General features: G+C 39.7%; 2 protein-coding genes, 5 long non-coding RNA genes, 2 other non-coding genes and 1 pseudogene across 17 annotated transcripts; 2 read left to right on the plus strand and 8 right to left on the minus strand.

Moving 5' to 3' along the window:
• Window positions 1-14,034: 14,034 nt before the first annotated feature.
• LOC122431541 lies at window positions 14,035-14,141 on the minus strand. Its single transcript, XR_006266558.1, has one exon. It is a non-coding gene; the product is annotated as a U6 spliceosomal RNA (small nuclear RNA).
• A 67,992-nt stretch (window positions 14,142-82,133) lies between these two features.
• Window positions 82,134-680,207, plus strand: GRM5 (glutamate metabotropic receptor 5). 2 transcript variants are annotated; one of them, XM_043451882.1, is made up of 10 exons: window positions 82,134-82,267; window positions 97,594-98,455; window positions 307,543-307,792; window positions 505,340-505,575; window positions 570,247-570,493; window positions 574,791-574,959; window positions 579,439-579,565; window positions 605,639-606,578; window positions 657,413-657,508; window positions 675,441-680,207. In XM_043451882.1, the coding sequence occupies exons 2-10, from the start codon at window positions 97,795-97,797 to the stop codon at window positions 676,261-676,263; spliced, it is 3,549 nt and encodes a 1,182-aa protein (XP_043307817.1). In that variant the 5' UTR covers window positions 82,134-82,267; window positions 97,594-97,794; the 3' UTR covers window positions 676,264-680,207. The 2 variants fall into 2 exon arrangements, with proteins under 2 accessions (XP_043307817.1, XP_043307818.1); XM_043451883.1 differs by lacking the exon at window positions 657,413-657,508.
• LOC122430929 lies at window positions 384,258-403,641 on the minus strand. The gene is made up of 3 exons (XR_006266409.1): window positions 403,565-403,641; window positions 395,478-395,627; window positions 384,258-384,620 (listed from the first exon to the last, which is right to left on the minus strand). It is a non-coding gene; the product is annotated as an uncharacterized LOC122430929 (long non-coding RNA).
• Window positions 413,133-675,569, minus strand: LOC122430928. Of its 3 annotated transcripts, XR_006266406.1 has the most exons (6): window positions 616,834-616,889; window positions 595,953-596,045; window positions 441,421-441,548; window positions 417,428-417,671; window positions 414,670-414,844; window positions 413,133-413,352 (listed from the first exon to the last, which is right to left on the minus strand). It is a non-coding gene; the product is annotated as an uncharacterized LOC122430928 (long non-coding RNA). The 3 variants fall into 3 exon arrangements; XR_006266407.1 differs by lacking the exons at window positions 595,953-596,045; window positions 616,834-616,889 and adding an exon at window positions 446,303-447,070; XR_006266408.1 differs by lacking the exons at window positions 417,428-417,671; window positions 441,421-441,548; window positions 595,953-596,045; window positions 616,834-616,889 and adding exons at window positions 646,612-646,710; window positions 675,418-675,569.
• On the minus strand, window positions 476,873-479,144 carry LOC122430927 (annotated as a pseudogene).
• A 91,600-nt stretch (window positions 680,208-771,807) lies between the features above and the next one.
• LOC122431533 lies at window positions 771,808-771,914 on the minus strand. Its single transcript, XR_006266550.1, has one exon. It is a non-coding gene; the product is annotated as a U6 spliceosomal RNA (small nuclear RNA).
• A 1,599-nt stretch (window positions 771,915-773,513) lies between these two features.
• Window positions 773,514-775,670, minus strand: LOC122431048. Its single transcript, XR_006266427.1, has 2 exons — window positions 775,612-775,670; window positions 773,514-774,325 (listed from the first exon to the last, which is right to left on the minus strand). It is a non-coding gene; the product is annotated as an uncharacterized LOC122431048 (long non-coding RNA).
• Window positions 775,671-775,804: 134 nt separating this feature from the next.
• On the minus strand, window positions 775,805-818,283 carry LOC122431183. Of its 5 annotated transcripts, XR_006266458.1 has the most exons (4): window positions 818,224-818,283; window positions 817,884-817,989; window positions 776,986-777,078; window positions 775,805-776,125 (listed from the first exon to the last, which is right to left on the minus strand). It is a non-coding gene; the product is annotated as an uncharacterized LOC122431183 (long non-coding RNA). The 5 variants fall into 5 exon arrangements; XR_006266455.1 differs by lacking the exons at window positions 817,884-817,989; window positions 818,224-818,283 and adding an exon at window positions 783,352-783,724; XR_006266457.1 differs by lacking the exons at window positions 817,884-817,989; window positions 818,224-818,283 and adding an exon at window positions 781,127-781,499.
• Window positions 818,284-847,575: 29,292 nt separating this feature from the next.
• On the minus strand, window positions 847,576-851,405 carry LOC122431182. The gene is made up of 3 exons (XR_006266454.1): window positions 851,343-851,405; window positions 849,186-849,297; window positions 847,576-847,961 (listed from the first exon to the last, which is right to left on the minus strand). It is a non-coding gene; the product is annotated as an uncharacterized LOC122431182 (long non-coding RNA).
• A 10,145-nt stretch (window positions 851,406-861,550) lies between these two features.
• CTSC (cathepsin C) lies at window positions 861,551-902,321 on the plus strand. 2 transcript variants are annotated; one of them, XM_043452315.1, is made up of 7 exons: window positions 861,558-861,809; window positions 863,904-864,049; window positions 883,738-883,904; window positions 888,907-889,062; window positions 892,741-892,856; window positions 899,257-899,388; window positions 901,358-902,321. In XM_043452315.1, the coding sequence occupies exons 1-7, from the start codon at window positions 861,638-861,640 to the stop codon at window positions 901,858-901,860; spliced, it is 1,392 nt and encodes a 463-aa protein (XP_043308250.1). In that variant the 5' UTR covers window positions 861,558-861,637; the 3' UTR covers window positions 901,861-902,321. The 2 variants fall into 2 exon arrangements, with proteins under 2 accessions (XP_043308251.1, XP_043308250.1); XM_043452316.1 differs by lacking the exons at window positions 883,738-883,904; window positions 888,907-889,062; window positions 892,741-892,856; window positions 899,257-899,388; window positions 901,358-902,321 and adding exons at window positions 868,894-868,978; window positions 870,634-873,123 and having other exon boundaries at window positions 861,551-861,809.
• Window positions 902,322-907,083: the final 4,762 nt, after the last annotated feature.

Consider the following 907,083-nt stretch of genomic DNA (forward strand, 5'->3'; position numbering starts at 1 on the left):
ATATATGGAATTTAGAAAGATGGTAACGATAACCCTATATGCAAAACAGAAAAAGAGACACAGAAATACAGAACAGACTTTTGAACTCTGTGGGAGAATGTGAGGGTGGGATATTTCAAAAGAACAGCATGTATACTATCTATGGTGAAACAGATCACCAGCCCAGGCGGGATGCATGAGACAAGTTTCCGGCCTGGTGCACTGGGAAGACCCAGAGGAATCAGGTGGAGAGGGAGGTGGGAGCGGGGATCGGGATGGGGAATACATGTAAATCCATGGCTGATTCATATCAGTGTATGACAAAACCCACTGAAATGTTGTGAAGTAATTAGCCTCCAACTAATAAAAAAAAAAAGAAAAAAAAGAAATTTCAATTTTGAAAAAAAATATAGAAAAATATATTACATGAGTGTTAGTCACTCATGCGTGTCTGACTCTTTGCAACCCCATTGCCACTCTTTGCAATCCCTTTGCGACTGTTTGCCAGGCTTGTCTGTCCATGATATATCCCAGGCAAGAATACTGGAGTGGGTTGCCATTCTCTTCTCTAGGGGATCTTCTTGACTCGGGGATTGAACCTGGGTCTCCTGCATTGCAGGCAGATTCTTTACCGTCTGAGCCACCAGGGAAGCCCTACAAGGTTGAAGTCAAAAAAAGAAAGAAACGAAAAGAACAAAAGAAGATGGAAAGAAGGAGGAAGGAAAAAGGAAGAATGGAAGGGAAGGAAGGTGGGGGAAAGAAAGAAATGTAGGATAGGAAAACATTTCCCATCTTTCTTTCTAGTTTCTTCAGTTCAGTTCAGTTCAGTCGCTCAGTTGTGTCTGACTATTTGTGACCCCATGGACTGCAGCACGCCAGGCCTCCCTGTCCATCACCTACTTCCAGAGTTTGCTCAAGCTCATGTCCATCGAGTCAGTGATGCCATCCAACCATGTCATCTTCTGTCCCGTTTTCTTCCTGCCCTCAATCTTTCTCAGCATCAGGGTCTTTTCCCGGGAGTCTAGTTTCTTAGGCTGGTCTAATAACTGATGTGAGACAGATTAACAGGAGAAAAACAAGTTCACTGTTGTAAATACAGAAGGTCATAAAAATATGAGCCTCAAAGAAGTGACCAAAGCAGGCAGCTTTCATGCATTTTAGAAAAAGAATCAATTATTCGTGAAGATTTGACAAAAGGATTGAGGCTTGGAGTAGCAAATTAATGAAGTAACAAAGTTCTTTTGTACAGTGTTCTTGTCCTTGGATTTCCTATCTCTGGTGATAAGCTGTAGACAGAATACCTTCACATGGGAGATTTATTTCACGCTTTCAAAGGATAAAGGAAGGTTGGAATGTCCTTCCTGCATTGGCTATTTCTTAAGTAACTTTAATTCAAAATAGTCAACATGCCAAAGTGGCATATTTGGGGGTAGTGCATTTTGCTCCCCCTCAGAAAGAAAGAAAGGCAAAGAGGAAGGAAGGATGGATGGAGAGAATGCAGAAAGGGAAATACTTGGTTAATAATATAGATATGGACTTAATGGTAGGAGGTAGGGTTTCAACATCCAAGTAGGATATGAAATTTGGTCTCTGACCTATAAAAGAGGAGAAATGAAAAGAAAATCTTTGCACAAAGTTGGCAGTGGGAAAAGGTAAGTGTGGATAGGACATCACACTTACCAGCACATGGAAATTGCAAAGATGACTAACAATTACAAATGACTGAAACTTTTACAGAATTGTAGAATGTGAGTCCTCAACTTAAAGAAGCACATTGAACTGAAAACTGAATAAATAAAATAGTCTTAAATAAATGTTATAGTAAAGTAAAAGAAAATCAAAGCAAAACAAATTCCAAAAAAAAATTTTATAAAAGACATTACTTTTAACAAAAGAATACTGAGACAATTATAAAGTACAGAAAATAATAAAAAAGATATATCCAAAGTACTAAGAGAAAATAGTCTCACAACATAGAATTTCAGAGTTTAACTTACTATAAGAAGAAAATCAAATAAAGCCATTTGGGGGGAAATTCTGAGAATATTTGCCATCACAGCTTTTCAGTGAAAGAATGAGTAAAAAAATGAATGGATGTCACTTGAAGGGAAAATTTCAGAAAGATGCAATGGTTTACACCTGGGTGAAATATGTGGGAAGTTATAAATACACTGACCATGAAATCAATCACAATAATAAATAATATGAGTGATTTAAAAATGAGATAGAACTCTAAGATTAAATAGCAAACAATACAATGATACAAAAAATACAAAAAATAAAGCTTTAAGTGAAAAGCTTTATTAAGGATAAATAGTCATTTTTTTAAAATGCCAGAGTCAATATATTTACCAGAAAAGTAAAAATTTTCTCAATTTGAATATACCTGTTTATTGCTGAAACCCAAATCCCAAAAGTGTAGTTACCAAAAGGTTGAAATATAGAGAAAAGAAGAAGAAACTATGAAATTATTAACCAAAATAAATCTGTGGTAGCTTTATCAGACAATATAGATAAAAGATTTATTAAGGATAAAGAAAGCTATTGTTGACAATAAAAGGAACAATTTCTTACCATATGGATTCAAAATTATTAATTTACATTTAATAGTATCTACTGTGTATAATAAACATTTAATTCTATTGTTTTTGTTGTATAATTTAAAATATTTTATAGTTTTGCATCAGCAATACACAAATTCTCTGTAGTTTTATATTTCCCCAGATTTATAGAGTGAACACTGACCAAATTGAACATTGATATTGAAATGTTTAAAATCATAGCAGAGATCTTTCAGAAACTATTACACCAAAGTTCATTATTTTAGTAAAATATTAAACATTTCAATAATTGACCATCAACCAGGCCAAAAATTAAATCTCAAAAATACTGAGTAAATAAAATCACAGAGATGACTTTTCTGACCATATTACAATAGAAGTAATTAGATACAAAAAAGGCAAAGCTACAGAACATATATTTATAAATGTGCAAATTATAGAAGAAATTAAAATAGATGTTAACATGTATTTAGGAGTTAACACAAGTTAAATGTAACAAAACCTGGAGGATGCAGGAAAAAAATGTTTCTTAGAAAGAAATTTATAGTTCAAAATGCATATATTTCAATATAGATCCCACTGAGAATTAGTAATTTAAGTGTTCAGTTGAAGAAATTAAAGGAAAAAATAAAGAAATCAGAGAAAGTAGAACAAAATAAATACAATTAAATTAGTGATTTTTAAGACAATGGAAACAATAAAAGTTTTTCTTGAGAACTAATAAAGTAGTTAAATTTCTAAGACCAATAAGAAACTCCATTGAAATCATAAGTTAACTCTATTAAATTGTAAAGAAAGCATAAACAAAATCATAAGAATTTTATAAGCATTTATGATCAAAATTCTTAAGTTTAAATGTTTATGATCAAAGTGGAGTGTGTACATCTAGGGGAAAATACAATAAACAAAATTGACTTGATAAGAAATAGAAAATATAAATATACTCTAAGACCATTAAATAAATTTAGCCAGTAATAATATATCTATGTATTTTCAAAAAGGCAACTTTTTTTTCCAGTTGGTCTTATAACTGTTTAATTAAAACATTCAGGAACACATATCCCCTATATTATATTACAAATAATAAAAATGGGAAATGATGCTATAACTTATTTTATGAGTCTAGTTCAGTTTATTTCAAAACTAAACCAAGATAATATGAGACAGGAAGACAGTAGGGGATTAGCATTTATGGAAATCATGAAAAAAGTTCAATTTTAGCAAAGAAAATTAGCAAAGTAATCAAAAAAGCAGTATGTTATGACAAACTGGGACTTACCTTAGTAATTAGAAGATAATTTCAAACTATAAATTCATTACTAGGTTTCATTAAAGCATACTTAATTTCACTTACTGCTAACATTAAACACAAATAGATGATAAAAGGGATTCTTAAATGAAGAAATTCACAAGGACATGACTCAAAGGAGAGACAGTGACACAGCATGGAAGGGAGAGCTGTAAAGGATGAACACAGACGTCTATGAAACTGAACCCGAGCCAGAAGAAAGGAAATCAACAAAGCTACGGAATATGGACTGTAGAAATTCCAAAGTCACTCCCTGTCTGACTCTTTGCGACCCCACGGACTACACAGTCCATGGAATTCACCAGGCCAGAATACTGGAGTGGGTAGCCTTTCCCTTCTCCAGGGGATCTTCCCCACCCAGGGGTGGAACCCAGGTCTCCTGCACTGCAGGCGGATTCTTTACCAGCCTGGAAGTGGGTTTGGAGGGTAACCTGGAAACAGCTTGATTATTGGAAAGTCTTTTGAAGATGCAGTTAAATTCTAAGATCTTTAACCCCAATTCTGAGAAACAGTCTCTCCTGTACTCTGCTGTCTTGCCAGCAGAAGTCAGAAGATTCTTCTCTGAGAAGGGCAGGAAGTGCCCAGTTGAGGGTGGAGTATTGTGTTAAAAACAGAGGAAATGGGGAAAACCCCATCCAGTTTTTGAGAAGGAGCCCCCAGATGTCAATCCTCATCCTCTCCTTGGCTTGTAGATTTTGAACGGTATTTTTCTTTTAAACTTCTAGAGAAGAGATTGGAAATATTATTTGAAAAACCTTACCAGCCCTAGAACTCATGTTTCTGAAAAGCTTTCTGAAAAGCTGCTTCAGACTCCCTGTGATTAATCTTACAGGCTACAAGCCCCTCCTCCCAGTGGCTCATGTTTTCCAATTAGCTTTTTTTTTTTTAATTCAAGTTGAAGTGTGAGCAAAGATCACACAATAACCAAAGAAATCTTTAATGTGAAAGAGACAAAAGCAAAGAGGTGACAGTAACTGTGACCCTAAGCTAACTGATACAAGATTTTATTTTGTCCTCCAGAAGCACCTAATGTCAGATTTCTCCATCAGAATATAAAGATGAATATCCATGAACTTCAGACATTAGCTTTTACAGAGAAGTATGAGGCCAACCTCATTTTTATTTGTTTACAGATAGCTTATTTTAACTGTTTGGTTTCTTATAAAAGTCTTTTCATCTTCATAGAAAAGATCAAAATTTTGTAAAGATTTTATAGAGAGGAAAAGAAGAAATATCTCTGAGTACCTGCTAAAAGGTCTTCAGGAAATTTTTGTTAAAGAAGATTATTATGAAGTCTTGAAATGTAATTTTCCTTTTGTTGCCTCTTTAAAATACTTCACTAAATATACATGATTTTTTGACAGTTTGACATCAATGTTTAGTTCTTTTTAATGGCATACCATGTCTCTAAGACTGTCCACAAACTGTCCCAGTTATATTTGGGTAACAGGGTAAGTGCCAACCATTTCTTTAATGTTTCCTTAGAATTGTTAAATCTTAAAAAAAAAAAAAAAAAAAAAGAATTGTTAAATCTTTACGGGTATTTTCACATCTGGGGGCATGGGGAGAAGAATGACAATCTTGCATATCAGACATAGCATTTAGCAAGAGATAGCTGCTCATTGTCCTCTGACAAAAACCTGGGTTCTATATGGGAGAATTTTAAATCGACAGGAGTGAGACAGAAGTTACTTCCCTAACTTCTTCAGATGTGTAGGATTGTCCTTCAAGAGATGATTCAGGAATAGGACCCATTGATATTTGTTTGTGAATTTGTTTATCTTACCCAGTTATATCAGTTTTATAAATACTGGAGATTCTTAACCTTTAAGCTAAAAGCATCCATTAAATGATGGTATGCATATTTGTCTTTGTCTGCGTCCCTAAAAGTGCTTTGGTGTAAGTTTAAGAGGCTGTATATGGAGTTTGCTAGTCAAGCACCACTTTAAAGAAGTCAAAGTCGTCATTTAATTGAATAGGCAGTTCCATATTAAACATTCTAAGTTAAACATTTAGCTTCTTTACTAAAACTCTCTGACTCTCCAGTGAGAAAAAATGATTTGAAGTATTCATCCATTGAAACTGTTTATTTTTTATCATTATGTACTGAACTCTGTGTTTGATCCTAGAAAAATAATTATTAATGCGGTATTACTTCACCTCCCAAAGGATAACAATCTAATGTGAAGACAGCCATGAAACCATGAAATTCAGTGCAAGTGGAAAAAGCTATGATAACGGTCAGCACAGAGGAGCGTCATGCACACCAACCTAGGCAATCAGGGAGGATTCTTGGCAGAAATAACCAGGTAGAGGGTTCTGAACCAATAGAGGGTTCAGAGTAGAACAAAAGGCTCCCACATAATTTTTCTTAGTTTGATGAAAACATGTTTTCCCATTAATTTTTAATGTCTTCATTGAGATATAATTCATATACCATAAATTCACTTAAAGTATACAATGTGTTGGTTTTGGGGTTTTTTGTTGTTGTTACTGTTTGTATTTAGTTTCTTTTATCATTGCTGTTTCCTTTTTTAATTGGAACATAATTGCTTTTCAATGTTGTGTTAATTTCCGCTGTACAATGAAGGGAGTCAATCATACCTACGCATGTATTCCCCTCCCTCTTGGGCGTCCCTCCCACCCCAACCCCATCCAGCCCCTTTAGGTCATCACAGAGCCCTGAGCTGAGCTTCTTATGCTATACAGCAGGTTCCCACTAGCTATCTAGTTTACATGGGTATTGATTTTTAATATACTCAAAGGCATGTGTAGCCATCAGCACAGTCAGTTTTAGAACATTTTCATCACTTCAGCAAGAAACCCCACACTCTTTAGCCTTTATCCCCTATATTCTCCCCTCTACTTTCAGCCTTATGCCATCATTTCTATACTTTCTGTCTAAAGATTTCTTTATTTTGTACTTTCAAATGAGTGAAACCATATAGTATGTAGTCTTTGTTACTGGCTGCTTCCACTTTGCATAATGTTTTCACTAAACATGGAGTTACCATATGACCCAGCAATTTTAATCCTAGGTTTATATGCTACAGAAATGAAAACGTATGCTCACATAGAAATGTGTATATGACTGTTTATGGTAGCATTATCCAAAACAGCCAGAAAAGTGGAAACATACCGAGTGTCTATTAATGAATGAATGAATGGGTAAAAAAAATGCAGTGCACATTTATAGTGGAATGTTACCCAGTCATAAAAAGGAATAACCCACATCCATGCTTCTACAACCTGTGTTCTGAGACAGCAAGGATGAGGGGTCTAAAACAAATTAGAACTGCAATCATCACCAATTCCTATTAACCTGAATTGCATTGTCCACAAGGTGTATTCTCTCTCAGCCTCTGTCTAAAATCTTCATCCAAGTCTCTAAGATCATAGGCTTTCTGAGAAAATTGAAGGCTATGCAACTGCATTTGAGTCAGATTATTTTGTCATTCAGAAATTTACCAGATTGAAGAGAGATATGAGGAAAAACTGAAAAAAAGAAAGGTTAAAGGAAAGAAATAAGCAGCTCTAAAAGACAGCAACATTTGATGTAATAGAGGAAAGGAAGAAGTCTCTTTGTTTGAACTTGCCCCCCCAGATTGTGAGAGCCACTATGAGGATCGCTGGAGGAGGTCGTGGAGAGGACTAGACCGTTGATTGACCCTTGAGCCAGCCGCAGGCAATCAGAGGGTCCTCACCCTTCCCCTGTCCTTGGAATGCACATCTGCCCACCGTTCCCACAAAAGGAGCCATTTTCAAGGCTCTGAGAGAACAATGTGTTTTTGAGACCTTCTGGATGGTATAAATGATTAATTATTCACATTAAGTCCTCTATATAGACTTATGTGTGTATATGAGAATCTGTCAGGTAAGTATAGAAAAATGTACTCATCTCAAACTCACCAAGGCAAGCTTCCTATGTAAGTTTCCTTCCTTATTAAATCAGCCTCCTACCAGTCTGGAGTGGTCTGCCTCTTTCTTTGATATCTCTTTGACCCCTGGGTACAGGTCCCAATATGCAAACTAAAAGAGATACCCTATATGCAAAACAGAAAAAGAGACACAGAAGTACAGAACAGACTTTTGGACTCTGTGGGAGAAGGCGAGGGTGGGATGTTTCGAGAGAACAGCATGTGTATTATCTATAGTGAAACAGATCACCAGCCCAGGTGGAATGCATGAGACAAGTGCTCGGGGCTGGTGCACTGGGAAGACCCAGAGGAATCGGGTGGAGAGGGAGGTGGGAGGGGGGATCGGGATGGGGAATATGTGTAAGTCTATGGCTGATTCATGTCAATGTATGACAAAACCCACTGAAATGTTGTGAAGTAATTAGCCTCCAACTAATTAAAAAAATAAAAATAAAAATAAATAAATAAATAAATTAAAGAGATACGGAAAAGGGAATAAATACATCAGTCAGTGCAGTGTGAACAACAACAAATTCCTCCTTCTTGTTAAACTGTCTGCCTCAGTTTTCAAGCTTCTCAAAGTTTACCTTATACTATGTCTTTCTTGGTGCCACAGTACAGATTATCGCTACCATGATGCCATCAGTGTTATGGTAGATCATTTTTGGCACACGATCCAGAGTTGAATTTTGTCTCCCTTGGCCTCTTTATCTCCGGGGCTCTGTCCTCTCTCTTGCTTTCTCCCTTCACCCCTTTTGTGCCCTTCTTTGTCTTGCTGTGTATTCTCTCTATTTCTCTCTCTCTCCCTCCCTCCCTCCCTCCCTTTCAGAAACGTTTATACTTATTGAAGTTAAAAGAATTCCTTAAGATTTTGGTGTCCATTTTCTAAAGCTCAGTGACAAATTTCTTATTCACCTGAATCTGTTTCATGTACCACACATTCAGTATGAATACCAAAATTTTTTGAAGCATAGGTTTTTTTTGTGTGTTGGGGGCGGAAATAAAGGAACTTAAAGATGATATGTTAATAATTCCATTCATTCTCTGGAGCAGGAAAATAAGGGGAAAAGAGATATAATCAAATAGTCAAAATTACAGTCAGATAGGAGCAGAACAAGGAATAGAGTCAAGTTTTCTTGACCCTTTATTAATGCCCTTTAAACCCTTGATCCCTATCTGTTGTGAGAAACTTGAAAGAATTCAAGATATGAAGCCTTTGGAAACTGTCTATCAACCGAAAGCAGATTGCCCATGTGTGTTTTCTTACGAGGCCCCTTCAGAGTCCATTCCATTGTGAGACTTTTCTCCCACTCCCATTTATTCTTCCCTCAAACCATTAATGATGATTAACTCGGTGAGACTGCTATGCATGCAGTCTTTTACCTCTTCCCAGACACCTCTCTACTCATCACCAGAGGCTGGGCTGGTAACAATCTGATTCCATGCACAGTAGCTTTCACGTTGCCACTCCCAAGTTTGTGAGACTCGGATACCAGAGTATAATTTTAGCATGATAAAAAGTAGAGCACTATTGAAAACCAAGATCTTCCCAAATACCTTCTTAGTTCCTACCCTTTCACTGGTTCTTACTGTGAAAACATTCTATTCAAATCAATATTTATTTATTGGATAAAGGTATCTGCTAGATGCTTTGGAGAATAAGAAGCATATTGAAGAGGTACTTCATGGGAAGAAAGAGGAAGTAAAAGCCTCTTTCAAACTAGTAGAAAAAATAACTTCACTTTAGTTCAGAAATGTACCTGAATGCAGTACCTGAATACAGACCTGACTACAGGAGAATCACCTGCAAACTCTGGCAGAAAGAGGATTCCCAGGCTCCACTGTTAAAGATTTTCATTTAAGAGAACCAGGCAAAAGTCAGGAAACTTTAATTTTGAAGTTAAGATTACAGTTTTAACATCCCCAGAAGATGCTAATATGAAGCCAGATTAAGCTCCACAATATTTTGCAGTTTGGGGCATACAAATTTTGCATGTTGTCACACATATTCTGTTGGATTTATCCATGAGAATTTTATGCATTTTGATACAATTGTAAATGGCACTATTTATCTAATTTCATCTTTTTTTCAAATAGTCATTACTACTATATAAATATTCAACAAATATCTTGCTTTTATCGTATGTGTACACTTTAATATTTCTCTCATAAACATTATTTCATAAGATTTTCAAAATAACTCTGTGGAGGACTATTTTTTCATTTTTCAGATAAAGTAGCTGAAATTTGAGAAAAGGTGATATAAACTCAATTGCTTACAATTTATTAATTTCATTAGTAATTAGGGGACTGCACTCTAATATGGCTAGTATTTGGAATATAGCATTTCTAAATTTGAATCAACGTTAGCATTTTCCCTATGTTCTTACTAACACTTTGGCTTGTTAATTGTGATTGCCGTTGGCTATAAAGTATTGGAAGTTCTTAACGTCATTACAGAACTAAAATTTAAATGTTGCAATCATAATAGATTTTCACTTTTTGTGTTTTCTCCATGTTTTCCAAATACATTTTAAAGAATATTAAAGAAACACGAGATCAGTCCTGAGTGTTCATTGGAAGGACTGATGTTGGAGCTGAAGCTCCAACTTTGGCCCCCTGATGTGAAGAGCTGACTCATTTGAAAAGACCCTGATGCTGGGAAAGATTGAAGGTGGGAGGAGAAGGGGATGACAGAGGATGAGATGGTTGGATGGTATCACTGACTCAATGGACATGAGTAAACTCTAGGCATTGGTGATGGACAGGGAGGCCTGGAGAACTGCAGTCCATGGGGTTGCAAACAGTCAAACATGACTGAGCGACTGAATTGAACTGAGCTGGAGTAAGTCTTGGAAAGATGAGAGGAGGCCATTGGAAAAGTTAAGATTGCAAATCTTTGCTCTTAATCCTTTGCATTATGTGGATTTCCATAATAATGAGACGATGAAGGAATTGGAGAGGGGGATTCTGGTGGTATTCTTTAGCTATTTTAACATACAAAATCTTTGTACCTGAATCTCCTGGATTGCAGACAGATTCTTTACCACCTGAGCCACCAGGGAAGCCCTTGTAAAATCCCCTCTTTCTCAGTTAGGCTTAGCCTAATTAAGCAAGGCCACATATCAGGAAAAATCCCTAAGATCTGCCAGGCAAATGACTTTCATTTCTTTCTAGATTATTTTCCCATTTTAGAATGTCCCCTTCCCCTCAAAAGGGCTATATCTACTAAAAAAGGGAACGGATAGAGTGGATACTTGTAACAGAACACTCTTGGTTCCTAGTTAGTGGGAAAAACAGGTGATTATTTCTGTAACCACTCTAAGGTCACTATAGGTATCAATATTCTTATGAAAGCAACTTTAATTCTTCATCTTATTTTTAGTAAAGCCTCATCAGGTGAAAGAGGTAAGCATTGGAATGGAAGCTTCTGAAGATTTCAGAATGAAATCTCTGAGAGTTTAAAGACTGATGTGCCCCAAATCTGTCAGAGAGGACCCTGTGTATGTTTCTTTTCCTCATTTACTGTGATGCTCTTAGTGACACTACTTTCCGAACTTCTATTCAAGCATGCTATAGCAGTAGGCCCTGGAGCAATGAGAAATAAATTTTGCAATATTTGTAGTTAACTTCCCCCTTCCTGATTTTCCCCCTCCCTGACCATGAAACATCAAGAGCCCCGCTTATCTTCTACAGATCAGATTGACATTGAGTAAGGTGTATCCAGAGTTTGAGCCTGAATCTGTTATGACAGATAATAAATCACCTGGAATACTTACTGTATTTGAGGAGGTGTCAAAATTACTTTTATAGAAAGTTGATGACAGGGATTATTTCTCCCCTGAGATGAGAACTTTCACACTCACACCAATTTTAGAATGGTTACTGAACTAATGATCCAATTCCAATCAAATGCTTATGATTATTTCTTGCCATCTGATTTGTGATCATGAAGAAGGTGGAATGCTGAAAGCACTGATGTTGTGATTTTTTTTCATATCTTTTAATACATAGAGAAAGCATTCTTATTAATCTCCTGAGTATTTCCTCCCTATCTTTTTCTACTCAAAATCCAGTAAGTTTCATTAATAATGTTTTCTCCTAGATTCCGAGAGTGACATCACTAGGGAAAAAATCACACTTCTGTGACTCTCTAGTCAAATACAAATTAAATTTATTTAACTTCAACTGGACCTTGAGTGCACCTTTTCACCTTTCCTACAAATACTCCAAACTTTAAACACACACACACACACACACACACACACACCCCTTGGCAGAGGACCTGATCTTTTATCTTAGCTAGAAAATCTCTCCCTTTTTCAGAGGAAGAAGCGTCTGTACCCTTTATTCCTTTATTTTATTTCTTCTCTTTTTTCTTTTTTCAATGTTTGTTTGGTTGTGTTGAGTCTTGGTTGTGGCATACACGGTTGTTGTGTCATGTGGGATCTTTCCTGCGGTGCAGACTCTCTGGTTGTGGGCTCAGTAGTTATGGCATGAGAGCTTAGTTGCTCCACAACATGTGGGACATGTAGGATCTTAATTCCCTGACCCGGAATCAAACCTGCATCCCCCACATTGCAAGGCAGATTCTTAACCACTGGACCACCAAGGAAGTCCCATCCCATCCTTTCATTTCTCTTGCACCATGCGCTTTTGCTCTTTTGTACCTCTTCTCAAGTCCTGCCCCCATGCCCATATTGTACGCTGTGACAGTCTTTGACTTCTGCCCTGAAATTCATCAAATATTTCTTCCTTCAGTTGTAGAAGAAGAAGCTTGATGAGTTTCAAAGAAAAACTTTCTCTTGACTCTCTCAGGATGGCTTTTCCCTGCCTTCATTTCACTGCCCACTTCCCTTCATCTTCTAATCTGACTATAATTTCCTTCTAGGTACGAAACACCTCTTTCCCAGGTCAGTGGCAGATCCCTAGAGCTGCAGTGATGAGTTGCCCTTAGTTCTTATTCTTTGATGTCTCTCTGCACACTGATTCTGTTATCTTCCTCCTCTCTACTGAAAATCTCTCCACTTTGGTTATCCATAGTTTCTTCCTTCCCTGATCATTCTACCTTCTCCTTCACTTGTGTTTCTTCCTATTATTGTCACTTACGAATAGATTTCTCAAGGTTCTAGTCTCAATCTCTTCCTTTAATATACTTATTTTCTTTCCCTGGGAGGATATCTAAACTTGAATAGTTTTAAATATTCCTTAAAAAGTATTTCCAAATTATAACTCCTAAATTGTTTCTCTTGAATTTTAACTCCCTAAGCAGAAAAATCTAGGAGCTATTTGTAGAATCTTTTGATCTTTCCAGTTAGACCAATAAGCCGTGAAGGGGAGCAGAACTTGTGACCCCCAAAATATGCCTCTCTGCATAAAGATTGTCTTAAGCTGGTTATTATTATTATTTTTTTTTTTTGCGATAGCAGACACAGAAAAGCTCTGAAAACCAAGTAGAAGTTATCCTTTTGTAAAAGACACATATTATAAGGGAAATCTCCATCTTAAGGATGACTGTCTCTGGAGGGAGGAGGCTGACAAATTATCTAGAAGCTCTTATCAATGGTGATGGGGAAGAGAGGAATTAAACCTACATTAGCAACCATATCCTTGTTAACTGGATTTTCCTGACAGTCCTCCATAACTCACTCTTCCCAACCCCTCAAAATCCTTTTTTGTGTTTAACTGGAGATTGTGTTTGAGGTGGTGACTTGGGCCATTTCATACTGTTCATGGGGTTCTCAAGGCAAGAATACTGAAGTGGTTTGCCATTCCCTTCTGCAGTGGACCACGTTTTATCAGAACTCTCCACCATGACCCATCTGTCTTAGGTGGCCCTATATGGCATGGCTCATAGTTTCATTGAGTTAGACAAGGCTGTGGTCCATGTGATCAGATTGGTTAGTTTTCTGTGATTGTGGTTTTCAGTCTGTCTGCCCTCTGATGGAAAAGGATAAGAGGCTTATGCAAACTTTCTGATGGGAGAGAATTTGGCCACCTGATGCAAAGAACTGACTCGTTGGAAAAGACCCTGATGCTGGGAAAGATTGAAGGCAGGAGGAGAAGGGGATGACAAGATGAGATGGCTGGATGGCATCACCAACTCAATGGACATGAGTTTTTTTTTTTTTTTTCCATTTATTTTTGTTAGTTGGAGGCTAATTACAAAATTGTAGTGGTTTTTGCCATACACTGACACGAATCAGCCATGGATTTACATGTATTCCCCATCCCGATCCCCCCTCCCACCTCCCTCTCCACCCGATCCAAAAATATGGAATGCTTCACGAATTTGCGTTTCATCCTTGCACAGGGGCCATGCTAATCTTCTCTGTATCGTTCCAATTTTAGTATATGTGCTGCCGAAGCGAGCACTGGACATGAGTTTGAGTAAACTCCAGGAGTTGGTGATGGACAGGGAAGCCTGGCGCACTGCAGTCCATGGGGTCACAGAGTCGGACACAACTGAGTGACTGAACTGAACAGAACTGAACTGGGCCATTTCAGATACTCAATTTTCCTGGGTATCTCTCACGCATACAGGAGACATTCATGTTATGAAACTGCTACTCATTTTTATTTTCTTGTTAATGTTTTTATCAAGGGGAGTGGGGGAAGAAATGTTCTTATCCAAGAACTAGAAGGGAAGGCTACTTTTCCTCCCTTACAACATCTAATCAAGACGCTACCTCAAAAATGCTATTCCCTGACTCATTTCCTTTATCCTGAGTGCACTGCTTCCTCTTTAAAAAGTCATCATCTCTTGTCTGGACACGTGAAACCATCACCCAACTCTTCTCCACATCTTTACTCTCTGATCCTGCATCTGTTTCTCTAACCGATACTTTGCTAGAGTATTCTCTCTAAAAATATGCCTAAACCTGTCTTTCTTTTACTTGTAGGGTTTTGGCAGTGGCTCTTCAAAGTATGCTCCAGCAAACAAACGTAGGTTTATTTCTCTTTCCATTATTATCATAATGTCATAAATCAGTGCTTGCTTATTTTGTCATTTCTCCAATGGGAAAAATGAAAATCAACAGATACAAGCCTGAGGTTGCTCTGAGATCTAAAATGGATCAGAAAATATAATTGATCTTGGGTGGCCTCAGCCTGAAATCAGTTGGAGTGGGGATTGTGTTCCCAGCTGGAGATTGAGATTGGATCTCGGCAGTGAGAACACCAGATCTTAAACACTAGACCAATGGTCAGTGACAAGTGCCCTGGCTCTTTGGCTTTGCAGAAAGGAATTCCCACAAAGACAGAAGGCAGTACACAAGCAAGGTATTTTTTAAGAGGAAAAAAGTACAGTGTGTGTGGATAGACACTTGGGCAGACTCAGGGAGAGGGAGGGTCACTGAGTCACGTCCTCATGGCAGTTTGAATTACTTTTGTGGGGTATTTGTTCCAGGTTTCCTTTGGCCAGTCATTCTGATTTGCCTGGTTCACAGTCCATATTTAGTGTACCTCAGTACTGCCCATGTGTGCACACACATCTCTCAGCCAAGAAAGATTTTACCAAAAAGGCGTATGGGTAGAGAAAATCCCTTGACATAGCTTCCTCTTTGACCTCCAAGGAGCCTTTCAGCACATGTGTGGTCAGGGAGGTCTCCTGACTCCGAGAACAAGAAATATGTGGTCTACACAGGGCCCAGCCTTCTCTCTTAATTGTCCTGCTATTCTTGTCTCAGAATTTTGGTTCATAGGGAATGAATCTCCAGTTGCTTTACCCTGGGGTCCCACGTACTTCCTGCCTCATGATTATAAAACAGATTTCAAATTTTTTTGTCTAACATGCTGATCAGTTATACTTATTCAAACTCAGACAGCTTCTAAATAATTAAATGCACACAAAAAAGTGAGTAAATCCCACTGGCATTTGTCATGATATTATAAGAGGGTTATTCATTAAATAAGAAGCAGTAATCATTTAAAACAATGGATGTCCATCTGGCTGGATATTAAAATCACCTAGGAAGTTTGTTTGTTTTCTTACTGTTGATACATAAGCCCCACCAGAATCTTTGGAGGTGGGGAGTGTGCATGTGCTCACACACACACACACACACACACACACACACAGGTATTTTAAGACTCCCAGTTGATTCTAATCACAGACAAGGTTGAGAATCAACAGTATCCTTTACTAGTTAAAGTGATTCTTCCACCAGTAGTAATGTTACCAAATGCAAGTTCCTTTGTCCAATGCCCAGTGAGGCCAAGCAAACCAAAATGTTGGAATTTAGAGAAAAGAAAGATTTATTAGAGGGTCAAGCAAAGAGAATGGGTGGCTCAAACTCCCAATAGTTGGGGAGAGAAGTTTTTAGAGGCAAAATTTGGGATAAGGACTTCAGGGTGTGTAACTTTCTTTGGATAGATTGGTGGTGGGGTAAGGAGACTGCTCCAGAAATCTTGTGCTCAGCTTGAAGTTACCATCCTCCATCTGGGTGGGGGCCTTAGTTCTACACAGGAACTCACAAGGTTTTGTATGCATATTTTGTCAGAAGGAACCAGGACTTTGCACCATTGTTGCACTATTGTTTACTGACTGCTCCTCTTTTGTGTCTTCATTCCCTCACTTCCTTGATTAGCACCTGTTTGAATCTGCACTTTGGAACTCAGGGAAGGTCTAGGAGGCTGAGTCAAGACTGTGTGTGCATGCTAAGTCACTCAGTCCTGTCCAACTCTTTGCAATCCCATGGATTGTAACCCACCAGAGGACTTAACCCCCCAGACTCCCCTATCCATGGAATTTTCCAGGCAGGAATAATGGAGTGGGTTGCCATTTCCTACTCAAGGGAATTTTTCTGACCCAGAGATTGTACCTGTGGCTGCTGAGTCTCCTGAATTGAAAGGCAGAGTCTTTACCACCGTGTCACTTTATCCTACAAATAAGAAATAGGGATGTGGATAGAATTTGTAGGAGGGCCCCACAGGGTCCTGCTTGGTTTCAGTTACCCTCAGAGATAGTTAGGCATGCAAAATATGGACTATGGTCTGTGATTGAAGCAATTTCTGAAAGTAGTCAGGGGATGTTACTGAGAAATATATTTGAATATTGAATTATACAAAGTTAAACAGAAGAATTGATGCTTTTGAACTGTGGTGTTGGAGAAGACTCTTTAGAGCCCCCTGGACTGCAAGGAGATCCAATCAGTCCATCCTAAAGGAGATCAGTCCTGGGTGTTCACTGGAAGGACTGATGCTGAAGCTGAAACTCCAATACTTTGGCCACCTGATGTGAAGAGCTGACTCATTGGAAAAGACCCTGATGCTGGGAGGGATTGGGGCAGGAGGAGAAGGGGATGACAGAGGATGAGATGACTGGATGGCATCACCGACTTGATGGACATGAGTTTGGGTATACTCCAGGAGTTGGTGATGGACAGGGATGCCTGGCGTGCTGTGATCCGTGGGTTTGCAAAGAGGCGGACACGACTGAGCGACTGAACTGAACTGAACTGAAACAGAACTGTTTAGTACTCTTAATAGGCAAATATAAGAAACGCCTGTTTAAGAAATGGTATGTTATTTAGAACTAAACAAACTCACTTATTACAGAGCACTATTATTTTGTTTTTTGCTTTGTTGGTTTGTTTTTCATAGAGTTTCCTCAGACCAAAAGGTTACAAAGAAGACACTTTGTTGTTGTTGTTGTTTAGTTGCTAAGTTGTGTAGGACTCTTTGCGACCCCATGAGCTGCAGCAGGCCAGGCATCCTTGTCCTTCATTGTCTCCCAAAGTTTGCTCAGACACATGTCCATTGAGTTGGTGATGCCATCCAACCATCTCAAACCATCTCATCCTCTGTCTTCCCCTTTTCCTTCTGCCCTCAATCTTTCCCAGCTTCAAAGTCTTTTTTAAAGAGTTGGCTCTTTGTATCAGGGGGCCAAAGTTTTGGAGCTTCAGCTTCAGCATCAGTCCTTCCAATGAATATTCAGGGTTGATTTCCTTTAGGATTGACAGGTTTGATCCATTTGCTGTCCCAGGGACTCTCAAGAGTCTTCTCCAACATCACAATTAGAAAGCATCAATTCTTTGGCACTCAGCCTTCTTTATGGTCCAACTCTTACATCCATACATGACTAATGGAAAAACCATAGCTTTGACTATAGGAACCTTTGTTGGCAAAGTGATATCTCTGTTTTTTTAATATGCTGCCTGGATTTATCATAGCTTTTCTTCCAATGAGCAAGCATCTTTTAATTTCATGGATGCAGTTACATCTGTGGTGATTTTGGAGCCCAGGACACTTTAGCAAATATTGGTATAGCAATGCTTCTGATGGAGAACTAGGTGACATAGTTATAATGGCAATTATTATTAAAGGTCTGCCCACATATTCAGGAAATTTGCCTGCCTGAGCCCCGTTTCCTCCCATACCCTCTGCTTTAGCTCCTCTCTGAAGTACATAGATAATAGGATTTGATCCACATTTCCTGAATTGTTTGGCAGATATGAAGACCTCAACCCCCCACCAAATGAAAATGTTAATTACTTGATGACCCTGAACACATAGCCCCAGGCCTCTTGGAGCCTAAGTACTGATAAATTAATCCCTATGACACCACCCTGTTCCCTCATCATCAGTCAGAGAACTGTACATGTTCTATAAGGGCAACGGCCCATATAGTCAAAGCTATGGTTTTTCCATTAGTCATGCATGGTTGTGAGAGTTGGACCTTAAGAAGGCTAAGTGATAAAGAATTGATGCTTTTGAACTATGGTGTTGGAGAAGACTCTTGAGAGTCCCTTGGACTGGAAGGAGATCAAATCAGTCAATTCTAAAGGAAATCAACCCTGAATATTTACTGGAAAGACTGATGCTGAAGCTGAAACTCCAATACTTTGGCCACCTGATGTGAAGAACTGACTCACTGGAAAAGACTCTGATGCAGGGAAAGATTGAGGGCAGGAGGAGAAGCGGATGACAGAAGATGAGATGGTTGGATGGCATCACTGATTTGATGGACATGAGTTTGAGCAAGTTCCAGGAGATAATGAAGGACAAAGAAGCCTGGTGTGTTTATATTCATGGGGTCACAAAGAGTTAAGCGGGACTTAGAGACTGGACAACAACAATATGATCTGATCACATACCCTCTGACACCCTCTCCCATATCTCGATTTTGAAAATGCTTTGCTGAAACCCTTCAGGGAACTTGAGGATTTTAGAGACATGTGCCACCTCATCAACTTGCATGATCCTTTCTCTGCTCCAAACTTCTGTGTTTCAGATTGTTTGGCCTCACTGTGCATAGGGCACATGAGCTTGCATTAACATGTTCACTAACAGTCAGCAACATGTCCTAGTGATTTTGGTAATTTAAAATATCCCAATAAATTGCCACTCAATCTCAGGGAGGTGGTGTTACCCCTAGTTTAGAGCTATCATATAGCTAGTTGGTCATTAGTCCCAAAGAATAGGGGAGATTAAGTCTATCAGTTGGGAGTAATTCTCACTGCAAATCTCTAAGTCTTGTTAGCATTGCTCTATATCTTTCTTGCTGTCTTTCCTTTGACCCATTATGTAAACTACTGATCCCTGCTAGCACCATATGTAGATTTATTAAGTCCTTCAGAGTATTCCTCAAAGCTATAGAGGCTCAAATTTCTCAGAGAGGTTTTACCCTATGAAAAGATCACAAAACTTCATAGCCGACAGGGAACATTACAACAACAATATCAGTGGGATTACCTGGGCCTGATCAGAGTTATGCTGTGATCACATCATCTTTAGCCATCCACCCTTAACTTCCAAATGTCTACCAGAGATATATTTTTCCCCTAAATCACTAATCAGATTATGTCATTCCTCTACCAAAAGATACTTTATTGGTTTCCCTTTGCTAAAGATTAAAATCTAGATCTTTAGTGTGACATTTAAGAAAGAGCCATAATATAGACTAAGTTGCCTTTTTCACACATGTTCATACATACCCGTACACCCACACACACTCTCTCTCTCCACTTCTCTGTCAATTCCAGTGTGCTCATGCTCATTCGCTAAGTCACATCTGACTCTTTGCAAATCCAAGGACTGTAGCCCCCCAGTCCCCTCTGTCTGTGGGATTTTCCAGGCAAGAATACTGGAGTGGGTTGCCATTTCCTATTACAAGGGACCTTCCTGACCCATGTATTGAACCTGTATCTCCCATGGCTCCTGCACTGGCAGATGGATTCTTTACCACTAAGCCAATTCCAGTAACTTGAGCCTTTTCTGACTAAATTTTTACTATTTGCCAAATGACATATACTCCACATCTCTAAGTTTTTGCTCCTGTGACTTGGAATGCCTTTTTCAACTTGACGGTCTAATAAAAATCTTATGTAACTTTCAAAGCATCTTTGAAATGTCAAATGTCAGATTGCACCTCCTCAGCAAAAAAAATCTCCGACATTGATATATGCCAGTCACTTCTTTCTGCTCATGGCTTCAGACTCATACCACTCATGGCAGCGATCCACATGGAATTATAATACATGGTGGATATTGCAGTGTTTCCAGAAGGCAGACCCATTTCAGGGCCCAAGAGTGAGCTCTTGTCTAACACTCAGAAAAGAAATTTCCTGAGGAGACACAGGCACTGACAAAGCAAAGGACCTCATTGGGAAGGGGCACTGTAGCAGAATGCAGCTGCCTAAGGGAACCCCGGAGAACGTCTTTGCCATGTGACTCACGGCCGGGTTTTATGGCAATGAGGTTAGTTTTCCAGGTTGTCTCTGTCCCTTCACTTGCTGGTGCCCATCTCTGGTCTGACTCAGAGTCCTTCCTAGTGGTGTGTGCATCTCCCAGCCAAGACGGATTCCAGCCTGAATATTTCTGAGAGGTTGGCAGGGCATATTACGGGCAGGTGGCCCCTCCTGAATTCTCCACGTTAGTTTTCCACAGCAGCGTAGGTTTCTTATCGCAACTTCCTGTTGTGAGACAGCTCAAGCAAGCCCTTATTATCATGCATGCAGAAGTGGGCGGGTGGTTTAGGTCAGCGGTTCCCCCAAAGTAGGAAATATCTTTGTTTCCTTCCCCTCATTCCAGTCTGGGCTGTTAGAGGAGGGCGCTCCTGTGTGTCCTCTGACATCACGCTGAGATGGCAGCCTCCCTCATCTGTGAATGGACCTACTCATCCCGCTCAGAAGAGGAAGAGTAGTTAACCTACCATGTGAGACTCTGGCATGCAATGAGCAACGCTGTTCTACTAGCTGTTAGGAGTCCTTTGCCCAAATATTAGGAAAGACCCTTTGCTTTCCCTTGCACTGCCTGTCTCTAGATGAGAAGGAAGGTCAGTGGAAGAAGTTTCCTCCATGTGGTAATAATCTAGGGTCAGAGTCTTAAAACTGCCTTCTAAAGGAGTAGCCTTAGTCTCTCTTTGTCTCTGTCTCTCTTCATCTGTGTGTGTGTGTGTGTGTGTGTGTGTGTGTGTGTGTGTGTGTGAGATTCTCATTACCTCCTCCTTCTCCTTGCCTGTTTTTGTATATTCTCTGTCTCTATGTCTTCCTCCCTCTTTTCCCTGACTCTTAATTGTGAAAGCCCTGAATTATTTGAAGCTGGTAAAGTGAAATCCTTGCCATAGCTGTGTGTGTGTGTCTGTGCGCTTGTGTGTGTATGTACCTGCGCAGTCGTGTCTGACTCTGCAACCCCCCTAGACTGTAGCTGGCCAGGTTCATCTGTCCATGGAATTCTTCAGGCAAGAACACTGGAGTGGGTTGCCATTTCCTTCTCCAGGAGATCTTCCGAACCCAGAGATCAAATCAGCATCTCTTGCATCTCCTGCATTGGCAGGCGGATTCTTTACCACTGAGCCACCTGGGAAGCTCATAACATAGGTGGGTGTTCCAGGCTATTAATATGGGTAGATTAGAAAAGGCCCAATTTGACTTATACCTAAGCCACTTTCTTTAGTATACTTTTGAGAGACTTGTTCTCCGGAGCTATCAGAGACATTGCTTGACTGATTAAAAGGTTTTCACTTGGTCTGATTTTCTTGAGTCTTGTTTCAATTTTCCTGATAGAACTTGTGGAGAACCCCCAACCCCCACTTTATCTCCAGCATGTTGGTGTATTGGTCAGAGGGAGTGCTGGGGAAGAGGGTGGCAGTTGCTCTATTGTGGCTAAATTGATCCTGATTCTTTGAAATTGCATAATAAATAAGGAAAGTTGGGTTTTTCAGAAGGTAACTATTATAAAGGAAACCATGTTCCATTTAAATAAGACCTGCCTCAGATAAGACTAGAAAAACCAAGATATTGATGCTGGAAGACATTTGGACTTGATGTAGGAAGACACCATAGGGTCGATTCAGTAAGATGGTGTCTAAATATGACACTATTGCAACATTTTTAAGTTTTGAAAGAGTACAAGAGCATTTAAGATTCCTCAAATGGTTTTCCTTTCAAATGTGCAGCTCCCCAAATATCATCTATTTATCTTTGTTATTTTTTTTTTGGAATGACAGTCTAAACTGTTCTTAGTCATAGTTGCTAGAAGCAAAATTTTGCTCAGCACAAGTACTATATTGTTTTTGCAATGTTTTAGAGAGAAAATACATGTCTAGTTGTAGAGCTGACTATGTGATATTCATTGAGTCCTATTGACTTTTTTCAAGTTTTTAGAAAAGTGGAACTTACAAGAGACTTAGAGTAAGATTAATATAATTCCGAAGATGCTAGAGGAGTTACAGCTATGTTGAGGAGCCCAGATATTATTTAAGAGAAATTCTTTCAATTGAGACTGAATGTATTAAGATATCAAGTTGTTGAAAAGTTCTAATTTGAATTTCTTTAAGCCAGAAAGCGTGGGTAGTTTCATTTTTTGGACTTAAGTTTTCTTACTAAGAGGAGAGAATTAATAATCTTTAGACATGAATTTTTTATATGGCAACAACTGTATTATTTCAAATATGCTGGCTCACAGCACTCACTGTTCTACATGTCCTGTGAGACCCACTTGACTACATGACAAGGAAAACTTAAGATGGAAATTAGATTGGAATAAAATGTAATTAATATACATTTTTTCATCCATTTTAGATTCATCTGAATATGTAAACACTGAATCACAGGCAGCTTGATCCAGGAGAGCAGAGATTAGGGAGCAACATGAGGAAGGTGAGTGCGGACCAAGCGTGATTTATCACTGGGCTTTATTCTTGATGGCTTACACATACTACTGGTTGACCATAGATATCACTATTGACTATCTGGATAAAAGAACAAAATCTGAAGAATGTGAAGGGAAACCTTCTTTCTTTCTATGATATTCTACTTTAGCCTCACTGGAGAAGTGCTGTAGGGAAATTTCTGTTTTATATCCCCACCTCCTTTCTTTCACACTCATTCTTACCTGTATCGATAAGAAAAAATAATTGGACTAGTGAGAATTTTTCCTTCCATAAGCTATAGTCTCCTCTATAAGTTGGTGCTCTGCATTCAAATTCACTTCTCATGTAAGCAATGGTCTGTTATTTGGTGGGCACTTGTATTCTCTTTTCTTCTCAAACACACAGTTTCCACTCAATAAACACACCATCAGACAAAGACAGATCAATCTCCTGATTTTAATATTTGTCCCTTAGAATTTGGCCAGCCATTCTTTCACTTTCTGTTTTTGCAGGAAATTTGATACAAGAGCAAATGCCACACAAAGTGGATAAAGCTTGCGCTACAAATCTGATTCCCTTCAATGTGCCCCAAGGTTTAATTTTCAGGAGGCAGTGAGCTGGCCCATTATAATACCAATTTAAATCCATACACTCTGACCCAGTATTCCAGAAATCCTACATTTGAGAATAATTGGACATTAACATCTCTGCTGGGAATCAAGATTGCTGGAAGAAATATCAATAACCTCAGATATGAAGATGACACCACCTTTATGGCAGAAAGTAAAGAAGAACTAAAGAGCCTCTTGATGAAAGTGCAAGAGGAGAGTGAAAATGCTGGCTTAAAACTCAACATTCAAAAACAGACCATGGGCTCCAGTCCCATCACTTCATGGCAAATAGATGAGGAAACAATGGAAACACTGACACACTTTATTTTCTTGAGCTCCAAAATCACTGCAGATGGTGACTGCAGCCATGAGGTTAAAAGACACTTGCTCCTTGGGAAAAAAGTTACGACAAACCTAGACAGCATATTAAAAAGCAGAGACTACTTTGCGAACAAAGGTCTGTATGGTCAGAGTTATAGTTTTTCCAGTAGTCATGTATGGATGTGAGAGTTGTACCAAAAAGAAAGCTGAGCACCGAAGAATTGATGCTTTTGAACTGTGGTGTTGGAGATGATTCTTGAGTGTCTCTTGGACTGCAATGAGATCTAACCAGTCTATCCTAAAGGAAATCAGTCCTGAATATTCATTGGAAGGACTGATGCTGAAGCTGAAACTCCAACACTTTGGCCACCTGATGCGAGGAACTGACTCTTTGGAAAAGACCCTGATGCTAAGAAAGATTGAAGGCAGGAGGAAAAGGGGACGACAGAGGAAGAGATGGTTGGATGGCATCACTGACTCAATGGACATGAGTTTGAGCAAGGTCTAGGAGTTGGTGACAGACAAGGAAGCCTGGCGTGCTGCAGTCCATGGGGTCACAAGAGTTGGATACACTGAGTGACTGAACTGAATTGACTGAACTTCTCTGTTAATAAATGTGTTCTTTGATTTTCATTTAGACTGCCTCTGTGTTTATTATTTTTATCATTCCTCTATTACTTGAAATTTGGATAAAAGGAGGACTGAAGACAGGCTCTCGTTCCCTCTCTCTGAAATGCTTGTGTCCTAGATAGTTACTCAACTTACTCAATTTTTTCATTCTGTTCTCTGTTCAAAGGTCCCCTTTTCAGAATACCTTCATCTGACAATCCTTTCTAAATTCATGTTTGTCTTGCTTTGGCCTCTTCTTTTGTTATAACTTTCTAACTTTGATTAATTAGTCAATTTTGTATAGCCATGTTGTGACATTTTCCTGAATTTTTGTTGCACATTTAACTCTATAAAACATTGTATAAGTAAACTTATACTAAAGGTATATAATTATGTAATATGTAATACCTGAAAAGAAATTATCATATACATACATTGTTGTTGTTTAGTCACTAAGTAGTATCCTACTCTCTGTGACCCCATGGACCACACACACCAGGCCTCCTGTCCTTCCACTATCTCCCGGAGTTTGCTCAAACTCATGTGCATTGAGTCGGTGATGCCATCCAACCATCTCATCCTCTCGTTCCCTTCTTCTCCTGCTCTCAGTCTTTACCAGCGGCAGGGTCTTTCCCAGTGAACTAGCTCTTCACATCAGGCTGCCAAAGTATTGGAGCTTCGGCTTCAGCATGGGTATTTTCAATAAATACTCAGGGTAGATTTCCTTTACATACACATATATAAACACAAATGCACACATGCACATGTAATCAATCAGGTTTGAATTGAGAATATGTACAAAGACCTTAAATAGAAAATGCTGAGTTTGTATTGCTAGTAATTACTGACAGCAGTATCTCTAACTTTCACGAGATTTTATAATGTGTGTGTGCATATATATATATGTGTGTATAAATATATATATATAATCAGATTATAGTTTGGGAAGTGGCTCACAATATAAGTCATATGCTATTTAGAGTCTTTGTGCATAGTTTTCAACTCAAACATAATTGATAGAGTACTTATCTATATGTGTATGTGCAGTGAGTGTTCCTATGTGTTTAAGTGTACATATATATATATATATACATATATATATATATATATATCTACATTTTTATTTTCAGATATTGTATATAGATAATACATTATACTATATATACTATATACATCTCATATACAAATCATCAAATAGGATGATTTATTATGAAACATATGTAATCTAAATTATACTTTAAATCAACCTTCATCATAAGAGCACTTTAAAAAAATAGTACTGAGTATTTTAAAACTTTCTTATTCAGTGTGTATGCCCAGAAGTGGGATTTCTGGGTCATATGGCACTTCTATTTCCAGTTTTTTAAGAACTCTCCACACTGTTCTCCATAGCGGCTGTACTAGTTTGCCACCGAGGAAACCAGATCTGAAAGAGACACGTGCACCCCAATGTTCATCGCAGGACTGTTTATAATAGCCAGGACATGGAAGCAACCTAGATGCCCATCAGCAGATGAATGGATAAGGAAGCTGTGGTACATATACACCATGGAATATTACTCAGCCATTAAAAATAATTCATTTGAATCAGTTCTAATGAGATGGATGAAACTGGAGACCATTATACAGAGTGAAGTAAGCCAGAAAGATAAAGACCAATACAGTATACTAAAGCATATATATGGAATTTAGAAAGATGGTAATGATAACCCTATATGCAAAACAGAAAAAGAGACACAGATGTATAGAACAGACTTTTGGACTTTGTGGGAGAAGGCAAGGGTGGGATGTTTTGAGAGAACAGCATTGAAACATGTATATTATCTAGGGTGAAACAGATCAGCAGCCCAGGTTAGATGCATGAGACAAGTGCTCGGGGCTGGTGCACTGGGAAGACCCAGAGGGATCGGGTGGGGAGGGAGGTGGGAGGGGGGATCGGGATGGGGAACACATGTAAATCCATGGCTGATTCATGTCAATGTATGTCAAAAACCACTACAATATTGTAAAGTAATTAGCCTCCAACTAATAAAAATAAATGGGAAAAGAAAAAAAATTTTAAAAATTAAAAAAATAATAAAACTTTGTTATTCTCATGTATTTTCACTTTTTGTTTCTCATCTTACTCTGAGTCTTCGATTGGAATCTTTTTGATTGGTTTGACTTTAACCTTTGGTTTTATGAAAGAATTATAGAATTTCAGAGCTGAAAGCCTTGCTGAACATCAAAGGGCCAGAGCAGCTTATCTTTGAAGCAGTCAGATATTCTCTGACTTGGCCACAGGCTCTGTCCACCCATCCTGAGTTGTCTGGCCTGAAAGGGAAGGTTTTAATTCGCTTTTCTGCCCCACTGCCCTCAGAGAACTGTTACTTTTTCTATACTCTGCATTAAGAAAACAGATAGAAAAAGAAGGGAAGTAGAATTCAGACTTCCACTATGCCAAGAATTCATATTACTCCTACCAACTTGTCTTTGCTTTGATAAATTTTACCAGGCCGTCCCCAGCAGCAGCTCAAAATTCCCACACAGTTTTGTTTTCGGACCAGTAATACAGGGGAAAGGTGGACCAAGGTGGTCTTAAATCTCCATGTACATGGAATGCACAAAGTTTTCATTTACAAATATTATTTGTATAAATATTGTATTCAGTTCAGTTCAGTCGCTCAGTCGTGTCCGACTCTTTGTGACCCTGTGAACCGCAGCACACCAGGCCTCCCTGTCCATCACCAACTCACAGAGTCTACTCAAACTCATGTCCACTGAGTCGGTGACGCCATCCAACCATCTCATGCTCTGTCATCCCCTTCTCCTCCTGCCTTCAATCTTCCCCAACATCAAGGGGCTTTTCAAATGAGTCAGCTCTTCGCATCAGGTATCCAAAATATATATACAAATAAACAAAAAGAGCACATACACTTTCTAAAAATGATGTTTTTCAGTTTTACATAAAGTTGAGGAAGTATCCATTGTCTTTATAAATTAGTTTTTGGTGTTGTGATTTGGGTGTTCCTGGAGATTATTTAGGTGTGAGTACTAAAGCCCTCCAAAAAATATTTTTGGCACCATCACTCACAAAGCAATTTAATTAATTTATTTGAAAATGGTTTGTTTTAATGACCTACTTCTTGCAGTATCAACTATCAAGCCTTGAAAGCTAAGGGTAGTCAAGATTATTTTTTTCAGGAAATATTTGGTTAATAGGAAATTCATCTATTATCCCAATAATCCATAACCCGAGATCCAAGTGCAGATGGACAGACTTCAGCTTATCCAAGAATACCTAAAATCTGAGCAAAATTCACATGGATATGCACTTTTCTGTAGAGACAGTCTATAATTCCATAGAAGCATGCTAGATTATACTGGTTAATAGGATGTTTGTAAGGCTGAATATGAGGAAAACAGAATGTTTTGAAATCTTAACATGACAGAAATGTATTTCTTCCTCACTTAAAATTCCAGGCTGATATGGTGACATTACATTCTGAAATGGTCAAAGACCCAGAATACTTTCATCCTTTGTTCCACCATTCTATGATATTTATTTCCAGATGGATCATACATAGATCAGAGTTTGAGCCAATAAAGAGACCTCTTCCCTTTAAAAGTAAACCTGAAAATTGTACCATGTTTTCAATAAATACCTTATTAATTAAAACTTAAAGTCCTCATTTTGGGTTGCATGTATCTAGGCAAATATCAAATGTTCTGTTACCTTAAAGGAGGAAGAGGAGTGGATACTAGGTGGAATCAATAGTCTCTGACATAAACCTACACTGTTAGTGCTTAGAATGATACTTGGTACATAACAAATGTGTAATAAATAAATATAGCTCTTTTAACCGTGGATTCTTTTAAAGAGCTCTATCTTATCCAGGGTGGAAAGAAAGTAGACGCAGAAGAGTCAAGATAATATGATTTCTAAATTATTCCACGTAGTATTGCCTTTTTCATCTTGTATATAATTTATTGAATTCTGCCTTAGTGAGAACAATCTACTACAGTGGGAACCAAGACTGTTCCTGCCACAGTGCTAGGGATGCACCAAAGGACTTGCCAGCTGACTCAATTCCAGAGTGCCAACTTCAGTTTGTGGTGATTAAAAAGCATTCTGTCGGGTGTGAGGCTTCAGCTCTAGATATTCTTTATCTTCTGCTACATGGGAATAGATATTCTAGACTTGCACTAAAGAAATATTGGCTCTACAGGATGACTTTATGCCAACCACATTGTTCTGTTTGATGCAAGAGGTAGGGTTAATATTCTTTTTTAAATTTCTCCAGACCAAAGAAACACAACTTTGTATATCTCAAAGAAGAGATATGGCATATATATGTCAATATTTCTAAACTATCTTAGAAAATTATGTATTATTATTACCATCATCTTTATTGATATTAAAATTATTTCTCCATGAGGAGCTTGATGATTATCTAATCAAGAAGATGGCACATCTTTGGAGATTCTGAATGTCATAAAATCTGTTTCTAAGTCCCATAACTAATCAGATCCATTACTTTATAAACTATAATCCATATGTTTGACATCAAATAACATTACTATTTCCCTTCCTTAGTATTTGTTGTTGTTGTCCAGTTGCTCAGTCGTGTCCAGCTCTTGTGACCCCATGTACTGCAGCATGCCAGGCTTCCCTGTCCATCACATTTCTCAGAGCTTGCTCAAACTCATCTCCATTGAGTCAGTGATGCCATCCAACCATCTCATCCTCTGTTGTCCCCTTCTCCTCCTGCCTTCAGTCTTTCCCAGTATCATGGTCTTTTCTAATGAGTTGGCTCTTCACATCAAGTGGCCAAAGTATTGGAGTTTCAGCTTCAGCATCAGTCCTTCCAATGAATGTTCAGGGTTGATTTCCTTTAGGATGGACTGGTTTGATCTCCTTGCTGTCCACGGGACTTGCAAGAGTCTTCTCCAAAACCACATTTCAAAAGCATCAATTTTTTGGCATTCAGCCTTATTTATGGTCCAACTCTCACATCAATATATGACTACTGAAAAAACCATAGCTTTGAATAGACAGTCCTTTGTTGGCAAAGTAATGTCTCTGCTTTTTAATACACTGTCTAGGTTTATCCTAGCTTTTCTTCCAAAGAGCAAGTGTCTTTTAATTTCATGGCTGCAGTCACTATCTGTAGTGATTTTGGAGCCCAAGAAAATAAAGTCTGTCACTGTTTCCATTGTTTCCCCATCTCTTTACCATGAAGTGGTGGGACTGGATGTCATGATCTTAGTTTTTTGAATGTTGAGTTGTTTAGTATACTGAGAATTAAACATGATTTATTTTTCTCAATAATTATGAAAAACAATCCACAATAACTGTAATCTGAAATATTAATTTGATATTTGTTAGGGATTTTATCAAAAGCATTCAAGTATTACATTGGGAATTAGAATAGGTGAATTTTACTGCTCTTTTCAGCTCCAAAAGCTCATTGTTATTTTATCAATTATGAGACCTAGATTCTAATTCTAATTCCTCTCCTAACTGTGCAATTATAGGTAAGTCATCCAAATTTCCAATTCCATAAGGCCAAATGATCCACTTCAAAAAATCTAAGATGTATAATCTAAATTTAGCCATTAAGAGTATTAATTTTGGGGGAAAATCTTTAAAAGAACATATTGATGGAAACTTTTTAATTTTTGTTGCAAATAAAGAAACATATTTTAAAATAAATTAATAAAATAGGTGGCAGAAAGATTGCTTAGGAAGCAATGGAAGCATTTATCTTTAAAAATATTTCATAACCAGATGAATCATAATGGCTAGGTTCAGGGGATAATATAATTGGTAACCCTTGGCATATGTCCACCTTTGTGCTTGCAATAGAGTCGCTGTTCTACAACCAGAGAAGAAGGAAGAGTATTAGGTGCTTTGGCTTGTAGGTGGGCTTCATATTCACATGGAATTCTCTCTATATACATGTTTATGTCCCAATATTTCCTTTTTATAACACCAGTTATATTGGATTAAGCTTCAACCAAAAGACCTAACTTCATCATCTCTTTAAAGATCCTATCTCCAAATTATTATCCTATCTCCAAAAAAAAAAAAAAAATCCTATCTCCAAATTATTGGGGGTTAGGTCTTCAACAAAAGACTTTCTGAGAGTTATGATTCAATCCATAACCAGAATAGGTCCATATTTAAAACTTTACTTAAAGATACATAAAGATCACATCTCGGACACCTTATCTTTGACAAAGGAGGCAAGGATATACAATGGAAAAAAGACAACCTCTTTAACAAGTGGTGCTGGGAAAACTGGTCAACCACTTGTAAAAGAATGAAACTAGAACACTTTCTAACACCATACACAAAAATAAACTCAAAATGGATTAAAGATCTAAATGTAAGACCAGAAACTATAAAACTCCTAGAGGAGAACATAGGCAAAACACTCTCCGACATAAATCACAGCAGGATCCTCTATGACCCACCTCCCAGAATATTGGAAATAAAAGCAAAACTAAACAAATGGGACCTAATGAAACTTAAAAGCTTTTGCACTACAAAGGAAACTATAAGTAAGGTGAAAAGACAGCCCTCAGATTGGGAGAAAATAATAGCAAATGAAGAAACAGACAAAGGATTAATCTCAAAAATATACAAGCAACTCCTGCAGCTCAATTCCAGAAAAATAAATGACCCAATCAAAAAATGGGCCAAAGAACTAAACAGACATTTCTCCAAAGAAGACATACAGATGGCTAACAAACACATGAAAAGATGCTCAACATCACTCATTATTAGAGAAATGCAAATCAAAACCACAATGAGGTACCATTACACGCCAGTCAGGATGGCTGCTATCCAAAAGTCTACAAGCAATAAATGCTGGAGAGGGTGTGGAGAAAAGGGAACCCTCTTACACTGTTGGTGGGAATGCAAACTAGTACAGCCACTATGGAAAACAGTGTGGAGATTTTTTAAAAAACTGGAAATAGAACTGCCATATGACCCAGCAATCCCACTTCTGGGCATACACACTGAGGAAACCAGATCTGAAAGAGACACATGCACCCCAATGTTCATCGCAGCACTGTTTATAATAGCCAGGACATGGAAGCAACCTAGATGCCCATCAGCAGATGAATGGATAAGGAAGCTGTGGTACATATACACCATGGAATATTACTCAGCCATTAAAAAGAATTCATTTGAACCAGTCCTAATGAGATGGATGAAACTGGAGCCCATTATACAGAGTGAAGTAAGCCAGAAAGATAAAGAACATTACAGCATACTAACACATATATATGGAATTTAGAAAGGTGATAACGATAACCCTATATGCAAAACAGAAAAAGAGACACAGAAATACAGAACAGACTTTTGGACTCTGTGGGAGAATGTGAGGGTGGATATTTCAAAAGAACAGCATGTATACTATCTATAGTGAAACAGATCACCAGCCCAGGTGGGATGCATGAGACAAGTGCTCCGGCCTGGTGCACTGGGAAGACCCAGAGGAATCGGGTGGAGAGGGAGGTGGGAGGGGGGATCGGGATTGGGAATACATGTAAATCCATGGCTAATTCATATCAATGTATGACAAAACCCACTGGAAAAAAAAAATAATAATAAAAAAAAAAAGAGAAAAAAAAAAAGAGAAAAAAAAAAAAAAGATCACATCTCTTCAGTAATTCATTTTGCTTTTACCTTCCCTATGTTAGTAGAAAATATACGATCTCTTTTAGGGTAGCTTCCTCCCTTGAGTTACATTGTTTAATAATCCCACAATTTATTCAGTCATGGGAGCCAGTCTGCTGGAAAATATTCAGTGCAGAAAACTTAAAGGTTTCGATCAGTGTAGCAGCGTTTTTTGCCCTGCTGCCTTTGTTCTTTCACTGACACCTGATGTCACTGTTGTAAGACGCCAGATGGTAAGGATGTTCTCAGTCACCCACTGCTCCAGGGGCTCCTCCACTGGTCAGATAGGAGTTTCTAAAGTTATAAGATGGGAAAGAAAGGGTTTCTACAACGTATTATGCTTGGCAGTCGTGGCCGTATGGACAGCTGGGGCTGTCAAGCTGACTGTGCTTGAACAACCCAGGCGGATGTGAATCCCTTCACAGTCTGTAGTGACTCTTAGTTGGAGAACAGCCAGAATCAGTCTGCCTTGTGGCCTCCAGAATTACTGGTTTTTATTTGACCTGGTATGCTGAGTGACTATTCCCAGAGTACACCCTCTGGATCAAAGTAGTTGGGATGTCAGGGGTGGGAGTAGAAGGTTTTCAGCCTTATCCACACATTTTTTTTCTTTCTGACACCCCTTTTTCTCCATAAACTCTCAGTCTTGGAAGTGAGCCTGATTCACTTGCCTGGACAATTTCCGAGTGAGTAGCCCTTGGATGACCTTGATTTCCTTTCAGCCAGCATTCCCAACCTGGTTGATTTCAAGCCATGAGACTAGAGAAATTTTAATAAAACTGAGCCTAAGGAAGCAGAGGGATTGAGTATAAGCTCTAGCTTACGTTTTTCTCTCTGAGGCTCCTTGCCTCTATGTAGATATATTTTGACCCATTTACCAGTGATATGAAGTAGATGTTATCAGGTAAACCACAGCTTACCAGTAATGGCTTAGTCCACTTTTTTTTAGCTAGAGTGATTTTCCCTTTTGTGATCTTAGCTAGAAGAGAAATTTTAAGCGATTATTCCTATAGCAACAATGACATCAGAAAGGTTCACTCTGTCAAAATAAAATTTTTAAGTTAAAAAATAGTGATTCTTTTACAAATATATATCAAACACATTTCAAAAATTTAATTCTTTGAGGGAGCCAATAGAGTGGTAAATCTGGTTCAAAGTACATTTGTTCTTTGCGTCTCATAGACACGGAATAGATTGGTTGTTTCCAGAGACAAAGGGTGCGGGGTGGTTGAAATGGGTGAGGGGGATCAAAAGGAACAAACTTCCAGTTGTAGAAAACTAAGTCATAATACTATAACCTGTAGCATGGCAACTATAGTTAATAATATTCTACTGCATAATTGAATGTTGCTAAGAGAATAGTTCTTAAAAGTTCTCATCACAAGAAAAGAATTGTAACTATGTATGGTGATGGATATATTATTGGAGTGATCATTTCACAATGTATACAAATACTGAATCATTCTGTGGTATACATAAAGCTAATATTATGTTATATGTTATATGTCAATTATACCTCAATAAAAAAGATTCATACAATGGATTCCTATAGAGCAATGAGGAAAAACATAACTTGGATGAATTTCACAGATTTAATGTTGAATTGAAGCAGTCAGATAGGAAAGAGCACAGCTTTTATGACTATATATATATATAAAATAATGATATATGATATATGTGATATAGAGAAGCTTTGCACATATAACACATACTTTATATGTGTACATATATATTCATTTTATGTATAATGCAAAACTAATCATGCTTAGAAGTCAAGTGGTGGCTATTATTTTACGTGTAACTGTTTGTAGGGGCTTCTCCAATGATTGCCGCAGTCTGCATCCTGATTTGAGTGCTGGTTACGTTGGGTGAGTTCAATTTTTGAAAATTAATTGAACTGACACTTATTCTTCACATCCCTCCCCCCCCCAAAAAAAAAACAAAGAAAATTTGTGGGACACATTTATTTATTAAGCTAGAAGATAAATGTGTGAATGCATTTGCTAAGTTAGATTAAAAAAAACTGGCTGATATCCTACATGTAAATAATACTATAATGTTTAGGGTTATCTTTTCTATTGGACAACAGTTAGTTTATATTTACACGGACTAAAATATTTTCAGTTTGGGAAATTTCTGAAGGTTAAAAAGTTTGCAACTCTATTTTGCAGTGTTTTACAGAATCTATGAACAGATCCCGGGGTGCTTAGTCACCCAGTCACGTCCTTTGTACTTTGCGATCCTTTGTACTCTAGCCCTCCAGGCTCCTCTGTCCATGGGATTTCCCAGACAAGCCTGGGAAAGTAGAATACTTGCCAAGGAAATGGAGTGGATTGCCATTTCATTTTCCAGAACAGTTCCCTAATCAATAGTAAATAGTAAGTCAAATATACACTCACCTAGGAATAAGATAATCATGGGTTTTGTGTCTAATTTAGCAAACTTATTTCTGCATTCTTTTCCTTACTGACTATACAGCTTTACTTCTCAAATACTCTTTGAATTCTTGGCTCTGTCTGTTAGACAATGTGACATTTAAAAATATGAAATAATCTTTTTGTGCTATTTCCATATTTTGAATAATTTTATCTTAATTACTCTAACATTTTATTCTGCATAAATAATAGCTTTTGGAAGGAAATCGATGTTTAAAATGGCAAATTCTCTCACTTAAATATAATTTAAAAAATTTTATATTACCAGTCACCCAGATATATGTTAATTATTATTAATAAAATAAATCAAGGCCTTAAACTTTCTCAGTATCTACTTATATTATCACTTCTCTTTCAACAAGTTAATGAACAACAAAAAATTAACAGATTCCTTGAAAACATTTGTTGAACATAAAAAATATGCCTATTTATCATGAGAAGAGATGAATCCTCAAAACAGTTTGGCAAAGTTGGTATTAATTTGTCACTAATTCACTAAAATATGTAAGTAATTGGTCCAAGATCACTTGACTTATAAGTAGTGGATTGAAATCATAAGCCCTCAATCTTTTTCCAATATCATCTCAGAGATGACTTCTCAACAATTTGCAAGGGGCTTGTTGGAAGAGTGAAATTTAATGAGGTGATTATCAAGAGTTTAGCCTAAAAGCTCTAATAGGATAAAAGCAATTTTGTTTGAAATGGCTAAGTGAGCATTAAAGAATGTCAACTATTCTAATTCCACATAATGAAAAACCAATGTCTACTTCTTTTCTGTCTCACACTGGATGTCAGATATGATAAATGTGGAAAAAGGAGGGCAGAAGGTGATGTCATTAGCATTAGAACTAAACTCATTGCTACTGGCTTGAACTGATGATTTTTAAAAACCCAGGAAGAGACTGTTAGCAAGAAGAATACAACATGAAAGTGTAGACTGAGTCTGGAGTTCTAGATTCTAATTGTACCCTACCACCAAATCTCTGTGGCTTGACGAGTTTAATGGTCCTCTCTGAGCTTCAGTTCCTTTCTGTGTAAATTAAAATAGTTGTGCTAGGTGGTCTCCAAGGCCCATTTTCACTTTAATATCCCTTGAACCCAGTAAGGAGTCAATAATAGAAGACAAACAATATTTACACAGAAGCATCATTTTCTTGCTTAAAAGTTTTCAATGACTCCCCATTACAATATAGCATTGTAGTTTAAAAATTCTTTAATTTCTCTCTATCCCAATTTTCTTACTTGGGATGTTGTGAACATTTAACTAAGATTCAATTTGGTTCAGTTCAGTCATGTCCAACTCTTTGCAACCCCATGGACTGCAGCATGCCAGGCTTCCCTGTCTGTCACCAACCCCCAGAGTTTGCTCAAACTCATATCCATCGAGTCGGTGATGCCATCCAGCCATCTTATCTTCTGTCGTCCCCTTCTCCTCCTGCCTTCAATCTTTCCCAGCATCAGAGTCTTTTCCAGTGGGTCAGTTCTTTGCATCAGGTGGCCAAAGTATTGGAGCTTCAGCTTCAGCATCAGTCCTTCCAATCAATATTGAGGGTTGATCTCCTTTAGGATTGATTGGTTTGATCTCCTTGCTGTCTGAGGGACTCTCAAGAGGTTTCTCCAACACCACATTTCAAAAGCATCAATTTGTTGGCACTCAGCTTTCTTTATGGTCCAACTCTCACATCCGTGTATGACTACTGGAAAAAACATAGCTCTGACTGTACAGACCTTTGTTGGCAAAGTAATGTCTCTGCTTTTTAATATGCTATGTCAGTTTGTCATAGCTTTTCTTCCAAGGAGCAAGTGTCTTTTAATCTCATGGCTGCAGTTCCCATCTGCAGTGATTTTGGAGCCCATGAAAATAAAATCTGTCACTGTTTCCATTGTTTCCCCAACTATTTGCCATGAAGGATGGGTCTGGATGCCATGATCATAGTTTTTTGAATGTTGAGTTTTAAGTCATCTGCATATCTGAGGTTATTGATATTTCTCCTGGAAATCTTGATTCCAACTTGTGTTTCATCCAACCCAGTATTTTGCATTATGTACTCTGCATATAAGTTAAATTAGCAAGGTGACAATATACAGCCTTGACATACTCCTTTCCCAATTTGGAAACAGTCCATTGTTCCATGTCTGGTTCTAAACTTGCTTCTTGACTTGCGAACAGGTTTCTCAGGAGGCAGGTAAGGTGGTGTGGTATTCCCATCTCTTTAAGAATTTTTCAGTTTGTTGTGATCCACACAGTGAAAGGCTTTAGCATAGTCAATTAAGTATGTTAAAAATACCACAGTGTTCAGAAAATGGTAAACTTTCAATAAATACTGGCTACTACTCTTGACTATAGGCTTAATTAATTTTTTCACCTGACTCACCTAACAGCCTTTAATCTGCATTTTATCCACCTCATTAGCATTGTCTCTCACCATTCTCTGCCTTACTTATCATGCTGAAAGAAGGAAGAGTCTATTTTTCAAGGATCGTTTGCAGAGTAAAGAGTTCTAAATGAGTAATTTTTGTCCCTCAACACTTTATTCACTCTATTTTCTTCTTGCTTGCTTAGTTTCTGAGAAGTTGGATATAATTGTCTTTTTTTTCTGGCTTCTTTAGGGATTTCTTTTCATCTGTGATTTTTCTGCAATTTAAATATGACATGTAGAGATGAATTTTTTCAGCATTTATCCTACTTTATGTTCTCTGAGTTCCTGGATCTGTGATTTGATGTCTGACATTAGACTGGGGAAATTCTCAGTCATTATTGCCTCAAATATTTTTAATATTCCTCTTTAGCTTTCTTCTCTTTCTGATATTCCCCATTACAAGTATGTTGCACCTTTATTTATTTGGCTGAGCTGGATCTTAACTGTAGGACATGGATCTAGTTCCGTTAGGGGTTGAACCTGGGTCCCCTGCATTGGGAGCACAGAGTCTCAGCCCCTGGACCACCAGCGAAGTCCCTGTTGCATCTTTTATAATTGCCCCACATTTCTGGTTGTTCTGGGTTTGTTTCTTTTTTCAGTCTTCTTTTCTCTTTGCTTTTCAGTTTGGACAATTTCTGTTTAGATGTCCTCAGACTCAGAGATTCTTTCTTCAGGGGTCCACTGTGTCAGTAAGCCCATTAAAGATGTTATTCCGTCTGTTTCCATCTCTAGCATGTCTTTTTTATTATTACTTAGAGTTTCCATCTCTCTGCTTACATTACCCCATCTATTCTTTTCTTTTAAATTTAATTGGAGGATAACTGCTTCGCAGTGTCGTGTTGGTTTCTGCCTTACAACAACATGAATCAGCCATAAGGATATGTTCTCTCCCTCCGAAACCTCCCTCCCACTTCCCACCCCATCCCACCCCTCTAGGTTATCACAGAGGACCAGGTTGAGCTCCCTGTGAAATATAGCAACTTCCCATTAGCTATCTATTTCACAAACCCCATCTCTTCTTGTATACTGTCTACTTTATTGGAGTTCTTATATTAATCATAGTTGTTTTGAATTTTCACAGTCTGATAATTCTAACGTACCAGCTGTATCAGAATCTGGCTGTGTTACTTGGTCTCTTAAAATTAAAACTGTATTTTCCACTCTTTTGTATGTTTTATAATTTTTTCTGGGTACCTGGATGCAATGTATTGGGTTGCTGCTGCTGCTGCTGCTAAGTCGCATCAGTCGTGTCCGACTCTGTACGACCACATAGACGGCAGCCCACCAGGCTCCCCCATCCCTGGGATTCTCAACGCAAGAACACTGGAGTGGGTTGCTATTTCCTTCTCCAATGTGTGAAAGTGAAAAGTGAAAGTGAAGTCGCTCAGTCATGTCCGACTCCTAGCGACCCCATGGACTGCAGCCTACCAGGCTCCTCTGTCCATGGGATTTTCCAGGCAAGAGTACTGGAGTGGGTTGCCATTGCCTTCTCCCATGTAGTGATGTGGTGATAGACTGGATGGACATGAATTTGAGCAAACTCTGCTAGGTAGTGAAGGATAGAGGAGCTTGGCGTGCTTCAGTCCACGGGGTCCCAAAGAATCGGACATGTCTTAGTGCCTGAACAACAACGTGGGGATGAGGTGTCAGGGATGGGAGTCATTCTAGGGTCCTATGACCAGATCTTGATCTTTTCATGAGTCTGGGCCTCTGGAGTGCTGACTTTACAAGTGCTTCCAAGTTCCCCCTGCCCTCAGGTGGGAAAAGATTGCCAAAGTGGGTATTTCCTGTCTCCCACATGGAAGACTAGAATGTCCTTCCTGTGGAAGCTAGAACTGGCTGGAGTTGGGTATTTCTTTTTTCCAGGTCTTTTAGGCTCGGCTCTGGGGAAAACCCCAGCATGTCAGTCTTTAGTTAAATAGGTTCTCTTAGGGGAGAAGGGGACGACAGAGGATGAGATGGTTGGATGGCATCACTGACTCAATGGACATGAGTTCGGGTGAACTCCAGGAGTTGGTGATGGACAGGGAGGTCTGGCGTGCTGCAGTCCATGGGGTCTCAAAGAGTCGGACACAACTGAGCAACTGAACTGAACTGAACTGAGGGCAGAATATGTTAAGAAAAAGAGTAGTGCTCTTTGACCTTTTAAAATGGAACTTGTTCCCCTTCCTCTCCAGAAAGTGGGAGGGGATTTTTCTCCCATATTTACTGTGAAAACCTGGTTGAGTTCCTGAGTTTATACAAGAGTAGCCCCCCGCCCACCTTTCTCCATGGCTGGGGCTCCTGGAGTTTTCAACCCTCAAGTTCACTCACACTGAGACTCCAATAATTCACCAATGACAGTAGGTTTTCCGTCCCCAGGGCTTGTTCCCTCAGAGGTTCCTGCTCATAGGTTTCTGCTCTGGTAAGTTGTGATTGTCTGTATCTGCCTGTCTGTCTCTCCAGGTTTGGGGACAGCAGTTTTCCCTATGACCTCACTTTTCTTATGGATGTAAAAGGAGTTATGGGTTTTCAGTTTGCTCAGCTTTTTATACGTTGTTACGATGAAGTGACAACTTCCAAGCTCCTTATACGCCGGACCAGAAACTGGAAGTTGCCTTAGTGAAATTTGATGGCTTTGCTTTGTACGCGAGTGAAGCTACCCATCAGACAACTAAAAGTTGGTATTGATAGTTCACAAAAATGTGAAGGCTAAAGATATCTATTTGGAAGATAGGATAAACATAATATTAAGTGTATGAGCTTTCCCAAGTAAAGGGCATAGAGAAAAAGATATGTGATGCTAGAATCTTGGAGTTTTTCCCCCCTGTTTTCGACAGGGTAGTGTAACATTTCTTAAAGTGATCATCTTCTCTGTTTTAAAGTTTTAATCCTGAAGTCATCTAGCATACTGAGAATGTAAACATGAATGTGGCTATATGTGGCAATTACATATGTCATTTTTAAGACACCATTTACATGGAAAATCAACTCTCAGGTAGTAATTTCATCACATAATACTTTGAAATCTCAATTTCATTGACACTTTAATTATCAAGTGACATATCTAGTCCTAAAGTAGCAAGTCTATATAATCACTCACTTGAGTTCATGTGCTTTTAATAATCTTCATACAGTATGCAACAATCCAAAAAATCTGTCCTCTGCTATGTGGGGAGCACAGACAAGAAATTTAATATACTTATCATTTAATATTTTGACTAATTCTTTTCCAGTGTATTCGAAACCTAGAGCAAGTTTGTTTAATGAGAAAACTTTTCTTACACAGTGATGTTGGCTTTTAGATATGTTTGACTTTTATCTTATCTGAATAATCAATTTGTTTAATTTTACCTTTCATGGTCTCTTTAATTTTCTCTTGGAAGATATCTGTCTTTAATCTGCTACCATTCTACTCCCCTCAGTGATTATTGTTAAATAAGGAAGTACTTTCCTATTTCCAAGTAGTATATGAATATGTATTTATCTATTTGGTTTGTTGTTTTATATGGCATACTCCTTGCTCCCCACCCCTCCAAAAACTTTTGATATATCTTGTGAAGTAATCTGTTTATATATAATGCATCTAGTCTTGGAAAGAACAAATATTTTTCCTGACATTGAATTAATGTGTGGGTTCTCAGACACTGAATAACAAAATAACAAATACTTAACACCTTATCTAAACAACCTATATGTCTTCCATGGCACTTACGAGGCCAACCAAGAATGCAGAAGGGAATGTACATCTAGATTTTCTCCATTGCTTAATGTCTTGCTAAACTGGCTACTCCCTTTTTGCTTGCTAACAACTGAAGAAGCAGTTGCATCACCTATCAAAGAATAAGTGAAAAAAAGTCATTTTGAGTTATGTGTCCAGGTTTTCAGACCCTTTACATTTGTATAACTCAAAAGAGAAAATTGATGAGGTCACCACTCCAAATTTCATTTCAGCATCAAACCACTAGCCCTGAATATCATGTGTTAGAAATTCTTGCTGGATAAAGGATGAACCACTGAGAGCTATGCAATGATGCTGAGAAGAGAACAGTATCCAGGAGACACTTCAATAATAGTAAGACCACCTCACCTGAGAAAACAATTCCTCTGTGTTAAGTGGTTTTACTGTAAAGTAATGAAATTATTGGATTGCTATTTTTTTAGTATTTTAGGACTCACTTGGAAAAGAAAGGAAAGGGAACAAGTAAAATGTTAAATTTGGGATTTAATTTTATAGCAGTAAACTCAGGAAAGACATTTTCTTAGATCAGGGGGAAAAAGGTCAATTTGTTCATATATGAAGCATAAAATCATGTGTTAATGTGAACTGACAGAATGTATGGCATTGGAACAAGATTAGAGGGGACTGTGAAATATAACAAAAGGAAAAGTTGAGCCTGAATAACATGGAATGATAAAAGTGGCATCTCAAATCACTGTGTCACAGATAAGCTTGTTAATAAATGAGTAAATGGTGTTGGAGCAATTGGTTAACCATTTGAAAAAAATTATACGCTTTGACCAATCCTTTACCCTACACACAAAAATGTCTGAATGAGTTAAACAGTGTTATAGCAAACATCAAACCAAGCTAGTACTAGAAGAATAAATCTTTTTACCTCTTGTAAAAAATTAACTCAAAATGGATTACAGGCCTGAAATTTAAGAGCTAAAAACTAATATCTAAAAGAAAACATAGAAGGTCTTGAATTCAGCAAAGGTACTTTAATAGTACAAAAGGAAATGAGATATCAAAGGATGAATTCAGCTTTATCAAAATTTAGAAGTTTTACTCTTTAGAAGACTCATTAACAAATAATGAAAAAGATTAAGCTATGGCTGGGAGAAAATATTTTCAAAACATGGATTTGACAAAAGAAATATATATCTAGAATACGTAAAGAACATTTCAAGTCAATACTAAACAAACCAAATTAAAAATAGGCAAAAGATTTGACTAGACACTTCATAAAAGATGGAAAATAGAAAAATGGTCCTGAAGAACCTACGGGCAGGGCAGCAATGGAGATGCAGATGGAGAGAACAGACTTTTGGACACAGTGGCGGGAGAGGGTGGGACGAGCTGAGAGAATAGCATGGAAACGTGTGAATTACCACATGTAAAACAGATAGCAAGTGGGAATTTGCTGTGTGACACGGGAAGCTCAACCTAGTGCCCTGTGACCCCCTAGAGGGGTGGGATGGTGGGGGAGATGAGCAGGGAGGTTCCGGAAGGAAGGGGCGTGTGTAAACTTGGGGCGGAACCGTGTGATATATGGCAGAGAGCAACACAGTATTATAAAGCAATTACCGTCCAATTAAAAAAATCTAAAACAAGATCCTTAATATCAATCGTAAGGAAAATGCAAATTTAGACCACAATGAGTCAACACTACAGAACTGCTGCAATGCTTACAACTTTAAAGATGAACAGGCCAGGTATAGGTGTGCAACCAGACCTCTAAGACTCTGCTGACAGAAATGTAAAATGGTCCAATAAATTATTGTCTATTTCCTTTCCTTTGTTTATCTTGGGTTTGATTTGCTCAACCTTTCCAAGTGTCTTAAAGTGAAAGTTGAAGTCGTTATCTGAGACCTTCCTTCTTATCTAACATAGGCTTTTATGCTCTAATTTTACTCTGATTACTGCTTTAGGTGCATCCAGAAATTTTAATATGCCATGTTTTCACTTCCATTCAGTTTAAAATGTTTTCTATTTTGATGTCTTCTTTGAACCATTTTCAGTGTGACATTTAGTTTCCAAATATTTGGTGATTTTCTAGATATCTTTCCACTATTGATTTTATTAAAATTTAGTTGTGATCAAACACTATTTATAAGACTTGTATTATGAACCAGAAGATAGTCTATCTTGGTAATATTTCATGTGCACTTATAAAATATGTATTTTTGGATGGCATGTTATGTAAATGTCAAACAGGTCATATTAGTTGATAATGAAGTGAAAATCTCCTATGTCTCTACTGACTTCCTGGCTCCTTGTTCTATAAAATATTGAGACATCCTCAACTATATTTGTGGACTTCTTTATTTGTATAAGTCTATGCTTCGTGTGTTTTGAAGTTTTATTATTCAGTGCAGAAGTATTTAAAACTGTTATGTCTTCTTGATGATTTAACCCCTTTATCATTATAAAATGACTATTTTATTCATGGTTATAATCTTTACTCTGAAATACACATGTTCTGATATTAAATTTGCCATTCTACCTTCCTTTTGATAACGTTAACCTGACCTGTCTTTTTTCATCCTTTCATCTGATGTATATTCTTACAATTAAAGTGAATTTCTTTTAGTCAGCATATAGCTGGACCTTTTTATAAATTTCAGTATGCCTTTTATACTTTGTGAATGCTTGTTTACATAATTTACGTTCAGCATAATTATTGATATGGTTTGGAGTAAATCTCCCATCTTGTTATTTGTCTCAACTGATCCTCTTTGTGGTTATCACAATTTCCCTTAATTTCTTTATTTTGGATTAACTGAATATTTTTAGTCATTATTCCATTTTATCTTCTTTGCTAACTTACTGGTTTTACCTATTTATTTGAATATTCAGTGGTTCTTTTAGTGTTGATATTATGCATCTTTATCTTCCTTGAACTGCTTTAGTCTTGTAAGTATGTAAAGTGAGAAGGCCAAAGCACTTGGCTTCTCCTTTTGGTTAAATTTTGAATTGTTTCCTCTCTGTGCCTCAAGTCACTAATATTCTGCCCCACCCTAACTGTGTATTCTTCTCTTAAGCAAATATAATGTAACATAGTTTTCACTTCAGACAACACTTATTTTTTTATCTCTAGAAATTCAGTTTTGTGTATTTCTGTTTTTAATGTCTCTCCTTAACAAGGTCTTGGCTTTCCCTACTGTCTTAAACATATGAGATATACTTTCTGTTATGTCCTTATTTACTTATGCTGTTATCCGTGCCTTTTTCATTTCCATTACTCAATTTTTCTTCTTATTAGAGGTTATATTTTCCTGCTTCTTGTATACTTGCTAAATTTTTTATTAAGTGGCAGACATGGTGAATTTTACCTTGTTGAGTACTGAATAATAGATTCTTTAAATATTCCTGACTTTTTATCTGTGGTGCAGTTTATTTTCTTAAGATCAGTTTCACCCTCTGAGGCTTGCTTTTTAGCTTTGTGAAGTTGGTCTAGAGCAAGGTCAGGTTTTTCCATAATATTCAGGTAACACTAATTACCTGAGTCCTCAACCTGATGCTTCTTAACACACAATGTTTTCCACTCTGGCTAGTGGGAAGGAAAACTATTCCTGGCCAGAGTCTTCCATGTGCCCCCGTATGGCGGTCCTTGCCATGGCCCTGAGTAATATTTCACACTCACGCACAGTTCTGTACTCAGGGGAAGATTTGGAGGAAGGCCTCTGCAAAGGGTTTTTTTTGGCTTTCTATGTAGTTTCTTCCACTCTGGGCAGCTTTCTTTGTTCTGGTAGCTGCCTCCAAAATTGCAGCTGCAAGTATAAAATGATGGATATTATCATTACCTGACTAGGTTTTTGTGATGATCAAATTAGATTGACCATGATATAGATAAGGTATAATGTCCCTACCCATCAAGGGGTTACCAAATGTTACTTCTTGTCCTCTATTCTTTCTCCTTACTCAAGAATAAATGAGGCTAGTTCGAGTGTGCACTTTAGTCAATGGGGTAATAGTATTTTCAGAAGGAAGGACTAGAAGACAATTCACCTGCTTACAAGCTTTTTCTTAAAAGTACAGCAGTAAGACATACTTTTCACTGTGCTTTGCTGGATTCGACTCACAGCTTCCACCCTTCTCCCCACACTGTACAGAGATTAAACAGAATGAAAGTGGCTAATTGCTTATCTATGCTCTATACATCACAAGTAAGTGGGCTCCCTTCACATAGGAAGCTTTGAAAATAGCCTGTGACTATGTAGTATGTGTGTGTGCCCAGTTGTGTCTGACTCTTTGGGACTCCATGGACTGTATGTAGCCCGCCAGGCTCCTCTGTCCATGGGATTTCCCAGGCATGAATGCTGGAGCGGGTTGCCTTTTCCTACTCAAAGGATCTCCCCAACCCAGGGATGGAACCTGTGTCTACTGCATCTCCTGCAAGGCAGGCAGGTTCTTTACCACTGAGCCACCTGGGAAGCCCTGACTGTGTAGTAGCCAGTCTCTAAGATGGACCCCAAGGATCCTCCCTCCTGATGCTGAAAACCTTGCTTACCCGCCTCCAGCAATGTATCAGGTGCGGTCTGCATGCCCGACAGAATACCACAGAAATAAAGAAATGACAGCTTCTGACTCTGAAGACCATGGATCATAAAAGACACTGAGGTTTCCCGCTTGCTTGCCCACTCTCCTTTTCTCAAATTATTCACTCTGGGGGAAAGTCAGCTACAATTGTTTGAGAAGTCATGTGGAGAGGCCCCTGTCACAGGGAACTGAGGGCTCCTGCCAACAGCTGTACCAGTGACTTGGAAGTGAAGTCTTCTGCCCCAGTCAGATTTCCAGATGACTGCAACTCCAGCAAAAACGTGATTGAAACCCCACAAGTGCTCCTAAACTAGAAGCACCCAGGTAGCTGGCTCCTGGAGTCCTGATCTTCAGAAACTGTGTTAGATATTTAATGTTTAGTGTTTTAAATTGCCAAGTTTTGGAGTAATTTTTTCTACAGACTGGATAACTAATATTGATGTTGGTATTTGGATGTGGGAGTGCTATAACAAATATCTAAAAAATTGGTAGTGGCTTTGGAACCAGGAAGTGTTAGACACTGGAATGATATGAAGAGTTTTAGTGAAGAAAGTGTCTGCCACACATCATGGATTCTGAGAAGGCTTCCTGTGATGGGATAAAGGGGCATGAAGATAATACTGGAAAACAGAAAGGAAGATCCTAGTTATGTGGTAGCTAAAAGTTTAGCAAATTTTTCATTTACAATAATGTCCTGAATATTCATTGAAAAGACTGATGCTGAAGCTGAAACTCCAATACTTTGGCCACCTGATGCGAAGAACTGACTCATTTGAAAAAGACCCTGATGCTGGGAAAGATTGAAGGCAGGAGGAGAAGAGGACGACAGAGAATGAGATGGTTGGATGGCGTCACCGACTCAATGGACATGGGTTTGAGTAAGCTCCAAGAGTTGATGATAGACAGGGAAGCCTGGCGTGTTGCAGTCCACGGGTCGCAAGGAGTCACACATGACTGAGTGACTGAACTGAACCGAAATGAATGTTAAAAGTAGGAAACATGCTTATTGAACTAAATGACCCAGTAGGCAGATTCTTGGACAAGATGTTTTTCTCCTTGTCGCTTATAGTAAATGAAAAAGAAAAGTGGTAAACAAAAGCAAAAGCTGTTATATGTGAAAAGGCTAGGATTTGATTGTTTTAAAATTATTAAGCTTCTGAAGATAGCAAAGGATGTTAAAATTAAGAAGTTATTTCTAAATTAAAAAATTAAACATTCCTTGGGATTTTCCTTGGGGTCCATTGCTTAGGACTTCACCTTCCAATGCAGGGGGTACAGGGTCCATCTTTGGTCAAAGAGCTGAGATCCCACATGCCTGGCAGCCAACAAACCAAAACATAAAACAGAAACAAATTCAATAAAGACTTTAAAAATGGTCCACATGAAAAAAAAATCTTTAAATAATATTAAGCAATCCATGCTACTTTCAGGAAAACTAAAGATGTAACAAATACTGTAACTGAAAAATATTTTGATAAGATTCCAGATAGATTGATGGTGATGCCTCCATGTACCTCTGGAGGCAGAAAACCCCCCGCAGAGATGGGGGTTCTGGGATAATTAAGGGTGCTGTACATAAGCATCACCCAGCATTGGACAGAGACCCACAGAAGAGAAAGGCTTATTCCAAAGGCATTTGTTACTGTAGATTTTGTCTAATGAACTCCAAGAAGATTCACAGGGGACCCAGAAAGTTTTTAAGAGGATTATATCAGTAGAAACAATGTCAGCTTGGAGCAAAAGGGACAGAAAGAGGACAAAGTGAAAGACCTTTGTACCACTAGGAGGAAATAGGCTGATAAGACAGCTTACCTGTAAATACGCACTGCTTCTCATGGAAAAGGAAGAGTGACTTCATGTAGCCAAGAGCCTAGAAGGCAAACTCAAGAGCTATGGAACATAACTCCTGAAGAGGAGTAGGACTGACAGATTTATAATAATAACTAAAAAAAAATCTTTCAACATTTTTTCAGCAGGATCTGAGACCTTCCAGGAACGGTGACACCAATGTGCCTCTCACGTCTCCCATTTTGAAAAAGGATGTAAGTATATGTAGACATTCTTGTATGTTTATGTTGGATGTATGAGGGCAGATAACTAGTTTCATTAGTTTATGAATCCAAATTGAAAGGAACTAAACTTCAGGATTTCAACACGAAATTATATCCGAAGATCCTTATTGACAACTGGACTTTAGTTAGATGACCAGATTATGTACTTCAAGCAGACACTATAATGGAATGAAGCTTTGAGGGGCCTTGAATGTGTTTTGTGGTTTTTGATATAGGAGTGATATGAATCACTGGATCCAGACAGAAACATATTGATAACATAGCTTTTACTGATCCTCACCTCCTAGTATTCATGTCCTTGTATATTCCCTGCCTACTTTATGTTGTAGATACTCTTGTGTACAATAGAACACAACAGAAGAGGCATTGTGAAACTTTGGACACTGTAGGTCAGAAAAATTGAATATATATTCTCTCTCTTCCTTCCTCTCTTGCTTCCTCTTTTTCCACTACGGGAAACCACCTACAATGTTATAAGCAAAGCTATGGAATCGATATCTGAATGAGATTCTCTAGTCCATGTCAAGCCTCTACATGATCGCAGTCCTACCTGATAGCTTGACTGAAATCTCATGACACACCATGGATCAAAAATATTCACTTAACCTGCCCCAGGATCTGTGCTCCTCAGAAACTGCGGGTAAAAAAAATGTTGATTTAGGTGGATAAGTTGGGAGTACTTTATTAGACAAAGATAAATAATTAATACACCACTTATGCAAAGCAATGATGTGCAGGACAGCTGGTCTGAGCATCAGGTTGTCTTATTATTTCACCAGATGAAAAAATAAAGCAGAAGATGGTGGGTTCCATTATAACCACTGAGCAACAGTAGCATCTAAACGTGGCTTTTCTGATGGTGTGTGCTCAGTTATTCCTGATAGGATTGTAGGAACCTTAACAGGGTGAGTGAGATGTACTGTGATTTATTGCCCACTTGCTAAGTCAGCTCTGTCTCCATCACTCTTGTGTTACAGCCCATACTTCACCCACACAGAATTACTTATATTTCCCCAGTGGGTCATATTTTTTATATGCTTGTATCAGATTTTCTCTTTGTCCTATTGTCTTCTTGTCCAGCTAACAAACTCCTTCTCATCCTTCCTCAAATATTTCCTCTTCTGTAATGCCTTCCATAATGCTTTCAAGAAAATTGGCTTATTCTTTTGCCTGCTAATGCACCTTGAATATAATTCTTCCTGATGTCTATAATACTACAATATCTCTTTATTCCCAGTGCTTCCTAGAGTGCCATACATGGAATAGGTGTTATTAATAAATATTCTCTGGCTTAAGGAAAGAATGAAAAGATGAGAAAGCACTCTCAGGAGATCTGTTGAATAGGGAATACAAAACAAAAAATAAACTTAAGTTCTAGAATAAAGAGATGTAATATGCAATTAAGAAGTGACAATTTTTATTGTAGTGTTCCTAAATGTATTGTTACTTTAAAATAGAAATAGCTAGCATATCACCAAGACAGATCCCTTGATTTAATATAGAAGTGAATTTTAATTTTTGTAGGGAAGAAAGCTGTGTTTTCTATTCTGGAGATGAATGACTGGACTAGTTGAATGTGAGTTATAAAACTCTATGTGTGTGCACACAAGCTTAGTCATGTCCGACTCTTTGCAACCCCATGGACTATAGCCCATCAAGCTCCTCTGTTCATGGAATTTTCCAGGTGCAAATACTGGAATGGGTTGCCATTTCCTTCTCCAAGGGGATCTTCCCAAGCCAGGGATCAAACCCGAGTCTCTTGTGTCTCCTGCATTGGCAGGCAGATTCTTTACCACTGCACCAGCTGGGAAGCATATAAAACTCTATATCCCACTTATATTCCCAGAGATCATAAATTATGTTTCCAGACTGGTACATCTAGCAATGGTAAAAGAGATGCCAACCAGCTGGACTCGGCCAAACTGAACCTCAGATTCCATCACCCTTTATAAAACATCAGGCCGCAGGGTCAGTGAGAGAGTTTCCGTTGACTTAGGGACACGTTTCTAAACACCTAGCACATGCTTGAGCTTAACAGTGGGCATGGGCCCTGTCCATTCACTTCTTGCAACAGTTACAAAAAATAAGGAAATGTGGCAAATGACTCATAGAATGATGGATAAGACACCATAAGAGATGTAACAAACAGAAATTGAAAAGAGGGAGCTAAGAATGTTGAAAGAATGGTGGATCTTAAAGGGCATGATGGAGAATGTGGATCTGAAAGAGGTTTTGAAGTATAGTTATACACCAGTATATTCGATCAGTCACTCAGTGATTCTAAGAAACAGTACAACAAAGGACCGAGAGCATCACAGTGAGAGCCAGAGAGAGCAGATCTGAAATTGTGCTTTTCCTTCTTGCTAATTATATGACCTTGAATATATGAAGTTACCTTTCTGGGTCTCAACTTCACTGTATGTAAAATGAGGATACAAATGACTGTACCTAGAAGAGTCAGAAAGATTATGTAAGACAATCTATAGAAAAAAATATTATACAACCTAGCATATGTGCAGTTACAGTCGCACTGAAATAATTATTACTGCTCTTATTATAGCTATTAATATTAATGTTATTAGTTTTGTAGCCACCTGGAGAGCCACAAAGGTGAACTTGTCCCTTTTCTCCTTCATACTGCTATGATGGATGCCAATATGATGCCTGAAGTTGGAGCAGTCTCCATGTGATGATGAGAAAAAGTCAAGAGCATAATACAGCGGTAGAGATGTTGAGACTGTTTTCATTGGGCCTGGGATCACGCCATCAGCATCTTCATTTTATTTATTTATTTCTGGCCATGCTGGGCCTTGGTTGCTGCACGGGCTTTCCTCTGGTTGTGGAGAGCGGGGCTGCTCTCTAGCTGCGGGGCATCTGCTTCTCACTGCGGTGGCCTCTCTTGTCGTGGAGCAGGGCTCCAGGCACACAGGCTTCAGTCCTCGTGGCTCCTGGGCTCCAGAGCACAGGCTCAGAAGCTGTGGCACACAGGCTTCTTAGCTCCTCTGCAGCATATGGGATCCTCCCAACCCAGGGATCGAACCTGTATCTTCTATACTGGCAGATGGATTCTTTACCACTGAGCCAGCAGAGAAGCCCTGACATCAGCATCTTATTGTAAGATGCTTGTTATAGGAGAGTCATAATTTAGGTATTTTAAGTCACTAGTAAATAAATTTTATTTGTATCCCCAAACACTGCTGGCTGATCTATTAACCATCCAGCAAAGAAAGCCCTTCTAGAATGATTAAGATATTGGAGACACTACATGGCATGATGATGTTGGTAGGTTAACGTAGACCCCTTTGTTCTATCATACAAAGTCTCACTAGATTCCAGTTTGGGAGTAACAAGGACCACTGCCTCCTGGATTCAGACTGCAAGCCCTTCCTTCCCCTTCTCATTATCTCCGTACCCATGTCAGAATCTGAGTTTCCTCATTGGCAGAATGGAAACAAATAATGAAGACTTTATAAAGCTGTCATGAAGAATAGATACAATAAAATATGAAAATTTTCTTCTATAGTGCCTGGCAATAGAAATCATCATCAATTTGTAGTTATTTAGGTTTTTATAGCATCATATTATCATTTCCTAATGGATTTTCTTGAAAAATTCCCCAAGTATGTAATATGTAAGCAACTAGGCTTCTAATTTGAAGTATCATTATAAATTCCTTCTGGTCCAAGACCCAAGTATACTTATTTTTGATCTGTTTCTCTTATCCCCAATCCTACTTGCCAACCAGTCAGAGCCCAGTTTAAAGGCCAGTTTATTGAATTGAACATTTCCAAAGTACTTTTAGGTATATGGTAAAGAATCTGTCTGCAGTGCAGGAGACCCAGGTTCAATCCCTAGGTTGAGGAGATGCCTGTAGAGGGGAATGGCTACCTGCTCCACTCTTTTTGCTTGGATAATTTCATGGATGGAGTGGCCTGGTAGGCTACAGTCCATGGGGTCACAAAGAGAAATGACTATCGCTTTTTCTTTCATAAAAGCATCGCTATTCCTTTACATATTTGAAGCTGCTCTGATGATATAAATGCAAGACTCCTGGGAGTTTTTGTTAAATGATTATATCATACTAATTATCCTTGGAGGTTAAAATTTCTAAAAGTTAAATAGGAACTTAAGATTTTCCTTGAAATATACATTTACTTCCTGGGCATAATGAAGAGAAGTTTGCAAACTGTGTGAGAGTTTCATTAGAATAGCTCATTTTGATTATGTTTTAAATGGTGATAATAAGGAAGCGTCCTAACTAATGGCTCTATTAGCATATTTCTTGGAAGTCATGTTAGCGCTATGTGACAGGGTTGAATCTAAATTAGTGAATAATTTAGAGATAAAAAGTTTCTTCTCTAACTACAATTATATTTGCAAGTTCTTGAAATTATGGAACAGAACAGTTTTTAAGGTCACAGACAACCTTAGAAACTTCAGGTGACCCATCTGATCCTATACTGATTCTATTTCCCATGGGATTTTGAGAAAAATTAAGTAGCATCTCCAAGCCCCACCGTTCATTTGTAAAATGCTAATGATTATTATATTCACTGAATAGTTGTGAGAATTGGATAAAACTATGTATGGAAATAATACACTGAAAGTCATCCATGGGTTATAGGCATAATCTAGACATCAGATTCTCCTTTCTTCTTGACACCTGGGTTGGATCAGCTTGAGCTCCCCTGTTGCATACCATATTTTCTCTCCAGTATTTTTGAAATCCTGAGGGAGGTCAGTTCTCACAGTCACATTTCATCTAGGCCTTCATTTCTGTTCAATGCTGTTCTCTGTGTGAATTTCAGGATTTTTCTCTTTGTTGCTGTTCCGTGTCAATTCAAACAAAGCAAAGCACATCCTCCTGACTTTCTTCTGTAAAAATGTAGTTCTTACAAGACCCCACTGCCACACTCTGCTCTGCATTTCGGATTTGTATGATCATGTCATTAAAGACCCACTGATGCACTCTGCCACACCGCTGCACCACCTCACCCCTTGGTCTCCGATTCCCACTTTCGCATCTGAGAGCCTGTATGTCCCTGCCACTTACCTCCCCATCCTCTCCACACATGGGACGGCTTTGTATTTGTTTTTATGTCTTTCCAGCATTTTGAGTAAAGGAAATGTAGCTCTGTTTGTTTTTAATTACCTAATGAATGGGCAAGTTGAGTTGCTTTTAAGAATCCATCTAAGACTGACAGGACACATCTTATCTTGACTGCCTGGTTGATCTTAGTTATAAGCTGAACAGCCTGACCTACTTTACAAGGACAGGCCATTTGTTTAAGGAAGATAAGATTTATTTTCAAAATTCTGGCCTTAATATCCTCATCTGTCTGAAAAGAGAACTAGTATTTTATCTGTCCAATATGGTGCTTGTGATGAGTAAATTGGAAAATCAGTATTGACATATTTTGCAAAATTTAAAATATAATACATTGGCAAAATTGAATTGAAACATGGCACAAGAAACAAAACATGGACCCGAACATTAATAGGCCTGTAAACTGACCTTAAATGAGTCTTTTCACCTGCCTTTATTTCACTGACTCTTAAAAACATTGCTGTTGTTGTTCAGTTGCTAAGTCCTGTATGACTCTTTGCGACCCCATGGACTACAGCATGCCAGGCTCCTCTGTCCTCCCCTATCTTCCTGAGTTTGCTCAGATTCATGTCCATTGAGTTGGTGATGACATCCAACCATCTCCTCTTCTGTCGTTCCCTTCTCCTCCTGCCCTCAATCTTTCCCAGCATCAGGACCTTTCCCAATGAGTTGGCTCTTCATATCAGGTGGCCAAAGTACTGGAGCTTCAGCTTCAGCAACAGTCCTTCCAATGAATATCCAGGGTTGATTTCCTTTAGGATGGACTGGTTTGACCTCCTTGATGTCCAAGGGACTCTCAAGAGTTTTCTCTAATAGCACAGTTTGAAAGCATCAACTCTTCGGTGCTCAGCCTTCTTTATGGTCCAATTCTCACATCCATACATGACTACTGGAAAACCATGGCTTTGACTAGACAGATCTTTGTCTGTAAAGTGATGTCTCTGCTTTTTGATACACATCTAGGTTTGTCATTTTTCCTGAAAAAGAAGAAAATAATAATGCTTTTCTACAGATCTGTTATAAAAATTAAGAGAAACAATGCTTTGAATTAGTTTCTTTCTTTCTTTTTTTTTTTTTTTACAGCATGAAAAGAATAGACTCAATGAATTCTATTCATATTCCTTTCTCATATATCTGGCTCTGGGAGTCAAGAATATTATCTTTCTTCTTGCCCAGAATTCTGTTAGCTCTGGTTGTGGGAGCCAGGATGGTAAATGTGCTGTAGCTGACAGGCAGCAGGATCCTGTCCATGAGAAGCACAGAAGAGGATACAGATCTTAGGCCTTGTTTGGACCACGGGTTGGGGGATGATCATTTTAAGGACATTCTGCTTTCCTTTAATGTAGTTTAGCTTCATTCATTCAGTGTCACTGTCAGCTTGCTGCCCTAAGAGATAAGGAGGTGAGAGGCTTCCTTCTTGGTGCTGCTGACAAAGGAAGAGTTATGTCTGGTTCCCGCTGAGCATAAGATAGAAATGAAATCTGTCACACCACTGCCCCTTTCTAGGAAGACAAACTTTAAAAACTACCATCTGGGTTAATTGCTGTTTGTAATAATACGAAGTCTTACAATAAATAGCAATGAGTATTTATAAGGTACCAGGCACTGGGCTAGTTGCTGGGATTGCAGAGAAAAATCCCAAATGGCGATCTTGTTCCTGCCTTCATGTAGTTCTCAAATTAGGGGAGGTTCTGAGACTCAAGTTTTAATTCTGTATAGGCTCAGCTTAAGCTGGGGACTCAAGATGAACAAATGTTTACCAGAGAAGAAAAAAAAAAAAAAAGGTTTGGGTCTTAAGGTCTCTCAGAACACTCAGAAGCCATCGTGTTGCTAATGGGGTGGAATTTAACAGGGATAGAGTAAAGAGGGGCCACCGTAGGGCTACTGTCATGTTATTTAGCAAGAAATGGAATGCTTGTTAATAGGTAAGGGAGCTTCTTGGGGCTTCTCAGGTGGCTCAGTGGAGAAGGATCCATTTGCAGTGGAGGAGACAGGGTTCAATCCCTGAGTAAGGAAGATCCCCTGGAGAAGCAATGGCAACCGATGACAGTGTTCTTGACTGGGAAATCCCATGGACAGAGGAGCCTGGCGGCTCTAGTCCATGGGGTCGCAAAAGAGTCAGACATGACTTATCAACTAAGCAACCAGAGAGTTTATTAGTGCTCTCAAATAGTCACTTCAGTATGCTACACCCTCCCTTCCTTCCAGCGCATGCCAATTCCATACGAGTCCCAGCTCTTATAAAAGATGTTGCCGAGGCCAACGCTTTCCCCAGTGGGCTCACCTCTTGGACATCCTTTAATGCTCTATTTGAACTGATCTCCTTGGGGGAAGACCTACGCCCGCAGCGGCTTTTACTCTGCAACCCTCTGCTACCCTCTTCTGGTGAGAGTCTATCACTGCAACCAGCCCTTAAATCCGGGCCAATCTGTCATCTCTAGGTATGGTTGCTAAGGGCCAAATTGGGAAAAATGACAAAGGGCAGGACTTCACAGCCAGATCCAGCTCCAGGATTTAGGAAAACAAGCCCAATTCAAGAATTTGACATCTGAAGGCGATGGTGAGAGACTTCAGATGGTGGGCTCAGACAACCATATCAGGCAGTGACCCATTCAATAACTGGCATGCTCCCCTCAGAAGGGTAGATAGTACATGAGTAACAAAAAGATCATTTTCCATTAGATCATGTCAGGCAGCAGGTATTTCAGCATCTTCCATGATACCTTTCCTGGTCATCTGGTTTAAAATGATAATCTTCCTACTTCTATTTCTTTTCGTGTTTCATTTTTCTCTATAACATTTAGTGATCTAACAGACTATATTTAATTGCTTAATTTTATTAATTGTCTGTATATGCTGCTAGAAAAGCAGGAGATCATGGCCTTTTTTTTTTTTTTGTCACAGTTCTAACACCTAGATTGGGGCCCAACACCTATTATTTGCTCCATAAACACTTTCAGAATAAAGAAATAATCACTAGCAATCAGAATCTGATCACTAGATTATAGGTTGGGACCAGAATCTTCCATTACAAATGCAATGAAATCCTTCATTCCCGCTGCTTAGAAGTGAGAACCAGGTATATGACTGTAGATATGAATTGAATTATCAAAATTAGGCCCAGGATTGGTCTCACTTTTAGTTAGTGTGATTGCTGGGTTTGGCTATCATTTTCAAAGTTCATAAGAATTACCCAGGAGGCTTGTTTAAATGCAGATTCCTGAATCCCAACCCTAGGAATTATAATTCAGAGGGAATGGATTGTGGTTCAAACATCTGGATTTTAAACAGGCACCCACAAGATATTCTAATGCAGGAAGTCCATTCATGACATAAAAATGGGGGAAAAAAAAACAGAAAAGCGAGTCATTCATAAATCAAGATTAAAATCATTCTTAGAGATTGAGGTGGAGAAAGCAATGGCACCCCACTCCAGTATTCTTGCCTGGAAAATCCCATGGACGGAAGATCCTGGTAGGCTGCAGTCCATCCGGTCGCGAGGAGTCGGACACGACTGAGCGACTTCACTTTCACTTTTCACTTTCATGCTTTGGAGAAGGAAATGGCAACCCACTTCAGTGTTCTTGCCTGGAGAATCCCAGGGACGGAGGAGCCTGGTGGGCTGCCGTCTATGGGGTCGCACAGAGTCAGACACGACTGAAGCGACTTAGCAGCAGCAGCAGCAGCAGTAGACATTGAGGAAGATCATTCAAGTGGGAATTTTGCTTATGGAATAAAATGGTGGTGGAGACTGGGGACCAGTGAAGCCTGAGTGTATCAGAGCATCACTGCAAGCTTGATTTTAGCACTTGCTAAAATGTACTTTCTGCGATCTTATTCTCAAGAGTTGCATTTTAATATTCAACAGTGATTTTGATGCTAGGAGTCCGAAAGTCATACTTTGAAAAACACTGGCGTGAAAGGAATAGAAGGGAAATTTGAAAAAAAAAAATATGTGCTGATGTCAAGTACTGTTCCAAAAGAGCTTTACACAGCAGAAAATATTACGACCATTATTTTACAGGTGAGAAAAATTAGAACTACACATGATGTAAGACCCTGTGGTCACATTGATAGGAAAGAGGTGAGCTCAGACTTGGATAAAAGAATTCTTAAATTCACCAGCTATGGTCCTTTTGCTGCAGTTAGATTTATCTAGTATTCACAGTGATCATCTTGTAGCACTTATATAGTTTGGCCAACTGTATACAGTCGTGTAGGCTTCCCAGGTGGTACTAGTGATAAATGCAGGCGATGTCAGAGATGCAGGTTTGATCCCTGGGTCAGGAAGATCCCCTGGAGAAGGGCATGGCAACCCACTCTAGTGTCCTCGCCTGGAGACTCCCATGGACATAGGAGCCTGGCAGGCTACACACAGTCCATAGGGTCCCAAAGAGGAGGACATGGTTGAAGCGACTTGGCACACAAGCACACATGTAGTTGTGTAAACCCGGCTACAATCAAGATATAGAATCTTACCACCACCCCAAAGATTCCTGGCACATTTTGCAATTATTCCCCTTCTCCCATCACTGGCAACCACCTTTCTATTTTCTGTTTCTGAGTTTGAGTAATTTAGATACCTTGTATAATGGAATCATGAAATTTTTGTCTTTTAGCCATGGGATTATGTAACTCACCATAATGTCCTTAAGGTTCATCTGTGTTGTGCTATATGACAGGATTTCCTTTTTGAAAGTTGAATAGGATTCCATTGTGTGTGTGTATATATATGTGTATGTGTATATATACATATATATATTTATTACATCATATTTTCTTTATCCATTCATCCATTGATAGACACTTAGGCTGTTTCCATGTCTTGGCTATTTTAAATAATGCTGCAACAAACATGGATATGCAAATATCTGTTTGAGAATTTGTTTTATTCTTATTCTTCTGGATAAATGCCCGGAAGTGGGATTGCTGAATTATATGGTTATTTTTAATTTTTAAAGAACTCTATATAGTGGTTTCTAGACCATCTGCACCGTTTTACACTCCCATCAACAGTGCACAAGGGTTCTGATTTCTCCACATCTTTACCAACCTTTGTTATTTTATGTTTTTGTTTTTTTTTGTAGTGGCTAAGCGAATTGGCGTTAGGTGATATTTCATTATGGTTTTGATTTGCACTTCTCTGATGATTAGTGATGTTGAGCGTTTAAAAATGCTTGTAATGTCTTTCAGCCTACTGGGGGTCCAGCACTCAGGTGGAACCACAGACTAAATCCTGACTCTGGTGCTGCCTCTGTGACTGCCTTCCCCCCAGCTCCTCTCGGTACCTTTAATATATTTAATGGCCATTTTTATCTCTTCTTTAAAGAAATAGCCACTTCAGTCCTTCTTACCTTCTCCTGGTAACTTGAAGGGATGTTCTTGTCCAGTTGATCACTCAAAAAATTCTTAGACAAAATTTCTTCTTTGGAGACCGCAAGGTAGAACCGCCCTTATTGTCTTGCTGGCTTCATAAATATCAGCGTTTCGTGCTGTGTGCAGACTGATTCAGAGCTTTTAGACACCTACAGTTCTGTGCCAAAAATAAGATGAAATCACTGTTTCCTAGGCAACACTTTCATGGCAAATACATAGTTTTCCTCCAAAAGTGTCTTAAATGGTAAAATTTACTATTTACTATTCTAATGTGTTCACTTTTTAAAGGAACAATTGACAACCAAATGCTTTAGTAGGCATGGATTATTAAGTTAGGCAGCTAAAGTCTGATCAAGTTGTAACTCGCGCACAAGGGCCGGATGTCCTTTTCTGTGTGAACATTACATGGCAGATACCAACGGCGCTGAGTGTAAGGACAGAAGGAAGAACAGGAGAAAGGAGAGAGGAGGACAAGGAGTGGGGGAGGGAGGAAGAATTCACTAATGCATATCTATGGGATTGTTCTGAAGATTAAAGCAAAAGGCTCTTCATGGGACTAGGCGCTTACTATATGCTCAGTAAATGGTGACATTGTTATTTTTTTATCTTGTTAAACTAAAAAGAATTGTTTCCAAGCCAAAAACTTAGGCAAGCACTCAAGTATTAAAAGTATCCAGAAACGGCCTGCATTGTATCTGAGATGCTGTGGTGTGTTTGGGTCTAGGCATTGATAGACTGACACAGACAAATCTGTCCTTTTTGGCTTAAGTTGACATTAAGATATAAAGATGTGGAGTCTGGATGAATTTCATCCCAATTCTTCCAACTATTTAGACCTCCTATCTAGAAGGCTTTACAAGAAATATTTTATATGCATTAACTCTTCAAACTCTGACACTCCTAGAGAAGAAACATATCATTGTTAATACTTTAAAGGCATGAAAGAGATGCTCAGAGATTTTAAGTGATCAGATCAAGCTTGCAAGATCTGTTTAAGTCTAGTTTCTAGAATTCCACCTCAGGTCAGCTCCTTGATGTCCAGCTGCACACTAACCTACAGGTCCTTTCTCTTGTCCTTTTTCTAGGGAAATTGATAAGGCATTTTCAAAAATTAGAGCTAGCTAAATAATATTTAACAAAAATGGTCCTAGACAAATCATGTACGCCTCATCTAGTAGAGTAATCAGTCAGTACACACTACCTAATACTCCAGGCTATGAGTAGGACACAAATCAAAATTATAGATTATTTTGGTAGTGCTTTCCCACCAGAGAAATTCTTTAGAACTAGGTTAATTACACAATAATAAGTATATTTCATAGTAACTCACAGTGTTATTATATCAAAACTGAAACCTCCCTGGGTTCATACAGATGCCTCAGAAACACAACTGCTACAGAATAGGTTAATGACAAACTCTGGGATAGACACACATCCTGTCCCTTTTTATTCCCTCATCTTAAGTCACTTCAAAAATAAACCTCAGAAAAGAGTGCATTGAAATAAGACACAAATGAACCCATTCAATGAAGTGGCACCCAACTTTCAGCTAGTTTTATAAACTACAAAAGTATTATTTCATTTAGTTTGTATTCAGTTCGATTCAGTCGCTCAGTCGTGTCCAACTCTTTGCAACCCCATGGACTGCAGCATGCCAGGCTTCGCTGTTTATCACCAACTTCTGGAGCTTGCTCAAACTCATGTCTATTGAGTCGGTGATGCCATCCAACCACCTCATTCTCTGTCATAGATTTTCTTATTTTGACACACTTATACTCACACATTTTAGAGACAATAGCTTACAACAAATTTCAGGGAAGTCTTCTTGGTATATTTTTCAAACAAACAAAACATAAATGTTCTCATCAGTTAAAAACATATTTTCCTCTGTCTTTTCCAGAGTTGAGTGCAATCCTCCTGTAGGCTGATGACATTGCATTTGTTTTCATTTAAGGGCTGGCTTGGATGGAGACGTTCAGCTGGTTCAATGTTTCCAGCTCTCCCCCTTGGCTCACAGATGAGGATGTTTTTGTTTCCTTTGTCAGTTTGGATCCAGACTATTAGCTCAATATTGACAATGCGATGCTCTGAGAGGTATCAGCTGATTAGGTTCTAAAACGGAATATGCTTTTGTTGAAAATGGATCAAACATTTATATACCCTTTTCACAGTGTTCTAACCACATTACTGTGGGCGAGGTATAGTGAGGTCAGCCACCAATCAAGAGAGAGAAACCAGAACGTGGTTTATAATTCCGTCACTCACAGTCCCCTGGGAGGAACACAGTGCCGTTCAGGAGAAGCCCCTGGGTCAGTCATGAGGCAGGAGAGCGGGGAGCTGTGCTTGCTGTCTTGGCTGTGGTTTCCATGGGTAAGCAAGTTTAGGATTAGCTACTTTGAAAAATTTCAGCTGACTTTCAGACACAGGCGCTGCCCCTGGTTGTCTGCTATCTGGCCTTGGGACAATCAGGGCAGGTACACAGTGACCCAGGGCTCGCCCGGTGGCTCAGCGGTAAACAGTCCATCTGCAGTGCAGGGGACGCGGGGTCAGTCCCTGGGTCAGGAGGATCCCCTGGAGAAGGAAATGCAACGCACTCCAGGATTCTGGCCTGGGACAGAGGAGGCTGCCGGGCTGCAGTCCACGGGGTCGCAAAGAATCAAACACAACTTAGCGACTAAACAGTAACAACAAACAGTGGCCCAGAGTGTGAGAACCTGATGTGGTAGCTGGTTCGGAGTGTGAACTTAATGGTCCGTTGAAAGGAAACTGACTGGCCTCTCATGGGGGCTTCAAAATCGGATCAAGACAGCATTTTAAAAAAAAAAAAATCAGAGACAAAGGAAAAAATGTAAGCTGTATACCTTGTTTCTATGTTTTGTTATTGCCTCTCAGAACCTTTGGGCTTTCCTAGTGGCTCAGTGGTAAAGAATTTGCCTGACAGTGCAGGAGATGCAGGTTTAGTCCTTGGGTGGGGAAGATCCCTTGGAGAAGGAAATGGTAACACACCCTGGGAAATCCCATGGGCAGAGGAGCCTGGGGTCGCTAAGGGTCGGACATGACTTAGTGACCGAGCATGCATGCCCACTCAGATCCTTCACTTTTCTTATGGGTTAGATAGAGATTCCCTGCCAGATGTTCAACCATTCATTTCATTGTCCTCCTGGGTATAAAGGAGGAAACTCCAAATTGCCTTATAATTAATTCAGTCCATTTGACTTAATTCTGGTGAACAAAATGAAGGTATTTGTGAGTATTGGACAATGCAATTGGACAAGAATGGAAAGAGAGTTATACACATTAGGAAGTATATAGAATTCTTATTCTTTGTACTTCATGTAATTATTTACTATAAAAACTAATCACTTTTCCAGAAATTTTTAAAGTCAAATAAAGGTACTCACAAAGGATCTATCCCTGGGTCGGGAACATCCCCTGGAAGAGGAAATGGTAACCCACTGCAGTATTCTTGCCTGGAAAATCCCATAGACAGAGGAGCCTGGCAGGCACAACTGAGTACATTAAACTCTAATGCTGTCTAAAAAGGTACTTACAAAGGATAAGTGAATGTATTAAGTTGAAGGTTAATTTACCAAAACCAATTAGTTTAAAACAAAGTACACAAAGAAAATATAATGAAATATCCCCATTTCACATAAAAATCAAAAGAAAGTAAATTTTATATTTTATTTACTTATTGAAGTATAGTTGATTTACAATATTATCCTAGTTGCAGGTGTATAGTAAATATATATATATATATATATATACACATAAATATTTATATATACACATATGTATTTATGTATAAATACTTTTTTAGTTGTTTCCATTATAGATTACTATAACATATTGAATATAGTTCCCTGTGCTATAACAGTTCAGTTCAATTCAGTTGCTCAGTCATGTCTGACACTTTGAGACCCCATGAACTGCAGCACGCCAGGCCTCCCTGTCCATCGGCAACTCCCAGAGTTTACTCAAACTCATGTCCATTGAGTCAGTGATGCCATCCAACCATCTCATCCTCTGTTGTCCCCTTCTCCTGCCTTCAATCTTTCCCAGCATCAGGGTCTTTTCAAATGAGTCAGTTATTTGCATCAGGTGGCCAAAGTATTGGAGTTTCAGCTTCAGCATCAGTCCTTCCAATGAATATTCAGGACTGATTTCCTTTAGGTTGGACTGGTTGGATCTCCTTTCAGTCTAAGGGACTCTCAAGAGTCTTCTCCAACACCACAATTCAAAAGCATCAATTCTTCGGCACTCAGGTTTCTTTATAGTCCAACTTTCACATCCATACGTGACTACTGGAAAAACCATAACCTTGACTAGACGGACCTTTGTTGGCAAAGTAATGTCTCTGCTTTTTAATATGCTATCTAGGTTGGTCATAACTTTCCTTCCAAGGAGCAATCTTTTTTTAATTTCAAGGCTGCAGTCACCATCTGCAGTGATTTTGGAGCCAAAAATAAATAAACAAATAAAGTCTGTCACTGTTTCCACTGTTTCCCCATCTATTTGCCATGAAGTGATGGGACCAGATGCCATGATCTTAGTTTTCTGAATGTTGAGCTTTAAGTCAACCATTTCACTCTCCTCTTTTACTTTCATCAAGAGGTTCTTTAGTTCTTCTTCACTTTCTATAAGGGTGGTGCCATCTGCATATCTGAGGTTACTGATATTTCTCCCTGCAACCTTGATTCCAGGTTGTGCTATACAGTAAATAGGAAGTCCTTGGTTTTCTAATCTATTTTGTATATGGTAGTGTGTATCTGTTAGTCCCGTACTCCTAATTAATCCCTCCCCTGCCCTTCCATTTGATAACCAGAAATTTGCCTTCTGTGTCTGTGAGTTTCTTTCTACTTTATAAATAAATTCATTTGTACTATTTTTTAGATACACATAGAAATGATATCATATAATCTTTGTCTTTGTCTGACTTACTTCACTTAGTATGGTATTCTTTAGGTCCATCCATGTTGCTACAAATAACAATATTTCATTCTTTCATGAATAATATTCCATTGTATATATATATTCTACATCTTCTTAAAATAATTGCCTGTTGATGGGCGTTTTGGCTGTTTCAATGATAAGCAGTGCTGCTATGAACATTGGGTTACATGTATGTTTTCAGTTTACAGTTTTCATCTTTTCCAGATGTATGCCCAAGAGGAAGATTGCTGGATCATATGGTAACTCTATTTTTGTTTTTTTAAGGAAGCTCCATACTGTTTTCCATAGTGGACCCAACAATTTATATTCCTACCAACAGTGTAGGGGGCTTCGCTTAGCTCCACACCCTCTCCATAATTCATTATTTGCGAACTTTTTGATGATAGCCATTCTGACCTGTGTGAGGTGGTACCTCCTGCAGTTTGATTTGCATTTCTCTAGTAACTAATGATGTTCAGCATCCTTTCATGTGCCTGTTGGCCATCTGTATGTCTTCTTTCAAGAAATGTCTATTTAAGTCTTCTGCTCATTTCTTAAATGTTTTTGTTGTTGTTGTTGATATTGAGTTGTATGAGTTCTTTGTGTATTTTGGAAATTAAACCCTATCAATCATATTGTGCATACTTTCTCCCAGTTCGTAGGTTGTCTTTTTGTTTTGTTTATGGTTTCCTTTGCTGAACAGACGCTTATAAGTTTGATTAGGTTCCATTTGTTTATTTTTTCTTTTCTTTCTTTCATCTTGAGAGACTGACTTAAGAAAATATCGCTACAATTTATGTCAGAGAGTGTTTTGCCTATGTTGTCTTCTAGCAGTTTTATGGTGTTGTATCTTACATCTAAGCCTTTAAGCCATTTTGTGTTGATTTTTGTATATGGTGTGAGGGAGTGTTCTAAATCCATTTGACTTACGTGAAGCTGTCCAACTTTTCCAACACCACTTGCTGAAGAGATTATCTCTATTATATATTCTTGCCTCCTTTGTTGAAGACTGTTTGACTGCAGGTGTGTGCTTTTATCTCTGGGCTTTCTCTTTTGTTCCTTTGATCTGTATGTCTGTTTTTGTACCAATACCATACTGTTTTGATTGCTGTAGCCTTGTGCTATAAAATGATTTTATATTTTATACTTGCTATTTAAAATAAATATTGAGGCAGACATCATGGGGATATATAAGAACTATGTAGGACTTTTTGAACTGTTTTAGCAGATACAAGTTTTGAGTTTTATATGAGTGTGTTCCGTAATAATTTGACTCTTTAAGTTTCAGTTCAGTTCAGTCACTCAGTCGTGTCTGACTCTTTGTGACCCCATGGATCGCAGCACGCCAGGCCTCCCTGTCCATCACCAACTCCCAGAGTTTACTCAGACTCATGTCCATCGAGTCGGTGATGCCATCCAACCATCGCATCTTCTGTCATCCCCTTCTCCTCCTGCCCCCAATCCCTCCCAGCATCAGGGTCTTTTCCAATGAGTCAACTCTTCGCATCAGGTGGCCAAAGTATTGGAGTTTCAACTTTAGCATCAGTCCTACCAATGAACACCCAGGGCTGATCTCCTTTAGGATGGACTGATTGGATCTCCTTGCAGTCCAAAGGACTCTCAAGAGTCTTCTTCAACCCCACAGTTCAAAAGAATCAATTTTTCGGTGCTCAGCCTTCTTCACAGTCCAACTCTCACATCCATACATGACCACTGGGGAAACCATAGCCTTGACCAGACGTACCTTTGTTGACAAAGTAATGTCTCTGCTTTTTAATATGCTATCTAGGTTGGTCATAACTTTCCTTCCAAGGAGAAAGCGTCTCTTAATTTCATGGCTGCAATCACCATCTGCAGTGATTTGATTCTTTAGAGGACTCTTAATTCATCCTGGAATAAATCTGTATCTAATTCCTCTGAATGACACTCTTTCCCTCTACCTTTATGTTGTATTAGCCATATGGTATCCACATTGAAGTGTCTTCCTAGGGTTGGATCTAATGAAACCCAGCACACCTATCTTAAAATGAAAACCGTATGACCTTAACCTGACCATTTCCACTGGAGACATACAGGATATTTCCTTCTCTTGGAGCCCCAGCAGATCAACGGGAACTAGCCCTCTGTCTACCTGACTTCAAGGGTCATCAGGCACTTCAGCACCTCTGTGCATATACTTCTGTGCATATATCAGACTGCTTCCTCCCGATGGTGAAGCACACTCAAACCCAGTGCAACTTTCCCACCCTCTTTGGTCATTGTAGACAGAGATTCTAGTCCTAAGTATTCCTTGAGGGAAATTTTACAACACAGCCATTTTCCATAGTCTCTGTGAGTTTGCTTCCTGGCTGAGAATCCCAGTTAATGTGAAAAAGGAACCAAGAAATAGACAAAGTAGAGACGATATACAGAATAACTAGAGGACGCAGTCTTTCATTTATCCTAAAAATATTTTTTTTTGATTGTTCAATGTAAGGCAGTGTGCTATGTCAGAAACACTGAGAGGAGGAAAGCCTGGTTGCTGTTCTCTAGGACTCAGATATTATTAAAGGGCCTTTCATCAAAATTATTTCCAAATTTTCATAGAAAGTGCCACAGGCTTCATAACTGATGCTTTCATGCATTTTAAAAAGCTTATCAATGGCTATGTTGTATTAGTCTGGGTGCTGCTCTTTGATGATGCCTCTTTGATATCAACTTTGATACAATGTACTGCAGGTCTGCGAGGCACCTTATAAAAGAGAAAGGGTCGTTTCAGAATTCCTGAAAGCATTTTGTTATGACCCTCTCCTGTGATACTGCTTTTGCTTTCCACTTTTATGTATTTAAATTTTAGTATAAGTAATTATGTGTAACCACAGCTTTCTGACATTTGATCACAAGATCTTAAATTTGTTTAGTCTGGATGCTTTCAAAGTGTAACCTGCCCGTGGGCGGCAACGTTGCTCTATCCTGGCACTCATCTCACCACATTGTCACAGTTTTCTCCTCATTTGCCTTCTAGACTGTGAGGTTCCCAGAACAAAAGGTAGTTTGAATATGCAGATTAAAATTGCCAGATTTATTAAGTAAAAATATAGGACACCCAGTTAAACTTGAATTTCAGAAAAAAAAAAAAAATACAGTTTAAGTATGTACCATGACATGTTTGGGACATACTTAGATTAGAAAAATGACTCATTAATCTGAAATTGAAATTTAGCTCAGCTTTCTCTGCTTTTTTTCTGGAAACTCTAAAAAATGTCTTAAAACCTGAAGATCCTGTAATTCTGTTTTTAAATATTATTTAATGATAAAGGACATGATATAGTCAGTAGCAATGGAAAGTTTAAAAATTATGTCAGTCCTTTTATCAAATACTGTATTATGGGTTATGTGTGCATGCTCGGTTGTTCAGTCATGTCTGACTTTTTTGCAGCCCCGTGACACTGTGGCCTGCCAGGCTCCTCAGTTCTTGGGATTTTCTAGGCAAAAATACTAAAGTGGTTGCCATTCCCTTCTCTAGGGAATATTGCCAACCCAGAGATCAAACCCGTGTCTCCTGTGTCTCCTGCAGGGGTAGGCAGATTTTTTTAGCACTGAGCCACCTGGGAAGCCCCATTAAGGGACACACACACACATGTATAAAACATGGGAATAAGTCTTTATGTGTAGATGGGTAGGCTTTCACATCTGGGCTTACTGAAGCATAAAGTAAACTGCAGCACTGGTCTTATTGCAGCATAAAGTAAACAGTAGAAACCCTAATGTTATAGGTCTGTTAAACAATTCAAAATGTATCACACCTTGGGTATAAGTCCATTCACTGAAAGAGCACTGCGACCAAATTTTATTTCATATATCTATAGATTTTATAAGATCTGTTTTTTTTTAACCATAGTCTTAGTAAGTATTAATTTCAGTTTTTTCATGAATTTGTGGTTTATCAAAGAAAATGAAAATCAGTGCATGCATTCATTCAGTACAGATTTGTTTAGATGCTAAAATGTGCCAGTCCTAACCTAAGCAAAATCCTAAACAAAGATGGTGACGTAACAGTGAGAAGAAAATGAGCATTCATTGAAATAACATTGGCACTATGTTCTTAGAAATGACATCGGATGATCCGAACAATAAGCAGTTAGTGCCTATATCGTGGAAGTCTGTGATTATAAAAATTTGTGGAACTTCGGGAACAAAATAGGAGATCTGCTAAGTCCTTCAGAGCAGCAAAGTAGTCAAGTAATGAGTGAGGTAGAGATACCAAGGTTACACAAGAAAAGTCTTTCGTTTTTTGTTACGCATATCTAGATTCAATGTATTGTTCACCTGCTTTCAGTTGGTAATTGATTCTTTATAATAAAATATATAGAATTATCAAATAGAAAAGAATTGGAGCCAACAATTATGGATCCAAAAAGATTAAGGGCTTAAGTTTAGATAGGACATGTTTATAGGAGAGAATGCCAAGGTATCTAGGAAACTTTCTTAATTGTGTTTTGAGTATTATTTGATGTAGGAGAGCCATCTTCAGAATGTTTTAAATTAAAAAAAAATCTAAAAAATTGGTTATAGGTTATTAATTTTATCCCCCTAAAGCACAGCTTATTCCCTCAAAACAGTTCTGTTTCCTTACTGGCTCTTTACTGGTTATAGTTCCAATGTTTCCATGGAAAAAGGAAATCTAAGCTTATATGCATTTCATCAGAGAATTAATTACAAGGCTGTTTTCCTCCATCTAACTATCATGTATTTATCTAAAATTTTAACTTGTCAAGCTCCATACCTCTTTACTTCTCTTTCTCACACTTTTTTATTGAGATGACAATTAATTACCTAAGCTAAGGGCATTTAAGTCAAACACAACCTTCCTTGGGATGCTAGGAAGGCAGGAAGGGTTCCTCCTAAGATTCTGATAATAAATGATAAGATAGATTTTTCTTATTGTTTAAAAGACTCATGAAAGTGTTCACCATGGAAACCAGACATGAGTCTCTGGAACATCAAGAAATCAGAAGAGAGGTCTTGAGCTGAGACTTTGAGTCTTAATTTTGGAACGCTGACATAGATTTTAACCCTCATCTGAGGATAACTTCTTTATAAATTGGATGATTTATTTTAGATTACAGTCTTGGGATCTGATTCTTTTTTTTTTTTTTTAATTCTACTCTGAGCTATTTTCTTTCTCTTTTAGTTCTCCTTCCCCCTTCTCTTCCTCCCTTCTTCTATTTCTCTTTATCTCAAATTTTCTTTTTCCTTTCTTTCTTCTTTCATTCTTTTTTCTGCTCTTTCCCCTCCTCCTCCTCCCGTTTCTTCTTTTCTTCATTTTTTGATGAACAATCAATGGTGGCACGTGTGACAAGAAAGAAGACTCCCTTGGCTTTTCTACACCTGGGCTATTGCTAAGAGGGCTTCCCTGGTGGTCCAGTGGGTGAAAACCCGCCTGCCAGTGCAGGGGACTCAGGTTCAGGTCCTAGTAGGATGCCACATGCTGCGAGGCAGCGAAGCCCGTGAGCCGCAGCTACGGAGCCCGCGTGCCACAACTACCGAAGCCCGTGAGTCCAGAGCCCGTGCTCCGCAAAACGGGACTCGCCGTAGCGAGAAACCGGTGACAGGGAGGACGAAGAGTGCCTCTGCCCCCCGCTAGAGGAAACCTGCGTGCAGCAGTGCAGACCCAGCACAGCCAAGAATTAATAGAGAATATTGCCAAGAACTGCGGAAAAGAGTACAACATATTAAAATCTAAAGTGAAAGCAATACTTGGAAAACATATCACTTAAATATTCTAACTGAGGGAATATTCTAGCTAGATCAGACTTAACTCGTAATTGTTAAAAATGATGATTTTTTTCCCAGGATCTCCTTATATAATTATATATGATTTAAGTAGAATGATATGTAGTAAAAGTAATCAATCATATATATAAAAATGTATTTATAACATATAAATATGTTATATTAATATATAACATATATTAATTAAATAATTAATTAATTAAAATTAATACTTATTAAGACTATGGCTAAAAAAACAGATCTTATAAACATATAAATACATTTATATAATAACTTATATAACATATATATAACATATAAATATATATAACTATATAAATACTTTATAAATATAGGAAATCATTTAGAAAACAATTTCAAGTAAAACAATTAAAATACAATTCATATTCATGTACAATATAAAGGTAACTAGACTATGAGAATGTGAGGTTATTGCACTTTGTAACCTTAGCTCAAGGGCTGATATGTAACAGCTGCTCAATTAATATTTGCTTAAGAAGTCTGCAGATCCATCAGAATACACACATATGTGCACACAAACACACACACATATAATTTTAAGGAATTGAAAATGAAATGCCAGTCACTTTCTTTCAAAGTTTCTGGATAACAGAAATATTTTTTCTTCATTTCTTTGCTTTCACTTAGGACATAGAATCAAAGCTCTTGCAATATTTTGAACCATTATTGCTGAATATATTTTCATAAAATGAATTGCTAATATGATTTTATTTCACTTTCCTAGAAATAAAATGATACTATTTAGTAAAGTTTATAATAAAAATATTTTATTCCTGATTATGTGAATATAGTATGTTAATATTTAAAATTTATACAATTTATGTGTCAAAATGTAGGGATGTTTACAGGAAAAAGAGGTGGCATAAAATACTGGAAATAACATGTTTTGGGTTTCTGGATGTTATTTTACTTTTTGAAGTTGCTATTTCAAACTTGTGAGATGGGGCAAACTACTTCACTACTACAAACTTTAAGTAGTTTTACCATCTACTTCTGACAATTGATATGAAGAATATTTGGAGTTGATATGTGTCCTTCTGCCTTAAAGTGCACCTTAAAGTGTTTATAAATGTGAAATGTGGGAGTTCATTTTAAAAGATTCCTGTACTCAGAAGATGCTAAAAGGACACTGATCTCATAAAAGTTATTTTATTTTCTTGTGGTCAAATTATGCTTTGCCTAGTAACATGGTACCTATATGCTTATTTGATATAATTTATGTCAAGTAAGTTAAAAAGAAATATAGAGGGTTTTAATGGACTGGCAGTTGTTCTGAATATTGACTGCATGTTAGAATCATCTGTGAAGCTCTCTAAAAATCGAATTACCTGGCTCTTGCTCTCCACCTGATACAAATTAAGTCAGTGATTTTTTCTTTTTTTAAGCTACAGATGATTCTAATGTGTATCCAAAGTTCAGGACCCCAAAACTAGAAAGTCCACAGATCTGACCTCATTTTAGCTTGCTCTGGAATCTAGTTTATGAGAATCTGGATTGATCAATAAAATGTATTCATAGAATGTATTCATTAATTTGGGCTTCTCTGGTGTCTCTGCGGTAAAGAATCTGCCTGCCAATGCAGGAGATATAAGAAATGCAGGTTCTATCCCTGGGTTGGGAAGATCCCCTGGAGTAGAAAATGGCAACTTACTCCAGTATTTTTGCCTGAAGAATCCCATGGACAGAGGAGCCTGGTGGGCTACAGTCCGTGGGGTCGCAGAGTCAGACACGACTAAGCACGCACATGCACGCACACCTGCTAAGCAGCACCGTCAGGCGTCAATCCCTGCAGACTGACTTCAGAGAGTGTGCTCTTACTGAGGTGGTACACAGCATCTCATCTACAGTAACTGTAACTAACAAGGTTTCAAATGCTTACCATGTACCAGCTTCTGTGTTTTACAAGTATAACTTGTTTAATCTTCACAATTAACTTACAGAACTGGATTTCCCCCATTTTATAGATAAAGAGAGTAAGGAACAGAATTAAATGCTTTATATTACTTCAACTAGCACGTAGGCTCTCAGTCTGTCAGAGTTCTTGATGGATCCATATGTCTGCGTTTATCTACAGCAGCTCGACATCCCTGCTAAATCTTAAAGAAGTGAAAAAAACAAATGTTTAGTACCATAAGAGAAGGTATCAGTTCATCAGTCTCCAAGTTTCTGGCACTGTTCTGATTACTACATAACTTTAAATCATTTAGCTCAATAAGCTACTTCTAAGAAAATGAAACATTGAAAACAACAGACATCTCCTAAATTACTGCAATGAATTAGATACAATGTTAAATTTCAGGTGGTTAAGACTCTTTATAATTAAACGCATTATAATAGTTGCAACAGCTGTATGTATACCATTGCCAGCATAATTGTCTCTTATGCATACAATCCAAAGTTTCCAGGAATTCTATTAAGCAATGATTGCAAGGCTCTGTTTTGAAGGAAAAAAAATCCTCTGTATAACTTTACTTGGTCATTTAAATGCAAAACAGAATGCTGCTGCCATAAAGTTTAATCTCTGATAGTAGATGAAAAAAATCACTGTCTTTGCCAAAAGTACTAACTGAGAATACCACAAGACTTTACCCAATTTAAATGCATTAACAAAGAGATGAACTAGTTGACTGGAAGGTGTTTTTCAAATTCCCAAGTGTCTCAAAGAGTAGACCTCAAGTTCCAAGCTACATGTCTAGCACCATGTCCATTCTATGTATAGATGTAAATAACTGAAAATTAAAATAAACTAGTTCTCATTCCCATCATTATCATCACCAAATATCATTCACTTACCACATTCAGGGACTGTACAATTGCTTCACACCCGTTATTGCATATCTACAGCAACCTCACTATTATTTATGTTTTGGAGAAGGAAAATAAGACATCTCTGACCAATTTGAAAACAAAATTGAGAGGAATTTTCTTTTGTTATTTATGATCCTAATAATCCAACAGTATTATCAAAATTCTTGCCTCCACACAGTATTGTACTGGAACAATAGAGCCAGATTGTGAGAGATTGTGAGAAAAAACCACCATGATGCGCCCGAGATCGCTATAATAATTCTTAGTTTATAAAATGACTTTATATGTAACCAAGAGAATTAGTTTCTAAATTATATTTTCCACTTTCCCCATTTCCAGATAAGGAAATGAGGTTCTGAAATTCAATAGCTTGTCCAAGTTCCCTTGTCAAGTAAGAGCCAGATAAACCATTTGGATTGGGACTCAAAATCTAGGTGGATTTGGGTATTCATTCTGGGCTATCACAGAAGTGCATTGCCTATAGTAATGACAGTTTACGTAGGGCTGGCCAAGGATTGTAGAGTGAAGATAAGGGTCTGTGTTTGCCACATGTGTGTCAAGAGCACTGACTGGACACGGGCTTTATACTAGAGAACACTGACTGAAGAACTTCTAGTTTCCCATGTACTGAGGGAAAAAAGCTCTTTTATTATTGTATTTTTACCCAGTATCAAGACAAATTAAAAAATTCCCAGGGTGATATTCTCCATTTGTCCTGCTTCAGTTCAGTTCGGTTCAGTCACTCAGTCATGTCCGACTCTTTGCGACCCCATGAATTACAGTATGCCAGGCCTCCCTGTCCATCATCAACTCCCAGAGTTTACTCAAACTCGTGTCCATCGAGTCAGTGATGCCATCCAGCTTTCTCATCCTCTGTCGTCCCCTTCTCCTCCTGCCTGCAATCCCTCCCAGCATCAGGGTCTTTTCCAATCAGTCAACTCTTTGCATGAGTTGGCCAAAGTACTGGAGTTTCAGCTTCAGCATCGGTCCTTCCAATGAACACTCAGGACTGATTTCCTTTAGGATGGACCGGTTGGATCTCCTTGCAGTCCAAGGGACTCTCAAGAGTCTTCTCCAACACCACAGTTCAAAAGCATCAATTTTTCAGCACTCAGCTTTCTTCACAGTCCAACTATCACATCCATACATGACCACTAGAAAAAACATAGCCTTGACTAGATGGACCTTTGTTGGCAAAGTAACCTATCTGCTTTTTAATATGCTATCTAGGTTAGTCATAACTTTCCTTCCAAGGAGAAAGTGTCTTTTAATTTCATGGCTGCAATCACCATCTGCAGTGATCTTGGAGCCCCCCAAAATAAAGTCTGACACTGCTTCCACTGTTTCCCCACTATTTCCCATGAAGTGATGGGACCAGATGCCATGATCTTAGTTTTCTGAATGTTGAGCTTTAAGCCAACTTTTTCACTCTCCTCCTTCACTTTCATCAAGAGGCTATTTAGTTCCTCTTCACTTTCTGCAATAAGGGTGGTGTCATCTGCATATCTGAGGTTATGGATATTTCTCCTGGCAATCTTGATTCCAGCTTGTGCTTCTTCTAGCCCAGCATTTCTCATGATGTACTCTGCATATAAGTTAAATAAGCAGGGTGATAATATACAGCCTTGACGTACTCCTTTTCCAATTTGGAACCAGTCTGTTGGTCCATGTCCAGTTCTGCTTAGAGAATAATAAAGACATAAGTGACACTTGACTCATAAGTAACAACTTCTTTGAGTTAAATTTCCAAGTTATGCCTAGAACTTAGATTGGAATTTTAGAAACAGCAATGTAAAGTGAAAAAGATGACTATTTTCACTGTAAAAATTCCCATTGAAAGCACTGAATTTTTAAGGGTCATTTAAATAAGGGTCTATGTAATAATAATAGCATTCAGAAATAGCAAGAATAACAAAATTCTTTTTCTAAGAACAGATTACTTTTCTTATGCTAATTATAAGAAGTTTATAAGAAATTTATTATAAGAAATTTTAAGAAATTTATAAGAAATCTTGTACTAATTATAAGAAATATGCAATTTATATCCTCAAATACTTATTAGTTAAGAAATTTTCCCTTTTCTCTTTGTTTTGCTAGTGAACTCATCACTAAACATTTTCCATAAACCACTGATACAACATTAATAGAAAACCACTTGGGTGTTTGTCACCTCCTCTTTATACAGTTTTCATTTTATATTTCTTTCTTTTTTTTTTCATCTATTTTTATTAGTTGGAGGCTAGTTACTTTACAATATTGTAGTGGTTTTTGCCATACATTGACATGAATCAGCCATGGATTTACATTTGTCCCCCATCCTGATCCCCGCTTCCACCTCCCTCCCCATCTCATCCCTCTGGGTCTTCCCAGTGCACCAGCCCTGGGCACTTGTCTCATGCATCCAACCTGGGCTGCTGATCTGTTTCACACTTGTTAGTATACTTGTTTCAATGCTATTCTCTCAGATCATCCCACCCTCGCCTTCTCCCACAGAGTCCATAAGTCTGTTCTATACATCTGTCTCTCTTTTTCTGTTTTGCATATAGGGTTATCGTTACCATCTTTTAAAAATTCCATATATATGCATTAGTATACTGTATTGGTGTATATCTTTCTGGCTTACTTCACTCTGTATAATGGGTCCAGTTTCATCCATCTCATTAGAACTGATTCAAATGAATTATTTTTAATGGCTGAGTAATATTCCGTGGTGTATATATACCATAGCTTCCTTATCTATTTGTCTGCTGGTGGGCATCTAGGTTGCTTCCATGTCCTGGCTATTATAAACAGTGCTGCAATGAACATTGGGGTACATGTGTCTCTTTCAGATCTGGTTTCCTCTGTGTGTATGCCCAGGAGTGGGATTCCTGGGTCATATGGCAGTTCTATTTCCAGTTTTTTAAGGAATCTCCACACTGTTCTCCATAGTGGCTGTACTAGCTTGCATTCCCACCAACAGTGTAAGAGGGTTCCCTTTTCTCCACACCCTCTCCAGAATTTATTGCCTGTAGACTTTTGGATAGCAGCCATCCTGACTGGCATGTAATGGTACCTCATTATGGTTTTGATTTGCATTTCTCTGATAATGAGTGATGTTGAGCATCTTTTCTTGTGTTTGTTAGCCATCTGTATATCTTCTTTGGAGAAATGTCTGTTTAGTTCTTTGGCCCATTTTTTGATTAGGTCATTTATTTTTCTGGAATTGAGCTGCAGGAGTTGCTTGTATATTTTTGAGATTAATCCTTTGTCTGTTGCTTCGTTTGCTATTATTTTCTCCCATTCTGAAGGCTGTCTTTTCACATTGCTTATGGTTTCCTTTGTTGTCCAGAAGCTTTTAAGTTTCATTAGGTCCCATTTGTTTATTTTTGCTTTTATTTCCAATATTCTGGGAGGTGGGTCATAGAGGATCCTGCTATGATTTATGTTGGAGAGCATTTTGCCTATGTTCTCCTCTAGGAGTTTTATAGTTTCTGGTCTTACATTTAGATCCTTAATCCATTTTGAGTTTATTTTTGTGTATGGTGTTAGAAAGTGTTCTAGTTTCATTCTTTTACAAGTGGTTGATGAGTTTTCCCTCACCACTTGTTGAAGAGGTTGTCTTTTCTCCATTGCATATCCTTCCCTCCTTTGTTGGAGATAAGGTGTCTATAGGTATGTGGATTTATCTCTGGGCTTTCTATTCTGTTCCATTGATCTATATTTCTGTCTTTGTGCCAGTACCATACTGTCTTGATGACTGTGGCTTTGTAGTAGAGTCTGAAGTCAGGCAGGTTGATTCCTCTGGTTCCATTCTTCTTTCTCAAGATTGCTTTGGCTATTTGAGGTTTTTTGTGTTTCCATACAAATTGTGAAATTATTTGTTCTAGTTCTGTGAAAAATACTGTTGGTAGCTTGATAGGGATTGCATTGAATCTATAGATTGCTTTAGGTAGTATGTGCATTTTCACTATATTGATTCTTCCAATCCATGAACACGGTATATTTCTCCATCTATTTGTGTCCTCTTTGATTTCTTTCATCAGTGTTTTATAGTTTTCTATATATAGGTCTTTTGTTTCTTTAGGTAGATATACTCCTAAGTATTTTATTCTTTTTGTTGCAATGGTGAATGTTATTGTTTCCTTAATTTCTCTTTCTGTTTTCTCATTGTTAGTGTATAGGAATGCAAGGGATTTCTGTGTGTTAATTTTATATCCTGCAACTTTACTATATTCATTGATTAGCTCTAGTAATTTTCTGGTAGAGTCTTTAGGGTTTTCTATGTATAGGATCATGTCATCTGCAAACAGTGAGAGTTTTACTTCTTCTTTTCCTATCTGGATTCCTTTTATTTCTTTTTCTGCTTTGATTGCTGTGGCCAACATTTCCTTCATTTTATATTTCTAGTGACTTTTATATCTCACTCACATTTAGAAACTTGGCAGACTAAATGCATTGAATAAAATCAGATAAAATAACAATCTCTGTTTTGCAATAAAGCAAACTGAGATATGCCGAAAGATTGTCCAAGCTCTACTTCACTGACACCAATGTCTTTTGGTTTTCAAAATATAGCAAGTATTCTATTACTTCAGAGGTTATATTTGTTGTTCCCTATGCCTGTAAAAACCCTTCCTTTCTTCCTTCTCTCTGGTAAACCATACCTCCCCACCACCAACACACAAACACAAGCACACAGAGAACCTTTTCTGCATAGTTGATTGCAATGGATCCTTACCTGTTAGTAATGCCTCAGAGATAATTTATTTTTTAATGTTCTATACAAACAAGACACCGAGATCCCTCTTCATGCCATGCTATTCTTTATAACTTACCTTGTCCAATTCTTCTTTGCCTCCAATCTACAAGTTGAGAGACAAATTAGTTAAGTTTATGTGTTCCTTAGTTGACTGTACGCTCCATGAGGACAGGGACTAATTTTACTTCATTCATCACTGAACCCCAATATCTAGCTACGATTGACACACAGGAGTTTAAAAATACCTAATCAATAGCATGAAGAAATCAATAAACATATAAACATTCATATATTCATACTTAATAGCTATTGGCTCTTTAAAGCTAAGCCAGTATTTACTTATTTTGTTTATCATTCTTCTTGCTGTCCCTCACATAGTAACTGACAAAAAGAAAAGAAAAAGCCTTGATAAGTTTTCATTAAATGAATGAAAATAAAATTCCCTGAAATAAATTATTTTGTAAAGCCACTTATAATCTGTTAACTGGTGGGCTCAGAGAAATATAGTTGCAAAACCTTTAGAATTGCAATAACTCCTTTGGAGTCTAGAAGTGAGCAGGTAAAGTCTATGAAGCACAGATGTAAAAACAGAATGCGAAAGGTGGGTAAGAGTGCCCAGGTTGGAAAAAGGTGCTGTCAGTAAGCTTGCAAATCTCTTACAAACCTACTTGTCAGTAACGTTAGCTGAGAAAATGAGTGGCATGTACCGTGTATACCTCTATTTTCATAAATATTCATTTAAACATTCAAACATATTGAGTTGCTTTTAGGCTCTAGAATTGTTTTCTAAGAATCTGAATACATCAAACAAACATAGATTCCTTCTTTGAGGAGCCCGCATTCTAATGGAAGGGAAGGGAAGACACACACAATAAACAATAATCACAACAAACAAATGGGTACATTATATGGTACATGGGACAGTATTAGATACAGGGGAAAACAGATTTGGGAAGAGGGGGTCAGGAGTACTGAGACTGTAAGGGAGAAGAGGTTACAGTATTAAATATGCTAGTCTGGGAAGGCTTCATTAAGGAGGCGTAGGGAAAGAGCAAATTAGCCAAGATGGTGCGGTGAGGCTCTCTCGCCCCTCATCCTCTCGGCCTTCCCCCCACGTTCTGTGAATAAAGATTATGTTAACAACCGAGATCACGTCTAGTACTGCGAAGCGCGGCACGAAGTTTGCTCTTGGCCACGGACTAGTTTCGTTCTGCAAACACATACAAGCTCCACCCGATGCGCCCTTGGTGAAGGAGTCGTGTCTGCGGCTGCGGCTCTTGCGCCAGCCGGGAGAGACCAGGTCTGCAGCTCCTACGGCTCCCTGAGTTTTCTTCCAGCCTCTTGGCTCATGCCTTGCCTACTCTGGGTTCAGAGAATGGTGAGATACAGCAAGGCCGGAGGTAAGATTTTAGCAAAGATTTGAAGGAGAAGAGAGGGCCCAATGATGACTTGAGAAAGAGCATTTCATGAGGAAGAAACAGCTAATGCAAAGGCCATCAGTGTTGGAGCATGCCAGGCTTGTTTTAAGAAACATCAGAGGGGTCCTGGTGGCTGTGGTAGAGTGAGGAAAGAGGATGAATACTAGGAAACCAAGTCAGAAAGGTAATGAAGTGGGAACAGACTCTAGAGATTCCATCTGACTCTGTTTCAAATGGAAAATTACTGGAGAATTTTGAGTCAAGCTAGCTTCTTAAAAAGAAAAGTCTGGCTGCTTTGTTGAATATTAGATTGTAGTGAAAAAGTGAAGAAGCTGAAAGACCAGTTTGGATGCTACTGCTGCACCCAGATAAAAGATGAGGGTGGCTTGAATCAACGTGGTATGTGTGAAGGCGGTTAGAAGTGGTAGGATTCTGGATAGATTTTGAAGATAGAGCCAAAAGGATTTCCTGCCATTGTCATGTGTGAGAGAAAGAAAAGAACCAAGGGAAATTTCAAGTTTTAAACTTAGTAAGTAGCTTTTTCACTCTTTTTCACTATTCTACGTAAGAATTCCAATATTTTGATTATTAATAGCTCATGCCTGGATGCTACGTCACTTCAGTGTGTGACTCTTTGTGACCCTATGGACTGCAGCCGGACAAGCACCTCTGTCCATGGGATTCTCTAGGAAAGAATACTGGAGCGGGTTGCCATGCCCTCCTCCAGGGGATCTTCCAGACCCAGGGACCGAACCCAAATCTCACTGTGTTTCCTGCACTGGCAGGAGGGTTCTTTACCAGTAGTGCCACCTGAGAAGCCCTATTAATTGCTAATCCTAAGGTAAAAGTCTTACCCTTGAGCAATTTGCAATGTGAATTTGCTTTGGGGACTTAAAACAACGAACGCTCCTTATTTTAACTTTTACCTAATTCATCACTTTGTGAGGTTAAAGCTGTATTGTAAAATGTCACTGAGCAATTTAAGATTATATAATACTGTTTTCCTTTCTCAACTGAAAGTATCACTGTAGCTCAACATGAGGAATGTCCTTTAGTTCTAGCTTTTACAGCATGGAAGTCACTATGTCCTGATAAACTATATGATGCATTTATGGAGTGCTTTATCATTTCTGACATGCTTTGAGATGTCCTGTTTTGTCCCATCCTCTCCATAACCCTGGGAGACAGCAAGAAAGATGTGCAGGAAATTGAAGAATTTAAGTGACTGAGCAGTCACTGAGAGCCCCTTCTTACATAGGTTCAGGCCACTTGTGTGCTTTAAGCTAGTTCCCCACGATGAAAAAAGACAGGGAACCAGTTGTGTTCCATGCTCATTCAAAGCTAAGTGCCCCACACAAGGATCAAATCTATGACCATGTCTTCATCACCAATGCCTCAGTCAACTGGGCTTGCAAATAATTTTCTTCATCAGACTTAATCACACTTCCAGAATCATCTAGTCATTAGTTTCGCTTTATTTTCCTCACTATTTTTGTATTCTCTCATCTATACTACCTTATCTTTTTTATTCAGGAAGGTCCACCAGAGCTTTGCTGGCCTCTCTACAAAGTACTAAAGCTTGCTTTGCAGATTTAATCAAAGAATCTCAAAAACAAAGAATGCCACCATCAGTACACAGGAAAAGTGGGAGAAGAAAGATGCCATTGTAAAGACCAACAGGGTGTGAGATATATATCTTTTTTTCTTGTCGAATCCGGAAGGGAAGCTATGAAAGAACAACTTGCCGTGCTTTAAAAAGAGTCTTGTGTGAAACCTGCGTTAGTAGTGTCTACCTTATAACCAACTGCCTGACCTCAGGGTCCTCACCTTTTAACCTTTCACCCAATTGCTGCAAGCACATGACTAGGGAAACATAAGGGGGCACAATAATCATACAGTTGTAATGTCTTTCTTTTAAGCCGTGCAATTAATTTATACTAATTTCTTTTTTTCAGAAGCAGAAATGAAGTCTGATTTCGGAATTTAAAGATAACCTCAGTATTTCTTTACAATATTGGTCAGTTACGGGTCGTCAAGGGAAAAGGAAGTTAAGTCATTTAAGGAAGTAAAAAATACTTAATTGCTACAGAGGAAGAAATTTTAATGGACGTAGAAAGAATCCTTTGCAAGAAGTGCAGGCAAATACAAAATGCAAAATGGCATTATTAAGTAACGCTATTAAAGAGCCCATTCTTTCTAATCATTCGCACCTCTGAATCCTCTTGGGGTTCCCTGAATTCCCTGCACCCTCCCGCAGTGACACCCCTTCTCCCAATCCCGGTCGGGGTTTGAAGTGCCATCGTCAGGGAGAAGCTTATGATCTACCTGCTCCCCCAGCCTCTCTCTGAATGACAAGCCACCCACGCCTCCCCGCACCGCTCTGCTCCTCCCGCGGCTCCGGAGGGAAGCCGAGGCGCCGCAGAGGGAGCCCGAGGCGACCCTGGATCGAACCCCAAGCCTCCGAGGCTCCAAGACCCCGGTCTCCCGGCGTCTGCACGCCCGCTCGCTCCCCCGGCCCCGCCGCGCGCCGCAGGAGCCGGGCCGGCGGGCGCTGTGCTTCCAGCCGCGTCTGCCCGAGCGCGGCACGTGCTCCCGGCGCGGGCCCGAGAGCGCGAGCGCCCAGGCCTCCGCGCCGCCTGCCGCCGCCGCCGCCCGCACCGCCGCCGCTAGCGCCCCAGCCGCAGCCCAGGCCGCTCGGCGAGCCCGGGCCGCCGGCCAGAAGCGGCCGGCCGGGGACGCCGGGCTCCGGGCGCGCACCCGGTAAGCGCAACGCGTTTCTCCTTCTTTGGGCTCGGGGGTCGCCGTGGCGGTGGCGGTGGGAGCCCGCCGGGCCCCCTCCCCCAGCGCAGGGATGGAGGGCCGCCCGGCAAGGGGCGGGAGCCGGGGCGATGGACCCGGGAGGGCGGGCGGTGGGCAGGCGGAGAGCCGGGGGAGCAAGGGACGCTGCGAGGTCCTGCAAGTTTGGAAAAGTCACCCGCCAAGGACATGTGCTGGGTGAATCAGACAGGAATCTCGAGTCCGGAGCCTAGGCTCCCGCGGCGTCTCTCCAATGAGAGCTTTATGAAGATCGCTTTGCTTGTATTTGCATAAGTGAGGAATTTAAGTGGGCTCGTTTCCATAGAAAATGAACTAAAAAAAAATCAGAGGAGAGAAAAAAAAAAAAAAGAGGTCTGAGCCAAAGGGAGGGTTTGGACATCTCTTTCTGTCTCTTCATGCATACCGATACATGTGCACAAAGGGGCGCATTTAGCAAAGGACGGGATTCTCTATTTTTGAAGCCATTAGGTGTTGGGAGCTCAGCTGGTGCTTCACCCTGAAAAAGAGATAGCAAAAGAGGAATCTCGTTGAGTGTAAATGCCAGTGTTCCATTTCTAAAATGACACTTCCATGACTACATTTCCGAGAAGGAGCGGTTTTCTAGAACAGGGGCCATTTTAAGGGGGTACACCTGCAACTCTGGACCTTTAAGCTCAAGTTTATGTACTCCCTCTGGGGCCAGGAAAACATCCTTACTCCAAGTTCCTTTATGGGACTTTGCAAAAGATGGGGTCAGAAAGAGGGTGATGGAGAGAGAGGAAAGAGAGGAGGGCTAAACATGACTGAATGGGCTGTGTACGGTGCCAGAAGGAGCAGGAGCCTGGGAGTCAGGTTTGCCATCACTGTGTTTCTTTGGTATCACCCTGGGTTAGTAGTCTCTGGGCTGGTGTCTAGGAAAATGTGTGACCTTGAACATGTAGAAATGCGGAGGCTCTTCTGTGTTTTGGGTCACTAAGGTCCCATGTAACAGCAGTGTCTGCCTAGGATCAACTGGGTTTGAGGATCTGGACACAAGGAAGGAAGACCACCCAGAAAATCTGGATCAAGGGAGCTTCAGGGTAAAGGATCAAAGGCATTTGCAAGCTCTTGGCTGTGCTATTGGTGTCATGCATACAGAGAGGTCTGTAGAAATGGCTGAGAAGGACAATCAGACACGTTGCCTATAGCCAAGAGAATCTGGAGTTCTGAATGTGATTTGGAGAGGTTCAGATCCACAGAGTCTAAAGTCACATGCTTTCTTAAAGGTAGCAGTTAAAGAAGAAAGTTGGGTGGCAAGCTGGGATGTTCTTTGAATGAGGGTTGGGAAATACTCTGGAATTGATTCTAGTACAAGGACAATGAATGGCACCCTACTTTAAAGGTTGGGCACTCAGGTGATGGCAGAACAGTTAGAGTGATATTTGAGAATACAGTAATCTGGGCAGAAGGGTTGGCAGAGAGAAGGGCTCCTAGACTCCTAGGAGGCTACTGGCACCTGCCTAGTGTCCTTGACACCCCTGCCACTTGTGTGCAGAGGGCACGGGTGCCCGTTCCCCCTCAACACAAGCTCACCCTTAGAATTTAAGGATCTGAGTCCCAGGCATTGAGATGAGAAAGTGCACATGGGGAAACTCAAGTCCTCGGGGTGTGCCCCAGCCCCCCGACCCTGGGAGCATCTGGCTGTGGAGCTGGCTTACCCATCCAGATTCGATCCGAAGTCTGCGTTCCTAAAGGAACTCACTGTGCCACTTGGTGGCACCAAAAAGTTGCGCTGAGAACTCTCTCTCTCTAAACACAAACTACCACCCCTCCCTCCTCCGCGCTTCCCCCTTCCCCCCTTTCTCAGTAGCAGGGAGAAGCGCTGCACACGCCGCCCTCAGCTCTGCTGTTCTGCGCGCACCGAGCGCAGGAGATGAGCTTAAGATCATCTTGGGGCGGGGGGAGCCCGGGACCGGAGAGGCCGACTCTGCCCCGCTGATCCGCGCGGCCCAACTTTCCGGGGGGCTGGCTAGACCGCGACTTCCTGCCTGCTGCGCCGCCAACAGGGGGTAAGCTTGCTAAGTGTCTGCGTGCCTAGAGGGTCCCCGGGCCCGCCGAGGACGCAGGGGCTGTAAGCTTGCGGGGCGCTCCCAGTTGGGTTTGGGGGAGGGGGTCGCGGGTGGAGCGGCGGGGGTGGCCAGAACCTCCAGGTCGAAGCCCGCTCCATTCGCGGATGGCTTCGGTTAAACCTGTTGGCGAGACAGGGCGAGAGCAACGGGGGGAAAGGAGGGAATGGCCGCAGGGGCTGGCGAGGAATTCTGCATGCCTTCGGGGGCGAGGTCCCGCGCCCCAAGGCCAGGGGCGGGCGTTCAGAATTCGGACTAGGCTCCGCCGACCCACCCGAGGGCTCAGAATTCAGAGATGCGGAGGTGGAGGGGAAGAGGGGGAAGAACCGCTGCCCGGTGGATCGCTTGGCGGCGGTGACCGCGGCTCCTGCGGCGGGAGCCCGGAGGACAGCGGGTGGTGCTGAAAGCTCCCTCTCCGCTCCCGGTCCCGGCCCTCCGGCTCTCCCCTGGATGTAGCTTGCCCTTCGGACACAGAACCCGCTAGTTACCCCCAAGAGGCATTGCCCCGGCTACAGCCACTTGGGAAAGAACCCAGGGCAGGCCGACGAGCCAGCCAGGTGCCCAGAGCCTCGGCTGCACCTGGGACCTCACAGAGGGAAGGGAGGAGTCCACCTGCAGGGCTCAGGTGCTGGTGCTAGGTCTCCCTCCGGAGCAGGTGCCGTGGGGAAGGGAAATTGAGGAGCGGGTAACAAGTGCCCCTGCTCACTCAGGCACCATCTCGGTGCTGCCTAAGCGGAAGGGAAAGCTCTCGAGTGAGCTCTCGAGTGAGACTCTCCCACAGTTTACTCTCCGCGGAGAAGCTGACACAGGCTGATCAGAAGGTAGTGGCTTCTTGCCGCCGTCTTGATACCCTACATGTTTCATTGTTCTGAGTCCCGTGAGGCTGAGCCAGAGCTCATCTGTATCCTTGATGCTCACTGCTGGCCTTTTGAGGCAGCAGAAATGATTGTGTGGGTTCTGTGCAGCCCCCCACCACACCCCGAGGGGCTCAGCTTAGGTATTCTGCAGAATCCTCTTGGCGCTGCAACATTCTAGACAGTCTGAGTTTCGGAGTGTTCAGGCATGCCGCCTCTTGTTAGATGTGCTTCGTGTGCCTCGTTCCTCTCGTGGAGCACAGGGCGTCTCCTCCTTCAATTTCTCTCATATCCATGCAGTTACACGTTTGAAATTTAGTTGTGACTGTTTTTGTCCTTTATGGACGTCAGTTTCTGTTTAAAAGGATCTTTGGTTGGGACTTGAAAATCCTGCTTGGTGAACTCATCAGGTTACTTGGTCTCCCAGACTCCAGCCTTCTCCAGCGGAAACCTTTTCAGCACTCCGGACAGATCCTACAAGGTTCGGGGGTATTTTGGTTTGTTTTTGAAGAATGTGAATAGAACGTAGTATTTCCTACATAACTGCTCGACTGCTTCTTTAAGAGAAAAGCTTTCCCTGATCATTTAAACTCCAAATATATTATTTAGGTAGTTTCATTGCACTCCCGAGACTGTTGCTATCCCAAGGTAATGTTTTGGCTGTAGGTTACGCTCAAAAAGAAACCGAAGTCTTTTAATGTTCATTTATTAAAGGGCATATTGAGATTGTTTGGAGGAGAGGGATGGTATTTGAATATTCAAGTACTTGCCCAGTTCTTCACTTTCTTTTCATAGGGAGACAAGCCTTTGCCATCACATCATGGTACACAGTTTTTTATGGACGTGATGACAAATGTCAAGTTGAAAACTGAAAAATTCACTCATGGGTGAATTTTTGATATGTCCAACCAGTACAGAATATGCAAACTTTGAGAATATTGAAGTAACTACATAATATTTTCAGTTTTTACTCTGCTCATTGACCTTGTTATATTATCTATTCAATGATTTTTCTCATTAAACATGTTTACTTTCATGACTGAAGGATTTTAGTAATTCTAATTTTTTTTACATTTCTTCAAAACATGTTGATGGTTTTATGAGTTGTATTATATTGTCTCTTATGGGATTTTCAGGGCATTTTATAGATAAAAACTAAATTAAATGCCAATGAAAGTAGAAAAATATGAAATAAAGTTAATGGTGAAAAATGTTGCACTTATTTGTGTACCATTTTTTTCCAGGATTTATGTCCTCGTGAGATGAAGAGACACACTTATTCCTCCTTGTACTTCTTGCTGTGTTATTTTAGTAGATAGTTTAAACTAACTTCATAAAACAGTGAAGACTGTTTTTTGATATATGATGACATATGCTGAAGTTGATCAGTTTGGAGTTTGGGTAAATTGAAGATGTATTAATACAAAGTAGAAACCTTCTTACAATTTAGAAATATGTGTCACTTTTAATATTCACAGAAATGTTGATACTAGTCCCAAAGTATCATTTAGTTATCATTTTCATTGAGTAGAGCTTGGAGAATATAAGAATATAGGAGCATCAAAAGAAATATTTTTAGCATATGATATGATTGTATAATGTAAGAAAATTTAAATTTGATTTTGCATTTTAACTATTTGAAACTAAGAAAATATTTTCTTGATATTTCTTTCTCTAAGTTAAAATGCAATTCTATAACACAGTTCTAAAAAATGTTATGTCTTAAGCATACTTTCATTTCCTTTAAATTCTCAAACAGGAGGAAAAATATTTAGATTTTACCAGCTTTAATCTCATTTGACTTGTATGTACCTTTAGTCAGAAGGAAAACCAAGCAAAGGTCTTGATGCATGCTTATCTCTGCTCTTATAACTATCAATTATTGAGCATAGGAACCATGCCAAGTACTAAATATGTTAGTTAATACATATAATAATCTTACAAGGCAGTGATTTTTCTGTAGTTAAAACTGAGGGTTTTTCCCTTCCATTGTCATGTAGTGGAGAAGTGGAAAAAATAAAATTATATGTGGATATAATTTTAGACACATACCTTCATACATAACTCTCTCTCCACACACACACTTACACACTTACATACATACGTCTGATTTGTTTGAAACTCAGACTTATCATTTTTCCATTATATTGTTTTTGTTGTTTAGTTGCTAAGTCGTGTCTGACTCTCTGAGACCCCTTGGACTGTAGCCCACCAGTCTCCTCTGTCCATGGGATTTCCAGGCAGGAATATTGGAGTGGACTGCCATTTCCTTCTCCAGGGATCTTCCTGACCCAGGGATCGAACCTGGGCCTCCTGCATTGGCAGGTGGATTCCTTACTGCTGAGCCATTAGGTAACTTTAGTCTGTGATGTGGCTAAACACCGTGGAATGATTTCATTGTGGTTTCCAGTGACTTGTGATATAATTGGGAGTGGTGCTGCGGCTGCTGCTGCTAAGCCTTTTCAGTCGTGTCTGACTCTATGCGACCCCTTAGACGGCAGCCCACGAGGCTCCACCGTCCCTGGAATTCTCCAGGAAAGAGTACTGGGGTGGGTTGCCATTGCCTTCTCTGAATTGGGAGTATAGACCCTTGCAAAAGATTGCTTGAGTTTGAATCCCAGCTATGTGGCTTATCAGCTATGTGACCTTGGGCAAGTTACTTAGCTCTGCCTCTCTCCCTCATTTTTGAAATGAGGAACAGGTTGTAACACTATTAACCTCATTGAGTGATTATGGTGAATTAATTACACAAATAGGCTTCTCTGGTGACCCAGTGGTAAAGGATCCACCTGCCAGTGCAGGATACATGGGATCGATCCCTGGGCCAGGAGGATCTCCTGGAGAAGGAAATGGCAACCCACGCCTGTATTCTTGCCTGGAGAATCCCACGGACAGAGGAGTCTGGCGGGCTACAGTCCATGGGGTCATAAGAATCGGACACGACTGAGCGACTAAACCACCACCACCAATGCCATCTTTGACAGTTCACTCTGTATTTCTCAGATTGATATTCCAAGCTTCAAAACAAGAAATGTAGCCAGAAACAAGTTACAGTGTGAAGAAGGAGAAAGGCAAGTCTATTCCAAACTACTCTCCTTAGAGTTATTAGAACATTTCAGAAAAAGGCTTTGTGGGACTGACACATCCAGAAGGCTCTTGTCTTCTTTTTTTGATGATTATGTAGACCTTGACAGGATGAGTTTCAAGTAAATCAGCAGTTTTCAATTGGGAGTGGCTTTGACCTGCAAGGAACATTTGACAGCGTCTAGAGGCATTTTTATTCATTCACAAGGGTGAGGAGGTGTATGCTGTTGGCATCTTTAGATCAGGGATGCTCTAAACATCCTGCAATGTGTAGGATGGCAGCCTGCCAAAACCCCCAAAATTACCTAGTCCAAAATGGCAACAGGTGTAAGGTCAAGAAACCGTAATCTAAATGATTCTATGCAACAGAGTTAGCTGTATTTATTAGGTTTGTTTGTATGGCTTCTGAATGTAGCTGATTCACATTACATAAGAATTTAGTGGAAAGTTGAATTTCCAAAATGTTTTGTAGCCAATGCGTAAGGTTTAACTAACCATCCCATTTGGTCGGAGGGGAAGCAGTAGCATCTGATTATGTTGAGTGTGGGTTTTGGAGCCAGAGAGAATTGGATTCATGTCCTGACTCTGCCGTTCATTATATGTGTGAGACCTCTGGCAAGACTTTTCACCTCTAAACCTCAAATTCAAGAGAGATTTAATGTAGGTAGTAATCATACCTACCCCACAAGGTCGTCGTGAGGCTTACATTAAATTATGCTTATATATTATTTAGCACAAAGTAGCCACTCAATAAATATTAGCTGTTAATAAGTAACTAGAGATTGAGTTAGAAATGCAAAACCACATTTTCAAGCACCTGATGCTAGGTGATATAATATGCACAATAATGCTTTACAGTCTTTCGAGGTATGCCGTAAATAACAAGAAAGCAGCTGAAGGCTGCAAAATGGGAAGAAGTTTAGAATCCCTGCTTGATAATTAAATTGAGACTAGTTAACAGTCGATCACATCATTTTTATTGCTTTGCTGTAGAAGGCTGTTTTAGGTCTTCATGGACTACTAAACCAGTTGTGTAATGATTTAAGATGATTTAGTGAGCTTTATTCTACTGCCAGCACCTTTTAATTAACACGTAAAATTACAGACTTCACTTTTGCACAATGTTATTTTATGGCCCCTTTTTGCTTTAAAGGGATTTCAGTTTAACTATGGCATATTTTTCGTCCTGGGCTAGATGGAGGGGGTGCTGGACTGTCCTATTTACAAGGTCACAGATGTGTGCTTGAGATAGCTACGACAATGGAGATTTCCCCAGACTGCGGTGCTCTCAGTATCGTTATAGCCCAGAGTCTCTTATCTATGGGATGCACTTGTTTTCAGGAAAATGTATCCGAGGCATCCATGGCATATGCAGTGTTGACACCCCTGTCTGTGAGGAGGCTGTTGCTCAGGCAGAAGGAATCATTTTAGCGCTGATGTCTTGAGCTGTGTGGTTTGCTTGTGTGGGGATTAAGTTATATAAGAGACATCTGTGCCAGAAAGATGGTCAGCATTTGAGAAAATTGTTGAGAATAAGACAATGCAACTGTGAATCTGATTACTATCTAAGTTGCCATTTATGCTAAATTCTATCCACCAATAATTTCTTCTCCATCCTCACTTAGGATACAATATGAGACCTTATGGTTCCCTGAGGCACAGTACTTTTATGCATATTAAATATATGTCTATTTTCTATAATGGGATAGTGATTGATTTTATTTTGGTATGAACCTAGAATATTGAATAAAGCAGCCTAGTACTTCTGAAAATAGGACCCTGAACCAAAATATCATGTAAGTTATAGTATTTATGTAAACTCTTATCATTTACTACTTTTGATTGAATTATAAAGTACTCCATATTTTTAGATCACAGGTTTATAATATTTTGAAAGCTTTTAAAATTACTGTGTTAATTAATTTCTTCCCATTATCTATAGCAAGAAAATACATATAGAATATACATTCACATATGTATGAATTTAAAAATATATATATCTACCCCTACCACATCAGAGTTATAATTTAAAGCAAATAATTTGTTCTCTTGGGGATTCTGTTTTCTGATATATGAAATGGCAATAATCAGACATTCTTAGTGGTAATTTTGTTTAGTTTAAAATGGGATTAAAAGGGAAAAGGCTCTGTATGTTGAAAATAAAATAATATGATTTTACTATCTTTTTTTTTCCCTATAAGACCCTTGCTAAATGAATGAGTGGACCTCCTGATGCAATAGCTAGGGAGAAAGGGCCTCACTCATGAACTTGTATAGAAGCAAGAGAGAGAAGGTTCCTTTGGGAAGAACACTGTGTGGTACACAGATTAATAAGCTTAAGGAGAAAGGACTGAGAGTGACGTTAATGCCGCCTTTTACAGTCTAAGTTCATAGATTGTAAACCGTGAAAAGATTTATGCCAGCAACATCGTGCACTTGTCCTACAGAAATACATTGAAAAGTAATTAAAGTGCAACACTGTTTAGTATAGTAGTAAAATCTATGAGGAATCTAAATATTCAAAAATAGGGAGTAATTAAATTTTTGGACATTCATATAATTGAATATGATGCAGCTGTTTGAAAGAAATAGGAGTTCTAAGTGTGGATCTTGACTCTGCTCTTCACTTGCCTTAGAATCTTAGCCAAACCATCCTCTCTCTCTGAGCCCTAGATATGTCAAGTGAAAATATGCATAAAATGATCTATCTTGCAGTTTTTTTTAATGATAGTTAAATGACATTTCATGTGAAGTGCTAAGCACAGTGCCTAGAACATAGTAAGCTGTTGTGAATTATAATCTTATCATTATCCCCATCTTCAAAATGAACTAATCTCAAAAGATACTTATAATACATTATATAGAGAAGAATAAAATATATTGCATTGTAGATTTCATACTGATATTACATTTAAATAAAAAAATCTGTGTGTTAAAGATTACATGCTTAGAGAATTATAGAGGAGCAGAACCAAGTTTCAGGACGTGATTAAATATCAGTTTTGAGATAATATTTTTCTGGGTTCTAGTGTTTGAGTAAGCTCTGAGAGTTGGTGATGGACAGAGAGGCCTGGCGCGCTGCAGTCCATGGGGCTTCAAAGAGTTGGACAGGACTGAGCAGCTGAACTGAGTCCTAGTTCTGCTAAAAAGCATTATTCTTCATGAGTCTCAGTTAAACTATATCATATAAGACTATTCCTAGTTCTGTGTTGCTGTTTTTCTTCATGTATCGAGAAGCCACGTGGAGCACCAGAGGTTTCTCCCTCCTACTTCGGTTAGTCTGCACTTCTCTTTTTGATGTTTTCTGTTGCCTGGATCCATTGGACAGGAGGATTTTCATCATCTATTTTTTAATTTTCCATAGTGGGATGGGGCCACTGTCCTTAAATCTCAGTCAAGTAGCTGACCAAAAAGCCTGGTGGAGGCAGTTCCCTTTATTCGTTCATTCAGCAGAATTTATTGAATATCCATTTGGTGTAAGGATTATATCAGCTGTTGTGTATGGCACAAATTTAACCTTTAAAGGGTCTGAAGTCTGTTTGAAGACAAAACTTGTATATAAATAGTGATAGTGTTGTTGAGGTTTAGTCACTCAATTGTGTCCAACTCTTTGTGACCCCCTGGACTGTAGCCCACCAGGCTTCTCTGTCCATGGGATTCTCCAGGCAAGAATGCAGGAGTGGGTAGCCGTTCCATTCTCTAGGAGATCTTCCCAACCTGGGGATCGAACCTGGGTCTCCTACATTGCAGGCAGATTCTTTCCCATCTGAGCCACTAGGGAAGCCCATAAGTAGCCATACTATTAGCTGCTTAATAAATCATATGAAAAAGTATGGATGAAAATGCCTCTTGAATGGAGAGAATAAAGTACATCCTGCAAGGTAAAGACCTGGGGAGATTTTACAAAGAGACTGTTTACAAATATTACTTCATTCAGTCCTCATTAAAACTCTTTGAGGTAGGTACTGTTCTCATTCCAGTTAGGCTCAGAGAGACTAAGTGATCAAGGGCCCACAGCCAGCCCATGGCAGTACCAGGATTCAAACCCAGGTCTGCTTGACTCCAAGCCGATGCTCTTGAAAAACTCCGCCTTAAAGGCCATGAAACAAGATTATATCAGGGCTAAGAACCAGTGTGAACAGAACCACTGGGGCAAAAGGATATACACCCAGAAGAGAAAAAAATTTAACTTGACCAGCAGATACCCTGGGCTTCCCTCAGCTCAGTTGGTAAAGAATCCACCTGCAATGCAGGAGACCCTGGTTCAATTCCTGGGTTGAGAAGATCCCCTGGAGAAGGGAAAGGCTACCCACTCCAGTATTCTGGCCTGGAGAATTCCATGGACTGGATAGCCCACGTGGTTGCAAAGGGTTGGACACGACTGAGCAACTTTCACTTTCAGCAGACACCCAACTGGGGGGCAGTTTTAGGAGTGATCAGGGCACAAGGTAGACCGGGACAGAAATTTGGAAAGCAGATCGCTCAGTCCAGCACTTAAAAAATAGTACAAATAATGGGTAGTCTTCATAGCAGAAATTCAGAAAATTACAAAACAAAGGTAAAAAACAAAGAAGAAATGAAAAATTATTCATATTCCCACCACCCAGTGGACATCTCATTATATCAGTTTAAACTGCAAGGAGATCAAACCAGTCCATTCTAAAGGAAATCAACCCTGAGTATTGATTGGAAGGACTGATGCTGAAGCTACAACACTTTGACCAACTGATGTGAGGAGCTGACTCATTGGAAAAGACCCTGAAGATGGGAAAGACTGAAGACAGGAGGAGAAGGGGCCAATAGAGAGTAAGATGATTGGATGGTATCACTGACTCAATGGACATGAGTTTGGGCAAATTCTGGGAGATAGTAAAGGTCAGGGAAGCCTGGCGTGCTGCAGTTCATGGGGTCACAAAGAGTTGGACACAACTTAGCGACTGAACAGCAACATTTCCAGACCATGTGTGTGTACACCCACACTCATAATATTTCTTGCGAAAACACAGCCATATCTGTTTTTTAATTTTTCTCAATATAATATGTGTAGTTCACATTTCATCTCCCCTCCCCACCCACCACACATACACTTTACAAGATAAGCTTTCTATTCAATTTCTTTTTCAGTCTCTTTTACTGTTTTCTCCTTGTCTCTGTTTCTTTCAGAGTTTAAACATTGGAATTCCTTGAGGGCTTAGTCTCAGAACTAGTTTCCTTTCTCTAATTCCTAGGTCATTTCATCCAGTTTCGTGGTCTACCAAAAAAAAAAAAAAAAATCATACCGATGCCCCCTCCGTTGATATCTCCTATGAAGACCTCTCTGTAGAACTTCAATATCAGATGCTTATTAAATATCTCTTTTTGAATTTCTACCAAGTATTAAGGTGGCGCTGGTGGTAAAGAACCTGCCTGCTGATTCAGGTAGATGGAAAGATGTGGGCTTGATCCCTAGGTAGATAAGATCCTTTGGAGAAGGAGATGGCAACCCACTCCAGTATTCTTGCCTGGAGAATCTCATGGACAGAGGAACCTGGTGGGCTACAGTCCACGGGGTCACAAAGAGTCACATGCATTAAAAATTGATGCATTAAAAAACTGAATTTTGGTTATCTCCACCCAAGTCTGTTCTTCGACAGTTTTCTGTCAACATGACACCATGAACCTGAAACCTTAGTGTCCTCATTGATTCTTCTCTTTCCTTTGTAGCCCCAGGCAGATCCGAGAGCAAACACTTCCACTCTGTGGGTGAATTAGAGTCAGAATCCTGTGAGTTCTCAGCCATCCATACTACCACCTCCCTGAATCACTGTCGTCTTTCCCGCCTGAATCACTGCAGCGGTTTCCCAAGTGCTTTCTTGGTTCTGCCTCTGTGCCCGTATTCTTGTTGAAGGGTTGGTCATCTGTGTCCCTCCTCTGTCAAAGACTCCTTGAACAGTTGGTCGTGGTCTGTCCCTCCTCCATTGAAAATTCTTCCAGAAAGTCACTCTCACACAGTTTTACAGCCAACGTCTTTTAAAGTCCAAGAAGGCTTTGATCATCACTCTAGCTCTAGACATCCCTTCTTCCTCTCTCCCAAGTTTCACTTCGCTTCAGTCACCCTGGCCTTCTTGCTGTCTCTCAGCACACTAAGTATAAACCTTCCTCAGGGGCTTAGCCTTTACTTTTTTTTTTTTAACCTGGAATTTTTGTTCCTTCGGTATTTGCATGACTCATTCTCTTTCACAAATTTTACAGTTTAAACTTCTTTGGCTACACTAAAAAATTTTATTTTTCATAACTCTTGACCGTTTCTATCTTCCTTTCCTGCCTACTGTTTCTCTGTAATCTTCATTACTGTGTAGCATGCAATATTTTACCTCCTTACCTGGTTACAGGCTCCAGTGAGGGTGTGAATTTGTGTCTTTGTCTACGATTGAATCCTCCGCAACTAGAAGAGTGCTTATTACAGAACAGTTATTTAATAAAGACTTACTAGACAAATGAGTGATGCTGTCAGAGTTAGGATATAATCTACTGATCTATTTGGAATTTATGCTCTATTAATTTCTGTATTTTGGAGGCACATGGGATGACTTGTTGCCTAACTATGTAATATACTGAGTCATAGCACAGTTCTGTCAAATTTCTAAGTCATAATTTATTTCAAAGTATATTGCATGGGCCAAAAAGTTTGTTTGGATTTTTCCATAAGATGTAATAGAAGAACCTGAACGAACTTTTTGCCAACCCAATACTTTCCAGGTATCTGAGGTTCATAGCTAGTATCAGTAACATACAGTCCCTGTGTGTATTCAAGGCAGATGATGAAGCAATCATCGATTTATCATCTGGCAAGTCACAATCTAGTAGTCGATGCCAGGGCAATAAAAATACATTTGTGCTAGATAGTCATACACTTCTGTACCTTCTATGAGCTGAGTGGAATATGGAATATTCATCACTCTATAGTTTTTAAGCAAACTCGTGTTAGATTCTCTGTCCCTTGGAAGTTCAAACTGTGTTGGGTGGCCCCTCTCATTTTTCATGGACTTTGGAAATAACCTGTTTTGAAAGAAGGGTCAGTAATGTGACCAGGGATGATACAGAGAGTGTGTTATAGAGTTACTAGGTGTAGACATGAATTCTTGCTCCACCACTGTTTAAGTGATTGGCTTGTTTTTAAGTTACCAAAACCCATTATGTCATTAGGAAAATAGAGATAATAAACTAATACCTATGTCTCTGGATTGTTCTAAGGATTTTTGATATACACACAACACATACAAAGGCATACCCACATACAGATCTAGATATATAGTGCACATAGTATATAATCTGTGGGAATGAGAAAAAGAGAGCCTTGTATGTGTCTGCCCTTATAAAGTGCTCAGGAGACTGTCTTTTGTCTTCTCTGGCATCATATGTTCTTATTTTCTCTCCTTACTTGCTGAGCTGCCTGTTTTACCACAGTCTTGCCTCTTTGTGGGACTGACTTTTCAGCTGCACTTTTTCTTTATCTATACTTGGTCTTCCCTGGTGGCTCAGACGGTAAAGTGTCTGCTTACAGTGCGGGAGACCCGGGTTCGATCCCTGGGTTGGGAAGATCCCCTGGAGAAGGAAGTGGCAACCCTCTCCAGTACTCTTACCTGGGAAATCCCATGGATGGGGGAGCCTGGTAGGCTACAGTCCATGGGGTCACAAAAAGTCGGAGAAGACTGAGTGACTTCACTTTCACTTTCACACTTGCTCTTCAGGTAATATTATTCATTCCAAAGTATTTATATATTGGTCACCGTCAATTTACATCTCTAACCCAAGACGCTTCTCTCGGTCCAGCCTTATATATCTACTTTCTTCTTTGACAGCTATACCTGGGTGCTTCTAAAGCATCTCAAATTTAACATGTTCAAAAGAAAAATCATTGTTTTCCTTGGCTTTCATCTGTTTCTGTTCCAGTCAATCCTATCTCTCTTAATAGTACCCCAAATATGCCAGTTTTATTGACTCAAAACCCAGGAGTAGACCCTAATTCCCCTCTACCTTACCCAGATCCAATCCATCTGCAAATCCAGTTGATTCTACTTGCAAAAGATATCTGATTGTGTCCACTTTTCTCCATATCCATTGTCACCAGTCACAGCCAAGTCATTATCATCTCTTACCTAAAGTATCATGTCTCCTTATCAAGTCCTCTATCCAGAACAATGAGGAGAACGAAATGGCATCCCACTCCAGTAGTCTTGCCTGGAAAATCCCATGGATGGAGGAGCCTGGTACGCTGCAGTCCATGGGGTCACTAAGAGTTGGACACGACTGAGCTACTTCACTTTCACGCATTGGAGAAGGAAATGGCAGCCCACTCCAGTGTTCTTGCCTGGAGAATCCCAGGGACGGGGGAGCCTGGTGGGCTGCCGTCTTTGGGGTTGCACAGTCGGAGTTGGTTGAAGCGACTTAGCAGCAGCAGCAGCAGCATCCAGAACAATGAGCAGCTCCGACAGTCTTTTCTAAGACTTCATTGTGCCAGTCCATTTGTTGACACCTCCTCAATGGCTTTCTGTTGCACTTATGCTCCAAATTCCTTTTAAGAGCCTACCACACCCTACGTGGTCTGGCCCTTTCTTATCTTTCCAATCTCACCTTGTACCACAGTTGCACTCACGCTTTATGTTCTAGCCATGCTTTTCACATGACTGACTTAGTTTCATTCTTCATTTTATTGTTTGCATTCATCAGGTTCCAGCTAAAGTCAGGTTTTAGTATCCTCATCTGTTATCTCCATGTGTGGTAAGCATGTACACCCTTGAATATCTACACCTTGAATATGTACACACCTTGAATATGTACACCTAAGAATATCTCTCTTGAATATTTGATTCCCAGGACAGAGTCATAGCATGGGCCATAAATATATGTTCACTGAGTTAATGAATAAATGCCTGGTGTAGGATGAGTGCTCAAAGAAAGATGATAAGGGTAAATCATCAGTGTATTTCACTGTACTTTGTTATATTAGTCTCTCCCACGCCATAGTTAATGATATTCATTGAATGAGTTAAATAATTCAGCCTATCATAAGAAGATTTTATATATATACATGTATATTCTCAGTACCTGGGGCTGGCTGGAAATAACTAATGAATACATGAGACTGGTATTTTAAATTCGTCAGTTTGATGGGCCTCTTCCAGTCTCACATCACTTTGATGTTCTTACATAATAAAAATGAGCCCTGTTTCCTTACTAGATTTGCTCACTAACATTCTGGATTTAATGAGAGATTGTGATTGCTTTTACTTCAGATTTTTTCTGTCTGCAGTAGAATTCACATGACCAGGAGAATAAGCATTGGTCCCCAAGTCTTTGCTAAGTAAAGTGAAGGGAAAGCTTGAGAATATTCAGATAATTTCCCAGTGACAAAATGTCTTTGCTTCGTTCCCCCTTGCTTACAGTGCCAACTTCCATACCAAAGCTGATTTTTCCCCTAAATATTGCTAAAAATCTAGTTGTTCTGGAACATCTAGCTATTTTGATGAGAGGTTTGTGTGTGTGTTTGGCAATATATAGAGGAAGCTTTCTCTGTTGCCATAGGAGCAGTGGAAGGAAATGGTGAAAATGAAGGTGAGAGTGATTAGAAATATGATTCAGGTTATATTCATTTTGTGTCTGGACTAGAATTTTTGCAGATCTGACGACTTTTGAAAACCATTAGTATTCTTGAAGAAGCATCATAATTACATAAATTCCTGAAGCAACATCACCTGTCTTTGAAAAGTGATGATTGGGAGTTAGTCACTTTAAAACAATTTGAGATCCTTGGCTGGAGGAGTGGATATCTTACAGAATAAGTCTCTTAAACAATCCTTTAAATAAACCAAATCACCAATCTGTTCGTTCTCTTTTTACAAACCATGCTAGAATTTGCTGTAGGCAACTTGGGACAATTTTTCCTTCTTCCCAGGAGTTTAAACTGAATTAGATGACTATATTCATAGCTGTCTTAAGTTTCTACTTGGAAGTGTAGTTCTATGTACTCCTCCTTTCAGCCCTTTGACTCTTCATGATGTGGAAATTTTTCCTGAATCAGGAGTAAAGAATTGATTACTGTCAATTTTATTATAAGACTTTGTAATTACTTTGAAGACTCTGGAGAACTGAGTGCATTGCCAGAGAATTTTCTGTCCTCACCACCTAGCCACTGAATGCCCTTGGAAATTTAATAATAGAAAAAAAATCTCTTGAATTTATATAGCCTTTTTCAATATATAAAACATTTGCATAGCTGGTATCTTATATCAATTCCCTTAAGGTCAGCATAGCACATATTATCCCCCTTTTTCAGATGACAAAATTCTTGTGCTGAGAGGTTAAAACAATTTAGTAACAGTTCTTAGTAGCAGAACTGGAATTTGAATGTTATTTTCTGCAAAAGTTGGTACCCATTTCACTATGCCTATGTATTTGGGGTTGCTTTACTTTATAAATCTTCCAAACCTCTTCCTTCTATCCTACAGTTCATTTAATGTGCAAATATCAGTCTGGCCTCATTTGTTATTTTCTGTATTATATGGAAACTAAACTTAATACTTTCTTGTTGGGAACATTATTCAACTTGCTTTATATTGCATTTGAAAGGGAGGATGTAGGCTTTTTTTGAAGTAACTTTTTTTAACTTGCATACTCAATACATGTTCAATGCTGGAAATTTGGAAGGAAATAACATTTCTAAAATGCAAAAAAACCCCATCATTTTTTATTGAATATCACCAGTGTCTAACATTTTGGGATTTTTTGGGGGAAGATTTTTGTTCATGACATACTTCTTTTTTTAGGATGCATTCTGTTGCCTCTGTGTCATAATATAGGTTGGCCTCCCACACATAATTTTTGGTTTTGTGTACTCCATATAGGGATTTTCTTGTGGCTCAGATGGTAAAGAACTTGCTTGTAATGCAGGTGACTCAGGTTTGATCCCTGGGTTGGGCAGATCCCCTGGAGAAGGAAATGGCAACCCACTCCAGAATTCTTGCCTGGAGAATTCCATGGACACAGGAGCCCGGCGAACTACAGTCCATGGGGTCGCAGAGAGTTGAACACAACTGAGCAATTTATTCCATACAAACAAACAAACAAAAATTAACAAAGTAAAAATTAACAAATTAACAAAGCAAAGTAGGATCAAGATGCTTAAACAAGCTGCTTTTATTGAATCACGAAATCAGAAAGGAGACAAGAAAAAGATTTTGGGATTCTTTTTTTTCAAGTTACATCATAAGCACTCTCTCCGCGACCATAAACAGAACTTCCCAAACTGGTTATACTTCTGTTGTTAAATCCCCTTTCTGCTTACTTTTCCAGGTGTTGAAGATCATGATCACCTGGATGCGTCTAACCACGTGGTCCCTGGAGACATGATGGTCCTTTAGCGAGCGCATCTGAAGTCCTGGCCGACGTTTGGGGTTGCCACTCACCATCCGACATCGTTGGATTCCATCTGTCAGAACCCTCCTAGATTTCCCCCACCATGCTGTCTTTATTAGCTTGAACCCCTTCCCTAAAATGGTCCTTCTGTTGATCCTGGCAGTCCTGCTTTTGAAAGAACATGTCCGTGGGAGCGCACAGTCCAGCGAGCGGAGGGTGGTGGCGCACATGCCGGGCGACATCATCATCGGGGCCCTGTTCTCTGTGCACCACCAGCCCACGGTGGACAAGGTTCACGAGCGCAAGTGTGGGGCGGTGCGCGAGCAATACGGCATCCAGCGGGTGGAGGCCATGCTGCACACCCTGGAGCGCATCAACTCGGACCCCACGCTGCTGCCCAACATCACGCTGGGCTGCGAGATCCGCGACTCCTGCTGGCACTCGGCCGTGGCCCTGGAGCAGAGCATCGAGTTCATAAGGGACTCGCTCATCTCCTCGGAGGAGGAGGAGGGCCTGGTGCGCTGCGTGGACGGCTCCTCCTCGTCCTTCCGCTCCAAGAAGCCCATCGTGGGCGTCATCGGGCCCGGCTCCAGTTCCGTGGCCATTCAGGTCCAGAACCTGCTCCAGCTTTTCAACATACCTCAAATCGCCTACTCGGCCACAAGCATGGATCTGAGCGACAAAACTCTGTTCAAGTACTTCATGAGGGTCGTGCCTTCCGATGCCCAGCAGGCCCGCGCCATGGTGGACATCGTGAAGAGGTACAACTGGACCTACGTGTCGGCGGTGCACACAGAAGGTGAGTCTTTGTCACGCTGATGTGTCTCTGCCCTCTAGCTTCCCAGTTAACATTTCGAGGTTTGGAGGGCTGAAATTGTCCTAATCATTTGAGATTCTTTGGGTGTCTCGGTTATACCAGTTATATAAGAAGGGACAGGATAGCAGATGTCTGGAGCAACATAGATTTAAGCTAAGGTGATTGGATACGTGGCCATTAGTTGGCAAAATATATATATATATATTTGGCTTACTATTACATTATTTGTACTTCTTCTATAATGATGCTAGGGACTTTTAAGTTCTAAATCTGCTCTGAACTCCTGACATCTTTAACAGTTGCTCTGAGCGCCCTCTGAGAGGCTCTGTGTTACAGGGAGGTACACTTGAGTACACATCACGCCTCAAGGCAGCCAGATCTGGCCCAGGTATATTGTAAGAGAAAATGACCAAGCAGTTTACTCTAACAACTATCGTTCAAGAGTGTGTCTGGTTAAATCTGAAATGGAGATGTGTATGAGTTAGTTCTATCCTTGTACAAGACATTCTCTGGAAGTGCAAGTTTTAATAATTTAATGTTAGTTGGCTTTGAAATTTATTGCTGCTTTATGCTGAAAGCATCATGAGGGAGGAAAATATGACTGAGGTAATATTAGCCAGATAATTTTATTAACCAGATAATATTAGCCTTATTTATTGTTGGTAGTCCTTTTAAAGTTCTTTTGTATAATTTATTAATTCTCAACCAAGACTGTTTGAACAATAGGTTTGATTGGACCTACAGAGGTTAAGACACCCAAATCGTGAGGTTTGCTCATCATGCAACACTCCTTCTAAGAAAGCATGCTGCCTATGCTAAACCCTGAGGTATACCAAAGAAGATGCATAAATACTTTGTTAGGATTAGCTGAGATTTAAGAATTCTGCAATAACACTGTCAGTATGTTCCAAACAATCTAGTCTTGTAAACTGTGAGATTACGTTATTAGGAAATTAATGAAATGGCCAGAATAAGACTCCTTCATAGGTTGGGAGCCAGTCACCAGTTCGATTTAGCAAACCTTTCAAGTGGCATAATATGGATCACACTGTGTGGCCACTCGATAATGTTCAGAGTTGCACAAACATAAAACAATAAGCTTCTACACTGATTAAGACTTCTATGCCTCTGGAAATTTTCATACATAATTTTATGGGTTACTTACAGAGATGTTGATGTATAGAAGTTTTGCACAATGGCTAGGTGATTGGAGTAGGAGACCTTTGAAATTTCTTTCCCATAATGCTGAGATTTTTCCTACATAAGCATTATTTCCTTTGATTCTCACAAGCAGTGATACAGACAATCTAGATATTTTGTTTCTATTTTAAAATACAAATGTTTCAAGAATTTAAATAATTCATCCAGCAAATATGTGATAGCAACTTCAGAGGCAGAAGGGGGGCTCATAGCTACAAATTTCTAACTCAGTAACCTGTTAGAATTTAGTAGAATCCAATAGAAATACACCCACAGGATATATTTACGCAGCACATATTTATTAAGTCCCAATATGCAAATACAGTACTAATATTCTGTGAAGGATGGCAGTGTGTTTCATGCATTACTACCCTCAGTGGGCATGCAATCTGGCAAAGGAGGTGGAGCTTGCACTAATACTTACATAACCATAATCCAGGATGACCAGAGTTACAAATGTTTCTAAAGTAAATTGAAGTAGAAAAAAAAAATCACATCTTGCTCCATGGTGATGGAGGCCAGGGTGGAGATCTTAGAAAAGAAAATGAATTTGATGGTGAAATTTTAACTGGATGAATACTGACAGTTGGTGAAAATTAAGAAGGCATGGGTTTTCAATAAAGGACATGAAAAAATATAAGAAGATGAGACAGTATCTTCTGTCTAGCTTCAGAAGAATTGGTTGGTCTGTGGGAGATACTAATCCAAGATTGTATTCAAACAGAAACTAGTCATCATGGATTCTTACTAATTTAACTTTTTTTTTTTTTAACCTAAGTGTACACCGGTAGTGAGTGATATAATAAATTATAGTATGTCCACATAATATGTTATTACGTGGCTATTAAAATAAGTGAAGCACTTTATAGATAATGAGATCATAATGATCTTCACAATCATTTTAAATGAAAAAAACACAGCATAGTTGTATATAAATGGTGGGTTATTTGTATAAAATGGAGTTTATAAACACCATATGATTGAACATTCATAGAATTCTTCTCAAGAGAAGACCAAAACTGGTAACAGTTGTTCCTTCTGGGGAGGGATTCTAAAGAGTTAAGGAATAGGGTGGAAGGGAAGACTTTCTTATCTTATGTAATATCTATATGCAAACATTTGAAGTTGTGTGTTACAAGCATAGGCTACCTATTGCGACTTAATAATAGAAAATATTCTCTTTGAGGGCAAAAAAAGGAATAAAAATGATTGCCAAATTTAGGCAAATTTAATTATTTTTTAAAAAGTAGGCCGATAAAAATTTTGTTGACAAATTTGGACAAAATATTTGGAAGATACCACTGGGACACAAACATTAAAGATTGGAAGAAATGCTCTTTGGTTTGTTGTTTTATGTGGTTAATCAAGAGGTATTTATATTGCTTGGCTCCTGAGCAAGTAAGTGGCTAGTGAAGTTACATGTCTTAAATGTATTAAAATGTATTAGCATAGAGGCAGTATGGTAGGAAGTTTTATAAAGTAAAACTTACCTCCAGGGTCAGAAAAGTGCTTGAGTATAACAAAATACAATTCTGTTGGGTACCCTGGAAGTCCTCAAAGGGATGCCTGGCTTTCTGTTGCCTGGCGTTTCAGGAAGCCCCTGGGGGATTTTCCATGAAATGACAACACCAGGTCTTACTTGAACCTTTTTCTTGGCTGTTTTAGGGCAGTTCTCTCTAGCTGTAGGTCATCCTACCCCAGTATCTCAAACTTATTCCCATGTCCAAATAATTATCTTCTTTCACTCAGTAGATACTCCTCCTCCTTGAAGAGTATGGAAATTTCCAAATGCTTTTACACATAAGACATTGAGGTCTGTAAACAGATGTCTTATTTTTGAAACATCCTTTGTCCCCCCATGTTGCCTGTTCACTTTATGCTTAAATGGGGCAGTACTTGGTCACTCAGTCCTCTAGGCGGCTGTCACAAGATCTTCCTTGGAGAATGCATGTGGTGTCGCTGAATTTCAGAGGAGAGCACAGGAGACTTGGATTTCAGCTTCAAGGTTAATCTCCTACACTTGAATTTCATTGATTTACAGTTTTTGTAGGTTGTGCTAAGTCACTTCAGTCGTGTCCGACTCTGCGACCCCATGGACCATGACCCGTCAGGCTCCTCTGTCCGTGGGATTCTCCCGGCAAGCCTACTGGAGTGGGTTGCCATTTCCTTCCCATTTATAGGTTACAGGACTGTATATTTACTTGGTTTGTTATATTATGCAGAAATACTGCCTAGACCTTCAAGGCAAAGAGATTAAATGTATGAAAAAAAAAGGAAAAAATATTTTTAAAGACAGACCACTCTAGCGCTTCAGCTGTGTGGAGGAAAGGAATGTGCAGTGACTAAGAAGAAAAAAATTGTATTGCTTGTAAAGGAGTCAGTTCAGTAGCCACTGTCTCTGCTCTAAGAAAGTTTAAAGGGCCCTTTGCTGCCATACATTTGGAAACCTTTGTACGTGTGTCCATTGACAGAGTGATTGGGGCTTCCTGTGTAGAAGTGGGGCAGGTCAATTGTTTTGGCTCTGATGACTTCCACTAATGACTTCTTTGCTGTGTAATTTGAGAGTTCTCTTCCACTCTCTTTAGACACTAGCCATGTGACTGCTTTGGTCAATAGAACATGGTGGGAATGAGTCCTTTCTTCCTAGTCTGTCTGTCCTGGAACCCTGTTTTCAGCATGTAAAGGATGAGAGCTGCTCAGTTTTCCAGATGAGGCCACCTTAGATCACTTGACCTTAGCCTTATGAGAGCACCCAGTCAAGAGTCACACAGTTGCTCTCCTGACCCACAGTCAATTTCAACCACCTAGTAGATCCTAACCGAAACTATAAACATTACCTACCTGACCATAAATTCTGTATTTGTTGTTCAGTCACTGAATCATATCCAACTCTTTGAGACCCTATGAACTGCAGCATGCCAGGCTTCCCTGTCCTTTACTGTCTCCTGGAGTTTGCTCAAATTCATGTCCATTGAGTTGGTGATGCTATCTAACCATCTCATCCTCTGTTGTCCCCTTCTCCTCTTGCCCTCAGTCTTTCCTAACATCAGGGTCTTTTCAAATGAGCTGGCTCTTTGCATCAGGTGGCCACAGTATAGAGGCTTTAGCATCAGTCCTTCCAATGAACATTCAGGCTTGACTTCTTTTAGGATTGACTGGTTGGATCTCCTTGCAGTCCAAGGGAATTTCAAGAGTCTTCTCCAATACCACAGTTTGAAAGCATCAATTTTTCAGCACTCAGCTTTCTTTATAGTCCAACTCTCACATCTATAAATGACTGCTGGAAAAACCATAACTTTGACTATACAAACCTTTATCAACAAAGTGATGTCTCTGCTTTTCAATATGTTGTTTAGGTTTGTCATAACCTTTCTTTCAAGAAGCAAGCTTCTTTTAATTTTTGTAGCTGCAGTCACCATCAACAGTGATTTTTGGAGCCCAAGAAAATAAAGTCTGTCACTGTTTCCACTCCCTGCCCCCATCTATTTGCCATGAAGTGATGGGACCAGATGCCATGACCTTGGTTTTTTGAGTGTTGAGTTTTAAGCCGGGTATTTCACTCTCCTTTTTCACCTTCATCAAGAGGCTCTTTAGGTTCCTCTTCACTTTCTGCCATTAGGGTGGTGGTATCTGCATATCTGAGGTTGTTGATATTTCTCCCAGCAATCTTAATTCCAATTTGTGAGTCATCCAGCCTGGTATTTCACATGATGTACTCTGTATATAAGTTAAATTCATATACAATAATAGATGCCTTCAAGATGGATTCCAGTGTAAGTATTTTTATTCCACTGACTTTAAACTTGAACCCTACTGCCGAATAGGATACTACTATAATGTTTAAACCTCAAAATCAAAACAAAAATACATATATTAATATGCATTAACATTCTTGAGCTTTCAATGGAATAAATGCCATGGGCAAGAAAGAACATTTAAATGCTTCACCCATACTTCTGGTTCAAAGCTAGAGACTTGATAGTTTCCTTAAAGTACAAATGCTTTAAATAATCAGACACTTGCATATATTCCATTATTATATGCTTCCTTTGATATAGCTCAGTTTCATTGAGAAAAGTAATTATAAATTGGTTTTTATGCACAAAGCATGTATATTGTACTTTATGGTTGACTTACAGCATTTTCACACTTCACAGTTTTGCTGACTTTAGTTGAAACTCTACTGTACATTAGCAGCCCCTGTCAGAGTGCCTAGCATATAATAGATGCTCAAAGACTATTTGGGGAATGAATGTATTTGTGTTAAAATAGTATCCAGCACACTATTAATGAACATATAGCATGTGGACAAATAGCAGGCACTTGTAATTTTTCACAGTTTTGCCTCTGTATAAAAATGAGGTGACAAAATGCCTCCCTTGATTAATTGTAAAATCCTGTTCACACCCAACTCTGCTTTTTGTTTATGCTGGTTCTTGAATTTGTTACTTCCACTGAATGATAAAGGAATGCTAATTTGTTTTAGCCAAACAAAACAAAATATTTGAGTGATGCTCTAGGGGAAACAGTGTACCAGTAAGTTGCACTGGTAATGTGACATCATTAAAGCATTGTCCTCAGGCTAACTTTCAGGTAATGATATGGTTCTTCCAACAGTTATTTAAAAATTTGATAACAGTCAAGCTTTGGTTGAAAGACCTTCAATGTGATTGATATTCTGTGTTTAGCAACTTCTGAAAAGTGGAAACAATCATTTCCCATCACATCTTTTCTACTGCTGTACCTGGGAAGGGTTAATTTTGACTCCACATTCAATCTTTCCGTGACTTTAATCCTCCTGTTTCACTGCTTTCCTTTTTGCAGCATACATAATACCCTGCCTCAGGGAGTCCTGCCCCCCTCCCTGACCCTTAAACTAAAGTACGTTTGTTTAGCTCACTGCCCACCTGTGAAGGACTGTGACTTTCTTGAGCGCCTTGTGTGAGAATGGAGGCCCTCATCTGCTGCTCCCAGACGTGGCTCAGACCTTCACTTTGTGGGGCCAGAAGTACAGACTGCTGTGGCTTCCCTGTTCATTGACGTGGCAGGGGACACTCGATTTCATAGCACCTGTGAAATGGTGGTGAGGAAGTGAAACTAGCACATCCCTCTGCCTGAGGCTTGCCATTCTAGGAGATACATACAAGAAAAGATCTTTTTGCTTTGTTTCCTCACCTTCACCATTTCTGATCCATAATGAACCTGGCATTGACGCCCCAACAAGGTGGTTATTTTGAGAAGTTAGTCTGCCATCTTCTCAATCAGCCAGCTTTCCTAATAAAATCATACTCCTTGCTGCAACATCTTGTTTCTCAGATTTATTGGGCAAGCAGGGTGAGCTTGGACTTGGTGACACTAACTGTGATTCTATGAAGACACCAATTTAGTTTGGAAAGATGAGAAAGATCAGCATAGGCCCTACTGAGTACTTTTTTTTTTTTCATTTATTTTTATTAGTTGGAGGCTAGTTACTTTACAATATTGTAGTGGTTTTTGCCATACACTGACATGAATCAGCCATGGATTTACATGTGTTCCCCATCCTGATCCCCCCTCCCACCTCCCTCCCCATCTCATCCCTCTGGGTCTTCCCAGTGCACCAGCCCTGAGCACTTGTCTCATGCATCCAACCTGGGCTAGTGATCTGTTTCACCCTTGATAGTATACTTCTTTCAATGCTGTTCTCTCAGAACATCCCACCCTCGCCTTCTCCTACAGAGTCTAAAAGTCTGTTCTGTACATCTGTGTCTCTTTTTCTGTTTTGCATATAGGGTTATCGTTACCATCTTTCTAAATCCATATATATGCTGTTAGTATACTGTATTGGTCTTTATCTTTCTGGCTTACTTCACTCTGTATAATGGGCTCCAGTTTCATCCATCTCATTAGAACGATTCAAATGAATTCTTTTTAATGGCTGAGTAATATTCTATTGTTGTATATGTACCATAGCTGGTATATGTACCATATATATATATATGTATATATATGTATGTATATATATATACATATTATGTATATAATACATTGTGTATATGTACCATAGATGGTATATGTACCATCCATTCGTCTGCTGATGGGCATCTAGGTTGCTTCCATGTCCTGGCTATTGTAAACAGTGCTGCGATGAACATTGGGTACATGTCTCTTTCAGATCTGGTTTCCTCGGTGTGTATGCCCAGAAGTGGGATTGCTGGGTCATATGGCAGTTCTATTTCCAGTTTTTTAAGGAATCTCCACACTGTTCTCCATAGTGGCTGTATTAGTTTGCATTCCCACCAACAGTGTAAGAGGGTTCCCTTTTCTCCACACCTCTCCAGCATTTATTGCTTGTAGACTTTTGGATAGCAGCCATCCTGACTGGCGTGTAATGGTACCTCATTGTGGTTTTGATTTGCATTTCTCTGATAATGAGTGATGTTGAGCATCTTTTCATGTGTTTGTTAGCCATCTGTATGTCTTCTTTGGAGAAATGTCTGTTTAGTTCTTTGGCCCATTTTTCGATTGGGTCATTTATTTTTCTGGAATTGAGCTGCAGGAGTTGCTTGTGTATTTTTGAGATTAATCCTTTGTCTGTTGCTTCGTTTGCTATTTTCTCCCATTCTGAGGGCTGTCTTTTCACCTTGCTTATATAGAAAACTATAAAACACTGATGAAAGAAATCAAAGAGGACACAAATAGATGGAGAAATAAATATACCGTGTTCATGGATTGGAAGAATCAATATTGTGAAAATGAGTACTTTTTAAAGGGGTTTCATTTTGCTGCTTTCAGGAGTTGTATAGTGTTGAGATTAATCTTCAGATAGTCATGATGTTAATTCAGACAGAAACACTACTGTTAACTTTATACAATGTTTAACATTGGAAGCATCTTAGACAAGCATTTAATAACCCCTTTATCTTACATTTGAGGAAACAAACAGTAAGGACAAATAATTTGGCCTTATTTTATGTGATCATTAACAAAGTTGAGTCTCACAACTCAAGATTCCTATCCAAAATTTTGTTTTCATATTCAATGAAAGAATGATGTCTCTAAGAGGTAGTGGGTAAGTTCTTGTTAAGTCCTATGTACAAGGCTGGAACAAATAACCTCATGGATGGGCTCTGGAAAGATGAACTTAAACCTCAGTTGGGTGATGAGGAAGTTGGATTATATGTCCTTTTTGACAGCTACCTTTCTTGACAACCAAATGTTGTTTAATTGAGATTCTGTTATTCTGTGAGTTAAAGCATGGTCATTTATACTATATTGTATCATTAATTTTCTAGTTGATTCATGTATCCCATCACATAGTATGATAAAGTTACCACTTTTTTGTTGTTTTTTTAGGTTAGAGAATAGGTATGGAAAGAGAAAGTGATTTTTCCCATAATACCCCAGCTACTTAGTGACAGAGCAAGGATTTGGATCCAAGGCCAACCCTTTGGTGTCTCATATGGTAAAGAATCTGCCTGCAATGCAGGAGGTCTGGGTTTGATCCCTGGGTCGGGAAGATCCGCTGGAGAAGGGAATGGCTACCCATTCCAGTATTCTTGCCCAGAGGATTCCATGGGTGGAGGAGTCTAGTGAGCTACAGTCCATAGTGTTGCAGAGTTGGACACAACTGAGTGACTTAACACACAACTCTTTTTAATTAAGCCCAGTCTCCCTCCCTGTATATTGGGATAGGTGTGGCTTCAAGGAAAAGTAGAATACACATCTATGATTCTCTTCCCTTCACAGGAAACAAGACACTATTCATTCCCCTTTTGAGAAAATCTTTTGAGCATATTTCCTGTGTCTTTTTATCTGGCTTTGAAAGCAGCACCTTTCCTTGTTCCCATGGAAGGATTTAATTATAGTAAAAAGAAAATAAATTAAGAAGGAGGCATGTGGCAACAAGTTGACCTCAGAGAAGACCTTTGTGTGAGTCTGATGATAAGTACAGACTGTACCTGGTTGTTTCTATTCTCATCTCCACTGCAGACGCCACAACGCGTCCTTCAGATGCCAGTTACGGGAGGAAGCCGTATGGTACAAATTTTTTCAGCACAGGAAGACATATTGTTAAATGTTGTAGCCTTATGTATGAAAAACTTCTTTGGAACTCATCAGAACTAGGAGTTATAAAACCTCATCTTGGCACAGTTGCAAATATTCCAGAGAGACTTCTCAATTTAACCAAATGTTGAATTGAGGATGTATCTTGGCAAGAAATGTAATAGTCAGATGTGTTCATCTTAGGGGACTTTGAAACCAGAGATCATGCCCCAGTGATGCTTTTTATGCATCAGTTTTTACATATTCAAAAAGGGTTTTTAAAAAGAGAAAAATACCTAGTCAGTGTTTTTTTTTTTTTTTCGCAAAAATATATCATGGGCATGAATTCATTGTAAAACCAACTTAGTTGCTTGAGACCGGCAGTTAGCATTGGGTAGAATATAAATATGGAGAAGGCAATGGCAACCCACTCCAGTACTCTTGCTTGGAAAATCCCATGGATGGAGGAGCCTGGTATGCTGCAGTCCATGGGGTTACTAAGAGTCGGACACGACTGAGCGACTTCACTTTCACTTTTCACTTTCATGCATTGGAGAAGGAAATGGCAGCCCACTCCAGTGTTCTTGCCTGGAGAATCCCAGGGACAGGGGAGCCTGGTGGGCTGCTGTCTATGGGGTTGCACAGAGTCGGACGTGACTGAAGCGACTTAGCAGCAGCAGCAGAATATAAATATCAATATATTACAGGATAGAGTAGATACTGCTTTGTAAATCTTTATCTTTAGTTGCATATAGCTATGTGTATATGGTTACCATTTACAGTGTTTTCCTTACTGTGTCTTACTGCTAAAAAAAAAAAAGCTTACAAACAACTAATTCTACTTTTCTCTTTTAGAGCAATGTAATTCAGATACAGATGTTTATTCTTCTGTGACAATGTCATTTGATTTGTCTCTCCTGGATAGGTGGGTTTAAGCCTTATTAGAAACAAGCAAGAATTCCAAAGTACCCAGGGTGGGAAATGGTAGAAACTTTGAGCAAAATAAAAATAAGTTATATATGGTTAGTGATAAATGGCATATGGGGCAATGTCAAGGACACTAGCTGAGGATATTAGAGGCAAGTTTCCAGTACTAGTTTTCATCAGAGATCAAAGTACACTTGGAAGTGCCAGTCACTTGGTCATGTCCAACTCTTTGTGACCCCATGGACCATACAGTCCATGGAGTTCTCCAGGCCAGAGTACTGGAGTGGGAAGCTGTTCCCTTCTCCAGGGGATCTTCCCAACCCAGGGATTGAACCCAGGTCTCCTGCATTGCAGGTGGATTCTTTACCAGCTAAGCCACCAGGGAAGCCCAATGAACATTTTATTTTTTGAATATTTCAGTCAAATATAATAAAAAATAAATGTCAAAGGTATTATGTAATTTTGGTATTAAAAGTTTACACAAAACACATTAACATGTGTAACTCCCTTACACACACACACACACCCGCACACCACACATAAAATACAATGTGAAGTATTTATACTGTTTATAAGGTGATCCCTTGGTTATATGAAATCATGATGCACCATTAGATAAGGTGTGCAATAAGACACAGCTTTAAACATATAAAGTGACAGTCTTCTTTCAGTTTTCTCCAAGTTTCCAATGATTAGGTGTTTAATTTCATTTAATAATATAGTCAGGTTCAAATTTAAGTTCTCTTTAGAATGTGAAGATCAGGCCATATACCATTCCTAAAAAATGTTAGATAAACATGAGAGTACTTTTAGAAGTAAAAGTTGTTCCATGAAATAGGCAAGCTGCAGTGGAGTCATAACCTTAAATCCAGTGGGTTGCAAAGACATCTCAAGACTTTACATTTCTTGACCTTTTAGATCACTCTAAGTAGTAGTATGAACACAGGCAGGTTTGAATGAAAATCCTGATTAATATTCTTGCTAGGTGGAGGGATTTTGGACAAATAAGTTATTTCATTTCCTCATTATTAAACTGAGATAATAATTCCTGCCCCATAAGACTGTTTTGAAAAGTGAACATAAAGCAGTTCATGTTTGGCACAAAGCGAGTGCTCAATAAGTGCCTTCTAAATTTGCCTGCCAGGGTCTTGCCTTGCCTTATCTTGGGCATGAAGAAAAATGCATCAGTGAGGTTTCAGTTTGGCTTTGGTTGGTTAAAATTGATTATTGGATGAGATGGAAAATTAGCCAGGAAAGTGAAAAGTAAATATAGTGAGTTTTAGATTCTTCCTGACTTTCCTTTTGGAAGTTGGGTCTGTAATCATGTATTATGGCATGATTAGGGTGCTTCGTGCTTTGGAACAATTGTAACTGGATCCCACAACCTCTCCTCCAGTAGCTGAGCTGCATTGTGGTATAGTATAATTAACAAGGTCTGAAGAGTCCTTGCTGGACTGCTTATACCATTATCTCCAGTGTGGGCGTGCGGGTGGAGGGGCCAAGAGGGAATCAGGGTGTATAAACATGAGATTAAAGGCGCAAAGGTGATACTGTGCTGTAAGCACTTCTGAATTGTCACTTTTATTAAAAGCATCAATGTCTTTTGTAGTAAAAAAGAAAAAAAAGCACAGTGGTTCCATAACTTCTTTATAAATTTCAAATTGGACTTGCTCCATCATCTTCACTTGTCAGTAACTGCAACTTTGTTAATGAAAGCTAAGCTGTGGCACATTGAGGCATGCCATAGGCTTGAGTTTAAAGCTGAAAGGATATAACATGGACTTCAGGAAATAAAACAGACTATATCTAATAATAAATAATAACATATTAATATAAGTTAAAATTAATTATAATTAATATAAATATATACCATACTATAATATGGATATACAAATATTAATATAAATTATAATATAGTTTATTATAATATAATAATTAAATTAATAGTATTTAATAATAAAGAATAAAAATACTATAATTAATAGCTATTCTAGTTTATAAACAAAACAGATGCTGTCTTACACATCATTAAAGCTCAGATATAACAATGACAGTAATAACTTATTTATCAAGTATTTAATGTGTTAATCAGAAATTACCTGGTTTTTTATAATCTGTGAAGTGGTATCAAAATACAAATGTTTATGCTATTATTAGTGCATTATTACTAATATTGTTTGAAAGTCAGTCTTACCCATAGCTACAATCAGAAGTAGAGAGCAAATAAGCAGAGCAAAAAGGCTGTGTCTATGTTCCTTTTCTCAAGGACTCTTAAAAACAAAAAAATTTGTATCTTTGAGAAGTCCTTCATCATATATATTTTTTTTGGTTGTGTAACTTTTTTCAGATGTTTTATATCTGCTTTTCACCAGATTTTGGTTCAGAATTCAATCTTTGATCCTCCTTAATGAGAGTAGAGATCCATTAATATTAAGGAAAGCTGTATTCTTGCATTGCTCTACGATGGCTTTATACCCTTTAAAGAAGTTGGAGAAATATAAAAGTAAGACATATAGAAGTATTATGTTAGTTTAATGTCAATTTTATGGGATTTGAAAAAAAATAAATTAAAAATGAAGCTCATAATAGGTTTTATTGTAGTAAATTGAGAAAAGAGAAAAACTTTATTAAGACACTGAAAAAGTTAAGCTATCCAGCTATATTATTTATGATCAAATTTAATTTGATTGTTTTCAGTTCCCATGTTAGTACTCTCATCCTTTATCAGTTCAGCTCAGTCGCTCAGTCGTGTCTGACTCTTTGTGACCCCATGAACTGCAGCACGCCAGGCCTCCCTGTCCATCACCAACTCCCGGAGTCCACCCAAACCCATGTCCATTGAGTTGGTGATGCCATCCAACCATCTCATCCTCTGTCGTCCCCTTCTCCTCCTGCCCTCAATCTTTCCCAGCATCAGGGTCTTTTCAAATGAGTCATCTCTTCGCATCAGGTGGCCAAAGTATTGGAGTTTCAGCCTCAGCATCAGTCCTTCCAATGAACACCCAGGACTTATCTCCTTTAGGATGGACTGGTTGGATCTTCTTGCAGTCCAAGGGACTCTCAAAATTCTTCTCCAACATCGCAGTTCAAAAGCATCAATTCTTCAGCGCTCAGCCTTTATAGTACAACTCTCACATCCATACATGACCACTGGAAAAACCATAGTCTTGACTAGACAGATCTCTGTGGACAAAGTAATGTCTCCACTTTTTAATATGCTGTCTAGGTTGGTCATAACTTTCCTTCCAAGGAGTAAGCATCTTTTAATTTCATGGCTGCAATCACCATCTGCAGTGATTTTGGAGCCCAAAAAAATAAAGTCAGCCACTGTTTCCACTGTTTCCCCATCTATTTCTCATGAAGTGATGGGATCAGATGCCATGATCTTAGTTTTCTGAATGTTGAGCTTTAAGCCAACTTTTTCACTCTCCTCTTTCACTTTCATCAAGAGGTTCTTTAGTTCTTCTTCACTTTCTGCCATAAGGGTGGTGTCATCTGCATATCTGAGGTTATTGATATTTCTCCCTGCAATCTTGATTCCAGCTTGTGCTTCCTCCAGCCCCGCGTTTCTCATGATGTACTCTGCATATAAGTTAAATAAGCAGGGTGACAATATACAGCCTTGACATACTCCTTTTCCTATTTGGCAATTTGTAGGTACTTTCATTTACTGAATTGTACAAAATTATGAAAATAATTAAAAACTGGGAGCAAAATTTTTGATTTGAGAGAAAATTTTACATAAAATGTATTATACATTTTTGACAAAGTGCAATATATTTCAATACAACTATATAGTATAGAAAAGCATAGTTAATAGAGCTTGAGGGCTGTGTGATGCTATAATGAATGAATGAATTTGCTCATTAAACATTTATTGGGAATATACTATGTGCTAGACTCTGTCATACACAATATGAAAAGGTAAGATGGAAACACTTGTCAGCATGCGACTTTTCTCAGATATATACCAAACCTTGATCTCATACTAAGGTAAAATATATACCTATAGAAAGAATAGGGTATGTGTAAGCAGGAACTCATAAAGTGCACCTGTCTGGCAAGAGATTAATGTATTAAGCAAATTGATTGAAAGAAGTCTTTATTAAGTGTATATAATTTAGAAAATTATAGAGAATATAAAGATTTTTTTTCCTCAAAGCAATCTCCACTTACCAGTCCTTACCAAGTAATACCAGTGAGATATGTCATCCCAGAAGCAGGATATTTACATGACTAAGGTGAATAGGGATGGATATCTCTGTTGGAAGAAAAAAAAAGAAATAAGCAGTGTGCCCCATCATTTTGTTTAACACAATATGGTTATATACTTGCCTTGTGCTTAATATTCTGGAATTGAAGGGAGCCGTGTGATGTGATATTGGTGATCCGGGTTTGGTTTTGTTAATATTGTTTAATGCCCCTGGTCTATTATGAAGTTTTTGTTCCATTCAAGATAGGAGATCTGATCTAGGTGCCAGCAAAATACTTTTTTTATTTAATAAAAAGGAAAGATTTTAATCTCCCTCACTGATGGATATAGCAGATAACTGTAAGCTGTGAACTACATTATCATACATTATCACTAGTAATTAAGATATTCTCTGGCTTAACAAAATTGAAATAATTTATTTTCTGAACTTCAGGCTTCTGGTAATTATCTAGTTATGGGGAACCCTCAGAAAACTTAAATAAAGAAACCTTTTCTCCCTCTTAATCATACTACATTTTTCTTGGTACAAACTTAGCATTCTTTGAGCAGAGTTATTCATTATCTCAAAACTATCTCTAATTTTGATGTTATATGGTATCTGGATTTTTCTTTAAATTTTCAAACCTCTCCCTCATCTCTGAGTCTTTTCTGAGTCTTAAACTCTCTAAAAAGCATCAAGTTCTTTTGAGTAATCATTGGAATTAATGGTTGTACTGAATTGGTTTCACTTACTTGAAAAATGCCTTTTTTCAGGAGTCTGTGCTGCTTTGTGACTTTAGGGAATAGTGATTTGGATTTGCCAGGAACCTAGCCTCAAAGCCTATTATATGCTTTTGTTTTACCTTCACTTTGTCAGAAGATCGCAAATTATTGTATATGGTTAGAAGGTTTCTTTATTGTATATGGTTACTGGTTTTTCAGTAGTCATGTATAGATGTAAGAGTTAGACTATATAGAAAACTGAGTGCCAAAGAATTGATACTTTTGAACTCTGGTGTTGGAGAAGACTCTTAAGAGTCCCTTGGACTGCAAGGAGATCCAACCAGTCCATCCTAAAGAAAATCAGTCCTGAATATTCTTTGGAAAGACTGATGCTGAAGCTGAAACTCCAATACTTTGGCCACCTGATGTGAAGAGCTGACTCATTTGAAAAGACCCTGATGCTGGGAAAGATTGAAGGCAGGAGGAGTAGGGGATGACAGAGGATGAGATGGTTGGATGGCATCACTGACCTGGTGGACATGAGTTTGAGCAAGTTCTGGGAGTTGGTGATGGACAGGGAGGCCTGGCGTGCTGCAGTCCATGGGGTCACAAAGAATCGGACACGACTGAGCGACTGAACTGAACTGAGAAGGTTTAAAGAGACTGAGGAGAATATAATACTTGTGCCATCAATTGAAAGAAAGAATATCATCTGTAAACATGAAGAAGGAAAATAAGCTCTCAAGCTCATTATATACAATACACTAAAGTGGTCGTTATTGGACTTTCAGAAATTGTACACAATTTCTGAAATGTCTTAACCATTCCTGAAGAAAAGCAGAAATGCTGATTGAATTTGAATATGGAAAGCTTGACTTTTGATCCAGGTACCACATCAAAGAATTTGGTTTTGAGATCAGTGGAAAGAGCATTAATCTTGGAATTATTCTGGAGACCATATTTGATTTCCCATTTTGGGATGACCTTGGGCAGTTCATTGAACCTTTCTGAATACATGAATTCTCATTTGCAAGATGACAGAAGGCTACATCTGCACTTTCTGTACTCATGTTTTGTTGTGATGGTCAATTGAATAATCAGTTAATGCACTTTGTAAATCTAAAGCTGCCTGATATCTTAATTAAATATTAAATGAACGCTTTCTGTGTGCCAAGATCTATATGCTTGCACTTTTACAAAATATTTTGCTTTTACAAAATATTAAGTACAGTACTGTGAAAATTAGATGCTCGTCAAATACTTCATTAATAACGTTTTCACTGCTGTAAGAATAGTAACGATAACTGTAACAGTAAGAGTTCAGAAAATCTTAGCTGTTATTTTGTGTTCTTTTTTCAACCTCAATTTTAAGAAAGAGGAACTCAGGGTTTAGAAATTTAAACAACTTGTCTATAAAGTAGCAGACTTCCTGGTGCCAGGATACCAGTTGGAAAGGAAATTTAATGTTCAGAGAACATTTATTTTAAGGACATTCAATTTTACAAGCAATTGTGTTTTTGTTATATTGAAAGATTTATTTTTTTACTGTTTTTATCATTGAGTCTAAGGGCTTAGACTCTATGGTTAAGTAGGCCAAAATTTGAACCAGTTACATCATAACCTCTGTAAAGCTCAGCTTCAGTTGTTCAGTGATTGATGACGTTGATGATGATGATAGAGAGCCATTGCAAGGTGTTTCCCAGACGTCCAGGCACTTTGCTGTGTTCTTGTACATACATGGTTCTTGTACATACATGGATTTATCCAATACATCGATCGTATGAGATAGTACTATTATTATCTCAGTTTTATAGATGTGGAAACTGAGTCACAGAAAATAAGAATACTGGTTGACCTACATCAACTGTTTATTGTGCAAATTAAATGAGCCTTTTAAATATATAAAACATTTATGGTGTGCAGTTCATAGCAAGCAGTCAATAAATATCATCCATTACTACCAATTTAATTATTAGAATTATTTTTTTCTTGGCCTAAGAATGGATTCAGATATAACTTCTTGGCCTGTGTTTGCACTTTGAAGCATTCCTATCCTATCATTCTAGTGGCTGAAACAACTTAAATGATACTAAGTGAAAACAAGACGGAAGCAAATGATATATTTAAAAATATATATTGTTTCCAGATACAAAAGTAATATATAGATATTATTTAACATTTGGAAAAGAATAAAGTAAAAAATAATTTTAAAAGTCATTAATATAACATAAATAAAACATTTTGATATCTTCTCTTTTTACCTATCTTATGCATGATAACTAGTTATAACTAGTTTTAAATTTTGCAATTTTTGTTCACGTTTTTAAACTTAGCATTGTAAAGAGAACAATTTCCTTATTTTCCATACCCTATGGCTAACATTATTAGCCATGGTTATCTATTATCTTTTCTCCACAACATTACAGATTTGAGGGCCATTAGACTATTTTTATTTTTTACAATTATGAAAAGTGTGTAAATGAACATATTTTATGTGGCGTTTATCTTTGTATTTAGAAAATTTTTCTTAGATAAATTAATAACAGCAACTATTACAAATGCCACAGGTAAGAAAAAAGGTTAAATTCCTGTATTTACTTTAAAAGGTTATGAACAACTTTTAAGACTCAGTATTTGACTGTTTATAATACAGCAAGATTGTGAATTTTTAAATAATTGCTGGCATAAAAAGTTCAGGTAATGTAAGTATATTTAACTAAATACTAGCTTTCTTAGGAAGCAAAGCATTGCATTTCTCCCTGCCCATATATGACCCTTGGCTTCCTTGATGACTCAGTGGGTAAAGAATCTGACTGCAAGGAAACACAGGAGACACAGATTTGATACCTGGATTGGGAAAATTCCCTGGAGGAGGAAATGACAACCTATTCCAGGATTCTTGCCTGAAAAATCCCATGGTCAGATGAGCCTGGTGGACTACAATCCAGAGGATGGAAAAGAGTCAGACATGACTGAGTGACTAAGATGCATGTAATATATGGCTCTATCGAAGTTGTATTCAATTAAAGCTTTTGGTACTATAAAATAAATTTTGAAGATTTAAATATATAAAGGGTGCACCAGTTATGAAAGTTGTTATTAAGCTACCGTAGAGACCTCATCTCTATGGTGAATCATCCTCCTTCATAAGTCCTACTCTTAACCATACACAGACATTTTATTGCCACTGTTGTCATACTCCTTTATTAAGAATAGTCATAGTGAGGTATAACTGATATACACCAACCTGTACACATTTGATATTTACAGCTCAGTGAGTCTGAGCCATGCATGCACCCGTGGGACTATCTTTTAAATCCTCCTGCACTGAATGACCTTCTTCCAATCACGTTTCCTCCATCTTTGAAGCCATGTTTGGTCCTGCTTCCTCCATGGGCTCCTTAAGCCCATGTATATCATTCTTTTCCATTTTCTGTCTTAAACTCTGCAGTGTTTGTCCCCATCATTATAATACTTTATAACATTTTGCAATTTTGTGTGTGTCCTATTGTCTTAATGAAACATAAAAGGGGGTGAAAGCATAGAATTTGGAGTCAGAATGTCTCCATCTGAGATTCTCATTTTTAAACTATCTTGGAAACATGATATAGCACATCTTAAGGTCTTTGTTTATGTATTTTCAAAGAGTTGTTCTTTAAGATTACTGTAGATTGACTGAGAAGGGGCATGAGCAGCTTTTTGCTGGTAACCTGGCTCTCAGGGGGATATGGTTTGTAATATTTGCTGATTTCCCATCATGGCCAACTTTAAGCTAACAACAGGATGGGGGGATATTTGTTGTTCAGTCACTAAGTCATATCTGACTCTTTGCCATCCATGGACTGCAGCACACCAGGCTTCCCTGTCTTTCACCATCTGCAGGAATTTGCTCAAACTCATGTCCATTGAGTCAGTGATGTCATCCCGCCATCTCACCCTCTGTTGCCCCCTTCTCCTCTTGCCATCAATCTTTCCCAGCACCACCAGGGTCTTTCCATTGAGTCAGTCTTTTGCAGCAGGTGGCCAAATGTATTAGAGCTTCAGCTTCATCATCAGTCCCTCCAATGAACATTCAGGTTTAATTTCCTTTAGGATTCACTGGTTTGATTTCCTTGCAGTCCAAGGAACTCTCAAGAGTCTTCTGCAACACCACAGTTCAAAAGCATCAATTCTTTGGTGCTTATCTTTCTTTATGGTCCAACTCTCACATCCATACATGATTACTGGAAAAAGATCTTTGACTATATGGACCTTTGTCAGCAAAGTAATGTCTCAGCTTTGTAATACACTATTTAGGTTTGTCATAGCTTTTCTTCCAAGGAGCAGGTGTCTTTTGATTTCGTGGCTGTAGTCACCATCTGAAGTGATTTTGGAGCCCAAGAAAATAAAGTCTGCCACTGTTTCCCCATCTATTTGCCATGAAGTGATGGGACTGGATGCCATGATCTTAGTTTTCTAAATGGTGAGTTTTAAGCCAACTTTTTCACTCTCCTCTTTTAGCCTCATAAAAAAGCCCTTCCGTTCCTCTTTGCTTTTTGTTATTAGAGCAAAGAGGAATTAAAGAGCCTAATTTGATGAGGTGTCTGGAATTATCTAAATGGGAGCTACTTCCTACACACTACTGGCCCCAGGGGACTTTTCTGGGATGATGAAAATGCTCTGTACTTTGGGGTAGTAGTTATTTTGGTGTACATGGTTGTCCAAATTCACTGCCGTATATAATAAAGATCTGCATATTTCACTCTAAAGAAAAAGACTCCTGGGATGGTAGTTGCTGTTATCTCATTACTGTAGCTAAAACCGAGTATTTATTATGTTCTAGGAATTGTGGTTCTATTTTGTTTAATCCTTACAATGATGCTCTGAGTTAGGTAAAATTATCATTACCATTTAACAGATGAGGAAATGGAGGCAAAAAGGGACTAAATAAAAGAATATATTTATCAGAATGCTCCCTGAAATAGTCTGCATGGTCATGTGATTATTGCTGCCTTACTTTTTCTCCTTCCGCTTGACAAAACGTCCCCATTATGGATGTATGTTGAGACTTTGGAATTGCCACAAAGCTTTGTAGTCACTGATAGAGCTAATGAGACAATTATAATTTATTTTTTAAAAAGTTCATTTGGGTACTCTTATGAAGTGTAACTATTCTGAAGATAATTTTATTGAAAAAGTAATAGAATAATTAGGAATAAGCCCAAATATCCAAATTTTGCCATTCAATGTGTTAAGGTCAGATGATTAAAACTGGTATGAAGTCCCATACTGGAACCCACTGTAGTAGAAGTGTTTGGAAAAAGGGTGAATTCTGGTTGCTAGGTTTTGTGATAAATGACATGTCATTACTCATGTCTGTTTTAGAATTTTTTAAGGAGGCTGTGTCTCTTTAAGAATAAATTAGAGCAATAAGCTATAAATAGTGGGCATAAACATTTTTATATAACATATTATGTATGGCTTCTATTGTCTCCTTTGTTTTTGTCTCCTTCCCCCCTTTTTACACGCTTCAGATAGGCAAGCATTCATTATCGTCTATACCCAGCTTACCACCTTACTGTCCATCTGCAGTAAACAAATTTTGTGGGGAATTCTGTAGGAAATTTTGACTGTGATGTAAAAATGCAAGGCATTTAAGAAACAAAAAGTTTGTGCATACATCATTGTCACTGTGACTTCAGCAAAATCTGATTAGGGTTGCATCTAGAATAACCAAGAGCACATGGTAACAATACTTAAAAACTCAAAGAACTAAATATTTAAATATTAACAGGTATTCTTTTAGTGTCAGTGTTTATGATAGAAGACTAAGGATTTACTCTATAAATTTATTGAAGTTTTTACTTTTAAATATGTATGTCCAAGGAAAAAGCACTTACCAGTTGAAATGAATATAACCTCTGCTGCAGAAACAGACACATAGATCAATACAGTAGAACAGAGTAGAGAGCCTAGAAATAAACCCACACACCTGTGGTCAATTAACCTATGACAAAAGGGCAAAAATTTATAATGGAGTGAAGATGGTCCGCTCAGTAAGTGGTGCTGGGAAAACTGGATAGCTACGTGTAAAACAAGATATTAGAACATTTTCTCATGCCATATGCAAAAATAAACCCCAAATTAATTAAAGACTTAGATGTAAGACCTGAAACCTTAACATTCCTAGAAGAAAACTCAGGCAAAACACTCTTTGACAGAAATCGTAGCAATGTTTGTTTTGGTTCTGTCTCCTATGGCAAAAGAAATAAAAGCAAAAATAAACAGAAGGGACCTGGTTAAAGTTAAAAGCTTTTGCACAGCTAAAAGAATCACTGACAAAATGAAAAGACAACTTACTGAACTGGAGAAAATATTTGCAAATTATATGGTCAGCCACGGATTAATATTCAAAATGTATGAACTGCTTGTACAATTCAATATCAAATGGACAAACAACTCATTTTGAAAAATGGGCAGAAGACCTAAATAGACATTTTTCCAAAGGAGACATTCAGCTGGCCAGCAGACTCAAAAGTTGCTAATCATCAGAGAAATGCAAATTGAAACCATGACTAGATATTTCCTCACACCTATCAGAATGGCTATCATTAAAGTGAACATATGTAAGAATTGTTGGTGGGGATATGGGGAAAAGGCAACCCTTGTATACTGATGGTGGAAATATAAACTGTCCAGCCACTGTTGAAAAAATATGGCAGTTCTTCAAAAAAGTAAATGTAGTCCTACCATGAAATGAAGTGAAGTCACCCAGTCATGTCTTTGCGACCCCATGGACTGTAACCTAACAGGATCTTCCATCCATGGGATTTTCCAAGCAAGAATACTGGAGTGGGTTGCCATTTCCTTCTCCAGGGGATCTTCCTGACCCAGGGCTTGTACCCGGGTCTCCCGCATTGTAGGCAGCCGTTTTACCATCTGAGCCCCCAGGGAAGTCCAGTCCTACCATACGATCTAGTAATTCCACTCCTGGGGAGATAGCCAAAGAGAAGGGAAACACTCACTGGGAAAGATACATATACCCCAGTGCTCAGGGCAGCATTGTTGACAGTAGCCGAGATAATGGAGGCAGTGTGCGTGTCCATCAGCAGATGGATGGCTGAAGAAGGTGCGGTCTGTGCATGCACACACTCACAGAGGAGTATTGTTTAGCCACAGAAGGAGTGGAGTTCTGCCATTTGCAACAACATGGATGAACCTGGAGTGTACCACACTCAGTGAAATCAGTCACACAGGGGAAGACAAATACTGTATGCTATCACTTATATGTGGAATCTAAAAGATAAATGATTGTAAATAACAAAACAGAGACCCACAAATATAAGGAACAAACTAGTGGTTACCAGTGGGGAGGGGGAAAGGGAAGAGGCAAGACAAGGGTATGGGATTGAGAGGTACAAGCTTTTATATATATATATCCCACACACATATGTATGCAAAATGGATGTATTATACAGCACAAGGAAAATATAATTGCCATTTATGATTACTCTTTATGGAGTATACTCTATAAAAATATTGGATTACTATGTTATACACCTGAAAAAAATCTTTATAAAGTTAGAACTTGAATTCATCTTCAGAAAAAGGAATCCAGAGCTTCATGCATGTATGCGGCACATTTATTATTGAAAAATCAATTTGCATATTTGCATATAATATTCTAAATAAAAACCATCTGCTCTAAGAAAGCTAAGACAAGGCAAATTATTAGCTCATATAAAACAGAACATCCCTTTTTAAAAAAACTGCGTGAAAAAATGAATGTTACCTATGATCAAATGGTATCAGAATCTTAAGAAAAAAGCACTGATTATTAAAGAAACCTGTTTTGTATTAATGTTCCCATTTATAGGTGGGTTAATATACAATATCTAACTTTCTTATATGTCAGTGATTCTTTCTACATTGTTTGCTTCTTGTTGTATTGAATTATTCCTCAAAAAATACTATACTGACAGAATAATCCAAAAATGTATTAATAGTGTACTTACTAAATAATTTTAGCTTTCTTTTCCTAATTAACTTCTTAGGTTTATTTGTATTATAAATTTTGTAATGTTCTGATCAGAAAAACTCCATTTGAGTTGTATCAGGGCACTTATTCTCTTTAACTAACATTATGTTGTGTGTTTATTTAATGTCACTAAATACTTTGGTCATTGACATATAAGCTGAGAAGTACCAGTTGAGTTGAAAGTACAAGTTTAGTTTTGGTATTTGAATTGTTAAAAATTAAGTAATAAAAATTCTCTTGGAGTAAGGTGTTAAATAGATGTTAATTATAATTCATGAGCATGGAAGCTTCTTTCAGTAAAGGAAGAAAAATTCCTTAGATGTCTTTCATAACATTTGTCATAGTTCTTTTTTTTTAATTGGCAGATAATTGCTTTAGAATGTTGTGTTGGTTTCTGTCGTACAATAGCGTGAATCATCCATAAACATACATACATCCCCCCTCCTTGGGCCTGCCCCCTTCCCCTGCCATCCCACCCCTCCAGCTTGTTTCACTGCACTGGTTTGAGCTCCCTGTGTTATGTAACTTCCCGCTAGTTCTCTGTTTTACAGAGGGTAGCACGTATGTTTTAATGCTACACTCTCAATTCATCCTGCCCTCTCCTTCACCCACTGTGTCTACAAATCTCTTCTCTATGTCTGCATCTCTATTCCTGCCCTGCCCATACGCTCATCAGTCCCATTTTCCTAGATTCCATGTATATGCATTGATACGTAATATTTGTTTTTCTCTTTCTGACTTGCTTCACTCTGTATAACAAACTCTGGGTTCATCCACTTCAGTTCAACTGACTCTTTGCCGTAGTTTTGAGTACATGATGAATGAATACATGCTGAGTTACATTTATTCCAACTTGAATTTAAATACCACCATATATTCTAATAAGGACATAAATATGCTAAATTATATAGAAATTTTTCCTTTTAGGTCCTAGAAATCACAGTGTATTTTGTGGGCGTCTTGGCAATTCATTTGTGTAAGCTTGCTCTGTATTGCAGCCTTAGGGTATTTGGTTTCCCACCGGTATGAAAATCTGAAACTGTCGTAAACTAATTTTATCTAATAAGGCAACTGTTCTTGGAATCCCTGTTTCAGTAGCGTGTTGAGCACTATGACTTAGTTACCAGTTGCTACTAGACTTTAAGATGTTGAGTGAGTAGCCAGATATGGTATAGAATAATTACATGTTGCTGGGCATGGTTAGTGAGCAATCATCCATTATGAAAGAGAAAGTGGAGGGTGAGGAGTGTCCCTGCTGCTTCAAACAGTATGGTGAAAGCCTTCTCCTTTTATCCCATACACAATCGCTTGGCTGTTCTTTACCTGAAGACTTCCACCTTGTCCCGTAGGTTACTGCCACATATGGATTCAATAGTATGTGAGGTATTATAAGACTGTTTACAGCATTTACATAGTCATAAAAACTGGTTGGTCCAGATAACTTTCCATGCTACATTATGGGTCTTGTTTTCTTACATTGCATTTGATTCACAGAGGAAAATAAAAGAATGATTAATCTACGGTATTCATCTTCCTTTCTTCCAACAAGGACTGAAAATATGACAAACAATAGCAGATCTCACACACCGAATGACAATTCTGTATAGTATTTCATGTGTATGATCTCATTTGATCTTCCTCTTGACTGGTAATGCACATTCAATGATTGTCATTTAACAGGCACCAAGGAAACTGAAGTGTAAGGAAAACAAATAATTTTATAATGTTACCTTATGACTGAGACAAATTTTATTTTTGCCAATTTCTGATTCTAAAGATTCTTTTCATTATGTCACGCTATATTTAATGTTTCAAAGTCAAATGCTGCAGAAGTATAAAGGATACCTGTGAAATCCCGAACCTCCAATTCCACTCATGACGGTACCTACTAGTGCCTGTTTTCTGTGTAACTTTCCACCTTTTCTTTGTATTTTTTCAAAATCAGTTTCTTTTTCTCCTTCCCTCTTTTCCTCCATACTTTGTTAAGTAATATTTTTAACAAAAATTCAGTTATGTTTACCTTCTTTTGTAGCTTAATTTTTAAAGCAACAACAATATGTTATGGACTCTTTTTCACATCAGTGTGTTGCATCTTGTGAGTGTAAATCAATTCCAGGTCATTGTCCAGGTGCTTTGTTCTTTATGTCTGTGTAATTCTATTGGCCACGTTCTTTATGTCTGTGTTACCTGTTTCAGATTTCTGCTGTTGATGATATCATCAGCGTTGGACCTATACTTTTCCTTTCTACCGTGTTTCTTATTGCCATCCTTGGCTCATTTCTAAACATGTTTTTCTGTCCTGCATATAGGGTTATCATTACCATCTTTTTAAATTCCATATATATGTGTTAGTGTACTGTATTGGTGTTTATCTTTCTGGCTTACCTCACTCTGTATAATGGGCTCCAGTTTCATCCATCTCACTAGAACTGATTCAAATGTATTCTTTTTAATGGCTGAGTAATATTCCATTGTGTATATGTACCATAGCTTTCTTATCCATTCGTCTGCTGATGGGCATCTAGGTTGCTTCCATGTCCTGGCTATTATAAACAGTGCTGTGATGAACAGTGGGGTACACTACAATATTGTAAAGTATTTAGCCTCCACCTAATAAAACTAAATGAAAAAAAATAAACATAAGTTTGTGTCCTTCTCAGGTACTGAGCTCACAATTTATCTTCAGCCAGAATTACAGATACAAAGTATTATCACTTGAATAGACTACGTTTTTACCCTGGCAGTCAGGAATGCAAACACAAGTTTACCCTCAGAAAGGAAAAGCATTGTTCGTGTTCTTTTTTTTTTTCTCATAGCCCATCCTCATATCATAGGATGTAGAGGGAAAATGGAAGCCTGTGTAACAGAAATAAGACTTTCTAGATATAGTCTCACTATACTTCGATTTCAGCGTTCACTGTCTCCTGCCAGTGTCTTAAAGATTCCTGGCTAAAGAAAGACATCAAGAGGAGAGAAATTAATCTTTCTTGGTGGAAGACTTGCCTAATCATGTTGTAGAATTGATTTGATTACTTGTCATTTGAGATAGTCATCCATAGGACAGCCAGTTCTGGTTATTTAGGGAATCTGCTATAAAACAGGACTGGGCCAAGGTATAGAAGATAAATTAGTGAGTGTTAGAGCCCAATAACAGGTTACAAGCCTTGATTCATACATTTCAAGCTTATAGACCAGGCTGTCGGAGAGGGCAATGGCACTGCACTCCAGAACTCTTGCCTGGAAAATCCCATGGATGGAGCAGCCTAGTAGGCTGCAGTCCATGGGGTCTCTAGGAGTAGGTCATGACTGAGCGACTTCACTTTCCCTTTTCACTTTCCTGCATTGGAGAAGGAAATGGCAACCCACTCCAGTGTTCTTGCCTGGAGAATCCCAGGGACGGGGGAGCCTGGTGGGCTGCCATCTTTGGGGTCGCACAGAGTCGGACACGACTGATGTGACTTAGCAGCAGCTGCAGACCAGACTGTTTGATGTGTTCTTTCCAGTTATACAAACAACAATTGAAAATGTGTCATTAGAAAGCTGAACAAAGTAGAACATGTTGTTTCCCAGCATTGTGGGCTATAGTATGTTGGTGCGTGTGTGTATTTAGTCGCTCAGTCGTGTCTGACTCTTTGTGACCCCGTGGACTGTAGCCGGCTAGGCTCTTCTGTCTGTGGAGTTTTCCAGGCGAGAATACTGAGGTGGGTTGCCATTTCTTACTTCAGGGGATCTTTCCAAACCCAGGGATTGAACCAGTGTCTCCTTCATTTCCCACACTGGCAGGTGGATTCTTTACCACTGCACCACCTGGGAAGTCTCATAGTATATTGGAGTGGAGTACAAATATTTTCTGTTATTTTGACTTTGAGATCTTGAGATCTTTGAGCTAAAAAAAGTAATACAGTGGCGGGAGTGAGCATGTCTGCTGGTATTTTGTGTTTAGCAAGGTCTATATCAATTGAAAAAAAATTCTATTGTTGGAAGAGTTAAGTCAAATACTAATTTAATGCTGAAGCAAGCTGCCTCTTTTAACTGGTGGGATATCATAATTATTTGTGACATATGGATTCTGAAATCAGATTCATGCTGGGGGATATTTTAAATCAGTGATAATATAGCAGGGACCCATTCAGCATATCTCTCCGTCGGAATCTCGAGCATGGCAGGGCTAGCTCCCTGAGTCTTTATGTGTATAATGTTTCAGTGAGTATCATTGGTATAAGAGGAAAGACATTTTTTTTATAAGAGGGGCAACCTCAAGAGTAAGATGAATATTCTAATATTTATTAAGGAACCCACTCTAGGGAAAAAGAGCATCAAGGAACTGATGGGACACATAAGGCAGATCAAGGAAAGCCCTTGGTGCGTCTGGGCCTGGAGCTCCAAACCAGCCTGTGTTACCTTGAGACTAGAGCGTTTCTGATGACTTCATTGACTGCTGATCTCAGTTTAAGAGCAAATTCTATTTATGGTAGGTGGGATGAGTCTGGGAAGTGGCAGGAAAGGCAGAAGAAGAGTTGATAGGTCCATGTTGTATAAAATGGAAAACAGTGAGTTCCCAAAGGGATAACATTTGTCCCTAGTGTTATATTATGGACCATTCTCCAATTTTATTCCAACATTTTTCATCTACCCATTTAATGAAAGCACACACAAATACACACACGTGATCCCACATATCCCTGACATGCGTCATAATAGAGCCGGGGATGCTGTGACATCACCCTGCACTAACATTCATCCCTGGGAGAAATACATGCAGGCTTTAATGAGGATCACCTGGCAGCCTGTCAGAATTACACATTCTTGCCCCAGCCCCCTAGACTTAGTGAATCACTTTGGGGGTGGGGCCCAGCGATCTGTGTTTTAAGCATTCTGATGAAGGCTAATGTTTGAGAAGTATTGAATTGAGTCCCTGGGGATTTCATGTTACATAATTCTTGAGAAGCATCTGCTCCTACATTCTCATTTTTAAATCCTTCCAAACCCAATTCAAAACCCACTTCCCCCTTCAACTTTCCTGGAACCCAAGTGGACTCGTCTTCCTCTTGACATAGGGAAAGCATTTCATACCATATTAAGGACTAAGGGACCTTGTAAGGCACTGTATTTTGTTACACTTCTGTTGGTACACATTTCAAGTCCCTAGCCAGACTAATAAGGAACACAACTTTGTCTTACTGTGTTTTTTTTAAATCTTGCATAACTCCTAGCTTGCAGTGGATCATATTCAATAGTTGGTGATTATGGATTTAAGGTCCTGTCATACATGCTGGAGACACAGGAGACGAGGGTTTGATCCCTCAGTTGGGAAGGTCCCCTCAAGTAGGAAATGGCAACCCACTCCAGTATCCTTGCCTGAAAAACTCTGTAGACAGAGGAGCCTGGTGAGTGATGGTCCATGGGGTCACAAAGAGTCAGACATGACTGAGCAACTGAGGGCACCCGTGTGTGTGCACGCGCGTGCGCGCATGCACATACACACACACGCACACACACACACACACGATACCAGAATGCTTGAATTTTCATTGCCCTGTATAGTGTACATTGAATGCTTTAGGCCATAGAATCCAACTTTCACAGAACATTCATGAAGTGAGTTCCTATTGGGGGCCAGGTGTTAATTCATTTAAAATTTATGTTGAATAATTGCTGCAAACCAGGCTTCATGTGATACACTGAGGAAAATTATGATAACGGCATCTGCCCCTAAGAAATATACAGGCTGTGTTTACTTACAGCTCTCATGAAGCCTTCTCCATACCACTCCATCCCTGCCAGGGCACATCTAATCTAACCAAACCCTCAAGACACTCTACCCACCTACTCTTGTTTTATTTTCTTAAGAACATTTATCATTATCTCAAAATGTCATGTGGTTTTTATTGTCATTGGTTTTTTGTCTACCCTTCTCCCAACTCCTTCAGAGTAGGAACATTGCCCAGTACGTTCACAGCTGTATCCCCAGTGCTTAAAAGAGGACTTGGTACATAATACCCACTCGTTAAATATTTTTGAATGGATGAATGACTTCCAGGGTGAACAACATTGTGGGGAACACATTTTAACTCCCTTCGTAAGTAAGGAAACTGAGGCTTCAAGAATTTAAATGATAGCCTAGAATTCAAGTTAAAAATCTTTCTAATTCCAAAGCTTGTATTCCTTGCTAGCACCATCTGAATCCATGTGATTTTTTTCCCCATTAGTGTCTCTATCTCTCTTTTTCCAAGGGCACACAGGAATTTGAGCTGCAGTCCTCATCACAGATTGCTTATCCTTGAAAACTCTCTGCTCAGAATGTTAGGGAACTTTGCAATTAAGCATTTCTATGCATTAAAGTACCTAGGACTGCCAGGACCTTGCATAGAGTCAATTCTTCCAATAGTTTTGGTTATCTGCAGGCCTAGGTTGTGGAAGCTTCTTTGAACTGAATCAAGGAAGCAGAAAGATGGGATTAAGGAAGCAGCTAGCCAGTGCATTGCCAGTCCAGTAGACTGACAGCAGGAGCCTTGGCCATGAGGTTGGTTTTAAAGAGGCCTGTGCAGGTAATGGGGTGACCTTCTTGGCAGCAATAATTTTCCCCCTTTCTGAATAGCTTGCTTTCTGTTCATAATATTGAGAGAAGCATGCTTATGAAGAACTTTAGAAAGCTTTTCTTTTTTTTGACCAGGACTTCAAATATCCATTCAATCAGTGGAATGGACCACCCACCGTGAGTGGTCCACCAGGCTCCTCTGTCCAAGGGATTCTCCAGGCAAGAGTACTGGAGTGGGCTGCCATTTCCTTCTCCAGTTATTTAACATAGGATAGTATATAATGAATGAGGTCCCAGGTATAACAGATTGGAAATCTTTCAAACCTAGACTGGGCCCGGAGCTGGAATTGTTGCTGCTGGCAGTTCTGTGTCAAGGTCATGCTGGCCAAGTTAGCCTGAGGTCCTTAAAAAGGCTACCTGCTAGACTAATTGAATGAGGGTTGTCTTGGCCATACTTTGGCTTGGTTTTGTTCTTCTTGATAATAGTATTATAGTTAGATTTTTTTCTGTTAACACCCACCAATCTTTCATAATTCCCAGAGACTATCACTAAATTCTGCCCTGGTTCACATTCTCAATGAACCTCTTTTATTTTTCTTCACTCACAGGAAAGATGAAGGCTTAGCTTAAGAATGATTTCTACAGATGAGCACACTATATGCTTTCTGTGGTGATACAAAGAATGGGATATATATTAAAGTTGGGTCTTTGCTTAAAAGTGGTCTTCCCTGTGGCTCAGATGGTAAAGAATCTGCCTGCGGTGCAAGAGACCTAGGTTTGATCCCTGGGTTGGGAAGATCCCCTGGAGAAGGGAATGGCAACCGATTCCAGTATTCTTGCCTGGAGAATCCCCATGGACAGAGGAGCCAGGATGGCTACAGTCCATAGGGTCACAAAGAGTTGGCCACGACGGAGCGTTTAAACACATTTCACATTCCAGGCCACGTGTCAGTGCTTTAATTCAGAGGGTTTTCATCTAGAGCTTGGCTCATCTCTTCCTCTTCAGTCCTGAAAAATGGTAGGGGGTTCAGTTCTTCCCTCTGGGAGATTTGAGCTCCAGGAACCCTTAAAATCTGACAAACATATTTGCTTAAAATATGTTTTGGTACTATAAACATGAGACTCCAAACACCTGAGTTCTGCTGCTTGCCATCTGGTGCGATCTAAGTTGCACTCCTCTGCTATGAAATAAGGCCAGCAATGCCGACCTCACAAGGTTATTCAGTGGGTTAAATTAAATAAGATAATGGATATTCGTCACCTTGAAAGGAAGAAATTAACAACTGTTAATGTGCTTGCTTATCTCCTTCCTCAAACCTCAAGTGGCTGCATGCCACCCCTCTCTCTGCCCAGATTTTGCCATGATAAGATTAGGAGGCACATCCTAAGGATGCTGTAGCCACAGCCCATAAAACAGAGCTCTGTGTCTGTGTGAAGAAAACGGTAATGAGACTGCCTTCCAGAGTCACGTCACTTTTTTTAGGCAATGCACCATCTTCCATTTAAATCATGTGAACAGTTAAACCAAAGGTCACCAACTCATCACCCTATTTTATGGCAGACACATTTCTGCATCAGATATAATTCTCCCACTCAGAAATTTGGGGAGTACTTGGGAATGTTTTTCAGATGGCATTTTTCTCTGCTCTAAAAGTCCACATAGTGTGGGTGGAAAAGAGTAACTTTCCAGTGGGAGAATCTAAGAAACTCTACTGCAGCCAGGCGACCAAGTTTGCCATAAAAGTCATAAATCATACTGATAATATGTTCCCTTGATATGATGTGATGAGAATTGTACTTTCTTCTGTGGTCTTCTCAAAACACATGCTCTTGTTGTTCAGATGCTAAGTTGTATCTGAGTCCCTGACTCAGGGACTCTAGGCCACCAAGCTTCTCTGTCTGTGGGATTTCCCAGGCAAGAATACTAGAATGGGTTTCTAGTTCCTTCTCCAGGGAATCTTCCCTGCCCATTGGTAGGCAGATTCTTTACTACCGAGCTACTAGGGAAGCCCAAAACACATAACCCCCATCTAATCATGAGAGAAACAGTAGAAGAATCTGGACTTTGAAAATGAAAGTGAAGGTCACTCTGTTGTGTCCGACTCTTTGCAACCCCATGGGCTATACAGTCCAGGCCAGAATACTGGAGTGGGTAGCCTTTCCCTTCTCCAGGGGATCTTCCCAACCCAGGAATCAAACCGAGGTCTCCTGTATTGCAGGCGGATTCTTTACCAACTGAGCTATGATGGAAGCCCAATTTTGAAGGGCATGTACAAAATACCTGATTAGTACCCCCTCAAAAATGCCAAAGTAATAAAAGAAAACAAGAAAAATCTGAGAATCAACCAGTCATGAGGAACCTAAGAAGACATGGCAACTAAATATAATGTGGTATCTTGGGTGGGATCTTAGAAAACAAAAAGGAAATTAGGTAGAAAAACAAACAAACCAAAAAAAAAAAAAAACAACAGGGAATGTGAATACAGTATGGACTTTAACTAATAGTAATGTATCACTAAAGATGTTAGCAATAGGAGAAACTGGGTATGGGACATATGGGGGATCTCTGTACAATCTTCACAATAATTCTATAAATCTAAAACTAAAATAGTTTTAAATCATCATTATTCTAACTTATCCTTCACAATTCAGGTCACTCCTTTAGGAAACCTACCTTTTATGTAATCCTAAAATCTCACAACGTCCTCTCACCTACCACCATGGTTTTATAAGACACTTCTGTCTATTCCATATTACATTGTGTTAACAATTATTTCACAAGACTAAATGCTTCTTAAGGACAGGAATGTGGTTTTTTATCTTTATATTCTAGTGCCATTCAGAGTGTATGGGAGACCTTAAAGAGACGAAAACGTTAGACAAATCAAAGTTAAAATAATTAGATGTTTTTAAAATGAATGAAAAGCTAAAGGGGCAGGGATGGCTGGCGATAGATGCTGAGATGCTGTTGGAGAAGGGCAGTGACTGACCGTCCTGCTCACAGTACATTTCATGTGTTGTTACATCACTGAAACCATCATCATTAGCAAGTGGTTCATTTCTGAAGGGCAAGGCTCCACTCTAGGGATTGAAAATGGTGCACAGGGACCTGTGGGTATTAGGCACAGATGTTCCACCTATAGTTACACCATGTGTCCTGCCTATGGGTTCGTTCATTAATTCACACGTTTGTTCAACAAATGTGTCATGACAAGGAGAACACTGCTAACTTGCGTTGATTGGATACTTACTATGTAAATATATATAGCCTTATATTGTGCTCGTTGCTGTAGTGTACTAGCTGATTTTATCCATGCGACAACTTTGGGATATATATTAATGCTATTGCATGCATGCTTAGTTGCTTTAGTCATGTCAGAATCTGCGACTCCATGGACTGTAGCCCGCCAGGCTCCTGTGACCATGGAATTCTCCAGGCAAGAATACTGGAGTGTGTTGCTGTTTCCTTCTCCAGGGGATCTTCCAGACCCAGGAATTGAACTTGCATCTCCTGCATTGCAGGCAGATCCTTTACCATCTGAGCCACCAGGAAAGCCTATATTAATGCTTTTAGTCCTGTTTTATAGATGAGGGAATTGAGGCAGAGAAGTTAGGTAACTGTGTCTGAGGGTATGTAAGAAGAGTTTGCCATGTTGCGAGCACTGGATATACAACTGGCAGAGTCGGGGGAGAAAATGGAGAGGGGGTGGCAAGCAGCAGAGATGATGCGCTTATACCCTTTCTTTGAAGGAATTGAGAAACCAAAACTTCTGCAGATTTTCTTCTCAAGCTTTTCTTTTCCTTCTTCAATAGAAATTCAGTACTAAGTACTCAACAAATACCAAGTAACAACTATGCACCTGACTATGCTTAGGAGAGAAAATCCTCTGTTATTTTAAAGCTCTCAAGCTAGACTCAGAGAGATCATCACCCTGCTATCCTGGGTCTGCCATTAGTAACATTTTCACTTTGGCCAGTCAGATTCCAGCTTCCTCTTTGTAAGTGGAAATTCTCATTCTTCTCTTGCAGGGTTATCGGGAGGATTAGAGATATATGTCAAGCAGTGGGTGTATGGTATTTATTTGATTAATGGTAAACAGCATTTTTATTACCCATGGGAAGATAAAAGCATGGGGGCTGGTGGGAGGAGGAATTGTGCTGAAAGCCGGCTTTCAATTTTCATATATTTTCCTGGGCCTCATTTGAATTTTAATTTTATTGAATGCGCTTACCCCATGAAGAACATTCTCAATAGGGTTTATTTTGTAGGGAGAAAATAGTATTAACAGATGTGTCAACTTATCTTTTATTCATTGTGCATTATTTGCAGATGGGAGCCCTGTTCATGCTCAGAAGTCCAATCGTTTGGCATGGACGGTCTGAGGCTCATACTAGAACCAGAAAGCACTGATGAATTCTTCACTGTCAGTATAGTCAAACACAGGTTATTCTTATGTTCAGTCTATTCTGTAGTGGCTGAATCTTACAGTGGGAAGGGATCTGACTGCTCATCAAGTTCATTCTCCTACATCCACCACTGTGGAGTCATCCATATGAAAATATGAATGACTTCTTTGTGTTTACTGATATGACAGTCTTGCTGCTTATATCTGTAGTAAAAATAGGTAGCCTTACTTTCTACCAGCTATGTAAAATACCCCCATTTTATAACCTCGTCAGAAAGTTTGTCTGCAGATGGCTATTATTCAGTTCCATTTGCCTGTGAAAAACTGAGTGGAAGAAATACTTTAGGATGGCATGTTCAAGACTATGTTCAAGTATTTCATCCTTCTGCCTTTGTAGAGGTAGAAAGTGGCATCCGTGTTTCACATCTCTTTATGTTCCTCATTGAGTTGGCCTCTCAAAAGAAGCATGTCTACTGATTATGCCCAGTTATATGGAAACAGCCACGTGATGATGGCTTTGTATTCTCCTAGCCCATTGATTATAATCTAAGTGTTGGTTTCTTCCTTTCTAGAAATGGAGAGGACAGTATCTACTTTTCAGAGCTATTTAAATGACTATAGAATATATGTAAAGAACTTCACATTGGCCAGCAAATATCACACCCTCAAAGTATTGGAAAATTAAAGAGTATCTTTAAAGACAATATAAATCTTGCTCACAGTTTTGTATAAAGGAAAATCAGGAGGAAAGAAATTTTGACTGGAACAAATTTTTATGAAAATATATGGAAAAAACATTATCTTTCCAAGCATATAGCATGTAAATATATATGTAATATGTATAATAAATATAACATATTATATATCATTATGTTATATAACATGGTTTATGTTATGTATAAGTAAGTATATAAGTATATAATATAGTATATAATATAAAAATAATGGTGATAAAAAGAGAGATAAAGATTTTTTTTTTACCTAAACTTCCAGGGAACTCAGTGCTAAAATAAATTTTTTGATATACTGTTATTTTCCCTTAGATGATTGATACCTTTAGTTCTTTTTCCTTGTAACTGAGTTTTGATTGTTCAATTTCAGCAATCTGCTCCTTTTATTATAAGCCTCGTTAGATCACTTTTAGATGACCTCAGTTACAAACATGTCATGCCTTTTGTTTCAAGAGAAAAATGAAGGCAGTGAGATTAAATGACATGCTCCTTAAATCACACTGTTAGTATTGGCAGATTCAAGGTGAGAACGACCAGATGCTGCCTGTGTTCTTCCAAGCTAGTCTGTGGAGTCACACTGCAAGTTTTAATGAGAGCTTATGACGCTATTTAACTTTCATCCAGTCAGGAAGCTATTCTAATGAGAAGTTCAATGAATACCTTCCAAAGTACTTAATATTTCATACTTAGGAAATGGCTGTTAGTGCTATCTTTGCTCTTAAAAAAAAAATACACGAGAAAGTATTTGCCTACCATCTATTTAATATTTTCAAGGGATAAAAATGAACTGACAGTTGCCTATGCAGAATTAAGCTCTAAACTATCCACATGAGGGCAGACTCATATTCAGAAACAATTTCTGTTTGCCCACGAGTAACTACCTCTAAATGTTACCTACGAAATATACCTTCTAAATCCTGGCAGTGGGCCCCCATTGATTTCTTTTCAGTTGTGAGCGCTGAGCGGCAGGAAGCAGTGTGGTCAGATAAGCAGACATCCCAGCCGCTCAGAGCTGGCACCAAAGTGATGTCATGAGTTACGTCACAGTGAAGGGAGACAGTGGTAACGCGCTAGCTGCCTATATGTTTTATCTTATACTTTTATTTCTGAACGATTCTCCCAGGCTTATCACCAGGGTTATTATCTTGGTGTTCCGAAGTACATGTATTCTTTTAAAAAAAACTTACTGAAGTATAGTTGATTTACAACGTTGTGTTAACTTCCGCCATACAGCAAAGTGCCTCAGCTATACATATATATGTTTTTATATCCTTTTCCATTATGGTGTAACACAGAATGTTGAAGAGAGTTCCCTGTGCTCGACGGTAAGACCTTGCTGTTCATCTACCCTGTCTTTAATAGCTTGCCTCTGCTAACCCCAAACTCCCATTCTCTCCCTCACCCACCGCCTCTTCCTCTTGGAGACCACAGGTCTGTTCTCTATATCTGTGTATCTGTTTTTGTTGCAGAGATATGTGGATTTTTATCATATTTTAGATTCCACATGCAAGTGGTATATGGCAATTTGTCTTTTGTCATAAATTTTAAATTATGTAATCTGATATCACTGACTTTTATATAATGAAGTTTACAAAATTATGTAGTATAACAATCTCATGAAGTAAATTTATGGAACTTTAGAATGGTGCCGATTTAACCAATAAGGAATCTGAAGTTTAGACAAGCTGAGTGGCCCATCCAAGTTCAAATAATTATTAAGTTATGGAATGTTATTAAAAACCCAGATCTTTGACAGCTAGTTCTGTGATTCATTTGCCATTATTTCATTTTACTTTTTAAAAAAATCTATAATAATTTTATTTTTTTCTTTACAATTTTAAGGCTATACTATCTCAGTGGTAAAGAATCTGCCTGCCAATGCAGGAGCTGCAGGTTTGATACCTGGGTTGGGAAGATCCCCTGGAGAAGGAAATGGCAATCCACTCTAGTATGCTTGCTTGGAGAATCCCATGGACAGAGGAGCCTGGTGGACGACAGTCCATGGGTTTGCAAAAGAGTTGGGCATGACTTAGTAACTAAACAAAAACGACACACTCCACTTACAGTTATTACAGACTGTTTGATATATTCCCCATGTTGTAGCCTATCCTACACCCATAATTTCTCCCCCTCCCTTACTCCTGTATTGTCCCTCCTTCCCTCACTGTAACTACTAATTTGTTCTCTGTATCTGTGAGTCTCCTTTTTTGTTATATGGACTAGTTTGTTGTATTTTTTAGATTCCACTTGTAAGTGATATGACACAGTATTTGTCTGTCTGACTTATTTCACATAGCATAATGCCCTCCAAGTCCATCCATGTTGCAAAATTTCATTCCTTTTTATGGCTTAATAGTGTTCCATACACATACAACTTTATCCATTTATCTGCCTATAGACACTTAGGTTGATTCTACATCTTGGCAATTCTAAATAAAGCTGCTGTGAACATTGAGGTTCATATATCTTTTCAAATTAGTGTTTTCTTTTTTTTTTTTCCGTGTATACCTGGGAGTGGGATTGCTGGGTCATACAATAGTTTTTTGAGAAACCTCCATACTGTTTTCAACCATTTACATTCCCACCAATAGTGTAAGGGTTCCCTTTTTTCCATGTCCTCACTGAGCCATGTTATACTGTGTTTTGTGTGCTTTGCCTGATTGACATGAGCAACAGGAAACAGTCCTTCACAAGGCACTGGCCACAATGAGTCAGCCTCGGTGGAAGGTGAAGGGGCACAGGTCTCCTGAGTGAGCGCCTGCGGTGGGTCCTCTGCTCACAGAAAGTTGGCGGAACCAGGGCCAGGTATTCAAGAGTAATTAAAGCAAAGAAGCAGCTGCAGCCCCATTTGCAGGAGAAATGAATGTAGGCAATCACTTCTAAGACAGGTTTATATCAGCTTAGGGAACTTTTCCTGGTGCTCTTATCATATGGCAGCATTGTTGGCCAGGGGTACAAATCGTTTTTTCTACCATGTGTTGTGAAACTGTATCACAGAAATGGTCCATGACCTTTGCAATTTCCTCTCCTGAAGCAGGCTAAATTTTTGCTTAGGAAATAGAGGTTGAGTTACTAGCAAATACTGTGAGATGCTAAGGAAAGATGTCTGTAGCACTCTCTGTGGGTGTGTGTTGGAGTGCTTGTGTCTCTACAGTGTAGGCATACATGCAGTCATGTGTGGGTAGGTGGTTGTGGTCAGGAATGTTATGAGTGACTATGCTAATGAATGTGTTCTATAGAAGACCTGATTTACTGAAAGTTGGCCACTGTGTCTTTCCTGACCTAGGATAAAAATGTATTTAGCCTGACAAATTGAAATCAGTCCATACCTTTCACATATAATATACTTTGTAAGAACTGAGCAATTATACAAGCTTGTCATATCACCTCTACTCACTAGACATACTCATTCTAGAGCAAAGCACGTACTCAGATAATTTCAATAATCTTCTGGCAGGTTGTAATAAGTTCTGTGAAAGGGTTACAATTGCTGAAGGATTACAGAAGGAGGACATTAAATGTAGAGTTGTGTGTAAAAACCATTATCAGTAGAAATGACATTGGGCTCAACTCTTAATTGTGAAAAAGATGCTGACATGGTATGATGAGAAGTCCTCACACTTTACAGCTATTGCTGCAACCAGAAGCTGAAGGAGTCCTGTTTGAAAGTAGTGTGTGGGTAACTCTGCCCTTGTGGGTAAAGATTTACAAACACTTCAGAATATTTTTGTGTTACTGGGGTACTGAGTCAGGGTTTTGCTGCCTGATTTTTATTTTTTACTCTCTTCTTCTCTAGTATCTTGACCAAAATATGATGCCTATAAAGTCAATGCAGGGACCCATAAATCAGCTTTATTCAAGTGTCACATGCAGGGTTCTACCCTCTCTCTCTCTCTCTCTGGTGCTATTTTTTAAAAATAAAAGAAGTTAGAGACACAGATATTTCCTTCTACTATCCCCAGAAGATGGAAGTGTTTGTGGACGTTTGTTCCCCTTGGGCCACAGCAGGAACATAGATGAGGAGAGCCTAAATATTTTCCCCTATAATAGCTATTGACAAATACAGAGAAATAACAAGTGGCTGTTTTGCTTTTTATGTTTTTCATTTATCTTACCACATTTACAAAACTCTCACATAAGGCGAGCATACATGTCATCCTAAAGACTGATCTGATCTGAATTGAAAAGGGAAATAAAACTGCATGTAGCAACTTGGTCCATAGGGACTTAAATTCACTGGAATATGGAGAATGGATCATATTACATTTGTAATGATGCAGCTAATGAATAATGAATGTTCTGATGCTATCTTTGGGTAATCATCTGCAAACATATGTTTTTTTTTTTTTCCCCAAGACTTCATGGGATGTTGATTTTTATGCAAACTAGAAATTCTCCACCATCTGTAATAGCAAACAAGTTCTCAGTGCTTTGGTGAATAATAGAACACCAAATGAATTTGTGAAATTATTCAAGCAGTGTGGAATGATTTCTTGAAGTTGTTCTTGAGCACCGCTCTCTAGCTCTTTGACCGCTTGGGCTGGCTGGCTTGCTGATGCGCTGAAAGCTTTTTAAAATTTTAATGTTTTGTCTATGTAGGGTCTTCTGTTCAGTTTTGTGTAGGCTTTGAGTGCTTGTCTCCTATGCACTTCTTTGTTTTCAATATTAGGTTGTGGGTTGTCAGAAGCTTCTTTGCAGTAGCAACTTTTGCTTCTTAGTAGATCTAGCCCTGGAGGTAGGATTCTGTATGTACTCAAGGTGGAATTATAAGGCACTTAGAGCTTTCCAGTTACCATGGTTGTGGTGGATTAGTCACTAAGTCATGTCTGACTTGTGATCCCATGGACTGTAGCCCACTAGGTTCCTTTGTCATTAGTTCAATTTAGTCGCTCAGTCGTGTCCGACTCTTTGCGACCCCATGAATCGCAGCACACCAGGCTTTCCTGTCCATCACCAACTCCCGGAGTTTACTCAAACTCGTGCCCATCGAGTCGGTGATGCCATCCAGCCATCTCATCCTCCGTCGTCTCCTTCTCCTTCTGCCCCCAGTCCCTCCAAGCATCAGGGTCTTTTCCAATGAGTCAGCTCTTCGCATGAGGTGGCCAAAGTATCCTTTGTCATAGATTGTACCAAATAGGTCCCAATTTGCAATGAGCAGAATAACCAAATTAATTCTCTTAGCGTGCTAGATTAAATGGTCCAGACTTTGCTTATGGTAATTTGATGTCAGAGCTCTTTGGTTGGATCTGAATTCTCTGACCTAAAGAATGTGAGCCAGTTTATTAGATTCCTGCTACCGCTACATATATTCAATTGCAAGTATTATTTGCAGGCATATTTGCCTTCTTTTGCCCCAAATTCCATTGCAATAAAAATCTATTCTTACTCTGCTCTTTGTTTCATCTGCAGCTCCTTCTCCTTTGATCGTAGATGTCCCGCCTTACTTACTTAATATTTATGATAATCTGTCTTCCTTCCTCCCTCCCTTTTGTCTTTTCTAATCAATATGAAAATTACATTCATTAACCTGTGCATTATTGCTATCGTATATGGAATGTGGAAGAAAAAAAATAATTTGGTGATTAATAGAGCTAACTTTGGAATCAAAGTAATTTGAAATCAAATCCAGACTCTGTTCCTTACTAGTTAAGTGAGAAGGGACTAATCATTTAATCTCACTAAATGCAAGTTTCCTCATCTATCTGGAGAAGGAAAAGGCAGCCCAGTCCAATATTCTTGCCTGGAAAATCCCATGGACGGAGGAGCCTGGCGGGCTACAGTCCTTGGGGTCACAGAGAGCCAGACACGACAGAGTGACTAACACTTTCCTCATCTACGAAAATACCTATGAGGTGGCAGTGTTGTTATATGCATATTAGTAGGAGTAATAGCGTCTATGTAATAGCAGGGTCATGAATGTGACACAGAATGATGTATGCAATACATTCAGCAGACTGGGCGACAGTCAGATGCTGGGCTTGCTATTGCTGCTCTGGTGGTGGTGTTGGTGGTGGGAGCAACAGTGGAAAATCGTGCTTTTTCAAGAGCTTTCTAGTGCTTTCTAGTACCCTTTGAAAGTGTGTTGCGAAGTTCAAGTCATCAGCACTGGGGTGCCATCATGACTGAAAAGTGGTGTGTAAAGTTTTAGTTTTCACTCATGACTTAGGATTAATTTTTACACGTGAACAAATTGAGCAGCTCCTGCCAATTTCTTTGCAGTTCAGCGATACTCACCACCGCTGAATTGATAATGGAGATGTCATCTCTCCCATTAGTTATTCCTGTAAAATCTATGACCATGTTAGCCTGAAGACCTTCATGACTATATGTCTTTTAAAATTGCTTTTTTCATCCCTCTATCCTCAAAAACAAACATCCAGAATAACATTGCACTATAACGTTACAATAAGATAAGAAACCTGAGTGTAAACTACTGAAAATAAAGCTAATGAAGGATTACAAGAGCTTTAAAATGAGGAAAAAGGCTAATAGATTAGGAAAATTAAGCAGAGGCACCATGAACATTAATTACAGCACACTGAGGTTTTGTTTACTGAGGTTAGCAGATTCTAAGTCACTGAGTTTTCTTAGAGAATGGCCATAGTTAGCCTTGCACCCTGATTTATAAAGCTGAAGAGATTGTTTCTCTCTGCACATTGAACAATGTGAAACTGAACACAAATTTTGTTATTAACCTCTTGATAAGCAAAGAAAGAAAGGATCAGTCTAGGAATCCTTAACACCACTGAGTCTCCTCACTTGCTCATATTTATGTGCCATCTTCTGCAGATACCAGCTTCGAGTTGTGGGTTATTACATGTGACCCTACAATGTGGGAAGGGGTACTGGAATTAGAAGGAAGAGACCTGTGCCCTAGTACTGTCCTTCCACTGTCTAGCTCTTCTGTCACCAGAAGCCAATTTAGCTCTCACTGCCTCCAGTTTGTCCATAAAAATTTGTTTGTTTTACATGCTGCTGCTGTTTTATATGACTGGTTCTTAAATGTCTTCAATCAAAACCCCCTTTGATAATACCATGGAACCCATGAATTTTCATGCCAGAGGTGTACAAATCTTATGAAATATATCCATGTAGAGTTTCAATAATTTCATACTTCCCTAAAGCTCATACATCTGTATTGACCTTAGGCTAAGAACTGTTACTCTAGGTGATTGCTGTTGTCCATCATAACTTCTTAATTCTGTAATCCTTGGGCATTTAAAATTTAAAATTTTTCTGTCAAATAACTTAGCTTTTCAGGGTCTAGTGGAAAAATGTTTGTAAAAATGCTCTAGTAAAGAATTTTGAGACTCAGGCATGTCTATTTTGTACTTCCTCTCGCTTTGGACTTACTGTGAGATTTGGGCAAGTTTCATAGTTTCTCTGGGTTGTCTTCCTAGGGTAATGTAGTTGTGGAAAAATCTTGGACTCCAGAATCATATCTGTCCAAATTCTGGTTCCTTCACATAGTCACTTTGCAAATTTAAGGGAAAGTACTCTGTGAGCCTATTTTCACTGTAAAAAATCTAATGGTTTGTGATCTTGAGGTGTAAAAAATTTTAAAACTATTTGCCTAGTACTGACCTCAATCCCTAACAACTGATCCCCTCTCAAATCTAAGAATGTGCTTACTTTGGTTAGCCTTGCATTTTCTTTCCTTCTCTCTCTTCCCGTCTTTAATCTTGGTCCTCTTTTCAGCTCATTCCAAGTTGTCCTCAAGTCCTCACTTTCTGTTTTGGATCATGGTGTGAACTATGATATGGTGTGCTCCCAGTAGCTCTGAATTTTTAAACAGGAGTAATAATACATGTCAGAGCCATCTTAAGACATTTGTAAGCCCTGGACATCCTTACACAGAGAACTGCTTTTCATAAATAACATTCATAATTTAATACAGTTACATTCCATATTTTAAGTTTTCTATTGCTAAAGATGTGAAAACATTTTTGTATTTTATGATTCTGAGATTTGAGTTTTAAAAAGAAATTTGTTGTTGCCTTAATATATGCATGCATATAAGTGTACAGATATATGTGATATGTCTTGTGTTTGTATGTATAGAGAGTTATAACTAATTACTTGGTGTGTGTTTTAGTTTGCAGATTTTATGGCTTAAAAGTAAAAGTCTCTCAGTCGTGTCCGACTCTTTGTGATCCCATGGTCTATAGTCTGCCAGACTCCTCTGTCCATGGAATTCTACAGTCAAGAGTACTGTGGGTTGCCATTTCCTGCTCCAAGGGATCTTCCCTACCCAGGGATCGAACCCGGGTGTCCTGCATTGCAGTCAGATTCTTTGTCAACTAAGCCACCAGGAAAACCTGCACGGCTTACAGAGGATAATTGTTTTTGTTTAGGTCTTTTGCACTTTTGGTAGTCTCTACGATTTTATATCTGTCTTATTGTTACCAATGGATACAATGGCTATGTTTTTTATCAGCTTTGTTGAAGTACTGACAATTAAAATTATAAGAGAGTTGAAGTGTATATCATGATGATTTGATATACATATACATTGTGAAAGGATTCCTTTGATCTAGTTAATTAACACACTCATCACTTCACACACAATGGCTGCGGTTTGAATCCTAGTTTTGTTACCTATTAAGTTACATGAATTTGGGCAAATTCTTGAATTTCTCCAAGTTTTAGTTTTCTTAATGGACTGCTCTTTCTCATTCAAGGAAACTTAGGTTCATTCAGCTTTAGAAGTCAAACATAAAAGAAGGAAAAGAGTTAAGAATAAAGACTGTTAATTATTTGATTTGCAATTTAGTGTCTTTCATCTTGTATGCTAATATGTCAGTTTACCTTTCCGTTGATGAATTAGTTTGATTTCAAGTTTATAAAATGAGTTATTAATACTGAGATTATCCTCTAAATTTTGGCTTTTGTTTGTAATTTGCTTTTGGTTGAGGGCTGCAAAGAAGAAAAGATGCATAAGGGAGATTAGTCGTTGACAGTCTCTTTCATACGGTGTTTTAAATGATAGGGCTAAAGACAGTTTAGACTGTTCATTACTGATGTACAGAGGTATCCTTTGTCATTTACTTAAAAATATATGCCAGTGTCTTTAATTGGGAAACAAAGAAATACCAGAAGCAAATGAAAGTGCAGCAGTTTTAACCTGTGTATATTTATTCCTTCCATCCTCTAAGTGTACTTTCTCTTGATTGCTTTTACTGAAACCCTCATATGTGAGCAGCTGCAAATCATAACTCACTGTATAATGTGGAGAAACAAAATATGTCTTGAGTTTGAATCAAAAATAAAATGAGACATCTTTAAACTTAAACTAGGAAATACAAGAGAATGGAATAGGTCAAACTATGTTCTCCAGCATCAGATGTTACAATGAAATTTTTACTGTGTGAAACTAGAAAATTTAAGTTTAGAATTAAAACAATAATAACAAAACTATTATGCTTTTTGAGTTCAGTTACCACTGAAAAGTCTAGCTATTTATGAATTATCATGTCTACTCTAGCCTTAGTTCAAAGTATATGCTATTATCAGAAATAAATCTTTTGCAGTCTTGATGTCTATACAACCATAGCCTTGAGGAATAACATTTAGATGTTTGCATATAGACTGTGTAGTAGAACAGTTTTACTGGAAAACAGTTCTTGTTTATTCACATATAATGGAGAGAAATAAGAGAAAATGTGTTACTTATGAACTTAAGATAGAAATCTCAGCATAGTCAAATTTAAATTTACTTGGAACATTTGTGCCAGCTGACCACTAGCTCTTATTTTAGTAAAATCAACAGCTTAAGTAGTAAATATTTGTTTACTTATCAGCACTACGTAAGCCTTTTTTTTGCAACATAGAATATCAAAGAATAAATTTTGATCCAAAGAGAATTCTTCTTCTCTTAGTACTTCTATACGGTACTATTTTTCTATAGATTCCTTTTTAATCAAGACTTAACATAAAGAAAAACATAATTTTATTCTATATCTAATAGCAAAGATAAGTATTTTCCGAGTATGTACTGATCATACTAAAGTTTGGAATTCTGTTTTCTGAATGGTCCTGGGACTGCTTTTGTTTATTTGAAGTTATAGATCCTTTACTATTGTAGGTAATGGCGTAATTAATTAGAGATTGCCACTTCAGCCATCCAAGCGCAGTTATTAATGACACAGCAGAGAATCTAAGCAGATTGGAGAATTGAGAAGCTCAGGACCCACAGCCTTTGTTCAGCAGTTTCTTCTACTTTCACTTTGATGAAATAGGAGACTTCTAAATCACTCCCCTGCCTTCCCTTTGTCCTTCCAAGCAGTTTGTACTCTGAGCCTAGAAAGTTCTTAAACACTGATCTACTCACGACAGTCTTCTTTAACCCCTTAATTGCTTCCTCTTATATGCCTGGATAAAACCCATGTTACTTAGCAAGGCATACAAGATTCTCCATTGTCTATTCCTGTCCTACTTCCCCAGGCGTCATTTTTCCTCCTTCATTGCCTCACATCTTTGTTTTTCATAAAAAGCCTAAACATGAAATAACAGCAGAACAATAATAGTAACAAAACCCCACCCATTGATTCATTACCAGCTGTGTGATCCATCACTGGATTTGGAGTTTCCGTTATTCATCTAATCAGAAATTACTTCCTGAATGCCTACTGTATACTTGACATTATACTTAGCAGAGGTACCCATTGTCAAGCAAAGAATACTAGTCATACAGGTCAAGCAACAGCAAGTACATTCCCTTCCATCTTAGAGTTGCAGTCTTGCGAATTGGGGGGTGGCGAGATAATCTTATCATTCAAGCAAATGAGAAGTTTCATTTCTTTTGGGTGCAAGTCCTAGGAGACTCTGTGATGGGGCATGTGACTAATCAGAGAGGATGGGGAAGGTACATTTAATACAAGAGTTGAAGAATGATTAGAAATTGTGTAAGCAGAGTGGGAGATATAGGAGTGCAATGTAGAAGTAATATGCAAAGTACAGAGTTGGTGGGGGAATAGATATGTGTGAACTCAAAGAAGGCTGGAGTGGCTAGAACACAGAGAATGGGGAAAGGGAGTTCATGAAAGGGACTTCAGCATGACAGGGAACAAAGCATGCAGAACCAGTGAACTTATCATTAATAATTTGGTTTGAGGGGCAATAGGACGTCCTGGGTGTTCATTGGAAGGACTGATGCTGAAGCTGAAACTCCAATACTTTGGCCACCTCATGCGAAGAGTTGACTCATTGGAAAAGACCCTGATGCTGGGAGGGATTGGGGTTAGGAGGAGAAGGGGATGACAGAGGATGAGATGGCTGGATGGCATCACCGACTCAAAGGGCATGAGTTTGAGTAAACTCCAGGAGTTGGTGATGGAGAGGGAGGCCTGGCGTGCTGCGATTCACGGGGTTGCAAAGAGTCGGACACAACTGAGCGACTGAACTGAACTGAACTAAACAGGACGTCATTACATTCCTGGTGGCTCAGACAGTAAGGAGTCTGCCTGTAATGCAGGAGATCTGGGTTCGATCCCTGGGTTAGGAAGCTCCCCTGCAGAAGGAAATGGCAACCCACTCCAGTATTCTTGCTTGGAAAATCCCACGGACAGAAGAGCTTGGCAGGCTACAGTCCATGGGGTCGCAAAGAGTCAGACATAGCTGAGCGACTTCATTAGGAAGTCATTTGGGTCTTTTTAATGAAATACTTTGGCCACCTAATGTGAAGAACTGACTCATTAGGAAAGACCCTGATGCTGGGGAAGACTGAAGGCAGGAGGAGAAGGGGACGACAGAGGATGAGATGGTGGGATGCTGCCACCGACTCAATGGACATGAGTTTGAGCACTCTCCAGGAGTTGGTGAAGCACAGGGAAGGCTGACGTGCTGCAGTCCATCGGGTCACAAAGAGTCGGACACAACTGGGTGACTGAACAACAATGAAAGTGTAACTTTGATATTTATTTTGAAAGATTCTTCTTCCTGCATGATAGGGAATTAGTTAGAAGCAAGGGTCCAGTTGGATGCATGGGAGAGTTAGAGTTAACGGCTAGAGTCCAACAAAGATGACATCAGTTTATACCTATGCTAGTTTGCAAATGGTGAGTATAAAAGGAGAGATATTTCTGGAGTAAAACGTATGATCTCATTTAAGCCTTACAACCATACTAGGAAGTTGGTCTTATAAAGCCCATTATACAGGTCAGTCAATTGAGGCTTCAAAGAGTTATGTAAATTTACTTAGTCCCACAGGGATGTTGGCATAGTCAAGCCACAGAAACCAGGTCCCTTTATTCTAAATCATATTCTTTGTCAGCCATGCTGCTGTTTTTCCGTATTCTGCCATGCCGGGTTTCTCACATTGCTATAACTTTTCATTTACTGTTTTCTCACATTACAATGCTGTTCCATGCAGTGAAATCCTGAAAGTCTTCTCCAACCATTTGCTGCTTCACGTTCCTAGTCTTTGGTAATATCTGTGCTTTATGATTTCATAGCACGTTTTGCTTCCCTGCTGTCTCCTTATTTCTCTCTTTAGTAGTTTATAAGTTTTTAAAGACAGGCAGTAGAGCTTTTACTTTAAAGCCCCAAGGCCTAGCAAGATGCTAGGTGTATAGGGTGAGCAAAAGCATTTAAATTAAGGGAATGTTCATGATAACCATCTAGATCAAGCACTCAAACACCTGGTAGATTATCTGTACAGCATTTCTGCCAAATGATCACTGCATACATCTGCTGTTACCCTTGAAAATACTTTATTGACCACTTTCTAAGTCTCAAGCACATAACTTAGACACTTACTACATTATCATATTTAATAATCCTAAGGTATTTATGAAATACTTGCTACGATTATATCCATGTTGCAGATAAGGGAACTGAGTAACTTACCTAAGGTCATCAACTCCAGAATTTAAATTTAAATGGTTCTGAATTCAAAGATCCTTGGTCTCGATTACAATGCATCCATTCATGTTATACTTGTTTGATATTCTTTTTTTTGGCTATCCAGTGCTAGTTGGTATATAACGCCTTGACTTCTCTGACCCTAGTCTCACAAACCACGTCTTCTACATGCCAAACATATCTGATAGAAACGAGTGGTTCTTTCTGACCCCTGCCATTTCTGCTCTTTCTAACTCCTTCCACTAATGGAATGGAGAGCCTGCTTTTGTTGTACAATGACATATATTCAACTTCTGCTGAAATGATGAGAAATCTTTCAACAAACTGTGGCATCAATTGACAGGAATATTCCTTTTATAAATGCATTTAAAAATATAAGACATTAGTAGAGTATTTAAAAAGCCAGTTGTCAGAATCTTACTTGTCAGCGTAAATCTAAAGGTTGTTTTCACCTTTGTGAAAGTTTTGCTGAATGTTGGCCCTGCTGTCAGCACATGAAATCCTGCAGTCTTGGAAGGATTAGTGTCCTAATCCCAGAAGCAGTCTAGTCTGCCAGAGTGTGTTCCAGTTTTGGAGGTGGTGGAATCATTGAGTTCTCAATTGCATGTAACCTATATATTCTCTATCTAGGATCAATAGCTTTCTGATTGGGCCAAGGAACCAGGCAGAGGTCTGTTTGAAAGACAACATCTCTCTGTGAAAGGAAACAGGCTTTAGTATCAAAACATAAATTTTGTACGCAATGTATCAAAGCATTGTGGATTTGAAGTGGATCTTAATGTTCGCATAATCAAAGAACAATTCTCAGCAACCTTATAAATGGCTTCCTTGGCCATGCTTTATAAAGGAAGAAGATGATTGTTAGAAAGGTAACTTGCCTAAGTTGAAAAGCTGGATTTCAAATGTAGGTCTGAATGATTCCAGAGCCTAAGCTTTTAAACATTAATCCCTTGTCCAATACGAGCTTTCCTTTAGTATTTTAGCACAGTTGTATTTTCCCGTTTAGTTTCAGGTTAAATATCCCCATCGCCTATAATTTTCTTTACATGATGTGTCTTTGTACCATCCTCACCAGTAGTCCCAGTCTTGGTTGACTAAGGCGGGAAAGAACTATAGCCCTCCAATCCAAGTACAATAGATTCTTTAGAGAGATAATCAAAAGTAGAAATGTAAAATAATGTGAGAAATTCAATTTTATTTAAATTGCAGAATGAAAATGTCAATATTAGAGACTTTTTCAGGCTTATTTGCATTTAATAATCTACCCCTGATAAAATCATATATCAAAATATTTCAAAACTTACATTCTTCCTGAGTGAAATGAGAAACCTACCTTAGAAATCTTTCTTGCAATTTAACATAAAGGGTAATAGATCATTTGGTCCAACCTCTGGCATTTAGGAGAAAATTGTGGTGAATTCATTCATAAAATATAGCATTTAGCACCTGCTTATTTGCCAGGACCTCTGATACCTCCTGGACTTCCCTGGAGGCTCACTGGTCAAGAATCCAGCTGCCAATGCAGGAGACACAGGTCCAGTCGCTGGGTCAGGAAGATCCCCTGGAGAAGGAAATGGTAATCTACTCTAGTATTCTTGCCTGGAGAATCCCATGGACAGAGGAGCCTGGCAGGCTCCAGTCTGTAGGGTTGCAAAGAGTCGGACACAGCTTAGCAACTAAACAACAATTGATATCTTCTGTCTTTTTAGCTGTGTCCCTTTAGGATGCCCAGTTCTAATTATTATTTGATTCTGTGAGGACCTACAGCTCATGACCTTACCTACCTTTTAATGTCCATTATCCTTCTCAAGTCTTCGTTTCCATTTTATTTAACCTATATTTCAAGTTCAACTTTATAATCACTCATTGGCAGATCTTAATCTGTCATCATTCCTGCCACCGACATGACTCCAGCTTTGTTAATCCCAATTTCTCCCATTTAACACAAGCCCCTGAACCACTGACCAGGGCTGGGGTAAACATACAGTGATACTGGTTGGTTTTACTTTAATTTGTGATCATAAACCTTATGTGGTTTCCATTTACTGCCTGTCAGTCCTGCAACTACATTTGGTTAGTCAATTCACTCTCCCACTGCCCTGGTTTACTATTTCACACCTGTTTCTCTCTTCTGGAACATGTACTGTTTCTCTTTCTCTTTATGCTGAATAATGTCCTTCATTCTTATTTCACTGAGAAAGTGGAGAAAATCAGGAGAAATCTTAATTCACTCAGCAACACATCCGTCAAACCTTCTGGTTTTCTACCCGTGGATTTTGCTTTCCCTTCTGTTTTAATGGATGAACAGAGCACAGGGTCTTAAGGATTATGGGTCTAGGCATATGGGTCCTCTCCTCATGAAATGTATCAGCTATTGAGAATGGTAGGTATTAAAAAGATGACTTTGTGTGACTTGATGTCAGAAAAGTTGGGCACAGGTTCTCCATCTGTCATCAGCTAGCTATGTAACTTTGGACGTTGTTGTTCAGTCATGTCTGACTCTTTGCAACCCCGTGGACTGCAGCACGCCAGGGTTCCCTATCCTTTACTATCTCCCGGAGTTTGCTCAAACTCATGTCCATTGAGTCTTGATGCCATCCAGCCATCTCATCCTCTGTCATCCCCTTCTCCTGCTCTCAATCTTTCCCAACATCAGAGTCTGTTCCAATGAGTTGGCTCTTCACATCAGGCGGCCGAAGTATTGGAGCTTCAACTTCAGCATCAGTCCTTCCAGTGAATATTCAGGGTTGATTTCCTTTAGGATTGACTGGTTTGATCTCTTTGCAGCCTCTCAAGACTCTTCTCCCACACCACAGTTCAAAAGTATCTATTCTTCGACCCTCAACCTTCTTTATGGTCCAACTCTCACATTCGTACATGGCTACTGGGAAAACCATAGCTTTCACTATAAACTTTGGAAGTAGGTAAAAGTAAATACTTTAAACCTCACTTCCTTATCTTTTAAGAAAGGAGGCAGCAATATCTATTGCCCAGATTGTAAGATTTAATGAAATAACAGATGTTAATGTGCTTTGTAAATTATGAAACATATAAGCATGAAGATTAGCGTGCTCTGTCGGATCCGGGGCTCCGTGGTGGGCTGCATGGACCGTGCTCTGCCCTAATCAGGTGGAGGGCGCGGACAGAGGCGTTCACTTAGGTTCACCGTGGTGTTGCCACGCAGACGTGCTGCGTGGCTGCCCTGACTGACCCATTCCAATAACAGGCTGTTTAAATGTTCAAGGAGAGTGTCTCAGCAGCTTCGCTTGGTAGCTCACGCCTAGCTTTACAATTTGTGCAGCACTAGTAAAAATGTGGGCTTCCCTTGTAGCTCAGTTGGTAAAGAATCTGCCTGCAGTGCAGGAGACCCAGGTTCGATCCCTGGGTTGGGAAGATCCCCTAGAGAAGGAAATGGCAACCCACTCTAGTTTCCTTGCCTGGAAAATCTGGACAGAGGAGCCTGGTGGGCTATAGTCCATGGGGTCGCAAAGAGTCGGGCACAACTGAGTGACTAACACAGTAAAAATGTATCATTAATCCTTCAAGGTACAGTTCAAGAGTTACTCTTAGAGTTGCCCATGCCATCTCAACAGGCCTTCCTCCGAGCTCCAAGAATCCTGTGTGTGCATTCATATTCATGCACACGGTGGTGTTTCTTCTTTTGTTTTTTCTTCCTCCCTCTCTCTCTCTTTACACCAGGACACAGCAGACACTTTGATCCCGAAGGGTAAGGATGTTGAGGGCCGTGTTGTGCTCTGCCTGTCTTTATATCCCAGGATTTAAGAAGAGGGAGAAGCCTGGCACTATGGCACATGCTGAGCTGAAGCGCTGCAGTTGTCTGTCTGTTTTCAGTACCTGCTCCTCCCCAGCTCCAGCTTATTCTTCCGTAGTATGAACCCTGAGGCAAAGGCTGTGTCAAGCACATAGTTGCTTCCAGGGCTACTATGATGCTGGGAATGTAATAAATACTAAGCAAATGGTGGAAATACAGCAAGGCTGGAGAACCTAAATTCTTCCATTTATTTAACACATTTTTTCAATGATGTGATCTGATCCTAGTTATGAGAAAAAGTACTGAAAATAGAGCAGTGAACAAAAGCAAAAAGAAAAAATATGCCTGGTTTTTGGAACTTATATGTTAGTGGGTGAAGATGGACAATAAAGGTAATAAATGAATGCTGATGGACGTTAGCGTGGGATTGGCCAGATCAAATGTCAGATAAGGTTCCCAAAGCAAGCCTTACTGGGAAGAGGGCTTTGGACTCTTGAGTTCAAGGAGGTGTGGGCTTGTGGCTCTCTAGGGAGAATTCTGAAAAGTGGGGAAAAGTGCAGGATCCTTGGTAGTTACGGGAAGCCTTTAGAGGATTTCAAACAGAAGATTGAGATGATCTGATTTATGCTAAAATACATATTTATACATATATAAATATGTACATTTATATATATATATATACATTTATATAAGTGAAAATACAGTATTGTATTTACTGATTGTAAAAATGCCCGATAGTTTGTTTTATTAAATACCAATTTCTGTTGCTTCTATGTATTTTACTGATGCTGGACACGTGCAAAACAAGGTTGCTCTTGTTGCAAATAGTATATTTGGTGAATACATTCACCAAATACACTCATCATATACTTGATGAATAAAGGAGCTAATGAACTCGAATGAGAGGTTGCCAAGGAGCCCATCTACCAGGATTCATTGAAAAAGTGTTCTGGGTATATGTAAGAATTAAAGGCAACAAATCTAGTTATTAGCATTTGCAGCTTCTCATTTTTCAGTGTTTTTTAGGAAGTAAGGATTCCAAGACAGGATTTTCTGCCTGCTTTACCTAATGTTCTTAAATGGCAAGATCAATGCACATCCGGCTGTCTAAATATATCCATCAGCTCTTTCCTTGATGCAAATAACACGCATTTTTATAAACTCCTTCAGTTCCTTATTATGACTTTATATAAAATATAATCTTTTGGAATTCTTAATGGTCCCTACTTTAGCATCTTACGTTTTTCTTAACCTAAATCCAGTTTTAAAAAATAACAAGCCAAAAATAGATACACTTGAAATAGAAGTCAATGCATGGAAGCCAAGAAGTTTAGAAGAGGACATGCATACCATGCACTTGTTTTATGTCACATGTCTTTTAAAATGTTATCACCACATTTCCAGAACTCTCCTGGGGGCAAAGATAGCTCGAGTTCCAGGAAATATAGGTGCTTCTTGTTTTAGTATAAGTAAGAGTTACACTGAAGTGAGAACATGAAGAACAAATAGAGGTGGCGTTTTTGTTTCAATACTGACAATCTGCCTAAAAAAAAATATATATATATATGTATATATATATAGTTGATATTATTATGATTAATGTGATGTTATTTGTAGTCTTTGCATGATTTTTTTTAATAAAGTCATATGGTGATGTTAGGGGCTTTGTTATAATTTGGGGATAATCACTGACTCCCATGCAGTTGTGAGAAATATAAATATACAGGGAGATCTCCTATGGTCTTTATGCAGTTTCCTCCACTGGTGGTGTTTTGCAGACATCACCAGAATAGTGATTTTCATGCAGTCAAGGGGATTCCCTGGCAGCCCAGGGGTTAGGACTCGATGCTTCCACTGCAGGGGACACAAGTTCGATCCCTGGTCAGGGAATTAAGTTCCTGCATGCTGGGCAGAATGGCATAGCGGTAGTAATAATGATGGTGATGCCGTCAAGATACAGTGAAGCTCCACCACCACAAAAATCTCTCATGCCTTTTTTTTTTTTCCTCCTAGCCACATCTGCCTGCCTCCCCACTTCCACCATGTGGCCCCTGGCAACCACTAAGCTGTTCCCTATTTCTGTAATTTTGTCATTTTAAGAACATTATAAAAATAGAACCATACAGTATGTGATCCTTTGGGGCTGGCTTTTTATTTTTTTAATTTAGCATAATTCTCTGGAGATTTATATAGATTATTGAATGTGTCAGCAGAGTGTTCCTTTTTACTGATGGCCGTATTCCATGGTATAGGTACATCAAGTTCATTTAACCATTCACCCAGTGAAGGACATCTGATCTGATTCCAGATTTTGGCCATGATTAATAAAACTACCACAAATATTCCAGTACAGGTTTGGTGTCAACATAAGTTTTCATTTCTCTAGGATAAATGCCCAGAGATGCAACTGCTCAGTTGTAAGATTGTGGAAAGTTTGGTCTTTTGTTTTTCCCCCAAGAAACCTCCAAACTGATTTCCCAGGTGGCTGTACCCATTTTACATTCCCACTAGTAGCATATAAATAATTGATCATGTCATTATTCAGTTTTTTCAATTTAAGCCACTCTGAAGTGTATAGTGATGTTTTAATGTTTAATAAGCATTCCCTGATGGCTGTTGATGTTGAACATCTTTTTATATGCTTGTTGTCAGCATATCCTCTCAGTGAAATATCTCAGCAGGACTTTTACCCATATTCTAATTGGAATGTTTTATTTGACTGTTGAGTTTCAATAGTTCTTTATATATTCTAGATAGTATTCCTTTGTTGACTGTGTGGTTTACAAATGTTTTCTCCAGGTAGACTGACTTTATTCTTCCTCTCCAAAAAATATTTTACAAATACTTTCTTATGGCTGTCCTTTTAACAAACCCTTTTAATGTGGTCTCGGCAGAGCACAGTTTTGAGTTTGATGAAGTCCCATTTATCAATGTTTCCTTGAATGCTTTCTTTTTGCCTAACACTAAGGTATGAAAATTTTTTCCTAGTTTTTAAAAAATTTGCAGTTTCAGGTTTTTCTTTAACTTCATGGTCTATCTTGAATTATTTTTTGTATGAGTTGTGAGTTTAGGTGGGCGCTTTTCTCCTTCTCCACCCCCCCTCCTTTTTTTTTTTGCCTATGGGTGATAACTTATCCATCATCATTTGTTGAAAAAGCTCTGTTTCCTCCATTGAATTACTTTACTCCTTTCTCACAGATCAGTTGGCATATTTCTGTTTGTGTGGGTTCATTTCTGAGTTCTCTGATCCTGAATCCAGGTAGACTGAATTTATTCTTCCTCTCCAAAATTGTTTTAGCTATTCTAGTTTCTTTACTTCTCAATATAAATTTTACAGTTATCTTGCCTGTGTCTACAAAAATTTGTACATGTTTTGTTAGATCTCTATCCAAGTACTTCATTTTTTGATTGGTTATATTTGATATTTTTCCTTTTTTGGTATTTGGTATTTTTCCTTTTTGTATCCTCATGTTTATTGCTAGTGTAAAAAACACATTTGATTTTTATGTTTGTCTTAACATCCTGTAGCTTTGCTGAACTCACTCAATAGTTTAGGCATATGTTTGTAGATTCTTTGGGATTTTGTATTTAGACAATCATGTCATCTTCAAATATGAATAGTTTTATTTATTCCTTTAAAGTCTTTATATCTTTTATTTACTTTTATTACCTATTGCATTGGTTAGACCACCTAAGTGTTGAATAAAAATGGGAAGATTGGGGAATTTGCTTTATGACCAATCTTACAGAAAAGCATTCAGTCTTTCCCCATTAATATAAGAGTAGGTGTTGTTTTTCTATAGCTGTTCTTTATCAAGATGAGGAAATTCCCCTATATTCCTGTATTCCAGAGTTTTTTTTTAAATTAATTTTTGTTGAATTTTGCCAGATGATCTTTCTGTACTGATTGGCATGATCGTATCATGTGTTGTATTACTTTGATTTTCAAATAATCGACTAGCTTTGCATCCATGAATAAACACCATTTGGTCATGGTGCTTGATCCCTTTTATATATTGCTGAATTCCATATGCTAGAGTTTTGTGTAAATACTTTGCATGTATATTCGTTAGGGATATTGGTCTTCAGTGGCTTGTTTCCTTTTTTTTTTTTTTTTATTTTGACACTGGTTTTGGTGTCAGAGGACTGCTTTCTCTAGCTTGGGTATCATAGATTACTGGATTCCTAAATTAAATTGGGAAAGGAATCTTCCTCTCCTTTTTTCTGGAAGAAATCATATAGACCATGTTTTAACAGCAAGATCCTCTAATGACCCACCTCCCACAATATTGGAAATAAAAGCAAAAATAAACAAATGGGATCTAATGAAACTTAAAAGCTTTTGCACTACAAAAGAAACTATAAGTAAGGTGAAAAGACAGCCGTCAGATTGGGAGAAAATAATAGCAAATGAAGAAACAGACAAAGGATTAATCTCAAAAATATACAAGCAACTCCTGCAGCTCAATTCCAGAAAAATAAATGACCCAATCAAAAAATGGGCCAGAGAACTAAACAGACATTTCTCCAAAGAAGACATACAGATGGCTAACAAACACATGAAAAGGTGCTCAACATCACTCATTATTAGAGAAATGCAAATCAAAACCACAATGAGGTACCATTACACACCAGTCAGGATGGCTGCTATCCAAAAGTCTACAAGCAATAAATGCTGGAGAGGCTGTGGAGAAAAGGGAACCCTCTTACACTGTTGGTGGGAATGCAAACTAGTACAGCCACTATGGGAAACAGTGTGGAGATTTCTTAAAAACTGGAAATAGAACTGCCATATGACCCAGCAATCCCACTTCTGGGCATACACACTGAGGAAACCAGATCTGAAAGAGACACGTGCACCCCAATGTTCATCGCAGCACTGTTTATAATAGCCAGGACATGGAAGCAACCTAGATGCCCATCAGCAGATGAATGGATAAGGAAGCTGTGGTACATATACACCATGGAATATTACTCAGCCGTCAAAAAGAATTCATTTGAACCAGTCCTAATGAGATGGATGAAACTGGAGCCCCTTATAAAGAGTGAAGTAAGCCAGAAAGATAAAGAACATTACAGCATACTAACACATATATATGGAATTTAGAAAGATGGTAACGATAACCCTATATGCAAAACAGAAAAAGAGACACAGAAATACAGAACAGACTTTTGAACTCTCTGGGAGAAGGTGAGGGTGGGATGCTTCAAAAGAACAGCATGTATACTATCTATGGTGAAACAGATCACCAGCCCAGGTGGGATGCATGAGACAAGTGCTCGGGCCTGGTGCACTGGGAAGAACCAGAGGAATCGGGTGGAGAGGGAGGTGGGAGGGGGGATCGGGATGGGGAATAAGTGTAAATCTATGGCTGATTCATATCAATGTATGACAAAACCCACTGAAATGTTGTGAAGTAATTAGCCTCCAACTAATAAAAAAATTAAAAAAAAAAAAAATTTTTTGGTGGAATTCTGCAATGAAACCCTCAGAACCTGGAGATTTCTTTATTTTGAATTCTAAATTATGACTTTAATGTCTTTGATAAATATAGAGTATTCAAATTATCTATTTACAATTGGGGGAGTTGTGGTTTTTTGAGGAATTGCTCCATTTCATCTAAGCTGTTAAATTTTCGTTTATAAAGTTGTTCATAGTATTCCATTATGACCCTTTGGATATTTTCAGGTTTTGTGTTGAGATCTAATATTTCACTTATGGTATTGATAATTTGCATCATCTCATATCAGCCTTCTTAGAGATCTGTCAATTTTATTGATCTTTTTTTAAAAGAGCTAATTCTTTGCTGCATTGATTTTGTTGATTTCTATTTTCAGTTTCATTGATTTCTGCTATTATTTTATTATTTTCTTCCTTTAGCTTGCTTTGGATTTCCTCTACACTTCTTTTTCAAGGTGGGGGTTTAAATGATTTATTTGAGACTTCTGCTTTTCTAATGTAAGCTTTTAAGTGCTGTACATGTCTCAGAATTCCATTAACTATGCCCCATAAATTTTGATTTGTTATATTCCCTATTTTATTTTCAGTATATTTTAAAATTTTTCTTCAGACTCCTTTTTGGCCCTTAGATTATTTAAAAATTTGTTACTCAGTTTCTAAGTATTTGGAGATTTTCCTGTTATCTTTCTGTTGTTGATTATAGCTTGATTTCTTTATAATAAAACAATAAACTGTGCATGATTTCAAGTCCTTTATGTTGAGGTTTGTTTTATGGACTAGATTAAGGTCTACCCTGATGTATGTTCCAAGGGCACCTGAAAAAGAAGTTTATTTCTGCTGTTTTTGGGTGGAATGTTCTGTAAATGTTCATTAGATTCTTGTTATGCTCATCTATGGTATTGTTCATTTGTTTTATATCCTTACTGCTTTTCTGTCTGGTTATTCTATCAAAATTGTTGAGGGCGGAGTGTTGAAGTTTCCTACTAAAATTGTGGATTTGTCAAATGCTCCTTTCAATTCTGTCAATTTTTGCTTCACATAAATGTCAGTCCATTCCAGTATCCTTGCCTGGAGGACCCCATGGACAGAGGAGCTTGGCGGGCTACAGTTCCTGGGAACTCAAGGGTCAGACAGGACTGAGTGACTTAGTGTCAGTGCTAATCAGTAGGTTTATTGTTTGTTGCATATTTAGATTAGATTACCCTCTTTATTGTTACATAATGTCCTGCCCTATCACTAATTTTTTCATTTGTTTTGGATTCAGAGTTCTTTTCTTTCAGCCCTTGAAAAACACTTTGTTAATTCTTTCTGGTGTCCTTAGTTTCCAGTGAGAAATCTACTGTCAATCAGATTATTTTTCCTCTTAGGTAAGGAGGCCTTTCAGTCTGACTGTTTTACGGGTTTCTATCTCTGTGTTACAGGTTTCATTTAAATGGATTTCACCGGGTTTGTAATGCTTAGGGTCTGCTCGAGGGAGGTACCCTGTTAGTGGAGATCACAATTCTTATTGATATGTGGGCTTCTTGAATCTGTAGGCTGTTTCTTGCCATATTTGGGAAGTTTCAAGCCGTTATTTATTTCAGTACTTTCTCTGATGCACCCTCTTTCTTTCCAGGAGTCCATTGGCGTGAATGACAGGGAAATTTGGTCCCTCCTTACTCCTTGGCAAGGTTGAAAGCGTAGTCTCTGACGTAGCCTTTGCTAGCATAAATGGAGGAGAGGGGAGCAGTTTTGCTGTAGATTTTTAGGTTGAGTAGAGGGATTATTATCTAAAAGTTTTCTTTTTTGTCAGGCTACTCCTTTTCTGATCCAGTGGCTAGAGGGAGCAGGCTTTTGTTAAGGCTATTTTGCCTGTGCAACCTGGCATTTCTAGATTGCCACCTTCTCTAGATCCAAATCTGGGATACATGAGGCAACAGTAAACTCAGGAAGCTCAGCGTCATGTTCTTCTTTAAGCCTTGATGTTCATAGGCATGCCTTCTCCCTCTCTCTACTCTTAAGATGTTTTAGTACTTGTTTTTTATGTAATACATAAGGTTTTCGTTTTACCTAGTGAGGTGAGTAAGAAAAAGTACATTTATTCCATCTTTCCAGAAATAAAAGTTGGGACTTGGTTTTGAAAATTTTGACAGTTTTGAAAATATTGACAGTTGAATCATTCAGGAAGATATAAATCTGGGTAATCTTATACATTAACATCGTATGTAGAGTGGAGAATTTCATTTAAATGGGAAGATGAAAGTGGGTGAATTAAGAATTGAAAGTTGTGTTCTCATAACTGGTAAGGCAATAGTTTATATGATCTATGGGAAGACACCATTTGGAAACTTTTTTATTGTTTGTTTGTTTTTTTTTTGAGGGGGATACTTTTAAATTTGCATACCTATTTTCTTCTGGAAGCACTTCCTTTATGAAGCATTATCCTGTTGTATCTGATGGTGGTGGTGGTTTAGTTGCTAACTTGTGTCCAACTCTTGTAACACCATGAATTGCAACTCCTCTGTCCATGGAATTCCCCAGGCAAGATACTGGAGTGGGTTGCCATTCCCTTCTTCAGGGGATCTTCCCAACCCGGGGCTGGAACCTGGGTCTCCTCCATTGCAGGCAGAGTCTTTACCAACTGAGGCTCCAGGGAAGCTCTACTCTACTCTTATCTTTCACTATGTTTTGATCCTAGTTATCTAATATAATCTCTTGATTATACTAGCTGCTCAAAAAAAAAAGTAATTAAATAATAATGAGCTTCTTTTCTGATTATTTAGGCCCTGCCTTTGACCTCTGCTTGCAGGTATTTGCCCTGGTTCAGTTGGTGTGCTGGATTTCTTCTAAAACATTTGTTTTCAAAGAGATCTGATTCATTTTGATGCCTCTTGAGTGTTCAAACCCATTCCAGCTTCTCTTCTATTCCTAGGCTTTCACTTATAAGACATGTATTATGAAAATATGGATGAACCTGGAGGACACGGTCTAAGTCACAGAACGACAGATATGACATAATTCTACTTATATATCTAAAATAGTCAGACTCCCCGAAGCAAAGAATCTAATCGTGGTTTCCAGGGCTGAGGGTTGGGAGAAGTGGGGAGTTGATGTTCAGTGGGTTTAAGGTTTCAGTTATCCAAGATGAATACATTCTAGAGTTCTGCCGTACAACATGGTCCTATAGTTAATACTGAGTACTTCAATTTTGTTAAGTCTCATGTTAAGTGCTCTTATTGCAATAACCAAACAAACAGAACAAAAGAGACATTAGAAAACTCTGGGAAGTTTTGGGAATGTCCCATACTTTGCGGCAGTGGTATCATAGGTTTTGCATGTGTCCAAACTCATCAAGTCTTGCAGTTGTTTTTCTATTAATTGTACCTCAAGAAAGCTGTTAAAAGGGCATACATTAGATATCTGTCATCACCCCTAAATCTACACATAATAATACTTAATCAGTAATCTCTTTATTAAAAGCCACGCGTTTCTTTTCCTGATTCCAACTTCAATGTCACAGATACCACTTTACCACTCCCATCAAGACTTAATATCAGTCAAACCTAATTCAACTCTCTCTCTCACCCTTTGTACCTCATTATGGAGCAAGTTTTGCCAGTTCTTTCTTCATGATGCTCTGTCATCTTTGTTTTCCTTTGCTATTCTACTTTTGTCAGTGTAACCCAGGTCCCTCATCTCTTGTTCTTGGAATACTGTAATTGCCTGATTGGTCTTTCTGTCTTGTTGCTCTGTCAATCTACCCATGTGAAATTGCACATGCATCTTATAAACACATTTTCCTTATAATTTCCCTGATAATAACTTTAATGACTTGCCATTACCCACAAGATTGAGTTCAGCATGCTTTAACCTGGAATTCTGTGACCTTTTAAATATAATTCCAATGCATCTTTCCTTGCTTCTCTGTAAAGCTTCTTAGAAAAACGTACATATATACCTAAAATGGAAAGAGTTCCAGAAGACAGTCAATTTGAGTTTTACATACAGCTCTCCCTTGACAGCTCAGTTGGTAAAGAATCCCCTGGAAATGCCGGAGACGTGAGTTCAATCCCTGGGTTGGGAAGATCCCCTGGAGAAGGGAAAGGCTACCCAGACTGAGCGACTTTCACTTTCACTGCCATTAGCTGTGAGAACTTGGACAAGTGACTTAATTTGGTGATTTTTTTTCGTCTTTCAAACTAAGGCTATAATTAGATAATTGCTAAGGCCAGTTATAGATTTCACATTCTTAAAAAAATACAAATAATATAACCTTTATCTACTCTATTTCCTCTTTTTCCTCTAGAAAACCACATTTATTTCTTACATTTGGATATTCAATTTGCTCTTATTTTTTTTAGCCAGTAGGTATGCTAGGTGAGGCCCATTAGTGGGTTTGGAAACAATTTTGTGAACAAAACCAGAATTTTTTTTAATGAACTGTAAAACCATAGGACAGAACAACATAGAAGTATCAGAGTACATTCCATGTAGGAAAAATAAATATATTTGTAATTTTTGTTACATGTAACATGTAACATGTAAATACACACATGATGGATATGTTTTAAAATGTGTTTCTTTCCAACGGTCAGTGAAGTTGCAAGTCTCAGCTTTAAGCTGTATACCACGCATTCATGACGCTGTGTTTGAACCACAGCGACTCTACTGGACGGTTCTCTTAGATGCCACACGAACCTTTGCTGCCTTTGTCGGTGCTTCCATCTCAATAGCATTTTGTTTCTTTCAGCCTGGTCCTGAATCTTGCTTCAGACCCAGGCTTTTTTTTTAATGTTTAATAGATGCTAGGTGAATTATTTGTTAAGTTTATTTGGGGGAGATATAATCTTCTATTGGAGTATAATTGTGTTGCAATGTAGTGTGGTTAATAGTTGTAGTTTTTGCTGTGCAATGAGTGAATCAGCTGTAGGTATACATATACCCCTCCCTCCCGAGCCTCCCTCCTGCCCTCCCAACCGCACCCCCCTAGGTCATCCCGGAGCACCGAGCTGACCCCCTGGGCTACACAGCAGCCTCCCAGCAGCTATCCATTTTACTCATGGTCGTGTATAAACGTTAGTCCCCATCTCACTTCTGGCCATATACCCAGACCCCAGCTTTAATATCTGTCTCTGGCACCTGCTGATTTGATACCATATGGAATCTATCCTGGCTTCTAGGATCTTTACTTTCTTGTGTGATCTGTGATAATGTTCTTGGTTTTTGACATTCCACATATCTCAATGGAGCCCCTGTCCTGAATTAGCTTCTGTTATGTATCTGAAACTCCCCAGGTAACTTGAAATAGACAAAATAGAGCAATTGAGGGGGGGTAAGGGGGAAAGAGTCCTATTTTTTTAAAAAGTAGGAGCTTCCATTTATTATTTTTGTCTTTAATTGCAAAGGTGAATAGAGAGCATCTATTTATGGCATTTGGGAACCATTATTACCATGCACATGTGTTCAGAAATTAGTTCTAGTCACGAATAGTGTTTGTATGTATGCGTGTATGTATGCATGTGCTTATGTGTGTTAAGTGTGTGTTGTTTCAACTTGAACTATCCTGCATGGTTTATAAAGCCCCGCTGCGCCAAAAACCATCATTTCTTCTCTTCAGAGGCATTCAAAGGAGTCCTTGAGAAGTTCATCAGCATTTTTCCTTTTGTTTTTGAGGATGGAGTATGTCTTTCCAAATGGAGATAGCTTTTCTCATGGACTTCAGAGACAGACATAGTTGTAATCAAATTTTGTGCATAGAAAATATGCCATTTTGTAGTAAAACTTTCCCACAGGGTTTTTCATGGTGAATTGAACTGTGAAGTTAATAAATTGAATGATAATTAAAATTTCCCTGAGAAATGTGAGGCTGTAAGTTCTCACACAAGTGTGTATTTTTTTCTAACAAATATGTGTAATTGTCCCTCTGATCTGTGAGGTTTGTTCTTACCTTTTTTTTTTTTTTTTTGTCCCTGGTTTTAAAGATCATGTCTGAGGTAGCTGTGAATTTCTGGAAAATCTCTGGATGAAGGATTCAGGTGAAGAAAGCAATCACATGATTCCTCCCTATTCCATGCCCAAGGTTTCAGTTTATGATGACTCCTTATCCACTTGTGGGCTTCCCTCGTAGCTCAGTCAGTAAAGAATCTGCCTGCAATGCAAGAGACCAGGGTTTGATTCCTGAATTGGAAAGATCCTCTGGAGAAAGAAATGGCAACAACCTCCAGTATTCTTGCCTGGAGAATCCCATGGACAGAGGAACCTGGCAGGCTACAGTCTATGGGGTCGCAAGAGTCAGACACAACTCAGCAACTAAAACTACTACTATGCACTTGTACATGTTTTATCACTTGGAATTTCAAGATCTAGAACTTGATGGGCACCCTTCCCTGTTTGATACACCTTATAAATTATTTTTCAGTCATATTATTAGAAATGAGAACTGTGTTTAGAAATATGTCAAATGATTTGCACCCTGTTTATATTGGTATTTCAGTAGCCATCATAGTTTTTAACCGAGCCAGAAAAATGAAAGAGTTAGCTGCCCAGTCATGTCAGACCCTGTGACCCCATGCACTATAGCCTGCCAGGCTCCTATGTCCATAGGATTTCCCAGGAAAGAATACTTGAGTTGGTTGCCATTTCTTTCTCCAGGGGATCTTCTCAACCCAGGGATCAAACCCAGGTCTTCTGCATTGCAGGCAGATTCTTTACTCTCTGAGCCAGTAGGGAAGCCCAAACCAGTCTTCAGGTTAAATTGTTCCTGCCTGAACTATGTCCCACAGCATTAATGCATTATAACATCTTCTACAACATGTAGCGTATACACCCCTTCCATATTTTGCACTGTGTACTTCCCTGCCCTTGTTTAAGTCACATGTTTGCACATAGCCCTTGCCTGTCCAGCCATTTCTCAGCTCTCCCATTTTAGGTCCTTTCCTGTGTAAGTGCCAATTATTTCCTGTTCTCTCTGCTTAAAGACCTGCTGTTCCACTCTGACTCCCATATCTCTCCCAAGTTTTAAAAATCTTGATTGTAGTTTTCTCATCTTCTGAGAAATTTTGCTTATCCTCAGACCCACAGTTCTCAAAGTTTAGCTAGCCTATAGCTAGACAGGATTAGTTTTGTTCATTTCTATATTTCCATAGTCTGGCAAATTATGGGTGCATAAAATCCTTTAAATGATTTAATATTAATATTAACAATGGTTATGGGAATACATGAAAAAGTAGGTCAAGGTTCTAAGTATAATTAAGAGGCAAGTTATTGGTGAAGTATTTCCCAGGATAATTAAGGTAACTTAAGTCATAGCTCATTGCAGTGGGGAGCTTTGTGGCTCTCAGCTTAATACTGCCTTGCCAGCAAAGTAAATACAAATCCTAGTGTTAATTGAATCCTAATCATACCAAGAACATCAACAGAGTGTTTCCTTGTTTTATATAAATTCCTTTTTGATCTCATGACCATGGACACCTGAAGGGATCCTAAAGACCCTTTCAGAGGATGTATAATGTCAAAGTTATTTTCTTAGCAATGTTGTTTTTCAGTTGCTAAGTTGTGTCTGATCTTTGGGGCTCCGTGGACTGCAGCACACCAGATTCTGTCCTCCACTGTCTCCTGGAGTATGCTCAGACTCATGTCTCCTGAGTTGGTGATGCTATGCAACCACTTCATCCTCTGCCACCCACTTCTCCCGTTGCTTTCAATCTTTCCCAGCCCCAGGGGTCTTTTCTGTTGAGTCATCTCTTCATGTCATGCGGCCCAAGTACTGGAGTTTCAGCTTCAGCAGCAGCCCTTCCAATGAATATTCAGGGTTGATTTCCTTTAGGATGGACTGGTTGGATCTCCTTGCAGTCCAAGGGACTCTCAAGAGTCTTCTCCAACACCACAGTTGAAAAGCATCAGTTCTTTGGCACTTAGCCTTCTTTATGGTCCAACTCTCACATCTGTAAATGACTGCTGGAAAAACCATGGCTTTGACTATATGGACCTTTGTTAACAAAGTGATGTCTCTGCTTTTTAATATGCTGGCTATGTTTGTCATAGCTTTTCTTCCAAGGAGCAAGTCTTAATTTCATGGCTGTAGTCATCATTCCCAGTGATTTTGGAGCCCAAGAAAATAAAATCTTTTACTGCTCCCACTTTTTCCCCTTCTATTTGCCATAAAGTGATGGGACCAGATGCCATGATCTTACTTTTTTGAATGACAGTTTTAAGCCAGCTTTTTCAGTTTTTCTTTCAGACCAATACTTAAACATTATTAAAATATGTAATAGTGACAATAATTTAAAAGTAACAATAAAAATTAATAGCAGAATTGAGTTTTTGTGTCAGGCATCTTACTAGATGCTTGAGGTATTTCCTCTCATTTAATTTCACAGAAAATCTCTAAAGTAAGAATAGTCCTTTTTTTTCTTCTCTCTCTCTAATAGAAGACAACATCAAGGCTCGGAGTTAAGTGTCATACCTCTGGTTACAAAGTTAAAATATGTGTAGGAGAAACTCAAAGCCTGGTGTATTTTAATCTAAAACCTATGCTTCCTCCTGGGATTCCCAGGTGGTGCTAGTGGTAAAGAACCCGCCTGCCAATGCAAGAGACCTGAGAGACACAGGTTTGATCCCTGGGTTGGGAAGATCCCCTGGAGGAGGATAGAGAAACCCACTCTAGTGTTCTCGCTTAGAGAATCCCATGGATAGAAGAGCCTGGTGGGCTACAGTCCTTAGGGTCGCAAAGAATCTGACGTGACTGTGGTGACTTCGCATGCATGTGCATATATTATGCTAAGTACTACACTACTCTACTGCTTCATCAGAGTTTCATGGAGAGGAAAACCATGGTACCAAATCATTAGTCATGGAAGAGTATATCATTTGTTTCTGTGTAAGCTGAAGAAGCTAAAGAGCCATTCACACTGCCTTCAACAAGGTCAAGGAATAATTTATGAAAAAGATTTTGTCTGAGCTGGGTATTTAAAAGATGACTAGGTTTTATTCTGTGTGAAAAACAGGAAGAACACAAAATCACAATTGACAGAGTGACTAGTCTTTATAATGGCATAAAAGTGTTGATCTAGCAAAACACATTTGATGAACTGCAAGGCATTCCTTTCAGAAATTTCAACAGTTTATTGTGATCCACACAGTCAAAGGCCTTGGCATAGTCGATAAAGCAGAATAGATGTTTTTCTGGAACTCTCTTGTTTTTTCGATGATCTAGCAGATGTTGGCAATTTGATTTCTGGTTCCTCTGCCTATTCTGAAAACCAGCTTGAACATCTGGAAGTTCACGGTTCACGTATTGCTGAAGTCTGGCTTGAAGAATTTTGAGCATTACTTTACTAGCGTGTGAGATGAGTGCAATCGTGTGGTAGTTTGAGCATTCTTTGGGATTGCCTTTCTTCGGGATTGGAATGAAAACAGACCTTTTCCAGTCCTGTGGCCACTGCTGAGTTTTCCAAATTTGCTGACATATTGAGTGCAGCACTTTCACAGCATCATCTTTCAGGATTTAAAATAGCTCAACTGGAATTCCATCACCTCCACTAGCTTTGTTCGTAGTGATGCTTTCCAAGGCCCACTTGATTTCACATTCCAGGATGTCTGGCTCTAGGTCAGTGATCACACCATTGTGATTATCTGGGTCATGAAGATCTTTTTTGTATAGCTCTTCTGTGTATTCTTGACACCTCTTCTTAATATCTTCTGCTTCTGTTAGGTCATACTATTTCTGTCCTTTATCAAGCCCCTGTTTGCGTGAAATGTTCCCTTGGTAGCTCTAATTTTCTTGAAGGGATCTCTCGTCTTCCCCATTCTGTTGTTTTCCTCTGTTTCTTTGCATGGATCACTGAGGAAGGCTTTCTTATCTCTCCTTGCTATTCTTTGGAACTCTGCATTCAAATGGGAATATCTTTCCTTTTCTCCTTTGCTGTTCACTTCTCTTCTTTTCACCACTATTTGTAAGGCCTCCTCAGACAGCCATTTTGCTTTTTTGCCTTTCCTTTCCATGGGGATGGTCTTGATCCCTGTCTCCTGTACAATGTCACGAACCTCTGTCCATAGGTCATCAGGCTCTCTGTCAGATCTAGTCCCTTAAATCTATTACTCACTTCCACTGTATAACCATAAGGGATTTGATTTAGATCATACCTGAATGGTCTAGTGGTTTTCCCTACTTTCTTCAGTTTAAGTCTGAATTTGGCAATAAGGTGTTCATGATCTGAGTCACAGTCAGCTCCCAGTCTTGGGCCTTGTTTTTGCTGACTGTATAGAGCTTCTCCATCTTTGGCTGCAAAGAATATAATCAATCTGATTTTGGTGTTGACTATCTGGTGATGTCCGTGTGTAGAGTTTTCTCTTGTGTTGTTGGAAGATCACAATAAACTGTGGAAAATTCTGAAAAAGGTGGAAATACCAGACCACCTGACCTGCCTCTTGAGAAACCTATATGCAGATCAGGAAACAACAGTTAGAACTGGGTGTGGAACAACAGACTGGTTCCAAATAGGAAAAGGAGTACATCAAGGCTGTATATTGTCACCCTGCTTATTTAACTTATATGCAGAGTACATCATGGGAAACTCTGGGCTGGAAGAAGCACAAGCTGGAATCAATATTGCCAGGAGAAATATCAATAACCTCAGATATGCAGATGACACCACTCTTATGGAAGAAAGTGAAGAGGAACTAAAAAGTGTCTTGATGAAAGTGAAGGAGGAGAGTGAAAAAGTTGGCTTAAAGCTCAACATTCAGAAAACTAAGATCATGGCATCTGATCCCATCACTTCATGAGAAATAGATGGGGAAACAATGGAAACAGTATCAGACTTTATTTTTTTGGGCTCCAAAATCACTGCAGATGGTGATTGCAGCCATGAAATTAAAGGACGCTTACTCCTTGGAAGGAAAGTGATGACCAACCTAGGCAGCATATTAAAAAGCAGAAACATTACTTTGTCAACAAAGGTCCATCTAGTCAAGGCTATGGTTTTCCCAATGGTCATGTATGGATGTGAGGTTGAACTGTGAAGAAAGCTGAGTGCCAAAGAATTGATGCTTTTGAACTGTGGTGTTGGAGAAGACTCTTGAGAGTCCCTTGGACTGCAGGGAGATCCAAAATTAGAGAGTCCATCCTAAAGGACATCAGTCCTGGGTGTTCATTGGAAAGACTGATGCTGAAGCTGAAACTCCAGTACTTTGGCCACCTACTGCGAAGAGTTGACTCATTGGAAAAGACCCTGATGCTGGGAGGGCTTGGGGGCAGGAGGAGAAGGGGACCACAGGGGATGAGATGGCTGGATGGCATCACCGACTCAATGGACATAGGTTTGAGTAAACTCTGGGAGTTGGTGATGGACAGGGAGGCCTGGTGTGCTGCGGTTCTTGGGCTTGCAAAGAGTCGGACACGACTGAGCAACTGAACTGAAGGCATTCCTTATTAATAAAGATTCAAGGACAGCAAGCCAACTGTTGGAGAGAGTTTGGAAGGGTGCTGTGCTTAGTCGCCCAGTCTCGTCTGACTCTGTGTGACCCCGGGGACTGTAGCCCGCCAGACTCCTCTGTCCATGGAATTCTCTAGGCCAGAATACTGGAGTGGGTAGCCATGCCCTCCTCCAGGGGATCTTCCCCACCCAGGGACTGAGCCCAGGTCTCCCACATTGCAGGCAGATCCCTCACTGTCTGAGTCCCCAGGGGAGGGTCACGGGAGCTCAGTCACCTTGTGAGCCTAGAGAAAGTGCTGAGTCTTTTACTAAAACATCGGGGAGGGCACAACTCTTAGCCATAGTTTTTATTACAATCTTTTGGAGCAGGGGGTAATTTTAAATTTGTAGAACAGCTGCAGGGATGGTTCCCACATGCCCTTAGCACAGTCTCCCCTAATTTACAGTTTATTTACTCCTGATACTTTTGTTAAAAGTAAGAAATCAGCTTTGAAATGACAGTCTTTATTTGAATCCCAACAGTTTATCCACACATCCCCCCTTTTTTTCCATTTCAAGGATCCAATTCTGGATATTATGTTGTCTTTAGAAGGGTTTAGTAATTTTGGTACCACCATTATTTAAGTTTCTCAGGACAGAGGAGCCTGGTGGGCTGCCGTCTATGGGGTCGCACAGAGTCAGACACGACTGAAGCGACTTAGCTTCAGAAGCAGCAGCAGCAGTATTCATTTGTTCTTTGTGACCTTGCCACACTTTTGAATCGTATGACTTCCTCATATGCTCTTCAGTGAATTACCTGTTCATATATATTTGCCCATTTTCTAATTGGATTGTTAGTTTTTAACATACAGTTTTGAAAGTTCTATATGTATTGTAGATACTAGTCCTTCATCAGGTTTGGTTTGCAAATATTTTCTTTCAGTCTGCAGAATACCCCCTCATTTCCTTCATGTGGGCTTTCGGAAAGCAAAAGCTTTTCATTTTGGTGAAGTACTATTTCAGTTCAGTCCAGTCATTCAGTTGTGTCTGACTTTTTGGGACCCCATGGACCACAGCATGCCAGGCTTCCCTGTCCATCACCAACTCCCGAAGCTTGCTCAAACTCATGTCCATTGAGTTGGTAATGCCATCCAACCATCTCATCCTCTGTCATCCCCTTCTCCTCCCACCTTCAATCTTTCCCAGCATCAGGGCCTTTTCAAGTGAGTCAGCTCTTTGCATCAGGTGGCCAAACTATTGGAGTTTCAGCTTCAGCATCAGTCCTTCCAATGAACACCCAGGACTGATCTCCTTTAGGATGGACTGGTTGGATCTCCTTGCAGTCCAGGGACTCTCAAGAGTCTTCTCCAACACCACAGTTCAAAAGCATCAATTCTTCAGTGCTCAGCTTTCTTTATAGTCCAACTCTCACATCCATATATGACTACTGGAAAAACCATAGCCTTGACTAGGCGGACCATTGTTGGCAAAGCAGTGTCTCTACTTTTTTTTTTTTTTTTCATTTATTTTTATTAGTTGGAGGCTAATTACTTTACAGCATTGTAGTGGGTTTTGTCATACATTGACATGAATCAGCCATGGAGTTACATGTGTTCCCCATCCTGATCCCCGCCCCCCACCTCCCTCTCTACCCCATCCCTCTGGGTCTTCCCAGTGCACCAGGCCCGAGCACTTGTCTCATGCATCCAACCTGGGCTGGTGATCTGTTTCACCCTAGATAATATACATGTTTCGATGCTGTTCTCTACTTTTTAATATGCTCTCTAGGTTGGTCATAACTTTCCTTCCAAGGAGTAAGTGTCTTTTTAATTTCATGGCTGCAGTCACCATCTGCAGTGATTTTGGAGCCCAGAAAAATAAAGTCAGCCACTGCTTCCGCTGCACTGCTTATCAGTTTTCATTTTATGGATGATCCTTTTGGTATCCAGTCTAATCTAACTCTTTGCGTAGGCCTCTTATCTGTTGAATTCATTTCTGTTTAAGGAAACGGTTTAGGTTGAGGTCCATTTTTCCACTTATGAATGTCTGTTTACTCCAGCATCATTTGTCAAAAGGCCATCCTTTCTATACTGAATTGCTTTTGCTTTTCTGTCAAAAATTTATTGGACATATTTGTGTGGTTCTATTTCTGAATATTCTATTTTAAAGATGTGTGCATGTCTCCTTCCATCAATACCACTTCGTCTTGATTACTGTAATTAAACAGTAGATATGAATATCATTACGCATAGATTTTTAAAGAGATAAAGCAAAAACCATCTTTATTTTCTTCTTGTGCCTTGTATTATGAATTCACACCAAAGGCAAGTGATTTTTACTAACTCTCAAACTCCAGATTGAATTCTGCTTCCTTACTTTCTGGCTGTATGATTTTTATCATTTCACTTAAGCTCTGTAGATCTTTTTCCTTAACAGTATATTATCACTGGGGGACTAAAATAAAGTAAGATAAATTAATAAAGCAGTTTATCACATTTTTCTATTTCCATGCCTCCTTATAGTCTTAAAAAATAATATGCCTCCAAAAAGCTTTTATATGGCTTTTATTTATTGATATTCACCATATTAAAATTAATACAGAAAAATGTTTTAAGTATTCATAAGTTAATTTTAGAACAATGATGTAACAGTTATTTTATATCAATAACAATTTTTAAAATAATTTTAATTTCCAAAACAAAATAATTGTTGAAAAGAGTGGTACTTGTTAACATATTTGCAAACCTTTCAAATATCTGACTTAAGAGAAGACATCTCATTTCTCATAACTGCTTCAGAATTGTCTTTTTAATATATTCTTTTGATATAAGTATTTGAAGAAATTCTAGCATCATGCAGGTATATAAATGGAAAAGAGGAATATTTCATAGTCTTTCAAATAATTGTATATATTCCTTATTGCTTCTGGAATGAAAGGATGCAAGCAAGTAGCAGCTTCTAAAAGGTTAGTTGCAATGTAGCATCTGATGGGTTTGGCAATGAAAATTTTATGCTCTTTGACATTAAATCTATTGGCCAGTTTTGGACTTTGAATGAATCTTTACCCTTGCATACTTTTGTAACTCCATCCGTTCATCATTTGGAAAATTTTTGTTCACTGAGTTGTGGACATTTTCCAAATGTTTACAAATATTTTGTTATATACATTCAAATAGCTCATTTGTTAATATCACTATTGATCATATTAGAATAGTGTTTAAGTATTGAGAAATTAACTTCATAGTAGTGGGTAAAAGTTTTCCAAAATTATTTTTTCCTTTTAACCTCAAATTTTATTACTGGCATAAAATATAGTTAGCTGTTTTCTTTGAAATGATAAAGTTACTTTGTAAAACTTGGATAAAATACCCGCTAAATATCTGAATCTAAAAACCATCATTTGTATGTCGGTCATTGTTTCAAAGAAAGTTGTGCTTCCTTGAAAAATGTGGCTAGTTCATTTCCCAATTCAGTCTCACAAGGGCTGTTCCTGTAGATAACCACCCTGCTTATTAATACCTGTCACTTTATTATACAGAATATTTTTTCTTTTTTTAATTAAAGTGTAGTTGATTTACAATGTTGTGCCAGTCTCTGCTGTACGCAAAGTAACTCGGTTATACTCATCATGCAGAACATTTCAAAGATGTGTATTGAAAAGAAGAGTTGATGTGAGTAATTTTCTTTTAATTTTTTACTTAAGTGTGTGATGGTGAAAAAACAAACCTTTCCAGTTTCATACTACTGTCTTGATTCATATTAATGCCCCAGGAGTTTTACCAACCACCGCTTTTGTACCATCAGTGCAAGTATGCATGCAGTGGAAAAACACAAACAACACCTTAGTAATATTATGAAAATAATTTCAATATTGTGAATCCTCTGAAAGATTCTTCAGGACCCCCAGGGTGCATGGCCATTCTTTGAAAACTGTTGAATTAAAGCATGATATAAAATAGGAGAACATGCTGTTGGTGTTCTTAGTATGATTAGAATTTGATTAAGATTAGAATTTGAATTTATTTTGTATCAGAAAACTTTGTTTATTACAAAGTTGTCCCAAGTGTGCATTGCTGGGGGTGGGGTTTTATTAAGATCCACAAACTCCCCTGTTCAAATGAGTTATAGCTTTAATTTTCTTAATTGTCTTAAAGAACGGCCTCAGTTTATGCTTGGATATTCACCTACTGTTAACATTTTATCTAGTCCCATAATCATTATTAAGATGAAACAATTTAAAAGATGTTTATTACATACTTAGAATTTGCCAGACTCTGGGGATACATGAACAAGTAAATGAGTCTTGTCTTGCTGTGGTGGCATGAGATGGGGCACTTATCTTTTGGAAACTGTGAGCATGTGGGTAGTCAGAAAATAATTCCCGGAAGAATGATAGCACTGTAGCCACGTCTTAAAATAACATGTGCGGCTAAGAGAACTGAGGCTGAGAGCTGGGATAGCAGACCTTCTTCCTGGAGAGCAGCGTTCGTGACTCTCTGTGCTTCATCCTCAGGGTGCAATGTCAAAAGCATGCAGCAATTAAGTTGGATTGAACCAAATTGAATACCAAATTTTTAAGTTGCAAATAATCATACAATCAGAAAGAAAATGATTCAAATTGTTCAAGTGGCAGTTTAACAGAAAACCTTAAAAATAAAAGATTTTCTTTTCACGATACCATCAGGCAAGTTCTTAGATTTAAAGAAATGAAATGGGACATTTCCTTGAGCTGCTATGCCTGGCAAGGAAAAGTCCCTCAAGGCTGCCTTTAGGTTTTCCCAGTAACACTGCAATTCAAATCTTAGCCTTCCTTTCTCTTGGTGCTTTTAATAAACCATCTAGGCATTACATAGATTTTAAACCCTTTAGATTAAAAAATATATACCTTACAAGTGTGAAGTGAACTTCATTTAGCTGGGTTTTATGATCTTTATTTAAGTTTAGAGAAGTAACTTTCTTAAAGAGAATAAAGATATTGCTAATTAGTTGCATAATATACATAATGTTGCTTTACACATGGAAGCTTTAGTTGCTAATTAAAATCCATTGGGAAAACAACCAAGGAGGAAATAGTTTTATTCATGTGTCCGTTTAAAGTAGGCAGAGAATTGCTATCAGGGAGAAGTTTCTAATGGATTGATCCGAAAGTTATTGTGCTCACATTGCAAAGACTAGCCTGTTACAGTCAGTCAGTTCAGTCACTCAGTCGTGTCCGACTCTTTGTGACCCCATGGACTGCAGCATGCCAGGCTTCCCTGTCCATCACCAACTCCTGGAGTTTACTCAAACTCATGTCCCTCACGTCGCTGATGCCATCCAACCATCTCATCTTCTGTCGCCCCCTTTTCCTCCTGACTTCAATCATTCCTAGCATCAGAGTCTTTTCCAATGAGTCTGCTCTTTGCATGAGGTGGCCAAAGTATTGGAGCTTCAGCTTCAGCATCAGTCCTTTCAGTGAATATTCAGGACGGATTTCCTTTAGGATGGACTGGTTGGATCTCCTTGCTGTCCAAAGGACTCTCAAGAGTGTTCTCCAACACCACAGTTCAAAAGCATCAATTCTTCGGCACTCAGCTTTCTTCACAGTCCAACTCTCACATCCACATATGACCACTGGAAAAACCATAGCCTTGACCAGATGGACCTTTGTTGGCAAAGTAATGTCTCTGCTTTTTAATATGCTATCTAGGTTGGTCATAACCTTCCTTCCAAGGAGTAAGCGTCTTTTAATTCCATGGCTTCAATCACCATCTGCAGTGATTTTGGAGCCCCCCAAAATAAAATCTGTCACTGTTTCTATTGTTTCCCCATCTATTTGCCATGAAGTGATGGGATTGGATGCCATGATCTTAGTTTTTTGAATGTTGAGTTTTAAGCCAACTTTTTCACTCTCCTCTTTCACCTTCATCAAGAGACTCTAGTTCTTCCCTTTCTGCAATAAGGGTGGTGTCATCTGCATATCTGAGGTTATTGATTTTCTCCTGGCAATCATGATTCCAGCTTGTGCTTCCTCCAGCCCAACATTTTGCATGATGTACCCTGCACATAAGTTAAATAAACAAGGTGACAATATACAGCCTTGACGTACTCCTTTCCCAATTTGGAACAGTCTGCTGTTCCATGTCTGGTTCTAACTGTTGCTTCTTGAGTTGTGTACAGATTTCTCAGGAGGCAGGTCAGGTAGTCTGGTATTCCCATCTCTTTAAGAATTTCTCACAGTTTGTTGTGATCAACACAAAGGCTTTGGCGTACTCAATGAAGCAAAAGTAGATGTTTTTCTGTAACTGAGATAGTCCACTCCTAGGCAGGCTGATTAGAAGTCCTGGGTCCCCAAGGAGGAGAGAGGGGTTGGGGTTTTTGAGGAGGAGGAAAGGACAAACATTTTTTCCTCTACATTCCTTAGTCTTAGTCACATAAAAGGTTGTTTTTCTTGAAGCCTGGAACTGATAATTACACAACAAACAACTCAGTTTAAACTCTGTACTGGGGATTATATAACAACAGTGTATCCTGCTTGAGGACAGTTTCTCCTTCCTGAAAACCTGACTAATCCTGATATTTTATAGAGTGGGTCTGGTAGGATCTTTCTAATGTTACATTCTAATCCTGTTATCCTAAAATGTAAATTGTGGGAGTGGATCTGGTAAAATTTTTACAACCTTGATACATTCTTTTGATTAATTGTGATAACTAATTAAAACAGTATATAACTCCCTTGCTAACACCAGTAAGGGGAGCACTCTCCGTCCCCCTTCTGATGTCTGTGTCAGAAGCTTTCTCTGGCCCTTTTCTTATTTTAATAAAACTCTGCTACACAGAAGCTCTTGAGTGATGAAGCCTGGTCCCTGGACCCGAAGCTAAATCTTCTTCGGAGATCACGAATCCAACATTGTTCACTGTAAGCTATCAGAACTCTCTTGCTTTTTCGATGATCCAGTGGATGTTGGCAGTATGATCTCTGCCTTTTCTAAATCCAGAATCCATGCCTAACTACAACTGCAGAAAAGAGAACCTTCCCTTGAAAGGCTCTAACCTGACAACCTAAGACACAGCTTGGCTGGCTCACAGAACAAAGGATTGAGCAAATACCAAAGGAGAGCTAGCAGGCTGTGTACTGGCTCCTCCCTGCCCAGAGGCAGAGAAGCAGGCTTGAGACAGCCAGAGCCTGCAGGCCAGGGGCTGTTGCAATCTCGCCCCCAGAGATGACATCCTCCACAAAACTGTGAGCAGACTCCCAGCTGCTCACCAGGTCTTCCTGAGATCCTGGATGGTTGATCATCCTGATGATCACAGCCTGAGATCAGCCCCCCAGAGGAGACACACGCACACTTGTGATGGTTCTCCCGTGGGGCACCCGGGACATGGAGCTGCGGGACCAGGGAGGTGATTAAGATGCATAGACCACCTGGGGCAGTGCGCTCGCCAAGCAACCGGTCACAGGAGATGCTCAAACCTGGGAAGGACACAAAACATGTGCCCAACCAACAGGGACTGAGCCAGAACTGTGTCTGAGTGTCTCCTGCAGAGGTGCGGGTCAGCAGTGGACTGGGTGTGGTGTAAGCCCTCTTGGAGGAGGTCGCCATTAACCCCATCATAGAACCACCAGAACCCACACAGGACTGGGAAATAGACTCTGGGAGGGCACAGATAGAACCTTGTGCACCAGGACCCCGGAGAAAGGAGCAGTGACCCCACAAGAGACTGACCCAGACTTGCCCATGAGTGTCCAGGAGTCTCCGGTGGTGGCGTGGGTCAGTGGTGGCCTGCTGCAGGATCAGGGCAGTGAGTGCGCCATTGGGACCTTTTGAAGGAGATCACCATTATCTTCATTACCTCCACCATAGTTTGGCCTCAGGTCAAGCAACAGGACAGAACACAGCTCCACCCATCAACAGAAAACTGGATTAAAGATTTACTGAGCATGGCCCTGCCCATCAGAACAAGACCCAGTTTCCCCCTCAGTCAGTCTCTCCCATCAGGAAGCATCCATAAGTCTCTTATCCTTCTCCATCAGAGGGCAGACAGACTGAAAACCACAATCTCAGAAAACTAACCAATCTAATCACATGGACCACAGCCTTGTCTAACAATGAAACTATGAGCCGTGCCACATAGGGCCACTCAAGACAGACGGGTCATGGTGGAGAGTTCTAACAAAATGTGGCCCACTGGAGGAGGGAATGGCAAACCACTTCAGTGTTCTTTCCTTGAGAACCCCATGAACAGTATGAAAAGGCAAAATGATAGGACACTGAAAGAGAAACTCCCCAGGTCAGTAGGTGCCCAATATGCTACTGGAGATCAGGGGAGAAATAACTCCAGAAAGAATGAAGAGACAGAGCCAAAGCAGAAACAACAGCCGGTTGTGGATATGACTGGTGATGGAAGCAGAGTTCGATGTAGTAAAGAGCAATATTGCATAGGAACCTGAAATGTTAGGTTCATGAATCAAGGCAAATTGGAAGTGGTCAAACAGGAGATGGCAAGAGTGAACATCGGCATTTTAGGAATCAGCGAACTAAAATGGACTGGAATGGGTGAATTTAACTCAGATGACCATTATATCTACTACTGTGGGCAGGAATCCATTAGAAGAAATGGAGTAGTCATCATAGTCAACAAAAGAGTCCAAAATGCAGTACTTGGATGCAATTTCAAATATAAAATGATCTCTGTTCATTTCCAAGGCAAACCATTCAATATCACAGTAATCCAAGTCTATGCCCCAACCAGTAATGCTGAGGAAGCTGATTGAATGGTTCTGTGAAGGCCTACAAGACCTTTTAGAACTAACACCCAAAAAAGATGTCCTTTTCATTATAGGAGACTGGAATGCCAAAGTAGGAAGTCAAGACATACCTGGAGTAACAGGTAAATTTGGCCTTGGAGTACGGAATGAAGCAGGGCAAAGGCTAACAGAGTTTTGCCAAGAGAATGCTTTGGTCATAGCAAACACCCTCTTCCAACAACACAAGAGAAGACTCTACACATGGACATTACCAGATGTCAATACTGAAAACAAATTGATTATATTATTTGTAGCCTAAGATGGAGAAGCTGTATATGGTCAGCAAAAACAACACTGGGAGCTGACTGTGGCTCAGATCATGAACTCCTCATTACCAAATTCAGACTTAAATTGAAGAAAGTAGGGAAAACCACTAGACCATTCAGGTATGACCTAAATCAAATCCCTTACAGTGGAAGTGATGAATAGATTCAAGGGATTAGATCTGATAGACAGAGTGTCTGAAAAACTGTGGATGGAGGTTCATGACATTGTACAGGAAGTAGGGGTCAAGACCATCCCCAAGAAAAAGAAATGCAAAAAGGGAAAATGGCTGTCTGAGGAGGCCTTTCAAATAGCTATGAAAAGAAGAGAAGCTAAAGGCAAAGGAGAAAAGGAAAGATATACCCATTTGAATGCAGAGTTACTGTTAACAGCATACCCTTAAAAATGTAAATATGAATGCCTTGCAAAAGAAGAATTGAAAAAGCAGGATAACCATGTAGCTAACTGCAGGTTAGCTACAGTTTTACTTCTCTGGAAGAAGAAAATCAGCAGAGAAAGATATTGAAGAACTATGTCCTAAAGCAGTGTGGATTAACATGAACTCTACAATAAATTATTCATTCATTCTAAAGTGATTTATTGAGTACCTACTGTGTTCTAGGCATTTTTCAACGGCTAGAACAGCAAGTAAGATGGATTTAGTTTCTATCTTCAGAGTCCTTCCCCTGTAGGCTCATGAGTCTTTACTCTTCCAAACTGCCCCAGAACTAGTTGCTTAAAACCAGCATATTGCACCAGGTGAGTGCTATCTCATTTGTTTTCAAACTCTTGCTCACATAGACCCTAAAAGAATTACACATACACAATATATATGTATATGTATACATATATATACACGAACTTTTAAACATGTTTATGTTCTCTGAAATGTTTAATTATAAACTTTAAGAGTTGCAAAGGATGCAATTGCTACTATATTGTATTTACATTTTTAAATAAACCATAACAATGTGGCAGTCTGAATAGGAGGGGAGTTTGGGGAGAATGGATACATGTATATGTATATGGCTGAGTCCTTTCATTGTTCACCTGAAACTGTTACATTGCTAATAGGCTATACCCCAATGTAAAATAAAAAAGTTAAAAAAGAAAGGAACTTTTCTATGATGATAAAAAAATATACCATAACGTCCTTGATTTAAATGTAATCAGTGGAATCTAAAACATATAGTGACTTAATATACAGCATTGAGCCATTTAAAAATACAAGTATGTATTTTTATTAATGTCCATAAAATTAATATTGCTCTTAGTTCCTCTTGAATTTGTATTTCCACTCTATTTCCTTCACAAAATTTTGTCTTAACATTATTTTTAGTTTTATCTTAATATATTTTTATTTCTAATCTATTGTATGTTCTTAAAACAACAACAGGAAATGCAGACAAATTATGTGTTTCCTGTGATTAAAATTGTCCAAGTTTAAGTTATTCTCATAAATATTTTAGTATTCAATTTATGAAAATGTTATGAAACATTATAAATATGCTATAAATTATGAAATATAATTATTATACATACAAAAGTTATTTATTGGAAATGTTAACTTTTTATCAGATGGATGAAGCTTTTCCCCCTTATTATTAACAAACCCAGGGCTAAATATTACTTAATGTTAGGATTGAGACTTAGGTTAGCAAAAGATTTATGTGTCACTTTTTTCTTATTTTTTAATTTTATAAATATATGAACTAAGAAATACTGTTTACATAAATAAAGAGATGGGCTCAGAGAAGTTCTGATATTCAAATGACAGTAAATTCTTTGAACTCCTTCTGAATTATTTGCCAAAACCACATGATGAACATAAGGAAGTATTTAATAACCAACTGAGCTGATAAATCCTCCTTCAGTTTTGATAAAAGCAGAGAATTATAATCCATTTGATTTGCCAAAGTACTGGTTCCCCAATAGCAATGCCACAATTTTGAAATGCTATTTTACTTGCTTTCCCCAAAGTTTTACATCTTGGGGCAATATATCACGGTAAATTTAGGAGAGAAAATGCTATGTGTCTTGCATTTTAAGTGTACTGAGGGGAAGAAGAAACCAGCATGGCTGATCAGTAGTAGAATGTAGCTTGTTTTTAGGCTTAATTTGACCTTCCAGATGCCAGTCGCTCAGTCGTGTCTGACTCTTTGCAGCCCCATGGACTGTAGCCCACCAGGCTCCTCTGTTCATGGAGTTCTCCAGGCAAGAATACTGGAGCGGTTGCCATTCCCTGTCAGGGGATCTTTCTGACCCAGGAATCGAACTCACGTCTCTTGTGTCTCCTGCATAGGCAGGCCAGATTCTTTACCACTAGCACTGCCTGGGAAGCCCTTCAGGTACCAGTTTCTCTCTAAACATTTCACCTGCTTTATCTCATTTAACGTCCATATCCACTTAGGAAATAAGAACTTCTCTTAATTCTTCTTTCTGTAATCTTAAAATAACCTGGTGTGCATGTGGTGGCACAGTGACTTGAGAAAGTTGTTAGTTCTACCTACCGTTTGAGAATAATAAATGTCTAAATCATTCAGAACAAATGACTATCTTGGTTCATCATTTGGAAAGCAATCCTTTGATAATGTATTCCAGTGTTTTGTCTGTAACTGGTAAAAGATCATTATTAACTGGAATAATCTTTCATATGAAATATATGCCATTTTTAAAATTCATCTTTAAGATATGCTGGTTCATTACCATTTCAAGATGGACAGTTTCGAATCTAGGATTTTAACTCATTAACACATATTAATGCTTTACTGAATATATCTGTAAAATACAGCTAGTAATGAGGTTCTTATAGATTTTTAATGAGATGATGTATCTAAAATGTTAATGAAGTGAAGGGCATAGAATCCACACTTGCATCACATTGACTAGGAAAAAAAGCATGCAGCCACTGACGTAAGATGGAGCTGAAAAGAAAGTAGAAGCTGGATCCCGAGGTGGGTGGGGTGTGTGTGTGTGTGTGTGTGTGTGTTAGTTGCTCAGTTGTGTCCATCTCAGTGACCTCATGGACTGTAGCTCCCCAGTCTCCTCTATCCATGGAATTCTCCAGCCAAGAATACTGGAGTGGGTAGCCATTCCCTTCTCCAAGGAATCTTCCCAACCCAGGGCTTGAACCCAGGTCTCCGACACTGTGGTCAGATTCTTTACCTTCTGAGCCACCAGGGAAGCCCAGGTTACTTTGTATTCCTAAACAAAAAGCTTAATCTTTGATGAAAGAATGGGGGTAAGTGATAGTTACTACTCATAGAATAAAACTAATTTATTTGGGAATAGTTTTATATTTACAAAAAGAGTTGCAAAGATGGTACATAAAATTCTGGTATACTTTTCACCCAGTTTCCCCTAATATTAGCATCTTACTTTTGTCAAAACAATAAAAGAGTATTGTACAGGATTTTTAACTAAACTACTACTGTTCATATCATTTTTATAATGTAGGAACCACTAGGAAAGGCAAGAACACTTTACTTTTATCAACATAACTCTTTGGGGATGTGTTTTATAGACTTTCATTTTTCATCCACATCCAGCAGCCATTTCAGTTTAGTCAAGACTTTTCTGCCCCACTCAATGCTCAGAAAACAAATTCAGTAAGAATCCTCTCAATTACATCACTTATCTAAATATAATTAAGATCTAGTTAGTTAACCAGACAATATCTACCTAAATTTAAATTCTTGCTCTTAACTATTCCAATTGAGTGGGCAACTGAGATATTTTATTTGTCATTAATGTTTCCAATGTTTTTTAGGTTTTTTTTTTTAAAGATATAAAGAAGGAGTTAATTATCAAAATGTGCACAGAACCTTTAGTCAGTGGATAGAATAACAGGTGTGGAGGACTCACCTCTATACAGGGGGAGCATCTCTCTACGCTGTAACTCATACAATAGAATGCCTTTGATTTTTGAGCTTTTTGCCATGGATGAGCTGATGTGGGCTCCATAGTAAGATGTTAGATTGGAAAATACATTCATATTTGTTATAAACCTCCATGTGTCTGCTTGGCTACCCATCAGTTTCACCCCAGACTCCTATCAGGAAGTGTGTTTTCCCACAGAAGGAGTTTAAAATGACTCCTCTATACTGTCATGCACGAGAGCAACAGACAGGAATACACAGAAGCATCAGAACTGAAAACAAAGATGAGCAGAGCCAGAGTGTTTAGCAGATGAACCAGAAGACAACTCCTAGCAAACCGGAAGGCCTTTCTGCAATAGTGGAAAAGTCCCTCGGACAGTATAAATGGCACAGGGACCTCAAGAGATCACTGGCAATGATCAGACATGTATAAACAGGAAGGTCAACCCAATAAAAATATATCCTAGCAAGGGTTATCACTTTTTCAAATATCTGTAAGGAAATGGTTTGGAAATTTATATCAGACTCACAGAACATTTATGTTTGATGTGTATATTCATAATGAAGTTAAAGAATAAGTGTTTAGCTCCTTATTCCAGCAAATGATCGGTCCCTGTATCTCAAGAAATTATCCAGTTTATTTGTTGGAATCAAGAGTTAGATCCTCCAGGTACCGTGCCAGCACAGCGGTGAGATGCTTGACTCTCCGCGACACTGGCGGCTTCTGTCGCTTTAGCAGTCCGTTTGCTCTCAGGGTTAGCTGAGCATCCATCACAGAACCCCAGGGTCTTCCTGTTGTCACCCGCCTATGATTCCTGCCACCTTCGGAAAGTCATTCATTAGGTTTAGATTATGTGAGAGTTACTAGCTGCATCAGGGATGAAATTGCATTGCTGAGCAAGAAAGTGAATTTCTTTTGGGTCTTTGCAAAATGGATTTTTATTAGAACTGGGACTCTTTTAGAGCAAGCAGGAGGTGCATGAAGGACCTTGAGACACCCTATTAAGGTTCTGTCTTCTTTAAAGCAGTAAAGGTCTTGCAGTTTTAAAGGCCTGTAAATTGAAGTTAGGAATCACACACTGAATCTCAACTTCCGCTTGCTGGGTTGGCAGCTTTCAACAAGTTCTTTACTCATTCTGTGCCTCAGTTTTCTCATCAGTAAAATGGAGATATATACTCCTAATAGAGGATGAGAGAATTCCAGGATGTAACAGCTCTGCAGTTCCTCCTGTGGCGACTGACACATACGAGACACTCACAATATTAGCTCTTCATTCTCTCCATCATCAGTCTTTTAGGGCAGACTAACTGTGAAGAAGATTGATCTGCTATAAATGGAGGGACTTAACTGAGGAGAGTAAGAGGGGAGATGTGTTTCATTTAACTGATTCACTTTGCCGTACAGTGGAAGCCAACACAACATTGTAAAGCAGCCATGCTCAGATAAAAATGATTTTTAAAAAAGATAAATGCACCGCAATGTTCATTGCTGTGCTGTTTACAATAGCCAGGACATGTAGGGGAACCTAAATGTCCAACACCAGAGGAGTGGCTAAAGAATATATGGTACATGTATACAATGAACTATTACTCAGCCGTTAAAAGAATGAAATAATGTCATTGCAGTAACATGGATGTATCTAGAGATTGTCATATGGAGTGAAGTAAGACAGAGAAAGACAGATATCACATGATAGTGCTTATATGTAGGAGCTAATAAAAGGATAGCAATGAACCTATTTACAAAACAGAATCACAGATGTAGAAAACACACTGATGGTTGCAGGAGGAAGAGAGACAGGGAGGGATAAACTGTGAACTTGGGATTGACACGCACACTCCTCTGTGTAAGAGAAGCTAATGAGGGCCTGCTGTATTCCATGGGGAACTCTGCTCAATACTCTAATGGCCTATATGGGAAAAGAATCTAAAAAAGGGTGGATATATGCACATGTTTAACTGATTCACTTTGCTGTGTACCCAAAACTAACACAGCATTATGAATTAACTATACTCCAATAAAAATTTAAAACAAACAAAAAAGAAACTATCTGAAACTTTCATATCAACTTTAATAATAATATGCAACTGTTTTTGTTAGTCACTCAGTCTTGTCAGACTCTTTGCGACCCCATTGACAATAGCCCCCCAGGTTCCTCTGTCTGTGGGATTCTCTAGGCAAGAGTACTGGAGTGGGTAGCCATTCCTTTCTCCAGGGGATCTTCCCAACCCAGGGATCAAACCTGGGTCTTCCACACTGCAGGAGGCTTCTTTACCATCTGAGCCAACAAGGAAGCCCCTGTAATATGCAAACAAATTTATGTAAATATGTACAAATAAAAAGAGCTGCTCCAAATGAAAATGTGCAGAATTTTCTGTATGGTGATAGATAAAGCAGATCTAAATTGTTTTAAATCTAAGGATTTATAAGCAGAAATGATAAATGTCAGGGGAAGTTAAAAATTCTTTGCAAGATTTCTGTGAGATTGAATGCCTTGGCAGTGGAGATATGTCGATGGGCAAGAGAAAGCAAGCCTTCTGTCTGTCTGTCATTACCCGGGTATTTTGAAGTCAAATAACACTCCTATCATATGCTGATATAGAATCTAAGAGTTGAGGGAATTCTGTGCATATTAAATGTCATCCTGTTCAATATTTTTCTCCATAACAAATGGCCTGTCCTTAAACTCTGAAGGTGACATAGTGTGATAGCTTAAATTAATATCTCCATCTTGCACATGTGGAAAGTGCCCTTCTTACCTGCTGTGGTCATTTACTAGAGCTAGTACCAACCTCCAGCACTAATTCATATCTGATAACAAGGAGATAATACCCTTGAAATTGAAACTTGTACATTCTGGGTTGAATGTATTAAAATAAAAAAAGGCCAGTTTTTTTTTTAAAAGACTTAAGCTATCATTAATTATCAGATATTTAAGGGTGTCTTACACTGAAAGCATCTGGGATGAATTTCTCCATTTATTATTTTTTTTAAATGTTCCTTCACTTGGCAAAGAAAGTGAAAGTGTTAATCGCTCAGTCTTGTCTGACTCTCTGCGACCCCATGGACTGTAGCCCACCAGGCTCCTCTGTCCATGGGATTCTCCAGGCAAGGATACTGGAGTGGGTAGCCTTTCTCTTCTCAAGAGGATCTTCCTGACCCAGAGATCGAATTCATGTCTCCTGAACTGCAGGCAGATTCTTTACCATCTGAGCTACCAGGGAGTTTTTAACATTTTCAGATGGATCTGTTGTTTGAAAATACAGTTTTGCTGGGCTCTCCTTCACGGCACCCCAGAAATAATGTTTCATTCAATCTCTGAGAAAATTAAACTAAGAGTACTCCAACAGTGACTGCTTTACTAGAGATGCAATTATACATTTACTCTTCTAAGCAGGATGATTCAAGGAAAATATGCTAAGCCTCGAGGAAAAATTAGAATACCTAAATGTTTTAGATGTATTTGTAGGAAAACTTCAGTGAGAGGAAGTCTTCACTTGCAGTTCACTAAAGGAACTTCCATTTTTATGTGTGAATAAAGGGAAATTTATGTTTTTCAATTTGCTGCTAAATTGCACTGGTACAATATAAAAACTTACTCTGAATTAAGAGTCAGCAAACAATTGTTGGGTTGCTTCTATGTATAATAGAGTGCTACTAATCTTAAAGAATATAGTGTTGAAAACTTAGCATCCTCAACTTCCTCACAGATCTATTGTGGGTAAGATTTATATAATAACAGTTATTATTGATTCCTTTTGTGTCAAACCTGGTGTTCAGCCCTTGAATTTTTAAGTGTACTTCTTATAATAACCTAATTTATTAGATGTTATTATCCCCATTTATTAGATAAAGAAACCAAGTCTTCGAAAAATAAGATTCAGGTTAGCCAAGTCCTATTTTTTTTTTTTTTTTTAAATAGAGTTTAAGAAAAGAGAGGTAATAGTAGATTCATAAGACTCATAAGACTGAATTACATTTCAACAGGGATTTAGAGCTTATTATTCAAGACATTCTGAGAACTCTGAAAGGGAAACAGTAATGAAACAATAATAAAGTTTCAATAAAGCTCATATCCTTTTTTAATGGAAATTTTAGAAATACAAAGTTATGAGAATCTATAGGCACATTATACCTGGAGTTTGGCAAGGAATTTAATAAGATAAAGTAGTCTGACATCTAATGTGAGATGGAGGGTTCCGGTGGATTTTTGACTTGTTTGCTGATGCTAATGAATGTGTAGATTCTGTGGTGGTTCAGAGTTTGGGTTCTAGATTCACATCTGCCCTCCTTACTGTGCCTCAGTTTCTTTGTGCAGTCATTATGGTACCTCCCTTATTGAACAGCTGTTGCACATTTGTCCTAGATTTTACTGTGATAGATTAAATAATCTAGGACAACCTGGAAGTTATCAAATTCTATATCATCAACTCTAATCTCATTCTTGGCCTGCTGGACATATGCATTATTGGTTTGAATACTGGCAGAGATAGAGGACTGATGAAACTTGAAATCATTCCAACCTTTGAGATATTGTCACTGACATATTAGACACAATACTAACAATAAAAATGAAAGTATAGTATCATTTGCTGAGCCCCAGTTATATGCCAGATGCTTCTTATGCATTCCCTGTAATCATCACAGTAACCTCGAAGAGTATGCATTATTTTCCTCCTTTTACTCATGAAGGATTTAAGGCCCCGAGAGGTCCGTGGCTTCCCGGGTGGCATTGTTGTTTAGTTGCTCAATTGTGTCTGACTCTTTGTGACACTATAGACTGAAGCACGCCAGGCTTCCCTGTTCTTCACCATCTCCCGGAGTTTGCTCAAACTCCTGTTCATTGGATTAGTGATGCCATCTCACCCTCCGTCATCCCCTTCTCCTCCTTCAGTCTTTCCCAGGTGGCTCTAGTGGTAAAGAGCCCGCCTGTAGGTGCAGGAGACGTGAGAGACTCGGGATCCATTGATCCCTGGATTGGGAAGATCCCCTGGAGGCAGGCATAGCAACCTACTTCAATATTCCTGCCTCGAGAATCCCTTGGACAGAAGAGCCTGGTGGGGTCATAGGGTCACCAAAAGTTGGACACGACTGAAGTGACTTAGCAAGTACACACACAGGGTCAAGAAAATGACCTTCAGTCAAACAGCCAGGTCATAGCAGTCCTGGGGAACAAAGGCCCAGATCTGCTTCATCGTCTTCACACCAAAGCTCAGGTCTTTCTGTTACATTTTACTGTCCCTAATGAGATGGAATTTTACAAGTTTAAATAATTTATTTTTAATTTTAGGTTAAAACATACTATGCTTGAATAAGAACAGAATAAGGTGTCTGTGACTTCCTAAAGTTCTCATTAAAACAATCATAAAGACCTTAATTTATTGGAAATTAAACATGAATGAATAATATGGTGGTCATTTCATGATAACCACAGAAGGCTCTAGGAGTGATAATATAATGGATGTACTCTGTAAAGGATCTGTCCACCTTACACCTGGGTTCATGGGAGACAATTAATAAATGGTAGTGATGATGATAATGATGATGGTCTTTTGCCCTGAGTAGCCAATATAATTGTATCTCATTTTGAGTTCAGGGACTCTTATTTAAGAAGGACTCAAACAAGCTGATAATGTCTTACAAAGGAGCAGCTTGACAGGCTTCAATACTTCGCCACTTAGGTAAAATTGAAGAAATTAGAGATATTTGGCTTAAAGAAGACTTGATTAATGGGTATCATAAGATTCGTACAGAGCTGTAAGAGAGACTCACAAACATTAGTAAGTTAATTCAGTTAAAGATTAGAAAGAACGTCTGGAGAATTGGAATGAACTGTCTCAGGAGGTACTGAGCTTCTCATTACTGGAAACATCAGGCAGATAGCAGATGACTGTCAAAAATACAGGAAAAGTTTGAGGGTAAATAAGCATTGGCAAGATGGCCTTACTTCCTATTACTTTCCCTCTGAAAATTTATACACATTTACATACAGTATTTACATTACCACACATATATACTCACATGTGCACACAAATACACATACTTGGGGTATGTCTAGAATAAGATTGTAGACCAGCTTGAGATTATGGCAGATAGCAGTGAATTATTAAAATACAAATTTTACACAGCAGTCCCTTCTATATTTTAAAACTAAAATAGATTCATTTTGAAATCCTGATAAAACTCATTTCAAAACCTCAACTGAGGCATAAGGGTAATCTAATATTGTAAATTTTATATACAGGTTATTACAGAACATATTTATCCTTGAAACAAAAAAGCCAATGCATACTCTAAGTAGTGGCTGTGACTGAATCTCATAAAACAAAAAAATTTGGGAAACTTCCTAGATTACATTTGATGAGGGTGATACCCTTGGGTCCAGCAGTGTCGACTCAATAACTTGTCCTTCAAAGACGTCATTAGTAATCTTGTCATCGTCAGTGATCATTAATACTAATAATCTTGTGGTCATTAGTAATCCTTAAGGCCTCTGCCTTAAGGAATGGCAGACTTCACCCATCAGACCTTTGAGCATTTGTCTAATATTAGCTTTGTCTTCAGTTTCTTCAGGGGGCTTCCCTGGTGGCTCAGTGGTAAAGACTCCGCCTGCAAGTGTAGGAGATGCGGGAGGCGTGAGTTCGATCCCCGGGTCAGGAAGGTTCCCTGAAGAAGGAAATGGAAACCCACTCCAGTGTTCTTGCCTAGGAAACCCCATGGAAGAGGAGCCTGGCGGGCTACAGTCCATGGGATCGCAGAGAGTCAGACACGACTTAGTGACTAAGCCAGAACAGCAGTAGTTCCCTCAAGCAATATAAAAGTTGAGGAGGCAAGTGAAGGCCGACAGCTACTGAGTTACAGTCAGCTTTGCTTAACACTTCTTCCAGCATGTTTACTAACTCCCTTTCCTCATGAGACCCTGAAACTTCTCCGTCCACTAGATGTAGACTCAGCCAGCTCTCCCAGTTCTCGAGAACTTTTTCTGACGTGACCCGTGGCAGGTGTCCACTTGTGATCTTCACCAGACCTGTGTTCCTTAGCTGGCCTCCGCTCTTGGCTCCGGCTACACAGCCTTCCAGATGCCTAGAGCAAAGCCTCTCCTAGACACTATCCTTTTACTATCATTATCCCAACCTGAGCATCTTTTGTGTGTTTTACCTGATGATGGGAACCTTCAGAGAAGCTGTCTTTAGATGTAAACTCTTGTGATCTTTGAGCAGTTAAAATGACAAAACATGGAATGAGAGGCCTTTGGGTAGCAGCACTTGAAGATTTACACAGAATCTGATCATCTGACAAGAATAAAGTAGAAAGTGAGACAAGATAAACATTCACTTTCAACTTTGTAAGAGCAAAATAGCATGATGTTTCCAGTGGTAGCATCCTTTATGGCTCACTCCAACCATATCCCTCTCTGACTGTTCCTTGCTGGACAACGGGAAGTCAAGGTGGGTGACTCTCACCATTGCCTTGGCAGTGTGCCGATGAATCCTGTAATGTATTCAGTGCTATAAGTCTGTTCATTAGTGTGGCAGAGACTTGTTAACTTCTCAGGGGTGTTTTGCATGGTATGTTTTGCTTTGATAATAGTAGTAGGCAAAAAGGCTTGTAACCTTATTTGACTGATTCCTCAGGGTTAACAGATTCAGAATACAACTTTTTGATTCACTCTTAAAATATGGTCATTTTTTGAGGCAACTGATGTAAAAACTGAAGACTAAAAGCAGCAAGAGGGGAAAAGTCCTATGGATTATTTCTTCAAGAAATGCTCAAAATATAGAAAGTTTTAAGAGTTGCCTGTTATCATGATCCCTTCAAAGAAAACCAACTGCTGAGTTGTCTGTATTAGTTTTCTATTGCTCTGTAGTGAATTTCCTCTGATTTTGCAACTTACAATAAAAAATATATATTTCCTCTGAGTTTCTCTAGATAGATCAGGAATCTGAGAGAAGCTCAGCTGCGTGATTCAGGCCCAAGGGTCTCTCATGAGTCTCATATGAAGGCTTGGCACAGGCAGCGGTCTCTCCCAGGCCCACCCGTGTTTCTTGAAAGCTCTGTTTCTTTTTTTCTGTGCAGTAGCTTCTGACTAGATATCTATTTTACACATGGTGGGGACATGACCGAAGCGACTTAGCACGCACGCACAGTATATATGGGGGCCTCCCTCGTGGCTCAGCGGTAACGAACCTGCCCTCTAGTGCAGGGGATGTAAGAGACGCGGGGTCAATCCCTCGGTTGGAAAGATTCCCTGGAGAAGTAAATGTCAATCCACTGCAGTATTATTTCCTGGGAAATTCCGTGGACAGAGGAGTCTGGCGGGCTCCAATTGGACTTGACTGAGTGGCTAAACAACAAGTATATATATATATATATATATATATATGTCAACCCAAGTCCCGGTTCATCTCATACCTCTTCCCCCACCGTGTCCACATATCTGTCCTCTGTGTCTGCATCTCAGACTCCCGCCCTGCAAATAGGTTCATCTGTACCATTTTCTAGATTCCATATGTATGTGTTAGTATACGATATTTGGTTTTTTTTTCCTGTTTTTTAATGACTGGTGCCTGGAGATTCCAGTTTCTTACACCATGAGCCTCTCCATGGGCTACCTGAATGCCCTCAGAACATGTCAGCTAGTTTTCCAGAGACACAGTGCCCAAGTTGGGAGCTTTAACCTTTTTTATATCCTAATCACGGAAATGATAGATCATCGCTTCTGCTGCATTCTACTTGTTAGTCAGTCATCCCAGTCGCCCAGTCAGCATTCAGGCAGAGGGTGTGTGCCCGTGCATGCTAAGTCGCTTCAGTCATATCCGCCTCTGCAACCCCATGGACTGTAGCCTGCCAGGCTCCTCTGTCCATGGAATTTTCCAGGCAAGAGTACTGGAGTGGGTTGCCATGCCCTCCTCCAGGGGATCTTCCTGACTCAGTGACAGAGCCCACGTCTCTTATGTCTCTTGCATTGGCAGGTGGGTTCTTTTACCACTAGTGCCACCTGGGAAGCCCATCAAAGAATTTGTTGACCTAATTCTAAAACCATCACATGGTCAACTTTAGGGAGAAACATTTGTGGACCAATATGGCTTGATTAGTGCAGCTAATTCCAGCTTTGGGAGGAAGAGTCTGATAGATAGTAAAAAGCACTGCTCAGAAGAGTGAGGTGACAAAGTTTCTTGTTCTGATACTATTCAACGTGCAAAGTTAATGCTTCTCGAGTTTTAGTGTGAACATGAGTTACCTTGAAGCACTGGGAGAGCATAGGTTTCCAGGTCCCATGCCCAGATATTTTAATTCAGTGGATCAGAGAGCTTGAATTTCTAAGAAAGTCTCAGAGATCACTCTGATCCACCTTCTGAAACCAGCTTTAAATCTCAAGACTCTAATTGGATTAGCTTCCTCAAAATGTGGCCCGAGGGCCAGTAACCTCCTCCCCTGGTAGCTAGTTAGAAATGTGAAACCTTAGGCTCCAGCCCAGGTCTACTGAGTCAGAAACAACAGTTTCACATTATCCCCAGGTGATTTATAAGGGCGTTAAAATTTGACAAGCACTGCAATCTAGACGGTATTGCTCAATTCAATAGGACCTCAGTTTTCTCATCTGTTGAAATGGCAGTATTGATCTTATTTTAAATCCAACTTACTGTGGGGTGAAAAATTAGGATTTGAAGTCAAATATGCGGGAGTGAACTGAGCTTCCACTAGCCATAGTTTCTGCGTGGGAAAAATGGGGACTTTTCATAGCATCCTCTTTTGGTTATTCTAAAAATGAAGTAATGCTACGACTGTAACGTGCCTAGCTCCCCATTTGAACAGTCTGACATTCGTTTGTACATGAATATTCAAGATGCAGCTACTGCAGAACTGCTTGTGAAATTGCTTATTTGTTATGTTGGTTCCACCTATTTGATTAGTTAATTTGGTAAATTTAATGATGCTGTAAGTGAAATGATTCCAGCTAATGATTATTGATTTGAACCTCAAGAAGAGGGAAATAGATTGATTCCTAGGTAATTACAACTTAAAATACATACATTGAGTGTGTGCAGATGCTGGCTGATTAAAGATAATGAATATTTAAAAACTGATATAAAACTGGGGCCAAGTTGGAGGGAGGTAAACTGTGGTTCAGAGAGTAATTAAAACAAAAATGAGGGATGACTGGCCAAAAATTAAATGGGCTTGCCTGTTAAGTGGGGTATTCTTCAAGCTGAGGTTAGATGCTCTGAGAATGTATATCATTGAGGGGATCTTGCTTTGAAAGAAAGCTTAAAATAGATGATTTCCAATGTCCCTGAAATTCTAAGTTCTGTTTTATAGTATCTGAATTTCTTTTTCCTGCTTATGCTCTTTCCCCTCATCTTCAGGAAAGTGCATACTTTGATCTATGATTATTATCTTCTGAGAGATGTTGATGAGGTCCCAATATAAACAGCAGGTTGTATTGCTGAGTAGTTAAGAATACGTTAAGAAGAGCCAGTCAGGCCAGAGTTAGAATCAAAGTTATGCTACCTACAAGCTATGTAACATGGGCAAGTTATTATATACCTGTCAGCATCAATTTCTTCACCTGTTCATAGGCTTGAGAAGAGTAATCAGTCAAAGGATGCTCTGAAGGCCATAGAAAATGAGCCATAGGAAGGGTTTAACAAAGTGTGGCACATGGTAAACTTTCAGAAAGTGCTAGCTCTTCTTATCTGAAATATTTATCTAGGATATAAATCTCTTATCATTTCAGAACTCTCGCTTCTCTTACCGATCACAGTAAGGACAACATAGATATTACAAGCTGATTCTCTTCCTGTATTACATTCTGACCCTGTAAATTTCACCATGACATTATTTTGCTGTATCCTCATTTTTAATATAGCCAGGTACCCAGAAAGAAAAATTCACATTCACCAGAACCTACATACTTACTTCCAATGATGGGCTTTATTTGATTTGGAGATATTTTAGTTAGTGTGCAATAGGATTTTCTTGAACAAACATGTTGAACTGAATTTTGGCACATGCCTTTTCTCTTCCTAAGGCATCTCCTTACTCATTATTTCCACTCCCACAAAACATCTCCCTGTCTTCATTTTTCTCACATATCATATATCATTGTTCCAACTAATGTATTTCACAATCAAATCTGTGACCATACATTACATCTTCTCTTCCCATTCAAAACTGAAATAGTTTAAATTCCTTTTAGAGTTTATAAAACCCCTTCTTCACATATTTTCAGCTGACATTTCATGGGCAAATATCACCAATGATTTCCAAATTTCAGATCCAAGGTCTCTTTTTCATCCTTAACCTATGAAACACCCTCACACCATTTGATTGGTTAAGAACTGCTCAGCTCTTTTTTTGTTGTGACATTCATGCCTTTCTGTGTTTTAGCCTTCCTTCCTTTGTTCAAGTAACAATGGCTGGCAGACTCTCAACTTTATTTCTAACCAGGGACAAATGACTTACACTTTCTGGCTTCTGTTTCCTTGCTTGTAAAACTGAGACGATGACAATAATCTTGTATGTTATATAAAGATATAAAGGATCTATACCTCTATAAAGGATCTGTACCTGGCATCATGGTGCTTTGCATGTGGTGGTAAATGGTGGCTCTTGTTATAGTAATAATTCCTCATAATTTTTCTTTCTATTCTCTAGCTGCCATTAGGGTTTGTGAATCTTCAGGGTTTTATTCATAGTTTTCTTTTTTTTCACACTTCACGTGGTTTCCTTTTTTAATTTTTATATTTTTAACTTTTTTTTGTATTAGAGTATAGCTGATTAACAGTGTTGTGATAGTTTCAGGTGGATAGCAATTGACTGAGCCGTACATATATATTTTACATGGTTTCTTGATCTCTGTTCACAAGCTTCAGCTATCACTTTCATGCAGAAAAATGCCAAATTTTTATCTCATGTTCTAACTTCTCTTAGTTTAAGGTTCAAATGTCTAGTTCTTAACTATTCATTTGTAGAAGGATGTCCCACAAGCAAATCATACTTTATGCCTCAACATCATTCATCAATTTTACATAATGTGTTCCTTATCAATTAATCTGTTTTCTTGTGTTTAGTATTCCCATCCACTTAGTTATCAAGGACAGGATCTTCAGAGTATTTGTTGAGTCCCTTATTAACCACCCCTTATACTTAACATTTACCAAGATTTACCTTTACCATTTTCCCCTCTTCTTTATGTGCCTCGTTACTGGCCTCATTTAATGGGGTAAGAGACAAGACATTGAGAAAGTAAAAGCTAAGAGACTATTTCAACAATTCGGACAAGAACTTAGTACAGTTTTAGTCTATACAACTATCCTGGGCACAAAAGGTGAATCTATAGACAAATTGTCATGATGCAATATAAAACTTACATAATAAAAGACACATGACAGCATAGGTGTTCAAGTATTTTACAATACTGATGCTTTTTACATGATTCTGCATTGGGGACTGTGTTCTAATAAAGCTGATATTTATTCACATTGTTAACATATTAACATTAACATGTTAACACTGTTAACATTAATTCACATTGTTAACATTCTTGGAGTATTAGATTCATTAATCTGTTCATTCACATACTCATTCATACATGTGCACATTAATTCTATAAGCAATTAATGAGCACATATTTAAAGCATCATGGCAGGATCTTTAATCACAGATCTTTCAAGGAGCTGACAGTCTAGAAGGGGAGGTAAGCAATTCCATGTAAGATACATGGTTTATTTAGCCAACTCAACTGACCATTTCAATCTTTCCTCCATTGTGATATCCACTCAGGAAACTGGGAAAGTCAGTGCTCACATCCACAGACTCTCTTCAGCTGGATACAGTTCTAGCTATTGAGATTGAAACAGAAATTTTCTATGGATAGCTTGAAAAGTTCTGCTTTTTGATAAAAAGAACAGATTCAACTGGGATGATCCCTTTTCCTCTTTTATGTCACTGCTGATCTTGAAGGCAAATGTGATGTTTGTGAGTATTACAACTACCTTATAAGGAGGAAGTAAAGAGTTTAGGATACAGGGCAAGATTCTGAGGATGAAATGGTAGAAATTTAGGAGTCTGGGTGTCTCTAGAATTTTTATCTTCCTCAATTTTATGTTCCTTGAGTCATAGCTCTTAGCCTATACCAAATTAGTCATCTAATTTTTAAAGTGTTTTTTTTTTTTAATTTTAAAACAACTTCAAATTTATTAAAAAATTGGAAAGGTATACAGAGCTCCTACATATTTCTTAACCTAGATTTTTCATTAGCATTTCTCTTACTCTGAAAAACTTGAGAACAAGTTTTAGATATGATACCCTCTTATCCCTTGTGGGGTGGCTGGCTGTGGGCCCATAACTAATCACCAGAAACTTGGTAGCTTAACACAACAGAAGTTTATTCTTTCACATTTTTAGAGGCCAGAAGTCCAAAGTTAGTGCTATGTGCCAGCATCAAGATGTTGGTGGGATAGTGCCCCTCCAGAGGCTCTAGGGGAGATCAGTTCCTCGCCTCTTCCAGCAGCTGTGGAAGAGCTTCCTTTGGCTTGTGTCTTCATTGCTGCAGTAAATGCCTCTATCGTGACACTGTCCTTTCTATGTCAGATTTCCCCTTTCTGCTCTCTTATAAGAGCATCTGTAATGTCATTTCAGGGGCCACCTGTATTATACAAAATAGTCTCCCCATCTCAATATAATTAGTCACATCTGCAAAGAACTCTTTTATAAGGTGATACTTATGTGATGTAGGTACCAGGCCCTTGACTCCTTTAGATCATTATTCTGTTTACCATGAACTTCCCTCGTGGCTTAGCCGGTAAGGAGTCTGCCTTCAATGCAGGAGACCTGGGTTTGATCTCTAGGGAGGGAAGATCTCCTGGAGAAGGAAATGGCAACCTACTCCAGTATTCTTGCCTGGAGAATCCCATGGACAGAGCAGCCTGGTGGGCTACAGTTCATGGGGTCGCAAAGAGTCAGACACAACTGAGCATCTTCACTTCTCTGTGTTTACCATAGCCCTTGATTCTCCAATATATGTTTCCTATTTATAAGAGCATTTTGTCACTTAGGCATAATATATCCATCAAAATGAAGAAGTAAACATTGATTCAGTAATATTACTTAGATCACAGACCCTGTTCAGATTTTTATAGTAATGCCAAATACATCCTTTTTAAAGTCTGTCAGCAAATCCAGGATCAAGTATTCTACATTATCATATCTCTTTAATGCCCTTCAATTTGAAATAGTTCCTTAGTCTTTTCTTACCTTTCATGGTCTTACTGTTTTTAAAGTATGTAGTCCAGTTACTGTGTAGGGTGTCCTGCCGTTTGGGCTTGTCTGATATTTGTTGTGATGAAAGGATTTGTATATTCTGTGTGAGATGACCACAGAAGTGGTGCTGGGCTCAGGGGTTCATATCAGAAGGCACACAATATTGATTTGTGTCATTATCAGTGACGTTAGCATTTATCACTGGGTTAGTGAGATCTGTCAAACTTTCTCACTAGGAAATTCATTAGTAACCACGTGATATTTATTAATGAATAAACAACCAAAATGTATCTTCTGAGAAGTTACTTTGAAAGCAGGCCAGTATCCTCTCTCATCAGTCTAAATCTCACACCCCAAATTTAGCATCCTCTGATGATACTTGCCCAAATCAGTTATCACTATGATGACTGTCAAATGATATTCAAACCTTCTAATTACATAATTCATTTTAGATGTATTAGTTGGCCTGGGAGAATTCTGTGCTCTCCCATTTATATGTGTACCCATTTATGTTATTATATCAATACAGTCTCGTGGGTTCTTATTTAACTTAAAAGATTACAGCCTGTCATCATCAGTATTTATTTGATGTTCAAATTGTCCCAGGCTTGGCTAGTGGGAGTCACTGTTCCCTGTGTCCCTGTGAGTATTTTTGTCCATTGAGTATTTTTGGCACAAAACGATGTTCTCAGATTATCTTGTATTTTTCCTGCTTTAGCCCTGGAGTCAATTATATGTCTTTAGGAAACTCTTCATCCTTGGTATTTATAAACAAATACTTGGACACTCTATATTCTATTTGTAACTTGAACGTCATTGAGTCTATACCTTTGCAACAGACTGAGACAAGAAAAAGCTATAAATTATATCTGTGTTTGCATGTATCTATATATTTCTATATCTTACCTTAAGTTTGACTGGGGCTATGCCATATTAGATCATATTTCACATTGATGCTTCCAATTGCTTTCCAACATCATCTCTTTTCCATATTCAGAAATCTGATTTTCAGTAGTGAGAAATTGGTCTTCCATTATCCTTAATGAATTGACTCATTTCATCAGTCTTGTCTCTGTGTTACCAAACTCCTCACTGTGACCGCAGAAAGCTTGGTCTTGAGTTCATTGTCTTCCCATTGGATATACTGGCTACCCTAATTTAGGTACTCATTTTTCCCACTTGGGCTTACCAACTACCTTGCCTCTTAGATTGTCTTATGCTTTCCACATAGATGCTAGAGTTTTCTTTTTAAATATCTGATCTGACTGTTACTACCTCTAAAAACCCCTGCAAAGGCTAATCATACCCTATAGAAGAAATGTAATATTTATTGGCATAGTACAAAAGCCCTTTGATTACATGCCTCTTGCCTACTTGTTTTTCAGTTGATTTTAAATTTTTAATGTATAATTTAATGAGCTTTGATATATTCACAAAGTTGTACAATCATTACATACCAATGCCAGAACATTTCTATCCCTGAAACCTTGAACCTATTAGCAGTCAGTCCTCCTGGTCTCTGGAAGCCACTGATCTACTTTCTTTCTCTGGAGATTTACTAATTCTGGTCATTGCATAGGATTCCAGACAATAAGTCCCTGTCTGCTTTTAAACTCCCTTTTTTTCATACTCCATCTCTCAAACCCTTCTTTCCATCTATGCAGTTCTGATTGTAACACAATACCATGTTAATATAGATTGAATATTGAATGAGGCATTCAAAATTAACCATGGCTTAATAAGACATATATGTATTTCCTTTTCTTATAAAAACCTGGACTTTTTAATTTTATTTTATTTTATTTTTACATAAAAGCCTTGATTAAGCTTTCACTAGCTCAGGCTCTTTCTATCTTCCTGTTCCACCATCAAAAGATAACTTCCTATCACAACCTTGATTCCAACCCAAAGGAAGGGCTAGACCAGCTATCCTTTTAAGGTATATTTGTTGGTCATTCATTTAATGCTGTGGACTTCTCTGGTGATTCAGATGGTAAAGCATCTGCTTGCAATGTGGGAGACCTGGGTTCGATCCCCGGGTCAGGAAGACTCCCTGGAGAAGGAAATGGCAACCCATATTCTTGCCTGGAAAATTCCATGGATGGAGGAGCCTGGTATGCTACAGTCCATGGGGTTGCAAAGAGTCGGACACAGCTGAGCAACTTCACTTTCTTTTCTTTTTCTTTCTTTCATTTAATGCCGTAAGACGTCTTTAATGTCTTACTTTTCCTATTCTTCCTGTAACCCGAGTGATGACCTTGTAGGCAGGGCAGCCTGCCCCTCCCTGTCTGCCGTGAGTGACATCCACAGCAGCTGTTCTTCCTCTTGCTCCGGTTTTAGATGACCCGGACGCCATAACTCAGGGCTCACCACCATTTCTCTCATTTCTCTTGGTTCCCACGCAGCCGTCAATATGAAGCTCTGGTTTCTGATATATTTCTGTTACCCTTTTATCCTCCTGAGTAGTGGTGGTGTCCTTCTACCACTAATCTTTAACAGTGGTATGACTATTCATCTTGTATCTCCTTTAGTGAGCTTGGATAGTTTGTGATTTTTAAGGAAATCCCTTGTGTTTGGCGTCCCAGGTATTTTACCATTATGCAACAAATTTATTCTGCAAGACACTTCTGATTAAAACAGATAGACTGGTCTCTGTTTTAACAGCTGACCTATGCCTGATAGAGAACATGATACTGAACTCCGCACATCATTTCTTCACTTCTGTTGGCCTAACTTCATGGGCACAGTTAGCTTTAAAAGATGGTGGGGCATACAGTTATTATCTTGGTTAGCCATGCACACAACTAAAAATCATGGATCTTATTCTGTGAAAGAAGAGGACACTGCAGATTAAAGGACAGCCAGCGTCATTTGCCACAGTGTGCAGCTCGGACACCCATGTGTGTTTGTGCACACTGCCTCCTACATTATCCATCTTACAGCCGAGAAAGACAGCTTCAAGACCTCATTCAGTTATTACACCTGACTAGAAGTTCAGGATCTCGAAGTTACGAGTAGTCACCTATAGCAGCTCTGGCCGTGGATCTCTGCGAGCCAGGGACCCCTCACTACCCAGAATGCGACCCTGGACTCGGGGCCAGGACAGCTGCAGCCACACTGCCATCTCACTTTTCAAAGTTATGGACGCTGGTTTGCTCAGTTTTCCTTATTATACTTATAATGTCTGAGGGTATGTAGTGATATTTCTTATTCTGATATGCAGCTTTTCTCTTTTTTGGTTACCAGTTGACTAGAGTTTTATCAATTAAAAAAATTTTTTTTCAAATATGCTGCTTTTGTTTAAATTTTTTTTCATTGCTTGTCTGTTTTCAATTTCAGTGATTTCTACTTATAACTTTATTATTTCCTTATTTCTGCTTATCCTGAGTTTAATTCTCTCTTCATACTCGAAATTCTCAAGTTGCAAATTAGATTACTGATCTAAGATCTTTACTATTTTATAAGGTATGCATTTAATGCGATCACTCTAAAGTTTGTCTAACTTCATCTTACAAATTGTGATATATCTTATTTACATATTCATTCAGTTAATTTTTTTTCCCTAGAGACTTTCTCTTTGACCTTTGTCAAAGCGTGTTATTTAGAAGTGCGCTGTTTACTTTCAAATATTTGAACATTTCCCAGATATCTTCCTGCTATTTATTTCTACTTGGATTCTATTAGGGTTCAATAATACAATTTTATGATTTTTACTTTTGTAAATGTAAGGTTTCTTGAATTTCTCAGTTTGTGGTCTATACTGGTAAAGGCTCCATGTGTGTATTTGAACAATGTGTATTCTCCAGTTTGAGGGTAGAGCACTCTATGATGTGTAAATTAGGTCAAGTAGGTTACAGTGTTTTTGAGATCTTTTATGAGTGTCCTGATTTTTTGCCTACTTGTTCTTTAATTATTGAAAAGAATATGAAAGTCTGTAACCACAGTTGTAGATTTTTCTATTTCTCCTGTCTGTAATAAGCATTTTTATTTTTATATTTTGGGCTGTCATATATACTTTGCCATATAGAAAGCTTTATATTTAACGTGAGCTTCTTATAGATAGTATAGTCATATGCCTTAGAATTTTTATCTAATCTGACACTCTTTTAACTGGTATTTTTAGACTATTCCCACTTAATATTATCTTTATTAATATGGTTGCATTAAAATCTACAAATCTGCTAGTGTTTTCTATTTGTTCCATCTGTTCTTTGCTTGATTTTTCTTATTTTTCTGATTCCTCATGGGTTAACTGAACTTTTTTTAAAGAGAATTTTCAGTTTTCTTTCAGCACTTTGAAGATGTCACTTCATCATCTTCCAGCATACCTGGTTTCTGAAGATATGCCTATAATTCTTATTCTTATTCCATTGAATATAATTTGACTTTGTTCTTCACCTATCTCGAAGAAATTGTCCACGATTTTCTGAAGCTTGAATATTATGTGCCTAAATATAATCTTTTTGGTAGTTATCCTGCTTATTCTGAGCTGCCTGGATTCGTGACTTGTCTTCTGTCAATAATTTTGGACAATTATCATGTTTCACTTATCCCTGCAGGTATCTCTCTGTTTGTAGTCTTTGGGACAGTTGGTTCCTTATAGCACTTTGATGAGTTCAACAGAATTTGTGAACTTGCTGTTTGCCTGGCTTTTTCTTGTTGTTTGGGAGTTGCACACATTCCGGCCCTCGACATCCTTGAGCAAAATATGGAACTTACTGTAGTTGTAAATCTGGGAAATTTGGCATTTTAAAACCCTCTATGAGTTCTATCTATCGTACTCTCTCTTACAATGGCGCAGCTACCCCAGAGTCATCTGGAGTAACAGATTTGGATGGAAAACAAATCCCTTAGTTTGACTTTTACTACTGTGTGTCACACTTTTAATCAAAAAGATCTGGTGCCACATTCTTTTCTCAACTAAGGTGCTTTTTTAAACCTTCCTAATGTGACTGTTTAAGATAAAAATATCAGTTCACCTTTCCAACCCCTTAGGCCACAAGTTACCAGCTTTTCTATCAAATCAGATTGTAAGCTGCAACAACAGAGTGCCTCACTTAGCATATCTGTATAGTCATCAGTCTGGGCTGTTTAGCTCCAGCCTAGTGTCATCCATCTATCTTGGGCCTTTACTAAAATATTAAATCAGAGCCCAGTAAATACCAGTAAATACTTCCAGTCATTTCCTCTTCAGCATAGACTTGCAGAAAGTGGTCTTCCTTCTAGGTATTGGGACAAGTTTCACCAAATACTTGTCACAACATACTGAGAGTTATCAAGTTTCCAGAATGTATTAACCTGTGTGCTCACAGCCTGTTCAACTACCTCAAAGACAATACCATGTATTTTATATTCTGTTAGAGAACATTTCATAATATGGTACCAAAATATAAACTGTTTAGAATACAGTTTCACATACCTTTAAAAAATCTGAACTAATAGATTGCATGTGGTATGAAATAAAAGGTAAAGGCCCAAGATAAGGGATGTTCAAAAGCACAAAGTCATCAGAGGCCCTGGATTTTCCTCTCCTGTTACTCTGCCATCTCTAGCAGATTGCTTTTATCAGCTTGATTCAAGATGGTTCAATAGTACAATGGCATTCCAGCCAAAAGGAAGACAAAGAGAAAGATATGATTCTTTTCATTTAAAACATAATATAGATAGTGCACACATCACTCCTGCTCACATTCCATGATCAAAATTTATATAAGTGGCAATATTTAACTGCCCCAAAGAGGTTGGAAAATTTAAATTTGATTTCATGTAACTATTTACCTGGCCTTCATATTTCCCATTGCCTGAAATGATTGTTTCCCTTGTTTTCCAACTTGTCAACTCATATTTCTTTTGAAACTGCATTTGTATGTCACCTAGTTTGAGAATATTTTTTTTTTTAATTTTTTTTTTTATTATTATTATTTTTTTTCCAGTGGGTTTTGTCATACATTGATATGAATCAGCCATAGATTTACACTTATTCCCCATCCCGATCCCCCCTCCCACCTCCCTCTCCACCCGATTCCTCTGGGTCTTCCCAGTGCACCAGGCCGGAGCACTTGTCTCATGCATCCCACCTGGGCTGGTGATCTGTTTCACCATAGATAGTATACATGCTGTTCTTTTGAAATATCCCACCCTCACATTCTCCCACAAAGTTCAAAAGTCTGTTCTGTATTTCTGTGTCTCTTTTTCTGTTTTGCATATAGGGTTATCGTTATCACCTTTCTAAATTCCATATATATGTGTTAGTATGCTGTAATGTTCTTTATCTTTCTGGCTTACTTCACTCTGTATAATGGGCTCCAGCTTCATCCATCTCATTAGGACTGGTTCAAATGAATTCTTTTTAATGGCTGAGTAATATTCCATGGTGTATATGTACCACAGCTTCCTTATCCATTCATCTGCTGATGGGCATCTAGGTTCCTTGCATAGTTTTCTCCTCTGCCACCTAGTACTTTTTCCTAGATTCTTTAAATTAGAGCAGAGACTGTGTCTTACTCATTTTGGTATTCTATGTGTCTAGCAAAGGTATGCTGTAAATGAGTTTAATAATGGTAGTGCATGAATGTATTTTTAATTAGTAGATGAAGATGTGAGTGAATGAATGAATAGATTAGAAATAAGTAACTTAATACATGAATGGGTGACTGAATAAATGGACAGATTTTCAAGAGCTTTGATATAAAGATGAGTGGTGAAATTAATGAGTGAGTTCGGGAATAATTGGATGGGTGAGAAGATTAATGAATTAATTATTTAGTGTGTGCATAAATGGTTAGATGAATGGATGGGTTAGATGATTGGTTGGTACAAGAATGAATGAATGAATGACAGGGTGAATGGATGTATGAATAGATGAGTGGATGAATGGATAGACGGGAAAGTGGCTGAATGGATGAATCATTAAATTGATGCATAAATGGATACATATACATACATGTATTGGTGAGTGAATGGTGAATGAATCATAGATATAGCTATATATATACATCTATATACATCTTCTCTGTATATATACATATATATATGTATATAGATATACACACACATGCACATATACACATACGTAAAGGCTTCCCTGGTGGCTCAGATGGTAAAGAATCCACATGCAATTTAGGAGACCTGGGTTTCATCCCTGGGTTGAGAAGATCTCCTGGAGGAGAGCATGGCAACCCACCCCAGTATTCTTGCCTGGAGAATCCCCATGAACAAAAGAGCCTGGCAGACTACAGTCCACGGGGTCGCAAATAGTTGGACATGACTGAGTGACTAAGCACAATAATTCACAATACACATCTAAATTGACCCTTCTGCCATATTGGATCACTTTGGGAGATAGAAAAGTCAGCCTGGATTTTGATCAAACCTCTGCCACTTTCTCTCTGATTCTTCTGTTACTTAAACTTTATGCATCTCAATTTCTTCCTCTCTGAAATCAAATTATATTAGGTCCCTTGAAAGTTTTTTTGTGAAGGGGAAATAAGGCACTATGTCATGTGATTGGTGCAAAGCATATGTTCCATAAGCAGCAGCTGCTATTGCAGTCATCATTATCATCATCAAATACTTAGTCAGCACTTGTTTCACACGCAGCTTTTGACTGATGCCTGCACGTATGTGGACACGTATATATAATTTTGGCTCTGCCTTCTAGGATCTCCCAGTTGCTCTGAGTAGACAGGACATATGTATTAAAGGGTAACCACCATTAACATGAAGGGAACACTCAGTGCCAGATGACAAATTAATGAGGAAATGAAAAAAGAGAAAGATCATTAAAAGTCAAGCGAGTCTTGGAATGTCATGTTGGAGTTTGGGAGGTAATGAGAAGGAGGATTAAATTAGCAGAGAGCAGATGATAACATCTTGCCCATACTTCTCATTATATTGCCACTTATCTCAAGAATCTAATAGTAAAAATGAGTAAGTAGTAGGAGTTTCATTTAACTTTAAAAAAAAATGAGGTCTCTATAGTTGAATGAATAGCCCAAGGACGAACAGTGACTTTGACCCTGGCGCAGTTGCAAATGGCAACCTCAGTTCTTGGCTGCTGCATCTCATTGGACTTGCCAGTTTTCTCAAAAATAAGCAAAATATTTTTTTAATGCTGTAACATTTCTCAGAGGACAACTTGACTGAATTGTTGTGACTTTAAAAAGTTAATCACTGAGAACAGCTGAGATGCTTATCCGTTGTACTCATTCATTTACTTACTTGTCCAGATACTCTAATAAGAGCGATATTCTAAATATTGAATACGAAGGATATTCTAAAACAGTAAATTCAGGTATGTTGCCTAGTCTCAGTGTTCTTTTATACCTCCTGTCTCTGGTCAAGGCTTCTAGTGCATTTATTTACTTAGGTTATTCCCGAAAAAGTTCTCACCCAGAGATTCAGAGGTGCCTGCAACTATAAATAAAGGGGTTAGTGATCTAATATAACAGTAATTTTATGCCCTGAAGTCTAACCCAAAGGGATTCAAATCAAAATTTTATAAGTTGTTTGATATGTGTCCTTTAGTATATACTGCCTAATCTCTCTCAGCCTTATCACTATCTTTTTCAATATCACAGAAATGCCTGTACCTCTTGACTCACTTACTCTGATGGGTCTAGAATATTTGTTTTCCATACACCAATGGAATCATAAATAAAAGGTAACTTTACCTCCATCCACTCTGGGCATACCATTTATACTAACTACAACCTGTAGGATTGGTTGCAGATCTGGGGTTCTAGATTGGTTTAGATTGGGTTTTGGATCTGGGTACTCTGATTTAGATCTTTAGATCTCTAGATCTCCCAGATTCCATTACTGCTCTATTTGTCCTGTGCTATCAAATGCAGCTAACTCTGTTAGATCTCCAGCAGTGATGAAGAATCTAGGATAAATCAACCAAAACATTTTAATCTCTCAGTTTCCTGATTATCCCCAAATTCTTGAATATTGTTTACCAAATTTTGTTCCTGCTTCCACATTTTTTCTGTCATTGTTTATACTCAACATGCAGTCTGGTTCTTTTACATTAAAAATTAGTTCTGTTGCACTGAACAAAACTCAACTTTAGTTAGCAGTGGACGTTCCTTTCTAGAAAACTTCCTCGGTCTACAGATAGTTTAGAAAGCACTTTTAAGAACCCTATAAAGCTCTTTTGGTATTTAGCAATATTGTTTTGTAATAAAAGTTGTACATACTTAAGAGGTACAAGATGATTTTTATATATATATATGTACAAGATGTACAATACATATGTACAAAATGATTATATATATATATATGATAACTAAAGTCCAGATAATTAATAAATCTCCTCACATAATTATCTCTCTTATGATGATAGGAGCATCTGAATTCTACTCTCTTAGAAGACAAAGTGCAGTAATTTATCAACATTGTTATTGTACCTCCTTCTTAGGGTTGTTGTGAGAATTAGATAAGCTTACATAAAGTACTTAGAATAGTGCCCAACACGTGTGTGTTTGTGTGCACACATGCGTGATTAGGATTGTCCGACTCTTTGTGGCCCCATGGACTGTAGCCCGCCAGGCTCCTCTGTCCATGGGATTTCCCAGGCAAGAATACTGGAGTGGGTCTTCATTTCCTCCTCCAGGGGATCTTCCTGACCCAGGGATCGAACCCACGTCTCACGTGTCTCTTGCCTTGGCAGGCAGATTCTTTACCACTGTCACCTCCTGGGAAGCCCTACCTAACACGTAGTGATTGTCGTATGTGAATTATTGGATACTATCTCCGCTCTGTTTACAGTCTCTCAGCATTTCCCACACCCATTCACAGTAAGTGTAAATCCACTCACACATTCTGACCCTTCATACTTCTCTGACCTCATGCCCTTACTAGGCTCATTCACCCATTTAGGTAAATTAGTCTACTTGGTCTTCCTCAAAAACTCCAAGCACATGCCTGCCTCAAATCCTTCTCAAGTGAAGTCTCCTCTGCCCACAGCAGACTTTGTCTCAGTCTGCTTGGTTTCCTCTCTCCTCCTTCATATGTTTACTCAAATATCATTAAAGAAAGCCTTTGTTGATTGCTATTTTGAGTTGAACATGCTCTATATAAAATAAGAGAAGACAGTCTTTCCAAATTCCAACTGTATTTTCTTCCTATCAAGAAGACTTCACTGGCTTTCATGATTTATTCCACCACATCTTGTCTAAGCTTAGAGGTCAGTATTATGATGAATAGCAGTACACTGACCTCTTATCACATTTCCTCCTTCTTGGCTGGACAATGGTGCTAACCTAGAGCTCTATGTCTCTGGCTGACTCAACCATGGTCAGTACCTCAACACTCTCCCAAATAAGAGGTAAACCTTGTGTGTGTTTCTGTGTTTCTGTGTGTGCATGTTGGGGGGCGGGGTTTAGACTTTTGATCCATTCCCGAAATAAGAATATCTCAAAACGGCTATAAGAAACTACAGTTTTGAAATGAGTAATTCATAGCTGGTATGGTAATTCATAGCTGTAAAACTGTATTTTCTCTGGGACTTAACATTTTAAAATTAAAATTTCAAATGCATGTGCAATGTAAAATTATTTCTGAAAATGGCTCAGCTGGTAAAGAATCTGCCTGCAATGCAGGAGACACAGGAGATGCAGGTTAGATCCCTGGGTCAGGAAGATGCCCTGGAGGAGGAGATGGCAACCCACTCCAGTATTCTTGTCTGGAAAATCCCATGGACAGAGGAGCCTAGAGGGTTACAGACCATAGCGTCTCAAGGAGTCAGACATGACTGAAGTGACTTAGCAATAGCAGATGTACATTAAAGCTAATTTTAAAAACTGTTTATATTGAGTACTTGAACGTTAAAAATTATATAAATTGAATAGTTATTAGTGGTAGCATTTTATGTAATTTTATCAGTCTCAGTTATATCTGTCTTTAACAGAGTCACTGATATTTTTCTGAGTACATTTATTTCAATCCAATGTCAGTTTTTAACTTTTCTGTAAAATTGCTACAATCATCTCAAAACTGCATTTCAGGTTACTAACATTTAAGTTGTTGATACCTTCAATTGACTTTTCAATGAAGAGCAGAAATTACCAAAAAATATGGTCCAAAAACTTCAGAGGAGTCTCAAAAATCTTTTCACGGGGTCCATGAGATCAAAACCACACACACATATATATATATATCAATATATATGTATCATTACCTTTTTGGTTTTCATTTCCCCATGAATACATGGTAGAGTTTTCTATAGGCCTCTTGATATGGTATCACAATAGACTGAATCAGAAGCAAATATGAGAATCCAGCTGTCTTCTGTAAATCAGATACTTTATAAAAGAAAAATGTAAAAAAAGAAGCCACTTTTTGAAACAGAATTTTCTATAGAAATATGCCAATCTTTGTCAAAATATTTATGGTAACGTAATAGTTTTATTATTATTTTAAGTAAATTAATAAGTAAACATTTTGTTTAAATTTCTAATTTTGTAAATGTCAATATATCACCCACATAAACAAAAGCCATTCTTGTTACCTAATAATATACCCAGTAGACATCAGAATAAATTCTACCAAGTGAAGGACATGTTCAGTTATATTATATTGAGGTGCATACATATTTAAGTTGAAATAATCTTATATGTATGATCTTTAAAAAATTTTTTGTAAAACAAATTCATCAAACAGATTGTTTCTATGATTTTTTAAATTATTTTAACAATTTTAGATTCTGAAAAATTCTATATCTTGTCAAATTCAATCAGTCCTTTGAGTTATAAAATGTAAATTTCCAAAATTAAAATAGGAGTCTTTAAAAATGTTCTCTTCACTCTCAGCTACATTACAAATATTTCAGAGTTCAGTCACCCTTCAGATATGTAGTTGTGCTTATGACAACTATAGATATGTACTTGAATTTGTAGAATATAGCTGCTTGTTTTCATGCTTTCATAATTGATGTTTATATCACAACAGCTTGCAAGTAGATTTCTGGTCCTTTTTTTATATAGTAAGAGTACTATTTTTCCATGGCACTGTGCTCCATCCAAATTAGAACTTCATTAGTGTTACAGAAACAAACTATTTTATCTTCAAATGCTTATCTTTTAAACTGAACTTATTATCTCATTCACCGTACTGCCATATTTTACCTTCAGTGCAAAGAACTTCAAAAAGTTTATTCCATGAAGTGGAAGAAAAAATTAAGACGCCTCTAATGATTCTATTGTCAACTGCATCATTAAACTATTGCAGTTAACCTGTTTACCATGCTATTTTATTTTTCTTATCTGCACAAGATGACTTGAAATGAAAATGGGCAAAATTACTACAAAACACAGTTATTTGATCTAAATGAAAATTCACGCACCTTCTGTTTCTATATATGGGCTGCATTACTGTTTGGACATAGTGTTCTAAAGTGAATGACTGACTTGGGAAGCAGATGCTGGCTTCTTAGAAAGTTTCTGTCATGAAGTTTTCATCTGGTCAGTGATTTGACTGTCATGCTGGATGGTAAACATCCAAACAAAAGTTTGTTTATATTATACATCAATTTCTATAGAAATGGGAATGGTAACTTTTAATTAAACATGCACTTCTCTCTTTTTTTAAGTCATTGCTACTGAAACAGTTTATTTATGAAATAAAAAAGCATTACAGTATAATCAAATGTGTGCATAGTTGCAGATTGATCCCATCCTCAGGTGACCAAACCACTGAAGTAAAAGAGTTAAAATTACTCTCTCATACTCATTGACTGCTTGACCTCTGTTTACTGAACATATTCCACATCACATACACTTAACTTACTCATTTTCCACTTTCCTTGATGCGGCTGACTGTATGGCACAACACATACTAGATAGCATCAAACATATCCGCTACAAACACCTCAGACTGGAAAAAGTTACCTGTCCCTAGCTACTCGTGTCAAAAAATGCTGTGTGTTGTCAGCAAGGCGCCTGTGTGCTACCCTTGAAAGAAAATTAGTTATATGGTATCTGAGAAGTCATCAGAGGAGAAAATAACTCATTTCCTTCCTATTTAACCATCTGTTTAAGTGGAAACTGTTAATTGCATGTTTCTTTAAACACTTTACTAGATGAGATTATGGACAAAGGTAGAAGTACAAAATAGAGATCTGTCAAAACCATCCCAGAAAAAGAGAAATACCATTTGATACCACTTATATGCGGAAGCTAAAAAGAAATGATACAAATGAACTTACTTACAAAATAGAAAGAGACTTCCAGGCTTAGAGAACAAACTTCTGGTTACCAGGGGGAAAGAGTAGGGGGCAGGAATAGTTAGGGTGTTTGGGACTGACATGTACACACTGCTGTATTTAAAATGGATAACCAGCGAGATCCTACCGTATAGCAGAGGGAACTCTGCTCAATATTATGTGTCAACCTAAATGGGAAAAGAATTTGAAAAAGTATAAATGTACATATGAAAATATCACAACATTGTTAATCAACTATCCTCCAATATAAAATAAAAAAGTTAATAAATAATCTTGACTCCTTTAATATAGGCTCTTTCCCCAAATGAGAAGGATGTTCAGAAGTGGATAGGCAGTCTAGAGCAAGCAAGGGGCTCTGCCCTGTGAGATTACAGAGGGCCATAGGTTGTGTCTGTCTGGGTGCCCTCCAGTCTCTTAGGGTGTTGCCTTCATCTCATGCTTGAAGCTAGGTGATGATGACCATTCACATTTGAGCAGGACAAGCAATTTCCTCTGAAAGAGGTAATACTGAAGCTCTGTACCTCTTTTCTGCTTGTACTCCGTTTGAAAGACTGTAGTCATGGATACCCATAACTGCAAGTAAGATTAAGAAATATAGGCTAGGAAATGTAATGGGGAGGATACCACAAACTCACTACTTGAAACCAAGATTGTGCTAGTGATATGAATTACATTGTCAAAGGAAAGAAGAATTCTCACCAGCCAGGTCTCAGAACCATATTAAATTAAATATCTTACTTTATGCATAACTATGCCCAAAAACCCCTACAATATTTTCCTTGAGGTTTTAATGCAATCATTAAAATAATACTTTATTTAAAAGCAAAAAATCCAAGAGGAATAACTAAACCAAGGATGCCGGGATAACAAGGATAAAATGGGACAATTTGGGGGTTACTGATATACATATTATCTCTATAATGGATGGTAGTAGGAAATGGCCTTACATTTATTTATCATCTAATACATAGCCAGACTATGCCAGTTACTGTAAATTTGCAGGTTATTTTGGCCTCTTAACCATCTAAGCATGTCAGTATTATTATCCTCAATTTCTGTATGAATGAACAAAAAGGGTAGGTGGCATCCCCAAAGGCCTCGTAATCACTGACATATTCAAACCTCCAAATCATGCACTTTCCACTACACCAAACTCTGTCAGTTCGTAAATAGAGTCTTAAATAAATGCTTATCAGAAAATAGAAGAGCAGTACAGGATTAGATAATGCTTTAACAGGTTTCCCCCCATGGGGATGGTATTACTTTTTATTTTTATTTTGAGTAATCTTAGTTAATGTTTTGTTACTTTTAGTATGTGAGTCCTGGTAACCCAGAAATATGTCTTACTTTGGATATAATACTTGAGAAAATTCTCACGCAGCAGCATACGAGTAACCTGGTCAGAATAGCACACATCTTGTTGGATTAAATTGTCCCCACCATTTCTAATATGATCCAGACAGATCCCAAGAGGCTTCCCGGGTGGTGCAGTGGTAAACAGTCTGCCTGCCAGTGCTGGAGATGCAGGAGATGAGGGTTCGATCCCTGGATTGGAAGATCCCCTGAAGAAGGAAACGGCAACCCACTCCAGTATTCTTCCCTGGAGAATTCCATGGACAGAGGAGTGGGGCGGCTACCATCCATGGGATCACAAAGAATCAGGCAGGACTGAGTGACCGGACAGCGGTTAGGTCCCAAGCGATGACTGAATTATACTACTTACTGTTGGAGATTACCATTCAGGCATTTGTGTGTGCCTTTTCATTATAGCAAATGGGCAAAAATTAGCTCATTTAAGGAATATACTTTCCTGCAGTGTGGTGATGTCTCAACTCCTGTTACCATCATTTGACTCTTCCCCATCTCTCCCTTACCTCTAACTATGTAGCCTGTAACGAAATTTGAAGCTTTGTCATAGGTGGCTTGGTTATCATTGAAGTAACCTTCCAACATATTTTCTAATTTAAAGCATCAGCCCCCTAAAGTGTGTGAGGTGTGGCCATACCGATCCTTGTAAAACGGAAATTTGTTACCAGCCCTGAGCTTCTGAATGTTTCTTGGCTCCCTTTGCCATGCTCCAGGGTCCCTTCTCCACATGGCTTCCGTTCCAGCTCCCCGTGCTACTTACAGATCTCTGAATAGCCTCCTGTGTATGTTTCCTTAAAGGAGAACAGCCATCTCTTTCCCAGTGATGTCACCTGGAAAATTCCTACTCATCTTTCAAGTCTTCACTTTCAACATCGCTCCCTCTGAGAAGGCTTCTTCCACTCAGCTCTGACAGAATGAGGTCCTTGTGTTTTCACATTTGCATAGCAGACTCTGTATTCCTTGGTCACAGCACTTTTTGCCTTGAATTACAATTATTATTACTAATTGCACTTATTAAATTGCAAACATTGGAGGAAGTATTCTATATATTTATATACTTTGGCTTACTGCAGATAACAACCCAATGAGGATTGTTCTTTTAGTATAAAGAGGGCTCAGGTAGAGCAAAGAGAATTTCCCAAAATTAAATGATTAGTTGATCAAGCCAGGAAATAAATGGAAGTCAGTGTACTTAAGGTTATGTTTTGAACTTTTATGTGATTTTGTTCCCCTACCAGACTTTGAGTTCTTAAGAATAGGGACAATGTAATATTTATAACCAATCTCTAGCCTAGCAGAGTGCTTACCATATAAATGCATGCTTAATGAATATTTGTGGAATAAATGAAGAAAGTGTTTATAAAAGAAATGAAGAAAGTCCTGCTAAATAATATTTGTTTTATTTTTTTTAGGATAGTAACTGGGCAACCAAGAAACTCACTTAATTAGAATAAGTTTTATGATACATGTCACCTCTCACTAAGATTTATTTTATTCTTTGCTTTACTTAAGAATTCTGTTAAGAGAGTTGCATTCTGAATACTCTGGTTTTTATGTGCAAGGCTTGTTAAGGCAAAGTGTTAGGTGGTTATTTATTCTGACAGATTTAACAAACTGAGGGGATCCTGTGTCAACTTGCTACGCTAAGCTTTGCACTTCCGCATTCTCAATTATGAGTAGTATCAAGAATGCTTGAGTGGAGGTTTTGAATCTCCTTTGGTGCTGTTTTGTGAAACTGATGGTCTGGAATCAGTAAGACAAAAACAAGCGAATCTCAAGTGCTGTTTTCACATCTTGATTTTTAAAAGATTCCTTACAACTGCTGTTATGTAAGAATCAATTTTATAGGCAGGCATTCAAACAGTCTTTACCTCAAGGTGCTTTTCAACTACTAACTAGTAGCAAATGCATTCAGACATTTATTTATTGTGCAAAACATGATGTTGAGGTCAGAATTGCTAAGGAAACACTGAGGAGGGAGTGATGAATTCTGATGAAGGAAAAGACTTTCTATTGGTGGGAGGCATCTGATGTAGGTGCTGAAAAATGTAAGATTTTGTAGGTGGATGACAGGTGGGAAGGGAACTCCATATATAATGGCAGAAAAGCAAGAAAAGTTCCGGGTAAATTTGGAACATGGAGAGGAACAAGGTGTGATTAGAGAGTAGGTAGGCTTTTAAACTAATGAAGTTGTGGGGAGAGGAAGAAGAGTGGCAGATAATTTCTTATGTGCTCAGAAAATGCAGATATTTTAAAATTTTATAATTGCATATTATATATATATATAGTTTTAGTTATCAAGAGGCAATATATGTGGCATACAAAATTTACTGGCTTACAGGATAGAATAATTAAACATACATACTGTTCTTATGAAACTTGAATACTTGGAGTGAAATTTCTCAGTATCATCATTTATGCACAGCAATGATCAATGTATTGGGGTGGCCAAAAAATTGGTTCAGGTTTTTCCAGTAAGATGTTACAGCAACCCAAATGGGTTGTATTGGCCAACTCAATACAACTGTAAAACATATGCTGCATTGTCCAAAACTTTTTGTAGAGCTATTTTTTAAAGACTCTTCACCATCCTTCTTGTTCTTGAAGACTCATGATAGTGTACCCCTCGTGGTTACATCCCTGAACAAGGGCCCTTAGCTTAGCTTTAGTTTACATGTGTATGAAGGCAATATTAAATTACTTTCTGGTAGACTTATTACTGTTGTTGTCAATGTGCAGTTAAAGTGTGGTTGTTGTTCAGTCACCAAGTCGTGTCCGACCTTTTGACACCATGGACTGCAGCACGCCAGGCTTCCCTGTCCTTCACCAGGGCTCAAACTCATGTCCATTGAGTCGGTGGTGCCATCCAGCCATCTCATCCTCTGTCGCCCTCTTCTTCTCCTGTCCTCAATCTTTCCCAGCATCAGGGTCTTTTCACATCAGGTGGCCAGAATATTGGAGCTTCAACTTCAGCATCAGTCCTTCCAGTGAATATTTGAGGTGGATTTCCTTTAGCACTGACTGGTTTGATGCCCAGTGCGGAAGGTCATAAATCATTATAAAATGTGTCCACATCCTTTTTCAGAAGCTTGGTGAATGGAAAAGGCATACGTTTTGGAAGTTTTGGCATAGGGATACATGTTTTGGAAGGCATACAGTTTTGGAAGGGATAATGGACTCAAGGATCCTTACTCTTTACCCTGTTAAATTTTGATCCCTCAGGTTTGCCATCCCAACCTTCCTCCACCACCAGAGCCTTTTCCCCCAAACACACTATGAGGTGGTGAGGGTGAAGAACCACCATTGCCAGCAGGCAGAGCTCCCAGCAGCGGTAACAGAACCAACTGGCTGATAATGGGACTGATCAAAGAGGGATTGGACAGTTGCTGTGAGTCACATGTGGCTGTTTAAACTTAAATTAATTAAAACTGAATAAATAAAAAATCTGATTCTTTAGTTGGTACTCGCCACATTTTGAGTGCTCAGTGATACTAGACCGCTCAGGCTTGCAGAACATTTCCATCATTGCAGAAAGTCGTGTGGGGCAGTGTTAGACTCTAACCTTAGGCCTGCCTGGGGTACTGAGTCGTTAAATAATTACTCATCAATTATCTTTTCTCTCTGAGCACCACTTCTCTTTATGTAACATTATGATAAAATGATAACACTGGCTTTAATGACCTGTGGGAGAATACAAAGAAATATTAGCTAATGCCCCTCTCAATGTTGTATTAAACGCCACTCTAAAGTGTCAGGTTTCACTGTATCATGGTGGGGGGACTCGTGGGTTTGATGGCAGGTTTTTGAGTCTAGCACTCATTTCTTTTTAGTGCATTTTTTTTAGTACATCATTACATCTCACATGGAACATTTTTGGTAAAGTTAATATGAAAGGGAAAACACGGGTTGGCTATTGTGTTTTATTTTGGCTTCAACTGGGAAGGGAAAGCATTTTAGCTAAACTACAGATTCATACTTTGAAATTCAAACTGCTGAAAAATGGCTGAAATGTGAGCCTACCCTAACAAAGTCAAACAGCATGTTGATAACTATGTTGTTTGAATACTAACTTTGTCTACACCATTTGTGACCCTAAAGACCGAGTTAACATGAGGAAGAGTGTGTTTCTTTCAGTGGTGTTTACATAAGCCCCTGCTCTGTGACACACACATTTAGGTGAAACACTCTTGAAACCTTGTAAGCAGGAAGCCACATTACAAAGGTCATATGCAAATCGCTCCTGAAATATCTTTAGTAGGATGAAACATTCAATTATGTAATTTTCTGCCTCACTCTGAATTCATACCTTTTTCTTTCTCTATAAAATGACATTTTTTTGTATTTTTTTCCTATAACTTACATGACTAAGCAGCAAAGATTTGGGATCAAGTTGCCACGTTAGGTAGTGTTGACGCTGTGGATACTGAGGATTCTGAGTATTGTGCTTGCCTGATGGAGACTGACTGACAACATTTATTCAGGGGCCAGGACATCCCATGGAGCCCTGTAATAATACCCACTAACAAGGGAACAGGGAAGCAAATGAAAGGGGCAGGCTCATATAGTCTAATGGCTTATGAGGGAGCAGAACATGTCACTTTAAGGAACCATCAGAATATATACATCCAGGTTATATCTCTGCTTAACACTCTTGTACTTCTTTGAAGATACTCTATTAATGAAGAAAAACATGATACAATAGACTTTTGCCATATAAAAAACAGGTTAGTTTCTTCTTGTCATTTGAGAACTTGTTCCCTGCCCAGTTTAAGCGAGTAACTTTTAATTTACTTGCAGTGATGTGTGTGTGTGTGTGTGTGTGTGTGTGTGTGTATACATCACAGTGAATGAATAAAATCAGTTTTGGAAACTGGTATGTTGCTCTTCGTGTCTTGATCCTTCCTCTTTTCTCATAATGTTCAATCAGTAAACCAGAGACTTCTACCAACTGTAAAGTGCTCTAATGGTCTGCAACGAATTTTATCCATAACATCCAGGGGTTTTATTTTATTTCTAACAGGGGAAATGGCAATTTGGAAACCTGGGTGTTTTCTGTGCTTTCTATCCATTTTATCTATAACCATAATGTGGGAGACCTGGGTTCGATCCCTGGATTGGGAAGATCTCCTGGAAAAGGGAAAAGCTACCCACTCCAGTATTCTGGCCTGGAGAATTCCATGGATTGTATGGTCCATGGGGTCGCAAAGAGTCGGTCGTACACGACTGAGAAACTTTCACTTTCAGTTTTCAGTGTAACCATAAAGACAGTTTAAGATTATAGGAACTTTAGAAAACAGAAGAAAAAAAAAGGTCATCCATAGTCCTAAAAGTCAAATTCAGTGACCCCTACAATTTTATTTTCTTTCCATTTTCTCTCTATTCATATTAAGAGATGTTTTACAGATAAAAACAGTCATGGGGCAACGGATAGAAGTAGATACCTGTTCCTCTGTTTTGTTACTCTCGTAAGACATGGAAACAGATGCCCAAGACTGGAGAGAAATTGTTCTGGTGAGATGTATGGAAGGAGTAACATGGAAACTTACATTACCATATGTAAAATAGATACCCAATGGGAATTTGCTGTATGGCTCCGGAAACTCAAACAGGGGCTCTGTGCCAGCCTGGAGGGGTGGGGTGGGGAGGGAGATGGGAGGGAGGTTCAAAAGAGAGGCGACATATGTATACCCATGGCTGATTACATTATCCTTCAATTGAAAAATAAATTTAAAAATAGTAATAAATTAAAAAATAGTACATATGTAAAAAATAGTACATACATAATAACTTAAAAAATAGTAAGGTAAATAGACAATGAAAAAAAAGAAATTGTTCTGATTTATTTTTTGGAAATATACTCGTGTCTGTTTCTCCTCTAGCCACATGCAGCCATAGGCCAGTAGACATTCTGACGGCACCTGCGCCCCTGTTCCTTCTCAGACTAGAATTGCTGGTCAGAAGAGCTCTCTATCCCCAGGGGTCCTTCTCCCACTTACCATGAAATTTAGAGGAGGTCGTTGACTGAGAAGTTGATGGTAGAAGTTTTTACCGTGTTTTGGAATATAAATTGTGTATTAGAGTATTTGTTCACCCATTCAACCGGTATTCATTGAGTGCATACCCAATGCCATTCTATGTACAGTCTGTTGCCCTTGTTCAGTCGCTAAGTAGTGTCCAACTCTTTGCGACTTCACAGACTGTAGCAACCAGGCTCCTCTGTCTTCTCAATCTATACGATGCAGACAACATGCTCTTCGCCTCCTTTCCTCATTTCCTATCAATATATGTTTTAAATTATTGTTCAATTCTGACTCTTGGCGACCCCATGGACTGCAGCATGCCAGGCGTTCCTGTGCTTCACTATCTCCTAGAATTTGCTCAAATTCATGTCCATTGAGTCAGTGATGCTCTCTATCTCATCCTCTGCTGCCCCTTCCCTTCTATCTTCAGTATTTCTCAGCAGAAGTAGATGTTTTTCTGGAACTTCCTTGCTTTCTTTCTGATCCAACAAATGTTGGCAGTTTGATCTCTGGCTTCTCTGCCTCTTTGAAACCCAGCTTGTACATCTGAAAGTCCTCGAGTCACATACTGCTGAAGATTAGCTGGAAGGATTTTGAGCGTGAACTTGCTAACATGTGAAATGAGCACAATTGTACAGTAGTTTGAACATTCTTTGGCACTGCCCGTCTTTGACATTGGAATGAAAACTGACCTTTTCCAGTCCTGTGGCCACTGCTGAGATTTCCAAATTTGCTGACATATTGAGTGCAGCACTTTAACAGCATCGTCTTTTAGGATTTGAAATAGCTCAGCTGGAACTCCATCACCTTCAATAGCTTTGTTCATAGTGATGCTTCCTAAGACCCACTTGACTTCAGACTCCAGGATATCTGACTCTAGGTGAGTGATCACACCATCGTGGTTATCCAGATCATTGAGACCTTTCTTGTACAGTTCTTCTGTGTATTCTTGCCGCCTGTTCTTAATATCTTCTGTTTCTGTTAGGTCTTTATCACTTTCTGTTCTTTATTGTGCCCACCTAATGTGAAATATTCCCTTGATAGCTCCAGTTTTCTTGATCTCTAGTCTTTCCCTTTCTATTGTTTTCTTCTATTTCTTTGCATTGTTTACTTTCCTTGTTATTCTCCGGAATTCTGCTATCAGTTGGGTATATCTTTCCCTTTCTCCCTTGCCTTTTGCTTATTTGCAAAGTATACTCAGATAACCACTTTGCTTTCCTGCGTTTCTTTATCTTTGGGATGGTTTTGGTCATGGGGTTTGTCCATGAGGCTCTCCTGGCAAAAATACCAGAGTGGGTTGCCATTTATTACCTTCCCCAATGTACCACAATTTTTCAGAACTCACCAATATAACCCGTTTGTTCTGGGTGGCCCTGTATAGCATGACTCATATCTTCATTGAGTTATTCAAGCCCCTGTGCCATGACAAGGCTGTGATCCCTGAAGGAGCCTGTATAATTCACTGGCAGTTAAATGGTGGCTGAGGGAGAAAAATCTCTGCTCTTGTCCAGGTTAAAGGCTTGTGTATGAGATGTGTAGTTAAACACGCAGTTATAATCCAGTACACCCAATGATACTGCAGAGACAACAGATGTCCAGGAGCTGTCTAGGCCCTTAAAGAATCTAGAAGGTCAGAAAAGCCTTCAGTGAAGAAATTTGAAAAATGAACAGGAGATTTTTTCAGAGAAGGAGCAGAAATTGGTGTTCCAGGAAGAGAAGATAGTGTGAGTGAGCTCAAAGGAAAAACAAAGAATGTGGTGCATTCCACATGTGTGTGTGAGTGTGTGTGTGAGTGTGTGTGTGCGTGTGTGTGTGTGTGTTGGTGGAAGATGAGTAGACTTTGCTGAGAGCTTATACTGAGGATACTGGCAAGGTGTAACCAAAAGGCCCTTCCATGAAGTTAGATCACCTTATTGTAAAGGCATGCAAAGACAGTTGGGAGAGTTTCGTGAGTTCTGATGAGGGGAGTGGCAGGAAGAGAATTGCGTTTTAGAAAGATCGTTTTGCCAGAAGTGTCTTCTGTTATTCCTTGACTGAACACTGACAGGAAGAGTCTGTACAGAGCAATCACATTTGAATGGATTGAATGAACCCACCACGTTTGGAAGATGAGGTAACACATAGTCTGTTTAATGATGAGTAAATACACACATACTGACATAGATCTAGGTCAGAATTTGTCATCAGTAATCATAACAGCACTTAGTTATTGAGCATTTAATATGTATACTAGCAATTGCACATCTTTAGCCTCTCTAAATTCCCGCAGTGTAGATATCCCTGTTTGTAGTCCAGAGAGTAGTGAAGCTCACAGCACATCTTTCCCAGGCCTCTCTATTCAGTGAGGGATACAGGCCTCTCTTCACTAAAAGCCCCCCATACTGCGTCAGCCATATACCACAGTCCTTCTCTAATTAAGTGTTGACCCAGGAGAACCAATATGAACCACTATTGAGGTTTGCTAGATTGGAAAGGCAAACACAGCATGAGTCAGTTTTTATCTCCCAACACATGGAAGAGAGGGATCAGCCTGCTAACAGGCAGAGACAGGCAGTTTAATCCAGGGAAACCTGAATTTCTGAGCAAGTTAAAGGCTCTTTCCCTTTAACTTCTCATGCTTCTCAAAATCTGATTTTTCAATACCCCAATTAGTCCAGAGATAATTTTCTTACATTCAAACCTTAGCTCTTACCTCATCGTTATTCAATAAAATATTTGAAAGCTGAAGCAGTTCTGGAAATGGAATTGGTGGTTTGGATACAACCCAGTTTACCTGCAAAGGAGAAAAGAGAGAGATATGAATCTATTCACTGGTTTAAAAAATGAGATAAACTTGTTCTGTGTCTGTCTTATTCTCACACACATGGGCGCAAACGTGTCTGCCATTTGAGGAGGAGAAATTGTGAAGCAGACATTCCTAGACCAATTTTCTGTAGTAAAGAAATTCATTTTCTGGTTTCAGCCCTGTCTCTTTGCCAGCAGTGATGGGCAAATAGCTGGAATGTTATTCATGGGTGCATTTGTACACTTAGATATTTCCAGCTTCTTTCACAAGTAGCATCTCCTTTGATCTTAACAATAGACCTGTGAATCGAATGTGAGTTAGACTTGAGAGGTGAAAATTCTCTTCAATGATCACAATAGAGCGGGGTTTGCTACAAAGTAGCTTTTTAGCTAGGTACTCTGAAGATCAAAGAGAATAATGCCAAAAGAAGAATTTTCTTGTAATAGGACAGGATGGTATTTTTGACTATATGGTAGAATCCCCAATACCTTTTCTTAGTATTTTTCTGATTTCTTGGTCTTGTACTTCTATTTGCCATTCTAGCAAAAAGATTGTCCTGTGTCAAAGCATATCACCTTATAAACACTAATACTGGTTTCAAGGTTTGTGTTTAATTTTTTTCTTAAAATTAATATATTCATTGCAGGAAATTTAGAAGGTATTTCTGATTAAAATAATAAAATAAAGTTTCTCCAGGGACAATTATGCTATTGACTCTTTTGTTATTACTTTGTCTCCCCTTCTCTGTTCCTCTGTCTCCCTGTATCTGTGCATTTTACACACACACGCAGACTTACACAGTGTATATACATAGCACTCTATGTACACCCATCGTTTATCACATACCTCTTAATAGGTTCTTTTTGTAAATAATTTCTGTTATTTATTTTTTCAGTTGACAGTACTACAGAGATTCAAGTGAGTTACTACTGGGTACCAGGAGTTTTGCTGAAGAGTTACAGTTGTAAATGAGAAAGAGTAGTTATTCTAACAGAGTCCAGTTGATAACAAACAGAAGAAATACTTAATCATAAGTAATACAATCACCATTTTAGGTTTCTAAGATATTGCTTCTGATGGGTACATACTATTGTTGTATGGGTATATGTATTAGATATATATATACACACACACATATATACATTGCTATTTTTTAAATGTTGCAATGAATATCCTTATAGATAAGGATATAACACATTTATATCTTTTATAACACATCCACAGTTATTTTTAAAGTACTATGTTTCAAAGGTTTCCTTAAGGTTAGCCTTAAGTTTCTTAAAAGTAAAAGTATGTGTCTTATTATTTATAATATCTAACTGGCACTTTATGAATTGTCCATGTTACAATGCCTCAGGGTCAACCATTGATCTCATCAGTTGCTTGAAATTTTTCTTCAATTAGGATAATATTTCATGATTATACTTTCTATGGTAAAATTTGCTCATCTAACAAATATTTAGCTAGTATATTACCTAATACAGTTCAAAAGTTGGGGTACACACTGGGGATGTAATTAAAATTAACTAGAACCTAATATTTTCCTCATCGTGTTTATGGTAATGGAAGAGACATAGTAAGCCACCAGTTACAATAGTGTGATGATTTACTGATGGAAGAAATTCAGAGCTGAAGGAGCACAAAGATAGAAGAGGGCAACGGGAAGGGAAAACAATTAGAAGAATGTGAGCTCATGCATGAGAGAAGGTGAGTTCCCTCTGGACATCACTCAGATTTAAATTGAGGTCTGTTGGTTGCTCCATGTTATTTTTATTATAAAACCATAATTATAGTAGCCTGAGATTGCTTGTACATCCTAGGAGGGATAGCTTCAAGGGACAGCCAGGAAATCAGTCATCATCCAAACAGTAATGAAGGAGCAAAGAAAACTCATTCTGGTCTTGATGTTTAGTTTGGGAGCAAAAGTAATGTCATTCCAGGTATACAAACGGGAAGGTGGCCGCGTTTCATTTCGCATCACTTGCCCCAGTTGAAAGCAGTTGTTCTCTTTACTCACTTTTCATTTTATTTGTACTTTGCTTTTATTATTCTTTTTTCTCTTTTGTATTATATTAAGTTCAAATCTTATTTCCCCTTTAAGTCTGCTCTTTGGATGGTTTACATGATTAACTCTTATCTCTTCAAGATCTGTTATTTTGCATATATTATAATAGGAGACCAATAAGTATTTCTTGAATTCACCCTGTCTTTTGGAAATTAGTCTATTCCTAATAATTATAATGAAGAGTGTGTGTGCATATTAGTATTTGAACAACAAACATACTCAAAATAAAGATTTCTATCAATTTTAACAGGCAAGAGCAGCAAAAGGGCATAGGGGTGAATCATAGTTTTGAAAAAATATCTGCTCCATGTAATAGAGACTCAAAACTTCTAAGAACTTTATATGAGATCTTCGAGACTTGAATTCTGTGTCCAGCCAGGTTAAAGCTAATTTAACCAAGAAATCTGATGCGTTCTGCCTTGACAGGTGAATTTCATTAATGTGTAAAAGAAGGAAAGAATAACTAAGGTTTCCTTTTTGTACTGTCATGGGTAACATTTCGTTTCTGGTCGTTGGAGAGTTGTATAAACTGGAAGCACTGTGTCATCTTTAACGAAAGCACTGAGACTGTAGCCATCTGGCTTTTGTGAACCACACTGGGAGCTTAATTAGAGAAACTGGCCCCTGACTCAGACTGCTTTGAATACCAATACCTGATTCATTAATTGGGGAATAAAGTTCCTCCTGCTTTGAACCACTAATACTGGATGGCGGAATGTTAATACCAGTGATTTTCAAAATTAGAGAAAAATCAGCAGTTTTCTCCTTTTCTTTCATTTTAGAAAGGGAATCTTAACAGCTCTGGGTGAGATGGAATCGAGTTGCCAAAGGCCCCCTCCTTTCTCCTCCTTCCCTTTTTTGGCCTGCCTCCTCCTCCCAGTCTCCCAGTCACATCGGAGCTTTTGCAGGGAATCAAGGTTTCTTCTGATCACATTTGAAAGCCAAGGGCTGCACAGTCTAATTTTTTGGTTTTGGCTCCAGAGGTTAGCCCTTAACATTACAGTCATTTCCAAGGGACAGCTTGACCCTCATGCAAATTATTGATATTGTTATTGGTAGTTTTTGGATAGGAGTGAGGTTTATAGTAGACTGTTCATTTGCTGCTCTTTCCTCAGCTCTGAACAAGGTTGTTCAGAAAGTAGGTGATGAATCCTGGTGTCTCATCCTCGCTATCCAGGAAAAAGCAAGTCTTCTTCTGCATTACTGATGGTTGATATTAATGTATCTGTTCAACAGAACCACACAAAACAGCAGGATGGGTAGCTAACTTGGAAACAAGAGATGGTGTTTTAAAGTTAAAGCAGAGACTTGAAAGGTGAGTTCAGCCAGGGAAGAGTGTGGAAGAGGTACTAGGAAAAGGGAACCACCGTTCCAAGGGCACAGAGGTAAAAATAACGCATTATACATGGCTGAGGCTCCTTGGCGTGCTGTGCATTGATCAGTAGAGGAATTCAGTCAGGAGGAAAGACCTGTGAGTGACTTCACTGTCCTGCGAGGAGTTTACATTCATCTCTGTATGGGAGACACTGGCATGTGAGTATATACCATTCTTTTTGAGAAAGTTTTTTAACCAATATTCACTCAGCAAACATTTTCAACAGAAAGAACAAGCATACTCAAAATAGAGATTTCTATCAAGTTTAATAGGCAAGAACATAAAAATATTCATGCAGGATGTTGGGCTGTTGTTTAGTTGCCCAGTCGTGTGTGACTCTTTGTGACCCCAGGGACTTGTAGCCCACCAGGCTCCTCTGTCCAGTGACACTTCCCAGGCAAGAACGCTGGAGTGGGTTGCCATTTCCTTCTCCAGGGGAAAGTGCTGATCCAGGGATCGAACCTGCGTCTCCTGCCTCGCCAGTGGATTCTCTACCACTGAGTCATCAGGGAAGCCATTAATGCAGGAGATGGGATAATAAATGCTGTATATTTAAGTCATACATGAGGCTTCACAAGTGATGCAATCACAGGGAATCACTTTTCAGAATTCTAGTTAAAACCTCTCATTTAGTTATCCTATTAAAAGTCTTATCAGTAATGTGTTTCCCATTTCTTTGTGTCAAAAATTCAGTATGTTCAACCTGTTTTTAAAGCCAAAGAGCATTTTATTGATGGAGTTGTAAAATTTTTCAGTGAGTCTACCTGTGTAGAGACTTTTCCCGTTGGTAAACATTCTCACTTCTATTAAAGCACAAGAAGTAATAAAGTAGTTAGATTAAGAATGCTCCAGGTGATAATATTTCATTGATTGGCAGTCCATCAGCAGTTTGAATGCCATCCTGCTCTCATCTGCTCCCAGAACCCTGTAGAGGAGCCAGGTTGAATAACTAACCTAAAACAATCATAATGATATTTTTTTGAAAAGTTCATGACAGTTTGGTGCCTCAGATAATTGATTACTTTGTTTGCATGGACAAAACCAGAATAGATGATGTGGAAGACTTAAGGAAACCATCACACATCCACTTGGTGTTTGTATTTAGTTAACTGATAATTTATAAATTCTAAGCATCCTTGTGAATTGCAGTCTTTCTTTTTAGCTCTTTATTATCCAGAGCATTTTCTGCCTGGAAATTGGGTCAAAATAGCTAATAGGAATTATAAAATTGCTAGAATAGAAATGTAGCTACAAGCAACACACAGCTGTCTTCTTTTAAACCATAAAGGAATGATTACACAATTTATTCTCCCCCTGTGACCCAAGACACACATGCACACACACAGATGTACCCAACTTGATTGTGTTTCTTCCCCTTATAAAACTTCACTCGTTCTCGATCATCCAAAATCCTGAGTTTGTCATAGTTCCTTTATAATCTGGCCTCTCCCTGTCTTTCCAGCTTCAGCTTCACCTCTGCGTCCCTGCACCTTTTGCACCTATCAAAGCAAACTTCTTGCTCATCCTGTCAGAAGATAAACCTGTAAGGATGAAACAGTGCCCCTCTCCAAGAAAAAAAAAAAAAAAGCCTTTTCAAGAGGTCACAGCAATGATCAGTTTAACCTTCACATGTGTCTTGCTTTAGGTTACACAACTTTAGGAACATTTGTTCTCTGGCCAACACTCTCAAAGTGTCAAGCATTTGACACTCATTATTTAGAGTTATTATTCACAACAACTTCTTGAATAAAGTTTGTCATGTCCTCTTTTTAGAAAAGAGGAATCTGAGGCCCGAAACAAGTGTGGGTGTGGGCTCAGTTCAAGATGCAACAAAAGTTGAATGCATATTTGTTGACGTGATTCCAGATCTATCAATATCTATTATTTTGCTATTTCCTCTACACTCATAATGGGTGAGATAGAGGCAGAGGGCATCAAGAATTCTCACTTGGAAGGCTGGTGAAACATCATTCATTGATGAAAATATCACAAAACATAGGATATTTGCATGGGAAGAAAATAATCTTTATGTTTATTTTGAAATATTATCATATCAGTGAGGGATACCATTCTGGCTTCCCAGGTGGCACAGTGGCAAAGAATCCGGCTGCCAATGCAGGAGACACAAAGAGAGGCAGGTTTGATCCCTGGGTCGGGAAGATCCCCTGAAGGAGGAAATGGCAACCCACTCTAGTATTCTTGCCTGGAAAATTCCATGGACAGAGGAGCCTGACAGGGCTACAGTCCACGGGGTTGCAAAGAGTTGGACATGACTGAGCCCGCACCTAACAATAGCAATTGCATACTGTTGTTGAGATGGATACAGACAATAGAAAATTGGCCATACTCAGAACTCAGAATTAGTAGCATTTATCCATTTAGTGCTTCCCTGATGGCGCTACTGGTAAAGAACCCAGCTGCCAATGAGGAGATATGAGAGACATGGGTTCGATCCCAGGGTCGGGAAGATCTCCTGCAGAAGGGAAGGACAACCCACTCCATTATTCTTGCCTGGAGAATTCCATGGAGAGAGGAGCTTGGCAGGCTATAGTCCATGGGGTCACATGGAGTTGGACACGACTAATATCACTTAGCATGCATGCGCACATTCTGATATATTCACAGAGTTGTGCAACTGTCTCCACCACCATCATGCATTTATGTGCTGGAAGAAATGGATGAGATTATCCAATTGCTGCTAATTCTGAAGGCAATATAGAGAAGAGAGACCCAGATCCATTTTATGATGATATCTAGTTGTCCAGATAAATTTTCACATCATGTAATTTTCACAAACAAAAGTTAGGTTGTATCAAATAACTACTATAAATTTTAGAGCTGTATAGAATCAATGTGATTACCTAATATATGAGAGGAGGGATAATATTGATCCATAGAGTTTGAATTCTTTACTAATGACTCCTATGGGAAGACATATCAGAATACTTAATCCCTCTAAACCTCAAGGTAGTAGCAGTTATTAGTAACAACAGCTGTAACATGCTCATATGAGACCACTTGCTCCTTGCTTCCTAGGAGATTGTAAGCATTCATGAAATGATGCCATTTGAGTAGCGCAGTTGGAGTTACTTGCCTGATACACGCATTAATCTAAAACTTTTGAAAAAAAAAATAAAACTTTTGACTTAGGTTTCTGCTTTCTATCCTGAAATTTATTAGACCAAAGAAAATGAGAGGCCTGAGATGACAATGATATTGAAACCCATTTGTTGAGATATTATAAAAGTCAAACTCAAAACATCAAAGTAATTTCAAAGTTCAGCAGTGTCATGTTATATTTTTGAATTTCAGTTCTGTCCTTTTAAAGTAAAAATGAGATATCTAGGTCAGCAGATCTTCAAATGGAAGCTCTTGTATGCTGTGCTAAGCTTAAAAGTTGTCCGGTAGGGCAACGGAAGTCCTTCAAGTGTTTTCAATAGTTCTGAGATGTGTTCAGATTTAATTTGTGAATGTGTACTCCTGAGAGAACCTTTGAGGGGTGTTAGAAGCTGGTTGTGGGGGAGAGGAGCAGCCCACATCTAGTGCAGGTAGCATTTGAGAAGGAAGTAGATAATGAGTATATACTCTGGAATTAGGATGAACTGAATGTTCAAATAGTGTCTTTAACTTATCTTTTCACTTAAAAATATAGCTAAAAAAATGTTGAAAGTTGGTACTGTATATGCTCATATATCTCTCACCAAATTCATCATCTGTTAACATCTTGCCTTGCACTTCTCTTTTGTCAAACCACTTGAAAATGTCGACAGATGTCATATAACATTTCACCCGTAAGGACTTCTGCATGCATATTTCAAGAATGAGCAACTTCAGCCAACAGCACCTTGAAGCAACTAAGGAAATCAACCTTAATTCAATAACATCACCAATACACAGTCTATACAAATTTCCCCATCTAAGAACTCTTCTTTATGGCTATAATTTTTGCTTTTATAAACTTGTGTTTTTTTTTTCTTTTTGTTTTCATGTATAGCATCCCATTGAGTTTCATATATTCACATCATTTCTCATCACTTTGCTGTTCAGTCTATGGTATTCTTTATTTTATTGACATATCATTGATTTGCAATGTTTTGTTAATCTCTGCCAAACAGCAAAATGATGCAGTTATACATACATATTCTTTTAATATTCTTTTCCATTATGGTTTATTACAGGACATTGAATATACTTCCCTGAGCTATACAGTGGGCGCTTGTAGTTATCCATCCTGCATATACTGATTTGCATCTGAAAACCTTAAACTCCCCATCCATCCCTCCTCCACCCTGCTTCCCCTTGGCAACCACAGTTCCTTCTGTCTCTCATCAGTCTCTCTTGATCAAGCAACAGTCTCTTTCAGTCGCATCATTTCTCCGTGTCATTGAATTACTAAAAAACTCCAGGCCAGTTGTCCTTCGAACACCTCTTACTCCAGGTCCACCTGATTATTTTTCCTCATGAGTAAACTTACGGCAAACATTTCAAGCAAGAACACTATTGGTGACGTTGTGTCTCTCACAGCATGGAGCAGGCACAAGATGTACCCCTACTTGGGTAAGATGAGGATCGATAGATGCCTTCATTGCAGAGATAGTTTTTCCATTTTGTATTGATAAAATGAAAATTGATATCTTGTTCCCTAGCAGCAGTTCAATCTATGGTTTAGTGATCTTGTCTAAAGTCGTTATTACTATTACATTGTTTTTACATTTGTAATATTGGCATTTTTCTGTATAAGAACTTCAGTCTCTTCCCTTCTCATCTCTTTCTTCTTTTCTCTCTCTCTCTCTGCCTCTCACTCACTGCTGTGTACACGTGGTTTCTTCCTGTTTTCAATTAGAATATGGTATATTCCATTATCATCATTATTCTTTTTGCCATTCAGTTTGTCCCAGTTTTCATGGTGGGATCTCCTTTAAACTGATGTCCTTGTCCTTTTGTTGTTTCTCCATTAGACATGAGCATCTCCTAATTTCCTGGCACAACAAGATGTTCCAGGCTCATATTGTCCTTTTTCTGCCCCAGAGTGGAATCAGCCATTTCTCCAAGAAGCTCTGGTTTTATTATTAGAAAATGATGATTAAAGAAACAAAGATCTAAGTTCTGTATGTTTATTTACTTTGGTGTGTTATAGCTTTTGAACCCTTTCAAGGGTTCAGTTGGGGACAAACGTGCACACACGTGTATGCACATGAGCACAAGCATTAATGTGTTTTTACTGATAGTTCACACTGAAATTCAATACCACAGGGTTTTATCTCCCCTTCCTCCTTTTGATGTTTATGTTTCTCTCCTACACTAATAGTCTTGCTTCCCAAAATATCCATGTTTACTCATATTTCTAATCTCACAATGTTCCCAAAAAGGTTTCAGATTAGACCGCCAACTCCACTACAATTTAAATCATCTAAACAAACTTTAAGATTGTTTTCCAGTTCTTTTTATCCTTGTGTTACATTGCACATATGTTTTACAGCCATTGTTTCCTTAATATATGTACTTTATTTTTGAACAGTTAGATTCTTTCCATTATTCTAAAGTTACAACTACATGAACTTATTAACTCAGGGAACTGTTTTTTATTCCTACCCTTATTCCAATCAAAAAATTCTCCTTTTTCCCAAGCAAGTGAAGTAAAAAATAATTTCTGACTCTCCCTGGAGGTTGAAATGCTTTTAAAGTTCATCCAAAAAGATAGAAACCTGGGACGAGGTCACAGTGCATGGGGAGATGTCAGATCAGGAAAAATAGGGTCACTCAAATAATGTTGCAGGTTGAAGCTAAAGCACAAAGGAGAAAGAAAATCACCATCAGTTTATTCTGGAGAATTTTGGAGTGTATCAGCTAAGGCTTGAGCCACTAATAGGGCCTGTTCTGATGTGTCCAGACAGGCTTATTTAACTTTGTGTTAAGAAGTTCCAAGTTTAAAACTAGGGCACCCAGATCTGGGAGAAATTACTAAACCCCACTGAATGGTATTTGACCAAGTCAATCTGACTGTCAAAATATACCAGACCTTCTACAATCTGGCTCCTTCTATTTCTGCATTTTGACTCTTCATGTTATCTTATTTGTTCTTTCCATTAAGCCACTCCGACATATGTCCTGGTCCTTGCATACACCCTTTTATTTCTCATTTCTCTGCTTTTGTCCATTGCTTAGAATACGTATACTATTTTCAACTGGGGAGCTACTAATTTAAATACAAGACAGCAGATGTTGTGCTTCCTTCCTGGCTCTCAGCATGTGCTTACCCGTGCCTACTAATGCCAGGTGTGGTCTTTTTATTTTGCCAAAGACAGACAGACTCACAATTGTTGTAAGTTTGTCTAGTGTTTGTTTATTTGTCCTAAACTGTGAGCTCCTTGAGGACTGGCCTTAATGGTCTAGCTATGCTAACATTTGGGGGTGTCCAATAATTTTTTGTTAAATAACCAAGTATAAATTACCAAAGAGAAATTATCATAGTTTCTTCCTTTGTAGCTTGCATGTTGAGATAAAATGCACAAATTATAAGTTTCAAACACCCTTAGCTTCAGTTGTCCTTTGATACATTTTTGGCCTATTTTTCTCTAGGCCTATCCCCATGAGCCATGATAGCATAATATTGGTCCATCTTACTTGTTTGAGCTTCATGAAAATACAACTAATATGGGTAACCTTGGCTTTTTGCTGTGAAAGTTAGTTGTTTTGTATTCTAAAGAGACGATTTTAAAGTAGGTAGACCTGGCGGCAAGGTTCTGGGTGATTAAAAACAAAGCAAAATAAAATTGAGTAAACAGTTCAGGCCTTAGCAGTGGCATTGGGTGCGACTCAGTTGGAATTGGGATACATGTTGTGGTGATCTCAAGAGGAGAGAAATTATGTCAGATGTTCCAGAATAAAAAGGAATTCTTGAGTCATCCACAGATGAATTAGTCATCAACTAAAAATATAGAATATGCAAGGAAAATTATTGCAGGAGATGAAAAAGAGAGCAATTGTGAATTTATAATATAGTGCAATCAAGCATTTTTAGGCAAGTATCAGTAGGGTAGCAAACACAGCACATATTCAAAGTTATGAGGATAAAAGAGAATATGGACTAGAATCTGTGTTGGAATGTGTTGATGGGGATGGTTTGTTTTTAAGATGAAAAGCCAGTATACTTAGGAAATCGAAAATGAATTTAAACTATATATTTGATACCAACACACACATGTAAAAACACAACCAAAGTTTAAAGTTGGCTAATAAATATCCAGATGGCCACACTGTTTTGCTTCAGGTGGGATTGTTGTTGTTCAGTCACTCAGACATGTCTGACTCTGCAACCCCATGGACTGCAGCATACCAGGCTTCCCTGTCCATCACCGTCTCCTGAAGCTTGCTCAAACTCATGTCCATAGAGTTGGTGATGCCATCCAACCATCTCATCTTCTGTCATCCCCTTCTCCTCCCAACTTCAATCTTTCCCAGCATCACAGTCTTTTCTAATGAGTCAGCTCTTCCATCAGGTGGCCAAAATATTGGAGCTTCAGCATCAGTCCCTCAAATGAATATTCAGGGTTGATTTCCTTTAGGATTGACTAGTTTGATCTCCATGCAGTCCAAGGGACTCTCAAGAGTCTTCTCCAACACCACAGTTTGAAAGCATCAATTCTTTGGTGCTCGGCCTTCTTTATGGTCCAACTCTCACATCTATACATGACTACTGGAAAAACCATACCTTTGACTAGACAGACCTTTGTTGGCAAAGTAATCTCTCTGCTTTTTAATATGCTGTCTAGGTTGGTCATAGCTTTTCTTCCAAGGAACAAGCATCTTTTAATTTCATGGCTTTAGTCACCATCTGCAGTGATTTTGGAGCCCAAGGAAATAGTCTATCACTGTTTCCATTGTTTTCCCATCTATATGCCATGAAGTGATGGGACCAGCTGCCATGATCTTAGTTTTTTCAATGTTGAATTCTAAGCCAGCTTTTTCACTCTCCTCTTTCACTTTCATCAAGAGGCTCTTTAGTTCCTCTTCACTTTCTGCTACAAGGGTGGTGTCATCTGCATTTCTGAGGTTATTGATGTTTCTCCCAGCAATCTTGATTCCAGCTTGTGCTTCATCCAGCCAGGCATTTCACATGTGTACTCTGCATAGAAGTTAAATAAGCAGGGTGACAATATACAGCCTTGACGCACTGCTTTCCCAATTTTGCACCGTTCTGTTGGTCCATGTGGGTTGTAGCTGTTGCTTCCTGACCTGCATACAGATTTCTCAGGAGGCAGGTCAGGTGGTCTGGTGTTCCCATCTCTTTAAGAATGGGTGGGATAAGAAACAGTAAGTGTAAGTTTCGTACAGAGGTACTTGAGAGTCAGAAAGACTGGATTTGGTTCTACCACTTAGTGAATTAAGGGCTTCCCTGAAAAAAAAAAAAAAAAAGGGCTTCCCTGGTGACTCAGCAGTAAAGAATCTGCCTGCCAGTGAAGGAGATGCAGGTTCATTCTTTGGGTTGGGAAGATCCCTGGAGAAGGAAATGGTAACCCACTCCAGTATTCTTGCCTGGGCTATCCAGTGAATAGAGGAGCCTGGCGGGCTGCATCCATGGGGGTCACAAAAGAGTTGGACATGCCCTACTGACTGAACCACAAGCTTACTGAATTAGACAAATTACTTGACTTCAGTGAGGCATCATTTTTTTCTTTTAAAAAAAGGAATAATAAAAATTCTCTCACAATAATATTGTATGAATTATATCAGAAATTTTGTGAAAAGCATTTGTATAAGACCTGTAATATAATACATGCCTAGTGATGATCATTTTTCTTGTTGAAGATCAGTCTCTTTTAGATAAATTTTCTAAATAAAGGATGTTCAAAGATTAAAAGTATAAAAATATGTTTTCGCCATTTAAATAACAGTCTATTTTTAGAAGACAAAAGAACATATTTGAAACTTGCCTATCTTCCTAAAATGAATAAAAAGAGTAAAGGCTAAAATCTTATTCATAAAGCTCATTGTTATGATTATTTGTAATTACATTTTTGTTTTATTACAGCCATGATGTGTAATTTTTTTGAATCATTGCAACTGTTTGTCCCTATTGTAAATGACACTGATTGTGTGTCATAGAGTTTTATTCATTACTTTCCATTTTTTTTCCCACATATTCATTTACTTTGCTTATTGGTTTAATGTATGACTCTAGCAACCATCTCTTCTAATTTTTCGCTTCTATTCCACAGTATTCTTAGACTGGGTTTGCTTTAAGATCTGCTTATAAAATATGAGGACATATACTTAGAGTGAGTCCTGGACATTCTCTTGAAAAAGGTGTACAGAGTTGAAGGGTTTTGTGGCACAGAATTTGTTTAGAAATCATTTTTTTTTCTAGTTACTGAGTGTATTTCCTTTATTTTAGAGTTTGAGACATAGGAATGCTAGATAAAAGAAGCATTACTATAATTATTTTCATTTGGTAAATTTCTTATCCTACTGTTCATTTATTATATACTGATAAATTGTGATATATGAATTGATATCAGAAATAAAGAAGGCCCTGTTGTCCCTGTCCATGTCAAACATGAGCAGTCTATCTGATTTCCAAGTCATCATAAATGATGAAAGGAGAGAACTGTTAAGAACAGCAAGTGTATGACCTAGAGGAGTGGAATGGGGGTGTGGGAGGAAGAATCATGAGGGAGAGGATATAGGTATACTTATAGGTGATTCACATTGATATATGGCAGAGACCAGCACAGCATTGTAAAGCAATTATCCTCCATTTAAAAATAAATTTAAAAGAAAGAACAGCACATGTAAATATTGCTTTATCAGATCCTCAGATTACTTTCATGTTTCATTTGTTCTACTCAGAGAATATTATGATAATGTCATTTACTCTTTGATATTAAGCACCTTAAAGGCAAGTCTGTATGAGCAGTAACATCTTTAGTACAAGAAATCCTGATGACATCTCCATGCATGAAGGTCAAGACAACTTGGTTCCTCTGTGCTCAAATTAAGCTGAGTACTTATCTTCTTTCTTACAGATTCCAGATCCAAATAACCATTCTTCTCTTTAGACTGACTTTGAGTGACGCACTGCATGTGTGTGTGTATGAGTATGTTTAACCACTCACACCAATGTCATTTATATATTATCTTCTGTAATAAATTATAAATCATAGTATGACCAAGATTGGACCCACTCTTTTTTTTTTCCATTTATTTTTATTAGTTGGAGGCTAATTACTTTACAATATTGTAGTGGTTCACTCTTTCTTTAGTAGTATTCCGGATTCTAACTTTTCCAACTCCCTCCACCTATACTTCAAATACTACAAGAGTTACGTGTACCATAATGATCAAACTGACTAACGTTTAATAAATTGTATCTGAGCTACCTCCTTCTCTCAATGGTAGATTTAAATTTTAAAAGTCTAGTTGGTTCAAATAAAACTGATTGAAGGAAGTGATTGAGCTGTTTAAGTGCCTTGTTAATTGTGAACAAATGGATTAATGATGTTTCTATAACATTCATAATTATGGTTTAAAATTAGCAAATTAAAATATTACATGTGGGATCTTTAATTCTAGTTTTAATATCCATAAAGGCCAAAAATCCACATTTTCATCCTTTGTATAAAGTACTTGTTCTTACCATGTCTTATCTAGTTAATCTGTCAGCTTTCCTTGGTTGTATGTTAAATGCCGCTTTATTTCACATTGTTTTTCATATTTTCCCAACTTTCATTTCTTCCTTTGACAAGATAGTAAACAGAAGAAAGTGTGAGCAACAATAGTGAGAAAAAGTTGGGTGACTCAGATGTGCCTTATTGCTGCTGTCCGTGATAGCCAAGCATCCGCTACCTTCCACAAGGGTTTTCATCATTAAGTTTTGACTTACGCTTAAAATAATGGTCTCTTGACCAATAAAAGTAGTAACTATGTGTTGACTTTTTGCCAGTTACAGGCACTTGGTGAAGTACTTTACATATTCATTTGAATCTCTGCAATCACCCTGCAAGGATGACTTCGCCGACTCTTTGCGACCCGTGGACTGTAGCCTCCCAGGCGCCTCCGTTCATGGGATTCTCCAGGCAAGAATACTGAAGTGGGTTACCATTTCCTTCTCCAGGGATCTTCCCGACCCAGGGATTGAACCCAAGTCTCCAGCATTGGAGGCAGATATTTTAACTTCTGAGCCACCAGGGAAGCCCTAAAATAATGGTCTCCTGACCAATAACAGTAGTCAGTATCTGTTGACTTTTTGCCAATTCCAGGCACTTGGTTAAGTACTTTACATATGTCATTTGAATCTCTGCAATCACCCTGCAAGGATGACTTGGACGGCTATTTGGATGAGGAAATTAGACCCTATGGAGTTTAAATAAAGTAATCAAGTCACAGAGCTACTAGGTAGTTGAGATAGGACTTGAACACTGGTCTTCCATCTTTCTTATAACTCTTTGTATAGCTGCCTGCACTCTTTCTGTTTGTATCTATTAATAATCAGCAGTTCCTCCCAACTGCCAATAGTCAGAAAAAGGAAATGTAGGGTACACTTTAAGGAGGAAGATGTAACAAAACCTTAAAATAGATGTAATCTTTGGGTCAGCTAAATATTGTCAAAAGAGATCAGGATTAGTTGGAGTTTATTTTTGTTTTTAATTATCTCTATCCCAAAATATACTAAACTAATCAGCCAATCATTTCTTTGCAGGAATCATAGAATGTATTTTTTTTTAAACTTGTTAGGAAAAGTACAATTTAAAGACTTTTTAGAAGAAGTATAATGAACAGAAAATAGCATATGAAAAACATGAAACTTATAGTTTACTTGTAAAGGTTGTTCATTCTATAAAGTTTCTATTTCTTTGAATGTTTTTGAATAAAGAGCATCTTCCCTGCCATTGATCCAGTGAAGGAGTGAGGCTTGAGACCCATCTACTCTTTGCTCTTGGGGAGGGTCATCTGCCCTTCACACCTTAGTAACGGGTGAACTTAACGCCTAAACCCCATTGACAGTTGGCAGAATTCCTTCCTGTTTATTTGGAATCATATGCTTCCCTGGTAGCTCAGATGGTAAAGAATCTGCATGCAATGCAGGAGACCCAGGTTCGATCCCTGGGTCAGGAAGATCCCCTGGAGAGGGGTATGGTAACCCACTCCAGTATTCTTGCCTAGAGAATTCCGTGGACAGAGGAGCCTGGCTGGCTATAGTCCATGGGGTTGCAGAGTTGGACAAGGATTGAGCAACTATCACTTTCACTTGCTCATAATAACTAGAGTGCCACTTTAGATCTAGATAAATGTGATTAGTAATTATGACTCCAAGTCTTATAACCATGTAGCTTTTTCAGCCTTGTTTCCTTATTTGCAAAATGGGAAGTCATTACAAGGATCGAATGAATGACAATTTATGTATATATAAATGTATATATAATTTCTTATCATGTATGTCATCATCTCTCTCCACTCTTCTATTCACACCTGTCATCATATACATTTATTTTATTTTTGACATCATCTAATCTGAAAATTGACAGCCATCACAGTTCTTTAAGAATAAAATATGGGGTTGTAAAAAATAATATCAAAATCTGAATCTTAGCTCTGTCATCTCCTAAGTTGGGACCTTGGTGAAGTCACTTAGTCTTTCTATACTCCAAATTTCTCTTTTGTCATATGGGGATATTAATAGTTGCAGTTGTACATTGTTGATGTGAACATTAAATGCAGTTGATATTTACAGTAGAAATTAGCACTGTGCTGGGCATAGAGTAGGCCTACAATCGACAATTGGAATAGGTTAGTTTGCCGCTCCCCTTTCCTTCCTCAGAGCTTTAAATTGTACAGTTTGGCAAAGTATCTTGCACATTGATGTCTGTTATTATAACCCAGTGTTTTTCATACTTAAGTTTCAGCTCCTTTAAGAGGGAAAGCATTAAAAAGAAAAGTGGAACCTTGCCACTGACTTCGGTTCAGTTCAGTTGCTCAGTCGTGTCTGACTCTTTGCGACCCCATGGGCTGCAGCATGCCAGGCTTCCCTGTCCATCACCAACTCCCGGAGTTTACCCAAACTCATGTCCATTGAGTCAGTGATGCCATCCAGCCATCTCATCCTCTGTCGTCCCTTTCTCCTTCTGCCTTCAGTCATTCGCAGCATCAGGGTCTTTTCCAAGGAGTCAGCTCTTCACATCAGGTGGCCAAAGTATTGGAGTTTCAGCTTCAACATCAGCCCTTCCAATGAATATTCAGGACTGATTTCCTTTAGGATGGACTGGTTGGATCTCTTTGCAGTCCAAGGGACTCTCAAGAGTCTTCTCCAACACCACAGTTCAAAAGTATCAATTCTTCGGCATTCTGCTTTTTTCATAGTCCAACTGTCACATCTATACATGACTGCTGGAAAAACCATCACCTTGACTAGACAGACCTTTGTTGGCAAAGTAATGTCTCTGCTTTCTAATATGCTATCTAGGTTGATCATAACTTTCCTTCCAAGTAGTAAGTATCTTTTAATTTCATGGCTGCAGTCACCATCTGCAGTGATTTTGGAGCCCAAAAAATAAAGTTTCCCATCTATTTGCCAGAAGTGATGGGACCAGATGCCATGGATCTTAGTTTTCTGAATGTTGAGCTTTAAGCCAACTTTTTCACTCTCCTCTTTCACTTTCATCAGGAGGCTCTTTAGTTCTTCTTCACTTTCTGCCATAAGGATGGTGTCATCTGCATATCTGAGGTTATTGATATTTCTCCAGGCAATCTTGATTCCAGCTTGTGCTTCATCCAGCCCAACGTTTCTCATGATGTACTCTGCATATATGTTAAATAAGCAGGGTGACAACATACAGCCTTAATGTACTCCTTTCCCGATTTGGAACCAGTCTGTTGTTCCATGTCCAGTTCTAACTGTTGCTTCCTGACCTGCATACAGGTTTTTCAAGAGGCTGGTCAGGTGGTCTGGTATTCTCATCTCTTTAAGAATTTTCCACAATTTGTGGTGATCTACACAGTCAAAGGCTTTGGCATGGTCAATAAAGGAGAAATAGATGTTTTTCTGGAACTCTCTTGCTTTTTCGATGATCCATCAGATGTTGGCAATTTGATCTCTGGTTCCTCTGCCTTTTCTAAAACCAGTTGAACATCTGGAAGTTCACAGTTCATGTACTGTTGAAGCCTGGCTTGGAGAATTTTGAGTATTACTTTACTCGCATGTGAGATGAGTGCAATTGCGCAGTAGTTTGAACATTCTTTGGCATTGCCTTTCTTTAGGATTGGAATCAAAACTGACTTACATTTTTAAAAATTGTATTAGCAATATTTAAAATATAAAAGCAGTACATTATGAATTAAATGCTCATGTTTATAATGCCTATCCAATTATAAGCGGAGCAGACTTCCAAATAAAGCTTACATGAGTTAACAGTCAATAAAATTCAAATAAAGTCATTCATTTATTGTGGTTGATGATGCTACTTTTCTGAAATTAAATCATAGTGTGCTACATGAGTTTAACATTGAATATGATTTTGCACTTAGCATGATTCTATCTTGTTGTATATTATAACTCAAGTCTCCTGTTACCGTTCTTTAATTATCCAAACCCTTTGTTTGTGCATTTGGTCAAAGTTTGATCCAACATGAATTTTTGCAAATGCATTATCCACGTACTTGTGTCACCTTTTTCCCTCAAAAAAAAACCCCACAGTAAATAATTAGATGTGGCTTGACCACTGAAATGCACGATAGTATTTGGCTATTAATTATCCAGAAAATAAGAGCTATTGATTTCTTTGGGTTATCTTTGAAATCAGTTGACAACGTTTGACAAAATTTGACAAAGTTTGACTTCATTATGAGCCCTGTTATCAAAGAATAGCAGATCACTGTTTGAAAATCCTTCCTTATTCAAAGATCAGTACAAGAATAAAAAATAAAGCCTTTCGTAGTTGTTTTGATGATGTTATTAAGATAGGAAAAAATAGACAAGAAGCAAGCTGCAAGGCAGTGTAAAGGGTTGCGGTTTTCTTTTGGTTTGTTTTTTTCCAGTCATGCTGAAAGAAACAAAACTTTTATTATGTTAAGCCCCCTCTTGAAAGAAGAAAAAGAAAATTATCAGTAAGATAAAAATCAATCTTATTACCCTAGACCTGAAAAACCCTTTCCTTTTTTTGTATCTCAGGGTACATTTTTATTTTAATAGGTCCAGGTCTGGTTCATTTTTATATTCCCTTTAATGCCTAGCATATGTAATAGATGTTCCAAGTCATTTACTGAAGGGATAGTGATTTAAATCTCTGAAGAATATTTTCAAAGCTGCTTCACTCTTATCTCCCAGGAGCAGTTTAGGCAGCCTATGTATAAGGAAATGAATGAATTAAATAATATTTTTAAGCATGTATGATGTCTAGGTTCTCATGATTTGAATCTAATGCAAGAGTAAGTAATGAATGGGATTAGGAAAAATGTCAAATTTGACGTAGGCAACTGTGTGGTGTTGGATTGATTTTTAAGACCCAAGATTCCACAAGTGAGAATGAATTGACTATATGACATGGGATGATAAATGAGAATATTAATGGAAGTATTTACAATTTTAAAAGTGAAGGAAAATGTCCAAAGAATAGCATGTTCATGGATTTTGAGAAATGAGAAAGTATGAACAGTTGAAAAAGAAGTTTGGCAATTAACAGTGAGATGGGAAAGTCACAGAGAAGGTAGCAAAGACATTTCACAAATAGAAAAACACCAGCTTGTGGACTTTTATTTCAGCATTCAGTGCTGTTATTTAATTTTTTATTCTTGATTCCACATTTAGTTAGATGTTAGTTGAGGAAAAAGAAGACACATTTCTTTTCAACTGGCAAACCAAAGCATATGCTTAGCAAAAAGAATAGCCAAAAACATTTGAGTTTAAGAGTTGAGATATTTTCTGAAAATCTCCCAAGTTTTCTAGTTTATTTAAAGATAAGAAGTAATATGTAAAGTTTAAATGTTAATTACCTATGAATGACCTTTCTGAATTGCCTGTTTGGAAGGCTTGTCTCTGAGACAACTTAAAGGAGTTTCAGAGTATGTTTTTCCAAATAAAATTGATTTATAAAAAGGTCATCTACATGACTTAGAGATAAATGGGTCAGGAAGTAGATAAGTAATTGCAAATTAAATGTTAACAGTTTAGGAGGTGTTTAAGAAAAGCCTACCTGGCATTTTGGTAACATCAGCTTTTAAAGGAATCAACAAGGCACTGAAACTTCCATGAAACAGTTTTTTCTAGAGTGGATTTCAGTCCGAAGTCAGCCAATGTGATTTAAATATATTGATAACCTTAGAAAAATAGAGAGAACCACCTATTTGTAAAACAAAGAACGATTATTACATCCTTGTAATATCATGACCTAAATATAACAACACCTAACATGTTGTTATTTATATGACTATTTATCTTTCTGTGATCATTCTATATATACAGACATAAAGCTTGCTTCTTGCTGTTTATATATTTTACATTTTGTTGCTAATAGAGAAGTAACAATAGCTAAGCAGGATCAAATGCTCACTGTATGCAAATGCTAAGCACCACTTACACATATCATGAAAATTTCCATATCATTTATTATAGGTATATACATTGTAAATTAATATCTGTAGTAGGAATATGTCAGCATGGTACAGATGACTCTGTCACAGCTGTCTCTAGGCATTTATTTTATTTCTAAACTTACTGTGATATACATGTATCATTTATAGATGTATATCCAGCATATACATAAGATGACTTTTTGTAGTCAGCTCTTTCATGCATCTTAAATCATTACTTTGGGATAAGTTGTTAGAAGCAGAACTGAGTCAAAACACATATTCCATTGAAACATCATTATTTTATTGTTGTATCAGAAAGAGAGAGTGAGGTTTTGATAGGGTTGATAAATTATCGTCCAGTAATCTCATGCCAGTTTACACCCCCATTAGTAGTTCATGACACATATTTCCCTACATCCTTACTGACACTGGAGGTAGAATCTATATTATTCACATTTGCAATATATCCAGAACTTTGCCTGACAAAGCACATGCTTAAAAATATTTGTCGAATAATGAACTTATCTACAAAATAGTAATAAACTCACAGACATAGAAAACATTTCTGCTTGCCAAGGGGGAGGTGTTGGGGAAGGGATGGATTGGGAGTTTGGGATTAGCAAATGCAAACTTTTGTAAGTAGATTGGGTAAACAGCATGTAGCACAGTTATAAATCATAATGGGAAATAATGTGAAAAAGAATAAGCATGTATGTGTAACTGAATCACTTTCTTGTACAGCAGAAATTAACACAACACTGTAAATCAACCATAAAATAATTTAATAAAATAAATTGTGGAAAATTAAATTTATAAACTTATTAAATGAATAAGCATTTATTTACAATGCTTATTTTTGTAGCCTGTAATATTCTAAAGTTTTTTATTTTTCTTAACTGAATTGTTTTCAGGAAAAGTTTTCAATTTTTTCTTTGACTGTTTTCAAAGAAAAGCATCTCTGTATTATGACAGAACATCTACACATCTGTAGCATATATAATAGCATTTTTTCATTCTGTCATTAGAATATTGTTCTGTACTTTTATTAATATGTACTTGACCTAAACTTTCACAGCTAGAAATAATTAAATCAGAAACCACACTCCTTCACCATTTCTTTTAGCAAAAACTACCACTATTTTATCTATAATTGAAGTACTTCTTATGTCTACCTGTCTACTTCCTTTTGTTCTTTGCCTTCAAGGAGTAGGAATATGACATGAAACCATATTTGAAGGTCATATAATCCAAGTAGTGTTTCTTTTCCTTTGTGTAATGCGCCAGATTATTATTTAATCATCATTTCTCTTTTCCTAAATTAACACAGACAAACTTTCTTTGGCATGTCTTATTTTGAGGTGGGGAGGGGTTGATAAACATGGACGGCAGTAAATTTGGAGATCACAGTTTCTTCTTTGTATCTCACAACTTCACTCAGCTATTTATATATTAATTTATGTCTTTGTAATACAAATGATATTTTTAGGAAAACTCAGGTAATAAAGAAAACTAAGATCCTGGGTGTATTTAAGCACAACAGAAGTGGATAAGAATAGTGCATATATCACTTATATACATAGTGATTCAGCCCAGATGAACTGGGGAAATCTGTTCTCGATTTAATTCTTTTTTATACTTTTGATCAGATTATGTATTTAGAAGACATTTATAGCACTAGCAAATGATAAATACATTTAATTTGTTATCAGTTGACCCTATTTTTTCACACAGAACTGTGAAGTCTCATTGATAAATATAGGTCAATTTTACCAGGTCATAAAATGCTTACTGATAAGTGGTTATCTGGACTAGCCCTTTCAGTATGTTTTGACATAGCCCACACTTAACTGTCATTTTTTTTCCAGTGGTATTGATTGATCAAAAACTATATGAATTGAGGGATGCTTTTAAATGTTTCTGTATGTTATTAATCACCACACTGTTCTCCTTAGTTGCTGTACTAGTTTGCATTCCCACCAACAGTGTTAAGAAGGTTCCCTTTTCCCCATACCCTCTCCAGCATTTATTGTTTGTAGACTTTTTAATGATAGCAATTCTGACTGGCCAAATAATTGATGCTTAAACTGTGGTGTTGGAGAAGACTCTTGAGAGTCCCTTGGACTGCAAGGAGATCCAACCAGTCCGTCCTAAAGGAAATCGGTCCTGAATACTCATTGGAAGGACTGATGCTGAAGCTGAAACTCCAATACTTTGGCCACCTGATGCGAAGAACTGGCTCATTGGAAAAGACCCTGATGCTGGGAAAGATTGAAGGTGGGAGGAGAAGGGGACGACAGAGGATGAGATGGTTGGATGACATCACTGACGCGATGGACATGAGTTTGAGTAAACTTCGGGATTTGGTGATAGATAGGGAGGCCTGGTGTGCTGCAGTCCATGGGGTCGCAAAGAGTCAGACATGACTGATCAATTGAACTGAACTGATTCTGACTGGCATGAGATAATACCTCATTGTGGTTTTGATTTGTACTTCTCTAATAATGAGTGATGTTGAGCATCTTTTCATGTGTTTATTAGCCATCTGTATGTCTTCTTTGGAGAAATGTCTGATTAGTTCTTTTGCCCACTTTTTGATTGGGCTGTTCATTTTTCTGGTATTGAGCTGCTTGTATATTTTGGAGGTTAATTTTTTGTCAGTTTCATTCGCTATTATTTTCTCCCATTCTGAAGGCTGCAGGACTATATTTTTAAAGTATATTTTCCCTTGATTTTTAAAAGGAAGCACTTGATATAATATGCATTTATTAGAGGCTTCATTTGAGCTGTAAATAGTATCCTGGAGAATGTCTTTAAGGAATTTAAATCTCACACCTTATTTCACTAAAATTAATTGAGCACACACACAAACAAAATAAGCAACAAGAGAAAATAGAGAGAGAAAATCCTTCCTGACTATATTGGTGGCTTGACTTTGTGGTGTTTCAATAGTAACGACAGCCTTTAGTTCGAGAAAAGATGGAGGAGTTACTACTGTAGCTCATAAATATTGAGGAGCGTGATCTTCCTCCAGAGACAGTGCCTACCAATTCATGTGGATTCTGGTTGCCAAGAGACAAAGTTTGGCCCATTTAAATTATGTTCAGTGGTCTGACAAATGCCAGATATATGATAAAATGCTGTCTTTTGTGGCAGAAAAATTCTACTTAAAACATTTAGGCCTTTTAAAATTTAATTATCTTTCTAAATGATGACGAATATGGGCAGCTTTCAAATTGAGGGCTTTTTTCCCTTTTATCTGGTTTTTTTTTTTTTTGGGTCAACATTCACATTGAAAATTCTAAATAATGCTTTCTCCCAGATAGTCAAACCAAGCTAACACTGAAGTCTTACTTCTAGAATACATTCATGTTGCCAAAAATTCTGAGGGCTTGAATTTTCAATCCTGGGGTATTTGGCTTTGTGCAAAGAGCTGGTCGAACTGGGGGAGGGCCAAGAGGAGGCCAGAGCTTCCTGAACCACTATACTGACTTCCTTCCTTCTGGTACATCCTCTGTCCTGGTGGACTCCGCTAAGCTCTTCCAAACCAGTGAGTGATAAAGAGGTCTTTCTTTATTCAAGACATCGTGAGCCTGAAAATCAATTAGTATGGTATGCCTTAAGGTTCTAGCCTTCTGAAAAGAAGGGCTAAAAAAGCTGCGTGAAATAGGAAAGCAGTAGTTCATACCATTTTAGTGTAAAAGGTTTCAATATGTTGATAGCCACCTCATTATACTTAACTGTTAATTAAATATTAAGTAGTTGAAATATAAGTGCTAAACAGTTATTTCAAACAGAAGGGCTAGATGCTCTTATTCATTGTATATATAGTATTTGCAGAGGTTAAAATCCATTCTTGAGTTGGAATCAACAGTGAACAGAGCATGGAGCTATTCTCATGGAACTTCTGTTTTTGTGCACTCAAGATTGAGGTCCCTTAAGGAGTGGATTCCTCTGTGATTTATGTGTGAAGTCGCAACCTGAGGTTACTTTAGAAAGGCTTTACAAGGCAGTTTGGAGAACTGCTTCAAAGAAGATCAATTGATATTTCTTTTCCTACTCTTCCTTCCCCTCCCTCTTCTTCTTTTACATTTCTTTTGCTTGCAACATAATTCAAGATTAAATTTTTTATTTTATAAAGAGTTGGTGGTACTATTTGTACCCAATGTTCTATGTATTATGATTATCAGTTATTCTATCCCCTGAAAAATATGGGCACTCTCTTTTTCTTAAAAGTTGGTTTTTGAAAAGCTATTATAAATCTTATTGAAGAAACTTTATCTGAATATTTTCTTTGTCTTATCTGACCACTGAGACCAATTAAAGATGATAAGCTTCTTTTTATTTCATTTTAGACAACATTCAATAACTAATTCAATAAAAGGTCTTTCATTTGCCTTTTATTTTTAATTTTGTCATGGCCCTTAGGCAGCTAGTTATAATTTCATTTTCTTATGTTTGAGAAGTGACAGAGTCATAAATATTGCTAAGAAAAAGGAAAATTACTTTCCTTGTCTTTCTGAAGTGTGCATTATCGACCTTTAATCCATTATGCAGTTATTCATACCTTGCTCTGTGGTGGCTCAGACGGTAAAGAATCTGCCTGCCGTGTAGGAGACCCAGGTTTGATCCCTGGATCAGGAATGGAGAAGGGAATGGCAATCCAGTCCAGTGTTCTTGCCTGGAGAATCCCATGGACAGAGGAGCCTGGCGGGCTACAGTCCATGGGGTCACAAAGAGTCAGACACGACTGAGCGACTAACAGTTTCACTTTTCATACCTTGTGTGAAGTGAATAAGTGACGTGCAGATGGGATATGGAGCCTACCTTAGGATTCAGTGGAATAAGGCAATAGAGGCAGGAAGAAGGGTGCTGAGGTCTAGGATTAGCATTAGTGATCCTGCTGCCCTTACCTTGGTCTGAGCTGCCTGACCTTTCACCCGGGATTTTTCTAACTGTCTGTCCTGCTTCTGCCCCTGGCCTTGGCAGTCTTTTCTCAATACAGCCGCCCGAATGGTTCTAAATTGTGTCAGTCGTATCATTTAGCCTCTCAGGGTCCTCTGGTTTACTGTCTGTCACTCCTTGGAAGAATATAAGCTCCATTAGGACGAGTGTATTTTATGTGCTTCGTCCATCATTACTATGTCCCCAGCTTTGGGAGAATCCTTGACATAGGGTAACTGTTTCTTCACATTTGTTTAAATGAATGAATTCTGGAAGCAGTTTGTTCTAAGGCTAGAGGTTTGAGTATTATCAACCTGCAGGCAGTGATTGAAAACATGGAAGAAGACAGATCAGTTATTGGGTGAATCAAAGAAAGTTAACTTCAGCCTTCCAGAGAAATTTTCAAAAAAAAAACACATAAGAACTGGTTGCATTAATTGATGCCTGGTCTCCTCCCACTGTAAGGCTTGTCATTAGGGTCTTGGAAGAATTTACCCCATAAGGTTCAAGAGAAGGTACTTTAATGAAAGGGCTCCATACTGATGTGTAATTAAGGCTGGGGACCAGCAGCAACAGGAGACCAATACTACCCACTAGAGCTGTGATCAAGGAGAGAGAACTAGGAATATGAGTCCAGGGAGATAGGAAGCTGCAGAAGGCGGCCCACCAATGGGAAGTCTAGATGTGATTCTGAAATGGGAAGGGAGGAGAGAAAAACATGCTAAACTTTTCTACGCCCCCTCCCCTATTGCCTCCCATTAGCCAAACCCAACTAAAAGCTGGGCAAAAGGGACACCTACCACTGCCCCATTTAGGGGTCAGCCTTCTTGGGCCTAGACCATAGAACAGGGCAGAGAAATGTAGAGACTGGACCTTGCACTCCAGTGAAGGGAAACAGGGAGACCCAGTGGATATTCACCATACAACAGAATTATACTTCTAATTTTCTCAGTGATCAGACCATACCTGGGACCCTGTGCTTTTTCTGGGCACTACTACTTTATATGGTCATAGACAGACAAACACAAGCTATTTCATGTCCATTAGCAGATGAATGGATAAGGAAGCAGTGGTACATATACAACATGGAATATTACTCAGCCATTAAAAAGAATTCATTTGAATCAGTTCTAATGAGATGGATGAAACTGGAGCCCATTATACAGAGTGAAGTAAGCCAGAAAGAGAAAGACCAATACAGTATACTAACGCATGTATATGGAATTTAAAAAGATGGTAATGATAACCCTATATGCAAAACAGTAAAAGAGACACAGATGTACAGAACAGACTTTTGGGCTCTGTGGGAGAAGGCGAGGGTGGGATATTTTGAGAGAACAGCATCGAAACACGTATATTATCAAGTGTGAAACAGATCACCAGCCCAGCTTGGATGCATGAGACAAGTGCTTGGGGCTGGTGCACTGGAAAGACCCAGAGGGATGGGGTGGGGAGGGAGGTGGGAGGGGGTATCGGGATGGGGAACACATGTAAATCCATGGCTGATTCATGTCAATGTATGGCAAAAAGCACTACAATATTGTAAAGTAATTAGCCTCCAACCAATAAAAAAAAAAAAAAGCTATTTCATGTAAGTCATTGTGAATATAGGACCTGGGGTTATTGAGTTTCAGAATACATGATTTGAGAAAACATTCAGAATTGGCTATATAATTTGTAAGACCCAATGGAAAATAAAGTTGTAGGATCAGTGTTCAAAAATCATTAAGCCTGTCAGGACAGTGACATCGGAGGATTAAACCAAGCTTGTTGCCATTCTGCGCCATGCTCCATGTAGGCAACCTTGGGAACATGTTAACTCCATCAAACATTTGAAGGACTGGCATGTGGATGATGGGGTCAACAGGTGAAGCTTAGTATGTATCTTAAGACGGTACAACCCAGAACCGAGGTAGAGCATTTTATCAAATATTCTCTGTTTGTTTGGTGGTCTCGGTTTTTCTTTAAGTTGATCTGTTTAACACCAGAAGATCCTTCCTATAAGCTGGAATTGCCTGTGCTGAGTTTAGCTACAATCTGTCAGAGATGTTATGGAAAGGATTAAGTAAAATGTTGAACAATATGAATGTTTCCAACACTAAGGATTATAGATTAACATTTTTTTGGTGAAAATTTTATCAGAAAATGATGTATTATTCTATTTAGAGAAGACTAATTTGAGGTTGATATAGGTAGCTAGATAGATATTAGCAATGAGATATGCTTTTAGCAGTCTTTTTGTATGTAGAGATCTTGTAGGTCTTTTTTATATATAGTCATGATGCCAATACTTTAGACATTTGCTTTCACATTATTATAGTTGTTCTAATTTATCATATTCATATTGTTTCATTCAGTTTTATCACTCAGTCCTGTCTGACTCTTTGTGACCCCATGGACTGCAGCATGCCAGGGTTCCCTGTCCATCACCAACTCCAGAAGCTTGCTCAAACTCATATCCATCGATTTGGTGAAGTCATCCAACCATCTGATCCTCTCTCATCCCATTTTCCTGCCTTCCATCTTTCTCAGCATTAGGGTCTTTTCCAAGGAGTCCATTCTTCGCATCAGGTGGCCAAAGTATTAGAGTTTCAGCTTCAACATCAATCCTTCCAATGATTATTTGGGACTGATTTCCTTTAGGATGGACTGGTTGGATCTCCTTGCAGTCCAAAGGACTCTCAAGAATCTTCTCCAACACCATAGTTCAAAAGCATGAATTCCTCGGCACTCAGCTTTCTTTATAGTCCAACAATCACATCCATACATGACTCCTGGAAAAAACATAAGCTTGACTAAACAGACATTTGTTGGCAAAGTAATGTTTCTGCTTTTTAATGTGCTGTTTAGGTTGGTCATAGCTTTTCTTTCAAGAAACCAGCGTCTTTTTATTTCATGGCTGCAGCCACAGTCTGTAGTGAATTTGGAGCCCAAGAAAATAAAGTCTCTCACCGTTTCCATTGTTTCCCCATCTTATTTGGCATGAAGTGATGGGACTAGCTGCAATCATCTTAGTTTTCTGAATGTTGAGTTTCAACTTTTTCACTCTCCTATTTCACTTTCATCAAGAGGCTCTGTAGTTCTTCTTTGCTTTCTGCCATCAGGGCGGTGTCACCTGCATATCTGAGGTTATTTATATTTCTCCAGGCAGTCTTGATTCCAGCTTGTGCTTCACCCAGCCTGGCATTTCACATGATGTACTCTGTGTATAAGTTAAATAAACAGGGTGACAATATACAGCCTTGACTTACTCCTGTCCCTATTTGGAACCAGTCTGTTGTTTGGTGTCTTGTTCTTACTGTTGCTTCTTGACCTGCATACAGATTTCTCAGGAGGCAGGTCAGGGGGTCTGGTATTCCCATCTCTTTAAGAATTTTTCATAGTTTCTTGTGATCTATACAGTCAAAGGCTTTGGCATAGTCAGTAAAGCAGAAGTAGGTGTTTTTCTGGAACTCTTGCTTTTTCGATGATCCAGCGGATATTGGCAGTTTGATCTCTGGCTCCTCTGCCTTTTCTAAATCCAGCTTGAACATATGGAAGTTCTTGGTTCATGTACTGTTGAAGCCTCACTTGGAGAATTTTGAGCATTACTTTGCTAGCATGTGAGATGAGTGCAATTGTGCGGTAGTTTGAATATTCTTTGGCATTGCTCTTCTTTGGGATTGGAATGAAAACTGACCTTTTCCAGTCCTGTGGCCACTGCCGAGTTTTCCAAATTTGCTGGCATGTTGAGTGCAGCACTTTACAGCATCATCTTTCAGGATTTGAAATAGCTCAACTGAAATTCCATCACCTCCACCAGCTTTGTTCATAGTGATGCTTTCTAAGGCCCACTTGACTTCACATTCCAAGATGTCTGGCTCTAGGTGAGTGATCACACCATCATTGTTATCTGGGTCATTAAGATCTTTAATGTATAGTTCTTCAGTGTATTCTTGCCATTTCTTCCTAATATCTCCTGTTTCTGTTAGGTCCATACCATATCTGTCCTTTATTGAGCCCATCTTTGCATGAAATGTTCCCTTGGTATCTCTAATTTTCTTGAAGAGATCTCTAGTCTTTCCCCTTCTGCTGTTTTCCTCTCTCTCTTTGCATTGATTGCTGAGGAAGGCTTTCTTATCTCTCCTTGCTATTCTTTGGAACTCTGTATTCAAATGGGAATACCTTTCCTTTTCTCCTTTGCTTTTCACTTCTCATCTTTTCTCAGCTATTTGTAAGGCCTCCTCAGACAACCGTTTTTCCATTTGCATTTCTTTTTCTTGGGGATGATCTTGATCACTGCCTCCTGTACAATGTCATGAACCTCTGTCCATAATTCTTCAGGTACTCTGTCTCTCAGATCTAATCCCTTGAATCTATTTGTCACTTCTACTGCATAATCTTAAGGGATTTGATTTAGGTCACACCTGAATGTCTAGTGGTTTTCCTTACTTTCTTCCATTTAAGTCTGAATTTGGCAGTAAGGAGTTCATGATCCGAGCCACAGTCAGCTCCTGGTCTTGTTTTTGCTGACTGTATAGAGCTTCTCCATTTTTGGCTGCAAAGAATATAATCAATCTGATTTCAGTGTTGACCATCTGGTGATGTCCATGTTAGAGTCTTCTCTTGGTTGTTGGAAGAGAGTGTTTGCTATGACCAGTGCGTTCTCTTGGCAAAACTCTGTTAGCCTTTGCCCTGCTTCATTTTGTACTCCAAGGCCAAATTTTCCTGTTACTCCAGATATCTCTTGACTTCCTACTTTTGCATTCCAGTCCCCTATAGTGAAAAGGACATTTTTTGGCTGTTGGTTCTACAAGGTCTTGTAGGTCTTCATAGAACTGTTGAACTTCTGCTTCCTCAGTGTTACTGGTTGGGGCATACACTTGAATTAATGTGATATTGAATGGTTTGCTTTTGAAACAAAGAGAGATTATTCTATTGTTTTTGAAATTGTGCTCAAGTACTGCATCTTGGACTCTTTTATTGACTGTAATGGCCATTCCATTTCTTCTGAGGGATTCTTGCCCACAGTAGTAGGTATAATGGTCATCTGAGTTAAATTCACCCATTCTAGTCCATTTTAGTTCACTGATTCCTAAAATATCAATGTTCACTCTTGCCATCTCCTCTTTGACCACTTCCAATTTACCTTCATTCATGGACCTAATATTCCAATTTCCTATGCAATATTGTTCTTTAGAGCATCAGACTTTACTTCCATCATCAGTCACATCCACAGCTGGGTCTTGTTTTTGCTTTGGGTCCATCTCTTCATTTATATTGTTTATATTGTTATACTGTGACAAAAAAGTGACAGTATACAGAATAATTGCTTGGAGGGTTAATGCCAGCATTTGATTGTATGTTTAGTTCAGGGACCCAAATTCAGAATCATAGCAGCTTGATTCCCAGCCTACAGTTATTCCCACAAAATATGAGGAACAAAGAAGTTCCTCCAGATAAGGGAGACCCTTTTTAAAAATAATAAGCATGGATTTGTTTGATGACAGTTAATTGTCAATATAACATTATCATTTAGTTATACTAAAGTAAACTTAAAATGTGTTACCTTGATATAGTAAAGACCCCAAACTATTGAAGATTAGAAGTGTAACCTATATTCTACAATCTTAAATTTTGAGTAGTCTGCAACTCATTTTGGCTCTTTTAGGAAGTTATGTAGAAACATGTTTCTGCGAACCTAACTTTGCGTACTTACAGCATAGCTTAAAACTTACTGCTCATCAGCACCCCCAAATGGTTGATGCTGTCATTTTAGCTGGTTTGTATTTATTAAGTTTTTATTAACATAATAAACTAAATTAAATTACTAAATTAATTAAACTAAATTAATTACTAAATTAAATAAACTAAATTAAACTTAATAAGGACTTCCTTGGTGGCTCAAATGGAAAGAACTTGCCTGCCATACAAGAGATGGGGGTTTGATCCCTAGGTTGGGAAGATCCCCTATAGAAGAGAATGGCAACCCCCCTTCAGTATTCCTGCCTGGAGAATTCCATGGAAAGAGGACCATAGGGGGCTGCAGTCCGTGGGGTCACAAAGAGTCGGACACGACTGAATGACTAACACTGACTTAAACTTAATAAACAGAAACAAACTTATTTATTAAAAGAAATTCATATTTAGATAACAGATACTTTATTATTTCTGACTAATTCATATTTGTAGGTTCCCCATTACTGCCTCCAATAAGAGAACTTTTTCTTCTTTTCAAACAAAATTGTCCCAGACTCTAGAAGTATGAGACAAATAAAAGTAAAACCACTATGTTTGAAGTGAAGATAAAGAGCCCAGGGCCTCACCAGTTTACCAACACTTTACATCTAATTTTAACTTCTGGGATAACCCAACATCTAAACCAACAGTCTAGTTCAACCTCCTTAGCTTACAAATAAAGAACATAGCTCAGAGAGATTTGGTGGCTCACTCAATATCACACAGCTCATTAGAAACAAAACCAGCATAAAAACCAAGGCTGTGAACCTCGGTGCTTTTTTGAGTATAGTACGCTGCCAGGGCTAAACTTTTGTTGGTACATGGAGAACTACTCTGACTGCCAATCATACAGATGGAAGAGTCTGGAGTGTTTTAACAGAGAGGAAACGCTTCACCTTTGAGAACTCATTTCGACATGTCTTCTAATTTGCTTGTGTTAATTTTATCTGGCTTATGCCATCATTCTTTTTTTCTTTCAGTAGGAAATGAGCAGGAAACAGGATAGATAAATAAATAAAGACACAGACACCTACACAAGCTACACAATTACAGTACTGAGTAGGCAGATGACTTGTTAAAAATGAATCTTTTTTTTGTTTGTTTTTATGAGTCTCCAGAGAGTTCAGCCCAGTTATCCCTGAACCCGGAACTGAGCTGTGCACAAAACGACCAGTCACCTTTTATTGTTATTAGGCTCTGTATTGGGGATTTTAATCTTTTTCATCTCTTTGGAAGTAGGGGTGTCACATGGAAAAATCATGAAGTGGCTAGGGGAAAAAAATAATGTTCCTATTTATAAGGAAATCATTTTGTTTCCAATATAACATCAGATGCTTACTTGTTAGTTTCGGGTGTATATTCATACCAATAGAAGATGTAATACTTCAAAGTGTGCAAGAAATTTGAATTTCCTTTCCCTCTTCATTTCCTAGCCATCAAAAAGGACAGAAACCAGGAATTCCTAAGCATTTGTTAGATTTCAAGTGGCATGGAATTTTAGAACTTTTATTTGAAACTGAAATAAAATGTTCTGCTGTGTATATATATATGTATGTGTATATATATATATACACACACAAACGTGTGTGTGTTTTTATATATATATACACACATATATATATGCTTCCCCAGATAGCACTAGTGGTAAAGAACCCACCTGCCAACTAATACAAGAGACATAAGAGATGTGGGTTCGATCCCTGGGTCGGGAAGATCCCCTGGAGGCGGGAATGTCTACCTACCCCAGTATTCTTGCCTGGAGAATTCCATGGACAGAGGAGCCTGATGGGCTACAGTCCATGGGGTCAAAGAGTTGGACATGACTGAAGCACCCTAGCACACAGGCGTATATATATATATATCTCCTGTGAATGGATATTTCAGCTACTGAGTTCCTGCCTAAAATAGATTTTAAATACCTCCACTGTTTTTCATAGTTTTGCTTGTAACTGCCACTGATTCAAATGCCATAAGTGGCAATATTTCTTTGTCTAACTGCTTGACAATTTTAGACATATATATGAGAAAATGTATTAAGCTTTTGTCTAATCCATCCCCTCCTCACAATCTCAGTTAAAGGAAAAAACAACACCCACCAGAATGTAAAACAGTGCAACTGCCATGGAAAACAGTTTGGTGGAACCTCAAAAGGTTAAATGCAGAGTTTCCATATGACCCAAATATTCCATTTTTAGGTATGTACCTGAAGTAACGAATACAGGAACTCACAAAGATACTTGCACACCAACATTTGTAAAATCATTATCTTACAATAGCCAAAAGGTGCAAACAACTCAAGTGTCGATGGACAAGTGAACAGATAAACAAATGTTTATATATCCAGCCAATGTAATGTTACTGAGCCATAAAAATGAAGCTTTGATTCATGCTACAACATGGATGAACCTTGAAAACATTAAGAGAAATAACCTATACACAAAAAGTCAAACGTTGTGTGATTCTACTTATATGAAAAATCTAGAATAGGCCTATTGATAGAGACAGAAAGTAGATTAGTGGTTACCAAGGACAGGGAAGGGGGAATGGGAAATTGTTGTTTAATAGTTAAGAGTTTCTGTTTGGGGTCAAAAGATTTTGGAGATGGTGAGGATGACTATACAATGCTGTACCTTTAATTCATGAAAAATATCACAGTTTAGAAAAGAACGAAGTACATCCAGCATCTCTAGAGGAATAAGAAAGGAAACACCAGGGAAAATCTTATTTGCCTGCAAGATGACTGTGAGTGAGGTAACTGTGGCTGCCCACTGCAGGGCTCTGGATGCTGGACACCAGGTGAAAATGGATTGATCATTATCGTGCTCCTTATCTATGTGAGGCATTGCTATGGAGGCTCTGGTTGTAGAGGTGATAAGATAGGATTCGCCTTCTGCCCTCTTGGAGCTTATGCACCAGTGGGGAAGGCTCAGAAACAACAAGCAAACAGACACAAAAAGAGAAAAATGTAAGTTGCAGTAATTGCCATGAAGGAAAGAAAGCAGGGGATTGAAATAGGGCGTGATTGTGTTGTCCATGTACTGGGGGGGGATGAGGGTGGAGCAAGTTTCTCTTTCTAAAAAAATGTATAGTTCAGAGTAAAAGCAAATGTCATAGAAAACTCAGAGTCAGAGGAAATAAGAATGGCAAGGTACTCTAGCCATTCAGCCATATGGTAATGGCAGGTAATAAAGAAAGAATAATATTAATAGGAGTGGACCTTGAGACTCAGTGTAACTCACACACCATCCATACTGAGAGAGGAGGCAGGTGAGGAAGAGCAAGATGCCAGCTGCAGTGATATGTTAAGTGTAAGATGAGTTTTAGATTTCTATTAAATTGTATTTGGCCAGAAGAGCTCAGGATTGCTCGAACCATGTCTTATAAATAATCTATTCCCCTTGAGGCTTCCAAGGTAATTATATCCTCAATGAACAATGAATAATGAGAAATCAAAGTTCCACTTTAATTTTACTTAAGCTAGTGCCTATAACTGCCAATGAAACTTGTTGAAAAAGCTGGATTGGAGCATGTGAATTGCTCTCAATACTCCCAAGCTAAGCTTCCTACATCAAAGTCCAGGTCGTACCAAACCAAATCTGGCTGCCAAGTTTATAATGATGGGAGTTCCTGAGCACCAAGGGAGTAAGAAAAGGCAAAGAAAAGTAGGCTGATAGGATTCTGTGAGGAGTGGAGAGAATGGACAACTGCATGCTTTGGGGTGACTTTACTCTTTTCTAATACAACCTTTGCAGTGGGTGTCCTGAAATCTGACCTACATCTAAATCAGTTTAGAATCTACTCTGTGGGGGCATGTTAGATTAATCTGAGATATGGAAATGATTTTCATAGGCAAATAACAGAAGAATAATGTGTACCAGTCAGAGGGAGAAGATGACCATATGTTTATGTATATATACCTAGAAAATAGAATATGGTCATAGAAGAAAGTATAGTAAGATAAGCTGAAAATGGAATTTAAGTAATGTTACTTTTGAAAAATAGACCCCAGAATTAGCCTTCTTAGCTTTTATGCTTTGGGCTATCATTTTCAAATTCAGAGGAAAATAATTGCCTGATCTAGGGGTTATATGTGAAAGATGAAAGAGGAACAAGACTATGGCAGGAAGGGTAGCAAGGATGCAGTCACTACTGACGTGAAAAAACGGAAAGTGAAAGTTGCTCAGTTGTATCCGACTCTTTTCAACTCCATGGACTGTACAGTCCATGGGATTCTCCAGGTCACAATACAGGGTGGGTAGCCTTTCCTTTCTCCCGGGGATCTTCCCAACCCAGGGATCGAACCCAAGTCTCTTGCATTGCAGGTGGATTCTTTACCAGCTGAGCCACCAGGGAAGTCCGGGAATCCTGGAGTAGGTAGCCTATCCCTTCCCCAGTGGATCTTCCTGACCCAGGAATCGAACCAGGGTCTCCTGCATTGCAGGCAGATTCTTTACCAACTGAGCTATCAGGGAAGCCCAGTCACTACTGACCAGACCCGAAATGATCATTGTTATTCATGTTACTGGGAAAGAATCTAATAATTGGCTTTCTATTTCATCATGTAAGGAGAGATGATGAATCATGACTATTATTTTCAAACCCTATCATGCCATCATAGGCATTTCAGGTGAAACCCCTCCTGTTGCAGCTACCAGGCAGAAGGTAGGGAACAGCAAGTTTACTTGACTCTGAACAGCACTGAAAAATGGGCAGTGTTCACGTGTGACTCTCTTCACAGTTATCTGTATTGCACATGCCATTTGCTCAAATACTGAAAATAGAGTATTCATAGAAAGATGACAAAATATGTAAAAAGTGTAAATGAGAAACATTGCCCCCAAGTTTTAATCTCATGTTGATAGCTATGGTTAGTATTTTAGGACATATTCTATTTTGTGTATATGTGTGGTATTGTTACATAATAAACTTTGATCAATAGTATCTTACTTTGCTTTTAGCTCAGATAATAGTGATTCTAGTAGTAGCGGGATCACATGAGGATGGTACAGGTCACAACAGACAGAGCGTGTCAAATGCTTTGGAAGCTGTGAGGACCACCACTGCCAAATTTTCCACTACTAGACTCTGTAACTAGGTATATGTATGTGTACAGGTTTCTTTATATCTTGACTAATTCCGTGAGGAACAGTTCATAATTACTACTCTCCAAATGAAGACACTGGGGCATAGAGAACTTAAGTGAATCTCCCAGATTATACAGGGAGTAGACAGCAGAACTGGGATTTAATCCGTCTGTTTGATTCCAAGGCTCTAGTAAAACCTACATGGTAAAACCTACAAACACTCCATGTAACTAGAATACCTTCAGATATACAGGTGAATGAGAACTGCTGCAGAGAACTTGTGACGTTTTCAAGTCATGCGAGTATTTAGCGGTAAAATGGAGCACTAGAGGCCAGGTCTGGAGCTGTGGCCCAGCGCTCTGCCTTCTATTGTAGTGAAATGGCGTTGCTTCTCTTTCCACCATCTTCTCCTGGTCTTCCCTTGCCCGGCGGCTCTCAGTGTCCATGCGTGGCAGGAGCGGCAGGCCCTGGGTGGACTCGGAGCCCAGAAGGCGGAGGAGTCCCCTGTGGGGCTTTTGTGGAATGCTGCCCCGTGACCCCCGTGACCTCCCCGTGGTTAGCACGGTTTTAGTTTAATTCTCCCATGACTACTAGATTTCCCAGGTGGTTCAGTGATAAAAGAATCCGCCTGCCAAGAGGAGATGCAGGTTCAACCCCTGGGTCAGGAAGATCCCCTGGAGAAGGAAATGGCAACCCACTCCAGTATTCTTGCCTGGAAAATCCCATGGACGGAGGAGCGTGGCAGGCAGCAGTCAGTGGGGTCACTAAAGAGTCGGACATGACTTAGCGACTAAGCAACAACAACTATAGGCCAGCCAAGCCTGTAGGCACTGTAAGTGTAGTTACTTAATCCTCACAAGCATCCCCATTATACAGTTGAGGTCACTATAGTGCAGAAGAGCTGAATAACCTGTGCAAAGTCTCATAACTGGAAAAATAGAACAGCTAGAACTTGAACTCCGACATCTGCTTCCAATCCAGCATTCTCCTCGCATCAGCCAAAGTACAGCAACTCCTCAAAGTAACTCTTAAATTACTAGAACAGACAGGCAAAATAAAGGTAGTTCCTGGCAGTTATAAGTGTTCAAAGTAGAAGTGAGAACCTGGAATTCCTTACTGCTTCTTTTCAAGAAGAATAGTAACTGGTCATCTCCTAAACCTTAACCTGATCTGGTGCAGATTCCTATCCACGTGCAAAAGTGGCAGTGTGTTGTAACCCATCTAACTGTGCCCTGATGATGCACTCAGTTTTGAGCAGCGGAAGAAGGTGTTTAAGTAGGATTAAGTGATTTGCACAAGGTCACAGCACTAACATGTGACAAAGTGCAAAATTTCTGCCCCATTTCCCAACTCTAAGTCAGATGCTATAGGCATTATACCCTGATTTTGGTCATTTTTAACCAAGGTAATTTTCAGTATTTTGGCATGTATTAATTTCTTGAAAACTTACTGACATCTGCTCTTCATAGGAATATAAGTTCACCTCTGCCTAGAAAGTAAAATGAAAACAGACAGAAAAAGCTTTTCTGAAGGTTCTCCCAAAGGAAAAGCATTATTTCATGGTGCTGCCTGTACCCCAGCATAATACCTAGTGAGATCATCTCTTGAAGATAACTCTTGGATTTATGTATAAATATCCTCAAAATTTGGGAATAGCAAATAAAGTAATGAAATATGTCTCACCTGCTAGAAAAATGACTTGAGAGACCCTCTTGTTGCACTGCCCTGATTTTTTTCATCAAAATGGCCCAGTATTAATGTTGGAAATTTGAATGTCAGAGGCAAGAGTATCTGAAATTAACAAGCTAGTAATCTTAAATGTCTTTGATTTATCGTGAATAAATATCAGTTATTTTACCTGCCTTACAGAGATGCTTTCAAATTAATTCATGTTTAGCGAACATGAAGGGCCAGTATAATTCAATTTCTACTCTTTTGTATATTAAGTAGATTTAAGGGTTCTTCAGAATTTTGATGTATTTTTATTTTTTAAGAATTTTAATAGAAATATGCATACAGTATGCAGTTACTAATGCTGGATAATTATAAACCTGTTATCTGAATAAGGATATGAGACAATGCCCTGAAGTAGGAAAACAAACTAGAGGGAAATGAGGAGAGTCTTAATATTTAAGAGAGCCTTTTGATGATTGCATGATTTTAAGAAGATATATCTCTTAATATATCTGGGTGAAATTATATATGATTTCATTGTCAAGGGACAGTGGACAACTGTAACCAGTGAACACCAATTGAGGAACAGCAAATGGATGTATTTTTAAATTTCTTAGCAGTCTTTAATGTTCTTTGTTTCTACCTTTCCTTTTTTTTCTTCTTGATATGCTGAAAACATTAAAGTATGCTAAGATTATATATCTTGTTAAATCATATGTATGTATATCATACACTGTATTTCTTGAATGCAGTCAATGTGTGTGCATCTCCCCAAGACCCCACCATCCCCTACAGCCCTGCCTACTCCAGGCTTTATGTTACCCTAGAGCTTCCCAGGGGGCGCTCGTGGGAAAGAACCTGCTTACCAATGCAGGAGACGTACGAGACACAGGTTTGATTCCTGGGTCAGGAAGATCCCCTGGAGGAGGGCATGGCAACCCGCTCTAGTATTGTTGACTGGAGAATCCCATAGACAGAGGACCCGGGCAGTTTACAGTCCCTAGAGTCTCAAAGAATTGGACACAACTGAAGTAACTTAGCATGCATGCAGAGCAAGGGACTTTGTTGTGTTCATTTGCTCATCTCAGTATCTGGCATTTACTAGGTTTCTAATAAATGCTTCTTAGAATGAGCTTTTGAGAGATAGTAAAGGAGCCCAGCACTCAAAGACAGACAATACTGACAGGCTTCCGGGAGAACTAATCTAATGAGATCTGAACCTCTCTGATACATTGTCTTCTTGGTTCTTGTAGCCTGTCTTTTGCTTCCTGACATGGTCTGCTTTCAGGCCCCTTATTAAAAATATTGTCCTGTCTTTGGGAATATATACCCAGACATATTTTTCCCACTGTTTTCTACCTTCTAATCATTCTCCAACTGAAAATTGTTTATCTGCAATGGTAATGTTCTTCTTCCCCCAGAGAGTTTTTGTAAGATCAATGGATAAAAGTGTATAAACACAACAGGCCTGCATCTTCTGATTGGATGCAGATGTGTGTACGATACATTCACGGTCCCTGTGGAACCTGTGATTAAGTCAAATAAACACATACCAGTAAAAGTGACATTGTGAACATAATAGTTCTAGACGCTTAACAGTTAATGCAGCTTGATAGCTCTCCTTTCCAATCCATTTTCCAATGTCTATCTACATCTGTCTGTCTGTCTATCTACTGGAAGTTTTATATATATATCTGTAGGAGTTGAGAAGTGGTCCCCAAAAGATATATCCACATCCTAACCCCCAGGACCTGTGAATGTTACCTTTTTTGGAAGCATTGTATACACAATATGTACATATGCTTTAGAAATACAGTGTATTATATATATACATATGATTAATTAAGATATATAATGCCTTATGCAAGACAGAAATTTATATATGTTTATATAAATATATGTATACATATATATATATATGTGGGTTTGCATGAGTATTTACTCTCTATGGTTCATAGATTCCTAGGATTCCACCAAAGAAATAAATGGTGTATAAAGTTATTTTCAATATTTAAAAGAACCTAAGAGATAGCATATGATGCTTGCAATAAAGTAACACAGGTTGATGAAAATAGGAGATTCATTTGCTCTTGCTTGGATTTGCTCCTGGCTAGAATGGTGATTCTGGGAGGGGATGACATTGGTTTGCTCCTAAGAGTCAGAAGTTTAAATTGATGGTTACTTATGGCTTTGGTGAATAACGTATGGTAGGATGAATTAATTATAAGTTCTTTTTGGTGAATAGAATGTTTTAAAGTATGGGCTCCTAGAGCAAAATAAAATAAATGGTCAAAGGTTCTTGAGACTTGATAACTAAACCCAGGTATGCAAACATACACACTCAGTCTTACACTGATCACAGTGTCTTTGTCTTAATTTTCCTTCACACAGGTTCAGTCTACTTTTACTGTTAATATCTCATTCATCAATTTATCACCATTTCCTAAACTTCATCTCTTTTAATGCATCCTTTTTATTAGCTGGCTACTAGACACTTTGTTGTCTATCTGAAACTGCCCTTCTTCCCAGTTATTTATTTTATTCTCAATTGAAGCATTGTTAGTTCATGTCATAATCTCTCTCCAAACTCTGAAATGGCTCTCCATCTCTCTCAGGATGAAATCCACAGTTCTTACCTGGCCAACAAGCCTGAAATGTCTATCACACTCTCATGCCCACCCTCTCCCCCTAATATTCCCCACCTATATTCCCCACCATCATTCAGCTTCTACCAGGTGTGGGAGCCAAACTGTTTTTATTTAATAAAAATGCTTCTCTGCTTTTAGGCAGCCGATAGCTTTATGAGAGAAGGAGAAAGCAGCATGTAATACAATAGGATAAGGATTAAAACAGAGTTAAAATGGGGATCCTCTGGGAGCCTCTCAGAGGATCATCGAAACCACACAGAATAAAGAGAATAAGCTATGTAAAAAAATGAGCAAAAGGATAAGACCACTCCCAGAAGTGGACAAAGCCTGCATAATTCCAGAGTTGTGGGAAAATACGGCTCATTTGCAGAATTCATTTTGGCTGTTTGCATAGAAAATGGGGAAACAAATTGAAGCATTTGGCTTGTTTAGCCCCAGGTTTGAGATGCATTCAGAAAAGGAGGTTTCAAAAATGTTAAGTAATTAAAAATAAACAACCCAGAAGAGATGAAAAGAAAATATCAGAAGCAATGGGAAGATCTCTGATGAAAGCAATCAAGCGGATGATCACTTTTTCAAAGGCCAAGGAGAAGACAGACCTCCCTCCTAATTAGTAAACTGGGGAATATTGCTGAAAAGTTAATGTGAAGACTTGATGGCAAAATTCCCTGCCATCAAGCTTATTCACAAAGATGCATATACCTGGCGGAGCACAGCCTGGCTCCCTGGTTACCCCCGGCTTTGCTGTATTGCCAGTATAGCAATTAAGAGAACGTGATTCAGGGTGGCTCTGAGATTTAAAAAAAAAAAAAGAAAATTAACCCTAGGAATTACCTCAGCAGATGTCTGACAGATTTGAGTCAGGAAGAACTAGATTAGAATTCTACTTCCATCCATTTTTAATTTGGATTTTATGTATCTTACTATGATCTCAAATTTCTTGAATATAAAAAGGGAAATAAAGATATCCACTTATGGGTCTGTGGAGAGAATTAATGTATGTGATGGACTTAACACCATTGAAATCACACAATAAAAACAGCTGTTATTTTGTTATTATCCAGCCCAAACTATTTATTTCACTGATAAGGAAACAGGTAAGGGAAAAATGACTAAGCCGACACGGAATTCATTAGCTTCCTGGTCTACCAACCTACCACCAGGTCTCTCCATCTCAGCATCACCCCTTACGGCTTTAGGATCATTAAGGATCTATAAATGACCTACATTTCTGTTCGGTTTTCAGCTTCTGTTTATCATCCTCACAAAATCATGGACTTGCTTCATCTTCAAGGAAGTCTTCGGAGATCACTTCAAATATGAGGGCCGGGTGTGGGTGGCAATACTAGAATGATTCTAAAATAAAAATCTGTTTCATAATGTGGCTCTGGAAGCACTGTTTTCCCAGAAAGCCATCCTGAACCAGACCAGGCTAAATATCCGTCTCTACCCCGCAGAACTGGGGCTCACCTCCTTGTTACTACTGGTTCCATGACCTATTGGGACTACTTGTCTCACCGGTGGCTCTCTCTGGGATGTCAGGGCAGATGCAATGCCCAGCTCGTCTCTGAATCATCTGTTCATAGTATGGTGTCAGAAACATAGGATGTATTCTATATAATTGAAATTAACCTAAGATGTTCCATAGAGGATGTCATTACTGTGTTTTATTTAATAACATCAGTTAAAAGGGTGACTGTTCCCATGTGGCTCAGTGGTAAAGATCTGCCTGCTAGTGTGGGAGACGCAGGAGACATGGGTTCAATCCGTGGGTTGGGAAGATCACCTGAAGAAGGAAATGGCAACCCACTCCAGTATTCTTGCCTGAGAAATCCCATGGACAGAGGAGCCTGGCGGGCTATAGTCCACGGGGTCGCAAAGAGTTGGACATGACTGAGCATGCATGCATGCACGTGCAAGTGTTTATATTCAAAATTATGATTTTGACCACCCTTCTTTTGGATGCATAGAGTTTACTGTCTTAGTTGAAGTTCACGTAGATTCTTTAATATTGTGTCTAGCAAAATAATCATCCGCTGTACACATTTATGTCTAAGCAGCAGTGCATTGCAGTTTGTTCACCTAAACTCACAAGGTCCAACTTTGTGCTTCTCTTCCCAGCTCAGTGTTCAGCAGCTTCATGTTGACAGCTTGAAATTGGCAATGATGGGAATATTTTATGCCATGGAAATCAACAAATGCTATATATCAGGGCTTTTTATTTTCCAGAGAGCAGGTTGTTGTACCTTTATCAGGATATCACTGAATATAGGATTCTAAATCCACTATCATTTGTGCAGTTTTGCATTAGTGTTTTATCTATCTAAAGTAAAAGCTGTGTCTAATTTTCTGAGTCCATTTCATTCTTTATACCACCTAGATGCCTGTAAATAATTCCCAGCAGAGTTGTTTGCATTTATAACAGACACCCATAAAATAAATAGTGAATTAATATGGAAACAGGCTATATATCTAACTTGCTCTTTTCCTAATTTACCTTTTAAAGTTGCTTAGGTTTATTAAGTAGTAGTTGAGAGGATTAGCTTTGTGAGTAAATCAGTTTAGTGAACTGGGCAAAAAAAAACTTTGTGAAACTAGAAAATACTGATATTGCTAAAAGTAGAGATGCATTTAATTAGCCTGATGAAACCTTTTCTTGGTCTTGTTCATTTGGACCAAAAATGTGGAATTAAGATGTTTCTTTGGATTTTTTTGAAAAGTATAAGGCTCTGATTGTTTTATACCCTTTTACATAGGAAAGGGGTGGATTTTCCCCCTTAATTTCTGATTTGTATGCAGCCAGATTATTTCAGGCTATCCCAGTATTAAGAATAATTTGTTCATGTCCCTAAATGAAGCCTGGGTTTTGAACTACAGGTCTTTATTATAAATCTGTCTTTAGTGATAAATCAGTCCATTTCCTCTGTCGTTACTTCAAGAATATGGGTGTGTTTTAAAATTCTATTACAATACTGTTCTCAGTCCTTTTACTCATAAATAATCAGTGAAGCTAATAGATTTTTCTTCCAAATATAGTAAATGGGAAAGAAATAATTTTTATTGCAAAATGTAAATTGGTTCCATATCTCCGCCTTCTCCGAGTGTGTGAGATAACATTTAACTGTGATAGATGTCTGAATTATATCCAGGAACATTACTTACGAGATTTCTCCCCATATACACTCCTGCACAGGGTGTTGATGTATTTGAAGATGGAATAACCTGAGAGAACAATTAATTATTTGGACAGATATTCTAAAAGGAAACTCCCAGGAAACTGCAGTGGATATCATTAGGATTTTAAAAATCTAAGCTCCTGGAGTAGTGAAAAAATCTATAGATGTCAGTTAGCTAACTAGGAAACTAACAGGAGATGAGAAAACAAGGAAAGCAGTAACAACACAAAATATGTATATTCCTTAGATTACTTTGAAACTACCTAAACTCTGACCCACTAAGAGAAATTAAGATTGAAAGGAAATAATTTTGGTAAAGTCTAGGCACGTTTAATCTATCCATCTATTTGTTCATTTCTCCTTCTATTTAATCAATGAATCCTTAATCAGTAGACTAAGTTGTATATTAAGTATCTAAAAATTACTGTGACAGTCTCTAAGCTCAAAAATAGTACCAAGTTAGACAAATAGATATGCAGTTTCAATAGAATGTAATACTTGGAAATAAAATTACATCGTGCTTTGTGTGAATGCTTAGGAGATATAAATATCTGGGAGAAATGCAAATGAAAAGGGAAAATTGTATATATTTGAGCACCTGTGATACACCAGCTGCTATGCTAGTTGGTTTCCTCTAGCTTATTTCTTCCACTCTTCTCAATAATACTGCAGACAGTATTATTTCCATTTTACAGACAAAGAACCTGAAGCTAAGGAAAATAGCTAAGTTGATGTTTGGGTCAAATTTGTCCTTTCCACAGGGTATGTTGACATCCTAACGCCAAACGTCTCAGAATGTGACCATATGGAAATAGTCTTTACAGAAGCAATCAAGTTAAACCTAGGCTATTAGGGTGAACCCTGTTTCAGTATGACTGATACTCTTATAAATGGAAGAAATTTGAATACAGAGGCAAGTATGCACAGAAGGAAGACGATGAGAAGACAGACATGCCAAATAGGGGACTGGAGTAATGCATTTATTAGAAAGGGAAAGGCCAAAGTTTGCTGTCAAAGCACTGGAAGCTCGAAATAGGCCTGGATTTCATGCTGAAATTGAGGATTTCAGCAGATCAGGGCCCCGAAGTTTTGGGCTACTGGCCTACTGTGAGTGCAGCGTGTGATACTTTGTTATGGCAACCTAGGAAACGAATAGAGTTGGGCAAAAACATAAGGCTAGTTAGTGACTCACAATCATCCTTTTCTGGCTCCAAAGCCCACGTTTCCTCCTACACAGAGGAAGTGATTTTTACCCACATCTTTAAGGATGAGTCAAGGTGGAAAAGTAAAGAAGGTGCTTTCCTGTATTAGAAAACTCTGTGAGTTCAGGCTAAATCTAAAGGCTTTGAGAAATGATTCCAACTATAAAACCGGCTCTGTCTTGAAGATCTCTGTTTAATTTGAGCAGGTAGCTAACATGGCTGTTAGCCCCTGGAGTTATCGTTTTGTTTGTTTTTAAATTCATGAAGGTGGGGGGTCTCAGTTGCCTGGTATGCAGGATGGTAGAGCTTAAAAACAAGATATTTTCTGGTCGTTCCAGGCAGTCATAGCTCCCTGAGACGCAGCACTCAAGTACTTACTGCCTGAGGCCGTAACTTTGACAACTTCATCCTGCCTTGTAAGGGGACATCTGGTTTCCTATCTGTGTTTTACTGAACACTTCTCAAATGTTTCCAGACTCTACCTATATATTTCATTTTCCTATTCAGAGTCTAACATAGTCAAATTTAAAACCCATGTTGATTGTGGGGTAACTAGTCTAGAAAATTTTTATCATTGGCGTGCTTGTGTTCAATGTCCTGAAATAGGTATAGGATTTATTGTTCTGAGAAAGGGAAGAATTTCTTCCCCTTTATTATTGTTGATAATTAGATAAAGCCAAATGCTCCTACTCAGTTTCATTTCCCAAAACAGAAGAAATTTTAAAATCATATATGGAGACTTTAAAAAAATCTTCTATGGTACCAGGCAAAAGAAATATATAATAATTATGTATAGAAATGCATATGCACAATTTTAGGATTCCCAAACATTGTACTAATACTATGCCTTACATAAAAAACAAAATATATATGCTTATGTTTTGGTATTTTGATTTATTTTTTGTCTTTCTTTAAAATACAAATATTTAGCAATATTCATGCTTAATTAACATATAAATAAATTTATAGATGAAAAAATTATCACAAACTCTATTCTTTTTTTTTTTTTTTTTAACAAACTCTATTCTTAATTACTACCCTAGTGGGTATTGTTCTTTTAACAATGTGAAATATATCTTAATATATTAAGCTACAGAAGAAAAAAGACATCTTAATTGTATTGAGTTTTCATCAATATTTGAAGAATAAAGTTTTATTTTTATATTTGCCTTCTATTCTATAGGAAAAATTACAGTTTCTAAAACATTAATCTTTATTACATTTTTGAGCATTTGATAAGATATATAGCTTGTTCTGGGCCTTGTGATTGCAGTATGAACAATTAGAACATACATTTCTTTCTTTTTTTGGTTATCTGTTTGGTTGTTTGCAAACATGGGAAAGGTTCTCCACTTTTAAGGACTCATGTGATTTGCCTGAGACATCTGAATAGTCCAGAATAAGTCCCCCCTTTCAAGGTGTTTAGCTTTAATCACAGCCGCAAAGTCTCTTTCCCAAAGTAAGGTAACATTTCTTGGATACAAGGATTATAGCATGAACATATTTGAGGACCATTATTCTGCCTTTCACAGGCAGAATATAAGTTTATGTGCCAACTCAAATACAGAGGTGAAAGAAGTGTTTTCTTTTCTTTTCTTTTTTTCTATTATAGGTGACTTGAGATTCACTTTGTTTTGTTTTTTTTTTTTATTTATTTATTTTTTCAGTGGGTTTTGTCATACATTGACATGAATCAGCAATAGATTTACACGTATTCCCCATCCCGATCCCCGCTCCCACCTCCCTCTCCACCCAGTTCCTCTGGGTCTTCCCAGTGCACCAGGCCCGAGCACTTGTCTCATGCATCCCACCTGGGCTGGTGACCTGTTTCACCATAGATAATATACATGCTGTTCTTTCGCAACATCCCATCCTCACCTTCTCCCACAGAGTTCAAAAGTCTGTTCTGTACTTCTGTGTCTCTTTTTCTGTTTTGCATATAGGGTTATCATTACCATCTTTCTAAATTCCATATATATGCGTTAGTATACTGTATTGGTCTTTATCTTTCTGGCTTACTTCACTCTGTATAAGGGGCTCCAGTTTCATCTATCTCATTAGAACTGATTCAAATGAATTCTTTTTAATGGCTGAGTAATATTCCATGGTGTATATGTACCACAGCTTCCTTATCCATTCATCTGCTGATGGGCATCTAGGTTGCTTCCATGTCCTGGCTATTATAAACAGTGCTGCGATGAACATTGGGGTGCACGTGTCTCTTTCAGATCTGGTTTCCTCAGTGTGTATGCCTAGAAGTGGGATTGCTGGGTCATATGGCAGTTCTATTTCCAGTTTTTTAAGAAATCTCCACACTGTTCTCCATAGTGGCTGTACTAGTTTGCATTCCCACCAACAGTGTAAGAGGGTTCCCTTTTCTCCACACCCTCTCCAGCATTTATTGCTTGTAGACTTTTGGATAGCAGCCATCCTGACTGGCGTGTAATGGTACCTCATTGTGGTTTTGATTTGCATTTCTCTGATAATGAGTGATGTTGAGCATCTTTTCATGTGTTTGTTAGCCATCTGTATGTCTTCTTTGGAGAAATGTCTGTTTAGTTCTTTGGCCCATTTTTTGATTGGGTCATCTATTTTTCTGGAATTGAGCTGCAGGAGTTGCTTGTATATTTCTGAGATTAATCCTTTGTCTATTTCTTCATTTGCTATTATCTTCTCCCAATCTGAGGGCTGTCTTTTCACCTTACTTATAGTTTCCTTTGTAGTGCAAAAGCTTTTAAGTTTCATTAGGTCCCATTTGTTTATTTCTGCTTTTATTTCCAATATTCTGGGAGGTGGGTCATAGAGGATCTTGCTGTGATTTATGTCGGAGAGTGTTTTGCCTATGTTCTCCTCTAGGAGTTTTATAGTTTCTGGTCTTACATTTAGATCTTTAATCCATTTTGAGTTTATTTTTGTGTATGGTGTTAGAAAGTGTTCTAGTTTCATTTGAAAGAAGTGTTTTCTAATTTCTCCAGATTTGAGTTGTCAAACTTCAAACCAAAGTTGAAGTGAAATAATATTTATTTGAAAGCCAAATAAATGTGGACAATAATGTTACCTTGGAAGGAAAGTTTCTATGTCTTATGGAAGTTGTTAATATAAATTTGAAGTTGATTTTGATGAGTTAAGGTGTATATTGCAAGCCTTACAGGAGCCACTTAAAAAACTCACAAAAATATTTAAAAGAAAAACCGAGCTGATTTATTCTTTGCAGATGCCAGTGATTTTAGATTGGGGAGATTTATACTGCAGAATTATCAGATAAACTCTGTGATGTATTTTAATCTTCTATAAAGTGCGGGTTTCCTGAAAACTACTCCTCAGTTAAGTTGTAGGAGTGATGAACTTAGAATGAGTTTTGGCAACAGGCAGACTGGAATTTTGAACCACAACCTGCAATGTTGTGACTTTGTGCATATTATTTAACTTCAGTATGGCTGTTTCTTTCATTGTAAAGTGGGACAATCAGTTCAATTCAGTTCAGTCACTCAGTCGTGTCTGACTCTGCACCCCCATGGACTGCAGCGTGCCAGGCTTCCCTGTCCTTCACCAATTCCCAGAGTTTACTCAAGCTCATATCCATTGAGTTGGTGATGACATCCATCCATCTCATCCTCTACTGTCCCTTTCTTCTCCTGCCTTCAATCTTTTCCAGCATCAGGGTCTTTTCCAATGAGTCAGTTCTCATCAGGTGGCCAAAGTATTGGAGTTTCAGCTTCAGCATCAGTCCTTCCAATGAATATTCAGGACTGATCTCCTCTAGGATGGACTGGTTGGATTTCCTTGCAGTCCAAAGGACTCTCAAGAGTCTTCTCCAACATCACCGTTCAAAAGCATCAATTCTTCGGCGCTTAGCTTTCTTTATAGTCCAGCTCTCACATCCATACATGACTAATGGAAAGACCATAGCTTTGACTAGACAGACCTTTGTCGGCAAATGGGATGATAATTGTACCCATCTTAGTTTTACCATGAGGATCAAATAAAAATAATACATTAAAGAATTTTGGACAGGTAACAGTATATTTTGACTATTATAATTGGATTTTAGAAGCATTTTTGAGTTATAAAGAGTATAAAATGTTACTATTCACCATTATTACTTTTATGCAAGCTACTCTGCCTATTATCCAGGGCAGCAATAGACAGAGACAAGTCTGAGGGAAAAATGTATGGTTTTTACTTGCTTTCTTGGCATCTGTGCTAACCTTTAATTAATAACATTGTCAACATTCTGAACTATTATAAATTGTCTCTGCTGTGAAAATATTTGCTGCTCAATGGCATGTACTACAAGTAATGTATCTCTCACATCTATTATAGAAAGCATGTGTAGGAGGTCTGCATGATCAAATATAATTCAGAAATATTTACTGCATCTGTCAGGCACTATGCTAGATTCAGGGGATGTAGAGGTTAAAATGGCATGCCTCTATCCATAGACTTGTGAAGGAAATAGAACTAAAATTGAGAAATATTAGGACAATGTTAAAATTTGACTTCAAGGGTGAATTGGAATTCTCTGGGCAAAAAAAAAGTAGCAAAGATATCTTAAAATATTTTACCAACTGCTTGTTAGAGTGTCTACAATGTACAGGGAGTTTTACATATAAAGCATTGCTTAGACAATGACTACTCCAAATTGGTAGATAAGAAATACGAATTCAGAGAGTTTAAGGAATTTGAGCAAGTAACTACAGCTAGTGATGGTGAGCCAAGGTTAAAATCTAAGCTTGTCTGACTCCAGACTGTGTACACTGAACCACTGGTGTATCCAAAAAATAAGGCAATACTCAAAGAAGTGTTTTAAACCTCCCTGAGCATTCTAAAAGGAAAAAGCATCGGATCACAGAGAATCTGAACTCCAGTAAACCATGCTCTAATCAACTGAACTAGCAAATTTGGAAAACTCAACAGTGGCCACAGGACTGGAAAAGGTCGTTTTCATTCCAATCCCAAAGAAAGGCAGTGCCAAAGAATGTTCAAACTACCGCACAATTGCACTCATCTCACACGCTAGCAAAATAATGCTCAAAATTCTCCAAGCCAGGCTTCAACAATACGTGAACCGTGAACTTCCAGATGTTCAAGCTGGATTTAGAAAAGGCAGAGGAACCAGAGATCAAATTGCCAACATCTGTTGGATCATCAAAAAAGTGAGAGAGTTTAAGAAAAACATGTACTTCTGCTTTATTGACTATGCCAAAGCCTTTGATTGTGTGGACCACAACAGACTGTGGAAAATTCTTCAAGAGATGGAAATACCAGACCATCTGACCTGCCTCCTGAGAAATCTGTATGCAGGTCAGGAAGCAGCAGTTAGAACGTGGAACAACAGACTGGTTCCAAATTGGGCAAGGAGTACATCAAGGCTGTATATTGTCACCCTGCTTATTTTAATTATATGCAGGGTGTATTTTATTTAAATAAAATACAGGGTGTATATATATATTTAAATTGTATAAATTTAAATTATATTTAAATTAAATGCTGGACTGGATGAAACACAAGCTGGAATCAAGATTGCTGGGAGAAATATCAAAAACCTCAGATAGGTAGATGACACCACCCTCATGGCAGAAAGCAAAGAAGAGCTAAAGAGCCTCTTGATAAAAGTGAAAGAGGAGAGTGAAAATTTGGCTTAAAATTCAACATTCAGAAAACTAAGATCATGGCATTTGGTCCCATCATTTCATGGCAAATTGATGGGGAAACAACGGAAACGGTGACATAATATTTTTTTGGGCCCCCAAATCACTGCCGATAATAACTGCAGCCATGAAATTAAAAGATGCTTGCTCCTTGGAAGAAAAGTTATGACCAACCTAGACAGCATATTAAAAAGCAGAGACATTACTTTGCCAACAAAGGTCCGTCTAGTCAAGGCTATGGTTTTTCCAGTAGTCATGTATGGATGTGAAAGTTGGACTATAAAGAAAGCTGAGCACCAAAGAATTGATGCTTTTGAACTGTGGTGTTGGAGAAGACACTTGAGAGTCCCTTGGACTGCAAGGAGATCCAACCAGTCCATCCTAAAGGAAATCAGTCCTGAATATTCATTGGAAGTACCGATGCTGAAGCTGAAACTCCAATACTTTGGCCACCCGATGCGAAGGACTGACTCATTTGAAAAGTCCCTGATGCTGGGAAAGATTGAAGTTGGGAGGAGAAGGGGATGACAGAGGTTAAGATGCTTGGATGGCATCACCGACTCAATGGACATGAGCTTGAGTAAACTCTGGGAATTGGTGATGGACAGGGCAGCCTGGTGTGCTGCAGTCCATGGGGTCACAAAGAATCAGACATGACTGAGTCACTAAACTGAACTGAACCAGCTAGTGCTGTTGAAATCTAAGATGCGACATCAATTCAATCATGATGGCTAAAGCTAAACAATTTTTCCTTAATGATTACTTACATCTGCCAATTATCTGAAATCTTTTTTCAAAATAAATTTTTTATCAAAATACTGACTCTTTATATACTTAATCCCAAGGGACTATCTCAAATTTGTTTATGTCAAATTTCTCCACTAAAAGCTAATTCTTCACCATTACCAACATCCAGAAATTCTAACATTTTGGTGCATCCATATTTATATGAAATGTTTATTTTAAGCATCCCATTTTTACCATATATTAGAATAATTGTCTGACATAAAAGTGATAATGTAATTTAAATATAAAGAATTTACTTTTTATCCAAGAAATATTTGGAAGAATGTCATTTGAATTTTGTTAACATGCAGATGTTTACTTCATTGTAATATTTTAGTTTTAAGTGTTCCCAACATTTGTTCTCAAAGAACTTAAAATTCTCTGACAACACAGAAGTCTTTAATGATCATTTGTCCTTTTTTAAAATACCGAAGTTTTATTTTTGAATAATTAAGCCCCTGTTCAGTCATATATATTTTACTGAGTAGCATTATATGCAAGACACTTTGCAAAGTTCTGTGCATATATATGGATGAAAAAATATAAGATTAGATCCATTCCTTAACAAAGTGTTTTCTACTTGAGATAACAAGGTATAACAAGTGTTGGCAAAAAAGTAGAGAAAAGGGAACCCTCATGCACTGTTGCTGGGAATGTATTGGGTGTAGCCACTATGAAAAACAGTATGGAGGTTTCTCAAAAATTAAAATATGACCCAACAATTTCATATCTGGGTATGTACCAAAAGGAAACGAAAACAGGATATCAAAGAGATGTGTGCAGCCCTATGTTTAGTGCAGTGTTGTTGACAATTAGAATATTTGCATGTGCATGCATGTGTGCTCAGTCGTGTCTGATTCTTTGCAACCCCATAGACTGTAGCACTCTAGGCTCCTCTGTTCATGGAATTCTCCAGGCAAGAATACTGAAGTGGGTTGCCATTCCCTTCTCCAGGGGCTTTTCCTGACCCAGGGATTGAACCCACCATTGAGCCAGCTGGGAGTTATTGACCATAGCCAAGTTACTTGGCTATGAAACAAGCTAAGTGCTCTTCAGTGGGTACATGGATAAAGATGTGATACACACACACAAAATATTTTCCAGCCATGAGAAAGAAGTCCTTGACATGCCTATAAATACAGAAAAAGCTAACAGCAATGTTTGAAGTGGGGTTACTAGTAACAAAAAAAAGATATAAAATATTAAAAATCTTGAAAAATAATTTCAAATTTATTAAAGAAAAGTCTTGACCAATTTACAAAGAAAAGAATATGTCTCAAGGTTGCTTTACTTTTATATTGTTAGACATTCAATAAAACTGTAGTGTGTTTTTTTCTACATTTATTTATTACTTTCAATTTATCTTTTGTAATTTGTTATTGGGCTTCCCTGGTGGCTCAGTGGTAAAGAACCAGACTGCCAATGCAGAAGACGCAGATTGATCCCTGGGTCAGGAAGCTCCCCTGGAGTAGGAAATGGCAGCCCACTCCCGTACTCTCGCCTGGGAAAGTCCCATGGACAGAAGAGCCTAACGGTTTAGAGTCCATGGGGTCTCAAAAGAATCGAACACAACTTAGCGACTAAATGACAAATTTGTCGTTTTTCATTTCTACTTTTCTACTGTCATGGACATTTTTTCTTATGAATTGATGCACATTTTTAAGTTAAAGATTTAAACTTTTTGGTGTATATATTCAAAAATTTTGCCAATTATAAAATTGACTTGTTTTCTTATTGGTGGTTTTGAGAGTCCTTTCTGTATTCTGGATACAAGTCTTTTGTCATATTTATAGTTTCTCAGATACTTTATTGAAGTCTATGTTATTTTTAACATAGGAACTGTTTACACATTCATCCATCTACGCTACTTTATTCACTATCCTTTTTATTAGGCTTATACCTAGAACATCCTTCTCGGTTAAATATTTAGGGAAAAAATTCCCTCACTTTTCATATTTTTATTTCTATTTTACATTATACTCTTTATCCTATACTGTCTTCTAAATTTATATCCAGTAAATATATTCATTTTTATAAAAATCGACCTATAAGTTTTGAAAAATACCCAGACTTTCATAATGAAAATCAAAACAGGAAAGTTTCTTCACTCCCTAAAATTTGCCTCATTGGCTTGTGACCAACCATTCCCTTGTCCCTCACAAACACTGATCTGATTTCCATCCTCACAGCTTTATCTTTCTCAGGAAGTCTTAAGTGAATTGTATACTGTGAAACATTTTGAATTTGTTTTCTTGCTTAATATAATATATTTGAGGTCCATCCAAGTCATTGCATGTATTCATTCTTGGATCTATTTTATCAATGATTGGTCTTCCACTATTTAGATTCATGGCCTAGTTTGTGAACCATTCACATGTTGAAGAATATTTGTGTTATTTCCAAATTTAGCATGTATATATGCTCAGTGAGAGCAAACATTATGTAAATTTTGTGTGAATATGAATTATCAATTATGTTGGGTAAAGAGAGTAGGATTGCTGGGTTACATGATGTGTTTCTTGATAATGAACTGACAGACCTCTTTTCACAGTGGTTATACCATTTTGTATTCCCATCAGCAGTGTGTGAGAATTCTTCTTGCTTCACATTTTTGCTAGCACTTATTGTTATTTTGTTTTATTTCAGCCTTTCTAATATTTGTGTGAAATTCTCTTTGTTTTTAATTTAATTCCTCTAATGACTAATGATGTTGAACATCTTTTCATGTGCTAATTTACTATTCACATATCTTCTTTGGTAAGTTACAAATTGAATTATTTTGTCTATTTTTAAAAATGGTGTTATTTGTTTTCCTGTTGTTGAGGCTTGAAAGTATTCTCCATATTTAAATACAAATCCCTTGTCAGACTTCTGGTTAGCAAATACTTTATTCCTGTCGATGGCTCTTCTTTAAGTCCTGAGAATATTTTTTACAGTTCAAAGATATTTCATTTTGCTGAAGTTCAGTATATCAATGTTGCTTTAATTTTTTTCAAACACACTCAGATAAGGCACATAAGAATTATTTATATACTCACAATCACAAAGATGCTCACTTCTTTCTTTTTTTTTTCACTTTTTTTTACTTCTTTCTCTAAGAAGATTTACAGATTTAGGTTGTGTGTTTAATGACCCATTTGAGTTATTTTTTTAATAAGGTATGAGTTTTGGTTAGAGGTGCATTTCCCTACATATGGATGCCCAATTGTTTCAGCAATGTTTGTTAAAAACTGTCCTTTCTCCTTTAAATTGCATTTGCAATGAAGTCAAACATCAGTTTACCATATATCTTTGGGTCTGTTTCTAGTCTCTTCCGATTTCAGTCTGTTCAGCCACTCAGTCATGTCCAACTCTTTGCAACCCCATGGACTTCAGCACTCTAGGCCTCTCTGTCCACCACCAAATCCTGGAGGTTACTCAAACTCATGTCCATGGCGTCGGTGATGCCATCCAACCATCTCATCCTCTGTCATCTCCTTCTCCTCCAACCTTTAATCTTTCTCAGCATCAGGGTCTTTTCCAGTGAGTCGGTTCTTCACATCAGGTGGCCAAAGTATTGGACTTTCAGCTTCAGCATCAGTTCTTCCAGTGAATATTCAGGACTGATTTCCATTAGGATGGACTGGATGGATCTCCTTGCCTTCCAGGGGTCTCTCAAGAGTCTTCTCCAAAACCGCAGTTCAAGAGCATCATTTCTTCTTCGGCACTCAGCTTTGTTTATAATCCAGCTCTCACATCGGTTCATGATTAATGGAAAAACCATAGCCTTGACTAGACGGATCTTTGTTGGTAAAGTAATGTCTCTGCTTTTCAACACATTGTCCAGGATGGTCATAGCCTTTCTTCCAAGGAGCAAGCGTCTTTAAATTTCATGGCTGCAGTCATCATCTGCAGTGATTTTGGAGCCCCAAAGAATAAAGTGTCTCATTGTTTCCATTTTTTCCCCATCTATTTGCCATGAAGTGATGGGATAAAAAGCCATGGTCTTAGTTTTCTGAATGTTGATTTTTAAGCCAACTTTTTCACTCTCTTCTTTCACTTTCATCAAGCGGCTCTTTAGCTCTTCTTTGCTTTCTTCCATAAGGGTGGTGTCATCTGCATATCTGAGGTTATTGATATTTTTCCTGGCAATCTTGATTTCAGCTTGTGCTTCATCCAGTCCAGCATTTCACATGATGTACTCTGCATATAAGTTAAATAAGCAGGGTGACAATATACAGCCTTGACGTACTCCTTTCCCGATTTGGAACCAGTCTGTTGTTCCATATCTAGTTCTAACTGTTGCTTCCTGACCTGCATACAGATTTCTCAGGAGGCAGGTCAAGTGGTCTGGTATTCTCATCTCTTTAAGAATTTTCCAATTTGTTGTGATCCATACAAAGGCTTTGGCATAGTCAATAAAGCAGAAGTAGATGTTTTTCTGGAACTCTCTTGCTTTTTCGATGATCCATCAGATGCTGGCAATTTGATTTCTGGTTCCTCTGTCTTTTCTAAATCCAGGTTGAACATCTGGAAGTTCACATAATGTTGAAGCCTGGCTTGGAAAATTTTGAGCATTACTTTGCTAGCGTGTGAGATAAGTGCAATTGTGTGGTAGTTTGAGCATTCTTTGGCATTGCCTTTCTTTGGGATTGGAATGAAAACTGACCTTTTCCAGTCCTGTAGCCACTGCCGAGTTTTCCAAATTTGCTTGCATGTTGAACGCAGCACTTTCACAGCATCATCTTTTAGGATTTGAAATAGCTCAACTGAAATTCCATCACCTCCACTAGCTTTGTTTGTAGAGATGATTCCTAAGGCCCACTTGACTTCACATTCCAGGATGTCTGGCTCTAGGTGAGTGATCACACCATTGTGGTTATCTGGGTCATGAAGATCTTTTTTGTACAGCTCTTCTGTGTATTCTTGCCACCCCTTCTTAACAGCTTGTGCTTCTGTTAGGTTCATACCATTTTCTGTCCTTATTGAGCCCATCTTTGCATGAAATATTCCCTTGGTATCTATAATTTTCTTGAAGAGATCTATAGTCTTTCCCATTCTATTGTTTTCCTCTATTTCTTTGCATTGATCACCGAGGTAGGTTTTCTTATCTCTCCTTGCTATTCTTTGGAACTCTGCATGCAGAGGTGTGTATCTTCCTTTTCTCCTTTGCCTTTAGCTTCTCTTTTCTTCTCAGCTATTTGTAAGGCCTCCTCTGACAACCATTTTTCCATTTGCATTTCTTTTTCTTGGGGATGGTCTTGATCACTGCCTCCTGTACAATGTCATGAACCTCCGTCTATAGTTCTTCAAGCTCTGTGTTTATCAGGTATGATCCCTTGAATCTATTTTTCACTTTCACTGTATAATCATAAGGGATTTGATTTAGGTCATACCTGAATGGTCTAGTAGTTTTCCCTACTTTCTTCAGTTTCAGTCTGAATTTGGCAATGTGGAGTTCATGGTTTGAGCCACAGTCTACTCCTTGCCTTGTTTTTGATGACTTATAGAGCTTCTCCATTTTTGGCTGCAAAGAATGTAATCAATCTGATTTCGATGTTGACCATCTGGTGATGTCCATGTGTAGAGTCTTCTCTTGTGTTGGAAGAGGGTGTTTGCTATGACCAGTATGTTCTTTTCTGATTTATTGATTTGTATATCTGTACTTTGACCAGTACGCTTGATCAGTGTGGCTTTATAGTAAGCCTTAATATCAGGCAGTATGAGTACTCCATTTTTAAAAAAAGAAAAACATTTTGACTATTCCCTGGTAACTCAGTTGGTAAGGAATCTTCCTGCAGTACAGGAGACCTGGGTTCAGTCCCTGGGTCAGGAAGATGCCCTGGAGAAGGGAATGGCAAATTCCTCCAGTATCCTTGCCTGGAAAATCCCATGGACAGAGCAGCCTGGTGGGGTGCAGTCCATGGGCGTGTAAAGAGTGGAGCATGAGTGAGCTACTAACACTTCCGCTTTCACATTCGCCTTTCTGTATAAATCTTAAAGTGAACTTGTCACCATCTACAAACAAATCTGGAATTCTGATGGGGATTTTGTTGAATCACTGGATAAAGTTGGGGGAAACTGGAATATTAATAATATTGAGTTTTCAAATTCATAAACATAATAGTAGTGAAAGTCGCTCAGTCGTGTCCGACTTTGCAACCCCATGGACTCTAGCCCATTAGACTCCTTCCTCCATGGTGTTTTCCAGGCAAGAATACTGGAGTGGTTTGCAATTTCCTTCTCCAGGGGATCTTTCCAACCCTGGTATTGAACTGTGTGTCTCTTGCACTGCAGGCAGACTCTTTACCTTCTGAGCCACAGGGAAGTTTTCCAATTCATAAACATTTTTCTACACATATATCTTTAATTGTTTAAATATTTTTCCATGTTCATTTTTTAAAAACTTATGTTTTTATTTTTAATTGGAGGATGATTGCTTTAAAATATCATGTTGGCTTCTGCCATATATCAACATGAATCAGCCATCCGTATACGGATGTACCCTCACTCTTGATCCATCCTCCCATGATTTCTTTCATCCATTTTTCATAGTTTTCAGTATACAAATCCAACACTGTTTTGCTCAAGTGTAATTTGTATCTAAGTATTTAATTTGTGTGGGGTGCTATTGTAAATATCATTGTTTTTTCAACTGCATTCTAGTTATTCATTGCTAATACTTAATATGATTTCTTATGTAAAATGATCCTGTATTTTGTGATCTTGCTAGACTTTTCATCTAGAGGGTATCTTTGTAGACTCCAAAGGATATTTTGCCTAGACTATGAAGTTGAAACAATGCCGGTGAGGTGAGATATTTTTATTTTTGATTTCCAATCTAAATTTATTTTATTTACCTTCCTGTCTTATTGCACTGGTTAGTATGATGTTGAATCATAATGATAAGAAAGGACACACTTTCATTGTCTTTGATTTAGAGGGAGTGTTTTCAGTCTTCCACAGGAAACATTGTGTTATCTGTATATTTTTAGTAAATGTCCTTTATCATGTTGATTAAATGTCATTCTATTTCTAATATGCTGAGAGGTTTTATTATGAGTGGATATTGAATCTTACCTAAAGTTTTTCTGCAAATATTGTGAGGACCATGTTATATTTCTTCTTTATTCTGTTAATTTGGTGGTTTATATTACTTGGTTTTTGAATATTGAACTAGTCTTGCATTCCTAGAGTAAGAAGTCATACTCTGTGGAGTTTTTTTATATATTGATGGAATTTATTAACATTTTATTCAGGGTTTTTCTTGTCTATGCTCATTAGGAGTATAGGTCTGTAGTTTTCTTGTAATATCTTTTCACACTTTGGTTTAGGACATTTCTGGCTTTATAAAATGAATTGTGAATTGCTTTCTCTTATCCTATTTTCTGAAAGAGACTGTATGGAAATGGTATTATATCCAACTTAAATGTTTGGAAGAATTCAGTAGTAAAATGATCTGAGTCTGGAGCTTTATTTTTGGAGGAATTTTAAATATTGACTTACTATTTTACCAATAATAAAGCTATAGGAATTGTCCACTTTTTTCTTGAGAGAGTTTTCATAGGTGTGACTTTGAAAGAATTATTCCATTTCATCAAAGTTGTCAAATTTTTGTTCAGAGCTGTTAGTATAGTTTTAATACCTGTGGAGTATTTAGTGATCTCCTTGTTTCATTCCCAGTTATTTGTGATTTGCCTCACCCCCCCTTTTAATCATGGTCAGTATGGCTAGGTGGTTCAACTTTCGGTTTCATTTATTTTGTCAGTGGTTTTTGTGTTTTAGATTTTGTCAATATCTGTTCTTATGCATGTTATTTCCTTCCATCTGTTTGCTTTGAGATTAACTTGTTCACTCTTTCTCTAGCTTATTAAGTTTGGAGCATAGCTTATTTTTTTAAGATTGAAGGTTTAATTATTGATTTAAGACTTTCTTCATTTCAAGTTTAAGGATTTATTGCTATCAGTTTCCTTCTAATGATATGATAATTCTGCATTGATATGCTGCATTCTACAGTTTTGGTATGTTTCATAAAATTTTGCCTAACCAAATTCATGAATGTGATGAATTCTACCTGTAGACTCTTTGAGGCTATGGAGACCAGGTAAGAAACCCTGTAAAGGTAGAGTAGACAGAACACATCTCTTTACTTCTCAATGGTCCATGTACATATAAGTGACAACTGGCCATTAGGGAAAAAGATTCTCAGACCAGTTGGTTTGGGGCTAATTTACTCAACACATACTCAACATCCTCTGTAATTTGCCTTTAAGTTGTATTTTCAGTCTAATGACCTTCTCTTGTGTTATGGCATTATTTCACATTAAGCCAAACTAGATAATATGTTATTGATTCAAAATGAGCTTATGCCCCTTCATCTTTGTGTCTGTCTCCCTTCATTTGCAGTGGCTTCTTTCTTGAACTTCAAGTTTTATGAATTAGTATCCAAATCTCCAGCCTGCTTCTTTTATCATATATTGTATTGAATTGTTATTTCTACTTTTAAGTGAACTATTTTTTTTTTTTTTTTACTGTAATGTAGGCTTCTCAAAGTCATGGCCTATCTCAGTGTTCTGTGTACCCATTTCAGTGCCCAGGGCCTCCCAATGTCAATGCTCAATAAATACTTACTGTTTAGTTTTTGATCATTTCATCTTTCAGTTTATTGTCATTTAATGGATGTCTTTAAAGCACTCTAATTGCATGCCTTGCCCTATAAAGGTAGATTTGATTACCATAGAATGTTTTATATGGTCTATTTTCCTTTCATTAATTCTCAGAATATAATTACCATATGAAATTATTTTTATGTATTCTAAAAGCTCCCTCATTTAACATATAGAGGTTTTTTATTTCATTTAAATTGAAGTATAGTTGATATAAAATATCACTGGGGATAATATGTTGACAACATTACAGACTGATCACCACAATACATCTACTGACCATCTGTCACTGTAAAAAGTTAGTACAATATTACTGACTATTCTCTACACTATACATTATATCCACATGACTTATTTAGTTTTTAACTAGAAGTTTCTACCTTTTAATCCCCTTCACCTATTTTGCCCAACATCCCATTGCCTCCCCTCTGGCAACCATTAGTTTTTCTCTGTATCTATGAATCTATTTCTCTTTTGTTTTGTTTGTTCATTTATTTTGCTTCTTAAATTCCACATGTGGGTGACATCATATGGTTTTGTCTTTCTCTGATTTATTTCACTTAGCATAATACCCTCTAGATCTCTCCATGTTGTCACAAATGGCAATTTTTTGTTCTTCTTTATGGCTGGGTAGTATTTCAGCAAGAGTGCGTGCGTATGCCTTGTGCCTTCTTTATCCATTCATCTAGAGATGGACACTTAGAATGCTTCCATGTCTTGGCTATTGTAACTAATGATGCAGCAAACATAGAGGCACATGTATCTTTCTGAATTATTTTTAGTGGTTGTTATCTTCAGATAAATACCCAGAATAAAAATTGCTAGATCATCTGGTTATTCTATTTTTAATTTTTTGAGGAACCCCCATACTGTTTTCCCTAGTGGCTGTACTAATTTATAATCCCACCAATAGCACATGAGAATACCCTTGTCTCCATGGACTAGCAAGTGCTTATTATTTCTTCTCTTTTTGATAGCAGCCATCCTGACAGGTGTGAGATGATATTCCATTGTGGTTTTATCTGCATTTCCCTGATGATGAGTGATGTTGACCATCTTTCCTTGTATCTGTTGGCTATCTATATATCTTCCTTAGAAAAACATCTGTTCTGGTCCTTTGCCCATTTTTTAAATCAGATCATTCACTTTTTGAGATTGACTTGTGCGAGTTGAGTTCTTTGTACAATTTAGATATCAACTCTTTGTAGGATGTTTCTTTTGCAAATAAGTCTTCCTATTCTACAGGCGGCCTTTCTGTTCTGTTGATAGTTTCCTTCACTGGGCACAAGCTCCTTAGTTTGATGAGGTCTCATTTGTTTATTTTTTCTTTTATTTCCCTTTTGTGAGGAGACATTTACAAAAAAAAAAAAAAATGCTAAGACTAAGGTCCAAGAGTATACTGCTTATGTTTTTTTCTAGGACTTTTATGATTTCTGGTTTTATAAAATATAGAGATTTTGAAGGAGAAAAGACTTGCAGCTTTACATTAGATTATCAATAGTTTACTATTTAGAATTCTTATTTTGAAAAGGTATCAGTTCAGTTCAGTTGCTCAGTCGTGTCCGACTCTTTGCGACCCCATGCCCTGCAGCACAGCACACCAGGCCTCCCTGTCCATCACCAACTCCCGGAGCTTTCTCAAACTCATGTCCATCCAACCATCTCATCCTCTGTCATCCCCTTTCCTCTCACCTTCAATCTTTTCCAGCATCAGGGTCTTTTCCAATGAGTCAGTTCTTTGCATCAGGTGGCCAAAGTAGTGGAGTTTCAGCTTCAGCATCAGTCCTTCCCATGAATATTCAGGACTGATTTCCTTTAGGATGGACTGTGGATCTCTTTGCAGTCCAAGGGACTCTCAAGAGTCTTCTCCAACACCACAGGTCAAAAAGATCAATTCTTTGGTGCTCAGCTTTCTTTATAGTCCAACTCTCACATCCAAACATGACTACTGGAAAAACCATAGCTTTGACTAGACGGACCTCAGTTGGCAAAGTAATGTCTCTGCTTTTTAATATGCTATCTAGGTTGGTCATAACTTTTCTTCGAAGGAACAAGTATCTTTTAATTTCATAGCTGCACTCACCATCTGCAGTGATTTTGGAGCCCCCAAAAATGAAGTCTTTCACTGTTTCCACTGTTTCCCCATCTGTTTGCCATGAAATGATGGGAACAGAGGCCATGATCTTAGTTTTCTGAATGTTAAGTTTTAAGCCAACTTTTTCACCCTCCTCTTTCATTTTCATCAAGAGACTCTTTAGTTCTTCTTTGCTTTCTGCCATAAGGGTCATGCCATCTGTGTATCGGAGGTTACTGATATTTCTCCCAGCAAACTTGATTCCAGCTTGTGCTTCATCCAGTCCAGCATTTCCTATGATATACTCTGCATACAAGTTAAATAAGCAGGGTGACAATATACTGCCTTGACACACTCCTTTCCAGATTTGGAACCAGTCTGTTGTTCCATGTCCAGTTCTAACTGTTGCTTCCTGACCTGCATACAGATTTCTCAAGAAGCAGATCAGGTGGTGTGGTGTTCCCATCTCTTGAAGAATTTTCCAGAGATTGTGATGATCCACACAAAGACTTTGGCATAGTCAGCAAAGCAGAAGTAGATGTTTTTGTTTGTTTGTTTGTTTGCATTTCTCTTGCTTTTTCGATGATCCAGCGGATGTTGGCAAATTGATCTCTGGTTCTTCTGCCTTTTCTAAATCCAGCTTCAACATCTGGAACTTCATGGTTCAAATACTGTTGAAGACTGGCTTGGAGAATTTTGAGCATTACTTACTAGCGTGTGAGATGGGTGCAATTGTGTGGTAGTTTGAAAATTCTTGGCATTGCCTTTCTTTTGGATTGGAATAAAAACTGACCTTTTCCAGTCCTGTGGCCACTGCCGAGTTTTCCAAATTTGCTGGCATGTTTAGTGCAGCACTTTCACAGCATCAGCTTTTAGGACTTGAAATAGTTCATCTGAAATCCCATCACCTCCACTAGCTTTGTTCATAGTGATGCTTCCTAAGGCCCACTTGACTTCACATTCCACCATGTGTGGCTCTAGGTGAGTGATCACACTACTGTGGTTATCTAGTTCATGAAGATCTTAATGTATAGTTCTTCTGTGTATTTTTGCCACCACCTCTTTTTAACATCTTCTGCTTCTGTTAGGTCCATACCATTTCTGTCCTTTGGTGTGCTCATCTTTTCATGAAATGTTCCCTTGGTATCTCTAATTTTCTTGAAGAGATCTCTAGTCTTTCCCATTCTCTTGTTTTTCTCCATCTCTTTGCATTGATCACTGAGGAAAGCTTTCATATCTCTCCTTGCTATTCTTTGGAAATCTGCATTCAAATGGGTATATCTTTCCTTTTCTCCTTTGCCTTTCGCTTCTCTTTTTTTCTCAGCTATTTGTAAGGCCTCCTCAGACAACCATCTGGCCTTTTTGCATTACTTTTCTTTGCGGATGGTCTTGATCCCTGCCTCCTGTACAATGTCATGAACCTCTGTCCATAGTTCTTCATGCACTCTGTCTCTCTGATCTAATCCCTTGAATCTATTTGTCACTTCCATTGTAGAATCATAAGGAATTTGATTTAGATCATACCTGAATGGTCTAGTGGTTTTCCCTACTTTCTTCAATTTAAGTCTGAATTTGGCAATAAGGAGTTCATGATCTGAGCCACAGTCAGCTCCCAGTCTTGCTTTTGCTGACTGTATAGAGCTTGTTCATCTTTGGTTGCAAAGAATATAATCAATCTGATTTTGGTATTGACCATCTGGTGATGTCCATGTGTAGGGTCTTGTCTTGTGTTGTTGCAAGAGGGTGTTTGCTATGACCAGTGCATTCTCTTAGCAAAACTCTGTTAGCTTTTGACCTGCTTCATTTTGTACTCGTAGGCCAAATTTGCCTGTTACTCCACGTATTTCTTGACTTCCTACTTTTGCATTCTAGTTCCCTATAATGGAAAGGACATATTTTGGGGGGTGTTAGTTCTAGAAGGTCTTGTAGTTCTTCATAGAACCATTCAACTTCAGCTTCAGCTTCTTCAGAATTACTGGTCAGTCTCATAGACTTGGATTACTGTGATATTGAATGGTTTGCCTTGGAAACAATCAGAAACCATTCTGTCATTTTTGAGATTGCATCCAAGTACTGCATTTCAGAATCTTTTGTTGACTATGATGCCTACTCCATTTCTTCTAAGGGATTCTTGCCCACAGTAGTAGATATAGTGGTCATCTGAGTTAAATTCACCCATTCCAGTCCATTTTAGTTCACTGAATCCTAATATGTCGACGTTCACCATTGCCATCTCCTCTTTGACCACTTCCAATTTGCCTTGATTCATGGACCTAACCTTCCAGGTTCCTATGCAATATTGTTGTTACAGCATCATGCTTTACTTCCATCACCAGTCAGATCCACCACTGGGTGTTGTTTTTGCTTTGGCTCTGTCTCATCATTCTTTCTGGAGTTATTTCTCCACTGATCTCCAGTAGCATGTTGGGCATCTATTGACCTGGGGAGTTCATCTTTCAGTGTCCTACCTTTTTGCCTTTTCATACTGCTCATGGGGTTCTCAAGACATGAATACTGAAGTGGTTTGCCATTTCCTTCTCCAGTGGACCACGTTTTGTCAGAACTCTCCACCATGACCTGTCCGTCTTGGGTGGCCCTTCATGGTATAGCTCGTAGTTTCATTGAGTTAGACAAGTCTGTAGTCCATGTGATTAAATTGGTTAGTTTCCTGTGATTGTGGTTTTCAGTCTGTCTGCCCTCTGATGGAGAAGGATAAGAGGCTTATAGAAGTTTCCTGATGGGAGAGGCTGACTGAGGCAGAAGTTGGGTCTTCTTCTGATGGGCCAGTCCATGCTCAGTAAATCTTTAATGGAATTTTCTGTTGATGGGTGGGGCTGTGTTCCCTCCCTGCTATTTACCTGGGGCAAAACTATGGTGGAGCTAATGAAGATAATGATAACTTCCTTCCAAAGGTCCCATGCATGTACTTCTACACTCAGTGCCCCTGACCATGAAGCAGCCCACTGCCCACCCACGCCTCCACTGGAGTCTCCTGGAAACTCACAGGCAAGTCTGGGTCAGTGTCCTGTGGGAGCCCTGCTCCTTTCTCCTGGGTCCTGGTGCACCCAAGGTTCTGTTTGGGCCCCCCAAGAGTCTATTTCCCAGTCCTGTGTAAGTTTGGGCCACTCTATGGTGGGGTTAATGGCGACCTCCTCCAAGAGGGCTTATGTCATACCCAGGGCTGCTGCACCAGTCCACTGCTGACCCGTACCTCCACAGGAGACACTCAGGCACAGTTCTGTCTCAGTCTCTGTGGGGTCTCTGGGTCCTGATGCAAACAAATGTGATGCAAGATTTGTTTGAGCCCTCTGAGCATCTCTGGCGGGAATGGAGTTTGGTTCCAAACACGATTTCGCCCCTCTTACCATCTTGCTGGGGCTTCTCCTATGCTCTTGGATGTGAGGTATCTCCTCACAGTCACTCCCACACCACACAGTATAGATTTTAAACTATCCCTGCTTTCTATCATTTCACGGTATTATAATTCTTGAATGACTGAATTATCACACTGTGTTTGTGCATTGTTTCCTATATCTTGACCTACCAGCAGAATGCAGGTGAAGTCATTTGGTTTAAAACTTTAGCCCTTGGTTTAATCTCTGTTAAGTCTTTTTTTGGTAAATAGCATTTTATATTACTCTGAAGAATGAAAATATCACAGGGCTGAAAGCTTCCCTAATACGCTAGTACCTTTCTTGATAGTGTTGATTTACCTAATGTAGGTTGGTTACCTCCTTTCCTTCAACCCCATGTACGTACTAGAATTTTCAGTCCATAGAGGGGTGGTATGGGGGGAGGAGAGGAAGTCGAGGGAGGGAATGATGACTGATTCGCATTGTTGTATGGCAGAAACCAACGCAGAGTTGTAAAGCAATTTTCCACCAATTGAAAAATTAATAAATTTTAAAAAGACTCTCTGTACCTCCTATTTCTCACGTTACCTGTGTACTCTGAAGTCTTTTCTGTTTTCCACCACTCTTTACAATGCCAAACATCATCTTCTTCTTACGGGTGCCTCATTCTTCTACATTTCTGTGGCCTGTGTCCTGTTTCAGGTTCTTGTTATCGTATAGCTAATTCCTTCAGTAACTTCTCATGTGATCTCTCACTGTTCTTTCCTCCAATCTTTGCTACAAACATCTTCCCCCCAAAATTAATACATTGTTTATTCTGGAACTTTCCTGCTTGATGTATAAATGGTTTTGTCATCCACTACATTAGGTTGAAGCTCTCTACCTGGCTTTGATACCCCTCTGCATTTTAGGGCTTTCTGCCATTGTTAACTCACATAGACTCTGTGATTCAGAAAAGCCTGATGACAACTACAAATATCATTCATGTCTGTTATCCCTCCCCTCAACTTCATATAAGGTTCTGTTTCATATGTGGAATTCTCTGAAACTGACTATTTCCTTTCTCTACTGCCCTTTCTCTGTGGCTTAAGTTCTAACACCTCTATGAAATCATTCATTCCTTTATCTTATTCTTGTTTCTGACTTTGACTGGAACACCAGTCAGGAAACTGTCATTGTAAATGGAAAGAAATTGAATTCAAGTTAGCTTAACCAATAAAGGGAATTTATTTATTTATTTGCATAATTATGAAAGCCAGGAACGCAGTAGAGGAAACTGACATAAAAGTAGGGCCCCGTATTGACAGATCTTCTCCCTTCACCTCTTAATTTCTCTTTTATTCAGTGGGGCATTGTTTTTCTTTTAATTTATTTCATGAGTCTAAAACCATGGTTGCTGACTACTCTTGGCTTACATTATTGCAGAGAATAAAGAGATTTGCTATGTTAGCTTGAGTTAAAAAAACATACAATCAAAAAGAACCTCAAGTAACATTTCACCTCTTTAGGCTAATCACTGAGGCCAGGAGGCTAAAGAGCTGTGAATGTAAATTAGACCGTAGACTCGACTCATGTCAAACAGAGAGATGGGGGAGTCTATTGCTAGGAAAAGGGACTATGCCCATACATGGCCCTTCTTGGAAGCAGGACCAATACCATGATGGTATCAACAAGAATGAGTTCTTATTAAACTTAAAGCATGACCACAGTCATTTCCTTTTCTCCATAGGTGGCCTACAATGCTGCAAGTTCATGACCCAACATAGTCTTGAATCCTAGGATTGTTTCTAAAACTGACTTGCCTTTTTAGTGCAACATTAGGAGTAGAAAGGACTCCCATATCAGGGACATTTCTCAGCCAGAAGTGCCCCCTGCAGACCTGGGAAGAATCATAGATATCCTGAGGGACAGGGAGTAAATAAACCACATGTACAGCCTCCATATGCTTCAGAGGAGACTTTGCAATTTCTATGTGTTAGGTAATCCCAAATGGTTTACTCCACTGTAGTATCCCAAAGGTATGATTAAAGAATTAGAGTGTGGGGAAAAGAGCAGACATTAGTGCAACAGAGTGAAAAAAGCCAACACTTTGGTACTATCCTGGGATTTCATTAGCTGCAAAATGAGGACAGGAGAATTGGACCATGAGTGATTATGAAAACACTGGGTGAATCCAATCTAGATGCGTTAGCTATTAAGTTCCCTGTTGACAGAAGTTATGTCTGTTCTAATTTGCTTTTTGAGGTACCTACCTAAGTAATAAGGGGAGTGATCATGTTTTTAAGAAACAGTAAAATGTTATTACTTTTTAACACCATTACACTCAGTGTACTACCCTATCTAATGAGCAGATTTAGTTTTCCATTTTTTGGAAGAATGCTTGGCAGTAGTTGAATGAACATATTCCAGGTATTTGGCTGGAGTTATAAATTGAAAGCTGTAGGTATTAGTGGAAGAGTTGAGAATAGAAACAACACCACAGGGAGAGTTTCTACTAAGAGTTGGCCATAGACAGTGATGATAAATAGAATGAGCAAAAAGAACTTACAAAAATATGTGTATGCTTAATAATAGATATACTTGTTGAGACTTTTTTATGTACCAGACATTGTTCTAAGCATTTCACATACAAAATCACATTTAACCCTTGTAACCACTTTATGAGAATTTTCTAGATAAGGAAACAAAGGCTTAGAAAGTCTAACCAACATGCCCAAATGCTGAAATGAGTGATGGAGCCAGGTTTGATGAATTCAAATGAAATTTAAACTTAATCTAACTTTAGAGTCATTTTTTAGGCCAATTTTGTGGCTGCCTCTTTGGAATAGAAAAACTAAGGAACTAACCTTCGTTGAGTATGTATTTTGTGCCAGGTATTGGGCTGGTGGTCGTCCTACTGTATCTGATGTGATTTTGAAAACTGAAGCTCAGAGACATTTAAATAAGTTATTTAGGCTCATCTATCTATTTGCAGATTTAAGATTCAGACTTTGTCTGTATATTGCAAAAGCCAGTGTCCTTTCCAAATATCATGATGCCTATGACAACAAAATTGTATTCGTTTTTATCTTGCCTAAGAATTTGGGTACCTTTGATCACTGAAGATTTTGGTAAACTGCAGAGGACCATATTAATTTGCTTGGACAGCAGTAACAAAGAACCATAAACTGGGTGGCTGAAAAAACAGAAATTTATTTCCTCACAGCTCTGCAGACCAAAAGTCTAAGGTCAGTGTGTTAGCAGTGTTGGTTCTTTCTTAGGGCCTTACTCCTTGACTTGTGGATGGTCATCTTCTCCCTGGGTCCTCTTGTAGTTTTTCCTCTGTGCATATCTATGTCCTGATCACCTCTTCTTAAAATAATACTGATCATAGTGAATTTGGGGGTCAGCCATATGACCTCATGTTACCTTAAGTACCTCTTTAAAGGTCCTATCTCCATATACATTAACATTCTGAGGTACTAGAGGTTAGAATCGCAACATATCAGCTTGAAGAACATACAATTCAACCTGTAACTTGGGCAAACAGTGCTCTGGGATCAAGAACAAAACTGAACAGCCCGTGTGGTGTGTAATGTCCACTGCCGCCACTTTCGAGGTACCATCATCTCTCACCTGACGGCTAAATTAACCTCCAAACTAAGCTTCCTGCTTTCTCCCTTGTCTAATCTCACATGACGTAATAACATGTCAGTGTTTTTTCTTAAACGATCACCAAGCGTAATTCCCAAGACCATCCTTCACTCCGTATTCCGTGTGAATGTCAGCACCCTCTGAGCAGTGTTACCAAGTGGCCCCGCAGACTGCCGTGTCTTTCTTACCATTGTCCCCATCCTAGTTCAGCCCCTTATGACTTCGAAGTTTTCTAATTATGAACCCCTTTTGCTTCTCTCTGGACCATCACTTTCCTCTCTTGTCTCATCGCTAGTGTTCTCTTTCTTAAGCGCACTTCACATCATGTCACCTGCTCTCTCAAACCCCTTCTTGGACCTCTTTGTCTAAGAAGTTAGGGCCTCCGCGTAGTGATCCCTGCCTACTTCCGGTCCTCCCATCTTGTAACCTCTGCGGTGGGGAAAACCGGATCTTCACCGCACACTTACCCACCCCAGCCTGCCTGTGCCATTCTGTTTGCTTCTTCTGGAATGCCATCTCCTTTTCTTTTTAAAATATACTTTTAAATATTTATTCATTTATTTGCCGTGCTGGGTCTCACTGTGGCGTGCGGGATCTTGGATCCTTGCTGAGGCTTGGGGAACTTTTAGTTGCAGAGTGCAAACTGAGTTGTCGCATGTGGGGTCTGGGTCCCTGACCAGGGATCAAACCCCAGCACCCCGCACAGCGTCTTAGCCACTGGACCAGCAGGAAGTCCAAAAAACCTGGACTTTTTTTTCTTGGCGGTACCATGTAGCTTGCAGGTCTCAGTTTCTCAACCAGGTGGTTGAGGTCCTGAGGACCACACCAGTGAAAACGCTGAGTCCCAGGACCACACCAGTGAAAACGCTGAGTCCTAACCACTGGACTGCCAGGGAAGTCCCTAGAATACCGTCTCCTTATTGTCAAAATCCACTCCTTCTGCAAGACCCAACTAAAATTCTGTTTATGGGAAGACATTTTCCTGACATATTCAAACAGAAGTTATATAATCTTCCTTTCTCCACCACCAAGATTTCACCTTTATTGTATTGGATCTTCTTACAAAGGAAGTCTCTATTGTAATCACTGTAAGCAAAATTGCTCTTTCAAAGTCCTGGAGTAACTGAAAATATGACAGATATTGGTGAGAAGAATCTTAGAAGATTCTATTGCCATAGTCCAGTGTTGGTGCTGGTAATAGCTCATAGAAATATGCACAGAGAACTGTTAAATTTTCAAGTCTTTTGTTAAGCATGATTATTAAACATTAAATTTTATTAAATTATTTTAGAGAAGTAAAATATCAGGAAATTGTAATTAAAAACAAATTACCGCTAATCATTTGACAACATTTTATTGTTTTCTATACTCTTTAAGCTGTTTACAGCCATAGTATTTATATGGTCAATATACTATATATTGGTATGCTACTATGCATCCATTTCCAACACCATATTCAGTCACATAATATTGGTAGCTTGAAATTAGTCGTAGTGAGAATATTGCTAAAAATTTGAGGCTTGATTTTTATTGTCTACACTTAAGAAAGTGATGAAGAAATTGTTAACAATTCAGATTAAATGTTAAGTGTATCATGTCTATAACCATCATATTGGGAATAACACAATATAAGAATGTAAAAGAACATTATACTTTTTGAAATTGTTTTCCAATTTAGCACAGGAGTTACTTGTGCCATGGATTGGTGAGCAAAGATCTGATACACAACTTATTTGGTTTCAATTTCATCAAACATCTTAGCATAAAACTTTCAGTCACCATCCATGTCAGAAATACACTGATCAGTCCATTGTAACCATACATTGATTGCTGACACAAGATTTTCTCAAAATTCAGTGAAGACATTTTATAAAAAGAGGATTGTGTATTTTATTATTATTTCTAAATTATGTGCTACATTTATTTCATAATTAGTAAAATTAATATCACATACATACACCTCTGTAGAGAAGTTGTTGTTAAACATTTACCACCAGATGTCCCTCATATTCTGGTAGTCAAGGAAACTCCATCAAAAGCTATGAAACAGAGATATTTGCAAATAGTATAAATGACCCCAGTGTTTTCCCCTCGCCTGCACAGATATTATTTAATATACCACTTCAGATCTTGACTTTACTTATTTATAGACCTTTGTTCTTTATTTTACCCCCAGCCAATGTAGATACTAAGGGAACATTCCATGCAGAGGTAGGCACAGTAAAGGACAGAAACAGTATGGACCTAACAGAATCAGAAGTGGTGAGAATACGCAGGAGAACTATACAAAAAATATCTTCATGACCCAAGTAAGGACAATGGTGTGATCACTCACCTAGAGCAGGCATCCTGGAGTGTGACTTCAAATGCATCTTAGGGAAGCATCACTATGAACAAAGATAGTGGAGGTGATGAAATTCCAGCTGAGCTATTTCAAATCCTAAAAGATGATGCTGTTAAAGTGCTGCACTCAACATGCCAGCGAATTTGGAAAACTCAGCAGTGGCCACAGGACTGGAAAAGGTCAGTTTTCATTCCAGTCCCAAAGAAAGGCAATGCCAAAGAATGTTCAAACTACCACACCTTTGTGCTTATTTCATATGCTAGCAAAGTTATGCTCAAAATTCTCCAAGCTAGGCTTCAGCATACTTCCAGATCATCAAGCTGGATTTAGAAAAGGAAAAGGAACAAAAGATCAAAATGCCACATTCTGTTGGATCATAGAAAAAGCAAGAGAGTTCCAGAAAAACATCTACTTCTGCTTCATTGACACGCTGAAGCCTTTGACTGTGTAGATCACAACAAACTATGGAAAATTCTTGAAGAGACGGGAATACCAAAACACCTTACCTGCCTCCTGCAAAACCTGTATGCAGGTCAAGAAGCAACAGTTAGAACCAGACATGAAATAACGAACTCGTTCCAAACTGGGAAAGGAGTACTTCAAGGTTGTATATTGTCACCCTGTTTATTTAACTTATATGCAGAGTGCATCATGTGAAATGCCAGGCTGGTTGAAGCACAAGCTGGAATCAAGATTGCCAGGAGAAATGTTAGTAACCTCAGACATGCAGATGACACCACACTTATGGCAGAAAGCAGAGAGGAATTAAAGAGCCTCCTGATGAAGATGAAAGAGGAGAGTGAAAAAGCTGGCTTAAAACTCAACATTCAAAAAACAAAAATCATGTTATCCAGTCCCATCACTTCATGGCAAACAGATGTGGAAACAGTGACAGGCTTTATTTTCTTGGGCTCCAAAATCACTGTGGATGGTGACTTCAGCCATGAAATTAAAAGATGCTTGCTCCTTGGAAGAAAAGCTACGACAAACCTAGACAGTATATTAAAAAGTAGAGACATTACTTTGCTGACAAATGTTCCTATAGTCTAAGCTATGGTTTTTCCAGTAGTCATGTATGGATGTGAGAGCTGGACAATAGAAAAGGCTGAGTGTCAAAGAATTCATGCCTTCAAGACTCTTGAGAGTCCCTTGGACAGTAAGGAGATCAAACCAGTCAATCCTAAAGGAAATCAACTGTGAATATTCATTGGAAGTACTGATGGTGAAGCTCCAATTCCTTGGCCACCTGATGCAAAGATCCGACTCTTTGGTAAAGACCCTGATACTAGGAAAGATTGAAAGCGGGAGGAGAAGAAGGCCCAGAATGAGATGCTGGATGGCATCACCAACTCAATGGACATGAACTTGAGCAAGCTCTAGAAGATGGTGAAGGACAGGGAAGCCTGGCGTGATGCAGTCCATGGGGTCGCAAAGAGTCGGACACAGTTGATTGACTGAACAGCAATATTGCAGTGACCAGCTTTGCGTGGGCTCAATATTACTGTACATGGGTACAACTCAGTAATGTCTTGCTTCCTCATTCTCTACTTAGGAGTTGCCTACATGTGATGTGTGAGCTTAGTTGCTCAGTCGTGTCTGACTCTTTGCGACCCCATGGACTGTAACCTGCCAGGATCCTCTGTCCGTGGGATTCCTCAGACAAATACTGGAGTGGGTTGCCATTCCCTTCTCCAGGGGATCTTGCTGACCCAGAGATTGAACCTGGGTCTCTTGCATTGCTGGTGGATTCTTTACCATCTGAGCTACCAGGGAAGTCCAGGAGTTACCTTAATACCTTGCCAAGACAGCTGGAAGCCAATTAATGATAAGAAGGAAGAACAGGGGAATCCATATTCTGTGGAGGCAGTCTGTAACCATTGGCAGTTAAGAGACTGAGGACATGCTCTTCTCTCTTCCTCCTCAACACAGCCTTCAGTTGCAGTCTTAATGGCCTCTTGAAAGATGTTCCCATGGGATGAACAATCTAGCAACCTCAGTAATCCACTCTTGTATTGATTTCCTCTGCTTCCCTGTGTCTCTTGATTTCCCTTAGCCTTGTGTTATGGAGGACCAAGGCTGTGGTACTCTTCATAATTGTGTGGGACAGATGGAGAAAAGCTTGATAACATCTCCTTCACCTGAATGAAATAATCCTTTGAAATAGGGTGTAACTAAGTGATTTGCCATGTCAAATATAAAAATTAAAATTACCCAGACATCATTGGAGAGGGAAACAGAAGATGCAAAAGGGATATAGTATAGGTCTCATCACCTGAGGTGTCCAGTTAGAAGTAATCTTTCCTTCCTTTGAATTCTAACACGTATATCCACCCAGTATTTTGAACCTTTATTATAGTATATACGTATATATGTATACATATGTACATATATGTATATCATATTTAAATATGAATATCTTTCATATGTATGCAAACATATATAAAATGCCTATCATTATAATGTATATGGACATTCTTATACCAACCCCCTCTATATACTTATTAATATTATATGAACAAAGACTTATGTACCCACCCACCCCCCAGCCTCATATGGTTTTTATTGTTTTATTCATTTCAATAAGTGCTTGGGTATTGACTGAGATTCCTCTTAAAGGTGTTGAATCTGAGGTCAATGGAAACTACCTAAGATCAGGAAACTAGTAAACTGATCAATCTTCCTCCAGCTATTCCACTTTTTCCCTAGATTAAGCAAGAATTTTAGTGGTGTTTTTAAGTATATAAAACCCTGGCGTCAACATACAAATGCTTGAAATTTGGCTTCTTTCTAGAAGAGAGCCAAAATCACAACCTTTCTGGACCCAGGCTGGGAGATATTCCCCTTGCTTTAGAACGGATGAACGTGTTAGTCGCTCAGCCCTGTCCGACTCTTTGCAACCCCATGGACTGTAGCCTGCCAGGCTCCTCTGTCCTTGAACTTCTCCAGGCAAGAATACTGGAGTGGGTTGCCATTTCATTCTCCAGGGGATCTTCCTGACCCAGGTATTGAATCCAGGTCTCCTGCATTGCAGGCAGATTCTTTATTATCTGAGCTATTGGTATTAAAAAATACCAAACAAACAGAAAAAACAAAAAATAGCAGCAAAAGCAAACAAACAATAGCTGGTGAATCTGATTTACAAGTAAATGTACGTTTCTTCCTAACAAGTTTCCAATTATCATCAGCAAAAGTTATAATTCTTTTAGAAATATATATACTGGGTTTTCTTTTCTTTGGCTTTATATATATGGGGAAAATACATGTAATGTGTCTGGTGAAAAATTATTGCCATTGTTGGACTCACTGAACAAATTGACATGAGTCCATGGAGTAGGAAAATAAAATCTTTATCATACTAAGTGGATCTTATAAAGGGTAGGATATCTCAAAAGACGAACAAATACTTTATTCAATGTCTGAGAAATTAGGTAGAACAAATAATTGAATGAAGAGTAGTTATATAAGTTACAAAATTTCCCACTTCAATGAATGGTAGTTTTCTTAATGTTACTAGACACCTTTCTAGTGACTCTGCTTTATGTAGAATTTTTAACTCTGGAAACATTTAATTTTACAAAGCAAACTTAGCTTGGGAATTACCCACAGGGCTCAAAATATATATTGAGCAATGGAAAATGAAATGCAGAATGGAATGTATATTGAAAATGGGAAATGGAATTTGAAATGGAGTAGATCTTGAGAAATGGAAAATTGAAGTTTGAGCAAGTAAGTGTAAGAAAAATGTGAAGAAAGTGTAAGAAAAAGTGAAATTCTTTATAATCATTGCAACTTAATAAAACAATGTAGGAGTAAAATCCCACTCTGTGGACCTTATACATATCATATTATACAGAGACCATGTGGGTGATACACTGCAGAACAAGATTTCAGACACTGTCTCCTCACTCTGTCCAAGGTACAGGTTACTGAATGGTGCTGCCCTTCCTCATAGATCTAAGTCCAACTCTAGCCCTTTTGGATCACAACGAATGCATATTAGCTTCAATACCAGAGATGCTTTGCACAGCTATTCATAGTCAATGCTCAATAATAATTTATGGATGGAAAGTCTATGAAACTCGAGGGCATTACACTGAGTGAAATAAATCAAGCAGAGAAAAACACAAATACTGTGTGATCTCACTTATTTGTGGGAAAAAAAAACAAAAGAAAACATAGACACAAAGAGTAAACTGGGGGTTGCCCATGGCTGGGTGAGGAGCGGAAATGGGGAGGTGTTGGTCAAGATACAAACTTTATCTTATAAGATGAATAAGTTCTCAGAATATAATATACAACATAGTGACTGTAGTTATCAATGCTGTATTGTACACATGAAAGTTGCTAAGAGACTAGATCTTTTGGTGAGATAAATATTCTGACCAAAAAAAAAAAAAAATCCTGGTAAATATGTGAAGTGACAGATATGTTAACTAACCTTATTGTGTAGTCATTTTGCATTAAATACGTATAAAGAATCATCATGTTCACACCTTTAAGATTTAGACAGTGTTATATGTCAATTATATCTCTATAAAGCTGGTGGAAAACTCAATACTCATTTTCCAAAATGCACTTATTCAGTACATACTTAAGGCTGCCAAGGCTCTAGAGAAAAATGGGTAATTAAGATGTAATCCTTTTTGTTGAATAACTCACAGCATCTTGGAAAGCCAAACAAAAACATAATTTCAATAAAACGTGAAAAATCTTGTGACATTGCAGTGGGGGTCAGCAATGAAGACAAAGTGAAAGGGAAATTGCTAGTTGCTCAGTCGTGTCCTACTCTTTGCGACCCCATTGAGGCATCAGTTCAGTTCAGTTGCTCAGTTGTGTCCAACTCTGCAACCCCATGGGCTGCAGCACGCCAAGCTTCCCTGTCCATCACCAACTCCTGGAGCCTACTCAAACTCATGTCCATCGTGTCTGTGATACTATCCAACCATCTCATCCTCTGTCGTCCTCTTCTCCTCCCACCTTCAGTCTTTCCCAGCATCAGGGTCTTTAGTGGAGGTTATTTATTTTGAATTGAAGTGCTCGAGAATTCTGTCCCTTTCAGCTGAGTTTTGAAGTATGAACAGGAATTAAACAGAGGAATATTGCAGTAACAAGGAGTGTTGTGAAATTAGATATGGGAGAGAGCATGGTGTATTTGGTGGTCTATATATTCTTTGGTATGGCTGAAGTATGTGTGTATACATAAAGAAAAAAGCAGTAAGACTGGAGAAAAAGGCTAGATGCTAGATAATAAAAACTCCTGGATGTCACAGAGTATCCTAAGAAATTTAGATTCTACACTGAAATATATAGGATATAAATCTCTTTATATACATAATTCATTACTCTCTAATAAAGATAATAATGCTAGCCATGTGTATGGTTTTAAGAAAAGGTAAAAAGAAGTGAAATTAATGTCTAAACCATATTTTATTTAACTGAATACATCCAAAAATTTATCGTTTCAACATGTAATCAATATTGTATTTTACATTGTCTTTTTTTTTTAATACTGTCTGTGAAATATATTTTGTTTTATGCGGACAGTGTCTCAGTGTGAATTAGCTACTTGTCAAATGCTTATTTGCCACATGTGGCCAGTGGCTATGATATTGGACACAAAGATGTCAACTTGAGATGACCGTCACCAGGGCCATAATCCCAGAATCCAGCATGGTTGACCCCCTCCTGAATGGAGCTTAGAATTTAGCCACAGAAACAACTGCAGCAGCGCAGCCATTACACTTCAGTCCTTTCTACTCATTTCTGAATCCTGCCATGAATGATGGGACAGACAGACATTTCCAAACTAAGCTCCTCCTCTCAGCACCGTGGGAGTCGCTGAGTCCTTCCAGAGGGGAACTGGCAGCCACAGAGCCCACACAGTACAGATCTGCACTGGAGAAGATGGTAGCAGGCCAGGGAGCTGCTGTCAAAGACGTTTCTTCTTTTCAGCAAAGGCTGTCAAGCTTGAACGGTTTTGGCTGTGCTGCAGAGGATTTTCTGTCTTCATCTGGCGATGGGAGAATTTCTGGGTTGTCATTAGATCCAGTTAGAACCGAGGATCAGAGGTGACTAGTGAGCTAAAACAGAGGCACAGTGAAGAGCTCACCAATCCACCCAACCCACTGACACACAGTTCCGTATAGAAATGTGTCCTTTCTGTGGAAATGGAATCACCCTTAATGAGACATGCACTGCAGGTTTCAGCTGGGAAGTTGACAGCTTACAAGGAAAGCAGAAGGCAGTTGAGTTCTGCAGGGTTACAGTGGGAATCTGGGTCATAGCTTCTGTCTCAACTTTTCATTTTCCTCTGGGAAGAATAGCCAGAAAAAGAACAAAGGCAAAAACACTGTTATTTTTTCAGAAGGTTAATAAATTAATGTGTTTTCACTTTCAGATCTCAGTTGAAGTTATACTAACAAGATAATTGGGGCTTCCCTAGTGGCTTAGTGGAAAAGATCCACCTGCTAATGCAGGAGACTTGGGTTCAATCCCTGCAGAAGGAAATGGCAATCCACTCTGGTATTCTTGCCTGGAGAACCGCATGGACAGAGGAGCCGGGTGGGCTACAGTCCTTGGGGTTGCAGAGAGTCAGACAAGACAGTAACTAAAACAACAGCAGGAGCAGCATGGTAACAATTAAACTACTGTATCCCTTTTAACGTCAGAACCAGGTTTTTCTGTTCCCACTGTGCCGCTGAAGTCATTCCTTCCTCTGCAATGAAGATTTAGTTAAGTATTTAATAAGTGTGATGGCGTGTCTATCTCCAGAAGCCTCTTCTTATTTTCCAGGCCTTTTCTATAGAAAAGCTATAGTTAAGCATTGTATATTTTGTAGGAAGACTCTGATATTTAAGCACCAATTCTCCATAATGATGTGGAGTGGGTCATTTAGTACTAAATAATACATGTCTATAATATTACTAGAAATTGGGCAAAAGAGCTCTGTTAAATAACATGTTTGCTGAGATGAATTCTGTTTGGTAGTATCTGGAATTGGATTCAGATGAAACAGCTCGTGGTGGGTGAGTGAATGCCTTTGGAAGAGCCACAGAACTGAATTGAGTGATTCTCTCCCAGTGCTTTAAGGGCAATAATGTACTAAAGGAAAGGAGCATGACTTTGAAATTTAACAGATGAATGGTGAAATTCGAGCTCTTCTACTCACTAGATATCAATTATTTGGGAAACTATTTCAGCATAAATGCTCTGTAATATACATGTGGGAAATAATAGCTACCTCATAGGATTGGTTGGTTTAAATAATAGCAGTAAGAGTTATTATTACTAGTTTAATTTGACATGACTAATGCAGTATTTGGCACCTATTATTAACCTTTTTCTCTTGTGTTGTTGGAAGAGGGTGTTTGCTATGACCAGTGCATTCTCTTGGCAAAACTCTGTTAGCCTTTGCCCTGCTTCATTCTGTACTCCAAGGCCAAATTTGCCTGTTACTCCAGCTGTTTCTTGACTTCCTACTTTTGCATTCCAGTCCCCTATAATGAAAAGGACATCTTTTTTGGGTGTTCATTCTAAAAGGTCTTGTAGGTCTTCATAGAACCGTTCAACTTTAGCTTCTTCAGCGTTACTGGTTGGGGCATAGGCTTGGGTTACCATGATATTGAATGGTTTGCCTTGGAAACGAACAGAGATCATTCTGTTGTTTTTGAGATTGCATCTAAGTACTGCATCCAAGTACATTCGGACTCTTTTGTTGACTATAATGGCTTTCTGCCCACAGTAGTAGATATGATGGTCATCTGAGTTAAATTCACCCATTCTGGTCCATTTTAGTTCGCTGGTTCCTAGAATGTCGACATTCACTCTTGCCACCTCCTGTTTGACCACTTCCAATTTGCCTTGATTCACGGACCTAACATTCCAGGTTCCTATGCAATATTGCTCTTTACTGCATCAGACCTTGCTTCTATCACCAGTCACATCCACAACTGAGTATTGTTTTCGCTTTGGCTCCATCCCTTCATTCTTTCTGGAATTATTTCTCCACTGATCTCCAGTAGCATATTTGGCACCTACCGACCTGGGGAGTTCCTCTTTCATTATGTGGAAAATTCTGAAAGAGATGGGAATACCAGACCACCTGACCTGCCTCTTGAGAAACCTATATGCAGGTCAGGAAGCAACAGTTAGAACTGGACATGGAACAACAGACTGGTTCCAAATACGAAAAGGAGTATGTCAAGGCTGTATATTGTCACCCTGCTTATTTAACTTACATGCAGAGTACATCATGAGAAACGCTGGGCTGGAAGAAGCACAAGCTGGAATCAAGATTGCCGGGAGAAATATCAATAACCTCAGATATGCAGATGACACCACCCTTATGACAGAGAGTGAAGAGGAACTAAAAGCCTCTTGTGAAAGTGAAAGAGGAGAGTGAAAAAGTTGGCTTAAAGCTCAACATTGAGAAAACTAAGATCATGGCATCTGGTCCCATCACTTCATGGGAAATAAATGGGGAAACAGTGGAAACAGTGTCAGACTTTATTTTTTTGGGCTCCTAAATCACTGCAGATGGTGACTGCAGCCATGAAATTAAAAGACGCTTACTCCTTGGAAGGAAAGTTAGGACCAACCTAGATAGCATACTAAAAAGCAGAAACATTACTTTGCCAACAAAGGTCTGTCTGGTCAAGGCTATGGTTTTTCCAGTAGTCATGTATGGATGTGAGAGCTGAACTGTGAAGAAAGCTGAGCGCTGAAGAATTGATGTTTTTGAACTGTGCTGTTGGAGAAGACTCTTGAGAGTCCCGTGGACTGCAAGGAGATCCAACCAGTCCATCCTAAAGGAGATCAGTCCTGGGTGTTCATTGGAAGGACTGATGTGGAAGCTGAAACTCCAATACTTTGGTCACCTCATGCAAAGAGTTGACTCATTGGAAAAGACCCTGATGCTGGGAGGGATTGGGGGCAGGAGAAGGATGAGACGACAGAGGATGAGATGGCTGGATGGTATCACCAACTCGATAGACATGAGTTTGAGTAAACTTCGGGAGTTTGTGATGGACAGGGAGGCCTGGCGTGCTGCGATTCATGGGGTCGCAAAGAGTCAGACACGACTGAGCAACTGAACTGAACTGATTAAGCTTTTACCAGCTAATTCCACAGGCTCTAGGCAAATGTTGTTGATAATGATGATTAAAACTGTCATGTACTGTGAGTGCTTACTTTGCCCCATGTTCTGGTCTAATAACTTTCCCTAAGGTACCGTGGGGGCTTCCCAGGTGATGCTAGTGGTAAAGAATCAGCCTGCCAAGGCAGGAGATGCAGGAGACATGGGTTCAATCCCAGGGTCAGGAAGATCCCCTGGAGTAGGAAATGGCAACCCACTCCAGTATCCTTGCCTGGAAAATTCCATGGGCGGAGAAGCCTGGTATTCTGCATTCCATGGAGCTGCAAAGAGTCAGACATGACAGAACAACCTAGCACACACACAAGGTACCCATGTCTAGAAATAGAATCCCTCCTTGGGCTTCCACACTCTCTTCCAATTATCATCATACTTCTTAGCTCTTCTTCACTGCCAAGCATCTCTCAAAAAAGTTGTATAAATATACTGTCTTCACTCTCTGACTCCCATTTACTCACAGTCTACTCCTTTATAGCTTTGACTGTGTTGCCAAAATCAGTGGATTCTTTCCAATATGCATCTCATTTTAGTAGTCACACTGTTAATGTCCAGAAGAAAGTAAAACATGCTGTTATCTTCATTCCCAAAGCCGTGCTTTCTCTTGGTTTCTTCTCCTTTGTCTTTGATAGCTTTGTCTTTTCAGTTAATGCATAAATATTTGAATTCTTTAGGGTGTAATCAGAGCTTTCTTCCTTTTGCATCCTACACGTTCATCTATTACTGCTGCTGTCCATATTCTGATGATCTCAAATACTTCCAATTTTAACTTCTCTTTCCTGAGCCAGAATGTCATTCAATTTCCAATTTGGCATTTCTACTTGGCAGAAATTTAAAAATAAATTTAAAATAAATTCTGAAACTTGATACTTTTTCTAACTTTGATTCTCTTTCAATTTTGTCCATCTCAGTTCAACCCAGTTGTATGAACTAGAGTTACTGGAAGGGCTAGTTATCACAATTTTTTATTCCAACCCCCAGCAACCCACATTACAGAACCAAAGATGGCACTCACACTGGCTATAATTGAATTGTGTGATTTTTATACAAGTCAATTCCCATATATTTTTATTTCATTTATTTGATTTCATGACATCTGCCATGTATGGATATGTGTGGTCAACTTGTACCTTTGTTCTGAAGATCAGATTTCTTTTTCTAGCACCATCCCTGGTAGCCAAAAAAAAAAAAAAAGTTCAGCAACACATTATACCACTCAGCAATGCATTTGGCACATACTTTTCTGACAAATTCTAATATCCCTGGATAGGATTTCATAATTATTATTTCTGTGTATATATCAAAATCCAAATTACTGTTATGCTATACTAGCTTTATTTTTCTGAATTATCTATTGGAGTATTGCTCAAATGTTGCTTATATACTCCATGCGTAGTATAATGTCTCCAGTGAATTTGCTGAATGAAATCCTTCTAGTATTTCCAATAATAAAGCATCTTGGATGAGAGTCAATAATGTCCTGCCTCACAGTGAATAATCTGCTCTGTGGGTCATGTCATTGAAAGACTCCATGGTAAGATTTGAAATAAGTGGCCCAGACTTGGAAATCTGTTAGCAAAGGTTTTCATAGCAAAGGCATTTGCCATAATTTGTGGAGTCTTGATGAGAGTATATGTTACATTGTTTAGTTCTGAGGAGAAAAACATCTACCTTGAAGAACTTTATTGTCTTGTGCCAGGAAGTAAACAGAAGCAAATGAGTGCAATAGAGAGTTTGAAATTGCTCTACTCTTTGTGTATGTGGCTGTAATGGGAAAAGACATACATTTTTGAAAAGGGGAACAACTTCAAAATGAGATGGTAATGAAATAAGAAGAGGTGTTTATCTCTCTGGCCTTTCTAGCGCCTGGTTGTTTAATTAACCACGAGCTTAACCAAGACTCAGCCCACTCAATATGGGCAGTTTTGTCTAAGATCGCTTGATGAATGCTTATGGCCCCATGAACGGACAGGAAGTGGTGATTAGGCGCTCACTGATTAATCCTGCCCACACATATTTTGGGGGATGGTATCGTGCCAGGCAGTAACTCCCATGAAAAACGGCAGCATTTTCCTTCACCAGTAGTTGCCAACAAAATATACTGTTTATAATAGCAACAGGAAATTAGGAGTAAAAACCACTTGGAATGTATTTATAAATTATTATTTATATTGAGAATCTTAATTTCCTTTTTGAAAAAAGATAATTTGGGTCAAATAAAAGGGGAAAAAAATCTCTTAATGTGGAAGGCCAAGCTCAGTATTTTTTTTAAGTGAATTACATTTCCTAAAGTGAATACTTTCTGAAAGAATAGATTTACATTTTTTTAAGATAAAATTATTTATCTTTGGCAGCACTGGGTCTTTGTGGGCTTTCTCTAATTGCGGGGAGCAGAGGTTACTCTCTAGTTACAATGAATTACTAGTTACTCTAGAGCTTGCAGGTTTCAATAGTTGTGGTGCCTAGGCCTTGCCATTCTACCACATGTGGGATCTTACCTGACCAGGGATTGAACCCACGTCCCCTGCATTGGCAGTCAGATTCTTAACCACTGAACCACCAGCTAAGTCCAGTTTTTACATTTTTTAGCATCCACTTGATGGTTATATTTGAACAAATAAATTTACTCTTCCAAAATTTTATCTTTGTGTTCAAAATATCCCTGAGTGGGACTTCCCTGGCAGTCCGGTAATTAATACTCTGTGCTTCTAATGCAGGGGGCATATATTTCATCCCTGGTTGGAAACTAAGATCCTCCATGGGGAAGTGAGATCCCACATGCTGCATGGTGCAGCCACCCCCCTACCCCCCACCCCAACTGAAAAAAGTAAAGGAAATACAATTATAAACTTTTCTAGCAATCACAAATAGCAAAAATTATGCACTTCCGTGTTATAAAATATATCAACAGGCTCCAATGTGTTAATATCTAGAGTCTACCATGGGCCTAGTATTATACCTGTATGTAATTAATTAATTAATATTTGTCAAATGAATATCTAGGCTATACTGTCCCTCTAGGGAGATCCTTGAAAAACATGATGGAGCAGGTCAGTTTTGTCCCACAAGCATTTGCTGGATGGCACTAGGGAGATGTGGTCTGTATCTTAAGTTACACCCTGGGCAGTTGAGTTGGAACAGAAAGAATTCAACATAGAGAAATGGTAAGATTTCAGCATAGCAAAATGGGAAATAGGTATTCCAAGTAGAAAAAGCATCATGAATAAAACTAAGTGGGAAGATGTGGGGTATGTTCCATATGAAGGAACATAATAAGTAAGATCCCCAAAATGAAAGATAGGAGATGATAAGAAGTTATGCTTCCAAGTAAGTAATAATGAGGGTCTGATTATGATGGGAGAAGTAAAATTACAATGGAAAAAAGGAAACAACTGTCAGAGAAAATTAGTTATATCTCTTTAGTATGATTCTATTAGTTTCACTTTTATTCTTATAATCAGTTTCTGTAATATACACAGATTTATGATTTGAATCATACCTCCAATGGACGTTTTGCCAGAAAAAAACCTCATTTACCAGATATAGCTTATCAATGTCGCCATACTTTATTATCTCTTCTGAAGTATGTTTGAGCCACAGTACCATCGTCTTTACTAACAGTGAATTAGTGCCTCCTGAGCTAGTAGTTATCTGTGGTTATGCATTGCATACTAAAAAATTGTTCCATGCCTATGCTTTTAAACACAAATTTCAAATAAATAATCTCTCTTAGGTTTAAGGAAAGATTTAAAGTCATTCTTTAGCAAGTCTTGTTTTCACTGTGTACTTTATAGGCACAAATGGAGGCAGATGCTTCCAGATCCTACCTGAAACACCACGGGTCAAACAGTACTTGTGAAAGCATCTAGCTTTAAATGACATTCAAGTGTGAAATATTAGAATCTCTTATTACCTGAATATCGAAGCTATCAGAAAATAATCTAGATGTTTTGACTGTGGTACAATTCTGTCCTTCAGACTTTTAGTGGAATAATATATTCAATATATTCAATAGCGTGATACATTCTAGACACAACCGTTGCAATTCTGATTTTAGGTAGGATAATTAATTTTACAAATATTTTCCTCTGGCAGATTTCCTTTTGATGTTGATAACTTTGTACCTGCTCATTCATTCACTTTTTTTTTTTTTATTCTGCTTGTGCTAGCTGTCTTTCAGGCCCCTTTAAGGACTTAAAAATACAAAAGAGAATAATATTCATGGCCTGAAGGTATATAGTCTTATTGGAGCAAAGACAAGTAAAACCAATTCTCTATTGGAAGACTGAATGAAGAATGTATGCAGGGATACATAGGTTGGGAAGAATTTGCAGAAGAATTCCTTGAGCTTAATATTAAAGTAAGCAGATATCAACAGTAAGTAGAGGTCGTTTTACAGGAGGGAGACAAATTAACTGGACTTTTCTATTTTAATTTAGATGTATAATATCTTGTGGAAACCATCTCAATTGTAAAATTTTTCTAGCATACTAGAAATGAAATGACTCATTTGATTTTAAGTAGAGCATCTGCTCTTAGAATAAATGTGAATTAAGCATTCTGCCATGGCTTCAGGATTGGTATCTTTCTTGATATAAGAAAAAGAATAATCTTGATCCTATTTTACAGTTTCATTCATTAGGTTCTCATTCTGTGGTTGACATGGAAAAAATGCATACGAATTAAAGTTTTGAAAAATAATGTAGCAAAATCTAACTGATGTGATAGAAACATGGAAGCCAAACAAAATGATATCTAAGCAGTTGTTTGAGATAATGGTTGATTTGGATCAGTTTTGCTCTGTAATAATACTGTTTACAAAATTAGCTTCCCCCAGATTCTCAAGTTATTTTTATTACTGAGATTGTTTCATAATAATTTCATATGAGTGCCTCTTATCAGAAATAAGCCAGGATATCTAAAAGTTATAATTAATCTTTACTATTTTATGTTTGATTCAAGGAAATTATAGGAAAATTTTATCCTATCAGCAGGCTGATTTTCTTTATTCAGTGATATTCACTTGGCATTCCATTTAAAATTGTCCATATCTACTCTCCAATTTCAGTAACTTTCTAAGTATGTTATTTAACTTTTTTCATCAAACTTGTACTTTAATATTTTTCAAAGTCATATTGTGCAGAAAGGCTTAAAGTAAGAAAGAAAATTTTAGGTTTTATTTTCTGTTTTTTCACCTTCATATTTCTAAGCAGTATGAATATATGCTTGCTTTTTCAAAGCCTGCTTTTTAATTTATGGAAAATACACATCTCTTGTTGTTGTTCATTCGCTAAGTCATGTCTGACTCTTTGCGACCCCATGGAAAGGAGCACACCAGGCTTTCCTGTCCTTCACTGTCTCCTGGAAGTTGCTCAGACTCATGTCCATTGTGTCGGTGATGCCATCCAACCATCTCATCCTCTGTCACCCCCTTCTTCTGCCCTCAGTCTTTCCCAGAATCAGGGTCTTTTCCAATGAGTCTATTCTTTGCATCAGGTGGCCAAAGTATTGGAGCTTTAGCATAAGACATCTCTTAATTCACATATATTATTTCATCTTAGTATAATTGTATTATTAATCTCATTTATTAAGATTCAGATAATTCTGTTAATCACCTCTTTTGTTTTCTGTGTATCTTGACTTCCAAATAATGAGTGGAATATTTCATACCCTTCCCTTTTTGGTCAGTTCTCCCTGCTTCCACAGCTCAACCTATAATCTTTCTCCATAATTTTTAATGGAAAGATTGCTTACATAGTATTTTCTATTACATAGTAAGTTTTCTACCTTGTGTAGTGTTGAAGCTGAAACTCCAATATTTTGGCCACCTGATGTGAAGAACTGACTCATTTGAAAAGACCCTGATGCCGGGAAAGATTGAAGGTGGGAGGAGAAGGGGATGACAGAGGCTGAGATGGTTGGATTTTATCAGTGACTCAATGGACATGAGCTTGAACAAGCTCCGGGAGTTGGTGATGGACAGGGAGGCCTGATGTGCTGCGGTCCATGGGGTCACAAAGAGTCAGACACGACTGACCAACTGAACTGAATTGAACTTAACTTTGTGTATGTGTAGATTTATACAGTTGGAAAATCAATAACTGATATTTGCATCATTACAACTATAACTAATGTGGACTGAAAGTAAACTGGCGTACAATTACATTTTCTTCTCATAATTCCAAGCCATAGGGCCTCTGCTACTTGAAAAAGAATGTCAAAAGAATTCTTTCTTCCTTTAACCAGTGGCTTGAAATGAAGCTACAGACTAGTGTCTTATTTTACACCACATCTTTCTTTCTCCGTCACCTTTGTTTCCTTTTAGGAAAAATAAATCTTTTCTTCCTCACCTTTTTTTCATTGTGTACCCTGCTTGAAATCAATTTCATTTTCTTCAAGAAGCCTATGAAATTTTTTAGTTTCTCCTTTATTTTTAAATATACAATTCTAAAATCTAGTCATTGTATCAACTGCTGAAAAATCTAAACACTTCAAGCTTTCCAATTTTATTGGAGCACATACTCCCATTTTTTTTAATTCCCAGCTTATAGTAGTTTCTTTTTTGAACTTAAAAATAGTATTCTGCAGAATTTTTTTGTTAAACATACATTACAACTCTTTTCTATTTTAATTTTAAAGAATACTGCTTGGACTTTGCTCTGAGAAAATCATGTTTCCCTCACTAGTTTAAGCTTATTTTTTAGTTTAATATTCAGGATTAATGCCATTTGCTCCATGATTTATTTTCATTGCTCCAAGAGAGAGCATCTTAACTATACTAGAATATTCTTCATAACCCCAGTGTATGCAATTATTGGGGCTTCCCTGGTGCTTCAGGGTAAAGAATCTGCCTGCAGTGTAGGAGTCACAAGAGACATGGGTTTGATCTCTGAGTCGGGAAGATCCCCTGGAGGAAGAGATGGCAACCCACTCTGGTATCCTTGCCTGGAGAATCCCCATGGACAGGGGAGCCTGGCAGGATGCAGTCCATAGGGTCTGAAAGAGTCAGACGTGACTGAAGCGACTCAGCACACATGAAGTGTTATTAGGTTCAGGCTGCCTATAAGATATTTTGTTGTTGTTTAGTCGTTAAGTCACGTCCTGCTCTTTTGTAACCCTCTGGACGGTGGCCTGCTGATCTCCTCTGTCCATGGGATTTCCCAGGAAAGAATACTAAAGTGGGTTGCCATTTCCTTCTCCAGGGGATATTTCCAACCCAGGGATAGAACCAGCGTCTCCTGTGTGGCAGACGGATTCTTTACTACTGAGAGCCAGCAAAGAAGCCCATAAGATATTTCACATTCATAAATTATGATATACAAAAACCCATATATTAGGCAGTGTTATCTATGATTTTCAGGTGATAAAACTGAGACTTAGAGACAATAAAAGCTAAACTAGAACCCAGACCTAATAACAAAGTTCTCTATTACAAGCTGCTTCTATATAACTTACTGTATAAACACACAATGTTTAAACAAGGCTGTTAGAAGGAGTGCTAAAGATTGTTACTTTGTAAAGGTATTTTTTCTATTTAACTATGAATATATTGAGAATTTTCATTATTGCCATCACAGTCATTATGCACTAATATCAAATTATTTTTGCAAATGTTCCAGCATTAATAGAACCATCAAGTGCAAGACAGTCAATTGAAAAGTAGAGTTGGCTAAAATTGATCGGAGGAAAACAGATTACTCAGGTTAGTGTAAGACTAATAATGTAGCCCCCTGGGCACATTTTTCAGGAAGAGCCCTTTAAACGTTGTTAATTGAAAAATGACTAAATTGCCTACCTGCCATCATCAGCGAGGCTCCTTCTTGCTTTAATTCTGAAGGAAACATGCAGATGGCCTGCTGGTGTTTCTTGGCTGGGGCTCAAGCTGCTATAAAGGGACTAGTTCTGCTTTTCCTTTACAATTGGTTCATGAGGATGAAGCTACACAAAAACCCACCCTCAACGTCTGAGGCTCTTATTTGCAGCAAGGCACCCATGCTATGATAGAGCACACATAGGGCTAGGTGGGAGATGATAGGTGTTCAAACCCAGACTCGGCCATCTACCTGCTAATTGCAAACTTCAGTTGCATCAGCTGCAAAAGGCAGATAATAGCGAAGAAGGAATTCATAGGGCCTGGACTCCATCTCAGGCCTGTCCGTGCTGGTCATGCGCGGCCACCTCTCCAGTGGACTCTGAACTCTGTGCTTAGCGCCTATGGGAACGACAATGGAAGGATAAGACCCCCACTGGGCAGGGGAATCTTGAAGATCACATCCAGGTTACTCATCGCCTAAGAGGAAACATACCCTAATCACCCCTGCCTCCGGACAGTTCATAAATTTTCTCCATATCTATCGGAATGTAATCACAGGTTTATCGATTATTAACTGGTTGGAATGTGACCACGGGCTTATTGATTATTAACTGTTTGGAATGTAACTGTGGGCTTATTGATTATTAACTGTTTGAACACATAACACATGAATGATGGGGTTATTGTAGTTGTATTTACCCTTCCTTTGTTTATGTAAGTCTCAAGGAAAATTCTCAAGGGTGGTGGGTTTGGACATGTACACATGGGGTATAAAAGATTTTCACAAATGCTGGTTGGGGTCCTTGGCTAAGAGGCGACTCTGCCTCGGGCCCGCCGGTGTAATAAACCACACTCCACTATCGGCATTGTCCTTCTGAGTGAGTTTGTTTCCCGGAACGTGTGGCTATAACATTAGTACCTTTATCACAGAATTCATGTAAGGAGCATTGAGCTCAAATGTATGAACTAACTTTCTATACATCAAAATGTTACAGAGCATAGTTATTTATGAGTTATCTTTCTTATCATCTTATAGTGAAATGTATGCAGTTGAATGACTTGTACTCATTTATTCCTTTGAGATCTACCCCTCCTGGTGAAATTCTATCTCCTGATTGCTAGGCCATTTCCATCCCACAGCTTGGTCCCACAGCTTGGTTGTCTTGTAACTGTCTCCTGTATTTTTCAAATTAATCACCCTTCCCCACCTTATCTTTTGAAAACTCAAAAAATGAACCTGTCATGATTTATGGGGCCTCAAAAGGCTCCAAAAATATCTAAAATTGAAGCATCATGACCTTTAAATTGGAAAGAGAAATGCAGATATAATTGGGCTTCTGAGTCTCCTAAAAGTCAATGGTAGAAGAGTGGAGGGGGTAGAATCTTCAGTCTTAGATCTGTGAATGGAATGCAGCTTTCCACTTCCTGGGGATAGTAACTCTGGGCAACTGTAAACCTAACTGCCTCATCTGTTTTCTTATCTGTGGAAGGAGGTCCTAATATATGTCTAAATATGTTATTCTGAAAGTTATAGGAGGTCACATATATCTTCATACACTTCCTGGCTGATAAGTGGTCATCAATATTGATCCCTATGTTCTGTAATTTTAAAAGATCACCATCAGTCCTCAACCCCAGAACTTTGCTAAATACTTTGAAATTATTCCCCCCATATCAGTAACTTTCCAGTGGTGTATAAAACTTCACTTATACTTTTATCTGTGACAAGACTAAAATCTCAATCAAGGATCTGGAATTTTCACTTGCAATAAAACCATAAACTATTATGATTAGTAATAAAATATATGGATAATAGTCTGTATAATAATAGTAAGATATTTGTACATCTATTCTACTTAAAGTATATGTTTTGCATTTGTATATTATGGCTTTAAACATAAAAATCTGAATCAGTGGGGTGAGAGGATCATCTAATGAGAAACAGAGATGAGAAAGTGAGACAGAATGAAAAAACAGCAAGTAAATATTCTCTATCATCTCACAATAGAATATAAACTTTTTGGAATCAAAGGAGGAGCCAGATTTCAGGTATTGTCTGTGATATTCTCTCAGCGGAAAAGTTTTAAAAGATCAATGGGTGTATGCCTACTGTAGTTTGACTGTATATTGTCCAAATAAGCAAATCAGTGAAAGAACAGAATCTCATGCATGTCTTCAAGTTCCAAATCCAACCCTCCCAGGCCACCTGCACACTCCCAGCCCCACCGCAATCCAGCTCTAACCCTCCCAGGCCACCTGCACACTCCCAGCCCCACCGCAATCCAGCTCTGCCCAGTGACTCCAACACTCTCTCCTCTGCTTCTGTCTCCCTACAGGCAACTATGGAGAAAGTGGGATGGAAGCTTTCAAAGATATGTCCGCCAAGGAAGGGATTTGCATCGCTCATTCTTACAAAATCTATAGCAATGCGGGGGAGCAGAGCTTCGATAAACTGCTCAAGAAGCTCACGAGCCACTTGCCCAAGGCGCGGGTGGTGGCCTGTTTCTGCGAGGGCATGACCGTGAGAGGGCTGCTGATGGCCATGCGGCGCCTGGGGCTGGCCGGAGAGTTCCTGCTTCTGGGCAGGTAAGTGCCAGGAGACAGTCCACCTGCAGGTGAAAACCTCAGGGACTTGGCAGCTTCAGAGGGTAACTTTTGCTTTGGAAGCTTAATCTGTTGTAGTGCAAGTAGAGCTTAAAAATCCTAAACACTAGAGCCCGGAAATAATCACGGAAAATAAGTAGATAGGCCCTGTACTGATGACTGATAACAGCAGAAATCAACATATGGAAATGAGGAATCCTTAAGTCCTCAAAAAAGAATTGTAAGGAAATGAGAAGGCTTTTAAAATAACTTGCATAATCCCCCTTGGTAAGTAAACACATGTCAAACTTTCTGCAGTCTCTTCTGAAACTGATTCTAAGAATGGCTGTGTAAGCTTGTTTTATAACGCAGCATTTTAGAATTTGGGGCTGGAATGGGAGGAATTGCTTTTAGAACTAATTTTAAGGCGTTGGTAATTTGGCCCATTATTTTATTTTGCAAGTGTTAACACATTGCCTGATCACTCACATTGTTACCAGATGAGTTTCTAGAAGATGAACTTCTACAGAGACTGACTTTAATTATCTGGATGATATACTTGATTGGCACAACTCATCTCGTTTCCTCCTGATCTTGTTGAATCAGTATATTAGTTAGTGTTCTGCAAAGAAACCAAAACAACAATGTATATCTGTGAGAAGAGATACCCAGGGGAATCAAAGTCACGGCTCTGGTCCAAAACCTGGCAGGTGTGATTCTCAAGAAAATCAAATGCTTCAGTTTCAGTCTGAAGTCCAGAAAAGACTAATATCCCAACTCAAGCAGTCTTGAAGGAGGAGTTCCCTTTGACTCAACCTTTTTCACGTTTTCCATTGATTGGCTGAGGCCCACCCAACTTAGACAAGAAGCTTCATTACTCAGTCTACCCATACAAGTATTAATCTCATCTAGAAAGTTCCTTGTAGACAGAATAATGTTTGGCCAAATGTTTCAGCACCCTATGGCCCAATCAAGATGTCACATAAAGTTAGCCATCACAGTCCAAGTCAACACCGTAGTTTGAAAAGGTGAACACAGTTCACCATTTCATACCTTTAAAAAGGTATACCTTTTTCTCGCTAGGTAGCCAATTTAAAGAAGAGAGACAACCTTCAGGACCACTCCATCTTTCTTTGTGTCACTGTCCAAATTAAAAGCCAGCTAACTTGTTATTAGCTTTTGATGGCTCATTAAAGAAAACATGCTTCCTTTGTTTTCCGAATGCTTAACTGACCTTCTGTGATGAGACTTAGCTCCTGCTTGGCTACATTTTATGACAGCCAGTTTATGTACCTAATTCTTTTCTGTCCAAGCTGATGGCAATAGATTGATGGGACTGTTTTATATGAGGCCAACCATCCTTCATAAAAATGATATGAGTGAGATTCCTTTCTCATCGGTGTCATACGTTTTGTTTAAAATCATCCCTTGTTGGAAAGAGTGATGCATCAGTTAGTTTCACACAATCCAGGAACGTCCTCACTGCCAATATTCTGATGTTCCAAAGTACAGAGTTACCAGTGGAATGAAAAGAACAAGAAAGAAGCTGGCTTTAAACAGTCCTGTTTTTCTTTATGGGAGGGAGACAGACAAGGGATTCTGCAGCTCCTGTCTGCTGCTTTCCCAACATAAATAAGACAAATCCGAAGCACTTGCTTATCAGCCATATGTTATGTCAACAAACAAATGTATTTTGATCACATGTACCCAAGAAAAATAGGTTGGTAAGTACTATATTTGCCCTTTTCCATCTATATTTTTTTTTGCCAATAGTATCAAAGGCCAAAATTCAATATTTTGTATATTTTAAAATTTATTTGTATGTGCTGTTGATAAGTTTTTTTCAAATCATTTCATTCATGAAATAATAAATTCATAGCCTTAACTAGATTTCTTAGTTCTCTCATTGATTGGCTAATAATAATACAACATTTACTTGAGCACCAGTTCATCTTTGAGCGATTCTGTTAGAAAAGTCTTCCTTTCTCTGAATTTTAGAAGTATCTCTCTATAGTTTCTACATCTTGGATCGTGTTCTTCTCTTTGAAAGTAATATGCTGTATATACTCTTTCAAATATCTGGAAACCACAGTTTGATCCTTAGGCCCCTTCATCTTCCCTTGGAAATCTCTACTTCCTCCATTCCCATTTTTTCATAGTGAAAAGGCACTTTGGGTCCTGACCATTTATAAGGACCATTTATAGGATCATTTATCAACTGCTGTATGCCAGTTTCTTCACTAACCATTTAAATGCATTGTTTCATTTAATTATTAATTTGACAAATATTAAGTTGCTAGGGACTTCCCTATAGCTCAGATGGTAAAGAATCTGCATGCATTACAGGAGACCCAGGTTTGATCCCTGGGTCTAGAAGATCCCCTGGAGAAGGAAATGGCAACCCACTCCACTATTCTTGCCTGGAGAATCCCATGGACAGAGGAGCCTGGAGGGCTACAGTCCACAGTCCACGGGTTTGCAAGGAGTCAGACATGATGAAAGCACTAAGACATAGTATCTGTTAAGATGCTTGGACTATATTAGTGAACAAAATAGACAATAATCACTACCCTTGTGGACCTTCAAGATGATGAGTAAGATAGAAGTTAATAACTGCTGTGAAAAAAATCTAAGAACAACTTGCCTGATGAATACCATTCTCATCTCCATTTTATAGACAAGGATTTTAAGACTCAATACCAAGTTATAGTAATAATAAGGCAGAATTTCAAATGCCTGTGTAACTCTAGAGACTGAACAGTTAGCACTGTGTTCTACTACTTCCAACAACAAACAACAACAAAGAGAATTTAGATCACCTATTCACTCTCATTTTATAAATGCGGAAATGAATAACCCAAGTGTTCGAATGACATGGTCAAAGTCCCACAGGAACCCAATTACCTTGACTTAAAATCTTGTACTTTTTTCTCCTGTCACCTATAGAATAGGAAAGGGGAAAAGTTATAAATTAATAGCAGATTCCTGGTTCTTCATAGATCCTTGGTGTAGGGGAAAAAAAAAAAAAAAACAAAACTACCCTAGATGATTCCAATGGAAGTTAGCATTTTTATATTAATGTTCCCTCCTAAAAACTCCCATCCAGCTCACCCTGTAACTCCTGGTGTTTTAAGGTAATTTTGTTTGTATGTACTTCCCTGGTCTCTCTGTATGCTCCTTCCTTCCCTTACTCCCAACTCAAACTTAAATGGATCTTAGATACAAGAAGTCAAAATTAAGAGAAAAGACTATATTCAGAACTTCCTACAGGGCTCCACATTTACCCACTATAGTTACTTAAAAATCTATCCAGCTGCCTTGGGACAGGCCTGTTTAATAGGTCATTCAACTAAAATGTTAGGCATGTCTAAGATAACTCTGCCTCCAAGACAACCTCATCAATCAATATATCTCACCATCTGTGCTGCTCATCTGTAGAATGTTAGAGTGATATGGACCTGGCCACTGGGTCTTCTCGTTTGAGCTCTGGGTAATCTGTTGTCTCATTGCCAAGAAAAATGTCCTGTCTGGGTCCCGGAAATAGTCTCACTAAACACCTTAGCCTTGACAGCAGGATGAGATCAGTAATCTGAACCGAAACAAAGGGGCTTATTTTTCTAGAATGGATACAGTATTTTAGATCTTGACTTGGGAAAATATTGTTTGAGATGTATTATTCACAACCTGTAAAACCTAAATGTTAACTTGGAAATAAGGACCAATTTTCAACAAATTAATAATTTAAAGATTGTTTTACCTTGTCTATGATTAACTAAAACTATTTAGCTATTTGAATTAAGAATTTGATTATTACCAGGACACAGGAGGAAATGTACTTAAGTTTCAAGACTCATTGGAATTATTACCAGTGTTTTTTTCCCCCAGAGGTTATTGATTTCAAGCTACTGTTTTTAGCTTTTATTTATTTTTAATTGAAGTATAGTTGATTTACAATGTTGTGTTAATTTCTGCTGTAGAGCAAAATTATTCAGTTATATATATATATATATACTTTTTCCATATTTTTTTCCATTTTGGTTTATCTCAGGATTTGAATATAGTCATTTATTCATCCTCTGTGTACTAGTTTGCATCTGCTAACCCCAGACTCCCACTTTATCCTTCCCTTCTTCTCCTGCCTCTTGGAAATCAGGTATCTGTTCTCTGTGTCTGTGAGTCTGTTTCACAGATGAGTTTATTTGTGTCTCATTTTTGATTGAACATATGTGCAATATCATATGGTGTTTGTCTTCCTTTTTCTAACTTGCCTCACTTAGGGTGATAATCTCTAAGTCCATCTATGTTGCTGCCAGTGGCATCATTACATTCTTTTTTTTTTTTTCACTTTAGACTTTTTATTACATTCTTTTTTATGTGTGAGTAGTACTCCATTGTGTGTGTGTGTATACCACATCTTCTTAAACCATTCATCTGTTGACTGACAGTTAAGTTGTTTCCATGTTTTGTCCATTGTAAATAGCTCTGCTGTGGACATAGGGGTGCATGTATCTTTATGAATTTCAGTTTTATCCAGATATATACCCAGGAGTTGGATTGCTGGATTATATGGCAACTCTAATTTCAATTTTCTGAGGAAGCTCCAAACAGCTTTCCATAATTGCTGCACCAACTACATTCCCACCAACAGTGTAGGAGGGTTCACTTTTCTCTACACTTTCTCCAGTATTTGCTACTTGTAGACTTTGCTTAAATAATCTCTAGATCCATCTATGTTGCTGCCAATGGCATTATTTCATTATTTTTATGTATAATATTTCATTGTGTATGTGTGTGTTTAAATCTTCTTTAAACATTCATCTGTTGATGGACAATTGATTACTCAGTGTAGTTAAATGACTGGACAAGGTCACACTAGTTTATCCTAGTGGCTGTTCTAAGTATCACAAAGAGAGAAGTCTTTTAGCAACAGAAGTGTTTATATATTTATGATAACTTCCCTGGTTATAGGTGGCTCAGACAGTAAAGAATCCACCTGCAATGCTGGAGACCTGGGTTTGATCCCTGGGTTGGAAAGATCCCCTGGAGAAGGGCATGGCCACCCACTTCAGTATTCTTGCCTAGAGAATCCCAATGGACAGAGGAGCCTGGAGGGTTACAGTCCATGGGATCGCAAAGAATCAAACAAGACTGAGTGACTAAACACAGCACATGATAACTTCAATCTAATTTGATTTGGCTTTGTTTTTGTTGTTTTAGGTTATCCTCTTAAAATTAAATAAACCTAGTAAATTTAAATGCCTTAAAACTTGTTGTAAACTTTGTGATGAAATTGTAATGCAAGTAAAGTCAGCCAAACTAGGTCCTGCTTTGCCTGGTGCTACTTATCTTCATTTGAGTTGGAAAGACCAGGCGAATTACATTATGTTCAGTCTATATAAACAGCTTGTTGTTTACATGCACATGCCTCAGATCATATGAAAAACTCTCTGAACCATAGGGGTTGAGCACTGAGTATGTGTGAAGAAATTTGGAGAGCGACCTAGGAGACAGTATTTTCAGCCTTGTAGTATTTTGATATTTATTCCATCATTGGAGAAGGCTTTTTTTTTAGGAGTGTGAGAATATGATAGGTGTTGTTTTCTAAAGATAATCCCAGGATATGGCTTATGAATTAGATGAAGTCAGATGCATATAGATGAACAGTATCTCTAATGAAAATTACACTATTGAGGACTATGGCAGTGTGGGTGATGAAAAAGCAATAGACCATGCCCTCCTTACTAATTAAAATGTGCATATTACCTTGTTTGTGATGATAGCATCAGGAATATATGTCTGTGTCCAAGCTCACCAAGATGTATACATCCAATATGTGCAACTTTTTGTATATCATGCACAACTCAATGAAGTTGAAAAAATATGTAGGAGCTGCTAAAGTGTTGGATAATAAGGAGTGTAGGGAGATGTCAAGGGTGTTTTCTATGTTCAGTTCAGTTGCTTAGTCATGTCTGATTCTTTGTGACCCCATGGACTGCAGCACGCCAGGCTTCCCTGTCCATCATCAACTCCCGGAGCTTGCTCAAACTCATGTTCATCGAGTCAGTGATACCATCCAACCATCTCATTCTCTGTAGTCCCCTTCTCCTCCTGCCTTCAATCTTTCCCAGCATCAGGGTTTTTTCCAATGAGTCAGTGTTTCGCATCAGGTGGCCAAAGTACTGGAGTTTCACCTTCAGCATCAGTGCTTCCAATGAATATTCAGGACTGATTTCCTTTAGGATGGACTGGTTGGATCTCCTTGCAGTCTAAGGACTCTCAAGAGTCTTCTCCAACACCACAGTTCAAAAGCATCAATTCTTTGGCACTCAGCTTTTTTTATGGTTCAACTCTCACATCCATATGTGCCTACTGGAAAAACCATAGCCTTGACTAGATGGTCCTTTGTTGGCAAAGTAATGTCTCTGCTTTTTAATATACTGTCTAGGTTGGTCATAGCTTTTCTTCCAAGGAGCAAGTGTGTTTAAATTTCATGGCTGCAGTCACCATCTGCAATGATTTTGGAGCCCAAGAAAATAAACTCTTACTGTTTCCATTGTTTCCCCATCTATTTGCCATGAAGTGATGGGACCAAATGCCATGATCTTAGTTTTCTAAATGTTGAGTTTTAAGCCCGCTTTTGCACTCTCCTCTTTAACTTTCACCAAGAGGCTCTTTAGTTCTTCACTTGCTGATTTCTAGATTATTAAGTGTATAACAAGATAGATGATGTTACCTTTATTGAGATGAAGACAATTGGATAAGAACCAGGTATGAGGTAGAGAGCAGATCATGAGTTCAGTTTGGATAAGTTGACCTAATGTGCATTTCAAACATAGAAATAGCCAAGAAAGCAAAATAACTTGTAAATCTGGAGCTCAAAAGAGAAATATGTGTACTCAGTCACTCAGTCATTTCTGACTGTTTGTGGCCCCATGGCCTGTAGCCAGCTAGGCTCCTCTGCAAATGGAATTCTCCACACAAGAATACTGGAACGGGGTGCTATTTCATACTCCAGGGGATCTTCCCGACCCAGGGCTTGAAACCACATGTATCTTGCATCTCCTACATTGGCAGGCAGATTCTTTACCACTGGCACCACCTGGGAAACCCCAAAAGAGATACAGAGGCTGTAAATAAAAATAAGCAATGCATCTGAAAAATTTAGCTTTATTAATGGAAGATGTGGATATGTAGAATTAAAACAGAAAGGATGAGAAATTGTCTTTGAGGGATCTCAACATTGAATGATTGGAAGAAAGATGAACTCAATAAAGGAGATAGAGAAAAAGCAAATTCAGATTTTGGGGAGGAAAACCCAGACAGTGCTGTGACCCGTGGAAGAGCATGTTCAAAGCAGAGGCCACCAGTGCCAAATGATTCTAGGAGACAAGTGCAAATAATTTTGAGAGGACCTTTTCTGAAGTGGAAGTAATTGAGGGTTTAGCAAGCGTTGAGTGAATGGAGAAATAAAAACAATCAGAATGAAGTAGCTAAGAAGTGAGTAGGAGGTGAGAAAACAAACCCAAAGCATATAAGCCTCTGCTCTGGAAAGTGAAACTAAGGAATGAAGAATGATGGAACTGTACATTGAGACAAAATGAGGTCAAGAGAGAGGTTTTTAACATAATATTTTACTTTTTCTCCAAAACTGTAGTTTATGATCCTGAAAAGTATTTTAAACAAGCTATACAATTAAAAGCACTTATTTTCACATCTGTAGCAACACAGGGTATTATTAAATGTTTTGGTGTTTACTAATGTTATACCTGAAACTTAGCATCATAATGTTTTAATTCCTAATTCCTTAATTATGAATGAGATTGTACATCTTTCATATTTTACTCAATAGGTAATATATATTTATATTTTCTACAAGCTACCTAATCATGCACCAAGTCCATTTTTTTTGGTTTATTTTTTGTTATTGGTTTATATAAAAGTTCTTTATAAATTAACAAAAGTAGATTATTGACATGTGCAACAGATATTTTCCCTCTTGTAATTAATTTGACTTTACTTACAGCATTTGGAACAATACCAAACTTTATACTTTAGCTATTTTTTTTTCACATTTTTCTTCTATGACTCTTGCAATTTGTATATTGCATACAGAGGCCTGTCACAGAGATTTTTCTTAATGGGTTGTTTAACTTTAGGATCCAGGTAGAATAGGATGATATAATAAATGGGGGGACAGTTTATAGTATCAAGTCCCTAAAAATGTGGAAATGAGTGACATTTACAGTGTAGGTGGAGGGCGGAAGCTGAGAAGGTCAGCTCCAGATTTGGAAGGGAAAGAATTTATGTCAGGGGAAAGGTAGGTATGTTTAAAAGTTTGAAAATAGGAAACTCGTTTAGTATCCCCTCTTTCCTTTGTAAATTCAGATACAAGGAGAGGGAGAGAGAGAGTGTGTGTTAGGAGGGTTTTGTGCCAGTGATCTGAGGAGTTGTCACTAGAGATTGGAGAAAAAGGAAAACTGTACTTTTGATAAGTGGTTTTATATATTATCTTTACATTTTCTTACTCCATTTGTTATAAATGATAGAAGATTGGTTATACTGTAATGAAGACATGTTCTGAAAAGAACCACAGATTTAACATTTGTACGTGTATGGTCACACCAAGTATTGTACTGAGTTCTCTCTGTTAGGGTTTTAAAGCTTGATTGAACAACAGCCTTGATCTCAAATTAAAAACCAAGAGGAGCAAGTCGAGGACATTAGTGTCTCTTAGCTAACTAGAGACCAAGTCTTAGCTCTGTGGTGGACCAGACCTCCCTCCTAGGTAGCGAAGGACAGGGAAGCTTGGTGAGCTGCAGGCCAGGGGGTCTCAGAGTCAGACATGACTGAGTGACGGGACAACAAAGAAACACCGCCCTGAGGCCTGGCGCGGCTGGACCACACAGACATTCCCTCCTTCAGAAGCGGCCTTAAGGATGACAGTAGGAAAACACTCAGATTCAGAGGGATGGTTTGCTTCCACAGCAAAGAGACTGAGTGGTCAGCACTTGGTCCAGTCTCTCCAAAGAGATGTCAGACATTCTCTTGAGCAGAAGAGAGAGTAATAGAGGAGAAAATCTGCATGTCTTCATTCCATGTGTGTTTTTTTTTTTTAACCCCTGCCGAGTGAGGAGGTCCTCTGAAATAGTCCTTTTTGAAGTGTAAAGAATGAGATTTATTCTCCTTCTGAAGCAGATAGATAATATTAACCTTGCTTTCAAATGAAAACTATGATGCTCAGAGACATTCCTTGTCTCATCAATGTCACCATCTGAAATTTAAATGAAACCAATTGTTTTGTGAGGTGCTATCAATCTGACAAGTGGAAATGCCCAGAAGGAGAACAGAAGGTCTTTGTATTATTCCACAGAGAAGAATTCTTCTGTGAGAGATGAAACTAACCGATGTCTTCAAAGTCTTCAAAGTGCTTGGGCTTGTGCTCTGGAAGCACCTGCATCCTGAAGGGGTCTGGTAGCTTTAAGGCTGATTGCTCTTCTAAAATTTTGTTTAGATGAATTTTTAAAATAATTGGATGGTAATAATAGCTCTTTATGGGATGTTCTTTGTGTAGCAAACACTGTTCTAAGCGGTTGGTTTTCATGTGTTTGTTGACTTTTCATAACATTCCAATTTAAAAGTTATTGTTATTAACATCAGTTTATTGCTGAAGAAACTGCAACACAGACAACGAATTTTCTCAAAATCACAAGGCATGAAGTGGCAGAGAGGGCACTGTTTGCTTAATCACTGTGCTAAACTATCTAGATCTTTGCTAATCGTTAATGTCAATATATATTTGACCCATATGGTATAAAATATTTTTCTCCATCTTTAATAAAAAATAATAGCAATTAAAGATGATTCTAAAAGAAAGATTTCTTTTTTTAAGTAAGATAAATAAAGCCTGGAGCAATCCAACCTTCTGTAAATGAGAAAAATTCAATGATTAGATGGGTTGTTCCCTTGGACTCCAAGGAGATCCAACCAGTCCATCCTAAATGAGATCAGTCCTGGGTTTTCATTGGAAGGACTGATGTTAAAGCTGAAACTCCAATACTTTGGCCACCTGATGCGAAGAGCTGACTCATTTGAAAAGACCCTGATGCTGGGAAAGATTGAGGGCGGGAGGAGAAGGGGACGACAGGATGAGATGGTTGGATAGCATCACTGACTCGATGGACATGAGCTTGAACAAGCTCCAGGAGTTGGTGATGGACAGGGAGGCCTGACGTGCTGCAGTCCATGGGGTCACAAAGAGTCAGACACTACTGAGCAACTGAACTGAACTGAGATGGGCTGTTCAATCTGCATGACTATTTTTCCATGCACAACTTATTAGGAAAACACTCTAGTAAAATTTAGCTTTCAAGAAAGAGAAAAGTTTAAAGTTGTTTATAAGAATGATCAAACATCTGTGCAGAAATGAAGACAAACATAAAATGTTATTCTGTGGTGAAACCAGGTAGAAATTCATTTGTTCTTCCAGTGTTTTCCAGAAGATTAAAATGTTTTGGTAGAGTGACCATCTTGTGTACATGTTTCTATTAATTGGAGGACACTGTGATAAATCATTCTAAACCAGTGGCTGGCAAGCTAAGGGCCATAGGCTAAATCCAGCTCTCCTCCTATTTTTGTAAATAAAGTTTTATTGAAAAACTGCCACACTCATTTATACAATGTCTATGACTGTTTTGGAGCTACAATAATACAGTTGAGTAATTGCAACAGAGACTGTATGTGTCATAAAGCTTAAAATATTTACTGTCTGGCCCTTTGCAAAAAAATTCATTGACCCCTGATCTACAGGGTTTCTTTTCTTTTCTTTGTGAATCTGGCTTTCCTTACTTACACAGCTTGTTAAGACTTAGGCTTTGGATATTTATTCAGCAGCACTCATGATTTCTACATACATTCCACTTCCTTTTCAATTCTCCTTGAGGTTTAATGGCGGCTGCTGGGTCATGGCATCAGAAAATTATAGAACTGTTGGTTGAGTCAAGATATTGCTTATTCACTTCACTGTCTAGCAAAAACTAACACAACGTTGTAAAGCAATCATAACTCCAATTAAAAACAAACAAACAAAAACAAACAGTGGAGAGGAGACCAAGAACAAAGGAGCTTTCCTGACTATCTTGAAACACAATGTCCAAAGCAATTGGAATATACAGTGCATTGGAAATACCTCCTTTGAATACCCACTCGGTTTTGAATTATTTAACTTTATCTAAAATAAATTTAACAAGGAATGTACTGTTTGGGTATAAATGTTAGTCTTTCTAGTCTAGTTATGTTTGTTCCTTTCATTTGCTGTCATGGACTGATGACGGATTAAAAATTCACCCTTTCTGAATATTTTCTGAAATCCAGTCTCAAAACCAAATATCTGTTTTTATTTCATTTAGTTTTTCAAATTTGAGGCTTTGAAATGCGGCCATTGATCTTAACGTGTAGTAGTAAGTAGACTTGTAAGTAGACATTACACTAGTACTTATTTTCCTGTTTTTCCAGTATTTCTTTTTTTTCCCTTACATCTTCCTTCTCACCCTACCTCACTCCCTTCTTTTCCTCCACCCCAGCCCCAGCCTGTAACCAACATGAATAATTTGGCTGTTTTCGTCTCACATTTCTTCTTGGTCTTATAATCATTGACATACATATTTCCCTCCAATGTAGGGGGATTTTGACTCTGATTATGTTAAACTTTGCAATTTGTTTTTGTATCCATCATTAAATATGGTTTATTTATAGCTTCTGGAATTCTCTCCTTGATCTCTGAAACCAGGAGAGTATTGTTTGTTTTTTACCTTTATTCATCTAATCCAACCAGAAATTTTTAAATTAAATTCATAAAGGGGAAAGCCAAAATTATTTTCTGTAAGAAAGATGTGCCTGCATCAACCATCATGCATGCATGCATAGTTGGTCATGTTCAACTGTTTGTGACCCCATGGACTTTAGCCCACCGGGCTCCTCTGTCCATGAGCTTTTTCTGACATGAATACTGGAGTGGATAATTTATTAAATAAATAGTCCTTTCACATTGAAATAACAATATTTCATATATTAAATTTTACATTTTAAAAACTACATATTCTGTATACCAGTATGTAATTTTAGAGTCTTTTTTTGATGCCATTGTTTTATTTGTTTTTTCTAATGATAGAAGCATAGTGTTTTAATTACACTGTCTCTCTAGAATACTTTAATAACTGGTAAGGTATATCACCCTAATTATTCTTATATCTATAATTTTATTATTTTATTAAAATATTTTTGTCTATAAAGACAATATTATTTTCTAATTATAAAATTAGTTTTCTAAGTACTACTTTTAGAAAATTGAAATTTAATGATATTAAATGTTCAATCCAAAAATTGGAAATGTGTTTTACTCACATATTTGCATCTTTCCATAAAGATAGATTGCTTTATAAAGATTGTGTGTTTTTTCAATTATTACTCTGCTTTGTAGTTTTTCTTAGCATATTTTTAAATTTCTAGCTAGCTACTGCTAGTATAGAGAACAGCAACTTAACGTTTTTATCATTCAAGTTCCTTTTTAATTATTTATAGCTTTTTCCAGAAGTTTTGGATTTTGTAGATATGCAATAATTTTATCAAGGCAAATTAGCTGAGTCACTTCCTCTCCTTTACTTATACTAATTATGCCATTTCCTGAATCTATGACATTGACTAAAATCTCTAAGACATTGTTTTGTAATTACAGTGATAATAGGTATCCCTTCTGTACTTGATTTTAATGAGATTAGTTCATTATTTTACTACTTAGAATGAAATATTCTATTTTTGTCCTTAGCATATTTGCTTATTTTGTTTTCTTCTTACATTGTTATTTTAGTCACGCTGGGTGTTCACATCTTCAGATCCAAATACACACATACACACACACACACACAAACTCAAACAAGAATAAATAAAATTGGATATGAAGTTAAAAGCTTCAGTGGTGTGTTTATAATTTGCTCTATCACCAGGAATTCTTTTAAAAATTAATTTGATTCTGGCTTAAGGTGGCAATCTAAACATGCACGTTTACCCCTGCTCCTGCTTCAGAAATCCATTAACCTGACCTGCCATTTCATTTAAAGTAAAAGCCAATCTTTGTAATATTTTGCTGAACTCCCAAGTATATTACTTCCCCCTCCCACCCGTGTCCTATTGCCCCTCTCCTCTCTCACTACCGTCCAGCCACAGTGGTCTTCTCAAAAAATCGTAGTCCCATTTCCACCTAAGGGCTGGTGCGTTTACTATTTCCATAGCCTGAAACAATCTTCCTGCAGGTACCTCCTCACTGGATTCTTTATCATGAAGTCTTCACTCACACATCACCTTCTCAGTGACACTTCTTGAAACACTACCTTTAAATGTGAAACATGCACTCCCACCCACACTTCTTACTCCCTACCCACTTTATATTTGTCAGCAATACACATTACCTTCTAATGCACTATGTAATTCTCTTATTCACTCAATTTATTGTCACTATAGTCTGTGCTAGAAGACAAACTCCAGGAAGTTTTATCTGTTTGTTGCTGTCTCGTCTGTCCCTGGAAAAATACTTGGTACATAATAAGCGCTTAACAAAATTATCTTAAGCAGCTGGAAAACCTTTAACCCCTATGTTGGCAGGCAAGATTTTTAAAAAAACGTTTTCCAAGCTAAAATCCTGAATGAGCTGAAATCATAGATAGTGGAGCTGGGAGAAGAAACAAGTTTCACATCCCCAAACAAGCGTGTAATTTTATGGTCTCAGAAAAGTTCAGCTAGTTCTCTTGTTTTCACCATCCTCATCTCACCCAAACTCTCTTTGACCATCTGACTCTTCCTTTGTCCCCAAACAAGCCTTAGCTAGGAAGAGGGGGCTGATACATTTAAGAGAAAGTTAAAAATTAAGAGTTCTAGAGATCTCCATGAAATATGAGGATGTGTGTGGAGATGAATCGTGTGAGTCTTTGAAGATTAGGGTATGAAAATGTAACAATGCTGGTGTGGAGCAGTGTCCAGGTCATGGCCCAAGAGGTGGCCCTAGGAAAGAGTGACTGAACTAAGGTAGAGATGAGTGATGTTGCTAATAGGTCACTGATTAAGTTACCTGCATAAAATGCTGAATTTGCTGTTTCTGTGTTTTTGGTCTTCCCTGGTGGCTCAGATGGCAAAGAATCTGCCTGTAATGCAGCAGACCCGGGTTCAATCCCTGGGTCAGGAAGATCCCCAGGAGAAGCGAATGGATACCCATTCCTGCATTCTTGCCGGGACAATCCCATGGACATAGCAGACACAGGCTACAGTCAGTCCATGGGGTCACAAAAGAGTCAGATGTGACTGAACGACTGACACTGTGTTTTTAGTATTAAGAATTTTCATATTCCAAACAAATAATTTTAAAAAAAAAGACAGTTGACAATTGTACAAATCACTCAGCCTGAGAAAAAGAGCATTATTATTATTTTTTTAATTCATTACAGAAAAGCATTTTGTTCTCTGTAACAGGATCTTAGTTTACATGATATGCCCCAAAACTTTTAAAGATGTATCTACGTTTACTGCGGTAATCTCAAGAGATGGTTATAGCTTGACAATTCCATTTTTATATTTTTGCAGTTTCTATAGTAAGCTAGTTTATGTGGCAAAACAATTGAAAAAAGACAGTGGTGGAAACTCCTGTGGGAAAATTTCATTTCTAAAAATGCTACATAATCTTAATTTCTAAGTACACAGGAAGTTTCTTTTCTTTTTTTTAGCTTAGACTTTACTACTGTGCATTTTGAGGCAATATCATACCACAGCAATGCTAATACTTTATATTTCTGTGGTGCTGTACAGATTACAAATGCTTTTATACACATTATTCCATTTAATCCTCCTTGTTCAGTAAATGCATGATAGTCATCAGTAAAAATATGTCCAGATGGCCAAATTGGACATCAGCCACCCAAATAAACACTAGAATAGTGGCTACCAAATGCAGGCTTATAGGCCCTTAGAAAGCTTTAATGAAAGTTTCAAAGGTCCAAAATGAAATTAAATAAATGGATAAATAAATACATAAACAGACAATTATCTGTACATATACCCACGAATGTGCAGAGTTACTGGCTGCCCTTACTTTTAGAAAAGATATTTTCATCTATTTTTTCAACAACTGTTTATTTGGTAATACATTATAGGTGTGAATGCATATGCTGCGTTGTGTCCAACTCTTTGCAACCCCATGGGCTGTAGCCCTCCAGGCTCCCCTGTCCTTGGAGTTTTCCAGGCAAGAATACTGGATCAGGTTGCCATTTCCTCCTGCAGGGAATCTTCCCCACCACTATACACTAAATATAATGTAGCAGAAATGACCAATATAATCCCGTGCTTCTGCAGCTTAAGGTTTAAGTAAGCAAAAAATTATTTAATGCTATGATTTTTAGCTTTATCGAGGGATCTATGAAAAATTGCTCACATTCAGTATGTTTAACTTAATGAGTTTGGACATATACCTGTGATACTATCACCAGAACCAAAGTACTAAACATCTATCACCTGCAAAAATTTCCTTGTGTTCTTATGTGTATGTGTGTGATTTGGTAAGAAAACTACCTTTTAACATGTTTCAAAGTGCACAATATTACATTGTTAACAATATATACTGTGCTCTACCGCAAATCTCTAGACCTGTTCATCTTGTATAAGTAAAATTTTATACCCATTGGAAAAAACAGACCCTGTTTCTCCATCTCCTAGACCCTGGCAACCAGCATTTTATTCTCTCTTTTTACGACTTTGAATGGAATTATGCAGTGGTTGGCTTATTTCACTCAGCATAAAGTTCTCTAGGTTCATCCATGTTGTCATAAATGGCAGAATTTCCTTTTTTAAGACTGAATAATATTGCGTTAAATTAAATTTGAGGTTTTCTGTCTCTTGATTGGGCTGCCTGGGTGGCTCAGATGGTAAAGAGTCTGCCTGCAATGCAGGAGACCCAGGTTTGATCCCTGGGTTGGGAAGATTCCCTGGAGAAAGGGAACGGCTACCCACTCTACTATTCTGGCCTGGAGAATTCCATGGTCAAAGGAGCCTGGCAGGTACAGTCCATGGGATCACAAAGAGTTGGACATGACTGAGCAACTTTCACTCATTCATTCATATCTTAATTATTGTGAATAATGCTTCAGTGGACATGAGGGCACAGAGACCTCTTCAAGATCCTGATTTCAGTAAACTTGGGTATACACTCAGAAGTGGGGTTGCTGAGTCACATGGTGCTTCTGATTTTTTCTCTTAGAGAAACCTCCATACTGTTTTCCCTTGGGGCTGCATCAATTTACATTCCTATCAACAATATATAGGGTTCCAATTCCTCCACATCCTCGCCAGTATTTATTATCCTTTGTTTTTTGATAATAGCCATTCTAACAGGTATGAGGTGATATCTAATTTTGATTTTGATGTGGATTTTCTTAATGATTAATAATGCTGGGCACCTTTTCTTATAACTGTTGTCCATTTGTATGTTTTCTTTGGTGAAATGTCTGTTTGACATTAACCCCTTACCAGAGAGATGATGCCCAGATATTTTCTCCCATTTCATATGATGCCTTTTCAATATGTTGATTTTTTTTTTTCTGCTGTGCAGAAACAAAGTTTAATAAGTACAGTGAGTAAATCTTTTTTTATTGGAAATAGAATATTCATTTTTATATTAAGTTGATGATGATAAGTAATGGTAATTTGCTGAAAGGTTTCCAAATAGAAAATTAAATTGCCAGTGTTCTGTTGGCTCTAAAATAATTTGTAACCACAATGGTGTTTGTGAACCACCATTCAAGGCTGACATGATGTGCATATACCACTAAAGATATTATTCCAGAGGGAGTAGTGATGAGTTGAGATCCAGCTTGGCAACTTCTGTGTGACTTTTTCTTTTATTTTACATGAATGTAATTGTTACTTATTGAGTATAATCCAGTAACTATCTACAAAATACAACATATTTGTGTTCTAAATTAAAGTGCAGGGTATGGTTAGCATTTATAATACTGTTTCAGTCATTCAGTGTTAAAGGTGAAATAACTTTAGGATGAATGGAAATACCAAAGAAAGCACGTAGTGTCATTCACACTAAAACCCAAGCTGCCTTAATTTCTTTCCGTGTTCCTTCAGATATATATTTGTTGTTGTTGTTCAATCGCCAATTGTCCAACTCTTTGCAACCCCATGAACCATAGCATGCCAGCCCTCCCTGTCCCTCACCATCTCCTGGAGCTTGCCCAAGTTCATGTCCATTGAATTGGTGATGACATCCAACCATCTCATCCTCTGTCATCCCCTTCTTTTGCCTTCAGTTTTTCCCAGCATCAGGGTCTTTTCCAATGAGTCAGCTGTTCGCATCAGGTGGCCAAAGTATTGAAGCTTCAGCATCAGTCCTTCCAGTGAATATTCAGGGTTAATTTCCTTTAGGATTGACTGGTTTGATCTCCTTGCTATCCAAGGGACTCTCAACAGTCTTCAGCACCACAGTTCAAAAGCATCAAATTCTACAGCTCTCAGATGTATAAAAATCATAATAATCTTTCTATTGGCTAGAGCTAGCATTTGCCCTAATTAATCTTAATTCCAAAAGCTGTCTTCATTCCAGTCCAGCTTGTCTTTCTACATTCACATTTTGAGTGATTTATTCTTATTTAAAACACAAAGCAGCTTTTTCAGATGTCTCACATTCATTGCACCCTGCTTATGATTTATGTTGTCAGTCTCATTTTATAAGGATCATTGAGGTATTGTGAGAGATACCTATGGCTCTATGTCAAATGATATCCAGCCCTTCATCTTGAAAGAAGTCACAGGAAAGGTTGATTTGCTGATTTAAGACATAACTCATTTCTGAATTAATATAATTATGATGACAGAGTGGTAAATAAAGCAAATAAGACTGCTTCTAGTGTTCTTGAACTGGTTGGGCTAGTGCTAATATAATACCTCTGGATGGAAAAACTAAAGACAACTGATAACATACTTAACAAAAACCTCTCAACGTCATTTGGGTGGTATTTACCTTGTTATCACTGGTACAAACAATAAGTAAAGAAAGAAGAAACTCAGCAATAATTAAGAAAAGAACATACCTTAACTCAAACAAAGGATTAAAAATCTAGCTTCATTATCTTTATCCTGTTAGTTGAAAGTATGCAAATATCCTGAAGGTGAATTGAATAACTAACAGAAAGGTAATAAAAATAAAAAGTTGCAGATGAAAATATAAGGAAAAACAAACACTTCAGACTAAGGCAGTAAGAATTGTGTAGGGTACAAAATTTCTGACTGCATTCATAGTCAGAAATGGTAGTTTTCACATGAACTTATTAATCCAAGTATTTATATATCAAAGATTAAAACATATATAATGTTTACACATATGGTTATGCATGTAAGATCTATAACTGAAAATGAGACACAATAAAAATATATGACTCCTGAAGAATAAGGGTAATTAAGGATATCCATTTTAACATATGCACATGTATACCCAACCAAACATACATGCTGAAACTGGTTAACGATTTAGAGCTTTCTAAATAAACCATTGGGCTTCCCAGGTGACTTAGTGGTAAAGAATCCATCTGCAATGCAGGAGAGGTGAATTTGATCCCTGGGTCAGGAAGATCCCCAGGAGAGAAGGAAATGGCAACCCACTCCAGCATTCTCGCCTGGGAAATCCCATGGACAGAGAAGCCTGGTGGGCTACAGTCCATGGGGTTGCAAAAGAGTTGGAAATGACTAATGACTAAACAACAACAAAATAAGCCATCTCTGACTAAAAGGACATGAGTTTGACCTTCACAAATTCTGGGAGATAGTGAAGGACAGGGAAACCTGAGGTGCTGCAGTTCATGGGATTGCAAAGGATTGGACATGACTTAGTGACTAAATAACAAATGGATTGGTGCAGGGAAGGGCAAGGCATATGGAGGTTCAAAGAGATGAAAAGACGCATCATATAATCTAGCCCTTTAGTTCCTGATGTTTTTGATAAGTATTATATCACTATGTTGTACATCTGAAACTAAAATAGTATTGTATGTCAATTAGAATTCAGTTGTTAAAAAAACCCAACTATTATCTGCAGTCTTTCTAGACAGACTCAGACACAGAGTCTCCAACCTTTTTTTTTTTTTTTGATGTCCCACCATTAAATATGAAAAGACCATTGTACACTCCTGAACATCTGAGAAAAGCCTCTAACAAGGAAGACAGAGCACAGACCCAGTCATCATAAAAGGTCGTTCGAAGGAAATAGGGACTTTTCAGGGAGATGACAAATTCAGATAAAGAACCATAGTATCTTCAAAGACATGGTAAAATATTGCATCCTTGAAAATAAAAGAAAATACTGCACAAAGGAATAGAATAAGAGACTCAGAAGCAAAAAAGCATATGCAATAATAGAAATAAAACAATAAAAATGTATGAATAAACAAATTGAGGAAATATATGAAAATGTAAAACAAAAAGGCAAAAAGAATGATGATATAGGCAAGAACATACAAGAAGACTATATGACTGATCCTGGATGCCCCAACATTTAAATAAGAAAAGTTTGAGAAAGAATAGACAAAATAAAGAGATTACCAGTAAAGCGTCGGCCTGCAATGCAGGAGACCTGGGTTCGATCCCTGGGTCAGGAAGATCCCCTGGAGAAGGAAATGGCAACCCACTCTAGTACTGATGCCTAGAAAATTCCATGGATGGAGGAGCCTGGTGGGCTACAGTCCATGGGGTCACACGAGTTGAACACGACTGAGCGCCTTCACTTTCTTTCTTTCTTTCTTTCAAGAAAATTTCCCAGAACTAAAAGGACATGAATTTCAGGATTGAAATGCCCTCTAAATAGCACGACAGAGATCCCTGATCTCTCCCTTCTCTTCTGATATTGAGGTATGTTTTTGTCAAATTTCTGTAAGTGGGGAAAGAAAATGAGAAAAGATATCATTTCCAAAGGGAGATGAAAAAGTGGAGGAAAGTGGGGGAGGAAAGAAAAATCTAAAAATTAGGAATTAGGAATCACTGAGAAACATTTAAAAATAAAGAAATGAGAGGATATGCCACATTCAGGAATTGGAAGAGTCAATATTTTTAAGACGGTAATCCTACTCCAACTCTGTCTGCTACCTTGCTTTTTAACCATGTACTAGCTGAGCTATAATTGCTTGAGTTCTTAAAATATAACAAGCCTCGGAATGCTGGCATATGCTATTCTTTCAATCTGAATGTTCTTCTCATAGTTTTCATCTCAGCTAGCTCCTACGCATCCATCACATGTCAGTACAGATGCCACTTCATCAATGAATTTTTACCTTATTACCTAAAATAACTCCATCCTTGTTGCTTGATCTTATTAATATAAGATCCTGTAGTTTTTAATCATTGCATTTGTATAATTTGTCATTATATATTAATTGGCATTTTTATCTTCAGGTTTATTCACAAGATTATCTCCACTAAACCTAGTATTCTGGCTAGGACCACCTATCAAATTATGGTTCCCTATCAAATCATGAATCATCCTTGCTGAAATTACCTATTTTTGTAATCCTCCTTCCAAGCAAGACATAAAATCCATGGGGCATATATTAGGTCTGTATGGTTTACCATGCATTTTCAGTGCCTGGCATTTAGTAGTCAATCAAAGAATATATGTTATATGAAGTCACTTAAATACTTGATCCAAAAACAGTCTGAGAGGAATTATCAAAAGATACTTGAGTAACAACTTCCTCTGAAATTGTTTCCCATGAGAAGAGGCATCAAAAAGGCAAGCTCCTCTGTAAAGCATTAGGTACAAGCTGCTTCATAATAAAATTTGTGTATCAAATAAGGGGAAATCTATTATTCAGTAACTCATTCTTCACCAAGTATTTCTTTTTTAAACTGAAGTAAAGTTGATTTGCAACGCTGTGTTAGTTTCAGGTTACAGCACAATGAATGTATATATATAAATATTCTCTTTTCAGAATCTTTTCCCTTTTAGGGTATTACAAAATGTTGAGTATATTTCCCTGTGCTATACAATAGGTGTTTATTGGTTATCTATTTTATATAGTGTGTATATGTTAATCCCATCCTCCTAATTTATCTCTCTCCCCTCCTCCTTCCCATTTGGTAACCATAAGTTTGTTTTCTATATCTGTGATTCTACTTCTGATTTGTAAATAAGTTTATTTATATCTTTTTAGAAAGATTCTACATATTAAACAATATCATGTGATATTTGTTTTCCTCCATCTGGTTTACTTCACTTAGTATGATAATCTCTAGGCCCATCCATGTTGCTGCAGATGACATTATTTTATTTTTTATGGCTGAGTAAAACTCCATTGTGTGTATGTAAATATAACACATCTGCTTTATCCATTCATCTTTTGATGGCCAAGTATTTCTTATAGACTTACCATGTCCAAGAAGGACAAGTGATTTCCTGGTGGGAGAGAAGTGAAGTATGTGGGTAAATGCTATGGTCATTTCATGCAAACTCTACCTCTGTCTACCTCCTTCAGAATCATACCTGAATGTCCTTCATGCCTTGGGACTTTCTCACCGTTCATCTTAGTTAACATAGTTTCTCTATCTTTTACAGTCACCCTAGAGTCTAAACCGCATCAAGCCCACTCTTTCTCTTGAGACGGGTTTCTGTTGCTCATTGTTGCTCCCCTTACTGTATTTTTACTGAGGACACTGTTTTGTTGCTGTCCTTCAGTTGCTAAGTCATATCCGACTCTTTGCAATCCCATGGACTAAAGCCCGCCAGGCTTCTCTGTCCGTTGGGTTCTCCAGGCAAGAATGCTGAGTGGGCTCCCATTTCCCTCTCCAGGGGATCTTGACAGACAGGGATCAAGCCCACATCTCCTGCATCAGCAGGTGGATTCTTTACCACTGAGCCACCTGGGAAACTCCCACTCCATAATACTACCAGTTTTTTTTTTCTTTTGGTTTGTTTTTTTATTTATTTTTATTTTTTTCCATTTATTTTTATTAGTTGGAGGCTAATTACTTTACAATATTGTAGTGTTTTTTGCCATACATTGACATGAATCAGCCATGGATTTACATGTGTTCCCCATCCCGATCCCCCCTCCCGCCTCCCTCCCCATCCCATCCCTCTGGGTCTTCCCAGTGCACCAGCCCCGAGCACTTGTCTCATGCATCCCACCTGGGCTGGTGGTCTGTTTCACACTTGATAGTAAGGGCCTACCTTTTCAAGTCCAAGTTTCTCTGTGGCTACAGAAGATTCTGGTAAGATATACTAAGTTGAAATTAGAGTTCTATTTCACCCCCAGGTTAAACTTCATCCTGAAGGCAGTGGACTTGTGGAACATTTTAAGCAGGGGAAATACAGGAGCAGTTTTGGTATGTTAAGGATCGTTCCAGCAGTGAAATGGAAGGGAATCAGATGGGGAGCCAGACTCCACAGAGGGGGGTAATCAGCGGGGATACCATTGCAGTAATTCAGGATCTGCTGAGGGCCTGAGGTAGAGTGGTACTGAGGGGAGGGCAGAGAAGCTATGGATCACAGCCCTGCAGCATGAGGGAGGGAGCAGTGAAAACAGCTTCTTCCGCTCTGGGGCTGATCCCGGAACGGAGGGCTACCTGCTCAGGTGGTTAGCAGTTCAGCCCTGTGCCTGATGGCCCCTTGCTTTATTCTTCCCTTTCTTTCTGTCTCCTCAGGAAAATTCCCAAAGATGCAATCAACTCAAAAGCCTTACGAGCATCTTTTAAAATAGGTACCAGGAAGCCAGGAAATTTAAGGAGCCCAAACTCTGCTTTCACTTCTTTCCTTTTGATGACTTACTCTCGGAAGCTTAGAACAGCCCTTTTCAAATGGATTTTCAGGACAGATGCTTAATTATCTTGTTATTTATGGCCATTTTAGCACTGATGTAGAGACCTTTTGGGAACTCAGCTGAGGCCGTTGGATCATTACCTTTGCTGACAAACTTCCTGACTTCAGTGATGCATGTCTGCAGGCAGTGCCCTCTATTTGTATATATTTCTCAAATGAGATCCTACATGTCTGAACAAAGAGAATTTTGCCTTTCCTGTATGAGGCTAAACTGTCTGGTGCCCCAAGGAAAAAGGCTGTTGACAATACCAATTTTGGTGCTTTTGTTGGCTTATGCAAATTTTAGAAAAGTCATTCCCTTAGTGTTCACTGTATTTCCTAGTTAGAATATATATTTAGGAAACCATGCCTCCAAACGATATACCCAGAAATATCTCATTTCTTTCAGAGAAGAGAGGGGGGGAGGAGGAGGGAATGTAAGGTGGGTTACATTTCGTGTGGCTCAGATATTAAATACAACTGAATGCACATTTATTTAATTTTCATACAGAACAATGAAATTTAAAATGCTATGCATTTCTACAGATGAAGAAGCCAATTCACAGAAAAGCCAGGCTACTTGCATGGATAATAAATGTCAGAGTCAGGTTTAAATCATAGTTTTTCAGACTCCAAACTTCTTTCCCTACTAACTAACTGCAAATGAGTCAAGAGATGAGTGAATGCCTCATTTTTGAAAGGAAGATGGTTGAGAAGAATGGAAATTATAGGAATTTTAATTCTGTTGATTATGTTTATTTTGGCTTATTTTCAAAAACTTGACTTTGGGTCTATGTGATGCACAGGATTCACATATAATCACTAAGAATGACTTAAACAAAAGTAATCATTTTTTTAATTACATTTTTAATGATTTTGCCATTAATAACATACATTATTTCAATCATTCTTTCAAAAAAGGGCAATTGACATACTGAAATTAGCAAGATATCTGGTAAATATCTGTACAAATATTATTAATAATGATATAAAAATATGGATTTGGATGAGTTGATAAGTATGAATTTAGATGAATTCATTTTTTAAATAATGTTTATAGATTATTATCAGTTTAAGAGATGTCTTCAGTAATATACCTACCGTATGATACAAACACCATCTGCACATTTATATAGTCATTTGCAGTTGATGAGGTATTTTCATATTTTTTTCACATTATCTTTATTTCAGAGAGAAAGACTGTGACTCACAATGTTATACATTTTATCCAAGGTCACAAGCTCAGAAATGATGGCATCAAGCCTCAAACCTAGGTATTTTGACTCCAAGATCTATGTTCTTTTCTGTCTACATAGACTGCCTCTCTTTCTCTGAAGACATTTGTATTCGTGATTTGTATGAAGTCACGGAAGTGTTGCTTATCAAATTTGTTGTTCACACAGAGTGGCAAGTTTCAACTAATGTGACTAATGGCAGAATCCACATCTGAAGGAAAAAACCTTCCTGACTGAGAAGTTGAACTTAGATGAAATTTAGTAGAGGTAAATATAAACTCTAGCAATTAGGTTCAATTAATGGATTCAGTGACCTTGAAGTTCTATGCACAACTGTAAGAATTTTTTGTCAATATAATTAATGCTTTATCTTTATTTCCTTTCCTACTTTATAGAATTGAAATATTTATTTGTTTAATACTTTTGATATCTACTTTGCTGCTTTTATTGAATATTTGTATAGGAAACCATGATTTAGAGAGAAATGATTATTAGTCAGCTTTGTTCTTCAAATGCATTGATTGATTATAGCTACTTTGAGGAGAGAAATTCGAGAACTCGATGAAGAACAATTTAGGGTTGAATAACGCCTACTGCCTACATACAGGTTGAATATTTTATTCTGTTACAATTCGGGAAACAATAATTCCTACGTAATGAATGTTTAACAGCAATGAGAAAATTGTATGAATAGCAAAGTAGCCATACATTTATGTCTAATCCTGTTATCACAAAGAGCATGACTTAATCACATTTGAAAGACACATTCATCATTCATGAACATACTTTCAAAATATGGGGACGCCATATTTCTGCAGAGTAGAGGCATTTACAGAATGTCAAAGGCCAATTTGTGTTTCCCTGTCAATATCTCAAATACAACCTGTTGCTGAATAAAGCTAGAGATAATGATGGCAGGTTAATGAAACATGCTCTTCCAACTTAGATGTGCAGGATTCTATCTGTCTTCCAAGGCATCATCAAGATAGGACTATCACAGATTCTTTAGACCAGCGGTCCCCAATCTTTTTGGTACTAGGGACCAGTTTTTCCCATGAACCAGGTTGGGAGGTGGTGGTTAGGGATGGTTTAAGTGCACTACATTTATTATGCACTTTATTTCTACTCAGATGCTGCTGCTGATCTGACATGAGGTAGTGGTCTGTGGCCCAGAGGTTGGGGACCCCTGCTGTAGGCTGTATGTTCGTGCTTCAGAAGTGATCTCCCTTTGCAAAATAAAGACGAATTGAGGTTTTTATCTGTTTAAATAGTGGAAATGTAAGTGAACCACTTGTTCCATTGTGCTCACGGATGCTTATTATGATAACATCAATAATGTAATTAGAATCCAATGTAAAATTTTTAATATGGTAAAATATTCATACTCTCTAGTTGATATAATGACACCAATTAATTCTTCAGGGTTTGGGAATTGTTTTTAAGTACAGCTGAAAGCTGGGTAGGTCACAAGTTTAAGACCATCTAGCAAGAAAAAACCATGGGTAAAAAAGGGAGAAAAATTTCTTAATATACTTAATAATATTAAACTTTCTTAAATCAAGAGGATATTTTGTACACTGACTACACTTCAGTGGCAGAACTAAGCAAATATATTCAAAATTATTTGTGGAAAATTCCAATCTGTTTTCCTACTATACACTTCCAATCCTTAGGACCAATCTATGTGAACCACAGCTATAGAGCATTACAGAGATAAATTTTGTCTTGATAATTTGGTTGTTTAGTTTGTTCTTTTATTTCATAGGCATTAATTTATTTTGTATACACACATGTATGTGTTTCCTGGTAATATTTGTTAATGGCTTTACTGAAGTATAATTGACATACAATTAACTGGACGTTTTAAAATACACAAATGAGCATATCTTTAAACCAATCTCAGTTCAGTTCAGTCTCTCAGTCGTGTCCGACTCTTTCCATGAATCGCAGCACGCCAGGCTTCCCTGTCCATCACCAACTCCCGGAGATTAATCCAATCTACATGCCCTTAATTTCTTTTCTTATTTTATTGGCTAGAACCTCTACTATAATGCTGAATAGGTATGTGGAGAGAAGACATCCTTTTCTTCATTCTCATCTTAGGAGGAAAGCATTCAGTCTTTCACTAATAAATATGATACTGGCTTTAATTTTCTTGCAAATGCCCTTTATCAGGTTGAATAAGATCCCTTCTATTCCTAGTTTACTGAGATAATTTATCAGGAATGGATGCTAGAGTCTGCCAAATACCTTTATTGTGTCTATTTAAATAATCATATTTTTTCACTGTGTTAATATATACTATTAAATGTGTTGATTTTTGTATGTTAAACTAATCTCAAGTTACTGTAATAAGCTCCAGCAGTGAAGCAATGAGCTGTTTTTTGTTTGTTTACTGAAAAAGTCTTAAATTACAAATGCATTTTTAAACCACTACATCTGCTTCAGTTAATCTATTTCTCCTTGAATGAGATATGAAGGAATTTTTCCATCTCATCTATTTTGTCAACATCATTAGGATAGAATTATTAATAATGCTTCTTTATTACCTTTTAATGTCTGTAGAATCCATAACTCAAAGTGGTAATTTGTGTCTTTTCTTGCTCTTGTTTTTCCTTGATCAGTCTGGCCAAAGATTTATCAATTTTGTTGACCTCTAATAAAAAGGTTTTGTTTCACTGATTTTCTCAGGCATTTTTCTGCCTTCTATTGATTTCTGCTCTCTTATTACTTTTTCCTGTTTACTTTTAGTTTCATTTGTTTTTCTAACTTCTTAAGATGGAAGATAAGGTCTTAGATTGTGACGTCTTTTCTAATACAGGCATGTAATGCCCTAAATTTCCCCTTATGTAATAGTTCTCTACTGATATCTATAAATTTCTCATGCTATATTCTTATTTTTATTTATTTCAAAATATTTTCTAATTTCTATTATTTCTTCTTTGATGCACTATTTTAAGTGTGTTTTCAAATAAAGAAGGATTGTCCAATATCCTTCTATATTGATTTCTAAATTAATTCAGTTTTGGACAAAAGTATACTTCCCTGGTGGCTCAGATGGTAAAGCGTCTGCCTGCAATGCGGAAGACCTGGGCTCAATCCCTGGGTTGGGAAGATCCCCTGGAGAAGGAAATGGCAACCCATTCCAGTACTCTTGACTGGAAAATTCCATGGACTGAGTAGCCTGGAAGGCTACTCAGTCCATGGGGTTGCAAAGAATTGGACATGACTGAGCAACTTCACTTATACTTTGCGTGGCTTAAATTATTTAAAATAAATTTGTTGAGTTTTAAAATTTTCATACAATTTTAAAGGCTGCACTGCATTTATAGTTATTACAGAATATTGGCTGTATTCCTCATGTTGTGTAATCCTTGTAGTCCACCTCACACCCAAGAGTTTATACTTCCCACTTGCCCATCCCTATGTTGCCCTCCCCATTCAAGGTTTGTTTTATGGCCAAGTATTTGGTCTGTTTTTGTAAATGTTCCATCCATACTTTAAAATAGTGCTGATTCTATTAATTCTATTTTTGGGTAGAATGTTCTGTAAGTTTCAACTAGTTCCTGTTGGTTAACTCAGCTTAGGTCGTCTCTCCCTTTAGTATTTTCTTTTCTTTTCTTTTTTTTTTTTAGTATTTTCAACCAACTTACTCTTTCAATTATTGAGAAAGGGGTTTTGAAATTTTCACTTGACTATAGTTATAAATTCTTCTGTGTCTTTTCTTTAGCTCCATCGATTTTCACTTCATGTATTTTGAAGTCCTCTTATTTGGTGCTTAGATGTTTAGTCCACTTGTCCAATTGACACTTTGATACAGTATGATACTTTCTCAATTCTGGGTCTGATTTTATTGGTTAATCTTTTTGTTGTCATATGGATTGCATTTTCCTACTATCATGCATATCTGGTAACTCTTTTTATTGGAATATAGGTAATGTAAATTTTATTTTTGTGTTGGCTGCCTGTTTTTCTATCTGTCCTCCATAGGTATTTTGTGTGTGTGTGTGTGATATTCATTATTATTTGGGGATAAAGTTCAGTTAGTTGAAAGAAGCTTGATGCTTACTGGTCTTGGTTTGTAAATTTGTTAGGCAGGGATATTTGTTAGGCAGGGATATTTTTCACCAGAAGTGAAAAATAGATTCAAGGGATTATATTTGATAGACAGAGTGCTTGAAGAACTATGGGCGGAGGTTCGTGACATTGTACACGAGGCAGTGATCAAGACCATCCCCAAGAAAAAGAAATGTGAAAAGCGAAAATGGCTGTTTGAGGAGGCCTTATAAGTAGCTGTGAATAGAAGAGAAGCTAAAGGCAAAGGAGAAAAGGAAAGATATACCCATCTGAATCCAGAGTTCCAAAGAATAGCAAGGAGAGATAAGAAAGGCTTCTTCAGCGATCAATGCAAAAATATAGAGGAAAACACTAGAATGGGAAAGACTAGAGATCTCTTCAAGAAAATTAGAGATACCAAGGGAACATTTCATGGAAAGATGGGCACAATGAAGGACAGAAATGATAGGGACTTAACAGAAGCAGAAGATACTAAGAAGAGGTGGCAAGAATACACAGAAGAACTGTACAAAAAAGATCTTTATGACCCAGATAACCATGATGGTGTGATCACTCACCTAGAGCCAGACATCCTAAATGAGAAGTTAAATGGGCCTTAGGAAGCATCACAATGAACAAAGCTAGTGGAGGTAATGGAATTTCAGTTGAGTTCTTTCAAATCCTAAAAGATGATTCTGTGAAAGTGCTACACTCAATATGCCAGCAAATTTGGAAAACTCAGCAGTGGTCACAGGACTGGAAAAGGTCAGCTTTCATTCCAATCCCAAAGAAAGGCAATGCCAAAGAATGTTCAAACTACCGCACAATTGCACTCATCTCACACTAGTAAAGTAATGCTCAAAATTCTCCAAGCCAGGCTTCAATAGCAGATGAACCGTGAACTTCCAGATGTTCAAGCTGGATTTAGAAAAGGCATAGGAACCAGAAATCAAATTACCAGTATCTGTTGGATCATCGAAAAAGCAAGAGAGTTCGAGAAAAACATCTACTTTTGCATTATTGATTATGCCAAAGCCTTTGACTGTGTGGATCACAACAAACTGTGGGAAATTCTGAAGGAGATGGGAATACAAGACCACCTGACCTATTCCTGAGAAATCTGTATGCAGGTCAGGAAGCAACAGTTAGAACTGGACATGGAACAACAGACTGGTTCCAAATTGGGAAAGGAGTATATCAAGGCTGTATATTGTCACTCTGCTTATTTACCTTATATACAGAGTACATCATGCAAAATGCCGGGCTGGAAGAAGGACAAGCTAGAACCAAGATTGCTGGGAGAAATATCAATAACCTCAGATATGCAGATGACACCACACTTATGGCAGAAAGCAAAGAACTAAAGAGCCTCTTGATGAAAGAGAGGAGAGTGAAAATGTTGGTTTAAAATTCAACATTCAGAAAACTAAGATCATGGCATTCAGTCCCATCACTTCATGGCAAATAGATGGGGAAACAGTGGAAACAGTGAGAGACTTTATTTTGGGGGGCTGCAAAATCACTGCAGATGGTGATTACAGCCATGAAATTAAAAGATGCTTGCTCCTTGGAAGAAAAGCTCTGACCAACCTAGATAGTATATTAAAAAGCAGAGACATTACTTTGCTGACAAAGGTCCATCTAGTCAAAGCTATGGTTTTTCCAGTAGTCATGTATGGATGTGAGAGTTGGACTATAAAGAAAGCTGAGCACCGAAGAATTGATGCTTTTGAACTGTAGTGTTGGAGAAAGCTTTTGAGAGTCCCTTGGACTGCGAGGAGATCCAACCAGTCCATCCTAAAGGAAATCAGTCCTGAATATTCACTGGAAGGTTGAAGCCGAAACTCCAATACTTTGGCTGCCTGATGCGAAGAACTGACTCATTGGAAAAGTCCCTGATGCTGGGAAAGATTGAAGGCAGGAGGAGAAGGGGACGACAGAGGATGAGATGGTTGAATGGTATCACTGACTCAATGGACATGAGTTTGAGTTAGCTCCGGGAGTTGGTGATGGACAGGGAGGCCTGGCATGCTGCAGTCCATGGGGTCGCAACAAGTCGGACACAACTGAGCAACTGAAGTCAACTGAACTGAGAATGCTGATGCAATGTACTGAATCAAGGAAAAAAAAAGACATATCAATGTGAGTTAAACATAAAGTCTTACACTGTGGTTAAAACAAAATGTTGAATATAACTATATTAAGTTGGGGATGAGGATAATAAAGAGGTAGGACAGGAAAGTAGGACTTTTCCAGCATCTAGGTAAGTAAGAATATAAATGATGACTATAAAATGCAGAGACAAATTCAGAAACCCTGAATTCAAGTCGTCTCTAGATGTGAAAATATGTCCAAAACATTTAAAATTTCGTGTTTCCATTTCTCTCTATGAAAAAGTGGATGTATATTTTTCTATTCTAACTTCAAAAGGAATATTTTACTTCCTAGAATTGAAAGCTTTCTGTGTTAAAATGTAGGTTTGAGGGAGAATGTAATTTTGGCTTTTATTATTGAAAGGGTTTAGTAGGGTTTTTTGTTTCATCTTCTTATAAGTAACTTCAAAGTAGAGACAAAGCATCATATGTATTTGTATTATCAATAATAGTTTATTGCTGGAAAGAATGGGGCTTCCCTAGTGACTCAAGAATATAAGTCAAGAGCTGGTTCAGGTCAAGAGCTCTTCCACTTGCAGGACAACCCTAAGCAAACAATCTCCAGGTAGCAGTTGTCTTATCTCTCCAAGGAATGCATTAGGAATGATCCTCCTCAACTAGAGCATTCAAAAATTCTGAGATTCTTATTCATACATAATTGAGCAGCTCTCACCAATGTGCTTTTGGAGGTTGATGTATCACGTGTAATTATCTCAAGTTTGTGGGGACACTTCAGAGCCTCATCACTGAAATGGCTCTTCCTGCTCAGCCAACTGCAGTATGTATGAATATCGGGACAATTTCTCTTGGATATTTATGGAAATACTATTAAAACATAGTGTTTCTTTTGGCAGAAAATGGTTAAGATTGTGTGTAGGTTAACATTATAATATTGCACTCTTCAGGCTTACAAAACATATAACTTCTGAAGCAAGGGAAATTAACTTTCCTCTTATTACCACATAGCTGTATCACCTAGATATTTCCTAAAAGTGGCTTAGCGTGTGCACATTTAATGTTGAGTCTTATATAACTAACCTAATTCTCCCTCTAAACTCTGGAAAAAAGACTTTCTTCAGAAACGAATCATGTGATTCCTAACCAGTATCTCTGAAAATGTTGTAAATTTGTACCACTGGGTACTGGGTTTTTGTTGTTGTTGTTTGTTTGCATGTTGCACCCCTGGGAGGGCACAGACATTGGGCCTTGAAGGACAGATTTGGTTAGAAGAGGAAGGAAATCACCATTTATTGTGTGCCTGTGGTATGCTTTGTTTAAGATAACTCACTCAATAATATGAAAGTAAATATATTTTGTGGGCTTTCCTGGTGGCTCAGATGGTAGAGTATGCCTGCAATGCAGGAGACCCAGGTTCAATACCTGGATTGGGAAGATCAGTGCAGAAGGGAATGGCTACTCACACCAGTATTCTTGCCTGGAGAACTCCATGGACAGAGGAGCCTGGTGGGCTACAGTCCATGGAGTTGCATAGTGTCGAACACAGCTGATCTACTAACACAAACATACATACACACACACACATATTTTGTATTGTTACTCCCCCAACTTCTCCTGTTGCTCCCCCAACAAGCCTGTATTTTGTTAGAGATGTAAATCTCTCTAACTCTGAAAAATCCATTCCACTTTCACTTTTCAAGGCAGAGTAGGCCCATTTGATCTTCAGAACTGCACCATAGCTGATGTCAGACAAAACCATTTTCTTCTGGAATCCTGTCTTCCCTCTATGTTTGGAAGGACCAGAAATCAGAATTTTCTACATGTAATGAAGAGGAACTAAAGAGCCTCTTGATGAAGGTGAAAGAGGAGAGGGGATAAAACTGGCTTAAAACTCAACATTTAGAAAATGAAGATCTTGGCATCCAGTCCCATCACTTCATGGCAAATAGATGGGGAAAAGTGGAAACAGTGTCAGATTTCATTTTCTTGAGCTCCAAAATCACTATGGATAGTGACTTTAGCTACAAAATTAAAAGGCACTTGCTTCTTGGAAGAAAAGCTATGACAAACCTAGTCAGTGTATTAAAAAGCAGAAATATCACTTTGCTGACAAAGGTCTGTTTAGTCAAAGCTATGGTTTTTCTAGTAGTCATGTATGAATGTGATAGTTGGACCATAAAGAAGGCAGAGTGCCGAAGAATTGGTGCTTTCGGACTGTGGTGCTGGAGAAGACTCTTGAGAGTCCTTGGACCACAAGGAGATCAAACCAGACAATCCTAAAGGAAACTAACTCTGAATATTCATTGAAAGGACTGATGCTGAAGCTGAAACTCCACTACTCTGGCCATCTGATGCAAAGAGGTGAAAAAACCCTGATCCTGGGAAAGATTGAGGGTAGGAGGAGAAGGGGGCAACAGAGGATGAGATGGTTGGATGGCATTACTGATTCGGTGGACAGGAGTTTGAGCAAACTCCAGGGGATAGTGAAGGTCAGGGAAGCCTGGCGTGCTGCAGTTCCTGGGGTCACAAAGAGTTGGACATGACTTAGTGACTGAACAACAACAACTGAATACTAGAAAATACTGCAGGTTCCATAAAAGATCTTGTTTTCTTATAAAATATTCAAAATTGAATTTATGATTCCCTATTCAGTTTATCAATGTCCTTGTTTCTTTATATTCTAGATTTCATTTTAAGCCTTTTATTTTATCTAACCTCTTTCTTTAGTCTGTCATAAAATCAGCTAAAACTTATTTGGAATATTTTTTGGAAAACATGTTCCATTATTTGTCCTTAAGACACCAGCTTGGTCTTTGTCCTGCTGGAGACACATTTGGATAATTGAATTGTTATCCTTCTAGGTGTTCTTCCTTTTAAATTGTCCTAATTGCTCAAAGAATCATTGTTTGGAAAGAACAGTAAAATCATTTCTAGATCAATGACTTTTTCAAAGGGGAAAACCCAGAATTTTAGAGCTCAGGTACTTTTTGCTCAAACCGCATCTAACTTAATCTTCATGATCTTTCTTGAAGGAATTTTATTCACATTTTATAGGGAAAAAATAACTGTTAATATGTTAGTTGCAGAGTCAAGTTTTCAGACTCTTGTTCTGATTCTCCTAAATACTGAGATAATTTTGTAAACTCTTCAAGGACAAGGAGAGCATCTGTCAGTAGACTTCCTTCTTGAACATGGTTGGCTGCTTGGTGACAAATGGATTAGGAAAAACTCATACACAGCAATCCTGGTCACACTGATTATGCTTTATAAGGACCTTCATTATGACAACATCTAAAAGTATGACACACATATCCACGGTCAGCAAAAGTTGTTTCTTTTCTTCTTGTTCAGTCTCTGTTGGAGAAATGAGGAAGATTCATTTTGTCAGTGCTGCCTTCTGCAGTATGCTTACTCGTGAAAGTGCAAAAGTCGCTCAGATGTGTCCGACTCTTTGCGACCCCATGGACTTGTCCATGGAATTCTCCAGGCCAGAATACTGGAGTGGGTAGCCTTTCCCTTCTCCAGGGGATCTCCCCAACCCAGGGATTGAACCCAGGTCTCCCTCATTGCAGGTGAATTCTTTACCAGCTGAGCCACCAGGGAACAGCCCCCTGATTAATCTTTTGAGTCTTCTTTCCTGATTCAAAGCCTGTTTTCCAAAAGCCCTGCTCTAGCTTGTTTATTATTTATGGGCATTTACTCTCAGCTGTTTCTTCCTACAGAGCTACTGAGGTATTAGTACGGCATCGATGTTTAATAGTCAGTCTCATATTTTGATTTTTGCTAATACTTCAGGGAGAGCCTGATCCTGCTTTATATCTCTTCATATTCCTAAATCCTACTCATCATTCAAGATTCTGCCCAAAGCCTTTCTCAACTACCCTCACCTCATAATTACTGACTTTCCTGGATCCCAGTGAGACCACCACACACAGTACTTGTCCGTTAACTCAGACACGCTGATCCAAAGTGCAGTTTTATCCACATGGTTTTATCCAACTGTTTTGCCCTGGAATCTTCTTCATACTTAGGGCCTCTTTTCTAAGATTGATGGTCATCATATCAGAGGTCTAACTCAAACATAGAAATCATATAAGCTCCTCCAGTGGTTTCTATCCTCACTAGCAAAGTTCTTGTTAGCCAGGTGAGTAGGGCTGGTGGATAAAATATGATACTCACTTTAATTTGAACGTCAGATTAAATTAAAAAAAGAAAAAGAAACATTTGTTTAGTATCAACAATGTGCTGCTGGAGAACTTTTGACAGTCCCTTGGACAGCAAAATGGAACCAGTCAATCCTAATGGAAATCAACCCTGAATATTCATTGGAAAGACTGAAGCTGAAGCTCCGATACTTTGGCCACCTGATGCAAAGAGCTGACTCATTGGGAAAGACCCTGATGTTGGGAAAGACTGAGGGCAAAAGGAGAAGAGGGCGGTTGGATGGTATCACCAATTAAATGGACATGAATTTGGGGGAACTCTATGAGATAGTGAGGGACAGGGAGGCCTGACATGCTGCCATCCATGGGGTCACAAAGAGTCGGACACGACTTAGCAACTCAACAACAACAAAATGCCAGATAGTTCCTGGGAAATACGCTTAAAAAAAAATGGTCATTCTACTGCCATTCAGATTTAAGCCCCTATATTTTTATTTGCTAAATCTGGCAGTTGTATTGCTCCCAAAGTATTTGACATGTTAACGGAATGATACCTGGTCTCAATCAATCTTGATAAGGGACCTCATCTGATGCAGTACCTTACACGTCAGTAATGTTGCATTGTTTTCAAATCACGCTTATTCCCGTATTGGTTCCTCAGAGCTGTCCAGGTGTATGGTTACTATCTTTACCACTTATTAACTTGTTTATTATCTCCTGGTTTCAATTTTCTAGTTTAAACAGAGTTAATTACATCTACTTTGATGAATATGCAGTTTCAGTTCTGTTTTAGGGAGTTTGTGCTATAAAATCAGTTGCCGACATAAGCTTAATTTATTTTTCCCATTCCCACTCAATCACTGTATTCTTTTTCCTCAGAAAGTTCATTTTAAAAATTGTTTGTTCAGTTTACCTTTATGATTGGGAAAAAGAATATTTTAAGCAGAAAATAACGTTTGTTTACTTTCATGAGTGATATTTTCTATAATATTTAAAGCAATAAGCATTCATGGGAGGCACTAAACCTGAGGGGTTAGAGAAACACTGGACTTTCCTGGTAGCTCAGCGGGTAAAAAATCTGTCTGCAGTGCACAAGACCCCGGTTCGATTCCTGGGTCGGGAAGATCCCCTGGAGAAGGGCGAGGCTACCCACTCTAGTATTCTTGGGCTTCCCTGGTGGCTCAGACGGTAAAGAATCTGCCTGCAATGCAGGAGACCAGGGTTCGACCCCTGGGTTGGAAGGATCCCCTGGAGGAGGGCATGGCAACTCTCTCCAGTATTCTTGCCTGACAAATGCCACGGACTGAGGAGCCTGGCGGGCTGTGGTCCAGGGGCTTGCAGAGAGTCGGACATGACTGAGAAACAGCACAGCAGTTTGACGAGGTTTCGAAGATTAAATGGGACGAACTACATGAGACAAACTCCCTGACAGAGAAAGGTGAACAAGCGATGAAATGAAACCTGTAGCCTCTGCACTCCTCTGCCATCACCCACCCCCATTAGATTGCTTAAGATCACAGAGCCAACGCATGGGGAAACTGGGAACTTAAACTTGAGTCAGCTGGTTATAAAGACTTTTTGTAACCTGCCCCACAGTGAGAGAGTCCGACGTGAAGAAAATATATATACTCATCACCTTCTTTCCTTCTGTTGGATATTCCACTAATCTTCATGGTGAGACTATTTTACATGTAGTTCCCATAAGAAATATATGAAATAATGTTCTTAATTTGAGAGTTTCTTTTCAGTGACTTGAGAATTTTAAAAACAATGTTTTTAGGGAGTTTGGGGTTAAACTAATTAACAGTCTTTACACAGGAACAAACAGGCTATTCAGAGATAAAGGAAGTATATTGTAAGTCTGTGTCCATTCTCCTCCATGGATACACAAGAACCTTACTTAGTAAACCACTGATGCCAATAAATGCCTAAGAACTGTTTCTCATAAATCTTTGTGAAATGTGAAAAATAAAACTGTGTCCTGGCTAGTAGAATGAATTCATGTTCAGGATCATGTTTCAAGGAACTTCATTAGTATTCATGAACAGGGCTAGAACAGAATTCAGTGATTTCTGCCAAGCCAGTGGTTCATCCAGGAAGATTCAGAGATTAAGAAAAGGAGATGTTAAAATACTTAATTTTGATTCCGTTACTATTAGTAGTATTTCTGCAGTCATATTTAGATTCCAGCATATCATGCTGACACCTAGGAGTGTCATTTTCCACATTCATTGTGTTCAAATATGTTTTCAGAAGTCAGTCACCTCTTAATAAAGTGTAGGAAAACTTACTTTTTCTTATAAAAACTATTTTTCACAATTCCAGCTACTGGACTTTAAAAGTTCATGCCATTCTGTTTTTCTCTCCCTTTTAGAGAAAGTAAAATACTGTAAATACAGCAAAAAATTTTAGTATGTTTTCCATTCAATTCTTTGTGTGTCTGTATGTTCTTTCAAAAAGCTCTTTGCCCATAGTAAATACTCACTTTATGTAGCACATCTAAAATTATATGACCATAAAGAATTGAGATATATAGATATATCTTAGAGAACATATACAGTGTCTAATGTATAGATTTTCTCATATGTTGCTAATTTTTAGTGTTATAATTAGAAATTAGAAAATGATATCATTCCAAAATTTATTTTCCAGTAGAAAATTCAAATATCAGATATTAGATAGCAGGGCTTTAATATATATGTCCAAGTGCATTCCATATTTATATATGAAAAATGTGAAAATTAGTCACTCAGTCATGTCCAGCTCTTTGCAACCCCATGGACTGTAGCCCGCCCAGCTCCTGTGTTCATAGAATTCTCCAGGCAAGAATACTGGAGTGGGTTGCCATTTCTTTTTCTAGTGGATCTTCCCTACCCAGGGATCAAACCTGGGTCTCCTGCATCACAGGCAGATTCTTTACCAACTGAGCCTATATATATATATATTCTGTAAATATATCTATGCAATATAAATGACAGTATATAGTGTAGATACTGTAACAACCAATATAAATAAATTATATATGGCAATGATATGCATATTATAGAATAAATAACCCAAATCTAGAAATTTATAATTGAATATTTTACCAAAATATACGACACAAAATGTCCAATATGCCTTTTTTGGACTAATGTCAGCACTCAACAAATGATAACAAATACTGAGGAATAAATGTTCTAACCTGTTGTAAGAACTGCATGGCAGGTGCTGCTGCTGCTGCTAAGTCTCATCAGTCATGTCCGACTCTGTGCGACCCCATAGACGGCAGCCCACCAGGCTCCCCCGTCCCTGGGATTCTCCAGGCAAGAACACTGGAGTGGGTTGCCATTTCCTTCTCCAATGCATGAAAGTGAAAAGTGAAAGTGAAGTCACTCAGTCACAGTCACGTCCACCTCTTCTCGACCCCATGGACTGTAGCCCACCAGGCTCCTCCGTCCATGGGATTTTCCAGGCAAGAGTACTGGAGTGGGTTGCCATTGCCTTCTCCGCATGGCAAGTGAGACATGGCTTTTAACTTCTTAGCTCAAGTACATGCATTTCCTAACTTTTGAATTCTTAAAAATTAAAAGAAATTTTCTGCTTACTCTGTATTTTGGGACACACTACAAAGAATTTACATATCAGATCTCTCTCTTGGCAACACAATTGCTTAACAGCCTGATGGCCAATAATTACCTGCAATTTGCAGGTTTCTCAAAAGGGTGTCAGGCGTCAATCAGTCCTGGCTCAGGAGCCTGGCAGTGAGTGCTCACCAGAGTGGTGGTATTCTCTGGTCGTGGGTGATTGATGGTAAGTGTCACATTAGCCCTTGGCAGAGCAGGGAAGTGTTTCACATGAAAATAGCAGAACAGTGCCCTAATTGTCTTCCCAGGTACTAAGTACCGGGGGTACCTGTGTCCTTGTCTTGCCCCCCAAGAGCACTAGCCTAGCCTTAATTGGATTCTGTTTAAGCAAAAGTCCTTTAAACAGTCTCCTTTTCCTGTCTCTTCATATTTCACAATCGCATCCTCACTGTAAACAGGACAATCTTTCTAAAATAAAATACACCAACAAGATTTTATTGAGTGAGTATTAGAAGCAAAGCACAGTGTTCTGTGCTTTAAAGGGATCATTTCTTTTTTTTAATTAATTTATTTATTTTAATTGGAGGCTAATTACTTCACAATATTGTAGTGTTTTTTGGGTTTTTTTTGCCATATACTGACATGAATCATCTTTGGGTGTACATGTGTCCCCCATCCTGGGAACACTTCTTCAATCCTTACGGTAACTAATAAAGCAAGTTACGAGCTGGCTCTCAGAGAGTTTAGGTAACCTGCTTGTGCAGATGACTCTAAAAAATGGCAGATCTGATCATTGAATTTAGGTTTATCTTATGTGATAGGTTTTTCTCTTTCTGATAATGTCATTTCTCCTGATGAGAAGTCCAGTGGTTTCCCGCTGATGCAGGAGACAGAATTCAAACTCAGTTGCACACCCTCAGAGCTATACACGATGTGCCTCCATTCTACACCTTTTCGAACCTTTCTCCACCACTGGAAATATGTGTGAACCCCATACGTGTTTTACTTCCTTCCTTGCTTTTTTATATGTATTCTCTCAGCTTGGAATAACCTTGCCAATTCTCTGTTTATTCAAATATTACATTATTTCAGGATCCAAGTTCATTTTTCCTTCAATCCCTTTGTTAATCACTTTCTCCAAATCATTGTAAGATGTGCTCTGTACCTGAATTACAACTTTATATTACCATTATTCATTTATGTGTTTTATTCTTCCCACTAGACCATAAATTACTTGAAAGGAGAATTTACTTCAGACTCGTCTCTGCATCTAACAGTGCCTGTCTTGAATGGGATTGCAGATGCAGTTGGCCTGAACAAAAAAGGCATGAATGAATGGATGCTGTGTCTTTACCTAACAATCCAGTCATTTGATGATACAATTTCTTTCTTTCAGAAAATGTAGAGTACAAATTTACCAATATGCTCCACTGTGAGGGGATTTTTAAAGTTCCCTTTTAAAGGGTACCTGGAGTTTTAGGAAAGTTCATGAAAGCTGTCTGCAAGTCTCATTTTATCCATTCATTCATTTGTTCAACTGGCAATTTTTGAATGCTGACTCTGTTCTGAAATTATGATTGGCAATGCAGGGACGTGAAAATGAAAGTGTTACTTGCTTAGCTGTGTCCAGCTCTTTGCGACCCCCTGGACTGTAGCTCGCCAGGCTCCTCTGTCCATGGGATTCTCCAGGCAAGAATACTGGAGTGGATTGCCATGCCCTCCTCCAGGGGATCTTCCCCACCCAGGGATGGAACCCAAATCTCCTGTGTCTCCTGCATTGGCAGGCAGATTCTTTACTGTCTGAGCCAGCAGGGAAGCCCATACAGATACAGAGATAAAAAGGCAATGCCTTTAACACTGAGAGACTTACAGTCAAGGGAGAAATCAATGTCAACAGATAATTAGTAAAACATATAAAATGCAGAGGTGGCTCAGAGGAAACAGAACTTCGGTTTGGTAAGCCAAGTCAGGGAAGACTTCACTGAAGTAATATTGGAAGAAAGTCTTGATGTATTGAAGTTCCTTTAAGATTCAGTCAGGGAACATGCATGCGTGCTTAGTCACTCAGTCACGCCCAACTCTTTGTGACCTCAGGGACTATAGCCCATCAGGCTCCTGTGTCCATGGGATTTTTCAGGCAAGCATACTGGAGTGGGTTGCCATTGCCTTCTCCAGGGGATCTTCCCGACCCAGGGATCAAACCCATGTTTCCTGTGTCTCCTGCATTGCAGGTGGATTCTTTACCTGCTGAGTCATTGGGGAAGCCCCCTAGGATACAGTTTAGAGTAGGAAAAGGACAGGGAACAGAACTAGCCATTCATGGCCCTGCAGAACAGTTGATATATTAGGACCATGACATATTAAATCAATATAGGTCTAAGAAATCAGGTTGAGTGTCATAGGACACCAGACAGGTAGCCTGCGACACTTTGTTTCCTTGGGAAAACTCAGGACAAGAGCGTTGAAGGTAACAGAGGGTACCAGAGTGGATGGATTTGACCCACCTCATAAGTAGGCATATATTCAACTCCATCTAAAGTAACCTGAGTACTAACCACAGAGCTGCATTCTCTCCATCAGTCGATTCCCAGGAGCTAGTTAGTGTTCACAGTGGAAGCCAACTGAAATGAGACTGTACTTTGCATATTGCCTCCTTGGCTCCAGAACTTAATTAGCTAGAGGCAGAGACCAAATAAATTATAACTTATCTGTTAATAATTAAATTGACCATTAAAATTAATGATTAATAGGATAATTAAAATTAATGGTTAGATTAATGTTGAAACAGCCAATGTGTTCCCTCCAGAATATTTAGAATAATACAGAGAACACTATTCCTGTTCCATAAATTCTTGTTGAATACATGATTGAGAATTCTGGAAGTCCTGGGACTTCAAACTTACATTGGAAAGAAGTTTGTGGATCATCTTAGAAATACAGTTATTTATATTAATCTTGTTGGACACACAATTGAAAAATGTGAAAGTTCTAGGACTTCAAACTTACTTTTCAAAGAACTTTGTGAATCATCTTAGAAATGCCCTCTCCTTAAACCTACAGATTCAGAATCCCTATGGAAGTACCTGGACTTGTGTATGTTAACAGAGTCCCACAGGTGATTTCTTTGTGCCTTCTTGGTTAAGAACCACCATCAAAATTCATTCTGTATGTTGCACAGATGAAGAAACTGAGGTCCAGAGGGATTAAGTACATTGTTCAAGGCCATACAGCTAGTAAATGACAGAGCTGGGATATAAATTGTTATTTTTCTTTCCAGTGCTCTTGGCAGTACTTAATAGCTGCCTGTGAAGGACTGCCTCTAGAGACAGGGGGAAGAACCAGCAAATCAAAACTAATAACAGAATAAAAACTCTGATCAGAAATTTAAAATGGCAGTGGCAATAATGCAGGAAAGCAAAGAGAAGAAACTACTCCCAACACTTCAAAGATTCCTTAACTAGAACAAAACAAGGTAGAGAGATGGATTCCCTCATGCAATACACATTTTGTTGTCACTATTGTTTAGTTATTAAGCCATGTCTGACTCTTTTCTGACCCCGTGGACTGTAGCCCATCAGGCTCCTCTGTCCATGGGATTTCCCAGGCAAGAATATGGAGTGGGTTGCCATTTCCTTCTGCAAGAGATCTTCCTGACCCAGGGATCAAACTTGCATCTCCTGCATTGGCAGACAGATTCTTTACCACTGAGCCACAAGAGAAGCCTGTAATAAACATTACTGAGCATTTATTATGTGTTGATTCCTGAGAACAAGAGAAAGGAGATGCCAAGTGATGAAGCCTACCTAGGCTTTCCTCTTTGGGGTTTTAGAGTTATTTTTTTTCTTTTTTTTTAATAAAAATATTTTTTTACTGGAAGTGTAAAGATTGATAGATCAATAATGTCTGATTTTCCTTGAAGTCGCTCTTTTGCATAAATCAAGCTATGCAGGTGGTTAACCTGCCCAATTTTTCTGGAAACTAACACTGAGTGTATTAAACAGCAGCAGAATTTTCTATTTCCTATCAGTATAGAGAGAAATGCCAGCACTTATGAGCTGATACATTCAAAAGCTTGTGAAATAAAAAGAGAGCTTCAGGCTCCAGCTTCTTAATAAGCCACCTACCAATGGTTGCAATGGTCCCCATTAGGCTTCCACTGCATGCATTTACAGGGAAGACACTGGACCAAAAAAAAATAAATACTGAATTTATTGCAATTGAGCTTTCAGCATCAGCTTCAGTTTGGAGTGTCTGCTTTTTTAATGAGCTGAGTTGGATGTCATAGAGCCTTAAAGCCTAGACTAAATGCAGAAGAAATGTTATTCTTGGTCCTTTTTCTATCTCTGTATTCTTAAGTCTTGATCCATGATCTCATCACTCTCATTGCAAAAGTTGAAAAAAAAAAATTCAAGGAAACCAAGGAAAAGGGAGAGAATTTGTCTCCCTGAAGCTTAGAAGAATTATCCCCAGTCATCCTCCACTTTTCCTTTCCTCACAATTGTCCCTGCTTGGCCAACCAAGAGAAGGGGTTTTCTGCAGCCTGAGAATGTCCCTGGAGCTTACTGTATCACGCACACGGAAGCAACCAGGGAAGGATTTAAGCTCTGCTCAGATACCAAAATCCCTGGCTCCTTTTGGCATGGCCTATGTGAGCTTTTCTCCTCATGCAGGTTATAAAAGTCAGCTGGACTGTATATCTAGTTGAATTTTATAACCTGAATGGACTGTATATCTAGTGGGCTTCTCAGGTGGAAATAGTGGTGAAGAACCTGCCTGCCAGTGCAGGAGGGGTAAGGGATACAAGTTTGATCCCTGGGTTGGGAAGAGCCCCTGGAGAAGAGCAACCCACTCCAGTATTCTTGCCTAGAGAATCCCATGGACTGAGGAGCCTGGCAACTATGGTTTGTAGGGTTGCAAAGAGTCAGACTCAACTGAAGTGACTTAGCACACATACACATGTATCTAGTAAGTGGCAGGACTGGAATTTAAGTCCAGAGCTACAAAGCTCTGTCTCTATAGCCAGTGTGCATTTTATTTCACTACATTTACTCTCTGTGTGAAAGAAATCTAATTTTCCTATTTTTGATATATGGGTTTTTGCCCTACACCTTACTCTTCCCCCCATTATCTGCTTGCTACCCACCTTTGGTATTTAAGAAAAAACTAATGAGGCTTTAGAGATCAATTCACAGAATTTAGGTTGGTTGGTATACTTAGCCCTAATTTTACTTCCAATAGGACTTGGATGAATGATTATTTACAACGGGTTTCTTTGCTCCAAAGAACTTCATTGGTCTCTGTCTTTACCGTGTGATGTTGAAGTTCTTGAATTTAACATGTGAAATGTCCTCTGTGAAAAAGGGGACCCAGCAGTCTGCAGTATGGAGTAGTTTACTGCTGTATCGAGATACAAGTAGGAGTCCTCAATCCAAAGTTATAGAGGAAAAAGTCCTTTTGCCAGTTGCCAGCTATCTGCATAACAACATCCTTTCTTATCTTCCGCTTGCAAATATTATGTGTTTTAGGAAAAAAATAGAATGTAAAGTCTTTCAAGTTTCTGGGAAACCCAAAATCCATGGATGTATCATTCTCAACTGTCAGAGTTGACAGACGGGCCTTGAACTGCCATTCTCACAGGACTGTGTAACAAGTACCTTTGGATTACTCAGCAAGGCATCGGTTCAGTTCAGTCGCTCAGTCGTGTCCAACTCTTTGCAATCCCATGGACTGTAGCACGCCAGGCTTCCCAGTCCATCACCAAATCCCGGAGTTTATTCAAACTCATGTCCATTGAGTTGGTGATACCATCCAACCATCTAATCCTCTGTCATCCCCTTCTCCTCCCACTTCAATCTTTTCCAGCATCAGGGTCTTTTCCAGTGAGTCATTTCTTCTCATCAGGTGGCCAAAGAACTGGAGTTTCAGCTTTAGCATCAGTCCTTCCAGTGAATATTCAGGACCAATTTCTTTTAGGATAGACTGGTTGGATCCTTGCAGTCCAAGGGACTCTCAAGAGTCTTCTCAAATACCACAGTTCAAAAGTATCAATTTTTTGGCGCACAGGTTTCTTTATAGTCCAATTCTCACATCCATACATGACTACTGAAAAAACTATAGCTTTGACTAGACGGACCTTTGTTGGCAAAGTAATGTCTCTGCTTTTTAATATGCTGTCTAGGTTGGTCATAGTTTTTCTTTCAAGGAGCAAGCATCTTTTAACTTCATGGCTGCAGTCACCATCTGCAGTGATTTTGGAGCCCAAGAAAAGAAAGTCTCTGACTGCTTCCATTGTTTCCCCATTTATTTCCCATGAAGTGATGGGACCAGATGCCATGGTCTTAGTTTTCTGAATGTTGAGTTTCAAGCCAACTTTTTGGCTCTCCTCTTTCACTTTCATCAAGAGGCTCTTTAGTTCTTCTTTGCTTTCTGTCATAAAGGTGGTGTCATCTGCATATCTGAGGTTATTGATATTTCTCCCGGCAATCTTGATTCCAGCTTGTACTTCATCCAGCCTGGTATTTCACATGATGTACTCTGCATATAAGGTAAATAATCAGGGTGACAATATAAAGCTTTGATGTACTCCTTTTCCTATTTGGAACCAGTCTGTTGTTCCATGTCCAGTTCTAACTGCTCCTTCTTGACCTGCATACAGATTTCTCAGGAGGCAAGTCAGGTGGTGGTATTCTTATCTCTTTAAGAATTTCCTAGCTCCTTGTGATCCACACGGTCAAAGGCTTTGGCATAGTTAATAAAGCAGAAGTAGATGTTTTCTCTTGCTTTTTCTTTTTTTTTTTTTATTGTAGTGGTTTTTGTCATACATTGACATGAATCAGCCATGGATTTACATGTGTTCCCCATCCCGATCCCCTCCTCCCACCTCCCTCTCCACCCGATCCCTCTGGGTCTTCCCAGTGCACCAGGCCCGAGCACTTGTCTCATGCATCCAACCTGGGCTGGCGATCTGTTTCACACTTGATAATATACATGTTTCGATGCTGTCCTCTCAGATCATCCCACCCTCGCCTTCTCCCATAGAGTCCAAAAGTCTGTTCTGTACATCTGTGTCTCTTTTTCTGTCTTGCATATAGGGTTAGCGTTACCATCTTTCTAAATTCCATATATATGCGTTAGTATACTGTATTGGTGTTTATCTTTCTGGCTTACTTCACTCTGTATAATGGACTCCAGTTTCATCCATCTCATTGATGGATGAAATCAGTTCATCCATCATTGAACTGATTCAAATGTATTCTTTTTAATGGCTGAGTAATATTCCATTGTGTATATGTACCACAGCTTTGTTATCCATTCATCTGCTGATGGGCATCTAGGTTGCTTCCATGTCCTGCCTATTATAAACAGTGCTGCAATGAACACTGGGGTACATGTGTCTCTTTCAGATCTGGTTTCCTCGGTGTGTATGCCCAGAAGTGGGATTGCTGGGTCATATAGCAGTTCTATTTCCAGTTTTTTAAGGAATCTCCACACTGTTCTCCATAGTGGCTATGCTAGTTTGCATAACCACCAACAGTGTAAGAGGGTTCCCTTTTCTCCACACCCTCTCCAGCATTTATTGCTTGTAGACTTTTGGAGAGCAACCATTCTGACTGGCATGTAATGGTACCTCACTGAGGTTTTGATTTGCATTTCTCTGATAATGAGTGATGTTGAACATCTTTTCATGTGTTTGTTAACCATCTGTATGTCTTCTTTGGAGAAATGTCTGTTTAGATCTTTGGCCCATTTTTTGATTGGGTCATTTATTTTTCTGGAATTGAGCTGCAGGAGTTGCTTGTATATTTTTGAGATTAATCCTTTGTCTGTTTCTTCATTTGCTATTATTTTCTCCCATTCTGAAGGCTGTCTTTTCACCTTGCTTATAGTTTCCTTTGTTATTCAAAAGCTTTTGAGTTTAATTAGGTCCCATTTGTTTATTTCTGCTTTTATTTCCATTATTCTGGGAGGTGGGTCATAGAGGATGCTGCTGTGATTTATGTTGGAGAGTGTTTTGCCTATGTTCTCCTCTAGGAGTTTTATAGTTTCTAGTACTGGCACAAAGACAGAAATATAGATCAATGGAACAAAATAGAAAGCCCAGAGATAAATCCACGTACCTATGGACACCTTATCTTCGACAAAGGAGGCAAGAATATACAATGGAAAAAAAACAACCTCTTTAACAAGTGGTGCTGGGAAAACTGGTCAACCACTTGTAAAAGACTGAAACTAGAACACTCTCTAACACCATACACAAAAATAAACTCAAAATGGATTAAAGATCTAAATGTAAGACCAGAAACTATCTCTTGCTTTTTTGATGATCCAACGAATGTTGGTAATTTGATCTCTGGTTCCTCTGCCTTTTCTAAATCCAGCTTGAACATCTGGAAGTTCACAGTTCATCTGCTATTGAAGCCTGGCTTGGAGAATTTTGAGCATTACTTTGCTAGCGTGTGAGATGAGTGCAGTTGTGCAGTACTTTGGATATTCTTTGGCATTGCCTTCCTTTGGGATTGGAATGAAAACTGACCTTTTCCAGTCCTGTGGCCACTGCTGAGTTTTCCAAATTTGCTGGCATATTGAGTGTAGCACTTTCACAGCATCATCTTTTAGGATTTGAAAGAGCTCAACTGGAATTCCATTACCTCCACTAGCTTTGTTCATAGTGATGCTTCCTAAGGCCCACTTGACTTCAGACTCCAGGATGTCTGGCTCTAGATGAGTGATAGCACCATCATGATTATCTGGATCATGAAGATCTTTTTTTGTACAGTTCTTCTGTGTATTCCTGTCACCCTTTCTTAATCTCTTCTACTTCGGTTAGATCCCTACCATTTCTGTCCTTTATTGAGCCCATCTTTGCATGAAATGTTCCCTTGGTATCTCTAATTTTCTTGAAGAGATCTCTAGTCTTTCCCATTCTGTTATTTTCCTCTATTTCTTTGCATTGATCACTGAGACAAACTTTCTTACCTCTCCTTGCTATTCTTTAGAACTCTGCATTAAAATGGGTATATATTTCCTTTTCTCCTTTGCCTTTCACTTCTCTTCTTTTCTTGGCTATTCATAAGGCCTCCTCAGACAACCATTTTTCCTTTTTGCATTTCTTTTTCTTGGGGATTTCATTTATTTTTCTTTTTTCTTGGGAATCATCTTGATCACTGCCTCTTATACTATGTCATGGACCTTGTACAGCAGAGCATACTTGAGACATATGTCATATACCAGTAGAAGTCTTAAATATTGAATTTTATATACAGTTGATATCATATCTGAATGACATATCCTTTAAAAGCCAGACCATGGTTAAAAGCCCCCTGCCAATACCCACGTCCCTTCCATTCATGTAACAATTTGCTCTTAATAAAAGTATTTTTAATTCTAGCCTTCCCTGATGATTCAGATGGTAAAGAATCCACCTGCAATATGGGAGACCTGGGTTTGATCCCTGGGTTGGGACGATCCCCTGGAGAAGGGCGTGGCAGTTCACTTCAGTGTTCTTGCCTAGAGAATCCCCATGGACAGAGGAGCCTGCAGGGCTACAGTCCGTGGGGTCGCAAAGACTCGGACCTGACTGAGCAACTGAGTACAACACAGCACAGCATGTTTAGTTTCAGATGTTTCACACTGGATCCTCGTGGCTAGATGGGGAAGCAGCATTGTTGTTCAGTCCTAAGTCATGTCCAGATCTCTGTGACCCTGTGGACTGCAGTGCACCAGGTCCCCCTGTTCTTCAGTATCTCCCAGAGTTTGCTCAAATTCAAGTCCATTGAGATGGTGATGCCATCCAGCCATCTCATCCTCTGTCGCTGACTTCTTCTCATGCCCTCAATATTTCCTGGCATCAGGATCTTTTCCAATGAGTTGGCTCTTCACATCAGGTGGCCAGCACATATCATGTCTTCAATTTTATAGGTGAGGAATATGTTGCTCAGGGTACTTAAGAGTCTTGCCTAAAATCTTGCACTCAGGGAGTGGTACAGATGAGACTTAAATCCAGGGCTCTGAACTATGAGAGTTGACTCCATCATATCATGATATCCCTTGGTTAACCCATTGAACATTCCTCTCATCACCAGGTATAGTAGAGAAAAAGCATTCATTCATTTATGAACTATTTACCGAGTGCCTGCTATATTCTGGACAGTGTTATTAGCACTGGGGATTCAAGGTGAATAAAATATGATCCTTATTCTCATGGAACACCTACTTTTCAATGACAGTTAAATAAATAAGTGATTGTGTTTTGCAAGTAATGTAACAAAAGTTTTTAAAAAGAGGACATTATAACCACAAAATATTACATAACTCTGCCTGGGATGATCTGAAAAGGATTTGATGTGACGTAATCTCCTTTTGTTCAGATAATTACATGACCCACAGAACCAGTAGTCCTTTAGTTTAGGAGTCCTATTAGATAAGAACTGTACTAATTTGGGGATTAGGAGATTTGATTTTAAAGAACTAATTTACAGAGTGACTTTGTCAACTTTTTCCTCTTTGGGGACTCAATTTCTTCATCTGTGAAATGAAAGAATTAAGCTAAATGATAGGTAAGTTCCTTTCCTGCCCCCAAGGTTTTATTTTATTTTATCTATTTTGCTTTTCTCACAGATGTGCATAAACTCTCTGAAGGGCTGTTTCAGAAATTGCTTGTTAGGTTTTTTTCAAGTAGGAACTCATTCATGGTGTCAGTGTCTCTTTTCACTGGGAGGTTGGCTCTGATTCCCATTGTCTCTCGACCCACAGGGTCTGTTGTTTGCCAGGAGGTCTGGGACCAAAGCCCAGGCGGTTTCAGTTGGGGTTACTGATATGGACTTCACTGTATTATCCAGGATTTGGTTTGAGCTGGGCACTTTCTAAACAATTCTTTGCCATTCTCTTTTCTCTAGGTAAAGGATAAGAAAATGTGGATTGAGAGATCTTTTGACTTCTATTATCCTAAAACTACTGTGATTATAGGTGTTAAACAAGAGAGCCAACATTGCTCCTGAGAAACCCAGAGCAGGTGGCCATATATGCCCATCTGCAAACTGAGAATGAAATCATATCTGTTTTCCATTAAAGGTGCTGAGTGTTGTATTTTATGTTTGGAATGTCTTTATGGTATGCACTTCTAATTATTTATTTCACTTTCTGTTTATCCATATTATCCATAACCTCACATAACCTCAAAAAAAGAAAAAAATAGGGCTAGGGACTTCCCTGGCAGTCCAGTGGTTAAGACTCTGTGCTTCAACTGCCGGAGACGGGGGTTGAATCCCTGGGCAGGGTACTAAGATCCTACATGGCCAAAAAGGAAAAAAAAACAAAAAATAAATTGGGCTAATAATTTGGAGCTTATACTTAAGAATTTCCCGTGTACATACATATGAATACCATTGTTTATCATATATGTAATATATGTAATTCTCTTGAAATATAAATTCACATAAACTTTTATGAAAATGAGATAGCACTAAAATACACTGCTCTGTAGTTCCTAATTACTGCTGAAGAGTTTCCATGGTAAATGGTTATTTTAAATGTTCACTTTAAATCTTCACAAAGAATTTAGAATGTCAATATGAAAATTTAGGTTGCATCAAATTATAAACATAAATGTATAAACATAAATGTAATGAATACTCTCATATAAAAAGATGCAGACAGTTTGAACACCAGTTTCTAACAGCATACTGAATTAAAGACTACTTACTTTTTAGAACTCATATGCACATTACCAATTTGCCCTAAAAAAAGGACATTTAGGTCTCTGTTTTCACATCTTTGTTTACACTGGATACTGAACAGCAATTAATTTTAGGGAAAAATAAAGTCTCCTTTTTTTTTAATATGATATCTTTCTCATTTACTATATATGCAGAGCTATTGTAGAACAAGTGTCAAGATTGCACCTTTGATTCCTCTTGAGTCTTCTTGAGTTTTTCATACAGGATGGGTTCTACATTGTATTTTTTCATGGTTTTATAAGATTAAGAAAGAGCACTGAATCACAACTTTGACTGAAAAGCCAGGATTTTAAATCCCAGCTCTTTTGTAAACATCCCTATCTATAAAACAATTGTTGTTCTGTTGCTCAGTCATGTCCAACTCTTTGAGATGCCATGGACTGTAGCCTGCCAGGCTTCCCCGTCCTTCACTATCTCCTGGATTTTGCTCAAATGGCATAAATAGTCAATGATTCATTCAACCATCTCATCCTCTGTCCCCTTCTTCTCCTGCCCTCAATCTTTCCCAGCATCAGGGTCTTTTCCAGTGAGTCGGCTCTTCACATCAGGTGGCCAAAGTATTGGAGCTGCAGCTTCAGCATCAGTCCTTCCAATGAATATTCAGGACTGATTTCCTTTAGGATTGACTGGTTTTTATCTCCTTGCAGTCCAAGGGACTCTCAAGAGTCTTCTCCAACACCACAGTTCAAAAGCATTAATTCTTCAGCGCTCAGCTTTCTTTATAGTCCAAGTCTCACATCCATATATGACTACTGGAAAAATTATACCTTTGGTTATATGCACCTTTGTTGGCAAAATGATGTCTATGCTTTTTAATATGCTGTCTAGGTTTGTCATAGCTTCTCTTCTAAGGAGCAAGCATCTTTTAATTTCATGGCTGAAGTCACCATCCGCAGTGATTTTGGAACCCAAGAAAAGCAAGCCTGTCACCGTTTTCATTTTTCCCTATTTGCCATGAAATGATGGGACTATGTTAATACTTTACAATGCTGTATGCTTTTTAAAAACTTGCACATATATTTTTTCATTTATTTCTGTACCAGTGGTGTTAAAACTGCAGGAAAGGTGTGACATTTAAAGATAAAAAGTTCACTTCTGTTGAACAGAGAATAGATTCAATGATGTGAGATGAAGAGTGCTGTTTTCTGTCCTTCCTACCTGGACAGTCACCCCATAATGACTGACTTTCCATTTAAGTTTTTATTTAAAGTGAGCTGCATTTTAAAATGTTCTTGATTTACTATAAGTTCCTGCCCATTCACTCCAGAGAACTATGTTCTGTGTAGCATACTAAACTTAAGGTCAAGAATTTCTAGCTCCATATACAGTACCCTGTACATAATAAATATTCAGTAAAAGTCTTTGGAATGAGTGGATGGAAAATAGTAAGACATAGTACCTACCTCAAATGATTTTTCAGACAGTTGATGAGAACTGAAGGAAAAAAAGTTAATTAAATGATGTTGTCATAGTCGATGATAAGCTTGAGAGCAAAGTTGAAAGCCACCTGACACTAATTTAGTGGAAAGAGAGCATTTAAGTGGCAGAAAAAAAATTCCATCAGAAATTGATATGAACCTGGGATGTAAGGCCTGAATAAGAGTTTGTGATTTGCTAAGTGAGAGAGGAAAGAGCAGGCAAGAAAGGAAATGGGATTTCAGTGCGTGAGAGAAGCACAGGATAAAAAGTTATGAAAAAACCCTAATGCACTTTTTGGCCAACTCCATATTATAAAATGTGCAGAAGGAGAGAACAGCATGGTATTTTATCATACACCGTGATATTTTAGGTTTATTATTTTCTATAGTTATGTCATATCACCAATTAAATTTAAAGGTAAGTAGGGCCATGGGCAAGGCAAGGAAGAGAGCATGCCTGTATGTTTATGTTAACAACAGCAATCCATGAAGCCATTCATTTAAGTATATACTGTAAATTATACTTTCAAAATCGATAGGAAAATAGGTATCCTGATACGTGGCTCAAATGTCTTATACCATACTAGGCTCCTACACTGTAGCAAGCAGAAGAATCAAGAACATGTAAAACCTACTTTAAAAACCAGAAGGAAGAGTCTCTTATCAGTGTTGTGAAATTAGTGTTGCTTGATTTATTAAGTTTTAGATTTGGTGGGTCACAGTGTTTTGGATATGGTCTCAAAAAATTCTTGAATTCAATGATAAGACCCTCTGGAATATTGCTTAGATCACTTAAGACACACTTGTTATATTTGGCATTTCTCAGGAATTAGTTCTTTTTTTTTTAACTGACTTGATAATGAAAACTTCCCTCTTCTCATGTTGAACACCTAAATTTTGCATAAATGATGTTCATGCCACTGGAATTAATTTGGCATTCATTAACTCAATAGAAAACATTTTTTGGTTGCCTACTCTGTACCAAGAAGTAATCAAGATTCTAAGAGTGTAATAAAATTATGCCCCTTTCCTGAATGTATAGGTATACTCTCTTTCCACCTAAGTCGTCAGGAAAAGAGATGCAGGCACCTGTTATATTCTGCATCTTTTCCATGTTTTGTGGGCCCTCACAGGAGATAATGTGTGATAAAAGAGAAACTTGTATGACCGTAACTAAAAGCTCAAGGATATTGTTTTGTATCTACCAAGCTCAATTTTTTTAGGCTATGAATCAGGTAGATGGTTCCCAGGTGGCACTAGTGGTAAAGAATCTGCTGGCCAGTGCAGGAGACACAGGAGACCTGGTTTCAATCCCTGCGTCAGGAAGAGCCCCTGGAGTAGGAAATGGCAACCCACTCCAGTATTCTTGCCTGGAGAATCCCGTGGACGGAGGAGCCTGATGAGATACAGGCCATGAGGTTGTGCAGCGTTAGACATGACTGAGCTTGCACACAGAGACACAGAATCAGGCATGCATGATGGAGGACCCATGGCCAACACAACTGATCTCTCTTTAGTGAACGCTTATGCACAATGGAAATCAGTCATGGAAAACATCTGGGTGCTTAAAAAAATAGTTGCCTTCCTTACTATTAGTTACCTGACTTCTTTTTTTATCATCATGCATTTCTGTAGAAGTGACAATATTGAATTGAAGCCATATATGATTTTCTGATCCAGTTCTTTATCATTAGCATGAAGCAGCTTAAATTCACTAATGAATATGGCAAGTGTCATATATGTATTTCAAATTGTGTATTCCATAAAATTTGGAAGAAAATATTTCTTTAAAAAAATCAAATTTCTTTATTTAAATATGTTTATTAAACAACTTTGATTCCAACAACATCTTCAAAAAGATGGTAACCCTCATAAGAAAAAAATCCTTAGAGTTTGATGCTTATTTTAAATGGATGATTCCTAAGAACTAAAATATATAGCAGGAAACCCAACTGCTGGAAACAATTCAAATAATGACCTTGCTTTGCTTTCATTAGCTAACCACAGGACTGATTCCTTGAACCACATTTTGCTCATGGATCTTGTCTTTCCCACCACTTATTTTTAATTATGCTGGAAATGCATGCAGTCCTGAAGATCAGTAACAGTGTTTATGTTAGCAGTAATAGTACACTAGGCAATTTAATTATATCCTTGAGATGATTTTCTGGACCAATTAGTTGAACCCATTTTCTCTGAGTAATTCATTGTAGTCCATTTCAAATTACTAATACATTTCATTAAATAAGTAACAATTCTGAAGACTGGCTAATTGTTTTTGTTTTTTACTAAGAAAGCTTTTGAAATGGCTCTCTAGGGCCCTTCCCTGCAGTAGGGACATGCGAGAGTACAAGATATTTTTTCTCAGGCTAAGAGACCCACCACGGTAAGCACACTGGCAGTATCACAAAATGGCTAAAACATGGACTGAGTTCCAAGTCTCAGTTCCTGCACTTACTAGAGAAATTATTTTGAGCAAGTCACATAGTCTCTTTAAACCTTTGTTTACTCATTTGTAAAACAAGGAGTAATAAAATATATAACTGATAAGATTGCTGTAAAGATAGAATAATATCCAGGCTAAGAACATATCAGAGTGCCTTGAACAAAATAAATGTATAATACTATAGATACTATCATTATTATCATTGTTATTATTACCAGTGATTAGTTATTTCTAATGACTTCATAGATTTCTTGATAGTAATACCATGAAAAATTTTATTTACCTTTCTCTATTATATATTCCGGGGAGTCCCAGGTGGCGCAGCGGTAAAGAATTCACCTGCCAATTCAGGAGATGCAAGAGACACAGGTTCAATCCCTGGGTTAGGAAGATCCCCTGGAGTAGAAAATGGCAACCCACTGCAGTATTCTTGCCTGGGAAGCCCCATGGCCAGAGAAGCGGGGTGGACTACAGTCCATGAGGTTGCAAAGAGTCGGGCACGACTGAGTGGCCGAGCACACACATGGCATATTCCATCTTAACGGACTATCTGTGTTCATGGTCAGGTTACTTCCCCTTCTTTTCCAGCTGCATTGTCCTGCTCAAGCCTCCCCTCTGCATTCTCTGTGGGAATCACAGCACTGCTGCTTGAACTTGAGCACCCGCTGTTATGTCGTATGGAGGGCGTGGGGTGTGCATCTCGCTGGATTTGCTACAGTCAGCAGCCGTATAACCCTGGCCGAGTCACGTCTTCTCTGGGATGCTGCTTTCTCTCGTGAAGTAAAGGCCCCTTCAGCTCCAACCTGCTGCTGCCTCTCTTGTGACATTCTACAGTTGGGGTTCCCCATCCCTTCCCTTCTCATATTCCTCCAACAGGGGGTGAGGGGACCCTACCCTCTTTCCACATGCTCTAGCTCTGAGGATTAAAATGCTCTTGCTTATTCTGACCTGAAACTTTCATAAATTCTGCTCATGGCAGTTTGGTCTTTGGTCATTGTTTTCATCATGAGAGCCACATAACCGAAGTGATTTCTCGGGTCGTGCACATTGGGGGTGGCAATCAGGCCCTATCCAAGGTCTCTGGGCTTTACACCCACAGTGGTCCTAGCTGTCTTACCAGCGGGGCTTGGGACTTACGGAGAATGTGGACTCTTCATGTAGCCCCTGCAGACAGCAGGCCCATGAGGATAAGAATGTACTTTTGGGCCCATTTATTTGTGTAAATAGACAAGGCACAATGACACTACAGTGACAGGATGTGACTCCTCATCTTAATACTCTCCCTTCATAGCACCAGCATCCTCTTCAGTGTTCGGGCTTGGATCTCCTGGAATATCCATACGTTTTGTTTTCAAGTCTGACTGCGCTTACCTCCCTGATGCTTCTCACATCCATTCCCACTGCTTCCCTTTGCTTCAGGTTCTTAACATCTCATTGTAATCCATTTTTCACTGCTAATTTCAGCTCAGAGGGTCTTCACCTTGATTCATCTTCTAAAGTTCTAGCAGAATATTCCTCTCAAAATATCATTCATCCAAAAGTCTTTGATCTGGCCCCAACCTGATGCCCCAGACTCACCACACTATCCCAGATTTGCCCAGGAATTTTAAGCCATGGTAAACAATTTTGACTTAAAATGAGAGAAAAGAAAAAGTATGAACAGAAGAGATATTTTACCCCTTTTACAGAAAGGGATAAAATAGCTTTATTAGAAAGGTGGTTTTAATTTCAGTGCAAAGAATGGACTGAATATAGAAAAGAGAAAGACTGAATAATATGAGAGGCAGATAAGCCGTTTGGGAGGTTGTTACATCAATCTAAGTGAAAGATGCTTGTTACCCAAAGGAGGCTAGTTCAGATATGAACACATAAAAATGGACATGCTGCAGACACAGTGAAAATTCCAAGGGTAGTTATTCTTCCTTCTCTGTCCTTTCTCCCCCTGCTCCTGACGAGTTCGGTTCCTTCCCTTTGGCCTCACTGCCTGAATGCATCTCTGTGCGAGAGTTAGTGAACACGGTTGACCATCCTCATTGTTTTGTCTCAACTCTGGTCCTGAAACATTAGACAATGACTATACGATAAAATAGAGATTCTAGGCCTTACTCAGAAATATATGCTAATTTTTTTTCTCCATACCATGATTGACACTTTGAAGTTTTTAAGGATTAAAAAAAATTCATCCATATATTCTTAGAGGTTTCCCAGGTGGCGCTAGTGATAAAGAATCCGCCTGCCAAAGTGGGAGATGCAAGAGACTGGGGTTCAATCCATGGGTCAAGACAATCCCCTGAAGTAGGAAGTGGCAACCCACTCTGGTATTCTTGCCTGGAAAATTCGATGGACAGAAAAGCCTGGTGGGCTGCTGTCCATGGGGTTGCAAAGAGTTGGATGCAACTGAGCACATATATTAAGTTTATGAGAAATTTTTTTAGTTCTCATACAATGTGGTATGATTCCCTAAGAGCCCACTAAAAAACTGTTTTTCAAGAAAATATTATTAGATGGCAGTAGTTTATGATCAAAACCACGTCTTATAAGTTTCTTACCTTTTCTAAAGTATCAGAATATATCAGGTAGGACAGGCTAAATATTAGTTACCAGCTAAGTAGTGATTGAGTTCTTGATAGAAATCTTGGCTTTCAAATTTCCTTCTTACAACAGAGATGTGAGTTGGAGCTTTGTCAGTCTGATATCTAAAAATTCCTCTTTCAATGTCACTCTCATCTGCTCAGTACCAGAAATTATAGACGTCCTGTCATAGGAATGTTTTACTTTTTTTGAATACAGTATGTTAATGGTAAGTCATAAGAAGAATAGTTTCCCTGACCTCCACATTTCTTTATTTCTTTTTTTCTTTGAGACGTGGCACCAATTATGGTAATTCTGGCCCATAGATAGCTCAAATTAGAATAATGAAACAATTGTCTCAATTTCTCATGACTGATTGTGCCCAGGTAAGATTCATACATGCACACTCATCTAACCATGAGATAGACTATTTCTAGTACATAAATATCTGTGAGATTTATCAGGCTCCCACTAAGTAAATAGTGCTATTGGTTTGATTGCAGGAATCAACCCTCTAATGCCTCCACAAGAATAAGAAAAAAGATCAGGTTTTTGGTAATGAAATTGGGTGCTGAGATGAAGCAGCCTGAATGTCAGCTTGCTCCTGGGATTCTCCATTCTACCCGACTTATTCTCCCAACTTCCTTTGATTTCCACAGATGTCCTTCTGCCTGGTTTGCAAATGATCAGATAGTATCCTGATTGATGCCTTCTAATCCACTTTACTGTCCTTCCAGCGAAGCTAAAATGGGTTGTTACAAAGAATTTAATAGGAAACAACTGACAGAAAAGCCCAGAGAAAAACAAATGAGTTTACAAGGGCACGAAGTAAACATGAATTAATTGAAGAAATACAAATTTCTGTCCTTAGACTAAACGTGAATTAGTGTCAATTCCATTTCTGACCATCCCACACAATTGTCAGCTTTTTAAAGTTTGTTTTCTTTTTCTTATTACTATTTTATCTTTGGCTGTGCTGGTTCTTCATTGCTGCACGCAGGCTTTCTGTAGGTGTGGTGCACGGACTTCTCATTGTGGCGGCTTCTCTTGTTGCAGAGCACGGGTGGTAAGGCTTGCAGGCTCAGTAATTGCGGCACATGAGCTTAGTTGGCCCCTAGTATGTGGAATCCTCCTCCACCAGGGATTGAGCCTGTGTCTCCTGCATTGGCAGGTGGATTCTTAGCCATTGGACCACCAGTGAAGTCCCCTAAATTGTAAGCTTTTAAATAATTGATATAAAGAAAAGAACGTAAAGTCACTCAGTCCAACTCTTTGCAACCCCACAGACTGTAGCCCACCAGGCTCCTCCGTCCATGGGATTTTCCAGGCAAGAATATTGGAGTGGGTTGCCATTTCCTTCTCCAGAAGATCATCCCAACCCAGGGATTGAACCTGGGTCTCCCACATTGTAGGCAGACGCTTTACTGTCTGAGCTACCAGGGAAGTTACATGTAAGGACTGATACAAGGCCTGAAATTGATATAAGGCCTGAAAATAATTTGTTGTTTAGTCACTAATTCATGTCCAACTCTTTAGAGACCCCATGAACTGTAACCCACTAGGTTCCTCTATCCATGGGATTTTCCAGGCAAGAATATGAAATGGGTTGCCATTTCCTTGTCCAGATTTAAATTTAAATTTAAAATAATTTAACTCTTCTTTATTTATTAGTATTATTCCCCTATATACTTCAGTGTATATTGTGATGATGGCCATTTATTATATTGATATTTCATAAATTGAGATAATAGGAAAAAACTCAGCTGTCCAAGTTATCTATGATTATAGCCATTTCTTGAGCTCCTACTTTGTAACAGGAGATTTGTATCTATTACCTAGCTAATCAAGAGAACTTGGAGTTCAGTGATGGTCTTAGCTCAACATTAACAAAAGCAGCTTAGCATTTGTTGATGGTTCTAGGCTTTAGATGTTAAATTAAGAATACAGAGAAAATAAGACAAAATTGCTCTTATGAAGCATCTTATTATGTTTTCCCACATCTGTGTTTTCAACCCACAATTCTCTTCTACATCTTCACCCACATGCAATTTTCAATTCATTTTTCTCAGGGACCTCAAATTCAGCTAGAGTAGGGCAAAGTTATTAACATCTAAAGTTCCACCTGCCTTCTTTGGAAGTTTCAGTCTTGAAAAATGAGAGTCATTGTAGAAACTTTTTTTAAGAAACCTTAACCCTATTGTCTAATTCATTCCTGTATATTCATTCTTCTGCTTTTACACTCCTGCTGCTTTCAGACCTTCATCACCTCTGGCCATTGTTGTTGTTTCGAATTTAGTCTTCCTGCATTCCATTCACCACCCTTGCAATTCATCTTCTTTATTGCTGCCAGAGTGATCTTTCTAAAATTTAATTCTGCTGCTCAATTTCCAGAGGCTCCCCCATTGCCAAAGTTCAAATTATCTATCACGGCATTTAGAGGTCTGCACAGTCTAGCCCTTGCCACCCTCTCTAACCCATTGTTTGCTATGTTTACCCTTGCTGTCACATACTCCAGCTTCACTTTTTCAGAGTATATCAGATTAGTCCCTATATCTGGATTGTTACCTCTGTTACCTAAAATGACCTTTCCCTTTATCTTTATTCTTCATTTTTACTTGATGATTTTTCTCTCTATTCCGTCTTAGGTATCCTGTCTTCTCATTCTATCCTAAAAGTCTATTTCCATGTCATAGATATCTAACCCCATATATATGTTTTGAAAATGATTTATCTCATAGACACAGGAGCCTGGTGTGCTACAGTTCATAGGATTGTGAAGAGTCGGATATGACTGAGTGACTAACACACACATACAAGTGAGTTTTGAAAATGACTAATTACACCTTATCTCCCATTGATTTTTTAAAAATATTTTAAAAGAGAAAGTTTCATGCTTCATCTGGCTATAAATCTCATAGGGTATTGCTGATCATTGTGGCTGTTACAGAATAATAATATTTAAAATTATTTCATGTGGACTTCCTTGGTGGTCCAGTGGTTAAGACTCTGAGCTTCCACTGCAGAGGCCTCACATTTGATCTCTGGTCAGGGAAGTTCTGCACACCACAGGATGTAGTAAAAAAAGAGTTATTTCATGTATAGGTTTATTGTTTATTTGTTTATTCAATAAAGATGTGTAAGACAGAATCTAGGTAGTCAACAAATTTAGAGTTTGATGAGGAAAACGGTCACATAAATTGGTAAGTACAGTACAGTGTGCTGTTTTTCCCATGTGTGCAAATAATATGAATCATATATTATGAGTGAACTAATGGGTATATGGGTGCTGGATGAAGCACAAGCTGGAATCAAGACTGCTGGGAGAAATATCAATAGCCTCAGATATGCAGATGACACCACCCTTATGGCAGAATGTGAAGAGAAAACCAAAGAATCTCTTGATGAAAATGAAAGAGAAGAGTGGAAAGGCTGGCTTAAAACTCAACATTCAAAAAACTATGATCATGGCATCTGGTCCCATCACTTCATGCAAATAGATGGGGAAACAATGGAAACAGAGACTTTATTTTCTTGGGCTCCAAAATCACTGCAGATGGCGACTCCAGCCATGAAATTAAAAGACACTTGCTCCTTGGAAGAAAAACTATGACCAACCTAGACAGTATATTAAAAAGCAGAGACATTACTTTGCCAACAAAGGTCCATCTAGTCAAATTATGATTTTTCCAGTAGTCATGTATGGATGTGAGATTTGGACTATAGATAAAGAAAGCTGAGCACTGAAGAATTGATGCTTTTGAACTGTAGTATTGGAGAAGACTCTTGAAAGTCCCTTGGACTGCAAGGAGATTCAACCAATCAATCCTAAAGGAAATCAGTCCTGACTATTCATTGGAAGGACTGATGCTGAAGCTGAAGCTCCAATACTTTGGCCACCTGATACGAAAAACTGACTCATTGGAAAAGACTCTGATGCTGGGAAAGATTGAAGTTGGGAGGAGAAGGGGATGACAGAGAATGAGATGGTTGGATTTTATCAGTGACTCGATGGACATGAGTTTGAGCAGGCTCTGAGAGTTGGTGATGGACAGGGAGGCCTGGTGTGCTGCAGTCCATGGGGTCACAAAGAGTTGGACACAACTGAGCAAGTGAACTGAACTGAATATGTATATAGATGGGAAAATAAAATACAGTGAAAAAAGCATATAGCAGGTCTACAAGAACACATAGAAGTTACCTGGCACATACTAAATGGTCAGAAATAATTGTGAGATGAATTGGTTTAATGATTTCAGTTGATTGGTTAGTGATTTTTAATAGCATCAAGGAAGACTTTATTTGGTATGTGATAACAACTAAACTTTGAAGAATATGTACAGTTTGGGTGGAAATACAAGGAAAGAAATTGTAGGCCAGAGCAATTGTATGTGCAAAACTATGAGGGAATTTTTAAAAAAAAAAGTATTATTTATTTGGGAAGCAGTAAGTACTTCGATATCACTCCAGCATAGAACTTACTACAGGGAGAAGTGGAGTAAAGATCTCTGGATCTGGTGAACTTTTAATTTTGTCTAATAGCTATTCTGTAGACTAGGGAACACCACGGGTATGTGGTTTGAAGACTTTGAAAATTTCTGTTGTGTTTTTGATTTTGTACAGAAGGAGGTAGTTAAGAGTTTTCTATCACCCCAAAAGATAGAACTTATGACAATATTTTAGAAATATTTATAAATTATCTTGTTCATTTAAAAAATCTTTTTAAATGGCTAAATATAGTAAACTTGGTGTTTCAATTTATGACACAAAATGAAAAGTATTATATTTGGCAGATAGCTTAACTGACAGATAAGCTTTTCCTAAATAACTCATTCTTAAATTTTTACTTACAGATATTTTTTGGCTACTATGCTACTTAAATTGAACTTTGCCTCTAAATTCTGACAGTTTATCTTACTACCCACAATTTCCTTCTTATTAAGGATACTATCCTTCTTTACTTTTTAGGTTGACGTTCATCTGTCAATCATAGATTATTATAGCTAGAAGGAACTTTGGCAGTTGTTTGTCCTGTATTCATTATTATCCAGATGTTGTAATTGAAGACCAGAGAGGATAACTAAATACTAATTTCACATCTGGGCCTGATCTGTAGCATGGTTCAGTCCAATTATCTTTCCTCTAGTAGTACTGTTAATCCAAGAAGATCCTGGCTTTTCTTCTAAGTTAATCACCCTCCCCAAGAGGCCAATAAGAAGACAGATGCCCACAAAAATACTGATAGTTTATGGTAAAGGTGCCAAAGAATCTCCATCAGAACATCCATTTTGATATACAGCAAACTAAAAGATTCCCACACAGCAAAGGAAACCATCAATCGTATGAAAAAACAACCCAATGAATGGGAGGAGAGATCTTCAACCATGGGTTTCATAAGGCATTAATGCCCCAAACACATAAAGAACTCCACAAACAACCTAATCAAAAAATGGGCAGAGTATCAGGATAGATGCTTTTCAAAAAAGGCAGATTGCCAACAGGCACATGAAAAAATGTTCAACACCACTGACTATTAGGGAAATAGTCAAAAACACAAAGAGATGTTACTTCACACCTGTTAGATGGCTATTATCAGAAAGACAACACATATCAAGTATTGCAACGGATATGGAGAAAAGGGTAAACCCTTTGCACTGTTGGTAGGAATGTAAATTGGCATAGCCACTATGGAAAACAGTATGGATGTTCCTCAAAAACTTAAGAATAGAACAACCAGACGCTGCAGCTACTCCATTACTAGGTAGGTATTTATCTGAAGGATACAAAACACTAAGGCAAAAAGATGTACGTGCCTCTACATTCATGATGGCATTATTTACAATGAGCAAGATAAGGAAATGACATAAGTGTCCACTGAAGGATGAATGAGGAAAGATATGGGGTGTGTGTATATATACAGTAAGTCCCCTGCATACAAACCGGCAGGTTGCCAATGTTCATAGACATGAACGTGCACTCACATGCCCCGTCATGGAAGTTTGTTCATGTGTCTGGGGTACATCGTCACAAGTGTGCGCCCTCTACAAGTAGTTTGCTTCTGTGTCCTTTATGGTACATTATGATATACAGTAGTACAGTGTCTTTATTTCCAGCCCAGGATGTCTGGAAGCAAGCATAAAAGCTGTGGTGATGTAGCTGGTACTGCTAAGTGTCAAACAATAACAATGGAAACAAAAGGGAAAATAATTCAGAGGGGAGCTCATTCTTATAACATGAATCATTCAACTATCAGCATGATTCTAAAGAACAAGGACAGGATCAAGGAACATGTGAAGGCTGCTGTGTGAGTGACATTGACAATAACATCAAAGAAGCATGGAAAAGCGATGGAGGAGATGGAGAAACTTCTCAGTCAGACAGAAGTCAACATAAAATATTGTGTGTATGAAACTTACATAACATTATAAGCCAGTGTATCTTGATTGTATAGGAGCTTTCATCATTCCTTTAGGCTATTATGCATTTTATTGATTCTAAAAAGTTATATCTAGCTGCTTACATCTCCACTTGTATTTTGCAATCATATAGCTTTCCATTTACAATTTAGTAGCCCCCTTTCCAGTTTCCCTAGCAACTGACAATTTGAAAACTACACAGTTTCTTTAAACAGAACTGGAAATTAAGAAAAAAATTTAACCTGTTCCTATCATAGACACATTTTCTGAGATCTCAAATAATGTAAAGATATTTTTAATAATTTACTCTCACTGCTTTTACAGCCAAATTCAACCATGTCTCTCTTGTTCACAGTTAGAAAAGATGTCCTGCGAAACACAGCTCCCACGGAACACAATATAAAATTGTCATTTCAGTATTTTCAGTGATAGAATTATTACATAAATATGACTTCCTTATTGATAACTGTCCTTTCCACCACCCCATCATTTTAAATATACTTTACCATCTCACGTTGTCTCTGGTCTCTCTCCTCTTTATTCTTACTCTTTTTTGTTCAGTCTTAGGTCCTCTCATTCAAAATGCTTCATTTTCTCATGCATACAGTTATACTGCTATGTTTGATCTGATTTGTTGCTTCTAAAAATTTATCATCAGGTTTATTTGGCATTACCAAAGGCCCATCAGGGTTAGTTTATAAAACAAAGAAAATATTTTTTAAATTTATTCTGGTCTAAGGAGTAAAGTAGAGTAAGGAGATGTTTCTTTTTTTATTTTCAGATAGATATTTTACCTTTATTGTGTTAAAAAAGTTTTCATTAATATATTAATTTAAAAATCAAGAATTGTTGGATTTTATTGAGTGCTTGTCCTGCATGTATCAAGATGAAGTTTCTTTATTTCTTATTTCCTCATTTGCATACTTTATACTCATTTTTGGGATATTTTATTAGATGGACTTTGACTCTCATGCATTATACCTTTATGTCTCCTAGCACAATATTTTATTTTGCATCTTTTTCTCTCATGGTGTTCTGGAAGATTTTCTCAAAATTTTTCCTAGGCTGTCCATTAAATAAAAAATTTTAGGCAGAAACCTGGGAAGGTGGCAGGGTAGAAAAAGAGTCAGTGCCATGGCTGGAGCAGCATGCTGTAATCCCTTTTACATCTGAGAGAGCCTGAATTCAGTGATCTAACCACTGGTATTGCAGGGTTAAAATGAAGGAAGATCGGCAATTGCAGAAACACACTAAGGGCATGGATGTACAAGGAGTTCTGTAAAGCTAGGGGAAGTGGGACTTCTAATATTACTGGACATTCCTAAATACAAAAAGTTCAAACCAAGATAAGACGAATAAAATAGCTGGATTTGTTGAGAGGATGGAACATGAGTCTAGTGCTGTCAGCAGCCTTCTGTCCACCTAATTGGCTGGAGAACCTACCACAAGTGGAAACAACACAGAGAGAAGCTAGGGCTAAGAGATGGAAAGACTCTTGAGAAGGCCCAAGAACAGAATTTAAACCACAGAGTGGAACTTTTCAGAGATTAAGCCCTGAGCTATTGGAGTGGGAGCATTGACTCCAAGACCCTAGACTACCAGAGAACTAACCCTGGGGAGTATCAAATAGTGAGAACTCACACAAAGGAAACCACTTAAATGCAAGACCACTAACCAACCACCAGTAGCACCCTGCAGGACGACTCATCCGGACAACAAAGAAACAAAAAATGCAAACCAGATCATCAGCAGACAGGATTACCACCTCACTCAGCCTTGCCTATCAGAGGAAAAACAAACAAATGAACAAAATCCCAACAAATATCTCACCCTATACAAGCTTACAAAAACAACCGGACCAGCCATAGAAGGGCAGAAACCAAAAGGAAGAAAGAATTCAATCTTGAGGCCTGGGAAAAGGAGACCTCAAACACAATATGTTAAAAAAAAGAAAAAGAAAAGACAGAGAAATACTACACAAATGAAAGAAAAAACTAGAAACACAGAAGTCCAAATAAATGAAGAGGAAATAGGGAAGCTACCGGAAAAAGAATTCATAGTAATGATAGTAAAGGTGATCAAAAACGTTGAAAATAGAATGGAGAAAATGCAAGGATCAGTTAACAAGACCTAGAAGAATTAAAGAATAAACACACAGGGACAAACAACACAATCGTGCCAGAAGGAATCAATAGCAGAGTATCTGAAGCAGAAGAATGAATCAGTGAGCTGGAAGATAAAATGGTGGAAATAACTTCTGAAGAGTAGAATAAAGTAAAAAGAATGAAAAGAACTGAGGATAGTCTCAGAGACCTCTGGGGCAATATAAAATGCACCAACATTCAAATTATAGGGGCCCCAGAAGATGAAGAGAAAAAGAAAGGGTATAAGAAAATTTTTGAAGCGATTATAGTTGAAAATTTCCCCAACATGGAATAGGAAATAGTCAATCAAGTTCAAGAGGTGCAGAGTCCCATACAGAATAAACCCAAGGAGAAACACAGCAAGACTCATACTAATCAAACTAACAAAGACTAAACACAAAGAAAGAATATTAAAAGCAACAAGGGAGCACCAACAGGTTATATACAAGTGAAACCCCATATGCTTAATAGCTGATCTTTCAGCAGAAACTCTGCAGGCCAGAAGGGAATGGCAGGATACATTTAAAGTACTAGGAAAAGTCTACAACCAAGATCACTGTACCCGGAAAGGATCTCATTCAAAATTGATGGAGAAATGAAAAGCTTTTCAGACAAGCAAAAGTTAAGAGAATTCAGTACCACCGAACCAACTTTACAACAAATGTTAAAGGGACTTATATAGTCAAGAAATACACGAGAAGAAAAATGATCAACCCCAAACAATTAAGAAAATGGCAATGGAAATATATATATGAATAATTACTTTAAATGGATTAAATGCTCTAACCAAAGGACACAGACTGACTGAATGGATACAAAAACAAGACCCATATATATGCTGTCTACAAGAAACCCACTTCAGACTTAGAGACACATATAGACTGAAAGTGAGAAGATGAAAAAATAATTCCATTTCAATGGAAAGCAAAAGAAAGCTGGAGTAGCAATCCTCATATCAGACAAAATAGACCTTGTAATAAAGACTATTACAAGAGATAAAGAAGGACACTGCATAATGATCAAGAGATCAATCCAAGAGGAAGACAGCACAACTGTAAATATCTCTGCACTCAACATAGGAGCAACTCAATACATAAGACAAACATTAACAGACATAAAAGGAGAAATTGACAGTAACACAATAATAGTAGGAGACTTTAACACCCCACTCACACCAATGGACAGATCATCAAAACAGAAAATTAATATGGAAACACAAGTCTTAAATGATACATTAGATGAGATGGATCTCATTGATATCTTCAGGACATTCCATCCAAATGCAGAAGAATACACCTTCTTTTCAAGTGCAAATGGAACATTCTCCAGGATAGACCATACCTTGGCTCACAAATCAAACCTCAGTAAATTTAAGAACATTGAAATCATATCAGTCATCTTCTGTGACCACAACATTATGAGACTAGATATCAGTTACAAGAAAAAACTGTAAAAAAGACAAACACATGGAGAATAAACAATATGTTTCTAAATATCAAACAGCTTACTGAAGAAATCAAAAGGGAACTCAAAAAATTTCTAGAAACAAGCAACAAAACACAGCAAGTTAAAACCTATGGAATGCAGCAAATGCAGTTCTAAGAGGGAAATTGATAGCAATACAACCCTACCTCAAGAAACAAGAAAAACATTGAATAGACAACCTAATTTTACACCTAAAACAACTGGATAAAGATGAATAAAAAAAAACCCAAGATTAGTAGAAGGAAAGAAATCATAATGAACTGAGCAGAAATAAATGAAAAAGAAATGAAAGAAGCAGTAGTAAAGATTATAAAATATAAATGCTGGTTCTTTGAGAAGATAAACAAAATTGACAAATCTTTAGCCAGGCTCATGGAGAAAAAAAGAGGGAAGAATCAAATCAACAAAATTCAAAATAAAAAAGGAGAGGTTACAACAGACAATGCCAAAATACAAAGGATTATAAGAGGCTATTATGAACAACTATATGGCAATAAAATGGATAACCTGGAGGAAATGGACAGATTCTTAGAAAAGTTTGACCTTCCAAGACTTAACCAGGAAATTACAAGCACTGAAATTGAAGCTGTGATCAAAATTCTCCCAAAAAACAAAAGCCCAGGACCAGACGACTTCACAGGAGAATTCTATCAAACATTCAGAGAAGGGCTACTGCCTATCCTTCTAAAACACTTTCAAAAAATTACAGAGGAAAGAACACTTCCAAACTCATTCTACGAGGCCACCATCACCTTGATACCAACACCACACAAAGACAACACAAAAAAAGAAAACTATAGGCCAATATCACTGATGAGCATAGATACAAAACTCCTCAGCAAAATTTTAGCAAACAGAATTCAGCAACACATCAAAAAGCTCATACACCATGATCAAGTTGGATTAATCTAGGGATGCAAGGATTCTTCAATATATGCAAATCAATCAGTGTGATGCACCATATTAACAAATTGAAAGATAAAAACCATATGATCATCTCAATAGATGCAGAAAAACCCTTTGACAAAGTTTGGCAGCCATTTATGATTAAAACTCCTCAACAAATGGGCATAGAAGGAACCTATCTCAGCATAGTAAAGGCCATATATGATAAGCCTACAGCAAACATTATTCTCAATGGTGAAGAACTGAAAGCATTCCCCCTAAGATCAGGAACAAGACAAGGGTGTCCACTTTCATCACTATTATTCAACATACTTCTGGAAGTCCTAGCTACAGCAATCAGAGAAGAAAAAGAAAGAAAAAGAATCCAGATCGAAAAAGAAGTAAAGCTCTCACTGTTTGCAGATGACATGACAATGTACATAGAAAACCCTAAAGATAGTGTCAGAAAATTACTAGAGCTAATCAGGAAATTTAGCAAAGTTGCAGGATAGAAAATCGACACACAGAAATCACTTGCATTCTATATACTTCCAATGAAAAATCAGAGAAATTAAGGAACCAATCCCATTCACCATGACAATGTAAAGAATTAAATGTTTAGGAATAAACTTACCTAAGGAGACAAAAGAATTGTACACAGAAAATTATAAGACACTAATGAAAGAAATCAAAGATGACATAAAGAGATGGAGAGATATTATATGTTCCTGGGTAGGAAGAATTGATGTTGTAAAATGGCTATACTACCAAATGCAATCTACAGATTCAGTTCAATCCCTATCAAATTACCATTGGCATTTTTCACAGAACTAGAACAAAATATTTTACAATTCATATGGAAACACAGAAGACCCCAAATAGCCAAAGCAGTCTTGAGAAAGAAGAATGGAGCTGGAGGAATCAACCTTCCTGACTTCAGATTATACTGCAAAGCTACAGTCATCAAGACAGTGTGGTGCTGGCACAAAAACAGAAATATAGACCAATGGAACAAGATAGAAAGCCCAGAATTAAACCCATGCACCTATTGTTACCTTATTTTTTGACAAAGGAGGCAAGAACATATAATAAAGCAAAGACAGCCTCTGCAATAAATGGTGCTGGGAAATCTAGACAGCTACATGTAAAAGAATGAAACTTCCTAACACCATACACAAAGATAAACTCAAAATAGATTAAAGACCTAAATCTAAGGTCTTTATTAAAGACCTAAATTGATGACCCACCTCCTATAGTAAGGGAAATAAGAACAAAAGAAAGCAAGTATGACCTGATTAAACTTAAAAGCTTTTGCACAGCAAAGGAAACCATAAGCAAGGTGAAAAGACAGCCCTCAGAATGGGAGAAAATAATAGCAAATGAAACAACAGACAAAGGATTAATTTCCAAAATATACAAGCAGCTCATACAACTCAATGCCAGAAAAACAAGTAACCCAATCAAAAAGTGGGAAAAAGACCTAAACAGACATTTCTCCAAAGAAGACATACTGATGGCAAACACATGAAAAGATGCTCAATGTTGCTCATTATTAGAGAAATGGAAATTAAAACTACAATGAGATGTCACCTCACACCAGTCAGAATGGCCATCATCAATAAGTCTACAAACAGCACTGGAGAGGGTGTGGCGAGAAGGGAACACTCTTGCACTGTTGGTGGGAATGTAAATTGATACAGCCACTATGGAAGATGGTATGGAGATTCCTTAAAAAAAAGCTAGGAATAAAACCACCTTGTGACCCAGCAATCCCACTCCTAGGCGTATACCCTGAGGAAAATGAAATTGAAAAAGATACATGTATCCCATTGTTCATTGCAGGACTATTTACAGTGGCTAGTACATGGAAGCAACCTAGATGTCCATCGACAAATGAATGGATAAAGAAGTTGAGGTACATATACACAATGGAATGTTTTTCAGCCATAAAAAGGAAGGCATTTGAGTCAGTTCTAATGAGTTGGATGAATCTAGAACCTACTATACAGAGTGAAGTAAGTCAGAAAGAGAAAAATAAATACCGTATTCTGATGCATATATACAGAATCTAGAAAAATGGTACTAAGAATTTATTTACAGGGCAGCAGTGGAGGAACAGACATAGAGATTAGACTTATGGACATGAGGAGAGGGGAGGAGAGGCTGAGATGTATGGAAAGAGTAACATGGAAACTTACATCACCATATGTAAAATAGAGAGCCAGCAGGAATCTGCTGTTTGTCTCAGGAAACTCAAACAGGGGCCCTGTATCAACCTAGAGGGGTGGGGTGGGGAGGGAGATGGGAGGGAGATTCAACAGGGAGGGAATATATGTATACCTGTGGCTGAGTCATGTTGAGGTTTGACAAAAACAAAATTCTGTAAAGCAATTATCCTTCAATTAAAAAATAAATTAATTTAAAAACACAAAAAACAATTGAGGTAGTAACATTTTTAATTTCTAAAGTCTCCTTATTTAATGATGTCTTTAGCAGTATTGGAGTATACATTTATTATTACTAATATTATTATTATTTATAAATGAATATCTTCTTGAATCTCTCAAAGATACTGAGTATAATTTTAAGGATTTTTTTATACTTTCTTTTCATCATAGGTCAGTTGTGCCGTTGTGCTATTTTCATCTTTGTTCTCATGTCTGGAGAGCTTTGATTGTAGATTCGTATTTATAATGAAATGGTTCTTTCAGACCTAATATTCAGCAGCCTGAGCTGCTAAGAGCAGGATAGAAAGAGGATAGTTTTTGCAGCAACATACAAAACACCCACTTTGCCACAGAGATGAATAAAGTAACCTGTCTTCCCTTGAAAAATTCACAGCTTAATGGTGAAGACAGGCATAGCTGGAACCTACATATCCACCCATCTACTTGACATCTCCACTTGGACATTACACAGGCCTTTCAAACTTAAAATGTCAAAACAACAAATCAACAAACAAACAAAACAACTAGATTTCCATTCCTCGCCTCCTAATCAGGTCAGAGTTCCCATTTTACTAAATAATATTATTTCATGACCAAGGCCAGAAAATGGAAGGTCATCTCTTTTTTTCGACTCTCAAATTCAATGCACCAGAAACACCTGTTAATTTATCATTAAAGTAGGTCTTAAATATATGTAACTTCTCACCATTGTTTCTGTTCTCCTTCGAACCCAAACAGTTGGAGCCATCTGAACTGTAGGAGCCTTCTAGCTCCATCCTTGCAGCAGTCCCATTTACTCACCACAAAGAATCCAGAAGACTTATTTTAAAACTACTTAGAGATCATACCGTCTTAACTGAAACCATTTGACACCTTTTAAAACCTCCCAGTGCATTATCATGTCTCCTAAAGCCCTGCCTGATGTAGCCTCCACCAATAGCCTTACTCATCCTCCTGTCATCCACCCTCATCTTTTCAGTTGTCCTGACATTTAAAATTTTTTTTCCAGCTCTTTGCTCCCTGGACATTGATATTTGTCTCATCCCTTATTTTGATTGCTACTGATTCCTGTTCACCAGCTCTATGTTCCATCTTAGACAGAAGATCTCAGCTAAAATATCATCTCCTCCAAGAATGATTACTGCCCCAATCAAAACACACACATGCACTATATTTTTATGTAACTAAATCTTTATTTTCTTTATTGTATCAATTCCAATGTATATTTTTATACATCCACCTGTATATTGTCAGTCTTTTCCATCTAAAGGTCATGTCTAATGGGCATGTGAAATATTGTAAGGGCTTAATATGTATTTTCAATAAATAGGTGCATGATTTTCATTTTAATTTATCCTATAAACATTTGTAGAGTGTGTCCCATGTGTCCAAAACTCTTCATGGCCCATGGGGACCCAGCAATGAGCAAAACAAAAATCCCTGACTTCATGGAAATCACATCCTAATTTATGGTAAATGGAATTATTGAATAAAAATTTGATTTGCTCATCCATAAACATCCTTTTCACTGCTCCAACTAACAGGAGGGAGGGGAAATAGATGATAAACACAAAAAGCAAAGTATGTGAGACGAGTAATTCAAAGCAGGAAAAGGACTTTTGGAGACTGCGTGTGAAGGCGGTATTTTTAACAAGGCAGTCAGGAATGACTCCTGAGAGGGTGATATCTGAGGAGACTTAAAGGACGGGTGGGGGGAGTCATGCTGGTACCTGAGAGAGCTATCTATGCTGAGGGCACAAAAAGAGGGGCCCAGAAGTAGAGATGCTCCTCATATGTCAGTAACAGTGAGAAGCCCCGGATGGCTGACATGGGATGGATGATCCAAAGAGTTGAAAGGGGAAAGTACAGAAACCTAAAGCTGGTGGACTGAATAATGAAAGAATTGTGAGCACTTTGGCTTTTACTTTTAAAAACATGGGAGGCCCCGAGAGAATTTTGTGGTGGTACCTAATTATAACAAACATGGCAGCACAATACATTAGTCATTCTCAGAGCCCAGGGGTATCATCTCAACTCATTCTGGATGATGCCGGGAGGCCAGAGGCAGCAGAGAGTTCTTGGAGGAGATGGTGGCTGAGATGATGTTCATTTATCTATCAAGCTCCTACCCATCCTTCCAATCACACCCCAAGTGTGGCCTCCTCATGCTGCCACTATATCTTATATATATTCTCACTTCATTATGCCCTATGTTTATCATCTCCTTCTGGCCACGAGCTTCTTGGTGCTGGAGACCAAGTCAGACTTAGTAACAGACTTATGTCTGTGCCATAGAGATTACCCTCCACTAAATGCAGAGGAGGAAAATTGGGTTCAGAGAGACCGAGGGAATAACCCAATGTCATAGAACTTGACTGACTAGAACACAGGTCATCAGACATCAGACATTCATGTCTGTATATTCAAAACCTGGTGCAGTGTATGGCAAATATTTGATGTCTCTTGGACAGATAGGCATGAGTGCAGATTAGGAAATGAATGCTTGCTCTTGATGCTTCTGAACTAGCAGATTTTCAAACTAAGGGATCGGGCATCTCATCTAACTTATCAATATAGGATTAGATGATACTGCATTAGTATTGAATCTGAGAAGAGCACCAGGTGCTTCCAATAAAAGCACGATATTCACTTTTCTTTCCAGTAGTTACCTTTCACCATGCCTTCAGCCAAATGGTTCACAGTCACTATCACTGTTGCTAGCCATGTCACAAAAAAAAAAAGACAAAAATACGGGTACTCTTTTCTTGTTAATTTCCTTACTGCTAAAATTGTCAATAAAAATTGAAGCTTCGGGACTTCTGTGGTGGTTCAGTGGCTTAGACTCCAAACTTCCAAAGCAGGGGGTTCCCAGGGAACTAGATCCTACATGCCTCAACTATGACCTGGTACAGCCAAATAAATAAATGAAGACCAAACAAAAAAAACCGACTTGAGGCTTCACTTCATCAGTTATAGCAAGCCCTTCCTAGACATGTGTTATTTGCAAATATCATTAGTAAAGTGACTAATTAGGTCAAGCAGCTGAATGCCTTGACTGCATAATGTCGTGTGTATGAGGATTATATATCATTTGCCAAACTGTGTTTTTCATAACATAACTACACATGATATTTTTATACATGATTGTCCAGCTGCTTTAAGTGCTTAACTCTTTTTCTTAAAGTGTAGGTGTTTTGAAGTCACAGGGAATACTACAGTGTAAATCTTCATTGCATCCTTCTCAATCCATTTTTTAAAATTTAGTCTGTTTCCCCTCACTCTGTTCATCTCTACATCGAGCTTTAGCATAAGCTAACCTTTCTTCTTCAGAATGTAGAAAAACCTTTAGAGAAGATCATGCTCTCTACATTTAGCAATTGAGTGAAATAGCTACCCAATACAGAAAGAATAAAATTCTGGTGAAGTGTGTAATTTGTTCACAAAACTATTTATTTGAAGGTCGTTAATTATAAGGGAACATAATTGCAATTTTAATGTTACTAAGTAACCACATGCTAACCATGGAATCATTTCAGTTGAGATAGAATGATAATCCCATACACTCCACCTCCACTGACAACCCTCTGCAGAATGCATTTGGAATCTTTTAAGAGCTCTGTTTAATGCCAGTAATCAAAATGTTCTGCTTTTTCAGTGTGTTAGTTACCACAGTGTGATAAATTGAATATAGAATTTTACATCTGAAGATCTCTTGAGAATGGTTTCAACGTGTTAGCTTAGACTGGGTCTTTTCTTGTAAATTATGTGTCACAGAGGGAGCTGTAAAAATGTTTGAGGATAAAATTGCCAAAAGGGATTATGTGATGGAGATAACAGTTAAATATTTTCAGCATGTGACCAGGGATTAACATTCCCCAAGATGGACAGCCCTTTATCTGCTAATCGGGTTTATGGACTTGTATTTTGGATAATTCTGAAAGGACAAATGGCATTCTGCATTTACGGGATCATTTTTTAAAAAACTCTCATTTCCTAATGCCTCTGTTATCTTCACTCATATGATGAATAACGTCTACCCATGTCAACAGAGTTGTGATTCAGCAGGATGGGAGAGGGTATAATAAGTGATAAAAAGTACCAGCTCTGGAGTCTGATGACCTGTGTTCTAGCCAGTCAAGTTCTGTGACATTGGGTTATTCCCTCGGTCTCTCTGAACCCAATTTTCCTCCTCTGCATTTAGTGGAGGGTAATCTCTATGGCACAAAAATCACTGTCATAATTAAAGGTGATTTACATTCACAAAATCTGGCACCTAAGTAAGAGTGGGCTTAGTGGAAAGAGCCCTCCAGGGGTCATGAGAGTGGAGAGTAGACATGTGCTCCCATGGGGGGTTCTGAATGAGCAGACTTTTACACTGAGTGCCCGGGCATCCTGTCTAATGGATTGGTGTATGATTCGGTGACACTATATTATCTTTGACACCTAAGCAGAGCATGAGGTTGTTGTGAATCCAAACAGGATATCTGCTTACTTGCTTCCTAGTAGTTGCTTTCTACCCTGCCTGCTGCTATATGATTTCCTAGATAGAACAACATGGAAGGTAAATTGTGTGTTGTGCTGGTGAATGTGTAACAAATGGATTTCTGGGAGAAAACCTCAGAGGCAAGTCAGTTTGTAACATTGTAAGAACTTGAGAAGAAATGTGCACCAAAATGGGCTCCTGTAAACTGGCATGAGGCTGGCACAGCACTTCACCGATTATGGGGAATTATTTTTTCCTTTGTGTATGGAAGGCTTCACTGCTACCAGATTTACGGGATGAAAAGATAGAATGTAAAAGGAATCACATAGTGTTTCCTACGTGCCCTGCATGTAAGGTGTTTTGCAAGCACTAGCTCATCTAATCTTCCCCAAACCCTGTAAAGTGGGCGTTTTTATACATTTTAGAGATAAGAGAACAAAGGTTAAGATATATTCTGAGTGCAAATGAAAATATATGACCTAGAAGTGCTCCTTCGATTCTGCCATAATACATCAGCTGCTGCCTCAGTCATAAGTGTGTTCTAGTATTCAAGATGAACATGGGTAGAATTGTCCTCCTTACTCAGAGTGAGGAAAAGGAAAAAAAAAATAGAATTAGAAGTCAGGTTTCTGGAAAGTCATGGTTATTGTGTAGTAGACCTAATTCTGGGTGGGCTTCGCTGGTGGCTCAGCTGGTAAAGAATCTGCCTGCAATGTGGGAGACCTGGGTTCAGTCCCTGGGTCGGGAAGATCCCCTGGAGGAGGGCATGGCAACCCACTCCAGTATTCTGGCCTGGAGAATTCCATAGACAAAGGAGCCTGGTGGACTACAGTTCATGGGGTCACAAAGAGTCAGACATGACTGTGCAACTTTCACTTTCACTTCAGACCTAATTCTGGGATAGACACACTGCTTAAACTACTATCCTGCTTCATCACTTCCTTCATCTTTGCTTTTTACTCTGATTTCTGCTGAGACCCACCTACCTACATGCATTCTTATTTCCTTCTTATTGTGGTGTTCTAGAGCCTGGAGAATTTTAAATAGTCAACTTTTACTGATATACAGACATCATCTGGGGTAACAGACTAATGTTATATAATAGAAGCTCAGTCATAATGTATATGGACAATGAGGAAGTGCCCCAATATTTAATGCTGGGTTGTGTGTGAATTGTGTGTGGGTGTACACACGCGTGCACTAAGTCACTTCAGTCATGTCCGACTCTGTGACCTTATGGACTGTAGCCCACCAGGCTCCTCTGACGATGAGACTCTCCAGGCAAGAATACTGGAATGGGTTGCCATGCCCTCCTCCAGGGGATCTTTCTGACTCAGGGATCAAAACAACATCTCTTAATCTCTTACATCTCCTGCAGTGGTAAGTGGGTTCTTTACCACTAGTGCCATTTGGGAAGCCCCACTGTTTACAGGATCCTAAAGACTCAAGGATGATTCTAATGAGCAAATCATTTGAACTAAGTCTTATTTCGGTTCAGTTCAGTTGCTCAGTCGTGTCTGACTCTTTCAACCCTATGGACTGCAACACGCCAGGCCTCCCTGTCCATCTCCAACTCCCAGAGTCCACCCAAACCCATGTCCATTGAGTCGGTGATGCCATCCAACCATCTCATCCTCTGTCGTCCCCTTCTCCTTCTGCCCTCAATCTTTCTCAACATCAGGGTCTTTTCCAATGAGTCATCTCTTCACATCAGGTGGCCAAAGTATTGGAGTTTCAGCTTCAGCTTCGGTCCCTCCCATGAACATCCAGGACTGATCTCCTTTAGAATGGACTAGTTGGATCTCCTTGCAGTTCAAGGGACTCTCGAGAGTCTTCTCCAACACCACAGTTCAAAAGCATCAATTCTTCAGTGCTCAGTCTTCTTTATAGTCCAACTCTCACATCCATACATGACCACTGGAAAAACCATAGCCTTGACTAGACGGACCTTTGTTGGCAAGGTAATGTCTCTGCTTTTTAATATACTGTCTAGGTTGGTCATAATTTTCCTTTCAAGGAGCAAGCGTCTTTTAATTTCATGGCTGCAATCACCATCTGCAGTGATTTTGGAGCCCAGAAAAATAAAGTCAGCCACTGTGTCCACTGTTTCCCCATCTATTTGCCATGAAGTGATGGGACCAGATGCCATGATCTTAGTTTTCTGAATGTTGGACTTTAAGCCAACTTTTTCACTCTCCTCTTTCACTTTCATCAAGAGGTTCTTTAGTGTTTCTTTGTTTTCTGCCATAAGGGTGGTGTCATCTGCATATCTGAGGTTATTGATATTTCTCCCGGCAATATTGATTCCAGCTTGTGCTTCCTCCAGCCCAGCATTTCTCATGATGTACTCTGCATATAAGTTAAATGAGCAGGGTGACAATATACAGCCTTGATGGACTCCTTTTCCTATTTGGAACCAGTCTGTTGTTCCATGTCCAGTTCTAACTGTTGCTTCCTGACCTGCATACATTAGTATGACCTGCATACATAAATAGACATGTCTATTACATTGAGTTTAATTTGAAGATAGCTCCAAATTATTATAAAAGGATGGTTAAACTTCATTAAATCTAACAGGCAGCATCTCTATCTTAACTATATGTAAAGATGCCCTCACTGTAATGTGGAAAGTGTGCAAACAGACATAATATTTAGAAAATAATTTGTGCACGAGTCAGCATCATGATTTAGCGCCAGTCTTTGGAGGCAGAAAGACTTTAATTTCGGTCTCTGCTCTGCCACAGTCAAGCATGGTGATCCCATGCAAATATCTTCAAACCTCAGTTGTCATCTGCAAAATGAAAACAATATTAATTTTTAACTAATAAATTTGTTTCAAAGATAAAAACCAACAAGGTCTGTCAAAGGCTCAGCACTTGGCCTGGCCTGCTTAGTGAGTGGTCCATGAGTGTGTGCTGCTGGTATCACTACTGATGTTTCCTTGGAAGCTGTTGGCACCAAAATTGGTTAGTCTTGAATCATCTGAATTGACATTGTAATTATTTGGGTATTATGGTAGCAAGAACAATTTCTCCCCCATAGCATAGTGAAACCTAACATTTTCCAGTACCCAGAGCACAGTGAGGTACAGCTGCATTTATCATAAAAACAATCTTAAATGAGCCAGTGCATTTAAAACTGACAGGGCAGGGTCTGGCACAGAATGTGTATCATTACTATTACGTGGCTGTTATTGCTGCTACCACTGTTTCCACCACTCCTGCAAATATTGGGCTTCCCAAGTGGCTCAGTGGGAAAGAGTCTCCCTGTCAGCGCAAGAGACGCAGTAGATGTGGGTTCGATCCTTGGCTCGGGAACATCCCCTGGAGGAGGAAATGGCACTCCACTCCAGTATTCTTGCCTGGAGAACCTTGTGGATAGAGGAGCCTGCCGGGCTACAGTCCATCATGTTGCAAAGTCAGACGCAACTGAGCACACATGTACTGCAAGTATTACTGATGTTTTCTTGTTAAAAATACCAGTTTCTTCTTAGTTTGGGGGGGGGGGAAATTAGACCTACTAATGCATTTGATAAATATCATGTGATATAAGGAGAAAATATGTAAGACATCTAAGCAAATAAAATTATAATTTTGTGGATCATGATATTTTGTCAGGGCATAAAAGCAAAATTTTTATCCGAGAGAGATAACATATGAAGAAGACTTAGAAATGACGTCTGTAAATCCAGTACTGTGTCAATGTGATTCTCAGGCTTCTGCTGTCCTGGAGCAATGTCGCTGGCAGCTGGGAGTGTCCCTAATTCCTCCACACAGCATGGGATCTCAGCTCTGTCGACCTGTCAGTTTCAACAGGTGTCAGTGAGCCAAGAGGCGATTAGCCCCAGGATGCTGGTTCCCCTGGGGTGCAGAATGCCATGCCTGGGTTGTGGTATGCTCAGCACCTTGAAGGCTCCTTTCTGTGTTCGCACTTAGCAGGAATCCAGGGACCCTTCTGAAAGTCACTGGGCAGCAGAACACGCTCACTATTTGCCTGACAAATGGGCCTGGATGGAAGCAACCAGGGGACCAACCGTGAGAATCAGTGTAGTTACGACGGCTGGAATCATAGCCAGGAAAACCCAACCTGCTTGGAAATTCCAAGGGATCTATACCTTTACTTCACTTAACTGTCCAAGCAGCATACTAGTGTGTGTGTAGAAGGACGAATAGAGTGGTTTGAGTTCTGCATGTATCTGTGAACAAATGACCTGTGAGCCTGTACCTTGCTGGGTGCTCATTGTGCCCAATTCTTTGTGACCCCATTGACTGCAGCCCCTCAGGCTCCTCTGTCCATGGGACTTCCCAGGCACGAATACTGGAACAGAATGCCATTTCCTACTCCAGATCTTCCCAACCCAGGGATCAAAGCCGCATCTCTTGTGTCTTTGCCATTGGCAGGAGGATTATTTACCCCTGCACCACTTGGGAAGCCCTGCCTATACACTGAGTACTCACATGTATCTTGTGAAGTTCATCTCTGTTTACGTAATGTTTTCAGTTTTCTGCTGCCAGTGTTCAGAACTGTTCGGGGATTCTTTGGCATCAGATGCAAATAGTACTGATAATCAGAGAGACAGATCTTAAAAATGTTGAATCTTTTCTTCCCCTCATGCTTCCTTTCTTAACCACCCCTATCCCCTACATGCTCTTCAAAATAAGCCTTGCACAAAAGGCTTAGAAATCAGAACACAATAGCTTGATTGCTTCTCTACTATGCCATTAATTTGTTTTTTCAGATCTTCATGCCATACACAACTCCTTAGAAATAACAGGATTAGCCTAAAGTGATTTTTCAAGAAGTTTTAAGATTTCCTAGTGAAAAACAAAAAACTCCAGGTTTTAATGGCTGCAGAAATGAGATGTGTGAATAGCTCAAAGAATGATGTAAATGTTTCTCACTCTTGAGATTTGCTCCCAGCAGTAATGGCAGTTTATTTTTGAGAGCTTGCCAGGTTTTCTGTGTCTCTAAGAACTGATCTGGGGGTATATTTATACCTCCTAAATATATAGATATTCTGAAAATTCAGATATATTGGGTATTGGATAGCACTGATGGATATTATGTATTTCATGAATATATTAGCTGAATTCACTCTAAAATAGATTCAGTGCCATTAGTGTCCCCATGTTCCAGATGAGCAAACTGAAACACAAAGAAGTTAAGACAACTTCCAAGTATGATATAGCTGAGAAGTAGTTTGGTCAATGCTATCTAGATAGACTAAGAAAAGGACTCTAAAGTCATAATTAGTCTAAACCATGCTAACAGCCATCTGTAGTGGTAGTTTAAGAATTCTAAAACACTTAGTACTTTTACTAGTGTTTTGGAAGTTTTCAAAGATGGAAATAGTACAGGAAGCCCTTTATTAGTAAAAGCCACATACTAGCATGGAGAAACAGCCTAGCATGATATTTAACGATAACCCTATATGTGAGACAGCAAAAGAGACCCAGATGTATAGAATAGTCTTTCGGACTCTGTGGGAGAGGGCGAGGGTGGGATGATTTGGGAGAATGGCATTGAAACATGTATGTTGTCATACGTGAAATGAATCGCCTGTCCAGGTTGGATGCATGAGACAGGGTGCTCGGGGCTGGTGCAGAGGGATGACCCAGAGGGATGGGATGGGGAGGGAGGTGGGAGGGGGGTTCAGGATGGGGGACACATGTACACCCTTGACAGATTCATGTCAATGTATGGCAAAACCACTACAATATTGTAAAGTAATTAGCCTCCAATTAAAATAAATAAATTTATATTTAAAAATAAAAATTAAAAAAAAAAAACAAAAAGAACATTCCAGCAAGCAAGACGAGTGCTAAAATATAACTGCATAATTAATTGTTATAAATGCTATGAAGAAAATACACAGGATGACATGAGAGCCTATTCAAATAAGACTTTCCTAATCTCCCTTATTTCTGCAGGAAAGGATTCTGCAGAAAAATTGAAACCTGGAGAAAGGGTGAGACTTTGGTAGAGAAGGAAGGAGTAGGGAGGACATTCCAGGCATAGAGAGCAGCAGCTCATTTTCTAGGAAATGAAAACCCCGGGGTAACTAGCAATGGACAGCAAGAGGCGGAAGCACTGCAGCACGTCTAGAAAGAGCTGATGAAGGCCATGACTAGGGCAGTCCTGATGCCCAAGAAGAGAGAGGAGAGGAAAAGAGACATCGTGGAGTTGGTACTTCTGGACATCAATGACCTGTAGAGTGAAGGAGGTTGATGCGAAGCCATGGAAGATGAGTTGTGGCAAATGAGATGTGGCTTTTGCTTTTGATTGACTAAGCACCAGATAAAGAAAATTTGTAACTGCAATATACAAGTTAGGAGGAGGAGCAGTTTCATGGGTGAAGAACTTTTTCCAGAGCTGTATGTGTGGGTGGGCAAGAAGGTGGGTGTGTGAGGATATTAATTTCTCTAATTCTGAAATTAGAAAGCTCTGATGTCATTTCCTCTTTCTTCTGAAAGAGCACAGAACAAAATGCTGTTATTGAAACCTTCAGAAAATTGGGGGTTTTCTAAATAGCAGGAGAGTTGAACATCAGTCCAACTCAAAGCTGTCCTCCTGCTTCCTTAGCCCCTGTGGCAGTGTGAACCTTTATCCCCACCACACTCTGACAAATTTAAGACACTGGAGAACAAAACACGGTACACTTATTTTCTTCAGAGCAAATGCCACCATGGCTAGATTCAGCCAGATGAGGTTGAAGGAATCTCAACTTGTCTTCTACTCCCAAATATCCGTGAAAGGCTAAAATATCCTTGTAGGGCTCGTTTTCAGCTCCAACATCTTAGATAAACACTTCTCCTTGTCTCTAGGATGCAGTTGAAAACAGTGGATGGGACACAACTTGAAATTGAACACCTCCATTTGAATACCCTGTCCACCACTTTCTGACTAGGATGGTTCCTTCACTGGCTCTCTGAGCATTAAATTCTTTACCCATCAAGGATTCTGGCGAGAATTAAACTCCATAAATTCTGCAAGTTATTTATTATACAAAACACAGAGCTGGTCTAGATAGAGTAGGCCTTCAGTAAATGGTAGCTCACTTTATTTAACCCAGAAGAGCAGCAGGCAAGATCTTGTCTCAGTAGAGAGCAGTGAATGTGTTATATAAAATATATTTAAGCTTCATGAAAGCTAAGTGAAAATATCCTAAATGACACATGATTTGAAACAAATCCTTTCCCCATTTTAACAGAGAAACATCTCTGTTTAAAAATATCCAGCTAAGACCTTGAATTTGATCATAGTTAGGTTCTGTGGGTCATAGTCTCTTCCCTTATACAAAAAACAAGATGTCCAGCAGAACCTCATGTATAATTTTACACTTTCTAAGGAAAACATTATAAAAGTGAAAAGGAAAATTTTAATATTGTATTTAGTATAACTAAAATATTATCATTTCAATATGTAATCAGTATAAAAATTATCAAGTTATTTTGCTTTCTCTTTCTTGGTACTGTCTCCAAAACCATGAGTGTGTTTTATACTTCCAACACATCTTAATTCAAACCACCAGGGACATGTCATATGCCTAGTGGCTACTATTCTGAATAGCTCAGGGCTAGATTATCTCTAAAAATTTCTCATTCCGTGGTATTAACTACATAGGTAGACATTTTAAAAAGTTATTATTACTGAATATTATTTTTCATGAGCACATGGGTTTACCGTGCAAGGGATGAAATTCTGATTTCACTGAGTTAAAAATGAGAAAAGGATATTTAAATTGCTTAACAACTGCTGAGTGGCAATATGGTCATATCTGTCCAGGAATCCATTCTGAGGCTAAGTGACAAACGTCCCTCTGTTATTCTTTTTAGAACTGAATACATTATAAAATGATTATATTTAAATTAACACTCTGCCAGATTCTACTAATACATATGTTGTAAATGATTTAAATCATTAGATGCCCCAGAACTGTAACCCTTATCAATTTCTGTCAAGAATACATTCTTTGCTGGAAGCATATTCTTGTTACTCTTTCATGTGATAAAATTCTGTTCAGCTTTAGTGACACAAACTATCAATCACCAAGTAATAACACAAATCCATAACCAAGCCTACACAATCTCTGATTTCCATGTTAACACAGAAACTGTTTGGAATTTTCACCCATTAGTTAAAAGCAAGGAGTTTTTTTCAATAGATTTTCTTATGAATAGCCTATGTTTCAGAGTTTTTGTATTTATAGAAAAAAGTGAGTTAATGGTAAAATTCCTTATTACCATCTAAATACACAATTTCCCCTCTGTACATCTTTAAATAATACATTAATTTTAAATTAATATGGTATATTTGTTTAATTAAAACATAGATACATCATTATTAAGTAAAGCCCATGTATTAAGATTTCCTTGGTTTTTGCCTGATGTCCTTTTGCGGTTCTCAGATTCCATCCAGGATACCACATTACATTTAGTCATCATGCCTTCTTAGGCTCTTCATGGCTGTGATGGTTTCTCAAAACTTTCCTTGTTTTTGATGACTTTGAGAATTTCAATGAGTATTGGTCAGGTCTTTTGTAAAATATTCCCAAATTGAGATTTGATTGATGTTTTTCTCATGATTAATTGCTGTTATAGATTTTTGGAAAGTAGAACATAGAGGCAAAGTGCCATTTTAATCACATCACATGAAGGATGCAAACTGTCAACACGATTCAATTTATGACTCTTGATCTGGACCTTGATCACCTGGCTGAAGGAGTGTTTATCAGGTTTCCCTGCTGTAAAGTTACTGTCCCTTCCCCGACTTCCACACTTTACTCTTTGGGGAAAAAAGTCACTATGCATACTCTTACTTTAAGATTGTAGAGATTTCCTCCCCCACCTTTATGATGGAATTCTTAACATAATTTATTTGGAATTATTCTGTAGAGGAGATTTGTTGGTAATTATTATTCAGTTATTATACTGTATCATTATGAACTTGTTTATTCTATACTTTAGATTATAATCTAATAATACTTTTTTAAAAAATTCAGATTGTTTTGCTTTGTCCATTGGGAGTTCTTTCAGTTGGAAGCCAACTGAAACTGCCCCTTTGATATATCCCCATCAATTTGTGTCTATGTGTGTGTCTGTCAGCAGTTCCTTACTTTATGATGATCCTATAGGATGTTCCAGGCTCATCTTTAAATATTTTCTGCACCTAGAATCAGCCATGTTTCCAAGCAGCCCTTGTTATTTTTGATGGAGAATGGTAATCACCTTGCTCATCTATATAATCTCAGCCCAACAGTAAGAAATCTGGTTTCCATGATCTGCTATCCATTTACTTTATTCTTCAGTGGAGGAATACTTCTATATGAGTGTCATCACACTAGTTGTATCCCCAAGTAAACGGCTTCACTGACTGCAGACAGCACTTCTGTGTCGTTCCTTTAGCCTTCTTCAGTTCAGTCCAGTCGCCCAGTCGTGTCCGACTCTTTGTGACCCCTTGGACTGCAGCATGCCAGGCTTCCCTGTCCATCACCAACTCCTGGAGCTTGCTCAGACTCATGTCAATCAAGTTGGTGATGCCATCCAACCATCTCATCCTTTGTCGTCCCTTTCTCCTCCTGCCCTCAATCTTTCCCAGCATCAGGGTCCAGTGAGTCAGTTCTTCACATCAGGTGAAGTATTGGAGTTTCAGCTTCAGCATCAGTCCTTCCAATGAATATTCAGGACTGACTTCCTTTAGGATGGACTGGCTGGCTCTCCTTGAAGTCCAAGGGACTCTCAGGAGTCTTCTCCAACACCACAGTTCAAAAGAATCAATTCTTCAGCGCTCAGCTTTCTTTATAGCATCACATCCATACATGACTACTGGAAAAACCATAGTTTTGACTAGATGGACCTTTGTTGGCAAAGTAATGTCTCTGCTTTTTAATATGCTGTCTAGATTGGTCATAGCTTTTCTTCCAAGGAGCAAGCATCTTTTTTATTTCATGGCTGTAGTCACCATCAGCAGTGATTTTGGTGCCCCCCAAAATAAAGTCTGTCACTGTTTCCATTGTTTCCCTATATATTTGCCATGAAGTGATGGTCAATAAAGCAGAAGTAGATGTTTCTCTGGAACTCTCTTGGTTTTTCAGTGATCCAGTGGATGTTGGCAATTGGATCTCTGGTTCCTCTGCCTTTTCTAAATCCAGCTTGAACATCTGTAAGTTCATAGTTCATGTTCTGTTGAAGCCTGGCTTGGAGAATTTTGAGCATTACTTTGCAAGTGTGTGAGATGAGTGCAATTGTGCAGTACTTTGAACATTCTTTGGGATTGCCTTTCTTTGGGATTGGAATGAAAACTGACCTTTTCTAGTCCTGTGGCCACTGCTGAGTTTTTGAAGTTTGCTGGCATATTGAGTGCAACACTTTCACAGCATCATCTTTTAGGATTTGGAATAGCTCAACTGAAATTCCATTGCCTCCACTAGGTTTGTTCATAGTGATGCTTCCTAAGGCCCACTTGACTTTGCATTCCAGCATGTCTGGCTCTAGGTGAGTGATCACACCACTGTAGTTATCTGGGTCATGATCTTTCATACAGAGGCTAAAATCAAAGGGACACAAAAATATTCCATGTATATGGTAAGCAAAAGTGAGCAGAATTGGCTATACTTACATCAGATATATTAGGCTTTAAGTGAAAAGCTATCACAAGAGACAGAGAAGAGTATGTAATAACAAAATTTTTCTTTATTCTTAAATAACAAAATTAACAATAAAAAATGGCAAAACAAATAAATTTATAAATAAAATATAAATTTATAAATAAAAACAAGTAAATAACAAATTTGCAATAACAAAAGGGTCAATTAATCAGGAAAACATAACAACTATACTTTATAACAGCTATTATAAGTTTTCTTCTGCATCAGTTGATGTGATGAATTATAGCAGCCTTGGATACATGAAAATCATCTGGCTGGGTAACTTCTTTTCTAGGGGGAATGTTATTAATTATTGATTCAATTTCCTAAGTAGTCATAAACCTATTCAGAAGTATGCCTCCTTCTATAAACTTCCATGAATTTTGGTTCTTTGTATTTTTCAAGGAATTGGTTCTGTTCCCTTTGGTATCAGATTTGTGGGCACACAGCTGTTCATAATATTCCTTTATTACCTTTTAATATCTGTGGTATCAGCAGTTATCATCCCTGTTTCATTTCTGATGTTAGTAAGATGTGTCTTTATCTTTTATTTGTTAGCTTGAGTACTTGTTTATAATTTTTATAGTCTTTTCTAAGAATCAGCTTTTTGGTTTCATTAGTTTTCTCTAGTGAGTCTTGCTTTCAATTTCACTGAAATGTGCAAAACTTTTATTACCTCTTTTCTTCTCCTTTCTTTAGATTTAAATTCTCTTCTTTCTTTGGTATCTGAAGGTAAAAGTTTAGACTATTGATTTTAAATAGTTCTTCTTTTCTAGTATGTGCATTCAATGCTATTCACTCCACTCTAAGGTCTGCTTTTGCTGCCTACTACAAATTTTACTGTTTCATTTTTATTTAAAAACGTTACTTCCCTAAGACTTCTTGGACATGTGTATGGGAGACATTTGATGCTATAATCTACATTGTACCTATTCTCTTGGAAAGAGTTTTGATGTCTTACCTTTTCACTGTCAAGAAATGGGAAACCAGTTTAGGGGCCTGTGGTTTCAATGAGAAATAGAAAGTGAATACAAATGGGATTTTCTCATTAAAAATATTAAAGAGGGTATTTTGCTTATGGAATCACAGAGTTATACTGATTGTACATTTACTCTTAAAAAATCTTTAATTTCTAAATTTAAAAAAATATATAGCATTTAAAAAATAAGTTGGATAATCTCTGTACCTGAAAATTCCAGGGAAAATATAGGTGCTAACACATATGATTAGCAAAGTTTGCATTTTTCTGGCTAGGTTTCTTGACTTAATTATCAGTTAAAATTTTTTTTATTATGGCAAAATCAACAATCATTCTTCATTCTCAAATGCTGACATGCTAAATATATTTTTCTGCTTGAAATTAGCATTGATATGTGAATGTATATAAAATGGTTATTTTAGTCATAATAGAAACTCTCTTTGGCTATAACAAGAAATCTGGAATTTTGAAAACTTATTTTAAAATGCATATAATAAAAACTCTTATCTCAAAGAGTTTTTTGAGAATTAGAGAAAAAGCAGGTGTCTGTTGGGACATACTGAAGAGGCCAAAGAGGAAAGGATGGAATCTGAAGATTATCAAATTCACATCAAAGTCTGGAAGCAAAGGAGGCCATAGTAGTCAACATTTATTGAGTGATTACTGTATACCAGGCTCTCAGCAATGGGTTATTTCCTATTCTCAAGCAAGTCTTTGAGATAAATAGTATTATTATATTCATTTTACAGATGAAGGAACTAAGACACAGAGAGGCTAAAAAAATTTCCCAAAGTCACACAGGTAGTAAAGGGAGAAACCAAAATTTGTTTAACGTAAACTAATGCCAGAGACTGAGCATTTGATCATTTGTCTCCACAGAAAACAGGATCCAAGGTTAACTGAAGTGCTAGAACCAAGAAAGCAGTCTAGAACAAGTGTTCATACAGGGGTTTATGTCAGAAACGAGGAAGTCAAATGTCAGTGGTTAATTAGAACTTAGGAACACATTAACGCAGAAAACAGAGAATAAAGCAAGGTGGAAACACAGTCAGAAAGCTATTTTCTGTCCCAGACAGAAGCAGCTAAAGATGCTTCACAGTCAGGGTCTGGCTACCCCTGGTCACATTAATGATAGATAATTCCTCATCTTACCACACCAGAGATGTCCCAGCTACATTTCACAATGAAAACCACTTTTACCAACTTTTGAGTATCAAATAAGTATTAAATAATATTAATACATGATTATTAATACTTTATTAGCTGTGATTATGATATTGTGAAATATAAATTTTAAAAATATCTTTTAGAAAGAAATACGAATGTGTTTGCAGGTCAAATGTCTTGATGTCAAGGATTCGCTTTAAAATTCTAGAACATGAGAGATAGTTTAGGCGGGACAAGATGATTGGCAAAATTCTGAAGAGTAATGAAGCCAGTGGTGGATAAATGGGGATTCATTATGTGATCCCGTCACTTGGAATATGTCTGAAACTTTCTACAAGTAAAAAGTTAAAAAGAAAAGTGGTTTCATGTCAAATTCTATGCTTACTGGTGATGGAGTTGGGTAATTTTATCTCAAACAGTAGGTGTCTGTTCAACAGATTTCAATTCACCTAGGTAACTTGAAGTCTTATTTAACATATATTAAAACCCATTAAGCATATCAACTATTAGAGCTAAGAATACCCATTTTTGATCAAGGCTAGAAAAATGCAATTACTTTTATGATATTTGAATATTTCAAGGTCAAATTATCCAAAATTTTTGTATGCAAGACTAAAGAGGAAAAGGAAAATTTTTGAAAAGTGTCATGTCCTTCAAATATTCTGCTTCTAATCGTAGTGGAAAACCATAGTAAGGAGAATATAATCTTTCAAATCACTTAATTCAAGGAAGTTTCTCTTCAAGCTTGTTTCTCAGAATGAACTTGATTTTATTCTGAATTTAAATCTATTCCTAAATGTTATTGTTCCTTGCTCTCAGACCACTGATTTGGTGTCATGAGGTACTTATCTACTTACAGTTTTCCATTTTGGTCTCATTAGCAGAGGAAGATCTCTCTGCTGCTTCTCCATTTTGAAGTGTTTTCTTAAGTTCTGTTGCCTTCCCCAGGGACCAGAGCTCACTGTCACTGACTTTTCCTCTAGACTGGATTCTGGGTTGTGAAGTATCTGCAAAGGAAAAAAGAAGTTGAGAGAAATGTGATATGATTATGAGAAAGGAGAGGAAAGGAAATAAATAAAGGTTACAAGTCTTTTTAAAACAGGATCATTTGGGAGATTCAGTTGGCTGAAGCTGCTTGGCTCCTCTTGCCATCTTTCCCACAAAGGTTGAGGTGTTTATAGGCAAAGGCAGGTCCTGGGTCAACTGGATGTTATCAGACCCTATGGTTTACCCATCAGCCACTTCCTCTAGATTTGTTAAGAGTGATTTCCTCTTGAATGCTTCAGACAGTTCTCAGCATGGGAGGAAATCAGCTAAATAAAACACCCAGGGTTGAGGGCAGATGCTGGGAACTCTGCCCAGAGCTTGACTATAGCAAGTCCTTTGCCACTGGTATCACTGCCAATGCAGGAGATGCAGGTTCAATCCCTGGGTCAGGAAGAGACTCTGGAGTAGGAAATGGCAACCCAGTCTAGTATTCTTGCCTGGGAAATCCCACTGACAGAGGAGCCTGGCAGGCTACAGTCCACGGGGTTGCAAGAGTTGGACTGAACAACGGAGCACATCACTGCTAATATGGGCTGTGTCAGAAGCATGTGAGGAGCCATCCTTGGTGTTGGCAATATAAAGAGGTATCTGAGTTTGCCATCTTCTTGGGAACACAGGGCTGCCACAGACAAAAACCTTGGAAAGGTTTATATAACAGGATATAACATGGTCAAGATCCAATTGAATCGTTCAGACTGAGAATGCTATAGGAATTCAGTGGTGATTCAGGGAATTTCAAGAGATCTGAGTGGTTAGAGAAGCAAAATCAGGGCTTGGGGGCCTATAGCTGCTGCTGCTGCTGCAAAGTCACTTCAGTTGTGTCCGACTCTGTGTGACCCCATAGACGGCAGCCCACCAGGCTCCACCGTCCCTGGGATTCTCCAGGCAAGAACACTGGAGTGGGTTAGGCAGGGTATAAAACCTGGCTTTGTCCCTTCTTGACCATGTGACCTTGTGCAGATCACTTAAATACTCGTGATAATTTGATTTTTGATTTTTTTTTAATCAGCAAAAAGGCCTAATAATACTTATACTATCAGGTATTAGTAAAAGTAAATTGCTGTTATAGAGCCAAGCTTATAGTTGGTATTCAGTCCATGGGAGCCAGCATTGTTAATCAAGGTACTCTAGTGGGCTTGCTTATTCTAAATTGGCCATAGACATGAGACTATTCTGAAGTAGTAAGAAGTTACCCTGTCCTAACAACTAAGATCATGGCCTCTGGTCCCACCATTTCATGCCAAATAGATGGGGAGACAATGGAAACAGTAGCAGATTTTAATTTCTTGGGCTCCCAAAATCCCTACAGATGGTGAATGCAGTCATGAAATGAAAAGACGCTTGTTCCTTGGAAGAAAAACTATGAGAAACCTAGACAGCATATTAAAAAGCAGAGATATTGCTTTTCTGACAAAGGTCCATCTAGTCAAAACTATAGTTTTTCCAGTAGTCATGTATGGATGTGAGAGATGGACCATAAAGAAGGCTGAGTACCAGAGTTGATGCTTTTGAACTGTGGTGCTGGAGAAGACTCTTGAGAGTCCCTTTGACTGCAAGGAGATCCAACCAGTCACTCCTAAAGGAAATCAACCCTGAATATTCATTGGAAGGACTTGATGCTGAAGCTCCAATACTTGGGTCCACCTGATGTGAAGAGCTGACTCCCTGGAAAAGACCCTGATGCTGGGAAAGATTGAAGGCAGGAGAAGAGGGCAACAGAGGATGAGATGGTTGGATGGTATCCCCAACCCAGTGGATGTGAGTTTGAGCAAACTCCGGGAGATGGTGAAGGATAAGGAAGCCTGGTATGCTGCAGTCTGTGGGGTTTCAGGGAATTAGACATGACTTAGCGACTGAACAACAACCTTGACTTAAAACCCAATGGCTGTCAGATGCTCACACTTTCAAGATTTTCCCAGACGCTATTTTTGAGATTCTAGGAAGTGTCTCTGATAGAATTTTTACGGGCTGATTCCTGGGTGAAGAATGAACACTCTCCTGAGGCCAGAGCTCAGGCCAAGCAGTGGCACTGGTTCAGGAAATGGGCCAGCCGTGACCGCATCCTGAAGGGCAGTGTGGAGTGCCCGGAGGAGCTCCGCCACTTCTCTGAAGCCTCGGTTTCCTCTTTTGTGCCCTGGGATGGGGACACGTGCCTTTCAGGGCTTATATAGGGATCGAATGAGTGGGGTCTGGAGAAAGCATAGAAATGTGCACTTTTCCATGATAGATATTTAATAATTGTTAGTTTCTTCCTTTCTCTTCCATTCCTTATTCCCGGGCTCCAACTGCAGAAGCTGGAAAATGAAGGGGATGGATTTTGTTATTTTTCAGGTCTCTACTGGCCTATAACTCAATGGTTGCTGAATATCTACTTATAGCCAAGGTGACCTTGTCATAAATAATGGTTTGCTGCCCAGAATGTCTGGCTGTTAATGTCTCTCTGTCTGTTTGTAATGCATTGCTATTAAGTCTCAGTATCATTTTTTCATGTCCTTTTCCCCCCCCCCCCTCTGGCCTTTCATTAATATTATTCAGTTGGGAATATTTAATGTAAATCCAATTGCTCTCATTTGGCTTTCTGCTAGACTGAGGTGCAAATTTATTTATCTAACTCTGGTCCTAGATTTATAAATTCAGGCCTTTGTAAATGGAGGGTGCATGCTTATTATCCTTTTGTAATTATGATACAGAAGAGAATTTACTAGTATGTTTCTCATATTAATGTTCATTTGACAGATCTGCAAGCAGCTATCTTGTTCACCAATCTGCAGTATCATTTCAATCTTTTCTTGAAGCACCTTGAATTTTGCTTCTGATATTGGCCCAACTAGTCAATATAAGCTCCATTACCACTGGCAATTAATGGCAGTTCCTTCCAGCATGTATGCTCAAATCAGTGTGTGTGGTCAATCATCTAGAACTAATTAGAAGTCTCTGCTGTGTCTGGGGCTACAATCTGCCATTTTTGGTTAGTGATTAGTTGTGCAAAGTTGTTATTAGGTTTCTGATATGATGCAATGTGATTTTCCTTGCCTCGCGCCTCTTCCAGACAGGCTGTTGTGTTCACTGATAATTTGCATCCAGGCAGAATGGCCCACAGCCTTACCAAGGCTTTGTAATCATCTCTCTTTCACCGTCACCTGCGAGTCTGCCCAGACCGGGGTAGCCCGCAAAATGAAAACGACAATGTACTCGCAGAGGTCGCCATTGAGGGTCAGAATTCTGGGGATGACCCAGGCTTTGGCATTTCCAGTGAGAGTATCCAGCAGTCATGAAGCAAACTGTTTTCCATGGGAGATAAAGTGCGCATGTCCCAGATACTTGAAGGCTGAAGTGGGGTAATGTCTAACAAACTCAGGTTATCAAATTATCATCTGCTCATTACTCTTTTCTCCCCCAGAATCTTTTGTGTGTGCCACTAAATCCGTTGTGTTACCCAGATTCTGAGCCAAACAGTGGAGGCTTGGGTGACTGTTTTCTTTTGGGGGATGATTCCTCAGAGCTCTGCATATTTCCTTACTATCAGAGTCCTGTGGGGAAGGTGAGATGATTCCTCACCCTCTTCCCTGCAAAGCTTGGGTCTGATGTCATAGCCCATGCAGGAGCAAATATGGAGTTTATGTAAAAAGTAGGGTTTAATGGGTGGCAGTCTCATTAGAAGAGAGCCTAGGAGACCTTTCTTAAACAGTGTTGCAGAGCAAGCATCATGTTTTCACATGTCCCTTCAGGAGTTAAGAACAGAGGATCAGAAAGATATCTGCATCCCCATGCTTATCGCAGCTTTACTCACAATAGCCAAGCTTTGGGAGCAACCTAAGTGTTGGTTAACAGGTGAATGGATAAAAAACATGTGGTGTATATATGTATATATATATGTATATGTATATATATGTGTATATGTACATGTATATGTACATATGTGTATATATGTGTGTGTGTGTGTATGTGTATATATATATATATGATGAACTATTATTCAACCATGAGAAAGAAGGAAATCCTGCCATTTGCAACAACGTGGATGAACCTTGAGGGCACTATGCTAAGTGAGATCAGCCAGAAAGACAGATATTATATGATGGCACTTAACATGTGGAATCAAAAAAGCTGAACCCTTAGAAATAGAGTAGAATGGTGGTTACTGGGGGCTAGGGGATGAAGATATTGGGGAGATGATGGTCAGAGGGTACAGACTTCAGAGTCAGAAGAAAAATAAGATCCCTAATGCAGAGCATTGTGATTATAGGTGACAATAATGAGTTATGTCCTTCATTAAAGGTTCTCATTACAAAACATAATTATATGACTTGATAGAGGCTTAGCTAATGCTGTGATGGTAATCCTATCGCCATATGTAAATGCATCAAATTAAGATGTTGTACACCTTAAACATACACAGTGTTGCATGCCAGTTACATCACAATTTTTTTTTTTAATTTTATGTATTTTTTATTTCGCTGTGCTGGTTTTTGTTGCTACATGCGGGCTTCTCATGGAAGCGGCTAGCCTTGTTGCCAAGCACAGGCTTTAGAACACGTGGGCTCAGTAGTTGTGGCCTGTGGGCGTTGCTGCTCTGAGGTGCGTGGGGTCTTCCCGGGCCAGGGATCGAACCTGTGTCCCCTGCATAACAATGGAAATTCTTCACCACTGCACCACCAGGGAAGCCCTCAATTTTTTTTTTTTAAGAGACAAAACAAAAGGGTCGATAGAATTTGTGAAGGAGCCAAGGCCCCTCCGATAGAAGCTGAGTGCCGCCTCCCCACCTTTCTCCTGTCATCTATCTGATGGGTGGAGGAGATTTCTGAGGACAGCTCTTCCAAATCTCTGTAGAAGCAGTTCTCAGATTTCAGTGTGCATCAAGATTCCCAGATGAGCTTGTTGAAAATCCATTCCTCACACCCCCAGAGTCTCAAAGTCCAGGATGAAGTCAGGATAAGAATACTATTCCATAAATTCTTGAAGAGAAGCTCAGATAGGTGTTCCAGAGGGCTCACCCTTTGAAAGACTTTCTCTGTATGATGCTATTACTCCCCCTTCTCATAACCCTCCACAGAGCGGAGATGGTAGACAGATGGGGAGTTGCTAAAAGGGATCATCAGACTCTCCATTTCAAAGCATGAGCTGCCCCGTGATTAACTGGCAAATTGGAGGAGTTGATTTTACGGAGAAGATACTGCATGAGACATTAGAAACCTTGATGGCGCCTTGGCTCTCTTTCCTGACTTTTCCTTCTACAGCCACTGAATTTTCTAGTTCCTTTAATTTCCTCTTCTGGGAAAGAAGGATTTTAATAAGAGTGTTTCTGCTTATCTCACAAATTGTTGTGAAGATCAAATGAGATAAATGGTTATGAAAGTGCTTTATAAAGTATTATGCAAATGTAAATAATTATTATACTACCTTGTCTAGAAGTAGAAATGATCAGAGATGGAACTCCGTGACTGCCTAGATCTTTTGCAGCTCTGATCCCTGTAATTAGGAAAGGGCTTACACAAACGTCATTTGGTGCCATGCCTTATTCTATAAATACCTCTATCACAGCCTAACCTCCCTTCCATTTCCCACACTCCTCGGTCGTGGGGGTGGTCTGCTGATGTTCCTTTACTGAGGTAGTCATCCTGGGCACTTCATATTGTTTTAATGTCTGTGCATTTATAACAAGTATGTGCTTCTGTGGGTGCCTGTCTCAGCTTCTCTGCCTTGATTATCGTCAGAGCCGAATCTGTCTCCTTTGTGAAATCTTCTGTTAACCCTCCCACCCAGACACACCAGCACAGGTTTGAGTCTCTCTTTCCTCCTGGGTGCACTCCGTGTTTATTCCTGGAGCACCCCCTCACTAGAATATCAGTGTTCTGGGGATGTAGATCATGTCTTGATCATGGTCTATTCCCTGCATTTATTCACAGCTCTTTGTAGGCACTTGACGTGGACCGAATGCGTGGATGTAAGAATAAATGAGAGAGCCCCATCAATAGGTCCAACTATGTCCGGTTCTTGAGACACTTTCCTGGCAGATGCACTTAGCAGTCTTAGCCCCACCGAAAGAAGTTCAGTGTGAAGTCCAGTCACCACAGGCTGAGCCCTGGCTGTGAAACTGCTGCGACACCTCCCAGAAACAGGTGCCTGGAAGGCTGTGAGGCTTCCAAGTTGCAATGCTCCTTTTCTTTTTGGGCCGGCCCGAGTGAGGCCTGAACTTTTGCTTTCATTCTCTACTCACTAGTGTGCCTGACTGCTCGCCTGAAATCCCAGACCACTGGTCTCACCTGGTTTTGACTAGCCCTATTTCTAGACTTGGATCTTAATTCTTCTCATCATAAATATCCTTTAGCTGTTTACCATTGAACTCCTCCTAAGTGTAAGTGGCTGTTGCCTAGTTTCCCAGCTAGGGAAACTGTTGGTCTGTCCTCTAGATCTGACTCAGCAACTGCTATAGGGGTGGCCATTCATCCATCCTGCACCCAGGTACACACTCCTGACCAGTTACGGCAACGAGCATGATTAAGGCAGCGCAGCAGGAAGATGCTACCAATAGACAGTGTTTGGGACACAATGAGACCACTCTCTGTTCTGTCTCTGTTGCTTTATCATCCTTGCTAGGACAGCTAGATTTTCTCTTCTAACTTCCAAGTCCTTCATCCTTGTGAGCAAATTCTGTCTCTTGGTCCCATGAGTCTCAGCAGGACTTCTGTACTCACTGATCATGGCTATAGACATGTGAATGACAAGAGAGAGAAAAAGAAAACTCCTGTGATTCTCACCAAGCCTTATTAGAGGAAATGTATCTATTTTGGTTTAAACCACAGGCTCTGGAGCCAGTCTGCTGAGGTTCTAATCCTAACTCTGAATGACTTGGGCAAGACAGATAAGTTTTCTGTGTCTCAATTTCCTCAGCCTTAAAGTGAATGTGGTACACTACCTACCTCTTGAGATTACTTTGAAGATTACTGAGTTGAAATATAGGAACATTAAGAACAGTACCCAACTGAATCCTAACCCTATATTTTCTGAAATATATATATATGTATGTGTGTGTATGTGCTGTTCCAACATATATTTAATTCTATAAAAATATTAAGTGGGCAATATTCATGAGAGAATAGTAGAATTACATGATTAAATATGAGTAAATGAGGGATGAGGTGGAAAGATATTCCTGATGGCAGAATTTGAATTAGTGGTGTTGAAAGTGATGAAAATAGAAAAAAAAAATCATCATCTGATAAACATCATAGTAATATTGTTTCAGGCATGTATCATCAGTAGATGCTAAAATTTGTGTGTTATGAGAAATAGGATATTTTCATATTCTGAAAGTATCTCTCAACAATATACTTAGCTATTACCCAGGAGAAAAGAGTAACTTGATATTGGAGAGACTAGACAAAAATCATCTTAACCAAGTGATCAAAATGAACATCATTAATAATGAGACATATCAATATCATATGCCTCTTGATAAAGTCCCCTCAGAGGGCTCAAAATAACCTCTGTGGCATTTTTACCAAAAATACGCAATCTAAATTTAATCAGGAAGAAATGCAGACCAACCCAGATTGAGCAATATGCTACAAAATGACTGGCCAGTATTCTTCAAAAGTGACAGACATCAAAAATAAAAGACTGAAAAAAATAAATAAAAGATTGAAGATCCACCTTAAAGAAGTTGGGTGACGTTCAAATGCTGTATATGATCCTTGTCCACAGAAAGGCCTTTAGTGGCGAAACTTAAAAACACTGAAAACACTCAGTAGACCACTTATCAGTTTAGAATTGAAGTCAGTTCCCGGTCTTGAAAATTATACTTGCTATGTTACCTGTTAGCACTTGGGGAATCTGGTTGATGGCTGCATGGGAACCATTTGTACTACTAGTGGGATTTTTATAAATCTGAACTTACCATATGCTGAGAAAGGTACTAGTTCCAATTCAGTGATGGTTCCATAAAGCAAACATAGGGGTTTATACTCCAGGAACTAATAGTCTAGTAAGAGATATAAAATAACAATGTAAAAAGTGCTAAATACTATGAAGTATTTAATTTTAATTCTATGTAAAGGTTAGAAATTGAGAACTTTCTTTTAATGGCAATAAAAATACTTCATGAACAAGACAGCATTTTAGCTGCACTTTGAGTAACATCTGGAATCAAAACATGCAAACTTAGAGGGAGAGTGAGGTCTGGGTGCAGCAATGGCATCACCAAAGAGCCAAGAGGAGGCATTTTCACTGGGAGGGTCAGTGTGGGGCATGCGGCTGTTTTTTTTTTTTTCTTTTCTTTTTTCTTTTTCTTAATTTTTATTTTATATTGGACCATAATTGATTAACAATGTTGTTTTAGTTTCAGGTGTACAGCAGAGTGATTCGATTTTATATATACATGTATTAATTCTTTTTCAAATTATTTTCCCAGTTAGGTTATTACAGAATATTGAACAGAGTTCCCTGTGCTATATAGTAGGTTGTAGTTGGTTATCTATTTTAAAGCTTCTTAAGGTCAGTATGACACATATTTTGGGAAAAAAATGAAGTTGATTGTGCAGGAAGATGCCTTAGATCCATGATTCTCTCTGTGGGAGAGAAGGGTGGGGAAAAATGTGGTAGTAATCCCACTTGCCTCCCCATCTCTGAATCATAGCCACGGTTACTGACGTTTGTCGTTTGGGGGCTGTTTGTAGGAGATAAGGGGACATAGGTATTAGAGTTTCACTGAAAAGGGCCTTGAATACAGTGACAAAATGTCGTGATTTCTTCCAGTTATTGACGAGGAGCCGTGGAAGGATTTTGGACAAATGATGATCATTAAGTACAAAGGAACATGGGTGACTGTGTTCTGAGGTGGAAGTGAAGACCATGGTGTAAACCACTGACCGCCTTATTAGTTATTTTGCATGAGATTTTTATTGAAATACATTTGATTTACAATGTGGTGTTTCAGGTGTATAGCAAAGTGATTCAGTTATACACACACACACACACATGTGTGTGTCTGTGTGCACTTAGGCACTCAGTCATGTCCAATTCTTTGTGACCCCATGCACTGCAGCCCTTCAGGCTCCTCTGTCCATGGGGATTCTCCAGGCAAGGATACTGGAGTGGATTGCCATGCCCTCCTCCAGGGGATCTTCCCAACCCAGGGATCAAACCCAGGTCTCCCACACTGCAGGCAGATTCTTTACCATCTGAGCCACCAGGGAAGATATATATATATATGTATATATATATATATAAATCATATGATGTTTGCTTTTCTCTGTCTGGCTTACTTCACTTGGTATGATAATTTCTAAATCCATTCATATTGCCACAAATGGCACTGTTTCATTCTTTATATAACTGAGTAGTATTCCATCACACACACACACATACACACACACACACACATCACATTCTTATCCATTCATCTTTTGATGGTCACTTAGTTTGCGTCCATGACTTGTCCACTGTAAGTAGTGCTGCAGTGAAAGTTGCTATGTATGTATCTTCCCAAATTATGGTTTTACCTGATACAGGCCCAGGAGTAGAATTGCAGAATCAGATGGTACAGTATTCAGAGAAAAAAGGTCGTCTGCAAGTATGAGCATTGCTGTCTTAACTGTGAAACAGTTGTTCATGTTCAAATTGACCAATCGAAAACTGTAAACTTTGAGATCTTCACATTTACGGAGGCAGATGCTGGAACTGAAGAGAGTTGTCTGTCACTAACATATTTGCTGCTCAGTTATCCCAAACAATAGATAGGGCAGTTTGAAGTAAAGGCTTGGAAGTAGATGAAAATAAAATAAAATTAAATTAAAAAATAATAAATAAAATAATAGTATCTTATTATAATGCAAATTTAGGAAAGGAAGCATGTCAAATGTAATTCAGGAACCTGAGGACACCATTTTACTGAGGTTTTGACTATTGATTTTTCTATAACATTTTCTAAATACCCATTTATTGCACAAATGTTGGAACATAATACTTAGGTTACCAGCTATTCATTATATAATAAATCTTTTTATAATCTATTCTTATGTTTTCTCTTCAGAAGAGATTTTAAAACTATGTTAAAATACAAATAATAAAATAATAACACTGTAAAAATACAGAAACATGAGTTTAAACATTTTAAAAATGCCTTGTGATTTCAAATGTTAGTAACAGCTAACAGTGTTTTGCTTCTAAACTACTCTCTGAATAACTGAATTTTTAAAATCTATTTTCACTTTCCAACTTCATTCTAGTTTATTCATTTTCATATGTATATTTCAAAAAATATTGTAATTATGAATTTGACATTCTACCTTTTATCACTTTAACATTTTTAATACTTTGTGTATTATGTAATTTTCTTATGCGTTGATTTCAATGACTGCAAAATATTACATCATGTCGCTAAACATATTTACCCTAACCATTCTGTTACTCCTGGAGATACAGGTTATTTTTACTGTTATAAGCAATGCTAGGACAAATACCCATTTACATATAAATAGATTTTTTTTCTAAATAAAAAATAGTAAGTATCTAGAAACATCCACAGAGAAGGCAATGGCACCCCACTCCAGTACTCTTGCCTGGAAAATCCCATGGATGGAGGAGCCTGGTAGGCTGTGGTCCATGGGGTCGCTAAGAGTTGGACACGACTGAGTGACTTCACTTTCACTTTTCACTTTCACACATTGGAGAAGGAAATGGCAATCCACTCCAGTGTTCTTGCCTGGAGAATCCCAGGGACGGGGGAGCCTGGTGGGCTGCCGTCTATGGGATCACACAGAGTCGGACACGACTGAAGTGACCTAGGAGCAGCAGAAACATACACTTCTAAAGTGACGTATGTTCTAGTTCCTAAAAGTAAATTTGGTTTATTTCACTGATCAAAAAATATATATGGCACTTTTCTAATTGAATTTTCATTACTGATAATTAATATTGTTCAGTTTGATGGAAATTATTAAAATAATGAATACGTTTGTTCTGAAACCCAGAGAAGGAAATCTTCCAAAGATATGCAGCAAATTCATACAAAAGATAGGAAAGTAACCTAAGGTCCCTACATTTTGTTTAACCTTTCTTTCAAAACATGTTTAATTGCATACCATGAATCAAAATCATCATTGCTGTCTCTTGGGTACTAAGATGAGTAAAACCATCTTTGCCCTCAAGAAGGTTATAGCCTATAGGGGAAAATGGGCAAAAACATTCATTTTTGGTGTAGTAAGTTCTTTTAGAAGAACATACCCAGGTATCATTTGATAATAATTATTAATATCAATTCAGTATTACATTTTTGATGAGTGATTTTAATCTCCATAATAGTCCTTTGAGATACAAGTAAAATCGGGCCCATCTAAAGGGCTTCCCAGGTGGCACAGTGGTAAAGAATCCACTTGTTAATACAGGAGATGTGGGTTCAATCCCTGGGTGGGGAAGATCCCCTGGAAAAAGAAATGGTGGCCCACTCCGGTATTCTTGCTTGGAAAATCCCATGGACAGAGGAGCCTGGCAGGCTACAGACCATGGGTTCGCCAAGAGTCAGACACAACTTAGCAACTGAACAACAATGATACTGTAGAATCGCTTGATGATAAAAGTTAGAGACTAAAATCATGACAAGATGCCCCATCCACACCTTGTTTTCCATAGACCTGGAATAAAATACCATAAGAGCGTCTGTACAGGTCTCTGATGTAGCTCTCTTCTTGCTGACATGCTCGTATGATCTGCCTCAGTACTGGCATATTGGTCTGGAGGGCAGATAACTACACATGCAATTTACAAACAGTAATGCTTGCTCTAGCACATACAGGCATTATGAAATGTCCAAGGCTCAGCTTTTTTGTGAAAAAAGAAAAGATGTGAGAGAACTTAACATATAAGGGAGATTTAATATATATTACGAGTCTCTAAATTTCATTAATTTTCATCAACATTTAAGTGTTGAATACCTTCTGGGTATAAGACACTGGGGCTTCCTGAGAAAGATACCATTCCTGACTTCAACTTAGTTCTAGAGGTTGGTCATGCAGATCTAATCAACTCTTAACTCTGTCTGCGAAAAGGCTGAGACCTAGATGTGAATGCTAATGACTGCACTGTTAGAAAAAGCTATCGACATTGAACTTTGTATCTGAACATAGGAAGCAACACTTTCTGGACACTGATTATTCTCTTAGTAGACATTAAATTTTTTTTTCAAAACTTGAGCTTCAAGATGCAGGATCCTATCTAGACATAATATCTGTGATTCAAATTATCTGTTTCTCTAGTGGCGTCTTCTTAAAATCCTTGAATTCACAATTTATTTATTTAAGTAGCTTAATAACTCAGAATTTAGTTTGATCTACCCAGTGCATCTATTAATACTTCCCAGATGAAGAGACAGATTTGGAGGCTACACAAGGCTGCACAGCCTTAACATGGGAGCCTTGGGCCAGGGGCCAGGAGTTGCCCAGTACTCTTGCTAAACTGGGATACCTCATTCTTGGTATACTGATGGTAAATGATTTTGTACACCTGATGGGATGGCTACTGACACTATGAAATGACTATTCTAATCTTGTCATGGTTCTTGCCATGAAAGGGGATTTAATGAAAGAGAATTAGACAATTTAGTTTCTCCATCCATGAACAACCTGTAGAGAGACATGCCTGAGTGGGTCAAATGGAAGGCACCATGGAAAATGCTAGCAAAGTGGGACCCTGCTTTCTTCACACTCACATATTTGTAAGAAAGCTAGAAAGGAAGACAGGGAACCCCAGCTCCACTATGTAGTACCAGGTGTCTTAGTTGAGGAAATAGCCTTGTTGGATAGGGACCTCCAGAGTGAAGCTGCAGGAGTCAGCCTGTTCTGGCTTTGAACTGACTCAGACCATGCAACTAGTTTCTTGCAAAGTGATGCCAAGAAAGAGACAGACCGAAAATAAGCCTCCCAGGGCCATCAGAACTTATCTTTCTTCACCTCTGTAAGCTTGGGTAGATATAAGATCAATTTGCACATGAAAACACAAAATCCCTGGAGAAGTTAGTCTATGAGTCCAAAATTTAAGCAAATTTCATATTATTACTCAGAATAGTAGATTTTAGGAAAGTTTTGTTTTGATTTTGGTTTCTAAAATTGTTTATTTTTCTGCATGCTTAAGGTGGGCCTTATTTCTTGTCGGAAGTTAAAACTGGAAGGATCTTCAGAAACCATAGTGCTGAGTTCCTTTGGTTGTGACTAAGAGAGATGAAGAGGTTTTTTGTAAGGACATAAATAGAGTGACCACAATGGATGTCTAAATCAGTACAACTTTGGATGCACCTCCAATGCACTATTACTCTGGGAGAACAGGCATGAAAGGAAATACCACAGGAAAACTAGCCTTTATGGTTCCTTTAGGCATAAAAGTAAGTAATGATGGTCTCCTTTGAATTTGGTTATCAAACGATTTTGCAAGTGCACCCTCTTCTGGATCAGGAGGCAGAGCCCAAGTCTGTGGGTGTCGGGTGTCAGAAGGATGGAGAATGGCATTTCCCCAGGCTGTGTCACCTGCCCAGCCTGACATCTGGACACCATGACTTTGCAGATTTGAGAATAGGGTGAAAAAGTGATGAACTGCATTCCAGTTGTATAGTAGGGGAAAGACAGAAGCACACAGAGATGTGTGTGCATGCACATGGGAAGGTGCGGCTCATTATAGCCCCGGGCTGTCTTCATACCCAGAATATTGGGCGTGGGGACAGCAGACACATTTTAGACCCTGCTTACCTGTTAAAGGGAAGGGAAACCCAACCTCCTTCCAGATTCTTCTTGGCTCAGGGTCTGGGGAACGAGACTGCTGTGTGCAAACAAAGCTGACAGGCATGAATAGAAACAGGTGCGAGGTGACATGTAACACAGTTTTACTCAGGTGAAATTAAACAAGTTAACGGCCATGGAAAATGTGTGTCCTGAGAACTTGTTTTTATTTCATTTTCCAGCAAAATGGAATGCCAGCAAAACTACATTTTCAGGCTAAGTTTCCTGACCATAGAGTGCCAGGGAAGCTGAGAGATTTCATTTCACTGTTAAAGTAACAGTTATCTTTGGGAGAATGGAGGGAAAGCCCATGAGGCAGGGGTGAGAATGTGGTGAATATCAACGTTTTAAAAAACTAGCACCAAATTTAATGTATTGCTTAGAGTTACATAATGAGATGATTTCATTAGAGCGAATAACTCGTGTTACAAAAGCGGTGATAATTTAAAACCGGTTTATTTTGAATGAGCACATTAAATGCAGAATCTCAATAATAGACTAGTTTAGGAGTAGATTACACAGTTTATTTTCATATATTGTTATCCTGTGTGTGCGCGCTCAGTCACTCACTCATGTCTGACACTTTGCAAGCCTGGGGACTGTAGCCTGCCAGGATCCATGGGATTTTCCCATCAAGAACACTGCAGTGGGTTGCCACACCCTCCTCTAGGGGATCTCCCTGACCCAGGGATTGAACCCGTGTCTCATGCGTCTCCTGCACTGGCAGGCAGATTCTTTACCACTTGGCCACCTGGGGAACCCATGTTCTTACCTTATTACATGTTTAATTTAGTGAACCTAAACTCCATCTATGATGTCTCTCCCTGGTCACACAGTACAGCCATCTGGTTTCCACAACCTATCAATGACAACTCTGGAATCTGTTTTCAATTTTCTGTATAAATCATCAGACACAGGCTCTTTAAAAATGCATAATTGGCTGCTTTTATTTAGCACCTACTCTACCAAGTATTGTGGGATTTTTAGAAAAATAACTCACAAAACTTTTGTTTTAGGTTTCTAGCATTTGTGCCACTAAAACGGATTCAAATAGTCTCAAATTTAAATCAGGTTTGCAGGTTGAGGAAACACAACTGAGAGGGCCTTTTATTTTGCAAAAGAAGTTGGATCTTCCCAGTGCACCAGCCCTGAGCACTTGTCTCAGGCATCCAACCCCAGAGGGATGGGATGGGGAGGGAGGCGGGAGGGGGGATCGGGATGGGGAACACATGTAAATCCATGGCTGATTCATGTCAATGTATGGCAAAAACCACTACAATATTGTAAAGTAATTAGCCTCCAACTAATAAAAATAAATGAAAAAATTAAAAAATAAAAAAAAGAAGTTGGAAGATAAGACTACTTTGGTCAACTTATTCTGTAACCTAGTGTTTCTTAAAATGTCAGTCACAATGATTTCACTTATCAGAAATAATTTCTCTGCTGTTTCTGAATCAAACCATTTCTATATTGAAATAAGGATTTTAGAAGGAGAATTTGCTTTACTTCTATAAATGGAAGAATGCAGTCATTTTAATAAACACAGTTCAGTTCAGTTCAGGCACTCAGTCATGTCCGACTCTTTGCGACCCCATGGACTGCAGCACGCCAGGCCTCCTGTCCATCACCAACTCCCGGAGCCTACTCAAACTCAAGTCCATAGAGTCAGTGATGTCATCCAATATTCACAAGTTAACCATAAAAAAATTCATGATTGTTGAAATAAAAGTATTCATCAGTAAGTACCTAAAAATTATCTTGTATATTCCCAGTGGTCTTCACACTGCACTTTGCTAAATGTTATTCACCCAGTGTCTTAGAAATGCAGAGCGCATGGGCATCAGGAGACGGCTGATTTAGCATGTGGGGAAACATCTAAGGCAGGGTCAGTAGGATTGGTTAGAGGCACTCTTATTTTCTGCACTTTTCTTTCACTACTGCATTTTGTTCTTAGAGAAGCCAGTTGCCTTCTGTAAAGTGTATTAATTCCCCTGAGCTTCCCCAGAACCATAAACATTTGCAATAATAACATTTATTCTGGTTCCTGAGAGGCTCCTCTGCTATTATGTAACACAGACAAGCAGAAAAAAAAAAAAAAAAAAAACATCTGCAGTCCTGTGGGGTCAACTCCCAGAAATATAATATCTAGCCACAAAAACTTTGCTATTTCCAGCTTTTTAATTTTCACTTGTTATTGTGTCTACGAGTACCATGTATATATAGATGGCAGCATTTCTCATCTTCTCTGAAAAGAGAAAAATCTCATAGAATTTGCTGGGCTCTCAAGGTATATCCTGGTGGCTCAGAGGGTAAAGCGTCTGCTTGCAATGCGGGAGACCAGGGTTCGATCCCTGGGTTGGGAAGATTCCCTGGAAAAGGAAATGGCACTAGTGGTAAAAAAAAAAAAAAAACCGCCTGCCGATGCACGAGACATAAAAGACATGGGTTCTATCCTTAGGTGGGGAAGATCCCCTGGAGAAGGAAATGCAACCCACCTCAGTATTCTTGTCTCGGAAGTCCCATGGACAGGGGAGCCTGGCAGGCTACAGTCTTTGCAATGGCAAAGAGTCAGACATGACCGAGCATCTTAGCATGCATGCATTATATATATTATTGCTAAATAGTTTTATTGGCCAATGAAATCTATTTGGCAAGATCAATAAATTGTACTAAAATTAAAATGTTCAAGAAATTCAGGAAAAAAATGCCCTTAAGTAATCACAACTTTGGAAGGATTATTTGACAGGGATCCTAGGTTAAGGCATCTCTGATGTCACACAGTCCTGGGAAAACGCTGCCAGGACAGGCCTTCCAGGGTTGGTAGGGTGGTGTGAGTTCTCTTTGCTTAGATACAGGGAGGCTTGTCAGGGACCAGGAAGGGGATGGAATGAGACTTTGTGTTCTGAGGTCAATAAAGTTTTGCACAGGGAGGGTTACTTTTGACTCTTAATCAGAGACTCCTTCATCGTCTTTCTCCATGGATTCTCCCATTCTGAATATTTTTCTCTACAAATAATAGTCTTTCAGTGCAGGAAAGGCAACGTTAGTGTCAGATGTTTCTTAAATGTATAACCCCATCCTCTGAATTCGTTTCTTCTTCTGAAAAATAAGGTGATTGTGTCTACTTTGACAGGCTATTATAAAGATGAAACAAGGTAATATTGACAGAACCCAGCATGATACATAGTAGACATTCAAATAAATGTCAGTTCTTCCCCAGAGCCAGTGTTGGACATGATATGGTATTTTAAAAATAGTGTGGATTTCTTCGTTGTTGTTTTTCAGTCACCAGTTCATGTCCAACTCTTTGCGATGCCATGGACTGCAGCCCACCAGGCTTTCCTGTCCACTATCTTCGGGAGTTTGTGCAAACTCATGCCCATTGAGTTGACGATGCCATCAAACCATCTCATCCTCTGTCACCTCCTTCTCCCCCTGCCCTCAACCTTTTCCAGTGGATTTCTTGCTTTTTATATATGTATAATACCTATTCATAACACTACACTCTACTTATTGTACATATGGTCATTGTACATTACTGGTTCATTCATTTGAAAAATATGGATTGCTATGTCCATGGAACAGACGCTTGGAATTTAGAGGCTAATGGAACAGGGTCCTGCCCTCAATGAGCTTGCAATCAAACATGAGAGACATACATTTCAACAAACGATTTTAATACAACTTGGTAAGTGCTGTGACGGCGGCATGCACAGTGTGTGGTGGAGCTCAGAAGGAGTGCTCCAATTTGGTGGTAGACAGGGACATTTCAAAATGGAAATGGATGCATATTGACTGTGGCATCACTGAAGGAAGAATTAGGATGCAGTCTGAGAGAACCTGGACAGATCTTACTTTTGGTTTCATTTCTGTGGGGTGTCTAGCAACAGGAGCCTTGATCCGAGGTCAGTTTAGACTGAAGCTGGGACATAAAGGGACTCTGTTAGTCTAGAAGATATACATGCTATCAGCTGTTGGGGAAGTCAGCAAATTCATACACACAAACATGTAAACACAGATATACACACATTATTTATGCTGAAGTATAGCTGATTTACAATGTCTTAGTTTCAGGTATAATATATGTATATATATGTGTGTGTGTGTGTTCTTTACATATTCTTTCCAATTATATTTGATTACAAGACATTGAATATAGCTCTCTGTGCTACACAGTAGGTCTTTATTGTTATTTTATACATAGTAGTGTGTATATGCAGCTATGTGTGACTGATACCAACTTTCTGGAGTCATTTAAAAGAGGGCAATCGTTCTGGATAATATATGTTTCTATTTGGAGTAGTGCACTGATAAAGATTTTGTTTTTAATTTGTGGTTACTATCTGGAAGTATAATATTTATTTGTTTGTTATCTATTCATTTACTCAATTACTTTACTCAATTACTTACTCAATCAAATACTTACTGATTTTCTGCAATGCCCAATCATTGTGATGGGCTCTAAGAATAAAGCAGTGAGTAAAATACATACAAAATCTGACTCTCATGAGACATACTGTCTAGAGAATGGGATAAATTCAAATAGATTACCATGAAATAATAATTATGAGACATAGCATGAAGAGAAAGTATGGAGTATTAGGAAGCCGGTAGCTTTAGAGCCCAGTGTGAGCAGAGTGCCAGGGACGGTGTCCTGGGAAAAGGTGGGTTTGGTGCAGACCTGAGGAACGCAGATGCTTTTAGTAGGTGAAGATAGAGGGAAGGAGCAGAGAGGTGAATAGACTTTGGAGGATGTTTAGGGCAATAAACCGTCCTGTAAGATGCTGTAATAGTGGACACATGTCATCATGCACTTGTCAGAACCCACAGAATGTACAGTACAGTGAAGTCTAATGTAAACTTCAGTGGACTTTAGCCAATAAGAATCTATCAGCGCTGTAAGAAGTACACTACGCTAATGCAGTACATTAACAGTAAGGGAAACTGGGGGTGCACAGAGAGGATATATGGGAAATCTATCCTTTCTGATAAATTTCTCCATAAATCTGAAACTGCTCTAAAAAATAAAGTCTATTAATTTAAAAATATAAATAAATCATGGCATCGCCACGAATTGCTAGAAAGCCCAAACTAAACAGAGAATTCTGTCATATGGCAAACAATGGGAAATTTCTGGCTTTTTGCCCAGGGCTCTCCCTTGTCTCAGGGCGGAGAGATTTACTGTGCCGGTATCTCCCGGACAAATGTGAGAGATTGAGGTAGTAAGAAGCAACCGTACCTGGAGTTGTGCATGTTATAGTCTCTGAAAAATACAAAAGCTGCCATGAAGTGATTCCTCAGGCTTCTGGGTTTTCTTTCTGCTCAGCGCGTAGCGATGTGTCTGAGAGGGTCACAGCAAGAGCTCTGGGGCAGGATGGAGCAATGTCAAAAAGCCCAGCAGATTCCCCAGGAAGCTATAAATGTTAGAGGGAGATGTTACTTCAGGTCATCAGAGCCCTCGGTGGTAGCACCAACTCAAATTATCACACAGTTTTACAGAAGCGGCTTATTAATATCATTCTACAATTCTACACCCTGCCCCCACCCCCAGAAAAAAGGCCAAAACCAGAGAAAGGTACAAACACAGCGTCAAATATGTTTACAAGCTAAATGCACAGGCGCTAACTGCTAGTGATTCTCACCATGCCATATACTCTTCACTAAATGTGGACCCAGAGAATATTCAGTTATTTGATGCTTTTTCTCATTGCTTTGCTAATTGATTTAGAAATGAGAATTGACCCAATACTCAGTGACGGGCCATGTGTTCAGCTTGTGATAATTAGATATCACCAGTCATACCGTCACACCTTACATTCCCAGGCTGTTTTTCTGGGAAGAAATTAGAAAGCAATGAGGTGTGTCTTCATAAAAGTGAGCAGTCTCTCAAATTTGCATATGCTATTGTGAAGAACAAGAGCTGTCTTTTCCTTTGTCAATTTCTTTTCACATATTTGATAATCTTGGTACAATAGGACATTCTCATCTACATTAACCTCGGAAGCATACATTTTTCATTACAAAGAGAGACTTCATATATGCTCTGCATTCATTTCCAACAAACTGTCAATGGCTGGGTGTCAGTAACTAACTGTCAGTTACTGAGATGGACCATGATAAAACTGAGTGTGCATTTGTAACAGTATGATTCTGGGGAGGTTTATTCTTGTTTGGAATAATTGCTGATATTTATCTTAAAAGTATAAGTATACATGATCAATGCCAATACAATGAAAGATAGTGCCACACCTATGTTAAATTATGTTCTTGTAGTTGCTAATTTGCACTGAACATATTTTTCTAAATTAGGAAGACCGCTCCCACTTTTGAACAGTTCCTAGTTTTCTACTCCTCAGTTGATAAGATCAAGAAAATATGAAACACAGGATTCTTATGTTCAGATTCCCAAATGTCGGTGAGGTGGCTGTAATGAACAGATGCTATAAAGACTACAAAGGTCTATGGACCTTTCTCAACCCCATGTTCACGACAAAATAAGGCTCAATGTCTAGAAAGAAGGAAAGTTAGTTGTTCTTTCCATGACAGAAATACCATTATAGTGAACCATTACTGAGTATGCTTCTGTGTTACAGGCATGATGCTAAACATCTAACATGTGTTCTCTCATTTAACCTTCCAACAATCCTACACTGAATTTCTTTTATTATTGAATTTATAGCTAAGCAGAAAAAGTTTCAAAAAGGTTAAATTATGTACTTAAGGTCACATTGGAGGTAAAATGGCAATGCAGGATTTGAACCCGCAGACTAAACTGCCACTCCAGTACCCTTGCTTGGAAAATCCCACGGATGGAGGAGCCTGGTAGGCTGCAGTCCATGGGGTCCCGAAGAGTCGGACACGACTGAGTGACTTCACTTTCACTAAAATGCTACATCATTGCTAACCTATATTAACCACTATATATTTGTTTTACCTTATGGAAAAAAACACCTGAGGTTTTTCAGACATTACTGAACATTTGTTGCTCTCCACAGGGACTGGTTTTGAGCCAAGAATGATTTTAAGCTCAACATGGAACACCCCACCACACACACAGGCATGCAGGCGTGCACACACACAAACACACACACACTCTCTCTCCTAGAAATGATTGTCCTACAGAAACTGCATGAGTAAGTCCATAGAATGGTCTTAAGATAGGGCACATAAGGATTTTCAGAGAGGTTGAACAGAAATCCTCCCAACGTTCTTTTTAGCTTTTCTAAGATGTATCGGCTTCATTTTTAGTAAACTGGCACGTCTCCCCATTACAGAGAAGAGAGTGCCCAGTGGCCTTTCACAGCAGACAGTCTGGTTTTAGTAACTAGAAATGGGAAAGGTCCGAGCAAGCAATAGGTCCCATTAGCTTCATATTGCCAAAAGGAACAGAGAGGGTAAGCGAATGGTCTAAAACAAATGCATCTTTTGTTGTTGCTCCCAGGCTGTTGCCCAGGTACTCAGCTAGTGAAGTCTGTCGGTTTCTCATCCCATTTATCAGGGGGGGGACTGCAGGGAGGAAGCCACGTGCTCTGAAAGGGCTTCGTGGAGATTGTGCCCTGTCTAGAATGGGTATCTGGTAACATCTGCATGAAGTATATGTCAAGCTAACACACTTTTGGCTTTGATTTGTGGGGTACAACTTTAAAGCCTTCTTCAACCATCTGATTGTGAGAGAGGCAGGGTCTAAGCAGTTTTTTTTTAAGGTGAACAGCAGGTTATCATGCAGATATTCCTGCAAGTACCTTTTATGAGAGGCTGGGTGTGGTCTCTTAGGTCATCTGCATTTTTCTAATTAGTTAATTTTTACTTGAAGGGTAATTGCTTTACACTGTTGTGTTGGTTTCTACCAAACATCAACATGTATCAGCCATTTAATGAAAAGGTGCTCACCCTTCTCTTCACTTAACTGTCTGCGAGGGAGAAGTAAGGTTCTGATGAGATCTGCACTCAGCAGCCCCTATAAAAGACTCCGGCTCATAGCTCTTGCAGAGTATTACCTTGAGTTCACGGCCGCTTCTTAGTTGTCAAGACAATACTCAAGAAAACGCCTTCAATTTTGTATAGCAGAGCCGTGCTGCTCTCCCCTTCTCCTGTGCGTCTCGTCATAATTTTGTACATGGCATTCATTTATTCTACAGATATCAACTGGATGTCTCCTGTATACCAGGGCCTGTTTCAGGCTCTGGGGATAAAGCAGTGGACAAAACAGACACATATCCCAGTCTTCATATGGCTGATATCCTAGTAAGGAGAGACAAGCAACAAGGGGATGAGTTAGTAATGTGTGTACCATGTTAGCGAGCTTCCCAGGTGGCCCCATGGTAAAGAACCTGCCTGCCAGTGCAGGAGACTTGGGTTCAATCCCTGGGTTGTGAAGATCCCCTGGAGAAGGAATGGCGACCCACTCCACTATTCTTGCCTGGGAAATCCCATGGACAGCAGATCCTGGTGGGATACAGTCCATGAGGTTGCTAAAGAGTTGCTACGACTTAGTGACTAAACACTTTCCTGGTGGCTCAGAGGGTAAAGCGTCTGTCTACATTGTGGGAGACCTGGGTTTGATCCCTGTGTCGGGAAGATCCCCTGGAGAAGGAAATGGCAATCCACTCCAGTACTATTGCCTGGAAAATCCCATGGACAGAGGAGCCTGGTAGGCTATAGTCCATGGGGTTGCATGGACAGAGGAGCCTGGTAGGCTATAGTCCATGGGGTTGCAAAGAGTCGGACATGACTGAGCGACTTCACTCACTTTAGTGACTAAACCACAGCAACAACACCATGTTAGATGGCAATAAATACTAAGGAAAAAAAAAATATAACAGGGAAGGGAAAGACAGTGATGGACAAGGGAGGCAGGGAATGATGCCATTCCAACAGGATGGCCAGGCATGCTTTGCTGTGCATGCGCCTTGGAGTGACAACTGGAAGCAGATAAGGATTTAGTTCAATGTCACCTTCTGGGTGAGGTCTTTTCCAGAGTCTGTGAGTTATCTGGGAAAGGAGTCCTGTGTCTGCTCAGTCATTATGGAATGTACACTATGAGTTAAGTCTTTAGAGTAAAAAGTGAATTAGACTTTGTGCTCTCCCTCATGTAAGAGTAGGAGAAATGGTCATGAATAAATAATTGCAATGCAGTGAAATATGTAGAGATAGAGACAAAAAAAAGTTAAGCGGAAAACAGGAAGATAGGCAAACTGGGCCCAAGGGAAGTACTAACAGGCTCAGGCTTCTTCTCAATATTTTGATAAATTTCCTTATAATCTTTCTAATACATTAATAGGTTTTATTTTAATTGGTAACATATCATTATCCTTCTGACTATAAATAGTTATTATAGAAATTATGGAAAAACACCAAAGTATTGGGCAGAGTACAAATACATCTGTAGTTTGCCTGCACAGACAAAAAATGCTAACATTTTGATATATTTCTCAGATACGCATTTTCCTGGATGTATACGTTTTTAGTGTACATCATATGAATGTACCATGGACATTTCCCCACATCTTTAAATATTGTTCAAGAACACAATGACTAGAGAATAATATTCTGTTGTATGGGAAGATCTGATTTATTTACTAGGAAATAATTTAGGTTGGAGCTTAAAAACATGGGCTGGGGAGTCAAATACAAGTGCACTTGAGTCCTTACTGTGAATCTGCCTGCTGGCTGTCTCAGGGAACTCAGTCTCTACAAACCTCCATTTCCTCATCATTAAAATGAGATCACAAAGGGATCTAGTTCATAGGTTTCTTAGGAAGATTAGATAAATTGTGGAAAACGGTTTCAAAGCATAGTGATTGGAGTCAGTAAACGTTCAATAAATAAAAGTTAACTACTATCGTTAACAGTATCAACAAATCTGATAAGTATATGGAATAAAACATTAACATCTCTTTCTTAATGTTTCAGTATCTATAAAGTAATCTTAATATACACAAAGATTAACATGTGTTTTTCATCAGTATGTAAAAATACTCAATAGACATTATTGGCTATATTGGCTTTCTGTGGTAAAGAGGACTGATTCCTATTTAAGTGGCTTAGTTTATGGAACAGAAGCTTATTTTTGTACTGCGTGCTTTTTCTCTGAAGACAGGAAGCTGTTGCATTGTGTCGTTTGGCTAGTAAGACACAGACCTACATGATGGTCTGCTGCTTTTCTAAATAAGAAGCAGAAATACAAGCAACTGGTTGGCTTAGCCTTCATAAGGTCAGAGTCACTCCAAGTTAGCCCAGTCCTGAGCAGTCTAGGGAATCAACCTCTGGCCTGAGCCACTCAGCCTCAGAGCTGGCGCTTGCCCAAGCCGCCCATGACTTTCCAAACCAAACTCTGCTCCTTATACCATCAACTCACATCTTTTTCTCCCCCTGTGTTCCTTCTTAGAGCAATGCTCTGCTGGCAGAAACATGCATTTTTTATCACTATTTTTGTAAGAAACTTTTAGAATGATAGAAAATCATAGACTTATAAAACTGGCAAGAGATTTTAATGTGCATCTAATTCAGTACTTCCTAAATTTGGCTGTGAATCAGTATGATCTAGGGCTATGATCAAAACAGAAATTCTCAGGCCCAATCCCAGAGAGCTGCATTCTGTATGTTTAATATGCTCCAGGAGTTATTCTTATATACAACCAGGTTTAGAAAACACTGATTTGCTCTAATCTTCCCACCTAAAATAACGCTATGAGCTAATTCAGGCAGGAATTGTATCCTTCCTCCATTATGTCTTTGATCCCTAATAGTACATATCCAGTGCAGAAATCCATACTTGGCACTTAATAAATACCTGTTAAAATGAGTTTGAAACCGCAGTATATCCTTGGAATTACTTATTTGTGTATTGTGCTTACTCATCCTTGTTTCAAAAAAGATTTAAGGTATCTTACAAATATTCATGTAAAATCTCTCTCCATTCTGAATCCGGAAAGGATTCAATTGTACAATAATCCAAGAAGGATTAGCAGCTCTGACTGCTTCCTAGATAAAGTCTAATTCTCAAATTAGTAACATTTATTTTACTGAGAATCATATGTATTTTTTCTTCCATGTAAAGTGTTATCATGGAGAGGTATTATGACATAGTTGAAAAATCATGTGTCATGCAGTCAGATAAACCTACATTCAAATCTTCCTCTTTGCACCCACACTTAGCCCATGGTAGCTCTGAAGTCCTGGGAAATGCATTTAACCATTCTTTACACTATTTCTTCAATGACAAGATTCAACCCAATTCATTTTTATCTGACAGGTATTTTTTTCAGCATCTATTATGTAAGATGCTGTTTTAAGCACTTGGGGAACAAAACAGACAAGAATCACCACCCTCATGATGCTTTTATTCTATAAGGCATAATTATGCCTATTGCAGAGGATCAATATGAGGGTGAAATGTACACAAAGGATGCATATACTCATAAACATTTCATAAATGTTAATTTTCTCCCCCACCTTTGATTTTCTTCTGATCATATAGGACAACCCAAAATGTCATTGAGAAAATAATTCTCCCTATTGTCCCTTTGCCAAAAAACTTTGAATTTTGAAGATAAATCAGGCAGATGCTAACATCCCCTGCCCCCCCAAAAAAGTCCCTTGATCTGTATTTAGGCTCTTTCTTCCACGGAGGATTACTGGAATTTACAGACACCTTTGGAATTTTTCAATTTGACTGGTCCCAGGGGAAGAGCCAGCAAGCATTCATGTCTTCACAGAGTTCTCAAGGCAGCTACATGTAGATGCATTCAGTATAGAGCAACAGGAAACACGCATCCATTCTCATTCCCTTGCTCATCAGACTCCAGTTCACATGGAAATTTATGCAGTGGCACTTGCAAGCAGCAGAGGGAAACTGATGACCATCTAGGTGATGATCAGGCTGCAACTGCATCTCGAAGAAGGCACCACAGTGATTTATAAAACTGTCTGGCTCCTCAGTGCTATATGGCCTTGTCTGTGAGCCATAAGACATGCTCTAGATGTTCATCACTGTTTCCCAGAGTGTCTGTGTCAGTATAACTTCCCTCCATTTTCACCCTGAATGAATACAGTGCTTCTAAAGTCAGAGATGTTGATGTCACATTGCGAGCTGACTTGCTAGCTGACAGTCCCACCTCAGCATCTCCATGCATGCCTAACATTAGGCATGCCTTTCCTGCTCTTTGAGAAATCTTCCAATGCCTTTCCTGCTACCCACCACTGTTCTAATTGTCCCTCAAAACCCAGTTCATGACCTACATCTTTTAGAAAACCTCCCACAGTTCCCTGCAACCCACGATGGCTCCTCCACCTGCTAAATTTCTCCAAAGTTGATTCTCTGTGCTACTCTTTCACAAGTTAATTGAAGCTATAAAACAAAACCCTTAGATCTGTATCAAATTAGGAACCATGGCTGAAAGAAAAAACTAAAATCCATGTTCTTTGCACAAAAATATCTACCTATTTGAAATCTAAAAAAAAAATCTTTGATAAGTTAATTATAACCCTAAAGATTCATAAATCTTAGAATTTCACAGTGTCAATCTTGTTCCTGTATTGTCTTAAAAAATGCACTGCTTTCAACTGAAAGGAAAAAAGGTAACTTTTTAAAAGTTTTATAGAGACTCAGCAACTTGGAGGATTTTTAGAAATAAAAGGAAGTGTTTGTCTCCTGTAGCATTTTAAACATTTAGTCCCCTGGATCAATCGAAGTCTCCCAAGATGGGCCTGAGTGCCTGAGCCAAGCTGCACAAGCCTGCAGAGGCAAAGCTGCATCCTTCCTACTGGAAGAAAGGACTACTCTTCTTCCTTCCATGGGACGTACACAACCTCACATCCATGGCTCTGACACTGTAATCCTTAGTATAGAGCAAAATGGGTGTGTACCCTAGGACAGAAAAAGAAGATGGGCAGAAGATTCTCTACTGGACTTCTCCAGTGGCTCAGCGGTAAAGAATGCACATGCAGTGCAGAAGACACGGGAAACACGGGTTCAATCCCTGGATCGGGAAGACCCCCAGAGGAGGACATGGCAACCCGCTCCAATGTTCTCGCCTGAAAAATCCCATGGACAGAGAAGCCTGGCGGGCTACGGTTCATGGGGTCACAAAGAGCCAGATGCAACTGAGCATGTACATACAAAGATTCTCTAGGTCAGTGGTCCCCAACCTTTATGGGGACCAGTTTCATGGAAGATAGTTTTTCCAAAGACTGGGGGGTGGGGGGCATGGTAATGCAAGTAGTGGGGGCAGCTATCAATGCAGGTGAAACGTTGCTCTCCTGTGGCTCACATCCTGCTCTGCAGCCTGGTTCCTAACAGGTAACACACAGACCGGTATCGGTCCATGGCCCGGGGTTGGGGACCCCCGCTCTAGATGACCACACCACCTCTGTTTGGTCACTGTGTAGCACATGTCATGGTAAGATTTGTTTCTCTATGTGCCTTTCCAAATAAAAATTTTAAAAGCCATCATTACTTGAGCACTAATGTGACAGACACTGTACCCAAGCTTCATAATTATCAACCTCTTTCATCTTCACAGCAACCTGAAGGGATAGATACAATTATTATCTCATGACATGGGATATGACACGACAAAAATGGAAGCTTGCAGAGAAAGGATCAAGTTACTTACCCGAAGCTCTTGCTCTTAACTGCTGCACTAGACTGCAATAAACCATGACTTCCCTTGGGAAAGAGGACATTTGTTAATATTTATTTAGAGCCCACTTGGCTAACAGCAAGTGGCTCTTAATACATGCTCAGTAAATATTTGCTATGTTGAGTAAATGTTCAGAGTGAATGAGAGGTACAGTGTGGCACTCTGGTTGTTCCCCGATTTTGCCACTGTCTCCTAAGATTTGCCCAAATCACCATGTAATTGTAAAGTTTTTACAAAAAGGTTTGCCTTGGTTTTTCTGTCATTCACAGCATGTTCACAGATTCTGCATCTGATTCTAATGCCATCACCGAGATGGTAGCAAGGTATTTTCATTTTATAATTTAGTGAAATTTCCCTGTCCAACAGTCAATGATATAATAAGTCTTCTGACTCCTAGTCTGTCTTTCCTTATGTATTTATTGACATCAAACTATGAATAGGATTCCTTCTAAGAGTTCAGATCACTAAGTGATCTCTGTTATCATTTAAGATGCCTATGTTACTCCCAAACAACTAAGACTTTAAATCACAACTCTAAGGTTCTACTCTTAAAGCCTTCATTTCCCCAGGGAAGGTCCAGGTTGTCTCCACCCTCAAAGCCAGATGAAATGAATAAAACTCCAATGAGACCACTGAAAATGTCTCATTGAAAACCATCACAATATTGTACAGTAATTATCCACCAATTAAATAAATTTTAAAAAAGAAAATGTCTCATTGAATGATACATCAAATAATGCATTATTCCTCCACCAAACCATAACAGAAGTCCTGGACTGCAGAGAATGCTGGCTCTAGTGGGTTCCTACAATCACAGAGCATCTCTACTTCCTGTTGATACACGGGATGGGGGAGGGGAAGGACTTCGGAAATGGTGACTCAAATATTTCAACCAAAGCAGTGGACTTCAGAGCAGGCATACAATATGTCAGTTGTTTATAATTTATGACTAAAGCTCAGTACCTTCTTGAAGAAGCCAAGTTACATTTTGTTTTTTATAGCATTATTTATATAGGACAAGAGGAAAGGACTTTAGGCTTGCAAGGGAGGCTCTCCTCTCTCCTCCAGTAATTACTTCTGTACCTTCTGTCACAGTGCTCTATGTACTCATTCATCAGACATTTATTGAGCAAAAATTATGTACTATGATGGGCTTTTAAATGCAAAATAATCCGTGCCCTCAGGAATTTACAGTCTTGTGGGGAGGGACGGTGACAAGCAAAAGTCTAGATCATCATTTTTAGAGTTGCTGTGTTGTCGTGGAATCTCTGCCCCCTGGTTCTGTCACTGACTAGTGCAATTTTTGAAAAAGTCTCTAAACTTCAATTCTTTATTCTTTGAAATATCAATAATATAAATCAGGAGAGTAAGCATTTTGTAATGCCTACTATTTGCCAGATATTGCTCTACATGCTTTACATGTATTAATTGTATTTAATCCTTTCAATAGTTATAATCAAAAATTACTATTATTAATACCAGGGGAAGGGTGCTTCCCAGGTGGTTCAGTAAAGAATTCAGTAAAGAATCTGCCTGCCCATGCAAGAGATGCAAAAGATGGGGGTTCGATCCCTGGGTTCGAAAGATCCCCTGGAGTAGGAAATGGCAACCCACTTCAGTATTCTTGCTTGGGAGACTCCAGGGTCAGAGGAGCCTGGTGGGCTACAGTCCACCGCATTGCAAACAGTCAAACATAATTGAGCGCATATGCGCGCACGCGCACACACACACACACGAAGAAACTGAGAAATTAAGTGATTTGCCCATGGTCTAACAGGTGGGAGGTCCAGGTTTTGACACAGGCAATCATAATCCCCCTCTGTAGTGGAGGAGTGCACACCAAAATGACGACCCTTGGGAGCTGTAAGGCAAAGGTTTCTCAGCCCAGAAGAGGAGAGTGGAAAAGTTGGCTTAAAACTCAACATTCAAAAACTAGGATCATGGCATCCTGTGCTATCACTTCAGGGCAAATAGATGGGGAAACAATGGAAACAGTGACGCACTTTATTTTCTTGGGCCACAAAATCACTGCAGATGGTGACTGCAGCCATGAAATTAAAAGACGCTTGCTCCTTGGAAGAAAAGTTATAATCATTCTGAACAGAATATTAAAAAGCAGAGATATCACTTTGCTGACAAAGGGCCATCTAGTCAAAGCTATGGTTTTTCCAGTAGTCATGTATGGATGTGAGAGTTGGACTATAAAGAAGGCTGAGTGCCAAAGAATTGATGCTTTTGAACTGTGGTATTGGAGAAGACTCTTGAGAGTCCCTTGAACTGCAGTATGATCCAACTGTCCATCTTAAAGGAAATCAGTCCTGAATATTCATTGGAAGGACTGATGCTGAAGCTGAAACTCCAATACTTTGGCCCCCTGATGTGAAGGACTGACTCATTTGAAAAGACCCTGATGCTGGGAAGGATTGAGGGTGGGAGAAGGGGACGACAGAGGATGAGATGGGTGGGTGGCATCACCGACTCAATGGACATGAGCCTGAGCAAGCTCTGGGAGTTGGTGATGGACAGGGAGGCCTGGCATGCTGCAGTCCATGGGGTCACAAAGAGTCGGACATGGCTGAGCGACTGAACTCAACTTCTAAGCCCAGAAGCTTCCATTGCTGTTAAAGACACATTCCTCTGTAGGGAACACCCCTTCTATTATCAGTCCGGATTTACAGCTGCCTCTTCTTAGCACCACCTGATGCCCTGAGAGCTGATGCCCATGACTGCGTCCTGGGCTCTTTTGCCTCTGGCTGCAGAAAGATTCAGCCGTGAGAGGCACCAGCCAAAAGCTGATGGAAAGAAGGAGAAAGGTTTCAGGTTGTTTATGCCCCTGGCCGACGCCGTTTCAGTGGGTTTACCGGCTACGTCCTTTCCCGGCATCGCCTGCCTTGGCCATCTTGGCTCAGGCCTGTTTATCCCCGGGTCTCTGTAAAGTCACAACTCTCTCCTTGTGTTCCTTTGCTTAGGGTCAGTAACTGGGCCCCACTATGACTAGAATCCGGTACTGCAGTGTCGCTAATGATTTCAGCACACCCTGCCTACATCTTCATGAACAGCCCCTTTATTAATCTTCCCCAAATTTTCCTAATTATCCTAATCTAAGTGTGCCATCTGTTCGCTCCTGAGATGCAGACGAATATACTGGGTTTATAAGGTGCAAAAAGATCAACATCTCTGACCCCAACTCACCCTGAATAGTGTTATTTTTTCCGATCTCAATTTTCAGTGCTTCTGTAATATGGGCCTTTTCAAATCTTCAAACTTCCCTGGGTGTTTTTTTTGCAGGGATAGTCCATACCCTGTTCCCCCTACCTGGAATATTGCCTTTTTAATACTACCCCCTCTCTTTCCTTGCATCATACATTTATACCTAATTATATAAATCTACCTGCTACATACAATTTATGTTCTTCATACAAATTGTAGTTAAGAAGTGTTAACATCTTTAAAAATATTTCATTCAATATTAGAACATAGCTGATTAACAATGTCATGTTAGTTTTAGGTGTATAGCAAGGTGATTCAGTTACACATACATGTGTATCTATATTTTTCAAGTTCTTTTCCCATTGGCATTACAGAATCCTGGGCAGAGTTCCCTGTGTTAGATCCGAGTTCCTTGTTGGTTATCCATTTTAAATGTAGCACTGTGTACCTGTCAGTTGCAAGCTCCCAATCCATCCCTCACCACCCCCCCAACCCTTCTCTCCTGGCAAGCATAAATTCATTCTCTCAAGCTGTGAGTCTATTTCTGTTTTGTAGATAAGTTCATTTGTATCATTTTTTAGATTCTGCATATAAGCAATGTCATATGATATTTGTCTTTCTCTGACTTACTTCACTCAATGACGGTCTCTAGGTCCATCCATATTGCTGCAAATGGCATTATGTCATTCTTTTTAATAACTGAGTACTATTCCATTGTATATATGTACCACATCCTCTTTATCCACCCATCTGTTGATGGACATTTAGGTTGTTCCCATGTCTTGGCTATTATAGACAGCGCTGCAATGAACATTGGGGTGCATGTACCCTTTTGAAGTATCTCTTACTCTGGGTATATGCCCAGGAGTGGGATTTCAGATCATATGGTAGCTCTATTTTTAATTTTTTAGGAACCTCCATACTCTTCTCCATAGTGGCTGTACCAATTTACTTTATGACCAACAATGTAAGAAAGTTCTCTCTTCTCCACACCCTCTCCAGCATTTTTTTGTTTTTAAAATTTTTGAGGATGGCCATTCTGACTGTTGTGAGGTGATATCTCACTGTAGTTTTGATTTGCATTTGTCTAATAATTAATGATGTTGAGCATATTTTATGTGCCTCTTGACCACCTGGATATCTTCTTTGTACAAATGTCCATTTAGGTCTTCTGCCCATTTTTTTATTGGAATGTTTGTTTTTTTGATATTGAGCTTCATGAGCTGTTTGTAAATTTTGGAGTTTAATTCCTTGTTAGTCACATTGTTTGCAAATATTTTCTCCTATTCTGTGGGCTGTATTTTTTTGTTTTGTTTATGATTTCCTTTACTGTGAAAAACATTTGATTCTAATTAGGTTTTATTTGTTTATTTTTGTTTTTATTTCCATTATTCTAGGGGACATTGAAAAATATACTATTGCAGTTTACGTCAGAGTGTTCTCCCTATGTTTTCCTCTAAGAGTTTTATAATATCCAAACTTACATTTACTTCTTTAATCCATTTTAAGTTTATTTTGTGAATGGTATCAAAGAATGTTCTAACAACATTTATATGTAGCTGTCCAGTTTCCAGCACCATTTATTAAAGAGGCTATCTTGCCTCCATTGCTGAGTTGTGTCTCCTTTATTATAGATAAACTGAGCATAGGTGCATCGGTTTATTTATGGGCTTTCTATCCTGTTCTATGGATCTATATTTCTGTTTTTGTGCCAATACCATATTCTTTTGATATAACTGTAGCTTTGCAGTATAGTCTGAAGTCTGGGAGTCTGATTCCTCCAGCTCCATGTTTCATTCTCAACCTTGCTCTGGCTGTTCCATTCTTTTGTGTCTCCATACAAATTAAAAAAAAAAAAAAATGTTTTGGTTCTGTGAAAGATGGCATTGGTAATTTGATAGGGAGTGTACTGATTCTGTAGATTGCCTTGGGCAGTAGATTCATATTAATAATACTGATTATTCCAATCCAAGAACATGGTATATCTTTCCAGCCGTTTCTGTCATCTTCAATTTCTTTCATCAGAATCTTAGAGTTTTTGGAGTATTCTTTGTTTATGCAGTGGTAAATTGGGTTGTTTAATTTCTCTTTCTGATCTTTAGTTGTTGGTATGTAGAAATGCATCAGATTTCTGTGTATTAATTTTGTATCCTGCAACTTTACTGAGTTCATTGATGAGCTCTAGTAGTTTTCTTGTAGCATATTTAAGATTTTCTGTGTATAGCATCATGTCATTTGTAAACAGTGATAGTTTTTTTTTTTTTTAATTTATTTTTATTAGTTGGAGGCTAATTACTTTACAATATTGTAGTGGTTCTTGTCATACATTGACATGAATCAGCCATGGATTTACATGTATTCCCCATCTCGATCCCCGCTCCCACCTCCCTCTCTACCCGATCCCTCTGGGTCTTCCCAGTGCACCAGGCCCGAGCACTTGTCTCATGCATCCAGCCTGGACTGGTGATCTGTTTCACCCTAGATAATATACATGTTTCGATGCTGTTCTCTTGAAACATCCCACCCTCGCCTTCTCCCACAGAGTCCAAAAGTCTGTTCTGTACATCTGTGTCTCTTTTTCTGTTTTGCATATAGGGTTATCATTACCATCTTTCTAAATTCCATATGTATGTGTTAGTATACTGATTTCTTAAAAAACTGGAACTAGAACTGCCATATGACCCAGCAATCCCACTGCTGGGCATACACACTGAGGAAACCAGATCTAAAAGAGACATGTGCACCCCAATGTTCATCGCAGCACTGTTTATAATAGCCAGGACATGGAAGCAACCTAGATGCCCATCAGCAGATGAATGGATAAGGAAGCTGTGGTACATATACACCATGGAATATTACTCAGCCATTAAAAAGAATTCATTTGAATCAGTTCTAATGAGATGGATGAAACTGGAGCCCATTATACAGAGTGAAGTAAGCCAGAAAGATAAAGACCATAACAGTGATAGTTTTACTTCTTCTTTTCCAGTTTGAATTCCTTTCACTTCTTTTTCTTCTCTGATTGCCATGACTAGGACTTCCAGAACTCTGTTGAATTAAAGTGGTAGGAGTGAGCATCCCAAGGTCCTTCCTGATCTTAGAGGAAATGCTATCTGCTTTTCCCAATGAAATGATGCTAGCTGTAGGTCTGTCATATATGTCCTTTATTATGTTGAAGTACGCTCCCTCTATGCCCTCTTTCTGGAGAGTTTTTTATCATCAATGGGTGCTGAAGATCAATGGGTGTCAAAAGATTTTTCTGCCTTTGAGATGATCATATGGTTTTTATTGTCCAATGTGTTAACGTGGTGTATCACAGTGATTGATTTGTGGATACTGAAATATCCTTCCATCTCTGGGATGAAGCTCAGTGATCATGGTATATGATCATTTTAATGTATTGTTGGAATTAGTTTGATAACATTTTTTGGCAATTTTTGTGTGCATGTTCATCAGTGATACTGGCTTATAGTTTCTGTGTGTGTACTCTTTGATCAGTTTTGGTATCAGGGTGATGGTGGCCTCATAGAAGGAAATTGGGAGTGTTTTTTCTGCAAGTTTTTGGAACAGTTTCAGAAGGATAGGTGTTGTCTCTTATCCAAATATTTGATGGAATTCCTGTGAAGCCATCTGGTCCTGGACTTTTGTTTGATTTGGAAGATTTTTGTTGTTAGAATATTTTTAATCATAGTTTCAATTTCAGAACTTTGTGATTGTCTTCATATTTTCTATTTCTCCCTGGTTGTCTTGGAAGGTTGTATTTTTGTAAGCATTTATCCATGTCTTCTAGGTTATCCATTTTATTGGCATATAGTTGCTTGTAGTAGTCTCTTATGATCTTTTATATTTCTGTGGCGTCAGTTTGACATTTGTAATTTTACTAATTTGAGGCATCTCTCTTTTTTTCTTGATGAGTTTCCCTAAAGGCTTATCAGTTTTGTAAAGAACCCACTTTTAGTGTCATTGATCTTTGCTCTTTTCTTTGTCTCTATTTCATTTGTTTCTGCTTTGATTTTTGTATTTTCTTTCCTTCTACTAACTTTGGATTTTGTTTGTTCTTTCTATAGTTGCAGAGGTGCAAGTCTTGGTTGTCTGAGATTTTTATTGTTTCTTGAGGTAAAATTGACTGGTATAAACTTTCTTCCTAGAACTGCCTTTGCTGTATCACATAGGTTTTGGATTGCTATGCTTTCATTTTCTTTGTCTTTAAGTATTTTTTGATTCCTCTTTTATTTCTTCAGTGATCCATTGATTATTTAGTAGCTTATTGTTTAGCCTCCACATTTTTGTGTCTTTTATAGTTTCCTTCTCTGCAGTTGATTTCTAAAGCATTGTGGTTGGAAAAGATGCTTCATATGATTTCAGTTTTCTTAAATTTACTCAGGTTTGCATTGTGGCCAAGCATGTGACCAATCCTGGAGAATTTTTCATGGGCATGTGAGAAAAATGTTTATTCTGCTGTTTTGGAATGGAATTCAATTTTCTGCTGATGGGTGGGGCTGTGTTCTCTCCCTGTAGTTTGGCCTGTAGGTGCAATGGAGTAATGGCAACCTCCTTCCAAAGGACTTAGGCCAGCACACCACAGCCCCCAGGACCGCTGTAGTTAGTGCCCCTGACCCCGCAGCAGGCCTCTGTCGACCCACGCCTCTGCCGGAGACGCCCAGACACTCACAGGTAAGCCTGGCTCAGTCAGTTGCAGAGTCACGGCTGCTTCCTCCTGGGTCCTGGTTTGCACAAAAGGTTTTGTTGTGGCCTCCAAGAGTCTGTTTCCCTGGTGGGGCTCCATGCTTTTGCCGAATCCCCAGGTTGGGAAATCTGTTGTGGGCCCTAGAACTTTTGCAACAGTGCGAGAACTTCTTTGGTATAATCGTTCTCCAGTTTATGGGTCGTCTGCTCGGCGGCTGTATGGTGGGGCTAATGGTGACCTCCTGCAAGAGGACTTACGCCCGCTGCCAGGCCACCCAGGTCTGCTGCAGCCAGAGTCCCTGTCCCCACAGAGGTCACTGCTGGCCCGTGCCTCCGCAGGAGACACAAACTCTCAAATGCCTGTCTAGCTCAGTCTCCTGTGGGGGTCACTGCTCCCTTTCCTCAGTCCTGGTGTGTGCAGGGTTTTGTTTGCACCCTCTGAGCATCCCTCTTGGGTCTGAGATTTGATTTTAAACACCATTGTGCCCCTGCTACTGTCTTGTTGGGGCTTCTCCTTTGCCCTTGGATGCAGGATATCTTTTTTATCCAACATTCTCCTGTCGATGGTTGTTCAGCAGCTAGTTGTGATTTTGGTGTTTCCATAGGAGAAGATGAGTGCACATCCTTCTACTCCACCATCTTGATTGGAATGGAATGCTCTGTAATATCACTTAAGTTCATGTCATCTAATATGTCATCTATGGCCGTGTTCCTTGTTGATTTTCTATCTGGATGATCTGTCCACTGATGAAAGTGGGGTGTTAAAGTACCCTACTATTATTGTGTTACTGTTGATTTCTCCTTTTATGACTGTTCGTTTTTGCCTTATACATTAAGGTGCTCCTAAGTTGCGTGCTAAGTTGCTTCAGCCATGTCCGACTCTATGCGACCCTATGGACTGTAGCCTGCCAGGCTCCTCTGTCCATGAGGTTCTCCAGGCAAGAATAGTGGAGTGGGTTGCCATTCCCTGCTCCAGGGGATCTTCCTGACCCAGGGATCGAACCTGCATCTCCTACCAAGATGCACCTGTTTCTGTGGATTCTTTACTGCTAAGCACACGTGCATATATATTCACAGTTGTTATATCTCCTTGGTTTGATCCCTTGATTAGTATATAGTATCTTTGTCTCCCATAACAGTCTTTATTTTAAAATCTTTTTATTCTTATATGAGTATTGCTATTCTAGCTTTCTTTTGATTTCCATTTGCATGGAATAACGTTTTCCATTCTCTCACTTTCATTCTGTATGTGTCCCTAGATCTGAAATGGGTCTCTTGTAGGCAGTATTTATATCCGTCTTATTTTTGTATCCATTCAGCAGTCTGTCTTTTGTCTCTTTGGTTTGGGGCATTTAATCTGTTTACATTTGAGGTAATTATCAATATATATGTGCTTGTTGCCTTATTGTTACTTGCTCTGGATTTGTTTTGGTAGGTCTGTTTTCTTCCCTTCCTCTTTTGCTTTCTACTCTTATTATTTGATGACTAATTTTAGTGTTGTGTTTAGATTTCTTTCTCTTTTTTGTGTATCTACTGTAGATATTTTTTTACCATTACCATGAGATTTTTATAAAACAGTCTCTATATAAACAAGATTGTTTTAAGTAGCTGATCTTTTAACACATTATTGACCAGAGACATATTAATAAAAGACACATTAATATGTCTTTTGTTGCTCATGCTCAGTCGCTTCAGTCATGTCTGACTCTTTGTGACCCCATGGACTGCAGCCCGCTAGGCTCCTCTGTCCTTAGGATTTCCTAAGCAAGAGTACTAGAGGGGGTTGCCATTTCCTCCTCCAGGGGATCTTGCCAACCCAGGGATCAAACCTGCGTCTCCCGGTTCCTCTCAGAGAAGCATTTAAATACATTAAAAAAAAAAAAGTTTCTAAAGCTATTGCCTTCCCTCCGACCAGTTCTTCTCTTGTCTTTGAAATTCTCTCCTTCCTTGACTTTTTTTTTTTTTTCCTTCCTTGACTTTTAAAGCTCCAAGACCTATTTCTTCTCCAACCTCTTTGCCAGTCCACATTTACTTCACCTGCTTCTAAATAGCCTTGTTCCTCTAAGCACAACTCCTCAGGACTCTTCCCACTTGCTCATGTCTTTTGTTACCTTAACATTATTGACTAAAGATGTATCAATACATTTTTAAAGAGTGACACTGTTAACATCACCATCACTGTGCTAAGTTGTTACAGCTTAAAACTGATCAAGGGCTAATTATACAACTTGTGATTGTCACTATCATTCACATTTTGCTCTGTTAGACTTTTGTTCCAACCTTGTGTATATTATAAATGCAAAATTTTCAAAAATGACACATTATGAAATTTTAAGTGAAGAATTTTTTGGTGAATTTTATGATGATACTTTCTTCGACGGTCCACGTAGCATATATACTAGTGTCTCAGAAGATGACAGTTCTTCAGAATATAGTTCTGATTCAGACAATGTGAATATTAGACCAATGAAAAGATAAAAATTCTTAGTGATTGGTTCTGATACGAAAAGTGAAAATGAAACTCACAGTGCTGGAGAATGTTCCTGTTCTTCTGCAGAAGAGTGGATTGAAGACAACGTTTCATGGAAATTAGAAGACTTTATACATGTGTGAGGTGTAACTGTTGAATGTGATAACTCATGAAGTGTTTGTGAAATAAAAGAATTAATTCTTGGCCTGCCAAAAGAAAAATTGCTGGCCACAGGAGTTTGTTTCTGCAAAAAATCCCCTGGTCAATAATAAGTTAATTTCAAATGCATTTCCAATATCCTGCATTTATCTCTCCTCTTCTCACAGTTGCTGGTTTTGATCTCATATTTGTGTGTGGATGATTTTCTACCTTTAGTGTATGTTTGCCTTTCCTGGTGAGCTTTTCCATTTTTTAATTTTCTTGTTTCTGTGAAAGTGATAATCGCTCAGTCGTGTCCAATTCTTTTGCGACCCCATGGACTGTAGCTGCCAGGCTCCTCCGTCCATGGAATTCTCCAGGCAAGAATACTGGAGTGGGTTGCCATTTCCTTCTCCAGGGGATCTTCCTGACCCAGGGATCAAACCTGAGTCTCCTGCATCGCAAGCAGATTCTGTACAGTCTGAGCCACCAGGGAAGCCTAGTTGTGGCCTCTTCTCTTCCGCCTAGAAAAAGTTCCTTTAGCATTTGTTGCAAAGTTGGTCTGGTGGTGCTGGATTCTCTTAGCTTTTGCTTATTTGTAAAGCTTTTGATCTGTTGAATCTGAATGAGTGCCTTGCTGGGTAAAGTATTCTTGGTTGTAGCTTCCTTCCTCACTTTAAATACATTGTGACGCTCCCTTCTGGTCTGGAGAATTTCTGCAAAGACTTCACTGGATAACCTTATGAGAATTCCCCTTATGTAATTTGCTGCTTTTCCCTTGTTATTTTCAATACTTTGTATTTAATTTTTTTCAATTTGATTACTGTTTGTCTCAGCAGGGTTCATCCTGCATGGGACTCTTTGTGCTTTCTGGGCTTAGATGACTTTCTTTTCCCACCTTAGAGAAGTTTTCAGCTACTGTCTCCTAAAATATACTTTCTCGGGTCCTTTCTTTCTCTCTCCTTCTTGTGGAACACCTATAATGTGAATGTCAGTGTGTTTCATATTGTCACAGAGGTCTCTGGGTCCTCAAGTCTTTTCATTCTTTTTTCTTTATTCTGTTCCATGGCAGTGATTTCCATCATTCTGTCTTCCATATCACTTACTGTTCTGCTTCAGTTATTCTAGTATTGATTCTTTCCAGTGTATTTTTCTTTTCCAGTATTGTAGTGTTCATATGTTTGTTTTTTTAGTTCATTTAGGTCTTTGTTAAACATTTCTTGTATCTTCTTGATTTCTGCCTTGTTAAACATTTCTTATATCTTCTTGATCTCTGCCTCCATTCTTTTTCTGAGATATCGGATCATCTTTATTATCATTACTCTGAAGTATTTTTCATGTAGATTGCATACCTCAGCTTCACTTAGTTGTTCTTTTGGGGTTTTATCTTGTTCCCTCATCTAGGACATACTCCTTTGCAGTCTCATTTTGTCTGATTTTCTGTGATCACGGTTTCTGTTCTACAGGCTGCAGGGTTATAGTTCTTGCTTCTGCTATCTGCCCCCAGGTGGATGAGGCTGATCTAGAGTCTTGTGCAGACTTCCTAGTGCAAGTGGCTGGTCCCTGTCCACTGGTGGGTGGAGCTGGGTGTTGTCCCTCAGGTGGGCAGGGCCATGTCAAGAGCTGTGTGGTCAGGAAAACTTTAAGTGGTCTGTCTGCTGATGGTAGGGCTGTGTTTCTTCCCTGGTGGTTGTTTGGTCTGACACCAGCATTGGAGTCTACAGGCTGCTGGGTGGTGCCAGGTCTTGGTGAGAAAGTGGCAGCGTCCAGGAGGGCTCAGCCAATAAGCTCTCCCCAGAACTAGTGATGCTGGTATCTCAGTCCCAGGAGGGAGCCGCTGCTGTGCCCTGCCTCCACAGAAGACCCTCTAATACTAGCAGGCCTGGCCTCTCACGAGATAACTGCGTTTTACCCTGGGTCCTGGTATCAAGACCTTGTGTGTGATCTCCAAATGTGGGGTTTCTGTTTCCCCCAGTCCTGTGGGATTCCTGAGGTCAGACCCCCTACCCTTCAAAGCCAGACTCTCTGGGGGATCCTCCTCCTATTGCCAGACTCCCAGGCTTGGGCGCCTGATGGTGGGGTTTGAAACTTTCCATGTTGTGGGAGAACGTCTGTGGTATAATTATTCTCCAGTTTGTAGCTTGCGTGGGATTTGATTTTACAGTGATTGTGCCCCTCCTACTGGCCTGTTGTGGCTTCTTCTTTGTCTTTGGGTGTAGGACTTTTTTGGTAGGTTCCAGCATTTTTTTTGTTGTTAATGGCTGTTATGGAATTAGTTGTGGTTTTAGTGTTTTTGTAAGAGGTGGGTGAGGCTTATGACCTTCTATTCTGCCATCTCGTCTCCATCCAGCACATAAAATTTCAATGATATTTCTTTAATTAATTAATGGTCTAGGGATCAAAAAAGACTGCTTTCTTCAAGTATTTAGCAAATAATTTTGATCCTTTAGAGTCAAATAATAGCTCATTATATTTTGCAAAGTGATTTATAATAACATGCTATATTTTCATCCACACTTATTCTGCAAGGGTGAAGAAAATGAGTTCTGAGGATCTTAAGTGACTAGAATACTACAAGTTGTACGTGACAGAGCCATAATAAGCCCAAGTTGCTGGGAATTCATGTCCTGATATTACTGCTTCCTTGGGCTCTTGAGCAAGCCCGTCCTGCTCACCTGCTCAGCAAAAGTTTCTCTCAGATCCTAAAAATAAAAAGGTTTCAATAAACCTTTCTTAGGGATGTGCTGAAAACTATTCTTTTCCAGACCTTTTCTTTCTTTTTTTTTTTTTTTTGCCAATATGTTCTTCCCACCCACCATTTTTATGAAACCAAACAACACTTTCTGTGGTGAACACAGTTGTAACTTTGCAAGTGCTTTATTTTTGAACAGATGAAGGAACAATGACTGTCTTCAGGGAATCTTGTTTGAAACCTCTTGATTGCAGAGTGCCACATTTCTGGGAAACAGTAGCTGAGGTAATTCAACTCCTGGGGCAGTTTAATTTGTAATGTTTAGATTGATGAATGCGAGTACACAGCACTCTCCCCCTGGTTGGTGGGGGAGAGAGAACGGAAGGGGCCTTTAGCAAGAAGCTAGAAGAGGCAGCTTGGTAGGCAGCAGAGCTGTTACTTGCTTTCTTTCCAGCTTTGTCCTGCCTGCTCCAGTGCACCGTTGTTTCCTATTGAGAGCAGATGCCTTTTGTACAGTTCGTGTTTGTGGAGAGAGACTTTCAGACACTCAGATATAATGGGGCATTCACACATTCAAAGACCATTTAAATGTGTCCCCAGGGCACGTGGTGATGGTGCCAGGAGCAAACACTTGCCTAGAAATGGTCATGGAAGTACAGCCTCTGTTGACGAAGGGTTGGTTGGGCAAATCAACCCGCACATGCGGGTTTCTGCGCTGACCAGTCAGGATGGCATTTAGCTAGCTTCTTTTCCAGAGCCCTTCTCTGGTTACCTCACTACAGACACCTGGATTTAAATTCCATTTCCAAGAACGCCCTTCCTCATTCTGGTCCTTAGGTCATTGCCTACTTTATGCCAACAGTCCTGAAAATCTATCAATATTGCAAATCCAAGCTTGTGAGACCCTGTTTAAAAGATGCCTTATTGCTCCTCGGATAAAATCCAGATCAGTTAATCTTGCTGTATGTGACCTGAACTAGAACTAACCATTGCCTCATGATCAATTAGTTCTTCATTTAGTTCTTCATTCCCCCTCATGTTGCTGACATATACAATACTTGGCAGGGCCCTGCACATAATTAATAATCTGACTGTGTCTTTGCACACGCCACCCTCTTCCTCACCAGTCTCCTTCCTCAGTCCACTTATCCTTCCACATAACTCAGTATCTTCTCCTTTGGGAAGCTTTCTCTGATCCCTGAACTTGCCTACCCTTCCCAGAGTATTCTATACTTCTTTCCAAAACAGTACTTACCATGTTTATCGTGTACAAGGTATAACTGAAAGTCACAATTCACAAAAATGTTAAAAAAATATTGTGAGAACTAGAATTGTTAAAATATGGTATCAATTTTCTTGCCTCTCCAATTAGATATTTTGAGGGTAACTATTCTATCATTCCTTTGCATAAATTAGCTCCTACCATTATATCTGGTTCATTCTGGGGTCTTGGTAAATGTTTGCTGTTCTTTAATAAGCATGTGAGATTTTATGGGTAGTTAACCAGGTGATATTTCTAACATGTCCAGATGTGATACACAATAGAGCTAAGAAAGTTGGTTTTTATCACTACTAAAAATTGGGGGTTAAAGTCAATTTTCCCATGAAAGTTTTTATATAACTCTGGAAAGAATAAGTCATTTCCTCAACCCTGAACATCCTCAGTGTTCAAGGCTATGTGTGGGAGGATCTTTCACATACATAGTCTAGTGTGATGGTCACTAATCTTTATGGTAGAGAAGTGGTCTTAAAAATTTTACAGATGAAAGGAAGCTCATAAAAGGAATACAGTTTGAAAGATACCATGTTAAGTAGCGGAGACGCATTTCAAATCCAATACTCACATTCAAAGTCATTAGCCTTTATATCATTTTAGCCTCCATCCCCTATCCAGTGGACCTGAAAATGTGAGCTGTCTACAAGAGACTGATACAAAGGAAAACCATTAAATAGGTCTGAATCTCATCCTACTCCATTTCTCGTTCAGTCCTGTTGTTGTTCAGTTGCTCAGTCGTGTCTGACTCTTTGCAACCCCATGGACTGCAGCGACCAGGCTTCCCTGTCCTTCACCATCTCCTGGAGCCTGCTCAAACCCATGTCCACTGAGTCGGTGATGCCATCCAACCATCTCATCCTCTGTCGCCCCCTTCTCCTCCTGCCCTCAGTCTTTCCCAGCATCAGGGTCTTCTCTAATGAGCTGGCTCTTCACATCAGGTGGCCAAAGTATTGGAGTTTCAGCTTCAGCATCAGGCCTTCCAATGAACATTCAGGACTGATCTCCTTTAAGATGGACTGGTTTGATCTCCTTCCTGTCCAAGGGACTCTCAAGAGTCTTCTCCAACACCACAGTTCAAAAGTGTCAGCTCTTCGATATTCAGCCTTCTTTATGGTTTAAATCTCACATCCATAGATGACTACTGGAAAAACCATAGTTTTGACTAGATGGGCCTTTGTCAGCAAGGTAATGTCTCTGCTTTTTAATATGTGGTCTAGGTTTTCATAGATTTTCTTGAAAGGAGCAAGCATCTGTTATTTCATGGCTGCAGTCACCATCTGCAGTGATTTGGAGCCTAAGAAAGTAAAGTCTGTCACTGTTTGCATTGTTTCCCCATCTATTTGCCATGAAGTGATGGGACCAGATGCCATGATCTTACTTTTCTGAATGTTAAGTTTTAAGCCAGCTTTTTCACTCTCCTTTCACTTTTATCAAGAGGCTCTTTAGTTCTTCTTTGCTTTCTGCCATTAGGGTGGTGTCATCTCCATATCTGAGGTTATTGATATTTCTTCCAGCAATCTTGATTCTAGCTTGTGCTTCATCCAGCCCAGCATTTCACATGATGTATTCTGCATATAAGTTAAATAAGTAGAGTGACAAATATACAGCCTTGACATACTCCTTTTCTAATTTGGAACCAGTCCATTGTCCCATGTCCAGTTCTGACTGTTGCTTCTTGACCTGAATACAGGTTTTGCAGGAATACCTGCAAAACCTGTATGTATTCTGGTATTCCCATCTCTTGAAGAATCTTGCACAGTTTTTTGTGATCCAAACAGTCAAAAACTTTTGCACTGTCAGTGAAACAGAAGTAGATGTTTTTCTGGAATTCTCTTGCTTTTTCTATGATCCAGTGGATGTTAGCAATTGAGTCTCTGCTGCCTTTTCTAAATCCGGCTTGAAGATGTGGGAGTTCTTGGTTCACATGCTATTGAAGCCTCTCTTGGAGAATTTTAAGCATTAGTTTTCTAGCATGTGAAATGAGTGCAATTGTGCAGTAGTTTGAATATTCTTTGGCATTCCCCTTCTTTGGGATTGGAATGAAAACTGACCTTTTCCAGTCCTGTGGCCACTGCTGAGTTTTCCAAATTTGCTGGCATGTTGAATGCAGCACTTTCACAGCATCATCTTTCAGGATTTGAAACAGCTCAGCTGGAATTCCATCATCTCCACTAGCTTTGTTCATAATGATGCTTCCTCAGGCCCACTTGACATCACACTCTGAGATGCCTGGTTCCAGGTGAGTGATCACACCATCATGGTTATCTGGGTCATTGAGATCTTTTTTGTATAGTTCTGTGTATTCTTGCTACCTCTTCTTTTTTTTTTTTTTTTTGCCACCTCTTCTTAATATCTGCTGCTTCTGTTAGGTCCATGCCATTTCTGCCTTTATTGTGCCCATCTTTGCATGAAACATTCCCTTAGAATCTTCAATTTTCTTGAAGAGCTCTCTAGTCTCCCATTCTATTTTTTTCCTCCATTTCTTTGCATGTTCACTTAGGAAGGCTTTCTTATCTCTCTTTTTTGTTCTTTGGAACTCTCCATTCAGGTGGGTATATCTTTCCTTTTATCCTTTGCCTTTTGCTTCTCTTCTTCCCCGAGCTATTTCTAAGGCCTCCTCAGACAGCCATTTTGCCTTTTTGCATTTCATTTTCTTGATCAGTCCTTTTAGATCATATAAAATAGATACTCTCTCTTTGCTCACTAGTGGGCAGGCAATCATGTCCAGTTAGGCTACACCTCTGCGTTGATGGATGTCCCCAATGACTTGGTGGGTAAAGAATCTGCCTGCAATGCAAAAGACACAGGAGACGCAGGAGATGCAGGTTGGATCGTTGGGTTGGGAAGATCCCCTGGAGAAGGAAATTTCAACCCACTCCTGTATTCTTGCCTGAAAAGTTCCATGGACAGAGGAGCCTTGCAGGCTACTCTGCAAGAGTTGCAGAGTCAGACATGACTGAGTGACTAAACGTAAACACAGACACACACACCATAACTTAATGCTCTTCAGCCTCCTCTTATCAACTCAGTAAAGGAGTACATTTTCAAAGATATATGGAGGTTGTTTGAAAGCACAAAGAATGTTTGAATCCCCTACTCACAAATGTCCTTCCTTTCCAAAGACTCCTGAAGAATGTACACATGAAGAAAAATACCATGATTTATTAACTAGGTCATGATCCATAGCACCACTGATGTACAGCTAGAGTTTGTGACCTAAATGTCCTCCTTATTCCTCAGCTAGAATCAAAGCCTCATGATTGCATCACCTGCTGGAGGCCCCATAGTACAGAAATTTGAAGTAATAGCCAGCATTCTGAGCAAGATGCAGAGGGAAATATATGGGCAGGTGTCATATATGCACGGAGTAGAGTAGTTGGCGATGCACAGGCTGGTTGGGTTAGCCAAGTAGTACCCTCATGTGCATGGCTTTTATAGTCACAATTACAATGCTCTTTTATCTACCACATACTTATATATAATGTACCAAATGGCAGGCACTGATCTGAGTACATGTGCATGCTAAGTCACTTCAGTCGTCCAACTCTTTGTGACCGTATGAACCATAGCCTGCCAGACTTCTCTGTCCATGGAATTTTTCAGGCAAGAATATTGCAGTGGATTGCCTGCCCTTCTCCAGGGGATTTACCTGACCCAGGGATTGAATCTGAGTCTATTAAGTCCCCTGCATTGAAAGGAAGGTTCTTTACCACTAGCGCGACCTGGGAAGCCCCATTGATATGAGTATTTTGAGATAGTAACATGATAACTATATGTGGTAGGTACTACTAAAATTTTATAAATGAGGAAACTCAGGCACATTAATTTCCCCAATATTACACAGCTAACAGCAGAACTAGGAGTCACCATCAGACCTTCAGGCATCAGTGATCATCTTGTGACTGACTGAGCTAGGATCAGTCAGACCATCCACTGGTGTTCCCCTTGAGGGACTGGGAAAGGAGTAACACAGCGAGATGCAGAAGTATTCTTTGGACCTCATCTAGTGGGAATAAAAGAAAGAGAGAGAAGGTTCAACTTCATTCACTTCATTCATCCTCAAACACTGCAATCTGTATACCAGGTCAGTCAGCATTTCTCCAACTATAAGACCACCAGTTTCAGGAACTTTTAACACCAGTGATTTGTGACCATGAGCTAAATACCATGCCCATTAATGAGATACCAATTCTACACACAGCTACTAATTTTTGATTTAAATTTAGCTATGAGAAAAAGTATAGACATTGTAGAATTAAAAGCACTTGTACCTTGGAGAATTTGTACAAGCTTTCTTGCAAAATAGAAGGATTTACTTGAAGGCAGATCAATGTATCTATTCTGTCTAAGAATTTGCTATTAAGACATGGGGGAAATCACTGTAGGAAGCAGTTTTTAAAATGAGGAAATTATACATCCAGGTTCATACCCATTAATCCCTGGACAGCTGTTAACATTGCCCCCTTTCACCCTCAAAAATGTCCTGGGTTGGATGATAAATGGCATAGCTACTCTGTCTCCAAAAACACCCCTGTCCAGGACTTTACTCTCAACTGTGACGAGTGACAGCAATACACAGACGGCAGACTGGAAGACACCCCCCACCTCCTGCAAAGATTTCACAAAGTGTATCTCACTTCACTTTGAGGGAGACACATGGAAATTATAATATAGTACAACAAATGCCAGGATAGAGATGCTGAGACATGGTGCCTAGAGGGTAGAGAAGAGGTACTGAAGGTCGCAGGGAATGTGAGGGCTCAGAGACTGTTTCTCAAGAGAAAACCCTTTAGCTGCATGTTAAAGTTTTGAAAATTTTAATCAGCGTCTGAGGATCTGTTGAAAGATGAACTCTCAAAATAGAGAAGCACCAAATGAAGTTTGATAAGATTTAGAGAGATAACACATAGTGGTCAAGAAGCACAGAATTTGGAATCAAAGTGTCAGATTTTGAATCCCAGGTCTGTGAAATTCAAGCCGTGTGATTTTAGGTTATTGAACCTCTCCAAGTCTTGGTGTCTTCATGGATAAAATGGAGATCAGTGGTGTCTAGGGTTGTTGTGAGTCTCTAATAATTTAATGCATATAAAAACCTCTAGATATATAGTAAGTTCTATAAAAGATTGGTTCTTACTGGTTTAATAAGACTGAAATATGTAGAGTGTATGCATGTGAATATAAGTTGGGAGAGGAGAGCCGTTTCTTGTGTGACATACCCAAAGAGTTTGCATTTGATCCTGAGGAAAACAGCAATTATTGAAGGGAGTGACATAGAGAGGAGTGATATGATCAGACTGGATTTTTAAAGATGAATCTTTCTTGACAATCTTTCCTTTGTTGAGGATGAATTGGAGTTGAGATTAGCAGGAGGCAGAAGGAAAAGTTCTATCACAGTAGATTACGAGTGGCAGCAAGAAGGAGAAAAACACCCCTGTTCTATTTAGGAAACATTTAGGAAGCATCATCTAACTCCAAGTCAAAACCTTCACTACAATGGAGGCAGATCCTTACCACAAAAGCTTCTTAACTAAATTAGGGGTGTAGAGATGAAATTTGAGCCAGTTATACTTTGATGCAAAGCAATACTTTAGCGTCTGTTTTTATAAAGGTTTCACCGAGGGGTGACTGAATGTCAAAACTGCAAAGAACCTTCAGTCCAGTGGTTGTCTGCACTGACTACTATTAAAATCCTGCACAACACCAAGCCCCCGGTCCCACACTCGAGCGATTAAGGAAGGGGCTCTGGAAGTGGGACTTGAGCTCTGATGTGTCTTCAGAGCTCCCCAGGTGACTGTAATGGGCAGCCTCGGCAGAGAGCAACCACTGATCTCAGCCAGCCTCCTCCTCTGAACACGTGGGGAAGGTGAGTCTCCAACTTCTTTCAGAATGTGGGAGGCACTCATATTACCAGTCTTACCTATAATATGTAAATACTGTTTCTAAGGAATTTATAGGGCTTCCCAAGTGGTGCTAGTGGTAAAGAATAATGCCAATGCAAATTCACCCCCAAGGCAAGAGAATAGGAGACTAGGAGACGTGGGTTTGATCCCTGGGTCAGGAAGATCCCCTGGAAGAGGGCATGGCAACCCACTCCAGTATCCTTGCCTGGAGAATCCCATGGACAGAGGAGCCTGGCGGCCTACAGTCTGTGGGATTGCAGAGTTGGACATGACTAAGCACATGAGTGCACACACACACATGAATTTATAACTAGATTAGAACTTCTTGGACACTGAATATAAAATCATGTTTTGTAATAAATTATGTCGATGCTAGAAACTGGGAAAATACATAAGACATGAAAAGAAAAATTTAAAAACAAGAAAACCAAGAGAGGAAGAGATTTATGCAAACAAAAGGAAATGAGACCACATATGCATTCCACTGACACAGGGTGGACAGGGTTTACTAAGCTATGCATACCGGTATCTTCCTCTGGAAGGCAGAGAAAAAGGAGTCAGGAGAGAACAGAAAAGACTAGAGATAAGAAAGAATGTCCTATGAAAGCAAGGGGTTGTGTCTGTCTTGTTCACTCTTGCACCCCCAGCATGGAGAGCAGCGCTTTGCAAATAAACCAGTTCCATGGATATGTCTATGGACTCAATGCTTGTGTGACCTGTCCCGCACTCCCTCCAAACCCTACTGACATGTTGAGGCCCTAATACAGTAGTATTTGGAGGTGGGGCCTTTGGAAAGTAATTCAGATTAGATTATAGCATGAAGGTATTAATAGATTCCTCACCATGGAATTAGTGAAAGTCACTCAATTGGGTCTGACTCTTTGCGACTCCATGGACTATACAGTCCATGGAATTCTCCAGGCCAGAATACTGCAGTGGGTAGCCTTTCCCTTCTCCAGGGGATCTTCCCAACTCAGGGATGGAACCCAGGTCTCCCCCATTGAAGGCGGATTCTTTACCAGCTGAGCCACGAGGGAAGCCGTCATGGGATTAGTGCCCTTGTAAAAAGAGAAAAAGACAGAAGCATTCTCCCTTCCCTCGCCCTCCTCTTTCTCTCTGTGCCTGTGCTAAGGAAAAGCCATGGAAGCACATGAGAAGACAGTTGTCTGTAAGCCAGGAAATAGCCCCCCACCAGAGGGAATCTGCTGGCACCTTGATCTTGGACTTCCCGGGCTCCAGACCCTGCCCTATAGGCCTGCCTGTGGTCCCACTGTGGTCAAAGACTGGGTGGGAATCAGGCATTTTAAGGTAATGTTGTTGTTGTTGAGTCATGCCCAACTCTTTGCAGCCCCATGGACTGCAGCACGCCAGGCTTCCCAGTCCTTCACTATCTCCTGGAGTTTGCTCAAACTCAGGTCCATTGAGTCAATGATGCCACCCAACCATCTCATCCTGTGTAGCCCCCTTTTCTGCCTGCCCTCAATCTTTCCCAGCATCAGGGTCTTTTCCAGCGAGTTGACTCTTGGCATAAGATGGCCACAGTATTGGAATTTCAGCTTCAGCATCAATCTTTCCAATGAATATTTAAGGTTGATTTCCTTTAGGATTGACTGGTTTGATCTCCCTGCTGTCCAAGGGACTCTCAAGAGTCCTCAACACCACAGTTCACAAGCATCAGTTCTTGGACTCTCAGCCTTCTTTATGGTCCAACTCTTACATCCACATAACTACTGGAAAAACGATAGGTTTGACTAGATGAATGTTTGTCGGCAAAGTGATGTCTCTGCTTTATAATACTCTGTCTAGGTTTGTCATATTAAGGTAATACAAGGTTTTCCTATCCCATTCATTAGGCGTCCAGGCCTGTATACAAAATGATACATTTCTTAGAGATTGCCATTTTTACTTAGAGTATAATCAGACAAGTAGGAAATATTATGACTGAAAAGAGGCATCTTTCTTTCTTTAAATATTTGCTTTAGGGATCTTGATTGTTCCGTGAGAGGTTACAACATGTGGCAGGGAATGGTTATCAGTGGGGGACTCAGATCTTTCTCCTGGATACAGACATGTGCTTATGCTTTAGAGTTTATATACAGCAAGATTTTAGGCTGAATTCTCCATTTTAAGTTGACGCAACTTGAGAAAATGTATGCTGATTAAATCAAATAGGATCTGCAGTCCTCTCATTGAACACATCCCTGTATATGTTAGTTCGCTAGACTGGCCATAACAAAAGACCACACAATGGCCCATTTAAACAAAGAAAGGGTCATTCTGGAGGCTGGAATCCCAAGAGCAGGACGCTGCAGGGTTGGTTTCTTCCAAGGCCTCCCTCCCTGGGGGGCGGATGGCTACCCACTGTTGCCTCTGCACATGGCTGTCCGTCTGGGCACGCACACTCAGGTGTCACCCTGTGTCCTAACCTCTTCTTCTTATAAGGACACCAGCCCATCGGATTAAGCAGCCCCTAAGACCTCATTGCAGGCCTCCCTGGGGGCTCAGATGGTAAAGCGTCTCCTACAATGCAGGAGACCCAGGTTCAAACCCTGGGCCGGGAAGATCTCCTGGAGAAAGAAATGGTAACCCACTCCAGTACTCTTGCCTGGAGAATCCCATGGATGGTGGAGCCTGGTGGGCTACAGTCCACGGGGTTGCAGAGAGTTGGACACGACTGAGCGACTTCACTTCAAGACCTCATTGCAGGCCTCCCTGGGGACTCGGTGTAGCTAAGCTAATACCTCAGCTGTGCCTTCAAGATGCCCCCCAACCATGACTCTGTGAGGTGGGCGGAGTCTGGGAGGGGCGGTGTGTGATGGGACCCATGAATCCAGTGGATGTGTGTGGCTGCCCATACCTCTCTGCTGCTCAGCGAGCCCCTTGTTCTGGTGTAGAATTATGCAGGACCCCGTGTTGGTGGATCGGACAGTTTCGTGAAATCATCATTTAGTGAGGTCAGCCCTGTGGGCAGGAAAGGTAAATCCATAAATGGATTATGTGCTGATATCAGAGAAAATTGCTCATTTCAAGATGGGAGGACAACACAGATGACATGCCACCCAGTGTCTTGTGGGTCTCATAGGGTGATACTGCCGTACTGGGAACTTGGACACGGTCTCTGTTGCTTACAGGTTAAACCTGAGACCCTGTCAGTAACCGGACCATTCTTGGAGAACGAGAGCCCATGATGTTAGCCACAGGCCTGATAAGTAGCTGCCCTCTCTGTGAGCCTCTGTGTCGGCAGACGGGTGGCCAGGGGCAGAGAACGGTTGGGAACATGCGGTTGTTCGGCGCCTCCTCTGTAGTGGATGCTCTGTGATAAGCTCTAATGTGCAACACACAGTTCTTCACACTGTGGCCACTCTCACAGGTCCATAATGTGTCTTTTCCACAGAGCTCTTTGTTGCTGATTAACCAGCCATTCAACACCATCCAATAATCCAGATATATTCTACTTTAGGCCCCTTTTCTTTGCACACACATGGGTATCCACCAAACTTTGGCCCGCTAGGAGGAGCTTCTCACACCACTACTTTTCAGGGCTACCCTGAAGAGATCTGTGGTGTAGCAACAGCCCGGTTTTGCCTTTGACCCATTCACTAGCTCAGCCATTAGACAAGCTCAGGTTTTTTTCTCTTCCGTTATTGGGCCAAGAGAGACTCTCCATGCAGCCGTAGGTGTTAGCTTCAGCAGAATTACTGATTTATTATTATGGTGGATGACATGGAGTCTGGGCTAGCTACACATCTGGCACACAAGTGCTTGCTGGCCTTGCTCGTGCCTGATCCAAAATGTACCACTTGCTCATCTTGCACTAGAATGCTACTTCACCCATGAGAATTGTCTCCATTTGGAATAACAGGGTCTGCCTTTGTACCTCCACATCACCAGTCACTGGAAGGTGGCAACACCCATGGATGCTGGGTGCCTGGGTGAGGCAGCTCCCGAGCCCCTTAGGCTGAGGCAACTGCCTGGAGGGAGGGGGCTTCCCTAGGGTCCCAGTGGTAAAGAATCTACTTGCTAATGCAGGAGACATGAGTTCAATCCCCGAATCAGGAAGATCCCCTGGAGTAGGAAATGGCAACCCACAGTATTCTTGCCTGGAAAATTCCATGGACAGAGGAGCTGGTGGCTACAGTCCATGGGGTCACAAAAGAGTCAGACACAACTTAATGACTACCCACCCACACCCACCCACCCACCTACCTACCTGCTGGGAAAGGGCTCAGTTGTGAGTCATTGGCAGTCAACACTCCCGGCAGCTGAGAGAATGAATGCCTTGGTCCTGGAGAGAGACCTTCCTGGCACCTCACTGCAACCACTATCCATATGTTAAAAGATAATATTGACAGAGATAAAGCCAAGGAAATGAGGGAAGTTTGGTAACTCTGAATCTTGCCTGGGGTCTGATTTCACAATGAGTTTTTTATTTATATGCTTGAAGAAGCTTCAGTATAAAGTCAGATTCAGAACTTCTATTTGTATCTACAGGTTGAAGTCTGTCTCTCCAAGGTGCCTTACCGAATGTTGATAATAGACTATCTCAAGCTGCAGAAACTTTCATCCCCAAAGCTTTTAGATGTCATAATCAAGAATGATCCTTAGAGAGTAACTAAGCCAGCTCTTTTACTTGTAACATTAAGATACTAACACATACAAGGAATGGTTGATCTGCTGTTACTAAGCCTCGGTTTTCTGCATCTGTGAACTTGAAATAACAGTAGTTCCTTACTCATAGGTTGTAACTACTTGTAGAACAGAGAGGCTCAAAGGGACCCAAGACCACATAGCTAGAAAGTAAAGGAAGAGGGCATGTGATCTTAGGGCAGATGGTTAGAAATCCTTCAATTTGCTCAATCCACTACACAGTGATAATTTCTACTTCTAAAAACCTTAGAGTTCAATAGAAGAGACCATCCATTCATTCACTCAGTAAAAACTTATTGAGGCCTCCTCTGTACCAGGCAGAATGCCAAGCCATGGAAATTCAGCAATAAAGAGTACTCGCTTGAGACTTCCCTGGTGGTCCAGTGGCTAACACTCTGTGCTCCCAATTCTGGGGGCCTGAGTTTGACCCCTGGTCAGGGAACTAGACCCTGCATGCCACAACTAAAGATCCTGCATGCTGCAGTTAAGACCCAGCATAGCCAAATAAATTTTTTTTAAAAAAAATAGTACTTGCTTTCAAGAAGTCTAGAATCTAATTGGAAGGATTCACATTTATTAAATAACCAAAAATTAAATAAAACTTATAATTTATTGTCTGAGTCACCAGGGAAGACCCTCTAATTGTGATAAGTGCTCTGAAATAGAGAAAGGTGGGTCCCATGAAGGTGCATAGAGTGGAACTGACCTAACCGTGGAGGACACAGAAAATTTTGCTAAATGTCTACTGCGTGAAGTGGAGTGTTAATAGAGGTGACTGGATAAAGAAAATAGAAAGGAGTATTCAAGGCAGAGGGAAAAATTTGTGCTGAGACCCTTCGGCAGACGAGGACTTGGCACATACTGAGGATTAAAGAAGGTTATTCTGGCTGGAGTGTTTAGCAGAGAGGGACTGCAAATGTCAGACCATACAGGGTCATGTTCAGGACTTTGGTCTTTAACTTGAGAGAACTTACGAAGTCATCTTCATCAAGGAAGGATGTAATCAGGTTTGCACCTTTAAAAGGTCCCCTAACTTCCCTGTGGAGACTGGATAGGCAGAGGACAAGACTGGATGATGACAGAGTTTATGGGGCTATTGCAGCTGTTCGGATGAGAGATGATGAGAGCGTAGATGGGACTTAGTAGAACTGGAGAAAGTGAATGGATTTGAAAAGTATGGAATCAGTAAACTTGCAGCACTTGATGCTAGATTACATCTGGGAGAAATAATGTCTACAATGACCTTCTAGGTTTTTGGTTATTATAACTGAATGGAAGTAGTGCCAAGATATACACATAGAAACATTTCCAGGCAAAATGTGATTAAATATTTGATGAGTGGAATTCTATGAATTTAGAGCTTTGGTTTTGAATATGGTCCTTAATTTTTGAATTGGGGATTCTATAAGAAATTGATGAAAGTTATGAAACCTCTGTTCAGACAAAAGCACTTTCCTATCAACTCACAATTTTGCATGTAGTCTCTGGATCAGCTTAATCCATGTAGAGTTAAATGCACATGACATTTATGCAGCCCATGAATCTAAGGTCAAAAATACTAAATCTTTATGTGTGTTCTGTGTGTCAATTACACACTGCACCATCCAAAGTCGAAAGATAGGGAACACGGCTTTGCACGGCTGCAACAGTTACCCATTTATTTTATTTTTACTTGATTAACAAGGCTATGGTTTTTCCAGTGGTCATGTATGGATGTGAGAGCTGGACTATAAAGAAAGCTGAGCACCGAAGAATTGATGCTTTTGAACTGTGGTGTTGGAGAAGACTCTCAAGAGTCCCTTGGACTGCAAGGAGATCCAACCAGTCCATTCTAAAGGAGATCAGTCGTGGGTTTTCACTGGAATGACTGATGCTGAAGCTGAAACTCCAATACTTTGGCACCTGATGCGGAGAGCTGACTCATTTGAAAAGACCCTGATGCTGGGAAAGATTGAGGGCAGGAGGAGAAGGGGACGAGAGAGGATGAGATGGTTGGATGGCATCCCTGACTCAATGGACATGGGTTTGGGTGGACTCTGGGAGTCGGTGATGGACAGGGCGGCCTGGCGTGCTGTGGTTCATGGGGTCACAAAGAGTGGGACATGACTGAGCAGCTGAACTGAGCTGAACTTGACTAACAAATGAATGCTGAGTGTGTGGGCTCAGCTCCTCCCCGGTGGTGGCTCAGTGATACGGAGTCTGTCTGCCACTGCAGGAGATCCAGGTGTGATCTCTGGGTCAGGAAGATCCCCTGGGGGAGGAAACAGCAACGCTCTCCAGCATTCTTGCCTGGAAAATCTCTTGGACGGAAGAGCCTGGAGGGCGGGCTATAGCCCACGGGGTCACAAGAGTCGGACGTGACTTAGCGACTAAACAACAATAACAACAATTGAGTGGGCTCTTGCAAAGTGTTATTCTAATTCTCACAGGGAATCACAAAGCGTAAATGCTCCTCCCTCTGGGAATCCATACAAAGGTACATCAGTCCTAACAGAACCAAACACAAAGGATGCTCCAGCCTACTGTCAGGGAAAAGGCAGCTCTCCCTGAGAGAAAAACTGCCTTCTCTCAGCTCCTCTTCATGTCCCTGTCTTTGTGTGGCCTTGGAGGGAAAATAAAATATTTCCTTCTCCAGGGAAAGAGTCATTTGGATGCAGCTGCACGTGAAAGAGAATTGCTGATTTAGGATCTGACTCCATGATGAGCATTTTATAAACATACTATATATAGCAGTGATATACACTACCTACTGTATACACATGAGACACCAATTATATGCTAAATCAGCTCCTGTGCCAATCCGGAAATAATGGGGAAAAAATAAGCACTTAAATTGCAGCTGGCAGGCTTGGAAGGAAAGATATTTTAAAGGAAAAGTTACATACAAGGAGATGCAGTATCACCTTCTCCAGAGAGCCTTTTTTTTTTTCCTTCTTTCTTATTTTTTAGAATGTATTTATTTTTAATTGGAAGATAATTGCTGTACAATATTATGTTGGTTTCTGCCATAAATCAACATGAATCAGCCACTGTTTATGTGCTAAATCATGTCCAACTCTGCAACACCATGGACTGCAGCACACCAGGCTTCCCTGTCCTTCACTATCCCCCCGAGTTTGCTCAAACTCATGTCCACTTAGTCACTGACACCATCCAACCATCACATCCTCTGTCACCCCCTTCTCCTGCCTTCAGTCTTCCCCAGCATCAGGGTCTTTTCCAGTGAGTTGGCTCTTCGTATCAGGTGGCCAAAGTATAGGAGCTTCAGCATCAGTCCTTCCAATGAATATTCAGGGTTGATTTCCTTTAGGATTGACTGGTTTCATCTCCTTGCAGTCCAAGGGACTCTCAAGAGTCTTCTCCAGCACCACCGTTTGAAAGCATCAATGCTTCGGTGCTCAGCCTTCTTTATGGTCCAACTCTTACATCTGTACATGACTACCAGAAAACCATACCTTTGATTATGCGGACTTTTGTTAGCAAAGTGATGTCTCAACTTTTTAACATGCTGTCTTTTTCTGTGTTAGTCACTCAGTCGTGTCCAGCTCTTTGTGACTCCATGGACTACAGCCCGCTAGGCTCCTCTGTCCATGGAATTCTCCAGGCAAGAAAACTGGAGTGGGTAGCCTTTCCCTTTCCAGGGGATCTTCCCAACCCAGGTCTCCCACATTATGAACAGATTCTTTATAGTCTGAGACACCAGGGAGGCCCAATATGCTGTCTAGGTTTGTCATAGCTTTTCTTCCAAGGAGTAAGCATCTTTCAATTTCATGGCTGCAGTTTCTGTCTGCAGTGATTTTGGAGGCCAAGAAAATAAAATCTGCCACTGTTTACACTTTTTCCCCTTCTATTTGCCATGAAGTGATGAGACTGGATGTCATGATCTTAGTTTTTGGAATGCTTAGTATTAAGCCAGCTTTTTCACTGTCCTTTTTTCACCTTCATCAAGAGTGTCTTTAATTCTTCTTCACTTTCTGCCATTAGAGTGGTGTCATCTCATATCTGAGGTTGTTGATAATCCTGGCAGTATTGATTCCTGCTTGTGCTTCCTCCAGCCCAGCATTTCTCATGATGTACTCTACATAGAAGTTAAATAAGCACGATGACAGTATACAGCCTTGACATATTCCTTTTCCTATTTGGAACCAGTCTGTTGTTCCTCGTCCAGTTCTAACTGTTGCTTCCTGACCTGCATACAGGTTTCTCAAGAGGCAGATCAGGTGGTCCGGTATTCCAATCTCTTAAAGAAGTTGCCACAGTTTGTTGTGATTTACACGGTCAAAGGCTTTGGCATAGTCAATAAACTGAAGTAGATGTTTTTCTGGAACCTTCTTGCTTTTTCAGTGATCCACTGGATGTTGGCAATTTGATCTCTGGTTCCTCTGCCTTTTCTAAATCCAGATTGAACATCTGGAAGTTCACGGTTCACATACTGTTGAAGCCTGGCTTGGAGAATTTTGAGCATTATTTTGCTAGCATGTGAGATGAGTACAATTGTGTAGTAGTTTGAGCATTCTTTGGGATTGCCTTTCTTTAGGATTGGAATGAAAACTGACCTTTTCCAGTCCTGTGGCCACTGCTGAGTTTTCCAAATGTGCTGGCATATTGAATGTAGCAGTTTCACAGCATCATCTTTCAGGATTCGAAATAGCTCAACTGGAATTCCATCACCTCCACTAGCTTTGTTCGTAGTGATGCTTCCTTCATAAGGCTCACTTGACTTCACATTCCAGGATGTCTGGCTCTAGGTTCCTTCCACAGAGGGAGCTTGATTAGTGTGGTTCTGGGCTTCTCTCTGAGGATGTAGAGTGACTTCTCTGACTGGTAAGTTTTTGAGGAATAATGAGGATCAGCTCATCTTTACCTTTCGTCTGCAGGGAGTGATCTGTCTCATTAGGGTGAGAGCTGTCGTGAGTTCCCAAATCTTACCTGGCAGCCTGTTCCCCGTGGAGGCAGGACAGCTCTTCGTTAGACTCACCTTCCAGCTCAGGGTCTTCAGTCGTCACGGCGACACTTTGCCGTACACTGTTAATTGTCATTTCTCAGTTTTTCTTTTTTTTTTCAGAATTAGGTAGTGATGAAGGCTTCAGCTTGGAAGCCTGCCCAGACCACTAGATTCTACACTCTCTGCAAAGCTTTCCCTACATCTCAAGTCAGAAATCACTTTGCTCTTTGCTCTTCCTACAATAGTTTGTATTTTCATATAGCCATTAAAACCGGTTCATTTATGTTAGTGACACATTCTACCTCTACTTCCGTGAAACTGCAGAAGCTTGGAGCTATTTTTCATTCATTCATCAGTGGTCCTCCCATGGCACTGAACGTAGACAGTAGGACCTCGAAAACAGGCTTGTTGGATTGGTTTGAACTGAAGTGTAATACCATGTCATTTCTATATGTAGCTTTCAGCTTTTTTTTAAAAATGTACACTTTCCTCAATTCCCTAGTTGGTTAAAGGCTGTAGGAAGTACACACTCCATTTTCTTTCCTCTGCATGGGAGAGGAATCATCAGTGCAATGATTCAGGTCCAGCAGAGAAACCGTAAAACTGCCGGCTTTCTGACTACCAGCCCCTTGACTATTTCCATTAGGAGAGCTGCCTGTTTGACCCCCTTCACTCACTCTGATTACTTAGCCTGCACCCGCCCCCAGGTGCAGGCATCATGGAAGCTTGCTGTGGAATTAAAGGCCTTTGTGTCTCTGATGTAGTAATATTCCTATGTTTGAAGCTGAGGCATCTTCAGGAACAGTCGGGAGACAGCTGCCATTAAATCTCTTTCAGGGAAGAGGGAATCTAGCATTTTTAATTGAAAATGGAGTATAGTTGCCCATCTAATAGTTTTATTCCAAATGACTATGAGCGTGATGGTGTTTCCGAAGCAATGAATTGAACACCTAGCATTTTATGGGCTTGCACTTATTGCTGAAGCACTAATTAAGCTTTACAGATGAGAGATTAAGTGACTCATTAGCGATCACAGGGAACATCAGTAACGGAGCCTTTAGGATGTCATCAGGAGCTTGTGTGAAGGTTGAATTCTGTGTATTCAGCATTATTTTTTACTTGGAGTTCATCCTACAGCTAATCATAATCCAGTTCTTTCATTTACTCATTCATCCACCCACTCATGCATCTGTGCCTTAACATAAAGAGCCCTTACTGAGCACCTGTACTGTGCAAAACCCAACATGCACGTGTGCAAAGTCACTTCAGTCGTGTCCGACTCTGTGCGACTCCATGGGCTACAGCACACCAGGTTCCTCTCTCCATGGGTTTCTCCAGTTAAGAATACTGGAGTGCATTGCCATTCCCCTCTCCAGGGTATCTTCCCAACCCAGGGATCAAACCTGCATCTCTTACATTTCCTGCATTGGCAGGCGGATTCTTTACCACTCGCACCACCTGGGAAGTCCAGGAGGTGCTAAAGACAGATAAAAACAAACCATCACTCGTGCCGTTAAGGAGCCCATAGGAAAGGGCAGATGAGAAAAGGAATATCGGAACATACTGGCTAAGAGAGTAGGGTGCTAAAGGAGGACGAAAGAGGGTCTCTAATCAACCTGGGGTCCAGGAAAATTTCCTAAAGGAGATCAGGTCTGAGCTAACATCGAGGGCTTTTAAGGGAGTAATCAGAGATAAGAAAACATGGTGCAGAGCTTCCAGTGTTTCCAGAGCAGACTTTCCCTCTGGGAAGAGGGGGAGCAGATGAGGACTAAGAGCTGGGACCAGGTTAGGAAGAGCAGCACAGAACATAGTCAGTAAGTAAGTAGTTTTGGACTTTGTCCTATAGCTCACAGGAAGCTGCCTTAAGCAGGAGGATGATGCCACTGATCACACCATAAAAGTTTAATTGTGGAACCATGGAACTAGATGATAGGCTTGAAGTATTCCTGTTTAATCAGAATCAATAGGATGGAGAGACTTGTCTGAGAGACATTTATGATGGAAAGACAGGCCTTGGCTCTGATTCAATGCCTATTTTGTTAGGAGTTAATAGGAAAGGTCGTGGGAGAGGCAGTGGAAGAGAAGGTGGGAACGCCTAAAGTTCTGGCTTAAGGACCTCGGTGGGTGGTAGCATCTATCAACAATATTATGAAACATAGGATGACAAGGAAGTTTGGGGCAATGAGTTGTACGTGCAGATGTTGAGACTGCTGTGTCTGAAATGTCCAAGTTGTGGTGGGCAGACACGGTAGCGAGTAGCTTGAGGAGTATGGTCAGGAACTATAACATAGCCCCGTCCATAGACAGCAGCGACTAGCAGATGGATGCAGGTGGGATCTATTCTACATGCAGCCCTATTTCTAATTGCTTTGACTGCACAGATGTTGCTTCTTACTTATAATTAAAAGTATAATAAGCAGGTCACTCTTGGGTCTTCCTTTCTGTATGGCTGAGCAAAGACTGTTATTCTTTTGAAATACCAAACACTAGAATTATTACAGATCTACACATTATTCTCAGGAATGTAGGAAAATGACTACAAGAATAAGGACAGTAGTTAAGATACATTAATATTAAATGTGATCCTTTCTCTGGTAATAGGAAAAAGAAAAACTGTGCTTAGAGGAGAAGGAATTGACCAGGCCCCTTTTCAGCTTCACTGGAGATAGAATATCCTCTCCTGGTTCCATCCTATCACCTCTGCCATCTGCAGAACTGCACTGCGCTTGTAGCCTTCTCTTTAAGAATTAGTGGCACCTTATTTAAAGAAGAACCAAAGGGGCAGAGTCCTCTTTGTGTTCCACGACCTTCACCCATCAGAGTAGGTGAACGTGTCCATACCCTGGTTTCAAACTGATTCACTTCCAAACTCCACATATGCCAGTCCCCTAAAGCTGCCCCAAACCACTGAACGAGGAGATGAATAAAAATGTGAGGTCAACATTGAAGGTGGGTTCAGTAACGGCAGAATTTGCTTCCGAAGCTCGATTCAGGTTAGTCCTCTGGCCCAGAAAACCTTCCAGAGCCCCTCTCCCTGCCGGCCCCGGCCTGACTTAGAGGAGCCCTTTGCCACACCGCACCAGAACAACCTGAGTCTCCGTGACCAGACTGACGGCCCCTTGAGGACTGGGCCCTGCCATCCATTTCATCTCCACCAGCACCTCAGGTGGCATCAAAGACAAAACAGGAACTTAGCTACTCATCCACCAATGCCAAATGGTGACAAGTCATGTGAATCAGGAACTATTTCTTCTAAATAAATTATAATTCATGGCAGAAGTCATTTTTTTTTCACAAAGATAAATCAATGTGAACGAAAATGTCATTGGCAAATTGCATACAATATCCTATTTTAAGGAATGGATTTATGTCAGATTTTAAGTGAATCCATTTAATGAATGGATTTATGTCAGGTTTTTGTTCAAGTTTTATCATATGCATTCCCACAAGGATGGAGTTTCTCTTCTCTGCCACCCACCCCCACCCCCCAAAAAAGAAAAACTCAACACATTGAGTTCTGTTCAAAAAATAAAATGTGAGTTATTAAGTTAGAATCAAATATTCTGAATCATTTACCTGAAATTCAGAGTCAAGAAAGCTGCTTACATGCCAAAACTGATTCTGCAATATAAAAGTGTTGATTTAGCTATAAATAAACAAAAAACACCACCACTGTGATGCCTGATGCAGGCATTTGTGGTATAGATGTTCAACTGCACTCTCATTTGTTTGCATTAGTAAACTGACTGTTTGATAAGCCTTGTCTCTGTGTTATTAGACCTTTGCACAGATTTCCATCAGTGCCTCTCTTGCTGTGCTATTCATTTGTTCTCATGTCCTTTACCTAGCTGGATAATGAGCTCCTGAAGGACAGGTTGTTTTGATGCCCCAGTATCTATGATGGTGTCTGACATCAAAAAGGAACTTCAAACATATCTCCTCAATTAATAAAAAACCAAAAAGGCTCCAAGGTTAAGGGCATCAGGACCACTTTTACCCCCGCAGCTTAGGCTGGGATGGTGTCTGAAGATCAAGTGTATCACCAGCCTGCACGGGCAAACCGTTGTCTTCATGCCAAGAGCAGTGCATAGGAAGGGAATTAATGTCAGACAACAGCAGGAATAGTCCTTGTTATTCAGTCGCTAAGTCATGTCTGACTCTTTGTGACCCCATGGACTGCAGCACGCCAGGCTTCACTGTCCTGCACCATCTCCCGGAATTTGTGCAAACTCATATCAGTTGAGTTGGTGATGCCATCCAACCATCTCATCCTCTGTCATCCCTTTCTCCTGCCCTCAGTCTTTCCCAGCATCAGGGTCTTTTCCACTGAGTCGGCTCTTCACATCAGGTGGCCAAAGTATTGGAGCTTCAGCATCAGTCTTTCCAATGAATATTCAGGGTTGATTTCCTGTAGGATGGACTGGATTGACCTCCTTGCAGGAACAGGCACAACCTCAAAGCTGAGCAGGTAGAAGACAGATAGAGCTGGTGATCTGCTAACGGTCAGTCCAGATGCAAGTGAGAGCAATAGTGGCTGAGGGATCCAGAGAGTGACACAAACTGACGGAAATGAGCGTGTTTTAACAGAGTATAATTTCCTCACTGTAGCTCTGCAGGCCCATAATGAGCAGGTTTTCTCCACCTATAATATGCTTTCATCACCCCAGTTCTTCTGCCATTTTTGTACAGGCTCATCCATCTCAGTCATTCTCGGAGAAGACTTAACAGATTCCTGAAAATGAGCTGGGAGCTTCCTAGAAGTTCATATTATTCTTGTGCTTACTGAATTCATCACAGTGTATGGAAATTGCCTATTCAGGGATCTCTTTTACTGACTTGTTTGAAAGTTACACATATCTACTGGACCCACACAGTGCCTAAGACAGTGCAGGCATTTGATACACACAGTTCTTGAATGAAATGGGATGGATGTTTTTTTCATGTGAAGAGCTGTTGAAACACTGGGTTGTCTTTTCAGGATGGCAGTTAGCAGTTTCTAGTACTCACTCATTCAACAAATACCTGTTGTAATTGTTCAGTCCCTAAGGCGGTGTCTTTTCCAATGAGTCAGCTCTTGGCATTAGGTGGCCAAAGTACTGGAGCTTCAGCATCAGTCCTTCCAGTGAATATTCAGGGCTGACTTCCTTTAGCATTGACTGGATTGATCTCCTTGCAGTCCAGGGCTCTCAAGAGCCTTCTCCAACACCACAGTTGGAAAGCATCAATTCTTCATGCTCAGCTTTCTTTACATTCCAACTCTCACATCCACAAATGACTTCTGGAAGAACCATAGCTTAGACTATACAGACTTTTGTTGGCAAAGTGATGTCTCTGCTTTTTAATATGCTGTCTAGGTTTCTCATAGCTTTCCTACCAAGGAGCAATTGTTTTTTAATTTAATGGCTGCAGTCACAGTCCACGGTGATTATGGAGTTCAAGAAAATAAAACCTGTCACTGCTTATACGTTTTCCCATTCTATTTGCCATGAAGTGATGGGACCAGAGATCAAATTGCAAACATCTGTTGGATCATCAAAAAAGCAAGAGAGTTCCAGACAAACATCTCCTTCTTCTTTATTGACTACGCCAAAGCCTTTGACTATGTGGATCACAACAAACTGGAAAATTCTGAAAGAGATGGGAATACCAGACCACCTGACCTGCCTCCTGAGAAAGCTGTATGAAGGTCAAGAAGAAACTGTTAGAAATGGACATGGAAAAACAGACTGGTTCCAAATTAGGAAAGGAATATGTCAAGGCTGTATGTTCTCACCCTGCTTATTTAATTTAAATGCAGAGTACATCATGAGAAATGCTTGACTGGATGAAGCACAAGCTAAAATCAAGATTGCTAGGAGAAATATCAATAATCTCAGATATGCAGATGACACAACACTTATAGAAAGTGAAGAAGAACTAAAGCGCCTCTTGATGAAAGTGAAAGAGGAGAGTGAAAAAGTTAGTTTAAAACTCAACATTCAGAAAACTGAGATCATGGCATTTGGTCCCATCACTTCATGGCAAATAGATGGGGAAACAATGGAAACAGTAAGGGACTTTATTTTGGGGGGCTCCAAAATCACTGGAGATGGTGACTGCAGCCATGAAGTAAAAAGACGTTTGCTCCTTGGAAGAAAAGCTATGACCAACCTATATAGCATATTAAAAAGCAGAGACATTACTTTGCCAATAAAGGTCATCTAATCAAAGCTTTGGTTTTTCCAGTAGTCCTGTATGGATGTGAGAGTTGGACTATAAAGAATGCTGAGCACGGAAGAATTGCTGCTTTTGAACTGTGGTGTTGGAGAAGACTCTTGAGAGTCCCTTGGACTGCAAGGAGTTCCAACAAGTCCATCCTAAAGGAAATCAGTCCTGAATATTCATTGGAAGGACTGATGCTAAAATTGAAACCCCAATACTTTGGCCACCTGATGTGAAGAACTGACTCATTGGAAAAGACCCAGATACTGGGATTGATTGAAGGTTAAAGGAGAAGGGGACAACAGAGGATGAGATGGTTGGATGGCATCACCACCTCTGCGGACATGAGTTTGGGTAAACCCTGGGAGTTGGTGATGGACAGGGAGGTCTGGTGTGCTGTGGTTCATGGGGTCCCAAAGAGTTGGACATGACTGAGCGACTGAACTAACTGTACATCTGGAAGTTTTTGGTTCTAATACTGCTGAAGCCTAGCTTGAAGGATTTTGAACATGACCTTCCTCGCATGCTAAATGAGCACAACTGTCTGATAGTTTGAACATTCTTTGGCATTGCCCTTCTTTGGGATTGGAATGAAAATTGACCTTTCCCAATCCTGTGGCCACTGCTGAGTTTTGCAAATTTGCTGGCATATTGAATGAAGCACTTTAACAGCATCATGTTTTAGGATTAAAATAGCTCAGCTGGAATTCCATCACCTCCACTAGCTTTGTGTGCAGTAATGTTTCCTAAGGCCCACTTGACTTCACACTCCAGGATGTCTGGCTCTAGGTGAGTGACCACACCATCGTGGTTATCCCTCTCACTGAGCTCTTTTTTGTATAGTTCTTTTGTGAATTCTTGCCACCTCTTCTTAATCTCTTCTACATTTGTTAGGTCCTTACAGTTTCTGTCCTTTATCATGCCTCCTGTATCATGCCCATCTTTGCATGAAGTGTTCTCTTGATAGCTCTAATTTTCTTGAAGAGATCGCTAGTCTTCCCCATTCTATTGTTTTCCTCTATTTCCATTTTTCACTTAAGGCTTTCTTACGTCTTCTTGCTCTTCTCTGAAACTCTGCATGCATTTGGGTATTATCTTTCCCTTTCTACCTTGCCTTTTGCTTCTCTTATTTTCTTAGCCATTTTTAAGGCTTCCTTAGACAACCAGTTTGCCTTCTTCAACAAATATTTATCAAGGGCTTATTAGGGGCCAGGTAAAATACTAGATATTGTGAGCATTATATTGTGAATGTTAATCTTATCTACACAATGAGCCTTTCCTATAGTGTCTTGTTTTGTATGGTTCGTTTTGTATGTTAACATTAATTATAGCAATACTGTGTAGAAGTGGTGCTTTTGTCTCATTTTGCAAATTATGAAAGTGAGTTACATGGAAATTAACTACTCAAAAGCTAGTCTTTTAATAAGTTGAGGGGGCAGATCAAATCAACCTCAGCTCTGTCTAATTCAAAGTCAATCCTTTTTCTACTAGGCATCTATGAATATTTGTTATAATTAATATAATTCTCTTACTTGGTAACAGATAAATTATAGAGATTGTGTCCCTTTTTGATGACTTTGGGACTAGTGAATAAAATATCTGGGTAAAATTTTTCCCTTTAGAATTTATCCAGTAAACAAAAAATAGTCTCACGATAACTGAAAAGTTTTCTATCTGGGTATTTCTATGTGCCTTAAAAACTGACTTTCACTAGGCAATATTTAATTTGAAATAAAACAAAATTTGTTAAAATATAAGACATCCCATTCTTGGTCAATATTTTAAGAATGCTCTTAAGATTTGTACTAAATGTGGAGAATATAATTCTGAGTTCTTTTCTAGGTCTCCTATAACCTGAGCATCAGAAAATAACTTGTTTGTTGTCTACCTGTACCTTAATTATACCTACTGGGAATACAATGATTTAAAATTAAATGCAATTAAAGAAACTTGAAAGAGATTATGGAACAATGAGGTGTTAAGATGTAAACTTTATTTTGCCCACTATGTAGTACCTTTAGGACATTTATTTAAATACCCAGTGATCTTAATCCCATGTGGCATTAGTGGTAAAGAACGTGCCTCCCAAAGCAGGAGACAAAAGATCCGAGTTCAGTTCCTAGGTTGGGAAGATCCCCTGGAGGAAGGCATGGCAACCCACTCCAGTATTCTTGCCTGGAGAATCCCATGGACAGAGGAACCTGGAGGGCTACAGGTCCTGGGGTTGCAAAGAGGTGGACACAACTGCAGTGACTTAGCTTGTACAATCTTATTCCCAGAATTTAAGTCTTTTTATATTCGAGTGCAGTACCTCAGGTAGATCTTTACAGAGCTTTACTTTATAGGTCATACTGCCCTTCTCACTTCTCATCCACGACTTTTCTAAATGGTCTAGCCTGTTTGACCACTTAATGTAATGAGTGAAAGTGAAAGTTGCTCGGTTGTGTTTGACTCTTTGCGACCCCCTGGACTATACAGTCCCTGGAATTCTCCAGGCCAGAATACTGGAATAGGTAGGTGTTGTCTTGAGTATGTATATGCAAACACCTGTGAAGGTGTGAATGTAAATATACGTGGTGAAAGGAAGGAGGATTAAAAAATTAAATCAAGGCTAAAGTGAAAATTTGAGACTTCTGAACAAGTTGTTAGGGTGGAAGGAAAATTGCAATCGTAGAAGAGTTCTGGATCTGGCTCTCAGTACTGCTACTATCTTATAAGTTAGATAAAATTTTAAAGTCTACTAACGTTTACTTTTCTCACACATGGTGTAATCGTTGTCATTGTTTTAGTTGCTGAGTCATATCCAACTGTTTTGCAACCCCCTGGACTGCAGCCCAGCAGGCTACTCTGTCCATGGGATTTCTCAGGCAAGAATACCGGAGAGGGTTGCTGTTTCCTTCTTCAGGAAATCTTTCAGACTCAGGGATCGAACCTGTGTCATTGCAGGTGGATTCCTTACCTCTGAGCCACCAGGGAAGCCCCACAGTATAACCATACTAACAGTTAATTGTATAGAAAGCAGTGATCAAAACGATCCCCAAGAAAAAGAAATGCAAAAAGGCAAAATGATTGCCTGGGGAGGCCTTACAAATTGCTGAGAAAAGAAGAGAAGCTAAAGGCAAAGGAGAAAAGAAAAGATATACCCATTTGAATGCAGCGTTCCAGAGAGTAACAAGGAGAGATAAGAAAGCCTTCCTCAGTGATCAATGCAAAGAAATAGAAGAAAACAATAGAATGGGAAAGACTAGAGATCTCTTTAGGAAAATTATAGATGCCAAGGGAACATTTCATGCAAAGATGGGCACAATAAAGGACAGAAATGGTTTGGACTTAACAGAAGCAGAAGATATTAAGAAGAGGTGGCAACAATACACAGAAGAACTATACAAAAAAGATCTTTATGACCCAGATGACCACGATGGTGTGATCACTCCCCTAGGGCCAGACATCCTAGAATGCAAACTCAAGTGGGCCTTAGGAAGCATCACTATGAACAAGGCTAGTGGAGGCGATGGAATGCCAGTTGAGCTATTTCAAATCCTAAATGATGATGCTGTGAAAGTGCTGAACTCAATATGCCAGCAAATTTGGAAAACTCAGCAGTGGCCACAGAACTGGAAAAGGTCAGTTTTCATCCCAGTCCCAAATAAGGGCAATGCCAAAGAATGTTTAAATTATCACACAGTTTCACTCATCTCACACGCTAACAATGTAATGCGCTAAATTCTCCAAATCAGGCTTCAACAGTACGTGAACTATGAACTTCCGGATATTCAAGCTGGATTTAGAAAAGTCAGAGGAACCAGAGATTCAATTGCCAGCATCCAATGGATCATAGAAAAAGCAAGAGTTCCAGAAAAACATCTACTTCTGCTTTATTGACTATGCCAAAACCTTTGACTGTGTAAATCACCAAACTGTGGAAAATTCTTCAAGAGATGGGACTACCAGACCATCTTACCTGCTGTCTGAGAAATCTGTATGCAGGTTAAGAAGCAACAATTAGAACCAGACATGGAACAACAGACTGGTTCCAAATCGGGAAAGGAGTACATCAAGACTGTATATTGTCACTCTGCTTATTTAACTTATATGCAGAGTATGTCACGTGAAATGCCGGGCTGGATGAAGCTCAAGCTGGAACCAAGATTGCCGGGAGAAATATCAATAACCTCAGATACACAGATGACACCACCCTTATGGCAGAAAGTGAAGAGGAACTAAAGAGCCTCTTGATGAAAGTGAAAGAGGAGAGTGAAAGAGTTGGCTTAAAACTCAACATTCAGAAAACTAAGATCATGGCATCTGGTCCCATCACTTCATGGCAAATAAAATGGGGAAACAATGAAAACAGTAACAGACTTTATTTTGGGGAGCTCCAAAATCACTGCAGATGGTGAATGCAGCCGTGAAATTAAAAGACGCTTGCTCCTTGGACGAAAAGCTATGACCAACCTAGACCACATATTAAAAAGCAGAGGCATTACTTTGCCGACAAAGGTCCATCTAATCAAAGCTATGGTTTTCCAGTAGTCATGTATGGATATGAGAGTTGGAGTACAAAAAAAGCTGAATGTGAAAGAATTGATGCTTTTGAACTGTGGTGTTGGAAAAGACTCTTGAAAGTCCCTAGGACTACAAGGAGATCCAACCAGTCCATCCTAAAGGAAATCAGTCCTGAATATTCATTGGAAGGACTGATGCTGAAGCTGAAACTCCAATAGTTTCACTACCTGATGCAGAGAACTGACTCACTGGAAAAGACCCTGATGCTGGGAAAGATCGAAGTTGGGAGGAGAAGGGGATGGACAGAGGATGAGATGGTTGGATGGCATCACTGACTCGATGGACATGAGCTTGAGCAAGCTCCAGGAATTGGTGATGGACAGGGAGGCTTGGCGTGCAGCAGTCCATGGGGTCACAAAGAGTCGGACATGACTGAGTGACTGAACTGAACAGTTAATTGGCATGAGAAGTTTAAGAAGTTAATTAAATAATGTTTGTGAAGGGACTCTTCTAAATATAAACCACCATACAGATACACATATTGAATCAAAAATCCCCATTTTTCTTAGTGAAACTATACAGGAATACATTTAGATGCACAGTGTGTTCTGATATAATTCATTTCCCACCATCATGTGTAGACAGGTGTGAAATGCATATTTTTTTTAGTGATGGATATCTGATCTGGCTTTCCTTTTGTGGGAAACTCTGAGTCAGGAGTTGTGCCAGAGGCTCATTTAGATTGGGAGGTTAGGGAAAGTTTGGGGAAGGAAGGGCCCTGCCCAAAGAATAAGTGAAGGCTAGATAAAAATGCTCGGGCAGGAGCAGGGCTGGAGAAAGGAAGTACCATTTCCAGCAGACTGAACAGAAAACCAGAAGCTTCCATGTGGGACTCCTGACTGAGGGTCTCATAAAGGAGACAAAGATAAAACACAGCCGTGAAGTGTCAGTCCTTAGCCAGGCCCGACTCTTTGCGACCCCATGGGCTGTAGCCGGCCAGGCTCCCCCGTCCATGGAATTCTCCAGGCGAGAATACTGGGGTGCGTTGCCATTAACTGAAAGCAAAATCTTGTCAGTGCGGTGAGAGTGCCACGACATGGGAAAGGGACGAACTGAAGGGAGTCTGGAGGAGGATCACTTCTAGCTGAGCAGTCGTGAAGGGTGTGGGGGTCTGGGGCGGTGGAAGGAAGGAAGGGAGGGAGGAAGCCTTCGTGCAAAGAAGAGTGCAGCTCTCCTGTGCTCCCTGCATCATATTTGCATTTTTCCTGTGGATCTGAAGGCCAAATATTGCTGACTCTCAAATTCTCCAGGCTGGAACTCTCCCTTTGAGCTCCAGATTCATCTGTTGAGCTGTTTTCTCATTATGAATGTCTAATAGGCATTTTATATTTAGCATATTAATATAGGTAACTTGATCTGTGCCTCTAAACCTTGCTCTGCCTCCACTTTAATTCTGTTTCTACCAGGCATTCTTCAAGTCAAAAACTCTGGGCTCACCCTTCATTCCTATTTATAACTCCTCCTGTCCAGTCCAACGGCAAGTTACACTGTGTTTAAGCTTCAAATATATGTGTGTGTGTGTGTGTGTGTGTGTGTGCAGTTATTGATATTACTAACATTTCTACCTCTCTGTCACAAGCCATCATCATCTCTTACCTGGATTACTATATTAACTTCCCAACTGAGCTCTCTAATTCCACTCTTGATTCCCTGTAATGCATTCTCCTCACAACAGCTGGAATCATCTTTAAACATAAATCAGTCATGTAATTCCTCTGCTTAAAACAGCCAAAAGGGTTCACATCACATTTAGAACAAAATGGCCCCCAAGTTCAATGTGATTGGATCCCTCTCTGCATCTTCAAAGGAATCTCTAACCCAGTCTCCCTTTTTCATTATGCTTCAGCTACATTGCTCTTCGTTCTATTCTTGGAACAAAAATGCTTATTTCGAGCCCTTGAATTTTCTCTTCCCACAATATTCTTTTCCCAGACTTCTGTGTGACTGCTTCCTTCTCATTATTCAGGTCTGAGTTCAAAGACCATCAACTCTTTCCTGATCACTCTAGCGGAAGTACCACAATTCCTTCCACCATATTATTTAATCCATTGCACTCTACTCTTTTATTACAGCAAACATTGCTATCTAAAGTTATTATATATATATCTGTGTGTGTCTGAATTTTTTTTCTGCCAGTCCCTCTGAAAGGCACTCCATAAGAGAAGTCACCTTTCTTATTTCTTTTCTCCTCTGATTTGCCATTGCCTAAGTCAATGCTTTGTATGTAAGAGGTCTCATTAAATATTTTTTAGCTGTTGAGTGATTTTGTCCTATGTAATCAGTTTTCATTTATCCAACATAGTTATTGAATCTTGCCTGAAAGAACAAACTCTTCTGTTTACACTACCAATTATAAATTAACATATAGAAAGTGAATTTGCAAATAATAAAGCTTATTAAAGATATTTTGAAAAGGGTATTAATGAGTTTGAGCACAGTGTCAACTGACAGACTCATTCTGATAATTCCATGCATAACTTACCACATTATAACTAGAAAATCATTAACATGTTTTAGTCCAGCAGAAGAAAAATAAATAAATAAAATTAACAGGCACAGTATAAAATGCTAAGGTAATAGAAGATGATTGTGTGCATAGCTACATGACATGCCATTAGGCACTGTTTTTCCTGTTGACAACTTAGTGGGAAGAAATTATTGGTAAAGGAACAGAATGCAAGCCAAGTAATCAGGAAACCCCAGGGTTTCACAAACACCCATACCTCACGGGGGTACTGCCAATACCATTAATAAACCATGGTGTGACGTCAATGCACCGCCTTGTGTGACGACCCCCGAGACCCGCCTGTGGTGGCCCTGCTGCTGCTGTGACTCCCTGTCAGAGACTGCTGGGAGGAAAAGAACCTTGAACACAGGCTCAAAACTTTATGAAAAACCTAATGTTTACATGAGTTGGGAGGGAAGTATTTTGCTTTTGTTTCAGAGTTGAGAAATTAAGTTAGTTATGAAATTGACATCATGGAGAATGTTGATACAAAATGGTTGCCTGACATGTCAGTGAATGAATAAGACTGCTCAATTTAAACACAAGTAAGCTATTGAGCAGCTAGAATGAAGCAGACGTGGGGAAAATGCAAAGAATGAAAGGAGAGAGAAAGGGAGGAAGGAGGAAAAGTAGGAAAGATGGGGGAAGAAAGGCTCCTTGAAGTCACGAAGATCACAAATTATTGAGTATATACAAGTAAACATCGGACTGTTCCTCTGTCCAACTCTAATGAGAAATAAGTGCATTAATAGGCATACAAACAAAACATCACAAGCAGGTGTATGAAAAAGCCAATTCATTATTGAGACAGAAGGGAGGATTGTATAAAGTGTCAGGAAGTAATTAATACCAGAATGTGTCCTTAAAGGACAAATAACTCTTTGCATCCCCATGGATGGTAGCCTGTCAGGCTCCTCTGTCTATAAAATTCTCCAGACAGGAATACTGGAGTGGGCAGCCATTCCCTTCTCCAGAGGATCTTCCCAACCCAGGGATCAAACCCAGGTCTCCTGCATTGCAGGCAGATTCTTCACCGTCTAAGCCACACCAGGGAAGCCCTACATACAAAAGAGAGATGGTACACACACAATCGTTTTTAGATTTTGAATAACTAATAGATATTATGGGGGCAGCTTCCATGGAGCTAAATAGCAGGTAGTCCACAGTCATGTATATTAATGTAGCATATGATTGTATATAACACCAGACCTGATTACAATCAATGTTTACTTTTACTGATTTGAATTGTAAGCTCAGGATTTTTATTAAAATAATTATTCTCCAAAAATAGATTTTTGCTAATTTTTATATTATATTCACAAGAAAGTTGTAAGATATTGCTTGCATCTTTCAGGTTCTGCCTCTTCTGCTAACTTTCCAGTAGCCCTGCAGACATGTACTGACATATCAGGATATAACTTATCTATTTTGGGCCCTGACTCCTGGTTCAAATCAGTTTATTGGATATAAATTATACAGTAACCATCGATTTTAAATTGCACCCACAATATTGGAACCCACATATTGGAACCCACAATATTGGCACCCACAAAATTGGAACACTAGATTTTTCATAGATAAATATTTGACAAGCACTTGGTGGCTACAGTTTGGATAATTCAGTGAATAGCACAATTTTCATGAGAACAGTAATATTTCTCAAGAGAAAGAACATGTGACATGATTAACAAAGAGAGAGGTAGTCAACCTCTAGTCTGTGAGCAAGAGAGGAAATACAGGGGACAAATGAAAAGGAAGATGAGGAGTCAGGAAAAGTAGTTCTAGGTTAAATAGCTCTGGGTCACAAAACTAAAGAGAAGAAGGGAGTTTCAAGAAGAAAGGACTCCAGAGAAGTACAAGGGAAAATGGACAAAAACTGCAAAGAAAAAAGTCAACATTTATTTACAAAACAATTTTTCGAGGAAGAGTTGAAGATGACTTTAAAAAGTAGTGTGTTTCCATAATAGATATTTGAAAGTGAATAAAAAGTTATAATATGTTGTAACTGGCAGGGATGGAACAAATTAAGAGCTGTACTTTTTAAGATGTTGAGACCTCTGCAAATTTGAAGATCTTAGGAAAGAAGAGAAAAGCTAAAATGCTGACAAGGATTCTGAGAGCAAGTCCACTCAAGCATCTTGAAGTGGGTGGTCTAAGATGTAGATGCAATGAAGGACACTGAATATGAGACTCAGAATTAGTCATGATGACATCTTACAGAAGCTACAGAATCTTGCAAAATTCCTGTTGTAATCGCATCTGTAATTTTCAACTACCTTTATCACATAATATTTGACACCATGATGGGTTTCTGATTTCCAAATTTATTTCAACTTACTCTCTTCCTTTTTGTTAAGTGTTATTGGCCTCTTCATTCAAGGGATCTCTTGGTCTAACTCTAGATTAGGAAAAAACCTTATGTGTAAAGAAGTAGCCTCTTCGAGGACCTCCTGAGAGTCGAGTGGGACTTTTATCTCATGAAGTCCTCTAGATGGAGTGGGACCCATGTCATCATTCCACCTTCACTTCCTCATACACTTCTTTCCTCGTGGTTTTCAGGAAGGCTCAAGAAGGAAAATGGTAAGGGTGATATGATAGAAGTGAAATGCAAACACGACGAAAGATCAAGAAGGTGTGAATTTTTTATTTAATGCTAAGAATGTCACTGAAATGACTGTTCATAGAAAGAATATCCACAGAGAAGCCAGGAGAAAGGTAATAGGCGAGGTTTGCGTAAGTAGGCGAAAGTGTTAGTCACTCAGTCGTGTCTGACTTTTTGTGACACCGTGGACTGTCCTGTAGCCCACCAGGCTCCTCTGTCCCTGGGATTCTCCAGGCAAGAATACTGGGGTGGGTTGCCATGGCCTTCTCCAGGTGATCTTCTCAACCCAGGGATCGAACCCAGGTCTCCTGCATTGCAGGCAGATATTAACCACTGAAATTGTAGCAATTATCAGGTCTTTTGGGGGTTTATTTCTTATTAAATGGTCAAGGAAAAAGTAAAGAGTAAGGAGAGTGCCATGAAATACAGAGGTGAGGGAGTGAGTTCCAAGTTTAAGAACTCAGAAGTAAAAAATTACCTTACTTAAAATGGATCTATGGTCAAGCTTCTGTTTTACTGAATTTAATTAGTGCAAATCAAGTATGGTGAAGTTAAGTGGCATCAGTAGACATGTTCCTCAGCATAATGTCACTTGTTCTTCCATTTATTCCCCGTCCACATAGCTTTCAAGCCAATTCAATCCAGCTTCCCTCCCAACTTCTAAATTAAAGGAGTTAATAAAGTAATTTGAGTTCCAGTTTATAGTGATAATATGAAGCTAACTCTGTAAGTGGACTTCTCAATAACATAAGGCAACAGACATACATGTCCTTACATAGTTCATCTGTATTTTATTTTTTAATAACCTTAAAGTCGCGACTCCTCACTCTCAGATTCATGTCTCTAATGCACAATCTCTGGCATCCCAAACTAGCATCTCTAACATCTCCACTTGTATATTGGAAAGTCACCATATTTAAAATAGAATTTATAGTCTTCTCTCCCACACTGATTATTTTCTGTGAACCTTTTCTCGATGAATGCTACAAATAGCCCTCCAGTTGTTTAAGCAGGAGATCTGAAAATCATAGAATCCTCTGTTTCTCTTCTTTTAGCCAATGAGTCTGAAAATGCCATGATTCCATTCTTCATTGTCTCTCAAATTCCTTCACGCTTCTCTATCTGCATCTCCACTACCATCATCCATGCTCTGGTGACCTCTCACTGCATCATTTGCAACTGCGTCTTCTACTGTCAACTCTCATCACTAATGTTTTTTCATATTTTAACTAGTATGTAGAGTGATGCAAATCTAACATGCAAGTCTGACAGTGTCATTGCTTATTTGCAAGACTTTTCATTGTCTTTAGGACAAAGACTAAAATCTTTAAACTGGCCTGTGAGGGACCTAGGATGTGGTGTTTGGCATCTTGTGCTATTGTCTGCCTCTGCCACAGCCATCCTTCATTTCTGTGAATGAGTCCTGTTCCTTCCTATCTTAAGCACTTCAAATAATGACTTCAAATGGGATACTTCTTCCTAGGATATGGCTTTACTTGGCTAATTATTACTGGCATATTTCATTACTTGGTTAATTATCACTCATCTTTTGAGCTCAGATTAAACACTGGCTTTATGGAAGTCTTCCTGTTCCCGAGACAGGGTCAAGTCAGCTTCTCATATTTCTTCATTGTACTTCTTTCCCTTCTTGCAATCAATTTGTAATTAAAAATTATTATGTGATCTTGATGTTAATATTTGTATTCACTGTTAGGGCCTCAAATATATCTTTTCTGTTATATTGGGTGTTTGTATGTAAGTTCATTGCATAGCATTTAGGAGCTGCTAAATAAATGTGTTGAATGAAGGAATTTATAGATAAAGGAGAAAATTATAGAGAGGAAAGAATTTGCCAATTGCTGAAATGTATTAAAAAAGCTGGAAAATGAGTGCCGATAGCAGACTGAAGAAGCAGCCATTTGGATGGTGTGGCTGTGATACTGGAAAAACAAGGGGAGGTTCAGGAAGGGCTGCTAGACCGATTACAAACCATCATGTTTCTAAGTCCACAATCTTCTGTGGGTTGTACTTTTAGTACAGATCACAAGTTCATTATCAATGCTATTTGTTAATTCTAATAGTTTGAAACATATACAGCATAATTGTCAGTAGCTGATTATCTGGAAGCAGTAATAACATTCATCTAACATGATAATATGCACCACTAATCTAAAAATTTGCCAATTTTTAGTGTTCAGTAAAATTAAATTCTCTTTCTTCCAATTAAACATTTAACATAGCAAATCAAGCACAAAGACACAGTCTTATGATCAATGAAGAATTAACAGCCACGTTTCAATGTAACACCTACTTGTAGCATTTAATGTTTTTGTTTTTTATGCAAATAGCACATAATTCAACATAGACTGACTTCAGCATTAAAGAGGATTGATTATTTTGTGTAATTAAGAAGTCCAAGGTGGTCAGGACTTTGTATGGTGTGACCAGGACTCTGACTCTCTTTCTTAGGGACCCTTCATAGTTTAGTTCCACTCTCAGGCTTGTTTCTCATGGTGGAAGAATAACATTTAGCAGCTTTACAATCTCATGTGACATTGTCCACATGGACAAAGAGAATGTGTGCATCCCACAATTCCCAGCAAAGGAGAAAAATAAAGTTTAATTATATTAACTGAGGTTACCTCAATCAATAACTGTGACAACAAGGGAAACCAACAGGCACATAACCTTGGAGTTGTGTTTGTTACAGGGGAGGACAGGAGTGATAGTGACAAGAAAACACTGCCCATTATAAGTTAGGGCTTTTGAATAATGCTGCAAACGTACGACTAAAAAGAGAGGACAGTGTGTGTGTGTGTGTGTGTGTGTGTGTGCGCGCGTGTGCACACACACATGCCTCTAGTCACATAAATGCATATAGTAAAATTAACTTTATTGGACATTAGTGTAAATAAAAATGTAACTATGGGTTGTCCACCAAAAAAAAAATTTTAAGTTATTAATTAACTTATATAGCAACTTGTTATCTCAATTATTATAACTGCATTTCCACAGATTTCAAGTATGTGTTAAAGCAATTTGGTAATGAGAAGAGATTATTTTCATTTCTCAAATACATGTTGCTTTTATATAATTTCAGATGAATAACCACTGAGTTCTTTCAACAAAAGTGACCATGTCTTGGTCACCACTTGACCACACACATTAAGTGCTTTGCCTAGCACACAGTAGGTTCTAAAAAAAATAAATTGGTGTTGATTAAATTAATGAATTTCCACTTTAATCACATTTATTATCTAGCAGCTTGATAGTAATGGAGTGTTTTAGTTTAGGATTTCACTGTGTTTCATTCACTTACTCATCTAAAAAATACCAATTAAATTGAAAATCTGCTCTCTGAAATACACTATTCTAGGTAATAAGTAAAAATAAGTAATAAAAAAGTCATTATTCTTATACTTCCTATTGCATCCTGTGCATATATAAATCATAGCATTTATAATGCTTAATTTGTCATCCGTTAATTCAATATATATTTATTGTTTACTATTTGTCAAATACTGGGATATAAGTATAAAAAAGATATAATACCTGTCCCCAAGGAACTTAAGTGTGGGTGGGGTGGGAATGAAGGAGGATAATGAATGTGTTATTTGTCATTGTAATTCAAATGATAGCATAGATATATAGTAAGTGCCTAATAAAGGTTTGTTAAGTTTACATATAATCATTGAAGAATGAATTAATAATGTCCTTTGGAGAATTTTATAGCTCACTCAATTCTTCTGGAGGGGATTAGAGTAGAACTCCAGTCAATCATGGTTATAAAACCAATCAATTAGGGGAATAAAACACTGAATTAGATAGACTGAATTTTATGAGAGTGTTATGATAAAATTCAAGACATTAAATTAAGTTTTATGGAATGCTGGTAAATTCCCTAAAGGATAAAATACTTTGATTTTCCTAATGAGCCCAGTTGCCAAGTTCTTCGTTATAATTAACCTCAGGGCTTTTATCCAAGGGTTCTTGAAAACAGAGCTGCAGTTCCCAGAACCTGATGTTTCTCTGTCCAAACACTGTTTGATTCTCTTGCACGTGAGGATGTCCAGATCCTCAGTTATGACTAGCTATTCCTTCTGCATTTCCAAACTCAATCCATCATCCCTGTGTTTAACCTTCACATGGCCACACTAGACTCCCAATTCTTTTGTTGATTCAACAAGCATTTATAGAATGCCTGTTATGTGCCCAAACCATTACCTGACTTTGTCAGGGATGTGTGAGAATGGGTCCAAGCTCTGAAGTCTGGGTGACTCAAAAGTCGAGACAGAGAAACTGACTAGGAAAGAAAGAAGATGAGTTTCAGTCTAGAGTTTCAGATGAGGATGGGACACACCTAGATAGAACCATCAGGAAAATAGTTATAGTTGTGGGACAGAATCTTTGGAGAGAATCTGGATCCTCATAAATGTAATAGTTAAAATGGAATTCTTAGCACTACTCACACATGCCATAAAAATCTCCTTCCTTGTACCTGATGGCCTCTTTGCCTGAAAAAAATTTTTTTTTCTCATCCTATGCAAAACCTATGGATGTGTCAAGACTCAGTTCAAGTCCTTTCTTTTCTTTAGAGCCTTCCTCACCTATCCTTATTCCTGTAAATATTCCCTATTGCTAAACTTCTCTTTTATTTTTTTTCTTTTATTTATTTATTTATTAGTTGGAGGCTAATCACTTCACAACATTTCAGTGGGTTTTGTCATACATTGATATGAATCAGCCATAGAGTTACACGTATTCCCCATCCCGATCCCCCCTCCCACCTCCCTCTCCACCCGATTCCTCTGGGTCTTCCCAGTGCACCAGGCCCGAGAGCACTTGTCTCATGCATCCCACCTGGGCTGGTGATCTGTTTCACCATAGATAATATACATGTTATTCTTTCGAAACATCCTACCCTCACCTTCTCCCACAGAGTCCAAAAGTCTGTTCTGTACTTCTGTGTCTCTTTTTCTGTTTTGCATATAGGGTTATCGTTACCATCTTTCTAAATTCCATATATATGTGTTAGTATGCTGTAATGTTCTTTATCTTTCTGGCTTACTTCACTCTGTATAATGGGCTCCAGTTTCATCCATCTCATTAGAACTGATTCAAATGAATTCTTTTTAATGGCTGAGTAATATTCCATGGTGTATATGTACCACAGCTTCCTATGACCCACCTCCCAGAATATTGGAAATAAAAGCTAAACTTTTCTTTTAATGTGTATCATAACAGTTGTCATTTGCTTACAGATAGCCTTGTGTGTGTTAATTGCTCAGTCGTGTCCAATTCTTTGCAGTCTCATTGACTGTAGCCCATCAGGTTCCTCTGTCCATGGAATTCTCCTGGCAAGAATACTGGAGTGGTTGCCATTCCCTTCAGGGGATCTTCCTGACCCAGGGATTGAATCCGGGTCTCCTGCACTATGGGCAGATTCTTTACCATCTGAGTCGCCAGGGAAGCACAACAGATAGCCTTAGGTTGTTCTAAATTAGTTTGTGAACCAAAAGTCTATCAACCAAGAAGACTCATTTTCTTGAAGACAGAAAATATGATTTCCTCTCTTAATCCCCCAAAGGCCTTAAACCTCAATCTATTTTCCAAAATCATCATCCATTTAAATTGCTAGCGTATCTCTCTTTTCCGTCTGACAACAATGCCCTTCTTCAACAACTGCCATTCTCCTTCCTGTTACTCACTACTATGGGTCCCTGTTTTAGTGACAAGCAATGGCTTATGTGCTGGACTTATGGAGCTAAAACACCATCTTCAGAATTTCACCATTTCTCGAAGAAAAGCATATAAAAATGCAATGCAATGCAATGCATGTTAAATTGGAATTAGACACTGAGAGTGTAAGGTACAAAATGCATATTTCTTTCAGATTGGATGAGTCACAAAATGCTTAGAAGAGAAGGCTCTGACACGAGGTTAGAAAAACAGGTAGGTAGAAGTTAATAAAATGAAGCAAGAAGAATGTGACTAAGCAACCATGAATGATTATTAAAACTAGCTGTTGGGAGAATTAGCAAGAAACCATGATGTTTTCTGAGACCTTAATCAAGGCATATAAAAAGAACAGGAGAATGATGAGAGACTAAGGAAAGACAATATAATGAAAGATCTTATGTGATTGGTGATTGTCAAGGAGTCTGCACTTCATTTAAAGGCAAAGAGAGCCAAAGAAAATGCTCATATAGAGGTGTAGTATTATTAAGTGTGTGTTTTATCAATCTCGCTGATAACAGCAAAGGAAGACATGCAGCACCTATTCCATGAGAGAGGATGGATTCCTAAATAAACTCATCTCTGGGATGATTATAGGAAAAGGAGTAGATTCTCAAGATAGTGAGGGCATGGAGTCACCATGACTCTGTCTCTGGAAGGAGAAGATCTTTGGTAAGGAACAGTGACACTACCCACACCCTAAGGCTCTGGTTTAAACAACTGAAGGAATAATGGTAGAACCCATCTAGAGACACACAGCAGAAAAGGCAACCACTTTCTGTAGGGGGAAATGATGAGGACTGTAGTTTGGGTCAAGCTGTACTGGGGGAAGCTTGGGTTCACCTATCTCATAGGTGTGAAATCCTCTGATTGAGAGTGGGAAGAATAATAAAGTTGGACTCAGAGATTTAGAAGTAATTAGAAAAAAAAACAGAAGTTGAAGTTACAGCATGAAATGTAAATGAGAGGCTATCTGAAAGTAGAGATAATGCTTCCCCTGATGGGTCAGTGGTAAATAAGCCACCCACCAGTGCAGGAGATACGGGTTCGATCCCTGATCCGGGAAGTTCCCACATGCAGCAGAGCAACTAAGCTCTTGGACCACAACTACTGAGCCGCTGCTCTAAACCCCAGGAGCTGCAACTACTGAGCCCATGTGCTGCAACTACTGAAGCTGGCACAACCCAGAGCCTGTTGCTCTGCAACAGGAGAAGCCACTGCAGTGAGAAGCCCATGCACCGCAACTAGAGACTGGTGCCCACTGGCCACAACTTGAGAAAAGCCCATGCAGCAACGAAGACCCAACAGAACCAAAAATAAATAATTATGAAAATAAAGCACAGGTAAAAAATACCAAAGACAAAAGACATTGTGTCTTTTGTGACATATATATATATATATATATATATATATATGCATATACACACATACATACACACACAATGGAATATTATTAAGCTATAAAAAAGAGTGAGATTTGCTGTTTTCATCAACATGGATGAACCGTGGAGGCATTAGGCTAAGTGAAATAATTCAAACAGAGAAAGACATACACTATATGATCTCACTTAAATGTGGAATCTAAACAGAAAATCATAGATACAAAGAACAGACTGGTGGTCACCAGAGGTGGGGGCGGCTTGGGTGGGTGAAATGGGTGAAGGGAGTCAAATGGTACAAGTTTCCAGTTATAAAGTCAGTCAGTCATGGGGGTATAATGCATAATGTATAGCATTTTGACTACAGTTATAATACTGTTTTGCATATTTGAAAGTTGCTAAGAGAATAGATCTTGAAAGTTTCCATTACACACACTAAACTCTGTAACTATGTGTGGTGATGGACATAACTAGAATTTGTGATCATTTCACAGTGAATACAAGTATTGGATCATTATGTTGTATACCTGAAACTAATATAATGTCAATTATATCTCTATTTAAAAGGATAAAACCCCAATGAGAACTAATATGTAAGGTGGAGGTGTAAGCAGAAAGCCTTGCTCAGAGGATCAAGAAGGCAGGGGGCAGTGAGGAGTGGGTCAGGAAGAGAATGTTAGCACAGGATAAGAGGTGTTCCAGGAGAAAGTGGTCACCTGTCTACAGTGCAGCAGAGGTCAGTGACCCTCAGCACCCCTTCCCCATCCCGATGCGGTGCAGAAGGAGTCTCCATTGCACTCTGATATTTCTTAGATCCACCATATGAATGACAAGCTTCCCCCATACTTCTCTGAGTCCTCTCAGGGCTTCTCTCTCTCTCTCTCTTTCTTTTAACCTTTCAAAGAAGTGCCTTTATTTATCTACAGGGTTTAGGAAAAGAAAAAAAAAAAGCTCTAGAAAAAGGAAATTCCAAAATTCTTGTCTTCGTTAAGTCCAGCGTCGTGACAGGTTCTGACTGGTCCGGGCTGTAAGTCTTGCTCTTGCCGGCGGTCACTTCCAGGTGGTGAGGATGGTCCTCCCGTCATCTCTCAGTCGGCTCCCTCTGGGCCCCAGCGACTGGCTCAGCCGACTTCTCAGCTCTCGGTCAGCCCCGTCGCCCTCGCCAGCTCCTCGTCCTACAGGATTTCATAATCGCCGAGGGCTTCCTTTGGGGGTGACTTGTTCCATTTACAGTCTGGAATTCCACCGTTAGGGCCCGCGATGTTGAGAGTGTCGTTGATCAGGCTGTACTTCAGGATTCGGTCGTTGGCCGTGCTGGAGGTGAGGGACGGGGACGCGTTTACCTCCATCAGCCAGGGCTCCAGCTTGTCGTCGATGATGATGTCGTATCCGTAGCGCTCAAAGCAGTGCTCGTCACTGTTCCTCACGGGCGCCACCGCCTTCGGGGGCTGCACGATGATCCAGCGGAGCTCCTCAAACATCTTGCTGGTCACCTCCTTGCCTCGGGTGCTCTCCAGGTAGAGCCGCGGGTTGTGCACGGTCCACTCACCCCCCGGATGTGGTTGCAGTCCTCCCCGTGTTTCTGAATGGCGACACTGGTGAGGTGGACAAACATGCTGTCCAGCTCACTGGTGCTCGGGGTGCATTTCACTGCGCAGAAGCGGCCAAGTCCAAGCTTACACATGGAGCAGCGCAGGGGGCGGTACGCAGACACCAGACTTACAGGCGCAGGTCGGACTTCCTGCCGCCGATCAGTAACGGGTGGTTAATGCACAGAGATCACGTAGGCTTCCTTGGTGGGCCGAGTCTCGAACGAAGATGTTTTGCTGCCCCGGGACCACTTTTTGATCTGCAAGAGCTTGTTGACCAGGAAGATGCCCTTTCCCTGGGCTTTGCCACAAGGTTTCATAATCCAGGTACTCGAGGGGCTTTTCCGGACTCCTCCAAGAACAGGTTGTAGTCGGCGGGCAGCATGTAGGTGACGGGGACACAGTCCAGGTAGAGGTACGTCCCGCTTTGGTCCTTCTCCGCCAGCGGGCTCCCTTCCTTCTCCAGCTCCTTCCTGTATCTCTTGATGTTCTTCACCATCAGGTCCTCGCGTGTCAGCTCATAGTGGTTCGGGAAATGGTTGACTATTTGATCATCTGAGAGCCAGTGGCCAGTTTCGACACTAAAGACATTGTGGATGGTCTGCACGCTCATCCTTGTACAAGTCTTCCTGAGGCCCAGCGACAGACACCAGTAGAAATTCCAGTCCTTGTTTTCTGTCACGGACCCATCCTCTCTTCTCAGAGTTATTTATCAGCACCGACTCCTCGATGTCAGTGACACACTTCACTTTTCCTGCCATAATCCATAGGTATTTATGGCGCCAACAGGAATGTCTGATTTCTCTGCAGTCTCGCTGACTCTCGCCTCCGGTGGGCAGAGCGCTGTGAAGCCCGGGAGCGTGGAGCACGCGGCCCGGCCCCGCCTCCAGCCCCAGCCCCACTCAGCCATCGCTGGAGGACACAGCCCGCTTACCCGGCGCGGACCGGCCCTCCGCCCGCCGCGCTCCAGTGCTTCTCTCTAGATGATCCTGGCCTCACATCTGCTTATTACAAACGTTGCAACACAGTCCCACATAGATGCTTGACAATTACACTCCTTGTCTTAATAGTGTGGTATTTCTTGGTGTGAAATTACAAATATTAAATTATGAACCATTTGGCCCTGTCCACCTCTTCTCTGTTCTTATTGTCTGATTCGTATTTTCTACTAAACATAAAATAACATTTCCCTGAATGCTTTTTCCCCTCCCTTTCTACCTCTGAAACATGACTTCTGCTCTAACTGGATATTCAGGCATGCACAGCTAGTACATTTAAACCATTTAGGGGCAATAGCAAGCTAGAAAAATGATTTCATTAACCTAATAGACATCTGTAATAAATGAATTTGGTAAGATGAGGAAGAAATGAGTCTAGTTCTCAGAAATAAATTACTTTTAAGTTGCCAGGCTTCTCTAGGGCGACTTTAATAAGAGACACAGGTCCAGCGCAAAATGAGTAAACTGCCTCAATTCACGATGTTGATTACATGGTTGTTGTTGTTGACCCTTCTGTATTGGATTGTGACTAAAATCTTGTACTCCTCATTGCCAGTAATTTCACAACTGCAGATCATCATGTTGTCCCAGCTCTTTGGAACAATGATTTTCTGTTTGCCCATTTAAAAAGTATCCTATGAGGAATAATATCTCAAATGAGGTGAAAATGTCAGGTTTTGTTTCCTTATGAAAGTGTACGTGACATCCATGTATGCATGTGCAAGTATATAACTGTGTTTGCATGTGTTAGTATGTGTATCAATGCGTGTGCTTGTTTGTGCAAAATCCCAAGTGCTCTGCTAAACAGATACCATCAGTGCTTTTTGGTTAGCAGAGAAGACCAGAGGATCATATACCAGGTTAGACAAAAATATTCTGTCCCTCAAATGAGCATCAGATTGGGTTAAAACAACTCAACAAATGAACAAGTAAGAATAATAACAAAATTTTTCCTTGTTATTAAAATCTTGCTTACTTATGCCTGTTCAAGTAAAATTTCTGTTAATCTAACATAATCTATAGGTGCTTAAGAGAATTTGTTGAAGTGAAATTTTATTGAAAAGAATAGTGTTGCATGATGGGTAAGGAAATAAGTGTCCAATCTATGTTGCCCCATGTGGAATGGCACATCTTCAATTCTTGCATCACCTAAAAATCATAATTGCAGTATCCTGCTCTCTGAATAGGGGCTTCCAGGTGACTCCATGATAAAGAATCTGCCTGCCAATGTAGGAGACATCAGTTTGATCCCTGCGTTGGGAAGATCCCCTGGAGAAGGAAATTACTGGAGGAAATTTCACTCTGGTATCCTTGCGTGGAAAATACCATGGACAGAGGAGCCTGGCAGGCTACAATCCATGGGGTCACAAAAAAAGTCAAACACAACTTAGCAACTAGACAACAACTCTCTAAATAAGCACCCTTTTATCAACTCTTGATTTTGCTTTTACCATCTCTTATTTTATTTGCCTTTTTATATGCCCTTGCTCTCAGAGAATGCCCTTGTTTTACAATTTCTCCATTTTCTCCAGTATCTCAGCTCTTCCCAGGCCAGTCAGACTTTAAGGATCCTATGCCACAGTTAATTATTCAAACCACTTTCTCAGCCAGATCATCAAATCTCTCACAAACCTGATCATTTAGCAAAATCTGTTCTGTAATTCACCTCTGCAGCCCTATTTCTAAACTGTGTAGTATTACTAGATAAAAACATACAGCTCTATTCTGTCATGATCCGCATCAGCTCTGTCTTCTTCCTCACTTCTTCCAGTGCCTCCTCCAGTAAAATCTGGCTTCTGTCTTTACCTCTCCACCAAAACTTCCCAATCGTGCTGCCAGATTCTAAAAGCAGTTTTAAACCCTGTGTCCTCTGCTAGATCTGACATCGCCAGCGGTCTTGGCCCTTGTAAAGCTCTTGCCTTTCTTGGCTTTGTGGTAGCACTCGGCTCCCCGTCACTACTCTCCACACGTATTCTCTCCCCTCTACACCTCTCCTTTATCAGGTTCCTAAAACAGTATCTTCTTTCCTACATATTCCTTAAGTATTTGTATTATCTGGACTTCTACACTTATGACTAAACTTGTATCATGCAGAACACTCTCACTGGGTGATCACATTTCTTCTATTAGTTCTACAAAGTATCGATTTGTTAACATTTAAATGAAATATCTCAGGCCAGATTTCTCTTTAAGTTTCAGATTATATGTGTAACTGTATTCTTGACATAATCCACTTGAATGTCTCACAAATTATTCAAAGTCAACATATGTAAAACTGAACTACGCTAGCACACATTTCTCAATAGTAAATGGTACTGATCACTCAAGTAAGAAAATCTGGTCATTCTAGACTCCTTTTCCTGCCTTACACTCCAAAGAATATTAATCAATAACACTGTCTCTTTGAACCTCTAAAATAGTATTTCTTACTTTAGTCCATTACTTTCTTCTTTTAAAAAATATATTTACCTCCATTTATTCCATTGCAACTTTTATTTCTTTGTTTATATGTTATATCTTGCCAAAGTTTTTAAAAATGTATTGAACTTGTTCTGACCTGTTAGCATTTACAACACCAGTTCCTGGCTCTTGCTGGCTCCGTTGTGCACAGGCAGCTAGAAATATGTTTGATTTTTTAAATTATTTTGTTCTTACATAGAGTTTCTGAACCACTGAGCTAAATGTATTCAAAAGTATGTAACCTTCAACATCTGTCAGATTTATTTCAACTGATCTTAAGACTTATGTGAAGTTCTCTTTCTGTGGTTATATATAAACCTACTTGGTCTCTTTCTGTCTCAGTGTCATTCCCTTGTTCTCATGACTGAAGAGGGAGCATTGGGACCTCAATGTCCTGCTTAAAAAAAAAGTTATTGAAGTAGAGTTACTTTACAATGTTGTGTTCATTTCTGCCACACAGCAAAGTGAACCAGCTGTGTGTGCACATATGTCCACTCTTCTTTGGGTTTCCTTCCCACCCAGGTCACACTGTGCACTGAGGAGAGTCCCCGGGGCTGTACTGTATGTTCTTATTCATCATGTATTTTATATACAGCCGTGCACGCATGTCAGTCCTGTTCTTCCATCTCATCCCACCCCTCTCACCCCCTCCGGTATCCGTACATCCGTTCTCTACATCTGTGTTTCTATGCCGGCTTTGCAAATAAGTTCATCTGTGTCATTTTTCTAGATTCCACATATAAGTGATATTATACAATATTTGTTCTTCTCTTTCTGACTCACTTCACTCTGTATGATAGCCTCTAGGTCCATCCACATCGCTGCAAATTGCCATTTCATTCCTTTCTATGGCTGAGTAATATAATTGTATATTATTAATATATACCACATCTTCTTTATCCATTCTTCTGTTGATGGATATTTAGATTGCTCCCACGCCTGGCAATTGTAAATAGTGCTGCAGTGAACTACTGGGGTGAATTGAAATGCTCAAAACAGTAAGAGACTCGCACAAAAATAGAAATACAGATCAATGGAGAAGGATTGAAAGCCCAGAGATAAACCCATGGACCTAAGGTCACCAATCTATGACAAAGGGGGTAAGAATATACAAAGGAGAAAAGATAGTCTCTTCAATAAGTAATGCTGGGAAAACTGGACAGCTACATGTGAAAGAATGAAATTATAACATTCCCTAATATCATGCACAAAAATAAACTTAAAATGAATTAGAGACCTAAATGTAAGGCCAATATTATAAAACTCTTAGAGGAAAACATAGGCAGAACCCTCTTGGACATAAATCACAGCAAGATCCTTTTTGACCTACCTCCTAGAGTAATGGAAAACAAACAAACAAACAAAAAAATGGGACCTAATTTAACTTAAAAGCTTTTGCACAGCAAAGGAATCCACAAACAAGATGAAAAGACAACCCTTAGAATGGGAGAAAATATTTGCAAATGAAGCAACTGACAAGGGGTTAATCTCAAAAATATACAAACAGTTCATGCAGTTTAATAACAAAAAAAGAACCCAATCAAAAAATGGGCAGAAGACCTAAATGGACATTTCTCCAAAGAAGACATACATATGGGCAACAAGAACATGAGAAAATACTCAACATCATTAATTATTAGAGAAATACAAATCAAAACTATAATGAGTATCACCTCACACCAGTCAGCATGGCCATCATCAAAAGAATCTTCAAACAGTAAATGCTCTTTTGTGGAGAAAAGTGAACCCTCTTTCAATGTTGGTGAGAATGTAAATTGATACAACCACTAGGGAGAACAGCATGGGGGTTCATTAATAAACTAAAAATAGAACTACACTATGACCCAGCAATCCCACTCCTGGGCATCTAACTGGAGAAAATCATAGTCCATTACTTTTCACCCTGTGATCACTTCTTTTTTTCAAACCCTCATCAGTCCTCACCTAAGTTATTGCAGAGACTTCCTAGTAAGTTTACCTGCCTTTCTTTACATTAGAGAAGAACCATCTATCAAAACTGTAGATTGAACTGTATCATGTTCATGTAAAATTTCTATAGAAACGAAACTGCTGGCCAGAGTGTCACCTCAGGATGGAGACATAGGCAGTTCTTTATTTCCGTTGTGCTCCAAGAAGCCCAATTAGCAACTATCCATAGGTAAGACAGCAGTGTGAAAATCTTAGAGCCTAGGGATGAGGCTAAAGTCCTCCCCTCTTCCCAGAGCACAGAGACTGTGAAGGACCCCGAGGGAAGGTTAAGAGGAGCAGTTACACTCTGACTTCGTCACCTCTTCCGCAGACAAGCGAGTACTAACCGCAGTGAGAGGGCCTCTCGGAGCCTATAGCTTCTCCAGTGGGAAAGAAGGAGCCCCAGGGAGGGGGGTGTCCTGCTCCCTAAGTGTTGTGGGACACTTCCCAGCAGGGACACTTGGGTCCTGTCCTCATAGCTTACCGGGAAATCTGTGCGACTTGACACCGAGGATCAGACAGAAACTGAGAAGGAAGGACGGTTGGGGAAGCAACTAGTGCTCAGATCTCTGCAGAACACATTGCTCCTTGCACCTGGGCCCCCGTGGAGAGTCCACCCAGACACTCTGTCCATCTGCAGAGCTGAGCCAGGCGCGATGTTTGCTCAGGGAGCCCGGTGGGCAGCTCAGCCTGGCTCAAGTCACAGTGGGTTATGCTGGCCTTGGAGCTTGTTCTAAAGCCCCACTCACGCAGGGAAACAAATATGAAGCCCTGCCTATACAGAGGTCACTCAGTGGTACCGTATGGTTGAGAATCACAGCCTAAGATTCTACATGACCAGGAGAAATTACCGAGTCAAGCCCACAGCCCCGTCCAGTCTAGAAATCCAGCAGTGGCCCTGCCCTGCCAGGGAACGCAGCCAGAGACCTCTAATCAGAGGCGGAAACTGTCCACCCGAAATGAAGAGATAAAGACTTTCCAAAACAGTATCTAAAGTTCATCACCACTAGGTTTGCCTTATAAGAAATGCTAACAGGTGTTCTTTAAGTAGAAAGATGTTAATTAACATTGTAAAAACATATGAATGTGAAAAATTCCCTGGTAATGGTAGGTGCATAGTCAAAGTCAGATTCTCTAATACTGTAATGATGGTGCATAGTTCACTTATAACTCAAGGTTAAAAGTTTTAAAACCAACAGTAAAATAGCCATAACTACAGTGATTTGATATTGGATGCATAATATAAAAATATGGAAATTATAACATTAGTAACCTAAAATGTAAGGGGGGAGAAGTAAAAGTCTAAAATTACTGTATGATGTTGAAAGTAAAGTTGTTATCAGCTTAAAATAAGATTGACAAATGTAACATTTTATGTAAGTCTTAATAGTACTGTGTGTTCATGCTCAGTCATGTCCGACTCTTTGGAACCCCATGGACTGCAGCCCGCCAGGCTCCTCTGTCCCTGGGGTTTTCCAGGCAAGAATACTCGAGTGAGTTGCCATGCCCTTCTCCAGGGGATCTTCCCTCCCCAAGGATCAAACCTGTGTTTTCTGCATTGGCAGACAGATTCCTTACCACTGAGCCACCTAGGAAGCCCTCATGGTAACCACAAAAGAAAAAACAGTACTAGATACACAAGAAAGTCTGGTAAAAGGGTCAAAGAATATGACTAGAAAAGTTGACCAAATCACATCAGAAGATAGCAAGAGAGGAAGCAAGGAACAAAGTCTACAAAACAGGCAGAAAACAACAAAACTACCGTGTTAAATCCTTACGGATCAATTACTATTTAAATAAAAATGGCTTAAATTATCCAATAAAAAGGACTTCCTAGGCGGAGCTAGTCTTAAAGAACCTGCCTACCAGTGCAGGAGACATAAGAGATGGTGGTTTTATCTCTGGGTTGGGAAGATTCCCTGAAGGAGGGCATGGCAACCCACTCCAGTGTTCTTGCCGAGAGAATCCCATGGACACACAGGAGCCTGGCGGGCTACAGCCCATAGGGTCACAAAGAGTCGGATACAACTGAAGAGACCTGTCATCCAATAAAAAGACATAGAATGGTTGAATGAATAGAAAATACAAAATCCAAGGACATATGCTCCTGACAAAGGACTCGGTTTTGCTTTAAAGGCATGTATCAACTGAGGGTGAAGTCATAGAAAAGCTATTTCAAGTAAATGGTAACCAAAAGAAAGCAGGGCTAGCTGTACTTACATCAGACAAAATAGATTCTAGGTTAAAAATGATCAAAAAGGAAAAAGAATTTCCATATAAAATAATTAAAGACTCAATCTCAGAAGAAACAACAATTTTAAATATTTATGATATGCACCTAAATACATAAAGCAAATACTAACAGAAGTCAAGGGAAGAGTAAACATCAAAACATTAGTAGTTGGGGACATTAATACCTGACTCTTAACAATGAATAGATCATCTAGATAGAAAAATCAATAAGGAAACAGAAAATCTGAACAACACTATGGATCAAAGGGTCCTAACAGCCACATACACAACATTCCTTCTAACACTAGCATATTACACATTTTCCTCGTGTACACAGAAATTCTCTAGGATAGGTCATATGTTAGGCCATAAAAAGTCTTAATGAATTCAAGACAATAGAAATGCAGCAATGAAATGAAACAAGAAATCCATAAAAGTGGGAAACCTGGAACATACTCATCAAAAGGAACCAATATTTTTAACTGTTAACAGTGTAACTCACTTGATGAAAATAAGTTATCAACTTATTGTAAATACACCTAACGAGCTTGACTTTATGATTAATCTTTTATGTGATGTGCTAGGGAAACCTTTATTATCAATGTATTTTCCCCCAAATATAAATTTGAAAGTGAAAGTGTTACTCACTCAGTCACGTCCAACTCTTTGTGACCCCATGGACTGTGGCCCGCCAGGCTCCTCTGTCCATGGGATTCTCAAGGCAAGAACACTGGAGTGGGTAACCATTCCCTTCTCCAGGGGATCTTCCCAACCCAGGGGTCAAACCCTGGTCTCCTGCATTGCAGACAGATTTGTCACCTCCTGAGCCATCAGGGAAGCCCAAATATAAATTTACCTGGAATCATTTATTTAATAGAATGTTTTTCCTACTTCTTTGTAGTGTTGCCTTTGTCAAAAATCAATTCTCTAAGTACCTGTGAATTCTGTTCCATGAGTCTATTTATTGCTACAAATTGTGTATCATTGAAAATATACAAATTGTGTATCTTTATAATGTCTTACTACCCAATAGTTAATTTCCCCAACTTTGTTCTTTATCAGTATTATCTTGACTATACTTGGTCCTTTAAAATTCCACAAAAATTTTAGAATTTCTTTATAAATATCCTCCACATGTCTCCACCAATGCTCCCTCCCCTCAAAAAAATCTGCTGGAATTTTGATTAGGATAACATTGAATCTATAGATCAATTTCAGGAAAATGTGCTTTATTGACTCCTCTAATTTATGAATGTAGCATTTCTTTTATTAATTTAAGTCTTCCATAATTGCTCTTACATGCATGGAGAAATGTTATTTATCTTCCTTAGACATGTGGTGGCTTTTAGTAGTATTTTGAAAACAGTTTTCTAATTGTATGTTCCAGATATATAGAAATCAGCTGATTTATGTAGGCTGCAATAATGTTCACCAACTTTCTAATTCATTTACTACTTATTGTAATAACTTATCCATACAATTTCAGATTTTCTATGTAAACAACCGACTTGTCTTGAATAATAACAATTTACTCCTTTTATTTCCTTACTTAATTGCCTAGAAGATTCAATAAAATATTGAAGAAAGGTACGAGAAGATATCCTTCAGTTGTTCTACATATCAGGAAGAAATCTTTAAACAATTTTGTGTATGATGTTTACTGTAAAAACTCATGCACAGATTGAGTTCTTTTTTAGCTAGTTTGCTGAGGACTTTTTATCAGAACGATGTTGAATTTGTCAGATATTTTCCTTCATTATTTTGTTAACATGGTAAGTTAAACTGGTTGATTTTAAACTATTAAACCTCAAATTTCCTTTCTCCATTTTCTTTATTCATTCATCTACTGATAGACATTAATGGATATTTTCATCTTGTGGCTTAAAACACATGGCAGGTGCATATATCTCATTAAGATCCTGTTTTTAATTATTTTGGATAAATACCCACAAAAGGGATTGCTGAATCAGATGTTAATATATTTTAACTGCTTTAGGAAATGCCAAACTCTGTTCAATGATAGTTGCACCTTATTGCCATATGTGACAACATGGATGAACTTTGAAAACATTATCCTAAGTGAAATAAACCAATCACAGAGATAAATGTCCTATGATTTCACTTATGTACGTGCTAAGTTGCTTCAGGCATGTCCAGATCTTTGGGACACTCTGGACTGTAGCCCACCAAGCTCCATCCACTGTCCATGAGATTCTCCAGGCAAGAATACTGGAGTGGGTTGCCATGCCCTCCTCCAGGGGATCTTCCCAACGGAGAGATTGAACCTGCATTTCTAATGTCTCCTGCATTGGCGGGCAGGTTCTTTACCACTAGCGCCACCTGGGAAGCCCAATTTCATTTATATGAAGTACCTTAAACAGTCAAGTTCATAGAAGTAGAAAGTAAGGTGGCACTTGCCAGGTGCGGAGGAAAGGGGAAAATGGGCAGTTACTGCTCCATGGGTACCGAGTTTCAGGTATGAGAGAATAATTTCTTGAGCCTCACCTACTGCTTTTGGTCCAACTTCTTCACCTGCCATCCTTGTCTTTCAGTAAATGTGTCACATACCTCAAGAGAATGTCTTACCTCAGTACATCATTTTTTTTTCCTCCCCAGGATTTTGGTCACTTGAGTTCTGTCTAAATAGCTTTCTGATAGTTTAACTACATTTAAGTTTACCCAGCCTTTGTAGTTGTCTTCAGAGGAAGGTTTGTCTAATCTATCATAGCTAGAACTGGAAGTACTTCAGTTTCTAATATGTGATTTACCGTTTCAGTCTATTTGGATTAATTATTGGGCGTGTGACATCTACATTTTCCAGGCTTTCAGGCTGTGACTTTTACCTGGATTCTTACATAATGACTACTTCTAAACCCTAATGTCACACCCTGAACAATCTTTGATTCTTTACTGGTCTTCTACAGCTCGTGTTCATTTGTAAACCAGATCTGATAGGTGTGAGAAGTTAACAGTGGACTTGGTTTCGGTGCTTGTCATGGGGATAATTGGTCAGTGAAGAACATATTGCCTCCAAGTAAAATGGGAACCGAAGAGAGTTCATTCTGTTTATGTACAGATATCAGTCTCCCGAGCATCTGCTAATAGCCCTTTACCTTGTCAGTAGAGAGATTCTTAATACCTCTGCCAGTGTATGTTAACACTACAAAGATGGGCATTTTATCAGAAGATGAATGCAGTGATTTAGGTAATTCTTTATTTATAGTCTCAGAAATGAAAAAAAGAAGTGAATTCCAAGGTGCATGTGTGTGTGTGTAACAAATTAAAATATGTCCCCGTCTACATTTTCATGGACAAAATCAGAAAAGTTTGGATACTGGTTTGGATCAAAGAACACAATGATATGTTGTACAGGTTCAGTTTTGTTTTCTAGATTTAGGTAGGCTGAATTTACTGAATCCTCTTTAACTCAGGGTTACCACCTACTTCTCAAGCTGAAGTTGCCTCAAGTGAAATGTGAAGATGTAAAAATATTTACCTCACAAGGCCACACTAGTTATCACTCTGTAAATATTTGTTTGCCTGAATCTAATGTTCGAGAGTGGGTAGGGAATGCCAGTTTTTCTTTTCTTTATCCCTCCTATGCAGTACTCTGCAGGAAAATTGGCATGTACGGTGTTGGTCACAAGATTCAGCTAAATGGAAAAACAGTATCCAATACTGGGGGAAGTTGAAGAAAGTAAGAAAAAAACATCTTAGATCTGAAATTATGAACTCCTTTGTGACCTGTTATAGGGAGTAAGCAGAAGAAAACAAATTGGACGCTGGGAATTATAATCACCAACATAAAGTCTGCCTTACTGCTTGGAATTGAATAGATGTCCAATAATTGACTACCCAGCTGGACATTGTGCTCAGTTAACAGAAGAAATTAGCTCAATTCAGTGGGAAGGGGTTTGAAGACTGAAAACTGGAAGGTTACCCTAAATAAGGAAGCTTTCAGGAAAAGAGAAGGTTATGTAAAGTGAGGGATACAATAGCTTATTCACAACATGCTTTCTCTATGTAACTGAATCATTTCACTCACTATATTGCACATTTTACACAATTGCTGCAATTTCTGCAATTCTCCAAATGGCTCTAATATGACAAGAGAAACAATAGATTGTGTAATTCTCAATCTATTTACAATCATTTTTCTCAACTTCTTTGTGAAGGATGTGTATGGTAAGGAAGCATCCATGGAGGGATACAATTTTTAACCAGAGAGGGAAATGCCTACCTCAATTTAAATCCTAAATGGAGGCAGGATGGATGTTCCAAGGACTCTGTATGTAATACGTTCCATCATTTTCTGTGATCCCTAAGTCTCCGGAAGTTGGTCTGCTCTAATCAAACCCAGAATTAGGTCGGATTATAGCACTTCTGATATTAACATGCTTTAGCCTTCCAAGGAGATCAACCCGGTCAATCCTAAAGGAAATTAACCCTGAATGTTCTTTGGAAGGACTCAACTGAAGCTCCAATACTTTGGCCAAAGAGCCAACTCATTGGAAAAGACCCTGATGCTGGGAAAGACTGAAGGCAGGAGGAGAAGGGCGGCAGAGGATGAGATGGTTGGATGGCATCACCGACTCAATAGACATGAATTTGAGAAAGCTCTGGGAGATGATGAAGGACAGAGGAGCCTGGCGTGCTGCAGCCCATGGGGTCATAAAGAGTTGGGCAGGACTTAGCGACTGAACAACAACAACAAACCCTTCCAAGTGAGGAAACATAGACAAGAGGCGGAGAGTGAGTAATAACTCTCTATTGCTGTGTGACAAATTACCACATATTCAGCTACTTAGAACAATTTTTCAATATTCTATTGAACGTTCTGGAGATCAGGAGTCTATGTAGAGCATATTTGGGTTCTCCAATCAGGGGAAAACAGGCTGAAACCAAGGTGCATTCCTTTCTGGAGGCTTTGTGGAAGAATCTGCTACCAAGCTCATTCAAATTTGGTGGAATTCAGCTCCTTTGAGATGCAGCTTGCGTCTCCATTTCTTTGCTGGCATGACCCAGGGGCACGCGGAGCTCCTCGCGGCCACCTGCACTCCTTCCTGGGCAGCTCCCTCCCTCTTCAGAGCCAGTACTGGGGTGTCTCCTGCAGCTAGGTGCTGTGCTTAGTCGCTCAGTCCCATTCCACTCTTTGCAACCCCATAGACTGTAGCCCATCAATCTCTTCTGTCCGAGAGAATTCTCCAAGCAAGAATACAGGAGTGAGTAGCCTATTCCTTCTCTAGGACATCTCCCCAACCCAGGAATCCAACTGGGGTCTCCTGCATTACAGGTAGATTCTTTACCAGCTGAACTACCAGGGAAGTCCTTCTCCAACTCCTTCTCCTGCCAGATCCTACTCATGTTTCAATCTCTTTTGTGAGGAAAAGCCATTCACTTTTCAGGGGCTTTCCTGATTATGTGAGACCTAAGACTTACCTCCCTATTTCAAGGCTACTTTTCTTGGGATCTTGTCTGCATGCTAAGTCACTTTAGTCATGTCTGACTCTCTGTGACCCCATGGACTGTAGTTCACCAGGCTCCTCTGTCCATGGGATTCTCCAGGCAAGAATACTGGAGTGGGTTGCCATTTCCTACTCCAGGGGATCTTCCTGACCCAGGGATTGAACCCATGTCTTTTATGTCTCCTGCATTGGCAAGTGGGTTCTTTACCAGGAGCACCGCCTGGGAAGCCCCCTTGGGATCTTAATTATATTTTAAGGATCTCTTCCCAGCAGCACCAATCTAGATTAGTCTTTGACTGAAGCAGTAGAAGGTGTGACTGCACCAGCGTGAGAATCTTACTCATGTATCCCTGGCTCTGCCCTCTGCTTGCTGTCCTCTGCCATGTCTCTTAAATATGATCCCCTTAACAAACATTTCTCAGAGCTACTGTCACTGTTTGTCATCACTTTGGAGGCTCTAGGCAGTATGGAAAATGCTACAGTGTTGGAGTAAGAAAGATTTGTAGGATTTTGAGTTGGTTATTTAATTCCTCGGAGCCTCAATATGGCTCAGAGGGTAAAGCACCTGTCTGCAATGCAGGAGAGCCGGGTGTGATCCGTGGGTCGGGAAGATCCCCTGGCTACCCACTCCAGTACTCTTGCCTGGAAAATCCCATTGACAGAGGAGCCTGGTGGGCTACAGTCCATGGGGTCGCAAAGAGTCAGACACAACTGAGTGACTTCACTTTCACTTTCAATGTCCTCAATGGTAAAAACTAGAGCTAATTATTACCTCTAAGGCCTGCAGAAAATTAGGAAAGTAGTATAATGAAATTCAGGCTTCCCTAGTGGCTCAGGTGGTAAAAAATCTGCCGGCAGTGCAGGAGACCCAGGTTTGATCCCTGGGTCAGGAAGATCCTCTGGAGAAAGAAATGGCAACCCACTCCATTATTCTTGCCTGGAAAATCCCATGGACAGAGAAGCCTGGTGGGCTACAGTCCATGGGGTCGCAAAGAGTGGGACACATCTGAGTGACTAACACAAATGTAATGGAAATCACTTGACTGACACAAGTCCACAAACTAGATTCCTGACATTTCTTCCTTCTTTTGCATGTTCCGATACAACTCCTCCAATTCCCATCTACTTATCCTGGGAAATGGGAAAAAAACTAAGATTTACAAGCCCTGGAGAAAAGGCGATTTTCAGTCAATAACCTACCCATTTTCTCAAGAAGTCTACATTGCAATTCATTTTGGAATTAGTTCATTAGTGTTAACTGGTGTACATTCATAAGAACTTTCATTTAAAAGCTCAGTATATTTCTTTGTTTTCACTGTTTTTTAGGGATCCTAATCTCTTACTCTCCCAGGAGAGGAATACAAAGAATATTATATAACCAGTCAGTAGACTCCTAGTATTAGGAAAAAAAAGTCTCCAAATATCTGTTAAAATGCTATTGGTAAGAGATTTGGCAAGGTGATGATTACACGTGAGTAGAACAGCAGTTTCCATAATAATTTTCTGGGCTGTGAACAGATTTTGAAAAAAAAAGAGTGCTTAGATGCAGCCTAATGAAGGTACTCATTAACCTTAATAGCATCAGGTAGAGGAGAGGACGAGTTTGGAGGGGGCATGGATTCAGGCCTTCAGAGTCATTTTATAAGGCACATCCAACAGTGTTGTTTTCTCAGTCACAAATGAATATAGGCAGTTATCTGCAAAGAATTCTCTATAAATGGAAATTTGTTTTTTAAAGTCTAATTTTCTAATGTTATGTTAATCATATGTTAAGTATTTAGCATGTTCAAGGCATTATAATAAACATAAGGATAAGATGTCCAAAACATGAAATTTATAGTCAATTTAGAGAAAACATAAATAAAGGTACCGAATTTTAATATGATGACAAATGCAAAACGAAAAGCATCAACATGTTACCTCTATGAGAGCAGAAATCTTGTCGTCTGGTTGACCTCTCTGTTCCCACAAATCTAACAAGTTATTTGTTACCCAATACTTGTTCAGTGAATAAGAAATAAATGTCACAGAATTTTGTAAGCAGAGAGGAACTATTAAACCAATGGGAGCTTGAGAAAGGTTTTAATAAGCTGCATTCAAGTTCAGTCTGTCTGCTTGATAGATGAATTGGACTTTATCAAATCAGGAAAAATGTGAGAGGTTGAAGGGGTGACTCTCCATGAAGAGGGAACAGCACACTCAAAGGCTTGGAGGTGTGAAAGTCTGATGTACTGGAGGAATAAGAATCAAGTACAGTGTCTCCAATACACAGTATGCATGTGACAGCTTCAGCAGTACCAATATAATCATGCTAAGTAGGACTAAAGAGTTCAGTGATCAAGAATAACTGTATGTGCCTGGCATACCCAACACTACCCCCACCTCCCTAATACACACACGCACACCTGACACAAATTTAATGACTACTAACTTCTCAGAGTGGGCTTCCCTGATAGCTCAGCTGATAAAGAATCCACCTGCAACGTAGGAGACCCTGGTTCGACTCCTGGGTCAGGAAGATCCCCTGGAGAAGGGATAGGCTACCCACGCCAGTATTCTTGGGCTCAGATGTTAAAGAATCCACCTGCAATGCAGAAGACCAGGTGGGTTGGGAGATCCCCTGGAGGAGGGCATGGCAATCCACTGCAGTATTCTTGCCTGGAGAATCCCCAAGGACAGAGGAGTCTGGCAGGCTAACGTCCATGGGGTCGCAGAGAGTCGGACACGACTGAATGACTAAGCACAGCACAACTTCTAGGAATAGTCATTCTGATTCCTACATTTTTGGTCTAGTATTGCTCCTTCTGACACTTTGAGATGATTTGTTTATGTTGTTTGCCCATGGCAGATGTCTCCCCAAGAACTCTGCAGAGTTATACTAAATAATCATGCTGCCATTTGAGAGTTCAGCTAATGAAATCCTTACCCATTGTATGTGATTAGCCTTCCATGTAAATAAATCAAGAGACAATAAATGTAAGAACTAAGTTTGGGAACACCCAGAATACTAATTGAGGTGATGGGAGAATAAATCTCTGGAAGGCAGGACCGGAATGCAATTTTCAGTAAGTGATGATTCAGTGACTGGGAACCTAATGAATTGTACTGTTAATAGGAAGATTGAGTAAAAAGAGAAGAGGATGTTCAGTCTGAAGGATAAATGAGGAAACTTCCAGTGGGCTAGAAATCAGCATTGCCCATTCAAGCAGGCCGTGTCTAATGGACTACCGGCTCCTTGAGGGCATGTATTGGAAGCTACCACAGTATCTGTGCAATTTGAATGTGCATAATATGCATTCACATGCTTATTAGATTAATTAATTGGAATAAAAAGGACATGGAGACTGTTACTGGAGGATCACTTGGCTCAACTTTCCGTGTTACACAATTTGTTGTTTTCCATAGCAATAACTTAAAACATATATTGAGGATCTTCCCTGGTGGTCCAGTAGTTAAGAATCCCCCTGCCAATGCAGGGCACATGGGTTTGATTCCTGGTCTGGGAATATTCCACATGCCATGGGGTAGCTAAGCCCGTCGGCCATAGCTAGTGAGCACGTATTCCAGAGCCTGCATGCCGCAACTAGAAGGCAGCCCCTGCCTGGTGCAGCTAGAGAAAGCCTGCACGCAGCAACAAATACCCAGACAAGCAAAATCAGAAATAAAGTAATTAACTGATTAAACAAAGACAAGCCGGGGGACTTCCCTTGTGGTCCAGTAGTTTTTAAAAAAAGAAATATTAATACGAAATGAGGAAAGAAAAGAAAGAATATATTGTCTGCGATGTACAGATTTATATTTTGATAAGAGAGACAAATTTTTAAATTATTGAGCAACTCTGTTTAACATTCAATAATTAGTAAACCTTTCTCCTTCATAATTTTCCAATAATATTTTATTACCATGGATCCTTAAGGGATTCCACATTCCAGAATTATATTTTGCAATTAAATCTACTGATTGTAAACCTTGCAGTAATTATATTACAGCCATGATCATTGGCCTCCTTTAAGTATCTATTAGTTAATATAAAAATAATTAAAATAACAATTCTAAAGTTAAAATGTTTATAAGGATATAATTGTACAGAGCATCAGATCTGTAGAGTGCTATGATTTTCATTAGTTTTATCTTTTTTTGAGTGCAAACAGCTATTTCTCAGCATACAAAATGCTAAATACAATAGTAGAAAGTGGACTAAGATGGTACTGGACCACAGCAAAGAAAATTTTTAACCTGTACTTTTTTACACTCATTAATTTTATATGCAAAGAACAGAAATCCAGGAGAAACAAAGTGCTAGAGAGCATATAAAAGGAAATTGGATCATTGCAGACCCCCTACTTGTATTCATTTTCCTCCTTTTTCAAACTCAAACCTATTTTCTATATTTTAACCTAGGATATGGAGTGACAATGTCACTTACAGTGTCATTAATGTTTCCCATAAACCATAAACATCTTCCTCTGCCCACTATTCTCCACATAATTAGTCCTTGGATTTCTGAGAATTCCTTACAAATAACCTCTTCATTCCCACTGCTACTCCTTTAGTACAACCGTCCGTTAGTCTCCTTAACCACTGTCACATACCTTCTAACTTGATTCTCTAACACTCATCTACAACCTCTCCTACCAGGAGAGGCTTTTCTGTCTCTCCTTACTATTCTTTGGAACTCTGCATTCAGATGGGTATATCTTTCTTTTTCTCCTTTGCCTTTCACTTCTCTTCTTTTCATAGCTATTTGTAAGGCCTCCTCAGACAACTATTTTCCTTTTTGCATTTCTTTTTCTTGGAGATGGTCTTGAACACTGCCTCCTGTACAATGTCACGAACCTCCATCCATAGTTCATCAGGCACTGTCTATCAGATCTAATCCCTTGAATCTATTCATCACTTCCACTGTATAATCATAAGGGATTTGATTTAGGTCATACCTGAATAGTCTAGTGGTGTTCCCTACTTTCTTCAATTTAAGTCTGAATTTGGCAATAAGGAGTTCACGATCTGAGCCATAGTCAGCTCCTGGTCTTGTTTTTGCTGACTGTATAGAGCTTCTTCATCTGGGGCTGCAAAGAATATAATCAATCTGATTTTGGTATTGACCATCTGGTGATGTCCATGTGTAGACTATCATCTCTTGTGCTGTTGGAAGAGGGTGTTTGCTATGACCGTTAAATTCTCTTAGCAAAACTCTGTTAGCCTTATGCCCTGCTTCATTTTGTACTCCAAGGCCAAATTTTCCTGCTACTCCAGGTGTTTCTAGACTTCCTACTTTTGCATTCCAGTCCCCTATGATGAAAAGGACATCTTTTGGGGGTGTTAGTTCTAGAAGGTCTTGTAGGTCTTCATAGAACTGTTCAACTTCAGCTTCTTCAGCTTTACTGGCCGGGGCATAAACTTGGATTACTGTGATATTGAATTGTTTGCCTTGGAAACGAACAGAGATCATTCTGTCGTTTTTGAGATTGCATCCAAGTACTGCATTTCGGACTCTTTTGTTGACTATGATGGCTACTCCATTTCTTCTAAGGGATTCTTGCACACAGTAGTAGATATGATGGTCATCTGAATTAAATTCACCCATTTCAGTTCATTTTGGTTCACTGATTCCTAAAATGTCAATGTTTACTCTTGCCATCTCCTGTTTGACCACTTCCAATTTACCTTGATTCATGGACCTAATATTCTAGTTTCCTATGCAATATTATTCTTTACAGCATCAGACTTTACTTCCATCACCAGTTACATCCCCAACTGGGTGTTGTTTTTGCTTTGGCTCCGTCTCTTCATTCTTTGTGGAGTTATTTCTCTCCTCTTCTCCAGTAGCATATTGGGCACCTACTGACCTGGGGAGTTTATCTTTCAGTGTCCTGTCTCTTTTGCCTTTTCATACTGTTCATGGGGTCCTCAAGGCAAGAATAATGAAGTGGTTTGCCATTCCCTTCTCCAGTGGACCATGTTTTGTCAGAACTCTTCACCATAACAGGTCCATCTTTGATGGCCCTATATGACATGGCTCATAGTTTCATTGAGTTAGACAAGGCTGTGGTCCATGTGATCAGTTTGATTCGTTTTCTGTGACTGTGCTTTTCATTCTGTCTGCCTTCTGAAGGATAAGGATAAGAAGCTTACGGAAGAGAAAAGGAAAGATAGATATACCATCTGAATGCTGAGCTCCAAAGAATAGCAAGGACAGATAGGAATGCCTTCCTAAGTGGTTAATGGAAAGAAATAGAGGAAGACAATGGAATGGGAAAGACTAGAGATCTCTTTAAGAAAATTAGAGATGCCAAGGGAACATTTCATGCAAAGATGGGCACAAGAAAGGACAGAAACACTATGGAACTAGCAGAAGAAGAAGATATTAAGAAGAGGTGGCAAGAATACACAGAAGAACTACCAAAAAAAAAAAAAAGATCATAATGACTCAAATAAACACAATGGTGTGAACACTCACCCAGAGCCAGATATCCTGGAATGTGAAGTGGGCCTCAGGAAGCATCACTACGAACAAAGCTAGGGGTGGTGATGGAATTCCAGTTGAGCTATTTCAGATCCTATAAAACAATGCTCTGAAACTGATGCACTCAATATGCTAATAAATTTGGAAAACTCAGCAGTGGCCACAGGACTAGAAAAGGTCAGTTTTCATTCCAATCCCAAAGAAAGGCAATCCCAAAGAATGTTCAAAGTACTGCACAATTGCACTCATCTCACACACTAGCAAAGTAATGCTCAAAATTCTCTAAGCTTGGCTTCAATAGTATGTGAACCGAGAACTTCCAGATGTTCAAGCTGGATTTAGAAAAGGCAGAGGAACCAGAGATAAAATTGCCAACATTCATTGGATCATAGAAAAAAACAAGAGAATTTCAGAAAAATGTCTACTCCCACTTCATTGGCTACGCTAAAACCTTTGATTGTGTGGATCACTACAAACTGTGGAAAATTCTTACAGAGATGGGAATACCAGACCACCTGACCTGCCTCTTGAGAAACCTGTATGCAGGTCAGGAAGCAACAGTTAGAACCAGACATGAAACAATGGACTGGTTCCAAACTGGGAAAGGAGTACTTCAGGCTGTATATTGTCACCCTGCTTATTTAATTTATATGCAAGAGTACATCATGAGAAACGCTGGGCTAGATGAAGCACAAGCTGGAATCAAGATTGCAGGAGAAATATCAATAACCTCAGAAATGCAAATGATGCCAGCTTTTTGGCAGAAAGCAAAGAGGACTAAAGAGCCTCTTGACGAAAGTGAAACAGGAGAGTGAAAAAGCTGATTTAAAACTCAACCCTCAAAAAACGAAGATCACGGCATCCAATCCCATCACTTCGTGGCAAATAGATGGGGAAACAATGGAAACAATGACAGACTTTATTTTTGGGGGGCTCCAAAATCACTGCAGATTGTGACTGCAGCCATGAATTTAAAAGTTGCTTGCTCCCTGGAAGAAAAGCTCTGACCATTCTAGACAACATATTAAAAAGCAGAGACATTACTTTGCCAACAAAGGTCTGAATAGTCACAGCTATGGTTTTGCTAGTAGTCATGTATGGATGTGAGAGTTGGACTATAAAGAAAGCTGAGCACTAAAGAATTGATGCTTTTGAACTGTGGTGTTGGAGAAGACTCTTGAGAGTCCCTTGGACTGCAAAGAGATGCAACCAGTCAATCCTAAAGGAAATCAGTTCTGAATATTCAATGGAAGGACTGATGCTGAAGCTGAAGCTCCATAATACTTTGGCCACCTGATGCAAAGAACCAACTCATTGGAAAAGACCTTACTGCTGGGGAAGATTGAGGGCAGGAGGAGAAGGGGACAACAGAGGATGAGATGGTTGGATGGCATCACCAACTCGATGGACATGAGTTTGAGCAAGTTCTGGGAGTTTCTCATGGACAGGCAAGCCTGGTGTGCTGCAGTCCATGGGGTTGCAAAGAGTCAGACACAATTGAGTGACTGAACTGAACTGAGTCAATAGATAACCTTATTTTATGGATATTCCAATCTAAAAACACTTTACTTTACACACACACACACACACACACACACACATATAGTTGATGAATTCATATTCAATTCACAGAAAAACAGCCCTGTACTCATGCCTGAATGCATCTGACTTTGTACGTAAGACATATCACAGATTTCTTGCCATTGGGAACTCTAGATAACATATCAGTATTATATACTTAGGGGTATTTTAAACAGCAAAACCATTTTTTAAATTCAGTTTAATTGGAGGATAATTGCTTTACAGTATTGTGGTGGGTTTTGCCAGACATCTGCATGAGTCAGCCCTAGTACACATGTGTCCCCCAGTTCCTGAACACCCCTCTCAGCCCCCGACCCACTCCACCTCTCCAGGTTGTCCCAGAGCACTGGCTGTGGTGCCCTGTATCACACATCAAAGTCCCACTGGCTGGCTGTTTTATATGTGGTAATGTGTATGTTCCTTGCCTGGAGAATCCCAGGGATGGGGGAGCCTGGTGGGCTGCTGTCTATGGGGTCACACAGAGTCAGACATGACTGAAGCGATGCAGCAGCAGCAATATACGTTTCAATGCTAAAAACACAAAATACAAAAATTTGGCACTTAATAGACAATGAAGAAAATGTCTTTATAGTAGCAAAACTGAAGCAAGAAAGCAGAGGTTCACCTGGTCCAGCTTCCGCTGTCAAGATGCACTCAAGAGACTCAAATTTTTGCCACCCTGTGTATGTCTGAGAGTGACCATAAAGGTGGCAGGAGTATTGAAATGGGGGTTGCAAATAAATTTTAGGAAACCCATGAATTTGCAAATTCAGAATCTGCAAATAGTGAAGAATGACTGTATATCAAAGAATTGGAAAGAAAGTAATGAAATGGATTATAAGGAGATGGGTAAAATGCCCACCAATTAGAAGCGAGAGAAACTGTCCAGATGGATGGAGAGATAGACAGATAGACAGAAAGGAAGAAAGAATAGATACTAAATCTATAAAACTGTTTAAATGTGCTACTTTCAGTTTCTTTCCTTATCTCCCCCCACGTTTTCTATCTAATTTGGTAAAATTTCTGTCACCCAAGTGTTCAGTTCAGTTCAGTCGCTCAGTCGTGTCCGACCCTTTGCAACCCCATGAACTGCAGCACCCCAGGCCTCCCTGTCCATCACAAACCCCTGGAGTCCACTCAGACCCATGTCCATTGAGTCAGTGATGCCATCCAAACATCTCATCCTCTGTCGTCCCCTTCTCCTCCTGCCCTCAATCTTTCCCAGCATCAGGGTCTTTTCAAATGAGTCAGCACTTCGCATCAAGTGGCCAAAGTATTGGAGTTTCAGCTTCAACATCAGTCCTACCAATGAACACCCAGGACTGACCTCTTTTAGGATGGACTGGTTGGATCTCCTTACAGTCCAAGGGACTCTCAAGAGTCTTCTCCAACACCACAGTTCAAAAGTATCAATTCTTCGGTACTCAGCTTTCTTTATAGTCCAGCTCTCACATCCATACATGACTATTGGGAAAACCATAGCCTTGACATCTTGGGCCTTTGTTGACAAAGTAATGTCTCTACTTTTTAATATGCGGTCTAGGTTGGTCATAACTTTCCTTCCAAGGAGTAAGTGGCTTTTAATTTCATGGCTGCAGTCACCATCTGCAATGATTTTGGAGCCCCCAAAAATAAAGTCTGACACTGTTTCCACCGTCTCCCCATCTATTTCCCATGAGGTGATGGGACCAGATGCCATGATCTTAGTTTTCTCAATGTTGAGCTTTAAGCCAACTTTTTCACTCTCCTCTTTCACTTTCATCAAGAGGCTTTTTAGTTCCTCTTCACTTTCTGCCATAAGGGTGGTGTCATCTGCATATCTGAGGTTATTGATATTTCTCCCTGCAATCTTGATTCCAGCTTGTGCTTCATCTAGCCCAGCATTTCTCATGATGTACTCTGCATATAAGTTAAATAAGCAGGGTGACAATATACAGTCTTGATATACTCCTTTCCGGATTCAGAACCAGTCTGTTGTTCCATGTCCAGTTCTAACTGTTGCTTCCTGACCTGCATACAGGTTTCTCAAGAGGCAGGTCAGGTGATCTGGTATTCCCATCTTTGTAAGAATTTTCCACAGTTTATTGTGATCCACACAGTCAAAGGCTTTGCCATAGTCAATAAGCAGAAACAGATGTTTTTCTGGAACTCTCTTGCTTTTTCGATGATCCAGCGGATGTTGGCAATTTTATCTCTGGTTCCTCTGCCTTTTCTAAAACCAGCTTGAACATCTGGAAGTTCATGGTTCACGTATTGCTGAAGCCTGCCTTGGAGAATTTTGAGCATTACTTTACTAGCATGTGAGATGAGTGCAATTGTACAGTAGTTTGAGCATTCTTTGGGATTGCCTTTCTTTGGGATTGGAATGAAAACTGACCTTTTCCAGTCCTGTGGCCACTGCTAAGTTTTCCAAATTTGTTGACATATTGAGTGCAGCACTTTCACAGCATCATCTTTCAGGATTTGAAATAGGTCAACTGGAATTCCACCACCTCCACGAGCTTTGTTCGTAGTGATGCTTCCTAAGGCCCACGTGACTTCACATTCCAAGATGTCTGGCTCTAGGTGAGTGATCACACCATCATGATTATCTGGGTCGTGAAGATCTTTTTTGTACAGTTCTTATGTGTAGTCTTGCCACCTCTTCTTAATATCTTCTGCATCTATTAGGTCCCTATCATTTCTGTCCTTTATTGAGCCCATTCTTGCATGAAATTTTCCCTTGTTATCTCTCATTTTCTTGAAGAGATCTCTAGTCTTTCCCATTCCATTGTTTTCCTCTATTTCTTTGCACTGATCGCTGAGGAAGGCTTTCTTATCTCTCCTTGCTATTCCCCCAAGTGGCGCAGTGGTAAAAAAAATTTGCCTGCCAGTGCAGGAGATGCAAGAGACAAGGGTTCCATCCCTGGGTCAGGAACATCCTCTGGAGGAGGAAATGGCAACCCACTCCAGTATTCTTGAGAATCCCATGGACAGAGGAGCCTGGCAGGCTACAGTCCACAGGGTCACAAAGAGGCAGTCATGACTTAGCATGCACACACACACACACACACACACACACACACACACAGAGGTCACCCTAAAGCATTACAGTAATGCCAGAATCTTAAGAGTCCACTCTAATAATGCAATGGAAAGCACTAGATAGTAGAAAGGTAAGCTCAAGTTTTTCTTGTCTATTCATTTTTGTATTTATTATTCCTTAGTTAGAGATACCCTATCATCTTAAAGCAAACCTTAAAAGCACATTTTTATGAAAATGTTAATATTTAATAATCTAAAGTCAATAGAGCACCATCTAACTTAGGCAATATGGATTGAACTTTCTTGAGACTTACATAGCAAATACTCCCCGATAAGCTTAAACAAAATAACCCTTTTCTGTCCACAGATACTAGAATTTTCTGTTTACACACAAACTATGTTACAGTTTTTATTTTGCTGTTGAATGGAAATCCCTAGAACAAACCTGTTTTTAAAATCACCTTACTTATATACTACTGAAAAAAAGATCGTCTTTTACTATATTAAATGTAGAAATTAATTTCTGAAAAAAAAAAAAAGAAAAAAGCTGAAGAATGTTATGAGAGAGGAGTAAATTAACAAACTGGTTCTGACTTTTTAATGGAAACATTACCTCCAGAAAAGTTTATCAAGACAGGATTTTTACAATCCCCATTAAATTCAGTGAATGAATTCTAAAAGGTAAATTGGACCCATTATAATCTTAACATTTCTTATGTAATACTCATAATCACAGTATTACATAAGAGCAAGCTAGCACTAACAAAAGGAGCAATTTAAATTTCCCCTTCTTGGAGAACGCCGCTCCGGCTGACAAACAGGGCTTCCTGTCCCATTTGCAGCACGCCCATGCATCTCCTCGAGTGCCAGTGAGACCCACACTCTCCTATCAGTGATATAATAAACGCTCCAAAACAGAGCGAGAAAATGAAGCAAACAAGCCCACTTCATTTCAACTTGTCAGCTTTAAATAAAATCTCTGCAGCTGAAAATGAGAAACTTGAGGGAAGACAATGTGTGAAGTAACCACATTCAACATGGGGACAAAACATATTCCATTACTTTTTTATCCCTGATCTGCCACGAAAGTTTTTGAAATTTCAACACAGATCATTTTTAATAAAATCTTTTCTTGTCAAGGAGGACTTAAGAGGAAGAAATTGCTTATTTTTTCTGTTTGTTTATTTTTCCTCCTTTTCCTTCACCCACTGATGCCTTCGGAAAAAATCTCAAGTTATCCGAAGCCCCTATGATATCTTAATGAGTAATCTATGACCTTTGGAACAACTCTCATTATCAATTTTTAAGTCAGAGTTAGTATACCAGAACACAGTGAAAAAAGTACATGCTTTTTTTTTTTTAACTTATTCTAATTTATTACTTACATATTACTTACATAATACCTTACATAATACACAGATTTTATATCCAAAATATTGGAGCATGCCCTCTGCTTACCAAAATAAAAAGTATAAAAAACAAAAATGCATTGGGAGGAAGATAGAAAGAAATGAACATTCCAATAAATAGGAATACCTGAATATTGGTGAAATAAATAATGATTGTTAATGTAAACCCTTTCACTCAACTTTTCCCAGTACCGACTCCCCCTCACCCAGCTTATCTCCAAACCCGTTCCTGCCGTGCATTCAGGAGGCTCCATTCTGCTCTTCCCCTCAACTCTCTCCATGTCATCTCTTCTTTCTTGGTGGTTACCCATTTGTCATTGTTAAATTCCCCTTGACTTTATTTACTTCTCCTGAAAGGGCACGTGTGCCTCTTTAAAGCACGGCTGCTACCGCTGGGTCCCAGCAGACACACAGCATAAGCTGTGCATATTCCAAACGAGAGGGAGGATGGGAGAAGTCAGACACTTTTATCCTGAATGTCCCAAGGTGTGTCCAGATTTCATAGAAACACATTTTCATGTTTTTTATTTCCAAAGTTTTATCTCATGTATTTTCCAAATAAGCTTAGAATACTCCTTCTTATTCTTACACTGCTATAATAGAAACTCTCCAATTTCAAACTCTTGTTTTGAAATTTCTAGGTTACTTTGAGTGATCAGTTCATAGAATGATATTAATGTTGAGGAGTATGATTCCTGTCACCATCGTTGATAGCCTATTGTTAAGAAGTTCTTTCAGTGACTCTAGTGTAAAAAGACGCTTGCTCCTTGGAAGAAAAGCTATGACCAACCTAGACAGCATATTAAAAAGCAGAAACATTACTTTACCAACAAAGGTCCGTCTAGTCAAAGCTATGGTTTTTCCAGTAGTCATGTATGATGTGAGAGTTGGACTATAAAGAAAGCTGAGTGCCAAAGAATTGTTGCTTTTGAACTGTGGTATTGGAGAAGACTCTTGAGAGTCCCTTGGACTGCAAGGAGATCCAACCAGTTCATCCTAAAGGAAATCAGTCCTGAATATTCATTGGAAGGACTGATGTTGAAGCTGAAACTCCAATACGTTGGCCACCTGATGTGAAGAACAGACTCACTAGGAAAGACCCTGATGTTGGTAAAGACTGAAGGCAGGAGAAGAGGATGACAGAGAATGAGACGGTTGGATGGCACCACCAAAGTGATGGACGTGAGTTTGAGCAAGCTCTGGGAGTTGGTGATGGACAGGGAGGCCTGGCATGCCGCAGTCCATGGTGTCACTAAGAGTCAGGCACGACTGAGAGACTGAACTGATACTGATAATAGAAAACATGATTTAATATGTGTATTTTACATGTATCCTTAGTAGAGAAGTACCACGGGATAGGAAAGAGGATATGGACTATAAGGACTTCAGTTTGGGCTCTGATGAATCAATATTTAATCGAATGACCATAATCAGAGAGTTTCTCTTGTTTAACCACTCAGGAAAATCCCCTGAAGTAGGAAATGGCAACCCTCCCCAGTATTCTTGCCTGGAAAATCCCATGGACAGAGGAGCCTGGCGGGCTACAGTCCATGGGGCCAGAGAGAGTCATGCACGAGTGATCACACACACACTCACACATCATTACATGTAAAATGTAGGGAAAAATGAATATCATAGGATGGTTAAATTAACATTAGGTATATTTTAGAAATATTTTTCAGTTTTACTTTATGATCCTTATCATGATTTATTATAAAGTATAGGAAAAGAAATATACTTAAAATTAATTTAACCTAGCTATTAAACATTCAGTAATTAGTGTGAACGGTGATATACAACTTTCATGCTTATACTACGTTTTACAACCAGTGAAATTCTGCCAAAACCATAAGGTTATTCTCTGCAGTTCAAGGTAAGTGAGACTGATATCTTCTAGCATTCTTAGATGCAAAGTGTCCACTGTATTTTGCACTTTGTATCCTACCAAGCTGCTATCTCAATAATCACGTAAAAAAAAAAAAATAATCACGTAGTATAATGTAAGACCACAGTGTGGCCTGAGTGCCATTTACTGACGAATGTTTTCAAAACGATAGCAAACAGCATTGTTTTCTCAGACGAGACCTGTTCTGAGCGGAGGGGTTTTTGTTTCCCCACAGTGACGGCTGGGCGGACAGGTACGATGTGACAGATGGCTATCAACGAGAAGCTGTTGGTGGAATCACAATCAAGCTCCAGTCTCCCGATGTCAAGTGGTTTGATGATTATTATCTGAAGCTCCGGCCAGAAACAAACCTCCGAAACCCTTGGTTTCAAGAATTCTGGCAGCATCGCTTTCAGTGCCGGCTGGAAGGGTTTGCACAGGAGAACAGCAAATACAACAAGACTTGCAATAGTAAGCAGATTTATTCTTTCATTTCAAGTGGGTAAGGCTCAGGCTCCAATTTAAGTAAACTGTGTTATGAGGATAGCGGCTGTCATCTGAGAAAGGAGGGCTGTTACGTACAGTGGGTGCTGCTTCTTGGAGACATAAGAACACATAAGAGAGTAAATGTTCACTCTATTAAGATTTCAAACTGTTTCTATCATTCAGGATATTGGCAGTCTGCCACAAAGCTAATGTGAGCTCCAGAAAGGAACTCTTCTTGACATCTTTGAAGCCAAGAACTACATTCTGGTTATTTTTATTATCTTTAACAATTAGCACAGTGGAAGGCACATAGCAAGGGTTTCCTGTATGTCTGAAGAATGAATGAGTGAATGCTGAAGGATGGAGCCAATTCCTACTTCCATTAATAAAGTATAAAACAGCAGCAGGGATTTGCTATGTATAATGATGATGTTCCAGGAGACATAAACTAAGCTGAGCCATTCAAATTCTTTATGAGGATTCACAATGTACCAAACATTGCTTTAGTTGTAAGGGTAACAAGATGAGGAAAACTAGATCCTGCCCTCAAGCGATTTATTGTCTAGTTAGGGAGATCACAATGCCAACAAAAATTGCAATTTGGTGTTGTAAGTGACATAGTAGGAATTTTAAACAAAGCGCTTGGTCAGTTTTATTTGTAGCAAATCCAACGGGAATTTTGACTCGTAATAACCAGATAGGGTCAATATTGATCTGTAAGTCAAAGTGCAAAGGTTAAGATTTGTTAAAACCAATAAAGGGTTTGCTAAGACAGATTTATCCCACATTGTGTAACGAGCACTTCATATGCATTTGCAAAGAAATGAAATGTTGTAGTTGGTGGTATAATGCCTTTATCATGATGCTGGAACAGAAGACTGTACTGGAGCAATGAGGTTAAGGTTGAAATTCTAGCCCATGAACTAATTCCAGTCTACAGAGAAGCTGTCACCAGCACCAAAATGAGGAAAATAGGAACAGTGTAGGGACTTTTTATAATGCATCTCCTGAGTTCACGTCCATACCGTTTTTTCTATCAGTCCCTTCTTTTGTGAAATGAATGAAGTAGTAAGTGCTGATCTGTGATTATTTTTAAATGTCAGTATTTGGAAAAATGAGAACATGGCAGCCTCAGTAAGTTCCTAATCTAGCAATGGTGGAGAGGAGTGCGGGGGTGTGGGATGGTACTGCCCAGTGAAATCCAGAAATCACAGAAGCCTGGTGTGAGACTACATTTGCTTCTCTCCTGCTTTAACTACTGCTAACTCTTGTCCAGAATCTTCAGATGCTTATTCGTGTCCTTTGTTTTTATGTTTTATTTTCATGAAAAAAATATGAATACACAGGACTGTGATTTCTGTTTCACAATTTTTTTCACTTATTTTCATTAGTTGGAGGCTAATTACTTTACAATATTGTAGTGGTTTCTGTCATACATTGACATGAATCAGCCATGGATTTACATGTGTTCCCCGTCCCGTTCCCCCCTCCCACCTCCCTCTCCACCCGATTCCTCTGGGTCTTCCCAGTGCACCAGGCCCAAGCACTTGTCTCTTGCATCCAGCCTGGGCTGGTGGTCTGTTTCACCCTAGATAATATACATGTTTCGATGCTGTTCTCTCGAAACATCCCACCCTCGCCTTCTCCCACAGAGTCCAAAAGTCTGTTCTGTACATCTGTGTCTCTTTTTCTGTTTTGCATATAGGGTTATCGTTACCATCTTTCTAAGTTCCATATATATGTGTTAGTATACTGTATTGGTCTTTATTTTTCTGGTTTACTTCACTCTGTATAATGGGCTCCAGTTTCGTCCATCTCATTAGAACTGATTCAAATGAATTCTTTTTAATGGCTGAGTAATATTCCATGGTGTATAGGTACCACAGCTTCCTTATCCATTCGTCTGCTGATGGGCATCTAGGTTGTCCCAAGTTTATATTTTTCATAGTTCTATCCAGTTTCTTTTTTAATTTGTTTAAATTTTATTTTACTTTTAATTGGAGGATAATTACTTTACAATATTGTGATGGTTTCCACCATACATCAACAGGAATCCGCCATAGGTATACATACATCCCCTTCCTCTTAAGCTCCCTCCTGTCCCCACCCCATCCCACCCCTCCCTCTAGGCTGTCACGGAACACTGGCTTTGGGTTCTGTGTGATACAGCAAATTCTCACTGTGTGCTCAGTCACATCTAACTCTTTGTGGCCCCATGGACTGCAGTCCGCCAGGCTCCTCTATCCATGGAATTCTCCAGGCGAGAATACTGGAGTGGGTTGCCATTCCCTTCTCCGGGGACTCTTCCCCACCCAGGGATCAAACCCAGGTCCGCCGTATTGCAGGCAGACTCCTTACCGTCTGAGCCATCAGGGAAGCCCAAATGTCCCCTGGCCAGCTACTTTACATATGGCAATATATATGTGTCAATGCTACTCTGAAATCATCCCACCTTCTCTCCCCCACTGTGTCCAAAAGCATGTTCTCTGTCTGTATCTTCACTGCTGCCCTGCAGATAGGTTCATCAGTACCATCTGTCTAGACTCCATATATATGGTTAAAATACAACATTTGTCTTTTTCTTTCTGACTTCACTTTGTATAATAGGCTCTAGGTTTGTTTACCACATTCAAACCAACCTAAATGCAAAAAGTGGTGCTGGGAACAGAGGGCAGCTACATGTAAAATAATAAAATTAGAACACCTCCTAACACCATACACAAAAATAAACTCAACATGGATTAAAGAAACACCTAAATGTAAGACTAAAAACTGTAAAACTCTTAGAGGAAAACATAGGCAGAACCCTCTTTGACATAAACCACAGCGAGATCCTCTATGACCCACCTCCTAGAGTAATGGAAATAAAAACAAAAATAAACAACTGTGACCTAATTAAACTTAAAAGCTTTTGCAAGGAAAGCTTATGAAGGAAACTAAAAGCAAGGTAAAACGAAAACCCTCAGATTGGGAGAAAATAACAGCAAATGAATCAACAGACAAAGAACTAATTTCCAAAATATTCAAGCAGTTCATGAAGCTCAATACCAGAAAAATAATCCAATCAAAGACTAGGCAGAAGATTTAAACAGACATTTCTCCAAAGAAGACATATGGATGGCTAATAAACACATGAAAAGATGCTCAACATCACTCATTATTAGAGAAATGCAAATCAAAACTACAACAAGGTATCATCTCACAACAGTCAGAATGGCCATCATCAAAAAGTCTGTCCAGTTTCTGAAGGACACAAACTTCTGTCTTCCCTTGAGATTTGGGGAGCATACAGCCTCTATGCACTGATGCCATGATTGTATACAGATAACTCTATGTAGCTGCATTGGAGGCATTTTGGAGGGTCAGCTGCAGATCCAATATTGTTTCCAGTTCCTCTTTAGTGAGGAGTTAGTGACAACCCCTAAGCAGTGTGGCTAAGTAAATTTTTCCCGTTGGTCTTCGCCCTCTTTTGTACTAATATTCTTCCTCCCCAACTCCTTTTTGTCTGAAATGTCCTCTCAGGAAATAATTCTTTGTTTCTCTTAATTTTTTTTCCCCCTATTGGAGGCCTTTTGACATACAGTCTTGAAAAACTCTTTGATTTCCATGGAAACACTATTTCTATAGAAATTATTCTATAAAATTCTCCATTTGAAATTGTTGCTACAGCTCTGCCTTTCTCATGAGCACCCTGATGTGATTTCTCTGCTCAGGGGCTGATTCTCACTCTAGTTATGGAAAAGCATTCTTTTAGTCCCACCCCTGTGGAATCTTATCTGTCAACAGGTGTCATTTTGTACATAAAGATGAACACGGATATGTAATACCTCTGTTATTCTTCTCAATGAGAGAAGAACTGTCATTATCATTAAAGATAATAAAACCAAGAATTAGATAAAACAACTTGCTCAGGAAAACACTAGAACTGAGAATCAAACTCAGATTTGTCTAAATATTTGTCTTATATTTAGCCTATATGCTACACTAAGTGAAAGACACTCAGTTGTGTCCAACTCTTTGCGATCCCATGGACTATATAGTCCATGGAATTCTCCAGGCCAAAATACTGAAGTAGGTAGTCTTTCCCTTCTTCAGGAGATCTTCCCAACCCAGGGATTGAACCCAAGTCTCCCACATTGCAGGTGGATTCTTTACCAGCTGAGCCACAAGGGAAATTCATGCTACACTAGAGAGAGAGAATACTTCAGTTTTAAAAATCATGGTCAAATTTGCATTTTATAATAGTTAACATATAGGTCAAAAATACAAAAAAAAAGAAATAAATATTAAGATTATTTGTATATAACTATGGAATGCAGTAATAGATACCTCAATATTCAGTAACCTCTACTTTTGACCATATTTCCTTATTTACTCAAATGTCCTTTCAGTACACCAATCTACATTTTCAAAAAGACCCCAGGTAGTTTATTCTGTAACCCTACTGAATATGAGTAGCGTGTTCCAAAATATACTTTCATCAAGCAGTGTGCATAAGACAACCACTTTTGAGTTGGAGAGGTAAGTTCCAGTTTACAATTCATGACAGGCAAGAAATCTTCACCGTATTCACTCTCTATAGTATCCAAATCTAATAGATACTTCAAAAAGCAAAATGACTTTTTAGGAAGAGTGGAAATACTCATAGCTGAATAACTGCCATTTTTTTTTAAGAAACTTCCTGAAAGGCAAAATATAAGTGCTAGAAGTAGATGAATCTGAATCTAAAATTAGCAGTAGCATTATACAGAATGAACTAAAGAAAAGCTCTGAGTAACCAGAAAGTTTAAGGAAAACACTTAACACTGAATAAGTAGCAGAGCCATCTTAGAGACCAACTCCTAATGATAACCCTATATGCAAAACAGAAAAAGAGACACAGATGTACAGAACAGACTTTTGGACTCTGTGGGAGAAGGCGAGGGTGGGATGTTTCGAGAGAACAGCATCAAAACATGTATATTATCTAGGGTGAAACAGATCACCAGCCCAGGTTGGATGCATGAGACAAGTGCTCAGGCCTGGTGCACTGGGAAGACCCAGAGGGATCGGGTGGAGAGGGAGGTGGAAGGGGGATCGGGATGGGGAATACATGTAAATCCATGGCTGATTCATGTCAATGTATGACAAAAACCACTACAATAAAAAAAAAAATCCCAATAGACTACAGCTAGGTGATTTTTAAAGAAATCTGGATGGAAAACCATTGTGACTAATATTAACAGCACAATGATCATGGCAAAACCACTAACATTACCTTAGTATAATTTTCCCAGGACAGTTTATTTTTCTTTAAACTAATGATTTATAGTAACACCTGGATAGCAGTCTTTCATATAGCCTCTTCCGGTTTCCCACTAAAGTATTGATGACTGTATCAATAACAAAAGTAAAACAATAGAAAACTCATGTAACAACAATCTTTGAGAAAGGCAGCCATCACAATGGCAGTGCCTGGAGGACTTCCACTAAATAGCCATAATGCCTATGAAATCAGATACTCCTACAACTAGAAGGAAAAAGTTGATATAGCCTCAAACCACAATGTACATACACACACATACTTGTATATGTATACACATACACACCCAGATAAGCAAAATAGTTAAGTATGAAAAAGAAAACTATGGAGACAAAAGAAATCACTGTAGAGGGATTCAATTCAGATAAGTCACTCAGCCATATCCGACTTCCCGCAACCCCATGGACTGCAGCACGCCAGGATTCCCTGTCCATCGCCAACTCACAGAGCCAACTCAGACTCACATCCATCACATCGGTGACACCATCCAACCATCTTAATCGTCCCCTTCTCCTCCCACCTTCAATCTTTCCCAGCATCAGGGTCATTTCCAATGAGTTGGTTCTTCATATCAGGTGGCCAAAGTATTGGAGTTTCAGCTTCAGCATCAGTCCTTCCAATGAATATTCAGAACTGATTTGCTTTAGGATTGACTGGTTGGATCTCCTTGCAGTCCAAGGGACTCTCAAGAGTCTTCTCCAACACCACAGTTCAAAAGCATCAATTCTTCAGTGCTTAGATTTTCTTAATAGTCCAACTTTCACATCCATATGTGACTACTGGAAAAACCACAGCTTTGACTAGATGGACCTTTGTTGGCAAAGTAATGTCTCTGCTTTTTAATATGCTGTCTAGCTTGGTCATCACTTTTCTTCTAAGGAGCAAATGTTTTTTAATTTCATGGCTGCAGTCACCATCTGCAGTGATTTTGGAGCCCATGAAAATAGTTTGTTACTGTTTCCATTGTTTCACTATTTTCCATGAACTGATGGGGCCAGATACCATGATCTTTGTTTTCTAAATGTTGAGTTTTAAGCCAACTTTTTCACTCTCCTCTTTCTCATCAAGAGGCTCTTGAGTTCTTCTTTGCTTTCTGCCATAAGGGTGGTGTCATCTGCATGTCTGAGGTTATTGGCATTTCTCCCAGCAATCTTGATTCCAGCTTGTGCTTCACCCAGCCCAGCATTTCACATGACGTACTCTGCATATAAGTTAAATAAGTAGGGTGACAATATATAGGGTTGATGTACTCCTTTCCCAATTTGGAACCAGTCTGTTATTCTGTGTCCAGATCTAACTGTTGCTTCTTGACTTGCATACAGATTAGGAAGGTTTTACTCAGAAAAAGAATGATAGAGTATATGAGACTGAGAATATTTCATGTTTTTTTTTCCATGTTGCTGTTGTTTAGTCACTAAGTTAGTGCTCAACGCTTTTGTGACCCCATGGTCTGTAACCTGCCAGGCTCCTCTGTCCATAGGATTTCCCAGGCAAGAATACTGGAGTGGGTTGCCCTTTCCTTCTCCATGGTGGTTTTAATTAAATAAAAATTCTTAAATTCCATGTGTTAAAAACATAATAAAGTTAAAAGAGAAAAAAAGCCAATCTGTCAGTCTAAATATTTATTTTCTTACAAGAATAACCCATCCAACTTTAAAACATAAAAATAAAAAAACAGACAAATGTACAGTGGATATATTAGCAAATGCTTCACAGAACAATTAGAAATCATTAATAAACATTAGAAAAATTCACTCATTATTGAGAAAAGTTCACTCTCATTATTAATTGTAAAAATACAAATGTTCTTTATCTTTCTGTATTTTCCAAACATTCCAGAACGATATGTTATTTCTTATCCAAAAAAAAGAAGACAAAAATAATGTTTTCAAGTTATTATTTAAGGACACTTCACCCCCAACACACATTTTTTGAGGCATTTTCATTTTAATGTGTGTTGTGTGTGTATGTCATAGAATAATGTATATATATTAATAGTAATTATATAAAATATACAACTCAAGTGAATTTATGTTTTATGAATTTTTATATCTATATATACATATCTCTGTAAATACCATCCAAAGCAACAATATCAAAAAGTTCTCTCATACCCAATCCCAATCAATAACATGCTCCATTAATATAAAATTTTTTTAAATTATTTTTTAATTGAAGGATAATTGCTTTACAGATTTTTGTTTCCTGTCAAACCTCAACATGAATCAGCCATAGGCATACATATACCCCCTCCCATCTCCCTCCCCATCCCACCCCTCTAGGTTGATACAGAGCCCATGTTTGAGTTTCCTGAGACACACAGCAAATTCCTGTTGGCTCTCTATTTTACATATGGTCATGTAAGTTTCCATGTTACTCTTTCCATACATCTCAGCCTCTCCTCCCCTCTCCCCACGTCCATAAGTCTATTCTCTATGTCTGTTTCCCATTGATGCCCTGTAAATAAATTCTTCAGTACTAAGTTTCTAGATTCTGTATATATGCATGAGTATATGATATTTATCTTTCTCTTTCTGACATACTTCACTCTGTAAAATAGGCTCTAGGTTCATCCACCTCATTAGAACTGACTCAAATGTGTTCCGTTTTATGGCTGAATAACATTCCATTATGTATATGTACCACAACTTCTTTATCCATTAAACTGTGGATGGACATCTAGGTTGCTTCCATGTTCTAGCTATTGTAAACAGTGCTGCAATGAACCATGGAATGCACGTGTCTTTTTCAAATTTGGTTTCCTCAGGGTATATGCCTAAGAGTGGGATTGCTGGGTCAAATGGTGGTTTTATTCCTAGTATTTTTAAGGGATCTCCATACCATCATCCATAGTGGCTGTATCAATTTACATTCCCACCAACAGTGCAAGAGCATTCCCTTTTCTCCACACCCTCTCCAGTATTTATTGTTTGTAGACTTTTTGATGATGGCCATTCTTAATGGTGCGAGGTGATACCTCATTGTAGCTTTGATTTGCATTTCTCTAATAATGAGCGATATTCAGCATCTTTTCATGTGTTTATTAGCCATCTGTATGTCTTCTTTGGAGAAATGTCTGTTTAGGTCTTTTTCCCACTTTTTTATTGGGTTATTTGTTTTTTTGGTATTGAGTTATATGAGCTGCTTGTATATTTTGGAAATTACTCCTTTGTCAGTTGTTTGATTTGTTATTATTTTCTCCCATTCTGAGGGTTGTCTTTTCGCCTTGCTTATAGTTTCCTTTGCTGTGGAAAAGCTTTTAAGTTTAATCACGTCCCACTTGTTTACTTTTGTTTTTATTTCCATTACTCTAGGAGGTGGGTCATAGAGAATCTTGCTTTGATTTATGTCATCGAGTGTTCTGCCTATGTTTTCCTTTAAGAGTTTTATAGTCTCTGGTCTTACATTTAGGTCTTTAATCCATTTTGAGTTTATCTTTGCATACAGTGTTAGGAAGTGTTATAATTTCTTTCTTTTACATATAGCTGTCCAGTTTTCCCAGCACCATTTATTGAAGAGTCTGTCTCTGCCCCATTGTATATTCGTGCCTCCTTTGCATAGGTGCATGGGTTTATTTCTGGGCTCTCTATCTTGTTCCATTGGTCTATATTTATGTTTTTGTGCCAGAAACACACTGTCTTGATGGCTGTAGCTTTGTAGTATAACCTGAAGTCAGGAAGGTTGATTCCTCCAGCTCCATTCTTCTTTCTCAAGACTGCTTTGGCTATTCAGGTACTTTGGGGATTCCATATGAATTGTGAAATTTTTGTTCTAGTTCTGTGAAAAATGCCTTTGGTAATTTGATAGGGATCACATTGAATCTGTAGATTACATTTGTTAGTATAGTCATTTTCGCAATATTGATTCTTCCTACCCAGGAACATGGACTATCTCTCCATCTTTTTATGTCATCTTTGATTTCTCTCATCAGTGTCTTATAATTTTCTGTGTACAGTTCTTTTGTCTCCTTAGGTAAGTTTATTCCTAGATATTTAATTATTTTTGTTGCAATGGTGAGTGTGATTGATTCCTTAATTTCTCTTTCTGATTTTTCATTGTTCGTATATAGAAATGCAAGAGATTACTGTGTATTGACTTTGTATCCTGCAACTTTGCTAAATTCATTGATTAGTTCTAGTAATTTTCTGATACTATCTTTAGGGTTTTCTATGTACAGTATCATATTATCTGAAAACAGTGAGAGCTTTATTTCTTCTCTTCTGACATGGATTCCTTTTATTTCTTTTTCTACTCTGATTGCAGAAAAACTACAGATTCAACCAAAACTATGTTGAATAATAGGGGTGAAAGTGGACACCCTTGTTTTTTCCTGATGTTGGGGGAATGCTCTCAGTCTTTCACCATTGAGAATAATGTTTGCTGTAGACTTAATCATATATGGCCTTTTTTTATGGTGTATTAAAAAAAAAGTTGAGGTAGGTTCTTTCTATACACATTTGTTGAAGAGTTTTAATCATAAATGGGTGCTGGATTTTGTCAAGGGCTTTTTATGCATCTATTGAGATTAATATGTTTTTTTATGTTTCAGTTTGTTAATAGGGTGTATCATATTGATTGATTTGTGTATATAGAAGAATCCTTGCATCCCTGGAATAAACCCAACTTGATCTTGGTGTATGAGCTTTTTGATGTGTTGCTGAATTCTCTTTGCTAAATTTTGTTGAAGAGTTTTGCATCTATGTTGATCAGTGATACTGGTCTGTAATTTTCTTTTTGTGTGTTGTCTTTGTGTCATTTTGGCATCAGGGTGATGGTGGCCTCATAGAATGAGTTTGGAAGTGTTCCTTCCTCTGCAATTTTTTGAAAGAGTTTTAGAAGGATAGGCATTAGCTCTTCTCTAGTTACTGACAGAATTCTACTGTAAAGCCATCTGGTCCTGGGCTTTTGTTTTTTGGGAGATTTTTTATCACAACTTCAACTTCAGTGCTTGTAACTGGGTTGTCCCTACTTTCTGTTTCTTCCTGGTTTAGTCTTGGAAGATGGAACTTTTCTAAGAATCTGTCCATTTCTTTCAGGTTATCCATTTTATTGACATAAATTTGTTCAAAATAGTCTCTTATAATCCTTTGTATTTTGGCATTGTCTGTTGTAACCTCTCCTTTTTCATTTCCAATTTTGTTGATTTGATTCTTCTTTTTCTCTTGATGAGTCTGGCTAAAGGTTTCTCAAATTTGTTTATCTTCTCAAAGAACCAGCTTTTAGTATTATTAAGCTTTACTATTGTTTCTTTCTTTTTCATTTATTTCTGCCCTGACCTTTATGATTTCTTTCCTTCTGCTAATATTGTGGAGTTTTTTCTTCTTTTTCCAGTTATTTTAGGTGTAAAGTTAGGTTATCTACTCGATGTTTTTCTTGTTTCTTGAGGTAGGATTGTATTGCTATCAACTTCCCTCTTAGAAATGCTTTTGATACATCCCATAGGTTTTGCGTTGTTGTGTTTTCACTGTCATTTGTTTCTAGAAATTTTTTGATTTCCCTTTTGATTTCTTCAGTTCAGTTCGAAGTTCAGTAACTCAGTCATGTCCGACTCTCGACCCCATGAATCGCAGCATGCCAGGCCTCCCTGTCCATCACAAACTCCCGGAGTTTACTCAAACTCATGCCCATCGAGTTGGTAATGCCATCCAGCCATCTCATCCTCTGTCATCCCCTTCTTCTCCTGCCCCCAATCCCTCCCAGCATCAGGGTCTTTTCCAATGAGTCAACTCTTCGCATGAGGTGGCCAAAGTATTGGAGTTTCAGCTTCAACATCAGTTCTTCCAATGAACACACAGGACTTATCTCCTTCAGGATGGACTGGTTGGATCTCCTTGCAGTCCAAGGGACTCTCGAGAGTCTTCTCCAACACCACAGTTCAATAGCATCAATTTTTCAGCACTCAGCTTTCTTCACAGTCCAACTCTTACATCCATACATGACCACTGGAAAAACCACAGCCTTGACCAGATGGACCTTTGTTGGCAAAGTAATGTCCCTGCTTTTTAATATGTTATCTAGGTTGGTCATAACTTTCCTTCCAAGGATTAAGCGGCTTTTAATTTCATGGCTGCAGTCACCATCTGCAGTGATTTTGGAGCCCCCAAAAATAAAGTCTGACACTGTTTCCACTGTCTCCCCATCTATTTCCCATGAGGTGATGGGACCAGATGCCATGATCTTAGTTTACTGAATGTTAAGCTTTAAGCCAACTTTTTCACTCTCCTCTTTCACTTTCATCAAGAGGCTTTTTAGTTCCTCTTCACTTTCTGCCATAAGGGTGGTGTCATCTGCACATCTGAGGTTATTGATATTTCTCCCTGCAATGTTGATTCCAGCTTGTGCTTCATCCAGCCCAGCATTTCTCATGATGTACTCTGCATATAAGTTAAGTAAGCAGGGTGACAATATACAGCCTTGATGTACTCCTTTTCCTATTTGGAACCAGTCTGTTGTTCCATGTCCAGTTCTAACTGTTGCTTCCTGACCTGCATACAGGTTTCTCAAGAGGCAGGTCAGGTGATCTTGCATTCCCATCTCCTTCAGAATTTTCCATAACCTGTTATTTAGAAACATATTGTGTGTGTGTGTGTGTGTGTGTGTTACATAGAAACTTATTGTTCAATCTCCATGTGTTTTGTGTATTTTTACAGTTCTTTTCTTGTAATTGATATCTAGTTTCATAGTGTTGTGGTCAGAAAAGATGCTTGATAAAAAGATTTCAATTTTCTTAAATTTATTGAGGTTTGATTTGTGACCCAAGATGTGGTCTATCCTGGAGAATGTTCCATGTGCACTTGAGAAGAAGGTATATTCTTCTGCATTTAGATGAAATGTCCTGAAGATATCAATGAGATCCATCTCATCTAATGTATCATTTAAGACTTGTGTTTCCATATTAATTTTCTGTTTTGATGATCTGTTCATTGGTGTGAGTGGGGTGTTAAAGTCTCCTACTATTATTGTGTTACTGTCAATTTCTCCTTTTATGTCTGTTAGTATTTGTCTTATGTATTGAGGTGTTCCTATTTTGAGTGCAGAGATATTTACAGTTGTGTTGTCTTCCTCTTAGATTGATCCCCTGATCATTATGGAGTGTCCTTCCTTGAAATATTATTATAAGGTCTGTTTTGTCTGATATGAGGATTGCTACTCCAGCTTTCTTTTGCTTCCCATTTGCATGGAATATATTTTTCCATCTTCTCACTTTCAGTCTATATGTGTCTTTAGGTCTGAAGTGGGTTTCTTGTAGACAGCATATATATGGGTCTTGTTTTTGTATCCATTCAGCCAGTTTGTGTAATTTGGTTAGAGCATTTAATCCATTTATATTTAAAGTAATTATTGATATATATGTCCCTATTGCCATTTTCTTAATTGTTTGGAGTTTGAGTCTGTAGATCTTTATCTTCTCTTGTATTTTTTGACTATATAAGTCCCTTTAACATTTGTTGTAAAGCTAGTTTGGTGGTACTGAATTATCTTAACTTTTGCTTGTCTGAAAAGCTTTCGATTTCTCCATCAATTTTGAATGAGATCCCTGCTGGGTACAGTAATCTTGGTTGTAGGTTTTTCCCTTCAGTACTTTATATCCTGCCATTCCCTTTTGGCCTGCAGTTTCTGCTGAAAGATCAGCTGTTAAGCGTATGGGGTTTCCATTGTATATTACTTGTTGCCTTTCCCTTTCTGCTTTTAATGTTTTTTCTTTGTATTTAGTCTTCATTAGTTTGATAAGTATGTGTCTTGCTGTGTTTCTCCTAGGATTTATTCTCTATGGAACTCTTTGTGCCTCTTGAACTTGATTGACTATTTCCTTTTCCATGTTGGGAAAATTTTCAACTATAATCTCTTCAAACATTTTCTCATACCCTTTTTCTCTTCTTCTTCTGGGATCCCTATAATTTGAATATTGGTGCATTTGATATTGTCCCAGAGGTCTCTGAGACTATCCTTAGCTCTTCTCATTCTTTTTACTTTATTCTGCTCTTCAGAAGTTATTTCCACCATTTTATCTTCCAGCTCACTGATTCACCCTTCTGCTTCAAATATTTTGCTATTGATTCCTTCTAGAGTATTTTTAATTTCAGTAATTGTTTTGTTTGTCTCTGTATGTTTATTCTTTAATTCTTCTAGATCTTTGTTAATTGATTCTTGCATTTTCTCCATTCTGTTTTTAAGGTTTTTGATCATCTTTAGTATCATTATTCTGAATTCTCTTTCAGGTACTTTCCTCTTAATTTATTTGGACTTCTGTGTTTCTAGTTTGTTTATTCATTTGTGTGTTATTTCTCTGCATTTTCATGTTTTGTTTTTTGGGGTTTTTTGTTGTTGTTGTTGTTGTTGTTGTTGTTTTTATACTTATTGTGTTTGAGGTCTCCTTTTCCCAGGCTTCAAGGTTGAGTTCTTTCTTCCCCTTGGTTTCTGTTGATGGGTAAGGCTGAGTGAAGTGGTCCTGTCTGCTGATATCTGGGTTTGTATTTTTGTTTTGTTTCTTGTTTAGATGAGGCATCCTGAATGGTGCTAATGGTGGTTGGGTGATGCTGGGTCTTGTATTCAGTGGTTTCCTTTGTGTGAGTTCTCACTATTTGATACTCCCTAGGGTTAATTCTCTGATCATCTAGGGTCTTGGAGTCAGTGTTCCCACTCCAAAGGCTCACAGCTTGATCTCTGGTCATGAATGAAGATTCCACAAGTGGTTTGTTATGGCATTAAGTGAGTTTAAGTCAGATATCCAAAAATGAGAAACCAAAGATGAACCCCAGACACACGGCAGTTACAAATCAGGCAAATAATAATTAAAATAATGGAATATACACATATACACCCATAAATAAAATCAAAATAGTTCAACAAAAATAAAGTACAATAGATTTACCCAGCAAACAAAGGAAACCAAAAATTGCATATACCAGTTAAGGACAAAACTAACTAATGCACAAACTAGAAAATAAAACTAAAGCATGGTGCCAAGTGTGGAATAAAGCAATGAACACAAAACTAACAAATATGTGGAGAGGAATGGAAAGAAAGGATAGATACGCAAAGAAAATAGAGGGAGAGGAACATTTAGATACATTAAAGATTAACTGCAAGGGGAAAAGAACAGCGGAAAAGTTAACAAAGGAATAAATGTAGAAAAATAATAATAGGTTTACAAATTAAAATTTTTAAAAAAGGGAAGAAGAAAGAAAGAAAGAAAAAAAAAAAAAGGAGAACTCCACAGAACTGAAAAAGCCCAAAGTAGAGACAGAGGTTTATAACAGCAATAAAAAATGTGACTGAGTGGAAAAAAAAAAAAATTGAAAAGCTGAATTACAGTTCATCATGCCAATAAAACTGACAACTACAATGGAGGTGGGAGGAAAAAAAGGAAAAAGAAAAAAGTAAAAAACATCCAAAATAATCTACAGAACAAGTCAAAACATAAGAATAATAGATGTTTCTCTTGGGTCACTGCTGTCAGAGTTCCTCCCCTCGCTGGGAGTCACAGTCCACCTCACCTCCCCGGGATGCCCTCCAACACTGAACTGGTCTCTGGACCCGCTGTGGTGTCAGCTCAGAGTCTAATCTGGTCCTACTCCTGTCTGCTCTTGCCTCCAATGTCCACAGCTATCAGAGCTAGTGTGTTTTCTTTTGTAGGAGCTCTCAAAGGCCTTTTATATATTCCATAGACACAGAGTCTGCCTAGTTGATCGTGTGGATTTAATCTGCAGCTTGTACAACTGATGGGAAGGTTTTGGGTCTTCTTCCTTAGTCACACTGACCCTGGGTTTCAGTTATGGTTTTATTTCCACCTCTGCATGTGGGTCGTCCACTGGGGTTTGCTCCTGAGGCTGCCCTGGAGGACTTGGGTCTGCCCCAGTGAGGGCCAGGTGTGGAGGTGGTGCAGCTGCTTGGGTCTCAGGGGTTCTGGCAGCACCAGGTACTCAGGGGGTTGGCAGCAAGGGCAGCAGGAAACATAGTGCTCTAGAAGGGTATGGAAACCAGTATTGACAAATACGCTACAGCATTATTGACTGGAGAAAGCCCCTGACAGAGAAGCCTGGCAGGCCACAGGGTCACAAAGAGTTGGACATGACCGAAGTGACCCTTCGTGCATAGATGCAAGCTTTTTTTTTTGCCTGTGGCAGGTCTGCCCCAGTGAGGGTTTAGCGTGAATGGGGCACAGCTGCTTGGCTTGCGGGGACCCTGGTGGCGCCAAATGTGCAGGGACACGGACTGCCTCCACTTCGGGAGTTATGGCCGAATCAGAGTCTTTCTTCCAGTCTCTTATAGCTGGCGATCAGAAGGCCTCTTAGGCCAGTCTTTCTCTGTAGCTCTGCCCACTCAGGCACTTAGAGGGCTCCCTTGCCTGGGGTCCTTCTTTGTTGTTTGGTGCATCAGGCACATAGAGTGGCCCCCTTGGCTGGGGTCCTATTCTGTAGATTGGCATGTCAGGCGCGTGATGGGCCAGCCTGTCTATTGTTCAGCTGCCAATGCTGGCATGTGGGGAGAGAGAGGCTATGGTGATGGCTCCACCCCCTACGCGTGACTCACATTATCGCCTTGCTTCCATGGCTGCCTGGCTTTCCTCCATAGGCATTTCCCACCACAATTTCCTCCCTCAGATCGCCTCAGTCCTTCTCTCCACAGTCAACAGCAGCCCTCACCTTGGAATTGCTCTGCAATCCCTAAACCCCAGCTCCCAGCCGCTGCGCCCTCTAGGGGACCTGCGTCCCTGCCCAGGGTATGTATGGCTGCAGCAAGGACTGTCTAATTCTCATTCCATTTAGGCTGCCACAGATCAGCTGTTTCACTCTCAGCCTTAAAGGTTTCTCCTCTGACTCAATTGCCCTGACGTGGGGATCAGACCCTGGCTTCAGTTTCCCCACCCACCAAGGGCAGGTCCAGTCCTACTAACACTCCCGTTTTCCCCCCTAGTTCCTTTGTCCTACTGAGTTTTGCGTGTTCTATGTATTCTTTTCCACTGGTCAGGTCCTCCTGTCCACTCTGAGCTGATGTTCTGCATACACATCTGCGTCCGAAGGTGTATTCCTGATATACCGTGGAGAGAGAAGTACTCCACGTCCACCTACTCCTCCACCTTCTTGTTCTCCTCCAATATAAGATTTTTTCATGCCCATCAGTTTCTCCTCCCCTTGTACATCATATAAATGGGATTATATGTTACGTTTTGTGTCTGGCCTTTTCCCCTCAAAATAATGTTGTAGGGTTCATCCTTGGTGTTACATGTATCAGTAGTTTATTCTTTGTTATTATTGTGTAGTGATCCTTTGTATGGATAGAGCAAAATTTATGTATCAGTTCTCCTATAGATGGAAATCTAGGTTATTCACAGTTTTAAGTATTATAAGTAAAGCTTTTATGAACACTCTTATATGTACCATCCGGCAAACACATATCCTAATTCCTGTTAAATGTACTGTATGCCTGTAAATTGCTAGGTTATAAGCTAAGCATATGCTTAGCTTTCTTAGATTTTATCAAGAAGCTTTCCAGACTAGCTGAACTAATTTAAACTTCCACTGAAATGTGTAAGAGGTCAAGTTTCTGTGTGCCCTTCACAATAGCTGGTATTATCTTTTTTCACTTTGAACATTCTGTTACTGTTGGATTATCATCTTATGATTTTGATTGGCATTTCCATTATGCATTAGGAAGCTAAGTTCCATTTCAAATGCTTATTAGAAACTTAGGTATCCTCTTTTGTAAAGTATCTTTTCCAGACTTTTGCATATTTCTTTGACTTGATTACTTCTTAATATATATTTTAAAAGTTCCTATATCTTATGGATACAAGTCTTTTGTTAGATAGATATACCATGAAAATCACCTAGTTGGAGTGTAGCTTATTACTGTTTCCTATTTCTCTCATTTGCCATTTACTTTGCTATTTTTTTCCTATTTATCCAATTTTTCTTTATTTTTTTTTCCTTATTGCCACCTTCTTTTGAATTAATCAGCATTTTTAATTATCCTATTTTGTCAACTCTATGAACATTTTTATTTCATCTCAATACAATTCATTTTGAGTTTCAATAAATATAAATGAATCCTTAATATAAACTATGTTAAGTTGCCTCTTGTTTACATTCAAGAATCTTACAAATATTTATACCTATTTATCTGCTTTCACTGTTTTTTTTTTTTGCTATTGCCATATAATTTATTTTATATGTATTTTATATACTACTTTGTTATGATTTATTTGACTTGTCATGATTATTGCTCTGAATGGTCAACAGTCAGATTTACTCATGCTTTTTCTTCATTCCTTCTGGTATGTCTTTGCTTTCATCTCTGATTCTTTCAGGCTGAAGATTTTCCTTTAGTGTTTTTTATAACATAGGCTACTGTCAACAAATTATATCATTTTTTCTCCTCAGAATATCTTTATTTTCCCTTTATTTTTTCTATATATTTTCATTATATTATGGAGATATAATTCACATACAGTGCTGCATAAATTTAAGGTGTATGACATAATGATTTGATGTATATACATCATGAAAAGTTTAGTCACTCAGCCGTGTCTGACTCTTTGCAACCCCATGGACTGTAGCCTGCCAGGCTCCTCTGTGCATGGGATTCTCCAGGCAAGAATACTGGAGTGGGTGCCATTTCCTTCTTCAGAGATCTTTCCAACCCGGGGACTGAACCCGGGTTTCCTACATTGAAGGCAGATTCTTTACCATCTGAGTCCCAGGGAAGCCTTATGAAATAGTTACCACAATAGTTTAGTAAACATCCATCATCTAATTTAGATACTTTATAGAAAAAAGTGTTTTCTCTTTGTGATGAGAATTCTTAGGATTTACACCATCATGATTATCTGGGTCATGAAGATCTTTTTTGTGTAGTTCTTCTGTGTATTCTTGCCACCTCTTCTTCATATCTTCTGCTTCTGGTAGGTCCATACCATTTCTGTCCTTTATTGAGCCCATCTTTGCATGAAATGTTCTCTTAGTATCTCTAATTTTCTTGAAGAGATCTCTAGTCTTTCCTGTTCTATTGTTTTCCTCTATTTCTTGCATTGATAGCTGAGGAAGGCTTTCTTATCTCTCCTTGCTATTCTTTGGAACTCTGCATTCAAATGGGTATATCTTTCCTTTTCTCCTTTGCCTTTCACTTCTCTTCTTTTCACAGCTATTTGTAAGGCCTCCTCAGACAGCCATTTTGCTTTTTTGCATTTCTTTTTCTTGGGGGTGGTCTTGATCCCTGTCTCCTGTACAATGTCACGAAGCTCTGTCCATAGTTCATCAAGCACTCTGTCTATCAGATCTAGTCCCTTAAATCTATTTCTCACTTCTGCTGTATAATCATAAGGGATTTGATTTAGGTCATACCCGAATGGTCTAGTGGTTTACCCCACTTTCTTCAATTTAAGTCTGAATTTGGCAATAAAGAGTTCATGATCTGAGCCACAGTCAGCTCCCGGTCTTGTTTTTGCTGACTGTATAGAGCTTCTCCATCTTTGGCTGCAAAGAATATAATCAATCTGATTTTAGTGTTTGGCCACCTGGTGATGTCCATGCATAGAGTCTTCTCTTGTGTTGTTGGAAGAAGGTATTTGCTGTGACCAGTGTGTTCCCTTGGCAAAACTCTATTGGCCTCTGCCCTGCTTCATTCCGTACTCCAAGGCCAAATTTGCCTGTTACATCCCTATACTTATTTATTTTGTAACTTTAAGTTTGTACCTTTTGACTGCCATCATCCAAACCCCTCTCCTCCCCCATGGTAGCCACAAATATGATCTATTTGATTTGATATTTGATATTTCTATACATTTCAAAATGTATTGTTTTTGAAGGATATATTTACTAAGTATAGTATGCTATATTGGTAGGTTTTCTCATTTACGTTTTTCTCAATTTTATTTTTCCTTTAAAAATAGCTTTCCTTTTTTCCCTTAAGTTCATGATTTCATTGAGAAATTAGCTGCCATTCTTTGTGTTGTTCCACTGATGCAAATATCTTTTTCTCTAGGGTTTTAAGACGGCTTTTTAAAAATGTTTTGGTTGACTGTAATGAAAGTAGTTGTGATTTCCATTATGTATTTCTCTGTTAGGGTTTCTAGAACTTCTTAAACCTGTGAATTAAAGACTTGCATCTGTTTTGAAAATCCACCAGATATTGTTCCCTGGAACATTTTCCTTCTGCCACATTTCTCTCTCTGCTCTTTATAGTACCAGTTACACCTGCATTAGACCATTTGACTGTCTCACGTGTGACATTTTCTCTGGACTCTCTTTCTTTCTCTCTGTGTTTCAGTTTGCCATTTTTCTGCTTTTCTTTCTTTGATTTCACTGATCATGTCTTCTCCTATGACCAGTCTGCTGTTAACCATAATAAAAACTTCTTAATTTCAGATATGGCATTTTACAATCCAAGAATGCCTACTTAATTCTTTCTATAATTTCAAATTTTCTGTTGAAGTTCTCCTCCTTCATTTTTCAGTCCTTTACTCAGTTTGCTTGAACATATTGATTATACTTTAAGGTCCTTTTCTTCAAACTATGACATTCAAGATCTTCTGTCAGTCTACTTCTACTGACTTATTTTTCTCAGTTACTGGTTACCTTTTATGCTTCTTGACCATCACAGTATTTTTTTTAAATGCCAGATATTGAATATAAAGTAACCATATGGACTGGATTTTACTTTTCCCCAGTGATGGTTTGCCTTTTCCAGATTCAAAGTAACTGAGATAGAGTAGGTTGCAGCAGAAGACAGAAGCAATCAACATCTTATTAAGAATATCGTTACAGGACAGCTGGCATGGAATTTTAATTGAGAGTCTGGCTAGCACAAGGGCTTCCCTGGTGGCTCAGTGGTAAAGAATCTCCCTGCCAATGCAGAAGACAACGTTTCCATCCCTGAGTCAGGAAGATCCCCTGGAGTAGGGCATGGCAACCCACTCGATTATTCTTGCCTGAAGCATCCCTTGGACAGAGGAGCCTGGTGGGCTACAGTCCAAGGGGTCACAAGAACCAGACACAACTTGGCAACTGAGCAACAACAACTAGTGAACATATCCCCTAACCTGGATGACTTAGATTTTTACATTTTTTAGTTTTGTCCTCTAACCTCCTACACCATAATGTTTCTAAATAGAGCATGAGTACAAACCTAATGGAAGTTTGAGCAGTTTTCATTCCTCAAGTGGTGCTTTCCTTCCAAATATTACAAAACAGTGTAAGATTTCATTCTTCTCTTTCAAAGTCATGAGCCTCTCATGCAGCTTCCAGAATCAGCAAGTGAAGCATGAGGTCAAATGACTATCGTGCATTTAGGTCTCCTGAAGTTTACAAATTCACACATCAGATCATTTCAATATCCAAACATTTTTTGAGTTTCTTTATTCCAGTAGTGTCATATACCAGGTACAGTTATACCTCCCCCTCTCTCAACCCCAATTCAAATCCTTTCCCAGAATCTCAGAATGTGACTTCATTAGAAATAGTGTTACTGTAGGTGTAATTAGTTAAAATGAGGTCAGACTGAAGGAGGATGGGCTTGTAATTCAATATGACAAAAAGAAGAGAACGGACAGGGATGTCCCTGGTAGTCCAGTGGTTAGGAATCTGCCTGCCAATGCAGGGGTTAGTGGTTCAATCCCTGGGCTGGGAACTAAGATCTTACATGCCATGGGGCAACTAAACCCATGCGCCACAACTTCTGAGCCTGCCTTCTAGAGCCTGGGAGACAAACTGCTGAGCCAGCACACTGCAACTACTGAAGGTTGCTCATCCTAGAGCTCATGCTCCCAACAAGAGAAGCCACTGCAATGAGAAGCTCTCACAGTGAAATTTGAGAGTAGCCCCCACTCGCCACAACCAAAGAAAGCCCACATGCAGCCAATAAATAAATCCTTAGAGAGAAAGAGAGAAGGGACACAGAGATGAGAGATACAGAGGTACAGTGGCATGGGAAGACACAGCGGGAGCTTGAGTGATGCAGCCAGAAGCTCAGGAATGCCAAGGATTAACAGCCACCACCAGAAGCTAGGAGAGGCAAGGGAGACTCTACGTAGAGTCTCAGAGGAGTAAGGCCCTGCTCCCCCTGTGATGTCAGACTTCTAGCATCTAGAACTGAGAGAGAATAAATTTCTGTTGCTTTAAGTTACCTATTTTGTGGCACTTTGTATGGAAAACTTAGGAAACTAATGACCCTTCATTTAAACCAAGTTGGATCATCAGCCTGGGTTCAGAATCTGCAGATACTCTCCAACAGTAAAGAGGCTTCCTGGGTGAAGCCAGTGGTACAGAGCCCACCTGCCAATGCAGGAGACGTAGGAGATGTGCGTTAGATCCCTGGGTTGGGAAGAGCCCCTGGAGAAGGAAATGGCAACCCGCTCCAGCATTCTTGCCTGGAAAAATCCCACAGACAGAGAAGCCTTGTGGGCTACAGTTCATGGGGTCACAAAGAGTAGGACACAACTGAAGCGACTTAGTACACTCAGACAATAAAGCAACTGGTGACCCCTGTCCACTTTTACAGGTTTCCTCTCTGTTAGTTCATTTGAACTTTGTTGCTTCTATACATCCTCATTGCCTTTAATTTTTTTGGTTTTTGCATTTTGGACCTTTTAAATTACTGCACAGTAACTGTATTGTATTGCATAACAGTGAAAGAATGTTCATTTGCTTTCTTCTCCATTCTACCTAACACCACAAGTTCCTCCTCTACTCTTTATTAATTGCGACCACCCCATCCCAATTTTGATGTCTAAATAAAACTTGTAGCTTATAATGTCTATAATGCTTATACTTTTGTCAACTTTGTTTTAAGCATTCAGAAACTTAAACTATATGGTATTGTTAGAACACAGCTTTATCTACTGGTAACAGTGAGCCTGATTTCAGTAAACTTGAAATGCATAATTATGTCAGTTAAATTATAAATTAAATGAATATTAATAAAAGCATTAAGAATATAATTTAATTCTCCTAGTTGTTCACTTAAGTAACCCAGTAAGAAGAGCTAGAGAATTAAAATAAAACTGTTTTCTAGTAACAGTATGCTGTTCTATTTTGGGACCAATTTAAGGACTATTTCCTTTACAGTTATACTCTGTCACCCACTCACATTCATTTACCGTCTCCTTGCTATGATTTCTCCCTGTCAACTCTGGTAACTTCCAGTGGTGTTATGACATTAACACACAAACATTCTCACCTCCATATCCTGAGAGCATCTCAAACTTATGTGTCCAAAACTAATCTCATTATAACTTTTCCAACCATGGCCCCAAAGTTTGAGCTCCTTCTGTTCGCCTCTCCAATTTAAGTAGATGATACACTCATCCACTCTGTCTCCCAAGATGTGGGACTAAGGGATCCTCCTGTATCCCCTCTGTGACCAAATACTCTGTGACTGGTGACCAAATACTACGAATTCTTCTATCTGAACACCTTCCACATCTGTTCCCTCCTTTACATTGCTGCCTGAATTCAAATCTTTATACTATTGCTGTGGCTTAGATTTTCATCATCTCTCACCTCAGGAATTAGAATAAGCTCCCTATTGAATCTTCTCTCTTTTTTAAAAAAACCTAAATGTATGTCTTTTTAATTGGAGAATAATTGCTTTACAATATTGTGTAGGTTTCTGCCATACATCAACATGAATCAGCCATAGGTATAATATATCCCCTCCATCATGAACCTCCCTGCCACCTCCCACCTCATCCCACTCCTCTAGATTGATACTGGCTTTTTCCTCCTGCCTTTTATGCTGAAAACTAGTCCTTAAACTGTCCATGTAAAGAACAGGTTTTATCACGTTACTTCCATTTTTAAAGATTTTTGGTTCTGCAGTTGCTACAAAAAGGAATCCCAGCTCCTCTGCTCCAGTCAAAACTCTTCAACTTCATCATTTACATTTTTCATGTCTCCTCTTTAATTCCTTAGACACATGAAATCTATGCTCCAGCCTCTTCACTGATTGTGCTCTTGCCTTTTAAAGTGGCATGCCCTACACACCAAGGAAACCAGATCTGAAAGAGACACGTGCACCCCAATGTTCATCACAGCACTGTTTATAATAGCCAGGACATGGAAGCAACCTAGATGCCCATCAGCAGACGAATGGATAAGGAAGCTGTGGTACATATACACCATGGAATATTACTCAGCCATTCAAAAGAATTCATTTGAATCAGTTCTAATGAGATGGATGAAACTGGAGCCCATTATACAGAGTGAAGTAAGCCAGAAAGATAAACACCAGTACAGTATACTAACGCATATATATGGAATTTAAAAAGATGGTAATAGTAACCCTATATGCAAAACAGAAAAAGAGACACAGATGTACAGAACAGACTTGGGACTCTGTGGGAGAAGGCGAGGGTGGGATGTTCAGAGAGAACAGCATTGAAACAAGTATACTATCAAGGGTGAAACAGATCACCAGCCCAGGTTGGATGCATGAGACAAGTGTGTGGGGCTGGTGCACTGGGAAGACCCAGAGGGATGGGATGGGGAGGATGACGGGAGGCGGGGATCGGGATGGGGAACACATGTACATCCATGGCTGATTCATGTCAATGTATGACAAAAACCACTACAATATTATAAAGTAATTAGCCTACAACTAATAAAAATAAACGAAAAAAAAAAAATAAAGTGGCATGCCCACCTACGTCCCTGAGCTTCCGCACATGCTAAGTCTTGCTCATGAAAAGCCTACCTCGAGTTATCGGTCAGTTCCACTGAGCCCACATTCTCCTGGTTTCTAATAACTCGAGTGATCCAGTCTCAAAGAAACTATTTCCCTCACATTTCACTTCCTGTGCATGTTTGTCTTCTTTTTGTCACGTACAATCTAGATACTGAACGCAGATTCTCCGCTTCCTTAGCTTTATGCCACCAAGTAACCACGCACACGGGCTTCCCAAGTGGTCCAAGTGGTAAAGAACCCCCTGCCAGTGCAGGAGATGCAGGAGACACGAGTTCAATCCCTGGCAACCCAGTCCAGTATTCTCGCCTGGAGAACCCCATGGGCAGAGGAGCCTGGCGGGCTGTGGTCCGTAGGGTCCCAAAGAGTCGGACCTGACTGAAGCGACTTAGCCGAGCACATCCACTCACACAGGCATCTGTGTGTGCCAAACCACCACGAACAAAACGAGGATGAGATACATAGGTTGGGAACAATAAAAACAGTACTTTGGCCCTTAGGGCATTTCTGGGGTTCTAGTAATGCTCTATTTCTTGAGCCAGGATGTGTGTGTTTTGAGAAAAACTAATGCATGGTTATGATTTTTACACTTTCCTGTGTTAATGTTTTCGTGAGTTCACCTTAACCCGCTATCCAGATAAAAGTCCTATGACCACTATATCCAGTCTAACATTTCTTCCAGTCCACGTTTTTTCTTCACAGCACTCTCCCCTGCACACTCCTGTGCCTCCAACCAGATTTCTGCCACCATGATGACTGATTCTTCTCCCTTGCTTTCTCTGTAATCCTTACTTCCTTTCTTCTCAGTATTTCTACACACGAAAATAAATAAGTCACTCTGTCACGCAGGCGGCCATTTACCCCAGAGGAAAAAAATGATGCCCTCCCCATGGGGGATAATGCAACTGCAGCAATGTAATTTTTTCCACTGAATTACACCAACATACAAGTGGAAATCTCATATTGTTACACCAGCATATGAACATGTTCCTTTTTCTCCATTAGACTATAGATTTCTGGAGAAAACAATGTCTTACTTATCTCTGCTTTCCAAATTCCTAGCACAATGCCTTGTATGTGGCAAGTATTTGAAATATACTGCTAAATAAACATTACTTTATTTCCCTCAGACCTAGGTGGGGTTACAATAGCTAGAAGACCTAAAACAGTGCTTCCCAGTCTGTGGGCTGGAGGTTCCAGCGGTCACCGCTGACTTGTTGACTGGGTCTAGAATTCTTATATGGTTGAGCACTGTCAGTATACTGAATTATACCTTGCATCTCCTTGTATAAACATGTATGTGTTTATATATACATGTGCCTTATTTTTAATGCACAAGCTGCTACAGTCAACAAATTATAAATTAATTGTTAAGTGACTGAAATCAGTCATTTCTGGTTACTAGGTGTCTTCTGTAAGAAAAAATACTAAAAGTACAAATAACATTTATGAAGTGCATGAAATTTTTTGGCATTAGAACAATTTTCTTTATTTAAAAAGGCTGGTTCCACTAGTGTGGCAGAGTTTCTTTTCCCTTTCTGTTACAGTATGTTTCCAGCTGGAGCTGTCCACCTTTTCTCTGATAAAAATGTCTCACGAGGATTTGAGGTGGTTAGTTGGGAAACTTCCTCATGCCTCAGAATTTCCTTCCTACTACCTTGTTTGCTTTAAAAAAAAAAAAAAGCTTATTAATGGTTTAGCCATTGCTCAAAACCCTTCAGCATCTCGCAGTCTGAAAGCATGACGGGACAAGCCAAAACAGTGTGTTGAGAGGAAAGAACTGTCTGGTAAGAGTAGCTGGACTAAAGGAAAACTATCACGAGGGCCAAACAAAATAAACTAAGTGTCACAGCTACCCCTGAATTAGAGATTTCTCGTCATAAAATACACCAACACATTGAAAAAGGTCAAATTTTGTAGAAACAAAAAAAAATTATCTTTCTTTAATCCAGCACTTGCTTTTTCTTTGTCTAACTATGTATGAACACATCTTCTTATATAATACTGATTAGCACATACTTCAGGAAAGACTACCCCAGAACAGTATGAGTAGCCATACATTGATGAAGAAATTCCATCACGTTATACTAGTGTTGTTATTGTTGTTGGTGTTCAGTTGCTAAGTTGTGTGCAACTCTTTGCGATCCCATGGACTGCATATGCCAGGCTTCCCTGACCTTCACCATCTCCTGGAGTTTGCTCAAACTCACGTCCATTGATTCAGTGATGCTATCTAACCATCTCATCATCTGTCACCCCCTTCTCCTCCTGTACTGTCTTTCCCAGAATCGGGGTCTGTGCTGAACAGAAGTCCATGTTTGTCTTTCTGTTAGCCAAAGATTTAAGTTAATTAAAATTTGACATGACAGTTTTGGCTTAATATAGTTCTTGGATTTTTTACACTTTGACACTACTTCTCATTGCCAGGGTAAATAAAACTTGGAGTTTACTTTAAGGAAATGGAACATAGAGCCAGATCAAGACCTCAGATACTAACACATCAAAGTTTTGAGAAACATTAGCTGTGACTTTTTTTTATTTCAATTCCAGAGTTTAAGAAATGAGAGTAATTATCCACCCAAGTGTTAGTGCATGTAATTTTCCATGATGAGTACCCACCATCAAAAGTACTCCAAGAGACCCTCTGAAGAAAGCCCTTGCATTAGAAAACTGCAAAATCTTATAAACTCCTAATACACTGGGACTGAAATCCAAGATGTATTAAATACGTTTAAAATAAACCAACCAGTTTGCTCAGTCACTTGAGGCACTGGGTTTAGATTCCAAAGATCTATAAAGAAAACTTAACCAGCAGCTGATACTATATCTCCCCGAGTCTGTTTCTCATATGCAAGATGGGGATGATTATTAAAAACAACACCTAACCCACAGGACTCAAGAGAGGATTAAATAGGATGGTGTGTGGGAAGAAAATGCCTGCTTCCAATGAAAATGAAATAATTGACACTGGATTTACTTTCCTGCTTGAAATAACAACAACAAATTAGACAAAGCACTAAAAATAATAGTTTTCAAGATATTGGACATCAAGAGGTGGAGGGCAGTTTATTCTTAAGAGACAGGAAATAAATGAGGTGAGCCCTCTGAGTTGAGAACATGGAACTGTGAGTTCAGAGAGACCATGAAAGCTAGAGGTCACAGAGCACAGAACAAAGAGGGCCATGTAACGAGAACTCGGATCTGTGGAGGCTCCCTTTTGAGTATTCCGCTGAGTACTGATCACTGTGTGCATGTGAAGATAACACTTGAGACCCGAGAAAGAACCACCCCAAAGGAATAGAGAGATCAGGGCTCCTGGCACCTATATGGGACAAGAACAGTGTCAGAATGGAAAAACTTATAATTCACTGGGCAGAAACAATACTTAAGAGAAACTATGTAGCATTAAGGGCTTCCCAGGTGGCACAAGAGGTAAAGAATTCACCTGCCAACACAGGAGATGCAAGGGACGACAGTTCAATCCCTGGGTTGGGGGGATCCCCTGGAGAAAGAAATGGCAACCACTCCAATATTCTTGCCTGGAAAATCCCATGGACAGAGGAGCCTGGTGGGATACAGTCCATGGGGTTGCAAAGAGTCAAACACAACTGAGCGATTAAGTATACACAGCACATATAGTATGAACAGGATATATTAGATAAGAAAAATATCTCAACTCGGTGACCACAGATCCAGCTTAAGGAAAAAAAAAATATTTGGAAAAGAAGAGAAAATTAAACCCAAAGTAAATGGAAGAAATGAAGTAATAAATCAGAGTGAAAAGTCAATGAAATAAAACAGAAACACAATAGAGCAAATCAGTGAACCTAAAGCTTGGTTGTTTGAAAAGATCAACAAAACTGAAGACAGACTGATCAAGAAGAGGCAGGAAACACAAATTACCACTGTCAGGAACGAGAGCGGTACATCACTACAGCGCCTACAGATATGAAAAGGAAAATAAGGAAATGTTTTTTAAAACATCTAATAAATGTTAACTTAAAACAGAGAAGTTCCTTGAAATTCAAAAACTATAGGACTTCACAGAACAGACAGCCTAAATAGTCCTATATCTCTTAAATAAATCCAATTTAAATTTAATTTAGTTAAAACTTTATCATAGTAGTAGTATGATAAAGTAGTAGTAGTTAAAAACTTTATCTCACACACACACACAAATCCCTCTAAGTTTTATGTTTTAACTGGTGAAATGCCACCAAATATTTAAGGAAGAACTGATATAAATTCTATATAAACTCTACCAGAAAATTAAAGAGGCAAGAATACTTCCCAGTTTGATCAATGAAGCTAGCATTGCCTTGTACAAAAATCAGACCAAGATGATCACAAGAAAACTACAAACCAAGATGCTTCATAAGCATTGGTATAGATATTCCAAACAAAATTTTAGCAAATCATATCCAATAAATGTAAAAAGTATATTATGTTATAAACAAGTGTGATTTATCCCCACATGTAAGAGTGATTAAATAGTCAAAGATTCATCAAAGTAATTTTATGAGTAAAGTCGTTCACTTGTGTCCGACTCTTTGTGACCCCATAGGCTCTACACTCTATGGAATTCTCCAGGCCAGAATACCAGAGAGCATAGCCTTTCCCTTCTCCAGAGGATCTTCCCAACACAGGGATAGAACCCAGATCTCCCACATTGCAGGCAGACTCTTTACCAACTGTGCCACAAAACCTATGAAACTGTTAAATGTGTTGAAACCTAATATTTATTTCTGAAAAAAATTCTCAGTAAATTAGAATTAGATATAAATCTCCTCAAGCTAATAAGATACCCCCCTATGATTCGGCAAAGAGATTAGCTCTTACTACAAGAGGGTCTAGTCAGTGAAATATATATCAAGAAAGGAAATTAAATGCACCCAGATTTGAAACAATAAAACTGTCTTTGTTAACAAATTATATGATTTCTTGCCTAAAAAAATCCAGTGGTAAGTACAAAAAGTTCTAGGGGGTGTATTAAGTCTGCAAGATTAACCTACAAAAATCTACTCTATTTCTCTGCAGTAACAGTTAACAGAAAGTAAAATTAAAAATTAGTACTGTTTAAAATAATATTAAAACTTTGAAATACTACAGGGTATATCTAGCAATAGATATGCAACTCTTCATGATAAAAGCTACAAATCATTGCTCAGAAAATTAAAGATGACTTAAATAACTTTTTTGTTGTTTAAGATACACTGTGCACATATCATGAGACTTGATAATATTAAGATGTCAATTCTCCCAAAATTGATCTATGGATTTGAAGAATTCTAATCAAAATCCTAGCAATCTTTTTGAAATATAAATTGAAAAACTGATTAAATATATTTTATGGAAATGCAAAGGATCTAGAATACTCAAAAGAACTCAATATTCCAATATTGGGCTTCCCGGGTGGTAAAGAATCCACCTGGCACTGCAGGAGATGCAAGGGATGATGGTTCAATCCCTGAGTTGGGAAGACCCCCTAGAAAAGAAAATGCCAACACACTCCAGTATTTCTTTTTCTATTTCTGGAAAATTTCATGGACAGAGGGGCCTGGTGAGCTACAGTCCATGGGGTTGAAAAGAGTTGGACATGATTGAGCATGCACCCGCCATATGCAAAGATAGGATTTTTAACAAATGGAACTGGAAAATCTGGATAGCTATTAGTTCACTGGAAACTCATCAACAGAAAGCAATACACTATTGATATACCTATGTAGCAGATCTCAAAATAATTATGCTGAATGAAAGAAACCGGGAAAAGGAAGATAAACACTGCATGATTCAATTTCTATGAAACTTTAGAAAAACACAAAGTAATCTCCAGGCACAGAACACAGATTAGTAGTTGCATCAGATCCCATCAGGGGATGGGACGCATTAAGAAAGTCCACGAGGAAACTCTTGGAAGTGATGGATATATTTGTTATCTTTTTTGTTGAAATGATTTCACAAAAGAAAACATAAATGAAAATTTAGTTTACCAAATTGCTCAATTTCAAATGTGCAGTGCACTGTATGTCAATTTTATCTTAATAAAGCTCTTTAGAGGTGTTTAAATACATATATATTGATATTGTTGTTTAGTCACTAAGTTGTATCCAACTCTTTTGCAACCCCATGGACTCTAGCCCACCAGGCTCCTCTGCCCACAGGATTTCCCAGGCAAGAATACTGGAGTGGCTTGCTATTTCCTTCTCCAGGGGGTCTTCCCAACCCAGGGATCGAACCTATGGTCTCCTGCATTGGCAGGCAGATTCTTTATCAATGACCACCTGGGAAGCCCCTATTCAGAGAGTAGGATATTGGAATTATGATTTCTAGGTGATAGAAGAATAGAGGATGTGCCATTATGCATGTGGCAGCATAAACTATATGTTTATTTTCCTTCCCCATCATGCAACACTATTCTTTTCAATAAAGGATACCACTGAGCCACCTGGGAAGTGTTACATAAAAATTATATAACAATATGTCTTATACAAATTATAGTAATATACCATATTGGGATAGGTATAAAATATATATTATATAAAAATGTATCATTTTTTCCGAGACTTTGTCTCAGGCTTTAGAGAAGTTTAGCAAATAACTAAGTTCTCTATCTCTTATATCTCTTGTGATTCTGATGCCCAGAGCCAAATAGAAGTTGATTTTATAGAAGGATTTTTTCCCTCTTGCTTTTGATCCCTAAGCTCATCCCTTTTGGGCTGCCCAGTGAGTGGAGCTGACTCAGGAGCCTGTGCTGAGTGATGGACAGAAGGCTACTGAGTGAGGAGCTGTGTTCAATTCAGCTCTACCACTCACTCGCTCTGTAATCTTGGACCAGTCACTTAGCCTTGCCTTCTTTAATGATACAATGTAAATAATATATTTATTTATGTAATGTAATGTATATTTCAGAGTCATTATGAAGGTAAAACAAGATGGTACAGGTAAAGATTCTAATAAAAGGATCTCTAGAAATGTTCTATTGTACTTTATGCTTATAAATTATCACAATAGATTGTACTATAAAAAACACTTATGCTTACATTATTGTGAAGAAGAAATGTACCAGGTGGTACAGTTGAATATGTTTTCTAATAATCTCATGGCTACAGGTGATGATTGCGTGTGTGCTCAGTCACTTCAGCGTGTCTGAGTCTTTGCGACCCTGTGGACTGTAGACCGCTCCTCTGTCCATGGGGATTCTCCAGGCAAGAACACTGTGGTGGGTTGCTGTGCCCGCCTCCACGGGATCCTTCCAACTCAGGGATTCAACCCATGTCTCTTCTATCTCCTGCATTGGAAGGTGGCCTCTTTCCCACTATTGCCACCTGGGAAGCCGGCATATTATTAGAATACAATATAAAAAAACGGATGGGTTCCTCTGCCTGCTGGTGGCCCTAGTGTTCATATTAATGTGGGTGTTTCAGTCTAGTATACTTGCCTTATAACAAGTGCCATTCCCTGGAGACACTATAGACAGCAAATCTCAACTGTAATCTTATTGCTCAGTGTCAGATGCTATATATGAGTTTATCCTCATCACCATGGCAACTGTGTGGGATAAGTGTTGCCTCGGCCCACATGCCTGGCCTGGAGTTTTGACATTTCAGTAATTGCCAGTGTCGCAACCTTTAAAAACTGTCAAGAACTGGCACCCAGGCCATATGGCTACTAAATGAAGAAGCTACTGTCCCCTACAGCTGTGATGGGCATTGAGGTGACAAGACAGCTTCTATCAAAGATGCAGTCACTGAGAAAATGATGCGAAAGAACATGACCATTAAAAGATGATGTGAATTAGTAAACTGTGGTTGCATGCTGACAACATGCCGGGGTAGAATCCAGGGAAAACACATGCTCTGGTACTTGACTTCAGGGTATCCATATAAATGAATAAAAAGATGTACTATTAAAACTAGCAACTTGTTTCTCTCTTCAGCAAATACTTCCTTAATGCCTATTATGTGCCCCTCATTTATTTTTAGGTTCTGGGGCTATAGCAGGAAACAAAACAGACAAAAATTTCAATATCTTCCTGAATGGAGCTTAACATTCCTGTTAGAGGAAGACAGGAAAAAATAAAGTAGTTAAGTAAGTTATACTATGTTAGATGATGATAATTGCTAAGAGGAAGATAAACTAGGGAAACAGGATTTAGAACGTGAGAGAGAGCACAATTAAATAGTGTGGTCAGGGACAATCTTACTGAGGATGTGACTTGGTAAATCCCAGGAGGAGATGAGGGAGTAACATGGGGGAAACAGGTGGACACGGAGGAAGATGATTCCAGGAGGGGGAAACCACAGGTACAAAGTCCAGAGAAGGGCACGGGCTGCCGTATTTGAGGAAGCAGTTGGAAGGCCAGTGCGGCTGGAGCAGAGTTCAGGGAACCTAGCAGATGATGGCAAAGAGGTCACAGAGGGGAGGTCTTGTAGGGTCGCCTGGCACTGCACTGACCTTGGCTTTTATTCAAATGAAACGTGAAACCTTTAGAGGACTGGGCAAAGGAACGACCTGCACTGACTTTTTTTTGAAAGATCACTTTATGTTAAGAACAGATGGTAGACATATGCACATGAACTCTGCTCAATGTTATGTGACAGCCTGGATGGGAGGGGAGTTTAGGGGAGAATGAATATATGTGTATGTATGGCTAAGCCCCTTTCTTGTTCATCTGAAAAGATCGCAGCATTGTTAACTGGCAACACCCCAATACACAATAAAAAGTTTAAACAAAAAATGAACAGATAGTAGGCGTGGGCATAAAAGAAAGCACAGAGATAATTAGAAGACTACTGAAATATCAGGATGAGATATCATGCCTTGGATCCACACGGTGGCAGTGGAAGCAATGGGTATTTTTGATTAGTGAAAGTCAAACACAGGGAACCTCCATTTGCTGAGTTCTTCTCTACACCAGGCACTGTGAAACGAGGTTCATGTACAGTTGTATCATTTGTTCTCCATGTAGTTCTCCTGGACTACATGCTGCTAAGTGCGTGCTAAGTCGCCTCAGTCATGTCTGACTCTGCAACCCCGTGAACTGCAGCCCATCAGACTTTGTCCATGGGATTCTCCTCCTGCCCACCCAGGGAAGATGCCCTGGAGGAGCGCCTGGCAAACCACTCCAGTATTCTTGCCTGGAGACAAGTAGTAGTATAACTATCTTGTTCAATAGGAAACTGAAGCTTGGGCAGGTTCACTAGCTTTTCTAAGATAAGCTGCACCACACACATTGAATTCAGCCTGACTCCAGAGTCCACACTCTGCCACAAGGGCTCTCAGCTTCAAAGCACTGCAGGGATATGTGACTCCATCAGTGAGACTCACGGAAGTCTACGGGTAGGAGAAATTAGCACAGATCCACGGATCAGGGTATCCAAGGAGACTTGGAAGGGACAGCTTGGATGGGATGTGGGTGCGTGGAGAGGAGGGCTCAGGCCACAGTAGCCCATGCAAAGAGAAAACAGCGCTGGAGGAGAAGAGTCCCTTACAAAGGGGGGCTTCTACTTGTTTAGGGACAATCATGACAGGATCGCAACCCACAAGTCCTGTGACAGAATGCTTCACCATCTACGTCAGACTGTTGTGTGAGCAAGAAATAAACTTTTATGAAGCTGGCAGAAATCTGAGGGTTGTCACAGACGGTATATTTACTACTCTGGCTTTATACATTAATACCTTCCCACGACTGCTGAGGGGCAGCAGCTCCCAGGCTTTCATCGAGATGCACAAATGCTCCAGCGCTCCAAAGTGACTACAGAAATTAGAGGATGCATCCGTTTCCATGGCAACTCCCACCGAGCTGCTGCTTCCAAAATATTTACTGATTAATTCAAAGCTTCATGACTATCAGAGCAGATATTAAATATGACCGAAGTGGCATGTGCTTTCTTTTCCAAGAAATAAAGTATTAATCCAAGTTCAGGGCATTTATTAAACTTCTTCTATAGCTTCTTTACCCAATTACCAGTTTTTGAACTTCCATTAAACATGCTCGTGACTTCGTTCAAGAGTTGTTAAGAGAAGATGCAAAGATTAGCTAGCAATTGATCTCCTTCTTCTTTCCAGGTATGTTATAATTTACCTGGAGATACCTTTAAAATAAGGTTACACAGGACTTCCCTGGTGGTCCTGGTGGAGAGTCTACCTGCCCGTGCAGGGGACATGGGTTCAATCCCTAACGCAGGAAGACCGCACATGCCACAGGGCAGCTAAGTGCGTGCCCCGCAACTACTGAAGCTGGCGTCTAGAGCCGGTACTCCGCAACAAGATAAGTCAGCACAATGAGAAGCCTGCACACCGCAACAGGAGGGTAACCCTCCTTCACAGCAACCAGAGAAAGCCCGCAGTACGGCCAGCAATTAGTTAATTAAAAAATGATAAATCTATACATGTTAAGTAGAAACTAAGTGAAATGGTCCTTAAGAGCTCTAGGCATTAGCAAAGGTAGAAAACGCTTGTGTCTGGGGATGTTAGGGCTTCATGATATGGTTAGCATGTGAGTCCTGAAGTTTGGTTGGGCTGCGAGAGGGAGAGTTTGAGGCAGAGTGTTCCAAGCTTGGAAAACTACAAAAATGGAAGACTGGAGCTGAGAAAATACAAGGCCGGTTCAGATAACAGAGGGTAAACTTTTTTCAACCAGAGTGGAAGTGTCACATGGAACAACAGACAAGGCTGGGCCGTGACAGTGGGGAAAGATCTCCTAAGGACCAAGTATGCTAGGCCGTGACAGGGGGAATTTTCTTCTACATCTTAAGTAATTGACAAAAACATTTGAGCAAGAAAACTATGTGATAAAAATCACACTCAAAAACCTTAATCTGGTTACCGCTTACTTTTTCTTAAAAAGCAATTTAAAATGTAGGTATTTTGAAGTACTGGGCTTCTACTTCATTGGACTAGATGTGTACAGCAATAAGCAGGTTTTCAAATCCAGTACTTAGTTTGTGTACAAATGTAATTATGTTCATTGTGTATATATTATACAATGAGCACACGTAATGTAAGTATTAAAGGCTACTTACTATTGTTTAAATGCAAATGTTCATATCTCATTTCTTTTTTATCATGTTAAATAAATGTTGATGTTCTTAAAAAAAAAAAAAAAAAACCTTAATCTGACAGTATCATTTGAAGCTCATCAGATGAAATAGAGGTCAGTACTAGATGTGAGCAAGAAATGAACTTTTATTGCATGAAGCTACTGGGAATCGGAGGGTATAACAGCATGTGCTGTCGAATGACACGGGACTGGTGTGACCTTGGTGATGTTCGCAGGGCTGAGGGGAGAGGAGGAGTCAGAGGTGACTTCAAGATTTCAACTGTAGGTTCTCGAGAAAATTTTGTTAACAGGGAAAAGGGCGACAGTAAAGAAGATGAGTTTCGTGCAAAATGTTTCAAGTGTGAAGCTACACAGGTAGACGTGTGAAGCGAATAAGGGATGTGGAGCCGGTACCGCAGTGGCGTGCAGCGCTAACGGAGAGCCCCTGGGGCAAAGCGCCTGGCAGTCAGCGGAAGACTGGAAGCCTGGAAGCAGGAAGAACTCACAGCTCGAGGCAAATGAGTACTGTCCTTGGTATCTGCGTTTCAGACAGCAACTGCAGGAAGATCAGGGACCCTTAGAGAGCTGAAAATGTTTCATAAAGAACTGAGATTGACATATTGTAAATTGATATATTGTGACAAATATATTGTGTATGACAAATGTGACTGATTCTTGAGTGGTGAATTTGCACAAGTGGAAAGTTAAGACATCGTCATAGGGAGGCAATTGTTGGCATTAGACTAGCCCGTCAAATGCCAAAGTCATTTATATCCTGAATTTTCTGCTTCGTAGCTTTGCTACTCTGGACAAAGGGCTTCCCAGGCAGAGTACTGGTAAAGAATTCACCTGCCTGAGCAGGAGATGCAAGAGACTTGGACTTGACCCCTGGATCGAGAAGATCCCCTGAAGAATGAAAGTACTGAAGCACTGGCAACCTGCTCCAGTACTCTTGCCTGGAAAATCCCATGGACAGAGGAGTCTGGTGGGGCTACAGTCCCTGGGGCTGCAGAAGGGTCAGACACGACTTCATGATGAGACACCAACAACACTGGACAAGTGACTGAAATGCTCTTTCCACACTTTCTTCCCTTGTAAGTTTGGGATGACATTAAATGCCTACTTGATAGCGGTCTTATGAGAAGAACATAGACTAGTCCCTATGAAGCATTTAACAGTGCCTCAGTTCAGGCTACCAAAACAAAATACTGTAGGCTGGGATATTTAAGCCTGGCCAAGATCACGGTGCCAGTATGGTTGGGCTGTGGTGAGGACCTCTGCCTGGCTTGCAGACAGCCTCCTCACTTGGCAGAGAGAAACAGAGCGAGCTCTCTGGTGTCTCTGCTTATAAGGACCCTAATCCCATGATGAGGGCCCCACCCTCGGATCTCACAGGCCCCATCCCAAATATCCCTCAGAGGTCCTGTCAACACGCTGGCAGTTAGGACCGCAACATGCAGATTTTGAGGGGACACAAGTCGGTCCATGGCACGTAGTCTCTAGCATTTAGTAAAATTCAAAATATCATATCACCAGTAGCATTTTTCTTCTGCACAGTGTTTTTCTCTAGAAATTTCATAGAGCTTCTTACGAATCCCAGCATTTCAGAATAAATACAAGAATGTGATTCTAAGAACAACAATAAAAAAAGAATGTGATTCTAAGAATTCAGCCAAAATTTACAATGCATGATAAATGCAACTCAAACAAGTGTAAGTCACAGACCTCTACTGGGTACAGTAGAAACACAAGAGGTCTGTGCATTTGTGAACCATGTGCAAACCCTTGCTTCCACAAATATTCCAGGTCAAAATGTTTTCCAGATTCTGCTTGGATTGGTGTATGTTGCATCTGGGAAATTCTAGCAAAATATAAAAACCTTATTCAAGGGTATTTAATGGTTCTAAAACACTTTATTTGGCATTTAATAAATTCCTTCAAAGTGGATGTTTCTGTAAAATTCTGGATAACTAAGGGTAATTGGACATCATGTGGGAGATTTGGGACAACAAAATTGGTATTTGAACTGACTGCCTCAAAAGCACCTGGCAAATTTTGTTTTGTGGGAGTTCCCTTGATGCCTGAAATTTTAAGCCTCTGATCCCACTTTATCTGATGTTATTTTTTCTTCCTTCCATGTCTCTTAGTTTCTTTGGAGGAGGTGAAGAAGTAGGCATGGACCAGGGTTTCCTTTTAAGTTCTCAGGCAATATTTAATTAAACCTCAATTAGTGATGAGAGAGAAGAAAAGTCATCTGCTGATTCTTTCTAAACTGAATTATCTGGTTCAAATAGTAACAGGTAACAGGAGAATGTTCTCCATCATGAGGTCAGTTTCCAGGGTACAAGGCATCTGCTATCCCAGATGAGGAATTGTGAGTTAAATTTGATGTCTGCATTCTCTTTGTCAAATAATTCAGTTCCAGAAATCTTTTGGTCCATGGTTCTACTTCAATATAAAATTAAATAATTTGCCTCTCTTGGACTGTAGGCACCCATATAAATACCCATGAAATACTAAATAGAGTAAAACCAGTAATAATTACAAAAAATTAATAGTAGAATTAGAATTCAAATAATTAGTCATTAGTTGTCCAGCTGATAACAGGTTGCTTTTCCAAACAAGAATCTGACTCATGTCAGGATTTGGGCTGTAATCACTGGAAACCAATTTTAGCTTGGCTCTCTTAAGTAAAATAAATACATATAAAAATAAATAAATGCTATTATTTGGAAGAATATTGTGGCCTCCCAGGATCTACTGTAGCTGGAGGACTAAGTTGGTAAATTTGGACCAGTTCCCAAAGGCCATGAAACAGGAAGCTCAGCTTTCAGCAGTTTGGCCAGAGTATAACTGTACTTGGACCCTATCCACTCACTTTATTTTTAATAAATAGCAGCCATGCTTTGATTTACTTCACTTTCTCCACATTCCTGGGAAAAAGCTTCCAATTCCTTGAGCCTGGGTTATATTCCTGTTACCTGGCAACCAGGGCATGGAGAATGCAGGAGGAAACAGCTACTTCAGCTTCCCTAATGAAAGGAATATGTGGTCTTCTAGAATCTAAGTACAATGAGGAGTTCATCAGTATTAGGAAGGGATTTGGATTCTAGGCAACCAAATAGTGAAGTTTACTATTGCTTAATTCAGTAATTGGAAATGATATAAGTGGCTTCATTACCAACATCATTATCATAATTAACATTTAATAAGCAGTTATCTGCTTACTAGACTCTGTCTCATTTTAAGCTCCCAACAATCTTATGCGATAGCTACCTTTAGCATTCTTTTATGGAAAAAAAAAAATGGAAGAAAAAATACTTAGTGAGGTTAAATGACTTGCCCAAGATTACACAGCTAGTAAGTAGCAAAGCAAGCTCAAACTTCAGGCTGTGTAACTCCAAATAAGCTAAAGCATGTGCACACACAGGAAGTTGACTTCTCGGCTGCCACTAGGCAATTTTATAGATTATTAAATACACCTGGTGCTTAACAAGTACCTGCTGAAAACTCGGCTTGAACAGCTGGAGTATACAGTTGGTGCTCAATACTTGTTGAATGAATAAAGAAATGTATATTACATCATGCAAAATGCCAGGCTGAATGACTCACAAGCTGGAATTAAGAATGCCAGAAGAAATATCAACCACCTCAGATATGCTGACGATATCACTCCAATGGCAGAAAGTGAAGAGGAATCAAAGAGCCTCTTGATGAGGGTGAAAGAGGAGAGTGAAAAAGCTGGCCTAAACTCAACAGTCACAAAACTAAGATCACAACATCCAGTCTCATCCCTACTTGGCAAATAGAAGGGAAGGAAGTGGAAACAGTGACGGATTTTATTTTCTTGGGCTTCAAAATCACTGTGGACAGTGACTGAAGCCATGAAATTAAAGACACTTGCTCCTTGAAAGAAAAGCTATGACAAAACTCTGTTCAAATTAGTTGTGCAGTCATGTCTGACTCTTTGTGACCCCATGGACTGCAGCACGCCAGGCCTCCCTGTCCATCACCAACTCCTGGAGCTTGTTCAAGTTTATGGCCATTGAGTCGGTGATGCCATCCAGCCATTTCATCCTGTCATCCCTGTCTCCTCCTGCCTTCAATCTTTCCCAGCATCAGGGTCTTTTCCAATGAGTCAATTCTTCACATCAGGTGGTCAAAGTATCAGAGTTTCAGCTTCAGCATCAGTCCTTCCGATGAATATTCAGGACTGATTTCCTTTAGGATTGACTGGTTTGATCTCCTTGCAGTCCGAGGGACTCTCAAGAGTCTTCTCCAGCACCACAGTTCAAAAGCATCAATTCTTTGGCACTCAGCTTTCTTTATGATCCAACTGTCACATCCATACATGACTACTGAAAAACCATAGCTCTGACTAGACAGACCTTTGTCAGAAAAGTAATATCTCTGCTTTTTAATATGCTGTCTAGGTTGGTGATAGCTTTTCTTCTAAGCAGAAGAAAAGCTTTAATTTTAATTTCATGGCTGCAGTCACCATCTGCAGTGAGTTTGGAGCCCTAGACAGCATATTAAAAAGCAGAGACATCATTTTGCTGACAAAGGTCTGTCTAGTCAAAGCTATGGTTTTTCCAGTAGTTGGGTATGGATGTGAAAGTTGGACCATAAAAGAGGCTGAGTGTCAAAGAATTGATGGTTTTGAATTGTGGTGCTGGAGAAGACTCTTGAGAGTCCTTTGGACTGCAGGGAGATCAAACCAGTCAATTCTAAAGGAAATAAACCCTGAATATTCATTGGAAGGACTGATGCTGAAGCTCCAATACTTTCACCACCTTATGTGAAGAGCTGACTCATTGGAAAAGACCCTGATGCCAGGAAAGATTGAGGGCAGGAGAAGGGGACGACAGAGGATGAGATGATTGGATGGCATCACCAACTTGATGGACATGAGTTTGAGCAAACTCCAGGAGATGGTGAAGGACAGGGAAGCCTGGCATGTTGCAGTCCATGGGGCCACAAAGAGTCAGACACAATTTAGCTACTGAACAACAACAGTATTACATATTTACTAAAACACCTATCAAGAGACAGGTGTCCCCTCCCCTTCATTGTTCCCCCCAGAATGCAGTCTGAACCCTGTGCTGAGTTGGTGATCCCAAGAAACAAAAGGATTGAAGTCCAAGTTATAATGAAATAAATGTATATTCATAATGATACCATAAACTGTGTATTTAAGCAATATTTGCTTACTTCTTATACATGATAATATTTTTAAAAATGGCTTTTTTAGATAAAAGATTGTATACAGTTGGAATATCTTTGTAAATATTTAATGCTTCAACTCCATGGTTTTCCACTCCACTTTTTAAAAAATGGATCAATCCTGGAGACTAAGAAATGAAGAATATTTTAGACACTGGACAGACATCTATGGATGAGCCACAGTTAATATACCCAAAGACAGGTTCCACCTTAACCTCCAGCAATAATTAGACTTAAGAGACTTAAATTTTGCTTAAGACTTAAGCAAAAATTAGACTTAAAAAGTCAGAAGTTCTTTTCAAAGTACAATAAGGTCTCAGTGAACTGCTTCATTGTAGATAGTAATCAGACCAGAATGAGACAGGCCAAATATTTCTTTGGAGATCTTCTTTTCAGATCTATAGATTAGAAAACAATAACACTAATTTATTAGAATTGCAAAATGGTTCATTGTTTCCTCTTGCTCTTTGATTCACTGGCCCTCTCTTCATCCTCAGATATTATTGTTGTTATTTTACAGATGAGCAAACTCAAAGAGGTTTCCTGGCTTGCCCAGGAAAGGGCATATAATGGACAAATAAAGAGCTAAAATCTGAATCTATGTTATTTTAATTATATTCTTTTAATTATATTGTGTTGCCTTCAGTAAATGCAAAACAAACCCATGGGACACTGGATAGAACCAAAATTGTAATTATTGTAAAAATGAATAGTTGAATTGGAACTCAAGTACAGTAATTAGCAAGTGGTTGTCCAGTTGCTAATATCAGGACACTACTAAATCCAACATGGAATCGCAGAATGACGGAAAGCAAGGAAAATCAGTCTCTCACTGAGTAGTCTCAAGGAGATTTAGTCTAGTGCTCCCCACGTTATTGGGTGTTGACTTTAATATATTGTATTAGATACCAATCCACTGGAAAGGACCCAGGCTGTGTTGTGTCTGTCTGGCACTCTGATGGCATGTCTGGTGACATGATGGCATGGAGTTAAGTTGGGACTGAGTCTAGGAGATAAAAACGTTAGTATTTCAAAGAATGGTTTCTTATAGTCCCTCAGTGATTCTCTATGTTAATACAGTGCTGCAGTGTTTGAAAAATGCTCAGTCAAGATACAAGTAATTTGATGTGTTTTCAACCTGTGGAAAAGGAAATGGCAACCCACTCCAGTATTCTTGCCTAGAGAATCCCGTGGACAGAGGAGCCTGGTGGGCTGCTGTCCACAGGGTCGCACAGAGTCAGACACAACTGAAGCAACTTAGCATGCATGCATGCGTTGGAGAAGGAAATGGCAACCCACTCCAGTGTTCTTGCCTGGAGAATCCCAGGGACGGAGGAGCCTGGTGGGCTGCTGTCTATGGGGTCGCACAGAGTCAGACACGACTGAAGCGACTTAGCAGCAGCAGCAGCCTGTAGTACTAGTGTTAGTTGCTCAGTCGTGTCTGACTCTGCGACCCCGTGGACTGTAGCCCACCAGTCTCCTCTGTCCACGGAATTCTCCAGGCAAGAATACTGAAGTGATTAGCCATTCCTTTCTCCAGGGGATCTTCCTAACCCAGGGGAGCGAACCTGGTCTCCTGCATTGCAGGCGGACTCTTTACCATCTGAGCCACCAGGGAAGCCCTTTCGATCTGTGAGTTCTTAGAAAAAGTGAATAAATGTCTGCAAAACTCAATTTCCTTGTTAAAAAAAAAATACAGTGAGACTAATGGTAGTTACTACTTACAGGGCTTTTGAAATGGCTAAATTAGAATAATAGTCATTTCTCAATAAATATACGCATTACTATTAATCAGAATCTTTTACATATAACCTCTCATTTATTTGCTCAAGTGCTGTCCTCAGAAGTTAGTAGGGATGATTATTCTTGTTTTCCAGTGAAGGAAAATGATAGTCACAAAAGTAAGCTTGTTACGTTTATCAAAAGGGGAGATACTGAGTGTGAAATTCTACTCTAAGTTTTAGTTTTGTGTTACTGGGCATTTTATTTTAACTCTCTGAGTCCAAATTTTCTCATCTAAACCAAGGCAGAGGACAATGTTTATCGAGCTTTTATGTTTGCTGTGAGGGTTAAATAAGGTAATGAATGTCAAGCACACAGCATCTAGCCTGTGTGGGATACTTTCTTCTCCCATCTCTTCTCCTTTAATGACTGCCTTTGAACTTGTCAAAATAAAGTCATCTATAGAAAATAATCATTGTCATTGTTGAAAGTGACATTATCGTCATTTTAAAGTAACCTCTATAATAAAGAAGCTGGTACAAGTGGCGTTGGAGAAGGCAACAGCACCCCACTCCAGTACTCTTGCCTGGAAAATCCCATGGATGGAGGAGCCTGGTGGGCTGCGGTCCATGGTGTCGCTAAGAGTCGCACACGACTGGGCGACTTCACTTTCACTTTTCACTGTCATGCATTGGAGAAGGAAATGGCAACCCACTCCAGTGTTCTTGCCAGGAGAATCTCAGGGACGGGGGAGCCTGGTGGGCTGCCGTCTATGGGGTCGCACAGAGTCGGACACGACTGAAGTGATTTAGCAGCGCAAGTGGCGTAGTAGCCACTCATAAGTAGCATGTTCATAAGAAGACGCTTCATGAAAACATTTTGATAAAAATGATTCAATGTCTATCATTTTATACAAATCCTTCTACCCTAATCAAGTTTCTTATATTAGACATGATAATTAATCTTCCATGTGTACAATTTGTGAACTCTGTGTTTGTGTTTGGACTATTTACAGGTTTATACACTACACTGTAGTTTTTTATTTTAATTTTCTACTTCACTTCTAGTGCTTATTCTATGAGATGGGGTTTTCATTTAGCATGCTTGTTATTTTTAATTAGAAGTAAAAGTCTTAATGGAACTTAAATTTTTAGCATCACTTATTTTCAGAAGCATAAACTCTGGAACATTTTGTGAATAAAAAATATAGTAATTCTGAAATTTTCAAAGGTGAGAGTGCTAATTTTACAAATATCTTACACTAATCTAGTGACTTCTTGTATTAAATTGTACTAGATATAAAACAACAGCAAGTACCGGTTACGGGGTCTTAACTTCTAAATATATTGTCTTTAATTGTCACAACTCTAAAAGAAGGTATTATTGTCTTTGTTTTCCAAATGAGGAAGCCCTAGAAAAAGAATTCTACATGAATAGCTCTAGCAAAGCTGCACACTAAAGTGATCGTTAAACCATGTTTTAAAATATGATAGGAAGCTCATCAAATAGAAATGGGAAAGTCAAGTTATCAGGAAATATTATGAAACACAATTAAAATGAAAAAGGTGATGAAGGTGGACCAAGTAGGATGTACAGCCAAGTAGGCAAGGTCTGGCCTAGGAATTTGGTCTTAGTATAGTAAGGAGAATGGAATGTTAGGACTTTTTGCAACACAGTCTTATAAATAATATCATAACCACCAGCTTTCATATCCCTGTGAAATTCTTCCTTCATTTACACACCATATGGAAGTTCCTCAAAAATCTGTAATGTGAATAAAAGGGATATGCTATCTGAAATAACATATCCATCAGAGGGCTGCCAACCTGCATTTCATGGTGAATCATTTAAATTTAAAATTTGGTGTTTTGCACATAGAAGTGTACAATCCCTGTTGAGTTTCTGTAGCTCCCTGAAGACATGTCTTCTCTCTGCAGATGCTGCCTTCATTTGCATTTCAATATGCACATTTTAGGGGTCAACTGCCTGTATTTCAGGCATAGTTTAAATTGGAGTAGCTACAGATATTACAAACCAGTGTCTCTCTAGGTTTGTGGCTACAGCTCTGGGTTCCCAATGTTGCCATGCTTCCTGACACAGAAGAGGCACATATAGTGTTAAGAATAAAGGCTGAATGATTTATATGACTTCATCAGTTTCTCTCAACCCTTTTGTAGGTTGTGCCTTCCACCTTGACATCACCAGTCCCTGTTCAAGCCCTACATCACCTAACTGGTCCTCACCAGTTCTTCATTTTACTAATCTTAACCCACACTCCCAAGAACCTCCCTGCATCTTCATTATAACACTCATTTCTCTGTCTGAATCACTGTACAGTAAGTCTGTTCATATTCATTCATCATTTATATGCACACTAAGTCACTTCAGTTGTGTCCCACTCTTTGCACCCCCACGGACTGTAGCCCGCCAGGCTCCTCTGTCCATATGATCCTCCAGGCAGGAGTGGGTTGCCATGTCCTCCTCCAGGGGATCTTCCCGACTCAGGGACTGGACCAAAGTCTCTTATGTCTGCTGCACTGGCAGGCAGTTTCTTTACTACTGCGCCACCAGTGAATGATGAAAGTCCATCATTCATATAACCAACCATTATTATGACCATTGATCTGGGTACAAGAAATGCAATACATGCACAATCAGTGTGGGCCCAATATGCTTAAAGCTGAACTATTCTGAACTAATCTAAGTCTATTCTGAATTAATCCCTGAATCCCATGGTATGTTTATAGAGGCTTTTGCACCAAAGAGGTGCTTAGTAAATGTTAAGTGAAAGAATGGATTGTTCACTCGATGCCATTGTGTTAGGAACCATGGAGGATACAGCATAAACAAGACAGTTTTAAGTCTCCACAATGCTCACACTCTTGTGGTGGGCACAGACAAGCACATAGATAACCCTAATGCATGGCAGAAAGCATTTCGTGTCGTAATCGAGGTATAAACACATTTCTGTGGGAGCGTGTAATGGCAAAAGATTAATTCTGGCCAGGGGGATGCACTGCCCTTCTGTTACGGCAGGAAACAAATTATTGTCTCATCCACTGAGTATAAATGGAATCCATTCGCCAGATGCGTAAGGAATGAGGAGAAAATAAATGAGAGCAGGGAGAATTTGTTTCACTGCAATGTTACAGTGCTATCCAACGGACTCTTGTAGATTTATGACATCCTTCCCTGGAATCCCTGGTGGCTGAGATGGTAAAGCATCTGCCTGCAATGCTGGAGACCCAGGTTAGATCCCTGGGTCAGGAAGATGCCCTGGAGAAGGAAATGGCAACCCACTCCAGCATTCCTGCCTGGAGAATTCCATGGACAGAGGAGCCTGGCAGGCTACAGTCCATGGGGTCACAAAGAGTCTGGACACGACTGAGCAACTAACACTTTCACTTTCCACCGCCCCCCACCCCCAAAACCCCTTCCCTTATATCCTCCTTCCCTTTACTATCTTTCCCCTACGGGTGAGTAGAAAGGAAATAATGAAGATGATCCCAAAGTATTTCAGTATCTAGTATAAGGGCTAACACAAAGAACAACTTTGGGATTTTTTAAAAATAAATTGTTGCTGGTTTCGTTACTCTCTGGTCATAAATTCACTTGCTGAAAACAGTGCTAAATCACCGTCTCCTTTGCCTCCCGTATGAAAACAGCTTCAGTCCAAGAGGTTGGACACAAAAGGTCTGGGGCCAGCTGCCACTAACCACAGGTATGACTTTAGGGATGTACTTTCCCATCTCTTGGCCTCATTTTCCTCCAGTAAGTTTGCTGGACCAGATTATGAGGTGCCAATCTCCAGTGAGCACAGGGTCAAAGAGACGATGTAAGAGATAGAAACAGGTCAGCATTTGCCATTTCAGAATCTGATGCCAGTATTGTAATAACTTCTGATTTTTCCCAGAGAGTGTACAAAGCTCGATTTTTATGTGAAATTTCCACACAATAGCATGTAGGCCCAACGAAACATAACTAAAGACCAGATTCAGCCCAAGGGCTTGCTTTCTGCAGCTTCGGAACTAGACACTCTCTAGTCGATGTCCCTTGGATCTCAGACCTCCTCTGATTCTGCATTAAGAGTCTGATTTCCCTTTGTTTAACAGCAACTTCAAAGTTCCAGTTCCCCAGATGAATTAAAGAACAGGCTTTGAGTGCTGTAAAATTAAATTGTGATCACAGATTGAAGGATTTCAGTTTCTGCTTATCCCTTTGGGGCCTTCTGATTTGATTAAACAATAGTAAAATTAGGATGGAATGTGAAGTGTTCTAAATCAGAGAACCCAGCTCTGAAGGAAGAAACAGCAGGAACAGCATGCCGCCCCACTTCCTCTTCCCCTCCCGGATGCTGACGGACAGACCCCGCCTGGGGGAGCTGCTGGCAAGGTCAGGTTTGCACAAATGTTCATGCTGACCCTGGGCCTGGCCTCCAGGAGACCCTAAAACCTCATCCTTGAGCAAAGCAAATACGGCTGAATGAAGTCTAGTTGTTTTGTGCATTAACATGCCAACTGATTAACATGCCTCTCTTCCCTACCACCTAGTGGATAAGGAAAGAAGCCTGGAAAAAATGAGCACTCAAGGATTTTTACTGTTGTTCAGCCACTCACTCGTGTCCCACTCTTTGTGACCCCATGGACTGCAGCACACCAGGCTTCCCCGTCCTTCACTATCTCCCGGAGTTTACTCAAACTCATGTCCATTAAGTCGGTGATGCCATCCAGCCATCTCACCCTCTGTCGTCCCCTTCTCCTCCGGCCCACAGTTTTTCCCAGCATCATGGTCTTTTTCATTGAGTCAGCTCTTCCCATCAGGTGGCCAAAGTATTGGAGCTTCAGCATCAGTCCTTCCAATGAATATTCAGGGTTGACTTCTTTAGAATTGACTTTAAACCTTGCCTGATAAGGTGAAACTCCTTGGGCCCACCACACACTTGTATCCCTGGGCCAGCCCCTTACAGGCTGAGTGTTTCCGAGGAGATACTATGTCACTCATGCTGGGATCACCAGCATCCAGAAAAACAGTGGTCCCCAACCTTTTTGGAACCAGGGACCAGCTTCATGGGAGACAGTTTTTTCACAGACAGGGGTGGTGGGAATGGTCTCGAGATGGTTCAAGTGCATTAACATTTATTGTGCACTTCATTTCTATTATTATTACATTGCAATATATGATGAAAAATTATACAACTCATCATAACGTAGGATCAGTGGGAGCCCTGAGCTTCTTGCAACTAGATGGTTCCATCTGCGGGTAAAGGGAGAACGATGGGAAGCAGCTGTAAATACAGGTGAAATTTTGCTCACTTGCCCGTCACTCACCTTCTGCTGTGTGGCCTGGTTCCTAACAGGCCACTGACCAGTACCAGTCCATTGCCCAGGGGTTGGGGACCCCTGCAGCATAATATCTGACCTACAGTAAGGGCTTAATAAATGTTTAATCAATAACTTAATCTCTGAGTCAACAAATAAATTACTTAAGAAGCCAGGATTTCTTTTTAGGGCCTAAGCAGCAAGATAAAAAACAGTGGAATATAATTCTAAGTTTCTATTAAGACAGCTAAAGAAAGCCTAGGCCAACCGAAGTAGAGCGTTTGGGAATACAGACAGAAGGTCACTGAAGGTGATGGGACTCTGACAGCACCCCAGTGATCACAGATGGTTCCTGTGCTCCAAGTGTCATCTCATGGTGCTGGATATTTCAGGTATAATGTTATCTTACGGAGAACACTGATTTTTAAAAAACTAGAAATCAGCCTGGTTTGCTTTAGGCTGTCAATTCATACCTGCCTTCTGTGGGCTGTGGCCCCATTGTCAGTGCAGTTTTCAGAGCCTTTGTAGTTCGATCAGAGTCTACTGAAGGTGTGCCTCATTGAGTGAGTCCGGGATTTAGGCAGAGTTCTATCCTGTAGTTCACTTCTCAGAACTCTGGTGTGCTGACCAGGGTCAAACCCATCCCTGCACAACTCAGCAGGGAGCCCAGGAGTTCATATTCAATTTCGTGTGATCGTTTTCTTGAGATCCGCCCTGTTCATAGTCTCCCGAAACTTCCCAGCTCCCAGTCTCTTCCATCCTGTTCTTGGGCCTCTGGGCAAAAGTCAAAGGCTTTAGTTTCTACCTCTGCCTCACACATCCTGTTCCCCAGCTGGACTGCCATGGGAGCCAAGTGGGGAGAGGCTCAAGAAAGTTAAAAAGCAACGGGGAGTTTCCCCATACTTTGGGGGACAGTTCTTCAAGTCATGGAGAAGAGTTTCCTTCCTGAATTACAGGTGCCTGCCCAGCCACCGTGGCCTTCACCACCACCATCTCTGCAGGGCTGCTCCAGGACTTACACAGGAAAACAAACAAAAAACAAAAATGGAATTTCTCCCACTCTCCTTGACTTCTAGGGTGCCCCTTTCCACAGACCACAAAGGAGGACCTCTCATAGAGCTCTTTTTGTCTGGTACACAGTTCCACGTTTGGGGCTGTCTGCTGGCTCAGACGTAAAGAATCTGCCTGCAATGCGGGAGACCTGGGTTCAATCCCTGGGTCAGGAAGATACTCTGGAGAAGGAAATGGCAACCTGTTCCAGTATTCTTGCCTGGAGAAGTCCATGGACAAAGAAGACTGGCTGGCTACAGTCCATGGGGTCGCAAAGAGTTGGACATGAGTGAGCAACTAACACTTTCACTTTCTTTCTTTGACTCTAGCTCTGGAGACTCTGAAGGAAAAGATCCAAAAATCTCATGCATGACTCAGTAGTGTTCTCAATTCTGTTTTTTTTCCCCAATCCACTTGTTACCATTTACTCTTCAGAATGCTCAGAAAGCTGCTCCAATCATTCCATTCAGGATTTTCAACTGGACTTCACGGAAGAAACATGTGGTGAGGAAGGGGACCTATTCCACCTTGGTTAGACCAGAATTTTTCCCATGAAATGTTATCAGATGGTAAAAGCACTGAAGATTGCTTACTGGGATTGTATGGATCATCTGGCAGATTCTGTTGTAAATTGACATTGATGTTTAGTTTTGTTTGGTGCCATTCTGAAAAGCAATGATTACTCTAATAAACTAACTTGACAATCTGAAAACCAGACCTGGTATTTGGTGACTTGCTTTGAGACATCTGGTCAAGCATCAGACCTCATTCATATTCCTAACATGTTTTAACAGTGACAATTATGTGTCAGATGCTATGGTAAGCACAAGGGCTACCTCTGTGAAAGGCATAGGACCCTTGTCCTCAGGGAGCCCACTGTGTACTAAAAATCAGCCACAGGTCATCACCAGTGCTACGAGAGGACAAAGCAGAACCTTAAGTCTATATTAGAGACAGATATGTAAGCAGGAAATTTCCTTATAGGATGTTTATCAGATGTTTACCAAGCACCAAGGCTAGAGGAGAACAGAGAAAAACCTTAATTCTGAACTGGAGGAAGGCCCAAAACAACTTCTAAGTGGAGGTGACTCCTAGACACACACAAATTAATAAGTAGAAAATCTACCATAAAGTATGCTCCATATGTATGGAGTGAGACGCCCAGAGGCCCAGATTCAGAAGAGAAGAGTTTGTTATGCAGATGCAAGAAGTTCCAAACAGCTGATGCACAGTGTATGATGGATCAGAGTAGAGAGGCGAATGCAGGGCAGGAGAAGAAAGGTCTTGAAGGTCAGGACAAAGTATTTAGGATATAATTTGTTTATTAACTGAACGGTTCCAAGAGAAGACTAACAAAATCATGTTTGTGCTTAAGAAAGACCGCTCACTATATATCTACATTGGAAACACACAGATTTGAGCAGGGCAAGATTAGAGGCAGTGATGTCAGTTAGGAGGCTATTGTAGTAACCCAAGCAAGGAGTTTTTAAGACATTCTGAAACCAGTAGAAATATATCCATACAAGAGAACACTATATAGCCAGTAAAATTAATCTAGCATTTCTGCTTATTTTAAAGGAGTGATCAGGAACTCAAAAAGAAGTCTGGTGTCTGAGATAGATCCAGTCACTCATGTCAGTTCTATTTTCCAAATATGTCCTTAATCTGAACACTTCTCACCATCTGAACCGCCATCACCCTAATCTAAGCCACCAATACCCCTTGTCTGCTCAGTCCCTTTGGACACTGACCTCGCTATTTAACAGGTTAAATAGCACTTTTGATCCTACATCCCCACCAACCTATTTCTCACATTCAATGTCATTCTAATCCATTGCTTAAAAAGGAAAACCTGGACTAACTCTTCATTCTTCTTTTTCCTTTACAACTCACAACCAGTCCACCTCCAGTCCTATTCTCCTTGCTTTCAATATATAATTAAAATCCTACCCTGGATTAAGCCACCATCACCTCTTAGCATCCTATTTCATTATTCCCTAGTTTTTTCTACTCTCCTTCTATTTTCTATCCTCAATGAAAAAAATGTTTAAATGAAAATGAGATCATGATCTCTCTCTGATTAAAAAAAAAAATCCCAAAACCTATACCATACAGCCATGCCTGGCTGCCATACCTCAAATCCTGCTTCTCTTCCCCTTCCTCACTGTTTCAGCCTTTCTTCTCTTCTTCAAAGAATGCAATAGCTAATGTCTCTTCTTGGCAACATACTTCTTCCAGATGTTCATATTTTGAACAGGAAGAAACAAACGATGAACTTGGGTAACATCGATCAAGAACCAAGTAACATTGATCAATTTATCAAATGCTTTATAAATTCATTTATTCCTTGTATAAATCTGTTAGTTAGAAACTATCATTCAGCTCATTTTTTTCAGGCACAGAGAGGCTAATGACTTTCGCCACAGTCACACAGCCATGAATAGTAAGTAGCAGAGCCGTAATTCTAACCTGCTGCCTTGTCCCAGAATCTGTACTCTCATCCTGTTTACTCTGCTCCTCTTAGTAGCTGACCTGCACCCTTTAACACAAAGACAACTTCATGCAGATTCACCCCCTTCAGATATAATGGCATTAGGGAGGGGTGGAGATAGACAGAGATCTAAGCCTAAAGAGATAAGAGGCATAAGAATCCCCTAAGAAGCCAATATCTCCCCAATAGATATAAATATTGAGTCTACTGCATAAATTACTTTTAAATGTGGATACCAGATGCCCCCCTACATGCAAAGAAAGACAAGCTTGTTGACTACTGTCAGTCATCTTCATTCCCTTAGTTTCTTCATCTATAGTGGAAATAGTTCCTAGCTTCCTGAGTCTTATGATATTTAAATGCTTTTAAAGCACTTATTTGTTAGCTCACATTTCAACAGAGCTTTCTTAGCAACCTGAAGTTCATAGCCCATCTGTGGCTGCTTCTTATAATGGAGGGATAAGACTAGAAAGGAGATGAAATGGTGCAAGCAGAATTCAAACTTGAATTGCACTGAATTGACCCCCTGTTACATCTGAATGCTGAAACAGATTAAGATATCTTTCTTTAAAACACACACACAAAAATACTGAGTCACTATGCTTCACATCTGAAACTAATATAATATTGTAAATTAACTATACTTCATTAAAAATAGACAAAATCAGGGAAGGAGGGTGGGAAACCACATGCATCAAAATGACTTAAGAAGAAATTACAAAGGTTACACTTCTACTGGTTTTCTTCTGGCATATTTTTTTCCTTTTTTTTTCTTTTTTTTGAATTTGTAATCATTTGGAATGTTTGGGTGACAAGGGAAGATAGTCACCAGGACATCTACAAGACCCTAATGTTGCCTAAAGAGGCCAGATGTTCCCAGATGTCTAACAAAACCAAAGGACTTGGCAGACTGTATTGCTTGCGTTTCAACTTGCTCTCGGTCAGCTCCTTCTGCAGAGTCCGGGCCCAGGTCTTGGGCAGCACTAATGGGCAGGTCTTCCAGGAAAGACCTGATCCTGTTATCAGTTTGTTTTCCCTAACTTTATATCTTAATCAGAATATTTTTAAAAGGTGATACAATAATACTGTTCAGGGAGCGCATCTTTCCAATGCAAAGAAAGAGAGTATATCAAAAAGGACACTGATCTTGGCATTAGAAATCCTTGTCTACTTCTGATTATTATTATCTGTGTGACCTTGGGAAACCTACTTGACCTGTCTGCACCTTTGCTTCTTTATCTGTACAGGATGGAAACAGTATTGATGCACCTGGCTAATGAATGCAAAAATTATTTTTTAAAGTATCATACAAATGCAGATTTTCATACTTGCCTTCATTCAATTCAACAAACAGTACAGTAACCAGTAACCGGGCCCTGAGCACTATGGTTTGATTTACAAATGAATAAGGCTCCAACTGGCCTTTGCGCCAATTGCTGTCTGTTATCCAGGAGGCACAAAGAAAAATCAGGAAGGGAAGCTGAAAGATGACTGCTGGAGAGCTCTCCTGGGCATCACACCAGGAGAGACCTTTGGCTTGCTTTTCTTCTCCAGAGTCTTAACCACAAAACACAGTGGCTAAACGTTGTTATGATTTACATCTTGGCACAGCTAATCTTGATGAAGTATCGACCCTGTGCCAGGCTGTGCGCAAGGTAACATTTCATTCTCACATCCCCTTTTCAAGATAAAGGTCACCATATTTAACAGATGGTTAAGCTGAATCTTAGAGAATCCAAGTAACTTCTCCAAGTCACAGAGCTACGAAGACATCAAGCAGGAATTTGAACCTAGATCCCTTTCTTCTGCTCATGAGAGGAAAAACAAAAGAATGAGAATCAAAGTCCCTACCTACCACCTTTTACTAGCCACAAAAGCACCTACTGCTAAACCCTGATAGTGGGTTAGGCAGCTGAGTTGTAGTACCTGGCTTAGGCTCAATATGAAGCCCTTAAGCAAGGCCTCAAAGGCTACCTGGAAAGAGAATCAGTCCGGTGAGGAACTACCTCCATTTAGGTAGCTACATGGAGGAAGGGAGCTGGACTGACTTGGGAACTGGATGTTTCAAATCCTCCTCCCCCTAAGTATGCCCACTTTTCTAAAACATGCTGGGAAGGGTGCCTGACAGAGGTATAGGCCAACCTACCAGAGGCTGCAAATTCAGTTCCAGATGACCACAATAAAGTGACTGCTACAGAAAACCATATCTCACAAACTTGTAGGTTTCCGAGTATATATGACAATTATGTTTGGATACTGAACGGTAGCCTACAGTACATACATACATAGTACAATAGCATTATGTCTAAAAAAAGATGTACATACCTTCATTCAAAAATCCCGTGCTGCTAAAACATGAAAACCATCATCTGTTCTTTCAGTAAGTCATAGCAGTAGCAGCAAAGAACACTGATCACAGATCACCATCAGTTCAGTTCAGTTCAGTCGCTCAGTCGTGTCCAACTCTTTGCAACCCCATGAACCGCAGCACGCCAGGCCTCCCTGTCCATCACCAACTCCTGGATCTTACTCAAACTCATGTCCATCAAGTCGGTGATGCCATCTAACCATCTCATCCTCTGTTGTCCCCTTCTTCTCCTGCCCTCAATCTTTCCCAACATCAGGGTTTTTTCAAATGAGTCAGCTCTTCACATCACATGGCCAAAATATTGGAGTTTTAGCATCAGTCCTTATAATGAACACCCAGGATGGACTGGTTGGAACGCCTTGCAATCCAAGGGACTCTCAAGAGTCTTCTCCAACACCACAATTCAAAAGCATCAATTCTTCGGCGCTCAGCTTTCTTCACAGTTCAACTCTCACATCCATACATGACTACTGGAAAAACCATAGCCTTGACTAGATGGACCTTTGTTGACAAAGTATTGTCTCTGCCTTTTAATATGCTGTCTAGGTTGGTCATAACTTTCCTTCCAAGGAGTAAGCGTCTTTTAATTTCATGGCTGCAATCACCATCTGCAGTGATCACCATAACAAGCACAATAATGATGAAAAAGTGTGAAATTAGGATTACCAAATGTGACACAGAGACATGAAGTGAGCATACTGCTGGGAAAAACGGTGTCCATAGACTTGCTCAACACAGGGTTGTGACAGTCTTTCAAGTTATGAAAAACATGATATCCACAAAGAGGCATAAAACAAGGTATGCTTGTATAGAGAAAATGATAGGGAGATCAGAAGAGCAGGATTAATTTTATTATCTGAAACCGTGGTGGCTTCAGGAAGGAAGTGCTCTTGGAGTCTTGAAACACTGATTAGCGGTTAGTAGGGTTAGGGAGGAAAAGAAAACAGACGGCATAGTCCAAGTTGGTTCTTTAATTCATTTAACAAATATTTATCAAGGGCCTACTATGTGCCAGGAATTGTTCTGGGAACTGTTCTAAGAAGTGGTAAGGAGAAAAATAATGTTGAGAAAGGAGATAGGGAGATAGGGAGAGAGAGAGAGAGAGAGAGAGAGAGAGAGTGTGTGTGTGTGTGTGTGTGTGTGTGTGTGTGTGTGTGTGGTGGGGGGCGGAGGGGAGTGGAACAGAGATGAGATTTTGACAGGATATCAGAGAAATTGCACAGAGGAGATGATATTTCAGGAAAGACCTGAACTGGGGAGGGAACAGCTCTGCACATCTGTGAGGCAGATATTCCCCAGGTAGAAGGAACAGCAAGTGTCGTGCTGGCCAAAAAGTTCGTCCAGATTTTCCCAAAACAGTAATAACCCAAATGAACTTTTTGGCCAACCTAATTCAAGGGCCCAGAGGCAGAAGCATGCCTGGAATGCTTGAGGATCATGGAGGAGGATGGTGCAGCTGCAGAGGATTGACTGAGTGATTTAACTATTTTAATACACAATATTATGTTAGTTTCAGGTGTACCACATAGTGATCAACATTCATGTAAATCATTTATCAGGAAATGGTCACCACAATAAGCCCAGTGACCATCTACTCTCATACAAAGTTAATACAGTATTTTTGACCACATCTCGTATGCTGTATATTATATCCTCATGACCTGTTTATTTTAGAACTGGAGGTTTATACCTCCTATCTCCTCTACCTATTTCATCCAACACCCCACCACCACCCTAACCTTGGGCAACCACCCACTTGTTCTCCATATGTATGAGCCTATTTTTGTTCTGTTTTTCTTCTTTGTTTTTTAGATACCACATGTAAGTGAGATCATATGGCATTTGTCTTTCTAACTTATTTCACTTAGCATGATGCTCTCTATATCCATCTATGTTGTCACAAATGGCAAGATTCCTTTTTTATGGCTGGATAACATTCCATTTTCTGTGTGTGTGTGTGTGTGTGTGTGTGTGTGTGTGTATACCACATCTTCTCTATCCATTTATCTACTTATGGAATTTAGCTTACTTCCATGTCTTGGTTATTATAAACAATGCTGTAATGAACATTGGGGTGCATATATCTTTTCATGTTAGTGTTTTTGTTTTCTTTGACTGAACACCCAGACGTGAAACTGCTGAAAGCATGAGACTTTTATTTTTTTTTGAGGGCCCTCCATACTCTTTTTCCATAGTGACTGCACCAGTTTACGACCCCACCAACAAGGCTCAAGAGCCTCCTTGTCTCCATATCCTTTCCACCAGTTGATACCACTTGATGACACTCATTCTGACAGGTGCAAGGCAGTAACTCATTGTGGGTTGCATTTGCATTTCCCTGATGATTAGTGGTGTTGATTATTTTTTCATGTGTCTGTTGGCACTCCACGTGTATTCTTTGGAAGGATGTCCACTGAGGTTCTCAGACTATCCAATTTGATTGTTTCCCTGATGTTGAGTTATATCAATTCTTTATATATTTTGGATATTAACTTCTCATCAGATACATTGCTTACAAATATCTTCCCCCATTCAATAGACTGCCTTTTCATTTTGTTACTGTTTTCCTTTTCTACACAAGAGCTTTTTAGTTTGATATAGTACCGTTTGTTTATTTTTGCTTTTGCTTCTCTTGCCTGAGGCAACAGATACAGAAAGTATTGCTAAGACTATCAAAGAGTATACTGCCTGTGTTTTTTAGGGGTTTTATATTTTCAGGTCTAATATGTAAGTCTTTCATCCACGTTTTCAGTTTATGTTTGCATATGGTGTACAAAAGAGATCCAGTTAAAATTTTTCAAAGTAGCTGTCCAGTTTTCCCAGCACTGTTCATTGAAGAAAATGTTTTTGTATATCCTTGACTCTGCGGTCATAGATTATTAACTGCCGATATGAGAGTGGGTTTATTTCTGAGCTCTCTATTCTGTACCATCGATCCATGTGTCTGTCTTTGTGCCAGTGCCACTGTTTTGATTACTGTAGCTTTGTATTATCATTTGAACTCAGAGAGTTCTTCCAGCTTTGTTCGTTCTTGAGATTGCCTGAGCTATTTGGGATCTTCTGTGGTTCCACACAAACTTTAGGATTATTTTTTCCAGTTGTATGAAAAATACCATTGGAATTTTGATAGAGATTACATTGAAGCTGTACATTTCCTTCAGGAATATGGTCATTTTAACAATGGTAACTCTTCCAATTCATGAGGAAGGTGGATCTTTCCATTTCTTTGTGTCATCTTCAATTCATTTCATCAATATCTAACAGTTTTCTGAGTACAAATATTTACTACTTTGGTTAGATTTACTCCTACTGTTTTATTGTTTCTGATGTAATTATAAATGGGATTGCTTTCTTAATTTCTATTTCTAATCACTTCTTGTTAGTATATAGAAACACAACAGATTCTAGAAAAATTGTATCCTGCAAACTTAATGAATACTTTTAATACTTCTAATAGTTTCTTTGATGGAGTCTTTAGGGTTTTCTATATATAGTATCATGTCATCTGCAAACAGTGACAGTTTTACTTCTTCTTTCCCACTTTGTGACTCAGCTGGGAAAGAATCCACCTGCAGTGGGGGAGATGGTTCAGTCCCTGGGTTGGGAAGATCCCCCAGAGAAGGGAAAGGCCACCCACTCCAGTATTCGGACTTGGAGAATGTCACAGACTGTATAGTCCATGGGATCACAAAGAGTAGGACACAACTGAGTGATTTTCACATTCACTTTCCTTTTTGCATTACTTTTCTTTTTCTTATCTGACTGCTGTGGCTATGATTTTCAATATGATGTTGAATAAAAGTGGAAAGACTGGGCATCCTTGTTTTTTCCTGATCTTAGAAGAAATACTTTCGTTTTTCACTGATGAACATGAGGTTGGCTATCAGTTTAGTCACTCAGTCATGTCCGACTATTGGCAACCCATTGGACTGCAGCACACCAGGCCTCCCTGTCCATCACCAACTCCCAGAGCTTACACAAACTCATGTCCATCGAGCCAGTGATGCCATCCAACCATCTCATCCTCTGTCATCCCCTTCTCCTCCCACCTTCAATCTTTACTAGCATCAGGGTCTTTCCCAATGAGTCAGTTCTTCGAATCAGGTAGCCAAAGTATTGGAGTTTCAGCTTCAGCATCAGTCCTTCCAATGAATATTCAGGACTGATTTCCTTTAGAATGGACTTATTTGATTTCCTTGCAGTCCAAGGGACTCTCAAGAGTCTTCTTCAACACCACAGCTCAAAAGCATCAATTCTTTGGCACTAAGCTTTCTTTATAGTCCAACTCTCACATCCATACATGACTACTGGAAAAACTATAGCTTTGACTAGATGGACCTTTGCTGACAAAGTAATGTCTCTGCTTTTTTTTTTTTTTTTTTTTTTTTTTGTCTCTGCTTTTTAATTTGCTGTCTAGGTTGGTCATAGCTTTTCTTCTAAGGAGCAAGTGTCTTTTAATTTCATGGCTGCAGTCACCATCTGCAGTGATTTTGGAGCCCCCCCACCCAAAAAAAGTCTCTTCCCCATCTATTTGCCAAGAAGTGATAGGACCAGATGCCATGATCTTAGTTTTTTGAATGTTGAGTTTTAAGCCAACTCTTTCACTCTCCTCTTTCACTTTCATCAGGAGGCGCTTGAGTTCTTCTTCACTTTCTGCCATAAGGGTGGTGTCATTTGTGTATCTGAGGTTATTGATATTTTTCCAAGCAATGTTGATGCCAGCTTGTGCTTCATCCAGCCCAGCATTTCGCATGATGTATTTTGCATATAAGTTAAATAAGTAGGGTGACAATATACAGCCTTTACGTACTCCTTTCCTGATTTGAAAGCAGCCTGTAGTTCAATGTCCAGTTCTAACTGTTGCTTCTTGACCTGCATTCATATTTCTCAGGAGGCAGGTAAGGTGGTCTGGTATTCCCATTTCTTGAAGAATTTTCCACAGTTTTTTGTGATCCACACGGTCAAAGGCTTTGGCATAGTCAATAAGGCAGAAATAGATGTCTTTCTGGAAAACTCTTGCTTTTTCAATGATCCAGCAGATGTTGGCAATTTGATCTCTGGTTCCTCTGCCTTTTCTAAAACCAGCTTGAACATCTGGAAGTTCACGGTTCACATATTGCTGAAGCCTGGCTTGGAGAATTTTGAACATTACTAGCGTGTGAGATGAGTGCAATTGTGCGGTAGTTCTGAGCATTCTTTGGGATTGGAATGAAAACTGACCTTTTTCAGTTCTGTGGCCACTGCTGAGTTTCCAAATTTGCTGGCATATTGAGTGCAACACTTTCACAGCATTATCTTATAGGATTTGAAATAGCTCAACTGGAATTCCATCACCTCCATGAGCTTTGTTCATAGTGATGCTTCCTAGGGCCTACTTGACTTCACATTCCAGGATGTCTGGCTCTAGGTGAGTGATCACACCATCATGATTATCTGGGTTGTGAAGATCTTTTTTGTATAGTTCTTCTGTGTATTCTTGCCACTTCTTCTTAATTTCTGCTTCTCTTAGGTCCATACCATTTATGTCCTTTATTGTGTCCATCTTCACATGAAATGTTCCCTTGGTATCTCTGATTTTCTTGAAGAGATCTCTAGTCTTTCTCATTCTATTGTTTTCCTCTATTTCTTTACACAGATCACTGAGGAAGGCTTTCTTATCTCTCCTTGCTATTCTTTGGAATTCTGCATTCAAATGGGTATATCTTTCCTTTTCTCCTTTGCCTTTCACTTCTCTTCTTTTCTCAGCTATTTGTAAGGCCTCCTCAGACAACCATTTTGCCTTTCTGCATTTCTTTTTCTTGGGGATGGTCTCTATCACTGCCCCCTGTACAATGTCACGAACCTCCGTCCATAGTTCATCAGGCACTCTGTCTATCAGATCTAATCCGTTGAATCTATTTGCCACTTCCACTGTATAATTATAAGGGATTTGATTTAGATCATACCTGAATGGTCTAGTGGTTTTTCCTAGTTTCTTCAATTTAAGTCTGAATTTGGCAATAAGGAGTTCATGATCTGAGCCATAGTCAGCTCCCAGTCTTGTGTTTGGCAACTGTATACAGCTTCTCCATCTTTGGCTGCAAAGAATACAATCAATCTGATTTTGGTATTGACCATCTGGTGATGTCCATGTGTAGAGTCTTCTCTTCTGTTGTTGGAAGAGGGTGTTTGCTATGACCAGTGCATTCTCTTGGCAAAACTTTATTAGCCTTTGCCCTGCCTCATTTTGTACTCCAAGGCCAAATTTGCCTGTTGCTTCAGGTATCTCTTGACTTCCTACTTTTGCATTCCAGTCCCCTATAATGAAGAAGACATTTTTTTGGGTGTTAATTCTAGAAGGTCTTGTAGGTCTTCATAGAAGCATTCAACTTCAGCTTCTTCAACACTACTGGTCGGGGCATACACTTGGATTACTATGATATTGAATGGTTTTCCTTGGAATGAACAGAGATCCTTCTGTTGTTTTTGAGATTGCATCTAAGTACTGCATTTTGGGCTCTTTTGTTGACTATGAGGGCTACTCCATTTCTTCTTAAGGGATTCTTGCCCTACAGTAGTAGATAAAATGGTCAATGGAGGTTGGCTATGTGTTTGTCCAATATGACCCTTATGTTGAGGTACATTCCCTCTACACCACTTTTTGGAGTTTAATGGATGTTGAATTTTGTCAAGTTTTTTCTGCATCTATAAAGACAATCATATTACTTTAATTTGTTAATGTGGTGTTGTCACATTGATTATGAATATTGAAACATCCTTGCATCCCTAGAATAAATCCCACTTGATCATGATATCCCTTTAATCCCTTTAATGTACTTTTGAATTCTACATTCTAGTATTTTATTGAGGATTTTTGCATCTATGTTTATTAGCAATATTGGTCTGTAATTTTCTTTTGTGTATATGTGGTGTCTTTAGCTTTGGTATCAGGGTGAAACTAGCCTCATAGAATGAGTTCAGAAGTGTTCCTTTCTCTTAAATTTTTTGAAATAGTTTGAGAAGGATAGGTTTTTAATTCTTCTTTTAAATGTTTTATAGAATTCACCTGGCAAGCCATATTTGGTCCTAGACTTTTGTTGCTTAAGAGTTTTTTATTTAGTGACTGATTCAGTTTCATTACCTGTAATTGGTCTGTTCATATTTTCTATTTCATCTTTATTAAAGCTTAGGAGATTGCTCATTTCTAGAAATTTATCCATTTCTTCTAGTTTGTCCATTTTATTGCCATATACTTATTCATAGTAATCTCTTGTGATCCTTTCTATTTCTGTGGTGTTAACTGTAACTTATTCATATTTTATTTATTTAGGCCACTTCTCTTTTTTTTGCTTGATTAATCTGGATAAAATTTTATCAATTTTGCTTATTTTTTAAAAACCACCTCTTAATTTCATTAACCTTTCCTATTTTTCTTAGTCTCTAATTTATTTTCATCCTGATCTTATGTATCTTCTACTAATTCTGGGTTTTGTTTGACCATTTCCTCTAGTTACTTTAGGTGTAAATTTAAGTTGTTAACTTGGCCTTTTCTTGTTTCCTGTTGTAGGCCTGTATCATCATCAACTTTCCTCTTAGAACTGCTTTTGCTGTGTTCCTTAGAGCTGAATCATTATTTTCCATTTTCACTTATTTCTAAGTATAATTTCCTCTGACTTATTCATTGACTGTTGTTTATTTTCATATTCTTTAGATTCCAGCTGTTTGTATTGTAATTTTTTCTTGTAGTCAATTTCTAGTCTCTTACTGTTATGGTCAGAATTTTATTTATTTATCTAATAAATATTAAATTTATTAAGGCTTGTTTTCTGGCCTAGTGTGCATTCTATCCTAAGTAATGTTCCCTGTGCACTTGAAAAGAATGTTGCTTTTGGATGGAATGTTCTATATGTAGCTATTAAATCCTTCTGGTCTAATATATCATCTAAGGCCAATAATTACTGACTTTCTGTCTGGATAATCTGTCCATTGATTTAAGTGAAGTCTTAAAGCATTTTCCTACTATTGAATTACTGTCAGTTTCTCCTTTTATGTGTGTCAATTATTTATATGTTGAGATGCTTCTATTTTAAGTAGATATATATTTATAATTGTTATATCTTCACCTTGGATTGATCCCTTTATCATTAAGTAATGTCCTTCTTTGTCTAGTGTTACAGTCTTTGTTTTAAAGTCCATTTTGTCTGATTCAAGTATTGCTACCTCAGCTTTCTTTTCATTTCCATTTGCATGGAATATCTTTTTCCATCCCCTCACTTTCACTCCATGTGTCTTTAGATCTGAAGTGAATCTCTTATAGACAATGTATACATGTGTCTTGTATTTCTATCCACTCATTCTCTGTGTTTTGATTGGAACATATATGGACTAACGTCCCTTTACATTTAAAGAATTATTGATAAGTATTCACTTATTGGGTTTCCCTGGTGGTTCAGTGGTAAAGAATCTGCCTGCCAATGGGTTTGATCCCTGGGTCAGGAAGATCCCCTGGAGAAGAAAATGGCAACCCATTCCAGTATTCCTGCCTGGGAAATCCCAAGGACAGATGAGCCTTGTGGGCCACAGTTCATAGGGTCACAAAAGAGTCCGACACAACTTAGCAACTAAACCACAACATCAATTAGCTTATTGCCTTTTGGTTCATTGTTTTGGGGTTGTTCCACAGTTCTTTTTTGTTCCTTTTTACTTTCTCTCTTCTCATTTTATAACTGCTATGTTATGTTCAGAATCCTTTCTCTTTTTGGTGTGTATCTATTATATAGGTTTTTGGTTTGTAGTTACCATGAGGTGCCTATATAACAATCTATATTTATAGATGACTATTTTAAGTTAGTGATATCATAAGTTCAAATGCATTTTAACAAGCTTATGCTTTTACCACCACCAGCCCCCACTATTTTAGGGTTCTGATGTCATATTTTACAGTTTTAAATTTTGTGCATCCCTCAAATCCTTATTATATTAATAGGTACAGATTATTTTAATATTTGTCTTTTAACATTCTTAGTTGTATGTAATTAGTTGCCCTTTCTTGCTAACTATTCAGGGAGGAATAATTTAAATAAAGAGTATTAGGAGTCAGAAGAATAAGGGGTGAACTATCATGAGTCAAAATCCCATTTGTCTTTGGAAGTCATGTCTTGGACATTGGCTTTTTCTTTCAGTAATAATGGAGCCATTAGAAAGCCTGATCAGAGGAGTATCATAATCTGACTCTTATTTTAAGAATATTTTTATAATTATTGCATTAGAAACTTACTGGAGTGGGTATCAGTTCAGTTCAGTTTAGTCGCTCAGTCATGTCCGACTCTTTGCGACCCCATGAACTGCAGCACACCAGGCCTCCCTGTCCATCACCAACTGGAGTTCACCCAAACCCATGTCCATTGAGTTGGTGATGCCATCCAACCATCTCATCCTCTGCTGTCCCCTTCTCCTCAGAATAGTTTAAGGTGGAAAGAAAGTATCTGGTTAAAAGACTATTGCTGTAATCCAGACAGGATATATATCTTGAACCTGACAGAAGTAGATTTGCATCAAATAATTTAATTCTGGATATATTTTGAAGATAGATCAAATAAAAGTAGACAGTGAATGAAGGAAAGAAAAAAAGTTAAAAGTGACTCCCAAGTATTGACTTAGCACCTAAAACAATGGCATTTCCAGCGGTATGAGGTGAGATGTCAAAGTGTGAATCAAGTCTGTGTAGAAAAGGAAATTGTAAGATTTGGTTGGAAAGTAGCCTAGGGCCAATGTCTTGCCCTGAGATGGAAACAAGATTACCCATCTTACACTTATGTCAGGATGAACCATGCTGGCTTCCCCAGGAGCCTGAGTACCATTTGACAGTCATAAAAAATCATGTCATCTTTAGAGAGTTCCTATATCTCTCTCTTAAATAAAAACTCTTCCCCATATGAAATGTTCTGTCTTTACCTCATCTGTTACTTTTATGTTATACCCATGTTCTTCCTACATGTTTCACTCCTCTCCATTCCTCCATCACCAGGCCTGGTAGTAGATTCCATCTCTTAGATACTTCTATCCATAATCATGACCTCTGCCCTCAGCAAGGGCATTTTCACCTGTCCCTGGGATCACTGCATTACCACTTAATGGGTCTTCCTGACTCCACTCCTGTAGCCCTTTAAATGTTTCTCCAATGTAGTCAGATTGATCTTTCTAAATTAGAAATCTGATCACGTTTCTTCCTGTTTTAAACACAACAAAAGATCCTAGGGCTCTTAGTCTGGTTTAAGCAATCCTGCCTTCCTCTACTCTTTTAGTTCTCCTCATTCTCCTACCTCCTACCCTACATTCCAAACATTCCAACCTTTTTAAAGTTTCCCAAACATAGTGTGTTTGATCTCATCTGTGAACCTTCAAACTTGCTTTCCCCCACTCTTGATCCAGCAGACACTCAGCCACAGTGCTCAGCCATCAGTGAGTTTCCTGGTCTAGCGCTCCTCCCTATTCAGTCCTGCCCTAGCACTCAGCTGCTTAGATGCTCACTGCCCTCTAGACTCTAAGTAAACAAGAACAATAATCATGTTTATTTTACTCTACATTATGTTCCCCACTTTCAGCAAGTTCTGAGTAGTCAGAACTAACAGGCACTCATTCCATATTTGTTTAACCAATAATTCATCCCAAATGTTAGTTCTTTAATGAAATATTCCCAAGGGCCCTCCATTGGAAGTGACTGTCCCCACTTTGGACCTCAATGGACTTTAACTCCACATCTGTTATAGATTTATTACCTTCTGCCTTTCAGTTTTACATAATTTGTCTCTATTACTGAACAAGTCTCCTCTTAAGTGCAGAATCCATCTCCATTCATTTTTATATTTTCCTTAGATTACTATACACAGAGCTTTATGTACACTCAGGCTCCAGTAAATATTTAATTAATGGATGAATTAGTGGGGCTTAAATACTGTATTTCAGAATTTCCAAATAGGTCAATTTATGGAGCACATATACTTTGAGGTTGAAAATAGTAGGTGATAAATCCAACTGGTTAAGTTGAGGCAAGATAATAGGGTATCTGCTTTGCTCAGCTAAGACTTAATAATTTGGAAACTGGAGATTTATTGAGGATATCTAAACAAAGAAAGTATACTATCACAGCTAAGTACTTGGTAGATTAATGTGCCCTTAAGATAAATTTTGTGGAATTTGATGGAGTGCTATATTCCATCCATCCCCAGAATTTGGTAACAGAGGAAATGAATCTTGGTACTGGAGGGGATTCAGGTCCTTAAGGTCTTAGGAAAAAATGTGAATACAGAAGAGAATTAGGAATACTAGTAGTATTAGGAATACTATTTTAGCACTTGTTCTTGGCATTTCCTCTGGTTCTAATTCTTATAAATTGTTCTAACGCATTGTCAAATTATTCAGAATCCATAAAGAGCTGTAGTAGGATTAAATCTCAAAGTTAATCCCTAATTTGTTTTCCCATAGGTTCTCTGACTCTGAGAACACATCATGTGCAAGACTCCAAAATGGGATTTGTGATCAATGCAATCTATTCCATGGCCTATGGGCTCCACAACATGCAGATGTCCCTCTGTCCAGGCTACGCGGGCCTCTGTGACGCCATGAAGCCAATTGATGGACGGAAACTTTTGGACTCTCTGATGAAAACCAATTTTACTGGGGTTTCTGGAGACATGATCCTATTTGATGAGAATGGAGACTCTCCAGGAAGGTACTGTTACAGTTCTCCTCTAGACAATAGAGCCTGATTGATCTGTCTCTTGATCCTGTGGGGCCTGTTTCTCTCCTCTGTGGTTTATCTATGCTTCCTGGACATGTTTGCTTAGTTCTGACATCACAGAGTGAGTAAAGATGGAGAGAGGAAGCCCCATTTCCAGTGGCCAGGAAAAAGTGTGAACGCTGATGTCTAAAACATGCTCTTGGAACCATCACCACACTTCAGAGACCCAAACTTAAAGGCAGGAGCCTCACAGTATAGATGGATAATTAAAAGCCAGTTCATGGTTTCTCTGTATATACTTGCCCTGTTATTCTACATATTCTGATCTCTTCTTGGGTCACAGAACTATTACGAAACTGGAAGAATTCCATTTCTGGTAATCTAGAAACAGGATTGAGGTGTTATTCTATGGTTTGTTATAGGTACAGTAAGTTACAAGTCATACTTTCTTTTAGAATCCTGCACCTGGAACACTTTCTCCCTTCTTGAGGACTAAATGGCCTTTTTCTTTAAATTTTACATTTCACTTATAGAGAGAAGCCTGAGAAATATGAACTCACTCATAATTATAGGCCAGCCTCCAGGGAAGTCATTAAGTACCTAGAACTTACCATCTTTCACATCTAAGACTCTAAATTCTTAAGTGACTCTTCACATGAGACTTTTAATGCATCAGGGATAATGTCACTGAAGTGACATTCTGACTTATAGCAGGGCTGAGTCTTCAACCTGCCCTGCATTAGGACGGTCAGGGTCCTTGGGTTGGCCACTGTAAAACCCCTGCTATTTTTCTAGCCACAGGTTTTGCTTGCCAGGTATGCCTGGAGAGGGTGTGTTCACACTCTGTTTGCAGCTAATCCTGCCAAGAGAAAGTCCCATGAGTCCCTCCATGACTCACACGCCATGTGCCCACACATGGTACCAGCCATCTTGGTCTAGCTTGTTCCATATGCCTGATCTGAGCTGGAGTTTGTCCCTGATGCAGCTGTTACTATCTCACAAGCTGAACTTCTACATGACAGCAGTTCCAAGTCACGCAGCCAAGAGGAAAGCTGGATACTTTCTCTGTTCTAGCGAGTTGATGAGTACTGCTCCATGCAAGCTGTTTGCCAAGATAAGACTTTTCATATATTGTTTTCTACTTGGCAGAAATGTAAGCATTTACTCGGGGCCAAAGAGAGCTTCGCATTCGTTGTAAGACATCTTGGTGTTTGGTGTTTAGTTGTTAAGTCATGTCATTTGTGACCCCATGGGCGGTAGCCTGCCAGGCTCTTCTGTCCATGGGATTTCCCAAGCGAGAATACTGGAATGGGTTGCCATTTCCTTCTCCAGAACTTCTTAGGGCAGGTCAATGAATGAGCTCAGGCTGTGGGGTCAGGTCAAGGCTGGGCTCTGACATCTCCCCGTGGATTTATTATTCATGTGTACCTCCCTGGAACACTGACGTCAGCTTGGGGTTTGTTCATAGCCTTTGTGGACTGCAGCTCCATCCATTCAAATAGTTTTCATGACATGTACCTAAGTCAGTTCCAGAAACCAGACAATGAAGAACTAGCTCAGATGGCTCAGCTCCATTCCAGTGGGAAAGCTTAACAGATCTGAACATTACTGTCTCATTCACAATCATTTGCAGAACAGGAATCTCTTTAAGACTCAGATGAGATTTATAAGTATTCTCTCATGGACAATATCCATAATATTTTCCAAACAATTTCTGGGAACTCACTGTTCTTTAGAGACTTCTCATTCATTACTAAGGTTGGATATTACAGTAATCTACTAATAAATGAGCAGAATTGGCCCCTGAGCATACAAGCCAAACTCAGAAAAAAGTGGTTTGCAAATTTTCTGTTTTTTCCAATGAATCCAGTGATAGTTACAAGATAATTACAACTTATATTTACTGAGTGTATGTTCTGAGGCAAACACTTAGCTAAATCCTCTACATTTTAATCCTATGAGGTAGGTAATATTATCGTACTCTTTTCTAGCTGAAGGCTCACAAACTGAGGCTTACAGAGGTTAAATGACTTGCCCAAAGATACAGCCTAATACACAATACAGTCAAGATTCTAACTCATCTTCTGGACTTCAACTCCTAACCTGATACAACAGCCTGCCAATTGCAGTATCAAAATAAAAAAGCCCCTATTCTCCTGGAAATGTATTGTAGGCACTGCATTGTTATTTCTCTGGAGTAAAAGTTGCAGCTGGATCAAAGGCATTTCAACCTGGGCTATAAAACAGAGGAGACTAGGGTGATTAGGGGTTCCCCTAAAATGCTGGGGTCATGAGAGGAAGATCCTAAACAGGGGAAGCTAGGAGAGGTAACAACTTAGTCTGGCACACATAATTACAGATTGTTAGAGACTCAAATTCAATCATTGTTTTTAAGTCTCACATAACCAGACTATTATCAGTATACAGTTCTTCAATGAAACCCTTGAGCCAAGTGTGTTACAGAATTCTGAATTTTTGATTTACAAGTTTACAGTTACATAATGCCTCCAGCATACTGTGGAGCAGCACTCCTTAAACAATGCATTAATATTTCTACTGCAAAACATACGCATATTCACAGTTAAGTGTGATAAATGACGTATAAATAGTCTCATGACACTGTGGGTCAAGTTCTGTCACTAGGTAAGTTCAGAACGGGTCATGATTTGCTGCCATGTGCATTATGAAAAAACTTATGGTTTTTAAGAGCTCTAAGGATCTTAAAATTATAGACAAGAAATATGGACCTTTACCATTTACCACCAACGGGATAGATCACAGTTTGGCAAACTGTCCTCCACAGGCCAAATCAGGTCTGCTGTTTTTGTAAATAAGGTTTTCCTGGAACACAGTTTAATTTATTTTGGACTTTCCTGGTGACTCAGTGGTAAAGAATCTGCCTGCTGGTGCAGAGGATGCAGGTTTGATCCCTGGGTTGGGAAGATCCCCTCGAGTAGGAAAAGGGCAACCCACACCAGTATTCCTGCCTGGAAAATTCCATGGAGAGAAGAGCCTAATGGGGTCGCAAACAATCGGACACAACTTAGCAACTACATAACAGCAAGAAGTCTCATTTGTTTAGATACTGTCTATGACTCTTTCACACTGCTCTAACAGTGTTGCGTAGTTTCAGCAGAAGCCGTCTCACAAAGCCTAAAATACTTACTATCTGTCCCTTTATAGCCAAAGTTTTCCGACCCCAATAGGTAAATAGGGAGTCCACTGGAAAATAAGGTTTAAGAGGCCCTGTTGCACCTGGGCCTTCCCAGGTGGCTCAAGTGGTAAGGAATCTGCCTGCCAATGCAGGAGATGGAGGCAGTAGACTTGGGTTCAATCCTTCAGTCGGGAAGATCCCCTGGAGGAGGAAATGGCAACTTGCCCCAGTATTCTTGCCTGAAGAATACCATGGACAGAGGAGCCTAGAGGGATACAATCCATGGGGTCGCAAAGAGTCACACACACGCATGCATGCATGCACACACACACACACACACACACATACACACACACATGTTGATGCCTGGGAATAACCATAACTGAGCAGAGGACATGGAGAATCCACATCAGACTAAGTACAATGCACTATTTAAAGCAAAAATATAAACATTATATTGTAGGGGTTTGTAAGTATGAGTATGTGTAACAGACAACATGGCCTAAGAACAATAGATGATAAAGGCTGAGAATCCACAAGGTACTAGTACCTTCCAGCATTTCTACATTGCATAAGGTACTTTAGAAGCTATCAATTTTCAGAACTATTTTCAACATCATTCCTTAAAGTGTCTTTATACAATGAGTTTAGCCATTGATAAAGGATAAAATATGAAAGGATCAGGTCCTATCCAAATTACCTCCACATGCTCTAAACCTGAAGCTAAGATTAAAGATTTACCAAATTTCTCACTTAGTTAACAAAGGAAATTTATCATTTTATTTCAGAGGAGATGAAAACCTTGCTGTCTTTTTAAGAAGCCTAAAGAAGTACTTCTTTAAACTTCTTGAAGTTATTCCAAAACTGTCTTTCATCATGCTGAGGTCAAGTCACCTTCTCACATGGGATTATTTTCTATTTCAGGTGTTAGCTTGAAAGTTTAAAAAAAAAAAAAAGGTCTCTGAAGAGAAAGTGAAACAGACAGGCTTTTTGTTATTCTAAGTGTGCTGTCATGGAAAATTCCAGTGTCACTAATATGACAATAGGTACATTTTGGAGGACAGAAATCTACTGCTTTTTCATAGCTGAATGTTTATATTTTAGCTGAATAATTATTATATTCTTGTTTCTAAGGTATGAAATAATGAACTTCAAAGAAATGGGAAAAGATTATTTTGATTATATCAATGTTGGAAGCTGGGACAATGGAGAATTAAAAATGGATGATGATGAAGTATGGGCCAAGAAAAGCCACATCATCAGATCTGTGTGCAGCGAACCATGTGAAAAAGGCCAGATAAAGGTAAAATAGAGCCTGTGTTTCCTTCATTTTTGTTGTAAGTTCAAAAGTATTCATTATCACTGAATGTTTTTAACAAGTTGAGACTTTTGTTTTGCCTTTTCCACAGTAAGCTTCTAATGTCAAAAACATTTAATTCTTTTCTTATTAAGTCCTTTCAATACTTAGTAAAACCCAGAACAGTCTTAGGAGTTGGACTGACTGAACCAGCTCATGAGTCATGTTTACACCCTGTCTACTCATGTAAGCCTTTAGAAGACATGCTTCCTGGGAATAAAGAGTTCACAGCTGGAATTGACATCAATTTCTAATTAACAACAAATATTTATCAAACTCCTCTAATGTAATAGTTTACATCCGTGGGGCAAAAATAAGTAAGACACATTTACTCTCACAAGATTAATAGTCTCAATGAGGAAAAACAGTGTGGGCACAGAGAAGTAATGTTATATAAAATTTGATGACTTCATTAAAAGAAAGAAAATAATAGGGAGGTTAAATAAGTTCTTACAGAAGAAAGGAACAAATGTCTTCTCAGTAAAATGTCAGACATTGAACCATGAAAAGTGGATATGATATCAGAGAGGGATGCAGGGAAGTCATCAATTGTATAGAGAGAAGAACAACAGGAAAAGTACAGGAGCGGTCAGATTGTCCTGGAATAACAGTGAATTAAGCTAGGGTGCAGTGCTCCAAATGGTTACTGTGAAAGAGAAAGCTGCAATGATAGATTGAAGCCACATTTGTGGAGAGTTCTAGATACCATACTAAACAGGTTGAACTTCCTTTTAACCAGGAGTCTGAAAAAATTTTGTCCAAGATGCTGACATATGAAGGCCAAAGTGTTAGTCAGTCATGTCCAACTCTTTGCAAAACTGTGGACTGTGACCCACCAGGCCCCTCTGTCCATGGGATTCTCCAGGCAAGAATACTGGAGATCTAGGGGATCTTCCTGACCCAGGGATCAAACCCAAGTCTGCTGAATTGCAGGCAGATCCTTTACCGTCTGAGTAGTGAAGATGCATGAGAAGAGTTATGAGAAATGAATAAAGAAAGAAGAGACAAGTTAAAAGAACACTGCAACCGTGGTGACAAGGGCCCTGAATTATGGAAGAAACAGTGAGAATGGAAAGTGGGTGGGGAGGTATTTGAAAGAAACATTGTTGAGGTAGCCTTGATCAGCCCTGGCTATCAACCATAAGCCAAAAATATTTACTATCTGGTCTTTTGTAGAAAAAGGTTGCCAACTTCTAATATTCAGTGACCATCTGCATCTTGGCCAACCAGTCATCTTGCAATTAAACTCTTCATGTGAAACTCTTTTTAGACTCACTTAAAATATCAATTGTCCATAATTTCCAGTCCTTCCCATATAAAGATTAGCTTATAAATATTACCACATGGAAGTGGTCTGTTTTGATCCTTCACAGCAATACAGTTTGAACCTGTAACTTCAAAATGTTGAATCTTGTTTCAAGAGATTTCTTTATATATGATTTTCTACCCCTTTCTCCTGGGATGGGAATAACTTACCCAGTGGAAGAACTTAACTCCCTGTTACCATATTTTCAATACTAGTTAATTTCTTGTAATGTTTATGTAGTCTTTTTTAATCCCAAATTCTATTTTCCTAACCAGATCTCATTTTCACTCCATTAAATATATAACTGACTACACTTTCTTGATATGGCTTAACATGGTCATTGAACAGCTTCCCTAATGATCTCAACACCTCACAGCATTGATCAGATTTGTTAATTTAGGGTCCATGAAAGGACACTTAGTCTGGCAAAGGGTCAAATATTTTATATATTGTTAATCATAAGGAAAGCACACTACTTCCAAGGTGTTCAAAATGATTGGAAATTGGTCTGAAAGAGAATTGTCACCACCTCTTGTATTCAAAATGAGTATGAAACAGAACATATATAACAAGTGAAAAAAGGTAAAACAAATCAGTTCTTAATGATCAGAAGAAGACATTACATTGTCACTATTAATTCAAAAAAGATGGCAATAACTGGAATTAATCTTGGAAAAGGTCATGAGCTTATTCTGGTAAAAAACTGAAATTTATAAAGCCATGCAAGTTGAATTACAGAAAGTCAGCATATTTCTAAGAGGAAAAATGCAAGTGCTTTTGTTTGCCAGGCTGCTAAGAATCCTTCAGCATTTGAAATGTGCCTCCTTGCATTACAAAATCTAGTAACTGTCTTAATGATAGTTTTTTACTAAGTGTGGTTGAAAATACCCTGAAAATGAAATCTGTATCTCTATGTGGGTATTTATATGTATATTACTAATAAAATAGTTAATATTTAAAAGTATTCGACAGTTTACAAGGGCCTCCCTGGTATCTCAGATGGTAAAGAATCTGCCTGCAGTGCAGGAGACCTGGGTTTCATTCCTGGGTTGGGAAGATTCCCTAGAGAAGGGAATGGCTCCCCATTCCAGTGTTCTTACCTGGAGAATCCCATGGAACGGAGGAGCCTGGCGGGCTACAGTCCATGGCGTCGCAAGAGTCAGATGCAGCTGAGTGACTAACACACACACAGTTTACAAATCATCGTGATACTCGATCCGCTCAGCTGTGCTTGACTCTTTGCAACCCCATGGACTATAGACCATCAGGCTTCTCTGTCCTCAGAATTTTCCAGGCAAGAATGCCATTCCCTTCTCTACGGATTTAATCCTCAGGGGACTCTAAACACAAGTTTAGAGTGAAAAGCATTAGTCTTGGTTGGAAGAAAGAGAATCAGCTGGGAGATTGCTCCAGGCTACACAATTATTTAGTGGCTCTAAGTAAGACGGCTTCCCTGGTGGCTCAGTGGTAAAGAATGTGCCTGCCAATGCAAGAGACCTGGGTTCAAACTCTGGGTTGGAAAGGTCCCCTGCAGGAGGCAATGGCAACCCTGTATTCTTGTCTAGAGACTCACAGGAAGAGAGGAGCCTGGTGAGCTACCGTTCCGTGGGGTCACAAAAAGTCGGACACAAATGAGCGACTGAACACCATCATAAGTAAGACTGGAACTTTGGTACCTTGATTCTCTTTCCTCCACCTATTTCAAAATATCATGAACCCTATCTTTATATAAACCAATAAGGCTCAATATTTATGAGCATGACCTCAAGGTCCAACAGACATTATTTGATCTCTCATTTACCCACATGTTGTGCGAACTCTCTAAGCTTTAGTTTTCTCCTCCCCCCAAAAAAATGAATAAAATAAAACTAGCTACCTTATGCAGAGCTATTCCAAAGTTTCAATGAGATGGCACCATATGGTATGCACTAAATTACCTGTAAACAGTCAATATTCTTATGAAGGAAGCTTTGGATAAATGAAGCAGGTCTGATTAGCAATTTTGCCTCATTTATCTGGTTATTTTAGGGAAAGGATGTTTCAGGTCCTTTTGTCATCATTTCCTACTTGTATTGCTGAGTGCCAAAAGTCAGCACAAGGGACAGGACAGAATAGAAGAAAGGCATGCCAGTTCACAACCGTGTTTGGCTACAGAAATCCAGACATTATTATCAAAGGTTGTTAACAGAATCAGCATCTCAGACAAGGAATCTGAAGTGTAATCACTTCTGTGTCTAGTTATTAATCACAGATTTAATTATTTATAGGAATGTTTAATGAATGCTGCCTCTATTCCACAGAGGCTATTCATGTACCAGTTGGTGGGAGGAAAAAAAAAAAAGAGACACATTTCTAAAGAATAACATCTGGGACTCTTTCAGCTGTTAAATTATTTCAATTATTTTCCATTGCCTTAAAAAAAAATCAAACAGATGAAGAGGAATATAATAGTCTCAGTGACCTTATCCCTCTTCATCCCAAGCAAATCAAAACTACTAGAATAGGAAGGAATGGGATGAATTGTTCAGCCAGATTTTTAGTAGAAACAGTCTAAGAAGTGATCTCCAGAAAAAGCATCTTCTGCCTCTGAATTCAAAACAAATTCTTAATTGCTTTATCAATATAGATAGATTTTTTTAAACTTTAATAGACATACCATGAGGGGCATTTTTTTTCTAACAATTATTCAGCTAGTGGCGGGAAGCCAAGGGAAGTCCAGAAAGCAAAAATCCGTAATTTGAAGCAAAGAAAGGTACAAACTCTGGGGGAAATTCAGTTACATATACACATATTGAAATGTATACATATTTACTTATGAGCACAAATACAGTCACTTCATTAATACAGGTAGCTAAAGCTAATTATCCAGAGATTTACACTTAATTTCATTGTTGACCCTGTCTCCAGCCAGTTTTATGATGTTGGATTGGTTGCTTAAATTCAGCCTGTTTCTTTATAAAATGAGAATATCCATATTCATACTGCCTAACCGAAAACATTTGAAATAATTTATGTGAAAGCCCCTTTCTGCTTTGTAAAGCAGTACATTTGAATAAAAAATTGCTGTATTTGTATCTATGTGAGAAAAAAAATAATCAGAAATGTCAATATTGCCGTAGGTGATCCGAAAGGGAGAAGTGAGCTGCTGTTGGACCTGCACGCCCTGCAAGGAGAACGAGTACGTCTTTGATGAGTACACCTGCAAAGCGTGCCAGCTGGGGTCCTGGCCCACCGACGACCTCACAGGTACATGCATTGCAATGTCAGCACAGGCACCTCCCTCAAAACTCGCAGAGGACACAGACGTGGGAGGGGGGCACGTCTCCCAGCAGTCCTCATCTTGGCAGAACTGTTTATGCAACCAAGAATTCCCTTAGGAACAGAAGCCTTCCCAACACCAGGGCTAATCATGAAAGTCCTGTATCTCAGAGAGAAATCAGCCTATATTCCTGCCTTCACCGCTAAACTGGATCAGAATCCTTAGGTTGTCTACTGGGCATTTTCAGCCCATCTTCAGGATATTCCCAGAATTTGCTAGGAAGGACCCCAGTTAACTGTGAGTTGAGGCATAGAGAGAGAAACATTGGCCAGGAAGAGACTAAAATATATGACAGGTCCAAGGACCAAAGGATAGCACAGAATTAGGTAGAATTTGGTCTAAAACTCTATGTTTCTCTTAGTGCTTATCCTTAACCTAAACCAGAAACCTCTAACTAATGAGTTTTCAAATAATGTCAACACAGGGTAAGACTCATCTCTCCCTGGTCTGGGGGGTACTTTGAGAGGGTTGTTTTTTGTTATTGTTTTCGTGATGTTTTGGTTTAGGAGTTTTTTCCTCCAAACATGTTAGGAAATTATTGTCATTGTCTTCTCAAAATGATATTTTATAGCTGTTTCTAATCTTTACAACATGAAAACAGAATGATACCTTCCATCTTTCCTTCCAATTTATTCAATAAACCTTTAGTAAATGCATATTATGCACCTATTTGCCTACCACTGAAATATATAAAAATAAAGACATGCCACTCTATTGTCAAGAAGTTAATAAGAGAGGCAAAAAGTAAAAGTGTGATTACAATAAAGCAAAGGATGCAGATTTGTGAACACAAAATATAAGAAGGGGACCTGTGAAACTAAGTTTTCCAGGAAAATAAGAGAAAAGGACATTCCAGGAAGAGGGCCCACCTGGTAGGTCAGGTCATCTAGTCATTTTACAATTAAGGTGGATTTAACACAAACTCCTAGAGGCTAGATTATAACATCATTTGTGTTTGACTGGATTTCTCACAGGACAAGAGATTATCCATGGTAGCTGTATTAGCTTATTGCAAAAGCCTGGTTCTAAAAATCCTGTGATTCTGGGCCCTCTGAGACCAGCTCACATTAAGACTTAGTTTTCCGTGAGTGGTATTTATGCAGAAAACTTCCCTTTTCTTAAAAAAAAAAAAAACAATTAAAAATTCTGATTTAATAAAACACCCAAGTAGCATGTGACAGCATGTGAGTCCAATTTTCACCACAGATGATAAGCTTTCTGATACTCATAAATCCTGGTGTGCCCAGAGCCACATCAGGGCAGGACACAGAGTGTTTATTAAACTTGGCTAAACAGATGAAATAATGCAAACACACACACATACAGTAAAAATGTAAGAAAGAAAAAAAAAAACATGATTGGTTCTCTTGTGAGGGAAATAAAAATCAGTACTGGTGATCTGTTCCTTTATACTATTTCTTTACTTTTTTTCTATTCATAATTCCTAATTTCAATATGGATTATCATTAAATTGAACAACTGTTTCACAGATTCAAGCATCTACATGGCTAAACAAATATACCGGTGTAAACTTTTGTCCTATGTTTTGTAAAACTATCACAATGAAACATGGTCTTCTTTTTCATTGATTCAGTAGAAAAGTATTTTAGTATTACTATTTGCACTAGAATAATGTGCTGGATACAAGTAGGGTTAAAAAATAAGACATGGTTCTTAAGTAACTTACCATCTTGTTGGGAGAGAGAGAGGACTCTCTCCCTCTCCCTCCCTCCCCTGTGCCACACACACAGGCACAGACAAATTGTGTTAAGGAGCATGAAGCAAAAGAATAAGTTTTTTAGAAAATGAATATAGCAGGGGAGACATAATTTAAATTTGTGATCATAAAAGATCTCTCTAAAGAAGTGAAAATTAGCAGAAAACTAAGTGATAAATACAGACATAGGTATCAAAAAATAATGAGAAGGGCATTTCTGGCTAAGAAAAAGGTCTATTTATGGATAAGCCAATGAGAAAACGATGTGATAAGAGGTCATAAAGATAGCAGAGCCTAGTTCAGATACAGCCTCATAGAACAGGTTCAGGATTTGCGTGGTTAATACTAAGTGCAATGAGAAACCTTTGCAGGGAGTATAGTAGAAGAAGAAAACATGATTGGATGCATACTTCTAAAATATTATTCTGTTTGCTGTGGGGGAGGATAATTTGGAGACAAATGGAAAGGGGAACCAGGGAGATAGATGGGGTGGTTAACGCTGGTTGCCACTGCAGACACCAAAAGTTCTTGATGTCTTGGGCTGATAGTGCATTGGAAGATTTCAGATATACTTTGGAGTAGAATCAACAGGACATACAGATGATTGGTTGCAATGGATATTAAGTAAGGCTGCCCAATCTTCTGCCTTGAGGACTGAAGAAATAAATGCTTTTTTTGATAAAGATCAGAAGTTTGGTTTTAGACAAGATCAGCTGGAGATGTCTTTGAGATTTTCAAGTATGAATTAATTTAACAAATTAAGGCCTGAGTGTGTACCAGAAAATGTAATAGAAAAACTGGAAATATAAAATTAGTCTAAGTTTCCAAGAAACTTAATAATCTAGTGGGAGAAAAACATGTAAACAATAACCACCTCTCCTGGGAAAGCGAAAGAGTCTTATCTCTTTCCCAACAAGATGGTAAATTAAATAAGAACTATGTTTTTTAACTCCAGTTTTCCCAGCACATTATTATAGTCCAAATAGTAATAATAAAATTCTTTTCTGTTGAATGAAAAAGGAGACCATGTTCATTGTGATAGTTTTACGAAACATAGGACAAAAAAATTACATCTGTATATTCACGACCACGTGCTACAGGGGAGGAATGAGCAGAGTATTATGGAAAAATGGAGAAGGGCACACCTACCCCTGGAGAAATTTTAAAGGTTTAATCTTGAGGCATAGTCTTTAAGTTCACTTTTAAACCAGTGATGACGAAGACCTCCCTGGTAGTCCAGGGGTTAAGACTTCAGGCTTCAAATGCAGGGGGCACAGGTTCAATTCCTGCTCAATTCCCCCTTTATTCAGGGAACTAAGATCCTACCTGCTGCATGGTGTGGCCACAAAAGAAAAAGAAAAAATAAATTAAAAATTTTTTAAGTGAAGGAGATCATATTGGAAAGAGTATGCAGCACTGAGGCTCGGAATGGCACCATCATTCTCATTTCTCCAAACAAAAAGAAGTGAGTCACATAAACACTTCCCTCTTCCTGGCCACCCATATCCAGTCACTCAGCAAATTCTCCTATTGGCACTGATAGATATTTTTATCCCTCCTCTCCTCTCATTTGTAAAACTTCTCCCTTGGCTAAGTTAGCATCTCACATTTGACTACTGCAGTAATCTCCCAGTTTATTTCTCTACTCCCAAATTTATGCTACATGCCTCTAAGTCTGTTTTTTCACCTTGCTACTAGCTAATGTATCCAGAATACAGATCTGTCCATTGTATTTAATTGCTCAACACTTACCAGTGTTTTCATAGCTCTATGGGATATACCCAAGTATTTGAGCATACAGAGTTCCCTCACCCTCCTACGACCTCTCTAATTTCATTCACCACCACTTCACGATTCTCAGTTTACATTCTAGTATCAAGGGCTGCTTGTAACTCTCATCTACACGCAACACTATTTTATTCCTCCCTGTCCGTACATGTGTTACCTTCCCTGCCTTATTTACTAGAATAATTCCTGCTCACCTCTGCCTAGATGTCACCTTCTCTCTGATACTTTCTTTGCTGTACTTAGACACTGATAAGTCCCCTATTCTGTATTTCTAAAGCAAATTCTGCTTCCCTCTTTATATCATTTTCAAACTGGATTTTAAGGTCCTATATCCTTATCCGCCCCCCCACCACCACCGCTGAATCATTTAGTTTCTCAAGGACATAACTGTATCTCACTCATCTTTGCATCCCTAGCATCTAACACCATGCCTGACACAGAGGAGGCCCTCATTAAGTGTGTGTCAATCTGCAATAAATGATGGGGAGTGTTAAAAAAAAGAAGATGAAAGTATTAGGGCCATCCTCTGAAGACAGCTTTAACTAAGGAGTGTGGACCTTATCCTATAGACTGTGTGGGGCCAGGGAAGTGTCTCAAGCAGAAGCATGAAATGACCTTCCTCTTGCTACATGCATATGTGTGAGTGTGTGTGTATATGCAGGGATATGGGGGAGAAAGTGGGAGGGGAGAAGAGAGAATAAGTGCTAGACCTGGAAAGGTCTCCACACGGACAGTACATGAAGTTTAACTTTTAATTAAGATCTACAGCACTTTTCCAAAGAGCTTACAGCTGTTTGCAGCTATCTCACTGACTCTGATTCAAAGTCACTTGGCACCTGGCACTGCCAGCTAAGTCAGAAGACTGCTCTGATGGCTTCAGCTATTCCAGAGCTTGTTACAGAGATGCTTGGGTCTTTCTCTACCCACTTGGCTTACCGTTGCCCGACTCTGGCCTGTAACATGACCACTCAGATCACTCTGGATCAGTGCCCTCATTGTGATAATGGCAACTAACACACACATAATGTTTCCTGTGTGCCAGGAACTGGCTGAAGCCTCATACAAATGTTAATTTAATTCCGGTACAACTCTGTAAGATTGTTAGCACAGTTAGAGATCTTAGAATTAAATAACTGTCTATAAAAACAACTAGGAGAGGCAGACATTAATATCTATATTATATTTAGCCATTTCCTTGTATGTATTCACAGAAAGATGTTTGAAATGAATGTTACCTATTGTTAAGAAAAAATGTTTATGAGAGGTAGGATTGTGGGTTACTTGTTTTGCACATACACATACAGATGCATATAATAATGTATTATGAGAATGTATTTTCATCAATAACTCCATTAAAATAAATGTGTATGTGTGTGCATGCACCCTCAGTCGTGTCTGACTCTTTGCAACCCCATGGACTGTAGCCCACCAGGCCTTTCTGTCCATGGAATTTTCCAGGTAAGAATACTGGAGTGGGTTGCCATTCACTACTCTAGGGGATCCTCCTGACGCAGGGATCGAACCCGCATCTCTTGGTCCAGGCGGATTCTTTACCAGTAGCGCCACTGAGGAAGCCCCAGTATCAGGCTACCAGTATTTTTAATAGCCATCATAAACTGAAAGTAACCAGGAAACAAGAATTAGAAAGAAAGGAAACCTGGCAGAAAAACAAGAAAGAAAAGAAAGAAAGAAAGATGTTAAATGGAGAATGAGGGCAGAACATAGACAATATTTCTAATTCAAGTCACTTTCATTAAGGACAGCAAGTAGCTTGTCTAACAATCTTCAGGTATCCATGTTGGCAGTGAATAGGATAAACAAGATTGCTGCCTTCATAGTGATTATCTTCCTAAATACTGACAAGTAAAAAGATGCTGAGTGTCAACAGAAGACTAGAATGGTGTAGGAGCCTGTATCATTGGAAGCTACTGGGATGAGGTTTAAAGTTGCCTCCTCAATGAACTGCATATCCATGTAAGAATTAAAGATGGAAGTTGGCCAAATTCAAATGAAAGAGAAGAGTGTCTGGGGCCTAGAATACAAAAACTGAGGAGGAACTGAGAACATAGGGGAATGAGACAGGTAAGCCAAGCAAAGGCCATCTCTTGCAGGGCTTCATAAGGCATGTAACTATTTTAAAGTTTATTCTACAGGAAATTAAGAGTCATCATATATATTCATTCAGTCATGTAGTCATTCATTCAACAATTACATAACTAGCACTTCCTTATCCCAGGCAATGTTCTAAGTACTGAAAATGTCAACATTTCTCTGACCAAAACATAAAATTCTCTGACCTTATGTCTACATTAGAGCAAAGAGAATAGTTTTAAACAGAGCAAGTATTATTTCCAGGAATATCCAAAAACTGAATAAGAAAAGGAAGTGCAATCATGATAGTTGTTACTATTGTTGTTTAGTCGCTAAGTCTTGTCTGACTCTTTTGCAGCCCTATGGATTGTAGCCCACCAGGCTCCTCTGTCTGTGGGATTTACCACATACGAATACTGGAGTGGGTTGTCATTTCCTTCTCCAGAGGTTCTTCTGACCCAGGGATTGAACCCAAGTCTCCTGCATTGGCAGGCAGATTCTTTACCACTAAGCCACCAGAGAAACCTGCAGTCATGATGGACTACTTTATAAATATCATTCATATAAGTCAATGTAAAGCGTTAGTATTGTTTAAAAACATGAGTAGAAAGGATATTGATTTCGGAATAGTGGTTTCATCTGGAAACAGATGGGAGGGAGTCTGGTAGGATTTACAAGAAAGGTTTTAATTATATCTGTAAGTTGTATGTATATGTCATTTGAAACAAATGACAAAATATCAATATCTGTTGAATCCAGATGTTTATGTTTGTTCTACACTTCCCTGCGTGTTTAAAATTTGTTTAAAATACTTTATACTATTTGAGCTATTTAAATAATTGAATATTAAAAGATAAAATTTTAAAATAAAGACTCCATTTGGGGACTTTGAAAGGAGGAGGAGAGAAAACCACGGGAATGAGATGTTGCAAGTCACAGCGTGAACCTGTTGGTGGTTTGGACTGTGACGGTGCAGTGGGAATAAAGGGCAATGAAGAGATCAGAAATTAGAGTCAATAGGAGGAGGTCACTGTTGCCCTGAGATAAGAATGTAACTTCAGTGAGGTCTTGTTTGAAAGAGGAAGGAGGAAGAAATAGTGGAAGGCAACAATTGGGCTAGGCACTCAGAAAATTCCCTTCAGTTTTCCGCCAAGACAACTTTTTCACTGAACACAACTCCCCACCAGATATATGCAAATATTGTACTAGAAAGCATCTTTGTTTTCCTTCAAAGAATTTAGGATGGGTTACAAGTAGCAGATCATGAGTTGCCCAGGCCAAAGCCAAATCCAGGGAAACCCTTTCAGTTGGGTATGCCAACTCTGGCAACCTTCCAACAAACCCAAGTAAAAGGAAAAAGCATAGAAAACAACAACATGACTTTGAAGAAGTAAGTTGTGGGAAGCTTTATGACAGAAAGAATGCTCTCCTGCTTTTTCACTCATGAAGAAATAGAACTTAAAGTGCAAAGTTGTAAAATGGGAAGGAGCGCAGTGCCTAGCTACATTTTAAAGTCAGTAGGAAAATTCTCTAGGAAGTCCTGTGGTTCCCTCAGTTACCTAATTGCTTTGGAACCTTTGTATCTGCACTAAAGGGGAGAAAAGAGAACAGAGTCAAACAAAAGGGAATTAGTGGGAACCCTGGCAGGGTGGAGGGGGTGAGCTCCAAGGAGGCAGAACTGCTGACAAGCTGTAAGCTCTGGCATTTGAGCTGCTCTCTTACAAACGTGGCCTTCATCTACATTCCTCACTGTGCCCTGCTTTTCCCGGAACTTTTTTTTTTTTTTTTTTTTACTTTTTAACGAGTAAATAAAAACATGCGAAGAATTGCTTTTCATCACCAATATTTTTAACTCTCTTAAGCATTATCCTTTTGAATCCTATGAGGTAGATACTATTATTTTACAACTGAATTAATTAAAACCCAGGAAGATTCTATAAATTGCTCAAGGTCACAAAGCTAGTGGAAAATCAAGCCCAGGCACTGTGATTCCACCATTTTATGCTACACCACATGTCTCTCTTCACAATTGCACTTTGGAGCCCTGTATTTTTCAGGAAATTATAGAAAGAGAAAAAAATCAGCTTTCAAACTGGTTACATGTTAATTATCTCCAGGTTGCTCTGATATTTTTCATTTGAAATGTTTGTAAAAAGTGCTGCCTATTTAATTATTACAATTCACTTTGGATGAGGGAAGGGTAAAAAAAACCTCTTTCCATTTATTAGGTGTTTCCGATTCTTTAGAGGAAATTTGTTACAAGTTTAGATAAGAAATATGCTTATTTTTTAGAATTCAGTCCAGTTCAGTCGCTCAGTCGTGTCCTACTCTTTGCAACCCCATGAATCGCAGCACGCCAGGCCTCCCTGTCCATCACCAGCTCCTGGAGTTTACTCAAACTCATGTCCATCAAGTCTGTGATGCCATCCAGCCATCTCATCCTCTGTCGGCCCCTTCTCCTCCTGCCCCCAATCCCTCCCAGCATCAGGGTCTTTTCCAATGAGTCAGCTCTTCGCATCAGGTGGCCAAAGTATTGGAGTTTCAGCTTCAGCATCAGTCCTTCCAATGAACACTCAGGACTGATCTCCTTTAGGATGGACTGGTTGGATCTCCTTGCAGTCCAAGGGACTCTCAAGAGTCTTCTCCAACACACAGTTCAAAAGCATCAATTCTTCGGCGCTCAGCTTTCTTCACAGTCCAACTCTCACATGCATACATGACCACTGGAAAAACCACAGCCTTAACTAGACGGACCTTTGTTGGCAAAGTAATGTCTCTGCTTTTTAACATGCTATGTAGGTTTGTCATAACTTTCCTTCCAAGGAGTAAGCGTCTTTTAATTTCATGGCTGCAATCACCATCTGCAGTGATTTTGGAGCCCAAAAAAATAAAGTCAGCCACTGTTTCCCCATCTATTTCCATTATAATTACAATGGTAATAAATAGCTCCTGTTAGTATTTTAAATGGAATAGTTTCTCATAATGCGACCTCTAATTTCTTGGCTTCTAAGTTAGGTTATAATTTGAATAGAAACACATGCTATACAAGCTGGCTATCCTATCACTCATTCATTCAGCAAAAGTTATTTTTGTTAATCAACTTTCTACACTGTTTTCAACACTGTGCTAGGTTCTTTTGATTAAAATAAACATGTAAAGTGTCTGACCTTCCATTTCTATGCACCAGATATCCACAGTAGAAGGCGGCTGACTTAAGTAACTGCACTAAGAGGACAACATATAATACATACAATACTTAAGTTTGCATTGGTGGCACAAAGGAAAGAAATGCTCACTAGCAAATAGCTCCAGTGTGGCTCAAACAAAGCACGGGACACTGGACACACGGTGATCAGGGAGTCACAGTTCCTGCCCTCGAGTGGTCCAGGGCCTGGGCAGACACACACAGATAAAGAGCAATGTCAATACATTACGTATGCCATGCACATATGCAAACTAATCTAATGTTTGTCTAATAATAAGAGAGAGAGAGGAGGAACAAGGGAAAGAATGAATGAATGACCAGAACTACAAAGGGAAGGAAGGAAGGTGGAAGAAAAAAAACAAAAACTGCTTGCGTGAGAGTAAGTGCTGATCACATTGACGGGAAAAAAATTAACCAGGTCACGGAATGGAATCAAATTTCACGTTCAAATCAAAGTTCATGTCAAAACGAGAAGTTAACCAGGTAAAAGGGAGAAGAATTTTTAAGAAGAAAGCAAAACTCTAAGGAATATTTCTAAGGAATGTGTATTCAAAAATATTTTTTCTAATATAACCAAGCTATTTTGAAGCAAGTGAATCACTATTTCACATTTAGTTTCCTATCAAAGCCTATTTATGGAAAATATCCTTTTCTAAATATCAGACATCATAATGGTGACTAGTTGTAAAAAAAAAATACTTTAACAATAGAATTCCTGGATCCCTAAGCAATTTCTATTAATAGATTTCCCTTACATTTGTTACATAGACTCACCAGTGCTATCTAAGAAAGGCAAAATGTATTTTAAAAAAAAGAAAAAGAAAGAAAGGCAAAATTTATGACAAATGTAGTGTAAAAAAAATATAGCTGAGATCTCTGACTGCGTGTGAAACACGTCTGGAACAATTCATCTTTATTATCTTCCAATAACAGTGGTTTAAATCAAAAGGCTTGGATCAGACACAACCTGTTGAAATCCACACACTATCAATGACTCACTGTGTGACTTTAAGAAAATGTAAATTTCCCTTCCCTGAGCTTCAGCTTCCTCTTACCTAAAAAATATAGGTAACAGTAGTAATTAGTTCATAGAATTACTGGAGAGATTAAATAGCACACAAATAGTTTGGTACCTATTAACAATTCCATTATATTAATGATTATCACTCCTGTTGTTTAGTCGCTGAATTACTGGAGAGATTGAATAGCACACAACAGTTTGGTACCTATTAACAACTCAATTATGTTAATGATTATCACTCTTTTGTGGTGGTGGTTGTTTAGTTGCTAAGTCGGGTCCAACTCTTTGCCACCATGTGGTCTGTAGCCTGCCATGCTTCTCTGTCCATGGAATTTTCCAGGCAAGAATACTGGAGTGGGTTGCCCTTTCCTTCTCCAGGGGATCTTCCCGACCCAGGGACTGAACCTGCTTCTCTTGCCTCTCCTGCACTGGCAGATGGATTATTTACCACTAGCATCACTTAATTGACTAGTGTTAATTAGGTTTAAAAACATACTGACAAGAAATGAATATAGAGATAGACTGATTTAAAAATAAATGAGAAAATCTGGGAAAAGTTCCAACCTCTATTGAATGTCTTTCACATTTTAAAGTAATATCCTCTAAGTCAGTGATTGCCTAGCCCAGCAAATGGCACAGGACAGGCAATGAATTGGCATTTGTTGAACTATTATAAACTTCTCTTTTAACCGCACTTAGATTATCTTCTTAGATAATATAAGAAGATTCCAAATGATTTCTGATTCCAAATGAATGGATTACACAAGGTTAATGTCATTTGGAAGCTCCAAAAAGATATCATAGTCATGAGCTATCACAAATCTAAACAGCATATGCCATCTTTCTATTTTTAATTTCTTGTTGTTTCCTATTTCTTTCTTTTAGATTCTGGAGTGCTGATAAACTCAGCTACAGTGCCCAGTCTCTACTGCTTTTTTTTTTTAATTAATATATTTTGCTGCTATTTCATTATCAATGCATGAATGACAAGCAGTACTGTCTGTAAATTAACAACTGGACACATAAACCACATTTATTATTTTGTGTTAATGTTGGTTGTTTCCAGTTTGCCAAAGTTCATTACAAATATATTATGTGAAAACTAAAATTAACATATTTTCATACACGTGCCTATTTTTGTCTTCCATTCTAGACTGAAATCTATTCCCAAGACTGATGTTTGGATTCCTCTGATGCTTGAAACTAGATTTTTGTTTTTCCCCTGCTATCTATTTTTTTAATCACTCTCCCCAAACAAAAGTTTTTCTGGTTTCAGTGGATAATAACAGAATCATTATTCGCTTTTTCTGTTTTCCTCAATGGCAAAAAAAATTAACCTTCTCAGGGGAGATCTAGCGTCTACTGCTTTCAGTATTTGTACATTTACATCTAACTGTGTGGTGGAAACAGAACTAAGGATAGACTTCTGGAGTGTCCCGGGGTTCAGTCTTCATCCTCTCCTACCTACATTTGCTTCGCTGGTGATCTTACTCAGTCTCATTCTTGGTTATATGCAGTAAATTTCTGAATTTAAATATATAGCCCAGACTTCTCATAAACCTCCAGACTTGAATATCAACTGCCTACTTGACATATTTATTTGAATGTGCAATAGATATTTCATTTTACATTTCCAAAACTGAAATCCAGGTCTTTACTTTCTGATTCCCCAAGGCTGCTCTATCCTTAGCATTCTGTATTTCATGGGATGACAAATCCATTCTTTCAGTAGCTCAGGCCAGTAACTTTGGAATCATCTTTTGAATTTTCTCTTATCCTTTGGTCAATTGGTCAGGAAGTTCTATTGACTCTTCCTTCAAATATAGAAGTCCACCATGTCTCACTACCTCCCCCAGGAGAAATAGATCCAGGCCCTAGTCATCATGATTAATCACCTTTACTAGTGAAATAACCTTCTAACTAATCATCCTGATTCTACCCTTGCCCTGACCTAAAGCCGCTTTCTCAATAACCTGGGCAAAGGTACCTTTTTAAAAAGTAAGCCAGATCATGTCAGTCCATGGTCCAAGAATACACAATAGTTCCCCCTCATTCAAAGTCACATTTATGTTCTATAAGACCTGGCCCTTTCTTATGAATCTGGATACTTTTCCTTTCACTTCATCTCTCTCTGTCCCCTGATACACTGGTCCTTTTGTTCTTCTGTTAAATATCTGGAAGCTTTTATCCCGGGGTCTCTGCCTAGAATGCTCCACCCTAGACACCCATCCTGCTATTACACTTGCCTCCTTCAAGTCCTTGCTCACATGTCTACCTTGACCAACTTGCTTAGGACTATCAGTTGTCCCTCTTTAGCCTCTTCCACCTCTTAATTTCCCTACTTCACATATAACCTTTTATTCTATTCTGTTGCTAATGTGCTCATTTATTTTTGCTGATCATATATTGTCAGTCTCCCCAGTTAGAATACAAGCTAAAGAGAGGGGGTGGGGGGTCGCATGTTTTGTCCACTTGGGAAAAACAGACTTCTGGAACACAGCAGACACTCAATAAATATTTGCTAAGAAATAAATTACAGAATAGAAGAAAGAAATCTCCAGGTATTGAGTGCCTGTCACCTGCTATAATAGGAACTTCATGTTCTGCCACCAATCCCCCTTATACTGAAAGGTCTCATCCAGAAAAGTTGGAATCACTCTCTCCATTTTACAGAAAACTGAGGTTAAAAATGTAAAACCCATCTTTGTGATCACACAGTAAGTAGCAGGAGTAAGGCTCAAGCCTTAGTGTGAAAGTGTTCCTTGAAAACTCATGCTTTTTATCCGTGATAATCAGAAGCTGCAGGCAACAACAGAACGGCCATTAATTGCTGGATTCTCTCTAAAGGAATCACTAAAATGCTGTGAAAAATTTTGTGCAGTGGTCTTTTTCAAATAAGTGAATTTGATGAAGTTGTTTCAGTCACTGCTGAAAAGAACAACATTTTTTCAGTGAGGTGCCAGGGCTCGTGTATTGATAAATTATAAAATGGCTCCTTACTAATCTCATTCCTCAGTAACTTATAAATTTATGTATCCCACCAGATCAGCCAAAAAGATGGTATCCTTATAAATGTAAACACCATTTCCTTCAGGAAAGATAAATGTTAAAATGCCCTCTCTCAATGGACCTGCTCGAAACAGGTCCTCAGAGGACCTAAAGAGGTCCTAAACCACTTTGCATCTTGCCAGAAACGGAGCAATGAAAAATGTGCATTACTTTCCTCTTCACAATGATAAATTTGTGGCCTGGCTAAAAACAATGTCATCATGGTCAAAAACCACTCTGATAGAACCAGACTGAAGGAAATACTGTGGTTTCATTGATTTCAGCTTTTGATAAATATAGCTTAGGCAAAATAAATTCTCACATGCCCCCCTCCCCAAGAACATAAAACATTATAACATGGTGCCTACCACTACATTATCTAACCCACTTGGAAAATGCTTCATAAAGCACTGGTGTATTACATGAGTAATATGAAGTAGATAAATGTCTCCTATCTTGCCACCTCTTAAAAAATCACTTTGAGTGAAAAATTCAGAGAGCATATGTGCTGCCTTGCACTTACAAGCAACTTAAGACAATACAACACCATTTACTTGGGTTGTGCATTTATAAACAGGATAGAAAGATAAAACAGGCCTGGCTTTTCCCCAGAAAAACATAGCACAATCCAATAAAACACACAGGCAATTTAGCAGATGTTGACTCAGTATTGTTTTATGTATATACATCTCTTTCCCCCCTTTTTCACACTTCATAATTATTACACCACTGTTCAAGTCATGGGTTGTTTTATATGGTCCTTACTCTAATCCTTGAGATGTAGGCAGGAAGGCATTATTATCTTCCCTCCTAAAGCTTTTACTGTTTCCCACCTGAACTCTCAGTAGTAATTTCCCAGAAATATTATAATTCTCTCATGACAGTCTATCACTGTGCTGGACAGGACTTCCTCTGTACATCTGACTTGTAATTTTGGCTGTTTCCTTCACATTTACTCTTTTTCTCTCCCTCCTTGTCTCTTTTTCTCCTCCTATGTTTCCTTTTCAAATGCTCCTCAATTCCAATCCTACTACCTCGGTTTCCTTGATGGAAAATGCATGAAACAAGGGGCCCACTTCATAGAAGGTTGTGGATTGTAGAGAAGAAATGAGTGTACAGTGCTGAGGGTGGTGCCCAGCAGAGCACAGAGCCTGAGCACTGCGCCAGCAGACTATTTTAAGGAGTAAACAATTGCCTTTGTATAGATACAGTGCAGACTCAGGCCCTCAATGATGGGAACTGAACTAAGAGGGGAGTGGAACACACTAGATTTGCTCAGCGAACAATTTTCAGTGCACCTTCACATGGAGGCTTTGTTTCTCATGTTTTCACTTTATAATAAACGTGAGCATTGTTGTTACTTAAATATATACCAGTAGCTCACCTGAGGAATCCTTATAATATGATAATACTTAAAATTCAGAAACTGTAGTCTGAGGAGGAGAAACAGGAGGTAAAAATCCACGGCAGGGTATGCACTGAATTTGTGCAGCCAGTCTCAGGAAAGGTAATGTAAACCCAAGCCCTAGAGCAGTCTGGTATATCTCAAGGGGGGGAAAAAAATCAAGACTGTGTAACGGGGTCTATGAAAATACAGGAGTACCATCAAACCTAGAGAGTGGCAGCAAGAATTCTGAGTCACAAAATCCGAAACCCTTTGAACATTTGGGTGGAAGAACAATCACAAGAGGAAAAGGCTTTTTACTGTCTATGCAGGTTATTTGTAAAAAGTTTAAAAAAAAAAAAAAGACTCTGACTGAAAGGAGAAGAAAGGGAGCCTGAAAAGTCTGGCAAGCCCGAAAAGTAACATAAATAAATAGAAATTAATTATAAAACACTCATTATAGCTCAAATCATGTCTGTAAAATTCCATTCATTGTCTGTTGGTTTAACATTGATGACCTCAATGTTTTATTCTAGTAAAATACAAAAACAGTCTTAAGTATTTTATTTTCCCAGTCCTGAATAATTGCTTCACTGGGCTTTTCAGGCAATCAGTCTTAAATTTCTCATATGCAGATTCTTCTACAAGGGTTTCTCTATATTAAAATCTTCATTAGGGAAGGGAAGTTTGCGTTATTTCCATTTTTTGTACAGAAAAATGGAGACGCAGATGAGCAGAGGAAGACCCCCATAATCACAGGAAGTGTTTGCGTGCGAGCCAGAAGTGAAGTGTGTGTCTCTCGCGTCTTCAGCTGGTCTCCCTGCAATTGGCAGAATCATTCATTTGTTCAAACCTGTTTAGGCCTGTTGTGTGCTGGCCACAGTGCCTGGCACAGCAGAGCAAAAGGCAGTCTCCTGCTGATCAGTCTTTCCGCCTACTGCGTGAAAGACTGACGAGCTCACTATGCGCATCATCGCTGTGCTATCATGTGCGGAAAACGTGTGCAAGAGACAGGGCAGGCAGGAGGCGCTGTCTGACCACACGGGAGGAGCCTGTCGCTCCAGGAATCAGAGAAGCCGTGCTCAAAGAGGAGCCGGAAAATGAGAGAGTGATGGGTCAGCTAGTGAGGGAGAGAGGAAAGGAAAAGATGGAGCGAAGTATCCCAGCCAGCACATTTTATTCTTACTTAAATTCATATGCTGTGTTTTCCCTCTCTTACTCATCTGCAGTATGACCAGAAGTCATATTTTGCAAAGCTGTTCCCTACCAATGTGCATCTGTGATAATCCCCCCTCTCAGCACTCTGCAGAACTATTAAATGATTCTTTATTGTCTTAATTGTGAAATAAATCTTTGCATACAATTTCAATTTCCCCTATAAAATAAACCAGCAAATAAATAAATAAATAAATAAAAACTATAGCCCTGAGATGCTGTTTCTCTGAGGGAATTTTATTTAAGGGAATCTAAAACAAAAAATATGTACTAAACCTTGAAGGGCGTGAAATAGGCTGGGTCCAATGACAAATGGGTGGCTGGGAGTCCCCTATCTGGCAATGTTAGCCATGTCCTACCAACAGTTCTTGTCCCCATGCGCTATGCGTACTGAGTGCGCATTCAGAAAAAAATATCCATGCTAGAAAACTTTAGGGACACAAAAGGACTAACTTACTAATCTGTGTCTAGCTCGCAACCCTCAGGACAACATATAAGCCAGGATGAGAACCTTGCTGAAGACTCTGAACCAATGAGATTTCTCAGATGGGAGCATGGATTTATATCAGGATAACAAATATCAATGTAAAGAAACCTCCTGCAATGCAGGAGACCTGGGCTCAATCCCAGGGTCAGGAGGATCGCCTGGAGAAGGGAATGGCAACCCACTCCAATATCCTTGCCTGAAGAAGTCCATGGACAGAGGAGCCTGACAGGCTGCAGACCATGGGGTTGCAAAGAGTTGAACACTACTACTAACAAACATCAAATACCTATGTCACCACCAACCCCTCCCTGCCCACGGCAGACACTGCTGATGATTCATGATTCTCCCTCCCACTAACCTCATCAGTCTGGCTCCCTTGATTGCTCTGATGGTAAAGAATCTGTCCGCAGTGCAGGAGACCTGGGTTTGATCCCTGGGTTGGAAGATTCCCCTGGAGAAGGGAATAGCTGAGTCAATCAGTTAATCAATCAATAAAAACTTTCACAGGGTTTTAATCTCAGCACCAAGTCAGATTAAACCTCATTTCATCTCTGTAAAATAGAGTTAATGATGCTTACCTCACTTGTTTATTATGAAAATTACCTAACATATCGAGGATAACACCTGACATTTAGTAGGCATTCAATAAATGTTAGTTTCTCCTTTTTTTAATGCTGACAGAAACAAGAATAAAGTGGCTTCCCACTGAGTGAGTATCCCTAAAACCTACCTAACACTTTGAATAGAGACTAAATTTTTATTTGAGGGAGTGTTCATGGTATGTTTTGTTTCATGCTAAAGGAAAGGGAAAATCAATCAACTCTAGAATATGCCTTTCCTGAAGAGGACCTGGGGGCCTTTGTTCTGGCCTAGAGTAAAAAATGTTGCAATTAACAGCCTTTTGGGGAACAGTGTATCTGAATCTTATAGTAAATGATACTTGTTAAAGAATGACTTCTGTGACTGCCACCCTCTTACTTCTACTCATAATTCCCAGATCCAGTGAATTAACTCAGAATTAATCAGTCAAGCACAAATATTGATCACTGCCAAGTCAGTACCGGGAACATTTCTACTGTGACACGTCATGCCACTAGGCAGAAGGAAGCCTCTTAGGTGCTTACTTAGTTTTGCCCACTCTGGTTTAGAATCCTGACTCTAAGATTCAGGTGTAAAACACTGAATTTAAATTTCTATCTACAACAGTACATAACAGTCCTGTAACTTGGGACTTCCTAAAGTCAACAAAAAGGTTTGCTGAGAATGACTTGATCTATATACCACAATGATAATTACATACTTTGATTATACAGTAGGTATTGCATATTAATTTGTACTTTCCATGCTAACGATATGAGTGAGGCACTATGCTCAGTACAGGGTTCCATTTGTGTGCAAGAGGCGAAGTTGTCTCTGACATCAGGGTGCTTATAGTAAAGAACAGCGGATAGACCCCCCCCCCCCACATATGCACATATATACACACAAAACAGATTGTATTTATAGTAATAGAAAGAAAAATAAGGCATCTAAATAGAACATGGGCTTCCCAGGTGGTTCAATGGTACAGAATCTGCCTGCCAATGCAGGAGACATGGGTTTGATCCTTGGGTCAAGAAGATACCCTGGAGAAGGAAATGGCAACCTTCTCCAGTATTCTGGCCTGGGAATTCCCATGGACAGAGGAGCCTGGCAGGCTACAGTCCATGGGTTGCAAAGACCTGGACACAACTTAGCAACTAAACAACAATAAATATAACACACACCACTTCCAATTCTTCTCAAATATCAAAGCAGAAAAACGCCAGCTTAGGCTAAATGATGAGAAAATATTAAATGATCAGGGTTATGAATGATGCAGAAAGAACTCTGAGTCTGCATCATGCTGTGATCTCAAGCCAGCCCCTGAGAGATCCAAATACAGACACATAAAGAAAGAGGAAAAGGCAGACCAGTGGCCTGCTGGTGGAACCGGCTGAAAGCAGGCCTGACGGTGTTAGTCCCAGGCAGCTCCTCGCTGCCAAAGGAGAGTCCCACAAGAGCCCCGCCTGAGTTTTGTACACCTGAAAGGCCCTGCCTGACAGCAAAGGACGCACAATTTGACTCTCAGATATTTTCAGCAGCATCTTCCTTTCCTCCAAAATCATACAGGAAGCATGGAGCTCAGTAAGGACTCCCTGCCAAGTCAACATACAGACCATCAGGCCCATGTCCTAGGATCTCTGACTCCTCATTCATTCTGCCTGAACAAAACCTTGGAGGAGGGTTTGAAAACTCAACAGTCCAGAAACTATGAACTACGGGAATATTTATCCTGTAAGACTAATACCCAAACAGTAAGCATGAGTACCAGTCATTGCTAAGCAGTCATCATTTTTAGGGGTCCAGGAAATCAGTGAGCCATCCATCTCTCATCAGATGTATGGGCAGCACACAAGTGGAATCACAGGATAATGTGCATAATAATGTTTTGGCACCTCACTAGCCCTTAAAAAAAAAAAAACTTGTATTTTCTGCTGGAGAAGGTATAGAGAAAAGGGAACTCTCCTACATTGTTGGTGGGAATGTAAACTGGTACAGCCACTATGAAGAACAGTATGGAGGTTCCTTATAAAACCAAAAATAGACTTACCAAATGATCCCTATAATCCCACTCCTCGGTGTCTATCTGGGGAAAACTCTAATTCAAAAAGATGCATGAACCCATGTTCTCAGCAGCACTATTCACAATAGCCAAGATATGGAAGTAACCTAAATGTCCACTGACAGATAAGTGGATAAAAGAAGATGCAACACAGATGTATACATACATATGTACATATGTATAATGGAATATTATTCAGCCATAAAAAATAAAATAATGCCGTTTGCTGCAACATGGATGGACCTAGAGATTATCATGCTGAGTGAAGTATGTCAGAGGAAAGCAAATATCATATGATATCACTTTTATTTGGAATCTTAAAAAATGATACAAATGCACTTATTTTCAAAACAGAGACAGACTCATTGACATAGAAAACAAACTTATAGTCACCAAAGGGGCAAGGGGGCAGGGGAGGGGTACGCCAGGGCACAGGGGGCAGGGGAGGGGTACGCTAGGACGCAGGGGGCAGGGGAGGGGTACGGCTAGGATGTAGGGGTCAGCAGACACAAACTACTACACATGGAATAGATCAACAAGGTGCTGTGTGCGGCACAAGGACCTATATTCAGTATCTTGTAGTAAACTGTAATGGAAAAGAAAAAACCCTTGTTACCTCCAATATATGTCACTGTAAGCTATGAAAGGATGGATTATGCTAGAGAATCACAGAATACAGATCAGGCGTGAAAGCGGAGGCGGTGGTGGGGGGGTTGGTGAGAAATGGAGACCTATCTAAATAAATTTCATCAGAAAACAGGCCTTGATTTTGTAATTTATGCCTCCTGTGCTTTTCAGAAAGGAAATACTTGTGCATCTTCTGAGAAACTCTAATATGCTTGTTATGAGGGAACGTCACTGATATGATCAAGATTCTTTAATCTAAAATATGAAAGCATATGCTAAGTTGATTAAATTTATAATAAAATATAAAGCATATATTCCATACATTCTTAGTTAACTTCTACATACCCTTCTGGTCGTGACTTTCCGGTACACTGAGCACCGCCAATAATTTACCATTATACTAAGAATGAAACAGGGATTAAAAAAAAGAAAAGAAAACCATTAATGGAGAAAAGGCCCAGTAGTTCACAGAAGAATGTAAGGAAGAGACTTAGGAAGAATAACAGGGCATTCGGATGTTTGTAAACAAAGTGGGGACAGTAATCAATGAAAATCTAAACGTATAATAAGGTTGACAGTATCTCAAGATTCTGAGATTTGATAGAACATGTCCCGTGACAGGAATACAGCAGTGGAAGGATACCACCCCTTGCTCAAAGGAATTAGATGTAACAGTAGGAAAAGCAGGGTGCTTCCCAGGTGGCACTCACGGTAAAGAACCCGCCTGCCAATGAAGGACACATGAGAGATGAAGGTTCGATCCCTGGGTCGGGAAGATCCCCTGGAGGAGGGCATGGCAACCCACTCCAGTTTCCTTGCCTGGAAAATCCCATGAACAGAGGAGCCTGGTGGGCTGCGGTCCATGGGTTACAAAGAGCTGGACACAACTGAAGCGACTGAGCAGGGGCACGTGTAGGAAAGGGGGTAAATATGAGAGTGATATGCCACTAGGAAAGATATCTGGAAAATGAAGCTCAAAGATCTGTGCAAGTTCTCTGGGTGAGGATTTAAGAAAGAAAAAGAAAAAAAATTTAAACTGTATTTTTAGAGGAGGGGCATGGTGGGTCATCCAGGAAACCACTTTTCTTTGGCCTCTGACATCCTTTCTTCCTTCTAGCTGATCTAGCTTATGTCTTCCCTGGCATGTCATCTTCCGCTGCCATTTCTTGAGGTCAGTGTCACATCAGACTTGTAGGCTCTCTAGAATTCTAAATCTATTATCCATGAATTTCCTTGTTGATTACATTCATTTCCATGTCTCTAATTTCTACTCACAAACAGATGATGCCTAAAGGTATAACTTCCACCCTGATATCTCTCCTAAGCTTCTGCTTCTGTCTGCTCCACTGGTCGTAAACATTTCAAACACAACACGTCCAAACTGAGACTAGATGTCATTCCTATAAACTGTGATCCTTTTCTTCTAACAGCCCTCTTCTCAGTTAACAGACTGCCATTGGCTTGGCTGGAAGTCTCTATCCTGACTCTATCTACCTCATCATTTCCTTCAGTACTAGCCCTGAAATATCTTTACCAGCTGAATGTTCTCAGGACAGTGGCTTTTAGTTACTGCCCTATCACCCCTTGACAGTCCTATTGTGATAGCTTTCTAAACATTTCACCTCTAGTCTCTATCCGCCATCCAGACCTCCTGAATTTCCAATCTATCTTCCCCCCCTACTAGTCCTGGCCTTGAGACACTATAGTTCACAGAAAGCCTTAGGCAGGGTTAGGGAATTATCATATAAGACATTCACATACTGGATGAGAAGTCAGCTTGATGACCTCCACGGCTGGGCTGCCAACCCGGGGCCAGTTGTATAGTCACTGAACTTTGCCATTGTTCAGTTGCTCAGCTGTGTCTGACTCTTCGTGACCCATGGACCGCAGCGCACCAGGCTGCCCTGTCCTTCTCTGTCTCCCAGAGTTTGCTCAGTTTCATGTCCACTGAGTCGGTGCTGCCATCCAACCATCTCATTCTCTGCAGTCCCCTTCTCCTCCTGCCTCCAATCTTTCCCAGCATGAGGATCTTTTCCATTGACAGCTCTTCACATCAGGTGGCCAAAGAATTGGAGCTTCAGGTTCAGAATCAGTCCTTCCAGTGAATTTCAGGGTTGATTTCCTTTAGGACTGACTGGTTTGATTTCCTTGCAGTCCAAGGGACTCTCAAGAGTCTTCTCCAACACCAGAGTCTGAAAGCATCAATTCTTCAGTGCTCAGCCTTCTTTATGATCCAACTCTCACATCTGTTATTGAGCCTTATTATTCAAGAAAAATTCCTTTGTCCCACCCCCTATGTACTGATTCAAAATCTCCCGAGTTTAGACTCTTGAGTTGTATTTTTCTAGACTCTCCAAGTGACTCTGATGCACATTCATTTTTGGAAACTCTAAGATCTTATCCAATTATAAGATTCAGTGATTATAACACTCTAATCAAAATCCAATTTGCTATTCCAAGAGAATAGCTTCAAAAATATTTTCTGCAATGGCAGCATCATTAAACTCAACATAAAGTCTTTGGAGTGGTTCATGTCAAATGAAAAAAAAAAAAAACACTCGTCTGAATGTATAAATTCTGACAAGTTTGTGAAAATAGTCACAACACATTAGAGGCATGCCTTACACATATTTCTTCCAACACATATCTAGTGGAGTTTTCTTTAGGTTCACACATGATGTTAACAGGTTGCACATGAAGAGTTCAAGAATATATTTGACATAAAAATAGTGGTGAATCTTATCATATAGAAGGCATTTAGTAATTAGTGTGCTAATTACATTTATACAAAAACAGTTAAGATTCCATAAAACAGCATGGGGTAACAAAAAGAAGGGAGTCCAGTGAAAGCCCTCGTTGTTGTTTAGTCGCTAAGTCGCAGCCAGCTCTTTGCGAGTCCATGGACTATAGCCTTCTAGATCCTCTGTCCATGGAGTTACTGAGGCAAGAATATTGGAGTGTGTTGCTGTTTCCTTCTCCAGGAGATCATCCCAACCCAAGGATTGAACCTGCATCTCCCTCATTGGCAGGTGGAGTCTTCAAATGAGCCATCAGGGAAATATATATGTACAATGATTCTCTTTAGCTAATGAAGGGATTCCTGTTTCATGTACCACATAATATCTTTCCTCTATAAGTAAATTACTATGGTCATTTAGTAGCTCAAGACCTAGCAGGGGAAATAGACTCCTAGAGAATTAACTACAGTACACCATAAATTTCACTGTCATATCACTATTATAAACTGTTAGGGAAGAATAATGATAGGAATGATTGGTCCCTATTTTCTTGTTGTAAAATAGTTTCTATGAGGAGCAAATTTGTAAATATGAACCTAAACCCTATGGTATACTAAAGTCTCAGAAGCTGAAATCCTACATATAAGCAGCATATGTGAACCTGGGCGCCTAGACTATGGATACAGGCATATTCATTAGCTGGCATCCCTGGTGGCTCAGGTGGTAAAGAATCTGCCTTCAGTACAAGAGACCCCGGTTTGATCTCTGGGTCGGAAGATCCTCTGGAGAGGGGAATGGCAACCCACTCCAGTATTCCTGCCTGGAGAATCCCATGGACAGAGGAGCTTGGTGGGCTGTGTCCATGGGATCATAAAGAGTCAGACACGACTGAGTGACTAACACACATATTCATCAGCAATAAGATATGCATTTATTTATAATTCTATACACTATATAAAATAACTGTCATATTTGCTCTGGGCTATCCACAATCACAGTTTTTAAAGTCAAAAGCACAGGTGTTTTAAATAAGCATATATTTTCCCACAGAAACTATTTTGTAAAGTGTTCTGGGGAATCCTAAGCTAACTCATAAGTTCTATTAAGCCCATAATGAATCTTATTATAAACTAATAATACTATTTAAAACCTAAGATCTTGAAGAAAGAGACTGGCAAGTTAGAAATAAGGGAAAGGAAAAAGAATGTTTCCATTCCTTTTTACAACAGAGCTGCCCTTTAACATATTTTGAAAGAACCACACACTTCTTTGTCACTATCAAGGAGAAAGAAATTTTCCTCTGCCCTTCTATGTTCTTCTGGCTGGTCTAGGAATTAAATTGACATGAGACATTAAGAAGAGAAATCGAAGAGCTTAATAACCTGTAGACAGGGGAGAGACTCAGGAAAAATGAGGAACTCACCAAAATGGCCAAAGCCCTTACCTTAAATACCATCCTCAGTTAAAGACAAAAGAAGATGTTATGGGTGGCAACAGTCAGCTAGCAGAGAAAAAGCACAGTAATAAGGGGAACAAAAGTCATTATGCAGATTTAAGTCTTTGCCTTCTCCACCAATCAGAATTACTAGAGATTTGTTCATCCTCCTCTTCTATACAGTGAGGGAGATCCCCTTACAAAGAGAGCTTTCCCTTATGAATGCAAATGTTTCTGACAAAAAGGCATCTCCTCCTATTTGGTTTTCAGAGTTTTTCCTTTGTCTGCTGTTTCTTGGAAAATAACCAGCTTAAAATAATTAATATGTCAAAGAGACATATTTTGGGGTAGCAAATTCTGCTCCCCTATACCATCATTACATACTGTTATTGCTGCCTCCCTTAGCTCCCATTAACCATTGACATTCAGAGTCACTTAATACAACATTCTTGACTACGAAATACAGGAAGTTACACCTATATCAGTTAGGATTTGGTCTGGCTGCATTGTTGCTGTTGTTTAGTCACTCAGTCGTGTCTGACTCTTTTATGACCCCATGGACTGTAGCCCGCCAGGCTCCTCTGGCCATGGGATTTCCCAGGCAAGAGTACTGAAATAGGTTGCCATGTCCTTCTCCATTGGCTGCATATATCAGGGAAATAAAAGTAATTTACATAAGATAAATATGACATACGTCATCCAGAGCTAGCCAGTGGTCCCATGGTTAACAGGGACTCAGACTCCCTGTATTTTTCTCTTCCAAATCCCAAAACATGTTTTCTGACTTTAACGTTACCTCAGAGTCTAAGATAACTGCTGGAGCTCTAGCCATCACATGTATAGTCCAGTCAACAGAAGGAGAAAGCAGGGAAGGGCACAAAAGGTACTTTCCAATATGAATCACTTTCCTCTAAGGAGTTCTCTACTTATATTTTTCTGGCTAAAACTTAGTCACATGGCACCTCTGACTGCAAAGGCTGCTGGCAAATGTGGCATTTTAGTTGCATCCTTTATCCCCTCAAATGAAACTGGAGATAGTTGCTGAGGAAGAAGGGGAGAATGGATATTTGCAGGCAGTTAGTAATCTCTACTGGAGAAGGAAATGGCAGCCCACTCCAGTATTCTTGCCTGGAGAATCCCAGGGACGGTGGAGCCTGGTGGACTGCAGTCTGTGGGGTCACACAGAGTCGGACAGGACTGAAGCGACCTAGCAGCAGCAGTAATCTCCGCTACACTGCTGAACTGTCTGACGCTCCAGATTACTTAACTCCTCTCTTGCTGCTGCTTAGCCACTTCAATCATCTCCAGCTCTCTGCAACCCCATGGACTGTAGCCATGCAGACTCCTCTGTCCACAGGATTCTCCAGGCAAGAATACTGGAGTGGGTTGCCATGCTCTCCTCCAGGGGATCTTCCCAAACCAGGGATCAAACCCCGGTCTCCTGAACTGAAGACAGATTCTTTACCACTGAGCCACCAGGGAAAACCAACTCCTCTCCTACTCACTCAATAAAAATATCTCAATTCTGTTTTAAAAATCTAATTGACAGGAATGATTCTTCTAGAGCAATGGTTCTCAACTCTGGCTGCACAGTTAGAAGCCCTTGGAGTGCCTTTTAAAAATCTTGATGCCCAGGCCAGTGAAATCAGAAACTCTGGCAGTGAAACCTAAGTCACAGTATTCTTAAAAAATACCTAAGTGATTACAGTGTGTAGTCAAGTTTGAGAATCACTGTCCTAAAGACATTTTAAAAGAAGGCACATAACCCAAATGTTGCCAAATTGTTGTACTTTTTTGCAGCAGAGTCAAAGACAGCATAGATGGTTCCAATGTTGGTCATCCTCGATGCCTTTACCTTTCACATACCCTCTCATCCACGTAAACAGTTTGTATCATTTCAAATAATTCTCAAATCTTTCTACACCTTTATCTCATCCAAAGTCTACACAGCAATCCAAAGAATGTTTAAAACACACACATACAAATCTGACCACCTCATTCCTCTATTCTGCATAGATCCCTCCAATGACTTCCCATCGATCTAAGACTCTTTGCCCTCCAAGATCCCCTCCTGCCTACATCCCAGGCTTATATTAGGCCACTCATCACATTACTGTGTGTGACCTCCTCCCATGATCCCAAGCTCTTTCCGTACAGTTGACTTGTGTTTGCCAAACCAACCAAATCCACAAAGGAAGCCAAACCGCAAAGCCTTCATTCGCTTATTCCTGTTAAAGGAGGCTTTACTACTCACAGATGGAGTCAAGATCCTTGCTATTTGTCAACATGGCCCTTATCCCACCTGTGAGTCTTTAAAAGTGCCCCCCTTCCCCACCACGTTTGTTTAAGTGTAGGGAATACGTTATCATTTTGTTGTCAGAACCCAGAACAGCTCCTGTCACAAAGTATGGATTTCATAATCCAAAGATAAATATTTGATGACTGAATATCTGAGGAAAGGAGCAGTATGGGATACTGAAGTTAAAAGGGTCGACTGGAGACCAACCGAAAGAGCCACAAGCACCTGCTTGTACCTTAGGCACAGTGACCCACATCCACATTTCTTCCCTCGTCTTGAATGTGTGTCTGTGTCTCTGCAGGTTGTGACTTGATCCCAGTGCAGTATCTCCGCTGGGGTGACCCCGAGCCCATCGCAGCTGTGGTGTTTGCCTGTCTGGGCCTGCTGGCCACCCTGTTTGTCACCGCGATCTTCATCATCTACCGAGATACGCCGGTAGTCAAGTCCTCCAGCAGGGAACTCTGCTACATTATCCTCGCTGGCATCTGCCTGGGCTACTTGTGTACCTTCTGCCTCATTGCGAAGCCCAAACAGATTTACTGCTACCTGCAAAGAATAGGCATTGGTCTCTCCCCAGCCATGAGCTACTCGGCTCTGGTCACCAAGACCAATCGGATTGCGAGGATCCTGGCAGGCAGCAAGAAGAAGATCTGCACCAAAAAGCCCCGATTCATGAGTGCCTGCGCCCAGCTGGTGATTGCGTTCATCCTCATATGCATTCAGCTGGGCATCATCGTCGCCCTGTTCATCATGGAGCCTCCGGATATAATGCACGACTACCCGAGCATCCGAGAGGTCTACCTGATCTGTAACACCACCAACCTGGGGGTCGTCACCCCTCTCGGATACAACGGACTGCTGATCCTGAGCTGCACCTTCTACGCCTTCAAGACCAGAAACGTCCCGGCGAACTTCAACGAGGCCAAGTACATCGCCTTCACGATGTACACCACCTGCATCATTTGGCTGGCCTTTGTGCCCATCTACTTCGGCAGCAACTACAAGATCATCACCATGTGCTTCTCCGTCAGCCTCAGCGCCACGGTGGCGCTTGGCTGCATGTTCGTGCCCAAGGTCTACATCATCCTGGCCAAGCCCGAGAGAAACGTGCGCAGCGCCTTCACCACGTCCACCGTGGTGCGCATGCACGTGGGCGACGGCAAGTCCTCCTCGGCCGCCAGCAGGTCCAGCAGCCTGGTCAACCTGTGGAAGAGGAGGGGCTCCTCTGGGGAAACCCTAAGGTAAAACCCGTGGGGGGCGGGGGCGGGGGGCCTGGCACCTGTGGCCGAAGCAGTGGCCTTTGCTTCCTGGTGTTTTTACATGGGAAATAGCCGAGCAACTAAAACTAGGGGAGGCGGGGTGCTGCTTAAGGGTTTTGGACATCCGCCTGGAATGGTTTTCCTGGAAGGAATTGGATACAGACCTATAAATGGATATGGGACCTGGTGACTTAGCCTAAGCCTAGAATCTTAAAAGTTGAGATAAAGAAAAAAAAAAAGCAAAGACTTAGGGCAAAGGGAAGTGAGGTCAGAAGGACTGGGAGGGCACAGCTAAGTCAGTAAGGCAAGGTAAGGTGTCTGGGTCCTGAGGCGGACAGAGATCCACTGTGGACTAAATTCTGATTCACTGGAATGGAGCAGAAAAGAGTGTGTAGAGAGCAGAACACCAAGAGCCTTACACGTCTGCACTTACATGGGTCTCACTCTTTCTCGAGCCCAGAGGAACCCTTCACTGCCTGTCCCGTAAGATGCCAGAATGTAGAACTGGTCTTTTTATTCTTAAGGGGAAACTTGAACTCCTGGGACATGTCTAAGGAGCTGAAAGGGGCAGAAGAATAGAGTAGCTTTGCATATAATCAGCCTTAACAAGCAGCCAGTTCCCCACACTCCCTGCTGTCCCACCCCACCTGCCAAGGTCAGTGTCCCAGGTAACAGTTATTGGCCAACCGCCATCAGAAAAGAATCTGAAGCCAACAGCCAAGGCTGCCCACCCCATCCCCCCAATATGAGGGACTAAAGCACTTCAAAAGGCAATGAGATCATCTTAGTGGCTTGAGAACTATTTTAGAGGTGTCAAAAAGGCTACATAGACTGTTAATGGGAATAACATTTAAGAATACATCTCAAAAGAACCAGTCAGAATATCATCCGCTAACTCTTACAGAGATTTGAGAATTTTCCGAAAATCTAGATAGACAAGTGGGAGAGAAATACTTTTCAAACGGAAGATAAATAGCTGAACACGAATCCTTGAACAATTCTCTTACCCCATCATTTAGCCAGCATGAAAAGTCCTACTTTCCAGTCAGCCCTAATTCATCAAAGCCTGAATGACGGGTGATGGTAAAGGTACTGTGTCTGCTGAGGACTAAAACAGATTTCACAAAATGCTTGGAGTTTATCAACACGGCCCAACTCATTTGCATTGTTAGCTTGCCTCCTTGCCTCTTTCAATTCTCTTATGATTCCTGTATGCCTCTCATCTCTTTCCATGTATACTGTGAAAGGAATTCAACTAACTTGCAAGCCTTGGTAAAAATAACCTCTTCTACTTCAATAAATCCTGGAAATGCCATGGTCTATACACAGAAGACCTTCCATATATCTAACTGCAGGCATACGTTCCGTCTACCTTCCTGACTCCTCTCAAACATTCTTGTTCTGCAACTCTGCATGATAAGCCTTTTATTTTGTCTTAGAAAATTTATTTTTCCAAGGTTTCATTTTATCAGCCTTTCTTTAAACTCTCTCTTCAAATATAATCTCCCAGGGCATCGTGATAGATGAAAGAAACGGGTTGCTGCAGGGACAGTTGTGAGTCTGTACCTAAGGACCCCCAGACTCACCGGGGCAGGCTCCTTAGAGAGAGGGTACAGCAGTGGTGAAGAGCACTGACCTTGAAGCCAGCTTGTCCTGAGTTTGAACACGAGCACTGCCATTTCTTCTCTCTGAGCCTTAGTTTCTTCCTCTGCCATATTGAGATCCTATCACCGACCTCACAGAATTGTCAAGAGTGAAAGAAATAGTGTGTGCAAAGGCCAGGCAGGCAGTGGACACGCTACCGGGAGTAGCGGAGTGCAGAGCTGGGCAGCGCGGAACTGAAGGGCAGCGGCATCACTGACCAGCCCTGTGACCAACCACAGGCGAGTCACGTGAGCTCGTGGTGCCTCGACTTCCGCCTCTGATGAATGAGACACATATGACATATTGCGGTTGTAAGACTAAATGAGTGAATATACATACGTGCTGGCCACACAGTAAGTACCAGGGACAGAGGAGCCTGCTGGGCTACATTCCATGGGGTCACAAAGAGTCAGACACGACTTAGTGACTAAACAACAATAGCAAGTACTACTGAAGTGTTTGCTGTTATTATTCAATTCAGTCGCTCAGTCATGTGTGACTCTTTGTGACCCCATGGACTGCAGCACACCAGGCTTCCCTGTCCATCAGCAACTCCCAGACCTTACTCAAACTCATGTCCATCAAGTTGGTGATGTCATCCAACCATCTCATCCTCTGTCGTCCCCTTCTCCTCCCACCTTCAATCTTTTCCAGCATCAGGGTCTTTTCCAATGAGTCAGTTCTTCCCCTCAGGTAGCCAAAGTATTAGAGTTTCAGCTTCAGCATCAGTCCTTCCAATGATTTCCTAAAGGACTGATCTCCTTTAGGATGAACTGGTTGGATCTCCTTGCAGTCCAAGGGACTCTCAAGAGTCTTCTCCAACACCACAGCTCAAAAGCATCAACTCTTTGGTGCTCAGCTTTCTTTATGGCCCAACTCTCACATCCATACATGACTACTAGAAAAACCATAGCTTTGACTAGACAGACCTTTGTTGGCAAAGTAATGTCTCTACTTTTTAAAATGCTGTCTAGTTTGATTATAGCTTTTCTTCCAAGGAGCAACCGTTTTTTAACTTCATGGGTACAATCACCATCTGCAGTGATTTTGGAGCCCCAAAAATAAAGTCCCTCACTGTTTCCATTCTTTCCCCATCTATTTGCCATGAAGTGATGGGACCAGATGCAATGATCTTAGTTTTTTGAATGTTGAGTTTTAAGCCAACTTTTTCACTCTCCTCTTTCACTTTCATCCAGAGGCTCTTGAGTTCTTCTTCGTTTTCTGCCATAAGGGTGCGGTCATATATGTATCTGAGGTTATTGATATTTCTCCCAGCAATCGCTATTCCAGCTTGTGCTTCATCCAGCCCAGCATTTCACAGGATGTATTTTGCATATAAGTTAAATAAGCAGCATGACAAAATACAGCCTTGACGTGCTCCTTTCCCAATTTGGAACCAGTCTGTTGATCCATGTCTGGCTATAACTGTTACTTCTTGACCTGCATACAGATTTCTCAGGAGGCAGGTCACATGGTCTGGTATTCCCATCTCTTGAAGCATTTTCCACAGTCTGTTGTGATCCACACAGTCAAAGGCTTTGGCATAATCAGTAAAGCAGAAGTAGATGTTTTTTTTGAACTCTCTTGCTTTTTCTATGAATCCAACGGATGTTGGCAATTTGTTCTCTGGTTCCTCTGCCTTTTCTAAATCTAGCTTGAACATCTGGAAGTTCTTGATTCATATACTGTTGAAGACTGGCTTGGAGAATTTTGAGCATTACTTTAATGGCGTATACTAACTTAACTTTTTCCACACCTGAAGTGTCTGTGTTGGGTATGCGATAAGGACAATCTTAATAACAAAGAGAGCATCATAAAAGGCAGGACAGACCTATAGATATACTGATTATATAGCCTGGGCCTGCTCCAGCCAGTATCTCTGTTTTCACCTTGTCCGGCTGCATGCCCGACTAAAGAGCACAGCCTTTGCAGGGTAAGCTTGGGAATGGAGGCCTTGTCTACCTTGTTCATCACTGTGCCTCCAGTGCCTAGAAGTACTGAGAAGGGTGCTTGACACATAGAAGACACTCAGTAATCATTCCTTGGTATGTCTGTTGAATGAATGGATTGGAGAAGGTAGTAAAGTGGTAGCTATTTTTGGCTTGTCTTCAAGTGTGCACACTACTGCCCCCTAGTGGATCTAACTTTCTAACTGCAGGCTCAAGCCTGCAGTGATCTGTATTACAGATAACCTCTGTGCTCACTTCCAGGGTCATCAGTTTCTGCTCAAGACTGGGATCATTAATCCCATCCACAGATATCATGTTTTGCTATAATTCTAACATTCCTCTAGTAACATTAGATTACTGTTTTCAACTATCTCATTTCTAATGGCAACAAAAGCAACAAAATTTACTGATAATGCTAATGCATGCATGCATGCTAAATTGCTTCGGTCATATCTGACTCTTGCGACCCCATGGATTGTAGCCCGCCAGGCTCCTCTGTCCGTGGGATTTTGCACACAAGAATACTGGAGTGGGTTGCCATGCCCTTCTCGAGGGGATCTTCCCCACCCAAGGATCAAACCCACGTCTTTCTTCTCCTGCACTGGCAGGCAGGTTCTTTACCACAGTGCCACCTGGGAAGTCCATACAAAATAGGAGTTCTCAAGATTTGGGGCAGTATTTTAACTTGTTTCCCCCATGGAGTCATGTAGTTATTAATGATTAGATTTTGCAGTCAGTACATCTGGGTATTAGTATATCAAAGAAGTTACAGAGGGAACTTTGGCTAGTGTTGACTTTTCTGTATGCAGTCTTGGCAAATGCTGGTCTTTCTATGTGATTATAGCTGAGATAGGCTACACTCTGATTATACAGAAACTTCTTTCTGTCACTAACCAAGATATTCAGGCTGGAATCTGCTTTTGACATAAAGAAGACGAAAAGTCAGAGAAAGCTAGCATACCCTTGCATCACACATATTCCACAGCAGCTCCCCATTTTGAAGCTATAATTCTAAGAAATAAATTAGATCCAAATTAAAATTTGGTGGCTCAGTGGTAAAGCATCCACCTACTAATGCAGGGACACAGGTTCCATCCCTGGGTTGGGAAGATCCCCTGGAGAAGGGAATGGCTACCCACTCCAGTATTCTTGCCTGGGAAATCCGATGGACAGAGGAGACTGGTGGGCTACAGTCCATGGGGTCACAAAGAGTTGGACATGACTTAGCAACTAAACATCAACAAAAATTCCTCTGTACCTCCCATGAGCCCTCGAACTAAGTATTCCTTCTCTGTGGCCCAAAATCAATAGTTCAGAACACTGTAGACATAACTGCTTATGTATGGATTTCTATCTCGTTTTATAGTTTTCTAGAGGCCAGTGTGTATCACCTTACCTGTCACACTGGGGCTTAATTATAGGCAAACAAGTGGACTTGGGTGCTCCAAATATTTTCACATTTTAGTCTGAATTACCTTCATTAGTTGCGCTTCTCAGGTTTGCATCCTGTAATATGCCAATGAGCCCACTACTGGGATCTAGAGTGAGCTTAACAGTGTAACCTAAGTCTGTGGATGTCAGTCTCTGGGGAGAAGCTGCCATGATAGGCCTGCCTGGCTCTGCTCCCCTCCATCCGGTGTGTGGAGAGGCAGGCTGCCGTAAACCCACACAGGCTGCCGTAAATCTGCACTGGGTGTGGGCCCTGTCTCTGAAAAGGCTTATACATGTCTCTTCCACATCTCATGGCAGACGGTAAGGGCTCCGTTTTTTTATTTTTTTTTAAAAATTTTTTATGGGTTCCGTTTTGAAAGAGGACACTAACTGCTTAATTTTCCAGGCAAGAGTACTGGAGTGGGTTGCCATTTCCTTCCCTAGGGGATCTTCCCAACCCAGGGATCGAACCCGGGCCTCCCGCACTGCGGCAGACGCTTTACCGTCTGAGCTACCAGGGAAGCTCAATTTAAAGTGAGAAACATTAATAACTTCTGAGGTTATAGTGACTACATTTCCAAAGGTTAGTCCAGCCTCTGTGTGAATTTGAACAAGGTACTTGAGTCTGCTTCCTCACCTATGAGATGGTATTACAGTGTTGTGAGGAGTGTCCAAATTCATATGTATTAAATGCTTCCTAGGAACACAAGGAAAGCACTCAATAGATGGTAGATAAATCTTTTAGAAGAGTGTCCAGCTGCAAGTAAACTTGCTTTTCAGAGACTTATATGGCTTGTTTGCTTTTCATTTCCACGTGTTACAAAAAGTATGAAGCTAGACTGCTCCTGGCATTCCTCCAGCACTCACCTATGCTGAAGCCAACCTCTTCAGGCCTCTTACTGATGTACATGCAAGAGCTCCATGCATGGCACCCCCTTATGAGGGAAAGCAGTATTCTTCTCAGAGTCCCCTAAGAATTGCCTTTAGGTCTTACTGGCCTAGACGATCTCATATAATAACTACCCCTAGCTGCAAGAGTGGAGAAGGCAATGGCACCCCACTCCAGTACTCTCGCCTGGAAAATCCCATGGATGGAGGAGCCTGGTGGGCTGCAGTCCATGGGGTCGCTAAGAGTGGGACACGACTGAGCGACTTCACTTTCACTTTTCACTTTCATGTATTGGAGAAGGAAATGGCAACCCACTCTATATGTTCTTGCCTGGAGAATCCCAGGGATGGCGGAGCCTGGTGGGCTGCCGTCTAGGGGGTCGCACAGAGTCAGACACGACTGAAGCGACTTAGCAGCAGCAGCAGCAGCAGCTGCAAGAGAGTGTAAGAAAGCATGTGTTTCATTTCGTTTTCACATCTTCTATTATGGAAACTGAAAGGGAATGAGGAGGTGTTAGGTGCTTGTTGGATACAAAGAGTAGTGTCTACCATGGATAGTGGCAGCACTTAGTAATTTAGCAGTAGTAGTAATACTCATGGGCTTCCCAGGTGGCTCAGAAGTAAAGAATCAACCTGCCAATGCAGGAGATGCAGGTTCAATCCCTGGGTGAGGAATATTCGCCCTGCAGGAGAAAATGGCAACCCACTCCAGTATTTTTGCCAGGGAAATCCCATTGACAGAGGAGCCTGGCGGGCTACATCCATGGGGTCACAAAAGTCAGACGTGACTGAGCGTGTGCGTGCACGTGCACACACACACACACACACACACAGAGTAACACTAATAGAACTGTCTAGTGGTCACATAATACTTTGGCCACCTGATGTAAAGAGCTGACTCACTGGAAAAGACCCTGATGCTGTGAAAGATTTGAGGGCAGGAGGAGAAGGGGGCAAAAGAGGATGAGATGGTTGGATGGCATCATTGACTCAACGGACATGAGTTTGAGCAAACTCCAGGAGACAGTGAAGGGCGGGGAAGCCTGGCATGATGCAATCTATGGGGTCACGAAGAGTCAGACACAACTGAGTGATTGAGCAACAACACAAAATATTTAAAGTAGAAGCAATAATTATTCCCATTTTTCAAATGAAGGATTTGAGGTCCAGAGTGGGTAGAACACTTGCCCATAGTCTCATGACTAGTAAGTTATGGAGCAGCTTTTAACTCAGGCCTTAGCTTTTTGGCTTCAGAGCAGAGAATTTCCCAGAATATATTCTTTGGTAAGCTAGTGTAACAAACCGTTCCCTGAACAAAAGTTTTTGGTCAAACAAGCTTGAAAAAACTCTATTACTGGAGATAAACACTGAGAAGCCTTGCAGTGTTTACACCAATCATTCATTTGTTAATTCTTTTCCATTTCTTCCCAAGCTTACTGAGCATAACACTACTTTTTCAAGTAACTCTCTTAACGTTCTGGAGAGTTGATACTACAAGCAGGATCCTCTTTGGAAACCATCACCATAACCAAAGAAGAAGAAATGGTTCAGGGGGCCTGAAGAATAGTTCCTATCTTCAGTGAGAAGGAGCTAGAAAGATCCAATTCCACCTCTGATCATGGAGAGAATCACTTTTGTTCTCTGAGCACTGAAGGGAAGAAGAGAGCCTAATTCTAACAGATCGAGAAGTTTCCTGAGAAGTTAAATAGGCTCATCCTAGAGCACAAAAAACAAAAGTGCCTGGAGTCAGTCATTCAGTTCACTGAAATAGCAAGGGGAGATTTTTATTTAAAAGAGAGTGAGTCACTACAGATTTTTTCTATATATAGAAATGTATTATTTGTGCCATCAATGTATAGAGGTCCCTGTGATTAACATTTTGGTTCTAGACCCTAATTTTCCAGCACGACATGGTGAGCGTCAAATCACTGTCAGGAAGATAATGCCATGCTTCTGTTTAGGGCCTTCACTTCAGCTGCAAATTGACAAATGAACACAAAGCCAGTTCTGACCTAAATAAAGCATTGAATTTGATGAGTCTAAAGTTCTGGCCCTTCAACAGTCAGAAATGCCAGGGTCATGGAGCTGAGGCTGTGAGAAGCAGTGGGCCTTTCGTGGCTAAGTGAATGACAGAGGCCTAGAGCCCTAAATGATACATTTTCTCTGAAGGTAAAACCCTCCCCAGGGATTCTGGTCAGGTGGCAGAGACATTAGCATTGTCTCCACCTTAATTTTAGAAACTATCATTTGCCACTTCTGTTTTAATTAACTAATTAACTTTGGTCTAATTAACATTGTCGTGAAGGCCCACTTTAGGCTATTTTCTAAGCAACCAGCTAAGCCCTTTCACATTCATCGCCGGAATTACAGTCTGCCCGGAAAATTGGCTCTCTTGTGTGAATTCCAATATATCCAACTATCAGAGCTTTGAAGATTTCCAATTGCTTAGATTTCATTAAGTGGTGATTCGTCTTGATGAAGTGATTTGCATGCTGATTCTCCCTCTCTAGAATTGTCTGCCCCTTCCTTCTCTCTCGCCAGATCTTTTTTATCTTCCAAGGCCCAGGTTCCGCAATGAAACCCTATGAGATTAAACTACCTCACAGACTTTCCCTCATCTGGACTCAGAACATTTAGCATGCATTCCTCACTCCTTCTTCATTTATTATTTATTCACAAGCAATTACTGAGAACTGAGGATTGCCAGGCACTGTGCTAGGTCCTGGGGATATGAGGGTTGTTTTGTGTATGTACACAATAGTTTCATAACCTAGCTAATGAGATATTAAAAGTATCCAGATTAACATATACACACTATATAAAACAGATAAGCAATAAGTAGCTACTGTATAGCACAGGGAACTCTACTCACTGTTTTGTAATAACCTACAACAGAAAAGAATCTGAAAAGGAACATACACATGCATACACATATTTATTTTTAAGAGGTACATGCATATGTACTAAGTTGCTCAGTTGGACTCTTTGTGACCCCATGGACTGTAGACCACCAGGTTTCTATGTTCATGGTATTTCCCAGGCAAAGATACTAGAGTGAGTTGCCATTTCCTCCTCCCGGGGATCTTCCCAACTCAGGGGTCAAACCCGCATCTGTTACGTCTCCTGCATTGGCAGGGAGATTCTTTACCACTAGCATCACCTGAGAGCCCTGGGTGAATGTAATTCAGATGACCATTATATCTACTACTGTGGGCAAGAATCCCTTAGAAGAAATGGAGTAGCCCTCATAGTCAACAGAAGAGTCTGAAATGCAGTACTTGGGGGCAATCTCAAAAATGACAGATGAAGTTGGTGTATTTCTAAGGCAAATTATTCAACATCACAGTAATCCAAGTCTATGTCCAACTACTAATACTGAAGAAGCTGAAGTTGAACAGTTCTCTGAAGACCTACAAGACCTTCTAGAACTAACACCAAAAAAGACATCCTTTCCATCTTAGGGGACTGGAATGCGAAAGTAGAAGTCAAGAGATATATGGAGTAGCAGGCAAGTTTTGCCTTGGAGCACAAAATGAAGCAGACAAAGGCTAACAGAATTTTGCCAAGCGAATACTCTGGTCCTAGCAAACACCCTCTTCCAACAAAACAAGAGACAACTCTACACATGGACATCATGAGACAGTCAACACCGAAATCAGACTGATTATACTCTTTGCAGCCGAAGATTGAGAAGCTCTATACAGTCAGCAAAAACAAGACTAGGACCTTACTGTTGCTCAGATCATGAGCTCCATATTGCAAAATTCAGATTTAAATTGAAGAAAATAGGGAAAACCACTAAGGCATTCCTGTATCATATAAATAAAATCTGCTATGATTGTACAGTAGAAGTAACAAATAGTTTCAAGGGGTTAGATCTGATAGACAAATTGCCTGAAGAATTATGGGTGGAGGTTCATAACATAGTACAGAAGGTGGTGACCAGAATCATTTGAGAGAAAAAGAAATGCAAGAAGGCAAAATGGTTGTCAGAGGAGGCCTTACAAATAGATGAAAAAAGAAGAGATTCAAAAGGCAAAGAAGAAAGGGAAAGATATACCCAACTGAATGTACAGTTCCAAAGAATAGCAAGGAGAGATAAGAAAGCCTTCTTAAGGGAACGATGCAATAGAGGAAAACAATAAAATGGGAAAGACTAGAGATACAAAGGAAATATTTCATGCAAAGATGGGGACAATGAAGGACAGAAAGTAAGGACCTAATAGAAGAAGAGATTAAGAAGAGGTGGCAAGAATACACAGAACTGTTTTTAAAAAAAAAAAAGTCTTAATGACATGGATAACCACAATGGTGTGGTCACTCACCTAGAGTCAACATCCTGGAGTGTGAAGTCAAGTGGGCCTTAGGAAGTATTATTAAAAACAAAGCTAGTGGAAGTGATGGAATTCCAGCTGAGCTATTTTAAATCCTAAAAAAAAAAAAAAAATGCTGTTAAAATGTTGCACTCAATATGCCCTCAAATGTGGAAAACTCAGCAGTGGCCACTAGACTGGAAAAGGTCAGTTTTTCATTCCAATTACAAATAAGGGCAATGCCAAAGAATGTTCAGACTACCACAAAATTGCACTCATTTCACATGCTAGCAAGGTAATGCTCAAAACGCTTCAAGCTAGGCTTCAATTGTGTGTGAACCAAGAACTTTCAGATGTATGAGCTGGATTTTAGAAAAGGCAGAGAAACAAGAGATCAAATTACCAACATCCCCTGGATCATATAAAAAGCAAGGGAATTCCAGAATAATATCTACATCTGCTTCATTGACTACATTAAAGCCTTTGATTCTGTGGATCACAACAAACTGTGGAAAATTATTCAAGAGATGGGAATACCAGACCACCTTAACTGCCTCCTGAGAAACCTGTTTGCAGGTCAAAAGCAACAGTTAGAACCAGACCTGGAACAACAGACAGGTTCAAAATTGGGAAAGGAGTATGCCAAGGCTATATATTGTCACCATGCTTATTTAACTTCTATGCAGAGTACATCATGCAAAATGCAAGGTTAGATGAATCCCAAGCTGGAATCAAGACTGCTGGGAGAAATATCAATAACCTCAGAAATGCAGATGGTACTACCCTAATGGCAAAAAAATGAAGAGAAACAAAAGAGACTCTTGATGAGGTGAGGAGAGTGAAAAATCTGGCTTAAAACTCAACATTTAACAAACTAAGACCATGACATCCTGCCCCATCACTTCATGAAAACAGAAGGGGAAAAAAGGGTAATAATGGCAGATTTTATTTTCTTTGGCTTCAAAATCACTGTGGATGATGACTGGCAGCTATGAAATTAAAAGAAAAGCTATGACAAACCTAGACAGCATATTAAAACCCAGAGATGACTTTGCTGACAAAGGTCCGTCTAGTCAAAGCTCTGGTTTGTCCAGTGGTCATGTGTGGATGCGAGAGTTGGACTATAAAGAAAACTGAGTGCTGAAGAACTGATGCTTTCAAATCTGCAGTGTTAGAGAAGACTTCTAGAAATCCCTTTGACTTCAAGGAGATCAAACCGGTCAAATCCTAAAGGAAATCAACACTTCCTGAATATTCATTGGAAGGACTGATGCTGAAGCTGAAACCCTAATACTTTGGCTACCTCATGCAAAAAGCCGACTCATTGGAAAAGACCCTGATGCTGGGAAATATTGAAGGCTCAGAGAAGGGGATGAGAGAGGATGAGATGGTTGGATGGCATCACCAACTCGATGGACATGAGTTTGATTAAACTCCGCGAGTTGGTAATGGACAGGGAGGCCTGGCGTACTGCAGTCCACAGAGTCGCAAAAAGTCGGACATGACTGAGCGACTGAACTGAATAGACTGAAGTTCAGTAAAGGGATACAGGGTACTTACTAAGAGTCTACAGGGGAACAGAGGGGCCCAAAGGTAGCAGCAGTAAATTGTACATGTTAAGAATCAGCAAAACTTTCCAAAGGAACCAATTCAAATGATAAAAATTATTTAAACATTTCAATCTCTACTTAGATGTCCTCAGGACTTCTTTACTGGCTAAGATAGGACAGAGAAGGGCTCTCTCTTCCTGGCAGGGAAGGCCCCTGCTAATATCACAACCCCTTCCCTGGCCGGCCTTGCATCTCACCCCTCCCCGCTTGACTTTCCATACTGACCTGCTCACAAGTTTCCAGCTTTCAGGCCTCTATCAAGGTGGCCCCATTGATATTAAGTATACCTGGCCCCACTCACCTTCAGCTCTCACTTGGCCAATTCAGACCCCTTTTTTTTTTTTTTTTTTTATTAGTTGGAGGCTAATTTCTTTACAACATTGTAGTGGTTTTTGTCATACATTGACATGAATCAGCCATGGATTTACATGTATTTCCCATCCCGATCCCCCCTCCACCTCCCTCTCCACCTGATTCCTCTGGGTCTTCCCAGTGCACCAGGCCCGAGCACTTGTCTCATGCATCCCACCTGGGCTGGTGATCTGTTTCACCCTGGATAATATACATGTTTCAATGCTGTTCTCTCAAAATATCCCACCCTCACCTTCTCCCACAGAGTCCAAAAGTCTGTTCTGTACATCTGTGTCTCTTTTTCTGTTTTGCATATAGGGTTATCATTACCATCTTTCTAAGTTCCATATATATGTGTTAGTATGCTGTAATGTTCTTTATCTTTCTGGCTTACTTCACTCTGTATAAGGGGCTCCAGTTTCATCCATCTCATTAGAACTGATTCAAATGAATTCTTTTTAATGGCTGAGTAACATTCCATGATGTATATGTACCACAGCTTCCTTATCCATTCATCTGCTGATGGGCATCTAGGTTGCTTCCATGTCCTGGCTATTATAAACAGTGCCACGATGAACATTAGGGTGCACGTGTCTCTTTCAGATCTGGTTTCATTTCTACTGGAAATTCTGCCCTGACCATCTGGGACATTACAGGGGCATTAGGTCTCTCTCTTCACAATCCAAATGAGCTTCTCCCTACACAGAATTTATCATCTTTGTTATTATTACCTGCTTAACTGTGACACCCTTACCCACATGCATGTGTGCACGTGTACACACAATATCAAGAATTTACTAAGCACATGAGCCATGTCTTACTCATTTTCTGTGTAGTTGGCACCCAACACAGTACCAGACACATAGTCAGTGTGCAAACACACTTGTTAAATCAACGAATGAATGGCTGGATGGATGGACAGATAACAAAAAATGATGTCTGAGATACACTGGCATTTGACAATGAAAAAAGAAGGACTAACGATAGTGGATAATTGCATTTACTGAGCACGTGCTATGGGCCAGGTATTGCTCTAAGCCCCTTACAAGTAGTAACTCTTTTAATCCTTACAGATGAGGAAACTGAGGCAAGCAGAGGTGAATTTATCTGCTCGTATCCACATAGACTAAATAGAAAAGGCAGGATTAGGAGAAAAGCAGGCTAGTTTCAGAGTCTATGCGTGTTAACTACTAAACGGATATTCTCCATTCCAGTTCTTATACACTGTGGCCTGGACTTAGGAAAAACAAGACCACATGGGCGTGGAGAAGGACTCTCCTCCAAGGAGCTTCCCTGAGAACTGCTCCCTGTTTCTTTTCTGTACTGTATTTTCTGGGTATGGTCATACCTTCAGCTGAGCCTGACATGATTTACTTTTATGCTGCATATGAATAATGTACACAGAAGCCTGTGAGATAAAATCTGAACTTTAAGGGCTGCCTGAAATCTTCTCGATGAGTGGTGATGTTGAAATATCTGTGTAGATTCTGCTTGTGAGGGAAAAAAATCTGGCTGACCAATTTTTACTACTTATTATGCTTATTAATAATATCATTTTATTATAACTAGGAATTACGAGGATTTATACTACTTTCATGTATAATAATAGTTCTCCTTCCTCTCCTTTCTCCCCCGACCCTCCTTTTGCTCTGTCTAATCTCATATAAGGGCTTCCTGGGTGGCTCAGTGTAAAGCATCCACCTCCCAATGCAGGAAACGCAGGAGACGTGAGTTCAATCCCTGGGTCAGGAAGATCCCCTGGAGAAGGGAATAGCAACCCACTCCAGAATTCTTGCCTGGAAAATCCCATGGAAAGAGGAGCCTGAAGGGCTACAGGCCCTGGGGTTGCAAAGAATCAGCCACGACTGAGCATGCACACACACAATCTCATATAAAATCTCATGAAACAGGCAAGGAATCCTGATGTTTCCCAGCTTGGTCCAGTTCAGTTTAATTCCAACCAGTGTTTTTAAAGTAATCCCTTAATATCAGGCACATTGCTGAGTTCTAACTAGGAGTATAAAGATAAATAAGACACAAACTGGCCTTAGGAGCAGCTCACAGAGTAGTGGGGAAAACCAACCCATACACAAATCATTAATTTTTATAGCATATGAGTAAGGGGCCTCCCTGCTGACTCAGATGGTAAAGCCTCTGTCTGCAATGTGGGAGACCGGGGTTCGATCTCTGGGTTAGAAAGATCCCCTGGAGAAGGAAATGGCTACCCACTCCAGTATTCTTGCCTGGGAAATCTCTTGGACAGAGGGTCGCAAAGAGTCAGACACGACTTCACTTTCACTTTCATGAAGGAATAAAGGAAGAAATGCACACAGAAGCAGAGGTCACTCAGGGCACTTTGCCCGATCTGAAGGTCTCGGGAAGGCTTCCTAGGACGGTGATACCTGGGTTGAATCCCGATGGATGGAAGATGACACAAGTCAGGTGAAAACCAAGGGGTACACTGTTCTGAGCAAGAGTATGATTGAGAGCCCAGAGGTTTGAGCCGAGCGGTGCATGCAGGGACTCAGAGGGTGTGAAACGTGGGCCAGCACTTTACAGGAGTGGGCTGGAGAGGCGGGCGGGGAAGAGGTGTAGCCGGAGGAACTCTCTACCAACCACCTCCCTGCTCTCTCGATTACCTTCCAATAACCTCTTTAACACCCACTTCATTTCTTCTTATCACTGTGTTTACTGACCTGTTTTATTTTGGTTGCACTGGGTCTTGGTTGCCATGCATGGCCTTTCTCTAGCTGCCGCATGTGGGGGCCACTCTCTAGCTGCGGCACACAGTCTTCTCACTGTGGTGGGTTCTCTTCTTGTGGGCCGTGGGCTCTAGGGTGCGGGCTCAGTAGTTGGGGTGCCAGGCTTAGTTACCCCACAGCAGTGGGATCTTTCCAGACCGGGGATCAAACCCATGTCCCCTGCGCTGGTAACCAGGGAAGTACCTAACACCCACCTAAGATGTCTGATTTCCTCATACTTGGAGCCACCTTCCAACATCAGCTGGACGCCTCCCCACCCTTTCTTCCTGCTAGACAACAGACAGATTCATTTGTGCTTCTACAATACTGATTACTAGTGATCTCAGTTCAGTTCAGTCGCTCAGTCGTGGCCGACTCTTTGTGACCCGAAGGACTGCAGTACCCCGGGCTTCCCTGTCCTTCACCATCTCCTGGAGCCTGCTCAAACTCATGTCCATTGAGTCAGTGATGCCATCCAACCATCTCATCCTCTGTCGTCCCCTTCTCCCCCAACGCCTTCAGTCTTTCCTAGCATTGGGGTCTTTTCCAATGAGTCAGCTCTTTGCATCAGGTGGCCAAAGTATTGGAGTTTCAGCTTCAGCATCAGTCCTTCCAGTGAATATTCAAGACTGATTTCCTGCTTCATCCTTTATGTAGCAAACACTTACTGTGCAACTACTTTGCTACAGACACTGTGCCAGGCACTTTGACATACATTGTCTCATTGGGTCTTCACACAATATTATATAATAGAAAGCATTATCCCCATCCACGGATAAGAAAACATAGTAAACAGAGATGTGTACAGATGAAGCTACTTAATTTAGTGCATATTTAATAAGTAGTAAGTTTTGGATTCAAACCCAAGTCCATAGATTTTTTTTTCATTCTAATATGAATTAAACATTCATTTTCTCAACCATGTAGCCCATGTTATTGTTGTTGTTCATAAATAAGGGCACCATGAACATATTTCTGTCACATACAATATTCATATTTTGATTCTGATTTTACACCCAGGAAAATGACCCCAAAGGTGACCTTTTTTGATACAGAGACAGATCAGTTGAGGTGACGTCATGCAACGAGGTAGCCTTTGGTGCCACTTACCTTCTGACTTGGCAGAAGCAGTGTGGTGTGGGGAAGTGAGTCTGGTCGGCAAGGACGTGGATTCCAGTCCTGGCGGCTCTGCCGTGTCCGAGCTGAGGTCTTAGCCGGAGCCTCTGGCCGGTGAGGACAACAACACACACCACTCTCTGCTTTGAGCTCACAGGGTCATTGAGAGCATGACACGGAGCGTGTCCAGGTTCATGAGATGTGACCCCTCATCACGGGGCCTTCTCGGCTCCTGTCGACCCCCTACACAGCTCTGGGGACATAATATGAGGAGGCTCCGTAACATCACTCATTGGGAAAGTACTGAAATAGAAATGTTTGACCATGTAAATCTGGCCTATAAGTGTGTGCTCAGTCGCTCAGCCGAGTCCGACTCTGTGACCCCGTGGACTGTAGCCCACCAGGCTCCTCTGTCCATGGGATTCTCCAGGCAAGAATACTGAAGTGGGTTGCCATTTCCTTCTCCAGGGGATCTTCCCAACCCCCAGACTGAACCCAAGTCTCCTAGGTCCCCTGCACTGGCAGGCTGGTTCTTCACCACTAGTACCACCTAGGAGGCCCAAATCTGGCCTGAATTACTGGACAATCACTGCTATATCCTGGGGGCTCCTCCCCGCCCCCCCCCCAACTCCCACATTTCCATCATATTCTTAAATGGTGCATTAAGAAATTTCCATTAAACTACTTTTTTAGCAGTCAGGTCTTCCTCAGAGTTTCAAGGTGACTTGTAGGAAATTGGCCGTTTTTGTCATTCTCCTTGTGGTTTTGGTAATGCATTTATACTTCTTCATGAAAAAAACAAAAAATGGACTTTTAACTTGGCCTAGAACATGCAGTTCCACTTCACCTAATGTATAGAAACAAGATGACGAACCCCTGTGGTGAATTTTATACATAACATAATATGAAGCTCTGTTTGGTGAGGCAAGTACATGCTCACATTATTCACTTATGTTTAACCAAAAAAGAAAAAGCAGTAGAAGGAAAGAGTTACCACGTCCCTGATGGGCACACAACGGATACCCCAGGTGGTGGGAGCTGCCAGGGAACTCTCTCTGCTGAGTTAAAATGGCGGAGCCCCAAATGCAAACTAATCACTCTGTTTTCTCCAATCTGTTATTCACGTGGCTGTTTAAACTGGACAGAAAAAGAGAGACCACGAGTTGGGAAACAAACATATGGGGCACTGACCTTCCTCTTCCAAAAAACAGACAATAACTGAAAACAAAGCGTGGTAAACCCAACGAAGCTCCCAGGGAAGATAAGGGAAGGAACGATCCACGTCTGTTAAGCAAGTCCCAACCACCATTGAGAGATAATAGTGGTCGATACCGATTAACATGCTGCCGACACAGGCCTCATGCTTTGAGAAGCACCACCTTCCATATGGCAAGTTCACAGCAACCACATGAAGTAGATGGTATTGTATTATTATTCTGCCTTGTTTTAAAAGTGAGAGAACTCAAGTGTAAAGAGGTGGTTTTGTCCAAGACGGCACAGCTGCTAAGAGAAACGGATGGTATTCAAACAGGGTCCTCTGAATCTAAACACCATGTTTTTTCTACAACAGCATCACTGATAAGTCCTGAAGAGGATATAGCAAGTGGGTAATTGTCCCCCCTTCCTGTCTGCCCCCCGTGAGGGCTTTTGCTCTGCGGAATCGTTAAACTCTAGGGCGTTGCCTGCTGTTACAAGAGGCTGGCTGTTGGCCGGCCTCTGCAGCATACTCTCTGCTCACCCTGTAAAGGCCACAGCAGTCTCAGAAATGACCCTAACATGTTCTTCCTCCTCTGTCCACTTTTGACGGTGGGGCCTGCCCATGTGCCCCCCATGGCGAGTCCAAGACCAGGAGCCACTCCTCTACACGCAGGTCTAGATACGCAGCGCCTCAGTGCCAGCTGGGGGCTATGGCTAGCTAGCGGGAATGTGAAAAGGCCTTGGGGCACACACTGGCCAGAATCCCAGTATGCGGTCACCACATAATACTGCCAGAGCAACAGGAGTAAAAGCCGACAAGCAAAGACAGTTTCTCCAGGCTTAGATGGCACGGGTAGAACAAGGAGATACAGGGTGGAACAGTATCAGCATGGATGCCCGCTGTGATGGGAAGAATAATGATTCCCAAACATGGCAACGCCCCGTTCCCTGGAACCTGTGAGTATGTTGCCTCCATGGCAAAGGGACTTTGAGGATGTGGCTATGTTCAGGATCCTGAGAAGAGATTATCCTGGATTATCCCAGTGGGCCCAGTGTAATCACTAGTGTCCTTATTGGAACTGGTGGTAAAGAATCTGCCTGCCAATGCAGGAGACACAAGAGACACTGGTTTGATCCCTGGGTTGGGAAGATCCCCTGGAGGAGGGCACGGCAACCCACTCCAGTATTCTTGCCTGGAGAATCCCATGGACAGAGCAGCCTGGCGGGCTATAGTCCACAGGGCCGTAAAGAGTCAGACATGACCGAGTACACATGCTTACAAGAGGAAGGCAGGGATATCAGAGTCAGAGAGAACTGAAGATTCTGACCTAGAAGATAGAGGAAGGGTCTAGAGGAGAAGGCAGCCTCTAGAAGCTGGAAAGGTAAGGAAATGGATCATCCTCTGGAGGTTCAGGAAGAATGAGGCCCTCTTAACACTGTGATTTTAACTTAATGGAAGCCCTATTGGATTCCTGATCTATAGAACTGTAAGATAATAAATTTAAGTCATTAAGTTTGTGGTCATTCATTATAGAAGCAGTAGAAAACACACACCTTCTGTAATATCTGGAGCACCAACACTCCTGAAAAGATACCTTGATTCAAGCAGACAGAGAAGAGATTTTCATCTTCTTTACACAGAACTCCTGTGCAGTTCCATGACATTCTCCAAGGTTTTATTCTGGTTCAGTGTGAGACACACACACGCAACTAGAGATCACTCAGACAAGATCATCTTGTTATTCATCCCTAGGTTGAATTATTCAATCCCCAGGTTTCTCATCACCCCTAGCAGAAAGTCAGTAAATTGTGATTGTGGTCCCAAGAGGAAATAAAAGCCCTACTGAGCCCCGACTTTGCTGCTCTGTATCCACGGGCCCCACTGTGCTACCCATTCCATCTCAGCCTCTCCCGAGGTTATGTCCTGTCCATGGTACTCCAGATCCCAGCGGAGTCCTGGTCAGCAGCCGAGGGAAGCAGGGCCCACTTGACTCACTGGGGCGAGCCTGGCACCACGGAAAGTGTGCTCCGACCCAGACAGACACACGGTGACAATGCGGGGGCATCTGAGGGAAATGAGGGGGGACCCGAGTCCAGAGTGACCGCAGACACGTCTCACAGGGACTCTCCGGCCACCGGGCACAGCCCGGAGTGCAGCCCCTCACCGGAAGGATGGGCCCAGGCGAAGCAGGCTCTGCTCCTCCGGGCACAGAGCTGGCGGCCGCCAGGGCAGCAAACAGGGCCCAGTGTTCCAGCCCGCAAGCGGACTAGCAAGCGCCTTTCCCTTTCGATAGTTCACTAATGAAAATCTAAGGAAAAATCAATTCCAACCTCCCCTCACAACTGGAGTCTAACTCCAGGATTTGTTTTCATCCAAAGGATGTCTGCAATATCTGATGATACTTGAGGAAAACCAGGCACACCGACTTCAGTGGAGAGCGTGCAAAGACACCGTGGCAGGATGCTAATGTGCCGAACGGGGGCCGGGCGGGCACAGACCTCGGGCGTCTGGCCTGTCTCTTTCACCTTCAAACTCCAGATCCCAGCATCAAGGCACAGGTTATCTAATTTCCCCTTGGACATTTCCAGAGGCTTTCGTTTAATTGTATTCACTGTGCAGACACTGCTTTGTGACTGCTTCTCCAGGGAAAACTGTGCAGACAGAGCGCAAGCTGTGGGCTGAAAGGAGCAGACAGCCTCTAAACTCCAGGGCATCTCTACCCGTCCTGAGAGATGGTGAAGGGCCAGACTCTGGGTGTCAGCTGCTTCCAGATGCCCCGCCTTCTTTCCTTCTTTCTCGCCCTGCAACTTTCGTCCCCACCCCCCGCAGTCAGTGGACCAGGTCCCTCGCCTGCACTGGTGCCAGGGGGGAGTCTGGGCATCTAAGAACGGACAGCGTGTTTCTGCCATAGGAGTTCTCACCTTATGCACCTGGGATACGCAACCACCACCATGGGCTCATGCAAAGAGCCTGATGCACAGAGCCAGACGCTAACTCCTATGGAAGCACTGCCAACAGCAGATGTTCTGACTCCTGGCTGTACCAACTGAAGGAGATTCCTCACACCAACACGCTCGTTTCCTCGTCATTGTTGCTATCATATTTCTATACCCACAAAAACAATATAGCATATAAAACCTGGGGAAAAAAATCAACGTTACTTCCTAGCACACGAATGCCAGATTTTTATAACATGCCTATTATTCTCACATATCACAGAGGAGCCTTGCCTAAATATTCTCCTGCCACTCACTTTTCCACCAGAAATGCCTTTCAAATCCCATAGATCCTGTTACCAGTGTTGAGTCTTCAGGAATCAAACTGACTCCCATCAAAAGCTTCCATTTACTGAGGGTACACCAAGTGCCCATGAGTAAGATTTATTTTATCCAGTATGTTTCTTTTTTTTTCTTTCCAGTATGTTTCTTACAGCTCAGGAGGGTCAGTATGCCCACTATGCCGATGAGGCTTAGAGAGATAAAGACAGTTGCTCACCAGGGCGAGTGCCTACCTCAGGGTTTGAACTCAGTTGCTACAGTTAAGAACCTCAGCCCTAAGACACCCCAAAATGTAAGGCTTCCTCTAAAGCCTGAGAAGCCAGTCTGCTGGGTCACATGCTTAGTCCCACTGTTTCTGGAGAGGAGCAAGGCAGGGTGAAGAGACAGGTCCCAGCCCTCAACCTCAGTGAAAATTAATGAGTCAGATTCTGCATGCAGCCCTTCATATCTGGGGCTCAGTGCAAGTGAGATGGGGAGGGGATCTGGGGTGGGAGGGGGTGAGAAAGGACGCTGCGGGCGGGGTCAGGCAGTCACTGCTGCTCGATGTGAAATCAAGCTGGAGGCAAGCCGGCTCAAGGTTTAAACAGGCAGGACCTAGAGAAGGGAAGGTGCCGTGTAGGATGTGAAAAAAGGACAATCACAGTGATGACGCTGATGACGACAGCTTACTTTCATGAACACTCAGCACATGGCAGGCACTATTATCAGTTCCTCACAAACATCCACTGAATCCTTGAGACAGCCCCGTGAAGGAGGCGACGTGAGCAGCCTCATTTCATCAATGAGTGAACTGGGAGACAGAGCCGGAAAGCCCACCGCCCAGGGACAGATATCTGGAAAGGATCTGAACCTTGAATTCTGATCCAAGCAGCCCGTGGCCTTCACCAGCGGCAATTATAAACATGAAGGCTGTATTTGAAAGAGCAGTAAAGGGTTAGTAGGAACCGACAAAACATCAGGATCGAGAAAGACATTTGAGAGTGCGTCACTGTCGCCATAATTTGATTTTTTTAATTTATTTTTTATTTTTTAGCTGGAGGATAATTGCTTTACAGTGTATTGGTTTCTGCTGTACAACAATGCAAATCAGTCCTATATATATATTATATGTGTTTTATATATATATACACACACACACACACACATATTCTCTCCCTGTTGAGTCTCTCTCCCACCCGCCCTCTTTCTGGAAGTCTCACAGCCTCTGTGGAGAGCACCAGTCCCCAAGCTTTCTGGCATCAGGGACCAGTTCTGAGGAAGGCAGTTTTCCCACAGACGGGGGCGGGGAAATGCTTTCGGGATAGTTCTCATAAGGAGCACTCGACCTAGCCCCCTCGCATGGGGTCTGAGCTGCTGTGAGAATCTAAAGCTGCCGCGGCTCTGGCAGGAGGTGGCGCTCAGGAGGGGACGCCGTAAATACAGGTCGGGGGGCCGCAAACACGAGCAAGGCTCCCTCGCTCACCTCCTGCTCTGGGCCTGGCTCCTGACAGACCCCCCACGGGTCCCAGTCTGAGGCCCAGGGGCTGGGGACCCCTGGTCTAGATCACTCTATGAGCTTCAGTCCAGTTAGGGCCCAGAGCCAATCCGGCTCGGTCATTAAAGCAAACACACAAGAGAAGGGCATTTCAGTGTCTTGGTGGAAATGTCTGCAAAAGGCAGACAGTGCTGATTTGAACTAAATTGCTACCAGGACAGGGATATATCTTCTAAAGGCAGATTCAGATTAAGTACTTGGTTTCATTTTTCTTAGTTATGATTCATTTTTTAAATATATATTTATATTTAAATATAATTTAATATTATATTATTTAATATATTATTTATATATTTATTATATTATATTATTTTATATTTTATTTTATATATAATATATATATTTTTATATATTATATTATATTATATATAAATATATATAAATATATAATATATATAAAAATATATTATTATTAATATATTATTTAATATAATATTATATATTATATAAAAATGTATATTTATAAAAATACATAGAAATATATTATAAATAATATATTTATAAATATAAATGATTTATTTTTATGATTACTTTGTCTTCCCATTCTTCAAATGAAGACTATTTCTAAAGTTGTCCATTTAAAAACATTTGAGATGGTGAAGGGTTCTTTTACAAATGGCTAGATACAGTTGAAATTCATCAGAGATTTCTTTAGCACCTACTTGGTGCAAATATTTCAAATTTTTAGAATTAAGTGTATTTGACATCCTGGATAATTATAACATGTAAGACAGGTAATCAGAGGAAAGTATTATTTTGACCAAGAAATTAATGATTTCATTGTTAGTTGTGAAAGTGCTAAATGAAAGAACTTGTCAGAAACTACGTGCAGTAATTGCCTTAAAAATGGCTCTTTTCACTGTTGTTTCTGCAACTTGAGCCTGGGTGCTAGTTTCAATTTGTTGTTCAGTCATTAAGTCATGTCCAACTCTTCGCGACCCCATGGACTCTAGCACACCAAGCTTCCCTGCCCTTCACTATCTCCTAGAGTCTACTCAAACTCATGTCCACTGATCGGTGATACCATCCAACCATCTCACCCTCTGCCGCCCCCTTCTCTCCCTGCCCTCAATCTTTCCCAGCATCAGGGGCTTTGTCAGTGAATCAGCTCTTCACATTAGGTGGCCAGTACTAGAACTTCTAGCTACTAGGTTTAACACTTAACTCTTCTTGCCCCAAAGGGAAGTTTGGGATTATCTTGCATATTAAAAAAAAATTGACATTGAATAAAATGAACATTTCTCAAAAAGGAAAAGGAGTTATCACTGAAGGTTCTTCTTCCTCTTATACCTCCGCTCTAGATAAAAGCTTCAACCTAGTTGCCCAACACAGTGTCATTTTTGACTCTTCCCTCAAGCATTTTTTTTTGACTTGTCTTACTTCATCTTTTGCATTCTTAATGATACTACTGTAGATCAGGACACCATCAACTACGGTCTGAACCACTGACAAAATGTCCTAAATCTCTATGATTGATGTATACCCGTCCCAACAATCTTCCCGGGTGGCTCAGTGGTAAAGAATCAGCCTGCCAATGCAGGGGACACAGGAGACACAAGTTCGATCCCTGGGTCGGGAAGATTCCCCTGGAGGAAGAAATGGCAACCCACTGTGGTATTCGTGCCTGGAGAATCCCACAAACAGAGGAGCCTGGCAGGCTACAGTCCATGAGGTTGCAAAGAGTTGGACAATTAGCGACTAAGCATGCATGCAGCACACTGTCTCAACAGCTGCCCTCCTAAAGTACTAATCTGATCACATCGCCCAGCCTTTAAATTGGCAGGTAACATGTCTTAAAGTATAAACATCAAAAACTCTTGCCCATGGCTCACAAATCCCTTTAAGACCTGGCCCTTGAAGACTTGACCTTCTCAACCTGAGGCCCAGTCCCCAGTCTGTTCCACCAATTCCCCCAACGTTTCCACCACCCCAGCATTGCTCCTCCCGACACATACTGCATATCCTAGCAAGGCCAGACTGCACATAAGTCCCCAGTACTCCACGCTTTAGTCCTTCCTCTGTTTGGCATACTCCTGCTGTGTATATTCTATTCTTTCTGCCTCTACTAAGTTCTGCATTCACCTCTCTTCCTTTCACCTAGAAAACACCTTCTCACCCTCCAGTTTCTCACCCAAATGTAACGCCTCCTTACAAACTGTGTTTTCCCTGGACTGATAGTGTTGTTTGTGTCTCCTTATTCCTACTAGACTAAGTTTCTTGTAGGCACTGACTTCTGTGTCTCCATCACCAGTAACTAACACAATGCCTTTTAAACAGATCCTCCAGTAAAAATGTGAGGAACAGGCAACAAAAATTCACTTCTGTAGTCTCTGGTGAAGACCCAGTTCCTTCCCTAATAGTGAATAAACATTCAATGGTAGTTCATTTTCCAAAAGAATAAAAAAGTGAAAGTGAAGTCGCTCAGTCATGTCCGACTCTTTGCGACCCCATGGACTGTAGCCTACCAGGCTCCTCCATCCATGGGATTTTCCAGGCAAGGTGGGGTGCCATTTCCTTCTCCAGGGGATCTTCCTGACCCAGGGATTGAACCCAGGTCTCCTGCATTACAGACAGACACTTTAGCATCTGAGCCACCAAGGAAGTTAATAAGTCAACCTTTTAAGTCTCACTCTACCATTGTCTGAGATACCATTTAAATGTACTTGTCTTTCACTGGGCACGTAGAAAGCAAATACTAAGAAGATTTAGGTCTGGTGGGTTATAGTGTTATGAATAACGTGTTTCAGGTGTTTAACTCGGGGGAAGAGAAATGCTTTGAAATGATTAATTAAATGGTTTGGCTCTGCAATAATTGAAGTATATCTGTGGAGCTATAAAAGACTATGTCTGGATGATTTTGATGAATTGCATCTAAAACACTCCCTTTGTATAATCAATTGATATTTTTGAATGCTGTGATTACAGTGAAGTTTAATTTGCATGTGATGTTAGTAGTCTCATTTGTTACTACTTGAATTTGATTAAAATGTTTTTGATTAACTGATATAAATTGTTAGGCGATGGGGTAAACTAAGCATTTTTGTCAAAATTCTGTATCCAGAAATGTTCCTTTTATCTGCATTAGCCCTGTGTGGCTTAGCTACATCATATATATCTGGGCATGCAAGTCATATCTCTTGTAGAACATTACAGAAAAAGAGTATGTCTCAGGCATACATCTGTGAGTTAACAATTCCTCTCCTCCCTCAAATCTATTCCCTTGGTAAAGATGGAATGTCCTTTTCTCTAACTTCTCGGCGAAAATAAGTTCTCTACCTTTCCTGAGTTGTTTGGTCCCCCCCCTCCCCCCGCCCCAATTTGTCTAGCATTCCTCCCATTATATATATATATAATGCCTTACTATATCCTCCATTACTCAAAGCCAGAAAAAGATTCCTGCGGGTCTGCAAAGGGAGAATCAGTCATAGACTTTCAACGCTCAGTAACATGCTAAAGAGACTCACAAAGGAGGTAACACTGAAAAAAAAGATAAGTAGGAGTGTCTGAGTTGCTTCGGTGGGGAGAGAAGTTTGCACAGGAGATAATGGCAGACACAGAGGCTCAGAGGTCAGGGCTGTTTGGGGCACTTCCTGAATCCCAGCCCTCTGTGTCACTAAGGTTAAAACACGGCCCCTGGCTCCTTTGTCCCAGTGTTCTCTTCTTCAGAGAATTCAGCTTTCATCGTGCCTTCACATCTCAAGGTCAAGTAGTGAGTAGCCAGATGGCAGCTGGATAGCTCCATCTTCATACCCAGCATCATCTCAACACATATCAAAACTCACTTTTTTATATCAAGTAAGTTCTTTAATGGTTTCTTTTTTCTGTGTTTCTGTTAAATGTAACAAGTACTACTTCCCACCATCAAAATGTTAGCCATGCTTAACTTGTCTTTGTCCTCAACTGAAACATATTTAATTAGAGAGTAGATACTGGTGAGATATTACATGTTATTTAAAATGTTTTTTCAAACATTTTTTATCTTCATTTGTATTTCCATCACTGCTACACAAACCCATTACTTTATCTCTGTACATCTGAACTACTGCAATGGCGAGAAATCCAATACATTTGACCTTCTCAAAAACTGTCAATGTTTCCTCAGTTCCTAAGTTCCTATATGTTGAAAAACACACCAGGGACAACTCAAGGCTCTTCAGAACATCTTCAGGTTATATTTTCAGCTTTCCAACCTTCCTTCCTGCTCTGCCTGAGCTTTGGTCTTCTGCATAAATCAAGTTGCCTCACCTATGGACCCCAAACACTTCTTTTACATCGCTGCTTCTATACATTATTTACTGACCATGAAATTAATTCACCCTCACTCATATTTACTGGTCCAGCTTATGCCATTTATAAGGCCATTATTCACCATCTAGTCTACAAAAGTTCTAAACACATATACCCCATTATTAATGACTTCACCATTCATTTAGATGGAGATATTATATATATATATATATATATATGTATATGGTAGAGATCATTTAAGCTATTATAATGTGCGTGATATCTTATCTCTGTAGTAAAAATTTTAGATTTCTTCCATACCTTTAATTTTTATGAATTCTTCATAGTACATAGAAAAAATTCTTAGTTTTGAATGCTATAGTTTTTATACAAACATCTTTCTGAAAGGAATAAAATGCAGTTTGGTTATAGTTTGTCTAGGTAAAATTTTCTTCCTTTTAGAAAGATGTTTGTATAAAAACTATACCATTCAACTACTGCAATGAAAGTATTATACTAATACATAATATATTAGATATACATTATATATATATATGTATGTATATATATATATATGTATGTATAGTCCCCATTGAAGATAAAGCAAAAGTGATGTGACAGAAAACTTGGCATACATTTCAATACCCTGACTTGCTCACCACTACATCCAGCAATTACTCACTGAGAAGTTGCTGTGTATGTACCAGGAATCATCCTCTCTTTGAGGATCAAGTGGTAAAGAAAACAAAATCTCAACCCTCACAGAGCTTCGATTGCAGTCACAGAGAATAACAATAAAAAGTAAACAAATAAAACAATTCTATATAGGTATGCTGCTACTGCTGCTGCTAAGTCACTTCAGTCGTGTCCGACTCTATGTGACCCCACAAATGGCAGCCCACCAGGCTCCCCCATCCCTGGGATTCTCCAGGCAAGAACACTGGAGTGGGTTGCCATTTCCTTCTCCAATGCATGAAAGTGAAAAGTGAAAGAGAAGTCGCTCAGTCATGTCCGACTCTTCACGATCCCATGGACTGCAGCCCACCAGGCTCCTCCTTCCATGGGATTTTCCAGGCAAGAGTACTGGAGTGGGGTGCCATTGCCTTCTCCTATAGAGGTATAATTGCTATTAAAAATAATGAAGAAAAGTGAAGAACTAGAGTGTGCTGGATAGAGTGATTTTAGACATTTTAAATTATGGTATCATGAATAGCCTCTCTGAGTAAGTTGAACAGAGAGCAAAATGAAGTGAGAAAACAGGATACATAAAGATTGGGGAGGTGGAGGGAACGGCAAGTGAGAAGGCAGGAGCTAGATTATCATTCTGGGGGACAAGCAAGATCCATTGTGGGTGGAGCAGACTCAGAAGGGGCGATGACGGTCAGAGGGAAATGTGGACCAGCACTTGGAGATCAGATGGCACGAGATACAGATTTTGTACTTTGTCCTGAGTGTAATGGGATGCTTTGGCGGGTTTGAGAAGTTACATGATGAGATTGGTATGTTAAAGTGATCCTTCTGGTTTCTATAGATAGAACAGAATGTAGAGTGGAAAGAAGAGAAGTGAGAAATCAGCTACATGTCCATTGTGACTGTCTAGGCTTAGAGATTATGATGGTTTCAAATAGAAAGTACAACAATAGGACTTGATCATTGTTATGTGTATGTGAAGGAAAGAGAAAAAGATGAGTCCTAGGCTTTTGACCTGTATCAAAATCGGGGGATTGGGACCTATATAACTCAGACTTGGAGAGGAGACTCTTGAAGGATAAAATGAAGTGTGAAATTTTGGAAATATTAATGTCTTGTGAGCTCAGAAAAGTCCAGGATGGACATTAAAATAAAAGGGCTGGGGGAATCATTTGCATTGGATGATAATCAGACTAAATGAGCAGAAATTTGGGAGCAAGGATGGTAAGAGAAAGGTGGAAGGAAAATGAGCTTCATTTTGGAACTGTTAAATTCGAGAATCCTAAGAGACATCAAAGTGAACACATCCAAGAAGCTGCTGGAAAAACTGGCCTGCAGAACTAGAGAGTTCGGTGTCTGAAGTACAGTTTGGAAAAGCAAAGGGCAGGGTCCTCTAGATAAACAGCCCAGACTGGATAAAGGAAAGTCTGATAAGCAGGCAAAAAATTCCTGAATATTAGTATTAAGTACACCTGAGACCTAGACACAACTGATAAACAAAAGCAGGAAGAATGATCCAACCGGAGAGATCAACGGTTCCAGTGTTACAGAGAAGTCAGATAGTTACGAGTCATTACCACTGGATATGGTAACCAGATGTTGGTTTGGTTTAACCAAAAAAAAACCCACTAAGGCCCCAGTTCTTTGAGAAAGTTCTTTATATCACAGAGGCCCAAGCAAAGATGGGAATCATCATTCATTTACCAGGTAGAACACTCTCATTAGTTGGATACTGGATTCGAGAGAATAAACTTTGACACAGTATGCAGACTACCAAGATACTTTCCTCGTGGCTCAGCCAGTAAGGAGTTTGCCTGCAATGCAGGAGACCCAGGTTCGATCCATGGGTTGGGAAGATCCCCTGGAGAAGGAAATGGCAAACCACTCCAGTATTCTTGCCTGGAAAATCCCATGGACAGAGGAGCCTGACAGGCTACAGTTCGTGGTGTCGCAAAGAGTCGGACACGACTAAGTGACTTCACTTCACTTCACTTCTCCAAGATACAGGTGGGATACTCACAGCTGAGGATCCTGTTGATACCAAGAGCAGCAGGACCCAGCGGCTGCCACCTCACAAGCTCCTCTTGGGATGGGATTCAATTTTTGACAGCTTCCTTGCTTGCTTATGCCCTAGGCTCATATTCCTAAGTCCATTACACTGTACAGCCACAGGTTTATAAACTGGGGGATGCAGGAGCAGGTAAGGAGCCTCGGAGTCCGGCTGCCCTTCCATGAGCAGAGCAATCCCAACCAAGGACTGGACGGTCAAGCTCAGAGCAAACGGGATCGGGAGATGGATGTGGAGAGCAAGGCCCCCTAGAGGGCAGCAGAGTCCTGCAGGAGGGGGCAGAAACGCCTAAAAGGGGACACTTGTGGGCAGTTCCACTGAAGGAGACACAAGGGGGCAATACACACTTTTATGGAGAATGGATTCAAAATAAAAATGTAGTGAATTAAAGGGAGTCAGTCATCTGAGAGGTGGAAAAAATGTAAGTTGTGTAGCAGGCAACAAAAACAAGTTAGCAGGAGGAGACTGGGGCAGAAGTCAATCACAGCAAAGTAATGCTCTCCACTCAGCACTGTTTATTACCCAGATAGCAATAATAAATGGGAATTCTTTGCTCAGAATGTATTATTCATCATGTTGTCTGCTGAGCTAGATGGTGTTTTAGGCACTGGAGCTATAAAGATGAATACGATACCTTCCTCCCTCTAGATAACTCCTCTCCTCTCAGTAGAGGCAGAGATGTAAGCCAACAATGTCAGCAGAGGGTTGGAGGAGGTTTAAGTCTTTGTAGGAGAACTGCAGGAACACAGAAAAGGAAATAATTACGTGAGAGGGGAAGGGAGAAACCTCAAAGAAAGGATAACATGATGGTATGGATCCTGGCTATGATTTTTTTCTTTCCCTCCCCCTCTGATTTCTGTAGGTCTTCCCTGAAATAATCCATCTTTTTTTTTTTTTTGTCTCATTCATTTATTCGTTCATCCAGCACACTTCTTCATGGAGCCCTACAGGGTCCAGTCACTGTGGAGGGCACTGATACAGACATGGTCTCTGACCTGGCATTAATTGGCAAGGCAGCGGGCATGCCCGTGCGGGATCCCCCCTCCTGCCCTCTCTCTAGAGTTGAAGGGGAAGGCTAACAGGTTCTGTGTGAGGAGGAAAGGCAATAGGAAAAGAACTATGTCTTCTCTCTTAACTCTCCTGATCACTTAGGCATTCGACAAACAGGGACTGTGCACGATGTGCCACACTTCAGCCTCTCGGTCCAGGGGAAGTTCACGATCCACCATGACATTTTCCATTTGCGTTCTAGGATCTTCCCCATCCTAGCCACCCACACAATGGGTGTTGTTATCTTCACCATGAATGTTGTGCTTCCTTGCTTGTGGCACCCATCTCTGTCATCCCCATTAGACTCTAAGCTCCTTGAGCTCAGAGCCTATGAAACGTATTTGTCTAAAGCCAACTACAGAATTACGCTATGTATCGAGATGCACAAGATGTAGCTCAGTGTATCATTTATAATCAGAAGGACCTAGGTTGAATTCCAGTATCAGCTTTCATCAGCTGTAGTTGTGAACTGTAGTTCTCTTTTTTAAAAGGTCATCACGACCCCGCCCCAGGGTTGGAAGGATGTTTGAGACAATGTCTAAAAACTCCTAACAGTGCCTTGCACTTATGTTTCCTCTTATTCTTTGGCTTCTTCTTGATTCTTTTAATTGAGTTTTATTTTCTCTTGTAGTCGTCCCTTTGGCAATTTCAGTTATTTTCTTTAATCTAATGCCCCAGAGTACAAGCATTATAGTTCAACAGCCCAGATATGTGTCTGACTTTGCCCCTGCTGACCTCTGAGCAAGTCATTTAGCTACTTTGTGACTCAGTTTCTTTATCTGTAAAATGGGGATGACAACAGTACCAACTTTATAGTGTCTTTGTGAAAATAAATGCTAAAATCCAATGTAAAACATCAATGTTGTGAGTTAAGAAACACTGCTCTCACTATTCAAAGATGAAATTTAAGAAAAGCTATATAAGTCACCCGAAATCGTATAGCAAGTAACTGGTATTGCTAGGAACCAAACCCATGCTGATTCACTCCAAAGTCAATACATTCAATTGCCAGTCCTTGGGGTCACAAAGAATTGGACATGACTGAGCACACACACTCATATGTACATACATACATTCATAGCCTATCTCAAGCAAACAAGCCCAGTGCATTTAGAAAAATTTGGAGAAATATTGTATATCTATCTATACATGTATATTTATATATGATTATATAGAGATTTGTGTATTTGTATGCATATATGTGCAGTGTGTGTATATATGTTATACATGTAGTATAATGATGCTGCATAATAGCATAAATTATTTTATTACATTCTATCTGAATTTCTAGATCACCATGCGACTCCTAGTTCAGTATCTGGTACATAAGTCCTTAAGAAACACAAGAGACTAAACTCTAAAGATAAGGCCTTATTGCATCATTTTTATGTAATGTTTCTTTATCTACCAGTATGAAATTAAAACAATCTCAATTAGAGTTTTTGTGATATTAGGCACTGAACAATGAGGACCCTGCTTAGAAAGGGAAAAATTAGTAAATACTTCTGTTGTAATTACATCTGATTATAATAAACCATAAGACATTATCCTAAAATCCAGAAGAAACATAATTCCCTTTATTAAAATGATACTATTAAAACAATGGGATGAAGAATGGAAGTGGACAGACAGTCCCTGGCCATAGACCTGTGATTAGTATCTTGCGCCCGGTAACATGGAGCAGAGATGGTTCTCTGGAAGCTCATGTAAGAGCACGCTCAGCCGACCGAGGACTTGCAGAGAGACCGCCTCCCTCTCTGTGGGTGCTGTCCGCACGCTGCCGCCGTAACTGGACGTAAGGATGCCTGTCCCATCCTCACGCCCCACATTGCTACAGGGGCTGGGAACTCCCCAGCCTCCCTTGGCCACCACTACTTCATCCTGGTCTTGTCAAAAACCAAGTAATCCTTAAACCCGAGTGAAATGGGACCTAAGTTTTTTTGGGTTTTTTTTTTTTTTTTTTTTTTTTTTGCAATATTTGGAAATACTTTGTGTGTTCCTCTATAGAAGACAGAGGAAGAGAAAAAAGAAGGACATTTTGTGTGCAGATGTGAGATGGGAACAATCAAGGTGAAGGCAGAGGACTAGAAGAAGAGAGGAGGGTGACAAACAGAACAACTCTGCTGAGACAGAAGAACTGGTGAACGTCTGTGTACGACGGAAGGGGGGAGCCCGAGCAGGTGGAGCCACGTTTGGGTAAATCGCAGGGTCACCTCTGATAAATGTTCTTGCCTTTACCATCTTCATGGCAAGAAGATGCCAACTACAGAAAAAAGCATTTGTTGAGTTGCTACTATATGTCTGTGAAAAGAACAGATGTGCCGTTGGTTCCATGAAGTTTACAGGCTATGAGCAAACTAATATCTATTTGTAACTTGAAGTGAGGGTATGAAGGAGGAGAATAGGGTTCTAATACAGATTAACAGGGGTGATAGGCTGAGATACAATAAAGAGACCATCATCTGTTTCCAGATCGTTTTCAAATCCAGCCTCAATCACAGCTGCCTACGTTAGGGCATGCAGGAGCATGTGAACCAGGTCTGGATGGTGTTAAAAATCAAAGATTTATTAAACCACAAGATTTAATGGAGATGATACACGTCATACCCTGTAGAAGGGTCAATGGTTTCATAAGCATTAGGGGAACATGTGGAGAAAACAGGACAAAGTATTCTATATCAGAATTGTCCGGGAAAACCTGCCTGGACACAGAAGTTACTAGAATGACAGATAGAGTAACATTAATATGCATCTAAGATCAAGAATTTTACATGAATTACTTCACCTGATCCCCAACATTTCCATTTTTCAAATATGGAAATTATAACTCAGAAAGCATCAGCAAGTCTCCTAACATAACATAGCGTCTTTTAGGGGTGGGAGGGAGGAGTTTGTTTGTTTTTTAGTTAAAATGTTGTATTCATTTCTACTGTATAGCAAAGTGAATCAGCTATAGGAATACATATCAGTTCAGTTCAGTCGCTCAGTCGTGTCTGATTCTTTGTGACCCCATGGACTGCAGCACACCAGGCCTCCCTGTCCATCACCAACTCTTGGAGCTTGCTCAAACTCATGTCTGTCAAGTCGGTGATGCCATCCAACCAGGTCATCCTCTTATTGTCTCCTCCTCCTGCCTTCAATCTTTCCCAGCATCAGAGCCTTTTCAAATGAGTCAGTTCTTTGCACCAGGTGGCCAAAGTACTGGAGTTTCAGCTTCAGCATCAAGCCTTCCAATGAATATTCAGCACTGATTTCCTTTAGGATGGACTGGCTGGATCTCCAGTCAAAGGACTGGAGTCTCGCAGTCCAAAGGACTCTCAAGAGTCTTTTCCAACACCACAGTTCAAAAGCATCAATTCTATGGCGCTCAGCTTTTCTTTATGGTACAACTCTCACATCCATACATGACCACTGGAAAACCCATAGCTTTGACTAGACAGACCTTTGTCAGCAAAGTAATGTCTCTGCTTTTTAATATGCTGTCTAGAATGGTTCAGAACTTTTCTTCCAAGAAGCAAGCATCTTTTAATTTCATGGCTGCAGTCACCATCTGCAGTGATTTTGGAGCCCCCCCGCCACCCCCACCAAATAAAGTCTCTCACTGTTTCTATTGTTTCCCCACCTATTCGCCATGAAGTGATGGGACTGGATGCCATGATCTTACTTTTCTGAATGTTGAGTTTTAAGCCAACTTTTTCACTCTCCTCTTTCATTTTCATCAAGAAACCCTTTAGTTTCTCTTCACTTTCTGCCATAAAGGTGGTGTCATCTGTGTATCTGAGGTTATTGATATTTCTCCCAGCAATCTTGATTCCAGCTTGTGCTTCATCCAGCCTGGCATTTTGCATGAAGTACTCTGTACTGTCAGATATAATCCCTTGAATATATTTTTCACTTCCACTGTATTTGTGAGACAAATACATGCAATCCCGGGGTTGGCGGCGGGGGGCCTCTATTTAAGAAGAAGTTTGAAAAATATGAATACGCAAGTAGGAACAGGGCCTTGCAAGGGACTGCTATAAGTGAGGGGCCCTGATCCTTCGTCAGCTTCATAGCAATCTGCTTCCATGGAGACACCCTGAGGTGTGGGCTCCTACAGACCCCAGATGGAGAAAACCAAGTTGCTGAGGGCAAATTGCAGCTGAGATCAGTGCTGAAAAGGGATCAGGCTTCCAACCACCCAGGGTTCGTGTGTGTGCTAAGTCGCTTCAGTCACGCCCAACTCTTTGCCATCCCATGGACTGTAGCCCGCCAGGGTCCTCTGTCCGTGGGATTTTCCAAGCAGAATACTGGAGTGGGTTGCCATGCCCTCCTCCAGGGTATCTTTCCAACCCAGGGGTCGAACCTGTGACTCTTATATCTCCTGCACTGGCAGGCGGATTCTTTACCACTAGTGCCACCTGGGAAGTCCCTCTTTTAGGGCAGTAATGGTCAAAAAAGTGCAAGGCTGTGACTCAAGCCAGGAGATCAGGAAAAAGGTGAAAGGGTTTGAAGCACAGCACAGTTACCTGTGTACCTTAAGCCACTTATAATGTAAAGACAGATTAGCCCAACAAATGGCCCAGTTAGTGTCTATAACCAGCATTTAAGTGATAATATGCATCATGGTTAACCAATCCAGTAACCTGGGACAAGTTACTTAATCTCCCTGTGTTCTAGTTCTTTCTCATTTGTAAAATAAGGATAATAGAAGTATCTAGTTCAAAGGGCTGTTGCAATGATTAAATAAGTAAAAATTGGGGTATGGACTGTGTCTGATCTATTCCAAGTGCTCAGTAAATATTGGCTCTCACTGTCATTATTACCCAGCTTGGTCTGACTCCAAAGCCTTTCCAATTTCCATGCACAAAAATGTTAGGAAAAATTCCTCCTTGAAAGTTACTCATCTGTCTTTAGAAAGAATAAATAATTCAGTCTAAAAATTTCTCAACCCGAAGATGTACTCAGTCACTAATTCATGTCCAACTCTTTGTGACCCCATGGACTGTAGCCCACCAGGCTCCTCTGTCCACGGAATTTTCCAGGCAAGAATACTGGAATGGGATGCCATTTCCTACTGCAGGGGATCTTTCTGGCCCAGGGATTAAACCTGTGTCTCTCATGTCTCCTGCATTGGCAGGTGGGTTCTTTACCACTAACATCACCTGAGAAGCCCAACCTGAAGATCGCAGCCAGCAATATTAAATTAATGCTACTGCGAGTTTCTTCTGACTGACCCCGTTCTCCTAAGGAGACCCTCCTTCTGCTCAACATTTTGCCCCTCCTTGCAAAGTCCTCCCTCTCGAAGATGTTGCATAAGCTTGTAAAGCACATTAGAATTAGTTTTACAATCTGTATCTTCCCGAGTTTCTACTGATTGTGAAACAAACAGCAACATCGAAGGAAAGTACACAATGGAAAGGCAACGACTTAAGATGATTCATATCTGAAAACAAGTTCTCATCGTAAGTGGGATTAAAATACATCCTCTGGGAACTCTCTGGAAGCTCAATGAAAGGCTTTACCCAATACAAAATCTAACACATTTCCATACTGTTGCTGTAATTTATTAAACTGTTCTCCAGAGGTTGGTTTGTTCTTGTTTTGTATTGCTTTTTGCCATTTTCTATATCACTGAAGAGAGGTCTTTGCAAGAAGCCTTCGAGCTTCTGTTGAGTTATTTCTTTAGAATGAATTCCTCTGAATAGAATTACTGGGTCACGATGGCTGATTCTTTACATTTTAAGCACTTATTTGCATTGCTTCCCCGCCTGTCAACTTCTACTTCCTTTTATTTCATAGAGGATAGAGCCATATGCTCCCTGGCAGCCTCTCAAATACTTTCGCAATGCATATTCAATTCTGACATTCTTTTCTGGGCCTATTAATCATGCTCAATTTTTGTTTTTAATCTGAAATCTCTGAATGGACCAAGCTGACATTTCAAGTCTGGGCAAACGCTGCTTTTCTGCAGATGGAGACCACAGGATCTGCCGGAACGCGTAGTAAAGCACTCCAAAGTATTTACTTCTGTAGCGGCTCACAGAGGGCGGAAGGATGAGGCTGAAGTAGCGAATTACTCTGCAGTGTTACTCGGTGACAATGGGCCAGATTCGGCCTTACCCTTCCCCTCTGAAGATTCACTCATAAGGACTCTCCTTCCACTTACGTCTAGAATTCTCCTTTGATCAATGCGATTTGAAGGGATGGCTCACTTCCCCCTGCCTGTCTCTGCGGTCACACAGCGTCCCACGCAGCAACACTGGTCCTCTTCTCAGGGAAGCCTCTGTCACAGGTTTGAGACTTCTGCGTAGCCCTGGGTCTGCAGACTCCTGTCAGAGGGATGACCAGGTCCCTGGAGGGTGATTTATGCCACCTGGCCACCATGGAGTCGAATTTGACCTTTGGAAAAATAAGTTTATGTTGTGCTCAAAACCTCCCTCTACTAAGTACACACCGTTGCTCTCATGTGTGACCTTTTCAGTCCCTCAAATGGGTTATCAAATTATTTAGATAAGGGCATTTTTTCCAGCATAAAATGAAGAAAGTGAGGTGTTAATACGGAGCACGCTATTTGGAGGTAAGACACCTGGTTTCTAGTCCCATTTCTGTGCCTTACCACTTATGGGGCCATGGCCAGACTGGAGAAGCTTTCTGAGCCACAGATTCCTTATCTAAAGGAGGAGGATAATGATTACTTTAATTAGTTTATTGAGAGAATTAGATGGAAGAGGAGAAGCTTTCTGAAATATTTTAATTGCTATTCAAACGTATATCATAGTTTCTCTCCTCACTTTATCACTGTCAGGATCCAAAATTAGGATGATCCTAAAGGTTACATGGCAATAAATCTGAAAAATAAAATGCAGTTTTATACTCTGCCTCATTCATTTTAAAATTAGAAACTGTGAGAAAGTCTAAAAAAGAGGGGATATATGCATAACTGATTCACTATGCTTACAGCAAACTGTAACATGACATTGTAAAGCAACTACCTGCCAATAAAATTTTTAAAATAAATAAATCAACTTTTAAAAAATAAAATAGAAGTAGAAACTGTGTTTCTGGGTGATCACTACAGATATCACCTAGCATATATCTGTACAATCGATCCAAACTTTGCCTGGAGTCTAAAAGTTGAGGTCTAGCCTGGTGTTTGAGGAGCAACGTAGGAAGAAGGTTGAATGTGCCCAGAGCTGTTATAAAGGCTGTAGACAGGAGAAGTGGGGCCGATGACTGGACCAAAGTTAAAATTGAAAACTGAAGGCAGAAACATCCTGTCCAAAGGCAGGGAGGCAAAGTGAAAGAACTGAGAAATAAAACTGGCTCCTAAACTTACTATAATCGGGCTCAAACAAGATGGTACCTGGAAAAGGGCTTCCCTGGTGGCTCAGCTGGGAAGGAATCTGCCTGCAATGCAGGAGCCCTGGGTTCAGTCCCTGGGGTGGGAAGATCTCCTGGAGAAGGGGACGGCTACCCCTCTTAGTATTCTGGCCTGGAGAACTCATGGACTGTTCCATGGGGTCGCAAAGAGCTGGACATGACTGAGCAACTTTCACACTTAGCAAAGAATTCCAAAATCATCACTGAGGAAAGCCAAGCCCTCTTTTACGTGAATGTGTAACTGACTGGGTAAGGGATTAGCACACAGACACGTTAAGCTTCGTTTTCTTCATTTTGTGTTTGTTGATACTTTCCTAGTCTAGTCACTTGAAAGGTAACTGAGGGAAATATTTGAAAAAGACCTGCCGGCCAATGCCAATTCTGCAAACATACGTGACCAAAAATTTATCTAAGTATTTATAAGTTCTTGGACTTGTGATAGTTCCACTAGTTAAAGCAGTTTGAGAATGCAGCAATGAATACATAGTTACTGGCTGGTTATTTTGGGTTTCTAGACTCAGTTCCAATTATGGGGTGGTCCCCCCACACAAACAAGCAATTCTTTGACCACCAACTGGGTGTCCAACAATTCATCTCAACTCTGACTCTACCTACCTGAAGATAACATCATATCCCACAGGCTAAGGGTTCAGTCCCACAAGTCTGCCCTCCCCCCCACAGCTATCATCAATCAATGACAGACTGCAGGTTCCCACAGCCCCTTCCTTGGATGTCAGGGCCAGTCCCAAGTCCAAGCTGTTATCTGTATTTCTCACTGACTGCCTATAAATCAGAGGTTCACATGATCCCCTCCTCGGCTGGATAAATTTGCTAGAGTGGTTCACAGGACTCAGAGAAACACTGTACTTACTAGACCACTAATTTACTGTACAAGGACAGAACTCAGAACAGCCAGACAGAAGAGATGCAAAGAGCAAGGTATGTGGTCAGAGACACAGAGATTCCATTCCCTATCCAGGCTCTGCATTCTCCCATCATCTCTACAAGACACCAAAGTTTCCCCACCCATCCTCTGGATTTTTATGGAGGCTTCATCACGTAGGCCTGATTGATTAAATCACTAACCACTGGCAATCGAAATCCATCTCCTCTGGCCCCTTTCCCCTCCCTGGAGGTCCACAGGGTGGGACCGGAAGTTCTAACCCTCTAATTACAGGGTTGGGTCTACTGGCAACCAAGCCCCATCCTTAGCTGAGTTTCAAAAGTCACCTCATTAACATCACAGAAGACACATTTATCACTCTCAGTACTTAGGAAATTCCAAGAGGTTTTAGAGCTGTGAGCGGAGGAAGACCAAATGTATTTGAAACACATATTTTGGTGATCTGAAATCTTATAAATCACGGTATTGTACTGGTTATAACTGTAATTAGCATAGCTTCTGATAAGTGAACAGCGGTGTTTGTACCATGGTTACGAGCACCAACTGATTAGGCATTTTCCAAATCTGGATTACTGAGATCACAATACATCTTTTTACTCAGTCTATCTCCCGCTTTTGTTTCCTGTACAAATGTAACTCTATGAAGACTCTCATGCTTTTTATATACAACAATATGTATAAAAAGGAACAATATTTAAAAGACTACAAATGATTAGGTAAGACTCAAGTATTTGGTAGTAACTTGCTTCTTTAGGATTTTCATAAATATATATATAAACACACTCCTTAATAAATACCTAAACATAAGCAAATGCCATAAACCACCTTAGAAATTTTTAACTGAACCTTGGTAGAGAAAGTAATGAAACAAGGTAAGCGGTAGGAGGGTGCTGGCATCAGAGTATCTAAAAGATAATTCACAATGACTTACTTCATAAGGAAACTAACCTCACATAAAGAAAGTTCTGAGGTTCAAGAGGCTAATTCAGTGGCTCAGAGACACTGTCTAGGACCTACGTTCATTTAATCTTCCATGCCACCATTTTTTAGAAAGTCGGCTTCACTTGTTTCATCCTCCAGCATATTGTAACATTGCCAGATATAACATCCAAACAACCGTCCACAGCAAAAGGGGCCATGTTTTCCAGTGTCTTATTGATAAGACTGAAAAAAATCATCATAAATCTCCAGAATACCCCCTTTCATGACCACTGGCTGACAATGATGAGTAACATTGGTTACTATTATCATCTCAGTCTAACCCGAATGTAAGAATGGGACACACACACACACAAAAAAAAGAATGGGACAGCTTGGTGTGAAGAATGGGATTATGTGCAAGAGAGGCTAAAACATTTTTTAAAATATGGATCTCTTACACAATCTTCTGTGTTTTACCTACCAATCATTCTCCCTACATTTTTGCCTACTCCATAAGTTTCCTGCCCAAAGTGGCTCTTTCACTTTTCCACCCATACTTTCACAAACCTCCAATTTCAACCACTCTGCTCTTATTATCACTCCAACTCTGAGAGACCTAATGTCATTTCTTATGAACTTGCTACTCTTTCCTCCTCCCCACCTGAACATTTTCCCCTAACATGCTTCTCCTTTTGTTTATTCATTCATGTATGCATGCATTCATTGAACAAATTAATCACCTGGAATAAGCTCAGCAATGTCACAGCACTGGAAGGATGGCAGTGAAGAAAACAGTCTAAGATCCAGGACTTCACAGAGTTCACATTCTTTTGACGATTCTGCTGGGAAAAATAGACAGTAAATAAAACAAAGAAGTAGAAATATAAATTATGTTGGATAAGAGAAAAGCAGGAAATGGTAGGAAGAGTGATGTCACAGCTGCATTCTTAAACTGAGTAGTCATGGCAGGGCTATATTGAAAAAGCAACATTTGAGAAAAGATTTAAGAGAGATCCTTTCTCAGGATATTTGGGAGAAGAGCCCGAGAGGCAGAGGAAATGGCCACAGCAAAGGCACTTTGGTGGGAGGATGCCCAGGGTCTTCAAGGAGAACAAAGTGAGCAAGAAGGGAAAAAAGAGTAAGTTATGGGATCAGAGAAGTAATAGAGGATGGAGAAGAACTGTACAGAACTTTGTAAACCATTATAATAAATTTAGATTTTACTCAGGGAGATGGGTAACTAGTTGAGAGCTTTCAACGGAGAAGTAATATAAAAGTATATTTGCTTTGAAAGGATCATGCTGGTTGCTGTGTAGAGATTGGGTTGGGCTGGGCTGGGTTGGGTTGGGTTGAATAAGAGAAGGGGGTTAGCAAGGACAGAAGCAGGACCAGTTTGGGAAGCTATTATAATTTTCATAATAAAAGTAATGGTGGCTTGGACCAGAGTAGTAAATAGAGGAGCTGGTTAAAAATGGCTAGATTCTGGGTATGTTTTGGAAATGAAGCCTGCGGTATATGCCAACTGGTTAATGATGAATTATAAGTGAAAACAGTGTGTTCTTTCCTCTTTTCTGTAATTATCTCAAAACACTATATTGTTCTCTTTCCCCAAACATCTTTCATTTGTTCTCTCTTTCTTGGTCTCTTGACATAAGTCTACAAAGTTGCTTCAGTTTCCATGTATTGAAAACAAAACCAAGCAAAACGAACAACAAAGCCCTTTGAGGATCTGATAACCCCTCAAGTTACCTTTGCATTTTATTCACTTATTCATCCACATATTCATTCACAAGTTTTATTCACTCTAATCATTTTTTTCAATTCTCCAGTTTTCCAGATTTATACTTAATCTTAGCCTCAAAACTCTGCCTTCTTGACAGCAATTTTGGTGTGAAAATCATTTATTGGGTTTTCTGACATTCGAAGTGATTTGTTCTATAACTACTCCAATAATTCTTATTTTTTCTGTACTTTATTGGCCAAAAAGACTCTTTTCTCTCATATCATTTTGCACAGCTCATACATATGTCTATCCTGAATAAGAGAAAATAGATGAAGAAAAATAAGATTTAAATTTACTTTGTAAATGGGATGCATTTATGATCATTTAAATGAGAGATTTCCTTAAAGAACACCCTCCTACACACTAACTGTACAGTGCTCCTCTCCTGCTCCACTGATGTCCATTTCATATTGAATTTACACAGAAAGCATATGTGAAATTTCCAACATTTTCCATGATCCTTTCACTGACTTACTAATTTTATTAATGCCTTCAGTTTGTGCATCATTTAAAATAAGATATGTGCTTCAAAAAGCAAATCTTATACACAAATAGACCAAGGGATGGTTAAGCAGTTTATCCCTAAAACATGCACATCCTGTTTTTCAGGTATGTATAAGACAGGGAAATAAGCTTTAAGTATTTTCTTTGGATTAAAGACATTTGGAAATTGTTATTAAGGAAGTGGTTAAATGCAAGTGGTCGAATAGGAGATGGCAAGAGTGAACATGGACATTTTAGAAATCAGTGAAATAAAATGGATGGGAATGGGGAAATTTAATTCAGATGGCCATTATATCTACCACTGTGGGCAAGAATCCCTTAGAAGAAACAGAATAGCCTCATAGTCAATATGAGTCTGAAATGCAGTACTTGGGTGCAATCTCAAAAACAACAGAATGATCTTGGTTCATTTCCAAAGCAAACCACTCAACATTAAGGCCTAGAGCTGAGCTGACTGTGGCTCAAATAATTATCTATTTATTGCAAAACTCAGATTTAAGTTGAAGAAAGTAGAGTAAGCCACTAGGCAATTCGGGTATGACTTAAATCAAATATCATCTGCTTATCCAGTGGAAATAGACTCAAGGGATTCTATATGATAGGGTGCCTAAAGAACTACAGATGGAAGTTCATAACATTGTACAGGAGGCAGTGATCAAAAGCATCCCCCCAAAAAAGAAATGCAACAAGGCAAAATGGTTGTCTGAAGAGGTCTTACAAAGAGCTGAGAAAAGAAGAGGAGCTAAAGGCAAAGGAGAAAGGAACAGATATACCCAACTGAATGCAGAGTTCCAGAGAATAGCAAGGAGAGATAAGAAAGCCTTCCTAAGTGATCATTGCAAAGAAATAGAGAAAAACAGTAGAATGAAAAAGACTAGAGATCTATTCAAGAAAATCAGAGATACGAAAGGAACATTTCATGCAAGATGGGCACAATAAAGGACAGAAATGGTATGGACCTAAGAAAAGCAGAAGATATTAAGAAGAGGTGGCAAGAATACACAGAAGAACTATACAAAAAAGATTTTCACGACCCAGATAATCATGATGGTGTGATCACTCACCTAGAGCCAGACATCCTGGAATGCAAAGTCAAGTGGGCCTTAGGAAGCATTATTATTAACAAAGCTAGTGGATGAGATGGAATTCCCCAGGTGAGTTATTTCAAATCCTAAAAGATGGTGCTACTAAAGTGCTGCACTCAATATGCCAGCAAATTTGGAAAACTCAGCAGTGGCCTCGGGACTGGAAAAGGTCAGTTTTCATTCCATTCCCAAAGAAAGGCAATGCCAAAGAATATTCAAACTACCATACAATCGGTTCATTTCACATGCTAGCAAGGTCATGCTCAAAATCCTCCAAGCTAGGCATCAACAGTGTGTGAACTAGGAAATTCCAGGTGTACAAACTGGATTTAGAAAAGGCAGAGGAACCAGAGATCCAATTGCCAACATCTGTTGGATCATCAAAAAAGCAAGAGAATTCCAGAAAAACATCTACTTCTGCTTCATTGACTATGCTAAAGCCTTTGACTGTGTGGATCACAACAAACTGCAGAAAATTCTTCAGGAGATGGGAATACCTGAACACCTTATCTGTCTCCTGAGAAATCTGTATGCAGGTCAAGAAGCAACAATTAGAATAGAACATGAAACAATGGGCTGGATCAAAACTGGGAAAGGAGTACATCAAGGCCGTATATTGTCACCCTGCTTATGTAACTTCTATGCAAAGTACATCATGAGAAGTGCCAGGCTGGATGAAGCACAAGCTGTAATCAAGACTGCTGGAAGGACTATCAATAACCTCAGATACACAAATGAAACCACCCTGATGGCAGAAAGTGAAAAGCAATTAAAGAACCTCTTTTTTTTTTTTCGTTCAACAAATGTTTATTGATTGCCTTTACTATTTTTTTTCTTTTTTTCATTTATTTTTATTAGTTGGAGGCTAGTTACTTTACAATATTGTTGTGGTTTTTGCCATACACTGACATGAATCAGCCATGGATTTACATGTGTTCCCCATCCTGATCCCCCCTCCCGCCTCCCTCCCCATCCCATCCCTCTGGGTCTTCCCAGTGCACCAGCCCTGAGCACTTGTCTCATGGATTCAACCTGGGCTGGTGATCTGTTTCACCCTTGATAGTATACTTGTTTCAGTGCTATTCTCTCAGAACATCCCACCCTTGCCTTCTCCCACAGAGTCCAAAAGTCTGTTCTGTACATCTGTGTCTCTTTTTCTGTTTTGCATATAGGGTTATCGTTACCATCTTTTTAAATTCCATATATATGCGTTAGTATGCTGTATTGGTCTTAAAGAGCCTCTTGATGAAAGTGAAAGAAGACAGTGACAAAGCTGGCTTAAAACTCAACATTCAGAAAACTAAGATCATGGCATCTGGTCCCATCACTTCCTGGCAAATAGATGGGGAAACAATGGAAACAGTGAGAGACTTTACTTTCTTGGGCTCCAAAATCACTGCGGAGAGCGACTGCAGCCATGAAATTAAAAGACACTTGTTCCTTGGAAGAAAAGCTATAGAAATCCTAGACAGTGTATTGAAAAGCAGAGCCATCACTTTTCTGACAATTGTCCATATAGCCAAAGTTATGGTTTTTCCAGTAGTCATGTATGGATGTGAGAGTTGACCATAAAGAAGGCTGAGCACTAAAGAATTGATGCTTTCGAATTGTGGTGCTGGAGAAGGCTCTTGAGAGTCCCTTGAACTGGAAGGAGATCAAACCAGTCCATCCTAAAGGAGATCAGTCCTGAATATTCATTGGAAGGACTGATGTTGAAGCTGAAACTCCAATACTTTGGTCACCTGATGCAAAGAGCCGACTCATTGGAAAAGACCCTGATGCTGAGGAAGACTGCGGGCAGGAGGAGAAGGGGGCGACAGAGGATGAGATGGTTGGATGGCATCACCGACTCAACGGACATGAGTTTGAGCAATCTCTGGGAGATGGTGAAGTACAGGGGTGCCTGGCGTGCTGCATCCATGGGGTCGCAAAGAATCAGATACCACTGAGCAACTGAACAACAACTTAATTAAGGGATGCCAAATGTTTTCATGGAACAAATGCTTTCCAGTAGAAAATGCTAATGTAATTAAAAGGCATTAGTGTTGATGAAGAGGACTCAACAAACATTTCTACTACACAAGATCACCAGGAAAAGAGCTCCAGTGGGTGGGTTGAAAATATACATCAAATAAGTGAGTTATTAATAGCTTGAATCCTTTCACTGACTTCTAAGATAGACTACATTGGATTCTTTTCCTCTAAATATTTTAAAGGATGATAGAATAAAGTAAAATATGTATACAATGGTTTCTAGGATAAACTATCTCCCTGTGCATTTCACTGAACTGAATGATACCTAGTGTGGTTTGAGAGTTAAAGAAAATAGAATAAATGGTGTGTTTAGTGAAGAGGCTGAAGATGAAGGTGGGTCTAAGGACATGCCTCCCCCTATAGGCCTTTCATAGAAGGTTACTTATCCTTCAGCATCACATATTCCTCAGGGCACACAACTGGGAGTTAGCAACTCCATACTGCCTCCAGACACATTCCACATGCCCTGTAGAAACGTAAAAGTGAAAAATCTCCTTCTCTGAGGCTCCTGACATCTAGTTATCCCTCTATCCTTCAACGTTGTTTAAAAGTACCATCTACTACCAACTTCTAGGTAAAGAGTTTCTGTCTACTGCAAGCTCTGCTACCATTCTGAGTTACTTTAATGGCTATATAAAGGGCAAACTAGGGCTTCCCAGGTGACTCAGTGGTAAAGAATCCATCTGCCAATGCAGGAGACACAGGTTCAATCCCTGGGTTGGGAAGATCCCCTGGAGAAGGAAGTGGTAACCCACTTCAGTATTCCTGCCTGGAGAATTCCAAGGACAGAGGAGCCTGGAGGGCTACCGTCCATGAGGTCACAAACAGTCAGGCATGACTTTTCAGTGACAAAACAACAACAAAGGGCAAACTATCATCATAGGCTCATTTCTCAGTTGTAATGATTAACTTCTAATACAATTAGAATCATCATTTTAGTCATTCTACTTCTGATAAATTTATTACCTGAATCTCCCTCACATAAGTAATAGTCACTTCTAATATCAAACTCTCTTTTCCTTCTAGCTTTAGGCAATCATCCCCACAATATCTGCTATTTCACCTAATATACACACTTTTGTTTGAATATATTCATTTTATTCTATTCTTTCGTCTCATTCTGCATTCATTTACCCATTTTGAACCACACAGCCTGTATAGAAATTTCAGTAATCCAATGTCTAGTAGACACTGATAGAAATGGGGGAAAGGAAATAAAGAAATGGAATTTTTATTCAAATCATTATGGGCAAATTACATTTACTATCCATTCCTGAGGGCCTACCCCCATATTTTTAAATTTTATCTTTTGCTCTAATTTTTATTTTTTAATTTTATCACCAGATAAACATGGTCTCTTGTAGATCTAAGAGGAACTAGAGCTTCCTGAACAAAGGAGATACAAAAAGAACAACAACAAAAATAAATCTTTACAGAAGGTAACTAAAGCTAATTTCAAAACAATTCATTCTTGAATATTTAAAAACTAGTAAGACAGTTTTTCATACCAGAGTTATGGCATAGAAACCAGAGTGTCAAAACTATACTGAGCACAGATCTACAAGTCTAAAGAATATGAAGAAAAAAAAATAGCAGATTGAAGAACCCTGAATTCAGCATCTAACATATAGTAGGTACTCAAAAAGTTTTTATCAGGAGTGCTACATAAACAGTGTTATAGAAGTTCTTGAACAGGTAGACTGAGTGAGTATATAATTCCCTTCCCGTGACCATCCCATAGTTTATCTGTTTTTTGTGGGTACTTTCAACCATCCTCATGGTATCTGCAATCATCTGTATGCTGATGACTCCCAACTATGTAAGAGTCCCCTAACTTCTGGATTCTTAAATCCATGTGCCTACTAAATGTGTCCAATTGTATGTTCCACCAGCCCCATATTCCACAATGAAGCTTTTTATTTCTTCCTCCAAATATATACCCTCTCCTATATTTTCTTAACTTAGTTAAGTGCACCACCCAAGGCAGTAACTTAGGTAGCATTCTACACTTCTCTCTTTATCAATGAGAAGTGAAACTGAAAGGTGCTCAGTCATGTCCAACTCTTTGCGACCCCATGGACTATACAGTCCATGGAATTCTCCAGGCCAGAATACTGGGGTGGGTAGCCTTTCCCTTCTCTAAGGGATCTTCCCAACCCAAGGATTGAAAACAAGTCTCTTGCATTGCAGGTGAATTCTTTTATAGCTAAGCCACAAGGGAAACCCAAATTCATCAATGATCCTACTCATTTTACTTCCCATATATTCTTGAAACTGTTATCTACTCTTTCTCCATATCATCACCACCGCAAGGAATTATCTCATCATCTCTCACACGACTCTTGCAGTAGAATGAGTCTATCTCAAGTAGTCTATCTCAAATCTATCTCAAGTCCATGGTATTTTATCTAAATGTCAACTCTATGTTTGTTTGGTTTTTTTTTCCTTAGCCTTAAGATCTCACAGTGGAATCTCACAACATACAGTATAAATTCATCCATAAGCTATGTTTTATATCCCTATCCATCTACACCCTGCATTTTACCTTGTCTTATTTTACATGGAGCTGCAGGTTTGATCCCTGGGTTGGGAACATCCCCAGAGAAGGAGATGGCAATCCACTCCAGGATTCTTGCTTGGGAAATCCCACAGACAGAGGAGCCTGGCGAACTGCAGCCCAGAGGGTCACAAATGAGTTGGGCAGGTCTTGGCAACTAAACCACTATCGCAGTTGGGGGGGGGGGGCGGGGGGAAGCACTGTTTTACCCGTCTACGCCATGCTGCTAAGCCTCGCACATGTTTGTGCTGGATTTTTTTTTCTGCCTGCCTACCTGTCTCTTCATACTGTATTCCTTCTCATCTTTGACAATTTACTGTAGGATCATATCTTGCTGAAGTTTTTCCAGTCCTCCTAGTATGGGTTAAGAGTCCTTCTTGAATGTTTCTACAATAAAACTTCTCACTTTCTTTAAAAATTATCTGTTTACAATTCATCATCCCACTCCAGATTGTGAACATATCAATGAGTTACCCACATGCTCCTTATCACAGTCCCTTGCACATAGAGTATTCAGTAAATAGGAAAGCTGTAAATTAAACCCAAACAAGGGAACACAATGTAAAGTTAATAAGTCATAGTCTTGTTTCTAAAATTATTGACATTGTTACTTATATGGAGGTTGAATGGATATAAGATGAGCTTAGGAATCAGAGGCACAAACTCTCATCCTGGGTTCCCTACTCATAAACCATGTGGGCCTGGGTTTACTCATGTTCATTCTCAATGCCTCCCTCTTTAGGATGATAATAGCACCTACTCTTTAGGGTAGTTTTAAGAACTGAGGATAATATAGCAAAAAGAACCTGGTACACTCAATATTCTGTTATCACTATTTCTTTTTAGAACTTTTTAAAATGAAAGTATAGCTGATTCACATTGTGTCAGTCTCTTGTGTATAACAAAGCGATTAAGGCATTTACATATATATATAGTTCTTATTATTTTTATTGTGACCTTGAAAATAATTATGAAGCATTTTATTTGAAAAGTGAGTCAATATTTGTAAAGTACTTAAAACAGTCCTCACAAGCATGTGCATGTGTGCGGACACATGTGGACACGTGCATGTGTACCTAAGTTTAAATAGGTGCCTAAAAGATAAATGAACTTATTACATAAGAGAAATAAATTTCACTGACATTTTATTAATTATACATTCTGAAGAGCTTCAACTATTTTTAGTTGATGTTTCTTTATTTTTTAAAAGCCCAAATAGAAAGAATTATGCAGCTGCAGCAGAGACTATAAAAGCATTATTAGCCACTTTAAACTGTACATTATTGTTGAGTGGAATAACGCATAAGTGAATGAATGAAAATGTGGTCTATTTAGGCATCTGGTAAACATACTTAAGCTGTAATTATAGTTATAGACAGGAAGAGGGAGGGTCCCATCTGATAGCAAAGATGAGCTTCCCAGTCTATAAGTGACAGTCTGTAAATTCACCTTACTCTGAAAACAAGAACTATTTGGAAGTTCCAAATAAGTCTAATGTATCCCTTGCTTTACTAGAATTAAGTTGGGACTTCTATTTTTATATTATTTATAAATTTTTTTATCAAAACGGAATGGGTTAGGAGAGAATAGAATGTTTAGGATCTGTTTCATAAGCAGGGGCACTTGTGTGTGTGTGTGTGTGTGTGTGTGTGTGTGTGTGTGTGTGTACATAAGCGAGACAGAGAGAAGAGTTTTGAACAGGAAGTGTAGATGTCCTAAGTTATCTATTAAAAGATTTAAATTAACTGGAAATTAGCCTAACAGAAGATGTTAAAAAATACTTCAAGGACCCCTTTGTAAGGAATCATAAATAATTCTACTATTCTATTAATATTCTCTTAAATTAATCTCCAAAGCCGTTTTCTGGCCGTGTAACTCAATTCACAGATAAATACAAAAAGCTTCCCACTGCAGTGTGAATGTCCTTTGATGATCGGTACTTCACAGGGGATCCTCTTCTAAGGTGTCTTTTTTGGTGCAGTAAAGGCTGCTCAATCTGGTCTTTAAGTTCTTTTCCTCTCTTCTTTATGGCCTAGACCTAAAGTTACTGAGTACATACTGCCTTCTCTCCTTCCTTCTCCCAAGAGATGGTGAGCTCTACGAGGCAATACCTGTGGGTTAATTATCTCTCTATCCCCAGAACAAAGCCCAATTTCTAGAATTTAATAGATGCTCAACTAACATCTACTGAAGAAGGTGATCTATTTTGCTTCATTTAATAGGCCATTTCACTTTCACTCAGATGCTAAATACTTTTAACATCTTAGAAGAAATCAGCGTTATGAGAAAGGCCTTTATCCCAGAACAAATAATGATGATAATTCTACTGCTTATTGTTTTATTTAATATTAATAGTGAAACAGAAGGAAAAGAAACTTTTCTAAAATGTAACTATATCAAGGGCAAACAAGTCTTCTGAAAGTAAGACACTCTATCACTACCTGCTGAATACCAGGAACATGGATGACATGGCACCAGGTCAGGCTCCTGATTTAGGAGGGAAAATGTAATAAACACAGTAAATCTTAAGAGTCTTGGACCCTTACAAGCTCTACAGACGATTCCTCTCAACTAGGTAGGCTTGTGATTCTGGTCAAGTTAGTTAAGTAAGTCTGTTTCCTCATTTGGCAAATGAAGATAACAGTGCCTCTTTAATTAGCCCCACAGGCTTAAACTGATGAATAAAAGAGAGATTATTTCTGTGAAAGCATGTAGGCTCTGAAAACTGGCATACAAATACAAGGGCTCATCTTGATGCACCATGTAGCTGACAAATGTTGGAAATCACAAATTTTAGTTGAAACTTCTAGTACCTTCCAGGTGCGCTGAATTGCCAACTCTGATGTAAAAGCTGTTTGAACCACCCTCCACAATGCAGGCAGCAGAGTACTGACGGTCACACGTCAGTTTAAAGGTTGTATAAACCTCCTACATGGAAGGAACATCTCTTTTCTTTTGGCATCACCAGTTTCCAGTATAACACACAGACATAGTAGTACTCAGTGAAGGTTCATTAATGACACAGATGACTTTTTAAACTAGGAGGCAACACATTATAATAGCTAAAAGTGCAGGTTCTGAATTTAGCTTCCTGTGTTCAAATCCTTGATCAGTCTGCTCAATCCTTATAATCTTAGGTTTCTGCTTTGGTAAAATGGATATAATAATAATAAAAAAAAAAAAGAGGCTCTGCCACGAGTTGTTGCCAGGACTGCATTTAGGTCAAATTCCAGCATCATGACTGACACATGGTAAACATTAAGTAAATTCTGATTTACTGACATTCATCTTTTCGTTAGATGCTATGAATTATGTTCCTTTTACCATAGATTATTAAATATGATCAATAGGCAATTTAAAAGGGTAGACCGCATGTGGTTCAACCAAGAAGTAACAAAATGGCCCTGCAGTGTGATCCGCATACCATCTACAGCATCACCAGTCAGCCACCACGGTGAAAGCAGGGGCCCCGTTCAGCTGCGGGGCCACCCTCCAGAGCCCAGCTCTCCCTCAGCCCAGCCAGTGAAGCCCACAATCACATCTTTCTGTTTGCTCCTGTCCTTGTTCACGCTCACCAGGTACAAAGACAGGAGGCTGGCCCAGCACAAGTCGGAAATAGAGTGTTTCACCCCCAAAGGGAGTATGGGGAATGGTGGGAGAGCAACCATGAGCAGGTAAGCAAAACGTGAGTGGCCTGAGGTGGTGTGAACTACGTGTCTGCAAGCTGCAGGAACAGGTGGCTCCCTGGCCCGGGTCCTTGCCCAGCCCTGCCTCCCAGGCAGTGTGTCCAACCTGGGCCTCCGCCCAGGTTTGATTTGCAAAACCCACACCGTCCTCACAAGAAGTGACGGGAGCCTCCTGTCCCAGACGCTGCTGTTCCCCAGGGCTGTGCGCTTTGCATGTCTGAAGCCTTAGCTCACAGTCAGTGGCCCTGTGGATCTTAACGTACTGGTCAAACGCTTCTGTGGAGTTTGCAAAGTGGAAGAGATGGGAGGAAACTCAGAACCATCCAGTCGCTTGACAAAAATTAAACAGCAAAAACCTAGGACTGGTTTTGAGGGAAGGACTGCAATGGAGGGAAAGATTCAGCCCTGATCTCACAAGCCTGGGAATTAATCTAACTTGCACTGAGTCAAAAGTCAACTCATAGCCAAGGGCAAACGCCAGGCCAAACAAGCGAACCACAGAGGCCAGCGGCTCTTTGTGAACGGACATCAGGAAAGCTAGTCCTCCTCTAGCTACTGTAGCTTTGCAGCTCCCTTCCTCCTCTGTGTTTGGTGGTGAACGCCCCGTGTCGCTGCGCTCTGCATGTTCCTTCCCACGAGGCCTTCCCAATCGAGCTGTGCCCAGGAAACGGGGGTACTTGGAATTATGAGCATCGACTGAGCTGTGTTGCATGAAATAATCGTGCTTTATTGCATGGGACTGGGTTTCAAAGAAGAGGGCTCTGGAGATAAAGACTGTCAAGGCTGGCATTAAATGGTCCCAGGAGGCTGGAGGAGCCCTGAGTTGGGAAACTGATCACCACGAACTAGCTCCCCACCCCTAATTTGTTATAGCATTTCCCAGTCCATCTGTCTGTTGTGTGGAAGGGAAGCTCTCGCAAATCGGCCTGGGTTAAAGGAAAGGGGATGTGCAGAGAGTGCAGTATGCACACACGTGTGTGCATGTGCTGAGAGCAGAGCAACGAGAGAATCCAATCCCACTGAACTTTCACTCCCCAACACTGTTCGATTCCGCGGCAGTGGGTTTCTTTTGGTTTCCAAAATAATGCCTAAGTTTCTACAAGGACACTGGCACAACTTTTGGAAGGCCATTCACACTGCAGTCTGTGAAAATGGTGTCCTGACCTGTGCGGTGTATAGCCTGAGTCATTGTTCCTAGCAGCCTGGTCAAGAGCTTGACTGACTTCATCCACTGCTCCCAGCACAAGACAGTGAGAGCATGTGTATGTGTAGGCACGTACATGTGCACACGGGTGTATCTGATGGCCTTATGCCCCTGTATACGGCCGTCTTTAGATCCCAGTGTATCTGGAAGATAACCACCAATGGATCATTTTGTGGGGGTCACTCAACAGACTGGTACTGGGGCTCCTAGTGTCCTTCCATTCAGATGTGAGAAAGTGGTGTAATTCCTGTACTTGAAAACCATCCAGACAGTGTCAGGGTTGGCAGGACAAGGTGAAAACACTGTCCCAGACGAGCACAGGGGCTCTGTCCAAAGTGCCTTCTGATTTGAAGCACTGTCTCGGATGGACCTCCCAAACCTAGCAAACCTGACTGCCTGTCAAATACACTGAGGCAAAGATGGATAACACGGATCTAGAGTATATAGCACAGGGCACTCTGCTCCACGTCATGTGGCAGCCTGGATGGGAGGGGAGTTTGGGGGTGAGTGGATACATGTATACGTATGGCTGAGTCCCTTTGCTGTTTCCCTGAAACTATCACCACATTGTTAATCGGCTTTACCACAATACAAAATAAAAAGTTAAAATATATATATATATATATATATATATATATATATATATATATACACTGAAGCAAAACCTAGGAATCTGTAGTGTAACAAGTTTCCAAGGTCATTCTGATTTAGTCAGTCCATAAACTTGTGTTTTGAAATAATCCATTTGTGTAGGAGATGACGTGGAGCTATTCATGGCAAACATCAGGTTTCAATTCTGTCATGCAGTATTCTCAAGAGGGTTTGGTCAGCGCCTCGAACTCTCAAGTCTGATCAGACTAGTGATTAATTTGCTCAAGGCTGCCTTGATTGAAAACAGGTGAGAAGACAGAGCGTGAGTAAGGGGACACCAGCTTCCTTGGTTCAGGTCCAGATCTACAAAGGTAGCCACGCAGGGTGTCTACACTGGAATGGTCTGTTTCCCTACAATAGGAAGACATCATTTAGCATTTGTTTGTATAAAGCCAAGGTAATGGCGAGGCTTATTACACTGATATGTCCTGGCAGGCAGAGGGGAACAGTGTACGTTGCGCCAAAGACAGTTCCGTTGGAGCAAACACCTTAGCCCCACAGATTAAGAACAGTTAAGAAGAAACAAATGACCTTCCCTTCCTACTTTTTCTTCTCATTTCTTTAGCATCACGTAAAAACTGACAGAGAGAAAGAGTCTATGGAAGGAGTCCTTATAGTTGTTCATATCAATATGCACACCAATATATTTACCCAGAAGAAATAAGCTTAACATGAATATTAAGAGAAAGATATTAAGATACCAGAGGGAAGACCACTGCAGTGTAAACTATTTCTAAATAAGGGGTTAGAGTAGTTAATCTCAAGTTGCTTGCTCAGAAATAGAAATGGAAGGGCTGGAAACAGAATACCTACACAAGACTTTGGTAGATACGTTTTGTATCCGCTGATAAGCCCTCTTTCTTATCCACTCCCACTCCGTCCCCCAGTTGCTTCCCAGAGTCACAGGCAGGCATCATGTTTACTCTGCAAACACTGGGGGTGATTCTGTGGCCACCATCAAGCCCAGCCAGTCCCAGGGAGGGGCTAAGGGAAGCTCAAACCACCACAGAAAACCAGGAATGTCAACCTGCAACTCACAAACTACAGAGTGGGCTGGATCCTATGAATTTACGCCCAGGGCAGTCCTTGTGAGCCACACTGCTTAGCAGGAGAGGAGGAGCAATTGTACAAGGCATGCAGTCACAGCCCAGCAGAACAGCGTGACCTTGTCAGCAGCGCTGGCAGGGCCTGGAGACAACGCCTCCCCCTCCCTCCTCCTCCTATCCCCTCCCACGCTTGGAAAGGAATCGGAACGCTGTATGTCCCCAGAACAGTCTAGCTTCCTGAAACACTATGTCACTGTTTTCCCTTTGGGTGAACTTTCTTTTTCCGTCTGACTGTAGCATAATTTGTCATTTGTTCATACTTTAACAGTGGACAGTCTGTGTTTCAGAGTAATCTTCCTGATTGCAGGAGGAGTGAAAGAGAGTCCTAAACAGGGAGATGCTCTAAGAAAGGGGAATTCTCTAAACTCTGTAACGTGGGAGTTCATACAGAGATGATTCACCCCCAGGAATGACTAGAACCTCAACAATGAATGTCATCACCGCCCGTCTCAGCAGGGGGATTCCACTTCTGTGCTTCTTAAGTCTGCATTCTGATGTGCTCATGTTAGACTCCGTGATGGAGAGGCACAGCCACTCTGAGTCTCCCAGTCTCTGAGAAAGGGCCCTCCTTCAACAAATGAAATAGATCTAAAGCCCATTCAGTGCTTGAGGGAAGGAGGGTGGTAAGGGGTGATTTTTACTGTTGTTATGTCATGATATCAATTATGTGAAAGAAAGATCAATCCCCAATCAGTTGATTAACTGATTTTCACCTAGTAGATGCAGCATCTAATATTAGTGGGTATAAATATCTAATAATTCCTTGGAGAATCCAGTAACAATGACATCATAAGAGTCATTATTAAATGAATAAGGAGCTCAGATTTGAAAGTAACCCCAAAACATGATATCTGTGCTAGGATTCTTTTGCCTTTCATTCATTCAATTATTTCTTCCTCCATATAATGCTCATTATTGAGCTTCTACTATGAGTCAAGCACTGACAAGACTCAAGGTGAATGGATGACCAAGTCAAGACTAATGCCTTTGAAAATTCACTGTCCACTGAGGAACAGAGTCAGAAAAACAGATCACTGCAAAGCAATGTGGAACTCTTCCCCCCAAAAATAATTATTTATCAGATTAACTCCTCATTTAGTATAAATAGTAACCTATGCCAATGCAAACAGAATTAAGAGTAATAGAAACTAAATAATAATAAATGTTCAGAAATGGCTAGACACACAGTTATACAAAATTCAGAGTCCATAAAATGCTCCAATCAAAAGACATAGAGTGGCAGATTGTTTAAAAAAGAAAAGCCTACAACATGTGGCCTACAAGAGACCCACTTTGGGGCAGAGCACACAAACAGACTGAAAGTAAGGGGTTAGAAAAAATATTTCATGCAAACGGAAATGACAAAAAAACAGGGGTCCGAATACTCATATCAGAAAAAACAGACGTTACAACAAAAGCCATAAAGAAAAACTTCAGGGCCCATAGAAGAGAGAGAGTCCGGCTTTGCAGCATAGCAGAGGCCAGCTGGTTGCTGAGCAATAGGTGAGGATAGCTGCAATAGTCTTGTCTTCATTCCTCCCCAACATCAACTTCAAATTAACATTCTAACATATTCAGAGATATTCTAAAACAAATAAAACTAATAACAATTGCTGCCATTATTGTAATTACTGTGCATCAGACACTGGTAGTCCCTTCACAAATGTTATACATCAAGTTCTCACAAAAACATTATAAGCAAGATATTTTTCCTTTCCATGGGACATATGAGATCATAACAGTATTTGTCTTTCTCTAGCTTATTTCACTTAATATAATGCCCTCGCATTTCATCCATGTTGTCATAAATGGCAAGATTTCCTTCTATTTCTAAATAGAATAAGTTGAATATTATTTTTTAACCACATTTTCTTTATCCATTTGTCCACCAATGGACTCAGTGCTAGTGCTAAGTCGCTTCAGTCGTGTCCGACTCTGCGACTCCATGGATTGTAGCCCACCAGGCTCCTCTGTCCTTGGGATTCTCCAGGCAAGAATACTGGCGTGGTTGCCAGTCCCTCCTCCAGGGGAGCTTCCTGACCCAGGGACTGAACCCACATCTCTTACACCTCCTGCCTTTGCAGGTGGGTTCTTTGCCACTAGTGCCACCTGGGAAGCCCATGGACTCTTACATTGCTTCCATATTTTGGCCATTGTAAATACTGCTACAACAGACATGGGGGTACAGATATCTTTTCAAGATACTGATTTCATTTCTTTGGGATTAATACCCAGTAGTGGAATTGCTGGATTCATATGATAGTGTGATTTTTTAATTTTTTGAGCAGCCTCCAAAGTGTTTCCCACAGTGGCTGCATCCATTCATATTCCCACCAAAGTGTACAAGGGTTCCCTTTGCTCCCTATCCTCATCAAGGCTTGTCATTTCTTCTCTTTTTTGATAGTGGCCATTCTAGCAGGCATGGCCTGATTGTGGTTTTGACCTGCATTTCCCTGATAATTAATGATAAGCACCTTTTCATGTACCTGTTGGCCATTTTTATGTCTTCTTTGCAACAATGACTCCTCAGAAAGGACACATTTTCTTTATCCATTTATCCATCAATGGACATTTAGGTTGTTAGGCTACTGTGAATAATGCTTCAGTGACCACAAAGGTACTAATACCTCTTTGAGATCCTAATTCCAATTTTTTTTTTTTTTTAATGTATATCCAGAAGTAGGATTGCTGGATCAGGTTGCAGTGTTTTCAATTCTTTAAGGAACTTCCATACTGTTGTCCACAGATGTTTTGCATTCCCACCAACAATGTGCAAGGATTCCAATTTCTCCACATCCTTAGAAACATTGATTATCCCTTGTTTTTGTTGTTGTTGTTTAATAGTTACCCAAACAGGTATGATGTGATAATACTATGTTGTCCACTAAAAAATTTAAGAGGGTAGGTCTCATTTTAAGTGTCCTTACGATAATACAAGGAAGGGAGGAAGGAGGGAAGGAGGGAGGGAGGGAGGGAGGGAGGTAAGGTTGCAGAGATACATCACGAAGCATGTGAAGCATCCCAAAGGGAATGGAATCAGAACTGTGCCTCCCACCTGTGGCATGTGTCCATTTTATGTGAAAAGAAAAAATAATCCAAAAAACTGCTTTCTTAAATGAGGAGCTCTTTTATAGATGTTAACAATAAGCAGGTCAGTGGTAGACGTCCAAGAGGGATTCAAGCCGCGAACTTCAAGTACTCTTCACACATCAGATCTAAGCTACACGCATTACTTGAAGCGCTTCAACTAAGGTCAAAAGGAATCTTTTGTCTAAATGGAAACCGTTTGGGCGACTTCCCTGGCAGTCCAGTAGTTAGGACTCCGTGCTTCCACTGCAGGCAGCATGGGTTTGATCCCTGGTCAGGGAATTAAGATCTTACATGCCACAATGAGTGGCCAAAAAAAAAAAAAAATGAAGGAATTAGTTTTTCAGCAACTGCTGTAAAATTCCAGGGAAGTTCTCTTATCCTACAGTCCCTCAGGAGTCATCTCTGCGATGTTCAGGTGAATGTCGATACAGAGCTTTGGAATTTATCAGCAGGTTTTGGCGCTGCCATTGCCCTTGCTGCTCCACAAAGGTATATCTTGTCAGCCCCCCAGTTCAGCATGCATCTTGGCCCTTCACAGGGACAATACTGCGTGGTGGCTGTGATCTTCATTTAGGGTCATGTTTGAGGCCCTGTTCTGCCTTTTGAGTTAGACAATTTAGTTAAGTTCCATAAACCTCAGTTTTTGCACCTGTAACACAAGTTAGTAAAACCTGTCTATACCAAGCATTCAAGGCGAAAGAACTGACTTCATCTTCTTAAAGTGAAAGGGAGGAGGAAATGGCAACCCACTCCAGTCTTCTTGCCTGGAGAATCCCACGGAAGAAGGAGCCTGGTAGGTTACAGTCCATGGGGTCGCAAAGAGTCGGACACAACTGAGCACCTTCACTTTCACTTCCACTTTGTCTTGAGACTCCCAGCCCCCTGCTCTGTACCAGGCACCATCCTAAGCACAGGAGATACGTGCAGTTGCTGCCCAGGAGGGCTCCAGGTTTACTGCAGGAACAGACCTATCATGAAAAATGCTATGTCACTAAGTGCATGTCAAACAGCTGTTGAGAAGGTCAAATATAACAACATAGGGAAAAACACCTTGTGAAGTAGAAAGTTCTATTCAAATGGGAGCTGTTATCATTACAGGACTCTCCTTCGCCACCAATCCCAATCCCATATTTTATTTAAGGCTTAAATCAAGCTGGATTCTTCCGCTAAGTCTTCCTGACTGCACGGTGCAGCAGAGGCACAGACAGCTGTATCTTCTTTTGTTCTCTGCTCAGTTGCAATCTGGGCACTACAGTGATTGCTCGGAGGAAAAAAAAAATCATTTCCTATCTCAGAAAAAACTTCTCAGCTGAAGCACCTCAGCTAAGCCTAGAACACATATCTCAGTATGAGGAGGAGTTTAGAGTCCAGGTTACTGAATTATGGATCGAAAGAAACAGCTTAACTTGAGAAAGAAAACTCTGTGATCATTCAATAAACTGCCTCTGCTTGGCACACACTTTTGCCTGCCCTTGATTGGATGCTTCCTCTTTATAAAATCTTGCAGTTAAGCCACAATACTATAAACTACTATGTATAAAATAAATAAACTGGGGGGAGGGGGAAAATAAATAAGCTATAAGGCTATATTGTACAGGAAAAGACAGCCATTATTTTTTAGTGACTTTAAATGAAATATAATCTATAAAAATTTTGACTCACTTTGGCATTCACCTGAAACTCATAAAATATTGCAAATCAACTATTTATACTTCAATAAAAAGTAATTTAAAAGATTTTTTAAAAAAGCAGCAGCAATACTAGACCATCAGGCGCTTTAATAAACCACCTGAATGGACCTGGGATGTACTGAAAAGGCCTCCTGTTGCTATTCGACCAAAGACCTTTAAAATAGGGCTGACTGCTTCTCCTCCCACCAGGGTTTTATTAGGGACTAAATGCTTACTAAGAGATGTCCTCGGAGAGAACCATGCTAGAAGCATGTAGCCACTGCTCTCGCTCCAACTACTTTAAAAGAGAGGCAGAAGTCCACCACGGGGTTCTTGGAAGGGCTGCATAGGCTTAAACACATGGAATTATTTTCTTTGCCATATATGCATGACACATATCAATTGGATTTTGTTTATCCATGTTATTTCAACATTCCCTAGGCTTTCAGGCCTCGGTAAGCTCCACTTTATTTGCAAATCCTTCTTTGAGCTTCTTCCCCCATGAGCAACCTTTTCTCTGAATTCCTCTAATACCAACAAGAAAAACTCAACACATAAGGACAAATGTCTTTTTTTTTTTTCCCACAATAGTTTTCACATCCACATGTTCCTTTCTATCCTCATTTTGGCCACACCTGTTAGCATCTTCACACTGTATCCTACCCTCTTAAAACAAGCTCTTAAATCTACCCTGGCTACCACTATTTTTTATATCAATCTTCTTCTCACTGCCTGAAAGACTAAGTTAAATACTAATTAGGCTTGAATATTTTCCTGAAGTAGGGCCAGGACTAGGGACCAGATGAGGAGTCAGGTCAATGGATGAAGCTGTGGTGAAGGTTAAAGATGATTACAGCATGCATGGTTCCTTTGTTCAACTGTTTTAGTTGAGCTCAAGAAAGAAGATCAAATGCATGAAATATTAAAGGACGGAAGGGAATTCTTCCACTTGAAGTTTAACACAGAAAAGCCATGTGTATTTCTTTATATAATCATTTACTGATTGATCAATCCTGTAGATTACATGGGCATCTAAGAATGAGGGGCTTCCCAGGTGGCTCACTGGTCAAGAATCCACCTGCCAATGCAGAAGACTCGGATTCAACCCCTGGGTCAGGAAGACCCCCTGAAGGAAGAAATGGCAGCCCACTCCAGTATTCTTGCCAGGAGAATCCCATGGACAGAGGAGCCTGGCGGGCTACAGTCCAGGGGGTCACAGAGAGCCAGATATGAGTTGTTGACAGAACAAGAGCAACAGCATCATAAAAACCCATCATTATAACTAGTGCTCAAAGAAGCTAAGACCTTTTCTACTTTCCTCCTGTCCCAACATATCATCTTCTCAGAGACTGGACACAGCTGGAGAGACTGAGCATGTACACCCTAGCAATGAGAGCAACTCTCTGGCCTAATATAGCAGATCACCCATCTATCCCAGACACTATTAGTAATAAGCCCAAGGCTGATTACTACTGAGTTATTAAAAGAGCAAAAGAAAGTAGGAGAAAGAAGATTCTTGTAGGTCTGGGATGGCCAAGACTTTTTACAGCAGACAAAAAAGTCTAAACACTACCTTCTGATTCCTTAACTTCTTAACTCTACCCCACACAGTCCAGCTGGACTACTGGTTATCTCTTGGAAAGCTCTTTGTGGATTCCTGGACTTCCGTCATTGCGAACCTTTCTGAAGAGCAATTCCTGACATTCTCTCTTTGGATCTTGCCATAACCTACCTAAATTATTCAAAACCTAGGGACTTCCCTGGTGGTTCAGTGGCTGAGACTCTCTGCTTCCAATGCAGGGGGCCCGGGTTCAAACCCTGGTCAGGGAACAAGATCCCATGTGCTATAACTAAGTCTCTGTAACTAAGACCTCATGCAGTCAAATAAATAAATAAATATATATCAAAACCTAGATGCACTCTGTCTCATGTACGCTGACAGCATTCCCTGGCCAATCCCCTCCCATGGGAAATGGTTTCTTCCTCCTGTGAGGTTTTGAACCCCTTGTGATTTGTACCCTCTAGCAGCTCAGTAAACTGACCGCTTGTCCCCACACTCCACCATCCCTCACTCAGCTCATGCTTAGCATCCTTCCTTCTGTCCATCTGCTTCCTCATCTCAAGGTCCTAGGGAAAAGAAAAACAACCTCCATCAGAGAATCCTGTAACTCACAGTGCTAGCCTTCTTCCATAAATGTGCTCTCTCTTGAATTCACTTATACCCTTTTTGAGGGAAGTCTCATATCAAGAACCCCCAACCACAATATAAAAAGCTCAGGTGAATCAAAATCATTGGCAAATGTATCACAAAGATCTTATTACCAATATTAGTTGAAATATCAAAATTTTCAAAACAGTGCAGATTTAAGATTATCCTTGACATTATACCCCTCTCATTTACTGGTATTTCAAAATAAGTCAGAGAGAAAATAAGTGTATTATAGAGAGTACACCTGGAGGAGGGAATGGCTACCCACTCCAGTATTCTTGCCTGGAGAATCCCGTGGGCAGAGGAGCCTGGCAGGCTACAGGCCACAGAGTTGGACACGACTGAAGTGACTTAGCATGCATCTATGCATATAGAGGACAATGTCTTTTGTTGAATTACAGCATGGAAAAAAAAAAGGCTGATAATATTAACTTATATGGTTGCAAGCTTCAAATGCCTTCATCATTATCCTTGACCAATACAGGTGCTCAATCAACCTGTGCTATTTGAGTTAGCACCAAAGAGATATGCAGGGTGTTTTCTTGAAATTGGAAAATACGTGAAAAGTAAAGAGATATGGGGTAAATAAAAGAGAATATAAATCAATAATTTATCTCCTTAAAAACACATATCATCACCAGATAACATCTGAGGCCGCTCTTCCACGGAATAAGGACAGGTCACTTCAGAAAGCAAATCTGGCAATGTACTGTCATGGAAAATGGACTTGAAAAATCATGACATATTAGTCCACACTTTGCCACTGTCTGTGTAACCTTGGGTAAATCACCTAATCTCCCTGAGCCCTGATTTTCTTATTTTTGGAAGGAAGATAAAGACTTTGATCCTATCAACTTCTGACAGTCAGTGTTTCTAAAAGTGCTTTATAAAGCACTATGAAAATAGATGTTATTGCTTTGATTATTACGTCTCTATCAGGTAATTTAGTCCTTGACTTCATTTCCATTTACTCAAGTGTTTTTCTCTATACGTGCATCTCTAATGCATACATCACCCTGGCCATTTAAATTGTTCTTGACAGCAAGCCGGCTATTTACATCCATTTACGCCGTAACTGGGTAAATTTATATAGATGATTCTGCCATTTTCTTATATATTATAGTGCGTTTCTCAGTGTAACTGTCAAAATCAAGATGTCAGGTTTTAGGCAAAGCTCAGAAAGAAATTCTTCCATATAATTTAGAATGTCTGAATATAAACAATATCAGATTCCTCAGTATTTTAAAAAAAAAACTGTATTTCCATACTTTGTAATTCAAAACTATTGAAAGCAAAATACTGATTTTTAAGTTTAAGAAAATGTTCAGAAAATGGAACTGCAATTACAAATTTCCTGCTTATAATAGTAATGAAATTATTTTATTGATCTAATGTTGTCTAATATAACTCTAAAGATATATTTGCTAATGATGTTATAAGGTTTTTGTATTTTTTGAATACATTTTTATATTAGGAAGTTCTTTTTTATATATGGTAAGTATAACCTTACTATACCTCTCTCTCAGCTACCCCTGAATTCAAAATCACAAACAAGAGAGGTTAGTAATGATAGGTTTTTCATAACAAGAATGTTTGGATTTTCAGAGGATATATTCAATATTTAATTTTTCTTATGCCCTACAACTGTGCAACTCGGGAAAGTGTTAATAAACCACATAACAAAGGAGGGGATAAAGGCCCAGTTTTTTTAATTTAGTAAAACAGTCCGAGAATTTTAATTGCTTACATGCCATTAATAAAACTAAATGAGTTCTGAGGGGGAAAAAAATCAGACTATTCAACAGCCATTTAAAATGAACACAAAAATTCTAAATTTCATGGCCTTTATTGACAGTCAAACTCTCTCTTTATTAACTTCTGCTTCCTAATGATGGCGCACCATGGCAGTGTGCTCTAATTTCTGCAGGTTTTGGCAGATGAATCAAGGAATCGGGAGGTCATTGAGCTGACATTCAGAGCCTGCCTGAAATGAATAAATTATTCAAGGGTCCCACATGGAAGAGATGAAGTTGGGAGAACAAACTTTGAGAATAAAAGTAGAAAGGGTTATTTTGGCAGCCCCAGAATGTAAACAAAAAGAAAGCAAACAAAAAACCCAAACCTCTAATAACATTATTGAAATGTTGAATTTTGCTGTTTTTCTTTCTCCAGAGATAAAGACCAAATCATCATAAAAAAGAGAACATTAGACTACAGACTAGACAGTATCACATATGGCAATAGGGCTAACTCGGGCCTGCGAAGAGCAAGGTCCTTGCTTTCTCTTCTTTTTTGTGGCCAGTGTGTTCTCCTTCCCAGATGCAGCAAAACACTGGTTCTGTCTCTCCCTCCAATCCTCCTTCCTCTTCCTCCTTTGCTAATGCCCAAAATAATTACCTGAGAAAGTGAAATGCCATAGACAAGTAAAGAAACCTCAGTCCTTTCTCTTACCTCATGTGCTAGGACAAACGTATAATCCTGATACTTTATATGTGTACACACACACACATATATATAGTTGTTGTTCCATCTCCAAGTCATGTCCGACTCTCTGACCCCATGAACCGCAACAATATATATACACACATGTAAAATATATCAGTCTAAATACTATTAATGATAAACAACATTTTACCTCCACTGAGTGGAAGGTTTGATGGTGCTAACCCCTTGCAGAGGTGCTCTGCTTCATAAAGTACCCTAATATATAGTTACACTTTTGGTTCCTCCCAGAAATCACGTGAGATGAGGAAGAGTGGTTCTTCTATTTTTTACCACTAAGCAAATAGGCTCAAAGGTATTAAGTGATTTGCCCAACATCAGTCGGGGCCAGCTCTTGTAGCCACATTTTGGGTCTCCTATCATACTGCCTCAATAAACTTTCATCACTGAGAAGTTTCTCTCAAACAGATACAAGAAGGACAAAAAAGAAATCAACACTTCCTTTGTGTATTTCATGATGGATATCAAGATCTGTGTTTTTTACTTCATTTATGAAATAATCTTTTCTCTGTATACACTGAGTACTAATGATTACAGTGAGTTATATAAAAAGATGAGTCCATATGACAAAACAAATAAAATTTCATTAATATTAAATTCTTAAAACTTAATTCTAACAAAAATAATTATGAATGTATGACTTTTTAAGAATGGAAAGGATTTATCCACTCAATTATGAGCCAAAAAATATTACTGAGCAGGCAATGGAGCTTTGCCGGTGGCTCCATGGTAAAGAATCTGCCTGCTAAGCAGGAGGCATGGTTTACTCCCTGGGTCAGGAAGATTCACTGGAGAAGGAAATGTAACCCACTGTAGTATTCCTGCCTGGAGAATTTCATGGACAGAGGATGAGATGGACACACCACAAAGTTACTCAGTGCCTAAGGCAGGGACTCTAGGAATCTAACCCGGTCAGGGACGGCGTCAGGCAATCTTCCTTCAAGCAGCAGCAATGAAGGTAAAGTTCAAAAAAAAGAAAAGGAACTATTTAGGCAAAAAGGAAGAAAAAGGCAGAGGCGGGAGTGCAAATGAAAGAGCAGGAAGAAGTAAACTTTGAAAGTGGAATGATGTTGAATCGAGTGGAGTAGAGGTGGTCACCCAAGGAGACAGCTAGGATGAGGAAAGGCATGCCACAGATAAAGCCCTATGTAACTCCACAGCTGGGTACAGTCGGTCAGGTTACGGAAGAACAGCCAGAAATGTGTTATGGCATCACCATAAATACTGACTTTGCACTGAATTCTCGCTTCCTCAAGCAGAGCTCAAGACAGCACAGGGAAGAGTGGGCCCTCCATATCCCCTGGTCATGGATTCTAGGAGTCCCCATGGAAACCAAAGGCCCAACTGCTCACACTCCTGACATAAACGGCACCGTGAAATGAATGCAGTTGGCACTCAGTATCCTCAGCTTTCGCATCCACAGATTCAACCAACAGCAGACCCGACTGCTTTGGGTTGAAGCCAGGGACGGGAAACCGCAGATACAGAGGGCCAACTGTAGATATTATTTTTGTTTCTTGAAACTTTGCATTCACATAGAATGCAAAAAATAACTTCTTAGATACCTTCTTACTTTCGTTGTTTCCTTTAATCCTTAGAACTGTCTTCACCAAATGAAGTCTACACCACCTGCTTTTTTATTGAGACTTAAGGAGATTATTATTTTGTTAGCATCCAGAATGACAGATCCAGAATTAGAACACTGATTTTAGAATCCTTTGTCCACTGTACTTTCCAGGACACCACACAATGGCCCTGTTGGCTTAAAAATCCTAACCTTCCATCAAACCCTTAAGATCTTGCTGTGCGCCAAAGAACAAGACAGATAAGGTCATGGAAACCACATTCTACTAGTAAACTGATTAATGTCGTAGGGTCGGCTTTCTCTTAATTCCTATGTGCTTTGGAGGAAAAAAAAATACCCCATGACCCAAGAAAGGCAATGAAGTGTCCAGTCAGGGACTCGTGTCTCCGGCGTCTCCTGTGTCCGTTTCCAGTTATTCAGATTGCCTGCGGCGCTCTCTCGTGTGTGACCACAGGCCCCCACTCTGTGAGCAGAGACACGGCCAGGAAAGGCGGCGGTCCCCTGCACAGGCGGCCTGGTGTCTGGCTGATCCTGCCGGCCATGCCAACCATCTCGCTGATCACACTGTTTGCACTGTTCACTGAACCCGTGGTGAGCAAGGCGCGAGCTAAGAGGCTGGAAGAAAATGCGAGGAGCTGGAAGAACTGCAGACACGTTGATTCTCTGGGTGCGGGCACCGCGGCTGTAGCAGTGGCAGACACGCTGTATTCTCTCCTGGTTGACCCAGCGGACACAGCCCTTCCGCAGCCTCACCAGCCTAACAGAGCCATAGAACAGCCCTAACATGGCCCCAAGGGCTTCTTAAGGTGGAGCTTATTTATACCTTGGGGCTTCCGTGGTGGCTCAGAGGGTAAAGAGTCTGCCTACAATGTGGGAGACCCGGGTTCGATCCCTGGGTCAGGACGATCCCCTGGAGAAGGGCATGGCAACCCACTCCAGTATCCTTGCCTGGAAAACCCCACGGACGGAGGAGCTTGGTGGGCTACCACCCATGGGGTTGCAAAGAGTCGGACACGACTTCACTTCCACTTTCTATATACCTACACAACAAAAGCAGCCTGTGGGCAAGTGACTGCCTCCTGAGGCACATGCACAGTGCCCTAAGCGAGCGCAGCTGTTACATAACCATTACTTACCAAACGTGCGGTGGGGCGAGAGAGCCTGACCATCCCATCTTGGCTAATTTGCTCTTTCCCTACACTTGGTGGGGACTGTTTCCTTCCCACACATTCACCCAAAGGTTTTTCACCTGCTCTGGGGTCTTGGAGCCTGGCTACCTGGGATTCCAGTGACTGCCACTGTCAGGGTTCCGTTCAGTCGCTCAGTCATGTCCGACTCTTTGCGACCCCATGAATTGCAGCACGCCAGTCCTCCCTGTCCATCACCAACTCCCAGAGTTACTCAAACTCATGTCCATCGAGTCGGTGATGCCATCCAGCCATCTCATCCTCTGTCATCCCCTTCTCCTCCTGCCCCCAATCCCTCCCAGCATCAGGGTCTTTTCCAATGAGTCAACTCTTCGCATGAGGTGGCCAAAGTACTGGAGTTTCAGCTTCAGCATCAGTCCTTCCAATGAACACCCAGGACTGTTAGGGTTATGTTCCATCAAAACCTCTGTGGTCTGGGGGCAAGAGCTTCCCTAGGGTAAAGCTTGGTAGAGTGAATCCAGTTATACTTCTAGCTTCTAATCTGAGCTTTGTAGCAAAAGTGGCCTCAGCTCCCCGAAAGACTAACTGTCCCTCCAGACTTGTCTGTTTCATATCCTGCCAGCAGGAGAGAAACGGCGTTGCTGGCCACCGTGTTCCCAACCAAATCCCATACATCATTTGGCCATTTCTCCTGGGCCATGTTCTAGAAGTTAGTGGACACTTGGGAAGAAGAAAAGTGAGGCACTGAAAACATACAGGGTGGCAGGTCAGGTTCATGCAAAAAAAAAAAGAAAACCTGAAACTCTCTGGAAAGTTTACGGGTTAGCAGGGTCCCTTCTATACCTGGAAATAATGTCCATTGGGGCAGGGTTGGGGGGAAATCTCATATTCCAGAATTTTGAAGGACACCAGGTGGCAAAATACAGGCTAGATTAAATGGACTGGGATTTCAGTAGAAAGAGCAAAAACAGGAAGACCACAGAGTGGAAAGGGACAGATGAAGACATGGGAAGCAGTGTGGCAAAGAGGCAGGAAGTATGCTTGTCATAGGGGCTGTAAAATCAGTGGTCTGTTATCAACCGAGTGGACGTCTCAAGCAAGAGAGGCTCTCAAAGTTGCAGTCAGCAGCCCCAAGGCAGGTGGGCTCCAAACACAGTTCGGTGGCAAAAGCCAGCCAGCTCTTCAGCCAAGAGGCCAATGGAACAACAGGAACTCAGAGAAAAAGGATAACTTCTTGTTAGAGTCTCTTAGTCTGTGAAACACCAGCTGCAGAATCACTTTAGGGAAGCAGAGTGCTTGTCAAATGCATGGATCCATGGAACCCAATCTAGACAATCAGAATCTCTGGGGTCCCGCCCAGGTATATGACAAATACCACAGGTGAGTCCCATATGCTATTAATAACCACCAGCTGAGATAATCAAATCGGGTGGCTAAAGCCTTTGTTTAGAGACTGCCTGGGGCTATCTCTTGGTCCACAGCACCTAGAACAGAGCTGTCTAGACATAACAGACCCCCAAGTTACAGAGCGCTCACATTCCTTCCTGGGGGTAAATCGCACCAGGATCTCTCCATTATCACCTCCCTGAAGGTCAGGCCACATCCTCTGAACATAGGTGAACTTCTTGATAGAAAGTCTGTGTTCTGAGAGGCAGTTGTCTCATTTTTTTTTTTTTTTTTTTAAGAGGGAAGGAGGGTACAGGCTGGCTGTCTGTAAGGCTGAAGCATCAACTCATTAGAGGCTTTTTTCAGCAGAGCAGATTTCAGTTCCCAGAGGGGAGACCAGAAAGGACTACTTGGGAAAGAGAGGCAGGAGAAAGGCTCTAAGAAACCATGTCAGTCAGACAATACTCATCAAGACCCTAATTTGAACATAGTATGCCAGCTGCCAAGGGCAATAATACTGCATGCTCCCTGGCAGAATTGTTATTCAACTTTTAGGCCTAAAAATAAATGTGTGAGGAAAGTTTCTAGGAGGTAAAAAAAAAGTTCTAATTATAAATCAGTGTACCTGTTCACTGAATTTGTATTTTCCACCCCATAAGTCAGACTAAGTAAAACCGTGTTCCCAGTCAGGAGTTCTTACAGTAAACCCTAGTTAAATGCACCAACCACTGGCCTGCAGAATAAAAACTGAATTGGAACCACTATCTCCTTCCTGGTGACCCCTGACTCCTACCTCTACGGTCCCCTCTGATGATCAGGTTGAGGGGTGCTCCTAGTTCTAACGTTTCCTTTCAGAGGCTCCCCACTTTAGGAAGCCCGGGCTGTGTAGTGGGCACGTCTACATACAACCACAATACTGTAAGCCCTTGCTTCTAGGTTTGCAACTTAACCAACTGCTACACTCCAGGCTAGGCTAGAACTACGGCGGAACTGACAATATTGTTTAGTCGCCAAGTCCTCTTGGATGGTTTTCCGAGCCGGTGGTCTGCAGCCCGCCAGGCTCCTCGGTCCATGGGACTTCCCGGGCAAGAAAAACGGAGTGGGTTGCCATTTCCTCCTCCAGGGTTCCCATGAACAACCCCTTTAACCTTCCTAGTATCCCCTTCGACATCCTTTCGCGGTAATGATGAACGGAAGGCCGGAGACAAGAAAGCAGCCTTGAACCCAAAGGCAGCAAAAGCCCCTTCCCAGATCTCTTCCCCTGGTGTCCTCGGATGCCTCCTGTCCCCGGACCGAGTCCCACAGGCCCCCAGCCCCACCACCACCACGGGGGAGCGCGCAGTCACCTCTCTCTGCCTTCTCTCCGCAGCTCCAACGGCAAGTCGGTCACTTGGGCGCAGAACGAGAAGAGCAGCCGCGGGCAGCACCTGTGGCAGAGGCTGTCGGTGCACATCAACAAGAAGGAGAACCCCAACCAGACGGCCGTCATCAAGCCCTTCCCCAAGAGCACGGAGGGCCGCGGCGCGGGGGGCGCGGGCGGCGGCGGCGGGCCCGAGCCCCCGGACGCCGGCCCCAAGGCGCGCCCCGCCGCGGCCGAGGCCGAGGAGCGCAGCGCCGCGCCGCGCGCGCCGTCGCCCATCAGCACGCTGAGCCGGCGCGCGGGCGGCCGCCCCGACGACGAGGACGCGCGCTCGCTGCGCTCGGAGCCCGCGGCGCGCAGCAGCTCGTCGCAGGGCTCGCTGCTGGAGCAGATCAGCAGCGTGGTGACCCGCTTCACGGCCAACATCAGCGAGCTCAACTCCATGATGCTGGCCGCCCCGGGGGCGCCCGGCGCGGGCGCCGCGCTCTGCTCGGCCTACCTGATCCCCACGGAGATGCAGCTGCCCGCCGCCGTGATGACCACGTTCGCCGAGATCCAGCCGCCGCCCGCCGCAGAGGCCCCGCCGGCGGAGGGCGCCGCCCGGGAGCCTTCCCCCTCGGCGGCGGCGGCCGGGCCCGAGGCTGCGGCCGGCAAGGCGGACCTGGAGGAGCTGGTGGCACTCACGCCGCCGTCCCCCTTCAGGGACTCGGTGGACTCTGGGAGCACCACCCCCAACTCGCCGGTGTCCGAGTCGGCCCTGTGTATCCCGTCGTCTCCCAAGTACGACACGCTTATCATCAGAGATTACACCCAGAGCTCCTCGTCCTTGTGAATGTCCTGGGAAACCACGTTGGGGTCCCCCCGCCGTCCCCAGGAGCCGAGACCCTCCGGTGTCCCCACAGACAGCAAGGACAGGCCTGGGCGCCTGCTTAAGACCCCGAGGTGGAAGACATCGCGTACACCCGCAGTGGACACGAGATCAAGAGTGCTATCTACCATCCACCGACGAAGACACCAACCACAAATCTTTCGGCAGATTTTCTTCTAGTGGCCTTAGAAAACATGGGCTTTTAAGAAACACCGATTCTACTTTTGAGGGCTCACGAGGAGTCTGTTGAACCAGTTACATCCCAAGTGCTTTGCTCTAGGGAAGCAAGGAGTGTGAAACAGCAAAATGGAGGGTTGAAAACGCATAGTTAATAAGCAACTGTAAAAAAAAAAAAAATTTTTTTTTGTTTGTTTACTTTAATTCTTTTCCCAGAAGATTCTTTGATTCACCAAACATGAATGTACATTTTCTAACAAACTCAAAATCTGGGACCAAAACATCAACCTTTCTCTTCTTCTTTTTTTTTTTTTCTTTTTCTTTCTTTTAAGACCTTGGAAAGGAGACTTGGGCCCAGTATTTGCTGAGGCGTTGATATGAGTGTGTCCCATGGGCAACATGCAACTGTGTGATGAGGGCCACGCTGATGTATGTAGGGCTTTTACCAGACACTTTCCAATTTGGTTGTGACCTCCTCTTCCAAAAGCCTGCATCCTGGATTCCACCTAGTTATTTCAGTTCACCTCCATTAACCAAGAAAACCAGTGGAAGATTTCTTGACTATTTCACCATGTTGCCAATCAATACTGGAGTAGCAAAAAATATTTTCTGGAATACTGTTTTGTAATTCCCTCACTGGGGTGCGTTGTGTAGCTGGAAATTCTCTTTCTAATAATAATAATTGAGCTCCAGCTTGGCTATCTCTTTCATGAAATGTGGCCACTCATTATGAATGCATTGCCAGCTAAAATATTTAAAATATGCATTTGGGCTTCTTCATTCCTTTCTTTTGAGAACCTGATGCACAAAGAGCTCCTCTGTTCTTTTCAAGTCCCACCACTGGAAGAGTGGTCCGTAGACCCAATGAAGACACTGTCGTGATTGGAGGGACTGTTCAGAAAATTAACACAATCTTAATACACTGGAGACTTTCAACTGTCAAGTCGGCTTAGCAGAGATTTAGCTATGCCAGTGAGCAGTGATTTTAACTTTTCTTGGCTGCTTAAACAGGGCAGCTATGAACTATGACACATGTAGATTTTTCAAAGCAATACAGAAAACTAAAACAGAGGAACCTTAACAGATACAAACCACACAATCTTTCTTAGCCATTCCAAAAAGAGGCAAAGCAATTATTAATATTTTCCTTTTTAAAATAATTATGAATATAATTTTGTGCACTTCATACTTACTGTCACTTTTTAAAAACTGCAGAAAAGAGGTTTAAAGTTATAGTAGACATATCTGTGCTCTGATAGGCTCCTGTAGATAGAATTCAGCTCAAGGCCTGCATCCACCGTCATTTCTTTCTTCCTCCCATTACAGCTATCCTCAGGTGCCAAATGTTTCTGATTTTTAAATAAGGATAGTAATAAAAGGAGGATGTATCCTATAAATTTAAAGTCCAGTTGACCCAGCCTTATACTAAAGATAGCCTTATGAGAAAGATTTGCTATGAGGCAGAAGTATATTTTTAGCAGAGAGAAAAATAAATAAAAACCTTTTTCCTTTTGCTCAATATCCTTATTTGGTATTTTTTATTTCACATCTACTTAAAAGAAGGAATTGAGAAATGAAAATATATTTATTAGCATAATTTATCATTCTCTACTTTTAAACCTTAAAATACACTGTTTTACCTTTCCTGATAACTATTCTCGTATTAAATTATATTAAATCAAATCTCCCAATATAAAACATTAAAAGCTAACGTTAATTTACTAAAATATAATTTTTTAAAAAATCAAACCTCCCGTGCAAATTTGAAAATAGCATCGTTGGAGCCCCTTGTTCCCAAATATTATGAGACTCTTGAAACAGTCAATCTAGCTAAGTTTTGTGGTTTCATTGAAGGCAAATGTCTGCCTCTACTTGAAAAACAAATGTAAATATTTTGAAGTAAATATTAATATCCCTGGATTCTCATCAAAAGGGTGGCATTCACCTGGGGGTTACTGTCTTGATTTCTTAGGCATTGAAACCTTCTAAGTATGCTCTATCTAAGTTTTTAAATTTGTTTCAAAGAACCCTTATATTGTTTTCCACTGTTTTCTCAATACAAGTTTCACTGTGTTGACCAACAGGAAAACATTTTTAAGACTTTATCCATGATCAAATTCCTTTTCTATTTTTTTAGTAACATATTTCCTTTAAAAGTATACTACCATATGAGAAAATTCATTAGAAATTAAAATTTAATGTGAATAAATTGCCATCATATAATTCTATATGAATTAATAGTCAACATAAGAAAAATAATTCATCTAATTAGAGGAGAACAAGAGGTATTTTTCTGTGTATTTATATAACCCTTTGCCACTTCATTCAATACATTGTATAATATATAATATTATTGGTAATGCATCCTTGGGATCTTTTATTTTGGAATGATACTAACTCTGTCTCTTTGCCAATTCTAATACCAGGTTCCAAGTTAAATCTACAGTACAAAAGAGAACTGAATATTCATTCTAGGGCTAGGATATGAACTTCACAATTCATTTGAGTACCTATTTTCATTGAATTTCCTAGAAAACAATCTGTTCCTGGTGCCCAGTGATAATTCAGGTGGGACCAGCATGACTCAAGGGAAGGGGAAAGTACAGTGAAATGCTGAGTTTCAGAAAAGCGACCATAAGGACAGTTTGGTCTCAGGATTAAAAAGAGAAGACCTGGTTCGGTCAAATTGTACAGACTATCTGAGCAGTCCACGCATTCTGTATTGTGGGAAGCAGTGGCGACCGCCTAAGAAGACCGTATCTGCCCTGCGAAGAAGCAGAACCACCTCTCTGGGTTAGGGGTGGGGAACAGAGAGGGTGTGTGGAAAGAAAAACCATGTGAGATTTGACTGAAGCAAAGAGAAAAAAGCAGACCCCTGAATGTGCTAATCCTTGTCAGTAACAGTCTTTCCCAAGTTTCTGCTGTTACCAGCATGTGATCAGAAAGACTAGGAACTATTTCTGACTGTCAATGAATTGTATAATGGCTCTGCTGCAATTCTGTGACTTCCAAACCAGGAATAAAACTCTTAAAAAAAAAAATTTCCTGTGCTAGTCTCCCAGCAAAATGTACGTGTTTCGGAGACTTCAAAGGTTATTACCTGAGTTCACATTTAGCCACAGCTTATTAATAACCCTCAAGCTGTCAGAATCTCAATAGTTACCATTTACAATTTTATACTGTGAAAAATATACAGATCAGTGAAAACTGTAAAGATAAGTTGGAATTCACTTTAAAGAGGGTCTGAAGCCTGAGAGATGCTCTGCTATCTGTTGAAGAATGAGGCATGTATAAAATAGTTGGCTGAATTCACTGATCTTCCCAATGTGAACAAATATACTATGTATATTGTGTGTATTTCTAGAATTCAATGGCAGCTGCTGGTGGTGTTGTAATTAGAAATCTATATAGAATATAGATGTTTTAGAGAGATGGTGCCAATCCTAAAAGATTTGTGTGGGCTACAAGTGCTTGTACTTACTTTTTTCTGCACTTTAACTGATTTGGTTTTAAGATGGTGTGCGTGTATGTTTTTCTTTTTCTTTTTTTTTCTGTTGTTGCAGCTTGTGCTATTAAAATGATAGAGAATGTTAAATTATTTTGATGTGAATTGCAAATGATTTTTTCATAAAGTTTAACATTTCTATCAGCATTGTTTTGCTTTGTACTTGTATAAATGTGTTTTATTTTAGTACTTTAAGATACACTTGCCTGTTTCTCAGTTGTCTAAATCATGTTAGCGCTGGTATTTGTGAAGTCAGTTACTTTTTGAAAAATATTAAAAAAGAAACTATGATATGACTTTAAGATTCTTCCCCTTAAATGTTTAGATTGTTGTCGTAATAGTGTTTTCTGTGACCCAAAGAGCCATACTATTAATTCACCTTAAATTCTGAATGATCTACACATTTGAGTTATGGGGTTTACAAAGCAGCCTGCGGACAGTAGATTAAAATGTAAATGTCGACTAAGCACAAAACCACCAGAGACGCTGTCCCCAAAGGTACCTGCAAATACCTTCAAGACATAAATAAATACTTATGTTTAAACAAGGAAGCATGTAGGGAATAAAAGTTTCGTATGTGTCTGAAAATACCAATACAAATTATAGGTGTAGTTCCACAGTTACCTGTGTTGATAGAAGTAGCATCACAAAAATAATATAGATTATGTGTGTGCATATATATACGTATATGTGTCTGCATATGTACACAGACTTACACTCATCAACATAGATATTTTATTTTCGAATCGATATAGTTTTCTATGTGTATGTTTATGTTTATGTGTGTATGTATGGGCATATCTATATAATTTTTCTGGAAAAAAATTACTTATTAAATCACTTTTTACTTTGATAGATTCTTAAGCAAATTTACACTCCCTGAACACAAATTAGCTAAAATTCAAAAGCATAATGTAGACTAGATGAATGATGTATGGAAAAGAAAGACAATGTAAATTTTTAAAATATATCTTCTTTCTACTCCCCTGTATTATTTGTATACATTTAATATGTATATACACATTTATTCTTATACATGTATAAGTTGATACAAACTATGTTTGAACTTAACAAAAGAAAACCTTTTTTTTTTTTGTCAGACTCTCTAATTCAGTCTCTTCTAAGTAATCCAAATGGGCATATGTTTATGTGAACTTAAGGTTGATATGAAATACCTGGACTCCATACAGAAAATTATCTCCTAAAGATCAAAAGAGTTTTGTAAGACTCCATAGAATCACAGGAGGTCAGATAAAACCAGATGATGCAGTAGAAATAGCATTAAATAGGATTAAAAGTCACTCTCTACTGCCCTGTCCCGTATGATCTTGGATGAATAATCTTGACATCTCTATAACTCAGCTCATTATTTAAATGCAGACATGAGTAACAATAATCTGTGAGATTTATTTCATTTCCAGCATTCCTAGTATGTGGTAAATGCTTAATAGGTGGTAGCTATCAATGGCAACATAGTGTTTTTTATACAGTTAATATCCAGCAGGAAGCTTAGATATGTTAAGTCCAATATTACTTGTGGAGCAGTAACAAATTCTTGTCCAACTTTAGGCATGTATCATTGCATGGGAAAGCCTATGGAGGTTGGAACTGTCCATCTAGGATGACTTAGTAAAATTGATCTTATGCACCACAGAAAGAACATTTTCTTCTGTTATAGTCTATGCTGAATGCTAACCAGTTTGGGGGTATAGTATGTAAATGATCAGTTTGTAAAAATTAACAGTTCTCAAACATTTACTTTTTTATGGTAGCTAGCTAGATAGATAGGTGCATGCTAAGTCACTTCATTTGTGTCCAGCTCTTTGTCGTGCTATGAACCTTAGCCTGCCAGGCTCTTCTGTCCATGGGATTCTCCAGGCAAGAATACTGAAGTGAGTTGCCATGCCCTCCTCCAGGGGATCTTCCTGATCGAGGGTTTGAACTGGTGTCTCCCACGGCTCCTTCACTGAGGTGGATTCTTTACTGCTGAGTCACTAGGGAAGCCCCAGATAGGTAGGTAAATAGGATTATGTTTCATTAACATATAATTTCATTATTATCCCCTTAAAAACACAGTATCTTCATTTTTTTTTCTCAAAGTATTTTGAAATATGAAATCAGTTACTACATTATTTTTTAAGAATAATTTCAATAGATAAGTTTTAAGAAGAAAACTTTAGACTCAGGTTTCCTGACCATGTTTAGACACATGTTTAGACAAACAAAAAGTATTACAGGAAAACTTAGCTGAACCTCCACAAGAATAAATAATTTAAATTAGCTTTAACTCCAGACAAAACACACTCATTTTTGTCATGACATGTCAGTCTTTTTGTATGAACATTTATACAAATATATGGTACCAGACACATTTGGCTTATTTATATATAACTTGTATTTTGTCTCATTGACATTAAGTGAAGCCTACGTAACTAGCATGTTTCTGTAACAGGATAGATGTTATATAATAAATTTATGAATTATATGTCCATGAAAATTATAATTTAACATATAAATTGGCTTTTCTGAACTGCTAAGTAGTAGTAGTTTTTAGAGTTTTAAATGTTTGGAAATCATAATAACTCCAAGTTTAATGGCTGCCTTTACCTCAGAATTTGCCACTCTTCTTTAAATATGCTAATACGCATTAACCTTGGAAGTATTCTTACTTTTATTTTTATGAGTAGTCTCCTTAGAATAGAACTTCATAGAATGAATGTCAAAAATGCTATGATATACAATTTATAATTTGTAGACAACTTTTTCTTTCAATCTTGAAAATTAATTGCTATTTCCATGATGATCTCTTAAGGATTTCAGAGAAGAAAACATAGATTCTATCATCACTTTCAGATCTATTCTACTGAATCATGGAATGCCTTTCTTCATTTTATTATACACTTTCCTCCTGTCTTCTGATTTCTCAGAGCTCTACCAGTACTTTAACTTACTCCCAGCAATCAAGAAGAAGATTTTCTTTTTCTTTTTCAATCAACATGTTGGATGGTTTCCTTAACTCTACCAGCCTCGGATGAAGCCATACATGAAATAGTAGCAGTTCCAAGAGCAGTAAACGGCTATGGGAGTATTATCCAGAACTTATTTTGGAAACTCTTATCACATGTTTTCTAATTTACCCAAGTAGTCAAAAGTACATGGCCACATCTAACACATGTACCATACTAATGTGATTCTACTCCAGCATGTTCATGATTTCCACCTTTTACTTCCCTGTATGCTGGGGTGCTCTGTTATGTGCTTCCTCTCTCTAAAGAGCTCAAGTCATATCACTAGTCCCACTACATTCACCCCGCTCTTCAAGAAGGCATGGAACACTCTAAATGTATACAGAGAGAAAAGGTCTTATTCTGGGATTGCAAATACCCACTCTAATAATCCAGGACAAGTCAGCAACAAAAGCAAGAGACTATCCTGACTAGTTCTATTCAGTCAGTATGAGAGCAAGAATACTTTCTTATACTTTGCATAGTAACAAAAACCACCAAATTTAATTTTAAGAAATAAGAGAAGGCTAAGATATAACCATTTCTAACTGATAAAGTGGTGTTCAGGAACCCTAGGAAAATGCTAGGAAGAATGACTAGGCTAATAAATAGACTAAAAGTCTGAATAAATTAAAGGAACCTGAGAGGCCCTAAAAAAGAATAATGCAGTTGTGTTACTCAGCAATGTTATTTACTGAAGCAACACCATCAGTTAACCTAGCCCTGGTATATGCAAAACACAGAGAGGCAAGTGCAAAATACACAAAAGTAGGTGTAGGAATATTGATGTCTGGCAAGAAGTAATACAAACTAAAATTTATTAAAATGGCCAATTTTAAATTGGTGAACATATACTCAAGTATAGAATAAGCATGAATCAATATGTGCTTTAAAATATGGCTTTAAAACATACAGAGTAAAGACTAATAGAAACATACACACACACACACACAAATTCCACAATCACAAGGGACCTCTTTAATATACTTAAAACACAAACACATCAAGAAGTCAAAAAAATAAAACAAAATTTAAAGGAATCAAGTAACAAAACAATGAATAATCAAATTTATGTAGCACTTTATACCTATTTAACAGAGAATAGATATTGTTTTCATGAATGTTTCATGAAACATTCATAAACATTAACCTTGAATTTGACCACAAAAAAGACCTTAACACATTCCAAAAGGCAAAAATCACATAGACTATATTCACCAACTAAAAGTCATAAAATTTTGAATTAAAAAAAAAGGTGATACCCAAAAAAATTACTTGGGATCTCTCTTCTAAAAGTAATTTTGTTTGAAGAGGAAAACTTAACTAAAAGTATATCTTACATAGAAATGAAGTTATTGAAAACCCTGCACACAGTACTCTAAAGAAAATGTTTTACTCTAAATGTAAACATTAAAAAATTAAAAGTAAATTAACTAGACATTCAGTTGAAGAAGTTAAAAAATAAACAATAAAAAACAAAGAAAATATAAAAAACATTGAATAAATTGAGATTAATACAAGAAAACAAACATCTAACAAAAAATTTAAGTGATCATTAAAACCAGTCTTTTAACTTGTAAAGACCAACACTGACAAACATCTGTCAAGCTTAATCAAGTAAAAAAGAAACCACAATTACTATTGTGAGAAAAGAAACACAGCTAAACATATAGACGATACGCAAAAGAAAGCACTAAGTAAAACTTTGTTTTCAATTAATAAATTTGAAAATGTAGATGAAATAATATTCTATAAAAATATAAATTATCAAATTGATACAAAAACAAGTAAAAATGCAGATAAACCAATAATGATAGAGTATCATGAAAAGGAATTTAAAAATATTTAACTCTTGTGGGAGAAGGAAAGGGTGGGATGTTTCGAGAGAACAGCATCGAAACATGTATATTATCTAGAATGAAACAGATCACCAGCCCAGGCTGGATGCATGAGACAAGTGCTCAGGGCTGGTGCACTGGGAAGACCCAGAGGAATCGGGTGGAGAGGGAGGTGGGAGCGGGGATCTGGATGGGGAACACATGTAAATCCATGGCTGATTCATGTCAATGTATGACAAAAACCACTACAATATTGTAAAGTAATTAGCGTCCGACTAATAAAAATAAATGGGAAAAAAAATAATATTTAACTCTAAGTGTAATATGCTTAAACATTTTAGTTTCATCGTGATATAGAATATGGATATACATGGGGAAATATCTATAGCTCATTTTATGAGGCTTTTATAACTTTGGTACACAAATCAGACAAGCAAGGACATAAAGAAAGTTATAAACTATTCCCATAAACATCAGTCTTAAAATCCCATATAAACTATTCATACATCAAATTTTGAAATTTAATAAACTAATAATACTTCATGACTAAGTACAGTTTAGGATTTTAAATGTTGCTCAATGTTAGGAAATCAATTAATATAGCTTGCTATGTTAAAATGTAATTATCTAGTAGATAAGATAGAAACATTTGATCAAGTAAACAATTTCTGATTAAAATAAAAAACCAAAAATAAAAGGAAAATTTTGTAAGATGAAAAATTTCTATTATATATCTATGACAAACATACTAACAAAAATGTCAGAATTCCCATTAAATCAGAAATCAAAGATGTATTCCATAAATCCACAATTCTAAACTGATAATGAAATTTTTCATTTTCAGTTTTTCTCAGCACATTTTCTGAGAATTAAATAAAGTGCAAGAATTCGTTGTACTGAGACAGTGGCTTTTCTTGGGACAACCATTTATACCTGCACTGTTCTGGCAAAGCAGAACACAGACCCATTCTAAATCACTACTATATAAAATGGTATTTGATGTTCTAGATAAAACTCTAAGTCAAGAAAAAGAAAGTAGATATTACTGGACTTCCCTGGTGGCTCAGCAGTAAAGAATCAGCCTGCAATGCAGGAGACCCGGGTTCGATCCCTGGGTTGAGAGGATCCCCTGGAGGAGGAAATGGCAACCCCCTCTAGTACTCTTGCCTGGAGAATCCCAAGGAGAGAGGAGCCTGGCGGGCTGCAGTCCATGGGGTCACACAGAGTCGGACACGACTGAAGCGATGCAGCAGCAGAAACAGATATTAATACTTCAAAGAAAGAAAGAAATCTACTATCAGCGGATCCATTAACCTATAGAATCTAAAATAATCAAAAGATAAAAGACTAAAATATTAAGATTAAGAAAATTATTACAGCTTCCCTGGTGGCCCAGTGGTAAAGAATCTGCTTGCCAATGCAGGAGACCTGGGTTCAATCCCTGATCTGGGAAGTTCCCACGTGCAGTGGAGCAACTAAGCTTGTTCGCCACAACTACTGAGCCTGTACCCGAGAGCCTGGGAGCCGCAGCTGCGGAGCCCACGTGCCGCAACTGCTGAAGCCTGAGTGCCCCAGAGCGCATGCTCTGCAAAGAGAGGCGCCATCACAATGAGAAACCTGTGCACCGCACCTGCAGAGTTACTCCTGCTCGCGGCAACTAGAGAAAAGGGTGCAGCAATGAAGACCCAGAGCAACCAAAAATAAGTAAATAAATGAAATCGTACAAAATAGAATAAAAATAAAATCGTCAACGCAATGATATGTAAGGGCAAAAAGAAAAATAACTAGATGAGCTACATGACTTTGAGCAAGCATTTTCTTGTCATGGGTTTTTCATGAGCATTATAAGATCTGCTAAAGTAATAGGAAAACTTAATGATTTTTTAATTGTCAAAAATACAGTAAAGTGTGCTTGATTAAAAGGAAGCAAAGGGGAAGAATGTAGGTGAAAGCAGGATCTTGGAACACTTCCCTAAGAGATTTCCAAATAGAATTTTAAAGGATCAGTAGGTGCTGACCAGATAGATACAAGCGAGGAAAACAGTCAGGCACAGGAAACAGCCTGTCCACGGACACAGGAAAGTGTACAGAGTGTTCAGGGAAGTAGTATTAGTTTAATAACTAGAGCTCCTTGGGAGGATTAAATGAGATAAGTCACATGAAGTATGCAGTGTTGGGCACACGGAATATGTTCCTTCAATGCTACAGGAGTAGTACTAGTCATTGTAGTAATGGCAGTGCTAGATACTTAGATCTCACAGAAAACTACATAAAATCTGAAAAACATGTAATCATTCAGTTCAGTTCAGTTGCTCAGTCGCGTCTGATCTTTGCAACCACATGGACTGCAGCACGCCAGGCCTCCCTGTCCATCACCAACTCCCAGAGTTTACTCAAACTCATGTTCATTGAGTCTGTTGAGTAATTATGCATCTTTGTAAAACTGGTTATTCTACTTTTATTCCTGAACATATATGCATCTTTTTCTAACAACACAACTAAATTCAACCATTCAGAACTCAGAAGGATCCTAATCACCCATGATCACGTGTGAATACAATTGTTTGCTGTAACAAGTACCAGAACTATAATAAATTCAAGAAATAAATTGATATTGATATTTATAATCAAATTTGATGAAGTGGAAGAGTAAATTAGTAAATCACCTATGGTTAGTAATTGATAAAAATTAAATAAATAATACTCAATAATAACAAAAATGCAGCAAATATAACAAAGGCATGACATATTTAAAACTGGGGAGAAAAAAAAAAGGATCTAGAAATATACAAAGTACATGTGTATAACTTCGGTCAAGCACCTGCTTCAGTTCTGAAGCCTCCTCCAGTCACTTAAGCCTCTTTTTATAGATCTTTCTTCTATAAGCTGCAACAGCCATCTTAGATCAACATTTCCAAGATTTTCAAAGTTACTCTACAGCCTTTATGCCAGTATAAACATCCATTTTAATTTCTCTGTCTCTTTTTTTTATTGTGGTGATAACACTTTCCATGAAACCTACCCTCTTAAAAGTATTTTAAGTGTTCATTACAGTATTGTTAATTGTAGGCAACATTTTTGTATAGCAGATCTCTAGAATTTATTCATCATGCATAACTCAAGCTTTTTCACAGGAAACAACCAATGCAGAGGACACTACTATCTGGATTTCACCCAAAGGTAGGCCAGGTAGAGTCACAGAATTCAAACAAAAGCACTGGCAGCCTCGCCATGACATAGTCTAACTAAAACGGGCTGACAGGAGACAGAGTACGCCTACTGGGGCCTTACAGAACATCTTATGAATCTGAATCAAACCCAGAGTAACAGTCACCAAGAGGGACACCTACAAAGGTGGGAAGGAACAGGGAGGCAATTTTCTTGTGAGAAGTTTCACAATTCTCCCATGCTGGGATGTGGGGCAAGTCCAGAGGGTGCCAAGAGCCATACTCATTTTGGGAGAAAACCTTACTCTAGTGTTGGAAGGTCACAAAAATGGCATGCACACTGAGAAAGGCTAGGGAGGATTCGCAGCTAAGAAGGAGACTCCTGTGGCTTCAGTATACCTCATTTGGGCTACTAAACACTATTAGGCACTGGGTTGCTTTTGATTATTTTTCAGCTTAACATTGGTTTAAATATGTCAGGCTTAATTTAGAAACAAATAGTGAACATTTTCAGTTCAGTTCAGTCACTCAGTCATGTCCAACTCTTTGCGATCCCATGGACTACAGCACGCCAGGTTTCCCTGTCCATCATCAACTCCTGGAGTTTACTCAAACTCATGTCCATTGAGTCTGTGATGCCATCCAACCATCTCATCCTCTGTCATCCCCTTTTCCTCCCGCCTTCAATCTTTCCCAGCATCAGAGTCTTTTCAAGTGAGTCAGCTCTTCGCATCAGGTGGCCAAAGTATTAGAGTTTCAGTTTCAGCATCAGTCCTTCCAATGAACATTCAGGACTGATTTCCTTTAGGATGGACTGGTTGGATCTCCTTACAGTCCAAGGGACTCTCAAGAGTCTTCTCCAACACCACAGTTCAAAAGCATCAATTCTTCTGTGCTCAGCTTTCTTTATAGTCCAACTCTCACATTCATATATGACTACTGGAAAAACCATAGCCTTGACTAGACGGACCTTTGTTGGCAAAGTATTGCCTCTGCTTTTTAATATGCTGTCTAGGTTGGTCATAACTTTTCTTCCAGGAGTACGCGTCTTTTAATTTCATGGCTGCAGTCACCATCTGCAGTGATTTTGGAGCCCAAAAAACCAAAGTCTGCCACTGTTGCCACTGTTTCTCCATCTATTTGCCATGAAGTGATGGGATCGGATGCCGTGATCTTAGTTTTCTGAATGTTGAGCTTTCAGCCAACTTTTTCACTCTCCTCTTTCACTTATGATTTTTTTTTAAACTCCAGATGTATTCTGTAACATTTGATCATGAAAGCAAGGTGTTTCTGCCATACTGTACAGTGTCGACTCTTTGCGACCCCATGGACCACAGACCACCAGGCTCCTCTGTCCATGGGGTTCTCCAGGCAAGAATACTGGAGGGGGTTGCCACTTTCTTCTCCAGGGGATCTTCTCAGCCCCGGGGTCTAACCCATGTCTCCCACATTACCACTGAGCCACCTGGAAAGCTCCAATGTCATCAGCCCACCCTTAAATTATATTCAGTATTTAAACCACACATGGAATGGTCCAAAGCCTTCTTTTGTCACCAAAACAGGATTTTCGCCTCTGAATGTAATTTAGAGTAATTGTCAAGGAGCTTTCTGATAAATAGAAAAAAAATTGAAATTTACCTTTGTATTATTTATTCAAATAACAAATACTTCCTGGGTGTCTGCTATGTATGTGCCAGGGCAATTTTCTAGATCTGAGGGAGTCCAGCAATGAATGAAACTAAAATCATGAGGAAAGTCTAGTATACATTATGAAGTGGTAAGTGCTGATAAGAGAAAAATAAAGTGGGTAAAGGAGACATAAATTCTGGAAAGGGGAGTAATTTTAGATACATTTATCAAGAAAGATTTTACTTTTAGATGATATCTGAGCAAAGACTTGAAGGAAATACAGAAACAAACCATGAACATATCTGGGGAAAGAATATGGCAGGCATAAAAAATAATTAAAGCAAAGATCCTGAGGAAGGGCTAAATCTGGAAAAGTTAGGAACTGCAACAAGTCTAGTGTGGCTGAAAGGGACTGAGCCTTAAGTAGGGCAGTCAGAGCTGATCTCAGTAAGCCCAGCGTCAACTCATGAAAGTCTTGGAATTCAGTATAAGGAAGCTGGCTTTTATACTGAAGATTTTGAGTAAAAGAGAAACATCTGGTTTATTTTAAGAGAATCAATCTGGAAGCCCTGGAATAAATTGTTAGGAAGCAAAGTTAGAAGCAGGGAGGCTAGTAAGAAACTATTGCAATAAACAGACAAAATAATAGTGACTTTGAGCCCACGGTGGTGGTAATGGAGGTCATGAGAAGCAGTCATAATTTGTGTGTGTGTATAGACTCATGAAGCTTTGCTGATGAAGAGAAGGCCATACCAGACCACCTGACCTGCCTCTTGAGAAACCTATATGCAGGTCAGGAAGCAACAGTTAGAACTGGACATGAACAACAGACTGGTTCCAAATAGGAAAAGGAGTATGTCAAGGCTGTATATTGTCACCCTGCTCATTTAACTTATAGGCAGAGTGCATCATGAGAAATGCTGGGCTGGAAGAAGCACAAGCTGGAATCAAGATTGCTGGGGGAAATATCAATAACCTCAGATATGCAGATGACACCACCCTTATGGCAGAAAGTGAAGAGGAACTAAAAAGCCTCTTGATAAAAGTGAAAGAGGAGAGTGAAAAAGTTGGCTTAAAGCTCAACATTCAGAAAACTAAGATCATGGCATCTGGTCCCATCACCTCATGGGAAATAGATGGGGAGACAGTGGAAGCAGTGTCACACTTTATTTTTTTGGGCTCCAAAATCACTGCAGATGGTGATCGGAGCCATGAAATTAAAAGACGCTTACTCCTTGGAAGGAAAGTGATGACCAACCTAGATAGCATATTAAAAAGCAGAGATGGAGGAGGAGCTAAGAGGGCAGAGGAATAGGATGGGGAGACCACTTTCTCCCCCACAAATTCATCGAAAGAACATTTGAACACTGAGCAGACTCCACAAAACAACTTCTGATCTCTAGCAGAGGACATCAGGTGCCCAGAAAAGCAGCCCATTGTCTTCAAAAGGAGGTAGGACAAAATATAAAAGATAAAAAGAGAGACAAAAGTGTTAGGGATGGAGACCCATCCCCGGGAAGGGAGTGTTAATAGAGGAAGTTTCCAAACACCAGGAAACCCTCTCACTGGCGGGTCTGGGGGAAGTTTTCAAATCTTGGAGGGCAACTTAACCTGTAGAAAAAATAAATAAAACCCACAGAATACATGCATAAAAGCAACTCCCAACAGAAAAGTACCCCAGATGCTCACATCCGCCACCAGCAAGTGGGGGCTGAACGGAGAGGAGTGGGTGGCATTGCTTAGGGTAAGGACCGGGCCTGAATGCCCTGAAGGCAATTGGAGGGAGCTAACGTGAGATAGCAACTTAAACTGTGAGATAGCAAGAGAGAGAGAGAGAGAATTAACCTGTGAAAAGCGCTAACTGACGGCCCTGCCGGCCATTTACAAAACAAAGGAAGGACTGAGCAATCCCAGAGAAGAGCTAGCTGGCCGTGGACCCGCCCATCCCCCACCAGAGACAGGAGGCAGGGGGGAGGGGAAAGGGGCAAACTCAGCGCCTGAGACGGCATCCCCCACCAAACTGCAAACAGGCTTCCAGTCTCTAACCAAAGACTTCTTGAGATTCTGGATGGTTGACATCTGCAGGGAGGGTGGCAGCCAGAGATCAGCTCCCCAGAAGAGACACAAGATGCACCTGACCGGCGCGGAAACTGAGGCTGGGACCTCCGAGGGGAAAAAGTGCGCTGCACCAGGGGAGAGTGCGCTCATCCAGCTCCTGGCAGCCTGAGCTGCTCGGGCTGGGGAAGGCACAAAACCCAGGCCCAACCGAGTCTGCGCTTTTGTGAAATACCTGAAAACTGGAACTGCACGCCATGCAGGGCCCGCTCCCTGGAGAGCAGCCTGGAGACTGAGCAGTATAGATGGGGAAAGCACACACGCTGTGAGCAGGAGCAAACCCAGTGTGGCCTGAACACTGCGGGTCCTCCCCACACAGGCCAGTGGTATTTGTCTGCAGCGCCCCTCCCTCCTCACAGCACGACTGAACAAGTGAACTTAAACAAGAGACCACCTTCGCCCGCTTGTGTCAGGGTGGAAATTAGACACTGAAGAGACTGCAAACAGAAGCCAAATAAACGAAGGAAACCACTTCAGAAGTAATAGGTGCCACAGGATAAAATCCCTGTAGGTAACACCGACTACACTGAAAGGGGCCTATAGATATTGAGAAGTATAAGCTGGAACAAGGAACTATCTGAAACAGAACTGAATGCACACTGCCCGCAACAGCTCCAGAGAAATTCCTAGATATATTTTTACTATTACTATTTTTTTTAAGTAAAAAAAATTTTTTTTAATTTTTTCTTTCTTTTATTTTTTTAAAGTCCTCTATTAATCCTATATTACTCCTTAATTTTCATTTTCATAACCCACTCTAACCTTGCAAAAAAAAAGACCCTGTTTTTAAAGCAAACGTCATATCTATTTCTTAAATTTTTGTGTTTTTGTTTTTTTTTTAAATATTGTATTTTTAAGAGTCTAACCTCTACTCCAGATTTTTAATCTTTGTTTTTCAGTATTTGATATCAATTTTGGACATTTAAGAATCCAATATTCAGTACCCATTTTTACTCAGGAGTGTGATAATTATTCTCTCCCACTTTTGACTCTCCGTTTTCTCCCCCGGATCACCTCTATTTCCTCCCTCCCCCTTCTCTTCTCAATCCAATTCTGTGAATCTCTGTGGCTGTTCTGGGCTGTGGAGAACACTTAGGGAACAGAGTACTGCATAGATCTGTCTCTCTCCTCTTGAGTCCCCCTTTTTCTCCTCCTGCTCACCTCTATCTCCTTCCTCCTTCTCCTCTTCATGTAACTCTGTGAACCTCTCTGGGTGTCCTTCATTGTGGAGAATTTTTTCACCATTAACCTAGAAGTTTTATTATCAGCGCTGTATGGATGGAGAAGTCTTGAGGCTACTGGAAGAATAAGACTGAAATCTAGAGGCAGGAGACTTAAGCCCAAAACCTGAGAACACCAGATAACTCCTGACTACAGGGAACATTAATTAATAACAGATCATCCAAAAACCTCCATACCTACACTGAAACCAACCACCACCCAAGAGCCAATAAGTTCCAGAGCAAGATATACCACACAAAATTTCCAGCAACACAGGAACATAGTCCTGAGTGTTAACATACAGGCTTCCCAAAGTCACAGCAAACACATAGACCCATCTCAAGACTCACTACTGGACACTCCATTGCTCTCCAGAGAGGAGAAATCCAGCTCCACTCACCAGAACACCGATGCAAGCTTCCCTAACCAGGAAACCTTGACAAGCCAATTGTTGGACCCCACCCACTGGGAGAAACTTCCACAATAAAAAGGAACCACAGACCACCAGAATACAGAAAGAACACCCCAAACACAGCAATCTAAACAAGATGAAAAGGCAGAGAAATACCTGGCAAGTAAAGGAACATGAAAAATGCCCACCAAGCCAACCAAAAGAGGAGGAGATAGGGAATCTACCTGAAAAAGAATTTAGAATAATGATAATAAAAATGATCCAAAATCTTGAAAACAAAATGGAGTTACAGATAAATAGCCTGGAGACAAGGATTGAGAAGATGCAAGAAATGTTTAACAAGGACCTAGAAGAAATAAAAAAGAGTCAATTAAAAATGAATAATGCAATAAATGAGATCAAAAACACTCTGGAGGGAACCAACAGTAGAGTAACAGAGGCAGAAGATAGGATAAGTGAGGTAGAAGATAGAATGGTGGAAATAAGTGAAGCAGAGAGGAAAAAAGAAAAAAGAATCAAAAGAAATGAGGACAACCTCAGGGACCTCTGGGACAATGTGAAATGCCCCCAACATTAGAATCATAGGCGTCCCAAAAGAAGACAAAAAGAAAGGCCATGAGAAAATACTCGAGGAGATAACAGCTGAAAAGTTCCCCAAAATGGGGAAGGAAATAGTCACACAAGTCCAAGAAACCCAGAGAGTCCCAAACAGGATAAACCCAAGGCAAAACACCCCAACACACATATTAATCAAAATAACAAAGATCAAACACAAAGGCCAAATATTAAAAGCAGCAAGGGAGAAACAAGAAATAACACACAAGGTGATTCCCATAAGGATAACAGTTGATCTACCAATAGAAACTCTTCAGGCCAGAAAGGAATGGCAGGACATACTTAAAGTAATGAAAGAGAATAACCTACAACCCAGATTACTGTACCCAGCAGGGATCTCATTCAGATATGAAGGGGAATTCAAAAGCTTTACAGACAAGCAAAAGTTGAGAAAATTCAGCACCACCAAATCAGCTCTTCAACAAATGCTAAAGGATCTTCTCTAGACAGGAAACACAGAAAGGTTGTATGAACATGAAGCCCAAACAACAAAGTAAATGGCAACAGGACCACACCTATCAATAATTACCTTAAATGTAAAGGTGTTGAATGCCCCAACCAAAAGACAAAGACTGGCTGAATGGATATAAAAATGAGACCCATATATATGCTGCTTACAAGAGATCCACCTCAAAACAAGGGACACATACAGACTGAAAGTGAAGGGCTGGAAAAAATATTTCATGCAAATGGAGACCAAAAAGCAGGAGTCACAATACTCATATCAGATAAAATGGACTTTAAAATAAAGGCTGTGAAAAGAGATAAAGAAGGACACTACATAATGATCAAAGGATCAAACCAAGAAGAAGATATAAGAGTTATAAATACATATGCACCCAACATAGGAGCACCGCAATATGTAAGGCAAATGCTAATGAATATGAAAGGGGAAATTAACAATAACACAATAATAGTGGGAGACATTAATACCCCACTCACGCCTATGGATAGATCAACTAAACAGAAAATTAACAAGGAAACACAAACTTTAAATGACACAATGGACCAGCTAGACCTAACTGGTATCTATAGGACATTTCACCCCAAAACAATCAATTTCACCTTTTTCTCAAGTGCACAAGGAACCTTCTCCAGAATAGATCACATCATGGGCCATAAATCTAGCCTTGGTAAATTCAAAAAATTTGAAATCATTCCAGTCATCTTTTCTGACCACAATGCAATAAGATTAGATCTCAATTACAGGAAAAAAACCAATAAAAATCCAAACATATGGAGAGTAAAAAATACACTTCTGAATAACCAACAAATCATAGAAGAAATCAAAAAAGAAATCAAAATATGCATAGAAACGAATGAAAACACAACAACCCAAAACCTATGGGACACTGTAAAAGCAGTGCTAAGGGGAAGGTTCATAGCAAGACAGGCTTACCTCAAGAAACAAGAAAAAAGTCAAACAAATAACCTAGCTCTACACCTAAAGCAACTAGAGAAGGAAGAAATGAAGAACCCCAGGGTTAGTAGAAGGAAAGAAATCTTAAAAATTAGGGCAGAAATAAATGCAAAAGAAACAAAAGAGACCATAGCAAAAGTCAACAAAGTTAAAAGCTGGTTTTTTGAAAAGATAAACAAAATTGACAAACTGTTAGCCAGACTCATCAAGAAACAAAGGGAGAAGAACCAAATAAACAAAATTAGAAATGAAAATGGAGAGATCACAACAGACAACACTGAAATACAACGGATCATAAGAGACTACTACCAGCAGCTCTATGCCAATAAAATGGACAACTTGGAAGTAATGGACAAATTCTTAGAAAGGTATAACTTTCCAAAACTGAACCAGGAAGAAATAGAAGATCTTAACAGACCCATCACAAGCATGGAAATAGAAACTGTAATCAGAAATCTTCCAGCAAACAAAAGCCCAGGACCAGATGGCTTCACAGCTGAATTCTACCAAAAATTTAGAGAAGAGCTAACACCCATCTTACTCAAACTCTTTCAGAAAATTGCAGAAGAAGGTAAACTTCCAAACTCATTCTATGAGGCCACCATCACCCTAATACCAAAACCTGACAAAGATGCCACAAAAAAGGAAACTACAGACCAATGTCACTGATGAACATAGATGCAGAAATCCTTAACAAAATTCTAGCAAACAGAATTCAACAACATTTCAAAAAGATCATACACCATGACCTAGTGGGCTTTATCCCAGGAATGCAAAGATTCTTTAATATCTGCAAATCAATCAATGTAATACACCACATTAACAAATTGAAAGATAAAAACCATGTGATTATCTCAATAGATGCAGAAAAAGCCTTTGACAAAATTCAACATCCATTTATGATTAAAACCTCTCCAGAAAGCAGGAATAGAAGGAACATACCTCAACATAATAAAAGCTATATATGACAAACCCACAGCAAACATTATCCTCAGTGGTGAAAAATTGAAAGCATTTCCCCTAAAGTCAGGAACAAGACAAGGGTGCCCACTTTCACCACTACTATTCAACATAGTTTTGGAAGTTTTGGCCACAGCAATCAGAGCAGAAAAAGAAATAAAAGGAATCCAGATAGGAAAAGATGAAGTGAAACTCTCACTGTTTGCAGATGACATGATCCTCTACATAGAAAACCCTAAAGACTCTACCAGAAAATTACTAGAGCTAATCAATGAATATAGTAAAGTTGCAGGATATAAAATTAACACATAGAAATCCTTTGCATTGCTATACACTAACAATGAGAAAACAGAAAGATAAATTAAGGAAACAATACCATTCACCACTGCAACAAAAAGAATAAAATACTTAGGAGTATATCTACCTAAAGAAACAAAAGACCTATACATAGAAAACTATAAAACACTGATGAAAGAAATCAAAGAGGACACAAACAGATGGAGAAACATACCGTGTTCATGGATTGGAAGAATCAATATTGTGAAAATGAGTATACTACCCAAAGCAATCTATAGATTCAATGCAATCCCTATCAGGCTACCAACGGTACTCTTCACAGAACTAGAACAGATAATTTCACAATTTGTATGGAAATACAAAAAAACTCGAATAGACAAAGCAATCTTGAGAAAGAAGAATGGAACTGGAGGAATCAACCTGCCTGACTTCAGGCTCTACTACAAAGTCACAGTCATCAAGACAGTATGGTACTCTCTTGAAATATAGATCAATGGAACAAAATAGAAAGCCCAGAGATAAATCCACGTACCTGTGGACACCTTATCGTCGACAAAGGAGGCAAGAATATACAATGGAAAAAAGACAACCAATTTAACAAGTGGTGCTGGGAAAACTGGTCAACCACTTGCAAAAGAATGAAACTAGAATACTTTCTAACACCATACACAAAAATAAACTCAAAATGAATTAAAGATCTAAATGTAAGACCAGAAACTATAAAACTCCTAGAGAAAAACATAGGCAAAACACTCTCTGACATAAATCACAGCACGATCCTCTATGACCCACCTCCCAGAATATTGGAAATAAAAGCAAAAATAAACAAATGGGACTTAATTAAACTTAAAAGCTTTTGCACAGCAAAGGAAGCTATAAGCAAGGTGAAAAGACAGCCTTCAGAATGGGAGAAAATAATAGCAAACGAAGCAACAGACAAAGGATTAATCTCAAAAATATACAAGCAACGCCTGCAGCTCAATTCCAGAAAAATAAATGACCCAATCAAAAAATGGGCCAAAGATCTAAACAGACATTTCTCCAAAGAAGACATACAGATGGCTAACAAACACATGAAAAGATGCTCAACATCACTCATTATCAGAGAAATGCAAATCAAAACCACAATAAGGTGCCATTACACGCCAGTCAGAATGGCTGCTATCCAAAAGTCTACAAGCAATAAATGCTGGAGAGGGTGTGGAGAAAAGGGAACCCTCTTACACTGTTGGTGGGAATGCAAACTAGTACAGCCACTATGGAAAATATTGTGGTGATTCCTTAAAAAACTGGAAATAGAACTGCCATATACCCAGCAATCCCACTCCTGGGCATACAGACTGAGTAAACCAGAATTGAAAGAGACACGTGTACCCCAATGTTCATCGCAGCACTGTTTATAATAGCCAGGACATGGAAGCAACCTAGATGCCCATCAGCAGACAAATGGATAAGGAAGCTATGGTACATATACACAATGGAATATTACTCAGCCATTAAAAGAATTCATTTGAATCAGTTCTAATGAGATGGATGAAACTGGAGCCCATTATACAGAGTGAAGTAAGCCAGAAAGATAAATACCAATACAGTATACTAATGCATATATATGGAATTTAGAAAGATGGTAACGATAACCCCATATGCAAGACAGAAAAAGAGACACAGATGTATAGAACAGACTTTTGGACTCTATGGGAGAAGGCAAGGGTGGGATGACCTGAGAGAATAGCATGGAAACATGTCTATTATCAAGTGTGAAACAGATCACCAGTCCCAGTTGGATGCATGAGACACGTGCTTGGGGCTGGTGCACTGGGATGACCCAGAGGGATGGGATGGGGAGGGAGTTGGGAGGTGTGTTCAGGATGGGGAACACATGTTTAAAAAAAAAAAAAGCAGAGACATTACTTTGCCAACAAAGGTCCGTCTAGTCAAGGCTATGGTTTTTCCAGTGGTCATGTATGGATGTGAGAGTTGGACTGTGAAGAAAGCTGAGGGCTGAAAAATTGATGCTTTTGAACTGTGGTGTTGGAGAAGACTCTTGAGAGTCCCTTGGACTGCAAGGAGATCCAACCAGTCCATCCTAGAGGAGATCAGTCCTGGGTGTTCTTTGGAAGGACTGATGCTGAAGCTGAAACTCCAATACTTTGGTCACCTCATGCGAAGAGTTGACTCATTGGAAAAGACCCTGATGCTGGGAGGTTTTGGGGGCAGGAGGAGAAGGGGACGACAGAGGATGAGATGGCTGGATGGCATCACTGACTCGATAGACATGAGTTTGAGTAAACTCCGGGAGTTGGTGATGGACAGGGAGGCCTGGCGTGCTGTGATTCATGGGGTCGCAAAGAGTCAGACACGACTGAGCGACTGAACTGAACTGAAATGAATAAGGTAGTCATTTTACAATAAAACAATCACACATACATTGTGGGGTAGAATGCAAATAAGTCCATATAGATTTTAAAGAACAAAACAGAAAATGTAAAGTGAGTTTGTGTGTTCATGTTCCTCTTTCTCGAGGAAAAATTTGAGAAACATTACTTCCACTTCTCTCATTGACCTTGATATTGGAGCCCACAATATCAATTGGAGTCCAACTCTGTCAATTCAAATTTTTCATGACCTTGGACAATTATTTAAAATTCTCAGAGCCTTCGATGTCTCCTTTGTCTTTCATGATGATAATGCCTAAACATAAAAGTTCTGAGGATGAAATGAAAGCATTTGTGTTAAAACACCCATCCTAGTGCTTGCAACATAGTGTCTAAATGGAGATGTGGTTACACAGAGTTGCTGATGTGCTCAACGCCACAATTAATTCATGAACAAGGACCAGGAAAGGGAAAGATTGAGCATCTGCTCTGTGACTGTAACTGGACATGGAACATACGTAGTAGCATTTAATCCACACAAAAGACCTGGTGAATTAAACTGGAACCTACTTCTTAGCTCCCTTTCCAGAGGCTTCCTGCTCCAGCACGCTGATTCTCTTTGGTTTGCATATTCTACTTACTCAACATGTACTTGCATCACCTTCCAATGACAGAGACATTCACATCTAATTTGCCCCCTTGCTGCAGCCTCGCTCCTGTTTACCATGGTGACAGGTGGCTTGAAAGTCATAAAGGATGGGATTCTGGAGGAGCTGAACAGAGCAGCTGGCGGGCCAAGGTCATAAAGGCAGTCTGATTCAATGATTTGAGGATATTGGGATCAGACTTGAAAATCTTTCTTCCATCCAGTTCTTTCCTAGAGAGAGTAATTTAGGATGGTCCTAGATGACTTCTTACTTTTCTTAACTAGAGAATATCATATGCTCATGCAATCTCTAACTAGAATCAAAGAGATGAGACATGGTATACAGCTGCGTTTCCCTTAGCATTCTCCAGAGATGAGGCTCACACACTTCTGGCTCAGAACTCCTGGCCAAGGGATTGTAGCCACTGCTAACATCATCCATCTGTAGACAATATGCTAAAAATTTGTTCTGCCAACAGATAGGCAAGCTGCCTGGAATAGCATCTGGGAATGGGGAAATGGTCCTCTTTCAAGATTATGCTTTATACCCCATCTTGGCCTCCCAGGACCACAGTGATTAATTTTTTAAGCCAGTTTTGCCTTCACTGCTGTTCAGGGAGGACACGCCAAGCATCCAGAGAGACATCCAGAGTGCTGAGAAACAGGCGACTGTTTGAACCAGGCGAGCAGCTCACTACCCGTACACTCGGTCCTGACTGAAGTCACAAACTGCGTCTGGACAAAGGATGGCAAGAGACGAAGAAGAGGGAAAGGACAAAGCTTAGCAAGTTTTTCGCTAACATTTTGATTTTAGAATGTTCAATAGATCAAGAGTTCATGAATTGTAGCCAAAATTCTTGAAGATAAAAGACATAAAATGGAAGGTTGGCCCAAGGTTTTCAGAAGACTAAGTATGTATGGCAAGTTTTCTCCAAAGAGCAATGGACTTAGTGTCCTCAGTTCTGTTCACTGTTTACTAACAGCCTCAGAATTCTCATCAGTAAGACATCCTCCTTTGCAGGATTAGTGGAGGCTGAAGCAAAATAATATTTGTGATCAATGTCAGTCATGAGTTGTTAGTTACTATTATTAATTTTAATGAGATAAAACCCCATTCTAAATAAGCTCTGTATCAGCTTTTTGAAAGGAACATGATCAGACAGCTAAAATGCTAAAACTTGAACTAGGTCTTCTAACTTTAGGGCTTGATGTCAGGTCTGCCTCTGTGACATCCCAATGCCTCCTGCTTTTAACTGAACTCTTGTTGTATTTTGGCAATTTGCAAAAGAAGTTGCACTTCCAGGTCACAAGTGTGCATGGCTAAGTGTGTCGATTCCCTCAAGATGCAAGGTCATGCAGTTACGCATTCCTCTCTCTCACCTTTCCCCTTGTGTCTGCATCTCCCCAGAATGGCATTAGCTGTCAGTTGCTTTGGTCCCATAATTTGGAGTATGAGAAAACAATGTGCAAACAGAAGTGCTTTTAGTTTGAATAAACACTGGATAAACAGCAAATTGAAAGGCAAACAGACAGACTGTGACCTGGATTTGGGTCCAACAGATCTGGACAAAAAAAAATTCAAGTCTCATCACCAACTAGCTGTGAGATCTTAGGCCAAGCAATTTACTTTCCCTGAGCCATGGTTTCATTTTCTGTAAAATAGGGATAATGATGATGCCAAGCCTATCTCAAGGTTGCTTGGATGAGAAAATAATGTAATAATATATATAAATGCCCTTGTCATTATAAAGAATTATAAAATGATTAGCCATTAGCTGTTATTGCAGGCACCAAAATGCTAAAATGTTTCTCCTCAATCTGCTGTCTACTCCACTCTTCTAATTGATCAGAAAAAACTTCACCCTTGACTCTTCTCTTATTTTCCTCTTCCCTCTTTCATACCTTCATAGCAGTCATTTGATCTACATTTAGAATACATATAGAATCAGAACACTTCACACCCTTCTGTTTGTGTGTATGTTAGTCGCTCAGTCATGCCCGACTCTTGGTGACCCCGTACAATGTGGCCCACCAGGCTCTTCTGTCCATGGGATTCTCCAGGCAAGAATACTGGAGTGGGTTGCCTTTCCCTTCTCCAGGGGATTTTCCTGACCCAGGAATCGAACCCAGGTCTCCGGCATTGCAGGAAGATTCTTTACCATCTGAGCCACCAGGGAAACCAGTCTACTTCCACCCCATTCAAAAGCTCACCATCTCTTGTTGGAGTTTCAGGAAGAGCCTTCAACACATCTCTGCTTTCACCTTTGCCTCTTTCCCACCTCCTTCCCCTCCCAGCTCCCCCCCGCCCAATCTTTTCAGCACGATAGCCAAACCAATTTCTTTCAAAATAAGTATGACACTCTTCTACTCAAAACCTTCTGGGACTTCTGATTTTACTGAAAATAAAAGCTGAAACACTTACAATAGCCTTCATAGTCTTTTTATTCCTTTAAGGCTGTCCTTCTAATAAATCACAACATATATGTCAAAACAATTTGCAGTCTCTGAAGACTAGCTAAGAGGCAATGAAACCATTCACTTCCAACTTTAACCTCCCATGGAGTTTGGACAAATTTCAAGTCAGTTTCCTATCTGTTGGGCTTCCCTGGTGGCTCAGATGGTAAAGAATCTGTCGGCAATGCAGGAGACTCAGGTTCAATCCCTAGGTCAGGGAAGATCCCCTGGAGAAGGGAATGGCCACCCCCTCCCATATTCTTGCCTGGAGAATTCCATGGACAGAGAAAGGCTACAGACCAGGGGACCTATCTGTTAATATTTCTGTGTTAGATTACAAGACGTGACTTTGGACCAAGCTCTCAAAGCTCTAGAAACCAACCTTTGAACACAGGTGACATCATGCACCCACATGGAATACCTCCAAAGCTCAGGGGTATTACCTTACAGTCAAGTCAAGGGAAAGAACAGAGCTGACCTCTAGTCTGAACTCCAAAGAGACCACACTACAGTGTCAGGCCCCTGTGTCTATGTACTGCTGCTTTTCATTTGTCACTTGTCAAAATTCTGCCCACTAGCCATGGCTGACCTTGTATAACACTGCCTTCCTGGCTCCTTACCTAACCTATCCAGTCAAGAGTGGTTATTCCTTCCCTTGCCCCACCCCCACCCCCACCAAATTTCTCCTTTTCAGTTTTCCTCTTCTAAAACTACTGAGTAAGTCTGCTAAATACTGATAGATTGTCTTTTCTTGAAGACAAAATTAGTAACATTGGCTCATTGTAACATTAATTCTCAAGGCAAGTAGGGAAGAGATCCTTCAGAATTTCATAGTGGGGATTCAAGGCTGATGAGACTTCTGAAATGGCCCACACTCCACAGAGTGTTGAGTGTGTTTCTCAATAAGTCTACTTCTTACCTAACTGCATGCATCCACCGTCCCCGCCGCCCCCCACCCCAAAAATAAAGTGTGATGAGAGAAGACCACACTTTCCTGTAGGGTAAAATACCTTTTCAGAGAGAGATTTGTTGTCCCTCCCTCCCCCTCGAGCCCTCACCCCAGCCCTGCCTCCTCCCGTGTCATTTCAGGGCATCGACTCTATTATGGTGTTGAAAACTGTAGATCAGACCAGCAGTTCCTCAAAGCAGGTCAGGGAGAGTCATCCAGCAGGATCATCTGGGTAAATTTTGAATACCTGGACTCCTGAGCTACTTCTCTAGAAGTCCCTACAAATTCAGATTAAGTACAAATTAAGATTAAGGCCCTGAGCCAGGACCTAGGTATAAGATTCAGCTTCAAATGATCAGCAAAGTTTGGCAGTAACTAACTTAGGGGTGAATTTTAATAGATTTTTAAGGAGGAAAAAAGAGGACTATAAATGCCAGCATGGCACAAGAGAGAAGTGATCTAGGTAGATGATGGATTTTCCAATTGAAGCTCATTTCATTTTTTAAATTAATTAATTTATTTAGATATGTCTTGGAGGTGGGGAAAAGTTTTGGTTTGGGCTTAGGTCACCAAGGGAATGAATGTGTGGGCCAAATATTACAATATTCTTTCCTTTGAAAGTTATATTTCTCAGGAAACATTAATAAATTGACATCCTAGTAACTATATGGCTTCCCAGGTGGTGCTAGTGGTAAAGAATCCACCTGCCAATGCAGGAGATGCAAGAGATGTAGATTCAATCCCTGGGTTGGGAAAATCCCCTGGAGTAGGAAGTGGCAACCCACTCCAGTATTCTTGCCTGCAAAATTCAATGGACAGAGAAGCCTAGCAGGCTACAGTCCATGGGGTAGCAAAGAGTCAGACACGACTGAGCAACTGAGCACTCAGTAACTATACATTAGCCTATGTGGGCTTGTTTACTGTGAGTCTATTTTAAGAGACACATCTGTTATCATTATGTTAACAAAATTACCTTTCTGAACCTGAAAATCTCCAGGCTTTGAGAGGACCTGGGAGAGCTTCCAGAGAAGGTAATGGCACCCCACTCCAGTACTCTTGCCTGGAAAACCCCATGGATGGAGGAGCCTGGTAGGCTGCAGTTCATGGGGCCGCTAAGAGTCAGACACGACTGAGCAACTTCACTTTCACTTTTCATTTTCATGCATTGGAGAAGGAAATGGCAGCTCACTCCAGTGTTCTTGTCTGGAGAATCCCAGGGACAGGGGAGCCTGGTGGGCTGCCATCTATGGGGTCGCAGAGTTGGACACGACTGAAGTGACTTAGCAGCAGCAGCAGCAGCAGCAGGGAGAGCTTCACCTCATTCAAAACCCATGTATTAGTAACTAATGGAAACCGCTAAGTACCCTAACACCTTTTACCCATTCATATATAATTAATACATGAGAAATGATCAATAGGGAAGATCTGGAAACTTAGATACAGGTCTTGAATTTGGCCAGCTTGCTCTGTAATACTGGTCACTCACAAGGACCACTTGTATGCTCAACTCCTAGTCCCAGGTATTGTGCTTGGCACCTTACATACGTTTTCCTGTTCAATTATCCCACTAACTGTGCAAAAGAGTTGTTACATAGCAGATACCGCCAGATTTCTACACCTTAACTGTTCTCTCCTTTGTCCATAGAAAGAGAGCCCCACTTTGATGTTAGGTTCTTGATACCTAGAGTGTATATAAAATGACTGGAACTCTAGCAGCTGTCTTGGACTCTAAAAGGACTTTAAGGAAAGAAGCCACTTGCCAAGGAGGCAACATAGAAATAACATCTGAGTTCCTGACACTAGAAGACACTATACATCCCCTGGATGGTCTTCTGTAATTCTTTTACAAAAGAAAGAAATAAACCACTATAATTTTGGATTCTATTTTTATGTTGCCAAACATAATCTGAAGTGCCACAGAACTGGATTCTCATTTTAGATTTAGGAACCCAAGTACACAGAGGTTATATAATTTATCTGATATTACACAGCTAGGGAGTATTGAGCAGAAATACCTGGCAGTATGATTCTAAGGCCAATGTTCTTGAATATATGTTATAGGCTCTCCAAAAAAGAAAATTTTGCTTTTGTATTTGGTATAGAAGAAGAAAACTAGTTATCCATTGATGCTTTTTATATGCCAGGCGTTGTGCTAGGTATTATCAGATATATTATGTTTTTTCTTTAAACTTGGGTTTCTCTGAATCTAAAAATTAGGTGATTAAATTATTATTATTATTTTTTGTCATCTCTGTAAACCAAAACCAAAGATCTTTCCTACAGTTTGGCAGGGAGCACTTGCCAATCTACAGCCAATCGTTTCCCCAAGTCAGGCAGCTCCACAGGAGAAAGTGATCTCTTCATTTTTGATGAACACTCAGACATGAGATTCAAACAAGCCAAACATGGTCTTGTCCTTGGCTTTCCTTTCAAAGTCACTCTCCTGCTGTGGAAGCAGTATTAGAACCTTAAGACCCATTGCAAACAGGATAAAGGATAATAGAAATAAATAGCTCTCCTGCCACAGGAAAGAAATGAAAAATGGAAGAGAAAGGCTCTTTTTCCCAAGCAGCAGCTTCATATTACAAGGTTAAATAAAGAAGAAATGCCCATACAACACAAACATATACATGCCACATAAAAATACAGCAAGTGAAAACTGAAACTAGACAATTATGAAACACCAAACACCATGTTATACTTAAAGTACAATTGAAGTGTTAAACATCAATGTAATTAATTAAGTAGTTGAAGTTTTAAAAAGAAAAAAAATGGTATTTAAACTTGAGATTAAAAACAGGACTTTCTTAGCTTAGAAGCAAGGAAAATATCACAAAGAGGGAAAAAAATCAACATATTTGATTATTTTAAAAAATTAAAAGAAATACAAATGACAAATAGGAAAGATTTGAGTTTTATGAGAAATGAAAGAATTATACAATGATAAATAATCATTTCTAACACATCAAGCAAACGTATTTAAATGATAAATCTTAATGTTAAGCAAAAGATAATTAAACAAGTCCTACTGAGGGCGGGGAAATAAAATGCATAGCATCTCAAGCAAGAATTTTGGCAATGACTTACTATTTACCCAAGAACTCAGACCAAACTGTCTATGTAAATATTTTTATTTTTTCAAATATTTTATCAACCATGACCTTTGACTCTTTCTTTAAATAAAAACCACTCTTAAATTATAAATATTTGCTTTCACTGAAGATATTTATCTAATGAAATGCACAGCAGGCTCTGTAGATTTCCAGACATGATTTGGTAATGCTAGATTTAGCATGAAGTTTCCCAAGGGAGCTAATGAAAGTGCTTTGAAACCCTCGATAAGGTGAATGTTTTAGGATGATGGCTAGGGCAAGAGTCTCACGACTTCATTCACTCATCATTCAGCAAATGGTTTTGATTGTCTACTATGTGTAAGGTATAAAGGTAGACCCTGTGTATGTGACGGTGAACAGGAACCTTGTCGGTTGTCACCATCAAGGATCATCTAGTACAGTGATACAAATAGTAATCAATTTAGTACACAAAATAATGGAGACATTGCAATTGTAGAAATATTCATGTCTTGAATGAGGTTGCATGATACCCTGAGAGCAGATACTAGAGAAATGAGGCAATGACAAACCCTTTCATTTTGTTGTCAGTGTAATGGAAACTTTTATCCACAGATTTGACTCTTGATTTCAACTATTCCCCAACACAGTTGATGGTCTCTGTAGTTTAGCTAATGAATGAGCCTTCCTCCCTGTGGCTTTGCTGTTCTCTCTTCAAGGCTTTGGAAATTTGTGAAAATCTCTGAATTCATCCCTTATGAATAGCAGGGGTCTATCCTACAACTAGTATTTCTATCCTTAGCATTAGAACTCTCTAGAAATTATGGTGTTTAAAGAAACTCCTGTCCTTAGTTGCCGTGAAATCAGTATCTGTCTTATTCACAGCTTTATCCTCTCTCTGCAACTTGTGCCCACCATATGCATTATACATAATTCTTTGTTGATGAGTTACTGGGATGGCTTATTTAGAAGAGCTATAAGAAGGTTCTGAAAAAATGACTTGCAGCTCTGTTAGTCAGAATTAGCTGTTGGGCTTAAGAAAGAGAGAAATAAAGAAAGAGAAAGAAAAAAGAAACCAAGTCCACATGTGCTAACTCCAAAAAATATGGAACCAGAATCTCTAGGGATGGAACTCAAAAAACTCATATTTTTTATCGAATCCAGGTGATTCTGATGCAGTCTATTGGAAGTCCATATGAAGGAACATTTGAGGTGGTTAAAGGATCACTGGAGGCTTCCCTGGTGGCACAGTGGGAAAGAATCGCCTGCAATGCAGGAGACCTGGGTTTGATCCCTGTGTTGGGAAGACCCCGAGGAGGAGGGAATGGCTACCCACTCCAGTATTCTTGCCTGGAGAATTCCATGGACAGAGGAGCCTGGAGGGCTACAGCCCATTGGGTTGCAAAGAGTCAGACATGACTGAAGCAGCTAAGCAGCGGCAGCAGCAAGGATCGCTGAGTATTACTCTCTTTTATTTTATTATTTTACTGACCATGGCACTGTGATGAAATTGATGGGATACCATTGACACTAATGAGGTAACAAGGTAGAAGAGTGACCATATGAATGACCAGAAATGTATAGAAAAAGAAATAGAAAGGAACCTATTTGTATACAAGAAAGGCTAGACATAAATCATTTTTCAAAAATAGATAGTTATTGTCAAACTTTACATGACATCTATTTCCCCAATAATCAAATCATAAAATATATACTGCATGCCAATAAAGTTTCCTACTTCTGCTGTGAGTGGCAAATCTGATTTTGTACCTCACATCCTCAGAGTATTTAAATAGTGATATGGATACTTATGCAAATGTATGACTGAGGAAAAAATACATGATGGGAAAGGAGGAAAGTAGAAAAGGTCTTAGCCTCCTTGAGCACTAGTTATAATGCTGGGTTTTTATGATGCTGCTCTTATTGTTTAATCAACAACTCATGTCCAACTTCCTGTGACCCCATGGAGTGTAGCCCACCAGACTCCTTTGTCCATAGGATTTCCCAGGAGACAATACTAGAGCAGGTTGCCATTTCCTTCTCCAGGGGATCTTCCTGACCCAAGGATTGAACATGCATCTTCTGCATTGGCAGACTGATTCTTTACCACTGAGCTACCAGGGGAGCCCTTTTATGATACTGGGTGATCTACAAATATCTCATTTAAGAATTTGATTATAATCACTTTAGACACGAGGAAATCAAGGTTTTAAAAACGAATTGAATTCTGAGATTGCTTCATTCCTGAGTCTATGCTCCTGCCTCCAGTAGACACATAACCAGGATGACACAGCCTGATTTTCCTCAGAACAGTCCCAATTTATGCCTGTTGACTCAGCATAATCTTTGACGACATCCGCTTTCACCCTCAAAATTATCCCAATTTAGATATTAATTATGTGGCCTCTAAGTATGGAACCCGAATATTAGATGTAAGTAGACTATAGATGTCAAAGATGGACCTCTGTGAGACATACTTTGGAGTCAGACACATCTGCATTCTAATCCCTGCTCTTCCACTTAGTATTGTTGATGTGTTGTTTAGTTGCTAAGTCATGTCCGACTCTTTTTTGACACCATGGACTGTAGCCCACCAGGCTCCTCTGTCTGGGATTTCCCAGGCAAGAATATTTGAGCAGGTTGTCATTTCCTTCTCTAGGAATTCTTCCCAAGCCGGAGACTGAACCCACATCTCCTGCGTTGGCAGGCAGATTCTTTACCACTGAGCCACCAGGGAAGCCCTTCACTTGGTTCGGGCTTGGCCAAAAAATTTGTTTGGGTTTTTCTGTAACATTTTACAGACAGAAAAACCCAAAGAATGTTTTGGCCAACTCAATAGTATTGTGTGTTGGTTACTGAAACTGGAATCTTGGGCCAGTTACTTTATCTGCCTAATACTCAGTTTCATCAACTACAAAATGGAAATAATAATGCCATTTTCCTCGTAGGACTGGGTGAAAATTGAAATTTCAGGAACAATATTTACATGACACAACATAAAGGATAAAGAAAATAGTTCCTCTCCAAAATGTAACAAGGACAGTTTGCAACTGTCTGTTGACCTTAAGTAATGGAATGAGACCCACACTTTTGAAAATGGACAGGGACAATCATTCAATCATGACATACTTAATGCCTTGTGGGAAGCATTTTCACTTCACATCACTGTTTTGTTCAACATGTCTGAGTTACGGTTTCTTTCTGGAGATCCAGCATTTGACCGGGAGATGACAAGATGCACAAAGCCTTGTCTTTCTATCCAGTAGAAAATTACATGGTTTCAACTGTCTGGTGTTCATCTCTTTGCAGCTTCCTTTTGTAATTTGTTATGGGGTTTAAACAATATCGAATCTTTCAGTTTGGAGCCTTTCAGCAGCATGTCATGGACACGAGTAGGGAGATGAATTGGAGACTGGGATTGATATATACGCACTACCACGTGAGAAATAGACAGAGGTTGGAAGGTGCAGCAGAGCACCGGGAGCTCAGCTTGGGGCTCTATGGCCACCTAGAAGGCGGGCTCCAAGGGAAGGGATATGTGCATACATATATAGCTGGCTCACTTCACTATACTGCAGAAACTAACGCAACACTGCAAGGCAATTTTATTCCAGTTAACTAAACAAATAACAAAAGGCATGTTATCTGAGAGATGAAGTCTACCCGTCTAATGCCTGAAAGTTTTACAGCCTACCATTGAGCATATAGAAGCCAGCAAAAGAAGGGCAAGCATTAGGCACCATTTTATTCTCTCCAAATGATTGTCGGTTTAGTATATGTGTTGCCTAAACGAGCACTGATTGTCAGTTTCAGTTCAGTTCAGTCGCTCCGTTGTGTCCGAATCTTTGCGACCCCATGAACCGCAGCATGCCAGGCCTCCCTGTCCATCACCAACTCATGGAGTCCACCCAAACCCATGTCCATTGAGTCGGTGATGCCATCCAACCATCTCATCTCTGTCATCCCCTTTTCCTCCTGCCCTCAATCTTTCCCAGCATCAGGGTCTTTTCCAATGAGTCAGCTCTTCACATCAGGTGGCCAAAGTATTGGAGTTTCAGCTTCAACATCGGTCCTTCTGATGAACACCCAGGACTGATCTCCTTTAGGATGGACTGGTTGGATCTCCTTGCAGTCCAAGGGACTCCCGAGTCTTCTCCAACACCACAGTTTAGGTATTACTAAATTTAGCATATGAGAAATATCAACGTAGGTCTCAGCTTTCCTCACTTTTTACCTCTCACAACTGGCCTTTTTGTTGATCTGAGCTCAACTTCATTTTACCCTACGTGCTTAGTTTCAGGGCAACAATCAAAATGACTGTGATCCCATTCCCAGATCAGTCAAGGCTTGAGGACTAGCTGTAGGACACCAATCAGGCCAATGAGATCCTTAAACATCTTTCCATGCAATATCCTCACTAAGGAAATGGCAACCCACTCCAGTATTCTTGCCTGGAGAATCCCATGGACAGAGGAGCCTGGCAGACTATAGTCCATTGGGTCACGAGAGTCGGACATGATCGAGCCACTGCACCACCACCACCACCCCTGCCACAGCTGTCTATCCCTTGGTCCATTAGCATACTGCCAAAGGCAAACACTGGCAGGTGTCAGCTCCACATGGCTTACACTAGAAGGAAATGCACGATCCTACCCAGCAAGACATCCAGGGGACTGTGAGCTTCTCTGAGGAGCCGTCTTCCTCCCTGAGAATTTTCTCCTTGCATAATTATTAATAGTAAGATGACTTTAGCCAAGTGTGCCATCTAGATACACCAGTGCCCAGAAGAAGAAAGGGAATGTGTCTTCCTGGAGTGCCCTCTTTCTGCAGATAACCCTTTCCCAGAGCCTGTAGATGACTTCCCTTAGAGCTGGTGGGTTTGAATTATTCTCACATGGGCTCCTCAAACCTTAACTGGCATGGAAATGGGATTATGGTTATCTCCATTATTGCCTCAAGACAAAGTGTTTAGGGTAGAATGGAGTGAAAAAGTAACCACAGGACCGCTACCATCCTCTTCACTTTCATTCTTCAACACTATCGAAATTTGTTTTTTATGTGCTGTGTCTACCTATCAACTTATCACTGTGATTTTAGACTCTACCACAGAGCTGTGTGTTAATTTGTGCTAAGTTACTTCAGTCGTTTCTGACTGTCTATGACCCTATGGACTGTAGTCTGCCAGGCTCCTCTGTCCAAGGGATTCTCCAGGTAAGAATACAGGAGTGGGTTGCCATTCACTCCTCCAGGGGATCTTCCTGACCTAGGGATCAAACCTGAGTCTCTGCACTGGCAGGGGGTTCTTTACCACTAACACTACCTGGGAAGCCCCAGAGTTATCACACAATAAATATTTGTTGAGTGATTATTTTGATGTTATCTGCAATAAAGGCCACTTCCTAACTGAAAGAATTTTTATGACATTTGACATTCAGATGGGTACCATTACTCTTAGCTGGTAGCAAGCCAAGAAAATGAGGCCACAAATGCATTAAAAAAGAAAAAAAGAAAACAATGGGATAACAGGTAATCAACCCCATGCTGAGGGACGTAATGCAGACTGCCCACAGAGGAGTCTTCCGAGATAGCAGCTCTCTCTAAGGACGAGGATGCTGTTTTTTCCTGCAGGTCATTCAGTTTGAGTCTGTATTTATTTATTGGCAAATGAAACTACAGGACAGAATGGAAATGGCCTGGGTGTCATAGTGAGGCTTGGCCTGCAGGTCTGCTGAGTGCCTGTCTCAGATGTTTTGGTACTTACTCTAGCATTCACCCTGAACCTCAGTTTGCTTATCTATAAAGTGGGAAAATCATAATTATACAAACATTGCACACCTAACGGTGGATCTATCCACAACCAATTGCGATTAACCAGGGTCATGTTAAAAAGCATTTTTCCTGTGAGTTACGTAGGTTCTAGACAATTGACTTTACTCACTCCCACCTTTTCCCCCGTGCTTGCTTCTGAGTCTTCTGATTTTGCATCCATTTAATTTTTTTAATTCAATATTTAATTTTTCTAGCCTTTGACCGAAAGTGTCCTTGGGGATTCTACTTTGACTCCCCCTTCTTAGGATTGATGATGAGATAAATTACCTTCTGGAAAACACTACCTGAATCGAAACATCCCTGACACTGGTTTTCTGTGCCCCGCCCTCCCGGGTAAGTTAGTTTAAGCTGATATGGGGGCTAGACTCAGGCAAAGTCAGGTATGGAATCAATGTTTGTGGCAGCTGTTGTAAACATGAAAGCAGTAAGTCTTACACCCCAGTGGGAATCAGAATCACCCAGAGGGCTTGCTAAAACTTTAATTGCTGTGGCTCATCCCCAGAAGTTCTGATTCAGTCAGTCTGGAGGGAGGCTTGAGAACTTACATCTCTACTGAGTCCTGTAGCAGGTGACACTGATCCTGCTTCCTGGGAAACTTTGGGAACTGTTGCTCTAAGGACCCTACAGATGTTCACTGTAGCTGAATAAGGAGCAGCCAAGTTGGTCTCAAGAGGCTCTCTCCTCTCAGTTCAGTTCAATCACAGTCGCGTCAGACTCTTTGCGACCCCATGGACTGCAGCCCACCAGGCTTCCCTGTCCATCACCAACTCCTGGAGTTCACTCAAACTCATGTCCATTGAGTTGGTGATGCCATCCAGCCATCTCATCCTCCGTCGTCCCCTTCTCCTCCTGTCTTCAATCTTTCCCAGCATCGGGGCATTTTCAAATGAGTCAGCTCTTCACATCAGGTGGCCAAAGTATTGGAGCTTCAGCTTCAGCATCGGTCCTTCCAATGAATATTCAGGACTGATCTGCTTTAGGATGGACTGGTTGGATCTCCTTGCAGTCCAAGGGACTCTCAAGAGTCTTCTCCAACACCATAGTTCAAAAGCATCAATCTCTCCCCTCAAGTTTAGTTAAATCAGCAAACAGGTAAGTATATGCCATGCATAGGTTTACAAAGGTAAAACAATATTCCCTGCCCTCAGGGAGCTTACAGTTTAGAAAAGTGAACATGTGAACAGATGTTGTCCAGCACACAAAAAAAGTCTGTGCTAGAAGTATGCACAGGGTTCTGTGAGAGAGTCAATGAGGGGAGAAAATCTAGAAATCAGGGGTGGGGGTGGTCAGGAAAGGCTTCCTGGAGGAGAGATGGCTTAGTTGCCTCATTAAGCTTACGGTATAGCTTAGTTGTGGGAGGTATATGAAAGTAGCCCCTGTACCAAGAGAATTAAGAACGGACGTGGTGAGGGTGTGTGAGAGGTGGGTGCACAGCAGAAGCATCACCAGTCAGCCTGGGACATTCTGAAAGGCTTCTTGGAATATAAAGTTTGTGATTCCGGCTTAAGGAATAAACAGGATTATCTCAGGCAGAAAAGATTCCGGAGGGAACAAGTTATCAAGATAAGGAAGAGCCACATGACTTTAAGGAAAGTGAATAATCAGTCTTGGGAAGGTAGAGTGTACGTGATGTCAAGCATACACTGGAAAATGAGAACTGAATGCTGTGTATGTAGCAGATCATGAAGGGTTTCAGGTTCTAGATTAGTAAGCTTGGATACCGTTCTCTATGTAGAGAGCGTGGGGAACAGGACAGCTTATTCCCTACTTATAACTATCACTTGTTACTCATATACGGCAGGTCAGCCCTGTTCTACAGTGCTGTTCTGGGCCTACAGTTACCTGCCCCAGAAGCAGTGTGGAAGACAGACACATCTGCGATCTCACGAGCCTTGTGACGGAATGAGGGAGTGTGGAGGGCAGTGGTCGAGCGTCACAGCACTAGAAACAGTAGGACTCAGTAACTGAAAGTCAGAGAAAAAGAGAAGGGAGGGGACTCTGATTTTCAAATTGGATTGTTTGGAAAATGATGATGTCCTAAACCACTTAAACAATGCTAGAGTCGGTAGGGCTGAGTAACTGACTGAATTTGGAAAATTAAAGAAAAAGGGAAGGCAGATGACTCTAATATTCAAGTTAGATTGTTTGGAGAAATGGCGATGTCCTAAACCACTTTAGTTGCTGGCCATTTTTTTTTTTCTTTCTTTCTTTCTTTATTTTTTTATTAGTTGGAGGCTAATTATTTCACAACATTTCAGTGGGTTTTGTCATACATTGATATGAATCAGCCATAGATTTACACGTATTCCCCATCCTGATCCCCCCTCCCACCTCCCTCTCCACCCGATTCCTCTGGGTCTTCCCAGTGCACCAGGCCCGAGCACTTGTCTCATGCATCCCACCTGGGCTGGTGATCTGTTTCACCATAGATAATATACATGCTGGCCATTTTGACCTGGCATAAGCTCCCAAGGGAGCTTATTATAAGCAGAATAACAGCTAACAGTTATTGAGCATCCATAGTGCCAGGCGCTAGTTATCTCACTTCCTATCCGTAATAGTATTGATGAGCTGGGGACTATTTTCATCCCCATTTTACAGAAGAGGAAAGTGACACCGGAGCTTTTAACCAAGGTCACATGGACAGTAGGTGGTAGAGGTAAGATTTGAATTCAAACAACCTAGACCAAAGTCTTTACTCTAGTCAGCATTTCTTTGCCACAGCTAATTCTTGTCTTACAGAATACTTTCCTTTGCTGAAGGAATACAGCCAGCTCTCAGGAAGGGCTAAAAATTGGGAAGGGAAACGGATGGCAAAAAAAGTGGTCTTCATCTTTTCCCTGGTGGCTCAGCTGGTAAAGAATCCTCCTGCAATGTGGGAGACATGGGTTCGATCCCTGGGTGGGGAAGATCCCCTGGGGAAGGGAAAGGCTACCCACTCCAGTATTCTGGCCTGGAGAATGCCATGGACTGTGTATAGTCCATGGGGTTGCAAAGCAGACATTACTAAGGGACTGTCAACAACAACATCTTTTATAGCCACCTGGGGGAGTAAGGGGATACTGCAGGAACCTGTCTACTCAGTTCCCAAGGTTATGACCGAGTTCTAGGGTCTCTGGCTCTTTCTCTCTTAATTTTATTCTTATTTTTACTCTTATTCTCTTTCTAGACACCAAATGCCTGGCAAAAGAGTTCTGACTGGGGACTTCCCTGTTGGTTCTGTGGTTAAGACATCGCCTTCCAATGCAGGGGTGTGAGTTTGATCCATGATTGGGAGAGCAAAGATCCCACATGCCTCGTGGCCAAAAAAGCAAAACAGAGCAGAAACAACAAATTCAATACAGACTTTCAAAAATAGTCCACATTAAAGAAAAAAACTTAACAAAAATAAATTTTTTAAAAAAGAGAATTCTAACTGAACTACAAATTCAGTAAATGACTAACCCAATTGTGATTTAGTCACTGGGGTCTGGGAGGGCTTGAGGGACCATCTCTGTATATAAGAGGCATTTTATCTCTTAACAATCACTGTAAATTGTAAAGTGTTCCAAAATTTTCTATCATCAAATATCCCTGGACTTGAAATGTAATAGACCTGATTTTAGATCTGCTTTATACAAATGTCATTAAACAAGTGGTTTGTTCTCTCTGGGTTTTGATTTCCTCAAAATTAAAGTCTCCATAAATATCCTTGCCCAGCCCAACTCACAGGTTGATTGTGATGGGCTGAACAGAACAACTTCTCCTCTTCCTAGGGTCAGGCGAGTTAAGTTCTTATCACACGTAAGCACTATTTTAAGCCTTTTACGTATTATTGACGTCACTCTCTCATTAACCCTATGAGATGGGGGCTGATTTATTCCCATTTCAAAAATGGAGAAATTGAGAAACAGAGAAGAAAAACTTGCTCAAGTATACAGCTGTGAGCAATGTAATACAGCTTTTGAGGCCACGTTCTCAACAAGTCCTAACATGGATGTGACAACACTTAGAAATCAATAAAGCATGACTCAGACATAGGAGACTCTCATTACTCTCAACCACTGAATCTGAGTGCCAAAAAGCAGTGCTATGGCCAGAGGATCAAACAACTGAAATATAATTGAGCATTTGGATCTTTGCTTATACAAGTTTTTCATACTCTGCTATTGTCCTACTTTGGTAGTCTCAGGAAAGAAATGTTTTCAATTTTGGCTCAAATTATTCCAAGGGAATCTTTCGGGAAGCACTGTGTTTGGCATTTGTGATAAATATTTTGATGCCTCTCTCAGAAATTTTGGTTTTGCTCAGTATCATGGTTCATAAAATTTATGTGATTTATTGCTGCTTTGGGACCTCGGCCTCACTCAGTTCTAGTTCCAGAGTAAAGTCCCATGACCAAAGGAAAGGAGAGCGTGAGAAAAATGGAAAGACTGACTGAGTCAAGGAGCAGAGAGCCAAAAGACTGTGGCAGGGAGCCAGAGAGGGGAAGGGATCGTCATCATTTCCCAAAGGAACATGCTTTCTCGAAAAAGAGTAATCAAGATGCTTTTATTTATAGGAGAGCTGCCAAATGAAGAGAAAAGGGTGAGGGTGTTGTCAGGATACAGTGGGGCTCAAAGACTGGTGGAGAGGCCCCCTGGATACTGGGCTGGAGCTCAGAGAAAAAGGCAAGACTGTTGACCAGAAGCCCACCACTAATGTGATCATAGGCACAGTCTGCCTCTTTCTTTTCTGCATTTAACTAATTCCATGTAGGAAAGAGTGGGAAATGGGAGGTTTCTTTGATTTGTAGATTCATTTATGCAACAGGTATTAATTGAACCTCTCTTATGTGGCAGATCTTGTGATGGGATGTGCAGACCTGAATGGAGGGATGGAGAATCTGCATACGTAGGAGGAGAGACATGATAGACAAGGTAGAAGACGCAAAACTGAGATGAGGCCAGGAGATATGGAGAGGCATGAAAGTCAAGCAATAAGCTTCATCAATAAGGATGAAATGAATTTTTTAAAACAAAGCTTTTAACTTTTTATTTTGTATTGAGAGTCCCTTGGACTGCAAGGAGATCCAACCAGTTCATCCTAAAGGAAATCAGTCCTGAATATTCATTGGAAGGACTCATGTTGAAGCTGAAACTTCAATACTGATTCATTGGAAAAGACCCTGATGCTGGCAAGGATTGAAGGTGGGAGGAGAAGGGGACGACAGAGGATGAGATGGCTGGATGGCATCACCGACTCAATGGACGTGAGTTTGGGAAAACTCCGGGAGTTGGTGATGGACAGGGAGGCCTGGTGTGGTGCAGTCCATGGGGTCTCAAAGAGTCAGACATGACTGAGCAACTGAACTGGTTGGGGTATAGCCAATTCCCTTCACAATCACTGCCTTGTCATGGTGAAGAGGCTCACGTAACTGAATAAAGCTATCGGCCATGCTGTGTAGGGCCACCCATGATGGATGGGACATAGTGGAGAGTTCTGACAAAACAAAATCCACTGGAGGAGGGAATTGCAAACCACCCCAGTATACTTGCCATGAGAACCTCATGAACTGCATAAAAGGAAAAAAAGATATGACACATCCCCCAGAATTGTCAGAAGGTGTCCAATATGCTACCGGGGAAGAACAGAGGAGAACTACTAACAGCCCCAGAAAGAGTGAAGTAGCTGGCCCAAAGCAGAAATGATGATCAGTTGTGGATGTGTCTGGTGATGAAAGTAAAATGTGATGCTGCAAAGAACAGTATTGCATAGGAACTTGGAATGTTAGGTCCATGAATCAAGGTAAATTGGATGTGGTCATCAGGTCAATCAGGACTTTCTCCCGAAAGTCCCTTGGACAAAAAGGAGATCAAACCAGTCAATCTTCAGGGAAATCAACCCTGAACACTCTTGAAAGGAGTGATGCTGAGCTCAAGCTCCAAAGCTCACAAAGCTCAAGCTCCAGTATTTTGGTCTCCTGATGCAAACAGACGACTCATTGGGAAAGTCCATGATGCTGGGAAAGATCAAGGGCAGAAGGAGAAGAGGGCAACAGAGGATGAGATGGCTGGATGGCATCACCAATGCAATGGACATGAACTTGGATAAACTTCAGGAGATGGTGAGGGATAGGGAGGCCTGGCATGCTGCAGTCCAGGGGGTCACAAAGAGTCTGACATGACCGGGCAACTTCACAAAAACATAGCCAACTAAAAACGTTGTGATAATTTCAGGTGAGCAGCAAAAGGGACCCAGCCATGCATACTCATGTATCCATCCTCCCCAAACTCCCCTCTCATCTAGGCTGCCACATAATTTTGAGCAGAGTTCCCTGTGCTATACAGTAGGATCTATTTGTTTATCCATTTTAAATATAGCAGTGTGTACATGTCCATCCCAAACTCCCTAACTATCCCTTCTGCCTGGCAACCATACGTTCATTCTCTAAGTCTGTGAGTCTCTTTCTGTATTGTGAATAAGTTCATTTGTATCATTTCCTTTTAAGTTCCACATATAAGGGATGTCATGTGATATTTCTCCTTCTCTGTCTGACTTACTTCATTCAGTATGACAATCTCTAGGTCCACGATATACCAAATTTCAACTACAGCTTATCTTTGTGCAGCAGATTGAAGGGTCAAACTTTGATACAGGTGTAAACCCTGACCTAGACAGCTGTTTGCCAAGAGGATATTTAAGTGTTTGCTCAGCCAAAACTGTGGGCAAACATATTCTAGTAGAAAAGGTTGTGGCTGGGTAGACACAATACACTATTCAATACCATTCCCTAACCATGAATAATTGAGCATTTATGTAAAGGTGGCAAAGTAGCACAAGGCAAATTATTTTCCTGCACAAAATTTGAGCTTTGTTTTGAATGATCGGAGTATCATAAAACAGTTAAAGAAGAAATTGGTTGACTAACAAAACACTTTATGATGCAGTGAAAACAGCAGATAGCATAAAAACTTGGAGAAAATGAAGTCAAATGACCAGAGTAGAATAAGAGGTTTCCCCACCGGAGTCTGACCAGGCTCTAGACCTGGAAGGATTGCTGTGTTTGGAATGGGATACAACAAGGCCATTCCACGTAGGAAAAGAGTGGGAAAGGGGTGGTTTCTGTGATTTGTAGATTCATTTATGCAACAGGTTATTATTAATTGGACTTCTCTTATGTGGCAGATCCTGTGTTGGGAAATGCAGATATGAAGGGGTGTGCCATCCATTCTTTATCAGTGGATGGGTGGAGAATCTGCACACAGGAGAGAGGTGCTAGAAAAAAAGAAGATGCAAAATTGAGATGAGGGCGGGTGTCACAGAGAACTCGAAAGCCAAGCCACAGACTTGTAGGAAAAAGACAATTATCAGAAGTGCCTAAATCAGGAAATGTCAATGATGAAGTTGGCGATTAAAGAACATGAATTGAGCTGAGACGTATGGCCAGGAGAAGCCAGCCAGAGGAATATGGCCACAGACTAGGCATGAATTACTGAGACCTGGTCCAGGGTGTTGGCACAGCGCAGAGAGGAAAAGACCGGCGCGGATGATATTCTAAAGGAAGAAGACAGGAGAAGGTATGTCCGTGATGCTTCTGAGCGCTTCCTGTCATGACTGGAGGTGGTGACTGGTCAGAGACTGAGGAATTGGATGGAAGAGTGTGTTTGGGCAGGCTCCTAAATGTGATGTGTTGCTAACAGAAAGTAGTAAGCCCTTAAAGCCCCAGTTACACCTCCATTAATGACATGGGTCAGGGCATTGCTTTTCTTGTTCCTTTCTATTTTTTTTCCTAACCCATTTTTGGTACAGGATTTCCAGTGGATGCAGAGAAAAGAAACAGGCCTAATGTCAGGCTTCTTCACATCTTTAGGGGAATGACAAGACGGCCCTTATAAGTCCTTGTTAAGAGGAAGGCTGCCCTGAGTTGAAGTGTCCCTGCGTGGGACAGCTGGCTGTTTCCTCTGGAACACACGATCCTTTCTCTGGCACATTGATTCCTGCCCCAGGCTCCTTTCAGCAGAGGCCATCACACTGAGCTAATGGCTCTGGCAGAGCAGGTGAGAGGGGTGGGGAACAATGCCCAGTTACCTAGGATGAGTGCCAGCCTCATTTTACTCCACCCCCAGCCATGAAATTAAAAGATGCTTACTCCTTGGAAGGAAAGTTATGACCAACCTAGATAGCATATTAAAAAGCAGAGACATTTCTTTGCCAACAATGGTCCATCTAGTCAAGGCTATGGTTTTTCCAGTGGTCATGTATGGATGTGAAAGTTGGACTATGAAGAAAGCTGAGCACCAAAGAATTGATGCTTTTGAACTGTGGTGTTGGAGAAGACTTGAGCGTCCCTTGGACTGCAAAGAGATCCAACCAGTCTATCCTAAAGCAGATTAGTCCTGGGTGTTCATTGGAAGGACTGATGCTGAAGCTGAAACTCCAGTATTTTGGCCACCTCATGCGAAGAGTTGACTCATTGGAAAAGACCCTGATGCTGGGAGGGATTGGGGGCAGGAGGAGAAGGGAACGACAGAGGATGAGATGGTTGGATGGCATCACCGACTCAATGGACGTGAGTTTGAGTTAACTCTGGGAGTTGGTGATGGACAGAGAGGCCTGGTGTGCTGCGATTCATGGGGTCGCAAAGAGTTGGACACGACTGAGCGACTGAACTGAACTGAACTGAAAGGAAACATTTGTTTGCCGCTCACCCACAGGGTAAGGCATGCTTCAAGAGTACAGCATCAAGGACATATATCCAGACTAGAGCAGAAAAGTTCATTTCTGCTAACTAGAAAAAAATTAAATCAGAAGTGTCTTACTTACTAGAAAAAAATAAAAATTGAAAGTGTACTGTGTGTGTCTGCTTAGTTGCTCTGTCATGTCAGATTCATTGTGACCCTGTGACTGTAGGCCGCCAGGCTCTTCTGTCTGTGGGCATTCTCCAGGCAAGAATACTGGAGCGGGGTTGCCATACCCTCCTCCAGGGGATTGTCTCCACCCAGGGATCAAACCCAAGTCTCCTGCATTCCAGGCAGATTCTTTACCATCTGAGCTACTCACTGCCAAAATGCTACCTTTCTTGAGCCCAAATGTTTCCAATTTTTAAGCCTCTTTCTTTGGCCAAAAGAGAAGACTGTAATGTCATGTTCCTTCCGATCTCTATTGTAAAAACCCTGCTTTCCACCGGAAAGTGAGTTGAGTGTCTTCCCAGAGAGCCTAACCCAGAAAATCTATCCCAGAGGCAGTGTCTGGGGACAACCAGGGCTGTGTGTATGCATGCCCCAGGAGCTCACTGTCAGTGGAATTTTACTTTTTGAACAGAATAATTTTTACAGAATCAGGAAACATGACAGGCTGTGACTGGCACCAAATAAATCTTGTTGAAAGAGGGGAAATTCAATCCTGTTGATGTCAAATTTTTGGATGACATATCTCAAGTGGGATCTTGAGTCTGTAAAGAAGTTTATGGAGTTTAGGGAGTGATTATGTTTCACTTTACAGTAAGCCCTCCCTCTTATACCATCTCATTCTTAGAGTGAAGTAAGTAATCTATTCAAGGTGGTCTCTCCATCATCAGGGGTTTTCCAACCTTAATCCATCTTGAGTGTATCCATTAACTGCAACTTTGTTAACACCTTACCAAGCTCACTGAAAGGCAAAGCATGAACTTTACTACTTGAGACTCTCCATAGACCAACCCCACAATCATTATTCCTCATCTGTATTCTGTACACAGGCTGTGTCTTACCATCTTTCCATGTTTGTTCATATTCTTCCTGCTGTCTGGAAAACACTCACCTCTTGATTTCAAATATAAACATGCAATCTTTATTTTAAAATTGGAAGTGTGAACATGGGGGAAAGGGGGAGAATTGCCATTTACCACCTTCCAGACACAATGCTGTATAGTTTGTGTAATTAAAACAGAAGAGAAGAGGGCAGGGCACAACCTTTAAAGGATGATATAGCCATGCGTGTGTACATGCTAAGTCACTTATTGTGTCCAACTCTGTGCGACAGTATGGGCTGTAGCCTGCCAGGCTCCTCTGTCCAAGGGATTCTCCAGGCAAAATACTAGAGTGGGTTTCCATGCCCTCCTCCAGCGTATCTTCCCAATCCAGGGGTCTAATCAGTACCTTTTAAGTCTCCTGCATTGGCAGGTGGGTTTTTTACCACTAGTGCTAGCCGGGAAGCCCAATATAACCGTAGGACATAAAAATTGATTAGAATCAACTAGGTCCAAAATGGTGGAAGATTTGACTTCCAGTAGAACTTGGGCCTTGTCATATGCTCATTGTGATACATTAGCATGCTAAATGACACACCACTAGTGCCATGACAGTTCTGAGAGGACAGTGAAGTCACTCAGTTGTGTCCGACTCTTTGCAACCCCATGGACCGTAACCTACCAGGCTCCTCTGTCCGTGGGATTTTCCAGGCAAGAGTACTGGAATGGGCTGCCATTGACAGTTCTGAGGCTAACCGTAAATGGTCAAAAAGTGAGTGGTGGCCCAATTCTTGGAAATTCCCACCCCATCTCCCCAAATAATTGGAATAATACTCCCACTTATTAACCTATGAAATTACCCAGCCTGTAAAAACAAACCACTCCATACTTCAGGGGTCTCTCTCTCTCTTACCTTCTGAGATGGCCCACACTCTGTCTATGGAGTGTGTTTCTCTCTAAATAAATCTGCTTTTCACCCATCACTTCATCTCAGAATTCTTTCACAGTGAAGCAAGAACCTTAAATTCACCAGCAACATATTTATCTCACGTAATCCCACCAATGCCACCGTGCTAATATCCCCATTTTAGAAAGGAAGAGGATGAGGCTCGTTGAGCTAGAGTAGCTTTTCCTGATGTAGCAGCTAAGAATCAAAACCAATGTGTCCAAGGCTTGAACCCTCAATCTCTTTGAGGCTGTTTCCTGACATTTATTAGCCTGTGCCTGGAAGCAGCTGAATCTGCTTCCTGTCCTGGCTCTGCTGGAAGTCACTGATTGCATCCTTGCTTTCCTCCTCATCACCGAATTCCCATCCCCACCACCATCTCCTTGAATACAGAGCCTCTGCAGAAGCCACCTTTATGCTCGAATTCCTCTCTCTCTCTTTTTTTTCATCAGTATCCCCAGACACTCAAATGAATCCATCCTTACTTGATTCCTAGGGTTGTGCTGTTTCCAAGGCCTACCCAAGGGAGGTCCCAGACTAAAACTCATCTGACCATATTTGAAAAAATTAATAGCTAGTGAGTGTCAGCTTTGTGGTTTTAAGAACATGAGTCCCTAGAATTTTTTTTTTTATTTTACATATTTATATGTTCATGTATTTATAGTAAATACATAAGAAAGTGCATATCAGTAGTGCAGGCTGAACGCACAGATGTGTAACCAACAACCTCGAAGCCACCCTCATGCTTCCTTTTAGCCTCTGCCTCCCAGAAAGAGGGACACTCAGCTTCTCAGGTTCTAGATCTCTCTTTCTATGACTTGTGTAAGCTGGATGATAACAGTGAATACTCTTTGTGTCTGCCTTCCGTCAGTTAACACTGTCTGTGACATTCATCCATGTGGCTGGAACATACGCAGGTCATTCTTATTGCTGTTTAGTTTAGCACTCTTTTGCTTAGCTTTCTGCTCTCAGAAATGATGAAAACACTTACAAAGGTTAGAAGAATCCCATCTATCAAATGTGCAATAGTTAATATATAATTAGATTTTCTAAATTTTTAAATTATACTTTTTCCTGGTCCAGCTTTATTGAGATATACTTGACACAAAAGAATTTCATATATTTAAGGTATAAAATGTGGTATTTTGATGTATATAAAACATTGTGAAATGATTACCACAGTCAAGCTAATTAACATATCTACCGCCTCACAAAGTTATGATTTTTGTGTGTGGGAGTGTGTGTGTGTGTGTGTGTATGGTGAAAACACTTGAGATCAAATCTCTCAACAAATTTCAGGTATACAATACAGTATTAACTATAGCCATCAAGCTGGACATTAGATCTCCACAATGTATATTCAAAAAGAACCTTTGTGCGCTTTGATCAATATCTCCTAACTTCTCTCCACCCCTACCTCAAGTCCTGGCAACCACCATTCTACTTTCTACTTTTAAGAGTTCAACTCTTTTAGATTCCACATATAGGTGAGATCATGCCATATTTATTTTTCTGTGTCTGACTTATTTCACTTAGCATAATGTCCTCCAGGTTTATCCATGTTGCCCCAAATGCTGTTGCATGATTTCTTTCTTTTTTGAAGCCTGAATACTATTTCATTGTATACACAAACACGTATTTTCAGTTAGTGGATTATACAGTAGTTAGAAATTAATGAAATCATACTGTTTAAATATTCATTTACTTGTTCAAAGATCACTAATTAGAAGTTTCCTCTGTGCTGGAGAAATAGCACATATTTCATCCCACTATTATAATCTTTCTATTTTGCCCTCACTGTTATGACCCTCAGAGCACTTTGCTTCCCTCATAGCTCAGTTAGTACAGAATCCACCTGCAATGCAGGAGACCCCCATTCGATTCCTGGGTCAGGAAGATCCCCTGGAGAAGGGATAGGCTACCCGCTCCAGTGTTCTCAGGTTTCCCTTGTGGCTCAGCTGGTAAAGAATTTCCTGCAATGTGGGAGACCTGGGTTCAGTTCCTGGGTTGGGGAGATCTCCTGGAGAAGGGAAAGGCTACCCTCTCCGGTATTCTGGCCTGGAGATTTTCATGGACTATACAGTCCATGGGGTCGCAAAGAGTCAGACACAACTGAGTGACTTTCACTTTCAGAGCACTTTGGTTCTGTATTAATGAGAACAAACATTTAAATGAGAATTATGCAAGTACCAGTAAATCCTTGATAAGAAATTACTTTAATAATCCCATTTGTTGTTGTTCAGTCACCGAGTCGTGTCTGACTGTAACTCCATGGACTGTAGCACACCAGGCTTCCTTGTCCTTCACTATCTCCTGGAGTTTGCTCAAACTTAGGTCCATTGAGTAAGTGATGCTATTTAACCATTTCATCGTCTGCCGCCCCCTTCTCCTTTTGCCTTCAGTCTTTCCCAGCATCAGGGTCCTTTCCAATGAGTTGGCTCTTTGCAGTAGATGACCCAAGTATTGGAGCTTCAGCTTCAGCATCAGTCTATCCAGTGAATATTCAGGGTTGATTTCCTTTAGGATTGACTGGTTTGAGCTCCTTGCAGTCCAAGGGACTCAGGAGTCTCAAGCACCATAATTTGAAAGCATCAGTTTTTTGGTGCTCAGCCTTCTTTACAGTCCAACTCTCATATCTGTACATGATTACTGGAAAAACCTTAACTTTGACTATAGGGACCTTTGTCAGCAAAGTGATGTCTCTATTTTTAATATGCTATCTAGGTTTGTCAAAGCTTTCCTTCCAAGGAGCAAGCATGTTTTAATCTCATGGTTGCAGTCACCATGCACAGTGATTTTGGAGCCCAAGAAAATTAAATCTGCCACTGCTTCTACTTTTCTCCTTCTATTTGCATGAAGTGACAGGACCAGATGCCATGATCTTAATCTTGTAATATTGTTTTAAGCCAGTTTTTAACTAATTAATTAACCCAAATTAATTTTTTGATCAGTTTTCTATAGTACACTTACTATATTTCTAATTTTTTCATGTGAATAAAATATTGAAATTGAAAAAAGTTTACAAGAATCTCACATGAATATTGTCTTAAGGGAAAAGAAGCTTAAAGTTTAGAGCTTCATAGGACGTCTGGACCATTTGGCCCAATATTTTTCAAACACTTTTGCATCCAACGAACACTTAGTGATGGTGTGCCCATGGGCAAGTCAACTGACCTTATCTGTAAAGTGGAGATGATTCCTAGTCCAGAGAGTTGCAACTCAGATTACAAATCATGATATTTGTGCAAATTCCAAGTAGTATGCTTGACATACAGTAGAGACTCAAATTTATATATATTTCAAATATAAAAGTAAGTAACTGTGTTTGTATGACCAACCTGACTCCAGACTTGTGACCATCACTGTAAATTACCAGTTAAAGCAGAGAAGTAGTATGAATGTGCTATAAAGAAAATTTGTCTTCATTTCTTAATACTTGAGGTTTATTACTAATCTCCCCTATTCCTACCCTGATACTGGGAAAGATTGAGGGTAGGAGGAGAAGGAGGTGACAGAGGATGAGTTGGTTGAATGGCATCATTGACTCTATGGACATGAGTTTGAGCAAACTCCAGGAGACAGTGAAGTACAGGGAAGCCTGACGTGCTGCAGTCCATGGGGTCGCAAAGAGTCAGGCACGACTGAGCAACTGAAAAACAACAGAACTTCCTACCTAAGGCTTAACATTTCCAGCCTTAATACTATTATCTGTTAAATGGGGGTATTTTACATATATACCACATAGACTTTTGGTAGTAACATTATGCATGCAGAAGTTCTTTGTAAAATAAAATGCTTTAAAAATCCAAATGATTCATTTTACTATAGAAAAGACTACAGAGAAACACTATGGCATCACTTAGGGGAGAAGCCAGAGGGTTTTCTTTTTTTGCTATTTATTTTTGGCTATATGGGTCTTCACTGCTGTGCAGGGCCTTTCTCTAGTTACGGTGAGTGGAGTCTGCTCTCTAGGCGCGGTGCACAGGCTTCTCCTTGGGAGACTTCTCCTGTCACAAAGCTTGGGCTCCGCAGCACAGGCTCCGTGGTCGTGGCCCACGGGCTTAGCTGTGAGAGAGGCAATTCCTAGGCAGGTTGGTAGGAAGTCCGGGGTCCGCGAGAAGGAGAGGGGGGGTCTGTGGCTCACGAAGAGGAGATAGGGGTCTGAAATTCTCAAGGAGGAGGAGGAGGACAAATGCCTTTCTTTTCTCTATATTCCTTAGTCTCAGTCACCTAAAATGTTTTATTTTTCTTTAAGCATGGAACTGATGATCACACAACAAACTACTCTGTTTAAACTCTGCACTAGGGATTCAGTTTGGTTCAATTCAGTCGCTCAGTTGTGTCTGACTTTGTGACCCCATGGCCTGCAGCACGCCAGGCCTCCCTGTCCATTACCAACTCTCAGAGCTTACTCAAACTCATGCCCATGTAGTTTTGTGTAGCAGAGTAGAGAAAGCTGACACAGACATCAGAGGAGGACGGAGAGTGCCCCCCTCGCTGGTGTTAGCAAGGGAGTTGACATACAGTAGAGACTCAAGTTTATATATATTTCAAATATAAAAGTAAGTAACTGTGTTTGTATGACCAACCTCACTCCAGACTCATGTACTAAGGATTATATAACAGCAATGTATCCTGCTTGAGGACAGTTTCTCCTTCTTGAAAACCTTCTGACTAATCCTGATATCTTAGAATGTATATTATGGGAGTGGGTCTGGTAAAATGTTTACAACTTGGGACATTCATGTGATGTATTGTAATGACTAATTTAAAAACTGTGTAACTCCCTTGCTAACACCAGCGGGGGGGCGGGGGGGGCACTCTCCGTCCTCCTCCGACGTCTGTGTCAGCTTTCTCTGTCTCTTTTCATACTTTAATCAAACTCTGCTACACAAAAGCTCTTGAGAGATCAAGCCTGGTCCCTGGGCCCGAAGCTAAATCTTCTTCTTTGGAGACCATGATTCCGACACCATTCACCGTAAGCTATCAGTTATCCCGCAGCATGCAGAATCCTCCCAGACCAGACATCGAACCCATGTCCCCAGAATCAGCAGGCAGATTCTCAACCATTGAACCATCAGGGAAGTTCCAGAGGGATTTTAGTTCAATTTTTTATAGAGACACATTATAGTGTATCTACAGGATGCCACTCACTGCTGAGAACTTTATAAACACATTCACTGACTCACCAAATTCTCACAGCAAGCAGGATTTAGCATTCCTCCCACTTTCACATGAAGACATTGAGGTTCAGAAGAAGTTAAACATCTTAGCCAAGGGTACTTGGCAGTGAGTAGGACCAAAGCACAGTTCCAGGTCTCTTTGGCTCCAAGGCCCATGCTCTCCACACCACCTGGCACGGCTACAGCAGTGTGAAATAACAGATGTTGCCCAAGTTAAAATTGCATGGAGCTGCGACTAGTGTGAGCTGTACAAAGTGGGTGGGAGAGATGTTGGGGCTAGGCAGAAGTGTGTACTCTCTGGGGAAACCAGGACAAACCATCAAAGGATGGGGTTAAGAAAAAAAAAATCTGTTGCTCTTAAAATGTTAAAACATTTTGTTTTGGTAGAATCCTCATTTCCCTGTAATGATAAGCAGTCAAGAGACTCAGCGAAATATGGGTAGTGAGGCAATCGAGGATGCTGCTCAAAGTTACAGTGTACTGAAGGTCTCAGGAGGATCACCCTCAGTAGAGAGTGGCCTTTAAAAGGGGCCTCATTCAAATGTGACCCTTCAGTCTGTTAGTATCTCTTTTGTGAGTATTTTTAAATTACTTATAGAAACATCACACAGCGATTTAAATGAAACATGGAGGAGATTTTCAACTCTCTTGGCTAATATGGTCCTAGAATTAGTTCAGTTCAGTTTGGTCACTCAGTCGTGTCCAACTCTTTGCGACCCCATGGACTGCAGCACGCCAGGCCTCCCTGTCCATCACCAACTCCCGGAGTTTACTCAAATTCATGCCTATTGAGTCGGTGATGTCATCCAACCATCTCATCCTCTGTCATCCCCTTCTCCTCCTACCCTCAATCTTTCCTAGAATCAGGGTCTTTTGAAATGAGTCAGCTCTCTGAATCAGGTGGCCAAAATATTGGAGCTTCAGCTTCAACATCAGTCCTTCCAATGAACACCCAGTACTGATCTCCTTTAGGATGGACTGGTTGGATCTCCTTGTAGTCCAAGGGACTCTCAAGAGTCTTTTCCAACACCACAGTTCAAAAGCATCAATTCTTCAGTGCTCAGCTTTCTTTATAGTTCAACTCTCACATCCATACATGAGTACTGGAAAAACCAGAGCTTTGCTAATAAAAGATGTTTTATTAGAAATAGCACTCTTTCTTTTCTAATTGTGAATAAAGCTACTAACCGGATTCTCTTAGTAAAGAACCCGCCTACCAATGCAGGAGAAGTGGGTTCGGTCTCTGGATTGGGAAGATCATCTGGAGAAGGGAATGGCAATTCACTCCTGTATGCTTGCCTGGGAAATTCCATGGACAGAGGAGCCTGGAGGGCTACAGTCCATGGGGTTGCAAAAGAGTCTCACGCACAACTTAGTGACTAAACAATAACAACAAAAAAGCCACTAAAGCAACTTCATCATCTTAAGTTAAATTTAAAGGAGCAGAGAAACTACTCAGTTCTATCTATACTACCTGGCTATACAGTTCTTCCTAAAAATACCATAAAGTGGAAACTAAGAAGGAAATAAAATGATAGGGACTCTCTAGTAAAATCTTTGTTGTATCTCCAAGCAAACTTTACAGGAAGTAATTTCCTTTTACACTGTAAATATCAATTCAGCCTTTTTGTGTTTTTTACTGATCACAAGCAACAATGCATTCTTGACACAATTATTTTAAGGGATATCAAGATTATATAGAAACAATAATCTAAACATAAAACATTGTTAGCAATTTTGATAACCAGTCCTCTGTACACATGTACCTTCTCTCTCTTATGCATGTGCTCACACACATGAACACACACACACATACACACATATGTACACAAGTACATATGTACATAATCCTTCATACACATGTAATGTACATTTTATTAATCTTCTTTGCAAGTTTCCATGGATATCATTTCAAGTTTTTATTATGATAAATGTCTAACTTCAGTGTAGTACAGTTTAGTCACTCTGTTATGTCTGACTCTTTGTGAGCCCATGAACTGCAGCACACCAGGCCTCCCTGTCCATCACCAACTCTCAGAGCTTGCTCAAACTCATGTCCATCATGTCGGTGACGCCATCCAACCATCTCATCCTCTGTTGTCCCCTTCTCCTCCTGCCTTCAGTCTTTCCCAGCACCAGGGTCTTTTCCAATGAGTTAGCTCTTCACATCAGGTGACCAAAGTATTGGAGCTTCAACTTCAGCATCAGTCCTTCCAATGAATATTCATGACTGATTTCCTTTACGATTGACTGGTTGGATCTCGTTGCAGTCCAAAGGACTCTCAAGAGTCTTCTCCAACACCACAGTTCAAAACCATCAATTCTTCAGCACTCAGCTTTCTTTATAGTCCAACTGTCACATCCATACATGACCACTGGAAAAACCATAGCCTTGACTAGATGGACCTTTGTTGGCAAAGTAATGTCTCTGCTTTTTAATATGCTATCTAGGTTGGTCATAACTTTCCTTCCAAGGAGTAATTGTCTTTTAATTTCATGGCTGCAATCACCATCTGCAGTGATTTGGGAGCCCCCCAAAAATAAAGTCTCTCACTGTTTCCATTGTTTCCCCATCTATTTGCCATGAAGTGATAGGACTGGATGCCATGATCTTAGTTTTCTGAATGTTGAGCTTTAAGCCAACATTTTCACTCTCCTCTTTCCCTTTCATCAAGAGGCTTTTTAGTTCCTCTTCCCTTTCTGCCATAAGGGTGGTGTCATCTGCATATCTGAGGTTATTGATATTTCTCCCAGCAATCTTGATTCCAGCTTGTGCTTCATCAAGCCCAGCATTTCTCATGATGTACTCTACACATAAGTTAAATAAGCAGGGTGACAATATACAGCCTTTTCCTATTTGGAACCAGTCTGTTGTTCCATGTCCAGTTCTAACTATTGTTTCTTGACCTGCATACAGATTTCTCAGGAGACAGGTCAGGTGGTCTGGTATTCCCATATCTTGAAGAATTTTCTAGTTTTACACAGTTAAAGGCTTTGGTGTAATCAATAAAGCAGACATAGATGTTTTTCAGAAATTCTCTTGCTTTTTTGATGATCCAGCAGATGTTGGCAACTGGATCTCTGGTTCCTCTGCCATTTCTAAATCCAGCTTGAATCTCTGGAAGTTCTCAGTTCACGTATTTACTGTTGAAGCCTGGCTTGGAGAATTTGGGGCATTATTTTGCTAACATATGAGAGGAGTACAATTGTGTGATAGTCTGAACATTCTTTGGCTTTGCCTTTTTTGGGGATTGGAATGAAAACTAACCTTTTCCAGTCCTGTGGCCACTGCTGAGTTTTCCAAATTTGCTTGCATATTGAATGCAGCACTTTAACAGCATCATCTTTTAAGACTTGAAATAACTCATCTTGAATTCCATCATCTCCAATAGCTTTGTTCATGGTGATGCTTCCTAAGGCCCACTTGACTTTGCATTCCAGGATGTCTAGCTCTAGGTGAGTGATCACACCATCATGGTTATCTGGGTCATGAAGATCTTTTTTGTACAGTTCTGTGTATTCTTGCCACCTCTTCTTAATATCTTCTGCTTCTCTTAGGTCCATACCATTTCTGTCCTTTATTGTGCTCATCTTTGCATGAAATGTTCCCTTAATATCTCTAACTTTCTTGAAGGAATCTCAAGTCTTTCCCATTCTATTGTTTTCCTCTATTTCTTTGCATTGATCACTGAGGAAGTCTTTCTGATCTTTCCTTGCTATTCTTTGGAACTCTGCATTCAAATGAGTATATCTTTCCTTTTCTCCTTTACCTTTCACTTCTCTTCTTTTCTCAGCTTTTTGTAAGGCCTCCTCAGACAACCGTTTTGCCTTTTTGCATTTATTTTTCTGGAGGATGGTTTTGATCACTGCCTCCTGTACAATGTCATGAACCTCTGTCCATAGTTGTTCAGGCACTCTGTCTATCAGATCTAATCCCTTGAATCTATTTGTCACTTCCACTGTATAATTGTAAGGGATTTGATTTAGGTCATACCTGAATGGTCTAGTGGTTTTCCCTACTCTTTGATTTAAGTCTGAATTTTGCAATAATGAAATGCCTGTTTAGCATTTCATTATATGTATAGATGAGGCTTATTAATAGTAGTGACTAAATATGCTGGAATCAGAGTCAGTAGTTTCTACCCACTCATAGTAAGTCCCTTTCTCTCATATCTTTTAAAAGTTTGTACCCATAAAATAAGGAGTTTGAAGTAGGTAACATCCCTAAAGCTGATATTCCAAACTTCAGGACATCATGCCTCAAAATTTTCTTTCTAAATTTATGTTCCCTATCTTCATTCACCTCCCAGAATGAAGTAGAGACACAGAGACAGAGAGACAAAGAGAGAAGGTGGGGAAGTAACTTCATTTGGGAATCAAGAGATTGCCAAGGAAAGCTTTCAAAGATACCGTGGTTTTGGAGACCTCATAGGATCAAGCATGCTGGCAGGATGTGGATCAAGGCATCCAGACAGCAGGCACCAGCACTAATACAGGCTCTGAGGCAGGACAGAGCATGCTGGCCTAACTGGCAAGCTCCCTAGAAGAAAGTGACACCAAGGAGTCTGGGACCATCCTGTGGAGGAAATTTGTAAATTGGGGGAATTGTGAGAGTGGGTGGAGAGGCGTAGGTGACAGAAGTTTTTAAAGATTTTAAGAGAGAGGAAGATGAAATAATGTCAGAAGAATTTCTCTTTTCCTCATCCTCTCACCTTTCTGGAGTGGTTCAGAAGAGGGGAGTTGCTAGATGCAGAAAGACTGGTTTGGAGACGGCACACCTCGGGGGATTAGCAGCACTGGGATGGGCAGGCAACAGAGCTGCCCAAGGGGCAGCCAGTCTTTAAGGGCACGGCTTCCAGGACCAGGCTGCCTGGATTTGGATTTTTAAAAATTTATTTATTTTCAATTGAAGGATAATTGCGTCACAATATTGTGTTGGTTTCTGCAATATATCAACATAAATCAGTCATAGGGGATTTGTTTTTTTTAATTAATTAATTTAATTTACTTTACAATATTGTATTGGTTTTGCCATACATTGACTTGAATCCGCCGTGACTGTGCATGTGTTCCGCATCCTGAACGCCCCTCCCACCTCCCTCCCCACCCCATCCCTCAGGGTCATCCCAGTGCACCAGCCCTGAGCACCCTGTCTCATGCATCAAACCTGGACTGGAGATTCATTTCACATATGATAATATACATGTGTCAGTGCCATTCTCCCATATCATCCTGCCCTCGCCCTCTCCCACAGAGTCCAAAAGACTGTTCAATACATCTGTGTCTCTTTTGCTGTTTTGCATACAGGGTTATTGTTACCTTCTTTCTAAATTCCGTATATATGTGTTAGTATACTGTATTGGTGTTTTTCTTTCTGGCTTACTTCACTCTGTATGATGGGCTCCAATTTCATCCACCTCATTAGATCTGATTCAAATGTATTCTTTTTAATGGCTGAGTAATATTCCATTGTATATATATACCATAGCTTTCTTATCCATTCGTCTGCCAATGGTCATCTAGGTTGTTTCCATGTTCTGGCTATTATAAACAGTGCTGCGATGAACATTGGGGTACACGTGTCTCTTTCAATTCTGGTTTCCTCAGTGTGTATGCCCAGCAGTGGGATTGCTGGGTCATATGGCAATTCTAAGTTTTTTAAGGAATCTTCACACTGTTCTCCATAGCGGCTGTACTAGCTTGCATTCCCACCAACAGTGTAAGAGGGTTCCCTTTTCTCCACACCCTCTCCAGCATTTATTGCTTGTAGACTTTTGGATAGCAGTTATTCTGACTGGCATGAAATGGTATCTCATTGTGGTTTTGATTTGCATTTCTCTGATAATGAGTGATGTTGAGCATCTTTTCATGTGTTTGTTAGCCATCTGTATATCTTCTTTGGAGAAATATTTGTTTAGCTCTTTGGCCCATTTTTTTATTGGGTTGTTTATTTTTCTGGAATTGAGCTGCGGGAGTTGCTTGTATATTTTTGAGATTAATCCTTTGTCTGTTGCTTCATTTGCTATTATTTTCTCCCATTCTGAAGGCTGTCTTTTCACCTTGCTTATAGTTTCCTTTGTTGTGCAGAAGATTTTAATTTTAATTAGGTCCCATTTGTTTATTTTTGCTTTTATTTCCAATATTCTGGGAGGTGGGCCATAGAGGATCCTGCTGTGATTCATGTCAGAGAGTGTTTTGCCTATGTTTTCCTCTAGGAGTTTAATAGTTTCTGGTCTCATGTTTAGATCTTTAATCCATTTTGAGTTTATTTTTGTGTATTTGAATCTTCTCTTGGGTCTCAAAGAGTCAGAAACGACTGAGCACACACACACATACACACACACAGTCCTGTGTTTGATAGCTGCATGATCCCAGGGAGTTACTTAAGCTCAGCTTCAATTTCTTCATTTGTAAAAGAAGGATAAGACTATCAACTCTCTTCCTTGGGGTCTCTTGAGGGTTAAATGTGTGAATATCTGTGTATAGTAAGCACTACATGTGTTTGGAAAAGCGGTATAAAGCTGTGACAAATGAAAGAGACATTTCAGAGGTAAAGTTGGTGGGGCGTTTAGGGGACAGCTTTGATGCCTTTAGAATAGGAAAGTAAAGATGACCCCGACGTTTCTACTCGGGTCACAGAGAAGATACTAAAATGAGAGCTAGGAGCAAGGGAATCAGGTTTGTCGAGGGACACCATGAAACATGTCTGATTCATGCTAGGTGGATTTTAAGATATAGGAAGGATATTCGCATGAAATAGGCAGCTGGGAACCTGAAACAGAATATGGGACTCAGGAATTCAAGGAGGGGTGTAGATTTTGGAGTCAGGAGTCTCATATGTCATTGGGCATGATTTTCAGCTTGGGATGTGATCGGTAGAAAATTCTATGTATAAGGAGATGGAGTGCATGCATCCATCAATAAATGTATATTAGAGATATCTAATATGTGTGTGGCAGGAATATAATTTTAACATTGGTCCTGGAAAACAAGGATCCATTTAACCCCCAAGTTAAAACAATCTGTTATTGTAAGAAAACATGAATGACACTGGGTTTATGACACTTGACTAGCCTGTAGTGTAATTCCCAAATGATTATTTTCCAACCGGGTGGCATAAGACAATGACAAATTCTCTACTTAATGGACTCCAACACACTCAAACCACAGACACATCAGAGAATTCTACTGCATTGACGTCAGAGAAATAATAAACTACACTGCACTGTGATGATTAAATGAGCTTGATAAATCAGTTAAAAGTTAATTTTCAGAACAGATTTTGAAGTCTACAGAACTCTGGTTTGACAGGGTTGTAGGTTATTGTTCAATCCTGACGGAATGAGAAGGAAATAATGGGAAAAGAACTTAGCTAGGATTAGAAAAACTGGGTGCTTGCTTATGCTTATGAAATTATCCAAATAATTTTCATGACTTGGGTCAAATCTTTATATTTCTCCGAACTTTAGATTTCCTTATATCAAATTACACTAAAATATCTTTGTGATTCTGTGATGGAAATCAGTGAGCTATTGCAGGAAGAAATTATTTCATAGTCTGCCGATCAGTCTTGCTAACACACGAGGGACCGGGTTGGGTAGGTCATTGGTTTCTCGGCAAAGAGGGTGGGCCTGGGTGCCAGGAAACCTCCTTACGGTTTCACTGTTCCTTTGTGTGTTTCACTTACTGTGCCTCAAGGTCTGACCTCAGCCTTGCAGGCTCAGCAGAGGGGTGGCTGCGGCTGCTGCTGCTAAGTCACTTCAGTCGTGTCTGACTCTGTGCAACCCCATAGACGGCAGCCCACCAGGCTCCCCCATCCCTGGCAGAGGGGAAACGGATCCATTTCCCAGGGGCAGACTCACGTGCACAAGTGAATAAAACAGGAAAAAGAACAGAATTCCAATGTTCTAATTTATAACAAGACATGACAATCAATGAGAATTAAATACTTGAAGTAGAAATTCCATCATATTTTCTCTTTTGGCAGACTTTCACAAGAAGACAGATATTAATGATGTCAGATATTGATCATTTTAACATGTGGAATTAAAATCTGAGGAATTACATAGAATGCAAAGTATAAAACTATAGCTGTATGAGATTATACTCTAAGCTACTGTAGGAGTACCATGATGAAAAGGGTCTTGGTAAAGTATCTTGGGTGGTACTTAGATGGTCATGGTCCAAAGTGTACCTCTGTGATTCTCCTTTCCTAATCTTTAGTGAGTGATCTAATGCTACTCTAAAAGTCCATCATTCAGTTCAGTTCAGTTGCTCAGTCGAGTCCGACTTTTTGTGACCCCATGAACTGCAGCACGCCAGGCCTCCCTGTCCATCACCAACTCCCGGAGTCCACCCAAACCCATGTCCATCGAGTTGGTGATGCCATCCAACCATCTCATCCTCTGTCGTCCCCTTCTCCTCCTGCCCTCAATCTTTCCCACCATCAGGGTCTTTCCATTAGTCTGCTATTATAATCAAGGATCTTATTGTTAAGTCCAATGGCTGGGGAGCTGCTGCTGCTAGACCTTTCACTTCTGTGAAATGACCTTGTTTCTACAGGTTTCTTCTCAGAGGAACATCTTACTTCCAAGTTCTCCAGGACTAACTCATAGTGCTTCTCCCACACCCTGCATAAATTTTTGGTAGCAAAAATTCTTCCTTTGTACGCAGTTACGCTGACTATTCCAGAGAGAAGGATGAGACAGAAAAGCAACACTGTGTCCAATCGGACTTTGGTGGTGATGGGAATATTCTGCAATCTGGGTGGTAGGACGCAGGAAGCCCTGGTGGTATGTAGCTATTGAGCACTTCGAGTGCAGCCAGTGTGACTGAGGCACTGAATTTAAATTTGATTTGATTCTAATTCACATGTAAGTAGCCGCAGGTGACTAGTGAGCAGGCTCCTGGACAGTAAAGGTATTGCGGTGGCTCCTGAAGCCCCTGAATAGGAAAACTTTGTAAGTGGGCTTCAGGCGTCTCTGCTTTGTGTCTCGAAGCCTTCCTGGAACTTTCCTGGTGGTTTATTGGTGAAGAATCAGCCTGGGGGCAGATGCCTGGGAATAACAATACAGGGGATGTGGGTTCCATCCTTGGTCCTGGAACATCCCATATGCCATAGGCAACTAAGCCTGGACACCACAGCTACTCAGCCAGGGCCCTGCCCCGAGAACCTGTGCTCAGCAATGAAAGGGCTGCTGCAATGAGCAGAGAAGGCCGAGAACCTGTGCTCTGCAACGAAGGAGCAGCTGCAATGAGCGGCCCCCCAACCACAGAGAGAGAAGGTCAAAGCACAGCAGTGATGACCCAGCACAGCCACAAGTAAACAGATTTTTTTCAAAAAGATATTTAAAGAAAAAGTTTCCCAGGGAATTCTGATATACAACCACCTTTGGAAACTTCTCGAGAAAAAGTAGTGTAATGGAATAGAGAAACGTAATCCTATCTTTGATCTTTTAGTTTGGGGTGAGTAATAGCCTATCTGATTTTCACCTTCTTTTTATATAGAAACAAAATCACCTTACGGTCACTGTATGTTTTATTTAAATCAATACTTGTGATAACTATTAGGTCCACATTTGGTGAGTCCCAGAGTTTCTAGCACAACAGAAGATGCTGAATAAATGACTGAATGGTTTAAACTGTGCTGTGAGGAAATCCCTAACAAGATACTTGGTTGCTCATAAGCATCATCTAGTCATAATATTTATAGCTAAAATGTATTAACCAGTTACTATGTGCCAACCAATATTCTGAATACTTGTATTGCTCTGTGTGGGAGACATTTTGCAGGGGTGGTATCTAAGATTCAGGGAGGTTAAATTTTTTTAGCAAAGACCACACTGTTAACAGTTCACTGAGGAGGGGGTCAAATCCATATCCATTTGAATCCGGTATCGATGTACATAATCAGTAAACTCTACTTCAATTTCATCATCAGCTTTTCTTCCATCGGGATCTAAATTAGAGCTACAGAAGAAGCAGCGCTTGGGGGCTTCAACTGCTCACATCCTGTCTGATTTGAAGCCATCATCAAAATGAAGAGACTGGATGTATTCTAGAGCAGAGAGACTTGGCAGGAAGCACATATGAATTGAGAGAGCTGGCGGCAGGGCAGAGCAAGCTCTGGAGTGGTGTCAGGCTTGGGAGCCTCCACACATCTGTGCAGTTCAGCCCACAGTAACTCCCAGCCCAATTCTCAGTTTTAATTAAGATATCTGAACGTCCTAAAGGAAATCAGTCCTGAATATTCATTGGAAGGACTGATGCTGAAGCTGAAACTCTAGTGCTTTGACCACCTGATGTGAAGAGCTGACTCATTAGAAAAGACCCTGATGCTGGGAAAGAATGAGGGCAGGAGGAGAAGGGGACAACAGAGGATGAGATGGTTGGATGGCATCACTGACTCGACGGACATGGGTCTGAGTAAACTCCAGGAGTTGGTGATGGACAGGGAGGCTGGGTGTGCTGTAGTCTATGGGGTTGCAAAGAGTCAGACACGACTGAGTGACTGAACTGAACTGAACTCTGTGGCAGATTTTTATGAACATATTACCATCAGGAACCAAATCTTTCCAAAGATCTCTCAATTTTGACATTAGGTTATTTTACATAATTTGGCTTTGTCCCTTTTCATTGAAACATGTATATTATCAAGTGTGAAACAGATCGCCAGCCCAGGTTAGATGCATGAGACAAGTGCTCAGGGCTGGTGCACTGGGAAGACCCTGAGGGAAGGGATGGGGAGGGAGGTGCGAGGGGGGTTCAGGATGGGGGACACATGTAAATCCATGGCTGATTCATGTCAATGTATGGCAAAAACCACTACAATACTGTAAAGTAATTAGCCTCCAACTAATAAAAATAATTGGGAAAAAAATTAAAATAAATAAAAATGTACAATTTTCCCAAACAGAATTCTCTTCTGTCAAAAGCCACTCTGCCCTACATTGCAAAGTCTTGAGCAGTTTCTCTATTTATGCTTATAATAGCAGTTACAAGAGACTGACTCGTCTGATTTTAATTTGCCACCTATTTCTACTCTGGAGGCTATAAAACTACCTACCTCAATTCCCCACTCCTTGTGAGGAGCAGTGGTATCACACTGGTCCAGGAGACATAAGCAGAAGGCTAGTTGAGATGCACTCTTGCCCCTTTTAATCGTTATCACACTTTAACCCTTGGGGGCTGGAGGTGCAGAAACCATCCTGAAAGAAAAGCTGTGGAACAGGAGAGTTGCTGGTTTGAACTTTCTAACCTATGGAACTAAAGCCAGCAACCCCCTTTCCTTGGACATGCTTGTTTTGAGGCTGACATTGCATTTGTTTTTATCCATTGTAGTGGGGTTTTCTAATATGTGCAGTTAAAAGGATCCCTAACTGATATGACCAACCTAGACAGCATATTAAAAAGCAGAGACATTACTTTGCCAACAAAAGTCCATCTAGTCAAGGCTATGGTTTTTCCAGTAGTCATGTATGGATGTGAGAGTTGGGCTATAAAGCAAGCTGAGCACCGAAAAATTGATGGTTTTGAACTGTGGTGTTGTAGAAGACTCTTGAGAGTCCCTTGGACTGCAAGGAGATCCAACCAGTCCATCCTAAAGGAGATGGTGTTCCTGGGTGTTCATTGGAAGGACTGATGTTGAAGCTGAAACTCTAATACTTTGTCCACCTGATACAAAGAGCTGACTCATTTGAAAAGACCCTGATGCTGGGAGGGATTGGGGGCAGGAGGAGAAGGGGACGACAGAGGATGAGATGGTTGGATGGCATCACCAACTCGATGGACGTGAGCTTGGGTGGGCTCTGGGTATTGGTAATGGACAGGGAGGCCTGGTGTGCTGTGGTTCATGGGGTCACAAAGAGTGGGACATGACTGAGTGACTGAACTGAACTGAACTGAAGTGATGAAGATTATTTATTAGAATATCATATTTAATCTGTTGCCTTAATTTAATTAAATTATATTTTACTACTCAGAGCTTTACAGATATCATTGAGCCAACTTTCAGAACTCAATAAATTATAAGAAATACAAAACTTACTTGTCATCTTCTAAGCATATTTTCCTATAACTTGTTATGCAATCTAATCCCCTAGGAATTGTTACTTTGTTTTGTTTCAAATGGTATGTTATCTTTCTTCATTTCTAGAGTTTCACTTCTCTTTCATGGATTCTTTGTTTTGACTTCTACATTCAGTCACTTTAACTGTTTATTAAATTAATCTATGAGGCTTATTACGGATATGTCTCTTTTTGTCAAATGATCTTGGTGAAAAGAAAAAAAAATAGCATATTTGTTAAAACAGCATTTAGGAAAGCCAAATTTAGCTTAAAATTTATTCTTCAAATTTTTAATGACTTCCATTTCACAATTTTCAGCAAATTGAATATCCAAGGGCTGATAACATTTCCAAACCACTTCACTAGCTAGAACAGAACTGGCCAATTTGGCTTATATTCTTCCAATTTCCAGTTTCTAGCTCCTCATATTATTTAATCCTCCTTGATGTTTGTATGTTGACTAGGAGTAAGTGTAGCATTTATTGAAAAAAGAAGATTGAAATGATTTTCTTAATTATTGCAAGATCAAGAGATACTTTTATCTGGAGACAGTGCCAACTAAAACATCTGGAAACTTTCAGAATCTTGGCTGAAACTCCCATCTCTCTCTCTAATATTATACTCTACCATCTGCAGAAAGGTTTTCAAAGTTTTTAACAACCCCATTCTTCTGTCACAAATAATAAAGCTAGACATATCATTTCAGATAATGTCCTTTCCAGTTCACACGATCAACATAAGCCGTAAAAATAACTTCAAAGTTATGAATTTTATGTTTTAAGTACATTTCTAAGACAAGTGAAACAGATGAAGCTGATGAAGTATAATGACCACAAGCAGGAAAGTGTGCATACCGTGAGTTTACAGCTCTCTAAATGATCACAGTTCCATGGACAGAGGAGCCTGGTGGGCTACAGCCCATGGTGTCGCAGAGTCAGACATGACCGAGTGTGGGCATGCGCGCACACACACACATGAATTATCACAAAAGAATGACTGCTACTGACTATCCCTTCCCATATGAAATGGAAACTCCACTCTCAATGTCTCCCATCAGTCCCGCTTCCTTTTTTCCACTGTAACATGTATTGTCGTCTCATATAGAATAAATTTCCTGTCTCATTTGCTCGGACTCTTAAAATAGCCACCTAAGTCTACTTGCTTCCACCTTTATATGATCTTGGTTTTTAAGTTCTCAAAAATTTATTTTACCATTTCAGTATTGAAATGGCCATTCTTGTTTTTTTAATTGAAATTTGTTCATACCACTTGGTAACTGATGTAATAATTCTTGTGGTACACAGAAAGCTTAATTAATGATCAACGCTATGATTTCATTGGTTTATGGTGATTGTTTTAGGATGCTTGGGGACAGGACTCCCACCATGGTGGCGTGGGTGAAATACTCACACTGCCTTCCAGTTGGCCTAAATCATGATTAGTTGCAAGGCTCCTCCAAAGATCGTTTATGAAACGCTTTGTGCTTTAAATGAAGTACCAATTCATCATTATCCTTCAGTTATGCTATGACTAATACTTCTGTGTTTAGATGAATACTCCGAATGTATAGGAGAAAAAAATGACATTAACAATGAACTGCAGTCTAGATATTTTTCTGATACTGTGCAAAATTTAGAAAAGCCTATAATATTTTTTGATGATGTGAAAGTTAGTTTAAAAAAGTAAAAACAAATTAATTTGTATGTTGAGTAAGAAAAACTAATTTATTATTTTAACCAGGAGTATGAGCGACTTCTTGATACTAGTAACGTAAAGGCTGGATGCAAGTGCCCTCTCAAAAATTTCATTATTAATAACTGAAAGTGTTAGGCAACTTCCAGTGCAGACAATCACTGATCTGTTTTCTATCACTAGTTTTTCCAATTAGAAGATTCCATATAAATGCAATCAGACAGTATTTATTCTTTTGAGTTTCACCTCTTTCACTTAGCATAATTTTTTGTTCTGTGAAAAGTCAACATGTATCTAGAAATGGTATATGATGCTTGTTCTTCTCTTCCTGACTAGATTCACTCTGTGTGACAATCTCTGGATCCTTAAGGTTACCAAAGGGGGTGAGGGGTGGTATGAACTGGGGGATTGGGACTGGCATATATATACTACTATCTATGAATAACTAACTAAGGAGAACCTCATGTGCCACACAAGGACCTCTCCTCAGAGCTCTGTCATGACCTGAATGGGGAGGAAATCCAAAACAGAGAGTGGGTACGTGCATACATACAGCTGATTCACCTTGTCCTACAACAAGAAATCAACACACCTTTGTGAAAGCAACCATACTCAATACAAATTCATTTAAAACAAGGCTTTTTTTAAAGTTAAAAAATAATTGAAAGTGTTAAGCATTTACTGTTTCTCTCAGGATGGCACACATGTTCTGTTTAAAATTTACAGTTTCAGAGAAGGAAGATGTACAGTCATCAGTGAGGAGAATTTCTTTTAAAGAACATAAATCAGTTTCACATAATAAAGCAGTGAAAAAAACAAACACTTGGGGAAAATTCTTAGCCACAGTGAGTCTACAAGCCTCTTGGAGATGATCTCCAAAGCACCTTCTTTCAGACACTTTTGTCTGTCTGCAACCTTCTATGAAACTTTGTCTTGCCTGTTTTTGGTGTCTTAACAAAGGATCTCACAGCCATATCCTAATTCTGATCTTTGGCACTCATTTCATAAATTCAGAATTTTTCAGCATCTGGAGAAGGTGGGAATGAGATGCAGTTACATTTTTGAATCCAGCAAGTCCTGGATCCTTCATATGTAACTTTTTTTTTTCACCCCTTTACCTCATCAGTCTCCTTTCATATTTATTATGGCAGCAAGAGAAAGTCAGGTGACACTTTCGTCTTCCTGGAAACCTCCATGACTACATCACAGAGTTGATCAGATATATGTCTTATTTTCCACATTGCTGCATGTGACAGTGTTGCCAAACTCTCTGTACTAAGTAACAAGGGTCCCCTTTCCTCCCATTACCAATAAATGTTACTCACTTTCCTATAAGCCTTCACTGATGGCCCTTCTCAAGACTGTTGGCTTCACTGAATAACTCCTTTATGAGGTCCTCTGACCCTCACTCACTGCACAATTCCAAAGTTAAAGATCGTTATTTTAGGCTTTTGTGATAGCAGTACACAACTTCTGGTACCCAAATATCTTCTAGTTACTCTTTTGCTGCATAACAACCCCAAACCTAGTGACATAAAACAGCTATCATCTTATTATAGTCCTTAATGCTGTGGGTCAGGGGTTCAGAAATGTTACTGTGGGAACAGGTTGTTTCTACTCTACATGTCTGGAACATAGGATAGCAAGGTTAAGTGACTAGGGTTGACTCCACAAGTAAGATCTGAAGTCATCTGAATGACTGTTTACTCACGTGGGTGGTGGGTTTTGCTGGTTATCAGCTGGGACCTCATACCTACATTGTTGTTGGTGTTCAGTCACCCAGTCGTGTCTGACTCTTTGTGACCCATGGACTGCAGCACGCTAGGCCTCCATGTCCCTCACCATCTCCCGAAGTTTGTCCAAGTTCATGTCCATTGCATCGGTGATGCCATCCAGCCATCTCATCCTCTATTGCCCTCTTCTCCTTCTGCCCTCAATCTTCCCCAGCAACAGGGACTTTTCCAATGAGTCACATGTTCACATCAGATGACCAAAACACTGGAGCTTCAGCTTCAGCATCAGTCCCTCCAATGAGTATTCAGCATTGATTTCCCTTAAGATTGACTGATTTGATCTCCTTGCTGTCCAAGGGACTTCCAGGAATCTTCTCCAGCACCACAGTTTGAAGGCATCAATTCTTTGGCATTCTGCCTTCTTTACAGTCCAGCTCTCACAACCATATGTGACCACTAGGAAGACCATACATAGCCTTACCTACACCTGCATACAAACACCTAAAATGACCGCTCTGTATGGATGATCAGGCTTTATCATGCATAGTGGCTGGGTTCTGGGAGGGAAAGTCCCAAGAGAATAAGGAGGAAGCTGTATCACCTTTGCAGGTGGCACTAGTGGTAAAGAACCTGCCTGCCAATGCAGGAGAGTAAGAGATGCAGGTTCGATTCCTGGGTCAGGAAGATCCCCTGGAGGAGGGCATGGCAACCCACTCCAGTATTCTTGCCTGGAGAATCCCTTGGACAGAAGAGCCTGGCAGGCTACAGTCCATAGGATCACAAAGAGCTGGACATGACTAAAGTGACTTAGCATGCACTCATGTGTCACCTTTTCTGACCTAACTTCAGAGGTCACATAGCATCACTCAGCTGTCTCAAGCCCAGGCAGTTTAAAAGGAGAGGACATAAACCTCACCTGCCTACGGAAATAATGTCATTGTAGGAAGAGCATGTATGATGGGAAGACCTTTGTGGCAGATTTTGGAAAATACAGTCAGCAACAATAGTATTTCCAAACTAAATACACCATAATTTCAAGAGTTGAATCAGAGAGGAATATAGCAGAGATGGTATACATAAATTATAAATTTTGAGAAGAGTTTACAGGAGACTATTTGCAAATGTGGAATTAAGGTGTATTAAAATTGTGAGGGATAATCTACTATCCAAGGCAGGGCACTGTTACCACTCAAGTTGCAAACAGCAAACCTAGTTTTGAATTATGCTATATGCATGATTTCACAAGTTGCTCCTTTTTGTACCCAGCAGTATATTTATAAGATTCATTCATTTTCTTGAACATAGGTCATTTATTTTCATAACTGTATAGAATTCTCTTTTATGAATATACTGCAACTTATCCATTCTCCTGTTGATGGCCTTTTTGTGTTTTTTCTAGTTTTGGCCATTGTGAACAAGCTGGTGCACACATGCCCATTTTCTTGTGTGACTGAGTCAATTTGCAATACCACCAACAGTGACTAAGGGTATCTTTTGGTTGATACCCTTGATAACATTTAGTATTCTTAAACTCTTCTATTTTTGTTTACCATTCTGCTATAGTGGTATCACTTAATTTTTCTTTTCTGAGTACTGATACAATTGTCTTTTTTTTTCATGTTTAGTGACCATTTGCCTTTCCTATTTATAGAAGGAAATAATTGTTCAAGTCTTCTGCTTAGTAATCTGTTGAGTTTCCTGTCTTATTGTTTTTACAGATATTTTAAAGTACTCTCAGACAAGCCCTTTGCCAGGTATATATATATATATATTACTCATATCTTTTGTCTCATTTCACTTTGCTTACGAAGACAATCTTTCATCATACAGCTTTTCTTCCTTTTTGTTTCACTTTAGCAAGTTTTCCGTAATACTAGGTGGTGATATTTTCTCATGTAATCTTCTGGAAGCATTATAGCTTTTTGCATTTTTATTTAGGTCTACAAACTCTCTGAAGTAAATGCTTTTGTTTCATGTGTGGGAAGCATCCACTTTTATTTATTTACCTACAAATACTCAATTGTCTAAAACATTTATTGAAAGAGATGTCTTTCCCCCATTGCTCTGTATTTCAATAAGGGCAGAGGCAGCTCACATTTGCTGTAGCAAGTGATACGCTTGGTTTTATTCTCCGCATTTTACTTTGTATTGAGTATATAAGTTTTCCTTTTTATTCATTAAAAAGTTTATTTTGGTTTTGTTAAATATTTACTCAATATTTCTCCTTTTTCTTATGAAAGATTGGTGTTCTTCCAAACCACTGTGTCTACCCTCCATTTCCTCAACCTCATATCTACATATCCATCTATAAGTCTATACATTTAACATTATATGATACCAACTTTTTTCCATATCTATAATTCCCTGCTTTACTTGCTTTATTTCCACTGTGTTAAGATAAATATGTTAGTGTACTTTGCTTCCCTAGCTCATGGTTTACTCCAGGATAAGAAATTTAGAGTTTCAAGATTTCTCTCCTGGCACCTACTTCCTGAACACCTTCAGATAAATTAGAGATTTTTAAACAAAGATGATTATCAAGTTTTCCCTTGCTTGCAGTATAACTATAATAAAGAGTCCCTGTTTAGAATTTTTATTCTACATTTATAGACAATCACTATACATTTACAGACATATACATAGAGGTTAAGAATGAGAGAGAGATTGAGTCATTTCTAACCACCTCACTTTCTCCCATCTTGATTTTCTGGTTTGGGGCATCCCTGGAGGTCCAGTGGGTGAGGCTCGGAGCTCCCAGCACAGAAGGCATGGGTTCCGTCCCTGGTGGAGAAACTAAGATCCCACATGCTACAGAGTGTGGCCACAAAAAAAAAAAAACTAAAATAAAAAAGATTGACTCTCTGGTTTATTTCTTGGTTTGTTAGAAACCTTGAAGGAGTATTTTTATCAAATAGATATATTCTCTAAATATTTCAATATCTATAAAATTATTTTCATTTTCTGACAGATAAATGATCTACTGATTGGTTATAACAGTCTAGTGTAGTAATTCTTTTCTCTGTCATCTATAGATAATATTCTTCATCTTCTAGATCTACTGTTTCAGATGAAATATCTGATAATACTCAAATTTTTTTTATAAGTAACTTGTTTTTCTGCAGAAAAATTTAACATTTTGTGTAAGACCAGAAACTATGGGAAACTATAGTTTCCTAGAGGAAAACATAGGCAAAACCCTCTCTGACATAAATTATAGCAAGATCCTCTATGATCCACCTCCCAGAGTAATGGGAAAAAAGGCAAAAATAAACAAATGGACAACAAAGGAATCTATAAGCAAGGTAAAAAGACAGCCTTCAGAATGGGAGAAAAATAATAGCAAGTGAAACTGACAAAGAATTAATCTCCAAAATATACAAACATCTCATGCAGCTCAATACCAGAAAAATAAATGACCCAATCAAAAAATGGGCCAAAAAACTAAACAGACATTTCTCCAAAGAAGACATACAGATGGCTAACAAACACATGAAAAGATGCTAAACATCACTCATTATTAGAGAAATGCAAATCAAAACCACAATGTGGTACCATCTCATGCTGGTCAAAATGGCTGCCATCAAAAAGTCTACAAGCAATAAATGCTGGAGAGGGTGTGGAGAAAAGGGAACCTTCTTACACCGTTGGTGGGAATGCAAACTAATACAGCCACTATGGAGAACAGTGTGGAGATTCCTTAAAAAACTGGAAATAGAACTGCCATTTGACTCAGCAATCCCACTGCTGGGCATACACACTGAGAAAACCAGATCTGAAAGAGACACGTGTACCCCAGTGTTCATCGCAGCACTGTTTACAATAGCCAGGACATGGAAGCAACCTAGATGTGTGTTGGCAGACAAATGGATAAGAAAGCTGTGGTATATATACACATGGAATATTGCTCAGCTATTCAAAAGAATGCATTTGAGCCAGTTCTGATGAGGTAGATGAAACTAGGGCCTATTGTACAGAATGAAGTAAGTCAGAAAAGCAAAAAAAAAAAACCCACCAATACAGTATATTAACGCATATATATGGAATTTAGAAAGATGGTAATGATGACCCTATATGCGAGACAGCAAAAGAGACACAGACATAAAGAACAGACTTTTGGACTCTGTGGGAGAAGGTGAGGGGGGATGATTTGAGAGAATAGCTTTGAAACATGCATGTTACCATATGTGAACTAGATCATCAGTCCAGGTTTGATGCATGAAACAGGGCAGTCAAAGTCGGTGCACTGGAACAACCCAGAGGGATGGGATAAAGAGGGTGGTGGGAGGGGGGTTCAGGATGGGGACACATGTACACCCATGGCTGATCCATGTCAGTGTATGGCAAAAACCACCACAATATTATAGAGTAATTAGCCTCCAAATAAAATAAATAATTTTTTTAATTAAAAACAAATCTTCCCCAGGCCCCCCAAAATTAACACTTTAATCATTCTTTTAATATTTAAACAAATCTTTACCTTTAGAATGTAGGTGTTTTACCAGGATATTTGTGTATGCATACCTTTGTCCTAAAAGATGATGCTGTGAAAGTGCTGCACTCAATATGTCAGCAAATCTGGAAAACTCAGCAGTGGCCATAGGACTGGAAAAGGTCAGTTTTCATTCCAATCCCAAAGAATGCTCAAACTACTGCACAATTGCACTCATCTCACATGCTAGCAAAGTAATGCTCAAAATTCTCCAGCCAGGCTTCAGCAATATGTGAACCATGAACTTCCAGATGTTCAAGCTGGTTTCAGAAAAGGCAGAGGAACCGGAGATCAAATTGCCAGCATCTGCTGGATCATCAAAAAAGCAAGAGAGTTCCAGAAAAACATCTATTTCTGCTTTATTGACTATGCCAAAGCCTTTGACTGTGTGGATCACAATAAACTGTGGAAATTTCTGAAAGAGATGGGAATACCAGACCACCTGACCTGCTTCTTGAGAAACCTGTATGCAGGTCAGGAAGCAATAGTTCGAACCGGACATGGACCAACAGACGGGTTCCAAATAGGAAAAGGAGTACGTCAAGGCTGTGTATTGTCACCCTGCTTATTTATTCTATGCAGAGTACATCATGAGAAACGCTGGGCTGGAAGAAGCACAAGCTGGAATCAAGATTGCTGGGAGAAATATCAACAACCTCAGATATGCAGATGACACCACCCTTATAGCAGAAAGTGAAAGAGGAGAGTGAAAAAAGTTGGTTTAAAACTCAACATTCAGAAAACTAAGATCATGGCATCCGGTCCCATCACTTCATGGCAAATAGATGGGAAAACAGTGGAAACAGTGGCTGACTTTATTTTGGGGGGCTCCAAAATCACTGCAGATGGTGATCACAGCCATGAAATTAAAAGACGCTTCCTCCTTGGAAGGAAAGTTATGACCAACCTAGACAGCATATTAAAAAGCAGAGACATTACTTTGCCAACAAAGGTCCATCTAGTCAAGCCTATGGTTTTTCCAGTGGTCATGTATGGATGTGACAGTTAGACTATAAAGAAAGCTGAGCACTGAAGAATTGATGGTTTTGAACCGTGGTGTTGGAGAAGACTCTTGAGAGTCCCTTGGACTGCAAGGAGATCAGTCCTGTGTGTTCGTTGGAAGGACTGATGTTGAAGCTGAAACTCCTATACTTTGGCTACCTGACGCAAAGAGCTGACTCATTGGAAAAGACCCTGATGCTGGGAAAGATTGAGGGCAGGAGGAGAAGGGGACGACAGAGGATGAGATGATTGGATGGCATTACTGACTCAATGGACATGGGTTTGGGTGAACTCTGGGAGTTAGTAATGGACAGGGAGGCCTGGCGTGCTGCGGTTCATGGGGTTGTAAAGAGTCAGACACGACTGAGTGATTGAACTGAACTTTGTCCTCCCAATCTTGCCTGGAATATGATGAGGACTTTACATAAGATGATTAAATGTTCTTAAATTCAGTGAGATTTTCTTCTATCATTTAACCGTTTCCTCTCTTATTTCAGCTCCTTTACCTTCAAAGGGCTTCCCTGGTAGCTCAGCTGGTAAAGAATCCGCCTGCAATGCAGGAGACCCCAGTCTGATCCCTGGGTCAGGAAGATCCCCTGAGAAGGAATAGGCCGTCCACTCCAGTATTCTTGGGTTTCCCTGGTGCCTCAGATGGTAAAGAATTCACTTGCAGTGTGGGAGACCTGGGTTCAATCCCTGGATTGGGAAGATTCCCTGGAGAAGGGAATAGCTACCCACTCCAGTGTTCTCACCTGAGAATTCCATGGACCAAGGAGACTGGCAGTCCATGGGGTCGCAGAGAGTTGGACACGACTGAGTGACCTTCACTTTACCTTCTAAAAGTCCCATTGTGAACAAGTTAAATCCTCTGGGTTTTCTTTTTAAGTCCTTTTTCCCATTGCCATCATTTCCTTATATTTTATTATATGTTTGGTCATTTCTCCTTTTTCTTCCAAAATACTAATAACTGTTTCAAAGGTGTCTATCTTCTCTTTTTTAATTCCTCTTCAGACACTTTTTAAAATTTGAAAATTACGTATATTTTTTCACCTCACACCTTTAGCTACATTTTTTGGGTGCAAACCTTTAAATTTTTACTCTTCGCAAATTCCAATTTATCTGTTTCTCTTACAGAATTTTGTGAATCTATAAGTCTTCCTTTATTTTGTCTTTACACTTTCATTTTTTAGTCCATGCTGTGTTTCTGATGCTATAACATTTTCAGGAATTTGGGGGGAGACCATGTATGTTTCAAGAATTCACTCAATTAAACAAGAAGTTCTTCCACACGTCTTTCTCATGTAACCTCGTCTCTATTTCTTGCTTCTATTTAGATAGCTGAAGGGAATCACAGGACCAGTCTCTTCAAAGAGCCTTCTGTATGACTCAATACACTGACTTTCTAAAAAAAATATTTATAAGCCACTCACAAAAAGCTCTTGAACTACATTCTTAGGTTTCTGTCCAGGGCACAGATTCCTAACAGTGAATCTTCCAATCATTGCATCCTTTGCAAACTGGATAGGTTGAGAACGTTGCAAAATCATGAAGTCACAGTTCTTTTTTGCTTCCAAGTTCTTCCCTCAATCTATTTTCTATTTTACTAAGCAGCAAGAATGATCGAAGTTACGCCATCAATGGTCTGCCTAGAAAGGTATCTGGGTACATACCCAGCTTCACTGTTTACAGGCTCTGCCTTCCACAGAGCTGTAGGAAACAGTTCGGCTAGGTTTTCTGCCACTATACAGCAAGGCTCTCCTTTCCTCCAGTTTCCAATAACATGATTCTCATTTTGTTTTGATCCCTCATCAGCAATATCTTTAGTGCTCATATTTCCACCAGCAATCTGTTTATAGTGATTTATATGTTCACTAAGACAATACAGGTTTTCTTTACCATGATTTTCACTTTCTTGTGAATCCTTACTAGAAGAATGGTTAATGCCCACTTTTAAACTAACAGTCTGTTCAAGGCAATCTAGTCTTTTTCTATCTTGTGCCTAAAAATTCTTTCATCTTCTGCCTACTGCCCAATTCGAAAACTTGTTCCATATTTTAGGCATTTACCCAGCAGTTTCACTGAGTTAGACAAGGCTGTGGTCCATGTGATCAGAGTGGCTAGTTTTCTGTGATTATGGTTTTGGTGTGTCTGCCCTCTGATGCCCTCTCGCAACACCTACCATCTTACTCGGGTTTCTCTTCCCTTGGACGTGGGGTATCTCTTCACCGCTGCTCCAGCAAAGCACAGCTGCTGCTCCTTACCTTGGACGAGGGGTATCTCCTTACAGAGCCCCTCCTGACCTTGATGAACACGGAGTAGCTCCTCTCGGCCCTCCTGTGCCCACGCCGCTGCCACTCCTTGGACGTGGGGTCTGATTACATGGACCACAGCTTGTCTAACTCAACGAAACTAAGCCATGCCGTGTGGAGCCACCCAAGACGGACAGGTCATGGTGGAGAGGTCTGACAGAATGTGGTCCACTGGAGAAGGGAATGGCAAACCACTTCAGTACTCTTGCCTTGAGAACCCCATGAACAGTATGAAAAGGCAAAATGATAGGATACTGAAAGAGGAACTCCCCAGGTCAGTAGGTGCCCAGCATGCTACTGGAGATCAGTGGAGAAATAACTCCAGAAAGAATGAAGGGATGGAGCCAAAGAACAAACAACACCCAGTTGTGGATGGGACTGGTGATAGAAGCAACGTCCAATGCTGTAAAGAGCAATATTGCATAGGAACCTGGAATGTTAGGTCCATGAATCAAGGCAAATTGGAAGTGGTCAAACAGGAGATGGCAAGAGTGAATGTTGACATTCTAGGAATCAGCGAACTAAAATGGACTGGAATGGGTGAATTTAACTCAGATGACCATTATATATACTACTGTGGGCAGGAATCCTTTAGAAGAAATGGAGTAACCATCATGGTCAACAAGAGAGTCCGAAAAGCAGTACTTGGATGCAATCTCAAAAATGACAGAATTTTTGTTCTGTTCGTTTCCAAGGTAAATCATTCAATATTATGGTAATCCAAGCCTATGCCCCAACCAGTAATGCTGAAGAAGCTGAAGTTGAACGGTTCTATGAAGACCTACAAGACCTTTTAGAACTAACACCCCAAAAAGACATCCTTTTCATTATAGGGGACTGGAATGCAAAAGTAGGACGTCAAGAAACACCTGGAGTAACAGGCAAATTTGGCCTTGGAGTACAGAATGAAGCAGGGCAAAGGCTAACAGAGTTTTGCCAAGAGAATGCACTGGTCATAGCAAACACCCTCTTCCAACAACACCAGAGAAGACTCTACACATGGACATCACCAGATGGTCAACACTGAAACCTGATTGATTATATTCTGTGCAGACAAAGATGGAGAAGCTCTATACAGTCAGAAAAAACAAGACTGGGAGCTGACTATGGCTCAGATCATGAACTCCTTGTCAAATTCAGACTTAAACGGAAGAAAGTAGGGAAAACCACTAGATTGTTCAGGTATGACCTAAATCAAATCCCTTATGATTGTAAACTGGAAGTGAGAAATCGATTCAAGGGTTTAGATCTGATAGACAGAGTGCCTGAAGAACTATGGATGGAGGTTTGGGACATTGTACAGGAGACAGGGATCAAGACCATCCACCTGGAAAAGAAATGCAAAAAACGCAAAATAGCTGTCTGAGGAGGCCTTACAAATAGCTGTGAAAAGAAGAAAAGTGAAAAGAAAAGGAGAAAAGGAAAGATATTCCCATTTGAATGCAGAGTTCCAAAGAATAGCAAGGAGATATAAGAAAGCCTTCCTCAGTGATCAATGCAAAGAAATAGAGGAAAACAACAGAATGGGAAGGACTAGAGATCTCTTCAAGAAAATTAGAGATACCAAGGGAACATTTCATGCAGATATGGGTTTGATAAAGGACAGAAATGGTATGGACCTAACAGAAGCAGAAGATATTAAGTAGAGGTGGCAAGAATACACAGAAGAACTCTACAAAAAAGATCTTCACAACCCAGATAATCACAATGGTGTGATCACTCAGCTAGAGCCAGACATCCTGGAATGTGAAGTCAAGTGGGCCTTAGAAAGCAACATTATGAACAAAGCTAGTGGAGATGATGGAATTCCAGTTGAGCTATTTCAAATCCTGAAAGATGATGCTGTGAAAGTGCTGCACTCAATATGTCAGCAAACCTGGAAAACTCAGCAGTGGCCACATGACTGGAAAAGGTCAGTTTTCATTCCAATCCCAAAGAAAGGCAATGCCAAAGAGTGCTCAAACTACTGCACACTTACACTCATCTCACACACTAGTAAAGTAATGCTCAAAATTCTCCAAGCCAGGCTTCAGCAATACATGAACCGTGGACTTCCAGAGATTCAAGCTGGTTTTAGAAAAGGCAGAGGAACCAGAGATCAAATTGCCAGCATCTGCTGGATCATCAAAAGAGTAAGAGAGTTCCAGAAAAACTATCTATTTCTGCTTTATTGACTATGCCAAAGCCTTTGACTGTGTGGATCACAATAAACTGTGGAAATTTCTGAAAGAGATGGGTATACCAGACCACCTGACCCGCCTCTTGGGAAACCTGTTTGCAAGTCAGGAAGCAACAGTTAGAACCAGACATGGAACAACAGACTGGTTCCAAATAGGAAAAAGAGTACATCAAGGCTGTATATTGTCACCCTGCTTATTTAACTTCTATGCAGAGTACATCATGAGAAACGCTGGGCTGGAAGAAGCACAAGCTGGAATCAAGATTGCTGGGAGAAATATCAATAACCTCAGATATGCAGATGACACCACCCTTCTGGCAGAAAATGAAGAACTAAAGAGCCTCTTGATGAAAGTGAAAGAGGAGAGTGAAAAAGTTGGCTTAAAGCTCAACATTCAGGAAACTAAGATCATGGCATCTGGTCCCATCACTTCATGGGAAATAGATGGGGAAACAGTGGAAACAGCGGCAGAGTTTATTTTTTGGGGCTCCTAAATCACTGCAGATGGTGATTGCAGCCATGAAATTAAAAGATGCATCCTCCTTGGAAGGAAAGTTATGACCAACCTAGATAGCATATTAAAAAGCAGAGACATTTCTTTGCCAACAAATGTCCATCTGGTCAAGGCTATGGTTTTTCCACTGGTCATGTATAGATGTGAGAGTTGGACTATAAAGAAAGCTGAGCACTGAAGAATTGATGCTTTTGAACTGTGGTGTTGGAGAAGACTCTTGAGAGTCTCTTAGACTGCAAGAAGATCTAACTGTCCATCCTAAAAGAGATCAGTCCTGGGTGTTCATTGGAAGGACTGATGTTGAAGCTGAAACTCCAATACTTTGGCCAACTCATGAGAAGAGTTGACTCATTGGAAAAGACCCTGATGCTGGGAAGGATTGGGGGCAGGAGGAGAAGGGGACAACAGAGGATGAGATGATTGGATAGCATCACCGACTCGATGGACGTGGGCTTGGGTGGACTCTGGGTGTTGGTGATGGACAGGGAGGTCTGGCGTGCTGCGATTCATGGGGTTGCAAAGAGTTGGACAGGACTGAGCGACTGTACTGGACTGACCCAGCAGTGCCCCACTTCCACGAACCAAAATATATATTAACTTCTTATTCCTTCTATAAGAAAATGCCACAAACAGTGGCTTAACACAAATTTATTATCTTATAGTTTTGAATGTGATAAATCTAAAATAGATTTAATTTGATTAAAATCATGGTGTCAGCAGGGCTGAATTCCCCTGGATGCTCTAGGAGAAAATCTGTTTTTTTCTATCACAGCTTCTAGAGGCCTCTTTGAGTTCCTCCCTCCATTTCCAAAGTCAGTCAGGTAGCACCTTCACCTTCTCTTTAACTCTGTTGCTCCTGCTTCCCTTGTGATTATGCTAGATATTCTAGATCATCCAAGGTAATCTTTCCATCACAAGATTCCTAACTTAATCACCAAGCTCCTTTTGCTCTGTCAGCTCATGTAACATAGTGTATTTATTACTCAGGGTTCTCTGAAGAGGCGGAAAGAACCAATTATATGTATGTTGTGCTAAGCTGTTTCAGCTGTGTCCAACTCTGCAGCCCTGTGGACTATAGTCCACCAGGCTCCTCTGTCCATGGGATTCTCCACGTCAGAACCCTGGAGTGGGCTGCCATGCCCTCCTCCAGGGGATCTTCCCAACCAGGAATCAAACTCGTGTCTCAAGTCTCCTGCAGTGTCAGATGAGCCCTTTGCCATGAGCACCACCTGGGAAGTTATACACATATATATATATGCACAGATACATATATATACATGTAAATAAATACACAAATCTGTGTATTATCTATGACATATATGTACATACATATATATACATATATACAAGTATTTTTCTTTCTTCATTAGTGGAGGTTAGTTTTCGTGGTTTTTTTTTTTTTCTATTAAGGTCTACTCACATTATAGAGGATAATCAAAATCTACTGATTTAAATGTCAATCTCATGTAAAAATTACTTTTATAATATATAAAATAATACTTGACCAAATACCTGGCCTAGTTGACACAGAAAATTGACCATCACACATACAGGCAAACTTCATATTATTGTACTTTAGATTATTGTGCTTCGCAGATACTGTGTTTTTTACAAAATGAAAAAGTACCTGTGGTAACCGTGCATTTCTCAGATGATAGCATTTTTTAGCAATAAGTAATGCTCTTTAACTTTATTTATCTAGTTTTGGTTATGCTGAGTCTTCGTTGCTGGGCAGACATTTCTCTGGTTGTGGCGAGCAGGGGCTGCTCTCTAGTTGCAGTGTGCAAGCTTCTCACTGACGTGGCTTCTCCTGTTGCAGAGAACGGCTTCTAGGGCACACAGGCTTCGGTCGTTGTGGGTCCTGACTCCAGAGCACAGGCTCAATGGTTGTGATGTACGCGCTTAGTTACTCCTTGGCATGTGGGATCTTCCTGCACCAAGGATTGAAACTGTGACTCCTGCATTGGCAGGCAGATTCTTTACCAGTGAGCCACCAGGGAAGCTCCGCGATAAAGGATTTTTAAGTCAGGTATATATCTTTATTAGATATAGTGCTATAACACATTTAGTAGACTACTGTATAGAATAAGCATAACTTTTATACGCACAAGGAAACAAAAAATTTGTATGACTCAGGTTATTGAGATATTCAGTTTATTGCAGTGGTCTGGAGCAGAATCTACCATATTTCCAGGGTATGCCTGTGGTGATAAGTTTCAAGGATTAATAGTTGAACATCTTTGAAGGGCCAATATTTCTGCCTACCACAGTGATGATTTTAAAATGTGAAGAAGGAAAGAAGTGAAAGACGACAAAAGTGACAGAGAGGGGAGCACAGATATAAGCAGAGCCGTAAAAGAGCATTTCAAACAGTGAAAATGTAATTGGCATCAGTGCGGAGGCATGGGGGAACAGACGGGAAGGGAGCTGTCAGAAAAGGGGAAAGGAAAGAAGGCTGTATGCAGAGGTGGCTGCGGGCTGGCTTACAGACAGAAAGGGTTTGTCTTAGTACAGGGGTAGATCTTTACCCTTCAGTGAATCATGCAGTGTGGACAATAAGACGATCCATCCCATGCCTTCTGAAGAGTTTGAAGTAGGAAATGATGAGACCACCACTGTGCTTCATGAAAGCCACTCTGGTACCAGTGTGAAGAAGGCCTGATTTCCAGGGAGAACCCCTGGAGATAAACGGAACGTGGCTGAAACAACACTCTAACAAGGGCTCTGGAGGAACGGAGCTCAAGGCTTAATCAATAAGACTTGGTGACAGATGAGTTCAAGATGATAAATTGGTAAAAATTTGCCTGCCAAGCTTTGTAAATATTCTGTTCATATTTAAGACAGAAATGTGATTATAAAGACAATTGATCATATTATTAGAAGATGGTGTAGGCATCTGGCAATATTTTGTCAGAGTGGTGATATCTGATTACATTCTAGGAAAATGTCACGGCTGATGGATAGGAAATGGTGGGGGCTTCTCATTACCAGAGACCCTCAAGGGAATAAGACTGCTTTTTTGGTAGTCCCAAGGCGAGAGTAGAAAGGGAAATATTTGTTGAAGATCCTAAGGGAAGTCTTCCACCTTATAAGACAGATAAAATGAGGAGAGGACTCACAGGCTTTTAGTCCCCAATTGATGCACACTTTCACAGGCAAATTACACATCGTAATAACAGTGACAATTTTTGTCGAGCATGGTGTTGTTGGAGGAAACACTGACTGGGACAGCCCGCGAGGCAGGCCCCACAGTAACTGTTTGCCTGAGTCACTTTGCGACAGGAGGGCCTGGTAAGGGACATGGAGCTAACAAACCATCACCAGCCGGAAGAGTTCAAGAAAAGTCAAAAGGAAGCACCAGGGGCCCTGCTGCCTCCCAGGACCCTCCCTGGAATCCAAGGCTGAGTGATGCATGCGCCACCAGGAAGGACCCTGAGACAGAGTGATTGGCCAGAGACAATCTGGGAGCTCATCCCATCAGCATAAAACCCCGGCAGGCACTGGCAGAGCGGTCCTCCTGGGTTCCCTCAGCCTGCTGCTCTCCACCCGGCTGCCCCTTCCCAGTAAAGCCTCTTGCTTTGTCGGTGTGTGTGTCTCCTCAAGTAATTCATTTCTGGGTGTTAGACAAAACCCGCTCAAGAGCCCTGCAAGGGGTCCCTCTTTCTGCAACAGTGTCAGGCTTCAACGAAAACATTTGCATGCACTTATCATTTAATAATTATGTAAATCTGGTATGGTACATATGTACTGTTAGTATTACCATTGAAGCTTAGAAAGCTATTATAGCATATTACCCTGAGTTACATAGTGGAGAAGAAAGAATTCAAACTTAGACCTCTCAGACTCTCATAGATGTTTGTTTTGGTGTTTAAGGAAAAAAAGGTACTTCAGTCTTTTTTTACTGGCAAAGTCTCACTTGATCTAAATAATGGACCAAGTAGCAGCTATGATGTAAAATATGAAGAGCATAACCAATAGCCTCAAGGTTGCATCTTCAGACAGCCAATGGCCAGCTCTGCAGCCTTGAGCAAGTCTTTACTCTCTCTTTATCTCATTTTACTCTCTGCAAATTAGGTCTGTTTTCCATTCTACTGATCCACTGACCAAAACAGCAAATTGTTTACCCCTTAGTGACTATTTCTTTCACCAATCATCTCTGTGGGAGTATAAGTTTCAGATTTCCCTTCTTCCTGACACATATTCTATATTTTATCTGGTGGATGATGACCACTGAGTCTGCAGTATGATTTGGTTTGCAAAATATCAGACATGGAAACTTAAAAGTCCCTTTCAGATCGTAAAGCCTGGAAATGCACTATAGCTGACAATGTTTGCCTTTTTAAAAAGGCTGCAAATGTATTCAGCTGTGAAAGAGAAATACTATTTACTGAGACCCTTTTGAAGGTCCATTTCATTTTGTACAAAGGAGAAAGCCCACAGGAAGAGAAAAATAATAAGGCTGGGGATTTTTTTTTCTCTATGGGAGAGATTACAGGAATGCTGAAGTGCATCAAGGACAATGGAATGTAGACAATACAGATTCATCCCAAAACTTTGAAACATCTTCATACCCTGGAATTAGTTATAGAGAATGGATAAAAAGAAGTGAAGCCTTCCTGGAGTGAACCCAGAAAAGGTAATTTGACATTTGCAAAACTCTTTAGGCCTGAATCCCCCAAAGATGAATTGTTTATTTTCCCTAGAAATTTAATTGAACAACAGCTGCTAGTGATATGAGAGGAGCAGGCAGGCTTTTAAAGATTAACACTGGAGTACAGAGAGCTATTATACCCAGGGAATCACATTCCGTAACAAGCTGAAAAGCAGTATCTTCCTTCAGTAGACGTGTTTGAGAGGGTTTGGGGCTGTTAAACCATTAGAATGCCTTATAATTGGGAAATCGCCTCTTTCGCACAGGCCATCAGGCGCGCACTTGGCTGTACTTAACGGGAGAGGCTGACAGAAAGCCGCAAAGGCGGCATTGGGGTGACATTCCATTTACTGCCATCCCCAGACAGACAGCCGTGTGAGCTTTCCACGGGGAGGCATAACCAGACAGCAGGGTGAGCTTTCCATGGGGAGGCATACCCACTGGGCTGGAAGCAGGATTATCGTGCAGAACCAAACAACTCAGGAGAGGGTTCTGCAGCCCGGTGGCTTAGGATGGGGCTCAGCGGGTAAGCAGGGCCATTTCTGCTTGTGGATGGATTTCCTGCCCCTCTCTCAACATCTCTCCAACCCTACCCAACCCCTGGAGAAAGGGTGCAGATTGTGGAAGCAGTGCGTGCTTCTGTTTGAGAATTTATTTAAGTGACAACAGGAGTGGAAAGAACAACCAAAGCCCCTGTGTAATGGCATGAAAAGGGGACAGAGGGCAGGGGAACAGCTCTTCGTGTGGCCTTACAAAATGTGACCTCATTTTGACCAAAATTGTTCGGTCATCAATGTGAGAACTGCCTTAGATGATGTCAAAGTCAGCCCTAAAAGTTTATTTCTGGGCATTAATAATTGCTTGCTTATTTTAATTGGGGAGAGGAATTTAAGGGATAAAATAAGAGTAGCTGTGTAGGAATTGGGAGTTCCTTTTAAGAAATAAAAGAGAAAACTGACCTAAGTCCATCACGGCGACTGGTGGTAATATGATACTGAACCTATTGACTGACTCTAGCATCACCTCCCTGTCCCCTTTGATCAGCTCCCCATCACTAGTCGTGGTCTCAGCCATCTCAAACTTGTCCATGAACTTTCCTGCTTCCATTCTTATTATCGTCTAATTTGTTTCTCCACTGCAACTGCTATCATGTCAGTCCAAGCTCAGACTACTCCCAGTGTGACAGGCCAAGAAATTCAGAGGTGAGGTTGCTGGGGCAAGGGATAGTGACTTTATCGGGAAGGCCAGCAGACCAGGAAGGTGGGGGGCTAGTGTTCCAAAGAACCGTCTTACGTGAGTTAGAATTCAGGCTTCTTTTGTAAGCATTTAAAGGGGAGGAGAGAGTGGCCGCTTGTTGTAAACGTCTTGATACAGGAATCCTTTGTTCTAATACCTATCCACCAGGGCTCTGGTCACAAAGCTACTGTAAACCTCCAACAAGACAAAAGTTGGCAACCCACTCCAGTACTCTTGCCTGGAGGATCCCATGGACAGACAACCCTGGCAGGCTGCAGTCCATGGGGTTGCAAAGAGTCAGACACAACTGAAGCGACTTCGCTTTCTTTCTTTCTTTCTTCTTTCTGTCCTGCAACTATTCATCTCTGTATGAATGGAACAGTGTTACACCTTTAAAAGTCAGAGCCTGGAGAATGGACTAGCATACACATTTCAGGCCATAGGCAGCATTCTTTTAGTCATTCTTAGCACACGCGACAGAGCACAAGGGTTGGAGCTAAAAGAATAGATCCAATATGGCGTCAGGCTTGTTCTTCCCTATTACATAACCGGAGACAGTGTTCCCAGAACACAAATCTGCTCCTGTCACTCCTTTGTTCGCAGATGATAAAATGTTCACCACTGGCCTCAAAATAAAATCCAGACTCCTTAGCACGTTGCACAAAGCGTCTACAATATGGCTTCCAGGAACGGTCACCAGTGGCAGGGCTAAGGAGGAAGCCTGCAGGGACTGTGAATCGTGCTTACCTGAAGGATGCTCGGCAATGTTCCTGGGAGAGACAACAGGAGTCATCTACAAACGGAGGTGTGCAGAAACTAGCAAAAATGCCTTGAGTCGAATTTGAAGGGTTGAGGGGGGAAAGCCTGAGTCCCAGTTAGAAAGCTCTGAAGCAGAACAGACGGCAGTGGTACAGAGGGCGGTAGCTGCAGGAGGCTGGGTGAGGTGAGGGTGGGGCTCTTCGTTCACTGGCCGCCATCTGTCTGCCCTGGCTCAGAGAGAGAGTGAGGAGGCAGGGGATACCCCCACGGCCCCTTCCAGCCTCAAACTCCTGCTGGCTTCAACCATGCCCTCCTCCCTGGTGACAGAGCATGCTGAAGAATGAAGAACACTGTCTATTACACGCCTCTGTTCACACTCGCCCCACTCTACAGCACACTGGGCTTTTTCTTTCTTTTCTTTCTTCTGCCTAACAAACTATTTCTCAACCTTCAAGACCTGGCAGAGATTTCAAAAACTGAGTGCACCTTCCTACAGGCTCTGACTATTCATTGTTCCTTCTCTGTGTTTTGTTAGGAACTTGCACATACCTAGGAGATATCACTTGTCACATGCTATAAATATTTGTTAAAGTGCCTGTGTCCACACTAGAGTGCAAGTTTCTAGTAAGGATATGTCTTATTCAATCCACTAAATGTGTGAGAGAGAGCCAGGACTCATTAAAGACACTCTTCTTTCTTTCTCACTGATTGAACCCAAAGAACTAAAATGGAATTCTATTAAATATTTTTATTTTTCTGACTTCAGAACCTCAGGGAATGTCTTCTTCTGATTTAAAAGTTATGCCAAAAATGTTCTTTGCCTCTACCCATAAGAGGGAGACCTTCGTAGAAGAAAAGGAAGAGGAAGCTAACAGACTTCAGATAAAAATTCTAAAGATATGGGGTAGATTCCAACTTGTCTCTGGCACCATATTGACGTGAAGCAAAGGTTTTAAGCTGCCTCCAGAGAACGGTGACTTAGCCTGCTTTGGGTGAGGCTGAGTAAAGGGAGCTGGAGTTGGATCTAGTACTGCTTATATAACAATAATATTTCCCTTGGGATGTGAGGCTACATATCTAGAAAGATGGGTTTGGGAAGAGAAAGCACCTTGAAAGACATGAATATCAAAAATCTTAGGTTGATAGTTTTTTCATTGTTTTATTATCTTTCTGGGATGAGGAGAGCATTTCACTGTGAAGAAGGATTCATTTTAAGTAAATTCAGTTCTGCATTGCAGTTAGGTTTCTACTGAGACAAAAGTTACTGTTTTAAGTTGGAATTATAAAGGATGGATGCAGTCATGTTTGAATGAATGAATAATGCAATATAGAAGAACAAGTAAATGCTTTAGCTTTGGAGCCAGATAGATCTGGGCTCACAACTCAAATCTTCCATTATTCTGTGTAATATATTTTGGTGCTATAATAAAAATTTTAAAACTAAGGTACATGGATCAGGGAAGGTAATTCCAGCTGAAAGTAACAGACTACCCATGTAAAGTGGCTTAAACCATATGGTAACAAAATGTCTCACACAAGAGAGAAAGTCACGAAAAGAGGTGGTACTAGGATTAGTGCTGTGACCCACTGATATTAACAAGGACCATGTCTTTCTACTCTGTTGTGGGTTAAATTGTATCCTCAAAAAATGATATGCTGAAGATGTAACCCCCAGTGCCTAAGAATGTGACTTCATTTGGGAATAGGGTCTTAACAGAGGGAATCAAGATAAAGTAAGTGGGCTCCAATACAAGATGATTACAGTCCTTATAAAAAAATGGAAATTTGGGCACAGAAGTGAATATTCACAGAGGGAAAATGTTATAAACAAGCATAGAGAAAACATATGTTGTAAACAAACACCTATCAAGACAGAGGACTAGAGTAATGTATCTAAAAGGCAAGGAAAGCCAAAGGTTGCCAAGAAAACACCAGAAGTTAGGAGCAGGCAAGGAAAGATTCCTGTACAGTTTTCAGAGGCAGCATGGCCCTGCTGAGACCTTGATTTCAGACTACTAACCTCTAGAATTGTGGGGCAATCAATTTCTGTTTGTTGTTTAATTTTACAATGTTGTGTTGGTTTCTCCCTTACAACAACCTGAATCGGCCATAATTATACACATATCCCCTCACTCCACCTCTCTAGAGCATCACGGAGTGCCAGACTGGGTCCCTGTGCTACCCAGCAACTTCCCACCAGCTTACACACCATAGTGGAGGGATTGGAGAAGAGAATAAGATTAGGATGTATATTAATTTCCTAGTCGTGAGAAGCCACAACTAAGTACTGTAAACTGTGGGACTTAAAACAACAGAAACTCAAATTCATTCTTTTATGTTTTGAGTTTCTGTTGTTTTAAGTCCCACGGTTTATGATACTTAGTTGTAGCAGCTCATAACTAGGAAATTAATACACATTGTTGAAGCTCTGCCATCCTCAACCTTATTCTTTTTGCCAATCCCTCCACTAATCACAAAACAACTGCTACAGTTTCAGGCACTATATTCTGCCACATCCAAAATAGGAAAATTTCTCCTAGAGTGCTAATTTTCTTTTAGAAAAAAAAAAAAAGTTTTCTTTCCCAGGAGGAAAACTTAGCTTTAGGTCTCCAAGAAGATTTACTTTAGGTCCCATTCATTAGGAATGGTGATGTGCCCACACTCTACATGCATGAGTGGCTGAACATGACTGTCCAGAATGTCAAGTATCTATCATGAGAGGCAGACACTGCTTTCAAAGCAAAACGGAGAGGAAAACAGTTTCTAGATGGACTTGGGAAGCCAATGCCATCTGCCATAGGACAGAAGAATCAGATGTGTGAAAACAGCTACCACAGTCCCAACTTTATTCGATTTTTACACCTTCTGTATTTATGTAGACTTCATTATGAAATTTTATGTTAAAGTAACAGCTAGCAGGACTTCCCTGGTGGTCCAGTGGTCAAGAATCACCTTCCAATGCAGGGGACATGGGTTTGATCCCTAGTCTGGGAACTAAGATCCTACATGCCAAAAAACACAACAGCTAGCAAAGGTCTATCTGACCATCTACTGTGTTCTAGGGCTTTACAATGGATTTTGCATGTATTTCCTAACTTTATTTTAACAAACACCTACAAAGTCAGTACCGTTAATGTTCCCATTTAACAGATGAGAAATCTGAGACAGAGAACATAAGGAAATTGTTCAGTGTCACACAACTAGTAAATGAACTTAGGCAATCTGATTGGAAAAATCAATTGATAAAACATCTAAACATCTATCCCGTGAGATAGAAAAATATGTCCCTCACTAACCAGCTTCTCTTTGAAAGCTTTATGACAAAGTTGAAATTGTCATCAAATGAAACAAATTCCCTTGGAGATTCTCAAAAACAGCCTCTAATACAGTTCTGTAAATTCCTTTCTCACATATATAAAAGTCCATATTCCTCAGAGGAAGACATTTTCAGCAAAACTCAAAAATGGAATATTTAAAAACCAAATGCAAATTGTTTTCTTATCAGAGAGGTTTGGTAGTGTGGGAGACGCCCTAATTTCAGAGTCTTTGAATCCCAGCTTAGTCACTCAGAAAACATATAAATTTGGATCAGTTATAAAACTTCTTCAAACCTAATTTTCCTCATCTGTGAAAGGAGTAGTATAAAGACCAATTTGTGTGGCTGTTTTAAGGAAGAAATGAGACAAAGTTTGTAAGGTATCTGGCACTGTTGTGTGTTGGAGAGTAGTCACTCAATAATTAGTAGTTCCTATTATTAGTCTGGCTTCCCAGGTAGCTCAGTAGTAAATAATCCACCTGCCAGTGCAGAAGACATGGGTTTGATCCCTGGGTTGGGAAGATCCCTTGGAGAAAGAAATGGCAACCCTCTCCAGTAGTCTTGCCTGGGCAATGCCATGGAAGGAGCCTGGCATTCTACAGTCCATGGGGTTGCAGAGTCGGACATGACTTAGTTGACCAAACAAGAAATGATTAGTCCACATTAGAAAAGACTCTTTCAGTCATCAGGCATGGGTACTGTCTTTGAAATTAGCATCAACTGAAGAATTTTTTTTAATCTACATAATTTAAGCATCAGTGAATCAAACTGGAAAAAAAAAAAAATCCAAGGACTTACTTGGTGATCCAGTGGTTAAGACTCCATGCTTTTATTGTAGGAGGCATGCATTCCATCCTTGGTCTGGGAAAGAAGATATCACATGCTTCACAGCACAATCAAAGACAAACAAAAATCCAAAAACTGCATTTGCAGTTCCTTTGCACTGGAATAGCCCCAAGGAAATATCATCAGGGCTAAGTACCATATTTCAAGGTAACCAAAGTTAGTGTTTTCTGATATAGCTTTACAGTAATTAATGTTGTCATATGGCAATAGCCTATGAAAAGTGGCAAGAACTGATCAATTTAGACTTGTATTCTGCAATATAAAAATATTGGGAGGTATGAAATACTATTGGAGTTCCTGTTAAAAGTCCCTCTATGGCTTTGGTCATTTGGTCACTTGAATTTCTGAATGTGTCTTAGAAGTATGGTTCTTTTTTGAATTCAAATTTATTTCTTCTAAATGCTTTTAGCATTGACTTCTGTGCAAGATTAATATTTGACCTGGCTACCATAGTTTGTTCACTTGGGAGTTGAGTAGTGCCTAATTCAGAGGATTTTTGTGAGGATTAAATGAATTTATATACACAAACTGCTTAAAATAGTGTCTGACACACAGTGACCATTCCATTCATTTCAGTTTAGTTGCTCAGTCGTGTCCAACTCTCTGTGACCCTATGGCCTGCAGCACCCCAGGCCTCCCTGTCCATCACCAGTCCCCGGAGTCCACCCAAACCCATGTCCATTGAGTCAGTGATGCCATCCAACCATCTCATCCTCTGTCGTCCCCTTCTCCTCACACCTTCAATCTTTCCCAGCATCAGGGTCTTTTCCAATGAGTCAGTTCTTCGCATCAGGTGGCCAAAGTATTGGAGTTTCAGCTTCAGCATCAGTCCTTCCAATGAATATTCAGGGCTGATTTCCTTTAGGATGGACTGGTTGGATCTCCTTGCTGTCGAAGGGACTCTCAAGAGTCTTCTCCAACACCACAGTTCAAAAGCATCAATTCCTTGGTGCTCAGCTTTCTTTATAGTCCAACTCTCACATCCATACATGACTACTGGAAAAACCATAGCTTTGACTAGACCATTCCATAAGAATTTGTTATTATCATTGTTACTATTATCTTTGTCATCATTATTAATATTCTACTGAGAAATGAAATTATTTTCATTAGAAAATGATTAGAAATAAGAAGCCCATAGTGTTTTTCTTTAGAGTGGTCTATGTGAATTACTTCATGATTATAATTTAGATTTAAATGAGGAATTATTATCAGCACATATTAACAAAGGCCTAAAACATGAAAAATATCTGGATTATTTTGGCCAAGATAGGCGGGCAGGATAAAAGAAAAGACATATTGCTTTTTTTCTTTCATTCCATTTAAAAAAATTTATTATTATATCCCAAATCTTCTTGGGGCGAAAAAAAAAAAAAAAGTATTACGTTGGGGAGAGGGGAGAAGAGGGTGAGATATATGGAAAGAGTAACATGGAAACCTACATTACCATGTGTAAAATAGAGAGTCAGTGGGAATGTGCTGTGTGGCTTAGGAAACTCAAACAGGGGCTCTGTGTCAACCTAGAGGGGTGGGGTGGGGAGGGAGATGGGAGGGAGCTTCACGAGGGAGGGGATATATGTATACCTGTGACTGATTCATGTTGAGGTTTCACAGAAGACAACAAAACTCTGTAAAGCAATTATCCTTCAATAAAAAAATAAATTAAAAAAAAACAAAAAAAGTATTACATGCTAAAATGTTAGGGATATTTGGATAACTTAGAGACATGAAACATATCTCATATTTAGATATATATTCCTTATTATTCTCTTTGTGGTCAGGGGAACTTCCTAGATGGTTGTAATTAGTTGGACATGAGACTATGGACCATGAGACCAATTTAGAAAAATTGTTTTCTGTCTCCCAGTTTAGAAAAATTCATGAGGAAATGAATCATCCTGACCTTTTTTTTTGAAATGGGAAGTGGAAAAATAAGTGAACAAATTAATAGTTTGATAAATTATTCTGCCACACACATGCTCCTTAAAAAAAAAAAAATCTGGTCACTTCAACACTGTATATAATGCCCCTGATTTTTAAAATCATGTCCTGTTGTTTTTCATTGAGGCTACTTGCAACTGTACAAAGCAAATTGCTTTTCTTTTTTAAAACTTTGCAATCTTTCTAGTAGACTTCCCTTCCAGATGTTTCAGATGCTGTATCATGACTGTTTTTTTCTCTGAACTTCTCAAAATTTGCTTCTTGAAGCAAACTTCAGACTGTGCTCGGCCTTTCTTTCTCTGGCTGTGAGATCAACTAGCAAACACGACAGCTTCTACCCCAAGGCCAATCTCTTTCCTTTCTCTTCATGGTGAGGCCCCAAATATCGGTTCCCTGAGACATTTTATCTTCTTCTCCAGATTAAATTATCTAAATACAGTAAAGAATTTGTCAGAAACTCTTCTTTGAGCCAAAGGAGCGTTTTGACAAATGTTACATGTTGGCTCTGTGTGTTTTCTTGGTTAGGACGTGTTGCTCTTTTCTGTAGCTGGTTCCTCATGTATAGTGGGCATCCACTGTGATACCACCCTTATTTCTCTCCTTCCATCCTCACGAAAATACACTCTAAAATCTAATGTGCAGATTTCCACATTGTATACACTCTTGATATACAGAACTCCAAATTCCACGTTAAAAGAAGCATTTTAAAAAATCAGACTCACACTTAAATCACCATATTCCAATCTTGAGCTTTAACTCAGCAAGTCTCAATAATCCTTATAAGATTAGTATTTACTATCTGAGGTAATAATCTTAATTTCATAATTTAATATATACATATAAATGGTCTTATCTTGCTTACTACTTTTTTTTTTAAGAATTGACAGATACTTGATATTTTTTCCTTTCTTCACTTTATCTCAATGTATTTTCACTCACTGACTCCCTGGTTTGGTGCTGTTTAGTTGACAGATTAACTATCTAATAGACCATGAATACTCAAAGCCCACAGTATATAAAAAGCAATTGTAGGGTGAATTTAGAGTTGCAGATTCAATGATATCAAATCCCCCTTTCACAATGGAATCCATAGGTTTACAGTAGGGCCCACGAATTGGTATTCCAGGCAATAATTTTGACGCAGACTACCCTTTGAGAAGTAGTATTCCAGACCAAAATAAATAAATAAATAATGTTCCTTCTTTACTGAGACAGGCTACATTATCCAAGAGCCCATTATTCCAACATCTTCAGCTATTGTCCAGAAATTCCAGTGATTGCCAATACCATCTGTGTAGCCAAATGTTTGACTTCAAGACAGTTTTTCTCTTCTAAAATCTTATGGATAGAAAAATATGTTGAAAATACCACTTAGCATCCCTAGCCCCTTTCCTTCCATTGACTTCCTACCCAACATTTCAAAAAGAATCCTATTTTCAAATGTCTTTAATCCTGAGATGAGTCAGCAAGAGTGAGAAATGGTTAGCCATCTTGCTAAAGTTATTCTTCCCTTATAGGATACATGCTTTGGGAAAACAACACATCTCCTAAATTATGAGGATATTTACACTCATCTGCATCTAAATGAATCAGTAGAAAGTTACCAACAGCCATGCCAACTTTTCCATGCCTCCTGTGATGAATGTCAAGCTTTCCTTTTCCCAACAGTGCTTGAAAATCATACTTACTGGATCATGTCTTTTCCAAAAGATCTGAAATCTCTAAGTCAGTGGTACCAAACCAAATGCAATTTTTACCCAGGGTACACTGGCAATGTCTGGAGACATTGGTAATTGTTATGAACGGAACTGGGAGTACTACTAGCACCTGTTATGTGGAGGCCAGGATGTTGCTAAATACTTTACAATGCACAGAGAATAAATATAAGTTGTACTGATACTGAGAAAGTCTATTGTATAAAACAAGCCTCACACTTGCGTGAATACACAATAACTATCATATGCTCTTTAAAAATTTTTGTTATTAAGTATATATAACCCATTAGATCAGTATTATAGCTTCTCAAATTTTGTTCTTACATCAACTGAAAAAAAAAAAAAATTCACAACCTAATTATGTTTTACTCCGTGGACTCACTGAGGACGGAAGCCCAGAAGACAGCCTCTCAGATGGCTTTGAGGGGCTGCTCCAGAGAGGTAAGGGAGGAGGCAGGGTATACAGGAGTCAAACAAACAAACAAACAGTCGGGTAGCTGAACATCAAAGATTGCTGCTAATTAAAGAAAACCAGGCATCTCAAATGAATGAATTTAGTACTTTTCTATATACAGGAAGATGCAAGAGTCTGGGCTCCTTGAAATCATTTCTTCGATTTGCACCCTAACTTTCTGGGGCCAGGATCCTGATTCCTTCCTCCTGAATCCCCTGGGCTGCACAGCGCAGGGCTGGCCTCAGGGACTGATTGCATCCTTTGTTTACTGATGTGGCAGGCGGCATTTTTTTAACTATGCTCTTAACTCAGCTTTTGGCTTTCTGATAGAATCTTTAATTCCACACATACTTCTTTTTCTTTGTTTTTCTGTATTGGAAACATTATCGTGGACATTTGTGTTTCTGTGGTTTGGCAACTCCTCCTTTGGAAGAACAGTATCTCAGCTGCCCTATTGATGTGATTTTTAGTGAATCTGCTATTCACAAGTTCCCTTCTTTCCTGAACACACGGTGACCAGGGGGTCCAAAGCCAGGCCAGTCTGTCTTCTCTATTGGGAAGGACGCACAAGAGCACGTAAGGGCTTCAGCCAGCGGCAGCACTCGACAGTCACACGTTGTTGGTGCTACAAGCTGCACTGATTCCTCTCCGTGAACTCTGCAGAGTCTGTCCACTGATTCCTCTCCGTGAACTCTGCAGAGTCTGTCCACTATTCTCCTGATTTAAAATCTTTAGAGACCTATATTGCAAATAGCCAAGGAACCTACGGTGAAATGGAGCCCAACCCTGTGGTTCTTCCCCCACATGTCCTTCCCCCATGTCCTCCGTCTGCCTTTTGTCTGTAGAAAAACATGAGCCAAAGAATAAGTTTAATCAGAGAAGCGAGAACATGCAGAAGCCAAGGAAAGCAGTCAAACAAGAAAAAAAATAATAACAGTTTGGTCATCAAGAAAAGTCAAGGGCTTTCAGTACCCCTTCCAGGACCATAGATAAAATTCTGGGCCATATTTCTGAGCTGCTTTGTAGATACTGAAACCCTCACCAAGTGGAAGAAATTAACTACATGGTGACCAGACTGTAGCCATTATAAGCTGCAGCAATTCCGAGAACAGGCCTCAAAGAAATGGAAACAAACCAGACCTGACCTTGAAGATTAACTGTACTAAAAACAACTAAGATGATGCTGGTCAGACCACCGCATGAGCAATTTCAAGTCACTATCAGAGCTGACTGTGCTCTTTGTGCATGTAGCCCCCTCCCTCCACCTATACACCCCTAAAATCCCATGTAAAAGCTCTTGCCCACCGCTTGTTGGGAGGAGGAACACTGCCTTTGCCCCTTTATTGATTTTAGAGCTGGGAGCAGCCAGACCCCACTTTTGGCAACAACAGGATATACTTTTCTTTATCACTGAAATGCTGATACAAAGAAGAAATATTCTCCCAGTTGCTTCACCTCCTCTTTTGGAAAGAAATCGGCTTGAATTAGTTCACAGTGAGTTAGAGCTTACCTCTGGTAAGGAGAAAAACTTAGTATTCATCCCTCAAAGCTCTGAAGCCTTAGCCTCATCGTCCACCCAGGGGAGTATTTCAGAGGAGCTACTCAAAGGTGGGTCTGCCTTCCAAGGGCATCAGCCACACCTGTGGCTTGTTGGAAATGCAAATCAGGCGCCCCTGTGGACTGCAGTGGTTTGGATTTAGTAGGTCTGGGATGGGGCCCAAGAAATTGCTTCTCTAACAAGTTCCAAGGTGATGCTACCATTCTTTAGACCACCTTAGAGCAGAACAGGGAGACCTTGTCACTTTTTTCTGCTTTTAACCTTTATCTTATCTGATATAAAGCTCAGCTGCTTTCAGTTGCAAATAACAGATACTGGCTTAAATAACAAAGGGAATTTATTTCCTCATACAGATTGAGTTTAGAGGTTTGAGGGCTTCAGCTGTAGCCCAATTATGTTGCCAACTATCTGCTTCTTTCCAAGTAAATGACCTCTTTTTGAATATAACGGAAAACTGCAAAGCTGCCAGGTGTGGACATACTTAGCAACTAATCGCCACTCCTCAGATTTGTCTTTTTCTTTTTTTTTTTTATCTTGTAGTGGTTTTTGTCATACATTGACAGGAATCAGCCATGGATTTACATGTATTCCCCATCCTGATCCCCCCTCCCACCTCCCTCTCTACCGATCCCTCTGGGTCTTCCCAGTGCACCAGGCCCGAGCACTTGTCTCATGCATCCAACCTGGGCTGCTGATCTGTTTCACCCTAGATAATATATACGTTTCGATGCTGTTCTCTCAGAACAGAAGCCCAGAAGTGGGACTGTTGGGTCATATGGCAGTTCTAGTTCCAGTTTTTTAAGAAATCTCCACACTGTTCTCCATAGTGGCTGTACTAGTTGGCATTCCCACCAACAGTGTAAGAGGGTTCCCTTTTCTCCACACCCTCTCCAGCATTTATTGCTTGTAGACTTTTGGATAGCAGCCATCCTGAATGGCATGTAATGGTACCTCATTGTTGTTTTGATTTGCATTTCTCTGATAATGAGTGATGTTGAGCATCTTTTCATCTGTTTGTTAGCCATCTGTATGTCTTCTTTGGAGAAATGTCTGTTTAGTTCTTTGGCCCCCTTTTTGATTGGGTCATTTATTTTTCTGGAATTGAGCTTCAGGAGTTGCTTGTATATTTTTGAGATTAGTCCTTTGTCTGTTGCTTTGTTTGCTATTATTTTCTCCCAATCTGAGGGCTGTCTTTTCACCTTGCTTATAGTTTCCTTTGTAGTGCAAAAACTTTTAATTAGGTCCCATTTGTTTATTTTTGCTTTATTTCCAATATTCTGGGAGGTGGGTCATAGAGGATCCTGCTGTGATTTATGTCAGAGAGTGTTTTGCCTATGTTCTCCTCTAGGAGTTTTATAGTCTCTGGTCTTACATTTAGATCTTTAATCCATTTTGAGTTTATTTTTGTGTATGGTGTTAGAGAGTGTTCTAGTTTCATTTTTTACAAGTGGTTGACCAGTTTTCCCAGCACCACTTGTTAAAGAGGTTGTCTTTTTTCCATTGTATATCCTTGCCTCCTTTGTCGAAGATAAGGTGTCCATAGGTTAAAAATATGGAAAGCTTCACGAATTTGCGTGTCATCCTTGCGCAGGGGCCATGCTAATCTTCTCTGTATCGTTCCAATTTTAGTATATGTGCTGCCGAAGCGAGCACTCAGATTTGTCTTTAATCTGCATTTTTAGCACATTTTAGGGCCTTAATAAAAAGTAAATGTTAATCTCTGTCATTCTTCCTCCTTTGAGGATGTCTGTTAATTTCTGGGCTTCCCTGGGGGCTCAGTGGTAAAGAAACCTCCTGCCAATGTAGGAGAGGCAGGTTCAATCCCTGAGTCAAGAAGATGTCCTGGAGAAGTAAATGGATACCCACTCCAGTAGTCTTGCTTGGAGACCCTCACAGACAGAGGAACCTCTCAGTCTATAGTCCACAGGGTCACAAAAGAATCAGACACGACTTAGAGACATGATAACAACAATGTCTATTATTTCTACCCAGAGCAATTTCTTTTTTCCATTTCCACATGCTTTTCCATACCAGAGGAGCTCCCGTGTGCTAGGCAGAGAGTGGAGAGCAGACAGACATGGTCTTTCTTTAAAGCGCATTACAGTCCAGCTTGGAGGACTCTCTAAGTTTTCTTTGTGTGTGTATGTTATTGCTCAGTCGTGTCCATCTCTGCAACCTCATGGACTGTAGCCCACCGGGGCTCCTCTGTCCATGGAATTCTCCAGGCAAGAATACTGGAGTGGGTTGCCATTCCCTTCTCCAGGGGATCTTCCCGACCCAGGGATTGAACCCTGGTCTCCTGAAATCAGGCAGATTCTTCACCATCTGTGCTATCAGGGAAGAGCAAGTTTGCTTTACCCACTCCCCAAACCAGCCTAGGAATCCTTGTTACTCCAATCTTTCCTCTTACACACTGGACCACATTATACTGGGTATGTATAATAAGTGCTGTGTATATAGAAAAATATGAATAAGTATAAAGAAGGCTCAATCATGTAGAATTGTTACCTGAACATTGGGTTTGCCTTTTGGTGGTATTGCCAAAAGACAGAAAAGCCAAATTGCAGACGGTCTTATTACTCACTGCAAGTGAGGAGAACACCAGGGATCTTTCCCAAAGCAGTGTTTTCTCTGAACAGCAAAATTGGGGAAATTTAAGCTATTGGTACATGTATATTCATGAAGGGGCCTGGACGGCAGGCAGAGTCCAAGCTTCAGTTGATTGAAGTCAAGAGGGTCAGTAAAGGTCAACACCACTCTCCTTTAGATTCCAGTTGATCTAGTTGCTGGCATTTAAATTCTGCAAAATGGCTCAAGACCGTGCTTTAGGCTAGTCTTTACCATCAAAAGAGAACTGAGAGTCTTTACAACAGATCCAATATTTTTGCTCTTGTTATTTCTTTTGCCAGTTAACAGTCCGTTGTTTATGCATTCATTTGTTCCCTTAAGACCATTTATCGCTGAGACATGTTCACCATCAAGCATTATGGCCAGGCTGAGATCACCAAGGGCTAGGGCCAAAAACGGCTTCTCTTATGTCAAAAAAGCCAGGTCTGGTTCTCTTTCTCCAGGGACGACTCCCACCCCACAAATCTGCTTACAGAAAGAGGTAAGTGGAGGAAAACGACAATGTGGCCATAAAGATTTTTGTAACTTGGATCAGGATTTGTTCAGTTGATCTTAGTAGATACTCTCATTTTGAACTAAGAAACACACAGGGTGATAAAGATTGGGAAAACATAAAAATCCTATAAAAGAAATCATATTATGGTTTATTAAATCCAAATCTTAAAATATCTGACAGTGTCTTGAGAAATCAGTAATGTTGCAAAGTATTCTTTTTTAATAATACTCTTCTGCCTTGGGATAGTTGGCTATATTAACTGTTATTTTTCCATGTAAGCAGAAAGAAAACAGAGAAACATAAGGTCCTGCATTGGACACATCTTCAGTTGAATATAAATCCTCAGAGGAGTGCAGAGCTGACTTATAACTCCCGCTGAGCCACGCGCTATCTGGGTCGGCTTCTCTTCTCCCACCCAGCCTGGCGAAGCCCATCAGAGAAAACCAGTGACCTGGACTCTGGGATGTGTCAGTGCCTGCTTTATCTGCAGGACTTCACGTTCTTCTCCTGGGCGTGTCCAACAGTCAGCCCTCGAGGTAAAGGAGAGTGTGAAAACACTCGGCTGAGCAAATGGCAAATAAAACTAGGGAAGGTTTTGGAGAAGGGGCGGAAAAGGAGACGCTGACTCCCACGCCCACCTCACCTTGCCCTTAGATTTCTCCTGTTTGTCCTCTTCTCCTCTAACTCAGCAACTCAGGCGCTGGCGTAGATGATTTGTAATGGTTGCATTTTAACCCACTGCTGTTAATGGTCATGATGGAGATTGTGTCTGGTAAGACCACACAGTGAGAAGCGAGGCCCGTCCTTCTGTTGTCTGGGTCCTTCACGCTGGACAGACAGGCAGACCGCAAGTAATCAAAGTAGTGAGACCCCTGCTGGGCTGTTTATAAGGAGAAGCCCAAAGTTCTGTGGGACCAAAAGTTCTCCTAGTGTGGGGTTCCTAAGAAAACAGGACAGAAAATAGCAAATTACAATCGTGTGACCAAGTGTTTAGAAAATGGCAAAAGAAATGGGGAAAATGACAAATGTAAAAGCAATGACAGATACTACAGCCATCACAAAACCTAGAAAAATAGCATAATATTCTTATTAAATAGACTGTCTCTTCCACCACAATAATGTTTTTTTCCCTCCATACATATGTCCAGTTACTGGTGCCTTATATAGAGCACTTTTATATAGCAAATAACTGGTCCTGTAGGTTCTGGAGCTTAAAAAGGCAATAAGCAACTCATGTGGTTAAAATGTATTAGTACTGTGAGTTTTACAAGGCATAGCAACATGTTAATAGTGCGCCTAGACAACTCCCCTAGCGGTTCAGTGGTTGCAATGCAGGGGACTTGGGTTCAATCCCAGGTTGGGGAAGTAAGGTCCCACATACCTCAGAGAAACTAAGCCTATGTATTGCAACTACTGAGTCCAAGGGCCACAACTAGAGAGTCCACACACCACAATGAAAGATCCTGCCTGCTGCAACGAGGACCTGAGGCAGTCAAATAAATAATAAAAAAAATAAAAATTTAAAAATAAAATTCATTACCGAAGAAGAAAAATAATGTTCCTAGAAGATGACCTGGAAGTGGCCTGCTATAGACTGAAGGTTTATGTCTCCCCAAGTTCATATGTTAAATTCTAGCTCCCAATATAATGGAGTTAGGATGTGGCGCCTTTGGAAGGTCATTGGGTCATCAGGGTGGAGCCTGCATGAATGGGATCCGTAACATTTTAAAAGAGACCCCAGAGAGTTTCCTTCCCCTGCCGCAGCTAAGAATGCTGAAAAGACAACTATGAACCAGGAAGCAGGATTTAGCAGACATCAAACCTGCTGGCACCTTAGGCCCAGTTTTTTAGCATCCAGAACTAGGAGAAATTTCTATTGTTTGTAAGTCACCCAGTCTGCGATAGTTTGTTACAGCAGCCTGAATAGGCTAAGACAGGACCCAAGCAAGGGAGGGTTCCTGACAGCACAGTAAATCCGTCTCCTGTGATAAGTGTACTCGACTAGGAATTGACAGTCAAAATTCAGTGACAATTCTGAGATCCTACACTAGTAAAACTGGAGAGATTTATGAGGAACATGACAATGTGGAAGAGATTCTTGATATTTATCTGCTTTCATCTTAGAATTCTGATCTTTGTGAATGAATTGCATATTCAAAAAAAAAGTAAATCATTTTTAAGTGAAAATTATAAAAAGAAACCTATAAGACATAGTTCTGCTCTTACCTTTGATTTTTGTTGTTGTTCAGTTGCTCAATCATGTCCAATTCTTGGTGACCCCATGAACCGCAGTATGCCAGGCTTCCCTGTCCTTCACTATCTCCTGGAGTTTCCTCAAACTCGTGCCCACTGAGTTGATGATGCCATCCAATCATTTCATCCTCTGTCACCCCCTTCTCCTCCTGCCTTCAATCTTTCCCAGCATCAAGGTCTTTCCAATGAGTCAGCTCTTTGCATCAGGTGGCCAAAGTGCTGGAGCTTCAGCTTCAGCATCAGTCCTTCCGATGAATATTCAGGGTTGATTTCCCTCGTTGCCCCACTCCAATTCTGTTCTCAAGAGGAGATAACCTTCGGACATGGATGTGTGACAGGCTTCCTCAACACTCGTATAAGCTCCTGACCCACATAAACAAAACAATTGTCCTTTTAAGCCACTACCTTTAGAAGTTTCTTACACAGCATGGTAACCAGAACACTCTTCTCCATTGATTTATTTCTGAAGTGAGGCAGTAGGTAGACACTTTGAATAGAAATGATTGTTAACATGTTGTTAGGTGAGTGCATTGAGAAGCAGTATAACCCTCAAAGGCCAGCAGTTGCTCTGTCTTCAGAAAGGAGACTGCATCCCAGAGCTGGCACTAGTGGTAAAGAACCCGCCTGCCAGTGCAGGAGATGCAAGAGGTGTGGGTTCGATCCCTGGGTCGGGAAGATCCCTGGAGGAGGGCATGGCAACCCACTCCAGTATTCTTGCCTGGAGAATCCTACGGAAGGAGGAGCCCCTGGGGTCACACAGAGTCAGACCTGCTGCATACCAGTGCATTTCAAGAACGCCAACTCCCACCACCGCCTCTCCAGCCTGGCTGTGTTCTACTTTCTTTCTTTCTTTCTTTTGTGCACACTCTTCCTTTCACCAGGAGTATCTCCCCTGAATCTCACTCCTTCCATCATATCCCTCCCCTCCATCATCACCTTCTTTCTTATCCAACTCCCTACAGTATAAATAATCCTCTTCTGATTGCACAGACCCCTGCTTCTCTCATTGTGAGTGACCATCACATTGCACAGTAACTGCCTTTTTGCATGTTTCTCTCATATGATTATGAAATCATGAAAGAATTCCAATTCAGAATGAAACCAGATGATACGAAATGGAAAATCCTATACATGTGCCCTCAGAAGAATGCAACTTAAGAACTGAGATTGATTTCTGTACATGCCTGCTTTACTAAAAACTAAGACTTACCTCCTGACCAATGAATATTTGCTAAGAATGTCTCCCATCCTAAAACTGGTGAACTTCCTGCCTGGACTCTCGCTGGACTTCTCCGTCTTCACACTTTCGCCCATACATTCAGCCTTCCCAGATCCCCATGGACTCACCTGTAACTTGCTACAGCACATGTTTTCTGTTTTTTGTTTTTTTAACTTTTTCTTCTTTATTGCGAGCAGATTCAGGTCTCCTGCTTATATATTCTGCAGAAAAGTCCAATCATAATTAGTACATGTTTTCTGAATTGCAGTTCATCTGCTATTTCCAAATAAACTCAATTTCTGGTAATTGGAGCTTGTTCTAGTTTACTTCTTTATTTAGACTGACAAAATCCCAAAGGTGTGGAAAAATTCTTGGTCAATTATTGTACTTCTAAAGCTCTAATATGCACATATATTTTGGTGTATAGTAAGTGCTCATTATTTTCTCATTAAAAGGATAAATGAACTGTAACATGCCCTTTATACAGGGATTCAGTTAAGGGACTCTTTAACTCAATTTAGTTTTTCTTAATATGTGCTGGCCAAATGGACCTGAATCTTCATTCTATTCTCAAAGAAGAGCAGTACCCATTCTATAAACCAATATGAAGATTTCAGCTGATAAGAGCCACTGGTCATATTGATCTGGTCCCTTATATCCTATAATTCTCCTATAATAGTCCAATATAAAGGGAAACTCTACCGTTCTATTGGAGCTCACCCTTCATTATCCCTGGGAGGGACTGGTTCCAGGACCTCTACTGATACCAAAATTCACGGATGCTTAAGGCCCTTATATAAAATAGCATAGTACCATGAAGACAGCTCTCTCTCCAAATCTGTGGATGCAAAACTTGCAGATACAGACGACCACCTGGACAACTTGAGAAAGATCTGAGCGCTGTCTCCTTTGTGTTCTCTTAGATTAAGCCTGGGCCACTATGGGCCATGCTCCTGCCCTGGTACCATAACTAGATCTTTTGGTCGCTGTGGTGAAGGGAAAGTTCTAGCCCCACAAAGGCCATGAAAACAGCACGCTGGCCTTGCAGGAGGCCAGGCAGGGGAGCTCAGTGGCCTGAGTTAGGGTGAAATATCACCTGGCCGAATACTATTTCTGCCACATACCTCCTGTGAAACATAGGGAAAATAGCAATAACAACATCACAGAAGTATTTTCTGACATTAATGAACTGATGAATAGTAAAATGTTAATCCCCTTACAAATGTCAATTATTCTTGCAAGCAAAAGGTAGGTAAAACACAATAAAATCTTAGCAAAAGATGGAGTACTATCTCTATCAATACAGGAAATAAATGACTCTACTGTTTCCCAGGGCCATGGGCAAGTCACATGGTCTCTTTGTTCAGATATGAGATGGAGTCAAAAGTCACATTTACCTACAACGTTAATACATGTAAAACGCTTAACCTAGCACCTGATATAGACTAAATTCTCATCATAGATTAACAAAACATGACTATGTACCCTTAAATGCACTTGGAAGTATAAGAGAGGGAAACCTTTTATATATATATATATATACATAGCTGTTGCTGTTTTTATTTATTTGCTAAGTCATGTCCAATTCTTTTGTGCCCTTTGGACTGTAGCCTGCCAGGCTCTTCTGTCCATGGGATTTCCCAGGCAAGAATACTGGAGTCGGTTGCCATTTCCTTCTCCAGGGGATTTTCCCAACCCAACCCAGGGATCAAACCCTGTCTCCCGGGATCAAACCCTTTACCACTGAGCCACCATGGAAGCCATATATATACATATAGTTTGTTTCATTTAATTTTGGGTTTGGAAGAATAAGAGGAGGCTTCACAATGTACGTTGTCTGTGTTTTGAAATATAGGTATCATTTTGACATAGAGAAGGATCTCAGAATCTGTCTCTAACCCAGAGAAGGAAAGAGGTATATTTTGCCAGCTAGCCATCTTTCTCAAAAATTTAGATGACATTCTTTCACTGTAGAATATGATAGGGAAATGATAATGCAGGGAGGTGGAGGAGTGGAAGTAATTTGAGGATTTCAAGTCTGTCCAGACCTTAGCATTTCACAAAAGGGGACCCTCAGAGGCAATGTAGAAACCAGACCTAGAGCCATTGTTCCAGGGAAATTTCAAACAGAGGATCAAAATGCAATGTTAAGATTGTTCAGTGTATCATCCATTCTGCTTTGAGTACTTGGAAATATGATAATTAACTTTTTCTAAAGGTTAGACAGACAGACAGACACACACACACCCAGAAATTTTACCTGCTCATCAATGCAGGAATCCCACTCAGATTTTCTTACTCTATCCACACACCCTCCCTCAGGCAATTTCAGCCACTCCCAGAACAAGACCTAGCTCATAGAAGTGCAGTCCAAAGAAATATTTTAAAAAAAGAAAAAGCAAGAGAAATGTTAGATTGTATGTCCCTGTGGGTCTAACCAGAATTAAAACTATAAAGTAACCGTCATTCTATTTCATAGGCAATAATTCTATTGCCTGTGAAGTAGAATGCAATAGGAAAAGGGAAAAGAATTCCAGAAAAGGAAACTGCTGGCTTCTCTGAGCCATTTTGGAGGGCGGGACTCCAGGGCAAGTAGATGCTCTTGCATTGCTAACCCATGAGCTTTAGGACTTACTGGCTAGAGGAAGCTGTGGGTGAGGCGTTTGCTAGACAAGTATTCCCAGAAGAGTGATTGATTCCTCAAGCCTTCAGGTTCTTGGAGGTCATGTGACAGGTTGTTTCCTGGTATCCAATCTGACGACGGCTGCCACTCCAGCTCCACCACCCACTGCCACCTCACTATATTTCCTGTGCTCTGGGCCTTTTTTGCCTAAGAAAGAATTTTCACTATCATTAAAAGAAACCAGCACACAAAGACAGCACCCTCCCAGACACCAAGTGTACTGTAATATAGGGCTGGAGGGGGACATATCCCTTTGAAAGTCAGAACAGACCTCACTGGAAAAGAGTATTCCTCTGAGTTCTACCTCTGGCTCTGTGTGCTGGCTCAGTCTAAATCCTCTGTTATCCTGTTGTAGAAAGCTCACTCTTACAGGTTTCTCTCATTTTCTGCAAAGCTGTAAATAATTGTTATTTTAAGTCCTCCTGGTCCAGAGACTCTAAATATACAAATGAAAAGACCCTTAGGGATTCCCTGAGGTTGTCTAACCCCTTCTGACCTGACCACGCAGCCGAGCTCAGAGAAAAGATGCTGCGGCCCTCTCTGGGCATGACGTCAGGGCTCCAGATCTCCAAACCCAGCTCTTTGCGCTCTACCATGAAGCCTCCTTGTGTTCCTGACTCCTTGTATTAAGGCTTCTCTTGTGCCCTCCTACATCCAGCCAGAGGGCTGAGGGCACCTAAAACTTGTCTTGGATTTCAATAACAATATTCAGTTTGTTCATGAAAGAAGATTTGTCCCTTACTTGGAGGATTTTAGACACTTCCCATGAATGTGATTAGAAAGACGGGTTTAAGAAAAAGCCTCAAATTTTCATCAGGAAAGCATTCACTCACTTGGTGCAAACATAAAGCAGAACTTGGATGAGATTGAGAAATGGAGTACTTCTTACCAGATCAGTAAGCAAGGAGCTCACAGTCATGAGGGATTCCCACCCCCGAGGACACTCAGGAAGGAGAAGAATACCTGCACAGATCTGGCAGCTGTAAGGCTGCAGCCACTCCCTGTGGGGCGTCCTGAAGAACTCAGGATGTGAAAAATAGCTGGATACTCACCCCAGCTGAGATGATGAAAGCAATGATTTCAGTGAGCAGACTGCTGCATCTTCTCACACATAAAAAGGTGCTAAACCCCTTAACTTGAGAGATCTAGTCTTCTTTAATTCACAACAATCTCTTGATGTTCAGGCTACCAGCCCTCTGTTACAAACTTCTGGCTCAGATGGTAAAGCGTCTGCCTACAACGCAGGAGCCCCGGGTTTGATCCCTGGGTCGGGAAGATCCCCTGGAGAAGGAAACGGCAACCCACTCCAGTACTCTTGCCTGGAAAATCTCATGGACAGAGGATCCTGTTAGGCTACAGTCCATGGGGTCGCAAAGAGTCAGACACGACTGAGCGACTTCACTTCACTTCTTCTGTAGGACCTGACCCCTTACTTCCTGCCCACCCCTCCTCAGAGCAATTCTCTCAGGATTCCTTGAGATGCTGTCTGTTGGGATTGAAGTCCTAAAAATTCCTACCAAATAAAACATAACTCTCAGTCTTTAGGTTGTGATTATTTTTTAAGTCAACAAAGTAAAAACATGGACCAAAGAAGAGCTGGGGAACTTATCCCTCCCTGTGCCCACGTTCTCCTCAGCATGGACAGCCGAGCTACTTCTGACTGCCAGCAAACTTGTGCCGGCATCCTGCTGTCAAGACACGCTTAGGCGCTTTGCTTTCTTTCTTAACTCTTGACTGTCGTTATGCCAGTTGGAAAGTCTGTTATAAAAACTAAACGTGACTCAGAAGAAGCCAAACACACACACATAGACACACACAAAACCCTCCTCTCTCCTTTCCAAGTCACATCACTGCACAGCCTGCTCTCTAACTGCCCACGAGACCACAGCTGCTCATCTGGTCTCGTCTGCCGTTAACGGTGGTGGGTCCTCCTCCAGAGTCTCTCAGGCCCTCTGCTGTTTCCCGTCTCCCCACAGCTTAGTTTCGGGCCAGAGGGAAGCATTTTCTGACTGTCTCCTCTGGGCTTGCAGAAGTGAGACCCAAGCCAAATTATGAAATCTTCCAAGGTCTTTGGGTCTTAGCCTTCCCATGCTCTTCGATACTTTTCTTCCAGTTGGAAAATTATGCAGGCATATTACATAGACACCTAAGTATACTCTCTTATATAAGTTGTAGTGTTGCTAATTTAACAATATAGTTTAACATAGGCAGAAAGGGAAATAAGCCTTAAACAATTCTTAATTATCCCTAAAATATTTCTCTCCATTCTCACTACATTGCTCTGGTCCAGACCTTTGTTGTCTTTTACTTGGACACTAGTGTCCTGACAAATTTTGGTGCTTCCTGCCTGCTTCTAACCTCTTTATACTATGCATTTCACACTGCCACCCACTGTAATCTATAGAAATGAAGGTCTGACTATACGAATCCTGTACTTAAAGGATGAAAGCTAAGATTCATAGCAAGGCATCTAATTCCCATCTCCTAGTGCAACCCAGGACACACTTCAGGTGACAAGAACTGCACATGTAACTTGTCTCCTGACCACTCCAGGGCCCTTCTCCTGAATACCACTCACTAAGGTCTTTCCTAAAGACCTTTTTATCCTTTAAAGCTAAGCATCGAGATTTTACCCAGCCAACATTTAATTCAGACACATCCATTCGCATAACATCCTATGTATAACTTATTCATAGCATTTGACATCTTATATTTTTCTTAAAACATGTTGGACTGCTTTACTATTTATAAAATGTATTTCTTGCAGAAAACTTGGAAAATACAGGAAAATGGGAAAACAAAGCCCAATGAAAGCATCTAGAGGTACTCTACTAATGTTGTGAGGTATATTTTCCAGTCTTTGGCTCTATGCACATATTTGTACTTTTTGTTTCTTGCCCCCTTGCACACAGCACACACATATTCACCAAAACACCTGCTTGGCAATCTAACATATTTTGCAATCACTTTTATTTTCCACTTAAAAGTACATTATGAGCTTTGTTATATATCCTCAAGTGTTCATAGAGTAAGCTCCATGACGGGAAAGTGTATGTGTAAGGCAAACATGGACAGACATTTAGATGAATGAATAGCACAGGCTCACAAGAAATATTTGTTGAGCTAATTTAATAAAGAAAACAATGAAAGGAGAGAGAGGGAAGAAAAAAAAGAATATGAGAAGAACTAGAGCACATGGAAGGTAGAGAGACAAAGAGAGGAAAGTGGATCATCTGAACAGGGCTTTCATGATGTTTAAAATTTTTATAATATACTTTATCTTTGATTCCTGCAATAGCCTTCTGAAGTAGCTATAATAGTTATTTACAAATCAGGAAAGGGAAACTCAGAAAGGTTAAATGACTTGCCCTGGCTTGTTCGCGCAATAAGTGGCAGAACTAGTTGTGGGAATCCATGAACTATATTTATCTTACTCCACATGACTTCTGCAAAAACAAGCACAATAACAAAGGCCCTGCTGAGGTCTGGGAGCTCGGAGCGGTGGGTGTCCCTGCCCCCTGGCGTGGTGCCCTGTGAATAGCTGTGTTCAGCGAGTTACCGAGGAGCGGGGAGGAGAAAGAACCAACAGCAGATGTTGGTCAGCGTCTGGGGTTCGGCGCCCTCAAGCCACACTTCCTGCTCCACACCGGCTTCCCTGACTGACGAAGCAGGGGCTCCTAAATGCTCTGCTCCCAGTCCGTGCCATGTACCTCATGCTCCATAAACACAAGCGCGTTAAACAGCTCACTGGCTCCCTTTGCTCTTGGAAAATATTCTCCCGGCTTCAAAGGCTCTTCACGATCAGACTCACCTCATCTCATCCTCACGTCTCTTCTCTCTTCTTCTCATACATTCCATCTCCTTCTCCAGGGGATCTTCCAGACCCAGGGATGGAGCCCCAGTCTCCTGCACTGCAGGTGAATTCGTTACAGGCTGAGCCAGCAGGGAAGCTCCCTTGTACGTTCCACACACCTCTAAATCCCTGAAAGTGTTGGCATATTCTTCCCCGCCCTGCTCTTCTTTAGTAACTATTACTTTGATCCTTTCTTTACTGACTGCATTACTTTTTCATTGATGTGTAATAAATTATCACACATGTAGCAGTTTTACACAAGCCTCGCTGTTTCTCTAGGTCAGATGTCTGGAATGGTGTGGCTTGGTTCTCTTCTTAAGGTCTCACTGGGTTAAAATCAAAGTATTGGCCAGGACTGGGTTCTCACTGGCAGCTGAGGTTCCTCTTTCAGACTTACTGGTTATTGACAGAATTCAGTTTCTGGTGGTTAGAGGACAGTGGTTGCCATTTCCCTGTGACATGATTCTCTTCCTCCTCAAACAAACAACAAGGCATCAAACCTTTCCTGTGCTTTGAACCTCTGTGGTTTCGGCTTCTGCCTCCCTCTTCTGTTTTAAGGGTTCATGTGATTACATTACACACACTTGGATAACCAAGGATAACCTCTCTGTCTAAAGGTCATCTAATTAAAATGTAAAAAAAAATTTTTCTGGCTTCGCCATGACTTGTAGGATCTTATTCCCCCAATCAGGGATTGGACCTGAGTCGCTGACAGTAAAAGTGTAAAGTCCTAACCACTTGACCACCAGGGAATTCTGGGTCTTCTACTTTATAAAACCAATGAGGTCTACGAAGTCCCTTCACCATGTACCATTTTCATCGCATAACACCCAGACGGTGAAGGTTACGGGGGTCTGCTGCCTGCCCACCTCATTGGTCACTCTGTTAGGGTAGTATCCTCACGGGGACCAGGCCCATTCACTTCTGGACTATACGCTTCATGAGGGCAGTGACTGCATCTATTTCATAAGTCAGCAGTGTGCTGGGGCCAGCCTGTATCAACTAACAAGGGCTATCATTAAACGCTCAGACATTTTGTCATCCAGAGGCTAACCATACATATTATTTTAAAAATGAAAGTATATAGTCAAATAAATTTTATTTTTAAGAGGTAATAAATAATCAGACTCACCATTCGTTATTTATCGTTTACCTATTCACTCTTATCTTTTCTCTTGAGGTTGCTTTCATTGATTGTATCTCTGTGGTGGAAACTCTGTTTATGGATGGGCACATTTCTTCCTAACTCCTTGTTCAGTGATGTCATATTGCTAGCTTGAAATTGGCCATAGTGGATGTATTTATACCACAGAAATCAGAAAAAAAGCTAGCTGCTGGCTTGCTTTATTGTTTATTTCTCTCTCTTTCTCTTTTTTTTCTTTCTGGCCATATAACACAGCTTGTGGCATCTTAGTTCCCCAACCAGGGATTGAACCTTGGTTCTTGGCAGTAAGAGTGCAGAGTCCTAACCCCTGGATCACTAAGGCATTCCCCAGCGCAGGGGTCCCCAGCCTCTGGGATCCAATGCTGGAGAGTTGAGGTGGAGCTGATGTAATAATTATAGAAATGGAGTGCACAATAAATGTGACGAGTTTGAATCATTCCAAAACAATCCCCTCCTCAAGTCTGTGGAAAAACTGTCCTCCACAAAACTGGTCCCAGGTGCCAACAGTGTTGGGGACCTCTGCCCTAGTGTTGATTTCTCTTGTCAGAGGTGAAGAAACTAGGTAATAAGGTGAATAAACATGTCCAGACTCAACAGCAGATACAAAATAGAAGCCAGTGTGGTCTGAGCTTACAGCCTGGACTCTGAAAAACGACACCAAAATTGAACCAAGAACCAGGCCCATGGGTAGGTGGAGGGTGAGCCCTTGCTCCTCTGTGTCTTCAGAAGGGGGAACCTCTTAGAATGTTGACATTGGAGGTCAACACTCCAGATTCACAAAGTCAAAATCTGCCTTTGAGACATTCTTTTACAAGGTACCCTTGAAATTCCTAAGCACCTTAAAATAGAAAGCCACTGTCCGGGGAGGCAGAGGTGGCAGCAGGTGACTACACCGCAGCTTGTCGTTAGAGCTGAAGAGGCAGAAATACCGTCGGGGGTTTTACAAGGCGGAGTGGGTGCTTCCACGATGGCGCAGCACAGTCAAGTCGCCTGGAGGACTTTATACACTGTCAGGGCACTGGCCGTGTGTTACACGTATACATGGGAGCTACAAAAACGCTGTTGATGACTCAGTCTGCAGGGCAGGAATAGAGATGCATGCAGACACGGAGAACGGACTTGTGGGCAGAATTGGGGAAGGAGAGGGTGGGACGAATTGACCCAGTAGCCCTGAAATATATGCACTCATGTGTAAGACAGATAGCTAGTGGGAAGCTGCTCTACAGGGAACCCGGCCCGGTGCTCAGTGACAACCTAGAGGGGTTGGAGGGTGCGGGGTGTTGGGAGGGAAACTCAAGAGGAAGAAGATATATGTATATATATATGTGTATACATATGTGTATATACATACATATATAGATATATATACATATATCATGTTGTTGTATGGCAGAAACTAACACGATATTGGAAAGCAAGTATCCTCCAACTAAAAATAAAAATTAATAATAATAATAATAATTCTGATATATACCAGGGAGGGGAACTTGTCAGAAACAGGATGTTACTCACAGCATCCTTAGATGGGCACAGCCCTGCACCAGCTATTAAAACAATGAAACCGGCGTCTCCGTGGCTCTAAGCTCAGGTTTCGTAGGCTGCAGCAGTCCCCTGCCCAGAGCTGTAATCGCCCCCTTTCCCACAGTGGTTTCCCTGCCCTGCTCTCTACACAAACAGCTTTCCCTTCCCTCCCCAAGCATATCTCCTGTCTCCTAGATCTCACATGTCACATGGCCCTCCCCTAACACATCCTCTTCTCTCCTCGCCACTAAGCCACATCCTCTCCTTCTTCCTCCCTCCATTTCTTTTTCAGTCTTAAAATGATGTCTTAATATAAGCCTTTTTCAGCTCACATGACATCACTTCCCTCGCTGGGATCAAATTTTTACCACAGGTCCTTGGAAACCAACAGTGCAAAATAAGCAGAAGGATTTAAGGGAGGCTACAGAGCTGCTTGTTCAAATCAAGCATTCTCCTTTAAAAAAAAAAAAAAAAAAGCAGCTGAATCTAGTCAGTTTCCTTTCATCAAGGTCCTCTGTTGTGCAGCAACAATCTAGGGCCCACAAAAGAGTACCCTCCCACAGGTACCATTTTTGCTCCAGTAATTGACTGTGTTCTGGTCAACCGCAAAGCAACAGTAGTTGACCCCTGCTGGCCAGCTTTCAAAACAGGTCTCAGAAGAAGCCGGGAACAGGACAAGTTGTTACTTCTAGTTTTCTCCCAACACATGGACTCCTGTTATCAACTTTGATCTCTTTATAGAGGTCCCTTGTCTTTGTTTGAGTGATATGGAGCCTCTGTGAGACTGGTAATAAGAAAGCTTATGATCTTCCCCTCACATGATCAACAGACTGACTACATCTTCTGGTTTAGCAACTTCCTCTTTATTCTCACAAGCTGCTAAACAAGTTGCCAGTAACCCTGATTGGGGATGTAATTGGTTCTTTGGATTTTGTTCCATTTCTAACCATATTTCAAACTTGTAATTAGGTAGTGGGTCATTTCCTCATAGCTCAGTTGGTAAAGAATCTGCCTGCAATGAAGGAGACCCTGGTTTGATTTCTGGGTGGGGAAGATCTGCTGGAGAAGGGATAGGCTAACCACTCCAGTATTCTTGGGCTTCCCTTGTGGCTCAGCTGGTAAACAACCCACCTGCAATGTGGGTAGACCTGGGTTTGATCCCTGGGTTGGGAAGATCCCCTGGAGAAGGGAAAGGCTGCCCACTCTAGTATTCTGGCCTGGAGAATTCCATGGACTGTACAGTACATGGGGTTGCAGAGAGTCAGACATGACTGAGTGACTTTCACATGTAGATGGAAAAATGGTTCAGCTGAGTGCAAGAGAAAGTGCTTACAGGTCACTCTTTCATTCTAAAAATTCATCAAGACATGCAAATTGACTTCACTTATTTCCTCTTTTGTTTCTCAGAGAAAAGTTTGGAAAAATGGAAAAATGGTTCAGCTGAGTGCAAGAGAAAGTGTTTACAGGTTACTCTTTCATCCTAAAAATTCATCAAGACATGCAAATTGACTTCACTTATTTCCTCTTTTGTTTCTCAGAGAAAAGTTTTCTTGTTTGTCTTTTGGGGTTTTTGGGGGGATGGGAGTTAATAGTGTTGGTGATGGCTTACAGAAATTTTAGGAACAAGACATGGAAATGAATTCTATTTAAAATAAGTCTCTAAAAGAGAAGTCCACCAAAACTCCTTTAGACAATTGAAAGATTTCAGTTTGACTTGACCCCTCACTTGAACTTTGTTATTTAAAATTTCCTATGTTTAGATTATAAATTCTATGAACATAGATACTCATGTCATTTATTTACTTACTATGAATATATATGTTTAATCACTAATTCATCCTTTTATTCAACAGACATTCACTGAATGTTTGATATGAACAATAGATTCAGAGTAAACAGGTATAAATAAGATACATTCCTTGCTCTCAAGTAGCTCATAGCCTAAAGGGATAGAAAAGTGTATGTAATGATATAAGCTGTCTAAAATTTTGCATGTGCTAAAATGGACATTTCTAGAGAATACGATGGGATCGGAACAATCAGCAGACGCTGTGATCCACTTTGCAATGATGGCAGTAGCTGGGTGGGAAATTTTCTTAATAAAGCAAAAGGAAGAAAGAAGAAGAGGAAGTTTCTGGGGAAAAAACACTTTAAGATCACCTTTCTATAATCAAAACCGAGGTGCTCAGATTTTAGGTTGAGCTTGTCCCATGTTTTCTGCAAATGATATCACATCTCTACCAGGATCAATTTATATTGGAAAACAAATTGTACAAAATAAACAGAAGGATTAAAAGGACAGTAAATATTTCTGTTTGCTCAAATCAAGTATTCTTTAAAAAAAAAAAAGCCCATTTACATAAAAGCCCATTGACATAATATCCGTAAGTCAACTGGGGTAACGCTATGCCTTGAATTAAGATTACTCAGAACTCCACTGCTACAATCAGAGCTGTTTCTAAGAGTTCCGTGAATCCCTGGTGGACTTAGGTGTCCGATGTCATGTCTAGCTCTGAATTCCTACTCCCACAAATCAGCTCTGTTGAAGGATTATTTCATTTTCCTTGCATAATGCCTCCAATTTACACTTTGTCTTGGGTATAGGATTTCAGATCTTTTCCTTGACCTTAATAAAATCTTTTCCTTGACCTTTTAGGCCCCAAAATCACTGCAGATGGTGATTGTAGCCGTGAAATTAAAAGATGCTTGCTCCTTGGAAGAAAAGCTGTGGCCAACCCAGACAGCATATTATGAAGCAGAGACATTACTTTGCCAACAAATGTCTGTCTAGTCAAGACTATGGTTTTTCTAGTGGTCAAGTATGGATGTGAGAATTGGACCGTAAAGAAGGCTGAGCACTGAAGAATTGATGCTTTTGAACTGTGGTGTTGGAGAAGACTCTTTAGAGTCCCTTGACAGCAAGGAGATCCAATCAGTCCATCCTAAAGGAGATCAGTCCTGGGTGTTCATTGGAAGGACTGATGCTGAGGCTGAAACTCCAATACTTTGGCCACCTCATGTGAAAAACTGATTCATTGGAAAAGACCCTGATGCTGGGAAAGATTGAGGGCAGGAGGAGAAGGGGGTAACAGAGGATTAGATGGTGGGATGGCATAACTGACTCAATGGACATGAGTTTGAGCAAGCTCTGGGATTGGTGATGAACAGGGAGGCCTGGTGTGCTGCAGTCCATGGGGTTGCAGAGTTGGACATGACTGAGCGACTGAACTGAATAAATATCACTAACCAAGTCATGCTGGTATCATTCTCATGCTTGTAACAACAGTGTAAGGAGCAAAGAACAAAAGCCCTGTGTGAAACCATGACCCATTTGAACCAGGACTCCTCTGTTCTTTGCCCACAGGACACAGTGGTGTTATTTGCTCTTTCTTCATCTTGGTTGCATCCCCTCCTCTTTCCCACTTACTTCTCCTTCCAGGCGGGCCTCCTGGCTTGCTCCTAGGAACTCCACAACCTTTGGAGAATAATGTAGTGATATCAAGTTCCACTCCCCAAATTCAGTTCTAAATTACTTTTGCTTATTCAAGAGCCTACAGGGTCTGAGCAGAGACATTACTTTGCCAACAAAGGTCCATCTGGTCAAGGCTATGGTATTTCCAGTGGTCATGTATGGATGTGAGAGTTGGACTATAAAGAAAGCTGAGCACTGAAGAATTGATGCTTTTGAACTGTGGTCCTGGAGAAGACTCTTGAGAGTTCCTTGACAGCAAGGAGATAAAACCAGTCCATCTTAAAGGAAATTAACCCTGAATGTTCCTTGGAAGGACTGATGCTGAAACTGAAGCTCCAGTACTTTGGCCACCTGATGCAAAGAGCTGACTCATTTGAAAAGACCCTGATGCTGGGAAAGATTGAAGGTAGGAGGAGAAGGGGACAACAGAGGATGAGATGGTTGGATGGCATCATCAACTTGATGGACATGGGTTTTGGTGGACTCTGGGAGTTGGTGATGGACAGGGAGGCCTGGTGTGCTGTGGTTCATGGGGTTGCAAAGAGTCGGACATGACTGAGTGACTGAACTGAACTGAACAGGGTCTGAGTAACCCTGGGATGGTGTTTTTGTTCCCAAGATAAATTATACCTCTAATACAGTCTGCTTTTCTGAGATAGTCCTCATGGTTGTATACAGTACTCTCCTCCTACATTACACCCAGTGCTCTTCACATTTGAGGATGACGTTACTATTCATCAAACCCTGCTTTTTTTTCTTCTTACTTTCATTCTGGTTTTCTTTGGAGCTGGTTTGCAATAAATCCAGTTCTGTTACTATATAGCCATGCTTCACCATGAACTCCAAACATAGACCATGATTTTGCTGCATGTGGTTGTCTTAAATCTCTAGACACCCAAAACACCCAGGAACAAGTATTCTCCACCAGTCAAGGTATTTCAAATGTTCCTGTGTCTCTGGATTAATTTACTTGTTCTATAAACCTTAAGCACACATCATATGTTCTTTGTTGTGGTCTAGGCAAGTTCACAGTCTGACCGAATATAAATTCCAAAATGCTTTAATGAAAGGCAGCATCTTTGGAATTAGTGCAAAGCCTCTCAGGGGGTGACTTTAAAGAGGCAGTCTTGTTTTGCAGCATATTTCCCAGTTCATTAGTTAGAACATTAGTTCCAGGCTTTGCAGCTGTGCCTCGTACTACATACTCCATCTCCCCCCAGGATAGAACAGTGGAATACCCTTGGAAAAGCAAGAATTGTAGAAATTTAAGGTTTAAGTTTCTTCCCCCACTCCAAATGTAACTTAGAAAATCCTCTCCCAAGCTTTTACAGAGTCTACAGCATCATACATACTATGTTATACTACAATCATGCAATTACTTGTCTGTCTGCTGTCCTAGACATGATCAGGGCAGGGTTATGGTTTACCAAAATTCAGTTCCTAGCATAGGAAACAGAAACTGGCAGGGTACTCACAGGAGTTTTATGGAAGAAAAGGAAAGGGAGGAGAGAGAAGAAGAGAGAGAAAAGAACCTATTATGACTATAATTCATGGGAGTGAGATTATTCTGCACAATGGCTTTGCTTTGGCAGCTGGGAGAATCTCCCTTCAGAGGTGTGGTCAAATGAATAGTTTGTGGATGGCTTAGCACAAGGCAGGAGGAGAAGGGGACGACAGAGGATGAGATGGCTCGATGGCATCACCAACGCAATGGACATGAGTTTGAGTAAACTCCGGGAGTTGGTGATGGATAGGGAAGACCGGCGTGCTGCAGTCCATGGGGTCACAAAGAGTCGGACATGACTGAGCAACTGAACTGAACTGAACTAGCACAAGGATCTCAGCTGTCAGCTGCACCAAGCTGGGTATGGTCTAGGTGCTGGGATTAAATGTATTTGGTAAGATGGACAAATAATAAGAAAGTCCAGTAGATATTTTATGCCAAACTCTACCAACCTCATACTCCGTGAACACCACTGCTGCTGAAGACCATGATGGGGATCTAATCATGTTTTCTTTTACTTTGTTTTAGTGTAAACTGCTTTCAATTTGTCATATCTTTGCGTTATTGGTTGAACTGTGTCCTGCCTCCCAAATGATGTGTTCAAACTGTTACCCTGAGTACCTCAAAATGTGACTGTATTTGGGGACAGGACTTTTAAAGAACTGATTAAGGTAGGTGGCTCAGTGGTAAAGAGTCTGCCTGCAATGTAGGAGATGTGGGTTCGATCCTTGGGTCTGGGAAGACCCCCTGGAGAAGGGAATGGCAACCCACTCCAATATTCTTGCCTGGAGAATCCCATGGACAGAGGAGCCTGGTGGGTTACAAAGAATCAGACACAACTATGCACGCACATACACTCACACACACACAACATTGATTTTTATGGAGTTACTGATGAAAATAATCCTCATAATATAGTTCAATATTACATTTACCTATATGTGTGTGTGCAAACATGTAACCCATAATCCAGACACAAAGGTAAAAAGAGGCTCTGAGGGTGCGTCATAATCCAATCCGACTGACATCCTCATAAGAAGAGAAAACTTGGACACACACAGAGACACCAGGGAAGCGTGTGCACAGGGGAAAGACCGTGTGAGAACACACACGAACACGACCATCTGCACGCCAGGGAGAGGGGCTTCAGAAGAAACCAGCGCTGCTGACAGCTTGAGGACTTTCAGCCTCCGAAACTATGAGAGTGGATTTCTGTTTAAGTCATGCAGCCTGTGGTATTTTGCTACGGCAGCCCTAGCAAACAAACACATGTAGAAACAGCACTGATCTTTAGTAAAAAATCATTAAGACTAACGAGCAAATATTCACTTGTTAAATTTTAACCTAAAAAATTGAGTGAATAAATGAATGGAATAGGTTACAAAGTACAAAGACCTAGGAAAATATTACAGGTTAAAATTTAAAAGAAAACCACCTGGATGTTCCCAGATAAATTCCTTATCGTCGAAAATCTGAAGTTTCTCCTTTCTGAAATAAGACTGTTAGGTAGCTTATTTTATCCTTTAAGAGTCTCTAATTTACTGTTCAGTACATGATTGGTAATACTGATTCTGATGAAAAAAGTAAATGGATTCAAGCCAGGATTTCACTAGCCAAGAGTATGAGAAGATTTTATCATGAACTTATGGCATGTGTTTGCATTGACTTGAAGAGTATCTTTAGAAACTAACTTTTCAGTCTGAGAAGATAAGACTAAATATCTATAACGTGGTTGCATCTTATTGCAGTAGGCTAGATTATGCTGCAGTAACAACAACTTCTGACTCTCTATATCTTAACTGCTGACTTATTCCTGTCTTCATTGTACATTTCCACTGCAGGTCATCACTGCTCACACTAGTCACTCAGGGACCCACTCTGATAGGGGCTTAATCTTCAATTACTTTAATAGGAGAAAAGATGAGGCAAATAGCGCAGGCTCTTAAAATTTCTGCTCAGAAGTTGGCATATGCCACTTTTATTCAGATTTCACGGGAAGAGTAAATCATATGACTGTCCGCAATATTGGGCTTCCCAGGTGGCACTAGCATTAAAGAACCTGCCTGCCAAATCAGGAGACATAAGAGATGCTGGTTTGATCCCTGGGTTGGGAAGATCCCCTGAAGAAGTAAGTGGCAACCCACTCCAGTATTCTTGTCTGGAGAATCCCATGGACAGAGGAACCTGGCAGGCTACAGTCTACAGACTGCAAAGAGTCAGACATGACCCAAGCGACTTAGCACACATACATGCCCAATATTAAAGTAGGTGGGGAGTAAAATTTCTCTACATAACAGAAAGGATAAGAAATGTGATATTTGTGAACAGCCTGTAGATGATGACAACCAAAATGCTTAAAAATACTCCCCAAATCTGATCATATTAATAGGTGAACATAATTCAGGAATTTCAATCTATCAGCTCTAGGAAATGCTAACTTAAGCTTGACAGTTAATTTTACTATAAAAAGAAGAAAATAAAGGAGGAGGAAGAAAGAGAAAAGGAAGAAGAGGGGGAGAGGAAAAAGAAGAGAAGACCTAGTCCACACACCAAGAAGCAAGCTTCTGAAAGTCAGTACTTCAACAAGTGGGACAGACTGAAAAACGGCTTCAGATAAAGTCTAAACTGATACATGGAACTGACTCTGTGCCAAGTGGTAACGAAAAAAAAAAAAAAGCATGATATCTAATGTCTCCAGTCAGCCAATCACGCAGTTTTTGTTTTATTTTAAACAGGTAAGCTGGATATTAATACATTAATATCCAATGTACTGATAATTCAGTAGTAACAACAGTTCTGGGTGCCCATAGAAACAAATATAATGTGTCCTAAAATTTGAATTTCCTGTCAGTTCATCTTTTATTTATTCAGTGATTAAAGAACGGCAACCAATTTTGCAACATAAAATACAGTGGTCTCCCCAAACCTAGGAAAGCATCTCTTAAAACTGTTTAGTATGTAGGCTGTTATGAACACACACTGATTGTTGTCTCTCTGCTAGGCACTGTACATACAGTATAATGCTTATTTTTCTCATCCGCCTACAGACGTGACGTGCATGACCCTGAGCTGTTTCGAGAGGCTTGTAGGGCCAAGACTGACGGACATTTGACATGAAACTACTCTCCCTTTGCAGGAAAAATTTGGGTTTTTTCAACTGTTACTAGGGGAGCAATCTGGAATATAATATCTAAAAAGACTTTGCCCCCAAATTACTTAAAGAACAAGGAAAGAACAAAAGCATAAAATCTTGTCTTTTCAAATTACTGATCAAATCATGTCCATGAACTATAAACTTGAGCCAACTTCAGTCAGTCCTTAATCAAAGAGGACTCCACAGGGTCACAAAGAGTCAGACACAACTGAAGCAACTTAGCACACATGCACACATCTACCTCAAAAGCCTTTCTTTTTCTGCTTGTTGCTAGAATTTCAAAATCTGGGATCAGGGAAGTCTCTGATGGGCTGCATTCTCAGGAATCAATGACACATGTCATTACAGCTTTTTCCCAGGCCCTGAGAGATTCAGACAGAATTTTATCTTTTAATAAAAATCCTTTTACCAGGATGTGCATTTTAGAACCCAGTTTGAGATGCTGATTGATTTTGGTGAAAGAAGGAACCCTTCATGGCCAGATTACAAACTTGATGGAGAAAGAAATGTCAGTGAAGTTTTTCCTGGTGGCCTTGAAATCACACCACCATGGCATCAGCCTACATAGAGGTATGGCCTTGCTCTCGTTCTTCCAACCCAGGTACTAGAAACCTGCTAGGCAAGGCAGTGATCCTTGAGTAGGACTCACGAATCCCCTCCCCCTACAGAAAAAAAAAAGGTTTTAAAAATATATAGGGCATGAAGGAGTTGATTTCAAATACCTAATCCAACCACAGTGTTTAAAACAAGGGAAAATCCATGAGCATTCATGTTCTCATCTCCTCAGAGATGAGTCATCTAATCCTTTATCTCTTTCTGTTGTTCACTCAGCCTGTGATTCTCTTCTAATTGAAACATCTGCTAACTCCTGCAGATGCTTCCAGACTGACTGGTGCACCCTGCCTTCATGGTTTGCTGGACCCCCATCTTATAAAACAATCTGATCTCTTTCAGTTGGTGCTCAGTAGCATTTCAGCACAGTACTGGCAGAAGGATCATTTGAAATGATCAGAGGCATATCTAAGCTAAACCCAAGGGTCTGCAAAAGAAAAAGCCATGTACCAAGATCTGTGCTATAATCCAGTGAAAGAAAGATGGAACTGAATAAAGGGGCTACTTGCCAGAAAACTGATCCTGCCCTGATTTTTCCCACAATGATTTGGCCAACTAGCAAGCACTTGAGTTAAACTCTTTGTTGGTGCTTGTCTCCATTTCATCCCCAGTGATGCAACTGGCTTACCTAACTCTCAACACCCCACTTAAGCAAGCATAAATGGGAATTTCCACGGAACATATCTCTAGAGAACCTCTGATGTTGGCCGTTGAATTGGAAGCAGCTGTGTTAGCTAATGCACACAAATGCTAATTAACCCCTTTTGCTACCGTCACTCTTCCACTCCAATATTTTAATGTTCAACCAGAGAGACTAAATTTAGAATATGCCTCTTTCCTGAGAGCTCTAAGTACACCTAAAGAGCTCAATCTGAGAAATAAACTCAGAAACTGAGATGTGACCTGGAAACTGGATTTTTCTGGGACTCCTCATTAGACAGATGTTTGGGCTCTGGGGTCTTTCAGTTGATTCACTGAAACTCCTCAACAAACTCCTACAGAAACCTATGAGCCACTGGAATAGTGTAACACAAATGCAAGGAGAAAAAGACCACTCCCTGACTAATGCCTGTCACAATCTGATGGAGAAGTAAGTAAGATAATTCATATCTATACTTCAGATGACTTTAGAGGGCAGGTACTACCAACTGGTGTTAGAAATAATCTTTAGAGAGGAGCTCTCAGCTCCTCATTCTATGATGCTGATGATGTGTTTCTTAAGGTCGGCATGTTAAGTTTGTATTTTTATGTGTATTTTCCTATATCAATTTTTAATGTACTTCTGTATTCTATATCTACTATTTTAATTCAAAAATGTTTAAAATCCCCTTCAACTAATTCCATATTGTTGTTATTGTTGTTGAGTCATTAAGTTGTGTCCTACTCTTTGCGACCCCATGGACTGCAGCATACCAGGCTTCCCTGTCCTTCACTATCTCCTGGAGCTTGCTCAAACTCATGACCACTGAGTTAGTGATGGCATCCAACCATTTCATACTATATTTGGCTCTAAATCCAGCATTGTTTCTAACAATCATCCTAATAATATTTAACATTTGACCAACTCAAATACCTTTGTCTAACAAGGGGGGATAAAAGCAAATAAGCAGTAACAACAAAAATAGCTTCTTTGGTTAAATACGACAGTGTGCCAGGCACTGGAGATCAAAAGTCACAGTTTTGGGGTTAAGCTTGTACATTCTGGTTAATTGCTAACCACACCACTGGCCAGTAACATGTGCCCACCTGCTTCACACACTGATGCCCACTTGCAGCGCCCCAATCAGAGCTAGGCTCTTCTCTTCTCAGGACTGCCATCTGCAATTTGAATTTCTACGTCAGCATCAAGGACCACGAGGAATCACTGAGCAACCTTCAATATCTCCAAGCAGTCAACTGTGCAGTTATCACAAACATGTAGGCTTGGTAGTGGCCACATCAACAAAACAAAAACCAACCATCTCCTTCAGAGGCGGTGTGGAAAGTCCAGTGAATCCCTCACTAACCTTCTAAGCAGCCACGGTCATACAGTAGGCACTAACCATCCTCATAAAATGAAGGAGTACAAGTAAAAATCATAACCATCTTTTACTGTCTTTTTTAAAAGTAGTGGCCCCATCTGTATCTCAGGAAATTGTAAAATGTTCTCCCTTGCCCTTGTCCTTTCCATTTTATCTCCATCCCTTCCTCCCTCCCCCAGCCCTCACTTCTGCTCCAGTGGCCGCCCAGCCTGTGAGGTGGTAGATGGCAGTGATAATATCTTCCCCATCTTGTATGCCCACTGCCTAAAACACTGGTCAAATACCAGGCGGCCACTCAATAAAAGTGGATTAAATAAGGAAGAAAATACAAAGAGCACTCAAAAATTATGTCAGACTAAATATACATATGGGACTTGAACAAGAATCCATTTAGGACTTCCCTGTGGCTCAGTGGATAAGAATCCGCCTGCCAATGCAGGGGACACAAGTTCAATCCCAGGTCAGGGAAGATTCCACATGGTGAGGGGGGGAGTGGGGAGCAACTAAGCTAGTGTTTCACAGCTACTGAGCTCACATGCTGCAGCTACTGGAGCCGATGTGCCTAAGCCTGTGCCCTGCATCAAGAGAAGCCACCGCAATAAGCCCACGCAGAACAACTAGAGAGGAGCTCCTGCTCTCCAAGGCTAGAGAAAACCCACAAACGGCAACAAAAGACCCAGCGCAACAACAACAAAAAAGAATCCATTTAATCTGCTAGAAAATTCTAGTCCTCTATAAAATGTTAGAATTGGAAAGGATCCTATGTATCATTTGGTCTAATATCCTTATTTTAAAAATGAGGGTCATATGCACAGAAAAGTCACAGAGTCAGCCAGGGGAAAGCCAGGCATAGACCTCCCTCCAAGAGTCCTGAAAATTTCTTCACCTCATAGTCTTTTCTGATTGACTTTCCCACTCTCATCACTTGCAGCTCTGGTATTGTCTCAGTCAGCCACCCAAAATGTTCTCCTGATTTTTCTTCCGGTTTGCTTTTTGTCAGTTAACGTGGTTTTGGTTTTTAGTAAGTCACACCCTTCTCGCTAACTCTAGTGACCTTTCCTTACTTCTCTTTTGCTTTAAATATTCTCTATGTTGCCTAGATTTTCACCAGCCTGTTCAACTTCAGGAGGGGGAAACCATGCATAGTAGAAGGTGGTTTGGAAACTCCATCCTCAAAGACGATGTGAACTGATTTGGGGGCGGGGTGGCGCAGGGGGAGGGGCAGGGTCCGCCCAGACTGTCGGGGAGACAGCAAGCCGGACAGGCTAGGGCTCCCAGCAAAGACGTCCCAAGAGATACTCTTTGCAAAGGAATAAAAATGAATGGATGAGAAAACTCAATTGAGTATCTTTCCAAAAAAAGGAAGCAGGGTAAAAATGAAACGAAGTCCATAGTTGGTGAATTTATTCAAATATTCATTTATTCAGCTGACATTTGGAGAGCACATTCTTTTGTACCCAACCTCCTACCAGGTGACTGGGCTGCAGTGTAGAGAAACAAACCCTTTCTCAATGAGTCCAGGTTCAAGAAACAAAGGGATGCTAAAGGAAAGTTCTCAGATGCATTGGTTCTGAGCAAAGGTCTAGGTTTACTTCAAACTTGCCAGAAGGGTACAACTTCAGGGAAAGCCCATTCAAATCTTACTTCCACAAAGAGAAGCAAAGCAAAACAAAAACACTGTCTTCATAAGTTTGTAAGTTGAGGTGCTAGAAGGAAATACCTGTTAAAATTTATTGCTCTAGTCCCAAGATTTCTCAAAGGGTTTAAACTTGTAAAACTATCATATGTACGTCCATTTTGCAGGATAAATTCTAATTTCACTGACCCGGAAGTTAATCAGATATACCACCAATTCAGTAAAGAAAGATTGCTCAAGTATGTCATCAAAAAGTAATCACGCTTTTTCCTCAGGTTTGGGACACTTCATTTCTTTTTCAATTCCTAAAATTTATCCTCAGAAAAAGGTGAGATAATATAGACTGAAAATTATAATGCATGCTCTCTATCATGAAAAAAGATAGTGATGAGTTTTTTGTGACTAATAAGAATTATTAATGAGAATGAAAAATAATAGTATTAGATATTCAATGTCTGTTGCATCATGGCATGAAGCAACATGATCAGTCCCTCCTAGGAGAACTTCAGTGGTTTTCTATCCTTTACCACACCCTTGATGAAATATTCTGTCAATTAACAAATTCTCTCCATTCTGATTTTTATTCATCAGATAGTCTTAACATTGTCTGGCAGTAAAAAGTACTTTGTGGGCAGAGAGACCTGGTTTGAATATCTGCCCCATCACTTAACCAGGGCAAGAAAGTTATTGAAACTTTTTGAGCATCTGTTTCCTCATTGTTCAGTGGAAATAGTTTCTCACTTAACAGTTGTTAAGGTTACGTAAGATAATGCATGTCAAATTATTTAAGGTAATGACAACCCACTCCAGTATTCTGGCCTGGAGAATCCCAAGGACAGAGGAGGCTGACGGGCTACAGTCCAAAGGGTCACAAAGAGTTGGACATGACTGAAGAGACTTGGCAAGCATGCATGCATGCAGAAAATATCCAATAAATTATAATTACATTAATTAAATAATTATCATTATCATTTTTTTTTCAGCCAGTGTGGGTACACTCAGCTCATTGCATGGGGTAGAAATCAAAGCACTTGAATCTTAGCTCCAAAACTTACAGGCTATGGGATCAAAGTAGATCTTTTAATGTTTCTCACTAAGTTTCTCATATATAAAATTGGGACAAAATAAGAACTATATCACAGAGTTGTGGTGACAAGTGATTGAAATAATACAAGGAAGTGCCCACTATCACACAGAGTAGTTCTTCACTAAATGATATTCTCCTTACTCAGCATGTCCAGATCTGGACTTCTGGATAATGGAGAGTCATCCCTGTGTTATAAATGAATAAGTCGCCATTTAATTTGTCAGTTCAGTAGTTAGGTATTTTTAGTATGAGATGGTCCTCTAGGGCCTCTAAGGCCTGCTCATCCCTGGAGAAGGTGATCAGGTCACATTAAAGAACCTGCAAAATTGTGGATGAAATCAGGTTATTTTACCAATCTTTGTCCACATAAGAAGTCCTGCCCCATTAAATCACTTGTTCTCTCACTTAAAATGAGTATAAGCATACTAAAAAAGAAATGAAAATCAAAGTCCTGAGTTCCATATTATACATCTAAGAGGGGGGAAAAATGGTTGGAAAATCCCTGTGGGTAGAGTCCAGGAGATTGAGTCCAATTTGGGGTTCAGTGGGTTGCCAGGCTTGAAGCAGTTTCTCAGGAGCTTGCGTTGCAGATTGCATCGCCTGTTGTTGCCCCCCAGGCTCATCCCGGGGCCCCATGTATTGACCTGCAGCAGGCTGTAGCCATTCCGGACTGTCTGCTGCTCTCTGCTGATTCTGGGGTTCCTCACTGTAATGCCTTAGTACCATCCAGTCCCTCCCCCAGCAGCGGCTTGGTGCCCCTTTCCCCTACCTTTCTTCTGCTTCTGCATATCTTTAAGACTCAGCTAAGCGTCACTTCCTCTGAAAAGACTGGCATCTCTCACACCATCGAGACCCTGCCTCTGGGTTTCTTTGGCCTCTGTCTTGACTTTCACTGTAGACATCTAGGGAATATCTCATTAGTCTCCATCTTCTTTCAAACACTAAATGTAGGGACCACTTCTTAGTCTGCCCCCCTCCCCCCCCTTTTTTTTCTGTTTAATCTCAAGCCCAGTGCACAATAGGTTCTCACTAATACTTACCTGGAGACTGGTCAAAAATAGAAATATGATAAAAATTCCAAGTAGAGGTAAAATAAGCAGATTTACCACTTTGTTACTGTTGTTGCTCTGTTGGTCGTTTTTTGCCACACCATGCGGGATCTTAGTTCCCCAGCCATGCATTGAATCCATGGCCCCTGTATCGACAGCATGGAGTCTTAACCACCGGACTGCCAGGGAAGTCTATAAGCAGCTTTATCTTTACATTTATTTTACTTATCTATTTTACCGTTTATTTATTTTATTCATTTATCCGGCTGCGCCAGGTCTCACTTGCAGCATGCAGGACCTTTAGTTGGGACATGTGGGGTCCAGCTCCCTGACCAGAGATTGAAGTCAGGCCCCATGCGTGGACAGCAAGCAGTCTTAGCCACTGGAGTACCAGGGAAGTCCCAGCTTTATCTTTAATCGGAATGTAGAGGGCAAATGTTGGGACCTTCCAGTATGTTATTCTTAGCAAGTTTTCTGTTGCTATCTGTTTCATTTGGGGTTTAGTATGGAGCATATGTTTTTTAATCTCTAAAAGGGTAATAATAATTACTGTTCAAAATGCCTGTATGATTTGAAATAGATAACACATGTGACTGTGCGTAGTAGAGTACCTGAACAAAGTTAAAGGGTCAACACATGTTGCTATTCTAACCAAATCATCAGCGGTCTTTTCATAAAAAAAACAACTGATACAATAACCAGTGACTTACATAGACCTTACTGAAGGTTTCAAGGGAAAAATAGAGAAAAGTGTTTACATGTTATTCCAACCACAAACCACAGAAAATCCTCAGTGGAGGACCTCTTCTTGGCCATATACTATTGGGGATTTCCTCTCTGATCTTTGAATAACTACCCAGGAGTAGAATGACTGGATTATACGATAGATGAAATTTTTTAAAAATTGCCAAAAATTTTACAAACTGATTGTACCATTTTACATTCCCATCTACAGTACATGAGAGTTTTGGTTTTTCCACATCTTTTTCAACTTTTGGTATAGTGAGTCTTTTAAAATTGTAGCCATTTTATATATTATATCTATAATGATCTTATATCTCTAGTACATAAAGAATTACTTAATAAGAAAAAAGCCAAAGATGGTCATGATTCTTGAATAAGCACTTAACTAAAACCAAAACAGCCAATTCACCTGCTGCAAGTAGGAGCAGGAAGATCCTAAGGAGAAAGATGAACCTTCAAATTAGGCCATGAAAGGAACAAGAGCAGTTTGTAACCAGTAGAATGCAGGGTTCCATGGCAATACTGTGAGTCCTGTTGAGGCAGTATTCAACAGGGTTGAAACAATTTTTCCCACACTGTTCAGTCTCTTGGGAATAGCAGTGGACAATCAGAGTCCAAGTCAGGGATAATGATTATTGCAAATTATTCAGGAAGGGGTATCAGGGTAGAATAACTGCTGAAAGAAGTAGTCCCCAAATTCTAGCGATTTACCTCAAAATAGAACTTGTTTCTCGCTTGGCATGGAAGTGTAGGTCTGTGGATGGTTTCTGCTCCATAAAATCACTAGGGCACCCAGATCCTTTCATCTTGTCTCTCATGCAAGTCTTTCAGTTCTCTTTATTTATCCAGTGAGGCAGTAAAGATGCTAGGATTAGACATGGGGGGCTTTGATGAGCTAGGCTTGGATGTGCTTACTACTTATCTCTTCCACTAAAACTTCACTGGCCAGAACTTTATCACTGGTTTTATCTAAGTGCCAGGGGAAATGAACAAAGAAATCATACGTCCTGGAGATGAGGATAATAAAGCTACTGGTGACCATTTTAAGTCTCTGACACACAAGGCATAAATGAGGTACCAGAATGCTTTTCAGTATGAGATAAAAATAGCGACATAGGAATTTTTCAAGCTCAGTTCATATAGTGATGTGATGTATTTTTACATCTTAATCTCTCATTTCTCCTCCGAAAAGCTGATTCATGCCTCCACCTTCTTAACGTCCTTCTCACTTAATGCCCAGTCTCCCCTTTTATCTTATTCCTGGTCGCAGTCTCAGTTGTACATTAGCGTTCATGTTCCTCCATCAACTCTCAGCTCTGCGCCAAGAACTCACTTTTGTGCTTGAGTTCACTCCCACCACAGAGATCCATTCCACACCTGTGCTCAGGTAGTTGGTTTCCTCTGCTGTTTTCTTTGCCTTTTCAAAATTCTATTCACTCTTCCTTCAAGGCTCAGTTTAGTTCAAAGGACAATCCTCCAGGAAGCTTTTCTGTAAACAAGTACCTGGGCTAGAGACATGCTTTTTGATTCTAAATCATCCCTTTATTTATTTTATTCTTGGTTTGTGAACTCAAGAACTTTAAGGATCTTTTTTCATTCATTCATAGAAAATGAGTTGTTTTACATAAAAATGGTTAACTATTCAAACCTGGTATATAAAAGTACAAAATAGCTAGTGTATAATAGATACTCAAATATCCTAAATGATAGTTTTTCTGCTCAGAACTTTTTGGCATTTTTATCAATCCTTTCACATATTACCACATTTCTCTTGTGTTATTGGTGTCTAGGTACTTGTCCTTGCTTTGTATTGGATTTTGGATCATGAACACATGTTTTTTCTTGTGTGTGTATGTGTGTGTGAATTCTTAAATGTACTGAGCACATGTATTCATGGCACAGATCCAATAAATATGTTTTAATCAAAAAAGTTCTGGGATTCTCATCCTAAAAGGAGATGATGAAAAGACTTAAGCTAACATGTTAAGTATAAGAAACACACAAAAATTCTTTAACAAGAAAGTGTAAGTAAGCACAAAATATATTTCAGTAAACATGGAAATACTATAAAAACCCTATAATGTTACACAGATAACAAAGGATTACTATTACAAAGTAGAATAAAATTGAAGTTAAAAATTTATATTTTCCAGCTGCCATTAAGAGTCTGGCTTATAACTGCTATTTTATTGCTTTCCATCCCAGGAAGTGAGGCAGAATGATTCCCTCTTGGGAGAAATTGAACTTGTTGGTTATTTTCCACCAAAAAATTGCTTGATGGAGGCAAATAAAATTCTGCAACTACTCTTCTTTCCTAAATACCGCATGAAAGCCCCATGCATATCTGGTTTAAGCAAATAGAAAAACTTCAATGTGAGACAGATTATGCCTGTAAACAGAAGAGAAATTTGACAAAAGATTCAGAAATTGAGGGTCCACAGCAAATTAAGTGGCCTTTAACATATGCTGTATATTTCAACTACATAGCTTTTTCCCACCACACATGAAGCTAAAAAAATAAATATAGCAAACCCTTGCATTGTATGTAATGTTCATCTTTGTATAGATCTTGTTTCCAAATTTGCTTTTCAGGAAGTTGATTTATAACTGTGAAATTGCTGTTCCTTGTGTATTTCTAAGAAACTAAAAGTTATCAAGTTAGCCCATGGAATTAAAAACTGGGCCTCAAATAAAGAATGACAACAACTAAAAATATTTCATGCCCTCATTTTTTGAAGCCTTGAAGCATTTTATTTGAAAGAGTTCAAGTTATGGCCCTAGTTGAAAATACTTCTTTCATTGCCATTTTATTCCACAGAGCATTAAACTAACATGGAATCTAGGTTGCTTCTGGTTAAGTAAAGATTGGAGGAAACAGAGACTTTTCAGATTTAGAGATCTCCTGCCAATGCTAGGGACTTCTGTAGTTAAACAAAATGCAAGAGTACCAGAAATGTTTATATAATCTAGCTAAAGTAGAGTATGATAATTGGCAGTAACACATTTAGGGCAAAATGTGTCTGCAGAGTGCTCCCTCTTTTATATGCATGCACTGGCAATCCTTCAGTAACAACAGGGACTTATTAAGCTCCCACTCTGAGTGAAACCTAATGCTAAGAGGTGCTTTACAAATTGAGCCTGTGGACCAGAGTGCAATCCCCCAGCCCCTCCACCACTCACCAGACACAGACAATTTTATAACAGACATTCTGGAACCAGTAGTTTTGGGAAATGATATGGCCAGCTAAATCTACCAACCGGCTCATCTGGCCTTTTAGATACTAAGTCACTCTCACCCATCCATCCACTTGTTCAAAACTGTTCAAAGTATGTATTGACTTACTCTAAGTTAGGCCTTTCTTTCTTAAGGGAGGCAAAATAGATATGATTCCTTTTCTCATAATACTTCAGTAGAAGAGATAGTAAGTAAATAGTTGCCTAAATACCCAAAGAGTTGTTGACTGAAATAAGAACTATGGTAGAACCTTGAATAGCCAAAGTAATCTTGAGAAAGAAGAATGGAACTGGAGGAATCAACCTGCCTGACTTCAGACTCTACTACAAAGCCACAGTCATCAAGAGAGTATGGTACTTGCACAAAGACAGAAATATAGATCAATGGAACAAAATAGAAAGCCCAGAGATAAATCCACGAACCTATGGACACCTTATCTTTGACAAAGGAGGCAAGGATATACAATAGAAAAAAGACAACCTCTTTAACAAGTGGTGCTGGGAAAACTGGTCAACCACTTGTAAAAGAATGAAACTAGAACACTTTCTAACACCATACACAAAAATAAACTCAAAATGGATTAAAGATCTAAATGTAAGACCAGAAACTATAAAACTCCTAGATGAGAACATAGGCAAAACACTCTCCGACATAAATCACAGCAGCATCCTCTATGACCCACCTCCCAGAATAGTGCAAATAAAAGCAAAAATAAACAAATGGGACCTAATGAAACTTAAAAGCTTTTGCACTACAAAGGAAACTATAAGTAAGGTGAAAAGACAGCCCTCAGATTGGGAGAAAATAATAGCAAATGAAGAAACAGACAAAGGATTAATCTCAAAAATATACAAGCAACTCCTGAAGCTCAATTCCAGAAAAATAAATGACCCAATCAAAAAATGGGCCAAAGAACTAAACAGACATTTCTCCAAAGAAGACATACAGATGGCTAACAAACACATGAAAAGATGCTCAACATCACTCATTATTAGAGAAATGCAAATCAAAACCACAATGAGGTACCATTACACGCCAGTCAGGATGGCTGCTATCCAAAAGTCTACAAGCAATAAATGCTGGAGAGGGTGTGGAGAAAAGGGAACCCTCTTACACTGTTGGTGGGAATGCAAACTAGTACAGCCACTATGGAAAACGGTGTGGAGATTTCTTAAAAAACTGGAAATAGAACTGCCATATGACCCAGCAATCCCACTTCTGGGCATACACACTGAGGAAACCAGATCTGAAAGAGACACGTGCACCCCAATGTTCATCGCAGCACTGTTTATAATAGCCAGGACATGGAAGCAACCTAGACGCCCATCAGCAGACGAATGGATAAGGAAGCTGTGGTACATATACACCATGGAATATTACTCAGCCGTTAAAAAGAATTCATTTGAATCAGTTCTAATGAGATGGATGAAACTGGAGCCCCTTATACAGAGTGAAGTAAGCCAGAAAGATAAAGAACATTACAGCATACTAACACATATATATGGAATTTAGAAAGATGGTAACGATAACCCTATATGCAAAACAGAAAAAGAGACACAGAAGTACAGAACAGACTTTTGAACTCTGTGGGAGAAGGTGAGGGTGGGATGTTTCGAAAGAACAGCATGTATATTATCTATGGTGAAACAGATCACCAGCCCAGGTGGGATGCATGAGACAAGTGCTCGGGCCTGGTGCACTGGGAAGACCCAGAGGAATCGGGTGGAGAGGGAGGTGGGAGGGGGGAACGGGATGGGGAATACGTGTAACTCTATGGCTGATTCATATCAATGTATGACAAAACCCACTGAAATGTTGTGAAGTAATTAGCCTCCAACTAATAAAAAAAATAAATAAATTTAAAAAAAATAATAAAGCATACATTAGGAAAAAAAAAAAAAAGAAAGGTATCATATCCTATGAGAGAGACTAACAGTGAGGTTTAACTTAGTTTGGGAACTTAGGGGGAAAAAAGAACTTTAAGAAAATAGCATTTCAATTGGGTATTTAAGAATGATTAGGAGTTGGTCAAATAAGAAATGGGAGTAGAGAGTACAGTATCCTGGGAGGAAGCTCTCGAGTTGAATGTGTCTAGGCACTGAGAAAGTGAAAGAGGACTAGTGAGGAGATAGTTCAGCAAACAGAGGAAGAGCCGGATCATGAAAGGCTCAATACATCTTTCAGAGAGGTTTTAGACATTTTCTTAAAACTACTGAAGACTAAAGTTCAGGTTTATCTTTTGAAAAAACTCACTCTGGATGCTGGTGAGATGAAAGTAGATGAGGGGGTCCAGAGAAGCTCTGCATATTAAACAAGAGATAATGATGGTCTCTTGAACCATAGTGGTGGCAGAGTTGAGAGATATTTCTCACTGAAAATAGAGAAGACTTGATCTATGTATAGTTGTTTAATACACTATTGTATAGAACAGAAAGTAATCTGGAAATTACTTAAAGGACCATCTATAGTGTTAAATTTGGTAATTCTTACAGTAGATTACTAGGAAGTGATTACAAATAATAATATACATCTATATTTATTAACTGGACATATGTCTATAACATGTTGAGTGCAAACAAGACAGGTATGCACTATGAGCCTGTGTGTATTATTAAGGTCAAACTAAGAGGGTTTGCATAAAGAGATATCTAAAAAATTGGCCATAACCTATAGAAGATGAAATTTCCAATGATTTGTAATTACTTCTTTAAATGTTTTTGTATTGTTTGAATCTTTTACCATCAGAATATATAACATTTATAATCAGAATATTCAATAAGGCTTTCTATATTTTTATTTTAATAACAACAAATGAAGCTACAGAAGGTTTAATGATTTCGGAGTCACCTCCAAAATGATTCCCAATGAACCTCACCTCCTGATAGTCACGCTCTTCTATAAGCTACTTCCACATTGAGTCAAATTGGCCAGCATGACCAATGCAATGTTATGAAAGTGACCATGTATGACTACTGAGGTTAGATCATAAAAGGCACTGTGACTTCTGCCTTGGTGTCTCAGATCACTCTTCCTGGGGAAAGCTAGCAACTCTGCCATGAGTGCACTCAAGCAGCCCTTTGAAGAAGCCCATGTGGAGAAGAATTGGGCTTCACATCAACAGCTAGGACCAACTTGCAAACCATGTGAATGAACCAACTTCAAAGGAGATTTTTCTGCCCCAGTCAAGCTTTCAGATCAGTGCAGTCTCAGCTGACATCTGACTATGTGCTTACGAGAATTCCCAAGCCAGAATTGCCCAGCCAAGCTACATCTGAATTATTGAATGACAGAAATTGTGAGATAACATATGGTTATTGTTGTTTTAAACTACTAACTTGCTACACTGCAATAGATAATTAATAGGGTGACAGATTAAATATTGTAACTGAGAAAGATGGAGCTATCAAGGATAATTCCTAGATTTCTGGCTTGCATAGCTGGTTTAACATGCTTTTATAGATAATAGAGGGAATGACCTATTTTTGAAGGTAGAACAAATTTTGCTTTATTTTTTATGGATCTGAGGTACCTTTGGGACATCTAGTAATTATAAATATCAGGATTCTTAGTTGAAAGCAAAGTAAGCAAGCTTTGTCTGGTTTATGCAGAAAATAACTTGCTGGGGAAAAAAATCTTTGGAAGAAAATATGGAAAAACATCTACATGAACTCAATTGTTTCTTAATTAGGACAAAAAAGCACTGAACATACAGAATAACTTGAAAATTCTCTTCTTTAAAAATTTTTTTATAAAATGACATCATTAAGAGAATGAAAAGATAAAAGCAATCCCCAGATGGAGACAAGATATTATATATCTCAAAGGAATCATATCCAGAAAGCATTAAAAAACCTACAAATAGTTACATACATGTGTTAAGAAAGCAATATGTGCAGAATATACAAGAAAACCTACGGATTAATGGGAAAGACAGAGCTCTCAAGAGAGACATGATCACAGGCTATCCAAGTGGAAAATATACAAATGAAGAGACGCTCAATTTCACTGTTGCTAAAAAATTAAATGTTTATATCTCCCCTCCAAATTCATTTATTGAAACTCTAATCCTCAGCTTGCTGGTATTTGGAGCTGTGGCCTTTGGGAGGTGGAGGCGATTGGTTCATGAGGGTGGAGCCCTCATTATGGCATTAGCATCCTCATAAAGAGACAGAGATCTTGTTTCCCCTCTCTAAATCATGTGAGAATAGAGGGAGAAAGTGGCTGTCTATAAGCCAGGAAGTGGTCTTTCCCCAAACACTGGATCTGCAAAAACCATAATCTTAGACTTACCCTCCAAAACTATGAGAAATAAATGATTTTCATTTAAGCCACCCACCTGGTATATGGTGATTTTGTTATAGCAGTTGGAACAAAGACAATTGCTTATAGAGGAAATCTGAAATAAGTTCATTCAACAAAACTACCTAGTCACCAGAGTGGCTAAAATGTAAATGTTGATTTAAAATGTTGATGACAGTACACAGGAACTGGGGTGCTTATACACTTTAACAAAAGAGTGAATTGTAATAATCACTTTAGAGAACTGTTTGGAAATGTCTAACTGAACATTCAAAAACCCTATGACTCAGCAATTCCACTCATAAATATGTATCCAATTGAATCACATACGTATTTTCACCAAAAGATAAATACAGGCAAGTTCAAAACAATACTGTTGGAAATAATGGTGGACATAGTCCCTCTCTATGAGAAATATCAATAACCTCAGATATGCAGATGACAGCACCCTTATGGTAGAAAGTGAAGAAGAACTAAAGAGCCCTCTTGATGAAAGTGAAAGAGGAGAGTGAAAAAGTTGGCTTAAAGCTCAACGTTCAGAAAACTAAGATCATGGCATCCAGTCCCATCACTTCATGGCAAATAGATGGGGAAACAGTGGAAACAGTGGCTGAATTTATTTTTCTGGGCTCCAAAATCACTGCAGATGGTGATTGCAGCCATGAAATTAAAAGACACTTGCTCCTTGGAAGGAAAGTTATGACAAACCTAGACAGCATATTAAAAAGCAGAGACATCACTTTGCCAACAAAGGTCCATCTAGTCAAGGCTATGGTTTTTCCAGTAGTCATGTATGGATGTGAGAGTTGGACTATAAAGAAAGCTGAGCACCGAAGAATTGATGCTTTTGAACTGTGGTGTTGGAGAAGACTCTTGAGAGTCCCTTGGACAGCAAGGAAATCCAACCAGTCCATTCTAAAGGAGATCAGTCCTGGGTGTTCATTGGAAGGACTGATGTTGGAGCTGAAACTCCAATACTTTGGCCACCTGATGTGAAGAACTGACTCATTTGAAAAGACCCTGATGCTGGGAAAGATTGAGGGCAGGAGGAGAAGGGGACGACAGAGGATGAGATGGTTGGAAGGCATCACCGACACAATGGACATGGGTTTGGGTAGACTCCAGGAGTTGGTGATAGACAGGGAAGACTGGCATGTTGTGGTTTATGGGGTCGCAAAGAGTCGGACACGACTGAGCGACTGAACCGAACTGAACCAAACTAGTTCCTCTCCAGCAACTACTCAGATGTATACAGGAAAATGGATTAATAAACTGTGTATTCTCACCTCATGGTAAATATAAACCAATAAGTAATGAATCGACAACCACCTGCAAAAATGTGGGTGAATCCCAAGTATATAATGTTATGTGAAAGAAGTCAGACGCCAAGGACATATATTGTATGGAACTATTCATACAGAGTTCAAATCTGTGATTTCACAAGTCATGGTTACGTTTACCTTTGTAAGAGAGGCTGTGAAAGGAAGTAGGCATAAAGGATGCTTCCAGGAGTGTCGATTATATCTTCATTATTTTTTAGTTTGTAGTCATTTCATTAAGTGTTGGTCCTTTATTGGACCGGAACCTGGTGGTCTGGAGTTGACGATGAGATAGTGAAAGAAGGAAAGAGGCTAATATTCCCTGGGTCATGCAGCTGGCTTTCACACTCGAGGGAATCAGCCAGAAATAGAGAGAGAGAGAAAGACAGACAAAGGGACCCAAGCTCTGATGGAGCAAAGGTGTTTTAATCAACATGGTGTGGGCATATACACTGTTTTACAAAGTAATTATTCTCAGCAAAAATGAAGATTAAAATTCCAGACTTACAAAACATAAGGCGATCCATATTAAAGACAGAGAGTTGTAAACAATCACTTTTACCATATGGTTCCTAAGAAGGAAGAGGGTACTTAGCACCGTATTGAAAAACTAATGAAGGAAATGCCTGGATTCCTCAGCACCAGGAGAGGCTTGCCCCTCCTCTTAATTCCTGAATATTCAGGAATTAATAAGGAACAGAGGATTTATGACAGATCCAAAACAGTGCACAGGAAGCCTCCTGTTAAATGCTTCCTGACAATTCCCCTTATCTTATTATATTTGTAAAAAAAAAGTATTGACCAAATGAGTTTGGTTAGTATTAACCAATCTTATAGAAAGGTGACAATAAACAACAAATATAATTATCAAGACAATCACCAAAGTTACAGTTCCAGACCCGATGCTGTGAGTAATACTTTGAAACCATCCTTGTGGGTCTAGCCCAGACAATCAATCAGCGAGCTGTTTAGCTAAAGTTTTCAAATTAGTGGAAGAGGGCAGATGTTTAGAAAAAGTTTCAAGGATTTCATTTTGCAGTAATTGTACATTCAGAGAGGCATTATCATGTAAATGAAATTTGATTTGTTCCCAGCTGTAGGCACTATGATTGAATTGAACAGGAGTCACACAAAATTGGAGAAGGCAATGGCAACCCACTCCAGCACTCTTGCCTGGGAAATCCCATGGACGGAGGAGCCTGGTTGGCCGAAGTTCATGGGGTCGCTAAGAGTCAGACACGATTGAGCGTCTTCACTTTCACTTTTCACTTTCATGCATTGGAGAAGGAAATGGCAACCCTCTCCGGTGTTCTTGCCTGGAGAATCCCAGGGACGGGGGAGCCTGGTGGGCTGCCGTCTATGGGGTCGCACAGAGTTGGACAGGACTGAAGTGATTTAGCAGCAGCAGCAACACAAAATTTGCAAGTTACAAAATGTAAAGTCTTATTAAATTGTAAATTTGCTATGGCCATAACAAAAGGAAGTGGGACACAGGCCTGTATAAAATATGACTGATTATAGCGAAAGAAATAAATAGTATGCCCAAGATTGGTCTCTGTGAAATGTCCGGTCTAAGTCCCAAGTTCTTCAGTGCTGGCAGCAAGTTTCCATATTCCCCATTGTTCAGGCCCAATTTGTTTACCGAGGATGATTAGAGGAGAAGGAGGGGGAGGGGGTGTCATTCCACTGTCAAGCCAGCCAAGAAGCCCTTTGTCATGGTAATATTTTATTAGTAACCTTTTACATAATGTTTTTTGTTCTTTCCCTAACTCTTTCCCTAAACTTTCAGTAGTGTAAACATGGTTCACAGACAAAGGGCAGCAATGTCCGAAAGTCTTTTTTTGGAGGCAGGACGAAAGCCCAAGTTTGTCGGCTAATGTTTATGCACAATTTTCCTGGGCCCAGGCAATGGAAGGACTTCATAGCCTAAAGAAATGTTAATTAGTTTTCCCTCCTTCCCAGGGTATAAGGGTTCCAGAGAGGGGGCATATGGCTGGAGTCATTGGTTGATATGATCCGTCTTTTCTCCATGCATTTTATGACCTATAATAAAGGGGGGTTGGGTAAGTAAGCCCAGTTAAGTTTGGGAGGCACAGGCTAGCAGGCTGAGCATTGCCAGGAAAATGTATTCAGGACTCTGAGGCATTCCCTGCTGAGAGAACAAATTTTCAGCTCGATTAGTAAGGGTTTTTATTTGTCCCCAAGTGGGGAGATCATAGGGTTGTTGCCACCGAAGGTGGCACTTTCTGAAGATCTTTAGAGCCGCCATGGCCCGTGTTGGAATTTCTTCTTCCTGGGGTTCTTGTTGTTTTGTCTCCATTTTGAATGCCGGGGGCCCCCTTGGGTTGAATTTTCCAAGGAAAAAGTTTGTTGAATCCATCTGGGGAAATACAAGCATATCCCTTTCCCTGTAAGATTAATTTCCCAGATTTCCATTGTTTATTGAACCCGTCTTGATACCAAATGGGCAGAGGAAGAGAAGTGTCCTTCAATTTCTTCGAAATGTCTTTCTGCCCTTGTTAAAATATTTCCCTGTGGTAGGTTTAAAAAATTTAAAACAAAGCTGTATTAACAATAGTTATAGGTTTAAAAAATATCTTACGTAGGAATCTAGTAAAGTCTGCTTTAGATAAGGAAGACAGTAGTGTTCCTGTGTATCCCCCTTTTTAAATTTTTTTATTTGTAACTTTAGTTTGTGATGTGTTCGTATATGTGTAATATGAATGGGAGAAGTGCAGTTTTTAATAACAAATTGTGGTTCAAAAAGAGTTGTTGAATAATAGTTGATTGGAGTTTATGGTGGAGGTTTTTATATTTTTTAATATAAAAACTGAATATATAGAATCAGAGACTATATTAATGGGGTAAGGATGTAGGTAAATAACTTGAATAAGAACATATAATTTATTTTGTTGATCAGAATGAAATTCAGTATAAAAGACTATATTTTTTAAGAGACCAGAATGAAGCTTTGGCATTTTTAGTCTCATCTATATAAAAATCTTCAGCTTGTGGTATAGGCTGTGAGCTGATAATGTGGAAAATAATAAATTTAGTATTTTTGAAGAAATTTTACAGCTTACCAGAAGGATAATGAAATGAAATTTCTACAAAATATTTTAGAAAAGCTATTTGGAAATCGGTAGAAGTTTATAATGTGTTTTTAATTTGAGATTTATTTGCAATAAAGTTTTCTTAAAGTATAAAGGAGATAGAGAAAGCTTCTGACAGACATCAATAAGAAAGCAAAGAGTGTCCCCCTGCTAGTCTTTAGCCAGATGTCATATAACTACCAGCAGTCTGCTAATTAGAAAAAGGAAATGTCTCAAAACTCAGAGAATAGCACCAGGCCCCTCACCCACAACATGCATTTTGAGATAACCTTGGCACCAGGTGAGTTGTCCCGGGCCATAAAATGAGTGACATGAATCTTGAAGAAAGGCAGATTATCATATAAATAGTTTTGTTTACACAGATTAGGGGAACAATATCTGAGTATAACATACTAGTTTGTCAGATAGGTTCTGAGCCATTAGGAGGAACTGACTTGAAGACAGAGTCTGGGGTAAATGTATAGCACATTAACATAGCTTAAGACAAACATTTTTATGAGAAAAATGCATTGGTTAACTCAGGGTTTGAGAATAGTTAACTTCAAGTGAAACCAGGTGTCATTATGGCAACACAGTATTTTAAGAGAAAGCTCTTTTTAAAGTTGTATAGAGAAGGAAAAAAATATATCGCTAGGTTTTTTTGTTTGTTTGTTTTTTGCATTTTTTTGTTTTTGTTTTTGTTTTTTTTGCCACTTAAGAGAGATAAAAATGTCTGACACTTGCAGCCTATTTTCTCCATTTGGAGACCCCTGGCCTTTTTGCCTGTTAAGTCAAACTAGATTGGCCAAGTAAAAGATCAAAGGTCTGTGGGGACAGGGGCCCAAAAAATCTGGTAGGTATTCTAGGGGGGACTGCTCGAGGGTAAAGGAGAAAGTCATTTAGGGCTGGTATATCAACGGCAGCACTGCCGGATGTTTAGGGTTTGAGGGAAAAGATGGAATTTGCCCCTGGTTTTTGTTGAAGGGGATCTGAGGGGGTCTCTTGCTTAGAGTTTTCCAGAATAGGTTTTCCTTCAATGTCAAATTTAGATTTACTCTCTTTGGCCCAAGTATTTTTTTTTATTGCAGCAGGGGCAGACTTTTGGAGGTTTTTTTTGTTTGTTTTTGGTTTTTTTTTTAGCTTTCTTAGGGCAGCCTCTCTTTAAATGGTTTTTATCTCTACATCTAAGGCAACCTTCATTTCCCATTTTTAAGGCAGCAACCATTGTTTCAGCTAGCATTTACATCTTTTTGACTTTTTGATCCTATATTGCCACAAGCCTTCACACAATAAAAAATAGTCCCTCTCTCATGAATTGGGGCTATAGCCCTTTGACAATTCTGATTTGCATTTTCATAAACAGGTAACTTTTTTTAGTTGTCTTTTAGCTTTTTTCTTTCTTTCTTTTTTTTTTTTTTATTACAGTATGGGCTTAAGGGAGTCGTTGCCAGAATCATTAGGTTCTATCAAGGGAGAGACTTCGGGATTTGTGCCCACTGGCAGGGGAGGAGTGCTTGGAGCAATGGGGGCAGGGTTAGTAGGAAAATTTTGAAATATCTTATGTTGTTTTAACTGGGCCTTTTGTAAGGCTTCATCATCTAATTCATATTCATGTAATAAGTGTTCTGCTTGTTGCCAAATATCAGGAGGGCTAGAATTACCTTGGAATGGTAGAATCACAGCTTCAATGAGAGCCCATTGGGACCAGAAATCTATTGGAATATTTTTTCCCTGTCTGATGGCTCGTACCCAACGCCAAAATTTTAAATCAAAACTACCATCATCAGGGGACCAAGGGTTACATTTAACCACTGTCTGAAGGCAAGCCTCTATTCACTGGTGTGAAACAGAAAATCCCTGAACTTTAAATGAGTGATGAAGTAAAGTAGAAAAGTGAGGGGGCTTTCCAGCCGAGTGACCTATGTCTTAGTACTTATCGGCCTCAATAGGCCCTCTGGGCCCACTCTGTCTGAATCTGCCACGTGTACCAGAGTCCCTGTTCGGGCGCCACTTGTCGGTCCTTTAATGGACCGGAACCTGGGTCCAGAGTCGACGATGAGATAGTGAAAGAAGGAAAGAGGCTGATATTCCTTGGGTTATGCAGCTGGCTTTCACGCTCGAGGGAATCAGCCAGAAATAGAGAGAGAGAGAGAAAGAAAGAAAGATAGACACGGACACCCAAGCTCTGATGGAGCAAAGGTGTTTTAATCAACATGGTGTGGGCATATATACTGTCTTACAGGTAATTATTCTCAGCAAAGATGAAGATTAAAATTTCAGATTCACAAAACATAAGGCGATCCATATTAAAGACAGAGAGTTGTAGACAATCACTTTTACCATATGGTTCATAAGAAGGAAGAGGGTACTTATCACCGTATTGAAAAACTAATGAAGGAAATGCCTGGATTCCTCAGCCCTGGGAGAGGCTTGCCCCTCCTCTTAATTCCTGAATATTCAGGAATTAATAAGCAACAGAGGATTTATGACAGATCCAAAACAGCACACAGAAAGCCTCCTGTTAAATGCTTCCTGACAATTAAGCCTATACACTTAGAATTTGGTCACTTGTCTTTATCAGTGTTATGTTTCAGTAAAGAGTTTACAAGCAAAGAACATGTTATCTAGTAGCTCACAGAATCACCACTCTGGCACAGAGCCAGGTCCATGAATACAGATTCAGGAACAATGGCCAAAACTATGCCATAGAACTGGTCCATGAGAAGCCAGTTATGGACACTGTCGAGTGCACCCCTGACCTTATGAACTCTGAACACGTTATGAAGTCCTGTCACCAACTCCACCATAGCTGGTAGATCATTTTTCCCCTTGACACCGCAGCCAGAGAAATGTCTCACAGATTTCGATTCCTTATGTCACCAGTTCTCCATTCAAAGTCTGTGACAGATACATCAGGTTGATGGATCCTATGACATGTCCCCATTTTCTCACTACCAGGAAATATGGAAAAACAAGGATTTGGAACTTTAAACTCTTATTGCAGGACAAGGGCTATCTCTCTTAATTTTCTCAAGTAAGAAAAGAGGGTTCCCATAGTGGGAAGTTAAAAGCGAGTTAGATTTTAACTATAATTTGTCATGTGGTAGCAGGGATTTGTCAGGATTTGAGTCTGTAACTTGAAGGAGTAATCTTGGCTGGAGATAAAAATTTGGAATTAGTGACACATAACTATTATTGACCCCAAGGGATGAATTATATCATTAAGAATATAGAAAGATAGGAAGAGATTTCAGATCTGGCTCTGAGGAATTTCAACATATGATAGAAAGTAAACACGGATGAGCTGGCAGGCTGACAGGGAGGTCAGGATTAAAAATAGAGGAGTGGAAGGGGGGGGGTTGTCACAGAAGAGAAGGAGGTCCTTCAAGAAAGAGGGAGAATTTAATTGGGTCAGATGATGTCAAAAAGATAATTAAAACCAGGTGCCAAAAAATGTACATTCATTACAGAGACATGGAAGTTACTGGTGAGTATAACAGTGCTGTTTTCAGGCAGTGACAATGTAGAAACTGGAAAGACAGATTAGAATAGACGGGAAAGTGACTGGGGGAGGCGGCAAAGAATGAAGACAAGTATAAATAACTATTTTGAAAAGTTTAATGATGAAGGAAAGTAGCAAAACTTTCTTGACTGCCTCTTCTGTCTCCAATAATATACTGCCAGCCATCCTTATACTTCATAATAATTTATAACCCAGGACAATGCTCTCCTTTTAAGGTTCTGACTTCCCTCCCTAGAAACTCTATAGGGGGCATTCCCGTGTTAATTTTGCTCTTCATACTTTTACGATCTAAGGGGTTGACACAATAAATATTTTTAAATAAATGTACCAGTGTTTTATGGTATTGATAAAACTTTCACAGGGATCTTGAAAAGTACATGGTGAGAAAACTGAGACTCATAAAGTTTACATAACACTTTCACATAGCTGTGAGTGGAAACCAAGATTCAAATTATGCCACACTAACGCCTGAAAAATTTCACATGTAATTGTGAAATTACATTACATCATCCACACGGTCATGATTCTTCATTTCCAGGTGTTGCCCCTTCATGCCTAGGTGCAAGGAAGGAAACAGAAGAAGATGCCAAGAACCAAAGATGTATGCTAGATAAGCATGCTACATTATATTAAGGACACACTGCTTTCTGGGAAGATCCTCCCTGTTAGCCTCCTAATAAAATCTTCTTGGCCAGGCTACCGGCATTAAAATGGAGGTTGTGACATCAAATTTTCTGAGGACATGGTCATCCTGAATAAAACTGAGGTGGTGCTGGTAATGAAGAAGGGAAGGACCAGTATTGGGCTCACACCTAGAAGCAACTATCTCAGCACATAATCAGAAAATCAGATTGTGAAAATGATCACTGAGAACATTCTTTGTCAGAGGTATGAATACAACAGAACAAACTTTTCTACACCAGTAAAATAGAGAACCCTTTTCTCTGTCAGTTGGACACCTGTTGAAGTGCAGTTGAAGTATTATAATACTGACAATTTCATTCACTGCCTTGACGTGGCTCAGAGGGTCCCCAGGGTCTAGCAGTTCCTCACTTACCTGATATGCCTCCTGCCGAGCAGGAAACTCTCCTCACTCAGCTGGATTCCCTGGTGGCTGGACCAGCTGCATGCTACCTCAATCTTGCTGCTCTGCTTCCTGTAATCTGGGAAATTATTCAACCTAGTCAGTTACGTTCTCCTGCAGGAACCAAGGGTACCTATCTTCATCCTCTAGAGCCTGCCTCCCACCACCCCTACGTATTCACTCTCCTCCCAAGTGTGACCCTTGTGGCCCTGCACGGCCAGTAATGTCCTCCTCCCCCTGCTGTGGGTGCATGTGACTAATAAACAGCTGTCGATCTCATTTGTCCAGAGTTGGGTGTCCTGTGTCTGATTACCTTGTATTACTTAGGGTAGGGGAATCTCTCCTTCCCAACAGAATGAGTCAGAGGTGATCTAAACAGTGGAACAATAGAAAATTGCTAAAATTCGACAGTTTTGACCTGCAAAAATGAAAAGTTTATATGATCTAGCCTAATAATTGGCTTACATTAGTGACCATGCCGTATCAAAGCAAGAAAATTCTTAAGTCTTGAAATAACTCCAGTTCAATAAGATGATCATCCTGGGCATGTGGAAAGAGACTATATGAAGGAGCCAACATTCCTCTTGCTCTCTCAGTGAGTAGAACATACGGATTCTTGAATTTCTCTTTCTCTCACTCTTGGTCTCACTCCATTTCTGTATATATATGTTTACATTTAGGTATGTGTGTATAGGGCTTGCCAGATGGCACTAGTGGTAAAGAACACACCTGCAATGCAGGAGACATAAGAGAGGCAGGTTCAATCCCTGGGTCAGGAAGATCCCCTGGAGGAGGGCATGGCAACCCACTCCAGTGTTCTTGCCTGGAGAATCCCAGGGACAGAGGAGCCTGGTGGGCTACAGTCCATGGGGTCACAAAGAGTCGGACACAACTGAAGCAACTTAGCACACATACACACGTGTGTGTATATGTATGTATCTTGCTAACCATTTCTCTGTATCTCTCTTCCCAGTGCATTTGATTAATGTCAGGTAACTGCAATTCCTTGAGAAACCATGAATATCGTACCCACCACTGTAAAAGTTGATTCCTGCTTTATGGGAAATTGAAGAGTCTTGTGAAGGTACATATGATTGTTGTAAAGTTGTTATTCTAGTACTACAAGTTTGAACATCTGTTTAGAGGAACTTAGGGAGATTCGGGGAATTAAATTATTCTCTTCTCCTGGAAATTCACTGAGAGCTGTGTCTGTCTCAGGAAATGGCAAAAGGAAGCAACCAGAGGTCTATGATAGAGTGGACATAATGAACACCTTTCACTTTATGGGCATGAAGATTACCCCCATCTTAAACACTCTACATGAAACAAGATAGGGATAGAGACATTTCAAAAATTCTGAGGGAAATTCTTCTTGTCTAAAACTTGTCTTTAGTTGCTTTTGAATGATTCCTTCAGGGAATATAGACACCATCCCAAATGAACAAACAGAGTTTGAATGTAAATATTTCTGCCTTTCTTGTTCAGTCACTCAGTCGTGTCTGACTCTTAGCAACTCCATGGACTGCAGCAGCCAGGCCTCCCTGTCCATCACCATCTCCCACAGCTTGCTCAAACCCATGTCCATTGAGTCGGTGATGCCATCCAGCCATCTTATCCTCTGTCGTCCCCTTCTCCTGCCTTCAATCTTTCCCAGCATCAGGGTCTTTTCCAATGAGTTGGCTCTTTGCATCACGTGGCCACAGTACTAGAACTTCAGCTTCAGCATCAGTCCTTCCAATGAATATTCAGGGTTGATCTCCTTTAGGATTGACTGGTTTGCTGTCAAGGGACTCTCAAGAGTCTTCTTCAGCACCACAGGTCAAAGGCATCAACTCTTTGATGCTCTGCCTTTAGGAGAGGTGATTAAAAGTAATCTGATTACCATTGTCCATTGATATCCATGGGGAATTAATTTCAGGACGTGCTCCCATCCTCCCTGTGGATATCAAAATCTGGATTCTCAAGTCCTTTATATATAATTGCATAGTACACTTGGCCCTCAATATCTGTTGGTTTGACCGCCTGGATTCAACCAACCACATCTGTTGGTTCTGCTGGTTGAACTGGTAGAGGTGGGACCCGTGGATGCAGAAGATCAAGTGTACTTAACTTTGAGCATCCTGTAGTCTTGCCTGTGGACTTTGACTTTTGGGCAAATTTAATTTCTGCTTCCCTTTCCAAAGGAGATATGCCAGTTCAAGTGTCTAGATGCCTCAAGTGTGCAAAATAAACCTACCTTCAGCAGAGAACTGCAAGCAATGTACTTGATATTTAAACATTAATAAGTATGTTCTCAGTGAGGCCTTTAAATGTAAAAAAAATTTTGACTTGTTTTTGTATTTTGACATTTTTGTTGCATTTTATTTAAAAGAATTATAAAAAAAAAAACCGCCTCATTTCTTGAGGAACACATTTATAAAAGAGCTCTGCTTCTTGCTATTTTTCAATGTGCTTTTTGTTTAATTAATTTAAAAAAAACATTTATTGAGCACCCTGCTAGTTACTGGGCTAAGGATAGGGGATGCAAAAAAAGTGACAAGACATTCAGTTGTGTTTAGAAAAAGGGCTCATTTCTTTTTCATCTTTATAATCCACCAGAGTGCCTTATTTATAATAGACATTCAGAAGCTTGATTGATTGAATTTATTGGGGTTGAATTACATTACCACCAGTATTCTTTTAAATTCCATTACTATTCCTACCAGTTGAGCTCTGAGTGGATGGTCCTAGAAAACCAGGATCTACTAAGGAAACAGAGAAAGCAGGAAGGTGCTAGGAGAGTTATAGCCCAGCCTGAGTAGTAGATATCACTTGAGAATAATAAGTAACAAGTCTGACCTGGGATACATTATTTGTTGTGCTGAGCTGTGTGTTCAGTTGCTCAGTTATATATAACTCTTTTCGATCCCATGGACTGTAGCTCACCAGGCTCCTCTGTCCACGGGCTTTTCAAAGGCAAGAATACTGGAATGGGTTGCCATTTCCATTTCCAGGGGATGGTCCCAACCCAGGGATGGGACCAGCCTCTCCTGCATTGGCAGGTGGATTCCTTACCACTAGCGTCACCTGGGAAGCCCCAATGTTATTTGTTAGGAATCTTCAATCTTCTCTGCTAGCCCAGCACAATTCACTCAGTTTTGAGAAGGAACATAGTGATAGTGGTCCTTGAGTAGCACCTCATGAGATATAAAAATAATGGTTTACTACCGGGAATACTAGTAGAATAGAGACACAGAAACTTTGTTTATGGGTTTAAGTCATTTGTTAAGTTCCTAGATGGTAATCCAACCCACAGGTCCTCAGTGAAGGGGATGACCTGAGAAAAGAGAGCTGTGTTGATGCATATATACCTCTGCTTTGACCTCACTTGACTTAATGGCCTCCAACTCAACAATACCTGTTTCCCAAGACAAACGGTTTACAGATAAGGCATACTGATGATTCAGATTTTACATAGGAAAAAAAAATAATTGTAGAACAGAAGATCAGCATTAAACTGACCAAAATTGAAGGAATGAATGTTTATATCATGAAATATCTAAATACAGTGGAAGCTTTTAAGAAGAAATAAAATACATGGAAAGAACTTGGCAAAGCATTAGCAATTCTATATTTTACAAAACAGTAAAATAAAACAATATGCACTAAAAGGAAATCTTTCACAATCAATTAACATTTACTGTACCCATTGACGGGAATGCCTCTTGGAAAAGATATCTCAGAAATTAAGGCTTTAGTCAGGTAAGTGGATCACCAAAAAGAGGGAAAGAAAAAAACATAACTATCAGGGTTTACACTACACTCATAGGTTCCTATTTCATTCAATGGGTTTTCATCCATTACTATTATTTTTCTTATTCTGATGCTCACACTGTCCCACCTTTGGCCTGTGGGAGCCCATTTTAGCTAGCTTCTGCATCATTTTGACATGTCTCCATCACTCCTTCAGCGCTTCTTTCTTTCTATCAGATCAGGATATTTGTTCCAGCATCACTCTGTACTTTCCCGTCCTCAGACCTGGAACCACTATTTCTCCAAGGAGAAATGTGGACCATGTGGACCACATACCTTGTGTGGAGTTAGGCACCTACTTGGCAAGGAAGGGTGTGCAGGAGGCTGGGGTCCCCAGGCTGACCTGAGAGCTGTTGATTCCAGGCCCCAGCAAGCAGATGCCCTCTTCACCCTGCTCTGGCTTTAGCACCCTGTGCGGGGCCCTGTCCCCCAACTCCTCTGTTCTGTTATCATCACTGTAGCATGCCCGCATAGAGATGCCCTCCTGACCCCCACCCCGACCCCGAGTTCTGTATCCCCGCTCTATGCCACAGAGGCCTTCTTCCTACTATTGGCTCCATCTCATGGCTTCTGGCCTAAATTATTCAGGAAGGCAAAGGAAGAAAAAGGAAAGAGAAGAAAAGAGAAAAGAAATAAAGTGGGGAGAAGAGTAAGAAAGACTCTCAAGAGGAAGAAAAAAGAAAAATGAAAGATTTGGGGGAAAAAATAATAGAGCCATACAATTTAAGGAGATCTTAAGGGTATGTATCCAGTGATCCCCAGTTCAGTTCAGTTCAGTTCAGTCACTCAGTCATGTCTGACTCTTTGTGACCCCATGGACTGCAGCATGCCAGGCCTCCCTGTCCATCACCAACTCCTGGAGTTTACTCAAACCCATGTCCATCGAGTCGGTGATGCCATCCAACCATCTCATCCTCTGTCGTCCCCTTCTCCTCCTGCCCTCAATCTTTCCCAGCATCAGGGTTTTTTCAAATGAGTCAGTTCTTCGCATCAGGTGGCCAAAGTATTGGAGTTTCAGCTTCAACATCAGTCCTTCCAATGAATATTCAGTACTGATTTCCTTTAGGATGGACTGATTGGATCTCCTTGCAGTCCAAGGGACTCTCAAGAGTCTTCTCCAACACCACAGTTCAAAAGCATCAATTCTTCGGCGCTCAGCTTTCTTTATAGTCCAACTCTCACATCCATACATGACTACTGGAAAAACCATAGCCTTGACTAGATGGACCTTTGTTGGCAAAGTAATGTCTCTGCTTTTTAATATGCTATCTAGGTTGGTCATAACTTAACTTCCAAGAAGTAAGCATCTTTTTATTTCATGGCTACAGTCATCATCTGCAGTGATTTTGGAGCCCAGGAAAATAAATTCAGCCACTGTTTCCACTGTCTCCCCATCTATTTGCCATGAAGTGATGGGATGCCATGATCTTAGTTTTCTGAATGTTGAGCTTTAAGCCAACTTTTTCACTCTCCTCTTTCAGTTTCATCTAGAGGCCAGTGATCCTAAGTCTAGCTAAATGCTGGAATCACTTGGAGAACTTTTAAAACTTAAGATCATGAATGTCCTGGTAAAAAGACTGTTATTTATCCAGGTCCCCTGAAGCCCTGTTAATGGTTCCTTCTAGTGCAGAGATGTTTTCAGTCTGTCTCACACGGGGCACTGCAGTTTCCTTGAGCTTCAGGAGAATGTGTGTGTGTGTGCGTGTAAATGCAAAGGAGGTGGAAGGGGATCCTCTTAAGGAAACTTTCTGCACTTTCCATTCAACCTGGGAAGAATGGAGCTATAAATATATTCTCTGGGTTTGGTCTTTATCCAGTATTCCTTTAAAAGGCTTTTATTGGCTTTAAAATGATGATAAAGCATTGTATTACAATATTTGCCTTCTTTTAATCATTGCATTTCACCTTTATTATAATCAAGACAAATTCCGGAAATACTCAAGGATTCTTTTAGAGATACAAGCATTTTTCTGACAAAAATTACTTGAATTGCCAATCTCATTTAATATTTTATCTAGTAATATGTAACTTTTCATAATATTTTGTACATAGTTTAATGGGCTTCATCCTTTCATACAAAGGGTACATTTTTACAAACACATTCTTTCTAAAACAAATCTAATATTTTGGAAACAATGATGCTTAGAAAACTATGTGCTACCTGAATCATGGCAAACATTATAGCTATGGCTATTTTGAAATTATTAAGCAGGTGAAGTACAGTGATGTATACATGCTGATGTATGTATATATATATATACAGGTGTGTCTGTGTATGTATATGTGTGTGTGTATATATATACATATATGAGTTGTCTGACTCTTTGTGACACTATGGACCATAGCCCACCAGGCTCCTGTGTCCATGGGATTCTCCAGGCAAGAATACTGGAGTGGGTTGCCATGTCCTTCTCCAGACAAATCTATTTAGTAGGCTTCTGAAATAAAATGATTGTGAGGGATGAGACAATTCAGATAAATCAATCAGAATTCGACAAATCTGAAAAAAGTATAAATCACCTGAAGCGAGGGAAATCAGGGAAAGCTTCATGAATGAGTAACATTTTTTTGATAGGGTAGGTAAGTTTTCAAGCATTGGTACAGTATATGAAAGAAAAAGAGACAGAGAAACACATCTTTGGTTGTTGGCAAATTTTCACTGGAACATGATTAACAAAGGAAATAGATGCATGGATGCTTACACATGACCTAGGGCCTCAGGCCTTATCATCAGAACAAGAGGTTTAGAATAAATACAGGAGATTGTGTATTTGAACAGATGAGTGATAGATCTAGATATAAAATTCAGATATAAAATTCAACAGTTGCAAAATGACTTAAGGAGAGCAGAAATACTGGATGAAATTGTCAAAGTTAAATTACTTATTAAAATCTACTTTAAACATTTTTCTCTTATTCATTCAATAGATTTTTATTGAAGGCCTGTGATGCTCCAGGAATAATGTAATATCAATTTGTTTTCATGTCATCTGCTAGTTTATAGGTATTATTTTTAAGATTAAAAACAATAGCCTATCTCTTGGTCTCCAAACACCATACTTCACTAAATGGCACAAGTGCTCAAGAGAGAAATAACTAGCTGTAGAATCAGACAAGGGAAAAGAAAAGATGTTCCTAGAACATCTAGTGGTAACAGAAAGTAAGGTTACTAAAGAATGATGTGTGTGTGTGTGTGTGTGCATGCTCTGTCATGAAGTCAGGTCAATTCTTTGCAACCCCATGGACTAGTCCACCAGACTTCTCTATGGGATTTTCCAAGCAAGAATATTGGAGGGGGTTGCTATTTTCTCCTCCAAAGGATTTTCCTAACCCAGGGATCGAACCCACATCTCCTGTGTCTCATGCACTGACTATGGATTCTTTACCGCTGAGCCACCAAACAATGATCGGTCATGTCAAAAGGGCACAGGGGTCAGCTTTAAGTGGTTCCTCCTGGCCAAATCATGAAAAGCTGAAACATCAAAACAATGATAGCAAAGGATTATAATGCTTGAATAAAGAATATATGAGTCTTCCCTGATATAAATAAAATAGGTAACTATATAAGGGGATAAGGAAAGTTCTTCCTTACAGTAGAAAGCCACCAAACGAATATATAAGGAATGATGGAATTAAAAACTACAACTTATCAAGCATCATCATAATAATTGATTTGGGCAAAGTGTATCACTAGATCCTAAAGCTAGCAGGTACAGTTTGAGGAAAAATATGATATTTACATAGACACACAGTATTTCTGCAAGGTAAATTACGTACAAAGGGCAAGGGTATAATTTTCAGCAGAGAAATGCAGCGGACAATCAAGGAACTAGAGACTGGTATTAATAGTAGTTCCTTCTTTTGTAAAATTAACTCTTAAAATTTTTAAATTATTATTTCATCTCATAGCATCATCAGAAATCTCATTACTTTGCAATGTCATGTGTGCTGGGAGAAAATAGCAACAGTGTGTAGGATACTGTGGGTTGACAGTATCCTGTGGATTGACAATCTCTATATCTACTTCAATCACTTTCTAGTATTGTTGAGGCTGGAAAACTGAAAAATCACTTTTTCCATATTCCTTTGACACTAAGATTCTGCACATGTTTATGTTTATGTTTTACCAACCAGATGCACAAGCTTGAAACCTGAATTTAAACTGGGTTAATATAATGGAGGGCTTCCCTAGTAGCTCAGAGGGTAAAGTATATGACTGTAATGCAGGAGACCCGGGTTCAATCCCTGGGTCGGGAAGATCCCCTAGAGAAGGAAACGGCAACCCACTCCAGTATCCTTGCCTGGAAAATCCCACGGACAGAAGAGCCTGGCAGGCTGTACAACCCATGGGATCACAAAGAGTCGGACACGCCTGAGTGACTAACACACAACACAATGGAGAGGCTTCCCTGGCGGCCTAGTGGTAAAGAATCTGCCTGCCAATGCAGGAGATGCAAGGAACACAGGTTCAATCTTTGAGCCTGGAAGATCCCCTGGAGAAGGAAGTAGCAATCCACTCCAGTATTCTTGCCTAGAGAATCCCATGAACAGAGGAGCTTGGTAGACTACAGTCCACAGGGTCACAAAAAGTCAGACCCGACTGAGCAACTGAACACACCCACACAAGCACACGCACACAAGCAATAAAATAGAGAGAAGGGCCCGGTGTGATGGATGTGTTCTGCTGATGTGACTTACAGCAGAATAGAGAGTTCATAGGTCTGACTCTAGCGGCATCTTCTTGATTTAACAGGAAGATTCCTGACTACAATGGGAAAAGCAGCACCTGTAGATGTACGGTTCTTTTTTTTTTTTTAATTTTTTGGATGCACCTTGGTGGTGTGTGGGATCTTAGCTCCCTGACCAGGGATTGAACCGTCACCCCCTTCAGTGGAAGCGCAGAGTCCTGATAACTGGACCACCAGGGAAGTCCTGAAGTACAGTTCTATGCTGAAGCTTTGGGGGTCACCGATGAAAGTTCAGCCTGAAGTCTGTTACATTAGTTATCCCCAGATTTTTCTAGGTCATTTAACACAGATTAGTAAATCTCTTTCTCTTTGCATTAGCTACAGTGGATTCAGTATTATGCAATCAAACAGACACAGTGAATAACAAAAGGAAGATGTGCCTCGAAAGCATTGTGATAATAGTCAAAGTCAAAATCCCCCAAAATGATCTGAAAATGTTAGTGATATCAGAGATATCTAAATAGGTGTTTAAGTATAATAGATTTCTTTTCTGTAGGACTTCTCAAAAACTTTAAGTTCTCCATTTGTGTTGTAAATCACACTGTGCCTCATTTCCCCAGTCTATTTCACCAGGAAATTATTCATTTCAGGGGAATCTTATCATCAGCTTGAGAAACACAGACAGAGTTTGTGAAACATTGGTCTAAGTAAAATACCCAGCACTCTGAGCCAAAAACCTTTGCTTTTGTTCCAAGTCTATTTGTTCTAAGCAATCTGTTATTAGACTTTTTGTTTCCATATGTCTTGTTGTCATGCTGCAGTAGGCAGTTTTCTGGCTAGGGCTATCAATGTCCAACCAGTATAAAAAATATATACTCTTATTTTATAAGTTAACAGCATTATTTATTTGGACAAAGTAATTTCAGTTTGTCTAGAATAGCAAAAACCAGACACAAAAGGATGCCCAGCTTACTGTATGATCCCAAAGAAATCAAAGTGAAAACACTAGGAAGATAAATATATCTTGCCTTTATTTCTTAGCTTATGTGTGGTTCCAAATGAGTTCAATGGGGATGAGAATTCTACAAGAGTCAGGAAGTGTTTTTGTGGTGGGGTAGTATTTGAATACTAAAGCTTATAAATGTATAGGCTTGGGATTCACCTTAACTTTGCAAAATTAATGACATTTTTGTGAACTGTGATAAATAGTCTTATTTTCTAGAATAGATGGAAAAATTAACTCAGCCTAGAGTGCTAGGAAAGACTTCTTCACAGAAGATGTGATGTTTGATGTCTAGAAGGCTTATTAGAACTTGTGTTACATAGTGTAGGGCAAGCATGCGTGCTAAGTCACTTCAGTCATGTCCAATTCTTTGCAACTCTATGGACTGTAGACCACCAGGCTCCTCTGCCATGGGATTCTCCAGGCAAGAATACTGGAGTGGGTTGCCATGGCCTCCTCCAGGGGATCTTCCCAACCCAGGTATCGTCTCCTGCCTTGCAGGAGGATTCTTTACCACTGAGCCACCAGGAGGAAGCCCATAGAATAGGTGGCGGGTTAGCCACTCAGTGATATCCGACTCTTGTGACCATGGGACACGTGGCCCTCTGTCCACGGGATTCTCCAGGCAAGAATACTGGAGTGGGTTGTCATTTCCTTCTCCACATGTAGGGTAGAGTGGAATGTAAATAAGATGATTGAGGGTGGGTCAGTGTGATTACAGATGCTGAATGTAACTTCTGCATGTCTAATGGATTCTGAAAATCACAATCAAGGCTTTCAACTTGACAATATGGACATCATGTGAATTAAGTGATTAGAAAAGAATCATAACATGGAATGTCATTACTATAGTTAATTATCATAAATAAAACTCATGCCTCCATCATAGGCAGGCCCTATATGTCTGGCCTTGGAGTCATAATTTTTCTGCATTCCTGCTCCTTTCCAAGATGTTTTGTTTTGTTTTTCCTATCAGTGTCAGGTCTTGGGCAGGAAAGAGTTTCCTCGCCATCTCCCAGCAGTAACTGAACTCTGCTGTGTCAGTCCAGCAACCAGGGTCCAGGAGATTTTCTTTTACCTTTCCCAGAGGCAGAGGGCTTTTAATGCAACACTTCTCCCAGGAGAAGAGGATTTTTTTCCCCCTGGGTCCCAGGACTGGGAGAGTTTCCTATTCTTCCTTGGGAATGGATAGTTTTCACATCATCACTTTCACATAAACAGAGGACCTTTCTCTGGGCCTTACATGTTGGAGAGGGTACCACCCCTCCCCCAGTTGGCTTAAGAATTGTGTTTTACGTGAGACACGTTTCCAGGCAGATGGGAGGTAATTTGCAACTTTGTCCCAGTGACAACCAATCACTAACTAATCACCTATGCACCAGTTTCACTGAGGGGGAGTCTCTGTGCTATCTTCAGCCCTGCACCCAGCCATACACGGGAACACTTCTGGCGGCCTGGACACAAGGGAGTTCATGCTAACACACAGGTCCCATTCCACAGGCCAGGTTCTTGCAGTCATTCTAAACTGATAAGCTATCCTACACACTGATTTTCAGCATTTGGGAGCTGATTTCCTCTTTAACTGCTTTGATGACAGGAAAACTTTCCTCTACTGTTCTGTCAAAGATAAAATAGTTCTTTTGTCTCATCTCTTCTCAGAGATGTTTGCCATTCATTGAAATTCCTTGAAATTGCCTTGAAGTCTCAGTTCTCCTATGCTTTTGTCAGGGGAGTTTGTAATTTCCTTGGTTCTGTCTCATCACAACAAAAATTTGAAGGGATGGCTGGAGCAGTGTTACAGCCCGGGGTAACTTCCTCACGTTACAGCTCAGTTTTATTTAGAAAACAAAGGAAAATACATCCTCGAGATGTTAGGGAAGGTCGACCCAAAAGATGTGAAGAGAAGAGAAGCCTCCAGCTCAATTTTGGCTCCTCTTTTTATACGTTTTTTCTCCTCCCCACCCCCAGCCTGTCCTATGTAAACTGGGCTAGCCAAGAGGGCTGTTTGTTCTACCCAAGGTTCTCACTCCGGTCCTTGGACCTTCCTTTGTTCTATTTTCACGGGTTTAGCCACAGCCATTTTGGACTCCTTTTTCCTATTCTAACTACCTAACAGTTTCAGGAAAATATATGACTTTGTAAATTGCCTAACTTTCTCTCATTGTTGAGACAGCACTGACATTTGCTTGCCACTTCCTACATCCTAAGCAGAAATGGAAATGCTCGTCCACTAGTGTCAGCATCATTTGATGACTCTTGTCTGAAATTGTTACTCCTACTGTAAATTTTTCTAAGTTCATCATCCCTTTCACATTTATTAACTGACATTTGAGAGCTTGTGTTTTGGGGGAAAAACAGGTGGAAAAGGGTTGTTGAGTGTCAGTGAGTAACAAGGAGGGCACCCCACATTAAGTTTCCTGAGATACATGAACTATAAAGGAAAAATAGGTACAGTAAGGTTTAGGGATCTTGGAAACACCACTGACTCCTGGTCAGGTTCTGTTCATCTCTCTTTAGTTTTTCATCTGAAAAATAGGCAAATAGTACCTATACAGTTAAGAGATTAAAATGAAGTACAGGGCTTCCCTGGTGGCTCAGTGGTAAAGAATCTGCCTGCCAATGCAGAAGACACAGGTTTTATCCTTTGCCCAGAACCACCCCACATGCTGCAGAGCATCACATGGCCATGTGCCAGAACTAGGGAGCCTCTGCTCTAGAGCTTGAGAGTCACAACTACTGAGCCCACAGGCCACTGCTGAAGTCTGCACACCCCGGAGCCCACGCTCCACAAGAGCAGCCCCCGCAACGAGAGGCCCACACACTGCTATTAGAGAGGAGCCCCTTCTCCACAACTAGAGAAAAGCCTGTGTGGCAGCCCTGACCCAGCATGGCCAAAAATAAATACATAAATAAAACAGAACTATTTAAAAAAATGAGGCACAGAATATTTTCAAAATCTAGTATTGTATCTGATGGAATAATGACTCAATTAACCCTTAGTTTCCTTTCCATTTCCCTTTCCATCAAGGATCTTGATTTATTGCAAGTGAAATGTGTATAACAGTAGCAGGGCTAAGAGATCTATGAAGTGCTATCCTAACACAGAGGAGTTATTTCATCCCACCTGGGAAGAAGGTTGGAGAAAGCTACACAGAACAAATGAGCCTGCCGTCCTAGAAAAGCATGACCTAATCTGTCTACTTGAAATGAGGGATAAAAATACCTTCTCACGCTGGTGTCCTCTTCATTCACATTCGCAGATGTAGCTGCTATTTAAGCCTTGATGATAGTTTAAAAAGCATTAGACCCTTGAAACAAATCTTTCTTCATGAACAAATTCTTGTTGGTCCTGACTCTGGACTCTGCTGTTATGGTTAACACAGAGAAGACCACTACCAAGTCCACTCCAAATGTCTACTCTTAAGAAACCAATAGGTGGGATTCATGATCCCTTTAGGTATTTTATGTTCTGCAAAACATCTCAAAGTCTATCACTTATCTTCCTCATCTGTACACTTCATTTTTTTTAGTAACATTCACTGGTATACCAGACACTAAGAAAGACACTGGGAATACAGCGGCAAGTGGGAATATATATCCTACTCTGGGGGAAGAGTACAGATTAGGGAGAAGTCAGACAAATGAACTGGCCTTCCCCTGTGGCTCAGTGGTAAAGTATCTGCCTGCAATGCAGGAGATGCCTCTTGCTCAGGAGACGTGGGTTTGATCCCTGGGTTGGGATGATTCCCTAGAGAAGGAAGTGGCAACCCACTCCAGTCTTCTCTCCTGGAAAATCCCATGGAGAGAGGAACCTGGCAGGCTACAGTCCATGGGAGCACAAGAGTTGGACGTGACTTAGTGACTAAACAACAACAGGCAAATGAATAGATCTTCTTTCACCGTGCTATGGATTCCAGGCCCTTCCTCCTCCATGCTTCCACCTCTGAACAAATACCACCAGTAAAACATGAGCAAACCTCACATTTCAGTCACATTTGATGTGTATGAAATTCTTAGAAATTAAAAAAAAAAAAAAAAGGACAACATTACAGTGAAATTATCTCTCTCTTATCTGGCAGTAAGAAATTCCTGGTTCTGGTTCAAGAAAAAACTGCAGAACCGGAAAAGTCAACGTGACTAATCCTGCAGAGAGAGAGACAGAACTTGGAGGCAGGAGAGCGAAAAGCTGACTGGTGCAGAATCAGTTAGATGGCACTCTAAACCAACTGACATAATGTGGATCTCAGGCCAACATAGTTCCCGTTCTCATGATTATATGAGGTATCCTCCCTGGTGTAGATGAGATGATTGCTTTGTTTTGTCTTCTGAGGCACTCCCACAACTCTGCTGACTGAATCCCTAAGGAATCACATGCATCAGCTAGACTTCCTAAGTAGTGGCTGTTTCACAAATTCAATGGAGCTATTAATACTTCAGTCGTGCTTGACTCAAGCATGCTCTTTTCATCCTTCATTTGTTGACTGCCCTGTACTCAAAGAGAGGTGGAAATATCTTGGCACTTTGCTGTCAGTGAGAAATAAAGCTGGGGAGGAAGGCTCTTCCTAACTTCAAATAGTCTTCATCACTCCCTCATGAAAGTGAAACTACTGAGCCACGATCAATGGTTTTCCTATTTTGCAGTCTGGTGATTAAATACATTCACAAGGTGGCCAGCCAAATGTAGCAGTTCATTCTGTGACCACAGATACGTTTTTCTTTCTGTGCATCACAACGGGACTTCTGCAGACACCAAATCTTGAAAGCATCATGCCTTTACTGGACAGGATCATAATTTACTATCCAGGCCCCTGAACTACATACTTTATCGCCACAGCTTTGAAATCAGAAATTATGTAAGCCCTCCAAATTTGTCAAAAGAAAAATTAAGTTTTAAAAAAATAAAGTTTTGTGTCAGAAGGAAGGTACTGACACTCTAAGGAGAAGACCATGATTGAATCAGCTCTTTCAAGACTTCTTTTCAAGGAGATGCAGAAAAAATAGGTAGGTTTCATAACCCATGCCTCCTTGGACCTCGGAGCCAAATTTTATTTACTCCTTAAAATTATGTGAAGCTGGTACAGGGAGAGAGCAGAGTTACAGTTTCAACAAAACAGACTTCTGAAAACACCAAGGTGGAGAAAAAAAAAGTTAATTTTAGGATTTTAATTTAAAAAATAATGGAAATAGATGTCTTTGTCATGATGTATATGTAGTGGTAGGGAAGGACTGAAGTACTACTCTATGAAGTTATTCTCTTCATCTCCAAGAGTGGTTATAGGAGGTCTATTGATTTCTTCACAATTCCTTGCTAGAGAGATTGCAAGCAAACATGATATACATGATGAAAGTACATCGAACCTCTGACTAAACTAATGTTTTACTAAAGAGTTTCGCTTTGGGACTCTATGGACCTTTGAGCCCCATCCTAATTATTTCATCAGTCTCAAGCATGACTCAGTAAAAGTCATATTAAAAGTTATTTTATTCAAGAAAAATATATGAAATCTGGACCTTGTACAAGGCATTATATTAGACTTCATTTGAGAGAGATATAGAGATTAAATATATTTTTATATAGCAGGTACAGATAAAAGAAGTGATGGAGAGGAAGAAATTCATAAAAATGATGGAGAAAAAGAAATCTGATCATTGCTGCCAGTGGAGCTGGGTAAGGAAAAACCTCAGAATGTGAATTGGCTCTTGAAGGATGGGTAGGACTTGAACCTGAAGAGAGAGCAGAACATTCTGAATATAGGGAAGAATATGAGTCATAGCATGCCTCAGGGGCTGAGGCATATTTGAAAGAAAATATTCATCGGCATGTTTGGAAAGGAGGATTGGGGTCCAAGAATCCTGAGCAAAGGCCAGGAATTTCACCACCAATGAGAACTGGAGTTATGCTCATTATAGAACAATTTGGCTCTATAAAACAGGATATACTTCTTTGAGTTTCTTCTTGATGAAATAAAAATTCGTATCCTAAGGTAAGATAAGAAAAAATTAAACATGAAATTTCCTCTGCCTGTCTGAAATTCCTCCCTCCCCACCAGTGTACATTGTCCATCTGCATGAAGCATTAACAGGCCTCCTCAATGGCAGAAATACTTGCTCAACCATAAAGATCAATTTTTCTTCTTCTGACACCAGCCGTGCAACTCCTTAAAAGATAACATTTCTTTCTCAATCCTGTAAGTAGTCACAGTGATCCATCACTCATCTGGTACGTGCAGACATCTCTGGTAAACTTTATGTACAATGCCAACAGATCATTTCCCCTGAAGACAACAATCGGGGTTGAACAGACTGGTCAGACAACTCGAGAGGATCCACGCTGCGTCTAATGAAAGTTCTTAGTTTACTTACATGTGGTCTTTCGTTGCTAGCTCCATTACTTGTATTCTGCCTATTTTATTTTACTTTTTAAATTAACTAATTTATTTTAATTGGAAGATAATTACTTTACAGTATTGTGATGGTTTTTGCCATACATCGGCATGAATCGGCTATAGGTATACATGTGTCCCCTCCATCCTGAAACCCCCTCCCTGATCTCTCCCCATCCTACCCGTCTAGGTTGTCCCAGAGCACCAGCTTTGGCTGCCCGGCTTCATGCATTGAACTTGCACTGGGCATCTACTTTACATATGGTTCTGTATATGTTTCAATGCTAGTCTGCCTATTTTATAAGATTATTGTTGCCTGCATTACCAAATGTGTGCCTGAACCTCAGAAAAAATTAATGATGGTTGGCTACTTTAAATGATTGAACAAATACATAGTTCTATAAGATCAATAACTGTAATAGTGTAACTCTAAGATGATGGGAAAAAGAATAAGATGGAATCACTTTCTGGACTATTAACAGCCCAGTGAGACAGGTGATCCAGAGGCTTTTAGTTCCTGTTAACAGGGCCTCATCCAATAATAGTAAATTGAGTAACATATTAATGAAATTGTCTCTCGATCTAGGAATGAGCGTTCTTAGGGAGAAACTGGTCTTGAAATGCCTGCCAAATCTGGGTCAAAATTAAGACCGAAAGGGAGAGAATTATAAAATAACGAATGCTGACACCATCCGGCTCTATAAGGACCAAGCCACTAGCCACTGCCATCACTGACACGACAACCTGAAAGGAATCCAGAGCAAAGTCAAGATGAGCCTCCTGTGCCCTGAGAAACTGAAAGATTTGGCTCTCGAGAGTTGGATGTTTTCAGGGGAAAATTTTATGAGCCTAATTTCTTGCATCTTCCCACATTCAGAAAAATAACTAAGATATCTGTTCCTCCTGAAAGTTCTACTGGATAATGCCGCTCAAAACAGCTAACACTGGATATTACAAACCTTTTATATTTTGGGCAATAAAATAAACTTAATAAGGCCTCATCTTAAATTTTATGTTTTAATTCAAGTTGTAACCATTTAAAAATTGTTATTGATTGTATTTCTTTTAGTAAATGGCTATTCACAGTCATTCTCCATTTTTCTATAGGATTGTCTTTTATCATTAATATGCAAGATAGTTATTGAATGACAATATATCAGAGCAAGAGTGATTTAAATAATATTATAGTGACATTATTTGTCCCATAAAAGGGTTTTGCTTCATAAGTTGTAAAATACATACATATATATATATATATATATAATATTCATCAGAGTAATTTTCTAAAGATCTTAGATCAAGACTTGATTAATAGACTTATGATTATGAATAGAAACTAATTAAACTATTTTTCTTAAAGAATTAAATACATCTTAAATAAGCTTAACTTTATTGCCAGTTTTCCATAACTACGGAGGCTTTATTGAATTGAAAGACTGAGAAGCTATATAAGTCCTCAAATATCTGGAAAAGTATTCTACAAACAAAAAAATGATGTTGTAAAACCTTCTCCCTCAGAATATAAGTAAATGTGTAACTTTGTTGTAGATGTAGAAGTACAAAAAAGATCAAAATGTGAATAAGATTTTTGATGCTTTAGTTTTATTTTGGGGGGGTTGTAGTTTTCCTTTTGGCTGCATAGCATGTGGGACTCTTGCTTCCCCAACCAGGTATTGAACCCACACCCCCTACATTGGGAGCACAGAGTCTTAACACTGGATGGCCAGGGAAGTCCCAGGGTTTTAGGTACAATAGTATCAGAATTTTGTGATAAGAGTTACTAACAGTTAAGTGGAAGACAGAAACAAAAACAATTTCAACATTTCTACAGCACTTTATAACTTTCAAAGAATTTCACATAAATCACTCTTAAGTCAGATTAGACTAAGGACAACAATTAAAGTTTCGGGAAAGCTTGAAAGTGCAGTGAGTCACAGAAAATACAAAAGGCTTTCTTGGAATCTTATCTTAGCCAACCTGCAAGAAACAGAAGCCTGTTCTGATGGGTCCTGACTGGTGCTCAACAGGGGAACTGTCATCCAGGATGTCAAGAAGCAACAGACTGTCTATGGGCTGGACAAAAAGTTCCTTTAGTTTTAAAAGTAAAAATAAAAGATACATTTTTCATTTTCTGCAAGAATTTGTTGAACATCTTCAACATTTTGTTCCTCTATCTTCTGCCATTTTTCAGCAACTTCATAATTCCATCTTCCCAAAACTTTTCATCTTTTTGAGCAAAGAACTATTCCAGGTGCTTTTTTAAAGACTTCCAAGGAAATGAAATTTTTTCATGAAGAGAATTTTGCAAAGACCTAAATAAGTGGACATCCGAAGGTGCAATGTCTGGTGAACACAGCAGATGAATCAGAACTTCCCAGCCAAGCTATAATAGCTTTCACCTGGTTATCAAAGAAACATGTGGTCTTGCGTTATCCTGTTGGAAGATGACGCATTTCCTGTTAACTAATTCCAGACACTTTTCCTCAAGCAGTATCTTCAGTTGGCCCAACTGGGAACTGTATTTGTTGGAATTAATCTTTTGGCTTCCTGGGAGGAGCTCATAATAGAGGATTCCCTCCTAACTCCACCATACACACATCACCTTTGAATGAAGACTGCCTTTGGTGTGGTTGGTTGTGGTTAATTTCACTTGCCCCACAATCTCTTTCATTCCACATTGTGTATCATGTGTTCATTCATGTCTGACTCTTTGAGACCTGTCAGGCTCCTCTGTCCATGGGATTTTCCAGGCAGGAATACTGGAGTGGGTTGCCATTTCCTACTCCCGGGGATTTTCCCGACCCAGGGATTGAACCTGCATTTCCTATGTCTACTGCACGGTAGGTGGATTCTTTACCCACTGTGCCATTGAAAGAAAGGGAAAGTGAAACGTCTGATGCCCTGCAGGTGGATTCTTTACCCACTGCGCCACTGGGGAAGCCCAAGTCAAAGTGTTAGCCACTCAGTCATGGCTGACTCTTTGTGCTCCCATGGACTGTAGCCTGTCAGGCTCTGTCCATGGAATTCTCCAGGCAAGAACACGGGAGTGGGTAACCCTTTACTCCTCCAGGGGACCTTCCCAATCCAGGAGCTGAACCTGGGTCTCCTGCACTACAGGTAGACTCTTCACTGTCTGAGCCACCAGCGAAGTCCAATCAACATTACTGTACAACGTTCACTTTTCAATGCTTGCCACAATTTGTTTTAAAATGAAATGTTTTCTTCATATTTAAGTGGAGAATCACATGTGGAAATAGGTCCAAAAGGATTTTTTCCCCTAACTTCTATGGAACCCAAACATAAAGTGATTAACATAACCAAGCTGGTGCAATGATTTTCAAAGCTTGATTTGGATATTTTGAGTATTTCAGCTATCTCCCATGTGGTATAACATTTATTGCTCTCAAATAATGTCTTGATTTGATCACCGTCAACTTTAACTTCCGACTGTGGGGCATTGTCCAACCTCCAGACAAAACTTCACAAACCACTTTTGACACATTCCATCAGTTATAGCACTTTCTCCATACAAGGCTCTTTGCATTTCAGCTTCATTTTTACCTTTCGTGAAATAATATAATGTGATGAAAGTGTTGCTTTTTTCTTCCACCCTCAATCTTAAATTGGCTACACAAAAATTTACCAATTTTGGTAAGTTTTTTATTAAATGCACATTGATGTGACAGCTGGTGACTAAAATAACATGATAGCTGTCACAACACAATCTAACAAAAATGTTTCAAATGGAATTAAAGGCAGCTAAGCGCTACTAGAGCTATTGTGCAGGGAAAAAATGAACAAACTTTTTGGCCATCCTAATAGTTCCAAAGGCTAGACAAGCACCAGGTGAACTGAGAGCGCTCCCAGGGAAGACAGGGGAGAGGAGAAATGAGTCACAGTCGAAGAAAAGGTCAAGCCTGGGGTCAGAAAGAATGGACAGTATAACCCAACATGGAAATTATTACGGTTTTTAGACTTATAAAATATTAATGACAGTGATGATGATGACAGTGAGAGTTTCCTATGCTGGCCAGCCACACTTAATATTCACAATTTTATGAAAAATATAATAATAGCTTTGTCATTTTATAAAAGCTAGCTTGCTATTGTTGTTGTTCAGTTGCCAAGTTGTGTTCAACTCTTTGCAACCCCATGAATGCCAGGCCTCTCTGTCCCTCACCATCTCTGGGAATTTGCCCAAGTTCATGTCTGTTGACTGGTGATGCCATCCAACCACCCAACTGGAGGAGGGAATGGCAAATCACTCCAGTATTCTTGCTGAGAACCCCATGAACTGTAGGGGTGGCTCAGAGTTAGCCAAAATTTAATCAAGAGCAGACTGGTGATTGTAATGAAAACCTTTTAACTTGAAGTTCTATGCCCATAACCACTACTCTCCTGCCTCTGGAGGAGTAAAGTAGGTTGGCATAACTTAATACTAATATCCTTAGGCACAACTGAAACGCATGACAAGTCTGTCCTTTAATAAGTAAACATGCAGAGTTTCACTCCAAGATTCCAGATGATGTGGGGAAGCAGCTTTGAACCCTCTTCGGTAGACTGAAAAACACACCGTGGGTTCTGCAGAAGAGAAGGGGAAAGACCATGCCTTCCAGGCTATGACCTCTGGAGAGGCGGACACCTCCTTCAATTAGGAGTCCTTCAGAGGCAGAAGGTGTGGTGTTTCGTGTAAGAAAAGGAAGCTTCTGTCTAGAGGTGATCTTCCCAGCGTTTAGTGTTAAAGCTTATTCGCAGCCTCTCCATTAAACTCAGGCCTCCTCTTTGCCTTTGCTCCCCTCACATCAAGTAGCTCAGCAGTGCCTGGTCCTGCACGTAAAAAAAAAAAAAAATCCATGTATTTATTTATGGTTGCACTGAGCCTTGCTTGTTGCTCATGGCTTTCTAGTTGCGGCGAGTGGGGCGTGCTCTTCACCATGGTCACGGCTCCTCACTGCGGTGCTCCTCTTGCCGTGGAGCGCGGACTCTAGGCACATGGGCTTCAGTAGCTGCAGTGTGCGGGCTCAGTCCTCGGGGCTTGCAGGCCCAATTGCTCCTCTGCAGGTGAATCTTCCCAGACCAGGGATCAATCCCGGGTCACCTGCTTCGGCGGGCAGGTTCTCATCCACCACCCCACCAGCGGAGTCCGGTCCTGTGTTCTTTTCATTCTTCTGGTTTCCGCCAAAATGTCAAGGGGAATTTGAAGACATGTGAAGGAGGAAGAATAACTTAATTCCACCCAAGGAGCACTAGCTGAGGATGTCCAGTGTGGTGGTAACAACAGCAAGCAAGACTTGAAACGGAGACTTCCTCCTCCCCGGACTCCTGCACTCGGGTGGGATGAGTCCGTTCCCACGGTGAGAGAGATCACTCACTACTGTTGCTTGACACCCTTGCTAACAGCCTGGTAGGTTAGTCCCTGATGTGAACTAAGACTTTATTTTCTCTGAATTTCCTCAGATATAAATTTGAGATATGTATCCAGTTGCAGCTTTTCATGGATGAAACATAATAATTATGTAACCATTAATCAAGCTCCTGAACTGAAATAGGCAATTTAGAAGGAGTTTCTTTTTTTTTTTTTCTTTAGAGTGGCAGTGACTCATATACTCCTTACAAAATTTCTCTGAACTTCTCATTGGTAAAATCAGGACACTAATACCATATTGCTATGGTGAGGATGAAAGTAGGTATATATATATAAGGTGCTTGGATAGTAGAGGCACACAGGAAGTGAAGGCACTAATGTAACTGTTTTTCTTCTAGGGTCCCCTGTGTTAGGCAACTGAGACAGGATATATGTAACCTTCAATGCTCATCTATAGGGCAATAATTATGTTCATTTTGGGACTCCTCTTTGATGGAATATTCAAAATAATAATTACTAAATTAGGTAATAGAATAGGAAAAATAATAGCAGGTATGAGTTCTAAGAAAGAGTAAAGAAAAGCATGTATGCACACAGTCTGTTAGCTCTACGAGAGCAGAGGTGTGTGTGTGTGTGTGTGTGTGCGTGTGTGCAATGTGTATTTGCATACATATTATAGTTGTTTGGCAAAATTCATGGCATAGATAAAATATTCAAATAATATATGTGCGGGGAATAAAGAAATAGAGAAAATTTTCATGTTACCTTAAATGTATTAAGGTTGAAATTTTGCTTTCAACATTTTCTTTGAGTTTACAACATAAAAATTGGGGTGATAAACACCACTGCCTCACAGAATATTAGGCTGAGTGCTCATTTAGAAGACTGCAGTGCCTGTGTCCCACTGCTCCCCTTACCCCTCCACCACAAAGCAGCCATTGTTCAGAGTGTTCTGATTATCTCAGACAATTTCTTTCTTGTATATATAAACATGAATTTACACATATTCTTTTATCAGGCAATTTGTTTTCATATCATGCACCTTTCATATCATATGTACCTTTCCATGTCTATATGTAAATGTCTACCTTATTCTTTGTTTGAACATCTCCAAAAATGTCATAGTATGCATTTTCTTTAATTTACTTTACCTCTCTTTTATTACTCATCATTTCACTACTGTAAGCAATGCTATAATGAACCCATGGAATTGCAGAGTCAAAGCACTAGATGTACTTAAACTTTTTATCAATATCGCCAATTGCTCTTCAGAAAGGCTATTTCCATTATTGTGCTCATCAATAATGTAGCAAGGTACCTATTTTCCCACATCTTCAGCTAAAGTGGATATGATCAGTCTATTTATTACATTTTTATCACTGTAATAGGCAAAAATTAATATCACACTTTAATACACATTTTGGATTAATTGGAAAAAATTAAAATATTTTTATTTCACTTAAACTGCTAACTCATATTTCTGGTTCATTTTTCTATTGAATTTTCTTTCATTATTAATGAAGAATGTGTATCTGTTCAAAAGGAAGATTGAAATGAAATCACTAAAGAGCCTTGCTAAATGTAAGTCTTTTACCCGGGAGAAATAAATCATTTACAGCTGGGGAGTAAAGAAAAGTCCGAAAGGAAGCAGAAAAGATTCAATTTGGCAATTACAGCAAGAGCTAGCTTTGCTCTTATTCCCTCCCTAGAAGTAAAGAAAATCCTTTGTGCTTGAAAACAAGTATCTAAGCCCCCAAAGCAGAAGGTTAGGAGTCAGACTGGGCCCTCAGTTTTCTACTGGGGAGGGAAGCGCCTATCAATGTTTCAGATACTTCTTCACCTCTTCAGGTTGAAGAGGTGTCAGTTCATCTATTCATAGGTGACTGCTAGTTAACAGGGACACTGTAAGATAAAGCAGTTGGGACTTAATTCCCACAAGCTGGGGAGAGAGACAACTATAATTCTTCTTTTCCCTTGTCCTTTACTTCAGTAGAGGCAGGGGCATAAGGCAGGTGGGTGAAAACCTTGGCAGAATGCGGAGACAAGGTGCCAAGCTGGTGAACACGTTTGGATTATTAACAAACGTTAAGGATGGTAAAAATAGTCCCTAAACTATAATTATTTTATCTAGTTATTTTTTATTAATATCTGGCAAAGTTGATAGAAAACACTTCATGCATTGCTTTTCTCTTTTCTGGTTATGTTTTCTTTGGGTTAAGCCTTCCTGTTTCCCTCATTCCAGTCCAGAGATGCTGGTTTGCATTCAAGTAGTTGACTACTGTTAAAACATTATCGATGTATGTGGGTACATTTTGTCATAAATACACAATAAATGCTTGGTCCTTTCTATATTTGGAAGAAATAAGCCTATTTCTGCCTATTCCTAAAAATTTTTAATGTTTTATAAGTTGCTAACTAAAATAAGCTTCTAAATGTAAAACTGTGATTTCAGCATACCAAAACTAAAAGAATAAACTTAGTCCAATCTTCTCCTTTTAGCGATAAGAAAGTAAGAGAAAAAATTTAAAATCTTTTCCCACATAAAAACGTCCTACTTCTTTCTTTCAAACCCTTCCTTTGTACAAGAAAAGATGAAGCAAAAGAGAAAAATAAGGGGAAATTCATCGCAGGTTTGGGTGGCATACGTATTCCAGCTGGACACGAGAGAGCTTTGCCAGCATCTACAGAAACCATTTCCTCTTTTCTTAAAGCCACTGCAGTGTCCGTTTACTCCTCCTGTGGATAATCACACCCCTTCCAGGGCTGCTCAGCGCCTCTCACGGCCACAGCACACCCCTGCGAGCCACAGGGTCTGTTGGGGTGGTGGTGGTTTCAGCTGCTAAGTCACGTCCAGCTCTTTGCAGCCTCATGGCCTGCAGCCTGCCAGGTTCCTCTGTCCATGGAATTTCCCAGGCAAGAATACTAGAGTAGGCTGCTATTTCCTCCTCCAGGGGATCTTCCTGACAAACTCATGTCTCCTTCATCTCCTGCATTGGCAGGCAGATTATTTATCTGTAAGCCACCTGGGAAACCCCATTAGGGTGGTAGTTGCTCTCATTTCGAAACAAAGGAAGTTAAAAATGACTCTAACTCACCCAAAAGTGAGAGATCTTGTGGTCTGGGGAGCTCTGCCAGACTGATTTTGAAGTTTTCTCTATGAAAGAGATACTTGTTAAACAACAGAAATGTTTCTTAAACTGTTAAAAGTTTCTCAAGGGATAATACACAGAGGGAAACAGAAGCTCACAATAATGTTAGACAGTGTTTGACTTTTTGGGTTTTGGAGGATAGGAAAGTTTACTTTTATACAATAAAAATTTGGGTGCATAAGGCATATGGTACAACGAGAGAGCATGGGGATTAGACATTGACCTGGGTTGAATGTTTACCATGATTTATAAGCTGGGGGCTGTCTGCAAGGTGGTCACCTGTACATTGTTACACTTATTTCATATTTTTATGAGGGTTGCATCTGTTAAAAATTAAAGCAAAATATCAGAATTAGCAGGCACTATCCTATTTGTGCTGACATTCAAGTAACCAAATTTCAAATGACTAGAATTTTGATAAGTCTTTACCCAGGGAACTATCATTCCTAAATCTAATTCAGGAACTTTCATGATTACAAAATACTCTCCTGATTGTTGTTGCTGTTATTTAGCTGCTCAGTCATGTCTGACTCTCTGTGACCCCATAGACTGTGTAGCCCCCCAGGCTTCTCTGTCCATGGGATTCTCCAGGCAAGAATCCTGGCGTGGGTTTCCATTTCCTTCTCCAACTCTCCCGATTATCCTTGAGACATATCTGACTAACACAGAACAGAGAAGTCAAGGCAGATCCATTGAGGCAGAGTGACTTGTCCAAGATCACCAGCTAGATAGTATTCAATGATTAAGTTTGGTCTGAAATCGAGTTTTCCTGACACTTGGGCAGAGAATACCAAAAGCTGCTCCTCAAAGATGGTATGTGGTAGTCCCTTCCACTTTTTCAAATACAAAATCTTCACTTTAAATAATTTTTAAAACATCACTATCTCCATTTCACTACTCTCTTAATGGCTCTCCCTTTAAAGTTAGTTCCTAAAGGACACACATTTTAACTAAATATTTCTATGGATTGCCCACCTCCAACTAATAAAAAAATAAAAACAAAAAGAAAGTCATGGAGAGGGCCTACCACAAAAATATATTCAGGTAAAGACCTTTCAATTCTGATACCGTGTGTGTTACATATGATATTGAAACACTACAGCTTATTGATTTAAACATTAAAATTCAGTTAAAAAAAAATTGTATCTTCTTAATCCAACAGGACCTACTAATACATATCTATGAAAAAGAGCCATGCACATGAATATGAGACATATGACCTATTTACATACATATTGATGCATTTTGCTCCTTATATCCTACAAAATAACTTCATAGGATCCATGTTTGGAAATTGTGGAAGTACACTTCTTCTTTTTCAAGAACATGAGTTTGCTGAAGGCAGGGAGGGCCAATTCTAGGAAGAAATATGAGGAAGGTCAGTGTCGCTTCTATTGCTGTGTTTCCCCTTTCCTCCCTCCAGCTCTCAGGAAACCTCTCACACTTGCGGGCTCCCCTGCTGTGATGCTCTCTGAGCTTCACTGTACTCTGAATCTACCCCTTTCTCTAGTATCACTAAGGGTTGTGTAGGAAACAGGGTCTTAGTCAACAGTGAAATTACAAGCGATTTTTCAATTTTATTAGTGGAGAGATCATGATTTAGGCACATTTTGTCGTAGTGCTCCAAAGGGCTTGCACGTTAACTGGGGACAATTCAATCCAACAACCCTTCATTAAAGCCGAGTCCAAGCCTGTATAGTACTAGTTGCAGCCCTTCCTCCACCCCAGGCCCGCCCCTAGGAGCATGCTCAGAAACACAGACAAATACATGAATTAAATGAGTACTGTGGGGCTTCCCAGGTGATTCAGAGGTAAGAATCCTCCTGCCAATGAAGGGGATGTGAGTTCAGTCTTTGAGTTGGGAAGATCCAGCCTCTGAGTTGGAGAAGGAAATGGCAACCCACTCCAGTATTCTTGCCAGGAAAATTCCATGGACGGAGGAGCCTGGTGGGCTACAGTTGACGGAGTTGCAAAAAGTCAGACATGACTGAGCAAGTATGCACACAATGAAACTGTTGGTGGAAGCAGGTATGTTACAAAGCAGTTTTACAGAAGAAGGAATGGTTAAGCATAGTTGGTATAACAGGAAGGGCTTGGAATCAATCATACAAGTGAAATAAAAGTGAACTTTCAGACATCAGTGATAAAGTAGTAGTGAAATTGCTACCAAGAAGCTAAGCTCTGTTTTCTTGTCACATCGAAACTTTTTACAAACAAAATAGAAACTTTCATACCTCTTTGCCTATTTTTTTCCCTCTGCCCAAGGCGCTCTCCTTAGGTCAGTCACCCTCTCTCCACGCCACAGATCCCTTACCAGATAATTCTCTGTATTATCACCATCACCACCCAATTTAATAGAAATAAACCTTTACATTCCTATTGTAGATGTTACAGTTTACAAAGCACTTTCACCTGTATCAACACGTGATCCTAATAGCAGCTCTTTATGGTAAAACCTGTTTCTGTTTTATATTAAGAATATCTAAACCTCAGAGCAATTTCCCAAGATAATACACCTAGTGAGTGGATGTCAAAATTGTCTTCTGATGCTAGTGTTCTTTCCACAACAGAACAATGAGACAAAATGCTTTATATAACACCTTACAAATTGAGAACATCATGCTTGGGTGTGAATGGAGAAAATAATAAGCGGCATATGTTTCAGCTTTCTAGTTTCCTTGCTTCTCCTTGTATGTTTAAGTTTACAATAGTCTTTATCACATCTTGTTAATATCTATCTCTAAAATCACAGCTCTGTTTTTGCTATAGAAATAGCCTGTGAAATTAATATGTGCATTGAAAACTACTTGAATTTGATTTTAAATCTATATAAGTCTATATATTTATATTTCTGCACACAGAAGATGTACTAGATCTTTGATTGGATTAATTTAACTATATACTATTGAGATTACAACTGGACAAATTCCTTCAAATAAAGTGATTTAAGTCTGTTTGTATTCACTAAGTTATACGTGTCCCCCTCCTCCACATATGGAATAATAAAAGGACAGAATTTAAAGCAGACCAGAGATTAGACAGCCAACAAGTCTTGAACTGTCATTTAATAGAAACTGGAGCCCAGAGAAGTGTTACAGCTAGTTAGTGGCAAAAACTTTCCTAGATTGGCTAACACTTCTGGGGAGGGAAACCTGAGTCATATGTAGCCAACTTTGCATTTTTCACAGAACTATGAATATTATATGCTTGTTATAATAATCCTGACTAAAACAACATTAAGAATTATCATCAGTTAAAATGATAAAAATAAAAATAAGGGCTTTAAGGAACCAATTTTCCATGGCATTTCTACACATCTTGTGAGAGATTATCTTTTCAAGATTGTTCTCTTAGCAGAAGGCCTTGGAAGCTAGAAATGGTGTCTCTCTAGAGGTCAAAGAGGGGGCTTCCCAGGTGGCAAAAGTGGTAAAGCATCTGCCTGCCAGTACAGGAGATGCAAGAGACATGGGTTCGATCCCTGGGTTGGGAAGATCCGCTGGAGGAAAAATTGTCATCCGGCAACCCATTCCCATATTCTTGCCTGGAAAATTCCATGGACAGAAGAGCCTGGTGGGCTACAGTCCATGGGATTGCAAACAGCTGGACATGACTGAGCATGCACACACCATGCCAGAGGTCAAAGAACAGACTTGTTTGGTGACCAGGACAGTAAACACGAGATGATTCCCTCTTCTTCCCGGAGACAGTCCAGACAACCAAGATAGTATCTCGCTGCAGATGAGAGGTGAGACCAATTTGCCAGTAACTCCTACAGAGATCAGGATATCCTCATCTGAGAATTCCTCAATTGTGATCCAGACCATGGTGTGAGCATTGTTTATCTGGACCCGTGCCTGCACTGTGCTGGTTTCTTTCTTTAAGTATTATAAAATAATTTATAATATAATTTTTAATATTATTACAAACTCTTCATAAACACTTTTGTTAGCTGTATGTATTTCTTGATTTTCACACGCTATATTTTTGCTCATCTCTGTGTAGTCATTCATTTTCCTGATTTTCCTGTTATAAATGCACAGTAAAATCTTTGTTCTTAAATTTTTTTCTGTATTTCATATGATTTTTAGCAGAATATACATCCAGATATCAAATTGTTGAATCAAAGACTAGAACTACTTTTTGAGATTTTTTATGTTACCAAAGTACTTTCCAAAATGTTCAAACCAATTTACGTTCTCACTAGCCACATCACGATGTGTTTTCATAACTACCTTCCACTTCTCCCCCATCACTTATCATGATAGCTCTTCTGAACTTTTCATACGTCCTCAGATACTTCCAGCCTTTCTATGTGTTTTTCCTTCTACATAGAATGGTGTTGACATGTACAATTCTCACCCTGCAGATCTCAGCTTACACGCTATCTTCTCAAAGAATTCTTTCCCAACTCCCAAACTAACACACACTACCCTTACCTCTAATACTTTCCTTTGTGTTATTTATGCACATGTAACTGTTAAATAATTTTATTCTTGGCTTGAATTTAGGCCCAGGAAAGCAGCAATCTCATTTGGCATGTTCTTCACTGAATCCCTTGTGCTAAAACAGATCTTGACATACAGTAATTACTTAACACACATTTCTTGAATCAAGTAATCTTTTTCAATTTTTATAACAATCCACTGAAGTTTCAAGGAAGAATCACAGGCATAGTTTGAACTGATCTCCTCAAGATCACCATGTGAGTTAGTGGCCCAGACATTATCTCAACCCAGCTTTCCTGACTTCTGGTAGAGATTTTAGAAAAAGTTCAATCAATGCTTCAAGAAATATTTGAATATTTTTATCATTAAAAATAAAACACCTCAGACAAATTGAGATCTCAGTTAGAGATATCATAGAGATTCTCTAAATACATTACCGTTTCTGTAGAGATACATCATAATGTCTCTGATTTAATTATTTCCCAATTAATGGATTCAGTTGAACCAAATCAGGTGAAGAATTGTTTTCCCAGTATTCTAGGGAGCCAGAATGTTGAACTTAACATTGTACAGGAAATGAAATTACACTTTCTTTTTGACTTTGAGACATGTCATGTGAATCATGTGCAAATGAGCCTTTTTCATTAGCTCTTGCAATTATGCAACAAGTCTGTTGTCTACAGGCAAAGTTTTTCAAAGACAAATTAATAAAGAAATTCAACAAGGTGCAATAATCCCTGTTTGTTCCTATTTTATTCAGGTTCTAAGTGACTAGAATCATGAAAGTTCAAATTATGGTAATGTGTCTGCATCCTTTCATAAAGATATACAAATGATGGCTTGATATGAAAAATTTATTTTTTAAAGCAACTCTAAGCATGGCCACATTGTAGTAAAATGGTATAATGGAACAGGACAGGTTCAAGATACTATTCAGTCTATATCTTCTTGTTGTTCAGTCGCTCATTCATGCCCATGGACCTCAGCACGCCAGGCTTCCTTGTCCTTCACCATCTCCTGGAGCTTGCTCACACTCATGCCCATTGAGTCGGTGATGTCATTCAACCATCCTGAGTCACAGAATATGAGTCGGTGCTTGTAGTCATGTCCATCAGGAATGGCCCTGCTGCAGTTTCAGATAGCTGTCAGTTCTCTAGAGGACTTCAGGACTATCAACTCCAGCTTTCTGAAGCAGTTTCACAAAGAACAGGGATCTCTGCCCTCAGCTAAAGAAATAGAACAATTTGGTATGTGGTTCTAGAAGCAGAAGCTAGAATTGGTTCTGACTTAGTGACGGCTGAAGCAAAAACTCATTCATTAAATTTTAGACTCAATATTTCCTCTTCCTTGTTTCAATGTATCATTAACTTTCTTGGTCCTCCTTCTGACTCTCTTAATTTTTCCTTCATGAGCTCCTGTTCTTTAGCTTAGCCCTTACACTTTGGTAATTGTCAAGCTGTCCTCAGCCTCTTCCCTCCACTTCCTCTATGTTCCATGGGCTTGCTTTGGGTGACCTCTACCGCTATGTCAGCTCTTACTTATTTGGTGAGAATTAATAAAAACTGCATTCGGTCAATACCTAAAGTAGTCTGAACACCCTGCAGGTATCCTCACTGCCTGTCTATACCTGAGTAGAGAAGCCCGACAAATATCTGCATTGACCTGAATGACTGAATGGCCCCTTCCTTGAGCCCTTCAGCAATATATCCAGTTTATCATTAGATATTCATTCTGCTATCCCATAGGAACTTGAAGTAGATGTCTCCATTTGTTTTTGTTGTTGGTGTTGTTTAGTCGCTAGGTTGCGTCCGACTCTTTTTCGACCCCATGGACTCTAGTGCGCTGGGCTCCTCTGTCCTTGGAATTTCCCAGGCAAGAATACTGGAGTGGGTTGCCTTTTCCTTCTCTAGGGGATCTTCCCGACCCAGGACTGAGCCCTCGTCTCCTGCATTGGCAGGTAGATTCTTTACTGCTGAGCGACCAGGGAAGCTTCCATTTGTCTTTACTTTCTTCCAGAAACACCTACTCTACCATCACTTCCTCTTAGTGGCTACAACACTATACCATGTTGAATAAATATGTATTAAATAAATACAGTTTTGTGGCTAAAGAAGTATTGTGCTTTTTATTTATGGACAACTATTTATTCAGAATATCTCCTTAAGTCTGCATACAAGTAAGGGAGTGTGGTACACTGGAAAGATGGGGGCACTGGAACTCAGACATACTTTGGGAATCAGCCAAATTCTCTAGCTCAATCACTCAAGTTGTATGACACTTAGCATGATACTTAATCTCTCTGTTCTAAACACTTTTTCATTTCTAAACTAAAGTGAGTAATACCAACCTTATAGTGTAGCTGTAGGGAATGGAGTGAGCACATGTACGTAGTGTCTACACATAGAAGACATTCAATAAATGATAACTGTTATCATGAAAAGCAATTATACCTGTGCATTTTGACTCTCTCCATTTTCTCACTTTTAATTCAATTTCTCTGTTCTTCTTAGTTTACTACTAATACTCTTGTCAGTATTATGTATTCTACATTGTTGACGAGACCTGTTAAAATCATAAAAATCAGGAAGAAAAAAATATATTAGATATTAAAAGCCTAAAGCACCTAATAGCAGTGTGAATTTGCATTTCAGTCATTCTTTCCCTCTAAACCCAACCTTAACTAGGTCTTGGAACAAGACAACACCCAGCAGAGGCAAGTCTTAGAACTATTTTTGAGATTGCAGGTTTAGGTAGAAATTCTAGAGGAGAGGATTATTGTGGGAAATCTATGAATAGGCAAAAAGTGTATGTTTTTCAAAGTATACATAATACAGTTACATGCAAATGTACTACATAAGAAAGCAATTAAAATATTAAGAACAAATGATGAGATAACTAAGAAATGTATTAGAATGAAGTTACTTTGAGATACTTCAATCTTTTACAACTGAAAGAAGAAATAGACAAAAAATTAAGCATGGTCATAATATATCAAAGTTCTTTTGAGTAGAGAAAACATAATTTTTACTGTTTAATCTTATAAAAATTACGCCATAAAGAAATGATTGCTAAAATTTTAAATGCTAATATTATATATGCTATATTCTTAGAACATAATCTAATTTTAAAAAAAGAAATTAAATGTAACTAGTTAAAATAAGAAATGGAATCCTAAATAACCAATGGAATCAACTGGGAATTAAACCTTAGTTATAAACTTTTAAAATTACAAAGAAAGATAAGTATGCCATGTTATATCTTGTGGGATACAGTTAAAACTTGTTTCAAAAAAAAAAACTCTGAGTCTAATACACCTTTATTATTAAAAGACTAAAAATAATGTGCTAAGTACTCATATTAACACCTTAATAAAAGGAAAACAAACCAAATAAAGTAGGAACAAAAAATTATTCCAAATAAAAGATGAAATTGGTTAAAAAATAAACAAACAAAAAATACCCAAAACTGGTTACTTGAAAGTAATATCCCAAATTTAATTTCATTGAATGCTCCATTGAGTTAAAAAAATAGTAGTGGGGGTAGCAAAAGCATTCGATTTTGAAAGTGATAAAAAATTTTAAAACAAATAGAGCAATCATAACACTTATACAGACCGGGAGCTGAAGAAAATATGAAAAAGAACAACAGGAAGCAAACCAGCTTTAAAATCAATCAGTGAAACAAAATGAAATGTTCTAGTATCTAAAGAACTGATATATTCATATCTGGTGTTTAATTTAGAGGGAAAATAAGGTTTATTTTATAAACAGCACTGTCATCATTGCCTTAAATAAAAATATGATACCGTATACAAAAGCAGACCTTAGGTGCTTCCAAAATACATATTTAAAATTAAATGGCAATAATTTTAAAATGTCAATTTAAAACAACTTAAAATATTGAAATTTACAACAACTTAAAACTCTTAAAACAACTCAGGAAAGATTGTTGGTAAGGAAGGGATATGGTTATCACTTTCCTATGGAAATAAAAGAAGCTATAGAAAGGATGTGTATTCAAAATTTCTTATTGCGATATTGTTTGCACTGGCAAAAAATAACGCTTAATACCTAGAAACAGCTCAAATGACCATTTAACAATAGTTAAATAGATTTGTTACATGGCTTAGTATTCAATGCCTTAAGCATTGAACATTATTTGGCATCGCCTTTCTTTGGGACTGGAATGAAAAGTGACCTTTTCCAGTCTTGTGGCCACTGCTGAGTTTCTGAATTTGCTGGCATATTGAGTGTAGCATTTCAACAGCATCATCTTTTAGGATTTGAAATAGCTCAACTGGAATTCCATCACCTCCACTAGCATCACCAACTGGATGCACATGAGTGTGAGTGAACTCTGGAAATTGGTGATGGGCAGGGAAGCCTGGCGTGCTGCAGTCCATGGCATTGCAAAGAGTCGGACACGACTGAGAGACTGAACTGAAGTATTGGTTAAAAACAAAATTCAATTGAGTAAATTTGAAGACATGATTGGTGTTATTCAAGGATGTGTGTGTGTGCTTAGTCACTCAGTCTGACTCTTTGTGACCCCAGGGACTGTAGCCCACCAGGCTCCTCTGTATGTGAAATTCTCCAGGTAGTTCTTACCTGGAGTGGGTTGCCATGCCCTCTTCCAGGGGATCTTCACAACCCAGGGACCGAACCCAGGTTTTCTGCAATGTAGGCAGATTCTTTCCCCTCTGAGTCACCAGGGAAGCCCATGAATCTAATAAATAGAAGAGAGCTCTGATAAGTGCCACAAAATGGAAGGCTTTTATAGAAAAGAGGGTGGGGGTAAGGAGTTCAGTTCAGATCAGTTGCTCAGTCATGTCTGACTCTTTGTGACCCCATGGACTGTGGCACACCAGGCTTCCCTGTCCATTACCAACTCCCAGATGCTCAAACTCATATCCATCAATTCTGTGATACCATTCAACCATCTCACCCTCTGTCGTTCCCTTGTCCTCCTGCCTTCAATCTTTCCCACCATTACAGTCTTTTCAAATGATTCAGTTCTTCACATTAAGTGGCTAAAGTATTGGAGTTTCAGCTTCATCAGTCCTTCCAATGAACACCCAGGACTGATTTCCTTTAGGATGGACTGGTTGGATCTCCTTGCAGTCCAAGGGACTCTCAAGAGTCTTCTCCAACACCACAGTTCAAAAGCATCAATTCTTTGGTGCTCAGCTTTCTTTATAGTCCAATTCTCATACCCATACATGACTACTGGAAAAACCAAAGTTTTGACTAGATGGACCTTTGTTGGCAAAGTAATGTCTCTGCTTTTTAATATGCTGTCTAGGTTGGTCAAAGCTTTTCTTCCAAGGAGCAAGTGTCTGTGTTTTAATTTCATGGCTGAAGTCACCATCTGCAGTGATTTTGTAGCCTCCCCCCAAATAAGTCATCAGCAATAAATAATATATAAATAAATAAAAGTTTGCCTCTTCTTCCTCTGAGGAGTAGATTGGAGAAGACCCAGAATAACTCATTGGTTCTAACCAGAAATTTCCAAACTGGTAGATTAAGGTTTTATTTGGGAGTAAGGTCAAAACTGCAATTAAGTTAGGTATTAAATCTAGGTTTGGTACCGTGGGTTTTGAGCACATGTGATGCCATTTTGGATCTGTGGATCATGTTTAGCAGTGCGTGTGTGTGTGTGCACTCGGTCATGTCCGACTCTTAGCAACCCCACGAACTGCAGCCTGCCAACCTCCTATGTCCACGAAATTTTCCAGGCAAGAACACTGGAGGGGGCTGCCATTTTCTGCTCCAGGGGATCTTACTGACCCAGGGATCAAATCCACATCTCTTGCGTCTCCTGCACTGGCAGGCGGATTCTTTACCACTGTGTCACCTGAAGTACCATGCAGCTATTTTCCTTAAAATGAATTCAATTTCTTGCTGTGAAAAGATCTCTCTAATGTATTTTTAAGAATGAAAGAATTTCATTAAGAAGGAAATGAGGTTGATGAGAACAAAAGAAAGAATGAAAGCTAGTTGACACCATTGTTCTAAGCATTTCACATATTAACTCAGTCAAAACGTCACTACATCCCTATGAGGTAGGGCCTATTATTATCCCAGTTTTGCTAACAAGGAAACTGAGTCAGAGAATATAAACAGCTTTTCTAAACATAGTAAGCAGTGATATTAAGATTCAAATCATGGCATTCTGTATCTAGAATCTGTATCCTTGAACATATGTGCCCTGCTTCTTATGCATATTTGTAAGCGACTGGGTAATTTTAGTAGAAAATTTGGAAGTATTCACACCAGGGAGGGAACAAAAGCTGCTTTTTTGGGCAGAGTATAGATGGAAAGAAAACGGGGAAGTAGGGGAAAAATCTGTAGCAAATGGAAAAATATATTTAATGTAATTTATTGAGTTTTACTATCTCATATAATAAAAACACAAATATGATTAAGAAGAAGGGATTTTAAAAAAAAGGAGTAGGAACAAATGAAAATGATGATAAATTTGAGATCTTTGTGGCTCAAGTTGTTACATGGTAACTGAATCTGAACTTAAGTTATTTATTTAAATATTTAACTATTTTTAAATTCAAAGAAGTATTAAGTATTATTTTAAAAGATGAGAGAAATGCATAAATCAGTTTGATCTTGTCAATTAAATAAGCAAAAAGTAATAGTAATATCAGCTTATTTTCAATTTATTAAAATGAAATATTTTAAACATTCCCGTATCATTACCTGGGTAAGTAATGTGATTCTTGGTAAAGGAATACACTTTCTCAACTTGAATAAACTGATAGTCTTGACCTTTAAATCAGCCACCCTGTGCTGGTTTTGCTGTCTTCATGCCAAGACTCTCTACAGTTTGCCATTTTAGAATTTACCTTGACTTCCTGTTTCCCTTTTAGCAATAACCTAGAGAAAAAAGGGGAGTCAAACTGAACTGCAAAACTTTGGAAATAAAGTGCCAAGAGGAGAGGAGGGCGACAGAGGATGAGATGGTTGGATGGCATCACTGACTCAAAGAACAGAAGTGAGCAAACTCAGAGAGACAGTGATGGACAGGGAGGCCTGGCGTGCTGCAGGCCATGGGGTCGCAGAGGTCGGACGCGACTGAGCGACTCAACAGCAGGATATGGTCCTCTTGTCCTACATGTGCTTACACCTTGACTTACTGAGAGCATATGAAATAGTTCTAGGTCAGCATCTACAACTTCAAAGCTAATCCACATAGGTATATAAACTTAAAATTTCAGATACTGCTGGGGCTGCAAATTTGGTCCCTTACAAGCTGAATATCTCTGAAAGTGAACAGTATGAGATGAGAAATATAAAAATTTATCAAGTGACATAATATTTGCCCCATGAAAATTTGAGACTGATCTAAAGGTCAAGACTATCAGTTTCTCCAAGCTGAGAAACTGCATTCATTTCCCAAGAATCACATTACTAACCCTGGTAATGATATGGGGATGTTTAAAAGACTTCATTTTAATAAGTTGAAAGGGCTTCCCTGATAGCTCAGCTGGTAAACAATCCGCCTGTAATGTGGGAGACCTGGGTTCAATCCCTGGGTTGGGAAGATCCCCTGGAGAAGGGAAAGGCTAACCACTCCAGTATTCTGGCCTGGAGAACTCCATGGAATGTATAGTCCATGGGCTGGCAAAGAGTCGGACACGACTGAGTGACTTAAACCACAATAAGCTGAAAATAAGCTGAGATCATAAACCTGACTGTTAAAGTTGTAGAGTAAGTGATTTCAATCAACATTTAATAAATATCTATTGAGCATCTATTATGTCCTGGTGACATGGTGGTGAACAAGACAGACAAGGCCCAAACCTCATGGAGCTTCTGTTCCAGTGGGGCAGATACATAATAAATAAAAAGTATAACAACTATAGGCATTTATCATTGTTACATAGAAACAGAGCAATAAAACGAAGAGCCCGAAGGCCACTTCAGATAGCATGATTATAGGATACCTTCCTGCGGGGATAAAGTATTTATCAGTGAGAATTTCATACAGTAAGAATGACAGGTCATGGGGAAAGCTGAGTAAATTATTTCAGGCAGAGAGGACGATAAAGCACAAAGGTAATGGAGACAGAAAATCTAGAAGGTTTGAGGATTAACAGAAGGCAGAGTTTCCTGACACAATTAGGGGGATGAAGGAATAAGTTGGGCATATTGTACAGGGTCTTATAGAATTTTTTTTTTTTTGGTACAGGGCCTTATAGAATTTTATTCGAAGATGACAAAAGTAACCTATTGTGAAGTATTCCACTTGTCAATATTGAGAGTACCTTGATATGGTTTACATTTCAATAAAAATTAATTGTGCAAGTAAAACAAACTTAGTATGATAAATTGGCAGATCAGCTTGGGTGGGGACCCTGGGGGGAAAGATGAGTCAAGGATCACACTTAAGTTCCTGGCTTTCATACATTCAAGAAATAGTGGATGAAACTAGAAGGTAAATTTGATCGCCCAGGAAGAAACGATAGCCTATTGGGCCAGAGTGGTGTTGGCGGAAAAGGAGCAAAGTGGAGACATTCAGTAAGTTGACTGGGTCATTAGGGTTGCTCTTCCTCTGAGTGACCTATAGCAGCCATCCCCAGGGGCGGGTTTCATGGAAGACAATCTTTCCATGTGGGGGGGGTGGTGTGGGTACATATGTGCCGGTGTGAGGGGTGGTTTCGGGATGATTCAAGCACATTACATGCATTGTGCACTTTATTTCTATTATCATTACATTGTGATGGATGAGTAAATAATTATACAGCTCACCATAGTGCAGAATTAGTGCGAGCCCCGAGCTTGTTTTCTTGAGCTCGGGTGGTTATGTGAGCTATGGGGAGCAGTTGTAAATACAGATGAAGTGCAGCGTGTTCATCTGCCATTCACTTCCTGCTGTGTGTACGGGTCTGTGGCCTGTGGGTTGTGGACCCCTGACCTATAGGATAATCCTGGTGTATCAGTAAAAAGTAAAGCTTCTCAAACTTTTCATTTCAAAAACATGATTCATTTAACAGAAGGAAATAGTGAACTGGGAACAGGATCAACAGCAGAGACTAGCTCAGCAATTCCTAGTTTCACAGCTGCATCAGCATACACCTGCTGTAGAACTTTTCTTTCTCTTAATTTTGTATCTGACTCTCATCAAAGCAGACAAAGCTTCACGTGCTTAATTTCATTCTAACACTCTTACTTAAAAATGGAGGCTTTTTGTTGGTTATCAGATCTATACTCACTGTGGCAGTTTGACCACAGAAAAGTCACTTATCCTTTCTAAGTCCCAGTTTTCTTATCAGTAAAATGGGAGTAATACTGTCTGGGAGATTACCATCATACTGACACAACATGTGAACGTACTGTGCAAATAATGATGCACTATTCAAAGAGAAAGCATAATTGTTATTTTTCTATCTTCACCAGCTCACATTGCATCAAATTCAAGGTAGCCTCCTTCTATTTCTGTATCTTAACTACATAAACCTAGTATATTCCTACTCCTGGAAAATGACACTGGAATGTGCCTGAGTGGATTTTTTCCATGGTTGGAATTGTGTTTGTGGTCACATAACCACATCTCTGCTTGTCCCTATTCACCTCATGACCAAGGGCACACACTTTTCAATAGTTGACAGTGAGAGAATCTCCGAATGTAAAATTATTCTGGTGAAGAAGTTCTCAGAATGTGGTCCAAGGAGCTAGGGGATTCATGAGACTCCTTCATGGGTTGACAGGTTATTCCTTTTTCAAGTATTAAGTCTGTATAATACTGTATTTTCTTCACATACTCCAACCGAAACAATGTATCATAGCGAATGGAGTATAGGAACAGATAATGCAGCATTCATCAATTAAGCCAGGCATTAGAGTTTGCAAAACTGTAAAACAATGTAACTCTTCTAATTTTTTCTTGCTATATTTTAAAGTGCTGCTTTCACTTTATTATTATTGAGTAAGTGAGTTGTTAATTTTTTTTTTTCTTTCATCCTAATGGAGTAAACACTGCCAGATATAATCCATATAAAGCTCTCTGGAGTTCTCATAATCTTTAAGAATGCAAAGGGATGCCAAGAACAAAAAGTCTGTGAAATATTGGCAGAGTGCAGTCAACCAGCCTAGGCAGCATTATTAAGCAACCCTGTGATCTTTCCCAAATAAGCTTTCATCAGTTGAGTTTCCATGCACAGAAAGCTAATCCTTCTGCCTTCTGTAAAGGTGTAAAACCTTCTGTAAAGGTACAAAACCTTCTGCCTTTCTTCTTGCTTATCTTCCTCCCTTCCTTTCTTTCATGAATTTTATTGAGAGGATGAATGAGTTGGCCAACTGACAAAACTCTTGAGATACAAAAATAATATAGTCCATAGAGTCCCTATAGAGCATTAACTCTAGTGGAAAAGGCAGTCAATCAAATGATGATAGTGAACTGTGAACACAGGAACAGAAGAGAGAGTTTTGACATCTGCTTAGGAGATCAGAAGGAGAAATGCAGAGTATTGCACTTAGGGCATCACAAGATCTGAATAAATAGTTCAGCTCTCTTTTTACTCTTGTGGCTCAACCACTTATTTTAAATAGAAGTGGCCCACTGTAGCCACCAAGGTGGTACTTTACTCCTATTTCTCTTCAAGAGAGAGCGTGTCACAGGAGTGCAGCTTGCTGAGACTCCAGCTGCAGTGACTTCAGGAACCACCTCAGTTTTCCAGTCCAGGACAATGGCTAAGTGCACCATGAACTGATCATTGGGCCTGGGCATTTTCCCCAACAAGCTCCTGATGGGCATCATTGCACAAGGGTCCCCGCTGGACCGGCTGACACTATCTCAGAGTAGTATTCCCGAGTCTCTTTCTCTCAGATTGATCCGCTTCATTTTCACAGAGGTCAGAACTACACTGGAGTCTGAGACTTTCCCTTCCTATTCCTCTTCCCTCTCTAAGTTCTCTTTCATTACCCCCTAATAGATTCTCTGAACCTCAGCTGCCTCCAGTGAAATAGAAATCAGGTAATATCTTGCTCATACAATTGTATAATAATTAAACGAGATGATATATGTGAATTACCATGATAAAATGTAAAGTCCTAAATGGGCTTCCCTGGTGGCTCAGACAGTAAAGAACCTGCCTGCAATGGCGGAGACCCGGTTCAATTCCTGGGTTGGGAAGATACCCTGGAGAAGGAAATGGCAACCCACTCCAGTCTTCTTGCCTGGAAAATCCCATGGATACAGAGGAGCCTGGTGGGCTACAGTCCATGGGGTCGCAATGAGTCAGACACGACTGAATGACTAACACACTAAAGTCCTAAATAAATGAAATTATTATGGTTGTTACTCTGACTTCCAATACCAGATATGTAGAATGCCAAATGGTATTCTACATTGATATGTCAAATTTTATCTCTATTTCTTTGATCCTTCTTTGTTTCGATATGCATTCCTGAACAGTGACTTTCAAACTTATTTACAAGGCCAGTAATATGAGAATCAAGGTACTTTTTGCCCAATACATGAAATATAGCTATATTTATGTCCATGATACTATTCATTCATTCAAAAAATGTGAGTACTGTGTGACAGAATTATTCAGGGTGCTAGGATTATAGCAGAGAGACAGGATTTGGAGTCTACTGTCTAATAAAGATAGTTTTCTAGTAGTAATATATACAGTAATAAATGCAGTCAGTTCTCTGTAGAATCTGTATGAACTCATTTCAGTCTTCTCAAAACTAGATGAGGTAGTCATAGGTCTTTACCAATTATGCACAAGTTATAGATGAGAAAACTAAGGCACAAAAAGAAGTCAAATAACTTCCTCAAGATCTAAATATTAATAGTTGGTGAGCAGCAGAACCATGCTTCAAACTTAGGCAGTGTGATACAAGTCCTTGGTCATCTCTAAGCCATCTCTGACAGTCTAAGTGATTCTCAAGCTTCGAGGATCCTTTGAAAGGGTTAAAACAAAACATAGTGGGGAACTGATACAGTAGGCATGGGTGGGGGCCAAGAATTTACATTTCTAGCAAATTCCAAAGAGATGCATATGCACCTGATCATTTTCATCCAGCAGTTTGAGAATTACTGCTAAGTAATGCTGTGCTGTGCTGAGTCACTTAGCCGCGTCCTACTCTTTGTGACCCCATGGACTGTAGCCTGCCAGGCTTCTCTGTCCATGGGGATTCTCCAGGCCAGAACACTGGAGTAGATTGCCATGCCTTCCTCCAGGGGATCCTCCCAACCTAGGGATCCAACCCAAGTCTCCTGCTTTACAGGTGGATTCTTTACAATCTGAGTCACCAGGGAAGTCTGATAAGCAATGCTACTTCTTTATAAACCTAGTTAAAATGATCTGAGCCTAGTACCAAACTGTGGTTTGCACATAAATTGACTTTTACTTCATATCATTTGAAATATACTAAATTTTCAGGAATGCAACTTTTAGATAAATCAATAGGACTTTGTTCTGCTGGGAACTTGACCAAGAGTTTTCTAGCATTACATCTGATACGGCAACTGTGACATTCATTCAAGATACTATCATCTCTGGATCATTGCCCAATAGTAAAATACATCCACTAGACTAAGGGGTATTTGAGCCATAAACTCACTGAAATAATTTCTATTCTTAGAAAAAAGGTACCTGTCAATTTTACTGTGATTTTACAATTCTACATAGAGACATAAAATGCAAGTATCTGAATATCTCATTCTATTCTCCAGTACATTCATACATGAGCATTTTAGGTAATGAAATACTGGTCTTTGTATCAAACTTTATCTAAAATATCTTTTCCTCAATATTTACACCTTTTCCCCTTACTTTCTGAGGTCAAATCAATGAGATTTTTTCCCTCTGTTTTCATTTTAATTTTTTAAAGTATCTTTTTGTCTTTTGTATTATTGGTACTTTTCAAGTAAGCTTATATATGAATTTCATTTCAAATTAGCAAAAGGCTCTATAAAATATGTTATAAAAATAAAACTTTACATCTGATCAATTTGAGAATCACTAGTTTTTCTCCCTGTGAATGGAGAGAGAACTAGTTTGAGAATTATTAGATAGTGGAAATAAACTAAATTGAAAGTCAAAGTACCTGAGGTTTATTCCTAACTGTTAGTAACTGACAATGTGACATTCATCAAGTTATCTCTGGATCTTCACTTCCAAATAGCAAAACAAATCCACTAGGTTAAGAAGTCTTCAAGATTCTTTCCTATTTATTCATTGGCTAGAGATGTGTTTTCAACTATTTTCACAATTGTTTGTGCTGCTTTGATTACACAATCAAAGAAATTTTCAACTTGATTATTCAGCTCATCATAATTGATGATTTAGTAAAAGTTTTAGTATTTTAACAACCAATGGCACATTTTCTCAGAGTTTAGGAATGCTGTTTCTCTGTCATCGAGTTATCTCTGAACAGTAAATGGGCCAGTTTAATTCATGCTGTCAGCTTTTCACGCTAAGTAAAGGGTAATAAAACCTACAAGGGTGTTAGCCCCACCCATGCCTTTGCAGTCTGTGACTACATTAGAGAGCATTTTCATTTCTGAGCTTTCAAGGGCAACGCCTCCTGCCAAACGGAAATTGGCTTTCAGGCCTAGAAACCAAGATAAGGTTATTAAGTGAACTTATTTTAACACCTCAGGACACTTAGTTTTTTCAAGCCATTATCTAGGGAGACAAAGGTGAATAATCTGGACATGCTTCCTTCAATCTGGTGAAAAAGGTGGACATACAAATATTTATTTGAAACCAGTGTAATGAGGGCAAAATGAACATGCCCTAGCAGGAACACAGGAAAGTCTGTCTTCTTCATCTCTTGTCCTTAATGATGCTCGAAGCCTGACGCCTAGAACACTGCAGGAAAGGAGCCCCGACTTCCAACAACAGACAGGAAAGACAGCAGTTCCCACAGAAAAGGGTGATAATTAAACTGAACGAGGAAGCATCTGCAAATCGTGCTACTTAATAATTACCAGCGATCAGACTGGCACTCTGAAACCTGATCACAAGACCGGCTTTCTCCCATCTTCCTCATCCAGGGCAAGTTACTTCCTCTCTCTGGGCTTGCAGCTTTTCAGTTGTAAAACAAGGGTTTCAGTGCCTGGACGCGTCTGCGGGCGCGCGCGCAACTAAATCCTTTAAAATTAGCAGGACAACAAAACACTAATACACAAAACTGAATTCTCCTGTAGACAACAGGCTAAGAACATTAACAGGAAACCGACAAATCCAGCAAAAAAAAAAAAAAAAAAAGGGCAGTGAAAAGTTTTGGGAAAAGGGAGAGCAGTTTTCAAACAGCTGCGGGGGGCGGGGGGTACTGTGCTGGTGGTCGCATGTAAAGTAGTTCTGAGGGGAAAAAAGTTAGCAGAGTGAGGACTAGGTGGGGACGACGAGCAAGTGAGGAAAGCTACCCCAGTTAGACCGCGCGCTCTGGACCTCTTTCCCAGCCCGAACGCCGCCAGCCCCTCACCGCCGCCGCCGCCCCCGGCTGCCACCTCGCTCTGACCTTCAGTCTCCCCTCGCCCGCAGGCCTGCCTCTGTACGCCCCACCGCCTTTTTTTTTTCCCCTTCTTTATTCTCAGTCTCCCTCCCTCCGTTACCCCTCCAGGAGCGAAGGAGCGCGTCCGGGGCGCGCACGGAGCGGAGGTGGCTCTCCCGCCCCTGGAAGAGCTGTCCTCGGGCGACCGACCCCGAGGGCCGGCGGCCGCCGGCTGACCCGCGCGCCCCGAGCCCCACCTGCGGGGCGGAGCGACTCCGGGGCGCGACCCCCAGCCCCGCCCGAGACCCCGCCCCCGCCGGGCCGCGTTTCCGGCCCCTCGGCCGACTTTAAGGCGCGCGCGGCCGCGGTGGCTGCAGTCCCGCCCGGCGCGCCGCGGCTCCCTCCCTCCCCCGCTTCCTCCCGGCCCGGCTGCCGGCATGGGTCCCCGGCCCGGCTCGCGGCTCGCCGCTCTCCTGCTGCTCGTCTGCGGCGCTGGCTCCGTGCGCGGGGACACGCCTGCCAACTGCACCTACCCCGACCTGCTGGGCACCTGGGTCTTCCAGGTGGGCCCCAGCGGCTCCCAGCGCGATGTCAACTGCTCGGTGATGGGTAAGCCGCTGGCGCCCGGGCACCCGCTTCCTCCCTGGGTCTGCCCGGGGCTCCTGCGCTTCGATCCCTGTGCCCTTGTCCCCGCAGCGAACCCCCACGTTGGCGGGAGCCCGGGATGTCCTGGCTGGACTTGGCGTCCCCCCCCCCCCCCCCCGGGCGCCCCTTCTCGCTCCAGGGCGGCGATGTCAGAGTGGAGAGGCTGAGCGCTTCTAACTTCACGTGGTCTTCATTATTTCCTGGGCCCTCAACACTTTCTGCAAGAACTTTTTTTTTTTCTCCCTTGAGTTTTGTTTCTTGGTTTTGTTTGTTTTTTTTTTTTTTTTGTTTGGAAGAGAGGTGAAACTGGGCAATCTTATCTCCCCATCCAATCCTCAGCATTTCATTGTGCCGGTGGAAAATGAGCTCAAAGACTCTTGAGAGTGTAGCTGTTAATTTTTCTCCTTTTATTTGATTGTGGAAAAGAGCCCTTATGCCCCGCGGTTTTGATTTGGACTTGTGTTGATGCTGCTGGTCTGAGAAGGCTTCTGGGATGGTACCCCTCCAGTTTCATGTATTGCAGGGCAGGTAGCATATAAAAGGTTTTTTTTTTTTTTAATACCTCTTTATCCAGTAATTTGAAATGCCGGGAGCCAAGCAGAGTGTGTAGCTCACGGAAGGCTCTCAGTGAGTATCTAGTATTTGAGCAAACTCAGGGAGATAGTGAAGGACCGGGAAGTCTGGCTTGCTGCAGTCCGCGGGGTCACAAAGAGTCGGACAGACTGAGCCACTGAACAACATTTGAAGACACTGGAACATTTCATATGCTCTCAGATACTGCTATCCCCAGGACAAAGTTCAGTGAAGGGAGAGGAAACACACAGTCTTGGATCAGGAGAGGCACCCGTGTTCTACGCAGACCCTCACCTCTCTGTGGCTTCTGCAGAACGAGCGGAGCTCTTGGCCGCAATTTCCTTGTTAACAGAACAAAGATTGCCAGGTCGTTTGTCACTAAACAGGCTTACTCAGCTGTGCAACTCCCAGTGACTGTGTGACACTTCCTAAAATGGGGCATTGCAGTCATTTTCTCTTTGAAAAGTTGAGCTTGGAGGTCCCAAGGTGGAGATGAGGATTTGCCTTCTTCTGTCACGTGGAATCTCCTGTGTGTGTGCTCACTCAGTCCTGTCCGACTCTTTGCGCCCCCTTGGACTGTAGCCTGCCAGACTCCTCTGTCCTTGGAATTTTCCAGGCAAGAATACTGGAGTGGGTTGCCATTCGTATTCCAGGGGGTCTTCCCCTCCCAGGGATGGAACCTGGTTCTCTTGTGTCTCCTGCCTTGGCCTTTACCGCTAGTGCCAGCTGAGAAGCCCTTGGAATCTCCTATTTCAGAGCATTAATAGGAAACATGGAAAGTTTGTGCACAGTCTGGAAACTTCCAGAGTGGACAGGCAGAATCCTTTTCAGGCAGCCTCTGCCCATATACTATACCTTGACCTTAACCTAATCATTAAAGACAAATCTGAGTCCCCATTTTCTGAAGGTTAAAAGTTTAGTTCCTACCAGTATAAATTAACTATGTAGGATAAAAACCTTGAGTTTGCTGAAGACTGGAAGGACTTAGATTCTGAGATTCTGAGCTTTGTAGCCGTTTAGGAGAAAGATACCCCATTTCTTCTTTGAAGAGATCATTGTCCTTTGTTCTTATGACCTGATACCAGATGTTTTTATGTTTTTATATTTCCACTTTTTGACTACCATTTTGTCTTCTCCCTCTTTCTGTTATTTTCAGCATTCCCTATTTCTCCTTTTATTCAGGGAAAAATTTCTTCAGTGTTTGGATCCTCTGGGAAGGTAGTGGCTGTACTTTTGGGGGTCTCTACCTGATGGGTTACTTAGTATATCTTTTGAGCCTTCACTTCACAGGCTTACCTGAGACCCCTCTGGGATTATTCAGAAAGAGGCCACAACACAGGGACTCTGATATCTTCATAGGCCAGATCCACTCAAATTCAGTAGCATGAAAGGAAAGCTGCTTAAAAATAACTGAATTTATAGATGAGACTACCTCCCATTGAAGTCCAAATAACTTTACTTTGTTGTGTATTTTCTTTTCTTTAGGACCACCAGAAAAAAAAGTAGTGGTGCACCTCAAGAAGTTGGATACAGCTTATGATGACTTTGGCAATTCGGGCCATTTCACCATCATTTACAATCAAGGCTTTGAGATTGTGCTGAATGACTACAAGTGGTTCGCCTTTTTTAAGGTAAGTTTTGTTGGAATATGCATTCATTATTTCCAATGATCTGATATCTCTTCTAATGAGGAGAGATATCAATGAAGCCTCTTCTAATGAGGAGACCCTCAGTATTTTAACTTTAGATTAGGAAGATAACCAGAATTGTACCAGTTTTCCCAAGAGAAATTAGATGATGTAATTTCTCCACTTTATTTAAAATTATGACTTTGGTTTAAAAAAAAAACACACACCAAATCTATATTTGAATGTGTGCAATCCATCTGTATTTAAATTTACATTTTGGTAAGTATGACTAAAATCTTAATTTATTTTGTTTATTACTACACCTTTATTTCTAATTGTTGCTTTAGTTACTTGGCTTCATGCTGAATCTGTAGGAAAGATAGGAATTTTATCAATTTTTCTTGAGGTTATTATACTGTCCCTCTTATCATTGTTTGTTAGCTCTAGAAATTGACCTGAATGACTCATTGAAATAATGTCATGGACTAAATATATTAATGTGAATAACTTATTTGACTAAGCTCAGAAAAAGAGATGGAGAGCTTCGGAGTTACCCCTTGGGCTAAAGTAAAAGGTAGCCCGGCCAGCCCAGCTGGTTTTCTTCTCTCACCGGGGAAGAACGGATGTCCATTCCTATAGTCTTATACACTGCTTCTAATTGCAGACACACTCTAGGGTAAAACAGTCAAGCACAAGTTGCAAACCATCCCAGATATCCTTCCTGTTTGCAGAGTATTAAATGGTTTAACTAAGTTGAATCCACCAGCCTGAGACTAGCTGTTTCTTATCATAAATAAAGGTTAATAAAAAGAGACTCTTTCAAGGGATAGTGTCGATAGCCTTTAAAACATACGGTAAGAGTTAACCAAGCAAATGATAAGAGTTAACTAGTTACAGATTTTGTATGAACATGAGGGAATGAGTCTGTTAAAGATGAGGAAAGACAAAGAACCAGCAAAAGACAAGTTTCTGAATTTATTGTGATTCCTCATGTGGGTTGTGATGTAATCTGAGTCAAATTTCTTAGAATCCTAATGCCCAATAATTTTTTTTTTCTTTTTTTAACTATGAGGACCCCTTCTTAATATGAAAAAAGAAAAGAGAGACAGGAAAAATTGTCTCCTCTCCCCTGGATTGGCTATCTGCTTTTCAGTTGGTGGGAACCAGTCCAGCTGTGCTGGCCACTGGCAGGCCAGCAGTCTGCTTTATTAGTTGAAGCCCATGCTTGACCATTTATTAAATATTTTTTATTATCACCCCTAGATACTGTCACCCTATAGATACTGTGTATTTTTAAAAATTGTTAAGAGTGGTAGTGTGTAAATGTGATTCCATCTGAACATAATTCTTGGTCTACATTTTGATAGGCCTAGGGCTCTGTAGACCTCTTATAGGTACTCTGTTACAGTCCTTTAAAAGTTCATTGCTTTTAGGTTGGGAGTCAATTGCCTGTGGAATTGATGCACAATGAAAGAGAGACTCAAATCAATTGTTACTGTGTTCCCTCTTGCCACTCCTTTTCCCCCTTTCCTTTTTTCTTCTGTGGACACAGACTAGGTACTCGATATTTGTTTAAAACATGAAAGTGAAGTAGAATTCAGTTGAGAAATAGGTTGCCTGAATTATTTAAGTGTAAGATAGGATGTAGTATATAAACAGATGAATAAATAGTTTTACCCATTTAGCTTGGAAGACTTTTCATTCTTCACTTCTGTAGACTTGGAGAAATTGGTAGTGAAACTTCTGATGACACTGTCAATTACCCGAGATATAATCAGAAATAGGCAAGGGCCATTCCCCTCCATTAATATTTTCCTATCGGTTTGTCTGCTGTCTGCTTGAATAGGAGTCCAGAGGTGGTGGGGACAGAGGGTATGGCTGGTAGCTGAGGAATCAGAACACTTTCTGTGCACTTGACCCTTGAACAATAACAGGTTTGAACTTCATGGGTCCACTTACACAGAGATTTTTTCTTTTTTCGACAGTAAAGACTGCAGTACTACACGATCTGAGGTTAGTTAAATCTGCAGATGGGAATCCAAGGTTGGTTGATACCTTAGATGTGGAACCCTGTTTGTGGAGGGCTGACTGTTAATTATTGGTGGATTTTCAGCTACTTGTAGGATTGGTGCCCCAAACCCTGTGTTGTTCCTTTGTTCAAGGGTCAACTCTATTTCTTTTTAGATCAAAGGTGTAAGCAGATTTCGCACTTTTCTGTAGCCTCAAAACATTTTTTACAGGCAAATAAAGGCTTTTTAAAGTCAAATAAGATTATAAGTGTTCTCAACCATAAATGGTAAGTGACTGTATGCTGTGTTGTAGGGTAGAATCCTACCTGATCATGTGCTTCTGAATGGCATTCTCTCATTAGGAATAAAAATAACAAGAGTGTTCTCCTGCTACTGATTTCAGTATATTTTTTAAAGTGTCCATTTGACCAGAACCATTATCAGGACTGTGTTTTCTTTTCCTGCTGAAAAATCAGACACTCTAGTCTGTGGTTAGGTCATGTGATAAGTATCATAATTTCGGTAAGCAGAGCAGAACATTAACAAGATATGTGGTTTTAAATTTTCTCTCAACATAATCAAGTAGTTCCAGAGAAACATGCTTTCTGGAGTGATGAAATGCCATGTTCTCTTAGCAAATCCAACTGGAAAAGTAAGGGAGAGCAGCAAAGCTTAACAAATTTAGGAAAAAAATCATAAAGTGGAGATGACTTTACATAATAGGACAAATACTTTTGGGGGGACACTTTCACATAAAAGTCTTGCTGGACTTTACCCGAAGCCTTAGGGTATTTCCTACAGTGGTGCTGGGGAAACGATGCTGGGTGTGTGACTCAACAAAGGCCACCTATTTATGAATAGGCATGTGAGATTTTTTTTTCCTACTGATTTTAGAAGTAACTTTTAAATGCAAATTATCTTTTAAAAAGAATAATTATCGAAATATAAGCCGTATTTTACTATTCAAGTTCAACTATCCTATATAAGCTAACTGCTATTGTAATCCACTCAAGTAACTGCTGTTGCAGGAACATCTGACAAACGTTTGTTGTTTATGCCCTCCGATGTTTAGTCTACGAATCGGTTGGATTTCAGGTCTCTCCACTGACTCAAAACAGACTCTCCCACTGTTTCCTTTTGCCCTGTTTCAGATAGGCTTTCATGAGATTGTTTCTTAGGATTGTTCCTGCTGGAGTTTGTTGAACAGGTGATGCAGGCGAGGTATCCTGTTAGGTTCCTACTCCTCAACCCCCAGATCAGCCTGCAGTTCAGAGCAGAAGCTTCTACATCGTTCTCCCTACATGCCAACTTTGGAGCCGTGTGGTACCACTTTTATTGCCAGGAACTTGCTGTATTAAGTTCTCCTTATTCAGGCCTCATCTGGAGAATAAGCAGAATTTTTCATGATTTGTTCTTAGGCCCTTTTTCCCTTGGTTTTTAACTGCTTAAGAAATGTGCAGTGGAGTAGGATGATTTTTTTTTTTAAATGTATGATCTCAAGCTCGATAAAAGTCTGGAAGGAAATCTTGACGCTGAAAGTTTATGCACTGTGTGAGTCAGGCAGGAAGCACTAGGTTTATATTTTTGAAAGACACTTTTTCCTACTCAACTTTCACTGTAGATTCAGTTATCAGAACACTCTGTGGGGGTTACAAACTCAAATGAATTTAGGGCTCACCTAGGCAGATACCTAAGCATCTGAAACAACCTTATGTGAAGCAGTAAGGAGTAATTTGATTTATGGCCTATGAAATGAAAACTTTCCTAGAGACATTTGAATTCAGTTTTCCCTTAAAATAATGTGCTGGCCACAGGCCAGTTTCTAAGACTATCATCTTTTAATAGCATTGCCGTTTGATTGTAAGTCCAACACATCTGCAAATGAAAAGTACTTGCAGGTGAAAAACAGCCAACTTCTTTTATGAAAACACACAATGTAACAAAACAATATAAAGGATGTTTAATTATGACTGACTTTGTGATGGGTAGGTAATTGATTAGTTTTTCTCCTTTATGCTTTTGTGTACTTTGTTCATTTTTTACCATGAGCATGTGTAACGCTCCTCTCCGCTGTCCTCTACCTGATTGCCAAGGAAGGAAGCGGTGTGAAACAGACCCAGCTCCAAAGAATACCCTTCAGTGGAATAGGCTTTCTAACCTTTTGCTGTTCCTTCTTTTACTTTCTGAGGCTGTAAAAGGGAGCAGTAGAGAATGAACTCAGTTTATATTTTGAAGATTAAGCTATTCAAGGGCTGAAGAAAGTACATAGAAGAGAAGCTAGACTCAGAATGGCTGAAAAGCTTATTTGGTGATAGTTAAAACAAAGTTCACTGATTTCTAATTGAGTTTTGTGTCTGGGACCTACCAGTCTTAGTAGAACTGTAAGCTAAATACTCTACCGTGAATATTTCTAAAGCAGCTTGGTACTCAAAACAAAGGTAGTATGTTGGGAAATCCATACCAGAGGATTTATTTGCCCATTTTGTGTGCTAGTGACTTGTAAGTTTCAAGCTTGTCACAACAGCCAGAAATCATGTGTTTTCTACAGCAAAGGATTTGGGAGTCTTGTGTGGTCTTTTCCATTGTGCCTTCTGGGTTTATTTTTAAGATTTAACAATTCAACTTTCAGAGTATTATTGGGATAGATTTACCTGCTTTAATATAGATTGAATACACCAAAATGAGGTGTTTGTCTTTCTTTTAAATAATTTGATGTTTACTTTTAAAAGTGTTTCAGTTGAGGAAAAGAATCAGAAGACGCCTAGCCATTTGTTTTCTTTCATGATGATGCTTTATCTCAACTTAATGACTGAGTTTTCCATTGTAAACCTTTCATAGGATGTCACTGATCTTATCAGTCAGTTTTTCATGCAACTGGGAACTGTGGGGATGTATGATATTCCACATCTGAGGAACAAGCTGGGTGAGCTCCATTGAAATACTTCTAACTTTCTTATTAAGTGCAAGCTTCCCTCCTCCCCGGTGGCTTATGCAAGTTCATGTTTGTTTCTTCATCAGGGAGAGGGAGCTGGAGAATAGAGAGATCATGGTTTTCTTACAGATCTCTTGCTTGAGCCTGCTTATTTGCCGCTTCTTACCTGCCTGCAGTGTTTTCACTTTAGTATGCTCTGTTTACACACATCAAATTAGCGTCCTCAAGCATGATGCTCGTAAGTGGACATGAAACCGAAAAGGTAAAGACCCAGTGAAGGAGAGGATGGCCCGAATTCAGTTCACATCCTTGAAGTAGCTGTGCTGCCTGAGATTACTCATTCTTTTCCTAAAATGACTCAAGAGGGACCTGTGTGAGACCATGGCATTTTAGATGTGTCTTCCCGGTAGAAAAGGTGGCTCTTCCCAAGAAATTAACATACCTGTCACTCATCCCTATGAGACATCACCTGTGTCTTTTTAAACTGGTTCCTTCTCAGAACAGACTATTGGCTGGGGAGAAGAGGATCTTTTTTTACTGTGTAAATTCTCCTCATACTTTCAGAATAGATGCTTAAATCACTGCTGTCCCTGGATCTATAAATTTCAATGGCTAAAATTTTGATGGAAAAGTAGGCGGTGAGAGATAGAAAAGCTAATGGGGACTTGCCCTCCCTAGCATTTTATGTAACAGTCTTTCCCCTTTCCCTTCCTCTTTTACTTAGCTCCTAAGTAAGGAAATGAGATATGAAAAAGGGAACTGGGGCAGGTGTTGAAAGCACCATAGCCTTATCCTGTGTCAGCATTTTTCAGGCTGTTTAATGGGCCAGCAGTGGGCCACACATCTGCCAGGAAAAAATCGTTCCTAAGTTGTGTCATTTCGTTTTGTTAAGCTCTAAAGGTTCCAGGCAACCACTAATAACAGATCAAAGTGAAAATTAGAGCTGGAACCAATAAGCTCTTCTTTCTGAATTTATTTCTGGTAGTTGAGTAAGTGTAGACTGTGTTAAATAGCTTCTTTTCAGAACTTCTCAGAATCTTTATTATGCTGTAGCTGAGGAGGGAGATACAATAGAAAATTTTTTCAAAGTTTACCACATTTTCCTCAAAAAAAAAAAGATATTTTCAGAATGCGGTTTATAAAATTCTGTCTTAAAGCTCTCATTCTTTCTCCTAACTGGGGAGATGCTTCTACCGGTAGAAAAGATAGATCCTAGTATTTACTTTGTAAATGGGATAAGTAGCCTTGTACCTAGAAATATTGATCAAAATAGCATTAAGCCTACATTTAGAATTTGTAAGATATACATGTTATTATGTCTAGGTTGCTAGATTAGGCGGTTTCTTATCTATATTCAAAAGCTATATTAGGCTTATTCGGTAGCATTTAATTTGAAATTCATCTGCATGCGCTTCTTGAGCATGTTGGCTGCACGCACAGTTTGTGTTGCTTAAGCATTCAGCTTTTGAGAACAGTGGCTTTTTTGTGAATGTCTTAAATAACATTAAAAAAAAAAATACCAGCATTTGAAATACTAAGTACTGGTATTTTTTTTTTTCACTTAAAGAAATGAATATGTTTAAGCATTTTTTAAGAGACAGTATGATCCTTGTTGGCTTGTAACTCTAGTTTTCATTGTCTTTTAGTTATTAAATAGAGCGTCTGTTGAGCGGCTCTTTTAAAACCACAGCCAAAAACAGACTTTGGGGCTAAGAGGCAGAATGGCGCCGACAGTGGACCTGCCTCCCTCTGACAGCTAGCAGAGGCCTCTGGCAGCCGCAGTCCCTCTGGAGTCTCTCAGGGCACGTAACGTGCAGAGGAGTCCTGGTACCTACCTCCGAGGCAGCTGCCCTCCGATCCTTTCCTTGGAAAGCAGCCACCGCCATTTTGGAATGTGAGCAACCAGAGACCAAGCAGGAAAAAGGAAAGTTCTGCAAGTCTTAGGTGGCTTTATCCTCCAGCCTTTGAATGAAAGCCATGATATGCAACACAAGGGTTTTGGTTCTTTTGTATTTTTTTCTCTTTTGAATGTCCTTTTGTTGGAGTGATTTTTTTTTTTTCCCCCAAACTGCTTAGGACTTGAATTTGTTGTTGTATTTTGTGCAGATTTTACTCACAGTTAAAATGGTCTTCCCACGTGCCTTCTCTTTCTCTAATGACCTTCAGGAGCCCCAACACATGTTATAAGAAGAAAATCAAGCTTCAGAGTATCTTGAGATGCACAGATGCATTATAGGATGGTCCCAGGGAAGACATGTTTGGGGGAGGGGGCTTTCTGAGATAAGCTGAACTGCCAAAGGGTCTCTTTTTGCAGATCATAGATCTGCAGTGCCCCTGCCCAGAAAGATGGTATGATTAATATATTTGGGACGGGGGGCGGGCTGTATTTTTTTTTACTTAGATGCCAGTCTTGTGCTAAGAGCTTAACATGCTTTACAAATATCCTGTGAAGTAGATATTATTAGCTTCCGTTTTCAGATAAGGAAAATTACTCTCATAGAGTGCTTAAGCTCAGACAGCTTCTGTTTGTTTTGTTTTTTTTTATTTTGTTATTTTTTTAAATTTCTTTGGCCGTGCATGTGGCATCTTAGTTTCTCAACCAGGAATCGAACCCACACTCCCTGTACTGAAGTGTGGAGTCTTCATCACCGGACCACCAGGGAGGTCCCACACAGCTTCTAATTGTAAAATGATACGGGCTATTTGTCAAGTTTGTTTCAGAAAAAAATATTGGTACTTCAAGTCACATTTGGGGAGATTTTCTGGTGAATCCCAAATGTTAGTTCAATGCACTGCATTGCTCTTGTTAAAATTTTAGGAGGAGAACTGGCCTGAAGCTTAGATTTCCTTACCACATGAGGCTACTCATTGTCTTTCCTAAGCCTAGGTCCCTTTATGCAAGACAAAAGTTTACTTTCTCCTCCCTTTTATAGTTCTCCAAATTGAAGGAGAGTTTTACAAGCTTCGAATTAAGTACCCTTGCCAAGCTTACTTCTCGTCATTAAGCCGTTGTCCAGAGCCTTTGCCGCCTGTAGTTCTTTCCTGCTGGACAATGGACTGGCTTCCTCCTCAGCCGTTTAGAGCTGATTCAACATCAGCCTTGGCAAACCAAAGGCCTGGGGCTCCACCCAATTCATGTTTCCCAGGAGGACTTTTCTGCATCCCTTGAATTACTCCTTGGGTGGAGAAATCTTTCTCTAGATGGTAGGTTGTCATCTTTACTTTATTGGTTCAGATAATTATGCCATTTGAGAGGCACTGGTCTGCTGTTCTGGGAAGGTTGTGTCTTATAAAACCTAAGGAACAGTACATCCAACTGCTACCTGGATACTTTCTTCCATCCTGAAAATTCTTTATCACTCAGGTTCTTGGCGCCACATCTGTGCTGTTCCCCAGCTCTCCATTACTGGGATGGATGCCATTATGTTGGTCCCAGTTGTACTTGGCAGGGATCTCTGACCTGGTAGTACTCACTCTGCTGTGAAAGGAGTGACTTGACCATGTCATTTGCTTCCAGACTGAAAGCCTGTATTTCTTCAGATTCTAATGTATGTAGAACTTTATCTGGGAACTTGGGAAAATTATCCACATTTTTCTAGTCTTTTCAAAGACTTCAGAAGTAATACCAGCTTTCAAAACATTAATTCTGTAGGGTTCTAGAAGCACAAATCAGGAATGGTGCTATGTTTATATTTTTGGTTCTCTGTTCTAAAAAATATATCATGTTACATGCCTCCAGTGTTCTGTAAGAGTTGTGTATTTTCAAACTGACTGGATGTAAATACTGAGAAAGGAACAAATGTGTATATATTTAGTAAGGCATTTAAAATCACCCCTACCAAAGTGTTTTTTTCCCAAAGTGGCTTCTTTGAGTAACTTTGCATCTAATGTTTATTTTGATTGTAGAAGACCTGGGTACAAAGTTGGAGGTATCTGTGTTAGAAGTACCCGTAATAGATTACTGTTAGCATTCTCTGTTGTAATTGCCTGTTTGTCCTTTTCTCTGATTTTTAAACTCCTTGAGGGCAGTGATCAACTCTGTATTACTGACCTTTTTATTCCGTATGTATAGCACACTGTGTGATAAATAATAGACCTTCAATAAATATTTGTAAAAGAAAGAAAATTGAATAATATATCATTGTGTTGTTCTCCTGTTTCATTGTTGCGTTTCTGAAAGTATTTTTGCCTTTGTGTCCATTAGAAGCTATGGTGGACCCTGAAGCCATATTTGTTGAATGACTTCGTAGAAAAGGGATGAGACTCTTAAAATTTTATTCTGCTTATTTGTCATTTTTTATTTTTTGTGTGAGACTATAGAGGCTAAGATGAAACCCAGAGTTAAAAATAATAAACTTATAACTTTCCAAATTACTAAAAACTAAATTAGCTGTTGGGCTTCCCAGGTGGCTCAGTGGTAAAGAATCTGATGCAGGAGATGCAGGTTTGATCCCTGTGTCAGGAAGATCGCCTGGAGAAGGAAATAGCAACCCACTCCAGTATTCCTGCCTGGAGAATCCCATGGACAGAGGGGCCTGGCGGGCTCTAGTACATGGAATCTCAGAGAGTTGGACACAGCTGAGTGACTGAGCATGCATGCAAATTAGCTGTCGGGAAGTACTGAGCTTTATTAGTGTCTACAGTGGTTCCTCAAACCCTAGATAACCAAGGATTCTTATTTGCTTAGGATGCTGTGGGTTATCTGTGCCCCAGCCCTTGAGAAGCACCAGCTGAAGGTTGTTATTGTCCAGTAGCTCAGTTGTGTCTGACTCTTTGCGACTTCATGAACGGCAGCTCGCCAGGCTTCCTTGGCCTTCACTGTCTCCTGGAGCTTGCTCAAACTCAGGTCCATTGAGTCGGTGATGCCATCCAACCATCTCATCCTCTGTTGCCCGCTTCTTCTCCTGCCCTCAATCTTTCCCAACATCAGGGTCTTTTCCAGTGGGTTGGCTCTTTGCATCAGGTGGCCAGAGTATTGGAACTTCAGCTTCAGCATCAGTGCTAGAGTCAATGAATTCTGAGATTTCTCTCAACCTTACATCTTAAGAGTTTATGAGCAAGTAAGTGAGGAATGAGCCAAGGGACTTTGGTTACCTTGCTGAGGATCAAATTGCTGTTTTCTTAACTATTCTGGAACCTACATTTTGGTTTAAAGGGGCATCTTCTCAGCTCTGGAAATAAATCTGTGACCCTCCATTTTCACATTAAATCTAATTGCCAATTCCTTAAGTAAAATGGTAGAAATTATTTGGTTGCGACCACTGCCATAATTTCCTATCAGTTTCGCAATTCATTAAAATTCAACTTTTAAAATAAATGGTCAAGCTGGAATGGTGGGCAGAAAACTAGAAGGAATCCTTGAAATGACATAGGGAAGTTTGTTGGTGAAAGATGTGACCATCCTGGCAAAATACCTGTTTAGGAAGGTGTGCCTCGCTCTCTCTGTTGGCATCTAAAGGCTGTATTGGCACTCCAGACCAACGGCCTGTGCAGACAGTTAATCTGCACTCGCGGAGGCAGACACCATACATGAAGGGCAGAAAATGGAGTAAACACAGTTCTTCCGTACTGCTGGAAGGAAATCTCTCTGCGTGTTCAGTGCATCATCAAATCATTTAACGTCATACAAAGTATTCTTTTCTGAAATGGTGCTTGATGGATTAGACCTACATGTCCGGATTTTTTTTTCTTGTATATTCCACAGTATGTCTTGTTGTTTAGGCCACAGTATGTATTGTTGTTTAGTCACTAAGATGTGTCTGACTCTTTTTTGTGACCCCACGGACTAGAGCCTGCCAGGCGCCTCTGTCCATGGAATTTTCCAGGCAAGAATACTGCCGTGGGTTGCCATTTCCTTCTCCAGGGGATCTTCCCGACTCAGGGCTTGAACCCATGTCTCCTGCGTTGGCAGGGGGATTCTTTATTACTGAGTCACTGGGGAAGCCCCCACAGTATGAATACATACACCTGCACTACCATACTAATATGTTTGCTATCAAACATATGAAGTAATATTAAATGATGAAATAATACTTGATGTATTTATTGTTGTAAAAACCTGTCCTGCCAAAATATACTTCACCATACTATTCTCTGGAAACAATGTAAAAGTATGTTTCATTGTCATGAGTTTGTTGTCAAAGGCAATGTAAGGATTTCTGTTACCAATTATTTTTATTACTGCCAGTTTTCAACATTTGGAAGCAATTTTCTAATTAGAGTCTTTTAAGTAAAGAATTTCAGCTTTGACACATTGTTAAAAGTACGAAAATGTCACAGGTAGAGTTTAGAAGAATTACTGTGTGGTGTTTAAATGATGTTTAGTGTTAAGTGATAGCAATTTAATGGACATGTTAAAACTGAGATATTTGATTTATTGAAAAACAGATTAAAAAGTTAATATTGGAGTGATGTAACCATTTCAAAACATCTGTTTTCAAAAACTTAATTTTTAATGTGGCTGGCAAAACTCATTCCAGGATCAGGGCAAATGTAAGCATTGTTATTGTTTTCTTATGTTTTCTTATATTTACATCTTTGAGTGAGTGAAAGTCACTCAGTCGTGTCCGACTCTTTGCAACCCCATGGACTGTACAGTCCCTGGAATTCTCCAGGCTAGAATACTGGAGTGGGTAGCCTTTCCCTTCTCCAGGGGATCTTCCCAACTCAGGGATCGAACCCAGGTCTCCTGCATTGCAGGCGGATTCTTTATCAACTGAGCTATGAGGGAAGCCAAATTACATCATTAGTATTTGCAAATCCTGTTTTCCTTGTAAGTGTTATTTGAAGCCACTTGTTCATTTTGTGTGAGTTAGTTTAATTACATCAGCTGTGCATGAATTTAAGCTGGCACACATGAGTGGGAATATGCCATGTTCTAGCCATCTTATAGGCAGCACGCTGCGTTTAACAGGTGAACGTCTGACACTGGAACTATGTGGGCATATCAGTGTTACTTTGTATATAAAATCATAGTGGAAGTTGGTTTTCAGTTTTATTTCTATATTACAAATATAAATATAAATTATAAAATTTTCTAATATTTTAGTGGATTATCTTCTCATTTTGGAAAACCACTGGTTGACAAAGTAAAACTTTTATCAGCTGCTCAATTGAGAGTTGGGTTTGAGAGTATAGGTTCTTTGATGACATGAATAAAGCCTTAACAGCTTCGTATCCCCCATGGTAACAGATGGTACTGTTTATATTGTTACTTGTTTAGTGTTTTATAAGTTTTTAAACTCTTGACGTCAGTGTCATCTTTATCCTTGATAGGAATCCAATGAAGTAGCTATCATACCTGTTACCAGCTGGCGAAATTGAGGCTCCTTAATTGTGACTTGTCCAATGTTACATAAATGATAAGTGGAAGAACGGGAATTTAAAGGGCAAAATCCTTTTTACTAAAGAGTGTTTTTTCTTATAGCCAGTGCGTTACATAAAGGAAGTTTTCAAATATTTGCGAATGTAATCAGGAAAACAGTGGAACAAAAGGTATAAGTGATTTTCTCACCCTTAGTGTCAAAAAGCAGTTGAGAAAGAGATCCAGGATAAAGAACTTAAGTTCTAAAATATCCCAGCCTTTCCTTTTTCAGTTGGTTAGCATTGCTGGGTAATTGGATGGAGGTGAATAGTTGATAAAATGAACAGGAAACTGAAGAAGGGCGGCTTTCAGGATGGCAGCTCCACGATAATTCTGAAGAAGCAAATGGATAGTTACGGAATGCTACTAGTTTTCTAGACTTAAGTGCTAGGATTTGTGATTTCTTCAGATTCTGTGTGATTATCTATGTGTTGCAATGGAAACTGGCATCGATGAATAGAAACTTAAATTATCTCATTTGTGCAAGTCAGTATTGATATAAACAAAATAAATGAAAATGGTTAGAAAAAATTTTGACTACATTTCAAGCTGGATAGTGTGGCCAAAACTTCAATTTCCTACTGGGTAATATTTTCAGAAATCACATAAGATGTATTTTACAGGAGCAGAAAAAAAAAATGATAGCAATACTGAGAATATTCAAGAAAATAATGGGGGCATAGTGCATGGTCCTCTCAAGGTACTGAGTGCTTGGCTTCTGGGGTGGGTTAAATATCTCTTTTCTACTAAGATACAGCTGTCCTGCATAGTGGTATTGCCTTCATAAGGCAATTTCAGGTTCTAAAAGAAAACCATATTATTTTAGGTTGGGAAAACTACAGAATAATATAAAATAAAAATTTTAAATAGAAAATAATTCCATCAAATTAATGTATTAAAAATTGTACATAAATGGATATAGCATCTCTTGGTAATTTGCTTGAGTGAAAGCAGTTACAGTTTTTTAGGATTATTTTGGATCACTTAGAATGTTTAGATGGGGCTTCCCTGGTGGCTCAGATGGTAAAGAATCTGCCTGCAATGCAGGTGACTCGGGTTTGATCCTTGGGTCAGGATTATGCCCTGGAGAAGGGAGTGGCTACCTACTCCAGTCTTCTTGCCTGGAGAATCCCATGGACAGAGGAGCCTGGAGGGATACAGTTCATGGGGTTGCAGAGAGTCAGACACAAGTGAGCGACTCACAAGCACGTTTAGAGAATGTATAGATGCTCTGTGTAAGCTGGGAGTCTAACTTATTTACCTACTTTTGAATAATAAGAAAACCATAGATGTAAAGACTGTGCAGTTAGGGAACTTGAAGGGATATTTTGGAACTTTCAGGTCAGCTTAAGTTTACAGGTAAGGAAACAGGTTTGGAGAGGAAAAATTGACATTCCTGTCGTCATACTAGGAGTCAGAACTTGAGTCTCTGCAACCCCTTTGTAATTATAAAAGTATCACACTTTTAATTATAAACTTTTCTGAGTTTCTCGTGTTACTGTTTAAGTAGAATTTGGCATTTCTTGTTCTTTCTGTTATTCATTTATTTATTCACTCATCCAGTAACTAATTGCTTTCTACTGCTAGTGTCCAAAGAAGCAAGAAATCCTGTTCACTGTGAGAACAGTGCTTATGTGGAAAGAATAGCTCTCATGGGCTACTGTGAAATTAAAGGGGTTAGTGTTTATAAAATACAGCCTGTGAGGCTGAGTCTGTTATACCATCCTGATTTTGCAGATGAGGACATTGAAATTAGCGAAAGGGTAAGTAACTTGCTCAGGGTTACACAGCCTGTGAGAGGCAGAACTGGATGCCATTTAGGAGTCAAGCCTGCAGACTATGTCCTCTACTTCTGCTCTGAATCAAAAATCTTTGACAAAAATTCAGGTGAAATTAGATGACCTTTAGATGTGTGGGTCTTAGATGAAATTATATGAAACAAACATTTAGGTGAAACAAAAATTTAAAAATTAGGTAAAAATTTAGGTGAAATTAGATGACCTTTAGCCATGTGGGTCTCTCCTTGGATGGAGAATTTAGGTGACCCTTAAGATGTGTGGGGCAACAATTTGAATCTGACTCATGAGAGCCAGTTAATTTCCAACTTTTTTTTTTAAAGGAAATAATGAATAAAGCAATGATTCTTACAACATTTGAACTCATACTTTAATTATATCTTCTCTATTTAACTTTACAAAGTCTCCTTTTTCTTTTTTTCTCCCCATGAGAACAGTATACCAAAGAATCATTTTGAAACACATACTATAGACGAAAACCCTTTGCAGATTACTTCAGCCTTTCCTGTGTGGTTTCTAGGTATCTCCTCTCAGTGTTTTTGGCCATTGACTTGTATGTTTGTTTTTCTGGCACTCTGTGAGAAGACGGAGTGTATAAGGAAGTGGTTGGTGCCTGGTATTTGGGAAGAACACTTGGTTCTAGGGTCCTTGGTTCTAAATTCTAGTTCAGCCACCTCTTTTAGGTCTCTTTTCTGTCCCCCAAGTCAATACCTTTATGTTCTGTTGAGCCTCTAAGATTTATGAGTAATCTGTAAAATGTATATAAAGTATGATGTGATAAGTAAATGTTAAGATCCTGTAGTTCCATAATATTGATAATGAAGGGTATAGAGTCATTGATCAATATGAACGGTAAAGATCTTTAGCACAGTTGGTCATGTTTCAAGGATTTTTTTTTTTTCTTCTCCAGTCAAAGTAACAACTCAGCCTTCCCCTCAAAGGGAAATTCATTTTGTATTAGCGATCATGTTTATAACTATGACTAACTGTGCCAACTAGGCAAACAAAGCCACACTGATGTAATACATGGGGCGCATTTCTTCTAACTTGAATGACTTGAACTTTTGGTATGTTGGGAAAGTCATTTCATCTATGATCTAAATTGCTGGGGAAATTTCCCAGGCTTTTCGAAGCATGGTTAACTTTGAACCACATGGTTTTGCTTCAGACAAATAACCCCATTAATTACATGTTTGCATATTTCATGGAGTTCCCATTGTCTTAAGGTCTGGAGCTACATCAGTATACAGTGTGGGCATGGCTAGCACTGAGCGTGATGCCTGGGAAATCTCATGTGACCAAGAAGTATTTGATATATAAGTGAAAGGGCTTGTTGTTCAGCTGCTGAGTCACTTTTGTCTCTGCGATCCCATGAACTATAGCACGCCAGGCTTTCCTGTCCTCTACCATCTCCTGGAGTTTGTTGAAATTCATGTCCGTTGAGTTGGAGATACCCTCTTCTCCTCCTGCCTTCAGTCTTTCCCAGCATCCGGGTCTTTTCCAGTGAATCCACTCTCTGCATCAGGTAGCCAAAATGTTGGAGCTTCAGCTTCAGCATCAGTCCTTCCAATGAATATTCAGGGTTGATTTCCTTTACGATTCATTGGCTTGATCTCCTTGCAGTCCAATAGGATATATAAATAATGTTTGTTTGTTTTTTTCAAGAAACTTAACCATAATCCCAGCCAGAGCAAAGTTATTCTAGCAACATCTGGGCCATCCCTCATAGATGTTTTTTTCTAGGACTTTGTTGGCATGTTTCTCATTCTTAGGAAATAGGAGAATTTTTTTTAAAGTGATGAGCTTTACAAAATCTGTCTTTTTATAAATATATAACTTTATAAAGTTAAAAGTTTTTATATAACTTTTTAATATAACTATTTTGTATAAATAACCAAGAAAAATAAAAAATAAATAAATAACCAAGAAAATCCCACCCAAAGGCTGTTTTCACCTTTCATTTTTTAAAAACCATATTTGATATTAATAAAAAATTTTAGATATTTACATTCCACTTAAGTACCATCTTGTCATTTTTTTCCTGTTAATAGGTCTTGGGTTGTTTTGTTTTTCCTTTGGACACGCTGCGAAGTTGTAGGATTTTATTTCCCTGTTGTTGTTGTCCAGGCACCCAGTCGTGTCTGACTCTTTGTTACCCCATGAACTGCAGCAGGACTCAACACTGGGCCCTCGGTGGTGGGTGTGTGGAGTCCTAACCACTGAACTGCCAGGGAATTCCCAGGTTCTCTCTCTTTTTTTTTTTAAATTGTTCTAGACAGAGAGGTCAGCACATTTTCTCGCAGAGTAGATAGTTTTTATGAGCCTTACAGCCTCTGTTGCAGCACCTCACTCCTGCTCTGTTGCACCGAAGCAGCCAGAGTCAAGATACGATAAACAAGGAGGCTGGCTGAGTTCCAGCAGTGCTGTTTATAAAAGCAAGCAGCCTTCTCCAGCCTCTTCCACAGTGATGAACATCCTCCTGTGTTCAGTGTTTTTTTTTTTTTTTTTTTCATTCATGTGCATATGATACTTTCAACAAGGTTATCTGGAAAACTCTTAAAGCCTTGTCAGATTACTTTTTTTTTTAATTGGAGGAAAATTGCTTTACAATGTTATTGGTTTCTGCTGTATAGTAATGCAGATCGTCATAATTTTATACATAAAACCCCTCCCCATGTGGGACTTCCCAGGTGGCACTAGTGGTGAAGAACCTGCCTGCCAGTGTAGGACCTGTAAGAGACATGGGATCAACCCCTGTGTGGGGAGGATTCCCCTGGAGAAGACCACGGCAACCCTCTCCAGTGTTCTTGCCTGGAGAATCCCATGAACAGAGGAGCCTGGCGGGCTATAGTCCATGGGGTTGCACAGAGTCAGACACAACTGAAGTGACTTAGCCCACAAGCCCCCCCACATGAGCCTCCCTCCTCTCGCCCATCCAACCCTTGTAGGTCATCACAGAATGCCAGGCTGGGCTCCCTGTGTTATATAGCAGCTTCCCATCAGCTGTCTATTTTATGTTCAGTGATGGGTATATACATGTCAATGCTATGTTCTCAATTCATTCCACCCTCTCCTTCCCCTGATGTATCCACAAGTCTGTTCTCTATGTCTGTGTCTCCATTTCCTTCCCCGCAAATAGGTTCACCAGTATTATTTTTCTAGTTTCCATACATATGCATTAATGTATGGTATTTGTTTTTTTTTCTGACTTAACTTCACTCCTTATAACAAGCTCTGAGTTCATCCACCTCACTGGAACTGACTGTTCCTTTTTATGGCTGAGTAATATTCCTTTGTATATATGTACCACATCTTCTTTATTCATCTGTCGATGGACATTTAGGTTGCTTCCATGTCCTGGCTGTTGTGAATAGTGTTGCAATGAAGATTGGGGTGCATGTCTTTTTGAATTCTACAGCAGTGGTGGGGGGAGCAGTGGCCTAACCCTGCCTGGCCTGTCCGCATCATATGAGGTTACCAACGTTAGATGGCTTTAATCAATGAAAATAGTTTCAGGTACTTCAGCATAAAAAATAGGAACTTTATGAACTTTTTCATGTGACATACCCTCCAGAGTTGCAGCCCGATCATATCCTAGACCTTTATTTCAGTGTTCCTTTGTCTTAAGTTGGGGCTTTAGCAGGGACATGAGGAATGGTGAGTCAAACCTATGCTTGTGGAGATATTCTTAGCTCGGGGTAGTGATGCGAGCTTCACAGTATCATGAAGCACCAAGACAGAGCAAAATGTACATGTGAGTATCCCGCAGTCACTCACCCAGTGCAGCCTACTGGGTGGTGAATCCCAGCATCCAGACCTAGCTCTTGTGGATTCTAAGACCATGCATTTTAAACACCATGTTGTTACACAGTCACTAAGTCATATCTGACTTCACAATCCCACGGACTGTAGCCCACCAGGCCCCTCTGTCCCTGGGGTTCTCCAGGCAAGAATACTGGAGTGGGTTTCCATTTTCTTCTTCCCACAGCAGGGATCAAACCCACGTCTTCTTCATTGGCAGGCAGACTCCTTACTACTGAGCCACCAGGGAAGCCTTTCTTACTCTATGCCTAAATATAATTTGAATTCAGAGATTCAGATGCAGTAAGGTAGTTTTACCTTTGAGTGTAGTTCAGCTTATACATTCTTTTAAACTTGGGGTTTGCAAACCATGGGTCTGTTTTTGTAAATGAAGTTTAGTTGGAACAGACTGTGGTTCATTCCTTTATGTATTTCTGGTGTACCTCTCACACTGCAGGGGCAGGGTTGAGTGATAAAGAAGCCTTATAACCTGCAAATGTTAAAATATTTACTGTTTGGCCCTTACTCAAACCACCTAGCACAGGTAAAGTAGTATCCATTATGTTAGATTAAGAGTCCACAAGCTACATCCTGTGGGCCGAAACCAACCTACTGTGTGCCTTTGTAAAGAAAAGCATTGAACACAGATGCCTGTGCTTATGTTTATGTTGCCTTTGACTGCTTTTGTGCTTCTGTTCCATGAAGTCAGTGCCTGAAACTGTCTGTATTCAAGTCCCTTCTTAAAAAAATTTACCATGCATTTTTTTCCTCCTCCCATGCTTTCTACTTTTATTCAAGATTATATATCCTTCCTCCATAAGGATATATTAAAACATGGGGGTTTTTTAAGGCTCTGGAGCCAAAGTATCTGAGTTATTGATCTATCACTTTATACAGTTGATTCTTGAATGACATAGGTTTGAACTGCACAGGTCCACTTATATTCAGATTTTTAAAAAATAAACACACACTACAGTATACTACATGAGCCAAGGTTGGTTGATTCCTTGGACGCAGCACCCAGGATACAGATGGATGACTGAAAAATTATGTGTGGATTTTTGCCTGTGGTGTATTGGTGCCCCTGCACTGTTCAAGGAGCAGCTGTAGTTATTTTTCAGTATCAACACTGGTATAAAACAACAGGCTGTGTTAGTGAAATAAAGTGGAGAGAATATTTAATAATTAGGATATTTTAACTCCCTCATGATTATAATTTGCTAAGAAGTTGGGAGGTTGACAGAAGAAAAAATTTGAATTCTTTGGAAGGTTTTTGTATTTTGCTGGAGTGCCTCTTCTCTGAGTGGACTAGTCTGAGAAAGTGAGCAGGCTTTTTTTGTTTCTGCCCCATCACAGCTCTGTTACCGTAGGTGGGAACTGCTTGCTGTCTCTGAGATGAGCCTCCGCTTACTCACTGGTCAATTGGGGTTATTAGTGCCGATCTCCTCAGAGGCTTGCCATGAAGATTAAATGAGGTAACTTTGGTAAAGTGCCTTGGAATGCATCTGCCTTAAAAATATTATTTTCTTTACCTGCCTTTCATTCTCTTGAAGTGTTGGTTGGGCAAATTTTTCTCAGTGGTCAGTGATGCTAATCCTAGAAGTGTTTCTTTCTCTTCCTCTTCTAGAATAGTTCTCAGACTGAAACCTCTCAGTTTTTGTTTTGGCTGACAGAGGCTGACCCCTCAGGTGAAACGAAAAAGAGGCATCGTTACTGTGAATGAGAGACCAGGAAACGGACCTGAGAGAGAACAGGCTCATGGGGCTTTTCCTTCTCTTGTTTGATTGCAGTATAAAGAAGAGGGCCGCAAGGTAACCAGTTACTGCCACGAGACCATGACTGGCTGGGTCCATGACGTGCTGGGCCGGAACTGGGCCTGTTTCACTGGCAGGAAGACAGGAAATACCTCGGAGAACGTGAACGTGAACACAGCACGCCTTGCGGGTCTTGAGGAAACGTGAGTTGTCGTCAATGAAAGATCCATTTAGTTTTTTATGGTGTTTATAAGGATGTATCTATATTAATACTTGGAAAATTTAATTTGATTATATTAACTTTATTTGTCTTAGAAACACAAGCCATGTATGTAAAATGGAAAAATACGTTGAGTGGTTTAACTGAGAGAAGAAAGTATTTTTTCAAAATACTTCAAAAGTAATGGAGCAATGAGGGCTTTAAAGAATATTTATATAAAGGACCATAGAATTGCAGTGACTTATGCAGGCAAATGGAACAACAGATGGGTTCCAAATCAGGAAAGGAGTACGTCAAGGCGGTATATTGTCACCCTGCTTATTTAACTTATATCCAGAGTACATCATGCAAAATGCTGGGCTAGATGAAGCACAACCTAAAATCAAGATTGCTGGGAGAAATATCAGTAACCTCAGATATGCAGATGACACCACCCTTATGGCAGAAAGTGAAGAACTAAAGAGCCTCTTGATGAAAGTGAAAGAGGAGAGTGGAAAAGGTGACTTAAAACTACCAACTAAGATCATGGCATCCAGTCCTATCACTTCATGGCAAATAGATGGGGAAACAGTGGAAACAGTGACAGACTTTATTTTTGGGGGCTTCAAAATCACTGCAGATAATGACTGTAGCCGTGAAATTAAAAGACACTTACTCCTTGGAAGCAAAGTTATGACCAATCTAGACAGCATATTAAAAGCAGAGACATTACTTTGCCAACAAAGGTCCATCTAGTCAAAGCTATGGTTTTTCCATGAGTCATGTATGGATGTGAGAGTTGGACTATAAAGAAAGCTGAGTGCCAAAGAATTGATGCTTTGGAACTCTGGTGTTGGAGGAGATTCTTGAGAGTCCATTGGACTGCAAGGAGATCCAACCAGTCCATCCTAAAGGAGATCAGTCCTGGGTGTTCATTGGAAGGACTGATGCTGAAGCTGAAACTCCAGTACTTTGGCCACCTGATGTGAAGAGCTGACTCATTGGAAAAGACCCTGATGCTGGGAAAGATTGAGGGCATGAGGAGAAGGGGACGACAGAGGATGAGATAGTTGGATGGCATCACTGACTCGATGGACATGAGTTTGAGTAAACTGCGGGAGATGGACAGGGAAGCCTGGCGTGCTGCAGTCCATGGAGTCACAAAGAGTTAGACACGACTGAGTGACTGAACTAATCCTAATACAGAAAAATCATTTTATTATTGCCACGTAATAAGATGTTGCAGGCTTCCCAGATGGCCCTAATGGTAAAGAACCTGCCTGCCAGTGAGGGAGACATAAGGGACAGGGGTTTGATCCCTTGGAGCATGGAATGGCAACCCACTCCAGTATTCTTTTCTGGAAAATCCTATGGACAGATTGCAGGCTACAGTCCTTGGGATTGCAAAGAGTTGGACAAGACTGAAGTGACTTAGCTCAGCACAGCACAATGAGATGCTGCAGAATCCTTGCAGATACATACGTTTATTTTGCATCAAATATAGGCGATACTAATCGAACATAAATCTTAAACAAGGCAATAAATAACTGAGTTTAAAGTTCTTAGTATTTATGTAATGTTTTAGTTTGCTGAGGCTAACATAACAGATCACACAGACTGGTTTAAGCAACAGAGATTTATTTTCTCATAGTTCTGGAGGCTGTAAGTCCAAGGTCACGGTGTCAGCAGCTTTGGTTTCTTCTGAGGGTTCTGTCCCTGGCTTGCAGATGGCTGCTAACCGTTGTCCCTACACACTCAGCCTGTCTGTGTTCTAATCTCCGTTTCTTACTAGTATACCAGTCATGTGACCTTCCCGGGTGGCTCAGTGGTAAAGAATCCACCGGGTAGTGCAGGAGATGCAAGAGACTTGGCTTTGATCCTGGGTCGGGAAAACCCCTCGGAGAAGGAAATGACAACCTGCTCCAGTATTCTTGCCTGGGAAATCCCAGGGACAGCGGAGCCTGGCAGTCTTTAGTTCTTGGGGTCACAAAGAGTCGGACACAACTGAGCAAACACACACACACACACACACACAGACACACACAGACACACACAGACACACACAGACACACACACACACACACACACACACACACACACACACACACACACACACACACACACACACCAGTCATACTGGAATAGAGCCCAACCGTGTGACCTCATTTAACCTTGATGTCCCCCTTAAAGGCCATGTCTCTCAATATAGTCACATTTTGATATACTGAAGTTTAGGACGTGAACACATGAATTTAGCTTATAACGGACAGTTAATATTTTTCTTAAGTCAGGTCCAGTGTAAGCCACTGTGAACCACACAAGAGATTTCAGACTTTATTAGTTTGGAAGGAAAAGAAAATATTATTGGTAGGATATTTTCTGTTTTATTTGACTGTGAAATCCCCTGAAAGTGTATATGAGCAGATCACCCAAAGCCAGGCCACACAGGGAGTGAAGGACTCCGCAGCAGAAAAGGGGGATATGAGTTCAAAGAGGACAGATTGCTCTTGTATGGGGAGGCACCCCCCCAAGATTTAAACCAATTCAGCCCCTCCATTTGAACATAGATTTTAAATTGCTTTGCTTGGCTTAACCCTTGAGTGACACATTTCCTATGAAGCTGCTCACTTTTCACTCTACCATTTAGGATATACTGTGTACTATGTACTTTTCTGATATTTCAAGCATTGCCTCATTTAGTGAAGAAGCTACAACCAGAGTGCTCAGAATCTATGTTGCCTCACTTGTAAAATAAACATTTAGGACTAAGTTACCGTCAAGGTCTCTTTCAGCTCTTAATGATCAAATCTCAAGATAGATATTTACAACTTAAAACATGTTTCTTTTGGTGTTGGAGAAGACTCTTGAGAGTCCCTTGGACTGCAAGGAGATCCAACCAGCCCATCTTAAAGGAAATCAGTCCTGAATATTCATTGGAAGGACTGATGTTGAAGCTGAAACTCCAATACTTTGGCCACCTGATGCGAAGAACTGACTCATTTGAAAAGACCCTGATGCTGGGAAAGATTGAAGGTGGGAGTAGAAGGGAACGACAGAGGATGAGATGGTTGGATGGCATCACTGACTCGATGGACATGAGTTTGAGTAAACTCCGGGAGTGGTGATGGACAGGGAGGCCTGGCGTGCTGCAGTTCATGGGGTCGCAAAGAGTCGGACACCACTGATCAACTGAACTGAACCTGTGTTTTAAGAAAAAACAACTGTAACTGGGTTTTGTTGTTTGTTAGTTTGTCAAAAATAGAATGCAGAGAGTTTTATGTTTAGTAAATGTACCTCTCTGGTTTCACACTTTGAAAAAAGTGGGAAAGTACTTTGATTAAAACATTATCAATGTAATTGCACATTTTTGTTATTATTTCCAATGCTTCCAGGTTGTTTGGTTATATCTCAATACTCTCTCTGTGAACATCTGAATTAAAAGAGAAAGAAAAGTTCACAGTATGCCTAAAGTTACTCAGGTTAGGTATACCTTGCTTTGTATAACTGAATGTTAATGGAAGTTATACATTCACTATATGTATAACTTAGAGTGAATATAACTTATATAATAAGTTATGTAATATATAACAACTTACATAATATAACATATAATAAGTATAACTTATTCACTATATGTATAACTTATATGTATGTATAGTGTATGAAGTTATCCATACACTATATGGATAGTGAGTCATACTTAAGTCATAGAACCTTTTTTTAGTAGAAATAACATGGTGAATTCTGTAATTCCTGGCACCTGGCACATAGGTGTAACACATGTTTGAGTTAAATGAATAATCAACTCCCTCAATCTTTTGCCTTGGTAAACATGCTCTTTGTGTATTAGATTTGTTTATACTTCTGTCCAAGCATTTGGCATCAGTTAAACCAGTGCCTCTCAGTCTTTAATGTTGCTGTGAATCATCTGGGAATCCTGTTAAAATGTAGATTCTGATTCAGGTGGCCTGGATTGACATTTAGATTCTGCATTTCTAGCAAGCCTCCAGGTGCTTCTGCTGATACTGGCTCAAGAACCAAATCTGAGTGACAAGGATATAAACCTTGTCCATATGGAGCAACTTTTTTTTTCATCAAGTGGTTCTAATACTTGCCTTGCTATATATACATTGAATATGGTTTTGCTGTACTTCACCCCACCCCTTTTATTATTGCAAAATTTAAAAGATGATGTGTGTGTGCTCAGTTGTGTCCAACTCTTGTTAGCCCCATGAACTGTATCCCTCCAGGCTCTTCTGTCCATGGAATTTTCCAGGCAAGAACACCAGAGTGGGTTGCCATTTCCCCCACCAGGGGATTTTCCCGACCCAGGGACCAAACCTGAGTTTCTTTTGCCTCCTGCATTAGCAGGCAGATTCTTTTCCACTGTGCCACATATACACATTGAATACAGTTTTGCTGTCTTCCCCACCTTTTTTTATCATTGCCAAGTTTAAAAGGTACATTGTAGAAATTGTATTAATAGAGGTGTGATTCTGTGTTACCACTCAGAGATAACTATCTTGGTTGTATGTACTTTATAGTATCAATATAAATGTACACTTTCACAAAAATTGATCCATGCTGTGTCAACTTCTTTGATAGTCTGCTTTTTTGTCTAATATAGTGTGAACATTCTCCCATATCACTAAATAATCTTCCAGACATTTTTACTGAATAAACTGTATAGCAAATGAAGTGCCATTATTTATTTAATCCATTCTTTCTTTTAGAATTTATGTTTATAATCTATTACTAGTATAAAAGTGTTTCACTGAACATCCTTATACAGTTATCTTAGGTCGCTTAAATTTTATTTTCATAGGACACATTCCAGTTCTAGGCTGCGGATATAAATGTAGAGATATAGAGACTGATATACCCAGTTGCCTTCCTGAAAGATTAGATCACTTTATACTCAGGCCTGGAGTATGACTGCCTATTTTAATGGTATCTATTTACATCAGTAAAGAGTGTATCTGAAGCCATCTTACTTTTGTTGGCAGGTATTCTAATAGGCTCTACAGATATAACCATGACTTTGTGAAAGCTATCAATGCCATTCAGAAGTCTTGGACTGCCGCCCCATATGTGGAATATGAGAGTCTTACCCTAAAAGAGATGATCAGGAGAGGTGGTGGCCACAGCCGGAGAATTCCAAGGTAATAAAGCACATCTCTCTATCATGAATAAAGATCTGTGTTGATTGATATCCTCCCTTCTAACCAGCCCTCCTTGGGTTGCTCACTGCTTTATTGGTCATCCCGGCTGCAATGTTTATATCATCTTTTCTCTGACCATGCCCTTCTTCTGTTCACACGTGTTCTGATGTTCTCCAGGTCCTGTTTATGGGCTTTGCTCTCTTCCCGTTTCTCCACTTTGGCTGGAGGGCCTTGTCATCTCTCGCCTGTATGATGGATCAGCTTCCTGCCTTCTGTCCTTTTGATCTCTGTCCCTCCCTGTCCCCATGCTTAGCCACTCTATGAAATACCGCCAGGTATATCTTACTATATTCAGCTGTGATCAGGTTACTACCTGTTGTCTCAGGAGTAAATTTAGCCTGGTAATCAAAACCATCTAAATTTGACCACAACTGTTTACCTCCTTGACCTGCTTTCAAACAATACGACAAAAAATTACTGAAAACTTTCATCTGCCACCATTCATGAAACTCTTTGCCTCACACACCCCTGAACTTGCCTATAAAAACCATCAAATTTGCCACCTGTAAAAATCTCAAAATCCTTTCTCAGTTTTGAGGTCCAGCAAAAAAAAAAAAAGTTACATATTTATCAATATACTTCTCCTGCCTTCAGCCAGAAGTGGCATTTCCCATCTTAGTTTACATACCCCATGATATGCATCTGGTGGGAAATTATATCATTCTTAGAATTTACATAGTCAGGAGTTTCGTAGATTTCTTTAATTCCCTGAAAACTATAGCTGAATTTAGCATACGTAGTCCCTTAACATTTATTAAATGGCCAACGACATTCTTGTAATGCCGTACCTTGCTGCAGGAAAAATTGATGTAACTGAAGGGTAGGAAAACCAATTGGAAAAGCTAATGGGACTCAATAAATTGTGTAGCTAGGTTATTTTCTTTTAGTATATCAAAGCATTTTCTAATATTCAGAGATTATAATGATTATTTTCTTAATAGCTATAGAGTCCTTTGTTCAAGTTTTCTTGTTTAAACAGACCACTGATAGAATAATGATTAACTAAGATACATTGCTGGACAAATACCAGACTGGATTAATCACAAGCTGGAATCAAGATCGCTGGGAGAAATATCAACTATTTACCACTCTAATAGCAGAAAGTAAAGAGGAACTAGAGAGCCTCTTGATGAAGGTGAAAGAGGAGAGTGAAAAGGCTGGCTTAAAACTCAACGTTTGGAAAACTAAGATCATGTCATATGGTCCTACCATTTCATGACAAATAGAAGGGTTAATTTTCTTGGGCTGCAAAATCACTGAGGATGGTGACTGCAGCCATGAAATTAAAAGATGCTTGTTCCTTGGAATGAAAGTTACGACAAATCTAGACAGTGTATTGAAAAGCAGAGATATCAGTTTGCCAACAAAGGTCCATATAGTCAAAGCTATGGTTTTCCAGTAGTCATGTACAGATGTGAGAGTTGGATGATAAAGAAGTCTGAATGCCAAAGAATTGGTGCTTTTGAATCGTGGTGCAAGGGAGACTCTTGAGAGTCCCTTGGACTGTAAGGAGGTCACTCCTAAAGGAAATCAGTCTTGAATATTCATTGGAAAGACTGTCACTGAAGCTGAAGCTCCAATACATTGGCCACGTGATGCAAAGAGCCAACTCATTGGAAAAGACCCTGATGCTGGGTATGATTGAGGGTGGGAGGAGAAGGGGGCATCAACGGATTATATGGTTAAATAGCATCACCTACTTAGTGGGCATGAATTTGAGCAAACTCCAGGAGATAATGGAGGACAGAGGAGCCTGGCAGGCCATGGGGTCACAAAGTAGGACACAACTTGGCAAATGAACAACAGCAATAAGATTCATTGCTGAGTTTTTCTTCTGCAGACTAATAATCATAATCTGAGATTTTTCTACTCTGAGACTGTATGGAGTTTTTTTTCCTGTCTGACTGATAGCATTCTCTTGCATTCTCTCGTAATTCTACCCCTGTCTCAAAAAAAAAAAAAAAAAAATCTTGTATGATGTTTCCCATAGCATATTCTAAGGAGTGACTAGTCTAAGAGATGTTCTGGTTAGTCAGAATTCAGAAAGGGAGTATATTGTATCTCTTCTCGGATTCACTAAAGGGAAAGGGCCATTCTGTGTGTGTGTGTGAGCCAGAAAGTAGAGGGCTGTTCATAGCCATCCGGAGGAGGTGCGATCAGTGTTGGAGCCTTAGGGAGGAGCCCAGGGCTCCTGCACACAGTTGCATGGCCACGGGTCAGGTGCCACGTTTCTGAAGAACTCCTGTACTTGATTTTGTTCTCTTTCCACCCAGCCACCTTGGTTTTAGAGAAGGGAGAGATTTATGAAGCCCTGTTTTCAAGGCTAATAAGTCTCCATAGAAGGCTTAAGATAAGGAGATAGAAGTGGGAAATGTTGAAGCGAGACACTGTGGTCTAGCTGCCTGGTTTTCAGTAACATTTTTGTATATATATCCAGTTCAGTTCAGTTGCTCAGTGGTGTCCGACTCTTTGTGACCCCATGAATCGCAGCACGCCAGGCCTCCCTGTCCATCACCAGCTCCCGGAGTTTACTCAAACTCATGCCCATCGAGTCGGTGATGCCATCCAACCATCTCATCCTCTGTCGTTCCCTTCTACTCCCACCTTCAATCTTTCCCAGCATCAGGGTCTTTTCCAATGAGTCAACTCTTCGCATGAGGTGGCCAAAGTATTGGAGTTTCAGCTTCAGCGTCAGTCCTTCCAATGAACACCCAGGACGGATCTCCTTTAGATCTGTTGAAAGAATCCAATGACATAATAGAAAGTCTTAGAGATTCTTAACCTGAATCTCTGAAACCGAAGCTGCTGAAATTGTAGAGAAACATACCATTTATGATGTTAAGTTCTTTGACCAGTGTCACACAGCTAGGAAGTGGTGAAGCCATTGTAGGTGTCTTTGTGTCTGACTGTTATCTGTTTATTGACCTGGTCTGCCTTCTTCTACTTACATCCTGTATTTCTTTGCCTTTCACTTCTTTTGCGACTACCATCACCACCCTGTGTAGAGTCAAACATCAGTAATTCCTCTGTTTTCTCTAAATCCTTTGTAGGCCATCTTCAATTTCCCATATCTACTTTTTTGGGTCAAAATCTATGAAAAGTCAGAGAATGCTGTTGTTTAGGCATACTAAAACTAGCAATGGCAATATATAAAACCAATATTGTTTCACAGGGGAAAATTACTAGATCCTGAAAAATAGATGGGTAATTTTGAGACTTCCCCAGTAGCCAGTGGCTGAGACACTGTGATCCCAATGCAGGAGGCCTGGGTTCAATCCCTGGTCAAGGAACTAGACCCTACGTGTTGCAACTAAAGATCCTGCATGCCAGGACTAAGACCAGTCATAGCCAAATAAATAAATTGAAAAATAAATAATTGTAACAGTTTAAAAAAAAAGAAATGGGCAATCTATATAACTTAGTTGTATAATTGACACATTGTATAATAGACACATTTTTGTATAATAGACACATTGAAACAATGATGGACAAGTGTTCTTTGGATCTGAATCTACATCCTAGCTAGCCAGGTGGTTGAAATTATGGGATTAAAGGTTAGGAAATTATCCTCAAAGGAAAGACTTACCTATTGATGTCAAGTGTCTATTTCCATCCTAGGCCCAAACCTGCACCAATAACTGCTGAAATACAGGAAAAGATTTTGCATTTGCCAAAATCCTGGGATTGGAGAAATGTTCATGGTATCAATTTTGTTACTCCTGTTCGAAACCAAGGTAAAAAATGTCTGATTTTTTTTTCTTTTTTATTAATTCATTCTGAAATATTTATTGAACATTTACTGTGTACCAGGCTGTCACATTCTGGGGATACAAAGATGAAACTGGTATGATCTACTTTAGTAAAGAAATAGAAAATCTATAGCTAATGAATACTCACTTCTTCTTTTTGTATCCTTGACAGACACTGGTAATACATAATCTCTCCAGCTGAGCCCAGCATTTCCTCGGTGTCCTTCTCAGTATGTGTTCTAGATAGCTAGTGAAATTCATTAGAGTGGTATATAAGCCAAACTCATTTGCCCTCCAAGTCACAGAGACTTCTACAGAAACAAAGAATTGTAGCTCAGATTAGCCTTTCTTGTCTTCCTTCTGCAGATGGTTTGCTGGAATCTTTCATTTTTTTAACTGAAATATAATTGACTTAGAATGTGTATTAGTTTCAGGTGTATAGCAAAGTGATTCAGTTTATATGTACTTTTTCAGATTCTTTTCCATTATAGTTTAAGATATTGAATATGTGATATGAATAAGTGATATCATATGTTATTTGTAGACCCTGGTTCGATTCCTGGGCTGGGAAGATCCCCTGGAGAAGGGATAGGCTACCTGCTCAGTATTCTTGGGCTTCCCTGGTGGCCCAGTCTGTAAAGAATGCCTGCAATGTGGGAAACCTGGGTTTGATCCCTGGTTTGGGAAGATTCCCTGGAGGAGGGCGTGACAACCCACTCTAGTATTCATGCCTAGAGAATCCCCATGAAAGAGGAGCCTGGATGGCTGATTTACTTAGTATGATAATCTCTAGCTTCATCCATGTTGCTCCAGATTGCATTATTTCATTCTTTTCTATGGCTGAGTAGTATTCCAGTGTGTGTGTGTGTGTGTGTGTGTGTGTGTGTATGCACACACCGTATCTTCTTTATTCTGGAATCCTTCTTTAAGTGTCCACTCACTCTTCCCCCACCCCTCCCCCACCATTAGTCTAATTATCAGTTTGGTTGCTCAGTCCTGTCCGACTCTTTGTTGACCCCATGAATCGCAGCACACCAGGCCTCCCTGTCCATCACCAACTCCCGGAGTTTACTCAAACTCATGCCCATCGAGTCGGTGATGCCATCCAACCATCTCATCCTTTGTCGTCCCCTTCTCCTCCTGCCCCCAATCCCTCCCAGCATCAGGGTCTTTTCCAGTGAGTCAACTCTTCGCATGAGGTGGCCAAAGCATTGGAGTTTCAGCTTCAGCATCAGTCCTTCCAATGAACACCCAGGACTGATCTCCTTTAGGATGGACTGGTTGGATCTCCTTGCAGTCTAATTTTGTAGGAGCCCAGAAAACAAATCCTTAATATTTTTTTTTGCTGATGAAGTAGATTTTTTGAAGTGTAAGGATCTTTCAATTAACTTTACATCAGGATATGACATGTAATGGTAAGTATTAACTCAGCTTCCTGGTGGAATGTTTACCAGCATTATCACTATAATTGCATTTTGTCAGTTGTTTCTGAAAATTAGATAGAGTATGAGTAGATTTAATAACATTGCCTGTAATAGCACTTGAGAGCAAATTACCTTATCCTAAATTTTAGCCAACAGTGATTGGAGAATCATTTATACAATGCTCAGGTTTATTACTTCTAAGCTCATTTGGAAGACAATTGTAGTACACAGGACTGATTTGTTACTATAAAGTGGGTGTAGTATTTGCTGTCTGGAAACATTCTGATTGGTGTCTCCTGAAAGGATTAAAAATTAATAGCACCCAAAGATAAATTTTCCTTCCCGTTTCCTAAAAATTCAGTAATCAGCCTCTCCCTGTTCTCAGTATTCACCGCCACCCCTTCAATTCATCCCCACTGCATTGTTGGAGACTGTTCTGAATGTATGGGGCTTTGGGCAAGTCTTGCAGCGGCAGGGCTCCTGTCCTTTATCTGGCCCTGGAGGTAAAGAGACATCTCAGCTCTTTGTCTTTCCTTTGTGCCAGTTATTCTTGGGCTCTTTGGCTCCAGAGAAAGTGTGGGTCCTGAAATCCATCCCTACCTTTCTTGGGGACAGCTTCTTTGAAAAGCAGGGATTGGAAATGAGAGAAATTTAAAGGTAATTGAGAAATGAATGGAAAATAAGTTAAAAAGATTTGATGTTAAGAGAGGATTAAAATTTATTCTGTCATCAAATAGGTTTCCTGTCCTTACTGGAGAGGATTAAGTAGATACTACATGTTTACTGTTGAGGGCTTAGCAGATACAGTTGTTTCCACTGTGTTGTATTTATAGAATAGCTAACATGTCAGGAAGTTTTGTTTAGAGGCTGAGGATGTGAAGATGTGATGTGATACAATCCTTTGTTGTAGAGACTACAGCTTAGCAAGATTTACAAACAAAATTTTAAGATACAGTATAACTGCTTTAAGTAGGGTGTTTAAAAAATTCATTAAGAGAAGGTTGGAAGAAAAATTTAGTTCAGCTCACTTCCCAAAAAGGTTTGATTGACTAGTGATGAGATAATAATGCGAAGGAAATCAGACTTTCTAACCCCAGATTCTTTGACAGTATCTCTCTTGTAGATCAGTAAAAGCTGTTGTTGTCTGTAATATTCCATATTCTTTGAGTGTTATAAATATGGTTTGTATAGACATGGACAATTTAAAAGCAGAGGGCTTTGAGTGATTCATTGCTTTTTAAATTGATCCCTCATCCGTGGTATCTTGTCAGGTATCTGAGAAAATAATGTACTCAGTGGTTCCTCTTTTGACTTCTTTGTGGTGTTCTGTACTTTAGGTTATGAAAAAAAAAATATTTTCTCTTCCTACTAACCGGGCTACTTGGAAGTTTCCACTAACTTAAATACACCAGTGTCCTATAGAATTCAAAATTACCCGCAGTTCAGGGAATTCACAACTTTTCTCTACTCAGAGAGCAAATTAAGAGTAATGAAAAAAAAAAAAAAGTCCTGGGTGGGGGGATAAACATTTACCCTGAACTTGTTAGGGTAAGTTTAAGCACCAGCCTCATAGCTCAGGTTTACTTTGCGTGTGAGAGGGAGGAGAGGTCAGAAATTGGAAGAGACGACTTTCCTTGTTCATCTCCCAGTTGCGCTGTCTTTATTATTGTGTCGTCAAGAGAGAAGGGGAGTGTCTTTCAGGTCACATTAATTAGGAAATGCAGAGTGGTTTCCTGACTTTAAAAATCAAGTTCATTAGTCTTGTTCTAACTACTGTTTATACTAAAGCTGGAAGGCAGGGGCCTTAAACTGATCCACCCCATTCCTTTTACACCCAAGATGAAGTGTCAGAAAGGTCACTTGAGTCGCCCAGCCACAGAGCTGAGTGATGGGGTGAGCGGGGAGGGCAAAAAGGAATCCTGACTCCTTACTACCGGTTCGGTGTGCTCGCCGCTGCCAGAGGGTGAAGGCTGAGTGCCGTTGAGCCGTGTGCCAATCACAGTAGCTATTTGAGAGTGTGGAAACTTGATCACTGCAGAACTCTGCCTGGGCCAGCTCCCCTCCTCACTCATTTCTTTTTGTTGTTGTTGTTTAGTTGCCAAGTCCTGTCCGACTCTTATGACCCCATGTACTGTAGCCCGCCAGGCTCCTCTGTCCACGGGATTTCCCAGGCAAGAATACTGGAGTGGGTTGCCATTTCCTCCTCCAGGGGGTCTTCCCAGCCCAAGAGTGAACTCTTATCTCCTGCATTGGCGAGCTGATTCTTAACCACTGCTCCACCAGGAAAGCCCTCCCATTCTTTGTTGCCCTATAATCTTCTTAAGAGAAAACGGTCCTTTTGGAAGCTAGACTCTGGCCTTGACTTTTGAAGACAAGTTAATTACTTCGGCAGCTGGCCTTCTGGGAACATCAGAGGCTTGAGGAAGGTTATTTCCTTCCCTCCTCCTTGTAATTTTTCTGGTAATAGCACATTCTGAGTCCTGGAATGGACATGTGGCCTGTCCCTCCCACGATGCTGGATGGGCTGATAATGAAGGTTAAATACTTAAAACCAAAAGAATTATTTCTGCAGCTCCCATGGGCCAAGACTGCTAAATGGCCAAATTGGCATTGTTTCTAGACTCTCTTGTGATTTACTGATGTCTCATGAAAGGAACATTGGCTTTGCCATTTATTGTCACTCATCTAGTTCTCTGACATTATGTCATGTGAAAGAGGAATCCTAGGGTAATGTTGTTTAGATGGCTTCCAAAACAAAATGGACAAGTTAATTTTGGTCTACCTAGTAATTGGAAGATGGGGAAAGGAAATTTGAGAATTCTTTAAAGTAGATATGGATCTGTAAATGGAAGAAAACGGTATTCCTGTGTTAGCAGGCAGCTAGGTACTGGCATCTGCCATCCTTTAGTTTGGTGACTTTGGCCAGGTCATTGCCTCTTTCTGAGTCTCAGTGTATGCATTATCAAGTGAGTAGATTGTACACTAGATGAATTCCAAGGCCCCCTTCCAAACGTTTCCCTTCTAATTGTCACAATTTAGGTGATGCGTCAGTAGCAAAAGCAGTATGGATAAATCTAAGATGTTTATGGGGAGAATTTTGGGAACCCTCAGAAATGGTAGCAGTTAAAGGGTGACAGGGCACTAACAGACTCAAAGGAAATATTGACTGTTTCCATTGAAATAACTTTCCTTCCTGGCTATAAATACGTGTCTGCTTGTTCATAATTTGACTTCTTTCTACAGAGATGCACTGAGTTCCTTCATTGCATCAAGGTGAAGAAGACAGATTTCCTGTAAACACTCAAGAGAATTCCTAGTTTAGTTTGAGGAAAACAGTATTAAGTAATTCAAGTAGAGTTTAGAATGTTCCCTGGTGGCTCAGATAGTAATGAATCCCCCTGCAATGCGGGAGACCTGGGTTCAATCCCTGGGTTGGGAAGCTCCCCCGGAGAATGGAATGGTTACCCCCTCCAGTATTCTTGCCTGGGGAAATCCATGGACAGAGGAGCCTGGTGGGCTACGGTCCACAGGGCCACAAAGAGTCAGACACAGCTGAGCGACTAACACTCTTGACTTTCTTTCATAGCACGCTGGAGACAGCATAGAATATCCTGGTTTCCTTTGTTTTCAGGGAAGGACATGAATGAACATTTACTTGGAGAAGAGAAAAACGATGCCCCTCATATTTTTAAAGTATAATGTTATGAATATTTTTCTGAGTTAGGCAGTCACTAAATTACTAAATTCAGATTTATTAAAGAGAACAAAGGCAGCATTCTCTTTATGTAGAATGAGTTTTGTTAGTTTTTTGGGGTTTTTAAAGTTATTAGTAAATTGAATAATATATCAACTTCATTTAATTTGCAGTGTCTTGGGTGCAGGAGACCTTGGATGCAGGATACTTGGGTTCAATCCCTGGGTCGACTGAGTGACTAGCTTTCACTTTTGGGGGGGTTGGTACAAGTATATCTCCATGTAGAATTTACATCAGTGGCAGAGGTAAAAGAGGCTATGTTATACTAGAGATATTAAAATTATGTTCATTTCTTTCTGGAATTGTAATAAGTGGAAATCTAGTTTTGTTACATACATGCTATATTTTATTCTGTGTATATATTTCTTCTACTCACATATTGAAGAAGCAGATAAAAAATATCTTTATATAAATTACCTCATAATACAGTATTTTTTCTTCTCTTGAAGTAGCAACTATATTCCTAGCATATACTTCTTAATAAATTTATTTTGTCTTTGCCAGAGCATTCAGATATTAAATTAAGCTGTTTTCTTTTCCCTTCTCCCCTACTTCCATCCAACTACTTTTCAATTTATTTTCAATTTCAGTACCTCCATCTGCTTTAATATCTTTACTTCCTTATTGAATACCTTAAATACCATATTGGTCATTATATAATAATTACTCTTTTTATTATATTTTCACTGGTTGTATCCAGTTCTCTATAATAATACACCTATCCTTGAGCCATTCTTAGAGTTAATTCCACCCAACAAGTTCCTTTAGAAAATACCTCTCTGGAGATACTTAGAAGCTCAGTTCATATGTATTCCTCCCTAATGTTCTTTCAACTTCATGGCTGAGAACATTGCAGATGTGTGAGTACATCATTTCTTCATTATTAAGAATACTGTCGAGTACTTTGCAGAAGCTAGGGGGTTTTTTCCCTCCCAAAGCAGTCTCAAGGAAAGTCCCATGTAGTAATGTTTGCCTCTCGGTGAAAAAGCTGAAATCTTAGTATTTGCCTGTAAGGTCAATAGCGTTTGTTGACTGAGTCTCCTTTATCGTGCTAATCCTTATGAACAAAAGCAGCAACACTCAATAAAGCTATATTAATGTATGTCATCCACTCAGGTTTTCTTTGGCTTTTTTTTTTTTTTTCCTTTGGCTTTTCTTGAGGGCGTCAAAGTCTCTTAGGTTATATGTCTTCCTTTTCCATCACCAGGGCCTTGTGGAAGCTGCTACTCGTTTGCTTCTATGGGGATGATGGAAGCAAGAATCCGCATACTAACCAACAATACTCAGACCCCAATCTTGAGTCCTCAGGAGGTTGTGTCTTGCAGTCAGTATGCTCAAGGTAAGTGTTGCATTTCAGGCGCTGTTGAGCTGTGTGTAGTTTGCTGTTGTTGGCAAAACCATAAGGATGGGGGATCGAGAGAGCGTAGTGTCTGCTCTCAGAAAACCTGGGTACAAGTTCTGGCCCTGCCCCTTACTACTTAGTGCTTGCTCATGGAATTCACTGTAGCATCCAGCACAGTGTCAGTAATTGCTATAATGTGAGTAAGGCCGGGCTCTTTGGAGCCTCTTAGATACGTTACCCGGCAGTGCTCAGAACCCTGAAGGAGCAGCTATTATGCCGCATGGAGACAGGGAACAGATGCGAAGCTGTTCTATAGGATTTCGAAGACCTCCCAGCTTCTAACTATGAGTTTCAGTTCCAAACAAGGCGTCTCTCTGAAACCTAATTCTTACTGAAAGCGTATGAACACTGGTTTCTCTCTAGAAGGAGGTAAAAGTTTTGTACACAGGCTTTCAGAACAGGGCATATCTAAGGTATGTAGAAAGCCGGTGGATTCAGGGAGGAATCGTCTCATTTTGAAGTTTGCTGCTGTCATCCCCAGATTTGGCTGCTTGAAAGTTTCTCAGTTCACCGGTGCAACTGCTGGTATATAGTTATTTGTCAGTGAGCCTTTTATTCTTCCGGAAATACTTATTAAACACCCCCATTGTGACTTCTGGGCCCTGAAGGTTCTGAAGTATCCAGACAGTAACCTCATGAAGCTTACAGTGAAGTGAGGAAAGTGGAAATTCAGTAAGTACGAGAACAATGAAGAGAAAGTACAGGGTTACGGATGTGTATGTGGGCATAGCTTGTGTTGCTCTTCTCAGACGCAGTGTGTTTTTACGAATTGAAGGTTTGTGGTGACCTGCGCTGGGCCAGGCTGTCGGCGCTGTTTTCCTGGCAGCGTCTGCTCACTTCGTGTCTCTGTCACATTTTGGTAATTCTTGAAATACTTCCAACCCTCCCCCACGCAAAACGATTATGACTCACTGAATGCCCTGGTAATGGTTAGTGGGTTTTGTTTTTTTTGCAATAGAGCATTTTAAAATTATGGTGTGTGTATTGTTTCTTTTGGAAAATATGAACACTTAATAGACTACAGTAAACTGTAAATATAACTTTTAGATAGCCTGGGAAAACAAAGCATTTGTGTGACTTTCTTCATTATGATATTTGGTTTATTGTGGTGGTCTGGAACTGAACCTGCAGTGTCTGTGAGATATAATAGGGCCAGGACTGGAGGGAAGGACATGGACACCCGATTCAGACTTTTCTGCAGGAGATGGTCACAGAAGACTTCCTTGAGGAAGTGTCTGCCTGTTTAATAATGACAGTAATCATAAGGTTCTATTGCTTTTATGGATTATATGACTTAATCCTACAAGGAAGGTGCTATTGCTATCTATATTTTACAGATAAGTAAACAGAGGTACAGAGAAATTAAATTCTCAACTCAGTATTGGATTCGAATCTACATAGGCTTCAGAGCCTCCCACTTAACCATGAAGCTACCTTCCACATCAGGGGCCAAATAAATGTCTGTCAGATAGATGGGGATGAGAGGATAGTTAGCTAGATGGCTGATGGAAGGGCGAATGAAGCAGTATTTAAGCAAAGAGCATCTTCCAGGGGTGACGTAAGAATAATCAGTGGGCTTCCTTGGTGTCTCAGTGATGAAGAAGCCACCTGCCAATGCAGGGGACACGGGTTCTATCCCTGGTCCGGGAAGATCCCACATGCCACAGGACAGCTAAGACCAGGATCCACACCTAGGGGAGTCCACAACCCGAGCGGCCCTGCAGTGAGAAGCCGGCTCACCGCAGCTGGAGGAGCCCCCGCTCGCCGTAATGAAGACCCATCACAGCCACATATCAAATAAATCTTTAAAAAGAATTAATGGGGTAGGAAACAGGTGAAATGGGACAGTTTCTCCCGTGGCCCTGTCTCACAGGCGGTGGTAACCCCGTGTGTTCTTCCCCCGCAGGCTGTGAAGGCGGCTTCCCTTACCTCATCGCAGGGAAGTATGCCCAGGACTTCGGGCTGGTGGAAGAGGACTGCTTCCCCTACACGGGCACGGATTCGCCCTGCAGACTGAAAGAGGGCTGCTTCCGGTACTACTCCTCCGAGTACCACTACGTGGGCGGCTTCTACGGGGGCTGCAACGAAGCCCTGATGAAGCTGGAGCTGGTCCATCGGGGGCCCATGGCCGTCGCCTTTGAGGTCTACAACGACTTCCTCCACTACCGCGAGGGCATCTACCAGCACACGGGGCTGCGAGACCCCTTCAACCCCTTCGAGCTGACCAATCACGCCGTGCTGCTCGTCGGCTACGGCACCGACGCGGCCTCTGGGCTGGATTACTGGATTGTGAAAAACAGCTGGGGCACTAACTGGGGTGAGGACGGGTACTTCCGCATCCGCCGGGGAACCGACGAGTGTGCAATTGAAAGCATAGCGCTGGCGGCCACCCCGATTCCGAAACTGTAGGGTGTACCGCCCAGGGTTTCATGCTGACCGCCGTCAGCCAGGAAGGGAAGATGGCTTGTTCACAGACTGGAGACGTTTACAGTATTGCTCCTGCAGTTTCAAAAGATGATAGATAGCTTCCTGTGAAGATCTGTGCCTTTACAATTAAAAGTGCCCTTGATTTTAATTTTAATATACTTTCCCGTTGAACAGCAGTCTGCTTTTTCCTCAGTACTCTTGTTCAATGAGGTTTTTATGGAGGATGGTGAATGATGAAGTAATGGATTTTGCTAATCATTTTGTGATTCAAACACATGCTGTATTTTAAAAAATCTACATTTGAATGCACAGGCTTATTTTTAAATTGTATAAATCATGAGGAAATATAGCAATGGTTATTAAATTTAAAAAATTTTTAAAAATACTCAAGTGATATGTATTATGGAATTTATGTATGTGCTTAAGAGAAGTTTTACTCTTGACTCCTTCTGTTATATTTGTTTCATGTATGTAAATACTTGAAAAAGAAAACTCATTTCAGGGCATTTCAACTAAAAACAACAAAATTATGAAATTTACAGTAGGGGGTATATGCAATTAAAATCTAGTGAACTGTTCCCCGGTGGCTCAGTGGTAAGAAATCTACATGCAATGCAGGAGACTTAGGAGATGCAGTTTCTATGCCTGGATCAGGAAGATCTCCTGGAGGAGGAAATGGCAACTCATTCCAGTATCATTGCCTGGGAAATGTCATGGACAGAGGAGCCTGGCGGGCTACAGTCCATGGGGTCACAAAGAGTTGTACATGACTTAGTGAATGAGCATGCATGCATGAACTCTGAAAAATTACCTCCTGAATATTTGAGGAGCCAGGGATTATAGAGAAAAGAAACTCGAGTTTTGATGAGTCTGGATATTGGTTAAAATGTTTTATGGTGTATCTTGCTCTTGAAGGTATTGGTTAGTCTTCATTGGCTGAGCAGTAATAGCCTAATAAGTGGAATTTTAGCAGTTTAGATTTGGTCAGGTCTTTGGGATCTGCAAGGGATATTTCAGAGATGTGAAACCTCCACATTGAGTAAACAGGTAGGATCCAGTAGAAATGATAGATTAGGCAAAATTAGGCAAATTAGTCAAAGCTCTAAACCATAAATAAGAACCACAAGCCTTCTAGAACTGACAGGCACCCTAGAGATCATGCAGTCTCCCTTTCTCTTAATCAGAAAAAGAAACTAAGGCTCATTCAGTGGGCAAGTGACTCATCCAAAGTCAAATGAGTCTTGTCTAGAACCTAGATTTTTGAAGTCTGGCTCTCCTTGAGTGCTTTAGACACTGAATCTCTGCACTTTCCACCAGAGGATCCAAAATCACCAAGGATACCAGGTGTGTACTTGGAAATTTCACATTGACGTGTTAAGTCTCAGAGCTTTGTCTTAAACCTCATGTCCTTTTTGCATTGCAATTCACTTCAATGACATTTTTACTATTCTTAAACTGAAGTGTATTCCAGGAGTTTGCCTTGTGTTTAAGGGGTGGCTCCTGGCACATGGCCATATACCTTTAACCATTTTACCACATGATGACAAAGAGGCAGACGCTCGGAATGGCAGGTGTAAACAGAGTCCTTATTATCTGGAAGACTTCCAAGGAGGTATATTTCCTTTGTTACTGATTGAATGTAATTATAATCCTACTTTATGCCTAGCCTTGTTGCTACATGAATGTGTAAATAGACCTCACAATGAAGCAGGAGTTCATTTTTCACTAAAATTTATAAAGACACTATCAGCTTACCACCTAAGATTTTCTTTAACCTGTAAACATGAGCCCATCCTTTGGTTTTCATCTGGACGTCAGTCAGCTGACACATGGGAGAGCATGTCCTAGCTTTAGCATAATCTCATGAGGGCCCTGGCTGAGCTCTGAAGGAAAATTGTTGCCCATATCATTCATTAAATACTTGAAATATTAAAGGACTAAACACAGCCATGGTCTGGTCTCACAAGCATGGTTAGTTGAGGACAAACAATGGTTTGAAGAGGTCCCAAGTTTTCAGAGATTGCAAGCAGGATCTCCCAGATAGCTCCAATTACACTGCCCTCCAACTTGCATTTTTCTGCTGTGGGACGTCTGCTTTTCCTGTGACTCTACAGGAGAAATATCACCATTTCATGTGCAGTGGTGGAATTAATTCAAGATGTTGACTAAATGGAACATCATGGTTCCTCAAGCCATGTCATTAAACTATTAAACTACAAAAAGTATCTAGTTGCATTATCTAAAACTTTATGTTGGTGCTAACAGAACATATCATCAAAGGCTGTTGAGAAAGTTTGGGAATTCTGGTAAGCCTCCTCAAAAACATTCCCGGAAAAGCTCCAGTGGTAATGTGCATTGATGATACCACTGGCCACAAAGGAAAAAATAGCTTTAGCTGGGCAGTCTAGCACAAACTTGATACTGATCCTGGTGCTTTAGTGCCTAGGAAAGATTTCTGGCTCTGCCACACGAGCTGTGAAACCTTGGGCAGCTTACTCAACCTGCCTGTGCATCCGTTTCCTCATTTGTAAAACGGGGATGATGGGATAAATATCTATCCCCGTGTGAACGCTTCCTAAACCCTTGCTGTTACAATAAAGGAACCAGATGGGTTTGCACTTTTGAATGACATTATTTGCTTTATTTAAGGTCAGGCCTTACCCCGTCCCAAACGGGTAAACGAAGATAAATTCAGATAATGAAGTTTCTCTGACCTTTAAGACTTACTGAGCTCTGATTTCTAACCTGATCTCAGGAACTGAGTAGATTTGGGTAGTAAAGGATGTATGCATCTACTCAGAGCTCCGAGGGTTAAATGCCTTCATGAACGGAAAGTATGTACAACAGTGCTTGGAACCCAGTAAGGAGTATGTGATTATTAGTTACTGTTCAAGTCATCTTTTTCCCAATTCAGATTGTAAAATAATATTTTGCTTTGGGGAAGCAACTGAGATGTATTTCTGTTAAACAAGCTCAACTCTACTGAGAGGGTAGAGGAGGGGGTTCGGAGATGTTTTTTTAAAGGGAGTAAAGAACAAACAGAGGAACATGGCACAGAGAAACCTACAGAGAAAAATCTTCAAAAACTTTGTGACTTAGGGAGACGATTTTGATTTTCTGGTACTGAGGTTTTACATTTCCCACCACGTCCCTGCCTCGCCTGCTGCCTTTGTGGAAAGAAGTGTGAGAGGTGATCAGGTGTAGATGGCTACAGCAGAGATGAAAATCAGGCCCCAGCTGAGAGCAAGCAACTTTAAAGCAAGAAAGTCTAAAGGTTAAGCTAAGGTTGTAACAATTTGATTTTTCTAATCAGGATTTTCCTGTTGGAATAAGCAACAGATTCACGTAACAATAGAGCTGGTATGCCATCTATTCCACCTCTGTGATTAACATAAAAATGGATTTAGTGAGCTGGACATGCCTAGCTAATAAAGATAAATTTAGACCCCCGTGTGTCACAGATTTTCTACTGTACCTGCTGCCTCCCAATTGAGAAAAATGGAGAAAGAGATATAAATGTTATGAGACAAGCTGACCTTGTTCTGTAAAATCATTTCTAAGATCCTTTCCAGTTCTCAGAAATCCTATTCTAAACCCTTGGTGGCAAGTGCTCTAAGCTCTAATCCATGCATGGTAGCTTGGGAGGTTTAATCTTAACAGTTTTCCTCTAAATACAGTGATGTTAATATTTATATTTATTAACTGTAACAAAGGTTTATTTTTGGACTACGGTTAAGTAGAAACTTCCTGACCAAGACAAGCGAGCTTAAGACATAACTTCTTCAGCTTGATGGCAAGTGCATGAACTTGAATTTGTATGTTGGTCATGGGATAGCTAGCGATTGGGCCTTAGTTTTATCAGCTGTAAAATACTGACCTCATTGAACTGTAGTTCTGATTAAAAGTGGATTTGCCTAAAATTGCCCAGACTGTGAAATAATTGAATCCTCAGCCTACGTTATGGCTGCTCTGCACAATGTCTTCTTGATGACAGCAAACCAAAGTTGCAGGCGGTAAAACATTCCTTGGACAGAACGTGCAATGCATGCCTTTATTGGTGTCTTCTTTTTCCTTTCAGAAGATCGTTTATTAAGATCCATTTTTCCTACATGAAGAGAAAGCAGAAGTGAAAAATTAAACTTCTCCTTTTCCAGTTTTGAGGATATGAAGCTGATATGTTTTTATTTTGAACTTTCTATCCTAAAAGGCAATTTGTTTTTTGAAATTCAAATTCTTTAGGTGGTTAAACAAGGAAAGACTGTGATGAACTCTGAACTCCCCAAGTTGAGGGGGGAAAAAAGCAGATGTGTTTCTTCCTCTAATGCAAAAGGTCTAAAGAGATTGAAATCCTAGCAATCATTGGAAAGAAATAAGTTGGAGAAATAACCTTTCCCTGAGGAAATGAAGGAAATGCCAGGAAGCTAAGGTTTTACATTAAAGTAATCATTGAGATGATTTGTTTTGTTTTGTTTTGTTTTCCTGTAAGGTATTTCTTGCAGCTTCAAAAGCATTGAATAGCTTCAAGTGAAGTATAAGATAAATGATAGAAAATGAATGCCTTTAGTATCAGATTTTACACCCCATTCTCTCATTTGAGGGGTTTCTGGACAGTTAAGAGAAAAGCTTGTTTTCCCTCTAGATAACTGTTCTTATGCCACCATAAGAAATGCACAGTATTCCCAAGAGATAGTAGACACAATCCCAGTTCTGCAGACTAAAATTCAGCAGAGCAATAAGGACAGGTCTGTGAAGACAAAGCAAAATAACACTGTGCCCTGAAAATATCATGTACTCTGGAATCAGACAACCTGTGCTCCTCCAGTGATTATTACTTAGACCTTAGTCCAGTCACTGAACAGAGAGCTATAGTCTTCAGTGTTCACTTGTTAAAAGGTGATGCCAGGGAATTTCCTGGCGGTCCAGTAGGTAGGACTCAGAACTTTCACTGCCGTGGCCTAGGTTCCATCCCTGCTTGGGGAACTAAGATCCCACAAGCCATGAGGTATGGCCTAAACAAAGAAATAAATCAAAATAAACAAAAGGTGATGCCAATATCTACATTCAAGGGTTGTGGCAAGGTTTCAGAGAAGCTGTGAGTATTTACATATTACCTGCCTGTGTAAAAAAAAAAAAAAAAAGGTGCTAAGGTTTCAGGTGTTTTACAAAGGAAAAGATGCAGTATACAATAAGTTAAAATAAGCAAGC

The sequence above is a fragment of the Cervus canadensis genome, chromosome 29 (assembly GCF_019320065.1).
Source record: "Cervus canadensis isolate Bull #8, Minnesota chromosome 29, ASM1932006v1, whole genome shotgun sequence".
NCBI classification, from domain to species: Eukaryota; Metazoa; Chordata; class Mammalia; order Artiodactyla; family Cervidae; genus Cervus; species Cervus canadensis.

Excerpts from the sequence above, each read along its gene's own strand:
- GRM5 (XM_043451882.1), top strand. The coding sequence starts at position 97,795 with ATGGTCCTTCTGTTGATCCTGGCAGTCCTGCTTTTGAAAGAACATGTC. Across the intron at positions 570,494-574,790 it reads AATGGAGACTCTCCAGGAAG|GTATGAAATAATGAACTTCA; the intron begins GTACTGTTACAG and ends CTTGTTTCTAAG. Across the intron at positions 574,960-579,438 it reads GTGAAAAAGGCCAGATAAAG|GTGATCCGAAAGGGAGAAGT; the intron begins GTAAAATAGAGC and ends ATATTGCCGTAG.
- CTSC (XM_043452315.1), top strand. The coding sequence starts at position 861,638 with ATGGGTCCCCGGCCCGGCTCGCGGCTCGCCGCTCTCCTGCTGCTCGTC. Across the intron at positions 864,050-883,737 it reads AGTGGTTCGCCTTTTTTAAG|TATAAAGAAGAGGGCCGCAA; the intron begins GTAAGTTTTGTT and ends GTTTGATTGCAG. Across the intron at positions 899,389-901,357 it reads TTGCAGTCAGTATGCTCAAG|GCTGTGAAGGCGGCTTCCCT; the intron begins GTAAGTGTTGCA and ends CTTCCCCCGCAG.